This window comes from Oncorhynchus mykiss, chromosome 11, assembly GCF_013265735.2.
Source record: "Oncorhynchus mykiss isolate Arlee chromosome 11, USDA_OmykA_1.1, whole genome shotgun sequence".
Taxonomy (NCBI): Eukaryota; Metazoa; Chordata; class Actinopteri; order Salmoniformes; family Salmonidae; genus Oncorhynchus; species Oncorhynchus mykiss.
The window spans coordinates 39,805,219-40,958,651 of NC_048575.1; the positions used below are offsets into that span (position 1 = coordinate 39,805,219).

General features: G+C 42.6%; 14 protein-coding genes, 5 long non-coding RNA genes, 1 other non-coding gene and 1 pseudogene across 42 annotated transcripts in view; 16 read left to right on the plus strand and 5 right to left on the minus strand.

Moving 5' to 3' along the window:
* Window positions 1-30,987: 30,987 nt before the first annotated feature.
* On the plus strand, window positions 30,988-32,614 carry LOC110536621. Its single transcript, XR_002475491.2, has 3 exons — window positions 30,988-31,549; window positions 31,668-31,763; window positions 31,840-32,614. It is a non-coding gene; the product is annotated as an uncharacterized LOC110536621 (long non-coding RNA).
* A 69,621-nt stretch (window positions 32,615-102,235) lies between these two features.
* LOC100305255 (adaptor-related protein complex 3, sigma 1 subunit) lies at window positions 102,236-132,211 on the minus strand. 5 transcript variants are annotated; one of them, XM_021619888.2, is made up of 8 exons: window positions 131,807-132,205; window positions 110,901-110,992; window positions 109,626-109,737; window positions 109,407-109,478; window positions 108,651-108,758; window positions 107,204-107,245; window positions 103,199-103,212; window positions 102,676-102,817 (listed from the first exon to the last, which is right to left on the minus strand). In XM_021619888.2, exons 1-6 carry the CDS (start codon window positions 131,873-131,875, stop codon window positions 107,210-107,212), a joined length of 489 nt encoding a protein of 162 aa, XP_021475563.1. In that variant the 5' UTR covers window positions 131,876-132,205; the 3' UTR covers window positions 102,676-102,817; window positions 103,199-103,212; window positions 107,204-107,209.
* Window positions 132,212-136,371: 4,160 nt separating this feature from the next.
* Window positions 136,372-143,954, plus strand: LOC110535689 (cysteine dioxygenase type 1). Its single transcript, XM_021620862.2, has 5 exons — window positions 136,372-136,599; window positions 138,278-138,355; window positions 138,956-139,110; window positions 141,151-141,320; window positions 142,631-143,954. The coding sequence occupies exons 1-5, from the start codon at window positions 136,430-136,432 to the stop codon at window positions 142,658-142,660; spliced, it is 603 nt and encodes a 200-aa protein (XP_021476537.1). The 5' UTR covers window positions 136,372-136,429; the 3' UTR covers window positions 142,661-143,954.
* Window positions 143,955-175,489: 31,535 nt separating this feature from the next.
* LOC110535690 (transmembrane emp24 domain-containing protein 7) lies at window positions 175,490-177,750 on the plus strand. 3 transcript variants are annotated; one of them, XM_021620863.2, is made up of 4 exons: window positions 175,490-175,616; window positions 175,936-176,163; window positions 176,262-176,507; window positions 176,754-177,750. In XM_021620863.2, the coding sequence occupies exons 2-4, from the start codon at window positions 175,996-175,998 to the stop codon at window positions 176,988-176,990; spliced, it is 651 nt and encodes a 216-aa protein (XP_021476538.1). In that variant the 5' UTR covers window positions 175,490-175,616; window positions 175,936-175,995; the 3' UTR covers window positions 176,991-177,750. The 3 variants fall into 3 exon arrangements, with proteins under 3 accessions (XP_021476538.1, XP_021476540.1, XP_021476539.1); XM_021620865.2 differs by having other exon boundaries at window positions 175,518-175,616; window positions 175,991-176,163; XM_021620864.2 differs by having other exon boundaries at window positions 175,537-175,616; window positions 175,955-176,163.
* A 1,616-nt stretch (window positions 177,751-179,366) lies between these two features.
* On the plus strand, window positions 179,367-184,999 carry LOC110535691 (protein fem-1 homolog C). The gene is made up of 2 exons (XM_021620866.2): window positions 179,367-181,031; window positions 181,679-184,999. The coding sequence occupies exons 1-2, from the start codon at window positions 180,488-180,490 to the stop codon at window positions 182,980-182,982; spliced, it is 1,848 nt and encodes a 615-aa protein (XP_021476541.2). The 5' UTR covers window positions 179,367-180,487; the 3' UTR covers window positions 182,983-184,999.
* Window positions 185,000-193,246: 8,247 nt separating this feature from the next.
* Window positions 193,247-195,410, plus strand: LOC118937349. The gene is made up of 2 exons (XR_005034626.1): window positions 193,247-193,959; window positions 194,141-195,410. It is a non-coding gene; the product is annotated as an uncharacterized LOC118937349 (long non-coding RNA).
* Window positions 195,411-199,834: 4,424 nt separating this feature from the next.
* LOC118937386 lies at window positions 199,835-209,523 on the plus strand (annotated as a pseudogene).
* Window positions 209,524-210,247: 724 nt separating this feature from the next.
* On the plus strand, window positions 210,248-233,536 carry LOC110535019 (E3 ubiquitin-protein ligase TRIM36). Of its 3 annotated transcripts, none has more exons than XM_036935465.1 (11): window positions 210,248-210,605; window positions 217,703-217,943; window positions 221,671-221,703; window positions 223,779-224,122; window positions 224,505-224,651; window positions 225,225-225,320; window positions 225,699-225,952; window positions 226,620-226,741; window positions 228,418-228,726; window positions 230,362-230,659; window positions 230,933-233,536. In XM_036935465.1, the coding sequence occupies exons 1-11, from the start codon at window positions 210,519-210,521 to the stop codon at window positions 231,282-231,284; spliced, it is 2,283 nt and encodes a 760-aa protein (XP_036791360.1). In that variant the 5' UTR covers window positions 210,248-210,518; the 3' UTR covers window positions 231,285-233,536. The 3 variants fall into 3 exon arrangements, with proteins under 3 accessions (XP_036791360.1, XP_036791361.1, XP_036791362.1); XM_036935467.1 differs by lacking the exon at window positions 210,248-210,605 and adding an exon at window positions 212,252-212,576; XM_036935466.1 differs by lacking the exon at window positions 221,671-221,703.
* Window positions 233,537-233,572: 36 nt separating this feature from the next.
* On the minus strand, window positions 233,573-236,963 carry LOC118937350. Its single transcript, XR_005034627.1, has 3 exons — window positions 236,916-236,963; window positions 234,635-235,248; window positions 233,573-234,405 (listed from the first exon to the last, which is right to left on the minus strand). It is a non-coding gene; the product is annotated as an uncharacterized LOC118937350 (long non-coding RNA).
* Window positions 236,521-346,509, plus strand: ccser1 (coiled-coil serine-rich protein 1). 3 transcript variants are annotated; one of them, XM_036935464.1, is made up of 12 exons: window positions 236,521-236,703; window positions 241,396-242,662; window positions 244,554-244,747; window positions 250,622-250,712; window positions 253,838-253,958; window positions 273,531-273,687; window positions 275,994-276,071; window positions 278,762-278,839; window positions 280,593-280,670; window positions 287,269-287,314; window positions 298,421-298,456; window positions 341,860-341,989. In XM_036935464.1, the coding sequence occupies exons 2-11, from the start codon at window positions 241,417-241,419 to the stop codon at window positions 298,435-298,437; spliced, it is 2,106 nt and encodes a 701-aa protein (XP_036791359.1). In that variant the 5' UTR covers window positions 236,521-236,703; window positions 241,396-241,416; the 3' UTR covers window positions 298,438-298,456; window positions 341,860-341,989. The 3 variants fall into 3 exon arrangements, with proteins under 3 accessions (XP_036791359.1, XP_021476543.1, XP_021476542.1); XM_021620868.2 differs by lacking the exon at window positions 287,269-287,314 and having other exon boundaries at window positions 341,860-341,958; XM_021620867.2 differs by lacking the exons at window positions 287,269-287,314; window positions 298,421-298,456 and having other exon boundaries at window positions 341,860-346,509.
* A 36,593-nt stretch (window positions 346,510-383,102) lies between these two features.
* On the plus strand, window positions 383,103-938,776 carry grid2 (glutamate receptor, ionotropic, delta 2). Of its 3 annotated transcripts, XR_002475295.2 has the most exons (17): window positions 383,103-383,957; window positions 458,252-458,407; window positions 703,791-704,078; window positions 711,694-711,899; window positions 751,498-751,551; window positions 754,158-754,331; window positions 758,656-758,817; window positions 762,951-763,070; window positions 816,590-816,691; window positions 821,333-821,530; window positions 825,523-825,835; window positions 862,665-862,803; window positions 870,438-870,633; window positions 911,000-911,166; window positions 925,662-925,902; window positions 932,231-932,301; window positions 936,314-936,371. XR_002475295.2 is itself a non-coding variant. In XM_021620870.2 (16 exons), exons 1-16 carry the CDS (start codon window positions 383,870-383,872, stop codon window positions 932,791-932,793), a joined length of 2,862 nt encoding a protein of 953 aa, XP_021476545.2. In that variant the 5' UTR covers window positions 383,103-383,869; the 3' UTR covers window positions 932,794-934,272. The 3 variants fall into 3 exon arrangements, 2 of the variants coding, with proteins under 2 accessions (XP_021476545.2, XP_021476544.2); XM_021620870.2 differs by lacking the exons at window positions 932,231-932,301; window positions 936,314-936,371 and adding an exon at window positions 932,536-934,272; XM_021620869.2 differs by lacking the exon at window positions 932,231-932,301 and having other exon boundaries at window positions 383,104-383,957; window positions 936,314-938,776.
* On the minus strand, window positions 744,957-745,032 carry trnaa-ugc. The gene has a single exon. It is a non-coding gene; the product is annotated as a tRNA-Ala (tRNA).
* A 4,740-nt stretch (window positions 938,777-943,516) lies between the features above and the next one.
* LOC110536622 (protein atonal homolog 1-like) lies at window positions 943,517-945,289 on the plus strand. The gene has a single exon (XM_021622364.2). The coding sequence runs from the start codon at window positions 943,681-943,683 to the stop codon at window positions 944,581-944,583; it is 903 nt and encodes a 300-aa protein (XP_021478039.1). The 5' UTR covers window positions 943,517-943,680; the 3' UTR covers window positions 944,584-945,289.
* A 36,819-nt stretch (window positions 945,290-982,108) lies between these two features.
* Window positions 982,109-1,009,814, plus strand: LOC110535695 (SWI/SNF-related matrix-associated actin-dependent regulator of chromatin subfamily A containing DEAD/H box 1B). 6 transcript variants are annotated; one of them, XM_021620873.2, is made up of 24 exons: window positions 982,110-982,335; window positions 982,583-982,675; window positions 983,893-984,019; window positions 984,136-984,283; window positions 984,388-984,451; window positions 984,719-984,810; window positions 984,981-985,076; window positions 985,212-985,290; window positions 985,426-985,985; window positions 1,001,332-1,001,528; window positions 1,002,071-1,002,161; window positions 1,004,019-1,004,118; window positions 1,004,368-1,004,427; window positions 1,005,007-1,005,082; window positions 1,005,705-1,005,840; window positions 1,006,107-1,006,238; window positions 1,006,394-1,006,489; window positions 1,006,636-1,006,753; window positions 1,007,092-1,007,207; window positions 1,007,379-1,007,567; window positions 1,007,903-1,008,021; window positions 1,008,258-1,008,440; window positions 1,008,752-1,008,861; window positions 1,009,084-1,009,145. In XM_021620873.2, the coding sequence occupies exons 4-24, from the start codon at window positions 984,176-984,178 to the stop codon at window positions 1,009,143-1,009,145; spliced, it is 2,784 nt and encodes a 927-aa protein (XP_021476548.2). In that variant the 5' UTR covers window positions 982,110-982,335; window positions 982,583-982,675; window positions 983,893-984,019; window positions 984,136-984,175. The 6 variants fall into 6 exon arrangements, 5 of the variants coding, with proteins under 5 accessions (XP_036791364.1, XP_021476549.2, XP_021476548.2 ...); XR_002475296.2 differs by having other exon boundaries at window positions 982,109-982,675; window positions 1,008,729-1,008,861; window positions 1,009,084-1,009,814; XM_036935469.1 differs by lacking the exon at window positions 983,893-984,019 and having other exon boundaries at window positions 982,109-982,335.
* On the plus strand, window positions 993,372-996,677 carry LOC118937351. The gene is made up of 3 exons (XR_005034628.1): window positions 993,372-995,850; window positions 996,193-996,229; window positions 996,573-996,677. It is a non-coding gene; the product is annotated as an uncharacterized LOC118937351 (long non-coding RNA).
* Window positions 1,009,815-1,021,835: 12,021 nt separating the features above from the next.
* LOC110535696 (tetraspanin-36) lies at window positions 1,021,836-1,030,091 on the plus strand. Its single transcript, XM_036935470.1, has 7 exons — window positions 1,021,836-1,022,019; window positions 1,023,999-1,024,190; window positions 1,024,598-1,024,672; window positions 1,024,817-1,024,912; window positions 1,026,023-1,026,172; window positions 1,027,891-1,027,974; window positions 1,028,282-1,030,091. The coding sequence occupies exons 1-7, from the start codon at window positions 1,021,960-1,021,962 to the stop codon at window positions 1,028,354-1,028,356; spliced, it is 732 nt and encodes a 243-aa protein (XP_036791365.1). The 5' UTR covers window positions 1,021,836-1,021,959; the 3' UTR covers window positions 1,028,357-1,030,091.
* A 10,472-nt stretch (window positions 1,030,092-1,040,563) lies between these two features.
* On the plus strand, window positions 1,040,564-1,071,001 carry LOC110535697 (mitogen-activated protein kinase 4). Of its 2 annotated transcripts, none has more exons than XM_021620878.2 (7): window positions 1,040,564-1,040,708; window positions 1,043,293-1,043,733; window positions 1,043,970-1,044,558; window positions 1,062,535-1,062,679; window positions 1,063,619-1,063,786; window positions 1,064,012-1,064,225; window positions 1,067,806-1,071,001. In XM_021620878.2, the coding sequence occupies exons 3-7, from the start codon at window positions 1,044,016-1,044,018 to the stop codon at window positions 1,068,725-1,068,727; spliced, it is 1,992 nt and encodes a 663-aa protein (XP_021476553.2). In that variant the 5' UTR covers window positions 1,040,564-1,040,708; window positions 1,043,293-1,043,733; window positions 1,043,970-1,044,015; the 3' UTR covers window positions 1,068,728-1,071,001. The 2 variants fall into 2 exon arrangements, with proteins under 2 accessions (XP_021476553.2, XP_021476552.2); XM_021620877.2 differs by lacking the exon at window positions 1,040,564-1,040,708 and adding an exon at window positions 1,041,128-1,041,482.
* A 9,339-nt stretch (window positions 1,071,002-1,080,340) lies between these two features.
* On the minus strand, window positions 1,080,341-1,103,720 carry LOC110535699 (G kinase-anchoring protein 1). Of its 2 annotated transcripts, none has more exons than XM_021620879.2 (12): window positions 1,103,580-1,103,720; window positions 1,089,921-1,090,153; window positions 1,089,644-1,089,802; window positions 1,089,373-1,089,450; window positions 1,087,069-1,087,213; window positions 1,085,925-1,085,953; window positions 1,085,573-1,085,719; window positions 1,085,336-1,085,422; window positions 1,085,157-1,085,220; window positions 1,084,980-1,085,050; window positions 1,084,811-1,084,891; window positions 1,080,341-1,080,717 (listed from the first exon to the last, which is right to left on the minus strand). In XM_021620879.2, exons 2-12 carry the CDS (start codon window positions 1,090,143-1,090,145, stop codon window positions 1,080,676-1,080,678), a joined length of 1,128 nt encoding a protein of 375 aa, XP_021476554.1. In that variant the 5' UTR covers window positions 1,090,146-1,090,153; window positions 1,103,580-1,103,720; the 3' UTR covers window positions 1,080,341-1,080,675. The 2 variants fall into 2 exon arrangements, with proteins under 2 accessions (XP_021476554.1, XP_021476555.1); XM_021620880.2 differs by having other exon boundaries at window positions 1,103,586-1,103,715.
* A 4,185-nt stretch (window positions 1,103,721-1,107,905) lies between these two features.
* Window positions 1,107,906-1,116,208, plus strand: arrdc3a (arrestin domain containing 3a). Its single transcript, XM_021620881.2, has 7 exons — window positions 1,107,906-1,108,432; window positions 1,110,827-1,110,908; window positions 1,111,097-1,111,244; window positions 1,111,989-1,112,091; window positions 1,112,251-1,112,507; window positions 1,112,980-1,113,282; window positions 1,113,406-1,116,208. The coding sequence occupies exons 1-7, from the start codon at window positions 1,108,153-1,108,155 to the stop codon at window positions 1,113,472-1,113,474; spliced, it is 1,242 nt and encodes a 413-aa protein (XP_021476556.1). The 5' UTR covers window positions 1,107,906-1,108,152; the 3' UTR covers window positions 1,113,475-1,116,208.
* Window positions 1,116,209-1,136,781: 20,573 nt separating this feature from the next.
* Window positions 1,136,782-1,138,020, plus strand: LOC118937444. Its single transcript, XR_005034794.1, has 2 exons — window positions 1,136,782-1,136,931; window positions 1,137,250-1,138,020. It is a non-coding gene; the product is annotated as an uncharacterized LOC118937444 (long non-coding RNA).
* Window positions 1,138,021-1,152,242: 14,222 nt separating this feature from the next.
* adgrv1 (adhesion G protein-coupled receptor V1) overlaps window positions 1,152,243-1,153,433 on the minus strand; it is a 213,878-nt gene continuing 212,687 nt past the window's right edge. For all 4 annotated transcript variants that reach the window (XM_036935476.1, XM_036935475.1, XM_036935474.1 and 1 more), the window contains one exon: window positions 1,152,243-1,152,713. In XM_036935476.1, the coding sequence (XP_036791371.1) occupies window positions 1,152,595-1,152,713 (119 nt within the window). In that variant the 3' untranslated portion in view covers window positions 1,152,243-1,152,594. The remainder of the gene's footprint in view (window positions 1,152,714-1,153,433) is intronic.

Consider the following 1,153,433-nt stretch of genomic DNA (forward strand, 5'->3'; position numbering starts at 1 on the left):
GGATTAAACCGAAATTTCAACCAACATTCTATGGCTTGTTTAAAAAATAACAATATTTTGGAGATTATTTTGTTTTCAAATAACCGAAAGAAGAGAGAAAAAAGCCTAAATAGCCTATTAACTTGTCGACAAGTTAACAAATGATGTGTTGGATTAACGCCTCCCATCTCAACCAAAAATGTATTTAAAAATACAGGATTAAGCCAGTGGTTTAGATGGAATTATCCAAGCAGTGGATACATCTCCTTTACATTTTTATAGTTATGTATTTATATTTATTTGTATTTAACTAGGCAAGTCAGTTAAGAACAAATTCTTATTTACAATGACCACCTACCAAAAGGCAAAAGGCCTCCTGCGGGGACGGGGACCGGGATTAAAAATTCAAAATAAAATAAAATATAGAGCAACACACACATCACGACAAGAGAGACACCACAACACTACATAAAGAGAGACCTAAGACAACAACATAGCATGGCAGCAACACATGAAAATACAGCATGGTAGCAACACAACATGGCAGCAGCACAACATGGTAGCAGCACATAACATAGTACAAATATTATTGGACACAGACAACATCACTATGGGCAAGAAGGTAGAGGCAACAATACATCACACGTAGAAGCCACAACTGTCAGTAAGTGTCCATGATTGAGTCTTTGAACGAAAAGGGGGAGATAAAACTGTCCAGTTTGAGTGTTTTTTGCAGCATGTTCCAGTCGCTAGCTGCAGCAAACTGAAAAAAGGAATGACCCAGTGATGTATGTGCTTTGGGGACCTTTAACAGAATGTGACAGGAAGAAAGGGTGTGGAAGATGAGGGCTGCAGTAGGTATCTTAGATTGGGAGGGAGGCCTAAGAGGGTTTTATAAATAAGCATAAACCAGTGGGTCTTGCGATGGGTATACAGAGATGACCAGTTTACAGAGGAGTATAGAGTGCAGTTATGTGTCCTATAAAGATCATTGGTGACAAATCCAATGACCGAACATCTAGCCGCTCGAGAGCACCCTTACATGCCGATCTATAAATGATGTCTCCGTAATCTAGCATGGGTAGGATGGTCATCTGAATCAGGGTTAGTTTGGCAGCTGGGGTGAAAGAAGAGTGATTATGATAGAGGGAACCACGTCTATATTTCACCTTAGCCTGCAGCTTTAATATGTGCTGAGAGAAGGCTGCGTTGTCAACCAAACACAATTCAATACTACTTTTGGAAGACAATAAATAAATAGCCTTGTTAAGGCTATCTTACAAACTAATATAACCGTTTTTATTCAACCTTAAAATGACTAACACATCCATGGCCACATTTTTTGTTTGTCTTCTTGTGTAATCATAGAAAGCGTCCATGCTCAGGGTCGCAGGGCTGCAGAAATCTTCACAATTCCTATAATAATCTGCACTGTATCTCAAACGGCATTGATCACTTGCACCATGTACTCTACTTGAATGTAATCTCAACTAACTGCAATCCAGGTCATTTGTTTGTGCTATTAGATCAAGCACAGTGATAACAAATGAAGTTGTATAAATAAACAAAATACCGGCCAAAATATCTGTTATCCCATTTGAACTTTGGTGTGCTTTTAAGTGGTTGAAATTGCAGTGATAACACATTTAAGGTGACAACATTACCAAAAATCAGACAGTGATTTTCCATTGGAATTTGGTTGTGCTTTTATGGTTGAAAGCATACTGGTAACACATAGAGAACTCAACAAACTCATGGCTGTCTTTTTGAGTTGGTGAAAATAGGTTGGAAACTCGTTGATCAACGTATCTACCAAGTATTACCCAATTCTCCATGCTGAAATGGCAAGGTGTGCCCAGTGGGTGGTAAAGATTAGAAGATCTCAAGGATTAAATGGGTTTTAAGAATTTATTTGACTCTCCTAATTTTAGGACTTTGGCTGTGGTAAAATATGAATGAGCAGGTTATTTTTGTAGGGCCCTCTCACACAGCATTGACACTGTACTGAAAAGCAAAAAAAACTATGTCCCCAGACAACGACAGCTACAAATTACACAGGAAGATCATGGCAGGAGGTCATCCCTCTCTCATGTCACTCCTCTATTACTGAGGAAATGGCAGCTTCGCTCGTAACTCCACAAGTGCTATCTAGACAAACATTATTTTGCAGTGATATCAACAGTCTTGTCTTTCGGCACTCGGACACAGCCTGGTCCCATTTACAAGCTATCTTTTAAATGTGTTAGCTTTCAATACATGGCTCACAGCATGATCACAAACACAAATTAATATAAAAAAAAAATAGAAAATGAAAATAAAGCGAGGACTGGTTGTTTGATGGAGTGCCTGCGGGCTGAGCAGTATGTTTGCGCTGACGGCCACCACTCATTGTGTCAGCAGAGGGCGGAGAGGGCTCTTCTCTCCCTGAACCTGCCATGTGTACCACCACCGCCTCCCATCTGTGCCTCAAACTATTTACCCAATGTACTGCAACAAAACGGAGCGCCGCCACACTTTATGCAACACACAAACAAGGACATCTGCAGCAAACCGAGAGAGAGAGAGAGAAAGCAAACAACTTAAAGCAATGATCTAACAGAGTGGAAGAGAAAAGACAACGGTTGAAGAAACAGGTGAGGAGAAAGAAGAAGCTACTGTGTAGTGACACTACTGTCATGGAGCGGCGCTGCCAAGAAGACTGGAGACGTCCTCAGCAGACACTGGCCTCCACTCAGACAGCAGCAGTGCAGCTGCAACAATGGCGCTTGTTTTCCAGACCCTTGGGATGATTCGGCCCCTACTGCTGATTTCAGGCATGAGCGTGTGTGATAAGGGAGCACTGGGTCTGATATGAGGAGGCATTGTTGGCGAGGCTCAGGGCTCGGGCTACAGTACAGTAAGTGGGCTGATGAGTCTGGCTTCATTGGAGGGGTGGATGGTGCGGTTATGGGGCTGTGTGCATCCTCAGGGCTGGTGATGCCCCCGGTCCCAGCTGGCTGTGGATCCACTGCACCCCACCCCATCCTGGCCCGCCATACCATTACATCACATCGTCCATCACAGTGGAGACACCATATAGATAGAACACTTGTTGTATTGTCTATGGGAAACAACTGTCTCTCAGCACGCACTAGCTCACTGTTAGCCATGCAACTCACACAGACTAGGCCTAATACGGATTGCATAACTCCACACAGAGATCTGTATCAAAAATGTATAAAAAAGAGCAAATTGTGTCCTATTATCTGCCACTAAAAGCAAGATTTGACTTTAATATAGTTGCAATGATTGTTCTGTGAAGCATTAGCCTGGCGCCCCAAAGACTTTTCCATCAAATCTGCAGTTCCTTCGACACACTACAGATTTTTCCCTATTCTGTTCTCCATGTTATTGTCCATCTCTATGGTTGATGTGGTGATCGTGTACAGATCATTGAGGTTTTTTTTCATTGTCAGTTTGTGATTGGGTTCAAATGTCTGTCTGCGTCTTCTTGGTCCATTCGTACCAGAGCTGCCATTATCTCTGCCTATTATTTCAGGGCCAGCATTCTTTGCACAGCAGTCAACCAGTCTTATCCAGGATTAGTGCATTATCCACTTATTTGAGTTAGTTGGTTCAGGCCACCCCTGACACTTGCCCATAAAAACCTGACTGCTTCGTGTTTACAATAAGGTTAAATAAAAATACAAATAAAATAAATACTGTTCAACAGGCCTCCGCGGTGTCACAACACGCACATGCACAGACACTCGAGAAGGACTCTCTGTTCTGTGTTTTGCTTTCTCTCAGTTGGAGACTTTTAGCACCAATACTTTTTTCCATGGCAGGCTGCGATATGCCATCTGTTCCTCGTGCTGTGGAACACACAGCTCCCTCAGGCAGTGACTTTGGTGTTTTTTTCACATGGTGGCAAAACTGTAAATTGGGTAAAATAACAGCCATTACAGAACACTAGAGAGGTTTTCTAAAGAGAGGTGACTGCCCAGGTAGCAACAAATGTTACCAAAACTTTAGAGAACGTTCCCTTAGGTGTCTCATTAGGTCATTAAACGTTTTCATAGGAATGTTCCCATGATGTGCAAGGAATGTTTCCAAGAGACCATTCCCTTAATGCAAGGATGGGCAACTCTAGTCCTCGAGAAACCATGTTCTATGTATGTTTGATGTGACGTTGATGGAATATTCTCCCAACCCTCAGAAAACTGGACACATGAATGTTCTTGCAATGTCCCATAAAATGTGTCTAGAACATGAATGTTGTATATTATGAAAACATTGTAACCACGTTCTCGGTGAGTTCTGCTTGACATTAATTAAGGTAATGTTCTCCTTAGTTTAACACCAAAACATGCTAAACATCTACTCAGAAGGTTTTTGCTAACATAGTTCCGGTAAGTAACAGAAAACTGGACACTCGAACATTAGGGGAACATTTCGGGTAACATTACAAAAATGTTCTCTCTCCCAAGAATTGTTAACTAGGTGGAGCCTTTTTTGCATTTCGACATTGGGTTCAGAGTGTTTACCGCCTGGCATCTTCACTTCAGAGTTCATTCAAAGAGGAACAATGTGCACAAGAGTTAAAAAAAAAAACTCCAACATGTCCTGCCTGTGGCAGAAGAATCATGGATCAGCTGTCAGAACCTACTCTTCAGTGAGTGACTAACTCATCCATTTTACAACAGCTATAGATCCCATTCTACATGCTTATTATCCCATTAACACAAATGCTGCCTGCTAAGTTTGATACAAAAACAACAGTCAACAACCAAAGGCTACTTATTTCTTAAGTAGGAAAGAGCTAATTGAAATGGTAACTTCTCTCAATAAAAATCTACTTCATAAATGTGAAACGAGGCCATAAAGTGTTTTATTGGCTCTCTAAAGAGGGTGGGGAATACAGTTTCACTCGTCTTTTGTTCGGAGTGCTGTCAACTTGACAGGAGAGTCATTTGAGATTAGGGAGGAGCACCTGTAGCTATCTGTTATGGTGAAACCTTGACCATTGGATAATTCAGATCATTGCACAACTCAATTGATACTGCTCCATTTTGTAACGCTTATTGAAAAGAATATACTGTATCTGGGAACCTCTCTTCTGCAAACAGTGGAGACGAGGGATTTGTATAGTGTCTCTGTAACCCTATCTGGTGAAACCAAAGGTGGGGTAGGATGAGAAATAATGAAGAAAGGTCTTTTTAGATTACAAAATGGTTGTATTCATCTACTGCTAAAGATTACATATACCTAATTTCTTGACACGTTCGTACATTAGTGACATTTCATACAGAAATATTCCTAAATACACATTACCTGCATTCCACAATTAAAAAACATTTGTGTCGCGAATCAAAAGACACAGGTAGAAAAAGACAACTCAATTGAACGATAAAGTGAAGTTGGATGACAGTCTTATATGCACATCCTTCCCACTCTAAAAACAGGGACAAAAATGGATATTTCCCATTATACCAGCACATTATCAGGACAGGGGTCTTGTCAGTGGGAATGTTAACGACGACACGTCTTCTTGCAAAGCCGTCATCACACAAACATGTAAAAATAGAATGGGACCCGCATCAAAAGTGAGGGAGTCCAACTGTTGCCATCTCTAGCTGCAGGGAGACAGATAATGTTTGTTTGACAATTAGGAGAAAGGCAACATGGCTGAGGGTGTTAGGCAGTCAGTCATGTGGAACTTGCAGCACTGACCTTGTTGTAGAACTCAAGCAGCTCCTGGTGGCTAAATTCCAAAAACACGATCTCCACACTCTGGAAGACAAGAGGAGAAAGGCTCACTGTGAGTCAAGGGACGTCACGGCCGACAACACTCCCTCAGCTTTCTATAAAAAACATCACTCTCATCAATTATTTGTGCACTTTTGTCCAGTGAAAGTAAGTACACAGTCATAGAGATGGTGCATGTACTGTCTAGTACATGTGTCCCCACCATTCTCTCTGAAACGATTTTCACCCAAAACCTAATAGCCATGCTCCAACTATCATGATTCACCAAAACGTAAAACCACAATTTCAGTATGAGAGGGTTGGTTGGTATTCACATTTTCAATGAAATGAAGACACTTCTTTAGCTCAGAAAAGGGCACTTACAGTATAAGACAAGACATATCTTGCGATCGGAAATAAACATACATTAGAATGAATAATAATATACCGTTAAGGATTAAGAGGAAAGCAAGACATTGCTGTGAGAGTTATCCCAGTGTTGGTCTGTGCACCAACCAACACTTCTAGCCGGTGCTGTGGGGCTGAAGGCACAATGAAGGAGGGAATGTGTCAGAGCACATTAATGACAGGGATATTAATTAGAGCCAACATTATCATCCATAATTAAGAGGAAAATGGGAAATGTTATCTCTTGCCAAAGCCCACTTGGCATGTGCTAACATGAAATCTAGGGCACACACACCCATCCACCCACACTTGAATTGAGATTTGACAAGGTAACAGCTTTGTGCAACCATATTTGCACATTACAAATATAATAAGACACAGATCAAATATGATAAAGTGGCAAATTAATAATTGGAATGAATCAGAAAGATAAACATCCACATGAATCGTAAAAGATGACAAAATGCCAGAGCGTATTGACTTTATAATTGTCCATTCAATCTTAATCTGTTAAAGGGATAATTTGCGATTTTGTCAACGAAGCCCTTTATCTACACTGAACAAAAGTATAAACACAATTTTTAAAAATCCATTGCCAAGATAATCCAGCCACCTGACAGGTGGGGCATATCAAGAAGCTGATTAAATAGCAGGATCATTACACAGGTGCACCTTGTGCTGGGGACAATAAAAGGTCACTCTAAAATGTGTCACACAACACAATAACACAGATGTCTCAAGTTTTCATTGAGAGTGCAATTGGCATGCTGACTGCAGGAATGTCCAACAGAGCTGTTGCCAGAGAATGTAATGGTAATTTATCTACCATAAGCTACCTCCAACGTGATTTGAGAGAATTTGGCAGTACGTCCAACCGGCCTCACAACCGCAGACCACATGCATGGTGTCATGTTGGGGAGCGGTTTGCTGATATCAACATTGTGAACAGAGTGCCCAATGGTGGCGGTGAGGTTATGGTATGGGCAGGGGCAGTACACAATTGCATTTTATCCATGGCAATTTGAATGCACAGAGATACCGTGACAAGATCCTGAGGCCCATTGTCGTGCTATTCATCTGGCACCATCATCTCATGTTTCAGCATGATAATGCACAGCCCCATGTCGCAAGGATTTGTACACAGTTCCTAGAAGCTGTAAATGTCCAAGTTCTTCCATGGCCTGCATACTCACCAGACATGTCACCCATTGGCATGTTTAGGATGCTCTGGATTGGAGTGAACGACAGCACGTCCAGTTCCCGCCATTATCCAACAACTTTGCACAGCCATTGAAGAGGAGTGGGACAACATTCCAATTTTGGATGAAAAGTGTGCCCAATTTCAACTTCCTGCTACTCATCCCCAGAATATAAATCTGCATATTATTAGTATATTTGGATAGAAAACACTGTGAAGTTTATAAAACGGTTTGAATCATGTCTGTGAGTTTAACAGAACTTAAGTAGCAGGCAAAACCCAGAGGACTAACCATTCAGATTTTTCACTGTCACTGTCTATTCAATGAGTTTTCATTGGCCAACTAGATTTCTATGGGACTTGTTTGCAGTTCCAACCGCTTCCACTGGTTGTCGCTAGTCTTTAGAAATTGGTTGAGGTTATTCCTTTGTGTAATGAAGAAGTACGGCCATCTTGAATCTGTGTCACGTTATGTGTACTGTTTGAGAGTTGCGCAAGACCAGAAAAGTAGCGTTAGTTTGTTGTCGTCCTGTATTGAAAACAGATTGACCCGTCTTCAATTTGATCGATTATTAACGTTTAAAAATACCTAAAGTTGTATTACAAAAGTAGTTTGAATTGTTTTGGCAAAGTTTACAGGTAACTTTTGAGATATTTTGTAGTGACGTTGGGCAAATTGGAAGCTGTTTTTTTCTGGATCAAACGCGCCAAATAAATGGACATTTTGGATATATATCGACTTAATTAATCGAACAAAAGGACAATTTCTGATGTTTATGGGACATATTGGAGTGCCAACAAAAGAAGCTCGTCAAAGGTAAGGCATGATTTATATTTTATTTCTGTGTTTTGTGTTGTGCCTGCAGGGTTGAAATATGCTACTCTCTCTTTGTTTACTGTTGTGCTATCATCAGATAATGGCATCTTATGCTTTCGCCGAAAGCAAAATCTGACATGTTGGCTGGATTCACAACGAGTGTAGCTTTAATTTGGTATCTTACATGTGTGATTTAATGAAAGTTTGATTTTTATATAATTTTATTTGAATTTGGCGCTCTGCATTTTCCCTGGCTATTGGCCAAGTGGGACGCGACTGTCCCGCCTATCCCAGAGAGGTTTAAACAGCTTGGAAAATTCCAGAAAATGATGTCATGGATTTAGAAGCTTCTGATAGGCTAATTGACATCATTTGAGTCAATTGGAGGTGTACCTGTGGATGTATTTCAAGGCCTACCTTCAAACTCAGTGCCTCTTTGATTGACATTAAAGGCAATGCTACCAAATACTAATTGAGCGTATGTAAACTTCTGACCCACTGGGAATGTGATGGAAGAAATAAAAGCTGAAATAAATCATTCTATCTACTATTATTCTGACATTTCACATTCTTAAAATAAAGTAGTGATCCTAACTGACCTAAGACAGGAAATTGTTACTGTGACGACCCTCCCACTCTGTCTGCCGTATTCTCTCTTTGTTGTTTCCTTATTAGGATGCTGGTGGGCGGAGTTGGGAGGGTCGTCAGCTACATGGGAAACACCTGGGCCCGGTGTGTCCCAGGATAAATACACCACTTCCCCATTCATGGAGGAGACTCTCTCCATGCAGACACCTTTATGGATTTTGTTGTGTTTCGTGGTGGTTTTTGGGTTGTTTGCTTTAGCAACTTTCAACACCCTGCATTATCACATTCATGCATGCAAAACACTCACTTACACTACTGATTAAACACACCATTGTATATTTTCCTTAGTTGCTTTAGTTAATAAATATATATTTTGTTATATCTTATCTCCACGTTGTCTCCCTTTTGTTACGTGCTTTGAGCCTGTTCGTGACAGTTACTAGGATTAAATGTCAGGAATTGTGAAAAACTGAGTTTAAATGTATTTGGCTAAGGTGTATGTAAACGTCTGACTTCAACTGTACCTGCGTTTTCTGTTGTCAGTTTGTCTCGTCAAGTCCTACCAGCATGTTCCTGTGTTTCCTGTGCTCTAGTTTTTGTTTTTCTTAGTCTTCCCATTTCTGATCTTTCTGCCTGTTCTGACCCTCATCCTGCCCGCTGTCCTGTACCGGCCTGACTCTGATTTGGATTACAACCTGTCTTGACCTACCATTTGCCTGCCGTCCTGTACATGCCTGACTCTGATTTGGATTATGACCCTTTGCCTGCCTTAACTTTTGCCTTCCCCTTGAACTATATTAAACTCTGGGACTCGTACTATCTGCCTCCTGTGTCTGCGTCTGTTTCTTAGCCTGAGCCGGGGATATGTTTTAGAGGGAGAGAAACGTAAAGCCAACTGTCCTTATTTAGTGTGTCATTGTATTTAATTAAGTTCTCTCTCAATTCCAGGACCACCCGCCAGCAATATATATTTTTTGCCTGATGCAGGACTCTAGTGCCAGGGAAGAGAGACTCTCAGACTGAAACATTCACAACTTCATTAATTTATGGAAATATAGTCAATTTGTGCCACAGTTTAGACTACCAATAGCTCAGTGTTCTAACTCCCCATTGTGAAAGTGTGGTGCACTGCTCCATCATCCGGAATGGCATAAATCTTGAGATTAATTTCTCAAGAGCACCGGAACCACCTTCAGGAGAACCCAACCAACTTGGTTGAGATGAGTGAGGAACACTCTGCCATTAGAGACTTTGATTTGGGAAGCAGATGGTTCCTGCTGGGCCACCTGACGAAACACCTGTAAATGTGACAGAAAGGAAAACAGAAAGGAAAACAAAGTAGTAATCAGAGACCTGGAGGGGGTTGCAGTGAGATTAGTAGGTGAACAGCCTACTTGAGTGTCCAATATGCTAATCGTTAAATGCTACAACAATATAACATGACTGTTCTGCCCTCACAATGTGTATGCTAAACTACAAAGCTTGGCAGACAGTTTACACTCTTCCAATAAAGAGTCAGGAGGCATTGGTACAACCTCTTGAAACTCTGGGGGCAGTATTTCATTTTTGGATGAAAAACATTCCCGTTTTAAACGGGATATTTTGTCACGACAAGATGCTCGACTATGCATATAATTGACATCTGGTTTCTCATAAGAAGCAATTGGAAAAATGGCTACTTCTGTACTTTACGCAAGATTTTCTGCGGGAGACACCATGTGACCACTTGCTCAATGTGGTCCCTTACGGCTATTCTTCAACGTAAATGCGTAAAAAGACGTCACAATGCTGTAGACACTTTGGGGAATACGTAGAAAGCATAATCTCATTCATAGCCCATTCACAGCCATATAAGGAGTCATTGGCATGAAGCGCTTTCAAAAAATGCGGCACTTCCTGATTGGATTTTTATCTGGGTTTCGCCTGTAAAATCAGTTCTGTTGCACTCATAGACAATATCTTTGCAGTTTTGGAAACGTCAGAGTGTTTTCTATCCAAAGCTGTCAATTATATGCATAGTCGAGCATCTTTTCGTGACAAAATATCTTGTTTAAAACGGGAACGTTTTTCATCCAAAAATGTAAATATCGCACCCTAGTCGTAAAAGGTTAACAGATTGTATTTATGGGAGAAAGATGGAGGCGAGTGAAGTTGTGGTCTGGACTAATGAGGCTTAGGTGGCATCTGTAAAATTGAAACAAACATTAATGTCTACACCTTGCTTGGTTTGCCAAACAATGCTAGCAGTTTTGACACAGTATCATTGAGTGTGATATAGACCTGTTTGTTATTATTCTAAAAGACTGGATATTGTAATCAGGGGAATGGTTTCCGGTTTGAGATCGGTAGCAGCTGTTTTGACATGTTCTCCTCTTACCGCACATGTGCCCCATGCTGTGCATGCAATTATTACACAAGAAAGAACGCTTGCGAGATTGCTAGACTATCAGAGGATTCTGATGATAATGTCACATGTTACTCTGAAACAATGTACAATTCTTAACCCTTCAACTCTTCTCCCTACTGTAGATGTCGGTGAAGATCATGACTGTGACTTAGCTATTGAAGTTGACTGTAGCCTTAGGTTGGACTTGAGTGACACCCCATTAGACAATCCGGACCTTGAGTTTTTTGTAGATGGGTTTGCTCAGAGAAATGAAAAAGGGGAACCATTGGTTGGTTATGCTGTTGTGACTATTTTGGTACTGTGGAGATTCTAAGGTTTTTGACGTCTGGAAAACAAATTGCACACAGTAATCTTGTTGTGTCTCTGTTACAGTCTGCCCAACTGCCCTCCTCTATCTCTGTAACCAAGTGTCAGGCACATACTTCCTCTAAAGATAACATTTCTCTGGGGAACGCAAAGGCTGACTGTGCAGCTAAATTGGCTGCTTCATCTTCTGATTCCCCCCTCCAACAGATGGCAGCAGTTCCTGCTTCTACTAACGCTTTCTCTGTTAATGACATTGTTGCTCTGCAGGCAAAGGCTAATGCATCAGAGAAACGCACATGGTCTGGATGCTCTAATAAGGACACCTTGGGTGTATGGCTGGATGAGTGGAGCAGACCAGCCATGCCCCATTGTACTTTCCAATTCCTTGCCAAATTGTCACATGGTCAAGACCATGTGTCAAAAGGAGGGATGGTGGATCTTGTAAATAAAAATTGGTGTACAGTAGGTTTTACTGTGTTTGCAGAAACTTTCTGCAAGAAATGTTTGATTTGAATGACTAACAATGAAGGACATTTTGAGCACTTAATGATGGACTTCATTGAGTTGACCCCTTGTGAGGGGAACAAGTATTGTTTGGTGATCATTGACATGTTTTCTAAATGGATTGATACTTTCCCTTGCAGGAGAGCCACAGTGACTGTTGTGGTGAAAGCACTCATGAGAGCGATCATATCCAGGTCGGGTCTGCCATCAAAAATCTCTTCTGACAATGGTCTAAAATTTGTGAATGAGATTGTTCAATCCCTGTCAGAGGCTTTGTAGATTGATTTAAGAACCCATTGTGCCTATCGTCCTCAATCTGGGAGTGCAGTTGAATGGGGGAACCAAACTCAGAAACAAAAATTATTAAACTAATTGGTGAAACAAGCCTGACATGGGTAAAGGTGCTTCTATTAGCACTGATGAGTATGTGAGGCAGAACCCACACATTCACTGGACTCTCTACACACGAGGTGCTAACTGGCTGTGCCATCAGGATGACTAATATACCTTTTCCCCAGAACAGGTAGACCCTGCAAGGAATGGAGGAAGACATGGTTGAGTATTGTGTCACCCTTAACAGTGTTCTGAAAGGCACAGTCAACTTAGTGTATGTAAACGTCTGACCTACTGGAATTGTGATACAGTGACTTATAAGTGAAATAATCTATCTATAAACATTTGTTGGAAAAACTTGTGTCATGTACAAAGTAGATATCCTAACCAACTTGCCAAAACTATAGTTTGTTAACCAGGGGGTGGAGAATTAAGGATTACGGAGAAGGTGGAAAATAATTTCCTAGGGTAGGAGGCAGAAGCTTGACATTTAATGACTCTAACCTAAGTGTATGTAAACTTCTGACTTCAACTGTATAAATACACAGGGGATAATGAGGGGAGATGGTGGGGGTTGGAGACAAGCACAAAGACAGGTGAAACAGATCAGGGTGTGACAAGAACATAAATAAATTATTCTAAATAACAAACTGGCTTTATTTACCACAGTGTGAAAGATTGAATATTAAAGTGAGTTTCTGAAACACCGAGTCCTTCTTTGCTGATGTGAAGAAGAAACTGAATGAAAGCGAGTCCAGTGAGGATAGGGAGGGGACACATTTTTCCCATACTTTCAAGACCTGAGCTACTTCATTTATTTATGAAATGTACTATTTTATTTAGGCAATTTAATATATTTGCCTATTTAGTAGGCGATTTCGCAGCATAAAGCTGTGACTCACTCTATCGTGTCTTTGGATCAAAAATAAATGAGTACCAACATTCTTTCTGATTGTCTTTAATAAAGAAATATTTTAAACAAGTTAATCTGCTCATGTTGTGTGTGTTCAAATATTTGTGACATTGTGTTTACAATGAAGAACGTAAATTAATATACATCCTATTCATAATGAATAATCAGGTGCGTGTTGCAAGCTTGTAATTTTTGCTGATAATTTTGTTTTTAAAGATTTGATTTTATATTTTTAGACAATACAAATTCATACACATACAAACGACAACTACATAACCCCTGCCCAGACCCACCTGCTCTCACCCCCCTCTCCAGCACCCGCATCACTCTCCACCACATGGCCTCAAACTGCACCATTTTGTTTCTCTCGCCCACACGCACTTTCAACATTTAGATAATAAAGCATTTAAAGGCTGACATTAGTTGATTTTAATACTTCTGACAGCCAAATTTCTAAGTCCATCTATAACTTTTAGACTTTAACGTTCCCAGAAAATATGGATTAGTATAACCCAATGAAAAATGTATCTGGTAATCTAATTTGATTTACTGCAGGCCTAAAACCTATTGGTTTAACCTTCTGAATGTATGATTTTATTGAAGATAGAAGCCGCCTCTTAATGAGTTCTGAGAGCCGATCAGTTACCCAACAAATTAATATCAATTTATTTAGCCTAATTGTTTTTATGACAAAAGACAGTAGGCTATTATTCCTCTTTTCCTCCCTGCATTAATTAAATTGTCTGCATGTCTATTCAACATTTGGCTAAAAAGAAACCACCCCATGAATTAAAGACAGATATATATTTATTTCACAATGCAATGCGGCAAATTGACAACTCAAATCGCTTTAAAGATCCTTCTAATATTAGACAACAAATAAATAACGTCCAAAACAATCCATTCATCACTGGATTTCTTCAAATTGATGTGCAGTAAGAGAATGTCATCCACTGTGCCTGGTCGCAGGCATGCAGTTGGATTCTCTCTAAATCTACACATCCATCTGAAGGTGATGCTTTATCCTTTGGAACCTCCAAATTACCAGGTGGACAGTAGACCTCTTGAAGCGATAGAGGAAAGTATTCTTTCACAATAGCTGGCAGCTGATTTTTAATGCGGGACACTAGTGCGATAGGAGAGTGACTGACTGAAACGTTTCCACAATTAATTTACAAAAGGATAGTCTAATTGCTCAGCTACGTATGAAAAATCCCCCAATTTGTGTCACAGTTTAGACTACCGATAGATGCTGCCGTCAATCAGAATTGAGTCCTATTGAAAAGTGTAGCCTAATGGCCAAAAAATGGCAAACTTTCAATGTATTCGATACTTAAGTACTCTAAAGTTTTACATTTCCAACTCAATATCACAGACCAGATTTGCCCTACGAAAAATGCATCAACCCCTACAAACATATTAATTTATTATAATTCAAACAAAATTAGCTGTAGCGAGAGGAGAGACTGCATGCTAATGACAATCAGAAAGAATGTGTATTTAAGCCTGCATGTTGTGAAAAAGTATTTGCCCCCTTCCTGATTTCTTTTTTTTGGGACATTTGTCACACTTAAATGTTTCAGAACAAACAAATTTAAATATTATGCAAAGATAACCCAAGTAAACACAAAATGCAGTTTTAAGTGATGATTTTATTTATTAAGAGAAAAAAGCTATCCGAACCTTCATGGCCCTATGTGAAAAAGTAAACCTAACAACTGGTTGTCCCACCCTCAGCAGCAACAACTGCAATCAAGCATTTGCGGTAACTGGCAATGGCTCTTTCACATCGGTGTGGAGGAATTTTGGCCCACTCTTCTTTGCAGAATTGTTTTAATTCAGCCACATTGGAGGTTTTGAGCATGAACCACCTTTTTAAGGTCACCACAGCATCTCAATCGGATTCAAGTCTGGACTTTGACTAGGCTACTGCAAAACCTTCATTTAGTTTTTTTAAGCCATTCAGAGGTGGACTTGCTTTTGTGTTTTGGATCATTGTTCTGCTGCAGAACCCAAGTGCGCTTCAGCTTGAGGTCACGAACAGATAGCCGGACATTCTCCTTCAGGATTTTTTGGTAGAGAGCAGAATTGATGGTTCCATCAATCACAGCAAGTCTTCCAGGTCCTGAAGCAGCGAAGCAGCCCCAGACCATCACCATATTTGACTGTTGGTATGATGTTCTTTTTCTGAAATGCTGTGTTACTTTTACGCCAGATGTAATGGGACACACACCTTCCAAAAAGTTCAACTTTTGTCTCATCAGTCCACCAAATATTTTCCCAAAAGTCTAGGGGATCATCAAGATGTTTCTTGCCAAAAGTGAGACAAACTTTTGTTATTTTTGGTCAGCAGTAGTTTTCACCTTGGAACTCTGCCATGGATGCCATTTTTGCCCAGTCTCTTTCTTATGGTTGAGTCATGAACACTGCAAGTGAGGCCTGCAGTTCTTTAGATGTTGTTGTGGGTTCTTTTGTGACCTCTTGGTCGCTGCGCTCTTTGGGTAATTTTGGTAGGCCGGCCACTCCTGGGAAGGTTTACCACTGTTCCGAATTTTCTCCATTTGTGGATAATGGCTCTCACCGTGGTTCGTTGGAGTCCCAAAGCTTTAGAAATGGCGTTGTAACCCTTTCCAAACTGATAGATATCAATTACATTGTTTCTCATCTGTTCCTGAATTTCTTTGGATCGTGGCATGATGCCTTGCTTTTTGAGATCTTTTGGCCTATTTACCAATTACACAAATTATTTTGAAAGCAGTATTACAAATGACCATACATTTATTTTCCAAATGGCTTTCCAATGCGGGTGATCAAGCCACAACGGAAAGTCATCAGAAGGTCATAGGTCATACAAAACCCTCCAAAGCAGTGTTTTGCACTATATAAAACAATTTGCAAACAATAATCAACTAGTTCCAAACATTTTCATAATTCCATGTTCCCAGAACATTCCTTTATCAAAAGAATTTGCGTGTGTAATGAAAAGTCAGAAAATAAAAACTCATTACAATCCCAATGTGGTGAGTGCCCCAATTTCACTCACTCTCCCCAAGAGTATATTCCCTGGACACATTCCAGAGAGAGACAGTGAAATATCAATTTTCCCGAAGAAAACACAAAAACACTTAGTATTCATTTACACTACATTGATTCAGAAACTCAAACGTGAACTATAAACCAAACCTAATGATAATTCCACTGTACCTCAAATCATTAATCATAAGTTTTAATCAAATCAATGTATATGCATGATAAGTTAAATCAACTCTTAAAAAAAAACTCTTAATCAGCAACCTAATAATTTCAATCTGTTGATATAAATTTAGTAAAAAAACAAATCTAAAATCCTTCAAAAGTCAGTGCTGTCTCATCATCGTAAAATAAAAATAAACTTAATTTTTTTCCCCACTGATATCCACAAAGGTCAATACTGTTCAGCACATCCATTAATGAACTTCCTTTAGTCTGTACATGTTACGGTGCGTGAATGAGGACCCAAAAGCGAATCAACTTAAACAGAGCTTCTTTAATTACCAAACATAGGTAGGCTCAGATGGACCGGCAGATTCCGACAGGACAGGACAAGGTTACAGCAAACATGACGACAGTCTGGTTCAGACATGAATGACACAAACAAACAAGAATCCGACAAGGACAGGAGCAGAAACAGAGAGAGATATAGGGACCTAATCAGAGGGAAAAAAGGGAACAGGTGGGGAACGGGGTGAATGGGTAGTTAGAGGAGACAAGGGACAGCTGGGGGAAAGCGGGGGAGAAAAGGTAACCTAACACGACCAGCAGAGGGAGACAGGGTGAAGGGAAAGGACAGAGACAAGACAACATGACAGTACATGACAGTACAGGGTCTGAAATTCCAATGTACGCAGATGATACAGTGATAAATTCATGCAAATAACAAACTACACAAGAACTCACTTCTATAATGATTCAGATGACAAAATAGCTAAGTGACTCATGTTTACATCTCAATAAAATAAAACACAGTCTGCATGTTCCTCAAAAAACAACTACTGATGTAAAAAGCTCCTGGTGGTATCTGATTTTAAGTGCCAAGGCATCATACTTGATTCCAACCTTTCTTTTAAAAAGCAAATAATAAAGGAACTCAAATACCAAATTCAACCTAGCTAATTTACCAAAACACATGAAATTGTTTTGACTACACTATATAACTACTATAACAACACTATAATTAAAATCTATGATACTCCCCCACTTAACATACTAGTTCAGTCTTTGGCCCAATCTTGCTTTTCAACATTCATACCCATTCAGTCTTCTGTCAACAGGTTGGCGTACTATTCAATCCAGCAATCACCTTTAATGACCTGACATTGTTCCACATAATGGAAACATACCATAACCTTAGAGTACATGAACTTTCCTGCTCAAATTTACTGGTGTTACTTAAACAATCAAACCAAGAATCAATAACAATCAGAAGCTATCCTTACGATGTTTTATGATTCATACATCCAGTCTCCCAATTCTCATAGCCTAATACAGTAAATATAAACGCCACAAATCTATGATGCCCACCTAGCGAATCAGCTGCTAGAAATACAGAAAAAAAATGGACCTGAACAACGGTCAAAACAATTAGAGTAAGGTTATTGTATATTCAAACTAATAACGCAAATGTACGTTATTCTACAACAATCTACCTGCCTCCAGCAACTTTCCCTGACAATGAGCAGCCAACATAACAACTCACTCTCTTCCATACTTTCAACTCAACTTTCCTATTTCTTTTTCCCCCAGTTGGGCAAAAATATAACCCCTCTCATTTCAACGTTTTTCCCTTACCTCTATCGTAAGATTAAAACCTCAACTTTATAACTTCCTCTTCTCTTTGCTCTCCACACTTATGAAATGTATCATATTTCTTTAAAAATAACACACACAGCGCCAAAATTATAACATGCGTCAGTCAATCTATAAGAATGAAAAACATTTCGGTAACCACTTTCCTATCGCCATTCTCTCCCCGCTATCATTCAGAGTGTCTTTAACTTAGGTAACTGTCTTCTCTATTGATACAGTAATTTAAATACGACCCAATTCTCAATACATTATTCCAGCAGATAATTTAGTGAACAGACATCGTCTTGCATCAGAATTCGCTTCGTTATTGTTTTAAATTGAATTAGCCTATCAATTTAACCTAAACAATCTATTGAAAACGTTCAATTTATCCCTTATACAAACACTAGCGACCATAACTTTCCAGGCAAAACATACAAATAGATTATTTACAGTCATAATGTCTGAATTCAGCCAGCGCCGTGACTGGGAATGGAACTCGGGCCTCCCGCGTTGCAGGCGAGAATTCTACCACTGAACCACTAATGCTATTGCCAATAACCTAAATTCTCCGGATATAAACCCCATCTACAAAGTAAAATCAAAACACGTCACTATCGGTAATTCCCAGAAGTATAATAGCCCAATTTTAATAGTACAAACATTGCTCCAGCTATGATTCTCAAATTCCAAATGAATATATTAGCAATCAAATAAAAAAATCGACACTAATGACTAGGAAACAGTAAAAGTAGATTATGTTTACTTATGCAACGTATTTCAATTACTTTACTACATCACTTTAATCACGCAATGATAATTAGCTTGATGGAAAACCTTAGGCTTTGTACAACATTCTAAATTACATCGAGCATCCCTCGAATTCTCTTTAACTTTATGGAAAACAGTTTATTCAATAAATCCCGCAACTTCTCCCATACTGGGAAGAAAAAGTATAACATGTTCAGACCTTAAGGGCAGTTTAATTTTAAATGTTTCACCCAGACGGAGATAATCCAATATGCGTTCTATAGTTACACCGTTAGGGTAAAATAACCAAAAGTGGACACACTCTAATCAGTTTCTAGAGCTCAATTTCCCAGATTTTGTAGATTACTGTAATAGTGCTTAAAAACTTCATCTTTATCAAATTATCCATTTAAGATATCAACTCAAAACCTACGTACGTCTACGAATGGGTGGTTTAAATTGTATCTAATCATTTTCAGCATTACTTTATACACACATACCATTTATCATAATTTCAAATAATTCACAGAATCCATATAAAATTTAAGAAATCTTAGTTACTCACACACTTTCAGGATCATCCACACAGGATTGGTCAGATTTTTCACATAGAACTTTTCTGACGTCCACACAGAACATCAAAAGGTTTGCCCACACAGAGTAAACCCTACCCCGCTCACACAGAACGGTCCGACTCACACAGAGTAACCCTACCCCGCTCACACAGAACGGTCCAACTCACACAGAGTAAACCTGCCCCGCTCACACAGAACGGTCCGACTCACACAGAGTAAACCTAGGGCATACCTGGCTAGCACATTTAAAATAATTGGAATTCACCACATCTGAGGGTCACTTAGACAAATCACACAGACGCACAGAATGAGGTCCTTCTTCCAATAGGGCTTCACCAAGTGCTGTGTTTCACCTAGAACACACAGACCCCCTGGCCCCTCACCCCGACAAACCTCACCAAATCCCCACTGTGATCAATTCAGTGTCAGGAGGGCTCTTGGTCACTGGCAACCGGACAGCGCAGAGTATCTTTTGAGTCCATAAAACCCCCAGATTACTCTCCTCTGACTCGGCCCTGCTTACGCCGCCAAGGTGCCTTCCTTACAAAGGAATTCACGCTCAGAGTATACGTAACAGGCATAATAAAAAAAACTCGACTTCAAATCTGTGTGTGGTTCGCTCACCTTTATCTTTAAAAAAAACTCAGTTCGAGATGTGGTATCCACTCGGCTCGCTTCCTCTTAGATCAAAGGTTGGTCCATCTGCTCCGTTTCCCGAAGTGTGGTTCTCCCTGAGATCCCAAGTTTAGGGGATCCCTCGTGCACGATTTATTTACCTAGATCGTAGGAACGGTCACCGAGTGAAGATTCACATCCCATCCTCGTCGCCAAATGTCGTGGAAATTTCCTCTATTTACCAAATCATGGGAGCAAACCACACACACAAGTCAGAGTTAGTTATAAAAGTCCATCTTTAATTATATGAGCTCTATCACAACCCTGTGACTCTCAGATAAATTCAGTGTCTCTCAGTGAATTCTCTGAGAGCCCCCTTACAATGCAACTGAGTTCCTTTAATAGCAAAGACCCACATAGTCAGACCGCATAGACATAACTCATCGTTCAGCTTTGTCTCCTTTCCCAAACCATAAACCAATCCTCCATTACAACAGGCATATATCAAATTGTCATTTAGATACAACCCACTCTAAATACAAACTCCTGGACAAACTCATGGAGAGGAGGGTGAGGCTATAGGTTAAGATAGAAACAACATAAGAGGGAGCATAGAATGATTCCAGACACTGCAACCTTCCTTTCCCCACTATGGGAAAGGTAGAGAGTGAAAGATATGTTTACACATGATGACACTTTGACCTCTCCCCTCTCAGCGGCCATGCAACTTAGTCTTGACATAGAACAGATACTGCAACCCTCACCACAGAATAACACAAAAATACCATTCTGATGAGAATTAACTTACACACATTTGATGAATATAAAACATCTTACATATGTTACCAACAAATTCTGAATCTTCCCTAACACTACTTCACTTTGTCAGACAGGTTCTATTTAAGTGATTTCTTGATTCAACAGGTCTGGCAGTAATCAGGCCTGGGTGTGGCTAGTGAAATTAAACTCTGCTTTCCTAAAAATGTGATTAACCACAGTAAATTCATGATTTAACAAGGGGGAGCCATATCTTTTTCACATAGGACCATGAAGGTTCGGATAGCTTTTTTCCCTTAATAAATAAAATTATCACTGAAAAAATGCATTTTGAGTTTACTTGGTTTATCTTTGTGTAATATTACAATTTGTTTGGTGATCTGAAACATTTAAGTGTGACAAATGTGCAAAAAAATAAGAAATCAGGAATGGGGCAAATACTTTTTCACAAAACTTATTTTGAATGAAAGCCAGGAATGAGTGAGTCACTCAGGCCTATGCTTTTCCTGACTATTTGAGTGTTTGTTTAATATCCTACTGATTCGGTGATCACCAATCCTGCAACCGCAAAATGTCGGATAAAGCAATTTCACACAAAAAAAAAACTTTTTTCTTCATCTACTTTTTAAGGAGATGCAGTAACGGGACCACACATACAGACGCATATACAGTATTTGTTCATTAACATCTTAAATGCTTTTTTAAATGAAATAATGATAAAGTCTTTCAAAATGCAGATGTTTATTTCAACTACATCTCAACTACAATATTTTATGTAACCTTTTGCTTTGTAAATAGCTAAATTTACCATCAAATATGGGCCTGGTCCCTGGCGAGAAATTGCTCCCCACACATGGAGTTTGAGGGGATGTTTGAGACTCGGCATGCTTGATCTTTTTTTCTGTAGCAATTTTGAGCAAATTGCTCAAGGGCCACGGTTGATTAGTCTGTGAAGATGACATCATTGAATGTCTTGCCAGCTTCGATCCATGCCTGGGCCTGCATCATGTGAAGTGCTTTGTTTGTCAGACGAACCATTGGGTCATGATCATTGACATGTTTTCTAAATGGATTGATATTTTCCCTTGCAGGAGAGCCACAGTGACTGTTGTGGTGAAAGCACTCATGAGAGCGATCATATCCAGGTCGGGTCTGCCATCAAAAATCTCTTCTGACAATGGTCTAAAATTTGTGAATGAGATTGTTCAATCCCTGTCAGAGGCTTTGTAGATTGATTTAAGAACCCATTGTGCCTATCGTCCTCAATCTGGGAGTGCAGTTGAATGGGGGAACCAAACTCAGAAACAAAAATTATTAAACTAATTGGTGAAACAAGCCTGACATGGGTAAAGGTGCTTCTATTAGCACTGATGAGTATGTGAGGCAGAACCCACACATTCACTGGACTCTCTACACACGAGGTGCTAACTGGCTGTGCCATCAGGATGACTAATATACCTTTTCCCCAGAACAGGTAGACCCTGCAAGGAATGGAGGAAGACATGGTTGAGTATTGTGTCACCCTTAACAGTGTTCTGAAAGGCACAGTCAACTTAGTGTATGTAAACGTCTGACCTACTGGAATTGTGATACAGTGACTTATAAGTGAAATAATCTATCTATAAACATTTGTTGGAAAAACTTGTGTCATGTACAAAGTAGATATCCTAACCAACTTGCCAAAACTATAGTTTGTTAACCAGGGGGTGGAGAATTAAGGATTACGGAGAAGGTGGAAAATAATTTCCTAGGGTAGGAGGCAGAAGCTTGACATTTAATGACTCTAACCTAAGTGTATGTAAACTTCTGACTTCAACTGTATAAATACACAGGGGATAATGAGGGGAGATGGTGGGGGTTGGAGACAAGCACAAAGACAGGTGAAACAGATCAGGGTGTGACAAGAACATAAATAAATTATTCTAAATAACAAACTGGCTTTATTTACCACAGTGTGAAAGATTGAATATTAAAGTGAGTTTCTGAAACACCGAGTCCTTCTTTGCTGATGTGAAGAAGAAACTGAATGAAAGCGAGTCCAGTGAGGATAGGGAGGGGACACATTTTTCCCATACTTTCAAGACCTGAGCTACTTCATTTATTTATGAAATGTACTATTTTATTTAGGCAATTTAATATATTTGCCTATTTAGTAGGCGATTTCGCAGCATAAAGCTGTGACTCACTCTATCGTGTCTTTGGATCAAAAATAAATGAGTACCAACATTCTTTCTGATTGTCTTTAATAAAGAAATATTTTAAACAAGTTAATCTGCTCATGTTGTGTGTGTTCAAATATTTGTGACATTGTGTTTACAATGAAGAACGTAAATTAATATACATCCTATTCATAATGAATAATCAGGTGCGTGTTGCAAGCTTGTAATTTTTGCTGATAATTTTGTTTTTAAAGATTTGATTTTATATTTTTAGACAATACAAATTCATACACATACAAACGACAACTACATAACCCCTGCCCAGACCCACCTGCTCTCACCCCCCTCTCCAGCACCCGCATCACTCTCCACCACATGGCCTCAAACTGCACCATTTTGTTTCTCTCGCCCACACGCACTTTCAACATTTAGATAATAAAGCATTTAAAGGCTGACATTAGTTGATTTTAATACTTCTGACAGCCAAATTTCTAAGTCCATCTATAACTTTTAGACTTTAACGTTCCCAGAAAATATGGATTAGTATAACCCAATGAAAAATGTATCTGGTAATCTAATTTGATTTACTGCAGGCCTAAAACCTATTGGTTTAACCTTCTGAATGTATGATTTTATTGAAGATAGAAGCCGCCTCTTAATGAGTTCTGAGAGCCGATCAGTTACCCAACAAATTAATATCAATTTATTTAGCCTAATTGTTTTTATGACAAAAGACAGTAGGCTATTATTCCTCTTTTCCTCCCTGCATTAATTAAATTGTCTGCATGTCTATTCAACATTTGGCTAAAAAGAAACCACCCCATGAATTAAAGACAGATATATATTTATTTCACAATGCAATGCGGCAAATTGACAACTCAAATCGCTTTAAAGATCCTTCTAATATTAGACAACAAATAAATAACGTCCAAAACAATCCATTCATCACTGGATTTCTTCAAATTGATGTGCAGTAAGAGAATGTCATCCACTGTGCCTGGTCGCAGGCATGCAGTTGGATTCTCTCTAAATCTACACATCCATCTGAAGGTGATGCTTTATCCTTTGGAACCTCCAAATTACCAGGTGGACAGTAGACCTCTTGAAGCGATAGAGGAAAGTATTCTTTCACAATAGCTGGCAGCTGATTTTTAATGCGGGACACTAGTGCGATAGGAGAGTGACTGACTGAAACGTTTCCACAATTAATTTACAAAAGGATAGTCTAATTGCTCAGCTACGTATGAAAAATCCCCCAATTTGTGTCACAGTTTAGACTACCGATAGATGCTGCCGTCAATCAGAATTGAGTCCTATTGAAAAGTGTAGCCTAATGGCCAAAAAATGGCAAACTTTCAATGTATTCGATACTTAAGTACTCTAAAGTTTTACATTTCCAACTCAATATCACAGACCAGATTTGCCCTACGAAAAATGCATCAACCCCTACAAACATATTAATTTATTATAATTCAAACAAAATTAGCTGTAGCGAGAGGAGAGACTGCATGCTAATGACAATCAGAAAGAATGTGTATTTAAGCCTGCATGTTGTGAAAAAGTATTTGCCCCCTTCCTGATTTCTTTTTTTTGGGACATTTGTCACACTTAAATGTTTCAGAACAAACAAATTTAAATATTATGCAAAGATAACCCAAGTAAACACAAAATGCAGTTTTAAGTGATGATTTTATTTATTAAGAGAAAAAAGCTATCCGAACCTTCATGGCCCTATGTGAAAAAGTAAACCTAACAACTGGTTGTCCCACCCTCAGCAGCAACAACTGCAATCAAGCATTTGCGGTAACTGGCAATGGCTCTTTCACATCGGTGTGGAGGAATTTTGGCCCACTCTTCTTTGCAGAATTGTTTTAATTCAGCCACATTGGAGGTTTTGAGCATGAACCACCTTTTTAAGGTCACCACAGCATCTCAATCGGATTCAAGTCTGGACTTTGACTAGGCTACTGCAAAACCTTCATTTAGTTTTTTTAAGCCATTCAGAGGTGGACTTGCTTTTGTGTTTTGGATCATTGTTCTGCTGCAGAACCCAAGTGCGCTTCAGCTTGAGGTCACGAACAGATAGCCGGACATTCTCCTTCAGGATTTTTTGGTAGAGAGCAGAATTGATGGTTCCATCAATCACAGCAAGTCTTCCAGGTCCTGAAGCAGCGAAGCAGCCCCAGACCATCACCATATTTGACTGTTGGTATGATGTTCTTTTTCTGAAATGCTGTGTTACTTTTACGCCAGATGTAATGGGACACACACCTTCCAAAAAGTTCAACTTTTGTCTCATCAGTCCACCAAATATTTTCCCAAAAGTCTAGGGGATCATCAAGATGTTTCTTGCCAAAAGTGAGACAAACTTTTGTTATTTTTGGTCAGCAGTAGTTTTCACCTTGGAACTCTGCCATGGATGCCATTTTTGCCCAGTCTCTTTCTTATGGTTGAGTCATGAACACTGCAAGTGAGGCCTGCAGTTCTTTAGATGTTGTTGTGGGTTCTTTTGTGACCTCTTGGTCGCTGCGCTCTTTGGGTAATTTTGGTAGGCCGGCCACTCCTGGGAAGGTTTACCACTGTTCCGAATTTTCTCCATTTGTGGATAATGGCTCTCACCGTGGTTCGTTGGAGTCCCAAAGCTTTAGAAATGGCGTTGTAACCCTTTCCAAACTGATAGATATCAATTACATTGTTTCTCATCTGTTCCTGAATTTCTTTGGATCGTGGCATGATGCCTTGCTTTTTGAGATCTTTTGGCCTATTTACCAATTACACAAATTATTTTGAAAGCAGTATTACAAATGACCATACATTTATTTTCCAAATGGCTTTCCAATGCGGGTGATCAAGCCACAACGGAAAGTCATCAGAAGGTCATAGGTCATACAAAACCCTCCAAAGCAGTGTTTTGCACTATATAAAACAATTTGCAAACAATAATCAACTAGTTCCAAACATTTTCATAATTCCATGTTCCCAGAACATTCCTTTATCAAAAGAATTTGCGTGTGTAATGAAAAGTCAGAAAATAAAAACTCATTACAATCCCAATGTGGTGAGTGCCCCAATTTCACTCACTCTCCCCAAGAGTATATTCCCTGGACACATTCCAGAGAGAGACAGTGAAATATCAATTTTCCCGAAGAAAACACAAAAACACTTAGTATTCATTTACACTACATTGATTCAGAAACTCAAACGTGAACTATAAACCAAACCTAATGATAATTCCACTGTACCTCAAATCATTAATCATAAGTTTTAATCAAATCAATGTATATGCATGATAAGTTAAATCAACTCTTAAAAAAAAACTCTTAATCAGCAACCTAATAATTTCAATCTGTTGATATAAATTTAGTAAAAAAACAAATCTAAAATCCTTCAAAAGTCGGTGCTGTCTCATCATCGTAAAATAAAAATAAACTTAATTTTTTTCCCCACTGATATCCACAAAGGTCAATACTGTTCAGCACATCCATTAATGAACTTCCTTTAGTCTGTACATGTTACGGTGCGTGAATGAGGACCCAAAAGCGAATCAACTTAAACAGAGCTTCTTTAATTACCAAACATAGGTAGGCTCAGATGGACCGGCAGATTCCGACAGGACAGGACAAGGTTACAGCAAACATGACGACAGTCTGGTTCAGACATGAATGACACAAACAAACAAGAATCCGACAAGGACAGGAGCAGAAACAGAGAGAGATATAGGGACCTAATCAGAGGGAAAAAAGGGAACAGGTGGGGAACGGGGTGAATGGGTAGTTAGAGGAGACAAGGGACAGCTGGGGGAAAGCGGGGGAGAAAAGGTAACCTAACACGACCAGCAGAGGGAGACAGGGTGAAGGGAAAGGACAGAGACAAGACAACATGACAGTACATGACAGTACAGGGTCTGAAATTCCAATGTACGCAGATGATACAGTGATAAATTCATGCAAATAACAAACTACACAAGAACTCACTTCTATAATGATTCAGATGACAAAATAGCTAAGTGACTCATGTTTACATCTCAATAAAATAAAACACAGTCTGCATGTTCCTCAAAAAACAACTACTGATGTAAAAAGCTCCTGGTGGTATCTGATTTTAAGTGCCAAGGCATCATACTTGATTCCAACCTTTCTTTTAAAAAGCAAATAATAAAGGAACTCAAATACCAAATTCAACCTAGCTAATTTACCAAAACACATGAAATTGTTTTGACTACACTATATAACTACTATAACAACACTATAATTAAAATCTATGATACTCCCCCACTTAACATACTAGTTCAGTCTTTGGCCCAATCTTGCTTTTCAACATTCATACCCATTCAGTCTTCTGTCAACAGGTTGGCGTACTATTCAATCCAGCAATCACCTTTAATGACCTGACATTGTTCCACATAATGGAAACATACCATAACCTTAGAGTACATGAACTTTCCTGCTCAAATTTACTGGTGTTACTTAAACAATCAAACCAAGAATCAATAACAATCAGAAGCTATCCTTACGATGTTTTATGATTCATACATCCAGTCTCCCAATTCTCATAGCCTAATACAGTAAATATAAACGCCACAAATCTATGATGCCCACCTAGCGAATCAGCTGCTAGAAATACAGAAAAAAAATGGACCTGAACAACGGTCAAAACAATTAGAGTAAGGTTATTGTATATTCAAACTAATAACGCAAATGTACGTTATTCTACAACAATCTACCTGCCTCCAGCAACTTTCCCTGACAATGAGCAGCCAACATAACAACTCACTCTCTTCCATACTTTCAACTCAACTTTCCTATTTCTTTTTCCCCCAGTTGGGCAAAAATATAACCCCTCTCATTTCAACGTTTTTCCCTTACCTCTATCGTAAGATTAAAACCTCAACTTTATAACTTCCTCTTCTCTTTGCTCTCCACACTTATGAAATGTATCATATTTCTTTAAAAATAACACACACAGCGCCAAAATTATAACATGCGTCAGTCAATCTATAAGAATGAAAAACATTTCGGTAACCACTTTCCTATCGCCATTCTCTCCCCGCTATCATTCAGAGTGTCTTTAACTTAGGTAACTGTCTTCTCTATTGATACAGTAATTTAAATACGACCCAATTCTCAATACATTATTCCAGCAGATAATTTAGTGAACAGACATCGTCTTGCATCAGAATTCGCTTCGTTATTGTTTTAAATTGAATTAGCCTATCAATTTAACCTAAACAATCTATTGAAAACGTTCAATTTATCCCTTATACAAACACTAGCGACCATAACTTTCCAGGCAAAACATACAAATAGATTATTTACAGTCATAATGTCTGAATTCAGCCAGCGCCGTGACTGGGAATGGAACTCGGGCCTCCCGCGTTGCAGGCGAGAATTCTACCACTGAACCACTAATGCTATTGCCAATAACCTAAATTCTCCGGATATAAACCCCATCTACAAAGTAAAATCAAAACACGTCACTATCGGTAATTCCCAGAAGTATAATAGCCCAATTTTAATAGTACAAACATTGCTCCAGCTATGATTCTCAAATTCCAAATGAATATATTAGCAATCAAATAAAAAAATCGACACTAATGACTAGGAAACAGTAAAAGTAGATTATGTTTACTTATGCAACGTATTTCAATTACTTTACTACATCACTTTAATCACGCAATGATAATTAGCTTGATGGAAAACCTTAGGCTTTGTACAACATTCTAAATTACATCGAGCATCCCTCGAATTCTCTTTAACTTTATGGAAAACAGTTTATTCAATAAATCCCGCAACTTCTCCCATACTGGGAAGAAAAAGTATAACATGTTCAGACCTTAAGGGCAGTTTAATTTTAAATGTTTCACCCAGACGGAGATAATCCAATATGCGTTCTATAGTTACACCGTTAGGGTAAAATAACCAAAAGTGGACACACTCTAATCAGTTTCTAGAGCTCAATTTCCCAGATTTTGTAGATTACTGTAATAGTGCTTAAAAACTTCATCTTTATCAAATTATCCATTTAAGATATCAACTCAAAACCTACGTACGTCTACGAATGGGTGGTTTAAATTGTATCTAATCATTTTCAGCATTACTTTATACACACATACCATTTATCATAATTTCAAATAATTCACAGAATCCATATAAAATTTAAGAAATCTTAGTTACTCACACACTTTCAGGATCATCCACACAGGATTGGTCAGATTTTTCACATAGAACTTTTCTGACGTCCACACAGAACATCAAAAGGTTTGCCCACACAGAGTAAACCCTACCCCGCTCACACAGAACGGTCCGACTCACACAGAGTAACCCTACCCCGCTCACACAGAACGGTCCAACTCACACAGAGTAAACCTGCCCCGCTCACACAGAACGGTCCGACTCACACAGAGTAAACCTAGGGCATACCTGGCTAGCACATTTAAAATAATTGGAATTCACCACATCTGAGGGTCACTTAGACAAATCACACAGACGCACAGAATGAGGTCCTTCTTCCAATAGGGCTTCACCAAGTGCTGTGTTTCACCTAGAACACACAGACCCCCTGGCCCCTCACCCCGACAAACCTCACCAAATCCCCACTGTGATCAATTCAGTGTCAGGAGGGCTCTTGGTCACTGGCAACCGGACAGCGCAGAGTATCTTTTGAGTCCATAAAACCCCCAGATTACTCTCCTCTGACTCGGCCCTGCTTACGCCGCCAAGGTGCCTTCCTTACAAAGGAATTCACGCTCAGAGTATACGTAACAGGCATAATAAAAAAAACTCGACTTCAAATCTGTGTGTGGTTCGCTCACCTTTATCTTTAAAAAAAACTCAGTTCGAGATGTGGTATCCACTCGGCTCGCTTCCTCTTAGATCAAAGGTTGGTCCATCTGCTCCGTTTCCCGAAGTGTGGTTCTCCCTGAGATCCCAAGTTTAGGGGATCCCTCGTGCACGATTTATTTACCTAGATCGTAGGAACGGTCACCGAGTGAAGATTCACATCCCATCCTCGTCGCCAAATGTCGTGGAAATTTCCTCTATTTACCAAATCATGGGAGCAAACCACACACACAAGTCAGAGTTAGTTATAAAAGTCCATCTTTAATTATATGAGCTCTATCACAACCCTGTGACTCTCAGATAAATTCAGTGTCTCTCAGTGAATTCTCTGAGAGCCCCCTTACAATGCAACTGAGTTCCTTTAATAGCAAAGACCCACATAGTCAGACCGCATAGACATAACTCATCGTTCAGCTTTGTCTCCTTTCCCAAACCATAAACCAATCCTCCATTACAACAGGCATATATCAAATTGTCATTTAGATACAACCCACTCTAAATACAAACTCCTGGACAAACTCATGGAGAGGAGGGTGAGGCTATAGGTTAAGATAGAAACAACATAAGAGGGAGCATAGAATGATTCCAGACACTGCAACCTTCCTTTCCCCACTATGGGAAAGGTAGAGAGTGAAAGATATGTTTACACATGATGACACTTTGACCTCTCCCCTCTCAGCGGCCATGCAACTTAGTCTTGACATAGAACAGATACTGCAACCCTCACCACAGAATAACACAAAAATACCATTCTGATGAGAATTAACTTACACACATTTGATGAATATAAAACATCTTACATATGTTACCAACAAATTCTGAATCTTCCCTAACACTACTTCACTTTGTCAGACAGGTTCTATTTAAGTGATTTCTTGATTCAACAGGTCTGGCAGTAATCAGGCCTGGGTGTGGCTAGTGAAATTAAACTCTGCTTTCCTAAAAATGTGATTAACCACAGTAAATTCATGATTTAACAAGGGGGAGCCATATCTTTTTCACATAGGACCATGAAGGTTCGGATAGCTTTTTTCCCTTAATAAATAAAATTATCACTGAAAAAATGCATTTTGAGTTTACTTGGTTTATCTTTGTGTAATATTACAATTTGTTTGGTGATCTGAAACATTTAAGTGTGACAAATGTGCAAAAAAATAAGAAATCAGGAATGGGGCAAATACTTTTTCACAAAACTTATTTTGAATGAAAGCCAGGAATGAGTGAGTCACTCAGGCCTATGCTTTTCCTGACTATTTGAGTGTTTGTTTAATATCCTACTGATTCGGTGATCACCAATCCTGCAACCGCAAAATGTCGGATAAAGCAATTTCACACAAAAAAAAAACTTTTTTCTTCATCTACTTTTTAAGGAGATGCAGTAACGGGACCACACATACAGACGCATATACAGTATTTGTTCATTAACATCTTAAATGCTTTTTTAAATGAAATAATGATAAAGTCTTTCAAAATGCAGATGTTTATTTCAACTACATCTCAACTACAATATTTTATGTAACCTTTTGCTTTGTAAATAGCTAAATTTACCATCAAATATGGGCCTGGTCCCTGGCGAGAAATTGCTCCCCACACATGGAGTTTGAGGGGATGTTTGAGACTCGGCATGCTTGATCTTTTTTTCTGTAGCAATTTTGAGCAAATTGCTCAAGGGCCACGGTTGATTAGTCTGTGAAGATGACATCATTGAATGTCTTGCCAGCTTCGATCCATGCCTGGGCCTGCATCATGTGAAGTGCTTTGTTTGTCAGACGAACCATTGGGTCGAAACTTGAAAATGAGCCGGAGCTGAGAGGATCACCAAAACTAAAGGTATTTTTGTTTCAGTGTATTTTCACAATAACAAAAAATACATAGCCTATAAATGTGTAGGCATACTGTGTAATAAAATCGATAATTGTGTACTAAAAACGTGAATGTGTGTTTGAAGAGCATACAGCCATGCCGACAACCATCCATGGAGATCAGTGGACAAAGGGCTAGACAACGGGCCTCACCGAAAAAACGCATGGTTCCCAAGAAAGCGGTGAGTTTTGCTAGATTCTTAAAATGTGTTTCATAATAATTCTTAATTCATAATTTATCTACTGTTTCTATCATAGGCCACTGTAATCGATGGGGGCTCAGGATGGTATTATTCTGCTCATCTGATGAAGGTGCACACTTTGAAGACCGAGTTTGAGATATTGAAGGCAGACCAACAGAAAGAGAAACATTCTCTCAGGGCAGAGATACGGGCGACAGATGATGCATTGGACCAGAGACAAAAAAGCATTAAAGACAGAGCTAATGAGTACTTGAGGTCACTGAGAAAGTCTGGACATGGCCTGCTCTCACTTAAGTAAGGAATTAGGCACTTGTATGACGTTTACTATGTAGGCTACAGTAAACCTATTTGTCCTGTTGGTTTTTGTCAGACTGCACAGTAGCCTAGTAAACATATGCATTTTAAAACAGTTGTATTTATTTTAAAATCAAATTCAATAATATACTTGTACCACTGTAGATAATGTGTTTTTATTTTTTAGAATACAGTTCTCGGTTTACAGTAGTGATGGACAGTTGGAGGCATTTTGAAAACATGTTTTCAAACACTTGTTTTTCACAAGTGTAGCAGGTTGTGAACTCTGCACACAACGTTTCCATTCCGAGAATGAGAATGGTAAATGGCTGTATTAATACATTCACTCAGTACATTGGAATACAAAAGAAGCCATCAACCCATGATGGGCTATTATCAGGACAATGGACTCTTGCCAAGGAGGAGATGAATAAGGAGGGTAGGAGGAGCGTTGTATTTAAAGACACTGCACAGAAGCCCAACAAACAAGTGCATTTTGAAATAGTAAAAAAAAAATGAATTCAATAATAAAATGATTCTACTGTAGATGTATGCTGTGTTTTTTGTTGATGGCAAAGCCATAAAGTCTCTACTATTAAGCGCAGATAAAAATAAATGTTTCACATATTTTTAATTAATTCCTGAATTCAATTGCTTTAGCCAATTATTTTCTGTTCACTCGCAGTTGCTTACTAGCCTAGGCTACAAACAAATTATAATCAATCCCATATAGCCCTTGATGGGCTATCAGCAGGACAATAGACTCTTTCCGAGTTTAGGGACTTTCACTTCATCCATCTCTTTGCGTAGCCCACCAAATGCACTGTTTTCTAACCACATCTGGATGGATCCATAATGAATTACTATGGGAATAAATATATCACTGAATAACAGATATATTGAAATAAAGTAGGCTAATGAAGGCAACAAATTGTTTCTTACTGAAACACCCAAAGTCCTCCAATCGTTATAGTAGGATTTGAAGCAATAGCCTACCCTCGTGTGGTCAACTATTTCAGCACTGTTTCACGCTGCTTTGAGACAAGTGTTGATAAATCCATAATTTGACATTTTGGTCATTTAACAGACACTCTTATCCAGAGCGACTTACAGGAGCTATTGGGGTTAAGTGCCTTGCTCAAGATTATTCACCTAGGTGGCTCGGGGATTCAAACCAGCAACCTTTCGGTTACTGGCCGAATGCTCTTAACTGCTGGGCTAATGAATTTTTTTCACTGAATCTCCATTTGGGAATATTGGTTAGCTTACAATTAGGGTGTGGAAATGTTTGGAATATTTTGCTCTTTACTCGCAGTCGCTTAGTAGCCTTGGCCTACTCCTGACCGGTCACATTGTACACCGCTTTATTTTCTTAATGGAAATCCTGAGGCCTACATAGGCTACCTTTTCTATTTTCTTGGAATAGAAACACCATAATATTAACACATTTAATTAAGCTAAATATCTAACAGTATAAACAGCACAACAAACACTATAATCATTTAAAAACAAAGTATAATCAATCCCATATAGCGTAGCACCTCGTATTATCGGCATATTCAACAGCGTTTAAGAAATATATTACCTTCAACAGTGTTATCTTGTGATCAAGCCATCAATGTTTTGTGATTTTTGGTGTTGTACAAATGTTAGCTAAAGGGTTAGCAATTAGCAAGTTAAACATTTCAGTGGAAATACTACTACTATCAGCTTTCTGATAAGCGGATTAGCAAAATAATATGCCCTGTATTATCGGCATACGCTCCTAAAAGATACCAACAACTATTTAGTCCAATCAAGGTAAGCTAAATATGAAGTGGCTGTCCATGGTTCTGATTTTGTGTGTGTGTTCGTGCAAGTAGAAAAAACATGTTGACTCACCATACCAATGCCTTCTTCCTCTCTTTCATGTTGATGAAACAGTCTATGACTGTGTCATACAGTACACACTTTTATTGTTTTGTCCAAAGCTACCTGTCTAAAATGAATGCTCGCTAGCCTAACTTCCATTCATGGGCATCATTTGCTAGTTAACATTAGCCTTCTACATCTATTTTTTATTTATTTAACCATTATTTAACTAGGCAAGTCCGTTCAGAACAAATTCTTAGTTACAATGACAGCCTACCCCAGCCAAACTTGGACGACGCTGGGCCAATTGTGAGCCACCCTATTGGACTCCCAATCATGTCTGGATATGATACAGCCTGGATTTGAACCAGGGAATGTAGTGACGACCTTAGACCCCTGTGCCACTTGGGAGCCCATCTAGCTACACATTGAACTTCCATCCTCTCAGTCCAGGGGCACAATGTATGTATTTATTGTTGGATCAGAATCGCCATTATAATAATTGGACAGTACGAAGAATTAAGTAAAACCACAAATCCCTATCTCCATTCATGGTTAACTGAGGAAAGGGACAAGTTTAGCTAGCTGGCTAGCTAGCCACCAGAGGACAACAACACAACAGTATACAACAATTCAAGTTGTTTCTCTTGATGCAATGTGATAGGAGTGAAGCAAAATCCAAACTGGCTCCCCATGACATGATTTTGGTGCACCAGGACCATTCACAGTTGAGCTCATTCAGTTTAGCTTAATACTGATTGGCTACTATTTTATTGTTTTATCAAGGGAGGCCAAATGCTCGCTGACTTCCCTTATATTCAATGCTACAGGTGACAAAAATGTCCTACTCTTATGACCAGACAGCTAGATAGATGGCCGGTGAGATACATTCAATCTCTTGCGACTTGAAGGAAAATTATGAAAACACAGAGAAACTAAATATCAAATAATTCGTTTTTTTCTTGGTACATTCTTTTGGGGAAGCCTGGCTTCCCTTGGCATCCATGAGTACATGCCACTGCTATCCAGCGAAGTCCCAGCAGCGAGGTTATTCTCACCTGCAGTCTATCAGCAAAGTACACCCTATTCTGTTGATCGGGCCAGATAATACACACCTGATCACACCCACAAAGCCAGTACGCCTAGGCACCAAAAGGAAGACCAGCAGCAGTCCATTCAAGACTAGGCTGGACCCTACAAGGCTATGAGGATCTCCCTACCAGTCACATTCCAGTGCAACAGTGCCTTCTGACTTCCCCGGCCATGCCCTCAGACACCATGTGCCATCAAGTGGTGAAGCTAAGTTCACAGGTCCTTGATGATCCTGCAGAACTGAAAGGACTCACCCTCTGCAGCTTCACCTTTACAGATGTAAAGAACCACATCCCAGATCCTGCCCATTATGCTTCTTGAATGGAGCTTGTAGAGGCAACTTACCTTGACCTCCAATGGGCAGCGCTGAAGGATACCACTCTTCCCAAGCCTTCTCGCAGAGATGCAGAAATAACCCTCCTCAGACACTGCCAGGCTCAGTCCCTCAGAGCAGCCGACTCGGTAAGCCTTTGCTCCTGAGCTGGACCATGCAACCTCTAACTTTTTTCAACCATGACCCAGTGATCCCTAACCTGCTCTTTCTAACCTGCTCTTGATGGGATGGCAGGATGCACCCCTGCCTCAAGTTGCCTATGCACCTGACTCCATGGGTGGCGGAGATGTCAAGGACTTTATTCATCTATGAGTACCAACCCACACTACCATGGGAAATGTGTATTGTTGAACTGTATAAAGCCAAAGTAATTGAAGTCTGCTTTTAATGTTTATTGTGGATTATGTTTAATATGAAAAGAAAAGTGATCAAAGAGAAGTCCTGAATCTGAGCCTCTCTGACAGGAGTAGGAGTAGGAAGGATCGGACCAATATGCAGCGTGGTAAGTGTTTGTCATTTTAATCAATAGCACTGAACACTAAAAATACAAAGTAACAAAAAAAACAACCGAAACAGTTCCGTCTGGTAAACTACATACAAAGACAGAAAACAACTACCCACAAATCATAGTGGGAAAACAGGCTGCTTAAGTATGGTTCTCAATCAGAGACAACGATAAACAGGTGCCTCTGATTGGGAACCATACCAGGCCAAACACAGAAATACAAAAACAACACATAGAATGCCCTCCCCAACTCACGCCCTGACCAAACTAAAATAGAGACATAAAAAATAAACTAAGGTCAGAACGTGACAGAGCCCTTTGGCAGCCATCACTCTTCTTGCTAAAACCAGCCATACAGTCCTTTCAAACCAAACCATTTATATGTTTCTGCGTACAGTATGAAGGAAGTTAGGTGGTTTGGCGAGCCAATGTTTACTAGCATCTGACTCTGGGGAAGTAAATAAAGACCTTCATTGTCAAAATCCCAAATTCTCTCTTTAATACTTAGATTTTCTTTGCTTTGCAAAGACCTCAGGAAAATACCATAGAGCTGATTGAGATCTCTGACATCCAAAAACAACCCCCCTGTGAGGTGAACCAGAGGACAGACCTGCATTTATGTGGGGGATGTTTCTGATATCTGATCTTCTCCAGTGTGGACATCGACTGGGGATCCTAAACGTCAATGCATCTGTCTGACACAGTCACGGAGGAGGTTTATCTATGAGCTGTAAAGGAATCAGTACGATGTCAGGACCCGGTTACGAACCCGGGTCTCCGGTGTGAGAAACAGTCACTTAGCAAACTGAGCCACGAATAGTCGGCAGAACCCAGAAGATGAGGCAGACACAGCAGTACTTGAGACGGTGTTTTAATAAAGTAAAAAGGAAAGTTCTTCAGGCAAAAATATAAATCCACAACGTCCAAAGTAATTCCAAGAGAACAAAGGTAATCCTCCAAGTCAAAAAGGTAAATCCACAAGGTGATAGGTACAGCAGGAAAAAGCCTCAAAAGATAATCAAAAATAAATCAACAAGAACAAAAACAGAGTACCACAAGCGAGTCCAACAGGAGCAACAAATGTTCACAGGTGCTAACATTCAAACACAGAGCAAAGAACTGAGAAAGCTAAGGGTTTAAATACAATCAAGGGAAACTAGGCACAGGTGCAAATAACAACTGGGAACAAGGGAAAACAAAAGGGTCAAAAAGCACAATGGGGGCATCTAGTGACCAAAACAGGAACAACCCTGGCCAAATCCTGACAGAACCCCTCCCCCCCCTCCTCGGGACCGTAGCCTTCCCAGTCCACCAGATACTGCCAGGACCGCTGCACCCGGCGGGAATCCAGTATTCGATGGACGGTATAAGCCGGCTGGCCTCCGATGACACGGGGCGGAGGGGGAGGTCTGTCTGCCTTGACAAGGGGAGAAAAAAAACAACAGGTTTTAATAAGGAAATGTGAAACGTGGGATTAATCTTAAGGGATCTGGGTAAGTGTAGGCGATATGAAACGGGGTTCACTCTCCTGGCAACCTTAAAGGGACCAATGTATTTCTGGGACAGCTTCGTGGAGAGCCAGACTCTCTGGCCGGGGCGCAGGGTAGGCCCGGGACGGCGACTTCTGTTGGCTTGTTGTTGGTACCGCTGTGAGGAACGCAGAAGATTAACTTCTTCGATATAGGGGGCGCTCTTTTAATTTTTGGATAAAAAAAACGTTCCCGTTTTAAACAAGATATTTTGTCACGAAAAGATACTCGACTATGCATATAATTGACAGCTTTGGAAGGAAAAGACTCTGACGTTTCCAAATCTTCAAAGATATTATCTGTGAGTGCCACAGAACTGATGCTACAGGCGAAACCAAGATGAAATTTCAAACAGGAAATGCCCCAGATTTTGAAGGCGCTGTGTTCCAATGTCTCCTTATATGGCTGTGAATGCGCAAGGAATGAGCTTACACTTTCTGTCGTTTCCCCAAGGTGTCTGCAGCATTGTGACATATTTGTAGGCATATCATTGGAAGAGACTACATTTACCAGGTGCTCGCTTGGTGTCCTCCGTTGCAATTATTGCGTAATCTCCACCTGCGTGTATTTTTCTGTTTGCTTCAGAGGAGAAACCCAACTGCCACGAATGACTTATCATCGAATAGATATGTGAAAAACACCTTGAGGATTGATTCTAAACAACGTTTGCCATGTTTCTGTCGATATTATGGAGTTAATTTTGAAAAAAGTTTGGCGTTGTAATGACTGAATTTTCGGGGTTTTTTCTTAGCCAAACGTGATGAAGAAAACGGAGCGATTTCTCCTACACAAATAATATTTTGGGAAAAACTGAACATTTGCTATCTAACTGAGTCTCCTCATTGAAAACATTTTTTCTTCAAAGGTAAATGATTTTATTTGAATGCTTTTCTTGTTTTTGTGAAAATGTTGCCTGCTGAATGCTAGGCTTAATGCTATGCTAGCTATCAATACTCTTTTAAAAAAAAATGTTTACCCCTTTTTCTCCCCAATTTCGTGGTATCCAATTGTTGTAGTAGCTACTATCTTGTCTCATCGCTACAACTCCAATACGGGCTCGGGAGAGACGAAGGTTGAAAGTCATGCGTCCTCCGATACACAAACCAACCAGCCGCACTGCTTCTTAACACAGTGCGCATCCAACTCGGAAGCCAGCCGCACCAATGTGTCGGAGGCTACTCCGTGCACCTGGCAACCTTGGCTAGCGCGCACTGCGCCCGGCCCGCCACAGGAGTTGCTGGTGCGCGATGAGACAAGGACATCCCTACCGACCAAGCCCTCCCTAACCCGGACAACGCTAGGCCAATTGTGCGTCGCCCCACGGACCTCCCGGTCGCGGCCGGTTACGACAGAGCCTGGGCGCAAACCCAGGGACTCTGATGGCACAGCTGGCGCTGCAGTACAGCACCCTTAACCACTGCGCCACCCGGGAGGCCAGCTATCAATACTCTTACACAAATGCTTGTGTAGCTATGGTTGAAAAGCATATTTTGAAAATCTGGGATGACAGTGTTGTTAACAAAAGGCTAAGCTTGTGAGCCAATATATTTATTTCATTTCATATGCGATTTTCATGAATAGTTAACGTTGCGTTATGGTAATGAACTTGAGGCTATGATTACGCTCCCGGATACAGGATTGCTCGTCGCTAGAGGTTAAGACGGGTCTTCCTCCACGTAAGCCGACAGCGTCTGACGAACTTCAAGGCTGAAGGCCCTCCGACTTCTGCCTCCTGGTCCGGGAACAATGGAGGGGCATAGCCAAACAGACTCTCGTGCGGGGACATACCAGTGGAGGAGGAGCGCAAGGTGTTGTGCGCGTATTTGGCCCAAACAATGAAGGATGGCCATGTGGACGGGTTTATAAGGGCCATACATCTGAGGGTGGTTTCCAGCTCTTGATTCATCCTCTCTGTTTGGCCATTGGACTCCGGGTGGTACCCTGAAGATAGGCTGGCAGAGGCCCCTATGAGTTGGCAGAAGGCCTTCCAAAACCTTGAGGCGAACTGGGGACCTCTGTCGGAACACATATCTTGAGGAATGCCGAGGACTCGGAATACATGGTTAATTACCAATTCAGCCGTTTCCTTGGCAGAAGGTAACTTAGTCAGGGGGACGAACCTGGCCGCCTTAGAAAACCTGTCGATGATGACTAGGATAGTAGTATTACCATGGGACGGAGGAAGGCCAGTAATAAAGTCCAACGAGATATGGGACCAGGGTCTGTGGGGAACAGGTAAAGGGTGAAGGAGTCCTTGAGGGTGGAGGTGAGAAGATTTGCCCTGGCAGCACACGGGGCAGGCCTTGACGAAAGTGACAACGTCTTCTTTTATGGTGGGCCACCAGAACTGTCGCTGGATGAACTCCAAGGTGCGACCTACGCCCGGGTGACAGGTGAGGCGAGAGGAGTGCCCCCACAGAAGGACCTGGGTCCTCGCTGCCTTGGGGACAAACAACCGATTGGCAGGACCTCTTTTCGGACCCGGTTCAATAGCTTGAGCTCGTCTCACGGTATCCTCAACTTGCCACGAGATCGGGGCCACGATCTTAGCAGCAGGAAGGACAGGCATGTCAGTGTCGTCTCGAATGGCAGGAGCGTAGATTCGGGACAAGGCATCCGGTTTGAGATTCTTCGACCCGGCCGATAGGTGAGGATAAACTGGAATCGATTGAAGAAAAGAGACCATCGAGCTTGTCTGGAGTTCAACCGCTTCGCCTGCTGGATATACTCCAGATTTTTGTGGTCCGTAAGCACTTGAAACTGGTGAGAAGCCCCCTCGAGCCAGTGTCTCAATTCCTTCAATGTCATCTTAACCGCTAGGAGTTCAGGATCCCACACATCGTAGTTCCTCTCGGCCGGGGTAAGCCGGTGTGAGAAGAAAGCGCAATGGTGGAGCTTCTTGTCTTCACCCCTCTGAGACAGGACAGCTCCAACACCAACCTCTGATGCGTCTACCTCCACCACAAAAGGTTCATCCGCAGTCGGTAGTGTCAGGATGGGAGCAGAGAGGATGCGCTGCTTGAGTCCTTGGAAGGCCGTCTCAGCTTCTTTTCCCCACAAAAACCTTGCGTTGCCACAATTGGTTAAAGCTGAGAGAGGGGCTGCCACCAAGCTGAAGTTCTTGATGAACTTGCGGTAAAAGTTTGTGAAGCCCAGGAAACGCTGAACTTCCTTAACGGACTTGGGTGTGGGCCAATCCGCTACCGCCCCTACCTTCCTGGAGTCCATTTGGACTCGACCGGGTTCCACTACAAATCCCAGGAATTGTACTTGGGATGAATGGAATTCACATTTTTCCGGCTTAACGTACAAATGGCTGTCTAGGAGGCGTTTGAGTACTTGTCTGACTTGCTTTGTGTGTTCTTGAAGGGAGCTCGAAAAGATGAGAATGTCATCCAAGTAAACGAACACGAATATGTTAAGCATATCCCTAAGCACATCTTTTATGAGCGCTTGGAACACAGGCCGAAGGGCATCACCAAGTATTCGTAGTGACCAGTAGGTGTGTTGAAAGCGGTCTTCCACTCGTCACCGGGTCTGATCCGCACAAGATGGTATGCGTTCCGCAGGTCAAGCTTAGTGAAGACAACTGCTTCCTGGAGCAGCTCAAAGACTGTGGCCATAAGGGGTAGCGGGTAGCGGTTACGGACGGTTATGGCATTGAGTTCCCGGTAGTCGATGCAAGGACATAATCCACCGTCTTTTTTGGCCACAAAGAAAAACCCTGCTCCCGCCGGAGAGGTGGATGGACGCGTGAGGCCTGCTGCCAGAGCGTCCTTGATGTAGGTATCCATAGCAGCTCGTTCGGGAGGAGATAGGGAAAAGATCCGACCCCTGGGGGGGGCAGGTGCCCAGAAACAGGTTGATGGGGCAATCGTAAGGTCTATGGGGTGGTAGCATGGTGGCCCTCTGTTTGCTAAATACCGGGTTGAGGTCATGGTAACACTCGGGAACTCAGGACAGGTTGATGGATTCTAGAGACTCGGGAGTAGAACTCGGGGAACTCGGGAAGATACAAGTGGCTTGGCACGTAGGACCCCACTGCTTGATAGTGCCCACAGACCAGTCGATGTGAGGGTTATGGCTGTGAAGCCAGGGGTATCCGAGGACGAGAGGGATCTCGGAACAGGAGATCAGATGAAAGTTCATCACTTCCTGGTGTTGGGAAACTGAAAGTCGCAAGGGGGTAGTGACACAAGTAACAAGTCCAGATCCCAAAGGGCTTCCATCCAATGTAGTAACCCTCATGGGGTCACTTAGAGGTTCAGAGGGAATGCCATTCTCCTTCGCCCAGACACCCTCCATGAAGTTACCTGCGGCTCCAGAGTCTACCAAGGCTTGAAGGTGAAGCTTATGGTTGTCCCAGGAAAGGGTGACTGGAATGAGCAGACGGGAATTGGACGGATGGGAGGAGATTATGTTTCCCGTTACAGTCCCCCCAGGTCTGCACGGGACAGAGCGTTTCCCTGGAGCCCGGGACATGTGGAGCGGAAATGGCCCGGTTTGCCGCAATATAGACAACATCACTCCCTCATCCGGCGGTCTCTTTCAGCCTGGGAGATGCGTCCAATCTGCAGGGGTTCCGGTGGAACCAGCGAGGATAAAGGTGGGGATTCGGAGCTGGGACTGATAGGGGCTAGGGCGAGAGGTCTACGGTTGAGTTCTCTTTCTCAGACGCTGGTCAATGCGCGAGGCCAACTTGATCAGGGACTCGAGATTGTCCGGTGGTTCCCGAGTGGCCAGTTCATCTTGGATAGTTTTGGAAAGACCCTTCAGAAAGCACACCGTGAGCGCCTCGTCGTTCCAGCCACTCGCTGCTGCCACCGTGCGGAACTGGATGGCATAGTCCGTCACGCTGCGCCGACCTTGGCGGAGAGTCAGGAGCTGTTTGGCTGAGTCAGGGCCGCTTGAATTCCTCAGCAAAGGCAGAGTAGCTGGCACAGCAGGGACTTTGGGCATCCCACACAGCAGTAGCCCAGGCCACCTTTTCCCGACAGCAGGGTGATGATATATGCGATCTTGGACCGGTCGGTGGGAAACGACGAGGGTTGCAGCTCGAAGGAGAGAGAACATTGGCTGAAAAACCCCTTACAAGCACTCGGATCACCTGAGAACTGTTGGGGAGGCGGAAGACGAGGTTCAGCCAGGGGTTTAACTGCCACGGGCACGTGAATCTGAGGTACTGGGGGCGGGAGCTGTTGTCGGGGGAAGTCGATCAGATATCTACTATATGGAAGTCAGCATCTCCGACAGAAGATGATAATGTCTAGCCATTAAGGCCTCTTGCTGAACCAGAGCGGCTTTGTTGCGTAGGACAGTCCCCTCGTGGTGGGACAGCGTGGCAAAAAAGTCCTGGGAACTGGCTGCCTCTGGGTTCATTTTGGCTCTGTGTTTCTGTCAGGTCCCGGTTACGAACCCGGAAACAGTCACTGAGCAAACTGAGCCGAATAGTCGGCAGAACCCAGAAGATGAGGCAGACACAGCAGTACTTGAGACGGTGTTTTAATAAAGTAAAAAGGAAAGTTCTTCAGGCAAAAATATAAATCCACAACGTCAAAAGTAATTCCAAGAGAACAAAGGTAATCCTCCAAGTCAAAAAGTTAAATCCACAAGGTGGTAGGTACAGCAGAAAAAAGCCTCAAAAGATAATCAAAATAAATAAACAAGAACAAAAACAAAGTACCACAAGAGAGTCCAACAGGAGCAACAAATGTTCACAGCATCACTGGGGCTGGGTGCTAACATTCAAACACAGAGCAAAGAACTGAGGAAAGCTAAGGGTTTAAATACAATCAAGGGAAACGAGGCACAGGTGCAAATAATAACTGGGAACAAGGGAAAACAAAAGGGTCAAAAAGCACAATGGGGGCATCTGGTGACCAAAACAGGAACAACCCTGGCCAAATCCTGACAGTAAACTTACCCAATGATATTCCAAGATTATGTCACACCGAGATCCCGCAAATGAGGAAAGGTTGACATGAAAAGGCACATGTCTTTGCTTGGTAAAGCCCCACCTTATCTCAGCTCACTGGTCACCATAGCAGCACCCACCCGTAGCACACGCTCCAGCAGGTATATTTCACAGGTCACCACCAAAGCCAATTCCTCATTTGGCCGCCTTTCCTTCCAGTTCTCTGCTGCTAATGACTGGAACGGATTGCAAAAATCACTGAAGCTGGAGACTCATATCTCCCTCTCTAACTTTATGCACCAGCTGTCAGAGCATCTCACAGATCACTGCACCTGTACATAGCCCATCTGTAAATAGCCCATCCAACTACCTCATCCCTGTACTGTTATTTTTTTTATCTTTTGCACCCCAGTATCTCTACTTGCACATTCATCTTCTGCACATCTATCACTCCAGTGTTTAATTGCTAAATTGTAATTATTTCACCACTTTTGCCTAATTATTGCCTTTACCTCCCTTATCTTGGTGTTGTCAGTGTTGCAATCTACTGCAAAGATAGCCTGCAGAGTTCTGTCCTACTATCCAGGTCTGTACCCAAACAATTTGAACTTCTACTTTTAAAAATCCACCTCTCTAAAAACAAGTCTCTCACCGTTGCCACCTGCTATAGACCACCCTCTGCCCCCAGCTGTGCTCTGGACACCATATGTGAACTGATTGCCCCGCATCTATCTTCAGAGCTCGTACTGCTAGGCGACCTAAACTGGAACATGCTTAACACCCCAGCCATCCTACAATCTAAGCTTGATGCCCTCAATCTCACACAAATGATCAATGAACCTACCAGGTACCACCCCAAAGCAGTAAACACGGGCACCCTCATAGATATCATCCTAACCAACTTGCCCTCTAAATACACCTCTGCAGTTTTCAACCAAGATCCCAGCGATCACTGCCTCATTGCCTGCATCCGTAATGGGTCTGCGGTCAAACGACCTCCACTCATCACTGTCAAACACTTCAGCGAGCAGGCCTTTCTAATCGACCTGGCCGGGGTATCCTGGAAGGATATTGATATCATCCCGGCAGTAGAGAATGCCTGGTTATTTTTTTTAAATGCCTTCCTCACTATCTTAAATAATCATGCCCCATTCAATAAATTTAGAACCAGGAACAGATAATGCCTTGGTTCTCTCCAGACCTGACTGCCCTTAACCAACACAAAAACATCCTGTGGCGTTCTGCATTAGCATCGAACAGCCCCCGTGATATGCAACTTTTCAGGGAAGCTAGAAACCAATATACATAGGCAGTTAGAAAAGCCAAGGATAGCTTTTTCAAGCAGAAATTTGTTCCCTGCAACACAAACTCAAAAACGTTCTGGGACACTGTAAAATCCATGAAGAATAAGAACACCTCCTCCCAGCTGCCCACTGCACTGAGGATAGGAAACACTGTCACCACCGATAAATCCACTATAATTGAGAATTTCAATAAGCATTTTTCTACGGATGGCCATGCTTTCCACCTGGCTACCCCTACCCCGGCTACCCCTACCCCAACAGCACTGCACCCCACACAGCAACACGCCCAAGCCTTCTCCATTTCTCCTTCTCCCAAATCCAGTCAGCTGATGTTCTGAAAGAGCTGCAAAATCTGGACCCCTACAAATCAGCTGGGCTAGACAATCTGGACCCTTTCTTTCTAAAATTATCTGCCGAAATTGTTGCAACCCCTATTACTAGCCTGTTCAACCCATCTTTTGTGTCGTCTGAGATTCCCAAAGATTGGAAAGCAGCTGTGATCATCCCTTCAAAGGGGGACCCAAACTGACCTATATCTATCCTACCCTGCCTTTCTAAGGTCTTCGAAAAGCCAAGTCAACAAACAGATTACCGACCATTTCAAATCCCACCATACCTTCTCCGCTATGCAATCTGGTTTCAGAGCTGGTCATGTTGTCCGGGCCTCTGGCAGTCTCTATGAGGGTAACACAGGGTTCAATTCTTGTACCGACTCTCTTCTCTGTATACATCAATGATGTCGCTCTTGCTGCTGGTGAGTCTCTGATCCACCTCTACGCAGATGACACCATTCTGTATACTTCTGGCCCTTCTTTGGACACTGTGTTAACAACCCTCCCGACGAGTTTCAATGCCATACAACTCTCCTTCCGTGGCCTCTAATTGCTCTTAAATACAAATAAAACTAAATGCATGCTCTTCAACCGATCGCTGCCCTCACCTGCCTGCCCGTCCAACATCACTACTCTGGACGGTTCTGACTTAGAATATGTGAACAACTACAAATACATAGGTGTCTGGTTAGACTGTAAACTCCTTCCAGACTCATATCAAACATCTCCAATCCAAAGTTAAATCTAGAATTGGCTTCCTATTTCGCAACAAAGCATCCTTCACTCATGCTGCCAAACATACCCTTGTAATACTGACCATCCTACCGATCCTCGACTTTGGCGATGTCATTTACAAAATAGCCTCCAATACCCTACTCAAAAAATTGGATGCAGTCCATCACAATGCCATCCGTTTTGTCACCAAAGCCCCATATACTACCAAACACTGCGACCTGTACGCTCTCGTTGGCTGGCCCTCGCGTCATACTCATCGCCAAACCCACTGGCTCCAGGTGATCTACAAGACCCTGCTAGGTAAAGTCCCCCCTTATCTCAGCTCGCTGGTCACCATAGCAGCACCCACCTGTAGCACTCGCTCCAGCAGGTATATCTCTCTGGTCACCCCCAAAATCAATTCTTCCTTTGGCCGCCTCTCCTTCCAGTTCTCTGCTGCCAATGACTGGAACGAACTACAAACATCTCTGAAACTGGAAACACTTATCTCCCTCACTAGCTTTAAGCACCAGCTGTCAGAGCAGCACCTGTACATAGCCCATCTATAATTTAGCCCAAAAACTACCTATTCCCCTACTGTATTTATTTATTTATTTTGCTCCTTTGCTCCCCATTATTTATCTCTCTACTTTGTACATTCTTCCACTGCAAATCTACCATTCCAGTGTTTTACTTTCTATATTGTATTTACTTCGCCACCATGGCCTTTTTTTGCCTTTACCCCCCTTATCTCACCTCATTCGGCCAGGTCGCAATTGTAAATGAGAACTTGTTCTCAACTTGCCTACCTGGTTAAATAAAGGTGAAATAAATCAAATACAAATTTGCTAACATTGTACTGTATATAGACTTATTTTTCTACTGTATTATTGACTGTATGTTTTTTTATTCCATGTGCAACTCTGTGTTGTTGTTTGTGTCGCACTGCTTTGCTTTGTCTTGGCTAGGTCGCAATTGTAAATGAAAACTTGTTCTCAACTGGCCTACCTGGTTAAATAAAGACGGGAAAAAAGCATTAATTATTTGTCATTGTGCAATAACTTATTTCTGATTTGCAACACTTGTCAAAGCTGTATGGCTCAAGTGCTATTGAAGTGATAATTCATATTCCTGATAAAAACGGAGATAACCGAAGAGTGCTCCCACTTGTGACAAATGAGCTAAACTATCAACACAGAACTTAAATAAATACCCAATGTCGGAGATATTTTGATTGAAATAATGGAACAGAAAAAAACATACTATGAATAAAAACATTGTCAGAGAACCATTGGTGGATTCATAGAGAGAGAAGGGGAATGTCAGATCCGGTTACTTGATAAAGGAAAACGTCTGCAGGGTGTGAAATACACATGCAATGTCCATATTAGATTTCTAACTGTATCAACAAATTGATCATGTTTAAATAATGGTCAATACAGTCCTATGTATGAACTTTATTGCATACTTGCCGTATACTTTCAGTGAAAGGGACTAATTGGAAAACATACAGATTTCCCTGGAAATCAACATGAACTCCTGAAATACACTTAACAAAAATATAAAACGCATCATGTAAAGTGTTGGTCCCATGTTTTTTGAGCTGAAATAAAATATCCCAGAAAATTTCCAGATGCACGATAAGCAAATTTCTCTTAAATTGTGTGAACAAATATGCTAACATCCCTGTTAGTGAGCATATCTCCTTTGCCAAGATAATCCAACCACCTGACAGGTGTGGCATATCAAGAAGCTGATTAAACAGCATGTTTTTTTATACTGGTACAACTAGTGCTGGGGACAATAAAAGAGAAGACTAAAACGTGCAGTTTTGTCATACAACACAATGCCACAGATATCTTGGCATGCTGACTGCAGGAATGTTCACCAGAGTTGTTGGCAGATCATTTAATGTTAATTCCTCTACCATAAGCCTCCTCCAATGTCATTTTAGAGACTTTGGCAGCACGTCCAACCGGCCTCACAACCGCAAACGCGTCTGGCAGAGTGCCCCATGGTGGTGGTGTGATTATGGTATTGGAATGCATAAGCTATGGACACCGAACACAATTGCATTTTATTGATGGCAATTTAAATGCACAGAGATACCGTGACTAGATCCTGAAGCCCATTGTCGTGCCATTAATCCGCCACCATCACCTCATGTTTCAGTATTATAATGCACGGCCCCATGTCACAAGGATCTGTACACAATTCCTGGGAGATGAAAATGTCCCCGTTCTTCCATGGCCTGCATACTCACCAGACATGTCACCCATGTTTGGGACACTGTGGATCGATGTGCACGACAGCGTGTTCCAGTTCCCACCAATGTACAGCAACTTCACACAGCCATTGAAGAGTGAGACAACATTCCACAGGCCACAATCTACAGCCTGATCAACTCTATGCGAAGGAGATGTGTCGCGCTGCATGGGGCAAATCATGGTCACACCAGATACTAACTGGTTTTCTGAACTACGCCCTTACTTTTATTTTTAAGGTATCTGTGACTAACAGATGCATATCTGTTTGTGAAATGAATAATTCATTTATTTCAATAGACTGATTTCCTTATATGAACTGTAGTGTTTGAAATTGTTGCATGTTGCGTTTATATTTTTGTTCACGTATACATTTCCAAGGCAGTTGTTTAGGGTTATGTGGCTTGACAGTAAGGAGGCCACTTTGAATGATCTTGCCTTTCCCTTGTGAATTGTTGATGTAAATCTTGACAGAAACCCGAGGCAGAACTGTTGGTTTTTGGCACCTCACCCTCCACTCCCCAAACATTCTTAATTATGAATAAAATCCTCCAACTCCTGGGTTAACCGTTGCCATGGACACTGAGCTCTTAAAAAGCCAGCTTGATGGTGTACCATGCTGTTTGTCGCAGCACAAAATGTCAGACTTCCCTTTGTGTAATTGCCGAGCTGCTCGGAGGGATATGCTCTTAAGTTCTATTTTTCTGTCAATCATGTCTCACAGGTTATAGTAAAATGAATATGTGCAAGTGAGATATCTGTAATATTTTGCTACATGAAAACTGCTCCATTGTCAATGCAGTTTGTATTTTAATTGAAGGTGAGAATAACACTTTCCTGCTCGCTGGAGTACTTATTGACAAGTCCTGGATGGCTTGGAGTGGGATTGGCAGAAGCAAAATGTGCATCTCTTATAATCAGAATATGTTGGACATTAAGGTAATCATGAAATCTATAAAAATTCTGCACTCACGTGTCAACAACTATTAGGTTGAATTACATAAATGTAATGAAAAGCCCTAAATCTGACATACCATTATCCATTGTTATATTGCAGAATGAGAATGAGACCTCTGAGACAACAAACATAGCACCACATGAAGGCTCCAAACATCCAACTTGCACTCATATCCAAAGCAATAAACAAGTGCTGTCAAACACAGTTGTCCCTGTCACACCTCCAGGAGGGCCTGACACCATCCTGTCTGTCTGCATGTCTGCCTGCCTGTCTGTCCGTCTGTATCTGCCCGTCAGCCCGTCAGCCCGTCAGCCCGTCTGTCTGTCTGTCTGTCTGTCTGTCTGTCTGTCTGTCTGTCAGCCCGTCTGTCTGTCTGTCTGTCTGTCTGTCTGTCTGTCTGTCTGTCTGTCTGTCTGTCCCCCAATATGCAGCCTGAGAGATGTGTAGATTAAACACACTGAGCTGAGAGGAGCCCTAGGCGGGGGCCAATGTGCCATTCTGCCACTCAGAGCTCCTTTGATTACAGCCACCAGAGACCGTGCCAGGATCCTAATGCCTGGTGGTACTGGTTCAGGGAGAAGTGAGTGACTTAGAACTATGGTTTACTGTATTATGACATTCAACTAGGAACCGTGGGCTTTCGCAACAACAACAACTGACTCAAGATTGTTTTGGTATGTCTCAACAGAACAGAAGCATGACTGGGTGAAGAGTTGCTCCTGCTAAGCCTGTGCAGAGTCAGGAGTGTGACCTCCTGTCTTTTGCACCTTTCCCCCTAGCTCTGCTCTGCATGCATTATGAAAGCCTCCATCCATTGAGAGATTGGATTGACATTTGTTGAAAGCTAGGTTGAGTCAATCCCCAGATGAATACAAAGATCCAATTAGAGAATAGGAGGGCATATGCCTACATGCTCGGCCAGCCAGACTTGAGTGCTGCAGAAAGATACAAACAAAAAATGACGGAAAGGATTCAGACAGAGGACACAGGAATAAGACAGTATACACTCCTAATACATTGCTGCACACTAATTGTAGCATTCCTGAAAGGATTGGGTTATAAAACTGTTGCAAATGGTAATTGGGGCTTTCTGGAGAATTGTGAATATTATAATGTTTAAATGGAAGCCTTTTTGTTGGCAGAAACCTGAGAGAGAGACAAGAGACATAAGGATTTGTCTAAATAAGAATATATGTTCAAGACTTATGATATCAATGAAACACGCTCCCTAGATGTTGTTTAACACTAGGTTTTACCGACACACCAAGCAAATTTTCAACGATGAGCATGTTTATGAACTGTACATGGCCCAGTTTCCCAAAAGCATCTTAAGGCTAAGTCCATCGTTAGAATCTCTGAGCTGTTTCCAAAAAACATTGTTATTTACCGGCTGCCTCAGACCACAGCTAAGTGCGTTGTTAGATGCTTTTTTGCCCTTCCACATCACTTTATACACAGAGGATCTCCGCTAAACATATAATCAAGTTGTTTGTCGGTTGCTGATAACTTGGGAATTTGTTGACTACAAATGCAAAGTTGCCAAAGTCTTTACAATTGAACAAGCAATGGATAAAATATGCTTAAAATGAAAACAGAGATGAATGCATAAAAAATAAATACAGTAGGCCTACAAGCTACGTAGGAATATATATTTCAATCATTGGTGTAAAGTCCTTAAGTAAAAATACTTTAAAGTACTACTTAAGTAGTTTTTTGGGGTATCTGTATTTTACTTTACTATTTATATTTTTTGACAACATTTACTTTTACTTTACTACATTCCTAAATAAAATAATATACTATTTTCTCCATACATTTCCCCTGACACCCAAAAGTACTGGTTACATTTTGAATGCTTAATAGGAGAGGAAAATGGTCCAATTCACGCACTTATGAAGATAACATCCCTGGTCATCCATACTGTCACTGATCTGGTGGATTGACTAAACACAAATTCTTCATTTGTAAATTATGTCTGAGTGTGCCCTTGACTATCCTTAAAATAAAAAAACAAGACAATTGTGCTGTCTGGTTTGCCTAGTTTAAGGAATTTGTAATGATTTATACTTTTGATACTTGAAATTTGAAATTACATTTATTTTTGATATATTTAAAGTATAAAATGTCATGTTCAGTCAATTGAGTTCTATTTGTAGGCTACACTGTCTATAATTTTTGCCTCAATGTACATTATTTGACCAAAATTATGTGGACCCCTGCACGTCGCTCATTCCAAAATCATGGGCATTAATATGGAGTTGGTCCCCCCTTTGCTGCTGTAACAGCCTCCACTCTTCTGGGAAGGCTTTCCACTAGATGTTGGAACATTAATGAGGAGATTGGCTTCCATTCAGCCACAAGAGCATTCGTGAGGTCGAGTACTGATGTTAAACTAATACCTCTGTAGGCCTGGCTCACATTCGGCGTTTCAATGCATCCCAAAAGTGTTCAATGGGGTTGAGGTCAGGGCTGGGTGCAGGGCTGACATGTTCTTCCACACTGATCTTGACAAATCATTTCTGTATGGACATGTGCACGGGGGCATTGTCATGTTGAAACAGGAAAGGGCCTTCCAAACAGTTGCCGCAAAGTTGGAAGCACAGAATTGTCTAGAATGTCATTGTATGGTGTACTGTTAAGATTTCCCTTCATTGGAACTAAGGGGCTAGGCCGAACCATGAAAAACATCCCCAGACCATTATTCCTTCTCCACCAAACTTTACAGTTGACACTATCCATTTGGGCAGGCAGAGTTCTCCTGGCATTCGCCAAACCCAGATTCGTCCGTTGGACTGCCAGATGGTAACGTGTGATTCATCACTCCAGAGAACTTGTTTCCACTGCTCTAGAGTCCAATGGCGGCAAGCTTTACACCACTCCAGCTGATGCTTGGCATTGCACATTTTTATTTGTATTTAACCTTTATTGAACTAGGCAAGTAAGTTAAGAACAAATTCTTATTTTACAATGACAGTCTATCCTGGCCAAACTGTCCCCTAACCCAGACGACGCTGGGACAATTCTTGTAAGCCCTATGGGACTCTTGATCACATCTGGTTGTGAACCAGGGTCTGTAGTGATGTCTCTAGCACTGAGATGAAGTGCTTTAGACCGCTGCAACACTCAGGAGCATGAGGATCTTAAGCTTGCGTGCAGCTGCTCAGCCATGGAAACACATTTCATAATGCTCCCGACGAACAGTTATTGTGCTGACATAGCTTTCAGAGCCAGTTTGGGACTCGGTAGTAAGTGTTGCAACCGAGGACAGATGATTTTTACGCACTACGCGCTTCAGCATTTGAGCTTGTGTGGCCTACTACTTCGCAGCTGTGCCGTTGTTGCTCCCAGATGTTTCGACTTCACAATAACAGCCCTTACAGTTGACCGGGGCAGCTGTAAGTGCTGCCACATACTTTTGTAAATATAGTGTATTTCATGATGTGTAACAATGTGCGCAATGATTTGCCAAATTATTCTGTGGTTGAGTGAATTATTATAGGGTAAGCATTAGGTGATAATACCTCTGTAGGAGCTGATCCATAGACAGTATTGTGGAACAATTCCAATGTTAAGGTAAGGTGAAAGCTGATCGGAGAGCAGCGCTGTCTTTCTTTCAATCCTATCAGTATCGACACATGGTCCAACGATGCACTTAGTGAACGTTCTTTCTGCATTGTGTTTTGGGAAACGCATGTTACATCGTCAGCCATTGTAGGAAAGATGCATGTTAAAACACTAGTAAGCCAAAATTCCATCGCTATCGGGAAACCGGGCTTGGTGGTCGAATAAAGAGAACAATGGCAGTTTTGCCTATAGGTTTGTATAGCAAAAATGTTTGAGACAGATTCCCTGTTGGTCCTCCATTAGAATAACCCACATCCTCTGTTGTGGCTTCATAACGAGGCCGTCGCTGTACTCTAACCTAAACATGCTTGCGCACACATCTGACTCCTGATCCACCCAATCTGCATTTCTCACCCACAACACAAAACCTTAACACTTTTTGAGAAGTTAATATTGGCTTGAGAGATCAAAGCCTCCGGGGCATTTGTCGTATCATTTTATTTAGCAGTTAATTAAATAGAAAAAAAACATGCATTGTCGCCTTGACGGACTGTTGCCCCCACTAGCTGACTGAATGTAGCTTTGCTGGGCCGGAGGAGATTTATGCTTGCCTCTCTCACTGCCATTCAGTACAGTACACAGCCCAGAGCACAAAGGGTGGGATTGTCCCTGGCAGTGGCCTAGTCAAAGGGCCGTAATGATAGGTCCCGCCACACAGAGGCTACTTTCAAAGCAGGGCCTCATTTCTGGGCACTCACCTTCCCTCCCGGTGTCCCCCCATCCCCCACCCCCTCCAACCAGCTCCCAACATGGGAATGAGGTCTCCTCCTCTTCGGTTCCCTTGAACGCTGCACACCAGGAAGACTGCAGGGGAAATGAGGTACAACGTTGTTGTGACACTCCCTGTTAATCACTTAGCCGGCTGTTTGGTTAACTCCTGCACTGGTTCTTTCCTGGCCTCCATAAACAATTTTGAACGTTTACACTGATTAAACTAGTGCAATATTGCGTTGAGCCCAATACAAGCTGATTACTAGACTAAAACTTAAACACAGCACCAGATCCTAAATATCTCTCATCCTCTTTTGCCTTTGATCCAAAGGGGGAGGTCGATATACAATGCCTTTAGAAAGTATTCATACCCCTTGACTTATTGCACATTTTGGTGTGTTACAGCCTGAATTCAGATGAAGCCGATCCTAACTGTTATAGGCCTATTTCTATGTTGCCCTGTTTATCAAAAGTGTTGCAAAAACTTGTCAATAATCAACTGACTGGCTTTCTTGATGTCTATAGTATTCTCGATGGTATCCAATCTGGTTTCCACTCAGGTTATGGATGTATCACTGCAACCTTAAAGGCCCTCAATGATGCCACCATTTCCCTTGATTCTAAGCAATGTTGAGCTGCTATTTTTATTGACTTGGCCAAAGCTTTTTGATACGTAAGGGAATACCCCCCTGAAATGGACAAAAATGAATGGCAACATATTGGCATTGGACAAACCATGTACACGATGTCCAATACCACCCAATGTGGCGTTGATTCGTGCAAAGTATATCAAATCAAATCAAATCAAATCAAATTTTATTTGTCACATACACATGGTTAGCAGATGTTAATGCGAGTGTAGCGAAATGCTTGTGCTTCTAGTTCCGACAATGCAGTAATAACAACACAAATAAGTAATCTAACTAACAATTCCAAAACTACTGTCTTGTACACAGTGTAAGGGGATAAAGAATATGTACATAAGGATATATGAATGAGTGATGGTACAGAGCAGCATAGGCAAGATACAGTAGATGGTATCGAGTACAGTATGTACAAATGAGATGAGTATGTAAACAAAGTGGCATAGTTTAAAGTGGCTAGTGATACATGTATTACATAAGGATACAGTCGATGATATAGAGTACAGTATATACGTATGCATATGAGATGAATAATGTAGGGTAAGTAACATTATATAAGGTAGCATTGTTTAAAGTGGCTAGTGATATATTTACATCATTTCCCATCAATTCCCATTATTAAAGTGGCTGGAGTTGAGTCAGTGTCAGTGTGTTGGCAGCAGCCACTCAGTGTTAGTGGTGGCTGTTTAACAGTCTGATGGCCTTGAGATAGAAGCTGTTTTTCAATCTCTCGGTCCCAGCTTTGATGCACCTGTACTGACCTCGCCTTCTGGATGATAGCGGGGTGAACAGGCAGTGGCTCGGGTGGTTGATGTCCTTGATGATCTTTATGGCCTTCCTGTGACATCGGGTGGTGTAGGTGTCCTGGAGGGCAGGTAGTTTGCCACCGGTGATGCGTTGTGCAGACCTCACTACCCTCTGGAGAGGCTTACGGTTGAGGGCGGTGCAGTTGCCATACCAGGCGGTGATACAGCCCGCCAGGATGCTCTCGATTGTGCATCTGTAGAAGTTTGTGAGTGCTTTTGGTGACAAGCCGAATTTCTTCAGCCTCCTGAGGTTGAAGAGGCGCTGCTGCGCCTTCTTCACGATGCTGTCTGTGTGAGTGGACCAATTCAGTTTGTCTGTGATGTGTATGCCGAGGAACTTAAAACTTGCTACCCTCTCCACTACTGTTCCATCGATGTGGATAGGGGGGTGTTCCCTCTGCTGTTTCCTGAAGTCCACAATCATCTCCTTAGTTTTGTTGACGTTGAGTGTGAGGTTATTTTCCTGACACCACACTCCGAGGGCCCTCACCTCCTCCCTGTAGGCCGTCTCGTCGTTGTTGGTAATCAAGCCTACCACTGTTGTGTCGTCCGCAAACTTGATGATTGAGTTGGAGGCGTGCGTGGCCACGCAGTCGTGGGTGAACAGGGAGTACAGGAGAGGGCTCAGAACGCACCCTTGTGGGGCCCCAGTGTTGAGGATCAGCGGGGAGGAGATGTTGTTGCCTACCCTCACCACCTGGGGGCGGCCCGTCAGGAAGTCCAGTACCCAGTTGCACAGGGCGGGGTCGAGACCCAGGGTCTCGAGCTTGATGACGAGCTTGGAGGGTACTATGGTGTTGAATGCCGAGCTGTAGTCGATGAACAGCATTCTCACATAGGTATTCCTCTTGTCCAGATGGGTTAGGGCAGTGTGCAGTGTGGTTGAGATTGCATCGTCTGTGGACCTATTTGGGCGCTAAGCAAATTGGAGTGGGTCTAGGGTGTCAGGTAGGGTGGAGGTGATATGGTCCTTGACTAGTCTCTCAAAGCACTTCATGATGACGGATGTGAGTGCTACGGGGCGGTAGTCGTTTAGCTCAGTTACCTTAGCTTTCTTGGGAACAGGAACAATGGTGGCCCTCTTGAAGCATGTGGGAACAGCAGACTGGTATAGGGATTGATTGAATATGTCCGTAAACACACCGGCCAGGTGGTCTGCGCATGCTCTGAGGGCGCGGCTGGGGATGCCGTCTGGGCCTGCAGCCTTGCGAGGGTTAACACGTTTAAATGTCTTACTCACCTCGGCTGCAGTGAAGGAGAGACCGCATGTTTTCGTTGCAGGCCGTGTCAGTGGCACTGTATTGTCCTCAAAGCGGGCAAAAAAGTTATTTAGTCTGCCTGGGAGCAAGACATCCTGGTCCGTGACTGGGCTGGATTTCTTCCTGTAGTCCGTGATTGACTGTAGACCCAGCCACATTCCTCTTGTGTCTGAGCCGTTGAATTGAGATTCTACTTTGTCTCTGTACTGGCGCTTAGCTTGTTTGATAGCCTTGCGGAGGGAATAGCTGCACTGTTTGTATTCGGTCATGTTACCAGACACCTTGCCCTGATTAAAAGCAGTGGTTCGCGCTTTCAGTTTCACACGAATGCTGCCATCAATCCACGGTTTCTGGTTAGGGAATGTTTTAATCGTTGCTATGGGAACGACATCTTCAACGCACGTTCTAATGAACTCGCACCCCGAATCAGCGTATTCATCAATGTTGTTATCTGACGCAATAAGAAACATCTCCCAGTCCACGTGATGGAAGCAGTCTTGGAGTGTGGAGTCAGCTTGGTCAGACCAGCGTTGGACAGACCTCAGCGTGGGAGCCTCTTGTTTTAGTTTCTGTCTGTAGGCAGGGATCAACAAAATGGAGTCGTGGTCAGCTTTTCCGAAAGGGGGGCGGGGCAGGGCCTTATATGCGTCGCGGAAGTTAGAGTAACAATGATCCAAGGTCTTTCCACCCCTGGTTGCGCAATCGATATGCTGATAAAATTTAGGGAGTCTTGTTTTCAGATTAGCCTTGTTAAAATCCCCAGCTACAATGAATGCAGCCTCTGGATAAATCGTTTCCAGTTTGCAGAGAGTTAAATAAAGTTTGTTCAGAGCCATCGATGTGTCTGCTTGGGGGGGGATATATACGGCTGTGATTATAATTGAAGAGAATTCTCTTGGTAGATAATGCGGTCTACATTTGATTGTGAGGAATTCTAAATCAGGTGAACAGAAGGATTTGAGTTCCTGTATGTTTCTTTCATCACACCATGTCACGTTGGCCATGATGCATACGCCCCCGCCCCTCTTCTTACCAGAAAGATGTTTGTTTCTGTCAGCGCGATGCGTGGAGAAACCCGTTGGCTGCACCGCTTCGGATAGAGTCTCTCCAGTGAGCCATGTTTCAGTGAAGCAAAGGACGTTACAGTCTCTGATGTCCCTCTGAAATGCTACCCTTGCTCGGATTTCATCAACCTTGTTGTCAAGAGACTGGACATTGGCAAGAAGAATGCTAGGGAGTGGTGCACGGTGTGCCCGTCTCCGGAGTCTGACCAGAAGACCGCCTCGTTTCCCTCTCTTTCGGAGTAGTTTTTTTGGGTCGCTGCATAGGATCCACTCCGTTGTCCTGTTTGTAAGGCAGAACACAGGATCCGCGTCGCGAAAAACATATTCTTGGTCGTACTGATGGTGAGTTGACGCTGATCTTATATTCAGTAGTTCTTCTCGACTGTATGTAATGAAACCTAAGATGACCTGGGGTACTAATGTAAGAAATAACACGTAAAAAAACAAAAAACTGCATAGTTTCCTAGGAACGCGAAGCGAGGCGGCCATCTCTGTCCATCTCTGTCGGCGCCGGAAGTCAAATGCCATATGGCAATTGCCAGTTGTAACACTTCAAAAATCCAACAGGGGGCGAGTGCGCTCCACCGGGGTTTTTCATATTGGTAGACCATTCCAGGAGTATTAGTGTCTCTGATGGTCTCTGACCTGGTTTGCTAACTACCTCTCTCAAAGAGTGTATAAAGTCAGAACAGCTGCTGTATCAGCCACTGCCTGTCACTAAGGGAGCACCCCAAGGCTCGATCCTAGGCCACACACTCTTCTCAATTTACATCAACAACATAGCTCAGGCAGTAGGAAGCTCTCTCAGCCATTTATGAGCTTAAGGTAGTCACCTCACACAAGTACTTGGGAGTATGGCTAGATGGTACAATGTCCTTCCCTCAGCACATATCAAAGCTGCAGGCTAAAGTTAAATCTCGACTTGGTCTCCTTTATCGTAATCGCTCCTCTTTCACCCCAGCTGCCAAACTAACCCCTCAGATGACCATCCTACCCTTGCTAAATTACAGAGACGTAATTTATAGATCGACAGGTGAAGGTGATCTCAAGCGGCTTGATGGTCTTCACCATTCGGCCATCAGATTTGCCACCAATGCTCCTTAGGACACATCACTGCACTCTATACTCCTCTGTATACTGGTGATTAAACTGATGCTTATTTATAAACCCCTTTTAGGCCTCACTCACCCCTAGCTGAGAAATTTACTGCAGCCCTCATCCTCCACATACAACACAATAATGCCAGTCACATTCTGTTAAATGTCCCCAAAGCACACACATTCCTGGGTCGCTCGTCTTTTCAGTTCGCTGCAACTATTGTCTGGAACCAGCTGCAACAAACACTCCACCTGGACAGATTTATCACCATCTCTTCATTCAAAGACTCAATCATGGACACTCTTACTGACAGTTGTGGCTGCTAAGCATGATGCATTGTCTCTACCTTCTTGCCCTTTGTGCTGTTGTCTGTGCCCAATAATGTTTTATTGGGCACAGACAACAGCACAAAGGGCAAGAAGGTAGAGACAATGCATCATGCTTAGCAGCCACAACTGTCAGTAAGAGTGTCCATGATTGAGTCTTTGAATGAAGAGATGGTGATAAAACTGTCCAGTTTGAGTGTTTGTTGCAGCTGTTTTGTGCTCTTACCATATTTGTGCTGCTGCCGTGTTGTTACCATGTTGTGTTGCTACCATGTGGTGTTGTCATATGTTGCTATGTTGTTGTCTTAATCTCTTTATGTAGTGTTGTGTTGTCTCTTGTCGTGATGTATGTTTTGTCCTCTATTTAATTTTTAATTCCAGCCCCCGTCCCCGCAGGAGGCCTTTTGGTAGACCGTCATTGTATATAAGAATTTGTTCTTAACTGACTTGCCTAGTTAAATAAAATAAAATTAAAAATGGTTGTAAAACATCTCACCTATCTAAACACAATACCCCATAATGACAAAGTGAAAACATGTTTAGAAATGTTAGCAAATTTATTGAAAATAAAATTCAACTAATTCACATAAGTATTCACACCCCTAAGTCAATACTTTGTAGAAGCACCTTCGGCAGTGATTACAGGTTTGAGTCTTTCTGGGTAAGTCCAACAGCTTTCCACACCTGGATTGTGCAACATTAACCACTATTCTTTTCAAAATTCTTAAAGCTCTGTGAAATTGGTTGTTGATCATTGCCAAAGGTGTAAAGTACTTGAGTAAAAATACTTTAAAGTAGTACCTAAGTAGTTTTTGGGGGTGTCTGTACTTTACTATTTATATTTCTGACAACTTTTACTTGACTATAAGGGCACAAGGCGAGACTCAGATGCAGATGGTTTGAGTCTTTGATATTTATTATTAATCCAAAAGGGGTAGGCAAGAGAATGGTCGTGGACAGGCATAAGGTCAAAACCAGTTCAGAGTCCAGAAGGTACTGTGTGGCAGGCAGGCTCGAGGTCAGGGCAGGCAGGCAGGCGGGTACAGAGTCCATAAGACAAGGGTCAAAACCGGGAGGACTATCAAATGATAATAGAAAAGGCAGGCGCACGGTAAAAACACAGTGGTTGACTTGGAACATACAAGACGAACTGGCACAGACAGACAGAAAACACAGGTTTAAATACCCAGGGGATAATGGGGAAGATGGGTGACACCTGGAGGGGGTGGAGACAAGCACAAGGACAGGTGAAACAGATCAGGGTGTGGCACTTGACTAGATTTCTAAAGAAAATAATGTACTTTTTACTCCATACATTTTCCCTGACACCCAAAGTTCTTCAAAGCTTAGCAGGACAGGAAAATGGTCTAATTCTCAGTGTGTGAATTGGACCAATTTCCTGCCTCTGATCTGGCAGACTCACTAAACACACATGCTTTGTTTGTAAATTATCTCTTAGTGTTGGAGTGTGCCCATGGCTATCCATAAATAAATAAATAAACAAAGAAAATTGGGCCATCTGGTTAGTTTATTATAAGGAATTTTAAATTATTTATACTTTTACTTTTGATACTTAAGAGTATTTCAGCAATAACATTTACTTTTGACACTTAAACCAAATACTTTCAGACTTTTACTCAAGTAGTATTTTACTGGGTGACTTTCACTTAGGTAATTTTCTACTAAGGTATCTTTCCTTTTAATCGTATGACAATTGGGTACTTTTTCAACCATTGATCATCGCTAGCCAACCATTTTCAGGTCTTGCCATAGATTTTCAAGCAGAAAAATCTGTAATGCTGCCACTCAAATACATTCACTGTCTTCTTGGTAAGCAACTCCAGTGTAGATTTGGACTTGTATTTCAGGTTATAGTCCTGCTGAAAGGTGAAGACACATTTTTTTGCAGTAGTACTTTAGTGCCTTGTTGCAAACAGGATGAATGTTTGTTAGATTTTATTCTGAATCTGCTTAATTATTTTTACTCTTTAAATTAGGTTAGTATTGTGGAGTAACTACAGTGATGTTGATCCATCCTCAGTTATCTCCTAACACAGCCATTAAACACTAACTGTTTTAAATTCACCATTGGCCTCATGGTGAAATCCCTGAGTGGTTTCATTCCTTCCGGCAACTGAGTTAGGAAGGACGCATGTATATTGTAGTGACTGGGTGTATTGATACACCATCCAAAGTGTAATTAATAACTTCACCATGCTCAAAGGGATGTTCAATGTCTGCTTTTAAATTTTTTCCCCATTTCACAATAGGTCCCTTCTTTGCGAGGCATTGGAAAACCTTCCTGATCTTTGTGGTTGAATCTGTGTTTGAAATTCACTGCTCGACTGAGGGTTCTTATAGATAATTGTATTTGTGGGGTACAGAAATGAGGCAGTCATCCAAAAATCATGTGAAACACTATTATTGCACACAGAGTGAGTTAATGCAACTTATTATGTGACTTGTTAAGCACATGTTGACTCCTGATCTTATTTAGGCTTGCCATAACAAAGTTGATGAATACTTATTGACTAAAGACATTTCAGCTTAACAATTTTTATTAATTGTAAACATTTCAAAAAAACATTTCCACTTTGACATTATGGGGTATTGTGTGCGGGCCCGTGACAAAAATCTCTATTTAATACATTTTAAATCAAGGCTGCAACACAACAAAATGTGGAAAAAGTCAAGGGGTGTGAATAGTTTCTGAAGGCACTGTATCTCTTTGGCTTAATCAAAAACACATCTATACATACATTCTCATCAGGCAGTAATCTTTGTGGTGCCTCTGATGCCTCTTTAACTTCCATGACCAATTTTCTCTCTCTGGCTGCTGTGGCTGGGTGCTGTCGGTCTTAGTCTGAGCTCATTTTGAAAGGCTGACTTTGGTAACTCTCCACCGCATGAGAAATCAACTGGCCCTTGTGGTAACGACCGGGAGCTGCTTTTTATTTGTCTGGAAACAAGCGCCAGTGTCTGCCATGTGCTGTGGCCTTAAAGGACCATGAGGAGATTCCAGGGTTTCAAAGCCTGCAGTGTTTGAGGGGAGAGCAGATGTCAGAGGAGAGTCTGAGGTCCTCCCTCTGTTTACTCAAGGAATGACACAGAGCTGCAGAGACTGAAATAATACTCAACACTTTGATTCAAATCTGAGGTTGAAGAGGCCTGGCCAAAATCAGCATTTCATATGTGGTATAGGAGCTGGCCTAGATACATGCAAATGAATCAAGTGGTACTCTTTGATAAAAGTCTGGGAATAAGGATTATACATCTGTTCCTGGTTTAAATCTGGTTAAAGTATTTCCCTAAATATAGCTATATATTATCATTATCGTCACCATATCTTATGCACGGCAGGCTCTGACATGCTTAATAGAACATGCTAATTTGATGGAAAATGTTAATCCAAATTGATTCCTTTTTCAGCCAAGTAATTCAACATATACAGTGCCTTCAAAGTATTCATAGTCCTTGTATTTTCCACATTTTCTTGTGTTAAAGCCTGAATACAACATTTTTTTAAACTTTTTTTCTTCACCCATCTACATACAATACCCCATAATGACAAAGTGAAAACATGTTTTGGGGGAAAATACAGAAATATCAAATTTACATAACTATTTACACCCCAGAGTCAATACATTGTAGAAGCACCTTTGGCAGAGTTTACAGCTGTGAGTCTTTCTCTACGAGCTTGCCACACCTAGATTGTGCAACATTTGTCCATAATTCTTTTCAAAATTCTTCAAGCTCTGTCAAATTGGTTGTTGATCATTGCTAGACAACCATTTACAGGTAATGACATAGATTTTGAAGCAGATTTAATGTTAAATCAAAACTTTCACTCAGGAACATTTATTGTCTTCTTGGTGAACAATTCCAGTGTAGATTTGGCCTTGTGTTTTAGGTGATTGTCCTGCTGAAAGGTGAACCACTTTCTTTGCTTTTTCACATTTTTACCCATCTACCAATAGGAGCCCTTCTTTGCGAGCCATTGGAAAATCTCCTGGGTCTTTGTGGTTGAATCTGTATTTGAAATTCACTGCTTGACTGAGGGACCTTACAGATACTTGTATGTGTGGAGTACAGAGATATGGTAGTTATTAAAAATCATGTTAAACACTATTATTGCACAGAGTGAGTGCAACTTATGTGACTTTTTTTTACTCCCGAACTTATTTATGCTTGCCATAATAAAGAGATTGAATACTTATTGACTCAAGATATTTTAGCTTTTCATTGTTGGCCAGGTCGCAGTTGTAAATGATAACTTGTTCTCAACTACCTGGTTAAATAAAGGTGAAAAAAAGGTGTAAACATTTTGAAAATCACAATTCCATTTTGACATTATGGGGTATTGTGTGTGGGCCAGTGACCAAACAATCAAGGAATGTGAATACTTTCTCAAGGCACTGCATGTTCCACTGCATTAGGAGTAGAACAGGATATATATAGAACAGTGCCCACGTACACTAGTCATTTCAGAACAACAAGTTGAAGCACATCATGGATGGTGCTTGGATGTTTCTCTAACGGTGGCCTATTTACCACCATCCCCTACTTTGTCTGAAGCATCAAACCTCACTTGTGAAGTCTTTCCATGCAAGTCATTACCCAGCTAGAACATTTGGTTCCTTGGAAGCTGTGGGAATGTATGTTTTTGGTTTCACATTGGTTGTGGGAACGAAGCCATGCGCTTCCTGACCAGTAAAACGAATCGTTCTGAGAATACAAATGAAAATGTATTTTTAAGTTACAAGGAGGTTCTGAGAACGTTTTACTCTGATTCCTTGAAAGTTTTCCTGGGAGGTTTTATTAATGCTCTGAGAACAGAAATAATAGGATATTAGGCGGTTTTTCAATAAATTCCTTAAATCTCTTGCTGACTGTTTCAATATGATTTTTAATAATACTGATAGCTTATTTTGGTTTAACTTTTTTCTTACTCCAAGCACAGATCTTCTGTTCTCTATCCATGGAATTAGTCCACTGCGCCACCAGGATGGAGATAGCATGTGCCTTTAACAATTAGATTGTTTTATCTGTATTTTCTTTTAAGTGTCATAACTGGCTAAAACCTGGCCAACGAACTAAATTATATATTTTTTGTTTTGGGGTTTAAATGTGGTTTTGTTATTTTTTTCATGGCATGTTTCAAGGAAACAAGAAAGGTATAAACGGCGACGTTCTGTAAATATCTTTTCCAACTGTCCCGTTATCTGGTTTTAATGTCCATTCTAGAATGCCCTTCTAGCCAATCAGAAATGAGTATTCAACAATGCTGTGGCATAAGCACTTATTAAAGGTGTACTGTGCAGAAATCTATACGCCATTTTCTGGTTGTTAAAATAAAAATAGTTTGCCTAATTTCAGTTTATGTGACAAAACTACCAAGTATAGTGTAGAGAATCATTGTACCATCTAAACCGCTGTGAAATATATTTTTCATTATATATATATATTGTATTTTCAGCTGTTTGAAGCTGGTGTACGAAACAGAAATCCAAAGAGCAAAAAATTAACTTTGAAATAGTGCACATAGAACAGATTTCTATGTGAATTTGGTTGGGTCACCCAAAAAGTTACACATTGCAGCTTTAAGATCAGGGGTGGCCAATTAGGGGGTGTTGCCAACACACCTGAATATACTTGACAAGATAGAGGATAGAGAGTTTTGTTGATGCTAAAAACTGAATGTATATGTTTTTAACTAACATTCTCAGAACATTGTGAAATTTGCTAAAGATTTCTTGTGGTTTTTATGGAAAGTTTTCTCAAAGTTCTCGGAATAATTTGAGAATGACTTTAAAAAGAACCATGAGGAAACGTTATGCTGAAGTACTGACATTCCCACAGAAGAAAGTTGTTTCTTAACGTTGCCATTGTCAAACCAGTTGGAGAACGTTCCTAGAACATAACCCAAATTCAAATTAAATGTAACCATGTCGGAACCTTTAGGAAACGTTCTATTGAAGTAATTAAAAACCAAGAAAATAATGTTTTTTTGTCAGATTCCTTAACCTTTCGAAGAGTACATTCTAAATACTAATAACGGCCCTTACAGTTGTTTTTGCACATGATACCAGAATGCTTGCTGAGTTCTAGAATTTTTGCAGCTATTCTCTGCACCCCACACTGTATCAAGATCACATTGTCTGCTTCATAATCAGATTTGATAAAACTGTCATTTTTAACCACTCAATCTGTTATCATTTCTTCCTATAGGAGTAGCTGTGAGTATCTATTGTATTATTGATCATTATATAATTGTTATTGTCAGCTATATGCAATGTGTTATTATCTCAAAGAGGCTTTATTATTAGCCCATCTGAGGGGCTGCGAGTGTGAGACAGGGTGGGAAACCTGAGGTTCTAAGTCCATTATATTTCATACAATAGTGGCGATCAAACAAAGTGAGAACGGGGTATGAGCATATGGAGTGCATTCGGAAAGTATTCAGACCCCTTAATTTTGTCCACATTTTGTTACGTTAGTCCTATTCTAAAATGGATTAATTGCATTTTTTGTTCATCAATCTACACTCAATACAAAAAAATTGAAATATCACATTTACATTCAGCACCTTTGGCAGCGGTTACAGCCTCGAGTCTTCTTGGGTATGACGCTACAAGCTTTGAACACCTGTATTTGGGGAGTTTCTCCCAGTCTTCTCAGCAGATTCTCTCAAGCTCTGTCAGGTTGGATGAGGAGTGTCGCTGCACAGCTATTTCCAGGTCTCTCCAGAGATATTTGATCGAGTTCAAATCCTGGCTCTGGCAGGCCAATCAAGGACATTCAAAGACTCGTCCCGAAACCACTCCTGCGTTGTCTTGTCTGTGTGCTTAGGGTCAATGTCCTGTTGGAAGATGAACCTTTTCCCAGTCTGAGGTCCTGATCGCTCTGGAACAAGTTATCATCAAGGATCTCTCTGTACGTTCATCTTTCCCTTGATCCTGACTAGTCTCCCAGTCCCTGCCGCTGAAAAACATCCCCACAGCATGATGCTGCCACCACTAGGACTGTGGCGGTCACAAAATTGTCAGCCCATGATTGTCAAGCAAATAACTGTCTCACGTTAATTCACATAAATACATTTAACATCTCCTGGCTTCCACACATAGCCTACAAGCCACTGATATCCAATTGGTAGTTACAGTCTTGTCCTATCGCTGCAACTCCCCTACAGAGTCGGGAGAGTCTAAGGTCGAGAGCCATGCGTCCTCTGAAACAAGACCCTGCCAAGCCACACTGCTTCTTGACACACTGCTCGCTTAATGTGGAAGGTAGGCGCACCAATGTGTCGAAGGAAACACTTTCCAGCTAGTGACAAAGTCAGCTTGCAGGCGCCCTGCCCGCCACAAGGAGTCGCAAGAGCGCAATGGGACAAGGAAATCCCAGCCGACCAACCACTCCCCTAACCCAGATGATGCTGGGCCAATTGTGCACCTCCTCATGGGTCTCCTGGCAAATATATTTTCTGTGTTTCTGTGTTGAGTGGTTAACAAAGAAATAGATACTCCTATATGCTTAATTTAGAGTTATTAATATAACTTTATTTGTTCTTCAAACGTTGGGCTGAATATTTACAATTTTTAATACATTGTAAGGCTGCATGATAAGACTCTAATGATGATTTGAAAAAAGTTACTTGAAAGGCACGAGCTCTGCTTTGTTTTTTTTTTGCACAGGCTGTACAGACTTCATCAGTCTCTCATTCACAATTTGACAAGCACTTGATAATGCCTAAAATTTCCCGTCAGCATCCCATTTGTGGATATTGGAAGAACTGTCCACGTTTCCTTTTCATCAGCCAAACAGGATGAGCGGGCCTATGAAGAACAAAAGCACTAGCCTATGTCAATCTTCTATCCCCCATTGTACAAAAGACGACCTATTCTATTCTGTGTGAGAAATACATATTCCAACCTAGTCTGGGACAGTTGTGTGATGCAATTGATCCCAAATTAATACAACCACTAGCATAAAAAAAAAGTTTTTATGCAATGTGGTTGACTCAACCACAACATTTAGCTTAAAATGTTGAAAAACTATTAGGCTATTTCTTCACATTATAAGCGCAGCATTGCACACATGGCAGTAGGCTATAAATGTAAATGTTCCTTTAGCGGGAAAACACCATTATCAAAAGTGACCGCATGTAATGCTTTGATTATAAAGGTGCATTTTTTATGGTGAAAATTCTCCTCCCCTAAATTGAAACTCACACGCTGCTTATGTATGTCAGTTAGACTCTAAACCCTTGTAAAACAGATTAATGTGCTTAATTTGAAGAAGTTATTTGGCAACTTTAGTTGTGATACAAGCCTTATCAAAACATATACAGTGGCAAGAAAAAGTATGTGAACCCCTTGGAATTACCTGGATTTCTGCATAAACATAGTGTGCTTAAAGTAATAACAATAATACACCAATTATTGTATTTTTCTTGTCTATATTGAATACATCATTTAAACATTCACAGTGTAGGTTTAAAAAGATACGTGAACCCCAAGGCTAATGACTTCTCCAAAAGCTCATTGGAGTCAGCTAACCAGGAGTCAAATCAATGAGACGAGATTGGAGATGTTGGTTAGAGCTGCCTTTCAAAAACACTTTTGAGTTTGCTATTCACAAGAAGCATTGGCTGATGGGAACCATGCCTCGAACAAAAGAGATCTCAGAAGACATCAAATTAAGAATTGTTGACTTGCATAAAGCTGGAAAGGGTTACAAAAGTATCTCTAAAAGCCTTGATGTCCATCAGTCCACGGTAAGACAAATTGTCTATAAATGGAGAAAGTTCAGCACTGTTGCTACTCTCCCTAGGAGTGGCCGTCATGCAAAGATGACTGCAAGAGCAGAGCGCAGAATGCTCAATGAGGTTAAGAAGAATCCTAGTGTCAGCTAAAGACTTACAGAAATATCTGGAACATGGTAGCATCTCTGTTGACGAGTCTACGATATGTAAAACAAGAATGGTGTTCATGGGAGGACACCACGGAAGAAGCCACTGCTGTCCAAAAAAAAAAGTTTGCAAAAGTGCACCTGGATGTTCTACAGCGCTACTGGCAAAATATTCTGTGGACAGATGAAACTACAGTTGAGTTGTTTGGAAGGAACACACAACCACTATGTGTTGAGAAAAAAGGCAGAGCACACCAACATCAAAACCTCATCCCAACTGTAAAGTATGGTGGAGGGAGCATCACGGTTTGGGGCTGTTTTGCCGTCTCTGGGCCTGGACAGCTTGCTATCATCAACGGAAAAATAAATTCCCAAGTTTATCAAGACATTTTGCGGAGAATGTTAGGCTATCTGTCCACCAATTGAAGCTCAACAGAAGTTTGGTGATGCAAAAGGACAACGACCCAAAACACAGAAGTAAAATAACAACAGAATTGCTTCAACAGAAGAAAATACGCCTTCTGGAGTGGCCCAGTCAGAGTCCTGACCTCAACCCAATTGAGATGCTGTGGCATGACCTCAAGAGAGCAGTTCACACCCGACATGAATATTGCTGAACTGAAACAGTTTTGTGAAGAGGAATGGTCCAAAATTCGCAACTACAGAAAATATTTGGTTGAGGTTATTGCTGCCAAAGGAGGGTTAACCAGTTATTAAATCCAAGGGTTCACATACTTTTCCCACCCTGCACTGTGAATGTTTCCACAGTGTGTTCAATAAAGACATGAAAATGTATAACTTCTTTAATTAATTGCATTTATTCTCCCATGGAAAAACGAGGCTACAGCGGTGGCTACATTTCATCATCATGTCAACGTATTATCACCACTGGACATGTAGCCAGATATCTGCCTTGTCAGCAAGCGGGGAAGATATTTCACAATGATCAAATGCGGCGATTATTATGGCTTGGATAGGTTTTAGCCTGGTCGGGGAAGAGGAGAGTGACAGCAGGGTGGATCATGTCACGTAAGCAACAAAGTGAGGTAGTTTGTGCGTCTGATCAGATTGAATGGTGTGTGTATGCAATAAGCTATATCAGTGGAGGCTGCTGAGGGGAGGACGGCTCAGAATAATGGCTGGAACTGAGTAAATGGAATGGGTTCAAACACATGGAAACCATGTGTTTGATGTATTTGATACCATTCCACTTATTCTGCTCCAGTCATTACCACGAGCCCGTCCTCCCCAATTAAGGTGCCACCAACCTCCTGTGAGCTGTATTGTATGCAGAGACCATGGCAACTGTGAGGCGAGGTTGTAGATATAATGGGTTATGATTAGTTTATGATTAGATATAATCATAAACAAAGTAGCTAGACAGATAAAGGAGATAAACAAAGGAGCTAGACAGGATTATCTAGGTTTATGCTTTGGCGACATCAACGGGCTGAATGTTATGTGGACCAGTTATGGCTCTCCTTCCACAATGTGGTTACATTTGTCTAAACTTCAAGTATTACGAACTATATTCCTAGAAAAAAATCTTTGTCATGTAACAACTCAAATCATGCCCTTTAAACTACAGTAGTAGCCAGCTGATGAAACATGCTAGTCTAAAGGTTGCTGGCTAGGGAAAATATGATTTTGAAAAGTTTTCTTGAAATTGCTAAATCATGATTGTGAGAATGCATTACATATCAAGGAATATCAAATTAATTACATACTCTTCTTTTTACGTTTTATTTCAGCAATGGAGACCAGGAGTTAAACAAAGTATTTCCTTTGAGGTAAACAAATGTATGTTCCATTTCCATTTTTTGTATTTTATTTGTTATTTACTTTTTACACATCCCCATTCCCCCTCACCCACCACGCATCAAACACCTCAAGTCATGTATTTCAATACATTTTACAATTACATTTTTAAAATCAGCAAAAAACGTTTGTTGCCCCCCTAGATGTAACTTCCCCTTCTCCTATCAGTCATTATATACAGGTCATAGGTCAATCAGCTATTCTTTTCAGCCACTATAGGCCTACTTTTCACTCAGTAGTACTTGAGGGTGTGGTACTTGCCAAAGCAAGGGACTGCACACATGGCTGTGTTACAAGTAATATGTAATTGTTGTACTGTATCTGTGTTTATAGCTTTGTTTAATGTTGTGTTAGTGTATGTAAGTTGTTTTGTCTGGAACTTTGTTCCCCCTGCTGCTATTGGACCAGGTCTCTCTCGGAAAAGAGATGTTATCTCAATGAGAAAAACTTGTATAAATAAAGGTTAAATAAAAAATAAAATAAAATAAAAACAAGGCTCACACAGGTACTTGGTCAAATTCCTTTGCTTCTTTGAATATTGGCATCCCCTTCCTGTTCCTGATCTCACTGTGTCGCAGGCCCCTTTATTCTCCCACAAAAAGTACTGGAAAAGGGTAGGGCTGCCGTACCAGTTGTCCACAAAGACAGTCTGCTCCATTTTGGGGTCAGGCTGGTCATGATCACTGATCCAGATATATCAAGACCCTCAACATGCCCTATACACAGCATGTGATGGTACCGGTGTAAATTTGGCACTTTGATAGGAGGCATTGGTGGAATGCAAGCCTCCCGTTCCAAGCCATGAGAGACTCCTCAATGCACAAGTACCTGTGAGGCACAAACACACTTCCAAATAGCCTGGTCAAGCTGGCCAGGACATTCCACATTTTGTGAAGGGGGTCGGCGTGCTTGGCAGTGGCGTTGTTCAAAGTGGATCCCTCTCAGCAAGACAAGGAAGAGGTCCTGGGAGAAAAGGAATGGAAAAATGGGGTCTCTGCAGCATTGCAGTCCCTCACAGAGCCCTTCTTCACTAGCCCCATCATCAGCACCGTGATCAGGAAGGTATTCATTTCACTGATGGTAGTGTTGACCGATTTTGAGACTTTCCCTTTTACACCAATGGTAGTCTTCTCTTTCAGTTTAAGAGCATACCTGTATATTTAAGTAGGCTTAAAGCATTCTGAATTTTTATACATTTGAAAAGAGAGCCTTGAGTTTTTCTCGAATATGCTAATATCTGTTGTTTTTTTGCACCACACTCTCCACCAATTCCTCATCAAGGAAGAGTTTGAAACACTCTGCCTCTGAGGGGGTAGGCAGGGTGCTTTGTACGCCAGACAGGGTGTCATCCATCGACATCTATCTCTGATGGTGTGAAGTGACAGGATCTCCAGCATCCTCCTCAACTTCAAACTCTTCTTCCTCACAGTCTGCAAGATTGGCAGTGCACCAGCATCTTGGGAAGGTGAGGGATGCTCAATGCCAGCAGGGTCTGTCAAGTTACGTTTTTCTGTCAGGACTGAGCTCAGGCCCCCCCAGGGGTTTAATTCTTATTCATTTGATAAATCCCCCATCATAGTAATATTTCCTCCTTCATATCCCCCAATTATACATTTCCCCACTTCTACCACCACCACCCCCCCCCCACCCCCACCCCCCCATAAATGACCCCACCTAAAATGGTTTCACCCAATTCTGGCAACCATGGTTAGCTTTCATAACAAGTTGTTTGCTTTGTGATTTGTCAAAAACTGTAAATGAAATGTTATCACCTTACATGTTATCCCCTGTCAAAAACTGTAAACGACTTGTTAAATCATGTGCTTCAGTTTTTAGTTTGTACGTCCAATACCAGATGCGGAGGTCCTGGGCTGGCATGGTTATACAGTGGTCTGTGTTTGTGAGGCTGGTTGGACGTACTGCCAAATTCTCTAAAATGACATTGATGGCAGTTTATGGTAGAGAAATGAACACTTCATTCTCGGCAACATTCCTGCAGTCAGAATGCCAATTGTATGCTCCCTCAAAACTTGAGACATCTGTGGCATTGTGTGACAAAACTGTACATTTTAAAGTGGCCTTCTATTGTCCCCAGCACAAGTTGCCCCTGTGTAATGATCATACTGTTTAATCAGCTTCTTGAAATGCCACACATATGCTCACTAACAGGGATGTTCACTAACAGAGATGTAAACAAATTTGTGCACAACATTTGAGATAAATAAGCTTTTTGTGCGTACAGAAAAATTATGGGGTTTTCTATTTCAGCTCATGAAACAAGGGACCAATAAAAAAATGAAGATTTGTAATATGCTGAAATGTGCCCAAACTAAGTTGATCTTATTCGGGCAATCGCTGTAGCTATCTTTGACATTGTTTATTTGCATGTTATAGTGAATGGCATTCTGGGATTAGGGAGTGTTCGCTTGTCAAACATAAACAAAAATGGCTGCCACCATAAAGAATTTAGCCGCTGTTCAGTTAGCTGACACGTATCTTTTTCCTAAACAATATTACATTTCTCCCTTCTGCTCACCAGACATGTTGTACATTGTAAACAAGTCTAGCTGTTAGGTTGCGCTGACAGAAAACAAAACATAAGTTAGCAACCTGTTATTTAGACTGGCTTATAGAATGAGTTTGGCTGTGGATTTGTTCCGTGTGATCAAATCAAATCAAAGTGTATTTGCCACATGCGCCGAATACAACAAGTGTAGACTTTACCGTGAAATGCTGACTTACAAGCCCTTAACCAACAGTGCAGTTCAAGAAGAAGAAAATATTTACCAAGCAGGCTAAAATAAAAAGTCATGATAAAAAGTAACACAATAAGAATAACAAGGCTATATACAGGGGGCACCGTTTACGGAGTCAGTGTGCGGGGGTACGGGGGGGGGGGGGGGGGGGGGGTCAATGTAAATTGTCCGGTGGCGATATTTATGAATTATTCAGCAGTCTAATCGCTTGGGGGTAAAAGCTGTTGAGGAGCCTTTTGGTCCGAGTCTTGGCTCTCCGATATCTGATGCATGGATGATGAAGTTCGCATTTATCTTTTACAACAAAACTTGTGAAGACCCTTGTTTTCCATCAGTACAAAACATTGTTTAGATGCTTTTCATGCAACAATGCTATTTAGACGCGTCTGTTGCATCATATGTAGACGTTCTGTTGATATGGCTCCAATCACATATTTTTGCGATGGTACGCTGCAGGGACCACTCAACAATGATCTCTATATGTGATCATATGCATCAAAAGGTTAAATGTGCTGAGAACGTTCCAAAGCCAAGCAACTACTCTGCACCATTCCCAGAAAGTTGTGGGAAGGGTGTATGCAAAATAACCAGAGGACAAACACACCCTCACCAAGCTCTAAGAAACATATGGTTCTCAGAACGTTATGTGCTAGCTGGGTACTGTGTTTGTTTATCTTCAGCTTGTGGCCTCAAAGGACAACATACCTTGTTATAGGGAAGCCTTAAAACTGGAAATAAGCCATACATTTCCGCTGTCCACAAAGCTAGTTATTTACATGATGCAGCTCTCACAGAGGGCACGTCACCCTCATTAAGACAATCGCTCAGGACCAGATTAGCACTGCATTAGCATACAGGAGGGTCCTACAATATAATTACTTTCTATTTCACTGTAAAGTGCAGAGACGGAAATAATTGGGAGAAAATGTATTAATTTCAGGGTGAAATAAAATCAATTTATATCCAGAGTTAGTGACTCACTACAATGGCACCCTGAAGCTTTTTCGTGAAGCGAAACGTAGGACAGCCCTTCGTTAACCAACTCAAAGGAGCTCTGGCCTGGATATTGTTTTAATGACGCAGGCTACAGCAGACAGGAAAGAGAAACTTCCCCCCCTTCTAGTTAGTGAGAAGTGAAGGGAAACAGAGTTCCAGTAGGAGGAACGGTGGAACAATGAGTCTGTACAGAGAGAGTACCACGAGGCCAAGCACCTCCAGAAGCCTCCGTAATAGTCATGTGCTGCTCATGTCTCACTGCTCTCCATTGAAATTCCTCTCCAATTTGAGCTCCTGGGGCCAAGTGATGATTAGTTAAAGGTTGGTCAGTTCATTAGAAGCCAGTCCATGCTCGTACCAGCCAGGTCCCACTCGGAGAGTGTGAACACTGTAACTCCTAATGAGGTCTACCCCTCTCCGTGCTCCACTCATGTAGTTATTCACCATTAAATCGGTTCTTAAAAAGTATATCTTTCAGATATTCTTTGAGATAAGAAATGATTGGTTGATTTGGACGAATTTGGAGATGCAATGCTAAATACAAGAATCACATTAGGTTTGATCGTTACTATGATAAATAAATTAAGCAAACTGAACTGAGTTCACAAAAATGTAACTTTGCTGGAATTCATTTTCAAAATAATATATAATGTATGCATCCATGTACAGTGGATTTCAGAAAGTATTCAGACCCCTTGACTTTTTTCACATTTTGCTTTGTCAGTGTGGTGTATTGTGTGTAGATTGATGATAAAACAAAATATTTACTACATTTTAGAATAAGGCTGTAACACTGTAATAAAAAGTGGAAAAAGTCAAGGGGTGTGAATACTTTCCGAATGCACTGTATAAACCTGTTAATGAGATTATTAAAAGACTTAAAATGAAATAATAATAATAATACTGTCAGGAAGTTAAAAAAATATATTTAAAAAATAAACTCTCAGAAATATTACAAAAGTAGTCTTCAGCCTTTCATAACCAAATCAAAATAGTTCAGTAGTTGACTTCTGAATGTAAAGCAGCACCCCTCTGGTCACCTTTGAGCTGCTCCGTCTTTCATAACTTATTCAGGACAAAGACAGAGACGTGATCGAGGAGACCTGTGCCCTTGCCAAGATGTCAGAATTGCTTGAGTTGTTTTTCTACCCTATTTCTCCATCTCAGGCCAGGCACAGTCACATCAGACTTGTCATGCAAACTCTACAAAGGTCTAAAATGTAGAGGTCTGATGGTTTCCCTCAGAAATTGATGACTTCAGGTGACTGTTTTTAAATAGAAATTCACAGTGCTACAGGGTATAAGTTACACTGCAGACTGGCGATCTGACCATAAACAGAGTGAGCTTTAGGGATAAGGTAGACCCAAAAAGTGAGGGCGAAATTGTCTCCTTTTGAGTACTTCTTCCAGCACAGCTGTGACTAAAAGGATTCTGGGGGTTTTGACGTAATGGTGAGGAAACTGCCTTGTTGGAGTAATGGCCAAAGGCAGAGAGGGCTTTTTTTACTCTCTTCCCCATCTTATCTCCTCATTCTGCTAGACATCAATGTGCCTTTTTAGGGGCTGCAGAGCTTGGCGTCTTATCAACGATTCCCAGGTCCTTGCAATGCAGAGTCAAATCCACTGTCAAAACCATCCCGTATCATTCCTTCACCAGTGCAATTAAGCTGAAATACACATTTCTCGTTACAGATTTATCACGCTCAACAAAACTCTGACATCTACTGGAATCAGTCACTAGGAGTGCGAACATCTCAATCTAGACAGGAGCCTTAATGAAATTAGATTTGATACACAAACTGGTCATTACCATACAGATAAATGATTCACACAGAGGCAATTATTGGGAGAGATGGAGTGTTAATTTATGAAGGTAAATGACACAACATGGCCGACCAGGGTTGAATATGCATCAACAATATTTGAAACACCTGGTGGCATGCAGATTAAGCACCTGGTTCCATTACGTCAGAAAGCCTGAATCATATCAAATAATGCATATCGAATACTATTTGAATAACACACTAGATTGCACGGTCCAAAATATTACGCATCTTACATGTATAAAAACGCTCCAGTTTACTACAGTCGGTCTCACATCGTCATCTATTCACCATTGCTCATTTTGTTATTTCATACATTTCACATACTGTGACGGGACCAAAAGATGCAAGGTATTTTGAGCAGTGTAATCTAGTACGTGAAGTAGACAGAATTCGTCAGATACTGTCAATGCAAAACAAAAGCAGGGAACTTCCAGTAAAAGTGCTGCTATTTGATGCATGACTGCAAAGGCAGATCCATGGCAAGAAAAGACAGGCAGGAGTGTTCGCCGGCCATTGTTCACAGCCTACCCAGATATGCATGCAATCAAAATACCCATATTGTGTTATCACCTCAACCTGCTCAAGTTTCGACAAAGTTGTAATCACAATGTTGCCTAGAGAGACTTTTCCACTTCCTTGTAGCTGCCCATTGCCACGTTTTCCATCCTGTTGGGAAAGTCACAACCAAATGAGAAGGTGATAGTGTGGGGGGCCAGATGGGGGTGGGTTTAGAGCCAGAGAGAGGGTGTAGGCAGAACCCAAATCTTGGCCAAAGACCCAGGATAGATGACCTGCAGGATGCATTACACCTAGAGAGGCATCCTGTCTAGGGCCACAGCCTTGGAAATATCACACACCTACAGAAAGAGCATGGTTTGACAGTTGTAATAAGCTACTGAGAAGAACAATGGATATGAGACCACCTACATCATGTTTTGTCTTGTAAAAAGCACAGTCTGTGTAGAATACAAAAGCACACAAAAATGTACCTAAATCCGAGGAGCTTATGTAGAAGCCAAAGTCCTCATATAGAAACGAACAATTCCGATACAAAATATTTGGCTTGCCTGCTTACCAGTTGGTAGAATCAATGTTGAAATGAATTATCAAACACATAGCCTATTTATAATACCAAATGTAATTTAAAAAAAAACATGTTTTCAGTGAACAAACAAGTAGCTAGGAGCTGCTTGGCGTGGCATGAAAGTTTCATGAATCTACCATTCACAGCTGTAGGGATTTGAGGGGTACATCATTAGTGTGCGCAGAAAAAGGTCCGTGTGACACTAACATTAGCTCATAAATAATAATTAAGCGATACAGAAATGAGACTTTATACTGTAATTACACTTCTCAACAGTATTGTGTGAAGAGCTGCAACGTCATTTTCTCCAGGAGAATGTATATTTTTTGAGTGGTTAAAGTCTAGGCAGAGGAGCGTAGTGCGTGCGTGCACGTCTGTTAGTCGTTCAGGTCCACCTACAGTTCACTTCGCTATCACCCATCTTCAGCAGCACATGATATTTGGCCGCTGCTCCGATGACATTTAGGAAGGACCAAGAGGGACCATCCCTCAGACCATTAAACAGATGCAGTATTACACATGAACTACAGTAGGTAGGAGCAGTTTTAAACAGCCTCCCTAAAATGTGGGGTGCATAATTAGAGGGCACAGCAGAGCACCTTGCGGAGCACCTTGATGAGGCAAGCACTTTTGCCTGAATGGTCAAAAACAAAAGTCAAAGTCCGGAAAGTCATGCTATATCAGCACCTTGGGGCTGAACTCATCCTTTGTGAGCCTACTCCTTAACACGCAACTCTAAAGGTTAGGGTCTCAGGGGCTGCACACCTCACCTGATACAAAAAACATCTGTGTGTGTACACAGTACCAATCAAGTTTACACCGTTACTCATGCCAGGGTTTTTCTTTATTTGTATTATTATGAAGGTAAATTACACAATCTTCGGCAAAATCATTCGCAAGGAGATTCCTGCAAAAATATTATTTGAAGAATAATGGACCATAAACAGAGCGAGCTTTAGGGATATGTAGCAGAAAATGAACGCTTAATGCTTTTTAGCAAAGGCAAGCCTGTCCTGTATGTCCTATGGGAGGTATATATAAAAATATTTTAAAAAGGGTCACTTACTCTGGCTTATGAAGACAATGGGTAGTATTCTAGTACTGTATAAACCCTTGAATGGTTCAGTCTACATATGTAATATAGTCTTGGCTAGCCATTTGCGGTTCAGTCTGTAAAACCAGCTGCACTGACCACTGTGGAGGGTAGTTTTTCAAGAAGCGCAGAATGAATGTACAGTATTTGACGTTGAGCGACAACTTTATTGGGACTTTTAAAACGGGAAGGCGTGAATGTATAAGATGTGGTTCTTCATCTACTGCTATTCTAAACGGATCAGTTTTAAAGGCAATGATACTGGCAGACTATGGGAATGCGGTCTTGTTCCCCAGGCCCATGACCTACAAATTGTTTTGGCGTGATTAAAGTAGAACTCATCAAAGAACGGACTGTTTTAACGTTCAGGTTAAATCCTATGCATAATTTATACCTGACAAAAAGGGAACTTTTTAAAAGCACACAATGGATTTAAAGTATGACAGGCCTCAGCCAGGCAGCAGCCCCTGAGAAAGCAAAGAGAAAACAAAACTAGCTTCATTCATTCTTTCTGCGTTAAAGCTAAGGTATATTGATTCAAATCCAGTATCAATGTCATTGCTTTAACAGCGTAATGTCCAAATAATCTTCCTCTTAAATACAGTAAATCATAAATAGCTGATCAGTCATGTTTATTTTATACTATTTTTAGAGTTCAAATGAGAGGTGTTTGATACAAACCTTAGTTGTTGAGTTCGAATCACTGGATATTAGCGGAGCGCTTCACACTCTCTACAATATGGGCCTTGTATGTTATGCATCTCTCCACGTCATTAGCTAAGTAACTAGCGACGCCACAACAATAAACATGGTTTCCCTCACATCTCAAACGTCTTTCATATAGCTTTGTTTGCGAGAGCCATATCTCAGCGCCACCTATCTGCACTACCTTCGCTGTCTAGCTCGCCCGAGAATGCATTGGTATTTAGAATTGCTTTGATGAAGCATTGATGCAATAAAGCTATCTGGTCTCATCATGCAGAGCTTGCTCGCTTTTCTAAGCCCCGTCTCTGCCGAGCAGATCCCAGCGGATAAACTCCAACAAGGAGCGGGTCCCAAGTATTGTGTCCACACAGCCTTTGTGATCCAACAACCGATAAGAACCCCTGCTATTAATAGAACAATAATGGAGACCTTTGGCAGAGCGGGGGGAATGACAGGGAATGTAAGTAAATTGCTTACAAGTTCATTCCAACCAATCCCATATTTCATTGAAAAGGTGCAGTGCAGCAGAAAATGAACGCTTAATGCTTTTAGAGGTTCAGTGCCACTGTAAGCAACATTGCCATTACTCAGATTTGATGATGTTAAGAGTAGATACACAGGGGCCAAGGACAAGAGAGTTGAGCAGGAAAGAGATCAGTTTATAGCTATGGATGGATGGAGTATTCCTAATCGGTAATACAGTACTGTACTGACGTAGGCATGCTTTCACTAAACCAATGTTGTACAAAAATATAACATTTTATCAAACTGATGAGAGCTGAAGAGAAACCTGAAAAGAGCTGCCACAGTATTCTTCAAAACTCGCCTAAATTGTTTATGACAAGGGGGAAAAAATACATTTAGCTTAACCAACCAACACACATTTCAGAGCTCGTTTTAACAAAGCTTTTCAAGCACATCTTATGCCCCCTGTCTCAAATTTAAACGATGAAGCTTTGATGTCGAAAATGCCTTGTTTGTGTTATGGTGGGGATTCAACACTGACGGCACACAGACATGAAACAAAAATGGCTTCCAGAGAGTGGGATGCTGTGGGCATCTCTTTAGGCACTCCAGTGAAGCCTGCCGAGCCATTTCCCATGGAGCAATCTGACGGGAAGAGCGGAGCATGAAAGTGACATATTGATGCTGCTTCCTGTGTCTATAATTCATCTGGATTCTCTAAACAAAGGTCTGAGTGTAGGGTTTGATCAGACATGCAATGGGGATTTGCCACTGAATAAAACAAAAACAACACCCCTTTTGCTCCTTTGGACATATATCTAACACAGTAAATTAGAGAGAGAAGGTTATTTATACACTGCCCACTAGTGCCAGGTAAATAGTGAATCGTGATCAAAGAAAGGTGGGAATAAAGCAATCTATTGGTTGCATGCAACAAACCAACATATTTCTCAGCTAAAACTGTCTCAACATCACCTCATCTTTCTGTATATAACATTAGGCTATTATTAGATATATAGATATTCTCACGTGTTACATGTGGCTGATAATGTTATGCTCAAACATTTCTAGCACTAGTGTGCGTCATAGGGCGATTAACATATATTAACAATATCGTTAATAATTCTCAGGTGAGCAAAGCAGATGCCTGTGACTGTGGAGAGGGAGAGAGGGAGAGAGGGAGAGAGGGAGAGAGGGAGAGAGATGCCTTTCTATCCAACGCATGGATTCCCTGCATCTATTCATATGTCATGACTCATCTTCTGAATGCCCAAAATAGCTTGGCACAAACATTATTCAACCCTTTCCACTCATTCCTTTTCAGATCTCTCATTGAGCCCATTCGGAAGCCACGCTGTGGATGAAGGTCTGTCTGAGGATGTTTTCACATATAGTCCTTTTTAAAGTAACCGATCTCAGTCCTCTTTAAAATTAACTCTGGGATAAAAAAAAGAAAGAAGCTAAATAACTCAGTTCTCTTTGTATTCACACTTCCCTTGCATTTGAATGAGGACTCAACTCTTTTTCCAGTTCACTTCAACTATTTTGTGTTCCAAGTCCCCTTTGCATTCACATGTCTATGTTTGGAATGAAACCAAGATCTTTTCCCGACATTCACTCAATGCACTGTACACCCAATGTAGGCTACTGCCCCTTTAAGAGAAAGAATAGATTTTGTACCCTATGTTGTGATTCTCACAAAACATGTTGTAATCTCACATTATTCAAACCCCACAATCGAATAAACAGTGAATGAAGATGATCTCTTAGCCTATAGAGCACATACTGCAAACAAATAATCTGAGCTAAAAACTCCACACATACATTGTGCAATTTCTGTGCATCCATGACAATCGCTAATTCAAATCCAAAAACAGCATACATTTTTTCCCCCCGAACCTGCACATAATCATCTTATCTCTTTTCCATTGTGAGAGGTTATGGCAAAAAAAAACAGTGTTGCAGTAGTCTAGTGTTTGGTGCGGGAATAATGACAAGCAAATTTGGGGAGCTTTGTGTTCACATTGCCCTAAAAAAGTAAACCGGACCATGGAATTCAAGCGAACCGAACTCAGACCACCTCTCGAGATCTCAGTTCAGTTCGCTTCAGGGGCTCTTTTGAGGGGTCTGAGTTTCTTTGGAGTGTTCACACTGCACACAAAAAAATGTGAAAACACCCCGACACAGAATCCATTGTGGCTGTAGATTGTGAGGGATACATTAACTTTGGGATTTTTGGTAATGAGGCCCTTTATCTACTTCCTCCGAGTCAGATACCCATAGACTTCCAGTCATTAGCACTGGCTCGCAAAACCACCTCTAACTTCCTTCATACTGGACATTGAGACATAAAAATGTTCATCTGACTCTGGGGAAGTAGATAAAGGGCCTCATTGCCAAAAAGTATCCCTTTAATAACAATAGCACACACTTGGTGTGCTGTTGAGTAATATTCAAATATACTTTCATCATATATTAATGTTCTACAATATATGTTTAGGATGTGCAAATTGGAGAATATTGCCACACGGTTGACACAATCTAATAGGTTAAACTGACTGTTCTTTCTACGGGGACCGTTCCAAAGCAGTATGTCTTACAGCCTCGCCACAAGTGGTTCAGGATGGAAAGCACGGTAGAGACAATTTACACTGAACAAAAATATAAACAGTGGTCCCATGTTTCATGAACTGAAATAAAAAGATCCCAGAAAAGATCCATACGCACAAAAATCTGTGCACAATAAAAGGTGACTCTAAAATGTGCAGTTTTGTCACACAACACAATGCCACAGATGTCTCAAGTTTTGAGGGAGTGTGCAATTGGCATGTTGACTGCAGGTATATCCACCAGAGCTTTGGACAGAGAATTTCATGTTAATTTTTCTACCCTAAGCCACCTCAAATGTCATTTTAGAGAATTTGGAAGATTGTCCAACCTGCCTCCCAACCGCAGACCATGTGTAACAATGCCAGCCAAGGACCTCCACACCGGCTTCTTCACCTGCAGGATTGTCCAGCCACCCGGTCAGCAGATGAAACTGTGGGTTTGCACAACTGAAGACTTTCTGCACAAACTGTCCGAAACCGTCTCAGCGAAGCTCCTCTGCTTGCTCAACAAGGCAGGTCCTACAGAGTCTAGTTTAATCGCAACTGGACTACTGTTCAATTGGCTCAGAACAGGGCAGCACAGCTGGCCCTTAAATGTACATGGAAAGCTAACATTAATAATGTGCATGTAAATCTCTCATGGCTCAAAGTGGAGGAGAGATTAACTTCATTATTACTTATTTTTGTAATAAGTGTTGACAAGCTGAATGCACCGAGGTGTCTGTTTAAAATACTAGCACACAGCTCGGACACCCATGCAGACCCCACACGACATGCCACCAAAGGTCTCTTCACAATCCCCAAGAGCAGACTATGGGAGGCTCACAGTACAATATAGATCCATGGCCTATATGGAACTTGATTCCACATCAGGTAACTGATGCAAGCAGTAGAATCGGATTTAAAAAACAGATCAAATACACCTTATGGAACAGCGGGGACTGTGAAAAGACACACACAGGCACACATACACATGACAAGACACGCAATCTACACACACGTGCACATGGATGTTGTATTGTAAATATGTGGTGGTGTAGTGGGGGCAAGAGGGAACACTCTGAATGTGTTGGGTAAGGTGTTATGAAATGTAATGTCATGTAGTATTTTAAACTGTCTTATGTTGCTGGACCCAAGGAAAAGTAGCTGCTACCTTCGCAGCAGCTAATGGGGATCCATATTAAATACAAATACCAGGGTCTTGACCTGACTTCAGTGCTCACCTTCGATGGCCACTGGCATGCTAGAGAAGTGTGCTCTTCACAGGATGAATAACGGTTTAAACTGCATCGGGCAGAAGGACGAGCAGTTTGCTGATGTTAAAGTTATGAACAGAGTGCCCCATGGTGGCAGTGGCGTTATGGTATGGGCAGAAATAAGCTACGGACAACGAACACAGTTACATTTTATCACTGGCAAGTTCAATGCACAGAAATACAGTACCGTGACGAGATCCTGCGGCCCATTGTTGTGCCATTCAGCCGCCGCCATCACCTAATGTTTCATCATGACAATGCACGGCCCCACGTCGCAAGGATCTGTACACAATTCCTGGAAGCTGAAAATGTCAGAGTTCTTTCATGGCCTACATACTCACCAGACATTGAGCATGTTTGGGATGCTCTGGATCAACATGTAACCACAACGTGTTCCAAGTCTAGGCAATATCCAGCAACTTCGCACAGCCATTGAAGAGGAGTGGGACAACATTCCACAGGCCACAATCAACAGCCTGATCAACTCTATGTGAAGAAGCTGTGCCGCGCTGCATGAGGCAAATGGTGGACACACCAGATACTGACTGGTTTTCTGATCTACTCCCCTACCTTGTTTTAAAGGTATCTGTGACCAACAGATGCATATCTGTATCCCCAGTCATGTGAAATCCATAGATTTGGGCCTAATGAATTTATATAAAGACTGATTTCCTTTTATGAACTGTAACTCAGTAAAATCTTAAAAATTGTTGCATGTTACGTTTATATTTTTTGTGTAATTCTGCCAAGATAAAACAGTCAAAAACAGGACTAGTGTTAGTCATAACAAAATGATTAGAGGGAGCTTTGCCTGATACGGACTAGGCACTATACACTTACACCGGTGCCAACAGCCAACCCCACAGCCCTTTCAAGAGCAGCTCACGCTGGAAACAATGTGCTCAAACAAAATGACAGAAACAGCAACATGCCAATTCTGTATACACATGGACCCAGCGCGGCCTCCATTTTGAAACAATGTACATGTAGTAGCATGTATGCTTTGACCCAGGGAGGAGGAATAGGGGAGGCTGATGGCTGCTATTCATAACTGTAGAGTCTCTTCTGTGTGGCAAGCCTAGTGATTGCCTAGGCAGCCAGCTTGGGCCTTTTGGTATGCAGACAGTGGCTGTGAGAGTTGGAGAGCCTTGTCCGTTTTTACAGAATGGTTGTTGGAAACAAGCATCTTCCAGGTCAAACATCTACAGCTGCCTCCCTCTCCAAATCCAAAAGGTTTAATCAACTAAATGCAACCCATTGCTGGACATAAAGGGGGTGCCCCCAACAAACGATATATTGCATCCAACTGCAACATTGTTATCGTCGTATTTATTTAGCAAAAAAATACATAACAAAGACAATAGGCTACATTTAACAGTTCATGACATAATACTCTTGGCTGACAGACCTGAAAATGCATTTAATGTACATGCAGTTATAATATTACTATTATATACCTGTGGCATGTCTATTTTAAGTAGAGGTAAAAAAAGTGTGCATGGCAAAATGCCAAGATTTGATTCCCTAGATAACATGCAGAATCATTCAACAGTGTCCTCTAGGACATAAAAATGTAGTAGGTCTATGCTATAAAAATAGCACACCAAAAAAAGATATACAGTGGCAAGAAAAAGTATATGAACATATTGGAAATACCTGGATTTCTGCATAAATTGGTCATAAAATTGGATCTAATCGTCATCACAACAATAGACAAATAAAGTCTGCTTAAAATAATAACACACAAACAACTAATGTTTTAATGTCTTATTGAACACACCATGTACACAGTCACAGTGCAGGGTGGGAAAAGTATGTGAACTGCTTGACCCTCCTTTGGCAGCAATAACCTCAACCAAACGTTTCTGTAGTTGTGGATCAGACCTGCACAATGGTCAGGAGGAATTTTGGACCATTACGAAACTGGTTCAGTTCAGCAATATTCTTGGGATATCTGGTGTGAACTGCTCTCTTGAGGTCATGCCACAGCATCTCAATTGGGTTGAGGTCAGGACTCTGACTGGGCCACTCCAGAAGGCGTATTTTCTTCTGTTGAAGCCATTCTGTTGTTGATTTACTTCTGTTTTGGGTCGTTGTCCTGTTGCATCACCCTACTTCTGTTGTGCTTCAATTAGCGGACAAATAGCCTAATATTCTGCTGCAAAATGTCTTGATAAACTTGGGAATTCATTTTTCTGTCGATGATAGCAAGCTGTCCAGGCCCTGAGACAGCAAAACAGCCCCAAACCATGATGTTCCCTCCACCATACTTTACAGTTGGGATGAGGTTTTGCAAACTTCAGACGTGCAGCAATGTTTTTTTGGGACAGCAATGGCTTCTTCCGTGGTGTCCTCCCATGCATATCATTCTTGTTTAGTGTTTTACGTATCGTAGACTCGTCAACAGAGATGCTACCATGTTCCAGAGATTTCTCCATTTATAGACAATTTGTCTTACCGTGGACTGATGGACATCAAGGCTTTTAGAGATACTTTTGAAACCCTTTCCAGCTTTATGTAAGTCAACAATTCTTAATCTTAGGTCTTCTGAGATCTCTTTTGTTTGAGGCATGGTTCCCATCAGCATCACTTCTTGTGAATAGCAAACTCAAATTCTGCGAGTGTTTTTATAGGCAGCTCTAACCAACATCTCCAATCTCGTCTCATTGATTGAACTCCAGGTTAGCCGACTCCTGATTCCAATGGGCTTTTGGAGAAGTCATTAGCCTAGGGGTTCACATACCTTTTACAACCTACACTGTGAATGTTTAAATGATGTATTCAATATAGACAAGAAAAATATAATCATTTGTGTGTTATTAGTTTAAGCACACTATGTTTGTCTATTGTTGTGACTGAAGATCCGATCAAATTTGATGACCAATTTATGCAGAAATCCAGGTAATTCCAAAGGGTTCACATGCTTTTTCTTGCCACTGTATAAGGGAAAACTGTCATTACATGGCTGTTGACAGTACCAGGTCTGGCAAAGAAAACCACACTGTAATTATTATTAGAAGGAAAGAATGGTTAACTACCCTTTCACAACCATTGTGTGTTACAAAAAATAAATTAACGGTTATGGTAAATCAATACAGAAATATGCCTTTGTTAAGATGAAAAGTTCAGATTTTTCTTCCCATTCTGCAATTATCAGGGCTTGTTTGAGATGTCAGAAAGCACATTAATGTGTACTAACAGAGAGAGTCCTCCAGACTACCTAAAACAACACCTCTAACAAAAACATTGGCTAACACCTGAAAATCACACTTGGCTACTGCAGTAAGAAAAGCTGTCATTTGGTAATTTACAATCGACTGAAAAAAATGTGTTGTACAGTGCAATAAAATGAGCTCAGATGTGAGAACCAAGATCTGACACCAAACAAGTCAAACAAATGGGAATTAAATGCCACCTTCCCCGCTCATGTCTGCATGTCAAACATGTATCGTGGGTGTGCTAAACACCCACAAATCCCCAAGCTCTTTAAGAAGCACAGAATTGGGGGATAAAAAAAAAGAGGAAAAGGAGGAAAGAGGGGAAACAATGGTCCCCAGAGCAAGCAAAGCTGTGACATCATTGTATGGGTAAGAGGACTATTATGCCACTCGGCTGTACACATCACCAGAGGAATGGATAATCACGGAACAATGGACGCCCTGAATGGGATCCCAAAGGAGAAAAACAAGTCACCAAGGAGAAAGGAGCCCAAAAGATGGCTGCACAAAGCATCCTGGACCATGGAGAGGAAGACAAGCCTCAGACAGGGCTTTATTGTGCTGTGTGACGGGAGGGAGTTTGAAGGGATTTCAGTCTGTCTGCCTTCCTACCACCATTTTGGTTTAAGCTATCCAATGTATTTCTCGCCTAACATAAACCGTCAAATAATAGGAAGAGGTTTCATTTCTAAGACTGCTTGTTAGTTCTGCATGTTTTGGTCGGGAGGGAAGGGGGAAGATGGAAACAGAGCTTTGTGCAACTTTCGGGGCTGTGTGTTTGAAACTTGTGGTGATCGTCTGTGGCAGAGACATGTGAGGAGAGGAGTGTGGATGTTTTGAATAGGGATGATCACAGCGCCTCTTCACAAGTCAAAATGTGATGTTTAATTGCATTATTTATCTCTAGGTGATAATAAATGAGGTCACAGCCTTCACTGGGAAAATTCCAGCTTCCGCTCCTCAGTGGCTGAACCCAGAAAAAATACATTCGAATCAGAAGTCTTTCAAGTCAGACGCTTTGATACAAAACAAGTAGGTTCAATGAAATAGAATTAGTTAGCGCTCACTGGCTGAGAAAAGCATTACAAGGAAATGGAAACCAACAACACCTCTCATTAATAAGTCACAATGAAGTAATAGAAAAATACAAGTAGGCATCATTTATTTATGGAATCTATACCAAGTGAGATGCCAGAAAAGGTAGACTGTAGAGGTAGGATAAAGGGTTAGTAAGGTGGGCAGAGTTTTGAGGAGGCGACAAACAGTTCCGAGGAGGAGATGGCCACACTTGGCTAAAAGTCACCCAAATTCCATCGTAATCGACTTAATACACAATCAACCTAATATACTGTACCTTAGACCATCAGATCAAAGACCCAATAAAGGAATAGCCAATCGATGACTACTGAAGGTTACATTACATTATCACACTCACAGGTTTACAATAAATATTCAAATGAGCTATGTCTACAAACACATAGAGTGGGGCAAAAAAGTATTTAGTCAGCCACTAATTGTGCAAGTTCTCCCACTTAAAAAGATGAGAGAGGCCTGTAATTTTCATAATAGATACACTTCAACTATGCCAGACAAAATGAGTAGAAAAAAAATCCAGAAAATCACATTGTTTTCTGAAAGTCTTCACAAGGTTTTCACACACTGTTGCTGGTATTTTGGCCCATTCCTCCATGCAGATCTCCTCTAGAGCAGTGATGTTTTGGGGCTGTTGCTGGGCAACACGGACTTTCAACTCCCTCCAAAGATTTTCTATGGGGTTGAGATCTGGAGACTGGCTAGGCCACTCCAGGACCTTGAAATGCTTCTTGCGAAACCACTCCTTCGTTGCCCGGGCGGTGTGTTTGGGATCATTGTCATGCTGACGTTTCATCTTCAATGCCCTTGCTGATGGAAGGAGGTTTTCACTCAAAATCTCACATGGCCCCATTCATTCTTTCCTTTACACGGATCAGTCGTCCTGGTCCCTTTGCAGAAAAACAGCCCCAAAGCATGATGTTTCCACCCCCATGCTTCACAGTAGGTATGGTGTTCTTTGGATGCAACTCAGCATTCTTTGTCCTCCAAACACAAGTTTTTACCAAAAAGTTATATTTTGGTTTCATCTGACCATATGACATTCTCCCAATCTTCTTCTGGATCATCCAAATGATCTCTAGCAAACTTCAGATGGGCCTGGACATGTACTGGCTTAAGCAGAGGGACACATCTGGCACTGCAGGATTTCAGTCCCTGGCGGCGTAGTCTGTTACTGATGGTAGGCTTTGCTACTTTATTCCCAGCTCTCTGCAGGGCATTCACTAGGTCCCCCCCGTGTGGTTCTGGGATTTTTGCTCACCGTTCTTGTGATCATTTTGACCCCACGGGGTGAGATCTTGCGTGGAGCCACAGATCGAGGGAGATTATCAGTGGTCTTGTATGACTTCCATTTCCTAATAATTGCTCCCACAGTTGATTTCTTCAAACCAAGCTGTGTACCTATTGCAGATTCAGTCTTCCCAGCCTGGTGCAGGTCTACAATTTTGTTTCTGGTGTCCTTTGACAGCTCTTTGGTCTTGGCCATAGTGGAGTTTGGAGTGTGACTGTTTGAGGTTGTGGACCTGTGTCTTTTATACTGATAACAAGTTCAAACAGGTGCCATTAATACAGGTAACGAGTGGAGGACAGAGAAGCCTCTTAAAGAAGAAGTTACAGGTCTGTGAGAGCCAGAAATCTTGCTTGTTTGTAGGTGACCAAATACTTATTTTCCACCATAATTTGCAAATAAATTCATTAAAAATCATACAATGTGATTTTCTGGATTTTTTTTCTACTCATTTTGTCTGGCATAGTTGAAGTGTACCTATGATGAAAATTACAGGCCTCTCTCATGTTTTTAAGTGGGAGAACTTGCACAATTGGTGGCTGACTAAATACTTTTTTGCCCCACTCTATGTATAATGAATGAACTAGTCCCCCAAGATGGTACATTTAGAGCGGTGAGCAATTGAAACCTCTAATGCTGAGGGACAGAGAGATGACAGCGAGACCAGAGTTTTGAAGGATTTCACTTTCTCAGACTCCTCCAAGTTACATCTGAGAGACTGTTTGTGTGTGTGTGTGTGTGTGTGTGTGTTTTGTGTGTCTTAGAGATAATGTATATCCAGCTGCTCACTGCCTGGCTTGGATGGAGAGGAGACGTTTCGTTCTGTACACTGGAGTTCTGCCTGCTTCCCCTCGGGATTGGGCTGACAAAGCACGACACTGATCAGGTGGGAGTTCTCTAACTCTGCTGCTTGGCTTCCAAATAAGTCATGTACAGCTGTCTTCATCCACCACCACCTCTCCTCCTCCTCCTGTTTCTTCCCTCTCTACTGGAGACACTACTGGAAGATTATGAGGGTATTATCAAGCCTTCTCCTTTCAATCAACAATATCGCTACATTTATTTCTGAGATAGTTCTTATTTTGTTATAATGTGCATGCAGAATAACTTCAGCATTGAATTGCATTAAATCTTTTTATTTGTTAATGATATTGTGATACTGTGGAGCCAAACAAGACATACAGATCTACAACAGAGAGAAAAAATTAAGCAGCTCAACTTAGAAGAAAAACAATGTGTGTAGCCGTACACTTTGATCTCCAGTGTAAATTTGAACCAGTAAACCATTCCTCTCTGTCGACAGCCTGCGAAAGATAGTATCTGTTGTGGGGCAACAGTGCCCCCTCTTGTGTGTTAGAGGAACCACCTCTAAACGGATTTGTGAACTGTGGGCTGGCTGCTCCCATTAGCTTGGCTTGCCTCAGGCCTGTAGCTACCTATTCCCAACAGGGCCCATGTAAGTGGATTTAAATAAATTAATTCATGTTTTACTTGCTTGGGAGAAAAAAAATATTTGTACTGTATGCATGTCAGAGAGACAGAATACCAAACAATACATAATAAACAACAATTGATAAACCTGGTGTTACCATACCAACCAAGGGAACCATTAGGTAAACATTTTCTGATGAAAATCTGCAGATGCTGTCCATATTGATGGACATGTACGGCCTGCTGATACTGTACAGATACAGACTCCCATAAGACTAAAAGGAAAACTGGCCCTCGAGGCCATCGTTAACAAGCTCCCTGCTCTCTGGTTTCAGGTCTACTTCAGTGTCAACAGGGACAAATGCAGAATTAGCATCCATTTGGAAGCCTGGATGGATCCCCTGAGTAATGCTAAGTAAACAGCCCCTCTGTTTTGAGCAGGTAACAAAGGACTGTGTGTGTGTGTGGTGTGTGTTGGACAGTGTCAAGTATTTACCTCAGAATCCGAATTTCTGACCCCGAGCTCCAGCACCACATCTGGATCCTTCAACGTGGCTTGAGTGGAAGAGTTTTATGATGCAGAGTGGGATTATAAACCAGGAGTTATCTCTGTGTGGTCCCTGTTCGTCACAGCACCAGGTGTGATGACAACAGCCCCAGCCTCCCCATGAGGGACAATGCTATGTCCCATATGGCACCCTATTCCCTACTTTTGACCAGGGCCGACAGGTATTGTACTATATAAGTAATAGGGTGCCATTTGGGACACTCCCAAAGACTGATGTCGCTGAGGTTATCATGACAACATCACAGGCTATGGCTGCTTTGAGTCTCTATTCTATGGTTGTAAAGCGGCAATCAGCAGTTGAAACAATAACAGTGTTCCCCTCACCACTGTTTAACTAAAGAGCTGTGGGATGGAGAAATGTAACCAATCTCACATTCATAGATAGAGATATGGACTGACAATCCATGATACCAAAATGATAGTTTTAACAATGTTTTCAGGCTATACAGTGTTTGTTGACATTTGTTTACAAATATTGGAGAAAACAAGCTTATATTTTTGGTTCTGATGGGGGTACCACGGTTGAACTAAGCTCATGAGGCATTTTTAAGTTCTATTCTTCAAGAATCAAGGGGCACATATGCATAATTTATAAGTCACAAAATGGATGTAGCAACTGCACATTTTTATTTTTATCATCCTTTGTGATCAAATTATCAGTTGGATCTGGCAGTTTCCAATGCATGCCAATGTTGATCGGGGATCCAGCTCAACGGGACTGGTTTAATGTCACAAAAAAGTGCAAACGTTGGCTGCTTTCATTGCATAGCCACCAGAAATGTATACCTCACGTATGTAAGTATGCAACCCAATAATGCCTGTTCTGCCTTCTTGGGTAGCAAAAATACGCAAATGTGTACAGAGACGCAATTTGCAACTCGATTCAATTATGCAGGATTGCCATTTTGCGTATTTTATTGCATTCATGAGTTTTGTACATTTAGAAGTTGTAATTTAGGCTTTATCTGCATTGCAGGAACATACTTATTGCACCGCCCTTGCAATTTTTTTTGTAGGAGACTCAGGAAGTTTTCCCTCACCTTTTTGGGGGTGAAAAATTCTCTGCCAGACCTTCTCCATGACATCTGGGCCGGCAGTGGTCCAGGCCCGGCAGAAGGCCTCCGCCTTCTCTGGGGAGAGATGGATGTTCTAAACTGCTGCTTCAGGGAGGCTGGCTTAACATTATGATAAACAGCCTGCAGAGGGACAGAGAGAGGATCTGCAATACTCAAGGTACTTTTTTTCTTGGCCTTAGCTAAATAATAGCCTGGGAACAACACCTTGTGGCTAGGAGTGGAATAATAGCTGAACAGATGGTACCTGGTACCTTGTCTAGCTCAAAACATGCTAAGATGCAGATTCTGCATCTTATCTCATGCATGATAGTAGTCATATTGTCGTATTGTTCTGCAAAACACGTATTGTATTGTACTGAGTATTAACCTAAGCTTTACTTTGTTTTACGTGGCCATACCAATACATTGTTGTTTTGCCAATTCTACACGTATTATGCCAATTCTACACATGATACCTCACTTCTTATTGCACAATGGAGATACCTACCTTCAGGTGAAGTTTCTGCAGAATTTGTGGTCAATTGAATTGATGAAAGTCAGTTTGGCTAGCAGCTGCCGCTTAAAACACACTTATCCCAATGATGCTTCTCAAAACATATTGTTACCTCTCTTTAGGCATGACTTCTTTACATTGTAAAAACCATTATCACCAATAGCGCCATAATAGAATTGCAGTGTGCATACTTGATACTTGTGCACAGTTTATAACATAATTATTTGAATTGCTCTGCATGTGACAATTCTCCCTCAGCTTCAGACTGGGAAACAGTGCAGTCGTGGCCAAAAGTTGAGAATGACACAAATATTAATTTCACAAAGTCTGCTGCCTCAGTTTGTATGATGGCAATTTGCATATACTCCAGAATGTTATGAAGAGTGATCAGATGAATTGCAATTAATTGCAAAGTCCATCTTTGCCATGCAAATGAACTCAATCCCCCAAAAACATTTCCACTGCATTTCAGCCCTGCCACAAAAGGACCAGCTGACATCATGTCAGTAATTCTCTCATTAACACAGGTGTGAGTGTTGACGAGGACAAGGCTGGAAATCACTCTGTCATGCTGATTGAGTTCGAATAACAGACTGAAAGCTTCAAAAGGAGGCTGGTGCTTAAAATCATTGTTCTTCCTCTGTCAAACATGGTTACCTGCAAGGAAACACGTGTCGTCATCATTGCTTTGCACAAAAAGGGCTTCCCAGGCAAGGATATTGCTGCTAGTAAGATTGCACCTAAATCAACCATTTATCGGACCATCAAGAACTTCAAGGAGAGCGGTTCAATTGTTGAGAAGAAGGCTTCAGGGCACCCAAGAAAGTCCAGCAAGCGCCACGACTGTCTCCTAAAGTTGATTCAGCTGCGAGATTGGGGCACAACCAGTACAGAGCTTGCTCAGGAATGGCAGCATGCAGGTGTGAGTGCATCTGCACGCACAGTGAGGCAAAGACTTTTGGAGGATGGCCTGGTGTCAAGAAGGGCAGCAATGAAGCCACTTCTCTCCAGGAAAAACATCAGGGACAGACTGATATTCTGAAAAAGGTACAGGGATTGGACTGCTGAGGACTGGGGTAAAGTAATTTTCTCTGATGAATCCCCTTTCCGATTGTTTGGGGCATCCGTAAAAAGCTTGTCCGGAGAAGACAAGGTGAGCGCTACCATCAGTCCTGTCATGCCAACAGTAAAGCATCCTGAGACCATTCATGTGTGGGGTTGCTTCTCAGCCAAGGGAGTGGGCTCACTCACAATTTTGCCTAAGAACACAGCCATGAATAAAGAATGGTACCAACACATCCTCTGAGAACAACTTCTCCCAACCATCCAGGAACAGTTTGGTGATGAAGAATGCCTTTTCCAGCATGATGTAGCACCTTGCCATAAGGCAAAAGTGATAACTAACTTGCTCGGGTAACAAAACATCAATATTTTGGGTCCATGGCCAGGAAACTCCCCAGACCTTAATCCCACTGAGAATTTGTGGTCAATCCTCAAGAAGCGGGTGAACAAACAAAAACCCACAAATTCTGACAAACTCCAAGTATTGATTATGCAAGAATGGTACCATCAGTCAGGACGTGGCCCAGAAGTTAATTGGCAGCATGCCAGGGCAGATTGCAGAGGTCTTGAAAAAGAAGGATCAACACTGTAAATATTGACTCTTTGCATCATCTTCGTGTAATTGTCAATAAAAGACTTTGACACTTATGAAATGCTTGTAATTATACTTCAGTATTCCATAGTAACATCTGACAAAAATATCTAGACACTGAAGCAGCAAACTTTGTGGAAATGAATATGTGTCTTTCTCAAAACTTTTGGCCACGACTGTACACTAAAGGCTGGAGTGGAAAGGTAGGTTAACGGAGCAACAATTAATTAAAGATTCTTTATTCCAGCTACAGTTGAGGCGGACATCGAGGCCCACCTACCTGTTCTAGAATGAAAAACCAGACAGAGGGCCGGCTTGTCCAATGACAGAGCACTCTGCAGTTTCTGTTCTTCCTCCTCACTGAACATGCGCTCTTCCTGAAGGAAACGAGTAACTAGATACTCCTTTAAAAACATGTGCACTGGGCAAATAATGATTAAAGTAAGCTGAAGTAAAATTATTACAAAGACTGATGTTTGATGGCACTAGAAAACTAGAATGCACCATTCTAGACAAGGGCATTTCCATCGAAAGTTCATAGGAGCATATCAAATTTGGTTTCAAATGACAGATAAGAGTCAATATTTTTGAAAAATAAAAAAGTCTTAAAAGGTATCAGAAATGGATCAAAGCACAATCATGTTGACGTAAAGATCCCTGCCAACTAATAACACTTTTGGAGAAATTGTTAACCTTTTGTACGTTTAAGAAATATTGCCTTGTGCCTTGTAATTCGTTATCTTAAACCCACATAGCTAAGATATTTTCACATTTCTCTCCCTCATGAAGAAGGAGGATAATCCAAGTTCACAGAAGTAATAAGTAATGGTAGACCGACCAATTAGTTAGTGATTTTACTGATATCACATTGGTTTATGAATTATTAAGTGATTAAAACTCGTAATTCCATTACCAAATTGGTAATGGAATTACCAACAAATCAGTAACGGAATTCCTGGAACTGAATTGGCTAAAATGGGAAATAATAGTCACAAACCACAGTTGGGTCACCTGCTACTGTCCTCCCTTCCCCTGGCATACTGTTATGTTCAGCTGATAACGGTTTACTGTCTCTTTCTGTTGTCTGGTGGTCAAACCCCTGGACAACCCCTCTCTCTCTACCTCCCTTTCTCACTCTCCAGTTAATGTCACCTCTCAGAGGTCTTACTTACATTACAATTACCCATAAGCCCTCACTCTCTCCCCCTCTCTTTCCGTGCCTGGACATCGGCGCAGAGGAAGGCTCCGGCCCTGGAGCGGGACTGGACGCCATGCCTGGACGCTCCGGACCGTTGACCCTCGCCGGACTGGGGACCGTCGCCGGAAGCTCCGGACTGGGGACCGTCGCCGGAAGCTCCGGACTGGGACCGTCGCTGGAAGCTTCGGACTGGTGACACGCATTTCAGGGCGCGTGCGAGGAGCAGGCACAGGACGTACCGGACTGGGGAGGAGCACTGGAGGCCAGATACTTGGAGCTGGCCCAGGTTTCACCGGACTAATGACACGTTCCTCCAAATGCCTGCGTTGCCGCATACTCCTAGCCAACTCCATTCTCCGGTATCCCTCCTCACACTGTTCCAGCGAATCCCAAGCGGGCTCTGGTACTTTCCTTGGGTCGACCGACCACCTCTCTATCTCCTCCCAGGTAGTCTCTGGCTCTCTGCGTTCACTCTCCTCCAATTTCTCCATCTTCTCCCAGATGGGCTCTGGTTCCCTCCTCAGCTCCGCCGACCACCCCGTGTGCCCACCTCCAAGATTTTTTGGGGGGGGGCTGTCCTTTGGGCTTCCGTTGTGGCTGCGAACCCCGGCTTCGGTGCCGTCCTCCCTTCTCCCCTTGCGTCTGTCACCAAGGAAGGCGATCCTGTCCTGACAAGATCCCTTCCCATCCAAGATCTCCTCCCAAGTCCAGGATACCTTCTCCTCCTGGGTATGCTGCTTGGTCCTTGTGTGGTGGGGATCGTCGTAATAACATTCGGACCAAGGCGCAGCATGATATGGGTTCCACCTCTTTGTATTTGTGAAACGCACAAAAAAACAATAAAGCGTAAATGACACGTGAAGCTATGGAGTGCTCACAGGCAACTAAAAATAAACAAGATCCCACAAAAACCTAGTAGGGAAATGGCTACCTAAATATGATCCCCAATCAGAGACAATGCTAAACAGCTGCCTCTGATTGGGAACAATACCAGGCCAACATAGAAATAAACCTAGATAACCCACCCTAGTCACACCCCGACCTAACCAAAATAGAGAATAAAGAGGCTCTCTATGGTCAGGGCGTGACAGTTCTGGTAGTCTTTAACTGCGGATTCTAAGATTTGTAATTGATCATGTATTTTAGTTTTGATGTTTGTGCTTTATTATAGAGCTAAAAAGATTGGAGAAGTCCACTCATCTCCGATTTGGATAGATAACTCTTCGCGTTGATTGTTTAGTGTGTTCCAATTTCATTGAGCTGATTTCTGACGTGCTGTTACTTCTTTTTCTATAGTGTATTTCTGTATTGTTTTAGAGATTCACCATAGGGAAGGCATAGGGTCAGGTTTTCTGGGTCTCTATGTTTTTGGTTGGAAGGTTTCTTAATTTCTTTCTTAGGTTTTTGTATTCTTTATCAAACCATTTGTCATTGATGTTAATTTTCTCAGGTTATCTACTTGACATTTTTAGATATAATAGGGAAGCTGAAAGGTCAAATATACTGTTTAGGCTTTCTACTGTCAAGTTTACACCTTCACTATCACAACGAAATGTTTTGTCCAGGAAGATGTCTAAAAGGGATTGAATTTGTTGTTGCCTAATTGTTTTTTTGGTAGGTTTCTACACTACTTTCCTTCCATCTATAGCATTTCATAATATTGTGCAGTTCCTTTGGCTTTGATGCTTGATGATTCAGTATTGCTCTGTTCGGGTAGACTGTGATTTTGCTGTGACCTGATACAGGTGTTAGTGGGCTGACTGTGAACACAGAGACTCTGGGTTGAGGTCAGTGATAAAATAATCTACAGCACTACTGCCAAGGGATTGGGAAGGAATACTGTCACCTCCAGGTAGATGTTTGTCCCCCTGTGTGCTGACAGTGTCAGGTTCTTGTCCAGTTCTGGCATTTAGGTTGCCACAGACTAGTACTGTACATGTCCCTGGAACTGGAAATGGTTGATCTCCCCTCTAGGATGGAGAAGCAGTCATCATTAAAGTATGGGGATTCAGGGCCTCCCGGGTGGCACAGTGGTCTAAGGCACTGCATTGCAGTGCTAGCTGTGCCACCAGAGACTCTGGGTTTGAGCCCAGGCTCTGTTGCAGCCGGCCGCAACCGGGAGGTCCATGGGGCGACGCACAATTGTCCTAGCGTCGCGCGGGTTAGGGAGGGTTTGGCTGGTAGGGATATCATTGTCTCATCGCGCACTAGCGACTCCTGTGGCGTGCCGGGCGCAGTGCGCGCTAACCAGGTCGCCAGGTGCACAGTGTTTCTTCCGACACATTGGTGCCGCTGGCTTCTGTGTTGGATACGCGCTGTGTTAAGAAGCACTGCGGCTTGGTTGGGATGTGTTTCGGAGGATGCATGGCTTTTGACCTTTGTCTCTCCCGAGCCCATACGGGAGTTGTAGCGATGAATAGTAACTACTAACAATTGGATACCAAGAAATTGGGGAGAAAAGGGGGTAAAAAAAAAAAAAAGTTTGGGGATTCTATTGGGGGGTATAGGTCGAACACAATGACATTTTTCGCTATTGAGTTTAATTTCCTTATTAATTTTTAGCCAGATGTAAAATGTTCCTGTTTTGACTAATTTAATAGAGTGGGTTAGGTCTGCTCTATACCAAATTAGCATAGCCCCTGAGTCCCTTCCCTGTTTCACACCTGGTAGTTTGGTGGACGGGACTACCAGATCTCTGTAACCTATAAGGCAAACAGTGGGTCAGTCTCTTCTATACCATGTTTCTTGTAGGATGACAATGTCTGTATTTCCAAATTCTTTGATGAAGTCTGGATTCCTGTTCTTTAGGCAAAAGGCAGATGATCTCAGACCTTGTATATTCCAGGATGAGATAGTATAAGCTTTGTGTTCCAGTGTCTAGTGTTGTTTTCCTGTGGTTAAGGCCTGGACCATTACAGTAGGTGTGAGCAGAGCATGTCGATACATAGCTCTTAGGGCACAGTATGGGGCTTGGGCCTGTTACTCTGCTCACGGCCTGGGCATACGTGCGGCTGCCATGTTGAGGTCTTTTCTGCAGGGGCGGGGGGCAGATGGGGCATAGGTCTGATCTGGGGGGCCTATAATGTGTGGCCAGGGTTTGTTTGGGGTGGTCTCAGCTGGTTGGGGTGTGGCTGGTGAAGCTGTGGTCTGGCTGTAGGTCCTGTTGGCGTTGGTTCTCTCAGTGCAGGTCCTTCGGGAGGGGGTCTTGAAGGTCTGGGAGGGTGTCTCGCTGGTCTGGGCAGGGTGTCCGTTGCTCCTGTGAGGTGCTTGGGCTGCACTTTGAGGGTTGACATCCTTCAGTGTCCTGGCAAAAGTTGGGATTGCTGCCTTGTAGAGGTTGACCTGGTCGTAAAAGCTGTTCCTAGTCAAGGGTGGAGTGGTGAGTCAACTAGACATCAGGTTTTGAGGCACAGTGTTTTCGTGGTAGCAGGGAGGAGATAAACTTGCGCTTTGGGGAAAGTGGAAGAAGCTTTTTCAATCACTCCCTTGAGTGCCGTGGCCTCCCTTTTCCTGCTGGGTCCTCAGGTCGTTTGTGCCTGTGTGAATTATTATGTGGCTGGAGGACCCTAGTCTGTCCTTTGACAATTGCTCCAGGGCATGCCTAGTGTTTGAGCACCAGAGTTTAGCCACTTTGCACTTCGGAAAAAGTTCTCGTTAGAATGTATTTGCCATTTGAGTCAATGAGGAGCATAATTTCTGGCTTTTGTGTGTCCTCAGTGGATGTGTTAGGGTTGTCAGGAGGGCTATCAGGGGAGCTGATAGGGGGACTGTTAGGAGGGTGGTGGGGTCTGTTGAGTTGGTGGGTCCTGTGTTGTCTGTCCCATTGTGGTTTTAAAGTAGTGGTCCGGGTCTGAGATGGGCTGTTCTGCTGACTTCTCTGTGGGAGTGTCCTGCTCTCTGTCACACCTCAGCTTTCTCACATTCTCCTTATTAGGGATAGGCAATGGGACAGTTGTAAATCACGCAGCGCCTTGTGTCACGATCGCAGATTTTAGAGAAACAACAAATGTTGGTACATACAGGTGTCTTATATTGGCTGAAAGCTTAAATTCTTGTTAATATAACTGCACTGTCCAAATTACAGCAGCTATCACTGCGAAAAAATGCCATGCTATTGTTTGAGGAGAGCTCCTAACAAAACACTTTTTCACCGCGATAGGTTTGATAAATTCATCTCTGAAGGTGAAATGTGTCCTTACATTCTGAAATCTTGCTCTGATTCATCATCCAAAGGGTCCCAGAGATTACATGAAGTGTCATTTTGTTACATAAAATCATTTTTCATATCCTAAAAAGGTCCATAAAGCATGCACGATCGATTTTGTATTTCCAATCTTTCAAAATGCAAACAAAGGAATCTGTGAAGATCTAACCCCAAACATTGTTTCAACCAGTCAAATCATGTTCGTATTTATTCCTCAGAGATCCTAGAACGTAACCAGACTTCACTATATCATTAGGGGTGCAGTATATCCAAGAGGACACAAAATTTGGTCAGAGAGCGACGCCGAAGACGAGGGCGGTCTTCAGTTGATAGACTGTTTCTTTGTCAAATAAGCACCAATCAGGGTCAAACAAAGCTACAGTTGAAGTCGGAAGTTTACAAACACTTATGTTGGAGACATTAAAACTAGTTTTTCAACCACTCTACAAATTTCTTGTTAACAAACTACAGTTTTGGCAAGTCGGTTAGGACATCTACTTTGTGCATGACATAAGGAATTATTCCAACAATTGTTTTCAGACAGAATATTTCACTTATAATTCACTGTATCACAATTCCAGTGGGTCAGAAGTTAACATACACTAAGTTGACTGTGCCTTTAAACAGCTTCAGTCAATTGGAGGTGTACCTGTGGATGTATTTCAAGGCCTACCTTCAAACTCACTGCCTCTTTGTTTGACATCATGGGAAAATCAAAAGAAATCAGCCAATACCTCAGAAAAAACAGTGTAGACCTCCACAAGTTTGGTTCATCCTTGGAAGCAATTTCCAAACGCCTGAAGGTACCACGTTCATCTGTACAAACAATAGTACACAAGTATAAACACCATGGGACCACGCAGCCATCATACCGCTCAGGAAGGAGACGTGTTCTGTCTGCTAGAGATGAACGTACTTCGGTGCGAAAAGTGAAAATTAATCCCAGAACAACAGCAAAGGACCATGTGAAGATGGAGGAAACAGGTACAAAAGTATCTATATCCACAATAAAACGAGTCCTATATCGATATAACCTGAAATGCCACTCAGCAAGGAAGAAGCTACTGCTCCAAAACCGCCATAAAAAAGCCAGACTACAGTTTGCAACTGCACATGGGGAAAAGATCGAACGTTTTGGAGAAATTTCCTCTGGTCTGATGAAACAAACAGTTTGGCCATAATGACCATCGTTATGTTTGGAGGGAAAAGGGGGAGGATTGCAAGCTGAAGAATACCATCCCAACCGTGAAGCACAGGGGTGGAAGCATCATGTTGTGGGGTGCTTTTCTGCAGGAGGGACTGGTGCACTTCAAAAAATATGGCCTCATGTGGAAGGAAAATTACGTGGCTATATTGAAGCAACATCTCAAGACATCAAGAAGTTAAAGCTTGGTCACAAAAGGGTCTTCCAAATGGACAATGACCCCAAGCATACTTCCAAAGTTGTGGCAAAATGGCTTAAGGACAACAAAGTCAAGGTATTGGAGTGGCCATCCCAAAGCCCTGACCTCAGTCCTATAGAAATTGTGTGGGCAGAACTGAAAAAGCATGTGCGAGCAAGGTGGCCTACAAACCTGACTCAGTTACACCAGCTCTGTCAGGAGGAATGGGCTAAATTTCACCCAATTTATTGTGGGAAGCTTGTGGAAGGCTACCCGAAGGCAATGCTACCAAATACTAACTGAGTGTATGTAAACTTTTGACCCACTATTTCACATTCTTAAAATAAAGTTGTGATCCTAACTGACCTAAAACAGGGAATTTTTACAATTAAATGTCAGGAATTGTGAAAAACTGAGTTTAAATGTATTTTGCTAAGGTGTATGTAAACTTCCGACTTCAACTGTAGCTAGATAGCCAATGAGCTTGGCTTTACGAGAGTATCCGGAAACCCCTTATCTTGTGCGACAGCAAGCCTTTTCCTTTTGGACAAAAATGATAAGAATATGGAGAATTATATTATGAAAACTGGGTGTTTTGCAAATGTTAACGTATAATATGGCTACAAATACTGGAAAAGCTCAATTAAAGTCCAAGTATACAGATTTAACGATATTCTTGCAGAAAAATGTAGTGTGAATGTAAATGTCTCTATCACGATTTGCCCAAATGTACCTCGGTGACTTCACACCAAATGTCATGTAGTTTGCTCATACATCAAGTTATCCGTCTGAAACTTTGCACATACACTGCTACCATCTTGTGGACACCATCGGAATTACAACCAGACTGATGGCAAGATGTGGGACATTTCTGTTGCATTTCAAAGATCGTGGTAGGATTTTATTTTTTTTCTGTTTTTCTTCCACCAGATCTATTGTGTTATATTCTCCTACATACAATTTCCAAAAACTTCAAAGTGTTTCCTTTCAAATGGTCCCAATAATATGCATATCCTTGCTTCAGGGCCTGAGCTACAGGCAGATTTGGGTGTGTCATTTTAGGCAAAAATTTGAAAAAAGGGGGCTATCCCTATTAATGCTGTTAGCTGTGCCTCTCCCTCCTCCTTCACTGCTATTAGCTGTGCCATGTGTTTCTCTCCCTCCTCCACTGCATTGACCTGTGCCATGTGTTTCTCTCCCTCCTCCTTCACTGCATTTACCTGTGCCATGTGTTTCTCTCCCTTCTCCTTCACTGCTATTAGCTGTGCCATGTGTTTCTCTCCCTCCACTGCATTTACCTGTGCCATGTGTTTCTCTCCCTCCTCCACTGCATTTACCTGTGCCTTGTGTTTCTCTCCCTCCTCCTTCACTGCATTTACCTGTGCCATGTGTTTCTCTCCCTCCTCCTTCACTGCATTTACATGTGCCATGTATTCCTCTCACCTCATTCCGGAATGCAGCCAGCTGCCTCAGACAGGCGTCCATTTCTACCTTCAGCCCTTGTGTACTTATTCCGTGCAGTATTTTTAATATCCAAGGGGTACTGTACTGTGATGACATCTGCACAGGGTTATGCCATAGCGCAGGGGGGACTTCAAAGGCCTCTGCATTTGGGTGGGGGAGGCTGTGAAACACTCCTGCCTTTGTTAGGCTCAAAAGTTTCTCACTTCAGTGCTAATTTAACTTGCAGCCAGGTCTGTTCTGTCCTGTCCTAGCAACTTGGTAGGCTTATTTACTAGGCTTTACATAAACAAAATTACCTAGAGATCGTCTTTTGCTTTTTCAGAAGTAAGTAGGTTCAGACGGATCATTACTCACTCGGTTGTGTGTTATTTCCAGGTTTCCACTGTGGTTCTTCTGCAGGTTTTGGTTTGTTGAGAGAAAAAAAAATGGATAGACCTTGGTAGTCAGAATCCATTCAGGTAATTTTGTCCAAAATCATGGTTTTAGGTATGGAATTTTGATGTAGTCCTGTATAAATCCTTGTGACAAAAAAATCCAAGTTTATCTACATTATTCCAACTATAATTAGATTTTTTTGCCTTAAGAACTAGGAACCCACAACCTCTCTCTCTCAGCAACAGCCTGCTTCGCTTCCTGAAAGTCATCATGGCACAGTGAAATATAGTGTTATAAAGAGAAATACCATGGCAGACACAGTGCAAATTAGAAACTGCCCAATATCCTACAACCAATACATTTTCACACATGACGTTGTTTTCAAAGTAGCCCCATTTATTAGGAAAACCAGACATGGCAACCCTGCTGACCATTGTGAATTGCTGCATTCGCGACCACCATATTGCACGCTTCATTGAATCAATTTATTACGCAACAAATACGAAATCAACTGAATAAGACATTGTCATCTATAGTTTTATTACTTGTTTTCATAGAACCGGCTATGAAAGAAAGTACATTTTTACTAATTGTGTTGCGCAAGAGCAGAGGAAAGCAGTCACGTGCCCTTATCAGCTGTGCTGTCACTGGGACACGTGATGGCCAAACTGCACCTAATAAGTGTAAACCACAGTACATTGTGAATCAATTATTAATTGCATTGCAAAAAGTTTGAATCATAGGATATTTACTGTCCATAAAATGCAAGCTATTTGGATCAACAGCAGTCCAACTTGCTCTTCTTTCAGAAAACCTATCAGGCACTATTACACAATTGTATAGTATGAAACCAGGTTCACTGCAAACACATAGGAATTAAATGATTCAATACTTTATTGAGTTGCAAAAAGGAGAAAAAAAAAAACTTACATGCACTGATTAAAATCAAGAGAAAATAATTTGATAAGACAAGATCATTTAAAAATGTTGTATACAGACGAGACAAAGAACTACAATTCCATCATATTGTATATAAGAATATTCTGTTCAGTTTGTTTTACAAACTACTAAGGTATGATTTTCCAATACTGTAGCAGCCAATACATAATGGAACACCTCCAGTGAGGGTAGAGGAATGTAATAAATAAATACTTAATTTTCTAAAACATAGCCACATCAATGACAGTCATTTAAAACAAAGAATGATTTAACACCAGAGGAATTCACACAGTACCTTCATGATCTTTGTTGATATTTGTTTAGATTTTGGTAAACAAATTGCATGGTAAACATTGGTCAACTTCGGCACAGTGGGTCATGCCGCTATTTGAAGGAGGGTAAGTTTGGCACTTTTATGCTGATGTCTCCGATGTTGATGTTTCTGGGCATTTCGGGAAGGTTCATGTTCTTTACGGCAGATACAGCACGAGCAGGTGCACCTGCAATACCAGCCTACACACAAAACACAGAGTTAAGAGTCACCAGAAACGCTTAGAAACATATTGCACATTACAACTTTCACACCACCAGACCTACTCACAATGGACAGGGACACACAACTCCACAGTACTAAATATAAAAGCACTATACGGAGACAGTCACCAACAGACAAAATGCAAAGCATCAACTATTAACAGACGTGTGCAAATGTACATTCAAATGCCTAGCTTCTTATGCACATGCATTATTTAGTTCATTTATGATTTACATCACAACCAGAGCCAATTATGAATCAACTGTGAGAACATAGTGCTACATTCATAGATCTTAAAATATTCAATAATATTGACTTTTAAAAAGATGGAGGCAGCATTGCTTGAAAAGTGAACCCACCAAATTCTTGAGGACTGATAAGGATAAAAATGCAAGGAGAGAATTGGGTAAAGAAGAAAAAAAATTGAATTTGATATGAGAAGGAAATGAAGCTATAGATCTGTATAGAATCTTTATTGAATTCCGAAAAACTAATTTGAGCATGACTATAGTGAAATATCTTATTTATGTGTGTTAGGAAAGAGGAACGAACTAGAGCAATATCAGAAGGCCCAAAGGAAATTATCACATTGCACAAAGATTTATTTTGCTACATATTTATATATACTGTATTTATGTGGAAAGTAATCAGATTAAAATTGTTCTCTGTGAAATATAACACCCTTATGACAATTCAGTATAGTTTCATAGTCCTTTTTCTGGCCATTCCTAAAGTACAATAAACAGGCTGTTTCAATGAAAGTGGATTTAAAAACGTGGGAACTTTTTCAAGGACATACAATGCATTCGGAAAGTATTCAGACGCCTTCCCCTTTTCCACATTTTGTTACATTACAGCCTTATTCTAAAATGGATTAAATATGTTTTTCCTCAATCTATACATAACACCCATAATGACAAAACAAAAACAGGTTAAGACATTTTTGCAAACATATATATATATTTTTTTTTTACAGAAATACCTTATTTACATAAGTATTCAGACCCTTTGCTATGAGACTAGAAATTGAGCTCAGGTGCATCCTGTTTCCATTGATCATCCTTGAGACGTTTCTACAGCTTGGGAGTCCACCTGTGGTAATGAATTCAATTGATTGGACATGATTTGGAAAGGCACACACACCAGTCTATATTAGGGCTGTGGCAGTCACAAATTTTTATCAGCTGGTGATTGTCAAGCAAATAACTTCTGTTCTCACAGTAATAGACCTTTAACACAAACACAGCATCTCCTGGCTTCCACACAACCTACAAGCCACTGATGCAGAACATATATTTTAAAAAGTTTAATCAATCCATGTAATATAGCCTACACCTTAACAATAAATCCATTATTTTAGACGGTCTAAAGAAACATGATATGAAGAAAATGTAGTCTATTTCAGAAGAACAGAATTCCAAACTCTGATTTGTCCTTATGTTAGGTCCTGATCTGGCTATGCCATATGGCTGTGGGATACACTAGTTCATTTAGCAGAGAAGGTTTGCTTAGAATTCCATGGCATTATTTAATATTATGAAGAATACAATTGAACAAAGCTGAATAAAATAGAAAGGATATTTTCTCCAAACGATGAGGGAGTGCGCACACGGCTATTCTGTGTTGAGCGGTTAACAAAGAAATAGGTACCCCTATATGCTAAATTTCAAATTAGGTAACTTTAGTTCTACAAGCATTGGGGTATATGTTTTGATTTTTAATACATTGTAAGGCTGCTTGAAAGGCATGACCTCTGCTTTGTTTTTGGCGCAGGCTGTACACACTTCAGTCTCTCATTCACAATTTGACAAGCATTTTATAATGCCTCAAATTTCCCGGTGGCATCCCGTGTGTGGCCGAAACGCCCCCTAAAAAAAATCCATGCCTTTTGCAGGCTATTGTGCCCTTGGGCTATATATAATAATTCCCTTCTCCCCGAGTGCTCCAAATCTGGGGAAGGGTACCAAAACATTTCTGCAGCATTGAAGGTCCCCAAGAACAAAGTGGCCTCCATCATTCTTAAATGGAAGTTTGGAACCCCCAAGACTCTTACTAGACCTGGCCACCCAGCCAAACGGAACAATCGGGGTAGAATGGCCCTGATCAGGGAGGTGACCAAGAACCAGATGGTCGCTCCATAGTTCCTCTGTGGAGATGGGAGAACTTTCCAGAAGGACAACCATCTCTGCAGCACTCCACAAATCAGGGCTTTATGTTAGAGTGGCCAGACGGAACCCACTCCTCAGTAAAAGGCACATGACAGCCCGCTTGGCGTTTTCAAAAAGGCAACTAAAGGACTCTCAGACCATGAGAAACAAGATCCTCTGGTCTGATGAAACCAAGATTGAACTTCTTGGCCTGAACGCCTAGAGGAAACCTGGCAACATCCCTATGGTGAAGCATTGGGGTGGCAGCATCAAGCTGTGGGGATGTCTTTCAGCGGCGGGGACTGGGAGACTAGTCAGGATCGAGGGAAAGATGAACAGAGCAAAGTACAGAGAGATTGTTGATGAAAACCCGCTCCAGAGCGCTCTGGACCTCAGACTGGGGCGAAGGGACAAGTCTCTGAATGTCCTTGTGTGGCCCAGCCAGAGCCCAGGCTTGAACCCGATCTAACGGCTATGGAGAGACCTGAAAATAGCTGTGCATCGACGCTCCCCATCCAACTTGACAGAGCTTGAGTAGATCTTCAGAGAAGAATGGGAGAAACACCCCAAATACAGGTGTGCCAAGACGACAAGGCTGTAATCACTGCCAAAAGTGCTTTAACAAACTAGAGTCTGAACACTTAACTGAAATAGTACATTGACTTTTTTTTTTTTTTTTAATTAATACATTTGTTTTAAAATCTTTTTAAAATCTGTTTTTGCTTTGTAATTATGCGGTATTGTGTGTAGATTGAGGATTTTTTTTTTTTAAGTATGTTTCAGAAAAAGGCTGCAATGTAGCAAAAAGTGAAAAGTGGTTTGAATACTTTCCGAAAGCACTGCACTGTAATATATTCGAATTGTAACAACTCAGTGGAAACACGCTGAGATAAGGACTTACTAGTTGTATCGGGGGTGACAAGGTTAACAGGACTTACTTGTTGGTAGTGGGGGGTGACAAGGTTCAGTGTTTGTAAAATATGACAATGTTCAAAATGTACAGAAAAGTGTATAGCGACAGCTATTCAATGTGAGAATTATTTCCATAGTATTACCTAATGACATCATTCATGTGGGGAATTGATGTAATACTGCATCACAGGACCATCTCAATTTAACCAGCATGGCTACCACAGCATTCTGCAGTGATACACCATCCCATCTTGTTTGCGCTTAGTGGGATTATCATTTGTTTTTCAACAGGACAATGACCCAACACACCTCCAGGCTGTGTAAAGACTATTTTTCCATGGAGGAGAGTGACGGAGTGCTGCATCAGATGACCTGGCCTCCACAATCCCCCGACCTCAACCAAACGGATGGGTTTGGGATGAGTCGGACCACAGAGTGAAGGAAAAGCAGCCAACAAGTGCTCCGCATATGTCGAACTCCTTCAAGACTGTTGGAAAAGCATTCCAGGTGAAGCTGGTTGAGAGAATGCCAAGAGAGTGCAAAGCTGTCATCAAGGCGAAGGGTGGCTACTTTGAAGAACCTCAAATATATTTGGATTTATTGAACACTTTTTTGGTTACTACATGATTCCATGTGTCATTTCATAGTTTTGATTTTATTCACTATTATTCTGCTATGTAGAAAATAGTACAAATAAAGAAAAACCCTTGAATGAGTAGGTGTTCTAAAACTTTTGACCGGTAGTGTATATTTCCACACTTTGAGGTTAGAATAATACTGTGAAATTGTGAAAATTATGATACTGCCCTTTTAGTGTAATTGCGGTTTGGAAAATTAGTTGATAGACCAATAAGAAAAAGGCCAAACCTCCGCCAATAAGTTATTTTTCAGGTTTTCCCCTCCCCACAAAATTCTTGATAAATTGCCATTTATTTTTGACCATTTTAATATATATGAAATATATATATATATATATTTTTTTTAAATCACAGTAAGGTACTTATGTTACCCAGAAATGGTTTAATATTGGAGATAAAAACAGCTGCATTGGGCCTTTAATTAAAAACATTGCAATGAAATACATGGAAGTTTCAAATGATAATTGAAACATGTTAACCGAAATAGCCAAGTAATTTGTGGTTTCAATGCTCCTTTTAAGTACCATTGATATATTTTAGGGTATGCTGTAAAAATATGTAGATGTTAGTGATGTCATTTTGTTATTAAGTGGTCAGCCTATGGAGAACTACGGATAGTGTAAATAAATTTGGGAAGTTACAGTACTTGTTGGAAATTTAGCAGTACCTGTGTCTACCTGTCCTGCCTGGGAGACTGAAAGATAAATGTCTGTAAAGAGAGAAGAATGGAAAGAACTAGAAAGGGTCAGGGGAAAAGAGGAATGAGGAATGTTGTTAAAGCAGATCAAAGAAATTACAGTTTATATAAATAGAAAGTGATAAGACCTATCGTAGACCGCATTGATAGACTGCACTGAAAGAGGCCTCAACACCTCCAAAGGCATAGCAACACTTCTGATGTTTCATATTGATGAGCATGTGAAAGTGAACTAAATACAGCAGATCATTCTTCACCAATTTGTATTGACTTGTATCCATTTTTTTTTCTTTACACACTACTAGGAATTTATTTTGTTTACGTCATTATTTATGGCTCTGAATTAGCGTTGAAGTTTGAATGATCGTGACTATAAAAACACTGCGGTCTAGGGTAGGTCCAAGAAGGAAAAGACAGAGCACATCTGATGTTTGTTGAGCAGTCAAAGACTTGGCGAACAATACAATAATGATTCCATTTAAAATCAACCACACAATACGGCCCAAAAGTTGTTACCAAAGCATGGTTTCCATGGTTAGATACAGCCACATTGCTACAGTGAGGTAATATCTGTAAATGTTAGCCAATGGTGCAGCACCAATTTGATAGAAAGTTAACAGCAAGTTACACATCCGTAGGACTTTTGCGTCACACCATGTAACTTTACATTGTGCAGTAAGCAAACAAAACCTAAAAGAACTCCTCAAAAAAGAACTTTGATAAACATTTGTGGCTTTTAAATATTTGGCTTCATATCCATTTATTTAACTGGAATATTTTGTGTGTCAATTTCAAAATACACAGGGTCTTGTATTTAGATGGATCAGAATACACCTAGTCAGTCATAATGGCATTGTTCTGGAATTGGTAAATGGCAACGACTCCATAAAATTATCTATGGCTGTAACAATCGGTTTTCATGAATGATGAAATTTAGAAATTGTATTCAAATATATTAATATCTAGACTTGAACATCGAATGTCGTTAATTCAACATCGCTCTCTGACCACAACGAACCATTCAACAGCCATAGAAACACTACCACCATCTCCTGGTTTAAGCAAAAACGTCAACACGAGATATCCAGCCTGTAGAGTGGGATGAGCAATGCATCTCATTAGTGTGTGATTGTTGAGGATCAAGATTCCGCAGATGCGTTGGACAATGTGTAAATTTAGATTCCAGAGAAGAGACCATCGGTATCTGTGATGATGATTATAACTTAGGGGGAAGGAAGGAATATAAATGTAATTCTGTGTGGTTCAGCAGTGCAGTAGCGGAGGGCCAAGAGAGCACAAACACTCAAAAGTCAAGAGCATCACAAGGGCACTGGAGGGGCATGCAGGTTCCAGCATACGCACATGCCTACACATACCTGGAGTATGAGAAGTCAGAACGAATAACTGCCACTCTTACCTCCGATTTCTCCATTTTGTTTTGGGCGTCCACCTGTGTGATGATCTCATTCATGTTGGTCTCTAGCACCATTCCTCCCATCACCATCTCTGCCAGTATATTGTGTACCTACAGGTTCAATCCAAAATTGTATATTTATAGGCTCTTCTCAGACTGAGATAACATCCTATTGCTTTCACCCCTTTAGAGATGTTTTAGGGGGGGGGGGGGGGGTTATTTTCTGTGCCGTTCACATTTTTGTAACCTGCTGTAGAGAAAAGGTTTACACAAACTCGGTCCTCTGTACACATGAATATCAATGGCATCTCTGTGTGTGAAATGCTGCAACCTGTGCAGAAAGTACTGTAATATCCTGCTTCGCTGCCACAGACTTGGCTAGACAATCACAATAGATTTTCTTGTGACAAGTGCCATCAGGGCCGAAGCATTGTCACAGGGATATCATTAAGATGACGATGATGGACACAGCCGCCCTGTTTTTACAAGGATTTTGCTGCATACAAGGATTTCGCTGGACCCGCTATAACATCTGCTAAACTGTGTACGCGACCAACTTTGATTTGACGGGAGATGAATTCAGACAACCTTATAGTAAACAAATGACACTATAACACTGAGTTTCTATGGAAAGTCAGACACTTCATTGTGAGCATTTAATGCTGCTGTTTGGGGCAAGGTTGACTTACATCCTTGGTATAGTGAATATAAAAAGGAAGGATGAAATAATAGGATATAGTTGATAAAATAATTCTCTACCTTGTCCACGTGGAAAATTAAGTCAAGTTCACAAACATTCTCAAAGCATTTGTCCAGAGTTTCCACAAACACCTGTGGAGAGACGATCACATTCACTGAACAGTGTAATTGTTTCCAGTGGACGGTAGATTATCTACAATTGTGGTACCAAATGGTCGTAGTTGAACAATATTTTTTCTTTTTTCCAATACAATTCCCTTAAGACTTTGGAAACACTACCTGGATAAGGTCAAGGATGCCAAGCTCACTCTCCGAGGAATCAACGCAGAATACGAAGTAGAGCGTAGCATAGTGTCTGTAGATGAGCTTGTTCTCTGACCCACCGATCAACCTAACGAAACAAAAACAAAATGAAGGGACAATCAAAACTCTGAACAGGGGTGTACTCATTAGTGCAAACCGTAACAAAACCTTCGCAATGAAAACTTGTTTCTTATTGGGCAAATTCAGGTAGGTCCTGTCCAACCCGTTTGCATGAGTTTGGAGCCTAGTAAATAAACCCCAGTTGGTGTGCGGTTGCCTGGGATCTGTGAAGACTGGCATGCATGTGGAAGTGAGCCAAGGTTGGTTAACAGAGATCAATGCAACAACAAGCCATCTGCCCTGTGTGCTTGCACTACAAAGTAACACATCAAGCAGCACTGTCTCCTAGTACTTCACCTCTACATCGGAACAACAGTCCACACGACAAGGGGCATACACTCACACGGCACCAATCAATGCATGGGATAGTCCAGTGTCATGTTAATTACTCAACACACACATTCCATGATGTGAAACACAGCCAAACATGCTGGTATGATGAACAAGTAAAAGGGTCACGTGTCTAGCGCAAGTTTAGTCCAGGCCAAGTACAGAAGCCTTGAACAATCTTTGTAAGGCCTGGTAAAAACATGTTGACCTGGATCTGCTTGAGCGACGACATACTTGCTGATGAGCATAAACAGTAGCAACAATCATATACCAGGGAAACCAAAAAGAAAAAAGCACAGGCCAAAACAGAGACTAACCTGAACTTGTCCAATAAGAAAGGCTCATTCTTGATGCAAAACATTTTGCTACAGTGTGCACCAATGATCACACCCCAATTGTATTATTCTGTTATGTGAGAGGAGGTTCCATAATGCAATAGCCTGCTTCATGAATAATTAAATAATATTTAACTATTCATGATGATCTAATTTCTCTCCCCCACAGCTGGCCACCATTTGATACCACTCTCCCTCTACCCCTTAGCTCTCCCATGCAGTGCAATGTGTCATGGGGATGTTGCATCATGAAAAGCTGATTCAACTCATGGAGCGTTTTGTTGAGCAGCCCACATCATAAGATCAAATCGTTGGTTTGTATCAGTTGTACGTATGTACATGACATTGAATGGTTATGCATTTCATTGTTACATGAGCAGGAAATGTTAAGACAAAGCCCAACATGTGGGGGTTATTGTTTTCAGTACTTGTGGACAGTTTATGACGTCTTAAAGAAATCTCTTACATTCCACCTTCTAGGAAATTGCAGACGTTCTCATCCCTTTTGGATACCAGATGAAATGTTTCTCTGATGATTTGTTGTTCTGTGTCTTCACTCTGTGGAACGTAAAGAACAAACAGTCAGTGTGGATAAGAAAACAAATTACAACAAAAAATAAATATTCCATAGACTTATAATTCTTGTGCAATTCACATCTAAAGTGCATTCGGAAAGTGTTCAGTCCTCTAGACTTTCTCCACATTTTGTTACAGCCTTATCTTCCACACACACAAACACAATACGTCATAATGACAAAGCAAAACTTTTTTTGGCAAATATAAAAAACAGAAATAAACAATTTGTATGAACATAAGATTCAACAAGTTTCACAGACATGTGACTAACAGAAATTGAAAAGTAACAGTCAGTGTCTGGTGTGGCCACCAGCTGCATTAAGTACTGCAGTGCATCTCCTCCTCATGGACTGCACCAGATTTGCCAGTTCTTGCTGTGAGACGTTACCCTACTCTTCCACCAAGGCACCTGCAAGTTCCCAGACATTTTTTGGGGGGGAATGGCCCTAGCCCTCACCCTCTGATCCAACAGGTCCCAGACGTGCTCAATGGGATTGAGATCCGGGCTCTTCACTGGCCATGGCAGAACACTGACATTCCTATCTTGCAGGAAATCATGCACAGAACGAGCAGTATGGCTGGTGGCATTGTCGTGCTGGAGGGTCATGTCAGGATGAGCCTGCAGGAAGGGTACCACATGAGGGAGGAGGATGTCTTCACCGTAACGCACAGCGTTGAGATTAACTGCAATGACAACAAGCTCAGTCCGATGATGCTGTGACACACCGCCCCAGACCATGACGGACCCTCCACCTCGATCCCATTCCAGAGTACAGGCCTCGGTGTAACGCTTCTTTCTTCGACGATAAACGTGAATCTGACCATCACCCCTGGTGAGACAAATCCGTGACTCGTCAGTGAAGAGCACTTTTTGCCAGTCCTGTTTGGTCCAGCGATGGTGGGTTTGTGCCCATAGGCAACGTTGTTGCCGGTGAGGTCTAGTGAGAGACCTTCCTTACAACAGGCCTACAAGCCCTCAGTCCAGCCTCTCTCAGCCTAGTGCGGACAGTCTGAGCACTGATGAAGGGATTGGGGTTTCCTGGTGTAACTCGGGCAGTTGTTGCCATCCTGTACCTGTCCTGCAGGTATAATGTTCGGATGTACCAATCCTGTGCAGGTGTTACACATGGTCTGCCACTGCAAGGACGATCAGCTGTCCGTCCTGTCTCCCTGTAGCGCTGTCTTAGGCGTCTCACAGTACGGACATTGCAATTTATTGCTCTGGTCACATCTGCAGTCCTCATGCCTCCTGAAATATGGATACTGACTGTAGGTCTATAACCTCTCACATACCCTAAGTTCAATGTTAACTTCTTCCACTGCAAATCTACCATTCCAGTGTTTTACTTGCTATATTGTATTTACTTTGCCACCATGGCCTTTTTTTTTGCCTCTACCTCCCTTATCTCACCTCATTTGCTCACATCGTATATAGACTGGTTTCTACTGTATTATTGACTATGTTTGTTTTTGCCCCATGTGTAACTCTGTGTCGTTCTATGTGTCGAACTGCTTTGCTTTATCTTCGCCAGGTCGCAATTGTAAATGAGAACTTGTTCTCAACTTGCCTACCTGGTTAAATAAAGGTGAAAAAAAAAAAAATAAATAAACTCCTGTGGAATTCAGCATTTTTTGCGGTAAAATTATACACAAAATGTACATTTTGACTCGGTAACAGGAGTGGAGAATCGGGATTTATTTTCTTTCAGTATCTTGAGAGAATGAATGCGCAGTTAGGGACCGTCAGCAGAGTTGGCGGTGCCATCTTTATCAGCATCATAAAAGCTAATAGTATTTCAACTACATAAAATATGCATCCAAGCCGAACTGAAATCTTACTTAAATTGTTTTACCAGCTTTTATTTTCCTTAAAACCAGTCAAACTGATGTAACTTGGACATTTTGCACAGAAAATCGTTCCTGTTTTTAAAAAAAAATATATTATTGCATTTTCTCCCCGATCCCTAAACGTCTATGCTGAGCGAGAGAAGCAGAAATGAAAAAAAAAAAAAAATCTTTACTGATGTCATCTAACATTAGATTGGAGCATTAATATCTACTCATGACATTCTGGTGAGCAAGGGTTAATGTAGCCTTCAAGGTAGTGCTGAGCTTTTTTTTTTTAACAACTATTTGACCTATGTCAGTTATTTGAATTCATTTTCATTCTGTTTTTTTCCTGAGCTCGATGTGCAGTTTCTGTAGAGATAAATCAGATCAAGCATGAACTGTGCGATGTAGTAGGGAGTTAAAGTTTCTAACATGCCAATATTGTGCATAGTTTCGTGCAGAAAACATGCGATTATGTGGATCGGATGGATGATGCGTTACGTACTAACCTGACAATGAGGGATAGATATGATCAAAATGTAGGAATTGATACACCAGCTTTGATGGCAGGTTTGAAACCTGTTATCAAAGCAGCTATCGCAAGGGTAGTAAGACCAGCATTCTCATAGGGATGAAATAGTACAAGCAGTGTTGAGAGTGGAGCCTAATTCAGTTTACTCTGCAGCTGTAAAAGTGGTTAATGCTGCCACAGTGAAAGTCACTAACAGTGGGTTCGATGGCCCTGTTTTATTTTTGTGGGGCTATCGGACATAGGAAAAATGAGTGTTGGGTGGTACTGGAACCTGGAAATGCCGGCATACAAGTCTTTGCGTCTGTCAAAAGAGCAGCAGCAAACCGTCTTGAAGGCAGCCGGACAGGAACATTTTACATAGCAGTGCATTTGAATCCTGCATCGTTAATGCCGTTGCCTGGGGAGGGTGAATCGCATACATGTGACCCAGATCAAATTACTCCAAAACCTAGGCCTGATTTGCAAGACAGTATTGGAATCGGGACAAGTATTGTATACAGATGGCTCTAGTTACACGACCACGGAAGGGAAGAGAGTAACAGGGTACGCGGTGTGTGATGAAAGGGGAATGGTGAAGGCTGGCCAACAGAGTTACAAGCATTAGCCGAGGCCTGTAGATTGTCCGAAGGGGAGAATTACAATATACACAGACTCGACATGCATTTGTGGTAGTTCATGATGTCGGTACATTGTGGTCACAATGGCGCATGTTAACAGCGAAGAGAACACCAATAAAAAAATGGACTGGAGGTAGGGACATTATTAGAAGCATGTCAGTTACCCAGTAAATTAGTAGTGAAATGTGAAGCTCATAGTAGTCGTACAGATGAAATCACCATAGGTAATCGTAGAGCAAACAAAATGGCTAAGGCGGCCGGCAGCCTTGGTGAGAGAAAGTGTTCAAGAACCACATGTAAATATTGTGAATACGAAGGCTGGGATTTTAAGTCTAAAAGATTTACAGCAGCAAACTAACAAGAAAAAAAAATGTGGGACACTGAAGGGTGTCGGTATAACGCTACCACTGGCTGGCCCGTGGCTCCAAGCGGGATACAGGTGCCAAGTAGACACCGAAGGGTTGTGGTATAACACTACCACTGGAAGGCCCGTGGCTCCAAGCGGGATACAGGTTACTCTTCCTGGAATATATAATGGACCAACCCATCAACCGGCTGTGAGTATGTCCTCTCAGTTCAAGACGACGTGGTGGGGAAAGGGTGTGTTAGGAACATTTCGGGACTGGGTTAAAAGGTGTGATATGTGCACAACATAATATTGCCTACTCCTACCCGACAGCAACCCCTGCCGGAAGGACCATTTACATCATTGCAGATAGACTTTATAGGGCCACTCCTTCGGATCAGGGGGAAGACCCATGCATGGTGGTGGTGGACAGACTTTCAAGATGGACAGAAGTATTTGCAACTTCCTCAGCTTCAGCGAACTTTGTGGCACAAACTTTGTTAAGGGAAGTGATACCGAGACGGGGCTTATTTCGGACATTAGATTCTGATCAAGGAACGCATTTCACTTCTAAAGTGCTACAAGGGGTACGTATAAGGCATTGGGAATCTCCCATGCTTTTCATTGCCCGTATAGGCCGCAAGCGGCGGGGATTACCGGGGGCTATTAGTCAAGTCACAAATGAGGGATTTGGCAATAATGGGGAAATGTATGTTATCCTGCTGTTAGAAAATGACCCATGTGTTGCATCCCAGGTGAAATCAGCACACGAGGAGCAGGCGCCAGGAGATAACCGAGAGCACAGGCTGACTCCTGGAGAGCGAGTGTGCATCAAGATCCACCAGGCGGGGGTGCTGGGACGGCGTTGGTCAGGACCATGCACCCGCAGCGGTAAAGACCACAACCTCTCCTCGGTGGGTTCACACTTCTCACGTGAAACGATATCCCGCAGCATAATGGGTGAGGTAGAAGTCGCCATGATAGTTGAAGCGGAGCTAAAGTGAGAGAGGAAGAGTCAACTGTAGACAAGCAGTTGGGTTGGGTCTGGGAGCTATTTTAACCGAAGTTTTGGTGTCTGTTGCTTTGATGGTTACTTAACCATGTAAAGAAGGTAGTCAATCTATTAGCATAGAATGGGTTGCTGAATATGTAGACACGAGAATGCATTGGGGTAAAGTCGGTACTAACGCTACGGATACCAGACAGGTCACTCATCAAAGGTATGGTGATATGGGTGGAGCCACTTGATAACAGAACTAGTACATTGGACGTAGATTGTTCTGAACGAGGTGTGGTTTTATTACAGACAGGAGTGTGGAAGGAACATAATAATACTGAGAGTTTAAAGAACGAAACTAGATTTTCTCTGTTGCCACAGATGGAAGTCATGTGCCAGGGTTCTAGATCAGCTGAAGCTCAGTCGATAACTAACTAATGTTACCAGAACTCAAAACATTTCAGGAGGTTGATAGCATTGCTGACGATGGAGTAGCAAAGGATAGTGAGGGGGGGGGGGGGGGGGGGGGGGGGAGAAGTGCTCTCTCGTAAAATTAGGTTTTATTCACCAGTAATGCCCTTTAGTACAGCAACTGGGGGAGTGAAGTGTCAGGGAAAGTTTTAGACACCAGTAGACCACGAACCTGGGGAAAGATAGTTTGTTGGGGTAATTATACTCTGGACAACATCCTAAGGGGGGAATATGGGAACCAAACTACTCTTACTGTTAAGTGTAAGGGGGAAGAAGATGCATATGAGCAGATCAAAGCATACTTATAGACTCATTTAGGGGCAGAACTAGTGACAAAGACCAACATCCATCAGTGTAGGTGGAGGGGTCAAGGGTCAGACCTACAGAGTGTTAGTTGCAAATTCTGGCAGGACCGATATCAGTGCATTCTATGGAGTCCCCAAAACCAAGGCATTAATGGAGAGCAGAATTGGGAGAGCAGAATTTAATATGACTGGGGCGGAAGTTTGTGTGTCAAGTAAATTAAGGAAGTGGGTACTAGTGTCTCTGGGGAACGATAACTCCTCTATGTATATTGTTACAGGAAATAGCTCGTAGGAAAGGGAGGACAGCTAGTTGTGTACAATATAGGGACTATTATGAAGATTAATTGAACGTTACACATACCCAGATCATGGTGAAAGTAGTAGAGACAGTTGTCATTTCATACACTGTTGTCAACTTTTAGTATTGAGTTTGTCACAAAAGGCATAACACTTGAAAGAATAGCCACAGATCCCTGTAATAATAGCGTCACATCTCCTGCAGAGTGTGATTTAAGAAACATGTGACTCAGAGTTTTCGGCTGGATGCTGTCCGGCTGGATACTCTTCCAACGCCACTAATTTCTCCCCCATTTCTGACAGATAGTAAATACTTGACATACCTCCCAGAAGATTGGGACCAAGTGACGGTAAACGCAAAGTGTCAGAAGGTGGCTGCTTATCAACCGTTGGGACCCAAAGTCTACACCGTAACAAGGGTGTTCACAAACGGGTAGAGTGTAGATTGGCCTTGGGATGAGTACCTAACTTGAGCACAGGAAAGTACTATCCACAGGTACCAACTGTAGCAGAACACATGAGGTCATTGGAGATGTTGGCGGCTAAGGACCAGGGAATGAACTGGGAGACAGGTAGGGAGTATCTGAAAGGTTCGGTCCTAAGTGAAGCGAAGATAATCAAAGATACGGTGGAAGTTACAAGATTATGTTATACTGCTATTATTGCATCAAATGGTTGTTTCATGCAACAGAAAAAGGGGTTGTTAGATCACTCATCTGTGTGTGTGTTCTACTGAGGATGGGCCTCTGGGAGATAACACTAACAGGAGATTTACAATGTCTTTTGGGTGATAAAATCTAAAGTGCTTGAGTTAATGTTTCTGTTCTATATGGTACCAGGGAGAGAGAACTGCTTTTACAGCAGATACTGTCTGCTGTGAATTATAAGTATCTTTCATACAAATCTTAACCTTGTGACCCATTCTATACATCTGTTCATCATGTAGGTTGAAAGGGGTGTAATTTTAGCTATAAAAAGGACCGTTGTACTTTTGTCTCAGGGCTCTCAACGAATCATCTGAGGGCGATTCATTGACCAGCCATCATTATTGTAGGGCACTCAATCAATTCACTTTATATGTGTGCGTTGTATTGACCTGCTCCCTTATTAAAAAGTGATTAGACTTAGTTTAAGTAAAACTCAGAGTTGTGTGATAAGTTTGTCTCCCCTCATTTGATAGTAAAAGAAATTAACCACCACAAAGAGCAGGAGACAGATTCCAGGCAATCGCTATTCTCCCAGCAGTCGCTGTAGGAGTAGTAGCAGTGAAGGATGCTATAGTAACAGCATGGAACTGGACTACGGCACAAATGATGGGTGTTGTGAGATGTGTCAGGAGCAGTGTTAGTAATAGCAGGGGTTACTTTGGTGATATCGTGTGCCGAGGGCATTGATATTAAAACGACTACACAGTGTTGAGTTACCTCAAGATGAGGTCAAATTGATAAGGCTACAGCAAGTATATAATCGGGTGGCTATGGAGGAAGATGGGGAGCAGAATGAGAATGACATGGCTTGGGAACACCTCTTAGATCTTGTAGTCTGACTGGGAAGACTGGGAGAAAGCACGAGGAGGCTTTTTAGGGCTTTCATTTTTGCCAACCTCAGCAGAAAAGTATCCTGAAGGCATAGGCTAAGAGGGAGTGGGAATTGTCATGTTATCAAATTTTGGGTTGTCATGCATATATAATTCTGCCTATCTTAACACGTTATTAATGCTGTTGTTTTAAGTGCCTTTTTGTTGTTTTCCAAGTCTTGTGCTATCACTCTCTTGGGAACCAGAAGGAGAAAGTGGAGACACTAAAAGCAGCTCCAGCTGAAGTGTAGGAAGCCAACAGCTTCAGCTGGAATGGCATTCTGTTGTGATGGAATGGAAATAGAGTGTGCAGGTAGAACAGAGGCCATAAGCCTAACAGTGAATGTTAAGTCATGTTTCATTTTTTTGTTCATGTTTATTATTATTATTATTATTGTTTGTTCATTTATAAGTAATTTTCAAGTGTATGTGATGTTGAACAGTTTGGAGTTACAATGTTCGAAGCGGGGGACTGTTGGATTCAGGGTTAAACTTGGAACATTGCTAGCCAAGAGACTGGTTTTTACATCAGAATTGAATGGTTATCTGTAGGAGCCAGGTGGCTTTGAAATGTGTTGGGTGGACGGGAGGAAGTCACAGGATTGCTATAGGGGATACGGATGGACATGTGTGGATTAGGTAAATTAAGGGTTGAGGTCAGGTCAGATCCCCTTAAGGGAGAAATGATGGTTTATTACCCCATTACTTCCTCTTCCTGTCAAACCATAATTGATGTAAGGATTGGAGAGAAGGAGGAGTGCCTAAATTGGAGTGTGTGTGTGTATATACAGTGCCTTGCGAAAGTATTCGGCCCCCTTGAACTTTGCGACCTTTTGCCACATTTCAGGCTTCAAACATAAAGATATAAAACTGTATTTTTTTGTGAAGAATCAACAACAAGTGGGACACAATCATGAAGTGGAACAACATTTATTGGATATTTCAAACTTTTTGAACAAATCAAAAACTGAAAAATTGGGCGTGCAAAATTATTCAGCCCCCTTAAGTTAAAACTTTGTAGCGCCACCTTTTGCTGCGATTACAGCTGTAAGTCGCTTGGGGTATGTCTCTATCAGTTTTGCACATCGAGAGACTGACATTTTTTCCCATTCCTCCTTGCAAAACAGCTCGAGCTCAGTGAGGTTGGATGGAGAGCATTTGTGAACAGCAGTTTTCAGTTCTTTCCACAGATTCTCGATTGGATTCAGGTCTGGACTTTGACTTGGCCATTCTAACACCTGGATATGTTTATTTTTGAACCATTCCATTGTAGATTTTGCTTTATGTTTTGGATCATTGTTTTGTTGGAAGACAAATCTCCGTCCCAGTCTCGGGTCTTTTGCAGACTCCATCAGGTTCTTCCAGAATGGTCCTGTATTTGGCTCCATCCATCTTCCCATCAATTTTAACCATCTTCCCTGTCCCTGCTGAAGAAAAGCAGGCCCAAACCATGATGCTGCCACCACCATGTTTGACAGTGGGGATGGTGTGTTCAGGGTGATGAGCTGTGTTGCTTTTACGCCAAACATAACGTTTTGCATTGTTGCCAAAAAGTTAAATTTTGGTTTCATCTGACCAGAGCACCTTCTTCCACATGTTTGGTGTGTCTCCCAGGTGGCTTGTGGCAAACTTTAAACAACACTTTTTATGGATATCTTTAAGAAATGGCTTTCTTCTTGCCACTCTTCCATAAAGGCCAGATTTGTGCAATATACGACTGATTGTTGTCCTATGGACAGAGTCTCCCACCTCAGCTGTAGATCTCTGCAGTTCATCCAGAGTGATCATGGGCCTCTTGGCTGCATCTCTGATCAGTCTTCTCCTTGTATGAGCTGAAAGTTTAGAGGGACGGCCAGGTCTTGGTAGATTTGCAGTGGTCTGATACTCCTTCCATTTCAATATTATCGCTTGCACAGTGCTCCTTGGGATGTTTAAAGCTTGGGAAATCTTTTTGTATCCAAATCCGGCTTTAAACTTCTTCACAACAGTATCTCGGACCTGCCTGGTGTGTTCCTTGTTCTTCATGATGCTCTCTGCGCTTTTAACGGACCTCTGAGACTATCACAGTGCAGGTGCATTTATACGGAGACTTGATTACACACAGGTGGATTGTATTTATCATCATTAGTCATTTAGGTCAACATTGGATCATTCAGAGATCCTCACTGAACTTCTGGAGAGAGTTTGCTGCACTGAAAGTAAAGGGGTTTTTGATTTGTTAAAAAAGTTTGAAATATCCAATAAATGTCGTTCCACTTCATGATTGTGTCCCACTTGTTGTTGATTCTTCACAAAAAAATACAGTTTTATATCTTTATGTTTGAAGCCTGAAATGTGGCAAAAGGTTGCAAAGTTCAAGGGGGCCGAATACTTTCGCAAGGCACTGTATATACATTTCCTCGGCAAATACGTCATATATACACACACACACACACACACACACATATATACATACACACACATACATAATGAAAGACAAGAAGTGTACTTCTGAATTCCGTAAAGTCAGTGTGGAAGAGGTGAACAAATTATTGTTATCTTTCAACAATGAAAAGCCACCGGGGTCTGACAATCTGGATGGAAAATTACTGAGGACAATATTACCACATCTTCAATTTAAGCCTACTAGAAAGTGTGTGCCCTCAAGCCTGGAGGGAAGCTAAAGTCATTCCGCTACCCAAGAATAGTAAAGACCCCTTACAGGCTCAAATAGGCGACCAATCAGCCTGATACCAACCCTAAGTAAACAATTGGAAAAAATAGTGTTTGACCAGATACAATACCATTTCACAGTAAACAAATTAACAACAGAATTTCAACACACATATAGGGAAGGACACTCAACAAGCACAGCACTTACACAAATGACTGATGATTGCCAAGTAAAATGGCGCCGGAGCAGAAGGCAGACATTTTACGGCCCCCAACCGATAGTTTTTTTGTTAGTTTATCTGCGTTGTATTTTTTTACTATTTTTGTACATAATGTTGCCGCTACTGTCTCTTATGACTGAAAATAACTTCTAGACGACATCAGGACTGTGATTACAAAGGACTAGCAGAATCCTTTTTCTTCTTTCACGACTCTGACGAGCCCGAGGATACACGGCTCCCTCGGGAACAGGAGAATGAGAGGCCGGAGGGCGGGCTGCCTTCTGAGGAGAAGGAGGCGATCGAATAAACCCCCACTCCCCTCAATTCTGCTCGCAAACATGTAATCTTTGGACAATAAAATTAGTTATTGAGAAGATTAAACTACCAACGGGATACTAAAAATAAACATCTTATGCTTCACGGAGTCGTGGCTGAACGACGACAAAATCAACAAACTGGTTATATGACGTACCGGCAGGATAAAACAGAGGCGTCTGGTAAGACAAGGGGAGGCAGTCTATGTATTTTTGTAAACAACAGCTGGTGCACGATATCTAAGGAAGTCTCTAGCCATTGCTCGCCTGAGGTAGAGTTTCTCATGATAAGCTGCAGACCACATTACCTACAGAGAGAGTTTATCTATATTCTTTGTGGCTGTTTACATACCACCACAGTCAGAGGATGGCACCAAGATAGCATTGAATGAGCTGTATTCCACCATAAGAAAACAAGAAAAAGCCAGCCAAGAGGCGCTAGTAGCCGTGGACTTTAATGCAGGGAAACTTAAATCAGTGTTACCTAATTTCTATCAACATGTTAAAAGTGTAACCTGAGGGAAAAATCTAGACCACCTATACTCCACACACAGAAATGCATAAAAAGCTCTCCCTCACCCTCCATCTGCCAAATCTGATCATAATTCTATCCTCCTGATTCCTGCTTACAAGCAAACATTAAAGCAGGAAGCACCAGTGACTAGATCAATAGAAAAGTGGTCAGATGAAGCAGATGCTAAGCTACAGGACTGTTTTGCTAGCACACACTGGAATACGTTGCGGAATTCCATCAATGGCATTAAGGAGTACACCACATCTGTCATTGGCTTCATCAATTAGTGCATCGATGAAGTCGTCCCCACAGTGACCATACATACCCCAACCAGAAACCGAAACATGCATGATAGCACCAGCTGTACCAGAAGTGTGTGTGATCACGCTCTCCATAGCCAACGTGAGTAAGAGCCTTTAAACAGGTCAACATTCACAAGGCCGCAGGGCGAGCTGGATTACCAGGACATGTACTGCAAGAATGCGCTGACCAACTAGCAAGTGTCTTCACTGACATTTTTCAACATCTCCCTGTTCGAGTCTGTAATACCAACATGTTTTAAGCAGACCAACGTAGTGTATGTGCCCAAGAACACTAAGGTAACCTGCCTAAATGACTACCGACCCGTAGCACTCACATCTGTAGCCATGAAGTGCTTTGAAAGGCTGGTCATGGCTCACAACACCATCATCCCAGAAAGCCTAGACCCACTCCAAATTGCATACCGCCCCAAAGATCCACAGATGATGCAGTCTCTATTGCACTCCACACTGCCCTTTCCCACCTGGACAGAAGGAACACCTATGTGAGAATGCTATTCATTGACTACAGCTCAGAGTTCAACACCATAGTGCCCTCAAAGCTCATCAATAAGCTAAGGACCCTGGGACTAAACACCTCCCTCTGCAACTGGATCCTGGACTTCCTGACGGGCAGCCCTCAGGTGGTAAGGAAAGGTAACACATCCACCACGCTGATCCTCAACACAGGGGCCCCTCAGAGGTGTGTGCTCAGCCCCCTAATGTAATCCCCCTTCACTCATGACTTAATGGCCAGACACGACTCCAACACCCTCATTACATTTTCCATGACAACAGTGGAAGGCCTGATCACCGACAGCAAAACAGCCTATAGAGAGGTGGTCAGAGACCTGGCCCTGTGGTGCCAGGACAACAACCTCTCCCTCAAAGTGATCAAGACAAAGGAGATGATTGTGAACTACAGGAGAAAGAGGACCGAGCATGCCCCCATTCTTACCGACGGGGCTGCAGCGGAGAAGGTTGAGAGCTTCAAGTTCCTTGGTGTCCACATCACCAACAAACTAACATGGTCCAAGCACACCATGACAGTCGTGAAGCGGGCACGACAAAACCTATTCCCCCTCAGGAGACTGAAAAGATTTGGCATGGGTCCTCAGATGCTCAAAAGGTTCTACAGCTGCATTATCGAGAGCATTGGTTGCATAACTGCATGGTATGGCAACTGCTCGGCCTCCAACCGCAAGGCACCACAGAGGGTAGTGTGAACACCCCAGTACATCACTGGGGCCAAGCTTCCTGCCATCCAGGATCTCTATACCAGGCGGTGTCAGAGGTAGGCCCTGAAAATTGTCAAAGACTCCAGCCACCCTAATCATAGACTGTTTTCTCTGCTACCATACAGCAAGCGGTACCTGAGCACCAAGTCTAGGTCCAAGAGGCTTCTAAATAGATTCTACCCAAGCCATAAGACTCCTGAACATCATAGTCACTTTAACTATACCTACGTGTACATACTACCTCAACTAACCGGTGCCCCCGCACATCGACTCTGTACCGGTACCCCCCGTATAGATTGTTATTTTTTACTGCTCCTCTTTAATTACTTGTTACTTCTCTCTCTTATTCTTATTTTTTGAAACTGCACTGTCGGTTAGGGGCTCATAAGTAAGGTCTACCTGTTTATTAGTCACCTGTTGTGTACGGCGCATGTGACTAATAAAATTAATTTGCCAAAGAGAAATTTATGATAAAATGATTGTAGGGGCGGTGGAGGCTTGTTAGACTTCAGTGCAGCTTTAGACATTATTAATCATAGTCTGCTGCTGGAAAAACCTGTGTTATGACTTTACACCCCCTGCTAAAAAATGGCTGTTTTAGGCCCCTTGCTATTTTCAATTTTTACTAAACGACATGCTTTGAGTAAGGCCAGTGTGTCTATGTACATTTGAAGTCAGAAGTTTACATAAACGAGTTTTAATGACTCCAACCTAAGTGTTTCAACCACTCCACAAATTTCTTGTGACTAGGGGGCAGTATTTTCATTTTTGGAAAAAAAACGGGATATTTTGTCAGGACAAGATGCTAGAATATGCATAATTAGGATAGAAAACAGCTTAGGATAGAAAACACTCTAAAGTTTCCAAAACTGCAAAAATATTGTCTGTGAGTATAACAGAACTGATGTTGCAGGCGAAGGCCTGAGAAAAATCCAATCCGGAAATGCCTCATGTTTTGAAAGCGCTGCGTTCCAATGAGTCCCTATTGAGCAGTGAATGGGCTATCAACCAGATTACTCTTTCTCCATATTCCCGAAGGTGTCTACAGCATTGTGACGTAGTTTTACGCATTTATGTTGAAGAATACCCGTAAGCGGCTACATTGCGCAAGTGGTCACCTGATGCTCCCAGAGAGATTCTCGCGTAAAATACAGAGGTAGCCATTACTCCAATCGGTCCTACTGAAAAACAAATTGTCCCGATGGATATATTATCGAATAGATATTTGAAAAACACCTTGAGGATTGATTATAAACAACGTTTGCCATGTTTCTGTCGATATTATGGAGCTAATTTGGAATATTTTTCGCTGTTTTTGTGACTGCAATTTCCGGGCGATTTCTCAGCCAAACGTGAAGAACAAACGGAGCTATTTCACCTACAAAAATAATATTTTGGGAAAAAAGGAACATTGGTTATCTAACTGGGAGTCTCGTGAGTGAAAACATCCGAAGCTCATCAAAGGTAAACGATTTAATTTGATTGCTTTTCTGATTTCCGTGACCAAGTTACCTGCTGCTAGCTGGACAAAATGCTATGCTAGGCTATCGATAAACTTCCACAAATTCTTGTCTAGCTTTGGCTGTGTAAAGCATTTTTTTTTATTTATCTGAGATGACACGGTGATTAACAAAAGGCTAAGCTGTGTCTCAATATATTTAATTTGTGATTTTCATGAATAGGAATATTTTCTAGGAATATTTATGTCCGTTGCGTTATGCTAATTAGTGTCAGGCGATTATTACGCTCCAGCACACGGGACGGGAGTCGCTAGAGGTTAACTTCTTGGTGACAGGGGGACAGTATTGAGTAGCTTGGATGAATAAGGTGCCCAGAGTAAACTGCCTTCTACTATGTCCCAGATGCTTATATATGCATATTATTAGTAGTATTGGATAGAAAACACTCTGAAGTTTCTAAAACTGTTTGAATGATGTCTGAGTATAACAGAACTCATATGGCAGGCAAAAACCTGAGAAAAATCCAACCAGGAAATGGGAAATCTGAGGTTTGTACACTGATCAAAAAAATAAAGGGAACAGTAAAATAACACATGCTAGATCTGAATGAATGAAATATTCTTATTAAATACTTGTTTCTTTACATAGTTGAATGTGCTGACAACAAAATCACACAAAAATTATCAATGGAAATGAAATGTATCAACCCATGGAGGTCTGGATTTGGAGTCACACTCAAAATTAAAGTGGAAAACCACACTACAGGCTGATCCAACTTTGATGTAATGTCCTTCAAACAAGTCAAAATGAGGCTCAGTAGTGTGTGTGGCCTCCATGTGCCTGTAGGACCTCCCTACAACGCCTGGGCATGTTCCTGATGAGGTGGCGGATGGTCTCCTGAGGGATCTCCTCCCAGACCTGGACTAAAGCATCCGCCGACTCCTGGACAGTCTGTGGTGCAACGTGGCGTTGGTGGATGGAGCGAGACATGATGTCCCAGATGTGCTCAATTGGATTCAGGTCTGGGGAACGGGCGGGCCAGTCCATAGCATCAATGCCTTCCTCTTGCAGGAACTGCTGACACACTCCAGCCACATGAGGTCTAGCATTGTCTTGTATTAGGAGGGGCCCAGGGCCAACAGTACCAGCATATGGTCTCACAAGGGGTCTGAGGATCTCATCTCATCTATGTGGGAAGCTTGTGGAAGGCTACCCGAAACGTTTGACCCAAGTTAAACAATTTAAAGGCAATGCTACCAAATACTAATTGAGTGTATGTAAACTTCTGACCCACTGGGAATGTAATGAAAGAAATAAAAGCTGAAATAAAATCACTCTATACTATTATTCTAACATTTCACATTCTTAAAATAAAGTGGTGATCCTAACTGACCTAAGACGGGGAATTTTTGCTAGGATTAAAATGTCATGAATTGTGAAAAACTGAGTTTAAATGTTGTTGGCGAAGGTGTATGTAAACTTCCGACTTCAACTCTATGGATGTCTCAACATTAAACACATCAGCTACTACAGCGACTGAAATGACTGCAACACTTAAAGAGCTGCAGTTAGTTTCGGAATGGGTAGCAAGGAATAAGATAGTCCTAAATATTTCCAAAACTAAAAGCATTTTATTTGGGACAAATAATTTACAAACCCTAAACCTCAACTACATCTTGTAATGAATAATTGGAACAGTGGGGACTGTGAAGTAACATGATAACATGCGCCCTATGTAAATATGGATTATGCGTTGTAGATGTGGTAGTGGAGTATGGGCCTGAGGGCACACAGTGTGTTGTGAATTCTGTAATGTTTTTAAAATTGTAGAACTGCCTTAATGTTGCCGGGCCTCAGGATGAGTTGCTGCGGTGATCCATAATAAATGCAAATACTTAATTGAAGAATCTCTCCTTTTGACCAATCACAGACGAAGGGGTGTAGACTTCAGCTACCGAACTTGGGTTTTCCTCAGTAAAAAATTAAACATGAACGAAAAGTCAAGAAATCATTTGCAGAAGACCAAAACTTAATCATAATATATGCACCAACTTTCAGATGGGAAGCATGCGGACGCCCTTACTCATGCAATTGTACATCTACCCAAGATGTTTTGCGCAGTATTTCTCAAGTGAAAAAAATTGCCATGAAAACCAGTAATGGGAATTTCAGCTCTTTTTACTTAATCTGATCTTTGACTAGTCAGTAATGCCCAGAGGACGCAGGACCCCCTACCGGTGAACGATGAACTGAAAATTCTACCAGCCTGTCTTTCACCATAAACATTGGAGCTGTCTTTTGTGACAAAGACTTGTACATGTATGCTTTAAATGTACATTTGTTGCTTGCTAGGCATACAATATTATTTATACATTTGAAAGGAGGTCTAGTTGTGGGCGCAACTAGACGAGTTCTTGAAAGATTCTTGGTTGAATGCATTGCTCAAGGGTGATATGCTAAATATTGCTTGAAAGAAGCACAAACGATTCGCTCTCAAATCGAGTTTGTTGAGCACAGACTGCGTGTATGTTTTGGTTCTAAAAAAAGGTGTCTATCATAATATTCAATAATCAATTAATTGCATTCCTTCTTGCACCATGCAATCAATTACCAGTTCAAAATATGTATTTTTCTTCTCCATGTTATTGCTGCCTGCAGCATGATCTATTTGGTCAGAGCACTTCTCCGGTGCCGCTTAGCCGAATGAGCGCATATTAATCCTGATGTGGTCAGTGGCCGGCAGGTCAAAAGAATAACTAAAATGAACGAGTCACTCAAACTACTGAGTCAGTACAAAGACGTTAAAATTGCAAACTGCACATCACTAATGAAAACTAGTTCTCTCTCCTTGAATGAGGACACACACTGCATGTTCCCACTCCCACTCGGAGTAGTACTGTTGACCAATCACCGACGAAGGGGCGTAGACTTTGGCTACAGGAACTTCGACTTGCCTCAAGAAAAGGAATGTGCAAAAACAGCTTTTTGGTCTTTAAGGTTAGGAGTGTGGTTAAGGTTAAAATCATATTGTAAGAAAATAATTTTTTTTAAGCAAGGTTTATGGTTTTTAAGGTTTTTAAGCAAGGTTTATGACTGTGGCAACTAGTGACGATCCGAATCCCTGCCGAAGACCAAAATGAACAAAAGTTATATATATATATTTAAAGTTAAATCCATAATGTATGCGTGAATTGTTTAGACTGGGAAGCATAAGGTACGCTTGAGGACATAATGAACACATTAACAAGAAGTAATGTTCGAGACTGTTAGGAGACCGGTAAACCTGCCCTAGTTCAGTAGCTAGACTTGTTGAGCTATTCCTTCCACGTTACATGTTTAATTATTAGAAAGTACAATACTGCTCAGGTCTGATATTTTATATTCCAAGATCAATGACATAGCCACGCAAACAAAATAGTCAGGTCACGGTTTTAGGCGAGTGTTTTAACGATGCGTCTTTCCTTCAACAACCAAAGATGTGCTTTGGGAAACGCATGACCACGCAGAGATAAGGTTCAATAAGTGCGTTGTTGGAGCATGTGTCGATACTAATAGGATGAAAAGAAAGGCAGTGTTGCTCTTGAATCAGCATTCTCCATTCAAATCTTACCTTAGTATTGTATGGAGGCGACATGTTAAAGAAGGATTTGTAAGTCTTGAGACAATTCAGACATGGATTGTGTATGTGTGCCATTCAGAGGGTAAATGGGCAAGACAAAAGATTTAAGTGCCTTTGAACGGGGTATGGTAGTACAGTAGGTGCCTGGCGCAACGGTTTGTGCATTTCACACACACAACAGTTTCCCGTGTGTATCAAGAATGGTCCATCACCCAAACGACATGCTGCCAACTTGACACAATCATGTGAGAAATTGGAGTCAACATGGGCCAGCATCCCTGTGGGACACTTGACACCTAGTCAGTTGCACAACTGAACGCATTCAACCAAATTGTGTCTTCCGCATTTAACCCAACTCTGAATCAGAGAGGTGCAGGCTTAATCGTTGTCATCAGCGCCCGGGGGGCAGTTGTTAATGGGGGTTAACTGCCTTGATAAAGAGCAGAATGGTAGATTTTTCAATCTTGCCAGCTCGGGATTCAAACCAAAGTGTCTTAATTGGCCGTTGGGCCACCACGTGCCGCCAGAACAGCTTCAATGCGTCTTGGCATAGATTCTACAAGTGTCTGGAACTCTATTGGACTGATGATACACCATTCTTCCATGATAAATTCCATAATTTGGTATTTTGTTGGTGGTGGAAAAAGCGGTCTCAGGCGTCCCTCCAGAATGTATCTCCCACAAGGGTTCAATTGGGTTGATATCTGGTGACACACACAAACACCCTTTAAACTAGAGGTCGACCGAGTCATCGGAATGGCCGATTAATTAGGGACAATTTCAAGTTTTCATAACAATCGGTAATCTGCATTTTCAGACACCGATTGTGGCTGATTACATTGCACTCCACAAGGAGACTGCGTGGCAGGCTGACTACCTGTTATGCGAGTGCAGCAAGGAGCCAAGGTAAGGTGCTAGCTAGCATTAAACTTATCTTACAAAAAACAATCAATCTTAACAATCACTAGTTAGCTACACATGGTTGATGATATTACTAGTTTATCTAGCTTGTCCTGCGATGCATATAATCAATGCGATACCTGTTAATTTATCATTGAAGTACACCCTACTTCGCCAAATGGGTGATTTAACTTCTTTGGAAAAGGGGGCAGTATTTTCACGTCTGGATGAAAAGCATGCCCAGAGTAAACGGCTTGCTACAAAGCCATGAATGCTAGAATATGCATATTATTAAGTTTCTAAAACTGTTTGAATGATGTCTGAGTACGGCAGGCAAAAACCTGAGAAAAAAATCCAACCACGAAGTGGGAAATCTGAGGTTGGTCGATTTTCAACTGAGCTCCTATTGAAGATACAGTGGGGTATTGGTAATGTTGCACTTCCTAAGGCTTCCACTAGATGTCAACAGTCTTTAGAACCTTGTCTGATGCTTCTACTGTGAAGTGGGGCCGAAGGAGAAGGGAATGAGTAAGGTCTGCCATGAGCTGACCATGCGCGTTCACATGAGAGAGAGCTGTGCTCCATCGCACTACTGAAGACAATGGAATTCTCTGGTTGGAACGTTATTGAAGATATGTTAAAAACATCCTAAAGTTTGATTAAATACATCGTTTGACATGTTTCTACTGTTACGGAACTTTGACATTTCATCTGCTTTTAGTGAACGCGCTTCGTGACTTTGGATTTGTTTACCAAACGCACTAACAAAAGTAACTATTTGGACATAAATGATGGACATTACCGAACAAAACAAACATTTATTGTGGAAGTGGGAGTGCATTCTGACAAAGATCAGCAAAGGTAAGTGAAGATTTATAATGCTATTTATGACTTTTGTTGACTGCATCATATGGCGGCTATATTTGTGTCTTGATTGGGCTCTGAGCGCCGACTCAGATTATTGCATGGTTTGCTTTTTCCGTAAAGTTTTTTTGAAATCTGACACAGCGGTTGCATTAAGAAGAAGTGCATCTAAAATTCCATGCATAACAGTTGTATCTTTTAGCCATATTTATTATGAGTATTCCTGTAAATTGTGGTTCTCTGCAAAATCAAAGGATGTTTTGGAACTTCTGAACGTAAGGCGCCAATGTAAACTCAGATTTATTATTATTTCATACTTTTGATGTCTTCATTATTATTCTACAATGTAAAAATAGTAATCATCAAGAAAAACCCTTGAATGAGTAGGTGTGTCCAAACTTTTGACTGGTACTGTAAACAGAACAAAAATATATGTCAAAGTGTTGGTCCCATGTTTCATGAGGTGAAATAACATACCCCAGAAATGTTTCATACGCACAAAAACCTTATTTCTCTCAAATGTTTTGCACAAATTTCTGTACATCCCTTTCAGTGAGCATTTCTCTTTTGCCAGGATAAGCCATCCACCTGACAGGTGTGGCATATCAAGAAGCTGATTAAACAGCATGATCATTACACAGGTGCACCTTGTGCTGGGGACAATAAAAGGCCACTAAAATGTGCAGTTGTGTCACACAATGATGCCACAGATGGCTCAAGTTGAGGGAGCGTGCGATTGGCATGCTGATTACAGGAAAGTTCAACAGAGCTGTTGCCAGAGAATTGAATGTTAATTTCTCAACGATAAACTGCATCCAACATTGTTTTAGAAATTTGGCCAACCGGCCTCAACCGCAGACCATGTGTTAACAACGTCAGCCCAGGACCTCCACATCTGGCTTCTTTACCTGAAGATTGTCTTAAACCAGACACCCGGACAGCTTATGAAACTGAGGGGTATTTGTCCGTAATAAAGCCCTTTTGTGGAGAAAAACAAATTCTGATTGGCTGGGCCTGGCTCCCCAGTGGGTGGGCCTATGCCATCCCAGGCCCAGCCATGGCTTCACCCCTGCCCAGTCATGTGGAATTCCTAGAGTAGGGCCTTATATTTCCTTATATGAACTCAATAAAATCGTTAACTGTTGCATGTAGTGTTTATATTGTTCAGTATAATATGAGTTGGTTTGGAGTGATATAACATTAGACACATTTTCATAATCCATTGTAGTCTATGTCAAGTGATGACTAAAGAAACAAAGTGCAAAAAAAAATCAGTTTGGGGGATCAACTACAATCACATGTAATAAGGCAAAATGGGTGAACTTTCAATTAAATTGGTTTTGGGAAACCGGCCCTGATCTCAAATTACACCGTTTCAGAATATGACTAGTACCGTTAGCTAACAAGTAATGCTGTTTTCAATAATGATATAGTTAATTAGCACAACTAAGTTTTAGCTAACAACATTGCCATAGCTAACTAGTTAACGTTAGCTAGTTGTCAGCCCAAAATGAAATAGCTATTGTTAGCTAGCTATGATGTCACATCAAACAAAGCTTTTGTATAAGTAACGTTACGAGAGTCCCAGTGTAGTTAGTTAGCTAGTTACTCTTGAACTTTACTGGATTCGTAACGTACAGTATGTAACGTTATCTAGCTAGATCATTTTAACGTTAACTGTGTGACAGATTTGCTTGCTATTAACCGTTACTAGCTAGTAGATTAGAAACACTCGCATACTCACGTAATGCTCGTAGAATTTAGAAAGTCGAGGTTTTCCATGGTTGTTGAATATTAGTATGGCTTTAATCATGATGTTCTGTTTTATGAAGGGAGAAAAAATTGTATACCTGGGACCCTAAAATCCTTTTCAATCTAGCTAGCTAAAACGGCAACCAGCTAAATTACATGTCGTTTCTCAATCCAGTTTTTGCGGAAATACTCCACGTCAAAATCCATTAATCTTCTTCTAACTACAGCAGCCGTGGTGGGTCAAACTGCGCTGGTAAACGTTTCATTTGACCAGTCAGAACTCAACCTCTACCACCTCTTTCAAGACACTTGAGACAGCTGGAGATGTCCCATTTTACTAGATCTGAAACCACTGGATAGTGTTACCAAAATGGCGGAAAAGTCCTAGCGATCTTCTTCTTCGTGTAGTTTTCCGGCAGACTTGCATGTTGCTGCCTTTTACAGAGTGTGAATAGCACATTTTACAACCCCTGTAGTTCTTCTGCACTAAAATTGGGGGGGGGGGTAGATATCCTTTATTCTTTATTCTTTTCACTGCTTATGCATAGGAAACATTCTGCCCCACTCGAAACTCTGGCAATCTCAACCTGTCTCTCTTACAGTGCACTTCGGATCACCAGATGCATGGGCACCCCCAAGTTGACACACAGTGCTTTCTCTATCACAACTTTACACTCCATCTGACTATACCCTCCTGCACATTTCTCACATCGTGGGATCTCCCTTCTACACACTGCTGCAACATGTCTGAATCCTTAGCACCTACAGTTCGGAACAGGCCCTCACAGAATAGCCATTGTAAACAAACCTGACCTTATATCAGGTAGAAAATATGTGTCAAAGCTCAATGAGACTTAGACCCAATGGCGTAACTGAGAAAAACCTAAGTCTCACCAAACGGTGGGTGTCACAAAAACCAGGAATATTATTTTTCATTTGATCCACCTCTACCCCACTAATCACTCAGGTTGAAACCTGAGATGCATGACTCGAAGCGGCAGCTTCCTCTGGGTGGAGGATGCACAAAATATTCGAACAATTCCAATTTTTGAAACGTTCACAGATGTAACCATTCCCAGTTTGTCCTTAACCAAGCTTGACACAACGTATGGGTTAGCCAAAAAGCAAGAATTCACTCTTTCCAAAAATGTCACTCCTACCACTCCAAGGGAGCTACCATTCCCACTGACAGGTGACTTCTAAGCTGTGACTTCGAGGTGTTTGAGGCACACTTGCAGCCCACAGCTTCATATTAATCCAAAATGTAATCAGCTGTTAAGAATGATGTAACTGTCAATGACTTACATTTTTAAAAGTTATCTGGGCTGATTACAATTTGTTCATTTTTGTCATCTGAATTACGTAATACGTTACAAGTAATCCGTTACTACCCAGCTCCTCTAACACTTCACTGAACTGATGCCCATTACCCACCCATGACCACTCTCCAACGTCAAACTCATGTCTCTCTGTCTTTCTTTCTCTCTCTCTTCTATGAGTGAATTTGTGTGTCATCAGGTTTCCAATAAACTTTGTACAAATGTACAAATAGGAAAAATTCCACGGTAAAGCCTACAGCTACAATAACATTTTTATGTTTTAAATGGGCCTATCCATATCATGTCACCATTTCCTATTTGATCCAGTCTTTTCATTTAGTAAAGTAGTGAAATAGCTGTGTGGGAGAATGACATCCCCATTACTCCCATTTACCTGATAAATTGGAAACAGCAATCTTCTGGTTAGGCCTACACCCATACTTCCCACAAGTGCCATCGTTTTCATTTTTGGACATAATGTTTCACCTAGGTTGAGCCACTAGGTGGAGCAAGAGCCCAATTGATTTAGATTAATAAGCAAACAAATATACACTCAGTGTACAAAACATTAAGGACACCTGTGCTTTCCATGACATAGACTGACCAGGTGAATCCAAGGGAAAGCTATGATCCCTTATTGATGTCACTTGTAGAATCCACTTCAATCAATGTAGATGAAGGGGAGGAGACAGGTTAAAGAAGGATTTTTAAGTCTTGAGACAAGTCAGACGGATTGTGTATGTGTGCCATTCAGAGGGTGAATGGGCAAGACAAAAGATTTAGGTGCCTTTGAACGAGGTATAGTAATAGGTGCCAGGCGCACCGGTTTGAGTGTGTTAAGAACTGCAACTCTGCTGGGTTTTTAACACTCCTGTGTGTATCAAGAATGATCCACCACCCAAAGGACATCTATGCAACTTAACACAACTGTGGGAAGCATTTCAGTGAACATGGGCCAGCATCCCTGTGGAACACTTTCGACACCTAGGGATACCTAGTCAGTTGCACAACTGAATGCATTCAACCAAATTGTGTCTTCCGCATTTAACCCAACTCTGAATCAGAGATGTGTATCCACGTCACCCACGCCCGGGGAGCAGTTGTTGTAAGGTGTTAACTGTCTTGCTCAAGAGCAGAACAGCAGATTTTTCCATCTTTCCGGCTCGGGGATTCGAATCAAAGTGTCTTAACTGGGCGTTGGGCCACCATGAGCTGCCAGAACATCTTCAATGCGCCTTCGCAAAGATTTTACAAGTGTCTGGAACTCTATTGGATGGATTCTACACTATTCTCCCATGATAAATTCCGTCATTTACTGTTTTGATGGTGGTGGAAAACGCTGTCTCAGGCGTCGTTCCAGAATGAGTCTCCCATAAGTGTTCAATTGGGTTGATATGGTGACTGAGACAGACAAACACACACACACACCCACACACTTTAAATCCCCTTTTCTCCTTTAAGACCCCTCTTTTAAAGTCACTGAGATATTTTCTAGCCATGGTAGCCTAAATAATGGGCAACTGGGCATTTTTATACATGACCCTAAGCAAGATGGGATGTTAATTGCTGAATTAACTCAAGAACAATACCTGCAGCTGCTTTCAGTATACTTTATATCCCTAATTTACTCAAATGTTTCCTTGATTTTGGCAGTTACCTGTATGTCCAAAGTGTCATGATGCCTGGCCACAACTGTTCATTCTGAAATTCAATCTTAATATTGTCAATATTTCTTACAAAAGTGAAAACGATTGGGCAAAATGATTAGTTCCGTATATTTTGACTATGTCCTTCTGACCTATAGATGTATACAGCGGGGCAAAAAAGTATTTAGTAAGCCACCAATTGTGCCAGTTCTCCCACTTAAAAAGATGAGAGAGGCCTGTAATTTTCATCATAGGTACCCTTCAACTATGACAGACAAAATGAGAAAAAAAATCCAGAAAATCACATTGTAGGACTTTTAATGAATTTATTTGCAAATTATGGTGGAAAATAAGTATTTAGTCACCTACAAACAAGCAAGACTTCTGGCTCTCACAGTGGTATTTAAAAATAATAATAAAGTCAGTTAAGAACAAATTCTTATTTACAATGATGGCTTAGTCATCATTTACAATGATGGCCGACTCATTAAAGAAAAAATCTTTGTTCAGTTTGAGGTAAGTAATTGCTGTTTTGATATCTAGGAGCTCTTTTCGGTCATAATAGACGGTAGGATCAACATTATGTACAAAATATTTTACAAACAATGCAAAACACACAAAATAGCACAGTTGGTTAAGAGCCCGTAAAACAGCAGCCATCCGCTCTGGCACCATTCTATATACCCCCCAAATACTTCAAAGTATTTTTACTTAAGTAATTTACAACATTGTGAATCTGTGACATGGTACCAATGTGATCAAGTGGTTTGTAACTTTGCTCCACGAGATTGTGTTAGCCCACTGAGCTAAAGCCTTTACTCGGGGCGCCAACGCATCTTTTCAGGTCTCAGGCATGGTTACTCATCAGTGTAGTTCACTGCCCAACCGCCATTACACTTAAATGACTGGATGTGAGCTCCAAATTGGTAGTTTGCACAGATGTATGAAAAGCTTAGGTGGTGTTATGATCTGATGGACTTTACATAGGCCTATTCTTCTTATTTAACCAACAATGATAACAAAATATGATCCAGATTTTTCTTAATGCTGTTATTAGCATAAAATAATAACTAATAATTATTATTACAAATCAATGTCACTGTCTGAAACAGAGAAATATAATTGTTTTAAATTAAACTCTTGATTTAATTTTCTCACAATTGATATCACGTTGTTTTGTTATTAGGCTCCTAAAACTCTGCTCTAGCTCTCTCTCTCTCTCTTTCTCTCTGACTCGTTGACTCAAGACCTGCCTAATTAAGAGGGCAAGGGGGCTATTGCAGAGGTCAAGGCCAAATAAAATAATGATGAAAAGAAAGAAGAGATTTTGTTAACAGCTGCGGCCAAGGCAAGGATTGGTCCAAGTTCATGATGTGGGGGTAAATAATGAATAATATTTTAACACCAAGAACTTAAGTGTATCTTGTAAATAAAATACCTGATATTATTTACAACGTTAATGTTGATTTTAAATATTGATGTTATTCCCATAAAGGTTTTCATATTTTAACTAATATGTTCACCCTTTTTCATAATGGTACAGTCCAACAACAGTTGGCCCCAAAAAAGAGTAGGCGACTCTATAAAGACTAGGCGATGCTCAAAAGTTAGTTAGAAAGCAAGCTTGCCGGGATAAATACGCGCTGAACCATGGAGCAAACCGAAGTGATGAAACCAGAAACTCTTGATGATCTGATCAAAGTTTTGCATAAAATCTTTGAAAGTGACAATATCAATGTGGAGGAGGTGCAAAATATAATGGAAGCATATGACAGCAATCCACAGGAATGGATGAAATTTGCAAAATTCGACCAGTTCAGGTAAAAATAAACGAATAAATAGGCCTATGTTTATTATTTGGAAAAATATTATTATGGCTCCTGTAGTGTTGAGATTGAGTAGGCCAGTTTAATTTAAAAGATATCCTATGGCCTGATGATAAACGTACTATTTAAAAAAAACAATAATAATCTGTACACAAATATCACAAATTAGGCTATATGCAGTTATCACCTTATCGTGAAATCCTGCAACGAATAGTATTACAATGAATTGCAAAAACTCCAGTAATTTACTTGAAATTGGTGGGGTGCTGGTGCTAACTTTAACTTCAAAGGTGTAGCACAAATGATCAGCAGGCATAGGCCCTAAACATATTCAACGCATGACAAAGGCTTCTTCTCAGGGGATTTAACAGCCATTTTATTTACATTTTATTTAACCTTTATTTAACTTAATGTGATGTCTCTCATAATATATGTGCAATTATTGATTGTGTTATATATTATATTGTTAATATAGCCCACATGTTGCATTTTATCTGCAAAACTCATTTGAATAGGCTAAAAAAGCATAATTATATTCAACTTTTGCCATGTAAAAAGGTATAAGCAATAGATTTAATATTTGTCAGTTATAGCCTAGCATGCATGCTCTCACTTTAAAACGTTCAAAAAAGTTACATTCGAAGATGTTTACAACAGAATGAGACTTTCAAAATGAGTTTCATTGTGTGCTTCAACAAAAGAAAACGCTCTATCCACAGTTTTCCCGGCTTGCACCATAAACTGGGAGTTGTTTTGGTTCTTGTGGGGGTAAATCGAGGGTGGGAACCCGTCCGCCAATCAGAATTTAGAGACAGATTCCTTTTGCGTTTGCGGTATGGGGTTGCAGCTGCCACAAGAACACGATTTTCTACGCGCTCAAAAACGTGACTAGTGTACCCATTGACTTTCGTGCAAAACGAGGGAACAACATGTCTGTCTGTGATGGCTCGAATTACTTTATAGACGTAATGCACGTGTTGCTTACGCTATTACGCTATTAAATATAATTTATGATTAGAGACATGAACTGGGCCATATGCGGTTCTATATCATCTGATATTAATACTCCTTTGTCAGTACTCCTAATAAATGTATATAGGTCAATCACTTAAGACTTTGAGATTAGCATTTATAGGTCTTTGGACAGAATTGTGGAAATTAGTGGATAAAACAGTGTGGAGCTAAAACATCATTTTTAAGTTTTCTGAATGAGTCACACCACTGAGAACAAAATACATTGCAATCCATCTGTTCAAAACCCTATTCCTCTGGTCTTACTCTTGCGCTAACTGTAACTGTAATGACTGTAGACTCAAGATAATTATGCCCCAACTTACTGTGCAAACTAATGAGCCTTGCATTCAATAATGTGAATGTCACTGCGTGGCATTTGTATTTGTGCCAGATGTTTTGCATGTACAGTATTGGAGTAATCAGAAATCAGTTTGTGGCTATACCATATGATTCAGTTTCCTAAATTTCAGTGAACAAAAGCCGTGGATGTCCTTTGTTCTAGTCAAAATTCATGAGTTGACACACACCCCAAAATGTTGCCGTGGTCGTCGTTTAAAAGACAGTCGCACACCCTATATATGCTCCCAATAATTGAATGGGTAAGCACTACCTTTGTTCTAACCCACACTTCTGTTTGTGTTTTATATTTGTGTTCCAGGTACACAAGGAACCTGGTGGATGAAGGGAATGGAAAGTTCAACCTCATGATACTTTGTTGGGGAGAGGGTCACGGCAGGTAAGACATTTTTTAGAAAACAATGATTCTAGTTATTTGATCTGGGGCAATTAAATCCCTCTACTTCAGAATTAATGTGGTAATTAAGGTGCTATGTCTATACCAGTGTATATATTGGCAGTGTCATAAATATTGACAGAACCAGTGTAATTACAATATATGACTTGTCAGATAGAACACTAGTATAGGTCTAGTGAAATGAAGAAACGGGCTCCAGGTAGAAAGTGTATGGAGATAACAAAGTCCAATGTTCTTGTGAAAGTCAACGTTATGCAAGTTTCATAAAGATAAATACATTTGTGGTAACCATATAATAAATTGCCCTTTTGAAACTTAACAGATATGAACAAGTGGTCACGTTGCTTGAGGCACAATGAAAGGAATATTATATCAGATTGTAGCTAATATAGTTTGAGGAGTTAAGTTATACTTTTTGTCAGTAGATGTGTAATATCCAACACAAAAGGCATAGAGTTTCTCTTTAAACAGGACTTAGAACTAATGGTGGTGTACATACATGTAACCACATGTTTGATTGCTGAGCCCCACATAACACTGTTCTGGCACATTCTAAGACTGTCTGTTTTACACCACTTGCAGCAGTATCCATGACCACACAGACTCCCACTGTTTCATGAAGTTGCTGCAAGGCCAGCTGAAGGAGACGCTTTTTGAATGGCCCGATAAAAAAACATGCAACATGGTTCAGAAATCTCAGAGAATCCTGCAAACAAACCAGTGTGCCTACATCAATGGTAAGACAGTTTACAGTTTATCAATGGTAAGACAGTTTAGTATTTCTTCAACATTGTGTGTCAGACAACATGAGGAGGCATTTGTTCATATGATTTACATACATAATATCATCAAGGTCTGATGAAAATGTCATAATGCAATTTCTCAAATTCTTTTTTAAAATATTTTTTTTGTTTATTGAACGCAGCAAATTCCCTCAATGTACTCTGAACATTTCATGACCCTAGGACCAAGAACATTTATAAAAATAGCTTCTAAAGTGTCATAATTGTATGTTTTTTAATAGGAAAATATGGTAAAGTTTCATCAGTACATCTTTATAAACATTCACTTACTGAATATCTTCACTTTCATTTATTTGATTCTGAAATCTGGTTGTATATGTTAAAAAAGGTTGGTACGTATTATACAAATTCTTAATGTATACTCTGGGACTCTATGGGCTTTGTTTGGTCTATGTGCTGTGTTTGGTGTGAAATTACCATAAGCGGAACTCACAGCTATGTGATACATGAATGTAGAGGTCGAATGATTATGATTTCTCAACCCCGATACCAATACCGATTATTGGAGGACCAAAAAAGCCGATACTGATTAATCGGACAATTTTTATATATATGTATATAAATATTTGTAATAATGACAATTACAACAATACTGAATGAACAATGAACATTTTTATTTTAACTTGATATAATACATAAATAACATCTATTTAGTCTCAAATAAAAAATTAAACATGCTGAATTTGGTTTAAATAATGCTAAAACACAGTATTGAAGAAGAAAGTAAATGTGAAATATGTGCCATGTAAAAATGTTTAAGTTCCTTGCTCAGAACATATGAAAGCTGGTGGTTCAATATTCCCAGTTCTTCAATATTCCCAGTTAAGAAGTTTTAGGTTGTAGTTATTATAGGAATAATGACGTGTCGACTATTTCTATCTATACCATTTGTATTTCATATACCTTACACTATTGGATGTTCTAATAGGCACTTTAGTATTGCCAGCCTAATCTCAGGAGTTGATAAACTTGAAGTCATAAACAGCGCTGTGCTTCAAGCATTGCTAAGAGCTGCTGGCAAACGCAGTAAAGTTTGAATGATTGCTTATGAGCCTGCTGCTGCCTACCACCGCTCAGACAGACTGCTCTATCAAAAATCAAATCATAGACTTAATTATAATATAATAATCACAGAAATACGAGCCTTTGGTCATTAATATGGTCAAATCCGGAAACTATCATTTCGAAAACAAAACGTTTATTCTTTCAGTGAAATATGGAACCGTTCCGTATTTTATCGAACGGGTGGCAACCCTAAGTCTAAATATTTGTGTTACATTGTAGAACTTTCAATGTTATGTCATAACTATGTAAAATTCTGGCAAATTAGTTCGCAATGTGCCAAACGGCCCAAACTGTTGCATATACCCTGATTCTGCGTGCAATGATCACAAGAGAAGTGACACCATTTGCCTAGTTAATATTGCCTGCTAACATGAATTCATTTGAACTAAATATGCAGATTAAAAAATATATATACTTCTCTGTATTGATTTTAATAAAGGCATTGATGTTTAAGGTTAGGTACATTCGTGCAACGATTGTGCTTTTTTCACGAATGCGCTTTTGTTAAATCTTCACCGGTTTGCCAAAGAAGACTGTGATTCAATGATAAATTAACAGGCACCGCATTGGTTATATGCAATGCAGGACAAGCTAGTTAAGCTAGTTAACCATATGTAGTTAACTAGTGATTATGTGGAGATTGATTGGTTTTTATAAGATAAGTTTAATGCTAGCTAGCAACTTACCTTGTCTCCTTGCTGCATTCGCATAACAGGTGGTCAGCCTGCCACGCAGTTCCCTCGTGGAAAGCAATGTAATCGGCATCCAAAAATGACGATTACCGATTGTTATGAAAACTTGAAATCGGCCCTAATTAATCGGCCATGCCGATTAATCGGTCGACCTCTACGTGAATGTTTCACATTCTGGTTCCATATCTTATAAATGTGTGATGTTTACCTGTTTTAGATTCCTTTGGGCTGCACAGAGTAGAGAACGCCAGCCACACAGAATGTTCAGCCAGTTTGCACCTGTACAGTCCCCCCTTCAAGACCTGCCAGACCTTTGACCAGCGGACTGGACACAAGAACACTGTCAAGATGACGTTCTGGAGCAAATTTGGAGAGAGGACTCCATTTGTAAGACTTCTTTCAGAAATTGACCAAACACAGAACCATAGATGTATAGCTTATCATAGCCATATCATTACCTGCTCTTCTGACTGCAATTTTGGCTTATTAAGTGTTAGCACCCTAGATATTATCTCCAATCGCTGAGGTAAAGTTGTACAACTTTCTTTTACCTAAGCGGATAAGTGCAGGAGAGTGATGCAATTTGTGAACGTATTGGTGAAAGGTGCCATAAATTTGTTTATATTATTCAAGTGGCTTGCTGTTGAAAGTCTACAGAGTACCGTCAGGCATTATATTTCATTCGATTGTCCCAGAACTTTATTGAAACAACCTGTTGTTGTCCCATGAATTGCGCATGGATGTCTTTGAAAAAAAGTCCTGAAAATGGCTGGCGGCTTATCTTAGGTAGTTAAGATGGAATTACAAAAACAACATTTTTTGAAAGCTGTAAAAAATGGATGGTGTGTGGACCTTCATTAACTAACAGCATTGTTGTAAAAAGTATTGTTCAACTTGACTGAGTGTTGTAAAAGTTCATTTTTGGTGACTATAGGATAATGAGATGATATGTGTTTTGGTATCTAAACATCATGACAACACACCTGGTTTGTGAGCGCTTCACACTATTCTGTAAAACTTATCTATTCCGTTGCCTGCAGACACATCCGTACTGTTAAGGCTACATTTACGTTTCCTTCCAAATGTTTACAGATGTTTAATTACACAGGAAGTCTTAAGTCTTTTCCACCCATTTAAATAACAGTACAATCAACAATTCAGTGACACTCCCCTAGTATTTTAAAATACATTTACTGCATTTTCTATGTGTTTAAGTTTATTATTTCAAAGTTAGTTTAAGAATTTCTGTTTCCACAGGCCGCCAGATGTGTAACAGAAAGACTGTATTCCAGACAGTAATAGATTTTAATCTATAGGGCAGGTTAGAGTCTGCTTTTAATGTTCAGGCTAGATGTGTGCTGTTACGCTAGAACAGAACCAGACTAGTTCTGCTTGGGGTTTGCCAACAGCGGAGAGCTTATCTAAAATCCACAAATTGCACAAGTTTACCTTGACCAAACCACTGTCTGGCCAGCACTATTACAACATCGCTTGCATATAGGATAAGATAAGAGTATGGGCACACAATGATCTACTACCACTTACCTTACCACCTCTCCCCTCAATGAATTGACAAAATAAATGCTTATTCAGGTTTCAAATATTGGTTTAGTGCTGGATTCCTCTCATATTTCTCCTTTGATGCATATCATGATGCTTTGGGCTATTGTCTAACTTACTGCTCTTGTCTTTTACAGGAAACCACAGTCTCACAAGAAAATAACTAAGAAGCTGAAGACATTTGCGTTTGGAATGACAATGTTGTAAATTCAGTCAACATGACACGGCAAAGAAGCAAAATGCGGACCTACAACTAAACAACCGTTTATATTGGAGCGGACATTTCAAAAGGACATGTGGGTAGTTAGAATGGCTTTATCACTGCCCAGTGTGAGCTTGGCAAAAACTGATGAGCACAGGATGAATGCATGAATAGGCTCAGCCATGGATTGAATCTGCTCTTTGTTTGGTAGGCCTGAGGAGACCCCTTCCCAATAACAGCATTCCTATGTGTCTATGACCTCTGTAACCACACTTTTGGACTGTTACGGCGGACGGTTGAAGTGTATAATGTATGAGTGGAAATAGGTTGTCTATTCAATCACATAAAGTGATGATCTAAAATCATTCTGTGATCAACAGTTTTACACTCAATGGAGCACTTTTATTGCGGTATAGATTTTTACACAAAATGATCTTAACACTTGTCAAAATAGTGATGTAACATGAAATAGTTTGTAAAGTCAAATTAGAGCATTTGGCAAAGGTAAAGCTTTATAAATGTATTGGAAAATACGATGCCTGTAATTTATATTTGCTGTGTTCAGTTTTTGGGGTACGAGAAGGGGTGATAATTGGTATTAGCTATTTCAGTGTCATTCTTGAATGTGTTTCATTGGTTTTCAGCCTATGTATTAGGAGACCAGTCAAGGAGAGTCTGGACTTTAGGGGCAGGGTTGTATCATAATAAAGGCAATGCTCTCACTTTTTCTCAGGATTTTGCCTGTTGTTTTAATTGTAGATGTATTTATATAGGTTACAACATAGTGCCACAATAGCATTGTCGGTTAAAGAGATTCTACAGTACTTTTGTATACTTTTTAGCCAATAGTTCTGAAAGTAGAGCTCACGAGCCAAAAGTGGTCCCCGGAAAATGTGTACTATTTCACATGTGCAGATATGTGCACCACGTCATTGCTCTCGCTTTGCTGTGTGGGCAACTTGCTGGCTGTCACTCAAATGGCAAGGGGCTGAAGCTCATTGGCAATAACTCGAATTGCTAAGGGGCTGGCCCATGGGGAAAATGTTGGGATTTCGTAGCTAATTGAGGTCAGACAGTAATTCTGCTCATAGATTATGCATGTATGAACTAAACATTGACACATCCAGCCCAAATCTGGAGGCTTAAATAATTAGTAGTTGCCAAAATTACACAACTTTAAAATGCATGAAAGAATATATTGTGAATGATAAGCTTTGCTTTGACTGTTGACCATTAAACATTACATATGTCATGAGAAATTGTTGTGTGTGTGTGTTTATTTTATCAATCTGTACTCTCCAACAAACAAAATGTTTTTGACATTACTGATATAAAACCCACTTACATTATATATATGGATATAAGTTCTCACTTAACAAATGTTTGCATGTGTCATACATTTGTTCTTGAAACAATATTTTATGAATGTGTTAATCTGAATTTGTCCCAGTATTGAATGTGATAAAGTCTTGTCCTGGTATATGCTACACTGATTAAGTGTTTGATGATAAGAGTCCAGTTTTAATGAGGTGAATTAATAAGGCAATTGTAACTGAGATAGGAGGAACACTTTAAATGTACCTTAGTTTGTGTTCCTTGTGTGCCTAATGACATTTGAATGAAACTTGAGAAAATAACTTGATAATGGAAGTATAGTTCCTCTACCAACATTATCCTAATGCCAGTGATTCAGCTAACACGCATGTCCTCAAACAGCAATATATCAACTCATTGATGGTGAAATGGACTGCACCCACAACATACTTTACCAAATGTTTTTCACAGGGTAATAGTTGGTTATTTTGGTGTGTGTAGGTACATGCGTGCGTGTATCAAACTGTTTTATTATATCTCAGCATGATACATTAATCATCGACTAACAATGGATTAATAGCAGTTTAAGGATGTCAAATCAAATGTTGTTCCTTCTACTGTGTCAGTGACTGTAACAATCTTGCTAGCTTGGAAATATCAGATGGGCAGGGTTTTGGTCTAGCACCACAGTACATCCAGTACACAAGCAACAGCTAAAATTAGTGGAGTTAACTTCATGGCTATTGTGTCAGAATGAGTATAAATGTGTAATATAGGTTTCAATATGAGTTTGAGTTAAAAAGACAGAGTTCCTTATGTTTCATAACCATAGCCTGTTTCTTTCCTAACGTAACCTTGCCTATGACCACAAGCAGAAAAGAGTTAAGCTGTGCCAGAGCACTGTGGTTTTACAGCCCCGTCAGTAATGTAGCTAGGGGTCAGACAAATGCCAAAATTTGCCACGTTGCTCATTTAACTCCTCATGGTTCAGAGGAACCATTAACTAAGAATTTCTAACAGACAGTGAGAATGAGTTGTGTAAAACTAAGGATGTGTCCAGTAGAAACTTTGTGACCAGACTTTGTGACCATAATACGACCAGAACTGAACATATAAGGAGTTTGTCACAGGTAAAAAATGGTTACTGCATTGTGGTGGACTAAAACCAAAGTTGCATAACCTGCTGGAGAGTACAGCATGAATTGTGCCTCCTTTTATTGGAGGGCATATTAACCTACCACACATATTAATGGAACCTATTCCTAGGAACCTTGAGCTTAATCTGAAATCTGATACTTGTACTGGAAACTCAAATGAAACTTGATGAACACATGAGTTTGAAAACTGAGTAAGCAAAAATTGACGCAGTCATTTTCTAATTGGCATAACCATAGACAAATAAATAAGCTATTAATATGAGGAAAGATACATATACATGGCATGGATGGTGGTGACTATCTTATATGCACTTTGAAAACTAAAGTGAAATGTTCACTTATGTGATAAGGTATACCGTGCAAGAAACTATCTGACTACCCAATGGACATAATAGTTGCAAATCATTTTGACTGCTGATCATTTTGTTCAGGAAAAACATTAATGTAAAATGCCCTCTCATTCATACCACTGACAAAACGTTTCTAATGCTGCTCATGCATGGATGCAGTTCGATACAACTAGTCCCTTTGCAAGATTCTTACAAATAACAATGAAAAATGTAATCACAAACTTGAATGATTTTCGTTGTTGCACCAAAAATAATCAGCAGCACAAGCATGCAGAACTCGGTAGATTATGAAAATCTACTTCATAACATATTTGACCTTAATGAAATGTTTCCTCTTCATAGGACATCTACTGTGCACATTGTCCTCAGTGGACCACAGTATCATATCTTTAGACCAGTTGTGACAGTCCATAAAACATAATTGCCATGTTTAATTTTCCAAACCATTCCTCTGTTCTGCTCTGACAATTTATTGTTCTTGACTGGGAAACCACACAGCAAAGTCTGCATTCTGTCCACAAACGAAAATGAAGTGTTCTATGATTTATAACCTAGAGAATTATATTACCACTCCTGCTTATTCAGAAAACAGACAGGGAATCAATTTTATGAAATAAAGATCAACTAGGCCATCATTCTAAATTATGATTGCTTCTCAATTATAATTTCACAATTTTCTGATCATTGTAATTTCATCATTTCCCAATAATTTATATATTTTTTTTACGTCAGCACTTTACTGGTAAAAATATGCTACAACTTCCCGGAAACCTCATACAGGAACATGCGGTCTTTACCCAAAATCTTTACTGGCAAAACGATATGCCAAATTCCCAAAAACCTCTGATGAACAAAGTCTATGAGTGGAGTGGGGTGAGTGTGCATTGCATAACCACCAGTATCAGCCTCTGTCTATGGAGGTCTGTATCCTCCAGCAGCTCAGATGGGTCAGATCAAGCAGCAGCAGGCTTCACTGGTGACTGTAGGTTCAGGAAGGAACAAGATTCATCAAGGCCCAAAGAGGCCAATATTCTGTATGGAATTGTCCAGGTGAGTTACCCAAAAATACAAACATTCTTGTGAAATAGGCACTTTTATATGCCATTAAATGTGCACTAGTGCTGTGAAAAGAAGCACAGTGTAGTGACAAGAAGGCAAACACATTTAACAGGTCACTAGAGAAACATATAGAGAAACTTGTTTATTGGCCAGTCTTCCTTAAGGAGAACACAGAGAATCAAAAACGTGTCTATTCCAAAAGAACACTTTGTTCAAGGTCTGGCAATCCACATGCTGAAACAACTCCATTACCTTACGTCACCCTGCATAACTGAAAGGAAGACATGGTAAACAGTAACACATCTCAAAAACACAGTACGCAGATGCACAGTGCTTGCCAGGTGATCAATGGGAGCATGGCATTCATCCCACCATGTCTCAATGAAGTGAGAATGGGGATATATTGGAATGAACAAACTTAAGCGATAAGGCAATAAAAACGTCAGAAAACATATTTGTTTAAAGAGGTCACTGTGGAGACAAATACACCAGGACACAATGTGTTCTCTTTCCAATGATTGCTCCCTCCTTTCAACTCCCCTTTACTTTATTACGTCAACAACTACGTTTCCACTAACTTGTCCAGTTTGGACACACCTACTCATTCAAACTATGAAACAACACATATGGAATCATGCAGTAACCAGAAAACTGTTAAACAAATCAAAATAGATCTTAGATTTTAGATTCTTCAAAGTAGCCACCCTTTGCCTTGATGACAGCTTTGCACAATCTTGGCATTCTCAACCAGCTTCATGAGTTCGTCACCTGGAATGCTTTTCCAACAGTCTTGAAGGAGTTCCCACATATGCTGAGCATATTGGCTGCTTTCCTTCACTCTGCAGTCTAACACATCCCAAACCATCTCAATTGGGTTGGTGATTGTGGAGGCCAGGTCATCTGATGCAGCACTCCATCACTCTCCTTCATGGACAAATAGCCCTTACACAGCCTTGAGGTGTGTTTTGGGTCATTGTCCTGTTGAAAAACAAACACTGTAAGTGGTGTGTGTTGGTGGCAGGGAAGTCAGGAGCAGGAGAACGAACTTGGTATAAACAGAGTTGTTTAATAAATGCTGATAAAACTCCAAAAACCAAAATGTACAAGAAAAAAAAAGTGGGTACAAAACCCGTCGCACACCAACACAATACATGCACATCACAGACAAGCAAACAATCTCCAACAAGGACATGAGGGGAAACAGAGGGTTAAATACACAACATGTAATTTAATGGGATTGGTGGGATTGGAACCAGGTGTGAAGGAAGACAAGACAAAAACAATGGAAAATGAAAAATGGATCAGTGATGGCTAGAAGGCAGGTGAAGAACACCGCCCGAAAATGGAGAGGGACCAACTTCGACAGAAGTCGTGACACCCACTAAGCGCAAACCAGTTGTGATGGCCTATTGCTGAAGAATGCTGGTTAAGTGTGCCTTGAATTCTAAATCAATCAACAACAGTGTCACCAGCAAAGCACCACCACACCTCCTCCAGCACCATCACTCCTCCTCCTCCATGCAGAGATCATCTGTTCACCTCCTCTGCAAAGACATATCGGTTGGAACGAAAATCTCAAATTTGGACTCATTAGACCGTGGTTAGCACACACTGCGCCCAGCCCGCCACAGGAGTCGCTGGTGCGCGATGAGACAAAGACATCCCTACCGACCAAGCCCTCCCTAACCCAGACGACCAATTGTGCGTCACCCCACGGACCTCCCAGTCGCGGCCGGTTACGACAGAGCCTGGGCGCGAACCCAGGGACTCTGATGGCACAGCTGCACTGCAGTACAGCGCCCTTAACCACTGCGCCCCCCGGGAGGTCCTGACATTTTCCATATTGACTGACCTTCATGTCTTAAAGTAATGATGGACTGTCATTTCTCTTTGGTTATTTGAGCTGTTCTTGCCATAATACAAACTTGGTCTTTTACCAAATGTCACGACTTCCGCCGAAGTCGGTCCCTCTCCTTGTTCGGGCGGTGTTCGGAGGTCGACGTCACCGACCTTCTTGCCATCACTGATCCATTTTCATTTTCCATTGGTTTTGTCTTGTCTTCCTTCACACCTGGTTCCAATCCCAACAATCACATGTTTTGTATTAAACCCTCTGTCCTTGTCGGAGATTGTTTGATTGTATGTTTGTGTATTATGTGTTGGTGCGCAATGGGTTTTGTACCCACTTTTTATTATTTTGTCATTTTTGTTTTGGAGTTTTGTGAAGCACTGATTAAACAGCTCCGTTTATACCAAGTTCGATTATCCTGCGCCTGACTTCCCTGCCACCAACACGCACCCATTACACCAAATAGAGCTATCTTCTGTATACCACCCCTACCTTGTCACCACACAACTGATTGGCTCAAACGCATTAAGAAGGAAATAAATTCCACAAATTAACTTTGAACAAGGCACACCTGTTAATTGAAATGCATTCCAGGTGACTACCTCATGGAGCTGGTTGAGAGAATCCCAAGAGTGTGCAATGCTATCATCAATGCAAAGTGTGGCTACTTTGATGCATCTCAAATATAAAATATATTTTGTGTTGTTAAACACGTTCTTGCTTACTACATGATTCCATATGTGTTATTTCATTGTTTTGAGGTCTTCACTATTATTCTACAATGTATAAAATAGTCAAAATAAAGAAAAACCCTTGAATGAGTAGGTGTGTCCAAACTTTTGACTGGTACTGTATATAAATGCATTTAAATCAGTCAAGGATATTTGTATTGTTGTGGTAATTATTCTAATCAAAGGAGATACTTATAGATTTCTTCAAAACAATCAAACTTTAATTACTGCAGTAATGGACTTGGTCGGTAACCACCCTGGAGGTGATCACTGAGACCTCAGAAGAGCAGATCTGAGTTTACAGCTCTTTATAGCAAAGACATATCCTTCTGAACACATGACAAACAGCAGATTTGCATGAAATACATTAGTACCTGCTGTGAAGACTGTTCTCATTGTAAGGAAACCAGGTTTGGCCCCCAAAACAAGGTTCCTCTCAACCCTGAGCCATCTCTTCCTGGTACCTTCCATTACACAAACACCAATTCAGTCTATGAACTGCAGGCTCAGTCAGACCGGGAGCAATCTCCCTCAAAAAAATGGAATGTGGCTTGATAGGTTTATCACCTAAGGCTACTGTCAGCGTTAACACAGACACATGAGAGTTATAAGAACCCTATGCTACGAAAACGTCACTTCCAGTCGTAGCTGTATCGAAGTGCCGCTTTTTTAGGGAATAACATATCGCCACGGTCCGCACCATGATGAAACTTGTACTCCTGTCGATCTGAATTAACTGGATGGTGAAGCTTGCATCCAAGTTTTTGGCAGGCGCCAGGCTCTGAAGATAAATGGAGGTCACTTCCGACGTGGGCAATTTTGCCAGATACAGTGCACACTTCTTTTGTTGTTCATTAACCAAAAACAAAAACAAAACAAGGCCGCTTCTAGTCACCTTGATTGAATCCACCTTTCCCACTACTCTCTTCACAGTCCTTGATAGTAAAACTGGATCTCTCAAATGAATGTCCTTGTCCAAAAATCGCAGTCCTACAAGACATACATTATTGGACCGATCATTGTCTTCCACTACAACTTTTGCTAATTCCATTCCATTTTTTGATTTCACCGTTTTCCATTCATGGTTACAAACTTCAGTTGCCGTACTTTCAAGCAACATTTTCACTTCCGCCAGCTCCAACCTTCTCTCTATTGACCCTTGGAGCCTTCATCAAGTTTTGGTTCTACAAAGCTGTAGTCCATCATAACATTCAATAATCAATCAATCATCAATTAATTAATTAATATGCGATCAATTACCAGTTCTAAACATTTATTTTTCTTCTCTATGCTGCCTGCAGCATTTTCTATTTTTCCTGCGAGCTGTGGCAGACCAGGTGGTTGGGTCAAAACGTTTACACTGATCAGACACGGGCAGAGTAGGATTAGTTCAGTTTCAAAGGTGTTTATTAAAATAATAGTTCAAAAAAAAAGAATAGGTCTACCCCATGAGACCCTCTCCGGGATACCGTCTTCTTGGCTCCGGGTCTTACTGTATCCTGTGAGGATCAAAAACTGAACTCATTCCTGTTACCTCTGCAACCGTCCCCAACTATACAGTCCCACCCCTCTTCCCTATGTGCTACTCTTCTGGCAACTTTATGGGACTTGTACAGCTGGTGAGCAATCAGCCCTTGATTACCCAACAACTCCCAATCAGCCCCAATTAGTCCTTCGAGACATGTCACGTCCAGCAGATGGAGCCATCGCCTCATGATGTATACTCAGTCTGTCACCAGGCCTCGACGAATCTCCCCCTGGTGGCTGACCTGCTGTACGCCACAGCGCATATATCACAGTCGTTGGTCGGAGTCACCAGAGGAGCCAGTATTAATCCTGCTGTAGAATTCATTGCAGCCAGCAGGTCAAACTAACTACTAATGAAAAAAACTGTTTGTCACTAGGTCCGGCGAGAACTAGGACAATGAAAAACAGCTAGCTGGAGCTCTTTTGAGCAGTTGGCTGGATATGTCCTCACCCTATACCCTATACCTTATATGCTATAAGCTTAATGCTGATTGGTTTTGGTTCTGCCCACTATTGTGTTGTCCGGTGAGAACATGATGAGGCCCATATTGAACACTTGGTCACCCCCAGACACAAACACAGACGACTCCATTAAAGTTCTGTATATTGTTGTTTGGTTACTTTCGATGGATGCACAACACTTCAAGATAGTAAAAGAGCATGTCGGAGTTCGTCATTATACAATACTTGCTTCTTCTCGAGATAGCAGGTGAACACACTCTAACCTGATGTGTGCGGGGTGGAGCCCTGAGTGCATCCAAGCACCCTGATTGGTTGGATGGGGTGAAGGGTGATGGACAGTACTGAAGGCCAGGTTAACTCGTTTGTCAGCTCAAGCCATCTCTAGTGACCATATGCCCAGATTAGCTGTAGGGAGTGGAGACCCTAAAGACACTGCATTAGTAAAACAGAAATATCTTACAATTAGTTAAATATGAATTGTTAACCATTAATATCAAATAAATCAGATAAATACGTAATTCTTCTCTCACATCAGATAAACTATTTTACATTTTCAAGGTGTCAGACTCCCTTCATTCTTCTCACATGCTGTCCAAGGGCGTCAACTGTCTCTAACTGGCGCTGCAATGTCTGTCATAAATTCACACGTCCAAACCACCCATGTCAAATGAATCAGTCAGCAATGTGGAGTGACTATGAAAGAGTTGCTCACAATGCCCCTACCTGTTAGAATTGATAGCACATGCATAAAACATCAATTAATTGCATGTTGTTCTGTAAATTTGTCAGGAAGAGATCTTCTCTGTAAATTGGGGATTACATGTGACTGGTACTATGCATAGGACATATAAGATATCTACTCAACTGCTCACAGTTGTTGGAAACAGAAAGACAGTTTTGTGTCACAGACTGGCTTACTTTGCAATGCAAATGTCTCACCATTGACAATACATTTATATTATGGACAGATGATGGACCCTAATTTTGATGAATTAATGTGTTGTCAACACCAGTGACATTTGAAGCATGAGACTGGTATCAGACATTACATCTCCCATAATCTCCAGTAGTAAATTGGCAGACATTCCAGTATTGGTTCTAATACAAGGTATCAAAACCGTTACCAATTGAAAGGCAAAAAATACCATAACTACTCTCCAGGGAAGTGGGTATCACTAACTTGGAAAATTGTTAAATTGGCATATATTAGAGCGGTGAGTGAGCAAATCTAAACACTCTGGCCATGGTCAGGAAGAGGTAAACTATAGCAAAATCATAGAGGCACTAAAAGAAGCGCAAGGGTATTCTAACAATGTCACGCCCTGGTCTTAGTATTTTGTGTTTTCTTTATTATTTTGGTCAGGCCAGGGTGTGACATGGGTTATTCATGTGGTGTGTTTTGTCTAGGGTTTTTTTGTAGGTTATGGGATTGTGGTTGGTGGGGTTGTCTAGAAAAGTCTATGGTTGCCTTGAGTGGTTCTCAATCAGAGGCAGGTGTTTATCGTTGTCTCTGATTGGGAACCATATTTAGGCAGCCATATTCTTTGAGTGTTTTGTGGGTGATTGTTCATGTCTCTGTGTTTGTTTGCACCAGATAGGGCTGGTTTGGTTTTTCGTGTTACGTGTTGTATTGTTCGTCTTTATTAAAGATGAATTGAAATAACCAGAGGAAGAAAACCTTAACAAACAACTCGGCTTGAATATGAAAAAAATCCATAGATAAAATTGGGAAGCATTTCCCTGCTGACAGAAAATATGCGAGAGCAGATACAAATTCATTGCTTTAACTAATTATGAGAACCGCATAGCATAACATTATAGCAGTGCAGTATGTACTGGTAATATACGTTAGCTAGCTACCTAATGTTAATTGGCTACTAAAATATCAAACTTGTCAGTATATTAACTATGCTATCCAATGTTTATTGATTATTCACGCCATTCTTAGCTTAGCTAAATGGTATAGACATTGTGCATTCTCAATGGACATTGTTAAATGGGGTGCTTTGTAAATTCGCTCTGGCTATTTGTTTGGATTTCAGAGCACTCTCGTATGAATGTACCAGAGCGCAGAATAACTGATGAATTTACGAAGGCTCAACACCCGTTGAATTTAAAAATATATATATTTCACCTTTATTTAACCAGGTAGGCTAGTTGAGAACAAGGTCTCATTTACAACTGCTACCTGGCCAAGATAAAGCAAAGCAGTTTGACACATACAACAACACAGTTACACATGCAATAAACAAAATAATACAGTAGAAAAAATGTATATATACAGTGTGTGCAAATGAGGTAAGATAGGGGAGGGAGGGCAATAAAATCAGTCATAGTGGTGAGGTAATTACGATATAGCAATTAAACACTGGAGTGATAGATGTGCAGAAGATGAATGTGCAAGTAGAGATAAGAGTGCAAAGGAGCAAAAAAACGTAATAAATACAGTATGGGGATGAGGTAGTTGGATGGGCTATTTACAGATGGGTGATGTACAGGTGCAATGATCTGTGAGCTGCTCTGACAGCTGGTGCTTGAAGTTAATGAGGGAGATAAGAGTCTCCAGCTTCAGCGATTTTTGCAGTTCGTTCCTGTCATTGGCAGCAGAGAACTAGAAGGAAAGGCGGCCAAAGAAGGAATTGGCTTTGGGGGGGACCAGTGAAATATACCTGCTGGAGAGCGTGCTACGTGTGGGTGCTGCTATGGTGACCAGTGAACTGAGATAAGGTGGGGCTTTACCTAGCAAAGACTTGTAGATGACCTGGAGCCAGTGGGTTTGGCGATGAGTATGAAGCGAGGGCCAGCCAACGAGAGCATGCAGGTCGCAGTGGTGGGTAGTATATGGGGCTTTGGTGACAAAACGGATGGCACTGTGAAAGACTGCATTCAATTTGTTGAGTAGAGTGTTGGAGACTATTTTGTAAATGACATCAACGAAGTCGAGGATCGGTAGGATGGTCAGTTTTACGAGGGTATGTTTGGCATCATGTGTGAAGGATGCTTTGTTGCGAAATAGGAATTTGATTCTAGATTTAATTTTGGATTGGAGATGCTTAATGTGGGTCTGGAAGGAGAGTTTACAGTCTAACCAGACACCTAGGTATTTGTAGTTGTCCACATATTCTAGGTCAGAACCATCCAGAGTAGTGATGCTGGTCAGGCGGCCAGGTGGGGGCAGCGATCGGTTGAAGAGCATGCATTTAGTTTTACTTGCATTTAGGAGCAGTTGGAGGCCACGGAAGGAGAGTTGTATGGCATTGAAGCTCGTCCGGAGGTTAGTTAGTACAGTGTCCAAAGAAGGGCCAGAAGTATACAGAATGGTGTTGTCTGCGTAGAGGTGGATCAGAGAATCGCCAGCAGCAAGAGCAAAATCATTGATATATGCAGAGAAGAGAGTCGGCCAAAGAATTTAACCCTGTAGCACCCCCATAGAGACTGCCAGAGGTCCGGACAACAGGCCCTCCGATTCGACACACTGAAGTCTATCAGAGAAATAGTTGGTGAACCAGGCGAGGCAGAATATGGCCGATGTCAGTAAACGTCAGGGAAAGAACGTAATTAAATTGTTGCCAGCAGCACGGTTAGTCACCAATGCTTTGGATAAACATGGAAAAAGCCTAACCAGCTCTGCTAGGGTGAGGAGAGTGGTCAGAATGAGGATGTGTTCTCTTATTTGTGTCTTGAAGTAGCAAGCAAGCTAGCCAACTTTAGCCAGTTAGCTTGGGTGCTTGACTGCCTTTGTGAGGTCAGAGAGCTTGGATCAACCATGCTCCTTGGCCAGAGTGGGCAGTGTGCGCTCTGAACAGTCCGAATTTCCAAAACACATGAAGAAGTAAAATGTTTAACTAGTAATTTATTATGCTAATAAGCTAGCAAGAGGCTGCATAGCAACAGCATCAACTTCCAGTAGACATGCAAAGCTCAACTGAAAGGTTACCGTTTGTTTACAGCATACTAAAATGAACTAATAGTATATTGTATGCAGTATATACTCATTAAGCATGTAGTATATAGTATATTAGTATGGTATTTGAACACAGCTTGGGTATGTGAGTATATTGATGAAATGAGTACATATGTTTTTATGGCAGTTTTGAAAGCTGTTATTAAGATGGATAATGCGGGGGTAGTGGAAAAATACCGAAGCGTAGTGTGTGGGGCCATTGGTCATTCAAAAAGCGAGTGTAGGGGAAACATTGGCTAAGTTTATGACAGGAAAGTATGGTGAATTCCCTTACCCTAACCAATGAAACTACAAGGGGATTAAGGGATTTTCTATGTCTGGGTAATACAATTAAATAAAATAGCCCATATGGCTTGAAAATTATTATTTTTTCCGCAGTAAGAGTTAGGGAGAATTAACACGGAATGGAGACATAACTTGTAGCGACGTAAAAAAACGAATGAGGGCTTCTATCAAATTAAAAATCAATATGTCACAAGGGAAAATATATTCTGCTTTTATTGACCTCGCCAGATCTGTTTCCAAATCATTGTCTATCGATTCAACTCGTTGACTGCTAAATCCCCTTCGGCATGTAAACTCTTTGCAATGAAACACTTGGACGAACTTTAAGGCTATTTTCTGGTAATTGTGTCGTTATTATGTGCCAGATGTTAAGACTACAAACCATTATAATTGGGTTATTTGCGGGATATACTGGTAATTTTAATAGCATTGGGTCTGTGTTACTGACTGAATTTAAGTTGTGGGCAGAGAGAGGCTCAAGTATTGTGAACGATTTTAACTCCCATCGAAATGTATCTTTTCCCTTAAGAATTGGCTGATGTATTTTGTGGATTTGGCGCATTACATGTTCATCTCATACATGTTTAAGAAGTGTGAAGCAGAAAGGGAATATCCTATAGAGGTTGGTATTAAAAATATAGAGTTATATTGTTTGGGTAGACTGAAATGAAAACAATGCCTTCTAATAAGGTGAATAGAAATATGTTATTAGTTATTAGTGGTTTTTGGATAGACTCTAATAATACCATGTTTTAGTATGCGGGTGAAAGTGAGTCGTGCTCGCTGGGCTATATTAGGCTGTAAGGGACGCAGTGGGACATTTGAAGCAGAGGTCTGAATAGTTGAATTGGAAACGTTCTTTGACCGTTTCTGATTGTTGTTGCTCAGTTTTGTAGTTTAGGTAACACCAGTGAATTTGAGCAGAATGTAATGTAATTGAACCCTTCTGCTGTGTTCCGGTCGAATTGGATCGATTTACAAGTTTTCTCTCTGAAAAATGTAATTCATTTAATCTGATTGCCATAAGGTTCCATGACTTTGTCCACACAGGGCATCTAAACACACAAAATAAATGTTGATGATTTTCATTAAATTTGGGGTGTTTTATGTGGTGACCGGTCATTAGAAATGAATGGGTGAGACTACAATCAGTGTATAAAATTGAGTTCATGCACATGCCCATTCATCAGAGGGACACACCTCCTCTCCCAGTTAAAACAGGTTTTATACTTTGACTAAATGCAACAGGTTAAAATTACAGGATTACCGGAAAGGGGCTCTGGGATTATTTATTTTAGAAGGTGTCTATTCCACTTAATGGAACACTGTATTATCTGATGTGTCTTATGTAGGATTCTTTCTTCGAAGTCCACTACAGTATGTATGTTAAGGGAGCTCCCAAATGAAATAAGGCCTGGCAAATTCTGTTTGTTTTTTTACACTACATTATGATGTGGTCTATTTCATTTGGTTTTAGTGGGTTTTTCATGGGTTAGAGAATGTATTACAAATGTGACATTTTGCCATTTTTATTTTCCGAGTTTTAATTGAACACGTGAATTATTTTGATAAGAAATGTACTGAAGAATCTTACTGTAACCTGGGATACGAAATGTATGAAATGTTTGACTATTTTTACATAATTAATCTAATAGAGAAATAAACACTTGACGGGTTTGAATGACCAACATTAGATGTCATTAGACCTCTGTCTTGACTTTCTAGTGTGGCTTGATCACCCTCACTGGAAGGCTGAGAGTCATTGGATGATGATTTAAAGGTCATATGTAATACTGAATTGAAGGTTATTTGTAATACTGATCATTACGGAGAAGTTTAAAATGAATAGTTATATGTGTGATTCAGACCACGAGAAGGATAGACCTGTCTCTAGTCAATCTTTCTAATCCTTGAATTAAGTTATGAGGACAATTTTCTCTTCATTGAGTTATTAAGGGTAGTAATTATAATTTTATTTGCTGTGTTGTTTGTTTTACACATTAAATTCACGTTGTGAATCGTGTCAAAATGGGCAATTACCATCATTTGAGATTTTGGGATTGAAATTTACACACCTCGAGTGATATATAGAAGTGTATCGAGTGATATATGAACGAGTGTATTGTTGCGTTGTTTGTTTTGTTTTTACACAAATTTTACCAGATTGGGTCTGCTGGATGATCGAGATTACTCCCTCAGGATTAATCCTCTAACTTCCTGACCCTGCGAATCTGCGATGAGGTCGACAATGTGATAAGGGTAGTATAAGACAATTTGAACAATTGTTTCAACAGAATGTGTTGTTTTTCTTTCTGACATTTGTCTTACAAAGAGTTTTGTATTAAGAATAATTGGCATAGGTAATTTGTCATACAGTCAATGCTTGACGGGATTTCCTGAAACAGAAATTAACTGAACTAAACTGTTGTTCTGATCTGTCCTCTTTTGAGATTATGGCGAAGGTGACTACAGATGGTATCTAGATGCATGGAAAAGGATCATTTGACCAAACAGTGTGGACCTCTACCCCCCTAACCGGCTGAAGAAATGGCGTTTACTATGACCTTGTCCTTCACCACTCCTACCTTGAGACCTGAGTCCAAGCCAGCAACCTGCACACAGCATCCAGTCGAAGCTATCAACTGCCTTTTCTCTCATGCCTTTTCTCTCAGGAGTGCGACATAAGTCCACGTGGAGTGAGCATGGAGAGAAATCCTGTCAACTTCTTTCATGCTGCTGATGTACTGGTAGGAAAAATGGACAAGACATAATGGACAGTAAAGGTCAGGTGAGAGGCATTATCAAAGGCCATCCACTTTGAACATATGAAGATGAACATGAAGACATGCCAGAAGGAGTAGTGCTGGGAGGAGGGGGTGGTCAACCGTGCCCGTAATTATTTATTTGGGGTATTAGGTTGATTGTGGAGGTCTGCACACTGTGAAATTTACAGTAATTTAGACAAAGAATGCACTGAGATACCTGTCATTAACATGCCACTCACAACAATGTGAGACAGGGATAAATGGGGGCTGTAATGAAAATAGTTAATGCTGGTAATAAATAGTTCAAACTGTCATTTTTTTTATTTAACCTTTATTTAACTAGGCAAGTCAGTTAAGAACAAATTATTATTTACAATGACAGCCTACCCCAGCCAAACCCGGACGACGCTGGGCCAACTGTGTGCCCCCCTATGGGACTCCCAATCACAGCTGGATGTGATACAGCCTGGATTCGAATGTGTAAATACACATTCTAACTGTGTTGGTATGTGCTAAGTTGAATTTGAGTGATAGACTAAACGTGGAGTATTGAAGACTGGAATTGATAGTAGGGGTTTTATTTTAACATATTATCAGAATTCTCATTTTAAAGCGCATCAATACATATGGCTTTCTGGATGATACAGTACAATTGACTTGAGCATGTGTTAGTATGTTTATCACTATGTTATGGGTTAGATAGAAGGATTCATTGTGCAAAATGCATTCGCAGCCAGAGGCTAAGTACATACGGGGTCAGAATGTTTGCATTAGTGTGTGCCAAATGATAGGTGACCATTGCTGGGCATTCATACCCCAGCTTAGGGTGACTTTGTGAAGAAGTTTAAAGCCGGATTTGGATACAAAAAGATTTCCCAAGCTTTAAACATCCAAAGGAGCACTGTGCAAGCGATAATATTGAAATGGAAGGAGTATCAGACCACTGCAAATCTACCAAGAACTGGCCGTCCCTCTAAACTTTCAGCTCATACAAGGAGAAGACTGATCAGAGATGCAGCCAAGAGGCCCATGATCACTCTGGATGAACTGCAGAGATCTACAGCTGAGGTGGGAGACTCTGTCCATAGGACAACAATCAGTCGTATATTGCACAAATCTGGCCTTTATGGAAGAGTGGCAAGAAGAATGCCATTTCTTATAGATATCCATAAAAAGTGTTGTTTAAAGTTTGCCACAAGGCACCTGGGAAACACACCAAACATGTGGAAGAAGGTGCTCTGGTCAGATGAAACCAAAATTTAACTTTTTGGCAACAATGCAAAACGTTATGTTTGGCGTAAAAGCAACACAGCTGAACACACCATCCCCACTGTCAAACATGGTGGTGGCAGCATCATGGTTTGGGCCTGCTTTTCTTCAGCAGGGACAGGGAAGATGGTTAAAATTGATGGGAAGATGGATGGAGCCAAATACAGGACCATTCTGGAAGAAAACCTGATGGAGTCTGCAAAAGACCTGAGACTGGGACGGAGATTTGTCTTCCAACAAGACAATGATCCAAAACATAAAGCAAAATCTACAATGGAATGGTTCAAAAATAAACATATCCAGGTGTTAGAATGGCCAAGTCAAAGTCCAGACCTGAATCCAATCGAGAATCTGTGGAAAGAACTGAAAACTGCTGTTTACAAATGCTCTCCATCCAACCTCACTGAGCTCGAGCTGTTTTGCAAGGAGGAATGGGAAAAAATTTCAGTCTCTCGATGTGCAAAACTGATAGAGACATACCTCAAGCGACTTACAGCTGTAATCGCAGCAAAAGGTGGCGCTACAAAGTATTAACTTAAGGGGGCTGAATAATTTTGCACGCCCAATTTTTCAGTTTCTGATTTGTTAAAAAAGTTTGAAATATCCAATAAATGTCGTTCCACTTCACGATTGTGTCCCACTTGTTGTTGATTCTTCACAGAAAAAATACAGTTTTATATCTTTATGTTTGAAGCCTGAAATGTGGCAAAAGGTCGCAAAGTTCAAGGGGGCCGAATACTTTCGCAAGGCACTGAATATGTGTATGTGTATGTGTGTGTATGTATGTGTGTATCTATATATATATATATTTTTTTTAAATTTTTTTATTAAACATATTTTGTTTATGGGGGGAACGTTTAATTTAACAAATCCTTGTTCCGATCTCCTGACCCACAGTATGTAAAGGTACGGCTGACTATGTCGGTTGCGGATGGTTTATTTTTTGACCGGCAGTGCTCAGCAATATAATCTTGAGGCTATATCTTGCTTATCTCTGGGATTGACCCAGGATGACGCTTAAATGCGCAATATGTTTAAGTTGCAACTTATTCTGTTTAGGTTTATTAGATGCTAACTGAACACTTAACTCGCGGGAGCCTCCTCAGTTCATATGTTAGTAGAAGTTCTAGGATAGTGAGAGGTGAACGTATAGTTGGGATTTTATTTTTGTTTTACCTCTTGTTCGAGGTCGCGCCGTGCTTTTTTGGCATCGGCCAGACAATGTGTTTATTATTTTTCTTTTTCCTTTTTTTTCTCTCCTGTTTGTACATGCCTGTTAAATGTGGGTTGATGGGGGGGGGGGGGGGGGGGTTGGGGAAATTAGGGGAACAGGGTGGGAAGTAAAGGTGCTTGCAGGGTGGAGGGGTGGGTTGGATACTGCTCGGGTGCAGGTGCTACATATGCTGATCGTGATGGTTTGGTGCGCTTTCTTACCTTTTTATCAAGTTACATGGTATGCAGGACAACCATAGGAACTACAAACGAGAGGAGGGCGGGGATTACATTCACTTCCTGGAATGTCAAGGGTTTAAACGAACCAATTAAGAGGGGCAAGGTCCTAGCCCACTTGAAAGCACTCTCGTCTGATATTATATTTTTGCAAGAAACCCATCTGAAGAATAACTCTCATAGCAGACTTAAGTGTAGGTGGGTGGGGCAAGTGTATCACTCTAACTTCTCTGCCAAAACGAGAGGCACAGCGATTCTGGTACGGAAAGGAATTCCCTTTCTACATAAAACCACTATTGCGGATAAAGAGGGTCGGTATGTGATCGCAATAGGAGAAATCCACTCTACCTCAGTAACTCTACTAAATATCTATGGGCCAAACATTGACAACCCCTCTTTTTTCAAAAGAGTCCTTGCCCTGATTCCAGATATCTCCCATACTAACCTGGTCATTGGAGGGGACCTTAACTGTGTGCTAGACCAATATTTGGATAGATCCTCTACCCGGCGACCCCTACCTCCTATTCAAGCGAATTCTTGAATACCTACATAAAAAATTCGAACTTATTTGATATATGGAGGATCGCTAACCCTACGGGTAGGGAATACTCCTTTTACTCTCATGTTCACAAGGTTTACACTCGAATTGACTACTTTTTGTTGGATGCTAGGCTACTCCCCTATACCTGTAATGTGAGGTATCATGATATTATAATCTCGGACCACAGTCCACTCACCTTCTCCCTGAGATTGGGTGACATTGTACCAAACGAGAGGGTCTGGAGGTTGAATCCTCAGCTCCTCACAGAACCAACATTCTGTGAATATCTTAAAGACCAAATTACATTTTTCTTTGATACCAACGACAACACAGAGACCTCCCCAGCATTATTGTGGGAAACACTGAAGGCTTATCTGAGAGGCTGTATCATCTCCTTTCAGGCTGCCAGGAGTAGGCAAAACAGAGGAAAACTGGAAGAACTGGAGGGACAAATTCACTTACTGGATAGGGAGAATGCTAGCCACCCATCTATGGAGAAACATAAAAAAATTACCTCTTTAAAATTTGAATATAATCAGATTCTCTCAGCTAAAATTGCTAAATCTTTTCTCTATGCCAAGCAAAAATATTTTGAGTTTGGTGACAAACCACACAAATTACTCGCCAGACAACTTCGAAAAAATGTGAGTGACCGAATGATTCACAGGGTTAAATCTGCATCTGGGGAATTACTCTCTTCCCCCAAAGACATCAATGACAGATTCCGGCAGTTTTATGAGACTCTATATACATCTAAAGCTGATCCTAACCCCTTAATTATGCAAACATTTTTGGAGGACTGTAATCTTCCTGCCCTGAACCAGGAAGATTCTAACTTCCTGAATAAGGAAATATCTCTTGATGAAATTCGAGAAACAATTAAATCTCTAAAGAGTGGCAAGACCCCAGGCCCAGATGGATACCCTGGTGAATTCTATAAAACATTCAGCAACATGCTCTCTCCCTATCTGCACAAAATGTTGGTTCAGGCCAATGAGGATGGAGCTCTCCCTTCTACTTTGGACGAAGCGTTCATTACAGTTATACATAAGAAGGGTAAAGATCCAGAAGAGGTAGGGTCATACAGACCAATATCTCTCCTTAATACAGACCAAAAGATTTTAGCAAAAACTCTGGCTAACAGGCTTAGCACTTTAATTGGCAAATTGGTCCATTCGGATCAGACCGGCTTTATCCCTAACAGAAACTCATTCTTCAATCTCAGGCGCCTCTTCAATATTATGTATTCTCAGAGGTTACCCAACGTGGACCTTGCCGTCATATCTCTTGACGCCGAAAAGGCCTTTGACCAAGTTGAGTGGCCCTATCTATTCAAGGTCCTACAGAAATGTAATATTGGAGATAAATTGGATCCAGCTTTTATATAGGAACTTACCAATCATTGTCGCCCCGATTTAACCTCAACAGGGGGACAAGGCAGGGTTGTGCGCTGTCGCCTATGCTCTTCGCCCTAATTATCGAACCGCTCGCTCAGACGATTAGATCTCATGCAGCAATACACGGCTATAATACTAAAGATACTCTAAATAAGATCTCCCTATACGCAGATGACATCCTCCTCTATGTAACAGAACCCCAGGCTAGTATCCCAGCTATTCTTGATGTGATCAATTTGTTTGGTACCTTCTCGGGATACAGAATAAATTGGAACAAGAGTGAATTAATGCCCATACGGTCGCAAAATACCCCCTGGCTAGAACATCTCCCATTTAAGTTATCTTCAGAAAAATTTACCTACCTAGGAATTGTAGTTACCAAACAATACTCCTTACTATTTAAAGAGAATTTCCCCTCTCTGATACAAAAACTCAAAGCAAACATACTATTTTGGAGAACTCTCCCAATTTCTCTGCTCGGAAGAATTAATGCCATTAAAATGGTCTTCCTCCCACAACTGCTCTAACTATATCAGAACATCCCAGTATTCATACCTAAATCCTTTCATAAACAACTGGACTCAATTATCAATCCTTTCATCTGGGATTATAAAACACACAGGATAGGTAAAAAACACCTCTGTAAATCCAAGATGGAAGGAGGATTGTCTCTCCCAAATTGTATATTTTATTACTGGGCCGCTAACCTCCGCATTGTTACGTTTCTGCTGGATGACGTACTTCCGGCATCCAGGTGGCTTAGTATGGAGCGTGAGGAGTGTCACCCCTTCTCTATTGGCGCTGTGATTTTGTCGCCTGTCAATCTGGAGATGTCACTTTATTGTAACAATCCTATTATACATAGCACAGTCCGAATCTGGAAGCAAATTAAAGTCCACTTTGAGCTTAGACCAATGTCATTCATGCTCCCTGTCACCAGGAATCCCTCCTTTGCCCCTTCTAACCTTGATAACACCTTTGAGCGATGGGGAGAGTTGGGGATAAGTACCATATGGGATTTATACATAGAAGGGACCTTTGCTTCCTTTGAGTTGCTGAGGGAAACTTATAACCTTCCCAGAAGTAATTTTTTCAGATACCTACAAATTAGAGACTACGTTAGAAAACACCTCCCAACATTTGGGAATGCTAAACCTTCCATGTTTGACGGATGCATAAAAATATGCCCCACCTCCGATAAACTGATATCGCGTCTATATGATGCTTTTCAATCTGTTAGCACACCTTCCACTGATGCCATCAAGGCAAAATGGGAGGAAGAACTAGGGACTGACATCTCGGTGGGAGACTGGGAAGAGAGCTTGGAGTATATCCACACATGCTCCATTAATTCCAGACATCGTCTCATACAATTCAAGGTAATACACAGATTACACTATTCCAAAACTAAACTGCATAGGATATTTCCTGACACATCCCCTACATGTGATAAATGTCAGGCTACGCAGGGTACACTACTCCACTGCTTTGCCCTATGCTTTAGCTTGCATGGTTATTGGAGTGGAATTTTTGGGATCCTCTCTGAAGTTTTGGAGACTTCAATAGATCCAGACCCGCTTCTGATAATCCCGGGAGTATCTGAGTCCCTAAACGGATTAACCAACCCCCAAAAACAACTAATCTCGTACGGTCTCATCTCGGCAAAAAAACTAATCTTGTTGTTTTGGAAGAGGAGGGAAGCGCCCTCTACCAAATTATGGCTCAGTGAATTGGCAAACACTGTACACTTAGAAAGAATTAGATATATTCTGAACAATAAATTATCAACATTTGATCAAATCTGGCAGCCTTTCCTCTCCTACTTGGACGAGTCGGCGCTGTGAATTTGTACTTATTAACGCACTCTCAATTGTAATATTTTAATCTACCTTTGGGCAGCATGTGCTGGCCCTGCCACCCGAGCAGTTGGGGGGGGGGGGGGGACATCTTCCCTCTTTCTTTCTACGTGTCCTTGTTTTGTATGTCGTGTTTTGTATTATTTGTTCTGCACCCAGAACTCTGGGTCTTGTTGTTCCTGTATGCTCTTTTATGTTTAGATAAGAATTGTATACCTGTCTTGTATACCTATACACCATTCTTGTGTGTGTTTAATAAAAAATATTTGAAACAAAGATTACTTTTATAACCAAAAACCTCCATTTGGTTGGCACGTTTTGTTGAGGAATCCACAGGCTCGTGCAGGTCACGACGGGCAGACGAAAATTCCAAATAGTATCCGTAAAGTTCGTAGAAACATGTCAAACGTTTTTTATAATCAATCCTCAGGTTGTTTTTACAATAAATAATCGATAATATTTAAACCGGGGGGTAGCCTTTTCAATAGGAGAGAGAGAGAAAAGGTCTGCTCCAAGCTACTCGCGCATGCAAAACTCTGGGGACACACAGCTATCCACTGACGCGATGTGATCATTCTCGCTCATTTTTCAGAATAAAAGCCTGAAACTATGTCTAAAGACTGTTCACACCTTGTGGAAGCTATAGGGAAAGGAATCTGGTTGATATCCCTTTAAATGGAGGACAGGCTTGCAATGGAACAGAGAGGCTTCAAAATAACAGCATTTCCTAGTTGGATTTTCCTCAGGTTTTCGCCTGCAATATCAGTTCTGTTATACTCACAGACAATATTTTGACCGTTTTGGAAACTTTAGAGTGTTTTCTATCCTAATGTGCCAATTATATGCATATTCTAGTTTCTAGGCCTGAGAAATAGGCAGTTTCATTTGGGCACGTTTTTCCTCCAAACATCAAAATACTGCCCCCTAGTCTCAAAGACAGGTCTCAAAGACAGATCGTTTAGAGATGATTGGACCAAGGTGCAGTGTGGTAGGCGTACATCTTACTTTTATTAAATGACTCACAAAAAATATATATACAAAAACGAACGTAAAGCTACATGCAGTGCAGAAAGCAACTACACACAAACAAGATCCCACAACTAAAGGTGGAAAAAAGGCTGCCTAAGTATGATCCCCAATCAGAGACAACGATAGACAGCTTGCCTCTGATTGGGAACCATACCTGGCCAACAAAGAAATAGAAAAACTAGAATGCCCAGCCAAATCACTCCCCGACCTAACCAAATAGAGAAATAAAAAGTCTCTCTTAGGTCAGGACGACAGTCTCGGACAGAACTAAGACATCTGGGTCTGCAGACTTTTATCATGTCCATTTTCGGCAACCTACTCCTCACATTAATATGCATCAGTCCCAACCCTGATCTAGTTTTTAAATCATTTGGAGTTGTTAGTTAATCCATAGCCAATGAGCCTGGGTTTGGGTGAATGTTTCCTGACACCAAAAGCAGAAGAATAATGAAACACCTTGATTTGTTGCTTCCTAAAATCTCTCTGCACTTAGGTGATTGCACTTAATTGAACCTTGCGCAATACCGTAGATGCAGTCGCACCGCCAAAAACCAAAAACATTTGACATAAGAATCAAGCTCCCTGGTATACAGAAAATACCCGAGCTCTGAAGAAAGCTTTCAGAAAATTGGAACGGAAATGGCGCAACACCAAACTGGAAGTCTTCCGACTAGCTTGGAAAGAAGAGCCCTCACTGCTGCTTGATCATCCTATTTTTCCAAATTAATTTAGGAAAATAAGAACAATCCTACATTTACTTTTGATACTGTCGCAAAGCTAACTAAAAATCAGCATTCCCCGGCCTCCCGGGTGGCGCAGTGGTTAAGGGCGCTGTACTGCAGCGCCAGCTGTGCCATCAGAGTCCCTGGGTTCGCGCCCAGGCTCTGTCGTAACCGGCCGCAACCGGGAGGTCCGTGGGGTGACGCACAATTGGCCTAGCATCGTCCGGGTTAGGGAGGGATTGGTCGGTAGGGATCTCCTTGTCTCATCGCGCACCAGCGACTCCTGTGGCGGGCAGTGCGCGCTAGCCAAGGTTGCCAGGTTCACGGTGTAGCCTCCGACACGTGCGGCTGGCTTCCGGGTTGGATGCGCGCTGTGTTAAGAAGCAGTATGGCTGGTTGGGTTGTGTATCGGAGGACGCATGACATTCAACCTTCGTCTCTCCCGAGCCCGTACGGGAGTTGTAGCAATGAGACAAGATAAGTAGCTACTACAACAATTGGATACCACGAGATTGGGGAGAAAAAGGGGTAAAAAAAATTATTAAATAACAACAAAAAAATCAGCATTCCCCAAGAGAGGATGGCAAATTAGAAAGATTAGAAAGCAAATTACAGACTCCTCTTTAAATCTGTGTATTCCTCCAAAGCTCAGTTGTCCTGAGTCTGCACAACTCTGCCAGGACCTAGGATCAAGGGAGACACTGAAGTGTTTAAGCACTATATCTCTTGACACAATGATGAAAATAATCATGTCCTCTAAACCTTCAACCTGCATACTGGACCCTATTCCAACTAAACTACTGAAAGAGCTGCTTCCTCTGCTTGGGCCTCCTATGTTGAACATAATAAATAGCTCTCTATCCACCGGATGTGGACCAAACTCACTAAAAGTGGCAGTAATAAAGCCTCATAGGAAAAAGCCAAACCTTGACCCAGAAAATATAAATAACTATCGGCCTATATCGAATCTCCCATTCCTCTCAAAAAAAATGAAAAAGCTGTTGCGCAGCAACTCACTGCCTTCCTGAAGACAAGCAATGTATACGAAACACTTCAGTCTGGTTTTAGACCCCATCATAGCACTGAGACTGCACTTGTGAAGGTGGCAAATTACCTTTTAATGGCGTCAGACTGAGGCTCTGCATCTGTCCTCGTGTTCCTAGACCTTACTGCTGCTTTTGATACCATCGATCACCACATTCTTTTGGAGAGATTGGAAACCCAAATTGGTCTACAGGGACAAGTTATGGCCTGGTTGAGGTCGAATCTGTCGGAAAGATATCAGTTTGTCTCTGTGGAGGGTTTGTGCTTTGACAAATCAACTGTAAATTCCGGTGTTCCTCAGGGTTCCGTTTTAGGACCATTATTGTTTTCACTATATATTTTACCTCTTGGTGATGTCATTTGGAAACATAATGTTAACTTTCACTGCTATGCAAGATGCAGGACTCCTAACTGTCCCTAGAATTTCTAAGCAGACAGCTGGAGGCAGGGCTTTCTCCTATAGAGCTCAAGTTTTATGGAATGGTCTGTCTACCCATATGAGAGATGCAGACTGTCTCAACCTTTAAGTTTTTATTGAAGACTCATCTCTTCAGTAGGTCCTATGATTGAGTGTACTGACCCCAGGAGTGTGAAGGTGAACGGAAAGGCACTGGAGCAACGAACCACCCTTGCTGTCTCTTCCTGGCCAGTTCCCCTCTCTCCACTGGGATTCTCTGCCTCCTAACCCTATTACAGTAGGCTATGCCTGGAAGCCAGAAGATGCGAAATGTGTTTATGTTCATTGACGGTCAATTACCATGAGACCGGCAGTTATTTGCTTGACAATCATCGGCAGACAAAATGTCATGACCACAACAGCCCTAGCTATTGTCATGTGTAAAGATTCATTACATTCCAGAGCTGACTAATCAATACTGGTCAAGCTCTGTTTTTAGTCTGACTTCTCAATACTGAGCTTCTACTTCTAATCATTAAAGACAGGCCATTCTGACTTACATGTACACACTCGGAAACTGGCCATTTTACAGTGTTGGTCAACACCATACGCACACACAGACACAGCTGATTCCATTAAAGTTCTTTATACTGTTGTGTGGTTATGTTCGATGGACGTACAACACTTCTAGACAGGAAAACAGCATGTGGGAGTCCGTCACTACATAAAACCAGCACCAGGATAAAGTGACTAAGAAGGCAGTTGATATTGGTGAGGGGAGACAGTTTTGGGGGGTTCTTGCATTGGAATTATATTGAATTCTGCTTATACAGTGCCTTCGGAAACTATTCAGACCCTTTTTAAAATGTTGTTACGTTACAGCCTTATTCTAAAATCGCTGAAAGAAAAATACAAACTCAGCAATCTACACACCATAATGACAAAGCAAAAACAGGATTTTAGAAATGCTCTGGGAATCCTGTTTCCGTTGATCATCCTTGAGATGCTTCTACAACTTGATTGGAGTCCACCTGTGGTAAATTCAATTGATTGAACATGATTTTGATAGGCACACACCTGTCTAAAAAGTTCCCACAGTTGACAGTGCATGTCAGAGTAAAAACCAAGCCATGAGGTCGAAGGAATTGTTTCGAGGCACAGATCTGGGGAAAGGTACCAAAACATTTCTGCAGCATTGAAAGTCCCCAACAACACAGTTGCATCCAAGTTTGGAACCACCAAGACTCTTATCTGAGCTGGCCGCCTGGCCAAACTGAGCAATCGGGGGAGAAGGGCCTTGGTCAGGGATATGAGCAAAGAACCCTATTGTCACTCTGACAAAGCTCCAGAGTTCCTGTGGAGATGGGAGAACCTTCCAGAAGGACAGCCATCTCTGCAGCACTCCACCAATCAGGCCTTTATGGTAGTGGCCAGACAGAAGTCACTACTTAGTAAAAGGCACATGACAGCTCGCTTGGTGTTTGCCAGAAGGCACCTAAAGGACTCTCAGACCATGAGAAACAAGATTCTCTGGTCTGATGAAACCAAGATTGAACTCTTTGGCCTGAATGCCAAACATCACTTCTGGAGAAAACCTGGCATCATCCCTACAGTGAAGCATGGTGGTGGCAGCATCATGCTGTGAGGATGTTTTTCAGCGGCATGGACTGGGAGACTAGTCAGGAACGAGGGAATGTTGAATGGAGCAAAGTACAGAGAGATATTTGATGATAACCTGCTCCAGAGCGCTCAGGACCTCACTCTGGGGTGAAAGTTCACCTTCCAACATGACGACAACCCTAAGCACACAGCCAAGACAACGCAAGAGTGGCTTCGGGACAAGTCTCTGAATGTCCTTGAGTGGCCCAGCCGAAGCTCGGACATAAACACAATCTAACATTTCTGGAGAGACCTGAAAATAGCTGTCCAGCCACGCTCGCCATCCAACCTGACAGAGCTTGAGAGGATCTGCAGAGAAGACTGGGAGAAACTCCCAAAATACAGGTGTGCCAAGCTTGTAGCATCCTACCCAAGAAGACTCGAGGCTGTAATTGCTGCCAAAGGTGCTTCAATAAATTAGTGAGTAAAGGGTCTGAATGCTGGTAAATGTGATATTTTTTAAAGTTTTATAAATCAGCAAACATTTCTTAAAACCTGTTTTTGCTTTGTCATTATGGGGTACTGTGTGTAAATTGACAAGAGGGGGAAATAATTTTATCAATTTTAAAACAAGGCTGTAACCTAACAAAATGTGGAAAAAGTCAAGGGGTCTGAATATCAAATCAAATCAAATTTATTTATATAGCCCTTCGTACATCAGCTGATATCTCAAAGTGCTGTACAGAAACTCAGCCTAAAACCCCAAACAGCAAGCAATGCAGGTGTAGAAGCACGGTGGCTAGGAAAAACTCCATAGAAATGCCAGAACCTAGGAAGAAACCTAGAGAGGAACCAGGCTATGAGGGGTGGCCAGTCCTCTTCTGGCTGTGCCGGGTGGAGATTATAACAGAACATGACCAAGATGTTCAAATGTTCATAAATGACCAGCATGGTCAAATAATAATAATCACAGTAGTTGTCGAGGGTGCAGTAAGTCAGCACCTCAGGAGTAAATGTCAGTTGGCTTTTCAAAGCCTATCATTAAGAGTATCTCTACCACTCCTGCTGTCTCTAGAGAGTTGAAAACAGCAGGTCTGGGACAGGTAGCATGTCCGGTGAACAGGTCAGGGTTCCATAGCTGCAGGCAGAACAGTTGAAACTGGAGCAGCAGCACGGCCAGGTGGACTGGGGACAGCAAGGAGTCATCATGCCAGGTAGTCCTGAGGCATGGTCCTAGGGCTCAGGTCCTCATAGAGAAAGAGAGAAAGAGATAATTAGAGAGAGTATACTTAAATTCACACAGGACACCGGATAAGACAGGAGAAGCACTCCAGATATAACAAACTGACCCTAGCCCTCCGACACATAAACTACTGCAGCATAAATACTGGAGGCTGAGACAGGAGGGGTCAGGAGACACTGTGGCCACATCCGATGATACCCCCGGACAGGGCCAAACAGGAAGGATATAACCCCACCCACTTTGCCAAAGCACAGCCCCCACACCACTAGAGGGATATCTTCAACCACCAACTTACAATCCTGAGACAAGGCCGAGTATAGCCCACAAATATCTCCGCCACGGCACAACCCAAGGGGGGGCGCCAACCCAGAAAGGAAGATCACGTCAGTGACTCAACCCACTCAAGTGACGCACCCCTCCTAGGGACAGCATGAAAGAGCACCAGTAAGCCAGTGACTCAGCCCCTGTAATTGGGTTAGAAGCAGAGAATCCCAGTGGAGATAGGGGAACCGGCCAGGCAGAGACAGCAAGTGCGGTTCGTTGCTCCAGAGCCTTTCCGTTCACCTTCACACTCCTGGGCCAGACTACACTCAATCATATGACCCACTGAAGAGATGAGTCTTTAGTAAAGACTTAAAAGTTGAGACCGAGTCTGCGTCTCTCACATGGGTAGGCAGACCATTCCATAAAAATTGAGCTCTATAGGAGAAAGCCCTGCCTCCAGCTGTTTGCTTAGAAATTCTAGGGACAATTAGGAGGCCTGCGTCTTGTGTCCGTAGTGTACGTGTAGGTATGTACGGCAGGACCAAATCAGGACCAAATACTTTCCAAAGGCACTGTATATCACACAGTACCACAATAAACATAGTTCAAATGCAGAGACTCCGAGACCATTGATTGAGTGCTTTTGAAGTAACAGGTTGGCACGAAATCTGTTGCCTATCTCCGCTGCGTTGTATCAGCACAATGGACAGTGCTCTACACACTTTTGGTAATGAATATAGAATACAACACAGATTGTGTAAATCACCTACTACAAATAAGTGTATGTGAATGCAGCCATAACTTCAGGAAGCTGCTGAGGGGAAAATGGCTCATTATAATGGCCGGAGCAGAGCAAATGGAATGGCATCAAACACCTGGAAACCATGTGTTTGATGTATTTGACGTCATTCCACCCATTCCACTCCAGTCAATACCACAAGCCCGTTCTCCCCAATAAGGTGCCACCAACCTCCTGTACCGTACACACTGCTGTCTTACTAAAATAATGCAAACTAAATGCTGAAAGTAGTAGCCTACTTATTCATGCGTGCAAACAGAAATACTGAATAGCAGTTTATCTTAGAATACCGACCCGACAGCAAATGAATGAATGCGAACAGCACAGAACACCAGTACCACGTAGGCCTGGGTAAGCAAATGTTTTTATCGGTGACACAATCTATATTTAGGCTTGTTACATTAACAGTAAACAAATACATTAAAGAAAAGGCGAATGGCGATTCAAATAACCAAAACAGCCTACAGCCTACTACTGTGAGATGCAGCCATGCACAGCTGTCTTGCCAAAAAAGTAGGCCTTTAGGCCCGATTCAAACATGAAAAATCATGCCACTCATGAGTACAGCAACGTTGTGATATGGCACAATACACTTCTGGGGATCAAATTCATCCTACGTAATTAATTAAGCAATGCCAGCCTACCATAAGCATGTTTCAAATACGTACAGTTCCATTTATAACCACAAAAACGAATAGGCTTCCAAGAGAACCCTAATAGATGGTATCTATTTCTATGATGAAACATACCGACATGTCGCTATACCCAGGGTTGTCATTTGGGTTCTTGTATTGTAATTATTTAGAATTCTGCTTATATCACACTATACCACAATAAACATAAAAGTTCAAATGCTGAGACCATTGACTGCTTTTGACCAAGAAGTGACAGGTTGGCGTGAAATCTCCATTGTGCTCTATCAGCACCATGGACAGTGCCCTACACAGTAAAGCAAAGCCGTTTTAAACATAGGCTGGCTAGAGAAGTTATTTTGCCATTCCATACCATAGGTTTTATTGAAATGACACCACTGGCTATACCACCAAGATTTAGAGGAAAACCAACCAGCTAGATTGTTTCTTACCTTTTCAGAAGAGTTGCAGCTTCCTTGATGCTCTGTGGAACTTCCTGAGTTCCAGATTTCCCTCAAATTCAATTTGATTAGTTGAGCATGCTTCTTCTGTGCTGACTGAACACGTTTGTCAAAGTGGAAAATTAGTTGTCGCATGTAGCTGTGGACGCCCCAAAAGTCAATACATGTTTCAGTGCCTTAAGCATGGTCTGCATAGCGGAGAGAGGCCCAGAGAATTGTTGCGGGATATCAAGTGGGGTCCATTTGTCCTCATTGGAGCTGCCGATTTCAGTCTGCAAAAACTGGCAAGCAACACTAAACTCAGCTTCCACCAAATCTGTTTGCTGAGATCCAGCACTGGTTTCACCTTTTTCACATCTAGAAAGTCATGGCTCTCTGGGTCAAGGGGCACACAGGGCCTCCACCAATTGGCTGTTGTGTTCTGACAATGACCATCAAACGTGCTGAAGAACAGTCTTTTACACTGTCTCTTCTCCTCTTTCCTGCTGGCCTATTGTACTGTCCACCACGTATTGCTGGAGATTTTACTTAGATAACGTTGTAGTTTGCTTGGAGCTGGTGGTGCCACTGCACTGTGCCTCAGCTTCTCAATGCACTTCAACGCAATGATCGGTTGCTTTTGCCTGGAGTCATTTGTTTGGAGGATCGAGAAGACTGAGGATTCTGTGCACTGTGGTGACTGTAAACAAAGCCAGGAGCGGCCCTGTAGCCTCGAGTGATTCTTCTTCTGTGTTTTACAAACACGTGCATTTGATGTCAAAGAGGAACTTCACAATGCTGTCACACTTTCAACAACCACTGACACAGTAGCCAGGTGTCCCCTTCTCCTTAGACTTCTCCTTAGACTTTGTATGGGTACTTTGGCAAACGCCCATTTCTGATACACATCATGGCAGCTTAGCTGGTTTGTGCTAGCTAAATAGGTGAAGGCTAATAACACCAACACTTTTGATAGCTAAGCTAACTAAACTCGATAGTGATGTGGCATGAGGCAGAGTTGAGTGAAGCAGCTTCAACTATAAACTTGACCCCGCCCTTATAAATAATATAATATTACAGGCAGAGGCATATCACGTTATTCACTTAACCTACCAAAGATGAGAAGCGTTTTTTCCCGCGTTTATGGAAACCCTACAAAGTCATTGTAAAATTCTTATTTTACATTGACAGCCTACCCCAGCAACACCGGGCCAATTGTGCGCCGTCCTAAGTAGTAAAGGTATGACTTCCGAGTGGCGCAGCGGTCTAAGGCACTACATCTCAGTGCTTGAAGTGTCCGGCTGAGATCGGAAGTCCCATAGGACGGCGCACAATTGGCCCGGTGTTGCTGGGGTAGGCTGTCATTGTAAAATAAGAATTTGTTCTTAACTGACTAAATAAAAAAAATACCTAACTGCCACTTCCATAGCACTCCTATTGTGCTGATGCAGAGACACAAATGTCACTCAATCATTTGAACTTTTTTGCTATTTTTATATAGGGACATGAAACTAAAACTGATGGGGCAAAAGTTTCAAATGAAGGGCTAAGCCCCCTTTTGCCCCCTTGTGGAGCTGGGCCTGAGGTGAACATGCTCTCTAACTTGAGGTGTGTGGCTGAGCCCTGGAGTGTGTCCAAGCGCCCTGATTGTTTGGATGAACAGAGTTGTGAAGGGTGATTGACAGGGCCAGTCCTGTTAAGAGGGACAGCTTATTTTTTCTTTTTTTTTTAACAACAAACAAATTTTGGCCAGAGCTACAGATGGCTATATCTGTCTGCTAGTACAGGTCTGGTAAAGGGCCAGTCTATTACTTTGATGAATGTTTTTTTTATACTGATTTTTTTCAGGGGGTGCTGCAGCACCATCAAAACCCCTACTTCCTGTTGCTATGAATGTGTGGTCAAATTATGTGTTTAGTAGCCGAGGTATGTAGCTGTAGGTAGATTGGAAGAATAATCTGACCCTGGTATCAGTTGTTAGTCAAATTCCCTTTGGGCCTTAGGTAGGCCTATGGTAAGTGACACCACAAGGGATGGTTTATTCAAATGATAGTGTGGTGGGGGTTACAAAAATCTGACAAACATTGACAAGTATTTGCAAGCGCAGTGATATTTACAAATTCAACAGTAACAAGACTGGAGACCAGAGACAAAAATCAAAATTTCCTCCTGGTTAATATCATCTCTGTGGGGGGGTCATAGCTAGAAGTGCTACAGCTTTTGTCAAATTAATGTCAGATTTGACTTTTCATAGCAGGTTAGGAGAACTTCCCCAGCAGGTTAGGATAATTATGTTAAGGTTAGGAAAGGGGTTAGGGTTAGCTAAAGGGCAAAAAAAAAACTTGACATTAACTTGACAAAAGCTTCTAGCCATGACCCTGGCTGCGTTCCTTAATTGTTCACGTTCTGGAACGTTTTATTGAACGGAAACGGTGCTGTAACGAACGACCAGTTGCAAAACGGGGAGGGATTGGGCAACGCTGTCAGCGTGGCAACTGCCCTTTAAATGTCACTCATTGCTTCAAGCCACACCCAGCAAACGTACGTCAAATCCTGTTCAATAACGTATTGGGGGAAACGTGTCGTACAGTACAAACCGTTTCGCACGGTAGCAAACGTTCAAGTGAACTGAACGCACCTCCTGTTAGAGCGCTTCCTCCGATCATTCTGACCAATAGTAGAAGAACGGAGGCGTGGCCATTTCATGTTAGCCAATGAGGTGATTCGTTGATGCTACGTCTCCTAGTAGCTACTTTCATCCGGATGAGGGATTTAAAGTGAGTAGCTTGAATTAACCACAATATTGAACTAAAATAGCATGCTATTCAACGATGACTTAAAATGTGTGTACAATAAATTATTGTAATGTTCATTGTAAACCTAGTTCATCTTGCCAACTCAAATTCTAATAAAAACAGATTGCATGTGAATCGGCCGTGTCAGCTAGCTAGAGCTAAATTAGCGTATCAAGCTAACGTTAGTCAATTGTGAATTCCGGGTTTGGTTTGTAGACCATTCCATTTCAGTCATATGTTATTAGTTCACATGTCAATGTATACGTTTTTCTTATTTAGGTATTTGTTTGATGTTATCTAGAAATAGTATTGGTTTGCAGGTTCACAGCAATATCAGATTACCACTCTTCCACCAGCCAAGATGTACAGCTATCATGGTACCATCAGAGTCTTGGTGCAGGTTCTTTGGGCCTACCTGCTCTGTGGTTGGACGTTTGGCTCCGAGCTTACGTTTGAGCTTCCAGATAACGCAAAACAGTGTTTCTATGAAGATATTACAATTGGTACCAAGTGCACACTTGAGTTCCAGGTAAGTTGATTGAGGCCCTCACATTATGACATGGAGTTATGGGAATAACTATAGCTAAATTGCTAGGCTGTATTTGAAACAAAATATTTTCTTTCCAGGTTGTCACTGGCGGGCATTACGATGTTGACTGTCGTCTAGAGGATGCAGATGGTACTGTTCTTTACAAAGAAATGAAGAAGCAGTATGACAGCTTTACATTCACTGCTGCCAAGAACGGAACATATAAGTTCTGCTTCAGCAATGAGTTTTCCACCTTCACGCATAAGACCGTCTACTTCGATTTCCAAGTTGGAGAGGATCCCCCACTTTTCCCCAACGAGAACAGGGTCACTGCTTTAACCCAGGTAGATCTGTTGTTGATGACTATTGCTGAGAGGTGTTTTTCTGTGCAATTTTCAATTTGGCAGTTCAATCAAAACAATCTGTTAATCCTCTGCAACAGAATTAAATGCAGTTTGCCCCATTTGGCAAAAACCTAATGGAAAGAACTGTGTGCATAGGCATAGATTTCTGGTTATTTGCAGTGCTTGCATGTCAAACCATACAGGGCTCTTGTATGCCTTTTTTAAGTCTGTAAATACCTGTTTCAGATGGAGTCTGCCTGCGTGTCTATTCATGAGGCCCTGAAATCGGTCATTGACTATCAGACACATTTCCGTCTACGGGAGGCTCAGGGACGCAGCCGTGCCGAGGACCTTAACACAAGAGTGGCTTTCTGGTCCATTGGGGAGGCCTTAATTTTGCTGGTAGTCAGCATCAGCCAGGTGGTCTTGCTGAGAAGCTTCTTTTCTGACAGGAAGACCACCACCACGCGTGTTGGATCCTAACATCCCACAGCATCTCATCCCGGTCACCTCCACAAGGGACTTCAGATCCAACGCCACCAACAACAGTTCACGGCAGAATATTTTTTTTATAGATGCCATTCATAGAATTAGAATTTTTAAGGTACGTTCAGGCTTTGAAGTTACTTTTAAAAACCAACTGGATTATCTAAATAAAATCTAGCAAATAATGTTGGAAATGCAACAACCTATTTATCATGTGGGTGCATATTGTCATTGTTTTTTACAACACTGTTTACCAGAATAATGTGAACAAACTGGTAGCCCGTCTTGCAGTTCTAATTTGACACCTTCTTGATACATTAAATCGTAGTTGCAGCATTTAATTTGTGCACAGTTCTCACTTCCTTAGCAATGACAATTCAAACTTGGTTGTTAGATTCAAGTTGTGATGTCAAACAAATCAAAAGTACTCTGTTGTAAACAATTGGTTTGTTTTTAATGTGAGATTCCACTCAACAGGCTTATGGCAAGCAGAGGTTGTGTTTTGGGTGGATGGAACTTGACTAGGAGTTTAACCATCTCTTTATTGTAACTGGTGTTTTGTTGTTGGTTTATGTGTAAAACATAAATATGAAGCTGGTGTAAGCACAAAATGATTTAATTTATTTCATATTAGGCATGTGTGTGGTCATATGTTTGCGTACTGTTCATGATTGTTTCTGCACAGTCATCAGCTTGTTGGCAGTCCAAGGAATTGTTTGCTTATTTGCATAGCTTAATAAACATTCTGGTAAACCCATTGTCAGACCTTCAATATTGAATCAATATATAACCTGAGCCATATAAATAGATAGCATTTACAGGTAACTGCCAATATAAAGGAGACAAGTGTCTTGAAGTGTCTTAATAGAGCATTGGGCCACCACAAGCTAGAACAGCTTCAATGCACCTTGGCACAGATTCTACAAGTGTCTGGAACCTTATTGGAGGGATGTGACACCATTCTTCCATGAGAAATTCCATAATTTAGTGTTTTGTTGGTGGTGGAAATGCTTTCTCAGATGCCGCTCCAGAATCTCCCACAAGTGTTCAATTGGGTGACAGACGGCCATGTCATATGGTTTTCATGCTCATCAAATCATTCAGTGCCCTGTGGATGGGTGCATTGTCATCCTATGAGGCAAAATAATGGTCTGCCCAGCATTTTTTAAGATGATACTAAGCATGATGGGATGTTATTTGCTTAATTAACTCAAGAACCACACCTGTGTGGACGTGCTTGCTTTCAATATCCCTCATTTACTCGTGTTTCCATTATTTTGACAATTACCTCTATATTGTGATGCAGAATATCAGTATCATCAGGAATAGCTGATACATAAAAATCTACTCACTGCTCAGGTTGCTAATGATCAAGTATTTCATTTGGTTCTTTACAAAGGACGCAGCTTGTGGGCCATGTACACTTGTGAACATCATGAAAGGTGTGGTTGTATACAACACCGAGAAATGTGTACTGAAACATTTTATGATTACATTGTCGTGATGATTTCAAGAACTGCAGAAAGCATTACACTTTTTCTCAAATGAATCTTGATTCTATGTACACTTGGTGCTTGTTGATCAAATAATTGATCACAGGAAAAAAAAACATCCTCTGTACATTGTTCACTCAACCTCCAGGACGTGGTAGTAGCCAACAAAATATATGCAATGCAATCGCCATCTGCCTGTAAGGACATGCAAATATGTTATTATTCGTTTAATACAGTTATATGCGCAGATGCCAACTTTATTCACAACAAACCCCAAAAACGAATGACATCTTACTCAACCTCCTAAAATGATGGAGTCGGGTATTTGCCTTTAACTGCTATTGCGTAAACGAATATAATCTCTGTGATTGGATGGTTTCCTTTTCCTTTTCAATAAATAAATAAATTTAAAAAACGCATTGTTTTCGAATTGACAGCAGTGTACTGTGGGTAATGAGGGGACTCGATTAATCTGTCCGGGTAGGCGTGTTGTGCACTGAGTTACAGTTGATTACATTTGTTTTGGAACAGGGCTGCTTCCGGGCGTGAGCCACAGGTGCCCCGTTCAAAGCCAAACGGAGCAGACCGCTCAAAACAAATGTCACGTAACCAAGCACTTGGAGTAATGAGTAGGATTCTGAGTTTTCACAGGCAATAGTGATTTATTTTGAAAAAACGGTTAATATACCTTCACAATGAAAAGTAATTTGAAAATGCAAACATATTGTAATGAAACAGGCTGGGAGAGCTGGTCTCGAACCCTCGACCTTCTAGCCCGAAGTCCAGGGCGCTATCGTTTCGGGACGATGCACTACGCTGCCTAATTTTTTGACAACATGACAGAGCGGTGCAGATTACTTCTCGATTTATATAGTGCTCCTCCCTCGCCGTTTTTGCCCGTTCGTGTCACGTGTCCCACACCCCAGCATAATCGAATCCGCCCATTGAGTCGTGATGATCTAACCAGTGTGGTGGGTCGACAAATTTGCCCGCCCCCCTCAAAGAACATTGTAGAAAAATTGCCATACTAGCTAGTTTTTCTTGTGTTATTTCCTCTGGGATAGATTTAACGGGCGGGAACATCTACAACACAACAAGCTGATCAACGAAGAAAAAGAAGGCATCGCAATCGACTTCGGCTGCTGGACAATGTTGGCTAGCTAGCGTAGCTGTACATTAAATACCAAGCGGGGAGGATGTTCTCTGGCCTCACCGTATTTCTTGATATTTAAACTGGATAAAACATCTAGATATACGTCGATTTACACATGGTTCTTTCGGAAAATGACATGCAGAATTAAGGCTAAAAAACTGCTTGATGAAATTGAAAAGGACGTCGGACAGCGTAGACTGAACACGCCTAGCTGGGGCGTATTCATTACGCCGATTCTTTTGCAAAACGTTTCTCAGACGGAAGCGAACGGGACGAAACAGGGAGGGATCTATCTGCATTTGTCCAATAGAAACTCGTTTTAGTTGCAAAACGTAATGCTTTTCAACTGTTTTGCTAATGATTACACCCCTGGGATGTATTCATTACGCAAACGTCTTACCGTTTAACAACCAAACGGAACGAAACAGGGCGGGACCTACCTGGATGTACCCAGTAAACTATCGTTTCCCGTTTGGAGTTATCGGGTTGGCAACAGATTTTGCGTAATGATTACACCCATGCTATTTGGTTGAACAGTGCCGTAACTAGCTACCCAGCCAATTTTATTAAGTTAGCTATATTTCCGTGGCCAGCAAACTTTCAATAGGGAAGAGGGCAAAGCAGAGCATGCCAATGTTAACAAATACGTTTTTCAGTCGCTAGCTGGCTGATTTCTGCCTCCCGTTTGGCTAATTTAGCAATACGTAGTTAGCTAGTCCCCTAGTATCGAGTGCCAACCTATTCAAGGCTAGCTAGCGCCACAAACAAAGGCTTCTGCTCAACACCTGCCACATACTTTTAAGACGCTCGTGTCTTAATCAACTGTGTCCGTGAACAAAGCTGCATAAATGGATTTACAAACGGCGGTGTTCAATGCAGCCAGAGATGGCAAGCTACGGTTGCTTCAGAAACTTTTGGAGAACAAAACTGGCCTAGAGGTTACCAAATTAATGGCAGAGAAAACCAACGGTGCCACCTCTTTGCTTATGGCTGCAAGATACGGACACCTGGATTTAGTGGAATATCTTTTGGAGTGTTGCTGCGCACCCGTTGAGGTTGGGGGGTCAGTGAATTTCGACGGAGAGACTATCGAAGGTGCCCCGCCTCTATGGGCTGCCTCAGCAGCAGGACACCTGAAAGTCGTGCAGTCTTTACTTGGCCACGGTGCCTCTGTGAACAATACAACACTCACCAATTCCACCCCCCTGAGAGCAGCCTGCTTCGATGGGCATCTGGACATTGTAAAATACCTGGTAGAACACAAGGCAGACCTGGAAGTAGCAAACAGACATGGTCACACATGCCTCATGATCTCGTGTTACAAAGGACACAAGGAAATTGCCCAGTATCTATTGGAGAAAGACGCTGATGTTAACAGGAAAAGTATTAAAGGTGAGATCACACATTCAAATGTTTATTTCCCTGTATTTTATATCCCTGGGTCTACCTGAGCAACGAGGTAAGGCCTAGTACCTGGCAGGTGCTTTGCTCCGTTATGTCATGACAGATCAAAACCAAAATGATGAAACATTAAGTAATTTGCTGTTAAACGCAGATCACATTTGTCTGATACAATTTCCCAAACCTGTGCATGTTTTTCAGACAGTCTTGAGGTAAATCCTCCATTTGGACATCTAATCGGGTCAAATAACAAGATGGAGTAATTTGTATTTAAACCAATTAGGGGACATGATACCACTCAGGCCTGTTCTAAATGTAAGCCTTGCAATAGCCCACTCACAAGATCTGTCCCAATCCATGAGAATTTTACCTCCTTGGCAGGTGCTTAGATTTGCACATTGCTTACATCACTGGTCTACTCCTAGAGGGAAAGGGTTACAGGCAAGCATGTGGGAAGACATTTGCTTAGTTATTTGACAAACATATTTAGTTATGAAATGTAGCAAATTTAACCTTTTTGTCTCTTCACTTAAACATCTGCTTTCAATGAATTTGAATATATATTTATTTATTGCTAGAATATCTGCAAAAATGGTTTCCAGTTTGCAAAACATGTATTAGTATTTCTTTCTTCACAGGTAACACAGCATTACATGACTGTGCTGAATCTGGCAGCTTGGAGATAATGAAGATGCTGCTAAAATATGGTGCCACCATGGAGAGGGATGGTTATGGAATGACCCCACTGCTGTCTGCTAGTGTGACTGGCCACACTAACATTGTTGACTATCTGACACAACACCAGCAAACAAACCACATGGAGAGGATAAACGCCCTCGAACTGCTTGGTGCTACTTTTGTGGACAAAAAGAGGGATCTTCTTGGGGCATTAAAGTACTGGAAGAGGGCCATGGACCTGAGATACAGTGACAGCAAAAATGTTCTTAACAAAGCTGAGCCAAAGCAGTTGATCATGGCCTATGACTATGCCAGGGAAGTAAGTAATGGGGAGGAGCTAGACAGCCTGATCTCAGACCCTGATGAGATGAGGATGCAGGCCCTGCTCATTAGAGAGCGCATCCTGGGCCCCTCCCACCCCGACACCTCTTACTACATCCGCTACCGGGGAGCTGTATACGCTGACTCTGGGAATTTTGAGCGCTGCATCAACCTTTGGAAGTATGCCCTTGACATGCAGCAGAGCAACTTGGACCCCCTCAGCCCCATGACAGCCAGTAGCCTGCTGTCCTTCGCTGAACTATTCTCCTTCATGCTCCAGGACCGTGCTAAAGGCCTTCTGGGCACCTCGGTCTCCTTCAACGACCTCATGGGCATCCTCAGTAAGAGCGTGCTGGAGATTGAACGTGCGGTGAAACAAACCCAGCCTGACCCGGCCCAGCTCAGCAAGGCCCTCTCCATCATCCTGCATCTCATCTGCCTGCTGGAGAAGGTCCCCTGTACCGTGGAGCAGGACCATTTCAAGAAGGAGACCATCTACAGGTTCCTCAAGCTGCAGCCCTGTGGGAAGAATGGCTACAGCCCGCTCCACCTGGCCGTGGACAGGAACACCACCTGCGTGGGCCGCTATCCTGTCTGTAAGTTCCCCTCTTTCCAGGTCACCTCTATCCTACTGGAGTGTGGGGCGGACGTCAATTGCCGCGACGAGGACAACAACAGCCCCCTGCATGTGGCCGCCGCCAACAATCACCCGGACATCATGAACCTGCTGATCGCCTGCGGCACGCACTTTGACAGCACCAACTCCCTGAAGCAGACGGCCTGCGACCTGCTGGACGAGAAGGAGATGGCCAAGAACCTGATCCAGCCCATCAACCACACCACCCTGCAGTGTCTGGCTGCACGGGCTATCATCAAGCACAGCCTCTGCTACAGAGGAAACATCCCAGAGAAGCTGGAGGCCTTTGTGCTTCTCCACAGATAATGACTATGAAAGATGTGCGCCACCATTCTCCTTGCCCCACGTGCACTCTTTTTGATTGTATTGGAGTCCATGATGAACATTGTGTGAACTCCCCCCCCCTCCCCTGCGAAGCAAGAATTAAAAAGCAACTGCCCATAAAAAGCAACTTCTTGCTTCTTGTTTTGAAAACAGCCTATCGATATGAGTCAAACATTTATTATAGTGTCAAAATTGACTACAAAGTGTAAATAGGATAATTTTGGTCATAGTCTGCGAGATGATAGGGAAAAAAACGGTATGTCATGGAATGAGGAGTACCCTAAAAAAAATTCTCGGGTTGGGTTTATTTCAATCCTGCCCACAGCTGACAGCACCCAAGTTATCATCAATTTGGAGCAGAGCTGCACGCAACCATAGTAGTTCCCATGGCCAATTTGGTTTGACATTAGATATTTCTTTGGGGCTAGTTAGGGACCATCAGCAAATTACACAATGTACATGGCTGAAGAAAATAGGCCAAATCAGGAAGTGCAGCCCCCCTTTATAGCTCTGTGGCAAACTGATAGGGATTTTTAAAATATGCGCATGCACAATATTTTTAGCTTACTAATTTCTACATTTTCCATGCTATTTATTAAGATATCATTGAGAGATTTCTCCATGCCCCCATCTCTTTGTTTCTTTCTATCTATGCAAAGATGGTGGAATGCTGGGACTTTTTTCCATTACTATGTTGCCAATATATGGACTCTTAACTTTAATCATACATTCTTTATGCTCTCATTCAATGGTTATGTTGTCATGGTTTTGTGTCGGCGTAGTTGAGTGTAATGGAATTAACTAATTTCTCTATCAAAAAACCATGAAGCTTTATGAAGTGGTAATGTTTGCAAATACCATAAGTGCTTTATTCCTCCTATGCACAGGCTATGATATGCGACTGTTCTGTGTTAGCACTTGTCTGTGCAATATTTAGCATCATATGTGGTGACTGCCTGTTTCTTTGTTTCCATAATTTGTTACACTAAGCAAAGAGGGATGTGACAATTACTGAATACTGTTCGATTGGTAGTGTTGCGTGGTTTCATGTGTTAACTCTAAAAGGTAATTGTGTGCAGGTTTTGAGTAGGAGTGTATGCAGCCCATATGCTTCATGTTATTGATCTTTGAGCCTGATTTGTTCTATGGTGAGCTGAGCACAAAAACAATAGACACAGGTTAGTTGGATACTAGTATGGCCGTGCATGTAGTTTGAGTTTACAGGAAATTCATTGACATTGAGCTTTGTACGACATATCAATTATCGTATAAACTCTTCAGAGCTCTGACTAACCCAAACGTGAAACCTTTATATTTATCCAATTGTATTCTAATTGAAAAGAGGGGAGGCCATGTACAGTGGGGCTGAGCTTTGTGAAATAACCTTGCACATTAGCTTTATTCGTGTGGTTAAAGGGCTTTTCATATTTTTAGAAATACATTTCACCGAACCATACAAATGTACAGTTCCACCAGGGAACTTGCTTTAATTCTGCACTTTATTACAACAGACTTTAAGACTTCATATGACAAAGTGACATATATCAAGTTCATATTTTAAGAACTGATTTGACAATAAACCCATATTGCACTTGTCCTCATTGCCCCAGTGTTATCAATCAGCCCCAGATAGCTATGCAACAGGATGAAACTTTTGTGGTGACTTCCCTGCACACACCTAATTTTCTTTTCCCAGCACGTTAAAAATATTGCACAGTTACTGGATGTTCTTTTGATGAGTCATGATGAGTAATGCATGTAGCAGGTAGGGTGTTGCTCTATGACCACAGTAGGCCTCTGTAGCTGGCCATGGTTGGTTATGTTATTGTTTTTCTCACTGTTCAACTTGTCTATCTTATTTGTGTAAAACATGGGTTACGTGTCAACTAGGGGTTCTTTGTCATATGTTTGATCTCTTCAACTTTTGTCAACTCTGCTGAACAGTAGCCTAATTCTTCTCTGGAATGTTCAAGTGCTAATTTAAAACTGAAACAAGGTTGTTTTCTATGTCTGGTTGATTTGCGCATGTTCGTAGCTGTAGTCTGTCAAGTGTGGAAGTAAATCAAATTGTATTTGTCACATGCGCTGAACACAGTGAAATAATTACTTACAAGCCCTTAACCAGCAATGCAGTTAAGAAAAATATGTTTTAAGTCAATAATAACGGTTACAAATAATTAAAGACCAGCAGAAAGATAACAACAGCGAGGCTATATACAGGGTACCAGTACAGAGTCAATGTGCAGGGTCACCGGTTAGTTGAGGTAACATGTACAGTACCGTTCAAAAGTTATGGGTCACTTTGAAATGTCCTAGTTTTTGAAAGAAAAGCCCCCCAAAAATGTCCACTAAAATAACATCAAATTGATCAGAAATACAGTGTAGACATTGTTAATGTTGAAAATGACTATTGTAGCAGGAAACGGCATATTTTTAATGGAATATCGACATAGGCGTACCGAGGCCCATTATCAGCAACCATCACTCCTGTGTTCCAATGGCACATTGTGTTTGCTAATCCAAGTCTATAATTTTAAAAGGCTAATTGATCAATAGAAAACCATTTTGCAATTATGTTAGCACAGCTGAAAACTGCTGTCCTTATTAAAGAAGCAATAAAACTGGCCTTATTTAGACTAGTTGAGTATCTGAAGCACCAGCATTTGTGGGTTCAATTACAGGCTCAAAATGGCCAGAAACAAATAACTTTCTTCTGAAATGCGTCAGTCTATACTTGTTCTGAGAAATTAAGGCTATTCCATGCGAGAAATGGCAAAGAAACTGAAGATCTCGTACAGCGCTGTGTACTACTCCCTTCACAGAACAGAGCAAACTGGCCCTTACAAGAATAGAGAGTGGGAGGCCCCGGTGCACAACTGAGCAAGAGGACAAGTACATTAGAGTGTCTAGTTTGAAAAACAGATGCCTCAAGTCCTCAACTGGCAGCTTCATTAAATAGTACTCGCAAAACACCAGTTTCAACGGCAACAGTGAAGAAGCGACTCCGGGATGCTGGCCTTCTATTGTACCTGTCCTCTTGCTCAGTTATGCATCGGGGCTTCCCACTCTTCTTTCTATTCTGGTTAGAGCCAGTTTACGCTGTTCTGTGAAGGGAGTAGTACACAGCATTGTACGAGATCTGGATGGCAGGAAGCTTTGCCCCAGTGATGTACTGGGCCGTACGCACTAACCTCTGTAGCGCCATACGGTCAGAGGCCGAGCAGTTGCCATACCAGGCAGTGATGCAACCAGTCAGGATGCTCTCGATGGTGCAGCTGTATAACTTTTTGAGGATCTGAGGACCCATGCAACATCTTTTCAGTCTCCTGAGGGGGAATAGACTTTGTTGAGGGAAAGGTTGTTATCCTGGCACCACACAGCCAGGTCTCTGACCACCTCCCTCATCGTTGTTGGTGATCAGGCCTATCACTGTTGTGTCATCAGCAAACTTAATGATGGTGTTGGAGTCGTGCTTGGTCATGCAGTCATGGGTGAACAGGGAGTACAGGAGGGGACTGAGCATGCACCCCTGAGGGTCCCTCGTGTTGAGGATCAGTGTGGCGGATGTGTTGTTACCTACCCTTACTACCTGGGGGTGGCCCGTCAGGAAGTCCAGGATCCAGTTGCCGAGGGAGGTGTTTAGTCCCAGGGTCCTTAGCTTTGTGATGAGCATTAAGTGCACTATGGTGTTGAACGTTGAGCTGTCGTCAATGAATAGCATTCTCACATAGCTGTTCCTTTTATCCAGGTTGGAAAGGGCAGTGTGGAGTGCAATAGAGATTGCATCATCTGTGGATTTCTTGGGGTGGTATGCAAATTGCAGTGGGTCTAGGGTTTCTGGGATAATGGTGTTGTGAGCCATGACCGGCTTTTCAAAACTCTTCATGGCTACAGACGTGAGAGCTTTGGGTCTGTAGTCATTTATGCAGGTTAACTTAGTGTTATTTGGCACAGGGACTATGGTGGTCTGCTTGAAACATGTTGGTATTACAGACTCAGGCAGGGACAGGTTGAAAATGTCAGTAAAGACACTGGCCCGTTGGTCAGCGCATGCTCGGAGTACACGTCCTGGTAATTTGTCTGGCCCTGCAGCCTTGTGAATGTTGGCCTGTTTGAAAGCCTTACTCACATCGGCTACGGAGAGTGTGATCACACAGTCTGGAACAGCTGATGCTCTCGTGCATGTTTCAGTATTACTTGCCTCGAACATGCATGAGAGCATCAGCTGTTCCGGACGACTGTGTGATCACGCTCTCCATAGCCGATGTGAGTAAGACCTTCAAGCAGGTCAACATTCACAAGGCCGCAGGAAACAATTGCATTGTTTCAGTGGATAAATAGTTTTATAGCCGTGCAATAGGTCACATTTTTCCATATGGTGGTTTTTTAAAAACATAAAAAATAAAATGGTATACCTTAATGGACTATGGAAACTCACATTTTGTAGAACTGTTTTCCTCACTGGTCTACTCACATTATAGTATCATTCCTAATTTCTGGCCTTTCTAACCTTCTGCCGTGTCTTAAAATAACCCTGAATAATGCTCCACGGAAAAGGTGTCCTACATAAGGGCTCACTCCAGTGTCTCCCTGCAGGTGTTTCAGTCAGCACAATGCCCATAAAATAGGCTAAAGGACGATGGCACACCTTGACTGAGACCAGTGCAAAGTCTTATAGCAGCCAGGTCCACATGCCATGCATAAGCAAATAAAAATCCTCTCGTATGGGAGCTCTTTACTTATGTGGTAAATTGTTGGGATTTTCCATTAGTAGTGGCCGGTGTGAGAAATTCGTCTCCAGCGTAAAAGATGGCAAAGTATTCAGACCCCTTGACTTTTTCCACGTTTTGTTAAGTTACAGCCTTATTCTAAAATGTGTTAAATATATATTTTTTCAGCAATCTACACACAATACCCCATAATGACAAAGCGAAAACGGGTTTGACATTTTTGCAAATGTATTACAAATAAAAAACAGAAATACCTTATTTACATAAGTATTCAGACCCTTTGCTATCAGACTCAAAATTGAGCTCCATTGATCATCCTTGAGATGTTTCTACAACTTGATTGGAGTCCACCTGTGGTAAATTCAATTCATTGGACATTGTCTATATAAGGTCCCATAGTTGACAGTACAAGTCAGAGCAAAAACCAAGCCATGAGGTCGAAGGAGTTGTCCGTAGAGCTCCGAGACAGGATTTTAACGAGGCACAGATCTGGGGAAAGGTGCACAAACATTTCTGCAGCATTGAAAGTCCCTAAGAACACAGTGGCCTCCATCATTCTTAAATGGAAGAAGTTTGGAACCACTAAGACTCTTACCTGAGCTGGCCGCCTGGCCAAACTGAGCAATCGGTGGAGAAGGGCCTTGGTCAGGGAGGTGACCAAGAACCCGATGGTCACTCTGACAGAGCTACAGAGTTCCGCTGTGGAGATGGGAGAAGCCTCCAGAAGGACAACCATCTCTGCAGCACTCCACCAATCAGGCTTTTATGGTAGAGTGGCCAGACAGAAGCTACTCCTCAGTAAAAGACACATGACCAGCCCGCTTGGAGTTTGCCAAAAGGCACTTAAATGACACTCAGCCCATGAGAAACAAGATTCTCTGGTCGGATGAAACCAAGATTGAACTCTTCGGCATGAATTCCAATCGTCACTTCTGGAGGAAACCTGTCACCGTCCTTACGGTGAAGCATGGTGGTGGCAGCAGCATGCTATGAGGATATTTTTCAGTGGCAGAGACTGGGAAACTAGTCAGGATTGAGGTAAAGATGAACGGAACAAAGTACAGAGCAATATTTGATAACCTGCTCAGGACCTCAGGCTGGTGTGGCGATTCACCTTCCAACAGGACAATGATTCTAAGCACACAGCCAATACAACGCAGGAGTGGCTTCAGGATCAGTCTCTGAATGTCCTTGAATAGCCTGGCCAGAGCCTGGACTTGAACTCAATCGAATATCTCTGGAGAGACCTGAAAATAGCTGTGCAGCAACGCTCCTCATCCAACCTGACAAGAGTTTGAGAGGCTCTACAGAGAAGAATGGGAGAAACTCCCCAAATACAGATTTGCCAAGCTTGTAGCGTAATACCCAAGATGACTCGAGGCTGTAATAAGACACAGAACCACCAGACGAAGAAAGCATGACATCTTACATAAGATTCCCCCCCCAAGAGCTTGGTTAAAATAGGTAACAACATGGGGAACTCTGGGTCTAAACCTGGTATGAGAGGCACATGTGGAACAATTTCAACAGGTCCTTTAAGTGAGACCTCAGCTAAGCTTTCACTGGTAAATAGAGGCCCGGGGGATACTTGAGCAGGCAGGCACCAATCTTCCTAACCACCACTGTGCCATGGCTTACCCCACTGAGTCAACAGTGAAAACAACGGGGCATATTTATAGGGAGAGGTGGTATGATTATAGCAATGCAATTTCAGAGCTATTTTAGTCTCCCAGTCTTCCTCTGGGAAGCAAGTGGTAAGGCAGTGCCCTTGCCAGTTCTTTTACAGTGTTAGTCAGGGATGATTTTATTTGTCCTAGTGGTGCGACACTATTAAACAGATTTATCATCACACAAACTGACACCATTACACCTATCAGATTTCTGTGTAAAATGACTGATTTACATGTACTATTAAACGGTTTCATTTGACTTCATTTTGCACATTCCCTAGAACTTGAAATCCATTTATTGTGGTTACCTGAAGGACAAGCCTTAGAGCCGTAGTGGAAAAAGTACCCAATTGTCATACTTGAGTAAAAGTAAAGATCCTTTAATAGTAAATGACTCAAGTAAAAGTTAAAAATCACCCAGTAAAATAGTACTTGAGTAAAAGTATTTGGTTTTAAATATACTTCAGTATCAAAAGTAAACATAATTGATCAAATGTACTTAATTAAGTGTCAAAAGTAAAAATATAAATATTTTCTAATTCCTTTATATTAAGCAAACCAGACGGCACAATATTCATGTGTTTTAAGTTTACGGCTAGCCAGGGGCACGCGCCAACACTCAGACATAATTTACAAACAAAGCATCTGTGTTTAGTGAATCCCCCAGATCAGGTAATAGGGATGACCGAGGATGTTCTCTTGATAAGTGTGTAAATTGGACCGTTTTCCTGTCCTACTAAGCATTAAAAATGTAACAAGTACTTTTGGGTGTCAGGGAAAATGTATTGTGTAAAAAGTACATTTTTCTTTGGGAATGTAGTGAAGTAAAAGTTTTCAAAAATAAATATAGTATAGTACAGATACTGTACAAAAAAATATATACTTTAGTAGTACTTTAAAATATTTTTACCTAAGTGCTTTACACCACAGCCTTAGAGGGACAAGCCTGTTATTTAATCATCCATCATATAATGAAAGACTGATCTAAAAACGTTTATGATCCAAAGGTTGTCTGGGTGGTTACACTTACACACACTGATGCCCTAGTTTGTCTTTTACAGTACTGTGAGTCATATGCTTTGATCCAGTGAGAATCCAGAACAGGAGAGCAGAGCATATAAGTAAAGCCCCAGTCACTGTGCTGTGATGAATTGTGTTTACCTCTCACTGATCTGAGAGATGGGTCTCACTTGTGCCTACAGTGATAAGGAGAAGCAGCTGTTAGCTTAGCATGGGGAGGACTTTTTGCTATCTGCTTAGGCCCAGTTCACTTGCCTGCCAAGGACGCTCAATCCCCTGGATTTATGCGGTGGTGTGCATTACCCTTGATTAGTCTTTACATTGCAGCTGATACCACAAGGACTGCCTCCAGTCCTCAGCCTGCCATCATGTTCCTATAACCACCCCGTTTGCCTTTTTTAACAGGGCCTTTTTAGGCTGTCAACCTCTTCACATGTGAGCGTGGTCCCTGAGATGTGCTGTGAACTGCAATTCAGCGTTTAGCTGCCAAGAACTGCCTACATGTAATAATAAAAAACTACTACTAATTACATGTTTTATTAATTTCTAATTAGGATTTAGCAGGAGAGCAGAAACCGACTTGCAAGTAGACTACTGGACTGATGCATTACAAACACTTACCATGAGTCATGGTACTTTCCTGTGAATGACAAAATAACTCATACATCACAAAATAAAACAGAGCAAGGAGGCAATGGGGTGAGCAGAGACCCCATGAAGGTGCTTAAACCAGAGAGGAAGCGACAGGGATCATTTTATTTTCACTTTTTTTAGTTTTTGTATGGGAACCAATGACAGTGTCACCCTTGAATGGCTTATTTGCTCGAATAGACGTTTTGGAATGATTAGGTTAAGAGTACTTATTATAAGTACGACTCGTGAAAACCCCCCAACTTCGAGGAAAAACGACGTATATCGATGTTATGCCTGGTCGTCGCTAGTTACCGCAGCCACAAAGTCCTGAACTCCGCCCAGTTTTACCATTTATTTTCATAAAATGTGATTTTAACCCTAACCACACAGCTAACCTAACCTTAAATTAAGACCAAAACCAAATGTTGGTTTTCATGAATTTTTACAATATTGCCAATTAATGTGTTTGTGGCTGTGGTAAGTAGTGGAAACCGTTCTGCCTGTTGTCGACACGCGTATCTGTACTCTCATTGGCAATAATGGTCCCACCTGATCTTGCCTCCCCTTCCGACCATTGAGCCAAAGATTTGTTTAACTAACCCAAGATAGACCAGAGCCTGTCGTTCACAACGGGAGCAAATTGATCCTAGTGAGCAGAACAATCAAGGTGGGCAGAGCCAAGCACGAGCTAGTGATATCCCATTGGCGCGTTCTAGCAGTTATTTGCACATTTCAGTTAGGGAACGCCTACTTTGTGCGTGTGCAATAACTCAATTCACCCGTGTACTCCTAAACAAACAATTTGTTGGAATATTTTGCAAAGGGTAGTCTACAAAACGCAATCCACTCTGTTTGTTAAAGATTCTAGTTTCGGACGCACAAATCTGTATGGAGATCAAATGTTCCATTGATGAGAAAATGTGCTGAATGTCGGCCAAAACCCATCTCGCTCCAGTTTCTCTCACTGCCGGCCACTGGGCTTCCTTCTCATCACCATATTTGGTAGTGAGTGGAAACTCCAACCGGATGCGTCACATTTATATATCCAGTGAAATATCTGGCTCAATGTTCTATCTGTGATTGAGCTATAACAGAGGGGAAGAGAGCCCCAAAACTCAGCGGAAAATCTGTCTCCCTCTACAGCACGTGTCGTTGTTTCACCCACCAAGCAAGAAGTTTTTGTCAATGAGTGTCGAATTTGTCCAATAAAAAGATAAATGGCTTATTTGTTACGTGATGTATATTAGATCTAATATACGTTTCATAATGCCTAAGTTGTGTATATATATTATATATTATATATATATATACATATTTAGGACACACGTGACATCCTGGCAACTTTTAGACAAAAACATTTTTATATAAGAGTTTTCTCGAGATGGCTAAGCATATTCATGTCATGGGGCTAGTAGCATAGCATCTCTCTATTGAATACCGGCGGTGGACTTCAACAACCCTGATCGAATATTCAAAAATGGATTACAATAATGAGATGTACAACCAATCCAAAGAAAGCTTAGGAGGGAGCTAGACAGCCCGCAGTGATGTTTTGTGGACAACGACTCCCATTGTTAGGGCAGAGAGACGTGTTTCTTGTCAGTATATCCATAATATTTGGCTATAATAAGAACTAGAGACAGCCTCCAAGATGGCTGACCGTTGTTTTCAACGTAATCTACTCACTGTCGAATACGCCGATTCGTGGGGGCTGACATCTTGCTAGTTCCGGTTTCAGGAGTCCTTTACCAATTTCTTTTTTTTTTTACAATTGAACCAAGATAGACCACAGCCTGTAATTTCCAATGTGAATCTATGAGTCAAAGTGGGCAGAACAAGCAAGGAGGTGGACAGCACCAAGCACAAGCTAGGAAGATCCTATTGGCGCGTGCTAGCAGATATCTGCATATTTCCGTTAGGGAACGCCTACTCTGCGAAGTGCGCGTGGGCATAAACTCAATTTGCCATTGCACTCCAAAACAACGCGATTTAAAAAAGGGTAAAGTCTACAAAACTTAGTCCACTCTGTTCATAACATATTCTACATTTGGGAACATAACACTGTATTGAAATCAAATGTTTCACAGATGAGAATTTGAAGAATATATCGGCCAAAATCAATTCCGGCCAGTGGGGCATCCTCTCACTACCATATTTGGTAGTGAATGAAATTTCAAGCGGATGCTTCACATTTTTACATCCAGTGATGTAAAAGAGCCCAGTTTGACTGGCATGTTCACGAGCAAGCAGTAAATTGCCCTTTGCCTCTTAGGCCGCCCGTTGTGAATCGCTTGTGGGCGTGCTGGCAGCATATAATACCTTTTTGATTGAGCGTCAATAATTCAACATATGAAGTATGTATGAAGGTCTGGTTATTAAATGCCTAAATAGTTCGATAGTAATATGCTTTTAAGACGCTCTGGTGACGAACACACTTTGCTTCCCTGTTTCCAATTGTCCACATGGATGGGAGAACCTATTCAAGTAAGTAACGTTAAATACATTTCGAAAATGTAAAAAAAAAAACGATTTATTATTAGTTAGCTACAGTGCAGGCTAACTCATACGCTGCTAAATGAGCTAGCCAACTTGACATAAGGTGGGTGAAAAGATAGCAGCCCCAACTCAAAGCGAGAGAGTAGGCTATTCTGGATAGGGAAGGTACTTGTGTAGTTCCAGTCCCTAGAAGTGAGGCTGGAGATAATAGTAACATAATATTCAGTGCAGTGTAATGAAGTCTGTTTCTTGTGAGGCTTTCTGTCCTCAGATAAAGAGAGCTATGAAAGCCTGTCTAGAGATAAAGATGTCCCAATGAAGGGCAGCGGTTCAAAGTCCTGGCCCTGGGGACTCAAAGGGGTGCACGTTTTGCTGATACAAATGATCAACTCTTCATCAAGCTTCAAGTGGTATTTATGTATTAATTTGTGATGCTAACCTTGATGTGATCCTGTTATTGTCACATGCTACACATGCACATAACAAATCATGATAACATTGGATTGATAGAAGGGATATTATACTTTAGTAATCCACACTTTACCTGCTGATGTAAAAGTCTAATAATGACATTCTTCCATAATTCTACAGATACCTTGTAACGATTGCCTACAGTTAAGATGTAGGGCACTGCAAGGTTGGGTGACCAGGGCCACCTGGGACTGCCTCCTGGAGGAATTCAGGTGTGTGAAGGCTAACTGTGCTGTCCTGCATAACTTCATGAGAATGGACACGTGGACCAGGAGGGGATCTGCAGCTCGCCGCTGTGTGCCAGAGGAGATGTCTACTGCTCTGCAGGATGTTTCAAGGATGGGGTCCAACAACGCAGCAAGAGGCAATCCGTGTGCGGGAGATCTTCACCTCCTACTTCTTCAAAGAGGGTGCTGTTCCTTGGCAACACTATAGACTACACTATGCACAACCAAAGGCTCTTTTAAGAGCCATCCACATTACAATAAGAGTATTCTTCCATTTACTTAGCGATGTCAACTGCAGTTATTACATTCCCAGTTTCTCTCCCTTTGATTTCTACTTCTCAGGTGTGGATGCTGTTTAGGTAAGGGTGTAATGCCAAAACAAAAACAGGCTATTTTAAGTCACCCATATTGAAAAAAATTAGAACAATTAGACACCCTATAACCCACACCTACACACTCATGTATCAATCTGATTGATGGATTGTGTTGTGCAGTAAGCAGGCTCAGGTGTATACCTGGCTCCTTCCACCTTCAAAGAATAGGTAAGAGAGCCTACCATGGAGAATAGTAAGACACTTCCTTATTTCTATAACTACGCAATATTGTTTGTCCTCGTGTGTCTGTGTGTAACAGTATAGCTTCCCATCCCTCTCCTCGCCCCAACCTGGGCTCAAACCAGGGACCCTCTGCACACATCAACAGTCACCCTCGAAGCATCGTTACCCATCGCTTCACAAAAGCAGCGGCCCTTGTAGAGCAAGGGGAACCACTACTTCAAGGTCTCAGAGCAAGTGACGTCACCGATTGAAACGCTATTAGCGCGCACCACCGCTAACTAGCTAGCCATTTCACATCGGTTACATGTGCATGTTTTTCAGCATAAAGTACTCTGCAGCCACTTAGTGTGGACACCTGGTGAGGCCTCGCACACAGATTCCTGTTGAACGCTGTCTCTTTAACTACCTTATTTTCTCAATAAGTCTTTCCCCTTCACTTCATCCCTCTCTCCCCCCTTCTCCCTAAATCCTCTAAGTGATATCAGCTGTGTCTGTGAACCCTTCCCGCATCTGAACTGGCTACACAGAAGGCACAGCATGATCAGAGTTGAGGTCACTTGGTCGGGTCAACAGGAACTATTATTAAAGAGATGCTTTACATTGAAATAGAGATGTAGTAGTCCCAGAATTAATGATCCAAGGTATGTTTTGCAATTCACTTCCAGATGATTATGATGATTGCCAGTAAGAATACATTTAAAAAACAAGGCTTAAACATGCAAGCTGTCTGTCTCATCTGCAGTTATGTTTTGATGTGAAAGAGGATGCCAACCCCCAGTCCTGTCATCACTGCTGGCTTGCTTCTGAAGCTAAACAGCGTTGGTCCTGGTCAGTTCCTGGATGGGAGACCAGATGCTGCTGGAAATGGTGTTCGAGGGCCAGTAGGAGGCACACTTTCCTCTGGTCTAAAGAATATCCCAATGCCCCAGGGTGCCATCTTTCGGATGGGACGTTAAACGGGTGCCCTGCCTCTCTGAGGTCATTAAAGATCCCATGGCACTTATTGTAAGAGTAGGGGTGTTAACCCCGGTGTCCTGGCTAAATTCCCAATCTGGCCCTCAAACCATCACAGTCACCTAATAATCCCCTGTTTACAATTTACTCATTAATCCCCCTCCTCTCCCCTGTAACTATTCCCCAGGTCATTGCTGCAAATGAGAATGTGTTCTCAGTCAACTTACCTGGTAAAATAACAGATAAATAAAATCACCACCTCACCCATTCTTAAGATAACCTTCAGGCCGACTGGGAGCCCAAGGCTGGTTAGGAGACACCACTGGAGACACTATTATGTAATTGTGATGAATATTAGGGTAGCACAGTGATTCATTAATCATATGCTGTCTTCTCTGTTCTTACCCCTTTCCCTTTCTGTCTTTTACACGTCTATCGTGGCGATAGACGTTTTTATTATTATACAACAGTTTCGTCCAGTGTAGGCCGTCATTGTAAATAAGAATTTGTTCTTAACTGACTTGCCTAGTCAAAAATAAATGGTTTCAGCTACTGATTTTCAGTTTTGTTTAAGTAGTCAGGGACACTCCCATTCTGACAAAGCTAACCACTAGATGGCAGCATTGCAACCTGTTGAGTTGACCGACAGCAATGGATAATGTCTTGGCTTGTGTTTATATAGACTAGACCAGGGGTAGGCAACCCTGGGCCCAGATTCACAAAACACTTCTTACGCAAAAACTTAAGCTGCTTATTAAGAAAATAAAAAAAGTTCATGAGTGCAATTCCTCAACAATATCTTAAGATTTTATGTCCTCAAATATCCATCTTCTTACAAATCATCCTAAAATGTTTGTTGCTAGGCAATCGATTTAGATAGCTATCTAGCTAGCAATGGCAATCATGTTTGCATATTTCCTACTGAGATTACGGTTCTAAAACATGTTCTTGGGTTTAAAATAGTCAATACTGAAACATGTTCAATTGCTTCCATGAGCTTATTCTCTCACTGCCCAGAGTTTAATTTGTAAACTTGGAAAAGTGAGAACAACCTCATAACCAAGTGTTGATTTTGCTGGCACGCACAACTCATTCAGTAGAGCAGCAATTATGGCCTATACACATACATGAGGGAACTGTTGAGGATAGATGTCTTTCTGACCAGTGTTTCCTACTCATTTCAAGTATACTTAATTGTCCTCTCTTTTGTAGCTATGTTCTAGTTTTTACTGGTCACACCTCTTAACTTTTTACCAAGTCTGTTGACTGAGAACACATTTTCATTTACAGCAACAACCTGGGGAGAGGGGGATGAATGAGTCAATTATAAACTGTGGATTATGGTATGAGTGACAGCTTGGGAATTTAGACAGGACACCAGGGTTAACGCCCCTACAATAAGTGCCATGTGATCTGTAGTGACCACAGAGAGTTAGGACACACATTTAACATCCGATCGGGACAACAGCACCCTACACAGGGGTATTTTTTTTAGACTTGAGGAAAGCGTGCCTCCTACTGGCCCACCAACACCACTTCCAGCAGCATCTAGCCTCCCATCCAGGGACCAACCCTGCTTAGCTTCAGAAGCAAGCCAGCAGTGGGATGCAGGGTGGTATGATGCTGGCTATCAATCTCTGAAACCAGCACCTATATTTAAGCCTTGCCATTTTTATTTCATGGTACAGCATTTTTATAAATGTGTTACTGAACAAAAGTATAAATGTAACAATTTAATTTGATTTTACTGAGTTCCAGTTAATTTTACTGAGTTACAGTTCATTCCTACCGGTGTGCGTATGACGTTGGTAGGATTGTTTGATAAATCAGACTATTACTATGCATACGACCATTCTAAATTCCGTTTGGAAGTAGTATTTTAAAATAATTTCTACTCAATATTTATAAATGAGGCCTCCGGTGATTAGAATTTAGGCAATCACTGAACTAATCAGTTGGTCTGGTGTGGTGCCTATTTGGAACAAAATCCTGCAGTACCTGCGGCACTCCAGGGACAGGGTGGCCTATCCCTGGGCTACACTCTTATTATATTATAGTCTCAAAGTAGTACTGATCTATGATCAGTTTTGTCACTTTAAATCATAATCAATAAGAGGGGGGATCTGATCCTAGATCAGCACGCCAACTGAGATGCTTTATGAATACGAGCCCTGAAGTGAGGACTGTACACTGAGAACTACACTACATGACCAAAAGTACGTGGACACCTGCTCGTCGAACATCTCATTCCAAAATCATCGGCATTAATATGGAATTGCCCCCCCCCCCCTTGCTGCGTTAACAGACTTTCCACTAGATGTTGGAACATTGCTGCGGGGACTTGCTTCCGTTCAGTCACGAGCATTAGTGAGGTTGGGCTATTAGGCCTGAATCACAGTCGGTGTTCCAATTCATCCCAAAGGTTTTTGATGGAGTTGAGATCAGTGCTCTGTGCAGGCCAGTCAAGTTCTTCCACACTGTTCTTGATAAACAATTTTTTATGTCATGCTGAAACAGGAAAGGGCCTTCCCCAAACTTTTGCCACAAAGTTGGAAGCTCAGAATAGTCTAGAATTTCATTGTATGCTGTAGCATAAAGATTTTCCTTCAGTGGAACTAATGGGCCCAGCCCAAACCACTTTCAAAGTCACAGAGCTCTTCAGTAAGGCCATTCTACTGCCATTGTTTGTCTATGGAGATTGCATGGCTGTGCTCGAGTTTTATACATCTGTCAGCAATAGCCAAATCCACTAATTTGAAGTGGTGTCCACATACTTTTGTATATATAGTGTATGTAAGCATTAAATGTGAATGTAAAGTTTTTAATTTCCTTCTACATATCCTTTTATGGCTGTGGCCATTACGTACATTTCACATACCAGCCTAGAATCCAATTTAGGACGTTGTGGGTTTCGCGGGCCATCACACATCGGACTTCCATACAACACTTTAAAGCTATTGACCTAATTTCATACCTCGACACATTGGATACACATCCTTGTTCAACATAATTATTAACTGCCTGCTTATAAGTGTCTATAAGCCAGCTGAATCAGTTGGGGATTTAAAAAAAAAAATTGTCATGGAGTCAGACGTCATATTGCAGTCCTATTCAGAATGCATTGGATTGCCTCCTCAGGACCTAGGAGTATCCCACCTGTATGACAGTGGCCATGTCGTACACTGGCCTGGCCTGCCTGGTCATACTGGGCGACGACCTGAGTCGTGTCAATAAGGAGGCCTGTCTAATGGGCCTGAAAGCCCTGCAGCTAGAGGACGGGAGGTGAACACCTAGTCACTCTCCACTGCAGTTAATTTACCAGCTGTACTAACAATGAGTTACTGTTACGTTCTTTGGTAGTGCCTTGAGCAAAGCACTAAACCATCTACACTTGTTACTGGGCCGCTGCACTGCGGCTGACCCATTTGCTTCCAATCCCTCGGGGGAGTCGGGTTGTGAGCATAAAGACATGTTTCCGTTGTCTTTAGGTTGATGGACAATGAAGTATTATTTTCTTCTAATGTTAGTGTTTGGTACTTTATAGTTTTTTTGTGCTTTATGTGAAGGGAAACCTGTTTAACAATGTCAGCGTTGAGATCACTGTCAGAGATCACTGCGTCCTGATTTAACCAGTAAAACCCTTTGACACAGTAAACCTCGTCCTTACACGTACAAAAAAGGCCTTTAATGTCTGCTTTAAGTTTCTATGCCATGGCAAGCTGACAAGGTACAAATCTGTCGTTCTGTCCCTGAACAGGCAGTTAACCCACTGTTCCTAGGCCGTCATTGAAAATAAGAATTTGTTCTTAACTGACTTGCCTAGTTAAATAAAGGTAAAATAAATAAAAAATCCAATGCACCTTCAAAAGAAGGCCACCACTGACACAGATGCTTGATATAGGTCTATCTCTATGACGTGTTGACTACAACAGAAATAAACACTGGGTTAAACCAATGTTGGTTTAAACCCCAGTTTTACACTCTAGCAAGTAGTGGTTGAGGGCTGAACCCTTGTAGAAAAGACTGGAAGGGAAAATGACTTGAGGTTTGTGTACTGCGCAGCATGCATCTGCTACATGCTCGATGACTGGTCGGGCATGGACATCAAGAAGGCCATCGACTACATCAAGAGAAGTATGGTAAATTTGTTGTTTTACTTTGTCTCTTTCATCAAGCAGCCTGTTGCACTGAGCCTCCTCAGTCTTTTCTACAAGGGTTCAGCCCTCAACCACTACTTGCTAGTGTAAAACTGGGGTATAAAACAACATTGGTTTAACCCAGTGTTTATTTCTGTTGTAGTCAACACGTCATAGAGATAGACCTATATCAAGCATCTGTGTCAGTGGTGGCCTTCTTTTGAAGGTGCATTGGATTTTTATTTATTTGACCTTTATTTAACTAGGCAAGTCAGTTAAGAACAAATTCTTATTTTCAATGACGGCCTAGGAACAGTGGGTTAACTGCCTGTTCAGGGACAGAACGACAGATTTGTACCTTGTCAGCTCGGGGGTTTGAACTTGTAACCTTCCGGTTACTAGTCCAACGCCTGACCTTTTACAGTCAAAGCCTTCAGAGAGAAACGGTTTACACAAATCCTGAGTTTTATTACATTCTCACTTTATCCTCCCCTCCAAGTCACAAGGGGATGGTGAGATGGAGGTGATGAGACCAGGCACCATTGTGTCCTGCTGGGCCTCATAATAGTGATTGTTTCCTCTGTGATATCCCCTGCTTTCCCATCTCTGTAATCTAACAAAAAAAAATATATAGTACAGTCTGGAGGGCAGGCAGCGGTATTCCTGTCTGGATGGCTGTAATGGATTACATTGAGCTGTGTGTGTGTTTTGGGGCCATGCAGTTGGCTGGTGTGACATGGAGACACGGAGGCAGTCAAGAAGCCCATGCAGCGCTGGTCCTAAGCTCTGGGGGTTTTCTCAGACGCCTATAAATCGAGGATATGATCCAGACGGGAGGGAAGGCCTCTAATCCTCTTGCTGCCAAATTTGGTGGGCTTTGAACCCCCTGGGGCGGGGCACTACAGTAAACATTACTACTTTCAACATTGTTACTTCCTCATTGTTATTGTCGCCAATATTGGTCTGCCTCATCAAGCGTGTGTATGAAGTGTGGTTTAGTATAGTTAGCAAGCAGCACTGCGGACACGTGGCCGTGGATTGCTCCACGTGGGCATTGATTGAGCAGCTTGTGTCCCGATCTCGCCTTTCCTCATAGATCACATATGTCACCCCATCTTCAAGTTATTATACGGTTTCAGTGATGGGTATCTATCCCTCACATGGTCCTATGTTTGCCTAATAATCTGAATGTTGTTTTTGCTTCCTCAGTCATATGACAATGGCATTGGCCAGGAGGCTGGATTGGAATCGCATGGCGAGTATGGCAGGCAGCACCCGGGATTGATTGATATTATGGGTCTAGAGCGGGATTAGCCATTAGCCCAAAACCTTACTAGAACAAATATCCTCTTAATTCCTTCCAATTAAGCCCTATTATTCCAGGGAATCCCCCAGGGTTAGCTAAACTACTGCATAGAGAGATTTGTGTAATGAAACCATGGGACGTTACACAAAGCATTTATATTCAAGTTAAGAAAAAAATGTGGAAATTATAACCTTTATTTAACCCTTGGGGGGGGGGGGGGGGGGGCTTGATTATTAATATTATCTCAAATAGGTAGGTACATACACCTAACTATCTGCCGAGTGCAAGGTTCTCCCTCATTGTTAGTGGCCTCCACACAGAGCTGCTGCCATGGCAGATTTATACGCCGCCTCCTCATCTTCCCCCACAAGTACACCTCTGCAGTTGGGAAGTGATCCAAAAGCTCTGATGCTCATGTTGGGACAGTTGAAAAGGAAAACTGGTGATTGATAGTGGTGCTGTGCCGGTGGCTGATAACCCCTGTCATTAAGCAGTCTGTCTGTCTGTCTGTCTGTCTGTCTGTCTGTCAGGTGGGTCCACATTTTGTGCCGTCGCCGCCCTGTGTCTGATGGGCAAATTAGAGGAGATGTTCAGCGAGAGTGAGCTGAACAGGATATGCCGCTGGTGCATGAGACAGCAGAACGGCTTCCACGGCCGCCCCAACAAGCCCATCGACACGTGCTACTCCTTCTGGGTGGGCGCCACACTCTAGGTAACGGGAACTGGGCTGGAACTTCTGCGGATATTTCAGCGTACACTCACTTTATGGTTCATTAATGCTGCTTTATTTGCGAAAGGTCCAGTAAATGAATCAAATATGTTCATAGTATGCATTGACTTTCATTTAGCAGGCCATACTTCCCCAGGCCGTACTTCAACCCATTACACTTATACCGAAGCCCAGCCTAAAACCCCAAAGAGCAAGCAATGCAAATGTAGTAGCAAAGTAGCTAGAAAATACTCTGTAGAAAGGCAGAAACCTAGGAAGAAACCTTGGTTCCTAGAGAGGAAGTTGTAAGTTGGCTTTTCATAGCCAAACATTCAGAGGTCGAGACAGCAGGTACAGTGCCTTGCGAAAGTATTCGGCCCCCTTGACCTTTTGCCACATTTCAGGCTTCAAACATAAAGATATAAAACTGTATTTTTTTGTGAAGAATCAACAACAAGTGGGACACAATCATGAAGTGGAACGACATTTATTGGATATTTCAAACTTTTTTAACAAATCAAAAACTGAAAAATTGGGCGTGCAAAATTATTCAGCCCCCTTAAGTTAATACTTTGTAGCGCCACCTTTTGCTGCGATTACAGCTGTAAGTCGCTTGGGGTATGTCTCTATCAGTTTTGCACATCGAGAGACTGACATTTTTTCCCATTCCTACTTGCAAAACAGCTCGAGCTCAGTGAGGTTGGATGGAGAGCATTTGTGAACAGCAGTTTTCAGTTCTTTCCACAGATTCTCGATTGGATTCAGGTCTGGACTTTGACTTGGCCATTCTAACACCTGGATATGTTTATTTTTGAACCATTCCATTGTAGATTTTGCTTTATGTTTTGGATCATTGTCTTGTTGGAAGACAAATCTCCATCCCAGTCTCAGGTCTTTTGCAGACTCCATCAGGTTTTCTTCCAGAATGGTCGTGTATTTGGCTCCATCCATCTTCCCATCAATTTTAACCATCTTCCCTGTCCCTGCTGAAGAAAAGCAGGCCCAAACCATGATGCTGCCACCACCATGTTTGACAGTGGGGATGGTGTGTTCAGCTGTGTTGCTTTTACGCCAAACATAACGTTTTGCATTGTTGCCAAAAAGTTAAATTTTGGTTTCATCTGACCAGAGCACCTTCTTCCACATGTTTGGTGTGTCTCCCAGGTGGCTTGTGGCAAACTTTAAACAACACTTTTTATGGATATCTTTAAGAAATGGCTTTCTTCTTGCCACTCTTCCATAAAGGCCAGATTTGTGCAATATACGACTGATTGTTGTCCTATGGACAGAGTCTCCCACCTCAGCTGTAGATCTCTGCAGTTCATCCAGAGTGATCATGGGCCTCTTGGCTGCATCTCTGATCAGTCTTCTCCTTGTATGAGCTGAAAGTTTAGAGGGACGGCCAGGTCTTGGTAGATTTGCAGTGGTCTGATACTCCTTCCATTTCAATATTATCGCTTGCACAGTGCTCCTTGGGATGTTTAAAGCTTGGGAAATCTTTTTGTATCCAAATCCGGCTTTAAACTTCTTCACAACAGTATCTCGGACCTGCCTGGTGTGTTCCTTGTTCTTCATGATGCTCTCTGCGCTTTTAACGGACCTCTGAGACTATCACAGTGCAGGTGCATTTATACGGAGACTTGATTACACACAAGTGGATTGTATTTATCATCATTAGTCATTTAGGTCAACATTGGATCATTCAGAGATCCTCACTGAACTTCTGGAGAGAGTTTGCTGCACTGAAAGTAAAGGGGCTGAATAATTTTGCACGCCCAATTTTTCAGTTTTTGATTTGTTAAAAAAGTTTGAAATATCCAATAAATGTTGTTCCACTTCATGATTGTGTCCCACTTGTTGTTGATTCATCACAAAAAAATACAGTTTTATATCTTTATGTTTGAAGCCTGAAATGTGGCAAAAGGTCGCAAAGTTCAAGGGGGCCGAATACTTTCGCAAGGCACTGTATGAGAGGGAGGGAGATGAAGACAGCGAAAAAGCAGGTCAGGGACAAGGTAGCACGTCCTGTGAACAGGTCAGAGAATGCGTGATCAGTGCGTTAACAGAGTTGGGACAGCCTGAATGGCTGAAGCTGGGAGTGATCGATAACTCTCACGTGAGGGGGAGAACTAGACTAGGCGGCGCCAGCCAGACATAAACAAACATACACTCTGGAAAATAGTCCTACAGCGCCTTCGGCAGGGAAATTCATAACACTGTGCATTTAATGGGACTGGGTGGCATGATCTTACGGTATAGGAGCTCTTACTAACGGGGTTTGTAATCGAGATGGTAACCTTTGCTGCCTGACCACTCATGTTTAGCCAACTGCACAGCGGTCACTGTGCAATGGAGATTAATGGAACCGGAGAATATACAGGAGTCTTGAATTGATCCCTAGATACACAAGTGGATATTGATATATGAACGAACGCTTCCAGACTGTCCATTGTAAATTGTCTTTCTAGGTCCATGTGTTAGTGTATTGGTTAGTTACCACCTGTGCATCTGAAGATTGCGGGTTTGCCTCAGATTACACATTTTGACATTTTTTGTTTGTTTATACTTTTGTCAGCCCCCTTGCAACAGACACTTATTTTAATTTATTAGGTGGTTTTTAAAATAGCCTTAGGGTTCGTGGAGAAGCAGGCAAGTGGCATTGAGTGTGGTGTGTAGCTCCTGTGTAGCTCCTGTTTAGCTCAGTTGGTAGAGTATGGCACTTGCTAAGCCAGGGTTGTGGGTTCGATTCCCATGGGGGACAGTATGTAAATGCATGTCCTCACTACTGTAAGTTGCTCTGTAGAAGAATGACTGCTAAATGACCCCAAAACATGTTACTACTGCGTGTGACGCTCAAGGAAAGGGTCTCATCTGTGAGATGCATGCTATCCCTATGGTATTGTGGGCATGTGCCTGTCATGGAGAAATGCAAACAGCAGCTGGGTGACAGAGTGCTGGGCCAGAGTTTTTAACAATGCATTGTTTCTAAAACGGCTGAAGAATTCAGAGTGGTGTTTCCCAAAACACCACGTAGGGAGAGCTTTAAATAAGTGCTTCGTTAGAGCATGTGTCGATACTGATGGGATCGAAAGAACGGCAGTAAAATCTTACCTTAACATTAGATACTCCTAGAGAGACATTATCACCCATGGCTGCAAATATTGAGGCGGCTTAGGCTATGTACATTTATATTTATATTTTAATGCAGTCATCTCGGTTTTCATTTGAAGCATATTTTTACCCTTTGCTTGTTTATAACGATGGCAAAGACATTGGCAACTGTGTTTTGTAGTCAACTTTGTTCTGAATTTATCGGCGGTCACAGATGCAGATCAGCAACTTGATTCTATGTTTCGCTGAGATCTTCTGTGTATAAAGCGCTAACGTTCTACGAGGGGTCTGAGGCAGTTGGTGAATGACAAGTGTTTTCAAGTGTAACTGTAGTGACGATGGTTTTGGGAAACAGCTCAGTGATTTAACGATGCGCCTATGAATGTTCTGACGATAAACTTTGCCTTAAGATCAGTGCTCAACTTGGGCCGGAGCTGTCCGGAGAGCCCACTTCAAATTTTCAAGGAACTGCATAGCAGCTCCTCTACAAAACAAAGTGACCTATTATCAGCCCGGATTCACACAGTGTCGAGAAAAGGTTGATCAAAGCGGAATGAAGGCGGGATTTGCATTCATAGGCTGTTTGAAAATGTTTGAATCCTAAGCATCCTGCATACACATTGTTTGAAGTACAATAGACCAACATAGCTGTAGTAGGTCAAAGCTGTGCGCTGGAAAACCTTGGTAGAGCATGGGTGGTGTAGGCATTGCGGCGCTCTTGAATTTCTTTATTTTTCGGTTTCAGACCAACCCCTCCTTCTCACTTAAAACTTGTTTTATTTAGTAAAAGCTGGTGTGCTCTAGCTCTAAGGTGTCACAGTGATTTCCCCCCCCCCTCCTCCCTCCTCCCCTCCCCTCCCCTCCCTCCTCCCTCCTCCCCTCCCCTCCCCTCCCTCCTCCCCTCCCCTCCCTTCCCTCCTCCCCTCCCCTCCCTCCCTCCCTCCTGGCCTAATTCTAACCTCTCCTCTTTTCAGCTCCTAGACGTCTTTCAGTATACTAATTTTGAGATGAACCTGGAACTACATCCTGTCCACTCAGGACCATTTGGTGGGCGGCTTCACTAAATGACCAGACAGTCATCCAGGTAAAGTTACTCTGGCTCTGTACAGGTGTAGATGGGGTGGGAGGGAGTGTTGGCCTTTGTCAATGGAAAACGCCCAGTAAGCCAACAGCCAGGGGCAGGGATGTCTAATTTATGAGGACACAGGGGAAGGAACAGGCCTCACGTTAATGGAACTGTTTGGTTGAATTGGTTCTCAGGTCATTTAGATGGAGGGGAATGAGAATAAAGAAGGAACAATATGAGAGAACTGTCACACAAAAGTATTGTTAGAATGCATGCAGTGAAGTGTAATAGTTGTTTTAAAATTATTTTGTGTAATATTTCAGTTAAATATTGCAGTTAAAAGCATGTATGTCATCATGGAAGACATGCACTGAATGTACAAAACATTATGAACCACTGTTCTTTCCATGACAGACTGATCGGGTGAAAGCTATGATCCCTTATTGATGTCACTTGTGAAATCCACTTCAATCAGTGTCGATGAAGGAGAGGCGACAGGAAGGATTTTTAAGCCTTGAGACTGTGTGTGTGTGTGTGTGCCGTTCAGAGGGTGAATGGGCAAGACAAAAGATTTAACTGGCTCTGAACAGGGTATGGTAGTAGGTGTCAAGAACTGTAACGCAGCTGGGTTTTTCATACTCAACATTTTTCTGTTTCAAGAATGGTCCACCACAGTCCATGCCTACATGGAGGGGGGGGGGGGGGGGGGGGGGGGGGGGGGGGTGCACGAAAGTCAATATTAGGAAGGTGTTCTTAAAGTTTTGTACAGCATTCCTTCAAGAAAATTCCACAGAATTTTCAGAGAAGTCAGGCACAGGAGAGCAAAAACTGATTTACAACGGTGCAGTTTAATAAACAAAACCACCGTAAACAGAACAATAAATCAATGGGTAAACAAAACCCGTCACACACCAGCATAACGTGCACAAGCACTACAATAAACAATTCCGTACAAGGACATGGGGGGGAACAGAGGGTTAAATACACAACATGTAATGATGGAATTGAAACCAGGTGTGTGGGAAGACAAGACAAAACAAATGGAAAGTGAAAGGTGGATCGGCGATTGCTAGAAGACCGGTGACGTCGACTTCCGAACGCCACCGGAACAAGGAGAGGGACCGACTTCGGTGGAAGTCGTGACATTTATTCATAACAAGTGGTCCATAGTGACAGTTATTGATGCATGCAATTTAATCCTGTTTTGGCAGCACCTTAGAGTTGCTCTCTCTTAAAACCATATCTTAGTTATTTCATTATATTTTCGGGGGAACTGTACAGCCATCAGGTGGAGCCACTAATTCATGTCGGGCAAATGTGAGGTTGTTAAAGGAGCTGTGAACCTTGTCTTCTATATGATTTTTTAAAGTCCCCTAGTCACATTTCAGTCTGACTACATTGCAGGCACCTGCTAGATCTCACAAAGGTGTTAAAACTGACAAAGATCCATTTGGGATCGAAGCATTGTCAAAGCGGTGAATTTGGAGCATAAACAGTGTGCGGGCCTTCCTGTTATTTACAAACATACAGCTAACCACATCTTATGCTATAGCAATCGGACGCCTGACTGCGCAGTTGATGACATAGCGTCCAACCATTAGTTGATTTAAAGCAACGTCAGCAATGCAATCGAACGTGGAATGTGACCGAAGCCACAGTGCCCTTTCAGTGTGGGTGCTGGGGCATGTCACTTGGCTGACCTACCTTCCTCTCTCTTCTGGTCCTCGTCTCTGTTCCAGACCCGCTGCACGCCTACTTTAGGATCTGCGGCCTGTCGTTGATAGGGGAGGCCAACCTGCAGCAAGTTCACACCGCCCTGAACGTGAGCGAGAGAGCCTTTGAGTATCTGCAGCATCTGCACCAGACGTGGAGAGACGCCTGAAGCTGACAGCAGCAGGCCTCCCACAACCACACCCGAGCCTCCAAGTACTGCCACCATACTCCCTAAGCCATGTGTAGCAGTTCCCTCTGTTACCTTAGAAATAGAAACGATAGTGGGTCTCACTGAAACAGGGGGGAAAGGTGAATAAATCATTTATTGGGCCCATCAATAATTGAGCGCAAACTGGCGGAGTAGATGCTCAGGCCGGGCGAGCGCTAATTCTGCTTAGTGTCTTTCGAGACAGATTCAGTGTTACAATGAAATGCTTTGTAGATACTGTATTTATTTCCGTTCCTCTGAGACACATGCTCTTTAAAAGACTGAAATTCTAGCTGCTAGAAACACCGTAGGTTCTCTGCTACATTCTCAAAAGATCTTTAAGACTTTTTGCCTTGTATTACGTGTTGTTGTTTTTTGGTCAAAATGTTTTTGTCAGAAACCAACATGGTCACTACACCGATCAAGCCTCTTGTGTTTGTCCAGGATAAGTTGTTTTTTAGCATCTGTGTATTTTGTTAACCTGTGTAGCTGGCTCCAGTAATATTTTGGGGCTATGGCAGTTTTCTGTACTCCTAGGCTGACAAGTCATGAGACCACTCCCTCAAACTTCATTCCTTTCTCTGAAATGTTCTTCACACAGCAAAAACTGGGCTCTCTAACCTGAGGGGCCTTTACAGTATGGATTTGCCTGTCGCTGCAGATGTGTTATTGGGTCAAAAGACACATGAATGTTTGTCTTGACATGAACTATACAGAAAAAAGTTACATTGAATTAATTTTGTCTATACATTATAGAAATATTGAGTGTAGATATTATGTAAATGTCACCTTTATCATGCAAGTGCTCAATCGTATCACTGCTATTTCAGTGAGGTAGGTGGATTTGATATGCAATGTTATGTGAAATAAATAATAGCATTTTCTCTGTATCATGTCAAATCAACTAAACTTGTGCTAAAACTGTCTTGGAAGTGCATATTTATGTGAAACATGCCTGCCTTTTCATTTGTGCAGAGTGCGAGTTAGAAAGAAGCCTGTTTATGTTTCAGTTTAAAGAAACAGTAAATTGTCATCAGAGGTTGTTTAGTCTTGGATCTAATCAAGGAGATTGTCCTTGGGGTCTGCAGTTTGCTGGTTTGCCAGTCATCAGTTAGTTTATCCACTCACCACTTTAATCAGCATCTCATGAAATCCAGCATCCCTCCCCTATCTTGATTTTTACTGCAAAGTGAAGGTGTGCCAACAAAATCAGCACGATGACAGAGTATAAAACAGAAGTACTTTATCAGTAGTACAACATTGCCCTGGTCTCAGCTATGCACTCTTAATTAAGGCTGCAGTCCTTATGAAGACTAAGGAAAATGTCATTTTCTCTGCTACAAATAAAAAGTATACAGCATCTGACCTTGCATGTGACATGACATGCCATCTCGAAGCCAAGGACGAATTTACCTAAAAGTTACATAATTGTACGAGTAACGCATTTCTTAAGCCCTTTTAAACCAGTAGGTAAATAATGACTCAATAATTGAATGACTCAATCACACAAGCCAGTGCCGCGTGGGGTCCATTATGTGGCTTTATATGGTGCACTGATATTGGTTGGAAGACGTGACATGGGCTTTCAAAGACCTCCGCTTGTTTTTGTGTGTTTTTTTTAACCATCCGCCTGAAGCAGCCATCTGGTGACGCCGTCGCGTTGCGTGGAACAAGTGGCATCGCAGCAGTTATGCCCAATTTAATCCTCTCAATCGCTGACCTATTCAATATAATTAACAGGTTTATCATAAATTGCTGACCTGTTCAATATAATTAACAGGTTTATCATAAAACGCTAGTCTTAAATTGTTGTTTTCGTTACAGCATGAAATCATTTATTTGAAGGGATATGCTGGGAAGATCACAATAGGCTTTAGCCTCTAAAGACTATTGTTGCTAAAATTGTTAAACAAATTGAACAAAAGAACGCGTAAACCATTAGGCAAACAGGCTAGCCTATGTGTTTTCAGATAGTAATGAACTAACATGCAGGCTAAACAACTCTTTATAGGCCTATCATGCATACATGAAGGCCCTGTTGAATGCGTAATCAGGTGACTCCAATTTAATTCCTTTAATTTTATCTCAGTAAAATCCATTATATTCGCAAACATCATGATATTTATCTGTAATTTCAAAATAGCCATAGTCTTCATTTGTTGGGTGAAATACAAAGGGCTCAGTTGAAGACATCGCCGATGATGCTGCTGATGTCTAACTGTGCGGGTAAATGCACGCCTGAGATGTACAGTGAGGGCGGGGTTACGCGTCAAAGATTATTTCTCTTGATAAATCTTGCAAAATGTTCTCCTCAAGCAGCTGGGGAATGAATTGTATGCTACTTAGGCTGCTCGATGTATTGAGGATGAAGATACAACCATATTTCTCCGAATGTTACGTTCTCTCTTTGGGAAGCCAATCGATTTTTACAGTATTTGTTAGGCTATTTATTTGTTATTGACCAATTTTGTTAATTATAATCCCTGCATTTTGTCGACATTATACATCATTATGTCGGATACTGCGGATACCGAAGAAAATCAGGATATGTTACCGGGTTTGGTCGACCAGATAGTTCAGCGAATAACAGCCGGAGAGGTAAGTGAACGTCAGATATGATTTATGGAAATGAAACATCTGTAGCCTATTGAAGCCACGCTGACATTTTCAGTATGGTATCAACTAGATCAAGGTGTGTAATCTAGGTGGAGAGGAAGGATGCTCAAGGTTTTGTGCCGTCCTTGGAACGGGATCAGGGACATAAAGATGTAAAATAAATGTTTTATCTACGCTATCTGAAAGTGTGATTTGAGCAGTTCGTGTGTGGAGATTCACAAATGTGTTTTTTTCTCTCCATGTAATCTTCATGAAGTCCTATATTTTAGTGTATCCCCTTTATAGGCTGCAAACAAATGCCCTGATCTCTTATAGTAAGATTATGTAACTCATAAATCAAGATATTGAATTTAAATATATGAATTAGGCTTTGCAGGATACCAAGGGGTTGCATAAAGAATAGAATGCAAAAGCATGCTAAATTGCAGTCATTACAAATATTGTAGCCTTTTGAACAAGATGAGTAGGGGAATAGACCAGGCCTATGAACATACATTATTAATGACTATAATTTATGTAAACAGCCTACTCCTACCCATGTAATATTTGCATTTGGGGACAACTTTATTTGGATGCACCATCCATGTGCAAACATCTTGTGCAAACATGTTTCACTGCTAAACTGGTAGGGTAAGCTTTAGGCTATTTACACAAATTAGCTTATGTCTACTGTTCAAGCCACACATAGTCCATGAAGTGCCATATTAATTCTCTAAAAATAGTAGTGCTATGACTGAATGCACAATCTACACAGATGTCTCAAGTTTTGAGGAAGTGTTCAATTGGCAATGTCCACCAGAGCTGTTGCTAAATAACTGAATGTTTATTTCTCTACCATAAGCCGTCTCCAACGTCGTTTTAGAGAATTTGGCAGTATGTCCAACTGGCCTCACCACCACGTGTATGGTGTTGTGTGTAAAGCTGTTTGCTGTTTTGAACAGAGTGGGCAGGTATAAGCTACTGACAATGAACACAATTTAGTTTTTATCAATGTTAAATTTGAACGCACGGAGATACCGTAACGAGATCTTGATGCCCATTGTCGTGCCATTCATCCTCCACCATAACCTCCTGTTTCAACATGATCATGCATGTCGCAAGGATCTCTACACAATTCGTGGAAACTGAAAATGTCCCTACATACTCACCAGACATGTCACCCATTGAGCATGTTTAGAATGCTCTGGATTTGCGTATGACAGCGTGTTACAGTTCCAGCCAATATCCAGCAACTTTGCATAGTCATTGAAGGGGAGTAGGACAACATCCCACAGGCCACAACCAACAGCCTGATCAACTCTATGCAAAGTTGGCAAATAGTGGTCAATCCAGATACGGACAGGTTTTCTGATCCACGCCCCTACCTTTTTTTAAGGTATCTGTGACCAACAGATGCATATCTGTATTCCCAGTCATGTGAAATCCATAGATTAGGGCCGATGAAATTATTTAAAATTGACCAATTTCCTTTTATATGAACTATAAACTCAGAAAAATCTTTGATAATGTTGCATGTATAATTTTGTTCAGTATACAAATAGTAGGCCTAACAGTAACAATTGTGGGAGTGCAATAATATAACGTCTCTCACTGCAAGCCTCGAGTTTTGGTCCAGTGAAACCTGATCCTGCTGCCCTCCCAGTCTTTTGAATACTCTGGGCTGCCGCATTGTTACTATGGTGATTTCAGTGTCTCCACCCCGCCCCACACAGTTTTGCTGTCCGTCAGTACTTGAAATGCAGCAGCCTTTAGACTGTTGCTGATTCACGACACTCGGTCCCATCCATAGCGTCTTTTCACGGTGTTAGAATTCATTGTCGACTCGACAACGTGATTGCAGGAGTCGGCAACTTCAACATACGCTGGATAAGTTCTAACAAGCTAAACGACGCTAAAAAATATATATATTAATTCATCATGTCTGCAGTCTCGCGACGTAACTCAATTTTGCCGGTAAGTGACAAGTCTGTGTACTAATTTTAATAATACAAAAATATATGAAATGTCCTCGTGGAACGTTAATGATTCATCATTGCCTTTCGCATTTCAAATGGCGTTGTCGAAATTATATAGGCTAATTTTACAGTAATAATTAACTATAAAATAAGGCATTTGAAGTTTCTGTGCTGCCTATTTTTGAGGGAGAGGCTATACCGACTGGTGCACATATTGATGAAGTATGTTGCGCAGCTAAGAGTTGAGTGGAGACGAATGGATTCGTTTGTCAGTCATCCTGATGAGCCCTTCCCAGCAAGCTAGTTTGGCCATGAGGCTGAGAATGTTTCTTTTGTTTTAAGCTAAAATATAGGTGTTGACTGTGATAAGGGCACTGGATTATGAGCTGTCTTGTTATATCAAATCAATTTATATAGCCCTTCGTACATCAGCTGATATCTCAAAGTGCTGTACAGAAACCCAGCCTAAAACCCCAAACAGCAAGCAATGCAGGTGTAGAAGCACGGTGGCTAGGAAAAACTCCCTAGAAAGGCCAAAACCTAAATGAACAAATGAAGTAGGCAGTGGCATTGTACACATAGCCATAGAAGCACAGAGACATACAGTGCACTCGGAAAGTTTATGACCCCCTTCCCCTTTTCCACATTTTGTTAAGTTACAGCCTTATTCTAAAATTGCTTAAATATTTTAGTTTTTATCAATCTACACACAATACCCCATAATGACAAAGCGAAAAGAGGTTTTTAGAAATATTTTTGCAAAAAAAAAAAAAATTGAAACCAAAAATACCTTATTTACATAAGTATTCAGACCCTTTGCTGTGATACTCGAAGTTGAGCTCAAGTGCATCCTGTTTCTATTGATCATCCTTGAGATGTTTCTACAACTTGATTGGAGTTCACCTGTGGTAAATTCCATTGATTGGACATGATTTGGAAAGGCACACACCTGTGCCTAAGGTTCCCACAGTTGACAGTGCATGTCAGAGCAAAAACCAAGCCATGAGGTCGAAGGAATTGTCCATAGAGCTCCAAGATTGTTTGGAATCACCAAGACTCTTCCTACAGCTGGCTATCTGGCCAAACTGAGCAAAATGGGGGAGAAGGGCCAGGGGTCAGGGAGGTGACCAAGAACCCAATGGTCACTCTTTCAGAGTTCCAGAGTTCCTCTTTGGAGATGGAAGAACCTTCCAGAAGGAGCAATCCACCAATCAAGCCTTTCTGGTAGAGTGGCCAGACGGAGCATGTTGGTGGCAGCATCTTACTGTAGGGATGTTTTTCAGCGGCAGAGACTGAGACTAGTCCGGATCGAGGGAAAGATGAACGAAGCAAAGTACAGAGAGATCCTTGATGAAAACCTGCTCCAGAGTGCTCGGGACCTTAGACTGGGGTGACGGTTCACCTTCCAACAGGAAAACGACCCTAAACACACAGCCAAGACAATGCAGGAGTGGTTTCGGGACAAGTCTCTGAATGTCCTTGAGTGGCCCAGCCAGAGCGCGGACATGAACCCGATCGAACATCTCTGGAGAGACCTGAAAATAGCTGTGCAGCAACGCTCCCCATCCAACCTGACAAACTCCCCAAAATACAGGTGTGCCAAGCTTGTCATACATAAAATGGCTTGAGGCTGTAAACGCTGCCAAAGGTGCATCAAGAAAGTACAGAGTAAAGGGTCTGAATACTTATGTAAATTATATTAAAGTTTGTATTTTAAAATAGATTTGCAAAAAAAAACAAAAACGTATTGCTTTGTCATTATGGGGTATTGTGTGTAGATTGAGAGGGGGGGGGGGGGGCGACGACAATTGAATCCATTTTAGAAAAAGGCTGTTAACGAAATGTGGAAAAAGTCAAATACTTTCCTAAGGGAGTGTGGCTTTCAAGTAGTTATTTTTGGCCACCCATCCCATGAGTGAATGTCATTCCACTTCAACTGAATGTAATTCCAGTGCTATGAATTGTATCTGGTGTTTGAGTGTTTAGGTAAAAAAAAACATTTATTAGGTAAATAATGTCCCATTTGGAACACTGACAAGTAGAGCATTACTATATCTATCTATCTATCTCAGCTAAAAAAGAAACAAATACCTTTTTCAGGACCTTGTCTTTCAAAGATAATTCATAAAAATCCAAATAACTAAACAGATCTTCATTGTAAAGGGTTTAAACACTGTTTCCCATGCTTGTTCAATGAACCATAAACAATTAATGAACATGCACCTGTGGAAAGGTCGTTAAGACACTAACAGCTTACAGACAGTAGGCAATTAAGGTCACAGTTACGAAAACTTAGGACAAGAAAGAGGACGTTCTACTGACTCTGAAAAACACCAAAAGAAAGATGCCCAGGGTCCCTGCTCATCTGTGTGAATAGGCATGCTGCAAGGAGGCATGAGGACTGCAGATGTGGCCAGGGCAATAAACTGCAATGTCCATACTGAGACGCATAAGACAGCGCTACAAGTAGACAGGACGGACAGCTGATCGTCCTCGCAGTGGCAGACCACGTGTAACAACACCTGCACAGTGTCGGTACATCTGAACATCACACTTGCGGGACAGGTACAGGATGGCAACAACTGCCTGAGTTACACCAGGAACGCACAATCCCTTCATCAGTGCTCAGACTGTCCGCAATAGGCTGAGAGAGGCTGGACTGAGGGCTTGTAGGCCTGTTGTAAGGCAGGTCCTCACCAGACATCACCGGCAACAATGTCGCCTATGGGCACAAACCCACTGTCGCTGGACCAGACAGGACTGGCAAAAAGTGCTCTTCACTGACGAGTCGCGGTTTTGTCTCTCCAGGGGTGATAGTCGGATTCGCGTTTATTGTCAAAGGAATGAGTGTTACACCGAGGCCTGTACTCTGGAGCGGGATCGATTTTGGAGGTGGAGGTTCCGTCATGGTCTGGGGCGGTGTGTCACAGCATAATTTGGACTGAGGCTTGTTGTCATTGCAGGCAATCTCAATGCTGTGCATTACAGGGAAGACATCCTCCTCCCTCATGTGGTACCCTTCCTGCAGACTCATCCTGACATGACCCTCCAGCATGACAATGCCACCAGCTATACTGCTCGTTCTGTGCGTGATTTCCTGCAAGACAGGAATGCCAATGTTATGCCATGGCCAGTGAGGAGCCCGGATCTCAATCTCATTCCCCCCAGAAATGTCTGGGAACTTGCAGGTGCCTTGGTGGAAGAGTGGGGTAACATCTCACAGCAACAACTGGCAAATCTGGTGCAGTCCATGAGGAGGAGATGCACTGCAGTACTTAATGCAGCTGGTGACCAGATACTTACTGACTTATGATTTGGACAAATTATTCCATTTGTTAGTCACATGTCTGTGGAACTTGTTCATTTTGTGTCTGTTGTTGAATCTTATGTTCATACATAGTTAAGCATGTTAAGTTTTCCGAAAACAAACGCTGTTGACAGTGAGAGGACGTTTATTTTTTTGCCTAGTTATATATCTATATTAAAATGTTTTGCTCATCCCACTTGATTTTTATTTAGAGAAGGATAACAGCCTACACACTAAATCACTTTTAATATTGGTATTTGGTACCAGTAACCATCTAGGTCCTCTACTAGTCTATGCTAGGTAAAGCTCCGCCTTATCTCAGCTCACTGGTCACGATAACAACACCCACCTGTAGCACGCGCTCCAGCAGGTATATCTCACTGGTCATCCCCAAAGCCAACACCTTTGGCTGCCTTTCCTTCCAGTTCTCTGCTGCCAGTGACTGGAATGAATTGCAAAAATCGCTGGATAATTACATTTCCCTCACTAACTTTAAACATCAGTTATCTGAGCAGCTAACGGATCGCTGCAGCTGTACATAGTCCATTTGTAAATAGCCCACCCAATCTACCTACCTCATCCCCATATTGTTTTTATTTACCTTGCTGCTCTTTTGCACACCAGTATCACTACTTATACACCATCATCTGCTTATCATCATCTGCTCATCTATCAATCCAGTGTTAACCTGCTAAATTGCAATTACTTTGCTACTATGGCCTATTTATTGCCTACCTCATGCCATTTACACACACTATGTAGACTTTCTTTTTTTCTATTGTGTTATTGACTGTACGCTTGTTTATTCCATGTGTAACTCTTGTTTGTGTCACACTGCTTTGCTTTATCTTGGCCAGGTCGCAGTTGTAAATGAGAACTTGTTCTCAACTAGCCTACCTGGTTAAATAAAGGTGAAATAAAATGTCAAAAATAATTGTCACCGTGATACAGTCTACTGCTCAATGGCGGAGAGTTTGCGCTGCAAGCTGGCTTGCAACAGTAAAGTGAGGGAAGTAGCTTGATAGTGTAGCCAATATCAGGCCAGGGTGACATCTACAGCACATTTATTATAGTGATTTCCACCAAAAATATACAACTAACGTCCACATTTTTATTTAAAAAAAACAATAACTCCAATTTAAAATAATTTCTGAATATGCTCCCAAGGCCCAACTTCGGCAGACAAGTTCCTAATTCTCCCGGAAGTTTCTAGCCACATCTATAAACTAGATAGTTGGGAAGGGCTCATCAGGATGACCGAACCGACTCCGTTCTTCTCCACTCAACTATCGCTGCGCAACATACGTCATCATTTTGGGCACCAGGTGTGTCCATATAGCTTTCCCCTTTAAGGAATTGCTTGCTCTAACCATTTTTGCCTCAGCTAACCAACAAGCTGATGCATGAACTTTAACTATGCGCATGGCCTACCAGGGTAGAGCTTACATTTACAAATGTTACGTGTATGCCCAGTCTCGGTATCAAAACTGGCCTCTTTCAAATGAAATGTTTAAAAAGTGTTTACCTAAGCATGTTACTGTTGACCAGCGTTTCCCAAACTCTGTCCCGGGGACATAAAGGGGTGCACATTTCAAATTTTTCCTTTAGCAATACACAGCTGACTCAAAAAAAAAATCAACTCCTCATCAAACCAAACTGTGCACCCCTTGGAGTCCCCAGGACTGAGTTTGGAAAACGCTGTTTTTGCTAGTCTCATCCACCAGCTGGATCCATCTCTGTTGAACTGGTATGCGGAAGCAATTAGCCTGGGGATAAGTTTACTGTAGACCTAATATTAATGTTTGTGTCCACACCAGGTCCCTATCAAGAATATTGAGCGCGAACTAATTTGTCCGATCTGCAAGGAGCTGTTTACACACCCCCTCATCTTGCCCTGTCAGCACAGCGTTTGTCACAAGTGTGTCCGAGAGCTGCTGCTATTGAACCATGAGGATTCTTTCGATGCAGGCTCGGAGTGTTCCCTCCCTGGGAGCCCAGGGCCCCGATCCAGAGTGCCCTCGCCAAGCATGGAGAGGCTGGATAGGCTTGCAAGATCAGGTGCGTTTGGGTTTGGCCATTCTTCATCAAGCCTAAATTGTGACAAGTGAGGCAAATCTGGCAACATTACATGCAATTTGCAGTAAAGTTTTATGGACATGCCATACCCAGTTTAATCTGTATTTTCCTAGTTATTCTCTGGGTTGTAGAATGAAAGATGACACCACTGACCCCACCCTGTTTAAAATCATAATGTTGGCTTTTATACTATTTCCTTTAATCTCATTAAGTTTTGAGATGGGTCTTAAGTTTCTTGAACAGAGTATAGAGACTCGACAAGCTTATTCAATTCATCACTTTTGTTCTGTCAAGTTCCATGCCCTTAAAACATGCACTTCCCAAAAACGTTAAATGATAGGTGTATTGTGGCTATTTTGATTTTGTAATGCCAAGCAATTTCTTAACACGGAATGCCTATCATTTACACCACCTTGATAGGATGACAGGCTTGATTTATGTACACATGTCGGAACAAAGCACGACTGTCCCACTAAAGCATTTAAAACGCTTATGAAATAACTTGATGGTGGGAGGGGGGAGGTTGTCACATTCTTTATTTTGGGGGAAGCTGAGAGGTCAATGTTTAAATCCAAGGCGCAAACAGCATAGAGTGAGACAAGGCAGTCTTTTACTTAATCATGAACTAGTCCCTGGACACTCCAAAAACACAGCTGCGGAACCCACAGCCCAACCAATTCACATTTGCCCGAACCTGAATGTGGCCATTCTTCATATCCAGGTCCGCATCTATTAACACAGTGGAAACATTCAATGCTGTTTAGAAAAAGAGTTAGAACTGGTAATAATAAAATAATATATCCTTAGTCATCTTAAGCATCATGTACTTAATTTAAATCCCCTTGGAATTAGTAACCATGGTACTTTTGCAGCTGATTTAGTAAACAGTTTTCTTATAAGTACATTGAAGAAATCTTAAAGGACATTATTAACATACTTTTCAGTAAAAGTCTTAAATCTCTGACAGCATTTCACTAAAGGTTTCACCTCTGCTGAATGGATGTCAGACCAGTGGTGATCATGGTGACAACCTGCCTGCGGGGAATAAATGGGGGATTAAATGAACTGAGCCCAGGGCTATATTTATCAGTCAAGTGCTGTAAAAGCTAACAGGTTTTGTGGAAACTCCTCAATGTTTTCTTGTTTTATTAGGATTCGGACTAGACACATTTTTGTTGTTTTAGAATGTTATACTCTGTACAGTACCAGTCAAGTTTGGACATACCTAATTCAAGTGTTTTTCTTTATTTTTACTATGTTCTACGTTGTAGAATAATAGTGAAGACATTAAAACTATGAAATAACACTTATGGAATCATGTAGTAAGCAAAAAAGTGTTAAAAAGTCTTCAAAGTAGCCACTCTTTGCCTTGATGACCGCTTTGCTCACTCTTGGCATTCTCTCAACCAGCTTCATGAGGAAATCCACTGGAAAGCATTTCACCTTTGAACAGGTGTGCCTTGTTCAAAGTAAATTTGTGGAATTTCTTTCCTTCTTAATGCGTTTGAACCAATCAGTTGTGTTGTGACAAGGTAGGGGTGGTATACAGAAGATATCCATCCCTATTTGGTAAAAGACCATGTCCATATGATGGCAAGAACAGCTCAAATAAGCAAAGAGAAACAACAGTCCATCATTACTTTAAGACATGAAGGTCAGTCAATCTGGAAAATTTCAAGCACTTTGAAAGTTTCTTCAAGTGGAGTTGCAAAAACTAGGAACGCACGATATATCGGTGAGCATATCAGAATCGGCCAAAATTAGCTACAAATGCCAGCATCGGCCCGATGTCTAGTTTAACGCAGATGTGCAAAACCGTTGTCAAAGCTGACGTGCATACCTATATAACGTAAGTAGATTACATGATGAAGCCACGAAAAACACAGCGCTACACAGAACAAAAGCAGAAAAATACTGTGTCCTGGCACAGTAAATGTCCTGTGCCAGGTAATGTCAGGTAATGTCCTGACACATACCGCTGCTGCCATTTCAATGGCATTGGCATATGAAACAGGAACACTCCTAGCTCCATTCGAACAACTGACTCTGAAAAATAAGCTCAACTGCGTCTGCAGCAGACATGATACACTGTCATGGCATTGAAACGGCTGCTCAACAAAACTGCCGACCGATCGTGGGGTTAACTTACAAAAGTACTCGAGACTTTGAACAAGCACTACGGTGGCTTTCTCTCTGAGCCTCTTTACTGTGTCGCCACCATGCTTGATGCTAGGTACAAGGACCGCTACTTCGGCGCAGACAAACAGGGTTTACGTGGAATGTTACATGCATAGCTGGACAAGATGTGACCGTGCACACCGAGGAAGAGGCCACGGATAGACAGAGCTGAAACTTCACTGCTTGACATGCATAATGAAATCCTGGTTGAGAATGAAACGACTGAACGACTGAACAAATGAACAATGAAACAGCACAGGAAGTAAGTGTAAGAAATATAGGTTTTGATTATGTTTTACTGGTAATGGGGACATGCGTAAATGCCAACAAAATAGCTATTTGGTCAGGTGTGTGTGTGTGTGTGTGTGAGACCTTTTTATTTAACTAGGCAAGTCAGTTAAGAACAAATTCTTATTTACAATGACGGCCTACCCCGGCCAAACCCGGACGACACTGGGCGACAATTGTGCGCCCGGACTCCCAGTCACGGCCTGATGTGATTACAGCCTGGATTCGAACCAGGGACTGTAGTGATGCCTCTTGCACTGAAATGCAGTGTCTTAGACCACTGTATCCGTGTGTGTGTAAACTATTTAACTGTACTAGAATGCTTAAAAGGCTGCTAAAATTTGAAATATTGTTATCAGTTTTTTGGAAAATATTGGTATATTGGTATCGGACAAAAAATGTAATATCGGTAGAAACCATCAAGCACTATGATGAAACTGGCTCTCATGAGGACCGCCACAAGTTCATCAGCCTCAGAAATTGCAGCCCAAATAAATGCTTCAGAGTTCAAGTAACAGACACATCTCATCTCACTGTTCAAAGGAGACTGCATGAATCAGGCCTTCATTGTTGAATTACTGCAACAACAAAAAACACTACTGAAGGACACCAATAAGAGACTTGCTTGGGCTAAGAAACATGAGCAATGGACATTAGACCGGTGGAAATTTGTCCTTTGATTTGATAAGTCCAAATTTGAGGTCTTTGGTTCCAACTGCCGTGTCTTTGTGAGACGCAGAGTAGGTGAACGGATGATCTCCACATGTGTAGTTCCCACCATGAAGCATGGAGGTGTGGGGCTGCTTTGCTTGTGACACTGTCTGTGATTTTTTTTGAATTCAAGGCACACTTAGCCATGCTGGTTATCACAGTATTCTGCAGCATTTGTTTTCCACTGTTTTTGGTTACTACATGATTCCATATGTGTTATTTCTTAGTTGTGATGTCTTCACTAATTATACTACAATATAGAAAATAGTAATACAAAATAAAAAAACTCTTGAATGAGTAGGTGTGTCCAAACTTGACTGGTGCTGTACATATATACGGTTTGAAATCTGTGAATTCACATGTTTCCACCAAAACCTTTTTCAAGAAGGCCATTTCTTTTAAGCGCCATGTTATTGTGTGTTAGCACTTGTCCACTGTAATTGGTTGTGCATCAGGTTTAACTCCACTTCTGTTAACATACTGTACATGTTAATTGTTGGTCTCACTTCACTTCTTTGTCCATTGCTTGCAGCCACACTGCAGAGAAGGTCGTTTGGGAGGAGAGGTAGACACTCGTTCCATTTTTTGAATAGCTGTAGTAGTGAGTACAGTGTTACTAGATCCCCAACTTAACTGTTACTCTACTGTATGTAACCACACAACTGACAATAGGCCCCTGTTGCCTTTATGTAGCCGATTTGGTAGACGTGGCATTCTAGCTTTTTAAAAAGTCTACTGAGCAAAGTCGCAAATGTATAGTATGTCCCACCAATTTATGTCTGCATTTGGTGTTTTGTTCCATTTTTCAAGCCTGGTGCTTTCAGGCTTTTGTGCTCTGCTTTCAACACGTGCATGTCTTACAAAGTAGGTTGGAGAATGAGTGTGTGTGCTACAGCTCTGGGCGGGATGTGAGTCAGAGAGTGGAGAGGAGAGAAATGAAATGGCTCAGGAAGTTACCTAGGAGTTGGGTTTAAAGTGGAATTTCTTAATGCCTGGACAAATGAATAGCCTCCCTGTAGCCTCGGAAATATCCAGTACCTTGTGGAGAAGTACCTTGTCGGGGCGGCAGGTAGCCTAGTTGGGCCAGTAAAAATCTGTCGTTCTGCCCCTGAACAAGGTAGTTAACCACTGTTCCTAGGCCATCATTGTAAATAAGAATTTGTTCTTTACTGACTTGCCTAGTTAAATAATAATAAAGAAATAAAAAATGTACTTTTAGAAGAGGCAGGGAACCTGTTTCTATGTTACAAAACAAAATATTATATTTTGTTTAGACATTCCAAGATTGTCTAGACTATACTGCCTCAAACTTCAGTCTCACTCCTACTGACAGGCTTGCTCCAGAAACATTTTTTGCACCACATTTCAATTATAGAAAATGCTTTAGACGCGCATGTGTTTGTAGAGATTGCTCATGGCGCACATGCCAATGTTCTTATCATTTGATGGGAGAAGACCCTAGAGCACAATGCTTTAGCAGACATTTATTTATTTATTTATTTATTTATTTTACATTGAAGTGCTCAGTAGATGTTTAAAAAAATGGTATGCCATGATAATTATGTATCTGAACAACTCCTTAAAATGGCACCAGAATTATTTAAGTCGGGATACAAAACAGTTGTGTCCCTTTCGTAGAGGTCAAGTCTTACACCCTAAGGCTTTCAGTCTAAAAGCCATTAATCTTGACAGTATATTTTTCAAGTAAAAAGATAAAGGAGTTAAAAACGTGTTGGGAAGATTTAACTCCACTCTTTAAATTTATATTCTTACCTTGTACAGCATTTGGTTTATTCACATACTCCTGGCAAGATAGCCTGCATCCATTTTGTAATGCAGTCCTGGTTATGGCGATTGGGCTGTGTCGCATTGTGATGACTCAAACCATGTTGTTAATGATGTGGTTCTGTAGGAAGCGTACCCCCTGCCAGAATGGCCTTGCGATGACTTGTCAGTTTCTGCCCTGAGCTCTTTCCACTGCAGCAGCAGGCAACGTGCCTCAGCCTGCTACCGTACACCTTGCTGCAGACATGCTGCAACACCCACCCTCCCCGACCAGCACACCCACCTAGCCTAAGTACACTGTCCTTTTTAATCCCTGACCTCTCCCATCCGCTTCAGGCCAGGACACTTGGCCCCCACCTCATCAACTTCCATCCCAAGACCGTCCAAAACGCCAAGCCTGCTCACTCACTACTCCATCAGCACCCTCAGTCTCCCATCGCTATATGCCGTCACACACATTGACAGACATGTTTGTCACACACGCTTGCTTTGTGCCCACCGCATGTCTGTGTGCTTGCCATTTTCCTACATTCAGTGCACAATGTTCTGCTGCTTGCCTCCATCGTGTGTGTTTGTGAGAGTGTTAGGATATATTGAACTGGACAAATCATTTTACTTTGCATCTGATTTGAAATTAATTTAACGTGAATCTGTTGTGTCCAGGTCACTGTAAACACGCTCTTCCTATCTCTTGTGTTATCCATCCATATTGTGTGAGAGACCAAGTAGTATGAGCTTTCTGAGAAGGACCTGTGATTTTTTTTCTGTAGGACACTGTGTGTGTGCTTGTCTGTGCAGGCCCACCCTTAGTTTGTATGATTAGCACTCTAATGGCCGTTCTGTCTGTTGTATCAGGCTCTATGTCCTCACCAGGATGGAGGCGTGGCTCTGTGACCCCCCGCATCACCACTTTCCCATGCCCGGGTTGCCAACACGACGTGGACCTGGGCGAGCGGGGCATGAGCATGCTCTTCCGGAACTTCACCCTGGAGAGCATCGTGGAGCGCTACCGGCAGGCGGCCCGCGCTGCTGTTGCGATCATGTGCAACATGTGCAAGCCGCCCCAGCAGGAGGCTACCAAGAGCTGCATGGATTGCAAGGCCAGCTACTGCAATGAGTGCTTCAAGTTCCACCACCCCTGGGGCACCCCCAAAGCCCAGCACGAATATGTGGGTCCCACCATGAACTTTAGGCCCAAGGTAGACACAATTTACCACCTCGGGGGGGGGGGGGGGGCTTCATTGTGTTGTTGATCTCGACCATGTTGCTCTGCTGTTGATTTTAGATTGCAGGGATCAGCTCATGTCATTGATGGTGTTGATTGCGTTAATGATGCTGCCTTCAGAGATGTTGGTTTAATTACCTCTGTTTTTCTTTGTGCTTCTGCAATCCAGTGAAACTTGCTGGTTGTGGGAGATACCTGTTCAGTGCTAATAAATAGAAAGAGGATTGAAAGGAGAGAGAATGTATTGACAAACTTTTTTTTTGGGCTACCCCTTTGTGACATTTTGCATATGTGGTGTGACGAGTTTGCGATTTTTAAAATGACCACTAATCCAATGTGTGCTCATGGCCATCCAGGTGCTGATGTGTCCGGAGCATGAGATGGAGAAGGTCAACATGTACTGCGAGGTGTGCCGGCGTCCAGTCTGTCATCTGTGCAAGCTGGGAGGCTCCCACGCCAACCACAAAGTCACAACCATGAGCAGCGCCTACAAGATCCTCAAGGTACTTTTTGACAATAACGATGTCTCCAACCATTCACTTGACCTGAGCAGAACAATCTGATTTATTTACCAGGAAGCAAACGGGGAGTGAACTACCTGAATTTGTCCCAAAAAATAAATTTGTTTTTCACTGCAAAATGTTTTCTGTTGCAAAATGTTTTGCTACGGTGTGTACTAATGAATACAACCCAGGACAAAAAGAGTGTTATAGTTTGGAAGTTGTTTACCCAACTGGCCAGTGACGCCGTTGTTTCTCAGCCCCCTAATGAAATATTGATCAGTTACCTGTACTAAGTGGCACGCGTCCACATGATCAGTTTTCCTTTGTGAGCAGTGTAATCGACACGTGTGGTCATCCACAACAAGCGAACCTTGTCTACCCCGCCGAGACCGAGGTCAATCAGCCACTGAAAGCATAGGGACAGAGGACTCCGTGTCCTCTGGCTGTAATCTAAAAGGCCTGTGGACACAGGCACCGGGCCAGACTCATCCATATTTAATGCAATCATTTGTATCTTATGTTCTATCTATTGAGCATTTCTTCTAATCTTCTTTGTTGTTATTATACCAACAGGAGAAGCTATCAAAGGCTATCCATTACTTAATCAGCAAAGAGGACCAAGTGAAGACTCAGATTTCCCACCTGGAGGTGTTGATCAATGAAACCGAGGCAAGTAGCTGTGCTGACAGAGTTAAACTAGTCCTGTGTTGTCCGTTATGTCCAATAACAAAGGGACATTCTGTCTGCCCTGAGAAGGAAGGTCACTTATTCAAATGCATATAAAGGCATAAACAAAGGAACGTATACTAATTCACATGAATTCCACTGCAGAAGCGTTTGCTCATCTGTACTGTGTTATGTCTTTTGTCCCTGTCTTGTCTTCATTTTACTTGTCCCAGATCCGTTTGAGCTATCATTCCAACTCCTTGTCATGTCAAACTCTTCGGCATGATGTGCCATGATTGCACAAACACTGGTCCATAGGCTACTTCTATGCAGTTGTAGGTTTCAATTAATTGTCGTGCAACATTTCTCTTACTTTTACAGGAGAAAGGCCAGTTGGCGGAGCGTCGGACCGACGAGAACTTTGAGCGACTGTTCGAGACCCTCCAGGAGAGGAAGTTTGAGATGCTGCGGTCCATCGAGCAGTCGAGGACGCGGCGCATGGACCAGCTTCGGGGCCAGGTGGACGAGTACCAGGGCATGTTGGAGAACAGCGGCCTGGTGGGTTATGCCCAGGAGGTTCTCAAGGAGACGGACCAGTCCTGCTTTGTTCAGACTGCCAAGCAGCTGCACACCAGGTCAGCCTCTCTCCAGCCGTGTCTGCCAGTCCCAGCACATTTCCCTCTGTTCTGGATAGTATACAGTAGACACTGTCACCCAAAGGTTCCCGTCATCAGTTGTGGGTAAAGGCTATTGTCTAATGGTGATATAATACCATTGTTTATAAAAGGGCAGTAATTCGATTGGCCTCCATTCTTAATAAACAAAGGGCCCATTTTCAACCTTTTTATTACAGGCCATAACGGCTATTTGATCATGGTGACTATTGCCATGGTCATTTCCCTGTGGCAACTCTGGACCTCTAGGTTTGTGATGGGGATTTGGCCCCTGTTATTTTAGTGCTGGAGAATTCAATCAGCTTATGTGGGTGTGGTGAGTGTGCCAGAGATCAGGTCAGCCATTGGTGTGGCTGGCCAGGTACCTTTTCCAAGTGAGAGATTGGAGCAACAAAGCCTTGTTTATTTTCCCCATGTCCCGCTCTAGCGCTATAATCCTGCTTATTGATCTCCATTAGTCAAAAAGCAGCTTGAGGACTTTATTCACGCTTTTACTTTTAGGAACACTGTTACATTAATACACACACATGTTTCCCACACTCGATTATCTTGCCCAGGAGATTTCTATTCTGCTCTGATGGAATGGCTTCTTGGTAGTGTTCACCATTTTGTGTCCTTTCACTCCCAGGATTGCGAAATCCACCGAGTCTCTGAGGACATTCCACCCTGTGGCCGACCCCTCCTTTGATGAGTTTGTGCTGGACACTTCCAGAGAGGAGACCCTGCTGAAGGAGCTTTGTTTTGGTGGAGGTAAGACACCCCCCCCCCCCCCCCCAGTAACAATGTAATGAACTCCTAAAACTCAATTTGTTGACACAATCCTCATCTGTCCCACACTTAGTCACCTCAACCTGTTGGTCACATACACCTCCGTCTGAGCTCTGCTCTCTGTTTAGATGCCGGCCACCAGAAGCCCTTTAATTGAATAAGCCAGTTACACTCCTGATATACACGCAGGGATTTTGGCACTGAGAGCATTGCAGGGCTTTTTCTGGTCCACTGCTTTGCATACTCACGTCCCTTTGCCCCGATTTAAAGAAAAGGGCACTGTGAGGCGGGCTGGATGTAATTGTCTGCCATGAAAAGGAACTGATTTGATTTTCTGCATATTAAGTAGGAGTGTAACCCAGGAAGTAAGCAGAAGGGTATTCATAGACTGTCATCTACCTGTGGCTGTGTCTTTAGAATGAGCTCCAGCCATTCTCCCTCCTGCTAGAAGTATTACTGACCATAAAGGGCTCTGCTCTGTCGAGCCATAGTGGGTCATGAAAGGGTCATATGAAACAACTATGTTGCTTACATATTAGAAATGCGTCCAAGTAATCAATTTTCCCTCTCTTGCGGGGAAAACCCTTGAAAGGAAGGCCATTGATTGATGTGGTTAATCTAAATGGCAGGGGAGGGACAGTAGGGTAATGATGCACTCTGTCTGAGAGGAGGAAGCTCTAAGAATTGATGCCCAGCAGTAATTGAATTGACGGTAGACATGAAAAGAGCAGAGGATGCAAAACTGTCTCCCATTTAACAAATGTCTGGCAGTCCTCATCAACAAGGTTCACAGTGCCTGTAGGGTGGGGATCTGAGGATGGGACAGTGACAACCAAGGACACCTCCCACAAATATCCCCCCAAGAGTCGATGTGTAATTTCAACCCTGCTCATCAAGTTGTCATTATAATGCATTCTGGAGTCTTCTACGCTCACAATGGCTCCATATTTGAATGTGTCCCACTAGTTGAACCATAAAGACATTGTGTTGTGTGCGTTCTCCCTTACTAAACCAGCCCCTCCAGAGACTGCAGTATGGTCTGAACTCACAGCTAGTAAGAAGGAAGTTGACGTCTCTGTTTAGTCTGTCTCTCCCTCCCGTCCCGGCTGTAGCCTGAAAAATAGGTTGTTTCTCTGAGAATAGCTGCGCTCTCGGGCCGGGTGCCGGCTGGGTTTGCAGGCTGCCCAGTTCCATCTGCGACACCCTCCTCAGCCCTGATCCGATTCTATGGAACCCTAGCTGGATCCGGCTGCTACTGTTTGTGACGGGAAGCTATCCGCAGTGAGCGAGGGGGAGAGCGAGCGAGAGAGGGCTTTGCAAAGTGCTTTTCCTGGCAATGTCGGTGCATTAATGAAACCTTTTTAAGATCTTCTCTTATTCTTCCTATCCATTGTCTGTCTATATTCTGTACTGTCTATGAGTTCAGTCTCATCGCTGGTTGACTCCATGCCCTTAAATAAACTTATGCTATTACATAAACCAATGTGTTGAATCAAGTTTAGGGTTCTTATCATTTTATTTTTCTATATTTCCTGAATAACCAATACATAGTAGTTTGTCGATTAGAGAAAAACATATGAATTGGCTGCAGACAAATTACACTTTAAACTGACCCCTCCCTCTGCCATTTACCTTTTTCTCCTCCCCTCGCTCTCCAGTCCCTGACCCTCCCATCATCGATCTGTCCCGCAGTCGCGTCTACAACGAAGGCCTGGTGTGCTGGCAGTTGGCTGAGGATACCCTGGCCACAGACCACCAGGTGCTTGAGTACAGGAAGCTGGGTGTTGAGCAGGACGAGGAGGAGGGCGGCAGCCACTGGCGCCCCACAGTCCTGGTGTACGGCCCCAGCACAGTAGTGTGCGACCTGGAGGCCAACAGCCTCTACTCGTTCAGAGTACGCAGCTGCCGCAACTCCTTCTACAGCCCCTACAGCCCAGAAGTCACCTTCCACACACCACCTGCTCCAGGTAGGCACCAGGCACTGATGTCATACACACACCAAACACTGATTATGATGATGTCATATGTGTATGGTTGGCACTGATGAAGAGAGAGGTGGCCCTAGGCCCTTAACCAAAACAGTGACAGACTAATTATTTCAAGCTCTACTGGAGTAAATTCTCTGCAATAATTTAACAATGATTCAATTCCATTTTTCAAATGTAGGAACTGGGAAAAACTAGTATACTGTACTGGGCTCTATAGCAATAATCTCTACTAGGCAGCCCTGAAAGTTGCATGCTAATTATCCTAATTACAAAGAAATACGTCTTATTTTCAGTCTTACGTTGGCATCCCGCCTGTGTTGGGCTTCGGGGCTGAAGTTAAGCTTTTTTTTTTCTGTCGGTATTTAGCAGTCGGATCCACGGAAGATTACAAATTGACAGACGCTCGACTGTTTCAAAGTGAACTGTGTGGATAAAATACAGTTGACTCTTAGGAAGAGACGGTGGGTGGGTCGGTCAGTCATTTATAATTTCTGCGACCCATCTCCTTTTGTTGAATCGCAGAAACACTTGCCTTTTTGAAATCTTTTTTCTTTTCTTCTTCAGACCGACTGGGCAGAGTTGAGATGCAGCTGAGGTCCAGAGTTAGTTCATCTGTTTACAATATTCAAAGCCTCTGTTTCTGACTCCGATGGTTCTAAGCACTCTGAATAGCAATCACATGCCATCTGTAGCGCACTCTAGGGGTCGATATCACTTTAATTCCTCAACAGTCTACTGAATTGGAGGAGCCCCCATGCATATAGACAATGGCTGATCCATTAGGATTTCATTGAGTGTTTATCCTCCCCTGGATCATTAGTTTGCCGTAAACTGAGGCTGGGCCCACTGTAGATGGAAGTCCAGTGATGGGACTGGGAGCCCACATTCCTTTGCCCGGACTGTGGGCACATGTAGCAGTGGGATGCACAGTGCGTTAGTAATGAGATGGAATTCTGGGTCAACGCTGGCCTCAGACAGACATTACAGTAGCTTCAACACGCCTCCTATCACAACAACAGTCAGTGTAGGCGTAGACTTGAATCATTGCTGTATGACCATACATTTGTCATTTTTCTTATCCTTTTTAATTAAGCTTATCTTTAGGATGACTCCATTCAATTAAGTTTGTGCCGTTCACACAACAAAGGCTAAAGGGGTAAATCGGCTAGTATTTTTGCCCTTGTTTTTAAGGGATCGTCATGAATTAATGCGAATTAAGTCATCTCATACCATGGAGACAAAATGCAATGGTTCAATGCACAGGCATAATTATTTTACTTAAGTTTATAGTAATTATTGCCTTTGGCGTTGTAACTATTTTTGGAATATTTTTATGTTCAGCAGCAGATGTGGCCTAGAAAATAATTTATATAGACCTTATTTGAGAAATAAGAAACCAAGCATTATTGTGTATATCTTCACATCTGAAAATGTATCGTTTTGGAAATTTGTTAAATTCCTTAAGTTTGTTTCATTACTTGAACATCTTTATAATGGCGCCCCCATGTGACACTTTATGAAAGCCCACCTTTTCCCTGGCATCCAAAGATGATGTGAAATCCTATCTGCGGCTGATGCTGTTCCTTTTGTATCATTGCTCTCTCTCACCTGTAGTGTTTGGCTTCCTGTTCAATGACAAGTGCGGCTTCAGCTCGGAGCGGCTGACATTGAGTAAGCTGCGTGACTCGGTGGAGAGTGCGGCCGGCATGGCCTTCCTGCTGGCTGCTGAGCGCGTGCAGACAGGCAGCTACATGGGCCTGGACTACATCATCGGTGACACAGGCATCTCTCAGGGCAGACACTACTGGGCCTTCCGCGTGGAGCCCCACTCCTACTTAGTCAAGGTGGGCGTGGCCTCTGATTCCAAGCTGCTGGAGTGGATCCACAACCCCCGGGACACTAGTAGCCCCAGGTAAACCCCACTTCCTCAGTCTTACTCTATTACTCACTAAGGATCAGGCCTGAGTCACAAAGAAGCCTGTGCTGTAAAAAGCATTAACCTGTTAAGGGCTAACTCACGGACCAGGCCTTAGTTTTTCAACAATTCATAAAAATATTTATTACCTACTTTGTGGGTTTACTATTATGTATATTTTAACAGGCTTCCAGATAATGATGGTGCGTCAGAGTATAGTTGAATGTGTTGCAATTGTAGGCTGATTTCTCTTATCTCTTCCAACTCCAGGTACGACCATGACAGTGGGCACGACAGTGGCAGCGAGGACACGTGCTACGACCTGTCCCAGCCCTTCACCCTGCTCACCGTGGGCATGGGCAAAGTGTTCATCCCCAAAGCATCCATCTCCACCGCCGGCAATGACCACGGCAACCGGGTGCTGCCCATGCCCCAGCGCATTGGCGTGTACCTGGACTACGAGGCGGGCCGTGTCTACTTCTACGATGCAAACACCATGAGATGCCTTTACGAGCGGCAGGTGGACTGCACCGGTACCATGTATCCCGCGTTTGGCCTCATGGGTAGTGGCAAGGTCCAGCTAGAGGAGTTCATCGCAGCAAAGCGACTGTCGTATATGTGAGATGTTGGGCCTTCCACACACCAAAGTTTCTCTCGCACTCTCAACACTTGCCTTTGAGCTCATGTTTCTCTCTCTGCTTTCAGTCAGGTATATTTTTGTATTGATTTTGTTTGTGTGTGTATGTACACACTATTTCAATTGATTATCATCATGCCATTTCTTTGTTTTAATGAACAGCTATTTATATTGTACTACTAAGTCCAGTAAAATGTAGCCAAGTGAAACCCGAAGAGCCTTGCAGCTAGTCCCACTCCTGTGCCTTTCATGATAAATAGGTAATCTAGCAAATGCTGTAATTTGTCTAATAATAACTGTGCAAAACAGGCTAGGTTAGTCATCAGTTACAAAGGTGAGAGAGTGTATCTAAGTTGCAAGGACCCCTCGGTTGAGAAACATCCCTACCAAAAACTGAGACAAAACGTATACCTAGTCAATGTCCTTTGACAAGACTCACGGTCAACACCAGTTGGGTAGACCGCATTTGAATTTGGACACATTCTCACAGGTGTTTATAAAAGACTACCACACCGTTCACATATTCTCTCACAACCTACTGACTACTTCAAAGCAGAGCACATTTATCTGAATTGTAAACACTAGGCATTCACATGCAGGGTTGAATTCAAACTTGAGTTCTGCGTGTGCAACTCAGACTTCCCATGTAAATCATGGTGTCAACTTTTGGAATTGTGAGTTGACACAGGCCGATTTCAAGTTAAAATTACAGCCAGTTGTTACACAAGTTGTTGATTTGGTTCTTGAGAATCAAGAGGGTGCAGCGTTTCAGAACATTTAGATAGAAAATATATTATGCAAATGGACCAAATTCTCTGTCCTCTAGAAAAGGGTGTCATTTTGACTCTATACATTACTTTTCTCGTTTCACCGTACTGAATACACCCCTGGTCAGCTCTGGTTTTCCTACATGGGTTTCTGGACAGGACTATCTGTAGATCGTCATGTTTGTGTTTTGTTGAGGGTAAGGGTAATCGGTTTGTGTTTTCTCAGGTTTGTGGCCTGTGGGCCTTATGCTACCTACCTCCTATCGGCCCTGGAAATCCCTTTAAAACTATACCTTCCTACTCGGAACAGGACTAAACTTTCCTTTGCAGCTTCCATAAATACATTACAATTGTATTATACCGTAATATATCAGCCTTTAAGATTGTTCATATCCAATAATAAACTGGAATTAACATTTTTTTTCTTAATTTTAACACCCATGTACATATCTAGTGTGACATTTTCTGTCAAATAAAACCTAGATCTGCAATCTGTATCTGCTGTGACGTTTCTCAAGGCTTAATAGAAACTTGAGACATTTGGGCAGTTGGTGGAAAATTGTAATTGGACCGAGATGTAATCACGCCTGACTGAATTTGTGAAGTGAGCAATTTAAAACTGAACATACACATCCCCCTTTCTGTGTTTTGATGTGTTTAGGTTCATTTGAGTGTACCGTTTCCTAGAATATGTGGTGTTATTTTGTTGCTTATCTGAATCCTATAAGGTCATGTTGCGTAACAACATAATCTGTAGTTTTAAACTGAATTCCTATTTACTTTAGAATTGGTGTGCATCATTTAGAGTAATTCTCTACCATTCCTTTTAGGGCACAACACCTCTACACCTCTACCATTCCTTTTAGGGCACAACACAACCTGTTCCTTTTGGAATGACTGAAACACCTTTAAAAAGTCTATGCACTTAATTAACAGGTTCAGGGTTGTTTATTCATCACAGAATGCATTATTATATACAGAACAAACTGAATGTCTCTTAGATTAGGTGTTTGTTAATTTGCTTATCTTGAGTCAAGTCACTGGTGGCCACAGCAGCTGTGTCTTTCAGGGTCGATGTATGGTAGAGGTTTCTATATAGTGTGCATATTTTAGCGACGTATCACGGCTAATTTTAGAAAAGGGAATCGTATGGCTTTCAGTAGTACGTTAGACCAAATATTCTGCAGACTCTCAATCAAATGGTTCAAGCTAGCACTTTAAACTGTCGCATGTATGCCTCTTGGCTGTGCAGGTCTGTATGAATTGGTGTGCAATATTACGTAGAATGCAGGAAATAGGCCTATTGTTTTCTCCTGTAAGTAATGGGATGTGATGTTTGCTTTCTGTGAGTATAATGCTTTAATGAACATGAAGCTTTGTTGGTCATCAAATTCTTGAAATACTACGCTTTTTTTTATTTTAAATTTGCTGTTTGTGGATTTGTATGAAATAAACTAGTGTGTTTTAAAACAATTGTTTTCTATTTGTAGGTGTGTGTGTGTGTGTGTGTGTGTGTGTATGTATTTATACCTAATTGTTTTCACTTTGAATATGGTTTTGCAAACAGAAAATGCCAAATGCTGATAATCCATCACTACTGGGAATTGGGATAGCAGGGCATGGAAAACTGGAAAATTTTAAGAAATGCATACACAGACTCCTCCCAAAGCCATGTACCTTTTCTCCTCCCCTCAGACCACGATCCACCCATCATCATTAGACAGCAAGTGACGCTACTGCCTCTACAGATAAGGTAAGATTATCTACCCTTGCAAAAAAGTCCTAAAGACCTACACAGTTACTAAACAAAGGCAACAATTCCTGCAGGAATCCTGTATAATTGAATAAATTCTTTGATAGGACACCTGCTTAATTGGCCTTATCCTGCAGGAATTTAAAAGATCCTGCACATCCTGGCCCAAAAAATTACATGATATTCCCACAGAATCAGCTTAATTCTTTCAGGAGAATTGTGCAAATGGAGATGTCTAACAGTGTTTTGAGTAATGTTGTCGTTGAAAACAGTAGTTGGTACCAGAAGACTGCAGCAGAGGACCCATTTCCCCAGACTGCAACAGAGGAGAGGACTGAAGGCGTCAACCCTTCATCTCTGTAAGGCAAGGGGAGATTCTCAATTGGGAAAAGTCAGTCCTCAACTCCTCCGTCATCTTCTCCTCCATGACCCGGAAACGAGAAGTGGTCGAGTGCTCCAGGTGAGTATCAATTCGTTAGTAGATGAACAGAGGAGCCTGTTCACCACCTCCATTTCCTGATGATCAAGAGTATCCTTATGACATCTAGCACGGAAGTTTAAAAAAAATCCGCCACAGCTTTTTTCTCTAAGGAAAAAAGCATGCACATATTTCAAAACAACATATTACTTTAGCGTTTTAGCTACTTATTATTTTATCTATAAAATGTCTTGCACAACTAACTAAATTTAGTTTTTATCGCTTTGCAAATTGTATTTTGGGATTCCACTGCTGTAAAAGTAATTTGCCTGGTGAGTGGGAATGGAGGAGTCTCATTTCATACAAGCATGTTTCCTCGCCTCAGCTCCTCTATTACCTTTTTCAAAGCAGGAGAGAGGCGATATGAGTCGAGCAAAACCAATTGAGCTTCTCCCTAGGTCGCCTTGGTGAGGGGGCCTGATGTTGAAAGACCCGAAACACAGAATGACCCCAAGTTACATCACTGTGTCCAAGAGCATTGTCAGATGTATCCAATCAATAGTACAGATAATAGTAATGGTAGCAAACTAAACTTAATACAGCATGGGGAAAATGCAACACAGCAAAAAAAGCCTATGCAATTATACACAATGCGCACAGTAGGCTAATCATATTCTATGAATATGCTCTTCCATGAGAGCCTATGTTTGGTTTCCTGACAGGGCAACGGGGTGATTGAATGGCGGCACATCTGCAATTATGGTAAACTACAGAACAGATGTCATTAAACAGCCTGTAACTTACTGTTCAACTGTTGTAGCTATGTTATTGCATTTTGATCAATACACAAGGTCAAATTCCATTTGACAAAGAAGTTGCATTTTTGTAAGTGGCCATACTGTTACTTGCCAGCATCATCAGGCCAGCAATTGGTCCAGCGCATCACCTGCTTCCCTGACGACTGAGCAGCATCCTCATGAAGAAGGTGTGCACGCCACGCATGCTCGTGGGCTGTGTAATGCGGAAGGGGGAAGCAAAGAGATTACATTAGCGTCAAGCGAGCAACATTAGCGTCCTGGCAGCAACATTAAGATTTCCGGTTTTTCGATTGTGGCTTCAAAATAAAAGTGTGGTACAACGCTATGATACGAAATCAATAATTTTGCAGCTTTGCATAGTGACATGTTAAAATTAGGTTACAAAAGTATAACTACATTGTTGAAAAAACTAAATAATTACTACTTTACATAAGATAAATAATATAAAGGGGATCACATTGAGAAATGGTTGGATCTTCAATAAATGAATGTAAGAACATAATATTCTAACAAAACCTACTGATGTAGCACTAGAGTCTATATATGGTGTTATTTCCTGTCTACATTTCAAACAGCACTTTCTACTCCACACATTCCATTGGTCCCAATGCAATACAGTGTAGTGTAGGCCTATAAATTACATATTGGCTTATAAAGAAAAACTATTATGAGCTGATGCAAAAGTGTGGTAGGGAATACTCTGTACTCTTTCACGAGGGACTGAGGTCTTGCATTGGGACCAATTGAATGGGTGGAGTAGAAAGTGTTGCTGGATATTTAGACCTCAATCCCCCATGAAATAACACAATATATAGATTCTACCGACACTAGTGAGTAATCCAAACTCTACTTTTACTTCGGCACCTAGAATAGTTTGCTCTATATAAGCCAATATGTATTTAAAGTGGCAATCAGTAGCTAATACAATAACAAAGCTGCACCCCACCATTGTTTAGGGAAAAAGCAGAGGTGTGGGCCTGGAGAAATTGAACTATTCTTAAATTCATAGACATGCATGGATTTGACTGTCAATGATATACAAAGTATAGTGTTAACCATGTTTTAAAGCTACATTTACTTTGTTTATAAACATTTAGAGTAAAACAAGCTTATACGATGGGGTTTGATGGGGTACAACCATTGAACTAAGCTCATGAGGCATTTATAAGTTAGTCTTCAATAATCAATGGGTACATATCAAGCATTTTTAAGTCCAAAAATGGACTATGCTTATTGCCTCTTTTATTATACAGTGTATTGCATTGGGGGCATTTATTTTACCTTGAATGTGTTTTAAAACCCACATTTAATGCACATGTCATAAAATATGAGTCATTGTTAATGTTTAGACAATTATGTTTTTATATATCATGAACACTTTTCTACTATTACGTGGTGACTTTTATTTTTATTTTTATCCAAAATTCCGTGACCCGGAAGTACTAATTTAGTGTAGCTGGTAGAGATTATACGTCATTGAGGTGCATTTGTGCGATAGATTATTAAATTAACCATGCTATGCAGCCACATGAAAATCTTACAGATATAGCAAAAACATCAATATTCAATCAATAGAGGTTTAAATATATTCAGACGAGCTTCGTCTGTCATTGGAAGGAGCAGCGTGGACATTGGAATTCAGCTGAAGGTAACACATTTCTGCTATCTTGACTAGCTAACTGCGGCTTCTTCGCCGGGGCTCGCTCACACATGCATCTTTCTTTTCAGCCAAAAACAGCGAGATTTGAGTCGTCTGTAGTTTTCGTATTATGGCAGTATCTGGTCCAAATTACTTGCCCGGACCATGATTTCCCAGTTCCACAAATAACATTGAGATTATGTTTGGACATTGGCACTTACAGCGTTGACGTTTGACAGCTCAAGCTGCTGTCCTGCATTCAAATATGGAAGCTAGCGAATGTAAGGAGGTAAAATTTGTTTTATATTGGATATTCGGTTCTCTGGTCAATGGCTATTAAACCAAGCATGCCATGACTATGAAGATGGTATATTCTGAATCAATTTAGATGTTCTTTTTTTTTGGTAGGTGTCTTTCAATCTTCAGTAGCTGTTACACAAAGTGAGCTATGACTAAAACAATTATATATTCAGAATCAGGGGAGAATATGTAAAAAATAATAATAATAATCCACAGTTATTATTTAGAAAATGTGTTGGATTTTTGTTGTCGCTTTCAATCTTCAGTAGCTCTTAGTAGCATGTAGCATGCCATGACTATGACAATTTATATATTCTAAATCATGGGAGGATGGACAAAAATTAACTTTATATTTATTTACATTGCTTAGTTTTTGTTGTTGTTTTTGGTAACATTTTCATAGTCATGGCATGATTTGTGTAAGGGCTATTGATGATTGAAAAATGTAAATTAAGAGATTTCCAAAATAAAAGCAGTTTTTTTTTCACATCCTCTCCTGATTCTGAATAGTCATGGCACACTTTGTCTAAGAGCTATTGATGAGCGAGAACCAAATATCCACTGAATATCCAATATATATATATATATATATATATATATATATATATATTTTTTTTACCTCTGTAGCTAATGTTAGCTAGCTGGCTAAATTCATAGCAAGGAGACAATTTACTAGCTACCTCGTGATGTTACTCCAGATTACATCTAGTGAGTTATCAAGATACCCACGTTAACATTTTAATAGCAATGTAAACAGCAGCTGTAGTTTGCTACATCATGTACACCAGTGCAACAACTGTCAGTGTTTCTCAACAGTGAATTAGCTAGCTAGCTAGGCTAGTAGTCATATTGCTCCATTACCTTTTTTGGAAGGGATTTTTGTGGCATGATTGATAACATTACCTAGCTAGTGCATTGCATTCAACTTTAGACCTAGTTAGTATTTTAAAGATAAAATACGATGATTTGCCTATAGCCATGTTATAACTCTTTTTTTATAAGGCTTTTTACACATTTTGAATTATTTATAAAGGCATTATAAAGAATACAAATTGGTAAAAAGCCATATTTTGAGTCATCATGGCTAATGTGCCTAGTGAGATGATGCATAGGTCCTGCATTCCATAAAGAAAATAGCATTTATAGTACAGAATCTGATTGTTTTATTTTTATATTTAACTAGCAAGTCAGTCAAGTGAAAATGTGTATTTACAAACCTATCCGGCCAAACCTGGATGACGCTGGGCCAATTGTGCGCTGCCCTGTGGGACTCCCAATCACGGCCGGATGTGATACAGCCTGGATTTGAACCAGGGACTGTAGTGATGCCTCTTGCACTGAGATGCAGTGCCTTAGACGTCAAGTAACTGCTCTAACAATGGAAATGAATGTCCTCAAAGATAGAAGGGAGGTGAGATCAGATGGGACTCTTCTAGGCAATGAGAGCAAAAATATTTTTTTTATGACCATGGTTCCACATATTCCCATGACAAGGGAAAACTATTATTTGTATTTTATTCTGTTATATTCCATTATAATGTTACTATAAAATACAGTGGGGCAAAAAAGTATTTAGTCTGCCACCAATTGTGCAAGTTCTCCCACTTAAAAAGATGAGAGGCCTGTAATTTATCATAGATACACTTAAACTATGACAGACAAAATGAGGGGAAAAAAATCCTGAAAATCACATTGTAGGATTTTTAATGAATTTATTTGCAAATTATGGTGGAAAACTTTTGTTATTAACCAAATACTTATTTATCTCAATACTTTGTTATATACCCTTTGTTGGCAATGACATAGGTCAAACATTTTCTGAAAGTCTTCACAAGGTTTTCACACATTGTTGCTGGTATTTTGGCCCATTCCTCCATGCAGATCTCCTCTAGAGCAGTGATGGTTTGGGGCTGTTGCTGGGCAACACAGACTTTCAACTCCCTCCAAAGATTTTCTATGGGGTTGAGATCTGGAGACTGGCTAGGCGACTTCAGGACCTTGAAATGCTTCTTATGAAGCCACTCCTTCGTTGCCCGGGCGGTTTGTTTGGGATCATTGTCATGCTGAAAGACCCAGCCACGTTTCATCTTCAATGCCCTTGCTGATGGAAGGAGGTTTACACTCAAAATCTCACGATACATGGCCCCATTCATTCTTTCCTTTACACGGATCAGTCGTCCTGGTCCCTTTGCAGAAAAACAGCCCCAAAGCATGATGTTTCCACCCCCATGCTTCACAGTAGGTATGGTGTTCTTTGGATGCAACTCAGCATTCTTTGTCCTCCAAACACGACGGGTTGAGTTTTTACCAAAAAGTAATATTTTGGTTTCATCTGACCATATGACATTCTCCCAATCTTCTTCTGGATCATCCAAATGCTCTCTAGCAAACTTCAGACGGGCCTGGACATGTGTCCCCCTGCTTAAGCCAGTACGTCTGGCACTGCAGAATTTGAGTCCCTGGCGGCGTAGTGTGTTACTGATGGTAGGCTTTGTTACTTTGGTCCCAGGTCTCTGCAGGTCATTCACTAGGTCCCCCCGTGTGGTTCTGGGATTTTTGCTCACCGTTCTTGTGATCATTTTGACCCCACGGGGTGAGATCTTGCGTGGAGCCCCAGATCGAGGGAGATTATCAGTGGTCTTGTATGTCTTCCAAGCTGCTTACCTATTGCAGATTCAGTCTTCCCAGTCTGGTGCAGGTCTACAATTTTGTTTCTGGTGTCCTTTGACAGCTCTTTGGTCTTAGCCATAGTGGAGTTTGGAGTGTGACTGTTTGAGGTTGTGGACAGGTGTCTTTTATACTGATAACAAGTTCAGACAGGTGCCATTAATACAGGTAATGAGTGGAGGACAGAGGAGCCTCTTAAGAAGTTACAGGTCTGTGAGAGCCAGAAATCTTGCTTGTTTGTAGGTGACCAAATACTTATTTTCCACCATAATTTGCAAATACATTTATTAAAAATCCTACAATGTGATTTTCTGGATTTTCTTTTCTCATTTTGTCTGTCATAGTTGAAGTGTACCTATGATGAAAATTACAGGCCTCATCTTTTTAAGTGGGAGAACTTGCACAATTGGTGGCTGACTAAATAGTTTTTTGCCCCACTGTATGTGTGTTCCAATTTTGTTCCAATCAAAAGGGGTGCTGTCAAAGTGATTAAAATCAGATTGGACCACCCATCCTTTTGCACACCTTTGTTCTTCCATTAATTGAGAGCTGTCAAAAGATTTTTCATGCCAAGACATTACATTACTTGCCTAGTAGGACACGTGATACACAGTAGCATTAAAAGTAGAGCTCTATAAAGGGATTAGGGTTCCATTTGGGATGCTATCTATGGCATGTTTATGTTGGTTTAATTTTGGAATCAGAAATACCTCTGTCCAAAAAAAACTTAAAAAACACTGGTTGTTATTCACCAGCACTGTCGAGTATGGGCATGACAGAGTATTAATTGCTTGTGTGATTTATTAACATTGTTTGCCAAGTAGCTTATTATAATAAAATGTATTTGAGATGTTACTAATGTCAGGCTGATAATATCGATGGCCTCCTAGTTCTAAGACTCTTCTGTAGCTTTTGTACTGTGTACGCAACCTTTCTAGTTACACTTAGCCTAACTTGTGTTGAAATTGACTAGGCTTATTAGACATTCATATTGAATCTACAACTCCAAGTGAAAATAGACCTAACTATCTCTGGTTTTTCTCTGTGGGACTTTGCTCCATCCATGCAATCAGTAACGCGTTGGAGGTAGCCTATCTCTGTATTTTTCATAGTAGAACTTCTAAGTTTGATAAAACCCCCGTGGGCCATTTCTAGCCGGGATATGCAAAACATTCAATTTGAATGGTCCAAGATAAGGCTATAGTGAAGTTAGTAATTGTTTTATATGAGGTATTGTGTAGTTGTATAAATGTTGTGTGATCCATCACGTCTAATGGCTTATTCCAATGAATGTATAGCCTACTCTTAATTATAGGTTTCCGGGAAAATGTTTCCTCAGTTTTAAATTGAATTGTGTGACTGAGGACAATACTGTAGGCTGCTATATAGGCTAGATTTGTTGCATTGAAATGACTACTTGGCCTATTTCCTCTTTTGTCACTCTAGACAATACCATGTCTATCTATCTTACAGAGAGTATAAATATTGTACACTATATTCACACAACCTTTTTTTTTGTAGATTACATTACACTTGTAGCCTAATAGTTTCAGTAGTTTGTCAAATGGCACTTTTGGAAATGCACACAAGGAAATGGACAATGCATCTTCAGACTGATGGTTGTGGTGTTGAGGTTGTGTGGTTCATCCCTTGATGGGACCTTTTTTAAACCAACCCGAAGCCCTGATTTCTTTCACTGTGCGTCTCTCTGACTGTGTCATGTCTGTTTTGCAGAGTGACTGCCGCTGAACCTTGATGGGCGAATCAGGGTCGCGCCGCTCTACGCTCGTCTCCAGGCTGCCCATCTTCAGGCGTAGCGTAAGTAAGAGGCAGGACTCGTTGCCCTCCTCCCCATCCTCGGCCGGCGTGGGCAATGGCGTTCACACCTCGTCCCCCTCCAGCACCAACTCCAGCAACAGCAGCACGGGCAAGCGCCGCAGCCTGTTCCGCACGCCCTCCATCAGCTTCAGCAGCAAGAGGAACAGTGAGCCACCACGCATCCAGACCCCTCCTCTGGACCCAGCCCAGGACACCAACAGCAGCCAGAACAACCCTCCGCTGGGCTTCCAAGATGGCGCTGTGCTTCCACGGGCCAAGACGCGCCACTCCTTTGGCTTTGGGGGCCACCGGCAGAAAAAGATCACCCGCTCGCAGACTGAAGACTTTGAGAAGGTGACCTCCACGGTCAATAGGAACGTGTTCATCAACTGCATCAGCTCAGGTACCAACGAGGGCGATGACTCGGGGTATCTGGATGACTTCAGCGGCGAAAGCAAGCGCTCGTACAGGCAGAAGAAACAGCTGCTGCCCAAGTCCTTCTCTGCCCACCACCGCTTCTCCAAGAACTCTGAGCAGTGCAAGCCCCCAGTGGTGAGTGTAGTGCCCCCGACGTCAGAGGGTACCCCGGGCTCGTGGCCAGGCGAGCTGTTGGGGGAGAGCTCCCTGCAGTCACCCATGTTGTCTGAGGACCGCACCACAGCCCTCACCCCCTCTGAGTTTAATGTCCCCATCACAGAGGACTCTGTGTCCGAGGTGGATGTGCTGCTTGCCCCCAGCCTCGCCGCCACGCCAGATAACTTCAGCCACGTCGTCTCTACCTCCCAGGTGTTCTTCATGCCTGCCCAAGCTGCCACAGACAAGCCCCTTCTGCCAGACACCAGCACCGCAAACACCACAGAGTGTGAGACTGAAGTCCCTGTCACAGAACCAGCAACAGCTGCAACACCACCAATGTCACCGGAACAACAAACACAATCGCAGGAAGAGAAGGAAGAAGAGGAAGAGAAGAAGGAGGATGTTATGATGGTGGAGGAGGTCAGACCAGCGCAGACAGAGACTAGTGAGAGCGAGTCAGGCCCAGTGCGTAGTAAAGGCTACCATTCCAATCCAGAGCAGTCTGAGAGGAGGTCCAGGAACACAGTGTTCATCCAGGAACCAGGCAAGGGAGCGTGCTGCGGTAGACATGAACCCAGGTCATGCCACCTGAGGAAACCCCACACAGGTAAAAACTGAACAATTAATTGAATAACATGCGGAGTACTGATTGATCTCTGTGATTGACTAATTGATAATAGAAAGGAGGTGCATTGCTCTTGTGAAAAGCTAATTGTAAATTACTGACAAGTATACTGAACAAAAATATAAACGCAACATGTAAGGTGTTGGTTCCAAATTTCAAGAGCTGAAATAAAAGATCCCAGAAATATTCCATATGCACAAAAAGCACACATTTGTTCACGTTCCTCTTAGTGAGCCTTTCTAATTTGCAAAGATGTGGCGTGGCATATCAAGAAACTGATTAAACAGCATGATCATTACACAGGTGCACCTTGTGCTGGGGGTAATAAAAGGCCACTCTAAAATGTGGACTTTTGTCACACAATGCCACAGATGTTTCAAGTTTTAAGGGAGCATGCAGTTGGCATGCTGACTGCAGGAATGTACACCAGAGCTGTTGCCAGATAATTGTCGTTTTAGAGAATTTGGCAGTATGTCAAACTGGCATCACAACCACAGACCACGTATAACCACGCTAGTCCAGGCCCTCAACATCCGGGTTCTTTACCTGCGGGATTGTCTGAGACCAGCCGCGGGATTGTCTGAAACCAACCACTCAGACAGCTGAGGAAACTGAGGAATATTAAAAACTAATTCTGATTGGCCTGCCCTGACTCCAAAGTGGGTAGGCCTATGCCCTCCAAGGCCCACCCATGGCTGCGCATCTGCCCAGTCATGTGAAATCCATAGATTAGAGCCTAATGGATGTATTTCAATTGACTGATTTCCTTATATGAACTGTAACTCGTTAAAATCGTAAAAATTATTGCGTTTTTATATTTTTGTTCAGTACATTTGGCCAAAGTGTTTGCACACAGTATTGCCTACCACCGTTTGAGACTGACTTTGTGTTTTCGATCACCGACAAATAGACATTTTCTGTTCAAAGTGGTTGAACTTTACACTGCTTTCACATTCAGAAGGCAGAGGTATGGTCTACAATGTAGGCTATATTTTATGTACCCTTTGGTTGGATGATGTTGAAAGTACCAAAATCAGAAAGACAAGACTGATTAGGGGGTTGAGCAGCGCTATTTTAGGCCCATGTGCCTGTTCTCAGTACAGTGGGAACTATTTCCTCTTAAAGGTATATTTATTAACCAATGGACAGCGGTTTCCTAAGACATTGTAGGCTGTAGTCACACCTGGATAACACCTCCTGTACAAATTCCTACCCTTTGGCTATGTCTTTCTGAAACGGCCCACTAGACTCCGCCGTTCACCTACCAAACTTGAAACAGTGTGGCACTGCTTGTAACATCCTTATATCTGAATAGTTTTCGTAAGACAACTGTTTGTGAACTGCATTGGTTAGTCTACTGGTTTTGGGCAGTGTTAGGCTATCCATAATGATTAACACATCACTGTTATTGTTCATTTCTGATGTAAGCTTATTTCTTGTCTGTCTGTTGCTTAGGTTACTTTGTATTGGTGATAACACGTAAGTAGTTATACTTGCACCTAAAAAGTGTGCTCCGTGATGATGTAGATCTATAACCCAAATTCAATCAATTAGTAAAAGTAGCCTTATTCCCTCACTATATTGGAAAAGTGCCTTTACATTAGTGCAAAGGTCACCTAAAATAATTTATTTCCATAAAGTCACTGAAGCTGTTGTTGCAAAACACTGGATCGCTTCCAGCCCCAAGGCTTGCGATAGCCAATTGATTGTTTGCTTGTTTTGAAGTTTTCCCCCCCAACGTGTAGTCTGCAGTTGTTTGTCTGTGTCGCATTCGACAGTCTGTCTACTTGTCTGTTCGCCACTTTTTTGCCTAGCTCCCTGCCTCCACGTCAGCAAAAATATTATCATGTGTCTTGTGCTCTGCCCTCCACAGTGTCCATGTGCAGCAGCAGCGCCAGCCCCTACCACGAGGTGATGCGCATGGAGCGCCGGCTACGTTCCTCCTCGGAGGGTGCCGGGGGGCCACGGGGGCTCCACCTCAACCTCAAAGATCCCCATTGCACTGCCGAGGGGCGCGTGCTGCTGAAACAGAGGACCAACTCGTCGTCCTCCAAGCTTGGCAGCCTCGTACGTGTTTACACTACACTACACTTCAGTACAGCACAGTTACACTAGGATTACAGTAGAGGACAGTCCAGCAGGGGAGCTGGCAATGGTGCTAGCGGCTCCTCACTGTTGCTGCAGACTAAATAGCTTAGTCCATGGCCGCATCCTTCTCTGGATTACACTCTCACACGGGGAAAACAGCCCGCCCTAAATTAAACAGACTAATCATCTAACTAACTGTGCTGCAGATCAGTGCAACAGGACAGCAACTTGTCACTCAAGGGATTGCGCCTGACTCCTTCCTGTCTGGCCACTCCAATCCACATGCCTGCATAAACCGCCACCGAGCAGAGCAAAATTCAGTTGGTGGTACAGTAACCAAAAAAGCTTGGGAACCACTGCTGTAGTGCACCACATTTTTCAGGCTTATACTTAGATCTATTTCATTTTCGAGGTGGCTCGACAACCCTCATCTTCCATACCTAGAAAGGAAAGCACATGTGAAATACGTGGGGCTAACATGTGGGGCTAAATCTGTGGTTGATAAAATCTAAGTGGCGGCCGACTCTACCGTCTTGTTTTTTTGCTCTGGTGGAGAATCACAAAGTGTGGCTGTAGGAGTATATTACCAATTTAGTCTCTTTTTACCAGCTTCTTTTTTAACTTTGGGTGAAAAAAAGAAGGCAATCCAGTACGACGAGTAGAGCTTCAGTGAAACGCTAAAGTGTTTTCCATTGTCTGTTGAGTAGGTTTGTGGTTTCATGAGCAGTCAAGTGTGATGCAGAGGTGGACTAAAGTAGTTTTCTGTACAAGGCAATACTGGGAAGATAATCCCTCCCTTCTCTGTCATAATTACAATACACTCAACAGCCAACAGGATATATGCCTGCTCTGTCTTACACTTTGGGTACAAGATATACATACAATCATTCTAAACTGGCAAAAGTGCCTAAACTGTTTTTAAGTGAACTTGTATTATGTTCGGTACATGTATTCACGTCATAAGACGTGCTTAGAGAACCGTGTGGATGTTGAAGGAACTGGTATTTCTACCATCATACTGTACATCAAGAGATTGTTAACCAACCCATTTTTCAAAATATGTAGGAATTGTAGTCTCCCCTGGCCTGTAGTAGACTGGTAAGAAACGTTTGAGAACTTATTTGATTTGAGTGACACACTTTGACACGAATCATTTGTGTGAAGGGTTACAAACTAAGTCCTTTATTATCTATATGAATAGCCCCTCCTTAACTCTCAGGAGGGGTGTATTATTCACTAGGCTCCAAATGGACCAGGGAGGGGACCTATTTGAATTTGTCCTGTGGGAAACGCTTGTTTTATTACTGTGCCAAATGTTTTGCTATGGTGTGCGCTAATTAGGACGGACCCTATTTAGTTGACTGGTCGATTGTTTGGTCGATAGGCTGTTGGTTGACAATATCTTCTTTTTTTAGTTGAGCAGTGTAAAATATATTTAAAATCATGGCACTCAAGACACCTGTCAGATTCATGCCTGCCTGAGTGGACATTGCAAAAGGCACACCAGTATCACCGGTAGTATATTTGCCGTTAATTACCATAATTTCTAATCGACAATATTTATTTGGTTATGGTAATTTCTGTTAATGCATTCAATATATTATTATTACTGTCTTGTCTTTGTAGGAGTGGACACGTTGTTTGCAGAGTGCACAACCTAGGCTATACTTATGATAAAAAAAGTTGTGGGTTATTTCATTCCATTATCCAGTTGTCAATTTATTCATTAAGGATGTGCACCTGATTACGCATAGAAGTAGGCCTAGGTGACCTGGCCTGTGTGCAAATGTAAGCCTATAAATGTGCCCATTTGGGGATCTGATACTATTTCTGATTGACTTAACTCACCATCACTGTGGAACTTCTCAAAGTAATGTTTTCTTCGCCTCAAACAGCGAGTCAACAAAGTCTGTTTTTACATCCATTGATAATGACAATAGTTCCTCAACATAGCCTATTTGAAAGTCTTTAGAGCTCTCTCCCTTTCCATAACCACTCAGCATGAAAGGGGAAGAAAATGTCATGCTCTGATCTGGTGGAAACATCATAAAATAGGCCTACCTGATTACTTCTTATCCCTTGTGTAAATAGCTTACAGCTGTGTCTGTCCTGAGCTCACTGGCGTGGGAAACTCTAAGGGCCCGGGAATATTTTATACAATGTCGCAAGTTTGCTAGCACGAGCATCTGGCCGGACCAAGTTAATAGTTGACACAATGCCTCTCGGGTCAACTAATACACCCCTGGAGTCTGGACCTCTGCAACGGCACATTTTTCTCTATTGGTCCTCTTGAATTAACTCCACAGGCACAAAATGTATAATATCTACTGACCCAAAGTCTTTCTATGTGCAGAATAAGAGACACCTGCTTATTCTGAATGTTTTCCATATTACTGAGGTTGGCATTGATGAAATAGATCCTTGTTTTAACGAGCCACCGTTTTTTAATCTCTATTAGCATAAAGTTACTCACTCAAACATTATTGCACTGTAAAAAAGGTCAGAGCTTGCACAGTGAAGGAGTTTTAATACACATCTATTACTGGGGGATGACATTAACACGCTAATTTAGCTCCAAATGATGTATATAATAGATGTCATTTTACAACAGTGGGTGAGGACTGACACCCTGTTCCAATCACTATTACTTGAGGAACACCTTAGTTGAGCATAAAGGGCTATATTACCTCTTCATAAGTGGAGGCTAATCATTTCCTTCAAAAGGTATTATACTTTATGCAGATAACTCTTACACTTGACTTGAGCTTGACATTTAGGGTCAGTTTCCCAGGCACAGATTAAACCTTTAATTGATCATCTCTATTGAGGATGCTTCTTAGACCAATAATATTCTTAAAGGGATACTGGCAATTAAGAACGGTGTGACAGTGGACAACAGGAGCTTTGTTTGGACACAATGACACTGCCTGGTTCTGATTCACATTGATGTACCCAACTTTAAAGGGATACTGTAGAGATTCTGGCAACCGTTTATTCTACTTACCCTAAGTCGGATGTACTCGTGGATACCAATTGTATGTCTCTGTGTGCAGTATGGTGATGACACCACTGATAAGTAATTACAAGATGAGTAAAATAGGTTTCCTTGCCCATGAACATATTTTGTTGGAAATGTGGTACACTACAGTGACATTTTTAGCTAGTTAGTAGTACACATCCATCTTATTGGAATTGTGTGATTCACCAATGAAAGCTGCATCACATTTACCTCTTAATGTTATCCAAATGATATGAAATCTTTTTTATTTTTTACCCAACCTTTAACCATGTCCATAACAATCCCTTAGATGTTTTGTATGTAATTCATATTTTCTAGCTTCTGCATTTCCTGTGCACCTTCTGATATTTTCTTCAAATTTTTACCAACAGACCAGACGTGGTAACCATTTTTCTGTGTATCACCACAAGATGGCAGTGTATCCTTTTGAAACATGACAAAAGGAGAAGGGGTCATCATGTACATGATTCCTCAACCACTGCTTGGAAGTGGATGTCTTTGAAAATGTAATCAAATTTGACTGGGTCAATGGCTTCAAAATCTCAATGGATAAAATCATTGATTATGAGATTAAGAGATTGGATTTTAATAACCTTTGCTTTGGTGACCCGTTATGGATCCAGTACAGCCATGAATGAACCCTTAAAATACATACAGTGCCAGTCAAAGTTTTGGACACACCTACTTATTCAAAGATTTTTTTATTTTTAATTTTTTTACTGTTATCTACATTGAAGAATAATAATAATGAATACATCAAAACTATGAAATAACATGTAGTAACCAGAAAAGTGCTAAACAAATCTAAATATATTTGAGATTCTTCAAAGCCACCCTTTGCCTTGATGACAGCTTTGTACACTCTTGGCATTATCGCTACCAGCTTCATGAGGAATGTCCACAGTCTTGTTCCCATATATGCTGAGCACTTGTTGGCTGGTTTTCCTTCACTCTGCGGCCCAACTCATTCCAAACCATTTCAATCACTCTCCTTCTTGGTCAAATAGCCCTTACACAGCCTGGAGGTGTGTTTTGGGTCATTGTCCTGTTGAAAAACGAATGATAGTCCCACTAAGCGCAAACCAGATGGGATGGGGTATCGCTGCAGAATGCTGTGGTAGCCATTCTGGTTAAGTGTGCCTTGAATTCTAAATAAATCACAGACAGCAACGCACCATCTCACCTCCACCTCCATGCTTCACTGTGGGAACCACACATGCAGAGATAATCCGTTCACCTACTCTGCGTCTCACAAAGACACTGCGGTTGGAACCAAAAATCAGACCAAAGGACAGATTTCCACCGATCTAATGTCCATTGCTCATGTTTCTTGGCCGAATCAAATTTCTTCTTCTTATTGCAGTCCTTTAGTAGGGGGTTCTATGCAGCAATTTGACCATGAAGGCCTGATTCACACAGTGTCCTCTGAACAGTTAATGTTGTGATGTGTCTGTTACTTGAACTCTGTGAAGCATTTATTTGGTCAGCAATCTGAGGTGCAGTTAACTCTAATGAATGTATCCTCTGCAGTATAGGTAACTCAGTCTTCCTTTCCTGTGGCGGTCCTCATGAAAGCCAATTTCATCATAGCACTTGATGGTTTTTGCGACTGTACTTGAAGAAATTTTCAAAGTTCTTGACATTTTTGAAATTGACTGACCTATATGTCTTATTTTAGCTGTTCTTGCCATAATATGGACTTGGCCTTTTACCAAATAGGGCTGTCTTCTGTATACCACCCCTACCTTGTCACAACACAACTGATTGGCTCAAACACATTAAGAAGGAATTAAGTTCCACAAATGTACTTTTAACAAGACACACTTGTTAATTGAAATGCATTTCAGGTCACTACCTCATTAAGCTGGTTGAGAGAATGCCAAGAGTGTGCAAAGCTGTCATCAATGCAAAGGGTGTCTACTTTTAAATATATTTGGATTTGTTGAACACTGTTTTGGTTACAACATGATTCCATATGTGTTTCATAGTTTTGATGTCTTCACTATTATTCTACAATGTATAAAATAGTAAAAATAAAGAAAAAACCCTTGAATGAGTAGGTGTGTCAACTTTTGACTGGTACTGTACAACATGTCAATGCAAACAGTGACCTATAACGAAGCATTTAGGAAGTCCTCGTTATGTTTAAGTTGGTCTCTAAATCTCTAGTGAATCCATAGTCAACTGCCAAAATAATGGAAACACTTGAGTTAATGAGGGATACAAAGTATATTGTAAGCAGGTGCTTCCACGCAGGTGTGGTTCCTGAGTTAATTAAGCAATTGAAAAATTCTGGGCAGGCCTTTATTTTGGCTACCATGGCTTTGCCCCCATCCACAGGGCACAAGTGGTCACTGAAGAGTTTGATGAGCATGAAAACGATGTAAACCATATGCCACGGCCGTCTGTCACAAGATCTCAACTCAATTTAACATTAATGGGAGATTCTAGAGCGGCGCCTGAGACAGTGTTTTACACCACCATCAACAAAACACCCAATTATGGAATTTCTCATGAAATAGTGTCGCATCCCTCCAATAGAGTTCCAGACACTTATAGAATCTATGCCAACGTGCATTTAAGCTGTTCTGGCTCGTGGTGACCCATCGCCCTATTAAGACACTGTTGGTGTTTCCTTTATTTTGGCAGTTACCTGTATATGTCTGTATAGTGCCAGATCCCCCACCCCCACCTAACCTTACAAGTAAACACACTGGGCTCTAGTTATAGTCAACTTCTGACCCTACTCCGAAAGTAAAGTGGCATGCATCAAGCTTGTTGTTAAACTGTGTCCAGCGCACCAAGTCATACAGATGTCTCCATTGTGTCCTCAGGATGTACTGAACAATCTGGGCTCGTCTGAGCTGGATGAGGATGACCTGATGTTGGACCTGGACCTCTCTGATGACCAACGCCAGCGTCACGGTATGGACACTCCCAATCCATTCAACAGCAAATCCACCGGCTTCGTTCCCGAATGGCTCTCTATTCCTTACATTGCACTTATTTTTACCCATCGGGCTCTGGTCAGAAGTAGAGCACTATATAGGGTGCCGTTGGGGACGCAACCACCCTCTCTGCTCCTCTACTTCAGCCACTTGTCCAAGGAAATTTGGAGATTCTAGAATGACCTCTACACGTATCCAGGGACACACCCAAGTTTAAGCAGGACTAACTTGTTTGCTCAGATATTTAGGAAGTTTAGAATAGTTCTACTACATCTAAACCAAATACACTTGCTAGGACCGTTTTAAGCCAGTTCAGATGGTTTGTTCCCCCAGCGTTGCTATCATTAGTTCCTTGATATTCTCATAACACTTAGCAACAGAAATGGTTAATTCTCAATGCTTTTGATATGTTTTTGTTTAAATCATATTTCCCAGCAGCAGAAGACTGATTAAAACAAGTTTTGAGTGCGTCATAGGGAAGTGTTTTTGTAAGGATTTGTTTTTATTTTCTTGCATTCACTAACTTTGTGACATAACCTCATTGGTTCTTATGTATCCTAAAGATATATTATGCATTACGTAAAGAATTGCAAAACCGACATGACTGAGAAACAATTAATTGCCCTTGTATGAATGCAAGATGAACGCAAAGATGTAGCCTATTATTAGGAGCAGGATGTGTTTGGTGACTTGAGTGGAGACAACAGGCCAGATATGCCCCTTAGTTGACTCTTATCTAACGGGAGGTCTGAGTCAGTTCAACTAAACTTTCATATCTCTAGGCATGCAACATCTATGCAGGCTTGGATAATTACCTTCAATCTTAATTCTCTTAACACCCCTCTCTTTTTGGAGGTTGCATCAGAACACGCAAAAGTACCAGTAAACATGTACCGAGGGCAAAGCCTCTAGACAGAGAGCTTCCCAGGATGTCATCGCTAATACACACACAAAAAAAACATTTTGCATGGTAAGTTTTTTTTCTTTATACAGTGCATTCGGAAAGTATTCGGACCCCTTGACTTGTTCTACATTTTGTTACGTTACAGCCTTTATTTTAAAATTGATGAAATAGTTTTTTTCCCTCATCAATCTACACACATCACCACAAAGCAAAAACGGTTCTTAGAAATGATTGCAAATGTATAAATAAAGAAACTCTTCTTGGCTACAAGCTTGGCACAACTGTATTTGGGGAGTTTCTCTCATTCTTCTCTGCAGATCCTCTCAAGCTCTTTCAGGTTGGATGGGGAGCGTTGCTGCACAGCTTTTTTCAGATATCTCCAGAGATGTTTGATCGAGTTCAAGTAAGGGCTCTGACTGGGCCACTCAAGAACATTCAGAGATTTCTCCCAAAGCCACTCCTGTGTTATCTTGGCTGTGTGCTTAGGGTCGTTGTCCTGTTGGAAGGTGAACCGTCACCCAAGTCTGAGGTCCTGAGCGCTCTGGAGCAGGTTTTGATGAAGGATCTTTCTGTACCTTGCTCTGTTCATCTTTCCCTCGATCCTGACTAGTCTCCCAGTCGCTGCCGCTGAAAACATCCCCACAGCATGATGCTGCCACCACCATGCTTCACTGTAGGGATGGTGCCAGGTTTCCTCCAGACGTGACGCTTGGCATTCAGGCCAAAGAGCTCAAGCTTGGTATTATCAGACCAAGAGAGTCCTTTAGGTGCCTTTTGGCAAACTCTAAGCAGGCTGTCATGTGCCTTTTACTGTGGAGTGGCTTCCATCTGGCTACTCAACCATAAAGGCCTGATTTGGTGTAATGCTGCAGAGATGGTTGTCCTTCTGGAAGGTTCTCCCATCTCCACAGAGGAACTCTGGAGCTTTGTCAGAGTGACCATCGGGTTCTTGGTCACCTCCCAGACCAAGGCCCTTCTCCCCCGATTGCTCAGTTTGGCCGGGTGGCCATCTTAGGAAGAGTGTTGGTGCTTCCAAACTAATTCCATTTAAGAATGATGGAGGCCAATGTGTTCTTGGGGACCTTCAATGCTGCAGAATTGTTTTGCTACCTTTCCCCAGATCTGTGCCTTCGACACAATCCTGTCTCGGAGCTCCACGGACAATTCCTTCGACCTTATGGCTTCGTTTTTCACTCTGACATGCACTGTCAACTGTGGGACCTTTATTAGAGAGTTGTATGCCTTTCCAAATCATGTCCAATCAATTGACTCAATCAAGATGTAGAAACCTTTCAAGGATGATCAATGGAAACAGGATGCTACTGAGCTCAATTTTGAGTCTTATAGCAAAGGGTCTGAATACTTATGTTAATAAGGTATTTCTGTTTATTTTTAATAGATATGCAAACATTTTACAAAACTTTTTGCTTTGTCATTATGGGGTATTGTGTGTAGATTGAGAATTGTTTTAGAATTGTACATAACTTTTTTTTTTAAAATGTTATAATAAGGCTGTAACCTAACAAAATATGGACAGTCTGAATACTTTAAGAATACACTGTATACTAGCCTAAATGGTTCAGACTGTGCTGTGAAATCCCTGCAAAGAATTGATAAATCGCACACTTAAAGTGAAGTGACGATGTGACTTACTGAAGAAGAGAATTAAGTGGAAAGTATCTCACACTAACTCAAATTAAGGCACACCAGACATGCCCACACACACACACACACACACACACACACACACACACACACAAATGCATGGATGCTCCTGTTTTAGTGCTCTCAGGTGGCTGCTTGGCATTTTTATTAAGAACCAGGCAGTTTCACAGCAATTTATGGGCTGCTGAGCTGAGCCACATTCAGTTTTACCTTGAAACTGAGCCATCCACATCCCTTTTTTAAAGATCTGGTTATTTCTGATTGTCAAAACTGTTTTCTTAGTAGTTTCTGCATGAATGAAACATTAAAACAGATGCCATTGTGTATTTTACTCTGCACTCAGAATGTAAAGGAAATATTTGATTTCTGTAGTATAGTGTTCGTTTTTAAATACTAACAACACTCTTTATAGCATATTGTCCAGGATGGACTACTCTAAGCATGTTGTCAACTCTGTAAACACAAGCCTATTGTGCCACATGACATTGACTCAATGGTTTTGTGTGTGTGTGTGTGTGTTTGTGTGTGTGTAGTATTCCGAGAGGACTCCAGCCAGTCCCTAGCCTCCTGCCTGAACCTGATGCACTCCCCACTGGAGCCCAATGTCGACAGGATCCCTGGCAGGGAGCCCAGAGACACCACCACCATCCACAGGTGAGAGAGCCCTGCATCTATACCTAGTACATCATACTACAGCTCTCACTACACCTATAACGCTCACTACAGCTCTACACCTACATTACACTTAGACTTACACCGATAACACTCACTACAGCTATCACTCGTCCTTCACACATTCCCAACAGTGAGCAGTCACTGTATTTCCATGCAGAAAGGAAGGAAGGCTCATTACAACTCCTTAACAGAATTAACAGAAAGTTCCATTGCTCTTTATAGGAAGCCGTTATCACACAAAGCCATTAGCGCCAAACACTTCCTTCCAGGGGTGGAACTGATTAGGTAGAACAATGAGAGCCACGAACAGGCATGGATAAAATTCTCATTGCAACTAAAGCATTGCTATCTTAATTGTTTTTTATTAGAGAAGCCTTTTGATGTGGCCTAGCAGGAAACACTGATGGAGATTATTGCGATTAATGTGTAACACGTTTTATGTGTAACCCATGGAGATTAATGTAACGTTCTGACTATAACTATTGTTCCCTGAAGGAGGGACTATGGGGAGTTGCACTTTCACGTCTTCGGTTGTAATCATGCCTGACAAGGCCAATGAAATCCGTGTCTCACTGGAAGCCCCATCTTCCACAGGTGATAAGTGTGAGGCTTGGTTTCATTCCTTCAATTTAATACCGCTCTTCACAGAGCCCAGGAACTTGGGCCAAATGGGTGTTGTACAGGGTTTGCTCCACTAAAAGTTTTGTGATTATGCTGCGGGACTTAGAGGTAATTTGTGGTTTAGTACGGTACCCTGCGTCACAATTTCATTGCTCCAGACCAGCGCAAGGGGGAGTTAGAGCACTGATTATGCTTTTGGGTCCTACTGTGTTTCTGACAATGAATGTGCGACATACACAAATAAAATTACTAGTGTCATGCACAAAGTAGATTTCCTAACTGACTTGTCAAAACTATCATTTGTGGATGTGTAGGTAAACTTCCGACTTCAACTGTATGTGCATACAGCCCTCGTGGAGGGCGCCCTTGCAGACTGAACGGTAGCGATGACATTCGGAGGTAAACCTCTAGCCATTAGATTGGCCCTCTCATGGACAGGCCCATAGGAACCAAATCTCTGGCCTCACATGCCAAACCTGCCTGTGAGCCCTGGGACAACAGGTTCGCTTTAAAGGTGAATGGTTTTCGTCAACCAAGGCTGCCTGGTCCAACGGGAAACCACAATAATCAATGATAAACCCTCCCAGCCACAATAATGAATTATCAGCCCTCCCTATGAGATAGAAGATCTGCACCCGAGTTGAGGCAACCGGGAACATGCATCACCAAAAGTGGCAGCAAATGCGCACTGCTCCGCAGCAAGGAGGGGTAGGGACTGCCCCTCCTGTTGAGTATGCAACTGTCGTCATCTTGTTGGATCTGACCAGCACATGCCGGCCCAAAAAACATGGGAGGAGGTGCCTGAGTGCCATGTACATCATCAGAAGTTCCAGGTAATTGATATGCCGGGCACTCTGACACTGAAGTGAGTAACCCTTGCACAATTCTCCCCACCCTTGGTGTGATGTGTCGGTCGTGATCATATTGCAGAACAACGCCTGGCCCCTGAGAACCGCTTGTGACAGTAGCCAGGGATCCCTCCACTGGGCCAGTGCTGAAGGCATGTTGTGGGCAACTGAATCAACCGGTGTAGGTGGCGAGGTGCATCCAAGCGCATGGTTAACGTTCAGCACTGGAACAGCCACATCAATAGTAATCCCAGGGGAATGACCACTTTCATAGAAGCCATCATCCCCAGTAGGCACATGGACTGGCAAAAACATACTGTGCACCTCAACCGAATTTGGGCTATGCCGAGCTGGAACCTGGACACCCTCTCCGTGGATAGAAAAAAGCAAAGGGGTCCGGACTTTATGCCCCGTTCTAGACTTGTCCTCAGCAAGCATCTCAGAATTCGCACTTTCAAAATGCTCTCAAACCAGTGGCTGTCACAGTCTGTGCACTTCAGCAATTGGATTACCACCATCAACCTAAAGGATGCGTACTTTTATGTGCCCTTGTGCCCCAATCACAGACATTTTCTGTAGTTTCATTACAAGGCGATAGCCTACGAGTTTTTAGTCCTCCCATTCAGCTTGTCCCTCTCACCTCGCATCTTTTCAAAGGTGATGGAGCAGAGTCAAGGCTGATAGCAGCAGAGTCAAGGGAACAAGCAGTGTTGCACACATCCACACAGTGTTACACACACACTTGTTCCTGTACCCAAGAAAGGAAAGGTAACTGAACTAAATGAGTATTGCCCCGTAGCACTCACATCAGTCATCATGAAGTGCTTTGAGAGACAAGGTAGAGGTGATATGATCCTTATCTGACACCCTAGACAGATAAGGATCGCCCCAATAGATACCGCCCCAATAGGTCTGATCCAGGCTGATGTCTCATTTTCAGTGTCTAGGTTTTATTTAAACCAGAAAAAGAGCTGAACTAAATCAAATCAAATTTTATTTGTCACATACACATGGTTAGCAGATGTTAATGCGAGTGTAGCGAAATGCTTGTGCTTCTAGTTCCGACAATGCAGTAATAACAAGTAATCTAACTAACAATTCCAAAACTACTGTCTTGTACACAGTGTAAGGGGATAAAGAATATGTACATAAGGATATATGAATGAGTGATGGTACAGAGCAGCATAGGCAAGATACAGTAGATGGTATCGAGTACAGTATATACATATGAGATGAGTATGTAAACAAAGTGGCATAGTTAAAGTGGCTAGTGATACATGTATTACATAAGAATACAGTCGATGATATAGAGTACAGTATATACGTATGCATATGAGATGAATAATGTAGGGTAAGTAACATTATATAAGGTAGTTTAAAGTGGCTAGTGATATATTTACATAATTTCCCATCAATTCCCATTATTAAAGTGGCTGGAGTTGAGTCAGTGTCAGTGTGTTGGCAGCAGCCACTCAATGTTAGTGGTGGCTGTTTAACAGTCTGATGGCCTTGAGATAGAAGCTGTTTTTCAGTCTCTCGGTCCCAGCTTTGATGCACCTGTACTGATCTCGCCTTCTGGATGATAGCGGGGTGAACAGGCAGTGGCTCGGGTGGTTGATGTCCTTGATGATCTTTATGGCCTTCCTGTGACATCGGGTGGTGTAGGTGTCCTGGAGGGTAGGTAGTTTGCCCCCGGTGATGCGTTGTGCAGACCTCACTACCCTCTGGAGAGCCTTACGGTTGAGGGCGGTGCAGTTGCCATACCAGGCGGTGATACAGCCCGCCAGGATGCTCTCGATTGTGCATCTGTAGAAGTTTGTGAGTGCTTTTGGTGACAAGCCGAATTTCTTCAGCCTCCTGAGGTTGAAGAGGCGCTGCTGCGCCTTCTTCACGATGCTGTCTGTGTGAGTGGACCAATTCAGTTTGTCTGTGATGTGTATGCCGAGGAACTTAAAACTTGCTACCCTCTCCACTACTGTTCCATCGATGTGGATAGGGGGGTGTTCCCTCTGCTGTTTCCTGAAGTCCACAATCATCTCCTTAGTTTTGTTGACGTTGAGTGTGAGGTTATTTTCCTGACACCACACTCCGAGGGCCCTCACCTCCTCCCTGTAGGCCGTCTCATCGTTGTTGGTAATCAAGCCTACCACTGTTGTGTCGTCCGCAAACTTGATGATTGAGTTGGAGGCGTGCGTGGCCACGCAGTCGTGGGTGAACAGGGAGTACAGGAGAGGGCTCAGAACGCACCCTTGTGGGGCCCCAGTGTTGAGGATCAGCGGGGAGGAGATGTTGTTGCCTACCCTCACCACCTGGGGGCGGCCCGTCAGGAAGTCCAGTACCCAGTTGCACAGGGCGGGGTCGAGACCCAGGGTCTCGAGCTTGATGACGAGCTTGGAGGGTACTATGGTGTTGAATGCCGAGCTGTAGTCGATGAACAGCATTCTCACATAGGTATTCCTCTTGTCCAGATGGGTTAGGGCAGTGTGCAGTGTGGTTGAGATTGCATCGTCTGTGGACCTATTTGGGCGGTAAGCAAATTGGAGTGGGTCTAGGGTGTCAGGTAGGGTGGAGGTGATATGGTCCTTGACTAGTCTCTCAAAGCACTTCATGATGACGGATGTGAGTGCTACGGGGCGGTAGTCATTTAGCTCAGTTACCTTAGCTTTCTTGGGAACAGGAACAATGGTGGCCCTCTTGAAGCATGTGGGAACAGCAGACTGGTATAGGGATTGATTGAATATGTCCGTAAACACACCGGCCAGCTGGTCTGCGCATGCTCTGAGGGCGCGGCTGGGGATGCCGTCTGGGCCTGCAGCCTTGCGAGGGTTAACACGTTTAAATGTCTTACTCACCTCGGCTGCAGTGAAGGAGAGACCGCATGTTTTCGTTGCAGGCCGTGTCAGTGGCACTGTATTGTCCTCAAAGCGGGCAAAAAAGTTATTTAGTCTGCCTGGGAGCAAGACATCCTGGTCCGTGACTGGGCTGGATTTCTTCCTGTAGTCCGTGATTGACTGTAGACCCTGCCACATGCCTCTTGTGTCTGAGCCGTTGAATTGAGATTCTACTTTGTCTCTGTACTGGCGCTTAGCTTGTTTGATAGCCTTGCGGAGGGAATAGCTGCACTGTTTGTATTCGGTCATGTTACCAGACACCTTGCCCTGATTAAAAGCAGTGGTTCGCGCTTTCAGTTTCACACGAATGCTGCCATCAATCCACGGTTTCTGGTTAGGGAATGTTTTAATCGTTGCTATGGGAACAACATCTTCAACGCACGTTCTAATGAACTCGCACACCGAATCAGCGTATTCGTCAATGTTGTTGTCTGACGCAATACGAAACATCTCCCAGTCCACGTGATGGAAGCAGTCTTGGAGTGTGGAGTCAGCTTGGTCGGACCAGCGTTGGACAGACCTCAGCGTGGGAGCCTCTTGTTTTAGTTTCTGTCTGTAGGCAGGGATCAACAAAATGGAGTCGTGGTCAGCTTTTCCGAAAGGGGGGCGGGGCAGGGCCTTATATGCGTCGCGGAAGTTAGAGTAACAATGGTCCAAGGTCTTTCCTCCCCTGGTTGCGCAATCGATATGCTGATAAAATTTGGGGAGTCTTGTTTTCAGATTAGCCTTGTTAAAATCCCCAGCTACAATGAATGCAGCCTCCGGATAAATTGTTTCCAGTTTGCAGAGAGTTAAATAAAGTTCGTTCAGAGCCATCGATGTGTCTGCTTGGGGGGGATATATACGGCTGTGATTATAATTGAAGAGAATTCTCTTGGTAGATAATGCGGTCTACATTTGATTGTGAGGAATTCTAAATCAGGTGAACAGAAGGATTTGAGTTCCTGTATGTTTCTTTCATCACACCATGTCACGTTGGCCATGAGGCATACGGCCCCGCCCCTCTTCTTACCAGAAAGATGTTTGTTTCTGTCTGCGCGATGTGTGGAGAAACCCGTTGGCTGCACCGCTTCGGATAGCGTCTCTCCAGTGAGCCATGTTTCAGTGAAGCAAAGGACGTTACAGTCTCTGATGTCCCTCTGGAATGCTACCCTTGCTCGGATTTCATCAACCTTGTTGTCAAGAGACTGGACATTGGCAAGAAGAATGCTAGGGAGTGGTGCGCGCTGTGCCCGTCTCCGGAGTCTGACCAGAAGACCGCCTCGTTTCCCTCTCTTTCGGAGTCGTTTTTTTGGGTCGCTGCATAGGATCCACTCCGTTGTCCTGTTTGTAAGGCAGAACACAGGATCCGCGTCGCGAAAAACATATTCTTGGTCGTACTGATGGTGAGTTGATGCTGATCTTATATTCAGTAGTTCTTCTCGACTGTATGTAATGAAACCTAAGAGGACCTGGGGTACTAATGTAAGAAATAACACGTAAAAAAACAAAAAACTGCATAGTTTCCTAGGAACGCGAAGCGAGGCGGCCATCTCTGTCGGCGCCGGAAGTACAAACTAAGCACCTCATAGGGACTAGTGAGCTGCAGGCAGGAATTAGCAATGAATCCTAATAATGAGCCACCTATGCAGGAGTAGTGCCCTCTTGTGGACAGAGAGCGACTCACCCAACTTATTACTCTCAATCCTTGAACACCATTGAACGCGCTTCCAAACTAAGTTGTGCTTCCATGAGACCCTGGATGAAGCCCAGCCCCTTATGGACTCGAGGGGCTCCAGCAATGGTTGACATAGCACACCGTTTGGCCGTTAACAAACGTGGTGGCACTGTTTTTGTGGAGGGACTCACCGGTCGCTCATACCCCTTCTAAGGCCCCTTGCTCCCTTGCTCCGGGGGTTACCCAAGCCAAGTGCTCGGAGGCTGTTTCCTCATCAGAAGTACCCACAAGCCCCACTCCAACTCCAGAAATTGGAAATAGGAATGTGATTGGCATAATGCTGGGTGAAATCTGGTAAGCTTCATTCACCTGAAGTTATGCATGCTAGCTGACGTTAGCCATGATGAAGCTTCTAGTCTAGCCTCTTTGACCACAGCACAGGACGTTTTTTGAATAAACAAGAAAATTAAAGCTAGCTACATATACTAAACAAGACCACTACCCAAGCAAGTCCAACATTAGGAAGTCAGAATATATTGTAGTAGCTAGCACACTATGCAGTGTTTGTTTAGTTAGCCTGGTCTCGATAGTCTACATAGGACCGGATCACCGAAGTGGGACCCGGATGCTTTTGGGAAGAGAGGCAGGAGGTGCCTAACCAAGGCAGACAGGAGGCGGGGGGATACCCACAGAACCTGGTCACCCTCTCTCTTTGAGTAGCCTCCCGTAACCGGCGACAGAGGGCACAGGAGCCGGTGAGACAATCGACCCGACCAACGACCCAATACATCTCTGCATCCCACATCGGAAACACCAAGCCACCTAGAGCAGGGGTCATCAACTTCATTCAGCCGCGGGCTGATTTATTCGTGAGGGAATGGTCGGGGGGCGGAACATAATTACAAATAATTAGAAGACTGCAAATAGACCGCAAGAAGCCCAAATGGATATAATATTTGATTAAAACATAATCGTTTCAAACCTTGCATACATTTGTATATGATCACGTAGTATGCGTGGGAATACTTGAACAGATTCCCGAAATTAAAATCACATGGAGCTGATATCATTGTGTTTTTACAGTCTTATGTTCTACAATAATAATTCAGAAAATGTAAAATGTGACAGAAGTGTGACTCCATGACTTCTAGCTTAAGCTAGAAGGGGCAATCGTTCTCCTAAAAGAGAAAACAGAATCACTTAAATTATCCCGTAAATTCAATGTGTGGGTTATAGGACATGAAATTGTCATGGAAGCGGGCAATCCCACTTCTTTCATGAGCAATCTTTTCTATGAACTGTTCGGGAAGGAGAAGCTGGGTCCCATGCTGCTAATTAACATTGAGCACGGCACGGGTCCTCTCCAGAATGTCTCTTGTTGTATGATTTATACAATTCCACAGTTGAAGTCAAACAGTGAATTGTTTGCCATGCAGTGGAATCGGGGGCTCTGATCTATGCATAGAATAGGATCAGCATCCTGAGTGCCTACACTAAAACAGAGGGGGTGACCTACAACGAGGTAAGATCCCAGCTACACAAGCTAAATCTGAGATGGGGCTTCATCCACCCGGCAAAACTCATCTTGACCTTCCAGAACACAACACACACATTCTCCACTGCCAAGGAAGCTCAAGACTTCAAGAATCACATCAAACCCAACACACAAGGGGATGAGTCAGATGGAACCCGATCATGACTGGCTTAACAGGAGAATATTAACACAGTGACACTGCCAATTAATGAACAATGGACAATCTATTGATGTGCCACACGGACTGGGGCTGCTTCCCTCTGGGGCTTTTGGGGCATTTAATCCTTACATGGGCAAAATAAGGCTATATACACTATGTGGCCAGTTTATTGGGTACACCGAGTACTGGGTCGTACCCCCCTTTGTCTCCAGAACAGCCTGAATTCTTAGGGGTATGGATTCTTCAAGGTGTAGCATTCAATCATTGCTCAATTGCTATCAAGGGACCTAACCTGGTCCGGAAAAACATTTGCCACATCATTACACCACTGCCACCAGCCTGTACCGTTGACCCAAGGCAGGATGGGCCAGTGGATTCATGCTGCTTACGCCAAATCCTGACTCTGCCATCAGCATGACGCAACAGGAACCGGGATTCGTCGGATTAATTTGTCAGACTCCTCAATTGTCCGGTGTTGGTGATCGCGTGCACACTGTAGCTGATTCTTGTTTTTAGCTGATAGGAGTGGAACCCGGTGTGGCTGCAATAGCCCATCCGTGACAAGGACCTATGAATTATGCGTTCCAAGTGGCCGTTCTGCACACTACTGTTGTACTGTGCCGTTATTTGCCTGTTTGTGGCCCGCCTGTTAGGTTGCACAATTCTTGCCATTTTTTTCTCGACCTTCTCTTGTCAATAAACTGTTTCCGCCCACAGGATTGCTGCTGACTGTTGTGCGTGAAAAGCCCAGGAGGACATCAGTTTCTGAGATACTGGAACAGGCATGCCTTGCACTGACGATCATACCACGCTCAAAGTCGCTTAGGTCAAATGCTTTGCCTCAAACGTTCAATCGAACAGTGACTGAATGGCTGTCTGCCTGCTTTATATAGCAAGCCACAGCCATGTGACTCATTGTCTTTAGGAGCGAGCCATTTTTGTGAACGGGATGGTGTACCTAATAAACTGACCACCGAGTATAAGTTGGAAATTATTCCCCTGAATTTTTTTTTGCTACTGCTAATGAGTCCCTCAAATTTTTTTAAATAAATATATTATTGGTGTCCCATTCATTTCGGGCAGGCTATTGAATTTATCTCCCAGGGAGCACTTGGCCTACAGGCCATGATGAATTATTGTTTAGACTGCATTTCTTGCACCCATATCCTCTTTTTACATAGTATGTAGCACTTAAATGCTTAATAAAAATGGAGGGCAAATATATGTTTGTCATATAAACCATATTGCTAATAATAGATGACAATGGATTAAGAACTATTGCTCCTACAGCCACTGTATCCTATTTGACGGTTTAGGCTTGCATATCTGTTATTTACTTTTCTTCATTACCCACCGTAACTTATGAAGTTTGCTAACGATACTGTAAAGGTCTGAAAATTGTTACCTATTTTGTTTTACTTTGTAAAAAAATGTTATACCTAAAGACGAAAAAAGATGCTCCTAAGAGACTCCATGTGTAAGGCTGCCACTCTCTGTTATGCTACAGCCCTGTAATGATAGTGGGGGAGTGGAGGGGGCGGGGGAATGGTTTACAGGGAGGTTTTCTGGGTGGGGAAGAACCAATGGGTGAGTTTCCCTGTGGGTCCTGCTTTTTGTTACACATCCATTGGCTAATAACACTAATGATCACAATCATATCATCAATATAAGCTTCCAATGCTAGCAATTCTCTTTTGGAATTTGGAAGGCCTAAATTGTCCTATCAACTGTTCCAGCTGTCTTGATATCCTAGCAAGAAACCATATTGATATAACAAGAAACACACCTGCTTCATAAAGACGCACATAGAGTGCAGAACCATTTCTACAATATGGCTGCTTTTTCATCAGCCTCAAACAAACGGTGTAATCATAATGAAACTAAAAATCACCATCTTGGGTAAAGGCGAAGACCAAGAAGGCAGAATCACTTTTCTAAAATGTATCCATAATGGAAAGAGAATTGTTTTTATTAATGTGCACAGTCCAAATTCATATGATCCAAAGTTTTTTGATTCTCTGAACAGCATATTGTTGGAATTAGCTGAATTCCACTTGGTTGTTGGGACAGACATGAATGCCATTTTGGACATGGGGTACAAATATAATAAGACCAACTACAATCCATATGTAACCAAACACATAATCCAGAAGCAAACAAGTACACTTTCTACTTAAACAGGCGTAAAACATTTTCTAAAATAATATAAAATCTATCTACACTCCTATTTTCTAAAATCAGGAAAATAGAAACTAGACATACAGTGGGGCAAAAAAGTATTTAGTCAGCCACCAATTGTGCAAGTTCTCCCACTTAAAAAGATGAGGCCTGTAATTTTCATCATAGGTACACTTCAACTATGACAGACAAAATGAGAAAAAAAATCCAGAAAATCACATTGTAGGATTTTTAATGCATTTATTTGCAAATTATGGTGGAAAATAAGTATTTACAAACAAGCAAGATTTCTGGCTCTCACAGACCTGTAACTTCTTCTTTAAGAGGCTCCTCTGTCCTCCACTCGTTACCTGTATTAATGGCACCTGTTTGAACTTGTTATCAGTATAAAAGACACCTGTCCACACCTCAAACAGTCACACTCCAAACTCCACTATGGCCAAGACCAAAGAGCTGTCAAAGGACACTGTCAAAGGACACCAGAAACAAAATTGTAGACCTGCACCAGGCTGGGAAGACTGAATATGCAATAGGTACACAGCTTGGTTTGAAGGAATCAACTGTGGGAGCAATTATTAGGAAATGGAAGACATACAAGACCACTGATAATCTCCCTCGATCTGGGGCTCCACGCAAGATCTCACCACGTGGGGTCAAAATTATCACAAGGAACGGTGAGCAAAAATCCCAGAACCACACGGGGTGACCTAGTGAATGACCTGCAGAGAGCTGGGAATAAAGTAGCAAAGCCTACCATCAGTAACAGACTACGCCGCCAGGGACTCAAATCCTGCAGTGCCAGATGTGTCCCCCTGCTTAAGCCAGTACATGTCCAGGCCCGTCTGAAGTTTGCTAGAGAGCATTTGGATGATCCAGAAGAAGATTGAGAGAATGTCATATTGTCAGATGAAACCAAAATATAACTTTCTGGTAAAAACTCAACTCGTCGTGTTTGGAGGACAAAGAATGCTGAGTTGCATCCAAAGAACACCATACCTACTGTGAAGCATGGGGGTGGAAACATCATGCTTTGGGGCTGTTTTTCTGCAAAGGGACCAGGACGACTGATCCGTGTAAAGGAAAGAATGAATGGGGCCATGTATTGTGAGATTTTGAGTGAAAACCAGAAAATGTTTGACCTCTGTCATTGCCAACAAAGGGTATATAACAAAGTATTGAGAAACTTTTGTTTATTTACCAAATACTTATTTTTTTTCTCATTTTATCTGTCATAGTTGAAGTGTACCTATGATGAAAATTACAGGCCTCTCATCTTTTTAAGTGGGAGAACTTGCACAATTGGTGGCTAACTAAATACTTTTTTGCCCCACTGAATGAGCTTGTCCAATTATCACGCCTACTACTGCCAATTACAAATGTCAGAATCTCCTAAAAGAACCACATGATGGCGTTTCAACGTTTCATTACTACAAAGTCCTACATTCTGTCATCAATTTTAAATTGAACTCAATTAATTCATAATGATCCATATCATTTCAATCAATGACTCCTGGATTCTCTTGGATGCCACCAACTGTTTTATAAAAAATAATGCAACTGCATTTGCGTCTGGGTTGAATAAATCACAATTATGGAAGATATCAGAATTGGAAATATTAACAACAACAACAATTCAGACCAAGTAATTATTACTCTTTCCAAAGTCAAGACCGAATTTAATTTATTGATAAGACAGAGAGCCGAATTTGCCATCCATTGAGTTGGACTCAACTATGGTAATCGTCCCAGTTGTTTACTTCCCAACAAGCTAAGCAGTAATGACCAATTAGCTGATATAGCAACTATTGAATCTGAAACAGGGGAATTACTATCAGAACCCAAATTAATCAAATATTCTCCTGCTTTTTATAATTCTCTGATTGTAAATCCGCAGAGCATGTGAGTGGAGTTGAGCGATCGACAATCCCGCTCATCGCTCACCACTCTAGCGCTTGTGCACTGCTCCGACGCTTCGTGTCCTTAACAACCATTCCACTAAAAACAGCTTCTCGCTCACAAGAAGAAGAAAAAAATGCTGCTCCAAATTTGTTAAAATCACAATTTAACCAACACCCATGTGTTTTTGTGACTATCTGGACATACCATTTGGTTTCAATGTATTGATTTTGATTTGAAATTAAAAGTAGTTTTAATAAACAACATGAAAAGGTGACAGTAAGAAGTGCTCATCATTTCAAATAGGCAATCTAATAGGCTACCTATTAAACAGCATACAAATAGGTCAGGAGTCAGACATGTAGCCGAAGAAGGAATTAATTATTTAGGCTATTATTATTTATTTATGTAAAGGCTATATCTACAAATAAATACAATGTGAATAATTTGCAAGTGCGACACAGTAGGCTGGCATGAACATTAAGCGCTCAGCATTTAAACAACATTTTGTTGTATTCAATTATAATAGTCTATAAATTGCATATACAGTGCCTTCGGAAAGTATTCAGACCCCTTGACTTTTTCCACATTTTGTTAGATTACAGCCTTACATCAATCTGCATATAATACCCCATAATGACAAAGCAAAAACAGGATTTTTAGAAATGTTTGCTATTTAAATATAAAAAACGGAAATATAAAATGTACCTAAGTATTCAGACCCCTTACTCAGTACTTTGTTGAAGCACCCTTTGGCAGCGATTACAGCCTCACGTCTTCTTGGGTATGACGCTACAAGCTTGGCCCTCCTGTATTTGGGGAGTTTCTCCCATTCTTCTCTGTAGAGCCTCTCAAGCTATGTCAGGTTGGATGGGGAGCGTGCTGCACAGCTATTTTCAGGTCTCTCCAGAGATGTTCAATCGGGTTCAAGTCCAGGCTCTGGCTGGCCCACTCAAGGACATTCAGAGACTTGTCCCGAAGCCACTCCTGCGTTGTGTTGGCTATGTGCTTAGGGTCGTTGTCTTATTGGAAGGTGAACCTTCGCCCCAGTCTGAGGTCCTGAGTGCTCTGGAGCAGGTTTTTATCAAGGATCTCTCTGTACTTTGCTCCGTTCATTTTTGCCTCAATCCTGACTAGTCGCCCAGTCCCTGCTGCTAAAAAACATCCCCACCGCATGATTCTGCCACCACAATGCTTCACCGTAGGGATGGTGCCAGGTTTCCTCCAGAAGTGACACTTGGAGTTCAGGCCAAAGTGTTCATCAGACCAGAGAATCTTGAAATAATAGCCTTGAAATACTAGGCTAATAATAATTTAGCATAAATAATTCATTTTCATTCCTTCTTAGGCTACATGTCTGGCTCCTGAGTTATTTAGAGTGTTCTTGCTCACCTCCCTCACCAAGGCCCTTCTCCCCCGATTGCATCAGTCCAACAGAAAAAGAGAACCTGCCCCGCCGTCCCCTAGTCTCGCACACAAACCAATTTGAGCGAGGGCGGCCTGAGCATGCGCCGAGATATTCAAGACAACAAACGGATCGTTTAATTCATTGGGGCATGTCTCAAACCCAAACCCGGCTTGTTAGCTTTCGTTGTTTTGTTCGCTTTAGACATTTAACTTAGTAGCATGAATCGTTCCTGTTCACACCGAGGTGAAGAGCAGAATAATTGAAGGAATGAATCTGAGCCTCACGCATATCACTTGTGGAAGGCGGGGCTAGTACCGAAGTTGACTGACTGAAAAGGAACCAGCATAACAGGGACATATTGATAGAATACATTTTGTGCACTTTTCCCTCTGTAGTAGATATCTGCTAAAACAACACCTGCCATTATTGTGTATATGTGCACCGTGGCAGATTTAGCAATATTATTGATTTGGCCGCACACTTGGAGGATAGGCTTATTTGAGCTTATGGAGTCTGCAATAAAGATTTGCAGTGTAGTTTGTTATTGCCCTCATTATTTTCTGCCTGACAAGTGTTGGATGCAGATTATTACTTTGTCTCGCTGTACTTTCATGTGGTTGACTTTTATTCGCAACTGCTGTGTTACCACATAGTTTCTGTGTTGGAGGTGTTGCCTCTTCCACGAAATGGGGATGTACAATCTGAAGTCCAATGAAAAATTATCGTCTTTGTTTTTGTTTCCAAAACGTTTTAAAACGTGTGCCCTAATGAACGCAACCCTGGAAACGACCTGGAAAGAGAGACCTTTTTTTTTCTTCCAATCAGAGCTTGGAATGATTTGGCACTGTGTACTGTCAGTGACAGGGGCCCGCCTGACCTCAGAGCAAGGTCGCACAGCTCCAGAACTGGAGTGCCTCAGAAGCAGCAAAGTTCCCCTCATTTCAGACACATTTGTTTTACCCTCCTTTAGAATTTATGCTTACGAAAAAAGATTGCAGTCACAGTGAAGTATAACTGCAGTACACTGCGTCAAAAATACTTTTTTCTGCAATTGTTGCGTCCAAATTATTGCAATTATTCTGCAATTACTGCGTCCAAAATACCACAGTCGACTGCCATATTTGAAATCAAATTTCCACCCTTTCAATTTGCTTGTTGCCATGTGAACTCTCAGGCTTTTCGTTACGCTTTTTTACTATTCAGAAGACATATTGACCAAGTGAAGGGCTCGCAAACATTTGATGGTGTCCAGATCAATCCATAAGGCAAAACCAGTGGCTGTTTGACAGCAGCATAAGTATTCAGCCATATGTTAATTAAGTCCATTTGAAGGCTTATTTTAGTTGCTTGACAAAAAACTCTTGTTTAATTGCTTTATTTCTCTGATTTGTTCTTTACTCACGCTTACTCTATCACTTGAGACGATTGCACTGAGTTATGGCGGCATATGTGGCGATGATGTCCTGAACTGGTCGATCTTGCCAGATGTAGTGTTTTAAAGATGATGCCGGTTGTGGAATCCCAGGCGTACCCTGATGGCAAGCTCCTAATGTTGATGCCCTGTGACAGGGGAGAGTGGTGCCACACATGGGAGCATGCACATGTTTACACTGCAGTCTCGTGTGTAAGCAGCTAATTACTGTAGGAGGAGGAAGTCGTGGCCTGAAACCTGGCCTAGATACGAGATTCATCATCCTCTGTCCTTTCACCACCAACCAACCGGTGATACATAGACATGGTACATTTGTTGTGATGACCTTGGTCCTTTCTAAACAGCATTTATGTCTTCCATCAGTCTTCCACCACCTTGGTTTCTCATTGTTTGTATGCACACATTGCATTGTGACGGAGGCATGGAGAGGCGATAGTTGCAAGTTCTTTGGGTGACTCTGTACAGTGCATGTCAAGACTAGTAGGCAAATGCCCTCACTAATTTTACGAGGCTCTTGGGTTTGTAAATGGTTAACAGGCCCCAACATCTTAGAATAAACAAATCAACATAAATGGCTTGGAGCACAAACACATCAGGCCCTAATTCAGAGAGTTTTAAATCCTTGCAGTTCATCCCGTGCCAGGAGCTCATGTGTCCCAGCCATCACATGTTGCCCATCATACACACAAGCACGCACATACACACAGTCCAAGTCCAATTAGGCCTATCAGGAAAATGTTCAGGTTTGTTCTGTGGGAGAATACTTTACAGCTGATTGGAGGACTTTACATGTAGCCCTAGTCAAAGATTTAGAAGAATACAAACATAACTACAATTAGGAAATACAAGAACTACAAATACCACAAGTCTGTGAATTTTTCACAATCCTGGCTAGATGGAGGTACTGTATTTTAGGGTAATACTGGACAAAATCGATAATTGGTCATGACTACTTTCCCTTAAACCGTCTAACTGGGGCAACGACATTCATTTTTGGGGAAATGGCTAATTCCTGGAAAGCACAACAACATTATAGATGGTTTACCACCAATCCTGTGGAGCATTGAATTATGTGGCCTGCTGTGTCTCTGGCTGGGAGAATAGGCAATACAATCACCGTAGTGTTGGTACAGAATGCTTATGTTGAGAGATGAAAGCTACCTCTGAAAGCAGCCCAGGACACTGCCTTTGGTCGACAGTCTCAATGTTAATTGACTGTGTTGTGAGGACAATGCAGCCTGGTGAGTGACAAGGATTTATTCATATTTATTGCAGTCCCAGCTAATGCTTTTTAGGCAGCCATAATTCATTTGACTACATGTAATTATTTGTCAGTTGGCCTTCTCTGGAAATGGAAAGCATTTACAAAGAGAGAAACGTGTTGCTCTGAGCACAATAAATCATTTTCTGCGGGAGTTCAGTCCAAAATATTTAAACTCATAAAGTTAATTGGATTTTTCAGAATAGTGAAATGGATCACGTTGAATGTTTCTGCAAAGAAAGCTTTGTATTGTAGCGTTGGTAAGTTGACAGCCAGTCACATCCTGTAGTAGTCCTAGTGTCTGCAGGTGCCTGGCTTGGTCTGCTCTATGCCTGCTCTGTTCATCCACTACAGGCCTACAGTACTGAGTAGAGTACAAGCATCCAGAGACAGACCAGAGGACACTGGCTATCAGCCCTAATCCACAGCCTTGACGAAGTGACAAAATTGATCGTCCTAAGGAGAGAAATCACCCCTCCTGTAGGTTATTCATCATCTTGCTGAGTAGACTGTCTGCAGCCGCATACATACTTTTGTATATATAGTGTATGTGGACACCCCTTCAAATTAGTGGATTTGGCTATTTCAGCCACATCCGTTGCTGACAGGTGTATTAAATTGAGCACACAGCCATGCAATCTCCATAAACAAACATTGGTAGTAGAATGGCCTTACTGAAGAGCTCAGTGACTTTCAACGTGGCACTGTCAGAAGATGCCACCTTTCCAACAAGTCTGTTTTTTACATTTCTGCCCTGCTAGAGCTGCCCCGGTCAACTGTAAGTGCTGTTATTATGAAGTGGAAACGTTTAGGAGCAACAACGGCTCAACCGCAAGGTGGTAGGCCACACAAGCACACAGAACGGGACCTCTGAATTCTGGAGTAAAAATCGTTGTAACACTCACTACCAAGTTCCAAACTGCCTCTGGAAGCAAAGCCAGCACAATAACTGTTCGTTGGGAGCTTCGTGAAAATGGGTTTCCTTGGCCGGGCAGCCACACAAGCCTGATCGCAATGCCCAGCGTCAGCTGGAGTGTTGTAAAGGTCGGCACCATTTGACTCTGGAGCAGTGTAAATGCGTTCTCGTACAGACAAATCTGGGTTTGGTAGATGCCAGGAGAACGCTACCTGCTCAAATGCATAGTGCCAACTGTAAAGTTTGGTGGAGAAGGAATAACGGTCTGGGGCTGTTTTTCATGGTTCGGGCTAGGCCCCTTAGTTCCATTGAAGGGAAATATTAACGCTACAGCATACAATGACATTCTAGATGATTCTTTACTTCCAACTTTGTGGCAACAGTTTGGGGAAAGCCCTTTCCTGTTTTAGCATGACAATGCCCCCGTGCACAAAGCGAGGTTCATACAGAAATGGTTTATCGAGATCGGTGTGGAAGAACTTGACTGGCCTGCACAGAGCCTGACCTCAACTCCATCTCCACCTTTGGGATGAATTGGAACGCAGACTGCGAGCCAGGCCTAATCACCCAACATCAGTGCTGAGATGTGTGTCCTCCATGGCTCCAACACACATAGAACCAGCCACTGCACACTCACCTCAGTAGAGCAAACCAATTAATCTGTGGCATCATGTAGAGTAAGCATTGATGACTGAAATATTTTAGACCACATTCACCCACCTCCGCATCCCCTTGAGCAATTTATGCTCAATGTTAATCTGTTAAAAGAAGACTTTCATCTTGACTTCTCCGCCTTTCTAAAATCTATAGTTTCTGTGTTTGTTTTGGCAGGGAGAGGCTCCATCTGGTCAGATTGGTCTACAGGCAGGAAATCAGAGGACGCCTGTGTGATGGATCATGTCTTTAGTCAGGTGCTCTGTGTAGACTCACTCTCTCTCATCACTACCTTTAGAACACATGTCAATGCAAGTGCTTCAGGGGAACATTTGAACGCTTGACTGTATTAATTGTTGCTACTTGCGAACGAGAGTATTATGACGAGATGTTTTTGCTACTAGTTTTCCCAACAAAACACTCGTCTTGGATGGTCTTTTGTGCCAATAAAGCATTGGTGAAGCGAAGGCATCTCAATGTCAGTGCTAAAAGTCCCCCGGTCTAGGTGTTATGGATGCTGTTTATAATAAGCTAGAGCCTCCTGATTTTGTTTGTTTCTTGTTGCTTGCAGCCCGCTAGCTCTCTTTGTTGTCCTTAACATTTTTAGAAGACGCTTTGATATTTTTGTACTCAACTTTTGAAAATGTCATGAAGCAGTCTTGCAGTCACACAACACAGTAGTGTAAAAAAATGTCAACAGTATGAAACATACATGTCAGTGTAAAGCTGATGTTATTTATTATCAAACTTCAGATTAATTGATCAAGGCATATTTTATTAGATGTCGATGACAAACAGAATTTATGCCATACTCTAAGGACTCAAGCCTTCCTTTCAATGACGTTATGTTCTGTATCGCTCAGATATCCAACTCACTCATGATCTTCTTCCATACAATGGCCTGCGTAGGAAGAAAATCAACTGGAGCGAATTTGGGGCCGCAGTCAATTTTGTTTGCAATTAAAACATCCCATTCCCCACATCTCCATTTTGCGGAGGAGGGTAAGGAAGTGAAATGAAGTCTTCATCTGTTGATAAAGTTATCTGGACACCATTAATCTCTTATTGCTCAAACTCTGGTCAGGTGGAACTCTAATGCAATGTCTCGAACACAGTTGAGCATGTTTTACGAGGAACACTCAGATTCCTTTTTACACCTAATATCTGCGATGGTAATCGCTCATATGAAATAATTCATCACGGCTCCTGTCCTCCTAGGAATGAAGTGTTATCTCAAACAAGGAAGTGGATCCAATTGATATTTGCGACATGGTTTATTTTCTCGGCTGCCCATTTGGAGCAACTCTGAAGTGACACCTGGACCTTTTTGGCTGCATGATGAGGGGGGTTTTATCATCAGACGGAGCAACTCTTTTAAGCGGAGTTCACACAGGCCATCAGAGAAAATCTAGACTCATCTCAACTGTTTTGATTTTCTGTGCGAACAGGTTCCAGTGTTCTAAACTCTGAACACAACTGGCAAAATCTCAACCAGTCCATTTGAGATGAGTCTAGATTCTGTTTGAACTAGGCACGTTTAGAGAATGACACGTTTAGAGAACGTGTCATTAAAGAAAGTGCCTTCTGTCTTTAAAATGTTATCTTCAGCCCACAATACATTTAAGATGCTGTAGGCCTATTTGTAAAGGATGTTGTAAAGGGACTCTTTAGGTGAGTCCTAATCAACGAACAAACAGTGTAGGACATACTACTTTATTTTCAATGATTTTAATTGTGTATTTAAGCAAAAAGGAGTTGTGGTAAATGGCCAGTATACCACGGCTAAGGGCTGTTCTTATGCAGCCATTAGCTGTGGTATATTGGCCATATACCACAACCCCCGAGGTGCCTTATTCCTATTATAAACTGGTTATCAATATAATTAGAAGACTAAAAAGTATATATAGATATATACCATGGCTTTCAGCCAATGGACTCAAACCACCCAGTTTATAATAGTGAATAAATAGGACTCTGGTACATTTATTCTCCTTTGCAACTGTAGTATTTCAAATTAGGAGCTATCTGTGAATATGCCCCCCCCCCTTCTGTGCATATTTGTTTCCGTGAAGGTGACTCTGTGCTTGTGTTCCAGGGAGCCTTGCCGGCCGACCACCCTGCTGCCGGCTGACTGGTGCCTGGGCCGAGAGGACGAGGCCCCGGGGCTGGAGGCACTACCCCTCAGGCTGATGCAGCAGGACTGCACTTCCGTCAAGACCCTGCTGCTGCGCCTCCGGAGGACCCTGCAGGAGGTAGACTGCAGTAGTACCACCTGTCACACCTTACACCAGGGGTATTCAAATCAGAGCCTGGATGTCCAGGGTACTGCTGGTTTGCTGTTCTACCTGATAATTAGATGCACACACTTGGTTTCCCAGCCAGGTTTAAATCAGTCTTTGATTAGAGGGAAGAATGAAAATTAGCAGTGGAACTGGCTTTGAGGTCCAGATTTAAATTTACACTCTCCACAGTAAGCAAGCAAGCAAGGGAGGGGGGGGTGGAGGAATGGGGTAAACATGGCTCCTCCCCCTGCAAGTTAATTCATAACCACATAGTAGTCGATAGAAACTGTCATACCCATGGATTACAAAGGTCCTAGATAATGGCATTGGTAACTCAATCATCCATTTGATAGCAACACATGATGTAGCCTACACCAGAATGGTGGTTGCCCCAGCAGCACAACAGTCCCAATAGCAGCCAGTCTCTACCAGTATTCTGCTCTATCAGCTCTGAACATGGTATATTTCAACCTCAAAAACAAGTGCTGGAAGTAATTTCCATTTGTTCATTTAAATAGCTGTGTGCTTTTGGCGTTGTCACACAGTGAAGCCTGGAGCTTGTTAAAGCCTCAGCCTGACGCCGTGCACTCCGCAGCTTTCTAAATGCCTTTGTGTATTTAATGGGGGTTTTAATTCTGGGAATGGATAGTATCTGGAGTGGCTAGGGAAACGCAATCAAATTACATCCCACTATTATAAATGTGATTAGCTATTTGTGTAATGGCTAATTAACTGAGAAATCACACAGCAGACTCCATGGTGTTTGGTTAACATTTAATTCTTGGAATCCATTCTACAATAACCGTGGACCAGAACCAGTCCTACAGTACCAAGCGTGGCTGCTCTGGTAGAAAATCAATGCCTCTAACAGTAGCAGCATGATTCTATTCCTTGGTGACAAGACATTAGGCACTGCTGGCCAAGCTGGAATTCACAACATCCTATGTTGCTTTGAAGGTCATCTCCCCCCTAGTAGCACCTGCCTGCTGCTGTGTTTAACCTGAGATCCAAGCCAACACAAAAAGATCACAATGCGAGTCGAATGATGCATTGTCTGATTCTCTCTGTTATTTGTTCATCTTTTTGCGTTGTCTCAAAAAGACCCATCGGCCAGATAAAATAAGTCTACATGAACAATTAGAGGCTGTACAGGAGAAGGGCCAGAGAGGAGCACACAACAGAAGAACTTGAATATTAAAGAGGAAATAGTTTGCCCTCTCTGCTGACTCCGTACTCTCATTAACTTGCAAATGTGCTGCCTTCCATCACCGTATGTAAACCGCTCAGTAACAAGAATAAGAATGACTTGTTTATTTGCTTTGCGTTTTATTTGCTTGACCTCGTGATATTGAGACCTGGCGGTGGTTCTTCTCCGCTCCCCCTCTGTGGTGTTTCTTCCCCTCCACATCCAGAATAAATAAATATTGGATGAAACACAGCGGCGCGGGGCATCTCTGCTCAGCCAAAAGAGTCTTATTGCACCGCGTGCTTTTCAGAGGTTCCTAATACCTATGAAAGCCAAGTTTAAAGGGGGGGTAAAAAGCCTTTAGTTATTTGAAGCATTTACATTTCCTAATTTGAATATGATGATTAAATACTCTATCGAAGTGGGCTGAGGGCCATGTTATTAATATATCATCTCTGGTCACTGAGCTCTGGCACCTCAAATAAGGAGAAAAGCCATTACTATGAATGCTTTCAGGCAGTGCCATGCCGAAATTGAACCTTATTTAATTGTTCAGACATTTCCACGCAAGCCTGTAGAAAAATGTTGACCTTAAACCTGCATGTGGGATACACATTGATGAAAGTTGACACAATCGGGCCGGACTAGTCTGACTACATTGCACCTTTAAGTGTACATAGGACTGCTTCTCTGAAAGGGGGCATCCAAACGCATAAAATTATGAAGATTATTACCCAGATTGGACATTCTATGTATGGAGGTATACAATGTATATGTCTATGTATAGGTAAGTGTACAACTCAACCTGCGTGTGTCAGAATAGTCACTGTACAATCGTCTTGATGTCACTGTAAATGGCAAGAAGGCAGCAAAATGACAAGTTATTTTAAGAGCTCATGTTTCAACTACCCATTGCTGTATATTTAGTCACGTTCCTATCTCTGGTGACATATTTCATCCTCTCACCTCAAAATAATATGGTGACATTTCGAAATTGTGAATTTTTGTGTGACATACTAATGGTCTTATAATGATGTTTTTTTTTCTCTTCAGTTTCTATCTAAATCTCACCGCCTCTCTCCCTCCTCAGAGCACTGACACAAGTCCTGCAGGCAGCCTTCATTCTCTCCCCATCAGCCCCTGTAGTGAGAAGACGCTGCCCCTAAAGGTGACTGTTTTTACAGCTAACAACTCACTTTTGCAAGGCTCAACCACGACTGGTACCTATCTATGCCAAGCTGTATAATGTACCATTAGTGCTTTTTCGAGCCTCAACACATTTAGAAGTGTATTCTACCTCCTGCAGAGTTCTTTAAAAGGGGATTTGTTTGTGAGTTAGATCTTCTTTCATGCCTGCTTTCTCTCGGCATGCCCAGGAACATTTTCCAGTCCTTCTGCTTCTTAAAGTGCCACAGAAACTTGACGGGGCTGAGTCTTTCTCAGCCATAGCATCAGTGGAATTTGATCTCAATGAGATGATCTCATTAATCCCTTTGGGAAAGTCTTTGGGTGGCAGGGGAGGTTTATCAAATGGGCTTTTGTCAGGGTTTCTGAGGAAAGGGGATTTAGTTTGGTGGCGGGCGGCAGAGTTTTTGTTGCGCTTTTGGGGCGGAGAGCACAGGAGTGGAAAATAGGTCTGTGTGTGTGTGTGTGTCTATCTCTGTGTGTGTGTCCTCCTTACTGACCTACATGGAACTATGGCACCAGCAAGAGCAGCAACACTGCACAGGCAGAGCGCTGTGTGACGCTCTGGTCCATTCCTACCTTCTCTTCACATGGAGAGGGAGGGGGAGGGAGCTGAGAATAGGAGCCCATGCATCTGACGTTGTGTTGGATGACAGGGGAGACGGATGGGTCTCGTCCTGACGTTCCAGAAAAATCTGAGTTTAAAAATAAAGCCCCGCAACCCACCTGAGACGAAACCGTGTCACTCCTTGTCCTACTTTGAGCAAAAACTTCCTTTAGGGAACATTTGTTATCCCTGCCTTTTTATAATTAGCGCCCTCGGAAAGCGGCTCCCGTGGAGAGCACAGCTTTTTTTCACTGCTCCTCCTCGGGTGGAGGCGATCTCATTGAAATGCCAAGCTCATCAATTGCCTGATGTGTTTCCGCATAACCTTTTCCCCAAACACTACACTTTTATGTTGTCTCTGTACAAACAGGTGGCAGGACAGGCAGCCCTTTCTGACAGTCTGTCCAGAGGCCAGATGAGCCTGCAGATAAACCTGAACTTTTAGAAAACTTTGGCAGCCTGCCTGTCTCCTTGAGATGCTCCTAAGGTGTGTTTGTGTGTGTATGCCAACTGCTGTTTCTTGTCATGGCCCGGCCACATGTGCTGTAAACATTCAACCCTCCATGAGAAAAAGGATAGGGTCACTAAACAGACCATGGTTAGGTCAATTCTTGTTTAATTCAGTCAATTCAGGAAGTACATTGAAATGACAATTTTCCTCAATGGATCGCTGATGAAAATATTTCTAATTGGAATTGAGCCCAACCCTGATACAGACATTGAGCCCAACTCTGTTAACCTTGGGTGGTCAGGATAATTGTGAGGATGGAGAGATGCTGCATACTTATTGTTCTGTTTATTCATAGGGGTGACGGAGGGTAGGGTGCTGCTGTGCTCCCCTGCGAGTCTGTGGGACTGGGACCCACTCTCCCTCTCTCACCCACCCCCCAGAGGTCCTAGCTATGGTAATGTGGAGATAAAGTGCCTCTCATTGAACTTCTCTAATGGATACAGAATTAAGGATTCCCCTCAGGCGAAGGTTTAGAGGATGTTTCATTTCCTTGTTTACTCTGTGACCTCCCCGGGACGTGACCCCACCGAAGGGGGACAAAAACACAGGCTTTCATGGCATTATCTGGCTAATAATATTGACATTTAGTTTGAATATTTCATAGCAAGGTCTATTTCAGAAAGAAACTAACTGTTAAGGAGGATATCACAGTAACAGTGGGCCAGAAGACAGTGACTGACAGAGACGTTTGAGGTTGTGTGAGAAACCCAAAGAAAAGAAATAACAGGCATAAAGTAGCAGAAGGCACTAAGCCAATTCAAGTTTGCAACATGGGGTTACTTAGAACACATGGTATGATAGTTCGGTGACATACTAATGGTCTTATAATGTTGTTGCCCATCCACTGCCTTGAGCTTACCTTTCTTTTGAAGGGATCTGCCAGGGCTCTCATTATAGCAGAACATCAGTAAGGGCAACTCATCCAAAGTGCACATTGTGCAATCGGTACAGATTTCAGAAACAACATGGCCGTCTGAGAAAGTGCAGCAAGGGTCGAGGACCTTTCCACAAAGTATCTGCCGGGGGTTCTGGGCAAGAGATTGAATGGCTTCAACTTGCCTTATGTAACTCACAGCCATATTGTTCTAGTTTGTCTGCAGCCATTATCTTGGCTCCGTGTTGGTGGACTTTTGTTTCACTCTCACTCGCTCTTGCTCGCTCTCTCTCGACCAGTACGTTTTGAAGTGGGCCATCTTGGTTGTGTGAGTGGGTGTATGGTTCCTCATTGCTGCCATGGTCTCTCCTGCCTAGGGCCTGCTCCATCCTCTCCTGTCTTTTGGAAGTGCCTCCCTCCCCTATCTATAATTGCTGCGGTCATAGTTCGCCTTAAGTTTACCAGAGGAGTCCTTGCATGTACTGTCCACACACTTTTCAGTCCTCTCTCCGCCTCCCTGTTCACTTATAACATAATACAGTGGTCTGTGTTCTCAATCCACATTCTAGCCATCACCAACTCTACGGTAGTGCTGTGGTGGCTCAACGCTCAGTGTTCACCTCCCCTAACTTATTCCCTTTCTGAAGTACTGTGTGTGACTTGGTCTGTACTCCTTTCCAGGAGCCGGGGAGGGAAGAGGCTCTGCTGCTGCAGCTGAGGGAGAAGGATGAGCTGATCTTCCGACTGCAGGCTGAACTGGTGAGAGACGTACCGTAGCACTACCACAATGTTTGAGAAGACGGTCTGAACATTTGAATTTGTGTGTCGTCTTCCATTAGAAATTCAGATCACTTCGATACAATAGAGTACAATTAAATACAAAATGGGATACGGGATGCAAAAAGGGCTGTCTTTTAAAAGTTGCCTGTGCAAAACAGAAACAACTTGGTTGCTTTTGGGTATGGAACACCTCAGCACGGTGCACACAGACAGCATCTCTGCTTGTAGGAGTTCCTCTTGAGTGTCCTGGACTGGCTGCTCTGAGAGACAAACACACAGACTGTGGATAATACATGGTTAGGAGCTAGATACAGGGAGAACAAAAAAATATTAGCTACTCACCACTAGTGTGGAGGAGGATGATGATGATGATGATGACGAGCGAGTGAAGTGGGGGAGTCCATGACAACAGCAGAGGGCACTGAGGAGACTCTTCTAATAGTAGTACCCCCCCCCACCCATTTTGTTTCCTTGTTTCTGACTTTCTCCAGCCTATCACATGCAGCATTGCTCTCTCCTCTCCCTGTCGTTAATATAAATTAAAGACAAATATGAAGGGAAAAGTACAGTGTTGTTGAATGCTAATTTTAATCTGCTTTGACCAAATTTAGAAAGCTAAACAAATAAATCATGTTTGGAATGTTGGAATCGGATCAAAACCCCAAATACTTTAAATGCAAGACTGGAATGTCAAGTATTTTGGGAGGGTTTGTAGCGCCGTTGTCAAGTTGATATATTGCACTGAGAGAGAATATAATTTGATACGTTGCTCCCGAGGCTTCATACATCGTCTCTTCTATGTCACATGCCTGGTGCCGCCAGTATGCTCCATAGAGTCGGTTCCCATTTGACATCTGTGTATTTGCACATTCTGGTTCTAGGTACCGATTGCTCCTCTCTCCTTCTCCTCAGACTACCATATGGTCCATAGGAAAACACAGACTGTTTAATGTGTTGTTGGCCCAGCTCAGATAAGGATGGCCCAATCAATCAGGTTCCTCATGATTTGAGGATCTCAGCCAAAGACGAGGGATGTTGGAAGCCCCCGTACTGTTTGAAATCTGGCGCGGTTGGTGTGACGATACTCACTCTCCGGCAGATTGCATGCTGCACACACCAGCCATGTCTGCTGCGACAGCATACCTCACTTAAATTCATGACATATGCCTCAGATTTCTGAACCCTAATTGGTAGAATTGATATTAACAGAACATAACACTCACCAGCAGCATTGCAGCGGAATCGTAAGCAGCCCCCCCCCCCCAAAAAAAAGGGCTGTAATTTACAAGGAAACGGCAGCTCTTAGCCAAACCTGCTGAAATCTGTCCGCTGAGAAGCGTTCATTTTGCCCGAGTAAGACCTTGCAGCACATTGGCCAGCACTCCCCTGTCAGTTGATATGACTTCTTTTTTTGGTGCACTTTGCGAGGTAACGTGGTTCAATATTTTAGTGATTTTAGGGGGGTTTTGTCGGCTGGAATGTAATATTTTCTGTGGCGCTTTTTTTGGCATGTGGTGTTCTTAAACCGCGTGCATTAAAAAGGTACTAATAATACTACTTGGTCCTGGGATTTTTCATAGTCAAGCCACACGGTCAGGACAAAACTCCTGGCCCTAACTATGACGTAATGTAGGCTGGGAGTTGTTCCTGACCACATGACCTGACCAGGAAGAACTCCGAGCCGCAGTATGAGTGACCGTCTCTGACGTTGGTCTGTGTGTTCTGCGTGCAGGAGTGTGCCAAAGCTGCCCTGAAGCCCACCTGCCAAAAACCTGACCGAACTACGCAGACTGACCCTCCTGGACCAGAGGTGAGTCCACGGATCACTCTGCTACAACAGAGATCCAAATGGAACTGTCGAGGCACCCCTGCCGTTTTAGCATCTGTCTTTTTTTTCTCCAAATGGAATTATGGCCTTCCACTTAGATCTTCCCTTTTGGAGATGTCTTAGACATTCAGCAGCCTCGGTGTTATCTCACTGCCATTGTAAAGTGCTGTCTATTCTATGAGAACTATGGGTCCGGCCCAGTGTTCTGTTCAGCTTGCTTGGCCGAGGGTGTTGGGACCGTTTGGGAACACGGGACTTGACAGATGACTGCCTAAAATGAAGCATCTCTGTAATAGCAACAAAAAAAGCATAGTGAGTTTGCATCTCTCTTGTTGTCTCTGGAAACATTCCCCACTGCGCATGCACACAATGACAATGGATATGGTTCTTAACTAAGCTACATACTCCTTTACACACACAGTGCACATCAACAGACATAGATAGCACATGTTGTGTTCACATTTTCCTCACGATATTAAGTATGGCTTACTTTTTGTAAATTTTCCAGAACACATCTGGAAACGACACGATGTGACTGACTAAATGTCCGTGGCTATGTGTGCTCCTGTGTTCTTTCATTTCATGTTCCTAACGATTAAGGTTCAATTTCAGAGTTACTCGTACAAAAAAGGTTTGTCTGTACAGTGTTGCGAAGCACATATGGACCAAAATGTTCACTTAATCATTTAGTTAAGCCTGTAATGGGCTAGTCTTGGTGGAGGGGTTCTGTTATCGCTCATTTATATGGCAGGCATCACACAATGTTTGCCTACAGCTAAGCAGTGGAAAAAGCACAGAGTGGGGTTCATCATCGCAATCATTAATTTTCTATCACTCTGACATGGGTTTTAGTGGGCGACGCATTCCTCTGCCCATACAAAGATAGGCTCGTGTATATATTTTTCTCATTAAATGTCTCTAGTCTTTGTTTGCTGTTCTTACTAATGTGCTTCCATAATGTACATTCAAATGGCCCCCTGTAATTGCCTCCACTGGTTCAGGGCCTAATGCAACACAAATGTGTCAGCACCCCATTATACTTGGCCTAGAGTGTCATCGCTGAAAGGAACACGGGCGAATTGGAGATTTGTGCTTATGAAGAAAGCTTGCATATATTATGTTATTGCGTAAGTCTTAAGGACTGCTTTTCTGAAGTTTTCCCTCTCTTTGCTTGGGGTAATGGAGTTGAGAAGTGGTGTGTCATGAAGATACGTGTGTATCGTCTCATGTACTGTAGCGTTCCACATCACCACGTTCTTTACCTCTCCCAAGGTTTTACAGGTTATTTTACTCAGCAACAGCAGCAGTAGTAGCAGCAGCAGATGAGTTGCCATCTTCAGGCTCCCGTGCGTATATACTGCAAACCTTTATCGGTTACAACATCGAGGACAGGCAGTTATCTAAAGTGTGTCTACAAGTGGGTCAGCTATTTCGAAGGCTGGTGTGACTTCAGGAGGACGTCTTATTTTTTTGGAGCACGTTCTCCCTCTCCATTGGAGCTAATTCGCTGACAGGGAGAGGCAGATCAAGCACTGTACTCTCTCTGTTCAGCCCCATATAACCACCAGAGACTTCCCTGTGTCCGCTCTGTTTTGGTCATCAGTCCTGTCCACCCACTCCAAAAGAACCAAGGCTCTGGTGCAAAGACTTCTCAAAGGCCTGGAAAAGTTGTTGGGCCAAGCACCCACGCGTCATGCAGCTGGAAGTGCATGTTCCTAGGTGAAGTGTATGTTCATAGGTGAACCAATGAAGAGAGGAAGACTTGAGTTTGAATCCGCTCTTCAAGTGTCGATAGCAAATGCATGAGCAAGGCAGTCGAATGACTCAACAGAATGAATAGATGCCGTGTGAAGCCTCTCACGTCTTCAGATAGTATTTTAAGGATTTCCAGCACTGAGAGAGAGGGAGAAAGAAAAATAGTAGAGCGAATGTGTTGCCAGAAGGAGAGGCTATTTGATGTCCTGCAGAGACTTAACAGCTCTAGGTACAGGGTATTTGAAAAAGTTTTTTCAGGGGCTTGAATCGATTGAGATTGCGCATTAAATTGGCTTGGAGAAGTAAGCATTCTTAAGAGGGACATTTTATAGGGAATCAAAAGTACTTGATGTGCAGCACTCTTCCCTCTCTCTTCCTTTTTCTCTGTGCCCCTCTCTCCAGTCTCCTTGTGGTCACTGTTGTTGCTACTTAAAAGGATGAAGGGAGCCGCTAAAAGCCCGGGAATTTATAGTGTTGCCTGTAAGCTGTTGTAGACAGTCATTTAAATGGAAAAACACTTAAGCGAACATTTAGTCCCCCTCTGTAGGGGAGATAAGATGTTAAATGGATTGCCTTTCTTCCCGAAGATTCCTCTTGCAGTCATAAATCTGTTTTTAGTGGAATGACAGCACTTATTAAAGAGGCTCCATGAACATGGAGCAGACTGGCATCCCTGTGCCATGCGCCAGCCAGATGCCAGCGGGGATTCTGTGCTGGGAGCAGGCCACCAAGCCCTGGCAATGCAATCCTCCTGCTCTCCACTGCTCTGTAAACACCTGTGCATGGCGACCATTTCAACTCGGGCATCAAACTTCACCCTGCAGGGCTCTCTCATCTCTCCTCGGCCCTGAATTCCATTCGCAACACTTTCAGCATTCCGAGAGGCACCTGCGGAGCGTTCTACGCTTTCCTAATCTCTGATCCCAGCAGGAAAGATGGGAGCGCACCAGGGGTATAACAAGAGGCTTCCACTGCAAAGCACTTCCCACAACAAACCCCCCCTCCCCCCATTCAGTTTCTCGGTTTTGATTGTGTTTTTATCTGTTTCCGTTTTATTCTCAGTACAGTCATATTGTGTCTTTGAACAAGGAGCCAGGGTTGAGGACATGAGCTTCAGAGGGAGCTGTGAATGAGGGTCAGGAATGATCAATGATTGTGCTATTGACAGACACTGTGTTGACAACTAGATGCTAGTTGACAACTACACTGAACGAAAATATAAACTCAATAATTTTAATGATTTTACTATGTTACAGTTCATATAAGGAAATCAGTCAATTGAAATAAATTCATTATGCCCTAATCTATGGATTTCACATGACTGGTGCAGGTGCGCAGCCATGGGTGGGCCTGGGAGGGCATAGGCCCACCCACTTGCACGACAGGCCGACCCACTGTGGAGATAGACCCAGCCAATCAGAATTAGTTTTCCCCACAAAAGGTCCTGTTTCCTCAGCTGTCCGGGTGGCTGGTCTCAGTCTATCCGCAGGTGAAGAAGCCGGATGTAGAGGTCCGGGGCTTGCGTGGTTACACGTGGTTGTAATGCCAGTTCAACATACTTCCAAATTCTCTAAAACAACGTTGGAAGCGGCTTATGGTAGATAACTGAACATTTCATTCTCTGGCAGCAGCTCTGGTTGACATTCCTGCAATTGCATGCTCCCTCAACTTGAGACATCTGTGGTATTGTGCGTGACAAAACTGCACATTTTAGTGGCCTTTTATTGTCCCCAGCACAAAGTGCACCTGTGTAATGATCATGCTGTTTAATCAGCTTCTTGATATGCCACACCTGTCAAGTGGATGGATTATCTAGGAAAATGAGAAATACTCACTAGTGTGATGTAAACAAATTTGTACTCAAAATTTGAGAGAAATAAGCTTTTTGTGAATTATGAAACATTTCTGGGATCTTTTATTTCAGCTCATGAAACACTCTACATGTTACGTTTATATTTTTGTTCAGTATAGATAGGCCTGGCTCTTTCTACGTGAGATGGATATGTACTGAGAGTTGAGATCGAAACTGAGGAAAAGTGGGGCGATGATGTCTACGGGAATTGTAAAGGAAGAGATTTCGAAGTGTTTTTAAGGCACAATTTGCCTGTTTAATATGTATTTAATCTTTATTTAACTTGGCAAGTCAGTTAAGAACAAATTCTTATTTACAATGACGGCCAAATGCTTGAATGGGACACATTTTTATCAAAGGTATATGAATCTAAACTCAGCAAGAAAGAAATGTCCCTTTTTCAGGACCCTGTCTTTCAAAGATAATTCGTAAAAATTCAAATAACTTCAGAGATCTTTATTATAAAGGTTTTAAACACTGTTTCCCATGCTTGTTCAATGAAACATAACATAAACAATTAATGAACGTGCACCTGTGGAACGGTCGTTAAGACATTAACAGCTTACAGACGTTAGGCAATTAAGGTCACAGTTATGAAAACTGAGGACACTAAAGAGGTTTTTCTACTGACTCTGAAAAACACCACAAGAAAGATGCCCAGGGTCCCTGCTCATCTGTGTAAATGTGCCTTAGGCATGCTGCAAGGAGGCATGAGGACTGCAGATGTGGCCAGGGCAATAAATTGCAATCTCCGTACTGTGAGACACCTAAGACAGGGAGACAGGACAGACAGCTGATCGTCCTCGCACTGGCAGACCACGTGTAACAACACCTGCACAGGATTGGTACATCCGAACATCACACTTGCCAGACAGGTACAGGATGGCAACAACAACTGCCTGAGTTACACCAGAAACGCACAATCCCTCCAGTGCTCAGACTGCCCGCAATAGGCTGAGAGAGGCTGGACTGAGGGCTTGTAGGCATGTTGTAAGGCAGATCCTCACCAGACATCACACCTATGGGCACAAACCCACCGTTGCTGGACCAGACAGGACTGGCAAAAAGTGCTCTTCACTGACGAGTCGCGGTTTTGTCTCACTAGGGGTGATGGTCGGATTTGCGTTTATTGTCGAAGGAATGAGTGTTACGCCGAGGCCTGTACTCTGGAGCGGGATCGATTTGGAGGTGGAGGGTCTATCATGGTCTGGGGCGGTGTGTCACAGCATCATCGGACTGAGCTTGTTGTCATCGCAGGCAATCTCAACGCTGTTCGTTACAGGGAAGACATCCTCCTCCCTCATGTGGTACCCTTCCTGCAGGCTCATCCTGACATGACCCTCCAGCATGACAATGCCACCAGCCATACTGCTCGTTCTGTGTGTGATTTCCTGCAAGACAGGTATGTCAGTGTTCTGCCATGTGCAATGAAGAGCCCGGATCTCAATCCCTTTGAGCACATCTGGGACCTGTTGAAACTGAGGGTAAGGGCTAGGGCCATCCCCCCCCCCCCAGAAATTTCCTGGAACTTCCAGGTGCCTTGGTGGAAGAGTGGGGTAACATCTCACAGCAAGAACAGGCAAATCTGGTGCATCTCGATCAGTTTCTCTCAGTTGTTGAAACTTGTTATGTTCATACAAATATTGAAACTTTAAGTTTGCTGAAAATAAATGCAGTTGACAGTGAGAGGATGTTGGTTTTTGTTTTTTTGCAGAGTTTAGTAGAATTTATCAATATGGTCGGTATTGTTAGGCCTAGAAGTTTGCTTGAGGGACGCAAAGTTTTGAGATTTAAGGTATGCAATTCAAGATTGAAAACTGCATACTCAACTCTCATTTTAAGCCAAGATTGTTCCTTCTCTGTCCAGATCTACAACCAGCTAAATTAGGTCTCTGTCTCGTCCCCAATTCCAGATCTACCGCTACCTCTGACTAATGGTAAAGCACTGCAGAAAGTAATCTTTCTGCCCTACTTACTCTCCCCTCTTTTTAAATGTCTTCCTACTTCCTCCTCTTTCAGCTGTCCGTCCATCTGTATATCCTTCCTCATCTTTATGGTGCTGGCCTGTCCTCTTTAGACCTCCCTCCCCTTTCCCCTCTTTTTGTAATCCCCCCCCCTTATTTTTATTTTCATTTTCCTCCCCGCTTCTTCTCCCTCCACCTCTTTCTGCTGTCCCTCCATCTGTATATCCCAGCTCAGCTTTATGGTTTTGGGTCTGTCCTACTTCTCCCAGAGTGTATGCGAAGGTGATAAAATGAGTTCTCGCCTGTGCCCAGACCACGGCTCCTTAACCGTAACTCCTTTTGGGCTCCTGACACTGAGTGGGGAGTGGACGAGGATCATACACACCATTAAGCCTGATGTAATGTGTGGGGTGGGCCCCTGAGGCGTCTGCCCGATCTGCATGTTCATGTGCAGTCTGGACGGAGGCAGGGTTATTAGGGCCCTGAAAAGGGAAATAGTGTTTTTACGGTGATTTTTACAGTGGCCATCAACTTTTACTGGCAGAGGTGTCCCTCTATCAGCCTGCTGTGGTGCTGCAGCAGCTGCCCCTTACTGCAGGAGGCCCCTCCTCCAACGTCCAGGACCTTGTAAACACAGGAGGGCGCTAAGTATGGCAGGTGGAACTTGGAGGGAGACGTGCAGGCCTGCAGCCAGGGCATTGGTACTCATCCATACTGGATCAGATGAAGGTTATGTGAAGGAAGCCAGAACTTTCTTCTTGTCCTTGTCAACCGATCAGGAGGCCATCATGCTCAGGACTAACTCCTGGTCCTACATCAACAGGACTAACTCCTGGCCCTACATCAATAATATCTACCAGAAGGATGCACAGTTTTTTAAATATTTTTTAACATTTGGTATCTAGTGCACTATGCAGGCTGTTAAGCTGCCATGTTATCCACCCCTGATTCCCCCCTATTCCAGGTTTGCTGACATTGATCCCAAGATATTGGTGTGTTTTGTTTACAGGGCAGAGCTTGCGGGAGCACGGTCATGTTGTCACGCAGGCCTCTAAGTGAGTGGTGTTTGATCTGGACTTGTGTGTGAGTGTGTTGTTGTGTTTCCTGCTTTGTGGACTACTGGAGAATGCTCCCTGCATTATACTATACAGTACCGTACCGTAGAGAATGTCCCCTGCACCTGAAGCATGGCATGCCAGTTAGGCCCTGGCGTTAGGCCACTACTTAACCCCCCAGTCACTGCACCTCCTGAACCCTGCTTTTCACCCTTGACCCTGATCTGTCAGCCTTTGCCTCCCCCTCCTTGTCCTGTCAGCTGAGCCACAGAGGTTATGCACTAGCTGACCTCTCCAGTCTGATTTAGGTGCACTATGCTCTAACAAAGCCACGTACATCTCTGCTAGTTGCACCGATTGCATTAGGAATGGTAGTATGAATCGCTCACTTTCCCTATGGTTCATATTGTGGCCCTTGTCTTCCATGATTGGTTTACCCAGGTTCTGCTATTGTTTCACGTTGAGTTCTGCGATCGTGGTTTGTTACTAAATAGCCTCCTTGCGTCCACTAACAGCGCGTGCGTGCGTATACCAGGTGGAATTGTGAGAGGAATGAACAGACTACCTTGTAGAGTGTACCCATAGGGCAGTAGCAGGCAGGGATGGATGAAAGCTCCTGTTGGTATGTGCATATGCAGTGCTCCAACACCCTGGACCAGAGCTGTAATATGTCACTAGCTCTGGTCCAGGGCATAGCTAGTATATCTAGCTCTGGTCCACACTAGCTCTGGTCCAGGGTGTAGCTATCTAGCTCTGTTCCGCACTAACTCTGCTCTAGGGTGTAGCTAGCTAGCTCTGGTCCGCACTAACTTCTAGCTACGCCCTGGATCAGAGCTAATTATTGCGGACCAGAGCTAGTGCGGACCAGAGCTAGCTAGCTAATAGGTACGCCCTGGAACAGAAGCAAGCACATGCTCTTTGAGGTTCACAGACCAGGTGGCCACCACGTGCATAATCTGGATGCTTTTCATTGTTTGTGGTTGGTTGGGGTACCTGTCTGGGGTGATTACTAGGACCGTATGTGTGTGGATATAATTCCTTGATCCTCATTGGTTTCCCACGAACGTACATCTTTTTGCCTGGTTCAGACTTGCAACCATACACAGGCAAGTACGGGGATACAAACAACCTCTGAAATACCCCCAAACTTTTGGAATACAACCACTTCAGAGGTTGGTGAATTGTTGTATCTGAAAACATTGCTTTTCATATTGATGTCTCTAGGTTGTAGTATGTGCACACCAGGATTTCGTTAGGAAAATGTGGTGCTGAACAATTTGAGAGATTGACAGGACCCATGTGCATTGGGTGAGTAAACTGATTAAGGCGTCCATCCGCGGTGCTCAGAATGACAAATCACATTTAGATTACGGTAATCTTTTTTTTTTTAACAGCAAGTCGAGGATGCAAGGATTCTTACTGAATTCTGATGTGCACTTTGAAGATGCTGGAATAACTGTTCACATTTACTTTTCCTCGCCCAACAAGACGAGGAACGAACAGCAAAATCACTAGCCTATGTCACTCTACTATCCCCCATAGTAGAAAAGTTGACCTATTTTATTGGTCAGCTTGACAAGGAAGAAATACCCTATTTCAAACAGACTCTGGGACAGTTGTGGGACGATAGATCCCACATTTATGCAACCAGTAGGCCTAGGCAACATTTTAAAAAATTAAAAAGAAATGAGTCTGATGCAACAAATCAGAATAATTATATTAAAATGTTGATGAACTATTATTTCTTCACATTATAAGTGCAGCAACGCACACAAGGCAGTAGGCTACGTGCAAATGTTTGTTCCATAATGCAATTAGTGGGAAAAAACAGTCTAAAGCACATGTGACAGAGAGGAAAATATCCTAGAAATTTAGAAAGAGGGGGAGATCTGATAGGCAACAAGTAGCATGGGCTGCTTATATGACTAGGATTGTGCCTTTGGTTAATACCCTCCGATTATGGGTCTGATTTTTGCTAGGCTACTTTGAAGCAAGGTAAAGACATGCCTCCATAATATGTAATAAAACGTTCAGGTTTCAAACAATTAAGTAAACTGTATGTTTCCAAAATGCATACTGCCTCCAGCTCATTTCAAAGTGGTGTGTGACGTGTTGATGAAGCCTGCCTTCCGTTGTCTATGCATTTGCTGTTTGAGATGCCGTAGCAGCAGCTCTCGCACTGACAGATTTTCCGCTCAAAGGCTCCTGTATCTGTATGCTGTACGCTTGTGATGAATAAGATGCATGTTTTTTTGATGTATCCGTTTGTTTGTTTCTGGTTGTTGTGTGTGTCATGCGCATTAGCGTTTGTGCGTGCGTGTGTGCACATTTGTGTGTGCACGTGTGCATGCGCTTTTGTCTGTGTTGTGAGAGAAGAGTGCCTCTGCCCATAATTAAGAGGTGCTCTGTGCTGCATCATTGTGCAGGATTAGATCGAGATAAGTGCGCTGGCTCCTGGCCAGGCTGGCGTGGGACAACCTGAACGACTCGTGTGTTCCCCATTCAGCATACTGGCATGTCATCCTAAAGGAGGACGGCCTAGGCTCTCTTAGCATCTCTCTGCTCTTCTTCTGGTAGCCACTTCCTGTAGAGTCCAATAAGTATTAAACCCTTTTATGTTAAGCCTAAATAAAATTGTGCTTAACAAGTCACAATAAGTTGAATGGACTCACTCTGTGTGAATTTCAAGCACGGATTCAACCACAAAGACCAGGGAGCTTATCTAATGGTTCGCAAAGAAGGGAACAAATTGGTCTATGGGTTAAAAAAAGCAGACATTGAATATCCCTTAAGGCATGGTACATTACTAATTACACTTTGGATGGTGAATCAATACACCCAGACACTACAAACATACAGGCACCCAACAATGTAGTAACTCCACAATACTAACCTAAATGACAGAGTGAAAAAAAGGAAGCCAGTACAGAATAAAATATTCCGAAACATGCATCCTGTTTGCAATAAGGCACTAAAGTAATACCGCCCCCCAAAAATGTTACCCCCTTTTTCTCCCCAATTTCGATTTTGTCTCATCGCTGCGTCCTCCGAAACATGACCCGTCAAACCGGGCTTAATAACATCCGCCCGCTTAACCCGGATGCCAGCTGCACCAATGTGTCGGAGGAAACAGTGTTCAACTGATGACCGAGGTCAGCCTACAGCCGCCCGGCCTGCCACAAGGAATTGCTAGAGTGCGATGAGCTCAAGTAATGCTCCCCCGGCTAAACCCTCCGCTAACCCGGACAACGCTGGGCCAATTGTGCTCCGCCCTATGGGACTTCCGATCACGGCCGGTTGTGATACAGCCCGGGATCGAACTCTCATCTGTAGTGACGCCTCTAGCAGTGCAATGCAGTGACAGAACGCTGCACCACTCGGGAGGCCAGAAATTCACTTTTTGTCCTGAATACAAAGCGTTATATTTGGGGCAAACATAACACATCATTGAATACCACTCTTCATATTTTAAAGCGTGGTGGTGGCTACATCATGTTGTGAGTATGCTTGTCATCATCAAGGACTAGGGAGTTTTTTTCAACAAAAATGTACGGAATAGAGCTAAACACAGGCAAAATTCAAGAGGAAAACTTAATTCTGCATTCCAACAGACACTGGGAGACAAATGCACCTTTCAGCGATACAATAACCTAAAAATCAAGGCCAAATACACTGGAGTTGCAGTTTTTTTTTTTACTTAAATCAGCATGAAAATCGGTCAAGTCTTGAAAATGTCTGTCTAGCAATGATCAACTTGCCAGAGCTTGAATAATTGTTTAAAGAATATAATAGCCTAATATTGTACAATCCAGATGTGCAAAGCACTCACCCAGACAGAATCACTGCTGTAATCGTGGCCAAAGGTGATTCTAGCATGTATTGACTCAGGGTTGAATAATTATCTAATCAGCATATACAGTACCAGTCAAAAGTTGTCACACCTACTAATTTCTGGGTTTTTCTTTATTTGTGCTTTTTTTCTACATTGTAGAATAATAGTGAAGACATCACAACTATTAAATAACACATGGAATAATGTAGTAACCAAAAAAGTGTTACAATACAAATTAAAATAGTATCCACCTTTTTGCCTTGATGACAGCTTTGCACATTCTTGGCATTCTCTCAACCAACTTCATGAGGTAGTCACCTGGAATAAATTTAAATTAACAGGTGTGCCTTAAGTTAATTTGTGGAATTTCTCTCCTTATTAATGCGTTTGAGCCCATCAGTTGTGTTGTGACAAGGTAGGGTTGGTATACAGAAGATAGCCTTATTTGGTAAAAGACCAAGTCCATATTATGGCAAGAACAGCCCCAAATACGCAAAGAGGAATGGCAGTCCATCATTACTTTGACTGACCTTCATGTCTTAAATCTGGAAAATGTCAAGAACTTTGAGTGCAGTACAAAAACCATCAAGCGCTATGATGAAACTGGCTTTCATGAGGACCGCCACAGGAAAGGAAGACCCAAAGTTACCTCTGCTGCAGAGGATAAGTTCATTTAGAGTTGCCAGCCTCAGAAATTGCAGCCCAAATAAATGCTTCAGAGTTCAAGTAACAGACACATCTCAACATCAACTGTTCAGAGGAGACTGTGTGAATCGCTGCAAAGAAACAACTACTAAAGGACACCAACAAGAAGAAGAGACTTGCTTGGTCCAAGAAACACGAGAAATGGACATTAGACCGGTGGACATCTGACATCAACATTTTTGGTTCCACCCACTGTGTGTTTGTGAGACGCAGAGTAGGTGAACGGATGATCTGGCTCCCACCGTGAAACATGGAGGAGGAGGTGTAGGGGTGATTGATTTAGAATTCAAGGTTAACCAGCATGGCTACCAAAACATTCTGCAGCAATACGCCATCCCATCTGCTTTGTGCTTAGTGGGACCATCATTCAGAGTGAAGGAAAAGCAGCCAACAAGTGTTCAGCATATGTAGGAACTCCTTCAAGAGTTGGGGCGAAGCTTCAGCTTCCAACAGGACAATGACCCTAAGCACACAGACAAGACAGCGCAGGAGGTGCTTCGGGACAAGTCTTTGAATGTCTTTGAGTGGCCCAGCCAGAGCCCAGACTGGAACTTGATCAAACATCTCTGGAGAGACCTGAAAAAAGCTGTGTAGCGATGCTGCCCATCCAACCTGACAGAGCTTGAGAGGATCTGCAGAGAAGAATGGGAGAAACTACAAGTGTGCCAAGCTTGTAGCGTCATACCCAAGAAGACGGAAGGCTGTAATCACTGCCAAACAAAGGTGCTTCAAAAAATTACTGAGTAAAGGGTCTGAATACTTATGTAAATGTGATATTTTTTAACATCTTTTTTTTTTTTGGCAAAAATGTCTTAACCTGTTTTTGGATTGTCATAATGGGTTATTGTTTGGGGAAAAGTACAACTTTACTTATTCTGATACATGGTCGTCTCACCTTGATGACAGCTTTGCACGTTCTTGGCATTCTCTCAGCCAGTTTCACCTGGAATTCTTTTCCAACAGTCTTGAAGGAGTTCCCACATATGCTGAGCACTTGTTGGCTGCTTTTCCTTCACTCTGCAGTCCAACTCATCCCAAACCATCTCAATTGGGTTTTGAGGTCAGGTGATTGTGGAGGCCAGGTCATCTGATGCAAAACTCCATCACACTCCTTCTTGGTAATGTACACTTTTTATCAGTGAATTAATCTCTGGGTAAGTAGAAAACTTCTTAATTGCCAGAGTCTCGCACTATCCCTTTAATGTAGCTTGGTGAGAGAACCACATATCACAGTCATAGTAAGTACATTTTTACTCAAAGTAGCTATCAGTAAAGTTGGTGCTAGTAAGAAAAGAAAAGTTTGAGTGTAACTGCAAGAAAAGCAAGGGTGTTAGTTAGTTAGTCATTAACTGGATACCACTGCTAAAGTAACAGCTAGTGGGGATATAATGACAAACTCAACAAACAACCCTAATGTTATATCCAGATGACATGGACATATTTGGTCAGTCACTCCCTCTCAGGCAGATCGTAGGCCTATGCAAGTTGTCTAAGTATAATTTTTGCGGCTCTCTATATCTATTGGTTATGACTTTGCACCAGTGAGCAGGCTGAACTTGGTGTCCGGGATAAGTTTGTCAAGGTAACCACAGCGGTCTAAAGTGCTGACAGAAGGCCCAGTGCCCGCTGAGCCGCTGCCCCTGTACCCGGTGCATGGTGCGCGGTTGGGGGTGGGTGGCCGTCAGCAGAAGGTGAATCGTACTCTAGCAGTCCCCTTCTCCCCTGCGGCCAGGGGAACAGAACGAGGAGGCAGCACCTCGCTGGGGACAGATGGCCCGACAGACAGCAACAGCTAGGCATAATGAACAACTTAATAAATAATTATCTCAACAATGACACTCGCTACAGGAGGAGGAGGAGGACAAAACAGGCAAGCAAGCAGCCCACATAAACCATACACAGGAAGGCCAGTTAAATGCTGGAACCAGGCAGGCTTTTAGTAAAGGAGTGGGTGCACGGAGGACAACCCACACTAACCCTTTTATAGATGATCCTGGAGTCTTGTCACCTTGTTACTGGGAGAAAATTGTTCATTTACAAGAATACTCCCACACTGAGCTAATTAGTCATTTTTCTTACATGTACTGTATCAATCAGCTACACTACAGGTGCTATATATAACATGACAGGCAGGGCAATGTGTCTTGGGTGGGCTGTGAACTGTAGATGTTGAGTGGCCACAGCCCTGGCGTGTTTTTCTGGAACTGGCCTATTACTCTTCTTATCAGTAGAGTAGGATGTTATGCCTCTTGGCTCATGGCACTGAACTTCTTCCATCTGCCCCTAACGGCTCACTTCAAATGGTTCAGTGTAAATATTAATTGACTGGGGAAGCAGGCTAATCTAATTACTGTCATACCGCTGGATGCCAGTTGGGAAGACAGGGAGCGATATGATTCATAGTCTCACTGTCTCACACCAGCCACATTATTTTTATTTTTTTTGTATATTACCCCCTTTTTCTCGCCAATTGTGATCTTGTCTCATCGCTGCAACTCACCAACGGGCTCGGGAACCGCGCTTCTTAACACCCGCCTGCTTAACCCGGAAGCCAGCCTCACCAATGTGTCGGAGGAAACACTGTTCAACAACTGAGGTCAGCCTGCAGGCGCCCGGCCTGCCACAAGGAGTCGCTAGAGCACGATGAGCCAAGTAAAGTCCCCCCGGCCAAACCCTGCCCTAACCCGGACGACACTATGGGACTCGGACGACCCTATGGGACTTCCGATCACGGCCAGTTGTGGTACTGCCCGGGATCAAACCCAGGTCTGTAGTGACGCCTCTAGCACTGCGATGCAGTGCCTTATACTGCTGCGCCTGATTACCATTTTTACAGAGCTGTCTAAATTCCCTTGATACTTCGTCTACTCCACTCTATCTACAGTGGTTCCTCTTTTAAAAGTTGTGAGCTTACACCGCGGGACTTAGAGGTACCCAGCTTCATGGCTTCATTGCTCCAGACCACCACAAGAGGGAGTTAGATCACTCATTATGCATTTGGGTTCCAAGGTTTTTATATGACCAATCATATCGTGTGGTTCCAATTACGAATTTGACGCGAGATACACGTCCCTGGTGAATTTCAACAGAAAAGATGGCTGACAAAACATTACGGGGAAGCCAATGTAAGTAATTATAACATAACGAGTCAAGCAAAAAATGTACAATTGAGAGGAATATGTTCGTTAATGTAGAGATTACCAATTGTGCATATTTTGTCATAAAGTTAATTTACGATAATCGCTATTTAGCAAGTTAGCTGACTAGCTAACATTAGCCAGCCAGTTAGCTGGTGTAATGACGTGAGTGTGACATTGTAATTTGTGTTGTTTAATGTATTAGGTACTCCTGAGAAAAGCAGCAAACCAGGCTGTCGTCTTAGGAAACAGTGGATGTAAAGAATCTAGTTAGCTAAAGCATTTACTGCAAATTGAATGTACAATTGTGTAAGCTTGCCTTGCTGTGCAATGCAGCTGAAGTAACATAGCTAGCTAACTATTTACTTGCTTATTGTGTAGAGGATAAAAATGACTGTATGCCTATGGATGTGTAGCTAGCTGCAGTATGTAGCCGATCTGTGTATGGACCCTAAAATGTTAGGTTCTGAACTAATATTAATACCAATCTATGAACCTCAGCTATCATAGTTGTTGTATCATCTTCAAGTCTGAATGGCATTAATGAAGCCTATGGATTGAGTAGAATATAATAACTTTATTGTGCCAAGGATAGAAAGCAAGGATGCTTTTGAGTTACCACGAAAGAAAGTTAGATTTAGTCAACTGAAAATGGCGAGAACATGCGTTCGTAGCTAAATGCGTTTGGTTAGCTTTAGAATAATAATTGCATGATTTATCATTCTACGCTATGTATCTATGTAATATAGTAAGTACAATGTAATGGACCGACACTGAATCGCAGGAGCTATGTAAAAAGTTGTACGGAAGAAAGCACAGTGCTTCTTACCTGAGATGCCATCATCACGCAGTCATCCTTCCTTTGTGTCGGAAAGAAAGGCTGAACAGTATTGGTTGTAGCCAAACTGACACTCAAAAAATTGCCAAAATGGAGGGTGGTTGATAACAAAATGAAAATGAAATTTTGTTTTCAAATAAAAAATGTGGTTCTCAAAATATTTTTATGGAATAAAATGCATAAAGTTTTGCGCTCTATAACAAAATAATTGATTGCAATTTTTTTTTTTACTTTGAAGCCTCGTTTTTGCTTCCAGAACAATTATTTTTGATTGAAAATAAAGTTTTGCTCTCGACAAAAAGACATCCATTTGTTGCAAGTTTTTTTTTAATCCTTTCCCAGAACACCACCACCAGTGTTTCCTCAATATTCATTTAGCAGCGCATCCCTGCCGAGATGCGCTTTCAAATTGATAGTCGTTAGCTCAATGGCTGGAAGTCTATGGGAACATCTAGCAATGTTCCCTCTCTTTCTGACTATACAGTACTTTTCTGTTTCTTTTCTCTCTCTCACCGTTACTCATTTATAACCCATTCTGCATCCCTTCTCTGTTCTCAGGCCTACATCCCTATCCCCCTCTTTATTTATTCCCCTTCTACTCCACGTTCTTCCTCTTTTCTTCATGTCCTTGTCCCCTTTTCAGATTCCCCCCATTGCTTGCTCTTCCTTTACTCCCTCCTATTCTTTCCCTTGATCAAATTCTTCTCCTCCGATACCTTATTCTCCGGCTTCACTACTGTGGGTTGCATGTAGTTTCATTAGAATGCTAATTCCCACCATGATTCACTTTCCTTCTCCACATCTGTGGGACCAGGACCACAACATCCTTTCATGTCCTCTCCATGTTACCGCCCAACAAACATCAAAAACATAATTCCAAGTGTCCAGTATTTTTTCATTTATAACTTTCTCCAAAAAACTATGTTGTCTGAATTAGGGACTTTATGGTGGGTGGTTTTATTTGTGACTATTTCAAGATTACTGCTCATATATACTGGAACGGATGTTTAAACTGTCCACGACCTCATTTCATTCTCATATGAAGAGCTGTGATAGTTGTCTCTTAAATGTTCAGCTTTGCACACTCTTGGCATTCCCTCAACCAGCTTCATGAGGTAGTCACCTGGAATGCATTTCAATTAACAGGTGTGCCTTCTTAAAAGTTCATTTGTGGAATCTATTTCCTTAATGCATTTAAGCCAGTCAGTTGTTTTGTGACAAGGGGGGAGGTATACAGAAGATAGCCCTATTTGGTAAAAGACCAAGTCCATATTATGGCAAGAACAGCCCCAAATAAGCAAAGAGAAATGACAGTCCATCATTACTTGAAGGTCAGTAAGACATGAAGGTTAGTCAATACGGAACATGTCAAGAACTTAGAATTTCTGCAAGTGCAGTCGCAAAAACCATCAAGTGCTATGATGAAATTGTCTCTCATGAGGACCGCCACAGGAATGGAAGACCCAGAGTTACCTCTGCTGCAGAAGATAAGTTCATTTAGAGTTACCGGCCTCAGAAATTTCAGCCCAAATAAATGCTTCACAGAGGTCAAGTAACAGACACATTTCAACATCAATTCTTCAGAGGAGACTGTGTGAATCAGGCCTCCACGGTCAAAATTGCTGCAAAGAAAACCACTTCTAAAGGACACCAACAAGAAGAAGAGACTTGCTTGGGCCAAGAAACACGAGCAATGGACATTAGACCGGTGGAAATTTTGTCCAAATCTGAGATTTTTGGTTCCATCAGCCGTGTCTTTGTAAGATGCAATGTGGGTGAACGGATGATCTCCGCATGTGTATTTCCCACCGTAAAGCATGGAGGAGGAGGTGTTATGATGTGGTGGTGCTTTGCAGGTGACACTCTGTGATTTATTTAGAATTCAAGGCACACTTAACGAGCATGGCTACCACAGCATTCTGCAGCAATATGCCAGTCCCACTAAGCCCAAACCAGATGGGATATCATTTGTTTTTCAACTGGACAATGACCCAACACACCTCCAGGTTGTGTAAGGACTATTTGACCAAGGAGAGTGATGGAGTGCTGCATCAGATGACCTGGCCTCCGCATTCCCCCGACCTCAACCACATTGAGATGTTTTGGGGTGAGTCGGACTGCAGAGTGAAGGAAAAGCAGCCAACAAGTGCTCAGCATATGTGGGAACCCCTTCAAGGCTGTTGGAAAAGCATTCCAGGTGTGCAAAGCTGTCATCAATGGAAAGGGTGGCTATTCGAAGAATCTCCAATAAAAAATATATTTGGATATGTTTAACACTTTTTTGCTTACTACATGATTCCATATGTGTTATTTCATAGTTTTGATGTCTTTACTATTATTCTACAATGTAGAACATTGTAAGAAATAGAGAAAATCCCTTGAATGAGTAGGTGTTCTGAAACTTTTGACCGTGTGTGTGTGTGTGTGTGTGTGTGTGTGTGTGTGTGTGTGTGTGTGTGTGTGTGCGTGTGCGTGTGCGTGCGCGGCTGGGCTACATGTTGTGTGTATTCATGTGTTTGTCTCTGCCATGCTCATCTCATCTCTCCATGTTGTTTTGTTCTTTTGTTTTCCCGTCCTCCACCTTGGCTTCGCAGTAACCAGCATCACGTGACCGAGGAGGCACTGTGCAGGTAAGGGGTCCCTCTCTCTGTGCTGCATCCACCCAGTCTGCCTGCCTGTGCCATTATGTCTCTAATCAAGGCAGGTTGGCACTCCTGCCCCTACAAACCCTCCCTCTAAACACCAAACACAGGAAACATTGTAATAAGGTCATCCAAAATAAATCAAACTCAAATTCCAAATCTAGGAAATAACGTTCGGTGTTCCGAAAAAAACATATCTCTTTGATTTGCATGCTCCCCGTCTTGATTGGTGGCAAATCCGTTAAACCACTGTCCCTATAGGTGGCCTGTCTTTCTTTTTGATCACTGTCTGTCGGTGAGCATTCACTCTCGTTTCCACCAGGTCATTGGTCATCCTATGGCCGATTTCTGCCCATTTGGATTTTTACCCGGTAACGGTAATACTGAGTAATAGCTTGAATATGAAAGTAGTATAGTGTACCTATACATTGTCTTTGTTGTATCAGTCACTACTCTTGTGTGCGTACAGTTATTCAGTAGTGAAGTCTCTGCTCTTGGTAGAAAGCAAGGGGTTTGGTGATTATATTGTATAATGCGTCCTGCTTTAAATGACATTTAGCTTATAAAGCCTTCATAACCACTTTATAAATGTGTTACAAAGCATCTATGCCAGTTTGTCATACTTTATAAATGGGTCATACATGTGGCATATCCGTGTGACATAATCACTAATGTCAATGTGGCATAACCAATTTATGTGTAATATGATATAAACGTGCTTTATAAAGGATGGAACACGCTCTAAAGTGAAGTCCGTTAGTCACATTATACCTAATCTCATTCCCAGACACTTCTGCCCAAATGCGCGAAAGGTCTGATGGACCAATGCATCAAACTTTTCCTTAGTTTATTTAGGATTAGGTTTAAAATCAAATTTTAACAGAAATTGTGGAAATGGAAGGGTTTAGTCATAATTAGGACTTTGTAAATCAGACTTCCATAAAGACACTATATCGCATGACGCTGTACTTACATTAAAGTCAGACCCCTTTGTTCATTCATAACACACACACACACAGGTTTAATGATGCAAACACAAGTTAAGTGCATTCCTACCAAGTGTCTTGAAAGTAAGTGGAATATGTAGAAAAACATGCAGCATCTTCCCTTTGCTAACTGTAGTGCACAGTAATTACGTGTGTAAGAGAGGGAGTGGCTCATTTAGTGCATGTAAAGCATCTGTTTGCACTCTCACACTCTCTCTCATCTCTTTCTCTCTTGCGTTCTCACTCTCGCTCTCTCCATTCTTTCATTAATTAATTCATTAATTCATTCATTACAACTCCAGACCTGGACTTATCAATGAAAGGACATCTGTTTCATTAATGCTGAAAGGGGCCCCGGAGTGCGGCGTGCAGGCCGGGCAGACCTCTCACTTAAGGTTGCCAAGATTCACCTTCCATTGATCCAGTGGAGGTGGCCCTTCTGTGCATGTCCAGCCAGCACAATGCCCCGCCCAGAGAACCAGTAATGCCCAACTCGGACAGACTGCTCTGAAGGGCACGAATAATGGAGTTTAATTAATCATAGCCCAGGCAGGGGTTTTGGTCTGTTGTGTTATAGAAAGGCATCATTGGGGCGGCAGGTAGCCTAGTGGTTAGAGCGTTGGACTACTAACCGAAACGTTGCAAGATCAAATCCCACAGCTGAGCTGACAAGGTAAAAATCTGCCCCTGAACAAGGCAGTTAACCCATTGTTCCTAGGCCATCATTGAAAATAAGAATTTGTTCTTAACTGACTTGCCTAGTTAAATAAGGGTAAAATAAAAAACTTACGCGCTATGAAAATGGAGGCCTTGCTCTGGCTGGCGTCATGGACTAAAAAAGCAAGGGTAAAGCATCCTTACAAACAAACAGTGAGTCTCTTTCCTGTATGTGTGTGTGTCTCTGTGTCAGTGTGAGTGTGCGTGCATGTGGCTCCGTTTGACAGTTTGCGCTGTGCTCTTTGGTAAACAAGTAACTAATTGATGTGGCCATTGTAAACAGGGCCAGAGAGGAAGGGGGTGAGAGAGCTGCTCTCTGTCGATGTGCTGTGTCAAGAGAGAACTCTGCGGTGTGGGAACGTGTGGATCAGTTGCAGCTCTCTGGTGGATTGTCGTCAAGGTCAGGTGCTGCAAGGAGGGATCACAATTCCACCGGGGGTCAGGCTAATTGTGACCCAGCTAATTACGCTAATTAGCTGAACAAAATCCTCATCAGAATGGCAAATGTTCAGGCATAAATGCACGATTAAAGACTGTGGCACGGATTTAACTGAGGTTATCTGACCGTTATGATAACCGTTTGACTTTAAACGATGATACCGCACAGTGAATAGCATTTTATTTTGTGGCTTTGTTTTTGTGTAAAGAGAGCCTTGTTTTGCAGAATTGGGGGAATAATAGGTTTGTAGTCAAAATAAGGAGAGAATTGTAACTAACTTGATTTGAAAATATAAAATGTAATGGTTGATTATATCATGCATGAAGTCGAGTCCCATCACTCCATTCCTCCCCCAGTCTAGTCAGGTTCACCTTTAATTGATTGCTGATCAGAGGCTTTTACTGTTAAGTCAGGCCATTCAACCACTATTGGAGTGATGCAACGCTGCTAACATTCAAGTGACTCCTTGAATTAGGATGACATATACAGTATGAAAGTATTCAGACCCCTTGACTTTTGCGGCATAATATTTCATTTTTTCATATTTTTTTATAAATGCGATTTTTTTTCTCCAAAAACCTGTTTTTGCTTTGTCGTTATGGAGTATTGTGTGTAGATTGATGGGGGAAAACAAACGATTTAATACATTTTTGAAAAAGGTTGTAACCTAACAATATGGGAAAAGGTCAAGGGGTCTGAATACTTACCGAAGGCACAGTATAGCTACCCCAAGGTTCAGTTTTATTGAAGTGCAAGAAACGGTGTGAACTTGAGAGGTTTAAAGACTACTTGAAGGGTGGTCTAGGTTGTAGAGAACTGAGATTGAGTTCAACAGAAAGACATAACCATGTTTTTATTGAAATTGGTTGAAATGGTCGCTGATAGGTGAGCAGCGATTCTATTTGTGTTATACTATCATGGTTATTATCCCCCAGCTTCATAGTAAATTGTCACATTCACGCCTAACCGGTCTCCAAACAATGTGAAAGCCAAGATGGTGTTAACCAGAGCCATGTTTATTTTTATGCTCTGACATGACTCTTCCAAATTCTATGTCAGCCATGTTCCCCATTAACATTACATGGGGAACATAAGCTGAATGTAGCATTTTTTTTCTCTTTCCATGACATAGACTAACCAGGTGAAAGCTACTCTTTCTGGGGTCCACACAAAACACGACTTGCTTTTTAGAGCGTGGGATTATATTTGTATTACAGACCTCTCCCCATCTTTACAACCATTGAATCTATGTTTTTACAGTTTACATTCTAAGGTAACGCCAAATAATTGAGTTTCCTCAATTTGTTCAACAGCCACACCGTTCATTACCAGATTCAGCTGAGGTCTACAACTTATGGAATGATTTGTACCAAATACAATGCTCTTAGTTTTAGAGATGTTTAGGACCAGTTTATTACTGGCCACCCATTACAAAACAGACTGCAACCATTTGTTAAGGGTTTCATTGACTTCATTAGCTGTGGTTGCTGATGCGTATACAATTGAATCATCAGCATACATGGACACACTTGCTTTGTTTAATGCCAGTGGCAGGTCATTGGTAAAAATAGAAAAGAGTAGATGGCCTAGAGAGCTGTCCTGCGGGACACCACACTTTACGTCCTTGACATTAGAGAAGCTTCCATTAAAGAAAACCCTTTGAGTTCTGATAGATATCTCTGAATCCACTATAGGGCGGAGGTTGAAAAGCCATAACACACACATTTTTTTAAACAACAGGTTATAGTCAATAATATTAAAGGCTGCACTGAGGTCTAACATATCTCCCACAATCTTCTTATCAATTTCTTTCAACCAATCATCAGTCATTTGTGTCAGTGCAGTACATGTTGAGTGCCCTTCTCTATAAGTGTGCTGAAAGTCTATTGTTAATTTGTTTACAGAGAAATAGCATTGTATTTGGTCAAACAATTTTTTTTCCAAAAGTTTGCTAAGAGCTGGCAGCAAGCTGATAGGTCTGCTGTTAGAACCAGTAAAGGCCGCTTTACCACTCTTGGCTAGTGGAATTACTTTGGTTTCTCTCCAGGCCTGAGGCCAAATACTTTACTCTGCTCAGATGAAAGAAATGCCAGATAGGAGTGGCTATAGTCAGCTACCATCCTCAGTAGCTTTCCATCTAAATTGTCAATGTCATTATTGATCGACAGCAATCATTTTCCCACCTCTCCGACACTAACTTTACAAAGTTCAAACTTGCAATGCTTTTCTTTCATTATGATTGTTATTTTTTGCATGAATACGATGGCATTTCCTGCCTAAGTTTGCCCACTTTGCCAATGAAGTAATCATCAAATGGTTTTGTGATGAATAAGCCATCTGAGTTGAATTTGCCCATAATTTATTTTAAAGTACTCCGTTTTTTCCATCATTCTTTATATCATTGATCTTGGCTTCATAATACAGCTTCTTTTTGTTGAGTTTAGTCACATAATTCTCAATTTGCAGAAAGATATGCAGCCAGACTTATTAGGCACTCCTTTTAACCCAGCTCTTTCAGTTTTACAGTTTTTCACCAATCCATGGAGCCTTAACAGTTCTAATAGTCAGTTTCTTAACAGGTGCATGTTTATCAATAATTGAAACAAGAAATGTCATAAATGCATCAAGTGCAGCATTTGGATGCTCCTTATTAATCACATCAGACCAATACATATTTTACATCATCCCAAATACAGTACCAGTCAAAAGTTTGGACACCCCTACTCATTCCAGGGCTTTTCTTTATTTTACTATTTTCTACATTGTAGAATAATGTAGTAACCAAAAAAGTGTTAATCAAATCAAAATGTATTTTATATTTGAGATTCTTCAAAGTAGCCACCCTTTTCCTTGATGACAGCTTTGAACACACTTGGCATTTTCTCAACCAGCTCCATGAGGTAGTCACCTGGAATGCATTTCAATTAACTGGTGTGCCTTGTTAACTTCAGCATTTGGAATTTTGGATGAAAAGCATGCCCAAATTAAACTGCCCTCTACTCAGGCCCCAGAAGAAAGGATATGCATATAATTAGTCCATTTAGATAGAAAACACTCTAAAGTTTCCAAAATTGTTAAAATAATGTCTGTGCGTATAACATAACTGATTTATCAGGCAAAAACCCGAGGAAAATCCATTCAAGAAGTAGGATTTTTTTTTTTCCCTATTCAATGCCATTACAGTATCCATTGACTTAGGACTCAAACAACAGTCTTTAGAAACTGTTTCAAGCTTGTATTCTGAAAAATGAGGGAGTAAGAGCAGTCTGAATGAGTGGACCCTTCCATGTCACAGAGCTTTTTCATGCGCGAGAGTGCCTTTCTTGTTTACCTTTTATATTGTCCGGTTGAAATATTATCAATTATTTAGGCTTAAAACAACCTGAGGATTGAATATAAACATCGTTTGACATGTTTCTATGAACTTTACGGATACAATTTTGATTTTTCTGTCTGCCTTTTGTGACTGCGTTTGAGCCTGTGGAAAACGCGCGAACAAAACTGACGTTTTCAGATATAAAGAGAGACAAACAAAAGGAACATTTATTGAATAAATGAATGTCTGCTGAGTGCAAACATATGAAGATCATCAAAGGTAAGTGATTAATTTTATCTCTATTTCTGACTTGTGTAACTCTTTTACTTGGCTGGTTACTGTTTGTAATGATTTGTCTGCTGGGCTATGTTCTCAAATAATTGTAAGGAATGCTTTCGCCGTAATTCACAAGAATTTCGCAAGAATTTCAAACCTATGTAAAATAGTTGTATCTTTTCTGAATTTTTATAATGAGTATTTCTGTATTTGAATTTGGCGCTCTGTAATCTCACTGGATGATAGCCAGGTGTGACACTAGCGTCCCGCATACCCTAGAGAAGTTAATTTCTGGTATTTCATTCCATTTTAACCTTTCTAGCGCAGGCGTTCCGCTAGCGGAACCCCTCGACAACAATTCCGCTGAAAAGGCAGCGTGCGAAATTCAAAAATATTTTTTAGAAATATGTAACTTTCATACATTAACAAGTCCAATTCAGCAAATGAAAGATAAACTTCATGTTAATCTACCCATCGTGTCCGATTTCAAAAATGCTTTAAAGTGAAAGCACAACATATTGTTGTTAGATCCCTGCCAAGTCAAAAAAAAACACACAGCCAAGATAGCAGTCACAAAATCAGAAATATAAATACAATTAATCAATAACCTTTGATCTTCATCAGATGACACTCATAGGACATCATGTTACACAATACATGTATGTTTTGTTCGATAATGTGCATATTTATATCCAAAAATCTCAGTTTACATTGGCGCATTACGTGCAGTAATGTTTTGATCCCAAAACATCTGGTGATTTTGCAGAAATACTCATAATAAACATTGATAAATGATACAAGGGTTATTCACAGAATTAAAGATAGACGTCTTCTTAATGCAACCGCAGTGTCAGATTTCAAAATATCTTTACGGAAAAAGCATAATCTGAGAACGGCGCTCAGAGCCCGATCCAGCCAGAGAAATATCAGCCATTTTGGAGTCAACAGAAGTTAGAAATAACACTAAATATTCACTTACTTTTGATTATCTTTATCAGAAGGCACTCCCAGGAATCCCAGTTCTACAATAAATGACTGATTTGTTCCTTAAAGTCCATCATTTATGTCCAAATAGCCACTTGTTGTTAGCGTGTTCAGCCCAGTAATCCATCTTCAGTAATCCATCTTCCAACCGGAGAATTCCTATGTCTGAAGAAAAGCACTGGAACGAGAGCTAACTCTGTCGGGAGCTCGCGTCACGAGCCTGAGACCCTCTGCCAGACCACTGACTCAAACAGGTCTCATGAGCCCCTTTTTTATAGTTGAATCCTCATTCAAGTTTCTGAAGACGGTTGACATCTAGTGGAAGCCGTAGGAAGTGCATCTTGACTCCATAGACACTGTGTATTCGGTAGGCCAAGCTTTGAAAAACTACAAACTACAATCTTTCTCAGGTTTTCGCCTGCCATATGAGTTATGTTATACTCACAGACATCATTCAAACAGTTTTAGAAACTTCAGAGTGTTTTCTATCCAATACGAATAATAATATGCATATGTTAGCATCTGGGACAGAGTAGGTGGCAGTTCACTCTGGGCACACTATTCATCCAAAAGTGAAAATGCTGCCCCCTATCTCAAAAAGGTTAATGCTTTTGAGCCAATCAGTTGTGTTGTGACAAGGTAGGGGTGGTATACATAAGATAACCCTATTTGGTAAAAGACCAAGTCCATATTATGGCAATAACAGCTCAAATTAGCAAAGAGAAATGACAGTCCGTCATTACTTTAAAACATGAAGGTCAGTTCAAGGACTTTGAAAGTTTCTTCAAGTGCAGTTGCAAAAACCGTCAAGCGCTATGATGAAACTGGCTCTCATGAGGACTGCCACAGGAAAGGAAGACCCAGAGCTACCTCTGCTGCAGAGGATAAGTTCATTAAGAGTTACCAGCCTCAGAAATTGCAGCCCAAATAAATGCTTCAGAGTTCAAGTAACAGACACATTTCAACATGAACTGTTCAGAGGAGACTGTGAATCAGGCCTTCATGGTTGAATTGCTGCAAAGAAACCACTATTAAAGGACATCAATAATAATAAGAAAAGACTTGCTTGGGCCAAGAAACACGAGCAATGGACATTATACCGGTGGAAATCTATCCTTTGGTCTGATGAGTCCAAATGTGAGATTTGTTGTTCCAACCGCCGTGTCTGTGAGACGCAGAGTAGGTGACTGGATGATCTCCGCATGTGTATTTTTCCACCGTGAAGCATGGAAGAGGATGTATTATGGTGTAGGGGTGCTTTGCTGGTGACACTGTCCGTGATTTATTTAGAATTCAAGGCACACTTAACCAGCATGGCTACCACAGCATTGTTACGCCATCCCATCTGGTTTGCGCTTTGTAGGACTATCATTTGTTTTTCAACAGGACAATGAGCCAACACACCTCCAGGCTATGTAAGGGCTATTTGACCAAGGAGAGTGATGGAGTGCTGCATCAGATGACCTGGCCTCCCCTACACCCGACCTCAACCCAATTCAGATGGTTTGGGATGAGTTGGACCACAGAGTGAAGGAAAAGCAGCCAACAAGTGCTCAGCATATGTAGGATCTCCTTCAAGACTGTTGGAAAAGCCTTCCTGGTGTAGCTGGTTGTCATCAAGGCAAAGGGTGGCTACTTTTGAAGAAATCTCAAATATTAAATATATTTTATTTATTTAACACTTTTTTGCTTACTACATGATTCCGGATGTGTTATTTCATAGTTGTAATGTCTTCATTATTATTCTACAATGTAGAAAAACGTTTGACTGGTACTGTATTTTCATTCAGTAGTCCATTAATAAATTGGTGTGTCTGTGCAGTGGGGTTGAAGCAACGAAACCTATCGGCTTGAGGCTGCTCTGAGGGCAAAGGGGTTCATAATGTTTTGTACAATAAAGTCTAACGTCTCAAATTAGCTTTATTATGCCTTTACAACACTTCAAAATTCTATGGCATCCATGTTAGTGCCCAATTAACATTACATGGAGAATATTTAATTACGTAATAATGCCCGAGAAGCCGGTGTTTGGAGGATATATTGGCACAGGTGTTGTTAACCGTGCCAATGTATCCCCCAAACACCGGCTTCGAGGGCATTTACTCCTTTATACAACAGGTTAACAATATATTCAAATAATGATTGACATATTTTCATAAATGTTATTTTAATTAATTTATTCATTCTATTCCATCTTTCAAACCATTTATGTATGGACCTCGCTTTGTGCATGGGCGCATTGTCATGCTGAAACAGGAAAAGGCCTTCCCCAAACTGTTGCCACAAAGTTAGAACCACAGAATCATCTAGAATGTCACTGTATGCTGTAGCATTAATATTTCCCTTCAATGGAACTAAGGGGCCTAGCCCGAACCATGAAAAACAGCCCCAGACCATTATTCCTTCTCCACCAAACTTTACAGTTGCCACTATGCATTTGGACAGGTAGCGTGCTCCTGGTGTCCGCCAAACCCAGATTTGTCCATCGGACTGCTAGATGGTGAAGTGTGATTCATCACTCCAGAGAACACGTTTCCACTGCTCCGGAGTCCAATGGCGGCACTCTTTACAACACTCCAGCCAACACTTGACATTGAAAATAGTGATCTCAGGCTAGTGTGTGGCTGCTCAGCCATGGAAACTAATTTCATGAAGCTCCCAACGAACTGTTCTTGTGCTGACGTTACTTCCAGAGGCATTTTGGAACTCGGTAGTCAGTGTTGCAACCAAGGACAGATTTTTACGAGCCTCAGCGGTCCCGTTCTGTGAGCTTGTGTGACCTACCACTTCGCGGCTCAGCCGTAGTTGCGCCTAGACGTTTCCACTTCACAATAACAGCACTTACCGTTGACCGGGGCAGCTCTAGCGAGGCAGAAATTTGACAAGCTGACTGAAAGATTGAAAGTCACTGAGCTTTTCAGTACGTTCCATTCTACTACCAATGTGTGTCTATGGAGATTGCTTTACTGTGTGCTCGATTTCATACATCTGTCAGCAATGGAAATGGCTGAAAGTGCCAAATCCCCTCCATTTGTATTCATGTTAATTTCTTTACCACATTTTTTGCATTATTTAGTGCCTTATTGCAAACAGGATGCATGTTTTGGAATATTTTCATTCAGTACAGGCTTCCTTCTTTTCATTCTGTAATTTATGTTCGTATTGTGGAGTAACTACAATGTTGTTGATCAATCCTCAGATCTTTCCTATCACAGCCATTAAACTCTAACTGTTATAACGTCACCATTAGCCTTATGGTGAAATCCCTGAGCAGTTTCTTTTCTCTCTGGCAACTGAGTTAGGAGGGGTGTCTGTATTTTTGTAGTGACTAGGTTTATTGATACACCATCTAAAGTGTAATTAATAACTGCATCATGCTCAAAGGGGTATTCAATGTCTTTTTCATCTACCAATAGGCGTCCTTCTTTGCGAAGCATTGGAAGACCTCACTGGTCTTTGTGGTTGAATCTGTGCTTGAAATTCACTGCTCGACTAAGGGACCTTACACATAATTGTGGGGTCAGAGATGGAGTAGACATTTTAAAATAATTTTAAACACTATTATTGCACACGGGGTGAGTCCATCCAACTTATGTGACTTGTTATGCAAATGTTTATTATCTTATTTTGGCTTTCCATAACAAAAGGGTTGAATACTTATTGAATACTTGGATATTATGAGGTATTGTGTGTAAATCAGTGACACAAAATCTCAATTTAATAAATTTTAAATTCCGACTGTAACACTACAAAATATGGAAAAATTAAAGGGGTGTGAATACTTTCTGAAGGCACTGTATATGTGATTGTATACAAATCTAAGCAAGGTTTTAAATTATTTTTTTTGTCAAATGTTTGAACTCTTGCGGTCAATTTGAAATTATGTTTCGGCCCCCTGACTGACCATCCACTCAAGAAAAAAACGTCATGCAGCTGAATCTAGTTGACCATTTCTGGTGTAAATAATTCCCTATATAATGTAAAACACAAAAAGACCTTGTGGAAAGTGCTATTTATATTCAGGTAATTTCATGCAATTATAGTTTTTTTTCAGAGCTTTTCCAATATGTATGTACATCTAGTAGAAGGAACCATTTGAAAGCTAGCCTCCTGCACTTAATAGAGAAGTGTGTGTGTGTGTGTGTGTGTAAATTTCTCTCCATCACTCAGCCCTGCAGCGTTTTCATACCAGCCGATCCAGTCTCTGTTAACTTAATCCTACTGTATGAGTTTTCTTATTGTTGCTACAGGTGGGGGTGCTCTAGTTCAATTTAACCCTAAGTGACAGGCAGAGGGATGTATTATTAAGACTGCTTTAGGGCACGGTCTATTCCTGGAGCCTTTAGCTCAAACATGTAACACTATGTCCTCTTAGTGAACAATGCAGACATACACAGCCATCCCTGTTGGACTGAAAATTGGGCATTTCAACACTGAACCCTGGAAAAAAGGCCTCCTTTTTTTCTTCTTCTTGTTTTTTTTTCTGTACCAGAGCAGGACATGAAAGTGGAGGCATTAATTATTCAACAGACACCCTTACAAGTAATTTATTTGATGTTGAGTTGGTTCCCATCACTCCTGCACAATCCAGTGAGAAAGGTGTGGAAAAGTCTCAGCTTTCAGTCATGACCTGGAGCATAAAAAGTAATCTGCTTATTTTGGGATCTTTCAGTCTCTGTTCCCCTGAAGCGTTCAGCCCAAAGGGTGATGGCAAGTCTAAGGCCAAACCGTTTTTAGCAAAGCCCTCCTCTCGACATTACCAGAATGATCGTTCCACAATGGCTGACATTCAGCCATGATACTTATATCTTTTACAAGTGCCAGATATGGGCTATTTTGAAGCTGGCTATTGTGAAATGTTTTTTTTCTAGTATTAAAATAGCATTACATTTAATTAGTGCAACTAACATGATTGGTTTTAATAGTTGTGTTAAAGGGCCCTGATTAATCAAGTGCTACTCAACTAAGCTACAATGGGTTTCTCATCCCTGATTAAAAATTTTAAAAATACTGAACCTACTTTGTTTTGCATGTTGCTCTGTTTTATCCATTCAGTGTTTAGGGAGTCAATGTGTTATTGGCATCTGGACTGATACATCATTGACTCCCATTCAGACTTTGTGTTATGTTCTACTCTTTAATATCCCTCTATGGCTCGCCCATGAGCCTAGTTTGGTTGAAGTGTAGGTAATGAACACACTGTGCTGGCTACCTGTGTCCATATGGGTCCCAGGAAAGACCCAGGAAAGACCAACCATCTGTAGCTTCACTGCATTGGCCAGTGGCAAAATCTTTCGCCTCGGCTTCTTTCCTGATTGGCTAGTTTAATGGCTGCTTAATTCAATCTTTTTAATTCATCCTGAAGCTTTTGGGGTTTTCTCTTGAATCATCATGTAAACAAAACCAAAGTTCTAGCCAGGACCCAGTTGTAAGCTAAAAGGAGACTATATCAGAATGATAGTTCCCTGGTTAGCATGCAACCTAGTATTGTTTACCCCCGACTGGTCAAAGATTTTGTCTACACGAGTGAGTAAACAATGGTTTTTGTAGTGTTCTTCATACTGTATAAACGCATGACAAAAGCAGAGGTAAGAAAGCCAAAAAAGGCCTATTTTTTTACTGGAAATTAAACTCATCTTGATCGTCCTCTTCTCTTTCAGTGTCGATCTAAGCATGTAACTGTGACAGTCATTTATCAAAAAGCAATTTTTCATGCTGAACAACCCAGGCAATATTAGTAGTCTAGTCAAACTGCGCAATGCTCTGCTTCACGTTGGTTGGTCAGCGCTGTTGAAAATTAGTTTTTTTTCTGGAATAAAGTACACTAAGCAATCGCCTGAGACATCACTCATCTGGCTATACAGTGCATTTGGAAAGTGTTCAGACCCCTTGACTTTTTCCACATTTTGTTATGTTACAACCTTATTCTAAAATTGATTAAAAAAGCATTTTCCCTCATCAATCTACACACAATACCCCATAATGACAAAGCAAAAACAGTGCCTTATTTACATAAGTATTTTGACCCTTTGCTATGAGACTCGAAATTGCAATGTAATGAAGTTACCTCGCACGTTATGTTGGCTGACAATTTGTTTGCTAAGCTATCCTTAAGAACCGCATAGCTTATCATTACAGCAGTATGTACCGATGTTACCTAGCTACCTAACGTTAGTTGGCTACTAATACATCGAACTTGCCAGTATATTAACTATACAGTGAGGAGATAAAATATTTGATCCCCTGCTGATTTTGTACATTTGCCCACTGACAAAGAAATGATCAGTCTATAATTTTAATGGTAGGTTTATTTGAACAGTGAGAGACAGAATAACAACAAAGAAATCCAGAAAAACGCATGTCAATGAGGGAAATATGTTTTGCAGAGGGGTCAAATACTTGACTTAGTACTTGGTGGCAAAACCCTTGTTGGCAATCAGAGGTCAGACGTTTTTCGTAGTTGGCCACCAGGTTTGCACACATCTCAGGAGGGATTTTGTCCCACTCCTCTTTGCAGATCTTCTCCAAGTCATTAAGGTTTCAAGGCTGACGTTTGGCAACTCGAACCTTCAGCTCCCTCCACAAATTTTCTATGGGATTAAGGTCTGGAGACTGGCTAGGCCACTCCAGGACCTTAATGTGCTTCTTCTTGAGCCACTCCTTTGTTGCCTTGTTTTGGGACATTGTCATGCTGGAATACCCATCCACGACCCATTTCAATGCCCTGGCTGAGGGAAGGGGGTTCTCACCCAAGATTTGACGGTACATGGCCCCGTCCATCGTCCCTTTGATGCGGTGAAGTTGTCCTGTCCCCTTAGCAGAAAAACACCCCCAAAGCATGATGTTTCCACCTCCATGTTTGACGGTGGGGATGGTGTTCTTGGGGTCATAGGCAGCATTCCTCTTCCTCCAAACACGGCGAGTTGAGTTGATGCCAAAGAGCTCCATTTTGGTCTCATCTGACCACAACACTTTCACCCAGTTGTCCTCTCAGATGTTCATTGGCAAACTTCAGACGGGCATGTATATGTGCTTTCTTGAGCAAGGGGACCTTGCGGGCGCTACAGGATTTCAGTCCAGATTACCAATTGTTTTCTTGGTGACTATGGTCCCAGCTGCCTTGAGATCATTGACAAGATCCTCCCGTGTAGTTCTGAGCTGTTTCCTCACCTTTCTCATGATCATTGCAGCTCCACGAGGTATGATCTTGCATGGAGCCCCAGGCCGAGGGAGATTGACAGTAATTTTGTGTTTCTTCCATTTGCGAATAATCGCACCAACTGTTGTCACCTTCTCACCAAGCTGCTTGGCGATGGTCTTGTAGCCTATTCCAGCCTTGTGTAGGTCTACAATCTTGTCCCTGACATCCTTGGAGAGCTCTTTGGTCTTGGCCATGGTGTCTGATTGATTGATTGCGTCTGTGGACAGGTGTCTTTTATACCGGTAACAAACTGAGATTAGGAGCACTATCTTTAAGAGTGTGCTCCTAATCTCAGCTTGTTACCTGTATAAAAGACACCTGGGAGCCAGAAATCTTTCTGATTGAGAGGGGGTCAAATACTTATTTCCCTCATTAAAATGCAAATCAATTTAGAACATTTTTGACGTGCATTTTTCTGGATTTTGTTGTTGTTATTCTGTCTGTCACTGTTCAAATAAACCTACCATTAAAATTATAGACTGATCATTTCTTTGTCAGTGGGCAAACGTACAAAATCAGCAGGGGATCAAATACTTTTTTCCCTCACTGTATGCTATCTAACTAACTACCCAACGTTTATTCACTTGATTATTCCCGTCAAATTCACTCTGGCGATCTAATCAGATTTCAGATCACTCTCGTCTGAATGTACCTGAGCCAGAGCGCAGAATTACTGATTAATTTACGAACGCTCAACACCAGTTGAATATGGCTGGTGTCCGTAAGCGTAATGAAATTGTTGCAAGCAGCACAGTTGCAGTCACCAATTCTCTGGATAACATGAAAATAGCCTAACCAGCTCTGCTAGGGCAAGTAAAATGACCTGAGTGAGGTGTTCTCTCATTTGTGTCATGAAGTAGCTAACAAGCTAGCCAATGTTAGCCAGCTAGCTTGGGTGCTTGATTGCCGTTGTGAGGTCAGAACGTTCGACTCAACCCTACTCCTCGACCAGAGCATCCAGTGTGCGCTCTGCAAGATGGTCGCCAACAGAGATGTTCACCTCGTTTCACATCCTTAGGAAACTATGCAGTAATTTTTTTTTTTTTACATATTACTTCCTACATTGTTAGCCCAGAAAATCTTAAGTTTTATTACATATAGCCGGGAAGAACTATTGGATATAAGAGCAACATCAACTTACCAACATTACGACTGGGAATATGACTTTCCCGAAGCAGATCCTTTGTTCGGACTTGACCCTTCACCCTGGACATTGGTTCTAATCCCAGAGCCCGCCCCAAACCAATGTTTTAGCCGCAGGAGAGGCAGACAGAGCGGCCTCCTGGTCAGACTTAGAAGGCGAGCACAACATCCACTGCTTCCGAGCATATTACTCGCCAATGTCCAGTTTCTGTTTCACAGAAACATGGGATATGTTGTCAGAGTCGGTACAGCCACCGGGTTTCTTCATGCGTCACGCCGACAGAAACAAACAGCTGTTTATATCCCCCCCCCCCCCAAGCAGATACCTCGACGGCCGTGAAAGAACTTCAGTGGACTCTATGTAAACTGGAAACCATATATCCTGAGGCTGCATTTAGTGTAGCTGGGGATTTTAAGAAAGCTAATTTGAGAACAAGGTTACCTAAATTCTACCAACACATTGATTGTTGCACCCGCTCGAGCAAAACACTGGACCACTGCTACTCTAACTTCCGCGATGCATACAAGGCCCTCGCCCATCCTCCCTTCGGCAAATCTGACCATGGCTTGTTGCTAAAACTTAAATAGGTCACGCCCGTGCTTAGGTCTATCCAACGCTGGTCAAACCAATCGGATTCCACGCTTCAAGATTGCTTCGATCATGTGGACTGAGATGTTCCCGTGTAGCCTCAGACGATAACATCGACATATACGCTGACTCTGTGAGTGAGTTTATTAGGAAGTGCATTGGAGATGTTGTACGCACTGTGACTATTAAAACCTTTCCTAACCAGAAACCACGGATTGATGGCAGCATTCGTGCAAAACTGAAAGCACGAACCATCGCATTTAATCATGGCAAGGCGACTGGAAACATGACAGAATACAAACAGTGTAGCTATTCCCTCCACAAGGCAATCAAACAAGCAAAGCGACAGTATAGAGACAAAGTAGAGTCGCAGTTCAACGACTCAAACGCAGGGTCTACAGACAGTCAAGAATTACAAAAAGAAAACCAGCCCCGTTGCGGACATCATCGTCTCATTCCCAGACAAATTAAACAACTTCTTTGCACACTTTGAGGACAATACAGTGCCACCGACATGGACCCTCTACCAAAGACTGTGGGCTCTCCTTCAACATGGCCGACGTGAGTAAAACATTTAATTAAACGTGTTAACCTTTGCAAGGCTGCCAGCCCAGACGGCATCCCTAGCCGCGTCCTCGGAGCCTGCACAGACCAGCTGGCTGGTGTGTTTACGGACATATTCAATCAATCCCAGTCTGCTGTCCCCACATGTTTTAAGACGGCCACCATTGTTCCTGTTCTCATGAAAGCTAAGGTAACTGAACTAAATGACTATCGCCCCGAAGCACTCACTTCTGTCATTATGAAGTGCTTTGAGAGACTAGTCAAAGATCATATCACCTCCAGCCTACCTGATACCTGAGAACCACTCCAATTGGCCTACTGCCCCAATAGGTCCACAGATAATGCAATCGCCATCACACTGCACACTGCCCTATCCCATCTGAACAAGAGGAATACCTATGCAAGAATGCTGTTCATTGACTACAGCTCAGCATTCAACACCATAGTACCTTCCAAACTCCTCATTAAGCTTCAGACCCTGGGTCTCGACCCCGTCCTAGACTTTTTTGACAGGCCGCCCCCAGGTGCTAGGAAACAACATCTCCACTCCGCTGATCCTCAACACTGGGGCCCCACAAGGGGGGGGTTTCTCAGCCCTCTCCTGTAGTCCCTGTTCACCCATGACTGTGTGGCCATGCACGCCTCCAACTCAATCATCAAGTTAGCAGATGACACTACAATGGTAGGCTTGATTACCAACAACGACGAGACAGCCTACAGGGAGGAGGTGAGGGCCCTCAGAGTGTGGTGTCAGGAAAATAACCGCTCACTCAACGTCAACAAAACAAAAGAGATGATCGTGGACATTCAGGAAACAGCAGAGGGAGCACCCCCCCCTATCCACATCGACGGGACAGTAATGGAGAAGGTTGAAAGCTTCAAGTTCCTTGGCGTACACATCACGGACAAACTGAAATGGTCTACCCACACAGACAGCGTGGTGAAGAAGGCGCAACAGCGCCTCTTCAACATTAGGAGGCTGAAGAAATTTGGCTAATCACCTAAAATACAATTTAATATGATTTGATTGAACTCTCTGAGAGCGAAACACAGAGTGCGCTCTTAACACACCTGAAGTCGTAAAATGTCTAGCTAGTAATTTGTTATGCTAAAAAGCTAGCAAGAGGTAGCATAGCAACAGCATCAACTTCTGGTAAACAGACAAAGTGCTAGTACCCTCAAATGAAAGGATACCATTTGTTTACAGTATACTGAAATAAACTCATATTATGTAGTATATACTCAAGTATGTAGTATACCTTATGTTAGTATGGGTATTTGAAAATTGCTAGTGTCCTTTGCTCCCACTTGCCAAACACCTTCCCTCACCGTTAACAGAACTGCCGGAAAAAAAGTGCCCGAAAGGTGGGGGCAAAGGACACTGTCTACCGGTGCCGCCTCCTGCTAGCTAGTAAGGAGGACTCCAGTACACAGCAGGGGGGGGGGGGGCAACACTGTTGCTCCACTTCAGCCTGCCGTGTACCGAGTTCTCCATAAGACTAGCTAACTAGCACACAGTGTCCTTCGCTCCCGCCTGCCAAATACCTGCCCTCGCCGTTAACAGAACTGCGGGAAAACCATGTCCGACAGGCGAGGAACGAACACTTTCTACTGTTGTCGCCATTGCCTCTTCTGTATGGTGTATCGCTGGTTGGCATCCAACATTATGGTACTTACTGTACTGGAACTCCCCCACCTCCCGCCTTTCCTAGCTTAAAAATGACCAATAATAGTATAAAGGATTTCACTTGCAACACATAGTTAAATGCACTAAAGAGGAACTATGGGTACATATGGAAGATGCGCATGCTCATCCCCAAAATCTTTTAATGTTTATTTTCAAATGATAAAGCTAACAGTAACAACTTCATAGTTAAGAACACTATAACAATATGGAAGAAAATTCAATAGAATAACCAAGATCATGCCCTAAAACACAACTCTAAGCAACAATCCTTGGATAGCTTTTCAGAATTCATTGATTGATTTGCCCACATGGAAAACTAGAGGCAAATGTATATGTATTTCCATGACAGAATTAAAAATACATTTTGGACTCAAAATATAAATGCAACATTCAACAAGATGTTACTGAGTTGCAGTTCATATAAGGAGATCAGTCAATTGAAGTAAATTCATTAAGCCCTAATCTACAGGTTTCACATGACTGGGAATACAGATATGCATCTTTTACTCACAGATACCTTAAAAAATTAAAGGGTTGAGGCGTGGATCAGAAAACCAGTCAGTATCTGGTGTCATCGCTATTTGCCTACAAGGTATCTTTGTGCATTCCAATTGCTATCTATAAAATGCAATTATGTCCGTAACTTGTGTTTCCTCATACCATGACGCCACCCCCACCATGGGGCACTCTGTTCACAACGTTGACATCAGTAAACCGCTCGCCCACACGACGCTGTCTGCCACCTTCCGATACAAACCGGGATTCATCCATGAAGAGCACATTTCTCCATCGTGCAGTGGCCATCGAAGGTGAGCATTTGCCCACTGACACCAAACTGCAGTCAGCTCAAGACCCTGGTGAGGATGACGAGCACACAGATGAGCTGACAGTTTGTACAGAAATTATTCGCTTGTGCAAACCCACAGCTTCATCAGCTCTCCGGGTGGCTGGTCTCAAGACGATCCCACAGATGATGAAGCCAGTTGTTGGGGTCCTGGTCTGGCGTGGTTACACGTTATGAGGCCAGTTGGACGTACTGCCAAATTCTCTGAAACGACGGAGGCTGCTTATGGTAGAGGAAATAACATACAATTCTCTGGCATCAGCTCTGGTGGACATTCCTGCAGTCAGCATGCCAATTGCACGCTCCCTCAATACTTTAGACATCTGTGGCATTGTGTTGTGAGACAAAACTGCACATTTTAGTGGCCTTTTATTGTCCCCAGCACAAGGTCCACCGGTGTAATGATCATGCTGTTTAATCAGCTTCAGCTCATGAAACATGGGATCAAAACTTTACATATTTTTGTTCACTATAGATATTTTCAAATACATGCAACTTAAATATTTTCTCATGTAATTTCGATTTAAAATCATCAGGAGCAATCATGAGGGAATTCTAATTTAGTCTGAAACGGAAATTCATATGCTAGGTAAGATATACAAAACCTTGCAGAGATCCTATTCAACTGACAATCTCTTACAAAAAATATAAACCATTGGAACTTAAAAACAACTGATATTGGCACAAGATGGAATGTTGGAACGTAACTAACGAAATTAGGGTTAATGAAAATGTGCGCTTAACCCAGTTTAAACGAATGTATGGAATTTATTATACAGAAGACAAAATTCACAAATTGTAAAGCACAACGGCAGAGTCATGTCTTAAGTGTAAAACCAACAATGACTCAATAATCCATGCATATGAGGGTGCAGTGAGATCTGATGGGTTGGCGATACTTTTCTAGGCAATCATCTTGAAATAACATTATACTTAAAATTCTGGAAATCAACCAATCCTCCATCGTTAACACAATGCTTTATTATCTAAATGTTGAAAGTGTGTGGGCAACATAGACATGTTGCAGTTTGAGGCCATGTGACAGAGACATTCAGGCGGTGGAGATGGGGGTGTGAGGAGGTGGGTCTGGGCAGGTGTGATGTCGCTGGATGTTTGTAGACCCAGAGTCTCTTTTTCAAGGGAGGGAGATCTGGCCAAGAAGGCAGCAACAATCAATACATTACATAATTAAAACATACAACAACATGATGCAGCCTTAAAAAAGCATTCATTCTTTTAAAAAAATCATTCAGTGGTACTAACATATCTAGATGAAGCATGGATTGTAGATTATTCCAAGCGTCTGGTGCACAAGAAGAGAAGGCTGTCTTGCCTAATACTGTGGATGTACTGGGGACTTTAAGTAGCAACCACCTAGCAGACCGGGTATGGTACATGCTGGTGGGGAAAGAGACCAGACTACAGAGGGAGTTTACCCAAAAGGGCTTTGTAGATAAACACATACAAATGTATCTTTCTGCACATATAAAGTGAGGTCCAACCTACCATTTGGTACAATGTGCAATGGTGGGTGAGTAACTTGGCATTTGTAATAAAGCGCAAGGATGCAAAGTCCAGTTTCAAAGTCCAGTTTCTTTAAGACGGAGAAGGTTGCATGCATATACAAGTCCCCATAATCAATTACAGAGAGAAAAGTGGCCTGAACAAGCTTCTTTCTAACCATACGCGGAAAGCAAGCCTTATTAGGAAAATAAAAACCCCAATTTCAATTTAAGCTTTGTCACAAGATTATCCACATGAGTTTACAGATGTCTTAGCCAGATTTCTTAGCCGTGTCTGAATCCTGACTTAGGAAGACCACCAATAACTTCTGAAATATCCATCCCTAACAACATCAGGCAAGATAGAATGCCCAAAGGGGACGGTGTTGAGTTCTGTTCTACTATCCAGGTCTGTTCCCAAACAATTTGAACTTCTACTTTTAAAAATCCACCTCTCTAAAAACAAGTCTCTCACAATTGCCGCCTACTATAGACCACCCTCTGCACCCAGTTGTGCTCTGGATACCATATGTGAACTGATTGCCCCCCATCTATCTTCAGAGCTCGTGCTGCTAGGTGACCTAAACTGTGACATGCTCAACACCCTGGCCATCCTACAATCTAAGCTTGATGCCCTCAATCTCACACAAATTATCAATGAACCTACCAGGTACAACCCCAAAGCCGTAAACACGGGCACCCTCATATCATCCTAACCAACTTGCCCTCTAAATACACCTCTGCTGTTTTCAACCAAGATCTCAGCGATCACTGCCTCATTGCCTGCATCCGTAATGGGTCAGTGGTCAAACGACGTCCACTCATCACTATCAAACGCTCCCTGAAACACTTCAGCAAGCAGGCCTTTCTAATCGACCTGGCCCGGGTATCCTGAAAGGATATCGACCTCATCCCGTTAGTAGAGGAAGCCTGGTTATTTTTTTTAAAATGCCTTCCTCACCATCTTAAATAAGCATGCCCCATTCAAGAAATTTAGAACCAGGAACAGATATAGCCCTTGGATCTCTCCAGACCTGACTGCCCTTAAGCAACACAAAAACATCCTGTGGCGTTCTGCATTAGCATCGAACAGTCCCCGTGAAATGGAACTTTTTAGGGAAGTTAGAAACCAATATACACAGGCAGTTAGAAAAGCCAAGGCTAGCTTTTCCAAGCAGAAATGTGCTTCCTGCAACACAAACTCAAAAAAGTTCTGGGATGTTGTAAAGTCCAGAATAAGAGCACCTCCTCCCAGCTGCCCACTGCACTGAGGATAGGAAACTGTCACCACTGGTAAATCCACTATAATTGAGAATTTCAATAAGCATTTTTCGACGGCTGGCCATGCTTTCCAACTGGCCACCCCTAACCCGGTCAACAGCACTGCACCCCCCCACAGCAACTTGTCCAAGCCTTCCCCATTTCTCCTTCTCCCAAATCCAGTCAGCTGATGTTCTGAAAGAGCTGCAAAATCTGAACCCCCACAAATCAGCCGGGCTATACAATCTGGACCCTTTCTTTCTAAAATGATCTGCCTAAATTGCCTAAACCCCTATTACTAGCCTGTTCAACCTCTCTTTCGTGTCGTCTGAGATTCCCAAAGATTGGAAATCAGCTGCGGTCATCCCCCTCTTCAAAGGGGGGGACACTCTTGACCCAAACTGCTACAGACCTATATCTATCCTACCCTGCCTTTCTAAGCTCTTCGAAAGCCAAGATAACAAACTGATCACCGACCATTTCAGATCCCACCGTACCTTCTCCGCTATGCAATCTGGTTTCAGAGCTGGTCATGGGTGCACCTCAGCCAAGGTCCTAAACGATATCTTAACCGCCATCGATAAGAAACAATGCTGTGCAGCCGTATTTATTGACCTGGCCAAGGCTTTCGACTCTGTCAATCACCACATCCTCATCGGCAGACTCAACAGCCTTGGTTTCTCAAATGATTGCCTCGCCTGGTTCACCAACTACTTCTCGGAGGGCCTGTTGTCCTGGCCTCTGGCAGTCTCTATGGGGGTGCCACAGGGTTCAATTCTTGGGCCGACTCTCTTCTCTGTATATATCAATGATGTCGCTCTTGCTGCTGGTGAGTCTCTGATCCACCTATACGCAGACGACACCATTCTGTATGCTTCTGGCCCTTCTTTGGACACTGTTAACAACCCTCCAGATGAGCTTCAATGCCATACAACTCTCCTTCCGTGGCCTCCAACTGCTCTTAAATACAAGTAAAACTAAATGCATGCTCTTCAACCGATCGCTGCCTGCACCGGCTCGCCCGTCCAGCATCACTACTCTGGACGGTTCTGACATAGAATATGTAGACAACTACAAATACCTAGGTGTCTGGTTAGACTGTAAACTCTCTTCGCAACAAAGCATCCTTCACTCATGCTGCCAAAAATACCCTCGTAAAACTGACCATCTTACCGATCCTCGACTTTGTCGATGTAATTTACAAAATAGCCTCCAACACCCTACTCAACAAATTGGATGCAGTCTATCACAGTGCCATCCGTTTTGTCACCAAAGCGACATATACTACCCACCACTGCGACCTGTACGCTCTTGTTGGCTGGCCCTCGCTTCATACTTGTCGCCAAACCTACTGGCTCCAGGTCATCTACAAGACCCTGCTAGGTAAAGTCCCGCCTTATCTCTGCTTGCTTGTCACCATAGCTGCACCCACCCGTAGCTCGCGTTCCAGCAGATATATCTCATTTGTCACCCCCAAAGCCAATTCCTCATTTGGCTGCCTCTCCTTCCAGTTCTCTGCTGCCAATGACTGGAATGAACTACAAAAATCTCTGAAACTGGAAACACTTATCTCCCTCACTAGCTTTAAGCACCAGCTGTCAGAGCAGCTCACAGATCACTGCACCTGTACATAGCCCATCTATACATAGCCCAAACAGCTACCTCTTCCCCTAATGTATTTATTTATTTTGCTCCTTTTCACCCCAGTATTTCTACTTTGCACACTCATCTACTGTCAAATCTACCATTCCAGTGTTTAATTTGCTATTTTGTATTTTCTTTGCCACCATGGCCTATTTAAAAAAATAAAAATAAAAAAAGTGAAATAAAATCAAATAAAAATCCACAAACAGCACAAAGTCCATTAATCATGTTGTTTGCCACTGCCATAGCTGCAGTTGTGGTGCTGTGCCCCCCATCTAAAGCCAGACTGAACCCCGCTCAATATGATATTTTCAATTAAGAAGTTTTTTGTGAGTTCTCTAGGGATTTATAGACTTTGGCCAGGATAGGGAGTTTAGAGATAGGACGATATTTATTAGCCTCTGAGGGATCTCCTCCCTCTAGCAGTGGGAGGACATAAGCTGATTTCCAAATGCTGGGTATGGTATAGGTCAAGAGACTCAAGTTGAAAATGTGAGCCACAGGTTCAGTAATACCAGCTGCTATCTTTAAGAGGTAGGGGTTCAGGTTGTTTGGACCTGCAGACATTTTAGTGTCTATTGCCTTTAGTGCTTTATAGACCTCAGTATAAGTAACTGGCTCAAAGTTAAAATGGTTCACATGAGGTCCTATATCATAGTTGACTGTAACAGAGCTAACATTAGAGGCCTGAGCCCCACCATTATCAAAAACTGAACCAGCAGATATGAAGTGCTTGTTAAAACCTGTACAACATGGGCTTTATCCTTCACTTCATTAGAATCCATCATTAAATGGTCAGGAAGGCCAGAGGATACATTAGAACCTGACACTGATTTGATTAGCTTCCAGAACTTGGAAGGGTTGTTTAGGTTCTCTGTGACTGCATTTAAATAGTAATCTGATTTGGACTTCCTGATCAATCCGGTGCATTTGTTTCTTAGCACTCTGAAGGAGGCCCAGTCAACAGGAGCATTTGTATGTCTAGCTTAAGCCCAAGAGATATTTATATTTTATTATGCTGATGAAGCTCATGAGCTGGGCCTTTCTGAGCTGGATCTGTCTGATTGCACACTACTCACACTGAATGTTCGATCAATCAAATGTATTTATAAAGCCATTTTTACATATGCCGGTGTCACAAAGAGATATACAGAAACCCAGCCTAAAACCCCAAACAGCAAGCAATGCAGATGTGGGAGAAGTAGGGTGAAATCCAACGTTGTGCTATATATTCATTGGCTATGTCAAAGCCCATTTTTTAAAAGATAAATATTGATACATTACTAGCTCAAACACTTTGAATCTGCAAAAATGACATGAATTAATGGGTGATGGGGATTTCATATCAGAAGTTGGTGGATAAAAAGCAAACATTGCCTCCCTTATCTGATAGTAGGGTGGTAGATACACGGTTTCCATTATGGCTCAGCTCAGCTGCCTTCATCCACCATAGACATATACATGTACATCATTTACACACACACACACACACTATCTTAAAATGTATTTCCATTTAAAATCCAATTTTTCCTTACCTTAACACGTAAACCAAACCATAACCATAACTTTAATTGAAACCCTAAACCTAACCCCTAAATGTCCCCACAAAATGTTTTTCTTGTTTTACTATCCTTGTGGGGATTTTAGGTCTCCACAAGGATAGAAAAGCCAACCTACGCACACATTCAGAGAGAGAGTGGTCAGCTCAGACCGATCCAGCTCAGAAAGGCCCATCTCATGCGCCTCATCAGCATAATATTTGAATTTAGAATGGAAAATGAATGTGTTTATGCAACAAATAAACACATCGATCCATTCCTCTAATCAAACCGAATCTCTAACAAACTAAAAACAAACATATCAGAGCCCATGTATCTCCTTATATGAATTGTAATTAAGTCAAATTGTCTTGAAAGGGACATCCCTAATAAATAGTTATGGTTTAGTAGGTTGACGCTTCTTTTTTTTTTACACCCCGTTTTCTCCCCAATTTCATGGTATCCAATTGTTTAGTATCTCGCTACAACTCCCCTACGGGCTCGGGAGAGACGAAGGTTGAAAGTCATGCGTCCGTCCTCCGATACACAACCCGACCAAGCCGCACTGCTTCTTAACACAGCGCGCATCCAACCCGGAAGCCAGCCGCACCAATTTTTGGAGGAAACACCGTGCACCTGGCAACCTTGGTTAGCGCGCACTGCGCCCGGCCCGCCACAGGAGTCGCTGGTGCGCGATGAGACAAGGATATCCCTACCGGCCAACCCCTCCATAACCCGGACAACGCTAGGCCAATTGTGCGTCGCCCCACGGACCTCCAGGTTACGGCCGGTTACAACAGAGCCTGGGCGCGAACCCAGAGTCTTTGGTGGCACTGCAGTACAGCGCCCTTAACCAATGCGCCACCCGGGAGGCCAGTTCTGCAAGGCTGCCTCTTGTGGCAGTGGAACAAGACAAACTCACTAGTTGTTGGGAAGTTCTTTTTGGCTAACGTAGATCTCTATTTCTCTTTCAGATGTGGATATTCTACAGATGGACTTAAGTATATTAATGAGTATTATTGTTCAATAATAGAGCATTTAAGATTTAAAAGGTGAGATTCATTGCGGTTATATTGGCATTGCCAAAAGAGGAATGTATTATGTACAGTTGAAGTCGGACATTTACATACACCTTAGCCAAATACCTTTAAAATCATTTTTTCACAGTTCCTGACATTTAATCCTAGTAAAAATTCCCTGTCTTAGGTCAGTTAGCATCACCACTTTATTTTAAGAATGTGAAATATCAGAATATTAGTAGAAAGAATAATTTATTTCAGCTTTTATTTTTTTTTCATCACATTCCCAGTGGGTCAGAAGTTTACATACACTTAGTTAGTATTCAGTAGCATTGCCTTTAAATTGTTTAACTTGAGTCAAATGTTTATGGTAGCCTTCCACAAGCTCCCCACAATAAGTTGGGTGAATTTTGTCCCAATCCTCCTGAGAGCTGGTATAACTGAGTCAGGTTTGTAGGCCTCCTTGCTCGCTCACGCTTTTTCAGTTCTGCCCACAAATTTTCTATGGGATTGAGGTCAGGACTTTGTGATGGCCACTCCAATACCTTGACTTTGTTGTCCTTAAGCCATTTTGCAACAACTTTGAACGTATGCTTGGGGTCATTGTCCATTTGGAAGACCCATTTGCGACCAAGCTTTAACTTCCTGACTGATATCTTGAGATGTAGCTTCAAGTATATCCACATAATTTTCCTACCTCATGATTCTATCTATTTTGTGAAGTGCACCAGTCCCTCCTGCAGCAAAGCACCCCCACAACATGATGCTGCCACCCCCGTGCTTCACGGTTGGAATGGTGTTCTTCTGCTTGCAAGCCTCCCCCTTTTTCCTCCTCCGATGGTCATTATGGCCAAACAGTTCTATTTTTGCTTCATCAAACCAGAAGACATTTCTCCAAAAGGTACGATCTTTGTCCCCATGTGCAGTTGCAAACCGTAGGCTGGCTTTTTAATGCGGTTTTGGAGCAGTAGCTTCTTCCTTGCTTAGCGGCCTTTCAGGTTATGTCGATATAGGACTTGTTTTACTGTGGATATAGATTATTTTGTACCTGTTTCCTCCAGCATCTTCACAAGGTCCTTTGCTGTTGTTCTGGGATTGATTTGCACTTTTCCCACCAAAGTATCTTCATCTCTAGGAGACAGAACATGTCCCCTTCCTGAGCTGTTTGATGGCTGCGTGGTCCCATGGTGTTTATACTTGCCTACTATTGTTTGTACTGATGAACGTGGTACCTTCAGGATTTTGCAAATTTCTCCCAAGGATGAACCAAACTTATGGAGGTCTACAATATTTTTTTCTGAAGACTTTGCTGATTTCCTTTGATTTGCCCATGATGTCAAGCAAAGAGGCACTGAGTTTGAAGGTAGACCTTGAAATACATCCACAGGTACACCTCCAATTGACTCAAATGATGTCAATTAGTCTATCAGAGGCTTCTAAAGCCATGACATAATTTTGTGGAATTTTGCAAGCTGTTTAAAGACACAGTCAACATAGTATATGTAAACTTTTGACCCACTGGAATTGTGATACAGTGAATTATAAGTGAAATAATCTGTCTGTAAACAATTGTTGGAAAAATTGCTTGTGTTATGCACAAAGTAGATACCCTAACCGACTTGCCAAAACTATAGTTTGTTAACTAGAAATTTGTGGAGTGGTTCAAAAACGAGTTTTAATGACTCCAACCTAAGTGTATGTAAACTTCCCACTTCAACTGTATGTGGTTTTGCCACATTATATTTGAATGTTTATTACTACAAAGTTCAAATTAACACCTTTAATAATAAACACGCCCTTTAATAGAAAAAGTCCCTTTAAAAGTTTTACATCATTAAAGAAATTCAATGCATTTTCAGCTATGGTTTTGCGCTAACCTTTCAATTGAACTTCTCTATTTATCAATGAAAGATGCACAACCAAGCTTTTCAGCAGTTTTTACAATGATACATCGCCGACCCAGAATACAATGGGTTTTTAACATCTTAATTGAAAACTAATGCAATCAGCATGTTCTTCAAAAGGGAAAATTAGGATTGTCATTTATGGGAATGGATTCTGAAATTAATTAGCTCTTCTAATTCTCTGGACAGCAGACGGCACAGTGTGAGTGGAACAAGGGGGGACAGCACCAGTGGATGAACTCATGTGAGCACGGGGAAGAAAGACTAGGAGAAACAGTTGCCATGGTCTCTCAGATAGCAACTCAGAGGCCTCTTTAGTGCAAGCGTTCTCGTTAAATTTTGCAATGCACTTAACCTTATTGTCTCTAGATAGTACCAAGCTGTAGAAAATTATTTTAAATGAGATTGCGGCCAGTGCGAGTGGCCTTGGTTAAAAGTGTCAGTTTTAAGGAAAAATAAGTAGCTAAGTGGTTTACAAATATATCAATTTTTCCAAGGCCTAAGGAATACAACAGCCTCAAAGGTCCTTCACGTTGTAGGCAGCAAGGTCTTTTTTACGTGCAGAGAATGCAGGATTTTTTTGTCTTTGATGACCCTTTACCACAGAAAACGTGTGTCTCTGCGTGTGTGTTTGCATACGTGTGCAAGGATTGACGTGCGTCTTTAATGGCCTGCTATTTTGGTCTGTTCTAGCCAGCCAGCCCCCTGCCTATCTTACTGTATGTGGGCCAGTCAACCATGGTGGTTCAAGGAGAAGGAGAGACTGACAAGAGCGGTGACAGAGCAGCAAATGAAGAAAGGCACCATTGTGGCAGAGCTTTAAAAGCACATCATAAAATGATTGGGTGAAAAGCTGGACAGACTCCCCAGATAGCCTCTCTTAAGAAAGTGGAGCGGGTTGGAGAGAGAGAATAAAAGTAGCAGGGAATCTATCATGTCCTGTCCAAATGTTAGTCTGCGCCGCCTGCCCGCTGCCTCCCATTGGACTGAGGAGGGGGGCAAGGTTATTTTTTGCAACTCCCTGAACTTGTCAGAACATATACAGCTTTGACTGTCTGTCTGTACCAAGAGAACGCCGTCTCTGAGGAATATTAGATTAATCTGTCACTGTATGCCTCTGCTCTGATTTAGATGACTTGGCTCACAGAGCGCATGAATTCCATGTCTCTCTATACTGTAGTAACAGACTCTTTGTACGTTTGTCTTATGCTAATATAATTCCTTACATGTGTAACAGGTAATCTTCATACATGATAATTACTAGCCAGACATTGCAAACAGAAAAAGAAAGGGAGCGATCAAACACTTAGTTCAAAGCCAAACCTGTACAGGCAAGGTGTTACACAGTACTTAAAACTATCCAAAACTCAAAAGTATTACCTTCATTGAAACTAACCTCCAATACACCATTAGCGGTAATAACATCAGTATACAGTGCATTCGGAAAGTATCCAGATCCCTTGCCCTTTACCACATATTGTTACATTACAGCCTTATTCTAAAATATACTAAATAAAAAAATCTTCACTTGACATACAATACCGCATAATGACAAAGCGAAATTATTCTAATTTAAAAACAACCTTATTTACATAAGTATTCAGACCCTTGGCTATGAGACTCGAAAATTGAGCTCAGGTGTGTCCTGTTTCCATTGACCATCTTCCAGATGTTTCTACATCTTCATTGGAGTCCACCTGTGGTACATTAAATTGATTGGACATGATTTGGAAAGGCACACAACTGTCTATGTAATGTCCCACAGTTGACCGTGCATGTCAGAGCAAAAGCCAAGCCATGAGGTCGAAGCAATTATCCTTAGAGACACGATTGTGTCGATGCACAGATCTGGGGAAGGGTACCAAAAAAAAATGTCTGCAGCATTGAAGGTCCCCAAGAACACAGTGGCCTCCATCATTCTTAAATGGAAGCTTTGTAGAACCATCAAGAGTCTTCCTAGAGCTGGCCTCCCGGCCAAACTGAGCAATCGGGGGAGAAGGGCCTTGGTCGGGACCAAGAACCCGATGGTCACTCTGACAGAGCTCCAGAGTTCCTCTGTGAAGATGGGAGAACCTTCCAGATAGATGGTAGATTGGCCATACGGAAGCCACGCCTCAAGTAAAAGGCACATGACAGCCTGCTTGGAGTTTGACAAAAAAAACACCTAAAGACTCTGACCATGAGAAACAAGATTCTCTGATCTGATGAAACCTTGATTGAACTCTTTTGGCCTGAATGCCTGGGAAGAAACCTGGCACCATCCCAACTGTGAAGCATGGTGGTGGCAGTATCATGCTGTGGGGATGTTTTTCAGCGGCAAGGACTTTGAGACTAGTCAGGATCGAGGGAAAGATGAACAAAGCAAAGTACAGAGAGATCCTTGATGAAAACCTGCTCCAGAGCACTCAGGACCTCCAGACTAGGGTGAAGGTTCACCTTCTAACAGGACAGCGACCCTAAGCACACAGCCAAGACAACTCAGGAGTGGCCCATCCAGAGCCCGGACTTGAACCCAATCGAACATCTCTGGAGAGACCTGAAAATAGCTGTGCAGCAACACTCCCCATCAAACCTGACAGCTTGAGAGGATCTGCGGAGACGAGTGGGCAAAACTCCCCAAATACAGGTGTGCCACGCTTGTAGAGTCATACCCAAGAAGACTCAAGGCTGTAATCACTGTCAAAGTTGTTTCAACAAAGTGCTGAGTAAAGGGTCTGAATACTTATGTAAATGTGGTGGTGCTTTTTTAAAAACATTTGCAAACATTTCTAAAAACCTGTTTTTGCTTTGTCATTATGGGGTATTGTGTGTGTGTGTGTGTGTGTGTGTATAGATTAATTCATTTAAAAAAAAATACTTTAATACATTTTAGAATAAGGCTGTAACGTAACAAACATTTTATGGAGTAAGTCAAGGGGTCTGAAATCTTTCCCAATGCACTGTATACAGTGCATTGCGAAAGTATTCGGCCCCCTTGAACTTTGCGACCTTTTGCCACATTTCAGGCTTCAAACATAAAGATATAAAACTGTATTTTTTTGTGAAGAATCAACAACAAGTGGGACACAATCACGAAGTGGAACGACATTTATTGGATATTTCAAACTTTTTTAACAAATCAAAAACTGAAAAATTGGGCGTGCAAAATTATTCAGCCCCCTTAAGTTAATACTTTGTAGCGCCACCTTTTGCTGCGATTACAGCTGTAAGTCGCTTGGGGTATGTCTCTATCAGTTTTGCACATCGAGAGACTGACATTTTTTCCCATTCCTCCTTGCAAAACAGCTCGAGCTCAGTGAGGTTGGATGGAGAGCATTTGTGAACAGCAGTTTTCAGTTCTTTCCACAGATTCCCGATTGGATTTAGGTCTGGACTTTGACTTGGCCATTCTAACACCTGGATATGTTTATTTTTGAACCATTCCATTGTAGATTTTGCTTTATGTTTTGGATCATTGTCTTGTTGGAAGACAAATCTCCGTCCCAGTCTCAGGTCTTTTGCAGACTCCATCAGGAATTTCTGATTCTTCCAGAATGGTCCTGTATTTGGCTCCATCCATCTTGCCATCAATTTTAACCATTTTCCCTGTCCCTGCTGAAGAAAAGCAGGCCCACACCATGATGCTGTCACCACCATGTTTGACAGTGGGGATGGTGTGTTCAGGGTGATGAGCTGTGTTGCTTTTACGCCAAACATAACGTCTTGCATTGTTGCCAAAAAGTTCAATTTTGGTTTCATCTGACCAGAGCACCTTCTTCCACATGTTTGGTGTGTCTCCCAGGTGGCTTGTGGCAAACTTTAAACAACACTTTTTATGGATATCTTTAAGAAATGGCTTTCTTCTTGCCACTCTTCCATAAAGGCCAGATTTGTGCAATATACGACTGATTGTTGTCCTATGGACAGAGTCTCCCACCTCAGCTGTAGATCTCTGCAGTTCATCCAGAGTGATCATGGGCCTCTTGGCTGCATCTCTGATCAGTCTTCGCCTTGTATGAGCTGAAAGTTTAGAGGGATGGCCAGGTCTTGGTAGATTTGCAGTGGTCTGATACTCCTTCCATTTCAATATTATCGCTTGCACAGTGCTCCTTGGGATGTTTAAAGCTTGGGAAATCTTTTTGTATCCAAATCCGGCTTTAAACTTCTTCACAACAGTATCTCGGACCTGCCTGGTGTGTTCCTTGTTCTTCATGATGCTCTCTGCGCTTTTAACGGACCTCTGAGACTATCACAGTGCAGGTGCATTTATACGAAGACTTGATTACACACAGGTGGATTGTATTTATCATCATTAGTCATTTAGGTCAACATTGGATCATTCAGAGATCCTCACTGAACTTCTGGAGAGAGTTTGCTGCACTGAAAGTAAAGGGGCTGAATAATTTTGCACGCCAAATTTTTCAGTTTTTGATTTGTTAAAAAAGTTTGAAATATCCAATAAATGTCGTTCCACTTCATGATTGTGTCCCACTTGTTGTTGATTCTTCACAAAAAAATACAGTTTTATATCTTTATGTTTGAAGCCAGAAATGTGGCAAAAGGTCGCAAAGTTCAAGGGGGCCGAATACTTTCGCAATGCACTGTATGCAGCAACTAACACAGCTATAATTCAGGAACGTAACGTTACATTTGCTAGACCGTGATCTCAACAATTAAGAGTTTGAAGCAAACCCCGGATCAGCAAACGCCAGGGGAGTATCACATAAGGAGGGCTGAGAGAAACAAGGATAGAAGGCAGAAGAGTGAAGCTGTTAGAGAGATGAGAAATCAAACATAAGCCTAATTTACTTCTACTCTCTATGTCTGTGTGCGTGCGCAGGAATACCTCCTAGGATGGGGGCAGCGAGAATAGAATAGATGTACTACACATGAAGAATTACAACGCAGAAGATTATATAAGACAAATATCCCCGTTATTGCTCCAGATTCAAAATGTTGGAAGATTGTCTTGTGTTCTCTTTTATCGGACTTGGAATTGCGGTCTACCGTAATTCAGAATGCTCTGGATCCTTAATCAGACTGGTAGCTGGTCAAGACCTGCTCCTTCAGGCACAATGTTTAACCCACACTGTAAATCTGTATCCTAAATTGCACCCTATTCCCTTTTATAGTGCACTACTAATTAAAACATCATAAATGATCTATAAATACATATTCTCTGGGATGGAACACAAGGGAGAAGTATGACTCTTATTGTAAGGCCATTTAAATGACTTCACATTCATATGTATGTGTATAGTATAGAGCTCATGAGAATAAAATGGATTCTTCTCATTTACTCTTTAAGCCGGAGTGTTTCATGCCAAGGGAGCCATGGGGAGACGTATTAGTCTACATGCTGTAGGAGGGGAGCTTAAGTTAAATAGGATTGTGAGAATTTGTGTAAATATGTACAGGATTAGGCTAACGCTCATGTTAGCATCAAAAACACACCAAGCATTACCTTGACTGAGAAGTAATTTAGAACTAACTTCCAAGACACCATTAGCGATAATAACAACATCACCGAACAGATATGCAACAATTAACAGGGCTATAATTCAGGAACGCGATGTTACATTAGTTAGACTACGATCTCGACCAAAGAGAAAATACATTTGTAGTCGTGGACTTGTAATGGTACCAGAAACATCTCTTTGCAGGGTCATGTAGCCTACATTGTTCTAACCTTCAACCAGACCACAATGCCTCAGTATGGTTGTTACTATGTATTTTTTCCCTTATGCAAAGTCTCACATCCCAAGATGGCTAATGTACGCCAATGCTATTTTTTGCTTTTTCCATCTGTAGCCTGAGGCAAGGACGCATTTCTCTCATCATTGGTCAGAGGATGATGAAGTGTTAATTGATGCATGGTCTCGCCATGCGGTACCTGGACCAGAGAGAGGGTGCCCACTGGCAGGGGCTGTCGTTCAGCACAGCACCAAGAGACATGCATCCCTCACACGTGCGCACGCACGTGTAATGCATACAATCAATCAATCACTCACACACACACGCATGTATGTAATGCGTACACTCTCTCACACACACCACACACACACACACGCTGCACACACACCCTCTGTTGTGGGGTGGGCCAACTCATGCCCCTGCAGCTGGACAGATTCAGGACACCTCCGGTTCATTAGTCAAAGCAAAGTAGGGTAGGTGCTGCATGAGAACAACTCCCTCCGCCTGGATCCTCTCCTCTGCCAGTGCAGAATCCCCGGGCCTATGCTCTCTAGCTTACACTCCTCTCCTTCGGCCTGCTGTTCATGCTTCTCCAGTTAGACTGGGGAGAGCGACAGCAGATTGGCGTTTTCCATGTTACCACATGCACGTCTGGTTTAATATTCCAGTTTATGGATGCAGAGACGGAGCCTCTGAGTTTGATCTAAAACAATTTACTCCCAACATTAATGAAAGCAGAGAAACATGCATATTGATGAGGGTATTCTTTGGAATCTGCACATTCCGGATATCCTTGAGGCACATAGTACGAATATTCTGTCGACAAATATGGCAGATGAATATTCAGTGCTAACATGAAATCTGATAAGCATAAATTGGCTGTGTTCTTTCTTCATGTGGTCTTCTGAGCGAGGCGGGCCACCCACACACACACACACTCTTGTTTCGATTGTATGTGCGTGCCAGACTCGAAGCAAAGTGACCTGAGCTTCTGTCTCAGAACAGCGCTTGTGTGAGATCTTGCTTCGTGCCCTTAAAGAAGCCGGTCAACCATGAGAATGACCCAGTTGGAATTGTTTTACTTGAATGTTCTCAGAAACTGGTATTTTTTATTTGTCAAATAATATGACGTTAGCCTGGTCCCAGATCTGTTTGTACCTTAATGCCACTTCTCGTCACACCAAACATAATGGCACAAAAAGGCTGGTACCCAGGCCCATCAGTTGGCCTTCAGTGTGGTAGTATCTGTCAAACCTGAGGGTATATTCCACCCCTTGTGTCAGGCAGCACTCCCATGTCCAAACATCAACGGTGTTGTCTGTCAGTGCTATGATGACAATGTATCCGTTTCTGCCATGTTGTCCTCTCAGTATCAGTCACCAGAATGCCCTCGGAAAATGGCTGACAGAGATGGCCATTAAAGCTGTGTGTGTGCGTGCGTACCCTGAGAGACTGAGATGGGACTTTGGAAGAGCCAGCCTCTCCCTCAGCCCCTGTGCAGGCTGTCAGAGGATACAATGGGAGTAATTAACGAGAGCCTCAGTCTCCTCCCTCATCCCTCGCCCCTCGCCCCTCCAGCCTTCAATGGGACTGACACAAGACTGGCAGTGCTGGCCCGAGCTGTCAAGGCCCCCAAGGTGAGGGAGACATGAGACAGGCAGGCATCTGTCCGTCGGGGCAGCAGCCCTCACTCCAACCACCGTTCCCAGAAGTGGCATGTGACAGCTCCACTCCAGAGGCCCATGAAGGACTTGACCACTTCTCCTCTCCTCCTCCTCTCTCTCTCTCTCTCCTTGAGCACATGGTGGACTCTCATCAAACATACATAATTACCAAAACATGGTGCAAGTTTTACCCTATCCATCTACAAAGACAGAGAGAAAGTTCTGGTGTGACTGATGAATCTTGCAATATAAAAATGTGACATCCAGAGAGAATGTATAGCGAGCGCTATGTTGTAAAATGTAGGCTAATAAAGTCTAACTTAGGCTTTTTTTTATACAAAAGATTAAATTATTCCGAATTAAAACACTTAAAACATTAGAGAAGCAACTTTTGCAAACTCATTTTTCTTAACACTCATTTGGAAAGCTTCTGGTTTAAGGGCTATGTCTGAATTTATTTATTTTTTATTCCACCTTTATTTAACCAGGTAAGCTAGTTGAGAACAAGTTATAATTTACAACTGCGACCTGGCCAAGATAAAGCAAAGCAGTGCGACACAAACAACAACACAGAGTTCCACATGGAATGAACAAGCGTAAAGTCAATAACACAATAGAAAAAATAAAGTCTATATACAGTGTGTGCAAATGGCATGAGGAGGTAGGCAAAAAATAGGCCATTGTAGCGAAGTAATTACAGTTTAGCAAATTAACACTGGAGGGATAGATGAGCAGTGGTGATGTGCAAGTAGAAATATTGGTGTGCAAAAGAGCAGAAAAGTAAATAAAAAGAGTATGGGGATGAGGTAGGTAGATTGGGTGGGCTATTTACAGATGGGCTATGTACAGCTGCAGCGATCAGTTAGCAGCTCAGATAGCTGATGTTTAAAGTTAGTGAGGGAAATATAACTCTCCAGCTTCAGTTATTTTTGCAATTTCGTTCCAGTCCAGAATTAGGTTCTGGAGGTGGTTGTTTTTTACCCTGGTACTTTTTTACCATGTACACAGGTACAAGATCTGCGTTTGCGTGTCTGTACTCAAAGGTTCCGCAGGTGTGGTGAGCTTAGCTGTGTTTTATCCTACATACTCCACAACACCTGCACTTCTAGTGTTAACTGTTCCATTTTGTGGAGCTTGATGCTTGGGTCCATTGTGGACATGAGCAACCCTTCCTGACAATATCAGGGTGTAGGGTGAAGTTGCCTCTAGACCCTGATCTTGGGTCTTTTTCGTGTATTTTTATTTAACCTTTTATTTAACTAGACAAGTCAGTTAAGAACAAATTCTTATTTACAATGACGGCCTACTCCGGCAAACCCGGGCAACGTAGTGCCTATTGTGTGCCGCCCTATAGGACTCTCAATCACGGCCGGATGTGATACAGCCTGGATTCGAACCAGGTACTATAGTGACACCTCGGGAGCCCAACGTTTGTCATATTCCTCACTAATGGTTCAGGTTAGGATTGGGGAAGGGGAAGCAGTCTGGTTGGTGTGATCATCGACTGAGGAGTTTGTCATTGTGCAGTTTCACACCTGCCAGAAAAACAACCAGCCAATGGGTTGAGTAGTAGGTCAATGCACTGATCTGGGTGCAGCCCTAAGCGAAGCACTGCCATAACACCAATAGGAAAATGACAGTTTGCTCAACAAGTCTAAAGAGACAACTGTTCTCATAGCTCTTGTCCAGGGCGTTAGCGTGTTTTCTTTACTAACCTCTACTTAGAGTAACATGCTAAGGCCCTGGACCAGAGCTACTGTTCTCACAAACCACCATCCTATGGCTTTTTACAACTTTGTATTTTATTATCATCGGTGTCCATTCTATTTATTTCTCAAAATGGTACAGCAAACTTGCCAACCTTTTGTCTGTCTTCTATCTAAAACTTATAGGCTATGTCTCACTGTTACAGGTTGTGTGTGTGTGTGTGTGTGGTACAATATATTCTGTTGGAACTCTTGTCAACAGTGTCGTGTACATCCAGTCAGTCTTTTTTGACACATGAGTGGGTAGCTAGCTAGCTGCACTCCCTCTCTCCTCTCGCTGGCTGTTTTTGAACAGGAGTAAAGAGCAGTCAAGCATCGCAGCTGCTTTCTGGATGTGACACGTTGGCAGCTGCAACATTGTTATCAGACTCCAAAGACATCTGCCATACTATTTGATGGAAATTCCATTTATGAGTGGCTTTTCTTCTCCTCGCCTCCTTTTTTTTCTCCTCTTGATATTTTTCCTTATTGTTTATCCAGGTCCTGTGCTGTCGGGGAGAACAAGATGGGCCTAGTAAAGTATCTTATCGGCTGCAGAGCTGACAGCTGCGTGAGGGGTGCTGCAGTAGGTGCCGGGTAGCTTTGATGTACATGGAGCTTTGCCTCCCATCATCTTTGCGCTCCATCAGTCCTCATCATTGTGCTACCGGCTCCATGCACTCCTACTGCTCCAACTTCCAGACCTCTCTCTCTTTCTGCCTCACCTCTAAACACCTGATGTCACCAACTGGAGGAACCTTCCTCTTCTCGCTTCCTCTTGTAAACGTTGCTCTCCTTACAGTCCTAGGGCTCAATTAAATCAAGTCCGCATTACGTTACTGTATTCACGCAGTAGCTCTCCTCCATCCTTTAGTGTCCACCCTGAGATTGGAAGGTTGGGGTTTGATCGCCGGCAAAGTCATACCATAAACTCTTTAAATGGGACCCGAAGCCTCTCTTTTTGGCAGGCAGCATTAAGGAAATGGACTAGGGTTAAGGTCCTGCAATAGACAAGCATCATTGTACATCAACCTGCAAAGAAAATAAATAGACTTGGTACTGTAAAACTCTACTGCTACCATGTAGTCTCCTGTAGAAGTGACACTGCTGAAGACATGGTGGACCAGTGACGGACAGTGAGGTGACATAGGGCAGGCTGCAAGCCGCCTCTGTCAGGACCAATGATCGTCTGTTTCTCCCCTGGCTGTCACACCTTATTCTACTCTGTCTACACTTGTGTCTGGGAACGCTTAGTTGCGTAATCACTACAGAGATCAAGGACACTGATTGTACCGCAGCTGGCTCAAGCCTCTGCACCGTGAGTTCTCTCTTCATTTGTTGTACAATACCGAGAGACAGGCACGACAAAAGCCAGAACTGTCGACAGTCCTTTAATACAATGTTTTCAGTTTGTTTTGCTAGTTCATTGTGTGTTGATCTGGAAAACTGCTTTTAGTTGTGGGTGGAAAAGGGGCAGTTCATGTCCATCCATTTTGCAGGGTTTTTCAAGCGAGGTGGGAGGGGGGGGGGGGGGGGGGGGGGGGGGGGGCGTCAAAAGTGACTCCTCATTTTTTTGAGCTTCTCACTGTCTTTTCTGCTCTTTGTCGCAGAGTGTCCCATGTGGTGTGTCCCAATGCACAAGCCTTAAGGTATCTGGTTTTAGGGAACACATGAATGACTGCTGGGCCCAGCTGGTCTGTGGCATCAGTGTTTTCCACTTCATAAATTGCCTACACTTGTTTTAATTGAAAGAGTATGAAACATTAACAAATATTTCTGCAGAGGCGCACACGTTGAATATGCTAGAACTTACTCTTCCTCTGCCAACAAAATTAGTAACAAACAGAAAATCAGACAACCCCATAGTAGAATAGTTTACGTATTTACCTAGTCAGCTTGTTGTGCAAGATAAATATTCCTCTCGAGGCACATTCAAGTTACGAGTGCCAATAGGGGAGAAACGGTCATTCTGACAAGTAGTCAATGCACACCAATTCTTAATGCAATCGTGGGGAAAACACTTTTGACAGCAGATTTGATGGCATTTGTTAAGATGGGGATCCCAGCTTTCCAGTGCTACCGTGTTTATTTCAAGCATGGTTTGGGCACAGCTGCGCAGCAGAGCTCTTAAAGGGGCAATGATGTTTTTAAAGGGCAATGACTGACTTTTCTCGATCAAATAATTCCTAATTATCATTTTTTAATCATTATTAATACATAATTAAACAGATTGAAGGTTCTAAACTCTAATGATACTTATATGGTTTTATTACAGATACTTATATAGGCCTACTGATTTGATTGGAGTGTCGACAATGGAGTAATCAACTGCTGATTACTGTGTAGCAAAGCCCATGTTTAACACCTGCTTCATTCTTCATGCCTAATAAAAGGGAGCTGGTGGAAGTTAGACTCTTGCAGGATTCTTCACAAAGAAATCTGTAGGTCAGTTGCTAAACAAGTATTTTATAAATAAATGACACTGCAATTTACAACGAGTTGCAAACACTTGTTAAAATTTCCTTCAGTAATTTAATTGTCAACAATAATGTTTTCAAGTACACTGATCAAAAATATGAACGCATCATGTAAAGTGTTGGTTTCATGAGCTGAATTAAAAGATCCTAGAAATGTTCAATATGCTCAAAAAACGTATTTATCAAAAATGTTGTACACACTATTGTTTACATACCTGTTAGTGAGCATTTCTCCTTTGCCCAGATAATCCATCTACCTGACAGGTGTGGCATATCAAGAAGCTGATTAAACTGCATGATCATTACACAGGTGTACTTTGTGCCGGGGACAATAAAAGGCCACTCTAAAATGTGCAATTTTGTCTCACAACACAATGCCAGAGATGTCTCAAGTTTTGAGGAAACATGCAATTGACATGCTGACTGCAAGGATGTCCACCAGAGCTTAGAGAATTTGGCACTACGTCGAACTGGCCTCACAACCGCAGACCACGTGTAACCACACCAGCCCAAGTTCTCCACATCCGGCTTTTTCACCTGCGGGATCATCTGAGACCAGCCACCCAGAAAGCTGATGAAACTGTGGGTTTGCACAAACTAAGAATTTCTGCACAAACTGTCAGAAACCGTCTCAGGGAAGCTCATCTGCGTGTTCGTCATCCTCACCAGGGTCTTGACCTGACTGCAGTTTGGCATTGCAACAGACTTCAGTGGGCAAATGCTCACCTAAGATGGCCACTGACACGCTGCAGAAGTGTGCTCTTCACAGATTAATCCCGGTTTCAACTGTACCGGGCAGATTGCAGACAGCGTGTATGGCGTCGTGTGGGCTAGTGGTTTGCTGAGGTCAACATTGTGAACAGAGTGCCCCATGGTGGTGGTGGGGTTATGGTATGGTGGCTGCATCATGTTTTGGGTATGCTTGTAATAGTTAAGGACTGGGGAGTTTTTCAGGATACAAAATAAACGGAATAGAGCTAAGCACAGGCAAATCTCTAGAGGAAACCCCGGTTCAGTCTGCTTTACACCAGACACCGGGTGCCTCAGTCGAGTAGTGAATTTCAAGCACAGATTCAACCACAAAGACCTGGGAGACAAATTCACCTTTCAGCAGGACAATAACCCAAAACACAAGGTCAAAAATACACTGGAGTTGCTTACCAAGACGACATTGAATATTCCTGAGTGGCCTAACTTGAAAATGGCTGTCTATCAATGATCAACAACCAACTTGACAGAGCTTGAAGAATTAAAAAAATAATAATATGCAAATATTGTACAATCCAGGTGTGCAAAGCTCTTAGAGACTTACTCAGAAATACTTACAGCTGCAATCGCTGCCAAAGGTGATTCTAACATGTATTGACTCAGGGGTGTGAATACTCATGTACATGAGATATTTATGTATTTAGTTTTCAATAAATCTGCAAAAAAAAATCTAAAAACATGTTTTTACTTCCCATTATGGTTTATTGTGTGTAAAATCTATTTAATCCGTTTTGACATCAGGCTGTAACACAGCAAAATGTAGATGGAATACGTCAAGGTGTATGAATACTTTCTGAACGCACAAGCATTTCGCTACACTCGCATTAACATCTGCTAACTATGTGTATGTGACAAATAAAATTTGATTTGATTTAGGTCTAGGCATAGACGATATCCTAAACAACAATACATTTAATTCATACATTTTCAGTCATTTTAATTGTAAAATCATGTCTTTATACTCAATACCACAACTAGTTTGGTGAAAAATAGGTAAACCTATAGATTCGATGGTTGTAAAGATGGGGAGAGGTCTGGCCGTAATAAAGAGATGCGCTGCTTTTTTGACACCACACTTTAAAAAGCAAGTTCAGCAGGCTCTAGTTTTGTCTTCTGTTGATTAGTGTCCAGTCGTGTGGTCCAGTGCTGCAAAGAAAGTCCTAGTTAAGCTGCAGCTGGCCCAGATCAGAGCAGCATGTTCTGCTCTTCATTGTAATCAGAGGGCTGATATAAATACTATGCGTGCCAGTCTCTCTTAGCTAGGAGTTGAGGAAAGACTGACTGCATCACTTCTTCTTTTTTATAAGAAACATTAATGTGTTGAAAATCCCAAATTGTTTGCATAGTCAACTTACACACAGCTCTGATACACACACTTACCCCACCAGACATGCCACCAGGGGTCTTTTCACAGTCCCCAAATCCAGAACAATTTTAAGAAAGCGTATAGTATTATATAGAGCCCTTATTGCATTGAACTTCCTTCCATCTCATATTGCTCAAATAAACAGCAAACCTGTTTTTTTTATTTTTATGGATAAAGCAACACCTCACGGCGCAACGCCTCCCCTATAGTTTGTGTGTATGCATTGTATGTACATGTAGTTCTGTCCTTGAGCTGTTCTTGTCTATTAATGTTCTGTATTATGTCATTCTGTGTTATGTTTCATGTTCTGTGTGGACCCCAGGAAGAGTAGCTGCTGCTTTTGCAACAGCTAATGGGGATCCTAATTAAATGCCAAAATACCAAACTCATTAAAGTATTCAAGAATTTAGCTGTGTATTTCGGGTGGCATCAAGGCAGAATTTTCCAGAGGCCACCAAAATGTAATATTTCCCCCGGGGGGCGGCATGCCTCCAGACCCCACTAGACAGTTTGGGACAGCTACTTTTTCCCTAAATGGCTGGCCATGTACTTAAGGAAAACACTGGATTAGCATCACTGACAGTTCTGTATTGTGCTGCTGTATCTCTGACTGTGTTCAGTCAAACTGAGACCAAAGACTGACTGTGTTCTGGGGAGCTGTTTCGCCTGTGTGCCATCGTAGTGTGTGTGGGCGTGCTGTGCTGTGGCGGGCTCGACCAGGGGAGAATAGTGATGAAATTGTATTGCGTCTCCACTTCTGCATATAATCAGCTGGAGAGATTTTAGCAACCCCCCCCCCCCCCATTTGCAGGTTAGTGTTTTTCCGTCATGAATCTTGTTCTGGAGGCAGCTCTGCAGAGTGGTAACTAACTGGCACAGCCAGAAAGTCATCAAATCAGGCGTTGAACCTAACCTTAACCACACTGCAAACCCTAATGCCTAACCAAAACCTTAAAGTAAGACCAAAAAGGTCATTTTTGTTTTCCAAAATATGTTCAATATAGCCAATCTTGACTTTGCAGCTGGCCTGTCAAACAAGAAATCGCTCAGTTCTGCCTCCCGGACAAGACACATGACAAAAAACATCAACCTGCTCCACTCTTTGGCTACACCTGCACTCCTCTGCTCTCTACCATCCCTGTCCAAACAACATGCCTGGAGAAACACACAGTCACATACACACAACCCTTTTTACTCAACTGAATTAGTATTTTCAACATCAGTTCAAACATCTCACAATATCTGCAGGAATGATTGTACAAATTATTATTTTGTAAGTAGATGTAGCTGGCAATTTGAATGTCAGGATAAAGAAATGGTTCTTTCGCCTCTTATTTTTGTGTCCATTTTATGTGGAGATGAAATGATACAGTGCTACTTCTGCCTAACTAATGATGTGAACAAACATGAAGCGTTAACGCTCCGTTCCTCCATCCCGATAAGCCCGTTCTGTTTCCCTGGTATTACATTGTGCGATATTACATTGTGCGAGCGAGCATGTTGGATTCAATTTCCATTTGCACCTCGAAAGTTATTGCATTAGCTTTGCTCCTTCTAATTATATTGCCCTGCTCATAGATTTGTTTCAAACATTGTAAGTCATTTTCTTTACTTTTTGGCTGTCGACTCGGTTCATTTCCTATGTACCCTCCCGTCAACACAGATTGGGTGTATTTAGTCAAACATTTTCCGGAGTGTCTGTTTTGGATTTGTCAATGCCGACCGCGTTCATGCGTTTCCTTGTTGCGTGGTTATAGTGTAGCATTGTGTAGTGAAGTAACAGAGCCGGGTTGCATAAGAGAGGCTGTGTTGTGTGACCAGGAACAGGTGTCTTTTTCCTTGGTGCCATGCTTGAGTTGTGTGCCACCTCCCCACACTGTGCTGGAGAGACTGAGTTTGCTTCTTGTTCTCCTTCTTTACAGAGCAAGGTTCCAGTTGATCAAGAAACAATTAGACAAAGCTCCGGGAACAACGCCTTGTCTAAATGTCCCTGCAGTTCACCAGCTACGTTAGTGTTTGTATTTTGTTCACTTTTGTCTTTCTCTCTCTCTCCCTTTTTCTCTTGCTCTTTCTCTCATTTCGCAGAACATCCATCCAAGCCGAGCAACAAGCCAAAACAGTACCAGCACAAGAGACAGAAGGGTGGCCCGGTCTCTCAACGTGGACCAATATAGCCGTGAGGTGGCTGAGCGCTCAACTACCAGTGACGTGCGCCACTGCCCAACCCAAACCCCGCCCCCACCCCTTTCCTCCAGTGGGCCCGTGGGAGGCAGGGACCCTTCAGGGGCCCCCAGGAGACCAGAAGAGGCTCTGTCCTCATCATCAGAGGCAGGGGCTCTCAGGAAAAGTGAATACCCAAACAGCCAGATCCCCCGGGCGATGGGGGTGGGGGGCAGCAGCTCCAGCCTTCAGAGTCGAGACAGCCCCTGCCGAAGCTGCCTCTCCTCAGACAGCGAGAGAGCCCCCGTGCCGAGCCCCTGCCAGCCTCCTCCTCCCTCCTCCACCACCACCACCTCTTCCTCTTTCACGGGCCGCCTAGGCCAGCCCCCCAGAGGGCCCTTGTCCCTGCACATGTACAGCCGCAAGAACGTCTTCCTGCAGCACTCGCTCCACACTGCTGAACTGCAGGCCTTGGTCCAGCATAACGGCTGAGGCGCAGGCCGCACACACACACACGCACCTTTCACTTTTCCCATATACCCTAAACATATCATTGAATGGACACATCACCGTCTGAATCATGGAAGTGAAGGTAATCTCTGGAATTTATACAACAATCAGTGTCATAACTCCCAAGCATCTTCCCTTCACCTCAAATCCAACCCATTTCTTTCATCTCATTCTCTCAAACCTAGCTCCTCCTGATCAGAGTTTGCTATGACAGACACTTTAAAACTATCTAGATCACATAATTGGGACATTTGCTTCTCTTCTTAAACACGTATTTTGTGTTACACTGTCATTCAACCAGACCTCCAAACAGTACCTCGCTAGGTACATGTCTATATGCGTTTCTTTGGTTCTGTGCATTGGACCATTTTTACATTTTATATTACTGTAGAAGGCTGATAGATGTGCTCACTTGAACACACACCAGTCAGTCAGCCTGCCTGCTAGCATTAACAAGGCACTCGTCCATCTATCACATTAGATTAGCACTGAATGTTGAGCGTTTGCTTAGAGGTGCTAATGTCCACACATGCGTGAAAACACACGCGCGCCATAGGGAATTAACTAATGTGAGAGTTGTAGTTACATTAGCAAAGCTGAACATGACCAAACCATGCTGCTCATTGCACTGACAATGTGACCAACATAAACTACATGCCCAAAAGTATGTGGACACCTGCTAGTCGAATATCTCATTTCAAAATCATTGGCATTAATATGGAGTTGGTCCCCCTTTTGATGCTATAACAGCCTTCACTATTCTGGGAAGCTTTCCACTAGATGTTGGAACATTGCTGCGCAAACTTGCTTCCATTCAGCCGCGAGTATTAGTGAGGTCAGGCTCTGATTTTGGGCGATTAGGCCTGGCTCGCAGTCGTTGTTCCAATTTATCACAAAGGTGTTCGACTGGGTTTAGGTCGGGCTCTTTGCTGGCCTGTCAAGTTCTTCCACACCGATCTCGACATACCATTCTGTATGGACCTTGCGTTGTGCCCGAGGGCAATGGCTGAAACAGGAAATGGCCTTCCCAAAACTGCTGCCACAAAGTTGGAAGCACATAATCATTAGCATTAAGATTTCCCTTTGCTTTAACCCTAGCCCGAAACATTAGAAGCAGCCCCAGAACATTATACCTCTTCCACCAAACTTTACAGTTGGCACTATGCATTGGGGCAGGTAGCGTTCTCCTGGCATCCACCAAACACAGATTCGTCCATCGGACTTACAGAGGGTGAGGAGTTTATCCAACATTCATCACTCCAGAGAACAAGTTTCCACTGCTCCAAGCTTTTTGTTTAAATATTTGTATTTTATTTAACAAGGCAAGTCAGTTAAGAACAAATTCTTATTTACAATGACGGCCTAGGAACTACAATGACAGCCCTGCCTTGTTGAACAACAGATTTTTACCTTGTCAGCTCGGGGATTCGATCTAGCAACCTTTCGGTTACTGGTCCAACGCTCTAACCACTAGGCTCCCTGCCACCCCAACACTCCTGCCGGTGCTTGGCATTGCACATGGTGATTTTGTAGGCTTGTATGCGGCTGCTTTGCCATGGAAACCCATTTCACAAAGTTCCAGACGAACAGGCCGTTTGGCACTCGGTAGTGAGTGTTGCAACCGAGTACAGACGATTTTTACGCACTACGCGCTTCAGCACTACTCCGGTCCCATTCTGTGAGCTTGTGTGCCATACCACTTCGCAGCTGAGCCGTTGTTGCTCCTAGACGTTTCCACTTCACAACAACAGCACTTACAGTTGACAGGGGCAGCTCTAGCAGGGCAGAAATTTGACACACTGACTTGTTGGAAAGGTGGCGTCCTATTACGATGAAAGTCACAGAGCGTTGAAAGTCACTGAGCTCTTCAGTGAGGCCATTCTTCTGCCAAAGTTTGTCCACATACTTTTGTATATATCATGTAAGTGCATCCTCTTTGTATCGCCAAATCCTGCAGTCAAAGATCCCAACTCAGATTTTTACACACACAGACGAGACCATTTTAGGGAGTTTCATTCATTACAGGCCCAATGCAGCTGTTTTTATTTCAATATCAAATAATTTCTGGGTAACAATTAAGTACCTTGTTGTATGCAATTAAAATGGTCAAAATTAAATGAAAATGGCTTTTTAGCAAAGAGCAATTTCTCAAGCTACGTCTGAGTTGGGAGGTGAAAACTAGCTGTTATTGGCAGAGATGTTTGTAACTTTTTTTTATTGGTCTATTAACTAATTTACCGCCTGGTGATGTCACCAGGTAGATCAAAACTCCATCCCACCCAAAACAGGCAGAAATTTCAGGCAGTGTTTTCAAACAGCTCTTACACTGAAAGGGCATTATCATATTTTTCACTATTTCCCAGTATTATTCCAGCCTCGTAGTGTGGAAATGTATATAAAATACAGGAAAACACGTTTTTAACTTTCACGGGGCCTTTAACCTTTTAGTAATTGCATGCTTTTTATCATTGTGGACACATATTTTGTACAGTGAAATTGTGTGGGTCAAAAATTGATTTTACAGTCTTTAATAAGAACAGACATGTCTGTCTGCATTTGACACTTTTTATAAGTGGATATCAGAAACTGGTTGTTGCATCAGGGCCTGTATTCATAAAGTGTCTCAGAATAGGTCTGATGTAGGATTTGTTTTGTCTTTAAGAACCTCATGAATATGAAGACTTGGATAGGAGGTTCCTGATCCTAGATCAGCATCTTACTCCGAGACGCATTTACAACGGAGTATTGTATGAGAATAGAACCCTATCCTTGTACTGTCACTAATTTAAGTTAATGGGTATTGTTCAAGGCACAGCATTTAATAAGTAAGTAATCATGTTTGTAGAACACCATCATGATAGCAATGTTGACGATACATGAGGATACTTGTCTTTCGAGATGCGTTTACAAAAACGGTCATGAGCTGTAATGGTAAAGTATATAGTAGTATACAGTTGTCAGTAGAGTCTTGCGGGAGAAAGCCTGTCTGTCGTCACTGTAAGCAGCAGAAAGTGGTACAGAATGCGCCATTATAGTTGGAGTGGAAGCAAGGACTCGTAGAGGTGAAGGAAACCCTGAAGAAACGCAGCTTTACCCCCCGCGGTCCAGCTCTACTCCCTCAGGTCTACTGCTCCACTTTATTTCCCTCCTTTTCTCGCTCTCTGTTTCTTTCTCCTTCACTCTCGTCCTCTGCTCTCCCTCTCTCAGCCTACATACACGAGCCCTGAATTCTCACACCCAGAGAGCGCGGCATGGAGGAGGGCGTGTATTCAGTGTGCTATCTATCCTGTCATTAGCGGGGCTCGTTGTATCACATGACTACAACGAGGGCTAGTGGAAGAAGCCAGCTGCCCTTACCCATGATGACGTCTTGCCAAACAGCCAGCACACCAGCTTTTATCCCCCAAGCGTTTGACCCCCGATTCAACTGTATATGTTTGATACGGACCTTCTCACCTTCTTTATTGCAATTTTGCGATATATCAACATACTGTTCTTAGAACAAATATTGGGATTAAAAAGGGGAATTCGTATTATAAGGGCATAGTTAAAATAATACAGTTGAGTGTTTGAGTTTTGAACAATCGTGTAAGCAACTGAAGAACAAGGATGTATTCTTGTAGTGGACAGAACAAGAGTCTCATTAACTCACGATTCTTAACTGACCATACAGTAGAGGACACTTCGTTCACTTTTAGCTCACCTATTTGTTAGCTTTATTTGATGTTTTGTGAGATTGGATCACAAAGACTTATGTCACCATTTTTATGAAGAACATGACTGTGATTATGCACTGGTGATGTGACGTTATATACTGTATATTGTACATAGATACGACCTTTCAATATTAATTTAAGTCGATTTTAGGGTTATTTAAATAAATAAATAAAAAAATATATATATATATACAGGGTTCATAATGTAGAGAAATTTGAGATTTAAAAAACTGTTAAGTGTTATAAAATCAAACTGGAATTTCTCTCAACCACAATCGTTATTTGATTACATGTTTTACCGACTAATTTTCATTGTATTATTTGCTCCTATTAAAACATAAGAAGTGTGCGGTGTTGTCTTTGGTGGTATTGAACCAACCTTCTTCAATTTGTTTCATTTGGGTGTTGGGTTATTACTAATTATGTTCCCGCATGGTTGACTGCTACTGTTTTCATTATTTTCATTCCATTATATTTCTCCATTAGCTCTGGAGATGTCTACCTGGCTATGACAGAGGAGTGGAGGAGAACGCCTTCATAAAACACCTCAACCAATCAATCTGTTGATTAACACTGTGTTCATACAGTGAATGTCGCAGAACTCCTTAAAAATAATTCCATGAAGAGCCAACGTGATTCCTGTAAGAGAGGCATGCTGGTTCTACATAGCACATTTCAATCTGAACGTTGAGAACGTTTCACCACTGAATGCGACCCAGGTTTGTCTGGTAGTTTATCAACATTTACATACAGTCGGGTCAAAAATAGTTGGCACCCATGATAAAGATGAGTAAAAAGATTCAAATAATACTTCTACTGAGCAATGTCGTGTGTAGAATGACACAAATGTGTATATCTAAAGACCTGCATCATTATACTGAGTGATTTGCTGTTTCGACAAGGATGTATTTAGGTGTTTTTGGAGCTTTTGTTTGTGTTTTTTCAGGGCCCCATACGACATAACGATGAGGATGTCATTTGCTGTTTGGGGTAAGTTTATAAAAAAGGTGTCTGGACCGTTATATAAAGTTCCATTTACATACAAAATTGAGATTTGTTTGTAAAAATGAGACAACTAAAAGATTTGCAACGTAAAAATACTGTTACATTTACATTGTGTAATGTATTGACAGTCCAAAACTGTCTCCAGAGATAGGCTATCCAAAATCAAAGCATCTTTGCCACGGTAGTGTACCAGCTGGCTGAAGCTAATTGGTGAAATAATTTGGCTGACGCTTCCCCCATGCGGACACCCGCATCAAACCACACCCTGAAACTCACTCACGTTTGAATTCCGTCATGGCTTATAGCATTTCTTAATGAACCAAACCTGAAACGGGGCCAAGTGCAGTCACCCTTTACCAAAGGAAGCAAAACAGCCCCATAACATCAAAGACCAACAACCATAAATTACATCAGTTGAGGTTAATTTCTGCAAATGCATCCTTCTTTTGACCCCAACCCCACCACTGTTGTGCGTGGCCAAAGATCTATATTTTCATGTCACCAGACCATACCACCAGCTCCAATCCAAGTGCCTATGTCGTTTAGCAAACTCCAGGCTTTTACATTTCTTGGTTGCTCTCAATAAAGGCTTTATTTCTGGCAAACCTTTCAAAGAGCCTATTGACATGGTGGTGGCCTCTAATTGTAGAATTGGATAAGATGCGGCCAAGTTCTGTAATTCTCAAGTTTTGTCCCTTGGATTTTACAGTGAACAAAAATATAAATGGAGCACGAGGTTGTACATATCGATCCAGAGCATCCCAACCATGCTCAATGGGTTACATGTCTGGTGAATATACAGGCCATTGAAGAACTGGGACATTTTTAGCTTCCAGGAATTGTGTACAGATCCTTGTGACATCGGGCTGTGCATTATCATGCTGAAACATGAGGTGATGGCGGCGAATGAATGTCACGACAATGGGCTTCAGGATCTCGCTACAGTTGAAACCTGGAGTTGAAACCAGGAGTCCTCTGTGAAGAGCACACTTCTCCAGCGTACCAGTGACCATCGACGGTGAGCCATTGTCCACTGAAGTCCGTTACGATGCCAAACTGCAGTCAGTTCAAGACCCTGGTGAGGACGAGGAGCACGCAGATCAGCTTTTCTAACAGTTTATGCAGAAATTCTTCGGTTTTGCAAACCCACAGTTTCATCAGCTGTCTGGGTGGCTGGCCTTGGACGATCCCGCAGGTGAAGAAGCCGGATGTGGGGGTCCTGGGCTGGGGTGATTACACTTGGTCTGCAGTTGTGAGGCTGGTTGGACATACTACAAAGTTCTCTAAAACAACGTTGGAAGCAGCTTATGTTAGAGAAATTAGCATTAAATTATCTGGCAACAGCTCTGGTGGACATTCCTGCAGTCAGCATACAAATTGCACTCTCCCTCAAAACTTGAGACATCTGTGGCATTATGTTGTGTGACAAAACTGCAAAAGGTGCACCTGTGTCATGAGAATGCTTTTTTGTCAGCTTTTTGATATGTCACACTTGTCAGATAGATAGATTGTCTTGGCAAAGGAGAAATTCTCACTAACAGGGATGAAAACAAATTTGTGCACAAAATTTGAGAGAAATAAGCTTTTTGTGCGTTATGGAACATTTTGGGGAGCTTTTATTTCAGCTCATGAAACATGGGATCAACACTTTACATGTTGGCGTTTTTATATTTTTGTTCACTGTACTTTGCCTCCCAAACTGTCTTCCTTACTGTGCGTGGGGACAAGATTAATTTGCGTTCCATAAAAGGCAAGTTTACCATTGTTCCAGTGGTAGTAAACTTCTTAATCTTAGGGATAGGGGGCAGTATTCGAGAAAGTTTGGATGACTGAGGTGCCAAAAGTAAACTACCTGTTACTCAGGCCCATAAGTTAGGATATGGATATAATGTAGTATTGGATAGAAAACACTCTAAAGTTTCTAAAACTGTTAAAATAATGTCTGTGAGTTTAACAGAACTGATATGGCAGGCGAAAATCCGAGGAGAATCCATCCAGATTGTTATGTTGTTGTTGAGGTCACCACTCATTGAAATGGCTGTCTATGGGAAAATCGAAGGCATACCTCCCAGATTGCAGTTCCTAGGGCTTCCACTAGTTGTCAACCGTCTTTATAAAGAATTTCAGGGTTGTTTTTTGATAAATGAGCTAGAATTTGTAGTTTTTCAAAGTGGCTCCCGTTTTGACCGTAGTATTGTGGCGCTTGGATGAGAGCGCGCACTTCGTTATTTATCTCCGGTAATGAACATACTATACTCCGTCTTAAATTCTATTGTTTATTTACATATTAGGGTTCCTGGGGATTGATTAGAAACATTGTTTGACTTGTTTAGACAAAGTTTATTGGTAACTTTTGGGATTCCTTTGTCTGCATGTTGAACAACTGGAACGGGTGGATGACTGAATGAAGCGCACCAACTAAACTGACTTTTTTGGGATCTAAAGAAGGACTTTATCGAACAAAAAGGCCATTTGTTATGTAGCTGGGACTCTTGGGATTGCAAACAGAGGAAGATCTTCAAAGGTAAGTGATTTATTTTATTGCTATTTCTGACTTTCGTGACCCCTCTGCTTGTTTGGAAAATGTTTAATGCTTTTGTATGCGGGGCGTTGTCCTCAGATAATCACATGGTATGCTTTCGCATAAAGCCTTTTTGAAATCTGACAAAGCGGCCGGATCAACAAGAAGTTAAGCTTTTAAGCGATGTATGACACTTGTATTTTCATGAATGTTTAATATTACGTATTTAGAATTTTGCGCACTGCAATTTCACCCGATGTTGTCGAGGTAGGGCGCTAGCGGCACGCCTAGCCCAAATAGGTTTTTATTGTTGCCCTAATAGTGGTAAGTGGTCTATTTCATATTTCAGCTATTTTTTTGTACCCATTGCCTGATTTATGACGATCAACAACAATTTAAAATCAAATCAAACTTTATTTGTCACATGCGCCGAATACAACAACTTTATGCTTACTTAGAAGCCCTTAACCAACTGTGCAGTTCAAGAAGAGTTAAGAAAATATTTTCGAAATAAACTAAACTAAAAAATAATAAAAAGTAACACAATAACAATAACGAGGCTACATACAGGGGGTACCGGTACCGAGTCAGTGTGCAGGGGTACAGGTTAGTTGAGGTAATTTGTACATGTAGGTAGGGGTGAAGTGACTATGCATAGATAATAAACAGCAAGTAGCAGCAGTGTATTAAACAAATGGAGGGGTGGAATGTCAATGTAAATAGTCCGGTGGCCATTTGATTCATTGTTCAGCAATCTTATGGCTTGGGGGTAGAAGCTGTTTAAGGAGCCTTTTGGTCCTAGACTTGGCGCTTCGGTACCTCTTGCCGTGCGGTAGCAGAGAAAATAGTCTAAGACTTGGGTGACTGGAGTCTCTGACAATTTTATGGGCTTTCCTCTGACACCACCTATTATATAGGTCCTGGATGGCAGGAAGCTTGGCCCGATTGATGTAATGGAACGTAAACACTACCCTCTATATAGCGCCTTATGGTCAGACGGCGAGCAGTTTCCATACCAGGCGGTGATGCAACCGGTCAGGATGCTCTCGATTTTGTCTCTTTGATTGTGAGCTCTTTGCCTTTTTCAATGTTTATGGATGACAAAGTGATTCTACTTGCGTGTTACCCCATTTTTATTACCCAGTGAAACAGGAAGCCATGGAAGGCATAATACAGTGACTTGCGAAAGTATTCACCCCCTTGGCATTTTTCCTATTTTATTGCCTTACAACCTAGAATTAAGATAGATTTTTTGGGGGGTTTGTATCATTTGATTTACACAACATGCCTACCAATTTGAAGATGCAAAATATGTTTTATTGTGAAACAAACAAGAAGTAAGACAAAAAAAAAAAACTTGAGCGTGCGTAACTATTCACCCCCCCCCCCCCCCCAACACTTTGTAGAGCCACCTTTTGCAGCAATTACAGTTGCAAGTCTCTTAGGGTATGGCTCTATATAAGCTTGGCACATCTAGCCACTGAGATTTTTGCCCATTCTTCAAGGCAAAACTGCTCCAGCTCCTTCAAGTTGGATGGGTTCCTCTGGTGTACAACAATCTTTAAGTCATACCACAGATTCTCAATTGGATTGAGGTCTGGGATTTGACTAGGCCATTCCAAGACATTTAAATGTTTCCCCTTGAACCACTCGAGTGTTGCTTTAGCAGTATGCTTAGGGTCATTGTCCTGCTGGAAGGTGAACCTCCGTCCCAGTCTCACATTTCTGGAAGACTGAAACAGGTTTCCCTCAATAATTTCCCTGTGTTCAGCGCCATCATTCCTTCAATTCTGACCAGTTTCCCAGTCCCTGCCAATGAAAATGTCCCCACAGCATGTTCTTGGGGCGATGAGAGGTGTTGGATTTGCGCCAGACATAGTGTTTTCCTTGATGGACAAAAAGCTACATTTTAGTCTCATCTGACCAGAGTATCTTCTCCCATATGTTTGTGGAATCTCCCACATGCCTTTTGGCGAACATCAAATGTGTTGTCTTATTTTTTTCTTTAAGCAATGGATTTCTTTCTGGCCACTCTTCCATAAAGCCCAGCTCTGTGGAGTGTACAGCTTATAGTGGTCCTATGGACAGATACTCCATTCTCCACTTTGGAGCTTTGCAGCTCCTTCAGGGTTGTCTTTGGTCTCTTTGTTGCCGCTCTGATTAATGCCCTCCTTGCCTGGTCCGTAAGTTTTGGTGGGTGGCCCTCTCTTGGCAGGTTTGTTGTGGTGCCATGTTCTTTCAATTTTTTTATAATTGATTTAATGGTGCTCTGTGGGACGTTCAAAGTTTTGGATATTTTTTTATAACCCAACCTTGGTCTGTACTTCTCCAGAACTTTGTCCCTGACCTGTTTGGAGAGCTCCTTGGTCTTCATGGTGCCACTTGCTTGGCGCTGCCCCTTGCTTAGTGGTGTTTCAGACTTTGGGGCATTTCAGAACAGGTGTATATACACTGAGATCATGCAACAGATCATGTGACACTTAGATTGCACACAGGTGGACTTCTGAAGGTAATTGGTTTCCCAGATCATATTTAGGGGCTTCTTGGCAAAGGGGGTGAGTACATATGCTCGCACCACTTTTCCGTTTTTGGAATTTTTTGAAACTAGTCATTTTTTTCATTTCACTTCACCGATTTGGACTATTTGGTGTATGTCCATTACATTAAATCAAAATCAAAATTTAAATTACAGGTTGTAATGCAACAAAATAGGAAAAACGCCAAGGAGATAGATAATTTTGCAAGGCACTGTACACTTCCATAAACTGGGATTAACTTAAAAGGGTAGAATGTTAATGCAGGTTTAATTTTGTTTGATTTTATTTCTAAGAATCTTTAGGGTTGCCAATCATTTTGACACTTAGCTTTTTTAGAAATATGACTTTGATCTTTCTCTGAGCAATTGTATTAGTGTAACAGTATAACTTTAGACCATCCCCTCGCCCATAGCCGTGCGCGAACCAGGGACCCTCTGCACATATCAACAACAGTCACTGACGAAGCATCGTTACCCATCGCTCCACAAAAGCCGAGCAAGAGCAAGAGGAACCACTACTTCAAGGTCTCAGTGCAAGTGACGTCACCGATTGAAACGCTATTTAGTGAGCACCACCGCTAACTAGCTAGCCGTTTCACATCCGTTACACTCACCCCCCTTTTGACCTCCTCCTTTTCCGCAGCAACCAGTGATCCGGGTCAACAGCATCAATGTAACAGTATAACTTTAGACCGTCCCCTCCTCACCGATTGAAACGCTATTTAGCGTGCACCACCGCTAACTAGCTAGCCGTTTCACATCCGTTACATTAGTATAAAATTTAACAATTCAATTGTTGCATACAATATAGCTCAGTATTTCAATTTTAATTATTAAATTAATGTTATACATTATTTTTTGCTTCTCTTTCGTCATCAAATCAAGCTTTATTTAAACAGCACATTTCAGACATGGACATGTCCGACATGTGCATCACTGGAAAAAACTAATTAAAACTATGAAAATAAAAACATAAATATACTACACAAATATACTACACAACAAACATAAAAGGACAAAAACAAAAGAAGAATGATACAAATTGAACGACTAAAATAAATAAAAGCAAAGCTAAAAATATGTTTTAAAATCTCTTTTAAATATGTCCACAGTTTCGGCCCCCCTCAGGTTATCTGGCAGGCAATTCCTGAGGCAGTGTTCATAATAACTCAAGGCTGCCTCTCCATGCCTCTTGGTCCTAGGCTTTGGGATAGTTAAAAGGCCAGTGCCAGAGGACCTGAGGGACCTACTGGGTACATAACTTAAAAGCATGTCTGACATGTATTGGGGTGCACAATCATGGATTCATTTAAAAACCAAGAGAATAATTTTTAAATAAATTTGAAAACTCACAGGCAGCCAGTGCAGAGACCTTAAAACCAGTGTAATGTGTGCTCTCCGTCTGGTCTTGGTCAGTACCCGTGCTGCAGCATTCTGTATGTTTTACAGTTGACCAATGACTTTCTTGGGTAGACCAGACAGGAGCGTATTACAGTAGTCAAGCCTGCTTTTATAATCAAAGCATGGATGAAATTGAGTTCAGAATCTAAAATAACACCTAGGTATTTTTTTTAAGGGTGTCAATAATTGTGGACTTGTCAGTATAGATAAGAACAACAGTTGGGCTTTTGAGCTCCCTTTGTCACTGTTGAGTGTCAGTACAGTGTATGGACCCTCCCTGGCTTACAGCCATTTCTGACCCATTGATCGATGTCACTAACATGTTTTGAAGCCCAGCCGCTGAATATCTCTGTCACGCTGTCGTTTGTCACAATCAGAGTGGACGTGGATCTATCTCTCTGCTCTATCCTGCCTGTCACCCCTTCTTATTGCATTGCCACTTGTTTATTACTAACAGCTCAGATGCCTGTAAGTGAACCACAGTGTCTTCCCTACTCTGTAAGCCTCTCAAAGTTATCTCTCTCTTTCTCTCTCAAGGCTCCCTGGCATGCTTTTCACTTCTCTCATCTCCTTTTCATCCTTAACTAGTTTTAGGCCTAAAAGGAGGCCAGGGCTAAACTTGAAAACGCCACCCGCGTCACAGGGAATTAAGAGTTCCTTGTGAATAAAGGCAGCAAAGGCACCGCAAAGATAAATGGGAATGTTGACTTTGATGGAGGCGGCCATTGAAATAAAGAAACCTTTTGTTGATGCTCATCTCTGCCACTGTGAAATTGTATCTGTTATGTGTGACACTTTGGTATATATCTCACCGACGCTCTGAAGTCTGGGTTTGGGTTGTGCTGTTTCTGGTAGGCGAATCTGTATGGTTCGTGCTGTCAGAGTAGCAGCTTTTTGATTGTATGTCAATGAAGCGCTGTCAACATTGAATCTGTCATCCTTCCTACGTCTTATTGGAAAAGGAACATAATAAGTCAATCAAACCTGGTTGCATCCCAAGGTTCTCTCTGTAAGAATATATATATTTATATATATACAGTGCCTTGCGAAAGTATTCGGCCCCCTTGAACTTTGCGACCTTTTGCCACATTTCAGGCTTCAAACATAAAGATATAAAACTGTATTTTTTTGTGAAGAATCAACAACAAGTGGGACACAATCATGAAGTGGAACAACATTTATTGGATATTTCAAACTTTTTTAACAAATCAAAAACTGAAAAATTGGGCGTGCAAAATTATTCAGCCCCCTTAAGTTAATACTTTGTAGCGCCACCTTTTGCTGCGATTACAGCTGTAAGTTGCTTGGGGTATGTCTCTATCAGTTTTGCACATCGAGAGACTAAAATTTTTCCCATTCCTCCTTGCAAAACAGCTCGAGCTCAGTGAGGTTGGATGGAGAGCATTTGTGAACAGCAGTTTTCAGTTCTTTCCACAGATTCTCGATTGGATTCAGGTCTGGACTTTGACTAGGCCATTCTAACACCTGGATATGTTTATTTTTGAACCATTGTAGATTTTGCTTTATGTTTTGGTCATTGTCTTGTTGGAAGACAAATCTCCGTCCCAGTCTCAGGTCTTTTGCAGACTCCATCAGGTTTTCTTCCACAATGGTCCTGTATTTGGCTCCATCCATCTTCCCATCAATTTTAACCATCTTCCCTGTCCCTGCTGAAGAAAGGCAGGCCCAAACCATGATGCTGCCACCACCATGTTTGACAGTGGGGATGGTGTGTTCAGTGTGATGAGCTGTGTTGCTTTTACGCCAAACATAACATTTTGAATTGTTGCCAAAAAGTTCAATTTTGGTTTCATCTGACCAGAGCACCTTCTTCCACATGTTTGGTGTGTCTCTCAGGTGGCTTGTGGCAAACTTTAAACGACACTTTTTATGGATATCTTTAAGAAATGGCTTTCTTCTTGCCACTCTTCCATAAAGGCCAGATTTGTGCAATATACGACTGATTGTTGTCCTATGGACAGAGTCTCCCACCTCAGCTGTAGATCTCTGCAGTTCATCCAGAGTGATCATGGACCTCTTGGCTGCATCTCTGATCAGTCTTCTCCTTGTATGAGCTGAAAGTTTAGAGGGACGGCCAGGTCTTGGTAGATTTGCAGTGGTCTGATACTCCTTCCGTTTCAATATTATCGCTTGCACAGTGCTCCTTGGGATGTTTAAAGCTTGGGAAATCTTTTTGTATCCAAATCCGGCTTTAAACTGCTTCACAACAGTATCTCGGACCTGCCTGGTGTGTTCCTTGTTCTTCATGATGCTCTCTGCGCTTTTAACGGACCTCTGAGACTATCACAGTGCAGGTGCATTTATACGGAGACTTGATTACACACAGGTGGATTGTATTTATCATCATTAGTCATTTAGGTCAACATTGGATCATTCAGAGATCCTCACTGAACTTCTGGAGAGAGTTTGCTGCACTGAAAGTAAAGGGGCTGAATAATTTTGCACGCCCAATTTTTCAGTTTTTGATTTGTTAACAAAGTTTGAAATATCCAATAAATGTCGTTCCACTTCATGATTGTGTCCCACTTGTTGTTGATTCTTCACAAAAAAATACAGTTTTATATCTTTATGTTTGAAGCCTGAAATGTGGCAAAAGGTCGCAAAGTTCAAGGGGGCCGAATACTTTCGCAAGGCACTGTATATGTTTAAGTATTCTATAATAATTTATTCTATAATCATTTGATCCCGTTATTCATCCTACATATCAACATAAATATTATATTCACCTGCTCAGTAGATGCCTTAACACAGGGTACCATACTGTTTTCAAATTACATTCAATTCATAGCATATCCCTCTTGTCATTACTGTGTTAGCAACCTGGGGTAGACGTAACATAGTAAATGTAAATCCGGGACACTCAAATTAGTATGATATGTTACTTTTGGTATGGTATTCTTTTTTTTTTGTGGATCTCCATCATCCATTTCGTATGATGTTACAAATTGCAATTCGTACACTTTTTTTAACATATATCTCACTACATCCAATTTGTTAATGGCTAAGGTTAGCTAGGGGGCTAATGTTAGCTAGGTTAGGGGTTAAGGTTAAGGGAAGGGTTATCTAGCATGCTAAGTGGTTGCAAAGTAGCTAAAAGGCTAAAGTTGTCCGTAATGAGTTTCGAACACGCAACCTTTGGGTTGTTAGACGGTCTCAAAAAGTTGCTAATTAGCTAAATGGTAAAGGTGTCCGTGATTCGAACACACAACCTATCCCACCCATCCACCCCAACCATCTACCCTACTTTTGTTTTTGGCTTATTAAGTAACCTTCTGTCTTATGTAACCATACCAAACCTAACATATCATACTTATTTGACTGTCCCGGTTTTACTATGTTACGTGTTAGTGTCTAGTGTTAGAGGTTTCTGATATACAATAATCAGTGGAGAAGCCGCAGTTTTCAGAAGACAATCAGCCCTAACCCATCCAGTGGTAGTGGTCCTCTGTGGCTCAGTTGGTAGAACATGGCGCTTGGATTGTGGGTTCGATTCTGGTTGGGTCCATGCATATGAAAAGTGTATGTACACATGACTGATTGTAAGTCACTTTGGATAGAAGCATCTGTTAAGTGGCATACTGTATATTACATATTATTATATTAGATGTGGCAGTAGTTTCACATATCCATAAGAAGAGAGATGTGACACACTTTAAGAAGATGTCTTCCAGACACATGTAGCCTTAGCATTAGATCCTAGTTTTAATCTCACTATCCAGGAACCGTGCCCACTGGTGTGCTTTAGTATGAGCCACCCTCAGAGCTTCAGGCCACAGTTATCAGGGTGACAGGCTGTGCCAACGCCCCTCAAACCAAGGGAAGGTCAGTGTGTGCCAAGTGACCATGGCCCGACACTCCCCTTGCCACCCTGTGGAGATGTCCGTCTCTCAGCTGGCCAACAGTGATGCCCTCTAGAGTCACCCCCAGAGAGACACGCTGGCACATGGAGATACCAGTGCCTGCCAAGGGGAGAGAGGCTTACACAGACTTAATGCAGACCACAGTGAAGGGAGAGGAAGAAGAAAGATAATTGGCTAACAAATGGGTAGGTGACGTTTTACATAAAGCAGTATAATGGTTATAAACACTAGTGGTATAAACCAAGAGACTGCGTAATTGTGTACTGTCATATAACATAGTATGAACCGCTGCCCTAAAGGGCCGCCAGTGTCAGGGTTTGAGAATACTCCCAGCCTCTCTTCCCTGCTTTTATTATTATTGTCATCCAAAGGGACTTATACTGCAGTAGCCCTGGCCATTTTCAGAGTACTGTGTGTGTAGGGTGTTTGCATGGAGGAGGGCAAACAGTCTTGTTGATCTAACAACATCAGATTGGAGTATCTCATTCCTCTGAGGCAATTCCCCAGAGATGAGTTTTGTGCCTCATGCACACCGGTTGCTTCAAACTGCATGCGTTCCAGCAGAAGAACAAGATGAGTCACAGCAGTGCAGATTGCCTCCCAATGAAATTAACAGACTTCTGCCGGAACGCATACAGTTTGATGCAACCAGTGTGTGCAAGTCTTGAGGCTGCCTGCAGCAGCTCTCGGGTGTAATATCCTTATCTCCCAGACTTCCATTCACACAGCCCTCTGCTACAGCAAAAGAAAGGGCACTACTTGTAATCGCAAATGAATACCCTTGTTATTCAAAGAGAAGAGAGAGCGAAAGCCCATTACCCCTTACGATTCCTTAAGAAAACAAAGATGTTCATATACTCGATGCACAATAATAACGACGGCGGATCTTTATATGATAGCATGTTTCTGGAATTTAAATAAAATCCTAGCGATTGGGCGAGTGATGTGGATTGCAGCGCTGAGGCGGCTACAATTCCGTCAAGGGAGTACGTGGGTGACAGCAGGCTAATTTGCTCTGTGATTATTGTTGCTGTCTTTTTAGGGTGTGAGTGGAGGGGAAAGCCTGTTCCTGTCACCCTGCTCCTTGATTAAGCCAATTATACAGGCCAGAAGCATGGAAGCTGCTCTGTTTCAATCTGTCTTTGATATTGAATAATTCCCAAATGGCACCCTATTCCCTAAATAGTGCACTACTTTTGAACAGAGCGCTATGGGCCCTCCTCATTATCAAAACCAGACCTAAACACACTGGACAGATTATATAACACATTACAGTATATTTTAATCTAACTAGATCAGTTAAGAACAAATTCTTATTTACAATGATGGCCTAGGAACAGTGGGTTAACTGCCTTGTTCAGGGGCAGAACAACAGATTTTTACCTTGTCAGCTTGGGGACTCGATCTAGCAACTTTTCAGTTACTGGCCCAATGCTCTAACCACAAGGCTACCTGCCGCCCTTATATGCACATGCCCTATCAACTGCATTGATAGGATGTTGCAGTCCCAAATGTTTACATCAAAACGTAATGCATTATACCTGCTGACTTCTGTGTTACATGTTTTTGGATGGGGGTGCCGTCGACAGGTAAGGGGTACTCCAGAGTATTTTTCTCTGCTGGTACAGGAGTCTTTTTTATTTTATTTATATTGTGGCAGGTGGCAGGGAGAGGTGATGGGAGTGGTGATTGAAGGAAGATATCTTGCAGTCTGCTGGCTCCACCCCCGAGCCTTATATGGACTTCCTGCCCCAACGAGGCAAGCCGGTGGATTATTGAGCCATTGAGTACTTGGGGATAAAAGAGGAAGCGGGCTGCACAAAGAGGACCGAGAGGGAAACACGTTTTATGGAGAGTGTGAGAAGCGGGATAATTATCTGCACGATTACCCGTTGTGAACTGGTTGCTGGAATCCGCCCTTTTCCCACTGTGTGCAAATATTCCTAATAAATTCCCCATTTGCATTCTAGTTGTGCTCCCTCTGCGTATTTGGTTATTGAACTTGGTGACGTGGAAACCCCACACCCTTGAGCCTGCTACATATGGTGGAGAATGCGGGCAAAGCAAACCAAGCTCAATAACTAAACAGACTTGGAGCATTATGGAAGCATTGGTGAAACAGCTGGCGGAGGCGAACATAGCAACAGGCTATGTATCGGGAGCTGCTGGAGGAACAGCGTCAGCAGACCGCTCTCCTGCGAGCTGAACTCAGCCAGCTGACAGCCGCCCATGCCGGCGTGGCTGCAGGCGCAGCAGTCTCTCGTCTCAAACCCAGTATGTTTATACTGAAACTGACAGAGGCTGACGACATCGAGGCTTACCTCCAAGCCTTCGAGAGGATGGCGGCTAGGGAGAAATGGCCCCATGAGCAATGAGCCAGCCTGCATTACAAGGGGAAATCCTGCGCCGGTACGATTACACCCTGATTAGTAGGGCGCAAAGATTCCATGATTGGGCGTATGATGCCACAGCGCCCCCCTCCCCCCGGATGACAAATTCATGATCTGATTAGGCTGGCCAAGAGCTGGCTAACTGCTGAACCACTGACGATCACGCCCATCTAGAAAGAGGTCATAGATACATTTCTACGCTCTCTCCCATTCTAAGATAAAAAGTTAGCAAGTCAAGCTAAAACGCAGAGCACGGATCAGCTGGTGGAACTGGTAGAAGGTCAGCAGGTGGCTTTGGAGGTCCTGCACAGTGGACAACCACGGAAGACTGAACCCTCCACTCGCCCAAAGGAGTGAAAAAGGATGGAGGACCCTGCCTAGACCCCGGCCAAGGATGGAGGGACACCAAAAGCCAGCTCCCTGAGTAGACGCCCCGTCCTGAACCTGAACAGCAAGATGTGCTACGAATGTGGCGAGACGGGACACATCGCCTGGAGCTGTCCAAACCGTGATGTCCCGATGCCTTCGGCCTCAGCCAGGGGTAGCCACCGGGCATCCCTGTGGCTTGCTGGTGACATGCTGGGTTAAGGAGAGTGGTCCTTCCCCTGTCACCCCGATAAGAGCCAAAGGAAAGGACACCACAACACTTTTTGTCTCCGGGAGTATGGTGACCCTGATCCGATCTGACTTCACGCAGTCCCCAAACCTGACTGACACAGTGGCCATCACGTACATACACAGTGATACCAAGGACTACCCTACCACACTACTCCACCTACAGACCACAAAGGGACAACACAGGGGGCCAGTGGGAGTCGTCCCAAACCTGCCAGGGCCGGTCCTTATCTGGAGGGATTTCCCGATGTTCCGCCAATTGTGGACCAGTATGTCCGGAGCTGTGGGGAACCGAGGGAACCAGGAGGGAGGATGAAGCCGGAGAAGCGGAAGGGATGCCAGAAGGAGTGATGCCCGGATGTGTGGATTCCAGGAAGTGGACCCCCAGGCATCATTAGAACATCTCTCTTTATCCCCCACTTTGCCTCCCCAGCCACCCCCCTGACAGATCTGACCAGGAGCGGATGGCAGGTAGAGGTGAGGGGAGTGGTGATTGAAGGAAGATATATTTTAGCTCGCTGGCTCCACCCCCAAGTCTTATATGGACTTCCTGCCACAACGAGGCAAGCTTTTGGATTATTGAGCCTTTGAGAACTTGGGGATAAAAGAGGAAGCGGACTGCAAAAAGAGGAAGAGGACCGAGAGGGAGCATTTTATGGAGAGTGTGAGAATTATCTATACGATTACCCGTTGTGAACTGGTTGCTGGATTCCCCTCCTTTCCCAGCGTGTGCAAATATCCCTTATAAATTCTCCATTTGCATTCTAGTTGTTCTCCCTGTGCGTGTTTGGTTATTGAACTTGGTGACGTGTAAAACCCCACACCCTTGAGCCTGCTACAATATACAGTGGGGCAAAAAAGTATTTAGTCAGGTTTGTAAGCCTCTTTGCTCTCACACGCTTTTTCAGTTCTGCTCACAAATTTTCTATGGGATTGAGGTCAGGGCTTTGTGATGGCCACTCCAATACCTTGACTTTGTTGTCCTTAAGCCATTTTGCCACAACTTTGGAAGTATGCTTGGGGATGCAAATGGAAGACCCATTTGCGAACAAGCTTTAACTTCCTGACTGATGTTTCTTTAATATATCCACAACATTTTCCTGCCTCATGATGTCATCTATTTTGTGAAGTGCACCAGTCCCTCCTGCAGCAAAGCACCCCCCCCCCCCCCCCCAACATGATGCTGCCACCCCTGTGCTTCACGGTTGGAATGGTGTTCTTAGGCTTGCGAGCATCCACCTTTTTCTCCAAACACAATGATGGTCATTATGGCCAAACAGTTCCATTTTTGTTTCATCAGACCAGAGGACATTTCTCCAAAAAGTACAATCTTTGTCCCCATGTGCAGTTGCAAACCGTAGACTGGCTTTTTTATGGCGGTTTATGAGCAGTGGCTTCTTCCTTGCTGAGCGGCCTTTCAGGTTACGTCGAAATAGGACTCATTTTACTCTGGATATAGATACTTTTGTACCTGTTTCCTCCAGCATCTTCACAAGGTCCTTCGCTGTTGTTCTGAGATTGATTAGCACTTTTCACACCAAAGTACTTCATCTCTAGGAGACAGAACGCGTCTCCTTTCTGAGCGGTGTGACGGCTGCGTGGTCCCATGGTGTTTATACTTGCGTACTATTGTTTGTACAGATGAACGTGGTACCTTCAGCCATTTGGAAATTGCTCCCAATGATGAACAAGACTTGTGGAGGTCTGCACATTTTTTATGAGGTCTGCTGATTTCTTTTGATTTTCCCATGATGTCAAGCAAAGAGGCACTAGGTTTGAGGGTAGGCCTTGAAATACATCCACAGGTACACCTCCAATTGACTCAAATGATGTCAATTAGCCTATCAGAAGCTTCTAAAGCCATGGCATCATTATCTGGAACTCTACAAGCTGTTTAAAGGCACAGTCAACTTAGTGTATGTAAACTTCTGACCCACTGGAATTGTGATACTGTGAATTGTAAGTGAAATAATCTGTCTCTAAACAATTGTTGGAAAAAGGACTTGTGTCATGCACAAAGTAGATGTCCTATCCAACTTGCCAAAGCTATAGTTTTTAAAAAATGAGTTTTAATGACTCCAACCTAACTGTATGTAAACTTCCGACTTCAACTGTAAATATAAAAACATTTATCAGGGGCACCCTCAGCAGCCCTAACTCCCATGTCTATGCATGTACTTCTATTTTATTGTCCCTATGCAGCCTACATAAGTGTCTTTTATGAGCAATAGAGTGGTGGATATTTAGTGTGTATTTCAGGCCAGAGAGGAGCGTAAATCTATATGACAGAAAGTGGTGGCTCTCAGATGAAGGACTCACAAAACACAGCCTGGAGCTACAGTACAGTCGAGCAATGATGGATGACAATCCTCAACATGTGCGCCACTTTAGCCTATTACATTCACACCAAACTTTAGTGACTGCAGGCCCTTCTATTTCTGTGAAATGGGTGCTTGTCACAGTGTGCTCTCTACATTGTGTGCCCATCGTTGTTCCACATGCACATTAACAGCCCATTATCAACATCTATGCAGGCCCACACTTCCTGGAACTCGCCAGGATTTCCACTCTGAGAGAGACTATATATCCTGTTCCGTTTTGGATTCCACCACAGCTGCTCCCTGATACACACCCCAGTTTAATTTCAGCTGGAGTCTACACGTTCTACAGCCGAGGCTAGAGAATATTCATTTATCAGGCTTTACGGCACCCAAGATATATTGCAGCAGTGAGCAGTCATGCATCTCGGTGATAATGATGACCCACCGACTCTGTGATTGCATTAAATCTGTGTCGCTGCGACTGGAAGAGTAAATGCTGGCACGTGGGCTCTCACTTTGGTTCCTACCTGCTTCAATTAAGTTCCTGCTGTTCTTCATTTGGAGCATGTGGCTTCTTTAACCTCCTCCTCAACTTGTTTTCCTCTATTAAACAACCAAACAAAATCTACCTCCACTCCTGCTCTCGTCACGGGGCTGAAGGCCCGCAGAGAGACTCAGAGACTTCCTTCAATCTCAGCAGCGGTGAAAGAGGATGTTCTCATCTCACGGCTCGGCTCCTCTGCTACTCGCCTATATGTGTGAGTGGCCATTTTGTCCATGCAAATTTCTCTCATTTTCTCCTGGCAGTGTCTCAGGGTGGCCGCAGCCCAGACAGTCCACCTCATTTAATCTCAACTCGCTTTCTCCTGCTTTCAGGGTGTCAGCTACAAAGCCAATCAGACCATCCCTTTTAACACCTGTATGTGTACATGTGTGCGGGGCCATTGGTGATAGAGGCAAACGTCTTCCTTTTGAGACCCTGAAAGTCCTTAATAGAGCACACCTAGTGAACAGCTGTTTTGAAGTGCACCTTTTGCCGAGGGTAATCAGACCAAACTAGACAAGTGCAAGGGCAAGTCATTTCCAGATGAAATACTGAAACTCAGATTGAGGCACTGAAACACAATTCCAAAAGTGCATGGTGTTCTATCGGAACAAATTGTAAATCATAAAATGAATGACCCAATTTCTCCCTCCACAAAATAATCCTGCTCTGCGCAGAAGAGCTCTTGTGTAAATAAAAGGAAACACAATGGCGGGCCACAATGCGACTACAAATTTAGAAAACAGATCACCTAAACACCAGCTTTCTCACAAATCGCGGTGCATGGAGGATCTTTGGAACTTATATCCATGCCTGAATTGACAATTATTCGGAAGATGAAATTGGAATTGGGTCGTAGATGTGCCAGAGATCTATTTCAATAAAGCAATGCAAATATTGAATAATTTACATCAGGAGTTGATGCACTGTCTGCCTCATATAGTTGGTGATTTAATAGGCTAGTTTGACTGTAATTCATAGGGGTGATGAGAGAGAGGGAGCAAGAAGGAGAGCTAGCTGTGGGTGATAGGCTACACTCCATCTCTGTTCCCCTGAAGTCCCTCCTCTTCCCTGCCTCTCCTCTCCCAATGCATCCCGCTACTTTAATGGTTAGGGTATTGGGCCAGTAACCCGAAAGGTTGCTGGATCGAATCCCCGAGCTGACAAGGTAAATATCTGTCGTTCTGCCCCTGAGCAAGGCAGTTAACCCACTGTTCCCCGGGCGCCGAAGACGTAAATGTCGATTAAGGCAGCCCCACGCACCTCTCTGATTAAGAGGGGTTGGGTTAAATGCGGAAGACACATTTCAGTTGAAGGCATTCAGTTTTACAACTGACTAGGTATCTCCCTTTCCCTTTCCCATACTTCAGGCTACAAGCAGCAGTAGATATTGTTACCAGTCTGCAAGGTGATCCATTAACCATGCAAAGCCAATGCAGAGACTAAGGAGATCACCCAAATTGCACCCTATTCCCTATATAGTGCACTACTTTTGAAGGGAGCGCTATGCGTCCTCTTAAAAGTGGTGCACTATATAGGGAATAGGGTGTCATTTGGGAAGCAACCTAAGGACATTTCCCAGGAAGTACAACGCTTCCACTGCCCCCGTCAACATGTCTGCTTGTCTCCAGGGAAGCAACTCTGCACCTCTTCAACATTTATTACAACCAGTGGCGATTTTAGCATGTAAATCTTGGTGGGGCATGCAGGACGGACGTAGTCAATATAACTATTTGTTTAGCACTTTTGAAATGTACAGTGAGAGAATTCAGAACAAGGGCCGTTCTTACAGTGTTCTCGCTGTCCACCAAGTCAGAACCGTAGGATAAATAAAGGGGGCATATAAGCAGACAATGAAAGCTACAATATTCAGAGACCATGTTTGTATGCGGCTTCATTAACTCAATATTTTTTTTTTTACATTGTTTGCAAACTGATATGTGACACGCATTAATGCCAAAATAACATGCAAAACAGGCAAGCCCCACCTGAATGATGGGTTGTCACTGATTACAACTGTCCATGTCCTTGAAAATATGGGCTGTATATGAGATGAGAAGTCACCCCAAAACAACCTAATGCAGGCAAACATATACGTTTTAGTTAACAGAGGGTAGGACTTTCACATATGAGTTAGAAACACATATTGCCTCCCCTGTGTGTGGATCTGTCAATATCCCTATGAAGTGAGCTGAGAACTGTTTGTGTCCATGCGTGCATGCATTAATTTGTGTGTGTGTTTGTTTCTTGCCACCATGCAGTGATATGTTGCAGGTGTGTGTTGTTTTGATGCTGTGTCCATGTTCTTTGGACCGGTCTGTAGGTGATAGCTCCTCTCTAAGGACAGAGACCGATTGAGTTAAGCACTGTCCGATTCACCTGATATCCAACTGTAAATAATCTACAGCTCATCATTATTGAGTCTCTTCTGCAGGGATAGTGACCCTAGTACGTACACACACACACACACACACACACACACACACACACACACACACACACACACACACACACACACACACACACACACACACACACACACAGTCACAGTCACAGTCACAGTCACACTCACAGTCACAGTCACAGTCACACAGTCAAGATTGTGGAAACCCAGAAAGTTCACACACACACTAAAAGAGAGACGACTCCAAGGTTTACTCTGCATTAGCCTTAGATAGTAAAAAAAAGTAGGGAGTTGTGCCAGAGCCCAGGAACATCGCTTGGTTACATCAAAGGATACATTTATATGCACAAATATTCCAGATACTGATCTGTTACTTGCTGTAGTTTGTTTCTCTGTGAACTTAGCAAGCGGATAGATGATATATGGCATCTGTATCATCAAGCTGAAGTTTTGCATTTTGACATCTTTTTACCTGGTGTCAAATGTCTTGTGCATTCAACCTAATCTGCCAGGCAGTTCAAATGGAGGGGAGACCTCTGCTGTTTAGTTCTGGTACTCCAGACATCATGATTTGAAATAACAAAAAAAAAACTTTTGAAAAAGGAACACAATGTTCGTGATTAATGATCGCCTGTATTTCGCAGTGTATTATATTCACTTTAGTTAGTACAGTCAAATATTGCTTTTGTGTGATTGATTATATACCATGTCCAGGTCAGCTCCAATGATGAGGATGGGGTTGAAGACGTTCAAGTGGGCGGCAGGTGTTTTATAGCAGGGCATACAGCCTGAGCAGACAGCTCTACACGGTGAATAGCTCCTTCTCCTAGCACTGAGAGACTGGCAGGGATTGTGTTGGAGCAGATCCTTGTTTTAGCACCGGCTTAGTGGACAGCTCCACTGTTCTAAGCTGGAGCGTGGGAAATGTCTTGTGCCTCATTTCCTCTTGACATTTCCAACCATCCTTGACTCTCACCTTATGTCGAGAGTTACTACTGTATCATTACCCCTGAGCCGCTCCTCTCCATGACTCAGTTCAATACCCCGCCTGAGGGGCTAGCTAGGGTTCTCTCAAGGTAGAGAGAGAGAGGAAAGAGGAAAAAGCATTTTGGACAGCACAGTTGAAACATTTGACAGCCGAGAGAATGTTGTGAAAGACAAGTCTATCATGTAGAGCTTGTTTGTTGAGGAGCGCATCAAGTACAACATGCTGTTGATCAGGACAGCAGGAGTTCAACACTGTAAACACTGTTGCCACCAATCACACTCATACTCTGTTAATATACGGTCCTAGTTCAGTATCAATATGTCTTTACCTCAAGGGTCTTGGTTTATTCTTGGATCAGTTGTCACCCATATCTTTCCATCAAAATGTATCCTCCCTGAATATGATCTGCTGGATGGTAATGCATCTTTTGTTACACTCCGGGGTGAAGTTTCCGCTAGGTGCAGATCTAGGATCAGCCCCCCCCCCCCCCCCCCCCCCCCCCCCCTATCCTAACCTTAACCATTAGTGAGAAAAATGATAAACTGACCCAAGATCAGCTTTTCTAGTGGCAACTTCTCCCTACACCTCTCTGTACTCCTGAGAACCACACTTCAATCCCTTCAGACAACCCATTTATTACCCGTTACTCGATTTTATATAGTATACAGTATCTATCTACCATATGGAATGAATCTTTTAGCAGAGCAGTCTGATTGGTTACCAAAGAATCCTCTCAGGCTCGATTCTCTAGGACGTGTCTGGAATGGCACCCTATTCCCTATAGAGGGCACTACTTTTGACCAGGGCCCATAGGGCTCTGCACCACCGATAGGGCTCTGGTCAAAAGTAGTGCCCTCTATAGAGAATAGGGGGGCATTTCAGATGCCGCCTCTATGCAAAAAGATCTCTTACTGACTCCATAGACGCCATGATGTCAATCACTGCATGCACCACACAAGAAGTCTCGCCACTTCATAAAGCTTCTATTTACACGGGATAAAGTGGGAGACGCTGGTAACTCCTGAATCAACTCTATTGCTTTTTCCCGCTCCAATGTCGAGAAGGCAGCACTTTGATTGTGTTTGTTTGTTGCTATCAATTATTCACAGAGTGCAGATCACAATGTTTGGGTCTCTTAATTTCAGCCGCAGATGTAGTGCCAGAGAATAGGGAGTGATATAATGGTGCTTATAGTTGAGCGCTAACAAAACCATTATACAGTGAGCTCCAAAAGTACTTCAGGAGCTCACTGTATTTCTCTCTGTCTCATTAAGCGTTACTAAGTAGGAATTAAAAAAGGAGCATAGGCACATAGCACTTCAGAAATAACCTAGGGAGATAAACATAAGACAAAACAAGGTAAGGAAGCTGGTATAGGAAACAGTGGTCATTCTTCAGGGCTGTGTGGAATCAATAGGATACCCAGGGAGAAGCCAACTCATGAACAGAGTGTCTTTGTCTGTGTTTGTACCTCTGAACTAAACCAACTTTACTCTAATGGCTTTTCAGCTATCTGAGTGTGGTTACGTGTCTTCCTCCCAGTGAAACAGAAAGGTTAATAAACGTCTGCCATTCGGTTAATGAAAGGAATCACGAGTTGAAATAATAACTGCAAGGCTTGTGGTCACCATCCACTTCAATGGTCTTCAGTCCAACAGACAGACATGCAGGCTGGCAGACGGACATACAGACAGACAGACAAGACAGGCTCTGCTCTCTGGTCTAGTGATGTAGCAACATCTCTCCAACACAGAAGTGTCCTTGAGGCAGCATACTATGTCACTCATCACACACCTGAATTGCTCTTTTTATCTCTGTGATGCTGGGTCTCACAAGCTGCTGTAAGCTCATCACAAACATTCATACACACCCCCTGATTAGATCTAAAGCCACACTCCACCCCCCTCACCAAGGTGACATTCTCCCAATGTGCTTTATACACAACCTGATGGTGAACCTGCACGTCTTGGAATAGAAACATCCCTGCTGTGCTTTAGTCAACATTATGTCTACAGTACACATGTACTTCGTTTCAGGGAATGGTGTCACATGTTTTTACTTGTTTAAGTTATGTGCCTGACTGTGCGATGTCCGTCTGCTTGTCTGTCTGTCTGCTTGCCTGCGGTAAAAAGGGCCCATGAGCACCAACGTGAAGTTCACAGCAGCGTGTCAAATTGAGTGTCAAATTAAATCTGAGAGTACAGTTGAAGTCGGAAGTTTACGTACACCTTAGCTGAATACATTTAAACTCAGTTTTTCACAGTTCCTGACATTTAATCCTAGTAAAAATTCCCTGTCTTAGGTCAGTTAGGATCACCACTTTATTTTAAGAATGTGAAATGTCAGAATAATAGTAGAGAGAGTGGTTTATTTCAGCTTTTATTTCTTTCATCACATTCCCAGTGGGTCAGAAGTTTACATACGCTCAATTAGTATTTGGTAGCATTACCTTTAAATGGTTTAACTTGGGTCAAATGTTTCGGTTAGCCTTCCACAAGCTTCCCAGAATAAGTTGGGTGAATTTTGGCCCATTCCTCCTGACAGTGCTGGTGTAACTGAGTCAGGTTTGTAAGGCCTCCTTGCTTGCACACGCTTTTTCAATTCTGCCCACAAATGTTCTATATGACTGAGGTCAGGGCTTTGTGATGGCCACTCCAATACCTTGACTTTGTGGTCCTTAAGCCATTTTGCCACAACTTTGGAAGTATGCTTGGGGTCATTGTCCATTTGGAGGACCCATTTGCGACCAAGCTTAAACTTCCTGACTGATGTTGTGAGATGTTGCTTCAATATTGCTTCAATATATCCACATAATTGTCTGCCTCATGATGCCATCTTTTTTGTGAAGTGCACCAGTCCCTCCTGCAGCAAAGCACCCCCACAACATGATGCTGCCACCCCTGTGCTTCACGGTTGGGATGGTGTTCTTCTGCTTGCAAGCCTCCCCCTTTTTCCTCTGAACATAACAATGGTCATTATGGCCAAACGATTCTATTTTTGTTTCATCAGACCAGAGGACATTTCTCCAAAACGTACGATCTTTGTCCCCATGTGCAGTTGCACACCGTAGTCTGGCTTTTTTATGGCGGTTTTTGAGCAGTGGCTTCTTCCTTGCTGAGCGGCCTTTCAGGTTATGTCAATATAGGACTCGTTTTACTGTGGATATGTCACGTTCTGACCTTAGTTCCTTTATTATGTCTTTGTGTTAGTTTGGTCAGCGTGTGAGTTGGGGTGGGTAGTCTATGTTCTTTTTTCTATGTAGTATTTATGTGTTTGGCCTGATATGGTTCTCAAACAGAGTCAGGTGTCGTTCGTTGTCTCTGATTGAGAATCATACTTAGGTAGTCTGTTTTCCCCATTTTAGTTGTGGGTGATTGTTTTCTGTCTCTGTGTCTTCACCAGACAGAACTGTTTCGTTTTCGTTCATTCTCCTTGTTATTTAGTTTTTTTGTGTTCAGAGTTAATAAATATCAACATGGACACGTACAACGCTGCATATTGGTCCGATCCTTCATACTCCTCGTCAGAGGAAGACGAATCTCGTTACAGGATATAGATACTTTTGTACCTGTGTCCTTCAGCATCTTCACAAGGTTGATTTGAACTTTTCACACCAAAGTACGTTCATCTCTAGGAGACAGAACACGTCTCCTTCCTGAGTGTTATGACGGCTGCGTGGTCCCATGGTGTTTATACTTGCGTACTATTGTTTGTACAGATGAACGTTGTCCCTGAAATTGCTGCCAAGGATGAACCAGACTTGTGGAGGTCTACAATTTGTTTTCTGTCAAGCAAAGAGGCACAGAGTTTAAAGGTAGGCCTTGAAATACATCCACAGCTACACCTCCAATTAACTCAAATGATGTCAATTCGCCCATCAGAAGCTTCCACATCCATTACATAATTTTGTTGAGTTTTCCAAGCTGTTTAAAGGCACAGTCAACTTAGTGCATGTAAACCTCTGACCCACTGGAATTGTGACACAGTGAATTATAAGTGAAATAATCTGTCTGTAAACAATTGTTAGAAAAAAGACTTGTGTTATACTCAAAGTAGATGTCCTAACCGACTTGGCAAAACTATAGTTTGTTAACAAAAAAATTGTGGAGTGGTTGAAAAACGAGCTCTAATGACTCCAACCTAAGTGTATTTAAACTTCCGACTTCAACTGTATATATTTTTTTAGGTATATACATTTGAACCATGTTCCATCCTAACAATTTGGATGAGCAAAATTTTTGATTTCTTAATGTAAAAGGAAATTGCCTCTTAGAAGACATCTAACAGAAAAAGGTATTTGAAGGTATTAGAAATACATAAACACAATAATAATAATAATAAAGTAAAGACCCCTGCCAACTAATATTTTTTCTTTCTTCTGTAAGTTTAAAAAAGATTGCTTTGTGCCTGGAAATTCCATTACCAAAACCCCATATATTTTAGATATTTTCTAATTTCTCTCCTTCATGAGGGAGGATAATGAAAGTTCAGTTACAAGTAAAGGTAGACCTACCAATTAGTGTTTTTACTGATTGATCAATTTTGTTTATGAATGAAGTGATTAAAACTCGACATCCTGTTATTAAATCGGTAACAGACTTTCAGAACAAGCGGTAACGGAATTTCTGCAATTGCTTTGGCTACAATAGGAAATCATAGTAGTCACAAACCACAGTTGGGTCCCTGCTACTGTCCTCCCTTCCACTGGCATACTGTAATGTTCAGCTGAGAACTGGTGGTCAAAGCAAGAGCGTGAAAAGTCTGGGCAACCCATCTCTCTCTCTCTCTTTCCTCTCTCTCTCCAATTAATGTCACCTCTCCCGGCTCTTTCAACCCATTCTTTCTACAGACATCTTTGAATCTTAATTCGGAGCAGATATTTAAGAGTTTTTCAAAAACATGGTCACATAAAAACAGAGGGAAATTTTACAGAAATTCTGTTCTTCCAGTAAATGTGTTCTTGTACAATTTTCAGCGTAAATTGTTAAAAGTAGTTGCTGTGCATAGAATGGTATGGTTCGTTAACCTTTTGAAATCAATGTTTTTTATTTGTCATACATTTTAAGTGAAGCGTCTGAGTGGAATTTCCCCTGCCTGTCTGACTGCCCCCCTATCTATCTGCCCGTTAATCTGTCCCTCTGTCCCTCTGTCCACTCTTAAACAGCCGACCTGTCGTTATTAATGACCCCTGCATTATTAATCCCAGCATGCATTAACATGCTGCACCTTCCCTTTTCTTTATCACACACCTCATCCAATCACTGTAGTTAATGGGGTCGCACTGGCTCATTCAGTCTTCTCAATACAGCGTGACAGCAGCAACTGTATTCTCCACTCCCATGAGCCTCTCTGGTTCCGCCGGGTCACTCTGCTCGCTCTTCAAATCTGGCCTATCCATAACAACCAAGGCATACGGACATAAAATTATATGTGTGCAAAACCCATATTGACAGTGTGTAGCCTACTACAGTAAATGTTTTTTTTGGGAGATAGTGGTGATTTTAGCACATGCACAAACAATAGTGTTAAAATAAAATATTGTCACAAGGTTGTAATCTCTTATTGATAGATGTGCTGGGTGTCTCGAGATTGCATAGGCTCTAATTACCTTCCTGTGAATGCACACTTCAACATTTCCACTCACTGTTGATGCTAGCACTTGCCCCCAAAAGGTGTACAATCTGGGTTACAGTGGGGCAAAAAAGTATTTAGTCAGCCACCAATTGTGCAAGTTCTCCCACTTAAGAAGATGAGAGAGGCCTGTCATTTTCATCATAGGAACACTTCAACTATGACAGACAAAATGAGAAAAAAAATCCAGAAAATCACATTGTATGATTTTTTAAAATGAATTTATTTGCAAATTATGGTGGAAAATAAGTATTTGGTCAATAACAAAAGTTTATCTCAATACTTTGTTATATACCCTTTTTTGGCAATGACAGAGGTCAAGCGTTTTCTGTAAGTCTTCACAAGGTTTTCACACATTGTTGCTGGTATTTTGGCCCATTCCTCCATGCAGTTCTCCTCTAGAGCAGTGATGTTTTGGAGCTGTTGCTGAGCAACACGGACTTTCAACTCCCTCCAAAGATTTTCTATGGGGTTGAGATCTGGAGACTGGCTAGGCCACTCCAGGACCTTGAAATGCTTCTTACGAAGCCACTCCTTCATTGCCCGGGAGTTGTGTTTGGGATCATCGTCATGCTGAAAGACCCAGCCAGGTTTCATCTTCAATGCCCTTGCTGATGGAAGGAAGTTTTCACTCAAAATCTCACGATACATGGCCCCATTCATTCTTTCCTTTACATGGATCAGTCGTCCTGGTCCCTTTGCAGAAAAACAGCCACAAAGCATGATGTTTCCACCACCATGCTTCACAGTAGGTATGGTGTTCTTTGGATGCAAGTCAGCATTCTTTGTCCTCCAAACACGACGAGTTGAGTTTTTACCAAAAGGTTCTATTTTGGTTTCATCTGACCATATGACATTCTCCCAATCTTCTTCTGGATCATCCAAATGCTCTATAGCAAACTTCAGACGGGCCTGGACATGTACTGGCTTAAGCAGGGGGACACGTCTGGCACTGCAGGATTTGAGTCCCTGGCGGCGTAGTGTGTTACTGATGGTAGGCTTTGTTACTTTGGTCCCAGCTCTCTGCAGGTCATTCACTAGGTCCCCCCGTGTGGTTCTGGGATTTTTGCTCACCGTTCTTGTGATCATTTTGACCCCACTGGGTGAGATCTTGCGTGGAGCCCCAGATCGAGGGAGATTATCAGTGGTTTTGTATGTCTTCCATTTCCTAATAATTGCTCCCACAGTTGATTTCTTCAAACCAAGCTGCTTACCTATTGCAGATTCAGTCTTCCCAGCCTAGTGCAGGTCTATAATTTTGTTTCTGGTGTCCTTTGACAGCTCTTTGGTCTTGGCCATAGTGGAGTTTGGAGTGTGACTGTTTGAGGTTGTGGACAGGTGTCTTTTATACTGATAACAAGTTCAAACAGGTGCCATTAATACGGGAGTGGAGGACTGAGGAGCCTCTTAAAGAAGAAGTTCCAGGTCTGTGAGAGCCAGAAATCTTGCTTGTTTGTAGGTGACCAAATACTTATTTTCCACCATAATTTGCAAATAAATTCATTAAAAATCCTACAATGTGATTTTCTGGATTTTCTCATTTTGTCTGTCATAGTTGAAGTGTACCTATGATGAAAATTACAGGTCTCATCTTTTTAAGTGGGAGAACTTGCATATTTCATGCGTTTTAGTGCATTTTCTGTGTGTAGCTTAAGTCATGTGAAAAGACACATTTGGGTGTGAGAAATGAAGGCTATTCCATGCGAGAAATTGCCAAGAAACTGAAGAGCTCGTACAATGCTGTGTACTACTCCCTTCACAGAACAGCACAAACGGGCTCTAACCAGAATAGAAAGAGGACTGAGAGCTAACTAAGTTAGCTAGTGTTTAGTTACATTGAAAAGGAACCAAGATCCTTCGATTGTCATAAAAAAATGTGACAGAGGAGGAATTTGTATACAAAACAAATGTGACTATGTGAATGAATGTTGCCGACAACTGTCTAAAGGTGACTTCTGTCACAAACTGAATCATGACCCTCTCCTAGAATTTCAGCATAATATCACATCCACATTGGAAAGCTATTAGGAATCAGGACAAATCACCAAAACAGTATGTGCATTTCTATGTGTGAAATTTCATAAGATACCAACTTTTTATTTTCATGATGAAAATATCTCAAAAAATTGCAAAATTGCAAAAAACTAAGAAAAACAACGCAACTGTGTTTTGCACTAAGTAGACCAAGTGTTCGGTGAAAATAAAGCAATCCTGAAAAAGCACTGGCATATTTTGCAATCAGACAAAAAAATTGCACACCTCTTCAAGAAACCCCCAATTGTGGTCTATAAGCGTGGTCGCAATATTGTGGATATAGTTAATCTATCTCATCACCTTTGCATGTGGAAAGCCTACTGGTTATCCTATCTAAAAACATTGACTTAGGGGTCTGAATATTGATCTCACGCCCTTCTTATGACCAAATATATTTTCTGTGAACAGGTCTTGTAAATTAATGTATTCTTTTTACAATTTATCAGTGTACACCCAATATGTCCCTCCTGTTAATGATGCTTATTATGCATTATAGTTTAACCAAAAGATGGAAGGAAGGAAGGAAGGAAATATTTAAATATATACAGTATCAGTCAAATGTTTGGACACACCTACTCATTCCAGGGTTTTTCTTTATTTTTGACTATTTTCTACATTGTAGAATAATAGTGAAGACATCACAACTATGAAATAACACAATCTTTAAGTGATACCACAGATTCTCAAATTGATTGAGGTCTGGGATTTGACTAGGCCATTCCAAGACATTTAAATGTTTCCCCTTAAACCACTCAAGTGTTGCTTTAGCAGTATGCTTAAGGTCATTGTCCTGCTGGAAGGGGAACCTCCGTTACAGTCTCAAATCTCTGGAAGACTCAAACAGGTTTCCCTCAAGGATTTTCCTGAATTTAGCGCCATCCATCTTGGTGCCATCCATTTAGCGCCATCCATCTTGGCAGGTTTGTTGTGGTGCCATATTATTTACATTTTTTAATTATGGATTTAATGGTGCTCCGGGGGATGTTCAAAGTTTCGAATATTTTTTTATAACCCAATCCTGATCTGTACTTCTCCACAACTTTGTCCCTGACCTGTTTGGAGAGCTCATTGGTCTTCATGGTGCCGCTTGCTTGGTGGTGCCCCTTGCTTAGTGGTGTTGCAGACTCTGGGGGCTTTCAGGACAGGTGTATATACTGAGATCATGTGACAGATCATGTGACATGTGATTTTACACAGGTGGACTTTATTTAACTAATTGACTGCTGAAGGTAATATTTAGGGGCTTCATGGCAAAGGGGGTGAATATGTATGCACACACCACTTTTCAGTTGTTTTTTTAAATAATTATTTTAAACAAGTACATTTTTTCATTTCACTTCCCCAATTTGGATGATGACATGTCCATGACATGAAATCCAAATAAAAATCTATTTAAATTACAGTAAGGGGGATGAATACTTTTGCAAGGCACTGTATTTTCAATATGCTGTGGGCTATTGTCTTTTAACAGTTTCGCTCAATTTATTCTGACCAACCTAGCAATTACGACACACCCCTCACTATTGTCATTGGTTGCACTAATTGCACTGTTTGTCTACAATACCTGTTTCAAGCATTCATGACATAACCCAAACGTTGGTGTTTTTTACCCAATAAATTACAGGGAGGTTATACATAATGGAGTGTGAAACTCTCTTTGTTTTCATAGCTTGCAGTTTATTCACCGTTTGTCAGCACTTCTACACTAAATCATTTTCTCAGGTGTGCGCCAGCTCATGCTTTTTATTAGACTCATATTGTGTTTACACAAGTAACTAGCTAGCTAACGTTAACATGCTGGGTGTGTCTCACGTAATACCCTGAGAACAAGGTTCAGGCAAGATAAGACCAAAAATGGAACAATGAAACAGATATTTCACCGGATGTATAATTGTGAAGCATCCGGTTGGCGTTTCCACTTACTACCAAATATGGTGATGAAAGCAAGCCCAGCGGCCGGCAGTGGGAAAAGATGGAGCGAGATGGATTTTGGATGACATTCTGCTAATTTTGTCATCGATGAAACATTTGATCTCCATACAGTCTCCAAAGTTTCCAAAAATTGCGTTGTTTAGGAGAAGTGCAAGGGTGAATTGAGTTATTGCACACACGCACTTCACAGAGTAGGCGGAAATATGCAAATAAATGCTAGAACGCGCCAACAGGATCTCACTAGCTCGTGCTTGGCTCTACCCACCTCCTTGCTTTTTGAGCCCACTATGATTAATTTTCTCCCATTGGAAACAACAGGCTCTGGTCTATTTTGGGTTAGTTATATAAATTGTTGCTAAGACCATCAACCCCAGCTAATGCTAACTAGTTGGCCAGCAAGTAGCGACCATAGCATAGCTATTTGCCAGGTTTAGGTAGCTAGCTAGTAAAGGTGAGAAAATTAGCTAGCTCGACAGATTGCATGGAATGTCTATTTTGTAGATGCTAGCTAGTTAGTTGGTAGTCCTAACAAAAGCACCAGAGAAGCTAATGTTAGCTAGCTACAGTTAACTATACTAAATAATTAAATAATCCAGCAAAATTGATGTATACAAAAAAAGCTAAACAAATTGCATGGAAAAAGTACTTTCTATCTCCTGTGTTGACGTTTTTGTCTTGACTCCAACACAATTTCATGTCTGGATTTTCTTCTTCTTTGGTATCATGGCGTTCGCACATTTTGTTTGTGCTTGCCGCCACCTACTGTGCGGTAGTGTGTTCAATCACGTTCCATTTGTTACACAAAAAATAACAAGGAAAGGGGGAGAAAAAAAATGTCCACCACCAACCAACCCTACACCAATAAATCACTATGTCATAAAAATGTAAATCTCTAATCAATTCAATTCAAGGGACTTTATTGGCGTGGGAAACATATGTTAACATTACCAAAGCAAGTGAAGTAGATAATATACAAAAGTGAAATAAACAATAAAGATTAACAGTAAACATTACACTCAGAGGTTCCAAAAGAATAAAAACATTACAAATGTCATTATGTGTGTATATATACAGTGTAACAATGTACAAATGGTTAAAGTACAAAAGGAAAAATAAATAAGCATAAATATGGGTTGTATTTACAATGGTTTTTGTTCTTCACTGGTTGACCTTTTCTTGTGGCAACAGGTCACAAATCTTGCTGCTGTGATGGCACACTGTGGTATTTCACCCAGTAGATATGGGAGTTTATCAAAATCGGGTTTGTTTTCGATTTCTTTGTGGATCTGTGTAATCTGAGGGAAATATGTGTCTCTAATATGGTCATACATTGGGCAGGAGGTTAGGAAGTGCAGCTCAGTTTCCACCTCATTTTGTGGGCAGTGTGCACATGGTCTGTCTTCTCTTGAGAGCCAGGTCTGCCTATGGCAGCCTTTCTCAATAGCAAGGCTATGCTCACTGAGTCTGTACATAGTCAAGATTTCCTTAAGTTTGGGTCAGTCACAGTGGTCAGGTATCCTGTTTAGGGCCAAATAGCAGTCTAGTTTGCTCTGTTTTTTGTTAATTCTTTCCAATGTGTCAAGTAATTATCTTTTTGTTTTCTCATGATTTGGTTGGGTCTAATTGTGTTGCTGTCCTGGGGCTCTGTGGGGTGTGTTTGTGTTTGTGAACAGAGCCCCAGGATTAAGTTGCTTAGAGGATAAGGGACTCTTCTTCAGCTTCATCTGTCTGTAGGTGATGGCTTTGTTATGGAAGGTTTGGGAATCGCTTCCTTTTAGGTGGTTGTAGAATTTAATCTTTTCTGGATTTTGATAATTAGCAGGTATCGGCTTAATTCTGCTCTGCATGCATTATTTGGTGTTCTACGTTGTACACAGAGGATATAATTGTAGAATTCTGCATGCAGAGTCTCAATTTGGTGTTTGTCCAATTTTGTGAATTCTTGGTTGGTGAGCGGACCCTAGACCTCACAACCATAAAGGGCAGTGGGTTCTATAACTGATTCAAACATTTTTAGCCAGATCCTATTTGGAATGTCGAATTTTATGTTCCTTTTTTTTCTTCTTTTTTTTTCCTGTTTCAAATATTTTTTATTAAACACACACAAGAATGGTGTATAGGTATACAAGACAGGTATACAATTCTTATCTAAACATAAAAGAGCATACAGGAACAACAAGATGCAGAACAAATGGGTGCAGAACAAATAATACAAAACATGACATACAAAACAAGGACACGTAGAAAGAAAGAGGGAAGATGTCCCCCCTCCCCCCTTACCCCCCCCCCCCCCCCTATCCCCCCCCCCCCCCTCCCAACTGCTCGGGTGGCAGGGCCAGCACATGCTGCCCAAAGGTAGATTAAAATATTACAATTGAGAGTGCGTTAATAAGTACAAATTCACAGTGCCGACTCGTCCAAGTAGGAGAGGAAAGGCTGCCAGATTTGATCAAATGTTGATAATTTATTGTTCAGAATATATCTAATTCTTTCTAAGTGTACAGTGTTTGCCAATTCACTGAGCCATAATTTGGTAGAGGGCGCTTCCCTCCTTTTCCAAAACAACAAGATTAGTTTTTTTTAAATGTTATGTTCCTTTTGATGGCATAGAATGCCCTTCTTGCCTTGTCTCTCAGATCATTCACAGTTTTGTGGAAGTTACCTGTCGCGCTGATGTTTAGGCCAAAGTATGTATCGTTTTTTGTGTGCTCTAGGGCAACGGTGTCTAGATGGAATTTGTATTTGTGGTCTGGCGACTGGACCTTTTTTGGAACACCATTATTTTGGTCTTACTGAGATTTACTGTCAGGGCCCAGGTCTTGCAGAATCTGTGCAGAAGTTCTAGGTACTGCTGTAGGCCCTCCTTGGTTGGTGACAGAAGCAGCAGATCATCAGTAGACATTTGACTTCAGATTCTAGTAGGGTGAGGCCGGGTGCTGCAGACTTTTCTAGTGCCCTTGCCAATTCGTTGATATATATGTTGAAAAGGGTGGGGATTAAGCTGCATCCCTGTCTCACCCCACGGCCCTGGGGGAAGAAATGTATGTGTTTTTGTCTATTTTAACTGCACACTTGTTGTTTGTGTACATGGATTTTATAATATCATATGTTTTTCCCCCAACACAACTTTCAATAAATTTGTATAGCAGACCCTCATGCCAAATTGAGTTGAATACTTTTTTGAAATCAACAAAGCATGATAAGACTTTGCTTTTGTTTTGTTTGTTTGTCAATTAGGGTGTGCAGGGTGAATACGTGGTCTGTTGTACGATAATTTGGTAAAAAGCCAATTTGACATTTGCTCAGTACATTGTTTCACTGAGGAAATGTATGAGTCTGCTGTTAATAATGATGCAGAGGATTTTCCCAAGGTTACTGTTGACACATCCCACGGTAGTTATTGGGGTCAAATTTGTCTCCACTTTTGTGGATTGGGGTGATCACTCCTTGGTTCCAAATATTGGGGAAGATTCCAGAGGCAAGGATGATGTTAGAGTTGTTGTCTGTATATTTGATCATTTCATTGAGGGTACCATCAACACTACAGGCCTTTTTGGTTTGGAGGGTTTTTATTTTGTCCTGTAGTTCATTCAAGGTAATTGGAGAATCCAGTGTGTTCTGGTAGTCTTTAATAGTTGATTCTAAGATTTGTATTTGATCATGTATATGTTTTTGCTGTTTGTTCTTTGTTATAGAGCCAAAAGGATTGGAGAAGTGTTTTACCCATACATCTCCATTTTGGATAGATAATTCTTCGTGGTGTTGTTTGTTTAGTGTTTTCCAATTTTCCCAGAAGTGGTTAGTCTATCGATTCTTCAATTACATTGAGCTGATTTCTGACGTGCTGTTCTTTATTTTTCCTTAGTGTATTTCTGTATTGTTTTTGTGATTCACCATAGTGAAGGCGTAGACTCAGGTTTTCCGTGTCTCTATGTTTTTGGTTGGACAAGTTTCTCAATTTCCTTCTTAGATTTTTGCATTCTTCATCAAACCATTTGCCATTGTTGTTAATTTTCATCAGTTTTCTATTTGAGATTTTTAGATTTGATAGGGAAGCTGAAGGGTCAAATATACTGTTAAGATTTTCTACTGCCAAGTTTACACCTTCACTGTTACAGTGGAACGTTTTGTCCAGGAAGTTGTCTAAATGGAATTTAATTTGTTGTTGCCTCATTTTTTTTGGTAGGTTTTCGGACTACATTCCTTCCATCAATAGCATGTTTTAATATTAGTTCCTTGTGCTTTGATGCCTCACGATTGAGTATTGCTCTGTTCAAGTAGACTGTGATTTTTCTGTGGTCTGATAGGGGTGTCAGTGTGCTGACTGTGAACGCTCTGAGAGACTCTGGGTTGAGGTCAGTGACAAAGTAGTCTACAGTACTACTGCCAAGAGATGAGCTATCGTGGTACCTATCATAGGAGTCCCCTCAAAGCCTACCATACATACCCAGCGTGCGACAGAGCTGCAGGAGTTACCCGTTTTTGTTGGCTATGTTGTCATAGTTGTGCCTAGGGGGGCATATGGGGGTGGGAATGCTGTCACCTCCAGGCAGGTGTTTGTCCCCCTGTATGCTGAGGGTGTCAAGTTCTTATCCGGTTCTGGCATTTAGGTCACCACAGACTAGCACATGTCCCTGGGAATAAGGAATAAGAGTTTGTTTTATGAAAATGTCAAGTCCATTGATAAACCATTATTCAACCAAGCTTAATAGGCCTACAATTTGGCAAGCACAAATGACTAGCTCACAATTTTAACCATAACTGTTTTTATGTGTCTGAAATTGTTTGTTGCCATTTGGCCTGGGCATCAGACTCCAGAGGCCTTTAATTGCCGAATTGTGTCAATTGGCTAACACTTATCACATGGTTTGTGCAGCCTGAAATATGGTGCTTTTGGATATATAGTTGGGATTCTATCAGCTACTTTAACATTTTTAACAAACATGGTAACACGCATTCATTGTTACACCTCTGTAATTACAGACTGCAATTACCATCAGTTGCATGTTGGTATTGTAGTGTAACTATGTATTACTACAATCAATTACAATACTTGTTAGTGTAATTACATATGCAATTGCTCTCTAATAATTACCCCGTAAAATGAAGTGTTACTGACGTGTACTTTCATTGCTCTTGAGTTTAAAAATCCAACTTCGAATTTGACCTCACTTTCAATTTCATATGTAGATTAAGCTTTCAGCTGCTCAAATTCTTCTCGTGTTTTATAGTTTAAACATTAGAGTTTTAAAATTGTGCTCTATATGAAAATCTACAGATCAATGTTCCAGAATATGATATTGCATTTTATTAATGTGATCCATGAATTGGTAATATTGAGCTCATCAAAGGTTTGCTTGAATAAGATTTTATGTATGTTGGAAACTTACACATATACAGAATTGTAGTTTAGTTGGAAGTTGGAATACTGTAGCCTATTTAAAAGGCATATACAATGGAACGAGTTCGATGTAGGATTCTCCAGTGACGGCTTCCTCTGGTGTATTAGTGTGGAGACGTATCAGTTTGTGTGTGTGATTCCTTTTGTAATTGGTGTAGGCTATGTCCAGTGTCCACTCTACTGCACTCCCATTGGTCTTCTCTAGCTAATGACTGCCCATGTTGTGTGAAAGTTCTGTGACAAGACAATATGAACAGTTTCCTTCACACAATCTGAAATGGTCCACCGACACAGACAGTGTGGTGAAGAAGGCGCAACGGCGCCTCTTTAAACTCAGGAGGCTGACGAAATTTGGCTTGGCCCCTAAGATCCTCAGAAACTTTTGCAGATGCATCGTTGAGAGGATCCTGTCGGGCTGTATCGCCGCCTGGTATGGCAACTGCACCGCCCGCAACCACAGGGCTCTCCAGAGGGTGGTGCAGTCTGCCCAACGCTTCACCGGGGGCACACTGCCTGCCCTCCAGGACACCTACAGCACCCGATGTCACAGGAAGGCCAAAAAGATAATCGATGACATTAACCCCCCGAGCCATGGCCTGTTCACTCTGCTATCATCCAGAAGGTGAGGTCAGTACAGGTGCATCAAAGCTGGGACCGAGAGACTGAAAAACAGCTTTATTCTCAAGGCCATCAGACTGTTAAATAACCATCAGTAGCCAGCTACCACCCGGTTAGTCAACGCTGCACCTTAGAGGCTGCTGCACTATATACATGGAATTACTGGCCACTTTAACAATGGAACACCAGTCATATTAATAATGTTTACATACTGCTTTACTCATCTCATGTATATACTGTATTCTAATGTATTTTTGTCAATGCCACTCCGACATTGCTCGTGCTAATATTTATATATTTCTTAATTCCATTATTGTACTTTTCAATTTGTATTGTTTACAATTGTTAGATAATACTGCACTGTTGGAGCTAGGAACACAAGCATTTCGCTACACCCGCAGTAACATCTACTAAGTATGTGACCAATTTGATTTAGTTGGTTTTGGGTGTGAAACTATGTAATTTGATTGAAAATATGTATAAGTGGATCACTTGACACCTATCAAAAGTGATCCAAAGTGTTTTCCTACTGAGTCTTTAATAGACGATTGTCAACAGATTTAAGATTAGCCTATGCCCAGTGTCCCCCAGTCTATGAGGAGCATGGAGATGCCCACCGCTGAACCAGGGCGGAGCTAGAGCTTGGCCAGATTGCCTCTCTCGGTTCATGTGAGAAATCCCCGCCCTCTGTGCATATCATCCTCTCTCTGACTCCGTCAGTCTTCCTTCCAGGTAATTATGTTCCAGAAAATGCGCGGCTGGCAACTGCTGCTGCTGTCCCTGTAGTTGGCTCTCTCTACCGGGCCTCCTTCCACTCAGTATAGCTCACCCACCGACTGCTAGAGAGAATCCGCATGCGGAGCCTCATCGAGCGCACCGTGGTGAATTTACACTTGATTTTCTGTCGCAGAAGAGTGGTATCTAGCAGAAGAGTGGTACCTACGCTTGCCAGATTCTTGAATATGGAGGTCCTTGTGAAATATACATTTGATAATTTTTTTTGTTTTATGTCTTAAATATCAGTGATGGATCCAGTCTTTGAAACCGCATGAAAATGCAAGTTTTGCAGTTTATTTTCATTCGTTCAAGCTGAGCAAATGCGTCGTGTCTGAGGCAGAATCTACGGTCTCCTCCAAATCAGCCCAGGATTTGCGTATGAGAAACGCAAACCACCGCGTTCCTATTGATCGAACATTGCGTTTGGCTTGCCTTTATCCCCAGTTTCGGATTGATCGGATGCACCGGCGTTGGATGCGACTGTGGAGAACTCCATAGCTTTCAGCACGATTTGATGTAAAGGGTTTTTCAACAGGGTAACTGGACGTCTACCTTTCTGAAAACAGCTACATTCAAGTCAAGTGCGAAAGCCATCGATAGATCATCCCTATATGGACTAAACCTTGGCTCCTCGGGATTTTAAAACTAGCAGGTCACACTCATCTTGGTTTTGGCGCTTCTTGGGAAAATTGCCTTAAACTGCGGGAGCCATGAAAGTTGTTTCAGCAGTGTTGTTCCTTGCCATATTTTGGAGTCAGGAGTGGGAGCCCGTGAATTCTGATTCAATCATACACATCGGTAAGTGCGCCTTCTCCCAAAATCAGTACGCTAATAAGGGTGCCATCCCTCTGCATGGATTTGCCTCGGCATATATTTGGGTAGCCTATCTGTAATTGGCAAATCATTTGTGCCACCACACACCTCTAACAATATGGACATTGTCAGTTCCGAAGCATGATATTGGTACGGGATACATTATTGTTCAATAATACAATTCATTTTTACCTCATACTGCAAAGACATTTTTGACCTAACCTCTCATGCGCAATTATACATAATGACTATTGAAGTTGCATATAATTATCGTGTATGTTTTAGTTAGGGAATTGCATTAATCATAATGTTTTTATATTCAATAATCTAAAGATGGGAAATGTGAATACATGTTTTATACCATAGGCTAACATGTAATATTAACTTACTGTATAGAATGGGTCTCCTGTTCATTGCGTCAATGAAAATAGCTGCCTGAAAACAGGTGGTTTGAGAATTGCCTGGTGTCTGCGGATTAGGAAGGAATATGCTGATATTCTATTTCTTTAAACAATATCTCCACAATTACATGTTAGCTACATGCAATTCACCTGGAATAGCCTCAATAATATAGGAATGGGACCACTGTAGCAGAGGAGGCTGGTGGGAGGAGCTGTAGGAGGATGGGCTCATTGTAATGGCTGGAATGGAATAAATGGAATAGAGTCAAACATGTGGTTTCCATACGTTTGATGTGTTTGATTCTATTCCATTCTAGCCATTACAATGAGCCCATCCTCCTATAGCTCCTCCCACTAGCCTTCTCTGTACTATAGACAATGAGGCAATGTTGAGTGTGCAGATTGAAATGGGGTGTAGGAAAAATGTGCTTAGATGTAGGCAATGAGAGGAGGGTCGGCTGAGAGATAGTGTATACGCTCATGCATGTCTTGCTTGTGTGAGCGATAGGTTAATATTTGAATGGACACACATTGTGACCTCAAATCGAGCTTGCCAACTCGTAGTCCTTAAAACCAGACATGAGTTACCTATGGTTCGTTCAGCCATTCCTGGGGAAAATGAATGGGGGAATCAAAAATAAGGTTGACACAGGCTTCAGCGATCTTATACATTTTGTTCTATGAGATAATATCAGTCAGTTAACATGACCTGTATGAAATATGAAGACTTGCCTAGTTAAAAAAAATGTAAGTCTAAAAAAATGTGCTGTTATCTGCTTGTTTTGATTACATAAATGCTTAAATTCACAAAAAGTGACGTTAGCTGATGAAGATTACCTCATAGAACAAAACGTTTAAGATCTCCTAAGCCTGTGTTTATCCCAGCCCATATTTTCAGTGTTTATCCCCCCCAAAAAACATGAATTTCCCAATAGGCTTTCCTTTGGTCAATGAGCCATGGTGGAGTTGGCCTCCGTTAGTGCCTAAAAAAATATGATCATTATTGCTCTCTATGGGGGATGGAGAGAAAAAGAGAGAGAGAGAGAGAGATGCACACCAATTTAGGCTCTCAACAATGGTACATCGCAACACACTGATGGATAAAATGTTATAAGCAAGATAAACCTGATAGTGTTAGGTGCACTTAACACAAAACGCTTTACCTCATCTTGAACCACCCTCTCTATATAGCTGTCAATCTGTCAAGTAAATTGGCCTTATTTTTCGGATCATTTCAATCCCCAATACTTTATGATAGCCTATTGTGAGGCCATTGTCGTGCAATGCATTTTTTTCGTTTGTCGCACACCTGACAAAATGCATCGAAGTCAATTTAATGCATCAGACAAATTGTCAGTGTGAAACAAGGTAGGTGTAGGTGATTTACAGTAGCCTGTTTGTAGCTGTAGCTATTTGGGAAGATCAGGGACTTGGTTTATGGATGGTCTTTGGACAAGCTGCTTCTCCAGTGAAAAACTGGGAATATTCAGCCTCCAGTATTAGTTATGTCCTATTATGTGTCTATTTCATTTTTTTCCACCCAGTTGTAATGTGATTTTAATGTCATTCTTTTTTCTGATGAATGACAACAAGCCTCTGTTTGTTCATTTTTCCTCGATGAACAACCTTTGGTGGTGTTTTCGAGTCATTATTTTCTTCCCCACCCTCAATCAATAGCTCATTTCCCTTGCTAGACGTTCCTATTTTGAATCACCAGGCCTACATGAAAGGTTACCCTTACGATTCCCCTCCCTGGTGGAAATGGTAGATTAGGCCACTTATTGGTTGTGATATTTCCTCGCATGTCACTGTCAAGTGAGAAAAGGACAGCATAATAAAAAAAAAGGACCGGCTTAGTTATAGGCCTAATTATTAAGGAACAAAATTGTGTTTCATCGGAAATAATTAGGCCTACGTTGTCTCCCAAAACAAGTGAGTGGTCAGGAGAATGAAAAGCTACGTTAAGCATAACTTTGACGATGTAGGAATACCTTTCTAGTCTATTTGTTGCGGTTAAAGAAAGAAGGAAAGGGGAAAACCTGAAATCAACAGAGTGCTATAGCCTAGTTGGCCTAGCTTATAGCCTACTGCATCATCCTTTCCTGTGACGCTAGAATTTGAGGGAGGCATTTTCATATCACACGCATTACTTGATTGCCGAGGAGCCTTCTAATGATCTGCATGCTGAAGGGACAGGCGATGCGCCGTGCACGGCATCGCGATGGCGTGCCACTTTATGAGGCTATTCAGAAAGTCAATTTGATTTATGTTGCTGGAAAGCCCCAAAGTCCCTCGTATTATCCAAGCTGCCTGGCATCGTCCTCACACAGCACATCCACCCGCTCACCATACACTAATGTAGAGGAGCCAAACATTCCAACATGACAGTCCCACTTCAGGCTACTTTGTTCCTTCCGCAGAATAACAAAGATTCCCTGTTTAAAGCAGATGCCCTCTGTTTATGTTTTGCACCTAGCCAATTGAAATACAAAGTGCCCAAATCGAAATGCAGGAGGACATGCTTATTATATACCCCGCCCCCCCTAGTGGTCGTATTCCCCGGCCCTTCTAGTGGCCCCACTAGTGGTCGAGTCTTTAAAGCTTTTCAAGCTGTAATGTTGTATTAATTTTCAATACTCCTGAGGGGGGAAAATCTCATCTTTATCATTATTTTTTTGATTTTTTTATTATGTAATTGTTACATGATGTATTATGAAAGTGACCTTAATAATAATATATTGCTGTAATATGACAGGAGAACACTTCTGTTTTTGTCTTTGCCATGGTAGTGGGATTCAAAATATATGGGTTTATAGATTTGGGTGTTCCTGGTGTTTTGCTAACCCCTTTCGCAGCTGTCGAGGCTACGTCCTTTTAAACGAGGAGCTGCACGTTTGTAGGAAGTGCTTCCTATCTATCCACCCATTGAGTTATGTATCTACGAGCTCTGACAGATCTGCTGCTCCATATTTATTTCAGCAGATTATACGCCTCAGATTTCCCCTGTGTTTGGACATCTGACTGAGTACTGGAAGTGACATCGACATATAGTGTGCATGTTGGTGAGGCACTCATCCAGTAGCAAGGGTGTAACTTTGTGTTGGATATTGGGGGAGGGGGGGGGGGGGGTCAATGTGTTCCGGTGTGAAATGGGTAGCTGTGAAATGGTTGTTTCTGGTGAATTTTGAAGGGAAATCTATTTTTTTCAATCCTGATCATTTGGTTGGTATTCCCCAATCACAACTGAAATATCAATATTTTTTCGATATTACTTTAAACTGTGTTCTTACTTTTAACAGTTCAGAAAGTTACCACCATGCCCCTTCTTTAACTACATTTAAATGTCAAAACACCTTTATTCTATTTGTGTACCCTTCACCAATCTTGGCTAGTACATGGTCTTGAATAACACATTTCTTATACCCACTTAAAAGGAGTTGAAGCAATTTGAGTCTATACCCTTCTTACTTGGTTACACAATTTAATTGTACTATTAATTAATTAAATAATTCAGTGACAGTGAGAATATACAGTAAATCTTCAATATACAATAAAAGGTCCTTTGCTGTTGTTCTGAGATTGATTTGCACTTTTCGAACCAAAGTACGTTCATCTCTAGGAGACAGCACATGTCTCCTTCCTGAGCGGTATGATGGCTGCGTGGTCCCATGGTGTTTATACTTGGGTACTATTGTTTGTACAGATGAACGTGGTACCTTCAGGCGTTTGCAAACTGCTCCCAGGGATGAACCAGACTTGTGGAGGTCTCCAATTTGATTTCTGTGGTCTTGGCTGATTTCTTTAGATTTCCCCATTATGTCAAGCAAAGAGGCACTGAGTTAGAAGGTAGGCCTTGAAATATATCCACAGATCCAGCTCCAATTGACTCAAACCTACGTGTATGTTAACATCCGACTTCAACTGTACATTTATGAAATGTTGATGAACTTTTACTCGGTTCAAACTTTCAAAACATTTATATATTGAAGTGTTTGTGGATATAGCTTAGAGAGAGAGAGAGGGAGAGAGAGAGATCTGCTACTGCAGACCAAAACAGTACATCGCATAAGGGAAATAAATCTTAACGCCAGTAGCTGCCTGGCACTTTACAGCTACGCCTGCCTGTTGGACCAGTTGTGTAGAGAGAGAGAGGGATTTAAAATGTATGCCAAACACAATTTACTAGAAGAACTGTGGCGACGCAAAGGTTGGTAACAGATTTACTGTAAAATCTCCCTTAGATTCAAAGATGTCTGCAGAAACGAGGGCAGAAAAAACATCTATTTTGGTTATTGAACCACAGTAAGGAAAGGGATTTACACCCGGTAACAAAATTACATCATGGGTCCCTGATCTGTACTACATTGAAATGCATAATTATGGATTTGAATGTCTTCCTCTTCATGGTGATGTATCCTGAATAGGTACACAAAGGTAGAAATATGCAATATCATCCTTTGCATATATAGTAATTATTCTACACACTGGCTATTATTCTAATGAATAATACATTTGGTTGGTTCGGACCAAATCTGAACCAATCATAGATGTCTGTTTCACAAGTTTGGACATCACAGTGGAGCACAGTACAGTAAAGTATAGTACGGTAGAGTAAAGTATAATTCAGTAGAGTACAATATACTGTACTCTACTTTAGTGTGCTCTACTGTACTGAATTGTATTGTGCTGAACTGAACTATACTCTACTCTTCCTTACTGCTCTGTACTCTACTGTGCTTCACTGTGCTGTGCTGTCCAAACGTGTGAAACATGGACGTATATGGTTTTCCGTTAATTCTGTTACAGACTGGGTAACCAACTTTGAATCACTTGATAATTCATAAACAAAAATTGATATCAGTAAAAACACTAACTAAGTCTACCGTTACTTGTTACTTCTGTGAATCTTCATTATCCTCCCTCCTGATGAGGGTGTGAAATGGGAAAATACTGTATCTTAAAGATATGTGGGTTTTGGTAATGGAATTACAAGGCACAAGGAGATGTTTCTGAAACGTACAGAAGGCAAATCATTTATCCGAAACAAACTATATGTTGATATTAGTTGGCAGGGGTCTTTAATTCAACATTATTGTGTTTTGATGTATTTATAATACCTTTCAAGATTTTTTCTGGCAGATGTTTTCTAAGACCCATTTCCCATCTGCTTGACCAGAAATCAAAGCCATTAATGAATTTATAAGATAGACAATTGTCGAAAAATATAGTATCTATGACTTCATTTCCAAAAAATATAAACTCTTTGCTTTCATTTTGACACCCAATTTGATATGCTCCTGTGAACTTCACATGTTGGTGCTCATGGGTCCTTTAACCGTATGAAAATAAGGCTACTGCAAAAAGGTTTTAAGTTCTACGTGAAACAAGCTACGTATAAATGCAATTTATTACATGAATTCTCTCCTACTTTTTGTCTCCATCTTTATTATTACAACGTGTATGTTGGAATCTAAGGCCGACTAACATGTAGGTACCTAATCCTTGTAAACAGTCAGCAGGTAGGGTAGGCCAGATGGACTGGACCATTTCAAACGTGCTATTTTTGGAGAACAACAGAGGCCCTTATCCCAGGAACATACTGATAATGAGGAGTGTGTGTGTGTGTGCATGAAGACTGACTGCTATGTAAAGGTTTTGGCTTAATCCCTTCCTAGCCCCCCGGGTATCCCCAGCAGGCCTCTGCCTCCAGATGTGGGTGTGTGTGTGTGAGTGAGTGGACGGAAGGCCAACATGCGCCAATAATCTCGCCAGGGCCGGAGTTATGAACGAACCTTAGGGGGCCTGGCCCGCCCTGCAGTACCTCCTTGCCCATCTAAATAAATAATTGAAAATGTATCATTTATTTGACCGAGACGCGCTCTGACAGAAAGACGCATTACTCACATTATTTTCAAAATTCTTCAAGCTCTGTCAAATATGTTGTTGATCATTGCTAGACAACCATGTTCAGGTCTTGCCATAGATTTACAAGCAGATTTAAGTCAAAACTGTAACATTCACTATCTTTTTGGCAAGCAACCCCGTTGTAGATTCGGCATTGTGTTGTCCTGCTGAAAAGTGAATTTATCTCCTAGACTAAGTACAGGATTTTGCCTGTGTTTAGCTCCATTCCATTTAGTTTTTATCCTGGAAAAACTCCCCATTCCTTAACAATTACAAGCATACCCATAACATGATGCAGGCACCACTATGCTTGAAAATATGGAGAGTGGTACTCAGTTAATGTGTTGGATTTCCCCCAAACATAACAATTTGTATTCAGGACAAAAAGTGAATTGCTTTGCCACATCTTTTGCAGTATTACTTTAGAGCCTTGTTGCAAACAGGATGCATCTTTTCACACCGTCAAGTAGGTTAGTATTGTGGAGTAACTACAATGTTGTTGCTTCATCCTCAGATTTGTCCTATAACCGCCATTAAACTCGTACTAACTATTTTAATCTCACCATTGGCCTCATGGTGAAACCCCTGAACGGTTTCCTTCCTCTCTGGCAACTTAGTTCTGAAGGACGCCTGTATCTTTGTAATGATTGAGTTAAGGTTAGTCTAATGAATAACTTCACCATTCTCAAAGGGATATTCAATGTCTGCTTTTTTATTTTTACCCATCTACCAATAGGTTCCCCTTTTTGCGACGCATTGGCAAACCTCCCTGGTCTTTGTGGTTGAGTCTGTGTTTGAAATTCACTGCTTGACTGAGGGTCCTTACAGATAATTGTATATGTGGGGTACAGAGATGAGGCAGTCATTCAAAAATCATGTTAAACACTATTATTGCACACAGAGTCCATGCAACTTATTAAGCAAATGTTTTACTCCTGAACGTATTTAGGCTTGCCATAACAAAGGGGTTGAATTTTTAGATTTTTCAGCTTTTCAATTTTATTTAAATTTGGAAAAAAAATGAAAAACATAATTCCACTTTGACATTATGGGGTACTGTGTAGGACAGTGACAAAAAAAAACTAAATTGAATCCATTTTAAATTCAGGCTTTAAAACAACAAAATGTGGAAAGAGTCAAGGGGTGTGAATACTTTCTGCAGGTACTGTATCTGATGCTGTCTGGACAAAAATACTATGCCATTTCACACTATTTCTGTCCAGACAGCATCAGATACGTGGGTTACATATAGTAAGATGGAGGTACACGTTTTCACTCACTCTGATGTTTTCTCCAGTGAGATAGTTTCAGCAGAGAGGAAGATTAGATTAGATTTTTATTTAGTCACATGCAAGTTGGTTACATTCATTTCTGTTAATGCATGTATTAATTACAGTCATTTACCGTTCTCATTCTCGGAGTGGAAACATTGTTTGCAGAGTTCACAACCTGCTTCTCTTGTGAGACATTTTTTTTAATTGTCTTTTGTTTAGAGTGTTCAATGTGAGCAATGAGCATGTCTCTGCCCATTTGTGGATGTCTGATTTTTGACTGTCTTAACTCACCACGTCCACCACTAATATGCTGAGCTTCTCAGTAATTTTTTCTTCGCTGTTGAGAATAATACGATTAAAAAAATAAATCTTTCCAACACTCTCCCATCCTTGATAATCATCGAGCTTGATTCATGCAAAATAGCATGATCTGATGATTCCATATATCCAGTAGAAGGAAAAAAAACAGCCGTCTGTCCCCGAGCTCAATGGCACAGGAAACTGAGGGCCTGGAATAGGCTAGTTGACACAACGTTGCAAGATTGCTAGCGATAGCTTCCGGACGGATCCAGTTGATTGATTTGATAGCCTACAATGTTGCACACCACTGGTGATATCTCAAGTCAAGACAGAAAGAAAGGGGGGCAGACAGGCGGAGTAGAGTAATTCATGCGATAGAAATAACCTGAACTTTCATCAGGATATTTTCTACTGTTTTTGTCAGCTTTAGGCCTATGTATTTTACTTAGTTGATGATGGCAGTTATAGGCCTACTGCTGCATTTGGCCTATAGGCTGTCTCTGAGTTCCATGTACTCAGTTATTTAGCTGCCAATGGATCACAGTATATTAATGTGTCCGTATGGCAGAGGCTGGTGATCTTGCATTCGTGGAATTTTAATTCAGATTTGAATGATTAACCACATGAAAATGATTTTGATAAACGAAAACGTTATTATTGAAATGAAACTGTTCCACAAAAATGCTCATATAAAATAATAATCACTGTCACGCAGAGCGGTAGAAATGGTAGGAGAAATTGTGAGCTTCCACAAACTTGAAACTCAAGAGTTACTACCTAACACCTCCATTAGAGAGCAGTTATTCGTGTTTTCAGAGTGTAGAGAGTCGACAGTAAATTCACAGCACCATAAAACAGCCCTTATTATAAAGGCAAATGGCAACACCAATGCCATATATTTCTAATTGTCTGAACAAGTTGCCACGGCTGACCTGAGCTTCAGTCCACTAATGTCACGTCCTGACCTAAGTTCCTTTTTTATGTCTCTATTTGGTTTGGTCAGGGCGTGAGTTGGGGTGGGCATTCTATGTTTTGTATTTCTGTGTTTGGCCTGGCATGGTTCCCAATCAGAGGCAGCTGTCTATCCTTGTCTCTGATTGAGAACCATACTTAGGTAGCCTTTTCCCACCTGTGTGGTGTGGGTAGTTATTTTCTGTTTAGTGTGTTTTGCACCTGACGGAGTTGTTTCGGTTGTTCTCTTTTGTTGTTTTGTTAATCAGTGTTCAGTTCCATTAATAAAATGACGAACACGTAGCACGCTGCGCTTTGGTCCTCACCTTCTTCCACCAACGTCCGTTACTACTGAGTTCACTGGACCCCTGCAACTGCATCTGCCCCTCACTGAATCTTCATCCAGAAATCTCTGTTCATTTTTTAGGAAGCCAGTCCCGGGACATGACAAAAAAAAATGTTTAATATGCCTATGAACTATCGAGCAAGCTGTATACAGATATAGCCAACCTAATAATTTTTTTTACAAGACTCACCACAGTCAAAGCGTTGAGTAGAGAAGGGTGTAAGATATATGAGAGGGCGGAGAAAAAAGAGAGAAAACAAAACCCTATCATGTGTTTTACCAGTCCTCTTACTTTAGACCTGTGGACTATGCTTTGTATGACATACAGTATGGTCCTGTATGTGTGGTCCTGTGCTCACTTGGCGCTTGCAACATCAGGGTTGTGGGTTCCAGTCCCACTGGGGCCACCCCTACGAAAATATACGCATTTACTACTGCATATTGCTTTGCATAAAATCATTTGCTTATTTGTATATATTATAAATTATATTAGTATACTGTACATGGGTTAGCTGTACATATTTCTCAATTATTCACAGGGTGCATAACAGAGAACATTTCTCAGTTGCATTGTCTTTTCAAAGTCATGTTGAGAACAGGAGTAATGTTCTCTGTGTTTAGTGAACAAGGTCTCAGTTGACTGCAGCACCGCAGTATACTGAGCACGCCAATCAAGGCTCGCGCAGCAGGCATTATTTGCCTGGTACATGATAATGATTATAATACACCATCTTGAATGGAAAATGTCAAGCATCGTTAATTGTCCACCCGGGTTTTATTCACTCCTCGACTGACCGAATTGACTGTGGATAACAAAGGTTTCACCTAGTTTGTCTGATTCCTCCTCAGTTTCCGTTGGGCAGTAACAAAATCTATAGACCATTAAAAAAACGTGTTGAAAATATGAATAGAATTCATTTAAATCCCCAGGAAGACTTCTTCAATGGGAAGTAGATATTTGTTTTCATTTTGAAATAATTCATCATTTGCTTTTATGCACCAACTGAAGACACAGAGCCAACAAGTGAGCCTGGGTGGTATTCATTTAAAAGATTCCCCTAAACCTTTCCCCTAAAATGATTCATGTCAATTAGCTGAGTATTGTTTGTTAACTGACCCTGTTTATTTAATAGTCAATAAATCAACCAGACATGTTTGCAAAGGCTTGAACAACACTGTTGTATGATTCACCATGACTCTTTGTTGCTCAACTCATCTTTCCACGCCAGTGGTTACAGTTTACCTCAGCATTCATCTTTATCCTGGCTCTCTTACACAAAGCACAGAACAACCAGGCTCACAGACGCAAGCATTCATTGTTGGTATGACAGTTTTAAATACAGTATCAAAAAAGTTGGATTTTCAGCACGAATCGGGACTATACACAACTCAACCAGCGTACCTTTTTAATGGGTCTTTTTAATGTGGGTTTGTTTGTTTAATTGATTTAATTGTCAGGTCACTGTTATTGTGTCATTGCTGTTGGACTATTTAGCTCTGACTGGTAAGAAACAAAAAATGCTAAATAAGAGTCATTCTCGACATAACAGTGAGAGACAAATGTCTGGCATGACCAAGCGCCGCATTACCCTCTCCATTCCACTAACAACTGATGCTGGGAAGAGAGAGCTGGAGCTGAGCCTCCTCGGGAGAGGCTGTGTCGGTGGTCATCATTACCCTCTCTGCTTTAGAGAGCCCTTTTGCCCTCTGTTTTCTTCTGTTCTCTCCAACCCCCCCCCCCCCCACCCCCCTTCTCTTGGGTTAAGAAGATCTTAGATCTAAAGTGCTGAAAAGTGCTCTCCTCTCTTTCTCCCCTTCTATATTTCTAACCCCATCTTCCCTCTTCTCTATAAGCGTAAGGAAATTAATTGTTTTTGTATGCGATTCCTCTTTTAGGTGCAATCTGAAATGGTTACTGCTGTGCAATGTTCACGTTGAGCTCATTTGACCCCATTTACTTGTCATCCTCAATTCCAAGGAATTGATGGGAGGATAATGAGAATATATTTACAGAACATGCTTGATCATTATACCACCAAGGCTCACCTAATACCTTGTTTGCACTATTGGTTAGAGCCTGTAAGTAAGCATTTCACTGTAAGGTCTACTACACCTGTTGTATTCGGTGCACGTGTCAAATTAACTTTGATTTGATTTGTTGTAAAACAATGTCTAGATGTCTTTGTCGGGGAAAATGACCGAATTACCATCATCTCTACTTCAGCATATTGTCACATTCTGACCTTAGTTCTTTTGTTATGGCTTTGTTTTAGGTTGGTCAGGGCGTGAGTTGGGGTGGGTTGTCTATGTTCGTTTTTCTATGTTGTGTTTTGCGTTTGGCCTGGTATGGTTCTCAATCAGAGGCAGGTGTCGTTAGTTGTCTCTGATTGAGAATCATACTTAGGTAGCCTTTTCCCACCTGTGTTTCGTGGGTGATTGTTTTCTGTCTTTGTGTATGTCACCAGAGAGGACGGTTTCGTTTCGTGTCTTTCTCTTTGTTATTTTTGTTTTAGTGTTCTGTGTTTAATAAATTCATCATGAACACTTACCACGCTGCGCATTGGTCCTCCGATCGTTCATACTCCTCAGATGAGGACGACGAACGTTACACATGTCAAAGCATGCAAGGTTGCCTATTTGGACAGTTTTACTTGACAGAAATATGTGTTTGTCGTATTAAATAAAACGAATTATAACTCATGCGATAATACTTGTGCAAATGCCTTATTCAATTACTGCCTGTCTTGAGCATAAGTCTTGTAAGTCTTAGAAAGTTAAGCTCTAAATCCTCTTTAGAAGAAGCCCAGTCTAATCGTGTGGATATTGTTGTTTTTGCCCCAGTAATTCCTTTGATTTCATGTGACCCTGAAATGGGACATGACTCTGTGCTCTCAGGAAAGGTCAAACACTGACTCATGTCATGACTCGCCCTCCACCTCATCATTTAGACCCCCCGCTGTATCCGATACAAGTGGCGCAACACACGGTAGTGATAGAGCTTATAGGACTACACGTCATACAATAGCACATAGACATCATCATTGAGGAGAAGGAAAGTTTTAGGAGGGGTGGGGTGATTGAGGTGGATTTACAGTAACTCTAAGGCTAGCAGAGGAGGCTTGCCGACGTCCACAGAAGTACAGTGCCCATATACTATTTACAGTATAGAGAAAATAAAACATAGCAAATGCTGTCTGCAGGGAGGAAACGTGTGAGAAACATAGGACATAGAACAGTGGAGAAGCTCAGCAGAATAAAAAATATCAAATTCATTTTTTGGCCTAGGGATACATTTTACCCAGTGTGTGTGTGCGCTTCTGCGTGTATCTCGGTAGATACATGTGTAGGTTGGAGGTGTGAAGCTCCCAGGTCAAGGAGAAGTAGATCCTGGTTGATGTTGGATAATAGGGCCTGGGTTGGTTCCCCAGGGGTAGCGCTGTGGCGTACACATCAACGCACCCCGGGAGTTGTGATTAGGCACCTGGCCAAGGCAGTGCTACGTTAAGGCTGTCTGTTGGAGCTACTGTACCAGAGGGTGTATTGTCATACTAGGTGTGTAATCTCACAGGATGTGGGGTAAAAATAGGACATGACAGGAGTTCTGACATTACTGTAATTGGAATTCATCCTGTGAGCTGGACAATTTGCTGGCCAATAGTGCTTGTTTACTCTGTGGCAGACATGACATATTATTCTCACATTTATGCTACTGTAGTGTAGATGCTTGGGTGTACAGTACCCATATGAGGATGATGATGGCTTTAGTTGTATCCACTAGTAAATTCTTTGTGTGTCATACGCCACGCCTGTATACAGATATTCACCTTGATAGATGCACAGTATCTCATTTCAGATGCCAAATGTTTTTCTCTTCCTGGGAGGTATTCCTTTGCTGGCTTTAGTTTGTGGAGTTAAACCGGCTCTTAAATAGTTCACACACAATACTGTTACTACACCCATGCCACAGCACCACCCCCACCCCTCAGCTGCAGCTGTCCCCAGGTACGGCCGAGTCAACACAATGATTTACTTGGTAAAGCCGTGCTCCCTGTTGAGGCACTAATACTGGTCACCTTCACATTATACCTTTCCCGCCTGTGGTCATATCAAGCTGTTCTCTGGAGATTCCAAGCTGAGGGCTCACTTATCACTCCTTACCCTTAACCCCTGCTATCCACCACCTGTATGTGGTTTTTGTGTCCTCCCTGCGGTGGTCTAAATTCATAGCCACAAACCTCCCCTTTGACCCTTCTCATCATCCCTGGCTGTCGTGATTGTGATAGGCCTTGGCCAAGGCTCTCATTGACAGACTTAATGCAGCATAACCAAACAGGTGAAGAGGTTAGCAGGCCTCAAAGCCTTCTGGCCCGGCTCCCTCTTAACCCTTCTTGACTCTGTGATGATGGGGTCACTTCAAGGGCTGTCGTCGGTCACCTGTACTTCCCTCAAAGCTGTGGCTGATCACACCTTACACCAGTGGCTTTGTTGTGGGTCAGCATCCATATAAATCGATGCAACAGTACCGGCCCCTTTGACAGAAAGGTTTCTACGTGAAAGCAAAAGCTGAAAGACCTCAACGGTCCTCAAAATCTCGTCTTTAAGGCACCAGCATACTAGATTCGGCTTGCCCCTAGCAGAACTCGGCTAGGCGACGTGAACATCTGTGCCTCACATACTCCCTTAAAAAAACCTTCTCTTGAAAAAAGCGCCAATATTACTGTTTGTCCATCTTGAGACACCATAGCATCAAGGGCTGACTCCATTTAGTCAACTGGTCAATTGTTTGGTTGATAGGCTGTTGGTCGACCAAGAATTCTTTAGTCGAGCAGTAGCAACAACAACAAAAAGTATATATACATATATATATATTTATCATGGTGTACAAGACTGATTTGCACCTGTCTGAGTGGACCAATCCATCGTGGAGGCCGTGGGGATGGCACAGTCCATCACTAAGACATGTGCTACATAAATTGTATATGGTTATATTACAGTACGTAACAACAATGGTGCAACACTAATAAAAATGATATTATTTTATAACATGAGCTTTCTTCAGCGTTGGGATAGTGGTTGCTGTCCGTGGTTCTGAAACAGATCAGTGCACTTTTGAATTGGCACCTTTTCCTAGACCATGTTGCTATGTGCATAATAGCAAAGTTAACCAGCATGTTGGTGTTGAGAATAATGTGGCGGAAGTAGCAGTGGAGTTAGGAGACAGCCCTTACCTTATTGTCTAAGAAAAGTGAGGAGAGCGGAAACCCCAACTTAAGATCTATAATCAATATCCTAACCATGAAATTTGCCTGGCTTTATAAATCATCCTCAAAGCCTAAATCATATATATCTACAGAAATAAGACAGATCCGGCTTCTGTTGCTTGATTGAGTTTTTGTTTAATAGCCTGTGAGCATCAAGCCACACGCAACAATATGTCAATTAAACAATTTCACAAATTCGTCTGTTTTTAATATTTGCTTTGCTATAATAAAGGCTTTACACTTTTTTTGTTTGTTAGAACAGCCTCTCTGGTATTACTTATAATTGATTTAGTCTTGTTTACACTGTTCCAAATAGTCCGAAATGTTTTATTTATAATAATAATAAAGCTAATTTTTCTTGATCTCCTTGTTATTGTTATTATTACTATTATTATAATGATGATCATCATTATAATAATAAGTCATGTCATTATCATTAGTAGGCTTAGTATTGCAGCCTTGCATAACCACCATTGAGCTGTAGGCCTAAGAGGGCATCCTGTTTAGTCTCAATACCGTAACTTACTTAGGCCTCTATTTCAAAACGTATATAGGCTACTGTATCAATCAATCATTGATGATGCTCATGCCATCACACAGCCTTATTTGAAATGCAATCAAGCATTTTAGTTTTAAAATAAAATGAAGCGATCCTTGAATAATTAACTTAAATAATAAATAAACCGTTCCATTTCGGAAATTGCATGCATGAATTTCTAGTCTTTGCTGTAATGAAGAATTGACAAAAACACTTTTACAACAGACTCTCTGGTACGAAAAATTAGATTTGGCACACATAATATGCGCACAGCTCTTGCGCCTTACCTAATTTTTCTTGATCTCCAGTACTTTCCACAACTAGTCAAATGTAATTCCACACATCTGAGCTCCCCTTTGACTCATGAGCAACCAGTAAACATTCCCCGTTTCGAGTTGATTTGTCACGTCCTCTGCATCCATTTTGTTGTTATGGTGTTTGGAGTTGTTCTAACACATTTTTTGACGCGATTATGATATCCTATAGGTCAGGCCCTATAGGTCACGTCCATGCGATGCATACGTGTCACGTAATGAGAGGAAGTGTTAAGGGATAAGGGAATGTCGGTAACAGAATTTTTGGGGGGCTGTAATTATGTTTAGCTTGAGCAACATGGACAGCGCGATAAACAATTTTATGTTTTGCGCTGCAGCAGGGAGGAGAGAAAGACAACGGGTGCTAGTCACAGTCACTCGCTGTAATTTTTTTTAACACAACACACAAGTCTGAGCCCGGCCCGGCACAATCAAATCAATTGCTGGTCAGACTCCCTCAAGTCATTTGTGCGTCTTAATGTGTTTTAAAGCGTCAGACAAGCTCAGTGAATATAGCTGATTTGATTAAAACACATAAGATGTGTCTATACAATGCCTTCGGAGCGGCCCAGCCAGAGCCTGGACTTGAACCCAATCTAGCATCTCTGGAGAGACCGGAACGTACCTGTACAGCAACGCTCCCCATTCATCCTGACAAAGCTTGAGAGGATCTGCAGAGAAGAATGGGAGAAACTCCCCAAATACAGATGTTCCAAGCTTGTAGCATCATACCCAAGATGACTCGAGGCTGTAATCGCTGCCAAAAGTGCTGTAAAGGGACTGAATACTTATGTAAATTTAGTTTGAATACATTTGCAAAAATGTCTAAACTGTTTTTGTTTTGTCATGATGGGGTATTGTGTGTAGAGTGATATTTTGTGTGAAACTATTTGATACATTTTAGAATAAGGCTGTAACGTAATAAAATGTGGAAAAGGTCAAGGGGTCTTAATACTTTCCGAATGCACTGCATATGGAAAAATACACATTTGAAAATGTTGACCAAACAATTGGTCGAAAGAACAGACAAGTGATGTTACTCTGACCTGTGTTTGGTTGTTAACATTCTGTATTGCCACAATGGGTCACTATCACTCTGATCAGTTTGTAAAGAGTTCCTAAAGGCCAGAGGGTCAGCTTCTGCGAAACTGATACAGGTCAAGAATTGGAACATATCATCGCGTCTAACTTTAGATTATTCTGTCACAGCCGGCCACGACTGGGGCAGCGCACAATTGGCCTAGCGTCGTCTGGGTTAGGGGAGGGTTTGGCCGGCAGGGATGTCCTTGTCCCATCGTTCACTAGGGACTCCTGTGGCGGGCCGGGCGCAGTGCACGCTGACACGGTCGCCATGTGCAGTGTTTCCTCAGACACGTTGGTGTGGCTGGCTTCCGGGTTAAGTTTGTATTGTGTCAAGAAGCAGTGCGGCTTGGTTGGGTTGTGTTTCGGAGGATGCACGGCTGTCGACCTTCGCCCCTCCCGAGTCCATACGGGAGTTGCAGCGATGAGACAAGACTGTAACTACCAATTGAACACAATGATAAAAAGCGTAAAAGTAACAACAAAAAATAAATACAATTCTAAAATTCAAAGTCACCCTTGATATTGATGTTCCAGTTTTTCTGAGCTCGATTTGACCAGGAACATGTTTTTTTCTTTAGTTCTGTGCTAACAGTGATAAGAAAAGGTATACTATATTTTAATTTTCAACTGCTACTTTTTTTTTAATCCCACATGTGTACACATGCTCTAGAATGGCACATATTATCTGAAAAAATAGTGTGAAAAGGGGTTGAGAGGTTTACATTAAAGGTTGAGAGGGTTTTGAGGGGAAGGCTGAATGGGGAAAAGAATGCGAGACGAGAGATGGGTGGAGAGGAGAGGTTGGGCAGCCCTGCATTCGCTGTGTTTTGTCGTGTGTTTGATCTGCCAGTGCTGCCCTGTCAGCCTGTCACCCAGTCAATCCACTGTGGAATTCAGCTCAGCGCTGAGAGCAGCCGTCTAGCCACATAGCTCATTTAGCCCGCTTCCCCATTTCATATGAGCCGAGTTGCACACATTCATGTTATCTGACGGGGAAATTGCCTTTCTTGTTATCGGATCTCGCTCTTTACACAAAGCCAGAATAGGTGCCGTTTCATTTTTTATTTATTTGCTAAAGCCCTTTCATTCCGCTCTAATGTGTTTATCATAACTGGCTGGGAGATTACACAGTGTGTATTAGACCTGTTTGTTATAATTAGAATGGCCAGAGGCTACGCGGAGCTCTCTCTCCCCCATCATGTTGTAAATGGCTTTGGGCTGCTGAGGGCGAGGAGTGGGAGATGCAGCTGCATTGCTGCTGATGGCCATTTCATGTGGCAGTTTACGTTACTGTCATGAACACCGTCTAGAGCGAGATGATGATGATGTAAAAAGAAGTCCGCTCACCAATGAGATGCATTTTCAAGCATTTCAAAGAGCTGTTTTATGTTTACAGATGTGTAAACGCCTTCGAGGCGGCTTACACCATATTACGTGGTTTGGAAATGAAATCACTTTTCGAGGTTTTAACCTGTCAACAGTAACACAAACCTCAGGTGTGTGTGTGTGTGTGTGTGTGTGTGTGTGTGTGTGTGTGTGTTGGAGAGAGCAAGTTGCAATGTGGAGATTTTACACAATGAGGGATCACAGGGAAAAACCAGTAGCTGTGGTCACTGTTCCCCCTGGCCATTGTTGCCCTTTCCAAACCACTGGCATTTCTATGGTCAGCTCTGTCCCCGGCTTCATCTGCTCACTCCAATCTGTGTAGCGCTTGTTTGTATTTTAGGGTTTTGTCCCTGGACTAAACACGGCATGCAATTCCTCAAAGGCATGCTACTGTGTGTCCACCACACATTGAACTGTCCATGTTTAGCAACTGCCCGATCAGTCTTCAGCAGTACTGTATGATGGTTGGACTGGATAACATTGCAGTTATGCGTTACATTTGTGTTTCTCCCCAGTTATTCTTTGCTCATGTACGATAGATGTAAAGTCCCTTCCATCTTGCTCTTCAGATGCTCATATCTTGTAGATTCAGGCGGACTGGTGCTGTGCTTCATTTTGCATGATTGTGCAGCAGACCCACATCCAACTGAGCTGTTCGCTAGTTTAGCATAATTCCCCCTGTCCGTTTCCATCCACCACTCCTTCACATAAATGGACCTCTTTCCTTCCTCCACCCTTCCCCTGTCTCTTTCCCTCTCTCTTTCCTCCGCCTTCCTCTCCTTGGCCTACAGATAATTGGAGCCTGGACACATTCCAGAGATTTTCTGCTTAACATCGCTTGCTACATGGAGACATGGGATTTCAATCCTCTTCAATATTGAATCGCTACGGCTGTGCAAGGCCATTAAACATTTATACAATAAAATGTTTTTAATATGTCGAACTTTATATACGCATCGGAGCTGAAACAGAATCCATAACCGTGTCTGGAACTTCTCCAGTCTTATCTGAGCTCTGTCTTCACCGTGGGGTTTATTTAACGCAGCTATAGCACTTGCTGCTCCCAAGCTACCCGCCCTTTAGCTTTGGATCTTTGAGCTGTCAGTGATCCAGTTTTAGCCCTCATAAATACAGGATGACATCTGAGGAGCGAGAGGAGAGCACAACACCGCTGTACACAGTGGGTCTGTGCTCATTTGAACTCTCCCTCAATGAAGCGCAGAAACAAGTCAACTCATAAACCGCCCACACTTGTTTAAACACCGCCGACTGAAACAGGCGTCTTGATACGAACATCGACGCGTTTTTATATTTAACGGACTGGATCATCCGACAGCAACAAACCGTCAGCGTCCATAGGACCTTAGTCAGGTTGTGACCCTCAGGTGGTCCCGCTAGCACCGGCTTCACACATCGCTCATTAGTAGACCCCGTAGCACCTGACAATAATGTAATAGCTGCTAATAATGTAATAACTTTTGCATTTATAAAGTAATAAATGCTATAATGTAATACATTGCCAATAATGTAATAAAGTTATTATGGTTGACTGTTACATTTGTGGGTAACATTTCTTTCATCAATATGTAATAACCTAAAATCCCTCTCTTTCTTTAATGGCATGCATATTAAGTGACACACACTTGAGGAAAACTTTGCATTTGCACCCATTTCCAAAACAGACTTGCATTCTGACCTTGCAACATCAACAAAAAAAAACACTCCTCAATTTGAAGACACTACTTTGTCATGTGATTAGCCAACTTCTAGTTATCATAAAAACATTAAATCAATTTCACTCCCCCTTATCCCAGGATTGACCAGGCTATTTTGCTTACTGTGTACTGTGTACATCTGTGTACATCTTCCGTTTCCACACATTAGGGAGAAGTAGTTATTTGGCAGCCAAGGGGCACCCATTAGAGGGTGCACAAAGTACATGAGGATGGAGGGGGGGGGGTGGTCCGGACAGGGGCTGCTTGCCCCTCCGAAAGTTGGAGAAGTTCACAATTTTCAAACACCTGAAATAGCTTTTTCCTGAAATCTAGAGCCATAAATCAAACATTGTGTGTTTGCAAAATACCGCTGACAGATCTTTTATATATAATTGTGATAAAACGTGGGCTTAAAGGAAGTTTAGTAATTCATTTAACATCTGATTTAAAAAAAAAAGGACAAATCTGAGGGGGTACGTGCCTTTGTGCCCCCTATGTGCTTGTTGCTACTGCGACCACACCAACACCACCCCTATGACCGTCAGAAGGGTATGTTTCAATTCACTCAGCAACTCGGTTATATCTATAAAAACATTGCCTATCTGTTAAGATTTTAGTAGTAGTTTTTACATTATCACTAAGCTACAGACCCCATTGGCACATCGTTGTCTACTTAAGGTTACCAACCAGCCTTGTGGCACTCTCCTGGTCCCTACCTCCTACCTAGCCCCTTTCTTTCTGGCCTCGCTTTGCAATGAACTGAGTGCTGCATGTGAGGAAAGCTGTAAACATAGAATGCAATTAGGACAATTGTCATTGGTATGATGCTGTGTCAAAGGCTTGATTACCATAAGAAACATGTCACTACAAAGAGCCTTGACACGCTGTCATCATTCATACTGTGGTACGGCACTCAACACTGCTTGATTTGTAAGTCTTACACTTTTGGATTGAAGCCTCATGCAAACGTGTTGTACAGTATCCAATCTGTCAGGATTGCAAACTAACTTTATTATTATTATTATTAATTATTATTATGTACGCTCAATGTTTAAAAGCAACCCTGAGTACCTTGTTGCTCATGAATGTTAAAAGTTAAATGTTCAGACTCTGAGTAAAAAGAAACACCCTCCTTCAAAGAACAATGTGAATTAGCTGTGGAATGGCAAGAGTTGATAAATGGAGGTACTGAAGTGTAAACGCAACTTTTGAGCTATTTGTTTCTCCCCCCAAAAAAATCTATTTCAGAAATGTCAAGAGGCCAGTGTTGCAAAATCTCAGCTTGAAGACGGTTTCATTGAAATGGGCACGCTAAATGAAAATGAAAAATACGTATTTATTTGGCGGTGCCGTGTCTGGATTTTAGTCCGGAGTTTCGAGGCACGGTGAGTGAGAAGGCAAAACACAGGATTGACTGATGATCAGGGCGAACATTTTGCGTGAAGTGAGACGTTTTTCTCAAACTAACGCAAACAAATGAGTTGTTATCTGGCGAGCTCACCTTTAGTAACGGGCGAAGATCTTTGGATCTACTGTATGGGCTCGTGTGGTGGTGCATCTGTGACTCTGTCTGCGCTCCTGCTGTGTCTGACATCCTCCTCAATATCTAGAGGGAATCAGAATGACAGCAGATAAAACTCCACTAAGAACAATACAAGGAAGAGACTCCAAAAACAATCTCTCGGCAGCAGGGGTCGCCTATGATTGGCTCTTAAGGCCCTACTATGCCTATTCAGGTTTTCACGTCAACTCATCACTCAACGATGGACTGTTTGGTCCATCTTTAGCTGGAGCTGATGTCCCATCTCTTGGACATGCTGTCCACGATAGCCATGTCATCCTGTCATGATCTCCCATTGTCACTTCTGTCACCATCCAAGAGCTACAAAGAGCCCGTCTGTCAGTGAGCTGATGCCATATCTACATTAACGTGATCTTGGAATCGATTGAACATGACTCCATTTGAACAAACACCAACTACGAAGACCCTCACTGTCTTGAAGAGCAGTAATGGAGCCTCCATAGATGATTTGTTTACTTAGACTGTCGTATTGTCTTACTATGTGTTACTCTCTGCTCAGTGTTTCCCAGTGCTATTAATGAAAGCCAGTCAGTCAGTCCCTTTACTGTCAGGCAAAGGGAAGATAGTTGGCAGCTTCTCCATCATATTATAGTGCTGCTTATCTCCCATTTACACTAAATGGGAGAGACGTTGTACAAATGTTTTGCAGACGAAAGCATATCAAATGGCATTATGACAAACTGCCTCAATCATCTGCTCTTCTTTGCTTCCAGAGTTTGCTTGTTTCCAGCAAAATAGGAGTTTTTGTGTATCAGAAAATTGTCAGACTCCTGTCACCCAAGTCATAGACTGTTCTCTCTGCTACCGCACGGCAAGCGGTACTGGAGCGCCAAGTCTAGGTCCAAAAGGTTCCTGAAACAGCTTCTATCCCCAAGCCATAACACTGCTGAACAATTAATCAAATGGCCACTTGGACTATTTACATTAACCCCTTTTGTTTTTACACTGCTGCTACTCACTGTTTATTATCTATGCATAGTCACTTTGCAAATTACCTCGACTAAGCTGCACATTGACTCGGTACCCCCTGTATATAGACTCGTTATTGTTATGTATTTTTCTCGTGTAACTTTTTTTAAATTCCATTTTTATTACTTTAGTTTATTTAGTAAATATTTTCTTAACTCTATTTCTTGAACTGCATTGTTGGTTAAGGGCTTGTAAGTAAGCATTTCACGGTAAGGTTGTATTCGGCACGTGTGACAAATACAATTTGATTTGATTTGATTACCAGAACTCTATGACAAGCTTTCACATCAAGGCTGTGCTCGATGTTAATTAATGATTGTGCTGGGAGCTTTTAGGTTCCCAGCTATTTCAGAACAAAGATTATATTTTCCTTTTACAAATCGTTGCATTATCAATTGGAAGGGAGTGGGGAAATGATTCCTATACAAGCTTGCAAGTAGTTTCGGTTCGTTTATCCAATACACATATGCGTAATATAATTATTTGGAGAACTAGACATGACTCTCTCAAGGTTCACGGCTGATGTTTATTTCAAAAGTATCGATTGAGTTGTAACTGCAGCGGCGAGGCATCCATTTTGCCTGTGTGAATTCCACAGCACGTCTTCAGCCGAGGAAGAGCGGGTCTTTCCTTCAGTCTCCAACCAGTATATAGGGATTGATCTCCTGTAGAGAAATGCTTAACCTGAGCCATACGGGAACACAAGTAAACCAGTGTCTTCCTGCTACATACCAATGTTTACCCAGGCCTGAGAATGAGAGGAGACCGAAAACAGAGTAGGGGTGGAAAGCCTGTGTGTCAGGAGAGAGATTGGCTAAGAGAGGAGCTTGGCTGTGAGGTGCGGTAGTGGTGGTAAGGAATCTGTGTGCAGTGTTTTTACCATCTCTTTGCCCAGAGAAACACACCCCTGTTGATTAAGCACACAGCTGTGGCCCCTGTGGCTCTCCTTCTCCGCTTCCTCGCGGAACAGGAAGTCCCAGCATGCACTGCTCTGATGTTGAGGGTCAGAGTTTAGCCTACGGTTGTGGGCTGTACATATGACATGTAGGGCCAGGGGCTTTACCTGACCACGTGACCTGACCAGGACAAACATGGGGCCTAGTTTCTACAGCTTATAATGACAGGGTCCAACGCTTTTTCTGGTCAAGTCACATGGCGTCTCAGCGGTGACGCCATGAGTCACCCCACTGTTTTTGTCCCATCCTCTAGCAGTCATTTTAGTAGATTAGATTAGAAAAAATGTGATGTCCTCAATGAGGGAATACATTTTGCAGGATACACAATAAACACACAGACAAAATCACAGATTATATATATTTTTTTTACAGATTAGCAAAGTATATTTACAAGCAAAATTAAGGCAGGTTAAAATGCAAACGCTAAATTGCCATTTAGGGGCGGCAGATAGCCTAGTGGTTAGAGCGTTGGACTAGTAACCGAAAGGTTTGAAGATCGAATCCCCGAGCTGACAAGGTAAAAATCTGTCGTTCTGCCCCTGAACAAGGCAGTTAACCCACTGCCCCTAGGCCGTCATTGAAAATAAGAATTTGTTCTTAACTGACTTGCCTAGTAAAATAAATCACATTGGTCTATGCTCATTTGTTTTGTGGTTAGGAAATGCTATACTGCACACACAATATATTTCTCATATTAATTTAACAGTGGTGTTGGCTGTGAGATCTGATCACTCTGTGCTGTAGGGACCTGAGGCAGACATTTGACAACTTTGGAAGTTGAAAGGGGAAACCACACTATGCTATTATGGTAGATTACGCATTCATAAATCAAGTGTTACCATGTTAACCAGCCCAAATTAAATCCCGGGCCATTTTAATGCTGCATGATTTCCTCGGCTGATTGGGCTCCTCCGTGTAAGGGACATTGTGAGTAGGAACATTTTCTCAGGGTTTGTGTTGCATTGTACGGCTGCTGTTCCAGGGTATGAGGAAATTGTTCCATATTTAGGGGGTGATGTGTTGAGTGGGGATATAGGCGACGTTGAGACGACTCTGTTCAGCCCAAGGCTCCCTCAGGGTAGAACAGCAGCCCCTTTTTCTTTTTATTAATACACAGAGGACAATGCTACCGTCTATGTCTTTGTGATGTTAATGTTGTGTCGGTTTGGGGTCTGAAATACAGTGCCTTCGGAAAGTATTCAGACCCCATGGCTTTTTCCACATTTTGTTATGTTACAGCCTTATTAAAGCATTTATTACATTTATTTTTTCTCGTCAATCTACACGCAATACCCCATAATGACAAAGCAGAAACAAGTTTTTAGATATTTTAGCAAATTTATATAAAAAAAAAAAAATCACATTTACAAGAATTCAGACCCTTTACTCAGTACTTTGTTAATGCACCTTTGGCAGCGATTACAGCCTCAAGTCTTCTTGTGGATGACACTACAAGCTTGGCACACCTGTATTTGTGGAGTTTCTTCAATTCTTCTCTGCAGATCCTCTCATGCTCTGTCAGGTTGGATGGGGAGCGTTGCTGCACAACTATTTTCAGGTCTCTCCAGAGATGTTTGATCGGGTTCATGTCTGGGCTCTGTCTGGGCCACTCAAGGACATTCAGAGACTTGTCCCGAAGCCACTCCTGTGTTGTCTTGGCTGTGTGCTTAGGGTCGTTGTCTTGTTGGAAGGTGAACCTTCGCCCCAGTCTGAGGTCCTGAGTGCTCTGGAGCAGGTTTTCATCAAGGATCTCTCTGTACTTTGCTCCGTTCATCTTTGCCTCGATCCTGATTGGTCTCCCAGTCCCTGCCGCTGCAAAAGACGCCCCCAGCATGATGCTGCCACCACCATGCTTCACTATAGGGATGGTGCCAGGTTTCCTCCAGATGTGACTCTTGGCATTCAGGCCAAAGAGTTGAATCTTGGTGTCATCAGACCAGATAATCTTGTTTCTCATGGTCTGAGAGTCTCTTTAGATACCTTTTTGGCAAATTCCAAGTGGGCTGTCATGTGCTTTTTACAAAGAAGTGGCTTCTGTCTGGCCACTTTACCATAAAGGTCTGATTTGTGGAATGCTGCAGAGATGGTTGTCCTTCTGGAAGGTTCTCCCATCTCCACAGAGGAACTCTAGAGCTCTGTCGGAGTGACCATCGGGTTCTGCGCTCACCTCCCTGACCAAGGCCCTTCTCCCCCAATTGCTCAGTTTGGCTGGGCGGCCAGCTCTAGGAAGAGTCTTGGTGGTTCCAAACTTCTTTCATTTAAGAATGATGGAGGCCACTGTGTTCTTGGACCTTCAATGCTGCAGAAATGTTTTGGTACCCTTCCCCAGATCTGTGCCTCGACACAATCCTGTCTCGGAGCTCTACAGACAATTCCTTTGACTGTGGGACCTTATATAGACAGGTGTGTTCCTTTCCAAATCATGTCCAGTCAATTGAAGTCGACTCCAATCAAGTTGTAGAAACATCTCAAGTATGATCATTGGAAACAGGATGCACCTGAGCTAAATTTCGAGTCTCATAGCAAAGGGTCTGAATACTTATTTACCAATTTACCTGTTTTTTTTTCTTCGTTTTGTCATTGTGGGGTATTGTGTGTAGATTGCTGAGGATGTTTTATTAATTTAATCAATTTTAGAATAATGCTGTAATGGAGCAAAATATGGAAAAAGTCAAGGGGTCTGATGCTTTCCGAAAGCACCGTCCGTATATGCAGTGTTCAAATGTCCTTCAGCGCCATCAATGGGCACGAGACATCCATTATGAGCGAGCTTGTGCCTAGCATGAGTTCAATTTGAATGACTTTTGAAATGTCATTGTGTTTCCCAGATGCATCTTCTCATATGGTCACAAATGAGCTACTGTCCTGTAGGTCTTTCGCTCCAACCCTAATCTAGTGCACCTGATTCTAATAATTAGCTGGTTGATAAGCTGGATCAGGTTAGTTGAAACTTGGGTTGGAGAAAAACCTATAGAAGAGTAGCTCTCCAGGAACTGGGTTGGAGACTCCTGGTGTATACACTCGACGTACGGACACACCATACGAACTGGGGAGCAATGCCACTGCTGTATTGCGGGAGCAGTCACAAGACATCCTTCTCTGTCGGTAGGCCTATTTGCCGCTTTTCTGTTTTGGTTTGCGGTGCCATCACTGAATTATGGAATGATTATGATCTTTATTGGTTTTGAGCAGTATTGAGGTTAATAGCATTAATGCCCACTCATTTCCAATGTAGTTTTTCATTTAACCAGGAGTTGTAAAACTACAATCAGCTTCCCTGTGTTGTAAATCTAATAACATAAATGGTTGACTACGGGCCCTTATTGGTTTGTCACTGTGGCACTTCAATTTGTAAGGCGTATTCCCTAATCACCTGCCAACATTTCACTGTAATTGCCCTGCTAGCACGATGAAGGGAATATTTACTGGTCTTATTCAGTGGTGTGGTATGAATGAGCCCTTACAAGCTTCAGCCAGTGTCCACCAACCATGCGGCAGTATATTAAGAGCATGAAACGTAGTTAAACACCAAGGGGCAGCTGTCGTAAAGTTTAATGTGTACTTTAAGAAGATGGCAAGGTCACAGGAAATGTTATGAAATATCTTGAGACTTTACAATGGGCAAAATGAACTTATATTCGCCGTAGTCGATAAGCCTTTGTTCTGCTTCGAGCACATTAAAGTAATGGGTTATTCATGTTAGCCTCTTAAAAGGTTTATCACTCAATTTGAAATATATGTTCTCAGTCTTTACACTGGGACTATGGATATGCCCTCTTGAGTCCCTCGGTGGAAAGGCTGACATGGTTCTGCCCTCATGAATATCAGTCGCTCGCTTCCTCCACCTAATTGCCAGTACAAGCTCAACATTTGCCAGCACTTTGAGGCCTCAAGTTGTGGAGGAGCAATGCCCCTAAAAGTACAAGTCTGGAGCATTTTTTTCTGTCTTTCATGCAATCGATCGCATCAGGAACGGGTGACTCACACTGTGCAGACATTAAAGGGGGGAGGGGTATTCAAAGGCTACTAGTGTGTAAGGCTCTGTAGTTGAGAGAGCCATGGAGAGCAAAACTCATTGGACATGGGTGGGTGTGGAGACGCCACTGTGTCCCTGTGGAAGAGGGATACCCTGCCCACCCGCCCTCGCCTCCACACAGCACACACTATCCCTGTTCCTCAGTCCACATGGTCAAGAGCCTATCCTTCATTTTTATAGTGTTAGGTTGTAAACTCTGGTTTAATAATCCAGACCCAATACCAAAGATGTATTCACCACCCTGGGTGTTGTACTGTATCTTCCAAAACAAGATACAACATAACAAGCACATACTGTAAACTTAGAACCTCCGACTGGAACCCCTTCCCAAACAGACCCCCTTTATGTGTCTATGGTGAACAATCCATCTCCGTGGTTGCAGTAGTATCTTCCTATTAAGAGTATATAATGGTGTAAAACAGTAAAGATATATATGACAATGTTATATAACAGGAATTATTATTATCTATCAGCTCTAACTCCAGACACTTGGCTCCTATTGAGTTCTTATGGAGTCATTCTTTCCCTCAGAGACAGGGCCCCCTGGGTACTTTCCCTGTGCCCAAATACAATGTACATGGAATAATATCTATCTAACCATAGCAGAATGATTACTACTGCTAAGGCTACGAATAGAATGATATTAAAACTGGCTCAAATCAAAATGCATTGGTCACATAAACATATTTAGCAGGTGTAGCGAAATGCTTGTGTTCCTAGCTCCAACAGTGCAGTAATATCTGACAATACACACAAATCTAAGAATGGAATGAAGAAATATAGAGATAAATATATATAGAGATAATAATATATTAGGACGAGCCATGTCAGAGTTCGGAGTATAAATATATATATGTATGTATGTGATGGGCTGTATATCCAACAATAGCATGGCCAAGATTGGCTCCCCTTATAGAAAACATATAAAGAAGATTGAGTACCGAGTACTAAATCTCGTAAAGCAATCTCACAAGAGCAGATGAATGATAGAGGATGGGCTGGTGTTCAATGTTTGGAGTATTTAGGATGACAATAGCAACTCAATGCAAAGTATGAGTAGACTTAATCAATTAAACAGGTTCCATGTGAAGTGCAACCCCATTTCAAAGGTAGCAATTTAGTAGCTCACCCATGAAATGTGCTTTTATCAAAAGGAGTCTCATAATCAAATGCACATGCTGTATAAGGTCACCATTATGAATTGTTAAATTCATAATCAAATGTGATGTCACAGATTTCATGGTTTCAATGTTTTTTTCATGGATTATCACTAGTAGCTTTGAGAACAGCAATGATCTTGGCTGTTACTGCACCATAATTTCAGCAAATCCTGGACCTTTAATTGGTGCCAAATACTGTTACAGCTATCCCATATAATTTGGCTTCGACACACTTTTATAAAAATGCCTACCTGAAATCTTAACTTGTTTTTTGATCATTTTGACCAAGATCACATAATTGTGTGCCAGAGTTCACACCACACAGTCTGCTAAAGACCATTAGTATCATTGATGCAGCCAGATGTATTTTTTTTATTATGCCCCCAGACCACAAAAGATAACCCTAATCTCAACCTAATTTCACCTCCAGTGGGCTTTGTTTAATCAGGCAGCCCAATTCTGATACTTCTTTTCACTAATTAGTCTTTTGATCAATAAGATCAGCTCTGAAAATGATCTGATGTGAAAAGATCTGATGTGAATGGTCAAATAACCAGTTAGTGGGGAAAAGATCAGAATTGGTCTGGCTTTGTGAACGCAGACAACGAGATTGTTATATTTTTGCGGACCTTATTAAAGCTGCAATATGTAACTTTTGGGGCGACTTGACCAAATTCACATAGAAATGTGAGTTCTAGATCTGTCATTCTCATTGAAAGCATGTCTAAGAAGCAGTAGATCTGTTTTATGTGCGCTATTTTTATCCTTCCCGTTTTTAAATTCAGCTTTTGCGTCTTTTACCTTCAGTTTTGTACATCAGCTGAAAATACAATATTTGTGGTTATTGAAAATATATTTCACAGTGGTTTACATGTTACAATGATTCTCTACACTATACATTACTTGTTTTGTCACATTAACTGAAATTAGGCAAACTATTCCATTTCTGCATATTGCACCTTTAACAGATTGTAATATCACCTACAAAAAAAGTCATCTGAAAACTTGGCTATGCATTACTTTTTCCCCAGGGACTATCTTGATATTGCATGTTTTCCCTACCCACATCTCACTGTGTTGGTTGTGTATCCCAAGCCATGATGAATGGAAGAAATCATTTAATGGCATCGCATCCAGTGCAGGTTGCTCTCCATGGCTCTGCCAGAGATGTGCAGGCGAGGTCAGAGAGGTGAGCCTTCCTGTTTCCCCCCTCATAAACAATCGGCCATGACAGTTGGCACAGCATGGCTTGTGCTCTAGACAGTAGGTGAACAACACCATAGAGAACAGTACACATTTTGTATCTTATGTTCTCTCTGTGTAAAACTAACATTAACAAAATATAGGGCACACTCTTGACTTCAGGCCTCAGAAGCCCTTACATGTTAAGGGTTTGAATTAGTGTCTCGTTTTGCATCTCATTGATCTTTTGCTGACGCCAAAGAAAAGGCCACTTCTGATTTCCTCCTCTTCATTTCTGTCTAATTCGGCACCTTGAAGCTTTCTGAGCAGCAATGTTTACATGTAGTTTGACTTTAACCATTACGTACGAGAGAAACCTATGTCATAGGTAATTTACTTTCTAAACCGCAAGCCTGATAAAAAGACTAGGTTGTGGACTGCAGATTGGGTCAAAAGCAAGCTTGACCTGAGCTCGTTTGGAAGTCCACTGGTTGAATGTAGATTTTAGTTAATTACTTTATTCTTCAGGTAGTGTATAGACAAGGGGGGGGGGGCAATCATTTTGGCTCATGGGCGACATCGGGAATTATTCTGAAAAATGTTTTTACTTAAAAATCCCCCGGGCCGAATTTAATGATTTTGAGCGTTGAAAAGGAGCAGTAGGGTGAGAGTTCTCCAGTGAAAGCGGAGCTGGTGGTTTCTAAGCATACATCTCCTCCTCTGAAGCTGGGCGAGAGAGGAGAGGAAAAGGGAGACAGGGAACTCTCTCCTCATTTCTCGGCTTACATAATGCATGATGTGAGATTTTGCGAGTAAACGGTTGGTGAATTTTTCATAGGTTCAAGTTGACCAAGTTTTGTCATCTGAGGAGAAACAAAAGATGGTAAAAGTGGACATCTGAATAACAGAAAGAGATGTATCGTGGGAAAAAAAAGGCTCTAGGATGATATTGCTAAACTGTGTGTGGATGGCTGGATGCCGGTCCTGTTCTTTAAGCTTGTGTAGCCTACCACTTCGCTGCTGAGCCGTTGTTGCTCCTACATGTTTCCAATTCACAATAACAGCACTTACAGTTGACCGGGGCAGCTCTAGTAGTGCACACATTTTGAAGAACTGAGTTGTTAACAGTGCCATGTTGAAAGTCACTGAGCTCTTCAGTACGTGCCGTTCTACTGCCAATGTTTGTCTATGGAGATTGCGTGGCTTTGTGCTCAATTTGATACGCCTGTCAGCAAAGGGTGTGGCTGAAATAGCCAAATCCACTCATTTGATGGGGTCCACATATTTTTGGCAATGTAGTGTGCCTTGTCCATATTGTAAAGGTCTCTGGGATTTTCAATACTTTTGTAGCTTGCATTTGGAATTTGTTGTTAAAAATTATTACATAATCAAAATGTGTTGTAGACAAAATAACACAACGGGCTCTCTGGTATCCTCAGTAAATAGACAAAGATTTGTAGTTGAACAAGTCATTGCCTGTAGTCCCGTTCTACTTGGGACTCAAAACAAAATTTAGTTTGTATACAGGGGCGGACGTTTGGGTGCCAGGTGAGAATTTGTCGGCGAGTGAGTAAACCACCCTCTGTATTACTGACCATCGTGCCAATAATAAAAACAAACTGGACGATCTACGATTAAGAATATCCTACCAATGCAACATTAAAAACTGTAATATCTTATGTTTCATTGAGACTTGGCTGAATGGCGACACGGATTATATAGATCTGACTGGCTTTTCCGTTTTTCGGCAGGACAGAGCAGCTACGTCTGGTAAGACTAGGGACGGGGGTGTGTGTCTATTTGTCAATAACTTGTGGTGCGCAATGTCTAATATTAAAGAAGTCTTGAGGTATTGCTCGCCTGAGGTAGAATACCTCATGATAAGATGTAGACCACACTATCTACCAAGAGAGTTCACATCTATATTATTCATATCCGTCTATTTACCCTCACAAACCGATGCTGGCACTAAGACCGCACTCAACGAGCTGTATAAGGCCATAAGCAAACAAGAAAATGCTCATCCAGAAGAGGTGCTCCTAGTGGCCGGGGACTTTAATGCAGGCAAACTTAAATCTGTTTTGCCTCATTTTTTACCAGCATGTCACCATGTGCAACCAGAGGGGAAAAAAACTCTAGACCACCTTCACACCACACACAGAGACGCATAGAAAGCTCTCCCTCGCCCTCCATTTGGCAATTCTGACCATAATTCAATCCTTCTGATTCCTGCTTACAAGCAAAAACTAAAGTAGGAAGTACCAGTGACTTGCTCAATGCAGAAGTGGTCAGATGACGCGGATGCTACGCTACAGGACTGTCGGATGTGGCAGGGCTTGAAAACTATTAAGGACTATAAACGGTTGCTAGTAACCCAGCCGTGAGCTGCCCAGTGACACAAGCCTACCAGACAAGCGAAATGCCTTTTATACTCGCTTTGAGGCAAGAAACACTGAAGCATGTATGAGAGCACCAGCTGTTCTGGACGACTGTGTGATCACGCTCTCGGTAACCGATATGAGCAATACCTTTAAACATTCATAATGCTGAGGGGTCAGACGGATTACTAGGACATGTACTCAAAGCATGCGGACCAACTGGCAAGTGTCTTCACTGACATTTTAAACCTCTCCCTGGCCGAGTCTGTAATACCTACATTTCAAACAGACCACCATAGTCCCTGTGCCCTAGATAGCGAAGGTAACCTGCATAAATGATTATCGCCCCGTAGCACTCACGTCGGTAGCCATGAAGTGCGGTAGTCATGGCTCACATCAACTCCATCATGCCAGAAACCCTATACCCAATTTGCACACCACCCCAACAGATGCATAGAAGTCAAGGACCAAAAGGCCCCTAAACAGCTTCTACCCCCAAGCCATAAGACTCCTGAACAACTAAACTAATCAAATGGCCACCCGGACTATTAGCATTTGTTTTTACACTGCTGCCACTCGCTGTTTATTATCTATGCATAGTCACTTTACAAATTACCTCGATTAACCTGTATCCCCCGCACATCGACTCTGTACCAGTACTCCCTGTAAATAGCCTCATTATTGTTATGTACATTTCTTGTGTTACCTTGTGATTGATTACATTTGTTTAACTTCCATTTATTTAGTAAATATTTTATTAACTCTTTTTTGATCTGCATTGTTGGTTAAGGGCTTGTAAGTAAGCGTTTCACGGTAAGGTTGATTTGACTCGACTTGGACCTTGCGACTTGAGACTTGCTTGACTCAAATAATAGTAACTTGGTTCTACCTCTGCATGACACCCTCTCATATTTAGGCAGTGTGATCTAAAATTAGGTCAAACGGAGGGGGGGAAATAGCATTATCACCATATAACTCAAATTTGATTCCTCTTCCCACTATTTTTTTCTCACTTGAATTTGCTGTAAAGTATTATCTCCCTACTGCAGTGAAGTAATCTAAGATTAAATTATGAGCGATCCTTCTAACTCCTTATTTGACTCTTTCTTGCTTAAATAAAGGCAAATAAATATCAATACATTGCATAGATTACAACATACAACAACATGCTGCATATTGATGTGTGTGAAATGTTAAAGCACTGCTTTGAAGTGAACTATAACAATAGCTAAAAGCCATGAAGTCTGTACTATATCGTATTATTTCACCAGCTTCACCAGGCTTCCATTTTACTGCCGTCAGATTTAATAACGTTCTCTTTGAAGTCGAGCTATTTGAAAATTAATACGAAAGGTTGATTGTCACCGGATTCACTCTCGACTCAATTACGTAACATTTTATTATGTAGAGTTGGGAACGTTTCATCTTTACTGGACAGAATAAAATGTTCGGCTCAGCCAGGCTTGCACCGTGGCATGGCTGGCTCGATAAAAGTTGTGCAAATATATAAGCCTACATGCTCGGATAATGTCAGGAAGTGAGTGGGCAGGCAGCACAGCATGCAGCCACTGAGACCACAATATAGTGTGCATGAAATTCTCCTTTAATAAGAAGAAAACCTTTTTTTTTCGCTCACTGCCGATTTCCTATGCAGTGATGCAGTGCGGAGAGTTCAGAGTAAGATATTTGAGGGACAGGTGAAGTGAAGAGAGGAGCATGACCCCATGATGAAACATATCTTCTTCTCTAACCACAGCCACTCTAACCTGAACTCTTCTTTGCTCTAACTTTTTTTTCTCATTTGGCAAGGATCAACTAGAGGCCATGAGTAACTTGGTAAAAAAAAAATTGGCCTATAGGGGGAGCTTTTAGAAGCAATCTCACTTGGACCCTACTATCCGCCGCCCCGTTTGACCAAGAGACTTAAAACCTTCTATGCAGGTGACTTTCCTAATGCTGAGCACATTTGCCTCAAGGACCCATAAGGTCTGACAGGATAGATTTTTCTCCATCTAAGCTAAGGGATTGGTTAAGTGGTGGCAGAGTTTTTGATAAATCAGAACATCTGATTGTACGTGTCCATTTAACACTAGAACCGGTAAAGCAGTCATTCTGCTCATGAATAAAAAATAAAAAATGTATTACTCTGACATTTTTTTAAGTCATGTCCCCCTCCATCCATGACTTTTCCTACATAAGTCTATATACACACTGCCGTTGTTAGAATCTTAATATCACAAACAGAACTGGAGTTATAACCAGTTTTATGAGGGCATGTCATTTTTTGATGGTTTTCCCCCTTTGCCCCTCCTTTTTCCACACTAGGACCTGCTCCACTCCTTCTCCCGACACTGGAATGTGCTGTGCCCAGTTGATAATCACCCTAATAATTGCCTCGCAACTGAACCTAAACTATACCGAAACAAATCTCACACATACAGTGCCTTTGGAAAGTATTCAGACCTCTTGCCCTTTTCCACATCTTGTTATGTTACAGCCTTATTCTAAAATGGATTAAATATATATTTTTTACACACAATACCACATAATGACAAAGCGAAAACAGGTTTTTAGAATTTTTTGCAAATGTATTAAAAATAAAAAACATCTTTTAACGTAAGTATTCAAACCCTTTGCTATGAGACGTTCCAACCTGACATAGCTTCATAGGATCTGAAGAGAAGAATGGGAGAAATTCCCCAAATACAGGTATGCCAAACTTGTAGCGTCATACCCAAGAAGACCCGATGAGGTAATCGCTCAACAAAGTACTGAGTAAAAAAACCTATTTGCTTTGTCATTATGGTGTATTGTGTGTAGATTGATGAGGATAAAAAACTATTTAATCCATTTTAGAATAAGGTTGTAACGGAACAAAATGTGGAAAAAGTCAAGGGGTCTGAATACTTTCCGAAGGCACTGTATAAAAACTAATAATTGGAGTAAAGTACAGTAGGATGGGGGAGAATGGGTGAGTTGATGAACGATGCATAACCAATTTTGAATGAAGAGAAGACGGGCCATTCTATTGTATTGGCATATTCAAATTATAAACTGAACATGGTATGTACCCAGTATCACTCCACCAAATCCAAGCAGTTCTATCAGTCCACTCTGGCCTACTTGGAGTACACAGTGAAAGTGTGCCTAATTGACAATGGCAAGAAGACAAAGAAGAATGGATGCTGTCACGTCCTGACCTTAGTTCCTTTTTTATGTCTCTATTTTAGTTTGGTCAGGGCGTGAGTTGGGGTGGGCATTCTATGTTTTGTGTTCTATGTTTTCTATCTCTATGTGTTTGGCCTGGTATGGTTCCCAATCAGAGGCAGCTGGCAATCGTTGTCTCTGATTGAGAACCATACTTAGGTAGCCTGTTTTCCAATTTTGAGTGGTGGGTGATTGTTTTCTGTGTCTGTGTTTTCCATTCAGAACTGTTTCGGTTTTTCATTTATTTCTCTTGTTCTTTTGTATTCTGTGTTCAGTTTATTAAATATATTATGGACACTTACCACGCTGCGCATTGGTCCGATATTTCATACTCCTCGTCAGAGGAGGAAGAAAACCATTACAGATGCACATGCTGCGTTAGTGCTGCTACAAGATCTGAACAAAAACGACTTAGATGTCATGGAAGAAGTTAATCATGACATATCTGATGATTATTCTTCTGATTCTGAGCCTCAGCCTGAATAACCTACACCCCCGAACCCTACGCGCAAAAAAGCAAGAACGGTGTACACTGAGCGCACCACTACCAAATGAAACGGTGAGACAGGAGAGCAGAAGGGAAGGCACCATTTAGATGGAACAAGCCAGGGACAATGCTACGGGCAGATTATCTGCACAAAATGTCATCACTGAGAAAGCAGGCCCTAGATCTCAAGCAAAAAACATCAGCAATGCTCTAACCAGCTTTCATTGTTTATGTGTCATGGACGTGCTACAACATTCAGGTACTGAGGCTAACATGCTGACCACTCAGCCCACGTAGCATGCACGAGAGTTGCAAAATAAATGTACACATACATGTTATTCAATCATTGTACCCACACTGCTCGAGCGAGTCAACGTGCGTCTGTGTAGCCAGGCGCTAAAATATTACTTTTATTCATCTCCTCATTGGAGCATATACCACATGGGTGATTGAAAGATGAACTGAGGTCCACACTCCTGTCCAGTTGGTGGTGGTAATGCACCTTAAAGTTGGTTGCCAACCGCCATATAAAGTCCAAAGTAGCAACAAGAGATTGTTTTATGATAGCATACATGAAATTGATTAATTATACTGTTAAATTGTTGCAGTCAAAATAACTGCTCAATAGCTTGAAGGGGGGTCCCTCGAGGCCCAGCAGTTTTAGTGTTAAATCCTTTGTAAATACACTCCATAATGGACTATCAACTTCAAAAACGTTTTAGGGTCATCAAAGACATTACCATGATGTACCAAATTAAGCTTGGCATTGATATTTTAAAAAATGATTAAACTATTAACAATTTACTTTTTTGAATGTGTAATGCTTAAAATAATCATAACAAATATTTTTCTCATGGCCTAAAACTCAGATTCACAAAAATGGGGGGCCCATGTTACATGTCTTAACTTAGTTTGAGAAAAGTTAAGGGATTGGTCAAAGAGTTATTGATAAATCAAAAATCGGATTTCACATGTCCATTTAAGCCACTGTAAATCCACGCCACAGTGGCCTATCAACTTGAAACTGTTATATCAAATCAAATGTTATTTGTCACGTGCCGAATACAACAGGTGGAGGAGACCTTACAGTGAAATTCTTACTTGCAAGCACTTAATCAAGGATGCAGTTTAAAGAAAATGTAACTGTTAAGTAAAAAAATATATAGGAAAAAATAAATAAATAACAGTAACAAATAATTAAAGAGCAACAGTAAAATAACAATAGCGAGGCTATACACAATGGGGTATCGGTACAGAGTCGATGTGCAGGGGCTCCGGTTAGTTGAAGTAATTGAGGTAATATGTACATGTAGGTAAAGGTAAAGTGACTATACATAGATAATAAACAGAGAGTAGCAGCAGCGTAAGGGGTGGGGGGGGGGGACAATGCAAATAGTCTGGGTAGCCATTTGATTAGCTGTTCAGGAGTCTCATGGCTTGGGGTTAGAATCTTTTGAGAAGTCTTTTGGACCTAGACTTGGCACTCCGGTCCCGCTTGCCGTGCGTTAGCAGAGAGACGAGTCTATGACTAGGGTGGCTAGAGTTTTTTGACAATTTTTAGGTCCTTCCTCTGACACCGCCTGGTATAGAGGTACTGGAAGGCAGGAAGCTTGGCCCCAGTGATGTACTGTGCCATGCGCACTACCCTCTGTAGTGCCTTGCGGTCGGAGGCCGAGCAGTTGCCATACCAGGCAGTGATGCAACCAGTCAGGATGCTCTCGATGGTGCAGCTGTAGAAGTGATTGAGGATCTGAGGACCCATGCCAAATCTTTTCAGTCTCCTGATGGGGAATAGGTTTTGTCGTGCCCTCTTCACGACTGTCTTGGTGTGTTTTGGACCATGTTAGTTTGTTGGTGATGTGGACACCAAGGAACTTGAAGCTCTCAACCTGCTCCACTACAGCCCTGTTCATGAGAATGGGGGCTTGCTCAGTCTACCCTTTTCCTGTAGTCCACAATCATCTCCTTTGTCTTGATCACGTTGAGGGAGAAGTTGTTGTCCTGGCACCACATGGACAGGTCTCTGACCTCCCTATAGGCTATCTCATCGTTGTCGGTGTTGTGTCATTGGTAAACTTAATGATGGTGTTAGAGTCGTGCCTGGCCATGCAGTCATGAATGTACAGGGAGTACATAAGAAGACTGAGCACGCACCCCTGAGAGGCACCCGTGTTGAGGATCAGCGTGAAGGATGTGTTGGTACCTACCCTTACCACCTTGGGGCGGCCCGCCAGGAAGTCCAGGATCCAGTTGCAGAGGGAGGTGTTTAGTCCCAGGGTCCTTAGCTTATTGATGAGCTTTGAGGTTACTATGGTGTTGAACGCTGAGCTGTAGTCAATGAATAGCATTCTCATGTAGGTGTTCCTTTTGTCCAGGTGGGAAAGGGCAGTGTGGAGTGCAATAGAGATTGCATCATCTGTGGATCTGTTGGGCCGGTATTCACATTTTTAGGGCCTAGGTTTTCTGGGATAATGGTGTTGATGTGAGCCATGACCAGCCGTTCACAGCACTTCATGGCTACAGATGTGAGTGCTACGGGTCGGTAGTCATTTAGGCAGGTTACCTTAGTGCTCTTGGGCACAGGAACTGTGTTGGTCTGCTTGAAACATGTTGGTATTATAGACTCAGTCAAGGACAGGTTGAAAATGTCAGTGAAGACACTTGGTCAGCGCATGCTCGGAGTACACATCCTGGTAATCCATCTGGCCCTGCGGCCTGGTGAATGTTGACCTGTTACTTACTCAAGTCTTACTCACATCGGAAATGGAGAGTGTGATGACACAGTTGTCCAGAACAACTGATGCTCTCATGCATGTTTCAGTGTTATTTGCCTTGAAGCGAGCATGAAGTCATTTAACTCGTCTGGTAGGCTCGTGTCACTGGGCAGCTCGCAGATGTGCTTTCTTTTGTAATATGTAATAGTTTGCAAGCCCTGCCACATCTGACGCTCCTTGAAAGCGGCAGCTCTACCCTTTAGCTCAGTGTGGAGGTTGCCTGTAATCCATGGCTTCTGGTTGGGGTATGCACGTACGTTCACTGTGGGGACGACGTCATCGATGCACTTATTGATGAAGCCTGTGACTGATATGATGTACTCCTCAATGCCATCGGAAGAATCCCAGAACATATTCCAGTCTGTGCTAGCAAAACAGTCCTGTAGCTTAGCATCTGCTTCATCTGACCACTTTTTTTATTGACAGTCACTGGTGCTTCCTGCTTTAGTTTTAGCTTGTAAACACGAATCAGGACGATATAATTATGGTCAGATTTGCCAAATGGAGGGTGAGGGAGAGCTTTGTACGCGTTTCTGTGTCAGGAGTAAAGGTAGTCTAGAGTTTTTTTCCCCTCTGGTTTAGAGGTCGACCGATTAATCGGAATGGCCGATTTAATTAGGGCCGATTTCAAGTTTTCATAACAATCAGAAATCTGTATTTTTGGACCCCAATCTTTTTCTTAGTTTTTTTTACACCTTTATTTAATCTTTATTTAACTAGGCAAGTCAGTTAAGAACACATTCTTATATTTAATGACGGCCTAGGAAGGGTGGGTTAACTGCCTTGTTCAGGGGCAGAGCGACAGATTTTTACCTTGTCAGCTCGGGGGATCAAATCTTGCAACCTTACAGTTAACTAGTCCTTGTGCACTCCACAAATAGTGCACAAGGATGCGAATGCAGTAAGCCAAGGTAAGTTGCTAGCTAGCATTAAACTTATCTTATAAAAACAATCAGTCAATCATAATCACTAGTTAACTACACATGGTTGATGATATTACCAGCTTTATCTAGCGTGTCCTGCATTGCATATAATCTGACTGAGCATACAAGCATACAAGTATCTAAGTATCTGACTGAGCGGTGGTAGGCAGAAGCAGGTGCGTAAACATTCATTCAAACAGCACTTTCATGCCTTTTGCCAGCAGCTCTTCATTGTGCGTCAAGCATTGCGCTGTTTATTACTGTAATATATTAAGTTAAAATAAGTGTTCATTCAGTATTGTTGTAATTGTCATTATTACAAATAAATAAAATAAATCGTCCGATTAATCGGCATCGGCTTTTTTGGTCCTCCAATAAATGGTATCGGTATCGTCGCTGAAAAATCATAATCGGTCGACCTCTACTCTGGTTGCACATGTGACATGTAGAAATTTGGTAAAACGGATTTAAGTTTACCTGCATTAATGTCCCCGATATAAACTCAATAATTAAATAAGGATTTTAAGAATGATTACCTACCTACAGCACTAGACTAAGCTTCATTTGCATAATTCTTGTGGTATTGAAAGACATGGTAATGCTTTCACTGATTACAAAGGAAGATATCCTACGAGATATCCTACAATATATCCTACATGTCATTCTGTGAACCCCGTTCATTGCTGCTCACTGCAATTTTTATCAATGTTTTTCACCTTTAAGGTGTTTGCTGAAGAAATATACTATTAGCCTGCCAATAAATATTCATAGCTTAGATAAATGAATAATGATTCACATATTTTGGGAGCTTGCTGTCTGTTTTTAACCATTAAAGCCTCCATTTTTGAGAGTTGTACCTTCAACTGTAGATTAATCTTGCTTAACAAAATCTTTACTCAACAAAAGTACCTATAGCTTTCAGATTATTTCAGAATATTTCTCCAGTATGTTGGTGTTTATTTAAAATGGTCTTGCTTCACCAGGCCAAGAATAACTCATAGACAGTGAAGCAACACATAAGGGCGATTCCACGCCAGCGAGAGCAGAATTATTTTTTTGTGTCTCAGATTGTTTTAGCAATACTCACATAGAAACTTAATTGTTTGATTTGCCTTTTTAAGTTTGTGTTGGGGATGCTCATAAAATTAATCAGGAGCCAACTCAAAAAATCAAAAAATCAAAAAATGAGTTTTGAGATATTCATATAAATGTTTATAATGTTGAATAAATTATATGTGTATTTCAGAATCTAGACATACTCCATATGTTAGTGCACACTATAAGGACTGTTATGACACCAATATGTTGTCTGTATTATGTACAGTTTCTCAAAAATGGTTTGTGATACAAATGTAAAAAGCATGTCAAACATCCTTCGTTCTATTGAAGTTCCTATGTGAGAATTGCTAAAACAATCTGAGTAACCAAAAATATGTTCTGCTCCCGCTGGCGTGGAATTGCCCATAAAGAGAAGAGAAGTAATTCTCTTAGAGGGGGCCGATGGGAACGGTAGGGAGCCTGTTGTGGCTGGTGCAAGCTGACCTTCACTCACAGTGTAGGAGTCAGGCTGCCAATGAGAAGAACACAATTTTGTGATGGAGGAAGAGGAGTAGGAGATGGAGGGAGGGAATAATGGATGGAGTGAGGGAGGAGAGGGGGAGTTGAAGGGCTTTGCAGCAGGGTGCCATTGAGCTTGAGGTCTTGAATAAAGAATTGGTAAGAATCAGTGCTTCACTCAACAGGCAGTTCTAGAGAAATCCTGCTCCCTTTGTTACTCTGCAGACGGTCTGAAAAAAACAACCTTGCTCAGACCAATGGAAAGCCTTGGTGCTATCCTAGAGAGCTGACAAAAACACCTCTCTTTATCCCGTTTACAGTTCCCATGATGAAGCATGACAGTTTGGCATGCTATGCCCCATGAAGCCTCCATTAATGTGGGCTTCTGAGTGTCACCATGATGTAGATCTGCCATGTGTGCCTTAACACCATACAGAGACAAGAACAGGGGATAAAATGCAGGTCCCAAGGACAACTGGGCACCAGAGACAATAAGTAATACCATTTAGTTAATGTACTCGTGTCAGGATGCCTGCTTTGCTAACCTTTTACTGCAGTGAGCTAAATCAGGGTCACACAGAGTGTTTCTTGGAAGTCTTTAAAAAAATCTACTTTGAAACAAAAGTATCCACCTCACAAACATGGGTACGGGCTTAAAAAAAGAAGACACCTGCACAATGTCAGATATAGAGTTGAAATGTATTACATTTTTAGTTTGCATCCCAATGTTACACTTTATATACTCTATAGTGCATTTGGAAAGTGTCCCTCATCAATCTACACTCCATAATGACAAAGCGAAAACAGGTTTTTTGACATTTTTGCAAATGTATTAAAAATAAAAACAGCCCGCTTGGAGTTTGCCAAAAGGCACCTAAAGGACTCTTAGAACATGACAAACAAGATTCTCTGGTCTGATGGAACCAAGATTGAACTCTTTAACCTGAATGCCAAGTTCATGTCTGGAGGAAACCTGGCACCATCCCTACGGCGACGCATGGTGGTGGCAGCATCATGCTGTGGGAATGTTTTCTAGCGGCAGGGACTGGGAGACTAGTCAGGATCGAGGCAAAGATGAACGGAGCAAAGTACAGAGAGATCCTTGATGAAAACCTGCTCCAGAGCACTCAGGACCTCAGACTTCCAACAGGACAATGACCCTAAGCACACAGCCAAGACAACGCAGGAGTGGCTTTGGGACGAGTCTCTGAGATTCCTTGAGTGGCCCAGCCACAGCCCGGACTTGAACCCGATCAAACGTCTCTGGAGAGACCTGAAAATAGCTGTGCAACCTGACATAGCTTGAGAGGATCTGCAGAGAAGAATGGGAGAAACACACCAAATACCGCTGTGCCAAGCTTGTAGCATCATACCCAAGAAGACTCGAGGCTGTAATCGCTGCCAAAGGTGCTTCAACAAAGTACAAAGTCCTGAGTGAAGGGTCTGAATACATTTGTAAATGTGATATTTCAGTTTTTTTATATATATATTTGCAAAAATGTTTTAAAAAAACTGTTTTTGCTTTGTCATTATGGGTATTGTGTGTAGATTGGTGAGGGGGAAAAACTATTTAATCAATTTTAGAATAAGGCTATGATGTAACAAAATGTGGAAAAAGTCAAGGAGTCTGAATACTTTCCGAATGCACAGTGCATCACAGAAGACTAAAATATAACAAAACCGCTTGAAATAGAAGCAATTATGAGAAATATAACATTCAACCCATGAGGCCACTAGGTCATTTGACTGCAGGCAAGGGTTATGAGACCTCTGATTAATACTTCTCAAGATAGCACATACTGTAGTAGTAGTAGTCAGTGACAAATATCGGAGCTAAGGGCTGGGCTTGGTTAAAACCCTGGATAGGAGACCAAATGAAAAGCTGTAGATTGATCAAATCAAATCAAATGTTATTTGTCACATACACATGGTTAGCAGATGTTAATGCGAGTGTAGCGAAATGCTTGTGCTTCTAGTTCCGACAATGCAGTAATAACCAACAACTCCAGTAGGAGGTATTGCCCAGTCTATAGTTTTTTTCTGATAATGAATATAACTGTCAGATCTGTTTCCAAGGTACAAATTCAATATATTAGAAAATGTATCTATGTTGAAAATTGGTTACAATGATTACATAATTCTGTGGTAAAAATGTCAGTCAATTTTATTTCTTTCTTTCAAATGTAATGTTTTTTCCGGTTTTGTTAGATTCTACGTCACAATACGTTGACAATTTATGTTGAAACAACATGGATACAACCAGTTTGTTCCCAGTGGATGTAACTTGCTTAATGGAGATCCCTCATACCTATTTAGGGGAGACTTGAAAGGAGGAATGAGCTGTGACTGTTCTGTAGAAGACAAGCCTTTGGTCTCTAAATGATCCACATGGTCATGTGTAAGAGGTTTCGATTCCCAAACATTCATCTTCCAATCACAGTGCCCCACGAGGGGAAAGACGATCCAAACTTTTTGGGGGGAGATCCTCTAGCGCTGTAACCCACATGTTAAAGATGTTTTAAAGAAGCCAATTCATTTTTAACCTATTGCACCATGGAGACTATGACCTAGTTAGGAAATGTAAATAGGGATTTGATTTGAAGGGGCATATTAATTGGAACAGATGCCTTCTCCATTATTAACATCTCTCACAGTGTACTTGCGTGAGCTGCATTTACCCCCCGTGTCTGTCCTCCCGCTGAATGCTTCAGCCGTGGTCTTAATCAGGGGCCAATAAAAACTTTCTGAGGAAGGTCCTTTCTGAAGATAGACTGAATAGAGATAGACTGGATGGCCACGGTCATGGCCATCCACGGGTGTCCTATAAATCAGTCACCAGGCTCCACTTCCTGGTCTAATGAACACACACTCTGACACTATCACCCAGGGGGCTTCAGACAAGTCATGCTGACCCTAGGGACAGCCTGTTTAAGAGACATACATTGACTTGCGAAAGTATTCACCCCCCTTGGCATTTTTCCCATTTTGTTGGCTTACAACCTGGAATTAAAATAGATTTTGGGGGGGTTTGTATCATTTGATTTACACAACATGCCTACCACTTTGAAGATGCAAAATCTTTTTTTGTGTGAAACAAACAAGAAATAACACAAAAAAATAACTATTCAGCCCCCCAAAGTCAATACTTTGTAGAGACACCTTTTGCAGCAATTACTGCTGCATGTCTCTTTGGTTATGTCTCTATAAGCTTGGCACATCTAGCCACTGGAATTTTTGCCCATTCTTCAAGGCAAAACTGCTTCATCTCCTTCAAGTTGGGTGGGTTCCGCTGGTGTACAGCAATCTTTAAGTCATACCACAGATTCTCAGTTGGATTGAGATCTGGGCTTTAACTTGGCCATTCCAAGACATTCAAATGTTTCCCCTTTAACCACTCAAGTGTTGCTTTAGCAGTATGCGTAGGGTCATTGTCCTGCTGGAAGGTGAACCTTTGTCCCAGTCTCAAATCTCTGGAAGACTGTAACAGGTTTCCCTCAAGAAATTCCCTGTATTTCGCGCCATCCATCATTCCTTCTATTCTGACTAGTTTCCCAGTCCCTGCCGATGAAAAACATCCCCACAGCATGATGCTGCCACCACCATGCTTCACTGTGGGGATAGGATTCTCGGGGTGATGAGAGGTGTTGGGTTTGTGCCAGACATAAGGTTTTTCTTGATGGCCAAAAAGCTCAATTGTAGTCTCATCTGACCAGAATACCTTCTTCAATATGTTGGGGGAGTCTCCCAGATACCTTTTGGCAAATACCAAACGTTTGCTTATTTTTTCTTTAAGCAATGTCTTTTTTCTTTTTTCTGGACACACTTCCATAAAGCCCAGCCCTGTGGCGTGTACGGCTTAAAGTGGTCCTATGGACAGATACTCCAATCTCCACTGTGGAGCTTTGCAGCTCCTTCAGGGTTATCTTTGGTCTCTTTGTTGCCTCTCTGATTAATGCCCTCCTTGCCTGGTCTGTGAGTTTTGGCGGGTGGCCCTGTCTTGACAGGTTTGTTGTGGTGCCATATTCTTAAACATTTTTAATAAGGGATTTAATGGTGCTCCATGGGATGTTCAAAGTAACCCAAACCTGATCTGTACTTCTCCACAACTTTGTCCCTGACCTGTTTGGAGAGCTCCTGTAACGATCGTCTGTGGTGGAAGAAGGTGAGGACCAAGGTGCAGCGTGGTAAGGGTTCATGATTTTTAATAATAATCAAAACTGAACACTGAATAACAAAACAACAACGAAACAACCTAAACAGTTCTGTCTGGTGCAAACACACAAAGACTGAAAACAAACACCCACGAAACACAGGTGGAAAAAGGCTACATAAGTATGATTCTCAATCAGAGACAACTAACGACACCTGCCTCTGATTGAGAACCATACCAGGCCAAACTCAAAACCCAACATAGAAAAACAAACAGACTTCCCACCCCAACTCACGCCCTGACCATACTAAAACAAAGACCAAACAAAGCAACTAAGGTCAGAACGAGACAGCTCCTTGGTCTTCATGTTGCAGACTCTGGGACTCTTTCAAAACAGGTGTATATATACTGAGACCATTTGACACTTAGATTGCACACAGGTGGACTTTATTTAACTAATTATGTGACTTCTGAAGGTAATTTATTGCACCAGATCTTATTTAGGGGCTTCATAGCAAAGGGGGTGAATAAATATGCGCACACCACTTTTCCGTTTTTTTATTTTTAAGAATGAAAAAAAATAGCAATTTTTTAAATTTCACTTCACCAATTTGGACTATTTTGTGTATGTCCATTTCATGAAATCCAATATAATAGGAAAAACGGCAGGGAGATGAATACTTTTGCAAGGCACTGTAGTCACGACACACTGAATTATATTTTATGAACTGCGTCAATGTATTTCTGCATCACGCCAAAGCCTTCAAAGTAGGGGTTGAGAGACAGGCTTTTATGGTCATTCCAATATTTTACTGATTAATTTGAGGAGAGTGCAAATTTTCTTTTAGGGATTAAAGATTATTCCACTATGCAGATTCCCCCTTTCATACTAATGATTGAAAGGTGACTTGTCCAAGTGTCTGTAATTTAATGGTAATTTATAATCAATTCAAGTCTGCAACGTTCATTACGAGCAACTTTTATCCTACCTGGGTTTGCTGCAAGCATATCAGTTTGTGCAACAGAAGCCACAAGCTGCCATCAGGGACCAGCACTGGCATTTACAGTCTATAGATCCACAAACAGATCAGTCCAGATCAAGCTACTTTGCAGCTTATCTGACTTCCCTCTTCTTGCTACCACAGCTTTGTTGCTTTACAGCATCTTCAATTCTCCCTGCGAAGGCAAAAAGCCTGTAAAATACACACCATCCAATTTACTAGACCGGAGTGGGAGTGTTATTTTTTATCAAATACTTTGTTCTCGGTGTTCTTGCTCCTCTGTATTTGTTATATCATATTTTCAAAGGTTTTCATTTTATCTTATTATTCCTATAAGCAATAGTATGTACTTTTCTTTATCTCAATTGTCTATTTGAAATTTTAAAAAATTGCATTGATACAGTAGTTGGGGACTTTTTGTAAAGATATCATGTTTGAGACATTTTGATGCAAGAATGTAAGGGGAACAATATAAAATGACCTCCCAGCTCCAGGGACATAAATCAGCCATCAGGGAACACTGTCATGAGTAAATTGAATTCTGTGCCTTTATGATTTCATATTGTTTATCCATTAGATTTGATGTTCCAGGTTGAAACGGGGAACCTGGATGAAATGAATGTCACTCACTCCAAGTACTGTATGCGGCAAGAGAGTTCTGCACAGTCCATGAAGCACCAAGCAGTCCAAAGCACAAGGTCGCAGAAATCTAGGGCAGTCCCTCCTCCGGCTCTCTCTGTCCACCACCTTACTATCACCTGGTTTTCTCCCCCTCAAGACCTTGACACTTCACCCTCCCCTGCTGTCCATTTCTTTCCCCCTCCCCCTCCCTGCTTGGCATGATTGATGTCCATGATCCCTTGCTTTTGGGTGGATTATTAACGCTCTGCAGCGGGTTGGACGGCGCGCCATAAATTTCCTTTATGTTGTCATTACTTACGCTGAAGTGCCCGACAATAATGGCTGCACCAGTTGCATGTTTACAGCCTCAGATCAAACTCCATGACTTCTCTGCCGAAGGAAAATAGCAACATTAATGGCATGTTAATAACTGAATATATTCACTGTTGTTATCCAAATCATTCCAAAGGGTAGGTTTAACAAAGCAAATAAAATGTAACCATACCTTTTATAAGTCATATATCATACTATTTAGGCCTATATAGTATTTGCAAAGTCGTGAACAGTTATTGTTTCAATTCAACCCAGGGTTCAACTAAAAATAGGCAATACATATAGGACTAGGGTTTCAAGCTTTGGTTGATTTCACATGTAATCTTCAAGTTAAAGGTAGACTCAGCAAAATGACGTTGCCACGGCCAGCTCCGCAGATATGGAGATGAGCGAGATGTTCACAGGTTTGCTTCACTGCGTGGTAGCCAGGTCGCCAAAACAGCTGAGAAGTTGAGCCTCGCGATTTAGTCCAATTCTTTAACTTCCAATTGTGTTTGGTTGTCATGCAACCAAATATTGACATTTGAAGGAGATGTATACTCTGCTTGGATAGTTCTATCTGTGCCACCGACTTAGTTAGTCTGGGTTTAAAGGGGAACTGCACCTGCTGATTTTGGCTTGCTCTTCAAGAAATGCTGGCGGCCATGACAGAAGTGAAATGTGAGTTGACTTGGGGGTGTGGCTTGATGTGAGTGTTTCTTGGGTGTGTCCTTGCCACCACCAAAATACACTCTTCTGTCAGAACCTTGCCCGCAGCTGTTTCCCCCCACTCAATCACAACAAATAAACCTCCTGCAGGTGGAGTTCAATAGCAAGAGGCAGAAGTATGCTCAGTAGCCTATAGAATATTATGAGAAGAATGCAATTGCTGAATGTATGTGGATATTCTAAACTAAGTGTTTTGATAACTTTCAAATGTAGTAACATTGTCATTCCCAGCTGTGACAGATACTTTGCCTATCGGCGTCTTTGTCTGCTGGTTATGGGGCTACCTTGGCAAACATGTCAGAGTGGTCATACCTTCTTGTGTGGTGTCCCGTATACAACAGGAGTTCCCAGATCCTGGTGCAGAATACACAGGGTTTCTCCCTCCCCATACTGACTGATACCATTCAAGGCAATAATTTAAAAAAGACAATACAAGTAAAGGTTGTGGCTAGTAACATTTTAATGCCGAGTGCCAGGTCTCTCTCCATTCAGAGACATCAGTATTAAGCCTGTCGGGACTTCATCACATAATTTTGCAAGTGCTGGCACCATAGATGCATTTGTGAACCCTCACATGCTGACCAGACCGGACACGTCGCGTGTGCGAGCGTTGCAAAATACATTTAGAAATCCATGTTATTCAATTATTGCACCCACACTGTTCGCGTCCGCCAAGGAGCGTCTGCGTTGCCAAGGGTTAAAATAGAAGTCATTCCTATTTCTGACGCAGATCGCGCTGCAAGTCCTGCCTCTCCCATCTCCTCATTGGTTTATAGAAGCAGGTACCCACGTGCCATCTCCTCATTGGTTATACCCACGTGGGTGATTGAAAGACAAACTGTTTTGACGATCGTTGTGGTAATACTATGAAAGTTTAGCTGCCAATCACCATGTAAGTTCAAAGATGAAAAAGCCTGGAAGGAGGAGAGATGACTAGAAACGATTCGGTTGACCGTTTTATGTGTGGATTAATTGTCGGAGTAGAGGACCTTGTGCATTTCAGGTAAAATAACAACTCAATGTTTATATCCCAGGACAAATTAGCTAGCAACAGCAAGCTAGCTAAATAGGACACATTAACTAGCATGTGCAAGCTAGCTAGCTAAATTGCCATACATGTTTAATGCTTTTCGACATGTCCCCAAATTAATGTAATTGGTTCAGAGTTTGTTTTGATATTTTAACTCATGATCGCGTTTGGTGTGGGGGGACAAAATAAATGTATGCACGATGGCGCACGCGCGCAGCCGTTTTGGGTTCCGTGTTACACAGTCACTGTTCTATTACCAATGGCAGTTAGTATATGTTTGTGGGTCAGATATCATCTATCCTATGTTGAAGTTTGAACCAGTCGGACTAAACCTACCTAATTCTGGTCTCCCTATCAATGACCATTGGTGAGCAGGCAAGAGGTGAAGCTGGAGGTAAGGTCTTTGCCAGCTCTCCATTGATGGGCATGGCAGCGTAGATCAGCTCCTGGCCTCTCATCAAAGATACTGGTTGATCACACACAACCACACACAGAGCACTGATTACGTCAATGGTCGTTATGATTAGCCTGGTGGAATCAAATCAAATTGTCACATGCGCCGAATACAACCTTACAGTGAAATGCTTACTTACGAGCCCCTAACCAACAATGCAGCTTCAAAAAAATATGTATTAGAATAAGAGATAAAAGTAACAAGTAATAAAAGAGCAGCAGTGAAATAACAATAGCGAGACTATATGCAGGGGGGTACCGATACAGAGTCAATGTGCAGGGGCACCAGTTAGTTGAGGTAGTATGTACAAGTAGGTAGAGTGATTAAAGTGACTATGCCAAGATGACAACAGAGTAGTAGTGTAAAGGGGGAGGGGGGGGCAATGCAAATAGTCTAGATTGCCATTTGACTAGATGTTCAGGAGTCTTATGGCTTGGGGGTAGAAGCTATTAAGAACCCTCTTTGACCTAGACTTGGTGCTCCGGTACCGCTTGCCATGCAGTAGCAAAGATAATAGTCTATGACTAGGGTGACTAGAGTCTTTGACAATTTTTAGGGCCTTCCTCTGACACCACCTGGTATAGAGATTCTGGATGGCAGGAAGCTTGGCCCCAGTGATGTACTTGCGGTCTCAGGCCAAGCAGTTGCAATATCAGGCAGTGATCCAAACAGTCAGGACTTTTTGAGGATCTGAGGACTCATGCCAAATCTTTTCAGTCTCTTGAGGGGGAATAGATTTTGTCATGCCCTCTTCACGGCTGTCTTGGTGTGCAGGGACCATGTTAGTTTGTTGGTGATGTGGACACCAAGGAACTTGAAGCTCTCAACCTGCTCCACTGCAGCCCCGGGTGTGTGCTCGGTTCTCTTTTTCCTGTAGTCCACAATCATCTTCTTTGTCTTGATCATGTTGAGGGAGAGGTTGTTGTCCTGACACCACACTGCCAGGTCTCTGACCTCCTCCTTATAGGCTGTCTCGTCGTTGTCGGTAATCAGGCCTACCACTGTTGTGTCATCGACAAATGTAATTATGGTGTTGGAGTCATGCCTGGCTTTACAGTCATGAGTGAACAGGGAGTACAGGAAAGGACTGAGCACGCACCACTGAGGGGCCTCTTTGTTGAGGATCAGTGTGTCAGATGTGTTGGTACCTACCCTTACCACCTGGGGGCGGCCCGTCAGGAAGTCCAGGATCCAGTTGCAGAGGGAGGTGTTTAGTCCCAGGTTCCTTAGCTTATTTATGAGCTTTGAGGTTACTATGGTGTTGAACGCTGAGCTGTAGTCAATGAATAGCATTCTCACGTAGGTGTTCCTTTTGTCCAGGTGGGAAAGGGCAGTGTGGAGTGCAATAGAGATTACATCATCTGTGGATCTGTTGGGGCGGTATGCAAATTGGAGTGTGTCTAGGGTTTCTGGGATAATGGTGTTGATGTGAGCCATGACCAGCCTTTCAAAGCACTTCATGGCTACAGATGTGAGTGCTACGGGTTGGTAGTAATTTAGGCAGGTTACCTTAGTGTTCTTGGGCACAGGCACTATGGTGGTTTGCTTAAAACATGTTGGTATTACAGACTTTGACAGGGAGAGGTTGAAAATGTCAGTGAAGACACTTGCCAGTTGGTCAGCGCATGCTCCTAGTATGCGTCCTGGTAATCCGTCTGGCCCTGCGGCCTTGTGAATGTTGACTTGTTTAAAGGTCTTACTAACATCGCCTCGGAGAGCGTGATCACACAGTCTTCCAGATCAGATGGTGCTCTCATGCATGTTTCAGTGTTATTTGCCTCGAAACGAGCATAGAAGTAGTTTAGCTCATTTGGTAGGATTGTGTCACTGGCTAGCGCTCGGCTGTGCTTCCCTTTGTGGTCTGTAATGGTTTGCAAGCCCTGCCACATCCGACGAGCGTCAGAGCTGCTGTTGTACGATTCGATCTTAGTCCTATATTGATGCTTTGCCTGTTTGATGGTTCATCGGAGGGCATAGCGGGATTTCTCATAAGCTTTCCGGTTTAGAGTCCCGTTCCTTGAAAGTGGCAGCTCTAGCCTTTAGCTCAGTGCGGATGCTGCCTGTAATCCATGGCTTTTGGTTTGGGTATGTACAGTGGCTTGCGAAAGTGTCCACCCCTTTATTTATTAATATTTTTCCTATTTTGTTGCCTTACAACCTGGGATTAAAATAGATTTTTGGGGGTTTATATCAGTTGATTTACACTACATGCCTACCACTTTGAAGATGCAATATGTTTTTTATTGTGAAAGAAACAAGAAGTAAGACAAAAAAAACAGAACTTGAGCTTGCATAACTATTCACACCCCTAAAGTCAATACTTTGTAGAGACACCTTTTCAGCAATTACTGCTGCATGTCTCTTTGGTTATGTCTCTATAAGCTTGGCACATCTAGCCACTGGAATTTTTGCCCATTCTTCAAGGCAAAACTGCTACAGCTCCTTTGAGTTGGATGGGTTCTGCTGGTGTACAGCAATCTTTATGTCATACCACAGATTCTTAATTGGATTGAGGTCTGGGCTTTGACTTGGCCATTCCAAGACATTCAAATGTTTCCCCTTTAACCACTTGCGTGTTGCTTTAGCAGTATGCTTAGGGTCATTGTCCTGCCGGAAGGTGAACCTCTGTCCCAGTCTCAAATTTCTGGAAGACTGAAACAGATTTCCCTCAAGAAGTTCCCTGTATTTCGCGCCATCCATCATTCCTTCTATTCTGACTAGTTTCCCAGTCCTTGCCGATGAAAAAGATCCCCATAAATGACGCTGCCACGACCGTGCTTCACTGTCGGGATGTGTTCTCGGGGTGATGAGAGTTTTGGGGTTTGCGCCAGACATAGGGTTTTCCTTGATGGCTAAAAAGCTCAATTTTAGTCTCATCTGACCAGAGTACCTTCTTCAATATGTGTGGGGAGTCTCCCAGATGCCTTTTGGCAAACACCAAACGTGTTTGCTTATTTTTTTCTTGAAGCAATGTCTTTTTTTCTGGACACACTTCCATAAAGCCCAGCTCTGTGTACGGCTTAAAGTGGTCCTATGGACAGATACTCCAATCTCCGCTGTGGAGCTTTGCAGCTCCTTCAGGTTTATCTTTGGTCTCTTTGTTGCCTCTGATTAAAACCCTCCTTGCTTGGTCCATGAGTTTTGGTGGGCGGCCCTCTCTTGGCAGGTTTGTTGTGTTGCCATCCTCTTTCCATTTTTTATAATGGATTTAATGATGCTCCATGGGATGTTCAAAGTTTCAGATATTTTTTTAGAACCCAACCCTGACCTGTATCTTTCCACAACTTTGTCCCTGACCTGTTTGTAAAGCTCCTTGGTCTTCATTGTACCGCTTGCTTGGTGGTGCCCCTTTCTTAGTGGTGTTGCAGACACTGGGGCCTTTCAGAACAGATGTATATATACATACAGTGCCTTGCGAAAGTATTCGGCCCCCTTGAACTTTGCGACCTTTTGCCACATTTCAGGCTTCAAACATAAAGATATAAAACTGTATTTTTTTGTGAAGAATCAACAACAAGTGGGACACAATCATGAAGTGGAACGACATTTATTGGATATTTCAAACTTTTTTAACAAATCAAAAACTGAAAAATTGGGCGTGCAAAATTATTCAGCCCCCTTAAGTTAATACTTTGTAGCGCCACCTTTTGCTGAGATTACAGCTGTAAGTCGCTTGGGGTATGTCTCTATCAGTTTTGCACATCGAGAGACTGAAATTTTTTCCCATTCCTCCTTACAAAACAGCTCGAGCTCAGTGAGGTTGGATGGAGAGCATTTGTGAACAGCAGTTTTCAGTTCTTTCCACAGATTCTCGATTGGATTCAGGTCTGGACTTTGACTTGGCCATTCTAACACCTGGATATGTTTATTTTTGAACCATTCCATTGTAGATTTTGCTTTATGTTTTGGATCATTGTCTTGTTGGAAGACAAATCTCCGTCCCAGTCTCAGGTCTTTTGCAGACTCCATCAGGTTTTCTTCCAGAATGGTCGTGTATTTGGCTCCATCCATCTTCCCCTCAATTTTAACCATCTTCCCTGTCCCTGCTGAAGAAAAGCAGGCCCAAACCATGATGCTGCCACCACCATGTTTGACAGTGGGGATGGTGTGTTCAGCTGTGTTGCTTTTACGCCAAACATAACGTTTTGCATTGTTGCCAAAAAGTTCAATTTTGGTTTCATCTGACCAGAGCACCTTCTTCCACATGTTTGGTGTGTCTCCCAGGTGGCTTGTGGCAAACTTTAAACAACACTTTTTATGGATATCTTTAAGAAATGGCTTTCTTCTTGCCACTCTTCCATAAAGGCCAGATTTGTGCAATATACGACTGATTGTTGTCCTATGGACAGAGTCTCCCACCTCAGCTGTAGATCTCTGCAGTTCATCCAGAGTGATCATGGGCCTCTTGGCTGCATCTCTGATCAGTCTTCTCCTTGTATGAGCTGAAAGTTTAGAGGGACTGCCAGGTCTTGGTAGATTTGCAGTGGTCTGATACTCCTTCCATTTCAATATTATCGCTTGCACAGTGCTCCTTGGGATGTTTAAAGCTTGGGAAATCTTTTTGTATCCAAATCCGGCTTTAAACTTCTTCACAACAGTATCTCGGACCTGCCTGGTGTGTTCCTTGTTCTTCATGATGCTCTCTGCGCTTTTAACAGACCTCTGAGACTATCACAGTGCAGGTGCATTTATACAGAGACTTGATTACACACAGGTGGATTGTATTTATCATCATTAGTCATTTAGGTCAACATTGGATCATTCAGAGATCCTCACTGAACTTCTGGAGAGAGTTTGCTGCACTGAAAGTGAAGGGGCTGAATAATTTTGCATGCCCAATTTTTCAGTTTTTGATTTGTTAAAAAAGTTTGAAATATCCAATAAATGTCGTTCCACTTCATGATTGTGTCCCACTTGTTGTTGATTCTTCACAAAAAAATACAGTTTTATATCTTTATGTTTGAAGCCTGAAATGTGGCAAAAGGTCGCAAAGTTCAAGGGGGCCGAATACTTTCGCAAGGCACTGTATATATCATGTGACACTTTAACTACTTATGTGACTTCTGAAGGTAATTGATTGCACCAGATCTTATTTAGGGGCTTCATAGCAAAGAGGGTGAATAAATATGCACGCAGCCCTTTTCAGTTTTTTTAATATATATTTTTTTAATAAGTAATTTTTTTCATTTCATTTCACCAATTTGGACTATTTTGTGTATGTCCATTTCATGAAATCCAAATAACAATACATTTAAATGACAGGTTGTAATGCAACAAAATAGGAAAAACGCCAAGGGGGATGAATACTTTTGCAAGGCACTGTACGTATGGCCACTGTAGGGGCGACTTCATCGATGCACTTTTTGATGAAGCCAATGACTGATGTGGTGTACTCCTGAGTGCCATCGGAGGAATCCCAGAACATATTCCAGTTGGTGCTAGCAAAACAGTCCTGTAGCTTAGCATCTGCTTCATCTGACCACTTTTTTATTGATCTAGTTACTGGTGCTTCCTGCTTTAATTTTTGCTTGTAAGCAGGAGTCAGGAGGATGGAATTATGGTCAGATTTGCCAAAAGGAGGGTGAGAGAGAGCTTTGTATGCGTCTCTGTATGTGAAGTATAGGTGGTCCAGAGTTATTTGTCCTCTGGTTGCACTTTTAACATACTGATAGAAATTTGGTAAAACGGATGTAAGTTTCCCTGCATTAAAGTCCCTGGTTGAGCGTTTTCCTGTTTGTTTATGGCGGAATACAGCTCATTCAATGCTGTCTTAGTGCCAGCCTCTGACTGTGGTGGTATGGCTGGGGCCACTTAAAACGTCTGCCTTCTTCTTCTTCTTACCAAACCTGATCACCTGATTGCTCCACCAGGCTAGGTTATGAAGGTGAATTGGGACTCTAAACTTTTTTTTACCTTTGACCATGTCAATTGTCACCAACCTGACTCAAATGTCCTCCCTGTTCCATTATTAGGAACGCTAACAACAAGTGCATGTCTGTGTGATGCTGAGGGTCCCCATGCTGGTGTTCTCTATGTTCCACATTCTCATAAACAATGTACTTCCTCATCTTATGAGGTGGTGTTTACTGGGAGGGCATCTGACAGGGTTATACAATAGACAACCAAGTGGTACATTGCATTTTGTTTTAAGGAAAGGACTTATCTTTTTGATATTGCACTTCACAACCAAAATGACTACTACTTGTATCTGCCTGGCTGGGGAATTAACCTACTAGTTTATCAAACCGGGTATTTTTTAATACAACTTTTCACATAAAACACATTACTGTTATTGTTGAAGCCGTTTGTGTCAACAGGGTCTTGGGTCAAGCTAATTCTAGGTCGTCAGCCACAAAGTCATAAAGGCCCGAGTAACAGGCTTTTATTTTTTATTTTATTTTTTTTACCTTTATTTAACTAGGCAAGTCAGTTAAAAACAAATTCTTATTTTCAATGACGGCCTAGCGGGGAACAGTAGATTAATTGCCTTGTTCAGGGGCAGAATGACAGATGACAGACCTTGTCAGCTCAGGAATTCGATGCAGCAACCTTTCGGTTACTGGCCCAACACTCTAACCACTAGGCTACCTGCCACCTACATTTTACTGGCTACTCGTTTCAGTTTATTTCCCCATCTTTGGGATTGAACTGCAGAGGGTAAACAGTGTGGTATTTGATGGGCGAGAATAGCTCTATGGCCCATGACATAGTGTTTCCAGGCTTGTGCTGCAAAAAGTCCTGACAGATAAATAGTGCACACTCTTCTCTCTCTTTCTATCCATCCTGGTATTCCATCATTCTGTATTCTCTCCTCTGGCCTATTTCCTCTCTATCGTCCTGAGAGAAAAAGCTCTTATTTCCTGTACGCAACCTTGAACCTGCCCACTGATTTGTTGTAACTAGCACGTAGGTACACATTTTCCATTCTCTGGCATCCTGCTTAAGTAAACCAGATGTGTGGGTGGGTGTGTGTCTGTGTGTGTCTGTGTGTGTGTCTGTGTGAGTTTGTGCGTGTTTGAAGAACTGTCGAGTGTAAATCCCTTAAATCAGACAGATTAAAGTAGGGGCAGAATATGTATATCGTGTCATGGCCTAGGGGTTGCAAGGTAAAACACACTACGAAAAGGAAAGAACACAGAAATAGTCACGTCAATGACAATTCAATTTAGTGCAGTAGTAACACACAGGAGATTGCTTTGTTTATGAAGGTCATATGGCTTAGGTATCGTTTGAATAGCTCGCCATGGCTGAGTGATTTTTTAAAATCATATTTTGAGAATAATCCAATATACAGTATGTTCCTTTGCTGAAAACACAGTTGAGAGATTACCACAGGGGAGGGAGAAAACTGCTCTACGTTCTACGGCATTGTTTTTCAGTCCTGGCCCTTGGGATCCACAGGGTGTACCAGCCCAGTCACACCAGTTTTGTACCAGCCCAGTCACACCGGATTCAACTTGTCAAAGACTTGACTAGTTACATAAGGTGTGTTAATTAATGATCGGCTGAAACAAAAGCCTGCACACCCCGTGGGGTCTGCAGGACCAGAACTAAAGGGCATTGCTATAAGGGCTTTTTAGAATCTCTTCATAGAGAATCGTACTGGATTCGTCTTTCTCACTGCCATGTCAGATGGGTTGAGAAAGAAACACTCGGGTAATACGTTTCAAGGTATTCCATGTATGCTGTCGGTTTTGGAGAGAGTCTAGGCCAGGGGTGGGCCATCATTTTTTGCTTAAGGGCCACATCAGGATTTCAATTTCTTTTCGGAAAGATTTGTTCCTCAAATGCAATCTTCGGGGCAGAAAAAAACGTATCGGTCCATTGTAATTTCGACATACTTTCTATCTAGTTTCCGACGTTCAATCGTGGCCTGGAGTGTTTTTTTAACCCAAAGGTTTACTGAAACCTCACGCGGGCCAGATTGAATGGGCTGTTATCTCTCTCCTGTCTTCCATACGAAATGTGGCACACTCCGCTCACAGTCCAAAGAGCTTAGACCTCAGATACAGTATAGATGTCAGAGCACGTCTAGATCTGATGGGATGGTACCATAGCTGGCATGAATAGATGATCTGTACAATGTGTTTTCCACAAACGTGCCTCTCAGTCATGTGATCCTTTGAGAAACATTTGAAGAGTTGCATTCATTAGGATATTTCAGAAATACTGCAGTTCACAGTGTTCTCACTTGGAAGTCGATAAGACAAAGAAAAGGTTAACTATGTGGGCCTGTGTCTTCACGGGCACATGGCAGGGGTGTTTCATGACAGAACTAGCCCCCGTATGAAAGTGCGCTATGATCTGACTTGCAGCTCTGTAGTATCTCCAGACATCATAAGGTTTTGTTCTTAGATCCCCCCAACCCACCCTCAGATGTGATGGTCCAAATAGAGCACAGTGTCCTCAGTAAACCAGGGTGGTACAGAAGAGCTTGTGGGCCGCATGGCAAGGCTTTGAAAGCATCGCTAAGCCCAACACGCTCATTATAGCCCGTCTGATCACTGTTTTGAAGCCAAATATACACACATGCCGTCCTTTGCTGCTTTTGGTGAAGCTAGACTAAGCTAGACAAAGTCAGTGCTTGATCAATACAGTATCTACAGTGAAAACACTGGAACTATTGATATGGCAGGTCATTTAGGACATCTACTTTGTGCATGACAAGTCATTTTTCTAACAATTGTTTAACTTATAATTCACTGTATCACAATTCCAGTGGGTCAGAAGTTTACATACACTCAGTTGACTGTGCCTTTAAACAGCTTGGAAAATTCCATAAAAATTATGTCATGGTTTAGAAGCTTCTGATAGGCTAATTGACATAATTTGAGTCAATTGGAGGTGTACCTGTGGATGTATTTCAAGGCCTACCTTAAACTCTTTGCTTGACATCATGGGAAAATCAAAAGAAATCAGCCAAGACCTCAGAAAATGAAATGTAGACCTCCACAAGTCTGGTTCATCCTCGGGAGCAATTTCCAAATGCCTGAAGGTACCATGTTCATCTGTACAAACAATAGTACGCAAGTATAAACACCATGGGACCACACAGCCGTCATAATGCTCAGGAAAGAGATGCGTTCTGTCTCCTAGAGATGAACGTACTTTGGTGCGAAAAGTGCAAATCAATCCCAGAACAACAGCAAAGGACCTTGTGAAGATGCTGGAGGAAACAGGTACAAGTATCTATATCCACAGTAAAACGAGTCCTATATCGACATAACCTGAAAGGCCGCTCAGCAAGGAAGAAGCCACTGCTCCATAACCACCATAAAATGCCATACTACGGTTTGCAACTGCACATAGGGTCAAAGATAGCACTTTTTGGAGAAATGTCCTCTGGTCTGATGAAACAAAAATAGAACTGTTTGGTCATAATGACCATCGTTATGTTTGGAGGAAAAAGGGGAGGCTTGCAAGCCGATGAACACCATCCCAACCGTGAAGCACGGGGGTGGCAGCATCATGTTGTGGAGGTGCTTTGCTGCAAGAGGGACTGGTGCACTTCACAATAAAGATGGCATCATGAGGGGGGAAAATTATGTGGATATATTGAAGCTACATCTCAAGACATCAATCAGGAAGTTAAAGCTTGGTCACAAATGGGTCTTCCAAATGGACAATGACCCCAAGCATACATCCAAAGTTGTGGCAAAATGGCTTAAGGACATCAAAGTCAAGGTATTGGAGTGGCCATCACAAAGCCCTGATTCTCAATGCAGATTTTCCTGTGTTTGAGCAAACTGCAGTCTTTTTGTGAGGTCCGGTGTGTCGGCTGAGGAACCTGTACAGGGAGAGCATCCAATTGTCTTGCAATGTCACTGCTCGAGATGAGAGTGGAGTACTTATCCAGGCTCTTACAATCGTTTCACCCCATTAATGTCTTTCAAATGGAATACTCTCCACTGGATTTTAATCATTCAAGGATCATTCCCTCTTCAAAGGAAAAACTTGTATACATTTGCACAAAAGTTCTTCCGGATGTCTGATCGGTACACAAGATTTTCACAGCATCTTTTGTCTCACATCTCTGCATTAAGCTGCGTAACCAGCTGTATGAGCCAGTCATGGAACACAATTCTTGGTCATCATGGGATGTCCTTTGCTGTCCTTCATAAGACATTCAGACCATTTTTGTAATGAATAATTTAACACGTTCGTAGTTGATGTGATAGGCCTGAAGCTTGAAGATGTTACCCTTTAGCATGACCTTTAATATTTGTTCTAGTAAACTGTTGCAGGTATTCAGCAATGCTTTAGTCTATAGAAAGGTAATATGTTCAACCCACAAGGCTTACAAGGCTTAGACAAGATGGATCAGTTTTGGCATTGCTAAGTAAAGACTCTTTAAAGATGACCAGTATGGGGAGAGACAGAAACAGTTTGTCCGAGAGACATGGCAGCGATCCTTGGTACTCCATCAGACAAAAGACTAGAGTATCCGTTTAGTTTTCTAATTAAATGTTTGATTTGAGCGGTTAAGTTTCCTTAATCCTCGTTAATTACCTAATTAGAGTGACTCTGTTTAGGGAGCCAAGAGAGCACAGAGAAAATTAATTTATGTTGTGATGTTTGTTCTCCTTCTCAAAAGGTATGCAAAAACAACGACAAGACCGAACAAGGAACCATTTGTTTTCCTTGGAGAACAGGGTTTAGGGAACTTGGCACCAAGTTCAGCAGGCTCTGGGGTCCTTTGCAATTGAGCAGAGAGGGACCAAGTCCTGAGGAAAGGAGATTCGTAGTGGACAGTACCCAGTGGGACCATGAGCGTGATGTGCTTCTGCACAATTAGTGAAATGACTTCTGCTGTCCAATATTTGGGGAAAATGTTGGAAAATATAAATGTGTGTATCTTTCTCTCAGTAACAAATAGGCACAAGCGTGGACAGAGGAAGGATTGCTTGGGGATTTGTGAGTCATTTGTCTTTGAAGTGGAGAGGATATTCAGCCACTGTTGGAGGACAATGGAAGATGGTAAAGAAGCATTTTTATAATCCAAGTTCCATTGTCCTCCAAGAGTGGCTGCATCCTCTCCAAGATTCCCCTCAAGATTCTTGCAACAGGTGTAGGTTTGTGTGTTTGATAAAACTCCAGAATTGAATGTACAGACCATTTGTAACACAATGACTTCACCCCACATCAAACTCTTCTCATTTAACTGAAAAGTGTTGGTTGGGGAATATCAAAGCAAACCAAAAAAGAGCTAACCGAAATGACAGTGAGGGCTGAACAGATTGCTAAAGCAGATTGGAATTTTATATGCAATTTTCCAGCTCATATGTGTAGATGACTGCTCTTGAAATCCTCTGAAATGAGGAAATAAATACTGTATCTGGTTATTTTTATGTGTGCTTATCCACATCGTATCATTATCCCATAAATTATTAAAGGGGAATTTAAGAGAACACATTCCATTCTCCCCAATGTGGCTTTGTGTAATGCTTATTAATCTATATTAAGTTTTCTCTGGAAAATGATCTGAAGGCTGGCTTATGCTAGGAATGGTAATGCGAGGCTTCTGTGTGGTTTTTGTCACTGACTTGAAATGTCAGTGGGGGTTGGGGGTTATAATAGTCTAATAGTAGTTTAATTTTTTTCCCCGAAAATGATTTGGATTGATGTTACGGGTGGATTCTGTGTCTGTATCTGTAGAGTAGGTCCACTTACCGCACAACCTCTGTCTAAAAAAAACGTCCTTAGGTCGTAGGGCACAGTAGGTCTGACATACAAAAATTGCTTAATTAAGTTAACCCACAAAGACACCATATACACAGTATTCTCTAAGCAAGCAAAGAGTGTATAATTGAGACTCATAGGCCTACATACAGTAGCGCTTGGCTCCGTCCTCCAGGCCACCAAGTTTGCTGCAGTGATGAATAAAACAACAGGCTTGGTTTGTTATGTTCTGCTGAGTCGCAGGGTTTTAAAGGAACTAGCTGCTAGCAGACATCTGGGTTGCCACCGCTCCAGACACTCCCAGCTCAGCTCTGTCTCGGCCTGGGTGGGAGCTAGCTAGTCCCCATCTCTGTAAGGTCAGACTGCTCTTGGACGGCCTGCTCCCTGAAAGGCCTCCAGTGCTGATGGAGCACCCTGAGGAATAGATTGCCTGCCTGTGAGGAAATGGCTAGAGCTTGTCTACATCAGGTCAGAAAATGACCGGAGTACACCAAGTGGCAGTGTCTAAGTAGGTTTTTGAGGCATGGATTTTTAAAATCTCTTACTTTACCCATGTTTTATTGACATGGAGTCGGCACCCTCTACTTGGTGTACGGAGGAATTGCTATTTGGGGTATGGGGTAGCATACAAATACTACTAGAGGGATATGTTGACTACACTTTTGTAACCTAACCTTTGATCGTCATAGTGAGAGTTTGATATTAGCATAATCTTTCATTTAGACTGCATTGTGGTTATTATTACAGGCATTGTGCATCCTATCTGTGTACTGCTCTCTCTCTCTCTCCCATTCTCATGCTGTGTGACAACCCCCAGTGATGAGGGCCACGTTGTGTGTTAGCCTTCACAATTGGCTCAGCATTCCATTAGTGTCAAGCACCATAACACTCTGCACTAATTCCCTTCCCACACTCCACTCAGCCGGATGAGCACGAAACATCTGGAAATATTGACATCGCCATTATCATTGGCGCTCATTAATGATGCTTTCTACACACACTGACCTCTGGAAAGGTGTTAATGGCTATTCAAATAGAGATATTAATTACAGAGTTATGGGTTTTCAACTGACTTCAAGCCCAGTGATTCTAACCCAGCTGACACATTTGGTTCCTTGGAAGTTGTGGGAACGTACATTTTTGGTTTCCCATTGGTTCTTGGAACGAAGCCATAAGTTTCCTGTCTGAGAACGGAATTGAAAATGTTCTGGGCTTGAAAGTTTTCCTGGGAGGTATTGCTAAGACTCTGAGAACAGAAATGATAGATTATTTAAGGTAATCAAATAACTTTCTGAGTGCATGTTTTAGTAACACTGCTAGCTTAGGTTAACTGTGTTCAACTCCAAGCACAGATAGGACACATGGAAATGCATTTGCTTAGGCATTAATCATGCAAACACATTTTGTTATTTCTTTATTGTAGCACAGCCTCAATGAGACTATGATCTTCTGCCTCTCTATCCATGGAATTAGTCCACTGCGCCACCAGGATGGAGATAGCATGTCATGTTTTTTTTTTACTTATACAAAGCTGTTCATTTTAGTCTATTCAAACAGACCCCATTTCAAAGGAAACAAGCACTCATTAAGATCAGGTGTGGCCAATTAGTGGATGTGGCCAACACACCTGAACACACTTAACAAGATAGAGGGATAGAGAGAGTTTTGTTGATGCTGAGAATGGAATGTATACAGTGCCTTGCGAAAGTATTCGGCCCCCTTGAACTTTGCGACCTTTTGCCACATTTCAGGCTTCAAACATAAAGATATAAAACTGTATTTTTTTGTGAAGAATCAACAAGTGGGACACAATCATGAAGTGGAACGACATTTATTGGATATTTCAAACTTTTTTAACAAATCAAAAACTGAAAAATTGGGCGTGCAAAATTATTCAGCCCCCTTAAGTTAATACTTTGTAGCGCCACCTTTTGCTGCGATTACAGCTGTAAGTCGCTTGGGGTATGTCTCTATCAGTTTTGCACATCGAGAGACTGACATTTTTTCCCATTCCTCCTTGCAAAACAGCTCGAGCTCAGTGAGGTTGGATGGAGAGCATTTGTGAACAGCAGTTTTCAGTTCTTTCCACAGATTCTCGATTGGATTCAGGTCTGGACTTTGACTTGGCCATTCTAACACCTGGATATGTTTATTTTTGAACCATTCCATTGTAGATTTTGCTTTATGTTTTGGATCATTGTCTTGTTGGAAGACAAATCTCCGTCCCAGTCTCAGGTCTTTTGCAGACTCCATCAGGTTTTCTTCCAGAATGGTCCTGTATTTGGCTCCATCCATCTTCCCATCAATTTTAACCATCTTCCCTGTCCCTGCTGAAGAAAAGCAGGCCCAAACCATGATGCTGCCACCACCATGTTTGACAGTGGGTATGGTGTGTTCAGGGTGATGAGCTGTGTTGCTTTTACGCCAAACATAACGTTTTGCATTGTTGCCAAAAAGTTCAATTTTGGTTTCATCTGACCAGAGCACCTTCTTCCACATGTTTGGTGTGTCTCCCAGGTGGCTTGTGGCAAACTTTAAACAACACTTTTTATGGATATCTTTAAGAAATGGCTTTCTTCTTGCCACTCTTCCATAGAGGCCAGATTTGTGCAATATACGACTGATTGTTGTCCTATGGACAGAGTCTCCCACTTCAGCTGTAGATCTCTGCAGTTCATCCAGAGTGATCATGGGCCTCTTGGCTGCATCTCTGATCAGTCTTCTCCTTGTATGAGCTGAAAGTTTAGAGGGACGGCCAGGTCTTGGTAGATTTGCAGTGGTCTGATACTCCTTCCATTTCAATATTATCGCTTGCACAGTGCTCCTTGGGATGTTTAAAGCTTGGGAAATCTTTTTGTATCCAAATCCGGCTTTAAACTTCTTCACAACAGTATCTCGGACCTGCCTGGTGTGTTCCTTGTTCTTCATGATGCTCTCTGCGCTTTTAACGGACCTCTGAGACTATCACAGTGCAGGTGCATTTATACGGAGACTTGATTACACACAGGTGGATTGTATTTATCATCATTTGTCATTTAGGTCAACATTGGATCATTCAGAGAGCCTCACTGAACTTCTGGAGAGAGTTTGCTGCACTGAAAGTAAAGGGGCTGATTAATTTTGCACGCCCAATTTTTCAGTTTTTGATTTGTTAAAAACGTTTGAAATATCCAATAAATGTCGTTCCACTTCATGATTGTGTCCCACTTGTTGTTGATTCTTCACAAAAAATACAGTTTTATATCTTTATGTTTGAAACCTGAAATGTGGCAAAAGGTCACAAAGTTCAAGGGGGCCGAATACTTTCGCAAGGCACTGTATGTTTTTTAACCTGTGGAATATATGATGCTGAAGGACTGAAATTCCCACTGTCACACCCTGGTCGTAGTATTTTGTGTTTATTTATTTGGTCAGGCCAGGGTGTGGCATGGGTTTTTGTTTGTGGTGTGTATGTATGGGGATTGTAGCTAGTGGGGTGTTGTAGCTAAGTCTATGGCTGTCTGAAGTGGTTCTCAATCAGAGGCAGGTGTTTATCGTTGTCTCTGATTGGGAACCATATTTAGGCAGCCATATTCTTTGAGTTTGTCGTGGGTGATTGTCCTTAGTGTCCTGATGTCATTGTTCTGTGTTAGGTTACACAAGTATAGGCTGTTTCGGTTTTCGTTAAGTTTATTGTTTTGATAGTGTTTGTGTTTAGTGTGTTACTTCATTAAACATGGATTGCAATAGACACGCCGCATTTTGGTCCGACTCTCCTTCTTATACGGAAAACCGTTACAGAATCACCCACCACAAAGGGACCAAGCAGCGTGTCAACAGGCAAGAACAGCCCAAAGTGGAGTACAGTATGGACTATACTTCTTGGGAGGAGATAGACAGGTGGGCGGTCGACCCAGGGAGAGTGCCGGAGCCCGCCTGGGATTCGATGGAGCAGTGCGCGGAAGGATATAGGAGAATGGAGTTTGCGAAGCAAGCAAGGCGGCGCGGACGGAGGCCCCATAGTCAGCCCCAAAAATTTCTTGGGGGGGGGCTCAGGGAGAGTGTGGCAGAGTCAGGAGCCAGACCTGAGCCAACTCTCCCTGTTTATCGTGAGGAGCCAAGGAGGAGACCAGAACCAGAGCCGGTGTTGGAGGTGAGCGAAACAGAGACTGTGAAGGAGTTAATGGGGAAATTGGAGGAGAGAGAAATGAGGGAGTTGCTGTGTTGGTGTTTTAAACATGGAATTCGCCCGACGGAGCGTGTCGGGGATTTGATGGCACCTGGGTCAGCGCTCCATACTCGTCCTGAGATGCGTGTTAGTCGGCTGGTGAAGATGGTGCCAGTCTCACGTACCAGGCCTCCTGTGCACCTCCCTAGCCTTGCACGTCCTGTGCCAGCACCGCTCTCAAGATCTCCAGTACGCCTTCACGGTCTAACCCATCCTGTGCCACCTCCACACCCCAGCCCTCCGGTAGCAGCTCCCCGCACCAGGCTTCCTGTGCGTGTCCTCGGCCCAGTACCACCAGTGCCAGCACCACGCATCAGGCCTACAGTGCGCCTCGCCTGTCTAGCGCTGTCGGAGCCCTCCTCCTCTCCAGCGCTGTCGGAGTCTCCCGCCTGTTTAGCGCTGTTAGAGCCTTCCTTCTCTACAGCGCTGCCGGAGTCTCCCGCCTGTTCAGAACTGCCAGTTAGCATAGAGCTGCCAGTTAGCATAGAGCTGCCAGTTAGCATAGAGCTGCCAGTCTGCAAGGAGCTGCCAGTCTGCAAGGAGCTGCCAGTCTGCAAGGAGCTGCCAGTCTGCAAGGAGCTGCCAGTCTGCAAGGAGCCGCCAGAGCTGCCTGTCTGCAGGATGCCGCCAGAGCTGCCAGTCTGCAAGGAGCCGCCAGAGCTGCCAGTCTGCAAGGAGCCGCCAGAGCTGCCAGTCTGCAAGGAGCCGCCAGAGCTGCCAGTCAGCATGGAGCAGCCAGGGCCGCCAGTCAGCATGGAGCAGCCAGGGCCGCCAGTCAGCATGGAGCAGCCAGGGCCGCCAGTCAGCATGGAGCAGCCAGGGCCGCCAGTCAGCATGGAGCAGCCAGTCAGCATGGAGCAGCCAGAGCAGCCAGTCAGCATGGAGCAGCCAGAGCAGCCAGTCAGCATGGAGCAGCCAGAGCTGCCAGTCAGCATGGAGCAGCCAGTCAGCATGGAGCAGCCAGAGCTGCCAGTCAGCATGGAGCAGCCAGTCAGCATGGAGCAGCCAGAGCTGCCAGTCAGCATGGAGCAGCCAGAGCTGTCAGTCAGCATGGAGCAGCCAGTCAGCATGGAGCAGCCAGAGCTGCCAGTCGACCAGACTCTTCCAGATCTGCCAGTCGACCAGACTCTTCCAGATCTGCCAGTCGACCAGACTCTTCCAGATCTGCCAGTCGACCAGACTCTTCCAGATCTGCCAGTCGACCAGACTCTTCCAGATCTGCCAGTCGACCAGACTCTTCCAGATCTGCCAGTCGACCAGACTCTTCCAGATCTGCCAGTCGACCAGACTCTTCCAGATCTGCCAGTCAGCCAGGATCTGGTAGATTCATCAACCTGCCTGAGCTTCCTCTCACTCCTGAGCTTCCTCTCACTCCTGAGCTTCCCCTCAGTCCCGAGCTGCCTCAGTCCCGAGCTGCCCCTCAGTCCCGAGCTGCTCCTCAGTCCAGTGGGGTTCTGGGTGAGGACTACTAGGCCATGGTCGGCGGCGAGGGTGGACTATCCAGGGACGCGAGGAGAGGGGACTAAGACATTGATTGAGTGGAGTCCACGTCCCGCGCCGGAGCCGCCACCATGGACAGACGCCCACCCGGACCCTCCCTATTGTTTTGAGGTGCGTTCGGGAGTCCGCACCTTAGGGGGGGGGTTCTGTCACACCCTGGTCGAAGTATTTTGTGTTTATTTATTTGGTCAGGCCAGGGTGTGGCATGGGTTTTTGTTTGTGGTGTGTATGTATGGGGATTGTAGCTAGTGGGGTGTTGTAGCTAAGTCTATGGCTGTCTGAAGTGGTTCTCAATCAGAGGCAGGTGTTTATCGTTGTCTCTGATTGGGAACCATATTTAGGCAGCCATATTCTTTGAGTTTGTCGTGGGTGATTGTCCTTAGTGTCCTGATGTCATTGTTCTGTGTTAGGTTACACAAGTATAGGCTGTTTCGGTTTTCGTTAAGTTTATTGTTTTGATAGTGTTTGTGTTTAGTGTGTTACTTCATTAAACATGGATTGCAATAGACACGCCGCATTTTGGTCCGACTCTCCTTCTTATACGGAAAACCGTTACACCCACAGAACAACGTTGTTTCTTAAAGTTCTCTAAACAATTTGAGAAAATGACTTTAACCTTTTCTACAGGTTATGCTGAAGTACTGAAATTCCAACCTAAGAAACATATGGTTCTCAGACCGTTATGTGCCAGCTGGGTATCCTGCACCCCTTCCCAGTACTTTTCATTTTAACTTTATTTAACCTTTATTTAAGATTTGGGAAGGTTGTATGCAAAACAACCACAGGACAACCGCGCTCTCACCAAGCTCTAAGAAACATGGTTCTCAAAATGTTATGTGCTAGCTTAAGTTATATATTAACTTTGAGCCTACTGTGCTGTTTTAGGCAGATTTTAACCAAACACCCCAACACCATCTGAAATGGCATGAAAGCGGTGTGTGTATATGTGTGTGCGTGTCCACGTTCGTGTGTGTGTGTGTGTGTGTGGCAAGGGGTATACTCCACATGACGCCTGTACCCACCCATATTGTAAAAATCCAGCAAAACCCCAAACATCTGTGTCTTGATTGATGCTTTGATTGATGTGACATTAACTGTCATTTACTTATTTGATTTGTTGAAATGTGAAATTGTAAATTGATAGTGTCGTTTTGAGACTGATTATGTTGATTTATTGTTCCCAAGGGCACCTTGAAAATGAGACCCTGGTCTCAATGGGTTTTTCCTGGTTAAATAAAGGTTAAATATTAAAGGAACCCAATCTAATGGGGAACTCGCCTTCCCAGGCCCCATACGTCTGAGGCATCCAGCAGCCCCATTTAAGCCCACTTTTATTAAATGTCAGGGAGAAGGTGTCCCCACAGCCGGGGAAGGTGAGGAACAGCCATGGAGAGGCTTTAGATTGGCTCAGCAAAGCCAGTGAGCTGGCTGGCAGCTTTGCTGCCGCGTTAATGATGAAGCCATTTATTTCCATGATAATAATGAAAGTGTGTATTCAGCCAGCAGGAGAAGGGAAAATGGCACATGTGGATTTCACAGTACAAACCATGTCCTCGGGATCATTTCAATTTTACACAATGGCGGTAATAGATTTCGCAGAAGCAGATTGCTGATACCCACGTACACGTGGATATTTTTGTCACTTAGTCCTACCGTAAGATTTAGTCTCCTTCCTGCTGTATGAGAATTGACATGCCTCCTCCTTAGTCTATTTCAGGAACACATAGTTCCCTACGACAGTGGCTGCTGTGAACTCACTCACCACTGCCCACACACCATTATATTCCTGCTAGCACAGAGTCACACATAGTGGAGCTCTGTGACAAGCTCTGTGACTCTGCCTGCCTGGTGCAGGGGTGGACACCTAGCCAGTCTCATCAGAGGTAGAAATTGAAGAGGGCTCTGTGTTTGTATGCGGCGGAGCAGTGATGATGAGAGGTGGCTGGGGCCCACCAATGAGAAGTGGAGTTATTACTGTGCGTGGCCACGGCTGCCATACGGCGTGATAAACATGGCGGTGTGTTGCCGTTTTCTATCACATTCTATCAGACGATTACTGCTCTCCCCTGGGCCTCCCAGAGCCAATTAATCGCCCTTGTCTCCCAGGTGTCAGCTGCCACGTCCTTCTACCAGACAAGGCATGGGCTGTAAATCTGACCGCCCTCACATGTGCACTCACAGGCCTCCCCTAAACACCACCCCTCCATCCACTCCATCCACTCCCCCCGGCAAAAGCATACTAATTCATCCTCATCATCACCCACGCCGTCTCAATCTTGCTTTCATCATAACAGATCATCATCATGATCCTTCAATTGCTATCAAGGTGGGCGGTTCCATCCCCTCTGTCACTGTCATTGTTGTCATTGTCATCAACGTGGAAAGGCTCTTCCATTATCATTATTATAGCCAGAACCGCCATGGGGCTGCTTCGTCACAATCAGCCCATACTAGGCTGTGGAGACCAGTGTTAGGGAGTGGTATTCCTCTGTATCTCAGTGGGGTATTGCAAGTTGGGTTCAGAGAGAAAGAGAGAGATTGATTCAGTATACAGGTATAGCCTATAAAGGAATGATGTGCAATTAGAGCTAATAACTCTCCTTCTTCTCTGCCCCCACTTAAATAACCTTCTGAATCCTGCCTCTGCTTGGACAGCCTGAGAGACGTGTCTTTTCCTATCCAGCTGCACAGCTGCCCTAGTAGTCATCTTCTAACTGGTCTGGACACTACAAGGCTGACAAGTCTGTTTCCAAGTCTAACCCTGTCAGGAGAGAACAAGCTTCCTTCACACTCCCTCAATTCTTATTGTAAGTGAAGTCATTCCCGTCCAGACAATTGCTCATTAATGCTAAATGATTTAGTCTAAACACACAGGCTAATTATGCGAGCTCTATTGACGTTGCGAAATAATAGTGCTGGAAATTGGAAAAAAGCCTCTATTCTGTTGGGTGATTTGCTGTAGTTAAAAGGGAACTCATGTTGATTCTCTCAGTGTGTATTTAACAATGTGTGCTTTTCATTCAACCGAATAAAGGCCAAACGATAAGTGTCGTTTCATAAAAGGGAAGTCAGCAGGAACCTACTACTGGAGACGTTATAGGACTAACTGACAAACTGGATATTCTTCAGGAAACCATAGTAAACAACAGCAGCAATATCAGATACATGTTTAAAGCACCCGGGAGTCAATAGCATTTCCCAAATGAATGTATTCTGCCTTCAATCCAAATAGCTGTTGTGGAAATAGCAATGATCGCATATTGTGCATTTGAGCCCTGTTGCCCTTGGAGCATCGGTATAAAACTAGATGCAATGCCTTTATCGTCTCCTCTGATATATGTTGTGACGTTTGCTTTTTCCTCACAATCCAGTTGTCCAAGAGCTGGAGGAGCCATGCTGGAGAAGAGTTTAGAGCAGGAGGAAGGCTGCTTGTAAATCAGCACGCAGTGCTGCCATCCACATCATACCAGTGCAGTCCGCCAGGCCTGCGTCCACACGCACACACACACGCACATACACACACACACACACACACACACACACACACACAAAAAAAAAATTATAATCTTCACTTTTTCTCCACTAGAGAGAGCTTGGAGACATTAATCAATGTGACAATGGCCATAATGTGCACAGTGGGGCCTTGACCTTCTACTGTCTTTTGCTATGTGCTATGTGTGAGTTTGCAGCTGCTGGCAGGTGCCAGTGTGCACAGACTAGTATGGTGTACCATCCCTTGATAAAGTATCTGGTCACAGCTCTGAGATCAGATGTAGAATCACTCATTATTTCCCAGCTGGGGAACATTAGGAGACAAATATCATCATTTAACAAGCTCAGTGATTTAAGTTGTGATTGAAGGTCAGTAGAAAGTAAACAAGTTGTTATTATTTATTTCTTTTAAATTCAGTGGATTCCAATGCCAACCTTCAAAAGCACATTTGTATGTTTTTGAGACTCTGTCCGTTGATTACTCATACTATTTTGATGAATCATATTTGATGAATATATATGGATGAGCTCATTCCTAATTCATGTTTCTATGGGTATAAAGGCTCGATGCACTTAATCATCATCAATGGATCATGAATCACTCACCGAAATGAAAACGAATCACAGGTGGAAAGGCCTTAAAATCAACCCCCACCAGTAATTTATTTCCATTAAGATGTTTGAATTATTCTACCATTTAAATATCTGATGGTTTCAGTTAAGGGAATAAAACAGAGCGAGGCGGCCACTTTAGAGGGACATTGAGGGAAAATATTGCCCCCCCCCTCTATAGCATTTCACACCGCCACGGGTGCGATATGCAGCTTTAAAGCGTGTTTTGAAGTCTCCACCTTGAGTTTTGTTTCTATGGCAACTCCATTCTGGGGCCCAGATAAAAGAGCTATTATTTTTTTGCGGAGGATTGGAGACAAAGTGAGTACGTTGCTGCTGGTTGGGAGGGAGATTTGTCTTGTCTGACAGAGTTCTTGCAGGGCTTTGAAAGCATTGTCTTTACCAGGCGATTTCACAACCGACCACCAGCTCACATTTGATGGTATATTTAATAGTATATTTACCATACTACTGTACAACCAGTCAGACATAACACCCCCATCACAGAGGGCTCAATCACATCCCTGAAGGTATCGGCCTATGCCCCACTCTCTCAAAGGGATAGGTATTTTATTCTTTGATCTGTTTCAATCAGACCTCTTTGTGGGCTATGTTTCTTTCCATTCACCCTGAACCACATTTGAGTCGCATCAATAATGCAGCTTAATTAAATAGATGAAGGAATGCGTCTTTTATTTGACCATTTATTCATGCGGAACTGTGTTTTTGTTAGTATTTTCTCGTTCACATTGCATGGCGTTTAAAACCATGCAAGGAAAACAAGACAACACACCGAACAGTCATACAGTGGATGTATTTTCTTTAGGACAGACTCGCTTGATGTTTGTAAGATAGTGGACTCTACGGTCTTTTCAGGGGTGCCAAGCGTCAGCAGTCAGGTGGACTTCAGGTGCAAAATGGTGGTATTTATTTACAGGTGCAGAGAAGGTCAATAAAGCTGGAATCATTCATATAATTTACATGATGCGTTGGCAAACATTTGACTGACAAAAGTATCAAACATAAACTAAATGGCTGATACACCGAAGCTGCTGGCTTCTAGCTACCGTTTTCAAACTAGTCAGACCTATAACTTTGTGTCAATATTTCCTCGCACAGCTGAGTTAGAGAGCCCTGGGACAACACTCACTCTAGCCCAATAAGCTCTCAGGAACACTGGAACTGGAATAATCCAAAATGCCCCTAAACAGGTATTTCATCAATGAACATATATAATCAATAGTTCTGATTTAGGCCAATGGCCACTACATAATTCATTTCAACATATCAGGACACGATCTCATAACACTCAACAAATATTGGGAAAACACCCTTCAACATGGAGCATTACGATTACTGGGCACGTGAACCTGTTGGTTAACTACGCTTGCGGTCGAAAGTTTTAGAACAGCTACTCATTTAAGGGTTTTTCTTTATTTGTACTATTTTCCACATTGTAGAATAATAGTGAAGACATCAAAACTATGAAATAACACATATGGAATCATGTAGTAACCCAAAAGGTGTTCAACAAATCAAAATCTATTTTATATTTGAGATTCTTCAAATAGCCTTGTTGACAGCTTTGCACACGTTTGCCATTCTCTCAAATTCATAAAGTAGTCACCTGGAATGCATTTCAATTAGTAGGTGTGCCTTGTGGAATTTCTTTCCTTCTTAATGCGTTTGAGCCAATTGGTTGTGTTGTGACAAGGTAGGGGGTTATACAGAAGATAGCCCTATTTGGTAAAAGACCAAGTCCATATTATGGCAAGAACAGCTCAAATAAGCAAAGAGAAACACAAAGACATGAAGGTCAGTCAATACGGAACATTTCAAGAACTTTGAAAGTTTCTTCAAGTCCAGTCGCAAAAACCATCAAGCACTTTGATGAAACGGGCTCTCATGAGGACCACCACAGGAATGGAAGACACAGAGTTACCTGCAGAGGATAAGTTCATTAGAGTTACCAGCCTCAGAAATTGCAGCTCAAATAAATGCTTCACAGAGTTCAAGTAACAGACACATCTCAACATCAACTGTTCAGAGGAGACTGAGTGAATCAGGCCTTCATGGTTGAATTGCTGCAAAGAAACCATTACAAAAGGACACCAATAAGAAGAAGAGACTTGCTAGGGCCAAGAAACACGAGCAATGGACATTAGACCGGTGAAAATGTGTTATTTGTTCTGCAGCGAAATGCCATCTCATCTGGTTTGGGCTTAGTGGGACTGTCATTTGTTTTCAACAGGACAATGACCCAACACACGTCCAGGCTGTGTAAGGTCTATTTGACCAAGAAGGAGAATGATGGAGTGCTGCATCAGATGACCTGGCCTCCACAATCACCCGACCTCATCCTAATTTAGATGGTTTTGGGATGAGTTGGACCGCAGAGTGAAGGAAAAGCAGCCAACAAGTGCTCAGCGTATGTGGAAACTCCTTCAAGACTGTTGGAAAAGCATTCCAGGTGAAGCTGGTTGAGAAAATACCAAGAGTGTGCAAAGCTGTCATCAAGGCAAAGGGTGGCTACTTTGAAGAATCTCCAATATAAAACATTTTTTGATTATTTCATGATTCCAAATGTGTTATTTCCTATTTTTGATATCTTCAATATTATTCTAGAATGTAGAAAATTGTAAAAATAAAGAAAAACCCTTGAATTAGTAGTAGATGTGTCTAAAAGTTTGACCGGTAGTGTATGTGGACGTCACAGGCGTGTTCGTTCTCCAAACTAGTCCACAAACATCATGCGGTTGTGAGTAGGCCTACAGGCTGGCGATACAATGTGCCTTAAATTCTAAATAACCAAAGTTAAAGGTCCAATGCAGTCATTTTTTATCTCAATATCAAATCATTTCTGGGTAACAATTAAGTGGGCTACCTTACTGTGACTGGTTTAAATAAAAATGGTAAAAGGAAACAGAAATAGCTTCTTAGCAATTTCTCAAGCAAGAATTTTGCTAGGACAGTCTGGGAGTGGTCTGAGTGGAAAAACTGAGCGAGAAGTATGCAATTGAGATTCTTCCAATGTACTTCAAATGATAAATTAACAATCTTAACCTGCGTGTGATTGGACATATCTAGCAGTAGGACGCTTGAAAATGCCAGTAACAATGAACACACATGATGAAACGTTTACAAAGTGTTTTTGTTGCTAAATGAGGGGATGGCAATGGGAGTGGAATGTCTAACTTGACGGGTACTCTCCAGTGCACATGGTCCCAAGGACTGACTTTGTCGCTTGACGTGGTTCATAGCATAGGCTACTACAATCCTCAGGATGTTACCTTGCTGTAATTTTTGTGAAGGTCTATGAAGAGGGTGACCAAAAATCACACTGCCCCGCAATTGGCCCCAAAATGTGAGCTTAGCTCCGAATTGGTGAGATTACTGTATGAATCACCAGTCTGCATCATACACACAATCTATTTCTAAATGATGACTATTTGCAGGTCAGCAAAATGCATTTAGCATTGCTTCAGTGAGCAGGTTTAAACAATTACTAGCTCATTTGCTGCAGGCAACAAGCAGAGAGGAAATGCAAGGCCAAAAGTAGAGATGCTGTCTCTATTTGGATTCCTGCAGGATGTAGGTGGAATGTTCCTGTATTGTATACACCCATTGACTGTGGCATACCTTACTTATTTCCCAGCAAATGGATTGTTGCTCTATTGATGTTTAGGCCCACGTACAGAATAAGGCCCAAGAGACTTTCCTTAGACACGATGATCACTTATCATTACCCCCCCCCCCCCCTCTTGCTCTCTCCTTTGCTCTCCCTCCCTTCTTTCTCTCTTTCCCGAAGGGGCCATCTTTGACGAGTCTGCCAGGAAGGATGACGAGGTGTTCCGCATGGCCGTGGCAGACCTCAACCTCAACAACGAGATCCTGGAGACGGAGAAGATCACCATCTCCGTGGAGTTTGTGGACGGGAACAACCCTTTCCAGGCGGTCCAGGAAGGTAAGGCCTTGCCCTGCCCTCGCCCTCACCCTGCAGTCACCACAACCACCACCAGCAGTCCACATCTCGCACTCAGCGAGGCCAGAGGAGTGGCTGACAAAGTCCTTTACCCCCCCCCCCCCCCCCCCCCGACCACTCTGCATGGTTTTTCTGTGGATATGCTTCAGCCATCCATCTGAAAATCCCTCAATTTTCAGACCGAAACCTTGATCAATGACACACTGAACTGAATAACACTATATTAGGTTTTGAAGGTGTTCCCCAGAAAATGAAGAAAAGGTTTGGGTTTTGGAAATCTCTTTTACTGTTACAGTAGTTGCACCCTTCTGAAAATGGTGTCTGTTGGATTCCCACTGTACTTTACCAGTGATACTCTCGGTCACTGTTGATATGCACTCTAGGATTGGGAAGATTGTCATTTTTTATTAAAAGGCTCGTCATTTTTGGTTGATATTCTTCCAATATTTCTGAAATGTGTTTCAATACTGCCATTACCTGAAACGCTGCTAACAATTAATTAAGCTGGTAACGTCGATGGCATTTGTCTCGGGAGATATCTGATAAAAATGCAGAGACGTGTGGCACAAAATATAAATGAACTCCTCTAGCATAATTCCATGATTTAATTAACTGATAATTGATAACAAAAAATACCATTTAGACCAAAACCTGTGTTCGACTGAACAGAACTCAACTAAAAGAGTCATATTTCCCTGGGTTTTAAATAGGTCCTTTCGGTTCCTTCTGACATCAAAGAACCCCTACGATAACAAGCTCCTAGCATCATGTCATATTGTCGCTGGTAGCTACTCTGCCCTTTTAGATCCCTAGCCTGGGAAGTCTGAACACAAGGAGAAGTCTGGTTGGAACCTGTTTAGCTAATGGACACTGGTTATTTGTGGATGGTGGCAGATGTACAGTCTAGTGCAGTCTAAGAGCCTAATAGTTATTCCCACTGGTGCTTTTGTTAAGCCTCTCTGGAGCATCTATACCTGAGATGCTCTCTTGTCTTTGAAGTTTCATTGTGAGTAGTGCTATTACTGAATACATTACATGTGTTCTGGCTGAATGATGGTGGTGGGTCTGCTGGAAGCATCTTTTGTTACTTGTTTCGAAACACCTTTTAATCTGTTGCTCTTTGAACAACAACAATAAAATCCAATTGGCTTTTGTTAATTAAAAAGGGTTCTTAATTCATTCCTGAGTGATATAGTATTATAGTGATTGTATTTAGTGATATATTATCAGAACACACTTTTTTGGGGTCGATGCATTGATGTGAAGAAAACATATTACAGGACTATGCTCGGTCTTAATTCAGAATAATTGTTCTCCACCTCTGCTCATTCATAAACAAATACCTGTGCCCAGAAAATAACAATGCATGATTCATGTTGGTGTTATAATACATAATATAGAATATAAACTCAGCAAAAAAAGAAACGTCCCTTTTTCAGGACCCTGTCTTTCAACGATAATTCGTAAAAATCCAAATAACTTCACAGATCTTCATTGTAAAGGGCTTAAACACTGTTTCCCATGCTTGTTCAATGAATCATAAACAATTAATAAACATGAACCTGTGGAACGGTCGTTAAGAAACTAACAGCTTACAGACTGTAGGCAGTTAAGGTCACAGTTATGAAAACTTAGGACACTAAAGAGGACTTTCTACTGACTCTGAAAAACACAAAAAGAAAGATGCCCAGGGTCCCTGCTCATCTGTGTGAACGTGCCTTAGGCATGCTGCAAGGAGGAATGAGGACTGCAGATGTGGCCAGGGCAATAAATTGCAAAGTGTGTACTGTGAGACGCCTAAGGCAGCGCTACAGGGAGACAGGACGGACAGCTGATCGTCCTCACAGTGGCTGACCACGTGTAACAACACCTGCACAGGATCGGTACATACGAACATCACACCTGCGGGACAGGTACAGGATGGTAACAACAACTGCCCGAGTTACACCAGGAACGCCAGAATCCCTCCATCAGTGCTCAGACTGTCCGCAGTAGGCTCAGAGAGGCTGCACTGAGGGCTTGTAGGCCTGTTGTAAGGCAGGTCCTCACCAGACATCACCGGCAACAACGTTGCCTATGGGCACAAACCCACTGTCGCTGGAACTGACAGTACTGGCAAAAAGTGCTCTTCACTGACGAGTCGTTGTTTTGTCTCACCAGAAGTGATGGTCGGATTCGCGTTTATTGTCGAAGGAATGAGCGTTACACCGAGGCCTGTACTCTGGAGCGGTATCGATTTGGAGGTGGGGGGGTCCATCATGGTCTGGGGCGGTGTGTCACAGCATCATCGGACTGAGCTTGTTGTCATCGCAGGAAATCTCAACGCTGTGCGTTACGGTGAAGACATCCTCCTCCCTCATGTGGTACCCTTCCTGCAGGCTCATCCTGACATGACCCTCCAGCATAACAATGCCACCAGCTATACTGCTCGTTCTGTGCATGATTTCCTGCAAGACAGGAATGTCAGTGTTCTACCATGGCCAGCGAAGAGCCCGGATCTCAATCCTATTGCGCACGTCTGGGACCTGTTGGATCGGAGGGTGAGGGCTAGGGCCATTCCCCCCAGAAATGTCCGGGAACTTGCAGGTGCCTTGGTGGAAGAGTGGGGTAACATCTTACAGCAAGAACTGGCAAATCTGGTGCAGTCCACGAGGAGGAGAAGCACTGCAGTACTTAATGCAGCTGATGGCCACACCAGATACTGCCTGTCACTTTTGATTTTGACCCCCCTTTGTTCAGGGACACATTATTCCATTTCTGTTAGTCACATGTCTGTGGAACTTGTTCAGTTTGTCTCAATTGTTGAGTTATGTTCTTACAAATACTTACACATTTGCTGAAAATAAACGCAGTTGACAGTGAGGATGTTTATTTTTTTGCTGAGTTTGTAATACATATAGTATATGCATACATCCATGTAAACATAGGCACGTACACTACTTTGGTGAATCTGATACTATTTACACATAGGTCTTAGCATGGCTCTTAGCAGTGACTTACCGCTAATGCTCAGCACTTGCCTTTTTCACACCGGCAGAACTTGTTGCTAAACCATGGCATAACATTACGAAGGAGTGTTTATTCCAACCCTGGGACATAGCCTCTCCCATCTGCCTTGGTTTACCCAGTGTCTCCACAACAATGCTCCCCGTACGTCTAACACGTCCTGTAATAGGCTTGGCGCTGGATTTGAATGGGATGGAAGAAAGGGAGCCCTGTCGCCTTGTTGTCATCTCAAATAGCAAAGACGGAACAAAGGCAATGAGACGCGCCAAGAAGCCTGTCCAAGTTTTCTCCATTTGGGAGGTGTTATGTCGTCACTGAGCATCTTTTTGTCTTACACACGTGGACACACACACAAACCCCCCCACACACACACACATATACATACACACACTGTGTCGGTGTTGGGTTGCCAGATGACATCCAATATGGTGGGCTTTTTCACCGTTTGTGTGTGTGTGTGTGTGTGTGTGTGTGTGTGTGTGTGTGTGTGTAATGAAAGCAGCTGGGTGTCTGCAAACTCAACAGGCCTGTTTGTATTTGTATTTATGATGGATGCCCATTAGCTGCTGCCAAGGTGTTTTTTTAATCTGTTTTTTAAATTCGATTTTACTGCTTACATGAATTACTTCATGTGGAATAGAGTTCCATGTAGTCATGCCTCTATGTAGCACTGTGCGCCTCCCATAGTGTGTTCTGGACTTGGGGACTGTAAAGAGACCTCTGGTGGCATGTCTTGTGGGGTATGCATGGGTGTCTGAGCTGTGTGCTAGTAGTTTAAACAGACAGCATGTCACTTCTCACAAATACAAGTAGTGAAGAAGTCAATCTATACTCTACTTTGAGCCAGGAGAGATTGACATGCATATTATTAATGTTAGCTCTCCATGTACATTTAAGGGCTAGCTGTTCTGCCCTGTCCTGGGCCATTTGTAATTTTCCTAAGTCCCTCTTTGTGGCACCTGACCACACGACTGGACAGCAGTCCAGGTACAAGCAACAAAACCAGGGCCTGTAGGACCTGCCTTGTTGATAGCATTGTTAAGAAGGCAGAGCAGCGCTTTATTATGGATAGACATGTCTCCATCTTAGCTACTGTTGCATCAATATATTTTGACCATGACAGTTTACAATCCAGGGTTACACCAAGCAGTTTAGTTTCCTCAACTTGCTCAATTTCCACATTATTCAATACAATATTTAGTTGGGGTTTAGGGTTTAGTGAATGATTTTTCCCAAATGCTTAGCTTTTTTGTTTTTGAAATATTTAGGACTAACTTATTTCTTGCCACCCATTCTGAAATTGACTGCAGCTCTTTGTAAAGTGTCACAGTGATTTAACTTGTTGTGGTAGCTGACGTGTATAGTGTTGAGTCATCAGCATACATAGACACACAGGCTTTACTCAGAGCCAGTGGCAGGTCATTAGTAAAGATGGAAAAAAGTAAGGGGCCTAGACAACTTCCATGGGAATGCCTGACTCTACCTGGATTAGGTTGGAGAGGTTTCCATTAAAGAACTCCCTCTGTGTTCTGTTAGACAGGTAACTCTCGATCCACAATATACCAGGGAATGTAAAGCCACAACACATATGTTTTTCCAGCAGCAAATGATGATCGATAATGTCAAAAGCTGCACTGAAGGCTAACAAAGCAGCTTTTTATTGTCAATTTCTCTCAGCCAATCATCAGTCATTTGTGTAAGTGCTGTACACGTTGAATGCCCTTCCCTATAAGCATGCTGAAAATATTTTGTTCATTTGTTACTGTGAAAAAGCATTGTATCTGATCAAACACAATTCTTTCCAAAAGTTTACTACGGGTGGTAACATACTGATTGGTTGGCTGTTTGAGCCAGTAAAGGGTGCTTTGCTATTCTTGGCAAGCGGAATGGCTTTTGCTTCCCTCCAGGCCTGAGTGCACACACTTTCCTGTAGGCTTAAATTGAAAATATGGCAAATAGGAGTGGCAATATCATCCACTATCATCCTCTGTAATTTTCTATCCAAGTTGTCAGACCCAGGTGACTTGTCATTGTTGATAGACAACAATCATTTTTTCAACTCTTCCACAATCACTCCAAGGAATTCAAAATGACAATGCTTGTCTTTCATAATTTGGTCAGTTATGCAAGGATGTGTAGGTTCAGAATTAGTTGTTGGCATATCACTTCTACGTTTTCTAATCTTGCCAGTGAAAAAAATCATTATAGTAGTTGGCAATATCAGTGGGTTTTGTGTTGAATGAGCCATCTGATCCAATGAAGGATGGAGCCGAGTTCAAACAAAGTTAGCCTGACCATGACAGGCCCCTGAACTCCAATCCCACCATGAACAAGGAATCTATAACGCTACGTATAAGCACACTTTGTTTTGTCCTCTACAAGGGGATTCTTGCAGGCACTACCCATTACTGTTCACATTAATAAGGACAAACACACAAGAGAGGACTTCTTTAAGCCAGATATGTATTATTATCTAGATTGCAGGGATGATTTGCCAGGATCGTACACAGGGATTTCAAGGCGATGTTCTCAACATCAACATCAGTCCTCTTTAAACCATCCCTGCTGCTGGAGCCCGAGCCGCCCGGGAGCTTGTAGAGATGTTCCTTCTCACCCATCTCTGTGTAGTACCGCTTCAGCTTTGGAAGTTTTTTTTTTTAGCATTTTGCATCTGGTTCTAAACTTCTATGGAAAGCGGGTGTGTGCTAATGTAACCAGGCACAGCCTGTTCTCATTGCTTTGCATGTGAAACACGGTTAATTGTGAAAGGTATAATGCTGCCACTTATGTTTAGACACTACGCTATATCTCATCATCTCCCGCCATAACCAGATGAATTAGTGAACAGGTAGATGTGCGTGCGTTCACGGCTCATATTGATTAAAGCAGTAAAGGGGACTGTAATTGGATAACAGTGCAAGGGGTGTTTGGAAGGGGAGCTTTTCGCTCACGGAGGCTGCTTGTGAGTTCTAGTCTTCTTGTCTTCTGCTCTCAGATGTAGCGATAAGTAACGATTCCCACTCCGTGTCTCCACAGTAACACACCAAGCTGACAGCACACGGCGCTGTGGCTGAGACTGAGGTGGATAGGGCTTAGCAAGGCAAGTCTACAAAGTCTTCTTGGGACTTTTGAGGAAAAGAAGTGTGAAATGGTGTATGACTGACAGACAGGTACAATAATCTAGTTTAATGACATGCTGCTCTGTAGCAAAGTTGTGAAAGTGTCAAGAATATTGAAAGACTGTGTGATGCAAAGGTGATAATGAGGCGAGAGTAGGGTTGCAAAGCTACCGGTAATTTACCAAAGTTACTGAAATCTTCGGTAATTTTTGTAACAGATAATCTATGGCAATCTATGGTAATTTTGGTAATTTATGCTTGAATAACAAAACAAATCTGTATTCATTTATAGTATAATTTGTTTTATATCTGTGTCCATATATCGCCCATGCGTTTCTAGTGGATAGACCATATGGTTCAATAGAAAATAGCTTAATTAATGAAAAAGCACAATGGAATTATTTTCAATGAACTCTGCAAAACCTCCAACTATTGGCTTTTTACACGACCGCCACCAGTTTGGCGCCAAAACATTTACAACAAAGACATATTGACATAGTAAAATAAATCAAAATATTTTACTATGTAAACCCTCATGTTAGCCCTTACACTCATGGGAATTGGCCTATATGGATAGAGCTACATTGAAATGTTTCTTACAGAAGAAATATGGAAAGCATATGCAGAGCAATCAAAAGGGAACAGTTTGGAGATTATGGGAAAATTTATTAGACTGAATCCAAACATTACACAGTTGATTTTATGTGTATTTGATATTTACTGTACTTTTTGCCTTATTTGTTGATAACAAAATCTGACAATACTAGTATTTGGGGAATGTGCAACATAAGACAAAAAAGGGTTTGAGTGAGAGGTATAACGTCTGCAAGTGGCCACATAATTCTCCAGAGTGTGCACAATTCCTACGCAATTTCAATGCACGTTTTTGACTCAAAGAAGAGTCTTCAACTTTTCAACTTTTTCAACTTTCAACTGCTATTTTGACCTCTCCTAGATGTGCTGTTGAGGAACTAGATCAAGCAGACTTATAGTTGTTTTTGGAACACAGCCCTGCATCCCGCCCATCACATAATTACGGGACACTGTGAAGTCCATGGAGAACAAGAGCACCTCCTCCCAGCTGCCCACTGCACTGAGACTAGGTAACATGGTCACCACCGATAAATCCATGATTATCGAAAACTTCAACAAGCATTTCTCAACGGCTGGCCATGCCTTCCGCCTGGCCACTCCAACCTCGGACAACAGCTCCCCCCCCCCCGCAGCTACTCGCCCAAGCCTCTCCAGGTTCTCCTTTACCCAAATCCAGATAGCAGATGTCCTGAAAGAGCTGCAAAACCTGGACCCGTACAAATCAGCTGGGCTGGACAATCTGGACCCTCTATTCCTGAAACTATCCGCCGCCATTGTCGCAACCCCTATTACCAGCCTGTTCAACCTCTCTTTCATATCGTCTGAGATCCCCAAGGATTGGAAAGCTGCCGCAGTCATCCCCCTCTTCAAAGGGGGCGACACCCTGGACCCAAACTGTTACAGACCTATATCCATCCTGCCCTGCCTATCTAAGGTCTTCGAAAGCCAAGTCAACAAACAGGTCACTGACCATCTTGAATCCCACCGTACCTTCTCCGCTGTGCAATCTGGTTTCCGAGCCGGTCACGGGTGTACCTCAGCCACGCTCAAGGTACTAAACGATATCATAACCGCCATCGATAAAAGACAGTACTGTGCAGCCGTCTTCATAGACCTTGCCAAGGCTTTCGACTCTGTCAATCACCGTATTCTTATCGGCAGACTCAGTAGCCTCGGTTTTTCGGATGACTGCCTTGCCTGGTTCACCAATTACTTTGCAGACAGAGTTCAGTGTGTCAAATCGGAGGGCATGCTGTCCGGTCCTCTGGCAGTCTCTATGGGGGTGCCACAGGGTTCAATTCTCGGGCCGACTCTTTTCTCTGTATATATCAATGATGTTTCTCATGCTGCGGGCGATTCCCTGATCCACCTCTACGCAGACGACACCATTCTATATACTTCCGGCCCGTCCTTGGACACTGTGCTATCTAACCTCCAAACGAGCTTCAATGCCATACAGCACTCCTTCCGTGGCCTCCAACTGCTCTTAAACGCTAGTAAAACCAAATGCATGCTTTTCAACCGTTCGCTGCCTGCACCCGCACGCCTGACCAGCATCACCACCCTGGATGGTTCCGACCTTGAATATGTGGACATCTATAAGTACCTAGGTGTCTGGCTAGACTCTAAACTCTCCTTCCAGACCCATATCAAACATCTCCAATCGAAAATCAAATCAAGAGTCGGCTTTCTATTCCGCAACAAAGCCTCCTTCACTCACGCCGCCAAACTTACCCTAGTAAAACTGACTATCCTACCGATCCTCGACTTCGGCGACGTCATCTACAAAATTGCTTCCAACACTCTACTCAGCAAACTGGATGCAGTTTATCACAGTGCCATCCGTTTTGTAACTAAAGCACCTTATACCACCCACCACTGCGACTTGTATGCTCTAGTCGGCTGGCCCTCGCTACATATTCGTCGCCAGACCCACTGGCTCCAGGTCATCTACAAGTCCATGCTAGGTAAAGCTCCGCCTTATCTCAGTTCACTGGTTACGATGGCAACACCCATCCGTAGCACGCGCTCCAGCAGGTGTATCTCACTGATCATCCCTAAAGCCAACACCTCATTTGGCCGCCTTTCGTTCCAGTTCTCTGCTGCCTGTGACTGGAACGAATTGCAAAAATCGCTGAAGTTGGAGACTTTTATCTCCCTCACCAACTTCAAACATCTGCTATCTGAGCAGCTAACCGATCGCTGCAGCTGTACATAGTCTATTGGTAAATAGCCCACCCATTTTCACCTACCTCATCCCCATACTGTTTTTATTTATTTATTTTTATTTTTCTGCTCTTTTGCACACCAATATCTCTACCTGTACATAACCATCTGATCATTTATCACTCCAGTGTTAATCTGCATAATTGTAATTATTTGCCTACCTCATGCCTTTTGCACACAATGTATATATAGACTCCCCTTTTTTTCTACTGTGTTATTGACTTGTTAATTGTTTACTCCATGTGTAACTCTGTGTTGTCTGTTCACACTGCTATGCCTTATCTTGGCCAGGTCGCAGTTGCAAATGAGAACTTGTTCTCAACTAGCCTACCTGGTTAAATAAAGGTGAAATAAAATAAAATAAAAAACTGTTGTTGTTTACGCTTTCCAAAAACGGCCCATTGACACAATCTGGTCAGGTGGGCATCATTGGAAAGCTTGTTCTGTTGCTGACATGGCTGGCTAAGTTACAAAATATGATCTTACAGTTTTAGGCTTTCACAAGTCAATTCAGAGAAGCAGATTGTAATTTTGGTGTGCATAGAATAGAGTCATGAGTGCATTCAGGTACGTGTTCCCCGACAAATTTATTCACAATACGACAAACATCCCAGCTAGCACAGTGGAGCTGGGCCGATTCCGGCTGAGAGTCGGAGCACTCGGCTGAGAGTCAAACTCGGCCGCCGTCAGTATTACTTATGGCTATGATGCAGGGATTGAGCTCGGTCCGATTCCGGTGTGAGTTATCTAGCCCAAATGTTTTACTTGAGGCTCGGGCCGATTGGGGCTACTCTCTGGCAGATGATTACACAGGCTGCTTTATATAATTAACCTTTCATTATTTATTTATTTTTCCATATTTTCTTATTGTTTCTGTGATCAAAAAATACCATTAACAGTTAAATGAAATTCTTTAAGAGTCCTGTTTAAGTATTATTTTAGTATTTTGATACTTTGTGCAAGGCAATTGATAAGCATTGATAAGGCATTGATAAGCATTGGGGTGGCAGGGTAGCCTAGTGTTTAGAGCGTTGGACTAGTAACCGGAAGGTTGCAAGTTCAAACCCCTGAGCTGACAAGGTACAAAGCTGTCGTTCTGCACCTGAACAGGCAGTTAACCCACTGTTCCGAGGCCGTCATTGAAAATAAGAATTTGTTCTTAACTGAATTGCCTGGTTAAATAAAGGTTACATTTTTTTTTTTTTTTAAGGGCATTGATAAGGCATTGATAAGCATTGATAATCATTGATAAAACTTGGATGGGGCCTCCCAAGTGGTGCAGTGGTCTAAGTGTAAACTGTGTTGCTACATATGCTGGTTCGATACCCGTGCTGGCCGTAACAAGGAGACCCATGAGGTGACGCACAATTGGCCCAGCGTCGTCTGGGTTAGGGGAGGGTTTGGCCGGCCGTGATGTCCTTGTCCCATCGCTCTGTGGTGGGCCAGGCGCATGCATGCTGACACGGTCACCAGGTGTACGGTGTTTCCTACAACACATTGGTGCTCTCGACCTTTACCTCTCCTGAGGCCGTACGGGATTGCAGTGATGGGACAAGACAAAAGGGGGTAAAAAAATGTGGATGGGTAACATTTGTTTGTATAAAATGTATAATAGTAATATTTAAAATGACTAAATCTGGAAATGTTGTATACATTCATTTAAAATTGCATCGGGCCGCTTCTGGCGGGATTCTGGTAGGATGTTGGCTGAATTCCGGTAGACGGGTACTTGGGTCTATTCTGGGCAGTCATTCATTTTGATTCCGGGCCGAGTCCAACACCCGATTCCAGGCCAATTCAACCAGTTCCGGCCCCCCGGAAGAGGGACGCTTCTGGGCTGATTCGTCATTGCTAGCAGGGATAGGCTTCGTTCTGTTCAGAACAACCCAGGGTATGAAACCATGTCATCTTGTACATCAAACATAGTGATCATAAACGTCAACACGGAATATTACAGGGGTGTTATGATTTGGAAATGTGAAGTAATGGGTGTTTGTCTTGCTTGTATGACATGAAAGCCGTAGTTATTATAATCCTCAACATCTCACGTTTCGAAATACATAGAGTCCACTTTATTTACAGGATTTCCCTCACTCAGACTAGAAAAAAATTAAACACGTTGCCCAATTAGCGGGAGGCAACTTTTTTATCGCTCGCAGTGTTCAAGTTCAGAACCGCTGTCAGTCAAAGCCAATATTGCGCTGTGAAGCAGAGACTTTGAACTCTGACATCATGTATATCATGTATATGTTACTGTACAGCCACTGCATTCCAATTTAGGCGTTCATCAGTGTCCAAATCTGCCATTTTGAACCCCTATATGGGTACGAGTGTAAAACGTTAAACACTAATGGTACTCACTAAATTGATGGTTTATATTTAGGATAATGTTTTACACTTTGTCATTACATTTTTTTCTTAAAAAGTCGTCTTTATTTTTATTTTTTATATATATAATTTACATGGGCCAGAGATAATTATAGACACCTTTGATAATCTCAAGTACCCAAAAGGGCTACGAGATGCCTTGTGATAAATTACATCAAATCCTTGTTACCAACATTCTGGTAGTTTACTGGAAAACTTTGAATGTTTCCCGTAATATACACTTGATTGCAACCCTAGGCGAGACAGACATCATAGAAATTAAATAAATGGAGTAAGATGAATATCTTCATGTTTGAGCTTTTTTTGTAGTGAACAGCAAGGATGGAGAGGATTGTGATTTTGATTGGAATACAATGGGACAGGAAGCAGCAGTATACACTTAGAGCAATCAATGAGTCTGTGTGTTTTCATATTTGGTTATACGATAAAAAGCCTCTGCAGATATCCGCATGTCTCATTCTCCAGCCTCTCTGCGGGGTTCCTCACCGGATTCTCAGAAAACAATGAGTTTTTGACCAGTGCAGGAATATTTAATGACATCAATATTTTAGTGCTTGATGAAGCCACTCTGAGTTATGAAAGATACAGAGTTCACAGTTGGTTAGGATTGTGTTTTTGTTTGTTTTCGTGGCTGGGGGGGGGGGGGGGGGGGGGGGATCACAGGAAGGGAACATGTCAGTGATTCATTCCCAGGTTAAGACAACAGATGTTTGCTCTATACAGCCCATTTATAGAATTGACTAGGGACATGGGCTATACCCAACAGGGTTAGCTATCTGATGAGGTGAGGCACCATCAGGCTTCTCACCTGTTCCACGTATGCATGCAAACACACACACACACAGTTCAGATCATTAAAATGCAAATGTTGTACCAGATGGTCAGTGATATTGTAACCTTTTTATTTAGTAATTATGTTGTGACCCCCTCGAAGGAATCTACAGTACAGTCTCAGCTTACTAAGCAATGTAATGCATAAGACCATTTCGTGTGAGTCATCTTTCTCCCATCCCTCCATCACCTATCCTCCCTCACATCCTCTGGCTGTGCCTCGGTCAGCCTGATATCCTAAAAGGATTCCTTCTAAATGCCAGCATTCAGCTTTATCGCCACAATCCAATTATCCAGACTCTAATCAATGGGGGGCATTTCCAGCGGTGAGGCTGTCATTTGTTATAAAGTGGCAATATGATAGCATTCTGCAGCTGACAGCTGGGTGAAACCCTTCTGCTGGGGCCCGTTGGCTCCTCAGAGGGACTTGGCCCCCAGAATGGCATGTCTGGCAACCCCTCAATGTGAACCTGGCAAGTTTTCCCAGAAATGATGGACAAAAGCTCCTTTAGTTATGAATGTTTGCGAGGCAGCGTGCCGCAGTAGGCAACATCTCTATTGAGCGCAGTGGTTTCCTGCTCACTCCGTGTGGTGTTATGGTTTCTACTGTGGTGTTGTCTGCAGGATTTAGCCTGGCAGAGCTTCCCCCTAACCACAAAGACCCTCCTTTATTTGTTCCAGGCAAAGCTGCAGAGCCCAATATGATGACATAATCATAAACAAACATAATCATCAATGATGACAATACAAACATACAGTATACATTCAAATTATAAACATATGCCTCCGGAGTGGCGCAGTGGTCTAAGACACTGCATCGCAGTGCTAGCTGTGCCTGGTTCGAGTCCAGGCTCTGTCGCATCCGGCCGCCATGGGGTGGTGCACAATTGGCCAAGCATTGTGCACTAGTGACTACTGTGGTGGGCTGGACGCAGTGCACGCTGACATGTTCGCCAGGTGTACAGTGTTTCCTTTGACACATTGGTGCAGCTGGCTTCTCGGCATTGTATCAAGAAGCAATGCAGCTTGGTTGTATTGTGTTTCCGAGGACGCACAGCTCTCGACCTTTGCCTCTCCTGAGTCCTTACGGGAGTTGCAGCGACGAGACAAAACTGTAACTACAGTGCCTTGCGAAAGTATTCGGCCCCCTTGAACTTTGCGACCTTTTGCCACATTTCAGGCTTCAAACATAAAGATAGAAAACTGTATTTTTTTTGTGAAGAATCAACAACAAGTGGGACACAATCATGAAGTGGAACGACATGTATTGGATATTTAAATTTTTTTTAACAAATCAAAAACTGAAAAATTGGGCGTGCAAAATTATTCAGCCCCTTTACTTTCAGTGCAGCAAACTCTCTCCAGAAGTTCAGTGATGATCTCTGAATGATCCAATGTTGACCTAAATGACTAATGATGATAAATACAATCCACCTGTGTGTAATCAAGTTTCCGTATAAATGCACCTGCACTGTGATATTCTCAGAGGTCCGTTAAAAGCGCAGAGAGCATCATGAAGAACAAGGAACACACCAGGCAGGTCCGAGATACTGTTGTGAAGAAGTTTAAAGCCGGATTTGGATACAAAAATATTTCCCAAGCTTTAAACATCCCAAGGAGCACTGTGCAAGCGATAATATTGAAATGGAAGGAGTATCAGACCACTGCAAATCTACCAAGACCTGGCCGTCCCTCTAAACTTTCAGCTCATACAAGGAGAAGACTGATCAGAGATGCAGCCAAGAGGCCCATGATCACTCTGGATGAACTGCAGAGATCTAGAGCTGAGGTGGGAGACTCTGTCCATAGGACAACAATCAGTCGTATATTGCACAAATCTGGCCTCTATGGAAGAGTGGCAAGAAGAAAGCCATTTCTTAAAGATATCCATAAAAAGTGTTGTTTAAAGTTTGCCACAAGCCACCTGGGAGACACACCAAACATGTGGAAGAAGGTGCTCTGGTCAGATGAAACCAAAATTGAACTTTTTGGCAACAATGCAAAACGTTATGTTTGGCGTAAAAGCAACACAGCTGAACACACCATCCCCACTGTCAAACATGGTGGTGGCAGCATCATGGTTTGGGCCTGCTTTTCTTCAGCAGGGACAGGGAAGATGGTTAAAATTGAGGGGAAGATGGATGGAGCCAAATACACGACCATTCTGGAAGAAAACCTGATGGAGTCTGCAAAAGACCTGAGACTGGGACGGAGATTTGTCTTCCAACAAGACAATGATCCAAAACATAAAGCAAAATCTACAATGGAATGGTTCAAAAATAAACATATCCAGGTGTTAGAATGGCCAAGTCAAAGTCCAGACCTGAATCCAATCGAGAATCTGTGGAAAGAACTGAAAACTGCTGTTCACAAATGCTCTCCATCCAACCTCACTGAGCTCGAGTTGTTTTGCAAGGAGGAATGGGAAAAAATGTCAGTCTCTCGATGTGCAAAACTGATAGAGACATACCCCAAGCGACTTACAGCTGTAATCGCAGCAAAAGGTGGCGCTACAAAGTATTAACTTAAGGGGGCTGAATAATTTTGCACGCCCAATTTTTCAGTTTTTTATTTGTTAAAAAGGTTTGAAATATCCAATAAATGTCATTCCACTTCATGATTGTGTCCCACTTGTTGTTGATTCTTCACAAAAAAATACAGTTTTATATCTTTATGTTTGAAGCCTGAAATGTGGCAAAAGGTCGCAAAGTTCAAGGGGGCCGAATACTTTCGCAAGGCACTGTACCAATTGGGGAGAAAAAGGGGCACATACACAGTAAGCAGATTTTGTTTGTTCACTTTCCCCATTAGTCCCATCCCACATGAAAAAATAATATGGTGTATACTATGGTGGGAATACCATAGTATTCCTGTAGTGGTTTTGTGGACCTTAGTAGTATAATGTAGGATTTAAAAATAGTAGTCTACAGTGAATTCGCTTTTTCTACATTTTGTTTTGTTACAACTGTATTCTAAAATGAATTAAATAGTTGTTTTCCCTTATCAATCTACACACAACCCCATAATGACAAAGCAAAAACAGATTTTTATATATTTTTGCAAATGTATAAAAATTTACTGAAATATCATATTTGCATAACTATTCAGTACTTTGTTGAAGCATCTTTGGCAGCTATTACAGCCTCGAGTCTTCCTGGGTATGACGCTACAAGCTTGGCACACCTGTATTGGGGCAGTTTCTCCCATTCACCTCTGCAGATCCTCTCAAGCTCTTTTAGGTTGGATGGGATCATCTCTGCACAGCTATTTTCAGGTCTCTCCAGAGATGTTCGATCGGGTTTAAGTCCACGCTCTGGCTGGGCCATTCAACCCTTATTCCAGAACGTTATAGTGAAGGAATCTCGATTTAGCTTCTAATCACCTATAAAGCAAAATGTGGTTTTCCATCAAATAATAATTATTGCGAGCTAATGTGACTAATAAAGGAATTTCAATATGTGACAAGAGAAAAGATCATTCGCCCTTATTAACCTCTACGGAATCGGTGTCCCTAAATCGGGATGGTTGTTGCTCATAATGTGATAATGTGACTAGAAAACATTGTATACGACAGACAACTTTCCGGGACATTGACATGTTTTATATGGGCAGAAAGCTTAAATTCTTGTTAATCTAACTGCAGTACTCCGATTTACAGTAGCTATTACAGAAAAAAATAGCATGCTATTGTTTGAGGATAGTGCAAACCACTTTTATCACGGCAACTAGTTTGATACATTCACCACTGAAGATAAATAATGTAAACTCAGCAAAACAAGAAACATCGTCTCACTATCAACTGCGTTTATTTTCAGCAAATGTGTAAATATTTGTATGAACATAAGATTCAACAACTGAGACATAAACTGAACAAGTTCCCCAGACATGTGACTAACAGAAATTGAACTAATGTGTCCCTGAACAAAGGGGAGTCAGAATCAAAAGTAACAGTCAGTATCTGGTTTGGCCACCAGCTGCATTAAGTACTGCAGTGCTTCTCCTCCTCATGGACTGCACCAGATTTGCCAGTTCTTGCTGTGAGATGTTACCCCACTCTTCCACCAAGGCACCTGCAAGTTCCCGAACATTTCTGCTGGGAATGGCCTTAGCCCTCACCCTCCGATCAAACAGGTCCCAGACATGCTCAATGGGATTGAGATCCGGTGTCTTTCCTGGCCATGGCAGAACGCTGACATACCTGTCTTGCAGGAAATTACGCACAGAACGAGTATTATGGCTGGTGGCATTGTCATGCTGTGGAGGGTCATGTCAGGATGAGCCTGCAGGAAGGGTACCACATGAGGGAGGAGGATGTCTTCCCTGTAATGCACAGCCTTGAGATTGCCTGCAATGACAACAAGCTCAGTCCAATGATGCTGTGACACACCGCCCCAGACCATGACGGACCCTCCACCTCCAAATCGATCCCGCTCCAGAGTACAGGCCTCGGTGTAACGCTCATTCCTTCAACGATAAACGCAAATCCGACCATCACACCTGGTGAGACAAAACAACGACTCGTCAGTGAAAAGCACTTTTTGCCAGTACTGTCTGTTCCAGCGACGGTGGGTTTGTGCCCATATGCAACGTTGTTGCCGGTGTCTGGTGAAGACCTGCCTTACAACAGGCCTACAAGCCCTCAGTCCAGCCTCTGAGTACTGATGGAGGGATTTTGTGTTGCTGGCGTAACTCGGGCAGTTGTTGTTGCCATCTTGTACCTGTCCTGCAGGTGTTGTTACACGTGGTCTGCCTTTGCGAGGACGATCAGCTGCCCGTCTTGTCTCCCTGTAGCGCTGTCTTAGGCGTCTCACAGTACGGACATTGCAATTTATTGCCCTGGCCACATCTGTAGTCCTCATGCCTCCTTGCAGCATGCCTAAGGCATGTTCACAGTGATGAGTAGGGACCCTGGGCATCTTTCTTTTGGTGTTTTTCAGATTCAGTAGAAAGCCCTCTTTAGTGTCCTAAGGTTTCATAACTATGACCTTAATTGCCTACCGTCTGTAAGCTGTTAGTGTCTTAACGACCGTTCCACAGGTGCACGTTCATGAATTGTTTGTGGTTCATTGAACAAGCATAGGAAACAGTGTTTAAACCCTTTACAATGAAGATCTGTGAAGTTATTCGGATTTTTATGAATTATCTTTGAAAGAAAGGTTTTTTTTTTTTTGCTGAATTTACCTGCATTCAGTAATCTTGCTCTGATTTGTCACCCTGAGGGTCCCAGAAAAAAATATATTGTATAGTTCTGTTTGAAAAAATCTATTTTTATATTCAAATGTAGGAACTGGGTTCTCCAGTTTGACCCCACTGTTGTCTATAATTGCATAATAACACAAGGCTACAACAACAATAAATATACGTTTTCCAGCTCCAGGTAGGCTAAACAGGTGGCACAAGTTGATTTGCAATGACTCCATTGATATCATCATTTCAGCATATTTATTGTATAAAATAAAGAAAAACCCTTGAATGAGTAGGTGTGTCCAACCTTTTGACTGGTACTATATATTTAAGAAATTGCCATGGTGGCCGCGGTAGCCAAAACCTGCAACCCGGGACTGATACATTTTTACCTGCGACATTGAATTTTCAAAGTAGCCCAATTTGTCTATAAAACTATAGACACGGAAACTCTGGTAATGGGTCACATACAGAGTATATGGTCTACACTTGGCATGTAGGTTTTTCACTTACAGTGGCACAAATTGGGATATGGGGGAGGGGATTTATTTACTGTAGTGTTTTTGCGGACTGTTGTGTTTTTGCAGACATTTCTGTAGTATTTACTACAGTGGTTTTTAGGTGGGATAATACTGTAGTATTTATAATAGTATTCCACAGTGTACTACAAAATTCTATACTAATGTTAGCAGTTGATGTTACTCTTCAATAACACAGACTCCAATGCAAATCAGGGGGAGGAACATTTGTTTATTCAAAGAGGACAAATCATGCTTGGAAGTAGATGGTAGATGGTCATTTCTTCACTGTCCTCAGTGAATCTCTCCAGTGAATCTCTCCAGCGATTCTCTCCACAGAACAAAGTGACCCGGATGTAGTTTTATAACCCAGCCCCAGCCTGTGGTTGACAAATTAGAATTCCTTGCAATAAAACAGTATCCTATTTCAGGTTCAATGTATAAACAATTTGGACCAATGAGAACTTGCCATGTAGCTATGAGTACCGGACTGAAATTCCTCCCATGTCTCTGACCCATTGATATTGCATAAAAAAACACTATTTCCATTGATCGTTAGTACTCTATTGCCCTCTCATCCTCTGCATTGTGTATTTATCTTTGAAATATTCTTACACTAAGTACTGCACATGTTCGAGGGTTTAGTATAATATTCTACAGTATACTACAGTTTACTACAGCATTCTATAGTAAGTACTGTAGTATTCTATAGTAAACTGTATTATTTTTTTATGTGGGATGTCCAGGATTGATGTGTCTTACCAGCCACTTTAATGATTCATACTTTACACAGACTGCTGTTGTGACATTATGATCCTCTGCCAAGCACTGCAGCATCCCACCTCTCATTCATTAAAGAAATAAACTGCAAATAATCCACCCATCTAACTCTTTTGTTGGAAGAGGGAAATTTGACAGGCCAAATTGGTCAATAAATGAATAAGCTGCCCAGAAACAATGAGACCTAGGCAAGCTAAAAAAAAAAGCCAGTACTTTATTACTTGTGTTTTATAGTCTCTATATAATATGGTGCAAGGACTGGCCAAAAAAGCTTTCCCTGTTTTAATGTTTTGGTTGACATCAGAAACTCCCTTAACTGGTCCGTACAGCTCGGTAAGCATTCAGCATGCCAAGATGAAAAGACTTTAGAACACAGATTTTTTCTAACTATATTTAAAGCCTGAACATTAATACATAATCTGATAATCAAACCACACTTTCTCTATCTCTCGTCTTTCCTGTCTTCGTGTGTGTGTGTGTGTGTGTGTGTGTGTGTGTGTGTGTGTGGTACTCTCTACCTCCCCTGTGGTAATTGTCCGAAGCACAGACACAGCTTTCAGTCCTCTGAAAGGAAGAGCTTGGCCTCTTGTCCTGAAAATGCCTTCCCACAATGCACAGCCAGAGTAGTAATAATCACTTTCATGTATTTAACATATTTCCTCTTTAACCTCAGTCTTGGTCTTTCAGAATCACCCCAATGCAACCTGTCACCATAATGAAACTTTTCGGGCCTGATCTTCCCGAGCCGCTGTGAGCGGGCGAATGAGTTGCTCCTGACCAGCCAACCAGACCTTTTCTTCAGAGGGAACCTGATTGTGCTAAGCGGCACTGGGCCCCCACCTCCTCCGCGTAGACGCGGAATACAAATCAGCCTACTGCTACTCCCATCATATTGATTTCAATCACATTCAGGATGGTAATGTTTTCGGCCTTCCTCTTTTTGAAAAGTACCCTCACCGATTCTCACACAGACATATTTGTATGTATTTTCTTCAATGGCAGCGCCTGGGTGCGATGACTTCCTCTCTCCAGACATTGAGTGTGTTTGGAGCTGGCCCACACAGACAGCCACAGACAGGCTTTACTGGAGGTGTGAAAGCCCCTCTTCCCCAGGGCACCTGGCTGGGGAGGGGAGGATGCTACTTCCAGGTCCCATGTTGGCCCCTGATCAGTCCAATCTGCACCGACCGCAGTGGTCAGAAGGGGCGGGTCCAGGAGTGAGAACCTCAACAATGATCCACGCCAAACATTCTTCTTCTCCCTATTGATCATTGTGTAAAAAATATTCCAGGAGAGGTAGTGAGTGCAATGGTGGATTCTCAGTGCCAAACCACCCCTTCTTCCCCCAACACAGTTACCAATAGGTTGGAGAGTTGGACTCTATTCATTCGTGACCTCTGTTGAAGTGATTGGAAGGCCTCTTTGGTTATGTGAATGTTGATTCATGGTTAATATTTGAATTGTGTTATTCTGTCCTTGTGTCTATGGCAAACACCCACCGTTCTTCTTAGTTCTCTGTTGTATGGAGGACATGTCTCCCCACCTCCTCCCCTCATTTCCTCCTCCACTCCCCCCCCACACTTTTCAGATCTCTCATCCCCTTAGTGACAACTAACTGGTGATCATCCATCACCATGGCAGTGATTAGAACCCCCAGGTGTTGACGTCTGGGACGGCCTGTCAGTCAGCGGCCTGAGTTAACGCTGTGATCTCACTGACACCGGGGCTGTAAATTACACCTGAATAGATGATAAAAAGAAGAATCCCTGTAAGTTTGCACTCGTTATCTGACATTCACTTCTCCTCTGTTCCTCTGGGCCCTGGGAGGGTCAGCGGGTGAGCAGGGAGAGAGGTGTGATGAGCTTTAATGAAAACCTTCAACTGCCAAGTAATAGAAATGAAAAAAAAAAAAAAATGAAAAAAGTAATAGGAATGAACCTCAGTTGCCCTTCATATGGCATGAGGTTTTCTGAGCAGGGAATATGTCAGACAAAGAGGGTTTGATCATTGAACTTGTACGAATAACACACTGTACTTGAGATGGCCTTAAAAAATGTGAATACCCCAGAGAGAATTTCACCCAGATTACGTCAAGCATGCTTGTTTTTGATGATCTGACCTTACACATGACGAGAGAAGAAGTATGAAACGTTTCCCTCTTCAATGATAAGTTTGACAGTTTCTTGCAACTAGAAAACCCTCTCCTTCCTCCGTCAATGTATATATTTTGCCCGAATAAAATAAATGGCTTGGTAATACATTTTTGAGTTGTTCAAACTTTTCACACGTCTCTGTTGTAGGGCGAAACCGCGCTAGAACAAAATGGCCCCATGTGCCCATGTTTTCGTATAACCCCGTCAGCCCACTGGCGAACCACCATTAGGCCCTCGCCATCCACCCAGTGAAGCGGCAACACTCCCGCTATTCCTGAAGAGTTTTCTTGTAACCAAAGATCTTGACAGGCCTTTTTTTAAAACTCATATTCTCCCGTCTAGCTTGGCATTGTTTTTGGACAGTACAGACCAATTTTTACGGCTTTTAGCAGGAACCCTCAAGAGGGAGGTGGAGCGAGGTGAGAAGGGGATTGGGGTCAGGGATAAGGACCAGGGAGAGGAGGGTTGGATCAGAGAGGCAGAAGAGCAGCTTGGGAATGGTGTGTGTGACTATACTGCTTTCACTGAGAACCAGTAAAAGTGAATCCAGGTGAAAGCTACGATCCTTAATTGAAGTCACTTGTTAAATCCACTTCAATCAGTATACATGAAGGGGAGGAGACAGGTTAAAGAAGGATTTTTTTAAGCCTTGAGACAATTGAGAAATGGCTTGTGAATGTGTGCCATTCAGAGGGTGAATGGGCAAGACAAAATATTTAAGTGGCTTTGAACTGGGTATGGTAGTAGGTGCCAGGCGCATCGGTTTCAAGAACTGCATTGCTGCTGGATCATTTCCCATGTGTATCAAGAATGGCCCACCACCCGAAGGACATCCAGCTAACTTGACACAAATGTGGGAAGCATTGGAGTCAACATGGGCCAGCATCCCTGTGAAACGCTTTCGACACCAAGTAAGGTCCATGCCCCGACGAACTGAGGATGTTCTGAGTGCAAAAGGGGAGGTGCAACTCAATATTAGGAAGGTGTTCCTAATGTTTGGTATACTCAGTGCCTTCAGAAAGTATTGCTATATATATATAGCTGAAATCTCTTGAGTCAATAAGTTTTCAACCCTTTTGTTATGGCAAGCCTGAATAAGTTCAGGAGTAAAAATGTGCTTAACAAATCACATAAGTTGCATGGACTCATTCTGTGTGCAATAATAGTGTTTAACATGATTTTTGAATGACTCTGTACCCCACACATACAATGAGCTGTAAGGTCCCTCAGTCGAGCAGTACATTTCAAGCACAGAGTCAACCACAAAGACCAGGGAGGTTTTCCAATGTCTCGCAAATAAGGGCACATATTGGTAGATGGGTAAAAACTAGCAATTACCTCAGCCAATCACGGCTAGCGGAAAGGTTGCCTCTTTTTCCATGGCTAAACCAACTAGGCTCATAATTTAACAATTGTATTCGTATTTACAGATGGCATACAAGTTTGTTATTAAGGCACATGAAAGGTCACATGTTCCAGAAGGCATTTCTGTCAAAACAACGTTCAGATTTACTTTCAAATGGCTATCCTGTGAAGTTGTGACGCGCGACATATGCCTAGTTTCCTGAAACGAGTCACATATTTTCAAAAATGGTGGTGGCTGCACCATGTTATGGGTATGCTCGTCATCAGCAAGGACTAGGGAGTTTTGGGGGGGATAAAAAGGAACGGAATAGAGCTAAGCACAGGCAAAATCCTAGAGGAAAACTTGGTTTAGTCTGCTTTCCAACAGACACTGGGAGACAAATTCACCTTTCAGCAGAACAATTACCTAAAACACAAGGCTAAATATATTGTACACTGGAGTTGGTTACCAAGATGACATTGAATGTCCCTGAGTGGCCTAGTTACAGTTTTGACTTAAATCGTCTTGAAAATCAATGGCAAGACTTGAAAATGGCTGTGTAGCAATGGACAAATATTAATGGACAAATATTGTACAATCCAGGTGTACAATCCAATTAGAGAGTTACCCAGAAAGACTCACAGACTCACATCGCTGCCAAAGGCGATTCTAACATATATTGACAGGGGTTTGAATACTTACCTATTCAAGATTTATTTGTGTTTTATTTTCCATAAAATATAAAAAATGGTGTTCCACTGTGACATTATAGAGAAGTTTGTGTAGAAGTCAAGAAGTGTGAATACTTTCTGAAGGAACTGTACCTTTGTAGTTGAATTACCTATTTACATTCTCACCGGTGTATTCCTACCATGCACTTTGAGTCTTCCAGCTGTACACTCTCACTGTAGAGAACCCCCTCTCTCTGGCCCAGGGGAGACAAACTTTGTATCCTGTACTGCTAAAGTAGGCTAGCATCCCCCCGCCTCAGCCCTGACACCTTTGCCCAGCGGCATAGGGCACTTCACACCTCTTGTTGTAAGGATCAGGTTGCCAGGGTTACCTGACTTGGTCAGCCAATCAGTAGATTTAGCCTGGGGTTGGAGATTCCCGCTCTTCAGTTGCATCCAGGGGCCCAGGTTAACCAGAGCTCTATAAACCCATGGGCTTCCTACCAACTCACCAGCTAGACCTTTCCACATTGACAAGCCTTCACCCTGGACTTTCTAACATGTGCTAACATGTGTTAAACCCCTGTCAATATATGTTAGAATCGCCTTTGGCAGCGATGTGAGTCTGTGAGTCTTTCTGGGTAACTCTCTAATTGTATTGTACACCTGGATTGTACAATATTTGTCCATTAATATTTGTCCATTACTATTACTTGGTTGTTGACCATTGCTACACAGCCATTTTCAAGTCTTGCCATTGATTTTCAATGAACAGAAAGTCACAATTCATTTTCTCTAGTCCACTGCCTGTCTTGAGCATTGTGATAAACATGCATTCGGAACACCTGTCTCCTACTGGTCATTTCCTCGGGACGCTGGGACAGTTTTATATTTGAGTCATTTAGCAGACGCTCTTATCCAGAGCAGCTTACAGGAGCTATTAGGGTTAAATGCCTTGTTCAAGGGCACATCAACCGATTGTTTACCTAGTCGTCTCAGGGATTCGAACCAGCAACCTTTTAGTTACTGGCCCAACGCACTTAACTGCTAGGCTACCTGCCACCCATTTTACCTTTCTAAACCAGGGATGAGCAACTAGCCCTTTTGAAGGCCCTCGGATACATTTTAGGAACTCAGTGTTGCAAGTTAGAATAGTAGAATACACAAGGTGCAATTCCAAAATGTGGTTGTGCATCAGCAGTTTTTCTCTTGTAATATCAGTCACTGACAGTCAGTCAATTTGTCATGTCAGCCTTTTTTTTTTTTTAGCTACCGTAGAACATCAAATAATAGCCCGAGAGTTTATTGGCTTAAATCACTGGACGAGACAGGGTTTTGTTTGAGCCAGGTGTCTATTTCTTTAATGCACACAACTTTTTCTTATTTGCATAGTTAATTGTTTAATTCCAGCATTCACTTCCAGCATTCTAATCAATTTCTTAATTTCCGCACTAATATTATCATTTACACACTGTGTTCCGTTTCTTTTGTCTTAGTATGCCTCTATTTCGAAAAAATGACTTCCTTGAGAATAATTATTCATTCATTCATTTTCGGCAGTTCTTACTTTTGCCAACAGAGCGCAATCAGCCAATTTCTTGGGGTCTGTACTCCTGAAGTTGTTGACTGTTTTTGCACTTGCCATTTAGCTAGCAGTATTCAGCTGTTAGCAGCCAATGGCTAGCAGTTTCTTACTGCTGATAAAAATGGATGATTGCCATAATTACTGAATTATGTAATGTAATGAATCAAACCTTAAAACCTTGTAAATAATTAATGGTAATTCATGGTAACCTCGTAAACAATTCAATTAGTGTGCCGCCCAGGTATTACAAGGGACAGGCGGCCATTTGAAACTGCGTTTAATTGAAGTTTTACGTTAAGTTAGTTTTATGGCCAGCTGTTGTTATTATTGCCGAATTACCAGTGGTGCCTCCCCCATATAAACTGCAAACATTTCTCTCCACCCTATGGCAAAATGCATAGAATTGCATGAAATTAGCTATAAAATTGTAAAATCTTCTGGTATGTAGGCAGACCCACATCCACATACATGACGAGCAACTGCGGCCCCTATTAAAGTTGCCTGTCCCTGTACTAATTTTTATTTAGCCTATATTTAACCAGGTAAGCTAGTTTATTACAAGTTCTCATTTACAACTGTGACCTGGCCAAGATAAAGTAAAGCAGTGCAACACAAACAACACAGAGTTACACATGTAATAAACAAACATACAGTCAATAATGCAATATATGAAGTCTATATACAGTGTGTGCAAATGAGGTAGGATAAGGGAGGTAAAGGCAATAAATAGGCCATGGTGGCAAAATAATTACAATTTAGCAATTAAACACTGGAGTGATAGATGTGCAGAAGATGAGTGTGCAAGTGGAGATACTGGGGTGCAAAGGAGCAAAATAAATAACAGTATGGGGATGAGGTAGTTGGATGGGCAATTTACAGATGGGCTATGTACAGGTGCAGTGATCTGTGAGCTGCTCTGACAGGTGGTGCTTAAAGTTAGTGAGGGAGATATGAGTCTCCAGCTTCAGTGACTTTTGCAGTTCGTTCCAGTCATTGGCAGCAGAGAACTGTAAGGAAAGGTGGCCAAAGAGGGATTGGCTTTGGAGGTGACCAGTGAAATATACCTGCTGGAGCGCGTGCTACGGGTGGGTGCCGCTATGGTGACCAGTGAGCTGAGATAAGGCGGGGCTTTACCTTATATAAATACTTATTAATGACCTGGAGCCAGTGGGTTTGGCGACGAATATGAAGCGAGGGCCAGCCAACGAGAGCGTACAGGTCACAGTGGTGGGTAATATATGGGGCTTTGGTGACAAAACGGATGGCACTGTGATAGACTGCATCCAATTTGCTGAGTAGAGTGTTGGAGGCTATTTTGTAAATGACATCGACAAAGTCGAGGATCGGTAAGATGGTCAGTTTTACGAGGGTATGTTTGGCAGCATGAGTGAAGGATGCTTTGTTGCGAAATAGGAAGCCGATTCTAGATTTAATTTTGGATTGGAAATGCTTAATGTGAGTCTGGAAGGAGAGTTTACAGTCTAACCAGACACCTAGGTATTTGTAGTTGTCCACATATTCAAAGTTAGAACCGCCCAGAGTAGTGATGCTGGACGGGCGGGCAGCAATCGGTTGAAGAGCATGCATTTAGTTTTACTTGCATTTAAGAACAGTTGGAGGCTACAGAAGGAGAGTATGGCATCTCAACCGTCACTCTACCTCTACTCTCAAACAGAATCAAAGCACCCCATCTGTTACAGTATCTTACTAAATGTGACTGATTTTACTTGCCTGGCAGTTACCAATGAGTAATGGCAGTCTTCACGTCGAGCTGAATCTCCCATATTTCTGGGCTTCTGATCTCTCCTGACTCTGTACTCTATCTCGCCCTCTTATTGTGGAACAATTCCCCCTCTGTCTAATCAGCACATACACAAACACACTTGTCACACTCACAGCCACCTTCTGCCCAAAATAATAACACACACACACACAACCTCCTTCTGCCCCAAATAATGAGGTGACTTTTTTTAAACATAGCATACCTGTTTATGTAATTAAAACCAGTCGCACATTTTTCAAGCCACTGCCACAGAATGCTTTAAATGCCAATACACTTGTACTGTTTAGCGTGAAGGAGAGAGACCCACTCTGGAAGGAGCTGATTGCGTTGTGAGTTTTAATGTCAGGGAGCCTTTCATGTGGGACTTGTAGTTCAAACCCCTACCTACTTTAGTTGGAGGACGATGAAGGATTTCACTGCCGCACCATAACAACAGCCACAACTCCCCTCCTCTTAATTGAATTAAGTCCTCTGTATGGTATTTGTGACAGACAGGCTAATGATATCGCCGCAGTGTGAATATAGAAACAGTGGAATATGAGTGCTGGGATTTATATCCAAGGGATTAGAGCCCTATACCTTGAGTGGAGGCGAGGCAAGCCTCAGGTACACAGACGAAAACAGCCGCCTTGTGGAAACAGAAGTCCTCATGTGGGAGGTTTTAACACAGCCTTTTGTCTCGTGTTTGGGGATGGATACCGTGGAGTAATCCAGCCCTGCTCACTTGGCAGCTGGCAACCATGCTGGAGTATTACTGGGCTGCCTTGGCTGAGCTGGCGGCTCCATAACACCGGGTATTAATCAGAAGGTTCATAATCACAGCTTTCACCGCATAGCAGTCAGTCCGTCAGTCCACCCTGAGAAACACAAACACCAGAGCCATGTCACCATGGCAATGTCATCATCGTTGTGTCAGTGTCTCCCGGCAGGGACTGTTCTGTGCTCGCTGTGATTAGGGCCTCAGTTGATAGGTGTTGTATGTATTATACTTAGAAGCGGGAGAGTGTGGCTTGGTACAAGATACGCTTCTGGGTGGTTCCATGCCAGCGTGACTCGAAAATATTTTTGGTATCAGATTGTTTTTACATAGGAACTTCATTGGTAGGAAGCATGTTTGATAGGCTTTTTACATTTGTATAATTTTTTGTTGTTGTTGAAAATGATGATGAAAGTGGCCATTTTAGGTCCTTTTTAGACGCTAGGATATGTGAACCGTACATGATACAGACAACATCTTGGTGTCATTAAACCCCTTATAGTTTGCTCTCAAATATGGAGTATATTTTAGATTCTGTAAAAAATAAATTAAAAAACATGAATTTATTCAACATTAAAACTGTTAATATGAATATCTCAAAACGACCCTTTTTGATTTAGTTCATTTTAAACAATGTAAGTACATCAAACATAGCCTTATACAGAAGCATGCCTGTTCTACGAAATATATTCCCAAATAAATATATTTTCATTGTTAACACTGTGTGCACTGAAATGACATGCATAATTGTTGCTGACACTCCGGTTTTCAGATGAAGGGATATAAATAGTCTATAATGCCCACCACCGCAGCGCTCAACTCAAACAGTGGTGTGTAGCCTGCTGTAGCTGCTGGCAAAGTAATTCAAACAGTGCCGTTTAAGATGAGGGAGGACAAACAAACAAAAATCCCATGAGCATGGCCTTATTTCTATTGCAGCTTTTGGATGACTCTCATTCATATTCCATTCACCCAGTTCAATGTAACAGCAATAGGTTTAGGCTACTACATGATACTCAAATTCTCTCTACATTCAATACTTCCTTGCACACTATTGCCTGAATCTAGCTGATCTAGGGTGTAATATTAGTCTAACAGTTGCAAATGAGAGTTTCTATTGGACAAATTCAGGTTTGTTAATCACTGTTTCGTTCTGTTTGCTTCCGTTTAAGAAACGTTTTTCAACAGAATTGGTGGAATGAATACACCCCTGATCACGCATAAACACAGTTCACTTTCATAACAGCGCTCTGCTCCTCTCACCTTTTCCCTTTCCTTGTGGACTTCAATGCACAACACATCAGCTGTATGTGACAAGGCAAAAAAAAAACTTTCTAAGCCAAATATATCATAACCGCTGCACACAGCCTACATCGTTGTCACCATATTATCTAAAGTAACGTCATAGTCAACATAGCTAATATGACTAACGCATTAGTAAACCTGCTACAATCATGCAGTAATGTTACAGTGCACAGTCAGTAAGCAGTTTAGCACTTACATCGGCGGGCCCCGGTGTCAATAAATTATTAAAACCAAAAGCTTACCTTGATTTGGAAGACTTCCAGTGTTGTGTTGGATAGTCGTCATAGACAGCTAGCTAACATAACATCCCTCTGTTTGAGCAGGGTGTTTGAGTAGGCTAAACTAGTTAGTTGCATTTGCTAGCTAAGTAAGTGAAGCTGAAAGTGAAAAAAACTCTCTCTCTATCGCTCTCTTACTTCTCCTTCATTTTGGAATAATTAATTTGTTCAAAACTGTTCAACTATTGTCTTTCTCTCTCTTTGAGTCAACTACTCACCACATTTTATGTACTGCAGTGCTAGCTAGCTGTAGCTTATGCTTTCAGTACTAGATTCATTCTTTGATCCTTTGATTGGGTGGCCAACATGTCAGTTCATGCTGCTAGAGCTCTGAAATGGTTGGAGGACGTCCTCCGGAAGTTGTCATAATTACTGTGTATGTCTATGGAAAGGGGTGAGAACCATGAGCCTCCTAGGTTTTGTATTGAAGTCAATGTACCCAGAGGAGGGTGGAAGCTGGCTGTCCTCTGGCTACACCATGGTGCTACCCTACAGAGTACAGTTGAGGCTACTGTAGACCTTCATTGCGAAACAGTGTATTTTAATCATTTATTTGGTGACGTGAATATATTTAGTATAGTTTTATCTAAAAAGGCTCACTTTTGAAATGTTTTACAATTTGTATTTTTATGAAATTCACTGAGGAGGATGGTCCTCCCCTTCCTCGTCTGAGGAGCCTCCACTGAATTCAATGTCTATACTTTATCACTCAGTACGCAACGTTCTAGTGCTAATATTTTTTCCATGTACTGTTGTTATTATAACAAAATCAGACAACCCCAAAGTAGAATAGTTGACCTATTTACCTAGTCAGCTTGTTGTGTGTTCTATGCCAGATAAATATTCTCCTCGAGGTGCATTCAAGTTGCGAGAGCCAATGCACAACTGCTTCTTAATGCAATTGCGGAGAAACACTTTTGAAAGCTGTTTAGGCCTTTGTTAATAAAGAGGGGGGTCCCAATTTTCCATTGCTACCATGTTTATTTCTCTACTCCCTCAATTGCGAGAGTAGCATCGTTTCACAAATTCAGTTACAACCGGAGTTTGAAGAATGGTCTAGGTGCAACAGTAGTGATGGGTCATTTGCAAACAAATGGCTCTTTTAGAGCGGCTCTATTTTGTGAACCTCAGGAAGGGAACGCATCTGTGAAAGAGCCGTTAATTTGGCTCCCTGATTTGCATACTGTTACTACTGCTATTTGAGCTCCAGAGATCGATTATCTGCAGATAAATTATAAAACCATTATCATCTTAAGATGGTAATTCTTAAGTGCGGGAACAATAAAGTGAGGAGAGAGCCTCATTCTGGTCATCAAATGTTTTCAATGAGTCCAATGGGTTAAATGCAGATGGACAAATCCCAAGCCTATGTACATTTATAGCTACTATGCTGCATCAGTTGGGCTACAGATGGTAATGCTTTTTGCTAATAGCACATCTGATAATACAGATAGAACATGCATAGGCTATATGTATGATCCAAAATGTAAAAAATAATTTTACATAATTTTTACAAATAAATTATTGGGCTCATTTCTGGAGTTGGAAATGATAAAAAGTCACCAGAACTGAGCTTCTCAGTCCTTAAAAATAAAAATTATCCCAGGGAGGACCCCGGGTTAAGTTGGCCCCAGAAAATCGATCTGAGATTGACTCAAGTTTCAGTCATAGGATTTTGTTTTACACTCTGGAAGTGTAATGTACCTGTGTCTAAAAATGAACAAAATCAAAAATAGTAGTTTTGAGATATTAATATTAATAGTTTTAATGTTTGAATAAATTAACGTGAAATGTTTTATTTCAGAATCTGGACATACTCCATATTTGAGAGCACACTTTAAAGTATGATAACAAATTCAGATATCTGTATCAGAACAGTTCACAGATCATAAGGTCTCACAGGAGGCATGTTTAGGTCTAAAAAAAGGCCTAAAATGGCCACTTTCATCATGAGTAAAAAGAAAATGGTCTGAGATACAAATATAAAAAGCATATCAAACATACTCCCAATGAAGTTTCAATGTGACCGATGCCAGAATAATCTGCAACGCTGGCGTGGATTGGCAGTCCTTTGTTTGGTATTGGTGTTTGTGTGTGCAGTTGTACTTGTTTATGGGGACCGTTAAATGTTGCAGACATTTTTTGGTACCCTTCCCCAGATCTGTGACTCGACACAATCCCATATCGTAGGACAATTCCTTCGACCTCATGGCTTGGTTTTTGCTCTGACATGCACTGTCAACTGTGGGACCTTATAGAGATAGGTGTGTGCCTTTGCAAATCATGTCCAATCAATTGAATTTACCACAGGTAAACTTCAAGGATGATCAATGGAAACATGATTGTACCTGAGCTCAATTTAGAGTCTCATAGCAAAGGGTCTGAATACTTACTGTATGTAAATAAGGTATTTCTGTTTTTTATATTACATTTGTAAAAATGTCTAAAAACCTGTTTTCTTTTTCTCATCAAGTGTAGATTGATGGGAGGAAAAAAATATAATTCTATCCATTTTAGAATAAGGCTGTAACGTAAGAAAATGTGGAAAAAGTCAAGATGTTCGAATACTTTCCGAATGCACTGTAAGTCGCCTTTTGGAGTGGGTCACGAATCAGCCTCTGCACGCTCTTCACTCACCCGCCATCTGTGGCCCCGGCCCCCCGACTCCCCAATGCTGTTACCTCTGCTCGAGTTTCTCCCTGTCTATCTGGCTCATTTCTCCACACCTTTGTGTCTACCATAGCTATAAATATTTCATAGGCCAATTGCAGTTGAGAAAACAGTCCCAGCAGACTGAATAATAAGCCTAAATCAAATAAGAAAAGAATTTGATGAAAAGTAAGTGGTGAGGTGTTATAAAAGGGACTGTTGCTGATCACATTACACAGCAATGCCACGCTCTCTCTTCTCCCTTTTGACTTTCCGTCTTTATTTCTCTCTCTACCCCACTCTCCTGTTGGTGATGGAGCCCACTTCCCCTCTCACCCTCTCCCCCCCTTCTCTCCACTCCTCTCCCCCAGTTCCACCTCTCAGCTCCAAGAGTGCTGCCGCTTCGCACCATAATGAAAGAGACTCTGCTCTCCCAAGCCTCTGAAAACGGGGGCCATTAAAGTGTATTAAAACACAATAAGATTTGTGTCTTTGTATGCCAGGGAGGAAAAGTTGCTACTGCCTCTCAGGACTGAGGCTGATCTCTGTCAGTCGCCACACTGAACCTGCCTGACAAAAAAAAAAAAAGATTAATATTCCGGGGATGTTGTTTTGATTTATGAATCATATCTTGTTTACCGTCACAAAAGAGGACAAAATAAATCAGTAAATCCCCGGATTACGAAGCATGACTTCCTATCTCAGCAATGTGCCTTTCAAACGTCGAGATCTGAAACCCTACAGACATACACACAAAGAAGGGAACTATAAGATAATGACAACAGATGCTAGGGTTTACTATTTTGTTTAGTGTTTCTGACATATAGTTGTTTTATGACATACAGTGCTAGTCAAAAGTTTAGACACCTACTCATTCCATGGTTTTTCTTTATTTTTACTATTTTCTACATTGATGAATAATAGTGAAGACTTCACAACTATGAAATAACACATACAGTTGAAGTCAGAAGCTTACATACATCTCTTTTTTCAACCACTCCACAAATTTCTTGTTAACACACTATAGTTTTGGCAGGTCAGTTAGGACATCTACTTTGTGCATGACACAAGTCATTTTTCCAGCAATTGTTTAGACAGATTATTTCACTTAATCACAATTCCAGTGGGTCAGACGTTTACATACACTAAGTTGACTGTGCCTTTAAACAGCTTGGAAAATTCCAGGAAATTATGTCATGGCTTTAGAAGCTAATTGATATAATTTGAGTCAATTGGAGGTGTATCTGTGGATGTATTTCAAGGCCTACCTTCTTTGTTTGATATCGTGGGAAAATCAAAAGAAATCAGCCAAGACCTCAGAAAAAAAGTAGACCTCCACAAGTCTGGCTCATCCTTGCTGAAGGTACCACGTTCGTCTGTACAAACAATAGTAGGCAAGTATAAACACCATGGGACCACACAGCCGTCATACCGCTCAGGAAGAAGACGCGTTCTGTCTCCTAGCGATGAACATACTTTGGTGTGAAAAGTGCAAATCAATCCCCGAACAACAGTAAAGGACCTTGTGATGATACTGGAGAAAACAGGTACAAAAGTATCTATATCCACAGTAAAACGAGTCCTATATCGACATAACCTGAAAGGTCGCTCAGCAAGGAAGAAGTCACTGCTCCAAAATCACCATAAAAAAGCCAGACTACGGTTTGCAACTGCACATGGGGACAAAGATCGTACTTTTTGGAGAAATGTCCTCTGGTCTGATGAAACAAAAAAATAACTGTTTGGTCATGATGACCATCGTTATGTTTGGAGGAAAAATGGGGAGGCTTGCAAGCCGATGAACACCATCCCAACCGTGAAGCACGGGGGTGGCAGCATCATGTTGTGGGGTTGTTTTGCTGCAGGAGGGGCTGGTGCACTTCACAAAATAGATGGCATCATGACAAAGGAAAATTATGTGGAAATATTGAAGCAACATCTCAAGACATCAGTCAAGATGCTTGGCTGCAAATGGGTCTTCCAAATGGACAATGACCCCAAGTATACTTCCAAAGTTGTGGCAAAATGGCTTAAGGACAACAAAGTCAAGGTATTGGAGTGGCCATCACAAAGCCCTGACCCCAATCATATAGATAATTTGTGGGCAGAACTGAAAAAGCATGTGCAAGCAAGGAGGCCTAGGAACCTGACTCAGTTACACCAGCTCTGTCAGGAGGAATGGGCCAAAATTCACCTAACTTATTGTGGGAAACTTGTGGAAGGCTACCCAAAATGTTTGACCCAAGTTAAACAATTTAAAGGCAATGCTACCAAATACTAATTGAGTGTATGTAAACTTCTGACCTACTAGGAATGTAATGAAATAAATAAAATCAGAAATAAATCACTCTACTATTATTCTGACATTTCACATACTTAAAATAAAGTGGTGATCCTAACTGACCTAAAACACAGAATTTTTTACTAGGATTAAATGTCAGGAATTGTGAAAAACTGAGTTTAAATGTATTTTGCTTAAGTGTATGTAAACTTCGGACTTCAACTATGGAATAATGTAGTAACCCAAAAAGTGTTCAACAAATCAAATATATTTTATATTTGAGATTCTTCAAAGTAGCCACCCTTTGCCTTGATGACAGCTTTGCATACTCTTGGCACTCACTCACTCTCAACCAGCTTCATGAGGTAGTTTCCTGGAATGCATTTCAATTAACAGGTGTGCCTTCTTAAAAGTTAATTTGTGAAATGTCTTTCATTCTTAATGCGTTTGAGCCCAACAGTTATGTTGTGACAAGGTAGGGTTGGTATACAGAAGATAACCCTATAGAACTTTGGAAGTTTCTTCAAGTGCAGTTGTAAAAACCATCAAGCGCTATGATGAAATTGGCTCTCATGAGGACCGCCACAGGAAAGGAAGACCCAGAGCTACCTCTGCTGCAGAGGATACGTTCATTAGAGTTAACTGCGCCTCAGAAATTGCAGCTCAAATAAATGCTTCACAGAGTTCAAGTAACAGACACATCTCAACATCAACTTTTCAGAGAAGACTGAGTGAATCAGGCCTTCATGGTCAGATTGCTGCAAAGAAACCACTAGTTAAAGACACCAATAATAAGAAGAGACTTGCTTGGGCCAAGAAACACGAGCAATGGACATCAGACCGGTGGAAATTATTTAGAATTCAAGGCACACTTAGTTAGCATGGCTACCACAGCATTCTGCAGCGAAACACCATCCCATCTGGTTTGCGCTTAGTGGGACTATCATTTGTTTTTCAACAGGACAATGACCCAACACACCTCCAGGCTGTGTAAGGGCTATTTGACCAAGAAGGGGAGTGATGGAATGCTGAAACAGATAACCTGGTCTCCACAATCACCCGACCTGAACCCAATTGAGAGAGTTTGGAATGAGTTGGACCGCAGAGTGAAAGAAAAGCAGCCAACAAGTGCTCAGCATATGTGGGAACTCCTTCAAGACGGTTGGAAAAGCATTCCAGGTGAGCTGGTTGAGAGAAAGCCAAGAGTGTGCAAAGCTGTCATCAAGGCAAAGTGTGGCTATTTGAAGAATCTCAAATCTCAAATATATTTTGATTTGTTGAACACTTTTTTGGTTACTACATTATTCCATATGTGTTATTTCATAGTTGTGATGTCGTCACTATTATTCTGCAATGTAGAAAATAGTAAACATAAAGAAAAACCCTTGAATGACTATGTGTGTCCAAACTTTTGACTGGTACTGTAGGTATTCATCAGTATTTATTTCTAAGCATTGAGATACAAGCGTTGCCTTTCCATACTTGTGGTTAATGTCACAAACACTGTATGGAAATGTAAATGCTGCTTTGGTTTTTACGTTGCTGACATTGACACGTCGGGGGAATAAAATGTCACACCTCATTGCAAACATTTTTGTCACCTCGTTCACATAACATGTACATCAATTCCTCTTTAAATGCTTTTACCTTCTGGAAGGTGAGCCTTAGCTAGTTTCTCTCATCTCGGGGCACTGTTGCTTTTCACTTCCAGGTGGCCATCATGTCTTTGGGTGTGGTGAATTGAGTTGTAGTCGCATATCCTTTCTTATTGGCACCCAGAAGGGTGAGCTGCAGACATAATAACTGCACTTACTGTAGATATGGAGATAGAGACGTGTCTAGCTGGCTCCCAGGCTGCAGGTGGAGCGTCTCTGAGCTCCTGGCGTGACGGATGGCAAACCGCTGACCTTCAGCTCCACGGGGGGCACCTTCTGAACATGGAGCAATCATCTCTAGCTTTGGGACCCTGGAGTCTTTTTCTCTAAGGCAATAACATATGTGACCTTCTCTCCCAACGTCACAATCAGAATCCCCCAATTCTCATAAGCTTAAGAGGTGAGAGAGGGGTTTGTGTGTGTGTGTATTGGGAGATATTGATGGGTGGGGGGGGGGGGGGGGGGTGTTATTTAGATTTTGTATCAAGAACTGATACAAAATTCCCCCACCATTGTCCCTCCTGCCCTTCAAGATTCCAACTTTATATTCCGGCAATCCCCCATCTCCCTGGTGATCGAGGGTCGAGGAAGAATTCTAAAGCAGGCTGAGAAAAAAAAACAGACAAAGAAAGAGAGGGAGATATGATGATTTGTTGTTCCATTGAAAATAGTTTTAAAGGTGACTTTTGAATACTGCAGTTTTTCAGTCGTTTGCTGCATGGCTGCCAGGAGATGCAGGGTTGGCAGGCGTAAGGGGACTTGGTTGAAGATGAGGACCTGTCAATGCATCAGCCACATTGTCCTCTCTCTGTTGACCCTGCTTTATTGATCTCTCACACACACACACACACACACACACACTGAAACGGGCTATTTTCTTATATCACCTAATTAGTGGAGAGATGTGTGTTTTCTCAGACTCTTTAGATTCCAACAGTATTGACCGCCGGCATCTTAGCTAGCCTCCTAATGGCACTATAATGTCCAGCAACAATTTCTCTTTCAACCATTGTTGGTGATGAGCCTGAGAATGAAGGCAAGGCTAACATTCAGCTCTGTTGATTGACACACGGAGCCACTTTAGAATGACCTTCGGAGGGACTCGATGGCCTCTCAGTTAAAACAGAAACGGTGGCTCTGCGAGGTGCGGGTTCTCAGCATTGAAACCGCAATGTCTTCTTGCTCGTCACCTCCACGTGGCTCATGGCAACTGCATGCATTCAGCAAGGCCTGGGAACATGACACGTGTTGCATTGGTGACAAGAGCCACTCCCATCAGTTATCCTTGATGGACTTCACATGTTCTCTTTGATCATGAGGCTGGAGTTTGCAGGGAGCTTTAGAAAGACCATGTGCATCATGCAGCCCTTAATGCAGCATGATGTTCAGGCCACATGAGGCTTCATCCACTCTATGCACTGCCCCTTTCATGGCCACATCCTCGCTCTCGCTCTCCTTCTCTCTCTTCCCCTCAGTTTGAAGGAAGGGGATAAGAGAGTGAATGCTGATGTAATGGGGGACTCTGGTTGCACGCAGTCAGTCACTCATCAGAGCAGTCTTGCTCAGACCAAAGTTGAAAGGATCAGATCATTAGAGCTCCTAAACCTCTCCCTGGTATTCCCAGATGCAGCGGGGCGAAGCCTCATTCCCTCTGTCTGCGTTCTTTCCCCCACGGGCAAACAATGTTCCTCTTCACTCCGAGTGCGCTGGGCCACTAGTGGCCAAGTCTCTGGGATATACAGCTGTTCTCATCATTTTGAGTCACTCTGACATTAGGGCCATGTGTCTCTTTGAAATATGATCCGATTATTCTCAACATTTTCATTTCCACTCAGAAGCTTATTTTTTAGTGTCATAATTATAGGCTATTTCTTTGTCACCTTACTGCCTCCCCACATTGTCTTGGTGTGTGTTGCTGCTATATTGGAATACTGGCTCGTCATTATTAATTAATTGATTGCTTGTTTTCATCAGGGTGTCAGGTATGAACACAATGAACCTTAGTATTAATGAGCTCATGCCAGAATGAACTTTGCATTAATTTGTTTTCAGGGTTCGGTCGGTTTCAATGACAAAGCAACATTTTGAGTGCCAGGTGAGTTACCACAGTAACGGCAGTCGGAGGATCTGTGAGTGCTGTCTTGTTGGTATGCGGAATCCAGGAGATTTGTGAACGGTTTACGTGGGTGCCTAGTGGATGTAAGTGGATGTCCGTCCAGCTGCGGGAGGAGCACCTGGCGTCTGCTGCCTCTCCTGTCAGAGTAGAGAAGCCCCAGGAGAGGAGTGAAGAGAGAGGGGAGGAGATGTAGAGGAGAGGAGTGTAGAGGAGTAGGGAAGACATTAGGGAAGAGAGGAGAGGAAAGGGGAGGAGTGGGGAGAGCAGGAAAGGAAAGGTAGAGGAGGAGAGGAAGAGGAGAGTTGGGAGGCGTGGGTAGGAGCTGAGGACTGGGATGAGCCTGCAGTCGTCAGGTAGCAGCTAGCTCCACTCCATGGGATGATGTCACTGGTACAGGCAGGTAGGAATTCTGCCGAGTCAACTTTGCAACAGGACAAACAGGATTCCAGCCGGCTGGTCAGATCCTCGGGAAATGGGAACATTAGTGCCAGATAAGTGGGCGTCTTCAATCAGCACCGGCACCCACTCGGCTTGCAATTATTTACATCTCAGGAAACGGGCTGTATTTATCTAGATCTCTCTGCCATCACTGCTCTCCGTCCCCGGCCCGCCACTGGGCCCAAGCAGAATGGGACTCTGTCTCCCTCTCACCACCACCTCAATGATTGATGACACTCCACACAGCCATAAAACAGACATCACAATATCCAGAAACCTGAAAAGAAACAAAATGTGATGCACACGCAGCCTCAAGCATTGTTTGTGGAGTCCTCAATTTATTTTTGTGAAGTTTCACAACAAAGTGACATTTATGCTGTCAAGGTCCAGGAGATGTTTGTGTGTGAATCCTTCTGGGGATACTTGGTGTGGTGTGTGTGTGTGTGTGTGTGTGTGTGTGTACACGTGTACGTGTACGTGTACCCATTTAACTATACTTGTGGGGATCAGAAGTCCCCAAAAGAACAGTCAACAGACAATGAACAGAAATGTGACTGGGGAGATTTTGTTAGTCCCCACAAGGTCAAATGCTATTTCTAAGGGGTTTAGGGTTAAGGTTAGAATTAGTGTTATGGTTAGAATTAGGTTTAGGGTTAGGAGCTAGGTGTTAGGGTTAAGTGTTGGGGTTAATGTTAGGTTTAGGATTGTGGTCAGATTTAGGGTTAGGGCAAATAAGATTTTGAATGGGACTGAATTGTGCCCCCCCGACAAGGTTAGTTATACAAGACTGTGTGTGTGTGTGTGTGCACGCGCCTATGTGTTCATTGAATGATGCTTATATGATTTGGTGGGTTTACTGTACATAACTGTCAATGGTTAAAAATGGGTAACTCATAAAAAATGTAGAGTCTAACAGTCTGTGCAGATTGAAGCACAGTAGATGTCTAAACTTATCAAGTATTCCCATACTGTATGCCCTGCTAGGTCACATGCAGACTCAGAGGTCAAGCAGTGTAGTGCAGGAAGTGCTTGTACGACAAGCACAGTGCCACACACCACTGATCTCATTGAATAAGCCACATTCTCTTTGGATTGTGTGCAGTAATGCACACGGTTTATCTCTGCTTGCAGAATCCAATGTAATGAACTCCTTGTTCAAAACTTCACAAAGATATATCACGGATTTTCTAAAGCAGTTTTTCACGTCAGAATCTTTCCTTATATTTTGCTGCTTACAATGCGTCTTGGAAACAATTATAGACTGCAGAGGATGAAAGTATTGCACATTTTGAAGTTGAGTGCTCACAAACTAGCTTGACATGCTAAACTGGAAGTGCACAGCCTTGTAGTGCTTTTTGAATTGTAAGGTGTCATGAGCGTGAGGCTCATTCTAGCCCCAGGCTTGGTCCAGATCCACGCTGCCTGCCTCGGAGGGGCAATGGGCATTTTTTTGACAAGGTTGAGGTTTTCAGAACCGTAACTTGTTTGTTTTCCATTATGAGTTGTGCAATTGGATCATTCACTTGCCTGGGGCCAGGATAGGGGAAAGTTTCTGAACCAAGAATACAAAGAGCACCTTAGTGGACCCAAGTGTCCTATTAGAGCAATCCATGGCTAGCCTGAACTACAACCTTTTCTCAGGTGGCGATTAGGCGGGAAACAAACAAACATATACAGTGGAGCAAAAAAGTATTGATTTCTTCAAACCAAGCTGCTTACCTATTACAGATTCAGTCTTCCCAGCCTGGTGCAGGTCTACAATTTTGTTTCTGGTGTCCTTTGACAGCTCTTTGGTCTTGGCCATAGTGGAGTTTGGAGTGTGACTGTTTGAGGTTGTGGACAGGTGTCTTTTATACTGATAACAAGTTCAAACAGGTGCCATTAATACAGGTAACGAGTGGAGGACAGAGGAGCCTCTTAAAGAAGAAGTCACAGGTCTGTGAGAGCCAGAAATCTTGCTTGTTTGTAGGTGACCAAATACTTATTTTCCACCATAATTTGCAAATAAATTCATTAAAAATCCTACAATGTGATTTTCTGGATTTTTTTCTCATTTTGTCTGTCATAGTTGAAGTGTACCTATGATGAAAATTACAGGCCTCTCATCTTTTTAAGTGGGAGAACTTAAACAATTGGTGGCTGACTAAATACTTTTTTGCCCCACTGTATGTACAGGTAACTGCCAAAATAAAGGAAACACCAACATAGTGTCTTAATAGGGCGGTGGGCTGCCAGAACAGTTTCAATGCACCGTAGCATAGATTCTACAAGTGTCTGGAACTATATTGGAGGGATGCAAGACCATTCTTCCACAATACTTTTTTTTCTGATGGTTTTTGTTGATGGTGGAGGAAAATGCTGTCAATCAGTGGAGGCTCCACAGAGGAGGAAGGGTGAGGACCATACTCCTCAGTGAATTTCATAAAAATAGAAATTGTAAAACATTTAAAAATGTATATATTTTTTTATAAAACTACTAAATATAATCAAATAATTTATTAAAAAACAGTAGGTCATGAAAAAAACAAACATCCTCCCTCATCTTAAACGGCACCTACCGCCACTGTGTCAATTGGGTTGATAATATAATGAAGAAATAAGGCCTGAGAGGGTGTGGTATATGGCCAATATACCACGACTTGGCTAAATGTCCTTTGGGTAGTAGACCATTCTTGATACACATAGGAAACTGTTGAGCGTGAAAAACCCAGCAGCGTTGCAGTTCATGACACAAAGCGGTGCGCCTGGCACTTTAACAAAATACATCAATAAGGGATCATAGCTTTCACCTGGATTCACCTGGTCAGTCTATGTCATGGAAATAGCAGGTGTCCTTAATTTTTCGTACACTCATTGTGTGTGTATGTATATATAATAAAATACAGTATGTCATTAGCGCACACACACACACACATACACACACACACACACACGCCCTTTAAATCCCCTATGCTGGACATTTTTATATATGACCTTAAGCACGATTGGGTTTTGATTGCTTAATTAACTCAGGAACCACTCCTGTGTGGAAGCACCTGCTTTCAATATCCTTTGTATCCCTTATTTACTCAAGTGTTTCCTTTATTTTGGAAGTTACCTGTATGTTTGTAAGGAACCGTTTTGGGACTATCCGGCAGAAAGCAATTCTTTGATCTAATAGACTCAGTCATATGGAAGTCTCCTTAAGATGATGAAGGTGGTCTTTGAATCCTACGTATGGATGTTTAAATTCAGATGCTGCCTAGAGCTTAGCGTTTGTCTGGCCTTCAAGGCCTCTACCTCTCTAGGACTGGATGCAGAGATGAGATATCTCTTTCACATCAGAAACATCATGGTCGCTCCACTAGCTTGCTCTCTTACAGGCTGAAGACGGTCTGTTTTGGGTAAGTAATAATTGATCGTTTTATGATTTTGCCAGAGTAAATATCAACAAAATCCCTGTTGGTTCAGCATCAACTTACTGAATGAATAATATTAGACCGCTGTTCCCTTCGCTGCTTCCAAACTGATTCCAGCCTCATCAAACATGTCAGATGTGCTCTGCGTTGCCCTAGAGTATCAATGTATCAGTAAGCGATGTCACAGCGATGTGGCTGTCTGATGACTAAAGGCTACTGTTCTCCTTGATAATGAGGTTGGGGTAAGGTAGGATAGCATGGCCTGTATCCTCCTATGGGGCATGTGTGAGCCATATAATGAAATGGCCGGACAGAGAGCTTGGTTTGTTCAGCTCTCTCCTGGGGTAACACAGCAACCTGTCTGTCATTATGGCTGCCCCGGCCGCATGCACGCTGACATGGTCGCCAGGTGTACAGTGTTTTCTCCGACACATTGGTGCGGCTGGCTTCCGGGTTAAGTGGGCATTGTGTCAAGAAGCAGTGTGACTTCGCTGCACAGCTCTCGACCTTTGCATCTCCAGAGTCCGTACGGGAGTTGCAGCGATGGGACAAGACTAACTACCAATTGAATACCACGAAATTGGGGAGAAAAAGGGATTAAAAATATATAAAAATATTTATTCCAAAACATGCATCCTGTTTGCAAAAAGGCACTTCCATAATACTGCAAAAAATGTGTTAAAGCATTTAACTTTTTGTCCTGAATAGAATATGTTATGTTTGGGGAAAATCCAATACAACACATTACTGAGTACCACACTCCATATTTTCAAGAATAGTGGTGGCTGCGTCATTTTAGAATCGTTAAGGACTGGGGAGTTTTTCAGGATAAAAAAAATGAACATAATGGAGCTAAGCACAGGAAAAATCCTAGATGAAAACCTGGTTCATTCTGCTTCCCATCAGACATTGGGAGATGGATTCACCTTTCAGCAGGACAATAACCTAAAAAACAAGGCCAAATCTACACTGGAGTTTCTTACCAAGAAGTGTTCCTGCGTGGCAAAGTTACAGTTTTGACTTAAATCTACTTGAAAATCTATCGAAGACCTGAAAATGGTTATCTAGCATAGATCAACAACTAATTTGACAGAGCTTAAAGAATAATGGGCAAATGCTGCACAATCCAGATGTGGAAAGCTCTTAGAGACACCCAGAAAGACTCAGCGGTCCCAGAAAGACTCAGCGGTCTCAGAAAGACTCAGCGGAGAGAAAGTATTGACTCAGCGGTGGGAATACTTATGTAAATGAGATATTTCTGTATTTAATTTTTATTTTACCCCCTTTTCCCCCCCAATTTCGTGATATCCAATTGCAATCTAATTACGATCTTGTCTCATCGCTGCAACTCCCCAACGGGCTCGGGAGAGGCGAAGGTCGAGTCATGTGTCCTCCGAAACATGACCCGCCAAACCGTGCTTCTTAACACCCGCTCGCTTAACCTGGAAGCCAGCTGCACCAATGTGTTGGAGGAAACACTGTTCAACTGATGACCGAAGTCAGCCTGCAGGTGCCCGGCCCGCCACGAGGAGTAGCTAGAGCGCAATGAGCCAGGTAAAGCCTCTCCGGCCAAACCCTCCCCTAACCCAGACAACGCTGGGCCAATTGTGCACCACTCTATGGGACTCGCAGTCTATGGGACCCTGGATCGAACCCCAGGCTGTAGTGACGCCACAACGCTGTGATGCAGTCATTATGTGGTATTGTGTGTAAATGGATGAGAAAAAACATCTATTTAATCAATTTTGAATTCATGCTGTCAACACAACAAAATGTGGAATAAGTCGAGGGTTATGAATACTTTCTGAAGGCACTGTATTTACTAGGATTGATTGATGCCTGACAGCTACATTACCCTCTCTGATGGATTCTGCTGCGACTTGAAACGCATTAGCTAATTCAGAAATAAATGTCAATTAAAAGACCTCATTTTCACACTTCCCCCTTCGCTCCTCCCTGGTGACGCAACTCGGGGAGAGGGCGGAGCCTGATGAACCTGGGTGTCGATCATTATCCCACATTCAAAATGGACAACGTTCAAATCGCTTTGAAGTTATCCAAGTGTCCCCCCACCCCCTCTTTCATTTGCATATTTTAATGAGCTGAGGGCAGTGGAGCATGTTAGGATTAGGCCTGGTGGAGAAACAATACATCTGATAGTGATCCCCACAGCTTACCAAATGAACTTTTCTGACTGACCGCCAGTCACGTAACCAACCATAGCTCATAGCACACTGCACACAGCCAATGCATCCGTTTACACAGTAGAATGTCAAGCCATTTTGTCACAGATAGCCGAGTTGACAAAGACACTTGTGGTAATTACCAACACATATGTGTCTCATCTCTAAGGTCACATGCATGATTGGGACATGGCTCGTAACACTGTGTCATCCAACTGCTTGTTAGCGCAGTGATCGCCCTCGTCCCATTATGACACATCACGTGATTGGCCTTCATGGCTGCTGTAGAAGAGGGTGAGGATGGGAGGGGTGAGGAGAGAAGCGGATAAGGAAGTGAGAAACCCTTACCAAAATGAATTTTTTGCTGAAAACGAAATAGTGTGCCACAAAATGCTGCTAGAAGTTGGCAAATGTTTGCCACTAGTGGTGAATTTGCAGCAAAACTTTGGCAACAATAATCACATTTATGTATTAATATTTGTAATTTATTTTCCTGGCAAACAATTCTCTCGAGATTCTATTTTAATCTGTGCCAACAATATTTATTGTCACTAGTAGCAAACAGTTTATCAGAAGTTGTTTTTGGTGAACACATGAGTTCCAAGAACAGTAACCATTGATGACCAGTCTGGGGGAGAAGAAAAATGTGTAGCAAATGAAAACCAAGCGATCTAGCTACCTATCCAAAGTTGTCCGGTGAGTGTCTAACCTATTACTTCAACTTCCTAATAAAGGTTCAAATGTTAGCTAATTGTTTAGCAATGTCATGTTTTATGGGATAGAGTGAAACACATGTTGTTGCTATATCAGTTTCAACCTGTCAGTGCCACTGACTGGCTAGCTAGTGACTAGCGCATAGCTAGCTAGCTAACAGCAGCTATCATATTTTGCTAGCTTACTAATGATTTGCCTTATATTTTAAACACATATTTTTAGGTGAAGACTTTGCTGTCTTTTAATACCTATTTACATGTCAACATGCTAGTGTCACTGTTCAGTAGCATGTTAGCTAGCACAACAGCTACCGTAGCAACAATTTCAGCAAATTTGACATCAATGCGAAACAACTTTTGCAGATGGATACTCTTCCCCTACCCAACATCAATCAGTCAAATCAATTTAGATTGGTCACATACATGTGATTAGCAGATGTTATTGTGGGTGTAGCGAAATGCTTGTGCTTCTAGCTCTGACTGTGCAGTCATATCTAACAAGTAATATCTAACAAATTACACAACATATACCCAATTCACACAAATCTAAGTAGGAATGAATTATGACTATATACATATATGGACGAGTGATGTCAGAGCGGAACGGACTAAGATACAGTAGAATAGTATAGAATACAGTGCCTTGCGAAAGTATTCGGCCCCCTTGAACTTTGCGACCTTTTGACACATTTCAGGCTTCAAACATAAAGATATAACTGTATTTTTTTGTGAAGAATCAACAACAAGTGGGACACAATCATGAAGTGGAATGACATTTATTGGATATTTCAAACTTCTTTAACAAATCAAAAACTGAAAAATTGGGCGTGCAAAATTATTCAGCCCCTTTACTTTCAGTGCAGCAAACTCTCTCCAGAAGTTCAGTGAGGATCTCTGAATGATCCAATGTTGACCTAAATGACTAATGATGATAAATACAATCCACCTGTGTGTAATCAAGTCTCCGTATAAATGCACCTGCACTGTGATAGTCTCAGAGGTCCGTTAAAAGTGCAGAGAGCATCATGAAGAACAAGGAACACACCAGGCAGGTCCGAGATACTGTTCAAAAATATTTCCCAAGCTTTAAACATCCCAAGGAGCACTGTGCAAGCGATAATAGTGAAATGGAAGGAGTATCAGACCACTGCAAATTTACCAAGACCTGGCCGTCCCTCTAAACTTTCAGCTCATACAAGGAGAAGACTGATCAGAGATGCAGCCAAGAGGTCCATGATCACTCTGGATGAACTGCAGAGATCTACAGCTGAGGTGGGAGACTCTGTCCATAGGACAACAATCAGTCGTATATTGCACAAATCTGGCCTTTATGGAAGAGTGGCAAGAAGAAAGCCATTTCTTAAAGATATCCATAAAAAGTGTTGTTTAAAGTTTGCCACAAGCCACCTGGGAGACACACCAAACATGTGGAAGAAGGTGCTCTGGTCAGATGAAACCAAAATTGAACTTTTTGGCACCAATACAAAACGTTATGTTTGGCGTAAAAGCAACACAGCTGAACACACCATCCCCACTGTCAAACATGGTGGTGGCAGCATCATGGTTTGGGCCTGCTTTTCTTCAGCAGGGACAGGGAAGATGGTTAAAATTGATGGGAAGATGGATGGAGCCAAATACACGACCATTCTGGAAGAAAACCTGATGGAGTCTGCAAAAGACCTGAGACTGGGACAGAGATTTGTCTTCCAACAAGACAATGATCCAAAACATAAAGCAAAATCTACAATGGAATGGTTCAAAAATAAACATATCCAGGTGTTAGAATGGCCAAGTCAAAGTCCAGACCTGAATCCAATCGAGAATCTGTGGAAAGAACTGAAAACTGCTGTTCACAAATGCTCTCCATCCAACCTCACTGAGCTCGAGCTGTTTTGCAAGGAGGAATGGGAAAAAATGTCAGTCTCTCGATGTGCAAAACTGATAGAGACATACCCCAAGCGACTTACAGCTGTAATCGCAGCAAAAGGTGGCGCTTTTCAGTTTTTGATTTGTTAAAAAAGTTTGAAATATCCAATAAATGTCATTCCACTTCATGATTGTGTCCCACTTGTTGTTGATTCTTCACAAAAAAATACAGTTTTATATCTTTATGTTTGAAGCCTGAAATGTGGCAAAAGGTCGCAAAGTTCAAGGGGGCCGAATACTTTCGCAAGGCACTGTACATATGAGATGAGTAATGCAAGATATGTAAACATTATTGACTAAGGTACTGTAGAAAAGCATAGAATACAGTATATACATATGAGATGAGTAATGCAAGATGTGTAAACATTATTAAGTGACTAAAATACCGTAGAATAGTATAGAAAACAGTATATACATATGAGATGAGTAATGCAAGATATGTAAATATTATTAAGTGACTAAGAACCTGTAGAATAGTATAGAAAACAGTATATACATATGAGATGAGTAATGCCAGATATGTAAACATTATTAAAGTGACTAGTGTTCCATTCCTTAAAGTGGCCAGTGACTCCTAGTCTATGCCTATAGGCAGCAGCCTCTAAAGTGCTAGTGATGGCTGTTTAACAGTCTGATGGCCTTGAGATAGAAGCTGTTTTTCAGTCTCTCGGTCCCAGCTTTGATGCACCTGTACTGACCTCGCTTTCTGGGTGATAGCGGGGTGAACAGGCAGTGGCTCAGGTGGTTGATGTCCTTGCCTTCCTGTGACATCGGTGCTGTAGGTGTCCTGGAGGGTGGGTAGTTTTCCCCCGGGAATGCGGGGACACATCTGGAGAGCCTTACGGGAGCGGGCGGTGCAGTTGCCGTACCAGGCAATGATACAGCCCGACAGGATGCGTTCAATTGCGCATCTGTAAAGGTTTGTGAGTGTTTTAGGTGACAATTCAAATTTCTTTAGCCTCCTGAGGTTGAAGAGGCTCTGTTGCGCCTTCTTCACCACACTGTCTGTGTTGGTGGTTCCCCCATTTCAGTTTGTCAGTGATGTGTATGCCAAGGAACTTGAAGCTTTCCACCTTCTCCACTGCAGTCCCATTTATGTAAATAGGGGGGTGCACCCACTGCTGTTTCCTGAAGTCCACAATCATCTCCTTTGTTTTGTTGACGTTGAGAGTCAGAGGTTGTAATGAATGTGTTTAGCCTGTCCGGAAGCAAGACGTCAGTCTCAGCGACGTGGCTGGTTTTCCTTTTGTAGTCCGTGATTGTCTGTAGTCCCTGCCACATACGTCTCGTATCTGAGCCGTTGAGTTGCAACTCAACTTTATCTCTACTGACGTTTAGCTTGTTTGATTGCCTTGCAGAGTGAATAACTACACTCTTTATATTCTGCCATATTCCCAGTCACCTTGCCATGGTTAAATGCGGTGGTTTGCGTGGTGTTGGAAGAGGCTGCTTGGGGAAGAGGATGCGTCACCTTGGAAAGATGGAAAGATGTTTGTGTTGCACTCACTTATAACGCGTTCTTTTATTGATAAATTAGTGTGTCATCTTCAATCTTGATAAGGTCAGTACAGGGGCATCAAAGCTGGGACCAAGAGACTGAAAAACAGATTCTATCTCAAGGCCATCAGACTGTTAAATAGCCATCACGAGCTGGCCTCCACCCAGTACCATGCCCTGAACTTAGTCACTGTCACTAGCAGGCAACCAACCGGTTACTCAACCCTGCACCTTAGAGGCTCTTGCCCTACGTACATAGACATGGAATTACTGGTCACATTAATAATGTTTACAAACTGTTTTACTCAGTTCATATGTATATACTGTATTCTAGTCAATACCATCCTTTTCAGCTATTGCTGTATATATACACTATTCTATCCTACGTATTCTACAGATATACTATATTCTATCCACATACTGTCCATAATGTCAATACATCCCATCACATGTACAGTACCAGTCAAAAGTTTGGACACACCTACTCATTCGAGGGTTTTTCTTAATTTTGACTATTTTATACATTGTAGAATAATAGTGGACATCACAACTATGAAATAACACATATGGAATCATGTAGTAACCAAAAAAGTGTTCAACAAATCTAAATATATTTTATATTTGAGATTCTTCAAAGTAGCCACCCTTTGCCTTGATGACAGCTTTGCACACTCTTGGCATTCTCTCAACCAGCTTCATCTGGAATGCTTTTCCAACAGTCTTGAAGGAGTTCCCACATATGCTGAGCACTTGTTGGCTGCTTTTCCTCCACACTGTGGTCCAATTCATCCCAAACCATCTCAAATTGGGTTGAGGTTGGGTGATTGTGGAGGCCAGGTTATCTGATGCATCACTCCATCACTCCCCTTCTTGGTCAAATAGCCTGGAGGCGTGTTTGGTCATTGTTCTGTTGAAAAACAAATGATAGTCCCACTAAGCGCAAACCAGATGGGATGGGGTATCGCTGCAGAATGCTGTGGTAGCCATTCTGGTTAAGTGTGCCTTGAATTCTAAATAAATCATAGACAGTGTCACCAACAAAGCACCATCACACCTCCTCTTCCTTGCTGTTGCCCCTTTAAACATCCTAAGGTTAACATCCCCATAGTGTTCACATTTTTCTCGTGGGAACCACAAACATCTCCAATTTGGACTCATCAGACCAAAGGACAAATGTCCACAGGTCTAATGTCCATTGCTCGCAAGTAAGTCCCTTCTTATTTGTGTCCTTTAGTAGTGGTTTCTTTGCAGCAAATCAAACACGATGGCCTGATTACACGCAGTCTCCTCTGAACAGATGATGTTGATGGGTCTGCATTTATTTGGGCTGCAATTTCTGATGCTGGTAACTCTAATACATTTATCCTCTGCAGCAGAGGTAACTCTGGGTCTTCCTTTCTTGTGGTGGTCCTCATAAGAGCCAGTTTCATCATAGCGCTTGTTAGTTTTTGAAACTGCACTTGAAGAGACTTTCAAAGTTCTTGAACTTTTCCGGATTTACTGACCTTCATGTGTTAAAGTAATGATGGACTGTTGTTCTATTTGCTTATTTGAGCTGTTCTGGCCATAATATGGACTTGGTCTTTTACCAAATAGGGTTATCTTCTGTATACCAACCCTACCTTGTAACAACACTAACGTATTAAGAAGGAAAGACATTTCACTATTTAACTTTTAACAAGGCACACCTTTTAATTCAAATGCATTCCAGGTGACTACCTCATGAAGCTGGTTGAGTTAATGCTTAGAGTGTGCAAAGCTGTCATCTCGGCAAAGGGTGGCTATTTTGAAAATATAAAATACATTTGGGTTACTACATGATTCCATGTGTTATGTCATAGTTTTGATGTATTCACTATTATTCTACAATGTAGAAAATAGTAAAAAATAAAGAAAAACCCTGGAATGAGTTGGCGTGTCCAAACTTTTGACTGGTACTGTATATATACTCCGGGCTCCGACATTGCTCATCCTAATATTTATAGATTCTTTAATTCCATTATTTTACTTTTAAATGTGTGTGTTGTGGTGAATTGTTAGATATTACTGCACTGTTGGAGCTAGGAATACAAGCATTTCGCTGCACCTGCAATAACATTTGCTGAATATGTGGACACCAAGCGTTTCGCTACACTCGCATTAACATCTGCTAACCATGTGTATCTGACAAATAAATGTGCTTTGATTTGAATATGTGGATGCGACCAATCAAATTTGATTTGAAGGTAAGCAAATGCATGTCTAATTCTCATACATTTAGTCAATTCAATCATTATTTGTAACAATGAGATCTTTCATTGCTTTAAACTAATGGTTACTGTAGCTCAGTAAAAAGAGTGATTGAGGCCTTCAATCGAACTGAGGACAGAATATATGTGCACTTGATTAAGACTTCTTGCATGCATGGCCTTGAGATGTAATTTAACAAGAAGTCATTTTGGAAATATAATATTAATTGCCATTATTAGGCATAACTCAGTTTGATGTTGCTTTTCTTCCACCCAAGCCTTATACACCTGAGTCAGGAAGAAGAGACAACTAGTAGACAACTGTTTCATAATGTTGAAGTCCCCAGTCTAGATTGAATATCATAATTAGTTGATTAGTTTGAATCAGTTGTGTTGAGGATTGGCTGGAGAAACATCTTGCATACAGTGGCTCTAGGTACAGTTGGCCTCCCATTTAAAGGTAGATTTAGTAGGCCTAAATCCCAGTTCATGCTAGCTACATTGTTTGTTTATATAGCATTTATACAGCTTTGTAACAGCTGACTCCGCTTTTCCAACGCCAAACCTTCCCATTAGCCGCCGTCTACCTTTTGAGATGCTAAAAAAAGAACATGTTTTCAGTTTTTGTGTTTTCTGATTGTTTCAGTGCATACGTTCAACAAGCTTTGGACGAAGGACTTCCACAGGGCCGCCATTTCCAAAGTTCACTCAAAAAGGCAATAGTTCTAAACCGGGTTTGATTTTGTTTTGTTGATTTATTATTTAAACGTTGTTCATTCTCTTTTAAATGTCCATTGGTTAAAAGCTCATTGCTCAGTTATTACTTGGCTCATGTAAATTCTGTAGTTGCCCCTTTAAACATCCTAAGGTTAACATCCCTATAGTGTTCACATTTTTCTCATGTAAATGTTGTAGAAAAGATTAAATAAGCTATTTATATTCGGTCTTGGCTCTTTTTTTCCATTAGCATGCTGATGATTTCAAGATTACTATTGTGTTACTTACTTACTGACTTTATTGTCCCCATGGGGAAATTTTGTTGCAGTGTCATGCACACATTTAAAGTGGTGTTTTAAATAGAACGCCACACCAAACGTCACACGCTGCAGGTCGCAACAGAGCCGCGCCCCTGTTAGACAGCATATTAACACCGTGCTTGTGGCACTTGGCATAATGTTTTCAGTGTGATAAAGACAAGAAAGCTGTATTGGATTTATTTTGATCTGTTAAGACATTACAAACATGTTGTTTAGTATATTTTGTAAATGTAGTATGTTTTGTTTAGTTCTCTGTGAGATGCAAGTTAATTTAAAGTTACATGGGATTTGGTTTAAGTAGATAAGCCATTTCAATGTTGTTATACACAAAGTAACTTTAAACCTGATCTAATTTGCATGTTCATAATGTTGAATGTTCGCCACAAGTTTCCCACAATTGTTTGCCAGAAGTTGCCGCAAATTTGCCAAAACCATTTGTCACAAAACTAATTTGCATGAGAAAATACAGTATAAGCCTACCGCAAATTTGCCAAAGATTTGCCACAACAGTTTGCCAGAAGCCTGTTTTTTTCGGTAAGGAAAGGCATGTTGCCAAGCACCGCGAGACACCTTGGCAACAACAACTGCCCAGTGGGTCTGAGGTGGTGCCCTGCTAGTTGGAACGTGTCTGAACCCAAGGTTGCCATGGTGTACTGTTGGCACTCAGTGTGGCCATTTCTGCTCTGTGAGGTGAATGGATACGTGGCCGTAGACATGTCTGGTGGTCTGGCCTGCTCTGTGAGAGACAGTTAGGCTCAACGACAGCAGGAAGAGAATAAGAGGGAGCAGAGGGAGAAGAGCAAAGGCACAAAGGACGTTCAGATGACTCATTCCATTCACCATATTTGACTCTCTCAGAACATAAAACAAAGAAACTTGGAAGAATATGCCATGGGAACTGTGAATTTTATAGAGGCTAGAGCCACTCGTCTAAAGAGTCTATCAACATGAAGATGACATCACCTTAAAAAAGATAAAAGGAAAACGTGTTCAGGATTTGCAATTTAGAGTTGGATAAGCTCTATAATGGTTGATAGACAGCAAAGACAAAAGTTGCAGTCTATAAAATAATGTTGTGAGAGAACTTTTAAAACCTTAATTTTCCTTTGTAAGAGCTCATTTTGTTGCGTTGCCAAATGGTGGAATGTGAGTAAAATGGAACTTATGTGTTGGTAAGATGGCACCGTAATTGATGGGTCAACCATGAGCAATCTTTGTTTGTTTGTCACCGCACACACACGCGCCCATACACACCGGTCAAAGGTTTTAGGACATTCAAGGGTTTTTGTATATATATATGTACAGTGGGGCAAAAAAGTAGTAGTCAGCCACCAATTGTGCAAGCTCTCCTACATAAAAAGATGAGAGAGGCCTGTAATTTTCATCATAGGTACACTTCAACTTTGACAGACAAAATGAGAAACAAAAATCCAGAAAATAACATTGTAGGATTTTTTATTTATTTATTTGCAAATTATGGTGGAAAATAAGTATTTGGTCAATAACAAAAGTTTATCTCAATACTTTGTTATATACCCTTTGTTGGCAATGACAAGAGGTCAAACGTTTTCTGTAAGTCTTCACAAGGTTTTCACACACTGTTGCTGGTATTTTGGCCCATTCCTCCATGCAGATATCCTCTAGAGCAGTGATGTTTTGGGGCTGTTGCTGGGCAACACAGACTTTCAACTCCCTCCAAAGATTTTCTATAGGGTTGAGATCTGGAGACTGGCTAGGCCACTCCAGGACCTTGAAATGCTTCTTACGAAGCCACTCCTTGGTTGCCCGGGCGGTGTGTTTGGGATCATTGTCATGCTGAAAGACCCAGCCACGTTTCATCTTCAATGCCCTTGCTGATGGAAGGTTTTCACTTAAAATCTCACGATACATAGCCCCATTCATTCTTTCCTTTACACGGATCAGTCGTCCTGGTCCCTTTGCAGAAAAACAGCCCCAAAGCATGTTTCCACCCCCATGCTTCACAGTAGATATGGTGTTCTTTGGATGCAACTCAGCATTCTTTGTCCTCCAAACACGACGAGTTGAGTTTTTACCAAAAAGTTATATTTTGGTTTCATCTGACCATATGACATTCGCCCAATCTTCTTCTAGATCATCAAAATGCTCTCTAGCAAACTTCAGACGGGCCTGGACATGCACTGGTTTAAGCAGAGGGACACGTCTGGCACTGCAGGATTTGAGTCCCTGGTGGCGTAGTGTGTTACTGATGGTAGGCTTTGTTACTTTGGTCCCAGCTCTCTGCAGGTCATTCACTAGGTCCCCCCGTGTGGTTCTGGGATTTTTGCTCATCGTTCTTGTGATCATTTTGACCCCACGGGGTGAGATCTTGCGTGGAGCCCCAGATCGAGGGAGATTATCAGTGGTCTTGTATGTCTTCCATTTCCTAATAATTGCTCCCACAGTTGATTTCTTCAAACCAAGCTGCTTACCTATTGCAGATTCAGTCTTCCCAGCCTGGTGCAGGTCTACAATTTTGTTTCTGGTGTCCTTTGACAGCTCTTTGGTCTTGGCCATAGTAGAGTTTGGAGTGTGACTGTTTGAGGTTGTGGACAGGAGTATTTTATACTGATAACAAGTTCAAACAGGTGCCATTAATACAGGTAACGAGTGGAGGACAGAGGAGCCTCTTAAAGAAGAAGTTACAGGTCTGTGAGAGCCAGAAATGTTGCTTGTTTGTAGGTGACTAAATACTTATTTTCTACCATAATTTGCAAATAAATTCATAAAAAATCCTACAATGTGATTTTTTTTTTTCATTTTGTCTGTCATGGTTGAAGTGTACCTATGATGAAAATTACAGGCCTCTCTCAAGTTGGAGAACCTCCACAATTGGTGGCTGACTAAATACCTTTTTGCCCCACTGTATATATATATATATATTTTTTGTGTGTGTGTGTGTGTGTGTGTGTGTGTATATGTGTATATGTGTGTATATATATATATATATATATATATATATATATATATATATATATAATATATACGCGTATATATACCTACGCATTCAAGGGTTTTTCTTTTTTTTTTACATTGTAGAATAATTGTGAAGCCATCAAAACTATTAAATAACACATATGGAATCATGTAGTAACCACAAACCAAAAAGTGTTCAACAAATCAAAAACAGATTTTATATTTGAGATTCTTCAAAAAGTCACCCTTTGCCTTGATTACAGATTTGCACACTCTTGGCATTTTTAACCCTTATTTAACTAGGCAAGTCAGTTAAGAACATATTCTTATTTATACCAATTCATACCAATTCTATATTATGGCAAGAACAGCTCAAATAAGCAAAGAGAAATGACAGTCCATCATTTAAGACAATATGATGAAACTGGCTCTCATGAGGACCGTCATAGGAATGGAAGCCCCTGAGTTTCCTCTGCAGCAAAGGATAAGTTCATTAGAGTTACCAGTCTCAGAAATTGCAGCCCAAATAAATGCTTCAGAGTTCAAGGAACAGACACATCTCAACATCAACTGTTCAGAGAAGACTGCGTGAATCAGGCCTTTATGTTCGAATTGCTGCAAAGAAACCACTACTAAAGGACACCAATAAGAAGACGAGACTTGCTTGGGCCAAGAAACAGGATGCAATGGACATTAGACAGGTGGAAAGGTGTCCAAATTTGAGATTTTTGGTTCCAACCGCCGTATCTTTGTGTTACGCTGTGTGGGTGAACGGATGATCTCTCCATGTGTATTTCCCACCTTAAGCATGGAGGAGGTGGTGTTATGGTGTTGGGGTGCTTTGCTGGTAACGCTATCTGTGATTTATTTACAATTCAAGGCACACTTAACCAGCATGGCTACCACAGCATTCTGCAGTGATACTCCATCCCATCTGGTTTGGGCTTTAATTTGTATTTCAACAGGACAATGACCCAATACACCGACAGGCTGTGTACGGGCTATTTGACCAATAAGGATATTGATGGAGGGCTGCATCACATGACCTGGCCTCCACAATCCTCCGACCTCATCCAAACTGAGATGGTTTGGGATGAGTCGGACAGCTGAGTGAAGGAAAAGCAGCCAACAAGTGCTCAGCATATGTGGGAACTCCTTCAAGACTGTTGGAAAAGCATTCCAGGTGAAGCTGGTTGAGAGTATGCCAAGAGTGTGCAAAGCTGTCAACAAGGCAAAGGGTGGCTATTTGAAGAATCTCCAATATAAAATATATTTAGATTTGTTTAACACTTTTTTGGTTACTACATGATTCCTTATGTGTTAGTTCTGATATCTTCACTGTTATTCGACGATGTAGAAAATAGCAAAAATAAAGAAAAACCCTTGAATGATTAGGTGTTCTAAAACTTTTGACCGGTAGTGTGTATACCTGTATAGCCTCGTTATTGTTATTTTATTGTTGCTCTTTTATTTAGTAAATATTTTTTTGTAAACTCTGATTTCTCTTGAAACAGCATTGTTTGTTAAGGGCTTGTAAGTAAGTATTTAGTTGTATTCGGCACATGTGACAAATAAAATTTGACTTTGATTCGATACGGGCTATTTTCTAATATCAATTAAATACTGGAGAGATGTGTGCTTGTGAAGTGTCAGAATGATGAAGTGCTTACATTCTTCCCTTCCACTGGGGTAAATGAAGGTCCATGTGAGTGACGACCATCACAGCTTATGCAGCTTTTTAAGTGAGGTAGTAGTGCATTGCGGAGTGGCAAGTGGCTATGGATGTTAAGGAAGCGGTCGACAGATGAGCCTGCTACTGTGCTATGCTCTGTTGTCTTGTAAGACAGCTGGAATTGATTGTTTGGCTGTCTTTAAGTCCAGCTGCTCTAACTGCTGTCACTGGAAGTTCCCTGGCTGCACTAGGGATGAGGGAGCGAAGCAACCAAGGCCATAAGGTGGCATTTTCATGCACTGTAAGTCTTTGGCTGATGCAACTCCTCTGAGGCACTTTGTTGGAAAGAGACAAGCTTACTCGGGATGTAATGAATGATGCGATAATTGTCCGTCATAAGCTATGGCTTACTTTTTTTTTTTTGCCCCAATACTTTTTTTGCATCTGTGTCTGAGCCTTGAGGCTCCACAGTGTGAGTCTGCTATGTTCCTCTTATTGATATGTTATTGGATCACCCGTGACACCCTCATTTCATTGTCACCTTTTCTTAGATGTGGTTTATCTCTTGGAACCTCAATACAAGCGGACTCATTTAAAAACATATATATTTAGGCTATCATAGTGGAAGCAGCGAGGTGCTGATTGCTAGGTGCTGTATGTCACAATCAATTCAAATTTTCTTAACCCCCAAGCAAAAAAATTATTGAGTCAACATAGTGTCGTCCTCATAATTTTATTTTACTTAATCAACGTAATCACTTAGTAGCTTAGTTGGTTGAATTTGCAAAATGGCGTCAAAGTACGCAGGTTTTGATCAAACAACGTTGAATTCACCTTTGTTTGCAACTCGGTCAACTATTAACCAAAACCAGTTGGACTGACGTCTTTGTCCAGCAGTGTGAATCCACTATTTTCCCTACAACCATGAACATGTTTTTTCTTTTTCATTTGACTTGTGACAATAACAAACAATCATGTGTTTGCCCAAACGTGTTTAATTCAAGACTAGTCAATGTGTTGTGCCTCATTGCCTAGGAATACATTGGTGTTTTCAAAAGAATGTAGCAAAGTACTAGCAGGGGTCATCCAGCCTGGCCCAGGGCTAGCCTCCTTAGGGGTTACTTTAGTTTCAGGCCTGGCCTAGCCAAAATGCAGATGTTATTACCTGCGTTCTCCTACTCTGAAATGAATTGTCATCTTTCAATTGGTGTATTTGTGTTTCATTCAAGGAACTAAGAGTTTTTTTTAAAGTATAGCGATGTCGTGAGGTGCTGGAAAAACCTTGATAGTTGTGCTTGAATTTTTCTATTTATTTTATGTAACCTTTATTTAACTAGGCAAGCCAGTTAAAACAAATTCTTATTTACAATGACGGCCTACCCCGGCCAAACTCTAACCCAGTGACACTGGGCCAATTGTGCGCCGCCCTATGGGACTCCCAATCACTGCCAGTTGTGAAACAGTCTGGAATTCAACCAGGGTCTGTAGTGACACCTCTAGCACTGAGATGCAGTGCCTTAGACCACTGCGCCACTCGGGAGCCCAATTCTGTAAAAAGTGTAAGAACCCTGATGTGTGTTATTATGTGTGATATCCTGTGTTTGGAGAACAATGGATCAAACTTGGCAGGCAGAGGTGGAGGTGGGGGTAGAGGTGGAGGTAGAGGTAGAAGTGGAGGAAGACCAAGAACAAGGAGAGTAATCTCTGATGAAATTCGGGAGACTGTGTGGTCAACCATGGTTTGACCTTGAGAGGCTGGGCAGAGAGTGCAGCCCAATCTGAGTCGCTTCACCATAGCATCCGTCATTCGGACGTTCAAAAATGAGAATAGGTATGTACTGCAGACATTGATATCTACTACTTCTACGACTTGAAAATAGTACAACATGAAAGCACAATAAATACTGTTGATTCAAATACATACTGAAACAAAGTAAATGTTTAATGTATTACTGTATGTATGAAATTGGGAGCTATACTACTTTCAAACATGTTTATCTTGTATACACTGAATTACCGTAGTTTACTGTACTGTATGCTATTTTGTTTTTGTAATACTGGAAGGCGACCACCACGTGGTGTTAGAACGCGTTTATTTACAGACTAACAGGAGGCTGCCATTGCGCAAATGGTAGGTGAAAATAATGCCATAAGACTGCGGGAAATCCAACAACAGATGACTGAAAACCCTGCCATCTTCCATAATATCAGAGTGAGCTTATCAACCATAGCCCGCATCCTTAAACACCATCCCCAGATTAAGGAAATCTACAAAGTCCCATTTGAAAGGAATTCCCAGAATGAAGGATAAACGGTATGTGCAACTAGGTCATTTACTCTTGAAACATTTGAGACTCACTGATGTCGCCAGTGACCTTTACTATACAGCAATTACAGTATTTACTGTCATTTCAGAGAATCATGGAGTTGGATGCAAGTCCCATCCCCCAGGAACATATTCATAGATGATGCTGGATTAAATTTAGCGAAGATGAGGAGGAGAGGAAGGAACATCATTTCTCAACTTGCCATCATTGAGGTACCTGGCCCCGCGGGGGAAATGTCACCATATGCACATCTATGAACCACAATGGGGCCTTCCACCGCCATGCCACCCTTGGACTACACAACACTGCCCATCTCCTTAATTTCTTGAACACCTTACATTAATATTTTTCAGCCAGAGCAGAGAGGGCCAGGTGGTCCTAAGCAGCAAATGTATGTTCTAATTTGGGACGTGAGTTTCCATCGGGCTGCTCAGGTCCGCAACTGGTTCCATGACCATCCCAGGTTTACAATTCTATATCTCCCACCATATTCCCCATTTCTCAACCACATTGATGAGTTGTTTTCAGCATGGCGGTTAAAGGTGTATGATCCCAAACCCCATGAACATATGGCCCTTCTCCAGGCAAAAGAGGAGGCCTGTGGTGACATTCCAGCAGAGTCCTGTCGGGTGGATGTGTCATGCCAGAATATATTCCCCCCCCCTGTCTGGCCAAGGAGTATCGCCTGTGATGTTGATGAAAATCTGTGGCTGGACCAAAACAACAGACATTACTGATTTTGTCTTCGTAATAGAGTATTTGTTTCTTGATTTAGGATTTAGATTTTACTGTATTTTGACAGTGTTTTCATGTATTCCGTACAATTGATCTAACGTACAGTAGTACAAATATTTCTTCCTTTGCATATGCTAAATATATTTACTGTATGTTTGTATTTTTACTTTGTGTGCTTACACTATTCTGTTTGACATGTAGAGTCATGCTGAAATATAAAACTTACATCTTTGCATTTGTGTTACTTTCTTGTTTGAGTACACACAAACAATAGAGTATAACAAAATATACAATGAAATAGGTTCAGAAAGTAGTGTTTTGAATATGTCACAGTGTGATCTCGGGTTGTCACAAGGTTAGATTTGTTTGTGTGTGTCTCATTTGCATGAAGAGTTTACTTTTTAGCAGGGAGTACATGCCTTTGATTGCTGTGTTTCATTTTGCAAGATGGCTGTGGGGTTTGGGGAAATCGGGTAACTGTTTTGAGTACCTGAGATGTAGTTTCAATAAACGTGTGTAACAATTGGGAAAAACTGTAATAAACACAAATAATTTATTCATTAATTCCTTATTCACTGTAATGAATGAATGAATGAATTTAATAATTTGTGTTTTTAATATACTAGTGACAGCCACTAAGGCAAGCTAGCAATGACTACCATTAGCATTCAGTGTGGTGAATAAGAATGCGCAAAAGTGAGCAAGTGCACGGCCATTTAATGACAATTATGGAAGCAATGTGGGCGGACATGGACGGAGACATATTGCTACTGAGTGGATGGACGTTTCTGGTCATTTCTGGGGATTTTCTGAATTGTTTCTGGACATATACACGTCTGTGTACAAAAGTGGTCCATTTGAGATTTATGGGACATGTGCAGGGCCGAACACTGCTGGACACACACATTTCCAGAAATTGTGAATTTTCGGACTGGAGTGTTTGACTCGTAAATGTGCCTTTTCATGCAGTGAAAGGGAAAGGGGGTAGGGAGTCAACGACCAACTCGACACAACATACCATTCGGGAAGTAGAGTCGTGGAATTAAACTTTATTTGAAAGGAAATGAGAGGCGAGAGAGAGAGGGAGAGAAAGAGAGAAAAAAAATCAAATTCAATACACTTCATATTCAAGATGACCTCAACACTCACCTCTGCTTTTCACATGGGAGCCATTGAGAAGAGATGGCAGAATAAAAGACCTTGCAAGGGTTGGAACGGTTCGGGGAACAGAACCAAAAACCGTAAAAGAACAAAATGATTTGAGGAACAAAACCCAAACCGGAAAAGTTCCGGAACAGAACCGTTATTTTAAAAGCATGGGAACCGGTTAATAACTGCAACAAAGCACCTACGCAAACCCCTTACTCCATAACTCTTATTCCAGTGTCTGCCTGTCTGCCTGCCAGCTGAAAAACTTTTCCAGTGGGTGTGCGTGTGTGTAGGCTACCTGCTCCTCCCCTCTGAAACATAGGTTACTGTAGCCTACTGACAACGTTACAAGCATAAATAAGAAATTAGGGAAAGATTAACTTTTTCAATGCTAGTTAACGATACTAATGATAGTTATCAGGTTTCACATTAGATTTCTTAACGACAAAAAACACAAGACATGTTTTTAATGGCAGTGCTGCTCTGCACACACACGTTTGTTAGCTAGCTAGCTAACGTTAGCTAACATTTACTCTGGTCCAATGTTAAGCCAACTCGGAAGTTCAAAGACATTCAAAGTTTATCCGTAGAAGACGCTCCTCCGTAGGTATAATTCTGTGGGCCTAATTCAGATAGTGCATGTCATCACGTGATGCCCAGCGCTTCAAGGCAAGCTTTCTCCTTCCTCTCTCGCCCTCACCGCACCTGCAAAATGTCAGTTGCATCTCCCACCCTACACTGTTACTGGCAGCACAATGTGTGTGTTTGTCTTTCATTATGACTAAACCATGCTGTTATGGCAAAATACAATTTGATCTTAACAACTTTCCTATAAAAATTAAATCGCTTACCCACTCCACAGCAAGCTGCTCTATCCACACTGATTGGGGAAGTAATTAAATGTGGAGATAAATGTAAAAAAAAATATATAATTATTTTAGAGGTTTAAAAAAGAACGGTATAAACTGGTACTTTTTTTTGGTTCAAACCGGTTCAGAGCTTTATCTAGTGGCTACCCAGACTTTTGCATTGCCCCCACCCCCCACGCTGCTGCTACTCTGTTATTATCTATGCATAGCCACTTTAATAACTCTACCTACATGTACATAATTACCTCAATACCGGTGCCCCATCACATTGACACTACTGGTACCCCCTGTATACAGCCTCACTACAGTTATTTACTGATGCTCTTTAATGATTTGTTATTGGTTAAGGGCTTGGAAGTAAGCATTTCATTGTAATACACATGTTGTATTTGGCACATGTGAGAAATACATTTTGATTTGTTGGTCGGAACAAAATTATGGTTCTGTTCAGAACAAAACGAGTGGAAAATAATTTTGGTTCAAATCCCTGGTTTGATTTTGAGCCTTTACCTCCGCTGTATTACTTTTCCTGAACTGTCCTAATGACTTACAGTTAAAACGCAATTACAGAGCCAGGCTGAAGGGGGGAATCAATGCCGCAAGGACTGACGACTCCTCCCAGAAACACAAAGGTATTATTAATAGTTTTTTCTTCTTGTTTGTCTACTAGTTTGGGAAGGTTCTATTGAAGTGAGGGTTTCTCTCGCTTCGGCTGAGTAGTCTTAATAAAGACAACTTTCTTTCTCAGATCTGTGTCTTTCTTTCCCTCGAATGATTCCATCATTGTGTCCATCATGATGGTTCCCTAACGGTTTGATCGGTTTCCATCTTGGCCTAGAACAGAGGATAACAGAGTATAACCATCTCCCAATAAACCATTTTGGTAATACGGCTGGATCAGTATCTTTCACGAGGGTTTGGGACCTGGAGACTTACCTGGCACAGTTCACTTTGCATTACTACAATTTACAGTTTGAGGGGTTAGTAAAATTGATTAAAGAAATAGCTATGTCATTTTTATGAAGTTGTAAAAATCAATGAGGCAGTTACTCCTCAGTCGTGCAAAATGGCAAGGAAATTAATCCACTAGTGTATTCAAGGCTGTCTTGCCCTGGTGAGTTTTCTTTAAGGGAATTTTAGATTTCCATTACTCTTGTTTCTGCCAAATAACGAACCCATTTACTCACCCACGGGAGCAGGTTGTTTGATGTGCTTTTTCTTTTATTTGCTGCTTTCACATTGTTCATTTGAGAAATATTAAACATTCTCTCTATGAAACACTATCCCCATTACATTCACACAAGCGTCATATCCAAGAAGACCCGAGGCTGCAATTGCTGCTAAAGGTGCTTCAACAAAGTACTGAGTAAAGGGTCTGAATACTTATGTAAATCTGATATTTCATTTTTTTTAATGATACATTTGCTAAAATTTCTGCAAACCTGTTTTTGCTTTGCCATTATGGGGAATTGTGTGTAGATTGATGAGAAAAAAACAAGGGGTCTAAAGGGGTCTGAATACTTTCCGAATGCACTGAAAAGAAGGTATTTCTGTTTTTTTATTTGTCATTTAATTTGCAAACATTTCTAAAAACCTGTTTTTGCTTTGTCATTATGGGGTATTGTGTGTAGGTTGATGAGAATGTTTTATTTATTTAATCAATTTTAGAATAAGGCTGTAACATAACAAAATTTGGAAAATGGGAAGGGGTCTGAATACTTTCCGAATGCACTACATCTATTGACGACACTAACTTTGCTCATTACTTTCCTGTGAAAACTTTTCAGGTTTCGCCCATTTAACCAGATGACGTTACTTTAATTAACATTGTGCCAAAACTGTAATCCAATTAGGCCAATATCGCCAAGTATAGCCCAGTACTGCAGACTTTTTAAGGTAAAACCTAGGGGATAATATTACTTTGCCGTCTAAAACTTGGGTTTCCTTGTTATTCAACCTTTCTTGGGCTCTATTCACATCGTATTCTGGCAAGATTTGTATTCATATGAATGACAGTATTTATAGTACATTCTCAGTACTATGACAATAAAAAGTCCTTGTTCCATGTGTCCTACCATCCTGTACTTTGAGTTGTCACGGCAACCACTGCCTGTCACATTCCATGCGAGTGGCACCTGTGACCTTAGTTACAGGGAAGCAGAGCACCCAAAGCTCTGAGAGTTGATAGACAAAATACGTCTCTGGAATTCAATAAAACCAGGCACGTCTCTTTTTTAAAGTCTTGACTAAAGGAGATTATTTTGATCTGTGTGCAATCTCCCCGGCTATTCCGATTGAGGTCAGAGCAGTTGCTGTCACCAACATGCTTTCAGAATGCTTATTTTCAAACAGCTGGACCAGGACACTTGAGTGTATATGCATATTATTTAATATGGTGACATATTGCATGGAATTCTACCGGAATGTAGCGGTTAAGAAGCCACAGTGGCCCTAGGCTATCGCATGGGCTACGGTCACTGATGGGACTGATTTATCCCTCTAATATGGACATATATCCATTGGTCAAGACAGCAACCATGCAGTCAGCCAAGTGCAAAAGTTCTGGCCCCTGCTCGCTGTGAATTCCAGATCAGCTCGGTAATAAGATTTGGTACACTGTGATATTTCAATCAAGTAATGCCCCCAGAGCTCGATGTGAACATGTCATGAATATGAACTGCTACTTATGACGCTTCAGAGTTCTGCTTTGAATTTAAAAGCACTATACCCACAGAGGCAGTCTCTCCTCAGAGCAGGTTTAGTAACTGTGTGATTCAACAGACAAGAAGGACGTGTGTAGCCAGATTGATGAATTTAATTGAATTCATCCCCTGTGTTGTGGAGTGTGTGAGTCAGGGGAACTTGGCTGCAGTCAGAGGAACTCTCCGTTTTACCTGTCAGTGTAGCAGGGCCTCAGTGCCTGGCTGTGAGTACAGCACATCGGCCATTTCACAGATCCTTAAGCATGATTTGTATTCAATTCGGCTTCATATCCTGGGTTTCCTCTAAGACCTGTGTCGGGAAAGAAAAGTCATATTCTTGTTTCAAAGCATCCGACAACTGACATTAAGACAAAATTATTTATGGGGGAGGAAAATATGGTAGCCGGGCAAACATTGTCTTCAGATAGCAGAGTGCTCTCACGGAGGTAAGTCACCAGATCAGATGTCATGGCCTACAGTCTTTCATCCTCAGGCAGGGAGGGAGGGCTGAGAGAGGGAGAGAAAAAAAGGGATGCTGTTTTCCTTCTCATGTCAAATACCAGTGTGGGTATTGTCAGAATGCTAGTCTAGAATACTGAAAAAAGACAGATATTAATGTAATGTAAAGTTCACCATGTTCAGATCATGTACCAGTCCTGTCTGGATAACAGAACAAACTAGTCAATTACAGATCAACTAAACCACATAAGTTATACTGGCAGGATAGTGTGAATGTGCACATGAATCTACAGCTTCCTTGCCTGCCTGGCTGGTAGGTATGCTGCTGTTATTGTTGTGCTACTGATCCCTGGGGTCAGCCACACTGCTGGCTAGTGTCATTAAGAGGCTGTTGACCTTTGTGCGTTCCCCTGCCAGACTGCCACTCTGATCATTAAAAACTTCTTAGGGATAGGTGTCCCGTCAACGGAGCGCCGTGTAGCACGATTGCAGATTTTAGGGAAACAACAAATGTCGGTACATATACAGTGTATCACAAAAGTGAGTACACCCCTCACATTTTTGTAAATATTTGAGTATATCTTTTCACGTGACAACACTGAAGAAATGACACTTTGCTACAATGTAAAGTAGTGAGTGTACAGCTTGTATAACAGTGTAAATTTGCTGTCCCCTCAAAATAAATCAACACACAGCCATTAATGTCTAAACCGCTGGCAACAAAAGTGAGTACACCCCTAAGTGAAAATGTACAAATTGGGCCCAAAGTCTCAGGTGTGAATGGGGAGCAGGTGTGTTAAATTTGGTGTCATCGCTCTCACACTCCCTCATACTGACTGGTCACTGGTAGTTCAACATGGCACCTCATGGCAAATAACTCTGAGGATCTGAAAAAAAAATAGTTGCTCTACATAAAAATGGCCTGGGCTATAAGAAGATTGCCAAGACCCTGAAACTGAGCTGCAGCACGGTGGCCAAGACCATACAGCGGTTTAACTGGATAGGTTCCACTCAGAACAGGCCTCGCCATGGTCGACCAAAGAAGTTGAGTGCATGTGCTCAGCGTCATATCCAGAGGTTGTCTTTGGGAAATAGATGTATGAGTGCTGCCAGCATTGCTGCAGAGGTTGAAGGGGTTGAAGTGGTGGGGGGTCAGCCTGTCAGTGCTCATACATTCCACAAACCTCAAAGTGTTTCCTTTTAAATGGTACAAATAATATGTATACCCTTGCTGAGCTACAGGCAGTTAGATTTGGGTATGTCATTTCAGGTGAAAATAGAAAGAAGGGGGCTAATACGTTTTTTAACTACTTCTGCCTGCTGCATCGGGCAGCACACAGCCTCTAACAGAGAGAAAAGGAGTAAAATAGGTAGTGGTATATATGCTACACCCTGAATGATATCAATCGGGCCTTTCAACATACACCTTCTCAGAAAATGTCTCACTGTTTCCCCGAGGGGCAGAGAGATGCTCAAATCAAGTCACATTGGATTTGTCACATACACATGGTTAGCAGTTGTTAATGCGAGTGTAGCGAAATGCTTGTGCTTCTAGTTCCGACCGTGCAGTAATATCTAACAAGTAATCTAACCTAACAATTTCACAACAACTACCTTATACACACACAAGTGTAAAGGAATAAATAAGAATATGTACATAAAAAATATGAATGATGGCTGAACGGCATAGGCAAGATGCAGTAGATGTTATAGAGTACAGTATGTACATATGAGATGAGTAATGTAGGGTATGCTTACACTATCAAAAGTGGTTTAAAGTGGTTTAAAGTGGCTAGTGATACATTTATTACATCAAGCTGTTTTTCAGTCTCTCGGTCCCCGGTTTGATGCACCTGTACTGACCTCGCTTTCTGGATGATAGCGGGGTGAACAGGCAGTGGCTCGGGTGGTTGTTGTCCTTGATGATCTTTATGGCCTTCCTGTGACATCGGGTGGTGTAGGTGTCCTGGAGGGCAGGTAGTTTGCCCCTGGAGATGCGTTGTGCAGACCTCACTAGCCTCTGGAGAGCCTTACGGTTGTGGGCGGAGCAAAGTTTGAGGGTTTTATTGCGACTTCTTCACCACACTGTCTGTGTGGGTGGACCATTTCAGTTTGTCAGTGATGTGTACGCCGAGGAACTTAACACTTTCCACCCTTAATGACGAGTTTAGAGGGTACTATGGTGTTAAATGCTGAGCTGTAGTCGATGAACAGCATTCTTACATAGGATCGCATGTGTTGTTGTGTTTTACATTTGCACAACATTCAGGAAATCCTATTCAAGAGCATTGCACTGTTTAGATGTTGCTGCACTCAAAAGCTGTGCTGTGCTTCAGCTTTGAATGCATATTCATTTCATGACATGCTTATGCAGTCATTCCAAATTATAGGCGCAGAATGAGGTGAGGATCATTTTGAATACAGTCTTATTATAGTGGTATTTTAAATATTCAGGCTGATTTGCCAGATTAGGAGGAGCAATTACTGCAATGATAAATCTTGGGTTATAATAGAAAGAATTGCTCCTGCCAAATGTAAAAGAGGCAGTCAAGTACCCATGCAGGCAGTGGTCATATGACGCCATTTACAGTAGAGTGTACTGAAAACAGCATTATAGAAGCTATATAAACTAAACTAAAGCGGGAAGAACCAGTGACTCGCTCGATACGGAAGTGGTCAGATGACGCGGATGCTACACTACAGGACTGTTTTGCTAGCACAGACTGGAATGTGTTCCGGGATTCATCCAATGGCATTGAGGAGTACTCCACCTCAGTCAAAATCAAATCAAATCAAATTTCATTTGTCACATACACATGGTTAGCAGATGTTAATGCGAGTGTAGCGAAATGCTTGTGCTTCTAGTTCCGACAATGCAGTAATAACCAACGAGTAATCTAACCTAACATTTCCACAACTACTACCTTATACACACAAGTGTAAAGGGATAAAGAATATGTACATAAAGATACAAGAATGAGTGATGGTACAGAACGGCATAAACAAGATGCAGTAGATGGTATAGAGTACAGTATATACATATGAGATGAGTAATGTAGGGTATATAAACATAAAGTGGCATAGTTTAACTTGTTATGGCTGCAATCCCGTTAACGGGATAATTGTCATCAACAACCGCTGAATAGCATAGCGCTACATTCAATGAATATTACTAAAAATATTTATATTCATGAAATCACAAGTGCAATATAGGAATACACAGTTTAGCCTTTTGTTAATCCACCTGTCGTGTCAGATTTTGAAAATATGCTTTACAGGGAACGCAATCCAAGCGTTTGTGTAAGTTTATCGATCGCTCGACAAAACATCAAGTACACTTAGCATCAAGTAGCTTGGTCACGAAAATAAGAAAAGCAATCAAATTAATCATTTACCTTTGATCTTCGGATGTTTTCACTCACGAGACTCCCAGTTACACAATAAATGTTCCTTTTGTTCCATAAAGATTGTTTTTATATCCAAAATACCTCCGTTTGTCTGGCGCGTTATATTCAGAAATCCACAGGAAAGAGCGGTCACAACAACGCAGACAAATTCCAAATAGTTTCCGTAATGTCCACAGAAACATGTCAAACGTTTTTTATAATCAATCCTCAGGTTGTTTTTAAATTATATAATCGATAATATATCAACCGCAAATGTCTTTATCAGTAGGAGAGGGAAAAGCAATGGCTGTCCAAACTCTGTTGCGTGAGCAAAACTCATGCGACCACTTGACGCGATGTTATCTTTCTTGACTAATTTTTCAAAATAAAAGCCTGAAACTATGTCTGAAGACTTGACACCTTGAGGAAGCAATAGGAAAAGGAATCTGGTTGATATCCCTTTAAATGGAGCAAAGGGAGGCTATGGAACATGGAGTTTTCAAAATAGAAGCCACTTCCATTATTAAAGTAGCTAGAGTTGAGTCAGTATGTTGGCAGCAGCCACTCAATGTTAGTGGTGGCTGTTTAATAGTCTGATTGCCTTGAGATAGAAGCTGTTTTTCAGTCTCTCGGTCCCTGCTTTGATGCACCTGTACTGACCTCGCCTTCTGGATAGCGGGGTAAACAGGCAGTGGCTGGGTGGTTGGTGTCCTTGATGATCTTTATGGCCTTCCTGTGACATCGGGTGGTGTAGGTGTCCTGGAGGGCAGGTAGTTTGCCCTTGGTGATGCGTTGTGCAGTCATCGGCTTCATCAATAAGTGCATCGTCAACGTCGTCCCCACAGTGACTGCGTACATATCCCAACCAGAAACCATGGATTACAGGCAACATCCGCATCGAGCTAAAGGCTAGTGCTGCCGCTTTCAAGGAGCGGGAGACTTATCCGGACGGTTATAATCAATCCCACTATGCCCTCAGACGAACCATCAAATAAGCAACGTGTCAATACAGGATTAAGATTGAATTCTACTACACCGGCTCTGACGCTTGCCGGATGTGGCAGGGATTGAAAACTATTACGTATTACAAAGGGAAACCCAGATGCGAGCTGCCCAGTAACGCAAGCCTACCAGATGAGCTAAACGCCTTTTATGCTCGCTTCGAGGCAAGCAACACTGAAGCATGAACGAGAGCACCAGCTGTTCTGGATGACTGTGTGATAACTCTCTCGGTAGCCGATGTGAACAAAATCTTTAAACAGATCAACATTCACAAAGCCGCTGGGCCAGACGGATTACCAGGACGTGTACTCAAGGCATGCACATTCACTGACATTTTCAACCTCTACCTGACCGAGTCTAATACCTACAGTGCCTTGCGAAAGTATTCGGCCCCCTTGAACTTTGCGACCTTTTGCCACATTTCAGGCTTCAAACATGAAGATATAAAACTGCATTTTTTTATGAAGAATCAACAACAAGTGGGACACAATCATGAAGTGGAACGACATTTATTGGATATTTCAAACTTTTTTAATTAACAAATCAAAAACTGAAAAATTGGGCGTGCAAAATTATTCAGCCCCCTTAAGTTAATACTTTGTAGCGCCACCTTTTGCTGCGATTACAGCTGTAAGTTGCTTGGGGTATGTCTCTATCAGTTTTGCACATCGAGAGACTGAATTTTTTTCCCATTCCTCCTTGCAAAACAGCTCGAGCTCAGTGAGGTTGGATGGAGAGCATTTGTGAACAGCAGTTTTCAGTTCTTTCCACAGATTCTCGATTGGATTCAGGTCTGGACTTTGACTTGGCCATTCTAACACCTGGATATGTTTATTTTTGAACCATTCCATTGTAGATTTTGCTTTATGTTTTGGATCATTGTCTTGTTGGAAGACAAATCTCCGTCCCAGTCTCAGGTCTTTTGCAGACTCCATCAGGTTTTCTTCCAGAATGGTCCTGTATTTGGCTCCATCCATCTTCCCATCAATTTTAACCATCTTCCCTGTCCCTGCTGAAGAAAAGCAGGCCCACACCATGATGCTGTGTCTTCCAGGTGGCTTGTGGCAACATTGTTAAAAAAGTTGTTAAACTTTTTTTTAAAAGTTGTTAAAAAAGTTTTAAATATCCAATAAATGTCGTTCCACTTCATGATTGTGTCCCACTTGTTGTTGATTCTTCACAAAAAAATACAGTTTTATATCTTTATGTTTGAAGCCTGAAATGTGGCAAAAGGTCGCAAAGTTCAAGGGGGCCGAATACTTTCGCAAGGCACTGTACATGTTTCAAGCAGACCGCCATAGTCCCTGTGCCCAATGAAGCGAAGGTAACCTGCCTAAATGTTTACCGCCCTAGGGCCATGAAGTACTTTGAAAGGCTGGTCATGGCTCTCATCAACAGCATCTTCCCGGACACCCTAGACCCACTCCAATTCGCATAACGCCCCAACAGATCCACAGATGATGCAATCGCACTCCACACTGCCCTTTCTCACCTGGACAAAAGGAACACCTATGTGAGAATGCTGTTCATTGACTACAGCTCAGCGTACAACACCATAGTGCCCATGAAGTTCATCACTAATCTAAGGACTCTGGGACTAAACACCTCCCTCCCCAACTGGATCCTGGGCTTTCTGACGGGCCGCCCACAGGTGGAAAGAGTAGATAACAACACGTCTGCCACACTGATCCTTAACACTGGGGCTCCTCAGCGGTGTGTACTCAGTACCCTCCTGTATCCGACTCCAACACGATCAATAAGTTTGCTGACGACAACAGTGGTAGGCCTGATCACCGACAACGATGAGACGGCCTATAGGGAGGTGGTCAGAGAACTGGCTGTGTGATGCCAGGACAACAACCTCTCCCTCGATGTGAGCAAGACAAAGAAGCTGATAGTGGACTACAGGAAAAGGCAGGCTGAACAGGCCCCCATTAACATCGACAGGGCTGTAGTGGAGCGGGACGAGAGTTTCAAGTTCCTTGGTGTCCACATCACCAACGAACTGTCATGGTCCAAACATACCAAGACAGTCATGAAGAGGGCATATGACAAAACCTTTTCTCCCTCAGGAGACTGAAAAGATTTGGCATGGGTCCCCAGATCCTCAAAACCATCGAGAGCATTCTGACTGGGTTGCATCACCGCCTGGTATGGCAACTGCTCGGCATCTGACCATAAGGCGCTACAGAGGGTAGTGCGAACGGCCCAGTATATCACTGGCGACAGGATTCCTGCCATCCAGGACCTATACAATAGGCGGTGTCAGAGGAAATCCCATAAAATTGTCAGAGACTCCAGTCACCCAAGTTATAGACTGTTCTCTCTGCTACCGCACTGCAAGCGGTACCGGAGCGCCAAGTCTAGAACCAAAAGGCTTCTCAACAGCTTTTACCCCCAAGCCATAAGACTGCTGAACAATTAATAAAATCGCCACCGGACAATTTACATTGACCCCTCCCTTTAGTACACTGCTGCTACTCGCTGTTTATTATCTAGCCACTTCATGTACAAATTACCTCAACTAACCTGTACCCCCGCACACTGACTCGGTACCGGTGCCCCCTGTATGTCCCCTCATTATTGTTATTCTTATTATGTAACTTTTTATTATAACTTTTTATTTTTGTCTACTTGTTAAATATTTTCTTAACCATCAGTGTAGTTCAAGAAGAGTTAAGAGCTTGTAAGTAAGCGCTTCACGGTAAAGTCTACACTCGTATTCGGCGCATGTGACAAATAAAGTTTGATTTGATTTTGATATATGGTAAATGGCTTCTTTTTTATATGATAAAGCTTGTCATGCAGGGATATTAGTATAATTTACTGTCAGACTGTAGTAGACCATGATGGGTTGTGTCTCAAATAGCATTCTATTATCTTTATTGTTCCCTACTTTTGACTAGGGCTCTGGTCAAAAGTAGTGAAATACGTAGGAAATAGGGCACCATTTGGGACATGACCATGGTTTCCAAAGCTTAAGAGCAATACATGTAGGCTATCCAAAAGGTATAGTAGCTAAGAAAGGCAGAGCTACCCTCTGAAGCCTTGGTTGATGAACCACACCACAAATAATCACAGGCTTGACAGCGGGCTGCCCGAATCACTTATTGAGTGAGGCATTCAAAATCACTCAGGTCGACATGAGCGGTGGGCCCCGAACAGTTGTTCTGCCAGTGAGCCCCTTTAACTACTGTAATAAATGTTTTGGGGCAGCAGGGGCAATTGAACTTAAAAGATTAAAGCAAATATTAAATTAGGAAATGCGCCGGTGGAATATGATTTAATGGCGAGGCAGCCAGGAGCCGAGAAGACTTGGATGGATGTGGGAGAGAGGGAGGGAGAGGGACAGAGTGGAGGAAAGAGGTCACCGCTACCACTGAGCACATCCATTTCACAGTGTTTTCCCTTCTCTCCCTCCGGACAGCAGCCTGCCTCCTCCTCCCTTCACATCCACCCACCATAGTATAAATATAGCAGAGAAACTGACTTTAGACATCTACAGTACCGCCAGCCAAAGGTTGTAGCCGAAATCGACGGAAGCGATATAATTTCTGCCACTGCGATTGAAATTGTATTAATACAATCGTCTATTTGTATTGTGAAATATGTGTAACTGTCCTGATGGGTAACGATTTGGAATTTTTTCCAGACCAGAAACTTCCCGCCTCTCTTCCCCCCTGCACAGCCGGCCCAGCCACTCCGCAGGCAATATCGATTTGTCTCAAGTGACCAATCCATTTAAGGTCCAGCAGCTCATTAGACCTCCAAGCAACAACAAACTAATGATTAGTTTAACCCTGTGTGCTACTGCTTGGGGATACGATGAGTTACGCTATTATATGACGTGTGTGTGCGTGCATGAGTAAGTGAGTGAGTGAGGGTATGGAGCATCTTGGTAGGTGATCTCACCAGGGATCCCCCAACCTTTCTGCCCTCCAGTATGTACAGGCTTGATGAAGGGAGGGAGGGAAGGAAGGACCAAGGTGAGTTCACTCAGACTCTCACTGAATAAAACATGACATATGTGTTCTCAGGGGATGAGATTATCTCTTCAGCTTGTCTCCCTGGTCCTGGAAATGGGACTTGCTGTTTAGATGCCTGTGTTCGCAAGCTGCAGAGATAACCAGCAGAATTACGTAGTAACCTGACTGTACAGGCCTTTAGAAAACTTTGAGATGTGTCCGCAGTAAGAGGACTATGTATTCTACCGTTGTATATAAAAGTGTGAAGATGTTATGCAGCCTCAGACTTGTATTCGTAGAACACCTGGACAGAGAAAGAACACAGCAGTAGAGACCTTGCATAGCTTGGCACCGAGGTTATCCTTGCTGTATATCACTTGTTCAATAAACACATGAACAAACTAATAAAAACCATTAGTGTGATAAATAGTACTACAAGCCAGACTACAGTCAATCTGATGCCAAAGAGCATTCTGCATACCGATGTGAACATCAGGGAGGCAAATCAACCTAGCAGAAGGAACGATCAGCTGAAATAACTCCAGCACATGTCAGGAAGTCAAGAGCGTCAAGGGGCATGCATCTCAACTCCTCTGCCTCTCTCAACCCAGGCGGTGTTAACCAGCTTGTACCTCCTACATGGCCTGTCCGTCACGCGCTGTAACCTATCGTCAGACGGCTTCTCCATATTCCGAATGGAGCGAATGGCAGCTTCTGGTAAGGGTTGAGGGGGAAGGGTATGCTTCCTCAAACAATTCCTGGTGTACTGAAGTTGAAAAAATTGAGCTCCTGTTCACCTGACCTGGAGTTTCTGATGCTAAAATGCCGACCCCAGTATATGCCGAGGGAATTCACGTATTATAACACCGGTGTACATACCGCAAACACCAAAGCGGCACTCAACAAACTGTACAAGACCATTAGCCAGCAATAATCCTCTCACCCAGAAGCAGTCTTTATTGTTGTGGGTGACTATAACCAAGCCCGTCTATCACCAACATCTATTCTGCCCCACAAGAGGATCCAGCGTGCTTGACCATCTATACGCAAACATCTGTGTCATGTACAAAACCATCCCCCACCCCCATATCGGCCAATCAGATCACATACCTCTGTTCCTACTCCCCTGATTGGAATATGTTCAAAGATTAATTCGCCCCATACTCATTCATCAACATTGAGGAATATACAGTACCTATCAAGGCACAAGGTGAGACCCAAATGCAGACACAGGAGGCAGATGGTTGGAGTCTTACAATGTTTATTAATCCAAAGGGGTAGGCAAGAGAATGGTGGTGGACAGGCAAAAAGGTCAAAACCAGATCAGAGTCCAGGATGTACAGAGTGGCAGACAGGCACGTGGTCAAGGCAGGCAAAATGGTCAGGCAGGCGGGTACAAAGTCCAGAAACAGGCAAGGGTCAAAACCAGGAGGATTAGAAAAAGGAGAATGCAAAAAGCAGGAGAACGGGAAAACCGCTGGTTGACTTGGAAATATGCATGACGAACTGACACAGAGAGACAGGAAACACAGGTATAAATACACTGGGGAAAGTAAGCGACACCCGGAGGGGGTGGAGACAATCACAAGGACAGGTGAAACTGATCAGGGCATGACAGTACCAGTCAAAAGTTTGGACACACCTACTCATTCAGAGAATAATAGAATAATAGTGAAGACATCAAACTATGAAATAACACATATGGAATCATGTAAATGGCGCTGGAGAAGAAGGAAGATGTTTTACGTGCCCCCAACCGATTGGGTTTTTTGTTAGTTTATTTGCATTGTTTGTAACTTGTTTTTTAAACTTATTTTGTACATAAAGTTGCCGCTACCGTCTCTTATGACCGAAAATAACTTTTGGACATCAGGACTGCGATTACTCACCACAGACTGGCAGAAGTGTGACGAGGCCGACGCGAACGATATACCGCTTTCTCGGGAACAGGCCCAGATCCCTGTGATTTCGTAGGCGATCGAATAAACCCCCAATTCAATCCATTCTACTAGCAAACGTGCAATCTTTGGACAATAACATTGATGACCTACGCAGAAGATTAAACTACCAACGGGACATTCAAAACTGTAATATCTTAATTAAGCTTCACGGAGAAATGGCTGAACGACAACACTGCCAACATACGTTGCACCGGCAGGATAGAACAGCGTCGTCTGGTAAGACAAGGGGCGGCAGGCTATGTATTTTTGTAAATAACTGGTGGTGCACGACATCTAAGAAAGTCTCGAGCTATTGCTCGCCTGAGGTAGAGTATCTCATGATAAAATGTAGCCCACATTACCTACCTAGAGTTTTCATCTATATTTTTCGTAGCTGTTTACATACCAGTCAGAGGATGGCACTAAGACACCATTGAATGAGCTGTGTTCCGCCATAAGCAAACAAGAAAACGCTCACCCAGAGGTGGCGCTCCTAGTAGCCAGGGACTTTAATGCAGGGAATCTTAAATCAGTTTCTGCCAAATTTCTATCAGCATGTTAAATGTGCAACCAGAGGGAAAAAGCTCTGGACCATCTTTACTCCACACACAGAGACGCATACAAAGCTCTCCCTCACCCTCCATTTGGCAACTCTGACCATAATTCTATCCTTCTGACTCCTGCTTACAAGCTAAAATTAAAGCAGGAAGCACCAATCACTAGATCAATAAAAAAAGTGGTCAGATGAAGCAGATGCTAAGCTCCAGAACTGTTTTGCTAGCACAGACTGGAATATGTTCCTGGATTCCTCCGACCACATCAGTCATTGGCTTCATCAATAAGTGCATCCATGATGTCATTCTCTCAACCAGCTTCACATGGGATGCTTTTCCAACAGTCTTGAAGGAGTTCCCATATATGCTGAGCACTTGTAGGTTGCTTTTCCTTCACTCTGCGGTCCAACTCATCCCAAACCATCTCAATTTAGATGAGGTCCGGGGATTGTGGAGGCCAGGTCATCTGATGCACCACTCCACCACTCTCCTTCTTGGTCAAATAGCCCTTACACAGCCTGGAGGTGTGTTGGGTCATTGTCCTATTGAAAAACAAATGATAGTCCCACTAAGCCCAAACCTGATGGGATGGCGTATCGCTGCGGTATGCAGCGGTAGCCATGCTGGTTAAGTGTGGCTTGAACTATAAACAAATCACAGACAGCGTCACCAGCAAAGCAGCCCAACACCATCCCACATCTTCCTTCATGCTTCACGGTGGGAACTGCACATGCGGAGATCATCTGTTCACCTACTCTGCGTCTCACAAAGAAGCAGCGGTTTGAATCCAAAAATCGCACATTTTTACTCTTCAGACCAAACGAAAGATTTCCACCGGTCTAATGTCCATTGCTCATGCTTCTTGGCTCAAGCAAGTCTCTTCTTATTATTGGTGTCCTTTAGTAGCGATGTGTCTGTTACTTCAACTCTGCAAAGCATTTATTTGGGCTGCAATTTCTGAGGCTGGTAACTCTAATGAACTTATCAGCAGAAATAACTCTGGGTCTTCCTTTCCCGTGGCGGTCCTCATGAGAGCCAGTTTCATCATATTGGTTGATGGTTTTTGCGACTGCACTTGAAGAAACGTTCACAGTTCTTCAAAATGTCTATATTGACTGACCTCATGTCTTAAAGTAATGATGGACTGTCGTTTCTGTTTGCTTATTTGAGCTGTTCTTGCCATAATACGGACTTGGTATTTTACCAAATAGGGATATCTTCTGTATACCACCCCTACCTTGTCACAACACAACTGATTGGCGCAAATGCATTAAGAAGGAAAGAAATTCCACAAATGAACTTTAAACAAGGCACACCTGTTAATTGAAATGCATTCCAGGTGACTACCTCATGAAGCTGGTTGAGAGAATGGCCAGAGTGTAAAACCTTTCATCAGGGCAAAGGGTTGCTACTTTGAATAATCTTTTTTGGTTACTACATGATTCCACATGTATTATTTCATAGTTTTCATGTCTTCCCTATTATTCTACAATGTAGAAAATAGTAAAACATTAAGAAAAACCCTGGAATGAGTAGGTATGTCTTGACTGGTACTGTACATCGTTAGTCACAGACTTCATTAGGAAATGTGTTGATAATGTTGCACCGACATTAACAATCCTGAGAAAACTCAACCAAAAACCGTGGATGAACGGAGATATCCATACATTGCTGAGAGCCCATACTGCAGCATTCAATGTTCGCACAACGAACCCTGATGTCTCGGTGGCGTGCAACCAGGCACCAGGCAACCAGGCAAGCATGTAGGGACGCAAAAAGACAATACAGACTCAAACTTGATTTGATGTTTGACAACTCAGTCTCAAATCACACTGTCACATGCGCCAAATACAACATGTTAACGTGAAACGCTTACTTACTAAAGCCCTTAACCAACAGTGCAGTTCAATAAAGAATTAAGACATGTTTTCTTTTTTACCCCCCAATTTTGTGGTATCCAATTGGTAGTTACAGTCATTGTCTCATCGCTGCAACTCTCGTTCAGACTTGGGAGAGGCAAAGGTCAAGAGCCTTGCGTCCTCCGAAATGCGAGCCAACCATGCTGCGCTGCTTCTTGCCACAATGTCTGCTTAACCCGGAGGCCCGAGTTCCCGAGTTGGAATTCCGAGTTGGATGACCGTTCAAAACTATTTTTCTCAGTTGGACCTTGTTTGTTCTCAAGTTGCCAGTTGTCTTGAACGCACTGAAGTCGGAAGTTGGAGATTTCCCAGTTGTTTTGAAGGCAGCATCAGATTGTTACTTTGGTACCTCAGGGTTGCCAGCTCAAACACCTCGTTACAGGGGGTTTATTTTATATTTATCCCAAACAACTGCCTCTTCCCCTACTGTATTTATTTATTTATTTTGCTCCTTTGCACCCCATTCTTTCTATTTCTACTTCGCACATTCTTCCACTGCAAATCTACCATTCTAGTGTTTTACTTGCTATATTGTATTTACTTCGCCACCATGGCCTTTTTTGCCTTTACCTCCCTTATCTCACCTCATTTGCTCACATCGTATATAGACTTATTTTTCTACTGTATTATTGACTGTATGTTTGTTTTACTCCATGTGTAACTCCATGTGTTGTTGTATGTGTCGACCTGCTTTGCGTTATCTTGGCCAGGTCGCAATTGTAAATGAGAACTTGTTCTCAACTTGCCTACCTGGTTAAATAAAGGTGAATTGTTTATTTATTTTTTAAATACTCTTCTCGTGTTTGCCCCCCATTTATTGATAAATCCCCCATCATAGTAATATTTCCTGCATCATATCCCCACACGATACCTTCCCCCATTTCTACACCCCATGGACTTGAAACCCCCTCACAAATGAAATTAACCATCCCACAAACCCCCCCAAAATGGTTATCCCTGTTTAGCTTACACGCTACGGTTAGGCTAGGCAGTAGGCTTGTATTTGATATGATCTGTGAGGTGAAAACATTTGATTTGCTTTGTGATTTTGTCAAGATCGGTAAACGACTTGTCAAGTCATGTGCTCTGGTTCTTGTATATACTGTAACAAGTACATGGACGATTTGTAATATGCTGAAAGTGGCTAAACTAAGTTAATATTTTTCAGGCAATGAGCGCAGCCATGCATGGCTCCCAGAGAGAACATTATTGCTTTTGGTGCCGTTGATGTCAAAGAGGAAATTATGGGAAATCAGTGGTGTATGAATTGGGGTGTGATGCATGTTGACGGGCAGTGTCCGCCCAGAGTTCTCTTAACTGTATCTTATTACTGTGAGAGTGGATAGGGAGATGACCAGAGGGCAGAGGCTCTCAATCTGGTGTCTAAACCAGAGAAAGCCAGTGGGGGAAAGAGGAGAATCAACAGAGCCTCTCTATCAGGTATCTAAAACTGCCCGGAGAAAACGAGGACTATCAATTTCAGCACTTGAAACACAGGAGGGACCAAGGGATCAAAGAGATTGATGTGTGCCAATCTATACACAGGAGGTCAACACAGGTTTTGCAAACAAGATTTATTGATGGCTTGCTCCCATTGATTGGGAAACCATAAATAAACACCCTGTTACTTTATACAAGGATTTCCCACTCCGATCTTGGACTACTCTGTGTGTTGAACTGCTCTGTGGCTTTCACGTAGAACTAGAATGGCCTATAATAATATCCTGCCTCATGCGCCATCAGATCCTTTGGCAACACTAAGGCATTAAGGTTGCAATTATATAATTTAACTAGGCAAGTCAGTTAAGAACAAATTCTTATTTACAATGAGGGCCTACCCTGGCCAATTGTGTGCCACCCTATGGGACTCTCAAAGTTTGAGGGTTTTATTGCGACTTCTTCACCACACTGTCTGTGTGGGTGGACCATTTCAGTTTGTCAGTGATGCGTACAACAAGGAACTTGAAGCTTTCCACCTTCCACCGCAGTGGAGAAAGTGGAAAGCTTCAAGTTCCTCGGCGTACACATCACTGACAAACTGAAATGGTCCACCCACACAGACAGTGTGGTGAAGAAGGTGCAACAGCGCCTCTTCAAACTCAACACCTAAAACACTCACAAACTTTTACAGATGCATAATTGAGAGCATCCTGTAAAGCTGTATCACCGCCTGGTACGGCAACTGCACCACCCACAACCGCAAAGCTCTCCAGAGGGTGGTGCGGTCTGGTCTGCCCAACGCATCACCAGGGACAACCTTCCCGCCCTCCTGGACACCTACAGCACCCAATGTCATAGGAAGGCCAAAAAGATCATCAAGGACATCAACCACCTGAGCCACTGCCTGTTCACCCCGCTATCATCCAGAAGGCGAGGTCAGTACAGACGCATCAAAGCTGGGACCGAGAGACTGAAAAACAGCTTCTATCTCATGGCCATCAGACTGCTGAACAGCCATCACTAGCACATCAGAGGCGGCAGCCTATAGACATAGATTAGGAATCACTAGCCACTTTAATAATGTTTCCATATCTAGCATTACTCATATCATATGTATAAACTGCACTCCACACTATTCTATGATATCTTATTCACTAAATTGTGTTTACATATTGCATCACCAATTTCACATGCATGTACTGTATTGTATTCTATACTACACCACTGACTGTTAAACAGCCATCTCAAGCACATCAGAGGCTGCTGCCTATATGCATAGATTAGGAATCACTGGCCACTTTAAGTAAATTAAACAACAGCCCCTTTAATAATGTCTCCGTACCTTGCATTGCTCATCTCATATGTATAAACTGTACTCAATATTATTCTACAATATCTTAGTCATTTTAATTGTGTGTAAATATTGCATCACCCATCTCATATGTATATACTGTATTCTATACTATGCCACTGTATCTTAGACCAATGCCGCTCTGACTATACAGTGGGGCAAAAAAGTATTTAGTCTGCCACCAATTGTGCAAGTTCTCCCACTTAAAAAGATGAGAGAGGCCTTAATTTTCATCATAGGTACACTTCAACTATGACAGACAAAATGAGAAAATGAGATTTTTTATGAATTTATTTGCAAATTATGGTGGAAAATAAGTATTTGGTCACCTACAAACAAGCAAGATTTCTGGCTCTCACAGACCTGTGACTTCTTCTTTAAGAGGCTCCTCTGTCCGCCACTCGTTACCTGTATTAATGGCACCTGTTTGAACTTGTTATCAGTATAAAAGACACCTGTCCACACCTCAAACAGTCACACTCCAAACTCCACTATGGCCAAGACCAAAGAGCTGTCAAAGGACACCAGAAACAAAATTGTAGACCTGCACCAGGCTGGGAAGACTGAATCTGCAATAGGTAAGCAGCTTGGTTTGAAGAAATCAACTGTGGGAGCAATTATTAGGAAATGGAAGACATACAAGACCACTGATAATCTCCCTCGATCTGGGGCTCCACGCAAGATCTCACCCCGTGGGGTCAAAATGATCACAAGAACGGTGAGCAAAAATCCCAGAACCACATGGGGGAACCTAGTGAATGACCTGCAGAGAGCTGGGACCAAAGTAACAAAGCCTACCATCAGCAAGGGCATTGAAGATGAAACGTGGCTGGGTCTTTCAGCATGACAATGATCCCAAACACACCGCCCGGGCAACGAAGGAGTGGCTTCGTAAGAAGCATTTCAAGGTCCTGGAGTGGCCTAGCTAGTCTCCAGATCTCAACCCTATAGAAAATCTTTGGAGGGAGTTGAAAATCCGTGTTGCCCAGCAACAGCCCCAACACATCACTGCTCTAGAAGAGATCTGCATGGAGGAATGAGCCAAAATACCAGCAACAGTGTGTGAAAACCTTGTGAAGACTTACAGAAAACGTTTGACCTCTGTCATTGTCAACAAAGGGTATATAAAAAAGTATTGAGATAAACTTTTGTTATTGACCAAATACTTATTTTCCACCATAATTTGCAAATAAATTAATTAAAAATCCTACAATGTGATTTTCTGGATGTTTTTTCTAATTTTGTCTGTCATAGTTAAAGTGTACCTATGATGACAATTACAGGCCTCTCTCATATTTTTAAGTGGGAGAACTTGCACAATTGGTGGCTGACTAAATACTTTTTTGCCCCACTGTATATTCTTAATCCATTCCTTACTTAGATTTACGTGTATTTTGGGTATATGTTGTGAAACTGTTAGATATTACTTGTTAGATATTACTACACTGTCGGAGCTAGAAGCACAAGCATTTCGCTACATCCGCAATAACATCTGCTAAACACTTGTATGTGACCAATACATTTGATTAGATTTTAATCATGGTGAGTTTATTTAATTTATTTATTTCACCTTTATTTACCTTTATTTAACCAGGTAAGCTAGTTGAGAACAAGTTCTCATTTATAACTGCGACCTGGCCAAGATAAAGCAAAGCAGTGCGACAGAAACAACAACAAAGTTACACATGGACTAAACAAGCGTACACTCAATAACACAATAGAAAAAAAGAAAGTCTATATACAGTGTGTGCAAAATAACAAATTAGCAAATTAACACTCGAGTGATAGATGATGGTGATGTGCAAGTAGAAATACTGCAAAAGAGCAGAAAAGTAAATAAAAACTTGGGGATGAGGTAGGTAGATTGGGTGGGTTATTTATAGATGGGCTATGTACAGCTGCAGCGATCGGTTAGCTGTTCAGATAGCAGATGTTTAAAGTTAGTGAGGGAAATATAAGTCTCCAGCTTCAGCGATTTTTGCAATTCGTTTCAGGCATTGGCAGCAGAGAACTGGACGGAAAGGCGGCCAAATGAGGTGTTGGCTTTGGGAATGACCAGTGAAATATACCTGCTGCAGCACGTGCTACGGGTGAGCTGAGATAAGGTGGAGCTTTACCTACCTACCGATTCTAGATTTAATTTTGGATTGGAGATATGAGTATGGAAGGAGAGTTTACAGTCTAGCCAGACACCTAGGTATTTGTAGTTGTCCACATGTTCTATGTCAGTACCGTCCAGAGTAGTGATGCTAGTCGGGCGGGCGGGTGCGGGCAGTGAACGGTTGAAAAGTATGCATTTGGTTTTGCTAGCGTTTAGGAGCAGTTGGAGGCCACGGAAGGAGTGTTGTATGGCATTGATGCTTGTTTGGAGGTTAAAGAAAGAAGGGCCAGATGTATACAGAATGGTGTCGTCTGCGTAGAGGTGGATCAGGGAATCACCCGCAGCAAGAGCGACCTCGTTGATATATACAGAGAAAAGAGTCGGCCCGAGAATTGAATCATGTGGTACCCACATAGAGACTGTCAGAGTTCTGGATAACAGGCCCTCCGATTTGACACACTGAACTCTATCTGAGAAGTAGTTGGTGAACCAGGCGAGGCAGTCATTTGAGAAGCCAAAGCTATTGAGTCTGCCAATAAGAATACGGTGATTGACAGAGTCTAAAGCCTTGGCCAGGTCGATGAAGACGGCTGCACAGTACTGTCTTTTATCGATGGCGGCTATGATATGGTTCAGTACCTTGAGCGTGCCTGAGGTACACCCGTGAACAGCTCTAAAAACCGGATTGCACAGCGGAGAAGGTACGGTGGGATTCGAAATGGTCAGTGATCTGTTTATTAACTTGGCTTTCGAAGACTTTAGAAAAGCAGGGCAGGATGGATATAGGTACTGTATAACAGTTTGGGTCTAGAGTGTCTCCCACTTTGAATAGGGGGATGACCGCGGCAGCTTTCCAATCTTTGGGGATCTCGGCTGATTCGAAAGAGAGGTTGAACAGACTCGTAATAGGGGTTGCAACAATGCCAGTGGATCATTTTAGAAAGAGAGGGTCCAGATTGTCTAGCCCAGCTGATTTGTATGGGTCCAGGTTTTGCAGGTCTTTCAGAACATCTACTACCTGGATTTGGGTGAAGGAGAAGCTGGGAAGGCTTGGGCAAGTAGCTGCAGGGGGTGCGGAGCTGTTGGCCGGGGTCGGGGTAGCCAGGAGGAAAGCATGGCCAGCCGTAGAGAAATGCTTGTTGAAATTCTCGATTATCGTGGATTTATCGGTGGTGACAGTGTTACCTAGCCTCAGTGCAGTGGGCTGCTGGGAGGTGGTGCTCTTATTCTCCATCGACTTTAGTGTCCCAAAACATTTTGGAATTAGTGCTACAGGATACAAATTTCTGTTTGAAAAAGCTATTCTTTGCTTTCCTGACTGACTGCGTGTATTGGTTCCTGACTTCCCTGAAAAGTTGCATATCGCGGGAACTATTCGATGCTAGTGCTGGTCGAGGGCAGTCAGGTCTGGCATGAACCAAGGGCTATATCTGTTCTTAGTTCTCCATTTTTTGAAAGGGGCATGCTGTAATGCTCCGGGTGTCGTGGGTGTGGAGTCAGACGCAGGAAACAGAGAGTGCGATGCTGTGCTCTTTAATGCCCAAAAACGCAACACAGGGTGCTCACAACCAAAATACACGACCAGGAACAAACACGTTCCTCTACTACAAAACAGAAGGCCACAATAATCAATCCCGCACAAAGAACCAGGCAGGCCGGCTGACTAATAAAGCCTCACTAATTATACCCAACTCAAAACAGGTGTACTCAATAAACACATAAGGAGGGGGAGGAAAGAATCAGTGGCAGCTAGTAAGCCAGCGACGACGACCGCCGCCGAGCGCCACCCGAACGGGAAGGGGAGCCACCTTCGGTCATGCTTTTTTAAGATGGTGAGGAAATTACTTATAAAGAACGACCAGGCCTCCTCTACTGACGGGATGAGGTCAATATCCTTCCAGGATACCCAGGCCAGGTCGATTAGAAAGGCCTGCTTGCAGAAGTGTTTTAGGAAGTATTTGACAGTGACCCATAGCGGATGCAGGCAGTGATTGCTGAGATCCCGTTTGAAAACAGCAGAGATGTATTTGGAGGGCAAGTTGGTCAGGATAATATCTATGAGGGTGCTCATTTTTACGGATTTAGGGTTGTACCTGGTGGGTTCCTTGATAATTTGTGTCTAGCTTAGATTGCGTCTTATTTGTTTCTAGCTTAGATTGTAGGACTGCCGGGGTGTTAAGCATTTCCCTGTTTAGGTCACCTAACAGAACGAACTCTGAAGATAGATGGGGGGCAATCAATTCACATTGGTGTCCAGGGCACAGCTGGGAGTTGAGGGGGGTCTATAACAGGCGGCAACAGTGAGAGACTTATTTCTGGAGAGATTCATTTTCAAAATTAGATGCTCAAACTGTTTGGTCATAGACCTGGAAAGTATGACAACTCCTTCCCCTTTGGCAGTTCTATCTTGACGAAAATGTTGTAGTTGGGTATGGAAATCTCAGAATTTCTGGTGGCCTTCCTAAGCTAGAATTCAGACACGGCAAGGATATCAGGGTTGGCGGAGTGTGCTAAAGCAGTGAGTAAAACAAACTTAGGGAGGAGGCTTCTGATGTTAAAATGCATGAAACCAAGGCTTTTTCGGTTGCATAAGTCAACAAATGACAGTGCCTGGGGACATACAGGGCCTGGGTTAACCTCCACATCACCCAAGGAACAGAGTAGGATGAGGGTAAGGCTAAAGGCTATCATAACTGGTCGTCTAGTGCGTTGGGGACAGAGAATAAAAGGAGCAGATTTCTGGGCGTGGTAGAATAGATTCAGGGCATAATGTACAGACGGGTATGGTGGGGTGCGTGTATAGTGTAGGTAAACCAAGACGCTGAGTGATGATAAGAGAGGTTGCATCTCTGGATGGGCTAGTTATGCTGGGTGAGGTCACCGCATGTGTGGGAGGTGGGACGAAGGAGGTGTCTGAGGCATGTTGAGTGGGACTAGGGGCTCCGCAGTAAACTAAAACAATGATAACTATCCTAAACAACAGTATACAAGGCATATTGACATTTGAGAGAGACATAAAGCGAGGCATTAAGCAATCACCGGTGTTGATTGGGGAGCTATCTAAGACAACAGCTAATCAGCTAAGACAACAACAACAGGAAAAATGGCGATTAATGGGCAGAGAGGGTCGGTTAACTACACACAGGGCCTGAGTTCGAGGCTGGGGCCAACAGATAAACAAATAATAAACTAAATGTAGTACTGTGATTAATGAACAGTCCAGCAGGCATCAGCTATGTAGACAAGTGATCATAGGGTCCAATGAATAGCAATAGATGGAACAAGGAAACCGTGGGGTAGCTAGCACGCGGGAGACACAGCGTTTAAAGTTACCAGGCCGGGGTAAGTAGAAGCTCCGATGTCCGGTAGAGGCTGGTTGAGGTCACAGCAGATGGAGTTACGCCGGCGGACCAGTCGTGGTGGTACGGCGGGGCGCCGTGTCGACAAAGGGCCCAGGCCAGATGGCTGTAGAGGTATTGTAGTTGTAGTAATTTGGTTTGCTATCCGGGAGATGCGCCTGGCTCGCGGCTAACTGGTGCTAGCTTCGGGGAAGGGGCGTTAGCCACTATAGCCACTCGGTAGCAGCTAGCTAGAAGCTATGAGCTGATGCAAAGGTCCAGAGCATACGGCAAGGATCCGGTGGAGTAGGGGATTCTAGCCATGTTGGGGTAGAGTCCGGGAGGCATCGGCTGAGTAGCCGAGTGATCACATGGTAGGCCGGGAGTTGGGCCTGGCTCAGGGCTAGCTTCGGGGCTGGGTCACTCGGTGGCAGCTAGCTAGCTGTGATGATCAGGAGTAGTGGTCCAGGGTTTACGGCAGGAATCCGGCATTGTAGTGTAGAAAACAGTCTGATACTGGCAGGCTGGCAAGTATCATCCAGGCAAAAAAAAAATGTCTGGTGACTGTGCAGAAGGTAAAGGCCGCTAGCAGTGGCTGACAATGACTAAATGACTAGTAGCTAATTAGCTGTTTAGATTCTGATGGAGGTTCTGGCTATAAGGTCTAAAAAATAGCGGATCCATGTCACATTGGGTGAGGTGGGTTACAGGAAGGCATATTTAATTTAAAAATGGAAAAATGTCACCTTATTCCCTATATAAATGGCACCCTATACCCTATATGGTGCAATACCACACAGTACAGGGCGTTTTTGGCTACTGGTAGTAAGCAGCATGCTGTATGATGCCTTCATTCATCATCATCATCACTTCTGTGAAATAAGGGTTATTTTTTTAAAGACGTGGGCTCTGAGCTCAGGAGATCTGAGCCATGAAGGGGAGCAGGCAGCAGTTCCTGGTCTTGGCTGCAGGATTGCATCTTTGGGATTTTTTTACAGTCACATATGGTATAGATTTATAGGAGCGGGAATGCATGGCAATGCTTTACAACCCTGTTTGATGTAACACTGTAAAAGATGCCATTTCAGCTTTATTAGCTAATGCCATTTGTAAAAACCCAGGGCTTTGGAACAAAGATTTCCCAGCGGAATACTGGAAATGCCGTTCCACTGAAATCCTTGGAGTAAAAAAAAAAAGAAAGATGAATGTGTTTGGGTGCCATTAATCATATCAGTGAGTAATATGAAATTCTGATGTGACAAATAACTATTTCGCAAACCAAATCTCCCACACGGCCCAAGTCTACAGTATCTGTAAACAGACCAATATACTTGGGGGTTCGTGGTATATGGCCAATATACCACGGCTAAGGGCTGTATCCAGGCACTCCGCTTTGCGTCGTGCTTATGAACAGCCCTTAGCCGTGGTTTATTGGCCATATACCACACACCCCTTGCCTTATTGCTTAAGTATACTATAGGTCAAAATTTGGAAGAAGTTGTACGGGACAAAATGGAAAGAGGTTGCATTAGCCGTGAGGGGGAAGTGAGAGAAGAGTTATGTAAGTATGAGTGAGGGATGAGTCAAACATCAGTAATGTGTGTGTAATCTCCCCACTCTTACAACCCAGAATAATTAAAGACATTAATCATGTGGCATATTATATCTTCAGATGGACCCTGGTTGGAGCTGGAGCTTAGCCACAGTATATGCATGAAAATAACAGTTACCTTACCCTGCTAGATAAATATAAGAGTGACAGGCCCTATTCCTATTCATGGGGAGATCTACCCATCTCTTAGTCAGTCTGTCTCTCTGTTTGTCTGTCTGTCCGTCGGTCGGTGACCGTCTGTCCCTCCTTTTCTTCAACCTTCTTTGCCTTATCTTCCCTTCAACTCTTGATTAAGGAGGATCTGAACAATTAGTCTCCTGATCCCCTCCCCTGACTAGGAGTCTCAGAGCTGGAGGGAGATGCCAAGTATGTGTGAATTCTTCCTCTCTTTATGTTCAATTTATTTAGAGAAGAATAGAGCCGATCCCATGTTGACCTTATAAATGAGCTCCATTTAAGGGTAATCTGGCTTACAGTTGACTTTCAACACATACATACACGTATGCACACACACACACAAACACACAGATGTTGGGGGGAGAAGAGGCTGAAGCAAGACTAGCATCAATGCTGGAATCTGTCACTTTGCTTTTAGACAATCCATGTCACCTGTGTCACTAGGCCACTCCCAATCACTGTTTTCACACTGAGTCGCAGTGCACCACAAAACAACTGCTAGGAGAGAGAGCAAGGATGTAGACATGAACAGCTAACCAAGATGGATAGCCAGTGTTAAAGCCAGATCATTTACATTTTAGCAGACACAGAACACAGAGTTAAGTGCCTTGCTCAAGGGCACATTTCTCACCTAGTTGGCTCAGGGAATTGAACCAGTGACCTTTCAGCTTCTGGCCCAATGCCCCTTAACCGCTAGGCTACTTGCCAACACCAGACATGGACTGCGTCTCAAACATCCCAACATCAAGACATGGATTGCGTCTCAATTGGCACCCTATTCCCTATAAAGTGCACTCTTAGAAAAAAGGGTGCTAGAACCTAAAAAAAGTGTTCTTCTGCTGTCCCGATAGGAGAACCATTTCAAGAACTATTTTTGGTTCCAGGTGGAACACTTTTGGCTTCCTTGTAGAACCCTTTCCACAGAGGGTTCTACATGGAACCCAAAGGGTTCTACCTGGAACCAAAAAGGGTTATTCTATGGGGACAGCCAAAGAACCCTTTTGGAACCCTTTTTTCCATAGAGAATGGACCCAGCTGGTCAAAAGCAGTGCACTAAGGGAATAGAGTGCCATTTGAGATGCAACCATGACCTTTGGAAGGAGGTAGTCATTGGCAAACAGAGAGGGAATGTAAATTAATAACCAGCGTGTATGTGTGCTCGGGGAGTCTCCACAGATTAATCTGGCTGTAAATCAAATAATGTTGTTTTAAAAGGTCAACCAGTCTTGATCACTGAGGAGTCATAACATGCTATGTTCTGGGGTGATGATGGGGGTGGTGGGTCTCATTTTAATAGCCACATTAGTTCATGTGAACTCACCAGGTCATGAGGCCATTGTCGTGGATGGCAGACGGGGTCAAAGGTCAGAGCATGGTAAAGGTCAAGACTGCCAGACTAGCTCTCCCTTTTCGTTTCCCCACATTCTGTTATACTCAGCATTTGTTACCGCCTGAGATCAAAGGACTAGAATTGAAAAAACTGAACGATAATTCTAATATATAGTAATACTATCTCCATGGAGAAAACACTCAGCCAACATTAGAAAATTCCCTTCGTTCAACCCTGAAAACCTGTATATGGAGGCTACCTGACCTGATGATAATGGTGAACTAGTGTCATAGTCACGTCTCAAATGGCACTCTATTCACAATATAGTGCTGTACTTTTGACCAGATCACACAGGGCTCTCATTGTTATGTGCTGAAATATAAGGAACTCTATCTTTCAAAGACTGCATGTCTTTGGTGTGTTTCCAGCTCACTGACCATTTTAAAGATTTTTTCCCTGTGGCCATAGATGAGGTCAGCCCTACACAGTCCTGCCACACCATTCCCCAGAGATCAATAAAGGCAAGAGTGGAAGCGACCCCATGTGCTGCCACTGCTGCTGCAACACAACCATCATAGAAAGAGAGGTTACTGTAGGCTGGTGCATTGCCAGCACTCTGTAATAGAGGTCATGGTTTGGCTGTGCAGGTTGATCAAAATACTGCTCCCTGATAGGAGAATGTAGTGGCGAGGTTCTCTGTCACTGTGCAGATTTGGTTTAGGGTACTTTTTTAGTGCAATGTTAGTTAATTCTCTTTCATTTTTAATGGCGAGGGAAAATGTTTTTGCATCTGAAAGCAGCTCGTCTTGGGGTCAAACGTAACATCCTTCTAGAATAGTTCTGATCATGATGAAAAATGTAAATCTAGCTGGTATGAAACGTGACAAGTAATTGAACATGTGTGTTTCATTGCAGTGTTGTGTATTTTGTCGATGGTTGCTTGGTGATGAATTCAAAGGATGTATCAATAATATGGATTATACTCCTACTTTTCAATTACGGCATGGACAGTAAACATATTTCATTGTTGGTCCTGATCTCAGCTATTTTTGCTTAGAGAAAAAAATGTGTTCTACAACTACGGTATATTTTGATTGACCATTTTGTTCAATAAAATCAGTATTGTATGTTTTTTTTTTAACCCGTTTGAGCATGAAGCAACAACACATGCTACTACAAAAAAAATATGGTAAAACCTTACAAACATCGTCGCTCTTATGACGGTGCCGAACCTACATTTCACTATTTAGCCCTCCAGTGAAAACAAAAATGTAAATCTGTAGTTTCAGTTTGACTTTGACATCTCATTCCCTCGCGGAGGTTTTCTCTCCCAAACACCTCTCCTCCTCTCCCTCTCTTGATCTCCCCCTTTTCCCTCCCCCTCTCTTGATCTCCCCCACCACTCTCTCTCTCTCTGTCAGTAATCCCTAATGGGCAGCTAGCGCTCTGGTTCTGGGCCTCTCTGTGTTGACACTGGGTGGCACCACTGTTAGCGAAAGGCACTGTAAATTATCCTTGTGATGTTAACCTTCCTGTGCTGTTAAACCTGCAAGTGCTGTTAACATGCCTGTTACTGATCTCAATTCAAGATACATTAAATGCAATTAACTAAGGCTAGATGTTTGGCATATGTAAGTACTTTGTATTGTAATAATTCCCCCATTTCATTTGTTGAGTGAGAGCGCCTATCTGGCGCTATTGAAGGTCAGTGCTTGAATTGTCTCTGACAGCGCGGTGTTATGAGGGGGGCCCAGACGTAGTGCAATGCACTCCATAGGCAATGATCTGAATCATAAATAATGTGGAGATCAATCATATTCCTGCGTATATTACTGTGCCACAAGCAGGAGATAGACAACACATACTCAGACAGGAGACACTGACAGCATATGTTAGATGTACAGACCATGCACAAATGTGTATTTTACAAGATTGTGATCGGTAATCCCAGATGAAAACATCTGTACTTTTCAATATATCATGGCAGTTGGTGAAGTCAGATTGTCTATGTATGACGCAGCGTTGACATATGGTCTCTCGCTCTAGCGTATCATGCTAGTGTTGTTTTGACTGACAGCTGAGCCAAGTAGACACAGATGTAGACACAGTGAGGGGTGGAGAAGGCAGGTGACTCCCAATGGCTCAGCTGTGTGTCTGTGTCTGTGTCTGTGTGTGTGTCCGGGTGCGCAAGTGTGCTCTCACGTCTCTGTGTGTGTGTGCACGCATATGTGTACCTGTGAGTGTGTGACTGCTTTCCTGCGAGCATGCCTGTGCGTGTGGACAGTTACAGAGAAGAGGGGCCCCGTGGTAAACACCTAGCTCCATGTAGCCCTGTAGTTAAGAACACGGGTCCTTCCCAGAGTCAGATCAGCTGTTCTGATGCCACATTGGCTCCCGCTGAGTGGTGATTTAGAAGAGAGCCAGTAAACACAATGCCATACTATGCCCACGTTCTGCTTCTTCATCTGCCTGGAGAAAGAAGCGAGAATGGCCTCTAATTAGCAACGCATGTGTCCAAAATGGCACCCTATTCCCTATGTAGCACACTACATGTAAATAGGGAGTAGGGTGCCATGTGGGACATTGCCAAAGGGATTACATTACTGTAACAGCCTACAGCAACACAGCTGGATCTCAACAGAGGAGTGCACTTTGAACATGACCAATCTCTTACTCACTGGCGTAACGCAGTTTCCCTGGACACCCCCGCAAGTTCGGGTTCACCGCCCCAGACAGCCACTCCCAAAGTATAGACTACCGATTGTTGTCCATGGTGCTGAAATTGCCACATGTCTATGCGGCTGCATGCCTATTGAACCGATGATGGGCTTTCTGTGGTGCCAGGGCATACAGTGCCTTGCGAAAGTATTCGGCCCCCTTGAACTTTGCGACCTTTTGCCACATTTCAGGCTTCAAACATAAAGATATAAAACTGTATTTTTTTGTGAAGAATCAACAACAAGTGGGACACAATCATGAAGTGGAACGACATTTATTGGATATTTCAAACTTTTTTAACAAATCAAAAACTGAAAAATTGGGCGTGCAAAATTATTCAGCCCCCTTAAGTTAATACTTTGTAGCGCCACCTTTTGCTGCGATTACAGCTGGGGTCGCTTGGGGTATGTCTCTATCAGTTTTGCACATCGAGAGACTGAAATTTTTTCCCATTCCTCCTTGCAAAACAGCTCGAGCTCAGTGAGGTTGGATGGAGAGCATTTGTGAACAGCAGTTTTCAGTTCTTTCCACAGATTCTCGATTGGATTCAGGTCTGGACTTTGACTTGGCCATTCTAACACCTGGATATGTTTATTTTTGAATCATTCCATTGTAGATTTTGCTTTATGTTTTGGATCATTGTCTTGTTGGAAGACAAATCTCCGTCCCAGTCTCAGGTCTTTTGCAGACTCCATCAGGTTTTCTTCCAGAATGGTCCTGTATTTGGCTCCATCCATCTTCCCATCAATTTTAACCATCTTCCCTGTCCCTGCTGAAGAAAAGCAGGCCCAAACCATGATGCTGCCACCACCATGTTTGACAGTGGGGACGATGTGTTCAGCTGTGTTGCTTTTACGCCAAACATAACGTTTTGCATTGTTGCCAAAAAGTTCAATTTTGGTTTCATCTGACCAGAGCACCTTCTTCCACATGTTTGGTGTGTCTCCCAGGTGGCTTGTGGCAAACTTTAAACAACACTTTTTATGGATATCTTTAAGAAATGGCTTTCTTCTTGCCACTCTTCCATAAAGGCCAGATTTGTGCAATATACGACTGATTGTTGTCCTATGGACAGAGTCTCCCACCTCAGCTGTAGATCTCTGCAGTTCATCCAGAGTGATCATGGGCCTCCTGGCTGCATCTCTGATCAGTCTTCTCCTTGTATGAGCTGAAAGTTTAGAGGGACGGCCAGGTCTTGGTAGATTTGCAGTGGTCTGATACTCCTTCCATTTCAATATTATCGCTTGCACAGTGCTCCTTGGGATGTTTAAAGCTTGGGAAATCTTTTTGTATCCAAATCCGGCTTTAAACTTCTTCACAACAGTATCTCGGACCTGCCTGGTGTGTTCCTTGTTCTTCATGATGCTCTCTGCGCTTTTGACGGACCTCTGAGACTATCACAGTGCAGGTGCATTTATACGGAGACTTGATTACACACAGGTGGATTGTATTTATCATCATTAGTCATTTAGGAGATCCTCACTGAACTTCTGGAGAGAGTTTGCTGCACTGAAAGTAAAGGGGCTGAATAATTTTGCACGCCCAATTTTTCAGTTTTTGATTTGTTAAAAAAGTTTGAAATATCCAATAAATGTCGTTCCACTTCATGATTGTGTCCCACTTGTTGTTGATTCTTCATAAAAAAATACAGTTTTATATCTTTATGTTTGAAGCCTGAAATGTGGCAAAAGGTCGCAAAGTTCAAGGGGGCCGAATACTTTCGCAAGGCACTGTATATGGCTTTGCTTTAGCTAATAGATAAATGTTTATTGGTAGGCCTATTTGGTCGTTTAACATTTCACAAAGCTATACATGATGTTGCAATGCTGCCATTTTCTGACTGCTGGCTTGGTGGCAATAATGCAATTACTTGTTCAGTAATTCAAGTTGAAATTCAAAGTCATCATTTTCTGATGCAATAGCATACTAATCCACTACCAATTGATTTTTTTTTAAATACACAACTGTCCTGTATAGGCTACCTAAACCTGCATGACATGAGTAGGATAGAGTTGTTGTGTGTAAAACCAGTATTAATGCCAATCAGTCCACCCTCAAAACATTCGCTTACTAGGGATTGTTTCATTATGCAGTGTACTATCTATCTATGGAACATGTATATATGTACTGTATTTAAAGGGTATTGAGCTGCTATTCATACACTTAGGAAAATGACACATCAAATAGCCTAACAATGAGAAAAAATGTAGTCGGCTTGAGGACAAATTGAGACACTATTTATTGTTGAACTTAGTGGGTTTTGTCTGGCTAAGAGCCTACACAAATTGGCTGCAATGGTCAATCAAATTAAATCCAACTTGAGAGACTCCCCTGGTCTCCTGAAGTCTTCCTTTTCTATGTGCAAATGTTTTCACCACAGCCTGTAGGTCCAGGTTGTGGGCCCGACTGTTTTCTATACTGAGTTTTGCCAATCCAGTCACGCTTTCCCGAGACATTGTGCATTATATGTCCATTGCGCTGCACAGAATTTAAACGTAGTCTTGAATGATGCTTGCCAAAATATACCAGAGATAAGGGATTGTTGATATTGCAACCACACAACTCAAACGCTGGTTTACCAGTATGAACGACATTGCAAAGCACTTTTTTTGTTCAAGCCCTCAAGAACTGTTATCTGCTAAAGATGATAATCTGTTTGCATCTGACAATTTATTGGCTGTCCAGTATCCAGAAGACCTGTCCCCAGAGCTTCCTATATAGTTCATCTCTTTCTGTAAAGTGTTGTGGCCGGCAATAAAGAAGAATGAGAAGCTCAATTCAAAATGTTGCAGAACTGTTATTTTTAAGCACCCCTCCCTTCTGCCCAGTCTCCCTGATGTTGCTATGGCAATCACTCTGTTTTTACCATCCCTGTAACGGTCAGTTCTGCTGAGAGATCGTTTTCTCAACTAAAAACCATAAAGAATTACCTAAGAAGCATCTCGGGTCTGATATTCCCTATTGAACACATGAGTAAACTCCAGTCATTGCTCTGGCGCCGTCGCAGCCTTGACCACGGCATTTGTACACCGGTATCCCCTGATGAATAACTTTTTTGGAGGGTTACTGTCAAAATGATTTATTCATTTATTTTATTTTTAAATAGACATCGATGACAGACAGATGGGCCCCCATTATTAGACTTAGCTTTGGTTCAAGAAACAACAGTCCTTAAAGGCAAGATTAGGTTGCTGTTAAATATTCTGATTTGTTTCATCCTTCCAACTAAAAGTACCAATAAGACATATCACTTAACATTTGTTTTTGGGGATTTTTGTGTTGTTTTTGTTGCTGGAATGTCGGTAAAGCGCTCAGAAACGTGACATAAAAAGGAGCACTAAACGAGCACGAGTGAAGCTACTGTCCACATCAGACGGTGACCGTATTACCGCCACGTCGGCGGTCACAAGTCATGACTGCAGCCAAATTCCTTGTGACTGCTTAGTCACGGTAACTAGGCTCAAAGCTCTGATGCTGCTGATGGTCATTAGTAGCCTACCAAACTTGCTAACTGCATGGTACTCAGCACTATATTATCCCACTAATCACTCTGACATCAATGCAAATGTTTACAAAAATCCAATCAAACACTTCATGAGAGCCCATGAGCTCATGTTGCGTAGCATTTCTATATGTACGTTTGGAACATGTATTTATTGTACAGAAGGACAAGTTGATCAATAGAATACGTCAATCTTTGTACTATGGGGGATAGTAGATTGACATAGGCTGTTGGCTGACGAAAAGTAGGCTAAATGTGGACAGTTCTTCTAACTTCAATATGCTCCTCGGAATTCAATATGAGGGACACGTGCAGTTGCATCTCCAATGTGTCTGTCTTCACTTGTAGCCTACTTCTTAGCTGCGATGCCTGTTTGAAGAACCCGGTCACGTGACGGTTATTGGCTAATAAGAATTGAGATATCGGAGAGAGCCAGGTGAGTGAGAGGTACTTCGGAGCACGGCAGCTGGGATAAGAGAATAATTATTATTATATTTAACCCAAGAGCACAACGGCCACTTTTAGGGCCACAAAAGGGGATGCCACCTAGAAATTTGAGGCCTGGTGGGAACATTGTCAAGTGCTTGTCAAATTGTGAATGAGAGACTGATGCAGTGTGTGCAGCCTGCACAAGAAACAAATGAGAGCTCATGCCTTTCATGCAACTTTTCAAATCATCATTACACCGTACCCAAACAGGACACGCGCCTGTGCCATCGTGCACAAATTGATTTTGTGCCCCCACACAAACGTGATCACGACACGCAGGTTGAAATATCAAAACAAACTATGAACCAATTAAATTAATTTGGTGTCAGGTAGAAAGGCATTAAACATTTATGGCAATTTAACTAGCTAGCTTGCAGTTGCTAGCTAATTTGTCCTGGGATATAAATGTTGAGTTGTTATTTTACCTGAAATGCACAAGGTCCTCTACCCCGACAATTAATCCACACATAAAACGGTCACCAAATAATTTCTAGTCATCTCTCCTCCTTCCAGGCTTTTTCTTCTTTGGACTTCATATGGTGATCGGCATCTAACTTTTATCGTATTACCACGACGACCGACATACTCAGTTCATCTTTCATTCACCCACGTGGGTATAACCAATGAGGAGATGGCACGTGGGTACCTGCTTCTATAAACTAATGAGGAGATGGGAGAGGCAGAACTTGCACCACATTCAGCGTTACAAATAGAACCGACTTCTATTTTAGCGCTAGGCAACGCAGACGCTCGTAGGCGCGCGCAAGCAGTGTGGGTGCAATGATTGAATAACATGCATGTGTACATTTATTTTGCAACGCTCGCTCACTCGATGCGAGCGGTGTGGTCAGCATGTTAGAGTGGCATCATGCAGCAGACCCTAATGACAAAGCAAAGACGGGTTTGTAGAAAGTGCTGCCAAGTTATTACAAATAAAAACTGAAATATCACATTTACATAGGTATTTAGAACCGTTACTCAGTACTTTGTTGATGCACCTTTGACAGCGATTACAGCCTCGAGTCTTCTTGGGTATGACGCTACAAGCTTGGCACACCTGTATTTGGGAAGTTTCTCCCATTCTTCTCTGCAGATCCTCTCAAGCTCTGTCAGGTTGGATGGGGAGCGCTGCTGCACGGCTATTTTCAGTTCTCTCCAGAGATGTTCGATCGAGTTCAAGTCCGGGCTCTGGCTGGGCCACTCAAGGACATTCAAAGACGTGTCCCGAAGCCACTCCAGTCTGAGGTCCTTAGCACTCTGTAGCAGGTTTTCATCAAGGATCTCTCTGTACTTTGCTCCATTCACATGACTAGCCTCCCAGTCCCTGCCACTGAAAACATCCCCACAGCATGATACTGCAACCACCATGCTTCACCATGAGGATGGTGCCATGCTTCCTCCAGACGTGACGCTTGGCATTCAGGCCAATCGTGGTTTCATCAGACCAGAGAATCTTGTTTCTCATGGTCTGAGAGACTTTAGGTGCCTTTTGGCAAACGCCAAGCGGGTTGTCATGTGCCTTTTACTGAGGAGTGGCTTCCATCTGGCCACGCTACCATAAAGGCCTGATTGGTGGAGTGCTGCAGAGATGGTTTTCCTTCTGGAAGGTTTTCCCATCTCCACAGAGGAACTCTGGAGCTCTGTCAGAGTGACCATCGGGTTCTTGGTCACCTCCCTGACCAAGGCCCTTCTCCCCATTGCTCAGTTTGGCCGGGCGGCTAGCTCTAGGAAGAGTCTTGGTGGTTCCAAACTTGGTCCATTTAAGAATTATGGAGGCCACTGTGTTCTTGGGGATCTTTAATGTTGCAGAAATGTTCTGGTACCCTTCACCAGATCTGTGCCTCGACACAGTCCTGTCTTGGAAGCTCTACGGACAATTCCTTTGAACTCATGAACTTTGACTCCAATCAAGTTGTAGAAACATCTCAAGGATGATCAATGGAAACAGGATGCAATGGAAACAGGATGCAAAGAGGAGCTAAACTTCACATCTCCAAGCAAAAGGTCTGAATACTTATGTAAACAAGGTATTTCTGTTTTGTTTTTCTAATACATTTGCAAACATTTCTAAAAAACTGTTTTTGCATTGTCCTTATGGGGTATTGTGTGTAGACTGCTGAGGATGTTTTATTGATTTAATCCATTTTAGAATAAGTATATAATGTAACAAAATGTGGAAAAAGTCAAGGGGTCTGAATACTTTCCGAAGGCACTGTAGGAGGACCCGTTTCTTTGTCATTTGGAGAAAATATCCTTTCTATTTTGTTCAGCTATGTTCAATTGCATTCTTCATACTATAAAATAATATAAAATAATGCCACGGAATTCAAAGCAAATCTTTGTCTGCTAAATTAACTAGTGTAGCCCACAGACATATGGCTTAGCCAGATGAGGACCTAACATAAGGACAACTCCTAGTATGCTATTCTGTTATTCTGAAATAGACTACATTTTCTTCAAATCATGTTTCTTTAGATCTGTCTAAAATAAATCATGTATTTATTGTAATAGTGTAGGCTATATTAACTTGCATCAATGGCTTGTAGGCTGTGCGTGGAAGCCAGGAGATGCTAAACATGTTTATGTTCATTAACACTCAATTACCGTGAGACTGGCAGTCATTGCCTTGACAATCACCAGCTGCAAAAAAATGTAATGACCGCCACAGCCCTAGACCAAGATCAGCATTTAAAAAAAACACTTATACAGCTTTTAGCGTAGCCTCTTTTACAAACCTGGCTTACTCCTACTAGCATTCTTGAAACATCACTTATTAGAAGTTTGCACATCAGTATTTATTGTATTGTTACACACAATCAAGATACTATAAACCTTTATCCTCATAGTAGATATTGAACTTTTATAACCAAACGTGCTAAAAATGTGTTGTTGGCCGATGGTAGCTATTAGCTAGCAGTAAATCCAAGTATAATTGCAAACAAACACTGACTGCCATGATATCCTGCAAGTTATATCGGCCAATAAAGGCATTTCAATATTAATAAAGCCATACCTTGAAATAAACAATTACATTAATCTGATTAGTATTGGCTTATTCCATCCCCAAACACCATGCTAGAGCCTTGTGAGTGGGCCAGTTCGTTTAGCATGGCCCTTAGATAGGTGGCTATCTTCGTCTTTTAGAATCTGCTAGCAACACAACAACACTTTTTGGGCACTTTAGTACCTACCTCCATCACCGAAGACGCCAGCCATCATAGTAACACCGGTGGTGTCAGTAGACTTGGCGCCCACATTGACTGTGGGCACAGTACTAGTTTTTAGCCTCAGCTTCATGGCAAATCCACTCTTCTACTGTTGCGAGCCATCGTAATCGTTTGGGACAAAGTGAGCGCCAGGGGTTCCCCTGACCCAGTCTGCCCACCACATCCTTAAGAAGCAGTCCCACATTCTTCCCATCTTCTCACATTTCAGCCAAAAATGTATACCGGTAAACAGTGGTTGTAGTGCACTGTCGCATTCACCAGGACATTCCCTTCTTGACGCCAAAGCCGCAATGTATTGTTGGTATATGGGTTTTCGATAAATGTAACTACAATTTTGAAAATATAAGTGTATATATAAGTGTTGTTTTTTGAAAACATTTGCATAGTCTACGTTGTTAGATTTGTGGAAATATATCGTGCAACCTGCCCTGTTATCTGGTTTCCATTGAATATATCTTTATGAAGAGTGGGACTGAAGCCTGGTTCTCATAGCAGAGTACAGTTTACCTGCTCATAGTTGGTTAAAATCACACGATGCACACCCTATGATGTCATCAGTGTCTCTGGATCATGTCATGGGAAACACTTATCGTCTATCTTTTGAACTACAACAAATACAGTGCATTCAGAAAGTATTCAGACCCCTCCCCTTTCTACACATTTTGTTACCTTACAGTCTTATTCTAAAATGGATTAAACCTGTTTTTGACAAAGCAAAAACAGGTTTTTATACATTTTTGCAAATGTATAAAATTTATTTTTTTAAATGAAATATCACAAAATTAATTAAATCAATTTTAGAATAAGGCTGGAAAAAATTTGAAAAAGTGAAGGGTTTTTGAATACTTTCCGAATGCACTATACTTTCCCGGCGTTTTCACATATGTTGATGTTGGGGTGGTGCTCGAGATGTTGAAAAACTCTTTAGTTTATTTCAGGTGTATTTGATAAAAGCAGGAAACATGATGTGCTTGAATTTTAAAATGGCTTATTTTTGCACTACTTTGTGTCCACAGTCATGCTTCTTGAGTTCTCCTGGTATTTGTGTATCAGGGTCGGGCTCAATTCGAATAGAAGACAGTCAATTCAGGAAGTGATTTGAATTCCAAATGTAAAAACTTATGGAATAAATGGTTTCTACTTTTCAGTTTATTGAGAAGTCATTGAAAATAAATGCCCTGTTTACTTCCTGAATTGACTGCCTTCAATTCAAATTGAGCCCAATCCTGTTGTGTATGCTATTGCATGAAATCTTGAGAGCCCTCTCCCTATAAGTGATATAATTTAAGCATCAAATTCTGACAAGTTGGCCTTTTTTTCGCCGAGCTGCTGTCTTGCTTGTTTCAAACCACTTAAGCAGAAAACAGTTGGAGAGGACTATGGGGTCAGACAGCCTCTTGAGCGCTGCTCTGGCTACACAGACAAGCGATGCAGCAATCCACCCGTAATAAAGAGGTCCTCTCCATCTATCTTTCTCTCTCTATTTCTCCCTCTCTCTCTCTCTCTCAATTTCAATTCTCTCTCTTTTTCTCTCCGCACATCCTTTCTAACCTTTAAAACAGCTTGTTAGCTGCCCTTGTAATAATCACAGCAACAATGATGAATACTTTGATTAATCAGGACCAAGGCGGGAGATAGATGGGGTGTTGGTGGTAGGTAAATGTGAGATAAATAGACAGAGAAAGAGAGCCCCCCCCTGGGCTTGTCTGTGGCTGTGGACCTCCTGCTGTTCTGTAGGTCAGATTTATTAAAGTCTATTACACACTCACTCAACTACGTCTTCGCTGGCCAGCACTCACCTCCATAGACTGTCACTGGATACAGGACATCTATAGTAGACTGCCCCACTAACCACACTCAACATGTTGATGATGGGCTGGAGGAGATGGAAGTTCTGAATGTATATATATCGGGCTGGAGGAAATGCACGGACACAAACATGCACACACACCCATATAGACATATACTGTATGTACACAAACAAGCAAGCACACACATACACGACACACAAATCCAATGAAATCTCTTGGATAAATTATGTGCTGAAAATAATTGTGAGTATCACATCTATAGAGCCACAGAGATATTTTGAGCCAGGAGCCTGGCTACGGAATTTAGTGCAGTTCTGGGCTGAGGCTTGGAATTCTGGAAGCCAAGGAGTCAGTTAGGATTTTCCACAGATAAGTGCCCTGGCTGCTCTGTACTAGAGTTTGGCCTCATATTCTAGTGGCATCTCCTACAGTATTGGTACTGGAAAGCTTACCCAACAATACATAGTGTTCAAACAAGCCCAAGCTCATGTCAAAATCGCCGTACATACTGAACATACAGTACTTTAATCAAAGTGGAAATCACTGACAATGTCCAATCCACAGCATTACCAGCTTTTGTAACTACAAAGCCATCTAACATGGTAATGATGAAACGTAGCTCAGCTTGAAGGAACCGAAGATATATTTTTTATGTTAGCTTGAAAGCTAATACCGTATTTAGCATGACAGTGTTAGATATGATTTATTTTTCTGTGAGAAGGCAATGGTGTCTCACTGTTTGGTCATTCTATGTGCTTTGATGCTGCTTCTGCTACTGCTGCTATTCCAGAGGAGATAAGCCTATTTCTGTCCACCTTCAGGGTACTGTTATTTCCTTCGACCAACCCCTTCGTTTTGGATGCCCCTTAACACAGCAAATAAAATTAGCAATGCTTTGGCTGGCCACTCTATTAACCTATGGTATATCTTCCATCACCTATATCTCCCTCCGCCTCACTACTCCCACTAAAAAGTATTTCCGAAGTCCAACATGGCTGCATTCTGCATCCTGTATTCTATTCACATCATGTAGCCTGGAAATGTATATAATTTCTGTCTAATCCGGCATTTAACCCTGATGAGCAGCAACTTTGTGTGATGCGCCTGCTAATTAGCTCAATGAGTATGCATTAATTTATGTATGCAAATCAAAACCATCTATACACCCACACGTGTGTGCAGAAACACCGCCACGCAGCAGCATGCTCATAAATGGATCAATCAAAAGCAGTCTTTATTTCCCTCCGGAAGGTCATAGATTGTCCCTTGTAGCACATGATCAGTGTAAACACGGGGCCTGCTATAGTCATGTTTAAATATAGACATGATGAGGAGGGACGCACACACTATATAGTAATTGATGTGTGTGCTGGGTTGGTCTCTCTCTCTCTCACTCTCTCTCTCTCTCTCTCTCTCTCTACCAAGGTGTATGGTTCAACTTTGATGCACTGAGACACTCAGCACGGTTGTTAATTGAAGCGGCTCATCCATTATTAATGCCAGTCATGAATGTATGCTGGTGCATTGTGCTGCAGTGTTATAGGCTAAGTTCTATGACTGGCCCTGCTAGTGTGTTGTACTAAAAAGGGATATTGAGAGGTGTCAGGCCAGACTGTGTTTGAATATTTGGTGTGAATTGAGCCCTCTCTGACTTCTCCTGCTGGGGCCTCGTCCTCAGGTTCAGACACCCTTTACCTCACTACCTCAGGCAGCTTCTCTCTTTAAAATGCCACAAGGCTTCTAAGGTCTTTGAAGAAAATGAAAACATGCCAAATGTTTCTGGTGTCTGGATGCTGTGGAACATGGTTATTGCGCCATTGTTACACTGGGACCAGGCTGCTGTAATATCATGGTGTTAGCAACAATTCACACTTTTGTGCCATACAGCTTTTTTGTATTTTTATATAACACGAGGGGAAATCTGAATATACATTGCGTTGCTGACTTATAGATGTTTGAATATACAGTGGTTTCGGAAGTATTCAGACCCTTTGATATGAGGCTCGAAATTGAGCTTAGGTACATCCTGTTTCCATTGATCATCCTTGAGATGTTTCTACAACTTGATTGGAGTCCACCTGTGGGAAGTTCAATTGATTGGACATGATTTGGAAAGGCACACACCTGTCTATATAAGATGCCACAGTTGACGGTGTATGTCAGAGCAAAAACCAAGCCATGACATCAAAGGAATTGTCCGTAGAGCTCCGAGACAGGATTGTGTTGAGGCACAGATCTGGGGAAGGGTAGCAAAACATTTCTGCAGCATTGAAGGTCCCCAAGAACACAGTGGCCTCCATGATTCATAAATGGAATGAGCTGGCCGCCCGGCCAAACTGAGCAATCGGGGGAGAAGGGCCTTTGTCAGGGAGTTGACCAAGAACCCAGAGTTCCTCTGCGGAGATGGGAGAAACTCAGCACTCTGCAGCACTCCACCAATCAGGCCTTTATGGTAGAATGGCCAAACAGAAGCCACTCTTCAGTAAAAGGCTATGAAAGCCTGCTTGGAGTTTGCCAAAAGGCACCCAAAGGGCTCTCAGACAATGAGAAACAACATTCTCTGGTCTGATGAAACCAAGATTGAACTCTTTGGCCTGAATGCCAAGTGTCACGTCTGCAGGAAACCTGGCACCATCCCTACGATGATGCATGGTGGTGGCAGCATCATGCTGTGGGGATGTTTTCCAGCGGCAGAGACTGGGAAACTAATCAGGATCGAGGAAAAGATGAACGGAGCAAAGTACAGAGCGATACTTGATAACCTGCCCCAGAGCGCTCAGGACCTCAGACTGGGGCTTACAGCAGGACAACGACCCTAGGCACAAAACCAAGACAACGCAGGGGTGGCTTAGGGAATGTCCTTAAGTGGTCCAGCCAGAGCCCGGACTTGAACATCTCTGGAGAGACCTAAATATAGCCGTGCAGCAGCGCTCCCCATCCAACCTGACAGAGCTTGAGAGGATCTGCAGAGAAGAATGGGAGAAACTTCCCAAATACATGTGTTCCAAGCTTGTAGCATCATACCCAAGAAGACTCGAGGCTGTAATTGCTGTCAAAGCTGCTTCAATAAAGGGTCTGAAATAAGGAAGTAAATGTGATATTTCCGTTTTTTTTTTAAACGTTTGCAAATATTTCTAAAAACCTGTTTTTGCCCTGTCATTATGGGCTATTGTGTGTAGATTGATGAGGGGGAAAAAAACATTTTAATCAATTTTAGAATAAGGCTGTAACGTAACAAAATATGGAAGAAGTCAAGGGATCTGAATACTTTTACGAATGCACGGTACAAGATCCTTAGGTTCAGAATTATGTAAGTCTTCTGATGGAATTAAGTGTGGCTTCTCTGAACTGCAGAGCAATTGCATACTGTCGAGTTATTTTCAGCTTAGCTACGTCTTCTGTACCCTTGAGCAATAGACTTAAATTGCGCCAATCGTCAAAATGGAAGAGACCTCTTTTAAGCAACTAAATGAATAACCTCAATGTTCTCAACAAATATGAATTGGACTTTTTCGACGATAGGGATCCAGAAGAAGAGCTATCCCTGTCCAGGGAGCTGTGATCCAGCTGGAGCGAGGGACAGTAGTGGGATATATCTATTTTCTCCATTTCACGTCCAGTGAGATGTGTCAGTAATTCTGTTGAGCACGTCTCGGGAAGCTAAACCAATCAGCTATGCAGGGAGATGCATCCTGGGAGAAAATGTGCTCCTGCTCTACGGATTGTAATGTAGGTCATGTGTCCATTTGATTTCATTTTGAATGCTTGTGATTATAAATATCCGCCTGCAAGGAGAGAGATCAACCCAGCCCGGCTACAGATGGAAGCCGGATGTGGATTTGTGGATTTTCACCAACGAGTAATGAACATCAGATCAAATCTGTCCAAAAACAAAATAAAACAAAAACAACGTTCAATGGTTCATGCAATGTCTACTGTTTCTTGTGGTCATTTTAAAATCATCGGTACATTCAGTTTGAACTGAAGTAAGATTCTGGTACATTTAATTTAAAAAAAATGTAGTGTCCTCAAACAAAATCATGAAATGCCATCACTCCTACATCATTGTGACTTATCTTCTGCCTTTGTCAACAGCACGAATAGCAATGAAATGCAAATGAAAAAAACACAACCCTGAGGTAAACTGACAATCTACCACCAATCAAACAATTGATTTCCTATTCAAATATTTCACCAGTAATATTATGATAGACAATGCCTTTTTGGAGACGTGCGCGTTGGACAGATAACAGAGACGTGCCACAGTCCAGGTATATTCTAACTGGACCTTAAAGCCAGTTCCACTGCTGATTTACATTCTTCCCCTCTAAACAAGGACTGATTTAGACCTGGGACACCAAGTGAGTGCAATTAATTATCAGGTAGAACAGAAAACCAGCAGCACTCCGGACCTCCAGGCTTGGATTTGAATACCCCTGCCATAGCTCCTCCCAATGTGGTCCAGAAGCAGACAGTTGCAGTGGTCAATCCTGAGACTGTCCTGTCTATATGCAAGCTGCACATGAATGCTCACCATCCCTGGCTCTGGCCCAGATGAGCTCTTTCCTAAAGCTGGTTTGGGTGGGAATCAGCCCTTAAGTGTCGGACGCAACATTAGCCCAAGGACAGGAGAGAGCCTGGTTCTAAACAGGGCTACCCTTCATTGCACCTAGACCCATGGCTACCATCAAGCAGCCCCCTGATCCCTAATCACAGCTCACCAGCCAGTGCTATCAATCAACATGATTGGATTTCAAAAAAGGAAACAGAGGTATCCTGTGAAGGTGAATATACACGGGTTCTGCTGTATAAAACCAGCAATTCCTAAATAACCAATCACTACGATCGATTCAAAGCTCAATGGTCATTAAAAACAATCGAAATATGGATCCATTTTATATGTCAAAATCAGGGGTGGAATTTAGTCGTGAGCTGGTGACAGTTCATTGTCAAGCATTTATGGCAGCTCCACACAATTGTAGTCTATTATCATCCTAGAGAACGCCTGTCATGGTCTAAATCCTAATGATTGGACCGAGAGAGGGATTCGCTTTTTAAAGCAGAGAATCTGCCTGAGTGTCACTCACCCCTTCCTCTTTAGTACTAAAGAGGGCGCTTGAGCTCGTCAGAGAGCACAAGGCTTCTAATGCCTTTGTGTTGGTAACACTTGGCCATTTCAATAACAGCTTTAATAATGGATGGTGTCATTGAAGGATAGATGGCTGAGGAGTCTACTCTTAAGCCAATGCCCTGGGATTCTTCTGGAGTGATGTGAAGGGAGCGCTTTTTAAACTTAATTTCCAAACTGCCACTTTGTCGTCCATCAATGGGGCCTGCATTTTCTATTTGAGCTAAGAGATCACAGATCAGTTCGTATTTATTTATTTCAAAAGCCGTTGTCCTTACGAACAGGGTCACATATCCTAAAGGGCTGTCAATCAAGGCTCAAAGATATTTTTGACAATTTGTCAGCCTGCATCAGTGCCTGTCCAGACCCCAGAGTTTTGGTATCATGTCTGAACTAAACACAAGTAATGGTGAACACACAAACTATGACATTATTTGGTTTACATCAATGGGTAATTATTTCTGTAAATAGTACAGTACCTTGCAAAAGTATTCATCCCCCTTGGGGTTGAATAGTTATGCATGCTTATTTCTTGTTTGTTTCATAATAAAAAAAAAAATCATCTTCAAAGTGGTTGGCATGTTGTGTAAATCAAATGATACAAACCCCCCAAAAAATACATTTTATGTCCAGGTTGTAAGGCAACAAAATAGGAAAAATGCAGAGGGGGGTGAATACTTTCACAAGCCACTGTATTAGCTTATCAGCAGGGTAGAAAGACCACTAGCTGCCATGTTGACGGCAGTGGTGTCAGTTCAGCTGAAACTAGGGTATGACAAAGTGACGTGTGTAGAAATACCCCCACCAGTGGAAGCTCATAGCGTAGTTCTGCACAATTGCTATTTGTAGAACAGCAAAAACAAACAGAAATCACCACAATATTAGGTTTATATTAGGTTTAAATGTCTGTGGATTGGCGTGTACAATGTACTACTGAACCTCATCATACATACATTGACTCATTTACTTGTGGAAAAGTGCATACAGAGCAACATGAAATAAATCCATAATACATGCTATCAAGTGTCAAGGCCGACTTCAAGTACCGACATCAATGTGAAAATAACCAGAGCATAAAACAGCTGACTGCGAATGCAACTATTCCAGATATATCCTACACATGCATTGAAATAAAAGGCATACATCAAAGGACTTACTTTGGCCGACAATTGACAAGGACGCATGAAGACAAACAAACTCTATCCAAGAATGAAGAAAATCAGGAAATACACAAGGAAAATTGACACTTCAAGGCCGCGCCCATGATTCAGCACCCCTGAATGGACAGTGCCTCGTTACAGGTAGGCATAGTGGAGCTCCTTGGCATGTGGCTGAATGGACGGTGTCTCTGTCTAGTAGCCAGCTAGAATTATTCAATTTGTGGGCAGTTAGAAATTTCAGGGCACAGTTGAGTAGCCCACAATGCTTGTATGAAAATCATAACTGGCACGCAGATCATTAGAAATGGTAGGATCAATTGTAAATTGAAGCCAATGTCATTGTCTCGTGCACTTCCCACCAAAATTGTTGTTCTGCATTCAGAGATGGTCCTTATAATGTGTGTGCCCAGCTCATTTTTACATATGCCTGTCTGCGTCACTCAGGGAAGGGAAACATTCTGTGAATATTGAAGCATTGCATCAACAAGGTGGCTCTGAGAAAATGTAAACATTGTATCAATGGACGAGGTGTCTCTGAGAATATTGAAAGATTTTGTATGAAGAAGGTGACTCCAACAATATTAATATAACAACATAGTAGCCAACGAGGAGGCGGCACGCGCACATTTCCCCCCCAGAATAGCTTGTCTCTGTCTGATTATTGTGTTGCCTGGGTGCTAATATTTGTTGGGGTTGAAACGGCGCTACACCCACACTATATCTAAATAACTTAGCAATATTTAATGAAATTTTGCCAGCAAGATTGATCTGTTAGAATATCTAGTTTGAATTCAGGAAGATGGACAGGCAAGACTGATAGGGTGAGAGGTGAAAATGCATTATACCAGAGGCAGGTAGGCTACAGGTAGGGATCAGGGATGCAGGCAGAGGAAAGGAAAGGGAAAAGGGGGATACCTAGTCAGTTGTTACAACTGAATGCATTCAACTGAAATGTCTTCCGCATTTAATGAAGCAGGCCTACAGCAAGTTAAATAGTTACCCCAACTTGGTAATCGTTCATTATTTGCATGATCTCCATTATTATTCTGTGACTGCATGACAATGCACATTTGTTCTAGCCTAAAAATGTTATTGTCAACAAAAAAAAGACATGTATTTTGGGGAATGTCTCTAAATAGCAAGTTGTTCTGTTATGTTCATTTTCATACCAATAGGCCGACATGAAATAAAAGTTGCACTAGCCCACTGGGCAAATAAATGAAAATACAACTAGGTTTACGACGCACAGGCTGACTGGCAAGGCAAATGGCACGGTCTCTGCCCTCTGCTTTCTAAAAGTGACAGAGAAGGTGCACAGGCTGGCTGCTCTACGATCAATGCTCCGCATGGTCCTAAACCAGCCAATATGCTAACCAGCCATTGCATTTTAATCGGGATTGGGAATGATTTTAATCTACTTTTTGTTGTTGTTGCCTACTTCACATTTTTGGTCTTGAGCTAGAGTATGGTATCAAATCAAATGTATTTATAAAGCCCTTCTTACATCAGCTGATATCTCAAAGTGCTGTACAGAAACCCAGCCTAAAACCCCAAACAGCAAGCAATGCAGGTGTAGAAGCATGGTGGCTAGGAACAACTCCCTAGAAAGGCCAGAACCTAGGAAGAAACCTAGAGAGGAACCAGGCTATGTGGGATGGCCAGTCCTCTTCTGGCTGTGCTGGGTGGAGATTATAACAGAACATGGCCAAGATGTTCAAATGTTCATAAATGACCAGCATGGTCAAGTAATAATAATCACAGTGGTTGTCGAGGGTGCAACAGGTCAGCACCTCAGGAGGAAATGTCAGTTGGCTTTTCATAGCCGATCATTCAGCGTATCTCTACCTCTCCTGTTGTCTCTAGAGAGTTGAAAACAGCAGGTCTATAATTGTTCACTGTGAGAAAACACTCTGACACTGGTCACATGATCACAGTAGAGTGTGAGTAGCAGTAGACCTCAGAAGTAGGATCAGGCACGTGTGTGTGCGCGCGTGCGCCTGTGTGTGTTTGCCTCTGTGTGTTTGTGTCTGTCTGTGTCTCTCTCTTTGTGTGTATGCCTCTGTGTTTGTGTGCAATATACGCGCTAATGATGTTTTCTGAGTCTAGATAGCCTACCTACCGCTCTCAGTTTGTCTCCACTGATGGTCTACCCACAATTATCTGTATAAAACTACACTAGAGTATGACTCATGACCAACACAGGAACATGTGTCAAATTGCTACTTGTTTAAACTCTCTGTCAACATTTGGGTTTTAACAGGCTACACAGTATGCCTCCTAATTTACTCTGCTTTCTATGCCAAAATAAAGGTATCTTTATGCCAAAAGACAAACCAAACAAATGGAAATTAGTGCAGGAACGAAAGATAAGTCAATTGCGAGAGAGAGAAAGAATGCTGTAGGTTTATTTGATCCTCTTATCCTACTTGGGGATGTGTTATGCATACTTAATTTTGTGTTGTCTCTATACCCTGCATATTATTGTGGTGCACTACATGCTGGGTAATGGCTACAGTGGTATTGCCTCACGGGGTGGCAGGTAGCCTAGTGGTTAGAGCGTTGGACTAGTAACCGAAAGGTTGCAAGATCGAATCTCCGAGCTGTCGTTCTACCCCTGAACAAGGCAGTTAACCCACTGTTCCTAGGCTGTCATTGTATTAAGGTCTAGCAAGCTCCCATAGACTCGTTGATTGTTTTCACAGTGCATCTCATAAACCCAGCATAATCTCATTCCCATTCACGCTCATCAGAACATTGTAAATATTGTAGGCATGACAATTTTGAGATTATATTCTCCTTGTCATTTTGCGTTTTTCCTCTGCCTGGCAACGTTTAATTTGATTTGTTTGAAATCAGACCACCTCTGTGTGGGCGACTCATTACTAAACATTCCTACATCTCATCACCAGCTATAGCAGCCATAGTTACCTCTATACACTCACTCAGAATAACATCCAATTAACCTCATTTCTCTGTGTCTTTCACCACAGTGACAAGAGAATCAAGTTCTTAAAAAAACTTTTGTGCTTTTGAGTGAAACTAGAGCTGAAAACCACAGCTTAATGAGGTTGAATAGCAAGAGGAAGGTTTCTGGAAGTCAGGTAAACTTGCGTGAAAAGAAAAAGCCTGCCTTTTCTCTTTTCCTCTCCTCCCGCCTCATGTGCGTGATGTTTCCGCTCCATATTTTTGTCAGGGATGGGAGATAAGTGAAATGAGATTAAGGCATGGCCGGAGTAATAGGACATTTCTGACATCCCAGCTAAAGCGATCCTGTTAGCTCTTGTCTGAGGGCTGTATGCTGTGACTAATCCAATCGCTGGTGGAGGGCTGCTGGGAGCAGTGCTGAGACAAGTTCCTGTGTGCCTATACACCTCTGTCTTGTTGGAAATGTGCACAATAATGCAATTAAAGCCAATCAATAATAGACTTATCAGTGAAGAGCAGAGGTGGAAGTGGGGGGAAGCACCAACCTCCGGGATCCCTGCTCACACCACCCCAGCCAGACCCCCATCTGTCTCCCATGGGCATGGATAGACAGAGCCTTTTTCTCTCTCTCTCTCTCTCTCTCTCTCTCTCTCTCTCTCTCTCTCTCTCTCTCTCTCTCTCTCTCTCTCTCTCTCTCTCTCTCTCTCTCTCTCTCTCTCTCTCTCTCTCTCTCTCTCTCTCTCTCTCTCTCTCTCTCTCTCTCTCTCTCTCTCTCTCTCTCTCTCTCTCTCTCTCTCTCTCTCTCTCTCTCTCTCTCTCTCTCTCTCTCTCTCTCTCTCTCTCTCTCTCTCTCTCTCTCTCTCTCTCTCTCTCTCTCTCTCTCTCTCTCTCTCTCTCTCTCTCTCTCTCTCTCTCTCTCTCTCTCTCTATCTATCTATCTACATCAAAGAGTTAGGCAGAGCACCTGAGCTCGGCCAAGGAGAGGGTGTTGTCAGTAATAGTTCAAATAGTTCCCAGGCTATGCTTAGCATGATCACTGTATTATTACGACGCCTCTGCCTCTCATATGCTCTCTGCCACAGTGAGAAGCTGTTTTCATAAGGACTCTCGGTGTGAGTCACACACATCCTCCTCGCCCACAGTCGTTCTATTCCCCCTGCTTTTCCCACCTCACAGAGCCCGCCCACTCACCTAGGCCCTTCACAACATCTGTCGCAAGTGCAATACATTACCTACAATATTTTCACAGAGCCACATGTAAATGCAGCGTACCATACACAAACACTTTCACCCGTTTAAACACAACCAGACACAGCTGCCCACACAAACATCTCTCTCCCATTTGTGTATTTGTTTTGAAGACAGCAGTTTAGTGCCCTGAAGTACAATATTGATGGTAATTTTGATACTTCCATAACAGGTGATTTTTATGTTTTAAACACAGTAATATCCGTAATGCAACAATGCATTTACCTTCTGTCTTTATTGGGTTAAACATCTGCTGGCGGCTCACTTTAGCCACCATTATGGTGCAGTGGCCATTTTGTGGCAACAACAAGCAGTTGTTCTAATTTGAATACCTTTTTTCCTGGTGTTGTGTTTACAGGAAAGCAGATAGATGAGTCCAATGTGAGCTTTCCCTCCACAGCGTCTGTGTGCTAAACTCCATTGGCCGTTTAACTATAAATCCCCTGCAGGTCTCCCACTCTCCCTCAATGCTAATTAACCTTTATTGACTGCCTGCCGGGTATAAAATTCCAGCTTTATCTCCTGACATTTAAACGACTGATATAAAGTCAACCTGAAGTGTCGGGGCTGAAGCAACATGCTCAGTACACTATAGCCTTGTGTTCAAATTGGCAGTTTGAAATGACCAAAATCCATTTTTTTTGCATATCTGATTTGAATGTGTTATTTTTCCTGCAGTCTGAACAGCCAAATCTGATTCCTGAAAATGTGATCTGTGTCTGAATGGCCACATTTTAGACTGTTGTTTGGCATATCTTGTTGCTTACTAGCTACTCTGTTGACAGTTTGACAAGAACATGTGGTATTTAACTATCTTGTTAATTGTATACAAACAAATTAGTGAAGGTGCTAGAGAGCTAAACAGCTACCTAGCTGTCTAGTTGACTGCTGTGGCTAGCCAAAAAGGACTTGTTTTGAGAGTTGGATCGTCTTATCCTTTGAGACTTTAACAGTGTTCTTACACTATGATTTTGAACATTCAAAGCAACTGGGAAACATCCATGCCAGGCATTGTTGTCACCTTAGCTTGCTACATAACCTCTGCATGATAGGAGGCAAGCGCATCACCACCAATCAGCTTACAACACTGTGCATACACCCGTCATTACTATGACAACTAGCGTAGCCATGTCTGAAGTGACTGCTGTCTGAACACACACAAATCTGATTTGGTTCCCTGTAACTTTCTGTTTGGACAGTCCGTTTTTCAAAACGGATTTGAAACAAACAAAACAGATATGAGCATTAAGGCCTGCAGTGTGAACAAGGCTTTGTTCCTAACAACCTCACAGGAGGTTGGTGTCACCTAAATTGGGGAGGAAGAGCTCTTTGTAATGGCTGCAGCAGAGTCAGTGGAATGGTATCAAATACATCAAACACATGATTTCCATGTGTTTGATGCCATTCGATTAGCTCCGTTCCCGACAATATTATGAGCCGTCCTCCCCTCAGCACCTCCACTGATCAACCTACTGTCAAGTGTTCCTACTTGGTCACATCCTGGCACTATAGAGCAACACCATTGATTGAGGTGACTAGTGGGCCCATTCCCTCCCCCGCCCTCCTTTCGGAAAAGCTGACCACGACTCCATTTTGTTTCTCCCTGCCTACAGACAGAAGCTAAAACAAGAAGCTCCCGCGCTGAGGTCTGTTCAACGCTGGTCCGACCAATCTGATTCCACGCTTAAAGACTGCTTCCATCACGTGGACTGGGATATGTTCCGCATTGCTGCGAACAACAACATTGACGTATACACTGATTCGGTGTGCGAGTTCATTAGAACGTGCATTGAAGATGTCGTTCCCATAGCAACGATTAAAACATTCCCAAACCAGAAGCCGTGGATTGATGGCAGCATTTGTGTGAAACTGAAAGCGTGAACCACTGCTTTTAATCAGGGCAAGGTGACCGGAAACATGACCGAATACAAACAGTGCCTTGCGGAGGGAATAGTTACAATCAAACAAGCTAAGCGTCAGTATAGAGACAAAGTAGAGTCGCAATTCATCGGCTCAGACACAAGAGGTATGTGGCAGTGTCTACAGTCAATCACGGATTACAAAAAGAAAACCAGTCCCGTCACGGACCAGGATGTCTTGCTCCCAGGCAGACTAAATTACTTTTTTGCCCGCTTTGAAGACAATACAGTGCCACTGACACGGCCCAACCAAAACATGCGGACTCTCCTTCACTGCAGCCGACGTGAGTATAACATTTAAACGTGTTAACCTTCGCAAGGCTGCAGGCCCAGACGCCATCCCCAGCCGCGCCCTCAGAGCATGCGCAGACCAGCTGGCTGGTGTGTTTACGGACATATTCAATCAATCCTTATCCCAGTCTGCTATTCCCACATGCTTCAAGAGGGCCACCATTGTTCCTGTTCCCAAGAAAGCTAAGGTAACTGAGCTAAACGACTTCTGCCCCGTAGCACTCACTTCTGTCATCATGAAGTGCTTTGAAAGACTAGTCAAGGACCATATCACCTCCACCCTACCTGACACCCTAGACCCACTCCAATTTGCTTACCGCCCAAATAGGTCCACAGACGATGCAATCTCAACCACACTGCACACTGCCCTAACCCATCTGGACAAGAGGAATACCTATGTGAGAATGCTGTTCATCGACTACAGCTCAGCATTTAACCTGTTAGAGCTCTAGGGGCGCTATTTCATTTTTGGATAAAAAACGTTCCCGTTTTAAGCGCGATATTTTGTCACGAAAAGATGCTCGACTATGCATATTCTTGACAGTTTTGGAAAGAAAACACTCTGAAGTTTCAGAATCTGCAAAGATTTTGTCTGTAAGTGCCCCAGAACTCATTCTACAGGCGAAACCAAGATGATGCATCACCCAGGAATTAGCAGAATTTCTGAAGCTCTGTTTTCCATTCTCTCCTTATATGGCTGTGATTGCGCAACGAATGAGCCTACACTTTCTGTCGTTCGCCCAAGGTCTTAGCAGCATTGTGACGTATTTGTAGGCATATCATTGGAAGATTGACCATAAGAGACTACATTTTCCAAGTGTCCGCCTGGTGTCCTGCGTCGAATTCGGTGCGCAATTGCCAGCTGCTTCTACTTTACCATTTGATTCAGGGGAGAAAGCATGTGTCCAAGAACGATGTATCAATGAAGAGATATGTGAAAAATACCTTGATGATTGATTCTAAACAACGTTTGCCATGTTTTCAGTCGATATTATGGAGTTAATTTGGAAAAAAGTTCGCGTTTTGAGGACTGAATTTTCAGATTTTTTTTGGTAGCCAAATGTGATGTATAAAAGGAGCTATTTCTAATACACAAGGAATCTTTTTGGAAAAACTGAGCATCTGCTATCTAACTGAGAGTATCCTCATTGAAAACATCAGAAGTTCTTCAAAGGTAAATGATTTTATTTGAAGGCTTTTATGTTTTTGTTAATGTTGCGTGCTGGATGCTAACGCTAATGCTAACGCTAAATGCTAACGCGAAATGCTAACGCTAGCTAGCTACTTTTACACAAATTATTGTTTTCCTATGGTTGAGAAGCATATTTTGAAAATCTGAGATGACAGTGTTGTTTACAAAAGGCTAAGCTTGAGAGATGGCATATTTATTTCATTTCATTTGCGATTTTCATAAATAGTTAACGTTGTGTTATGCTAATGAGCTTAATGATAGATTTACACAATCCTGGATACAGGGGTTTTTTCATAGCTAAACGTGACGCAGAAAACGGAGCGATTTGTCCTAAACAAATAATCTTTCAGGAAAAACTGAACATTTGCTATCTGAGAGTCTCCTCATTGAAAACATCTGAAGTTCTTCAAAGGTAAATGATTTTATTTGAATGCTTTTCTGTTTTTTTGTGTAAATGTTGCCAGCTGAATGCTAATGCTAAATGCTACGTTAGCCATCAATACTGTTACACAAATGCTTGTTTTGCAATGGTTGAGAAGCATATTTTGAAAATCTGAGATGACAGTGTTGTTAACAAAAGGCTAAGCTTGAGAGCTAGCATATTTATTTCATTTCATTTGCGATTTTCATGAATAGTTAACGTTGCGTTATGGTAATGAGCTTGAGTCTGTATTCACGATCCCGGATCCGGGATGGGGAGATCAGAAAGGTTAACACCATAGTACCCTCCAAACTCGTCATCAAGCTCGAGACCCTGGGTCTCGACCCCGCCCTGTGCAACTGGGTACTGGCCTTCCTGACGGGCTGCCCCCAGGGGGTGAGGGTAGGTAACAACATCTCCACCCCACTGATCCTCAACACTGGGACCCCACAAGGGTGCATTCTGAGCCCTCTCCTGTACTCCCTGTTCACGCACGACTGCGTGGCCACGCACGCCTCCAACTCAATCATCAAGTTTGCGGACGACACTACAGTGGTAGGCTTGATTACCAACAACAACGAGACGGCCAACAGGGAGGAGGTGAGGGCCCTCGGAGTGTGGTGTCAGGAAAATAACCTCACACTCAACGTCAACAAAACTAAGGAGATGATTGTGGACTTCAGGAAACAGCAGAGGGAGCACCCCCCTATCCACATCGATGGGACAGTAGTGGAGAGGGTAGTAAGTTTTAAGTTCCTCAGCGTACACATCACAGACAAACTGAATTGGTCCACCCACACAGACAGCATCGTGAAGAAGGCGCAGCAGCACCTCTTCAACCTCAGGAGGCTGAAGAAATTCGGCTTGTCACCAAAAACACTCACAAACTTCTACAGATGCACAATTGAGAGCATCCTGTTGGGCTGTATCACTGCCTGGTACTGCAACTGCTCCGCCCACAACCGTAAGGCTCTCCAGAGGGTAGTGAGGTCTGCACAATGCATCACCGGGGGCAAACTACCTGCCCTCCAGGACACCTACACCACCTGATGTCACAGGAAGGCCATAAAGATCATCAAGGACAACAACCACCCGAACCTCTGCCTGTTCACCCCGCTATCATCCAGAAGGCGAGGTCAGTACAGGTGCATCAAAGCTGGGACCGAGAGACTGAAAAACAGCTTCTATCTCAAGGCCATCAGACTGTTAAACAGCCACCACTAACATTGAGTGGCTGCTGCCAACACACTGACTCTCCTCCAGCCACTTTAATAATGGGAATTGATGGAAATTGATGTAAAATATATCACTAGCCACTTTAAACAATGCTACTTAATATAATGTTTACATACCCTACATTATTCATCTCATATGTATATGTATATACTGTACTCGATACCATCTACTGCGTCTTGCCTATGCTGTTCTGTACCATCACTCATTCATATATCTTTATGTACATATTCTTTATCCCTTTACACTTGTGTGTATAAGGTAGTAGTTTTGGAATTGTCAGGTTAGATTACTCGTTGGTTATTTCTGCATTGTCGGAACTAGAAGCACAAGCATTTCGCTACACTCGCATTAACATCTGCTAACCATGTGTATGTGACAAATACATTTGATTTTATTTGATTTTATTGCGGGTGTAACAAAATGCTTGTGTTTATAGCTCCAACAGTGCAGTACTATCTAACAATTTCACAAAAATACACATAATACACACAAATCTAAGTAAAGGAATGGAATTAAGAATATATAAATATATGGACGAGCAATGTCAGAGCGGCATAGACTAAGATACAGTAGAATGGAATACAGGATATACATATGAGATGAGTAATGCAAAATATGTACACATTATTAAAGTGACTACTGTTCCAAGTGGCCAGTGATTTCAAGTCTATGTATATAGGCAGCAGCCTCTAATGTCCTAGTGTTGGCTATTTAACAGTCCGATGGCCTTGAGATAGAAGCTGTTTTTCACTCTCATCGCAGCTTTGATGTAACTGTACTGACCTCACCGTCTGGATGATGACGGGGTGTACAGGCAGTGGCTCGGCTGGTTGTTGCCCTTGATCATCTTTTTTGTCCTTCTTGTGACATTGGGTGCTGTAGGTGTCCTGGAGGGCAGGTAGTTTGGGCAGACCGCACCAACCTCTGGAGATCCCTGCGGTTGCGGGCGGTGCAGTTGCCATACTAGACTGTGATACAACCCAACAGGATGCTCTCAATTGTGCACCTGTAAAAGTTTGTGAGGGTTTTAGGTGCCAAGTCAAATTTCTTCAGCCTCCTGAGGTTGTAGAGGCGCTGTTTGGGCCTTCTTCACCACATGGTCTGTGTGGGTGGACCATTTGAGTTTGTCAGTGATATGTACGCTATCCACCTTCTCTAATGCGGACCCATCGATGTGGATAAGGGGATGCTCCCTCAGCTGTTTCCTGAAGTCCACGATCATCTCCTTTGTTTTGTTGACATTTAGTGAGAGGTTATTTTCCAGGCACCACACTCCCAGAGCCCTCACCTCCTCCCTGTAGGCTGTCTCGCCATTGTTGGTAATCAAGCCTATTACTATTGTGTCATCTACAAACTTGATGATTGAACTGGAGGCGTGCATGGCCACACAGTCATGGGTGAACGGGGAGTACAGGAGGAGGCTGAGCATGCACCCTTGTGGGGCCCCAGTGTTGAGGATCAGTGAAGTGGAGGTGTTGTCTCCTACCTTCACCTCCTGAGGGCGGCCCGTCAGGAAGTCCAGGACCCAGTTGCAAAGGTCAGGGTTCAGACCCAGGGCCTCCAGCTTAATGATGAGCTTGGAGGTTACTATGGTCTTGAATGCTGAGCTATTGTCAATGAACAGCATTCTTACGTAGGTATTCCTCTTGTCCAGATGGCATAGGGCAGAGTGCAGTGCGATAAGCAAATTGAAGTGGGTCTAGGGTGTCAGGTAGAGGTGATATGATCATTGACTAGTCTCTCAAAGTACTTCATGATGACAGAGGTGAATGCTACGGGGCGATAGTCATTTAGTTCAGTTACCTTTCTTGGGTACAGGAACAATGGCGGCCATCTTGAAGCATGTGGGGACAGCAGACTGGGATAGGCTGAGATTGAAAATGTCGGTAAACACACCAGCCAGCTGGTCTGTGCATGCTCTGAGGACGCGCCTAGGGATGCCGTCTGGGCCGGTAGCGGGCACTGTGTTATCCTCAAAGCGGGCGAAGAAGGTGTGATGTGTACGCCGAGGAACAGTGAATGTTTCCACAGTGTGTTCAATAAAGACATGAAAACTTATAATTGTTTGTGTGTTATTAGTTTAAGCAGACTGTGTTTGTCTATTGTTGTGACCTAGATGAAGATCAGATCAAATTTGATGACCAATTTATGCAGAAATCCAGGTATTTCCAAAGGGTTCACATACTTTTTCTTGCCACTGTAACTTCACTGTTTGTATTATGACATATTCCCAGTCACTTTACCATGGTTAAATGCGGTGGTTCGGGCTTTCAGTTTTGCGCAAATGCAGTCATCTATCCACGGTTTCTGGTTAGGGTAGGTTTTACTAGTCACAGTGGGTACAACATCTCCTATACACTTCCTGATAAACCGTATCAGGAATTGATCAACCGTCACCGTATCAGTATTTTTGTCAATGTTATTTTCGGAGGCTACTCAGAACATATCCCAGTCTGCATGATCAAAACAATCTTGAAGCGTGGCTTCCGATTGGTCAGACCAGCTTAGAATAGTTCTTAGCACAGGTACTTCCTATTTGAGTTTCTGCCTATAGGAAGGGAGGAGCAAAATGGAGTCGTGATCAGATTTGCCGAAGGGAGGCCGGGGGAGGGCCTTGTAGTCATCCCAGAAGTTGGATTAGCAGTGGTCGAGTGTTTTAGCAGTGCGAGTACTGCAGTCAATATGTTGATAGAACTTCGGTAGCTTTTTCCTCAAATTTGCTTAGTTAAATTCCCAATCTACAATAAATGCCGCCACGGGATATGTGGTTTCCAGTTTGCATAAAGTCCAGTTAAGTTCTTTGAGGGCCGTCATGGTATCGGCTTGAGGGGAAATATACATGGCTGTGACTATAACCGAAGATAATTATCTTGGGAGGTAAGACAGTCGGCATTTGATTGTGAGGTATTCTAGGTCGGGTGAACAAAAGGACTTGAGTTCCTGTATGTTATCACAACCACACCATGAGTAGTTAATCATGAAAGCTGATTATCTCTTTCCGTAGAGATATTTATTCCTGTCTGCGTGATGAACTGAGAACCCAACTGGCTGTACGGACTCAGACAGTATATCCCGAGAGACCCATGTTTCCGTGAAACAGACTATTTTACAATCCTCGATGTCTCTCTGGAAGGAAATCCTCTCCCTCAGCTCGTCAACTTTATTATCCAGAGACTGAACATTAGCGAGTAATATACTCAGAAGCGGTGGGGGGTGTGCGCGTCTCTTGAGTCGGACTAGAAGTCCACTCTAAGTACCTCTTCCCCTTCTGGTGATGTTTTGGGTCAGCCCCTGGAATCAGTTCAACTGCCCTGGATGGTACGAACGAAGGATCCGATTCGGGAAAGTCGTATTCCTGGTCGTAATGCTGGTAATGCCGGTGAGTTACCGCCGCTCTGATATCCAAAGTTATTCCCGGCTGTATGTAATAACACCAAAACATTTCTGGCCTAATAATGTAAGAAATAACACATAAAAAACAAAATACTGCAAAGTTGCATAGGGGCTAGAAGCTCTGCTGCCTCTCTTTCGACGCCATTACGAATGTCATTGGCAAGGACTATGGAGTTTTTTTAGGATCAAAATAAACTGAATAGAGCTAAGTGCAGGCAAAATCCTAGAGGAAAACCTGGTTCGGTCAGCTTTCCACCAGACATTGGGAGACACATTCACCTTTCAGCAGGACAATAACCTAAAACACAAGGCTAAATATATACTGGAGTTGCTTACCAAGACGACATTGAATGTTTCTGAGTGGCCTAGCTACAGTTTTGACTTAAATATATGGCAAGATTTTTTAAATGCTGCCTAGCAATGATCAACAACCACCTTGACAGAGCTTGAAGTATTTTTAAAATAATAATGTGTATTGTACAATCCAGGTGTGCAAAGCTCTTAGAGACTTACCCAGAAGGACTCACAGCTGTAATCGCTGCCAAAGGTGATTCTAACATGTATTGACTCAGGTGTGTGAATACTTATGTAAATGAGATATTTCTGTATTTAATTTTCAATAAATGTGTAGTTAAAGCATTAAGGTTAGGATTAGCCAATAGTTGCTAATTAGCTAAAATGCTAAAGTTGTCCATTACGTAATTTGAACGCCCATCAACTCAGACCAACCTCCCCTTCTATCATTTGTGTCTTAAGTAATCTACTGTCTTTATCTGTGATTGAAATGCACTGTATACAAAATCGTGAACTGCACTTTTTCGTGTGCCTGTCACAAATTTCCAATATTCACAAGAATCTATGATACTATGATTTGTGGTTCATAGGTAAAGCACTTGAGTGCAGGGTGGGCACCAGACCTCGGCGCTCTGTGTGCTTGTCCTCTGAATGAGAGTGCAGAGGGAGAGGGAGGGGTAGGAGAGAGAGAGAGTTTATATTGGTTATGCAGATCAGCCTAGAGAAGTGAGCGCGGGGATCAGAGCGGCCGCTGAGGCATTGACGGTGTAATTTGCTGCCGGAGCTCTGGGAGCGGTGTTGTTTAGCGGTAGGAGGCTGATAAGTAGTCCAGCTAGGAGGGGGTGGGGAGTGAGAGGAAGCGATATTGGACTGAAGACAACTCAGTGAAATCACCCCAACCCATCCCATCCCACACAGGGCAGATAGGAAGGAGGCCCACCAGTGGGACCCTGCCCCTCCGGCCTCCTGGCCCGACTGGAGCTCCCTGACTTCTCCTCCTCTTGGCAGGGGCTCCTCTCATCATCTGGCCCCTGGGACAGGGCCCTGGTGCTAATTGGCTAACGATAGCCTGTCTCCACCAGCCCCTCCTATTGTGCCCCGGTAGCTTGCCCCAATGATTGGCTCACTGCTCGGCTGACTTTTGTCTCTGGATCATGAGCCCAGCGAGCCGTGACAGTAAATGGAGACCATAGGGGATTCTGGGTGGGGTCATAATCTGGCGCGCAAAATTATAGAGTCAGAATTCTGATCAAGTCATAATTACACAGATTTGGGGCTGTGATAGATGGGAGCTGCAGTAGTTTGAAGTCAAACAGTTTGAAAGTCTCTGTGTAGATGATAATAAGTGCAGGCTGCTTCATTATCTCAGTAAATCCCTATAATACAGGACAATGTGAACTAGGGAGGAACACTTCTCTTTTTGACTGAGCTTCAGTACAAAGGATTAAGGCACCTTTTTATTGACATTTTACTGAGCTTCTATACAGAGGATTACAGCAACTTTTGTTTAGCATTGAATGCATTGAATGATCTCTAATATTACTACGAGATGCTACACTACTCTGCATCCTTTCTGTTACTGCTGAATGATAGATAGCACTAGTCAAAATGACTGTTGTTGATATCAGAGACCCAGCCAAGTTAATGGGAAAGCACTTTTCATGAATCCTGTTTTTTAAAAACATTATTTTTCATTTAGAATCAACTTGAGCAGAGAAACTATAGAATCACATATACGACTTAAAGACAAGGAAATAAAAGTAGACGCTGATTTAACAATGCTGAAAATAAACTTTGCGCTAGTCGTTAAAAGCAAATGTCTGTTTTTTCCCCTCACAGAACTTATTATTAATGCAGTTTAATGGAGCTTAAACAGCAGAGGATTTGCACCAGGATTATAAAGCCATCAAATTGAGCAGGGAGGAAAGGAAATTAATACATTGGGAATCGGCACAGCATATGCATTTCTTACCATTCCGTATGCGTCCATCCCAACAAATGTTCTGAGTGCTTTCTGCATTGCTCATCCTTGAGCAAGTCTAAAAGCATTCTTTCAAAATGAGAGAGACAGTTCGGAGTTGACATGCAAATAAAAAAAGCCCAGAATAGATCACCTTCTCTCGTTCCTCATCTCCATAGCAGATGGGACTAGTAGTCATTTCCTCCTGTGTCTATGATATGGGTGTTGCATCCCAAATGGCAACCTATTCCCTACCTAGTGCATTACTTCTCACTAGGGCCCATAGGGATAGGGTGCCATTTGGGATTCAGCCCTGTTCTGGCCTAATCAGTGATGTAGCTATTTATTTCTGTACCAGGGGTCCATTGAGATCCATTAACTCACCATGCAGGTTCCCATTCACTAGATACTCACAATTATTCTTGACAGGCACATAACCTCGCATCTCCTCATAGAACCTCTTTCATCATTTCATTTGTCAGCCACTTTAAACCCACACCCCTCAAGACTCTCCCTCTTCCTCCAACACACTTCCTCTCTCACTCCTGCCTTTTTTTTATTCCCTTTCATCATATACCCTCCCACATTGTATTTATGGTGATCAGATGATCTGTTGCATTTCTGTTGCATGGTCATTATTTGGTGCCTCCTACTAATTTGCCACGACACTTTACACACAGCCCTCTACTCAGTCCACAGCCCTCTACACCTCACACCCCTTCTCACCTGTTCCCTCGACCTCCTTTTAGTCTCCATTCCCTCTGCTCTCCTGCTCTCTCTGGGTGCTATTCCATCCCCAAGACCTCTTCTGGGGCCGGCTCCCTACCATTGCCGTGCTGCCAGTTTGGTTGTCCCATTTTCTTGAAAGCAGTAATGCCCGGGAACAGGGTAAATGAGGCACATTCACACTCAATCTCCCAGCCGAGGCCCTGTAGAGGCCTGATTGGAGAAAAGTGGCGCTCTCCGTGGTGCTGAAAAAGAAATGTCCTGCACATCTAGCACTGCAGCTCAGCCATTCACTCGTAAGAAAGCCTACTTTGTTTTTTTGGGAGGCAGGCAGGTTTTCATCGCCCACACTTTTGTTGCCGGTATCAGGGGTTCAGTTAAGACATAAATAACTGAATACGTACATGGAAAATGAATAGGTGATTAAGCGGTAGTCAGCCCTGATTCTCTCCTGTGGAGAGATGATAGAAGACAATGGGCCTCTCAGACACCACTGAGCAGGGGGAGGGACCTCACAGCGGCTCAGCACACAGATGAGACAGGCTGGAAAAGGACTGCTAAGTGCTGCAATACATTTATTAACTCTTTAATAGCAGAGAATGTTAAGCACGTTTGGCACCCTTGCAGAGGAGGCCTGGTTTTTACTGCCTGGACCAGACCCCGGTGTATCCTGTTGACTGATCATAATTGTTCATTTAACTGATTAACACAAATCCATATCCCCCTGCAGCCTCTGACAATCAATAGCATAGCGAGACAGGGCCAAAGAGTGTTGATTGTACCTATCCCTAGACTGCTTTACCAATGTTTTGTGTAGCTGTGTTGTAGTAATGGTATCCCTAGGGCAGTGACCCGATGACTCTAACCCTTAGAAATATAATTCATATACTCTAACCCCCATTTCGCCATTGCGACTCATCTCCGTTCCTCCCTCCCTTCCCATGACAATTTCTCTCTGTCTTTGTTGTTTCCCTGGTGCTTGGATATCTACCCCATTTCCAACGGCAACTTGTCCTGCTGCAAAAGCCTACAGCACGGCCCGTTGTCTATTTCATTATTCACACACGGCCATTTCCTTTTTTCTTTCTCTCCAAGCTCTCTTATTATTCACGGGTGAGACCAGACTGTCACAGAGACTGGCCTCCACTGATGACAGCATTGGGGAGGGCCCTACCCCCTTATCTTGCCTTGTCTACATCTCTCTCAGGGTCAGAGTTCAACTTGAGAGGCAATGGTGCCCATTACAGTAAATGCAGTGTTGAAACGGAACACTTTGATTCTTTCATTAAGTCTTTACTCACGTTTTGTATTATCATTGAGTCTATCTACCTCTGACAACTGATTCTTATTGAACCGTGCTATGCAACCTAAACCCCTTCGCTAGGGCTCATCTTGTAGACCGAGGTACAGCATGCGAAGAGGGAGCTTCGGGTTGATTTCCACCCAAAATCCCCTTTCTGAAGCAAAACACACCTGCTTCTTATGTATGCCTGGCCTAGCTGTGTGTGTTTCTGCATGTTGCGCTCTTAATACCTCCTATTGTTCAGAACCGTTAATTATGCAGAACTCAGAACCCTCTCAGCTCCATGGACACAAAGACCAGCCCATGATTTATTTACAAGTTGATTTAATTATACAGTTTAGAATTAGCTGTTCTTCTAATGGGAAAAAAACATAAGGTAAACACAGCACATTGTCTCTCTGTAAGAGGAGCACACCATCACAAGCTGTTTAGCGTTGATTGTGGATTGCGACTGCCTGTGTGTGTGTGTGTGTGTGTGTGTGTGTGTGTGTGTGTGTGTGTGTGTTCGTGTGTGTGTGTGTTGTGGCAGGTGTGGGTGTGAAATAAATGTTTGTCTTTACAGGCAGTATTGTATCAGCTCATGACTGACAAGCAGCTCAGTTGACCAATGTCTTCATTTATGTGCCTGTTATGCAACATTGATATCAGGTGTAATGGCACTTGAATGTTTTACCTAGTTATTTTCAGATGATCTCATTTTGCTATTTTGTACCTTTGTCAACTATGAGTGGGTTTTCTGTACCTGTTCGCTTCTCTCCCTGTAGGCTTTACAGACCCCTTGCCTGAAACCCTTCTAATTTAGTGTACCCTGCGTGCACATCCCATTCTGGAATTCGGTGTTTGGAACTGCTGATCTGAGTTTAATTCTACTTCAGTCTCTAGACTTTTTGGCCCTGACGGAGACATGGATCACCCCAGAGAACACTGCTACTCCAGCTGCTCTCTCTTCATCTGACTACGTGTTCTCTCATAGTCTGAGAGCATGTGGTCGTCGCGGTGGTGGCACAGGGCTACTCATACTCAAGCGGAGATTTTATATTTTCTCCCTCACTCACCTGTTGTCACAACTTCCGCCGAAGTCGGTCCCTCTCCTTGTTCGGCGGCCATCACTGATCCATTTATCATTTTCCATTGGTTTTGTCTTGTCTTCCTTCACACCTGGTTCCAATCCCATCAATTAAATGTTTTGTATTTAACCCTCTGTTTCCCCTCATGTCCTTGTTGGAGATTGTTTTATTGTATGTTATGTGAAGGTCATGTGTCAGTGTGTGACAGGTTTTGTACACACATATTATTTTTTGTATATTTTGGTTTTTGGAGTTTTATGAGCATTTATTAAACGACTCTGTTCATACCAAGTTCGTTTTCCTGCGCCTGACTTCCCTGCCACCGACACGCACCCATTACACCTTTCTTTCTCCTAATTTGAATTCCATGCTGTCACTGTCACTTGTTCACCTCCCTTCTCCAGACCAATATCTGGAGACGTCCTCTCATTCCTCACTTCCTTCATCAACTCATCCATGACCACTGGCTGCGTCCCCTCTGACATCAAAAATGACCGGTCCCCTCGTCAAGAAACCAACACTACCAGGTGACATGGAGAGGATCTGTTGCTGCATCACATGCTCTCATTACTGGTGTCACCCAGAGCTGCTCTTACTCCCGGGGAAGGCCTGCCCGTTCCAAGAATTTCAAGTGCATTTGCAAAAACAATCCAGCCCTATGATGAAACTGTTACCTCTGCTGCAAAGGATAAGTTCATTAGAGTTATCAGCCTCAGAAATTGCAGCCCATATAAATGCTTCATGGAGTTCAAGTAACAGACACATCTCAACAAATTAATCAATTAACGTTCAGAAGACACTCCGTGAATCAGGCATTTTGTCGAGTTGTTGCAAAGAAACCACTACTAAAGGACACCAATAAGAATAAAATACTTGCTTAGGCCAAGAAACATGAGCAATGGACATTAGACTGGTGGAAATCTGACCTTTGGTCTGATGAGTCTAAATTTGAGATTTTTAGTTCCAACCGCCGTGTCTTTTTGAGACGCAGAATAGGTGAATGGATGGTTCCCACCGTGAAGCATGGAGGAGGAAGTGTGATGGTGTGGGGATGCTTTGCTGGTGACACTGTCTGGGATTTATTTAGAATTCAAGACACACTTAACCAACATGGCTACCACAGCATTCCTCAGCAATACGCCATTCCATCTGGTTGGCGCTTAGTGGGACTATCATTTGTTTTTCAACAGGACAATGACCCAACACACCTCCAGGCTGTGTATGGGCTATTTGACCAAGAAAGAGAGTGATGGAGTGCTGGGATGACCTGGCCTGCACAATCACCTAACCTCAATGCAATGGTGATGGTTTGGGATGAGTTGGACAGCAGAGTGAAGGAAAAGCAGCCAACAAGTGCTCGGCATATGTGGGTACTCCTTTAAGACAGTTGGGAAATCATTCTAGGTGAAGCTGGTTGAGAGTATGGTATATGTACAGCAATAGTTAAATAGGATAGGCCTTGACTAGAATACAGTATATACATATGAAGTGGGTAAAAAAGTATGTAAACATTATTCAAGTGAACAGGGTTCCATTATTGAAGTGACTAGTGCTCCATGTCTATGTACATTGGCAGCAGCCTCTAAGGTTCCGGGTTGAGTAACTGGGTGGTAGCCGGCTAGTGACAGTGACTAAAGTTCAGGGCAGGGTACTGGGTAGAAGCTGTTTTTCAGTCTCTTGGGCCCCAGCTTTGATGCACCTGTACTGACCTCGCCTTCTGTATTGTAGCGGGTGAACAAGCCGTGGTTCGGTTGGCTGAGGTCCTTGATGATCTTTTTGGCCTTCCGGTGAAATTGGGTGCTGTAGATGTCCTGAAGGGCAGGAAGTGTGCCCTCGCTGATGCGTTGGGCAGAACGCACCATCCTCTGGAGTTGCAGTACGAGGCGGTGATACAGCCTGACAGGACGCTCTCAGTGGTGCATTTGTAAAGATTTGTAAGGGTCACAGGAGCAAGCCAAATTTCTTAAGCCTCCTGAGGTTGAAGAGGTACTGTTCACGACATTGTCTGTGTGGGTTGACCATTTCAGATTGTCAGTAATGTGTACGCAGAGGAGCTTTTCACCTTCTCCACTGCGACCTCGTCGATATGGATAGGGGCTTGTTCCCACTGCTGTCTCCCGAAGTACACAATCAGCTCCTTCTCTTTGTTGATGGAGAGGTTATTTTCCTGGCACTACTCCACCAGGGCCCTCACCTCCTCCTTGTAGACTGTCTAGTTGTTGTTGGTAATCAGGCCTACCACTGTTGTGTCATCTGCAATCTGGATGATTTAGTTGGAGATGTGCGTGGCCACTCAATGGGTGAACAGGAAGTCCAGGAGGGGGCTGAGCATGCACCCTTGGGGGATCACTATGTTGAGGATCAGCATAGTGGTGGTGTTGTTGCCTACCTTCCCCACCTTGGGGAGGCCCGTCAGGAAGTCAAGGACCCATTTGCACAGGGTGGGGCTCAGACCCAGGGCCCCGAGCTTAATGATGAGCTTGGACGGTACTATGGTGTTGAAGTCTGAGCTGTAGTCAATTAACAGCATTTCTACATAGGTATTCCTCTTGTCCAGATGGCATGCTGTGCGATGGTGATTGCGTCATCCGTGTTGGGTAAGGTGGTGGTGAAATTATCTAGCCTCTCATAGCATTTCATGATGACAGGAGTGAGTGCTACAGGGTGATAGTAATTTAGTCCAGTTACCTTCACTTTCTTGAGTACAGGAACAATGGTGGGCATCTTGAAGCAAGTGGGGACAGCAGACTGAGATAGGGAGATATTGAATATGTCTGTAAACACTCCAGCCAGCTGGTCTGTGCGTGCTTTGAGTAAGCGGCTAGGGATGCTATCTGGAAAGGCAGCCTTGCGAGGGTTAACACTCTTAAATGTCTTACTCACATCAGCCACAGAGAATGAGAGCTCACAGTCCTATGGCGTGGCAGTGGCCCACGTCGGTGGCACTGTGTTTTCCTCGAAGCTGTCAAAGAAGGTGTTTAGCTTGTTCGGTATTAAGACGTCGGTGTCCGCGACGTGTCTGAACCGTTGAATTGCGACTCCACTTTGTCTCTGTACTGACATTTTTCCTGTTTGATTGCCTAACAGAGGGCATATCTTGACTGTTTGTATACGACCATATTATCAGTCACCTTGTCACGGTTATATGCGGTTGTTTGCGCTTTCAGTTTTGCAAAAATGCTGCCATCTATCCACTTTTTGGGGTTTGGATAGGTTTTGGTCATCACGGTGGGAACAACATCCCCTTTACACTTACTGATGAAATCAGTCACCGTGTCAGTGTATACGTCAACGTTATTCTCAGAGGCGACCCAGAACATATCCCAGTCCGCATGATTAAAGCAATCTTGAAGCATGGATTCCGATTGGTCAGATCAGTGAACCAGTACTTCCTGTTTGAGTTTCTGCCTATAGGAAGGGAGGAGCAGGATGGAGGTGGGATCTGATTTGCCTAAGGGAAGGCGGGAGAAGGCCTTGTAGCTGTCCCTGATGGGAGAGTAGCAATGGTCGAGAGTTTTCGATGCGCAAGTAGTGCAGGCAGTGTTGGTAAAACTTTGGTAGCGATTTCCTCTAACTCACGAGAAGAGTCTTGCACTGTGGAGGACAAGGACACTTGAAGAGTAGCACATGGCCCCTCAGAACACCACTCTTCAGAAATATGGCCTTAAAGGAACAGCATAATTTAACACTACAAATTCCTTAACCGTCCTGCAACATGCCGTAGGAAGTAATGGACTGCCATGGGTGTTTATTTTTTTATTTGAATCCGAATTAGTAGGTGTGTTCAAGTTGGTTGAGAGAATGCCCAGAGTGTGCAAAGCTTTCATCAAAGCAAAGGGTGGCTACTTTGAAGAATCTCAAATATAAAATATATTTTGATTGGTTTAACACTACTACATGATTACTACATGATTTCATGTGTTATTTCATAGTTTGGATGTCTAGACTATTATTATCCAATGTAGAAAATAGTAAAAAATGAGTATGTGTGTCCAAACGTTTGACTGGTACTGTATATATAGAAATAATAATATGTGTGTTAGTGTGTTTGTTTCTGTGTGTGTCCCCTCACATGTCCCCGCCGTTCCATGAAATGTTGTTTAATCTTTTTCTTTTTGCTGTTTGATTGAGTAATTGGAGATGGAAGGGAGTTCCATGCGATCATGGCTCTGTGAAGAGACCCCTGGTGGTAATTCTTGTGGGGTATGTGTGGGTGTCTGAGCGGAATGTTATTTGATTATGCAGACGATCTGAAGTTTTCAATACAGTAATCTTTCTCGGAAAAACTAGAAGAGAAGCAGTTCATCTCTCGTCAACCCTCAACCAGGAAAGACTGGCATGCATGCTGTTGATGTTAGTTCTGTATGTGCAGTTAAGGGCAAGGCGTGCTGCTCTGTTTTGAGCCGGCTGCAGCTGTTTGCTGCACTTGGACCATATTACTGGACAGTTATCAAGATGGGACAACACCAGAGCCTGAACAACTAGTACAGTTGATTTTTTTGTATAAAAAAACTCAGAACATATTTTAATAACAGACATACCCCTCCCCATCGTCACAATAACTTTGTCGATATGACTTGACCATGACAACTGACCATCCAATATTATACCTAGGAGTTTAGCTTCTGCAACTTGCTCAATTGTCACACCTTTTATACACAACTCCAGATGAGGTTTAGGTCTTAGAATGTCTTGAACCAAATACAATGCTTTTAGATGTAGATGTATTTAAGGCCCATACCCATTCTGATACTGATTTGTAACTTCTTATTTAGAATTTCAGTGAGTTCTCTGGCTTTGGGTGCTGACATGTACAGTGTGGAATCATCCACATAAATAGTCTTTGTAGCTTTTTGTAAAACCAATGGCAAATCATTTGTAAAAATAGAGAAGAGTAACGGCCCAAGGCAGCTGCCCGGAGGGCCATATCTGACGTTAAGAGAAGCTTCCCTTGACGAACACTTTCTGGGTTCTATTTGATAAATAACTCTCAATCATCGGATGGCAGGTGATGTAAAGCCATAACAAGTGAGTTTCTTCAATAACAATTTATGATCAATAACATCAAAGGCTGCACTGAAATCTAACAATACAGTTCCTACTATCATTTTATTATCCATTTCTTTTAACCAATCGTCTGCCACATGAGTCAGTGCAGTACAAGTTGAGTGCCCTTATCTATATGCATGCGGAAAGTCAGTAGTTATATTGTTCTCTGAAAAACAGCGTTGCATTTGGTCAAACACAATTCTCTCCATCAGTTTACTAAGAACAGACAGAAAACTGATTGGGTGGCTTTTAGAGGCAGCAAAGGGTGCTTTACTATTTTTAGGCAGTGGGATTACTTTAGATTCCTTCCACGCCTGTGGACACACATACTCCTTTAAACTTTGGTTAAAGATATAGCAAATAGGGGTGGCAATACAGTCTGCTACTATTCTCAATAGTTTCCCATTATCACGTTTTAAAGAAGACCCAGATGCAGACAGTGTCAAAGTAACAAAAGTTTATAACTAGAACAGGGGGTTGGCAAAACGACAGGTCAAGGGGCAGGCAGAGGACAGCAATCCAGATAACTTAACCAAATTCAAAACAGCAATCCTGCTCTTTCAAAAAAAAAATGATGGTTCACTGTAAAATGTTGTCATTTAACTCTTGAGTTTTTCCACTTTACCAGTGAAGTAGTCATTGAAATGATTGGCAATATCAAAAGGTTTCGTTATAAAGACCCATCCAACTTCAATAAGTCTTTTTCCATTTTGTTTTATGTCATTTTTCTTGGTTTGGAAATAACATTTCTTATTTTTGTTAAGTTTAGTCACCAAATGTCTTAATTTACACCATGTCAACCAATCAGCTGAGCAACCTGATTTGTTTGCCACATCTTTTACCTAATTTCTTTGAACCATGCCATTTTCAATTTATCATCAATCCAGAAGGCTGTAACAGTTCTCACAGTTAATTTATTAACAGGTGCATGCTTGTCAACAATTGGCAGGAACACTTTTACGAATACTTCCAGTGCTTCATTTGGATTCACTTTCTCATACACAGACTAGGGTTGCACAATAATCAAATTCAGATCAAAATTGTGAGATTGACGTTCAATAACCATATCGCAAGAGGCTGCGATTTTCTCCTTTCTTTGAAACTCCGTTAATACAACAAAAACTAACTACGGAGATGCGCTAGATACTGTTCATTCACTCCACAGTACATGCACAGAGGATGCTGACCAATCACAAGTGGGCCCTCTCACTCTCTGCATGGCATGAACATGCTGGCCAATCACAAGCAAAAAAGAATATGGAAGTATATTTTCTGGGTGATTTAAATATTGACTGGCTCTCATCAAACTGCCCACTTAATAAAAAGCTTCTAACTGTAACCAGTGCCTGCAACCTGGTTCAGGTTGTCAGTCAACCTACCAGGGTAGTTACAAACAGCACAGGAATTACATCTCAACGTGTATTGGTCACATCTTTACTAATGCTGCAGAAATTTGCTTTAAAGCAGTATCCAAATCCATAGGATGTAGTGATCACAATATGATAGCCATATCTAGGAAAACCCAAAGTTCCAAAGACTGGGCCTAATATAGTGTATAAGAGGTCATACAAGAAGTTTTGTAGTAATTCGTATGTTGATGATGTAAAGAATATTGGCTGGTCTGTGGTGGATGAGGCAAAAGGTATGGCAAATAAGTCGGGCAGCTCAAATAATAAGAAATCATGTGACTAAGCTAAAAAAAAAAGTTTTTTAAATACTATGAAACATAGATAAATTATATAAAAAATAAAAAGATTTGGAGCACCTTAAATGTAATTTTTGTAAAAAAAAAAGCCAACTCGGCTCCATCATTCATTGAATCAGATGGCTCATTTATCACAAAACCCACTGATACTGCCACTGACTTTAATGACTTTTTCATTGGCAAGATAAGCAAACTTAGGGATGACATGCCAGCAACAAACGCTGACACTAGACATCCAAGTATATCTGATCAAATTATTAAAGACAAGAATTGTACTTCTGAATTCCGTTGTCACACCCTGGTCAAAGTATTTTGTGTTTATCTTTATTTATTTGGTCAGGCCAGGGTGTGGCATGGGTTTTTGTATGTGGTGTGTATGTATAGGGATTGTAGCTAGTGGGGTGTTCTAGCTAAGTCTATGGCTGTCTGAAGTGGTTCTCAATCAGAGGCAGGTGTTTATCGTTGTCTCTGATTGGGAACCATATTTAGGCAGCCATATTCTTTGAGTTTGTTGTGGGTGATTGTCCTTAGTGTTAGTTTGCACCAGTTTAGGCTGTGTCGGTTTTCATTACGTTTATTATTTTGCACTGTTTGTATTTAGATTCGTGTTGCTATAGTCACAATAAACATGGATCGTAATCTACACGCCGCATTTTGGTCCGACTCTCCTTCTCATCAAGAAAACCGTTACAGAATCACCCACCACAAAAGGACCAAGCAGCGTGTCAACAGGCAGGAGCAGCGCGAGGAGAAGCGCAATAAGGATTTCTGGACATGGGAGGAAATCCTCGACGGGAGAGGACCCTGGGCTAAACCAGGGGAGTGTAGCCGCACTAAGGTGCAGCGGGAGAAGAAACAACAGGAACAGCCCAAAGAGGAGTATAGTATGGAGTATACTACTTGGGAGGAGATCGACAGGTGGGCGGCCGACCCAGGGAGAGTGCCGGAGCCCGCCTGGGATTCGCTGGAGCAGTGCGAGGAAGGTTACCGTAGAATGGAGGCGGTGAAAGCAGAGAGGCGCTGGTATGAGAAGGCAGCTCGGCGACGCGGATGGAAGCTTGAGAGGCAGCCCCAAAAATTTCTTGGGGGGGGGCTAACAGGGAGTATGGCTACGCCAGGTAGGAGACCTGGGCAGACTCCCTGTGCTTACCGGGGGGCTAGAGAGACCGGACAGGCACCGTGTTATGCAGTGGTGCGCACGGTGTCTCCAGTGCGGGTGCATAGCCCGGTGCGGTATATTCCAGCTCCGCGTGTCTGCCGGGCTAGATTGAGCGTCGAGCCTAATGCCATGAAGCCGGCTCTACGCAGCTGGTCCCCAGTGCGTCTCCTTGGGCCGGTTTACATGGCACCAGCCTTGCGCTCGGTTTCTCCGGTTCGCCTGCATAGTCCAGTGCGGGCTATTCCACCTCGCCGCACTGGCAGGGCGACCGTTAGCATTCAACCAGGTAAGGTTGGGCAGGCTCGGTGCTCAAGAGCTCCAGTGCGCCTGCACGGTCCGGTTTTTCCAGTACCACCTCCACACCCCAGCCCTCCGGTAGCAGCTCCCCGCACCAGGCTTCCTGTGCGTGTCCTCGGCCCAGTACCACCAGTGCCAGCACCACGCATCAGGCCTACAGTGCGCCTCGCCTGTCCAGCGCTGTCGGAGCCCTCCTCCTCTCCAGCGCTGTCGGAGTCTCCCGCCTGTTTAGCGCTGTTAGAGCCTTCCTTCTCTACAGCGCTGCCGGAGTCTCCCGCCTGTTCAGAACTGCCAGTTAGCATAGAGCTGCCAGTTAGCATAGAGCTGCCAGTTAGCATAGAGCTGCCAGTTAGCATAGAGCTGCCAGTTAGCAAGGAGCTGCCAGTTAGCAAGGAGCTGCCAGTCAGCAAGGAGCTGCCAGTCTGCAAGGAGCTGCCAGTCTGCAAGGAGCTGCCAGTCTGCAAGGAGCTGCCAGTCTGCAAGGAGCTGCCAGTCTGCAAGGAGCTGCCAGTCTGCAAGGAGCCGCCAGAGCTGCCAGTCTGCAAGGAGCCGCCAGAGCTGCCAGTCTGCAAGGAGCCGCCAGAGCTGCCAGTTAGCATGGAGCAGCCAGGGCCGCCAGTCAGTATGGAGCAGCCAGGGCCGCCAGTCAGCATGGAGCAGCCAGGGCCGCCAGTCAGCATGGAGCAGCCAGTCAGCATGGAGCAGCCAGAGCAGCCAGTCAGCATGGAGCAGCCAGAGCTGCCAGTCAGCATGGAGCAGCCAGTCAGCATGGAGCAGCCAGAGCTGCCAGTCAGCATGGAGCAGCCAGTCAGCATGGAGCAGCCAGAGCTACCAGTCATCATGGAGCAGCCAGTCAGCATGGAGCTGCCAGTCGACCAGACTCTTCCAGATCTGCCAGTCGACCAGACTCTTCCAGATCTGCCAGTCGACCAGACTCTTCCAGATCTGCCAGTCGACCAGACTCTTCCAGATCTGCCAGTCGACCAGACTCTTCCAGATCTGCCAGTCGACCAGACTCTTCCAGATCTGCCAGTCGACCAGACTCTTCCAGATCTGCCAGTCGACCAGACTCTTCCAGATCTGCCAGTCGACCAGACTCTTCCAGATCTGCCAGTCGACCAGACTCTTCCAGATCTGCCAGTCGACCAGACTCTTCCAGATCTGCCAGTCGACCAGACTCTTCCAGATCTGCCAGTCGACCAGACTCTTCCAGATCTGCCAGTCGACCAGACTCTTCCAGATCTGCCAGTCGACCAGGATCTGCCGAAACCGCCAGTCAGCCAGGATCTGCCGAAACCACCAGCCAGCCAGGTAGATTCATCAACTTGCCTGAGCTTCCTCTCACTCCTGAGCTTCCTCTCACTCCTGAGCTTCCCCTCAGTCCCGAGCTGCCTCAGTCCCGAGCTGCCCCTCAGTCCCGATCTGCTCCTCAGTCCAGTGGGGTTCTGGGTGAGGACTACTAGGCCATGGTCGGCGGCGAGGGTGGACTATCCAGGGACGCGAGGAGAAGGGACTAAGACATTGATTGAGTGGGGTCCACGTCCCGCACCGGAGCCGCCACCATGGACAGACGCCCACCCGGACCCTCCCTATTGTTTTGAGGTGCGTTCGGGAGTCCGCACCTTAGGGGGGGGGGTTCTGTCACACCCTGGTCAAAGTATTTTGTGTTTATCTTTATTTATTTGGTCAGGCCAGGGTGTGGCATGGGTTTTTGTATGTGGTGTGTATGTATAGGGATTGTAGCTAGTGGGGTGTTCTAGCTAAGTCTATGGCTGTCTGAAGTGGTTCTCAATCAGAGGCAGGTGTTTATCGTTGTCTCTGATTGGGAACCATATTTAGGCAGCCATATTCTTTGAGTTTGTTGTGGGTGATTGTCCTTAGTGTTAGTTTGCACCAGTTTAGGCTGTGTCGGTTTTCATTACGTTTATTATTTTGCACTGTTTGTATTTAGATTCGTGTTGCTATAGTCACAATAAACATGGATCGTAATCTACACGCCGCATTTTGGTCCGACTCTCCTTCTCATCAAGAAAACCGTTACATCCGTAAAGTCCGTGTGGAAGAGGTGAACAAATTATTGTTGTCTATCAACAATGACAAGACACCTGGTTCTGACAATCGGGATGGAAAATTACTGAGGATAATAGCGGACAATATTGACACTTCTATTTGCCATCTTCAATTTAAGCCTACTAGAAAGTGTGTGCCCTCAGGCCTGGAGGGAAGCTAAAGTCATTCTGCTACCCAAGAATAGTAAAAACCCCTTTACAAGCTCAAATAGCTGACCAATCAGCTTGTTACCAACCCTTAGTAAACTTCTGGAAAAAATAGTGTTTGACCAGATACAATGCTGTTTCACTGAAAACAAATTGACAACAGACTTTCGGCAGGCATATAGGGAAGGACACTCAACAAGCACAGCACTTACACAAATGACTGATGATTGGCTGAGAGACATTGATGATAAAATGATTGTGGGGGATGGTTAGACTTCATTGCAGCTTTTGACATTATCGATCATAGTCTGCTGCTGGAAAAAACGTATGTGTTATGGTTTTACACCCCCTGCTATAATGTGGATAAAGAGTTACTTGTCTAACAGAACACAGAAGGTGTTCTTTAATGGACGACATGTCCCTGGCTTTGAGTTAGGCCAGTGTGTCTATGTATGAGGATGACTCAACACTATACACGTCAGCTACTACAGCAACTGAAATGACTGCAACACTTAACAAAGAGCTGCAGTTCGTTTCGGAATGGGTAACAAGGAATAAGTTAGTCCTAAATATTTCCAAAACTAAAAGCATTGTATTTGGGACAAAACTAAACCCTAAACCTCAACTACATCTCGTAATTAATAATGTGGTAATTGAGCAAGTTGAGGTGACTAAACTGCTTGGAGTAACCCTGGATTGTAAACCGTCATGGTCAAAATATATTGATTAGCTAAGATGGGGAGAAATCTGTCCATAATAAAGCGCTGCTCTGCCTTCTAAACAACACTATCAACAAGGCGGGCCCTGGTTTTGTCGCACGTAGACTACTCTTCAGTAGTGTGGTCAGGTGCCACAAAGAGGAACCTGGGAAAATTGCAGTTGGCTCAGAACAGGGTAGCATGGCTGACCCTTAAAAGTACACGGAGAGCTAACGTTAATGACATGCATGTCAATTTCTCATGGCTCAAAGTGGAAGAGAGATTGCCTTCATCATTACTTGTTTTTGTAAGAGGTGTTGACAAGCTGAATGTACAGAGCTGTCTGTTTAAAATACTAGCACACAGCTCGGACAGATCTGGTGCAACCAATTACCTTCATAAATCACATAATTAGTTAGACTACACACAGTTGGACTTTATTTGTCCGGTCCTCTGGCAGTCTCTATGGGGGTGCCACAGGGTTCAATTCTCAGGCCGACTATTTTCTCTGTATATATCAATGATGTTGCTCTTGCTGCGGGCGATTCCCTGATCCACCTCTACGCAGACGACACCATTCTGTATACTTCTGGCCCTTCCTTGGACACTGTGCTATCTAACCTCCAAACGAGCTTCAATGCCATACAACACTCCTTCCGTGGCCTCCAACTGCTCTTAAACGCTAGTAAAACCAAATGCATGCTTTTCAACCATTCGCTGCCTGCACCAGCACGCCCGACTAGCATCACCACCCTGGATGGTTCCGACCTAAAATATGTGGACATCTATAAGTACCTAAGTGTCTGGCTAGACTGTAAACTCTACTTCCAGACTCATATCAAACATCTCCAATCTAAAATCAAATCTAGAGTCGTCTTTCTATTCTGCAACAAAGCCTCCTTCACTCACGCTTACCCTAGTAAAACTGACTATCCTACCGATCCTCGACTTCGGCGATGTCATCTACAAAATAGCTTCCAATACTCTACTCAGCAAACTGGATGCAGTTTATCACAGTGCCATCCGTTTTGTTTTTTTTTATTTTTATTTTACCTTTATTTAACCAGGTAGGCTAGTTGAGAACAAGTTCTCATTTGCAACTGCGACCTGGCCAAGATAAGGCATAGCAGTGTGAACAGACAACACAGAGTTACACATGGAGTAAACAATTAACAAGTCAATAACACAGTAGAAAAAAGGGGAGTCTATATATACATTGTGTGCAAAAGGCATGAGAAGGTAGGCAAATAATTACAATTATGCAGATTAACACTGGAGTGATAAATGATCAGATGGTTATGTAAAGGTAGAGATAGAGATATTGGTGTGCAAAAGAGCAGAAAAATAAATAAATAAAAACAGTATGGGGATGAGGTAGGTGAAAATGGGTGGGCTATTTACCAATAGACTATGTACAGCTGCAGCGATCGGTTAGCTGCTCAGATAGCAGATGTTTGAAGTTGGTGAGGGAGATAAAAGTCTCCAACTTCAGCGATTTTTGTAATTCGTTCCAATCACAGGCAGCAGAGAACTGGAACGAAAGGCGGCCAAATGAGGTGTTGGCTTTAGGGATGATCAGTGAGATACACCTGCTGGAGCGCGTGCTACGGATGGGTGTTGCCATCGTAACCAGTGAACTGAGATAAGGCGGAGCTTTACCTAGCATGGACTTGTAGATGACCTGGAGCCAGTGGGTCTGGCGACGAATATGTAGCGAGGGCCAGCCGACTAGAGCATACAAGTCGCAGTGGTGGGTGGTATAAGGTGCTTTAGTGACAAAACGGATGGCACTGTGATAAACTGCATCCAGTTTGCTGAGTAGAGTGTTGGAAGCAATTTTGTAGATGACATCGCCGAAGTCGAGGATCGGTAGGATAGTCAGTTTTACTAGGGTAAGTTTGGCGGCGTGAGTGAAGGAGGCTTTGTTGCGGAATAGAAAGCCGACTCTTGATTTGATTTTCGATTGGAGATGTTTGATATGGGTCTGGAAGGAGAGTTTAGAGTCTAGCCAGACACCTAGGTACTTATAGATGTCCACATATTCAAGGTCGGAACCATCCAGGGTGGTGATGCTGGTCAGGCGTGCGGGTGCAGGCAGCGAACGGTTGAAAAGCATGCATTTGGTTTTACTAGCGTTTAAGAGCAGTTGGAGGCCACGGAAGGAGTGCTGTATGGCATTGAAGCTCGTTTGGAGGTTAGATAGCACAGTGTCCAAGGACGGGCCGGAAGTATATAGAATGGTGTCGTCTGCGTAGAGGTGGATCAGGGAATCGCCCGCAGCATGAGAAACATCATTGATATATACAGAGAAAAGAGTCGGCCCGAGAATTGAACCCTGTGGCACCCCCATAGAGACTGCCAGAGGACCGGACAGCATGCCCTCCGATTTGACACACTGAACTCTGTCTGCAAAGTAATTGGTGAACCAGGCAAGGCAGTCATCCGAAAAACCGAGGCTACTGAGTCTGCCGATAAGAATACGGTGATTGACAGAGTCGAAAGCCTTGGCAAGGTCTATGAAGACGGCTGCACAGTACTGTCTTTTATCGATGGCGGTTATGATATCGTTTAGTACCTTGAGCGTGGCTGAGGTACACCCGTGACCGGCTCGGAAACCAGATTGCACAGCGGAGAAGGTACGGTGGGATTCAAGATGGTCAGTGATCTGTTTGTTGACTTGGCTTTCGAAGACCTTAGATAGGCAGGGCAGGATGGATATTGGTCTGTAACAGTTTGGGTCCAGGGTGTCGCCCCCTTTGAAGAGGGGGATGACTGCGGCAGCTTTCCAATCCTTGGGGATCTCAGACGATATGAAAGAGAGGTTGAACAGGCTGGTAATAGGGGTTGCGACAATGGCGGCGGATAGTTTCAGGAATAGAGGGTCCAGATTGTCAAGCCCAGCTGATTTGTACGGGTCCAGGTTTTGCAGCTCTTTCAGAACATCTGCTATCTGGATTTGGGTAAAGGAGAACCTGGAGAGGCTTGGGCGAGCAGCTGCGGGGGGGGGGAGCTGTTGGACGAGGTTGGAGTAGCCAGGCGGAAGGCATTGCCAGCCGTTGAGAAATGCTTGTTGAAGTTTTCGATAATCATGGATTTATCGGTGGTGACCGTGTTACCTAGCCTCAGTGCAGTGGGCAGCTGGGAGGAGGTGCTCTTGTTCTCCATGGACTTCACAGTGTCCCAGAACTTTTTGGAGTTGGAGCTACAAGATGCAAACTTCTGCCTGAAGAAGTTGGCTTTAGCTTTCCTGACTGACTGTGTGTATTGGTTCCTGACTTCCCTGAACAGTTGCATATCGCGGGGACTGTTCGATGTTAGTGCAGTCCGCCACAGGATGTTTTTGTGCTGGTCGAGGGCAGTCAGGTCTGGAGTGAACCAGGGGCTATATCTGTTCTTAGTTCTGCATTTTTTGAACGGAGCATGCTTATCTAAAATGGTGAGGAAGTTACTTTTAAAGAAAGACCAGGCATCCTCAACTGACGGGATGAGGTCAATGTCCTTCCAGGATACCCGGGCCAGGTCGATTAGAAAGGCCTGCTCACAGAAGTGTTTTAGGGAGCGTTTGACAGTGATGAGGGGTGGTCGTTTGACTGCGGCTCCATAGCGGATACAGGCAATGAGGCAGTGATCGCTGAGATCCTGGTTGAAGACAGCGGAGGTGTATTTGGAGGGCCAGTTGGTCAGGATGACGTCAATGAGGGTGCCCTTGTTTACAGAGTTAGGGTTGTACCTGGTGGGTTCCTTGATGATTTGAGTGAGATTGAGGGCATCTAGCTTAGATTGTAGGACTGCCGGGGTGTTAAGCATATCCCAGTTTAGGTCACCTAACAGAACAAACTCTGAAGCTAGATGGGGGGCGATCAATTCACAAATGGTGTCCAGGGCACAGCTGGGAGCTGAGGGGGGTCGGTAGCAGGCGGCAACAGTGAGAGACTTATTTCTGGAGAGAGTAATTTTCAAAATTAGTAGTTCGAACTGTTTGGGTATGGACCTGGAAAGTATGACATTACTTTGCAGGCTATCTCTGCAGTAGACTGCAACTCCTCCTCCTTTGGCAGTTCTATCTTGACGGAAGATGTTATAGTTGGGTATGGAAATCTCAGAATTTTTGGTGGCCTTCCTGAGCCAGGATTCAGACACGGCAAGGACATCAGGGTTAGCAGAGTGTGCTAGAGCAGTGAGTAAGACAAACTTAGGGAGGAGGCTTCTGATGTTGACATGCATGAAACCAAGGCTTTTTCGATCACAGAAGTCAACAAATGAGGGTGCCTGGGGACATGCAGGGCCTGGGTTTACCTCCACATCACCCGCGGAACAGAGAAGGAGTAGTATGAGGGTGCGGCTGAAGGCTATCAAAACTGGTCGCCTAGGGCGTTGGGGACAGAGAATAAGAGGAGCAGGTTTCTGAGCATGGTAGAATATATTCAGGGCATAATGCACAAACAGGGGTATGGTGGGGTGCGGGTACAGCGGAGGTAAGCCCAGGCACTGGGTGATGATGAGAGAGGTTGTATCTCTGGACATGCTGGTTGTAATGGGTGAGGTCACCGCATGTGTGGGGGGTGGGACAAAGGAGGTAACAGGGGTATAAAGAGTGGAACTAGGGGCTCCATTGTAAACTAAAACAATGATAACTAACCTGCACAACAGTATACAAGGCATATTGACATTTGAGAAAGACATACAGCGAGGCATACAGTAATCACAGGTGTTGAATTGGGAGAGCTAGCTAAAACAGTAGGTGAGACAACAGCTAATCAGCTAGCACAACAACAGCAGGTAGAATGGCGATTGATTAGGCAGAGAGGGTCGGATTAACTACACACAGAGCCTAAGTGCGGCTGGGGCCGACAGATAAAACATAAACAAGCAGAATGGATTACCGTGATTAATGGACAGTCCAGCATGCATCAGCTATGTAGCCAAGTGATCAGTGTCCAAGGGGCAGCGGTGGATGGGGCAGGGAAGCTGGACTGGCGAGTGTTATCCAGGTTAGAAAACTAACAATGACCAAATAGCTTGTAGCCAGTTAGCTGGTTAGCTTCTGGAGGTTCTTGAGTGTGTTCTAAAAATGTAAAGATAATAGCGGTTCCGTATCACATTGGGTGAGGCAGGTTACCGGAAGGTATAAACAAATTAAAAATCGAAAAGGGATAGAAAGTAAATATGGGTTCAGTGAGTGTTTGGGACGCGGCGATTCAGACGGTTAGCAGGCCTGTGCTAACAAGCTAACAGTTAGTAGACGGTGCTAAACACGGTAGCAGTTAGCGGACCGGGCTAAACAAGCTAGCAGTTAGCAGGCCGAATTTGCAAGAAAGGAGATAGCAAGGGCTAGAGAGTTAGCCTTTGGGGACGTCGCGATGGGGGTATCTGTTTATTCCTCTTCATGCAGTGACATCGATGGACCGGTCGTGGGTCTGGATATTGTAGCCCAGGAGCTCAAAATGTTCCGTTTGCGATGGGAATCCGGGGATGAAAAATAAAATAAAATAATAAATAGGTCCGTTATGCTCTGGTTAGAGTCGCGTTGTTCGAACTGGCGAGAGCTTTCCGAGCTAAAGGTTAGCTGATGACCGGTTAGCTGAAGACCGCTAGCAATGTTTTGCTGAAGCTGGTAGTTCGTTGGCTAGCTTCAGTTGAGGGGTTCCAAGGTCCGAAGTAAATATAAATACTTTAGGAAAAATAGCTACGTTGGGTGAGGCGGGTTGCAGGAGAGTATTTAGAAGAAGTTGAGGTTCAGCAAAAAGTTTTAAAGATATGTGAAGAAAAAAAAACGAAAACAAACGATATATACAAGGGACACAACACGACAATACGTCCTACTGCTACGCCATCTAGTTACTAAAGCACCTTATACCTGATCTCACTGATCATCCCTAAAGCCAACACCTCATTTGGCCGCCTTTCCTTCCAGTTCTCTGCTGCCTGTGACTGGAACGAATTGCAAAAATCGCTGAAGTTGGAGACTTTTATCTCCCTCACCAACTTTAAACATCTGCTATCTGAGCAGCTAACCGATCGCTGCAGCTGTACATAGTCCATTGGTAAATAGCCCACCCAATTTACCTACCTCATCCCCATACTGTTTTTATTTATTTACTTTTCTGCTCTTTTGACCACTTCAAGCAGTACATTCCACAGAGCTGGGCTTTACGGAAAAGTGGCCAGAGAAAAAGCAATTTCTTAAAGAAAAAAATAAGCAAACACTTTTGATGTTCGCCAAAAGGCATGCGGGAGACTCCCCAAACATTTGGAAGAAGGTACTCTGGTCAGATGAGACTAAAATGTAGCTTTTTGGCCATCAGGGAAAATGTTATGTCTGGCGCAAACACAACACCTCTCATCACCCCGAGAACACCATCCATACAGTGACGCATGGTGGTGGCAGCATCATGCTGTGGGCATGTTTTTCATCAGCAGGGAATGGGAAACTGGTCAGAATTGAAGGAATGATGGATGGCGCTAAATACAGGGAGATTATTGAGGGAAACCTGTTTCAGTCTTCCAGAGTTTTGAGACTGGGACGGAGGTTCACCTTCCAGCAGGACAATGACCCTAAGCATACTGCTAAAGCAACACTTGAGTGGTTTAAGGGGAAACATTTAAATGTCTTGGAATGGCCTAGTCAAAGCCCAGACCACAATACCCCAAGAGACTTGCAGCTGTAATTGCTGCAAAAGGTGACTCTACAAAGTATTGACTTTAGGGGGTGAATAGTTATGCACGCTCAAGATCTGTTTTTTTTTGTCTTATTTTTGTTTGTTTCACAATAAAAAATATTTTGCATCTTCAAAGTGGTAGGCATGTTGTGTACATCAAATGATACAAACCCCCCCGAAAATCCATTTTAATTCGAGTTTGTAAATTAACAAAATAGAAACAATACCAAGGGGGGTGAATACTTTCGCAAGCCACTGTACATGGAACTCTATTCCACATCAGGTAACTGACGCAAGCAGTAGAATCAGATTTAAAAAGCAGGTCAAAATACAGCGGGGACTGTGAAGCAACACAAACATAGGCACAGACACATGCATCCACACAAGCACTATACATACACGTACACATACATACACGATACCATACGCACTATACACACGCGTACACATGGATTTTGCATTGTAGATATGTGGTAGTGGAGTATGGACCTGAGGGCACACACTTGGTGTGTTGTAAATTCTGTAATGAATGGATTGTAATGTTTTGGCCAGCAGCTAATGGGGATCCATAATAAATACAAATACAAGCGCCTGTGCATCTTTAGTGGTGTGGCAGCATTTTGGCTACATGCAAACCGATGTCAACCAAATGCAAGTGTTGTGCAAAAAGTGCCTCAGAGTTGTCACAACAACAAGAGGCAGCACGACACATTTATTCAATAATTTGAACCATCCCCTACTTTACGATGATTGCATGGTGGATAAAGTGCCTGACAGCAGCAAAGCCCCTCAGACGCAGCCAGTCACCTATGTTAAGCAGGCACTGATTGCCTATGCGTTTTCAAGTGCCTCATGTCTACCAAATGCATCAGATTCTTTGCAATCTGGCGGAAGTCATTAATTGTCAATGGAGCAGTCCGCAACGCTAGGTTGGGGAAGCTGCACTAGGCTGCTGTGCTTTCTGTGTACCGTATGTGTTCAGTATGTTCAAATTGTGCGTCGCTTTACCGTGTGGTGGTACAAACGGAAGTACACACAGGCTCTAACAAGCTAGGTTTTAGTTAGTTGAAAAGTAAGGCATATGTCAGTTAAGTATGGACAATGCGGGTTAGACATCTGGCAAAACAAAACGAATATACATCTGGTGGACATCGGGCATAACACCCTATGACAAAACATGCCGCAGGTACATAGAAGTCAGCGAGGCTATCACCTATCTGTCGCATGATTCCTATTTATACAGTCAGCAAAGATGGCTTCAAGAAGATGATAATAAACAAGCTGGACAGAAGATAAAAGATTCCACCCCGCACATATTTCTCCTAAGTCGCCATCCTAACACTTTATAACAAAACTAAGGGAGAAGTTGAAACAGAACTCAAACTTAACATGTGTAAATATTTGTATGAACATAACAAGATTCAACAACTGAGACATGAACTGAACAAGATCCACAGACATGTGACTAACAGAAATTGAATAATGTGTCCCTGAACACAACACTGGGGGGGGGGGGGGGGGGGGGGTCAAAATCAAAAGTCACAGTCAGTCTGGTGTGACCAACAGCTGCATTAAGTGCTGCAGTGCCTCCTCATGGACTGCACCAGACGTGCCAGTCCTTGCTGTGAGAGGTTACCCCACTCTTCCACCAAGGCACCTGCAAGTTCCCAGACATTTCTGGGGGGAATGGCCTTAGCCCTCACTCTCCCATCCAACAGGTCTCAGACATGCTCAATGGGATTGAGATCCGAGCTCTTCGCTGGCCATGGCAGAATACTGACATTCCTGTCTTGCAGGAAATCACGCACAGAACAAGCAGTATGGCTGGTGGCATTGTCATGCTGGAGGGTCATGTCAGGATGAGCCTGCAGGAAGGGTACTACATGAGGGAGGAGGATGTCTTCCCATAATGCACAGCATTGTGATTGCCTGCAATGACAACAAGCTCAGTCCGATGATGCTGTGACACACCACCCCAGACCATGACGGACCCTCCACCTCCAAATCGATCCCGCTCCAGAGTACAGGCCTCGGAGCAACGCTCGTTCCTTCGACGATAAATGTGAATCCTACCATCACCCCTGGTGAGACAAAACCCTACAACAGGCCTACAAGCCCTCAGTCCTGCCTCTCTCAGCCTATTGCGGACAGTCTGAGCACTGATGGAGAGAATGTGCATTCCTGGGCAGTTGCGATGACGATCAGCTGTCCGTTCTGTCTCCCTGTAGCGCTGTCTTAGGCGTCTCACAGTACGGACATTGCAATTTATTGCCCTAGCCACATCTACAGTCCTCATGCCTCCTTGCAGCATGCCTAAGGCATGTTCACAGTGATGAGTAGGGACCCTGGGCATCTTTCTTTTGGTGTTTTTCAGAGTCAGTAGAAAGGCCTCGTTAGTGTCCTAAGGTTTCATAACTGTGACCTTAATTGCCTACCGTCTTTAAGCTGTTAGTGTCTTAACAACCGTTCCACAGGTGCATGTTCATTAATTGTTAATGGTTCATTGAACAAGCATGGGAAACAGTGTTTAAACCTTTACAATGAAGATCTGTGAAGTTATTTTTATTTTTATGAATTATCTTTGAAAAACAGTCACCTGAAAAAGGGAAGCTTATTTTTTTGCTGAGTTTACATGTTGCTTGTTACGCAACTACAACAGACCTTTGGTTAAGTAGAACAACTGAGCCCTACATTTGTTTGACAGTACACTTTATTGATGAGGAGTTTCAACTGAAAGGTCGGTGCTTGCAAAAATCATAGGTTACTTCCCCAGAGATCACACAGGAAGAAAAAAATGCTCTGGGGTTGAGAGAACCTTTAGCCATCTGGGTCCTGAATGAGGAGCAGCAACTTGCAAGTGTACATAACGAAATACTGCGTAAACGTGGTAAAGGCCATCACGTTGAATAACTGGACCTGACTCCAATGTTTTGGGCACAGGCTGCAATTGGTAGGCTGTGTTCCATGTTTTTAAGGCACTTTGACTTAATTGAGCCTACTTATACATAAATACATAATCATACGTTTCCTATTCCATCTGCAGCCCATGGCTGCCTGAATAAATAATTGATTTAAGAATTTATTCAAGAACTCATAATGATAAAATCGGAAATAGGAATTGATAATGTTATTAAAGAATGAATGAATAAGTGCTGCGCTTATAGCACACTATATTTTGATGATCATGTTATTAGAATGTTATTATCATGTTATTCGTTTTTAGAAACATAGTTCCCCATGGAGTGGAAATTAGTCCACCGGTTAAAAATTTATGTTTGTTCGTATTTAGGTGTAATAATCCTATCTATTATCAAATGTATAACAATGTTATAAAAATTAAACATGAACAATGTTGTAAAAATTATTCATATGATCTCATTTTGGAAGCAATGTTCTCTATCCAGACACTTGTTTTAACCATGTCTGATGGAATTACCAACCTTTCACCAAGTGTTTGAAAATCGCATTTCATATTCGCAATTGCAATATCTGGCCCAAAAATAGCAATTTGGTATTTTTGTCCAAATCGTGTAGCCCTACATAAACACCATTTTCTTCAACATGATCTCTTAGGCATATGTCACTTTAGGCTCAACCTAAAGTTGATAGGAATCTATCAGGCAAGGTGTTGAGTCCTAACATGGATGGATTATTTGTGTTTGTGTACACACTTGTACGTGCCAGTTGGAGGCTTTTTGTGGTTTTCTTTGGAAACAATTGAAACCACCAAAGTCAATTGAATTTATTAATTGAAATAACAAGAAATTGATGACAACATGACCGAACATCATAGCACTTGTCAACTTTTCCTGCATGACTCCATTGTGCATCTGATCTCCACATCAGCTCTCTATACAATCTTCTCCATCATCCTTTATGCTAATTGCTTTTCAACCCATGCTTTTCATGTCACTCCATCACACAGCCCTCGTCAGTGATGAATTATCAGTAGAAACTATAGATTTAAAAGCACAAGTCTGTGGAAAGAGAGCAAGAAGAAGCTCAGTGAGTCAAAGAAGAGGTAAGCATTCTTGGAGAGCTGTGTAAACCCATTTACTCTGTGGGATAACACAATACACTAAACCTTTCAGCTTTTTTCACTACCACTACCACACTACCATCAGTTCCTCCCTATAGAAATCAGCTTGAGTTTTCTGGTTGCAAGGTGGCTACGTGAAGTGAAACAACATTTAGACTTAAGACGGGGAGAAAAGTGCTTGGCATTTCTGCAGAGTGTTTTGGCTTCCGTGAGGAGAATATTTTTCTACCTGCCTTTGTTCCAGTTGTAGCTGGGTCATACAGGTGCTGCAGCGAATTGAACAAACAACAAGACAGAAACATAGAAACAAACGTAATAAACCAATGTATTCCATCAAAATTAATCAGGCTACTGTATGTATCCCTCTCTTTCTTCAACTAACAGAAAGCCGACCAAGGCACGTTATTAGAAATCTCAACAAGACTCATCCATTCTATACCAGAAAGAAGCATGGAGTTAAGTCTTCACAACTGTTGTCACGATACCATATTTGACTGACTAAATAAAATTAGGTAGTGGATGAAGTCCAAGTTTCTCCAGTTGTGTATGTGGGTATGGGCTAGTGGGTGCAAGCATTGGTTTGGTTGACTCTACATCAACTCCAACTGGTGCGCTAACTCCAGCACGGTGGAAGTATCAACCCACTGTTCATCTGCCTTGGAATACCTGAGGGTCAAATGCTGATCATTCTACCTCCCGAGGGAGTTTTCAGCAGTTACGTGACTTTTGTAAAAATTCCACCTCAGGAAAAGAAAAATAACAAGCTGGCACTTAACAAACTGTACAAGGCTATAAACAAGCAAGAACACCTACGTCCAGAGGCTGTATTTCTGAATGCCGGTGATTTTTAATTCCACTTCACTAAGACAAGGCCCTCCCTTGTCTGCCAGTCGGCAAATCAGATCAGGACTCCGTACTCCGTACTCCTGCTTCCCGTATTCAAACAGAAAATCAAACAGGAAGCACCCGTGACTCTCTCCGTTGAGAAATGGACACCAGAATCAGAGATTATGCTACAGGAATGATTTTCTTGCGCTAATTGGAATATGTTTCAAGACTCCGCCAATAACATAGAGGAGATAACCACCTCTGTCACCGGATTCATGAGAAAATGTATTGGAGACGTTGTCCCTACGGTTAGGGTTCCCCAATCAAAAGCCCTGGACTAACACAGAGGTTGGAGCTAAACGGACAGGGCTGCCTCACACAGAGCTATTGTAGACAACTCTGAGGCTACGGCCAAGGACAGGAATAAGGACAATAAGTCCCGCTATGACCTCCGCAGAGTCATCAAACGAGCAAAAGGGCAATATAGGAATAAGGTTGAATCATACTGCACTGCCTGTGTAGGTGCTTAGTCCACTCCTGCACTCCTGCACTCGACTGCATGGCCACGCACGACTCCAACACCATTATCACGTTTTGCTGACGTAACAAAGGTGGTAGGCCTGATCACCGGTGACGACGAGGCAGCCTACAGGGAAGAGGTCAGTGACCTGCCATTGTGGTCCCAGAACAACAACCAGTCCCTCAACTTTAGCAAGATCAAGGAGCTGATCGTGGACTACAGGAAATGGGGGGGCGATTACGTACCCATCCACATCAACAGGGCTGCAGTGGATTAGGCACACAGCCAAGACAAAGCAGGAATTGCTTCGGGCAAGTCTCTGAATGTCCTTGAGTAGCCCATTGTTATTGATAATTGCATTGTTGCATTTTGAGTTTGCAAGAAAGGCATTTCACTGTACTTGTGCATTTTTTTAAATTTCACCTTTAATTTTCAAGGTAGGTCAGTTGAGAACAAGTTCTCATTTACAACTGCGACCTGGCCAAGATAAAGCAAAGCAGTGCAACACAAAGTTACACATGGAATAAACAGTCAATAACACAATAGAAAAAAAATGTGACATTCAAACTTTTAAATATAGTACCCACGTCCGATTTGTACTAAATGTTTTCCTACCAATGAGTAACTGATTTGATTTCAAGGAGGACTGGCTTGAATTGTGAGGATTACCACACAACTTATTTTCATCATGAGCCAAATTGATTGGTTTTCTACCCGAAGTTGCAAAAGAAATGTTGTGATCCATTTAATAAACGCAAAAGACCAGCAAAATTGAAAAAAGAAATGTGGCAGTATAGCAGCAACAGTGGCATCTAGTTGTCAAAAATGGGTACTTTCGCACAATTTATGGTAAATAATGCAAGCGACTTAATCATTTCTCTGAACAGGGGAGAAAAACAATCACCAGATTCACAGGGAATACATTACATATTATGGAGAAGCAATAATCCAAGCAACAGCTTCATACTACTTGTCAAACATAGAGAATTGATACTGGTTGTTGGGGTGGGATTAGCCTGGTGTGTGGAGTCCGTTGGTGGCTTTTAACCCCCCCCCAAAAAAAATGTCCTCATGTCTTTCTCATTGATAGGAAGAAGTTTGGTGCAAATTGTATGTTGAGTACTACATTTATTGAACATTATCTGAAACTTGTCAAATAAAATTGCCAATTTGGGTGCAATCAATTAGCTTAATTTTTTGCCAAGATCAAATAAAATGTAAACAAAATAATATTTCAGGAATTCCAATTGTACCTGTTTATAACTACAGAAAAAAATTCTGAACAATCTGACATGGTGGGTGTCATGGCTTGCGGAAATGACATGGAACAACTAATTTGCCTGCTGCTGTTTCTTCTGTGACATTACTGATTATGCTATGAAGGTGAGGATAGTAGAGTTCTTGGAATGGTCTGTCAAAACACAGATGTCTAAAATTATCATAGTTATGCAAGTTGTGTGAACTTGTTACCTTATTAGTCCTTATTGGTTGAAAGACGTATTTAGTTGACTTTTTTAAAACATATTTTGTGATTTATTGAAATATGTCTCTTGAATTTTGGATTGAAAACATCAAACACCTCTCAGCTTGGACATATGCTGTGAATCATACCTTTTAGAGTCAGGCATACCACAAAAACATTCTAACCACTTCAACGTAATAATTGGTTTGACAAAAATAATAATGTAAATGACCATGTAATTTGGCCCCAGCCCCATCCCTGCTTGAGAATTCTCTGTCAGAACCACCAGCATGCTACAGCCCTAATTCAGAATCCAAGTCAGTCAGTTGGCCCGGTATTACAATACTTAAGTATTTAGCTCTGAGTGACCGGGTCATGGTTTTTAATTAGCGCCAATGGTTTCATCCTCGAATCAGAAAGCAGGACCATGACAGGTGTATTGTGACTGCAGCCCTTACCTCATGAATATTAATGAGGGATGCCATCGCAGCATCCGCAAATAGACCTCCGACTGGCTGTACAAATTGTACTGATGGAGTTGTCTGAAGTGATTTCACTGCATACAATCTGTCGCTGAAAATAGAAGACGAGGGGAGTGGGACATGCCTGTGGAATGTTGATGGCCGGGGGACGACTTTTGCAGGGTAATGAAAGGATGCTGATGTAAAGTGTGATTTTACTACTGCCTCCTCTGCCCTGCCTTAAAGAGCCACTGAACACTCCGATTGGCATGTGTTTTTCTGTTGCTCATTAGAAATACGAGATTTCAGTCCTGGAGGTGTGTTTCCTGACCGATTCTGTGTTTGGATAATGATGTTTGTTTATGATGAGACACTGTAGATGCGGAAACCTACATTAGTTCCTCAAAATCACCAAAATGAATCTAACTCTGTAATAAATGTTGACGTTTTTGATGAAGATGTTTTAGTGACGCAATTTTACATCTAACTAAAGTGTTTGGTGTAGTATTTCTTAAGTAAAAGATATGCACAATGTGTTGTCTCATGTAAACATAGTTGGAGCTACTGGTTAAGTCTGTGTCACTGTCTATGCTATTGGATAGAGAGCAATCACAGCAGCCCATTTGTCCATGTTAGTGGACATTGTACAAAAATATACACCTTAATTTCCCTGTTGTGACGCATGGATGTCCAAATTCCGTTTTAGACGAGACTGACTTTATGACTCAAATTATCCTATTACACTTTGTAGTCAATTTTGACACGAGAATAACTGTTTGACTCACATCAATGCCACATAGGTTGTTTTCAAAGGGATTTGTTGCTTTTTAAAGGCAGTCGCTTTTTAACTGGGAAGGGCTTACAGAGAATCCATAAACACACAGAGAATCTATAAACACACAGAGAATCCATAAACACACAGCATAATGAATGTATCCTAGAGAGCATCTGATTAAAGAAATCTGGGACTCCACCTTTGATTTTGATGACAAACGTTGCCGTTTTCAGTCCGTCCTCTAAGAAATGGGTTTAACTTATTTGGTAATTGACCATGAATTAACATAAACACGTTTGGCCTCTCCAGGCCTCCACGCATACATTCCAAAGGTGATGCGCACCTTTGGAATGTCAACATTTAAAAAAAAGACATTATTTATTTTAGACAGGTCTAAAAAAACATGATTATGAAGAAAATATATTTCTGAAGAACAGAATAGCATATTCTGCGTTGGCCTAATGTATGTTATCTGGCTATTGCCCATGCCCGTGGCAACCTTAGGCTGTAGCCTAGTTCATTTAGCATATGAGATATGATTATAAATCCCGTGCCATTATTTTATATTATATGATTTTATAGTAAGAAGAATATAATTGAACTTAGCAGAATAAACAAGAAATAATATTTGTCCCATTCCCGAGCGAATGTGCATATGCTTTATGTTGAGCATAAAAGTGACCATTTGACACAGGTCCTATACGCTAGATTTAGAGTTATTTGGCAACTTTATTTGTGAATGATACACACCTTGGAATGTCTTAGAAATCAAACATATGTGTGGTAGTCTAGGGACATGTTCTTATAGTTCTGAAAACTACAAACTGTCACAAATGACAGATATGTTTTAATCACAGAGAATGCTTTATAAAGTAAACACGGACAAAACCGTATTCAAAGATTCCGTTACGTTTTTTTCTAATTCCATGGAGAGGCATGAGAGATAAAAAACACTAAAGCTCAGCTTGATTGTTTTCTAAAGAGATTGTCAATATACTGGCAAGGGCGCCGGCAGGGATTTTGGGCCCCATGAAAAGATATCACATTGGGCCTCACCACCACAGGCCACACCAACCCTGCGCAATTGCTGTAACCACACACCTCCAGGTCCCAATCGACCCATTCAAAGCTTTAAGTAACTCTACCTTTGCAGGCTTGCAATTCTCTTGTAGTCCAATATTTACTGTAGGATATTTACTGACAGTGAGCTGTGATAATATAACACTGTGCAGACATGCATGCAACATTCTGCATACAGTGGAAATCACTATTTGATGCAAGACTGATACCCTCTATAAGAAATGTGCTGAAGGCCATGTTTTACAGACTAAATGTAATTTGAATGGTAAAATTCTTGAATGGAAAATTCTCTCAACATTAATGAGTAATTAAAATTAAATACAACTTAAATATATGTTAACCTCTTCAATTAAATTAACATTATCATCTATAGAATAATATAACAAACAAAATGATTCATTCAGCAGCCGATTTTTGAACTAAGTATAGATACCAACTGGAAATGGTAATGAAAAGGCCTGATGTTGGCGCTAGAAGAAATCACTAGGTTTCTTCCACTTGGGCCTTGATTGTGCACAACCAATTTTATGGCAATCCAGCCATTACTTTGAGATATATCTTGTTCTCAGTCTGTTCTCACTCTTGTGCTCAGCCTGTGGGAATCATGCATGTCGTGATCCAATATCCATACCATTTAACAGTTATCACTGGGCCTTGCTCAGCCTTACTCACCAAGAGCCCAGCGCCGAGCCTTCTTGCTAGCAAAGTCACTGATCAAATCTTTGAAGTCTAGCTTTCTAGCTAACTGACTTTCAATGGACAGCATGGCAAGACTGCAAAGCCTGTCCTGGGACATAGTGGACCTCAAATAGTTGTTTAATCAGTTTTAGCTTACTGGAAGCTCTCTCACCACTAGCAACAGTTCACAGGCAGTGTGTAAAATATATGTAAAGCAATACACACTTCTCCAAAAATGCTTTGCAGCTGCGTCTTACAGATTGCATTCAGGAGCCCAAGAAGGGACAAGTTAGGGGGGAAAGTGACAGCATATACGGTGTTCAGGTGCCTTACTTAATTTTGAAACTCAGGTGTAAGATCTCTGGAATACTTCATGATCAGAGGTTGGCACACAGAAGTGACTTTATCCTCACTAATCTGCCAAACTTTCAGAAAAGCAGAAAATGATTCTACAATTTTTGCAGTGGTGTGGAACCTAGTGTCCAGGTCACTTATGATGTTTTCCATAGCAGTAAAAACACTGTGTTCCGAAACACCGTGGCTGCACTGTCCTGAGCTGTCTCTTCTTGAGAGGTCTCATCATGGAATCTCTTCCTTTTCCTCTGGCGGCTGTGTTCCTTGTTAAATTGAGGTGCAACATCCATTTATGTAGCAATCAGTGTTGCCTCAGACAGGAGAGACTCCCATCCATCTCGAAGAGCCTGCATCTCTTCCTTTAAGGCTCTGATATTGGCTGCCTTTGTGTCATGTGAGATTTTTCCTGACTGGAGAATCACAATTCTGTCCTCAATGCATTGCAGTACCTGCAATTATGCCAACTGACATGTCATTCAACACAATGCCTCTTACCTACTCCTTCAGTTGGGAGTAGGGCTGGTTCAGGGGTATGGGGATGGGGAGACAGGGCTGCTGAGCCGGAAGCTGCATCTGTTGGGCCTGGCACCAGGCAGGGACAGGGACAACTGATTTAGTATGAATAGCTTGCTAAACGTTGGCCTGCAATGATTAAATGTCAGCTAAAAGAGGAGTGAAATGTAAACACTCAGAATTTTCTGTGAAGATATTAAATAACTAATGTTAGGGGAGCAAAAGTAGCCTATTTCACTATGGACTAAGCTAACAGGTTCATTTCCACTACTCACGGACTACACCCACCTTCCTTTGTGAAAAATTGAGTGACATACTGCCAACATCTATTTTTCTTTCCTTTTGTTTTTGGAAGCCAGATTGTTCTTTAGGAAGCTTGATGACATGATGCTCCACCGGCACTCCTCACTCGCAATTCACTTCTAGCATGTACAGTTCGTGTACATGCTAGGGGGCAGGACCGGACCGTTTCATGTTATTAGAGGGGGGGGGGGGGGGGGGGGGGGGGTTTTGCCAAAAAACAGAAAAGAAAAAGAAACCGTTATTAGTTTTATTAGTACATTGTAAATAAAATATTATATTAATGATGATAGGACAATTTAAATAATTGTTTTTTAGGGCCCCTGTCAGTCACATGCCCTCAGAATCATCCTAACATCCATACGGCGCTCCTGGGTACTGGAATGAGTTGCCAATGTCTCCATTGCCAGGAGGAACAATCTTCTGAGATTGAGAGATGAGATGAGGAGCAATCTTCTTCTGAGAGATGAGATGGAATTTGTTTGTCATATAGGCAAAGTAAAAACAATACAAATACTCACAACATTACAAGACAATCACACGAAACACAAATATAACTGTAGAGGGGCAAGTAAAATAGTACAGTACTAGTGTGCAAAAGCAAATAAAGTGACTGGTTAGTGTCATGTGTTGACTGCGAACCTGGTGTAGTTGAAGGTCCGGATGGCAGTGGGCAAGAAGGATTTAATTCATATTAAAATGAATGCATTTGACTCTCTCTCTCTCTCTCTGACAAACAAACACAGAAATCTCTAACACACAAAAACACAAACTACTAGGTCATCAATCTTACCTTAGCTGAGTGTTCTCCATGGTGGCGGCCACCTTAGATCCAGTGCTGGCCACCAGATCCATGAGCCTGCCCATTCCCTTCACCATCTTACCCTGATGGAAAAAACATGTTTCAATGCTTTATCAGTCTTATTTATTCGGATCCACAATAAAGTAAATTGTCATGGAGACCCAAATGTAAAACACACACACACACACACTCAAAGAAGGGGCTCTCTTCCTCTTCAAAACATTTAGCCTAACGTTAGCTATATCAGCTTGTCTACAAACCTGTCTTCAATAGTAACGTCACTCCCAACAGCACTGGCTATAGTCTACCTTGAACAAATACAAAGTCAATGCAAGTAGTGAAGCCCTGACAGTTTAGAAAGTATAGCTAATGCATTGTGTACTTAACTAGCTAGCTAGCTTGCTTGCTCCTGTTTGAAGATGCTCTCTCATCTCTCAATCCATGATGTGACAGACTATCATTGGGACAACTCAAAAAGTAATCCTTTATTTACTTTTGATTACTGGTTATTCAGAGCATACTGTAAGCCTCGCTCAAAGTAATGACAATTAACTAGTTAAATCAAACAACACGCCAAGTCACTATTCATGGGGCGGCAGGGGGTTAGAGTGTTGGAGTAGTATCTGAAAGGTTGCAAGATCGAATCCCAGAGCTGACAAGAGAAATATATGTCGTTCTGCCCCTGAACAAGGCAGTTAACCCACTGTTCCTAGGCCGTCATAGAAAATAAGAATATATTCTTAACTGACTTGCCTAGTTAAATAAAGAAAAAAGAAAATGCATCTAAGTCAGCTGCCAGCTTAACCGGTGATTGGTGACTAACTCGAGTCCAATTCTCGTCTGTGTGGTCGTTCACACCAACTCAAAGATTAAAAATCAGTGTATTGGTGTAACTGTATTGGTAGACCATTCATCTACACCATGCTTTTGCATCTTTGAGGGGTGAAGGCGAGTGGCCACATGACATAGCTAATGAATGAGAGCAAGATGCCTCTCGCTTCCAACAGGTTTAGGATAGGATATTGATTGCTTTGCTACCTAAAATCTATATAATTCTGAACTGAAATTACTGCAGCGCTGTTTATATATTTTGATCACTTTCCATGTCATTTTGGCCAGCTAATAGGCCTACCCGTTGATTAAGCAACATCAGCAACTTGTAGACAAAATGAAAATCACTATGTTCATCACAATTACAACTTTATAGTATTACATTACTATATAAACAACTAGCTAATTATTCGGTGTCTAAACCAGCCTGATTTCATTGATCTGTAGCATGTTATCTTGAATGGACCAAGTCAGCTATGATACTCTCAGGTCAGGGATATTTGAGCTTACGTTAGCATTTGCACATTGGGCATGCTAGCTAATGTTTTAAAAAAAACTTGGAAATTAACTATTTTACTTAAGTAATGATACAATATTTTTAACCTTGCGATAAAGGATTTAAAGTATCCAAAACAACAAAACTCTCAATATCCACACAAACGGATTTACGTTTTGTTGTGGCTTTTTCACAACAAAAAAAAGAGTCGACTCGTAGGCACCTCAAAAATATATAGGCTGCATGATGCGACTATATTGATGATTTAGAAAAAAGTTCTGCTCTGTTCCTTGCCATAGGCTATTCTGAATTGAATCGTGTCTTTACTAATATGTGACATTTGTTTCGATTTGGAATGGGCCTTTATCAAATGGACAGCAAAGAAGGGCATGGGGAAAACGTCATCAGTATGCACTCGAGTAGCGACTGGAGGCTGCGCTTTCCTGACGTTCCTTGTTCAATCATGCCGGGTAGGCTACTCCGGTTTTATAGCGGAGCAATGTGCTTAATAAATAAATATAGTAGCACTAGAAAGCTTGGAGCATCCTCTTTTTAGTGGCAACCATCATATTCTGTAGCTAAAGGTAATGTGTCAGCCTATTAATAATCATTCAATTAAAAAAAAATAATAATCCCTATTACTAATACAAACTCACTATAATTGTAGACTAACTATACTCTGTAAACCACTCTGCACAATCAATGAACCAACAGCATCGCCCAGGCCTATACATTATATCGCAGACTCATGGATATAAAGTATGAATACTAATACAGTCCACGCTCAAAGGTGATTACTAGAGTTTGTGTAATTTTGGAGTAGCTACAGGCCAAGCCAATGATGTCTTTGGTACATCTTAAAAAGTATATACTGTATATATAATTCTGCCATGCGTAATTTGCGGTAGGCTGTTATGCTATGTTGTCACGCCCTGACCTTAGAGATCCTTATTTATTCTCTATGTTTGGTTAGGTCAGGTTGTGACTCGGGTGGGAAAGTCTATGTTTTCTATTTCTTTGTTTTTGGCCGCGTTTGTGTGTGTGTGTGTGTGTGTGTGTGTGTGTGTTGTGGTTCTCAATCAGAGGCAGCTGTCTATCCTTGTCTCTGATTGGGCATCACATATATGTTGTCATTGTCCTTTTGGGTTTTGTGGGATCTTGTTTTCTGTTTAGTGTCTGTACCTGACAGAACTGTGCGCGTTTGGTTTTTTTTGGTTGGTTTTCAGTGTCATGAATAAAATTACGATGTTCGCCTACCATGCTGCGCCTTGGTCTCCTTCTCCCAACGAGAGCCGTTACATATGTATTGTATAACCGCGCAATCATTTTAATTCAGGCTTTTTTTTCGGGCTTGGGCTCATATATAGGCCTATGTGCGTGCATAAGCTATAATATGCGCATGGGAGTTCTACATGCGACTTCTTAAATGTTTTTAATTAATTAATTATTAATTATTGAAAAGCGCTGTCCATTTCGCTTTGAAACAAGACCCACAACCATGTTTTCCAGAGTTTCAACCTGTTGTCGAACTTCAAGTTGATCGATCACGGTGAGGTCAAACAATGTAGCCTAATAGGGTAGTCTTAAAAGCATTATACTGTTTCGATTATGTGTTTGATATTGAACTGGAATTACATTTGCATTGACGTCGGAGTGATTAGAGGGACAATAGAGGGCTGGGTACCAGGCTGTTCGCGAGTTGGGTCAGCGACATTCATGTGCAGAGCGCATAGGAGGAGGTTACTGACTCAACCGTCATGTGGAATTTGACTGCAGCCATGACTCATGACTGCTGGTGTAGCCGTTAAACGGTCGCCGCAACTGCCCTACACCTAACAACTAACTGTTTGCACATGATACGTGTAGTACCTCCCATTAGGGTTGAGAAACGCTAGTTCATTTGCCTAATTTCCAAAGAAAAGGGCACACTCAGCCTGTGTTAAAAAAATAAAAAAAAGATTTGCAAAGCAACACTATACGTGAGTCTAATACGAAGCAGGAAAGTGCTGTCTGGAGATGGAGCCTGAGGAATGAGAAGAGCAGGAGGGACGGGGGGAGGCAGGGGTTGCTCTCAGATATATTCCTCTCCCATCCTCATCAATGGGGGGATTATCTCTCTCCATCATGTCCCAGTTCCATTAATACTGTCAGATCGGCAATGACACCCTCCCATTCCCTTGGTCAGCCCTAAATCCTCCTGTCTAACTCGGCAGCGTCTCTGTATGATAAGGTGCCTAATAGGGTCTTAGAGCCTAACTCCATGTTAAACATGCATTTAGTCAGGTCAGGAGCCTTCACAAAGGATGACAGCGAATGACACTTGGAATGACTGTGGTGGTTTGTTCCCGACCAGAGCATATCCTATGCTATTTCCCTCATCTCCGTCGGGGGGATTTTATAATCTGATGGCCACATATCCCTGGTCCCGATAATGCTGTTTTGAAAATGGTAGAGGCATCCATCCTTGAACATTTTTTATGGCCTGGAACACGGGTTTGTACAAAACAGTGTGTTTTATTTCCTTCTCCTTTGAAGATGTACAGGGTTCATCTGAAAGAATAAAATACGAGCAATATGGAGATTGTGTGTTGTGGGAAATGACAGCAAAGGCAACAAGAAAATAACATATGGAAGGAGGCTGCAGGCTACAGTTTGTATGGGAATGGTGACCCACTCTGCTATTCTGGACTAACAGGCGCATTTTCTCCTGACATGAACTCCGTAGTCCCACCGCCCCTTGGGACTGTGCTGTGCTGAGAGGCTTGCTATGCAGCCCGCCTTCTCTATTCTACAACCATTGCTTAAGGTTTCCATCATATTCAGTGGAGTTGATCTGATTCTTTACACTAAATATGACCCACCTTTTGCGGGATAATGCATTGAAAGTATAGGAGGCATGTTTTTCACTCACCGTGAAAGGGGATCAGCGTTTACCCACCTTCAGTGTCTTCAGGAAGTATTCATACCCTTTGACTTATTCCACATTTTGGTGTGTTACAGCCTGAATTTAAAATAGATAAAAAATTGATTTATTTTCTCACCCATGGACACACAACACACCATAATGACAAAGTGAAAACATGTTTTTAAATGAAATATAGAAATATCTAATTTGCATAAGTATTCACACCCCTGAGTCAATACTTTGTAGAAGCACCTTAGGCAGCGAATACAGCTATGAGTTTTTCTGGGTAAGTTTCTAACAGCCTTCCACACCTGGATTGTCCATTATTCTTTTCAAAATTCTTCAAGCTCTGTCAAGTTGGTTGCTGATCATTGCTTTTCAAGTCTTGCCATAGATTTTCAAGTAGATTTAAGTCAAAACTGTAACTCGACCACTCAGGAACATTCACTGACTTCTTGGTAAGCAACCCCAGTGTAAATTTGGCCTTGGGTTTTAGGTTATTGTCCTGCTGAAAGGTAAATGAATCTCCCAGTGTCTGGTGGAAAGCAGACTGAACCAGGTTTTCCTCTAGGATTTTGCCTGTGCTTAGCTCCATTCCGTATCTTTTTTATATTGAAGACACCCTAGTCCTTATCGATTATAAGCATATCCATAACATGACTCAGCCACCACTTTGCTTGAAAATATGGAGAGTGGTACTCGATGATGTTTTGTATTGGATTTGCCCCAAAGATAATACTTTGTATTCAGGACAAAAGGTGAATTGCTTTGCCACATTTTTTGCAGTAATACTTTGGTGCCATATTGCTAACTATTCTGTAAAGGCTTCCTTTTCACTCAGTTAATTAGGTTAGTATTGTGGAGTAACTACAATGTTGTTGGTCCATCCTCAGTTTTCTCCCATCACAGCCATTATACTCTGTAATTGTTTTAAAGTCACCATAGGCCTCATGGTGAAACCCCTGAGCAGCAACTGAGTTAGGAAGGATGCCTATGTCTTTATCTACCAATGGAAAACCTCGCTGGTCTTTGTGGTTGATTCTGTGTTTGAAATTCACTGCTCGACTGAGGGACTTTACAAATAATTGTATGTGTGGGGTACGGAGATGAGGTAGTCATTCAAAAACTATGTTAAACTGTATTATTGCACACAGAGTGAGTCTATGCAAATTATTATGTGACTTGTTATGCAAATGTTTACTCCTGGATGTATTTAGGCTTGCCATGATAAAGGGGTTGAATACTTCTTGACTAAAGACATTTCAGCTATTAATTTTAATTAGTAAAAATGCCTAAAAACATAATTCCGCTTTGACGTTATAGCTATTGTGTGTAGGGAAGTGACAAGACCCATTTTAAATGCAGGCTGTAACACAACAAAATGTGGAAAAAGTCCAGGGTTGTGAATACTTTCAGAAGGCACTGAAAGTATTCACCCACTCCATCACTGAAGGCATTGCATTTGAAGGGAGAACAGGGCAGGTAATGGGGAGAAAATGACCTTTTAGGCAAGTAATGACCTCCTGCCTGGAAACCATGCGTTGGATGTTTAATACCATTCCATTTATTCCATTCCAGCCATTACTATGAGCCCGTCCTCCAATTAAATGTGCCACCAGCCACCACTGCAAGTGCAACACAGTCACAACCAAACTCAGTCATGGCTAGAGGGGATAGCTATTGCCAAATTGAAGTCAAAAGTTTATTTTTTGGGCATTTTAGCTAACCCTAAACCTTGCCTTTTTCCTAATTCTCCTTACCTGTTGCCTAAGTTATCCTAACCTGCTACAAAGAGTCAAATATGACCAAGCTGTATCCCCTCTAGTCAAAACCCCAAACTCCTGGACCACTTACTGTGCAGAAAGGTCAAGTTCATCGACTACTCTTCCTACCCATAGATTTCTCTGCAGTTTCACCTCTCTGCACCCAACCCCCACCCCCAATAGTCTTTCACAACACTGCCTTTGAACAGTAGACCTTATTGATTGCGTCCAAACCACATGCGTTTAAATGGCAACATAGGGGAAAGTGTAGGGGAATACATGATGCAAACTATGATTACAGAGGTCAAATGAGCATCCACATCATAAAAGCCTTAGCATGGTCTTCTCAAGATAACGTCTGTAGCGTTCCAACTACTATGACCACTCTGTGGAAAGATGAGACATTCCCGAACACGTTGGGAGTTTGCTCTACGACCCCCACAAGCCCCGCAGTACTCGTCTGAATTTGGTACTGCCGATGTACCAACCTCTGTCTGTGGCGTCCGAACCGTTTGGGCTACAAACTACTATGATGTTCTCACAGGACTCATCTGAAGGTGCTGTTGTAAAAACATGTATGGAAGTACGGAGGTCGTGTTGTTGCCAAAAAGAAAAAGGGGATCAATATGTGATGACAAAAATCCCGAGCTTTCTTTTAACTCTTAGATATAAGACAGGCACTTCAAAACGTTATTCCTTATGATTTATTTTTTGGACTGTCTGTTTTGCCATTTATGAATGTGTTATTCATTGCTTTTCTATGGGCTATAGTGATAAAGGCCAGATTCAATATTTGATCAAATATGATTATATTTTATATCTACAGGGGTCCTAAAATTCAAAATCAAATAGCTGAATGATACATGAATGGTCACAAAGGCTTAGACTTTTCAAGTTTTTTTTTAAGGATGTGCGCCGCCAAGGTATTGTGTAGTGAAATATTATATATATTTTTTTGCTCTAATTTGCGGTGGCCCAGTTATGTCAAGCCTCCCGACTATAAAAGCCACCCAGTGTATAATTAGCTTTTATACAAAGGGTCGGTCTAATCCTGAATGCTGATTGGTTGCACTTTCCAGCCAGGGTCTATTCCACAAATTACCACAGGCTAAATCTATGACGTTAAAATGTATTTGTTCTGTTCCATCTGACTGCACAATCCACTGTCTCATTAGCCCAGGCAGGGAAGTTATAAACTTGATGTCCACACTAAAAAGCATCTTGACATTATCTCACATTTCTTTTAGACTAACATTTCGTTTTCAACAGCAGAGATTTGTATAAACTTTACTGTCTGTCTCTCTGACATTTGCAACATTGTTTCAATGGCTACCTCCTCTGAACAACGAGAGCTTATTTTCTATGCCAGGCGAAATTGTGCCTCATTAGCTCATTGTTATGATTTCAAATGCATCTACTGTTGTTATTCAGTCTGCATTGTTTGACGTGACTGTAAGGTAGCCATAGTTGGCTAGCAAGCAAGGGATAAGAACCTCGGCAGCCAATACGGCAATGGCACATTTAGAACGAACGACTGGGTCATGTCCATAGATACAGAACAAAAGGATTGAATATGTTGGTGACCCGTTGTGTAAAAATGTGTGTGTGTGTGTGTCTCTGTGTATGGTAATGGTGTTTACAGAGGGATTGAGTGTAGGTCTGTGCTTCTTTAGAGAGAGTGCAAACGGTTGTGCTATCTTCTGAAGGGAACAATAAGGGTGAATGGAGGAGCCGAGCTCCTCAAGACTGATGAGAGAAATCTCCATGCCATAGTAACCTTCGGTTCCGATCCCCAGGGTAGCTCTGGATGATTGCGCTCCTCTTGTTACTAGGAAACACGTAAGCATGTTGTGGTGACAGTACCAAGGTACACAGTACTTACAATTATCCGCCATAGCGATGGACTGTTGTATAGTGGCCCATAATGTCTTGGCCTTGATGGTGTCGTAGCCACCAGGCACACTCAAAGCGATGCGTTGTGTGTGTGCCTATATGTTTCTGATTGATGCAGGGTTACAAGGTCTCAAATTGTATTATTAGTGGTGCAGTGGAGGGTAAACAAACGTTAATGCCGTTTACGCACCCGTTTATTATTTTGCATGAGCGTTTATCCCCTAATCGCAGAAAAATGCATTGGAAATGTTTTTAATTTACCCTGAACTCCGATCAGCGTTTACACACTTATTAATATACCACGACATGACTGGATATTATGTGTCTTTTGACGGCTAATACCCCAGCAGTTTTTCTGGTAACCAGGGAGAGTATTAGAGTACAGTAGTACAGCTACAGGGAGATAGGCAATATCAGTAGCGATATGTTCTACTGTGGCGTTAAGGGCGTTTGCACCCAAATAGGTGTTTTTTGTTACATCTAGGTCAGTTGATATTTGATTCACTGTTGAGGATGTTACAGTATTTGTCTTGTACAAACCACCTACACCACTGGCATTACTGGAGAAATAGTGAAAGACTAATGGGCGACATGCCTGTACTGTATTCATGGGCGCTACCCGGCATCTGTTGCTACGACACATAGCTGGGTTTTTAATTGTGTTGCGACTGGCATGCTTTTGAATTGCAAATATCTGCGCCAGAGCATTTCCTTAAATGTCCTTCCTTTCCATAATGAGCACTTATGACCGACTGACAGGGGAGACTAATGGTCGGAGCCAGCTGCTCAACATGTTCATTTGAGCTGCCATTATCCGTGCGCGCTAATGGCTGTTCGGATGGCCACTAATGAGAAGTGGAGTGGCGCTGCCACCTGTGTCTGACCTGATGCGACCCCATGCTCCCTGGAAAAGGCCTGGGGGTGGTTCAAGGGTCATACTTCAGCCCTCCACTTTACAGGGTCAGGAAATCACAGAGAATGGTCCACTAATGGACTGTTGCACTTTCCCGGGTCAGTGCTTTGAACTCATTACTTTCCAATGAAACAAAAATTATTAGTCAGATAATGAAATGCAGAAATGGGCAAGGTAAACAAGTGGAATCGACTAAATCACATCCCTCTGTGGGGTGTTTCTCATGTTTATCCTGAATGACAGAGGGTAGGCATTTTAATTTGAATTAGGGTTGAAAAGATGGATGGAGCTGGATGGAGGCCTGTGTCTGCTGCAGCTTATGATTAATTCCCTTTGGTCCCAAACCACATCCTGTACCTTATGTCTCATTAACCTCCACTCGCCAAACTTGAAATGCAGACCGATGTCTCCTTTAGCAATTACATTATTGGCATTGGATCAATTAGCTTGCGTCTGGCCCCACTGGGCACACACTGGTTGACTGACTCTCTAAGGTTCTTGTCCAACCTTGTGCTGCATGGGAAACAGATACCTCCTCCAGATACATGGATGGGAAACAGATACCTCCAATAGAAATAGATGCAATTCAATTCAAATCCAATCAAATTGTATTCTTCACATGCTTCGTAAACAGCAAGTGTAGACTAATGGTGAAATGCCAACTTAAGGCCCTTCCCAACAATGCAGAGAAAAAGAAATAACACGAAAGTGAAACACATAATAGTAAAAGTAAATACACAATGAGTAACAGTAACGGGGCTATATACACAGGGTACTAGTAACGAGCCGATGTGCAGGGGTACGAGGTAATTGAGGTAGATATGTACATATAACTAGGAATAAGTGACAGATAATAAACAGTAGCAGCAGCGTATGAGCCAAAGAAGTTAGTGCAAAACGGGTCAATGCAGATAGTATGGGTAGCTAACTATTTTTACTAACAACTGTATTTAGCAGTCTATCTTCCAGACTTGGTGCATCGGTACCGCTTGCCATGCGGTAGCAGAGAAAACAGTCTATGACTTGGGTGGCTGGAGTCTGACCATTTTCTGGGCCTTCCTCTGACACCACCTGGTATAGAGGTCCTGGATGGCAGCGAGCTCGGCCCCAGTGATGTACTGGGCCGTACGCACTACCCTCTGTAGCGCCTTGTGGTCGGATGACAAGCAGTTGCCATACCAAGCAGTTTTCATTCCAAGTGGTGATGCAGCCAGTCAAGATGCTCTCAATGGTGCAGCTGTAGAACATTTGTGGATCTGAGGGCCCAAGCTAAATCGTTTCAGCCTCCTGAGAGGGAAGAGGCGTTTTTGTGCCCTCTTTACGACTGTGTTGGTGTGTGTGGACCATGATAGATCCTTAGTGATGTGGACACCAAGGAACGTGAAGCTTGCGACCCGTTCATTATAGCCCTGTTGATGTGAATGGGGGCATACTTGGCCCTCCATTTCCTGTAGTCTACGATCAGCTCCTTTGTCTTGCTGACGATGAGGGAGAGGTTGTTGTCCCGGCAACACATTGCTAGTACTCTGACCTCCCTCCTATAGGCTGTCTCCGTGGTCGGTGATCAGGCATACCACTGCCATATTGTCTGCAAACTTAATGATGATGTTGAAGTTTTGGGTGAACAGGGAGTACAGGATGGGACAAAGCACTCACCCCTGAGGGGCCCCTGTGTTGAGGGTCAACATGGTGGATGTGTTGTTGCCTTACCTCACCACCTAGGGGCAGCCCGTCAGGAAGTCCAGGATCCAGTTGCAGAGGGAGGTGTTCATTCCCAGCGTCCTTAGTTTATTGATAAGCTTGGAGGGCACTATGGTGTTGAAGACTTAGGTGTAGTCAATCAACAGCACATAGGTGTTCCTCTTAGGTGTTCTTATTGTCCAGGTGGGAAAGGGCAGTGTGGAGTGCCATAAAGATTGCGTCATCTGTGGATCTGTTGGGGCAGTATTTGAATTGGAGTGGGAATTCTATTGCTATGCATCTTCTTGTATTAGAATCTCAAAGGATTTTACAAGTACTTCAGTGGGTTAGAATAGCCTGTGGTACTCAAAGTAGGACATTGGCCCAGATTGACAATTACTCCTCTGATAAAAGATACCAGTGATGGCCTCCCGAGTGGCACAGTGGTCTAAGGCACTAAATCGCAGTGCTAGCTGTGCCACTTGAGCTACTGGTTTGAGTCCAGGCTCTGTCGCAGCCGGCTGCGACCGGGAGACCTATGGGTCGGCGTCGTCTAGGTTAGGGGAGTGTTTGGCCGGCAGGGATGTTCTTGTCCCATCGAGCACCAGTGACACCTGTGGCGGGTTGGGTGCAGCGCTCGCTGACACGGTTGCCAGGTATATGGTGTTTTCTCTGACACATTGGTGCGGCTGACTTCCGGGCTTAAGCGGGCATTGTGTCGAGAAGCAGTGTGCCTTGGCTGGGTTGTGTTTCGGGAAGATGCACAGCTCTTGACCTTTGCCTCTCCCGAGTCCGTACGGGAGATGCCGCGATGGGACAAAACTGTAACAACCAATTGGATACCACGAAATTGCGGGGAGAAGGGGGTAAAGAAACAAAAAAAAAGACAACAAAAAGATACCCGTGATCCTAAACATTCCAGATAATACACATCCCAGAAGTCTCTTAACCTGTGTCTCGATCCAGATTTTACTTACCTTGTACTGCATTGAGATTCTCAGCAGATGTTTGGAATAAATGGATTGGTATTTGGTATTTTATTAGGATCCTCATTAGCTATCGCTACAGAATTCTGTGTTAGCCATGCTGGTTAAGAGTGCCTTGAATTCTAAATAAATCACAGACAGTGTCAACAGCAAAGCACCCACACACCATCACCCCACCTCCTCCATACTTCATGGTGGGAACCACACACGCGGAGATCATCCGTTCACCTACTCTGCGTCTCACTAAGACACGGCGGTTGAAAAAAAAGCCCATTTTGACTCATCAGACCAAATGTAACCGATGTGAAATGGCTAGCTAGTTAGCGGTGGTGCGCGCTAATCATGTTTCAATCGGTGATGTCACTCGCTCAGAGACCTTGAAGTAGTTGTTCCCCTTGCTCTGCAAGGGCTGTGGCTTTTGTGGAGCGATGGGTAACAATCCTTCGTGGCTGTCAGTTGTTGATGTGTGCAGAGGGTCCCTGGTTCGAGCCCAGGTAGGGGTGAGGAGAGAGACGGAAGATACAAAGGACAGATTTCCACCAGTGTAATGTCCATTGCTTGTGTTTCTTGGCCCAAGCTAGTCTCTTCTTCTTATTGGTGTCCTTTAGTAGTGGTTTCTTTGCAGCAATTTGACAATGAAGGCCTGATTCACACAGTCTACTCTGAACAGTTGATGTTGAGATGTATCTGTTACCTGAACTCTGAAGCATTTATTTGGGCTGCAATCTGAGGTGCAGTTAACTCTAATGAACTTATCCTCTGCAGCAGAGGTAACTCTGGGTCTTCATTTCCTGTGGCAGTCTCATGAGAGAGCCAGTTCTTGAAAAGTTCCATATCATGTCTTACAGTAATGTTTTATCTTTATTTAACTAGTCAAGTCAGTTAAGAACCAATTCTTATTTTCAATGACGCCGAGGAACAGTGGGTTAACTGCCTTGTTCAGGGGAAGAACGAAATTTGTACCTTGTCAGCTCGGGGATTCGATCTTGCACCCTTTCGGTTACAAGTCCAACACTCTAATCACTAGGCTACCTGCCGCCCTGTAATGATGGACTGTCATTTCTCTTTGCTTATTTGAGCTGTTCTTGCCATAATATGGACTTGGTCTTTTACCAAATAGGGCTATCTTCTGTTTACCCCCCTACCTTGTCACAACAAAACTGATTGGCTCAAACACATTAAGAAGGAAAGAAATTCCACAAATTAACTTTTAACAAGGCACATCTGTTAATTGAAATGCATTCCAGGTCACTAACTCATGAAGCTGGTCGGGAGAATGCCAAGAGTGTGCAAAGCTCTCATCAAGGCAAAGGGTGGCTACTTTGAAGAATATAAAATATATTTTGATTTGTTTAACACTTTTTTTGGTTACTACATGATTCCATATGTGTTTATTTTTTAGTTTTGATGTCTTCACTATTATTCTACCATGTATAAAATAGTCAAAAGTAAGAAAAACCCTTGAATGAGTAGGTGTGTCCAAACTTTTGACTGGTGTGGTATGTAGGTCAATTGCTCTCACAAAACTTGTTTGCTTTCTAAGTGTACATCCCAAATGGCAACTTATTCCCTATACACTACCGTTCAAAAGTTTGGGGTTACTTAGAAATGTCCTTGTTTTTGAAAGATAAGCTCATTTAAATAACATAACATTGATCAGAAATACGGTGTCGACATTGTTAATGTTGTAAATGGCTATTGTAGCTGGAAACGGCTGATGTTTAATGGAATATCTACATAGGCGTACAGAGGCCCATTTATCAGCAACCATCACTCTAGCAACCATCACACATTGTGTTAGCTAATCCAAGTTTATCATTTTAAAAGGCTAATTTATCATTAGAAAACCCTTTTGCCTATTACGTTAGTACAGCTGAAAACGTGCTGATTAAAGAAGCAATAAAACTGGCCTTCTTTAGACTAGTTGAGTATCTGTAGCATCAGCATTTGTGGGTTCGATTACAGGCTCAAAATGGCCAGAAACAAAGGCTTTCTTCTGAAACTCGTCAGTCTATTCTTGTTCTGAGAAATGAAGGCTATTCCATGTGAGAAATTGCCAAGAAAATGAAGATCTCGTACAACGCTGTGTACTACTCCATTCACAGAACAGTGCAAACTGGCTCTACCCAGAATAGAAAGAGGAGTGGGAGGTCCCGGTGCACAACTGAGCAAGAGGACAAGTACATTAGAGTGTCTAGTTTGAGAAAGAGACGCCTCACAAGTCCTCAACTGGGAGCTTCATTAAATAGTACCCGCAAAACACTAGTCTCAACGTCAACAGTGAAGAGGCGTCTCCGGGATGCTGGCCTTCTAGGCAGAGTTCCTCTGTCCAGTGTCTGTAATCTTTTGCCCATTTTGATCTTTTCTTTTTATTGGCCAGTCTGAGATATGGCTTTTTCTTTTCAACTCTGCCTTGAAGACCAGCATCCCGGTGTTGCCTCTTCACTGTTGACGTTGAGACTGGTGTTTTGCGGGTACTCTTTAATGAAGCCGCCAGTTGAGGAATTGTGAGGCGTCTGTTTCTCAAACTAGACACTCTCTAATGTAATTGTCCTCTTGCTCAGTTGTGCACCGGGGCCTCCCACTCCTCTTTCTATTCTGGTGTATATATGCCTTCTTTTCTCTTTCACTTTGAGCGGAAAGGAGATGGAATGTTTTTTGCCTGGATTGATAAGGCAAGCTGCTTACATCACTTTCTTATCTCTGTGCTCAAGGCAAATACATGTTTTTTGCACATTGTCTTATTTGTTGATGTCGAGAACAGCTGTATGACTTATCGTCAATTCTTTTCTGTGAAGACACTGAGTGGCATCAGGCCAAAGATTTATACCTCTCAAGATGTGATATATTCCAGCAGAACATATTGCGTGATTCATCTTTGTTTGTATCTGATTTGAGTGCTGTGTGGGGATGTACTCACTGTTTCTTTTAAATGGATACTTGTTATTTTGATTTCTCTCAAGTCGACCTTTTCTAAGAGAGTGGGTTTGGAGCAAGGCTCTGGCCTCTCCCTCTGAGGCAGAAGCTGTATCGGTTCATCACACTAGATTTCATTTTATTCCAATAAGATTTCCATACTGTTTGAAAACTGATGACTACTTCCTTCGTATGTATTGCCTTTCCCTATGTATTAACTGGAGAGTTAAAGTTATTTTTCTGGCACTGCATGGTGTGACTGCTCCCATACAAGACACACATACACATACGTGTACTGTGCCAGTCAAAAGTTTTGACACACTGTCGTGGAAATTTCCTCTATTTACCAAATCATGGGAGCAAACCACACACACAAGTCAGAGTTAGTTATCAAAGTCCATCTTTAATTATATGAGCTCTATCACAACCCTGTGACTCTCAGATAAATTCAGTGTCTCCCAGTGAATTCTCTGAGAGCCCCCTTACAATGCAACTGAGTTCCTTTAATAGCAAAGACACACATAGTCAGACAGCATAGACATAACTCATCGTTCAGCTTTGTCTCCTTTCCCAAACCCAGAACCATAAACCAATCCTCCATTACAACAGGCATATATCAAATTGTCATTTAGATACAACCCACTCTAAATACAAACTCCTGGACAAACTCACGGAGAGGAGGGTGAGGCTATAGTTTAAGATAGAAACAACACTGCAACCCTTCTTTCCCCACTAGAAAAGGTAGGGAGTAAAAGATATGTTTACACATGATGACACTTTGACCTCTCCCCTCTCAGCGGCCATGCAACTTAGTCTTGACATAGAACAGATACTTCAACCCTGCCCACAGTATTATACAAAAATACCATTCTGATGAGAATTAACTTACACACATTTGATAAATATAAAACATCTTACATATGTTACCAACAAATTCTGAATCTTCCCTAACAACACCTACTCATTCAATGGTTTTTCTTAATTTGGACTATTTTATACATTGTAGAATAGTAGTGGACATCACAACTATGAAATAACACATGGAATCATGTAGTAACCAAAAAAGTGTTAAACAAATCAAAATATATTTGAGATTTGAGATTTGTCAAAGTAGCCACCCTTTGCCTTGATGACAGCTTTGCACACTATTGGCATTCTCTCAACCAGCTTCATGAGGTAGTCACGTGGAATGCATTTCAATTAACAGATGTGCCTTATTAAAAGTTAATTTGTGGAATTTCTTTCCTTTTTAATGCATTTAATGCGCAATCAGTTGTGTTGTTACAAGGTAGGGGTGGTATACAGAAGATAGCCCTATTTGGTAAAAGACCAAGTCCATATTATGGCAAGAACAGCTCAAACAAGTAAATAGAACAATAGTCCCATGTTAATTTAAGACATGAAGGTCAGTCAATCTGGAAAATTTCAAGAACTTTGAAAGATTCTTCAAGTGCAGTCGCAAAAACCATCAAGCGCTGTGATGAAACTGCCTCTCACGAGGACCACCACAGTAATGGGAGACACAGAGTTTCCTCTGCTTCAGAGGATAAGTTCATTAGAGTTAACTGCACCTCAGATTGCAGCCCAAATAAATGCTTCACAGAGTTCAAGTAACAGACACTTCTCAACATCAACTGCTCAGAGGAGACTGCGTGAATCAGGCCTTCATGGTCGAATTGCTGCAAAGAAACCGCTACTAAAGGACACCAATAAGAAGAAGAGACATGCTTGGGACAAGAAACACGAGCAATGGACATTAGACCGGTGGAAATCTGTCCTTTGGTCTGATGAGTCCGAATTTGAGATTTTTGTTCCAACCGCAAATGTGGGAACTCCTTCAAGACTTTTGGAAATGCATTCCAGGTAAAGCTGGTCGAGAGAATGTCAAGACTGTGCAAAGCTGTCATCAAGGCAAAGGGTGGCTACTTTGAAGAATATAAAATATATTTTCATTTGTTTAGCACTTTTTTTGGTTACTACATGATGCCGTAGGCGTTTGCCCTCTTACCCACACGTACTGTAAATGTCTCTGTAAATGCCCTCTTACCCACACATACTGTAAATGTCTCTGTAAAAGCCCTCTTACCCGCACATACTGTAAATGTCTCTGTAAAAGCCCTCTTACCCGCACATACTGTAAATGTCTCTGTAAATGCCCTCTTACCCACACATACTGTAAATGTCTCTGTAAATGCCCTCTTACCCACACATACTGTAAATGTCTCTGTAAATGCCCTCTTACCCGCACATACTGTAAATGTCTCTGTAAATGCCCTCTTACCCGCACATATTGTAAATGTGACTGTAAATGCCCTCTTACCCGCACATACTGTAAATGTCTCTGTAAATGCCCTCTAACCCACACATACTGTAAATGTCTCTGTAAATGCCCTCTTCCCCAGACTGTGTGCCTTGAATTCCAGCGCTGCCACAGCTGTCTGGGATGGAGCTGATACCAAACACTGTGTTCCTACTACTTTTGACCAGAGCCCTGTTTAGTGCACTACATAGGGAACAGAATGCTATTTGGGACGCAAGCCTCTGTTTGTGGGTCTCATGATTCAAGGCCAGTGTTAGGGGCCAGTGTAAGGTCTCAGGATATTGATCTTTCCTAATATAACACATACTCACAGAGAACTTCTCCTAAGCAAGCACTTTGAGGCAGTATATGACAAGATTTATGTGGGAGGCGTGTAGGTATGACATTGAACACACCCACTGTTGTACAGTACACTTTTGTAAAGGATTTAAGCCCCTCAGTTCACCTTGATTGCAATATAATATTCCCATGGAATGCTCTCACTAAATCAGCCCTGTGATTCCATTTGCTGAAAAAGCACATTATTACTGAGGCTTGGATGTGTGTGGTGTGCATGTGTGTGTTATTTGCTATCACACGCTATAGCCTTTCTTTCTCACTAAATACCTGTACATGAAATCACCTGCTCAGACAAAATAATTTAATGGAAGCTTGTTTTGGATATTGAAAATGATGAAATGAGTGTTTTGTGTCTGTGAGTTTTTGAAATGATGAACCCAGCGAACTGTGGCATTTCCTTATTGTGGATGGTGTTTTGTCCATAACACAGCCCCTCCCTGTGGTTTGTCTAGTGTGCACCCCAAATGGCAACCTGTTTCCTACATATAGTACACTGCTTTGGCCAGGGACCAAAGGGCTGTGTGGAATAGGGGACTCAGCCCTACTTTACTTGCTCCAAGCCACACAGTGTGGGAGTGTTCAGTGTTAGTCCACTTAACTTTAATATTTTAAAGGGCTGTATGACTCCACACACCACATGGGGTAGAATCAATACCTAACGTGAAATGAGGACATGTAAATTGAAGATCAACGCTGAATTGTAAAAAGATCCCACCGCAGGTTTATTGGTTAGATGTTGTAGGAATGTTCGATACTGATGAGTGAATGAAGGAGTACTAATGAGTGGGGGGTTGGGGAAAGGGAAGGGCTGCGTCACTCCCTACCTTTGGGAAATCAGGATTGGAACGAGCGCATGCGGATGGAGTGCTACACTTTAAACGACCGTTATAAATGCATTTGGGACTTCGACAAACTAAGAAATACAATGCAGAGCACAGTGGAGAAAAAAAAATCAAGGACGTTCTTGCTCTGAGTTCAGGAACATGTTTCAGTTTGAATATAAACACACCTCGTACGAAACACATAAATTAATCTTTGTATTAGCATATTCCGTTTCTATTTCAGGAAAGCATTTTATTTCTTGCCTTTCAAGTTCCTTTTAGGAATATGCCGAAGTATGACATTATCTTGTTCTTTCTTTTTCCCCCCATGTTTCCTTACTCCCTGTGTGCCTGGTCCTCTCCAATTAAGGTAAGAGAATGCTCAATCAAAACCTTTCTGTTATTACTGTGCTTCCACTCAATGAACTTTGTCCCATTGGTCAATTATGGGGCTTAATAATGTCACACATAGTCCAAATTCAAATACACAATTTAAATGACCGCCTTTACACAGCCAAGCAATCCTTGGAACAGTTCAAACTAAATGGCAATCAGCTAGTTGTATGCATAGAAATGGAATGACTAGAATGGTCAATGTGGTAGTTATTTTGGTAATTGTATTTCTAATGGGGATTCTATTTTAATGGGGTGTTCCTTTGACCTTTTCTATCTTGTCTCTTGGGGTACAGCAGCCATTTTCTTTACATTGGTTGTTCCTCATTGGATTGTGCTGAGATAATCACTACCCAGCTGGAACCATGCTAATTTCTAACTGTACCTGCCAGCTGGACACAATGATCCATGGCTGATATTTATAAAAGCATTAGCTGGATGCGAAGCACAGTGTGGATGCTCACCACAACGACTGTGAAAAACACTAGTTCCACCGTGCAACCTATTTTCCTCCTGCCAAGACCAATTTGCTACATATAAGAATAGACAGCACCTACTGGCTATTTAGGTAGCCCAAGTAACTCAATATATCTTGGTAAAATGCAATTCAATGTGCTGGGTCCTACTAGATGGTGAATTAATCACAGCGCTACTAGCAACTACTACTGATGGACTGTTAATAGGAGGGAGCTGCAGACAGGTTCCGATTTCAATACAGCACGTTCCAAAGTGTCATCCCAATTAACACTGAGGCACCCTGCTGAGCTTCCACTGTGATGTTGTAGCATTTTCTCTTCCTTCATTTGCCCCATATTTAATGGAGCAAAGATATGCTGGGAGGCTGGAGGATGGATTTAAAACCGTGAGAGATTACTGACTAAGATGCCTTTGTCACTCTTGTTTCCTGTGCGATTGGGGGGGGGTGGGGTGGGGGGGGGGGGGGTGCACAACTTGTATCCAGTTATGTTGGCAGCATTGATAGAGCGTGGTTATACTGTGTGGAATCCAAACAGGAAATGATGTCGTTAGGTGTTCTCGATCCTTTCGAACCGGTAGCATGTTCTAAAACAACACCACAGGACTATTTTGTTTGCATCAGAGTATAAAAAAACAACAAGAATGGAGTTAATGAACACACATCTTTAATTTGATGAGTCAGGATGAGACAATGACCTTTAGACAATTATTTCATCAACAGGCTTCTTACTGAGCATCAATCCAGACACTCTTGACTCAAAGAGGAAAATAAACACTTGGACCCAATAGGCAGGGGTGTATTCATTAGTGCACACCATAGCAAAAGTTTTGCCACAGAGAACGAAAACAATAGTTTCTTATTGGACAGATTCAGGTAGTCTCTCCCTCCTCGTTTTGGTCCGTTTGCTTATGGTGAATACACCTCTGATATGTAATCATTTTCAGAGACAAGTTGTTTCCGATACAACTCCATTATAGATATACGTTACATTTAATACATTCAATGTAATGTTCAATATAATGTTATGTTATATTCAGTAATGTTGTATCTTACCGGAGCACCAATACAAATCCACTGCTATTTAACATGCATGGGTACAGCCCAGCAACATGGCTCTGTCATTATATGTCGTCTGTAGACAGTCCTGGGCGCTCCATGCTTGGGAGCTGTGTCAAATCTGCCCTACAGCCCCTCTGGTGAGATGTGATTACTGGTTTTCTGTTGTGGCCCAGACCCAAATAGGAAATGCCTGCCCTGTATTTGCAATGTTCTTCCAAAGTCCATTTGTCATGTTCCAAGATTCTCAGGCCCATTGCCTCTACATTCACTCTCTACTGAAGCAGATAGGGACATGTTCGAAGAAAAATGGATTTTGAAATGGAGGTGATGTTTATCACAGGTTGTAAATGGGTTTATGCCAGTTAATGTACTCTGCAACAATGGGATTAGTGGATCACTTTGTCAATAATGTCTATGGTGTCCTTTTCACTTTGAAACCCCAGGAAATAGCATACAGCAAAATAGCATTCTGTGAGCATGTACATGTCTTGTTACGTGGTAAATCTAGCTAATCATGCTCTAACATCTTATGAAATGTGAAAGGATGCAAATGTATAATGCATATGTCTTTACATTTGGTCAGATGCTTTTATTACAGAGCAACTTACAGTAAATGCATTCAACTTAATGTCGCTAGGTACGACAACCACATAGAGAGCTATTGCATATTAAACACGACACCTCATTCCAAAATCATGGACATTAATATGGAGTTGGTCCCCCCCTTTGCTGCTATAACAGCCTCCACTCTTCTGGGAAGGCTTTCCACTAGATGTTGGAACATTGCTGCAGGGACTTTCTTCCATTCAGACACAAGCATTAGTGAGGTCGGGCACTGATGTTGGGCGAGTAGGCCTGGCTCGTAGTCTGCGTTCCAATTCATCCCAAAGGTGTTCGATGGGGTTGAGGTCAGGGCTCTGTGCAGGCCAGTCAAGTTCTTCCACACTGATCTCAACAAACCATTTCTGTATGGACCTCGCATTGTGCAAGGGGGCATTGTCATGCAGAAAATTTCGCGACTGAGCCATTGTTGCTCCAAGATGTTTCCAATTCACAATAACAGCACTTACACTTGACTGGGGCAGCTCTAGCAGGGCAGACATTTGAGGAACTGACTTGTTGGAAAGGTAGCATCTTATGATGGTGCCGCGTTGAAAGTCACTGAGCTCTTCAGTTCGGGCCATTCTACTGCCAATATTTGTCTATGGAGATTGCATGGCTGCTAGATTTTATACACCTGTCAGCAACGGTTGTGGCTGAAATAGTTGAATCCACTAATTTGAATGGGTGTTCATTCTTTTGGCCATAGAGAGTATATATGTCCCCCCTCCACCCCCCACCCGGAGATTCTTCTCATGTTCATGGGCATTAATATGGAGTTGGTCCCCCCTTTGCTGCCATAACAGCCTCCACTCTTCTGGGAAGAGTAGACACGTCTTCAAAAGTGTGATTTTTTTTCATTTCTGGGAATTGTGCCGTTTGTGTACAAAGCCTCTCCCTGCTGGATGCTGCTGTTTGTCCCTGGCTCCGATGCTAGTTGTCAGGTTCAGACAGATGTGGGCCAGGTACACATGCCAGGTCCCCAGCTGGGCACTGGCAACATCTCTGATCGCTCATCAGCCAACAGTTACCCAGCAACGCTCTTGTTATGTCTCTCCCCCTCCCTCCTCTCTCTCTCTCTCTCTCACTCTCTATGGGCTTTGGTGTGTTATTAATGGCTCAAGCCATCTTAACTGATGGAGCTTGGTTTTTCCTCGCTGCGGTACATTTTGCTATGCTGAGCAAGCCTCCTGTGGCCATGACTCATCGCCTGTGCCTAGCTCTCCACTTGTCCTGGCTAGCCTGGTACCCTAACACTGTCTGTCTTGGAATTCAGTGGCGGGGCAATGTCTCCTGTTCGAAAAGAGATACAAAGTGTCTGAAAGCTTTTCTGTTATACAGGGATACAACTGTAGTGGAGCCGTTCGGCCGTTTTCCCTGCCATGACGCAGAGCTGCGGTGCTGAGGCGTAGCTATGTAGATGTGTACATTTCAAACAGCTTCACCAATGGAGTCACAGACTTAAGAGCACTTTGAGGGGCAGATATACGTTTATTGGACGATAAACTTCTAAAGTTATCTTTCTCTGGATCTCTTCTGGAGGGAAAATTACAGCCCTGAAATGCCCCCCAAAAACCTTATTTCAACTTCCTTTAATCAGTAGGAAGTTCACTGTCTTTCGATGTTTCTTCAAAAACATAGACAAACACTTTAAACAAATGTTACCACGGTATTCTGAGCTAAGAAGCTTCAGTCGATATATACAGTATATTATGAGTTCGAAATTCATGAAACATTTGTCTATGCATGAGTTGGACTTAGTCCTACAGTAGTTTCTCTCACTATATTAGTGTTTAATCACACACAAACAGTGGCGGAAAACCTCTTTACTTATTTTTGACAGTACTTTGTCAGCTTCCTTCTTTGTGTGCCGTCGAATCTCCTGTGGACAAACGCAGTAGGAGTTTCCGTGAGCTTGAAGACAAGCACGGAGAAAAGAGGAGCCCAATTATCTTTCCTTCATCCCAAAGTGTGCTCTTGTTCACTTCCCTTCCCTGATTTGATAGGAAATGACTAGTATAAGCAATATGGTGGAAACTCCCATTGACAATGCCTCCACCAATCCAATGCTTGTGGGAAGTAGTGAACGAGTGTACATTTCAGGAGAAAGGAGATATTTTTGGAACCCACCCCCAGTCGTTACATTACAGAACGAGTAGCTCATCTTTAAAGTGGTCATTCTGATTATTGCATAGTGCTGGGATCCTGTGTCCTGGCCTACGTGGGTTGAGTCCAGATCTATCCTGTCACTAGAATTACTGCATGGAGGCTAGGGGACCAGCAGTCAGGCGGTCTCTCTTACACAGACTAGGTCCTCACTAACACACGCACACACACGCACACACAAACACGCGCACGCACGCGCGCACACAGTAGCTGAGCTTATCTCCATTGCATGAGCAGTGCCAGAATTAGCAGAGCTGTCCTCTTCTCTTGAGCATGTTTGATATGCTGATTTTAATTCAAATCTCTTGTTCTTGGGCCTCGGTGGAATCCATGCTCAATCAGCCACAGTGGTGAGCTGAAGGCAGAGAGTAGCTTAAAGTGAGATACTGCTGGCATTTCTGAATAGGGCAGGCACATGACAAAAGAGAATTCTTAACAATCCCCGAGACCTCTTTGCTAACTATTTGGTTTTAGAAGGATTTAAGAAGACAGGCTTGATGTCGGCAATAGTAACTGTGTGTGTTGGAGAAAGGCACCATGGTCAGTGCTGTTGTTCCGGACTTTGTCAACGAGCAGCCCTAATAACTGAGTCAAACTGGGTCGAGAGAGAGCGAGAGAGAGAGACTTGCCCACACTTGACCAGGGCTCGGGGGCATGGGCTGACATGGGGCCCTCTGTCTGTCACAGCCAATCAGTGTGGGCAGCTGGAGGCTGCCATTTAGCGCTGATTTGAGCTGAGCGGGGAGCCCACAGGGCCGACCCATAATAGGCCTCCACCTGTGTGATGAATCACCTGTGACACACATGGGCATGGAGGAGAGACATGGCCACAGGCACTGGGACACAACATCCAGACAGATCGGGAGATACGCAGGCCCACAGAGACACTAACCACCACAGGATCAGAGTTACTGTCTGTGACAGACAGACAGACAAAAAACACAGTATCCAAGATAATGGGGCAGACCACCGCAGACAGAGGTGGGACAGGTCTCAGTCATAGATTCAACGCTAGGAATACAGGGGTACAGGTTCATATTAAAGTATAAGGTAACTATAGGAATGACACTTGAGATAATAAAGCCAGACCGTGGTTGGATACACTGTAAGGGAAGAGTATACCACTTCAGTAACAACTCGACTGTCATCAGACACAAATAGACATCAGACGTATAAAAAATTATGAAGTAAAATCTCATGCCATTGTTGTGTGTATCTCATAAAAAGTTGAATCCATAAGGATGACTTATAAAAAGGATGATGTCTGCTTGACTGTGTGCCTCTCAGAATATATACACTTTACAGGCATGATGCCAGCTTCACAACAGATTCCCATAAGTTTGAGCCTTGTGGTTGCCGGTAGGTGGTGTTTCGGGGGGGGGGGGGGGGGGGGGGGGATAACATCAGTGACTGTTTCTCCTTTCCCTGGCTGCTGAAATGTGTGGATCTACATTAACAACACCCGACTGAACCGTCAGTTTTATGACCCCGACTGTGTCAACAGTTTTTTCCCCATCTCTGTTAATAAGGCACGCTCATATTATATTGAGGAACCTGAGGTGGAAAATATCGAACATTTGCAAGATTTAATGAGGTAGTGTTTTAATTGCAATGATCGTGATATGTGGTTGTCTTGTCTGCCTTAGTTGAATGCACTGACTGTAAGCCGCTCTGGATAAGAGCATCTGCTAAACAACCACAGTTGAAACGGTCCACTGCAGCTCAATTGGTAGAGCATGAAGCTTAGCGGGTTTGAATCCTGGGACCACTTGTATGCAAAAAATGTATGCACGCATGACTCTAAATTGCTTTGGCTATAAAGCATAGAACAGAGCCAAAACATTAGGGGTGTTCATCTACATTGGATGTTCAGCAGATGTCTTCATTGAACTCATCGTGTCTAACCTCCTAATAGTTTTCACGGAATATAACTAAACCCCAGAAACCATTTAATATCACGCCTGTTTATGCAACCGGTGACGTCACTCGCTCTGAGACCTTGAAGTAGTTGTTTCCCCTTGTTCTGCAAGAGCTGTGGATTTTGTGGAGTGCTCTGAGGGTGACTGTCGTCAACGTGTTCAGATGGTCCCTGGTTCAAGCCCAGGTTTGGGCAAGGAGAGGGACGGAAGCAACACTGTCACATTTACATTGACAGTGAAATTCCCTCATGAATGTACGTTTGCAAAGCAGTGTAGATTAAGGGAGAGCTGATGCAGATGAGGTCTGTCTGGATTTTTGGCTCTAGGCTTCGAGGCCAGGATGTGGCGGAGATCCGAACGAAGACCCGGAAAAGGTGGAGATGGACCTTTTTGTTCATTAACTCGCTTATCAAATTTTACCTTGCTTGCTATCAGTCTTCTTTTCTAAACTTCCTCCACGCTTTTAAAGAAGCAGCTCATTAATAATGAAGGGATAGAATAAATAATTGATAGGAAACAATCTTCCTGCTCATTTCATAATGGAGGAGCAGGAACCACAGAGTTCCAACTATCCTCACCACAGAACGTGGTCTTAAATTTTACTGCACACAGCTCCATCTCACTGTCCCACCAGCCTTCCCTTTTATCCTTACTTTTCCTTTTCTTCTCTTCTTCCTCCAGTCTTTCTTTGCACGTCCTCTCTTTGCTCTCTCCTTCCAAGCACTCCTCTTCTCTCCGAGGGTTTCCATGCATGGCTTATAAACCACAGAACATGTTCACATTGAGAAAGGTGCAACTGCGACATGCAATTGTGCGCTCCAGTACAGTAGATGGTGTTAATGCACAATAATGTTGGAAGCCAGCCGCCGATAAACCCCATAAAAGAAGGCCGACCAGTGGGCGATAACGATAGCTGTCTAGCGGTATTAGACCGGTAGACAGTGTCCTTCACCCCTACGTGTCGGGCACGGTTTCTCTGGGTACACAGCAGGCGGGAGGCAGAGGCAACACCGTGTGCTAGCTAGCTAACTAGCTAGCTAGTCCACTGTGTCGCCCCAGCCTCCCGCCTGCTGTGCTAGTGCGACCGGTAGACGGTGTCGGGCACTATTTTCCCACAGTTCTCTTAACGTTCTGTTAGGAAGGCGGGAGCGAAAGACACCTGTTTCGTTCGCGCTAGCTAGCAACTCAGATAATACTTTTATTTCCCCTTTGATCCACATTCAAAGTCATACAAGCATGAAGATGTCGTGTTCATCCAGCAAACAATGGGATGCTCGAAGGGGGTGGGAATGCTCGCATGCAGGAATTCCCCGAATCAGGGGCTGCAGTTGCACACTATTGCTCATATTAAAGTAGGTGGTGGCTGCATTTGAATGTCACGCCATGTCCAGGCATGTCGTGCTACAGTACAGGCACTGTGTATGTTATTCCCTGAGAAGGACTTGGGATCTGTTAGTGACCCTGCTAAGGATTGGTAGGTGAAAGGAGAACAGTAGACAGTGGGTGCGTCCCAGATGGCACCCGATTCTCTACATAATGGCACCCTATTCCCTACATAGTGCACTACATTTGACCAATGCCTATAGGGTTATGGTCAAAAGTAGTGAACTAAATAAGGAATAGGCTCCCATTTGTGATATAGCCTCTACTGTGCTGCTTAAGAAGACCTGGCTGAGTGAAGATCCTCAACATTGTATATCATTGAGAATAGACACTGGGGCCAACCGTTCTACCCCTCTGAACTGTCTTGTAGATTTATTCATTTACATTTACATTTTAATCATTTAGTAGATGCTCTTATCCAGAGTGACACGCAGTTACTGCATAACTAGGTGGGCAGTGCTTAATTTATCAGGAGGTGCCAGAACAAAAAGGGAGCATGAGAGGGGGTGACCTGGGGGGATCTGAGGTCTGAGATCAGTAAAGACGACCTTGTCTTGAAACCATCAACAACCTAGGCCTAGGAGTGTGGAGACATATTGTACAATGTGAGGAGGAAATTATACTCCTAAAAAAGCTTTACAGTTTTCCAATTTCACTGACTCACCCACTGATGCGCAGCTCAAGCACTGCAGATGGCCGGATGTGCTCATGCCAAAAGCCTATCTATCTCGTTTTACTTTGTAAATAATTCTCTTCGCTCAATAGGCCTATTTGGAAGTTTATTTAATACCTTGGTAGCCTCTACAGACAGATTAGGGTCTTCTCTTTTCAGCAGGAGCCATTTGCTTTCCAACATGTGTTTTCCCACAATTGTATTTGAAATATTGCGAAAGGCTTGTTTTGGCTGCATGCTGTTCACTGATAGATTTGCTGCACATTCCGGACTGTAGGCTATGCCTCATGTCTGCACTACACACAATCCACAGCTAGGCAATGATAAATGTTAAACTATTGATCCTCTGTGGTTAAATGATAGACTTCTCCTGGTGTAGTGTTCTGAATTATTTAATTTCTTTCTGAACAGTAATTCTATAACGTTGGCATTATGTACACTACAGGTCAAAAGTTTTAGAACACTTACTCATTCAAGGATTTTTCTATATTTTTACTGTTTGCTACATTGTAGAATAATAGTGAATGCATTAAACTATGAAATAACACACATGGAATTGTGTAGTAACCAAAAAAGTGTTAAACAAATCTAAATATATTTTATATTTGAGATTCTTCAAATAGCCACCCTTTGCCTTGATGACAGCGTTGCACATTCTTGGCATTCTCTCAACCAGCTTCACCTGGAATGCTTTTCCAACAGTCTTAAATGCGCTCCCACATATGCTGAGCACATGTTGGCTGCTTTTCCTTCACTCTGCAGTCCGACTCAAACTAAGGATGGAAACGTGATTAGCATAAGTACATTTTTCCTCAATAAAATATATCAGCAAAGTCAATGCTAGTAAGGGGAGAAAAGGATAGTTCACAAAAGTATTTTTTTTTACTAGGGGAGGGGTGAGGAGGGTATTAGAGGGGTGTGGGGATTAGTTAAGATACTCTTCGAAGAGGTAGGGTTTGAGATGTTTTCAGAAGATGGGCGGGACTATGCTGTACTAGCTTCAGGGGGTTCCATTGGGGTGAGGGCCAAGAGGTGGCAGAATGGAGTACTTGGGTTGGGGAGTAGGGTTTGAGCATAGCCTGAAGGTAGGGAGGGGCAGTTCCTCTTGCTGCTCCGTAGGCAAATACCATGGTCTTGTAGTGAATGCGAGCTTCAACTGGAAGCCAGTCAAGTGTGCGTAAGAGCGGGGTGACATGGGAAAACTTGGGAAGGTTGAGGTTGAACACCAGGTGGGCTGCCGCATTCTGGATCATTTTCCGGGGTTTGATGGAACAAGCGTGGAGTAGAGCCAACAGTGAGTTGCAGTAGGGTCGTATTCTACGGATGTTGTAGAGCATAAACCTGCAGGAGCTAGTCACTGCTTTGATGTTTGCAGAAAACGACAGGGTGCTGTCCAGGGTCATGCCAAGTCAGGCAATACGCTTGACCTCATCTTTACTAGAGGCCTTCCCTGGGAGGAAGAGCAGCTCCGTTTTGTCAAGATTGAGCTTGAGGTGGCGGGCCGACATCCAAGCTGAGATATTTGCCAGGCACGTAGCGATGCATGTCGCCACCTGGGTTTCAGAAGGGAGGGGGGGAGAAAAGTAGTTGAGCCTTGGGGGACATGAATAGTGAGAGTATGTGATGCAGACACAGATCCTCTCCACGTCACCTGGTAGTGAGTGACCTGCCAGGTAGGATGCAATCCAAGACCTGACTTGAAGCATGACTGGTTAGGATCAAGAAGATTGTTCTGAGAGAGATAGCAGGAGAGTTGTTAAGAGACAGCGCACTCAAGTGTTCTGGAAAGAAAAGAAAGAAAGGATACCAGTCTATAGCTTGATGTCAGAGGGGTCGAGTGTTTTTTTTTTTTGAGGAGGAGGGGAATGACTCTGGCCATTTTGAATTCAGAGGGGACACAGCCAGTGGTCAGGGATGAGTTCATGAGGGAAGTGAGGAATGGGATAAGGTCTCCAGATATGGTCTGGAGGAGGGAGGATGGATGGGTTCGAGGGGGCAGGTTGTCGGGCGGACGCAATTCACTTGTCGCAGGATTTCATATGGAGCGAGAGAGAGAGCGAGAAAGAGGTCAAGGCGTAGGGTAGTTCTGTGGGATTAAGGAGGGAGGAGAAGGTGGAAAAGAGTATCTTAGGGTTAGAGGCCGAAGCTTTAAATTGAGAGTGATAGAAAGTGGCTTTTGCAGAGGATACAGAGGAAGAGTAAGTAGAGAGTTCTCAATGAGCCACTCAGCCGCGGAGCAGGAGAGGAGGGCCGAGCTGGCCGGGAGGAAAGGGCACAGTGCGAGTCATAGGATGCGGAAAAGGAGGAGAGTAGGGTCGATGAGGGAGAATCAGGAGACAGAGTGGGAGAAGGATTTATGGATATGATGGGATAGAAGAGGAGAGAGTAATGGGAGAAAGAGAGCGAAGATTGCGATGGCGCATGACCATTTGGGTAGGGACTGAGTCGGTAGGGTTGGAGGAGAGGGAGACAGAAAAGGGGGGTTGCAATGAGATTAGTAGGTGAACAGACTAGTAAAGATGAGGTCAAGCATATGGAGTGGGAGGGGGCTGGGAAAGGTCAAAAGAGGCAAGGAGGTAGAAAGAAATTAATCGAAGACAGACGTCGGGAGGTCGCCCAGTACGAAGAGGGGTAAGCTATCATCAGGAAATGAGCTTATCAAGGTGTCAAACTCATTGAGGAACTCTCTAAGGGCACCTGATGGGCAATAGATGATAGCAATGTTAAGCTTGAGTGGACAAGTGACATCATGGAATTCAAATTAGGAGATGGACAAGTGAGTGAGGGAGACAAGAGAAAATGTCCAAGTAGGAGAAATGAGTAGCCCTGTGCCACCAATATGACGACCAGATACTCTCTGACTATTTCTTTATTTATTTCACCTTTGTTTAACCAGGTAGGCTAGTTGAGAACAAGTTCTCATTTGCAACTGCGACCTGGCCAAGATAAAGCAAAGCAGTTTGACACACAACAGTTACACACATGGAATAAACAAACATACAATCAATAATACAGTAGAAAAATCTATAAACAGCATGTGCAAATGAGGTAGGATAAGGGAGGTAAGGCAATAAACAGGCCATGGTGGCGATGTAATTTACAAAATAGCCTACAACCCTCCACTCAACAGACTGCTTCCAATTTGTTGAGTGGAGGGTTGTAGGCTATTTTGTAAATGACATCGCCGAAGTCGAGGATCGGTAGGATGGTCAGTTTTATGAAGGTATGTTTGGCAGCGAAGGATGCTTTGAAGGATGCTTTGTTGCAAAATAGGAAGCCGATTTTAGATGTAATTTTGGATTGGAGATGTTTAATGTGAGTCTGGAAGGAGAATTTACAGTCTAACCAGACACCTAGGTATTTGTAGTTGTCCACATATTCTAATTCAGAGCCGTCCAGAGTAGTGATGCTGGACGGGCAGGCCGGTGCGGGCAGCGAACGTTTGAAGAGCACGCCTTTAGTTTTACTTGCATTTAAGAGCAGTTGGAGGCCACGGAAGGGGAGTTGTATGGCATTGAAGCTCATCTGGAGGTTAGTTAACACAGTGTCCAAAGAAGGGCACTGTGTATACAGAAAGTATACAGAATGGTGTTGTCTGCGTAGAGGTGGATCAAAGAATCACCAGCAGTGAGAGCGATATCATTGATGTATACAGAGAAGAGGCGGCCCGAGAATTGAACCCTGTGGCAACCCCATAGAGACTGCCAGAGGTCCAGACAACAGGCCCCCCGATTTGACATACTGAACTCTATCGGAGAAGTAGTTGGTGAACCAAGTGAGGCAATCATTTGAGAAACCAATGCTGTGGAGTCTGCCAATAAGAATGTTGTGATTGACAGAGACGAAAGCCTTAGCCAGTCGGTGAATACGGCTGCACAGTAATGTCTCTTATTGATGGCCGTTATGATATCGTTTAGAACCTTGAGCGTGGCTGAGGTGCACCCATGACCAGCTCTGAAACCAGATTGCATAGCAGAGAAGGTACGGTGTGATTCAAAATGGTCAGTAATCTGTTAGTTAACTTGGCTTTCAAAGACCTTAGAAAGACCGGGTAGAATAGATGTAGATCTGTAGCATTTTGGGTCTAGAGTGTCTCCCCCTTTGAAGAGGGGGATGACCATTGCAGCTTTCCAATCTATGGGAATCTCAGACGATACGAAAGAGGTTGAACAGGCTAGTAATAGTGGTTGTAACAATTTCGGCAGATCATTTTAGAAAGAGAGGGTCCAGATTGTCTAGCCCTGCTGATTTGTAGGGGTCCAGATTTTGCAGCTCTTTCAGAACATCAGCTATCTTGATTTGGGTGAAAGAGAAGAGGGGGAGGTTTGGGCGAGTTGCTATGGGGAACGCAGGGCTGTTGATCGGGGTAGGGGTAGCCAGGTGGAAAGCATGGCCAACCAGTAGAAAAATGCTTATTGAAATTCATCGGTAGTGACAGTGTTTCCTAGCCTCAGTGCAGTGGGCAGCTGGGAGGAGGTGCTCTTATTCTCCATGGACTTTACAGTGTCCCATAACTTTTTTGAGTTTGTACTACAGGATGCAAATTTCTGTTTGATAAAGCTAGCCTTAACTTTCCTAACTGCCTGTGTCCTAACTTTCCTAACTTCCCTGAAAATGTCCATATCACAGGGGCTATTCGACGTTAATGCAGAATGCCACAGGATGATTTTGTGCTGGTCAAGGGCAGGCAGGTCTGGAGTGAACCAAGGGCTATATCTATTCCTGGTTCTAAATATTTTGAATGGAGCATGCCTATTTAAGATGGTGAGGAAGGCATTTTTAAAGAATAACCAGGCATCCTCTACTGACGGGATGAGGTCAATGTCATTCCAGGATACCCCGGCCAGGTCGATTAGAAAGGCCTGTTCGCTGAAGTGTTTTAGGGAGCATTTGAAAGTGATGAGGGGTGATCGTTTGACCGCAGACCCATTACGGATGCAGGCAATGAGGCAGTGATCGCTGAGATCTTGGTTGAAAACAGCAGAGGTGTATTTGGAGGCCGAGTTAGTTAGGGTGTCTATGAGGGTGCCCGTGTTTACAGATTTGGGGATGTATCTGGTAGGTTCATTGATAATTCATGTGAGATTGAGGGCATCAAGCATAGATTGTAGGACTGCCGGGGTGTTAAGCATGTCCCAGTTTAGTTCACCTAGCAGCACGAGCTCAGAAGATAGATGGGGGGCAATCAATTCACAAATGGTGTTCAGGGCACAGCTGGGGGCAGAGGGTGGTCTATAGCAAGCGGCAACGGTGAGAGACTTGTTTCTGGAAAGGTGAATTGTTAGAAGTAGAAGCTCAAATTGTTTTGGTGCAGACCTGGATAGTAAGACAGAACACTGCATGCTATCTCTGAGGTAGATTGCAACACCACCCCATTTAGCAGTTCTATCTTGGCGGAAATGTGATTGACATTTCTGGGTTTTGGGTGGTTTTCCTAAGCCAGGATTCAGACACGGCTAAGACATCCGGGTTGGCAGAATGTGCTAAAGCAGTGAATAAAGCAAACTTAGGGAGTAGGCTTCTAATGTTAACATGCATGAAACCAAGGTTTTTACGGTTACAGAGGTCAACAAATGAGAGCACCTGGTAGGAGTAGGAGTGGAGCTAGGCACTGCAGGTCCTGGATTACATCACCAGAGGAACAGAGGAGAAGTAGGATAAGGGTATGGCTAAAGACTATAAGAACTGTCCGTCTAGCACGTTTGGAACAGAGAGTAAAATGAGCAGGTTTCTGGGAACGATAGCATAGATTCAAGGCATAATGTACAGACAAAGGTATGGTGGGAAGAGAGTACATTGGAGGTAAACCTAGGCATTGAGTAATGTTGAGAGAGATGTAGTCCCTAGCGATGTTTTAACCAGGTGATGTCATCTCATATGTGGGAGATGGAGCAACATGTTTGGTTAAGTGATATTGAGCAGGGTTAGAGGCTCTACAGTGAAATAAGACAGTAATCAGGACAGTAATGGACAAGGCATATTGATATTAGGGAGAGGCATGCGCAGCCAAGTGAAACGTATGGGTCCAGTGAGTGGTTGGGCTGGCTGGGGACACGGCGATTCAGACAGTTAGCAGGCCGAAGCTAGCAGTTAGCAGGCCGGGGCTAGCAAGTTAGCAGAAGGGTCTTAGAGGGACGTCGCGATGGGGGAAAGTCTGTTTTTGCCTCCTCGTGTGGTGACGTCGATAGATCAGTCGTGGAATTAGTAGGGTTCCAAGTAGCAGAGGGGTCCAAGTCCAATTGGCCAAATGGGTATAGTGTTCCAAGAAACTGGTCGATGGATCAGCTAACAGTCCAATATGCTCTAGATAGCTAGCAGACCGCGGTTAGCAGAATGGGCCTTCAGGGGACGTCGCGCCTGAGGGGCCTGTTGGAATCCTCGGGCAGATTATGTCGATATTCCAGTCGTGAAGGATTGGTGGGGTTCTGTGCCCCGTACCGGCAGTAGAAGGGGTCCGGATATTGTAGCCGAGGAGTGGGCTTCAGGAGTAGCCCAGGAGCCCTCGCCGGGAGATGGGCATAGCATGGGCTAGCTCCAGGCTAATTGGTGCTTTCTCCGGGACGGAAACGTTAGCCAGGAGTAGTCAACCCGGTTTGCGGTTAGCTAGCTGCAATGGTCCAGATGAAAAGGTTCAGAGTTTGCGGTAGGAATCTGGGGATATGGAGAGAAAAATAGGTCCGGTATGGTCTGGTTTGAAATGCGTTGTACGAAGTGGCGAGAGCTTTCCGAGCTAAAGGTTAGCTGATGACAGCTAGCAGTGGATAGCTGACTGATAGCTGGTAGCTAGTTAGCTCGTTAGCTAGCTAGCTTCAGTTGAGGAATTCCAGTTCCGATGTAAGTAGAAATATTTTAGAAAAAAAAAACAGATTCACACCACATTGGGAAAATTGAGAAAACACATAAATCAGATGAAGAGAAAGCAGATGTAGTAGCTTTCTCCTTCAGTGCCAAAAAGTCTATGGACTGAAGGGCAGCATAGGATGAGATTAACTTGTTGTTTTTTTGTGCACGCAGGGTACACTAAATTATAAGGGTTTCATCCAAGGGGTGGGGAAGGAGTGAACAGGTATAGAAAACGCACACATTGTTGACAAAGGTACGAAAGAGCAAAATTAGATCATCTTAAAATAACTAGTTAAAATATTAAAGTGAGAGAGTGGTGTGGTGCCGTCCTCTCTTTCCTCTCTCGAAATAACTCTGCAGAAGAACTCAGCAGAACCGTCTTTGTTTCAGCGATGAGATCGCCGCTGACACTTCCATCACTGAGAAAACAGGGGAGACTGAAGTACTAACAGTAATTACTAAATGCCTAGCAGAGGTGAAGTGCACACCTCCCGGTACTAATTGCTGATTGTCCAGGAGAGGAGAAACCACTCCCCCTCCAATACAGCCACTGATGACGAAAACAACAGCCACAAATGTACCCTAATCCTGGTTGATGTGCCAACAATCAATTGCAAGTTATGAGCACTCAGCAGTTCGCACACCAAGTAAACTCCTGGGAAGACAGACAACACTTGAAGTAGATGGCCCTAGCTAGCAAAAAGACAGTACAAGACAAAAACAGATTAAGACAACAATTTTAATGATCACCCCTGGAGATATCAGGAGCCCTCTAGCTTATAGACTGAAGCACATTTAAACCTTTAGAATCTACTGAAAACAACAGCCAATCCCATCAGTCTAATAAAGCAGACACCTGGTTATAAAGAAATCAGAGGGATCATGCATTCTATTCTATTCTATTATATTGGATGTTATCTTAATGGTTACATATGTGGAGGGGTGTGTGTACTACATATCAGTGTCCATTAGGGTATACGTTGGATAATATATAATATCATATATAACATGAACATATAATACAATAATATATGCCGTTTAACAGTCACTTTTATCCAGAGTGACATTATTTAGCTTGTTGACTGTATGTGTTTCATACGGGTAATGGATTTCCCCTGTATTACTGTGGATTTCACTCTGTGCCTCTCCTCCGGTGTTTCACTAGGCGGGTCACTCCTAGGCAGATTTTGAGTTCTCATGTGGGCTTTAGAGCAGCATAATTTGTGACATAGCAGTGGCACAACATTGACGTAATTGTAGAACGCTTGCCATAGATCACGACTCAGGCTGCAGTGGCAACATTTCAGTGACTATCCAGTGCTCGTTTACTATTGGTGTCGTGGTCCCTCTGCTCCCGAGGTCATTTGAGATATGCTCATATATTATCATCCTACTTCGTTTTTTTCTCCCAAAGTTGACACATATACACACACACACACTTGAGTAAAGCACAGTCACAGTGCATCCTACAGTGAAGACCTAAATGTATTCCCAGCTGTATTCTGTTGACTGTGACTAAGGCCCATACAGAGCTGGGTAAACAAGTGTTCCAGTTCTCTCCCCCTTCCACTTGGAACAAGCTACAAAAGGACATTAAACAACAGGAGCTCGTCTATTTGAATGAGTTTGAAGCGAGGGTATAAACTATGGTGGACAACGAAGTGGGGAGCTGTCAATGTTTTGACCCCAAGATGCACCACACCTCCCCAAAACATCTTGCCTGCTTAATGTGTAAATGTATGTTTTTAAATAGTAGTGCTTTGTGTTTTATGTCGTAAATGTGTCTGAAGCTTTCATGCTGCTATTTTGGTCAGGTCTCTCTCGTAAAATATAGTTTTAATCTCAATGAGACTAACCTGGTAATAATAATGTAAAAAACTGCTTAGTGGGTGCAGAGAAGTCCCTGATTAGCGCCTGTTTGATCCAAACTTCCTGGGCATGCAGGTTTTTATTTTTTCATGACCGCAGTCTTTTGAATGCTCGGTGGCCGTGGGCTATTAAAGCTGCCGTGACGGAGGCTGGTGAGTGAGGTGCTCGTTAGCGAACCCACGGGGGGCTGTTGTGTGTGGGCCCGGACCCCCTGAGGAGAGATAATCACCCCGTTATTAATGACACACGCTGCAGGGCCAGGGGGGTGGTGGGGGAAGTCTAACTTTTTTCTCTTCGCGTGTTGTTGATGTCTGATGTAACACATTCTCAGGCAGTTCTCTGTTTCTTACCAGATGACATACTCAACCATGTAAGGACACACACATAATTACAAAGACTTCAAAGATATTACATTGAAAAGAACATCTTACAGGATGTTAGCAAAATGAATACTCTTATTTAGGCAAATTTAGGTTAAGGTTAAGAACGATCTCAAAACTAGGCCCTGGAATCTTTTAAATTGATTTCTATTTCTAGGCAAGTCAGTTAAGAACAAAGTCTTACTATCAATGACGGCCTACCAAACCCGGACGACGCTGGGCCAATTGTGCGCCGCCCTATGGGACTCCCAATCATGGCCAGATGTGATGCAGCCTGGATTCGAACCAGGTACTACAGTGACGCCTTTTGCACTGAGATGCAGTGTCTTAGACCACTGCGCCAGTCTGGAAAATGTGTCCCATTTATATGGAAAGCCTTGCCAAGTAGATGTATACCTCTTCAAATGTAATATGAATAATTCCAATGACAAAAATAGGCGCTGGGTTAAAATAACTAATCAAATTCAGAACAGAAAGCCATATTGATTAAGAGGCAAGGCAAGGTAACAAAGACTAGACAAAGGGTTGAAACGCTCAGACAAGTTTTTAAGATAAACCTGCATTTGTTGGGAACATAAGACGCTGGTAATATGCTGCATAACAATTCCAATGCCAAAATACTCGTACCCTTGATGTCGTTCTCATGTCCTCTTAATTTGAGCTATTTTGTATTTCAGTATTCAAAATAAAACACATTGCAAAATATAAAATATACAGTACCAGTCAAAAGTTTGGACACACCTACTCATAACATTCAACAAGTATTGGGAAAACACTCTTCCACATGCCGATTACTGGGCACATGAACCTGTTGGTTAACCACACTACCGGTCAAAAGTTTTAGAACACCTACTCATTTAAGGGTTTTTCTTTATTTTTACTATTTTCTACATTGCCGGATAATAGTGAAGACATCAAACTATGAAATAACACATATAGAACCATGCACTGTAGTAACAAACCTTTTTTTTTTTTTTTAAAGATTCTTCAAAGTAGCCACCCTTTGCATTGATAACCAACGCACACTCTTGGCATTCTCTCAACCAGCTTCAATTGGAATCCTTGAAGGAGTTCCCACATATGCTGAGCACTTGTTGGTTGCTTTCCCTGCAGCACTCCAAATGGTCAAATAGCCCATACACAGCCTGGAGGTGTGTTGGGTGTTTGTATGCCTTGAATTATAAATAAATCACAGACAGTGTCACCAGAAAAGCACCCGCAAACCATCACACCTCCTCCTCCATGCTTCACCGTGGAAACCACATATGCAGAGATCTTCCATTTACTTTGCATCTCACAAAGACACGGCAGTTGGAACCAAAAATCTCAAATTTGGACTCATCAGACCAAGGGACAGATTTCCACCGGTCTAATGTCCATTGCTCGTGTTTCTTGGCCCAAGCAAGTCTCTTCTTATTATTGGTGTCCTTCAGTAGTGGTTTCTTTTCAGCAATTTGACCATGAGTCTCCTCTGAACAGTTGATTTTGAGATGTGTCTGTTACTCGAACTCTGTGAAGCATTTATTTGGGATGCAATCTGAGGTGCAGTTAACTCTAATGAACTTATCCTTTGAAGCAGAGGTAACTCTGGGTCTTCCTTTCTTGTGGTGGTCCTCATGAGAGGCAGTTTCGTCCTAGCGCTTGATGGTTTTTGCGACTGCACTTGAAGAAACGTTCAAAGTTCTTGAAATGTTCCAAATTGACTGACCGTCATGTCTTAAAGTAACGATGGACTGAATCTAAAATATAAAACATATTTTGATTTGTTTAACACTTTTTTGGCTACTACGTGATTCCATATGGGTTATTTCACAGTTGTGATGTCTTCACTCTTATTCTACCATGTAGAAAATAGTAAAAATAAAGAAAAATCCTGGAATGAGTAGGTGTGTCCAAACTTTTAACCTCACTGTGTAATGTACGAATACTTCCCAAATGTCACCCTATTTCCTTTTTAGTACACTACTTTTGACCTGTGCCTATAGGGAGAGGCACAGAGAGGCACTTTCATACTTTCCTCTGAAGATGCCACTTCTTTTTCCTCCAACTACTCGTTCCCAGTGCCAGCTCATTAATTTAATGAAGTAATTAGTGGTGGATGTGGCATGTTAACTGGCATCGCCTCAAAGACTGATTGTTGTAGAGCCGCAGTATATCTGAGGGGCCTGGCATGGATGACCGTTGTTCAGACAGTTGTTCTGACCGTTGTTTTTTTCTTCAGATGTGTGTGATGAGAAGCACTGTAGCGTTGATTAAACATTGGCGTTTGAGTGTTAACGCGACACGAAGCCCTCTCACCCCTAAAGGAACACGTGATTAAACGGAACAGAGACACAGATGGTGGGTGCAACAGGGAGGTAGCCTGAGAAAGCCATTGAAGAGAGTTGCGCAAATCAGGCCCCTTCCCGAAATGTTGCCTTAAGGTCATGTACTAATTGCTGTGTACATGTTGAGGTAATCCTGCTTAAAGGCTGAACCCCAAGGATTAGAAGTAGGTAGCCTATCCACAGAGTGAAGGCTCATTGAGGTGAGGGAGATGAGGTAGGCTGTCCACAGAATGAAGGCCCGTTGAGGTTAGGGGAGATTAAGTAGCCTGTCCACAGAGTGCAGGCTCAAAGAGGTTAGGGGAGAGGAAATAGTCTGTCTACAGTGGGCAAGCTCAGTGAGGTTAGGAGAGAGGAAATAGCCTGTCCACAGAGTGCAGGCTCAGTGAGGTTAGGAGAGAGGAAATAGCCTTTCCACAGAGTGCAGGCTCAATGAGGTTAGAGGAGAGGAAGTAGCCTGTCTACAGAGTGCAGGCTCATTGAGGTTAGGGGAGAGGAAATAGCCTGTCTACAGAGTGCAGGCTCATTGAGGTTAGGGGAGAGGAAATAGCCTGTCCACAGAGTGCAGGCTCATTGAGGTTAGGGGAGAGGAAATAGCCTGTCCACAGAGTACCCGCTAACTGATCTCAGGAAAGATGAGTTAACCTGTACCAGCCTGCGGACTGGCTAACTGATCATAGCGAATAGAGTTGGGATACACAGCACAACAACACGGTGAGGTAGTGATAAACGATACAAGCAGAAACACACTGTGTCTGGGGTTTGAATGGTAATGATGACAGTCATAAGCAGAAGAGTAAAAGTGCAGTTACACGTCAGCCTGGTGATTTATGGCGCCTGGATAGCAGGTGGAGGGAGAGGAGAGCATCTGCAGATTTGGGGGATGAGAGAGTCGTGGATCACACACACACACACACACACACACACACACACACACACACACACACACACTGTCTCTCTGTCTCTCTCTTTCTCTCTCTCTCTCTTTCTCTCTTTTTCTCCCTCTCTCTCTTTCTCTCTCTCTCTCTTTTTTCTCTCCCTCTCAAGATTAAGTGCATGGGGCCACACTTACATAAAGAATAGATGTTTAAGTCATAAGAAGATTGAACTTAACTTGCCATGAAGAAGATCAGACGTTATTTACATACATATCCATTAGAACAAATCCATCAAAAAGACAATGCTATTCAATGGGGCTACACATACAAATGTATTCATCCTTTCTAAATGATTATCAATACTATTCTGACTTGTTAAACATTGCACTAGAAGTTACAGTAGCTGAATGAGCAGTAGAATAAATCATTTCAATTTAGGTAGCTATTCAAATGGTGGCAGCAGCAGCTGCTGATTCTAGAAGTACTGGTAATGGTAAATTGCATGAATTGTTTGGTAGTTTTGGCGCTATTGGAGTAGCATTGCATTGCTATTAGAAGAAGTAGGTCTGTTTTAAAGTAAAGGCCGTTTTTATAGAAGCGCTGTACTGTAGTAGCCTATTCATGCTCAAATTAGTGTTAGCGCCACTGTGTCATCATCTTTTGCTTATTTCCCCTTTCTTATTGAACCTTATTGAGTCTTGCTGGATTTTCAGTCACCCGCCTCTGTTAACGACAATGTGTGGCCGAGCATGTTTGAGTGAGCTGCACAGGAACTGTTTTGCTTTGAGACAGTGTCCTCTGGGGAGCGCTAAGTAGAGCGCTTCATTATGGTGCATCACCTTCCTGGATAATTATGAATTAGATGTATAACCCCGCTACAATAGCTTACAACACAACTGTCTGCACAGTGGTAATGTAGCTAGTGGCACTCCATAAGATACAAGTGGAACACGGAGGGCAGGGAACTCATAGGGAATACACCGGGGCTGGAATTCAATCGAACCCGCCGTAACAATGTTAACCTACGTAGGGGACGTTTCCCAGACACCGATTTAGCCCAGTCTTGGACTAAAAAGCCATTTTCAATAAAGAAACCTACTGTCTGCTCATATAAATATTCTTATTCTGAAAACGGTTGGTGTCTACCTGTGAGAGCAATCTGCCTGGCTGTAGTAGTAATAGTAGGTTTTCACAGTGCTCAGAAACCATTCTGTGAATGTATTGGACCATGGGACAAGGAGGCAATGCAATAATGCAATGCTGATTCAATCAAGTTCAGCCTTAAGACCCAAGGCAGTCCAGGCAGATAAACATTGTGTGTTTTTAGCTGTTGTTTCAGCTAGCGCCCCATGCTTAGCTAGCTAATGAGTGCGCCATCGAGCATGAGCCTCGAAGCCACTGATCCACATTAGATGTTGTCCCTTAGTCCTGTCCCATTGTGTCACGCTACACAGCACTGTGCCCTCGCTGCAAATGTGTGCCCCCACCTAGGGCTGTTACGGTGACCGTATTACTGCCACACAGTCGGTCACAAGTCATGACCTCAGTCAAATTCCACGTGACCGTATAGTCACGGTAACTATGCTTCTCCAAGCTCTGATGGTGCTGATGGTCATTAGTAGCCTACCAAACTTGCTAACTGATACTCAGCACTCTATTGCCTCTCTAATCACTCTGACATCAATGTAAATCTTTTCGAAAATCAAATCAAACACTTCATGAGTGCCCATGACCTCATGTTGCGCAACATTTCTGAAGGCTATGCAATTGCATGAGAAAACAGCTTTCTGTAAGCTAGGCCTACTATATTTATGTCTCAACTTTCCTAATATTAAGCACATTGCTTCGCTTTACAACACGAGTATAGCCTACCTGGCTGGCATGAAAATTATCCACGGGAAAAGTGTCCTCCATTCGCTATTTAAATGCATAGATGACATGTATTGTTTGTTGATGTTCTGAGACAGGTGCATGATAATGGTCTATTCTAAATCAAAACTAATTTCACACATATATATTATTTAGTATATGTAAAGACAATATAAGCCTATCACTTGTGAATTATGTATTATCACTTGTGAATGATGCCCAGCATGTGCAGTAAGGGAAGAAACAGCACATGCTATTTTTGGGGCGACTTTGTCAAATAATAGTCGCACACCTCATGTAGCCTAGCCCATAGGCCTATATGTTTTGGGAAGGTTTGTATCACAACTAAAGTGACCAAATAACTTCTTAAAATGAAGCACATTAATCCACTTTACAACCGGTGTAGAGCCTAACTGGCGTACATAGGCGGTGGGTGAGTTTACATACACTCAATTAGTGTTTGGTAGCATTGCCTTTAAATTGTTTAACATTTGTCAAACGTTTCGGGTAGCCTTCCACAAGCTTCCCACAATAAGTTGGGTGAATTTTGGCCCATTCCTCCAGACAGAGCTTGTGTAATTGAGTCAGATTTGTAGGCCTCCTTGCTCGAACACGCTTTTTCATTTCTGCCCACAAATTTCCTATTGGATATAGGTCAGTGCTTTGTGATGGCCACTCCAATGCCTTGACTTTGTTGTCCTGAAGCCATTTTACCACAACTTTGGAAGTATGCTTGGTGTCATTGTCCATTTGGAAGACCCATTTGCAACCAAGCTTTAACTTCCTGATTGATGTCTTGAGATGTTGCTTCCACATATCCACATAATTTTCCTTCCTCGTGAAGCCATCTACTTTGTGAAGTGCACCAGTCCCTCCTGCAGCAAAGCACTCCCACAACATGATGCTGCCACCCCCGTGCTTCACAGTTTGGGATGGTGTTCTTCGGCTTGCAAGCCTACCCCTTTTTCTTCCAAACATAACGATGGTCATTATGGCCAAAAGGTTCTATTTTTGTTTCATCAGACCAGAGGAAATTTTTTCAAAAAGTACGATCTTTGTCCCCATGTGCAGTTGCAAACCGTAGTCTGGCTTTTTTTATGGCGGTTTTGGAGCAGTAGCTTCTTCCTTGCTGAGCGGTCTTTCAGGTACTTTTGTACTTGTTTCCTCCAGCATCTTCACAAGGTCCTTTGCTGTTCTTCTGCGATTGATTTGCACTTTTCACACCAAAGTATGTTCATCTCTAGGAGACAGAACGCGTCTCCTACCTGAGCGTATGCCGGCTGCGTGGTCCCATGGTGTTTATAGTTGCGTACTATTGTTTGTACAGATGAACGTGGTACCTTCAGATGTCTGGAAATTGCTCCCATGGATGAACCAGACTTGTGGAGGTCTACAATTTTTTTTCTGAATTATTGTGTGTTTTCTTTAGATTTTTTCATGATGTCAAGCAAAGAGGCAGTGAGTTTGAAGGTTGGCCTTGAAATACATCCGCAGGTACACCCCCAATTGACTCAAATGATGTCAATTAGCCTATCAGAAGCTTCTAAAGCCATGACATCATTTTCTGGAATTTTCCAAGCTGTTTAAAGACACAGACAACTGAGTGTATATAAACCTCTGACCCACTGGAATTGTGATCCAGTGAATTTTAAGGGAAATAATCTGTTTGTAAACAATTGTTGGAAAAATGTATTGTGTCATGCACAAAGTAGATGTACTAAACGACTTGCCAAAACTATAGTTTGTTAACAAGGAATTTGTGGCGTGGTTGAAAAACGAGTTTTAATGACTCCAACCTAAGTGTATGTAAACTTCTGACTTCAACTATATATACAGTGCCTTGCGAAAGTATTCGGCCCCCTTGAACTTTGCGACCTTTTGCCACATTTCAGGCTTCAAACATAAAGATATAAAACTGTATTTTTTTGTGAAGAATCAACAACAAGTGGGACATAATCATGAAGTGGAACGACATTTATTGGATATTTCAAACTTTTTTAACAAATCAAAAACTGAAAAATTGGGCGTGCAAAATTATTCAGCCCCTTTACTTTCAGTGCAGCAAACTCTCTCCAGAAGTTCAGTGAGGATCTCTGAATGATCCAATGTTGACCTAAATGACTAATGATGATAAATACAATCCACCTGTGTGTAATCAAGTCTCCGTATAAATGCACCTGCACTGTGATAGTCTCAGAGGTCCGTTAAAAGCACAGAGAGCATCATGAAGAACAAGGAACACACCAGGCAGGTCCGAGATACTGTTGTGAAGAAGTTTAAAGCCGGATTTGGATACAAAAAGATTTCCCAAGCTTTTAACATCCCAAGGAGCACTGTGCAAGCGATAACATTGAAATGGAAGGAGTATCAGACCACTGCAAATCTACCAAGACCTGGCCGTCCCTCTAAACTTTTAGCTCATACAAGGAGAAGACTGATCAGAGATGCAGCCAAGAGGCCCATGATCACTCTGGATGAACTGCAGAGATCTACAGCTGAGGTGGGAGACTCTGTCCATAGGACAACAATCAGTCGTATATTGCACAAATCTGGCCTTTATGTAAGAGTGGCAAGAAGAAAGCCATTTCTCAATATGACAGCTGACCTACCCCCTATTTTTTTTTTAAAGAATTAAGATCAACAACCAACTTGATAGAGCTTCAAGAAGTTTTAATAGAATAGTGGGTTTGTGGCCTCCCGGGTGGCGCAGTGGTTAAGGGCGCTGTACTGTGCCATCAGAGTCCTGGGTTCGCGCCCAGGCTCTGTCGTAACCGGCCGCGACCGGGAGGTCCGTGGGGCGACGCACAATTGGCCTAGCGTCGCCCGGGTTAGGGAGGGTTGTCTCATCGCGCACCAGCGACTCCTGTGGCGGGCTGGGCGCAGTGTACGCTAGCCAAGGTGACCAGGTGCACGGTGTTTCCACCGGCGCATTGGTGCGGCTGGCTTCCGGGTTGGATGTGTTAAAGAAGCAGCGGCTTGGTTGGTTGTGTATCGGAGGACGCATGACTTTCAACCTTTGTCTCTCCCGAGCCCGTACGGGAGTTGTAGTGGGTTTGTAAAGCTCTTAGAGACTTACCCCAAAATACTAATTTCCAAATGTGTTTCTAACAGGGGGGTGAATACTCATCTAATCAAGATATATTAGTGTTTATTTTTCATACATTTTCAGTAAATGTTTGAATTTTTCTTCCACTTTGACATTACAGAGTACTTTATTTAGATCGTTGACCAACAATTACAATTAAAACCATTTCAATCCCACTTCCCAACAAAACAAAATGTGTAAAAGTCAAGGGGTATGAATACTTTCTGAAGGCACCGTACGTACTCAACTATGGTTATAACTGCTTATAACTAGGTAATACCGTGAACACACATATATGCTTAGTTGCAGTCAAATTTAAATATGTGGTGTACTGCCCCTTTAAATGGCAGTGGGTTTTACAATATATATTTGACATTTGTATTTACTTCAAAATTCATGAAGCTAAATGATACTGCAATCAAATGATGGTAGATCCGCTTTTTAGAACCGTTGTGGATTGTAATTTTGGAAAAAAGCTACACATAAGATTCATTTATATATTTGTTTTACAGAATATGCTAATTAACAGTAATTTTGCAAAGATATGTGTTTTTTAAATTATTTGTATTATTTCAGATAACATTATTTACATGCTTAATAAAGGTTTTTATAAGAGTTAAGGTGACATTTTTCTATGATTGTTGCTTTGTCTAATAATTTCTTCTTGGGGTCCAAATGACCCCAGTTGGTAATCCACATATGTAAAATATGTTGGTACTCAGAGGGTTAATAAATTTTCCTATATACTCTACACAACATCATAGAGATATTTGGCTAAGCACTATGTGTGCCTCTTCCGCGTTGTTCAATGAGAGCCTTTCTGTGTAAGCATATCACTGCCCCATTAACTGCATTTGCTGGCATGGACCTGAGCAATGCCTTCACTGTTGTCTCTGCTTTAGTTTATTCAAATGGAAGAGAACTGCGTGATGCCAAACAGCTGGATTAACCATACTGTGACACACAGTAGCGATGTCTGTTCGCTTTCCTCTTCCATTATCTGCTGTCAGTTTGCTTAGCCCCCTTTTAATCGTTGGAAATCTTCATAAGCCACACACACTTGTTTTTTTTAGAGAGTGTTTGTGTCTCTGTGCTTGTGTGTGCCTGTATGTGTGTGTGCTTGCACAGCTGATGTGATGTGATGCCTCTACCGTGCTGGTGGTTTGAAGCACACTCATATATGCAATTTATGAGATGTAATTGGAAGTTGTGCGGAACAGAACATGTCCTGCTTTTTGATTGGGCAAGGTGAACTCAGTGGATGGTTAATTTGGATGATTCTGTTTGATGTTTTCAGATGGCAGGGTTACGAGAAGGAGTACAGCAATCAAGGGCCAGTAGCATACCACCCTGCATCCCACTACTGGCTTGCCTCTCAAGCGAAGTAGGGTTGGTTGTGGTCAGACCCTGGATGGGAGACCAGATGCTGCTGGATGTGGTGTTGGAGGGCCACTAGGAGGCACTCTTTCCTTTGGTTTAAAAAAATACATAACTCAATGCCCCAGGGCAGTGATTAGGGACCTTGCCCTGTGTATGGCACTGCCTTTTGGATAGGATGTTAAACAGGTGTCCTGAATCTCTGTGGCCCCTAAAGACCCCATAGCACTTATTGTGAGAGAAGGTGTGTTAACCCTGGTGTCCTGGCTAAATTCCCAATCTGGCTTTCCTACATTCATGGTTACCTAATCTTCCCCAGCTTCCAATTACCTAATTCCTCTTCTCCCCATGTAACTATTCCCCAGGTTGTTATTGTAAATGAGAATGTGTTCTCTGTCAATTTACCTGGTAAAATAAGGGTAAAATAAATGAATGAAGTAAAACACATGTGGAAATCAACACTTGGTTTCTTGAGGTTTTGCTCATTGCGATTCTGCCTTTTGTGGGCTAGTTAGTTGTCCATCTTTCCTACAGTTGAAGTCGGAAGTTTACATACACCTTAACATTTAAACTCAGTTTTTCACAATTCCTGACATTTAATCCTGGTAAAAATTCCCTGTCTTAGGTCAGTTAGGATCACCAGTTTGTTTTAAGAATGTGAAATGTCAGAATAATAGTAGAGAGAATGATTTATTTCAGCTTTTATTTCTTTCATCACATTCCTAGTGTGTTGGAAGTTTACATACTCAATTAGTATTTGGTAGCATTGCGTTTACATTTTTTAACTTGGGTCAAACGTTTCGGGTAGTCTTCCACAAACTTCCCACAATGTTGGGTGAATTTGGCCCATTCCTCCTGACAGAACTCGCTTTTTCAGTTTTGCCCACACATTTTCTATGGGATTGAGGTCAGGGCTTTGTGAGGGCCACTCCAATACCTTGACTTTGTTGTCTTTAAGCAATTTTGCCACAACTTTGGAAGTATGCTTGGTGTCATTGTCCATTTAGAAGACCCATTTGTAACCAAGCTTTAACTTCCTAACTGATGTCTTGAGATGTTGCTTCAACATATCACATAATTTTCCGTCCTCATGATGCCATCTATTTTGTGAAGTGCACCAGTCCCTCCTGCAGCTAAGCAACCCTATAACATGATGCTGCCACCCCCGTGCTTCACGGTTGGGATGGTATTCTTCGGCTTGCAAGCCTCCCCCTTTTTCCTCCAGACATTAGATCGTCATTATGGCCAAACAGTTCTATTTTTGTTTCATCAGACCAGAGGACATTTCTCCAAAAAGTACGATATTTGTCCCCATTTGCAGTTGCAAACCATAGTCTGGCTTTTTGATGCCGATTTTGGTGCAGTCACTTCTTCCTTGCTGAGCGGCCTTTCAGGTCATGTCGGTATGGGACTTGTTTTACTGTGAATATAGATATTTTTATGCCTGTTTCCTCCAGTATCTTCACAAGGTCCTTTGCTGTTGTTCTGGGATTGATTTGCACTTTCACACCAAAGTACGTTCATCTCTAGCAGATAGAACGCGTCTCCTTCCTGAGCGGTATGACGGCTGCATGGTCCCATGGTGTTTATACTTGCGTGCTATTGATTGTAAAGATGAACGTGGTACCTTCAGGCATTTGGAAATTGCTCCCAAGGATGAACCAGACTTGTGGAGGTCTTAAAAAAAAATCTGAGGTCTTTTGATTTTTCTATGATGTCAAGCAAAGAAGCACTGCGTTTGAAGGTAGGCCTTGAAATACATCCACAGGTACACCTCCAATTGACTCAAATGATGTCAATTAGCATATCAGAAGCTTCTAAAGCCATGACATAATTTTCTGGAATTTTTCAAGCTGTTTAAAGGCACAGGCAACTTAGCGTATGTAAACTTCTGAGCCACTGGAATTGTGATACAGTGAATTAATTGAAATAATCTGTCTGTAAACAATTGTTGGAAAAATGACTTGTGTCATGCACAAAGTAGATGTCCTAACCGACTTGCCAAAACTATAGTTTGTTAACAAGAAATTTGTGGAGTGGTTGAAAAACGAGTTTTAATGACTCCAACGACTTCAACTGTACATATAGTAGGTGAAGTGATAGATAATAGACAGTTGCAGCAGCGTATGTGGTGAGTGAAAGCATGTGTGCACGTGTTACTGTATGTGCGTGTGGGTGTTTGTAGTGTGTGTGTTGGGGTGTCAGTGAAAGCATGTGTGCACGTGTTACTGTGTGTGGGTGTTTGTAGTGTGTGTGTGTGTTGGGGTGTTACTGTATGTGCGTGTGGGTGTTTGTAGTGTGTGTGTGTGTGTGTTGGGGTGTCAGTGAAAGCATGTGTGCACGTGTTACTGTATGTGCGTGTGGGTGTTTGTAGTGTGTGTGTTGGGGTGTCAGTGAAAGCATGTGTGCACGTGTTACTGTGTGTGGGTGTTTGTAGTGTGTGTGTGTGTTGGGGTGTCAGTGTTAGTATGTGTGCACGTGTTACTGTATGTGCGTGTGGGTGTTTGTAGTGTGTGTATGTGTTGGTGTGTCAGTGAAAGCATGTGTGCACGTGTTACTGTATGTGCGTGTGGGTGTTTGTAGTGTGTGTGTTGGGGTGTCAGTGTTAGTATGTGTGAGTGTGGGTAGAGTCCAATGTGAGTGCATAGAGTCTGTGCAAAAGAGTTTGTGCAAAAAAGGGTCAATGCAGGTAGTCCGGGTAGCTAATTTGATGAGCTATTTAGCTGCCATGTTTAGATGTCTTATGGCTTGGGGGTAGAAGCTGTTCAGGGTCCTGTTGGTTCCAGACTTGGTACACTGGTACTGCTGGCAATGCAGTAGCAGAGAGAACAGTCTATGGCTTGGGTGGCTGGAGTCAGGTATAGAGGTCCTGGATGGCAGGGAGCTCAGCCCCACTGATGTAATGGGCGGTACTCACTACCTTCTATAGCGCCTTGCAGTCAGGTGCTTTGCTGTTGCTGTACCAAACAGTGATGCAGCCAGTCAAGATGCTCTCAATGGTGCAGCTGTAGAACGTCGAGGATATGAGGGCCCATGCCAAATCTTTTCAGCCTCTTGAGGGGTGAAGAGGTGCTTTCGGGCCCTTTTCACAACTGCGGGTGTGTGTGGACCATGTTAATTCCTTAGTGATGTGGACACTGAGGAACTTTGCAGGTGATTGTCTGTGGTCTAATTGCACATTCAGATGTTCTGGGTCGGGCTGCGGTGGATGTGGACGGTTGCTCTTGTTTTCGTCCTGAGGGAGCCATTAACACCCTAGGCCCTTCTCCGGTCTGCGGACGCAATCAGGTCCTCAAACACAGGCGAGTGCCAGGGTGGGGAGGTTATTCAAAATGCATCAGGGCCCTTTGGGTCTGTCTTCAGCAGAGAGTTAATTTGGCCGACTGGCCAGAGCCTGTGAAATCACGGGAGACAATAAGTTACTCTGCTCAATAAAGAAAAGGTCTTGAACACTGAAAAAAAAATGAAGCTTAAGACACACGCTCACTAAAAGCTGTGGAACAAGTCTAAACTTTTCAAAATGCAGTACTGCATTCAAAATGTATGGATTGGTTTACATTTATAAACTAACCTGTCTCTGACGACACCACCTTTGCTTTTTGATGTGCCATTCATTTCGTTTGTATGGGGCGTCAAAAGAACTTATGCTGCTCTATCAGTTCAACACAAATTTGCAGCTGCATCTGAGGAGTCAGTGTGGTGTATTAGCAATGGTTATATACATAAACATCCTTGAAAGAATTGTATGATGTAGAATTATGTTATTTATGAGACTACTCATGTTCAAAATCTGCTATGCTCCACTCTCCATCTGTGTACCTTAGCAGACCCAGTACACGGGTGTTGTGTGGAGTGTTCTTCCTGAGACATAAAATTACGTTTATGCATGTTATTTGCGCCTCTGTTTCATGTAACATATTTGAGAATGCTAAAATAACCATCATACAACTTACAGATAGCTCATTCGGTCTTGCTCATTTGGTCTTGCTCGATGAACGCCCATCGCCCGTTCCAGGCGCTGGAGGAGTGCTCTGCTGTAGCTGCTGCTGTTGTTGGAATAGTTGAGCTACTTGTGTCCTGCATCTGATTCAGCCTGGCCATGAGTTGTTGGAAATCCACGCTCTCATTTAGTGATGCATCATTCCCTCACACAAAGAGGCTCATGGTGGGCCCCACAAACTAATTGTATCAATAAAAAAACAAACATTCAATAGCCACTTGTTTCCTTCACTGTATTTTACTAGGCTTGTAACATGCTGACCAGACCGCAAGCGCACGTGCGTCTGCGTGAGCCATCCTGTGCATGTTAATTTTGTCCACCCACACCAGACGCGATTAGGACTCTGAACCAACTATATTTATTTGGGGACAAGCATTAAACATGTATGGCAATTTAGCTAGCTAGCTTGCTGTAAATAAAAATTGGGTTGTTATTTTACCTGAAATGTACAAGGTCCTCTACTTCAACAATTAATCAACAGATAAAAGGGTAAACCGAGTTTATTCCTAGTAATCTCTCCTACTTCAGGCTTCTTAACATTCTTTGGACTTTATATGGCAATGTTATGGTGCATTATCACTACCAACTGGACTGGAGTGTGGACCTCAGTTTATCTTTTAATCACCCACGTGGGTATATGCTCCTAAAAACCAATGGGCAGATGGCACGTCAGTGTGTGCTCCTAAAAACCAATGAGGAGGTGGGACAAGCAGCGGGACAAGTAGCGCGTCATGCATCACAAATAGAACCAAGTAAAATCTTAGCGCCTGGCTACGCAGACGCTCGTTGACGCGCATGAGCAGTGTGAGTGCAATGATTGAATAACATGTATGTGTAACTTTATTTAGCAAAGCTCGTACATGCGACACGAGCGGAGTGGTCAGCATGTAAGAATAGCTAGCTACCAAGCTATCTGTTCTTCCACCAATGTTGGGTAGCTGACGTTAGTTGCCAACAATTTGTTGCCAGTTAACATTTAGTAAAAACAGTTTTAGTCAAAACAGCAACGTTAAATGTCGTACTCCTACAACTAAAATCCATGTAGCATGATCATGTTAGCTACAATGTTTGTTAACTAGCTAGCAACTAGTTAGTAACGTTAGTTGTTGACAATATTGGCTGTAGTAATTTCATTTGGCTAACTAATGTTAGCTAGATAGCTACTTCTGCTAACGTTACAGCTGCTAACTTACAGTGTTAACTAGCAATGTTTATCTAGCCACCTAGCTCGATTGCTTTATTGACAAATAATAGGGCCGCTTCTTACCTTGTTGCGGCGTCACATTCGGAAGGCTGTAGCCGTGGGGTGTAGAGTAATTACGGTAATCCTACTGAAATCTCCTTAACACAGAATGCCACAACCCCTAACGTGTGTTGTCTTAGAAACAGAGTTTGACATCTGGCCCAATCTGTCCCTCCATGTCCTGATCCGTACTATTGGATCAACAGATGCTAAGAATCCTTTGGCTACGAATAAGGGCGGCTAAATCTGACAGGCGCGCTCAGATGTTCTAATTGGCAGTGTAACAGATTTCAGAAGTGATCAAACTCTCATTCTTCCTCTTTGTGTGTTGCCACTGACTCTTGAATTATTAAGCGGAAGAGTTTTCCCACTCATTTATTTAAATTTGTCTGCTTATTGACTTTCAGGTACGTCCTAAATAAAGTCAGATTTATTATGGATTAACTTGAGCCGTGTTTCCATCTTTCCTCTGCTTCTCTAGCAAGTGTCTGCACACAGAGACGAGACCAAAATGCACAGACGGGGAGAAGCAGCATGGTGGACTTAGTGTGTTGTGATAGGACGCCTAGAGTTAGGCCGACTTTGTCTTTAATCTGCTCTGTGATTGGCTGGCTGGTTTGTCATCAAATCAGCAACAGCGATGGCAGCAATGCTCTGCATGGATCCATGGGGTATTAAGCTCCTGTGTTCTCTGTTGACAGGTTTCATAACCCTGTTATTTGCTGCTCTGCGTTTTTGCAAAGTCACTCAAGCTTCCCCAGACAATATCAATGCTTTATCAATGCTTTCCTCCTGAAAGGACTGCAAAGGCTGCACATCAAGGCTGCATAGACGTCAGTAAGCACAAAATTGTTGAACCAATGACCACTGTTGTTAGGGGGACATGGATGCTGGATCCAGTCAAACATGAATGTCCTTTAATCATTGATCTTCTGCTTCTCTGCCTTAGTGCTCCCTAAAGAGCGGGCCGAGGCTTTTTCACTGTGGAGCACACACACACACACACACACACACACACACTGCAATGTAGCCACCACAACTTTAGAGATCAAATCAGATTGGTCAGCACCTAGTTAGCACACATTTAGCATATTCAGGGATAGAGATTGAGGTCTCGACAAATCAAATTGTATTTGTCACATGCGCCGAATACAGGTGTAGACCTTACCGTGAAATGCTTACTTACCAGCCCTTAAAACTCTTAAGGATTAGCCCCTTTTTTCAATTTTCGCTTAAAATGACACACCCAAATCTAACTGCCTGTAGCTCAGGACCTGAAGCAAGGATATGCATATTCTTGGTACCATTTGAAAGGAAACACTTTGAAGTTTATGGTAATGTGAAAGAAATGTAGTAAAATATTACACAATTGATCTTGTAAAAGATAATACAAAGAAAAAATACAACCGTTCTTTTGTATTTTTTTGTACCATCATCTTTGAAATGCAAGAGAAAGGCCATAATGTATTATTCCAGGCCAGGTGCAATTTAGATTTTGTATGTGCAAAGTGCCTAATTTGTTTATTAATAACTTTTCATGTTCAAAATTGTGCACTCTACTCAAACAATTGCATGGTATTATTTCACTGTAATAGCTACTGTAAATTGGACAGTGCAGTTAGATTATCAAGAATTTAAGCTTTCTGCCAATATCAGATATGTCTATGTCCTGGGAAATTTTGTTATGACTTACAACCTCAGGCTAATGCGATTAGCATATGTTAGCTCAACCGTCCCGTGGAAGGGACACCAATTCCCAACAATGCAGTTCAAGAAATAGAGTTAAGAAAATGTTTACTAAATAAACTAAAGTAAAAACTTTAATAAAAAGTAACACAATCAAATAACAATAACGAGGCTATATACTGGCGGTACCTGTACCGAGTAAATGTGCTGGAGTACAGGTTAGTCGGTGGTACTGCTGGGGTTCGTACAATTAATGTCCATTAACTACTGGAACTAGATAACTTCTGATATTGATTGCTTTAGGTAAAGCCCGTCTCCAACACCCAATGTAGACTCTGTGAGACTATAGATACATTTGCATCTAATTTGATACTGTAGAGTAGATATTGAACTTAATTTAATGAAAGTAACAATCCAAGACCTTACTGTTGTGGATCATTGAAAACATTGAGTGAGAGTGATTGCTCTTGGAAAACACAACACTTATCAGTGAACCTCATTACTAAAGTGCACAGGACGACCGTTTGCCAACGTGGTACTCAAAAGGTCATTGGATGAACTTAGGCTGCAGGTATTGGCCTTACCCTTAAGAGGATTGGAGATACTTTGCCATCACATCAGCCATGATGATAGACAGACAGGATATTTGGCAGACCTGGGTTCAAATACTATTTGAAATATTTCAAATACATTTACCGTTTGCTTTAGCCTGCCTGGAGTGCACGGTGGGCAGAGTTTGCAGTTTTGCAGTTATTCTATTGGTTCCATGTTCTCAATCAAGCACAGCTTAATGACATCAAGTAGTGTTTGAATCCAGGTCTGGTATTGGGTCAGAAGAAATGGGATAGGGCCCATCTCTGTGGCTGTGTGCAGTGTTATTCTCTACTGGGAGACACAGAGAGATGAGAATACCATTGTCTGTCTGACCTGTGCCTGCCTGTCTGGCCCTACTATACCCAAGTGAGATTATTATTATTTTTAAATATATTACAAATTAATATACTTCAAATATGAGATGTACTTTTCTAGTACAGCTTAAGTGTATTATATATACACACTATCATTACACGTATTAAAAGTGTCCTTTAAATTCATTGTTTTTCAATCTTTAAGTATACTACAGTGGCAAGAAAAAGTATTTGCACACTTTGGAAATGCCTGGATTTCTGCATAAATTGGTCATAAAATTTGATCTGATCTTCATCTAGGTCACAACAATAGACAAACACAGTCTGCTTAAACTAATAACACGCAAACAATTATACGTTTTCATGTCTTTATTGAACACAGCGTGTAAACATTCACAGTGCAGTGTGGGAAAAGTATGTGAACCCTTGGATTTAATAACTGGTTTAATAACTTAAAGTTTTCTGTAGTTGCGAATCAGACCTGCACAATGGTCAGCAGAATATTGGACCATTCCTCTTTACAAAGCTGTTTCAGTTCAGTAATATTGTTGGGATGTCTGCTGTGAACTGCTCTCTTGAGGTCATGCCACAGCATCTCAATCGGGTTGAGGACTCTGACTGGGCCACTTCTGAAGGCGTATTTTCTTCTGTTGAAGCCATTCTGTTTATTTACTTCTGTGTTTTGGATCGTTGTCCTGTTGCATCACATCAACTTCTGTTGAGCTTCAATTGGTGGATAGATAGCCTAAACGTTCTCCTACAAAATGTCTTGATAAATTGTGAATTTATTTTTCTGTAGATGATAGCAAGCTGTCCAGGCCCAAAGCAGCCCCAAAACCATGATGCTCCCTCCACCATACTTTACAGTTGGGATGAGGTTTTGATGTTGGTGTGCTGTGCCTTTTCTTCTCCACACATGGTGTTGTGTGTTCCTTCCAAGCAACCCAACTGTAGTTTCATCTGTCCACAGAATATTTTGCCAGTAGCGCTGTGGAACATCCAGGTGCACTTTTGCAAACTTCAGATGTGCAGCAATGGATTTTTGGGCAGCAGTGCCTTCTTCCGTGGTGTCCTCCCATGTACACCATTCTTGTTTAGTGTTTTACGTTTCGTAGACTCGTCAACAGAGATGTTAGCATGTTCCAGAGATTTCTGTAAGTCTTTAGCTGACATTCTTAACCTCATTGAGCATTCTGCGCTGTGCTCTTGCAGTCATCTTTCCAGGACGGCCACTCACAGGGAGAGTAGCAACAGTGCTGAACTTTCTCCATTTATAGACAATTTGTCTTAAAGTGGACTGATGAACATCAAGGCTTTTTTAGAGATACCCAGCTTTATGCAACCTAAAATTTTGCGAGTGTTTTTTATAGGGCAAGGCAGCTCTAACCAACATCTCCAATCTCATCTCATTGATTGGACACCAGGTTTGCTGACTCCTGACTCCAATGAGCTTTTGGAGAAGTCATTAGCCTTGGGGTTCACGTATCTTTTTAAACCTACACTGTGAATGTTTAAATTATGTATTCAATATAGACAAGAAAAATACAATAATTTGTGTGTTATTAGCTTAAGCACACTATGTTTGTCTATTGTTGTGACTTAGATGATGATCAGATACAATTTGATGGGCAATTTATGCAGAAATCCAGGTAATGCCAAATGGTTCACATACTTTTTCTTGCCACTGTATATGTTCACTATCATTACACTTAAACACACGTATTAATAGTGTACTTACATTTTAATATTGTAATTCAGCATAGTCATTCAAAATACAACTTTGACTACACAATAAGTGTAGTTTCAGTGCCAATAATGAGTTGAGGTACTTTCTGACTTCCTGTTCCAAAGACTGCAGAGAAAGAAACAGTTGACATTGATAATGTTTATTCAACATAATGGAAAATGCACGGCTGCGGAGCATGCTTCCTGAGAGTATACTTTTTCATATCTCAAGGCATTTTTTAAAATATTAATTCATCACCGTAATGTGAAGAACTAAAGTGTGATACGCCACTGCTGCACAGTTATCAAAAATGTTACTTGTAAGTTGTTGCTCGAGCCACAACTGCTTTGTAAATACTGAATGACCAAAAGTATGTGAACACCTGCTCGTCGAACATCTCAATACAACATCATGGGCATTAATATGGAGTTGGTCCCTTCTTTGCTACTATAACAGCCTCCATTCTTCTATGAAGGCATTTCACTAGATTTAGGAACATTGCTGCTGGGACTTGCTTCCATTCAGCCACAAAACCGTTAGTGAGGTCGGGCACTGATGTTGGGCGATTAGGCCTGGCTCGCAGTCGGCGTTCCAATTCATCCCAAAGGTGTTTGATAGGGTTGAGGTCAGGGCACTGTGTAGACCAGTCAAGTTCTTCCACACTGATCTCAACAAACCATTTCTGTATGGACCTCGCTTTGTGCACAGGGTTTTCATGCTGAAATGGGAAAGGGCTTTCCCCAAACTGTTGCTACAAAGTTGGAAGCACAGAATCATCTAGAATGTCATGTATGCTGTAGCATTACGATTTCCCTTCACTGCAACTAAGGGGCCTAGCCTGAACCATGAAAAGCAGTCCCAGACCATTATTCCTCAGTCAAACTTTACAGTTGGCACTATGCATTGGGGCAGGTAGCGTTCTCCTGGCATCCGCCAAACACAGATTCGTCTGTCGGACTGACAGATGGTGAAGCGTGATTCATCACGCCAGAGATCGCATTTCCACTGCTCCAGAGTCTAACGGGAGCGAGCTTTACACCACTGCAGCCGACGCTTGGCATTGCGAATGGTGAGCTTAGGCTTGTGTGCCACAAACAATTATTGTGCTGACGTTGCTTCCAGAGGCAGTTTGGGACTTGGTATGAGTGCTGCAACCGAGGACAGACGATTTTACTCGCTATGTGCTTCAGCACACTGCAGTCCTGTTCTGTGAGCCTGTGTGGCCTACCGCTCCGCGGCTGAGCCGTTGATGCTCCTAGACGTTTCCACTTCACAATAACAGCACTTATAGTTGACCGGGGAAGCTCTAGCAGGCCAGAAATTTTATAAACTGACATGTTGGAAAAGTGGCATCTTATGACACTGCCAAGTTGAAAGTCACTGAGCTATTCAGTAAGGCCATTATACTGCCAATGTTTGTCTACGGAGAATGCATGGCTATGTGCTCGATTTTATACACCTGTTAGCAATGGGTGTGGCTGAAATAGCCGAATCCACTAATTTGAAGGGTGTCCACATACCTCTCTGTATAAAGTGCATTCGGAAAGTATTCAGACCCATTGACTTTGTCCAGATTTTGTGACATTACAGCCTTATTCTAAAATGGATTAAATCGTTTTTCCCCCCTCATCAATCTACACACAATGTTCAATAATGAAAAAAGCGTAAACAACTTTTTAGACATTTTTGCAAATGTTTAAAAAATATTTTTATTTTATACATTTGAAAACCTTTCTAAAAACCATTTTTTTGCTCTGTCATTATTGGGTATTGTGTGTAGATTGATGAAGGGGAAAAAACTATTTAATCCGTTTTAGAATAAGGTGGTAGAGTATAATAAATATAATAAAGTATATGTATCATGGACATACTTAAATATATCAATGAATTATGATTTAAGTATGTTTTTAAATATTTACATTTTTCACGCTTGGGTATATGGCTAGATTCTGTATGTCAATAAACAGCCCAGTTGTGCTGCTGTTTCTTCATGTAATACCCATACAGCACAATACCGAGCCCCCGTGTCTATCTCTCACACTGCAGGAAAAATTTGAATCTACTTGTTGATTGATTGAGTGAAATGTGATAATAAATCTGGGGAATTGTGTGCGGCTCTGCACTTGTAGAGTTCTATCTGGGAGGATCTCAGTGGGTTGTCACCTTTCTGACTGATGCAGCCTGAAAGAGAGAGATTGATATCGGCCGAGCCCATTAAGGCAGCCGTTAGAGGGGGATTGCAAGCGCTTGGCTGGGACGAGAGTCAGCATCCAACAACAGGGAGACTATCAATAACATCACCCTAGCCCGCTGTGTCTCCAGGAGGATGGATGGAGGGACAGGGGCAGTATTGTCACTTGTGAAAATACAAGGCGAGGCTTCATGTGACACTTTTCACTCGAGGCACACAACTCGAGCAGCAACTCCTTTATTTAAACATGTCCGTTGTCAATGTTTTATCAGCTCGCGACACATTTTATCAGTAGACTGATAGACTCACTGACCCGCCACCTATGCATCCATTAAGCGCTAGGCTATTAGCAGGTGCATTGCCCCGAAGGCCACATTTAGTAGTGTGCACAGTGCACTACCCGTGGGGATTTTAACCATTAACCTCTGTTTACCCCGTCTTATCCCTCCATTGTCAATGCATATCTTACTCCTATCTTTAATTATTCTGTAATATGTGTACAACACGTGTGAGGCTGTCTCGGTGGGAGAGGATCAAGATGGGGGGCAGCAGCGAGAGACAGTGACAGCCAGCTCATGTATGATGAGTCCTCTGATGATTTGAATCTGCGCTCCATCACACGAGTCCCGTGACAGCCGGTGGAGCCGGTGCCGTAGCATTTAGAGGACTCATCAGGGATTCCATCCGTAGTCCGCCGGAGATAAGGCTCTGTTTGTAATATTCCATATATTCCCAATGGCACCCTATTCACTGTCTAGTGCACTACTTTTGACCGGGGTCCATAGGGCTCTGGTCAAAAGTAGTGCACTTGCATACGGAATATGGTGCCATTTGGGACACTACCTCTGAGTCTCTGTCTTTTGCGGAATGGCTCTACAGCACACAGATTTTTGATTATGCTGTATAATGTGAATACACTCGAGTACAAAACTCCCTATGTAATCTCCAATGAATTCTGCCACCATCAGAGCTAGACCTACTGTTACGGATTTAGCTCATTTAATTTGATAGAAACATCAATAGAAATACTGTGGTAATACCACTACGGGTATCACCACATCAAACTGTTGGTCGACCTACAGCTGAGTACGATCGTCTGCTTCTTCCTCGTACACTCCTCATCTTTCCTTTTCTTATATTCCCCCCATTCTCTCCGTCTCTATTTCTTTGCCTCCTATCTCCCTACTGTTTGCTCTGCCGGTAGACTTTCTATTTAATGGTTCGCGAAATCAGATCCCTGCAGCTTCTTCCCTCACACCCATCTTCCCATAAAAATGCCATTTGAACCACTCGCTCTTCCTAACCTTTGCCTCTTATTGTCCTTCCTTATAAAAGGTCTGCCTGCCCAAGTGGTTGTTACACACTAAAACCCTCAATTTGGTGTTGTTGAGTGATAAAGAAATAATAATACAGGTGAAGATAAATGAATAGGGGGATATAAAGTCTCTATTGGGGTTTAGAGATGGCTGGGGTGTGTTTGTACATTTGGTGGGGAGGGAGGAGAGTGTGCCACGAGACCTAGTACTGTAGACATGATAGGACTGAGCCCGGCACGATGTACTAAGTCCGTTTTTTTAATGCACAAAGGAGATCACTGTGTTTTGTTCAAATTACAGAGCTTTCATTAAGCACTCTGACAGAGAGACATGGTAATTAGTCAACCATGTTCCATAAATGACATCATTAATAAACCAGAGAAGTACAGACAGACGCACACACACACACACACACACACACACACACACACACACACACACACACACACAGCACCAGTTGTGTACAGTACGATAAGCAGCAGCACATTATCAATGTATGCCTTGTTTCATTACCTTGAGCATACATTGATTTATCCGATAGAGGCCATTTCCTCCCACGGTGAAGATGGAACTGTGAGGGACAGCAGCCATTTTCTCAAGTGAGGGGAATGAATGTGTAAGATGATGGGAATGAGCGAGATGAGTCTGGTGACTGCTCAGTACTTCTCTGTAGCCGAGATGACGCCGGTGGATTTGTGGTGTGCCTCTTTGAATAATTCAAAGGCGAGTGTCTGTCTTCCAATAATCAAACAACACTAAACTACACTCAACGCCGGTATTCTTCTCAACCCTGCTTCAGCAGCTGTTTATAAATTCTGCCATGGCGAGCAGTGGTCACATTTGCATGAAATTGACTTGTTTAAATACCCATAAAACATTCATGTGTGCCGTGATGCCACTGTCGCCGGCTCGCTGTCTCTGAGTCCATAAAAAAAAAAAGTCATTATTTCTGTATCGCGTTGGAGAGCCGTGTTCACTACTGTTATGAGAGGCCTATAGATTTATCACAGTGGGATAGGAAGATGTGGGAAGAGTTAAGTTATTTCATTTGCACGTGTTCTTCTCTGAGACATACTTCAATCCCCTTTTTAATTATCTTCGTTGAACCATTTTTATTTCACTCACTTTGGGAGAAGTGACCATGTTGTCTGCTCCCAGCGGAGCTGTATGTGTGGAAGAGAAGGAGACGGAGAGATGAGGAAGGCCTGTCGGTTCCCGCAGAGTAAGCGCTAGCATGCCCCAGAGAGGGAGAAACTACAGAGCAGTGCCAGAGTTTAAGGTGTTATTGAAAAAGAGAACCGACTTTTGTCCTCTCAACCATCAATCTGGTTGCAATGAATGACCCCGGCACTGCACGAGACACACGCGCACGCGTGCACACACACACACACACACACACACACACACACACAATGTTATCAATTATTTCAAAGCGAGAGCATTGCTTTTGTCATCATGGCAGTAAATGTTTCACAAACTCATCTCCTTTCTTTGAGAGGTGCTCCAGAGTGACCTTTACTCATTAAGGAGGTTTTCATGTTTTACAGGAGCCTGCGGTTCATGGAGAAATGCTTTGTGTACATTATGCATGAGCAAAATGCTCTGCTACACTGGCGATTGTGTAAAGGACACACACAATGTGTGGAGTGCTGTGTTCCTGCCTGTTTAACCATGTGTATGGCACCTGTCTTTTTATCTGAGGAACAACGTGGGTTAAATTCAAACCTACTGTAATGGATGGGAGTTTCAGTGAGCACTCCTAGCGTCTCCAGATCATCTAAGAGATGGGCTACGGTTCCGCTGCTAGTGCCTGTCTTCTAGCCAACTCCTCTGTGGATAGATTGGAGGAAGAGAGAGGAGGAGGAGGAGGGAAGCACACGGGACCCCATCACAGCTGAGCACGTTTAAAAAGCTCCACTTGAAATATCACAGCTTCCACTGACAGAAGCAGGGCAAACCTTGCTCCCAAAAAAGAAAAGAGAGTCAGAGAGGTCTGTAAAAATCTGATTTCATTATGACACAGAAGTCAAACAGCGGCAACTCTGAAGTCTTTTGAAATATGTCACAGCACCGGGCTGCCTCTGTGTTTTGTCTCCACAGGCAGTCTTTGAAGTGTAATTCACATTAGTGGATGTGATGGAGCCTGGTTGGGATGAGCCCCAACAGGCGGTAGGGCTGAGCAGCAGGTGCAGTCGACAGGAAACTCCAGAGAGAGGGAGGGGGCGGCAGAGTGGAGGAGAGGAGAAGGAGAGGAGAAAAGGAGAGAAGGAGACGCTGTACTGTAGGACTGCGAGGTCTCAGGTGACCACCATCCGTTAAGTGGGCTAAAATGGAGCGACAGCCCATGTGGGCAATAGCAATAGCAATAGCTACTCTCTCCTTGGAAAGGGAGTGGTTCAAAAATAGCCAAAGCCACTTACTGTATTAGCTTAGCGTAGCTAGCTTTCCCCCTAAAAGGCATGAGAGAAGAGAGTGTTTTCCCTGTTAGTGTTTCCCTATCAACCGAGTCTGCTATTATGATATCGCTAATGGCATTTTCAAAGCAATGTTAGATAAATGACTGCGCTTTGGAAAATTGCCTCCATGAATTCTTTTGGACCACAGCTCGTAATGACTCATAGTGTTTGAGTTCTCAGAGAGGTCCCCTGTGACAAGAAGTACATCTCTGAAGGCTTTACTGTATGTACACAGGCTAATTTGTTGATATTTCTCGTCCCTCTGATTGTGTATTTTCTTTCTAATAATACCTATGTTTGTTCGACTGGAACGTTCTGTTCAGGGTTCAACGTCGATGTCTCAGACAACTGTGGGGAGGCGGGCTCACATATTTCAATTCTCACGGGGGGTGGGGGGTGGGGGTGATTTGTTATCCCCCCCGTTATTCAAAATCTGATCCTGACCTGTACATGGCAAGAGTAAACACCATCCAAATGTCTTAAGAATCGGGGGAGGGGGAGCATTGCTGATGTTCTATTATCCATAGTGGAAAGAAGGGATACTCAAGGACTTACTTGTCAATCTAAACAACCAACCATCACTGTTCCATCTGGGTTTTTTTGGAGCTCGAGGCAGTATGACTGTGCTGCTCCCTTCATTCTCTCCTTTAGGGGCGGCCCGGCGTCCGGACCTCTTACCAACTGTATGCAAAAGGTTTTATTGTCTTCTCAGGAATGCTGAATTATCTGTGCTGTTCTCTCCACATCTCCCGTTCTGTCACACCTATGCGGTGCAGAGGAGCAGTTGTCATCACATCCTGTAAATCTGATGCTGTGATTGGAAGTTCCGTTTTTCGGTACGCCATGGGTCAACAACTCAGATTTGTTATCCAAACAAATGTTTATGAAAGGGTCTTAGCTTCATTGTGTCTTTTCTCTTTTGTTCCTGACCTGCTCTGGTGAGATACATACACTGCATTCAGAAAGTATTCAGACCACTTCATTTTTTCCACATTTATGTTACGTTACAGCCTTATTCTAAAATGGATTACAGTAATAAATGTCCTCATCAATGTACACACAATACCCCATAATGACTAAGTAAAAACAGTTTTTTATAAATGTTTGCAAATGTATAAAAATACCTTATTTACATACAGTACCATTCAAAAGTTTGGACACACCTGCTCGTTCAAGGGTTTTTCTGTATTTTTCCTAAATTGTACATTGTAGAATATTAGTAAAGACATCTAAACTATGAAATAACACATATAGAATCATGTAGTAAAAAAAAGGTTATATTTTAGATTATTCAATGTAGCTACCTTAATGACAGCTTTGCACACTCTTGCTATTCTCTCTACCAGCTTCATGAGGAATGATTTTCCAACTGTCTTGAAGGAGTTCCCACGTATCTTCACTCTGCGGTCCAACTCATCCCAAACCATCTCAATTGGTTTGAGGTCAGGTGATTGTGGAGGCCAGGTCATCTGAATTCAGCACAAAATATTAGGAAGATGTTATCAATGTTTTGTACACTCTGTGTATAATATGCATATGTAAGAATATTACCCACTACACTCCCCCCAACAATCAAGCCTGGGTGGAGGATTTGTCTGTCGTGTAGGCAGTCGAAGACTCATATTTCCTCCAGTTGCAGCCAGTAGTATAATATACATACATATCCTCATCCTCCCATCATAGTAAGAGCCAAGGCCAATCAGTGCACAGCCGCTGACCAGTGAGAGAAGGGAAGGCATCTGTATCGTGGCCAATGGAAAGGGGGGTATTTTATCAGTGTGATTTGATGCGCACTGTGAGATATGGGCACTGTGGCTTCTCTTTAACTGCGCTATTACTCAACGCGCGGCGCCACCGCTGCACTTATCCCCCAAAACAAGTAGCCTGATGGATCATGACAGAAATGGGGGAATAAAATACTTTTTCCTTCAGGGGAGATAACTTAGAAGTTTGTAGTGTGGTGCAGTGTTTCTCCGATGGACACTGTATAGGTACTACAGTATAAAATCAAAGTGTATTTGTCTTATACGCAGATTAGCAGATGTTAACGGAGGTGCAGCAACATGCTTGTGTTTCTAGCTGCAGCAGTGCAGTTAATGTCTTACAGTACGATACTAATACACAAATCATTAGAAAAGAAGAAGAAGAAATGAAGAAATATCGGAACGAGTCCAGATTATAAATATAAATACGTGGTGTGTATAGACAGTAAGAAAAAGGTATGTCCGGTCAGTAGTTATATGGATGAGTTATGTCGATATTGCAGCATTTACATATAAAGCGAGTAAACAATACCACAGCCATATCCCATTTTCATTGTTCTCTAAAACCATTTTATGTTTCCTTTTGTCATCTCATTTTCTGATTTCATGTTTCGAGAGTCACATGTCATTCAGATCAAGTACGGGGAGATAAGGAAGTGAATTGGATCCGAGTTGCAGATCTAGCTCATTCCAACAGAGAGAGAGAGAGAGCCTCTGTGAGGTCTCTGTGATTTAATTTGACTTGTATGCTAGAGTATCTCTCTCGTGGCACACAGCCTCTGCAGATATGTCTCTGTCTTCTTTCTAAAACACTAATCTTAAAGGGATAGTCAACCCAAATTAGAAATTCCATTTGGAGACAGTGGCCAAGTGAACAAAACCAAAACACGGACTGTGGTCTTGTCCATTGACTGCTTACAGGGTAAGGTAACCAATATGTCATTTTGCAATTTGGGTGAATTATACCTTTAAGCATCAACTAGATTTCATGTGTCCTGCCTTAAAAAACAAAGGACCTTATCTTATGGAATTGTGTTCACATATAGGCGAAAGTTGTTTGCAATTTAGAAAATGGTTTTATGGCAAGCATGGCCATTTATAATGTGCCAAGTCATCTGTCAGCAATAAATGGTTTACCACCAGATTTAATGCCTCGCCAAAACAGTAACCTTGAATGTTGAAATTAAAACTGTACGCATGTGAAAAATGATGACGCTGTTGTCAGCGAAATAAAGTCATTATAATTTGTGTAATAATAATTAAACTACTACTGACACTATTGATGCCTCCTCTTAAACCACAGTGATTACAATTCTGCCCTTTACCCATCTCTGTGCATTGAAGTGCGATATATTTGTATTTTTAATTAAACATATGTTCCCAGTTGACAATGTGTAATCCAGTGAATGTTAAGATGATATTCAGCAGCTCAACCCAAGAGCTGATATGTTAAAAAAAAGTTTTTTATTTTATTTTTTACTTAACCTTTATTTAACTAAGCAAGTCAGTTATGAACAAATTCTTATTTTACAATGACGGCTTATCCCGGCTGACGCTGGGCCAATTGTGCGCCCTCCTTATGGGACTGCCAATCACAGCCGGTTGTGATACAGCCTGGAATCGGACCAGGCTCTGTAGTGACGTCTCTGGCACTGAGAAGCAGTGCCTTAGACTGATGCGCCACTTAGGAGCCCAAATGTAGAAAACCTATATTGAGACACAGGTAGAGAGAAGTTCCATATTATTATTTTTCCATGTCTGGGGGAGAAAAAACAAGGCATGGTGTGATAATTCAAGTTATGAGGCATTTGATAAGGCCATAAAATGGGCAACTGTTGTCTTTGACTGGTTAACATCAACCAGCAAACAATTAGGACTCATTATAGAGAATGAGGTACTGGAATGTCCTTCCAAAGCTATTGTTTAATTATGCAGTTTAAGTGTGGATTTGCAAATCTCTGGTTATGATTTGTGTGTGCGTGTGCGTGCGTGCGTGCGTGGGACAGGAATAAGCCACAGCTCACCTGACCTTTATGTTCCAGCGGATGGTGTTGCAATAGGTCAATGAGACCTTTGCGGAAGCTGTCTTAATGACGAGGCTGTTTAACAGGCTTTACACAGGCCAGTCACTCCTGAAAAAACAAAGGATCCGCCAGTCTCTCTGTGAGGCTCTGCCCAAGCCTTCTACTCTCTTTGTGTGTGTTCTCTACCCTGGCCTTCCCTTCCCTCTCGCTCTCTACTGTCTCTCTCTCTCTTTCTCCCTCTCTCTCGCTCTCTCACACATGCTCTCTCTTTCTCTCCCTCTACTCTCTCTGCCTCCTTGCACTCCTTCCTCCCCTATAACCTCTCATTTCTCCACTCTTTTCCACCACTGTGACCATTTCTTATTTTCTGTCAAAATTCCCTGAAATCAAATGTTTTTTTTTTTTATGTCCCAAATGAAAAATATGTGAGACTCCCCTTGCTGCCACACTCGTAACTTGCTATCGCTGAGGACGACACGTCTCTGAACTTGACGTTTACTTCTAGTACCGTATGTGGTTTCCTTCATCCATGATTTTTTATTTAAATGACGTTTCAATTAGCTTTTCACATGTGAATTTTTTTCATTGTTGCACAACACAGCTGAATGGTGCAGTACATGCAGTGTCTTTGCTGTACAGGTCACAGAATCACACACGCATTGTTGAAACACGCGCACACATACACACACAGTTTAGCAGACTGATTGTAAAGACTCGATGTAATTGCACATCTGTAAAGCTCTAAAAACACAGGCAATTAGTGAGAGGGTAAAAAAAATATCAAATAAACAGAAATGAGATGTTTAATCCAATGTACTTCTCACTTTAACTGTTCTACATCACATCTGTTGGTGTAGAGACAAGATAAGTCCACAGTCATCATAATTCAGACTTTCTTACTTTTTTCTTTCCGAGGCTGGCCTCAGAACTGAATGAGTGTTGTCATGGCAACTGAAGCCTCCATATTCCCCTCTGTCGCCCTCTCTCTTCTTCCTGTTCTTCCTGTCCACTCTTTCTCTTTCTCATTGATGTGAATGTATTAAAATGTGTTCTATTTTGTGCCCAGTGTGTTTGGACAGCATTTGTGACATTCTGCACAACTGCAGAAAAACGCAGCCAGGCTGCTTTGGAAATGCATCTCTCTATTCTATTTGGCAAGAATATTTGGCTAGAAATAGAATATTATTGTCTTCAGGGCGTGTGTTGTGTGAATAGATTTTTGTTGTGTGTGTGTGTGTGTGTGTGTGACCGTCTTTTGTTGTGAGGGTAAAGAGGGAATGGGAGTTTGGGAGAAAATGCAGCAACTAGCTTTGAGGCAGACACAAACAACATGCATGATGAAAAATACATTATGAATCTGTTTTTTGTGATGCTACTGTAAATAGCACCAGAAATGATTCCCAACGCAGGGAGTTGGCAGCACTACAGCGTTCCAATTCATCCCAAAGGTGTTCGATGAGCTTGAGGTCAGGGCTCTGTGCAAGCCAGTCAAGTTCTTCCACACCAATCTTGACAAACCATTTCTGTATGGACCTCGCTTTGTGTATGGGGGCATTGTCATGCTGAAACAGGAATGGGCCTTCCTCCAACTGTTGCCAGAAAGTTGGAAGCACTTGATTGTCTAGAATGTAATTTGTATGCTGTAGTGTTAAGATGACCCTTCACTGAAACTAAGGAGACTATCCCGATCCATGAAAAATAGCCCCAGACCATTATTCCTCCTCCACCAAACTTTACAGTTTTCACTATGCATTGGGGCAGGTAGCGTTCTCCTGGCATCCGTCAAACCCAGATTCGTCAGATGGCGAAGCATGATTTATCACTTCAGAGAACGCGTTCCCATAGCTCCCGAGTACAATGGCGGCAATCTTTACACCACTCCATCCAACGCTTGACATTGCACATGCTGATCTTAGACCTGCGTGCAGCTACTCGGCCATGGAAAACCATTTCACCAAGCTCCAGACGAACAGTTCTTGTGCTGACGTTGCTTCCAGATGCAGTTTGGAACTCGGCAGTGAGTGTTTGCAACCGGGGGCCGAGGATTTTTATGCGCTACACGCTTCAGCACTCGGCAGTCCCGTTCTGTGAGCTTGTGTGGCCTACCACCTGTCAGCAATGGGTGTGGCAGAAATAGCCGAATCCACTAATTTGAAGGAGTGTCTATATACTTTTGTATATATAGTGTGTAGTGTACATCAGCAACACAATGGCTACATACACTATCCATTTTGTTTTGGGAGGTTGAGGTGGTGTGTAAGTCAGACTGTATTTGACAGCAGTGTTTCTTAAATCCGGTCCTCGAGTCCCCCCTACCAGTACATAGTTTTGTAAACCGGATTCTGCTTGTCAAGTAATCATCAAGTCCTTGACAAGTCGAATCAATTGTTTTTGTTGTTGTTCGGGGCTTTGACAAAAAATGTATGCTATTGGTACTCAAAAAAAATAGAGCTGGGAAACAATGTTTTACAGTACAGTATCCTTCACGTTGCGTTTTTTTCTATAAACAGCCATCATCGTCATCCCTCCTCCTCATTCTCAGCCATGACCCTGAACATCACCCTCCCACATCCACACTCACACCCTAGTCAGAGAGAGAGACATACAACCTACATCCTCCAGGGGAATAGTCCTTCCTTAACAAGTGACTCACCAGCAGCATGGAAGTGCACCGAGGTGTTTGGTCTGTATTTATAAACCTGACGTCAAATATAGTACGTTCCATTCCATCCGCAAGGAATTCAATTCACGTGTCCCCACAATCCCTCTTGTACAAAGTAGCTACAAATAGAGCTTTGATTTCTGACGGCAATGCCGTTGCCAGTACAATACAACAGCCCTGTTGTCCCTCCAGTCTTAAGCCTTCTGCTACTATTCCTTCCTTGTGTAATAAATTGGTCTTAAATACTTTTTCCAGGGTAATGCTGATTGGGCACATGTCCCCGAGTGAGGCCGGAGGAGAGGCAAACAAATAATGAGCGCTCCAGAGATCTGTATACCTCCTTCCATCCTTCCCTCCTACTGAGTGCCTGAATAGTGGCACTGTATTCCATTTCTCCGGACCTAATTGCTACTTAATTAAACACCTCTGTGTGTGTGTGTGTGTGTGTGTACCCTTGGAGCCATGTGCGGTAGGCTCCCTCGCACACAACTGCTTGGCGAGAACCTGCCAGCTCCCCCAAATTGGATCACAGTCTCTTAAATTGGAATCGGTGTTGAAGTATCGAAGAGATTGGAAGGCTGTCAGGGAGCAGAATTAAGGCATTAAACATAGCATCTGTGCAGGTCCAGACCAGGCCTTCCCTATGGTAACAAAAAAGAAAGAGGGAGGACAGTGGGAAGAAGAAGAGACAGGAGGAGAGGAGGATGATGTGAGGCTAGGGGCACGTATGCCCATTGCACACCATATGTGTGTGTGAGAGAGAGAGAGAACTAGAGAGAGAGAGAACTAGAGAGAGAGAGAACTAGAGAGAGAGAAGCTTTCCCTCCCTCATCTCTCTCTCTTTCTCTTAGTTTTGTGTACAGCTCTGTGCTATGTTGCACACTTGTTCAGCTCTGTGACTTCCTGTGGCACACTTGCCTTGTTGTCTTCAGTGAAATTGGTTTGATGATGCCAATATTATCTTCAAGTGGGCTCCCTACCCTCCAGATGGGGAAATGCTGGGGAAATCAGTAGACATCCCACGCAGTATTGAAGCCTTGCTCTGCTGTTGTCAACACAGATACAAAATCTGAGTCATACATATAAATGCAAAATAAACCCAAATCAGATTACAGGCCCAAATCATTATATTCCCCCTTTACATAATCGTCACAACGTATTGCACAGTAAAAAAAAAAGCGGTGGTTCAAGGGGAACACAAATGTTCTGTGGTTTGATCTGGAATTAAACAAGGTATTGACATGAGGAACAGTGACACGTTTACTGTACTGCCTGCCTGTCTGATGAGGATAGGTGCGTTGAGCTGTAGGGGATTCTTCAACCCGAGTTCCACCGTTGATGTGGTTTGCCAACACACCAACCTGCTTTGCTGCTCCACACAGAGACATGGGATTACCAGGGCCCATTATGCAATTACATATTATGTGGGCTGAGCATACGTACAGATACAGTCAGAGGCCTCGCATACGAGTCGTCCCTGCGCATCTCATCCTCCTCATTTCTCTACCTTCCTTTTCTCTCAGTCACTTCTCTCTTTCACTCGGTCACCCATGCTCCCTACATTTTGTTTATCCTGTCATATCTACACTCATCCACCCCTATGTACCCAGCCTCTTGTTTGCCTCCTCCCACCCTGCCTCACTATGTCAACTTACATCCTATCTGTCACTCACCTGTCTCTCACAAGTCATAGCTCTCCATTGGCTTTGGTACAGTTTCCTGGGTTCTATGTTTTAGGCCACAGCAGAGGGTGGTGGGGTGACTATATTAAGCAGGTACATACTGCACTTCCATGGATGACCCTCCACAGTAGTTCTTCGTGTGTGTGTGTGTGCGTGCTGCTACTGCTGCCGTTGCTCTGTGTTTAGTTGCCTGGCGTTACCGTTCACGGCGCAGCGAGGAGAGAGGGTAGCCCTTTGAAGGCACATAGCCCCCCTCGCTGAGCAAGCAAGATTTGTTTACTTAGTTCAAATATCACGCCAAATTCCCAAAACAAACCTTCAAACACAGGTCCCCTCCGAAAGTGCTCCTAGTACTGTGGCATTGACTCAGGACACATGGTTAAGGGGCTGCGAAATCTCTCTCTCTCTCTCTCTCTCCTACTCTCCACCACTCTCTCTCTCTTCCTCTCCTCATCTCTCTCTCGCTTTCTCTCTCTCTCTCTCTCTGTGGCTGCTGTTGGGGGAAAGGCCCACAGTGAAGAGCAGAGCGGGGGGGGGTCTAGTTTGATTAGGCAGGATGATGCAGACTACAAGGCTCTCAACGAACCCAGCTGTCAGTCTGCCGTCTGTCTAAAGCCCTGATGACCCGGACTCTGTCTAGTCTGTCTCCTTATTCAGCATCCGATGAGTGAAGAGCGTTACCGGGAGCGTTGGTCCCATGGTTGCTCTATACTTAGCTACTTAAGAAGAGAGGAAATAAACGAGCTAACAGAGCAGGATGAGGAGAATAGGTTTGCTATGGAGGAGGAGAGGGGAGCCAGGGGGGAGACCGTTTCCAACACGGTCGAGTCTTTGCTGGTTAATTGCGTGTGTCGTCGGCAATTATTGGAAAGTCATTAATGTCAAGATGAACAGTGTGTCTGTACTTTATTCACCCTGGAGCATCGTGTAGAAGGGCTGTGTCAAAAGAGAAGACAGAGTAATCTACTGCATCGATCCAGCAGCACCGCTATGCTACGAACACTGATTTGGGAAAGTTAAATGTGATGGGAGTCCCACAGCTAATTTTCAAACAAACGAACATGTTACAATCTCGGAATCTATCTTTGTTGACGGCAGGGAAAAATATTGAGAAGAAGGAACATACACCTACGTTTTAAGAATGTACAATTTCAAAGATGACCTTTTTTGGGGAGGAATATGTAGTCAATCGTCATCAATAAGGCCATTGGTTTTTCTTAAGGCTATATGGAAAATAGAGAAAACATTGTCGTGGAAACAAATTTTTAAAGCAATTGAACTTTTTGTGCTCTAAGGTATCTTTCCTACTCTTACTGAGAGGAAAAATGTTCGTTTAATGCGCTTTTACAGTATAGTGTGTTTGAGTCTACTATCTTAATGAGATTGAACTGCTCGCCGAAACTCATCAGCCGCTCTCCGTTATCTCTTCCCTTCCTTCATTTCTCTTCCCTTCTGCCCAACTTCCCTCCTTCTGCAGCTGTTCCTGTTTCTGTCGGGTTTTTTAATGCTCCAGTATGGTTCCGGCTCACCTCTGGCTTCCTCGAGTCTGGGGTCAGAGTGGTTGTTGATCTCAGAGATGCAACGTACAGTGTCTGTTGTGATGCTATGACGTGCTGTTCTTCCTCAAGCACGTCTCAACCGTGTGTCCTCATTTGTAATGTTGATTTTGGGAGTAGGAGACACAAAAAAGAGACAGAGTCGGCGCTACGGCTGTGTAAGCAATCGTCTCTCACATCAGGGGAAGAGGTGCGGCGACGATGACAGTTGCAAGCTGTGGACTCCTCTTCCAGGGTCGGAGGTTATCTGCTGCATTCTGGGTACTCTGAGACAGGTACTGCTGGTGCTTTCCATTGTGAAAACGCCACCTATTTCCCCCGTGTGGCGAGATGTCAGTTTGATATTTGTTTTGGATGGAAGAGCAGGCACACACAAATAATCACAAACACATGCTTGTACGTGCACACACAGATGCCAAGATATGGTAGACATTCACTTATTCATGTGCAGACATTCAAAACTTACATCCCTTTATTCCACACGCACATACACTATATATACAAACTTATGTGGACACCTCTTCAAATTTGTGGACTGTTTTTTCAGCCACACCCTTTGCTGACCATTGAGCACGCAGCCATTCAATCTCCATAGACAAACATTGGCAGTAGAATGGCCTTACTGAAGAGCTCAGTGACTTTCAACGTGTTGCAACACGTTTCCAGTTTGTTAAATATCTGCCCTGCTAGAGCTTCTTGGGCAAATGTAAATGTTGTTATTGTGAAGTGGAAACGTCTAGGAGCAACAATGGCTCAGCCGTGAAGTGGCAGGTCACACAAACTCACAGAAAGGGACTGCCAAGTGCTGAAACGCATAGTGAGTAAAAATCGTCTGTCCTCGGTTGCAACACTCACTACCGAGTTCCAAACTGCCTCTGGAAGCAGCGTTAGCACAAGAAGTGTTCGTCAGGAGCTTCATTAAATGTTTGTCTATGGCCGAGCAGCCGCTCCCAAGCCTATGATCACCATGCGCAATCCAAGCGTTGGCTGAAGTGGTGTAAAGCTTGCCGCCATTGGACTCTGGAGCAGTGGAAAGACAGAGTGATGAATCGCGCTTCACCATCTGGCAGTCCAACTGACGAATCTGGGTTTGGCGGATGCTAGGAGAACGCTACCTGCATAGTGCCAACTGTGAAGTTTGGTGGATGAGGAATAATGGTCTGGGGCTATTTTTCATGGTTCAGGCTAGTGAAGGGAAATCTTAATGCCACAACATATGTTGACATTCTAGACAATTCTGTCCTTCCAACTTTGTGGCAGCAGTATGGGGAAGGCCCTTTCCTGTTTCAGCATGACAATGCCCCCCAGTGCACAAAGCGAGGTCCATACAGAAATGGTTTGTCGAGATCGGTGTGGAAGAACTTGACTTGAACATCAGTTCCCAAACTCAATGATGCTCTTGTCGCTGAATGGAAGCAAGTTCCAGCAGCAATGTTTCAACATTTAGTGGAAAGTCTTCCCCCGAAGAGCGGGGGCTGGTAAAGGAGGAAAAGGAGGGACCAACTCTGTTAATGCCATCATTTTGGAATGAGATGTTCGACGAGCATACTTTTGGTCATTTTATCAGATCTCAGGATAAAACCCAGATGCAGACAGCTGGAGTCACAGTTTATTGACCCAAACGGGGACAGGCAAAAGACAGGTCAAAGGCAGGCAGAGGTCCGTAATCCAGGGCAGAGCCAATAAGGTACAGAACAGCATGCAGGCTCGGGGTCAGGACAGGCAGAGGTTTGTAAACTGGTCAAAGTCAGGCAGCTACAGAACGGCAGGCAGGCTCGGGGTCAAGGAAGGCAGAATGGTCAGAAGCGGGGAAACTAGGAAACAGAACTTGAGAAAGCAGGGAGACGGGAAAACACGCTGGTAAGACCTGACAAGTCGAACTGGCAACAGACAAACGGAGAACACTTATATAAATACACTGAGGATAATGAGGAAGATGGGGGACACCTGGAGGGGGTGAAACAGATCAGGTGGTGTCACATTTAGTGTAATTGCGTAATATTTGCATTTATGACAGACACATGAACGTAAACATATACACATGCAAATAAACACACAAAAACACTCATGTGCATGCATGTACACATATATGCAACACACACACCTACACACACACAGAACCACACATTGACAAACACACGCACACACAAAGCCCCCCCTCCACACACATAGCCTGCACAAGAGCAAGCGCCATCACCCACACACACAGGCTCAGGATCACCCTTTATTTCCGAAGGAAGCAGTCAGAGACTAAATGCAGTGTGTCACTGAGGCGCACAATAAGCCAAAGCTCCTTCCCCTCCAGAAAACATTGCTTTCACAGAGAGGAGAGAGTGAGAAGACACCACAGCAAGGCATCCAGCCAGCTCCCATCAACACCATGTGTCACTGATCATGGCAGAGAAGAAGGTGCTATATCTTCATAGAAATCCCAATAGTCACAGACATCAATGCACGCCAATGTGATTGATTGTTTTTGAAAGCCACGGTTTTTAAGGTATGTTCAATTCGGAAGACATTCTTATGAATTTGAGCAATAATATTCAAGGCTTTTTGGAGCGAAACGTTGAATAATGATGTTTTTTTTTTTTTAAAGTTTTTAAGTCAATTAAAGCTGTGTGTGTTGCTAGAGATTTGTTTGATTTGTTTGGGAAACACTGTGTGATTACGGAACGAAAACATTTGCTCATTCAATTATGTATAAACGGCGTTGCTGCCGAGTTGTGGAGTAGTTTGAACAGATTTTTTGTTGTAGCTTTCAACTAGAAGCACACAGGGAAGCATCGGTATCCTGCTCATCCTCGGTTTCTTTTGAGGGCGCAACCATCTGTCAAACACACCACTCTCTGTTCTCCTCTGTTACTCCAAATGTTCTCCTTCATCTTTCCTCTTCTTCTCTCTGAAAAGCTACCATATCAAATGCTCTCTTTCCTTCACTTTCTCCCTCTCCCGAGCTCACCCACGTTCACTCGCTCTCTCCCTCCTCGTTTTCTACCCTTCTGTTTCTGTCATCTATCCTTGTTGTTCCTCTTGCCCTCTCGGCCCCTGTTGCTCTCCTTCCTCTCCTTTTCTCTCTGTCTCCCTCATTTCTTCTCTGTCAATCCCTCTTGCCTCCCTCTGTGCTCATGTGTGGTAAGGGCAAGGTATTACCATGGTGAGAGTCAAGCATTTCATCAAACACCTGTGTTTTCCACTGAGAGGCATTGGTTTGGCTGCATCTCAGCTCCAGTGCATGTACCTCCTTCAGAAGGACGGGCGTGCCTGTGTTTTTCGCCCAGGAGAACAATCCAATACCTATCTTAAGGATATAATGTAATGGCAAACAAATAAGATTAGGGGAGAATGGGGTAAGTTGAGCCACCCTTGTTTCAAGGAAAGCATACACAAAATTCATAATTTGACCAAATATTTAGGAAGAAATCATAATTTCATGGAGTCCGTGAAGGAAGAAACCACAAGGTAAAAACAGATCTTCACCAAGTGAAATTCATTTATTGCGTTAGAGGTTTCACAAGGCTTGTATCTAAACAAAATAAGATGATTTTAAGATTGTTCTATACATCAATTGTGGTCTCTATAAGCTTCAATGTGAGGTCCTAAACCTAGCATGACATTACATCTTTGTAGCTGTGTTGGGTAGGTAGAGCCGATGGTTGAGCCAATGGCAAGTAGAGCAAATTGAAATGTTTTTTTCCCCCCAAGGCCTAACGCAAGGCATTCATTCTGGGATATGAGGTAACACGGGATCTGGCCTGTGTTTGTTAGGTGTTAAGTCTGTGTTACAATATGCTGACAGTTATTATTGTGATTGTGTTGAATTGTGTTTGGGAAATAAAGATAGAAATGGTTTTAAAAAGGTGGTGGTAATATTTCTGCAAAATCTTCCCAACAATGCAGTAATTGATATCGGTAGTACTATAAAACAAAGTAAAGTAGAACAAAAACACACAATTAATAGAAATATGAAGACCATGAGAAAGTACTGTAAGTACTATATACACACAGGGTCAGTTCCAGGGTCAGTGGCAATACCATATTTACAATGTGCATGGATACTGGAGTGGTAGGGGAGGATATGTATATGTAAGGTGACTGGTCATCAGGGTATATGAATAACGGAGTGGCGACATATATGAAGATTGTATGTGAGTGTGTGTGTAGAGTCAGTGTGAATGTGTGTGCGTGTTACGTGTGTGTGAGCCAATGAAGTGTGTGTTGGAGTGTCAGTGTGAGTGAGCGTGTAGAGTCCTGTGAGTGTGCATAGAGTCCGTGCAAAAATGTAAATGCAGGAAGTCTGTGTAGCGATTTTGTTCGCTATTTGGCAGTCTTATGGCTTAGGGATAGAAGCTGTTCAGGAGGATGTTGATGTCAGACATATTGCTCCAGTACCGCTTGCCGTGAGGAAGCAGAGAGAAGTCTGTCCAAATACAGATCATTTTTGAGAAAGATATTTTTGGTTTTATTTTAATTTAGAAAGTGTTATTTGCTGTAAAAAAAATGTATCTAACGATTTTAAGGGTGTGTCTTTAGATTTGCAGTGGGGTCGTTTTTATCGCTGTCGGATCTGCAGGGAACGATGATGTCACTTTGTGTTTTCAGTGATGCTGAGATTGACACTGCCAGTTGACTGACAGGATGATTCCTCATACATAATTAGCACAGGAGTCCAGGCCTCCCCCTCCTCCCTCCTCTTCTTCTCCCTACTCTCCATCCCTCCACCCCCTTCTCCTCCTCCCTCTCTTTTCTGCTTCCCTGACCATGTTTCACATTAGTGTGCAAATATGTCCCTTGGAAATGCTGCTTCTGTTTGAAGTGGTTTCTCTCTCTCTTTCTCTCTCTCCCCCTCTTTTTTCCAAAAATAATTCAGCCTTTAGCCAAAAGCTCATCAAAGCTGTCTTTATTCTCTTCCTGTTCCTGGAAAGGTGGAGTTTTCATAACCGTGCCCTAGTGAGTCATGCTCTCCTGTCTTGTGTGTCATCCCTGTCTGCGTGGGCGATAGCCATTTTGTGATTCAGATCTCTGCTCCCTTCGCATGGCAGCCGTACGTGAGACTGGAAGTTACTGAAGGTAGAGATTGATGAGGAACGATGGTGGCTTCTTCTCCAGCTATTAACTTGGACAGGAAGAGACTGGAGTGACACAGGGGGAACAGGCCCACTGACACGCCTTAACATCCCTGTCATCAGCAGGTGTATAAGTCAGTGCCATTGTACGGAGGGTGGTAAGGTGTGCTGATTTCAGGGCTGTTGTGTGAAACCGCAACATGTTGGCAGTGGCCATTTTTCAGATGGACTATCTCTTAGCCACACATTTATCAAATCTAATTGAAAAAAACTATACAAATGATAAGTTATAATCTTTTGTCTAAATGGAAAAACCTCACAGAATGAGAGCACAAGAGCACGAAAGAGCTGGGGTGGTGGCTGAAGAAGATGAATGGAGGAGAGAGAGGGACAAGGAGGAGGAAGAGGAAAAATGCTCTGGAGCCCAGGTCTCTAATGACTCATGGGTAGATTCAGCCCACGGAGGAACACTAGAAATTCACAGTGATAAATGACTCTGCTTCCATTAGAAAGGAAACTTTGCATGCTGATTTAGTGGAGAACTGGGAAATCACATAAAACACAACCAGAGGAAAAGACACAAAAAAGAGAGGCCTCACCTCCAGAGCAGTGGTTCCCTAATTGTCGGGAATGTTTGAGTCATTCATATCACATGAACACACATAAGACATGGCAGAATACTGTATGTAGAATTGCAGGAAATTAACTTTAAAACGGCAAAATGCTGCCTTCACCACATAACAAAATGCAAGGGTGGATGAGTGAAAATGTGGCTGAAAGTTTAAAACCTTGAGAAAAACAATAGCTCCAGGGTGAAGTGTCCACTAGGTACAGATCTAGGATCAGCTTCCCTTCCCCCAATCCTGATCTTAACCAGTATTGGGGAAAAAGCTAAATACCATATCAGAGTCAAGAGGAAAGTTCACCCTCCACCAATTCAACACAGCAGCTCCACGAGATTCAGCTCAGGGGTCCAAACATATTCAAACTTGACATACAGTCGGAAGTTTACATACACCTTAGCCAAATACATTTAAACTTGGTTTTTCACAATTCCTGACATTTAATCCTAGTAAAAATTCCCTGTTTTAGGTCAGTTAGTATCACCACTTTGTTTTAAGAATGTGAAATGTCAGAATAATAGTAGAGAGAATTATTTCTTTCTTTCATCACATTCCCAGGGGGTCAGAAGTTTACATACACTCAATTAGTATTTGGTAGCATTGCCTTTAAATTGTTTAACTTGGGTCAAACATTTTGGGTAGCCTTCCACAAGCTTCCCACAATAAGTAGGGTGAGTATTGGCCCATTCCTCTTGACAGAGCTGGTCAGTAACCGAGTCAGGTTTGTTGGCCTCTTTGCTCTTACACGCTTTTTCAGTTCTGCTCACAAATTTTCTATAGGATTGAGGTCAGGGCTTTGTGATGGCCACTCCAATACCTTGACTTTGTTGTCCTTAAGCCATTTTGCCACAACTTTGGAAGTATGCTTAGGGTCATTGTCCATTTGGAAGACCCATTTGTGACCAAGCTGTAACTTCTTTACTGATGTCTTGAGATGTTGCTTCAATATATCACATTATTTTCCGTCCTCATGATGCCATCTATTTTGTGAAGTGCACCAGCCCCACCTGCAGCAAAGCACCCCCACAACATGATGCTGCCACCCGTGCTTCACGGTTGGGATGGTGTTCTTCGACTTGCGAGCCCTTTTTCCTCCAAAACATAACGATGGTCATTATGGCCAAACATCTCTATTTTTGTTTCATCAGACCAGAAGACATTTCTCCAAAAAGTATGATCTTTGTCCCCATGTGCAGTTGCAAACCAGTCTGGCTTTTTTATGGTGGTTTTGGAGCAGTGGCTTCTTCCTCGCTGAGCGGCCTTTCAGGTCCTGTCGATATAGGACTCGTTTTACTGTGGATATAGATACTTTTGTACTTTTGTTTCCTCCAGCACAAGGTCCTTTACTGTTGTTCTGCGATTGATTTGCACTTTTCGGCACCAAAGTACTTCCTCTCTAGTAGACAGAACGCGTCTCCTTCCTGAGCGGTATGACAGCTGCGTGGTCCCATGGTGTTTATACTATTGTTTGTACAGATGAATGTGGTACCTACCGTCAGGCATTTGGAAATTACTCCCAAGGATGAGCCAGACTTGTGGAGGTCTCCAATGTTTTTTCTGAGGTCTTGGCTGATTTCTTTTGATTTTCTTATGATGTCAAGCAAAGAGGCACTGAGTTTGAAGGTAGGCCTTGAAGTACATCCACAGGTACTAAAATTATGTCAAGAAGAAGCATCTAAAGCCATGACATAATTTTCTGGAATTTTCCAAGCTGTTTAAAGCCACAGTCAACTTAGTGTATGTAAACGTCTGACCCACAGGAATTGTGATACAGTGATTTATAAATGAAATAATCTGTCTGTAAACAATTGTTGGAAAAATTACTTGTGTCATGCACAAAGTAGATGTCCTTACTGACTTGCCAAAACTATAGTTTCTTAACAAGACATTTGTGGAGTGGTTGAAAAACAAGTTTTAATGACTCCAACATAAGTGTATGTAAACTTCTGACTTCAAAGTACTCATTTCCCTGAACTCATTCATACATACTCTACATTCATACATACCTGCCGCTGATTCTACAACATGAACATTCACTGTGAATGTGTCAGTAAGTATTCCTCTTACCTATCCTAGTCTCTCCCCTCATACATCCCCGTCACTCTCAACGTCTGACACTTATCATCCCCAACCCCCTGGAGATGTGTTAGCTACTACAACTAGTGTTTCTGCTTGTTATACATGACACTATTCTGCCCTGGGCATGTGTTGCCGCTATGCCACGCACCACACACTGCCTTCATTAAGTCACCGACTGTACAACTGCTTCTCAAACATTTCAAGTATTTCGGCTGATTTCTCTAACAGTTAGATCCTACCACCTACGGGAGACCCATGTTCCCTTTATGAACTTTCTTGCATTACATGTTCGGGCAGGTATCTCATATCTTGCATGGCCCCAGTTCGCCCCTCCCCTGCCAGATATTGATTAGGCATTGACTCCCAATCTGCAGAGAAGTAGATTGGGCTGAGGGAAAAGTCGTGGCGAGGAGAGGACTCCGCAGCCGCTCCTCTCCTTTTCATTTTGTCGAATTGAATCAATAGGGAGGCCAGCTGGATGTCACAACTATCGTCAACAGTCATTTATCAACACAGTAATTGATACCTCAATTTGAAACACCAGACACATAAGAAATGTGAAATAGAGCCTGTGAGATGGAATACTAGTAATTCCGAGACGGCGTGCCAGGCCAAAGTGACAACGATCTTGTGCGTGAGCAATTCAATCAGAGTGACTCCAAGCATTTAGATGGCAAATTGCACCCAATCCATTTTCTAAATATGATTGAACAATTGATGAATAGGTAATTGTGACGCGTGACAACGGAATGGGGGAGAGAGAGGAAGAGCGATTACATCCCCCCAGTGGCCAGTGTTCAATTTGTGTTTGCTCAGTCAGGCTCTTGGCTGCCCATTCCAAGCGCTTCCCTGCTTGTCTTGATGGCAAAGTGAATCACTTCTCCAGCAGCAGCGCACAAGGCCAGGGTGTTTCCGACTCTCCAAGCAAGTAGCGAAAAAGGAAAGAATGAGTTGCAGATTCCTCTCATAAAAGTGACAGCAACTAAAGCCTCAGCTATAAAAACATATTTAAAAAAGCTCTGGAAGCTCCAGGGAGACATTTATTTTGTGTGCTCAACAGCGGCAGGTTTCACGATGGAGAGCGCGAGAGCAAGGGAGGGAAGAGGGAGGGAAAGTGGGATTGGATCCATCTTCCAATAGGCTTCCTCGTGACCATTATTCAAGGGTTAATTCCCTATTGGACATATAGTTCAGCTGGCATACAACTCAAAATGTCTGTAAGGTACAGTTTTTGTCAAATAATGATGGATGCAAATGCTTTATAATGAGAAGAATCCACAAAACAAACAAACTCACTTACGGGTTACGCACAGACACTTGCATACTCACAGAGAGACGAGCAACGATAAAATAGAAAACACATACACACAGAGAGAATCATCCTTATATGTAAACTCAGCAAAAAAAGACCCTGTCTTTCAAAGATAATTTGTAGAAAATCTAAATAACTTCACAGATTTTTTTTGTAAAGGGTTTAAACACTTCCCATGCTTGTTTAATGAGCCATAAACAATTGATGAACATGCACTTGTGGAACGGTCGTTAAGACACTAACAGCTTACAGACGTTAGGCAATAAAGGTCACAGTTATGAAACCTTAGGACACTAAAGACGCCTTTCTACTGACTCTGAAAAACACCAAAAGAAAGATGCCCAGGGTCCCTGCTCATCTGCGTGAACGTGCCTTAGGCATGCTGCAAGGAGGCATGAGGACTGCAGATGTGGCCAGGGCAATAAATTGCAATCTCCGTACTGTGAGACGCCTAAGACAGCGCTACAGGGAGACAAGACGGACAGCTGATTGTCCTCACAGTGGCAGACCACGTGTAACAACACCTGCACAGGATCGGTACATCCGAACATCACACCTGCAGGACAGGTACAGGATGGCAAAAACAGCTGCCCGAGTTACACCAGGAATGCACAATCCCTACATCAGTGCTCAGACTGTCCGCAATAGGCTGAGAGAGGCTGGACTGAGGGCTTGTAGGCCTGTTGTAAGGCAGGTCCTCACCAGACATCACCGGCAAAGCAAAAAAGTGCTCTTCACTGACGAGTCGTGGTTTTGTCTCACCAGGGGTGATGGTCAGATTCACGTTTATCGTCGAAGGAATGAGCGTTACACCGAGGCCTGTACTCTGGAGCAGGATCGATTTGGAGGTGGAGGGTCCGTCATGGTCTGGGGCGGTGTGTCATAGCATCATTGGACTGAGCTTGTTGTCATTGCAGGTAATCACAATTATGTGCGTTACAGGGAAGACATCCTCCTCCCTCATGTGGTACCCTTCCTCCAGGCTCATCCCGACATGACCCTCCAGCATGACAATGCCACCAGCCATACTGCTCATTCTGTGTGTGATTTCCTGCAAGACAGGAATACCAGTGTTCTGCCATGGCCAGCGAAGAGCCCGGATCTCAATCCCATTGAGCACGTCTGGGACCTGTTGGATCGGAGACTGAGGGCTAGGGCCATACCCCCCCCCCCCCCCCCAGAATTGTCCGGGAACTTGCAGATGCCTTGGTAGAAGAGTGAGGTAACATCTCACAGCAAGAACGGGCAAATATGGTGCAGTCCATGAGGAGGAGATGCATTGCAGTACTTAATGCAGCTGGTGGCCACACCAGATACTGACAGTCACTTTTGATTTTGACCCCCAATTTGTTCAGGGACACATTATTCCATTTCTGTTAGTCACATGTCTGTGGAACTTTTTCAGTTTATGTCTCAGTTGTTGAATCTTGTTATGTACATACAAATATTTACACATGTTAAGTTTGCTGAAAATATACGCAGTTGACAGTGAGAGGACGTTTTTTTGTTGTCGCTGAGTTCATGCGCACACACTCACACATACACACAAGCACACATCCACAGGTGTACACATACACATGCACACCGCACACACACACCCCTCCTCACTTCACATACTGTACAGTAGTAATAGATGTATTGGGTAGATGAGTTGATAGTGAGCGAGATGGAATGCTCTGTCTGCAGCAGAGCATGTTATTGAGCTCTCTCATGTTCCCCTTGTCTGGAGTAAACGGGGCCTTTCTGTAGAACAGTCTGCAGTCACTTCACTCTCACTCAGGTGTGACTTTGCACACACACACGGCTACAAAGGGGCACACACACACGGCTACAAAGGGGCACACACAAGCACGCACGCACGTATACATGCAAGCTCGCACACACACACAATCTGTAAATTACAGTAGATTATACAGTTTTCACATGAGGTAGTACTTCCATTACCCAACTAAATGTACAGAAAATCGAAAATTTCCATAATATCTATCCTGTAACGATTTTCTTCTTCCTCTGATGAGGAGTATGAAACATCGGATCAATGCGCTGCGTGGTAAGTGTCCATAATGTATTTATTAAACTGAACACAGAATACAAAAAAAAACAAGAGAAATAAATGAAAACCGACACAGTTCTGTATGGAAGACACAGAAAACAACTACCCACAAATCATAGTGGGAAAACAGGCTGCCTAAGTATGGTTCTCAATCAGAGACAACGATAAACAGCTGCCTCTGATTGGGAACCATACCAGGCCAAACACAGAAATACAAAAACATAGAATGCCCACCCCAACTCACGCCCTGACCAAACTAAAAAAGAGACATAAAAAAGGAACTAAGGTCAGGACGTGACATATCCAATGTGTAATCAAAGGCGACAATCATTCATGCAACAAACAGAAAAATAAATCAGGTAAGAGTTGCAAGATGCAAAATGTTTTGTACGCATTAATTTGCCTCAAGCCTGTCTTGAGCATTTGGCCATACATTGAATATCACAGTGAATGTCCTTTTGGCATGGCAAATCCAAGCTTGACATTGTTCTACATTGATGTCGTCGCATGCTTCATCAATGGCCAGATAGAGTGTGGCCTTTTCATGGGGATGGCGATTGTACATCTTCCACCTCTATGCTTAAAAAAATTCCTCAATAGGGTTGAAGAAAGGAGAGTATGGGGGCAGGTATAGGTTCACGAATCGAGAATGGGCCCGAAACCATGTCTGAACCACCTCTGCATGGTGGAACCTGACATTGTCCCACATAATGACATAGGTGACCCCTTCACCTTGACAGGCCTGCTCAATTTCATTGAGAAACACAATGAGGTGTCCAAGTGATGGCCTATGTCCTACCACACCATCTTCAGGCACTAGGACAGTTGCCTGGCCTGCTTCATCAGCAATGATATCCTTGTGATGGTTCACAGTAGCATCAAGAACCATCCCCCTCTAAAAATAAAACGTGGTTAGTTATTTTTACGGTATATTCCAATATGATATTGTGAAGTAGCATGTGCATCAAATAGTAACAGTAATACAGTATATAGTGCTGTACCTGAACATACTCGTCCCGGAGTAGTTTCACCCGGTCGTTGTTTCAGCCGGTCGTTGTTTCTCTCAAAATGTGTTTCATAGATACCTTGTTGCTAGGCTGATGGATGCCACATTGGCAAAGGTGTACTCGCTCTCCTCAATGGCCTGCTTTATTTCGGACAGCTGTATATGTCACCATTTCCACCACTGCCCACTCCTGCAGGTCGGTCATTACACGGACATGGCCACCGCCATGTTTTTCTTTGTCAATTCAGAGGGTAGAACAGAGTATACTGTCAATAGATCATACTGTAAGAATCCTGTAACATGTTTTGTGAATTTACATGCATTACAATCATATGTAATTTTCTGTAATAGTAAAGCATAGTCCATGTCCTGCAGACTTACCGATTTTCTTGGTGAAATGTTCTCATGATCGAATTGACAGTTGAGGTTTTCAAATTGGGGTGAACTAATCTGGCAGCCTCTGCCAAGGTAAGGCCTCTGTTTTCCACATGGTCAACGACGCTGGCCCTGACGTCATGAGACACAACAGTTCCCTGCCATCTGCCTCCCTCTCTCTGGTGTCCACCTCTTTGACGTGCCCAAACCCACCTCTTTCTCCTCTTTGACAGGGCCCATGCCCACCTCTTTAACCTCTTTGACAGGGCCCATGCCCACCTCTTTAACCTCTTTGACAGGGCCCATGCCCACCTGTTTGACCTCTTTGACATGTTGCATTCCCAACTCTGTGACCTCTTTGATGGGGCCCATGCCCACCTCTCTGACCTATTTAATGGGCCCATGCCCACCTCTCTGACCTCTTTAATGGGGCCCATGCCCTACTCTTTAACCTCTTTGATGGGGCCCATGCCCTACTCTCTGACCTCTTTGATGGGGCCCATGCCCACCTCTTTAACCTCTTTGATGGGGCCCATGCCCACCTCTCTGACCTCTTTGATGGAGCCCATGCCCACCTCTCTGACCTCTTTGATGGAGCCCATACCCAACTCTCTGATGGGCCCCTTGTTCACAAGCACTTTGATTTCTTCCTCTCCCTTGCTGTCTATCCCGCATCATGCTGAAAGAAATTGCAAGTGTTCACGTACCCCAATTGTGGTTACCACTATGTGAAGTCAATAAGCAATAACGAGTAGGCATTATGTCTCAAAATTCACGTATAGTAGACAAACCAGTTTAAAATCTATAGGTTTACTAAACGGTTAAGTGATTAACCATTAAGCGCAGTTGGATTAAGTGAAGGTCAAACAAATGAGAAGATAATCTTATGAAAAGTATTGTGAGCGTTGCATTGTGAAAGGACATTATTTTATATGAAAGGTATTTCTAGATGAAACACTGTTTTTAGGAATTAGGTTTGGTAAAAAAGTTACTGTGCTTACAGTTTTTTTTAAAAACTGCCTTTTTTAATCTGTTTTGAGTTTTGTACTAAGAGTTGTGAAACTGTTTCCACATACTGTTATAGTACCAAAGCAATAAAAACAACTGTAACAGGCAATGATACTCCTGGGACTCAACTGAACTATGGAGTCACGATCTAAAGTGGTTGTGTGTTGTGCATTGCAACCATAAAGATGCACTCTCAAACTTTTGTATCATTCCAGCCAGTAGTTTTGAAAGTGGTGCTCACGAGCTAAAACGAGGCCCCCGTTTTTTTGTGTACTACGTCATCCAATTGTGAACTACGGCATCCGTTTCCTGTGAAATGTGCCTCATTTTGCACTTCATATGATATCATATGAAGTTTGCAATTTATGTGATGTTTTACAAATAAATAATACCTCTAAATACAATACAATATGCAATGAAGTGGTTGCGCCAAGCTACGGTTAAAGAAAAAAATCCACTCAAAAACTATATTTTGGTATTTTGTCAGTAGTCCACTGTTGGTACAGTCCAAAAATGTTTTGCATGTCAGCAGTCAAGTTTTTAAGACATTGGACTTTCAAGAAGCAAAGTGTTACTTGCCACATCATCATGATGGACAGCTCTTGTGGACATTCATGCAAGTAGCCTGGTGGTTAGAGCTTTCGGCCAGTAACCAAAATATTGCTGGATCAAATCCCAGAGCTGATAAGGTAAAACTCTGTCGCTCTGCCCCTGAGCAAGGCAGTTAACCCACTGTTCCCCAGGCCCTGAAGACGTGGATGTTGATTATGGCAGCCCCCCCCCCCCCCCCCCCCCCCCCCCCCCCCCCCCCCCCGCAACTCCCTGATTCAGAGGGGTGGGGTTAAATGCGGAAGACACATTTCTGTTGAATGCATTCTGTTGTACAACTGACTAGATATCCCCATGCCAATTGCACAATCCCTAAAAATTTTAGCCATCTGTGGCATTGTGCTGTGTGACAAAATTGCACATTTTAGAGTGGCCTTTTATTGTCCCCAGCATTATTATCTTGGTAAAGGAGAAATGCCCACTAATGGGGATGTAAACTACACAACATTTTTATCTTGGTAAAGGAGAAATGCCCACTAATAGGGATGTAAACTACACAACATTATTATCTTGGTAAAGGAGAAATGCCAACTAATAGGGATGTAAACTACACAACATTATTATCTTGGTAAAGGAGAAATGCCCACTAATAGGGATGTAAACTACACAACATTTGAGAGAAATAAGCTTTTTGTGTGTGTGGAACATTTCTGGGATATTTTATTTCAGCTCATGAAACATGGGACCAACACTTTACATGTTGTGTTAATATTTTTGTTCAGTGTAATTCTCCAAAGTGCCTTAATATTTGGGAATTAGCCTGGCTAACCATAAGAATCCTCCGCCAAAGTCATCATGATGCTAAACGAGGGCAGTTGCATGACCATCCTACACGTTGAATGGAATCTTGTTAGCTAACTCGGTTAGCCAGGCTTATTCAGCTTAAAACTAGACTGCATTTTATTTATTAAAGACATACTCTTTAAAGCATTAATGGTAATTTTCTAGCCATTATATAATTTATTTAAAAAATAAAAAAAACGGATGTTCTCCAGATTGCCCCTTTTAAATTAGAAAATGATGTGCCATTGATGTCATTACTAATTTAGTAACGAAAAAGCCACATAGTCTGTTTGATATATAATTATATATTGCAAGATTGATTCATTATTCAAAAGCTGAATTTATAAAGTGCAGCCTTCAACTTAAGTTTAATAATAAAAATATATATGTTTTGACCACCTCAGATAGAGAGAAAGGAAGAGAGGGAACTAGAGAGAGACAGGAGTAGAGATAATTAGAGAGAAAGGAAGAGAATGAACTAGAGCGAGAGACAGGAGTAGAGAGAATTAGAAAGAAAGGAAGAGAGGGAACTAGAGAGAGAGAGAGAGGGAGACAGGAGTAGAGAGAGAATTGAGAGAGAGGAAGAGACGGAACTAGAGAGAGAGACAGGAGTAGAGAGAATTAGAGAGAAAGGAAGACAGGGAACTAGAGAGAGGGATGGAACTAGAGAGAGAGGAAGAGAGGGAACCAGAGAGAGAGGAAGAGAGGGAACTAGAGAGAGAGAGACAGGAGTAGAGAGAGAATTAGAGAGAGAGGAAGAGAGGGAACTAGAGAGAGAGACAGGAGTAGAGAGAGAATTAGAGAGAGGAAGACAGGAAACTAGAGAGAGAGACAGGAGTAGAGAGAGAATTAGAGAGAGAGGAAGAGAGGGAACTAAAGAGAGACAGGAGTAGAGAGAAAGGAAGAGGGAACTAGAGAGAGAGACAGGAGTAGAGAGAAAATTGGAGAGAGAGGAAGAGAGGGAACTAGAGAGAGAGACAGGAGTAGAGAGAGAGGAAGAGAGGGAACTAGAGAGAGTCAGGAGTAGAGAGAGAATTAGAGGAAGAGAGGGAACTGAGAGAGAGAGACAGGAGTAGAGAGAGAATTAGAGAGGGAACTAGAGAGAGAAAGAGAGTGACAGGAGTAGAGAGAGGCAGATGTGTGTGTTCATATCTGGTGTGTGTGTGTTGTAGTGGTAGTGATGATATTGAAGAGCCCAGTAAACTCTTGTGGCACCACTGCTCTCCCATTGGCAGAGCTGCTGTTTGGAGTTTTTGTTCTTTCTTTCTCTCTCTCTTCTCCTTACTCCCGTTTTCATTATGCCTTTCTCAGCAGCATTGTTCCTGCCTCCTCTATTCCAACACGCCCTTACTTGACACTTACATTACTCTGGCAAATGACTCTGCATCACAGCTCTGCTTGCCACTCCATGTTTCACCTTCCCAACTTTGTGACAAGAAATCCAGCGGTGTGAGCCAGTGCAAGGCATGAGGGGGCAGACAGGCAGGCAGTGGGGGAGTGGGTGAAGGGGGTGGGGGGTTGTTGGCCAGGGTACACAGCCCCGGAGGTCCGCTTTTAAAATAGCCTGATCCAGCCAAGTATGCACACCACGTGGTTGTCTTCCTTTGCGATGAGAGGAGGCTCTGATGATGCCCTTAGACACTGGTGTTGTCACATATGCTTGATTATGTGTCTGTGTTCGATCGTGTGTGTGAACAGGTGGGTGTCGGTGTGGGAGTGGGTGTTTTTCATTGTGTGGTTTTTTGGGTGGGTGGATGTTTGATTGTATGTGTGTGTGTCCGACGTGCCCGTTTGTGTGTCTCTGAGGGTATGTGCATACAATCTGTACCAACATCGTACGTAGGTACTCCGGTTGTGCTAGTCGGTGTTATAGTAATTTATTGCCTGGTTGTATGTCATTGCCACAGTATTCACACAGTCTAAAAATATTGCGTTTGAAGGAATCTCTAAATGAAGTGGAAGGAATGATTATTCACACTGTTTCAGTATGGTAATTAAAATGATTAAAGAAGACATACAGTAAATACAGTGCCTATCATAAGTATTCTACCCCTTAGGTTTCTTCACAATTTATTGTTACAAAGTGTAATTCAAATGGATTTCATTGTAATTTTTGGTAAATTACATAAAATGTCATTTTTGGTAAATTACTTAAAATACTCTGTAATGCCAAAGTGAAAGATATATATTATCTTATAGATATATATATATATATATATATAAGATATATATATATTTTAATTGTATCAATGAAAAATATTACACGAATATACCTTGATTAGATCAATATTCACCCCCCCTGAGTCAATACATGTTTAAAACGCATGTTTTAACTTATTTTGTACATAATGTTGTTGCTACCGTCTCCTATGATCGAAAAGAGCATCTGGACATCAGAACAGCAATTGCTCACCTCGAACTGGATGAAGATTTATTATTTAACAAGCCCGATGCGAAATATATACTGCTTTCTCGAGACCAGACTCAAACCCCGATCATTAGCGTGAAGAGCCTTCTGACAATTTGTAGGCGAGTGAGTAAACTTCCACTAGCATCTGTACTATTGGCCAACGTGCAATCACTGGAAAATAAAATGTGTGATCTACGATTAAGAATATCCTACCAATGGGACATTAAAAACTTTAGTATCTTATGTTTCACCGATTTGTGGCTGAACGTCAACACGGACACTATAGAGCTGGCTGGGTATTCCGTGCATCGGCAGGACAGAGAAGCTACGTCTGGTAAGACAAGGGGCGGGCATGTGTGTCAATTTGTAAATAACCGCTGGTGCACGATTTCTAATATTAAAGAAGTCTCAAGGTATTGCTCACCTGAGGTAGAGTACCTCATGATAAGCTGTAGACCACACCATCTACCAAGAGAGTTCTCATTTATATTATTTGCAGCTGTCTATTTACCACCACAAACCGATGCTGGCACTAAGACCGCACTCAACGAGCTGTATAAGGCCATAAGCAAACAAGAAAATGCTGATCCAGAAGTGGCGCTCCTGGGACTTTAATGCAGGCAAACTTAAATCCATTTTACCAAATTTCTACCAGCATGTCACATGTGCAACCAGAGGGAAAAACTTGAGACCACCTTTACTCCACACACAGAAACGCATACAAAGCTTTCCCTCACCCTCCATTTGGCAAATCAGACCATAATTGTATCCTCCTGAATCCTGGTTACAAGCAAAAATTAAAGCAGGAAGTACCAGTGACTCACTCAATACAGAAGTGTTCAGATGACAAGGATGCTACTCTACATGACTGTTTTGCTAGCACAGACTGGAATATGTTCCGGGATTCATCCAATGGCATTGAGGAGTATACCACCTCAGTCACCAGCTTCATCCATAAGTGCATCGACAACATCATCCCCACAGTGACCGTACGTACATATCCCAACCAGAAGCCATGAATTACAGGGAACATCCTCACCGAGCTAAAGGCTAGAGCTGTCGCTTTCAAAGAGCGGGACATTAATCCGGACACTTACAAGAAATCCCTCTACACCCTCAAATGAACAATCAAACAGGAAAAGCATCTAAGATTGAATCCTACTTCACCGACTCTGACGCTCGTTGGTTGTGGCAGGTCTTGAAAACCATTACAGACTACAAAGGAAAACCCATGTGCAATCTGCACAGTAACGCAAGCCTACCAGACGAGCTAAATGCCTTTTATGCTCGCTTCGAGGCAAGCAACACTGAAGCATGCATGAGAGCACCAGCTTTTCCGGACGACTGTGTGATCACGCTCTCGGTGTGAGCAAGACCTTTAAACAGGTCAACATTCACAAAGCCGCAGGGCCAGATGGATTACCAGAACGTGTACTCAAAGCATGCGCGGACCAACTGGCAAGTGTCTTCACTGACATTTTCAACCTATCCCTGACCAAGTCTGTAATACCTACATGCTTCAAGCAGACCGCCATAGTCTCTGTGCCCAAAGAAGCAAAGGTAACCTGCCTAAATCATTACCAGCCTGTAGCACTCACGTCGGTAGCCGTGAAGTAATTTGAAAGGCTGGTCATGGCTCACATCAACACCATTATCCTAGAAACCCTAGACCCAATTCGCATACCGCCCCAACAGATCCGCAGATTACGCAATCTCAATCTCACTCCACACTGCCCTTTCCCACCTGGACAAAAGGAACACCTATGTGAGAATTGTGTTCATTGACTACAGCTCAGCGTTCAACACCATAGTGGGGCACAAAGCTCATCACTAAGCTAAGGACCATGGGACTAAACAGTTCCCTCTGCAACTGGGTCCTGGATTTCCTGAAGGACCTCACCCAGGTGGTAAGGATAGGCAACAACATGTCTGCCACACTAATCCTCAACACTGGGGCCCCTCAGGGGTGCGTACTTAGTCCCCTCCTGTACTCCCTGTTCACCCATTACTGCATGGCCAAACACGACTCCAACGCCATCATTAAGTTTGCTGATGATACAACAGTGATGATGATGATGATACAACAGCCTGTTCACCGACAACGATGAGACAGCCTATAGGAAGGAGGTCAGAGATCTGGCAGTGTGGTGCCAGGACAACAACCTCTCCCTAAATGTGAGCAGACAAAGGAGCGGATCGTGGACTACAGGAAAAGGCGGTCCAAACAGAACCGCATTAACATCAACAGGGCTTTATTGGAGCAGGTCGAGAATTTCAAGTTCCTTGGTGTCCACATCATCAAAAACTATTATGGTCCAAACACACCAAGGCAATCGTGAAGAGGGCACGACAAAACCTTTTCCCCCTCAGGAGATTTTATAAGATTTGGCATGGGTCCCCAGATACTCAAAAAGTTCTACAGCTACACCATCATGATCATCCTGACCGGTTGCTTCACCGCCTGGTATGGCATCTGCTCGGCATCTGACCGTAAGGCGCTACAGAGGGTGGTGTGTATGGACCAGTACGTCACTGGGGCCAAGCTTCCTACCATCCAGGACCTATATACTAGGCGGTGTCAGAGGAGGGCCCCAAAAAATTGTAAAAGATTCCAGTCACCCAAGTCATGGACTGTTCTCTCTGCTCCCGCATGGCAAGCGGTACCGGAGCACCAAGTCTAGGAACAATTAATCAAAACGGCCACCCGGAATATTTACATTGACACGCCCCCCCTCCCTTTTTCTGTTTTTACACTGCTGCTACTCGCTGTTTATTATCAATGCATAGTCACTTTATCCATACCTACATGCACAAAATAACTTGACTAACCTGTTCCCCCGCACATTGACTCGGTACCGGTAGCCCAGTAAATAGCCACGTTATTTTATTGTTACTTTTCATTTTTATTTTACTATTTTTACTTTAGTTCATTTAGTAAATATTTTATGAACTCTTTCTTGAACTGCATTGTTGGTTTAAGTGGCTACACCCTATTGTATTTGGAGCATGCGACAAATAACATTTGATTTGATTACAGCTTTGTTTGTCTGTTGAGTCTTCTTGTGTAAGTCTCTAAGAGCTTTGTCCACCTGGATTGCACAATATTTACCCATTTACTATTTTCAATTCTTCCTGCACTGTCAATGTGTTGGGGAGCATGGCTAGACAGCGATTTTGAAGCAGATTTCATTCAAAACTGTAACTTGTAACTCAGTAAAAATTCACTGTCTTCTTGGTAAGCAACTCCAGTGTAGATTTGGCCCTGTGGTGTAGCTTACTGTCCTGCTGAAAGGTGAAACCCTCTCCCAGGGTCTGGTGTAAAGCAGACTGAAGCAGGTTTTCATCTAGGATTTTGCCTGTGTTTAGCTCCATCCCGTTTCTTATTCTCCTGAAACACTCCAGTCCCCAGTCTTTGCAGATGTCACGCATATAACATGATGCAGCCACCACCATGCTTGAAAATAAGGAGGCAGCTACTATATGATGGATTTGCCACAAAAGGCTTTGGTTTTAGTTTGAATTTTTTTCCTTTGCCATGTTTTTTGTTTCAGTATTACTTTAGTGCCTTGCTGCAAACAATGTTATTGAGCCATCCTCAGTTTCTCCCATCATTGCCATTGAACTTTGTAGCTGTTTTAAAATCCCAAATGGCCTCCCTGAGCAGTTTCCTTCCTGTCCTGCAGCTCTGTTCAGAAGGACGACTGTATCTTTGATGCGTCTGGGTGGTTTAACACATCATCCACAGCACATTTATTAACTGTACTATGCTTAAAGAGATATTCAATGTGTACATTTTGTTATTGTTACACATTTACCAATCACTGCCCTTCTTTATGAGACTTTCAAAAAGTTCCCTTGTCTTTTGAAAGTTGCATCTGTGCTTGAAATTCAATACTTGACTGAGGGACCTGTATGTGTGTATGTATGTATGTGTGTATGTGTGTGTGGGGTGGGGGTGGGGGGGGAACAGAGGAAGGGGTAGTCATTCAAAAATCAGGTCAACCCCTATTAATTCACATGGAATGAGTCCATGTAGCTTATTATTTCATTTGTTATGCCAAATTTGAATCCTGAACAAATGTATGCTCGCCTCCACAAAGGGGATGAATACTTATGCAACAACTATATATTCGTTATTTAATTGTATACATTTGTAAAAATCTATTTGTTAATACTCAAATGTTCTTTTCAATTTTCACTTTGTGTAGCTCAATGACAAAAAACATCCCAATTAGATATATTTCAATCCCACTTTAATGCTTTTGCTACTGGCTCCTGATAATAGCCAACAACCATATTACAACAACTTTATTACACCAGAATGGTAATGTATGTCATTACTGTATGTCCTCTTTTCCTCAGTTTGAAAACTTTAAATAACTCTCTTTTTCTCTCTCTCTCTATCCCCTTCTCCCTTTCCCTCCCTCCCTGTCCCCCCTCCTTCTCTCACCCTCTGTGCAGCCTGTGAGTTGATGAACAGGGGGATCTTGGCGCTGGTCAGCTCTATCGGCTGTATGTCGGCGGGCTCCCTTCAGTCTCTGGCGGACGCGATGCACATCCCACACCTCTTCATCCAGCGTGCCACTGCCGGGACCCCTCGCTCCAGCTGCCCCCTCATCACCACCCGCACCCGCCAGGATGACTACACCCTCTTCGTGCGCCCGCCCGTCTACCTCAATGACGTCATCCTCCAAGTGGTCAGCGAGTACAGCTGGCAGAAGTTCATCATCTTCTACGACCAGGAATACGGTAAGTCTTCATGGGCGGCTGTGTTAGGGGAAGTGGGGTGAAGCAGACTTGGGTTCAAATACTGTTTGAATCATATCAAATACTAGATCTGGGCTTTAAGGAAGTCGCCTTTTGCAAAGAAACCAATAGAACGGTCCCAAAAGTTAAAACCACGACCACTTGGCACTCCTGGCAGGCTAAAGCGAACGTTCAAAGATGTTAAATATTTTGAATAGTATGTGAACCCAGGTATGATGCGAAGTGGTGTTCAGAGAGTACGGAGTGGGGAATGGGGGGGGGGGGGGGGGGGGGGTTACTGTAGTTGACGTCCATACGGAGGCATTCAATGATGTATGAAGATATGGGTTGGAGATCTGGTAGACTCGCAGCATGGCAGCAAGCTAATGGATAGAGGCCTGAACTCTGCAACCCTGCATTCAGGAGGCCGATAGGTAATGCATGGACATAGTAAATGTTTCCCACCATCTCCATCAACCTTCATTATACTGGATTGTTTGTGTACTGTATGTGAGAGAAAGAGAGAGAGAGAGAGAGCCTTTGTATGTGTTTGTGCATGAGAGAAAGGGTCAGGCAGACAGAGATTATGTTCATCACTGGATGTGTATAGGTGTTTGTAAGTCTGTCCTGTGTCTGGCATTGTCTCCACTCCCCGTGTATGTCCCTATGGATCCCATGTCCCATAATTCACTGCAGCATGTTAAAAGTATCAGGGATGGCTAAATAAGTGTGGCTCCCAGCAGACCAGCCAATGGAGGCATTTGGGCTGTCACTGCCAGTTGCACTGTGGTGTAGTGTAGTGCTATAATGAAGCTCTGCGGCTGCCAAGCCCACTCACCATCCTTAAGCCCCAACATGGTTCTGACCAGCGAATCAGAAGATGGGCCTGCCAGGTGTTAACCATACCAGTCTCTAAGCCCGAGCTCTTTGAGATGTAACAGTGTTCTCTCATACATCGCTTTGTCTTCTGAAAAACGGCTTTGAGGACAATAGTGTGTATGTGTAAATTGAATTGGGTTGCCCACTTTCCTCTATTTTCAGGTCTAGTGGTGCAGTCGGAAGACTGAAAACTGGGGGAGTTCAGTGTGTCTGTATGCAGCTGGATTCAAGAGTTCCCAGAGCTGTCGCTCCTATCAGCCTATCTAGCCTGGGTTCCAGTCTGTTACTCCTCTTTTGCCAACTCCTTGTTGAATTATCATGCCAAATAAACAGGATCTGTGGAACAAAAAAAAAGAGATACATTTCCCAGGTTTGCATGAACCCGGTGATTGGATGGTAACTGTAGGTGTTATCGAATCAGGAACATTATCCTCTGTCCTACTGGGCTCAAGACTTAATCTGGTTGGATAGCATATATCAAACATTTCCCAGTAAATGGATTGTATATTTGGCTACGACGCTGGCTGCAGATACTGACTCTCATCTGGGGAAAAAGGTGAAATCAACACTGGCTTGTTCCCCTGCTTGTGTAATGAGAACTCTTCATTTCGAGGACACGTAAGCTGATGGTTTCTCATTAAGAACACGCAGGTGAAATCCCAGTTGAATGCCGGAGCCGCTGTGGGACACACTTCGAGATCCTAGAACCGACACCATGTGCAGATAACATAGCTACACCGGAGGCGATTAAGTAGGCCCGTTGTTGTTGATGGTGGGGAAACAGAGAGGAAGCACAAAGTTTGCATCCCAAATGGTACCCTATTCCCTATACTTTTGACCTGAGTTCTATTGGGCTCCTTATGGACCCTGGATGAAAGCAGTGCGTAGCCAGAGTCTCTTTTTACCACCGTACCGTAGGAATTCAAAGGAGCACGGCTTCTCACCTATTCGTTTAGCATTGACCCTACTTTTGACCAATCTCTAGTCCCCTTTCCAAAACAGGAATTCCTGTGGATTTTGAAAGTTTGAAATTTTCAGAGCTTCTGCTGTACATGTATCACTCCCGATCGAGTTTGTCCACTACAACTGTGTGCTTCTATGAACATATATTCTCTTTATTATTTGGATAATATTTCCATAGTTATTTGAATTTATCAAAGATAGCTAGTGTCTGCTCTTTTATATAGTTTATTATGTATACGGCGGTACATTATTTATTTTTATTTGACCTTTATTTAACTAGGCAAGTCAGTTAAGAACAAATTCTTATTTTCAATGACGGCCTGCCCCTGAACAGTGGGTTCAGGGGCAGAACGACAGATTTGTACCATGTCAGCTCAGGGATTTGAACTTGCAACCTTCCGGTTACTAGTCCAACGCTCTAACCACTAGGCTACCCTGCCGCCCAAAGTTCATCCCATCCTATAATTGTTGTAAGCGTCTCAGTCAATGTTGACAGAGAACATATACCGAAAGAGAAACAGTATGGCCAGTTTGACAACCCAAACCTATGGATTGTAGAACATTAAAAACATGCTAAACATACACGATCTGATGAAATCAAACGATTTATTACCGTATTTTATTTGAAATCGCAACATACTTACAGAACATTTAAAATCGCAACATACTTACAGAACATTTAAAATCGCAACATACTTACAATTGAAGACATACATAAAATAACATAAAACAAACGGTCGGATTGTAAATATGACTCTTTGGGAAGGGGGCAACGGTTAGTTCCTGGTGAGCAGCCGTGCTCCTCAAGGTAGTAAAATAATAATATATGCCATCTAGCATACACTTTTATCCATGCTTCATCTACATATGTTAGTGCCACTGAATGAAATTAGAATATTGATGGGAGACTGTTACAGAGGAGTGTAAATGCTTTTTTTTAGGCTGGATCATGTTGTTGTGTTGTATGTTTTTTAATTATGTCATGTATTGATTGTTACTGCCGCCTTGGCCAGTTCTCCCTTGAAAAAGAGACTCTGGGTCTCATTGGGCTTTTTCACTGTGCGGGTGGCCTCAGCGGTAATCGAATCCAAGGCTGTTGGAGTTGCGAGCACCATGCTCTACCAACTGAGCCACACAGAACCGCATTCTCAAGGTGGCTGTGATCCGAGCCTCAAATGTGAGCCTCCATACTTCCTCGTCTTAGTCTTTCATATTTACAGGGAGCCCTTTCTCTTCCAAGGTGATGGGGAGAGATTTATGGTGCGATGTAGCCAGGTTTGTTTTTGAGCTCTTTGTAGTGCAGGTGTGTTGTGAAGCGTAGTAAAAGCATTAGGCACAGAAGAGATGCTGCAGCTACTCTGGGATTGATGGAGGCAGCCCGAGACCTACACCTCACTCAATCAGCATAAAGGCATATAGCACAGACACACACATAGGCACACACACACGCTTGTGATTTGAGACACACACATAGGGGGCGGGCATGAGAGTAGTAAGGCTAATGCAGATAAATCAAGGAATGTAATTGAATTTGGTTTGGCACCATTGGCTATGAATTGTAACAGCTCCCTTGATAAAGAAAGATTAAGATAGTTAGAATAGGGAGACAAGGTTTACTGTTATGGGTGCACAACTCACTTGAAGTTGTTGTATTGTGCGGGGGAAATGGTTAAGGTAATGGCATGCTATAGGGACAGAATATAATATGTGAGAGGCTGAGACATAAACAGTATCTTATTACAGTCTGCTGAATATTGATTGATGTAGTGTTACAACCACAGGCCTGACCCAGAGAGTCCAGGGACCACATGTAATCAAGCATCTCAGAGTATTAGTGCTGATCTAGGATCATGTTCATGTGATATTATTTATTATGTTCTAAAAGGCAAAACTGATCCTAGATCAGCATTCTTACTCTGAGACCTATAATTAATATGGGCCTAGGAATTGGAACTGTCATATTCTACGTAGACTAATAGTCAAGACATTAAACTATGAAATAGCACATTTCTGAGGGTGGTAACTAATGAACTTATCCTCTGCAGCAGAGGTAACTCTGGGTCTTCCTTTCTTGTGGTGGTCCTCATGAGATTCAGTTTCATCATAGCGCTTGATGGCTTTTGTGACTGCACTTTAATAAACTTCAAAAGTTCTTGAAATTTTCCAGATTGACTGACCTTCATGTCTTAAAGTAATGTCTTAAAGTTCTCTTTGCTTATTTGAGCTGTTCTTGCCATAATATGGACCAAATACGGCTATCTTCTTGGTACCACCCCTACCTTGTCACAACACAACTGATTGTCTCAAACATATTCATAAGGAAATAAATTCCACAAATGAACTTATGACAAGACACACCTGTTAATTGAAATGCATTCCAGGTGACTACCTCATGAAGCTGGTTGAGAGAATGTCAAGAGTGTGCAAAGCTGTCATCAAGGCAATGGGTGGCTATTTTGAAGAATCTCAACAATAGAATATATTTTAATTTGTTCAACACTTTTTTGGTTACTACATGATTCCGAATGTGTAAACGTATGTCCCACTGGAATTGTGATACAGTGAATAATAAGTGAAATAATCTGTCTGTAAACAATTCTTGGAAAAATTACTTGTGTCATGCACAAAGTAGATGTCCTAACCGACTTGCCAAAATAATAGTTTGTTAACAAGTAATTTGTGGAGTGTTTGAAAAACTAGTTTTAATGACTCCAACCTAAGAGTATGTAAACTTCAGACTTCAACTGTATATATATAGTATATATCTCAACACTATAGGACTAGGATTTAATTGAAAAAGTTGTACTGTGTATTTCTTGACATAGAAATCTAAAAGAAAGACAGCCTGAGTTAGTGTACCACGAAACCAATTCATTCAGAGCACAAAGCACAACATTTGCAAATTATTGCTTTGCCCGCACATCTGAATCAGTAGCACATTTTTGAAGCCACCTTTGCACTCGTCTTTGGTAGGAGTTGGATTGTGCATTCAGCCAATGACGCAGCTACGTAATGGATTTGATAAGGCCTGCCCTTGTAGCTGAGAGAGAGCGGGGGAGAGACAGGGTGGAGAGAGACAGGGTGGAGAGAGAGAGAGAGATAAAGTGAGAATATGAGAGAGGGAGAGAGAGAGCGAGATAGTGAGAATGTGAGAGAGAAAGTGAGAATGTGAGAGAGAGAATGTGTGAGAGAGATAAAGTGAGAATGTGAGAGAGGGAGAGAGAGCGAGAGAAAGATAATGTGAGAGAGGGAGAGATAGTGAGAATGTGAGAGAGGGAGAGAGATAAAGTGAGAATGTGAGAGAGGGAGAGAGATAAAGTGAGAATGTGAGAGAGGGAGAGAGAGAGAGAAAGTGAGAATGTGAGAGAGGGAGAGAGAGAGAGATAAAGTGAGAATGTGAGAGAGTGAGAGAGAGCTCAGCAAACATGTCCCCATTGGCACGATGTAGATCCAATGCTGGCTAAAATATTGGCCCCACGTAGGCTGCCCACATTGGGCCCAAGGCAGGTGGCCCTGAAGGCAGCCCTCACTTCCCCTGAAATAAGCCGACCCCTTTGGATCACATGCCTGCTACAATGGATCAGAAAGACAGTTAAGTTCTTACTATCATATATATTTTTACCAGAATAATGTCACATTTACTTATCAAAGTCTTTTAATATTGGGGATAGGTGTTCCGCTCACTGGCCAACAGCCAGTGAAATTGCAGAGCGCCAAATTCAAACAACAGAAATCTCATACTAAAAATGTCTAAAACATACAAGTGTTATACATCGGCTTAAAGATATACAGTGGGGCAAAAAAGTATTTAGTCAGCCACCAATTGTGCAAGTTCTCCCACTCAAAAAGATGAGAGAGGCCTGTAATTTTCATCATAGGTACACTTCAACTATGACAGACAAAATGAGAAAAAAAATCCAGAAAATCACATTGTAGGATTTTTAATGAATTTATTTGCAAATTATGGTGGAAAAAAAGTATTTGGTCACCTACAAACAAGCAAGATTTCTGGCTCTCACAGACCTGTAACTTCTTCTTTAAGAGGCTCCTCTGTCCTCCACTCGTTACCTATATTAATGGCACCTGTTTGAACTTGTTATCAGTACAAAAGACACCTGTCCACACCTCAAACAGTCACACTTCAAACTCCACTATAGCCAAGACCAAAGAGCTGTCAAAGGACACCAGAAGCAAAATAGTAGACCTGCACCAGGCTGGGAAGACTGAATCTGCAATAGGTAAGCAGCTTGGTTTGAAGAAATCAACTGTGGGAGCAATTATTAGGAAATGGAAGACATACAAGACCACTCCCGGTCACGGCGCACTCCCGGTCACGCGCAGGAAACATCTCCGGAAATTTCCACTGTCCTCTCATTGAAAGTGGTGTTTCTCCCTCATTTTTCAGAGTAAAAGCCTGAAACAATGCGTAAAGACTGACCATATGTAGTGGAAGCCATAGGGATCGTGAACTGGGTCATAAGTCTTTGTATGGTGGATAGGCTTTCAATGGTAAAACAGCCATTTCAAAATATTTCCTGGATGGATTTTCCTCAGGTTTTTGCCTGGTATATCAGTTCTGTTATACTCACAGACATTATTGTAACAGTTTTGGAAACTTTAGTGTTTTCTATCCAATACTACCGTGCATATGCATATCCTAGCTTCTGGGCCTGAGTAACAGGCAGTGTACATGGGGCATCTCATTCATCCAAACTACTCAATACTGCCCCCGGTCTCAGAAAGGTTTTATCACACTGGCAGTGTACAATATCATTTTTTGTTGCCATCACACAACAGAATACTTCAACTGGAACGAAACTCTCAGAAATGGATTCACAAAAAGAACACGTGAACTTAGAACTAACTATAAGGTTATATTTGAAGAAAGAGGATTCCGAGAATTTACTGTATTCTGAACCCTAATTGGTTTGAAGGGTGTCAGCAATTTTTATCTTGTATTCTTTTTTTAACTTAACAACATGATTTAGGTATTTGTAAACTACGCCCCCCAAATATTCTAACGAGCCCTCGACTCTACATTATGATGTAGCTGTGCTTTTGTGGACTAGACCTTGCTGGGCTTGGTGTGGGCTGGCCCATTTTGGGCTAGCCTGTGTTGGGCTGGTGTAGGCTTGGTGCAGGCTTGCCTGTGTTGGGCTGATGTGGGATTGGTGTGGGCTAGCCTGTGTTGGGCTTGTTGTGGGCTACCCCGTGTCAGGCTGGTGTGGGACATGGGGCCATTTTTGCTAGGAGATGAGTAGCCAGTCAGCTCTCTGGCTATGATTCATGTTTTATTTACATCCTCTGTGAGACATCAGCCTCATCACTGCAGTGACAAATGTACTACACAGGTCTCACTCCAGCACACTGAAAAAGAAATGCTAATGGTCCATGTATTCCAACCTTTTTCTACAAGAGCAAATGTGATAAAAGTGAATGGATAATACTGTGATTTTATAGTACCGGTATCCAAATACATATTAAGGGGGAACAGTGAAAGCTGATCTCCAATAACCTGTTTTATAGTTTGTGGAAAGATGGTCAGTGAGTTTATTGACATGTCTTTAACTCGACAATAGCGGCTCGGATGTTTTATCTGGCTACTTGTTCACCAAACTGTGACTGACAGGTGTCCGCATAATGAATGTGATGCAAATCCCTCTCCTTTTCTCCATCTCGTCCCCGTTTATCCCCCTCTCCCTCCCCACCTCCCCTGCCCCTATCGCTCTACCCCCATCCTCCCTCTCCACCCATCCCTCCCTCTTTTTCCATATAGATATCCGTGGGATCCAGGACTTCCTGGACAAGACGTCTCAGCAAGGCATGGACGTGTCGCTTCAGAAGGTGGAGTCCAACATCAACATGATGATTACCAGCATGTTCCGGACCATGAGGGTGGAGGAGCTCCACCGCTACCGGGACACGCTGCGCCGGGCCGTGCTCTTCATGAGCCCTGCCACCGCCAAGGCCTTCATCACTGAGGTACACACACACACACACACACACACACGCGGGTGCACATGCACGCCCAATGCCTGCACACACTCTCACACACTCTCACACATTCTCACACACACTCTTTCTCACACACACACACACACACAGACACAGACACAGACACACACACACACACACACACACACACACTCACTTAACAGAGTTAGATTCATAACCCCAGCGTGACTTGTCTCACGCTATCCAATCGCTTGTTTTTATGTAGCGTAATTGGCTAAAACGGGTGCTCACGTGTATTTGCAAGGCAGAGGATCAAAGATCGAGGTCCAGTCCGGGATCATGACGAAGGAAGCTATACCGTTAAGGAGGCACAATGACGTCTGTTGCACATAGGACCTAAACTTTTCCACACTACTACAACTTACATTCTCTCTTCCACATTCCCACTCATATACCTCATGGAGACAATCACTGCTTAAAACACCGGGTCTAATAATTCCTAATAGTGTATTATCCCCAAATTAGCTATGTTTACATATGATCAATAAGTGCTAAGAAGCTGCTAATACATGACTAATTGTCAATTGATAAGTACTTAGGCAGCCCAATCCACAGTGTCAAATGGTTCTCTGTGGTGGTTCCCTATTCCCTTTATTCGTACTCGTAAGATATTAGAGATAAAGGCCCAGTGCAGTCAAAAACGGGATATTCCTATGTTTTATTAGGTACACCCATTTAGTACCGAGTCGGACCCACATTTGTCTCCAGGACAGCCTGAATTCTTCAGGGCATGGAAACGTTGCTCAATTGCTATCAAGGAACGTCATGTTTGCCAGGAAAACATTCCCCATACCATTACACCACCGCCACCAGCCTATACCGATGACACCAGGCAGGATAGGGCGATGGACTAGTGCTACTTACGCCAAATCCTGACTCTACCATCAGCATGACGCATCAGGAGCCGGAATTCATCGAACCAGGCAGTGTTTTTCTGCTCCTTAATTGTCCAGTGTTGGTGATCGCGTGCCCACTAGTCGCTTCTTCTTGTTTTTAGCTGATAGGAGGGGAACGCAGTGTGGTCGTCTGACGAGTTGTGTGTTACGAGATGCCGTTCTGCACAACACTGTTCAACTGCTCCATTATTTGCTTGCCTGTTAGCTTGCACGGTTCTTGCCATTTTCTTTCGACCTTTCATCAACAAGCTGTTTTTGTCCACAGGACTGCCACTGACTGGATGTTTTTTGTTTGTCGCCCAATCTCGGTAAACCCTAGACGTTGTGCGTGAAAAGCCCAGGAGGCCGGCCTTTTCTGAGATACTGGAACCGGCGAGCCTGGCACCTGCGAGCCTGGCACCGACGATCATACCACGCTCAAAGTTGCTTCGTTTTGCCCATTCGAACGTTCAATCGAGCTATAAACTGGATGCCTCGATGCCTGCTTTATATAGCAAGGCACGGCTATGTGACTCACTGTCTGTAGGAGCAAACCATTTTCATGAACGGGGTGGTGTAAACTGGCCACTGTGTGTATACTTCCATGGGATGAGGTTGGAATGATACTGTGAAATTCTGAAAATGATGATAATGCCCTTTAAGTGTAAGAGCTATTTGAAAAGACTGCCTGAAATCAAATCAAATGTTATTTGTCACATGCTTTGTAAAACGACAAGTGTAGACTAAAAGCCAAATCAAAACGAAAGGTTTTTTTGTTTTGACTTGCATGAACGAGCATGTACATGCTGGAATTAGAATGCCTGGTAGTGAATGAGAGTAAAGAGACGACGTCAACAGTGTCATGCGCTTCAAATTAGAAAGCAAGTCTTTTTTTTCCTTGCGTCTACATGAAGCAATGCTGGTACAGTGAGCAGATACATTTCCAGAAAATAGACTGTTTATGCATTGTTACGTCTGGAATTGTGAATAGTTAAAAAGTGTTTATTATTTTTATAATACTTATTATTATAATACTTATTATTATTATTCTAATACATATTTGACGAAAAAAAACATGTTTGTTTATTTCCAGCACAGGCATATAGCCTAGGCAGGATACAGCTGGGGAACTCTAGGAACTCTGTTCAAGAGAGAACACTGTTATGTGGAAAGAATGAGACTAGCTAAACTCTTTATAAACTGATAGGGTCTATTAGCTACAATTCTCTCACGTTAGTGAGCCAACAATAACAGGAGGAAGGTACGGTGGCTCCCGTAGGACATACAGTATAAGGTGAGTCAAAAGGAGCACACAACAATAATTCACAAGGGCTACATAGTGAACATAACTGTTTATTATGGAATCTCATGGCAATAAAGTTGACATACACTATGCAGTGTATGTTAGTGGTTGCTCTTCTACTCTGTCTCTCTGTGTGGTTTCGGCTTAATAGTGAAATGCTTACATACTAGTCCCTTTATAACAATACATTTGAAGGTAGAAAATATGAATAAATTCAGTCAATGAGGAATAACATATAGGTAGGGGTGAAGTGGCTAGGCAACAGGATAGATAATAGACAGTAGCAGCAGAATGTGGTGAGTCTGAAAGTAGGTGTGTGTAAGTGTGTGTGTGTGTGGCATCAGTATCCATGTGTATGGATATTGTGTGTGTTTGGGCATATGTAGTGTGTGTGTGTGTGTGTGTGTATGTACACTACCGTTCAAAAGTTTGGGGTCACTTAGAAATGTCCTTGTTTTTGAAAGAAAAGCCAAAAAATGGTGTCCATTAAAACAACATCAAATTGATCCGAAATAAAGTGTAGACATTGTTAATGTTGTAAATGACTATTGTAGCTTGAAAAGGCAGATTTTCTAAACAAAATGACTTTCTTCTGAAACTCGTCAGTCTATTCTTGTTCTGAGAAACTAAGACTATTCCATTCGAGAAATTGCCAGGAAACTGAAGATCTCGTACAACGCTGTGTACTACTCCCTTCTCAGAACTGCGCAAACTGTCTCTAACATACTGAGTTAGTAGGGCTATTAACGCACAGTGAGACCAAATGCTGCTTGGGTAACCAGGGAAGTGTCACCAATGGGTGCAATCGGAAAGTATTCAGACCCGTTTTGTTTTTGTTACGTTACAGCCTTATTCTAAAATTGATTAAATTCATTGTTTTCCTCATCAATCTACACACAATAACCCATAATAACAAAGCGAAAATAGGTTATTAAAATATTTAAGTATTCAGACCCTTGGCTTTGAGACTCGAAATTGACCTCAGGCGCATTCTGTTTCCTTTGATCATCCTTGAGAAGTTTCTACAACTTGGTTGGAGTCCACCTGTGGTAAATTCAATTGATTAGACATGATTTGGAAAGGCACACACCTGTCTATATATGGTCCTACAGTTGACAGTGCATGTCAGAGCAAGAACCAAGGCATGAGGTCAAAGGAATTGTCCTTTGAGCTCCGAATCAGAATTGTGTCGAGGCACAGACCTGGGGAAGGGTACCGACATTTCTGCAGCCATAACTCGGACATGAACCCGACCGAACATCTCTGGAGAGACCTGAAAATAGTTCTGCAGCAACGCTCCCCGTCCAACACGAGCTTGAGGGGATCTGCAGCAAAGAATCTCAGAAACTCCCCAAATACAGGTGTCGTGTTGTTGGCTATGCCGGATTAAGTGATATGACATGCTATTCTATAAAATAATTTCTCCGTAATTAATATTACCTGATTTGAGCTAATCATGTAAATGTAAATAACTAGAGAGTCGGGGCACCACAAAATAATATTTATAGAGCTGTTATCTTCCGAATACACCTAGTAATATTTTACATCAATAGCAGTCAATATTAATCCTCACCTTAATTTAGTCTCATCTGAAAGTTGTAAATTATTCATGAACCCTGGCTAACAAGTTGAATCAGCAATACAAAATTGGGTTTAATTATTTATTTACTAAATACCTAACTAATCACACAGAATTACATATACACATAATTAATCATAACTTGATTACAAATTACGTCATAAAGGAAAACGTCCCTAGCGGGCGGAACAGATATGTTCTTTGGTTACACCAAAGAAAAGGGTCTGGGTTGAGTGAAAGAGCAGGAAGACTGAGGAACAAAGGGAAAAAGCTGTGCTATCGTAAATACAGTATCTTATGCATTCTAAATTACCGCCCATTTGGAAAAGGAAAATGCAATAAATATTTACTCTGAGCTGCGCTTCGGTAGGTTGGTGGTAGATGGAAGGCCGTGTCCTTTGTCCTTTGAAGAATGTATCTGGTGGTCAATTGGGTATGTTGTAGTAACGTCGTTGTGTGGTAGACGGGATACTCTGTCTGTTCCTTCCTAACCTGCGTTTGCAGCTGCTGTTGCTAACTCAACGGCTAGGAGGTATCACTTCTGTAGTGAATAAGAGTTCAAAGTTCATACCATTCGCAACCAAAGCTCACGCTGATGTTGGCTTCGTTCTGTAGTTATTTTCTGAACCATTCTGACATCGGACCGTCGTCCTCACATCCTTTCGGAACAGGAGGTTGGTTATATTGTCGTCAAGGCTTTATATAGGAAGGGAGAGGAGACCGTGTTTGAAAAGTTTTATGGCCCATGTCCCTTCACAGGGGCGGGCCACTGATTGAGCAGAGCCCTAACATAAAAACCCAATTCTAACATTTTAGAAGCTAAAATCACATTTCATCCCATCACGAATAATTTCATATTCAAACATTTAAATTGAACAACAATTCCATGTGAATCCGATAACTCTGTGTAGACTTTCCACTGTAGAGTTTGTCATCTTATCATTGATGAGAATGTCTCAGATGACAAACGAACTGATATCATATTCATTAAGTACCACCGCATATGTTCAATTGGTTGGATCACCAGAATATAGTTCATTTCCCCCCACCTTCTGATGTTCCCAGAATCTCTATGTTAACCAAGGTGTTTTCAAATGTAACATCAGTAGGGTAGAGAGAGGAAAAAGGGGGGGAGAGGTATTTATGACTGTCATAAATCTACCTCCAGGCCAACGTCATGACACAGGTGTGCCAAGCTTGTAGCGTCATACTCAAGAAGACTGTAATCACTGCCAAAGGTTCCTCAACAAAGTACTGAGTAAAGCGTCTGAATACTTATGTAAATGTGATATGTATGTATGTATTTTTTTTCCATTCATTTGCACCTGTTTTTGCTTTGTCATTATGGGGTATTGTGTGTAGATTGATGAGGGGGAAAAAACAATTTAATCAGTTTTAGAATAAGGCTGTAACGTAACAAAATGTGGAAAAGTCAAGGGGTCTGAATACTTTCCGAATGCACTGTATATGACAGTGGGAAGATACTCAACCGTAAAGGTAAGTAAGAATTTTGTCCACAAATGTACCCAGATTTGTATTGTATGTAAATAGTTTAATGCCATAATAGAGTTATTTTGTTAGATACTTCTCCCTATTAGCTGAAATCTTTTTTGTTGTTGTGCTAGCTAGCTTTTGTTCGAACAGATTCTCAAGTCATGGGGATTTGTCGCTCAATGAAGATGCACTTTCCTGGGCAGGCCTGCTCTCTCCTTGGCTAAAGCCATTGTGAGAAACGTGCTAACAACCGTTTGTGTTACGAAACAAAATAAATACTGCACTCTGACCCACAAAACATATTTTTTGTTAGATGAAGCAAGGAAAGTGAACTTCAAAATGTGATGTTGTATTATTGGAATTTGCAGCTGTTTGTACAGTAAGTAATACATCTGCTAGCTTCTGACGTGACTTACTGCATCTTTAATTAAAGCAGTTGATGCAGTTACTAAAACAGCTGTACCGTTTGATTGGTAGAATAAGTGTATGTTCTGGTTTCTGATTTGAATAGCAGAGAAGTAAGGGACGATGTAGCTAACCTTTTGTATAGATTTTTTGGGGAAAATGGTCAAAGTAGCTGATTTGTAAAAAAAAAAAAATTAAAATACTAAAAAAAAAGAAAAATCTTATTATATTTATAGTGTGGCTGCTGTTGGAAAACCCATTAATAATAAGGAATTCAAACCAGAAGGGGGTTACTGGTTTGTTAATCCCACGTGGGATTATGACCTTGACCTCACTGAAAACATTCAGATTCCAATTGGAGCAGTAAAGAAGAGGAGTGGAGAGTAGGGTTGGATATCAGTGGACTGCACAGGTTGCATAGGGTGTGGTAATAACGGGTCAGGAGTCTGCTTACGGGCTTCATAAGGCTTCATAAGATTTCAAGACTTCAAACAAGGGAGCACTTGACATTTCCATGGCTGGAGACTCAGAAAGCTGGAACTCAAGAGACGGCTCGTGCCTTTGAAAAGTATTCAGACCCCTTGACTTTTTCCACATTTCGTTAAGTTAAAGCCTTATTCTAAAATTGATTAAATAAATAAAAAAACATCAATCTACACACAGCACCCCATTATGACAAAGCAAAAACTGGCTTCTAGCCTTTCTGCAAAAACAAAAATACTGAAATACCTTATTTCAGACTCTTTGCTATGATACTTGAAATTGAGCTCAGGTGCATCCTGTTTCCATTGATCATTCTTGAGATGTTTCTACAACTTAAAATTAAAACGATATGACATTATTTAGAAAGGCACACACCTGTCTAGGTCCCACAGTTGACAGTGCGTGTCAGATAAAAAAAACCAAGCCATGAAGTTGAAGGAATTGTCCGTAGAGCTCCGAGACAGGATTGTGTCTAGGCACAGATCTGGGGACGGTACAGAAATTTATGCAGCACTGAATGTCCCCAACAACACAGTGGCCTTCATCATTCTTAAATGGAAAAAGTTTTGAACCACAAAGACACTTCCTAGAACTGGCCGCCAAGCCAAAATGAGCAATCAGGGGAGAAGGGCCTTGGTCAGGGAGGTGACCAAGAACTCAATGGTCACTCTGACAGAGCCTGAGGGTTCCTCTGTGGAGATGGGAGAACCTTCCAGAAGGACAACCATCTCTGCAGCAGTCCACCAATCAGGCCTAAAAAAGGCAGTAAAAGGCACATGACAGCCCACTTAGAACTTCCCAAACAGGCACCAAAATACTCTCAGACCATGAGAAACAAGATTCTCTGGTCTGATGAAACCAAGATTGAAGTCTTTGGCCTGAATGCCAAGCTTCACATCTGGAGGAAATCTGGCACGATCCGTACAGTGAAGTTTGATTTAATCCATTTTAGAATAAGGCTGAAACGTAACAAAATGTGGAAAAAGTCACGGGGTCTGAATACTTTCCGAATGCACTGTATATGGGACCAAGGTTGAATTTATAAAACTAAAATAAATTACCTCTGAAAGGATGTTCTGTTCTACGGTTAGATAGTGTAAAATGGATACCGATTTGGGGATAAAATTGATGACAAGATTTCTCTAGCTTGGAGAGGATGCCCGAGAATGTTTTAACTTAATCAAGTTTATTTGTCAAGTCATTCCTCACAGGAGGGCCTCGTGAAATGTATTAGGCTCTTCTGCCAGATGGGAACTGATTGTAGCAAGGGCTGCTACGGCACACTACCCCTCGCTTCCTGTGTGCGTGTGTGTGTGTGCCTGCGTGTGTGTGTGCCTGCGTGTGTGTGTGCCTGCGTGTGTGTGTGCCTGCGTGTGTGTGTGCCTGCGTGTGTGTGTGCCTGCATGTGTGTGTGTGTATAGCAGTGTGTGTGTGTGTGTGTGCATGTACTGTATGTGTGTAGTTTGTAGTGTAGTGTGCCTGTGTGTGTGAATTGTGTGTGTGTGTGTGTGTGTTGTTCTAACACAGCAGGAAGGACTGTTAAACATCTGTTAGCTCCACACGTTGGCGTGGGCATGTTTTTCAACCTAAGCAGTTCTCCGCTCTCCAAACACACTTTGTAGACAAACACACATTCAACCCATTTTCCTGCGTTATTTAATCCTTTGGTTAGCTCTGTTTGGTTGGCTTTATGGCCAAGACATGGACCAGTATCTACAAATGACTAGACTACTTGCTCTCCTCCTCCATCGTATCTGCATGGTGGAATAGGATTGCTACATAGGAATCCACTTACACTAAGAACATATTTTAAGAACAGAGTGCCCTTCAGAAAGTTTTCACACCCTTGACTTTTTCCACATTTTGTTCTGTTACAGCCTGAATTTAAAATGGATTATTTTGAGATCAGTGGCGGTCAGTGCCGTTTCAGATGAGGGAGGATGATTTGTTTACCCATGATCATGGCCTTACTTATATTACAGCCTTTTGGATGACTATCATTCATATTTCGTTCACCCAGTTAAATGTAACAGCGATAGGTTTAGGCTACTACATGATACTCAAATTTTACCTACAGTATACCCATCATGAGGTTGCTACAACTTAGCCTCTGAATGAAAGTTTACAACGTAGATGCACACAGGCCAAGAGACAAATTTGATGTGACAGACTGTCACACCCTGACCATAGTTTGCTTTGTATGTGTCTATGTTAGTTGCTTGTGTCAGCACAGTTCTCATTATAGCTTCACGGTCGTTATTCGTTTATTGTTTTGTATAGTTTGTATTCAGTGTTCAGTGCTTTCTTTAATTAAATAATCATCATGAACACATACCACGCTGCATTTTGGTCCATTCCTTACGACGATCGTGACAGAATCACCCACCACAACAGGACCAAGCGGCGTGGTGACAGGCAGCGACAGCAGGAGCAGCGCAAGGAGGACTGGACATGGGAGGATGAGTTGGACGGTAAAGGACCCTGGGCACAGCCAGGAGAATATCGCCGCCCCAAAGAAGAGCTGGAGGCGGCGAAGGCGGAGAGGCACTGGTATGAGGAGGCAGCACGGCGGCGTGAGGAAGCCCGAGAGTCAGCCCCAAAAATGTATTGGGTGGAGCACACAGGAAGTGTGGCGAAGCCAGGTAGGAGACCTGCGCCAACTTCCTGCGCTTACCGGAAGGCGAGAGAGACCGGGCAGGCACCGTGTTATGCTGTGGAGCGCATGGTGTCCCAGTGCGGGAGCATAGCCCGGTGCGGTACAGTGCCTTGCGAAAGTATTCGGCCCCCTTGAACTTTGCGACCTTTTGCCACATTTCAGGCTTCAAACATAAAGATATAAAACTGTATTTTTTTTGTGAAGAATCAACAACAAGTGGGACACAATCATGAAGTGGAACGACATTTATTGGATATTTCAAACCTTTTTAACAAATCAAAAACTGAAAAATTGGGCGTGCAAAATTATTCAGCCCCCTTAAGTTAATAGTTTGTAGCGCCACCTTTTGCTGCGATTATAGCTGTAAGTCGCTTGGGGTATGTCTATCAGTTTTGCACATCGAGAGACAGAAATTTCTTCCCATTCCTCCTTGCAAAACAGCTCGAGCTCAGTGAGGTTGGATGGAGAGCATTTGTGAACAGCAGTTTTCAGTTCTTTCCACAGATTCTCGATTGGATTCAGGTCTGGACTTTGACTTGGCCATTCTAACACCTGGATATGTTTATTTTTGAACCATTCCATTGTAGATTTTGCTTAATGTTTTGGATCATTGTCTTGTTGGAAGACAAATCTCCGTCCCAGTCTCAGGTCTTTTGCAGACTCCATCAGGTTTTCTTCCAGAATGGTCCTGTATTTGGCTCCATCCATCTTCCCATCAATTTTAGCCATCTTCCCTGTCCCTGCTGAAGAAAGGCAGGCCCAAACCATGATGCTGCCACCACCATGTTTGACAGTGGGGACGGTGTGTTCAGCTGTGTTGCTTTTACGCCAAACATAACGTTTTGCATTGTTGCCAAAAAGTTAAATTTTGGTTTCATCTGACCAGAGCACCTTCTTCCACATGTTTGGTGTGTCTCCCAGGTGGCTTGTGGCAAACTTTAAACAACACTTTTTATGGATATCTTTAAGAAATGGCATTCTTCTTGCCACTCTTCCATAAAGTCCAGATTTGTGCAATAAACGACTGATTGTTGTCCTATGGACAGAGTCTCCCACCTCAGCTGTAGATCTCTGCAGTTCATCCAGAGTGATCATGGGCCTCTTGGCTGCATCTCTGATCAGTCTTCTCCTTGTATGAGCTGAAAGTTTAGAGGGACGGCCAGGTCTTGGTAGATTTGCAGTGGTCTGATACTCCTTCCATTTCAATATTATCGCTTGCACAGTGCTCCTTGGGATGTTTAAAGCTTGGGAAATATTTTTGTATCCAAATCCGGCTTTAAACTTCTTCACAACAGTATCTCGGACCTGCCTGGTGTGTTCCTTGTTCTTCATGATGCTCTCTGCGCTTTTAACGGACCTCTGAGACTATCACAGTGCAGGTGCATTTATACGGAGACTTGATTACACACAGGTGGATTGTATTTATCATCATTAGTCATTTAGGTCAACATTGGATCATTCAGAGATCCTCACTGAACTTCTGGAGAGAGTTTGCTGCACTGAAAGTAAAGGGGCTGAATAATTTTGCACGCCCAATTTTTCAGTTTTTGATTTGTTAAAAAAGTTTGAAATATCCAATAAATGTCGTTCCACTTCATGATTGTGTCCGACTTGTTGTTGATTCTTCACAAAAAATACAGTTTTATATCTTTATGTTTGAAGCCTGAAATGTGGCAAAAGGTCGCAAAGTTCAAGGGGGCCGAATACTTTCGCAAGGCACTGTACATACAAGCTCCGCGTATCGGCCGGGCTAGAGTGGGCATCGAGCCAGGTGCCATGAAGCCGGCTCTATGCATCTGGTCTCCAGTGCGTGTCCTTGGGCCGGCATACATGGCGCCAGCCTTACGCATGGTGTCTCCGATTTGCCTGCATAGCCCAGTGCGGGCTATTCCACCTCGCCGTACTGGCAGGGCGACCGGGAGCATTCAACCAGGTAAGGTTGGGCAGGCTCGGTGCGGTCTATCCAGTACCACCTCCACGCACCAGCCCTCCGGTGGCAGCTCCCTGCACCAGGCTTCCTGTGCGTATGAGTTTGGAGCTGTACCAGAGGAGCAGCTGAGGGACCAGCTAGTTTATGGAGTTACCAGTTAGGAGCTGCGGGGCAAGATACTAAGCGCGGGGGGAGACGTCAAGAGTTCCAAGGCAGAGCGTACCAGAAGACTGGACATCTTGAAAGGGCTTGCAGGGGGAGAGTGTCTGCGGGTAACAGCGAGTTTTCTAAGCAACGCTCTCAAACAGCACACTCTAATCCAGTGACAGGGACACTCTACTTGACAACAGATCAAGTTGAGGAGGCCGAACTGATATTGCCTGCAGGCTCCAGCACAGTCAGAAATCACCAGTCAGAAAAGGACTTGGGACTTTTTACTGATCGTGAGTGTGTGAAACTGTACGTGGTCATGGTGAGAAGTAACGGGGGAAAAGATAAAGATGGAGGTAGATACTGGGCCTGCTATGTCTATTCTCTGAGAAGCTGTACAACAGCAGATTTAAGAAGCATAAACTGCAACCATGTGATGTTGTTTTGAGAACTTACTCCGCTCAGCCAATTCAGTTAATGGTACAGCTGGAGGTTAAAGTGAAATGTGGTGCTCAGCTGTTACCACTACCTCTAGTGTCAAAAAGGGAAGGGTCCTACGCTAATGGGGAGAAACTGGATTTAGTACCTCAAATTAGATTGGTGAAGAGTGAACCATGTGTCAGACCCAGTTGCGCAGCTGTGCGATAAATATGCTGAGGTGTTTAGTGATGAACTGGGTGTGGTAAAAGGAGTTATAGCCACAATTCAAGTTTCAGAGAAAGCTGTTCCAAAGGTTTGTAAGGCTAGACCTGTGCCTCATGCACTCAGATAGGCAGTAGACAAACAGCTTACAGAGCTAGAAAAACAAGGTGTGATCACACCCATAGAATAGTGAATGGGCAGCACCTATAGTTTGCGTTCCAAAGACAAACGGGCGTGTCAGAATATGTCATGATTACAAGGTGACTGTAAATGCATGGGTGGATGTGGACCACTACCCCTTATCAAAGACCCAGGACGTGTTTGCTACTCTAGCCGGGGGTAAACAGTTCACAATGTTAGACCTTACACAAGGCCTACCAGCAAGTGGAGGTAGATCAAGAGTCAAAGCATTTTCTGACTATAAACACGTTGAAGGGTTTCTACCAGATGAATAGACTGCCTTATGGAGTATCAAATGCTTCAGCTATATTCCAACGTGTTATGGACCAGGTCCTGCAGGGTTTACCTGGGGTTGTGTGCTTTCTGGATGACATTCTTATCACAGGTAAATCGACAGGCACCACTTACAGAGCGTAGAAGCGCAGAGCCTATCTGGCTTTACTTACCTACAGGTGAAGTCGGAAGTTTACAGGTTGGAGTCATTAACTCGTTTTTCAACCACTTCACACATTTCTTGTTAACAAACTATAGTTTTGGCAAGTCGGTTAGGACATCTACTTTGTGCATGACATAAGGAATTTTCCCAACAATGTCTACATGAGAATCCACTTGTAGAATGGAGGTCATCGTGAACTTGCATCTCCAAGGGGATGTTGCATCTGTTTATGCTCTATCAATGTGAAGTGCTCGTGACAATGCATATGATAAGATGCTCGTTAGAAAAGGGTCCCGGAAAGATAGCTGTAAGTATAACGGAGTTCTAAATCCTTATTCTCGCTAGCTCTCATGTACTCCTTTGATATCTAGAGAATATGAATTTTGCCATTTGATGTCCTTACCTTGAAATATTCAAATGATCTCAGCATGAGCGTTTCTCATATCCAAAGTGAAATCCTAAAATTACATGCCCTCTTCGTTCCAGAGTAACCTGCAAAATTGTCAGGATTTCCTCAAAAGAGGAAAGGTGAAGATGCGCTTTGATGTAGAAATATAATGGACGTAGTGGAGATACGGTTAACCAGGAGATGCGGAATTAGCTAATATGAACAAAATGGTTTTTTTAGCGGAGTAGTTACTAGTTTCCCTGGTTTGTTGACATGGGGTACTGTATGTGTAAAAGGGCCCTATGCCCTATGTAGTGAACTAATAGGACAGGCAAATTCTAATTTGAAAGTTCAACTGCTGATTTTCTTTCTTCCCCTCTAATCAGGGACTGATTTTGACCTGATACATAAGGTGGGTGCAGTTAATTATCAGTTAGAACAGAAAACCAGAAGTACTAGGCTCGCATTTGAATACCCCTGGTACAGTATAGGGGACAGAACAGTATGCCATTTGGGACACAGAATGTTCTATAATTGTCACGTTCTGACCTTAGTTCCTTTGATTTGTCTTTGTTTTAGTATGGTCGGGGAGTGAGTTGGGGTGGGCATTCTATGTTCCTTTTTCTATAATTTGGGATTTCTGTGTTTGGCCAGGTATGGTTCTCAATCAGAGGCAGCTGTCAATCGTTGCCCCCGATTGAGAACCATACTTAGGTAGCCTGGTTTCACTTTTGAGTTGTGGGTGATTATTTTCTGTTCTGTGTTTTATTTCACCGTTCAGGACTGTTCGTTTGTCGTTTTATTGTTTTTGTGTCAGTGTTCACTATTCTTATTAAAAACCAAGATGAACACTTACCACGCTGCGCTTTGGTCCTCTCCTTCATACGACGACCGTTACAATAACAGAGATGAATGGGAGATGGAAACTGTCTCTAATGAAGAATAGGAGACTATTTTCAATGAAACCAACAGGAAGGTGATTTATAACATGCTCCCAATGCCTTGAGGAAAACAGTCAATGACCCTATGAATTACTAACGCTGCCACTCTAAATTAACATTGCATGAGCACATTTCTAAATTATAATTATCCCGTAATAAGCAACATTCAAATTAAAAGTGTGGCACAGATTTGATTTGTATCATGGGTCCTGATGACTAAACAACTACACAGTATTTTGGTCATACTAATTTAATTTGTTGTAAAGCACTCCACGAGCAGACAGATCCACCACTGTTTCGTTTAATAATTTGATTGATCTTATCATCAAGAAGTTACACGCAAGGGAGCGCATCAACAACGCAGACAAACACAGACAGTGGCGTCTGTGTTCGTTAATGGTTTTGACGTTTTTGCTATCACAAGATGATTCTCGACTGCAAATGGAAAATGCTTTCTTTTTTTATCGCCACGTTGCAGTATGATCTATCGAGTTCCCAAATAGTGATTGTAGCCATTCAAGATGAATACTAACCGTCTAGAAATCATTTAACATTCCCTTTTTCGTTTCAAAATCAGATTTACAGAAGACAGCACTGGCTGGCATGCTTGTAATCACTTATCTTCCATCGTAGGTCAGAGAAGTGCCACCAAATTATTCGTACTTAAGAAGCTGTCTGAAGCGATTTTAAGTAATCAAGTTGTAACATTGACAAATGATTTGTGACAGAAATCCAAAGCTGGTCCTGGGGAACCACCCAGTGTGCTATATTAGGCTTGTTTTGGGCTGTGGAAGAGGAGACCTGTCACAAAAGTCGTCAGGGACATGACCAGACCAAAGTGCAGCGTGGTGGGCGTACATTTTTCTTTATTTAGAATGTCGCCAACAAAACAAGAAACACCAAAAACGAGCGTGCAGCTTTCCAGGGCTGTACAGGCCACTAACACAGACAACTACCCACAACTAAGGTGGCAAAACAGGCTGCCTAAGTATGATTCCCAATCGGAGACAACGATAGACAGCTGCCTCTGATTGGGAACCACACTCGTTCAAACACACAGAAATACAAAACATAGAATGCCCACCCCACATCACACCCTGACCTAACCGAATAGAGAAATAAAACGTCTATCTGAGGTCAGGGCGTGACGAGACCGTTGGCAACACTGTGTGTGTGTGTGTGTGTGTGTGTGTGTGTGTGTGTGTGTGTGTGCGCGCGTGCGTATGTACATACAGCATATGTTTTGGATGTAATGTGTGACGCTGACAAATGAGGGGACTAACGCCACTGATCATACTAGTCTGGTGTAGTCACTCTACTGTGAGAGGTCACCCAGACAGACAGAGGTACAGACTATCAGTCTGACAGACTGACAGTCGTTGGGACATGGAGGGAGGTGTTGGGGAGGGAGGAGAAGCGAGGGAGGCCGTGTCCTTAGCCAGCGCCTCTCAGTCGTCACTCCCAGTGAGATGTGTGTCTGACAGTGTCAGGGACAGATGTCCATTACCCTGATGGTGACAGTCTGACATCTGGGCGGGGAGTGTTAGAAACAAAGCTTCTCTGGAGATAACATTGAGCTCACACGGCTGACAACCATCACAACAACAACACAACAGACAGATAGCAACAGCAGGTGGTGATGTAATAGAGGCTTCAATTATAGTGTGTTTCTCCCGCGCTATATTACAGTGATAAGAAGTTCTGTGTCTCTGGATAAGATATGTCAGTACCGTTGTTAAGATGTATTCTAGAGAGTCAGCCTCTCAGGGCTATCAGGGCAGACGAGCTGCTGTTTCCTAGCACACGCACGCACTCACACTTACCTTTCTGACTGCATGCAATGGTTTGGATTAGGTACATCTAGCTCAGTGTGGGGCTGTGTGACTGGTCACTTCAGCTCAAGGTAACAGTTAGACGGATGGCCCTTGTCAGACGTGCCCCCCTCTCTCCCTCTTTCCCTTTTTCTGCTAACTCCATCTCTCTTCACTCGCTCTCTCTCCCCCATCAATCAGACAGACAGTCGGACACCTGTTCCCACCACTCAAGGTCGGCGTCTGAGCAGCAGACAAACACAGTAGGTGTCACGCCTCTCTTACACAAGGTGGGCCACACAGAGAGAGCTCTGATTAGTTCATGCTGAGTGAGACAGTGTTGGTCGGGTGACACATGTACCACAAACAGAAGGAGAGTGAGTGAGTTGAAGTGGAAAAAAGTGAGAGAAAGAAAAAGATTGAGATGGGGCAAGATCGAACTGGACAGCGGGACGGGTCAAAACGTCTGACCAATGAAAGTCAAGGTCAAAGTCAGTCAAACCAATTATGTCCTCCGAGAACCCAGAATACGTTTGATCCATAAGAGACATAGGCTTCTGTAAGACCAGGCTTGTGAGAGCAAGTTGACAAATGAAGAATGATGCTGACCTAGAGACCCTCAGTGGTCATGCTGACAGGGTTTATCATGGGGTGATAACCCAAAGAGACAGCCAGGGAAGAAGATGGGAAGAAGAAGTCACCATGGTGTGCCTTCTCTCCTTCCCTCCCTCTCTCTGCTGAATGACACTTAGGAAACTTTTCTGCTGTTCCAACACTTTCTCTCTGCCAAGGAAAGGAAGGAGCCGTTTGAAATGCATTATTTAAATGGGAAAGGGCCGAGGCTGAGATTATGATTTGCTTGGGATTCATCGTGTGTCGTGTGTCGCGTCTCTCTCTACCGTCAACTCTGCGCCATCGGTGCCACTGCCGTAGCGACAGACTGTGGGAAGAGTCACCCGTCACAGAGGTGCTATTACTCAGTGGTGGGAAAAAGTACCCAATACTTGAGTAAAAGTAAAGATACCTTTTATAGAAAATGTCTCAAGTAAAAGTGAAAGCCACCCAGTAAAATATTACTTGAGTAAAAGTCTAAAAGTATTTGGTTTTAAATATACTTTAAGAATCAAAAATGTAATGTAATTGCAAAAATATACTGAAGTATCAAAAGTAAAAGTATAAATCATTTCAAATTCCTTATATGAAGCAAACCAGACCAGATTTGTGTTCAGTGAGTCTGCCAGATCAGAGGCAGTAGGGATGACCAGGGATGTTCTCTTGATAAGTGTGTGAATTGGACAATTTTCCTGTCCTGTTAAGCATTCAAAATGTAACCAGTACACTTGGTTGTCTTTGAAAATGTATGGAGTAAAAAGTACATTATTTATTTTAGGAATGTAGTGGAGTATTAATAAAAGTTGCAAAAAATATAAACAAGTAAAGTACAGATACCCCAAAAACTACTTAAGTGGAATTTTTTGTACTTCACACCACTGCTATTATTATTGGGGTGGAAGAAACAGGGGGAGACTGGAACGCTTTTGTCCTTACCCTGATGAAGGAGAGAATTGGGGGGGGGGGATTGGGGGATGGGTGGAGGGACGTGGGTGTAGAAAGGTGGGGATCCATGGACAGGTAGAGAGCATGTGCAGTAGTCCTTTGTGGTGAGGATATGGCTAAGACAACAAACCATAGTGGAAATGGGTAACACTTTATTTTATACTCTTACTACCACCAGTATTTCTCTGGTATTTAATGTGAAATGACTCAGTAACACATTGGTATTTTCTAGTAATTCTTTGAAGTAATTTTTTCTTGGTTATTTATTGGTGACATTATTGGCACTGTCAAGTTAGCTACAATGAATCGCAAAATAACCGAGAGTCAATTATCTATAAATAATTATGATTTCCCTGTCACCATGTTAGTACCATGCAGTGGTGGAAAAAGTACCCAATAGTCATACTTGAGTAAAAGTAAAGATACCTTTATAGAAAATTACTCAAGTAACAGTGAAAGTTACCCAGTAAAATACTACTAAAAGTCTAAAAGTATTTGGTTTTAAATATACTTAAGTATCAAAAGTACAAGTATAAATCATTTCAAATTCCTTATATTAAGCAAACCAGACGGCACAATGTTTGTGTTTTTTCAATTTACGGATAGCCAGGGACCCAGTCTAACACTCAGACATATAATTTACAAACAAAGCATGTGTTTAGTGAGTCCGCCAGATCAGAGGCAGTAGAGGATGTTCTAGGATGACCAGGGATGTTATCTTGATAAGTGTGTAGATTGGACCATTTTCCTGTCCTGTTAAGCATTCAAAATGTAACCAGTACTTTTGCTTGTCAGAGAAAATGCATGGAATAAAAAGTACATTAATTTTCTTTAGGAATGTAGTGAAGTAAAAGTAAAAGTTGTCAAAAAATATAAAGGTAAAGATATCCCAAAAAAGTACTTAAAGTACTTAAGTTAAAATACTTTATAGTACTACTTAAGTACTTTATACCATTGGCACCATGTAATGCACAATAACGTATTACCTGGAAATTGTATTCTTATTCTACCACAATGGTAGGGTACTGTTCATGCTGACATTTAAAGGGTCATCATTACTGCTGTCGATGGATGTGTCACCTCAGTCCTCCACTCAGAGCCTCCTCTCCACAGATAGCACTCGCGGGCTTCGTCCCAAATGGCACCCTGTTACCTATGTAGTGCACAACTTTTCACTACAGAGGCAGTAGGGTGCTATTTGGGATGCATCCCTATACTGCACAAGGCCACAGGATGTTCAGCGGGACTTCTTTAACCTTGAACTTTATCACTGTAATAGACGGCTATGACATTAAAGTCCAATCTCAAACACACATGACTAGAATTGAGGGTATGATGGTGGAGCATTAAGGGTACAGATGAAAGCTCTTAGGTTAGTCCTATTGACTTGCATTACGACCAATGACTCTCTCTGCGAACATTGGTCATTGTGTATTGGTTTACAATAGGTTCTGTATTGACGTGTGTGTACAAATACAGTATGCCATACGCGGGCACGCATGTGTGTACCATGTATGTGCATGTGCACGTGTGCATGTGTTTAAGATACAGTATACCGCCTCTCGTCTCTGAAGAATAGTGCATCAGATCTGTCTCAAGTGCCTGTACTCGCATTCAGTGATTATTTACAGCCGTTAGCCTGCCTATCCCCCCAAGCCCCGCCCCTTTCCTCTGTCACTATGTCCATTACACGGCCAATTAAATCTCACTGGCCATTCTCCCATCTCAGGCCATTTCTTCTCTTTTTGTTTCTAATTTAATTGGGGACGGCATGACCATTTCTTACTCGCAAACCAGAGCCGGGCCTCCAAGGTGGAGAGGGAGGGCCATAAAATCATAAACTACTCTTCAGTTAAATAGATAACCGTACACGGTGGCATTTTTAGATTGGTTCGGGATGAAGAATGAAATGACATGGTAATGTTTGTGCTGTGTCTTTTCTAATTCATGCACTTGGCTTTAATGGAAGTCCCGCTAGTAAGACGTATCAAATGTGAAATTGAAATTGTCTGTGGAAAGAGAGAGAATGAGAGCGAGGGCGAGAGAGTTAGAGCCTCATGGGTAGTTGCCGAATTAATTCTGGCTTCCTTCGCGTTGCTTGGATGCGTAGGCTTTTCTGTTGTCGGATGATGAAGTGGATGGCATTTCTGGTCCTGATGACAGGACTGGCAGGTAGAATATTTGTGGAAATGGTGCTGTTGAAAAGGCGACGCTAGATTAACACCTTGGTGTTCTAAAATGTCAACTCATCAATTATCATTTGAATTTGTCGAATCTTTGTGTTGAAACTCCGTGTTCTGTAGGCCTACTTTGTAGTTTCCTTTTAGATAATATAGATATGTTTTACAGATATACATCCTATTCTTGTCATCTCTATGTTCTGTATTGTTTCGACTGGTGAAAACAAATCTGACACTGGCATTACAAACTTTCCATCACAAATGTCACCAATTTGCAAATATCTGGCCCTAGGAAGCTCTGCAGCACTCTGCACTTGATATTTTACCAAATCAGAAAGTCCCATTGAATGTGGCTGCCTGCTAAGGCTGCAATACAGTATCTATTTTAGAAGGCAAGCTTTGTTTTGTGTATTTCCCCCTCACTTATTATTTAGTGATTCTCCCTATCGTATGTGATGAATGGTGACAGAGCCATGGCAGTAGGATGATAAAACTACAGTGGTCGGGTTAGGCCTCTAATCCTCTCCCTCCACACTTCGCTATTACACATGCAGACAGACTTAGGCAGGGGTCAACCGTGGGGTCAAACTGATATGGTGATACTGTCACCAGCCATAGTCCAACTGGGAATCACAACACCATGGGTCTGTCCCAAATGGCACCCCATTCCATTTATAGTGCACTACTTTTCACCAGGGCCCATAGGGCCTGGGCCCAGTTTCCCAATAGTGATGTAATTTCGGCTTATGAGTGTTTTTTAACAATGAATCGTTCCTACAAGTCCGAATGTAACATGCATTTTCCCCAAACACCACGCAGAGAGAACGTTCACTAAGTGTGCCCGTTAAAGCATGCGTGGAGACTGACCGAAAGAAAAGCAGTGCTGCTCTCAGATCAGCTATGTCCTAAATCGAACCTTTACTTTCGAATTATTCCACAATACTGATGACTAATCAGATTCTAGAGCGATATTATCGTTGCAACCTACTCTCTACAAATATTGAGGCTGATTATTCTAATGTGTGCAAGCATTACCCTATGACAATATCAGGATTTGCCACATTGTGCACATGTTGTGACACACCATGAAATATATTGAGGTAGACTTTTCAGACTGTAGCTGTCACGTTCTGACCATAGTTCTTGTGTGTTTCCTGTCAGTGTTTGTGCCACACGGGACTGTTTCGGGTTTTCACGTTTCTTGTTTTGTGGTTGAGTTTTCCTATTAAAACCATGGACACTTACCACGCTGCGTTTTGGTCCGCCTCTCCTTCGACAGAAGAAAGCCGTTACAGTAGCCTAGAATTAGCCAAATTAGAACTCAATTGAAATGACATGAAATTGATTTCAATTTGATTGAAATACGATGACTGTACAAAAAATTAGGAACATGTTCCTACTATTGAGTTGCACACCCTTTTGCCCTCAGAACACCCTCAATTTGTTGGGGCATGGACTCTACAAGGTGTCGAAAGCGCTCCACCGGGATGCTGGCCCATGTTGACTCCAATGCTTCCCACTGTTGTGTCTAGTTGGCTGGATGTCCTTTGGGTGGTGGACCATTCTTGATACACACGGGAAACTGTTGAGCGTGAAAACCCAACAGTGTTGCAGATCGTCAGACTCCGGAGACGGGCACACCGTGCACCACTCCCTAGCATTCTTCTTGGGTAGCATTCCAGAGGGACATCAGAGACTGTAACGTTCTTTGCTTCACGGAAACGTGGCTCACTGGAGAGACGCTATCCGAGGCGGTGCAGTCAACGGGTTTCAGACAGAAACAAACATCTTTCTGGTAAGAAGAGGGGCGGGGGCGTATGCCTTATGGCTAACGTGACATGGTGTGATGAAAGAAACATACAGGAACTCAAATCCTTCTGTTCACCTGATTTAGAATTCCTCACAATCAAATGTAGACCGCATTATCTACCAAGAGAATTGTCTTCGATTATAATCACAGCCGTATATATCCCCCCCAAGCAGACACATCGATGGCTCTGAACAAACTTTATTTAACTCTCTGCAAACTGGAAACGATTTATCCGGAGGCTGCATTCATTGTAGCTGGGGATTTTAACAAGGCTAATCTGAAAACAAGACTCCCTAAATTTTATCAGCATATCGATTGCGCAACCAGGGGTGGAAAGACCTTGGATCATTGTTACTCTAACTTCCGCGACGCATATAAGGCCCTGCCCCGCCCCCCTTTCGGAAAAGCTGACCACGACTCCATTTTGTTGATCCCTGCCTACAGACAGAAACTAAAACAAGAGGCTCCCACGCTGAGGTCTGTCCAATGCTGGTCCGACCAAGCTGACTCCACACTCCAAGACTGCTTCCATCACGTGGACTGGGAGATGTTTCGTATTGCTTCAGATAACAACATTGACGAATACGCTGATTCGGTGTGCGAGTTCATTAGAACGTGCGTTGAAGATGTCGTTCCCATAGCAACGATTAAAACATTCCCTAACCAGAAACCGTGGATTGATGGCAGCATTCGTGTGAAACTGAAAGCGCGAACCACTGCTTTTAATCAGGGCAAGGTGTCTGGTAACATGACCGAATACAAACAGTGCAGCTATTCCCTCCGCAAGGCTATCAAACAAGCTAAGCGCCAGTACAGAGACAAAGTAGAATCTCAATTCAACGGCTCAGACACAAGAGGCATGTGGCAGGGTCTACAGTCAATCACGGACTACAGGAAGAAATCCAGCCCAGTCACGGACCAGGATGTCTTGCTCCCAGGCAGACTAAATAACTTTTTTGCCCGCTTTGAGGACAATACAGTGCCACTGACACGGCCTGCAACGAAAACATGCGGTCTCTCCTTTACTGCAGCCGAGGTGAGTAAGACATTTAAACGTGTTAACCCTCGCAAGGCTGCAGGCCCAGACGGCATCCCCAGCCGCGCCCTCAGAGCATGCGCAGACCAGCTGGCCGGTGTGTTTACGGACATATTCAATCAATCCCTATACCAGTCTGCTGTTCCCACATGCTTCAAGAGGGCCACCATTGTTCCTGTTCCCAAGAAAGCTAAGGTAACTGAGCTAAACGACTACCGCCCCGTAGCACTCACATCCGTCATCATGAAGTGCTTTGAGAGACTAGTCAAGGACCATATCACCTCCACCCTACCTGACACCCTAGACCCACTCCAAGTTGCTTACCGCCCAAATAGGTCCACAGACGATGCAATCTCAACCACACTGCACACTGCCCTAACCCATCTGGACAAGAGGAATACCTATGTGAGAATGCTGTTCATCGACTACAGCTCGGCATTCAACACCATAGTACCCTCCAAGCTCGTCATCAAGCTCGAGACCCTGGGTCTCGACCCCGCCCTGTGCAACTGGGTACTGGACTTCCTGACGGGCCGCCCCCAGGTGGTGAGGGTAGGCAACAACATCTCCTCCCCGCTGATCCTCAACACTGGGGCCCCACAAGGGTGCGTTCTGAGCCCTCTCCTGTACTCCCTGTTCACCCACGACTGCGTGGCCACGCACGCCTCCAACTCAATCATCAAGTTTGCGGACGACACAACAGTGGTAGGCTTGATTACCAACAACGACGAGACGGCCTACAGGGAGGAGGTGAGGGCCCTCGGAGTGTGGTGTCAGGAAAATAACCTCACACTCAACGTCAACAAAACTAAGGAGATGATTGTGGACTTCAGGAAACAGCAGAGGGAACACCCCCCTATCCACATCGATGGAACAGTAGTGGAGAGGGTAGCAAGTTTTAAGTTCCTCGGCATACACATCACAGACAAACTGAATTGGTCCACTCACACAGACAGCATCGTGAAGAAGGCGCAGCAGCGCCTCTTCAACCTCAGGAGGCTGAAGAAATTCGGCTTGTCACGAAAAGCACTCACTAACTTCTACAGATGCACAATCGAGAGCATCCTGGCGGGCTGTATCACCACCTGGTACGGCAACTGCTCCGCCCTCAACCGTAAGGCTCTCCAGAGGGTAGTGAGGTCTGCACAACGCATCACCGGGGGCAAACTACCTGCCCTCCAGGACACCTACACCACCCGATGTCACAGGAAGGCCATAAAGATCATCAAGGACATCAACCACCCGAGCCACTGCCTGTTCACCCCGCTATCATCCAGAAGGCGAGATCAGTACAGGTGCATCAAAGCTGGGACCGAGAGACTGAAAAACAGCTTCTATCTCAAGGCCATCAGACTGTTAAACAGCCACCACTAACATTGAGTGGCTGCTGCCAACACACTGACACTGACTCAACTCCAGCCACTTTAATAATGGGAATTGATGGGAAATGATGTAAATATATCACTAGCCACTTTAAACTACCTTATATAATGTTACTTACCCTACATTATTCATCTCATATGCATACGTATATACTGTACTCTATATCATCGACTGTATTCTTATGTAATACATGTATCACTAGCCACTTTAACTATGCCACTTTGTTTACATACTCATCTCATATGTATATACTGTACTCGATACCATCTACTGTATCTTGCCTATGCTGCTCTGTACCATCACTCATTCATATATCCTTATGTACATATTCTTTATCCCCTTACACTGTGTACAAGACAGTAGTTTTGGAATTGTTAGTTAGATTACTTGTTATTACTGCATTGTCGGAACTAGAAGCACAAGCATTTCGCTACACTCGCATTAACATCTGCTAACCATGTGTATGTGACAAATAAAATTTCATTTGATTTGACACACTCAAAACGGTGCGCCTGGCACATGCTACCATACCCCATTCAAAGGTACTTAAAACCTTTTGTCTTGCCCATTCACCCTCTGAATGGAACACATACACAATCTATGTCTGAATAGTCTCAAAGCTTAAAAATCCTTCTGTAACCTGTCTCCTCCCTTTACACTGATTGGAGTGGATTTTTTAAATCTTTGATTTGTACCAATTTTGAAGACATTGACAACTTCTTTCTGATTTTATCAGCGGTCACAGAGGGACGGATAAACATCTTGATTCTGTGTTTATCTTCTATGTATAAAGTGACGACGCATTCAGCTGTTCTGGGCGTGGTCTGAGGCAGTCGGTAAATCATGTGCGTTTTCAAGTGGAACTGAAGTAACAATGGTTTTGGGAAACCGTGTCCTGATCAAAGGTAGTGGACTTTATAGGGAATAGCAGCCTATGCAGTTAGAGTTGGACAGACAGCACCAGGGGAGAAACAGCTGTTCTATCCGGGATTACTGTAATGTGCTCTTGAGGCAGGCGTTAACTCGACATAGAGGGACAAGTCGAGCCATGTGTGTTAGTCAAGTGGAAAGGGTTAACCCCATAGGGAACATGTGGGTGAAGAGAGGAAGGATGGAGGGGAGAGCTTACACTGTATCTTACACTGTGTTACGTGGGTGAATGATTGACAGGCGAGATATCGCGTCTGAGCCCACTCATCATGCGGTTCAGAAACTCACGCCTTCTTCTGTCGCAATGCAAAGCCATGAGTTGCCACAGCCAGTAGATGGTTTTGGTTTTAGTGGTTTTAATGGTTTTGATGTAGTATACTAGACACATAACTGAGTTGACTAGCAGACAGAATAGAATGCAAAACAATATGCGTATTTCATTTTATGTTGGAAATGAATGAAGAATAGGAAAAGATTACATACGCACACATGAGCACCTGCCTATGAGCAGGTGCTGGATATTGTAACACATTCATAGTAGGTGAAACGAGACTGCACAATACATTCTATGCTCCCATTTCATTTATTTGGTTTCGACCACTCAGGTCTTCGTCAGGTCAGGATTATGAAAGACAACCCAGATAGACTTTTCACAGGCTGCATCCCAAATGGTGCCCTTTGGGAGGCAGAAATGGGGTGCCATTTGGGACGCAGGCACACTGCATTGAGCAGTAGAGACGGAGAAAATACCTGGCATGGTGTTGGTAACTGAGTGGAAGGTGATGAGGAGAAGGATGCAGAGGAATAGCTTTAGCCTGGTCAAGGGTCACTCACACACACAGACATACACAGATACACACACTTACAACAGAGAAGTTGACATGGCTGTATCAAGGCTATATCATGGTGTGGGTGAAAAATTCAAGATTCACTTGCAACAGTACAACATTCTAAATGTACAAGTGGTAACACGGCAATCACTAAATTACATCTAAATTGTATTTTCTTTGACCTTTTATTTAACTCGGCAAGTCAGTTAAGAACAAATTCTTATTTACAATGACAGCCTGCCCCAGCCAAACCTGGCCGACGTTGGGCCAATTGTGCGCCACCCTATGGGACTCCCAATCACAGCCGGTTGTGATACAGCCTGGAATCAAATCAGGGTCTGTAGTGACGCCTCTAGCACTGAGATGCAGTGCCTTAGACTGCTGCGTCACTCGGGAGCCCATCTTGATTAATTGCAATCATTGAATCTCTATGGACATTTTCAACCTCTCCCTGACCCAGTCTGTAGTACCTATATGTTTCAAGCAAGACCACCTTAGTCCCTGTGCCCAAGAATGCCAAGGTAACCTCTCTAAATGACTATCGCCCCATAGCACTCATATCTGTAGCCATGAAATGCTTTGAAAGGCTGGTCATGGCCCACATTAACACGATCATCCTAGACACCCTGGACCCCCTCCAATTCGCATACCGCCCCAACAGATCCAAAGATGACACAATCTCTATTGTACTCCACACTGCCCTCTCAAACCTGGACAAGAGTAACACCTATGCTGTTCATTGATTACAACTCAGCGTTCAACACTATAGTGCTCTCCAATCTCATCCCTAAGCTAAGGACCCTGGGAATGAACAACTCCCTCTGCAACTAGATCCTGGACATCCTGACGGGCCGCCCACCAGGTGGTGAGGGTAGGCAACAGCACATCTGCCACCCTGACCCTCAACTCGGGGGCCCCTCAGTGGTGCGTGCTTAGTCCCCTCCTGTACTCCCTGTTCACCCACGACTGTGTGGCTGTGCACAACTCAAACACCATCATTAAGTTTGCTTATGACACGACGGTTGTAGGCCTGATCAGAGACCGGGCAGAGTGGTGTCAGGACTACAACCTCTCCCTCAACGTCGGCATGACAAAGTTGCTGATTGTGGAGTACGGGAAACGGAGGGCTGAGCACGCCCTCATTCACATCGACAGGGGTGTAGTGGAGCGGGTCGGGAGTTCCTCGGTGTCCACATCACTAAGGATCTATCATGGTCCACACACACGAACACAGTGGTGAAGAGGGCACAACAATGCCTCTTTCCCCTCAGGAGGCTGAAAAGATTTGGCACGGGCCCTCAGATCCTCAAAGAGTTGAACATCTTGGCTGGCTGCATCAGCGCTTAGAACGGTAACTGCAAGGCACCCGACCACAAGGCGCTACAGAGGGTAGTGCGTACGGCCCAGTAAATCACTGGAGCCGAGCTCCCTGCCGTCCAGTATCTCTACACGAGGCTATGTCAGAGGAAGGCCCTAAAAATGGTCAAAGACTCAGTCATACAGTCAGCCAAGTCATGCACTGTTCTCTCTACTACTGCATGGCAAGCGGTACAGATGTAACACGTCTGGAACCAACAGGACCCTGAACAGCTTCTGCCACCAAACCACAAGACTGTTAAATAGTTAGTTCGGTAACTTATTTGGTTAACTATGTAACTATCTGCATTGATCCTTTTTAATAAGCAAACCTTTTTTTTATTAATCATCACATATGCTGCTGCTACTGTTTTATTATCTATCCTGTTGCCTAGTCTCTTTATTCCTCCTTATATGTTTAGTGTCTTTGGAAAGTATTCATACCCCTTGACTTACTCCATGTTTTATTGTGTGTTACAGCCTGAATTCAAAATGGATTAAAAAAATGTTTTTCCTCATCCATCTACACACAATATCCCATAATGACAAAGGGAAAACATTTTTTTTTTAATGTTTAGAAATGTATTGAAAATGAAATATCTAATTTACATAAGTATTCAAACCCCTGAGTCAATACATGTTATAATCACCTTTTGGTAGTGATTACAGCCGTTAGTCTTTCTGGGACCTGGATTGTACAATATTTGCACATGATTATTTTCAAAATTCTTTAAGCTCTGTCAAATTGGTTGTTGATCATTGATAGACAGCCATTTTAAGTATTTTTTTATATACACTACATTTCAAAAGTTTGGGGCCACTTAGAAATGTCCTTGTTTTTGAAAGGAAAGCTATTTTTGTCTATTAAAATCATCGAATTAATCATAAATACAGTGTCGACATTGTTAATGTTGTAAATGACTATTGTAGCTGGAAACTGACCATTTTTTATGGAATATCTACATAGGCGTACAGAGGCCCATTATCAGCAACCATCACTCCTGTGTTCCAATGGCAAGTGGTGTGAACTAATCCAAGTTTATCATTTTAAAAGGCTAATTGATCAATAGATACATTTTGTTTGTACAATTGAAAACTGTTGTCCTGATTAAAGAAGCAATAAAACTGGCCTTCTTTAGACTAGTTGAGTATCTGGAGCGTCAGCATTTGTGGGTTTGATTACATGCTCAAAATGGCCAGAAACAAAGACCTTTCTTCTGAAACTTGTCAGTCTATTCTTGTTCTGAGAAATGAAGGCTATTCCATGTGAGAAATTGCCAAGAAACTGAATATCTCGTACAACGTTGTGTACTACTCCCTTCTCAGAACAGCACAAACTGGCTCTAATCAGAATATAAAGAGGAGTGGGAGGCCTCGTGGGGCACAACTGAGCAAGAGGACAAGTACATTAGAGTGTCTAGTTTTAGAAACAGACGCCTCACAAGTCCTCAACTGGCAGCTTCATTACTTAATAACCGCAAAACACCAGTCTCAACGTCAACAGTGAAGAGGCGGCTCCGGGATGCTGGCCTTCTAGGCAGAGTTGCAAAGAAAAAGCCATATCTCAGATTGGCCAATAAAAAGAAAAGATTAGATTGGGCAAAAGAACACAGACACTGGACAGAGGAACTCTGCCTAGGTCAGCATCCTGCCTTCACTGTTAACGTTGAGACCAGTCCCCATGCTTGTCTCAGAGCAGCGAGAAACAGTGCTGAAGTAGTTGACCACACGCGATTAGGCTATTGCTTCAAATCCTATTGCTTCTGACTTCAATATCCCTTTTAAATAAATAAGACCTTCACCACTTTTAACAGCACATTACTCAACACTAGTGAGACTCATGTTGCCTACGGTAGGCCTACAAATATTTTTTTCAATGACGTGACTCTCCGCCAATAATTACATTTAGAGAATTGGAGGATTCTAAATTAATATCTAAGGGCCCTTTTTTGTTAGGGCAAATCTGATCTGTGAGAATATCTAAGGGGCTTTTATATAATTCTAAATTCATAATAATAATCGCTTTGTTTAAAAAACAATGATATGTTGGACATTATTTTTGTTTTCAAATAACCAAAAGTGAGCGAGGAAAAAGGTAATTCTTGAACATGGGAGGAGACATTCTTACTAATTTGTAAATGAAGCCAGTTTGTTATTTAGAATGATTTATTTCTGTTTTTAGAGGGAGAGAAACCAAAAAACCTACCGTCTCCTCATGGTCATGGCCACCAAACCAGTGTCTGTAGCAACGTAGTTACACTGCGATGCAGTGTCTTAAACCGCTATGCAACTCTGCTGTACTTTGAGCCCAGGCCATGAATGAGTGAGTCACTCAGCCTTATGTAGGTGCTGAGGCTCTATGACCGCGCCACCAACTTGATGATTTAGCAGACATCACCCGCCTATATTCAGTCAACATATGTATCTTAAGAATATCATGGAATATAATTGGACATTTCTCGTTTCTCTTAGAATAAAAGCCTTAGTGTAGCAACAGTTTTATTAAGTAATACTGACGAGGAGTAACAAAAAAATAAGTGTATTTTTTTCCAGGTTGCGCACGTGCAGGACAGAGGAATAGCAATTATTACACTATTGTTCTGCATTCAATCACCTTCTTCATCGTCATCATTCCTTTAATTGAAATTCAATTATGATGTTGTGCACAATTATCAATTTCTATTTGGTTTATGGCACCCATTCATTGAGACACATTAGCGCCTTGGGACCTGATAGCATAATCATTGCTCTAACTCCCCCTTGTGCTGGTCTGGAGCAATGAAGTAGGGACGCAGGGTACCGTACTAAACCACAAATTACCTCTAAATCCCGCAGCATAATGTCAAAACGTTTAGTTGAGCAACCACTGTACATATCTATCTCAATTAGCTCGTACCCCTGCACATCGACGCGATACTGGTACCCTGTGTATATAGCCCCGTTATTGTTACTCATTGTGTATTTATCATTACTTTTATTATTATTATTTGTTATAACTTTTTTAAAATTATTTCTCTATTTTCTTTCTCTCTGCATTGTTGGGAAGGGCCCGTAAGTAGGCCGTTCACTGTTAGTCTACACCAGTTGTTTACGAACCATGTGACAAATCTTCTCTGTATACATCAATGATGTCGCTCTTGCTGCTGGTGAGTCTCTGATCCACCTCTACACAGACAACACCATTCTGTATACTTCTGGCCCTTCTTTGGACACTGTGTTAACAACCCTCCAGGCAAGCTTCAATGCCATACAACTCTCCTTCCGTGGTCTCCAATTGCTCTTAAATACAAGTAAAACTAAATGCATGCTCTTCAACCGATCGCTGCCTGCACCTGCCCGCCTGTCCAACATCACTACTCTGGACGGCTCTGACTTAGAATACGTGGACAACTACAAATACCTAGGTGTCTGGTTAGACTGTAAACTCTCCTTCCAGACTCATATCAAACATCTCCAATCCAAAGTTAAATCTAGAATTTGCTTCCTATTTCGCAACAAAGCATCCTTCACTCATGCTGCCAAACATACCCTTGTAAAACTGACCATCCTACCAATCCTCGACTTCGGCGATGTCATTTACAAAATAGCCTCCAATACCCTACTCAACAAATTGGATGCAGTCTATCACAGTGCAATCCGTTCTGTCACCAAAGCCCCATATACTACCCACCATTGCGACCTGTACGCTCTCGTTGGCTGGCCCTCGCTTCATACTCGTCGTCAAACCCACTGGCTCCACGTCATCTACAAGACCCTGCTAGGTAAAGTCCCCCTTTATCTCAGCTTGCTGGTCACCATAGCATCACCCACCTGTAGCACGCGCTCCAGCAGGTATATCTCTCTGGTCACCCCCAAAACCAGTTCTTTCTTTGGTCGCCTCTCCTTCCAGTTCTCTGCTGCCAATGACTGGAACGAACTACAAAAATCTCTGAAACTGGAAACACTTATCTCTCTCACTAGCTTTAAGCACCAACTGTCAGAGCAGCTCACAGATTACTGCACATGTACATAGCCCACCTATAATTTAGCCCAAACAACTACCTCTTTCCCTACTGTATTTATTTATTTATTTATTTTGCTCCTTTGCACCCCATTATTTTTATTTCTACTTTGCACATTCTCCCATTGCAAATCTACCATTCCAGTGTTTTACTTGCTATATTGTATTTACTTTGTCACCGTGGCCTTTTTTTTGCCTTTACCTCCCTTATCTCACCTCATTTGCTCACATAGTATATAGACTTGTTTATACTGTATTATTGACTGTATGTTTGTTTTACTCCATGTGTAACTAACTCTGTGTCGTTGTATGTGTCGAACTGCTTTGCTTTATCTTGGCCAGGTCGCAATTGTAAATGAGAACATGTTCTCAACTTGCCTACCTGGTTAAATAAAGGTGAAATAAAAAATAAAAAAAATATTTGATTTGACCTTTAAATATCTTTAAATAATGTGCGTGTGGACACAACTTTATTCATATGTGTAGATGAAGGAACACCCCTTTCCATACACTCCATTCGATTTTGTCCAACAATTATTCCATTGCTATCCAAATGTCAAATGACATGTCATCGTATAAAATAAGGTTGGCGGTGAATTATTGCCCCGTGTGACATACATTGGAAATTGATCTATATTCACCATCATCTCCTCCATGGCTTTTGCCAGGGTTCAGGACCTTAATTCACTACTGGGAAGACAAATGACTGATATATTGACCCTGATAATCCCTGAGCCTCCCCTCCCCATCACAGCACATGAAAGCCACTCACTATGAAAGCCACTCACTTGGAATTCACTGTCATCATTTCTCTGTGGAGTAGAAAGCAAAGAGAGTGGAAAGGGGAGAGGAACCCATCATGGCAGACTGGTAGTGTATAGGCCAGCATCTCCGTGGGTCAGTCGCTGAACAATCCCAGTATAGCCACACTCAACACGGATGGTTCCGGTTGCACAGCTCTGGGGTGAAGCTTCCCCTCCCCCAATCATAACCTTAACCATTAGTGGAGGAAATGCTAAACTGACCCAAGATCACCATCTTTGGGGAACATAGAACTATACACCAGTTGCGTACGGTACTCTGTGGAGGGAAAAGGGGAATGACTTTGCTTTGGCTTTCATCTATCAGAATGGTGGAGGAGGATTAATAGGATGTTTGGTTTGAGCTTAGGCCCTGGCAGAGTCAGACAGGACTGGGCATGTCCTTGGAGCGACTGGGGCTGAATGGCTGGAGCTGAATTGATGGCCTGTGTAAATCAGTGTTGTATGATCAGGCCTGCATTGGCCTAATTAAGCAGGCGGTAATATGGTAATTTAGAGTCATTAAGAAGCCGGGGGAGGGATCCACATCAAATCCCCTCTGGCCCCCCCAAGAGCTTGCAGGCCAACCCACACATGTCTTATGCCTTCCCCTCAGCTCAGATTGGACTGGCAGAAAGAATATAGCACCAGCGTCGTATTCATTTGTGCACACTGTAGCGAAACGTTTCACAACGGAATACCAAAACGAGAACTTCTTAATCAAGGTAATCCATGTTTCTTCTTCCATTTGGTGTATAATGAATATAACCCTGTGTGCGTGTGCGTGTGTGTGTGTTTTTCTCAGATGACAGTGGATCAACAGGAGGGCCCGGCTCTGCAACCCTCTCTCTCGCTGTGTGTGCTAAGTGTGTGTGGGCCCCCATGTGTGTGGCTCCCAAGCTCACCTAGGAGTCAGTGCCGTACTGCAACAGACACTGTGTGACAGTATGGCCTCCTGACAGTCGCACACAGAGCATGAATTATAGATGACTGATGCCGCACTGTGAGTGAGGTGGCTGACATTAAACCAAAATGGCAAATGTGACACATAATGGTTATGATGTATGAAGGCGCGTACGCCTGAGTAAGTGTGAGCTAAACGCTTAAAATGGAGGACTCTCACGCTCCAAAGAGAAGACATTTCACAACTCCATAAACCTGCTTGTTCTAAACAGTGCTAACAGTTCTAAATACAGTACTTAGTGAAAGAGCATGTGTTTTTCTGTGAGTTGAGTGACGCACAGGGATGTAGTGGTACTTCAACCTTATATAGCCCGTGGATAGAAGTGCCAGGGCTTAGCCCGTTGCACCAAATTGCTGTTTATTTGTTGGATATCATTCACCTACTCTCGTTGAAAGTAGTAATATCCTCTTTGATATGAAAGACTGCACTACTAACATACAAAGCAGCTAAATTGCACCAACAATCAAAAACAACGCAAACCCAACATTTATGAACCCCCCCCAAATAAATGTTTGATAAGATGTTGTGATGTTTAGTGATGACATAAAGTAGGCAGGCGTCTTTGACCTGAAGAGAAAAGAGTCACATTTGCTCCTATTTCATGATCTTAACAGATCTCTTGCTATTTATTTTTTGGGATATATCTGTTGTATGGTGGTTCTTGTTGTTCTACCCAGACTGCACAACACATTTCCTGATTGGGACAATAAATGGGTATTCTACATGCCAAAGCCTTCTAGAAGTGGCTTTGATTATCTCCAGGAGTCTAGCTAGATTTAGCACTGTTTCCTTGGGTATGTGTCAGAGAGCATGGTGTAATTTACATTTGAATCATTTTGCAGACACAATTATCCAGAGCAACTTACAGTAGTGAGTAGATACATTTTTGTGCTTTTTCCCCATAATGGTCCCCCATGGGAATCAAACCCACAACTCTGGCGTTGCAAGCACCATGCTCTACCAACTGAGCCACACGGGACCGCTGATCAGCTCCATCGCCAGTCTGCTAGATGAGTACTGGCTCTCTACTCTCTCCATTCTCTCACTGCCAGAGAGCAGACAGGTGGAACATATGAGATAATAACAATTATCAGAGCCATGCGAAAGCAGCTATTCCCAGGGACCCCGCCCCCCCATGTAAATTCCCTCTGTGTTGAGTGTCTTTTCCAGTAGCCTATACTCATGGCATACAGCATGACTAATGGCAGAAGGATTCTCCTCTCACGCAAATTACATTGATCTGATGAATGGAAAAATAATAGAGAATAATCAGGTCGTTTTTGCGTGTGTGTCGTCGCTGTTGGCCTGATTGGAAGTGCACAGCACATTTTCCATGTGGGGACCAACTTGGTTGATAACCATCACATTAGGGCTTTGGCCTTAACAGATCACCACTGCTCAACTTCTGCCAAGGGGAATTCTTTATTGGTGGAGGAGAACTTGTGTGCAATTTCTCAACCGAGAGTCCAGGTTCCCATGGTCGGAAAGGATTTAGCACTGTGCGTCTTATTTCAGAGCGACGGGATGGTGGATGAGGAGCTCTCCCATTGCTCTCACAGTGTAATCACAGCGTTTTAATCTACAAGACACAGCGCCTTACCTGCAGCTAGCTGCCAGTCACATAAAAGAAACATCCCAGTGACTCAGTCACTCACTAAATCCCTTTGCTTTCCCAGCCAGAGCAAGACAAAGCAAGGCAAGGAAAACATCACTAGGTTCTTAATGAGAGCCCTACTTCAAGCCTTCTAACCGGAGATAATCCTAAGCATCTAAACCACCCACCGCCCCATAAAACAAGACGTGATGTGCTAACGTTGCGCTAGTTACTACCTGGCCGAGGTAATAAATCAGCTTAATTTTGCTTGGTTTCTTCCGACCAGAACGTTTTTTGGATGCCGCCCTGCTGTACCAACGTGTTGTTGTTCACTGCACCCAGGCTTTTTCTAGACCCTGCACACAGCTCCAAGCCTGCAAGCATCAGAAGGAGCGTCTCTGTGTCAACTCTGATGCCGCTGCCAGAATCAATAGCTCTCTCATTGGCCGGAGGGTTGAATCTGGTCTTCAATAGAATGTCCCAGCCCTTGTTGGAGGTGCTTGTTGGGGGCTTACTGTTGGTCCAGATTTCTTGTCGGTCATCAGTTGTGTGTTTACAACCTTGAACTGGCGTGTTTGTCGGCAGCAGTAGTGCCAACTCCCAGAGGACTGCATCTTTCACTAGAATTCTGCCATTTCTCTAATGAGGCAAACACATCTGCCCTTGAACAAGCTGGGGAGAGTAATAATGGTTGTGTTTGAATGCACAGAGCCCGACAGGCCATAGGCTGGCACATACTCCTGCTCGCACACACACACACATACTGATGCACACACGCACACCACACATACTCCTTCTCTCCCCGAGTCAGTGAAGCATAGCCCCATCTGTGCACTGTGTGGGGAGCATGTTTCCTATACCACTTCACACAAACACTTTGCTGGAAGTCAGAAGTATCTTATGAAAACATAGCAGGCAGTAAATGTGAAATGAGAGAGAGAGAGACTTTTTTTCTTAACTGCATTGTTTTTTAAGGGCTTGTAAGTAATCATTTGACTGTAAGGTCTACAACTGTTATGAGAGTGAGAGAGAGGAAGGGGGGAGAGAGAGAGGGATGTGAGGGGGTGAAATAGATCATTTAGAAATAAGAGAGAGTTCAGTAAGTCACAGCCAGGGCTGCAAATAGTTCCCATCATGTCTGACATAGGCATGGGCCTCCAGTGTCATCATGGCACTCACCATGATGACCAGGAATATTGTTAGAGGATATTTTTAGAAGAATTGTATTAGAGGAATATATAGAGAGACTTTTATTGGAGACTTTTATTTCCCTCACCAACTTTAAACATCAACTATCTGAGCTGCTAACCAATCGCTGCAGCTGTACATAGTCCATCTGTAAATAGCCCACCCAATCTATCTACCTCATCCCCATACTGTTTTTATTTTATTTACTTTTCTGCTCTTTTGCACAGCAGTATCTCTACTTGCACATCATCATCTGGTCATTTATCCCTCCAGTGTTAATCTGCTAAATTGTAACTATTCGCTCCTATGGCCTATTTATTGCCTACCTCCTCACACACTGTATATAGACTTTATTTGTTCTACTGTGTCATTGATTTGTTTATTGTGTTATTGGCTTGTTTATTGTTTACTCCATGTGTAACTCTGTTGTTGTCTGTGTCACACTGCTTTGCTTTATCTTGGCCAGGTCGCAGTTGCAAATGAGAACTTGTTCTCAACTAGCCTACCTGGTTAAATAAAGGTAAAATAAAAAAATACAAATACAGAGAGAGGGGGTGACAGAGAGAGAGGGGGTGACAGAGAGAGGGGGTGACAGAGAGAGAGGGGGTGACAGAGAGAGAGGGGGTGACAGAGAGAGAGGGGGTGACAGAGAGAGAGGGGGTGACAGAGAGAGAGGGGGTGACAGAGAGAGAGGGGGTGACAGAGAGAGAGGGGGTGACAGAGAGAGAGGGGGTGACAGAGAGAGAGGGGGTGACAGAGAGAGAGGGGGTGACAGAGAGAGGGGGGGTGACAGAGAGAGAGGGGGTGACAGAGAGAGAGGGGGTGACAGAGAGAGAGGGGGTGACAGAGAGAGGGGGTGACAGAGAGAGGGGGGGTGACAGAGAGAGAGGGGGTGACAGAGAGAGAGGGGGTGACAGAGAGAGGGGGTGACAGAGAGAGGGGGTGACAGAGAGAGAGGGGGTGACAGAGAGAGGGGGTGACAGAGAGAGAGGGGGTGACAGTGAGAGAGGGGGTGACAGAGAGAGAGGGGGTGACAGAGAGAGGGGGTGACAGAGAGAGAGGGGGTGACAGAGAGAGAGGGGGTGACAGAGAGAGGGGGTGACAGAGAGAGGGGGTGACAGAGAGAGGGGGTGACAGAGAGAGAGGGGGTGACAGAGAGAGAGGGGGTGACAGAGAGAGAGGGGGTGACAGAGAGAGAGGGGGTGACAGAGAGAGAGGGGGTGACAGAGAGAGAGGGGGTGACAGAGAGAGAGGGGGTGACAGAGAGAGAGGGGGTGACAGAGAGAGAGGGGGTGACAGAGAGAGAGGGGGTGACAGAGAGAGAGGGGGTGACAGAGAGAGGGGGTGACAGAGAGAGGGGGTGACAGAGAGAGGGGGTGACAGAGAGAGGGGGTGACAGAGAGAGGGGGTGACAGAGAGAGGGGGTGACAGAGAGAGGGGGTGACAGAGAGAGAGGGGGTGACAGAGAGAGAGGGGGTGACAGAGAGAGAGGGGGTGACAGAGAGAGAGGGGGTGACAGAGAGAGAGGGGGTGACAGAGAGAGGGGGTGACAGAGAGAGAGGGGGTGACAGAGAGAGAGGGGGTGACAGAGAGAGAGGGGGTGAGAGAGAGAGGGGGTGACAGAGAGAGGGGGGGTGACAGAGAGAGAGGGGGTGAGAACAAATAGAGCAAGAGGAAGTTTGAGTGAGGGAGGGAGACAGCGAGAAAGTGAAGAAGAGAGAGAGAGAGAGAGAGAGAGCTCACATCATTGAAAGGTTGGTCATGGCCACATCAACACCATCATCCCAGAAAACCATGTACATATTACCTCGACTAACCGGTGCCTCCGCACATTGACTGTGTACCAGTACCCCCTGTATGTAGCCTCGCTACTATTATTTTCTTGTTGCTCCTTCATTATTTTCTTTCAATTATATATATACTGTACATACATATTCTTTTTTACTTCATTTTATTTGAGTAAATACTTTCTTAACACTTTCTTAACTGCATTGTTGGTTAAGGGCTTGAAAGTAAGCATTTCACTGCAAGGTCTACACTTGTTCTATTCAGCATTTCACTGTGAGGTCTACACCTGTTCTATTCGGCACATTTGACAAATAACATTTGATTTGAGCACACAGTGTGTGTGTGTGGAATTGCGTGTGTGTGTTTAAGTGCTCTCCCACCGCCGTCCACCCAAATTGCCGCCGCCCTGATCTTGCGCTGCAGCAGCTGCAATTTCCGTTCCCTAGAATTACACAAATGTTAGTGTTCACCCTTCACACTGTAACATTAGCTGCTCCACTATGCCGAAATATTAACGTTAAGAGTTGGCATGTTTAAATATTTATGCTTGTTTGCATAAAGTATTCATGGATTTTTTTTTGCTACCCAAAGAGTACTCCGTTTTTGATGAGAGACTAGAGCATTTCCATATTGCAAGGTAATCCCAGCAGCACAGTATTTGTGGCTAAATCCCATGATGTACATAGGCTCTGGAAATTATGGAAACTAGACGGTAGAGGACTGTTTGTTGAATAGCTTGACAGCTTTCAGTTAGAGTCATCAGAAAGTGAACACGCACTGCGTAACAGTGTCATTCACTTCAAAGATTCCTATTTCAGAAGTGTCTTTCATTACACAGGTTGGTCCTGTGTGGCTCAGTTGGCAGAGCATGGCACTTGCAATGCCAAAGGTTGTGGGTTAGATTCCTGCTGGGTCCACACATACGAACATATTTGCACACATGACTGTAAATTGCATTGAATAAATGTGGCTGCTAAATGCCATAAATTAGTTTTAGGTTATCGTCAGATAATTTCAAAATGAAAGTGGGATTTATAGTGCCTTCAGAAAGTATTCACACGGTGTGAATCACAACCCTCGACTTTTTCCAAATGGTGTTGTGTTACAGGAATGAACAAAACACTTGTTAAATCGAGATGTTGTGTCAATGACCTACACACAATACCCCAAAATGTCAAAGTGGAATTAATTTTTTTTTATTTTTAAATTTAAAAAAAGAATAATGAAAAGCTGAAATGTCAGTAAGTATTCAAACCCTTTGTTATGCCAAGCCTAAATATGTTCAGGAGTAAAAAATTAGATTAACAAGTCACCTAACAAGTTGCATGGTCTCTGTGCAATAATAGTGTTTAACATGATTTTGTCAGAGAAGTATCTCTGAAACACATACAAACATCTGTAAGGTCCCTCAGTTGAGCAGTGGATTCCAAGCACAGATTCTAGGGCAAAGACCAGGGAGGTTTTCCAATGCCTCATCAAGAAGGGCTACCCTGGGGCGGCAGGGTAGCCTAGTGGTTAGAGCGTTGGACTAGTAACCGGAAGGTTGCAAGTTCAAATCCCCGAGCTGACAGGGTACAAATCTGTCGTTCTGCCCCTGAAAAGGCAGTTCCTAGGCTGTCATTGAAAATAAGAATTTGTTCTTAACTGACTTGTTAAATAAAGATGAAAAAAAAGGGCACCTATTGGTAGATGGGTGAAAATAAAATAAATCTGTGAATATCGCTTTGAGTATGGTGAAGTTATTAATCACGCTTTGGATGCTGTATCAATACACCCAGTCACTACAAATATACAGGTATCCTTACTAACCTAGTTGCTGGAGAGGAAGGAAACCACTCAGGGATTTCAGCATGAGGTTAAAGGTAACTTTACAACAGTTACCGTACCTTCAGAAAGTATTCTTGACTTATTCCACATTTTGTTGTGTTACAGTCTGAATTCAAAATGGATTACATGTATTCTTATTCATCTACACATAATAACCCATAATGACCAAGTGAAAACATGTTTTTAGAAGTGTTTGCAAATATTTGCCCATTATTCTTTTCAAAATCCAAACATCTTGCCATAGATTTCAAGCAGATTTAAGTCAAAACTGTAACTCGGCCACTCAGGAACGTCCACTGTCTTTTTGGTAAGCAACTCCAGTGATGAAAGGTGAATTCATCTCCCAAAAGCTGATTTTGCCTGTGCTTAGCTCCATTCCGTTTCTTTTCTATACTGAAAAACGTAATTATTACAAGCATACCCATGCAATGATGCAGCCACCGCTATACTTGAAAAAATATGGAGAATGAGACTCAGTAATGTGTTGTGTTGGATTTTTCCCCAAACATAACACCTTTTCTTATCCAGGACAACAATTGAATTTGCTTTGCCACATTATGTGCAGTATTACTTTAGTGTCTTGTTGCAAACAGGCTGCATGCGTTGGAATAATTTTTCATTCTGTACAGGCTTCCTTCTTTTCACTCTGTCAATTAGATTCCTATTGTGGAGTAACTACAATGTCGTTGATCCATCCTCAGTTCCTCCGTCACGCTGTATCCCTTTAATCAAAGACTTGTACTGTGGGTTACAAGGATCACGTAACCTCGGTATTTCCAAAAACACCCTTTTAGATATTTACTTTCTTTGTTTCTACCGCGGCACGTAAGTCCTTTGATAACAAATTAGAGGTAGGGTACTTCTTAATCACTAAGAAGTACCTTCCAGAATCACCTTTATTGGGAATTTGACCTGGTAAAGTGGCGCTGGCATCGCCTTACAATAAACAGACACACAGACAGAGACACAAATAATGTAGACCAAGAATATGTGGTTGAATTCCTGAACATGTACTGACACATGTTATCTCTTGTTGTTGTGCTGTGCAGGTTGTGGAGACGAACCTCGTGGCATTCGACTGCCACTGGATCATCATCAATGAGGTCAGTGCGGAGGCAGCCACGTTGTCTGCCACGGTAACACAGTAGGGGTACTGCAGAACACTGAGAGAGGGAAGGGTGGGGGGGAGAATGCATACAAACATGCTCACAATCCAAATACTCAAATGCTCACAAACATACATGCTTTTACTGGTTTTCACATGTTACTGCTGGAACATCGTTTGAATCCCACTTCTAGAAAAACATTTGTTTCGTGTTGAAAGGACAGCAAGGGCCAGGTTTTCTCTGACTTAAATATGGATGAGGGCTTATGGTTGTAATAATTCTCCTTTATCTACAACTTACCACACTGACGTTTTTCGGAGGGAAAAGCGGAAGCATTCATAATTGATCGTTCCCCTTCTATATACAGTATGCATGTGGGGACGTGGGGTATGGCATGAAAACGAGCGTCTGGAACGCTCTGCCCTCTCTTCTCTTCCTCCATCCCTTTCTCCCTCTCTCCCTTGCTCCCCTGCTGTTTGGCTTGTTTCACGTGGTGGGGGCAAATGAGGACAAACGCCAACGCACTGATCCAGACTAATACTGACAAGTGTGAAAAAAAAAGAATCCCACTTAAAGAGGAATTAAAATGGGGTCTGCCGATGACGGAGGGACATTTTTTCCTCTGATAAAGTTGAGGCAGGAGGGATTTAGGCTGCTGGGGGATGGGGAATGGTTTGGAGGGATAGAGGGTGCGGCCCAATACTATCCTTTCTCCTGAAATGTGCACTCATTCACAACTTCCCACAAACAGTGGATTGGTGGAGGCATGGGCTTGTGGGAGATTCCTATACCAGTCATTTCCTTTTGAATCAGTAAAGGGAAGTGAACAAGTGCACACTCTGGTAGGAAGGACAGATAACACGTTGTTTTCAGTGAAACATCACAATACTTTCGATTTGGGTGCTGTGGGGCAAGAAGACTCCCAGCTCCGCTACAACCATTGACAACTACGTGCCGTTTTCAAGAGATCGTTAAATAAATGTTAGAACTGTTTGGTTTTAATATCATCACCTATTGGGCATAGTCGGAAATCAAATTATGTTTACCGGCCATGAAAGCAAGCAGTTACGTTCTGTAGCAGGCTGATGATCGAGCTAAATGTGCGCAATTGTTTTGCATGGAATAACCGCAAATATGTAGGTCTGACTATGATATTACAACCAAATTTATTGAACAATCCCTTGAACACAGCACACGGTTGTCAATGGTTTTAAGCGGAGCTGTGGGTCTCCTTGCCCCCAGCAGCCAAATTGAACGCTCTAACCTTATTGTGACGTTTTTATTGAAAACAACCTATTGAGCCATAGCCAGAAGTCACATGTTACATGGAAGGCCGGATCTTACCTTTCTAGGATAGCACTCTGGGTGTCGAAAGAGCCCAAAATGTTTTTTACACCAACCTGAATCCTTGGATAGGGTAGGGATTCAAAACTAAAGAACATGTCAGTAATACCAAACTATAACAGATTGATAGCATTTACTTCAACAGACTGAACAGTGTAGGTAGTGGCATCAACTTGTTATGAAACATACTAGGTGACAATACAGTCCTGGACCTCCTGTGGATGTAATATTGCTGGTCTATGTAGAGATGAACCCGCTCTCCTATTTAACATGTGGAATTGTTAGGTTAGATCGCTCGTTGGTTATTACCGCACGGTCGGAACTAGAAGCACAAGCATTTCGCTACACTCGCATGAACATCTGCTGACCGTGTGTGCATGACCAATAGAATTTGATTTGATTTGATTTTGCAATCGCCTTAGCATTTTGTCCGCAAGTATTAGATGTCAACTTAGATGACGTTCTACTTGCAATATGGACTCCTCGGCACGGCTGATATGTCATGTAACCTAGACAGGGTAATTGTGAGGAAAGGAGCCTGGACCAATTCAGAACTGTCATTAAGCCCAGTCATGTCCCAATCATTTACACGCACTGACATTCCGAGAGCTTTTAGTCCACCTGTCCACTGAAAGTCAAAGTAGTTGACGTTTTGTCAGTTAATGAGTTCCAGCACTTCGGAGGAGTGTGTGCTCTTGTTAATACCTCCCCGACAATGTTTATTTCCTTGCACGCTCTCGGGGCATGTCAATGCTTTTTTGGTGGCAAGTTCTGCATTTGAGAACTTTTCAGAGCTTTGCGAGATAATCGCTTCTTACATTTTCCTTGGTGGAATATTTTGGGCTGGCAGGTGTATAGTTGCGGTCTGTTTGTATTTGGAGAATGGCCACCAGATCAATGATATGAGCGGTGTGTGTTCCTAGGATGTGGTCACCATCGCCAATGTCATGCAACTTGGTTGGATTTTGGAGCTACCTTCTGCTCTCATGTGCGGTGGTGAAGAAGTGCAAATCTGCTAGGTTGTACAAATTCAAGGCTTGACACAGTAAAGCCTATTCTGTATCATAATGTATTGTACAATTGTACTTTATTAATGGTGTCATTGTTACTTTTTTCCTTTGTCTGGTCTCATATACAGTATAATTCAATATAAGTTACAGGATGCCTTTTAGCATGGATGTTCATGTGACTTCTCTGGCAGGCTTGATTTATTTTGTGTGTCTGTCTGTGTTCATGTGTCTTCTTTTGTGCTCCTGCAGGAGATCTCAGACCAGGACGTCCAGGAGCTGGTTATGAAGTCTATCGGGCGTCTGACTCTGATCAGGCAGACCTTCCCCCTGCCCCAGAACACCAGCCAGCGCTGTGTCAAGCACAACCACCGCATCAACACCTCCCTCTGTGACCCCAAAGACCCCAAGGCTCAGACACTGGAGGTAACACACACACCAAAGCTGTGTACCAAATGGAACCATAGTCCTTATGTAGTGCACTACCTTTGACCGAAGCGACCACCCCCCCCCCACCCCCCCCACCCCATTTCCACCTCCCCTTCCCCCAATCACACAACTTTTAATTATCTTATAGTTGTTGATGGCACCAACATTGTTGCCACGTGCCCCAGGTTTGTGTTCTCCCCCCGACATCCTAATACATTTTTTGGAAAGTGGGCCCACATTTTGTCTGTATCAAACATCATAACTCATCGCAATATTATCATGGAAATGTGGCATGTAATTTCTCTGTTATTTTTTATTTTTTTTATTTTTTTTACATTTGTCCCGGGGCAGCAATATGTGTATACAATTATTGTTGTACATCAAGCCCTCAAATACAGCAAAGGAAGGGAGGAAAAATAATTTGTTCCCCATTATCTTATTGTATGGCTAGTGTCAAACCACAATATGTAGTGTCATTAATATACCATTGATTTGTGTGTGTATGTAGAGAAGCCTAGAGGGATAGATCTTGTAAAATGTAAAATGTAACGACCAAAGGCTTTGAGTAATGTATCTTGCGTTGACAGGTCAGTGAAGGTGAATGGTAGTGTCCCGGTGATGGAGATGTACAGCTTGTATGAAATGTTGAGAGACACTGTTCTTAGTCCAGTGAATGACTCCGGAAGGTACACATTGTACCCACTGCTTCAGGTTATATCAGTGACACGTAGAGACTGTGCTTAGTAAGAGGCATAGAAGTAAGAGGCATATTATAATTTTTTTCAGTAAAAGACTGACACATCAGACAGACCGATAAACCTTTCATACAGAAAGGCATGCAGGAAGGCAGGCTGGCTTGCTGTCTGACACAGACAAACAGACAGACTTACAGACAGACAGTGTTGAGTGTGTTGTGAAGTGCTGAGGGGACAGACAGAGAGCAGGGGCAGTCAGTGGAGGACAGTGTGTGCCCGGTGCAGTGGTGAGTGGTGCATTTAGGCCTGTTTTGTCTGTCAGTGTGGAGCTGGAGCAGCTCAGCGGTCAGGAGAGTGGCCCAGAAGAAGCCCAATTTCACACTGCGCTGGAGCGCATCATCTGGGTCTGCCTGACCACTCTTTCTCCCCCTTCACACACACACACACACACACACACACACACACACACAGTCTTGTATAACTAACCTTGTGGGGACACACAATTCAGTCCCATTCAAAATCTTATTTTCAAAATACTAACCCTAAACCTAACCCTTATCCTAACCTTAACCTGAAAACCTAACCTAACTTTAAACTTAACCCTAACCCTAGCTCCTAACCCTAAACCTGATTCTAACCCTAACACTAATTTTTTGTGGGAACTAACGAAATTCCAGTCGGTCAAATTATTATAATTTTTTTATTCTGAGTTCTGGTGCACTCACTCACACACACACACACTCCTTGCCCCCTTCTGGATTGCAGCCACTGCCGCTCCTCACGCTCCCAGAATTTACATGACCACCAGATGTTGGCCTTTAACTCAGCTCTGTCCCTCCCCACCCCTAACTAGATACCTCCCCAGCACACACACACACACACACACACACACACACACACACACACACACACACACACACACACACACACACACACAATAGTTGTTTAGCTCCAGTGCATCCACTCTGGCATTCTAGCTACCCAGGCCAAACTAACCCTCCCTCGCCCCCCTCCCTCGACCCACCATTAATTTCACACAAGTCAAATGCTTATTTTTCCTGCTGTGGCTGAAAACACAGACGGCCAGGAATAACAATAGTGTTTCTTCAGAGTCAAGAGGATTCACTGTCATGCTTTTTTCCCTCTCTCTTCGGGTTGTTGCTCTTTTTATTCTGTCTGTGGACCAGTCCCTATGGAGCAGTTAGGGCACTGGGAGCTTTGTCATTTTTCTGAATACATAGTGCTCAGGCAGTTCATATTGGCCATTTTCTAGAGCATTTACCTTGAAGCTGCAGAGTAAGAATCCTTTGTCGCAACCCAGTACAAACACATCCTGATCCCTCATTACTAGTGTTTTTTGCTTTGGAATGGGAGAGAACCGCAAAGAAAAATACACGCTTACAAAGTTCCAGTCATTTTGTACGAGTCATTTTGTACGAGACATTTTGTACGAGACATTTTGTGTGTTTTCATCCAGCGCCCCACTCAATGTAATTGGTATTGTCTGTTCCGTGTGTGTGTGTGTGCGCAAGTGCAGTTGTCTGTGTGTGCATGTGCGTATGTGCACAATTGTGCCTACGTGTGTGTGTGATGAATGGAACTAAAGCGCCATCCACCCACCATGCATAGGTTTAAATTATCGGAACATTATCTCCGCGAATATCCGCAGCATTTAAACCATTATTCCTAATCATTATTATTATTAATGATGTGGTTGGAAGCAACAGTACAATCACCCAGCATACTAAAACAGGAGTTGTGTTTTGAATGGGAGCCTGGCTGCATCCCAAATTGCACCATTTTACCTATAAAGTGCACTACTTTTGACCTAGGCCCATAGGGGAACCCATTGGGCTCTGGTCAAAAGGACAGATAACTGCCAAAATAAAGGAAACAGCAACATAAAGTGTCTTCATTTGGCTTTGGGTCACCACAAGCCAGAACAGCTTCTATGCACGTTGGCATAGATTCTACTAGTGTCTGGGACTCTATTGGAGGGATGCGAGACATTTCTTCCACAAGAAATTAGTTGTTGATGTTGGTGGAAAACATGTGCCGCTCAGGTGCTGCTCCAGAATCTCCCATAAGTGTTTAATTGAGTTGAGACCAGAATGCCATGACATATGGTTTACATCATTTACACGCTCATGAAACCATTCAGTAACCACTTGTCCCTTGTGGATGGGGCCATTGTTATCCTATGAGGACATAGCCATGGTAGCTAAAATAATGGATTTTTATACATGACCCTAAGCATGATGCGATGGGAATTGCTTAATTAACTCCGGCACCACACCTGTGTGGAAGCACCTGCTTTCAATATACTTTATATCCCTCATTTACTCAAGTGTTTCCGTTACCTGTAGTGCACTATGTAGTGAATAGGATGCCATTTGGGTTGCAAAACCTGTCATAGCACTGATGCATTGTTGACCTTTCTCTGCTGTAAAAGCCTATGTCAGGGAGATGCCACGCTCGTTCCTCATCCCCAGTGGGCGCTGGAACGCGGGGGCACTCAATATTGTGTCAAGTGTGCCGGAGCGTTGCAGGCTAATAAACAACGGCAAATCTAATGGCCACTCTCTACTCTATTTATTACATTCTCATTAAAATGGAGACAACACTCCTGCTAAATCACAGCGCAATCAATCAGGGCCCGAATTTACTCTCCTCTCTCTCTCTCTCTCTCCCCATGCGTCTTTGTGTGCGCCAAATAGCATCCTATTCCCTAGTGCACTGCTTTTGTGTGGGGCCCTCGAAAGTAGTGCACTATATAGGGAATAAGGTGTCATCATTCTTAACCTTTAAAAGGATGCATGTGGCGCGATTTGCGTTGTGGAGATTTTAAAGGCTGAGCTTAGACGAAGCCAACGAGATATGTTAAAGCCTTTTCCATTTACCCGGAAACGGGAGCAGTCTGGATGTGTAACTCAAACAGTAGTTAGAGGGGACGTTTTCCGAGGACATCAGAGATGTAGCTACAAATGACAGGTGTTAGGTGTTGTTTCTTTACAGATGATCAAAGAACTGTTGAAATGATGCGAGCGCACCCATCAATTTTCTTTCAAATGATGCCAGCCGAGGCTGCCTGCTCCTTATGATCACTGCATGTTTCACTGCCAGCCGTCACAGCAGCTTTCAGAAGGGTGCGGAGCTTACTTAGCCTGCATCCGAAATTGCACTCTATTCCCTGTATAGTGCACTACTTTTGACCAGGGCTCATAGGGCTCTGGTCAAAGGTAATGCACTTTACAGGGAATAGGGTTTCATTTGAATCATAGCCTTTGGGTTTCAACGCCGAGGAACATGAATATACACATCATCTTGGTTTCACTTACTGCAATACCACTAGATAAGTCTGCTGTGAATTTCTCTTTCCAGTTCCCATTTTTCTTCCCTCACCGCTCTGACTACCACTTTTCTTTTGTTCCACTGGTAATAACTTCTAATAATAAGTTATTATTAACAACTCCTTTTCCTGTCGTTTTTTTCCCCTTTCTCCCTCTTTCTGTCTTTCATGTTTCGTCTCACCCTGCTCTTCGTCTGCGTCTTAATCTTCCCTTCTCTTCCCTTATTTTGTCTCACTTCCTCTTCCTCTGTCCTCCCTCCCTCTCTTTTGTTGCAAGATAACCAACCGCTACATCTACGACACGGTGCTGCTATTGGCCAACACCTTCCACAGGAAACTGGAGGACAGGAAGTGGCACAGCATGGCCAGCCTCACCTGCATCCGCAAGAACTCCAAGCCCTGGCAAGGCGGGCGCCCCATGCTAGACAACGTCAAAAAGGTACTGGTCCATATAGGGCAGGTCAATTCAAAACCTGGACCTCAAAGCAAGTTCCACTGCTGATTTTCATTCTTCCCCTCTAATCAAGGACTGATTTATCCCTGGGAATCAAGGTGGGTGCATTTACTTATCAGGTAGAGCTGAAAAACAGCAGGACTCCGGACCTTCTTAGGTTATTCTTAGGGACAGGCATTTTTCTTGAATACAACAAAGGCCGTCAGGTCACGATGAGGTCATGACAAACTCCTAGTTCTGACTTATTCCGTATACTGTACATAATATTATGTACATCCATAGGATACATTAAATATATGCATGAGATTGTATTTCCATGTCCTGTATAATGCTTGGAGTGAGGGATGAAAAATGTTGTTACCGAAGTTCTACCAACACATTGACTGTAGTACTCACTCTGGAAAAACATTAGACCACTGCTACTCAACATTTCGAAATGCCTACAAGCCACAGAAACTGTGGATAGATGGAAACATCCGCACAAAACTGAAAGCGCGAGCCACTGCATTGAACCATGGCAAGGTGACTGGAAATATGGTTGAATACAAACAGTGTAGTTATTCCCTCCGTAAGGCAATCAAACAGGCATAAATTCAGCGGCTCAGACACAAGACGTATGTGGCAGGGTCTATAGACAATCACGGACTATAAAGGGAAAACCAGCCACGTCGCGGACACCGACGTCTTGCTTCCGGACAAGCACAGAGCCACCGACGCGACCCGCTACCAAGGACTGTGGGCTCTCCTTCTCCGTGGCTGATGTGAGTAAGACATTTAAGCATGTTAACCCTCACAAAGCTGCCCGCCAAGACGTCATCCCTAGCTGCGTCCTCAAAGCATGCGCAGACCAGATGGCTGGAGTGTTTACAGACATATTCAATATCTCCCTATCTCCTCAGTCTGCTGTCCCCACTTGCTTCAAGATGTCCACCATTGTTCCTGTACCCAAGAAAGCAAAGGTAACTGAACTAAATCACCCCGTAGCACTCACTTCTGTCATCGTAAAGTGTTTTGAGTGGCTAGTTAAAAATCATATCACCTCTACCTTATCTGACACCCTAGACCAGGGGTGGGCAATTCCAGTCCTCGAGGGTTTTGCCTCAGCCCCAGCTAACACACCTGACTCCAATAATCACCTAATCATGATATTTAGTTTGGAATGCAATTTGGTTAATCAGCTGTGTTTGCTAGGGATGGAGAAAAGTGTGACACCAATCAGGCCCTCGAGGACTGGAGTTGCTCACCCCTGCCCTAGACCCACTTCAATTTGCTTACCTTCCCAATAGAGCCACAGACAATATAATCGCCATTGCACTGCACACTACCCTATCCCATCTGGACAAGAGGAATACCTATGTAAGAATGCTGTTCATTGACTATAGCTCAGCATTCAACCCCATAGTCCACTCTAAGCTCATCATTAAGCTCGGAGCCCTGAGTCTGAGCCACGCCCTATGCAACTTCCTGACTGGCCTCCCCCAAGGTGGTGAAGGTAGGAAACAACACCTCCACTTTGCCGATCCTTAACACAGGGGCCCCACAAGGGTGCGTGCTCAGCCCTCTCCTGTACTCCCTGTTCACCCATGACTGCGTGGCCCACAACCGCAGGGCTCTCCAGATGGTGGTGTTGCCTGCCCAATGCATCACTGGGGGCAAACTACCTGCCCTCCAGGACACCTACAGCACCTGGTGTCACAGGAAGGCCAAAAAGATCATCAAGGACATCAACCACCCGAGCCACGTCCTGTTCACCCCGATATAATCCAGAAGACTAGGTCAGTACAGGTGCATCAAAACTGGGGCCGAGTGACTGAAAAACATCTTCTAACTCAAGGCCATCAGACTGTTAAATCGCCATCACTAGCCGGCTTCCACAAGGTTACGCAACCCTGCACCTTAGAGGCTGCTGCCCTACATAGACTTGGAATCACTGGCCACTTTAATAATGGAACACTAGGCACTTTAATAATGTTTGCATACTGCTTTACTCATCTCATATGTTTATACTGTATTTTATATTGTAGTCAATGCCACACCCACATTGCTCAAGCTAATATTTATATATTTCTTAATTCCATTTATTTACTTTAGATTTGTGTGCATTGTTGTGAATTGTTAGATACTACTGCACTGGAGCTAGGAACACAAGCATTTCGCTACACCCACAATATCATCTTCTAAATATGTGTATGTGACCAATACAATTTTATATGATTTGATTGGACATTATGATAGGAATGTTGATAAATCTGTGTAAAGAATATGTCAAGCAAGAGTGGCATGGACCTTGTCCCAAATGACACCCTATTCCCTATGTAGCCCTATGGGTCATGGTCAAAAGAAGTGCACTACGTAGGGAATAGGGTGCCATTTGGAACACGACTATGTTCAGCTGTGTTCTGTCTTTGCGCTACCTGACAAGGTGCAATGCTGCTGTAGATCATATGAACACTACATTATGTGAAAGACAATTGACAGACAAGGGATAGCCCTTCAATGTTGGAACTCATCTCTTCATCTCATCCCTCCACTTTTCTCTCAGAGGAGACCTTTGAAATGGATAGGGAGACACTGTAGGGGCACTGTCTTGGGCATTGAATAATACCCTGTTGGGGTTGTTGTTGCCGTGTTGAGGTGACATTGTGCTCTCCAGAGCTGCTGTGTTGGTGCAGGAGGCTAGGACGGGATGTTATCACCTTCTCCATCCCTGTGGCCTTTGCTCCTGGGGGGTGTACTGTACCTGTCGACATGTGTCTGCACAAACAAATGGGCATGCACGTGCCCACACACACACAGTACACTCTCTCACACAAACACACACACACACACAAACAGTGGCGTCCTCACACCCTGCCCTCTGCCATGAGCTGCGTGAGCATTCAGTGAAAGTGACACCGGCCGTGCTATAGGGATGGTGAGCCTGCAAAAGCCAAGTCCCATTGATTCAGTCCCTCTCCAACCAGCCCTGGGACTCTGTGTTTGTGTGAGGTGTTCTCTCCTCCAGTTTTTAATTGTAATAACTGTGTATAGGTGATGTTAATGTGGCGTGAACCTTGTTATTGTACTGTAAGCCAGCGATGTAATGGACCCATTTTTCATTCCCTAGGGTGTCCTCACTGGATCACTGTTCTACAGCTTTATTAGGGGAACTGGCTGTTTATTGGCTTTTCAATGCCTGCGTTAAGGTGAACTCGTCTGGATACTGCTCATCAGCTCTCATAATTGGCCAGCTAATTATTCCTGTCAGCTCGGTATTGGTGCAATACATTCACAACAATTATCTTTGTGGTAATTGCACCTGCTGTGTAATTGCACCTGCTGTAGAGGACGATGTGCCAGACAGGCGGTAAAGAGAGAGTGGAGGGAGTGGGGGGGTGTGTTGAGGAGGGTCTCTGCACTCGTTTGTGATGTTGGAGAGATGAAAGGCTAGGCATGGTGTTGCGCTTTGTTTGTGGCAGCCAAGGCCCTCTCTGGCGAAAAGGGGTTTGTAAGCCTGCTCTCGTTTTGCAAATGAGACCCCAATAAGAGTAGACTACCAACAGGCGATTATTATCATTATGATAATGTAATGGGCTGCATGAAGATGAATAAATCTGTTTCCCAACGTGGGCGGATTCGTTGTGGCTCGGGGCAGTCGCGTTCTCAAACACAGCGCCGCAGAATGCCTTCAGTGCAGGTGCACTGCAGGCTGAATGATGAAAGGGGTGCGGGGGGGAGCGAGGCAGAGAATTTGTTGATTCATGACCTCTGCACACATCAATCGAAGACATCAAAGCGAGAGGGATTGTCTTCAGAAAACCCCACGCTTTCCAACCAGGTGATCTAGGCTGGAGGATTGATGATGTCTTGCTACTAACTATAGATCACCTATTTCTCCCATTGGGCTCGTGAAATAACAGATAGAAGTATCCAGTCTGACAAGAGATCTTTTATATGGTCCATTTGAAATGTTCTCTAACTTTCTCAGGGACTACATTCATTGTAGTGTCTTTGATAATCATGTGTACGGTGTCCATATTAGGATAGACTCCGTCTCATCAGGACTTGTTTCGATCTCAACAGGACTATGTGCTTTGTCCATTTTGACAGCACTCTGACTTTGTGTCTTTCCCGTACAGTCTGGAGTGAGTGGTCTGACCGGCTTCCTGGAGTTTACTGACAACGGAACCAACCCCAACATCTACTTTGAGATCCTGGGGACCAATTATGGCGAGGACAGGGGGAGGGGTGTCATCAAGGTAAGATAACAAAATATTGTTGTTCTTTTTGTTGTGGTTGGCTATTCGACACAGCGTGGTACTTGATGTGCACTTGTTGTTTCTGCTGGGGCCAGCCATACAGAAATGTATACATACATTTGGATAAAAGTGTCTGCCAAATGGCATATAGTATTATATTATATCATTATGTTTATGTGGTGCTCTTCAGCTCCGTGTATTGTCATTGAGGCTCATTATCATTTAAAAAGCAGACTGTACATCTATACAGTAGAGTCATATTCATGAATATTAGGAAAGGTTTTGGTGAATATCAGGAAAGGTTTTGGTCACTTTGCCAGGATGCACAAAAATAGTAATTTTTAAAAGCAAATGTATATGATCAAATCAAACTTTATTTGTCACATGCACCGAATTCAAATCACATTTATTTATATAGCCCTTCTTACATCAGCTGATATCTCAAAGTGCTGTACAGAAACCCAGCCTAAAACCCCAAAACAGCAAGCAATGCAGGTGTAGAAGTACGGTGGCTAGGAGAAACTCCCTAGAAAGGCCAAAACCTAGGAAGAAACCTAGAGAGGAACCAGGCTATGAGGGGTGGCCAGTCCTCTTCTGGCTGTGCCGGGTGGAGATTATAACAGAACACGGCCAAGATGCTCAAATGTTCATAAATGACCAGCATGGTCAAATAATAATAATCACAGTAGTTGTCGAGGGTGCAACAGGTCAGCACCTCAGGAGGAAATGTCAGTTGGCTTTTCATAGCCGAACATTAAGAGTATCTCAACACGTGTAGACTTTACCGTGAAATGCTTACTTACAAGCCCTTAACCAACAGAAGAGTTAAGAAAAGATTTACCAACTGGACTAAAATAAAAAGTAACAAAAAAGTAACACAATACGAATAACAATAACAAGGTTATATGACGATGAACATGATGAACACCCATGAATGTTAGTGTCTTATGGCCAAATCGGATGGGCTAGTGTGCATCTTATTATAACGTGTTACCCAGAGAACTACATACAGTATGTCTATTTTCCCTGTTCTTCTCATATATGTATAGTGCCAGGTTACACCTTAGCTCATTAAACCTCACCTCTCTCCTTCAGGTGTGGACACTAATTATGTTAATTTACCGAATGATCAAGTTTTAATAGATAATCATAGCTGCTCAATGGAATTTCAAACAGCCGCCCTCAGAGAATGATGCACCGCTGTTTATCTTCCTCTGTGCTGTTTATTTATCTAATGTTGGTTCTAGTGCAGCAGCCCAGCCGCGGTTGAAGAATAGTAGCACAAGACCCGATTCCCTGAGCGCCACCATGCGCGATAATTTGTCTGTTCTTTCCCCTCATTTTCTCTTAATTACTGTATTCATACATTCCCGTATTTACTCACTCAAATATCAGTTGCTATCGTTCTGTTCCATCTGTTGTCCAAATACAGATCAATTACCGGTAACCATGGTGGCAAAGACGTCGTAGAGATGTCCGGGAGATGGATTGGTTACGGCAGTTTCAGGGAACATAGAGAGACAATGTGTTCCTCTCAGATAAACAAAGGTGTTGACTCACCCTGGTCGTTCCCATAACTCCCGGTGAGTGAGCGAGGAACACAAACACAACCGATATCCTGACCCGAAGTCTTAATCTGCCACTACCACTCACCTAAATAGTAAACACCGCCATGCCGTGGCAGATCAGGTGACTTCATGTCACGTTATGCAGTCAGTGCCTCAGATGTAAATCACAGAAGAGATGTATTCTTGTTATTTGTATTATTGAAATCACATTCTAGTGAGAGAGAAAGTCACAAGTGAGAGGGGTAGACAGATGGGTAGAGATAGAAAGTCACAAGTGAGAGGGGTAGACAGATGGGTAGAGATAGAAAGTCACAAGTGAGAGGGGTAGACAGATGGGTAGAGATAGAAAGTCACAAGTGAGAGGGGTAGACAGATGGGTAGAGATAGAAAGTCACAAGTGAGAGGGGTAGACAGATGGGTAGAGATAGAAAGTCACAAGTGAGAGGGGTAGACAGATGTGTTGAGGAACAGAGATATGAAGGTACAGGCGGGGTTTAACCTAATCCCACTAGGGGGAATGTATGATCCAGAGTCGGCAGCGCTACTACTAGACCAGACTCCGGCACACAAAAGAGAAGTGTTTTTATCATTGCAGGTGGGTGGAGTGGTGGTAGTTGTAGTCGCACTGCATTTGTGCGGAGATACTGAGTGAACAGCTCAGATATATATGAAAACGTGAAATGACCCTGGGAATTGATAGAACATCACTCAGAGATGCACAAACACGATATAATTTTTTTGTTTTAAATGGATGAATCTTTCCTTTAAGAGTTGCATACCAAATGGCGCATCCTAGATGTGGACCTCCCTGAGTACCTTGGCTCAGACTTGTTGTCACACTGCAGACAAATGGTCTGATTGGATGAACACTAGGGGTCACTGTCCTTGAGGCTTCATGCGGGGAAGAGTTGTGTGGCTTTTCTCTCACCAACTACAGTACATATTCATTCAAACACAACATACATGCACAAATGGGCCCACACACACACACACACACACACACACACACACACCCCTGACGAATCCCAAACTCCACTTCCAGAGGGGCCACTGTAGGTTACGAATGAGATTGTCAGATCTCATTAGAGATAATGGCCTGAGACACAAACATAGCGCAACACGCTTCCAAAGATGAAATTCATCTTTAAGTAAAAAATAATTACATTAACTCTGATTCCTTAATCAGAGAATATAATTACTTTTGGGGGAATTGAATACACTGAACAAAAATATAAACGCAACATGCAATCATTTCAAAGGTTTTACTGAGTTACAGTTCATATAACGAAATCAGTCAATTGAAAAAAAAGATAATTAGGCCCTAATCTATGGATTTCACATGGCTAGGATTACAGATATGCATCTGTGGGTCTAAGATACCTTAAAATAAGGGTAGGGGCGTGGATCAGAAAACCAGTTAGTATCTGGTGTGACCACCCATTTGTCTCATGCCGTGCGACACATCTCCTTTGCATAGAGATCATTATGTTGATTGTGGCCTTTGGACTATTGTCCCACTCCTTTTCAATGGCTTTGTGAAGTTGCTGGATAGTACGGGGAACTGGAACGCTCTGTCGTACAAGTCGATCCAGAGCATCCCAAACATGCTAAATGCGGGACAGGCCATGGGAGTACTGGGACATTTTCAGCTTCCAGGAATTGTGTACAGACCCTTGCGACGTGTATTATCACGCTGAAACATGAGGTGATGGCGGCAGATGAATGGCACAACAATGGGCCTCACCAAATCATTACCCCACCGCCACCATGCACAACAATGGGCCTCACCAAATCATTACCCCACCGCCACCATGGGGCACCAATCTGTTCACAACGTTGACATCAACAAACCACTCGCCCACACGACGCCATCCACAATGTCTGCCATCTGCCCGGTACAGTTGAAACCGGGATTAATCTGTGAAGAGCACACTTCTGCAGCGTGTCAGTGGCCATCGAAGGTGAGCATTTGTCCACTAAAGTCGGTTATGACACCAAACTGCAGTCAGATCAAGACTCTGGTGAGGACGACGAGCATGCAGATGAGCTTCCCTGAGACGATTTTTGCAGAATTCTTCGGTTGTGCAAACCTACAGTTTCATCAGCTGTCCTGGTGGCTGGTCTCAGGCAAACACGCAGGTGCAGAAGCCGGATTGCAGGTGCAGAAGCCAATTCTTGTGCATATGAAAAATCTCTGGGATCTTTTTTTTATTTCAGCTCATGAAACATGGGACCAACACTTTACATGTTGCGTTTATATTTCTGTTCAGTATACTTGTTATATTGCTACTATAACCTCATAAGCAATGTATGTACCAAACCATCTGATGAGGGAATGCAGGAGTTGTTGCGTCGTCTACTGAATAGTTGACATTTTGCCTCTGTGAAGGATCAGTTGAAAAGAGCAGAGAATAAGAGTTGCAGGTCATCGTACTGCACTCTTATGCTTCAATTAAAGGACAAACGTAAACAACTCAATACACTGATTTAAAAGGGCAATCTGCAGTTCAAACAACAACAAAGCGGACACTGCACCACTGTGTTGGTAAACAGCTGAGGGATGAGAAATGTAACCAGATCAAAATTATGTTTAGAGGCTATCACAGATTGCCCATTTAACCTAGCTATGCGCCTTATTCAAAAGCACTCAGCTAACCCATTCTTCGAAAAAAACACGAAGTGCAGTTATTCATGTATTGGCTCCATAACTCATTACATGTGGTCATTTTTATATATAAAGCTGTCATGTACTGTACTGTATGTGGGTGAATGTAACCAACACCTGAATAATTTTGGTACATTCATTTTTTTAGTCATGGAACTGTCTTTTTAAAAATATTTTTGACATTTAAACCTCCAATGCTTTATTGAAGTTGCTTTAAGTCACAGGTGACACAGGTGACGACGTGCTTTGCCTGTTTGACGAAAGGCTTACTCACAAAGTAAGATACACAGCAAACAACAAATAGACATCAATTAATACAAGTAATAAATACGCATTCATAAAATAAGGACGGTTAAGTATGTGTGAAAATCCAATGTAAGGCTTACCCGCAAACGACTTCGCAATAAGATAAGCTACACGACAAACAGCAAATGACACATCTGGAAATACACATAATACGCGTTAGTATTAGCACAGCACTCCACGCTGTATCCTAGGGAAAAGCCGATCGAGCAACTTCATTTCCCCCACACAATATCATCATGGACCCTGAATGTTGTTGTCTTTCATATTTGTTCATCTCCACTGATAGAATTCTAAAGTCGGGCCTTGTTATTAAACTATGCTCAGGCACAGAACGGCTTATTCCAGTAATTGACACAGAGGTGACCCCGGACCTGGGACGGCTATAAGCTGCTGCTCGCCTTTCTTTCAATTCATTATCCGCACTGAGCCACACACTTACTGTATGCATGTTATTATCACTCTCTCTTTCTATATTTCCCCGCTCTCTCTCTCTCTCTCTCTCTCTCTCTCTCTCTCTCTCTCTCTCTCTCTCTCTCTCTCTCTCTCTCTCTCTCTCTCTCTCTCTCTCTCTCTCTCTCTCTCTCTCTCTCTCTCTCTCTCTCTCTCTCTCTCTCTCTCTCTCTCTCTCTCTCTCATACAGTTGTCTCTATATTGATAATAGCGGGTCATAGGCAATCTATCATAATTATTATTACCTCCGTGCAAGAATTTGTTTTCCACTCCATTAATTTGGGTGGCTACATGCAGCTTACAACTTTATACATCAATAATCTCAAAGCTCCAATGGCCAGCAGCATAGAGGACAGCAACGCTGTCTACTGGGTAATTGCTTCGTTAGCCATCATGGGACCTTAAGTAATTTCTGCTGGCAAAGAAATAGATTTATATTTTCAATGTGTGGCTCTTAAAGAGGGTCACAATTTGATCTAATAGAATTCCCACTGAGCCAGAAAGCGAGAGAAGGGGAGAGAGTGAGATGGGGAGGGGTGATGTAGATTACCTATTCTTTAGATAAAGGGAGGGACAGAGGCTTGGGTCAAAGCAAGAGAGGCAGGCCGGGAAAGGATATGAAGTGAGTGTCGGCGGAATGTTAACCCACTAATTGAATAGCATTTCATTCATACTACAATGTTCGCCAGAGCGGGGTCACCCTGCCTATTCTATCAGGATAATAGATATACAGTAGTACCTTCATTGATATGTTTGGACTCATAGAAAGTATTTATTTTACATGAAAGCTGGTGTTATTCTATTAGCCTTGACACTGTAAAAAGAAACATGTTTGGCCATGTACTCCTGCATGACAATTGAATGTCAGTTTGCATGAGTGTCCGGTTGTATGTCTTCCTGCAAGTACCTGTTAGTCAAAGAGCATTTGCGCTTTTCACATTTATGCCCAAAGCCGTACCAAGACATATAGTAGAGTGGCTTGTATGTATGCTGACACCTGCTCTCAAAAGAACATTCCTGTCATTAATGTAATATAACATAAAAGGAACTTGAATTGTCAGTATGTTGATAGATGATGGTGATAGAACATTGGTTCAATGTATTTTTGCCCGGCGGTAGGGGACTTACCTTACCGGAAATGAACATGTTAAAAACATTTTGGAAATACAATAATTACACAATGTTATTGTAACACAAATGCAATTGTAATTCTGGGACCATGCAACATAGATTTTGGACTACAAAATAGCTTATCAAAAGCAGGTACAATTGTCCGTTCGTGGTACAAGATATGAGAGCAACACCTTTTGGAAGGAAGGAATTAATTCCTTCAATGTAAAATATATTCCTGTAAGGATGTGTGTTAAATATGTGGGGAGGCTGTACAGTGGAACAGAAGAGATCCCCCTGGGGTAGAGATCCCCATTTCCCCCAATTTTCCGTTCCATTAGGTAGATTCAGATGTTGCTTTATAGAAGCTGTCTCTGCCTTTAGGAGAGGCAGGGGAGAGAGAATCATTGATTTGTCCTGCTTCAGAGATTCTCTCTTTGCACTTCTCCTGGACAAGTCCCAGTAGATAGAAGACGTGTTACATGTCAGCCGTTGGCCTACATCAAGTTACCCTGGGTCAGGCAGACCTTGACTGCGTCCCACTGGACCCCTGTTCCCTATATAGTGCTTTTGACCAGGGAAGCCCGTAAGCCTCGTTTCCAAAGTAGTCCACTATGTAGGGAATAGGGTGCCATTTGGGATGGAAACATTTTCTTTATGCACATTGTGCTATGGATGTTATTGGAACATTGTTAAAGAGTGGAGGAGGAGGAGACGAAGGACAAAGTACACCTTTTAGGCTTAAAAGAAAGTCAATATCAGTGTCTTTGTGTTCTTTCCCATCCACATATTCTCTCCTTTTTTTTGTGTCTCATCACACACTGCATTCTGTTCTCTATTTCTCTCTTTTCGTGTGAGATCTGTAAGAGCAGCAGTCAAGGAAAGGGTCAATTTCAGTTCTTTGTGCCTGTTAGCACTATTATCAAATGTGAAATGCAAATTTATAAAAAATATGTAGGGGAAAGCTTTACAGTTTCAAGCATCAGAGGACTTTATTATAAAAGTTTTAAGTCATATGTCTGAATTCATAGCCTGTCACTATGTTACTCCTGTTTTGAGACAACCGTTTAAAATGGAGTGTCACAAAATTGCATTGCTCTCTCCTGACATGTTGCAGAATAATCGGAAGCCCTCGTTCCCCAAATTAATTTTGCATGACTCGTCTTTATGCTGCATTATGCTGCTGTGTTGAGACGGGTTTGTGGATAGGTCAATTGTGTGCATCTGTAAGGGTTTTCCTGTGGTGAAGTAGAGGCGGACCAAAACGCAGCGTGGTTATATTGATTCATGTTTAATGAAAAACGATAAACACGAACACTACAAAACAATAAACGTGGAAAACCAAAAACAGCCCTATCTGGTGCAAAACACAGAGACAGGAACAATCACCCACAAACACACAGTGAAACCCAGGCTACCTAAGTATGATTCTCAATCAGAGACAACTACTGACACCTGCCTCTGATTGAGAACCATACTAGGCCGAAACATAGAAATACCCAAAACCTAGAAAAACAAACAGACTGCCCACCCAACTCAAGCCCTAACCATACTAACCAACCATACTCAGACGGGAAGCTCCGGCAACGCTGGAGAGGAAGGCTCTGGCAGGGCTGGACTAAGGAGCTCTGGCGCCTCTGGAATGAGGGGCTCTGGCGCCTCCTGGCTGAGGGGTGGGAGCTCCGGCAGCGCTGAACAGGCGGGAGCACCTGTAAGGATGAGACGGCGAGACAGCCTGGTGCGGGGGGCTGCCACCGGAGGGCTGGTGCGTGGAGGTGGTACCGGATAGACCGGACCGTGCAGGCGCACTGGAGCTCTTGAGCACCGAGCCTGCCCAACCTTACCCGGTTGAATGGTCCCGGTCGCCCTGCCAGTGTGACGAGGTGGAATAGCCCGCACTGGGCTATGCAGGCGAACCGGGGACACCGTGCGCAAGGCTGGTGCCATGTAAGCCGGCCCAAGGAGACGCACTGGAGACCAGATGCGTAGAGCCGGCTTCATGGCACTTGGCTCGATGCCCGGCCGATACGCGGAGCTGGTATGTACCGCCCCGGGCTATGCACATGCACTGGGGACACGGTGCCTGCCCGGTCTCTCTCGCCCCCCGGTAAGCACAGGAAGTTGGCGTAGGTCTCCTACCTGGCTTCGCCACACTTCCTGTGTGCCCCCCCCCCCAAGAAATGTTTGGGGCTGCCTCTCGGGCTTCCTTGCCAGCCGTGTTCCCTCATATTGCCGGCTCCTCTCTCCGGCTGCCTCTGCTCTCCTAGCTGCCTCCACCTGTTCCCATGGAAGGCGATCCTTTCCCGCCAGGATCTCCTCCCAGGTGTAGCAACCCTTGCCGTCCAATACATCGTCCCAAGTCCATTCCTCTTTGCGCCGCTGTTGCCCGTTACCACGCCGCTTGGTCCTGTTGTGGTGGGTGATTCTGTAACGGTTCTCTTGAGGTGAAGGAGAGGCGGACCAAAAAGCAGCGTGGTTAGTTTTGTACATCTTTAATAAAGATGAAAATACAACAATCTACAAAACAAGAAACGTGAAAAAACCAAAACAGTCCTATCTGGTGCCACAAACACAAAGACAGGAACAATCACCCACAAACACACAGTGAAACCCAGGCGGCCTAGTATGGTTCTTTCTCAATCAGAGGCAGGTGTCATTAGTTGTCTCTGATTGAGAATCATACTTAGGTAGCCTGGGTTTCACTGTGTGTTTGTGGGTGATTGTTCCTGTCACGCTGCTTTTTGGTCCGCCTCTCCTTCATCTCAAGAGAACCGTTACAGCATCCCAAATGGCACCCTATTTCGTATATTGTGCACTACTTTTGACCACAGCCCATAGGATTCTGGTCAAGCCTAATGCCCTTGAAAGGGAATAGGGTGCCGTCTCTGTTATTTAACGCAAATCCCGGTGCTTACATTAGTATTGATACAGTACTAAGAGGCTTGCTATTCTGAACCATGTCAGTCCATCCATTTGTAGTAGAGCCCCAAACCGAAACCACCAGCTGGCTATTATGAAATCTTCAACAATTTATTGTATTTAAAGAGCAACCCTCTAAATAAACAACTACTCATTTGGAAAACAGCCTATGTGGCATCGATATGAGTCAGGAACATTTATTCAAAAAAAAAAAAAGTGCATGATCTGACAAATGGTGATCCTTACCCAGTGGACAAAACTGCTTGTACAGTAAATGACTTCATTGCAACCAGATTAAAATCAGTGCTGGCTCTAAACAGGTTGTAATGTCCCCATAATGTTGCCATTTGAACCAGCTTTTGACGATAGGTTTACTGACAGGTGTAAGAGTCTTGATGGAGGGTCATTGTCTCTGTGAGGTAGGCTACTCTGCCGTGTGGTAGGATACTGCTGTGCTAGGCTAACGTTGCTGACTACAGGGCCACTGGCCATAGAGTACAGCGACAGTGGAAACAGGTCAGTTGGGACACGGTCGGTGACCCTCCCTCTCATCCTCAGGTTACCTTTGGGTCAAAAGGAGATGATGGGATGCCCTTGTTGCCCCGACGTCGCCCTGATGTCGATCTTATCTTCATTCGGTCACCTGGTTTCAAACAAACGAGCCAATCCCCCACGAGGGACTGGTAACGTGGCATCACAGACCACTGACTGTACCAAACCAAATACCATGAATAGAAACACACGCTTCCGTCAAACGGTTTGGGAGCAACCTCTTGAAATGATAATCCCTATGTACTATACTACGGTCTAATTTCAGTACTTGTGGAACTGAAAGGAAGTCGCTGTTTTTACAGTCTCGCCAAACGATAGCTACGCATTTCATTGTACTATCACGCATACCATTAAGGCATAATGAAAATTATAGTAGTGTGAAATGTTTCAATCATATCTAACGTGCAGGAACAGTAAATGAAAAACCCTTTGGGATGTTGTTTGCATGTGGGAGTTCAGTTTCTGCAGTTGAAGATAATTTGCTGACAAGGGTAGGGCAAGCAAGCCCTGGGCTTGGAAATAGATGGAGTTGTGGTTGATACACTGAAGGCAGACTGCTGATCAGTTGATCAATCTCACACTCAACTTATCTTCTCTGTCAGAGAGATAGAATAGACTGCACTAGAATTACTCTGTTTTAAAATAGACACAAACAGTATTTCAGCTTGTGTAATCATGGCAACTCATAGAAAGAGGCCAATCTCACCACCTACAGTGCATTTTGAAAGTTTTCGGACCACCTGACTTTTACCACATTTTGTTACGTTACAGCCTTACATTTTTTTGATAAAAATAGTTTTTTTTGTCATCATTCTACTCACAATACCCCATGATGACAAAGCAAAAGTTTTTTAGAATTTTTTGCAAATGTATTTTTCCAAAAACCTGTTTTTCGCTTTGTCATTATGGGGTATTGTGCGTAGATTGAGGATTTTTAAAAATCAATTGTAGAGTAAGGCTGAAACATAACAAAATGTGGAAAAAGTCAAGGGGTCTGAATACTTTTCCGAGTGCACTATATATGCACAAGTAGGATTTACGTCTCTCAATCATTTATCTATGACTGTTTTCCAAATGGCACCCTATTCACTATATAGTGTACTACTTTTGACCAGAGCCCTAAGGGAATAGGGTGCCATTTGACATACAGGCATATGTCCCTGCGCGGCCAGGCACGACTCCAACACCATCATTAAGTTTGCAGATGACACAACAGTGGTAGGCCTCATCACCGACAACGACGAGACAGCCTACAGGGAGGAGGTCAGAAACTTGGCCGTGTGGTGCCAGGACAACAACCTCTCCCTCCAAGTATTCAAGACAAAGGAGGTGATTAAGGACTACAGGAAAAAGAGGAGCGAGCATGCCCCCATTCTCATTGACGGGGATGCAGCGGAGCAGGTTGAGAGCTTCAAGTTCCTTGGTGTCCACATCACCAACAAACTAACATGGTCCAAGCACACCAAGACGGTCGTAAAAAAGGGGCACGACAAAACCTATTTTTAAACTGCATTGTTGGTTAAGGGCTCGTCAGTAAGCATTTCACTGTTGTATTCGGCGCATGTGACTAATACGATTTGATTTTGATTTTCACGGGTGTTTAGACCATGTCAGAATTCATTTTAGCAACTGGATTTTTTAAAAATCATTGTGCAATAGAAATCTCCTCCTGTATCTGGCAGAGGCCTTCCAGTAAATGGATGACGCCAAGCGTCTGTTTATTATTTTATTAATGCTGTTATTTTGGTCCTGGGCGGGTGTGGAATGAGAGTAGCCTTATCGGTGTTCTGGGTTTAAACATAGCAGTCTGGAGAGAGAGAGCGAGAGAGACAGAGGAGGCTCAGTTCCCACGCTGGCTCTGTGCATCATGACTTATTGATGTCTCTCTAATGATGGTTCCTCCTCTGGTTCCCTCAGAGCACTTGGCCATTTCCCACCTTTTGTTGCCAGTTCCCAGTCTGGTGTGTGGTGAGAAATCTCAACTGGATGTTGAGTGGAGGTTTGGTCCTTTGTGGGTTATTTGGAAGAACATGGCACTTGCAACCACAGGATCGTGGGCACGCATTACTGCAAGTAGCTTTGGATAAAATGTCGCTTTTGCTAAATGGCATATAATGTTAAATGCACTGAGTGTACAAAACATTAGGATCTTGCTTTTTTCATGACATAGACTCACCAGGTGAATCAAATCAAATCAAATTGTATTAGTCACATGTGCCACATGTGCCCCATACCAACAAAAAAATGGATAAGAATAAGAGATAAAAGTAACAAGTAATTAAAGAGCAGCAGTAAAATAACAATAGCAAGACTATATACAGGGGGGGTACCGATACAGAGTCGATGTGCGGGGGCACCGGTTAGTCGAGGTAGTATGTACACGTAGGCAGAGTTTTTAAAGTGACTATGCATAGATGACAACAGAGAGTAGCAGTGGTTTAAAGAGGGAGTAGTGGTGCAATGCAAATAGTCTGGGTAGCCATTTTATTAGGTGTTCAGGAGTCTTTTGGTTTGGGGGTAGAAGCTGTTTAGAAGCCTCTTGGACCTAGATTTGGTGCTCTGGTACCGCTTGCCGCGCGGTAGCAGAGAGAACAGTCTATGACTAGGGTGGCTGGAGTCTTTGACAATTTTTAGGGCCTTCCTCTGTCACCGCCTGGGATAGAGGTCCTGGATGGCAGTGAGCTTGGCCCCAGTGATGTACTGGGCCCTTCGCACTTCCCTCTGTAGTGCCTTGGGGTCAGAGGCCGAGCAGTTGCCACACCAGGCAGTGATGCAACCAGTTGAGTGGATGCCAATATGACACGTGTTACACAAAATGGGGATTTCAAAAGAGAGAGAAAGCGTGCACGGGAGAAAAGCACACTTCGGTACATTTGTAAACTATGCTTAGTTTAACCCTAACCTTGCCCCGAACTGCCGCTCTTATGGGCCAGAATATAATGATGTAATTACGTGTCGAATGTCTCCAATGTCTCTTCGTGGACTGGGTTCGCCTTCTCTGATGACGGCACGTCTTCGGTTACCGTGTGTAACTCTCTGTTTGTCCTCACAATGTCAGTGTCCTTTCTCCTAGTACTCTGTTTCCCCGCCCTTGTTCTGAAAGAGGGGTCTTCTGAGGACGGCTAATCAGCCATATAGGTGGTTCCAGCATGGGAATGAAAGCAGTGTACACACGCGATTCCTTGGAGAGAATAACCGGGTGGTCCTGCTTGAATTCACCCTCTTAGACACAGCTACTCATCCGTGGCATAGATTGTTAAAAGGTTCCTTTGTCTTTTTCAACCTCGTGTTGCATTCTGGGGTTACAACTAATCAGACCTTGGCTGCAGCTCGTGGTCCCTAGTCATAATTTCAATTCTTAAAATAATAAGAACTTAATAATTCTTAACTGACCCTCTGGTCAGAAATGGGCATTTCCGCCTTTAGGGAATGTTCTCTGGGCGTAACTAGTTACAAGGCAAGGTCTGGAATTTACTCAGATCCAATTTAGGCAACAAACTTCACATTTCATCTTTACAAAAATGTTATCTTTGATCTGGACATTTACCACACCACTAGAGTATTCAAAAATCAAGTACATATTGTGAAAACTCTTCAAGTTACAATGTTTTCGTTATAACGTCATCATTTAACTTTTAATAACATAACAAAAACGACATTCATTTTCATTTTCCATCTATCGTCATTACTACCATTTTGACTGGCGAAACATATTGTCCCAAAGTCCATTTATTGCATGTTACTGTTCAGAGGTAGGTTCTTCGTAGGCCCATCATACATTCAATTCCTCCACAGGGAGAGGACACCCTGAGATTTTGTCTGCTGCCTTAAGATTTACAATGGGCGGGAGGTGTCATAAAAAAAAAAACACCTCCATACCTCTCGACCTCTCCCCCGCTGGTGGGTGTGAGAGATATCCCTGTAGGATTATGGTCCATGGTAACCTGACCCGAACAGGCCAGGCATGACACTACCCTGCATGAATCTGCAGGTAGCTAACCAACCAGGATCAATGTTAGCCAGCTGACATTAGGCTATAACTAGCAATGCGAATGGCCCTGAGATACAAATAATATTACTACCCAGATCATACATGTAACGTTAGCTAGCCAGCCAGCCAGCTAGCATTAGCTAGCTAGCTAACAGTACACTTTAACTTGAAATGAAAATGACTCTCTGACAAAATTAGAAAGGTGTAATATCTGAAAATGTAGCTAGCTAGACTCTCGTACCCATATACATGGATGGACACTTCTCCCTCTCTGTCATAAATGCCATGGTTGCCCTTAGTTTGAAGATCTAATCTGGAGCCTTCTATGTTCTCTTTTCGACTCCGTCTGCATATTTGCAATCAAACTGATTTCAAAACTCGGTCCTCCAGAAAGTGGAGAGCAACACTTATGCAGTTCTACTACATGATATCTTTCAAAAAAGCTGTGTTAGAAAGGATTACCGACACATACTGACCACCTCATATTAAAAATAGACCAATCCGAAAACAATCTCTCGGCATGTCCAGCCCACTCATTATCTCAGCCAATCATGGCTAGTGGGAAGGTTGCTGACTTTTTCCGTGGCAAACCAACTAGGCTCATAATTGTATTCGTATTTACAGTAGATATACAAGTATTTTAGTAAGGCACATGAAAGTTCACATGTTCCAGAAGGCATTTCTTCCAAAAAATGCCTTTTGATTAAAAAAACAAGTTTGTGTTCAAACGGCGCTCCTGTGAAGTAGTTGATGTGCAAAATACGTCTAGTTTTCTGAAACAAGTCACATATAGGCTTTGGGCTTTAAAGGGATAGTTCAGCAATTTTACACATATGTTGTTGGTTTTTGTGTGTGTTGTTTTTAGGGTAGATCAGCTTTATTTATTTATATTTATTTATTTATTGCAGATAGATTGTGGCTTCATCAATGTCGTTGTCTGCATCATTTCCCCATATATATTTTTGTAAATATATGTACCACCAATCAAAAGTTTGGACACACCTACCATTCAAGGGTTTTTCTTTATTTTTACTATTTTATACATTGTAGAATAATAGTGAAGACATCAAAACTATGAAATAACACATATGGAATCATATAGTAACCAAAAAAGTGTTAAATAAATCTAAATATATTTTATATTTGAGATTCTTCAAAGTAGCCAGCTTTGCACACTCTTGGCATTCTCTTAACCAGCTTTATGAGGTAGTCACCTGGAATGCAAGTTGTTTTTTGACAACTTTATACTTTCACTACATTCCTAATGAATATTATGTACTTTTTACTCCATACATTTCCCCTGGCACCCAAAGGTACTCGCTACATTTTGAATACTTAGCAGGACAGGACAATTGTCTAATTCATCCCTGCTGCCTCTGATCTGGCAGACTCACTAAGCACATGCTTTGTTTGTAAATTATGTCTGAGGGTGAGGGCGTAAATAAAAAAATAAAAAATAAAATGGTGCTGTCTGGTTTGATTAATATAAGGAATTTGAAATGACTTTTGATACTATGTATGCGGATGATTTGTCACCCTACATTCCAGCACCTAAATAATGAGTTACAGACAGTATTAGAATTGGTGATTAAGGATAAACGGGTCTTACATACATCTAAAACTAAAAACATTGTGTTTGGTCCAAAATGTTCTCTGACTTAAACCTCAGCTGGAGTTGTGTATTAAGGTATTGGATGGTCCATTATCATGGTCAAGTTATATTTTCAAAGTTGAGAAGATGTTCTGCGTTTTTGACACAAATCAACTGAACCTGTTGTTCAGGCTCTGGTCTTGTACCATTTGGATTACTGTACGGTAATATGTTCAAGTGCAGCAAAGAAAGACCTAGCAAAGCTGCAGCTGGCTCAAAACAGAGCGGCACACCTTGCCGTTAACTACATCAACAACATGCATGCCAGTCTTTCGTGGTAGAGGGTTAACGCGAGACAAACTTCTTTTCTAGTTTTTAAAATAAATATTACTGTGAGGGAAAATTCAAGATTGTCTGCATAATTAAATAACATTCAGCTCAAACACCCATACAGACACCACAAGACGTGCCACCAGGGGTCTCTTCAGAGTCCCAAGTCCAAAGCGAATTCATGACAATGCACACAATATTATACAGAGCCATGAACTCCCTTCCATCTCCAATTACTCAAGCAAACAGCAAAATGACCTTTTAAAAATTGATTAAACAGCTCATGGAATGGTGAGGACTGTGAGTGGACACACGCACACACAGACAAACTCTATCACAGTCTTAATTGTTGTTGTTGTATTGTTTGTGTTATTTGTAGTTGTATTGTTTGTATACCATTGTATTTAAAAAGTATGTGACTGTCCTTGACTATCAGTGTTTTGTTACTTGTCATGTTTTTTTTTTTTTTGTGGACCCCAGTTGAGCGTAGTTGCTGCTTCTGCAAAAGCTAATGGGGACCCAAGTAAACAATTAAACCTTCTATTTAGAGTGTTTCTATATTATGCATTTAAGACTGTTTCTTGCCTCAGACTGTCAAAAATGTACCATCATAGCCTTCTATAACAGCTATACAGGCTTCGGAGATGGACACAGAATAGTTAAATATCTTATATGCAAACCTAAACAGACAAATAAACTCATACATTTCTCAACAATCATATTATGGAATAGACTTTTAGAGTAGATTTCCTGATACAGTAATCTGGGAGAGATGGGTAATTTTTGTTCATTGCTCCAGTTATGCCGCTGTGTGGTTGGAGTCACACATACTACGGTGATTACAGCCGGGAAACCGATCTTATTGGTCCACGATTCCACTAGCCCTCCTTAGCTGTGATATCGCTGCAGGGCCCTCCCCTACCCTGGGCGGCCAAACCCTCCACCCTCTCTCCTCCTGCTCCCCTGCCTCCATCCAACCCTAGCCCTACAGGTATGAGCTGCATTACAACATGTAAACCCAGGATTACAGCAAGCAGCTCCGCACCTCTCGCTATGCCTCGCCAGCACCATGGTGCAGTGCTCCACACAACCAGATTATAATTTCCAATGTGTCCCCCTCCCCGCTGTGTACTACTCGATCCATCTGCCACACCTCAGTAACTGGACACATCAGCTCACAGCATGTACAGTAGGATTCCCCGCTCCCCCCAGTAGAAGGGTTGATATCTCCTGCTATCTCTGATCTTGCAGTCGGATCATGGTCTGTCTGTGCATCTGCGAAGCAGTACCACGCAGCGCTCTATTTTTGGCAATTTCTACCGTGCCTTCAAAAGGTATTCACACCCCTCGAGTTTTTCCAAATGTTCTTCTGTTACAGCCAGAATATAAATGGCTTACATTTACAGTAGATTGTGTGTCACTGATCTACACACAATACCCCATAATGTCAAAGTGGAATTATGTTTTTACAAATTAATAGAAAATGTAAAGCTGAAATGTCTTGAGTCGATAAGTGTTCAACCCGTTTGTTATGGCAAGCCTAAATAACTTCAGGAGTAAAAATGTGCTTAACAAGTCAGATAATAAATTGCATGGACTAACTCTGTGCGATAATGGTGTTGAACATGATTTTTTAAGCACTACCCCATCTCTGTACCCCACACGTACAATTATCTGTAAGGTCCCTCAGTCGAGCAGTGAATTTCAAGCACAGGTTCAACGACAAAGACCAGGGTAGATGGGTAATAAAAAAAAGCAGACATTGAATATCCCTTTGAGCATGGTGAAGCTAATAATCAGACTTTGGATGGTGTATCAATATACCCAGTCTCTACAAATATACCGGCGTCCTTCCTAACTAGGTTGACGGAGAGGAAGGAAACCGCTCAGGGATTTCACCATTTAAGTTTTAAAACAGATAAAGAGTTAAATGGCTGTGATAGGAGAAGACTGAGGATGGATCAACAATGTTGTAGTTACTTCACAATACTAACCTAAATGCCAGAGTGAAAAGATCGAAGCCTGTACAGAATAAAAGTATTCCAAAACATGCATCCTGTTTGCAATAAAGTAATACTACAAAAATTGTCCTGAATACAAAGCATTATGTTTGGGGCAAATTCAACACAACACGTCACTGAATACCACTATTCATATTTCCAAGCATGGTGATGGCAGCATCATGTTATGGTTATGCTTGTCATCCACAAGGACTAGGGAGTTTTTTTAGGATAAAAAGAAAAGGAATAGCCAAGCACAGGAAAAGTCCTAGAGGAAAACCTGGTTGCAGTACATCATTTCCTGAATGACATTGAAGTTGTGTCTCTAAAACCACAGCGTTTCAATTTCTACAGTCACATGAAAAATGGTAATGTCAGCCTTTCACCAGATCCGTATATTTTCACATGAACTGTATATTTCCATAACTGATCACATTTCTGGAGGCTATAGGCCTAAAGGTAAGCCTTTTTATTCTGCCCATATAAACACATTTATTTTAGGCCATCGCTTAAAAATCTGCCATTCATAATTTTATGAAAAGTAGCAAACAGCCACATTGTTTCACATTCTTTAGTAGCAGACTCGGATACAAACATGCAATATGCTACAGCTCCTTCACAGCTGTTTCCTGACCAAATACAGGGAAACTCAACGTCTGTGCGGAGTGTTGTACCTTCGCTATCGCGTTTTGCTCGACGAAAAGACATGCAAGCGTCCATATGTCTGTTTTGCCTGTTTGCATTGAGGCAAAACGGCAGACGTAGATGATTTACAGTGCCTTGCGAAAGTATTCGGCCCCTTTGAACTTTGCGACCTTTTGCCACATTTCAGGCTTCAAACATAAAGATATAAAACTGTATTTTTTTGTGAAGAATCAACAACAAGTGGGACACAATCATGAAGTGGAACGACATTTATTGGATATTTCAAACTTTTTTAACAAATCAAAAACTGAAAAATTGGGCGTGCAAAATTATTCAGCCCTTTTACTTTCAGTGCAGCAAACTCTCTCCAGAAGTTCAGTGAGGATCTCTGAATGATCCAATGTTGACCTAAATGACTAATGATGATAAATACAATCCACCTGTGTGTAATCAAGTCTCCGTATAAATGCACCTGCACTGTGATAGTCTCAGAGGTCCGTTAAAAGCGCAGAGAGCATCATGAAGAACAAGGAACACACCAGGCAGGTCCGAGATACTGTTGTGAAGAAGTTTAAAGCCGGATTTGGATACAAAAAGATTTCCCAAGCTTTAAACATCCCAAGGAGCACTGTGCAAGCGATAATATTGAAATGGAAGGAGTATCAGACCACTGCAAATCTACCAAGACCTGGCCGTCCCTCTAAACTTTCAGCTCATACAAGGAGAAGACTGATCAGAGATGCAGCCAAGAGGCCCATGATCACTCTGGATGAACTGCAGAGATCTACAGCTGAGGTGGGAGACTCTGTCCATAGGACAACAATCAGTCGTATATTGCACAAATCTGGCCTTTATGGAAGAGTTGCAAGAAGAAAGCCATTTCTTAAAGATATCCATAAAAAGTGTTGTTTAAAGTTTGCCACAAGCCACCTGGGAGACACACCAAACATGTGGAAGAAGGTGCTCTGGTCAGATGAAACCAAAATTGAACTTTTTTTTTTGGCAACAATGCAAAACGTTATGTTTGGCGTAAAAGCAACACAGCTGAACACACCATCCCCACTGTCAAACATGGTGGTGGCAGCATCATGGTTTGGGCCTGCTTTTCTTCAGCAGGGACAGGGAAGATGGTTAAAATTGATGGGAAGATGGATGGAGCCAAATACAGGACCATTCTGGAAGAAAACCTGATGGAGTCTGCAAAAGACCTGAGACTGGGACGGAGATTTGTCTTCCAACAAGACAATGATCCAAAACATAAAGCAAAATCTACAATGGAATGGTTCAAAAATAAACATATACAGGTGTTAGAATGGCCAAGTCAAAGTCCAGACCTGAATCCAATCGAGAATCTGTGGAAAGAACTGAAAACTGCTGTTCACAAATGCTCTCCATCCAACCTCACTGAGCTCGAGCTGTTTTGCAAGGAGGAATGGGAAAAAATGTCAGTCTCTCGATGTGCAAAACTGATAGAGACATACCCCAAGCGACTTACAGCTGTAATCGCAGAAAAAGGTGGCGCTACAAAGTATTAACTTAAGGGGGCTGAATAATTTTGCACGCCCAATTTTTCAGTTTTTTATTTGTTAAAAAAGTTTGAAATATCCAATAAATGTCGTTCCACTTCATGATTGTGTCCCACTTGTTGTTGATTTACAAAAAAATACAGTTTTATATCTTTATGTTTGAAGCCTGAAATGTGGCAAAAGGTCGCAAAGTTCAAGGGGGCCGAATACTTTCGCAAGGCACTGTACCTGTCTTCCAGGTTTGTATGGTCTTGGGTGTCAGTTTGAAAGGTCACGAGGTGTCATTGTGACAAATAGGAGTGTTTTGGACTGAGGGAGCGTAAAGACTATGCCGCGGGCCAGAACATTGAGAGTTGCAAAAGTGAAGGGTTGTGAATTGTATCTCCCAGCCTGATCGTCATCCAAGAGACATCACTGTCCTTCTTCTCTCAAACACTGTGACACCAGGCCCAAGGGTCAGTCATCAGCAAGATTGAACGAACCCCATCGATTTAAAAAAACAACTCTAAAACTGAAAACTAAAACTATGTCCACAATAAACAAGATACAGTAAAAGCAGCAGAATTACGTAAATGTGTTTTGCTCAGCTATACTAAATACTTGAATACTGCACATTCTATTAACAGTCCTACATTCATGTTGAATCATTTATAGTTCATGCTGATTTAGCACGTTCAAATATTTTCTTAAATTGTGATTATATAAGTCCCTGTTGGGTTAATTATGATGCAGTGCAATTTCAAGGTCGCTGGCCTTTTTATAAGACATTATGTGTCCTATGGGTACGGAACAGATATGCTGACAGACAACTTACATCCTTGAGAAAGAGCACTTAACCCTCAGTTTAAAATATTAAATGGGAACCCGGCTCTACAAGCCAGCGTTCCAGTGGTCCCCCCTCCACTCCACATGTTACTACCCCCCACAACCCCCCGGTCTTGTCCCAGACATTCTTGTCCCCCCATCTGACCCTCTTTCATTCTGTCTTCATGAGGGAAGAACATGGGCAAAGATTGAGGCCAATTCTCTCTCTCTTTCTCTCTCTCTCTCTTTTTCCTTGTTTCTGCTCCTTGTTGCACTGCCGAGATTGACAGAGCTCTTTAAGCTTGAACCCTCTTTGTTTTAGATATGAAACAGGGCCTGCGTTTGAAGCTGGTTTCTCTCTCATTTTGCTGCGAGGCGTGTAGTAGTGGAGAGGGTCTGAGAGGGAGAGAAGGAAGCCTTTTCCTTGTCAGTGCTGGAGCAGATAGATGGAGGCCCAAGAGGCCAGCAGGGAGCTGTTGAGTTCCAGAGCTGCAGACTAGTGGCCCTGTGCAGTGCCCTGTGGGATGCTGTGTAAGCCAGGGAAGGCTCTCTAATCACAGACACATATTCATCTCTAAATGTCTGCTTTCAGACAGAATTAGAGCCACTGATGATTGGATGAAGTGCCCCACATTTGACACGTCTCTTTAATCGATGTCCACTCAGACATCAGCATGATTGGTCTGTTCTGAGCAAGAGGATACAGTGCATGGATCCATTGGGAAGAGCGTAGCATCGACACTGTACAGCGTGCACACTGCAGCTTCTCTTAAAAGAGAGATTACACGGCCTGACATACCATAGAAATATAATTAATTATATTTCTATGTGACATACACACTATGCATGTGGAAGGCCATTCATGCACTCATGCATGTACACGTACACACATACTCACACACATACACACACACACAAATGCATACATTCACTGTCATTAATTTCAGATTTTTTTTTTTCATTAAAAGTGTAGCTTTATTTATTTACATAGTTATTTTCATTTGAACTCTTGTTTTAATTTATACACACTGTTAATTGAATAGGAAGGGAATATTATCTGTGTTATTTTGATTAAATGCATAATTGACAATTTTTCACACCATTCAATAACATCCCAGTATACTGCAATCGAATTCAATTAGCATTCAAAATTTAAATTGAAACAAAACGTGTCCACAGCTGGTGCAACTACCACATTGTTCCTCTACTGTATATTATACGGCAGTTTTTTTTCATTCTATTCAGAAAAGGACTAGTCAAATGCCAGATGGGCTGGTCAATTTTTTTGCCCAGTGGACAGTTTTGCATTTTTTTGGTGCAGAATTATCATTATTTGTTTTATAATAGGGTCCGGGATGATAGAAATGTCTGGACTAATATCTGGTCCCAGTCCTTCCTTGATTACATTTTTTTTTTTTTTACTCTGATGAAGGCCAAGAGTCCGACAAGTAAGCTTTAATAAGAAAAAGGGATACGAGCAAGAGCAGTGTGCTGGTTTCTCTTTTCTTTGACGATATTCCAACATTTTAAAAACAGCCATACAGACCAAGTTTTTAGTCTCTAAATATGCATCAACTACAGTATGTGGGAAATGTCTCTTTTACAATTGGAGCAGGCAATCAAAAACAACTTGGTACTCAGGTGGGGAATCAGAGAGTGAAAACAGAGCATCTCCTCCATGCCCTGGACCACCTGTGCACTGTCTGCTGTGCTCTGCTGTGGTCAGCCTCCACCTCCCAATAGAAATTAATGGCTTCCTCTGGGATTTGCGGTCTCTGTGGGAATCAAGTAGAGGATCACCTTAAGTTTTTCTTCTTTCTCAACACCCACACAATAAGGCAGGGATACACAAAGCAAGGTTACCGCATTTCAGAGGTACTGTAGCTGGTTCTATTGTGTTGACTGTAGAGACCCTGTTTCATGTTCCATTTAATCAGTCAGTACTGTGATTCCAATTAAATAAGCTCTTGGTTGTCCCGTGTGAGTGATTCTTAAGTGCTTGTTGGTCGAAATAATAGGGGAAAACAAGACGTCAAATTTGACGATAAAACAATGTCCAATGCGTTAGATACATCCGATTATATTGGTATACTGGATGAAAACAATCCAGTCATATTCACGAGCTGTGCTGACTGGTGGGCTGCTAAAGATAAGAGAACCGTTGTTAAAGGTTGACCGTTCACTCTCTGTCCACCAATTCAACCGTTGTAATGTTAATGAAGTAATTTGTGGAGTTGTGTGAGTAGAAATGATTAGGATGTTCTGGCCAATGAGGTAGCCCACCATCCCAACCCCCAATCCCACGGTAGATTGGGGTCAAACAAAAAATGTTTCCATTAACAAGATAAGGCAATGTCACGTCGAGTGGTCCAATTGAATCTTGTTGCGTTAGCAACAGCAGTTCATCAGCAATTTCGCATAATTTCTCATCGCTTACTCACCCTGCAATTACTTTCCTTGACGCAACAATTCTAACACATCAATGGCCGTGTAACTTGGCCAATCGTTTTTTTTAGGTTGCAATTCCATCAGAAACAATCTGTCGTAATTGCAATATGTAGGCCTACCTACCTGCGAGTTAGTTTCCCAAATCTTTTTAACAGTATGACATTCAGAAAATGACAGAAGGGCCATTATTGCTATGAGATAATGAGTATGTTGAAAGTGCCTCGCTACTTTCCCACTTGAACAGCTTGATCTTCTTTCAGAGAGGAGAGCTGTCTGACGGGAGAACTAGTTTCCAGTAGATGTAGGCAGAGGAAGTGACAGGCAGTCACAGGGTAGTTGGACTGATTTAGCTCACTGGCCTGTCCAAAGGGTCTAACGGGGAGAGACATGTCGCTCTCTCGGAGGCCCGATGAGCGCACAAAGCTGTCATCAAGGCAAAGGATGGCTACTTTGAAGAATCTCAAATATAAAATATATTTTGATTGCGGGGTGAGTGACAACCAAGAGCTTATATAAAATATATTTTGATTTGTTAAACACTCTTTTTTGGGTTACTACCATAGTGTTATTTCATATTTCATAGAATAATAGTCTTCACTATTATTCTACAATGTAGAAAATAGTAAAAATAAAGAAAAACCCTTGAATGAGTAGGTGTGTCCAAACTTTTGACTGGTACTGTATATATATATTCATTCTCCGGATTCATTCTATTATATTTCTATATTTCTTTATTCCATTCATTTACTTTTTAGATTTGTGTGTATTGTTGTGTATTGTTAGATATTACTGCACTGTTGGAGCTAGGAACGCAAGAATTTCGATACACCCGTAGTATCTGCTAAATATGTGTATGCAACCAATACAATTTGATTTGATTTTGTTTGCAATATACTGCAGCACCGAGCTCAGAGAGTAGTAGTCCGAACGGGAAGGTGAACCTTCAACCTGCCTGGCTGAGGCAAATACGCTATCCATCCACAGTGACTCGCTTACCAAGGTTAGGCATTATTTCAATGAGCTAATATACAGACGGTCCTTTGTACTCGAGGGACAAAAATGGAGTGCATGCACTCTTTCCATCTTCCGTCCAAAATGCTCTTGTTAGGTGTTGTCACGTAGATAAACAAGGCTTGTTAGGTGAGGTGTCTCCTGAAAGAGCCTGCCCGATGTACAGTATACAGTAGATGAACATTTTGGCCTATGCAGCTTGTTGGGCCATGTTCCAATTACTTTGAATGTTTATGCTTAGGTGTCCCTGGAGGGCCTGTGCAGAAAGTGAAAGTGGTCCTGTTCCAGTGTTTATGGTAATCCCCCTCTGCGTGTGAGCACGTTGGCAAACACTGCAGGCAGCACACAGGCCCATACCAGAACCGTTGGCCCCGACACCGTCAGCATCACCTGAGTGTCGATTGAACCACGGCACCACATTGACTTTCGACTCAGTGTTTACAGTATTATATTGACGTGAACCCACAACCCTGCCTGGAGTAAAATACTACAGTGAGAGTTCCCTGAGCGTTCCCTCGTCGAGTAACAAGGCTAGGTTTATGTAAACACAGAGAAGTGTAAATATAACAGGAGGAGACAATTCACACAACTACTCCTGAAAACATAATAAGAGCTGGGTTTTAAGAATCTCACATCAATTTTTTTACTAAACTGGCATCTGGCACCGCAGAATATAAATGATTCAACGGTTTAACCGCAATGTACCGGCGCAGCACGTCTCCTGATATTATGCAGGGCTTTCATCACTGTTCATAGATAGTTCTAGAGGTCTATGAGGTGAGAGGAAAGAGCAGATATCACACTCCAATGCCCAACATTGTGAAGGGCACTGGACAGCTTGAGTGAGTAGCCTCTGGAAACATTCCCCCCAACCACCAACCACTTGGGCTTGTCCTATTGTGTTGCCTCTGATTTAACAAGTGTGGAATGGGGTGTGTTACTGTTGCTGGTCACTGGGGTGTTGGAGAGTTGCTGGAGTAGAGTGAACCAGTACACCAGACTTCACAGAGAGAGGGTATGTAATCCCAAATAGCACCCTATTCCCTACATAGTGCACTACTTTTTGCCCTTGCCTATTGGGCTCTGCTCAAAAGTAGTGCTCTATAGAAGGAATAGGGTACAATTTGGAACATATACAAGAGGTTAGACAGGGAAGGGCTGAGTGGAGGTGTGACTCCTAGCTCATCGATACAGTGGCGCGGAACTGACAGCAGGACCACATTAACTCACTGGTCTCACTATGTGGCTCTGGTTCAACTTCACCTGGCTCAGCACTGCACCATACCCTCAGCATGGCCAGACTCCAGGACCACCCTAATTCTGTCCCCTCCCTTTCCCTGTACCCCCTGCCCAGTCTGCCCAGCTCTCCCCAGTTAGGAGACAGTTAGTCTGATCCAAAAGTCTGTCTGGGTGTACTCTCGATCCGATGAAGGAGATGAGATTTGGCAAGACTTTTTACCAATGTAGAAATGTCAGGAAGAGACGTCGATACGCAAGGAGCCAAAGGGAGTGTCTCAATGTGGCGTACAAGACATTATGGGATGGTAATAGTGCCATTCTTTAGCCTCTGACTGCAGCGCAGGAGAAGCGAGCCCTTACCTGTCCCTCTGAAGAGAAGGAGATGCACAAGCTCTCTCTCTCTCCCTCTGTCTCTCTTGCTCTCTGACTCAGTTGCCATTTTACTGTACCAAGTTCACCTTACCTGTTCAGGGGTAGAGCAACAATGAGCCATTTGAAATTCAGCTTGCATAACTAGTGATTTTTCTTCTGTGTCATGTACTGACAGACAGTGTTGTTATAAAGGTTATGAATCAAACAGCTCCTTCTCGGGGTGAAACGTTTGTCTTCTACAGAATGAGTGAAGAAAGTGTGTCCTCCTGATTGACAATTCTGACCGACGCTGATTTTTATTGAGCTTTTCCTCATATTAATAAGCACAGTTTAAAATGTTTTCGGCGAGGTGTTCTCCACTGATGTCTGGGTGAAGGTAGAGGACAGAGAGGGTCACAGGGTGATGGAGAGATGTGTTGATGCAGTCGGCCCTGGCCTTATTGGCTCCAGATAATATTTTATCAATTAGACACGCTCAAAATGTTACAAGCACTTAGAACAGCCATTACGCCATATATTCTGGTTTTATGAGTCTCTCGTACCTGTGTACGGGTTGAAAATGGCAGATTTGGACACTGATAAATGCCTTAATTGGAACGCAATGGCTGTACAGTATCATGCTATACATGCCGTCACAGCTCAGGGCCTCCGCTTCACAGCTCTGTAGGGGTTTTGACTGACAGCTGCACATGACAAGAAGTTCCGTTAATTGGGCAACTTTTGCAACAACAAAAAAATGTTGAGTGGGAGAAATGCTGTAAATTACAAGGACTCTATATGTATTTTTGAAAGGTGAGAAGTTGAGGATTATAATAAATACTGCTTTGATGTCATACAAGCAAGCCAAACACCCATGAGTTAAATTGTGCATTTCACATTTCTATATCATAAAACTCATGAATACTGAACAGAAATATAAACGCAACATGTAAAGTGTTGGTCCCATGTTCCACGAGTTGAAAAAAACAAGCCCAGAAATTTTGGTCTGACTGCAGTTCGGCGTCGTAACCGACTTCGGTTGGAAGATGCTCACCTTCAATGGCCACTGACACGTTTGAGAAGTGTGCTCTTCATGGAAGTATAGTTTCAACTGTACCGGGCAGATGGCAAACAGCGTATATGGCATCGTGTGGGTGAGCGGTTTCCTGATGTCAACGAGTGCCCCATGGTGGCGGTGGGGTTATGGTATGGGCATGCATAAGCTACGGACAACAAACACAATTGCATTTTATCCATGGCAATTTGAAGCTGATAATGTCCCAGTTTTTCCATGGCCTGCATACTCACCAGACATGTCACCCATTGAGCATGTTTGGGATGCTCTGGATTGACGTGTGCGACAGCGTGTTCCGGTTCCCGCCAATATCCAGCAACTTGGCACAGCCATTGGAAAGAAGTGGGACAAAATTCCACAGGCCACGTCCTGCCTGGTCAACTCAATGCGAAGGAGCTGTCGCGCTTCATGAGGCAAATGATGGTCACACCAGATACTGAATGTTTTCCTGATCCACACCCCTACCTTTTTTTTTAGGTACCTGGAAACAACATATGCATATCTGTATTCCCAGTCATGTATTAAGGCCAAATGAATTGATTTCAATTGACTGATTTCCTTCTATGAACTGTAAGTCAGTAAAATCTTTTAAATTATAGCGTTTATACTTTTGTTCAATGTAATACACAGTGTCAACGTTCGTGATCACTGTGTTTAAGATGACATGGCGCTATAACCTGGGTTGTCCTGAACAGAATGAGCCTATGTTTGTTGTGAAGAAAATTTGCTGCGGAACACACATCTGAATGAACTAATGACTCTTTTACGATCTGCTTCTCTGAATTGCCTTGTGAAAGCCTAATACTGTAAGATCATATTTTATAATTTAGCGAGTCATTTTGACAAGCTTTCAAATTATGCCCATCTGACACTAATTGTGATTTATAATGGACCATTTTCAGACTGCATAAACTTCAACAGTAATTGTGTAAAGGCGGGGATGCAGGGCTGTGTTCCAAACAAAACAACTACAAGTGTTCTTGCTCTAGTTCCTCTACGGCACAGCTAGGAGTGCACGTTATAGTTGAGTACTCTTTTCTTTGAGTCAAAAGAGCTTTGAAATAACTTAAACTGTGTACACTTTGGAGAGGAGTGCTACTTGGAAACACCAGTTCGACCTCGCACTCAAACCTTTATCCTTATTTGGTATATTGTTGCCCCTACCCCAAATTTTCCAAGAATATTCATATCAGTATTATCAGATTTTGTTAACAACAAATGCTGCAAAAAGTACAGTAAATGTAAAACACAAATAAAATCAACAGTGTAATGTTTGAATTCAGTCTTGAGTCAGGTGAACTGGTGTGTCTTCACATTTAGACAAATAATTTTCCCCAAATCTACAAACTGTTTTCTTTTAATTGCTACCATGCATGTGCTTTCCATATTTCTTCTCTAATTAAGACACATTATATTTTCGCCCTATATATATATATATATATATATATACAGTGCCTTGCGAAAGTATTCGGCCCCCTTGAACTTTGCAACCTTTTGCCACATTTCAGGCTTCAAACATAAAGATATAAAACTGTATTTTTTTGTGAAGAATCAACAACAAGTGGGACACAATCATGAAGTGGAACAACATTTATTGGATATTTCAAACTTGTTTAACAAATCAAAAACTGAAAAATTGGGCGTGCATAATTATTCAGCCCCTTTACTTTCAGTGCAGCAAACTCTCTCCAGAAGTTCAGTGAGGATCTCTGAATGATCCAATGTTGACCTAAATGACTAATGAGGATAAATACAATCCACCTGTGTGTAATCAAGTCTCCGTATAAATGCACCTGCACTGTGATAGTCTCAGAGGTCCGTTAAAAGCGCAGAGAGCATCATGAAGAACAAGGAACACACCAGGCAGGTCCGAGATACTGTTGTGAAGAAGTTTAAAGCCGGATTTGGATACAAAAAGATTTCCTAAGCTTTAAACATCCCAAGGAGCACTGTGCAAGCGATAATATTGAAATGGAAGGAGTATCAGACCACTGCAAATCTACCAAGACCTGGCCGTCCCTCTAAACTTTCAGCTCATACAAGGAGAAGACTGATCAGAGATGCAGCCAAGAGGCCCATGATCACTCTGGATGAACTGCAGAGATCTACAGCTGAGGTGGGAGACTCTGTCCATAGGACAACAATCAGTCGTATATTGCACAAATCTGGCCTTTATGGAAGAGTGGCAAGAAGAAAGCCATTTCTTAAAGATATCCATAAAAAGTGTTGTTTAAAGTTTGCCACAAGCCACCTGGGAGACACACCAAACATGTGGAAGAAGGTGCTCTGGTCAGATGAAACCAAAATTTAACTTTTTGGCAACAATGCAAAACGTTATGTTTGGCGTAAAAGCAACACAGCTGAACACACCATCCCCACTGTCAAACATGGTGGTGGCAGCATCATGGTTTGGGCCTGCTTTTCTTCAGCAGGGACAGGGAAGATGGTTAAAATTGATGGGAAGATGGATGGAGCCAAATACAGGACCATTCTGGAAGAAAACCTGATGGAGTCTGCAAAAGACCTCAGACTGGGACGGAGATTTGTCTTCCAACAAGACAATGATCCAAAACATAAAGCAAAATCTACAATGGAATGGTTCAAAAATAAACATATCCAGGTGTTAGAATGGCCAAGTCAAAGTCCAGACTTTCTCCAATCGAGAATCTGTGGAAAAAACTGAAATCTGCTGTTCACAAATGCTCCCCATCCAACCTCACTGAGCTCGAGCTGTTTTGCAAGGAGGAATGGGAAAAAATGTCAGTCTCTCGATGTGCAAAACTGATAGAGACATACCCCAAGCGACTTACAGCTGTAATCGCAGCAAAAGGTGGCGCTACAAAGTATTAACTTAAGGGGGCTGAATAATTTTGCACGCCCAATTTTTCAGTTTTTGAATTGTTAAAAAAGTTTGAAATATCCAATAAATGTCGTTCCACTTCATGATTGTGTCCCACTTGTTGTTGATTCTTCACAAAAAAATACAGTTTTATATCTTTATGTTTGAAGCCTGAAATGTGGCAAAAGGTCGCAAAGTTCAAGGGGGCCAAATACTTTCGCAAGGCACTATATATATATATATATATATATATGTGTATACATACACATATATATACATACACATATATATTTATTTATATATAATAATACATACATACAGTTGAAGTCTGAAGTTTACATACACCTTAGCCAAATACATTTAAACTCGCTTTTTCACAATTCCTGACATTTAATCCTAGTAGTCCCTGTCTTAGGTCAGTTAGGATCACCACTTTATGCTAGAATAATAGAGAGAATTGTTTATTTCAGCTTTTATTTCTTTCATCACATTCCCAGTGGGTTAGAAGTTTACATACACTCAATTAGTATTTGGAAGCATTGCCGTTAAATTGTTTAACTTGGGTCAAATGTTTTGGGTAGCCTTCCACAAGCTTCCCACAATAAGTTGGGTGAATTTTTGCCCATTCCTCCTGACAGAGCTGGTGTAACTGAGTAAGGTTTGTAGGCCTCCTTGCTCGTACACTCTATTTCAGTTCTGCCCACAATGTTCTATAGTATTGAGGTCAGAGCTTTGTGATGGCCACTCCAATACCTTGACTTTGTTGTCCTTAAGCCATTTTGCCACAACTTTGGAAGTATGCTTGGGGTCATTGTCCATTTGGAAGATCCATTTGTGACCATTCTTAGCTTCCTGACTGATGTCTTGATGTTGCGTCAATATATCCACATAATTTTCCTTTCTCATGAAGCCATCTATTTTGTGAAGTGCACCCGTCCCACCCCCATGCTTCATGGTTGGGATGATGTTCTTCGGCTTGCAAGCCTCCTCCTTTTTTCTCCAAACATAATAATGGTCATTATGGCCAAATAGTTATATTTTTGTTTCATCAGACAAGAGGACATTTCTCCAAAAAGTGCGATCTTTGTCCCCATGTGCAGTTGCAAACCGTAGTCTGGCATGTATATGGCGGTTTTGGAGCAGTGGCTTCTTCCTTGCTGAGCGATCTTTCAGGCGTCTCCTTCCTGAGCGGTATGCCGGCTGCATGGTCCCATGGTGTTTATACTTGCATACTATTGTTTGTACAGATGCACGTGGTACCTTCAGCAAGGATGAGCCAGACTTGTGGAGGTCTACAATTTATTTTCTGAGGTCTTGTCGGATTTCTTTTGATTTTCACATGATGTCAAGCAAAGAGGTACTGAGTTTGAACGTAGGCCTTGAAATACATCCACAGGTACACCTCCAATTGACTCAAATGATGTCAATTAGCCTATCAAAAGCTTCTAAAGCCATGACATAATTTTCTGGAATGTTCCAAGCTGTTTAAAGGCACAGTCAACTTAGTGTATGTAAACGTCTGACTGGAATTGTGATGCAGTGCATTATAAGGGAAATAATCTGTCTGCAAGAAATAGTTGGAAAAATTACTTGTTATGCACAAAGTAGATGTCCTAACCGACTTGTCAAAACTATAGTTTGTTAGCAAGAAATTTGTGGAGTGGTTGAAAAACAAGTTTTAATGACTCCAACCTGGTGTAAGTAAACTTCCGACTTCAACTGTATATAGGCCAATTCCCATGAATGTAAGGGGTTAAAGGCCCTCACTTACAGGGCGTGAGATTTCTGTTTTGGCTTTAGTCAGATGTGCCAGGGTTGTATTAATACAATGGGGCCATGTACAGCTCTAATTACAGGTTTGGATGAACGAATGAATGATCTCCGCGCCCATTAGTTGTATGTCTTTTTTTTCCCCGAGCTAGCTCCTTCAAAAAGAACAGATTATTTTAAATCAATGCGGGAGAATTTAAAGGCTTGTTGGTCTTTTTTTTTATCAATTTGAATGAACAATCTTCTCTGGATTGATCTGTCAGACGGCAAAACCGCTAGCCAGCAGCTTCGCATAATGGATGGATTGATAGAGCTGTGTTAAAGATACTGTGGAGAAGAGTGCAGTGCTGGACTGATTTACATTTTGAAAGCTAACGTTTGTTCTCTACAGCTTCCCTTACAGCATGTCAATCAATATTTTGAGGAATCTATTGAAGGGGCCAAAAATCTAAACAGTTAGCGGGAAAGTGGACTGTTGTAGTATATAGCAAGAGACTTGGCTATGTATGATATTAGCACTACAGCACCTGCAGGCATAATATGAATAATAGAAGACAAAAAGGGAACAAGACTCAAAGCAAAGTTCAAAGTTCCATAAATAAGCTCTGTTAAATTCAAACAGACTTTCACACACATACTGTACACGGACGCATACACACACACACACACTAACACTCACACACACCCTTTCAGTATACGTATTTTACTTCATGGGAATGTTATGTTGGGGAAAAACTCATCGGACACAAGTGGAATTCATTTGCAACATAATGTAAAAAAAGTGGTGGAGACGGCTGGGTCTGAGAGGGAGAGGATGAACCGACTGGAGAGAGTGAAGGGGACTAGTAGCAACATGTGTAAGGGAACACCCCCCTGAAATGGACAAAAAGGAATGGGAAGTCATTGGCACTGGACGAACCATATGCACGGTGTCCAATACCACTCAATTCGGCGTCGTTTCGTTCAAAGTTGATTGCAAATGCCATATGGCAAATGCCAGGTGTAACACTATAAAAATCCAACAGGTGGCGAGCGTGCTCCACCGTGGTTTTTCATATTGCAAATGCAACACAAGTCAACATCCAAAAGCAACATTTTTGAAAAGTGAAAAAAAAATCAAAAACTTCTCACCCCCATAAAAAAGTGCTTTCTGGACCGTTTTTTGAAATTCTTTCTATTTTTTGTCATTTAATCATGTGTAAGAACTGTATGAATATACTTTTGTAAAACTTTATTTTCATTTTTTATTTTTTTTAACTTGTGCATAAGGAATATGTTTTGTCCATTTGCAATATGATTTCATAGGAAGTCAAAAGTTGAAAATGTGAACTGTTTTTCAAAAACTTATCACCCCGTAAAAAACTGCTTTCTGGACCGTTTTTTGAAATTCTTTCTATTTTTTGTCATTTAATCATGTGTAAGAACTGTATGAATATACTTTTGTAAAACTTTATTTTCATTTTTTTTTATTTTTTACTTGTGCATAAGGAAAATGTTTTGTCCATTTGCAATATGATTTCATAGGAAGTCAAAAGTTGAAAATGTGAACTGTTTTTCAAAAACTTATCACCCCGTAAAAAAGTGCTTTCTGGACCGTTTTTTGAAATTCTTTCTATTTTTTGACATTTAATCATGTGTAAGAACTGTATGAATATACTTTTGTAAAACTTTATTTTCATTTTTTATTTTTTTTTACTTGTGCATAAGGAATATGTTTTGTCCATTTGCAAAATGATTTCATAGGAAGTCAAAAGTCGAAGTCAAAGTCACTTTTTTGGGGGCAAAATGCCATAAGAAATTTGACATGCTCAAAAATCCTGCAGAAATTCAAAATTTACTGGCCTGATGAACACAAGATGGCCGGGCAGTGATAGTTGTTCCTTTCCATCACTTGTGTTGATTTCATCATGTTCATTTGGTGATGTTTTTTCACTTTTGAATCATATTGCAAGTGCACGTGCATTTGCAATATGTTTCAATGGGCATGTACCATCACGAATTTGTCATGCTCAAAAAATCCTGCAGAAATGCAAAATTGACTGGCCTGATGAACACAAGATGGCCGGGCAGTGATAGTTGTTCCTTTCCATCACTTGTTGTGTTGACTTCATCATGTTCATTTGGTGATGTTTTTTCACTTTTGAATCATATTGCAAGTGCATTTGCAATATGTTTCAATGGGCATTTACCATCACGAATTTGGCATGCTCAAAAGTCAAACTATACTTTGCTCAAACTATACTTTTGTCAACTTTTATTATCATATTTCTTTTTTTTTTACTTGTGCATAAGACATAGGTTTTGTCCATTTGCAATATGATTTCATAGGAAGTCAAGTCACTTTTTTTGGCCAAATGCCATAATAAATTTGACATAATCAAAAATACTGCAGAAATGCAAAATTGACTGGCCTGATGAACACAGGATGGCCGGGCAGTGATAGCTGCTCCTTTCCATCGCTCGTTGTGTTGATTTCATCATGTCCATTTGGTGATGTTTTTTTCACTGTTGAATCATATTGCAAATGCACGTGCATTTGCAATATGTTTCAATGGGCATGTACCATCACGAATTTGTGCATGCTCAAAAATCCTGCAGGAAAGCGAAATTGACTGGCCCGATGAACTCGGGATGACTGGGAAGTGATAGTTGTTCATTTCCATCGCTCGTTAGGGTTGATTTCAGAATGTCACTTTGGTGATGGTACCTCACTGTTTAAACATATTGCAAATGGACAAGAGTCACCAGCAAGTCACCGTCCATCAGTCAATTAGATATTCTGACACCAAACTGATACAAACTGACACCAAACCCACTTTTTCCAACTCGTTTAGTAGCCAACTATCACATACTTCAGAGCTGGCCCAAAATTCACAACGCCTTCTGTTCAAACCATAATAAAAACGTAAAACACGAATCCCAAGTTTCGGCTCGATAGGTCATTTGGTGCCCGAGCAAGAATTGGTGCTGAAAATCCACTTTTTCCATGCCTTGCTACGGGGTCCTTGAATGAGCAATCGGACAGAAACGTTGGGGTCCGTCTATATGGGCCAAGGCGGTCGTAATGCACCTAGTCTTGTGACTCTGGGACATTTCTAAATGTCGTGATTTTCGTGATGCAAAAATGAATTGAAGTTATTGCAAATGTACGAGGCTGAGAACCTTCTAGAGCCACGTAACTCACCACGCACTATCGACCTGAGGTCTAGAACAGGTTTCTAAAGTTTCGGAACTCTAGGCCTGACGGTTCTTTAAAGGTTCCAACAAGGTTAACTAATGTAGGCAGTGTATGTCTCTATGCACCCCAATGTGTCCCTCCTTCCAAGTTGTGTGTGTGTGATTTAGTTTTTCTTTGAAATTTTATGGAAAAATGACTGATTTACAGTTCATGGGGGTTGCCTAATCACACATATGAAGTTTTGGAAAGATCTGACTTTTTTTAACCCTTCGAAACAGCCCCTGTGACACCAATTATGGCACTTCCTGTTGGCACAGGAAGCTATAATTAAACACATATCCTCATAGGGGGAATGCTTTTACAGAATCCTGAGTTTACGTTAAGAACTGACTGGTTTACGCAGGGTTGAATGCACTATTTCTATCAAACTGGAGGTAGGGTATGGATATACACTTTTAGGGTGATTTTAACCACTTCCGGTTCGTCAAGGAAGCTTAGAATCGAGGTAGGTAGACAGATAGTTCATCAGGCCACTATGAGGTCTATCATCAAAGACAGGTTAATAAGGCATTCATAAACCACATAGGCTTCAGGTTGTATTTAGGGGAGCAGGCAATGTATTCCTATGGGGAGAGAAGTCAATGCAAACTGTTTGATGTAAACACCTTATTTTAACTGTTAAGGGTTAATGCCACACAGTCAAGGTTAGGCTTGCCGGAACGGGAGGACCTCAGGTACCTGAGGTCGAATTGTGCTTCTCACCCTAACGGTTCTCTCACTGTCACCCAAAAGCAAATGACGTTGTGGGGCAGGCTTAATTTTGGGCCTACTATTCTAATGGTCGCTGCGCTTAGACCGAGCGAGCTACGGTCAAGCGGGATATCTCATTGAACTCGGGACGGCCTAGGGATTATGGTAATGCCATTGCCTGCTCTCTGTGTCTTTAAGCACCGCACTTTGTCACTGCATCCTTGCTGTGTGTGTGTGTGAGAGCTTTTCTTTGACATCTGTTGGGAGAAATGACTGATTTACAGTTCAGGAGGGTTACCTAGTCACACATATGAAGTTTTGGAGAGATGTGACTTTTTTAACCCTTCAAAACAGACAGTGTGACCCAATTAAAGGCACTTCCGGTTGGCACAGGAAGCAATAAGTAAACATGTCTTGATTGAGGTAGCCTCTTACAGAATCCTGAGTTTTAAGTCTTTAAGTTAAGAATGATCTACACAGAACTGATCTACACACAGGGTTGAATGCAGTCATTTTCACATTTGCAGGTTATGTACATCAAAATAACTTTTGGGTGAATTTAACAACTTCCGGTTGCTCCAGGAAGCTTACGACACAGGTAGACCTCATAGTGTCCAGATGGACTGTCATCGAAGACAGGTTCATAAGGCATTCATAACCCACATGGGCTTCAGGTTGACTTTAGAGGAGCAGGCAATGTATTCCTATGGGGAGAGATGTCATTGTAATCTGTGAGATCAAAAAAAACTGTTTTACTGTTAAGGGTTAATGCCACACGGTCAAGGTTAGGCTTGCACAGATCGGGAGGACCTCAGGATCGTACCTGAGGTCGAATTGTGCTTCTCACCCTAACGGTTCTCTCACTGTCACCCAAAAGCAAATGACATTTAGGGCCAGGCTTTATTTTGGGCCTACTTTTTTTCACGGTTGCTGCACTCAGAGCGAGCTACGGTCAAGCGGGGCATCTCGTTGAACTCGGCACGGCCTAGAGAATATGGAAATGCCATTGCAGGCTCTGTGTGTCTTTAAGCACCGTACTTTGTCACTCCATCCTTGCTGTGTGTGTGTGTGTGTGTGTGTGTGTGTGTGTGTGAGAGCTTTTCTTTGACATCTGTTGGGAGAAATGACTGACTTACAGTTCATGGGGGTTGCCTAATCATACATATGAAGTTTTGACCTTTTTTTTCTGACCTTTTTAACCCTTGGAAACAGCACCTATGACACCATTTTAAGTCACTTCCGGTATTCACAGGAAGCTGAAAGTGACCACATATCCTCCTTGGGGTAGGAAATAATATAATTTTGAGTTTTCAGTCTTTATGTTAAGAACTGACTTATTTACGGAGTGTTTAGTGAGTGTGTGTTATTTCAGAAAATCACAGAAAATCACAGAAATCTCGCAGAGCTCCGAAGCACACTTTAAAAAGATTTGTATGAACACGCTGCAACTGGATCTGTAACTGTTTAAAATATATATCTAAAAAAATATATATATAAATATACAAATATATATATATATATTTGAACATCACCAATTTGACATTGTACGATTTCTCTTAAATGACAATAGATAAATGTCTGGTTCTTTTTTTATTGACACCGGAGGGTCCTTGACTTTGACGTGAAGCGGAAAAATTATTGCTCTATTTTCATTTTGGACCTTTAATCCCAGAAAAATGGCCATAACTCAAAAACCGTTGAGGCCTAGACGCCATCTTGTTCGGGGCCAACTGCCCATTATGCCAAACCTACGCTCACCAAGTTTCGTCTTCGAAGTCTTTTCCGTTTTGGAGATAAGGCCACGTCGTGATTCGTGATGTTTTGTACATTTGCAATATGATTCCATTCGCCCTCTTGTGGGATTTATCGGGACAGCGGAAAAATGACCAAAATTTTATTATTTTATAAAACGGAAACCGACTGTCCGAGAGAGTTCGCTTGATGACTTACCGGTAGATCCAGCCCTGCCGCACGGCCCGACGCCGTCCGCAAATTTTACAAAAGTTTTCGGACGTCTGGTAAGGGACCGTACATTAGCAATATGGACTTTCTCTCCCTTTTTTTGTTGTCACAGCCTGACTTTTAAAATTATTTAAATTGAGTTGTCATGGCCTACACATAAAACGCCATAATGTCAAAGTGTAATCATGTTTTTCGAAATTGTTACAAGTGAATTAAAAATGAAAATCTGAAATGTCTTGCGTTAGTAAGTATTCAATCTCTTTGTTATGGCAAGTTTTTAAATAAATTCAGGAGTAAAAATGTACTTAACAAGTCACATAATTAGTTGCATGGACTGTTGTATGGAGTCTGTGAGCAATAATAGGGTTTATGATGACTTTTGAATGACTACTTCATCTCTGTACAGTACCACACACATGCAATTATGTGTAAGGTGCCTCAAATGAGCAGTGAATTTCAAACACCAATTCAACCAAAGACCAGGGAGGTTTTCCAATGCCTCGCAAAGAAGGGAACCTATTGGTAGATGGGTAAAATAAAAAAAACGAACATTGAATATCCCTTTGAGTTATTAATTACACTTTGGATGGTCTATCAATACACCAAGCCACAATCAAGTACCCCTGACTGCAGTGTGCAGTTCGGGGTCGGGCTCAATGTGGGCGGAGTCAAACGTTTGACTCCGCCCATGTTTGACCCCGCCCACCGGTGTGTTGTTTTTGTCCATCTGAGGTTTGACAGTCACACACTGAATACAAACACACACGTTTGTGTAAGACGTTTGTATTCAACGTGTGCATTTCATTTTTGAAGAATGTAAGAAATATTATATAAAGTGGTACCAGCACATGTCTTGTAGCACTTTTTGCTTCATGCTACATTTGAGACAAGCTACTGATATTGTTGCAGTGAACACCAGACTTGTTATGTATGTCATGTACTGTTAAAATTGTGTTGATAAATGTTATAACTTTGTAATTAGATTATTTCATTGAGCAGATATATACAGTTACTACCTATCCTGATTTATAATGCTATTTACTTTTCTCATGAGAATGGAGACAGACTATACCATATAGACATCCTGACAAGGGTGAATGTGCTTTGTACACTAAGTTATACCAGCTCCAGTAAAGAGATCAGATACTCGGGTGACTTCTACATCATCTTTACTGAACAACATAACACAATTAACAGTTGAAACAGAGAAAAACAAGGTTTGACCACTCCTCAAATATGGCTTCACTCCTGCTCATCAAAAGAGGCAGACAGTCCTTTTCTTGTTGTCAACTGCCCCCACATAGAACATCTCATCATCTCTCTGTAACTGGAACGAGAACATGAATGGTTCCTTGAGGATAATATGTTCCTCTTCATCCAGGCCATCATACAACCGTAGTTCTTTAAGGGTTGTAATGCGGTCTTCCCCGTCCATACCAATTACACTAGGAAGGGAAATGGTGCCTTTAAATGTTTGGCATTCGCACCACCTTAGAAGAGCATCTGCTTCCTTGACGAAAAAGGAAGAATAAATATTAAGAGTAGTACCTCATTGGGTGATAAAGACACATTACACCCCACTTTCACAATACCACCATGCAGACAAAAGCCACTATTACTAAAGGGGTTTTCAGAATTATCTAAAGCTACTCAACAAGTCAAATGAACTATTATATCGTGCCATGCATCAAGCCTTCAGCATTACACACAGTAGACTACATACCCAGTTCACAGCTCCCAGTTCGATCGTGCATTTTGTTTTCAGTATTGTCTAGAAAGAAAACAGATTGTGGTCATTAAGTAATGTAGGGGAACCTCTAGGGATGTGTGTACAAGAATGCACCTAACTTTAGCTAATAGGAATACAGTACCTGATGCTGCAGAGCTGGATGCTGATGTGACATGCTGTGTGTGGGCTGCATCTTCTACATCATCCTGAAATATTTTGGAGGGGGGGGGGTGGTTTGAGTCTTTTAACATTGGTTTAAGACTATACCACTCATCATATGAGGGGGGGGGGGGGGTAAGACTATACCACTCATCATATGAGAAGGGGGGGGGGGGGGTTTAAGACTATACCACTCATCATATGACACCTCTTACCTGTAGTGTGTTTTGTTTTCGCTGCATTTTTCGATCTTTCTTCTTCAGACCTTAGTGAGTGAATGACATATGAAAATATTTTCTGGTCAGTCTGGCTACAGCGAAACAAGGATGCAAATGAAATGTTTTTATAATGTTTAAGACTTACAGCATGGGAAAGTTCTGCAGGAGAACTAGGCACCACCATCGCCTAATTTCCTGCATGTTTTCCTTTGAAAAAGAAAATCACACAATCGGATGGGTATCCCAGAAAAACTTATATCAACTTGTAATGAGAATTTCATAATTTATACATACCTCAGTGAAATCACACTGTGCTTCCATTGCAGTGCACAGAGCGTTGTCATGACGTTGCCCTGTTGGTGAGATTTATGACCCCCTATAAGGCGTCTAGGTGTAGCAGGTAAGGCGGAGTCAGGCGCAGGACACAGAGATGAGTAAAAAATGTAACTTTACTCATAACAACAAATATTCCAAGAAGGAATATAATCAAGCTCACAAAATGAGACCAACTTACAATGAACAAACACGAACAAAACCATGGGGGAAACAGAGGGTTAAATAAGGCACATATAATTATGGGAATGGGCACAGGTGTGTACAATGAAGACAAAACAAATGGAAAATGAAAAGTGTATCGGTGGCGACTGCCGAACGTCGCCCAAACAAGGAAAGGGACCAACTTTGGCGGAAGTTATGACACCCCCATAAATACCTTTCCCCCATTTCTCTTTCTGCTCTCGAGATTGGACTCTTGGAAAGCCTTTTGTTAACACAGAGGGAGTATGGTGACATCTAAAGGTTGGGAACGTAACCATATTTCGGTAATCCAACCAGTTAAAAATATCCGTTGGTACTTAAAGTATATGATGTCAGATCAGTTGTCATCTGACACATTATTACTGATGATAGGCCGACCATAAAGTGTATCTTGGGAAGTCTACACAATATAGTTATCAGATTCGCATGGAATAGTTGTGCGATTTAAATGTTTAAATATGAAACTATTTGTGAAAAGATTAAATGTAATTTTAGCTTCTAAATGAGAGAATTGTTTTCATAAGTGAACCATGCTCATTCAGTGGCCCAGCCCAAGTGAACAGGCATTGGTTGTGACGCCCTTCTCCCCCCCACTACAAAAGCTCATTGACGAAAGTCAACCTTTTGTATTCCCGATGAAGTGAGGACTGCTGTCCATTCGTGAAGATAACCAAGAATTTTATGATGTTCAGATGAGACTGAATAAGGTGACGATTAATAATTCACTGCTATTTATATGAAAGAATACCAGGTCTTTAAGAGTTTATTCGGAAGACAACAGCTCTATAAACATTCTTCCGTGGTGCCCCGACTTCCTAGTTATGATAACAACAATAATAATGAAAATAGTAAATGATAATAATAATATTAATACCACCCCACCCAGGAATATATTTCACCCATCTACACACAATACACAGAAAGACTCACAATGACAAAGTGAAAACATGTTTTTAGACATTTTTGGAAATGAAATACATAAATATCTCATTTACATAAATATTCTATGTTAGAATCACCTTTGTCAGCAATTAGAGCTGTGAGTCTTTCTGGGTAAGTATCTAAGAGCTTTGCACACCTGGATTGTACAATATTTGACCATTATTCTATGAAAAATTATTCAAGCTCTGACAAATTGGTTGTTGATCATTGCTAGAGAACCATTTTCAAGTCTTGCCATATTTTGTCAAGCAAATGTATGTAAAAAAAATTCCCTCGGCCACTCAGGAACATTCACTGTCTTCTTGGTAAGAAACTCCAGTGTATACTTTGCCTTGTGTTTTAGTTATTGTCCTGTTGAAAGGTGAATTAATCTCCCACTGTCTGGTGGAAAGCAGACTGAACCAGGTTTCTTTCTTTCTTGCCTGTGCTTAGCTCCATTATATTTCTTTTTTTTATCCCAAATACTCCCCAGTCCCGATTACAAGTGTTAGGTTCTAAATATCAGAGTAAGAACTCGACAGACTCTATGTCAGAGTCTATCTAAAAGATAGCGAAGGAGTCAGGCGCAGGACACAGGTAAGAGTAACAAACACTGATTTACTCAATTCAAAACGTAACAAAATCCCGTTCCAAACAAGGACAAAACAGGACTCAAAATATAACACACCGGAATACACGAAAGACAATCACGCACAAAACAGAAAGGGAAACCAGAGGGTTAAATAAGGAACATAATTATGAGATGGGAACCAGGTGTGTAAACAGACAAAACAAAAGGAAAAATTAAACATGGATCGGTGGCGGCTAGAAAGCCAGTGACGTCGACCGCCGAACAACGCCCGAACAAGGTGAGGGAACAACTTCGGTTGAAGTCGTGACACTCTATGATAGCATAAACCAAGTTTATTAACCCCAAAGGGTCGAACAGCAGAACAGACAAAGACCTATTCACACAAGCTCTGATATTTAACACTTTCTCCTATGCTGAGTCTCCTCCTTCACATCGGAACAGCCAATGCATCTCTGTTGCTAGACAGAACCTTAGTGATATCTGTTCTTCCTCACTTCACCTGACCTGACCTCTGCCCCAAAGTGTTCACTCATCCCCAACTCACGATTGTCATGGTGACTGGTACCAGACTGTGTCTCTTCTCCTCCCATAGGATCCCTGATGGCTAACAATAACATATCCTGACACAATGTAAGCGTTATATATTACCCTCCAGAACCCAACACAAGCGTACCCATAACATGATGCAGCCACCACTATGCTTGGAAATATGGAGAGTGGTACTCAGTAATGTGTTTAATATTGGATTTGCCCCAAACATAACACTTTGTATTCAGGACATGAAGTTAATTGCTTTTCCACATTTCTTGCAGTATTAACTTAATGGCTATTTTTTATGAAAATGGCGCCGGAAGAAATGGCAGCAGTTTTACGGGCGCCCAACCAATTGTGCTATAATGTGTTTTTTTTTCCGTTATGTGTAACTTATTTTGTACATAATGTTTCTGCAACCGTATCTTAAGGCAAAAAATAGCTTCTGGATATCAGGACAGTGATCACTCACCTCGGATTAGACAAATATATTTTCTACAACAAGGAAGACACACAGGACATTCTCCAAACACCCGACAGGGCCGACATCCCTGTTATTTGCAAGAGGAAAAGACGCAGGTACAGAGGACAAAGAGCCGGATGCCTCGTCAGGACCCGGAGAAGGCGAGTGAGAAAGCTGCCGTTACCGTCAATACTACTCGCCAACGTACAATCATTGGACAATAAATTAGACGAGGTACGATCACGAATATCCTACCAATGGGACATCAAAAACTGTAATATCCTATGTTTCACAGAATCGTGGCTGAATGACAACATGGATATATTCGGCTTGTCACCAAAAGCACTCACAAACTTTTACAGATGCACAATCGAGAGCATCCTGTCGGGCTGTATCACTGCCTGGTACGGAAACTGCTCCGCCCACAACCGCAAGGCTCTCCAGAGGGTAGTGAGGTCTGCACAACGCATCACCGGGGGAAAACTACCTGCCCTCCAGGACACCTACACAACCCGATGTCACAGGAAGGCCATAAAGACTGAACTGGGACTGAGAGACTGAAAAACAGCTTCCATCTCAAAGCCATCCGACAAACAGCCACCACTAACATTGAGCGGCTGCTGCCATACATGTAAAAAACATACATGTAAAAAAGTGAAACAAATTCTAGATCACCTGTACTTCACACACAGGGACACGTACAAAGCTCTTCCTCGCCCTCCATTTGGTAAATCTGACCACAACTCTATCCTCCTGATTCCGGCTTACGAGCAAAAATTAAAGCAGGAAGCACCAGTGACTCAGTCTGTAAAAGAGTGGTCAGATGAAGCAGACGCTAAACAACAGGACTGTTTTGCTATCACAGACTGGAACATGTTCCGGGATTCTTCCGATGGCATTGAGGAGTATACCACATCTGGCTTTATCAATAAGTGCATCGAGGACGTTGTCCCCACAGTGGCTTTACGTACATACCCCAACCAGAAGCCATGGATTACAGGCAACATTGCCGCTTTCAAGGTGCGGGACTCTAACCCGGAAGCTAACAAGAAATCCTGCTATGCCCTGCGACGAACCATCAAACAGGCAATGCGTCAATACAGGGTTAAGATTGAATCATACTACACCGGCTCCGAAGCTCATCTTATGTGGCAGGGCTTGTAAACTACTACAGACAACAAAGGGAAGCACAGCCGCGAGCTGCCCAGTGATACGAGCCTACCAGACGAGCTAAATCGCTTCTATGCTTGCTTTGAGGCAAGCAACACTGAGGCATATATGACAGCATCAGCTGTTCCGGACAACTGCTTGATCACGCTCTCCGTAGCCGACGTGAGTAAGACCTTTAAACAGGTCAACATACACAAGGCTGCGGGGCCAGACGGATTACCAGAACTTGTGCTCCGGGCATGTGCTGACCAACTGGCAGGTGTCTTCACTGACATTTTCAACATGTCCCTGATTGAGTCTGTAATACCAACATGTTTCAAGCAGACCACCATAGTGCCTGTGCCCAAGAACACAAAGGCAACCTGCCTAAATGACTAAATACCCGTAGCACTCACGTCCGTAGCCATGAAGTGCTTTGAAAGGTTGGTAATGGCTCACATTAACACCATTATCCCAGAAACCCTAGACCGACTCCAATTTGCATACCGCCCATACATATCAACAGATGATGCAATCTCTATTGCACTTCACACTGCCCTTTCCCATCTGGACAAAAGGAACACTTATGCGAGGATGCTGTTCATTGACTACAGCTCAGTGTTCGACACAATAGTACCCTCAAAGCTCATCACTAAGCTAAGAATCCTGGGACTAAAAACCTCTCTCTGCAACTGGATCCTGGACTTCCTGACAGGCCACCCCCAGGTGGTGAGGGTAGGTAGCAACACATCTGCCACGCTGATCCGCAACACTGGAGCACCCCAGGGGTGCGTGCTCAGTCCCCTCCTGTACTCCCTGTTCTCCCACGACTGCATGGCCAGGCACGACTCCAACACCATTATTAAGTTTGCAGACGATACAACAGTGGTAGGCCTGATCACTGACAACGCTGAGACAGCCTATAGGGAGGAGGTCAGAGACTTGGCCTGGTGGTTCCAGAATAACAACCTCTCCCTCAACGTAACCAAGACTAAGGAGATGATTGTGGACTACAGGAAAAGGAGGACCGAGCACGCCCCCATTCTCATCGACATGGCTGTAGTGGAGCAGGTTGAGAGCTTCAAGTTCCTTGGTGTCCACATCACCAACAAACTAACATGTTCCAAGCACACCAAGACAGTCATGAAGAGGGCACGATAAAACCTATTCCCCCTCTAGAGACTGGATTCTCAGATCCTTAAAAGGTTCTACAGCTGCACCATCAAGAGCTGGTTGCATCACTGCCTAGTATGGCAACTGCTCAGTCTCTGACCGCAAGGCACTACAGAGGGTAGTGCGAACGGCACTATACATCACTAGGGTCAAGCTACCTGCCATCCAGGACCTCGACCAGGTGGTGTCAGAGGAAGGCCCTAAAAATTGTTAAAGACCCTAGCCACCCTAGTCATAGACTGTTTTCTCTACTCCAGCATGGCAAGCGGTACCGGAGTTCCAAGTCTAGGACAAAAAGGTTTCTCAACAGTTTTTACCCCCAAGCCATAAGACTCCTTAACAGGTAATCAATTGGCTACCCTGACTATTTGCAGTGTGTACTGTTGCACTGTTTATCATATATGCATAGTCACTTTTCATTCATGTACATACTACCTCACCTAATACCTTTTTTGCACTATTGGTTAGAGCATGTAATTAAGCATTTCACTGTAAGATCTACACCTGTTGTATTCCCTGGTCTATGTGGTTGAATCTTTGTTTGAAATTCACTGCTCGCCTGAGGGACCTTACTGATAATTGTATGTTTGGGGTACAGAGATGAGGTAGCCATACAAAAATAATATTCAACACTATTATTACACACAGAGTTTGTCCATGCGACTTATTATGTGACTTGTTAAGCAACATTTTTAATCCTGAACATATTTAGACTTCCCATAACAAAGGAGTTGAATACTTATTGACTCAAGACATTTAAATGTTTTATTCATTTGTAAAAATTTCTAAAGACACGATTCCGCTTTGACATTATGGGGGATTGTGTTTGGACTAGCGACAAAAAATCTCAGTTGAATCCATAAATTCAGGTTGTAACGCAACAAAATGTGGAAAAAGTAAAGGGTTGTGATCACTTTCTGAAGGTGCTGTATTTGTTGAAATTTTCAAGAATTGGCCATTTTCATATACATTGCTTTTTCCACATTTTGTTACGTTACAACCTTATCCTAAAATGCATTAAATTAATAGTAATAATAACAAAGCAAAAACAGGTTATTTTAATTAATTAATTAAATACCATATATATATATATATATATATATAAGTATTCAGACCCTTTACTCAGTATTTTGTTAAAGCACATGTTGGCAGCCACAAGTCTTCCTGGGTATGACGCTACAGCTTGGCACACCTGTATTTGGGGAGTTTCGCACATTCTTCTCTGCATATCCTCTCAAGCCCTGTCACGTTGGATGGGGAGCATTGCTGCACAGCTATTTTCAGGTCTCTCCAGAGATGTTCGATCGGGTTTAAGTCAAGTCCAGGCTCTGGCTGGGCCACTCAAGGACATTCAGAGCTGTGTGCTTAGGGTTGTTGTCCTGTTGGAAAGTGATCCTTCGCCCCATTCTGAGATCTGACTCTACTTTGCTCCGTTCATCTTTCCATCAATCCTGACAAGTCTCCCAGTCCCTGCTGCTGAAATCATTCCCACAGCATGATGCTGCTACCACCATGCCTTACCATAGAAATGGTGCCAGGTTTCGTCCAGATGTGACGCTTGGCATTCAGGACAAATAATTAAACTTGGTTTCATCAGACCAGATTATCTTGTATGTCATGGTCTGAGAGTCCTTTAGGTGCCTTTTGGCAAACTACAAACAGTCTGTCATGTGCCTTTTACTGAGGAGTGGCTTCTGTCTGGCCGCTGTACCTGGCCGCTGTAAGGCCTTATTGGTGGAGTGCTGCAGAGGTGGTTGTCCTTCTGGCTTTTACTCTCAGGACAAAGTATACCAGCAGTCTCCACCATACACTCTTTCACAAACTCACCTTCAGCAAAAGTCTTGCTATGCTTTGCAATTTTACAGTGCCTTGCGAAAGTATTCGGCCCCCTTGAACTTTGTGACCTTTTGCCACATTTCAGGCTTCAAACATAAAGATATAAAACTGTATTTTTTTGTGAAGAATCAACAACAAGTGGGACACAATCATGAAGTGGAACGACATTTATTGGATATTTCAAACTTTTTTAACAAATCAAAAACTGAAAAATTGGGCGTGCAAAATTATTCAGCCCCCTTAAGTTAATACTTTGTAGCGCCACCTTTTGCTGCGATTACAGCGGTAAGTCGCTTGGGGTATGGTTATCAGTTTTGCACATCGAGAGACTGACATTTTTTCCCATTCCTCCTTGCAAAACAGCTCGAGCTCAGTGAGGTTGGATGGAGAGCATTTGAACAGCAGTTTTCAGTTCTTTCCACAGATTCTCGATTGGATTCAGGTCTGGACTTTGACTTGGCCATTCTAACACCTGGATATGTTTATTTTTGAACCATTCCATTGTAGATTTTGCTTTATGTTTTGGATCATTGTCTTGTTGGAAGACAAATCTCCGTCCCAGTCTCAGGTCTTTTGCAGACTCCATCAGGTTTTCTTCCAGAATGGTCCTGTATTTGGCTCCATCCATCTTCCCATCAATTTTAACCATCTTCCCTGTCCCTGCTGAAGAAAAGCAGGCCCAAACCATGATGCTGCCACCACCATGTTTGACAGTGGTGATGGTGTGTTAGGATGATGAGCTGTGTTGCTTTTACGACAGAAAGTTTGTTGCCAAAAAGTTCAATTTTGGTTTCATCTGACCAGAGCACCTTCTTCCACATGTTTGGTGTGTCTCCCAGGTGGCTTGTGGCAAACTTTAAACAACACTTTTTATGGATATCTTTAAGAAATGGCTTTCTTCTTGCCACTCTTCCATAAAGGCCAGATTTGTGCAATATACGACTGATTGTTGTCCTATGGACAGAGTCTCCCACCTCAGCTGTAGATCTCTGCAGTTCATCCAGAGTGATCATGGGCCTCTTGGATGCATCTCTGATCAGTCATCTCCTTGTATGAGCCGAAAGTTTAGAGGGACGGCCAGGTTTTGGTGATTTGCAGTGGTCTGATACTCCTTCCATTTCAATATTATCGCTTGCACAGTGCTCCTTGGGATGTTTAATGCTTGGGAAATATTTTTGTATCCAAATCCGGCTTTAAACTTCTTCACAACAGTATCTCGGACCTGCCTGGTGTGTTCCTTGTTCTTCATGATGCTCTCTGCGCTTTTAACGGACCTCTAAGACTATCACAGTGCAGGTGCATTTATACGGAGACTTGATTACACACAGGTGGATTGTATTTATCATCATTAGTCATTTAGGTCAACATTGGATCATTCAGAGATCCTCACTGAACTTCTGGAGAGAGTTTGCTGCACTGAAAGTAAAGGGGCTGAATAATTTTGCACGCCCAACTTTTCAGTTTTTGATTTGTTAAAAAAGTTTGAAATATCCAATAAATGTCGTTCCACTTCATGATTGTGTCCCACTTGTTGTTGATTCTTCACAAAAAAATACAGTTTTATATCTTCATGTTTGAAGCCTGAAATGTGGCAAAAGGTCGCAAAGTTCAAGGTGGTGAATACTTTCGCAAGGCACTGTATGTGCCACTGCGTAGCTTGCCTTAGTTACGGAGTCTTGAGTAGAACACAGTTTAGTAAACATATTTTGTTGGGCTTTTAAGTTTGTGGCAAGATTTGAGGCCTTCTTTGCCTTTTCCTGAGAGGACAGATTGCTAACAGTGGCTATTCCAGTGAAAAAATACCATGCTATTGTTTGAGGAGAGTGCACAACAACAAAACTCTTTTATCACGGCAACTGGTTTGATAAATTCACCACTGAAGGTAAATAATATACTTACATTAGGTAATCTTGCTTTGATTTGTCATCCTGACACGGAACCCAAACCACCTGCGCGCGTGCGCCATCGTGCGCCATCGTGCGCTATCGTGCATAAATGTATTTTGTCCCTCTACACCAAATGCGATCACGACACGCAGGTTAAAATAGAAAAACTAACTCTGAACCAATGACATTAATTTGGGGACAGGTCAAAAATAATTAAACATGTATGGCAATTTAGCTAGTTAGCTTGCACTTTCTAGCTAATTTGTCCTATTTAACTAGCTTGCTGCTGCTAGCTAATATGTCCTGGGATATAAACATTGTTGTTATTTTACCTGAAATGCACAAGCTCCTCTACTCCGCCAATTCATCCACACATAAAACGGCCAACCAAATCGTTTCTAGTCATCTCTCCTCCTTCCAGGCTCTTTCATCTTTGAACTTATATGGTGATTGGCATCTAAACTTTCATAGTATGACCATGACTACCGGCAAAATAGTTCGTATTTCAATCACCCACGTGGGTATAACCAATGAGGAGATGGCACGTGGGTACCTGCTTCTATAAACTAATGAGGAGATTGGAGAGGCAGGACTTTCAGCACGATCTGCGTCAGAAATAGGAATGAGTTCTATTTTAGCCCTTGGCATCGCAGACGCTCGTTGGCGCGCGCAATAATTTAATAACATGTATTTCTACATTTATTTTGCGACGCTAGCGCACGCGACGTATCCGGTCTGGTCCGCATGTGAGGGTCCCAGGGATAAAATGTAGCATAGTTTTGTTTGAAAAAATCTATTTTTATGTTCAAATGAGAACTCAAATCAAATCAAATCTTATTGTCACATGCAAATAGTTAGCATGCTTGCTTGAAATATGACTATTGAGATTATATTCCTTAACATTGGCAACAGCCCACGCTACCTTCTCTAGGTACAAGTCCTGGTACAGGAGAAGGGAATCAGGGGTGTGGACGTAATGTGATAATAGTGTCCACCAGTCGTCCCAGAACGCTAAGGAAACCCTAGTTGACAATGCGCCTCTCCTCTTTCTATTTAGCCCATGCTGCCATCTTTGCAGACCTTTCTTTTTTTGCTGTGGATGCTATGAACCACTCTTGAAGGCTGGTGGTGACTCCACGTGTCCACAAAATAAATAAAAAAACATTAGCAAAGTACAGGTGCAAAACTTACCAAAAGTTTTTGGTTGGTAGCGAACTGGTGAGGGAAAGGCCTGGATGGGCTGGTGAGCTGGCAAGGGTGGTACGAAAATGTATGCACTTACTACTTTAAGTAGCGCTGGATAAGCGTTAGCTAGCTCGCTCTTTTGTCCAAACCAGTTACTGCTAATGCTAAGCAGCTAGCTAACAGCTTGCCAGCTTGTTTGTAATAAAAACATTATTAACCACTTACCAGAGTCTTGCATCTCCTCCAGGAATTGCACAGCTGTCCCAGACTGCATTTCTCACCATTCGGTACCGCTGGCCTATGTCCCAATATAGAGTCAAGGGTTTCTTACCATTTAATCCGCTCCCACTCCTGCCATTGTGCATTTTGGCATCTCTGTACTTGCTTTTAATTTTCTTAAGTTAATCTTTTTCTTGGATCGTAAGAGACCTAAATCACGCTACCACCACAACATCGGGTATCTTCCTACTACGTCACACGCCAGCCCCCAAAACCCGCCTTAAGTCGCCAGTGGCCTAGGTCTGGCATCAGTTTAAAGGAGGTCAGACACCGTCTCATCCTTGGTAATGGAAACAGAAAAGTCTGAGCCTTTTGGGCAAAACACTGTGGTGAATCCTGTATGGCAACAACAGAGCCACAGAGGACCATTATGTTAAAGTAACTGTCTCACTTTTAGTTCATATTCCGTTCTCATACTCAAATAATGTTTTTGACTCGTCTTATACCCGTATTTATGGCCAAAGCATGCTTTTGAGAAAAAAAAATCTTAAAAACCCCAAACCCGGCCAACAGCTCCGCTCCCCCCGCAGCTACTTGCCCGAGCCTTCCCAGCTTCTCCCTCGCCCAAATCCAGATAGCAGATGTTCTGAAAGAGCTGCAAATCCTGGACCCGTACAAAACAGCTTGGCTAGACAATCTGGGACCTCTCTTTCTAAAACTATCCGCCGCCATTGTTGCAACCCCTATTACCAGTCTGTTCAACCTCTCTTTCGTATCGTCCGAGATCCCTAAAGATTGGAAAGCTGCCACTCTAGACCCAAACTGTTATAGACCTATGTCCATCCTGCCCTGCCTCTCTAAAGTCTTTGAAAGGCAAATTAATAAACAGATCACTGACCATTTCGAATCCCACCGTACCTTCTCTGCTGAGCAATCCTATTTCCGAGCTGGTCACGGGTGCACCTCAGCCACGCTCAAGGTACTAAAAGATATCATAACCGCCATCGATAAAAAACAGTACTGTGCATCCGTCTTCATTGACCTGTCCAAGGCTTTCGACTCTGTCAATCACCGTATTCTTATCGGCAGACTCAATAGCCTTGGTTTCTCAAATGACTGCCTTGCCTGGTTCATCAACTACTTTGCAGACAGAGTTCAGTGTGTCAAATCGGAAGGTCTGTTGTCCGGACCTCTGGCAGTCTCTTTGGGGGTACCACAGTGTTCAATTCTTGGGCCGACTCTCTTCTCTGTATATATCAATGATGTCGCTCTTGCTGCGGGTGATTCCCTGATCCACCTCTACGCAGACGACACCATTCTGTATACATCTGGCCCTTCTTTGGACACTGTGTTAACTAACCTCCAAACGAGCTTCAATGCCATACAAAACTCCTTCCATGGCCTCCAACTCTTCTTAAACACTAGTAAAACCAAATGCATACTTTTCAACCTTTCGCTGCCGCACCCGCCCGCCCGACTAGCATCACTACTCTGGACGGTTCTGACCTAGAATATGTGGACAACTACAAATACCTAGGTGTCTGGCTAGACTGTAAACTCTCCTTCCAGACTCATATTAAACATCTCCAATCCAAAATCAAATCTAGAATTGGCTTTCTATTTCGCAACAAAGCCTCCTTCACTCACGCCGCCAAACATACCCTCGTAAAACTGACTATCCTACCGATCCTCGACTTTGGCGATGTCATCTACAAAATAGCTTCCAATACTCTACTCATCAAACTGGATGCAGTCTATCACAGTGCCATCCGTTTTGTTACCAAAGCCCCTTATACCACACCACTGCGACCTGTATGCTCTAGTTGGCTGGCCCTCGCTACATATTCATCGCCAGACCCACTGGCTCCATGTCATCTATAAGTATATGCTAGGTAAAGCTCTGCCTTATCTCAGCTCCCTGGTCACGATAACACCCACCCTTAGCACAGGTATATCTCACTGGTCATCCCCAACGCCAACACCTGCTTTGGCCGCCTTTCCTTCCAGTTCTCTGCTGCCAGTGACTGGAAATAATTGCAAAAATCGCTAACTTTAAACATCAGCTATCTGAGCAGCTAACCGATCGCTGCAGCTGTTCATAGTCCATCTGTAAATAGCCCACCCAATCTACCTACCTCATCCCCATATTGTTTTTATTTACTTGTCTGCTCTTTTGCACACCAGTATCTCTACACATCATCATCTGCTCATTTGTCACTCCAGTGTTAATCTGCTAAATTTTACTTCGCTACTATGGCCAATTTATTGCCTACCTCCTCACGCCATTTACACACACTGTATGTAGACTTTCTTTTTTTCTATTGTGTTAATGACTGTACGCTTGTTTATTCCATGTGTAACTCTGTGTTGTTGTTTGTGTCGCACTGCTTTGCTTTATCTTGGCCAGGTTGCAGTTGTAAATGAGAACTTGTTCTCAACTAGCTAACCTGGTTAAATAAAGGTGGGAAAAAAACTCAGACAGTCTGAAAAATGCTTGCAATTTCCTCATAGAGAATGATGTCATCCTGCCTCATTGGCTAATTTGGCCAATCAGCAGTCTACACACATTAATATTTTTAATGACCGGTATATGCTTACACCATTCTGTTGTTGGGGTACACCCACAAATGCCAATGGTCCTTATAAAAATACTAAATACCCCTTACCAACACAGATAAGCTGCTTTTTAACACACTTAATTAAAATAAATTGGAAGGAAAAGTATTTCACTCATATTGGAATTAATTATAGGTCATATTTCATGCAAATCTGGAAATACTGTACAGTTACTTTAACCTCTATGGGATGGGTGTCCCTAAACCGGGACGGTTGCTGCTAACCTGTGCTAATATTACTTGAATGACGTTGTATACAACAGCCAACTTTCTGGGACATAGACATGTCTTATATGTGCAGAAAGCTTAAATTATTGTTAATCTAACTGCAGTATCCAATTAACAGTAGCTATTACAGTGAAAAAAATGCCATGCTATTGATTGAGGAGAGTGCACAACAACAAAACACTTTTTTCATGGCAACTGGTTTGATACATTCACCTCTGAAGGTAAATAACGTACTTACTACTTACATTCAGTAATCTTTCTCTGATTTGTCATCCTGAGGGTTCCAGGGATAAAATGTAGCATAGTTTTGTTTGATAAAATCAATTTTCTTATGTTCAAATGTAGGAACTGGGGTCTACAGTTTGACCCCACTGCTATCTCTGGCTCCACACCCACCCCACCCGGCCATCTAGATGTGTAAAAGTTAGTGTATAAGCTAACATACCTGGGAGTGTGTAAACTTAAATGTTTTATTACCATAGCATTTTTGTATGTTCTTTATAGTTATGTACTTGAAAATGTATCAATTGACCAATTCAGCACATCTGGGCAAACTCCTGACAGACTTGATACAAAATATTGTGCAGTAATGTAATTATTCACTGGATCAGTCTGAAACTTTGCACAAACACTGCTGCCATCTGATTGCCAAACTCTAAATTACACCTAGACTCCTAACTGAAAGTATGGCCTTTCTCTTGCATGTCAAAGATGTTTTTTTTTTTTTTTTTTTTTTTTTTAAACATCTTTTTTTTGTATTATATTTTACCAGATCTAATGTGTTATATTTCCTACATTAATTTCATATTTTCACAAACTGCAGTGTTTCCTTTGAAATGGTATCAAGAATATGCATATCCTTGTTTCAGGTCCTGAACTACAGGTTGTTAAATTTGGGTATGTCATTTCAGGCGAAAATTGAATAAAAGGGTATGATCCTTTTAACATTTTACTTGTCACATGTCACTTATAAACTGTACTTCCTGCTTTTCTTCCAGCTGGCCACCTGGGATCCAGTGCATGGCCTCAATGGAACACTAACTGACAGGAAGTTGGAGAACAACATGAGAGGTGTGGTTCTGCGCGTGGTCACTGTGCTGGTGAGTACTGTACTGTTGTCTGTATCGGAATTGGGTGAGGTTGCCCCTAAACACTGATCGTAGGTCAGTCTTGCATTTTCCCCAATCAGAATTAAGGTTAGGATTCGGAATGGGAAGCTGATCCTAGATCTGTACCTAGGAAAAATGCATAGAGAATGGCCAAAAGTCCGTATTAGCACGGACAGTGCGATTGAGGGCATCCACTCATTTTATGTAGTTAACTGAGTGGGACTTCCAACTTCATTGGCTAATCCCTCCTGGTGACCCTGTTGGAGTCATGTCTAACCCGGGTCATCAGGAGGAATCAGCTAATCATGAAGAAGAAAATTGAAATTGTGGCACTGACCATGCTGTCATAGATGCTACAATGGCACAGATACAAAGATGACTCCTCTATCTATCTCTATGGGAAATGTCACCAAGTCTGTATACGCCATTAACCTGTATAGTGCTGTTTGATAGACCTGGCATAATCTGCTCAACACTCCCAGATTTAAGTCAGGGTGTCTGTCTGTTCACAAGCCATAAGTGAACGGGCACTTCATTAAAAGCGATTTCAGGAGAATGAATTGACACCATGGAGCTCCATTATATTGAGATTTGAGTTTCGCTATCTCGCCTCCAGCACTGATTTGAGTCTCTTGAGTGCTTTAAAGATTCAGAACTTTAAATTCTTCATAATCCAGCTTTGAAGTCTGGGGAGAAGAAAGAGATGATGCTACGACTTTGTGGCTCTCTTGTCTTTTTTTCCCTTCCAGATTTTCATCCCTTTCAAAGAGAACATGGAGTACGTTTCTGAACATGATCTATTTTCTCAGAAACGGTGTGGAGGAAAAGGGTGGAATGGGGTGGCGTGTGTGTGTGTGCTCGTGTGTGTTTTCCCAGAGGCACAAGGGAAAGGCTGCAGTACTCACACTGACAAGCCACAGATGGTGGTGGAGACCTAAAGAGTATTTATTCTACTCCCTCTTTCTTGCTCCCTCTTCCCTTCTCCTCGGTCTCAATCCTTCTGTGTGTGTGAATGTGTCTGTGTGTGCATGTCTTTGTGTGTGTGTGTCTCACAGACACACTCCCTCTCTCTCTCTTGGTCCCTCTCATTCCCTAGACCTCTATGACTGACATCCTTTATGAAGTGCCGCCAGTGAGAATTAGTGTGAAATGTCTAGAGAAGTGTGGATGGACTACCGCTGTATATATGAGAGGTAGTGTATGAAAGATAGGCTACCTTTTGAAGGGTGTGTGGCTACAGTATGTTAGGGCTTTCTGATCTGTAGACCGAGCTCTATGATGAAGCAGACTGAGCATTGCGGTCATGCCTTAAGGCTTTCTTATGTCCTCTGTTGTTTTCTGTGCTTTGTGATGCCCTGAGAGCCATCTGGACAAAACCTAAAGTAACAAAGTCTATATTTGGTTGATATTTAGTTGAGTACTATTTTTGTAATAAGCCAACCCTTGAGTCCTGTCCTTAATTTGTCGTTGAAATCTGGTTAAATGTTTATGTTGACCTTTTAAAAAATGATCCATTGATGTTCAATGTCAGTATGTTATACCAAATGACCATTGGGATTATACCCAATGACCCCCCCCCATCCCGTCCCCCCACCGCTGCGATCTGTAAATATATATTTTTATTTTAACCAATCAACTTATCATGTTCAATCGATCTGCTCATTGGCTAATTAAGTGCCAATTAGATCCCATTAGCAACACTCCCAATTAATCCTGTTGGTGACCAATTGATTTGATGAGGACTGTATTGACTGTTTACGTGCAAGGGGGAGAGTGGGGTAACCTGAAAGGGAGCCTCCACTATTCCATGAGGCCCTGTGCTCTCCTAAAATCCATACTATGTGGCTATAAACTGTTCTCCATGGTAGTGAACCACAGGGATTAGCAGTGCATTGTGAATGGCACGGATCGAATGGCACCTAACGGCCCATCAACCAAGGCAAACTGTATCCCTCCCTGGCCTGACATAATCTCCAGCTCTGCTTTCTCTGCTCAGAGACTGTGGAATAATAACACCAGTAACAACCTGTAAAGTGTTATTTAAAGCACAGGGCCACACCAGTCACCCATTGATTTACTGCCTTCGCATAGAGGCCTTTTTAGTGATGATCTATTTGAGTGGAAAATTGCCATTTCCAGCTCAAATGTTACGTAAGATATGAGGTTGTATGTCTATAGAAAGGGGTACGGAGTGGGGGGGGCGCCAGCAGAATTGTTGACGAGGGCTGGGTTGCAAACAAGGCAAATGTTAGGGGAGACGGACTTCAGTCAATAAAACCTGCAGGCTGAGAGGATGCCTCCCTCTCTCCTGGTGGCTAATGGGCAATGGAGTCCCCAGGCCTTACTCGGGAGCTGTAGTGCAGAGAGAGAGTATTCCACACCCTCATGGCCCCCATCAGGCAGAGCAGAAGCTGCAGTGCAGTGAGTACAGGCCAGGGTCAGGGGATGTGGGCTGTCTAGACGATTTTGCTGAGCCCCTCGGGTCTGAATGGGGGACTTTGCTGGTGCCATTAATATGTGCACTGTGTGGCTGATGGCAGTCTGATGGCAGTGAGACTGTTGTGGCTGTAGAGATTCTATAGAGATGCAAGATCTGATAGGCCCCAAGCTGGACAACCAGTGTCAAAGTGAAGAAACTGTAGCCTTATGGCCGTGTCCCAAATGTCACCCTATTCTCTATGGAGTGTGCTGTGGTCTAGTCAAAAGTAGTGCACTAAATAGGGAATAGGATGCCATTTGGGATGCAAATATGTGTTATGGACACTTAGTGTGCAAAGACCTTCCCTCCAGTCCAGAGCCACACACATCATGCACTTTGACTGTGTACACACATGTACCCACCAGAGTTGGGGTCATTCCATTCCAATTCCAAATTTTCCTCATTGTCCTGGCACACCAATGGTGGAACCAGCTTCTGAAAAAGTATTTGAAACCCTACCTCTTCAAAAATATAATAATCCCACAGCACCCCCCCCCCCCCCCCCCCAAAAAAAAAACCCATCTTGTAAACTAACACTTGCACACCCCCTTACTAGCTCTGACTTTTCTGATAGCTACTTTATTGAGAAAAACATGTACTTACTATGACTGTGATATGCGGTTGTCCCACCTAGGTATCTTAAAATGAGTGCACTAACTGTGTCACTCTGGATAAGAGCGTCTGCTAAATTACTCAAATGTCAATTGGAGAGAATTGGAATTTCACTTCCTGAATCAAATGTAATTGGTACCCACACAACAATACTGTCCAAACAAGTCCTATATATATTGTAGACACACAAGCATGTATGCACACACACACACACACACACACACACACACACACTGCTTCCCGCTGGGATACATACACTCGGCTAGGGAACTAAACAGTCTCACATTCATGTAGTGCACATCCTACTGTAATAATGTAGAAAACATGCTGTCACAGAGGTACATGTGCAATGTTTCACACTTATTACAGAATTATTTTCTCACTGCCGAGAAAGTTCCCCTGCAACAGGGTGATCAAATTAAGATCCTACATCTGCATGTTAACAGAATTTGTAATTTAGCCTATTAAGCACAAACACTGTTTGAAGTGTGAATTAGGCAGGTCTGATGCCGAAAAAGAAAGCAAATGATTGCCTACTTTACCCATATTTTATTTTTGCAATACAAGTACTGTGAAGTTCCAGTAGTTAGCTACACCGCTTCATAGCAAAAAAAGTAATTAACTAATGAAAACACTACCTAGATTTGAATTTAGTTCAACTACCACCAAGCTACTGCAAAATGAAGTTACATTTAGTTCACTACTCCCCAACACTGCATACACACGTCAGGTTGTGGTTGGTGCTATAGAGCGTACAGAGTAGTGCGGTAGGCAGGTAAGAGTCACGGTGTGTGGTGTGGGGGGTCACTCTCTGATTGATGGTGCCTCATGGCTACAGTGGGAGTTGGCATGCACGTCCACACTCCCGCTAATAGCTTATTGAGCGACGGGGGCCAGTGAGGATTCAAAAACACTGGCTTAATGTGCAGACCATGTGTAGTCAATAACACCACCTAGGTAATACATCTGCCTGACATATTCCCAGAAATATTTCAGTTATCAATAGGGATTTATTAAAGAGAATGGAAGACAGGAAGAGAAAGGGCTACTGCTTCTGCGTTTCGGCAGATAGTCCAGACACTGTGCAGGATGACAATTAAGGTGGAAAGTGGAGTGTGGTCATATTTCTCTCTCTCTCTCTCTGTCTGTTCTCTCTCTCTCTCTGTTCTCTCTCTCTCTCTCTGTTCTCTCTCTGTTCTCTCTCTCTCTCTCTCTCTGTCTGTTCTCTCTCTCTCTCTCTCTCTCTCTCTCTCTGTTCTCTCTCTCTCTCTCTCTCTCTCTCTCTCTCTCTCTCTCTCTCTCTCTCTCTCTCTCTCTCTCTCTCTTTTGCTATCTCTCGGTAATGTTACTGTCTGTTTGGTGTGTGTAAAACAATGCCGATGACCTCTAGTATTATTACACCAACTTAGTGACATTGCGGGAAAACACAGCAGGATTTAATAAGTTAACTAAAGAATCATAGATACATGGATTGTGATAAAGGACAGTAGTGGCAGATGGAAGTGTGACAATTATACATTCTTTGACTTTGTCAACTGCAGGAGGAGCCCTTTGTGATGGTGTCAGAGAATGTCCTTGGGAAGCCAAAGAAGTACCAAGGCTATTCCATCGACGTGCTGGATGCTCTCTCCAACTACCTGGGCTTCAAGTACGAGATCTACGTGGCCCCTGACCATAAGTATGGGAGCCAACAGGCTGACGGGGTCTGGAACGGTCTAATCGGAGAGTTGGTTGCCAAGGTGAGAGACTGTGGTTCTGTCCCAAATGGCAGCCTACTCCCTATATAGTGCACTACTTTTGACCAGAGCCCTATGTGCTTCAATGCTATGTCCAAATGGAATGAACTAACAATAACACGTAGAATAATCCCAGTTCATTGGGATGAATATGATTTCAGAGCTATTTAAAAGCATTGTCTGTGTTCATCAATGTACAAAACCTTCCTTGCAGGAAACCCTCCTCCATCAATCCATCTATCCATCTATCCACCTTCATCACCTCAACCAAAATCGGTCTACTTTACGAGGAGGAGGAGCAGTGTATATAAAACGTAATAAACTCTCATCCGTACACAATGCTCTATAATCTCTTATCAGAGGAAAGTAATTACAAACATGCAGCGATTAGGAATGACTGGCTTGGTAAACTGGCTTATTTTTTTAGAGTTGACATAGCTAACAACACTGTGGATATAAACTATTTACCCTGCCAGTGCAAATAGTGGAATAAGAGTCTGTCCAACAGCCAGACAAACGAAAAGGCAAAGCTGTAAACACCTGGAGGTCAGCAGACCATTTTCAGGACCATTACCCATCACCTCTTGCTGTTTTCCCTTTTTCCGACTCTTTTTGATTCCTAATGCAATTCTACACTGATTCCAACACTGCCGCTTCCAATATTCTTCCTTAATTAAATGAGCGCTTCTGGAAATATGCCTGTGCGTAAGACTACAAACACAGGCCAAAGGGAAAAATGTTAATATAATTTTTGTTGTATTACCTTTGCCTCTATTCCTTTAGGCATATTGTGATATTTATTGGGCTCCCTAGTGGTGCAGCGGTCTAAGGCACTGCATCTCAATGCGAGAGGCGTCACTACAGTCCCCAGTTCGAATCCATGCTGTATCACATCTGGCTGTGATTGGGAGGCTGGGCCAATTGTGCATTGGCCCAGCATCGTCTGGGTTTGGCCAGGGTAGGCGGTCATTGTAAATAATAATTTGACTAACTTGCCTAGTTAAATGAAGGTTCAAAAATAGTGTCTGGAATGATACAGAGGATACAGGTACATTGTTATTCATTCTTCAAGGATATTATTATTATAATAATTTTTTATATGTTTTTTTAGGGGGTAGATCAGCTTCAATATTGCAGAAAGATTGACGTGTAATTGCATAATTTACAATCCCCCAAATATATATATATATATATATATATATATATATATATATATATATATATATATATATATATATATATATATATGTAAATATATACAAAATATATATTTTATATACAGTAGCAGTCAAAGGTTTGGACACACCTACTCATTCAAGGGTTTTTCTTTCTTTATACTATTTTCTACATGGTAGAATAATAGTGAAGACATCAACATTGTGAAATAACACATATGGAATCATGTAATAACAAATCAAATGGAATCATGTAGTGTTAAACAAATCAAAATACATTTTTCTAATTTTATATTCTTCAAAGTAGCCACCCGTTGCCTTTGACAGCTTTGCACACTCTTGGCATTCTCTCAACCAGCTTCACCTGGAATGCTCCAACAGTCTTGATGGAGTTCCCACATATGCTAAGCACTTGTTGGTTGCTTTTCCTTCACTCTGCAGTCCAACTCATCCCATACCATCTCAATTAGGTTGAGGTTGGGTGATTGTGGAGGCCAGGTCATCTGATGCATCACTCCATCTCTTTCCTTCTTGATCAACTAGCCCTTACACAGCCTGGAGGTGTGTTGGGTCATTGTCCTGTTGAAAAACAATAGTCCCATTAAGCGCAAACCAGATGGGATGGCGCATCGCTGCGGAAGGCTGTGGTTGCCATGCTGGTTAAGTGTGCCTTGAATTTTTTTTAAAGTCACTGACAGTGTCACCAGTAAAGCACCCACACACCATCACACCTCCTCCTCCATGCAGTCTCCTCTGAACAGTTGATGTTGAGATGTGTCTGTTATTTGAACTCTGTGAAGCATTAATTTTGGCCTGCAATTTCTGAGGCTTGTAACTCTAATGAACTTATCCTCTGCAGTAGAAGTAACTCTGGGTCTTCCTTTCTTGTGGAGGTCCTCATGAGAGCCAGTTTCATCATAGCGTTTGATGGTTTTTGCGACATGTGCTGCGTACAGTAAATGACCATTTCTGCCTGTTTAAGCATGTTGTTTCCTTACCAGACCGTGAAATTAGCTAATTAAGTCAACAGTGATTAATTGTGTGTGTGTGTGTGTGTGTGTGTGTGGTAAAATAACATCAGCTCTTCCTACCCCATGTGGGAACTATCACTAGTTTTTTCCTCATTAAACTAATCTGCTAGTGCTAGTTCTGGAGCTATAACTAGGAGGGCATTCCAAATGGCACCCAATTCCCTTTATCCTGCACTGCCTTTCATTTAAAGTAGTCTACTATAAAGAGAATAGGTTGCAATTTGGGGTGCAAACCAGATGTGTGAACAGTGCTAGTTCGGTTCGGAATAACCCACACTGAAACTCGTCGACACCATTTAAATGTGGAGTCATTCATATTCTCACACAGTTGTATGTTATTCACTTGATGTCAGCTGGTAGGAGCTATTTCACCCCTGGTATTGAATAGGTGGCACCCAATTCCCTATTTAGTGCTTTATTTTTGACCAGAATCCTATGGTTCCTGGTCACAAAAGTAGTGCACTATATAGGACAAACCTTACTAATATTGAGTTGCACCTCCTTTTGCCCTCAGAACCTTTTGCCCTCAGAATAGCCTCATGTGTCGGCCCATGTTGACTCCAATGCGTCACACTATTGTGTCAAGTTGGCTGGATGTCCTGGACCATTCTTGATACACATGGGATACTGTTGAGCGTGAAAACCCCAGCAGCGTTGCAGTTCTTGACACAGTCAAACTGGGGCGTCTGGCACATACTACCATACTCCGTTCAAAGGCACTTAACTATTTTGTCTTGCCCATTCACCCTCTGAATGGCACGCATACCTAATCAAAGTCTCAATAGTCTCAAGGCTTAAAAATCCTATTTTAACCCATCTCCTCCCCTTCATCTACACTGATTGAAGTAGATTTAATAAGTGACATCAATAAGGGATCATATTTTTCACTTGGATTCACCTGGTTAGTCTATGTAATGGAAAGAGCCGGTGCTCCTTATGTTTTGTACACTCAGTGTATATAGTATTTGCACACAGCGTCTTATAATAATGAGACACAACATGTGGAAGGAAATTAAATTAGCCTTCGTGGGTTTAGAGCTGACCCTGGCCTGCATAAACCCCCCCCCCCCCCCCCCCCCCCCCACACACACACACACACACACACGAATATCGTGAGGTTATCAGTTATAGTAGGACCGTGGCATTCTAATTCAGGCTCTCTGATTGGCTTAGTGGCTTAATGATCTATCGAGGTACCCTCATCCTCCGGTTTCTTCCTAAAAACAATTTCTTGAAGATGACTGAACTCCTCCTACGCTCACACTATGACTCCCAGCCATATTCATCTCCATAACCTCTGCTTCGCATCAATACAATAGACGGTCACACAGAAAATGGCAATCCCTCAATTTACCGATGCGGTCTCTAGGTAATTAACATGGTATTGTCTTTTCCCCTATCCGTCTCGTCTGAGAAGTGGGTGAGTATTAAGTGTGTCAGATAGCGAGTGTGGAGTCGATACGTGTCTGTTTTGACAAAAGAAAGGAGAGGAGGACTGTGATCATCAGCAGCGACAGAATAGCCATGGCAGAATGAGATGTGATTCTATTGATATACGCATGAATTAAAATCAGAAAAAATCAGAACTCCGAGCAAAGTTACATTTCTCATACCCCTCCTCCTTACCACGGAACCTGTTGGATGCAGTGATTTCTGATGTGTGTGTTCACAGGATCCCCTAATTCTCTTGAATTCCATACACCTTGAATCTTGGCATTAATGAATCTGTGTTTGTGTGTGCGTGCGTGCGTCTGCGTGTGTGTGTCCATGCGTGTGTTTTTTTTTCCAGCGTGCTGACATGGGTCTCTCGGCTCTCACCATCACACCAGAGCGGGAGAGTGTGGTGGACTTTACCACGCGCTACATGGACTACTCGGTGGGCGTGCTGCTCAGGAAGGCTGAACGCACCGTGGACATGTTCGCCTGCCTGGCGCCCTTTGACCTGTCGCTATGGGCATGCATCGCGGGCACGGTGCTACTGGTGGGCATACTGGTCTACCTGCTCAATTGGCTCAACCCGCCGCGCCTGCCCATGGGCACCGTCTCCTCCACCACCCTCTACAACTCCATGTGGTTTGTCTACGGATCATTCGTCCAGCAGGGTGAGTTCATTTTTGTTGGTATACTTTTGTTTTCTTTATAAATGTATTTTCATCACCTGGTGTGCATTGTGTACCCTTTACTATCCCTGTTTTTAATAGATTTCATTGTTGTTTTAAAAAAAATTGGAGTATTGCAAGGGGATGGGTTTATGTTGAAGAGAAATAGAGAGAAAGTGAAACAGGTGGGAGAAGAGAGAGAGAAGAGTGGCAGGGAAGTCAGGCGCAGGGGAATCAAACTGAGTGTAATGGAGTATTTAATAACAGCTAAACGAAACATACTCCAAACACTAAATGTAACAATAAACAAAGTGGGTACGAGGACCCGTCGCGCACCAATACAAAAACCAACACAACACTGAATAACAAATAATCTCTGACAAAGACATGAGGGGAAACAGAGGGTTAAATACACAACAGGTAATGAATGGGATTGAAACCAGGTGTGTAGGAAGACAAGACAATACCAATGGAAAATGAAAAATAGATCAATGATGGCTAGAAGACCGGTGACGTCGACCGCCGAGCACCGCCCGAACAAGGGGAGGCTTCGACTTTGGTAGAAGTCGTGACAGTGTTGGATGTGTAGAGGGAACGAGAGACAAAAACATGGTGACGGTTGTCTTTCAGCGTTCTTTCAAAGGTCAGGCTGAAATCCATTTCTCTGGATTTGAGGAGAAGAGGTGAGCTTAGGGAAAATAGAAGAAAGCAAAGAAAAAGCAGAGCGTGATAATGGCATTGACTAAGTTTTTTTTTCAGAGTGCGATTAGTATTTGTTATTATATATGCTCAAGGACTCAGATTAGTACATTTTGAGCCACATTAATTATGCAAATTCTGCGAATGATTTTAGAGTTGGTGGAATATTTTATTTTGAATGAGCCGCCGATGAGCTCACAGCATAACAAGCAAATTCTCAATCTACATTTTACTAATGCCGGTAATGATGATCATGATAAATGCTAATTGTTCCCTTTTATTCACAATCGATCTTCTTTTAGTTGTAATTACACTTAAGTCATCTAGTCATTATCAAATTATTAGTAAACCAATTCTCACCTCAGTATCAACAACGAGGCAATCTACAAGAGCTTGATGCAGGAGAGCCTTGGTCAATTGTGGCTCATTATGCGTTGAATAGACATCAACATCCCAAGGCTCAGTTAATGCGTAAATACACACATAGGCTGCGTTTACACAGGCAGTACAACTCTGATATTTTTTCCCCCTATTGACAAATCAGATCATCTCCGATAAAGATTTGATGTGAAAAGATCTGATGTGATTGGTCAAAAGACCAACAAGTGGAAAAAAGATCATAAATGGACTGCCTGTGTAAACGCAGCCATAGAGACACACAGACACAATGACAAACACACACAGAATTACACACAAACACACACACACTATGCTGTAGGGGATACTGTTATTTAAATATTCCCAAACCTCTTCAGTATCCTGACACATCCCAAATAACACCCTATTCCCTATATACAGTATTTAGTGCACTACTAATGACCAGGGCTCATGGGGATCTGGTAAAAATGTGTGCTGTATATAGGGAATAGGGTGCCATTTGGGTCTCAGTCATTGTCCTCAGGGGTGAATTGATTTGGAGGTCCTCAGTACACAACAACATCCCAGATAGAGTCTGAAGATGGGCGGTTCCACGCAAGCAGAAGCGGAAATTATTTTAAGTATCTCTGATTGTCCTGGCAATTCTCTCATATACACTTAATTGAGAGAAAGGATGCTTTTGACCTTTTTAGACCTACAGTATCAAATCAAAGTTTATTTGTCACGTGCGCCGAATACAACAGGTGTAGGTAGACCTTACAGTGAAATTCTTACTTACAGGCTCTAACCAACAGTGCAAATAAGGTATTAGGTGAACAATAGGTAAGTAAAGAAATAAAAACAACAGTTAAAAGACGGTGAAAAATAACAGTAGCAAGGCTATAACAGTAGCAAGACTATATACAGTAGTGAGGCTATAACAGTAGTGAGGCTATAACAGTAGTGAGGCTATATACAGTAGACAGGCTATATACAGTAGCGAGGCTATATACAGTAGCGAGGCTATATACAGTAGCGAGGCTATATACAGTAGCGAGGCTATATACAGTAGACAGGCTATATACAGTAGCGAGGCTATATACAGGCAACGGTTAGTCGGGCTGATTAAGGTAGTATGTACATGTAGATATAGTTAAAGTGACTATGCATACACAGTATGATGAACAGAGAGTAGCAGTAGCGTAAAAGAGGGGTTGGCGGATGGTGGGTGGCGGGACACAATGCCGATAGCCCTGTTAGCCAATGTGCAGGGGCAATGGTTGGTCAGGCCAATTGAGGTAGTATGTACATGAATGTATAGTTAAAGTGACTATGCATATATGATAAACAGAGAGTAGCAGCAGGGTAAAAGAGGGGTGGGAGGGGGGCACACAATGCAAATAGTCCGGGTAGCCATTTGATTACATGTTCAGGAGTCTTATGGCTTGGGGGTAAAAACTGCTAAGAAGCCTTTTTGTCCTAGACTTGGCACTCCGGTACCGCTTACCATGCAGTAGTAGAGAGAACAGTCTATGACTGGGGTGGCTTGCCAATTTTTAGAGCAGACAGCGTTGGCCCAGTGATGTACTGGGCCATACGAACTACCCTCCGTAGTGCCCTGCGGTTGACTAGTTGCCGTACCAGGCAGTGATGCAACCAGATGCTCTCGATGTTGCAGCTGTAGAACCTTTTGAGGATCTGAGGACCCATGCCAAATATTTTTAGTTTCCTGCGGGGGAATAGGCTTTGTCGTGCCCTCTTCACGACTGTCTTGGTGTGTTTGGACCATTCTAGTTTGTTGTTGATGTGGACACCAAGGAACTTGAAGCTCTCAACCTGCTCCACTACAGCCCCGTCGATGAGAATGGGGACGTGCTTGGTCCTCCTTTTCCTGTAGTCACAATCATCTCCTTAGTCTTTGTTACGTTGAGGGTTAGGTTTTTTCTGGCACCACCGGGCCAGGTCTCTGACCTCGTCCCTATAGGAGGAGTATACATGCCTCCTGTAAGACTCTATTATCTGTGAACCGTACATGATACAGACAACATATTGGTGTCATTATAGTCCTTTTAGTGTGCACTAACATATGGAGTATTTATATATGAAAAATAATGTTTCACATGAACATTAAAAATATTAATATGAATATCTCAAAACTACCCTTTTTGATTGTTTAAATGTTAAGACATATTGTTTGGGAACAATATACTCGACAAGTACATCCAATTTCAAGAGTGGGCTCTCTGCTAATTCTGAAGTTCTGATTCATTTTATGAGCACCACCAACACACTGAATGTTAAATGTATTCAATGGGAACTCCCTCTGCTGGTGATTTGCTGATTGTGCAATCCTAAAGGAGGAATGTGATTGGTTAATGACGTTTAATGCCAGTCAGTGGAGGCTCCTCAGAGGAAGATAAGGAGGACAATCCTCCTCAGTGAATTTATTTTTATTGCCTCCCGGGTGGCGCAGTGGTTAACGGCGCTGTACTGCTGTACTGTACCGCTGTACTGTGCCATCAGAGTCCCTGGGTTCGCGCCCAGGCTCTGTCGTAACCGGCCGCGACCGGGAGGTCCGTGGGGCGACGCACAATTGGCCTAGCGTCTTCCGGGTTAGGGAGGGATTGGCCGGTAGGGATCTGCTTGTCTCATCGCCTGTGGCGGGCCGGGCGCAGTGCGCGCTAGCCAAGGTTGCCAGGTGCACGGTGTAGCCTCCGACACATTGGTGCGGCTGGCTTCCGGGTTGGATGCGCGCTGTGTTAAGAAGTACGGCTGGTTGGGTTGTGTATCGGAGGACGCATAACATTCAGCCTTCGTCTCTCCCGAGCCCCGAGGTTGTAGCAATGAGACAAGATAGTACAACAATTGGATACCACGAAATTGGGGAGAAAAAGGGGTAAAATTAAAAAAATATATATATATATATTTTTTTTTTAACGTGAAACATTTTTTTTTAATTCCTTTTTAGAAAAAACTTTACTTTACTAAATCATTGATTTACGAAATCATTGATTTAAATACACTGTTGTAGCAATGAGACAAGATAGTACAACAATTGGATACCACGAAATTGGGGAGAAAAAGGGGTAAAATTCAAATATATATATATATATATTTTTTTTTTTTACGTGAAACATTTTTTTTAAATTCCTTTTTAGAAAAAACTTTACTAAATATATTCACGTTACCAAATCATTGATTTAAATACACTGTTTTGCAATGAAGGTCTACAGTAGCCTCAACAGCACTCTGTAGGGTTGCACCATGGTCTAGCTAAAGGACAGCTATTTTCTGTCCTCCTCTGGGTACATGGACTTCAATACAAAACCTATGATGCTCATGGCTCTCACCCTCTTCCATAGACTTACGCAGTAATTATGACAACTCCCTGAGGACGTCCTCCAACCTATCAGAGCTCTTGCAGCATGAACTGAGATGTTGTCCACCCAATCAAAGGATCAGAGAATTAATCTAGAACTGAAAGCAAAATCTACAGCTAGCTAGCATTGCAGTTAATAAAATGTGGTGAGTGGTTGACTCAAATAGAGAGAAAGACAATAGTTGAACAGTTTTGAACAATATCCATTTCTTTAAAAAAAAAAATCTCTTTCACTTAGCTAGCGAATGCAGCTAGCTAGTTTAGAATACTCAAACACCCGGCTCAAACAAAGAGGGATGCTAGCTGAAGATGCGAGAAGTAATTATACAATGAACCAAATGATAATGCTTGTATGTGGCTACTATGAAAGTGACTGTGTTTGCGTGTAATCAGGGGCAATGTTCCCTCCCTTGAATGTTGTGAAAATTTCATGCAACTTCCCGCACTTGTTTACTGTGAACACTGAAGCTGTACGTGTTTTAATTGACTGTTTAAACAGTGGCCATGTAGGCTACTGTGGCTATTCGATCATAATGTAGTCCTACCAGACTGGCCTACCATGGAAATAGGGGTTCTATCATTCAGCCTACAGTAGCAGCCAATGTGTGGTGTTTACACTTTTGAAGAAAAAAAACATGCTGGGCTTGACATTAACCTGTTTATCCACTTGTCCTCTAGACAAGGATGTGACTGAACATTTTGTACTGTTGTTTGATGCAAGAAACCACTTATTCCCATACTATAATTGTTATGCGAAGCGACACAGGAGAACCCAAAAGAGCAGACTCAGATGAGGAAACAGGGATGAATGAACCAAAATATGTATTGTTGCACAGAGAGATATGGAGTGCAGGTCCGGGGTAGCTCGGATGAGTTGCAGAAAAAACAGATGTGGAGATTGGCTGAGTAGAACAGGGTAAAAAGGGCCTGAGGGGAATCCAAGGTAGTGGTAGTGAGTAAAATCTAGAGCAAGGTAGTTGGGTGGTGAGATGTGGAATAGGAGACAGAGACAGAGCAGTAACTGCAATGAGCGGATAAACGGTGTCAGGTAGGGAAACAGGCACAGCAGAGTAACAGGATCTTGAGTATTAATAAATGGCTAGAATCATGAACTGACTGAGCAGAGATTACAATCTGGCACTGTGGAAGTGGCAGGACATGTAGAGTATTTGTAGAGGTCTTGATTATGGAACGAGTTGCAGCTGGTAGGGATTTGCTCTGACTCCAGCACACCTGTCTCCAACCACACAATCACAAAGAGAGGGAGAGGGAGAGAGAGAGAGAGAGAGTGTGTACAGGGGGAGTAACTGTAGATCAAGAAGACACCGGATGAACACCAGAGGGCGTAGCAGGAGCAGATGTGACAATTATTGCAGAGAATCCTGCAAATTATGCTACCCTCTGCCTATTGGCTACTAAGCTTATTCAAGCCTGTCTCAAAATACAACACTTCCCCTTTAAGACATAGAACAAAGCCCTTTTCCTGACTTGCTTTTCAAAGATGGCTAGAAATGTACACATTTTGTGCTCTTGTGGGAACTCAAGTAAAAGTGATTCACCCAGTAAAATACTACTTGAGTAAAAGTCAAAAAGTATTTGCTTTTAAATATACTTAAGTATCAAAAGTAATTATAATTGCTAACACACAGTGCATTCGGAAAGTATTCAGACCCCTTAACTTTTTTCACATTTTGTTATGTAAATGTGATATTTACGTTTTTATTTTTAATACATTTGCAAACATTTCTAAAAATCTGTTTTGCTTTGTTATCATCGAGTATTGTGTGTAGATTGTTGAGGGGGAAAAAACGATTTCATCAATTTTAGAATAAGGCTGTAATGTAACAAAATGTGGAAAAATTTGGATTTGAATACTTTCTGAATGCACTGTATACTTAATTATCAAAAGTTAAAGTATAAATCATTTCAAATTCCTTAAATTAGACAAACCAGACGGCACTGTTTTATTTAATTATATTTATTTACGGATAGCCAACACAGCCTACACTCAGACATAATTTACAAACTAAGCATTTGTGTTTAGTGAGTCCGACAGATCAGATGCAGTAGGGATGACCATGAATTTTCACTTGATAAGTGTGTGAATTGGACCAGTTTCCTGTCTTGTTTCAAAATGTAATGAGTTCTTCTGGCTGTCAAGGAAAAAGTATGGAGTAGAAAGTATATTATTTTCTTTAGGAATGTAGTGCAGTAAAAGGAAAAGTTGTCCAAATTATGAATAGTAAAGTACAGATATATAGTACTTGAAAGTAATTTTACTTAACTACTTCACTCCACTGATAAATGGGCTAATAACTTAGTAACTAGCAAAGAATATGAACAAATGAACATATGTGGCTATATGCAAATCTCGCTTTGATCTCAAAACAAAGACATAATAATCATGACCACTCATGCTGTAAAGCAGTCCAGTTCAAAGTGAATGGCACAAATCCATATATGGCAATAGTCTATTTGCATGTAGGCCTACTTCAACTCTGATTGGTTATGGCACACCAGTCTGTGTAGAGTACAGGCCAGTCGTGCCTGTCAATGCAGTAGAATCATACTCCGATGCGCTCTGCCTATAACAGAATATCTTGCATGGCTAGTTTTGCATAGTAAGTCTTGCATAGTTCGTTTTGTTTCGGTATGTTGCATTGAAAGTGGCTAGTATTGCGTTGATTCGATCACATTTCCCACAGTATAGGGAATTTATAGTGTTGATAGTGTTAACTGATGGGGAAATCTCTAGAAAGTTGAGAGAAATTCAATCTCCTGCTTCTCTGCGCGGACTAGTATTTATTCTGCCCGCAGCTAGAGGGAAGATTGATCAGAATCATTCTGCCGATTCTGTTGAAAAACATTTCTTAAACGGAAGCAAACAGAACGGGTCACAACTGTTGTACTAATGATTACACCCTAGATCGGCTAGATGCAGGCAAGAGTGTGCAAGGCGGTATTGAATGTGCCACAGTCTGTCACCTTAATTACTCAAATGTTTCTCTCGACCTGTGCACCTACGTTTTAAACGTTCAATCATTGGCTAGGTTGTAGCAACCTCATGATGGGTACAGGGAAAGTTAGAGTATCATGTAGTAGCCTAAACCTATCGATGTAACATTCAGCTGGGTGAATGGAATATGAATGACAGTCATCCAATATGCTGTAATAGAAATAAGACCATGCTCATTAAAAAAAAGAAGTGTCCTCCCTCATCTTAAACATCATTGACCGCAACTGATTTGTAAGTATAAAATGCAGGCCCTCAATGTCCGGTCTGGAGTGTGAAGTCATGAGCTCTGATGGTCGGTTACTGCGTGGCAACCTAGCGGTGCCAAAAGCCCTGGTCTGCCCTAGAAAGCCTATGTAAATTACGATCGGCAGAACAGCCAAGCAAAAAAAAATTGCAGATTGTTTTGTTCGCAAAAAATTGTTTATTATGATCAAGTTAGATCCCCACTGTTGATGTTTAACTACAGGAGAGTGAGACCAAATCATGGACGCTGGACAGAGTGGATTTCAGTTGTAACAAAAAGGCAGTTTATTGAGTCAAAAGATATCTTGTCCTGCAGTTTAACGTGCACGGACCTGATTCATATAGCTCAGAAGGAGTTAGCTGAAAAAGGGACCTAGACAAAGGTTGTAGCAGATTATATACATGGAATAATGTAGGTGGAGTCTTGTCGTGGTGGTCTTCTGACTTGTCCCGAAGAGTTGGAGGCACAGCAGAGTCCTCTGCTCTTGGCACCCGACCAGTAGAGGGGGGTGGAGTGTGAGTGTGCAGTGCTCATGAAATGTTTGTGTGTCAAGGAAGCGTGAGATAGGGGGAACTGAAACTGGCAGTTTATGGCAGTTTAGGGTGCTTCCTGTTTTGACAGGGGTGCGTGCAATGACTTGAGTCAGGCGGCTTAATATATGTGCTTGATATATGAGCTATGTATATGAATATGTGTATATATGACAGCACTGTGAATTATTTTAAAGTTTGCTACAAATCGAGACATTTAATTAAATAGTGATCCATTCTGACTACTATATTTGTCCTGACACAGACCAATCATGGGCCGGCAGTACCAGTTGACTCTCAGTTGACTCTACTCGTTGTATTTCAGAATGTAGACATACTCCATATGTTAGTGCGCACTGTAATGACTATAATGACACCAAGATGTCTATATCACGTACGGTTCACCGATCGTAGGGTCTTACAGGAGGCATGTATTGGTCTGAAACGGGCCTGAAAGGCCCACTGTCATCATGATTTGTGATACAAAAAAAGTATTTCAAACATTCTTCCTCCCAATTACGTTTCTATGTGAGAATTGACAGAAGAAAAAAAATATCTTTCACTGCCGGCATAGAACCATCCAGATATAGCTGAATGAGCGAACATGACGATGCAGCACCAGCTTTGGCTCTTTGTCATCTAATAGAGAATACACACCGGGTGTACAAAACATTAAGGACACCTGCTCTTTCCATGACAGATTCCCCAGGGGAATCCAGGCGAAAGCTACGATCCACTTCAATCAGTGTAAATGAAGGGGAGTATAGGGCTGTTACGGTGACTGTCTTAGTGCCAGACCGGCGGTCACGGGTCATAACCGCAGTCAAATTCCATGTGACTGTTTAGTTACGTAATTAGGCTTCTCCAAGCTCTGATGCTGCTGATGGTCATTAGTGTAAGGATCGACGCGGGTAGAGACGAGAAGCAGGTACAGGGAGTGAACATTTAATTATCAACGCTAGCGCCAGAGAGGGAGAGCGGGACCAGACGTGACAATTAGTAGCCTACCAAACTTGCTAACTGCCTAGTACTCAGCACTCTATTGTCCCTCCAATCAGACTGACATCAATGCAAATGTATTCAAAAATCAAGTACTTCATGAGAGCCCATGAGCTCATGTTGCGCAACATTTCTCTAGGCTATGCAATTGCGTGAGAAAACAGAGCTCATGCCTTTCATGCTATTTTTTTCAAATCTTAATTAGAGTTGCATCATGCAGCCTTAGAATGTTACAAAAATCCAAACATATTTTGTATCACAACTTTTATTTTACTTAACCTTCGTTTAACTAAAGTTACATAACTCGAAATTAGCATATAGAAGGACCTGTTTTTTTGTTAAACGCTCAATGCAGAATAGCGGCAATATGCGCACCAGCTCAAATCGTTTGGAGAAAATATAATTTATATTTTATTCACCAATGTTCAATTGTATTCTTCATATTATGAATGGCCCCAGCGTCTGAAACACCACTAAGCAATGGCCACCACCAAGCAAGCGGCACATGAAGACCAAGGAGCTCTCCATACAGGTGGAGAAGTTGTGGAGAAGTACAGATCAGGGTTGGGTTATAAAAAAATATCCGAAACTTTGACCATCCAATGCAGCGCCATTAAATCCATTCTTAAAAAATGGAAAGAATGTGACCACAACAAAAACAATATGACCACAACAAAACTGCCAAGAGAAGGCCGCCCACCAAAACTCATGGACCAGACAAGGCGGGCATTAATCAGAGATAACCCTGAAGGAGCTAGAGAGCTCCACAGCTGAGATTGTTGTATCTGTCCATAGGACCACTTTAAGCCCTACACTCCACAGAGCTAAGCTTTATGGAATAGTGGCCAGAAAAAAGCCATTGTTTAAAGAAAGAAATAGCAAACACGTTTGGTGTTCGCCAAAAGGCATGTGGGAGACTCCCCAAACATATGGAAGGTATTCTGGTCAGATGAGACTAAAATTGAGCTTTTTGGCCATTAAGGAAAATGCTATGTCTGCCACAAACCCAACAGCTCTCATAACCCCGAGATCATCATCCAGGTTTTTCATCGTCAGGGATTGGGAAACTGGTCAGAATTGAAGGAATGATGGATGGCGCTAAACACAGGGAAATTCTTGAGGGAAACCTGTTTCTGTCTTCCAGAGATTTTAGACTGGGACGGAGGTTCACCTTCCAGCAGGACAATGACCCTAAGCATACTGCTAAAGCAACACTCGAGTGGGTTAAGGGGAAACATTAAAATAATTTGGAATGGCCTAGTCAAAGCCCAGACCTCAATCCAATTGAAAATCTGTCGTAAAATTTAAAGATGGCTATACACCAGCGGAACCCAGTGGCTAGATGTGGCTAAATCCCAGTGGCTAGATGTGCCAAGCTTATAGAGACATACCCCAAGATACTTGCAGCTGTAATTGCTGCAAAAGGTGGCTCTACAAAGTATTGACTCATCTCTGTACCCCACACATACAATTATCTGTAAGGTCTCATTCGAGCAGTGCATTTCAAACACAGATTCAAACCACAAAGACCAGGGAGGTTTTCCAATGACTGGGTATATTGATACACCATCGAAAGTGGAATTAATAACTTCACCATGCTGAAAGCTTTGCGAGGCTTTGGAAAACTTCCCTGGTCTTTGTGGTTGAATCTAAATTTGAAATTCACTGCTGAGTCCATGTGTATGTGACTTATGTGTATCCTGAACTTATTTAGAGTTGAATACTTATTGAAAGATTTTTTAAAAATAAAAATACATGTTTATATATTTGAAAAACATAAATCCATTTTGACATGATGGGGTATTGTGTGTGTGTAGGCCAGTGACACAACATCTCAATTTAATCCATTTTAAATGCAGGCTGTAATACAACAACATGTGGAAAAGTCAAGGGGTGTGATTACTTTCTGAAGGCACTAGTCAATAGGTCAGGGGTCCCCAATACATTCAGCCGTAGGCTGATTTGTCCATGAGCGGATGGTCAGGGGGCGGCAACATAGTTATAAATAATTTGTACACTGAAAATTTACCACAAGAATCCCAAACAGATATAGTATTTGACAAAAACAGAATAATATCAAACCTTTATTACATTGGGATATGATCACATATGCCTATCCATTTATTTTATTTATTTATTTCCTAAATTAAAATCGCTTTCAGCTGATTTCCTGGGGATTTTACAGTATTTTATGTCCAACAACAAAAATGACAAAAATTATATCATAAAACATTTTTTCACAGGAAACTTGGGGTTCCTAATAAAATCCCACATTGGCCGAACTTGGTCCTCGGGCCGCCTATTGGGGATCCCTGCAATACGGTAATAGCTCCACCTTGCGCTCTAATAGTCTAGGTGGATATTCCACCATTTTGCTTACACCTATCCCACTGTATCAGATCTACAGTGCATCTAAATCACCTACTCTATCTTTGGGGACTATTCAGAATGGGGAAAATGCCTGTGTCAGCTGGTTCTGGTTTTAGTTGTTTAAAAGTGATCTCTCAGAGTTATTTCAGAGTCTTTTGTTTAGTACAGAGTTTTGAAGTAAAACGAAACAGATTAGCAGCGCCCCTGAGGTCTAATCTCTCTTTCAGACCAGCTCCAATTAACCAGCAGAAATACTGAGTCATATCGAAGTCTCCTTCCTCCATTTGGTCCCATGACTGAGGTCCAGCAGCACATTCATGCACATTCACAAGAGGAATTCTCCCTCATGGGGACATTTCCCACATCCCCATGAGGACAAAGGCTATTTCAATTTTAGGGGTTATGTTAAGGGGTTAGGGGTTACATTTAGGATTAGTGTTAGGAGTTAGGTTTAGGTGGCGTCCCGCAGAGTGTGTTCTAATTAACTTCTTATGGCTGCAGGGGAATTATTGAGTAGCTTGGATGAAAGGTGCCAGGGGTGCCCAGAGTAAACGGCCTGCTCCCCAGTCTCAGTTGCTAATATATTCATATTATTATTAGTATTGGATAAACACTCTGAAGTTTCTAAAACTGTTTGAATGATGTCTGTGACTATAACAGAACTCATATGGCAGGCAAAAACCTGGGAAGAAATCCAAACAGGAAGTTAGAAATCTGAGATTGGTCGATATTCAACCCAGGCCCTTTTGAATTCACAGTGGGATATGGATGAAGTTGCACTTCCTAGGGTTTCCACTAGATGTCAACCGTCTTTAGAAACTTGAATGAGGCTTCTACTGTGTTGTGGGACTGAATAAGAGCTGAATGAGTCAGGTTACTGGCAGAGAGCCATTTCCTGCGTTCCGTTGCTCCTCTAGACACAAAGGAATTCTCCGGTTGGAACTTTATTGAAGATTTATGATAAAACATCCTAATGACTGATTCTATACTTAGTTTGAAATGTTTCTTCGAGCTGTAATATTACTTTTTTAAGTTTTTGTCCGAAGTAATGCTCGACCTGCACGGGCGTTTGGATTTGTATACCTAACACGCTAACAAAAGTAGCTACTTGGACATAAATAACGGACATTATCGAACAAATCAAGCATTTATTGTGGAACTAGTATTCATGGGAGTGCATTCTGATGAAGATCATCAAAGGTAAGGGAATATTTATCATGTAATTTCTGGTTTCTGTTGACTCCAACATGGCGGCTAATTTGATTATTTTTCGGAGCTCCGTCTCAGATTATTGCATGGTTTGCTTTTTCTGTAAAGTTAAAAAAAAAATCTGACACAGTGGTTGCATTAAGGAGGTATATCTATAATTCCATGTGTATAACTTACTTGTATTATCATCTACATTTATGATGATTATTTCTGTTGAATCGATGTGGCTATGCAAAATCACTGGATGTTTTGGAACTAGTGAATGTAACGTGCCAATGTAAACTCATATTTTGATATCAAACAAAACATACATGTATTATGTAACATGAAGTCCTATGAGTGTCATCTGATGAAGATCATCAAAGGTTAGTGATTCATTTTTATCTCTATTTGTACTTTTTGTGATCCTCTCTTTGGCTGGGAAAATGGCTGTATTTATTGTGATTTGGTGGTCACCTAACATAATCGTTTGTGGTGCTTTCGCCGTAAAGCCTATTTTTGCTTTCGCCGTAAAGCCTAGCCTTTTAAAATGGTATAAGATACATGTATGTTTGAGGAATTTTAATTATGAGATTTTTGATGTTTTGAATTTGGCGCCCTGCACTATCACTGGCTGTTGTCATATCGATCCCGTTAATCGGAATTCAGCCCTAAGAAGTTAAGAGATGCCTGCAGCGAGAGTGCTACGCTGACAGCTCCACCCCCGCACTGAGCCATACACACACACACACACACACACACACACACACACACACACACACACACACACACACACACACACACAGCTACAGTACTGTACAAATCGCTGTGTTCACTCACCCTGCAGTGGAACTACAGACCTCAGGCTCTGCTCTAAAACCCAGGGCCATAGGCCACCATCATGCCCTTTCATATGCAATTCCCAACACCTCCTCCCTTTCATCCTTCTCCTCCAGGCAGCAACCCCATCACTCTCCCTCGCCACGTCTGGAATCTATAAGACCCACAACACTCTGTCATCATCCCCTCCTTTCCCTCGCCTTAGTCCGGAAGATTGCCGCTGTGGAAGGACTTTTATAAACAGCTTTGAGGGGCCTCATTGTGGGGACCCTTACTGTACAGAGAGAGACATGCTGCTTTCCTCCTGGCCTCTCCCCTTATCGCTGACACACAGGGCCAGGGCCAGTCCGCCTCTCAGCAAGCCCAGGATTTATCCAGGCTGCTATTAGCTTCCTAATCTGAGAAGCCACGGGCAGACGAAACGACACGCTGGAGCCCTGGAACTCTCCACCTCCCTTTTCCCAGTGTCTGGTGTTGGATAGGCCAGCGGAGGCTGGCTGCAAAAGGCAATGTCACACCAAATAGGACAGCTCAGCCACAGCCTCATCCTCCAAGCCAAGACAAAAAGAGAATGCGAGCCAAGAAGGAGATCCAAAGAAACAGAAGAAGCCCAAAACAGACTGATTCCAGACTGTGCGGATGTGACTTAGCTGTGACTCCAAACAGAGTTAATCAGTGCAACCCCCCATGAAAATAGACCATGTCCTTCTTTCCATGGCCTTGTTAGAGAAATGGATAGCGCAAGCTTGTTTCATGCTATGTTTGTTCAATAATGGATGGGTGGTGTGTTGGCCTAATACATATGGACAGACATTGTCTATGGCTGTTGCCTATATGTGCATCCCAAATGACACCCTATTCCCTTAAATATGCCCTAGTCAAAAGTGGTACACTATAGGAAATAGGGTGCCATTTGGGATGCACATATAGGCAATAGCCATAGACAATGTCTGTTTGAACACTTGCAGCAGGATCGTCGATGCGAAGATGAATCATGCGGCAGGTCCCTCTCAGTGCTGCAGAATTTAATATTTATTCATTCCCCTCTCTGATTCACTTCTTGGAGCGTCACTCCAGCTGCTCTTTACTGCAAATGTCACACCCAGTTGGTGTTATAGTGTGAGGAAAAGGAGAGAGGAGGGATTGGAGGAGTTCCAGGCCCTAGGGAACAGTGACTGATTTGAGAACAGAATCTGCAGTTGAAGAAACTCTGTTTCTGTCTTTGTATTGTACTACCTCTTCACAGGTACACACACACACACACACACAGAGCCTAGTATCTCTCTGCGTCTCTCCCACGTACATTCTCTCTGACTCTCATCTTAATGGATAGCTCTGACAGTGCCAAGTCTTCCCTCGGTAATGGAGAGAGAGAGAGAGAGAGAGAGGGGGCAGTGTGTGTTTTGGTCTGTGTGTGTGTGTGTGTGTGCTCAGTTAGCCTCACTAAGGGGGGGCTACAGACTAAGTCCAGGCCGAGATAGGCTAATTTCCCTTCCACCTCAGCCCTTTCTCTTCTGATTATTCTGATGTGAGAGACAACAGTGAAGCTGGACGCCCTGCTAGCATGCAGCACCTCCCAGCCCCTAGCTGCTACCAGTAATTACAGCTGACACATCACCCGCTCTCGCCCTAATCCCATCTCCCAGCATGCTCTCTGAGCACTGCTGACCTCACTGCTCAGCTCCCTGAGAATGTGTGCGTCAGACGTTGTTTGGCGGTGTGGGTGACACACGGCAGCGTCGGAAGGCGTTCCGCCACACCTGTCACATCCTGTGGAACACGACCAGTGTCAGAGCTGACATCACATTTGTTTCACCTAATGGGACCAAGGCTTGAGCTCACATGAGACAGGTCCTGTGGGGAGGCATCTTGATCACTTCCTGTTTTGACACCACAGACAGACAGCTGCAAACCCCAGGGTCAATACTCATTTGTTAAGGTGTCAGGACCCATTTATGTTTTTTCCCCCTTCTAACTTTGGGATTTGAGGATTTTGTCACAGAATTTTGTCTAAGGGTGAATTCTAAAAGTAAAACCTGGTTAGTGTGAATTTGTGGTCATATTGAGATTCACTTTCACTCAGACTGTAGAAAAAGAGCAGTGTTTTAGGCAAGGCTGTTACACTTTGCCTTTAATCTCGTACGGTGACTGAGAGATTCAACACTATTAAATCAAATAAAAATGAGATTCCTGCAAGTGTGATTCTAATGAATCAAAATGTAATTGAATCTGCACGACAAATTGAATTGGAAGGATCAGGTGTCAATTTAATTCTATATCCATGTTTCAATCGGCAGCAGTATTTAAGTACCTCTCTGTCCTTTTCCCAAGCAAGAGAGAGATATTATATTGGAGGAGCATAGAGTTACCTTCAGATATTTCCTACTTTTTTTTATTCTTCTCAGTCAAAGTGGGTTTGGAGATGGAGCAGAGGAGTGCATTACCAAACAAATGAATAATACATTCTGTAGCCCTATCCCCCCAACAATAGCAGGCTGAAATAGAACCTATGCCGCTGATGATTGTCAACCCCTCTCAGGGCGATACTAACAGACAGACAGCGATTCTACTGTAGGTTGACATTATATATGTCTTATTAAGTGTGCCAGTCCTGACTGAGAATGGTAGTCCATCTTCCATTTCGTATGATATGCTACGAATTACAATTAGTATGATATGATTACAATTCGTATGATATGTTACGAATTCCAATTTGTTGTGGCTAACGTTAACTAGGTGTCTAGGTGGCTAACATTAGCTAGTCTAGGGGTTGGGGGTTAGGGTTAGCGGTTAAGGTTAGGGTGGTTAGGGGTTAAGGTTAGGGTTAAGAGTTAGGATTTGGGGTTAAAGTTAGCTAACAAATAGTTGGAAAGTAGTAAAACAATTGTAAGTAGTTGCAAAGATTAGCTAAAATTAGCTAAGTTGTTCCCAATGTGATTTGAACACACAACCCCTTGCGTTGCTACTCGTTTGAATTAAACACCCACCCATCCTCTCCGACCAACCTTCTTCTTTCATTTTTTGGTCTACTGACTTATCTAACCATACCAAACATAACATATCATAGTAATTTAAGCATCACAGCTATTCATTTACTATGTAACGTCTAAGCTTTGAGGCCAGGCTGGAACAATAATGAGTAGCGCCATGTCTGAGAGCGGGGCGGCTCTGTCATACCGGTACAGTATTTGTGTGTGAATGGGCGGTGGGACTTTGACATGGGGGGGAATTCAACATGGGCAGGATTTCATCATGGGCGGGATTTCATCATGGGCGGGATTTCATCATGGGCGGGATTTCATCATGGGCGGGATTTCATCATGGGCGTGTTTTCATCATGGGTGTGTTTTCATCATGGGCGTGTTTTCATCATGGGCGTGTTTTCATCATGGGCGTGTTTTCATCATGGGCGTGTTTTCATCATGGCCGTGTTTTCATCATTGCCGTGTTTTCATCATGGGCGTGTTTTCATCATGGGCGTGTTTTCATCATGGGCGGGATTTCATCATGCCACACAATACAGCATATGTTTCCATCCATCTTCTTTCTAACCTTCAAGAACCACTGTCCTTCATGACTACTACTTCAGGACAAGAACTCGAGAACTCATCCTGAAACGATGATAAAAAAAACTCAGATAGCCTCTGTCTCCATCGAGGGATGAAGCCTCAGTACTAAAGTAAAAGTTAAATATTGACAGTGACACAACTTCAATTGAATATGAGCGTCTCAAAATTGCCGTCAGACTATGAGCTGAAAGAGCGTGACGAGTCACAGGAGATCTGCTGAGGCAAGACAGACTTCAAATGTTCAAGTCCAAAAGTCCAAATCCTTGATAAGGATCCTATCTTTATTGTGGCAGCAGACTCCAGGTCCCAAGTGTCAACTCATCTCATGTCAAAACTAGCATAAAGGGTTTTTGACAATATCAAAGTCTCAACCATTTATGTGATTGTTTGAAGTAGTCAGGTCTGTCTGCACTGATGTACTGTAGTCATGTTTTAACCCTGTGAGATGGCATATTTCAAGGTAAGGACATCATTAAGGCCTCAAAGAGGTGCACTCAACCTCAAGGAGCACATCTACAACCCTGTTCACTGCCAGGCAGAACCATGTTGTTTACACACACTACTACCACCACCAGTGCCAAGTCATATCCATTGAAATAGTGCTTTTACTTCTTTTTGCGATTCAATGTTTCAAACCTATTCCTCACCATGTCTCTGCTGCAGAGGGAAAAGAGAGGGGCCATGAGAAAACCCGTTTTGGTCAGTCATGGAGAAGTGCTCAAAAAAATTGGCTTCCTATTTAAAGCTGCGAAGGAAACATACTTGCGCAAAAATAATATTGTGATATTGTCAAAGTGAAATGATGTATTGTGAAAACGAATATCTTGACATGTAACTGTGTCAATTTTTTTCCCCCATCACGACCCATTATGGCATCATTGACTTGAGTGAAGAACCCATTCTTATTCTGTGGTCACATTAAACCATTTGCCTTCAAAAACTTCAACCGAAGTGCTTTGCTTGGTATTTGTTGTCTGTTTCAAATATGGGTCCGCTTGCTACATACTGTATCGGCTACTGTACTGTGTACAGTGTCATCTATATTCATGCAAGTAGCCGTGTTAACAGTGGCAAAACTGGCTCTGAATTTCCCCATTGTTATACTGTAAAACCTGAAATTCTAAACATATTTTCATTGATTCTGAGATGGGGGAGGGGGAGGGGGGGGGGAACAAACCAAGTAAATAAGCTGAAAGGATTAGCTGACTCTGTTATTTCCCTTTTCAACATCAGAGGGATTTTGCTGATGTGGTTCAAAAGGAAATTTGTGTTTTCCATAGAATTGTGATGTCAGGCTTGGGAGTTTATCTTCCACCACCACATGTTTCAGCCAGACAGGGCTGGATTCACACCGGATCCCTTTTGTAAGGAATACAATTTCTCCCCCCCCCCCCCCCCCCCCCCCCCCACTGGCGTTCAACTGATTGTGGACTATTGATGACACAGCAACCTGCTCCTATAGGCAGACGTAGGTGCAACCAGTTCAATAAGGCTTCGTTACGATTTCTACATTGCACCTCCACTTAAATGGTGCAGATGTGGGTCTGAAAGTGCTTCGTCGCACACTTCCACGTTGCCTCATCAACATCTGTAAATGTAAATGGCAATCATTTTTGATTCATGACAAATATACCTATCCCCTCTGGGCAAAGGTATGTTGAATCAAAAAAACATGTTCTTTCAACATACTGCCGTTTGATTGTGAATTTATATTTTGGTTGAACTCGCAAGAATGTGTCAATGTACAATCATTCTAACTAGATTTCGACCACAAATCAACAACAGGATGACAAGGGTTGGTTTGTTTCATGATGAGCTAATTAAAATGGCCACCAATATCTGCCCAGGCGGTTTCCTCTCTGTTCTCCCGACATACTGTAGTGTGACGCCATGTCCTCTAATATGTTCTTGGAATCAAACACTCACTTTAGCATCAGATTCATGACAAATATAACTTCTTCCTGTCTGTTCCAGGAAATAGTGTGACGTCTTGTTCTCTGATATTCTTGGAATCAAACATTCAAACAGATGTGAAAATGCAAGGAAGTGTAATAGACAATTATACAGCGAGCTCTGCAGGTATAATATAGGGTATGATCTTTTCTGGGGCTCCAGGAGCCATACAGGGGAATCAATAATACAGTAGGTGGGAATATCAGGCATGGCCTTTCTCCTACTGTCCTACTGGCCATCAACTGTTCCAGGAACTGTTTCATTAGCTAAAGGTTAGGACATACAGTATGAGAGACCGTAAGTTAAAAAATCTATTTATAAGTAGTTCCTGTTCCAATTATGTTCCTATCTTGGGAAGGCTTAAGACCTTTTCAGTGGTGAAACATTAACTCTGTGAAATGAGTCCAATATCTCTCCAGACTTCATTGCAGGGACTAACTAAAGAAGAAATGCCTCAACTCGAAACCCAACTATTGAATAATTAGAATTTCAATCATTTCATTTATTTTCGATGACAAATTGCATTGACTTTCACATATGAGACCAATTAAATGCAGAGCTCCCCTGGATGAAAAAGGACCATTTGAAAATATTTGTACTTTTTTTTTTATTTCACATTTATTTAACCAGGTAGGCCAGTTGAGAACAAGTTCTCATTTACAACTGCGACCTGGCCAAGATAAAGCAAAGTGGTGCGACGAAAACAACAACACAGAGTTACACATGGGATAAACAAACGTACAGTCAATAACACAATAGAAAATCTGTGTGTGCAAATGAAGTAAGGAGGTAAGGCAAAAAATAGGCCATAGTGGTGAAGTAATTACAATTTAGCAGTTGACACTGGAGTGATAAATGTGCAGATGAGGATGTGCAAGTAGAAATACTGGTGTGCAAAAGAGCAGAAAAAAAACAAATAAAGGGATGAGGTAGGTAGTTGGTTGGATGGGCTATTTACAGATGGGCTGTGTACAGCTGCAGCGATCGGTAAACTGTTCTGACAGCCGATGCTTGAAGTTAGTGAGGGAGATATACATCTCCAATTCGTTCCAGTCATTGGCAGCAAAGAACTGGAAGGATAGGCGGCCAAAGAGGTGTTGGCTTTGGGGATGACCAGTGAGATATACTTGCTGGAGTGCTTGCTACGGGTGGGTGTTGCTATGGTGACCAGTGAGCTGAGATAAGGCGGAGCTTTACCTAGCAAAGACTTATAGATGACCTGGAGCCAGTGGGTTTGGCGACAAATATGTAGCAAGGACCAGCCAACAAGAGAATACAGATCGCAATGGTGGGTAGTATATGGGGCTTTGGTGATAAAACGGATGGTGCTGTGGTAAACTGCATCCAATTTGCTGAGTAGAGTGTTGGAGGCTATTTTGTAAATGACATCACCGATGTCAAGGATCGGCAGGACAGTCAGTTTTACGAGGGTATGTTTGGCAGCATAAGTGAAGGAGGCTTTGTTGCGAAATAGGAAGCCGATTCTAGATTTACTTTTGGATTGGAGATGCTTAATATGAGTCTGGAAGGAGAGTTTACAGTCTAACCAGACACCTAGGTATTTGTTGTTGTCCATATATTTTAAGTCAGAACCGTCCAGAGTAGTGATGCTAGGCGGGCGGGTGCGGGCAGCGATCAGTTTAAGATCATGCATTTAGTTTGATTAGCGTTTAAGAGCAGTTGGAGGCCGCGGAAGGAGTGTTGTATGGAATTGAAGCTCGTTTGGAGGTTTGTTAGCACAGTGTCCAAAGAAGGGCCAGATGTATACAGAATGGTGTCGTCTGCATAGAGGTAGATCAGAGAATCACCCTCAGCAAGAGCGACATCATTGATATATATACATGAAAAAGAGTCGGCCCAAGAATTGAACTCTGTGGCACCCCCATAGAGACTGCCAGAGTTCCAGACAACAGGCCCTCCGATTTGACACACTGAACTCTATCTGAGAAGTAGTTGGTGAACCAGGCGAGGCAGTCATTAGAGAAACCAAGGTTGTTGAGTCCGCCGATAAGAATATGGTGACTGACAGAGTCGAAAGCCTTGGCTTGGTCGATGAAGACGGCTGCACAGTACTGTTTTTTATCGATGGAGGTACACCCGTGGCCAGCTCGGAAACCAGATTGCATAGCGGAGAAGGTATTCGAGATGGTCGGTGATCTGTTTGTTCACTTGGCTTTCGAAGACTTTAGAGGGGCAGGGCAGGATGGATATAGGTCTGCAACCGTTTGGGTCTAGAGTGTCTCCCCCTTTGAAGAGGGGGATGACCGCAGCCGCTTTCCAATCTTTAGGAATCTCAGACGATATGAAAGAGAGGTTGAACAGACTTGAAATAGGGGTTGTGACAATGGCGGCGGATAATTTTAGGAAGAGAGGGATCCAGATTGTCTAGCCCAGCTGGTTTGTAGGGATCCAGATTCTGCAGCTCTTTCAGGACGTCAGCTATCTGGATTTAGGTGAAAGAGAAGTGGGGGGGGGCTTCGGCTAGTTGCTGCGGGGGGTGCAGTTGGCCAAGGTTGGCGAAGCTAGGTGAAAAGCGTGGCCAGCCGTTGAGAAATGCTTATTGAAATTCTCGATTATCGTGGCTTTATCGGTGGTGACAGTGTTTCCTAGCCTCAGTGCAGTGGGCAGCTGAGAGAGGTGCTCTTATTCTCCATGGACTTTACAGTGTCCCAAAACTTTTTGGAATTAGCGCTGCAGGATGCAAATTTCTGTTTGATAAAGCTAGCCTTAGCTATCCCAAATGACTGTGTATATTGGTTCCTGACTTCCCTGAAAAGTTGCATGTTGCGGGGACAATTCAAAGCTAGTGCAGTGCGCCACAGGATGTTTTTGTGCTGGTCAAGGGCAGTCAAGTCTGGAGAGAACCAAGAGCTATATCTGTTTTTAGTTCTACATTTTTTGAAAGGGGCATGCTTATTTAAGATGGTGAGGAAGGCACTTTTGAAAATCAACCAGGCATCCTCTACTGTCGGAATGAGGTCAATATTCTTCCAGGTTACCCGGGCCAGGTCGATTAGAAAGGCCTGCTCGCTGAAGTGTTTTAGGGAGCGTTTGACAGTGATGAGGGGTGGCCGTTTGACCGTGGACCCATAACGGACGCAGGCAGTGATCGCTGAGATCCTGGTTGAAAACAGCAGAGGTGTATTTAGAGGGCAAGTTGGTCAGGATGATATCTAAGAGGATGCCCATGTTTACGGATTTGGGGTTGTACCTGGTAAATCCCTTGATAATTAGTGTGAGATTGAGGGCATCTAGTTTAGATTGTAGGACGGTAGGGGTGTTAAGCATATCCCAGTTTAGGTCACCTAACAGTACGATCTCTGACAATAGATGGGGGTTAATCAATTCACATATGGCTTCCAGGGCACAGCTGGGAGCTGAGGGAGGTCTATAACAAGTGGCAACAGTGAGAGACTTATTTCTGGAGAGATGGATTTAAAAAAAATAGTAGCTTGAACTGTTTGGGCATAAACCTGGATAGTAAGGACAGAACTCTGCAGGCTATCTCAACAGTAGATTGCATCTCCGCCCCCCTTTAGCAGTTCTATCTTTATGGAAAATGTTGTAATTGTAATTCCTAAGCCAGGATTCAGACACGGCTAGGACATCAGGTTTGGTGGAGTGTGCTAAAGCAGTGAATAAATCAAATTATGGGAGGAGGCTTCTAATGTTAACATGCATGAAACCAAGGCTTTTCCTGTTACAGAAGTCAACAAATGAGAGCGCCTGGGGACACACACGGTCTGGGTTAACCTCTACATCACCAGAGGAACAGAGGAGGAGTAGGATAAGGGTATGGCTAAAGGCTATAAGAACTGGTCATCTAGTGCGTTCGTAACAGAGATTAAAAGAAGCAGACTTCTGGGCGTGGTAGGATAGATTCAGGGCATATTGCACAGACAAGGGCATGGTAGGGTGCGAGTACAGTGGCGGTATACCTAGGCATTGAGTGACGATGAGAGAGGCTACATCTCTGGAAGCGCCAGTTAAGCTAGGTGCGGTCTCCGCATGTGTGGGGGGTGGGGCAAGGGAGCTAACCGAGGCATGTAGAGTGGGACTAGGGGCTCCGCAGTAAAACAAAACAACGAGAGCTACCCTAAACAACAGTATACAAGGCATGTTGACATTAGAGTGAGGCATAAAGCAATCACAGATGTTGATTGGGAGGGCTAAGACAACAACGGGTAAATGGTGATGAATCGGCAGAGAGGGTCAGTTAGCTACACACAGGGCCTGAGTTCAAGGCCGGGGAAGACAAATAAACAAAATTAAGTACCGTGTTAATGAACAGTTTAGTAGGCATCAGCTGTGTAGCCGAGTGATCATAGAATCCAATCAGCAGCAATGGACGTCAGTTTGAATATGTCTGTTATAGATGTCAGTGTGTCTGTTTCTCTGGCTGTCTGTCGATCGGAACTGTTGAGTCAGTCATGTTGTGAACATAGCACATTATGAAAGTAGGGGTTGCATCCCAATTGATAACCTATTCCTATTATTGTGCACTACTTTTAACCAGAGCCCTATTTGCCCTGGTCAAAAGTAGTGCACTTTAAAGGGAATAAGGCGGTCCATTTGGGACGCAGGCTAGCTCTGTCTGAGAGATACATGAATGTGTATGATGAGTCAGTTTTAATGCAATCACACAATTTACCCCTGTTGTATGTGTCTGTGTAGGCATTGTATGTGTTTAGTTGTGTGACAGCAAAAAAAATTGCGTGTGTGTGTTGTGCGTGTGCGGTTGTATCAGTTTGTATGTGTGTGAGTTTGCCTTTGGGGAGCTCTTAGCCATGTGTGTCTGAAAGAATGTACGTCTCCTCCATTATAATGAGACTTGCTTCTTCATTCACCTCCAGTCATTTTAGGTGTCAGTGTTTAGACATGACCTGAATCACAGAGCAGCGCCAGGAAGTCATTGGATGGCTTTGAAATGGGTTTGCCCCTGATACAATCTCTGAGGCAGGTTAACTTTTTTTTTTTAAAGGTGCCTTACAGGGTGCTAAAATGGCTTCTCAGTGAATGAGACAAGAAAGCAGCAGCTTCTCACCTTGCCGTCACGATATGGTGTGAATTGAACAAGCAGATATTACAACACAACATTAATTTCCTTTCTTCTGCACATTACTTCCTGAGGATGGTGAATCTGATGAAAGTAATAACTCTTGGGACCTAGCCATGCTCTGACACGTTTATCGAGGAATAGATTGCCTCACATTCAAACAGGCTCATTCCACAACATTCACCCACCTCCTCCCCCCACCCCCCTCCTTCACTAAGGAAAATGATGCAGCCAGAGCCCAACAGCGATGCTTATTGCTATTTGTTTGGATCAAAGGTGAAACCGTACATTATCATAATGTGAACAAGTACTACAGCTTGTTTAGTAGTATAATGATTAAAGATTGTATTTGTGTCTGTCCTTGGTAATACATGTAATACATCGTACGCAATCTTAGACACACAGAGACCTACACACAGCGAACAACTAAACCCACTAGACAATAATCCGGCGCCATGGCAACTATGTAATCCTGTTTATTTTGAAGTATCGCTCAGGGCGAGATAATGCTTCCACAGTAGATGATACATATTCAATAGCTCTCTTTGGCGACCGTGCACCCGTGGGATGTGTCCCGTCATTATTGGCGCTCTCGCTCTCACTTCGCGTGCCAGTAACCCCTTGCGCTTCTCTCCCGGCAGCTGCAACTAAAGAGATCTCCTCTGACTCGTCATTTTTTTTACACTTTGAGAGCACGACCGGGCATCGAAGCGTAAACTTTATGCAAATTGATGGCATTATTTGCCAGCTAGCCTCAGAATGGGATACTTGATGGGTTGAATAATTTGTAGTCACCCGGAACCTGCCAGTTTGGCTTGGTGCCAGGAAAATGATGGTGACATGCAGAGGAAGCTGTACTCTCCTCCCGGTATGTTTTCCTTAAGTTAGTTATCATCAGGGAGCTCTTGGAAAGAAAATAAAGAAATAAATGAAATAAAAACTAACAGCACTCATCAAGAACTACAATCTCTTCTTCTCAAGGTGCCTCCGAGATTTAACGCTTTACAAGGTAGCTACTTATAAACCTTTGGATGTTCTGCACCGGTAGCTTCAAAGCACTTATTTGAAGTTTTCTTTAACTAGTCAGAGTTTAACTAGTCAGAGTGTCAGAGTTGGAGTGGGAAGATATTTGGTGTATGTCAAAGCAACCAGTGCTTCCATATTTTATTAATGTCCTGTTATTTTTTTTGCTCTGTTCCTGCTAATTTTGCTCACAGCAGAAAATGCAAAAGGAAAAGCAAAAAGCACAGTGAGAGAATAGTTTTTTGACTTGCAAAAAAACGTTTCACTTTTGGATGAAAGGGTAACTTTTCTCTTGAAGATCGATCCATAACATGTAACAACATCAGTGATGTAGTGAAGGTAGTGTTGATGTAGTATTGTCGCATAAATAAGTAAGAATCATCCTAAACGGGTCAAATTAAATCAAAAAAATTGTATTTATCACTTGCGCCGAATACACGTTTACAGGGAAATGCTTGCTTATGAACCTTTCCCAAAGATGTAGAGTTAAAAAATAATAATAACAAATAAAATAGTAACTAACACAGGAATAATAAAATGGAGCAATGGAGCTATATACAGGCAGTACCAGTACCAGATCAATATGCAGATGTACAAGGTATTTGAGGTAAATATGTACATGAAGGCAGGGTAAAGTCCAGATAGGCATCCAGATAGATTATAATGAGTAAAATAAAGAACAGAGTGGCAGGAGCAAATTGTGTGTGTGTGTGTTGTGGTGTGTCTGTATGCACTTCTGCGTATGTAGTGTATGTGAATGTGTGAGGGTTTTGTGTGTGAGTGACTGTGTATACTGTATGGAATGTAAATAAAGTCTAGTGAATGTGGGTAGGGTCAGTGCAAGATAGAGTCAGTGCAGATAGTTTGGGAACCATTCATTTACTATTTAGCAGTCTGGCTATTTAGCAGTCTTATGTCTTGGGGGTAGAAACTGTCTCGGAGCCTGTTGGTCCGAGAGCCAATGCTCCGGTACCGTTTGCCGGACGGTAGCAGAGTGAACAGTCTATGGCTTGGGTGACTGGAGTCTTTTTTTCTGACCTTCTTCTGACACCGCCTGATATCGTCATCATGGAAGTCCAGGACCAGTTGCAGAGGGAGGGGTTCAGTCCGAGGGTCCTTAACTTGGTGATTAGCTTGGAGGGAACTATGGTGTTCAACACTTAGCTGTAGTCTATGAACAGCATTCTGGCATAGTTATATCCCCTCTTTCCTATACTTTTCATGGCTCTTTATTTACCACCACAGACAGATGCTAGCACTAAGACCGCACTCAGTCAGCTGTATAAGGAAATAAGCAAACAGGAAACCACTCACCCAGAGGCGGCGCTCCTAGTGGCCGGAGACTTAAATGCAGGGAAACTTAAATCAGTTCTACCAAATCTCTATCAACATGTTAAATGTGCAACCAGAGGGAAAAAAATTCTAGATCACCTGTACTCCACACACAGAGACGCGTACAAAGCTCTCCCGCGCCCTCCATTTGGTAAATCCAACCACAACTCTATCCTCCTGATTCCTGCTTACAAGCAAAAATTAAAGCAGGAAGCACCAGTGACTCTGTAAAAAAAGTGGTCAGGTGAAGCAGATGCTAAACTACAGGACTGTTTTCATATCACAGACTGGAACATGTTCCGGGATTCTTCCGATGGCATTGAGGAGTACACCACATCAGTCACTGGCTTTATCAATAAGTGCATCGAGGACGTCGTCCCCACAGTGACTGTACGTACTTACCCCAACCAAAAGCCATGGATTACAGGCAACATTCGCACTGAGCTAAAGGGTAGAGGTGCTGCTTTCAAGGTGCGGGACTCTAACCCTGACGCTAACAATAAATCCCGCTATGCCCTGCAATGAACCATCAAACAGGCAAAGCGTCAATACAGTGCTAAGATTGAATCATACTACACCGGCTCCGACGCTCGTCGGATGTGGCAGGGCTTGCAAACTATTACAGACTACAAAGGGAAGCACAGCCGCGAGGTGACCAGTGACACGAGCCTACTAGATGAGCTAAATTACTTCTATGCTCGCTTCGAGGCAAGCAACACGGAGGCATGCATGAGAGCCTCAGCTGTTCCGGACGACTTTTTCGATCACGCTCTCTCCGTAGCCGACGTGAGTAAGACTTTTAAACAACTTTTAAACAACATACACAAGGCTGCGGGGCCAGACGGATTACCAGGATGTGTACTCCGGGCATGTGCTGACCAACTGGCAGGTGTCTTCACTGACATTTTCAAAATGTCCCTGATTGAGTCTGTAATACCAACATGCTTCAAGCAGACCACCACTGTCCCTGTGCCCAAGAACACAAAGGCAACCTGCCTAAATGACTACAGACCCGTAGCAAGTGCTTTGAAAGGCTGGTAATGGCTCACATCAACACCATTATCCCAGAAACCCTAGACCCACTCCAATTTGCATACCGCCCAAACAGATCCACAGATGATGCAATCTCCATTGCACTCCAAACTGTGAGATGTGAGAATGCTGTTCATTGACTACAGCTCAGCGTTCAACACCATAGTACCCTCAAAGCTCATCACCAAGCTAAGGACCCTGGAACTAAACACCTCCCTCTGCAACTGGATCCTGGACTTCCTGACAGGCCGCCCCCAGGTGGCGAGGGTAGGTAGCAACACATCTGCCACGCTGATCCTCAACACTGGAGCTCCCCAGGGGTGCATGCTCAGTCCCCTCCTGTACTCCCTGTTCACCCACGACTGCATGGACAGGCACGACTCCAACACCATCATTAAGTTTGCTGATGAAACAACAGTGATAGGCCTGATCACCGACAACGACGAGACAGCATATAGGGAGGAGGTCAGAGACCTGGCCGGGTGGTGCCAGAATAACAACCTATCCCTCAACATAACCAAGACTAAGGAGATGATTGTGGACTACAAGAAAAGGAGTACCGAGCACGTCCCCATTCTCATCGGCTGGGCTGTAGTGGAGCAGGTTGAGAGCTTCAAATTCCTTGGTGTCCACATCAACAACAAACTAGATTGGTCCAAACACACCAAGACATTCGTGAAGAGGGCACAACAAAGCCTATTCCCCCTCAGGAAATTAAAAAGATTTGGCATGGGTCCTGAGATCCTCAAAAGGTTCTACAGCTGCAACATCGAGACATAAGTGGACATAAGTGCTGCATGACACCTGCCATTCATCTTGTTTTCCAATAATGTTAGTCACTTGTATAACAATGGTCATGTTAGATATTTAACAGCAGCTTACGTAAAAGTGTACTTGTGTTATCATGTTCTGCTTATTTATACAAAAACTAGAGATGTTTGATGCATCACTGCCTGGTATGTCAATTGCTCGGCGTCCGACCGCAAGGCACTTCAGAGGGTAGTGTGTATGGCCCAGTACATCACTGGGGCAAAGCTGCCTGCCATCCAGGACCTCTACACCAGGCGGTGTCAGAGGAAAGCCCTAAAAATGGTCAAAGACCCCAGCCACCCCAGTCATAGACTGTTCTCTCTACTACTGCATGGCAAGCGGTACCAGAGTGCCAAGTCTAGGACAAAAAGGCTTTTCAACAGTTTTTACCCCCAAGCCATAAGACTCCTGAACAGGTAACTAAATGGTTACCCGGACTATTTGCATTGTGTGCCCCCCCCCCAACCCCTCTTTTACGCTGCTGCTACTCTCTCTTTATCTTACATGCATAGTCACTTTAACTATACATTCATGTACGTACTACCTAAATTGGCCTGACCGACCAGTGCTCCTGCCCATTGGCTAATCAGGCTATCTGCATTGTGTCCCACCCCATCACTGTACGGTCTACACCTGTTGTATTCAGCGCACATGAGAAATAAACTTTGATTTGACTTGATTTGATTTGCAGGCACCTAGCACCGTTGTTTGGTTAGCTGTTTCTGTAGCACATGAGATTAAGTTTGCAAAGCAAATGGCTACAGGATTGATGCAAATAATCATGATGTCATTCTGCCATGTAGGTAAGCATAGGCTACTTTGTAGCTAGTTAACATTTAATTGAGAAGATTATCATTAGCATCGCTAAGCCTGTTGCCAAAATCAGATGACGCAATGTCTTTTGCACTCAACACTGCCCTAAGGAAAGCCCTAAAAATTGCCAACGAGTGCAGTCACCCTAGTCATAGACTGTTCTCTTTGCTACCGCATGGCAAGCGGTTAGCGGAGCGCCAAGTCTAGGTTCAAAAGGCTTCTTAACAGCTTCTATCCTTAAGCCATAAGACTCCTGAACAGCCAACGAAATGCTACCTGGCCTATTTGCACTGACCCCCCCACACGCACATTTTTACGCTGCTGCTACTCTCTGTTTATTATCTATGCATAGTCACTTTAACTCCATGTACATATTACATTAATTACCTCAATTAACCTGTGCCCCCACACATTGACTCTGTACCGGTACCCCCTGTATATAGCCTTGTTACTGTTATTTTATTGTCGCTCTTTAATTATTTGTTATTTTTCTCTCTTGTTTTTTTTATTTGAATTTTTATTTCTTTTTTCAGTTTATTTAGTAAATACTTTCGTAACACACATTTTTTCTTAAAACTGCATTGTTGTTTAAGAGCTTGTAAGTAAGCATTTCATTGTATTCTGCGCATGTGACAAATACAATTTGATTTGATTTGCTTAAGGTGGTCTGTGGTCCTGAGCGCTCTGGGGCAGGTTATCATCAAGGATCTCTCTGTACTTTGCTCCGTTTATCTTTCCCTCAATCCTGACTAGTCTCCCAGTCCCTGCCGCTGAAAAATATCCCCAAGGCATGAACCTGCCACCACCATGTTTCACCGTAGGGATGGTGCCAGGTTTCCTCCAGATTTCACGCTTGCCATTCAGGCCAGCGAGTTCTATTTTGGTTTCATCAGATGAGAGAATCTTGTTTCTCATGGTGTCTTTTAGCATCTCCCATCTCTGGGAAGAGTCTTGGTGGTTCCAAACTTCTTCCATTTAAAAATGATAGATGCCACTGTGTTCTTGGGGACCTTCAATGCTGCAGAAATGTTTTGGTACCCTTCCCCAGATCTGTGGCTAGACACAATCCTGTCTTGGAGCTCTACGGACAATTCCTCATGGCATGGCTTGGGACCTTTTTTAGACAGGTGTGTGCCTTTCCAAATCATGTCCAATCAATTGAATTTTCCACAGTTGGTTTCCAACTCAAAGATGATCAATGGAAACAGGATGCGCCTGAGCTCAATTTTAAGTCTCTTTACCAAATGGTGTGAGTAAGTAAGTAAGGTATTCCTGTTTTTTAAATGTAAATATATATTAGCAAACATTTCTAAAAACCCGTTTATTTTATCCATTTTAGAATAAGGCTGTAATGTAACAAAATGAGAAAAAGGGAAGTAGTGTGAATACCTTCCGAATGCACTGTATGTACTGTATATGATGGTTTGTATAGACATTATGGACAGTATATGAATAGAAAAGGTGTGTACAGCAATAGTTATATTGACTAAAATTGTCACTACTCCCGCTCTCCCTCCCTAGCGCTCGAATGCACCAGGCTCCCAAACATTCCGCACCTCTGCCACCATCATTACGCACACCTGCCTTCCCTCGTCACGCGCATCTGCAAATTATTGGACTCACCTAGACTCAGTCACCTGTTTATTACCTCCCATATATTTGTCAGTTCCCCAGCTGTGTTCCCCGCTGTTGCACTGATTGTCGTTTGTCATTGTGTACCCATGTGCTGACTCTGTTCCTGATTTGTTCTTTGTCTGTCCCTCATTAAATAAATGTTCTACTCCCCGTACCTGCTTCTCGACTCCAGCATCGTTCCTTACAGAATGCAGCAGCCATTAAATGTGCTGGCTTTTCAGTCGGTGGTGACATCGGGTCCGGCGGCCGTTGCCGATGGATCCTGGGGTGCCTAAGCCAGCTCGTCTGGCTGTCACACCCTAGCTGGCTCGAGAGGTTTCTTGTCCCAGGTTGGCTCGAAAGGCGCCCATCCCATGTCAGGCATCAGCCGGATCGTCAGGTTTTTACGCCCAGCCGACTTGTCAGGCTGCTATGCCTCAGCCAGATCATAGGGCTCCCACGCCTCAGCGGGATCGACAGGCTTTCACGCCACAGCCGGAGAGACAGGCTGCTATGCCTCAGCCGGGTTGCCAGGCTCCCACGCCTCGGCCGGCCCGTCAGGCTTGCCCAGGTTGGGACGCCGAGTGGCACCCCTAGAGGGTGGTTGGGGAGTACTGTCACGTCTGCTTGCGCTCTCCCTCCCTGGCGCTCAAAGTCGCCAGGCTCCCCAGCATTCCGCACCCCTGCCACCATCATTACGCACACCTGCCTTCCCTCGTCACGCGCATCAGCAAATTATTGGACTCACCTGTACTCAATCACCTGTTTATTACCTCCCCTATATTTGTCAGTTTCCCAGCTCTGTTACCCGCTGCTGTACTGATTGTTGTTTGTCATTGTGTACCCGTGTTCTGATGCTGTTCGTGGCTTGTTCTTTGTCTGTCCCTCATTAAATGTTCCACTCAACATACCTGCTTCTCGATTCCAGTGTCGGTCCTTACAAGAATACAGTATACACAGTACTGGTGAAAAGTTTGGACACAGCTACTCGGCCAAGGGCTTTTCTTTATTGTTTACTATGTTCTACATTGTAGAATGATAGTGAAGAAACCAAAACAATGAAATAACACACATGGAATCATGTCATAACCAAAAAAGTGTTAAAACAAATCAAAATCAAAATATATTTTATATTCTTCAAAGTAGCCACCCTTTGCCTTTATGACAGCTTTGCACACTCTTGGCATTTTCTCAACAAGCTTCATGAGGAATACTTTTCCAGTCTTGAAGGTGTTCCCACAAATGCTGAGCTCTTGTTAGCTGCTTTTATTTCACGCTGCGGTCCATCTCATCCCAAACCATTTAAATTGGGTTGAGGTCGGGGGATTGTGGAGGCCGGGTCATCTGATCCAGCACGCCATCACTCTCCTTCTTGGTCAAATAGCCCTTACAGAGCCTGGAGGTGTGTTTTGTGTCATTGTTCTGTTGAAAAACAAATTATATTCCCACTAAGCGCAAACCAGATGTGATGGCGTCTCGCTGCAGAATGCTGTGGTAACCATGCTGGTTAAGTGTGCCTTGAATTCTAAATAAATCACTGACTGTGTCACCAGTAAAGCACCCCCACACCATCACACCTCCTCCTCCATGCTTCACGGTGGGAACCATAATGCATTTGATTGGCTCCCATGCATTAAGAAGGAAATAAATTCCACAAATTAACTTCTAACAAGGCACACCTGTTAATTGAAATGCATTCCAGGTCACTACCTCATGAAGCTGGTGGAGAGAATTCCAAGCATGTGCAAAGCTGTCATCAAGGCAAAGGGTGGCTAGTTTGAAGAATCTTAATTATATAATATATTTTGATTTGTTAAACACTTTTTTGGTTACCACATGATTCCATATATGTTATTTCGTAGTTTTGATGTCTTCACGTTTATTTTTACAATTTAGAAAATAGCCGAATGAGTAGGTGTGTCCAAACCTTTGACAGGTACTGTACAGTACATATGAAGTAGGTTAAATACTATGTAAATGTTATTAAAGTGACCAGTGTTCAATGACTATGTTCATAGGGCAGGAGTCCGATGCACGGTTGAGTACCTGGTGGTAGCCGGCTAGTAAAAGGGACTAAATTTCAGGGCAGGGTACTGGGCCGGTTAGTGGTGACTATTTAACAGGAGAAAGAGTAGTTTATCAATCCCTCGGTCTCATCTTTGATGCACCTCTACTGTCTCTACGCCTTCTAGATGGTAGCGGGCTGAACAGGCCATGACTCGGGGGGCCAAGCCAAATTTCTTCAGCCTCCTGAGTTTGAAGAGGCCCTGTTGCGTCTTCTTCACCACACTGTCTGTGTTGACCATTTGTCAGTGATGTGTACGCCGACAAACTTGAAGCTTTTCACCCTCTCCACTGCGGCCCCGTCGATGTGGATGGGGGCGTGCTCCCTCTGCTGTCTCCTGAAGTCCACAATCAGCTCTTTTGTTTTGTTGACGTTGAGGGAGAGGTTATTTTCCTGGCACAACTCTTCCAGGGCCCTCATCTCTTCCCTGTATGCTGTCTCGTCGTTTTTGGTAATCAGGCCTACCACTGTTGTGTCATCTGAAAACTTGAGTTGGAGATGTGCGTGGCCACTCAGTCAAGGGAGAACAGGGAGTACAGGAGGGGGCTGAGCATGCACCAATGTTGAAGGGTGCAGGGTTCTAAAGTAGTGTCCCAAAGAGTATAACTACTAAGGTAGTGTTAGTTTGGTGTTTCAGAGAACATGACTACTGAGGTAGTGTTAGTCTGGTGTTTCAGACAACATGACTACTGAGGTAGTGTTAGTCTGGTGTTTCAGACAGCATGACTACTGAGGTAGTGTTAGTCTGGTGTTTCAGACAGCATGACTACTGAGGTAGTGTTAGTCTGGTGTTTCAGACAACATGACTACTAAGGTAGTGTTATTCTGGTGTTTCAGACAACATGACTACTGAGGGAGTGTTAGTCTGGTGTTTCAGATAACATGACTACTAAGGGAGTGTTAGTCTGGTGTTTCAGATAACATGACTACTGGGGTAGTGTTAGTCTGGTGTTTCAGACAGCATGACTACTGAGGTAGTGTTAGTCTGGTGTTTCAGATAACATGACTACTGGGGTAGTGTTAGTCTGGTGTTTCAGACAGCATGACTACTGAGGTAGTGTTAGTCTGGTGTTTCAGACAACATGACTACTGAGGTAGTGTTAGTCTGTTCCAGTCCCAGACAACATGACTACTAAGGTAACAGTAGCGGTAGCGGTGTTGAGAGGCCGTGCTCAGCCAGTTAGGCAGCAGCAGGCTCTACGTCGGTCGGCTCACTGACCTTGGACTGATTGGCATTTTCTTCCCCTCCCTGAGAGAGTTAGGAGCAGAATAGCCTCTCCGGTTGCCCTTAGAGAAATGTACAAGTATTCCAACAGCCGTGAAGGGTTCTTGACAGTGTTTCATGGCTTTTTCTCTTTGATTGGAAATCCACTTTGGACTGAGTGTCCTGCCTGCACTGGCAGGACTGCCTGGCGGAACTTTAAGGGCCCTTTTTAGTGGGATGCGGACTCCTTGACTGGCAGACTGATCAGCTGACAGTCAAAAACAGCCATTCTCCGACCTTGGACTCACTTGTGGCTGTGGGAAAATATTTTCAAAGCTAGCCCTGTGGACCGAGGTTGCCTGAAAACAAACTCACTCTGGGCAAACATTTTGAAGCCTTGGGGGCATGACTTTGATCACTGCCTTCACTGTGTATTAGGTTTGGAGCTGAGTTTAACAAATCAATCCATGTGTTCTTGCTATTTTCCTAGATGGACCTGCAGCAGTCTCTCTTTCTCACTCATTCTCTCTCTCACCCCATCCTCCCTCTTTATCTCTCTTCTTATCTTCCACCCACACTCTCCTTGTCTAAATGCATTTGTGGATTAGAAACGTGGTGCTGCTTACAGAATGATTTGTGTGAATGTATGTGCATGTACAGTATAAGTATGTTTGCAAAGGAATGAAACAAAGGAGGGTGGAATGGAGAGAGAGAGAAAGAGTGAGCTGGGTGGAGTAGCAGTATGTTGCCCCTAGCCTGGCTGGAAATCAAAGGCAGGCAAGGAGAACCTGGTCAAAATGGTGAAGCTGATTCGATGTGCATAGCAGGGTGGCTTTGAACCAAGTCGCAGGACTCCCTAATAAAAGTTGCATTACACTCTGGCTCATTCTCTAAAGATCAACATCCTACAGCCGAGAAAATGGGATTTGCAATCAGCTTCAACTGCATCCTCCCGTAGCAATCTCTCTCTCTCCCATGGCAGGCCTTAACTTCAGGTGGAGAGCTTTTCTCACTCACGCTGAGATTCCACCAAATAGTCTCCCTCTCTCTTGTGCTGTCCGTCTGAATCGTCTCGGTGTTATTCAAATGTAATGGACAAGCATATCTGCACTCTTTGGCCATGTGATCATAAAGGGCTTTCACGTGAGACCGTTATGATCCAGAGGGATTACATTCACATTAATTCTCTACGTAGAACACCGTCCTTTCTACTGTCACATTTGGACCCAACAGCCCGGCTAGGTCAACTGTACAGCAACAGGCACTTTGTTTACAAAACTCAACATGGCAATCAATGTTCTAGTCGAAATTGTATTTTGGACAATATTACATCCATCACACATTGTTATGTATAAATTTGAGCAGCAGAAACCACCTATTCTGAAGTTCTGTTGGATGACGTCCCAGGTCAGGACCACTCAGAATACTTTCACAATCAAAAAGGTGTCTCTAGCAGATCTATTTACATCCCTTTTTCCTAATGTGACTGCCCATACCGGATGTCTTAAAACTATATGTTACTGTCTAGATGGTTCACGATTCCTTTATTTTATGTCAGAAATGATGGATGGGGTCCATAATATGTATCATGTTGTGTTCCTCCAAAATGTTTTTTTTTTTTTTACTGATATTCACATGGCAGACAATGAAACTGAAATACATGGATATCACAATACATTAACAATAATACATTCACGTTGAAATCACAAGTGAAATTCATGACAATGTGTACATTCAGAGGACTCTGAGAGGCCATACTTGTGAACACTAGAAAAAGCTCAAGGTCAAGTTCAAGCATCAACCAATTAGACAAGCATCAGAATCATGTAGTAACCAAAAAAAGTGTTCAACAAATCAACATATATTTTATATTTGAGAATCTTCAAAGTAGTCACAACCAGCTTCACCTGGAATGCTTTTCCAACAGTCTTGAAAGAGTTCCCACATACGCTGAGCGGAAGCACTTTGTGTTTCCAATATTTTGGCAGTTACCTGTACAACATTATAGCCTACTTATCATATGTGTTTTATGAAAGCCTAACATACAGTCAAAGCACATAAGAATATTCAAACTGCTCTACAATAGCAACAACATGTTAACAGAACACAAATAGCATTCAGGCCATATGAGCTCATGTCAACTGGAAATTTAATTCATAAGACAGATTAACCCAGAGGGCAGCACTGGATAGAATGGGTGTCAGATATTTTATTGAGTCTTTGCTGAAGAGATTGAAATGACTGGCACTTATTCCACATGCGAGCACAATGATCTGCGAGCTACAAGGATAAATTAGGCACATTTGTAACAGGCTTCAATGAAGGTGAGGCTGAAGCTCTATAGATCCATCATGGAGCTATGGTTGTCTTTCCCAGGAAGAGGCTCCCCTCTCCCTCCCCTCTGCAGTGCAAAGTAAAGGTTATGCATTAATACAGAGAACAAACAGATGTGCCTTAGTCCTGACTGGCCTGTCTGGGGAAATACACACTCTACATAGAGCATACATTTATCTCTTTATGAAAATGCAAAAAAAATGGAAGAAAACAACATCATATTGTCGAGTTGCACTGGAAAGCCTGCCTTTGTGGGTCGTAATATGTTGTTGTGTGTGGAAATTTGTATACCTGACATCACAAATTAGGTTTCCTCTGAGAAATGATTTTCTTTTCTCATGCACAACCATACCTGCCATTTGACTGACATTTTTATTCTGTCTCTCGTCCTGGTCTTGTTATCAGGTGGTGAGGTTCCGTATACCACCCTGGCCACGAGGATGATGATGGGGGTATGGTGGCTCTTTGCTTTGATCGTCCTCTCCTCCTACACGGCCAACCTGGCTGCCTTCCTCACCATCAGCCGTATCGAGAACTCCATCCAGTAAGTAACTGACACACACCACCGCTCAGGGTGAAGTTTCCCCTCGGTACACATCTAGGATCAGCTTTCCCTCCCCCAATCCTAACCTTAACCATTAGTGGGGACAATTTAAAACGGACCCAAGATCAGCTTCTAGGGGCAACTTTTTTTTCCAAAAACTTAATAATTGGGCGTTCAAAATTATTCAGCCCCTTTACTTTCAGTGCAGCAAACTCTCTCCAGAAGTTCAGTGAGGATCTCTGAATGATCCAATGTTGACCTAAATGACTAATGATGATAAATACAATCCACTTGTGTGTAATCAAGTCTCCGTATAAATGCACCTGCACTGTGATAGTCTCAGAGGTCAGTTAAAAGCGCAGAGAGCATCATGAAGAACAAGGAACACACCAGGCAGGTCCGAGATACTGTTGTGAAGAAGTTTAAAGCCGGATTTGGATACAAAAAGATTTCCCAAGCTTTAAACATCCCAAGGAGCACTGTGCAAGCGATAATATTGAAATGGAAGGAGTATCAGACCACTGCAAATCTACCAAGACCTGGCCGTCCCTCTAAACTTTCAGCTCATACAAGGAGAAGACTGATCAGAGATGCAGCCAAGAGGCCCATGATCACTCTGGATGAACTGCAGAGATCTACAGCTGAGGTGGGAGACTCTGTCCATAGGACAACAATCAGTCGTATATTGCACAAATCTGGCCTTTATGGAAGAGTGGCAAGAAGAAAGCCATTTCTTAAAGATATCCATAAAAAGTGTTGTTTAAAGTTTGCCACAAGCCACCTGGGAGACACACCAAACATGTGGAAGAAGGTGCTCTGGTCAGATGAAACCAAAATTGAACTTTTTGGCAACAATGCAAAACGTTATGTTTGGCGTAAAAGCAACACAGCTCATCACCATCCTCACTGTCAAACATGGTGGTGGCAGCATCATGGTTTGGGCCTGCTTTTCTTCAGCAGGGACAGGGAAGATGGTTAAAATTGATGGGAAGATGGATGGAGCCAAATACAGGACCATTCTGGAAGAATGATGGAGTCTGCAAAAGACCTGAGACTGGGACGGAGATTTGTCTTCCAACAAGACAATGATCCAAAACATAAAGCAAAATCTACAATGGAATGGTTCAAAAATAAACATATCCAGGTGTTAGAATGGCCAAGTCAAAGTCCAGACCTGAATCCAATCGAGAATCTGTGGAAAGAACTGAAAACTGCTGTTCACAAATGCTCTCCATCCAACCTCACTGAGCTCGAGCTGTTTTGCAAGGAGGAATGGGAAAAAATGTCAGTCTCTCGATGTGCAAAACTGATAGACATACCCCTAACGACTTACAGCTGTAATCGCAGCAAAAGGTGGCGCTACAAAGTATTAACTTAAGGGTGCTGAATAATTTTGCACGTCCAATTTTTCAGTTTTTGATTTGTTAAAAAAGTTTGAAATATCCAATAAATGTCGTTCCACTTCATGATTGTGTCCCACTTGTTGTTGATTCTTCACAAAAAAAATACAGTTTATATCTTTATGTTTGAAGCCTGAAATGTGGCAAAAGGTCGCAAAGTTCAAGGGGGCCGAATACTTTCGCAAGGCACTGTACATTTAAGATTAGGGAGGATAATAATTGTTTTATGAGCATGGTTAAGCATATAACAATGCTTAAACCACATCAGGAGACCACTTTGGAGGTCTGGAAAAAATTGGAGAAATGTCGATTTTTGATTGTAGTAATCCTTTAATTAAAGTGTGCAGGCACCGAGCACTGTTGTTTGGTTAGCTGTTTCTGTAGCACATGAGATAAAGTTTGCAAAGCAAATGGCTATAGGATTTTTTTTGTGATATCTAAGAAGGTGCCCATGGCTACGGATTTGGTGTTATACCTGGTAGGTTTGTTGATAATTTGTGTGAGATTGAGGGAATATAGTTTAGATTGTAGGACAGCCGGGTGTTAAGCATGTCCCAGTTTAGGTCACCTAACAGTACGAACTCTGAATATAGATGGGGGGCAATCAATTAACATATGGCGTCCAGGGCACAGCTGGGGACTGAAGGGGGTCTATAACAAGCAGCAACAGTGAGAGACTTGTTTCTGGAAAGATTGATTTTTAAAAGTAGATGCTCAAATTGTTTGGGCACAGACCTGGATAGTATGACAGAACTCTGCAGGCTATTTCTGCAGTAGATTGCAACTCAGTCCCTTTGGCAGTTCTGTCTTGTCAATGTTATAGTTAGGGATGGACATTTCAGGATTTTTGTTGGCCTTCCTAAGCCAGGATTCAGACACGGCTAGGACATCCAGGTTGGCGGAGTGTGCTAAAGCAGTGAGTAAAACAAACTTAGGGAGGAGGCTTCTAACGTTAACATGCATGAAACCAAGGCTTTTACGGTTACAGAAGTCTACAAATGAGAGCACCTGGGGATTGGGAGTGGAGCTAGTGTCTGCAGGCCCTGGGTTAACCTCTACCTCACCAGAGGAACAGAGGAGTAGTAGGATAAGGGTACGACTAAAGGCTATACACTGTAGGTACTAGTCAGTTCGGAACAGAGAGTAAAAGGATCAGATTTCTGGGTGCGGAAGAATAGATTCAATGCATAATGTACAGACAAGGGTATGGTAGGATGTGAATACAGTGGAGGTAAACTATGAGAGTGGAGGTAAACATTGAGTTACTATGAGAGAGGTTTTGTTTCTAGAGGCACCATTTAAGCCAGATGAGAACAAAAGGGCTAGCTAAGGCATATTGAGCAGGGCTGGAGGCCCTACAGTGAAAGGTTCCAGGCCAATTGGCAAAATAGTATTGTAGTCCAAGAATTGGCTGATGGACCTCTTCAGCTAGCCGGGAGATGGGCCTAGCTCGAGGCTAGCTCCAGGCTAACTGGTGCTTGCTTCGGGACAGAGACGTTAGCCAGGAGTAGCCACTCGGATAGCAGCGAACTAGCTGCGGTGATCCGGTGCAAAGGTTCAGAGCTTGCGGTAGGAATCCGGAGGGAAGGTAGAGAAAAAGCAGTCCGATATGCTCTGGGTTGATATCGCGCTGTGCAGACTGGCAGGAATTGACCGGACTGAGGCTGGCTGATGTCCGAGTTAATGGTGTTGACCGCTAGCAGTAGCTAACTGACTACTAGCTAGTAGCTAGTTAGCTGGCTAGTTTCTGATGGGGGTTCGGGTTTAAAGTGTAAAAAAATAGCAGATCCGTACCACATTTGGTGTGGAGGGTTGCAGGAGAGTATGTTCAGTCCGTAGATGGAAATTGAGATTTAAAAAAAATATATATATACATATATACGTAGAAAAAAATATATACATGGGACGGGACAAGACAAACAGACATCCTACTGCTACACCATCTTGGAAGAAAATGATATATATGCAGGCCTCAACCACTACCCTGAGAGCACTTGATTCAGTATATCATGCTGCCCTCAGGTTCATTACAAATCAAAAACATCTAACACATCATTGACCTTGCGTAGGCATTAACACTGGTATACACTGATTTATAAGGCCATACTGGGTCAAATGTCATTTTAGCTCTGTTCTTTTTTAATCATGTCGGTAAATAAATATCAATTAAGGTCCCATTCTCATTTGCTTTTAACAGTACCAAGGATTAGAACAGGTCATTGTAGAAATAGCTCCATGGTCCTGGAATTCTCTCCTGAACATTTAAACATTTGATGAGTTTAAACACTTGATCGATGTAAATATCATAGAAGAGTGTAATTGTCTTTAGGACAGCTGTTTTTTAGTCAAGACATTTGTTTTTTTTTACTTAATATGTACTTGATGTACTGTATGTATGTCTACAGTTTTGTTTAATGTTGTGTTAGTGTATGTAAGTTGTTTTGTCTGAAACTTTGTTCCCCCTGCTGCTATTTGACCAGGTCTCTCTGAAAAAGAGATGTTATCTGAATGAGAAAAACCTGTATAAATAAAGGTTAAATAAAATAAAAAATGAAGTTACACTGGTGGGCCCCAGTGGTATACATTTATAAAACCAAAAGCTTACCTTAACTTGGAAGAGTTCCAGTCTTTGATAGCCATAACCATCTAACTAACATAGCATCCCTCTCTGTTTGAGCCGGTTGTTTGAGTAAGCTAAACTAGCTAGCTGCATTCGCTAGCTAAGTAAGTGAAAGTGAAAAAAAATATAGCCAACTCTTTCACTTTCTCTTGCTTCTCCTTCCTTTTTGAAAATATAATTTGTTAAAAACTGTTAAACTATTGTCTCTCTCTCTCTTTGAGTCAACTACTCACCACATTTTATGCACTGCAGTTCTAACTAGCTGTAGCTTATGCTTTCAGTACTAGATTCATTTTCTGATACTTTGATTTGGTGGACAACATGTCAGTTCATGCTACAAGAGCTCTAATAGGTTGGAGGACGTCCTCCGGAAGTTGTCAAAATTACTGTGTAAGTCTATGGAAGGGATGAGAACCATGAGCCTTCTAGGTTTTGTATTGAAGCCAGATGTCCTCCAGCTTTTCATCCTCCAGCTACACCATGGTGCTACCACAGAGAGTGTAGTTGTGGCTACTGTAGACCATTGCAAAACAGTGTTTTGATCAATTATTTGGTGACGTGAATATACAGTATATCGTTTTTATCGAGAACTGATATCTTTTTTAATGTTTCACTGTTTTTATGAAATTTACTGAGGAGGATGGTCCACACCCTTCCTGCTGTGAGGAGCCTCCATTGCCTCACACTGCAGTTGACGGAGTGTGTATAAATGAATCCACATGGGAATATACATTCGTAGCACTGCTCTCTCTGCTCACTGCTCTCTCTCGCACTCTCTGTATCAATCAGGCAGTCTGCTGTTTCTGGAGAGATCGAGTGTCTGTCTGGGAAGAAGCCACATGGGCACATCCCCTCTCTAGGGGCCAGTGAGGGCCCTCTGTTTTTAATTTCCTGTGTGGCACACATCAGATCTATCATCCTGCGGGTGACGTCACTCTCCCGGGCACAACGGGTAACTAACTGGTTTACGAGGACTCCACGGTGGACTCTATGGTGTTTTAGGAGGATGAAACTCTGTGCACTGTGCCCACGCTGAAGGGGGACTAGAGCAGATCTGAGGGAGTGTGGTGTGAGTTGTGGCAGGTAGAGGGGCCCAGAGTCAACCGTTAGGAACCTTCTTCAACACCACGTCAATGTCTTCAACACCACATCCCACACCACGTCGATGGAAATTGCATGTCTTTACTAAACCTTGTCTCTGTTTATCGTCTCGTCGTCATCATTTGTTTGCTCCCCTCACAGTGCCACGCCTAAATCCCCACCGCTCATTTGGAAAATCAGATTCCGGAATGCCTAGCAGTAAGAAGTTAATTGTGCTTTAGCGAGAATATCTCATCTCCCTGCTCCATCTTGCTGAAGAAGGTTAGGGAAATAAAGCAAGAGAGAGGGAGAGAGTGTGGGAACGCCCCCCCCCTTTCCCTTTTTTGTTTTGTTTTTGCATGAGATGTCATTAATGAGTCCTTCTCAAATTGCTCCGTTCTACTTCTTATGCAGCTAATTATGATTTCCATACATTTCAATGTATTATCTTTAATGTGTAGACTCTGGGATCATTACTGCAATAATTAGAGCCTAAACTTTACACCCAGGGGCCTGTTGTTTTAAAGAGGAGGGATGTGCTACCTCAGACAGGAAACCCTCAAGATTTATGGAATGTGAATTGAGATGGGAGGGGGAAAAGGGAAACAAACTCTGATCTTGTAATTAGATGGTCTGTAATCTGATAAAAGTTTGATTACACTGATTGCACTGAGTTTGGAAAGTGGATCTCTTGGATCTCTACCCTCTTCAGTCCTTATACACATTTGCATCTGTTTCTATCTACAGATAAGGAGGGAGTCATATAGATAGCATTTTAATAGTGCTCTGCTACGGTGTCATTGAGCCAGTAAAGCTGAATGGCTTGACACAGTGACAAGAAAAAGAGACCGATTTTTTTTTGTATTAATACTCCAAGGTTGAGTTTTGCGGAGGATTTTTTTTGTTAGATAGTGTTGCGAATCCTTTAGGGGGAGATTGGAGGAGAGTGGAGCTGAAGCAGCAGAGCTGGTAGGAACAGAATGTGTGAACAGTGAAAAGATAGGAGTCAGCAGACATTGTGGGCGGATTGATCGAAGAGGAGAGATGGAGGACTGGGGATTGGGTTCAGAAAAAAGAAAGAGAGGAGAGGAGAGGGCACCCGTTTAGAGCGAGAGGACATGGAGTGGAAGGATGAGTATAAGGATGGAGGGGTGGATTGACGGAGGGTGTGTGTGTTTGCGTGTGTGTGTGTGCGCGCGCGTGTGTGTGTTGGGGAATTGGGCAAACACCTGCTTTGTCAGGGACAACATTAGACATTTAAAGGGCTGTCATTGTGTCTTTGTCATGAAAAGCGCTACACAAATTCCAATGTATTCTTAGTAAACACCAATAAACCTACAGTGGACACATCACACATGGTGGCTTCACAAGGTGAGGGCCATGTTTCAGAGAGGGGTGTATTCATTAGTGCACGCTGTAGCAAAACGTGTTGCAATGGAAAGCATTTTGCAATTAAATGTGTGTAACAAACAAGTCCCGGCTCATCCCTCTCTGTTTCTCCCCTTTTTCTTTTCTGTTTGATTTCTACACCCCTGCTGAACAGGTAGTAAGTTGTTTTGGCCCTTTTCAAAAGTGGTGCACTACATAGGGTATAGGTTGCCATTTGGGACACAAGCCTAGTCTACCTTAGTCTACGACTCCTCCACCCACCCCGCCATCACTCTCCCTATATCCCCATGTGCCCACACATTATTTAAGGAGAATTTCCCCCTTCAAAGAGAATGCAAATGATAGACACGGGCACGCCGAAACGTGGAAGAGGGAAGTGGGAAGATTAAGGGCAAGGATTAATTGACAGCAATAAAAGATTAACATTTGGCAGCCAGGTTCATTAAAACCTCAAAGAGGGTTGAAAGTAGCTGCAGAGAGCAGTGCGGGGGGGTGACAGTATGCTGATGTAACGATATTCAATTAATGAATTCTCCGGTAAACTCGTCGTGTGATTGTACTTAGAATAATTGAAACGGAAGGGCATAACACGATGGAGTTCTCTTTCTACGGACTAGATCTGTCCGTAAACAGAAGTGTAACAATACTGACGGCGATGGAATTGTTGTTCTCCTAGTCACATCGGCAGCTTGTGTTAAAGCAATTTGACAAACAAACAGTAATTAGTCCCAGGAATGGTTTTCTATTACAGTTATAAATGGTGAGTGTTTGAAAACTTATCAAACCGTAGCATTGTAATTAAAATACCTTCATTTCCCTGGAGGTGGTGATGGTATGAGAGTGATTTTATTTCAGTCCTCTATTATTCCCCTTTTAGTTGAACTACATGGAGCTTCTTGCCAGTTGATTGGCTGGCTTACCCTTAACTATATTCATGTTATTAACTCAGCGCTGACAGAACAACTCTTTGTTTAACTAATGTATGTGTGTGTGCGTGTGTGCGTGCGTGCGTGCGTGCGTCCGTCCGTCCGTCCGTCCGTGTGATTATTTGCACGTGTATCTAACTATCATTCCACATCCTCGTCATGTTGTGTCTTTGTACATGTTGAACTACATTTCCCCTAACCTCCTGTCTTTGTCTATAGGTCTCTCCAGGACCTGTCCAAGCAGACAGAGTTGCCCTACGGGACGGTGTTGGACTCGGCTGTGTACGAGCAGGTGCGCAGTAAGGCCATGAACCCCTTTGAAAGGGACCCCATGTACTCCCAGATGTGGCGTATGATCAACCGCACCGGAGGGGCCGACAACAACGTGGAGGAGTCCAAGGAGGGCATCCGCAAGGTAGGTGGCCATCCTACACTAAACGAAACACCCCCATTATCATGCAATATTGGGCGAGTCCAAGGAGGGCATCCTCAGACTTCACATAGCCTATGCCATTTCGCAGATACTTTTATCCAAAACAACGTACATTACAGTGAGCTCATACATTTTAGTATGTGTGAACCTGGGGGAATCTGGCTAACTAATGCAGTATGTGAACCCATGACCCTGGCATTGCAGGCACCATGCTCTTACCAACTGAGGCTCACAAGATCATGTGTTTCTAACATTATTTACAGATTTTCTCAATTGCTAAAACACTAAAACCCATTGGCTGAACAAAGTTCTCAGTTGCCTGGACTCATTTAGCTAATTATGCAGTCTGTTGTCAATACCTTAAACCATTTCACATGGTAAAACACAATTTGCAGATCTCACTTAGACTTTTCAGCAAAACTCTAAACACATTCTCATTCTCAAAACACATTCTGCACTCTAATGCACATGTCATCCATACTGGTAAACACAAGTGGCAACAATCAAATACAAATAGAGAACATATGTCATTGATTGAACACAACCACTCAAAATGTATTTAACCTGTTTCAAATGATGCGACACAACCAATATAAGCCAGTTCAGAGAGCAAACAGGTTGTTGAAGGTGGGAAGGAGAAAGTCTGAGAATGGATACTGTGCATTGTAGGCTGTATACTGTACAATGGACAAATTGTATGGCCTGAACATTGTGCTTTCCATTTATTAACAGTACTGACTGCTCAATAGATATTGACTGGTTGTAGGTTCATATCAACAAAGAACAAGAATTACAGTATCACAGAGACAAAGGACAAGTTTGTGAGATGCAGGGTACAGTACTGTAAAAATAGGGGTACAAGGAGGAGGAAGAACAAAAAACAAAATTGCAAAGAGCAAAGCAGAGTAGTAATTTCTGATCAATTTTGAACTACTATGATAGAACATGTTTTCGTTCATCAAAAGACAATGACGGAAAAATATGAATAATTTTTTAGATTAAAGATGTTCTTCTCCCTGAGAATTGTATGTTTTGAACAATGTGTTTTCTATTTTTCGGTGTATTGTTTACTGACTGCTTGAGAGTGTATATCGTTTTGATCACTTTGTTTATTATTTGAGAGCCGTGTTTGATTTTGAGCACAGGTAAAACTGTTTTGAGGTGAATGTTTCATTTTGCAAGAGGAGTCAGAGGTTATGTAAATAGTGCTTGAAGATGAGGTTTTGTGTTTAATGTTTTCATGAAATGGAGCAAGGTTTCAGAAATTGTGCTTTAGCAATTGAGAAAAACTGGAATATGCTGTGTTCTAGACCTCTTACTAGTCATGAATGTTTCATAGGGTTTCATATACCGCACCTCTGGCTGGGTGACACATGTGGCGTGTTTTACATGTGTTCCTTATTGTCAGTAGTTTGTTAAGCATTCATTTCTAAACAACAACTATAGACTGAAAACTATCATGCGAGTCACAGAGAGGGTGAGAGGGAGGGAGAGAGAAAGAGAGAGAGAGAGAGAGAGAGAAAGAAGGCTGTACCCTAGCTCTCTAAATGTTTCTTGTGAGATACATGTATGCATGGTTTAGTGCTCATTCCCCTAGATATTTACTTACTACCATAAGTGCCTAGTACTGGTACGTAAATGCATCATTTGTAAGCCTCAATATACATGTACAGTATATCCTCCCTGATGTTTTAATTCCTGAATTAGAGCTGACATAGGCTTTGTGTCCCAAATGGTACCCTATTCCCTATTTAATGCACTACTTTTGATGGGCCATGGTCTAAAGTAGTACACTATACAGTATGGGGAGTAGGGTGCCATTTGGGACATACACGTGGTAACAGCAATTAAAGCAATGGTAAATGAGTGAAGTATGACTTCAAGTCTTCATCTCCTTGCCTTGAGGATTATTAGGGCTGAATATCTCATTAGTGGGTTTGGTTTCATGAATTAGTCAGCATTTTGTTGAGGTGATCAGCACTCCCAGGTGCTCAGATAAATATTGCATGACAGGGGTGTCACCCCCAGAGTAGCAGACAAGTACAACAACTGTGAAGCTTAATGCAGGCCACCACACCCACTGCGCTCTCTCTACCTGCCTCCCCTTTTCTCCCTTATTCCCCCACCCTCCCCCTCACTGGGCTGTAGGCTCAACGTCTCCCTCTAGTGGGATACTGGTGTCCCTGACTCTCTCCCTTGCAATGACAAGTTTCTCTCTCCTAACCTAGAATCGTTTTTTCCCCTTTCTTTTTAAAATATATATATATATATTTACATTTTGAAGCAGTATCTCTGAAAAGCAGTATCTTTTGTCTGAAGGGCCAGTGACTCCGGCAGCCATACCTTCCCGCCATAACACAGCCATAATACCCGGCAGCCATACCTTGTATTTTATGCCTCTCTCTCCTGCTCTATGTTTTGTTGGCCGGGTGTTGACAGTTGTATATTCCACACACTGTCAATACACCCCTCCAAATCACAGTCCCAGGCAGTATGGATTTTCTCCCCCACACTTTTCAGATTGCAATCATTGTAGCAGAATAATATGATCTGGCAGAGCCCCTGCGTTTCTTTTATCAGGAACATATAGCATAACCCTGAAGGACAATGTTAGGGGTACCAATCGCTGCCACTTCAGTCAAAGCTCAGAATGATCAATACTTTTTTAGGTTCCTCTCAAGCAGCATACCACCCTGCATCCAGCTGCTGGCTTACCTCAAGCTAAGCAGCGTTGGTCCTGGTCAGTCCCTAGATGGGAGACCAGATGCTGCTGGAAGTGGTGTTGCAGGGTATGTAGGGGACACTCTTTCCTCTTAAGATAATGTCCCAGGACATTGGCCAGCATATGGTGCCATCTTTCAGATGGGATGTTAATTGTGGTCATTTAAAATCCCATGGCACTTATCACAAGAGTAGGGGTGTTTACACAGTTATCCTGGTTAAATTCCCAACCTGACCCCATTCTATCATGGCCATCTAATCATCTCCTTCATTCTCACCTCTCCACCAATCATGCCAGCTGATGTGTAGTGAGCGTTCTGGCACAAAATGGTTGGTGTGCATCACCCAAGTGGGTGCCACACATTGGTGGTGGATAAGGTCAGTTTCCCCCTTACTATGTAAAGCACTTTTGTAGGTAGAAAGGTGCTATACACAGTGTATTCTGAAAATATTCAGACCCCTTCCCCTTTTCCACATTTTGTTACGTTACAGCCTTATTAAATAAATACCCCATAATGACAAAGCGAAAATCGTTTTTTAGGAATGTTTCCAAATTTAAAAATGTTTAAAAACAACAGAAATACCTTCTTTACATAAGTATTCAGACCCTTTGCTATGAGAATCAAAATTGAGCTCAGGTGCATCCTCTTTCCATTGATCACGCTTGAGATGTTTCTACAACTTGATTGGAGTCCACCTGTGGTAAATTCAAATGATTGGACATGATTTGGAAAGACACACACCTGTCTACATATGGTCCCACAATTGACAATGCATGTCAAAAGCAAAAACCAAGCTATGAGGTCGAACGAATTTCCGTAGAACCTCGAGACAGGATTGTGTTGAGCCAGAGATCTGGGAAAGGGTACCAAAAAATGTCTGCAGCATTGAAAGTCCCCAAGAACACAGTTGCCTCCATCAATCTTAAATGGAAGTTTGGAACCACCAAGACCCTTCCTAGAGCTGGCCGCCCGGCCAAACTGAGCAAACGGGGGAGAAGGGCCTTGGTCAGGTAGGTGACCAAGAATCCGATGGTCATTTTGACAGAGCTCCAGAGTTTCTCTGTGGAGATGGGAGAACCTTCCAGAAGGATAACCAGCCCTCCACCAATCAGGCCTTTATGGTACAGTGACCAGACAGATACCACTCCTCAGTAAAAGGCACATGACAGCCCGCTGGGAGTCTGCCAAAAGGTACCTAAAGGACTCTCAGACCATGAGAAAAAAGATTCTCTGGTCTGATGAAACCAAGATTAAACTCTTAGCCTGAATGCCAAGCGTCACGTCTGGACGAAACCTGGCACCATCCCTATGGTGAAGCATGGTGGTGGCAGCATCATGCTGTGGGGATGTATTTCTGCAGAAGGGACTGGGAGACTAGTCAGGATCAAGGGAAAGATGAATGGAGCAAAGTACATAGAGATATTTGATGAAAACCTGCTCCAGAGCACTCAGGACCTCAGACTGGGGCGAAGATTCACATTCCAACGGGACAATGACCCTAAGCACACAGCCAAGACAATGTAGGAGTGGGTTCAGGACAAGTCTCTGAATGTCCTTGAGTGACCCAGCCAGAGCCCAGACTTGAAACTGATTGAAAATCTCTGGAGAGACCTGAAAATAGCTGTGCAACGACACTCAATCTGACAGAGCTTGAGAGGATCTGCAGAGGATAATGGAAGAAACTCCCCACATACATATGTTCCAAGCTTGTAGCGTTATACCCAAGAAGACTCGAGGCTGTAATTGCTGCCAAAGGTGCTTCAACAAAGTACTGAGTAAAGGGCCTGAATCCTTGTGTAAATGTGAAATTTCAGTTGCTTATTTATTTATACATTTACAACATAAAAATTACAACCTGTTTTTGCTTTGTCATTGTGTGGTATTTAGTGTAATTTGTTAAAGGGGGGAAAAAACAATTTAATACATTGTAGAGTAAGGCTCTTGTCACGCAGTGACCTTAGAGATCCTTTATATTCTCTATTTGGTAGGTCAGGGTGTGACTAGGGTGGGAAATCTATGTTTATATTTCTTTGTTGGCCGAGCATGGTTCCCAATCAGAGGCAGCTGTCTATCGTTGTCTCTGATTGAGGATCATACTTAGGCAGCCCTTTTTCCCACCTTCTGTTGTGGGATCTTGTCTTTGTTTGTTGCATGGGTTGCACTCCTAAGCTTTTCGTTCGTTGAGTTGCTTATTGGTTTTTTTGGTGGAACATTTTAATAAAGAAAATGTACGCCTAGCGCGCTGCACCTTGGTCTTCATTTAACGACGGACGTTACAGCTCTAACATAACAAAATGTGGAAAAAGTCAAGAGGTCTGGATACTTTCCGAATGTGCTGTAAATCCAATCCAAAAACCTATTCTTGGAATTTTAGCAATATATTATTATTACATTTTTCACATATTGTTCATATCATAGCCATTTGACTATCAATCTTAAAATCCTTAACTTCTTATGGCTGCAATCCCGCTAACGGAAGCGATATGACAACAACCAGTGAAAGTACAGGGAGCCAAATTCAAAAGAACAGAAGAGTCAAAGTGGGGGGGTTCTACTAAGTTCTACTAAGTTAACATATGGAATTGTTTTTAGATGGTCATACCAAGGATCACTTAGCTATTTCATTTAGAATTGAAGGACCCCATTGAAGGACACCTTTAGGTATAACAAAAACTACTTCCATGTATACTTCCATAAAAATGTTTAACTGGTACCGTGGTGCCTTCAGACGAGTTTTGTGAGGCTTGTGGGCGTCTGACAAAAACGCCTCCTGCTGGCGGGAGACAGAGTTGGGCCTCGTTCTTTACGTCTTCCACTCTGGCGGTAGTAAGCCATCTAGTGCGAGAGACTCATTGGAAGGAAGACTAGAGCAGACACAGAAGTTTTTATCGAATCATCTCAAAAGTAAAATGTACACAAAGCACTTTTTTGGTTACTACATGATTCCCTATGTGCTATTTCATAGTTTTGATGTCTTCACTATTATTCTACAATGTAGAAAATAGTAAAATTAAAGAAAAACCCTTGAATGAGTGGGTGTGTCCAAACTTTTGACTGGTACTGTATATAAAAGTCAAAAGTTTGGACCCACCTACTCATTTCAGGGGCGCTCAAATGTTCAAAGTATCCACCCTTTACCTTGATGACAGCTTTGCACTCTCTTGGCATTATCTCAACCAGCTTCATGAGGTAGTCACCTGGAATGCATTTCAATTAATAGGTGTTCATAGTTCATTTGTGGAATTTCTTTCATTGATGCGTTTGAGCCAATCAGTTGTGTTGTGACACAAGATAGCCCTATTAAGTCCATATTATGGCAAGAACAGCTCAAGTAAGCAAAGAGAAATTACAATCCATCATTACTTTAAGACATGAAGGTTAGACAATCTGGAAAATTTTAAGAACATTAAAAGTTTCTTCAAGCGCAGTCACAAAAACCATCAAGCGCTATGATGAAACTGCCTCTCATGAGGACTGCCACAGGAAAGGAAGAGCCAGAGTTACTTCTGCTGCAGAGGATAAGTTCATTAGTTACCAGCCTCAGAAATTGCAGCCCAAATAAATGTTTCACAGAGTTCAGAGGACACTGTGTAAATCAGGCCTTCGTGGTCGAATTGCTGCAAAGAAACCACTACTAAGAAGAAGAGACTTACTTAGTCCAAGAAATACTATCAATGGACATTAGACCGGTAGAAATCTGTCCTTTGGTCTGATGAGTCCAAATGTGAGATTTTTGGTTCCAACCGCCATGTCTTTATGAGACGCAGAGTAGGTGGTTCCCACCATGAAGCATGGAGGATGTGTGATGGTGTGGGGGTGCTTTGCTGGTGACACTGTGTAATTTATTTAGAATTCAAGGCACACTTAACCAGCATGGCTCCCACAGCATTCTGCAGCGATACGCCATCCCATCTGATTTGCACTTAGTGGGACTATAATTTGTTTTTCAACACGACAATGACCCAACACACCTCCAGGAAGTGTAATGGCTATTTGACCAAGAAGGAGAGTGATGGAGTGCTGCATCAGATGACCTGGCCTACACATTCACCTGACCTCAACCCAATTGAGATAGTTTGGGATGAGTTGGACCACAGAGTGAAGGAAAAGCAGCCAACAAGTGTTCAGCATATGTGGGAACTCCTTCAAGACTTTTGTAAAAGCATTCCATGTGAAGCTGGTTGAGAGAATGCCAAGAGTGTACAAAGCTGTCATCAAGGCAAAGGGTGGCTGCTTTTATAAAGAATCTCAAATATAAAATATATTTAGATTTGTTTAACACTTTTTTTGTTACTACATGATTCCATATGTGTTATTTCATAGTTTTGATGTCTTCACTATTATTCTACAATGTAGAAGAAGAAGATTTTACTGTAGTTTATTATATTCTTTTGGGCTTTCAAGTATATCCTGACATAGTACTTTAATAGCATGGCTCCCATCACTGCTCATTGTCATGTGGCCGGAGGCCGAGGCTGTACATTTTCTCTTTCACTACATCAGTGTCCTCTAGAGAACTAAAATTGCAGTCGATTCCGCATATGCATGCTGCTCTGTCTGGAATAACGAGAGTAGCTATGAAGATTATGCTAATAACCCAGGTAATGGTGAATCATCCTTCTGCTAGTTGGTTCTTTCTGGATGCAGGAGAAAATGGTCATGGCTCGTCTCTGGAGAGATATAGAGGGTGAGGGAGGGAGGGATGGAGGGGAAGATGGGAGGTGTCTGACTACAAATGAGGTTGTCCTTCACACTGCAGTGCTAAAAGTGATCTCAGTCATTTTTCTCATTGTGCCGACTTCATTACCAAGGGCTTATATTGCAAACATGTCCCTCACACTTAAGAGAGAGGGAGGGGGTAGATGGAGATAGAGAGGGGATGATAGATGGATAGACTACATGACCAAAAGTATGTGGACAACTGCTCTTCGTACATGTCATTAAAAAATATAATGGGCATCATGGAGTTTTATACCACTCCAGCCGACGCTTAGCATTGTGCGTGGTGATTTTAGGCTTGGGTGGGGCCTCTCTGCCATGGAAACCCATTTCATGAAGCTCCCGACGAACAGTTATTGTGCTAACATTGCTTCCAGAGGCATTTTGGAACTCGGTAGTGAGTGTTGCAACCAAGGACAGGCGATTTTTACACACTATACGCTTCAGCATTTGTTCAGTGAGCTTGTGTGGCCTACCATTTCACGGCTGAGACGTTGTTGCTCCTAGACGTTTCCACTTCACATTAATAGCACTTACAGTTGACCGGGGCAGCTCTAGCAGGGCAGAAATTTGACGAACTGACTTGTTAGAAAGGTGGCATCCTATCATGGTGCCACATTGAAAGTCACTGTGCTCTTTCAGTAAGACAACTGTACTCCCAATGCATGTCTATGGAGATTCATGGCTGTTGTGCTCAATTTTATACAGCTGCCAGCAACGGGTGTGGCTGAAATAGCCGAATCCACTAATTTGAAGGTGTGTCCATGTACTTTTGTGTATATATATAGTATAGGATACGATAGGATAGGATAGGATAAGGTAGGTAGGTAGGTAGGTAGGTTGATAGAGTGATAGTGATGGAGGGGGGAGGGAAAGGAAGAGAGAGCATGGGAGAGTAATATCAACAGTGGTGGAGTCCAGAGTGTGAATTACACCATGATATTCGAGTGGGGGTCTCTGTAATGAGATGAGATTTATTTATATGGGCTTAAAAATAAACTGTAAAAATGAATTACCTTAATGTGGCATGAACACAACCATTCATGATTACAAATTACTTCAAAATAATTCCAGCATCCAAACTGCATGTATACTTGTGCTATTTGATGAATGGAAATAGACATCTGTTACAAACCACCAAAATGTGTGCCTATTGTATTACCTCAACTAGCCTGTATCCCTGCACACTGCCTCTGTACCGGTGCCCCCTGTATATAGCCTAGTTATTCTTATTGTGTTACTTTTTATTATGACTTTTTATTTTAGCCTGCTTGGTAATATGTTTTTCTTCTTGAACTGCACTGTTGGTTAAGGGCTTGTAAGTAAGCATTTCATGGTAAAGTCTACACTTGTTGTATTCGGCGCATGTGGCAAATAGTTTGATTTGACATTCAGCGATTGCCATTGATTAGGCCTACATTAACTGATGCATCTTGCTGACAAATGTACCTTTTTTTGTGGCCTGAAACGTCAGGTTAACTGAAATGGGGCTGAAACTATCCCGAGGAGAAACAGGATGGTCACTCTAACAAACATGGTCAATTTACTAGACTAGGCTACAAAGTGTATTACCCTGAACTTCAAATAGCCTTTCCGTTAGCCAGTGATGTAGTTTTTTTTTATTTTTTAAATAGGTCGTACACTCCGATTGCTGGTCACAGGGAAAAAAGTAACGCTCCTTATACTTTCAACACATTTTTTGGAACAAGGTGGGTACACAGCGTTTACTTGCATTTACCCTCCACTAGGTCTACACCTCTGCTAGTAGCCTACCCTCTCAGCCAAGGCGATTTTAAACACATGAACACACACAAAATAAGTAGTCTACATTCACTATAATAGATGAGTTGAATCAAAACATGTTTTACACCCTAGTTCATGAGTTGTCCATAATTCATGAGTTAATGCTCGGAGTCGTCACAGATCGTGTGACATTAAGCACAAACTTTTATTTCTTTACATTAATGACAGTATTATTTTTCATTACTAAGCATTTAACAATTGAATTAACATGGAACTTTAACCTTGTACGAATCATGGATCTTGGAGATCTTGGAAAAATTTGCTATGCCTACATAATGTTTCATTACATTTCACTGTGAAAACTGTGAAAATAATGTAGGCCTATGCCATTGCAAAATCGAATGCTTCTAACTGAAAGAGTCAACTATAGGCCTACTGTTATTAACGTGTACTTGTTGGATGGATTGGATGCGCATTGGTGTCCAGCTGTAGACTAGTTCTCTTGTGCTATTGTCAACCATCATCAGCTGATCCAGGAAAGAAAACAAATATTGATTGAAAATAATAAAGCTAAATGAATGGTCTACTACTTCCGGCCATGGATGGCACGGAGAACACCGGTACCCGTGCCCACTTGGAAAACAAAGCAATAAGCGCTCTAACAGCTGACTGACAAAAGTAAATCAATGGATAAATCTAATGCATTGGAATAGAGGCTATTTTTTTTTTAATCAAGGACGCGTCGCAAACAAATGGCGAAAATGAGGAAGTACCACGGAAAATGCATACGTAAAGGAGCTCAGCTGAGGCCTGAAATTCAGCACTACTGGATGGACAGTGCCTCCAAATAGGAATAAATGGTTTAATCCATGGTTTCATTGTAATATTTTATTTTCATATTTATCACTGTAAAACACATTAACCACTTCTTCATTTTAAACAAATAGGAAAATAGTTCAATCAGCATTATTTTGTTGCATTTAGGGGCGATAACATCTCATTGTGGCTCCTCTGTAATTTGCACCATGGCTGAGACTCTCTCCAGTGCCGCTGCGTAATTAAAGAAAAGAGAAGCTAGAAGAAAAGATGCAAACAAAAGAGTTTAGTCTTCACATTGTAAAAGCTCTTATTTACTTTATCTTTCTCAGCCCCCCCACCCCAGTATGTATGCTCATTAGTTTCTTGTCATATTGAAATATGTTAAACGTGGTGCAGTGAGAATGAGAGACATTGTTTACACAGAGCATATCAATGAGCTGTTCTGCTCCTCTCTGCCTGTCTGTCTGTCTGTCTTCCACTGTGTGTGCTCTCTGTGTGGAGTGGCTCAGTGCTCTGAGAGCCTCTCCAACACCTGTTTCACTGCCGGATGGCTCTCTTAAATCGCACTGTGTGTGTGTGAGGGACTTGTAGCCCTGTTGTGTGTGTGTGTGTGTGTGTGTGCGCGCACAGTATGGCCGACGAGTGTCAACCCCTTCTTTAACCCCACATGCCAGTCGTCAAGGGGAAGAGCTTGACAGTTGTCAGGGTTACGGGCAATAGCGGAGCAGCAGTGGTGGGTGGAAGGTTCGGCTTGCAGTGCAGCTTTGCTAACATCGGATCATCTGTGTACAGTCATGGATTCTGACGACGATAATACGTAGCCAGAAGTAAATAATGGATTATTGGGGATTCTGTCACCATGGGCCTTCCTGCACAACTCAAGGTAAGGGTAATTTGACACAAATATATATTTTGCATGAACTATCCCTTTAACCAAACTGAGTATGCGTTAGTGTACTTTACTTTTGTAGGGGTTGAGTTCATCTCTAAAAAGTCTTTAAGTCTTAAAAGTCGCATTTCACGGTGATATGTAATTAGATTTCAATTAGATTTCAAAACCACATATAAAATCTGTTCCATCCTTTGATGCAGGTAACAGTGTGCCTTTGTTATCCTGTCCCTCAGAATACTAAGAGAGAGGATGGGAGAGAGGGAGGGAAGGGTCAGGGAGAATTTAGACTCAACATTAAAGGAGGAGTAGAGGGACAAATAAAAGACAAGATGGGCCCGAGAGAGTGTGCAGCTGTAGAGGGAGGGAAAGACAGAGGGAGAAAGAGACTGGCCTGCCTGCACTGATCTCACTCTCTGCTGAGTGATTTAGTTCTGGGATGGTTGCTAGGCATCTGAATGACTGGCTGTAAGTGAAAGAGAGAAAGAGCAAGAAAACAAGGGGGATGATATGGGGACAGGGTTAAGATAGTGAAATAATAAAGTGTGTGTGTGTGTGATTGAGTGAGAGTAAGATTGGGCTATGGCTGCATCGCCGTGGCCCCTAGGTCTGTTAAATAGCCTGATCTGTCATGACTTAACCGCATCCAGCCCTCGCCGCAGGAGTTTGTAATTATAGAAATGTGTAATAAGAAAATCAATGAAAGAGCAGGGATGGAAATGGCAATTAGGGGTGGGGGTTTGGTAGGGGTGTTGGGGGGGGAGGTTGTATAATCTCCTGCAGCGAAGAAGAGGAGGCTGAGGGACAGAGGGAGGAGTGATGTTAAATGATGGTGTATCGGGCTGACTTTTCATCTTCTTCCCTCTCTCCTCAGCTCCCCAGCCATCCCCTGTGTATACACTTGTCCTGGAGGAGACCTAACTATCATGGAGGGGGTGGTGGTGGTGGTGGTGGTGGTGGTGGTGGTGGAGGGGGATGCGCCGTCAGTCATGGATCCCAGTAATCTAAGATAACTTGAGCTTCAGCCCTTTTTTCTAAAATAATGTGTTTCCACTGCAGAATACTGGGAGTACTGTGTCTATTGGAACAGCTAATATGGATGCTGTATTTGAGAGTATTTTTGCATGTGGAAATATTGAGATGCTACCGTGGTAAAAATGACGTGCAATGGATGTGTAAAACTATGTGCAGTTATTGTTCTCTTTACTCGGCACCCTTCAAGCAACAGTGTTAATGTTTGCAGTTTGAGCTAATGTTTATTGGACTCTCATCCTGTTCATTTGGCATTCCTTTCCCCTTCACAAAGGACGTTTGTATGGTTAGATCGTTTTGACACTCTCCCTTAACGAGACGCTTGAGATAAATACAGATCATTACCAGATTAAAGGAGTACAGGGAAAGGCAATCACACCACAAAGGAGGTTAAATGTTGCAAAGGCTTGACTGCATAAATTGAGAGGGAAACATCAATGCAAAAAACGAAAAAGAAAAACTACCTTCTAAAGACAAGCTTAATCTTGACCCACCCAGATCTGTGTTTGCCAGCAAGATGACCCCAATCGAATCAATCAATTTCACATTGGTATTCCCCCAGAAGAGAAGGAAAAGAGAATGAATCGCACCCTCCTCGCTTTGTTTTGTGCCGCAAGGTCAATGATTGGATTGTAAATAAATTACAAAGAGGCCGTGGATCTGATGGAGGATACAGCACCTGTATATATTGTGCAGGTGGAGACTTCCCTGACCCTCTCTCTGTCTTGCCTCCTTCCCGATGCTCATCTCATCTCATTCTCATTCTGTTTGCTCTCACAACCTCCACACGTCTTTATCTCTGTATGCCTGAGACAAGATGGCGCCAGGCCAAGACCTAATGGACTTTTGGAACAGGGAGACAAAATGACATCACGGTCCAGAACCAGGGAGGGAGCCAACCCAGCGCTCTCCTCATCCCTCCTCCCACCCACGTGGGGGTGTGGGGGTAACCTCAGGCATAGGCCAGATCAGATAACAGACAGAGTTTCTATAGCAGGCTGAGGACTGGAGATTCTCCACAGAGCCATCAAACAGGCAAAAGGACAATATAGGAACAAGGTAGATTACAAAGGTAGACCTAGTCGTGATCTATCCAACGATGCCTCTCTACCAGACGAACTCAATCTATTTTATGTATGTTTAAACATCCGACGTAAGTAAGGTTTTTAACCTGCTCACCACTCGAATTACCGTGAGGCCGGTATTCCAGGGCATGCCAGACCAGCTGGCAGGCATCTTCACGGTCAATTTCAACCCCTGCTTGTCCAAGTCTGTAATCCCCACGTCTCAAGGTGACCACCATCATTCTTGTTCCCAAGAACTCTTAAAACTACCTGCCACAATGACTACTGATCTGTAGCACTAACATCTGTAATGATTTTGTGTTTGGTCTTTATTAGGATCCCGATTAGCCGCTGAAAAAGCATCAGCTACTCTTCCTGGGATCCACATGAAACATGACATGGTACATACAGTACCAGTCAAAAGTTTGGACACACCTACTCATTCCATGTATTTTTACTATTGTCTACATTGTAGAATAATAGTGAAGTCATCAAAACTATGAAATAACACAAATGGAATCATGTAGTAACCAAATAAGTGTTTAACAAATCTGAATATATTTTATATTTGAGATTCTTCAAAGTACAGTAGCCACCCTTTGCCTTGTTGACACCGATGCATACTCTTGGCATTCTCGCAACCATCTTCATGAGGTAGTCACCTGGAATGCATTTCAATTAACAGATGTGCCTTTTAAAAAGTTCATTTGTGGAATTTCTATCCTTCTTAGTGCGTTTGAGACAGACAATCAGTTCTGTTGTGACAAGGTAGGGGTGATATACAGAAGATAGCCCTATTTGGTAATATACCATATTATGGCAAGAACAGATCATATAAAATTACAATCCACCATTACTTTAAGACATGAAGGTCAGTCAATCTGGAAAATGTCAAGAACTTTGAAAGTCTCTTCAAGTGCAGTCGCAAAAACCAGCAAGCACTATGATGAAACTAGCTCTCATGAGGACCGCCACAGGAAAGGAAGAACCGGAGTTACTTCTGCTACAGAGGATACATTCATTAGAGTTACCAGCCTCATAAATTGCAGCCCAAATAAATGTTTCACAGAGTTCAAGTAACAGACACAAATGAACTGTTCTTTTGGAGACTGTGTGAATCAGACCTTCATGGTCGAATTGCTGCAAAGAAACCATTACTAAAGGACACCAATAATAAGAAGAGACTTGCTTGGGCCAAGAAACACGAGCAATGGACATTAGACTGGTGTAAAATCTGTCCTTTTGTCTGATGAGTCCAAATGAGATTTTTGGTTACAACCACCGTGTCTTTGTGAAACGCAGAGTATGTGAACAGATGATCTCTGCATGTGTGCTTCCCACCGTGAAGCATGGAGGAAGAGGTGTGATGTTGCAGGGGTGCTTTGCTGGTGGCACTGTCTGTGTGTGATTTATTTAGAATTCAATGCACACATAAGCAGCATTCTGCAGCGATACGCCATCCCATCTGGTTTGCGCTTAGTGGGACTGTCATTTGTTTTTCAACAAGAAAATAACCCCAAAAAACTCCTGGCTGTGTAAGGGCTATTTGACCAAGAGGAAGAGTGGTGGAGTGCTGCATCAGATAACCTGGCCTACACAATCCCCTGACCTCAACCCAATTGAGATGGTTTGGGATGAGTTGGAACGCAGATTGAAGGAAAAGCAGCCAACAAGTGCTCAGCATATGTGAGAACTCCTTCAAGAGTTCCCACAAAAGCATTCCAGGTGAAGCTGGTTGAGAAAATGCCAAGAGAGTGTACAAAGATGTCATCAATGCAAAGGGTGGCTTCTTTGAAAAATCGCAAATGTAAAAAGTTTTTTGGTTACTACATGAATCTATATGTATTATTTCATAGTTTTGATGTCTTCACTACTTTTCTACAATGTATAAAATAGTAAAAATCAACAAAAAAAACTTGAACGAGTAGGAGTGCCCAAACTTTTGACTGGTACTGTAGTACAGAACATTATTAGTCAACTGAAATACATCAATTAAAAACGTTACACACAGCCTACATATCAGTACTTACACAATATCTAGGTTTAATATATAGTACAATGCAAATTACAATACAATATATAGAAAATGGCTGTGTCTCTCCACAGTCCCCTGTGCAGTAAGGTGTTATTTTATCTGTTTTTTAACTGGTTTTATTGCAAGCTTGTGGTTATATTTATTGCTGTGCTTTTCCCTGCCTCTGTTTTGGACCTGGCAACCGTGAAGAGACCTCTGGTTGCATGTCTTGTGTTGTACTGATGAGTGTCTAAACTGTGTGCCAACTGCGTGAACAGACAGTACGGTACCTTCAACACATCAATACCACGGACTAAGACCAATAGTGATGCAGTCAATCTGTTCTCAACTTTGAGCCAGGAGAGACTGACATGCATGTTACTGACACTTTTCCTCTGTGTACATCTAAGTGCGATACGTGCAGCTTTAGGACCTGTCTGGTTGACTGAGATGTCAAGAAGGCAGATCATGGATAGACCTCTTCCCATTTTAGTAACCATTGAGTCTATATATTTTGACCATGACAGCTTGCTATCTAGGGTTACATCCAGTAGTTTAGTCTCCTCATCTTGCTCATTAGCCACATTATTCAATAATAGATCTAAACGAGGTTTAGCGTTGAGCGAGTGATTTGTCCCAAAAAGTATGCTTTTAGTTTTTGAGATATTTAGCACCAGCCTAAAACTGACAGAAGCTCTATGTTAAATGTCTCAGTTATTTATTTTACTGTTGCAGCTGTTGAGTCATCAGCGTACATAGACGCACAGGCTTTATTCAAGGTCAATGGAAAGTAATTTGTAAAAACAGAAAACAATAATGGCCCAAGCTGGCTGCCCTGCAGTACACCACACTCAATGGAATTTGCATGAGAGAGGCTTCCATTAACAAAAACCCTCGGTGTTCTATTAGATAGGCAACTCTCAATCCATAATAAGGCAGAGGATGCAAATACACAACACCTACGTTTTTTCAGCAATAGGTTATGATCAATGACATCAAAAGCTGTACTGAAGTCTAACAAAACAGTTCCCACAATCTTCTTAAAATGAATTTCTTTCAGCCAATCATCAGTCATTTGTGTCAGTGCTGAGCATGTTGAGTCGCCTGTTTGAACCATTGAAGGTTGCTCTGCTATTCTTGGGTAGCGGTATGACCTTTGCCTCCCTCCTTGTCTGAGGGCACACACCGTCTTCAGAGGCTTAAATTGAAAATGTGGCAAAAAGGAGTCACAATGTATTCCACTACCAACCTAAGCAATTTACCATCGGTACTAGGTGATTTGTCCTTATTTAAAGATAGCAACCATTTTTTCACCTCTTCCACACTCACTTTGTGGAACTCAAAACTACAGTGCTTGTCTTTCATTATTTGGTACATTATGCATGAATATGAAGGCTCAGCATTTGTTGTTTGCATGTCATACCTAAGTTTGCTAATCTTGTCAACAAAAAACAAAAAAGTTAGTGGTTAGCAGTATCAAAAGGTTTTGTTATGAACAAGCCATCTGCCTCAAGGAAGGATGGAGCTGACTTTGCTTTCTTGCCTATAATTTCATTTAAAGTACTCCAGAGCTTTTACTATCACTCTTTCTATCATTTATCTTTGTTCAATAGTATAGTTTCTTTTTTTTGTTTGGTTTAGTTATGTGATTTCTCAATTTACACTATGTTTGCTGTTGTTGTCAGACTTATTTGCTATTCCCTTTGCCTCATCCCTCTCAACCATACAGTTTTCAAATTCATCATTTATCCATGGGGATTTGGCAGTTCTAACATTACATTTATTGATGAGTGCAAGCTTATCAGTAACCGGAGGAAGCAGTCTCTTACATGCTGACCACACCACTCGCGTAGCGTGCGCTCACGTTGCAAAATAAATGTACCCATACATGTTATTCAATCATTGCACCCACACTGCTCGCGCTCACCAACATGTGTCTGCATTGTCAAACACTAAAATATAAGTCTGTATCTAGCAGATACTCCACATTGGTTATACCCACGTGGGTGATTGAAAGATTAACTGAGGTCGGTCAGTCATGGTAATACACCTTATTATGAAAGTTAGATGCCAATTGCCATATAAAGTCCAAAGAAGAAAAAGCCTGGAAGGAGGAGAGATTACTAGAAACGATTCGGTTGACCGTTTTATGTGTGGATTAATTGTCGGAGTAGAGGACCTTGTGCATTTCAGGTAAAATAACAACACAAAGTTAATATCCCAGGACAAATTAGCTGGCAGACAGCAAGCTAGCTAAATAGGACAAATTAGCTAGCAACTGCAAATGTTTTGACCTGTCCCCAAATTAATATATTTGGTTCAGAGTTTGTTTGGATATTTCAACCTGCCGTGAGGGTGAGGGTGACAAAATCAATTGCGCACGATGGGTTATGGGTATGGTGTTACAAAATAACTTGTTTGTGAAACATGTTGCATTTAAAGTGGAACTGACAGCATTTTAGTAACTTGAAATCTTATTAAAATATGTTCATATACACCCCCAGGAAGAACATACATTTTCTGACAAGCACCCACTTAGTTATGGTCATTTTCACGTTTTCATAAATTCATATAATGTTTGGGAATTACGTATACTAAGGCATTTGTGAAAATTCTGTAGCAATATAGAATGGGAAAGTGGCCGTGTGTTTGGACAATTTAGTAGACAACACAATAAATAAAACTAAATAAAAACATCTGTCTTGTCCAGGATCGGAGTCGACACCGACCGGTGCGCTATAGCCAATCAGAGCTACAGTAGACCATGATACAAACAAGCCATTTACCACATGGGCCTGCCATCATTCACTTTGAACTGGACTGTGTGTTTACAGGCAGTTGCAACAGCGCGACTTTAGATCATTAGAACACATTCGCCAAAAGCCACAAAATACACCTGAATGGATTTCTGAAAATATGTGACCAACCGCCTCGATTCGGTCATAATGTAGCAAAATTTGAAATTGTGTTTTTTACATTGGATAAAAGTAGAGACTCAGAGCTAGAAAATGAGGTTGAGGTTGAGGGACAATGGGAAAGTCCTTCTGCTTTGAAAGTTGATAAACTTGAAACCCCACTTGAGAAAATGGTCCTTGAATGTTTTGGTACACCTACTGGAGAGGTCTTCTTTGTCTATGCCCATTCAGCATCGTTCACACTCTCTTAAGCCTTAGCCCCACCTATCTCTTTAAGGTTTTCACGTGTGTCCATGTGATAAACACAGGCTATATCAAATAACATTTGATTTTAAATTATTAAAGTGTATTTGTCACATGCACAGGATACATAAGGTGTAAACTGATATCAAAAACAGAAAGTGTCCAGATACAAATATTTTATAATTATTAGATTATGCTTATCTGAAACATTTGTCTAAATTGATGGATCATGTGAAAGAAATGCTATAAGCAGCCTCCAGCCACATCTAGCTAAGTGGATGGGCCACTATTGTCTAGACATGTTGCCTTACAACCTGGAAATGAAATAGATTTTGGGGGGGATTTGTTTAATTTGATTTACACAACATGCCTACCACTTTGAAGATGCAAAATATTTTTTTTTGTGAAACATACAAGAAATCAGACCAAAAAAACAGAAAACTTGAGCATGCATAGCTATTCACCCCCCAAAGTCAATAGTTTGTAGAGCCACCGGTTGCAGAAATTAAAGCTTCAAGTCTCTTGGGGTATGTCTCTATAAGCTTGGCACATCTAGCCACTGGTATTTTTGCCCATTCTTCAAGGCAAAACTGCTCCAGCTCCTTCAAGTTGGATGGGTTCCGCTGGTGTATAGCAATCTTTAAGTCATACCACCGATTCTCAATTGGATTGAGGTCTGGGCTTTGACTAGGCCATTCCAAGACATTTAAATGTTTCCCCTTAAACCACTCGAGTGTTACTTAAGCATACTGCTAAAGGTCGTTGTCCTGCTGGAAGGTGAAACTCAGTCCCAGTCTCAAATCTCTGGATGACTGAAACAGGTTTCCCTCAAGAATTTCCTTGTATTTAGCACCATCCATCATTCCTTCTATTCTGACCAGTTTCTGAGTCCCTGCCGATGAAAAACATCCCAACAGCATGGTGGGATGGTGTTCTCAGGTTGATGAGAGGTGTTGGGTTTGCGCCAGACATAGCGTTTTCCTTGATGGCCAAAAAGCTCAATTTTAGTCTCATCTGACCGGAGTTCCTTCTTCCATATGTTTGGGGAGTCTCCCGCATGCCTTTTGGCAAACACCAAACGTGTTTGCTTATTTTTTTCTTTAATGGCTTTTTTTTGGGCCGCTCTTCTGTAAAGCCCAGCTCTGTGGTGTGTACGGCTTAAAGTGGTCCTATGGACAGATCTCCGCTGTGGAGCTTTGCAACTCCTTCAGGGTTATATTTGGTCGCTTTGTTGCCTCTCTGATTAATGCCCTCCTTGCCTGGTCTGTGAATTTTGGTGGGCGGCCCTCTCTTATATTCTTTCAATTTTTTAATAATGGATTTAATGGTGCTCCCTGGGATGTTCAAAGTTTCAGATATTTTTTATAACCCAACCTTGATCTGTACTTCTCCACAACTTTGTCCCTGACCTGTTTGGTCTTCATGGTGCTGCTTGCTTGGTGGTGCCCCTTGCTTAGTGGTGTTGCAGACTCTGGGGCCTTTCAGAACAGCTGTATATATACTGAGATCATGTGACAGATCATGTGACACTTAGATTGCACACAGGTGGACTTTATTTAACTAATTATGTGACTTATGAAGGTAATTAGTTGCACCAGATCTTATTTAGGGGCTTCATGGCAAAGGGGGTGAATACATATGCACGTACTACTTTTCTTTTCTTTTTTTGTGCATTTTTTTAAACAAGTTTTTTTATTTTTTAAATTTCTCTTCACCACTTGACAACCTCCTAGCAGCTAGCCAGCTATCTTGCTAATGTTAGACTGTGTTTTGCTACATAAATAGATGCACTAGCCTATTAGCCACGTTATGACTGACTTGTGATCAATGCCCTGGCTAGTTGATTGTATTGACATTCCCAGCCTTAGTTACATTCGTCCGACTTTTCCAGAATATTGAGTCATTGAAACTGAAAGAGTGGATCCCGAATTGAGGCAGCAAACAATGTACCAGGCCAACTGTGATTTACAACATGATAGCAATATTTTTGGGGCTACCAAGAAAGGTATTGGTGAAATATATTAATCATGCATTAAAACTGCAACCATATATTATGCCAACAATGCCTTAGTGTATTTCATGAAACTAGTTTGTAGCATAAACTGGGAATTTTGTATATTGACTGATTTTATGATTGTCTGTTTGTTTCATATCTGCAAAGTAGTTAAAACGCTGTCAGTTCCACTTTAAACTTTAGGTCACCAGTTACATGTGTGCCAAACGTGAAATGTTTTTTGCAATGGGAAGTAATAGTTGTACATTTTTGATTGGAAAATGCTTAATGGTTGTGCTTTTGTATTCTTGTGATTGGGACCTACTGGCTTATTGTGTCTGAGTTCATGGACTGTTTATCCTTTAACATCATGCTGTGTGTGACTGCTGTCTTTCCATTGGCCCTATGCAGTGGTGTCGTGGTGCCTGGAGAAGTTGGTATGCTCTAATGTTGCCCAACATGTCCCAAATGGCCTGCCCAGCGAAGGAAAGGCAGCCTGTGTGAAAAACCCTATGTTTTCCTATGTTTTTATTTTTCCTATAGATTTTTTGCAGATATTCACACAAAATATTTTGTAAGAAAAAATACAAAAATGTGATGGCCTGTCCACAACAATGCTTAAACCTCAACAATCTGATTGGGTGGGTTTGCCCTCTGTCCACCCAGGCCCATCCGTGTCTACTCCTCTGACGTAAACAGCACATGATGACAATTGCGCATCACAAATAGCCTACTAACCAACACTTCGGCCAAAAACAATTCAATACCTGGTTTGCCTTGTTGCCTTAGTTGGAAGTTACTGGTACATATCATAATGTCTTTCCTACCCTACTGGCTACCGATGTCATTCTTCTGTGAGCTGCTCCATACCAAAACCAGTTGAGAGCTGCACATTCTTGCTACCTGCAGATTATATTCTGCTGGAACTAGGCTATGTATGTGGCACACATGTGAATATATTTAAAGTGCTTTGCAATTGTGTAGGCTACTTTGTGCTTGATTTCTCTACTGTACTACATAATTGATAAGTCGCATACGTCCACTACACTACCACTACACTACTTTTATACGCACCAGTAGGGATTAATAAGTGAGGATAAGCAATGCCCACTGAAAAAAAGAGGTGAGTATACAGTTTACCTGCGTATACCCTCCACTACACCATTGGCACAAAAGTGTACTCTCCTACATGAGTGGGCTGGAATTACGGTTTATGTCCTTTCAGAATCACGAGCATGTCACTCACTGGAGGCCTATAGGTTCACCACTGTACTAACCTGTCACTCACTGATGGCCAATAGGTTTGCCACTGTACTAACCTGTCACTCACTGAAGGCCTATAGGTTTGCCACTGTACTAACCTGTCACACACTGATGGCCTATAGGTTCACCACTGTACTAACCTGTCACACACTGAAGGCCTATAGGTTCACCACTGTACTAACCTGTCACACACTGATGGCCTATAGGTTTGCCACTGTACTAACCTGTCACTCACTGATGGCCTATAGGTTTGCCACTGTACTAACCTGTCACTCACTGAAGGTCTATAGGTTTGCCACTGCGCAAACATGTCTATAATAGATATAAAGGCTGGTAAGATTCAAGATAGAAGTATTTAAATTTGGTCTGGCGAAGCAGTTTTATGCGCTGACTGAATAGAAGCTGATAGTTATTAGCTTTTTTACTCCGCTGGTCTTTGCTGGTCTCGGTAAGAAAATTATGAGCCCTCATTGTCTTAGACTGAGTAAAGACGAGTACAAATGTCTCCAACACTGAGACAAAACCAAGATATTAAATACCGCATCAGACTATTCTCAATTTAATCTTGTCTTTACTAATATGTACAATTAGTTTATATTTCAATGGCCGATTATGAAATGGGCAGGAACAGGGGCAGGGGGAAAAAGACGTTATCTGTATGCACTCAAATAGCGAGTGGAGGCAGTGAGCTTTCCGACTGGTCCGTTTTGTAGGCTACTTCAGGTTTATAGTGGAGCAGGTGCTTAATATGAGCAGCTGAGAAATAAATATAAGAACACTTAGGGTACTAGGGGGTAACTAGCCCCACCCCCAAGAACAATGTCTAATTCCTGACACATAAAAAGCAATGTTTCGAGAGAGAAAAAATTGTGTGTGGATGAAGGTCATGCTTAGGCAAATAAACTATAAAGGGAAATAAATGACTGCAGTTTACACTTTAGTTACAGTGCCTTGCGAAAGTATTCGGCCCCCTTGAACTTTGCGACCTTTTGCCACATTTCAGGCTTCAAACATAAAGATATAAACTGTATTTTTTTGTGAAGAATCAACAACAAGTGGGACACAATCATGAAGTGGAACGACATTTATTGGATATTTCAAACTTTTTTAACAAATCAAAAACTGAAAAATTGGGCGTGCAAAATTATTCATCCCCCTTAAGTTAATACTTTGTAGCGCCACCTTTTGCTGCGATTACAGCTGTAAGTCGCTTGGGGTATGTCTCTATCAGTTTTGCACATCGAGAGACTGAAATTTTTTCCCATTCCTCCTTGCAAAACAGCTCGAGCTCAGTGAGGTTGGATGGAGAGCATTTGTGAACAGCAGTTTTCAGTTCTTTCCACAGATTCTCGATTGGATTCAGGTCTGGACTTTGACTTGGCCATTCTAACACCTGGATATGTTTATTTTTGAACCATTCCATTGTAGATTTTGCTTTATGTTTTGGATCATTGTCTTGTTGGAAGACAAATCTCCGTCCCAGTCTCAGGTCTTTTGCAGACTCCATCAGGTTTTCTTCCAGAATGGTCCTCTATTTGGCTCCATCCATCTTCCCATCAATTTGAACCATCTTCCCTGTCCCTGCTGAAGAAAAGCAGGCCCAAATCATGATGCTGCCACCACCATGTTTGACAGTGGGGATGGTGATGAGCTGTGTTGCTTTTACGCCAAACATAACGTTTTGCATTGTTGCCAAAAAGTTCAATGTTGGTTTCATCTGACCAGAGCACCTTCTTCCACATGTTTGGTGTGTCTCCCAGGTGGCTTGTGGCAAACTTTAAACGACACTTTTTATGGATATCTTTAAGAAATGGCTTTCTTCTTGCCACTCTTCCATAAAGGCCAGATTTGTGCAATATACGACTGATTGTTGTCCTATGGACAGAGTCTCTCCCACCTCAGCTGTAGATCTCTGCAGTTCATACAGAGTGATCATGGGCCTCTTGGCTGCATCTCTGATCAGTCTTCTCCTTGTATGAGCTGAAAGTTTAGAGGGACGGCCAGGTCTTGGTAGATTTGCAGTGGTCTGATACTCCTTCCATTTCAATATTATCGCTTGCACAGTGCTCCTTGGGATGTTTAAAGCTTGGGAAATATTTTTGTATCCAAATCCGGCTTTAAACTTCTTCACAACAGTATCTCGGACCTGCCTGGTGTGTTCCTTGTTCTTCATGATGCTCTCTGCGCTTTTAACGGACCTCTGAGACTATCACAGTGCAGGTGCATTTATACGGAGACTTGATTACACACAGGTGGATTGTATTTATCATCATTAGTCATTTAGGTCAACATTGGATCATTCAGAGATCCTAACTGAACTTCTGGAGAGAGTTTGCTGCACTGAAAGTAAAGGGGCTGAATAATTTTGCACGCCCAATTTTTCAGTTTTTGAATTGTTAAAAAAGTTTGAAATATCCAATAAATGTCGTTCCACTTCATGATTGTGTCCCACTTGTTGTTGATTCTTCACAAAACAATACAGTTTTATATCTTTATGTTTGAAGCCTGAAATGTGGCAAAAGGTCGCAAAGTTCAAGGGGGCCGAATACTTTCGCAAGGCACTGTATTTCATGAAATTTTGTTTTTAGAAAAGGGGAGTTTTTCAGTTTTTTTTTAACTGCCCCCAGAGGTGCAAGTTACCCCAGTAGAAGATTATGCCATAGGGTTTCACACAAGTGATACTAATTCTTTAGTAATTAATACATAAAAACTAAGTATAGTTGTCTTATTTTAATTATTTAAATAAAATATGGGGGGGGGGTTGGTTTTACACATGTCACCATTAATATCTGCACTATGAGGAGATTTGATGTGAAGCTGCATATTCATTTTCTTTGTTCCTTTTCAATACAATCCATTATGTACAATTACACTAAATATTATTTTGAAAGGTTTATAAAGGTTTTCAATAGTTGTTTTTAATTCATTAAAACATATAACATTTAATAACAACACCTTAACCAATTAATTCAGTATAACATTGATTTGGAAACTCTTATGGTCTGCTTTTGCACGATTGTACATCATATCAAATCAAATTGTATTTGTCACATGTGCCAAATACAACCGGTGTAGACCTTACAGTGAAACGCTTACTTACAAGCCCTTAACCAACAATATTAAGACAATATTTACTAAATAAACTAAAGTTTAAAAATATTTTATAAAAAAAAGTAACATAATAAAATAACAATGATGAGGCTATACACAGGGGGTACCGGTACCGAGTCAATGTTCGGGGTTACAAGTTAGTCGAGGTAATTTGTAGGCAGGGAAGTCATTTGTAAATTGGGAGGTGCCGGAAGAAAAAGTGAGCCCGAGAGGGTGGTGACCTGGGGGGCTCTGAGTTACTGGAATGCATGAAAGGAAAAATCACTTTTATAATAAAGCATTGCATGTATTATCATCACTTCTGCATACTGGTGTAGAGCAGTAGACTAGAGAGAGGCGCTTTCAGGAGTTGCACACATGGGGAAATTTTGTGCGCCCTTTATAAACACAAATTGGCCTTTATAAACGCATTTCATACAATTCTACAGGATTTCAGATGAATATAGACATTAGCAGAATATTTGTTAATACCTCACAAATTATCTAAATGACAGGCTTTACTTTGACACGGACAATCTGAGAATCTGAGCTCAATGAAAATGACTTTGTCTTGAATCCATTAATAGCCCAGGCCTAAGTATGTGGAGACACACATATTGTACAATATGAGGAGGATTTTTTGTTCTAAAAAAGCTTTCGTTTCACTGACTCACTCAATGATGCGCACCTCAATCACCGGCAATAACCGATTTGCTCGTGCCAAAAGCTTACCTCTCTTTTGTTTTACTTTGTAAAACAATGCTGTTCGCTCAGTAGGTCTATTTGGAAGTTGATAACTTCGTAGCCTACAGACAGATTAGTCTACTCTTTTCAGCAGGATCTGAGTTTTCCCGCGATTGTATTTGAAATATTGCAAAAGGCCTGTATTGCCTGACAGCAGTAATTCTATAACTTTGGCAAATGTATTTAAATGTGTCAGGGGTTCTGTGATACCTCCAGCACCCTTCCCGTGGCTATGATTCAATAAGGAAATAAATGATTAAGTGCAGGGCTGGAGAGATGAGAGTTGCATGCTCATGTCTATCAGAGCAGAGAGGTCATAGATCATATGCTTTTGTTATAATTTTTCCATTACAAACAGTGAAAATAATGTTTAATGTCAAGAGAGGTAACGGATCCTGGCAAATGGGTTCTGCAACAAAACAGTCCAAAACTGAGCACCGAGGTAGGGGTAAAGTGTCTATGCGTACATAATAAACAGTGAGTAGCAGCAGTGTAAAAACAAAGGGAGTAGTGGGGGGGTCGATGCAAAAAGTCTGAGTGGCCATTTGATTCATTGTTCAGCAGTCTTATGGCTTGCGGGTAGAAGCTGTTAAGGAGCCTTTTAGACCTAGACTTGGCACTCCGGTACCGCTTGCCGTGCGGTAGCAGAGAGAACAGTCTATGACTTGGGTGACTGGAGTCTGACAATTTTTGGGGCCTTCCTCATACACCACCTAGTATATAGGTCCTGGATGTCAGGAAGCTTGGCTCCAGTGATGTACTGGGCAGTATACCCTCTGTGGCGCCTTATGGTCGGATGCCGAGCAGTTGCCATACCAGGCGGTGATGTAACCGGTCAGGATGCTCTCGATGGTGCAGCTGTAGAACTTTTTGAGGATCTGGGCACCCATGTCAAATCTTTTCAGCCTCCTGACTGGGAAAAGGCGTTGTCGTGCCCTCTTCACAACATTCTTGGTATGTTTGGACCATGATGGTTTGTTGGTAATTTGGACACCCAGGAACTTGAAACTCTCGACCTGCTCTAGTACAGCCCCGCCGATGTAAAATTGGAGCACAACTCACGAGCCCACCTCCTGCACTGCTCACACCTAATCCAGTCCCCACCTGTCACTGAAAGCAGGGGGAAAGTTGCCAATTGAAAAGCTCTCTCTTAAAAACGTAACTAGCTATCCAGAAATATGATATAAAATGCAGTGTTAAATATTTAAAAGGCTATAAAGTAACATTAACTATAAAGCTATCAGTCAGCAGTGGAAACATTTACAACTGCCATTAAGTCATGTTATATTTTGTATGTATTTTACCTCAGACAATCTGGTAGTAAGGTTGCTAGCTAGCATTCATTGCAGCTTATGCTAACTAGCTAGCTGGCTAGCATTTACTGCTAGTGAAGTTGCTAAATAGCATGTTAGCAAAAACTAGCACTAACTGGGCTAGTCATTGTCTAAATGACAGGTAGAAACACATTCATAACCATAAAGAGGTAACTAGCCCCCAGGGGCCAGGGAGGCGGGTTGCCTCCAGCACACTCATCCAACATATTACTGCTTTACTCAAATGATCTACATTTTTCTCTAAATGTATTTTAAGGCTTTCCTACTTGTATATTTAAAAAACTATTCTAGATCTAACTTCATTGAAATACATCTACAACTTTCTCAAAATGTAAAAAAAAATGTAATACATTTACCACAACTTTTGAAGTATCTCCAAAAGTAGTGGTGACACAGGACATTTTTTGTTGAGCAAGTGCAGTGGCAGCCAGGGAAAGTATTGGGGAAATAATTTGGTGACATCTTGTGGTCTTTATGTGAATTACAGGGGGTGGCAGTTACCCCAGGGGGCTAGTTACCTCCTAGGACCCTACTTCACTTCAAGCATCAACCACTGTTTGAGGAGCAAGCTCTTGCTGCCCAACAAGTGATATTCCGCCCAAACTGTATGCCATGGACTCTCAAACCTTGTTCCTGCAGCTACCCAGTGCTTCATTTTGAAATCTGTTCAGGAACATCGATAGTAACATGTTTTCGCAGTGAAACATATTTCACTAAACTGTTGACAGCCTTTCTGCGCGCTCGAGAAAGGAATAAAGGAGAGAGAGGAGGAGATGGAAACGCATGGTGGTGAGATATTCTGTAGAGCTAAAAGTCATGTGTCACCCAGTAATTATGAAAATATAAAAATGACTGGGCTCATAAGCCTATTAAAATATTACTAGGCTATACAAAATCAAATACAAATTTCCTAGGTGGCAAAGGTCCGGATGGATAATGTAATTTATCAGCGTAGTGACAAACCCCCACCACACAACTCATGCGACCCCAAACTGTTCACACCCCTCTTGTTGGCGGAGAGAAAATGTAGCAGTTATTTTTTTTTATGTAACCTCTTTTTATCTAGGCAAGTCAGTTAAGAACAAAGTCTTATTTACAATGACAGCCTATCCCAACAACACTGGGCCAATTGTGCACCACCCTGTGGGACTCCCAATCACAGCTGGATGTGATACAGCCTGGATTTGAACCAGAGACTGTAGTGACACCTCTTGTACTGAACTGCAGTGACTTAGACCGCTCCGCCACTTGGGAGCCCAGGTGTCTTAAAGCTCCTTTCCTGCAATTCTATGCATTCTTCCATGTCTTATGTGTGTTTATATGATACCAGGGGTCGAAGCCCGATCTGCGGTCCGTATGGATCCTGTTCTGTGTCCGGATCCAGTCCGCGGTACGCCAGTTGAGTATGGAGGGCCTCGGCTATATGTTCTCTCCCAGGCTAATGGATATCATTTTTGGAGCATAGCATAAGGTAATCAGTCCATCCAGTATGCATAATAATACAGTCCACACTCAAAGGCGATTACTAAAATGTGTTTAATTTTGGAGTATAGGCTAGAGCAATTATGTACCAAAGACATATTAAATCAGTTTTGTTTGATGTTTTTCTGCCATGCGTAATATGCGGTAGGCTATGTATTGTATATAAGCACAATCATCACTTTAATTCAGGTTGTTTTTTGGGGCTTGGGCTCATAAGCCTATGCATAAGCTCTAATATGTCTATGGGAGTTTTGAATGAATCATCCCCCTAGAAAGCACTGTCCATTTCGTTGTGTTAGGCTCTGAAACAACATCCACAAACAACAACCATGTTTTACATTGTTTCAACCTGCTGTTCATCTTATTTCTTAAAATTTATCATCACAGTGAGGTGAGTTTTTAAAGTATGATAGGCCTACTGTTTTAGTGAGCGTTTGATGTGATTTCCAATTGCGTTTGCATTGATGTCAGAGTGGTTAGGGACAATAGAGCCTGAGTATCAGGCCATTAGGACCTGATGGAGGGACAATAGAGTCTGAGTATCAGGCCATTAGGACGGACAATAGAGCCTGAGTATCAGGCCATTAGGACCTGATGAAGGGACAACAGAGCCTGAGTATCAGGCCATTAGGACCTGATGGTAGTTAGCAAGTTGGGTACTACCAAAGCATGTCCAGAGTGTTTTAAAGGAGATTACCGTGGAATTTGACTGCAGTCATGACTCATCACTGCCGGTGTGGCGGTAATACGGTCACCACAACAGCCCTAGTAGCAGCATCATGTTATGGGCATGCTTTTCATTGGCAGGAACTGTGAAACTGGTCAAGATTGAGGGCAAAATTGATGGAGCTAAATACATTTCAGTCGGCAAGAGACGTGGGACTGGGCCGGAGGTTCACCTTGCAGCAGGACAATGACCCTAAGCACACAAGCAAAGCTACACTGGAGTGGTTTAAAAACAAGAATATAAATGTCTTAGAATAGCCAAGTCAAAGCCCAGACCTCAATCTGATTGAGAATCTGTCACAAGACTTGAAAATTGCTGTTCACCAATGGTCCCCAACCAACTTAACCTAGCTTGAGCAATTTTGCCAAAAAGAATGGGCAAAAATTACAGGATCCAGATGTGCAAAGCTGGTAGAGACTTAACCAAAAAGACTCACAGCTGCAATTGCCGCCACAAGATGCTTCTATCAAGTATTGACTCAGGGGGGTGAATTTTTGGGGACGATTTTTGTTTTTGTTTAATTAACTTTTGTGTCACCCCCAAAAATATTTTGCACCTTCAAAGTGTTAAGTATGTTGTGTAAATCACAATTAAATACATTTTAATTCCAGGTTGTAACTCAACAAAATGTGAAAAAGTCCAAGGGGTGTGAATACAAGGCACTGCATGTGAGAATGCTTTTCATCGACTACAGCTCAGTGTTCAACAACATAGTGCCCTCAAAGCTTGTCATCAAGCTCAGGATCCTGGGACTGAACACTTCCCTCTGCAAGTGGATCCTGGACCTCCTGATGGGATGACCCCAGGTGGTGAGAGTAGGCAACCACACCGACACCCTCAATCACGGGGGCCCCCAGGGGTGTATGCTTAGCCCCCTCCTGTAGTCCGTGAAGAAGGCATGGCAACGCCGCTTCACTGAGCTCATTCTACTGCCAATGTTTGTCTATGGAGATTGCATGGCGGTGTACTCATTTTTATACACCTGTCAGCAACTGAAATAGCTGAATCCACTAATTTGAAGGGGTGTCCACATACTTTTGTATATATAGTGTACTTGCATTCCCGTTTTTCAATTTATTTTCTATTTTTTTTCTATTATTATCTATATTATTATTATCGCTGCATTGTTGGAAAGAAAGGAGAAAGGGGGATACCTAGTCAGTTGTACAACTGTATGCATTCAACTGAAATGTGTCTTCCGCATTTTACCCAACCCCTCTGAATCAGAGAGGTGCGGGGGGCTGCCTTAATCGACATCCATGTCTTCGGTGCCGGGGAACAGTGGGTTAACTGCCTTGCTCAAGGCCAGAACGACGAGCTCTCAAGGTAAGAATTTCACTGTCCTGTTTTACACCTGTTATATAATCTGCACATGGCTAATGAACTTTGAAACTTGAGATTCACCTGGTATTGTCACATCCTGCCCATGCTGTCGGTGTCCTGACCCCTCTTGTCAGAAAGTGAAGTCACGGCTGTGTAGGGAGCAAACACTGTCACAACACCAGCTAATACAGAGGGAGAGAGATAGAGAGATGGGGGGCGCTGATTCACTGTCAGAGGGCCACCGGCTGCTATGTTCTATGGCTGTGCCCCCTATTCCCAATCGGCCCTGGTCAAAAGTAGTGCACTATATAGGGAATAGGCTGCCATTTTGGATGAAACCCATGAGTCTCAAGTCTCATTATAAAATCCTAGTGGTGTGGCAGTCTAAGGCACTGCATCTCAGTTCTAGAGGCATCACTACAGACGCTGGTTCAATTCCAGGCTGTATTAGAACCGGCTGTGACTGGGAGTCCCATAGGGTGGCGCACAATTGGCACATCGTCGTCTGGGTTAGGGTGTGGCTGGGGTAGGCGGTCATTGTAAATAATAACTTGTTCTAAACTGACTTGCCTAGTTAACAAATAAAAAGTAATGCTGCATGTTTCCATTACCTGTGCTGGTAAACGACGAGAGCAGCTCAACAGTACCAAGTGTGTGGTGTGGTGCCGGATCCACTGGTGTGAGCCTATTTGAAAGGTCATGACTCATTTGTGGTGAGCTGTGTTGGGGAGAGCTGCAGGAGGGAGAGAGGATGAACATTTGAATCACTTCATACATGAGACAGGCCTGTTAATGTCGATGAATAGGCGGCCCCACTGAAGCCACAGTGTCTGGGCGAGGCACCTCACTCACTGCATGTCGACCGACTAAAGTTGCCATCTGTGTGCCAGGGTACTGTCATTCTTTTGGAGAGAGGGAGCCCTAAGAATAGTCTCAGACATTAAAGAGTGATACTGGGGAGAGAGGGAAAGAGGGAGAGAAGGAGAAGATGCTACGCCTCTGGCCCATTCAACTGACTCATGGCTTTAACAAGGGTAAGTCATACTACCAAAAGTTCCTAACAAAGGATAGGGGGCTCTGTATTTCTTTCCTCGTGTTGATTTGTTTTGTTCAGCACAAGTCAAATATTATGTAATTAACTCTGCAGCAGAGAGACGATGACAAATGGTGTTTGTGGCTAAGAAACCCCCTTTGAGGAACTAGCGGCAATGCAATTTCATGCGGCTTGTGCCAAATAGTGTGTGTTCAAAGTCGACAATGTTTTAATTATGTCACTTTTGCAACGTCTCAGTGGTTTAAGTAATAAAAAAAACATAACGGGTTTATGCAGCGGTTAAACCCTACTTCCTTTGTCAAATCAATAACCAAATCCTCTTAGGTAAAACTCATTGTTGCTCTGCTGTTTGGCTCAGATTATGTGCTCCTGTTCTTTGTTGGGTATTAGAGAGACGATTCAGATCCCTCCCCCACTGTTTAGTGAGATTACTTTTACCTACGTGTTAGCTGTAAAGATCAAAGAAGCAACGTAGCGTAAATGCTAAATACATGTCAAGCGTGGTTTTGTGATTAGATGGTGGTGTTAACCTTTTATTCCGAAATACATAGATTAAAATCGAGGGGAAGATCATTCCTCGATCAGGGGGTCCAGGGATTGGGAAGAGGAATTTGGAGGTTAGATGATTGTGCAGTTGGATGTAGAGTAACTACCGGACCCTATTTTGAAATTCAGCAGGCTTTGACTCACCGGGCTATTGTCCCAATGTTGTTCCTGAAACTAACAGATAAAGACTTTTCCCATCCATCTTCACAATCACTAATGTTCATATCCTCACACACACACACCTGTTTCTTAGAGGGAGCTTGATCAAAATAGTGCAGTCCAAATCATTGGATAAAACGTTTTTGGAAACTGTTTCTTTCAGTTAAGAAGTGTCCAACCTCGTTGAATAAAACATTCTGGTAAATTCAAATTAACCCAATATTTTCCCCTGACATAAGTGTTTCCCTCTGAAAGGCAGGAGGTGACTACCCTGCCAAAAGGAGGTGGGTGGCTCAGGCTGCCAAGTTACATTAGCCTTGTGAGGTTCCTGCTCCAGGCCCCTTATGTTCCTCTGTCAAATGACTCTGTAAGGGAGAAGAGGCAGAAAGGCATGTTCATCAATCCAGTAATTATGTTTACTCCGCTCTCCCCAGCATGCACCATACTATAGCTGGTGGTCCGATGGGTAGCCTATTTCATATGAACCCATCCATTGTAACATTATTTAATTTGTAACATGATTTAAGTTGTAACACAATTTAATTTGAAACGAGCACAATTACATATTTCAAAAGACAAAAGTACATACTTTTGAAACAACTGAGCAGGAAAGAAAGAAAAAATTTGAATATTTTTTTCATGCCAGATCCTATTAGCAAAAGCATTTTAGTTCTAGCCCAGTGAGCTGTCCTGGACTGTTTCTCCAACATCTGTTTATAATTATTCTGGGTTTTGTTATCAGATCCCCGTCTTTGGAAATTGCTTTGCAGATTTGCATATGGTTGACGATAGACTATTAATTGCTTTTTATATTTTCCTAAGGAAACAAAGAGAATTAATGACAGCTCAAGGCCAATTAAGGCGAAAAACAAGTGCAGGAGGAGAAGTTGTCACACACAGCATCGGTCTGTCGCCGCTGTCACCGTCGAGCGCGTATGCGGTTGGCGGGAATGCCACCTGTGTGCCAACTGGTGCCCACCACCGCGAGAGAGGTACTGCTGGGAAAGACTATCTCCACTGAGCCCAGAGACCAACCATAGTGGAGAATGATCAGAGTAAAAACTCAGTGGTTTTACCACACAATGCTTCCTGATTCCTTGAAAACAAACACATGCATAGATGGAGAGAGAGAAAGAGAGAGGGAGGGAGGGAGTATGAGGCATCTCAGCAGATGCAGAGAGAGCCTGGAGAGGGAGCTGGAAGGCGGTGAGGGACAGTTGTGAGCTGGCATGTTGAGAGAGGCTTTTAGAGATGAAGCTCCAGCACAAACAGAGGGTTGAGCCAGCTGGGAGGGAGGAAGGGAGGGAGGTTGGGAGAGAGATTGTTAGCTCATAAAGGTCAGACTGTACCTGAAGAAACTTTGGTCTGTCTCAGGTAGGCAGACCTTTCTCTGAACTGAGAAGGCGCTTGAAAACACTACCGTAGAAAAAAGTTGTTGCTTTCACCCACATTGTTTAAATCTGCCCTTAAATCTGCCACAGTTTCATGAATCCTTGATTGCAATACCTAATTGTTAACCTCTGGAACCCTCAACTTTTTTTTACATTTGAGACCAGACATAAGAAACAACAAAGCACAAGCTCTAACAACCATGTTAGAAATGTAACAACCAAGTGATAAAACCCTAAATAATAGCCCCTTCAAATTAACTTAAACTGATTGGTAGATAATACCACTTTATATACAGTATGTGTGAGTTGCTGTCAGTTTTGGAATGGGTGGCTAGTGTAACGGATAGCTGCTAGCTGTTTCACATCCGTTACACTAGTCATGAACTAGTCCTGAACATGTCTAGAACTAAAATCATTGTATTTGGTACGAATCATTTCCTAAGTTATAGACCTCAGCTGAATCTGGCAATGAATGATGTGGCTGTTGAGCAAGTTGAGGAAATTAAACTTCTCGGTGTCACCTTAGACTGTAAATTGTCATGGTCAAGGCTTATTGATGTAATTGTTGTAACGATGGGGAGCATTTTGTCTGTGATAAAGAGATGCTCGGCATTTTTAACACCACAGTCAACCAAACAGTCTCTAGTTGTATCTAATTTTATCTAATCTTGACTATTTCCCAGTGATATGGTCAAGTGCTGCAAAGAAGGAGCTAGAGCAGCACGTCTTGCATTTCAATGTACACCGAGGGCGAATGTCAACAGTATGCATGTCAGTCTCTCTTGGCTCAAAGTAGAGGAGAGATTGACTGCATCAATTCTTGTTTTTGTGAGAAATATGAATGTGTAGAAAATCCCAAATTGTCTGTGTAATGAACTTACATATAGCTCATACAAACATACTTACCCCACCAGACATGCCACCAGGGGTCTCTTCACAGTCCCCAGGTCCAGAACAAATTCAAGGAAATGTACAGTATTATGTCGAGCCATGATTGCATGGAACTCCCATCTTATATAGCGCAAACCTGCTTTCAAAAAACAAATAAAGTAACATCTCACAGCACCACGCCTCTCCCCATGCGACCTCATTTTTGTGTGTATGTACTGACATTGATGTGTAACTGGTAGATGCACACACACACACTATAAAACACATTCTATGCACACCCACACATTATTATTCTTTAGTTGTATTGCTTCTTTTCTTTGTGTGTCATTTGTGTGTTTTTGGTTGTATTTTTTTTTTTAAATATACATGTAAATATATAGGTCTGTAATGTCTATGTTAATGTTTTTTTAATATATATATGTAAATTGTAACGTCTTTATGTCCATGATGTTTTTTGTTATGTATTGGACCCCAGGAAGATGAGCTGTCACCATTGGCGTCGGCTAATGGGGATCCTGATCAAATAAAATACAAAAATAAAAAAAAAGTGTAAGGAAGCAAGATTAAGTGCCCCTGTTTGTGTGTGGTTAGTCGTTGAATCTCCTCCCCTTGGTGAACATGTCGTTAAGCATTTCAGTCTTTTGATGTCTGCTACAGAACATGAGCTGAACAAGCCACAGAGAAGTCTGTGTCAGAAATGGAACCCTGTTCCTTATATAATGAAATGCTTTTAACCGGAGCCTTTTGGGCCCTGGTTAAAAATAATGTGCCATATTGGGAATGGGGTCCCATTTGGGATGCATAGGCCTGCTATAGCTCCAGCCTGTTCTCCCAATGTCTCTGGTAGTTGGCAACATGGTAGTTCTTATAAATGAGCAAAATGTTGAAAAAAAAGATTATTAACAGATCTCAAAATAATTTACTGTATGGTAAACACACAGTTAGCAATCTAAAGCAGTATAGTATGTTCCCGAAAGGGAGAGTTCGACCTTTAGAAAATTTGATTGCTTATGTGTTGGAGTTGATTGTGATTTACATTATTTAATAACTCCAAACTTGAATTTTATTTAGTTTATTGTGCTTTTAATGTTCTGTATTTACTTTTTATCTATGTATCAGTGTTGGCTACAGTATCTTGTGTTTAAATTCCCACACCAGTAGAAATCCACTTTTTCAAGCTGAAAGATGATGGCCAAAGCTTACCCATGATGTTGCACAACAGTCATCACTTTAGTCAAAGTATGATTATATGTGGGCTTGAAAAGACAAATCCGAACTGCCTACTTCGTGCAAATCCGTGTGAATGCGGTGTCTTTTCCTATGGTATGACATATATTTTCAGCCTACGTTTCGTTTCAGGGCTAGGTTTTATTTGAATGTCACCACCCACCAGCATGGCATTGTTTATTCATCAGAAACCGCTGCAAAGTTCTTCCTCTTTGTGACTGAGATGAGCCAAACAGCCTTGTGTCCACTTTTTACCTGAAAATTATCATAATTCATTGGATCATTTGTCAATTTTCACATATTTTTGAGCTAGTCTGTATTCAAATATATATATATATATATATATATATATATATATATCTCCTCCCGTTGCCCCAAGATGAATGGTTTTGGCCACTTAAGTTTTGCTTCACTTCACACACCACTGCTTTGATTGGGGTAACGTTAGCTGGCAACCACAAGTATCTATCCAGATAATGAAAAGGCACCCGCAAAAGAAAATGTAAGGAACTTATAGTTAGTTACGTGTCATTTGTGGCATGCATGATCACTAGAAAAGTCATTGTAGCCTATCTTTTCACTTCTCCTGTGAGAACCATGAGCATGGGCTGGCTTGGAAGCCAGCAACCTACAAAGGTTGCACCATGTCCATTACAATGTCGAAAAACACATATCAGCTATCTTTCAATAGTTATCCATATTACCTTCTTATTCGTTCTAACTATTTCTATGTCAGAGATAACAATAGATTGCCACATCAAAGATAGGCCAGTGGTTTCCATCTGTGGCAAAGTTTTCCCTAAATCAATGCTTATGACAAATCCAGCTGACTAATCTTTTGAATACGGTGTAAAAGAAAACCAGCAAAAACAGATATCTTTAGTTAGCAAGATAACCTTAGCTAGCTATCTAGCTAGCTAATTAACATGCCTGCTAGCTACACTGACAACTATCAGTGCCTCTACGTGATAGGTCCCATTCCCAATCCTTGAATATATATAAATAGCCTTTATCATTCGTTGGAGGTGGAACCTAAACATGCATTTCATGTCTAGGATAGGAAATTGAAATAGTGGCGGCAACTTCCTCCTTGAAAGTCGCAAAACCAAGGGGATTCATAAAACGTTAGCATTAAACGTTCTGTACACTCATGTTGCAGTAGTTACAAATCAGTTGAGTGGCCATCACCTCCTTTTAAATGACGCAACAAAAAAAAAACGCTCTACAACCAATAACAAAATAACAACAAGCATGTGTCACGTAAACAACATTAAGCTACACCAGTGTTTTTCTCTGAGCATAGAGGGAGGGAGGCGGAGAGGGGAACAGATGGATGGCTTTCATTTTGTGATTATGAATCTAGTGGGTTATTTAGTCATGTTTCCGGGAATAAACAATGCTGTGATTAGGATTCACCAGACGCCCCGTGTTTGACGAAAACGGCTTTTAATAATTATCTTGGCACAATTAGAGTCACTGGGCCCTTCTGATTGCCATGGCTCCTCCAGGCAGGCTGCACTCCTCATGTTCCCTCTTTTTTTTCAATGTCTCTACTAGTCTATTAATAGTATATTTTTTTTATTGGAATCACAACAATAAGGTGAAGACTTTGTGGTACCTGCATGTAGAGTTGCAAAAAACCTGGGATTTTGCAACCCTACGTTTTCCCCCCTTTTTCCTGTTCTCCTCTGAAATGGATTAGGAATCACAACACTTTCTTCCCTTCGTGTGTGCAATAGATGTTGGGCATTATTAGAGATAAAAATGGCAATACACACATTTTCAAGTGCATTAATTGTTCATAAAAGGAATGAAATGCATAGAAATCAAAATAAATTGAATAGGAGTCCCCATTCAAGTCAATGATCAGTCTGTTCTATTCATTCTATTTATATTTAATCCTACCCAATAGTCAAAATCCAGTTAGATAACCTTTGAAAAACTGGGCCCTGATGTGATTCCAACTTCCAAGCCTGTAGAATTGATATAGCCAAAAATATTTTTCTGGAAGCAAAACTGTAAGACCCTGTGATATACAGTGCATTCAGAAAGTATTCAGACCCATGACTTTTCCCACATTTTGTTACATTACAGCCTTACTCTAAAATATATTTTTTTTAAATGAGCATCAATCTACACACAATACCCCATAATGAAAAAGCAGGGGGGAAAAATGTTTTTATTAAAAATAAAAAACAGAAATACCTTCTTTACATAAGTATTCAGACCCTTTGCTATGAGACACAAAATTGAGCTGAGGTGCATTCTGTTTCCATTGATCCTCCTTGAGATGTTTCTACAAATTGATTGGAGTCTACCTGTGGTAAATTCAATTGATTGGACATGATTTGGAAAGGCATATACCTGTCTATATGAGGTCCCACAGTTGACAGTGCATGTCAGACAAAAACCAAGCCATGAGGTCAAAGGAATTGTCCGTAGAGCTCCGAGCCAAGATGGTGTCGAGGCACAGATCTGGGGAAAGGTACCAAAACATTTCTGCAGCATTGAAAGTCCCCAGCAACACAGTGGCCTCCCTAGAGCTAGCTGCCTGGCCAAACTGAGCAATCGGGGAAGAAGGACCTTGGTCAGGGAGGTGACCAAGAACCCAATGGTCTCTTTGACAGTGCTCCTTCCTCTGTGGAGATTGGACAACCATCCAGAAGGACAACCATCTATGCAGCACTCCACCAATCAGGCCTTTATGGTAGAGTGGCCAGATGGAAGCCACTCTTCTGTAAAAGGCACATGACAGCCTCTTGGAGTTTGCCTAAAGGCACCTAAAGGACTCTCAGACCATGAGAAACAACATTCTCTGGTCTGATGAAACCAAGATTGAACTCTTTGGCCTGAATGCCAAGCGTCAAGTCTGGAGGAAACCTGGCACCATTTCTATGATGAAGCATGGTGGTGGCAGCATCATGCTGTGGAGATGTTTTTCAGCGGCAGGGACTGGGAGACTAGTCAGAATCGAGTGAAAGATGAACGGAGGGAAGCACAGCGAGATCATTGAGGAAATTTGGAGAAACTCCCCAAATACAGGTGTGTCAAGCTTGTAGCTTCATACCCAAGAAGACTTGAGGCTGTAATCGCTGCCAACATGGGCTTCAACAAAGCACGGCGGTTTGGCAAAGGAACCCAGATCCTCAAAAAGTTATACAGCCGCACCATCGAGAGCTTCCTGACCGGTTGCATCACCGCCTGGTATGGCAACTGCTCGGCATCCGACCGTAAAGCGCCACAGATGGTAGTGTGTACAGCCCAGTTCATCAATGGGGCCAAGTTTCCTGCCATCCAGGACCTATATTATATTAGGCGGCGTCAGAGGAAAGCCCCAAAAAACACGCCAGTCATCCAAGTAATAGACTGTTCTCTCTGCTACCGAATGGCAAAAGGTACCGGAGTGCCAAGTCTAGGTCCAAAAGGCTGCTTAACAGCTTCTACCCCCAAGCCATAACACTCCTTAACAATTAATCACCCAGACTATTTGCATTGACACTCCCCCCCAGCTGTTTATTATCTATGCATAATTACTTTACCCCTACCTACATGTACAAATTACCTCGACTAACCTGTGCCCCCACACATTGACATATTTTCTTAACTGCATTGTTGGTTAAGGGCTTGTAAGTAAGCATTTCTCGGTATTCGGCGCATGTGACAACTACAATTTGATTTGATTTGAGTAAAAAGGTCTGAATGCTTATGTAAATGTGGTATTTCAATTTTTATTTTTTATACATTTGCAAAAATTTCTAAAAACCTGTTTTTGCTTCCGGGTATTATGGGGGTATTATAATAAATTATGGGGTATTGTGTGTACATTGATGAGGGGAAAAAAACATTTTCATCCCTTTTAGAATAAGGCTGTAACTTAACAAAATGTGGAAAAAGTCAAGGGGTCTGAATACTTTCCGAATACACTACAAAAGCGATCCAGGAGAAGGAAGAGGATGCATTACAAATGGGCCCCTATTCCCTATATATTGAAGGAATGGGTTGCCCTTCAGGACACCCATCCATAGTGCTGTTTGAACCAAATCACAAAATAAGAGGATTTCTTATTCAGACAAGAGTCATGCTGCAGAGGGCAATCATCCTGAACCCTGTCCAGACGCAGACTGGGGTGAGGTGACTGAAAATGTCATAAAGTACCATTACAGTTAATGAGACGTCAGAGTCCAAACGCATGTAGAGGGCCAGGCAGGCAGCCCTGGTGCGTCTCTTACAGGGCTAATAACAATGGATCCACAAAAGATTCACAGAATCAAAAAGGAAGCGGCCATGTCTCAAAAGAGGGCCAAATGTGAATGTCCTCACACCTTGGTATTTTTCTTTGAAAAGTGAGTTGGTGTGGATGGTATGTGTCCCATTAAAATGAGCTGTAGAGCTGCAGTAAAATGGGTGATGATTTGGTTACCTCTGACCATATTAACCTTGACTTCCACTCTGCAAGCACACACTCCCATCTAAGCAAACTAAAGAAAAAAGGAATGACATAGTGGTGATGAATGTAAAGCTAGAACGTGCACTCGCTACATATTCAAATGAAAATAACATATTATATTCCAATTGCAGGGTAGGCTAATCACGTATGTCTTTTTGTTTATCATTTATTCTGTTCAATTGTCAGGAACCATGTGCAATCATGACATTGACTATTACTGGGTAAAATACAAAACTGAGCAAAGTTCAGTGTCGAGGTGCGACATTTTACCCTACTCCACAATGCAAGCAACAAAATTGTCATGGTTAGTGTTCATGTTCAATCATGTTACCATCTCTCGACTGGAGTGTCAAATAATAGCTTGTATTGTGTTATGTGTATGCGTTTCCATATCTGTTTCTACCTCTAGAAATAGAATTACAGTAAAGGGCGTAGCCCATCAGACCACAACAATTTGACTGTACCCTCATGGATACACTCAGTAATTATATTTCTATGTTTCTACTTTTCTCTCAGGTGAAGTACGGCCATTTTGCCTTTGTGTGGGATGTGGCAGTGCTGGAGTATGTGGGCATCAACGATGAGGACTGCTCCTTCTACACTGTGGGGAACAAGGCACCAGACCGGGGATACGGCATCGCCCTGCAGCACGGCAGTCCATACAGGGACATCTTCTCCCAGAGGTACGTTGAACATTTAAGGCTTTATTATAAGTGCTAATATATGCTTAGAACAAGTAATATAATACATGCTATTTATTCAACAGGTTTATCCAAAGCGACTTACAGTAATGCATGCATATATTTTTTTGTATGGGTGGCCCCAGAGGGAATCGAACCAACAAACCATGCTGTAAACAGTGCCATGCTCTACCGACTGAGCCACACAGAGCTGCAAAAAGTGTTAATACAGTACACTATTCAGTGTACAAGCAGCAGTGTGCAAACATACAGGCTACCCTAACTACACGATTGCCTCATCTACAATGTGAGAAGGATTTAGTCGTTTCTGTTTTTTGAAGTCAACTGCTGTAATGGCCTTTCAGTGAAATGTCACCTTTTGTTCAGTGGACTGGAGTTTGTCCAAGTCATTTTGTAAAAGGACATTTGTGAAAGGACATCAAATGTTGTGATGGAATTATAGGTGGTTGATAGTTTGACAAAGTACAGCAAGACAAAATGCTAAATCACTTGTCCATTAGAAATTACCTTGAAGATGATTGACAAGGGCATGTAGTAAAGCTAAATCATTATGACATGCTCAAGTCCCCCGTGCACCTGTAATGATGTGCTACTGCACTTGTTTTGATTTCTATACACACTAAGAGAGGATCCTTCATGCCATTAAGAGGCAGATGCAAGCTGAATTTGTATTTAGAATGAACAAGGGTATATATGTGTGCGTGCGTGTGTGTGTGTGTGTGTGTGTGTGTGTGTGTGCGCGTGTGCGTGCGTGTGTGTGCATGTGTATATCCGTGCGTGTGTGTGGGCGTCTGGTGCTCCTGTTTGTGCGTGTGTGTGAATGAGCCCCAGCGTGTGATTCAGTATTTATTTTTATTCTATTTGCACCTCTTTGTCTACTGATGCACACAACTGCAGAATATTGCCACTAATGGTGGTTGTGAAAGTAAACAAGTTATTAATTGACAGTCCTATTTAATTCCTTGTCATTATTTCCAGGACTTTGTCAGGCTCTTGGGGAGCGCTTTCCAAGCTCATTTTAAAATAAAACAGTTTACTAAAAGTGTTCCCTATGGTTCCCAAACAATGCAGGGGAAATTACTGAGACAAAATTGTTTTGGAAACATGACTTCTTCTGACTTTTTGGATTACACAAGTCAATGAAGCACAACAATGAAATGATGGAGAAATTGTATTTGTCTCCCAGCAGTGGCTGGGAGACAAATACACTCTCCATGGTGTTCCCCACTATCATCACAGAGTTGGAGAGTAACTGATTACATGTAGTCTGTAACTGTAATCCATTACGCCACCAGCTAAAACAAACATACAGTCAATAATACAGTAGAAAAATAAGTCTATATACAATGTGAGCAAATGAGGTGAGATAAGGGAGGTAAAGGCAAAAAAGCCATGGTGGCGAAGTAAACACAATATAGCAAGTTAAATATATATATATATTTTTTTTTAAATACATTTAAAAAAATTATACACTGGAATGGTAGATTTGCAGTGGAAGAATGTGCAAAGTAAAGATAATAATGGCGTGCAAAGGAGCAAAATAAATAAATACAGTAGGGGGAGAGGTAGTTGTTTGGGCTAAATTATAGATGGGCTATGTACAGGTGCAGTAATCTGTGAGATGCTCTGATGACACACCAAATGTGTTTGATGGATCCGTTATGTCTTCTAATGCCTCTTAAGTGGAAAGTCATCTAAAAGTAAGCCATACAAGATTTGGGTAATCCTAAAATTACATTACTGATTAGGGAAATACTGATCATCAGTATTTATTATCAAACTGTGCCAACATTCCCTCAACTATTGCTATTTGAAGACATGGAATAGCTTGGGGTTGATATTGCGTTTGAATAAAAAACATGGATATCTCCAAGGGTTTTGTTGGCCTTGTCAATCAGAATTTCATGTCCTGAAAGACAATGGAGACAAAACATTGCCAAGCTATCAATAGTCAGTCAAATAGCCAGTGATTTTGTGTGTAATTAGAGTGGGAGCCTGTGCAAGTGCACAGGGTATTGTTTTGGTCTCCAGTCTACTCATAAAATATTTCACCGTTTACAGTTCCCAGTGTATTAAGATTAAAAATAATTGATCTGCTTTAACATTGTGGAAAGAGAGAGGGTGTATGTGTGTGGGGCACTACTCTGACAGTGAGGGTTCTATCCACTTCCCCTAATAGCACCTTGCTCTCCGCTGTCCTTCTTGAGAAGGGGGGGGGGGGGGGGGGGGTAGTGGTGGGGGTGTCGTTGATAGAGTACTGCCATTACATTACTCATCACGAATACAACTTGTTGTTCACCTTGATAGAATCAAACAACCCAGAAGAAACAGTTCCCAGAGAGAAGTGATGTTTTCCACTTACCGGAGAGAGTGTGAGTCACTGTGCCACCATACATTGATGTGTATATATAGTGTGCTGGTAATGATGTGTGGTAACCAGACTGAGTTGATCATCCAGATATAGTGTAGACAGAGTCAGAATGTTGCAGTTTTCAGGAATTCGATGAAAACTACGGATTTCAGGTGAGAACCCTATGAGTCTTGCACTTAAATAGCAGCAGCATGCACACACAGCCACACAATCATGCATACAGTGCATTCGGAAAGTATTCAGACCCCTTGACTTTTTCCACTTTTTGTTACATTATAGCCTTGTTCTAAAATTGATTAATTCATTTTTTCCCTCATCATTCTACACACAATACCCCATAATGATAAAACAAAACAGGTTTTTAGAAATTTTTGCTAATTTATAAACGTTTTAAAACTGAAATGACATTTACATAAGTATTCACACCCTTTACTCAGTACTTTGTTGAAGCACCTTTGGCAATGATTACAGCATCAAGTCTTCTTAGGTATTACACTACAAGCTTGGCACACCTGTATTTTGGGAGTTTCTCCCATTCTTCTCTGCAGATCCTCTCAAGCTCTGTCAGGTTGGATGGAGAGCGTCGCTGTACAGCTATTTTCAGGTCTCTCCCGAGATGTTCGATCGGTTTCAAGTCTGGGATCTGGCTGGGCCACTCAAGGACATTCAGAGACTTGTCCCGAAGCCACTCCTGCGTTGTCGTGGCTGTGCGCTTAGGGTCGTTGTCTTGTTGGAAGGTGAATCTTTGCCCCAGTCTGAGGTCCTAAACACTCTGGAGCAGGTTTTCATCAAGGATCTATGTGTACTTTACTCTGTTCATCTTTGTCTCGATCCTGACTAGTCTCCCAGTCCCTGCCGCTGAAAAACATCCCCACAGCATGATGCTGCCACCACCATACTTCACTGTAGGGATGGTGCCAGGTTTCGTCCAGACATGACGCTTGGCATTCAGGATAAAGTGTTAAATCTTGGTTTCATCAGACCAGATAATCTTGCTTCTCATGGTCTGACAGTCCTTTAGGTGCCTTTTGGCAAACTCCAAGCGGGCTGTCATGTGCCTTTTACAGAGGAGTGGCTTCCGTCTGGCCGCTCTACAATAAAGGCCTGATATGTGGAGTGCTGCAGAGATGGTTGTCCTTCTGGAAGGTTCTCCCATCTCCACAGAGGTACTCTAGAGCTCTGTTAGTGACCATTGGGTTCTTTGTCTCCTCCCTGACCAAGGCCCTTCTCCCCCGAATGCTCAGTTTGGCCGGGCGGCCAGCTCTAGGAAGAGTCTTTGTGGTTCGAAACTTCTTCCATTTAAGAATGATGGAGGCCACTGTGTTCTTGGGAACTTTCAATTCTACAGAAATGTTTTGGTACCTTTCCCCAGATCGGAGTTCTACAGACAATTCCTTCGAGCACATGATTTGGTTCACTGTCAACTGTGGGACCTTTTTATATAGACCGGTGTGTGCCTTTCCAAATCATGTCCAATCAATTGAATTTACCACAGGTGGATTCCAATCAATTGGTAGAAACATCTCAAGGAGGATCAATGGAAACAGGATGCACCTGAGCTCAATTTAAAGTCTCATAGCAAAGGGTCTGAATACTTACATAAATAAGGTATTTCTGTTTTTGCAAAAATGTCTAAAAACCTGTTTTCACTTTGTCATTATGGGGTATTGTGTGTAGATTGCTGAGGATAATTTTAAATCCATTTTAGAATAAGGCTGTAACGTAACAAAATGTGTAAAAAGCAAAAGGGTCTGAACAATACAGGTATCGACCACATTCCTCTTTTTTCCAATGTTTGCCTAAAATGACATAAAACCCAAATCTAACTGCCTGGAGCTCAGGACGTGAAGCAAGGATATCCATATTCTTGATACCATTTGAAAGGAAATACTTTGAAGTTTGTGGAAATGTGAAATGAATAGAATATAACACATTAGATCTGGTAAAAGATAATACAAACAAAAAAAACATGCTTTTTTTCAATTTATTTTTTTGTTCCATCATCTTTGAAATGCAAGAGAAACAGCAGGATTTCAACCTTTAGAGCCCTGTTCCTATATTTGAATATAAAAATAGATTTTATCAAACAGAACTATGCTACATTTTATCTCTGGGACCCTCAGGATGACAAATCAGAGCAAGATTACTGAATGTAAGTACAATATTTACCTTCAGAGGTGAATGTATCAAACCAGTTGCCGTGATAAAAGTTTTTGTTGTTGTTATGCACTCTCCTCAAACATTTTCATGATGTTTTTTTCACTGTAATAGCTACTGTAAATTGGACAGTGCAGTGGAGTGGAGGGACAACGATCCCTCCGGTGGAGGGACACCGATCCTGTAGAGGTTAAATTGCCTAAAAGAGATGGGAATGCTTTGCCAGGAAACTATTACTTGAATTGTATTGTATTTCTGGAATCAGTGTCGGTTCAGCCCTCCCAAAGTGGTGAGGATATTGACCCTAGTAATGGCATTTAGCCACCAATGGCACAGTGAGTGACAGTGTTCTTCTTAGATCTTGAGGGTCCATGGCGCTCTGTGCATGTGCGCGTCTTTTGGAGTCGATTTCCAGTTTGTGGAAATTACTTGATTTTGTGGAGGCTCCACTGTGGCAGCGGTGAGAATGAGATCGACACCTGACATTGTCAACCTCTCGTCATCTGGAACAACGACAGGACTGTCACTTACAGTCCCCGTCCATCAACATTAGACAAACTCACGCCCCCTGAAACTCTCATTAAAACCCATAAGTGGGATTTAATGAATGAGTAGTTGACATTTCTGCTATCTTATCAGAGATTCCCTCAGTTGTTTGCTTCGTCCCCATAAATGGGTCGCTACACTGTCAAAATACATTTGCAAGTACGGTTTGTGACCTAAGATTGCTTGTATGTGATATAGGGATTTGTTCAAAGTTCTAGAAATCATATTCTTGTAGCTGACTGAGATTTGATCAGCTAGATACAAATATATTGCAAATGTAGTGGAGATATGTATTCATCACCAAACATGCTATGCAGTTAGGTAGTTAGCCATTTGCTTTCTGTTCGTATTCTTATTTTGTACTATTTCTTATTGTTCTTGCGTTTGGGGGGCAGGTAGCCTAGTGGTTAGTGTGTTGGGCCACCAACCAAAAGATTGCTTGAACAAAACCCCAAGCTGACAAGGTAAGAATCTGTTGTTCTGCTTCTGAACCAGGCAGTCAACCCACTGTTCCTAGGCCGTCATTGTAAATAAGATTTTTTTCTTAACTGACTTGACTAGTTAAATAAAGGTAAAAATGTAAGTGTTGAAAAGGAAGCATTTCATTGGACTAGGTACACCGTATACCATGCTTATCCCGTACATACGGCTAATAAAACCTGAAGCTCTCTGGACTCTTTTCCCCCTCTCATACCACTTTGTGTGATTCGATTGTTGTAGTGGCCTAATTGTACCACTAAATGTGATGATTTGTGACTGTGAATCTGGAATGGGCATGAGTGGCATTGTGAAGACAAGCTCTTTGGAGGTAGGGGTCAGACAGTGAGAACACGGTTTGGCTGGCTGTGTGGGATTAGTACCATGGCCGTCACGCCTCCCTTGTCCTAAGGAGTTGCTACTCAGAGTTCACTTTCTGCAAGGAGCTCATTTTAGAACGGTTTCTCTCCTGTGCTTTTTTTGACATTGTGTAACCATGTTGTCAGAAATTCCCCCAGATGGAACATACTGGAACGTCCCCTGTTTTTGCTATTTCTTTGTCAGATTGAATTGTTTCTTCTAAAGTTTGGATGCAGTGGAACAAGGTTGCACCCTCTTGCATAGGTTATAGCTAGAGATAAGATAAGAGCAGAATACGATAAGATAATGAATTTATTATCAACATGGGGACATTTTGTGTGCGGCTCTGTGCATACATTAAACACATGCATATCAAGCGTAGACAAAAGACAATAAACAATTATTACAAACAATAAATACAACCAGTGAGGGTAGACAAAGTGCAGTTCATGTGGGAATCCTAATTATTCTGAACACAATACACATTTGTACACTATCGACTACAGCAGTGTTTCTCAACTCCAGTCCTTGAGTACCCCAACGGTACACACTTTTTGTAGTCTTGGACAAGCACACTTGCCAACTAATCATCAAGCCCTCGATGAGTTGAATCAGGTGTGTTTGTCCACCCACAACAGCACAAACATTTGTGCTGTTGGGGGTACTCGAGGATTGGAGTTGGGAAACATTGGACAGTATTAACTAAAGGCCTGCCTGCTGGACCTACTCGTGTTTGTCATTTAGAAGCCTTATTGCCTCTGGGATAAACAATTGTTTGGCTCTATTATTTTATGCCCTGGTGCCAAGTATTGTCAACCTGAGGGGAGTAGCTCAAACTCCTGATATTGAAGATGTCTGGGGCCCTAGAGTACGTTAATTTAATGATCTGTCTCCTTTAGAAGCAATTTGCCTATGGATACGAACCTGAGACACAATTCTGGTTTAAAGACTCTGGACCCCAGTTTTATCACGTTGTGTGTGTGTGTGTGTGTGTCTTTGAATGTGGGTTGTAATGTGGGTTGTAATGTGCCTTTGTCTGTGTTCAACTGAAATGTAGCATCTCAGATGTTATAATTTGTTTGCATCACCGTGGAGTTTCTGCTTCTCCTTTTTTCTTTTATTTTCTTTTTTTCTTGTCTTCCCTTTAGTCCTATCAAGTACGGTAGTTTGTCTGCCTCCGTCAAAACCATCTAATAACGTATGATCATTTCTGCAGCAGCTGGTTGCCTTGGAAACAGCTCCAGTAGTCCACACTAATCGCCATGCAGAGCCCAGGAGGCAGAGAGGCTGGTTGGTACAGCAGCCAGGTTACCCGTGATACAAGTCAGTATTGGACGTCTATCCAGGTCTGAGGACATCGGGAGATGACGTGGAAACGGCCACTAGGGGCAACAGTGTTACCTTCAAGTATGTTTCGGTTTTGCTAGGGTGTTGTGGACAGGGGTGGGTGTAAGCATCTGCCTCTGATTCCAAGTTCGAATCCAGCGATAGAAAGTAGTTTTTTATATTTTGGTTTTAAGCCTATCCCAAACCTTTGGTACATCTTAGAAATTTGACATTTGAGAAACATGGATGGACGTCTAATTCTGACGTGAGACTGTACAGAACTTCCCACCTACCTCCAGTGATAGAAAAATGTCAATAGACATTACATGTGTGACATTAGATCATTTTCCTGGAATGAGAGCTTGGCCTAACAACACGGAACTCCTCGGCAACACTGTGATGTCATGAAGTGTGTGTGCATGTGTTGTCACCAGAGAGCATGAGTAAGGGTGATCAGCCCTTTACAATTGGTTATGGACTAGAGCTAGGTCACTATTCAGAGTTCTCTAAAGCCCAGGTCATGCAGAGCCTGAAAGATGAAAATACCAACCAACCTACTGCGCATACACACAGGCACACATTTTATAACTAACCCCAAGTGACACATTGGTGAACCCCTGAACCAGTCACTAGAATGACACGGTGGTTGAGAGGGACAAGGCTGTTCTTATTGTGTACGGGCCCAGATCAGTCACCTTGGAGGTGACATTTCTCTAGCCCCAGTTGGAGCTCATCTGTTGGGACGATACCTCCTGTCACCACTGCACAGGGCCAGGGGGAACGCAAGCCCTCCATTGCTCCGTTCCCGCTCCATCACTCCATCTTACCGTGCGGTGACATATACAGTATAATTGGGGTGAGGAAGGGGCGCCTCTTTTGTATTGCCTGTGTGGCTCATGGTAGCTAATGGAAACACATAGTGGAAAAATAACTTGTATTCTATTTGGAAGTCACAGTGTGCTGTGAGTACACCAGATGCATAGGAGACAGATCTTAATAGTAGTTGCAATAGAATAAATCATTTTTTCTGCAAATAGAAACATGTCTTATTCTGTATATACTACATGAGGTGAACATAGGGTGGCAGTTAAGAGTGTTGGGCCAGTAACCGAAAGGTCATTGGTTCGAATCCCCTAGCCGACTAGGGGAAAAATCTGTCAATGTGCTCTTGAGCAAGGCGCTTAACCCTAGTCGGTCTGGATAAGAGCGTGTGCTAAATTACTAAAATGTAAATGAACAACTTGATGTGATATGTCTGTTTTGGAGCAAAACATGGCAATAAAAGAGCAACATTTCCACAGAGATAAAACATACAGAAAAATGTTATCATATTACTCCACTTAGTGCATGAAAGCAGTGATAAACGACTAAGCTCTTAGGGTAGCTTTCCACATTGACCAATCTTCTTTGGCCACAATCTCAAGTATTTTGTTTACTCTAAAGTATAATCACTTTTTTTGTCCAGTTCTTTTCTTTTAAGCTACTAAAATGTATCTATCGTATGTGTCTGTGTGCGTGCGTGTGACGGGGGGTTGGGTTAAAGAGCAAAACACACATTTCTGTGCACTGTAAGGGAAATAGAGGACAATGAAGTATTCTGAAATATTGAAAACCAAGCAAAAACCCATACTGGAAAATCTGAGCACTTGGATGACTTCCGAGATTGATGGAATTGAATATGTTTGACGGAATTGCTGTCTGCATTTTGATAACCGAGGTATCTCCCTCATTCCATTCCATTAGATTGAGTGCAATCCCTCTTTCCATTGCTTTCCTTTTCGGACCTGTCTTTGTCGGCGGAATAACAACTACAGTATCAATCGTCGAAGCTCAAATCTCGGACCGACTTTGATTAATCAAGATGACATTTCTTCCAATAACAAATCAAAAATCAAATCAAATTCTATTTGTCACATGAGCCGAATACAACCGGTGTAGAGCTTACTTATGCTTACTTACAAGCCCTTTAACAAACAATGCCGTTTTAAGAAAAATACCTAAAAACATAAGAAATAAAGTAACAAGTGATTAATGAGCAGCAGTAAAATAACAATACCGAGGCAATATACAGGGGGTACCGGTACAGAGTCAATGTGCGGGGGTCACCGGTTAGTCGAGATAATTTAGGTAATATTTACACGTGGGTAGAGTTATTAAAGTACCGCTTGCCATGCGGTAGCAGAGAGAACAGTCTATGACTAGGGTGGCTGGAGTCTTTGACACATTTTTGGGCCTTCCTCTGACACCGCCTGGTATAGAGGTCCTGTATGGCAGGAAGCTTGGCATCAGTGATGTACTGAGTCGTACACACTACCCTCTGTAGTGCCTTGCGGACGGAGGCCAAGCAGTTGCCATACCAGGCAGTGATGTAACCAGTCAGGATGCTCTCGATGGAACAGATGTAGAACCTTTTGAGAATCTGAGGACCCATGTCAAATCTTTTCAGTCTCCTGAGGGGGAATAGGTTTTGTTGTGCCCTCTTCACGACTGTCTTGGTGGGCTTGGACCATGTTAGTTTGTTGGTGATTTGGACACCAAGAAACTTGAAGCTTTCAATCATCTCCTTAGTCTTGATCACATTGAGGGAGAGGTTGTTGTCCTAACACCACACGGCCATGTCTTTGACAACCTCCCTGTAGGCTGTCTTGTCGTTGTTGGTGATCAGGAACACCACTGTTGTGTCATCGGCAAACTTAATGATGGTGTTTGAGTCGTGCCTGGCTGTGCAGTCATGAGTGAACGGGGAGTACAGGAGGGGACTGAGCACACACCCCTGAGGGGGGATCAGCGTTGTGGATGTGTTGTCACCTACCCTTACCACCTGGGGACGGCCCGTCAGTTGCAGAGGGAGGTGTTTAGTCTCATGGTCCTAGCTTAGTGTTGAGCTTTGAGGGCATTATGGCATTGAACGCTGAGTTGTAGTCAATGAATATTGTTTTCACATAGGTGTTCATTTTCTTCAGGTGTGAAAGGACAGTGTGGAGTGCAATATAGATTGCATCATCTGTGAATCTGTTTTGGCGGTATGCAAATTGGAGTGGGTATAGGGTTTTTGGGATAATGTGAGTGCTACGGGTCGGAAGTAAGGCAGGTTACCTTAGTGTTCTTGGGCACAGGGACTATGGTGGTCTGCTTGAAAGATGTTGGTATTACAGATTCAGATAGGGAGAGGTTGAAAATGTCATTGAAGATACTTGCCAGTTTGTCAGCGCATGCTCGGAGTACATGTCCTGGTAATCCGTCTGGCCCTGCGGCCCTGTGAATGTTGACCCGCTTAAAAGTCTTACTCACATCGGCTGCGGAGAGCGTGATCACGCAGTCATCTGGAACAGCTGGTGTTCTCTTGCATGTTTCTGTGTTACTTGCCTCGAAGTTAGCATAGAAGTCATTTAGCTCGTCTGGTCGGCTCGTGTCACTGGGCAGCTCTCGGCTGTGCTTCCCTTTGTAGTACAGTAATAGTTTGCAAGCCCTGCCTCATCCGACGAGTGTTGGAGCCGGTGTAGTATGATTCGATCTTAGTCCTGTATTGACGCTTTGCCTGTTTGATGGGGAATAGCGGGATTTCTTGTAAGCTTCTGAGTTAGAGTCCCAATTCTTGACTCTGGTGCTTCCTGCTTTAATTTTTGCTTGTAAGCGGGAATCAGGAGGATAGAATTATGGTCAGATTTACCAAATGGAGGGTGAGGGAGAGTTGTACGTGTCTCTGTGTGTGGAGCAAAGGTGGTCTAGACTTTTTTTTCCCCCTCTGGTTACACATTTAACATGCTGATAGAAATGAGGTCAAACAGATTTAAGTTTCCCTACATTAAAGTCACCGGCCACTAGGAGCACTGCCTCTGGATGAGCGTTTTGCTGTTTTCTTATGGCGGTATACAGCTCATTGAGTGCGGTCTTAGTGCCTGCATTGGTCTGTGGTGGTATGTAGACAGCTACGAAAAATACAGATGAAAACTCTCTAGGTAGATAGTATGGTCTACAGCTTATCAAGTCTCTGTTTCTGATTGGACGTTTCACTAGCATGTATTCCTCTTTTTCATTCCATCTGAGCCAACATCTGAGTCATCTGTTATGTGGACCTTATCTAAATAAGATCCCTTAGTCTCCCAACAGTAATCCCAAAATCAGACCGTACAGTTCTATGTGCCTATGTAGCAGAGGTTAAAGAGGTTAAAATAATGTCTATAATATAGTATTATATGTTATTGAAATAAGATATTTAAGATATAATAAGACATTTTCTAATTGTGTAAACTACCGTTGTACTATATTTGCATTTGAGATACTTTGGCAACATTTTTATTTGTTATACTTTGTAGAGGCACAGTCAAAGATAAGTGTTGTCATTCAAGTCACTCGTGTGTCTTTGTCCGTGTGTGTGTGTGTGTGTGCTGTTAATTTTGTTTCCTGCGATACCGCAAGCCAGACCTCTGAAATATAGTTCTGTAAATTAACAGAAGGCTCCAATCAACCTTTGAGGGTTTTTATTGGATGTCATTGTTAATTTGTTTAGCTGGACAGCATAACGTCATTAGAGAAAAGTAGTAACACTCTGCTACAAAACATATTCATATTTCTTATAATTATTTTGACAGGTTAATACAGCTGTCAGTCTGTGGCATCATTATTTGTCCAATATTGCCCTCTAGTGTTTGAGGACCATTCAAACAACTGCAGAGAATCAGGGGGAATCTCATGTATTTTCTTGAGTCCTAGTGTCCTCCCTCGCATTGGAGGAGAAGAGTCAAGGTTCCTTCTCTGACCTCCAATGTGTTTTGAGAATGAGGTGAGGAGAGAGGATGCGAGGAATCCAGGAAATACAATTGAGATTCAACCCTCAGATCATCATACAATGCGAATGACATGAGTCATACTCAGTGCTTGCCTTTGAATACAAAAACCTTATTTTAGTCTAGCCAGAGTCATAGATATGGCATGGACTCTACAAGGTGTCGAAAGTGTTCCACGGGGATGCTGGCCCATGTTGACTCCAATTCTTCCCACAGTTGTGTCAAATTGGCTGGGTGTCCTTTGGGTGGTGAACCATTCTTGATACACACGGGAAACTGTTGAGTGTGAAAAACCCAGCACTGTTGCAGATCTTGACACACTCAAACTGGTGCCCCTGGCACCTACTTCCATACCCCGTTCAAAGTTACTTAAATATTTGGTCTTGCCCATTCACCCTCTGAATGGCACACACACAGTCCATGTCTCAATTGTCTGAAGGTTTAAAAATCCTTCTTTAACCCTGTCTCCTTGCCTTCATCTCCACTGATTGAAGTGGATTTAAGTGACAAGAGTAAGGGATCATAGCTTTCACCTAGTCAGTCTATGTCAGTCAATGTTTTGTGACTCAGTTTATATGCCTCTGTCTAGACGAAAACAAGGTTGTTGTATTCCTGGCACCACTCTGCCAGGGCCCTCACCACCCTGTAGGCTGTTTTGTTGCTGTTGGTAATCAGGCCCACCACTGTTGTGTCGTTTGCAAACTTGATGATTGAGTTGGAGACGTGCATGGCCTAGCAGTCATGGGTGAACAGGGAGCACAGGAGGGGGCTGAGCATGCAACCATGTGGGGCTCCTGTGTTGAGGATCAGCGTAGCGGAGGTGTGGTTGCCAAACTTCACCACCTGGGGGTGGCCCGTCAGGAAGTCCAGGACCTAGTTGCACAGGGCCGGGTTCAGACCCAGGGCCCCAAGCTTAGTGATGAGCTTGGAGGGCATTATGGTGTTGAAAGCTGAGCTGTAGTCAATGAACATCATTCTTACATAGGTATTCCTCTTGTCCAGATGGAATACGACAGTGTGCAGGGCGATGGCACCATCAGTGGATCTGCTGTATGCAAATTGTAGTGGGTCTAGGGTGTCTGGTAAGGTGGAGGTTAGATGATCCTTAACTAGCCCCTTAAAGCACTTAATGATGACAGAAGTGAGTGCTATGGGGAAATAGTCATTTAGTTCAGTTACCTTTGCTTTCTTGGGTACAGGAACAATGTTGGACATCTTGAAGCAAGTGGGGAAAACAGACTGGGAAAGGGAGAGATGGAATATGTCCGTTAACAGTCCAGCCAGCTGGTCTGCACATGCTCTGAATTACTATGCAATTTAACGTTAGAATGTTGCAAAACGAGTTACCTAAGCAACTTTGAGCGTATTGTGATCGTCGGTGCCAGGCGTATCTCAGAAATGTCTGGCCTCCTGGGCTTTAAACGCACGACAGTGTCTAGGGTTTACAGAGAATGGTGCAATTAACAAAAAACATCCAGTCAGCGGCAGTCCTGTGGGCAAAAACAGCTCGTTGATGAGAATGGTCAAAGGAGAATGTGAAAAATTGTGCAAGCTAACAGGTGGGCCACAAACAGGCAAATATTTTTATTTTTATTTAACTAGGCAAGTCAGTAAAAAACAAATTCTTATTTACAATGACAGCCTACCGGGGAACAGTGGGTTGGTTAACTGCCTTGTTCAGAACAGATTTTGACTTTGTCAGCTCAGGAATTTGATCCTGCAACCATTCAGTTACTGACCCAACGCTCTAACCACTAGGCTACCTAGCGGCGCAGTACAGCAGTGGTGTGCAGAATGGCATCTTGGAAAAGCACAACCTTGTCAGTCCTTATTATGGATGGGCTTTTGCAGCAGACGACCACACTGGGTTCTACTCCTATCAGCTAAAAACAAGAAGAAGCTGCTCTAGTGGGCACGGGATCACCATCACTTGACAATTGAGGAGTGGAAAAACATTGCCTGCTCGCATGAATCCCGGTTCCTGTTGTGTCATGCTGATGGTAGAGTCAGGATTTGGCATAAGCAGCATGAGTCCATGGCCCCATCCTGCCTGGTGTCAACTGTACCGGGTGGTGGTGGTGTAATGGTGTGGGAAATGTTTTCCTGGCACACGTTAGTTCCCTTGATACCAATTGAGCAGCATTTGAATGTCACACCTTGTGTCCCGAAGGGGGGTTCGACCTAGTACTAGATGGGTGTACCTAATAAATATGGCACGGAGTCTAAGCTACTTACTCTTCAGGGCAAGTAGATTATAACCTACATCCTGAAGAAAATGTGATGCAGTCCAATCTGAATGAAATGTAGATTTTGCCCTATTCCTGTATACACCTGCAGACAATAACACATCTGTACTCAATTTGTTTGTTTGTGTGTATATCTGTGTGCGCGCATCCATGTCTGTCCATGCGTGCATGTGCGCGTGTGTGTGCATCTATCTGTGTGTGTGTCAGGATCCTGGAGCTGCAGCAGAACGGGGACATGGACATCCTGAAGCTGAAGTGGTGGCCCCGGGACAGCCCGTGTGACCTGTACTCTGCGGTGCACACAAAACACCGCGGCAGCGCCCTGGACATCCACAGCTTTGCCGGCGTGTTCTGCGTGCTGGCGGCAGGTGTGGTGCTCTCCTGTCTCATCGCCATGGTGGAGACCTGGTGGACAAGGAGGAAGGGCTCACGAGTCCCCTCCAAAGAGGTGAGGAGCTGGGGGAGGCCAGGGTGGTTGTGGGGGTCTGTGTCTGGGGGTCTCGGTAACACTTGACTTGAACATTTTGTTTTCCGGATACATGTCATGGTTGTCATGTCTACTGTACATGTTGTCAGTGTCATAATGTAACAGATGTTTGTACGTAGTGAGGAGAGCAGTTGTTAACCTGTTAGTCAAGTGGTCTGTCCCTTGCTGTGGTGTCAAAGCTGCCCCTGGCTAGCTGGTTAGGACAGACAATAAACAAACATTTGGCGTTTGATAAGATGAACACAGTGAAACTCCGGCTCACTCCAGGGTTTTCCATCTATGACACTGGAACTACATAAGGCGTGGGAACAAACCTCTTTTTAGAAGAGGTTCAATTTAACTGACATCTGTTACTGTGACTGCACATGACATAGAATGCATCCCAAATGGCACCCTGTTCTCTATATAGTGCACTACTTTTGACAAGGACAACCAGGGTCCACATGACTCTGGTTAAAAGTAGTACACTATATAGGGAATAGGGTGCCATTTGGGACGCACACATGCTGTAGTATATGAGGGGGTTTGTGTAAAATGTCACCAGTTTCGAGTGTATTTGTAAAATTCATAAAACGAAAGGGTCCGGAAGCTCACACAAGCTACACTGACTAGGTCATGGTTTCAGGGCTTAAACCACCATGAGCATCATCAATTGCAGCAACTGTTACTCACTCAAAAGACAAACAGTTCTCTTTAAACTGCATTTGGAATGTGGCTATCTAAATATTTCCTTGAAAGTCTGATTCCTCAAAGATGAGGTATTTTATGCCACATATTTATGGCCGCATAAAGACAGCCTATGGGATTGCTCCAGCATGCTCTAACCCAGACAGAGGCAGGGACAGACAGGGACCAGAAATCAGTGCAGGCATTTCTAACAAACTGGTTCTTTTTCTTCCTCGTGGCCCTCAAATAAGGACCATTCTGCCAAAACCCCCATTTAGACAGGCCCACTAGGCTAAAGATGGACCAGTCCATCTGGCATTTGTGTCTCTGTCCAGTCCATTTCGGGCCAGAGACATAAATGCAGACTCTTATGTTAACAACACCATAGAGTCATAGAGAAGAAGGCACACCAGCTTGAAACAGAAACGTATCCCATGTTAAAGGGCTGTATTGAATTTTGATGTCCCCTGTACATTTGATTGCTAACACAAGGTACAGCCATGCATAGCACAATAATTTATCTTTCCTATCTTTCTTTCTGTCATATCTCTTCTTCCACTCGTCCACCTAATGAGCAGGTAGGCACAGCCAAGGCGTTTTCATCACATCCAGACCCAAGCACAGTGGTTATGGAAATGATTGTCCCTGAGACTCGAGGACTGTGAAATCCTACTCAGCAAAGCTGATGTGAAATGCAAATGTACTAACGAGCAGAGAGTAATGCAATTATGGAAAATAAATATTGTCATGCCCAATTTAGTGTTCATTAGTCATGTATAAATTAGAATCACAAATTAAATCAAGCCATGGAGTGGCACTAATTTAGGATAATTTTTTTGAAAATGCATTTTGTAATAAAGCAAAGTAAATCTTAAAATGAGGGTCAGTTTACCACTAAAATAATAGTTTACTCCATTAACATTATACATTTTTTTATTTCACATTTAATTTCCTATGTTGCCGAGATCCCTCTCAACCCACCTATCAAGCCACAACCAACCATGCACACACCCTCATCAATAACCCCTCTGCCATGCTCTCCTCTCCTTCCCTTCCCACCTCTCCTACCCCCTCCTATTCTGTCCTCTCAGCTGGTGTCTGTGTGTTGTTGACTGGGTCACGACATCATAGCCACGCCACAGGAAGCCGGGTGCTCAACAGAATGCCTGTTTCATCTCTTCAGCTCGACAATAATGAAAGCTTTTGATCAAGGCAGCGAGGCCTGTGTCGTCTCAAGTCTGTTCCCCATCATAGCACCCCACCCCAGCTTTCTATCCCCCTCTACCCCCTACCCATGACCCCCTGCACTCACAACAGCTTTCATGTGTCAGGTTAACTAGTGAGCATGTCTGGCCAGTGATCATATACAAAGAAGCCCAGTAGCCCCCTGCCATCTTTATTAACCTTCAATACAGGGACCCTGACTGACCAGTGTATCGGTGCCTGGGGTTCAAGGTCTTTGTAATGAAGAGCATTGAGAAATCAATGTGATTATCACATCACTTAATTTAGCACTCAAATAGTCCTATCAAAATTGCCCTTTACTTTGGTTAGGTACTGCATGGATATTGGTTGCATTGTTAAAAAAAAAAAATATTTGCATGGTATTGATTTTAAAGAGTGAGTTTTGTAAAAAGCTGGGTAGTAGTGATCTGTTGCGAGCCCTCATCCTCTTTGAATATTGAACTGATTTGGCTAATTCACATAAAACTGGATATAGAGTGCTGCATTATAAACTTTGAACTTCATACTATTTACGGAATCCAAGAGTTGTAGTGGTAGCCTAAAGCTGCCATGGTGAAAGTAGTGGTGTCTTAGCCATGTTGTTTAGTTGAGCCCTACACTTCACCCTGCCCATGGCCCACAGTGACGCTGGGGACTGTGCTTATGAACCGTGGTTACGGTCGGCAGGGTGATGGTGGTGAGGTCACATCCTGCTGGGCCCGGTGCAGTGTGTCAGAGTGACCCAGTGTGTCTGCAGTCAAGAGGCTTTCACTAGGAGCCATCAGCTTCCTCAATATACTGCACTACTGCCCTTTCTCATTAGGAATATCCCTTCCCTCCGGTCCTCAATATAGGCTTCGTCCCAAATGGAACCCTATTTCCTTTATAGTGCACTACTTTCGACCAGGGCTTGAAACCATATGGTCAAAAGTAGTGCACTATGTACTGTAAGGACTGCTCCCTAGCTCGCTCACACACAGACAGACATACAACAAGCTTACAACGTGCATACAAGCATACACAGACCAACAAACACTGAGTAATGACACAGCTGCTCAATCGCATTAGGCTTGTCGCAATTAAGCTGGTGTTCCTCTTTGAATGAAACCTGTACTTTGCACCTGTACTGACCTCGCCTTCTGGATGACAGCGGGATGAACAGGCAGTGGCTCGGGTGGTTGATGTCCTTGATGATCTTTTTGGCCTTCCTGTGACAACCGGTGCTGTAGGTGTCCTGGACGGCGGGTAGTTTGCCCCCCGGTAATGCATTCAGTAGACCACACCACCCTCTGGAGAGCCTTGCGGTTGCGGGCGGTGCAATTGCCATACCAGGCAACCAGGCCCGACAGGATGCTTTCAATTGTGCACCTGTACAATTTTGTGAGGGTTTTAGGTGACAAGCCAAATTCTTTAGCCTACTGAGGTTGAAGAGGCTCTGTTGTGCCTTTTTCACCATACTGTCTGTGTGGGTGGTCCATTTCAGTTTCTTAGTGATGTACAGTCGTGACCAAAAGTTTTGAGAATTACACAAATATTAATTTTCACCAAGTCTGCTGCCTCAGTGTCTTTAGATATTTTTGTCAGATGTTATTATGGAATACTGAAGTATCAAAGGCTTTTACTGACAATTGCATGAAGTTGATGCAAAGAGTCAATATGTGCAATGTTGTGCCTTCTCTTTCAAGGACTCCGCCCTGGTATGCTGTCAATTAACTTCTGGGCCACATCCTGACTGATGGCAGCCCATTCTTGCATAATCAATGCTTGGATTTTGTCAGAATTTGTGGGTTTTTGTTTGTACACTCGCCTCTTGAGGATTGACCACAAGTTCTCAATGGGATTAAGGTCTGGGGAGTTTCCTGGCCATGGACCCAAAATATCAATGTTTTGTTCCCCGAGCCACTTAGTTATCACTTTTGCCTTATGGCAAGGTGCTCCATCATGCTGGAAAAGGCATTGTTCATCACCAAACATTTCCTGGATATTTGGGAGAAGTTGCTCTTGGAGGATGTGTTGGTACCATTCTTTATTCATGGCTGTGTTCTTAGGCAAAATTGTGAGTGAGCCCACTCCCTTGGCTGAGAAGCAATCCCACACATGAATGGTCTCAGGATGCTTTACTGTTGGCATGACATAGGACTGATGGTAGCGCTCGCCTTGTCTTCTCCGGACAAGCTTTTTTCCGGATGCCCCAAACAATTGGAAAGGGGATTCATCAGAGAAAATGACTTTACCCCAGTCCTCAGCAGTCCAATCCCTGTACCTTTTGCAGAATATCAGTCCGTCCCTGATGTTCTTCCTTCCTGCCCTTCTTGACACCAGGCCATCCTCCAAAAGTCTTCGCCTCACTGTGCATGCAGATGCAATCACTCCTTCCTGCTGCCATTCCTGAGCAAGCTCTGTACTGGTGGTGCCCTGATCCCGCAGCTGAATCAACTTTAGGATACTTTTCTGGTGCTTGCTGGACTTTCTTGGGTGCCCTGAAGCCTTCTTCACAACAATTGAACCGCTCTCCTTGAAGTTCTTGATGATCCGATAAATGGATTGATTTAGGTGCAATCTTACTGGCAGCAATATCCTTGCCTGTGAAGCCCTTTTTGTGCAAAGAAATGATGACAGCACGTGTTTCCTTGCAGGTAACCATGGATGACAGAGGAAGAAAAATGATTCCAAGCACCACCCTCCGTTTGAAGCTTAGAGTCTGTTATTCGAACTCAATCAGCATGACAGAGTGATTTCCAGCCTTGTCCTCGTCAACACTCACACCTGTGTTAATGAGAGAATCACTGACATGATGTCAGCTGGTCCTTTTGTGGCAGGGCTGAAATGCAGTGGAAATGTTTTTGGGGGATTGAGTTCATTTGCATGGCAAAGAGGGACTTTGCAATTAATTGCAATTCATCTGATCACTCTTCATAACATTCTGGAGTATATGCAAATTGCCATCATACAAACAGAGCCAGCAGACTTTGTGAAAATTAATATTTGTGTCATTCTCAAAACTTTTAGCCACGATTGTATATGCCAAGGAACTTGAAGCTTTCCACCTACTCCGCTGCGGTCCCGTCGATGTAGATAGGGGGGTGCACCCTCCGCTGTCTCCTGAAGTCCACGACCATCTCCTTTGTTATGTTGACGTTGAGTGAGAGGTTGTTTTCCAGGCACCCCACTCCCAGAGCCCTCACCTCCTCCCTGTAGGCTGTCTCTCTCTGTAAGCTGTCCCATTTGTTGTCCGTTTTGCATAACGCCTCGATGATTTCCAGTACTTCCATTCTCCGTTTCCTTCATCAGTTGCAATCAGAAAAAATGTGTCACCTAAAGATTCAACAATAGAAATAATCATTATAATGTATTATTACTTTATGGGAACAAACACACACACACACACACTCACGGTCCACAAACACACAGCTCCCACTGAGCTCCAACCCAAAGCCACGTTAGCTGCCTGGGGACGAGCTGCGTTTGTATCTCTGTTTTCCTCCTGGTACATGAATGCTGCATTCTGTTCATCCCAATGTTTTAGAGGCCTGTCCCTGTTCAGGCCTCTGCTTCTATGTGATCACTGTTAGTGTTTCTGTGTTGCGTCTCTGTGTTGTGTTTTGTTGTGTTGTGGGATGTGTTGTGTAATGATTAACACGGTGATGAGGCTTCCATGTGATGAATAGAGTTCAGTAGAGTTAGTCCTCTACTACTGGTCACAAACTCCAATGAGGCTTTGCTAAACTCTACCCTCCAAGCAGATATAGGATTGTGGTGTTGGGGGTCTCTTAAATGAAAGCATTTCAATCCTTCAATGTTGCAGGATTCATTTCCAATACAAACAGATTGCCAGATGCATTTTGAAATATCTAGCACATACATTAGTTCATGTTAGTGTTGGGATAGGTCCCTTGTTCATAGGCACAACAGTAATATAGGCTACACACAGTATGGCCCACTGTGTCTTTTAACCAGTTTAGTTAAGTTTATTGGGATCCCTATTAGCTGTTACTCATTCAGCAGGTACTCTTCCTGGGGTCCACACAAAACGTAAAATACATGGCACAGTACAGGGCAGTTATACAATAGCACAAAGGCAATACTACCATAAATCCTTATCCTCTGTTCACCAATGTATCTCCTTTGCTGCTATATGGTATGACTGTGCTTCTGTGGCTATATACATGTACCACAGATGTTGATGTTACTTGGAGTCGTTTGGGTGGTGGGTGGTGGATCTGTCTTGCTATATACCGTGTGTAATGATAAAGGAAGAGAGGGTGGCTAAGGAGTATTGGACACTACACACAATGAACGGCCACTTTGTTCACAATGTTGAGCACAAAATGTTTGATCATGTCTGATTTACTGTCCCTGCTGGCTGAAGCTCTCATTCCCTTTTGGTTTTGTTTTGTAGATAAGTACACTGTGTTGAGGGTAAAGCGGGCGAGGGAGAGCAATACAAAATGCCATTTTTCACCCTTCCAGGTATATCTTCGAAGGCTCCTCCTCGGACGTAAAAAAAAAACCCACAGAGCGTTTGTGTGTGTGTTTGTATGGGCTGACTGTGCTGTCTTTTCTACTCACCCCCGCCTCTCCTCCGACAAAATCCCTCCTTCATCCACCCATTTGCCTGCTCTCATCCTTTCTCTGTCCTTGTGTACGTCTGTCTGCCACTGTCTCTCTGTCCTTGCACAAACACCCACAAACACACATACACAGACACAGGCTGATGGCACTTCCGCCAGGCAAGCTGAACCGTGCCACCACCAACATGACACCCCTCACGACATCCCCCTCACCACTCTCAGGACTGCCCCCTCCCCCCATTATCCCCAGTCACCTGCATGCTGTGACATCCCGTGTGCCTTGATCGTCCAGCACAGGGTTGAACCCAACGACGATCCCTCCCAACTCATCCCTAAAATAAGAATGACCTCTTTCGCTGCCTCTCCTCCCACCTCCAGGTTATACCTATGACAGAAGCTTTAAATAGGAGCGGATGCTGTGAGATTCTTGTTAGAGCTAACTCAAACCATTCGGTTGTGGAATTACAACCCAGATTGTCATATTTATTGCTTTTCTGCTGACAACAACAAAACTATCGCATTGATGATATTTCTAGTCACTGGCACCGCCTGCCAACATGTGAGCTATGATGCCTTTCCTCCACTAGAGGGCTTGCAGCATGCTCTCGCCGACCAAGCGTAATACGGTTAGGTGTGCAGTCAGGTGCATCTTATGCTCTATAGACATTTTTGTTAAGGTCTGCAGTGTAAATCTGTACATTTCAATTCATATGAATGAAAGTGAGCCCCTCAAACGTGAATGAATTCCCCCCCAAAATGGAAGCCTACACATCTGATTGAAACAGAGGCCAATCGCTTAGAACACTTGTTAACTCTTATATTTTCTTAGTCTTATATTTTGCTTTGTGTGTTAGCAAAATGCTACTACATGTAACACTCTTCAGTTGATCCAACAGGCCGGTCCTCTCGTCGTACGGTAGTTACCCATAAGGTGACCTGGCTCTAGCAGTCAACTGATTGGCCCTCTGTCACTCACTGTTTTTCTCTCACCACCTCGTTCCTTTACTTTCAACCACCCCTCCTTCCTCAATCCCCACCCACTCCTGGGTGTGTGGCATGACCAGATCACCACAAACAGTACCCCCTCATGCCCCCTCCCCCTCTGAGATGGAGAGGGTAACCCGGGGCAAGACCCCCCTCCACTCCACATGGTCAGTAGCTCTGTCAGTGACTCTGTGTTTGTACCCACCACCGGGGATGCCCTCTCCCAAAATGGAGTAAGCGCTATGTGTTCCTCCACCTCCATCCAACGGTACCCCACTGTACCCCTGTTCCCCCACAAGGGACACAATCATCTTGCATCTTTCCTCTCAGCACAAGCATGAAACTCCTCTCTGAGTGTGACCATCACAAAGATGTGAACCAATCATTTTATGTGGATGTAGTAGTGCAATTTATATGTCTGTATCACATGTGGGAAAGATGGGTAAACCCCTTTCCCCTCCAACTGTATTCACAAAACCAGTCATTAAATACATGTAGCTACCTTGCACTTTAACTAGTGTGTAAATGTAAGCATCTGCACACATTTAATGCCTACACGACAATGTTGCAACATGTTGCAAAAAAAAATGGCTGAATCCTAATCTGACCGTTGTGTCGCATTTGTAATCTATTTTCTCGCCGACTTGCTCCACAAGGAGCGGTCAGTAATTAATAAGACCATATTAATGCTTGATTGGTTGTTCGGCATGGCATGCTCAAATCTAACAGCACGTTGCCTTTAGCGGTGTGTGTGTTTGGATTCCAGAGGAGCTGCAACACCCTGTAGACCCTGGAGATATACAGTGGGGAGAACAAGTATTTGACACACTGCCGATGTTGCAGGTTTTCCTACTAACAAAGCATGTAGAGGTCTGTAATTGTTAATCATGGGTGCACTTCAACTGTGAGAGACGGAATCTAAAGCAAAAATCCAGAAAATCACATTGTGTGATTTTTAAGTAATTAATTTGCATTTTATTGCATGACATAAGTATTTGATCACCTACCAACCAGTAAGAATTTGGGCTCTCACAGACCTGTTAGTTTTTCTTTAAGAAGCCCTCCTGTTCTCCACTCATTTACCTGTATTAACTGCACCTGTTTGAACTTGTTAGCTGTATAAAAGACACCTGTCCACACACTCAATCAAACAGACCAACCTCTCCACAATGGCCAAGACTAGAGAGCTGTGTAAGGACATCAGGGATAAAATTGTAGACCTGCACAAGGCTGGGATGGGCTACAGGACAATAGGCAAGCAGCTTGGTGAGAAGGCAACAACTGTTGGCACAATTATTAGAAAATGGAAGAAGTTCAAGATGACGGTCAATCACCCTCGGTCTGGGGCTCCATGCAAGATCTCACCTCGTGGGGCATCAATGATCATGAGGAAGGTGAGGGATCAGCCCAGAACTACACGGCAGGACTTTGTCAATGACCTGAAGAGAGCTGGGACCAGTCTCAAAGAGAACCATTAGTAACACACTACGCCGTCATGGATTAAAATCCTGCAGCGCATGCGAGGTCCCCCTGCTCAAGCCAGCGCATGTCCAGGCCCGTCTGAAATTTGCCAATGACCATCTGGATGATCCAGAGGAGGAATGGGAGAAGGTCATGTGGTCTGATGAGACAAAAATATAGCTTTTTGGTCTAAACTCCACTCGCCGTGTTTGGAGGAAGAAGAAGGATGAGTACAACCCCAAGAATACCATCCCAACCGTGAAGCATGGAGGTGGAAACATCATTCTTTGGGGATGCTTTTCTGCAAAAGAGACAGGACAACTGCACGGTATTGAGGGGAGAAGGGATGGGGCCATGTATCGCGAGATCTTGGCCAACAACCTCCTTCCCTCAGTAAGAGCATTGAAGATGGGTCGTGGCTGGGTCTTCCAGCATGACAACGACCCGAAACACATATAGCCAGGGCAACTAAGGAGTGGCTCCGTAAGAAGCATCTCAAGGTCCTGGAGTGGCCTAGCCAGTCTCCAGACCTGAACCCAATAGAAAATCTTTGGAGGGAGCTGAAAGTTCGTATTGCCCAGCGACAGCCCCGAAACCTGAAGGATCTGGAGAAGGTCTGTATGGAGGAGTGGGCCAAAATCCCTGCTGCAGTGTGTGCAAACCTGGTCAAGAACTACATGAAACGTATGATCTCTGTAATTGCAAACAAAGGTTTCTGTACCAAATATTAAGGTCTGCATTTCTGATGTATCAAATTACTTTTGTCATGCAATAAAATGCAAATTAATTACTTCAAAATCATACAAAGTGATTTTCTGGATATTTGTTTTAGATTCCGTCTCTCACAGTTGAAGCGTACCTATGATAAAAAAAATATACAGACCTCTACATGCTTTGTAAATAGGAAAACCTGCAAAATCGGCAGTGTATCAAATACTTGTTCTCCCCACTGTATGTCTGTTTGTGTGTTCTCCTTACTGCAGCTCAGACTTCTCTGTCCCTACCTACCTCTCCTTACCTTACCTCCTTACCTTACCCCACCTATCCCTTTCGGCCCACCTATCCCTTTCGGCTCATCACTTCAATCCCATCTCACTCTTACTTCATCTCACTGTCACTCCATCTTTGTCTATTTTCCTCTGTGTTTATCAATCTCTATTGGTCTCTTCTCCTCCTCTCATCAATCCTCGTTTCCTCCTTCTCTCCTCTGACTTTTTTTCCCTGATCTCCCTCAATGGATGTCCTCACTACTCCTCAATCGACAACCATACTCATGCATCCCTCTTCAATCACCTCACCGTTCCGTCACTTTCTCCTTTCCTACTTTTCTCCTTTAACAACCTTCACTCATTTTCCTCTCCCTCCTCCTTCTCCCCCTTTTATCCTCACTCTCCTTTGACCCTGTCCTCCGCCACCTCTCTCTCTCCTCTCGCCCCCTTTTCTGCGCACCCTGTCCCCCCCTGCAGGATGATAAGGAGATCGACCTGGAGCACCTTCACCGCCGGGTTAACAGCCTGTGCACAGAGGACGACAGCCCCCACAAACAGTTCTCCACCTCCTCCATTGACCTGACGCCACTGGACATGGACTCTATGCCGGCCAACCGGCAGGCCCTGGAGCAGATCAGCGACTTCCGAAACACGCACATCACCACTACCACCTTCATCCCTGAGCAGATCCAGACCCTCAGCCGCAGCCTGTCTGCCAAGGCCCAACAGGGCTTCGCCTTTGGTCCCGTGCAGGACCACCGGACTGGGGGGCCCTTCAGGCAGAGAGCCCCCAACGGAGGCTTCTTCCGCAGCCCCATCAAGACTATGTCCTCCATACCCTACCAGCCCACTCCCCAGCCCAACTTCGGCTACGGCAACGACCCAGACCGGGGCACGTCCATATGAGGCGAGAAGGAGTAGGCCGCACAGCGAGAGAAAGATGAAATTAAACGCACTCAAAAAAATCTATGTACATAGGAATCTTTTTCAGTTCTGATTTTTTGAGGGGCTTTGCTTTTGTTTGGTGGGGGTTTTCCTGCTGAAACCTGGTGGTGAGAGGTCGGGGACTTGAATATTTGCTTTATTGTCATCTTTCTCATGGTTGTCTAGGGATCTTTTGGGTGTGACGGGGCTCTGTTTTCTCTTTTTCGTTTCATGGCATTTGAGGACTGCCTTTCTGAAGAAGCTTTTGGACCCAACAAGGAGGATATGTATTTGTTTTTTACAACAGAAAACACTTCTCTGTTCTTGAGATCTACAAATCGGCAACAACCCTATGCTCATTTGAAGGATGTTCTTGTCTTTGCCTTTCACCATATGGGACTCCATCCCACTCAGTTCTCTGGTGTTGATCATCAATGCCTGTACTCCAAATCTGAAATCTGCACCAAAATAGGTGTCCATTGGCTCCACTGCCCTGCAGACTGAGACCTCACTGTCTGAGCTTTGGGCACGCTTCGTCATTTTTGTGCACATAAGGCTCCATCAATTCCACTGCACTGTACCAGTGCCCATTGACCTGTATTTGATTGTATGTAGTTTGGATATTTTTTTCTCACCTGTACTGTGCTGTCTATTTCAAGGTGAGCGCCTCAGCCTCTAAACAAACACTTGAGAGATGCATAGAGGGACAAAAAGGAACTGAAAATATAAGATAAAAGACAACAGAAAAAGGACTTTAAAAAGCAGCTGAGGCTATTGTATGTATTTTATTGAATTTGTTTTGAAAATCTATTTCAATCCGTGGAATGTGTTTGGTGAGAAAGTCACACAAAAAAAATGTTTGGAGCTGTCTCATTGTTTTTTTTTTCTACCAATTTTGAAAAGCGCTAAATGACTGCTATAGTCTTACTCTGGTTTGCATCATTAATCATATTCAAAAACGTTTTTTTTAAAACCTAATTTGTAGTTCTACCAGGGCTCAGTCAGAAAAAAAGTCACATTTCATTCTCCAGTCCACTAACTGACTGTTGTGTACCTGTAAGGGCAAACAGTTGAGCTCAGAGTGAGGAGAACCCCTTTCAGATAACATCCACAGTACAAGCCATATCATTGCAGGCTGGCTTCACCTTGCCAGTTTCCTGCTTCAACAGGATTTCTTGCCATTGGAACTGTAGAGCTGATGGCATTCATTTTGAAAGATCTTTCTTCATTTCTTAAATGTTAAGGGTACTGTTTATCTAACTTTTTTTAAAGTGCCAATTGTTTAAATGAGGCCATTTAGGTGCAGTTTGGGGGGAGGGGGTCAAAAAAAACAATATTTTGTGAAGGGAAAAGTGGAACCTAACCTTTTCACTAACACTGTATTAATATTTAATAATGTTTGTTGTTTAGAATGAGCTTTCAGTTTGTTATCTTAAGACTAAACCGCAAATGTTGTGCGTAGAGAACCGAAGCAGTGTTTGATGCAAGCATTCTAGATGTCCTTTTCTTAAGCTACAGTATGGCTATTGAATGACAATAGGACACAGACAATGTTTAAAGAAATTTTATTTACTATTAATGACAGACACATTATGAAATATGTATATTTTATATGTTGATGCTATATTTGTTTAAAAAAGAATAATAATATATCATATGAGCATCGAGTTAGCAGTCACCCTATACATTTGGTTTCCTTCAGTTCCAGCCCACACATAAGCTTTCTCATGTCATCTTGAGTTCATTTTGATTTGCTGGTTAATAACAGAGGAGGCAAGTTCTTAAAAAGAAGCATGCACAACTTGCTATGCCCGTGACATGTTTTATTTCATACATAGAACGTACAGGATTACTTGATCAATTTTCAACTGATTATAATGTGCAGTATTTAATATAGGCCTATTTTGTTGTATATGTGTTGCATATTATTCAAACGGAACAATCTGAGGCCTCTGTTACAAGTGGCAAAGCTTTCTGTGTATAATTTGTCTAATAAACTTGTTTTCTACAGCGGTATGGTTTTTGTAGTCTTTGCTGTGACTGCGTAGGCCTTGCCAGTCAAGATGTTTCAGTTTTCCGATTTCTATGTATGCACAATTTACGATCAAATCTGTGAATGTTTTATAAATGAGGTTCCCCAGGTTCTAGGTTATGTTAATCTTCCTCCCAGTGTGGTCTTCACATCACTTTCAATGACACATCATAAGAAGGATACTGCCTCTTGGAACAGCTGGGCCCATTACTGGGTTGGGAGAGCACATCAGATACCAAGCAAGTCAAAGTCTGTCTGTTTGTGCCGTCATGCCACCACTTGTCATGTTTGGCGTGACAATGAGTGATAAGGTGTAGGCGAGAGCACAACTTATCTGGGACCAGGTTTGCTGGTTTATGTGTAAAGGGGGTGCTTTTGTTAACTCAGAAGACATTATTCTTTACCTTTTATGAAACTCTGGGAGTATTGAAATGGTATCTGTGAAAGACCATCCAATAGATTTTGAAACTACAGTTTTGTAAAAGTCATTTTTGTCCGTTCTTCACAATATGGTGAAGAATCTAATCAAGGGGATGTCAGCGTTTGAAAATAGTGGTATCTTATGGTAGGCTAACTATCATTACTCAAGCAATTGTGTTGTTTCATTTTTAAGCAGGATGTGGCGCTGTTTCTCTGGAAACCATTTTGTAGACAATGTTGTGCTATCTGATCTGAAGAGAGAGAGAGAGAAAGAGAGAGCCCTTTGAATGGAATTGCGAGCGCGAGAGCGAGAGTGCGTGCACGTGTGTACAGCATTTTATTTATAATAGAGCCTTTATTAAACAAAATGGAATATGAAACTAAAACATGAAGGTTATTTTTCATGGTATCCACTTGCCATTGCCTAAAGTTGTGCCTAAAAACAAAAGGCACCTAATCATCCAAATTCTGGCTGTTCCACGAAGGCCGTAGGAATTCCAAAGTAAATAAATGCCAATGGTACACAGATACGTTATTTTTATTAGGCTATTATTATGATTATTGTTATCATTATTATTGTTATTGATAGTAGTAGTAGTAGTGTTCTTATTATCAGCCTATTTCTGCATCCCTCCAGTGCACCTCGTTTCCCCGGAGACAGGAATGGGGTGAGCAGCATGCAGACTGCATCACGCTGGAAGCCCCCAATGGTTCACATTTTGAGCCCATTTTCCAAAGAGTCCCCTAAGCGTGTCGAATGGAACATAGAGTCGCCATTGTGCATGCGACATTTTAATAATCGACAGCTACAATATCCAACCTGTTGTTTGCTTTAGGAGCCATTCCATGCTCACTGGACGGCCACTTGTAGGTGGAGAGACGGACCTAGGCGCCAGTCCTCAAGCCTCGACGCCTTATGAATACATGAATAAAAAGTGAAAAGATTGATGTAATTTAATCTCAGAAATTGTAGGATGTTGCCCGCTGTCCTGTATGGACGGGCTGGACTCACATGTTTGATATTGCAAAGCTTTCAGTAGGCTATAGTCTTTTACGGGCTACAATTATTTCCGTTTTTCCTTAGGCCTACCTCATATGGCCATTCGAATAAGATAATATCTAAAGACGTTACAACGTATTCAATCATTCCTGCTATGTGTTTATTTGTATGACTTCATTTTCTCAATAATTATTGTCATTATTATTTATATTGTTATTCAGTAGCCTAGTCTATTTTCCTTTTAATAACTGAGTGTTCAGAAAGTGACATTGCGGCTGGTTTTACGTATAGGCTATCTGGTTGCCTTTACGGCTATTATTTTATTTGATAATAGTTTCTAGCCTATAATATTTTCTCATATTCTTAGAGATATCCATATGATTTGTATATTTAATTCGTTTAGATATATAATGTTATTTTCATTCTATAAGAAGGGGGGGGGGGGGGGGGGGGGGGGGGGGCTGCGGGTATCACTGTCCCAGCACTGTTCAACGCACACAATACTTCCTCCTCGCTTGCTTATGACAGTAAAAGCGCTGTCGAGCCCCCTGCTCATCTTTCCGATCCCTGTGAAGCTCTTTTACCAACAGGGCGTTCCGTAAACCGGATCAAAAGGTTTTGAACCTGTACAAAAGAAAATGAAACTCGAGATGGCCTTAACATTCATAGAATGGAGGAGCGGATCGGTGAATTGACAATGAGCACGAACCCCATGAGCCGAGTTCTTTGGTCAAACTGTTTTCAATTCCTAGAACCAGGATGGAATATTCTTTGCTTAGTTGGCGCCCTTTTCGTGGAGTAAATTAATTTCTGAATTTCTATGAGTCTGGAAATGTTACCTTAAATTCACGCATAGGCAGATTTTTGGACATGGGAGCTACAGATCTTGAAGTATTCACACCTCTTGATTTTTTCCAGATTTTGTTGTGTTACAGCTGCATTTTAAATAGATTAAATTAAGATTTGTTTTGTCACTGGCCAAAACACAATACCCCATAATATCAAAGTGAAATTAGGTTTTTCGAAATTTGTACAAATTAATTAAAAATGAAAAGCTGAAATGTCTTGAGCATATAAATATTCAACCACTTTGTTATAGCAATCCTAAATAAATTCAGAAGTAAAAAATAAGCTTAACAAGTCACATGATAAGTTGCATGGACTCACTCAGTGTGCAATAATAGCGTTTAACATGACTTTTGAATAACTACCTAATATCTGTACCCCACACATACAATGTAACATCCCACAGAGACCAGGGAGCTTTTCCAATGCCTCGCAAGGAATGGCACCTATTGGTAGATGGGTAAAAATATAAAAGCAGACATTGAATATCCCTTAGAGCATGGTGAAGTTATTAATTACACTTTGGATGGTGTATCAATACAACCAGTCACTTCAAAGATACAGGGGTCCTTCCTAATGTAGTTGCCAGAGAGCAAAGACACCGCTCAGGGATTTCACCAAGAGGCCAATGGTGACTTTAAAACATTTACAGAGTTTAATAGCTGTGATAGGCAAAAACTGAGGATGGATCAACAACATTGTAATTACTCCACAATACTAACCTAATTGACAGAGTGAAAAGGAGGAAGGCTGTACAGAAGAAAAAATATTCCAAAACATTCATCCTGTTGGCAACAAAGACATATTGCTAAAAAAAAAAAAAGCTATCCCGTTTTTGTCCTGAATACAAAGTGTTATATTTGTGGCAAGTCCAATATTACTGAGTACCACTCTCCATTTTTCAAGCATAGTGATGGCTGCATCATGTTATGGGTATGCTTCTAATCGTTAAGGACTGGGGAGTTTTTCAGGATACAAAATAAACGGAATGGAGCAAAGAACAGGCAAAATCTTAGAGGAAAACCTGATTCAGTCTGCTTTCCCCCAGCCACTGTGAGATGAATTCATCTTTCAGCAGGACAATAACCTAAAACATAAGGCCAAATCTACACTGGAGTTGCTTACCAAGAAGCCAGTGAATGTTCCTGAGTTGCCGAGTTACAGTTTTGAATTAAATCTGCTTGAAAATCTATGGCAACTTTGGCAAGGCATGAAAATGGTTGTCTAGCAATGATCAACAACCAATTTGACAGAGCTTTAATATGTTTTTAAGAATAATAGGAAAATATTGTACAATCCAGGTCTGCAAGCTCTTGGAGACTTCCACAGAAAGTCTCACAGCTATAATCTCTGCCAAAGGTGATTCTAGCATATATTGACTCAGGGGTGTGAATACTTATGTAAATGAGATATTTGATGTTCAAATGTGCTAAAATGTCTATAAACATGTTTTCACTCTATCATTATTTTAATATTGTGTGTAGATGGGTGAGAGAGAAAAAAATATATTTAAACCATTTTGAATTCAAGCTGTAACAACAAAATATGGAATAAGTCAAGGGGCATGAATACTTTCTGAAGGTACTGTTTATGCAAAATATTGTCAGCATTTCAAAAGTTTTGCCTTATACCTAATTATATTTCATTGTTGACCAACTTACAACCGGGACAAAATGTAGGAAAGGCCCTATAGCCACAAGGAACTTGATGATGATGATTAATGACGCGGCTTTATGATCATCCATTTTCGTTGGACAAATTTAGGTTTTAATGACACTATTCTGGATTTTAGTCCTATGTCCTCCCTTCTAAGAGATGCATACAACTGGGCGCAGACCTCAGTTCAACATCTAGTTTACATTTGGTTGAGTTGTGAACTAAAGTGAACTCATCGTGAAATCAACAAAAATGTCAACACTTCATTGGATTTAGGTTAGGTGAGGTTGGGTGAAAAGAAATAAGAAATTACCTTAAGTTGATAACTTTTTGCAAATCCAATTAGTTTTTCACGTTGATTGAACTGTCATCAATTTTATTTTTTGAGGTTGAAATGACGTGCTACGACGTTGATTCAAGCAGTTTTTATCCGGTGGGATAGGCCTACATTGTCAATTTCGAAATGACTGTCTTTACTATTGAAGGTGTTTTTCAGGAGCCAAAGAAGTTATTGACATGCCTGCGGTATTGGACAGGTGCATGGACATCCTCAAACAGTCCACGAGCTGAAGCTCGCGCTGTCCACACTCCTAACCATATAGCTATATCCCTGCGTGTGACCTGAGGGACTGCCCTTTGTGCGGTTAAACAGTTAAACCGAGGCATTATCATAAACAAGTCTTGGCATAATAACCTCTCTCGGGTTTTCCGAGACTTCTCATTGGTCGCCAACACGCGCCTGCCCCAAGTGATCTTATTGGTCAAAGCGCCACGCGACCAGCTGAGAAAGGGGGCTCCCAGGCGCGTGCCGCTTTTTAAAGCGATGCCGCGCCTTGAGACACTAGAGAAGGAGTCCTGCACGCGACATAGTGCGAGCACTGTGTGCAAAATAAACGTTCTTCACAGCATTTTATATTTTGCTAAGTTCTTAGTCCAAGCCACCTGATTTATAGTTTTTTTTTTTAAATGGATGTTATCAGTGTTGAGGAATGGAGCAAAGGCGCAAAGATGTGCGAGGTGCAGCACTCAAAAATGGAGAGGGGGGAGCAGAGCGAGTACCCATCAAGTCTGGCACTCATGGACAGCAGTGACCCACGCGCCTGGCTGGCTCCCATGCAGTCTGGCACCTGTGCGGCACACGCCGACTACCTGCTGCACTCGCCCAGCTCCAGCTTGGAAGGCGGGTTCCCCACATCCGGCCACAGCCCAAATTTTAGAAAGAGTTCCAATAGTCCGCTCAAAGTGCGGGACTTGTGTCGGCTAAAGGGATCGGTAAGCGCCGAGGAGGGCAGACAGAGAGCTCCATCCAATCCCGGTAACGTTGTGCAGAAGGTGAGGCGCCAGGCAGCCAACGCGCGGGAGAGGAGACGGATGCATGGCTTGAACCATGCCTTTGACGAGCTGCGCAGTGTCATCCCTGCTTTCGACAATGACAAAAAGCTTTCCAAATACGATACCCTGCAGATGGCCCAGATCTACATAAACGCGCTGGCGGACCTGCTCCAGGGTCCCGGTGTGGACTCGCCAAAGTGTGACCTGTTGTCCGCCACGGAGAGTCCCCGGGGATCCTCCGCCTCCGCCTCCACCTGCCAAAGGGACGCAGGCACTGGGCTACCGGTCCAGCTTAACGGGATCCCATTCCCAGTCGAAGACTGCTCGTTCTCTACTTTGATGGAGCAAGAAATGCGGTCTCCCTCGGGGACACCCAGTTCCAGCTCTGAGAGCAGAAAGGACTCCCTCCAGTCGAACCGCAGTGACGGCGAGTTCTCCCCGCACTCCCATTTCAGTGACTCGGATGAGATGCAGATGGAGCTCCTGAGCGAAGATGAGCTCTCTGAACTTAAGCTTTCCAGCCTTCACAAATATTGAGACTTTCAAAACGTGTCAATCATATCTGCTGGCATATGCCTACATTTTATACGATAATAGATTGCTTTCCAAAATCATTTTGTTTGGTTTGAGAGTTATATTTGATCAACTGTTAGATAAAGATGATTTTATGTCAGATAATTTGGTTCTGCCAATTACATTTACCGTCTCCTCGGGACCAGGGAAAGACCCCTTTGCCATGTCGACTGTCGCGCGCAGCATTGCCACGGGCTTTCCCAATCCCACGTCATGGACAAAACGTAGTCTTCCAAGAATTTGCCTGATATTATTTATGTACAGACCTTTGTAATTATATTTTCCATATAGCACACTGCTCATGATTTAATTGTTTATTTGTTTGTAAATGTCCCTGTATTAATTTGTTTGCGACTTCTAAAGTTAACAATGCGCACTTTAAAACACGAGTCAGAGGCTTGGAGCAACATGACTTTGTTATTGAACAACAGTTTTTTTTGTAGTAGTAGTAGGCCTAATGCCAATTTAATATTTCATTTAGCCATGTTTTGTTCTTTTTGGCTATTCACTTTAAATTAATTTATGTGTCTGTGCTTTCATTGGATGATTTAAGTTGATTTATTCCTAATTGTGTTCTATTGTTTTTCCAATTGAATGTGTCATTTCAAATGTTTCTAAAACCTAGTGATTTACCATTAACTGGTTAATTTTCTTTTGATTTTGAGAATAAAATAAGCAAACTGAAAACCATCATTTTCTGTTGTTTCGTGTTTCAATATGTTGATACTAGCCTAATCGAGGAAAATACATATCCTACACTTCAAAATCACAACTGTCATACAACTATTCCATGAAGGACCATGTTAACGAATCTTTTTCCAATGCATGACATGCAGAACCACTTGCGGGAATGAGGGGAATATTAACTCTAACTTATAACCTGCTTTGCTGATATTAATTATGAAACCTAGTGTAAAGATATAACACAGGTATAAAATGTTTCTTTGTGATGATGAAGCTATTATTATTATTCTTATCTCAAATGCATTTAGAAATATGCTGTCTCTAGATGAGTCATTTTTTTATATATTTTTTAAAATATTACTCTATCCACCATAATCGAATTCAGGTTGACTTCCTTATTTATAAACAAAATCCAATTATGTGACCTTGTGGATATTCACGTTAATTCGGTTTATCTTGTGTATAAGGCTAATATATTTTTATTTTCTTGTGGTTTTGTCTCACCTTTTCCTGCATATTCTATGCATATTAAGTAGGATATTGATTGTTGGCTTGAAATATGTTAAATGGTGTCAAATCCTTAATCATTCCTAATTGAAATAGTTTGCAAATACAATATATCCTTTGAAGGCTCTGAAAACCAACCACTAAGGCCAAAGACACTTGGGTGAAAGCTAATTCCATCGTTGAAGTACATTGTTAAGACATTGATGTGGTGAAGCAGAAGGTAAAAAATATATATACTTATTTATTCTCTTCATGTAATTATCTCAAATCAATCAAAGGCATGGACACTCAATTATTCCGATAATTTAAGTAAGTGAACGATGTTTTGAACAGCGTGTCCTCAAAGCGCTCGCTCTCCATGTTTGGGTGTCTGGTCCAGCAATTATACATTCTAACTTGAGTGTTTAGAGCAACAGTGGCACTTCTCTCAAAATGATTAGGCTAGTATTAAAATCATGAGTTTTGGTGACATTTATACAATTAATTGTAATCGGAGTATGCATTAATTTCAGGCTATTGTTGGCAGGCCCGTGGTCCAAGGTGTTGTATAGCCTCATCAAAACACGCGCTGTCAGCTGGTGAGCGCTCGGGTCTCCTCCGTACACTGTGATCTATGTCCCTCAGGACTTGACTCACTCTCTAACCCCGCCATGCACACTTCTGCTTGCTTGCCCACAAGATAGCCACACACAAACTCTCTCTCTCTCTCTCTCTCTCTCGCTCTCTCTCTCTCTCTTCAAATAATTGATGTACACTCTTTTACCCTCATTTGATGCATTCATTTTCGGCTTAGACTAAGCGACAGTGCAGACATTTTCATGTATAGCCAGCCTGGTCTCTTAGACTAGACGTAACATAATACATGTACATTTGCTACACTCAAATTAGTATGATATGCAGTGGTGACCAGTCATTCAGCCCCAACTGAAGAAAAAATATATAAAAAGAAAATTGGTGTGCTTGCATGTTATTATTATTATTGCAAACAATGTAAAAATACATCTATATAATTGAGTAAAGAAAGCTGCATACCAACATGGTCTCTTTTTTTTTTTTTTTTTAGTGAGGCAGCTCCAAAATACAGGTGTTTCAGCCTAGCTCAGTGCTTTTTGTGGTGCCTGGGCTGGCCAGCAAAAAATTGGAGCATTGCACCATGATTGGCTCAGTATTCTGTCACTCATGAAGACCTTGCGCAATCGTCTTTAGTAAGGGAAGACATCCAAAATTTCAGCCCTTTGGATCCTACCATAGAGTTATATTACAAATGCCCTTCCAAGAAGGCTCAAGGTCATTGGCCACAGAAAGTATGTCAAATCACATTATATGTACAGTAGCTTTGATTGGCTTGATCATGTCAACATCTTACTTTCACCATCTTAGCTAGCAGTCATCGTGAATCAAGTCTAATGGTGGCAAATCCTTTTAAATTCTCATCAAATTAAAATAAATAATGAAGAGAAAATATAGATAAAATGTATCGGTGTTCATCGGTCATTGGATATAAACATTACACAACAAGTTGGAAATTGCAAATTCAACAATAACTGGTTTGTAAGGAATCAGTGGCTAACTGTGAGTTCAAGACAACTGCGAACTCGGGAAAAACGAGCTACGACTGGGAAAATACGTTATGAACTGTCAATCAAATCAGAATTGTAAATTCGGCATCTTTCTCTTTGATGAAAAAATTTGCCCACGAAGGACCACTTTCCTGTTCAAGCACATCGCAACAATGTGAGTCCAAAAATGTCTTCTGTTGCTTCATAAATTATGTAGGATGCCAGAGAGATATGTACACTGTAGCTAAGAAAGTAATACTAAGTGTATGTTGTGTAGTCAGCTGTTAGTTGCCCATGTGCCTCACCCTAATAATTTTGTCTATTTTCAACAACGCGGTATTGTAAACACATCGTTCATGGCCGGTGTGTGCTTATTTGTCTATAACCTGTTTTGGAGAAATGTAATCATTGAATATTTTAAGAGCTTTCATTGTCTGTTTATATGCCCCCTTTATTTATGCTACGGTTCTGACTTGTTGTACAGGGAGTACACTGTAAGAACGGCCCATGTTCTGAATTCTGTCGCTGTACATTTCAAAAGTGCTGAACAAATAGTTATATTGACGACATCAGTCATCGCTCACTCATTAACTTCGTCATCGAAATTAAGGATTGCCTCTTATCCATTCGTTGTCCCGTTATGCCATAGTCTGTACATCTCAATTGTCAGTAGAAACCACATTTGTTTAAGCAAGTCAGTCATATCCACTATGTTTTTTTAAAAAGACAGTAAATGAGACTGAATTAACTGTTTCGCTGCCAGACAAGGCTCCTTTGAAAGCTAGGTGTAGCAGTGGTAAGGTGTTGGGACTGCTTTTGGGCCACTGCTGTTGGGACAGCTTTATGTAGGCCCTAACGGTTTGTGGGCACCGTTTGTCACCGTTATAGTTTAATTAATGTATTGTTTAGTGTTGTGTTGTGGCTTTGCTGGCATGCATCCCACATTTTTTGTTTGTTTGCCCCATCAAGATTTATATGCTAAAATCGCCACTGATGATATGTTAGCTTTGGTACGGTTACATAAGACAGAAGGTATGAAGTGAGTGTCTAGCAGCCAAAAAGTTGCATGTTTGAATCTCATTACAGACAACTTTAGCATTTTAGCTAATTAGCAACTTTGCAACATAGCATGTTAGCTAACCTTTCCCCTTCCCCTAACCTTAACCCTTTAACCTAACTCCTAAACTTAACCCTGACCTTAAACTCTAACTCCTAGCCTAGCTAATGTTTGCCACCTAGCTAACATTAGCACTTGCCAACTATGACTTATCAATATATTCGGCTCTATTTATGCACATATTTGAAACTGCTAATTAGCATCAAAGTAGACATTATGCAGGACTTCAAATCAATGCAATCTCCTGCATGTCATCTCTAGCTGAAACCTTTGATAAACATGTATTGTGTCAATTTACAACTTGCACAAGACAGTGCAGGGAATTGTCGATTTAAAGAAATATAGCCAATTTATTAATTACTACATTTAGCTAACATTAGATAGTTAATCCAGAGATTCTTACCTTTGCCTCAAATCGGCAGTCTCGTCCAGATCACCATGGTATTTATAGTTGTTTATGATAGCCACATTAGCAGCTAATTAGCATTTCCTTTTACAGGTGAATATACAGGCGAGTATATTGATACAAATCATCTTGTCCTAGAGAGATTCACACAATTATCAAACCGTCACGCCAGGGTAAGACTACAGAAAACACTGCCCTGTTACTATAATCCCCTATGGGAAAAATGAATAGTGGAAAAACGCATGGAACCATTTCCGTTTGACTGTTAGGTTTTATGGGTATTATGACTCATACTGTGGTACTCTATAGCAGGTATTCACAAACTAGGTACATGTGCAATGCCGTTGGGGGTACCCCAAATAAAAATGTGATTCACATTTTTTTTAAATGTTGATAGTACTGCTACTACCAGCAGTACTACACCTGCACCTGTCGACGACACAAGTGGTTCTGCTTCCACTAGCATATCCATTGCTAGCGTCAGTAATTCTACATTTGTTGTTAGCCCAGCTAGCATGGACACTTTTTGTGAATCTGATGCAGCAGAAGAGCTACTGCCCCCTTACCCGGGAAAGCACCAAACAACAGACAGGGATGTTGGTCCATCGAAGAGTTGCAAATATTATGAGAACTATATTGATTTGGGGTTCACTTATATTGGGAGTAGTGCCTTTTCTCAGCCAGTGTGTTATATGGGCAAGAGTACTATCTCACAACTCGATGAAACCTTCACTCTTGCGCAGACATTTAGAAACAAAACATGCCAATTTGAAAAATAAACCACGGGAGTTTTTTGAAAGAGAATTAAGATGTCTTTTGAGTAGTAAAACATGTATAAAAGCAACAGATACCATTAATAAGAAGGGTCTAGAAGCTTCTTATATTGTGAGATACTGAGTGGCTAGGAAAGGCAAGCCCCATACTATTGTGGATATGGCTGGGACAATGCAGGGGGAAAAGGCCCCAAAAATTATACAGACAATGACTTCACGATGCATCAGTGGCATGACAGATGTTTTGAAACAATTACTGCTTTGCATACAAGCCAGTGAATTCAATGCTTTACAGCTGGATGAATTAACCAGACGTGGCGTGCTTGGCACAGCTCCTGGTATATATCCATTACATTTATGGGGGGTCATTAAAGGTAGACATCCTCTTCTGCAAACCACTGGAAAATGGAGAGCATATTTTTAAAGTACTGGACAGCTTTGTGACATCAAATGGACTTTGGTGGTCAAGATGTGCTGGTATCTGTACTGATGGCGCAAAAGCCATGACAGGGAGACAGTGGAATGGTAACGCGTGTGCAAGCAGTTGCTCCCGGCGCCACTTGGGTACACTGCAGCATCCACCAAGAGGCTCTTGCTGCCAAGGGAATGCCTGACAGCTTGAAAGACGTTTTGGTGGCGGGCCGGGTGTGTGCGCGCTAGTGCGCGCTAGCCAAGGTTGCCAGGTGCACGGTGTAGCCTCCGACACATTGGTGCGGCTGGCTTCCGGGTTGGAGGCGCGCTGTGTTAAGAAGCAGTACGGCTGGTTGGGTTGTGTATCGGAGGACGCATGACATTCAGCCTTCGTCTCTCCTGAGCCCATACGGGAGTTGTAGCAATGAGACAAGATAGTAGCTACTACAACAATTGGATACCACGAAATTGGGGAGAAAAAGGGGTAAAAAAAAAAAAAAAGAAAGACGTTTTGGACACTACAGTAAATTTTTTAAACTTTGTTAAAGCAAGGCCACTGAACTCTCGTATATTTTCTGCACTATGCAATGATATGGGCAGCGACCATGTAACGCTTTTACAAAATACAAAAGTGCGCTGTTTATCAAGGGGCAAAGTATTGACACTTTTTTTGGAATTGAGCGAGGAGCTTAAAGTTTTCTTTACTGACCATAATTTTCACTTGTCTGACCGCTTGCATGATGACGAGTTTCTCACATGACTGGCCTATCTGGATGATGTTTTTTCTTGCCTGAATGATCTGAATCTAAGATTACAGGGACTCTCCTCAACCATATTCAATGTGCGGGACAAAATTGAGGCTATGATTAAGAAGTTGGGAAACTTCTCTGTCTGCATTAACAAGGACAACACACAGCCATTTCCATCATTGTATGATTTTTTGTGTGTGCAAATTAACCCAAGTTTACAGACAATGTCAAATGTGATATAGCGAAACACCTGAGTGAGTTGGGTGCGCAATTACGCAGGTACTTTCCCCGAAACGGACGACACAAACAATTGGATTCGTTATCCCTTTCATGCCCTGCCTAGAGTCCACTTATCGATATTTGAACAAGAGAGCCTCATCGAAATTGCAACAAGCGGTTCTGTGAAAATCAATTTTTAATCATAAGCAATTGCCAGGTTTCTGGATTGGGCTGTGCTCAGAGGATCCTGCCTTGGCAAATCACACTGTTAAGACACTGATGTCCTTTGCAACCACATACCTATGTGAAGGTAGATTCTCAGCCCTCACTAGCATGAAAACTAAATACAGGCACAGACTGTGTGTGGAAAATGATCTAAGACTGAGACTCTCTCCAATACAAGCAGACATTGCAGAGTTATGAGCATCCTTTCAAGCACACCCTTCTCATTAACCTGTGGTGAGTTATTCACAATTTTCGATGAACAGATAAGGTTTTATATGTAAGATGGTTAAATAAAGAGCAAAATTATTGATTATTATTATATTATTATTTGTGCCCAGGTCCTTTAAGAGCTCTTTGTCAATTCCCACGAACCGGGTTATGACAAAAACTCTCATTCTTATGTTTAATGTTTAATAAATGTATCGTATAGTGTGTGTGGCAGGCTTACAATGATGGCAGAAAACAACATTTGAGAGTGCGCTGACCCTGGTGCTAGAGGGGGTTCGCAGCTGGAGGTTGAATGTTTGAAGGGGTTACGGGACTATAAAAATTTTGCGAACCACTGCTCTATACGATCATATGTAGGCAACATGTTTAGAGGATTAGCACACTCTGTGGAAAGGAGTTTATCGAAAAGTGTTGAAAAATGTTTGTTTTTGTAAAATACCTTCCGCTTCTGCTGCCTCCCTCTGGTTTTAACCAATCGCACAGTGTGCCCCGTGATTCAGATTAACGTGGAGAATAATAGACAATAATGGGGTGTTCAATTATTTAGAGAATTTATCCATACACCTTTATCTGGTTTTGAACAAAGCAGCCATCTGTACTTGCTCGACTCTTGTGACCCGCTATAACTGTTAAATTATCGGATTTCCAGCGGTGCTCAGGTCTATCATATAGCCATAGTAGCGTACTGATGTCTGCGTTCCGAACCTAGACTACTTATATCTGTAGACTACTTATATCTGTAGCCGATATCAGCAAATGTTTTCTACTTCCTTCTTTTTATTCGTCCACAATACATTTAAACACCACTCTTTTTAAGAACAAACCAAATTCAAAAGTTGTTAAAGTGAAATGCCTATTTCATGAAATCTCACAAATAACCTTGCTCATTTAATGGGGAAGAAAAGCATTGGCAGTGGCAACCGTGTTGGAAGTTAGTGTTTTCAAGTTGCATGGCCAATAAAGTTACCTATTACCAATACTTTTTTCACAGCTATTTATTTTGTTAAAAACTTATTTCATTGAGTCAAAGTCCAGACTGACAGTAACGTGTGTCTCGGGAAATCCTCAAAAATAACACTGAAATGCAAGTTATGCTATGGGCAGACCACCTCATTTCAATGTTGATAATTGGGTAATATTTGGTTCAGACGTTGATCAATGCGATCACAACCTATATTCACCCACTTAAAGAGACAGACAAAGAAGTTAGTTGAATTTCCAATGTGCTATCACTAGGATTTCAACCATCTAAAAGCACAACCAAATTCCAATGGAAAAACAATGTCTGGTTTTTAGTTTAGTTGTCACCCAAATGTCTATCACAGATATTTCAACCATTTAAAAGTACAGCAAAGTTAAAATGGGAATACATTGTCAGATATTTTGTTTATTTATACAACATATTAATGTGTCATCACTGTGCTTCATCTAATAGCATAACCAAATGACCTGGATTGGAGTTGAGATTACTTAAAAGTAAGTGCAAGTGATCAATGTCATTCAGAAAGTCTATGTAGAAGCAATTGTGAAGATCTGCACAGACCTGCAAGAACCTTTGCATGCAATCTTCAACCTGCGCACTTTAGATGATTACAAAATAACACACTTATAGTTATAGTGACCTCAAAATGTGGCCATGGATGTGTTACCAATTAAGGTTGAATGTTACATGGTTTACAAGATAGCCTTAACTTTAAGCTATTCACTGTGTTACAAAAGTAATATTGAATTGTGTTTGGTTGACAAAGCAACCAAATACCAACATTTACAGGATGTGTATCTACTGCTTGGATAGTTCTATCTGAGCCACTGGCTTAATCCCATTCTTTAACTTTTATTTTTGGTTGAGTTGAATCCAACATAATTTGTTAACATGTCTACAAGTAAATAGCCCATTTATTGTATTTCAGCCTAGATAGTTCCATCTGTGCCACCGACTCAATTCTGGTTTGTCTACAAATGACTAATTGATATGTTGGATTTGCATCTTCCTCTCAACCAAAAATCTAAGTGAAAGAATAGGACTAAATCAAATCACACTTTAAATGCACTTTAAATAAAGTTTAATTTGATTCAGTCTTATTATTTAACTTAGATTTTTGGTTGAGATTGGGACCCGAATCCAACGTATCAATTATTCACTTGTAGACAAACTGGAATTAAAGACAGGCTAAATCAGTGGAACAATCCAAGCAGAAGGCACATCTCCTTCAAATGTTGATATTTGGTTGGGTTGACCACCAAACACAATTCAATATCACTAAATTTCATCTGAAATCAACCAAAGCTTGAAACCCTATGCCTATTGTACTGTCTATTTTTAGTTGCATTCTGGGTTGAATTGAAACAATAGCTGTTGATGACTTTGCAAATGCAATATAGGCCTAAATAGCATCATTGATGATATATGACTTATAAAGTATGGTCACGTTTAATTTGCTCTGTTAAACCTACCGTTTGGAATGACTTCAATAGCACCAGTGAATCTATTTAGATTTTTAGTGTAGATCTCCCAGAAATCTTTCTCACTATGGCACGTTGGTAATAGTGACAAATAGCATGTCTGGACTTGGTTAAAACCCTGAATGGGAGACCAAAGGGTTGCTGTAGATAGATTAGTTCTCCAGTAGGAGGGGCTGCCCAGCCTAGTGATAGTGGATACAATGTTGAAGATCTGACGTTGTTTTAAAGGTACAAATTCAACGTATTTTATACAAGTTTTGTCTATGTTCAATTTTTGTTACGATGATGACATAATCCTTTGTTGGAATTTTCACATGTATTCCCCGTCACAATACGTTAATCAATGACCTTGAAACAACGTTGATTCAAGTGTGTGCCCGGTGGTTGCCCACCTCCATTTATGTCCCGGTGTAGGCTACCTAATCTTTATGCATCTCCACTCATGGTATCATAGGGCCGGCTCCAGGCATAAGCGACATGAGCGGTCTACCAAAAAAATAACAAATAAACATACATTTTTGTCTTTTTTAGGAACTCAGTCAGGGAGTTGAGAGTTAGAATTGTTTAACACACAAGGTGCAAGTTCGACATCTGGTTGTTTGTGCAGTTTTTTAAAAATATATATTTGTAAGTTAGTCTAGCCAGCAGTAGCGGTGAGTGGGTAAGATCACCAGGGAAGCCAAGCCAGGGAAAAAAAAAGCCATATTACAACCTATGTGTTGTGATAATTGCATCGTTTGCTCTATATCCTGCTAGTTCACATGCCTTGAGATCGTGATATATAGACCTAAGGCCGAGACAATGAGAAGATACAGTGGCAGAATAAATTCAACCATACCTTTTTTTCATCACAAAACCGGAGATCAACAATTGTCTATTGAAGTCTACATTGAAGTCCACAAAATATATGGCATGTAACTAACAGTTAAATGACCTACAGTATGGTAAAGCAAGTTAAAGCAAGTTAACTTTTCGGACTACTAAACCACTATTTATTTAGATCCACGGAGAGTTACCCCAAGTCGCAAAGAAAACAGGTGCTGCCTCTACTATTCCAGCACCATTTCATCTTCAACATTTCAACACCATCAAATCACCTCTGCTAAGTCTAATACAGTGACAACTAAAAGATACAAACAACGTTTTAGTCCAATCAACGTAAGCTAAATATTATGTGGCTGTCCATGGTACAAATTTGTGTGCATGTGTGTGTGTGTGTGTGTGTGTGTGTGTGTGTGTGTGCGCATGCGTGCATGCAAGTAAAAATAACATGTTGACTCACCCTACTTGTAGTGAAACGCCAATGCCATCCTCCTCTTTCATGTTGCCTAAATGTTATATGACTCTTTCATACAGTACATGCTTTTAGTTTTTGTTGTCCTAGGCTACCTGGCTAAAATGCTCGCTCACTAGCCTCTTACTTTCATGGGCAATGATGAGACAGGCCAGCTAGTTAACATTAGCCTACTACATCTAGCTACATGTTGAACTTCCATCCTCTCAGGTCAGGGGCACAATGTATGAATTTATGGTTGGATCAGAATCACTGTTGTAATCATTGGCCTGTACGGAGAATTAGGCCTAAGTAAAACCACATGTCCAAATCCCTATCTCCGTCCATGCTAATTTAGGAAATAGACAATTTTAGCTAGTTAGCTAGCCACCGGAGGCCAACAACACAATGAGATGCAACAATTCCATTTTTTTTTTGCTTTTGATGTAATTGGTGTGAAGACAAATCCAAACTGGCTTCCCTTGACACTTTTTTTTTTGGATGTGCCAGGATTATTCACAACTCTTTAGCTCAATGCTGATTGGCAATTTTTTTTTTTAGTGGAGGCCAAATACTCGCTGGCTTCCCTTGCATAAATGATTTAGTATGTTTTTATTATTTTTCTCTTGGTAAATATTTTTGGCATCCATTGTAGTAATCATGGGCGAATACCGACCAGGCACGCGGGGCACGCCCCCATTGATTTTCTTAATCACTCTCAGTCAGATATAATTAACATGACATAAGTCATGGCAAAATGTGTAGAATTGCAGGAAATGTGCTTTAAAATCCCCCCAAATTCTCTTAATCCCATGGCAAAATGTGTAGAATTGTAGAACATTTGCTTTAAAACTGCAAGCATTCTCTCTTCCTCATGGGAATATTATAATTGCATGAAATATTAAATAAAATTGCAACATTTTCTCTCCGCCCCATGGCAAAATGTGTAGAGCGTGACCCCGCAAGAGGGTATTTGTTTTTGACCCCCCCCAACCAAATTTCGCTTAAGGCCCCAAAAAAGTGAAAGCTAGCACTGGGTATCATGCCAATTCAAATACAAATGTCTCCAAAACAGCTGAAAGACAAGATGGTTTTAGGTTTCACTCATAAAAAATGTAGATGTGGGTGTTATGAAAAATAAAAACAGCCATTCCATACCCTTCTTGCGTAACAGTGGGGCAAGGAGAGAACCTGAGACGCAACACTCGTGCAAGTATCCTATGGCTTCACGTGCACCATCATGTTTCAACAACATCCTTTCACTTTTGTGCATGCTTTCAGTCACACTCTCTATCAGTCTGTCTATAGCCATACATGAATGGCAACAAAGTTGATGGGTGATTTTGGGTGGCTACAATACTTGAACATTATTAGTCCTTTTTTTAAAACTTTTTTTTGTAAAAGTGATTACAGTTATAGTGGTAAAAAAGGCAGCGAAATTACAATAAACTCTTGTTGCACTTGCCACCCACACAAATTGGTCTGTGTAATGGCGTAATGAAAAAGATCCTCAACTTTTATTATGCCAATCACAACATTGCATTGGCATTGTTTCTCTTACTCCAGCTTGGTAGCTTATGTTCTTTGTGGACTCCAAAACATCTCATTTTTGGAAGTTTCCAATGAATTAATATTGTCTTTGGAAGAATAAAAGTACTAATATGTAATCATATTCTCTCCATCAGCATTGAGGAGTGATATCATGTGCAATTATACTGTCCCATAAGAGTCCAAGAAACTAGCCAAAATGTAATTCAAACGGATTCAGAAGCAAGTGCATTCCATGGCTTTCTAAAATGAAAAGAGAGGCCCTTGAATATTGTTCGAGATATGGAGTTCAGCAGTCCAAAAAGCTCGTACTCTCTGGGGACTCCAAAACAAAGGGTAGAACTGGGCTGTACTCCCCATCTGCTGAAGGAGAAAGGAGAGCAATGGGTTAAAAGAAAGAGGAACAAACACAGGACCTAGGAGAGAGAGAGTGAGGGGGATGGAAAATGACAAAGCTACAGCAACATGCAGAGGGACAAGACACAAATGAAAAATATGATATTGTGATGATATTCTTTCCATCACTATGCTATGCCCATCAGAACTGTTGCTGAACTGCTCCAGTGCAGAGCGGCAGAGCAGCAACAAGTGTCTATGGTCCCTGTATTAGCCTTAGCCTAGCCCACACTCAGGTCCACATAAGGCAGCTGGCCACGCAGAGAGCACCTGTCACACAGCCACCTTGGTCCAGCTCACCTGTAAGGGCTGCTATTGAAATATTAATGGCCGCCATGCTAAGTGTGGGCGAGTGTGGAGTGTTTGTGTGGAGCCACTCACACACCTGCATGCATATCTAGATATGGGGACTGCTTTGTGTCCTTTTTAAAATATTGTTATCTAAGCAGGGTGGGGTAATAATAGAGATGGTCACATGAGCCAATGAGTAAGAGGCGTGAATAATGCATTAACTTCCGAAGAACACCAGGTCTGTTGTCTGTTATCAACGCAAACTCCATGTTTACCAAAAATCTTGAGGCAGCTCTTCAAAAGTTTGCAGGTGATAGATCATGGAAATGCCTTCATGTTTGTCTAAGATGTGCAAAATATCAGAGGGTCTTGAAGCCAAGGCATTGCCAGTCCTAAAATAGATTGCGGATTACTTCTTCAAATATACACTGAGTATACAAAACATTAAGAACACCTGCTATTTCCATGACATAGACTGACCAGGTGAATCCAGGTGGAAGCTATGATCCCTTATTGATGTCACCTGTTAAATCCACTTCAATCAGTGTAGATGAAGGGGAGGAGAAGGATTTTTAAAGAAACATTTTTAATCCTTGAGACAATTAAGACATGGATTGTGTATGTGTGCCATTCAGAGGGTGGAAAAATTGAAGTGCCTTTGAATGGGGTATGGTGGTAGGTGCCAGGCGCACCGGTTCGTGTCGGGGGGGGGGGTTGCAACTCAACATTAGGAAGGTGTTCCTAATGTTTGGGATGAGCCATTTTGGTAGATATTGATGAATGATGCCCATGCTGTAGTTCCCATTGTGTGGAGCCTAGCTCAAACACACTTCTTGACGTTTCTGGATGGGGATGTAGCGGATGTCCATTTGTCTCTGTGCATTAAAGACTCTAGTGGTTGAAGACTCTAGTGATCTACCAGGCATTGTTCTTACTGGGGTTGTCATTTTCTGTCTGCCACCTTCAAAGCAAATGTACATGGACTAACATGAGTCTTCTTGGGTAACCGTCCTATTCAAAAGCACACAATGGTAAGCCCATTATCCTCATTCTCAATGCTCGGTAAGCATCAGTTACATGCTTTGTGTGTGTGTGTGTGTGTGTGTGTGTGTGTGTGTGTGTGTGTGTGTGTGTGTGTGTGTGTGTGTGTGTGTGTGTGTGTGTGCGTGCATGCGTATGTGCGTGCGTGTCGTGTGTGTATGTATCCGATCCATATAGGAAACACCTCAACTGTATAGCTATTTCCTCTTTTGACACATTATGACCTCCACAGGGGTTGGCTTACTTTGAGCGTGCAGCCCCCCTTCAGAGATGTAATGGAGTGCAGTTTGACTAGGGGGGGACGTGAAAAAGAAGCCCATCATTTTGGAAGTTTTGCGCTAGAGGCACTTTTCCACTCTCACACCTTTGAACATGAGGGAACTCCTTCTGAGCAGGAAGTCAAAAGGTCTGACCTGGGTGAGGACTGTGGGGTCATGTGTTGCCAAACGGGACAGCCTACGCACCAACCCACACACTTGACACCAAAGGCTAGCAATGTTCTCCACACCTAACCTTTAATAGCTGCCAAGTAGACCCATGTACAAAGCATACATGCACATGCAAACCTGGGTAGTAATAGATGACACATAGCTAGCTACGCTGCAGGAATGTCCATCACCGTATTTAGTATTTTATTAGGATCCCCATTAGGTACTGCTAAAGCAGCAGTTACACTTCTTGGGATCCACACAAAACATAAAACATAACATAAAACATCATATTAATAGACAAGTACATCACAAGGACATAACTACATACTGTACATGTAACATAAGTATACACCCTTTCATACATGTATGCCTTAATAATCATGTGGTTCACAGACGCTACTGAATGTGCAACACATGTAAATGCAATTGCCAAATGCCATATCAATCCCAAAAGTCTGATAAACTGTCTGAAAATGTTGAACGATGACATAACATTATTGTCCTTGAATTACATCAATGAGACCACCTACACAGTCAGATGACCTAGAAATGGTTTGGGAACATCTACTTTTTTATGTATCCTGTCTGTGAAAATGCTCCCACCTTCCAAAATTGCAATCAGAGGACAGAAATTGTTCGCTGTACAAAAGTATACAGTGAATGATCCGAAGAGAGAAGGCAGCTGAATGACCCTGTAGTAAATCTGTTGGAGATTTTGTTGTAACACTGGAGTGTCTTTAAAGTCCCAAGAAGATCCTCCTGATTCCCTGGATACAATAGCTTGAACTCATTACAGTGATAAGGTTGGGAGCAGAGCAGTGCCTGTCCCTCGCACTCACTCTGTCCTTCCCTATTGTACAGTGGCTGTACAGATAATATTTCAGCTCGTCGCCCTGCTCTGGGGAGGGATACTGTATATTGTAGGAGTTTTCTTGTATTTGATTCCACTCCCTTTCATTGCCAGTGAAAGCCTCCCCCTAGTCCATTTCCCAGGAGAGCCCCCACTCTCAGGTATCCACAGGGTGGAGCAGGCCGGAGTGGGGCAGGCTAGAACAGACAAGGGTATCACTTTCAGCTCCGTGCACAGACAACCCGCCCTCCTCTTTCCCTCCCATTTCCAATTAGAGATGCATGTCCTAGCCCTTTTATTTCTCTTTCCAAGATCTCCCATTCACCTCCAAATGAAAAAGGCCACCCCACAATAGGAGGGAGTTGGGGAAAGCGATTTATTTCATATTGAAGATTGGCAACGAACTAGGGGCGGCAGGTAGTCTAGCGGTTAAGAGCTTTGGGCTCTTGACTTCAATGTAAAATGTTACTAAGCAGTTGCATAAACTGCAGCGGCCCGCCCATTAGGGAGTTAGGGGCGCCACACTTGTGAATTCTTTGTTTGTTCATATTTTTATTTAAAAACATATATTATATAATTAATGGATTATGTTTTAAATGCTCATAAAAGTGTGGTAATTGTGTACATGTTCCTGTTTCAAAAATATATTGTTTAAAAGAAGTTCAGTTACTTACGACTCTGCCTCAGTGACTGCCAGCAGCAGCTGCTCCGCCTCCGTAAGCACATAGGCCATGAGAACATTGCTTGGATTGATTTGCCAGCTATTTGCTATGAGGGAGAACTGCCCCAATGAAATTGTAGGATTTCATAGCATAAATAATAACAGCACAAAGGAAATGGACTGTCCTGGGGCGCTCAAATGTGTGACCGTTCAGTCAGAACTTCTGGGTCTGGTCTAGTCTCCCTCCCAATGATGAGTCTCTCACTTCCCTCATCAACTCATCTCTGACCTCTGGCTGTGTCTCCTTTTACTTCAAAATGGCTCTAGTCGCTCCTCTCCTCAAGAAAACAACACTAGAGTCCTCTGACATCAAAAACTACAGACCGGAATCCCTTCTTTCTTTCTTTTTCCAAAACACTTGAGGGTGCTGTCTCTGACCAACCCTCTAGTGATCTCTCTCAGAACAATCTTCTTGACCCTAACCAGTCAGGCTTCAAGAAGGGTCACTCAACCAAGACTGACTGCTCTTCTCTGTTTCACGAAGGCTCTCCTCAAGGCCAAAGCTAAATCTCTATCCTCTGTTCTCATCCTGCTCGATCAATCCACTGCCTTCGACACTGTGAACCATCAGATTCTCCTCTCCACCTTCCCAGGGCTGGGCATCTCAGGCTCTGTACAGTCGTGGCCAAAAGTTTTGAGAATGACACAAATATTAATTTTCACAAAGTCTGCTGCTTCAGTTTGTATGATGGCAATTTGTATATACTTCAGAATGTTATGAAGAGTGATCAGAGGAATTGCAATATATTGCAAAGTCCCTCTTTGCCATGCAAATGAACTGAATCCCAAAAAACATTTCCACTGCATTTCAGCCCTGCCACAAAAGGACCAGCTGACATCATGTCAGTGATTCTCTCGTTAACACGGGTGTGAGTGTTGACGAGGACAAGGCTGGAGATCACTCTGTCATGCTGATTGAATTGTCAAATAACAGACTAGAAGCTTCAAACGAAGGGTGGTGCTTGGAATCATTGTTCTTCCTCTACCAAACATGGTTACCTGCAAGGAAACACGTTCCGTCATCATTGCTTTGAATGAAAAAGGCTTCACAGGAAAGGATATTGCTGCCAGTAAGATTGCACCTAAATCAACCATTTATCGGATCATCAAGAACTTCAAGGAGAGCGGTTCAATTGTTGTGAAGAAGGCTTCAGGGTGCCCAAGAAAGTCCAGCAAGCGCCAGGACCGTCTCCTAAAGTTGATTCAGCTGCGGGATCGGGGCACCACCAGTACAGAGCTTGCTCAGGAACGGCAGCAGGCAGGTGTGAGTGCATTCTGCACGCAACCAAGTGTCAATAAGGGCAGCAAAGAAGCCACTTCTCTCCAGGAAAAACATCAGGGACAGACTGATATTCTGCAAAAGGTACAGGGATTGGACTGCTGAGGACTGGGGTAAAGTAATTTTCTCTGATGAATCCGCTTCCCAATTGTTTGGGGCATCCTGCAAAAAGTTTGTCCGGAGAAGACAAGGTGAGCGCTACCATGTGTCATGGCAACAGTAAAGCATCCTGAGACCATTCATGTGTGGGGTTGCTTCTCAGCCAAGGGAGTGGGCTCACTCACAATTTTGCCTAAGAACACAGCCATGAATACAGAATGGTATCAACACATCCTCCAAGAGCAACTTCTCCCAACCATCCAGGAAAAGTTTGGTGACGAACAATGCCTTTTCCAGCATGATGGAGCAACTTGCAATAAGGCAAAGTGATAACTAAGTGGCTCGGGGAACAAAACATCTATATTTTGGGTCCATGGCCAGGAAACTCCCCAGACCTTAATCCCATTGAGAACTTGTGGTCAATCCTCAAGAAGCAGGGGGACAAACAAAAACCCACAAATTCTGACAAACTCCAAGCATTGATTATGCAAGAATGGGCTTCCATCAGTCAGGACGTGGCCCAGAATTTAATTGACAGCATGCCAGGGTGGATTGCAGAGGTCTTGAAAAAGAAGGATCAAAACTGCAAATATTGACTCTTCATGTAATTGTCAATAAAAGCCGTATGAAATGCTTGTAATTATACTTCAGTTTTCCATAGTAAAATCTGACAAAAATATCTAGACACTGAAACAGCAAACTTTTCATTTTTTTGTTTAAAATTTTTACCCCTTTTTCTCCCCAATTTCGTGGTATCCAATTGTTGTAGTAGCTACTATCTTGTCTCATCACTACAACTCCTGTACGGGCTCGGGAGAGACGAAGGTTGACGAAAGTCATGCGTCCTCCGATACACAACCCAACCAAGCCGCACTGCTTCTTAACACAGCGCGCATCCAACCCGGAAGCGCGCACTGTGCCCGGCCCGCCACAGGAGTCGCTGGTGCGCGATGAGACAAGGACACACCTACCGACCAAGCCCTCCCTAACCCGGACGACGCTAGGCCAATTTTGCGTCGCCCCACGGACCTCCCGGTCGCGGCCGGTTACGACAGAGCCTGGGCGCGAACCCAGGGACTCTGATGGCACAGCTGGTGCTGCAGTACAGCGCCCTTAACCACTGCGCCACCCGGGAGGCTGAAACAGCAAACTTTGGGGAAATTAATATTTGTATCATTCTCAAAACTTTTGGCCTCATTCTCAAAACTCTTGGATTACATCCTACCTGGCAGGCCGCTCCTACCAGGTGGCGTGGAGAGGATCTGTGTCTGCACCTTGTACTCTCCCGACTGGTATACCCAAGGGCTCGGTTCTAGGCCCTCTTCTCTCTATACTCCAAGTCACTCGGATCTGTCATATCCTCACATGGTCTCTCCTATCATTGCTATGCGGATGACACTCAAATACTTTCTCCTTCCCCCTTCTGATATCCAGGTGGATACACTCATCTCTGTATGCCTGGCAGGTACTGTATTTCAGCTTGGATGTCAGCCCACCACCTCAAGCTCAATCTCGACAAGACGGAGCTGCTCTTCCTCATGGGGATGGCCTGCCTGCTCAAAGAGCTCTCCATCATGGTTGACAACTCCACAGTATCGCCCTCCTAGAGTGCAAAGAATCTTGTCGTGACCCTGGACAACACCCTGTCATTCCCTGCAAACATCAAAGCAGTGACTCACTCCTGCAGGTTCATGGTCTACAACATCCGTAGAGTACGACCCTACCTCACACAGGAAATGCCGCAGATCCTAATCCAGTCACCTGTCATCTCCTGTCTGGACACCTGCACACTCCAGTCGAAGTTCGCATCCTCTAAAAGACCATGGTAGTTGCCTACAGAGCAGCAAGAGTAACTGCCCCTCCCTACCTTCAGGCTACGCTACAACCCTACACCCCATCCCGAGCACTCCATTCTGCCACCTCTGGTCTCATGGCCCTCCCACTCCTATGGGAGTGCAGCTCCCGCTAAGACCAAGCTCTTCTCTGTCCTGGCACCCCAATGGAGGATCTAACACTCGCACACAGCAATGCAATCTCCATAGAGAAACATTGCCAGTAGAATGGCTTTGCGGAAAATCTCAGTGACTTTCAATGTGGCATCGTCATAGGTTGCCACCTTTCCAACAAGTCAGTTTGTTCAATTTCTGCACTGCTATAGTTGTCACAGTCAACTGTAAATGCTGTTATTGTGAAGTGAAAACGTCTAGGAGCAACAATGGCTCAGCCACGAATGATAGACCACACAAGCTCACAGACCGGGATCATCGTGTGCTGAAGCACATAGCATGTAAAAACCATCTGTCCTCAGTTGCAACACTCCCTATCGAGTTCCAAACTGCCTCTCGAAGCAACGTCAGCACAATAACTGTTCGTCAGGAGCTTCATGAAATGGGTTTCCATGGCCGAGCAGCCGCGCTCAAGCCTATGATCACCATACTCAATCCCAAGCGTCAGCTGGAGTGGTGTAAAGCTCGCTCTGGAGCAGTGGAAACGTGTTCTCTGGAGTGATGAATCACGGTTCATCATCTGGCAGTCCGACGGATTAATCTGGGTTTGGTGGACGCCAGGAGAACACTACCTGACCCAATGCGTACTGCCAACTGTAAAGTTTGGTGGAGGAGGAATAGTGGTCTGGTGCTGTTTTTCATGGTATGGGCGCTAGACCCCTTCATTTCAGTGAAGGGAAATCTAAACGCTAATGCATGCAATGACATTCTAGACAATTTTGTGCTTCAAACTTTGTGGCAACGGTGTGGGGAAGGCCCTTTCCTGTTTTAGCATTACAATGCCCCCGTTCACAAAGCTAGGTCCATTCAGAAATGTTTTGTCGAGATCAGTGTGGAAGAACTTGACTGACCTGCACAGAGCCCTGACCTCAACCCCATTGAACACCTTTGGGATGAACTGGAACGTCGACTGTGAGCCAGGCCTAATCGCCCAACATCGATGCCCGACCTCACTAGTGCTCTTGTGGCTGATTGGAAGCAAGTTCCCGCATCAATATTCCAACATCTAGTGGAAAGCCTGGGCTGAAGTGTGTTTGGGTACACTTTATTTCCATTAATGTCACCCATACAGAAATGTGACACGGAAGGACAGCCCAGTGATGGTCTGTATCTGTTGACAATGCCTGTATTGCGTTCTTAAACTTCATGCCCCCCCTACTCAGACACAAGGTCAATAATATGCCAGTATCTACACCAAGTCACATCCTCATGGTAATAGATCAAGCATGGCCCTCAGGGATATATGTAGTGAAAGGAAAACTCATCTAATTAGTTTTAAGCTACTTGGTGGGAGTATTCTCTGATTCCTGCAGTTAACTCAATTCTATGAAGAAACAATGCTGTGACAGTAATACTATTTCATCAATGATTAATATATACACTGTTGTTCACAAAATTGTATCGTTCCTACAGACAGTGTGTCACATGACGTGGCCATGGCTTGGTATAAAAAGCAGGCAAACAGGCATCAAGGCATTCAGTTACTGTTCGATTGATCGTTAAAATGGGCAAAACGAGTGACCTAAGCAACTTTGAGCGTGGTATGATTGTCGGTGCCAGGCGCAGCAGATCCAGTATCTCAGAAACGGATGACCACCTGGGCTTTTCACGCACAACAGTGTCTAGGGTTTATTGAGAATGGTTCTACAAACAAAAAACAACCAGTCAGTGTCAGTCCTGTGGGCGAAAACAGCTCTTTGATGTTGAAGGAGAATGACAAGATATGTGCAAGATAACAGGAGGGCCACAAACAGACAAATAACGGCGCAGTACAACAGTGGTGTGCAGAACGGCATCTCGGGAACACACAACTCGTTGATCCTTGTCATAGATCGGCTATTCCAGCAGACGACCACACCGGGTTCAACTCCTATCAGCTAAAAACAACAAGAAGTGGCTCCAGTGGGCACGCGGTCACCAACACTGGACAATTGAGGAGTGGAAAAACATTGCTTGGAACACAATAGCAAGTTTACTTGAGTGGCCTGCGCAGTCCCCAGACCTCAACCCAATAGAGCATCTTTGGGAATAGATGGAAGGGGCTGTCCTCAGCAAGAATGAACCGCTTTCCAATCTGTAGCAACTGCGGGATGCCATCGCGTCAGCAAGGACCAACATCCATGTGGAATGTTTCCGACACCTTGTAGAATGCCCCCAAAAATTCAGTCTGTTCTGGAAGCAGAGGGGGGTCCGACTCGGTACTAGATGGGTGTACCTAATAAACTGTCTGGTGAGTGTATATTTTTTTAATCTTGTTCGAAAAGGTTGAGTCTTGTCCGTAACAATTATAATTTTCTATCCCTCCTAAAAGTTTACGCGAGACAGATTTAAAAATTGTTATTTTAGTAATTGCCGACTTGATGGAGATCCCTTGACAAAGAGTCTACCTTTTCAATGTGAGAAATTTCAAAGCATTGATTTTCTCGCTTGGAGTACATTACCCTTCCTTATCTTCCCCCCTCCTCCCAGATTAGTGCTATAGCTATGGTCATTCCGTTTTCACACCAATCCACATCCTGCATCTCCAGGGGGAGCTCCCGTCGAGATCATTACCACCTCAATGCTCATGTCAAACAATCATTCTCCGAAGAACTCCTTCTATTTGTCTGTCTGTCTACCTCGCCCTTTCATATTGCTCTCATCCCATGGTCCCCCACATACATTCACTTGTTATAAAGACCACTATTTTAATCGGCACCTTCTCTGATATTACACGTTTGTGTCGGTAGGAAAGTGGGATGATATTGGGAAATTTGTGAAATGTGAACGATGACAGAGGTACCCGTCCACTCATAGCGGTTATACAGTATGTGTAGTATACCAGGTCAAGGAACGTAACATCATTGATATAATGGTGTCACAATGAAGTCATTGGGGGGTCAAGGACCCGGAGTCAGATGTGAAGCTCTACAGCTCCTATGCAATCCTAGACTTCTTCACTTAGCCAAGACTACCAATTTTGAGTACATTGATTTATTGGGATGTTATTAGCTGATATTGAGTATTCTGTATGTGTAGTGTCCCCTTATGAATGAAATAAAATGGTGGAGTGTTAGCCTATAACGGGAAAGAGGAATAAAGAACACGAAACCCAACCGCTCCAAAGACTGTCTTTGTTAAAGAATTGACCTAGCATAACTATTGTGAATGGTCATTTTCTACATTTTTTACTTAATTTAATAGCTTCATGATCCTCTAACGCCAGACAAATCAGTATAATATTAATTTGTCTTTGTCACGCCCTGACCTTAGAGATCCTTATTATTCTCAATGTTTGGTTAGGTCAGGGTGTGACTCGGGTGGGAAAGTCTGTTTTCTTTTTCTTTGTTTTGGCCGAGTGTGGTTCCCAATCAGAGGCAGCTGTCTATCGTTGTCTCTGATTGGGGATCACATATAAGTTGTCATTTTCCGTTTGGGTTTTGTGGGATCTTGTTTTCTGTTTAGTGTCTGACAGAACTGTGCGCCTTCGTTTTCACTTTTGTTATTTTGTTTGAGTGTTTAAAAAACAAAAACAATCATGAACACTTTCCACGCTGCGCTCTGGTCCACTCCTTTCGACGAGAGCCGTTACAGAAGATCCCACCAAAAACGGACCAAGCAGCGTGGCCAGGAGGACTGGACATGGGAGGACATCTTAAAGGGTAAAGGATCCTGGACGTGGGAGGAGATCCATGCCGGAATGTATCGCCTTCCATGGGAGCAGACGGAGGCAGCGAGGGAGGAAGAACGTCGACACCGGGGTTCGCGACCTCGAAGCAACATCCATCAAGGGAAGGCGACAGGTGAAAAGCCATAGGCTCCAAGGTGCGACAATGGGAAATGGTTGACCGGGGGTTAGGTCATTAACCCATGCGCCAAGGGCAGTAGAAAAAAGGAGAAATATAACATGCTTTTCAGCGGCTAAAAGTTTGTAAGTACAATAGTCACATCCCAGGATGACCTAAAGCTTAGAGACTGGGTGAAAGCAATGTGCCCCCTTAAAGACTGCACCACAGTTGGGGATAAAACTGTATCACCGACAATCCTTGGCGGGCCAAGAAAATGGTAAAGGACCTTGACAAAATTAACTTTCTCTCAATCCAAAAGTCCTGCAGGGGCACAGGACCGTGAAAACAGAATGTAGGGAGGAACAATCTGAATACACAACACTTTTCCAATACAAAAATGCATCAACTGTAATAACAGAGTGTGCATAAATGTCTGGCACTCTTTTCCCGGAGTCACAGACCTGTCCTTTTCCTTTCTCTTTTTTTCCTTTATTCCCTCACCAGATGCCCCAAATGGTAAGGCATCTGGTGAAGGTGGAGAATTGCTTCTTTCGCAAGGGTATAACAATGCATGATGACATCTCTGAGTATCCTGAAAAAGGGGCTGAGTAGGTTTCCCAGGGAACCCTGGAAAGCTGTCCTCCGTAGAGGATCCAGGGTTCCCCTGCCATGTACAGAGTAGCAGGGCCCTCTGGCTGGAAACCGGAGTGGCGCATACTCCAACTGGCTTAACTGGGATATCTTGCGCCATTGCAATCAGAGGTAAAAAAAAAAAAAAAGGCCATAGGCACGGGGAAAACAGGGCCACAGTGGCTCCGTGTATGTCGGTGAAACCAGAGAGACGGCTGACATGCTGACTTCAGCCTTGTCTTAACCCAGCCCTGACTTCTGTGAAGATTCAGAGCGGGGCAGGAATAGCAACTGTTAAACCCAAAGTAAGAGGGTAGGGCAGAGAGCCGTTGGTCTTGCACAATACCCTCCTCAGCCGCCAGGGCTGCGCCCTAGGTTGGGCCTGCCCTTCTTAGCATTCCTTGGAGGGATAGAAGGGCGGATCCTTAAAGGTTTGACCTGGTCCATCGGCCTAGCCTGAGTCTTAGAAAACTGCTGCTTCGCCGGGGACCTCACTCCCCCAAAGCCATCCTTTTTCTCTCTCTCAGCTGTGTGGCTAGGGCAAAATGAAGGAACCAATGGGATGCCACTGGTCCCGGGTCTGTGCGGCAGGTAGAAGCCATAGCCTTCTCCTTCCTTTTTGCACGTCACACTTCTGCCGCATGGAGGCGACATTGGACCCGAACAACTCCCTAGCTGTCACATAGGCATCCAGTAGGTCCACTATCTCTTTGTCTGTTCTGCTAGGCTCATGGTATGACCACAGCCTTGGATGGTACTATGGGAGGAATGGAGGCTCAGGTCTGTAATCATACAGATTCTCCTTCTCCGGTTGATTTCCTACCTACTCCAGTAACTCAGCCTGATGAGCCAACAATAAAGAGGTAATGGCTCTAATTTCTTGGGCTGAGGCTTTGTGCGTTTTCTGATATACGGAAGCCGCAAAGTGTTCCAACTTTCCAAGGAGAGAAGTGCTGGTGTCGTTACTGAAATGGCGCAAAGGGGCTGAGACGGTGAACCAGTGACAGCTCCACCGTGGGAGGGTTACCAAACCAGTAATCATCCATATTGTGCATGTCCAGGTTCAAAGTACCCTTAGCAAGAATCCTGCTAGTATGGGGTTTATCCCACAAGCTCTTGTCTTCCCTTGGTACTGCGGGGAGTTCCTGTATTGGGGCTGTGTGGGACTGGAGTCTCTTCCCGTCATACAGGTTACTTGACGGGCCCTAAGCCCGAACAGAAGAGAGCCACTCGATGTTGAGTCTGGCTGTGGCCCCCTTGCAGACATGAAGGAGCACAAACTCCACTAGAGGAATGGCAGCTCCACTGCTCTGGGGCCATCAGGTCTGTGGGCCTGAAAGGGCGGGAGAATGGGCTCGTCGGTCCCCAACTCTTGCACTCAAGGATTTCTGTGAGATTGATCCCATCATCATCCTCATCATTCCCAAACGTGCCTTCCTCTGACACTACATCGTCAGACAGTGAGGGGAGGGATTTGAGGCTGTCCAAGACCCCGCCCCAACTGGGCTCATTTGCGGAGAGCTGAGACTCAGCTATCGCTGTTGGCTCGAAGGCAAGAGGAGCTAACTAGACAGAAGCATGTTTCAGCCTACTCTTCAGACCTGCTCTAGTAAGCAGTCTCCAGTGCTCACATGACTCAGGGTCCTCGAGTGCCTCCTGGACATGAACATAGGTTAACTAGACTAGAGAAGGGAGCTAGCAATACTACCGTGTTGCAGGTCTGGCATGCTGGTGAATTTAGTTTGCCTCTCAGAAAGCTAGCCAAGTTAGCCTAAGCCTTGCAGCATGGGCTAATTGCGTCTCAATAGCTAGCAGTGACGCTAGCTACCAACAGAGACTGAGAAGTAGAAATTGGAATTTCTACTCGAAAACAAAAACCTTCCGATTAGTACTCAACCTGTAAACAGGGTCTGAAGACCTACGCTCAGCAGCGATATCCTTTACGATTCGCTTGTGAGCACGTAAGTAGGCAATAGGTATCCAGTCGATATAAGGAGAGCTAGAAAAGTGTCAGTCTTCTGGTAAGGAACAGAAGTGAGAATCACCAGTGGGTGGAAGAGTGGCTCCTTTTATGGAAGTGAGGGTCTCACCTCATTCGCCACTCTACCTGTCTGTCTCCAACATACGTTTTTGATTGGTACTTCCGAGAGTAGGCGGTCCTTAGCGAACCCCACATGTGATACATTGAAACAAGTATTTCAAAGAGAACCAACATGTCTAAAAGTACCCAGACTCCTCATACTGGTGCATTCCCCCATGCATGCATTCAGACAGAACACCCAGTCTGTGTCCCTCCCCTGCTGTCCCATGCCATCCCCTGTTGTCCCACTGCCCGTCACCCTGCCACTCCAGTGTGCACTTTGTGGATGAGCATGTGATGTGAGGGCCTTTAGCTGCCAGAGAAACAGGGAAATAAATGGCCCCCTTAACAAAGGTCCTGTATCCAGGCCGAGGCTGGCCATTGTCCTGCCCAGGGCCTGTCGCCGAACGTGAGACGGCCATGTCCCCCCTCCACGCAAGGAACCTAATAGGAAATCAAAGTTCTCTGGGAGAATGGGCCAGGCTCAGAGTTACCCTCCCTTGGGTCCCGCTGAAATAGGAGTGCAGAAAGGCTCTGGCAGTGGTGGGGAAGGTTAATGTAGCGGATTGGCTTTCCCTGCCTGCACCCCTGGTCCCTTTTCGTCTGTGTACCCAGACCACGTATCCCCCCTGCTCCCCGATGCACGGCCTATGTGCCCACTCTTGATATCCTGGCCCTTATAGCGCTTGTGTGCTGGTGTGTTGTCAACCATACAGCCCATGATTATTCAACCTCTCTATCTACACAGGGAGTAGTACAGTACAGTGCAGAATATGTGGGTTGTGTGCACCTGTGGATCAGTGGGTCAGTGTAGTTGTTGATAAATGTCAGAGGTCAAGGGACCTACTGAGTGGAACATTGGAAAGCCCAGGGTTTAGCCCAGGATTAGGTGGTGCTGAGGTGGCTCGCCCTGCTGTGTTAAGCTGCTTAAGCTCCAGGATCCCTACCTGCCCCGGAGGGAGGAGGATCACAAAGGGGAAGTTAGCTAGGTCTGATGCTGCTGCTGATGCAGTGCCTCAGGCCTCTGCTCCCTCCACAGCTCCTTTCTGGGTTACCTGCAGGAGAGAACAAGAGCTTTTTACAGTTCAGATTCTTGGAAGGTGTTGGATGTCTGCAGTGTCACAACTAACAAAACCATTTGAAAACAAAGTGGCCCGGTGAATGCGCCTGCGCAATCTGATCCGCCGGTCTTTGTGCTGCTAGAGAAAACGGCCCTTGGAATCAAGGAGAGACACACCATTTAAATCCACAGATTTCCCCCTTTTAAGTGCATTCTTCAAAGGTGAACATGCTATCTGAAACAGAGCTGTGTTACTGCCGAGTATCAGATCCTCTCTCCAATTCTCATTGAAATCGGTATAGAATGATTTGTAGTGTTCCAACTGTAAAATCAATTAAGAGAATTGCTGAAAATGAGTTGCACCAAGAAGAGCAAGATTCCAGGTAGACTTGTAAGTGGAAATGTGCATTGTGTTATTCAGCACAAACCTATTTAGAGATGACTGAAGAAAAAAAAAAGAAATCTGTGAAAAAGTGTTTAACAAAAGAAACGAGTGGGAGAAACAGGGACAATAACCATGAGTCAGTGACAACATTGGACATTTATGTCATAGTAGAGTCTATCTCATTAGTCATTAGTCATAGGTCTACTCCTGCTTTCAGTTATCATACAGTACACAGGCCTACAACCAGATCAAACCTTAACTGGTGATAGCTGACACCTGCATAGCTGGTGTTTTGGCGGTGTCGGATAAGAAACTGTGTTAGAACTGTCAAATCGGTAAGCGGCCCGTCGTGTGGTCATTGTCACGAAGCCATAGCCATTCCACCCGCCTTAGAAGTTCGGAACACTCAAATTGAATATCATTAAACATAATAATAAGTATTTATATTAGCGAAATCGAGGTGAAGTATTTAGTAATTTATTAGGATCCCCATTAGCTACTGCCAAGACAGCCGTTACTGTTCCTGGAGTCCAACCAGATAACACGCATTCCAGTGTTCAAACTTGTAACAAGGCTGCATGGGATTATTACTAATGTGACTCGGTGCATCCAATAGCAATGTCCGCGATAAATATAACACCAGGAGCCGATTTCTGATTTGACAGCTAATGCAGTTCTATCTCTGACACCACCAAAACAACCTACATGCGCATATTGGATAGCTCAGATCTGATCGCGGATCTGATAGAATCTAGCCCTTACTACACAAACATGTGGAGAGGCTTCTGCCTCTAAAACAATACACAAGCTATTTACTGGGGTAGATGAAGACTATTATATTGTGGCATAGCAAACAATAATATCCAATCAACTAATTTACAAATCAACCCTATTTTGATTTGTCACTTCCGGTGATTAACATTTAAACTCATTCCATGCTTAGTAAAACTACATCCCAGTCACAGCCTTAAGACTTGACTCCCTGAAGAATCCATGGTCTTACGAGACAGAGCTCCTTCCCCTCTCCTCTGAGAGATGAACTGGCTGTCAATCAGGCCCCCAGTTAATTATCACCGAGTGTGAGACAGTGTCAGGAACTCTGACCCGGGGGGCGTGCCCCTCATTCCTCTCCCAGGAGGCCACTGGGGTCCACCCTGCCTGGCCTGGCCTGACACAGAGGATGCCTGCCTGCCTTCCTGCCCCATCAGCCACCTGACCGAACATACTGACCAGGCCCACCTCTCTTTGTGCACTGGACTGATGAGTCAGAGAACGATGACACCTAAGTGGGAATGAGAGAACACACTACACTATGTGGGTTGGTGTGGGAGAATTAAGGCACACCATGGAGGTATATACGTGTTTTAGTTTAGTGTTTTGGTGTGTGAGTGGAGAATGAGTGTGTGTGTATGTGTATGTGTGCGTGCATGTACCTAACTGTGCTAGCAGACTGTGTATATGTGCTTGATGGTGAGTGTTTGTGTGCATGCTTGACTGTGTGATCTGAGTGTGTGTGTGTGCGCGCGTGTGCGTGTGCGTGTGTGCGTGTGTGTGCTTGACTGTGTGTGAGGAGTGTGAGGACCATGTCTGAGGAGACAGTGATGGATGGAGACAGCGAGGAGCAGGACCCCTGGGACTTCGACTAATCCAGTGGGCCAACAATGGACCCTGGCGGCAGGGGGCCTTTTACTGGGGCTGGCTGAGACAGGGGGGCGTAAAATAATACAGTGACATGTTTCATTAGCTTGTTAAGGCTGTGTCTGCCCCTGTCTCTGTGTCTGCCCCCAGTAGAGCACTGGTCCCATCACCTCTCCTGTCTCCACTCACCATACCACTGAGAATAAGGGTCTATCATCTGTTGTTCACGTTTTCTATTCTCCTTCCTTAATTAACAATATCAACTCTTTGAATCTGCTACAGTTACTCTGTAAGGGTTTCTTGAGTCCAAACGTGTTAGACTTCAGACACTTGGTTTGTTAGATGTTTAATATAGCATTTAGTCCTAGATATACAAATGTCGTCTTGTCACACTATAATGATTTTGTTGTACCTTTTAACTTTACCTTATTTTTCTAAGTTATTAAAAGTAATTATAAAAAACGTTTTTATTTATGGAACATCCAAATACTATACCTTTGATTTTGCTGTATGTTTTAAGTAAAATCTCAGACTGAGATGTTACAGCCCACAGCAACCCAAAAATACTTTACCATTGACCATCAATAAAAAAGTCAATGACTGCACTGATATGAATAAATGTAGTTGCTTTCATCATCAGGGATCACCACATGACAAAATAGACCACAAATATTACTCCATCAGCATGGCAACAACAAATGAACCATAGTGATGGGTTCCCTTATCAAATCTGAATCCCAACCGCAGCCCTTAGAATTCCTAGGAGACAAATGAAGCCAATTTCAATGACCAATACCTACATGTGTCTCAGTTCATAAAGACCAAAAGAAGGGTTGGATAAATAAATCAAGAGAAATACAAGAATGAAAATTAAAATGCCATCACCTTGTTGTAAGATGAAAGATAGAGAATAAAAGAAAAGCTTTTGGAAACCTATTGAGTTAGGGCCAGCGAAATCACATCACCAAAGATTTGCCTCCCCACAGCAAATGTTATATAGAACAATAACCCGTCGATTAGGAGCTGAGTCGGGCAGGTCTGAATAACATGTCTGGTCCTGGGTGAAGCTGCGCTGGAGCTGTTGGTATTGGATTAGAGCTAATGTGAGAAGCCCATCGGTGGGGGAGAATACTGATCAGGGTAGGTGTGGGGACTGGAGAAACCACACACCACAAACACAAGTCCATGGTGGTGAGTTTCTGTGACCCCTCTGTCAAAGGAACTCACCAGAACCAACTGTTAACATAAATGTACAAATACATATTTACATTGAGCTATTTGTGAACTTTTTGTGATGCGGTACTTAAAAGGCTTGGATTCAAAAAAAGAAAGAGTTAGCAGCCAGGCTTTTTATGTGATTTATATAACATGGTCTCTTACAGTATTAAACCTTTAATAAAGTGGTCATCCATTTTTCTTCCTCCTTTACAGCTAATTCTGAACCATTAATCCCAGGACAATTATATTAGCAAGCAGCAAGCAAGCTTAAGAGAAGCAATGGAGACCATTCAACCATTCTCTGAAGAAGATTGAAGTTACTGGCGGTAGCTTCGAGGTTAGAGAAGATTAGAGAAGTGGACCGTCCACCGGAGGCCAGCAGAAAACACGTCTGTGTCGTATCAATCAATAAAGTATTCTTGTTCTTCTTCAGTACACATAAAAATATAACTGCTCTCCCCCCGCCCCCCCCCCCCCCCCGACGGAGTCAGAGCCTAGAGAGCTGCAGCCTCACAGGATCTCAACTAACCCGGTAACTTCAATCACCTCAGGTTACCTGCCTCCTACCAGGGAACTCGGATTGCCACAGCACCTCTCTGATTTCTCCTGACAAATTGTCTTATCAGACTGCAGCCGATTGGGCGAATAAAAACATGACCTTTGCCTGGGCTCCCTGACATTCCTTCCGGCAGCCATCTTTGAGTACACTGATGGGGGAGATAAGGAGGATCAGTACAGCCACTGAAGTGGCTAACAAGGACCATTAGAGTCTTTTTCATGCATTCTGCTGGGGCTGGGGGCTGCTGGGTGGTGCTAACCTTTCAGATCGGCGGCGTCATTGTCCGGCATTAAAAGCAGGCGGCCATTGTGCTGTAAAGGTTCTCTGAGAGGAGGGTTAGGTAGGAGGAGGAGGAGGAGGAGGAGGAGGAGGGGAGGTAGAGATAAGTGGCTCCTCCTTTCGGCCTCACGCTCGGCTGCCCCAAGAGGAACCGGGGACAGGCCAGGGACACAGTGGGGGCTTTGTGGCGACTTATCAGGAGTGACGGCCCAGTGCAGGGAGGAGTGAGAACCAGTGAATAGGGAAGGAGTGAGGGAAGGAGAGAGGGATGGAGGGTGGAAGGGAGGGTGGCGGTGGACTACGGACATAATGAGAAAAGAGAGGGGTGCGGAGAGGAGACTGGTAAGCCTGCTGGGCAAGCATGAGAAGAAGAAAAATGCTCCCCAAGATCACATTCCTATCCTGAGTGCACAGTCATGAGACAGAGAGGAAGAGGGAAGGAGGGAGAGAGGAGTAGACGTGGTAGAGAAAGAGAAACAGGGAGATGGTCAAGAGGAGATACACAATTTGGAGGTGGGGTGACTATGGGAGCTTTGGTTACACTAGAGAACTTCCGACATGTCTGTTAAGCTTCTTTTTTTTTGAGAGGGACAGTGATAACAGGGTGAATGTGTCTGTGCCACTTCCTCTCTGTGGTCTACTGGCAGGACACAATCACACCCAGGAACACGGACAAAGCTTTCACGTCCGCGTACACCAAAGACCAGTGTACGTTCACATGAACTTCACATGAACTTCACATGACTCAGGCTGAGGTTCAGTCCAATCGAGGGTGGCAGACACTGCAGCTTATAGAGCAATGTTTCCGCATTCGCAATTTGCTTTCACTGTAAACGCTGTATATGACGACTCAATTGGAAATTATCTTTCAAAACTGCAATGTTGGCTATTCTGCGTGCTGCCTTAGGGATAGAATCCTGGCCTCAGTGTCTTTCACAATGACCATTTTATTTGTCTATATTTTCTCAACCACAAAACTCCTTAATTAACAAGATGTAGAGTTTGGTAGTTAAGACTTGCCCAGGAAGAAAATGTATAACAACTTTATAGTTTTTTCGAATGTTACGACAGTATATTGTCGCAGAATTACTTTTGATCAAACCCTATGCCTAATCATGGCAAACATACAATGCTGTGACAGACTGTGTTATTTTTAGTAATGTTTTTGATGTGCAAAAAAAAATTGAAACAAACCTTTTTTTGTGCACATACAGAGGGGAATCACCTTAATATTCAATCATACTCATATTCAAGCAAGTTAGTGAGTTTGTATCCAGTCCTTCAGACAGACAGAGACAGTGGGACTGGGGAGAGACTGCTCCATGGCAACTGACCTGGCCTGGGTCTGGCGATAGCCTCCCAGTGGCCTGCTGGGGCCATGCTGAGCGGGGTCATGTCAGACATCGGCCCCCGTGGCGTCAGCCCCTCTCTCCCACATATCCTCTGCCACTGCCTGTTGCTGCTGTCACCACCCCACCCCACCCCACCCATCCCCAACCCACGCCCCACCCATCCCCCGCTGGCTTGTCCCAACGCAGACACAAGCCCACCAGCCTACGCCAGTAAGGGGTTGCTCCCATCTTCATATTCCCATCTCAGCCATTTCACAGTCTGCAATCCGTAAAGCAAAGAGGGCAAGGGACCCCACTAACGACATTTTCATTCTCTCCCTGTCTGTCTGTGTGCCCCGGTGCCCCTCTCTCATGTTTCCTTTCCCAATAACATAAAAGAAGGAAAATATCATATTTTTTAATTTCCTCTCATTAAGATGTAACACTGAGGCGTAAGCCTGGGTTTATTTTACATTTGAGCTGTATAAGAAAGAAGGCGATAGTATAGGTTGCTAATATAAGAGCGGTCGACAAGAATGTGTAGCACAAATCGTATGTACATCCCCGATGTGTCTATAACAGTTTAAAAATTATGTGCATTCTCTCTGACATCGGGCAAATATTAGACATAGTTAATACATAGGGGGAGGACATATTCAGAAGAATTTGTAGAACACATCAAATCTGAATTGACAACAGGATATTGTTTGCTTTGGGGCATTTACTAGGGTAAGCATATAGAAAAATGCAACGCTATTAAAGTACTATACTGGGCATGTCTATGTAAGCGAGACTAAGCTTTGAGTTATATTATTTAAGTCAAGCCAGGGGATCAGTCATTCTGCCTCAGTGGATTGTGTTGGGTGCTCAGCACTACTCTGACAATCTCGGGAATTTGCTCATGCTGTTCTTTTCCAATGAGCAACATCAATGAATGATGACTAAACAAAACTGACCTCCTGGACTTGAGCTAAAAATGTAGCGTAGATGGGCTAAATTGAGAGAGCATCCCTTCTAGGAATAAAGATGTAGGCAGAGAGATTCCGTTGATCTAACTGTTGAGAGCCACAATGAATGTTCCGTAGACTGACAATGGTGTCTGTTGAAATTATGCGTGTAGTACATGTAAGTAATTCCGATTAGTTATGAGATAGTTGTGGTAGTTATAATGGTGACAGGTTGGGGGAAAGAGCATGATATCTCCTGGCAGTCCTTTCAAGATCATACCCAATTACAGATGATTGAACAATCACAGACACTAATGCACAATTCCACTAACACACTAATGGACGTTTTCAATATGCACTTTGCAGTTTGACTGGCACCTTTTCCTACGTGTGTGCATGCATATCCACGTTTGTTATGATTAGTTAATAAACCTAAGGTGTTTCCCCAAAACACCCACCCATTACACCCACCCACCCTCCTCTCTCCCCCCTGGGAATTCTCATAGTATATTAGCAGCAGAGCGACAACAAAGAGGAGACATGGTGAGGAGCGTCACATTCTCTTCCCACACTGCCTTTACCCTGGAGATGGGTTGATTCCATCTCCCCTCACTGGCTGCCACAGTGACCCAGTAGTACCCAGTGCCCCCTCCACTCAATGCACTCCCACCCCACCGTTTTAAATAAAGTCCCCAGGCTGTGCCACCCGGACCCGGCCTCACCGGGGTTTGACCCTAGCCTGCCACGGAGAGACACAGGGAACTCACCTCCCTTTCCCACATCTACTGGGTATGGAGGCAGAGAGAGAGATAGAGCGAAATTCACAGGACAGTTACCGTCCCTATTGATAACAGCGGGGTTTTACCCTTTATATTCTTACTTAATCATACCTTTCTAACTTTCATATTTTCATAAAGCAAGTCCATACCAGTATTCCATGTTGACATTCCACTAGGCACAGACGTAATTTCAATGTCAGGTTTTGATTTACATTTGTTTCAGTTGTTTCAGTCAACTAACGTGAATTCAACATGAAATCAACAAAACATTTCACCATGTCATTGGATTTAGGTTAAAAGTTGGGTAAAAAAAATGTTGATTACTTTTTGCAAATCCAATCAGTTTTCCACATTGATTGAACATCATCACATACATTTTGGGGGTTTGAAATGATGTGGAAGCAACATTCATTCAACCAGTTTTTGCCCAGTGGGATGACAACTCTAATAGAAGATTATAATAAAAAATATATAATAGGTACAGAGGTATGTTTACTACGCATGCGTGTGTTTTATCCATCACATGATGAATATATATGAAACTGTTGATGGAAATTATATACTGATATATACCATTACCATAATTAGTATTATGATCAATCCCATCATGAATATCATCACTCTGTCAGCTCTTGGGTTTTGGATGTAATAGTCAGAGGCAATGGTTACTTAGTGTTCTGATTATTTTTTTCTCTCCCAGTAAGGGGTTAGAAAGGGTGCATTCTCAGAAGGGCGGTGGGTCAAATCCCAGACGTGTTGCCACGGAGATAAGGTGTTCCCTGCCGTCGTCGGGTCTCGGCCAAGTTGGGCGTCATGGCGACCGTATAGTGACAGACACAGTGACAAGTCCACTGGGATATATTGAGTCGACCTTGAAAAGTGCTTTCCCAACGGGATCCCCAATCTCAATGTGTACTCCATCTTTAGATGGGGTCTTATCATGTACACAATCACTGATCCAAACACTCTCTTCAAACCCCCATATTCATCTTCATCAACCACCTCCATGCTGACTCCCTGGCTACTCTTATCTCTGATCTGCATCTCTGTCCATCTCTACTGAAAAGCATTGGTGACTAGGAGGTAAAAGGTAAAACCATAAAGGATTCATACCTGCTAACAAGCAGTGGCTGCCAGCTCATGTAAATTTGTTGTTGTGCTTTCCCAGCTATTGTTTGAGGTGACAGTGGGAGCAATGAGGCATTCATCTCTTTTTAAAGAGCCAGACTTGAGTAGTGTTACTTAAAGTAAAAGTTGTAAACACAGAGAGAGAGACAGGGTGAGCGACTGTGAGTTCCTATGTGAGCCGAGAAACTGCAGGAAAACTTGAGCCATGGTTTGGCGTCCCACTGTGCGGGGTCAAGGCCCTGATCAGACTCCATGTCAGTGTGCCCATTGTCTTCATGGCAGTAGTGTAAAGTTATAGGGTCTCCATAGTGATGGGGAGAGGAGACAGGGTGGCGGCAGAATGGCGCTGCTGTGCTGACACAAGCCAAGACTGTACATTGTAATGCATCCAGTCAATGTTATGCTATAAGGGTATGTGCTTTTTCAACACATGAAACACCAATGCCCCTTAAACAGCATTGAATGGCCATAAAAGCAGGTTAGTATTTATTTACATCTAATCCTTGTGAACCATCAACCTGGTTAAAATAGTATGGTAAGTTGATGTTGAAAAGCAGTACATACAGTATGTTTTTTCTCCCAATGTTGGTGGATTGCAGTCGGCAGCATTTCAACCCATCAAGGTCTAAGAGTTGGAAAAACAACCAAATTGAATACAGGTGAATAGTTGCATCTCATGCAATGAACAGAGAGTGAACCTAAATAAATGTAGGCCTATACGTTGAGGTCTGTTCCATAGTGACGTGTTTTTGTGAGTAATCTTGATGATATTAATAAGAGTGGTTCACACCTGTAGATGTATGAGCCAAAAGAGTATCCACCCCAGCCCAAGGTAAGAGTATTTGTATGTGTTGCCCTCCTGTGGACACTACTGACATGAGGGTGGAGAAAAAAGTAGCTCTGTTATTACAGGGCGTGAGACCGTTATTATAGCTGTCACCGAGTGAACAGGCACAAATCTTTAGGGTTGGGCTGTATAACAATCCTTGTTAAATAATCTGTAATTATTGTATTATTTTAGTTAATTCCTTATTGAAAACCTATGTTAAAATTGTTAGCAAATATTGAAACATGACAGATTAACATCAGCATTAAAAAAGTTTGACTATTTTTTAATCTCTGATGTGTTGGGATACATAGCGGCAGGTAGCCAGGTAAAAATATTTTTTTGTCGATGTGCCCTTGAGCAAGGCACTTAACTCGAATTTGCTTCAGGAGTGCTGTACTACCAACGATATCTATAACTAACCGAAGAAAGACCACAGTCTGTCGTTTCCAATGGAAACAAATTAGTCATAGCGGACAGAACAAGCAAGGAGGGGGGCAGAACCAACCTATGGGAGCATTTTAGCATGTATTTAGTCCCTGTGCCCAAGAACACTAAGGTAACCTGCCTAATTTACTACCGACCCGTAGCACTCACATCTGTAGCCATGAAGTGCTTTGAAAGGCTGGTCATGGCTCACATCAACACCATTATCCCAGAAACCCTAGGCCCTAAAAATTTGCAAAGACTCCAGCCACCCTAGTCATAGACTGTTCTCTCGGCTACCGGTCCAAAAGTCTAGGTCCTAGTCTAGGTCCAAAAGGCTTCTTAACAGCTACCCCCAAGCCATACGACTCCTGAACAGCTAATCATTGCATTGCATTGCCCCCCCCCCTCTCTACCTAGACAAAAACTTAGTCCACTCTGTTCATAAAATATTCTAGTTTTGGGAACAGAAACATTTATTTAAATCAAACTTTTCGTTGATGAGAAAATGTGCAAAATGTCAGCTAAAATCCATCTTCTCTCACTGCCATATTTGGTAGTGAGAAGAAACACTAACCGGAGGCTTCACATTTATACATCCAGTGAAATATCTGTCTCATTGTTCTATCTGTGATAACGCATTTTTCTATTTGTGGATAGTTAACAAGAAGTAACATCCAATATTTAGATAGACCACAGTATTTAGTTTCCAATGGGAACAAATGAGTCATGGGGGGCAGAACAAGTAAGGAGGGAGGCAGAGCCAAGTGCGAGCTAGCGAGATCCTATTGGCGCGTTCTCTAAATTTCTGAATATTTTCGTTAGGGAACGCCTCTACTCTGTGAAGTGCGCCTGTGCAATAACTCAAACCTTCTTTGCACTCCTTCTAAACAACTCAATTTTTTAAAACTTTTGCAAAGGTTAAAGTTTACAAACCTTAGTCCACTCTGATCAAAACATATTCTAGTTTTGGAATGAGAAAACAGTATTGAGATCAAATGTTTCATCGATGACAAAATTTGCAGAATATCGGCCAAAATCGATCTCGTTCCATCTTCTCCTACTGCCCGCCAGTGGGCTTCCTCTCACTACCATATTTGTTCGTGAGTGGAAACACCAAGCGGATGCTTCATATTGAAACATCCAGTGAAATATCTGTCTCATTGTTCTATCTGTGGTAACATGGTGCCGGAAGTGTAAAGCCGGTTTCGGCTTTAGTATCTTTTTTTTCTTACTATTGGTCCATTCCTGAGTTATCTTGTCCAATAGATAGCGTTTTTATAGTCTTTCGTCGCAGTGTGAGTTCGCGGGGGAAATAAGATGTTTTGTAGCTACAGTTTTAACTTGTATATCTAAATTAATAAACGCATTTTGAAATGTGTTATTGGTGAGTTTATCGTTAGATATTTTGAGTACTGACATACTTAAACTGTTGAGATCGGCTTTCAAACGAGTAACACGTGACTGGCTTGCTAGTTAACGGTATTCATACAATTCATGGTAATCGTAGCTAGCCAGCTTTCGATAGCCAGAATAAGGAATATTTTGTACCGAGACAAAGAACTCACCTCTCTTGCGTGCTAGCTGTGTAACGTTTAGTACTTGCCGTTTGAAAATGAGTCTCTTTAATTTAGAGCGGTTTCGTTTTGACAAGAATAAACCGACATCAAACCAGGACAAATACAGCGGTTCCGTATGTCCAGAGTCGGGAAAGGAGAATAAACCAGGTATGATTTGCTCGATGACAGTAGCCACTAGCCAGCCATCATTAATGTAACGTTAGCTAACATCCACCCCTGTAACAACGGTTTTTATAACGCATAGTTATATCCGTGGGGATAATCTTTGCTGATACTGACTGTTGACATCTAGCTAGCTAACGTTGGCTGTTTGACAGGTGACAGCTACTGACTTGCTTGGTCGCCTTAATAGCCAACAACACTAACTAGACAGCTAGCTAGCTAGCTAGCGTTATCAGTGGCTTTCTCTGGGCGTCAGTTAACAGTCACGTTAGCTAGATAGATGGCTACCGTTAGCTAATTAAACGATGTTTTTGGTGGGGAACGGGTAGCTAACAACAACAGCATACCTAGGCTACGGGCCTCGCTTTAAATCAGTCCCGAGATCCCAGCGAAAATCCGCTTTTCATTTATCTTACTTCCATGTATCTGCATATCCAGCCTTAGATGTATCCTCACAGTGAAGTGTATTTTATTTATTTATTTTTTTTACCGTTTTATTTTCAGGACAACGAAGGCTACAATTAGAACACAAAACCATTGTACATAAACGGTTGCATTCGTGAGTTTCATTGACAAATGGTCAAAAAAGGTCTGCCAAAGCAAAAACCTGAAAGAATTTATATGAATGCTGTAAGTACAGACATTTTTGCTCACTGGGAAATGAATATCCAACTAGTCAGTGACAACTGTTTTGAGTTTGTGACCTCAACTATGTGAGCTTTTTACAGATATTATAGACCTGGCATTTTCTGTGATACAGACATGTATGTTTTTAAATTCCCGACCCCGGGCCCCTTCAGTATCCGCCCTTGCAGCCCCCAAGCGTAGCTTAGTGGTTAGAGTGTTGGACTAGTAACCGAAAGGTTGCAAGATCGAATCCCCGAGCTGACAAGGTACACATCTGTAGTTTTTCCCCTGAACAAGGCAGTTAACCCACTGTTCCTAGGCCGCCATCGAAAATAAGAATTTGTTCTTAACTGACTTGCCTAGTTAAATAAAGGTAAAATAAAATAATTTAAAAAATCAGACTATTGGTTGGTATCTACAGATGCTGGAGAAAAACAAATCCAATGGTACGGCCCAGAAATCTGTAGCTCAAACACACAGTGCTTTTAAAAGGGGTTAGAATTCCAAAACACACTCACTGGGGTAATAAAATGATTGCTAAACTGTCTTTGCCTATATGTCTATGGCACATACAGCCCGAGTAACAACACCTGTATCCAACCTTGGAAAACCTGGGCGGGGAGTAGTATTTGAAGATGTCATCAGTGACTCTGACGATTTGGCAAGTGACTCGAGAAGTGATAAATTAACACAAAGGGTGACGTAAGTAGCGCTGAAATATCTAGACTTATATATTCCCCTTGACTTCCTTCAAGGTATAGCGAATTCCATGAAGTGTAGCCTATGCCAGTCTAATTTTGTAGTTCTTTCTATTTCAGGGAACCTGTAAAGGAATCACTGAAGCAAGAGGTAAGAGAGATGACTGAGACATCTGATAAGGAAGACAAAATGGACAAGGATCTGGAAGAGAGACTGGCCAAACTGCAGGAAATCTTCCCTCAAAGAGACGGGAAGGAGCTGCTGGAGGTAATGTCATAGTCTCTTATGTCACAAGCTATAGTATAGTCTCTCAAAGATGGCTGCTGCTCAGTTTCTGTGGACTGAAATGTTTAACTTTGCGTTATTTTCAGGTGATTAAAAGCACAAGCACTTTGGATGGTGCCGTAGCCTCATGCCTGATGTTTGGTGACAAAGGTATCTTTCATTTACTAACATCATAGACAGCAGGTTGCAGCCTGTCCCTACCGCACCCCCAAACACAGCTTGACCAGTGGTTTCCATGGTTATGCCATGTTTTCTTCCGCTCATGACAACATAGCCTGGACCTCATTGTAATGATGGTTATAGGGCTTTGCCTGCCATTGGTAAAACATGAAGAAGGAAAAAAAGGACCAAACCAGAAGTTGGCTTGGTCATCTGGCATGTGTATCTCCCCACACATTGACACAATTGTTTGTCCAGACTCAACGCGAAAGAGGAAACAGGATGGCTCCAGCAGTTCCCAAGACAGCGACGTGGTTCCACAGCCCAGTAAGAAGAGGAGATCGTCTCTGGTAAGACTGGGACTAGCAACCAAACAGGCCTGAACTTGACCATTAAGAAAGGTGTGTTTTTGTTTCAAAACATTTTGCTACGGTGTGCACTAATAAAAACACCCCAGGCAGTCACTGTGCTGTTGCATCTTCTTGGCAATATTAACCTTCACTGCGGTCTGATCTTCCAGCCTGAAGACTCTGAGGAGGGAGCAGAGCCCAGCTGGGAGAGACGGGAGGCCATGGTCAGGAAACTGCAGAGGAAGTTCCCCGACCAGGATAAGGAGGTGAGAAGGACTGTTGTCAGACGTTGACAGGGCAGCCACATACACCTCAGTAGAGACATGATCATGACACTCCAAGTAAGAGAATCCACATCTTAATGAAGAGTGTTTTATTCTACCCCGTCTGTCACTCTCTAGGAACTGAGGTCCGTGCTCCAGGAACATGAGTGGAATGTGGATGACGCCCTGGAGGTGCTGCGCATGTTCTCGGACACAGGTGAGATGACACTGTCCTCACCCAGTTGAAACATCACTGATAATGTGCTGCTACAACCACTATATACTATATTTATTTGTACTGTACTCGTTATATTCCTCACTGTGCCCTTTTTTACTGATTCTTCTGCTGAAGATGAAGACTCTAGTGCACCTGAAGTATCCAGCTCCCCTGAAGTCAAGCAAAAGGAACTGAATGCCAAGAGTAATGCCAAACCAAGCAAAGCAAAGAGTGATGCCAAGCCGAGCAGAGACCGCTGGGAGTCTAAGGATAGCAAGGAGGAGGCCAGGCGAAGCAATGCTTCCGCTCTGAAATGGCTGTTCAAGAAACCTGCACCTGAATCTAGGCCTAACTCCTCGTCCTCCTCTTCGACTTCTACCAGCCAGAAGCTCTCCAACGGGACCAGCGTGGCTAAGAAGGAGGCTTCGGAGAGGAAGAGGAAGGTTCGCGCCTCATACGAAAGGGCCAGCAGCTCGGAGGATGAGGACACAGAAGGGGCCAGCAGTGAGTTTGAGGGCGAGGACGACGAGCTAGATTTTGTGGCGGATGACGCGGGCACATCCACGCTCAAAGGCCAGATCCTGAGCTTCTTCCAGGAGGCCTCGCTGGATGAGCTGTCCCTCATCGCCGGCTGCTCGTTGAAGAAGGCCCAGAAGATTGTGGAGCTACGGCCCTTTGCTGTTTGGCAGGACCTGGTGAGTAAGAGAAACCTACCCATACGAAAAATGTAAGCATGCATGACTAAGTCACTTTGTATAAAAGCGTCTGTTAAATGGCATACGTCATGTATTATGTAAGAGAGCAATCTCGGTTGTGTCACTGCCAGCTGTGTTGCACAGTGGGTCTGCTCCTCCACAAGGTAAACCCAGCAGGTTAGAACAAGATGAGGTTCTTTTAAACATGGAAACTGCAGGGAGGAATGAAGGCACAACCGGTGTTAGTTGATTTTGAAGAGTGTCGGTGCCTTGAATGGTACATTCAGAGAGCGTATGTATGTGTGTGTGTTACTTTCACTGCTGCTGGGATGCGTTACATCCTCAGTTTTTTTAAAGGGAATGTTTGAGAACTTCAATTATAGAGATGCTAGAGATAGTCTATCAAATGTAAAGTGTTGAGTGACCACAGATCCCCCCCCCCCCCCCCTCCCCCCCCCTCTATCTCTCTCTGAGATCTTTTTTCCTCTCCATTAACATTATCACTGAAAATAACTGTAGTCTATATCTTCTCAATCTAAATGTGTTAATAAAATATCACAGCTTGGTATCTTTCTGGTCACGCTCCCCTGTAAAAATAAAAGCGTGGTAGAAATGTTACCTACTGGAACAAAGAACTAGTTAGATTTTTGGTCCAAAACACCCCAGCAGCCATCTGGAGTCGCATGGCCTGTCGTGAGCAGAACTCTTTGGCTTGCGTCCCAAAAGGCACCCTTTTCCTTATATAGTGCACTACTTTTGACCAGGACCTATATGGTTCAAGGGAAACATCTTGCACTATATTTTTTATTTAACCTTTATTTCACTAGGCAAGTCAGTTAAGAACAAATTCTTATTTACAATGACGGCATACTCCGGCCAAACCCGGACAACGCTGAGCCAATTGTGCCTCACCCTATGGGACTCCCAATCACGGCCGGACGTGACGCAGCCTGGATTTGAACCAGGGGCTGCAGTGACGCCTGTTGCACTGAGATGCAGTGCCTTAGACCGCTGTGTCACTCAGAGCCTATATAGGGAATAGTATGCCATTTTCCACCGCTTATCCATTGCAAGAGTGTCATTACAGAGTAAACAACACTCTCATTCCTTCAAGTGCTGAATACAGCCGACGGCTTACTAATGTGTATTGATTTCATGTTGAAGTGTATTTATCCTATGCCAGTGGTTCCCAAACTTTTTATAGTTCTGTATCCCTTCAAACATTCAACTTCCAGCCGCGTACCCCCTCTAGCACCAGGGTCAGCGCACTCTCAAATGTTGTTTTTTGCCGTCATTGTAAGCCTGCCACACACGCACTATACAATACATTTATTAAACATAAGAATGAGTGTGAGATTGTTAGATATTACTGCATGGTCGGAACTAGAAGCACAAGCATTTTGCTACACTCGCATTAACGTCTGCTAACCTGCTAACATCTGTGACCAATAAAATTTGATTTGAGATATAAATTATCTAGAAAATATAATGGACCTATATTTTGTCATCCTAATTTTGTCCATTCTAACGTTTGAACAGATTATGATAGACTTGAGGTTTGGACCATTGACTTTCTTTAGATGATTGTCTACACAATTAACATTATTTTACCCACGGCAACCTGCCTAAATTATTACCGCCCTGTAGCACTCAGGTCGGTAGCCATGAAATGCTTTGATAGGCTGGTCATGGCGCACATAAACAGCATCCTCCCGGATACCCGAGACACTCCAATTCGCATACCGCCCCAAAAGATCCACAGATGACGCAATCTTAATCGTACTCCACACTGCCCTTTCCCACCTGGACAAAAGGAACACCTACAGTGGTTCCTCCTTTAAAAGTTGCGTCATACTGCAGCACACCTTGCATGCAATGTTCTGTGGCACGTAATTTAATTCTCAGCCATTTCTTTTCTTTTACTGCAAGTTATTGCTAGTTTGACCACCAGAGGGCACCTTTGAGAAGCATTTGATAGTATTCCGTATTGGCATTACCAGAGAAGTTAAAACCTTTTTTGTAATAACATGGGATTGATTTTAAGAAATTTGGCTCAATCAAATTAATTAATATTATGGTGTTTCTATTCAGAGAAAAACGAAACCCTCAGGGTTTCCATTAGGATGGAATGGAAAATATGGCGCTGGACAACGTAATTCTCGGGAGTAGGCTACAGGATTGGCACATTCTAAATTGTTTGCCTTCATAACACAACATTGTTCCAATATTTCTGTAAATCAGTGATAATTATTCCCATAGTAATTAGTTATGGATCCATAACTAAATCAACATCTGCGTTTTGAAAGTGTTTTTTTTTCTCCATTATTTTATTAATGAAATGTGTTTATTTGTTTATTAGGCCACTGTGCAGTCTACAATACATAAACTTGGGAAAGTGCCTAATTCCTTACATAAGGGAGAGCAGGCCATGTCTGTACTATAGAATGCGGGGCACGCTGGAGACCGGTGTTATATCATAGTTCTGATGTCTTCACTATTATTCTCCAAATCCTGGAATGAGTAGGTGTGTCCAAACTTTTGGCTGGTACTTGCTTAAGTAATTTGATGAATGGTGTTTCTATTCCATGAAAAATGAAAAACCCTCTGAGTTTCCGTTAGGATGGAACAGAAAATATGGCACTCTACAACGTGACGCTCATAAATTCAGAGCATTGTCAGTTTGTAAATTCAGACCGTTTCGCTCTCGGAGCACACACTGGACTTTCGGGCCGACAAGAACGGTTGATTTGAGCGTTCTGGCCTTACAACGGCAGTCAAGCACCCAAGCCAACGCTGGCCAGCTTGCTAGCTATTTCCAGACACAAATGAGACCACTCAGACCATTTTACTCGCCCTAGCTGAGCTGGTTAGGCAGTTTTCGTGTTATCCAGAGCGTTGGTAACTGTGCTGGAAACAATTTAATTATGCTTTTTCCCCCGACGTTTACTGACACCGGCCATATTCAACGGGTGTTGAGCGCTCAAATGTATTATTCTGCGCTCTGGTACACTCAGACGAGAGTGCTCTGAAATCCATGTAGATAGTAGTCTGGACACATGATATCCATGTCGATAGTAGGCTGGACCAGTTTCAGAATTTGACCATATTTCCCAGCTGCTTGCTGTCGTTTTGAAGTAATCGTGAAAAAACAGGCCTTATTTTAGTGCATTTTTCACCCTGCCAGCTCCTGTTAGTTCTATTGAGCACCGTGGCACCAACTCACCTTCCGAACGTTCTATTCCCAGCTTATTGTTCAACGTCACAATGCCTGCTTCGCTAATGTTGGCAATGAGACCTGCTCACGTTGTTCTATAGTTAAAATGTAAACCACAACAAAATAATATTGGAACTCTGCGGTCTTCCCATTGTTGCCTATGGGGGAAATGTAGGCATGTCTGTCTATTTGGGCAAATATCTCACAATGTGTATTTAGATTTTTTTTCAAGTCGGGCATCATTTTAATCAGGAGAATCTCCTCTTTGTAAGTCTGGGCAGTGAGCTCGTTTGTCATCGATCGCTGAACCAGAAATAGTAAAGTTTTTATTTTTCCCTACTTTCTTATTACGCAGACATAAGCGCAGTTGACACCATCGAGGTGCGGATATTTACTTTCTCCAGTTTTGTCCGACGAACAGATTGTAGTAGTAAAATAAAAAGGGGATACATTTTTTTTGTGGCATTTAGGCGAAATAGAATTCTAAGCGTCACTCCAGTCAAAACAGGCTCTGCGAATGTTCAATTCCATTCATTTGCTATGGGCTCGAGCTAGTGTTCCAGCTTAGCCAACGTTTTTAAGCCGTTCTTCAGCCTCGGGTGAATTTTGACTCGTTCTATTGTCCAGCCTATAGATAGCCAGAGCGAATTTATGAAAGCATCCGAATGTCCATTGAGAAAGCACAACGACTATACCATTTAGCCAAGCTAAGAATGACTGGAATAATCAAGTCAATAAATGTTGGGTAGTTTTGCCTATAGTTAATATACTGGCAAGTTTGTTGTATAACTACTAACGTTAGGTAGCTAGCTAACATACCGGTACATACTGTTGTAATGATATGCTATGTAGTTCGTAAGGACAGCGTAGCTATCAAATATAACGCGTAAGGTAACTTATTTGAACAGTCATTACTTTATGACATTGAGTAGCAAGCTACCCCTTGGTCATTAGGGCAAATCTGGTCTGTGATAGTAAAGGTTGAATAGTCTCTATTGTTCAGCTATTAGCCCTCCTCCCCAACTTGCAACAAATTGTTGTTGTTCCCTTTTTTTAATTTTTAATTTGTTTTTTATTAATTTCAAATCAATACATAAAGCACATGAGGGAACACAAGTATACATAGATTACAAACAATAGACAATCGAGCTAGGGGGTACAATATCACATTACAATTACACAAGGACCTTAAGGGACATGCATATACTTACAATTCTAACAGCTTTTTTGTTAGTAGAGCATTTAACTGTCTTAAAATACAGTTCAATTTCTTTTTGTAGGGTACGAAAATGTGGTTTTCTGTTTGTAAATTTACATTTGTGTATATGAAATTTGGCCAAAAGAATAATGAAATTAATTACATAAAAATTATTCCGCTTATTTCTATTGTATGTAAAGAATCCAAACAGTACATCTCTCCACAATAGTGTAAAATCTTCATAAATCTGTTCAATTATAAACCTACTGATGTCTTGCCACAGTTTTCTTACATGCATACAATGCCAAAAAAGATGCACAACTGTTTCTGGGTGGTCATTACAAAAGGAGCAATTTGAGTTGATGTTTTCCTTAAACTTCTTCATATAGTGGTTGGCAGGATAATATTTATGAATAATTTTAAAGGAAACTTTCTTAATTTTGTTAACAAGTAGGTATGTGTGTGGCAACATCCAAACTTTTTTCCAACAGATATTCTCAATAAATCCATTCCAATAAGGCATAGGCCAATAAGGTATAGATACAACATCCTGCTGAAACAAGGTTCGTATCGCTCTGTTGTTGAATGGACCAAAAGAGAAACAAATCTTTCCTACTGATGAGTCAACAGGGTCAACAGAAGGTAGGCCCTGAGGGTCATGTCTTGACAGGTTCCTGAATAACATAGCAACACCTGAGGGAATGGCATCTAAAACAATTGCAAAATCTTTAGGTGTTACAGGGACCTTGTAAAGTGATAAGAATTCTTTATAACTGAGTAAAAGACCCTCTGCATTTACCAGTTGGCTCACCAATAGGATATTATTTCGGAACCAATATTCTAAAAACAGAGAGGTATTTTAATACAATATATCCCGATTATTCCATATATAATATCTGTGTGGAGAAAAATTGTGTTCATAAATTAAGGACCATGACAAGAAAACCTGCCGATGAAAAGCAGAAAGTTTCACTGGAACTTTGTCAATATTATAATTGCAAAACAACATGAAGTTAAGGCCACCAAAAGTAGAGAAGACATGATGAGGAATAAAATTCCAGATAGAAGTGGGTCTTCTTAGGAATTGTTTTATCCAATTGATCTTAAAAGTATTATTTAAAGTAGTAAAATCCAGAAAATTCAGTCCTCCATTCTCATAAGTGTTCATTACAACAGTTTTCCTAATGTAATGGGTACGGTTTCTCCAAAGAAAGTTGAAAAGCATCTGGTCTATCTCCTTGCTTATTTTACGGTCAAGATATAAAGATAGCGCACCATATGTTAGTCTAGAGATACCTTCAGCCTTGGTTATTAGGACTCCACCTTTTAAAGATAGGTCCCTCTGTAGCCATTGATTTAGTTTCTTCTGGGTTTTTTTAATAAGAGGGTTAAAATTTAGTAAGCCTCTAGACTTCTGATCCTTTGTAATGGTTATGCCTAAATATGTAAGTTCTTCTTTTACTGGAATACCATAATATGAAGGTGTCACACAATCTTTGACAGCGATGAGTTTACATTTCTTAATGTTAAGATATAGACCAGACGCTTTGGAAAAGGATTGTATCACATTGATCGATATGGGAATTTGGTTAGCGTCTTTCAGAAAAAGTGTAATATCGTGAGCCAGCTGGCTTATAATAATTTCTTTACCAGCTATGGAGATGCCTTGTACAGGACTATTAAGAATTTGCAGAATTTGCAAGAAGTTGGGTGATTAATAAAAACAGGTACGGAGAGATAGGACAACCTTGCCTAATTCCTCTCTTTAACTCAAATCTAGGTGAGGTGCCATATTTCAATTTGATAGAGCTGTTACCATTTACATAGAGAGTCTTAATAGCCTTACAGAAAAAATCCCCAAAGCCAAGTCTCTCAAGGGAGTGGAAGAGACACTGATGCTCTACTGTGTCAAATGCTTTATAAAAATCTAAAAATAATATGAAGCTATCCTCAGTTATTAGGTCTGAGTAGTCAAGTACGTCTAATACTAGTTTGACATTGTTAGAAATATGTCTGTTCCTCATGAAGCCAGACTGTGTTTCATCAATGATTGCATCCAGGACTTCTTTAATTATTTTTGCAAGTAGTAAGGCTAATATCATTATTAAGAAGACAAATTGGACGCCAGTTATTGATGAGCAGCACTTCTTTTTGGGGTTTTAGGTATCAGTGTTATTAACCCCTGACTCATTGTAGGAGGGAGAACATTGTTTTTAATACTCTCTAAAAATACTTCAAATAGGAAGGGAGCTACTTGTTCAGAAAATAATTTGTACAATTCTGATGTAATTCCATCAACACCTGGTGATTTATTGTTCTTTAGATGTTTGATAGACTCTATAATCTCTTCAACTTTGATGGGTTCATCACACTGTTTAGATTCTATATCACTGATAGAGTGAACATTATTCAGTGAGTTAAAAAACACATCTGTGGATTCCTGACAGTACGTAGAGCTATACAATTTTCTGTAAAAATTGCTGCAGTATTTAGCGATTAATTTTTGGTCATCTGTAATAACACCATCAATGTTTAACTTATGGATAGTGTTATTTTTAGAGTGAAATTTCTCAAGTCTAAAGAAATAGGATGAATTCTGTTCTCCCTCCTCAATCCATTTTTTCCTAGATCTAATAAAGGCTCCTTCTGCTTTTAATTTATATATGTTATCCAGTTTATTTTGTAACTCAATTAGTTCCATCTTCTCCTCCCCCAAGAGGTCAGCTGGGGACCTCTGAGAAAGGGAAGTTATCTTAATGATCACCTTTTCCTCCTCAGCTCTTCTGGTCTTAGCAAGATTACTACCATATTTTCTAAGGTATTTGGACACCTCAAATTTAAAGAGCTCCCAGTTCTTGCAATAAGATTTTTCTTCACAAGCCTTTTCCCAAAAGTGTGAGAGCAGATCTTTAACCTCAAATGTAACTATATCATTATTTAATCATGAGCTATTTAGCTTCCAGTAGGATGCTCTACCAAGGTTCGTATCAGGGGTAAATATTTTGATATCAATGTAAATAGCCTTATGGTCTGTGAGGGGAGTAGTACAAATATTTGTAGTAACACACTCACTATCAATACATTTGGATAAAAGCCAAAAATCTATTCTGGATTTTCTGGAGCCTGTTTTGTTACTCCAAGTGAATGATCTTTCGGCCGGAAACCTCTCTCTCCATATATCAGTAAGATCAAACTTTTCCATAAAAAGTATTAAACCCAAATTCAGAGCAGACCTGTATGCCATTTAAAACAGTATCTTGGTTACTGTATACATAAAACATAAATTCAGCTTTCAATCTTCTTCGTAATTTTGTAAACAAAATAGGTCTTCTGGTCATACAAGAACAAACTAATGAAATGAAATTCCTGAGTATTCCTGTAAAATAGTCACCTGATGCTTGTTAGGTAAACCACATAAGGAAAATGAGAATACCATGGCTGAAACCATCAACCTGTTCCTTCTGGTGATATTTTAGGGAGGAATATGGATTTCTGAACCGTTGATGAAACCTCGTCCTCCGACGAAGTAAGCAGCCTTCCCCTCACTTCGTGCTATCTTGATCGTTGGCCACAACTTGTTCCTTCTTTCTATGTCTTCCGGGCTGAGATGCTCGGCGAAACGCATACCATGGCTCTGAAGGAAGGCGTTCTTCCTAGCAGCTTTCCAGACAGCATCCCTGTAGAATCTGGTAGTGAATAGGATGATGATACCCCTGGGTCTTGAATCGTTTTGCTGTTGCTTCTTGCCGAGGCGATGTTCAACGTCGATGGTATCACCAACTTTGTTCTTCTCTGCAGGCAAAACTTCTTGGCAGATACGGATAGCCTCTCCTCGCACATCTTCATTCTCCACCTCTGGCAAGCCGTAGAGTCTCAGGTTCCATTTTCTTGTGTATTGTTCCAGATCAGTGAGACGTCTATGGTAGACATTGTTATTCTTTTCCACCCTTTCCACATTTTTTTCAACTTTTGCCACTCGTTTTCACATCATTAATTTCACCACATGCAAACTCCACAGTCTTTTTCAAGCCTTCGATAACCATGGTGTTCGCGCTTACCATTTTCTCAATGGCGTCACACCTGGAGTTGACATGTAAGGAGAGGGTAGCCATGATGTCAGAGTTCATGTTGGGTTTTTTGGAGGGTGGAGGTTTGCACGGAGTAACCGGTGAAGAGGAGAATTCGTCATCTTCAGCATTCGAAAGCATGCTATTATCCATAGGCGAAGCGTAGTTATGGCAGTTGTCTAAAAGCACGTTTCTCTCTTGTTGATTAGCAATAGAACGGCTAACTTCTTTCTTTCTTTTTTTGTCACGACTTTGCTTGGGCATGCTGAAATAAATTATCCAATTATCATTCCAGTCACAGGAAAGGTCTTATATCGCAAACAAATAAAAAATAATAATGACTAAACTTTTTTTTTTCACAATCTTTCTGAAGTTTGGTACGGAGCTCGGTAAAAAAGCGTCTGTTCAAGCAGCCATCTTGGCACTCCCCGACCAATTGTTGTTGTTCCCATTCTCGTTCCTTTCCCTCTCCCACACATCATCATTCTGCGCCTGAGTGGCTCGCTTGTGGGCGTGCTGGCAGAATATGGCAGGAGCATGGGTTGTGCGTCAAGAATTCTGCATACAGTAGCACGTTTGAATGAAGGTGTGGTTATTCACAGGCAAATTGTTATATGCTATGGAGGTACATTTGTGCCTTTTTGTTGAGAGAAAAACTCTTCTTTAAAAAAAAAATTCAATCAAAAATAATTGTTCTGAAAGCAACTCTTTCCCGACACAAAGGAAGTCATAGCGGACATCTACGAAGAAAGACTGTGTTATGATGGCATCTCAGGTAAGCAGCACTGGGCATTTTTCCGTCCAAATTTTAAATAGCTAGTAGTTAGCTCCTACGATTCAGTGTAGGTTTATAAAATTCTACTATATTATATAAATCCATACCGTAGAGTGATAAGTCATGCAATTATTATTCTCAAGCTAACCAAAAGCGATTAGCGTTCTCGCCATTTTCAGTTGAATTAATCTAACTTTCTTTCATGGCAACTCATAAGCAGGCCATGTCATATTTGTTTCATAGTCGATATATAATCATACTTCATGACAGTGTAACGGTTAGCTTTTTACAGAAGGATGAAAGAACACAATATGTCTGTCACAAAGAGTTAGGGAGGCTTTGCAGCGTGTAGATGATGCAGGTATCATTGCATATTTCCCATCACCTAATGAACAACCACAATATCAGTCTGGTGTTAAGCTTTCTGTGCTGTATTGACGTATCCTGAAAATGACATTTGCTGCTTTAGATTGATATCTACAAAAAATAAGCTATTTTCTTTACTTTCAGAGAGCGAGCTGATCAAGGGGTCGAAAATGTAGATATTGCCAGATGTTCACTGTTCGAGGAACAGGCCGCGGAAGCTATGGCAAAAGTGTCCATAACCAGAGGTAATTAAACAGTTCTGTGTTCTTTTTCTCTCTTCATCTCTGCCTGTCTTGTTGTACATGGAACCTGTCTCACATGCATTAATTAAAAACCCCTAAGATGTCAGCTGCTAATTTTAAGATTTACACCACATAAACACAGCCAGTTTCAGGGGACTATCTGTTGCTATCTGTTGCTGCCAAGTCATGATTTCCCTGGGGGTTAGCCTTGCAATTACCAAGTGGTGAGACACATAGCCCTCTATATTTAAATGTTTCAAGTACACTCCGATAGGTGTCTGCATCACATACAGTATCTTCTATTGACATTATCTTCTATTGTTTGCCCTAATGTCTGTTTTTCAGCATAAAGTACTCAGTAGCCACTTCGGTTGGACACCTGGTGAGACCACACACACACAATCTCTTCTTCACTTCATCCCTCTCCCCCTTCTCCCTAAATCCTCTAAGTTATATCAGCTGTGTTGGTGAACCCCTCCCGGATCTGAACTGGCTGACACAGAGGGCACAGCATGATCATAGGTCACTTAGTTGGGTCAACAGGAAGTATTATTAAAGAGATGCTTTACATTGAAATACAGACAGAGATCTAGTTGTCCCAGAGTTAATGATCCAGGGTCAGTTTTGCGTTTCACCTCCTGATGATTATGATGACTGACCGTGTTAGAATAAAAAAACAAGGCTTAATCATGCACTCTCTCTATTCATCTGTCTCTCATCTGCAGGTATGTTTTGATGTGAGAGAGGATGCCGGTCCCGTCATCGTCACCTCACCCACTCTTAAGATAACCTTCGGGCCAACTGGGGGCCCAAGGCTGGTTAGGAGACAGTTCATCACAATTGCGCTGAGAGAATATTAGGGTAGCACTGTAATTCATTAATCATATGCTGTCTGCTGCTGTTCTTACCTCATTCCCTTTCTGTCTTCTACACCTCTCTCCCCACCTCTTCTTTCTTCCTCGTTTTATAATGCACACCATATGTGTGTGCATTGAAGTACAGATTGAATTTGTATTTATGATATTATAATTATCATAATTATAATGCATGTTTTATGTATTTATAACACCTGGGTAATGAACTTCTTTCAATAAAGCGTTTCACATTCTCCCCTGGTTGAAATTAAGTACTGTATCTCATTGAAATACTATATGCATAGTTTTTTTGCTGTTTATATGAATTACAAATCAGCCTTTACTTAAATCATGTTTCTAGTCTATTGCATAGTTACAAAGTGTAATCATTGATGTCCCAGGAGCAGGAGTGGTAAACACTGTTGAAGTGTATAATTGTAATACATACATGCAGACACAGCATCATTCAAATAATGGAGTTTGATATGACTGAAAAATGTCTCAGAGAGAAATACATGAACCGTACCGTAATTTGCCAAGGAAAAGTACATGATCAGTGAATATATTCAATGTACAGGTTACAATGTGGGAATCTCATGCGTGGTAATAACTACATTACATGTATATACAGTTGATGTCGGAAGTTTACATCCACCTTAGCCAAATACATTTAAACTCAGTTTTTCACAATTCCTGACATTTAATCCTGGTAAAAAATCCCTGTCTTAGGTCAGTTAGGATCACCACTTTATTTTAAGAATGCGAAATGTCAGAATAATAGTAGTGATTTATTTCCGCTTTTATTTCTTTCATCACATTCCCCGTGGGTCAGAAGTTTACATACACTCAATTAGTATTTGGTAGCGTTGCCTTTTAAATTGTTTAACTTGGGTCAAATGTTTTGGGTAGCCTTCCACAAGCTTCCCACAATAAGTTGGTTGAATTTTGTCCCATTCCTCCTGACAGAGCTGGTGTAACTGGGTCAGGGTTTGCGCCTTGCTCCCAAGCGCTTTTTCAGTTCTGCCTACAAAATTTCTATAGGGATTGATGTCAGGGTTTTGTGATGGTCACTCCAATACCTTGACTTTGTTGTCCTTAAGCCATTTTGCCACAACTTTGAAAGTATGCTTGGGGACATTGTCCATTTGGAAGACCCATTTGCGACCAAGCTTTAACTTCCTGACTGATGTCTTGAGATGTTGCTTCAATATATCCACATAATTGTCCTACCTCATGATGCCATCTAGTTTGTGAAGTGCACCAGACCCTCCTGCAGCAAAGCACCCCCCACAACATGATGTTGCCACCCCCGTGCTTCACGGTTGGGATGGTGTTCTTCAGCTTGCAAGCCTCCCCCTCTTTCCTCCAAACATGATGATGGTCATTATGGCCAAACAGTTATATTTTTGTTTCATCAGACCAGAGGACATTTTTCCAATAATTACGATCTTTGTCCCCATGTGCAGTTGCAAACCGTAGTCTGGCTTTTTTATGGCGGTTTTGGAGCAGTGGCTTCTTCCTTGCTGAGCGGCCTTTCAGGTTATGTTGATATAGGACTCGTTTTTACTGTGTATATATTTTGTACCTGTTTCCTCCATCTTCACATGGTCCTTTGCTGCTGTTCTGGGATTGATTTGCACTTTTTGCACCAAAGTACATTCATCTCTAGGAGAAAAAATGCATCTCCTTCCTGAGCGGTATGATGGCTGTGTTGTCTCATGGTGTTTATACTTGCGTACTATTGTTTGTACAGATGAATGCGGTACCTTCAGGCATTTGGAAATTGCTCACAAGGATGAACCAGACTTGTGGAGGTCAACAACTTTTTTTCTGAGGTCTTGGCTGATTTCTTTTGATTTTCCCATGAAGTCAAGCAAAGAGGCACTGAGTTTAAAGGTAGGCCTTGAAATACATCCACAGATACACCTACAATTGACTCAAATGATGTCAATTAGCCTATCAGAAGCTTCTAAAGCCATGACATAATTGTCTGGAATGTTCTAAGCTGTTTAAAGACAGTCAACTTAGTGCATGTAAACTTCTGACCCACTGGAATTGTGATACAGTGAATTATAAGTGAAATAATCTGTCTGTAAACAATTGTTGGAAAAACTACTTGTGTCATGCACAAAGTAGATGTCCTAACTGACTTGCCAAAACTATAGTTTGTTAACAACAAATTTGTGGAGTGGTTGAAAAATGAGTTTTAATGACTCCCAACATAAGTGTATGTAAACTTCCGACTTCAACTGTTGGACTTGCTTCCTTGGCACAGTAAAGTTATTATATTCTATGCTATCCATAGGCTTAATTAGTGCCATTCAGACTTGAAATTGATACAACTATGGTAGCTGAGGTTCATAGATAGGTTCTGATCTAATATTCATACCAAATGTCTTAGGGTCCATACATAGATTGGCTACATACTGTAGCTAGCTACACATCCATAGGCATACATTTATTTTTATCCTCCTCTACACAATAAGCAAGTAAATAGTTATCTAGCAATGTTACTTCAGCTGCATTGCAAGGCAAGCTTCCACAATTGTACATTCAATTTGCAGTAAATGCTTTAGCTAGCTAGATTCTTTACATCCACTGTTTCACAAGATGACAGCCTGGTTTGCTGGTTTTCTCACGAGTCCCTAAAATATTAAACACACAAATTACAAATTTGTTATCCTGTCATAACATTAGCTAGCTGGCTAATGTTAGCTAGTCAGATAATTTACGAAAATTGCTATTTAGCAAGTTAACTTCGTGACACAAAAAAGATGCGCAAACGTTTGTCTCTACATTAACTTATTCGTCTCAATTGTACATATTTTGCTTGATGTTATAACTACTTACATTTGGTTCCACGGTAATATTTTTTCAGCCATCTTTGTTGAAGAACGCCACCAGGGACAGGTAGCTTGCGTGAAAATGTGTCATTAGAACCACTCTATGATTGGTCATATAAAAACCTTAGGACCCAAATGCATAATGAGTGCTCTAACTCCCCCTTGTGGTGGTCTGGAGCAATGAAGCTGTGACGCTGGGTACCTCTCAGTCCCGTGGTGCGAGTTCGCTACTTTTAAATTATTATTACAAAATATTTGATCTTTTTTTACTTTGAAGCCTCGTTTTTGCTTTCAGAACAATTATTTTTGATTGAAAATAAAGTTTTGCTCTCGACAAAAAGACAAGTTGCAAGTTGGGGAGGCGGGCTAATAGCTGAACAGTAGACTATTCAACCTTTACTAAAGAATAGTCTAATATCCGAGCTAGGTGTGAAAACCCCCTGTCCTATCGCAGACCAGATTTGCCCTAACGATCAAGGGGGAGTTAGAGCTATGGTTATGATACCAGTCAAAAGTTTGGACACACCTACTCATTCCAGGATTTTTCTTTATTTTGTCTATTTTCTACATTATAGAATAATAGTGAAGACATCACAACTATGAAATAACACATATGGAGTCAGTTAAGAACAAATTCTTATTTACAAGGACAGCCTACTCATTCCTCCCCATCAGGGAATTGAACCCCGGTCTCCCACGTGCCCTCACCGTCTCTGGTAATGCTAATATGGAAGACTATCAAACGCTTCTCAAAGATGCCCTCTGGTGGTCAAACTATCACTAACTTGCAGTAACAGAAAAAATGGCTGTCAATTAAATTACGTGCCACAGAATGCTGCGGCAGCACGCAAGGTGTGCCGCAGTATGACACAACTTTTAATAATTTTTAGATATTTGGCATGGGTCCCCAGATCCTCAGCTGCACAATCGAGAGCAAACTGACCGGTTGCATCACCGCCTGGTATGGCAACTGCTCGGCATCTAACCATAAGGTGCTACAGAGGGTAGTGCGTACGGTCCAGTACATCACTGGGGCCAAGCTTCCTGCCGTCCAGGACCTATATACTAGGCGGTGTCAGAGGAAAGCCCAAAAAATTGTCATAGACTGTGTTCTCTGCTACCGCACGGCAAGCGCATCGGAGCGCCAAGTCTAGGACCAAAAGGTTCCTTAACAGCTTCTACCCCCAAGCCGTAAGACTGCTGAACAATGAATCAAATGGCCACTGGACTATTTACACTATTTACCTACATGTACAAATGATCTTGACTAACCTGTACCCCTGCACATGCCTCGTTATTGTTATTTTATTGTGGTTTTATTATTTTTTTGTTTAATTTATTTGGTAAATATAATAATAACTTTCTTGAACTGCATTGTTGGTTAAGGGCTTGTAAGTAAGCATTTCACGGTTAGGTCTACACTTGTTGTATTTGGCGTGACAAATAAAGTTTGATTTGATTGGTCAAAATATGCTTTTTCAATTGGACACCGTTGGGACACTTATGAAGTGAAAAGCCACAAAGCCCTTTTTAACTTGGAAACGCTCCACCACCAGCAGGTTGGAGATGTTATGATTGTGGCCTGAATTCAGTTGGCCCACTGTACTATCGTCCTCAGTCATGACATAGCCACTTATCTGTTAATCATGGTTTTTACTTTGTTGTAGAACAATACAATTGCCTGACTATCATGTCAGAAGAAAAAGACGAGCGATTGGACTGGTTGTCGACACCTCTTTGTTTGTCTCTGCCTCTCTTGTCTGTCTCGCTGTGTGTCCGTTTCTCAGGAGGAGGTGTTCCACAAAGAGAACGGCCTGTCTGCAGAGCTGCTGCTGGGCTGCAGGGTGGTGCTGAGGGAGAGAGCCGTGGTCCAGGGCCTCATGTCCAAGTGCCAGACCATCTCGGGCAAGATGGTAAAGGGAGTCACCCAGGTCATAGACAAGGACATGGGCTCCATGACCCAGCCCTCAGTCCTCAACAGAAAGTAAGTGAGCTCAACTTCCACTGCTGTCCTGATTCATAGACGATTACATCTAATCTACTATAGGCTGTCCCAAATGGCATCCTCTTCCCTATATCGTGCACTACTTTTGACCAGAGCCCTACTTTTGACCAGAGCCCTATGGGTCCTGGTCAAAAGTAGTGCCCTAAAGAGACTAGGATATGATTCCATTTGGAACATATACTTTTATATTCAGACTGGGAGAACAACTCTTCATTGTTGTAACTAATAGATAAATCCAAATGCTAAGTAAATGCCATGGTAATCCAGTTATCCATTTACCATGGCATAATGGATGTATTCTCAAAACGGTCTGATATGATTTGTCTAAAAGGAATAAAATAATAAACCTTTTGTTAACCCCATTTAAACAACTATCACATCTCAGTTACATAGGTTGTTATGCCACAATTCTCAATACTTTTTTTTTGCCTCTAAATGTCTTGTTTGGTTTGTCGTTGAAGGTCTTGTGTTATGATACGTTTGTCTGTAAATGTCTCGCATTGTGATTGGTTGCCATGCAGGTTGCAGTTGAAACCCTACCAGCTGATTGGGCTGAAGTGGCTTCTCCTGCTGCACCAACACAAGCTGAATGGAATCCTGGCTGACGAGATGGTGAGATGGTTTACTCCTTAAGCCGCCTTCACACTGCAGGTCTTAATGCTCAAATATAGATATTTTAAAAATATATATTTTTATGTCTACTGACAGAAAGTTACAAGTGACCAAATCGAATTTGTGTATTCAGACAGCAGTGATTTTCTGACAAGGCTACACTAGTTGTCATAGTAACGACGGGGTGTGTGTGCCGTGGTGTAGGCTGATTGGTGGTGTTCGTGCTTCCTGTCACTCAGATGTGCAAATGTGGCAACAATGCCTGCCATGGACGTTTCCCAGTTGCTTTGAATGTTCAAAAGCATAGGATAAGAACACTTTTAACGTCTCAAAGGATAAGACGATCCAACTCTCAAAACAAGTCCTTTTTGGCTAGCCACAGCAGTCAACTAGAGAGCTAGGTAGCTGTTTAGCTCTCTAACACATGCAAACATTTGTTTGTAGCAATTAACAAGCTAGATAGATTTTTTTATTTCACCTTTATTTAACTAGACAAGTCAGTTAAGAACTAATTCTTATTTTACAATGACGGCCTGTCCCCCTTTGAATTGGATATGCAAATTAATAGGATTTTAGTCACTTCCAATTGTCAATGTGAACACTGCTTTTGAGAATACATTAGATGTGTCCCAAATGGCACTCTATTCCTTATACACTTGAGTGTACAAATCATTAGGAACACCTGTTCTTTCCATGACATAGATGACGCTATGATCCCTTATTAATGTAATTTGTTAAATCCACTTCAATCAGTGTAGATGAAGGGGAGGATTTGTAAGCCTTGAGACAATTGAGACCTGCATTGTGTATTTGTGCCATTCAGAGGTTGAATGGGCAAGGCTTGAATGGGCAAATCATATTGAATTGCCGTTGAACAGGGTATGGTAGTAGGTGCCAGGCGCAACAGTTTGTGTCAAGAACTGCAATGCTGCTGGGTTTTTCACGCTCAAACGTTTCCCGTGTGTTTCAAGAATTTTACACCACCCAAAGGACATCCAGCCAACTTGACACAACTGTGGGAAGCATTGGAGTCAACATGGGCCAGCATCCCTGTGGAAAGCTTTTGACATCTTGTATAGTCCGTGCCCTGACGAATTGAGGCAGTTTTGAGGACAAAATGGGGTGCAACTCAATATTAGGAAGGTGTTCCTAATGTTTTTCACGCTCGGTGTATAGTGCACTACTTTTGACCAGAGCCCTTAGCGAATAGGGTGCCATTTGGGTCTTAACCACATATAGTATGATTTTTTTTAATTCTGTGAATTTCCCCCTCCCTGTGTTCTAGAACTGTTACCAACAGAAAACATAATATACTGTGGCAAGATGGTGTAGAAATGCCTCAACAGGGGTCTATTCACTAGAAAGCAAACAGTCTGAAACAGGGCGGGACTAACCTGAACTTGTCCAATCAGAAACTATTGTTTTTGTTGCAAGACATTTTCCGTTGCCAAACGGTTTGCTACAGTCTACACTTATGAATACGCAACAGATTTAGATAAGTGAGCATTTGAGTAATATTGTGTGTGGGTGTAGCACCTGCAGGGTGCTGCACACAGACAGAGAGAACTAAAGGAATGGGTGAGAAATATTTATTTTAACATTCAAACGGGAAAGGGGGGTGCCTTGTTTGGTTTAAATCAGAGTTTGGAACTTTTTCGGTTCTGTTTCCTGAAACAGTTGCAACCCCTGGTTAAATACTGTTAGATTGCCAGTGTGGGATTGAAGTCCTTATATGAAACCTGGGGCTTTGTGATGCTGTTTTAGACTGATACTTTGAAGTGCAGATGTGGATCTCTATCACTCTTTCTCTCGCTCGCGGTCTCTCTTAAATCGTCTTTCTTTCTTCTACCAAATCAGGGTTTGGGAAAGACCATCCAAGCCATAGCCTTCCTGGGCAGACTGCACCAGGACGGCATCGACGGCCCCCACCTCATCACTGTGCCCTCCTCCACCCTTGGTAAGGGCTCTACTCACATCATGCCAGTCACTTTATAACCACTTTAAGCCTGTTTATAACCACTAATAGAACACATGTCCTAAGCAAAGGATTAGTGTATTATTGGCATGTTTCTGTTTTGTGAAAAACCTGTGACCATTTCACATCAAACGACCGTTGCCCTTTACTCAGCCGAAACAAAACATTATGCCAAACATGACAGACATTATCAATTGGACTGGATTGAATTGACCTGTATTTTCTCTACAGATAACTGGGTTCGTGAGCTAAAGCTGTGGTGCCCTAGTCTCAAGGTGTTAGTCTACTACGGTGAGTCGTTTTCTCCCTTATCATCCATAGCTGTGAGTCTAAGCCGGGTTGTATTCCCTAGGAGCCAAGTGGAAGAAGATGGGCCGAAGCGGGGAGGGACTAACCTGAACTTGTCCAAACAGAAACACTCTTTTCATGATGAATACTAGGGCTGGGAATTGCCAGGGACCTCACAATATGATATTATCACAACACTTAGGTGCTGATACGATAAGTATTGCGATTCTTGCGATTCTATGTGTATTGATTTTATGTGTATATGTGTGTTCCAAACATATTGCTCACCGTATGTCTGCTGCAGAGGGACAAGAGAGCCATGAGAAAATGAGTTTTGGTCAGTCATGGAAATCAAATGGCTGAAAACAAATTGACTCCCTATTTTAAAGAAGATGGAGATCAAGCTGTAAAGGAGAAATACAGGCGTTTTGGTGCAGGTGCAACCAACTAGCACCAAAATAATATTGTGATATTGTGAAGATGATACGATACAATATATCGTAAACAATAATATCCCGATATGTAACTGTACAGATGTCTTGCCCCCATCGCTAATGAATACACCCCCTGTTGTATGTTCAGGCTCTGTGGAGGACCGGCGGTACCTGCGACATGACATCCTCAGCAATCAGGTGGACTTCAACGTCATCGTGTCCACGTGAGTACACATACACGTACGCACAATATTGTCGAATAGGTTTCAGTCTATTGGTGGAACCACAATGAGCTCTAGTGGAAGGGAAGAGCATTGCGTCCTCTGTACTTGACATTGTGACTATCAGCTGCTCCGGGTTGATGTTTCCACTAGGTGCAGATCTAGGATCAGCTTCCCCTCCCCCGATCCTAACCTTAACCATTGGGTGGGGAAATGCAGTTGCCCCAGATCAGCGTCTTGGGGCAACTTCACCCCAGAACCTTGCAGGGGTGTTTCAATGGGCTACGTATGTGTCTGTCTGAACCAGAAAAACACTTTGTAATGCTTTAATGATTGATATTAATGAGCATTACACGATGTTTGAGGCAGCCATATGGGAAATGAAGAGACTACTGAATCTCCCGGGCTACGTTTCCAAACCTGTGTGTTGACAACACAATGAGTCAATTAGATACATACCGGGAATTCACTGGAACTAAAAGGCCTTGCTTCTTAAATGTGCTGAGGCATTCCCTTGTGCGTGTGTGTGTGTGTGTGTGTGTGTGTGCGTGTGACGTAGGTCTACATACAGAATGTAAGTTCAACTACAAATGCTCATGTTTGGGTGTAATTTCTCTCTGCGCAGCTACAATCTGGCCATCGGAAACGACAGCGACCGCAGTCTCTTCCGCAAGCTCAGACTGAAGTATGCCGTGTTCGACGAGGGCCACATGCTGAAAAACATGAACTCCCTCCGTTACCGCCACCTCATGGCCATCAACGTTAGTTCACGGCACAACACCTCACACTTCCCCATTGACAAGTAGTAGAAGCAGTTGTCGTGTGCAATAGAGTTGATGTCCCTCTGTCTCTCTGTCTAGCCATCAGTGTTTTTCTGAATCTCTCGGACATTCCTGACTGTCTGCCTGGCTCTTTCTCGCTGTCTGTGTTTCTCACTCCCTGTCTCCGTCTGTCTGTCTGTCTACCTGTTTTTCCCTGCGTGTCTCCCTGATTCCCTGTCTGACCATCTGTCTCTGTGTGTCCCCAGGCGGAGCACCGGCTGCTCCTGACCGGCACCCCTCTGCAGAACAACCTGCTGGAGCTGATGTCGCTGCTCAACTTCATCATGCCCTCCATGTTCTCCAGCAGCACCACGCAGATAGTCAAGATGTTCTCCATGGTAAGGTCAAGGGTCAAGTTTGGCATAGAAATATTCTGATCCTAGATCAGCAGTCTGTCTCTGAGACACTTTGTGAGTACAGACCCTGGTCCCACTCCTCTCGTGTTAAGTGGGACTCTCACAGTAGGATGTGTGTCTTGATGTTTGTGTGGTAGAAATCCCACGAGGAACAGAGTCGTTTTGAGAGGGACCGCATCGCCCAGGCTAAACTCATCATGAAACCTTTCATCCTCAGACGAGTTAAGAGCGAGGTAAGGACACTCCCAAAGTGACTTACACTGAGAAAAACTGGATGGTTCACAATGTGATATTTAAAGATGTGGGGGGGGGGGGTTGTGCGTGCGCTCGTGTGCGTATTGCACTCGTTTGTGTGTGTGTGTGTGTGTGTCTCTCTCAGGTTCTTAAGCAGCTGCCAGCGAAGGAGGAGAGGCTGGAATTCTGCACCATGAGCGAGAAGCAGCAGCTACTTTACCAGAACATGGTGGGCAAGCTCAAGAAGTCTGCCATCGGAGAGAGTATGTACTGCACTGAACTGTAGTGTAGGTCCAGGGTGAAGTTTCTCCTAAATGCACATCTAGGATCAGTTTTTACTCTCCCAATCCTAATCTTATCCATTAGTGGGAGAAAGTGCTATCAGGGTCTAGGGAAATCTTCACCATACTCAGTGTAGTGTTACAGCAGTGGCGTGAGAGACGGGTGGTGCATAGCTGGCACAATAAGCGTGTTTGTGTGATCGGCATCTTACATCCTGTGCCCTAATTTCAACTAAACAGTTTTCTCTCTCCTTCGCTCTTGCTCTCGCTCTCTCTCGCATGCTCAAACACTCGCTCACATCATCTCCATCTCTGTGTAGAGAAAGTGCTGTGCAACGTGATGATGCAGTTGAGGAAGATGGCCAACCACCCTCTGCTCCACCGGCAGTACTACACCACAGAGCGACTCGAGGCCATGAGTCACCTCATGCTCAAGGTTGCTGCTTTATTGGCCATTTTGTGTTTGTGTCCTATTTTTTTTTTCTTCTGTCAATTTATAAGAAAGTACTTTACCACCCTTATCTCTTCTGTCTTTCTGTCAACCCTCTCTCCCTTTTTTGTCTGTCTTTCTCAATGTGTATATTTTTATTCATCCCCCTCCCCCTAGGAGCCGACCCATTTGGACGCGGACCCGGTGCTGATCCAGGAGGACATGGCGGTGATGTCGGACTTTGAGCTTCACCGGCTGTGCCAGCAGTACTCGTCGCTGCACAAATACCAGCTGGAGAAAGACCTACTGCTGGACTCCGGGAAGTTCCACCTGCTCCAGACGCTACTGGCCACACTTAAGACCAAGGTAAGGAGAGAGACTAGTTATTTTATTACTCTGTTTTGAGTGTTTTTCCCGACTCTTTTTTGAGTTTTGCCTCGTGCCTCCTCGGGCCCGTTCTGGAGGATGTACATTGTAGTATGGTGTGGAATCAGGGTTATCTCTAGTCATTATATTTCTATCTGCCATGTTCAGATCATTTCACGGGGTGTGTTCATTAGTGCACACAGTAGCAAAACATTTTGGATTGAAAACAAGTGTATCTTATTTCAGGTTAGTCCCACTTGTTTTGTCCCGTTTTGGTTCCTCGTGAATACACCCGATATGTGATGTGGCTGTGCTGTGCTCTGCTCTTTCGGCAGGGAGACCGGGTGGTACTCTTCAGTCAGTTCACCATGATGCTGGACATTGTGGAGATTCTGCTTAAACACCTGGGCCACCGCTACGTCCGACTGGATGGCTCCACACCCATAGCAGACAGGTGAGCTGGGTTGGGTGGGTTCTTTCTAATATAATTGTGTGCAGTATTTTTTCCATAGGCTGTGTAACTGGGGACATAGTGCATATAACATTTAAATAAAAAGCTGTTCACTGGCAAATCTCTGAGATTGTTGGTAGTATTGTATCTCACTGCTACTAGTGAATCTCCTACTTCTAGAGTGTCGAGAAAATGCATGGAGCCACTGTAATCCCTAGACCCACCTCTGTTTGGTGCAGGATTGTGCTGATTGACGACTACAACATGGACCCGGAGATCTTTGTGTTTCTGCTGTCGACGCGGGCGGGTGGCCTGGGCATCAACCTGACCTCGGCCAACGTGGTCATCATGCACGACATCGATTGTAACCCCTACAACGACAAGCAGGCAGAGGACCGCTGCCACAGATTGGGCCAGACTAGGTGAGACCGACAGGGAGGGGCCAGACCAGGTAAGACCGAGGAGGGGGGCCAGACCAGGTGAGACCAGGGGGGTGGTATGGGCTGGGCTAGGCTAGGCTAAATTTGGGCGTTAGGGAGATCTGTAGCGAGAGATGTCTCGCTTACAGAGAAGTCTTTATTAGTAGTGATGAGGTGCCATGTGGTCAGGAAAACCCCTCTGGCCCTAGAGAAGGTACTGTGAGGACAAAATAGGGGGATCTGGTGATGCTGAGGGAATGGACACTGCTCTGATGAATGACTGGAGGTCAGTGTCTGTCCATCTCCTGCTACAGGACTGTCCAGGTGATCAAGCTGATCCATAAGGACACCATAGAGGGTGGCATGCTGCAGCTGGGCCAGAAGAAGCTCAAACTGGAGCAGGACATGACCGCTGCCGAGGAGGGTAAGGACCTGGGGGGGGGGGGGGGGGGGGACACAGTCGAGCTTGCCCACATACACACACAGACATTTCAACGTCTTTAATTGTGAGAAAGAGGTGCTCAACCCAAAGCTCAGTGTCCATGGCCCCTCTCTTTTTCATGTAATGCATCAGTAACACACATTGAGAACAGGAGTCATCACATTATCGTATGTTTTTTTCTTTTCTTTTTTCCTTTGTGCCCAGGTGATGAGGGCACCATGTCTGAGGATATGGCCGTCCTCCTCAAGGCATCGCTGGGCCTGTGAGGGTCCGGGAGCTCCCTCCCTGGAGTTTCATTGGGACTCACCCTGGAGCATCCCACCCCTGACTGACCTGACTCACTGACTGACTGAACCCTGCCATAGGTGGGTCTTTCCCTGCTACTCACTCTGCCCTTGAGACCTGAGATGCAGCTGTGCACTTCCAACAGTCTGCACTGGAGATGATATGGTTGTGTTGTTGGGATTATTGGCCTTTGCTGTCAGTAGCAGAGATGGCGGGTGTCGTTGAAGGTCAGTGGCGACTCTGCTCTGTGCAGCACCTGGGGTGTATTCATTAGGAAGCAAAAGTGCCAAAACGGGGAGGGACTAACCTCAACTTGTCCAATCAATTATCGTTTTCAGTGCAAGCGGTTTTCTGTTGCAAATTGTTTTGCTATGGATTGCACTAATGAACACACCCCATACTCTGCTCTGAAACAATGCCAGGGAACAGTTTGTCAAAGCAACTCTGTCTGTGCTGCCTTATAGTGATACAATGAAGTCCTGCAGGGGACTGACTTCCAGGTGGTGACAGAGCTGCTCTGTTTATGTATCATTGTGATGTGACGTACTGTTGTCAAAACTTTTACTCGTCCGTTTGTAATTTTGATGTCCTTGTTGCAACATCAACAGGGTTTGTCGAAACATGAAATAAAGATTTCAATATTTATTTTCTTTTGTTTCAATGGTTTATTTTGAAAGTACATTTGTCTTCTTTATTGTCAGATCTGGACCCATATCCACAGTGTGAGTCGAAAATTGGTAATTAGTGCCGAGAATAGAGATTTTACTACTACTCTTATGGGCAAAAATAAAAGCTATGCATTAGTCATAAGCCATACCTAGTAGGCAGATATTTAGGACACCTCATGAGCTGAGTTAACCCGTTAAGAGTTATGAGCAGGTATCTTGATAATAAAATAAATGCAGCAAGTCAGTGGTTCCTGCACCACATGCTATTACTTTGTAGTAGTTCAAATGTTTAAATGATGTAGACCTACATGCAACAGTATCTCCTGTGTCTTTGACAGTGATTTCACTAGATGCCTATTACACACGATCCGCTTAAATACTTAGACTAGGCTAATAAATAAACATGTTTTTCTTTAATATTATTTAACTACCCACGTTATCTAACTTCCAAGTTATCCCTTTGTAGTGCAATATCACATTTGTAAAAAAAGAAATAATAAAAAGCCTAAATTGGGTATGCCTGTAAGTAGGACAATTTAATGCATCTAGGGCTTATGTTAACTTTGAGTTCGATAAAAAAAAATGATAGACCTTTTAAACGTTGTGTCATTATCCGCAACTCACCTGCAGCCTACTGTTGCCAAAGCGATTTAGATTTGTTAGACGGGAGTGATGATATAAAGCTAATATTGTAAAAATTCTGCTTTCAACAACCATCAGAATTTATAAAAAAAAAAAAATTGCATGCCAACATAGTAGGTGATAATTAAGAGAAGGCAAAGTGATTATATAAAATTATATCAAACATTTGACCATTGTCACATTTGACCATTGTCTGAAGCGAGCTATAGAGTACACAGCTTGCAACGCCTCATTGCGATTGTTGCAAATGATGGGGAATAACCAATGTCAATAAGCGTCATCACTATCTTTCCTTTGCTGTACAAACCCGGGATTACCAGGTAAGAAACATCAACATAGAAATGCTACCAAAAATTATTTACAGAAACAGTCATCCATGATTCACCAAATTATATTTTGAAAGAGGAAGCATAATATTTTAAGCATATTGTCTATCTCCACTGAATGATATTAACTGTAAGGATTTCTTTCCTAATAATAATCTAAAATTAACAAATGTACTGAAAGACCTGTGGGAAAGCCAATTTACAGAGGAGGAACTTCTCTGATTCAGAGGGGTTGAGTTAAAAACGGAAGACCTATTTCAATTGAATGTATTCAGTTGTACAACTGACTAGGTATCCCCCTTTCCCCTTTGTGAGGCGATTAAGTCCTTTCAGTCTGGAAAAACACCAGGGTTTAATGGTATACCAATAGAGGTACACGTCTATTCAAAAGTTTGAGGTCACTTAGAAATGTCCTTGTTTTTGAAAGAAAATCTTATTTTTTTTGTCCATTAAAATAACATCAAATTGTTCAGAAATACAGTGTAGACATTGTTAATGTTGTAAATGAATATTGTAGCTGGCAGCAGCTGATATTTAATGGAATGTCTACATAGGCGTACAGAGGCCCATTATCAGCAACCATCACTCCTGTGTTCCAATGGCACGTTGTGTTAGCTAATCCAAGTTTATCATTTTAAAAGGCTAATTGATCATTAGAAAACCCTTTTGCAATTATGTTAGCACAGCTGAAAACTGTTATCCTGATAAAAGAAGCAATAAAACTGGCCTTTAGACTAGTTGAGTATCTGGAGCATCAGCATTTGTGGGTTCGATAACGGGCTCAAAATGGCCAGAAACAAAGGCTTTCTTTTGAAACTCGTCAGTCTGTTCTTGTTCTGAGAAATGAAGGCTATTCCATGCGAGAAATTGCCAAGAAACTGAAGATCTCGTACAACGCAGTGTTCTACACCCTTCACAGAACAGCTCAAACTGGCCCTAACCAGAATAGAAAGAGTGGGAGGCCCAGATGCACAACTAAGCAAGAGGACAAGTACATTAAAGTGTCTAGTTTGAGAAAGACGCCTCACAAGTTCTCAACTGGCAGCTTCATTAAATAGTTCCTGCAAAACACCAGTCTCAACGTCAACAGTGAAGAGGCGACTCATATCGCAGCCTCAAGACACATACCTCTCCACCTTGATACAACACAAGATAATTCAGAAAGTAGTAACTTGTTACAAAGAAGTCTTCCAGCCTATGCTTGATGATATCAGGCTGTTGGAGACACCAGGTGTTTCTTTGGAGTGCAACGGAGAAAGAAATCTATTTTGTGGCACCATTGCCACAATCTCCAATGGCAACCTCTCTGCCCATGATGTTGCTGGTTCATCTAAAACTTCAATTCAGGAAGGACCTGTCGCTTTTGCACAGCAACCAAGGAAGGGATCTGTTTGAAGTTTACAGAGGGGGAGTTCACCAAGCGTGACTCAACAAATTACAACTACCAACTGCAGGCAGCCCCCCCAAAAAACAGAATTGGCCGTAGTCTATGGTGTCAGAAGTCCATGCTGCTTCTCTGAGATGTCATATGCACCTTCACCCATTGTGTACTTATTTCCCCTTGATGTGATGCATGACTTCCTTGAGGGCGTCATACCTGCAGTGCTGAGGTTGGTGTTACAGGAACAAGAAAAGACATCACTGTGGCCCAGCTAAATTATGGAATCAACAACTTCCCCTATGGCAACCATGGCAGATCATCCAGACCACCACCACTCTCGGAGCATGCTTTGTGGACCAATGGGCATCTGGGTGGAAGTGCATCTGAGAAATCCACCATCTTCAGGTTACTTCCCCAAATCATTGGGACCCAAATAACCACCTGTGATGCATGGGACGTGTACCTATTACTGAGAGAAATCGAGGACATTATCATGGCATCTACCATCAGGACTTGGGTACCTTACCTGGAGGAGGAAATTGTGGCATTTCATGCTATTTTTCAAGGTCTTCCCAGACAAGCAAATACCAAAGATTCACTTTCTGATCCATTATCCCCGACTGCTGATAGCATATGGCCCACTTATTTATCTGTTGTGTATGTGCATTGAAGCAACGCATCAGTATTTCAAGATAATGTTTACGTTATCTCCAATTACAAGAACATTGCATAGACACTGGCCAAAAAACACCAGATGAGGCAATGCTGGGAGCAGTCAAACAACACATGCTTATGAAGCACAGAGCCACAATGCGAAGACACAAGAGACGTCCCAATACATGCCATCCCAGTCTCTGACACTTGTGCTTTGCAGGCTAGATTTATGGAGGATCTGATGCCTGACTGTCCATCACTGTAGATACCGTGTCAGACAAAATTGGTGACTTTGAAGAACACTGGAATGCAATGGAGGCTCCTCAGAGGAGGAAGGGGAGGACCAGCCTCCTCGGTGAATTTCATAAAAATGGTAAAACATTTTAAAAGTTAGAATTTTTAGGTAAAACTATACTAAATATAATCACCTCACCAAATAATTGATTAAAACACACTATTTTGCAAAGGTCTACAGCAGCCTCAACAGCACTTTGTAGTGTAGCATCATGGTGTAGCCAGAGGACAGCTAGCTTCCGTCCTCCTCTGGGTACATTGACTTCAATTCAAAACCTAGGAGACTCATGGTTCTCACCCCCTTCCATAAACTTACACAATAATTATGACAACTTCCGGAGGATGTCCTCCAACCTAACAGAGCTCTTGCAGTGTGAACTGACATGTTGTCCGCCCAATCAAAGGATCAGATAATGAATCTAGTACTGAAGGCATAAGCTCCAGCTAGCTGGCACTGCAGCCCATGTGGTTAGTAGTTGACTAAATATTTATAGAGAGAGAGTGTCAGTTTTTTTCAGTTTCAATTTCTTAGTGTAGCTAGTTGCACTTGCTAGCTATGACTATCCAACACAAACTGGAACTCTTCCAACTCAAGGTAATTTATTGCCACCGGGGCCCACCAGTGTAACTGCTTACTGACTGTACATTGTAAAGTTACTGCATGATTGTAGCAGGTTTACTAACGCATTAGATCTATTAGCTATGCTGACTATGACGTCACTTTAGCTATTATGGTGACAACATGTAGGGTGTGTGTAGTGGTTTTGCATGGAAAGGTTTTTTCTCCAGGTCACATACAGCTGATGTGTTGTGCATTGAAGTCCATAAGCGAAGGGAAGAGGTGGGAGGAGGAGAGCGCATGGAGGCTAGAAGGAATAAAACGTGGCTGATTGTTTACTCGTGATCTGGGGTGTATTCATTCCACCGATTCTGTTGAAAAACATTTCTTAAACGGAAGATAAACATACTTGAATTTGTCCAATAGACACTCTCGTTTGCAACTGTTGGACTAATGATTACATCCTAAATCAGCTAGATGCAGGCAAGAGTGTGCAAGGCGGTATTGAATGCCACTGCCTGTCCATGTGTCACTGTCTGTCACCTCATATTTGTCTCTCGACCTGTGTGCACCTACATTGTAAACTTTCATTCATGGGCTAGGTTGTAGAAACCTCATAATGGGTATAGAGAAAATTCTAGTATCATGTAGTAGCCTTAACCTATCACTGTTACATTCAACTGGGTGAATGGAATATGAATGACAGTCATCCAATATGCTGTAATAGAAATAAGGCCATGCTCAATAATTTTTTTAATCCTCCATCTTAAATGGCACTGACCGCCACTACTGGAATGTTCTTCAAACGTTGTGATGTGCACACGGGCAGAGATTCCAGTGTTCTTCAAAGTAAACCACATTTACGGAATCTTGAGCAGCTGGTATTTGTGTGGAAAGGTCATGACTCCAGTTTCAACAGCCATTCACATGCCTATGTGGGTGAGGACAATCTCCAGTGCACAGCAGTGGTGCCTGGGGGAGAAATGACATCCCATGGTCTGTACAGCTACCTTGGATCCCGAGAGTACGCTCACAATCCCTCTCCAGCATTGGATTTGCAGGTTATTGTCAACAAATGATATGGAGTCTTAGTCTGGATACCCTGGGTCTGGGTTTAAAGAGGATAGATAGGTCTTGGTCTGGGTTTCAAAGGGTCTAGTCCTGCTTTCAGTCTTGACTCCATCTCTACTAAATTAAATATATACTGTAAAGTTTGTTAGAAATTAGAGCACTTTTTGTACATGATCCCCCATTTTAGGGGACCAAAAGTATTGGGACAAATCCACTTATGTGTCCTAAAGAAGTAAAAAGTTAAGTGTTTGATTCAATATTCGTAGCGCGCAGTGACTACACATTTTTGGGATGAATTTTCTGTTTGTTTTGGTTGCGTTTAAGATTATTTTGTGCCCAATAGAAATGAACGGTAAATAATGTATTGTGTCATTTTGGAGTGACTTTTATTGTAAATAAGAATAGAATGTTTCGAAACAATTATACATGAATGTGGATGCTACCACGATCACGGATAATCATGAATTAATCGTGAATAATGATGAGTGAGAAAGTTAGACACACAAATATCATACCTCCAAGACATGCATCTCAAGATTACAATAACCTCTCACCATTACAATAACAGGGGAGGTTAGCATTTTTGGGGGGGTATGATATTTGTGATATTTCATCATTATCCACGATTCATTCAGGATTATCCATAATCATGGTAGCATCCACATTAATGTAGATGTGTTTAGAAACATATTCTATTCTTATGGGACCAAATACTTAACTTTTTACTACCTTAATACACATATAAGTGTATTCGTCCCAATACTTTTGGTCCCCTAAAATGGGCGGACTATGTACAAAAAGTACTGTAATTTATAAACGGTTCACCCAGTATAGATGAAAATACACTCAAATTAAAGCTGACAGTCTACACTTTAACCTCAGTTATTGTGTGTAAAAATCATTGCTGGTTTGGTATAGGTGTTTTCGCCTCTGGCTGTCCGTCAGACCGCAAAAAAAGAATACGTTTTAAAACTGAAGTAAAAGTGTTGTTTTTTGGATGCAGAAATTGCAGAATTGAACTGCAGTTTTACTGCACTGTAACTGCAGTTACACTGCAAAATTACTGTAGTAAAAAAAGAGTGTTATTTGGACACAGTATTTGCAGCCTACTGCAGATGTACTGCACTACTGCAGTTATACTGTATTGTACTGTGGTTAAACTGCACTCTGACGGCAATCTTTTTTCAAAAGGGCATTGATGGGAAGACAGACACAGTGAACGGTTGACTTGTAGTTTACTTGAAAAGATAGACAGTATATAACAGCACAGTATGAAGGCAGCACAGCATTACAGAGCAATGGCTTGACACTGAGAAGGCTACTGCTTGTACATGGCACACTTTGGTGTGAAGGTGTGTGTGGATGTGGTGTGTTTTTCCTATAGGAGGAAGCAGATAACAAAAGTGGAATCAACATCAGGAAAAATATACAGCTATTATACAACTACATTGCGTGACACACTGACAATATAAGCTATTAGGGCAGCACTATAACACATTATACATATACCCCCGCACATTGACCCCTGTATATAGCCTCGTTATTTTATTGTTACTTATTTTTCTTTTGTTTATTTAGTAAATATCTTCTTAACTCTATTTCTTGGACTGGATTTTTCGTTAAGGGCTTGTAAGTAAGCATTTCACGGTATGGGGGGCAATCTGTGCATATTTGTAAACAACAGCTGGTGCACGAAATCTAAGGAAGTCTCTAGATTTTGCTCACCTGCAGAAGAGTATATTGTGATAAATTACAGGCCACACTACCTGCCTAGATCATTTTCAGGTATACTTTTCGTGACTGTTTATTTACCACCACAGACAGATGTTGGCACTAAGACCACACTCAGTCAGCTGTATAAGGAAATAAGCAAACAGGAAACCGTTCACCCAGAGGCGGCGCTCCTAGTGGCCGGAGACTTTAATGCAGGGAAACTTAAATCAGTTCTACCAAATTTCTATCAACATGTTAAATGTGCATCCAGAGGGAAAAAAATCTAGACCACCTTTACTCCACACACAGAGACGCATACAAAGCTCTCCTTCGCCCTCCATTTGGTAAATCCGACCACAACTCTATCCTCCTGATTCCTGCTTACAAGCAAAAATTAAAGCGGGAAGCACCAGTGACTCGGTCTATAAAAAAGTGGTCAGATGAAGCAGATGCCAAACTACAGGACTGTTTTGCTATCACAGACTGGAACATGTTCCGAGATTCTTCCGATGGCATTGAGGAGTACAACACATTAGTCGCTGGCTTTAACAATAAGTGCACCGAGGACGTCGTCCCCACAGTGACTGTACGTACATACCCCAACCAGAAGCCATGGATTACAGGCAAAATTCGCACTGAACTAAAGGGTAGAGCTGCCGCTTTCAAGGTGCGGACTCTAACCCGGAAGGTTACAAGAAATCCTACTCTGCCCTGCGACGAACCATCAACCAGGAAAAGTGTCAATACAGGGCTAAGATTGAATCATACTACACCAGCTCCGACACTCGTCTTATGTGGCAGGGCTTGCAAACTATTACAGACTACAAAGGGAAGCACAGCCGCGAACTGCCCAGTGACACGAGCCTACCAGACGAGCTAAACCACTTCTATGCTCCCTTCGAGGCAAGCAACACTGAGGCATACATGAGAGCATCAGCTGTACCGGACGACTGTGTGATCACGCTCTCCGTAGCCGACGTGAGTAAGACCTTTAAACAGGTCAACATACACAAGACTGCGGGGCCAGACGGATTACCAGGACATGTGCTCCAGGCATGTGCTGACCAACTGGCAGGTGTCTTCACTGACATTTTCAACATGTCCCTGATTGAGTCTGTAATAGCAACACGTTTCAAGCAGACCACTATATTCCCTGTGCCCAAGAACACAAAGGCAACCTGCCTAAATGACTACAGACAAAGGTTGGTAATGGCTCACATCAACACCATTATCCCAGAAACCCTAGACCCACTCTAATTTGCATAACGCCCAAACAGATCCACAGATGATGTAATCTCCATTGCACTCCACACTGCCCTTTCCCACCTGCTCAAAATTAACACTTATGTGAGAATGCTATTCATTGACTACAGCTCAGCGTTCAACACCATAGTGCCCTCCAAGCTCATCACCAAGCTAAGGATCCTGGGACTAAACACCTCCCTCTGCAACTGGATCCTGGACTTCCTGACTGGCCGCCCCCAGGTGGTAAGGGGAGGTAACAACACAGCCGCCACACTGATCCTCAAGACGGGGGCCCCTCAGGGGTGCGTGCTCAGTCCCCTCCTGCATGGCCAGGCACGACTCCAACACCATCATTAAGTTTGCAGACTACACAACAGTGGTAGGCCTGATCACCGACAACGATGAGACAGCCTATAGGGAGGAAGTCAGAGACCTGGCCGGGTGGTGCCAGAATAACAACCTATCCCTCAACGTACCCAAGACTAAGGAGATGATTGTGGACTACAGGAAAAGGAAGACTGAGCACGCCCCCATTCTCATCGATGGGGCTGTAGTGGAGCAGGTTGAGAGCTTGAAGTTCCTTGATGTCCACATCAACAACAAACTATAATGGTCCAAACCCACCAAGACAGTCGTGAAGAGGGCACGACAAAGCCTATTCCCCCTCAGGAAACTAAAAAGATTTGGCATGGGTCCTGAGATCCTCAAAAGGTTCTACAGCTGCAACATCGAGAGCACTGGTTGCATCACTGGTACGGCAATTGCTCGGCCTCTGACCACAAGGCACTACAAAGGGCAGTGCGTACGGGGCACTGCGTATGGGGCTAAGCAGCCTGCCGTTCAGGACCTCTACACCAGGCGGTGTCAAAGGAAGGCCCTAAAAATGGTCAAAGACCCCAGTCATAGACTGTTCTCTCTACTACCGCATGGCAAGCGGTACTGGAGTGCCAAGTCTAGGATAAAAAGGCTTCTCAACAGTTTTTACCCCCCAAGCCATAAGACTCCTGAACAGGTAATCAAATTGCTACCCGCACTATTTGCATTGTGTGCCTCCCCCCACAACCCCTCTTTTTTACGCTGCTGCTACTCTCTCTTTATCATATATGCATATTCACTTTAACTATACATTCATGTACATACTACCTCAATTGGGCCGACCAACCAGTGCTCCCACACATTGGCTAACCGGGCTATCTGCATTGTGTACCGCAACCCGCCACCCACCACCCGCCAACCCCTCGCTACTGCTACTCTCTGTTCATCATAAATGCATAGTCACTTTAACCATATCTACATGTACATACTACCTCAATCAGCCTGACTAACCGGTGTCTGTATGTAGCCTCGCTACTTTTATAGCCTCGCTACTGTATATAGCCTGTCTTTTGACTGTTGTTTTATTTCTTAACTTACCTATTGTTCACCTAATACCTTTTTTGCACTATTGGTTAGAGCCTGTAAGTAAGCATTTCACTGTAAGGTCTGTTGTATTCGGCGCACGTGACAAATAAACTTTGACTTGATTTGAAATACAATTGAATTTGATTAAAGGCTTAAACTACATCACCACTAGATGGCAGTAGTAACACATTAATGGGAACATCGTAATGTACTAACAGCCAGGAGCACCAAAAACTTCTTCACTAGTTAAACATGACTGGTTAAGGATGACTCCTTGCTATCCCCATTCCACCGGTTAGTGCTACTGCTCCAGTTTCAACTGTTCTGCCTGCGGCTATGGGAAACCGGTGTCCCCGCATATTGACTCTGTACCGGTACCCCCTGTATATAGCCTCGCTATTGTGATCTTACTGCTGCTCTGTAATTCTTTAAAAAAAACATTTATTTTACAATTATTTTATTTTAATTTCAAGGGATGGATCAGCTTAATATTGCAGAAAGAATGTTGCTTCCATCAATGTAATTGTCTGCATAATTTCCAATCCCCCATATATTTTTTTGGTAAATATATATTTCCATACACGCATGCATACATATACACATATATACATACACATACCTATATAGACATACATACTTTTTTAAAGAATATACCTTTATTATTATTCCCCGCAAAACCTACCACCTATCCCCAATTGGAGTAAACTAATAAACACTTTGGCTTTTACCTTCAATTTATACATCTGATACACATTTTAAAGACACAGTCTATTTTACAATAGTTATTTTTTGTTTGTTTTTAGTCCTTCCTCTATTTCTGATGTCCATCCAGGTTGATTACTATTTGTAACTGTGCTCTTTCACAAAAGTTCTGAACCTACATACATTTTACAGACCCCGTATGTTTTACATGGTTTATCTTGTTATTAGTCCCACCCTTCAGCTTCATTCAACCTCTCCCATCTATCTCTCAACATCATCCATTTTGGATTTATATTTGCCATATATTTTTCAACTGTGCTGTGATGCTTCACAAAATAATTGAACCTTTCTATTCTCATAGCTTCTACTGATTGTATATTAAAAATAAAAATGTTTGCTAAAATAATAATTATATTATTGATTGATTGACTATGGCTTTTCAAATCACCCAGTATTGCTATCTGCAGCGTTAGTTCTAGGCAAATGTTGCAATTCTTCAGCCATTCCTGGACCTGTGACCAAAAACGAGCTACATATGGACAATACCAAAATAAATGATCTAATGACTCTGCCTCCTCACAGCAGAATCTGCAGAGCTGGTAAGATATATATAACATTCTATTAGTTGCAAGAATTTTGTATAGTAATCTAAATTGAAAAATTCGAAGTTTTGCATCCAGCGTTGTTTTGCATATCAATTCATAAACCATGTGCCATGGAATGGGTACTCAGTAATTATTTGACTCTCTGTCTACCGTACCTGCTGTCTCTAACTCTGAATGCTCTGCCATGAAAAGCCAATTGACATTTACTCCTGAGGTGCTGACCTGTTGCCTCCTCTACAACCACTGTGATTATTATTATTTGACCCTGATGGTCGTCTATGAACGTTTGAACATCTTGGCCATGTACTGTTATAATCTCCACCTGGCATAGCCAGAAGAGGACTGGCCACCCCTCAACCAGGTTCCTCTCTAGGTTTCTCCCAAGGTTCCTGCCTTTAGGGAGTTTGTCCTAGCCACCGTGCTTCTAAATCTGCATTGCTTGCTGTTTGTTTGTTTTTTTGGCTGGGTTTCTGTATAGCACTTTGTGACATTGGCTGATGTAAAAAGGGCTTTACAAATACATTTGATTGATTGACTGAGAACTGGTCCGGTCATACACCCGAGTTGGGGTTTTTTCCCCCTGAGTTCCCAATTGTTTTGAACGCACTGGAGTCGAAAGTCGGAGATTTTGAACGCGGAATAAGAACAGGTCGAGAGAGGCACCCTTTCGTAAATGCATACTAATAATTCAATATTACACTGATTCATAGGCCGAGTATGGCATTATGCACCTAAACAGTTAATCATTGTTTTTATCTCAATCGGCATAATGTCGTAAACGACGTATGTATACACCGATTAAATCACATGGTTGTCTGCCCAATCTTTCGAAGTATTAGGACACGTAAACGCCTTAATCAGTCACATAGGTATATTTGATCTGTGGATGTGCTTGCACTAGCAGCGCGCTTCTTTTGCGGAGTGAAGTGAGTTCGGGAAAAACTGAAAGTATGCATTTTAGAAATAGTTTTCATATAGAAACTTTATATGTCCGAACTCAGAATCAAATCGTCTTCACAAAAATAACATGGTCACTTTGGTAGAACGTGTCTTTTGTTTGGCGAAATTCTGCATATCAGATATGTCCATGTGAACAGAATTATTAGGGAAGTCGTTGCAAAGGATGTATTCGAACCATAATCTGGACCCCAAACAATCATGTGCATGGAATATATGTTTGATTTTAGATGATCAAAAGGAAATTAATGCAAATAACTACAGTTCAAATAAAATACAACTGACTGAAATTACTGTCTTTTGACCATTTAGATCAGCTCTGGAAAATATCTGATGTGATAAAATACAAATTAGTCGAAAAAAAAAAGAATAGAATTGGGGCTGCCTTTCTAAACGTAGCCATGGAGCAATACAATTGTAATGGGTCGGCATTAGGACCCCTACATGAATTGTGCGCGGTATGCTCTTCTACACGCATGTGATCATGTGTCAGCAAGCCACTCATGCTCAAAGCAGTCAGAACCCCTTTAAAATCAGAACAGAGACCAGCTGAAAGGCTCCCCACCACCATATCAACATGGATTGCGGAATTGTTACATCGAAAATAGTCATTTTGCTTCTAAGTTTAATATTTTGGGTAAGTGTTTGGTCGACTTTCTGTTGCTCCTTTGATTTCTGTGTCGACTTCTTTCCACTGATCTAAATAGCACTGATCTAAATTCCTCTATGGTGAGCAGTTTTTGGTGAAACGAAACCTCTGGTTGGGCAATGGACATGGTAGGTTGTTGAATGTTATGGCCTGTACGGTATCTAATATCGATTTCAAATCGTGATTAAATAATGTGCATGACCTATTGAACATTACCAACAGGTTAGAGGAAGGAATTATTCTTCTTGGTTTGTATTTATGCGTAAATTTCAACATCTCCTTACTCGCAGTATACTCATTCTCAAAAGTCTCTGAAGTGGACCTACTTCCAGGTGCACATCAACACAGCCTGGTCTCATAAACGAGATATAGTAAACGTAAATCCGGGACATCCACATTTGTATTATATGTTACCTTTGGTATGGTTACATAAGGCAAAAACGAAAGTAGGGTGGTTAGTTGGCGGGAAGGGTGGGTACGAACTTCTAGCAACCCAAAGGCATGAGTTCTGATCTCATCACGGCCAATTTGAGCTAATTAGCCATTTTTCCACTATTTACAACTACTTAGCATGTTAGTTAACCCTAACCTTTAACCTAGAATTCATAACACATAATCTGTTTGCAAATTCGTAGCATATTGTACCTTTTGCAAATGTGTAACATAATACGAATTGTAATTCAGGAAGTCATACGAAATGAGTGATGGACTTCCACAAATTAATACATACAATACCAAACTTAAGATTTCATACTAAATGTAGTGTCTTGATTTACGTACAGAAAGTTATGAAATCCTCTGAGATGAGGTTGATCGACACTGCACATAAGTGACACCAACCACACCACAATTGTCAATTGGAGATTAATCCAGGGACAGACTAGCTAGGTGAGTTCTGGCAAATGTCAGATGGGCAGGTCCATCTTTAGCCAAGTGGGCCTGTCTAAATAGTTTGTTATTTTAATGCAGAATTACCATTTCTGGGCTGGTATGGGGGCCTCAAGGGTAACAAATGGGCCTATGTGTTAGAAAAAATGCCCGGGATGTTTTCGGGTCCTTGTGCCCCCCCCCCCCCTGTGCGGCCAATGCAGAAGGTAATCTGGTCAAATGCTAGTTAGACGTTCACATATAACAAGAAATTTAAACCTACAGTCTGTGGTTCTTTTTCTTTTTTCCACTCACCTGAGGCACATGTTCCTGTAAGGATTAGGGGGGGGGGGGGGGGGGGGGGGTGGAGTGTGTGCGTTCTACTCGGGGTGGGCTGGTGGTGGATCTCATGACTGAGGACTCATTGTGAGTGAAAACGGGTCATGTGCCCTGGAGCTTTGAATCTAAAGGAATATTAGGCAATGAGCAGCTCACCACCTGATCACAAAAATGTGGAGACAGTGGTCAGGTGAACAAAACCAAAGCATGGATTCCTGTCTTACCTTGTCCCTAGACTGCTTACAGGGTAAGGAATGTGGATATGTAATGTGGATGAAATTTTCATTTAAACTCTGAATAAACCTCCAGTGGGTTTGAGAAAGAAAGCTAAAGAGAACTGCTAAAGGCAGTCACCAAGGGCATTCTGAATCCCTTGTTTTTGACAAATCTATCTCTTTAGATACCTTGTGCAATAACCAAGTATTCAATGATTTTTTTTTAGAGCGATGACTTCTATAATGACCTGAGAGTTGACTATATACACTGCAATTCGTAGGACAATTCTGCAGCTGTATGAGTTGGCCTCACCCATGTTGCGTCCCAATTGTCCACCCTTCTCCTGAAGAGTGCGCTTTCATACTTTGTGAAATGGATTTAACAATGGTGGAAACTCCCTTCAGCCCATGCTTACACCAATCCTATGCTTTTAAATCCATGATTGGGAGTGTGCACGTGCACAATTCTGGCGACGTGTGGAAAATAGGCAACACTACCTTGATTAGCTGTATAAAGTGCTCATGTTGTTGTGTTCTTCACTCTAGGCTGCGGGGGGTGCCCTTGTCTATGTAGGCTCTTATGTGATCAAGAGCTACAGCAACTTTGACAACTTCCTGCAGGATAAGTACACGTTCATCTCGGCAGGCATCATCATACCTGTGGGAGTGGTGATGTTCATCATCGGGACTGTGGGCTGCTACGCCACCCTGAGAGAATCCAAAGTGGGCCTTAGCTTTGTGAGTATAAGCCTCAGACACCTTGGTGATGGTGAAAGGAGAGACTGTTGGTGCAGCCAGCCAGGCCTTTCGTAATAACACTGGTGTGTGTGTGTGTGTGTCCCAAATGGCACCCTATGTCCTACATATGGAATAGGGTGCCATTTGGGAGGCATACACTGCAGGGTTGGGGTCAATTCTATTAGAATTGCAGTCAATTCAGGACGTACACTGTAATTCCAAGTCTCTTCAATGCTTTTCAATTCATTTTTTTTATTGTAATTTTGTTTACTTTTGGAATTGAAATCGAATTGACCCCAACCCTGATACATTGTACGCTCTTTGTGGATCTTTGTGTTGAAGTCCTGCTGCTGCGCCCCTTGTTCTCGTTCTCCTTGCTGATTTATTGTCTCTCCCTCTCCTTCCAGTTCCTGCTGGTTATCCTGGCTATCTTTGCAGCAGAGGTCGCTGCTCTAGTGTATGGGATCATCTACCAAAGAAGGGTGAGTGAATTCCACATTTGTCTCATAGGTTACAATAAAATAATACACTACGTATTCAATTTGTGTAGTTGTATTACATGTGTGGAGTATCAGCGCAGTATTTGAATAGACATAGATTTAGGTTTGTATACCTCATCTTTACAGATAAAAGGGGACTTGGAGCGGTCAATGAGTGATGTGTTCCTGAAGTATGATGGTGAGAACTCTGACACCCAGGCTGTGGATTACTTGCAGTCTCAGGTCAGTATCATGCCATCTCTGAGCGAGCAGGGGCTTACTAGGATTGAAACCGAGATTCTCAATGTGCGACTACTTCCTGTAAATAGGCCGACCTCGTGGAGAAAATTGCCACTCTCCCGTTGATGGTGGTCTGAGTCTTTGTTGCGGGCGTTACAAGAAGAAATCGCATGTTCAGTCTCTTGATTTTTAAACCTCTCTGGTGCTAGCAAGCACCGGTTGGCACCAATAATGTATACACTAGATTGCTGATGCTGTCTATGTATTGGCTAATGAGAGGTTTTGAAGACACCGGTCAACCATGTTGGTACTCCTCAGAAGGGGCAAGTCCCCCATAGGTATAAGCAGGTTGGCATTTATTGAGATGACTCGTGTACTGGAGGCAGCTCTGCAGAGTGGTCACTAGCTGGCAGAGCCACAGTCATAAAATCTGATTTGAACTGTAACACTAAACTTAACCACACTGCTAACCCTAATGCCTTAAATTAAGATCAAAAAGTGAATTTTTGTTTTCATACATTTTTATGATATGGCCAATTTTGACTTTGCAGCTGGCCTATCTAGTGGAAACTGCTCTGTTCTGCATCCAGGGCAAGACTCATGACAAATGTAAACCTGCTAGGAATTAATGGAATTCTACTGTATTTCAATGAAATGTCTCAAGGACAGAATTACATGCATTTAAGTATTTTTTTTGTTTGTTGACGGTAACTTTAGTACTCTCTAAAAATGATACATTAAGGAAAATGCTTTAAAAATACATGTTTTTAGCTCTCATAATATAATAAAAAATTATGCATTAAGGTGTCTGTAATATAATAAATGTGTCAAACGAATGTAGACATTAATAAATGCATTTCTGTAGCTTTTTTACAATGGTGGGGGAGCACTAAAATGGAAGTTGAGTGGCTTTAAATCCATGCCTATTTTGTGTGTGTGTGTGTGTGTATATACTGTATAAATAATTGGCTTGCACAAAGATTACATGATACAGTAAACTAGGCTTTTGCCAGCTTGGAGCTGGTTTAGGACCTATAAATAAGTCTACACATGAACCACATTAAGTCGCTATGATATGAAACTACCAAGCATTCTTCTTCTCTCTGTATACAGTTGCAGTGCTGTGGAGTGCAGACCTACCTGAACTGGACCACCAACCCCTGGTTCAGCAGCATTAACAACGCTGTGCCCGTCTCCTGTTGTAAAGGGAACAACACAGAGTGTACAGGCAAACTGGACCAGCTAGACCTGCTCAATACCCGGGTATGGATCAATTCAGTAAACGTCTAACTAATGCTACCTCTTAAGCTAACTTAACTCGCTGGGGAGACGTAGCCTTTAGGCAGAGATCTAGGATCAGTTTGCCCGCCCCAAAACCTTACTTTACAAAAATGAAAAACATGACTTGCCTTTGATCAATTTTTGATAGTCTGTCTTTTTCATATCAAATCAAGTTGTATTTGTCACATGTGCTGAATATAACAGGTGTAGACCTTAAAGTGAAACGCTTACTTTACAAGCCCTTAACCAACAATGCAGTTAAAAATAAAAAATACCTTAAAAAAAAAACATTATAAAAGTAACAAATAATTAAAGAGCAGCAGTAAAATAACAATAGCAAGGTTATATACAGGGGGTACCGGTACAGATTCAATGTACCGGTCAAGGTAATTGAGGTAATATGTACATGTAGGTAGTTATTAAAGTGACTATGCATAGATAATAAGAGTAGCAGCAGTATAAAAGGGATGGGGGGGGGATGGGGGGGGGGGGGGGGGGGTGGTTTCGCCATTTGTTTAGATGTTCAGGAGTCTTATGGCTTGGGGGTAGTAGTTGTTTGGAAGCCTCTTGGACCTAGACTTGGTGCTCCGGTTACCTCTTGCCATGCGGTAGCAGAGAGAACCGTCTATGACTAGGGTGGCTGGAGTCTTTGACAATTTTAAGGGCCTTCCTATGACACTGCTTGGTATAGAGGTCCTGGATGGCTGGAAGCTTGGCCCCAGTGATGTACTGGGCCATACGCACTACCCTCTGTAGTGCCTTGAGAATGGGGATGTGCTCGGTCCTCCTTTTCCTGTAATCCACAATAATTTCCTTAGTCTTGATCACATTGAGGGAGAGTTTGTTGTCCTGGCACCACACGGCCAGGTCTCTGACCTCCTCTCTATATGCTGTCTCGTCGTTGTTGGTGATCAGGCCTACCACTGTTGTGTCATTGGCAAACTTAATGATGGTGTTGGAATTGTGCCTGGCCTTGCAGTCATGAGTGAACAGGGAGTACAGGAGGGGACTGAGCACGCACCCCTGAGGGGCTCCCGTGTTGAGGATCAGTGTGGCGGATGTGTTGTTACCTCCCTTTACCATCTGGGGGCGGCCCGTCAGGAAGTCCAGGATCCAGTTGCAGAGGGAGGTGTTTAGTTCCAGGGTCCTTAGCTTAGTGATGAGCTTTGAGGGCACTCTGGTGTTGAACGCTGAGCTGTAGTCAATGAATATCATTCTCACATAGGTGTTCCTTTTGTCCAGGTGGGAAAGGGCAGTGTGGAGTGAAATAGAGATTGCATCACCTGTGGATCTGTTAGAACATTGTGCAAATTGGAGTGGGTCTAGGGTTTCTGGGATAATGGTGTTGATGTGAGCCATGACCAGCCGTTCAAAGCACCTCGTGAGTGCTAATGGTCGATAGTCAATTAGGCAGGTTACCTTAGTGTTCTTGGGTGGTCTGCTTGGAACATGTTGGTATTACAGACTTAGACAGGGAGATATTGAAAATGTCAGTGAAGACACTTGCCAGTTGGTCAGCGCATGCTCAAAGTATGTGTCGTAATTCATCTGGCCCTGCGGCCTTGTGAATATTGACCTGTTTAAAGGTCTTGCTCACATCGGCTGAGGAGAGCGTGATCATTTCTTCCATTTTTCTGTATTTATATTTGTTAGTCCTTACTCTCTGACGTGTGTGTGTGTGTGTGTGTGTGTAACTCTAGGGTTGTGAGGGTATGCTGGAACAGCTCCTTCAGGATGTGATGAGTTATGCCTTGCTGGTCATCCTTGGATTTGCCATCTTCAAGGTACTGTACCTGGCTGTCCTCTGACTTAACATTTCATTTATGATGTTGCATTTCCAATATCAGGCTTTGCACCGGTGTTTGGCCTGAAGCTACATGCTTTTGTGTTTCCACCTCTTGAGGCCAGGCACAACCCCCCCCCCCCCCCCCCCCCCCCCCTCCACCCCAAAATTATTGGGCTGTGAAAGTCTTGGGGACAGAATTGGGATAGTGGGACTTTTCTGAGATGTGTGAATCTACTTTAATCTTTGGTGCCAGACAATTTACTCTGTACTGAATTTTACAGCATTTCTTTGTCCTTTCCTTTCAGATTTTCGGGACGCTCAGTGTGTGTGTGATCACGTGTAAAGTCAGGCGAGGTGGCTACCAGTCCCTGGATGCCTGATCCTGTTGGCTTGAAGTATGCTTCTGAGGCTTGTCTTGCACTCTCTCCTGGCCCCTGACTCCTCTCCCCTTTCTCCAGCACTGAGACTATAGAGCCTTAGGACTTAGATTTTAGCAACCTTTCAGGAACATTCTTACAGTTTTCATTCAGCAATTCCTATGTAGTTGTCAGCCCACCAAACGTTGGGCAAACCACTGTCAACATTTGAAGCATTGGAAACCACAAGATGCCATTTTTTTAAAAGATAGTTGCGAATAGGAATTACCACTCAAACTTTTAAACAATGGAAGTTGGTTTTGTAATTTCCTGCTGTGCATACTGAAAAAATAAGAAAGGGTTTGCTCAGTGACATATCAGTATATGGGGTACACTCCATTTTAAAGAGGCAATCTGGGACTCAAACAATAACAAAATGGCTAACCATGCAATTGTTTTGGTAAACAGCTGATGGATGGTGCTGGCGAAATGTAACCATTCTCAAATTCATAGACGGGTCTATGGATACAAAGACTAACCATATATTAGATCCAAATGAATGTTTTCCTTAACAAAAAAGTGGTACAGTTTGTTTACAATCACATTGTTTACAAACAATGGAGTAAAAAGGCTTATATTTTGGGTTCTGATGGGGTAAGACGGTTTAACTAAGCTCATGAGGCTTTTAAGTAATATTTTTCAATAATCAATTGCTATATATCATTAATTTGTTGACCAAAAATGTATGTGCCACTCCCAGATTGCCCCTTTTTTTTAAGGCTTGAAATGTTATGTTGAAACGGCCAAGGACGTTTTTAAGACTTCACCACATCAGGGTAGTAGGCTCTGTTTAATCAAGACTGGATTGTCTTGGATATACAGTATTACGTTACGAAAGGACTGTCAAGATTATTTGGGAAATTATTTGATAAAACTAAGGGACAGTTTGAAATGTACTAGAGGGTGGGGTGGTGTCATAAAGAAAATGCACCCCCCTCCACAAAGTAAAAATATTTTCAAATGACCTTCCTCTTGTACTGTTAAAAAAAAAAGAGAAGACATTGCACACTCTGCTCACTCATAGAGTTAACTCAATCATGTTTATGACCACAAATAATAACTGTAGTGACCCTGTGTTTATAAGCGTGGATATTGACTTTGCCACTTCAGCATGCTTTTGTGGCACTGTCGATGTCACACAGGGCTACAGGCCTTGAAGGTTGAGTGTTTGTCGACCAGACCACCACGGACTAGCTCCCTTGCCTGTTTCATTAGGGCTTACACTATGATCGGAGCCGGCTGCAGACAATGATCAACAAGAGGAATCTGATTTTTTTTACATTTTGATGCCATATTTCTCATTATATTAAAATATATGGAATGAATTTTCCACCGACAGGTTTCTGTGCCAATGCTCCACACAACCAATAAACAAAACATACTGACTTTGGGCGTTTCAGTATCATGGTTTGCATTTTCAACACCGCAATAAATACTGTCAATCTCGTACTTTTAAGTACAATTCTGAAATGGTTGTTTGCCACTGGTCTAGTGCACTTGCCAGTCTAGGGTGTCAATTCCATCCAATTGGGGAAAGATTTTTGTGCGAATATTCCATAATCTGCATAAAAACAATATGCGCATTTTCCCATGTAATTGACTTGTTGCCGATAAGTCTTTGCGTAAATACGTAATCCACATAACAAATAAATGTTGCGGTTAAATTCCCATGTACCAAAATAAAAAACTACAAGTTAAATGGGTTTCCATTGCATTTTTAACTCTAGGCCTTGTTTTGTCACATTTTTCTGCATAGGTATAGCGAATGTGCCTACTCTGGTATCGCAGATACATTGAGGGTATAGGCTACATGATTATTATGGACGAAAGTGTGAGAATTGTTATTTGTCAAATGGCAGTTAAGCATCGATGATCATATTGTCACCAGAGAAAGACCTTTGTTATTTATTGAAAGGAGCATCAAACTCATCACCTTGCACTTTCACCACCACCCGGTGACGTTCGTCATCATTTATTTAAGCTGTAGCCTAATAAACTCCATGCTTTCCCGAGTCATACTGGGAGACGACACAACATATCATGTGACTACAGGTTTATTTCAATATGATGGTTATTATTATATCAGTATTTACGCATAAGAGTTTCTACCGCCATTTTTCGCATAATACATTTTACACACACAAACACCCACCTTGTTTAGTGTATTATATTTTGTCTACATTTTTATCCAACATGTATTTTACTTGCATAAAAAGGTTTGTTGAAAACCTGGTTAATGTTGAGGATGCTGGAATTAAATTTTCCTACAGGAGACTTTTGAAGTAGCCTAATCAGATTAAAGCATTGTGACTGGTTGTGTTTATGCCACATATAAAAAAAGGTCATACATTTTAAAAGTTCAATGACAAATATTTTGACTATAATGAAGCTTTAGGTTCGAGGTGAGCGAGGAATAGCCGCATTAAGCTTGCGTTAAGCGTTCCTGAATAACTGGACCTCCCAGGAGCCCTGAGATATGAAACATTCACATCTCAGGGCTTTTGCAACGTTATTCAAATGACATTTCCACTGCAGCCTAGAGTTTAATTTTGTACTCACCTGAAAACAATAATGCCATTGCTCATTGCATTGTAGTGTTGTTGGCTAGTCTAGGTAGGCTAATTGTATTGTCCCCAAACAAGATCAGTAGGGGAGTTCTTTCATGTCCAATGATGCAGCTGGCCTCCCCGCTGCCATCAGCTATTCCTGTTTGTCCTGAAAATTGATGCAGCGTTGAATGCTTTTATGTGTGGTATGATTGCTAGTTAGACTATTGCAAATCTGGACAAACGATCCACCTACCGCTAGGTGCCACTGAATGGTGGCTAGAGGGCAGGATAGACAGTTAGACTAACTATATTGACCTGTGGTATAGTAAAAGTTAGCACCTGGAAAAGCGTAGTGCATAAGGGAAGTACCAAAACACCTTGTTATAGGGTAGGCGCATGCAAGCAGGACATTTGGCAGGAATGGAAGAAATTGTATAGGCTAGTAAAACCTGCAAAATCGTGAATGGAAAAAATGCACTGTGCCCAAATTCTGAGAAGTTGTAGGCAATGAGTGTAGTGGTTCTCTTGGTTAGGGACTTCTTTTTTTTTAAAGATGTTTGTAAATGCACAAGATAGCATATTAATACTTGACGGGAATTCCAATTAGAGTATATGCACTGAACAAAAATATAAATGCAAGATGTAACGTGTTGTTCCCATGTTTCATGAGCTGAACTAAAATAAAGGGTCCGAGAAATGTTCCACAAGAACAAATCGGCCTCACAACCGCAGACCACGTGTAACCACGCCAGAGGCTGTTGAAGGGAGGACAGCTCAAAATAATGACTGGAACAGAGCAAATGGAATGGTATCACACACATGGAAACCATTTGTTTAATATTTGATACCATTCCACTGATTCCACTCCAGCCATTACCACGAGCCCGTCCTCCCCAATTAAAGTGCCACCAACCTCCTGTGGTGTAAATGCTCAAGATAGGATGTTAATATTTGACAATAATTCCCTATGCACTTCTGAGTACATACAAAGATAGGGCCCCATGCATCATTCTGTAAGTCAAAATGTTTTATGTATTTATTTAACCTTTATTTAACCACGAAAGACCCTTGAGGTTATATTGCATTCATAACCAAATGGGGAGGTGGTATTTACTGTACAACAACTTGTCTATCATCCCTGAGCTCCAACTTTTCCAACATGCTGACTTCGGACGTCACCTACTAAGGAAATGACCTCGATAACAGTATTTTCGGCAATTAATTGTAACAAAACATTTGTAAAAAGCAATCTATTAAGATTTGAAAACGCCATAATTTGTTTACAAGCATGATAGCTGTACTTTCAAGTTGACACAACTTGTTATCCATTAGCCAATCTGCATTTCTCAAAAGGTTCAAAGCATATGAACACATCCAACTGGTTTTTACGACTGGTAATTACCATCTTCCCACATGGTTATGAACACAGTATTGGAGACCTCTTTCGAGGGTGACCTGGCATGTACATTTGCATCTGCAGCACCAACGCAACATATTATGTGGAAACAGCAGGGGTCCATGTCTCAATCTATGTCTCAATTGTCTCTAGGCTTGAAAATCATTCGTTAACATGTCTCTTTCCCTTCATCGACAAATGATTCAAGTCGATTTTAACAGTTTACATCAATAAAGGATTATTTCACCTGGATTCACCTAGTCAAGTCTGTCATGGAAAGGGCTGGTGTTCCTATATATATATATATATATATATAATTATTTTAATTATAATGTATTTGGGTACCTCTTCCCATTCTAAATCAACTTATATGGCAGCTTAACGAATTGAAATAATTGTGTATTAGTAACACAAATGATGGTAACCCCAATGACATCTTTTAGGTTACTGATCTTAAATGGAGGCCACAGATGCTCAATTCTAAGGTCATTAAACCCTTTAAAGATATTCTGCTGAAGTGATGATTAACCACTCTGTTCGCGATTTAAATTCATTTAAATTGAGTAACACCAATGACACATTGGATTTAGACACACAAAATTATCAATGGAATCTTCAAATTTAGGTGTGAATAGCTAGCTAGTCCTTTATTTCTATAGAACCCTCCTGCGATAACAGTGCCGCTGGAGGGAATGCTTAAGGTCTTTGTATTTCTTTGTAATTATTGATTTTCAAGGCGGTAAACACCAATAGATACAACTTAGCAAAACATAACATTTATTTTCATTTGAATAGCCTTCTTTGTTTTTATCTATCTGTACTGTACATTAACTACTTTGGTTTACTTTAGAGTATTTCAAAATAATAGATATTTCTAAATCCCCAAAAGATCTCAATACAGCTCCACACATCACTACTGGGACAAGACAATTTGCAAACCCTAAGTACTTTAATTAAGCAATGCATAAAAATTATGTTTTTAAATTATTTAAATTATTAAAAGGCATTATGTTGTGTCATTTATAAACAGTTCAATATAAACAAAACAATTCAAGAACGAGACAACATTTATAGCAGTCCATGCATTTTAATTGTGAATGAAACCAGTATCACCCCCAATATTAGAATATCAACATAAGTTCTACCAGAGCTGATCAGAGCTGATTTGATTGAGATTCGAAATGGTCGGTAATCTGTTTGTTAACTTGGCTTTCAAAGACCTTAGAAAGGCAGGGTAGAATAGATATAGGTCTGTAGCAGTTTGGGTCTAGAGTGTCTCCCCATTTGTTGAGGGGGATGACCGTGGCAGCTTTCCAATCTTTGGGAATCTCAGACGATACGAAAGAGAGGTTGAACAGTCTAGTAATAGTGGTTGCAATAATTTCGGCAGATAATTTTAGAAAGAGAGGGTCCAGATTGTCTAGCCCGGCTGATTTGTAGGGGTCCAGATTTTGCAGCTCTTTCAGAACATCAGCTATCTGGATTTGGGCGAAGGAGAAGTAGGGGAAGTTTGGGCGAGTTACTGTGGGGAGCGCAGGCCTGTTGACGGGGGTATGGGTAGCCAGGTGGAAAGCATGGCTAACCAGTAGAAAAATGCTTATTGAAATTCTCAATTATTGTGGATTTATCGGTAGTGACTGTGTTTCCTAGCCTCAGTGCAGTGGGAAGCTGGGAGGAAGCGCTCTTATTCTCCATGAACTTTACAGTGTCCCAGAACTTTTTTGAGTTTGTACTACAAGATGGAAATTTTTGTTTGAAAAAGCTAGAGAATATAAGGTATGTTAACTTTTAGCTCAATGCATGATATGGGGGAGAATGCCATGGTTTGTCAGTCTAACTTTGTAATAGCTTGTCAATAATGTAACCTGAAGCTTTCAGTGTTACCTACTCTAGTAAAAACACTACACGTTGTTCTGCTGCTGAATGCATTGTGTGTCTGCACAAGGACATGACGCCATTTCAAATTGTTGAGAGGCCTGGCTTTCTGAGGCTGAAGGTTGCCGTGCCTCACTACAAAGTGCCATCACAAGCATTATTTTCCAAGACTGAAATCCCAAACCTGTACAACGAGGTTAAAGCTGATGTTGGAAAAAGTCTGTCTCAAGGCACGAGATCAGCAGTTTGCTGCAACTACTGACCTCTGGACTAGTGAAAGCGGGGGTGGTCGACCCTACATCACCTTCACTATCCATTACCTCACCCCAGACTGGCAACTGGAATCAAACTGCCAGAAAACACAGTTCTTCCCAGAAGATCACTCGGCTCACAACATCAGAATATTTTGAGGATATGCTGGGGGATCAACAAGAAAGACCTGGTCTGCATAACCACAGACAACACAACAAACATGACCAGGGCTTTTGAAGAGTTCCAAGATCTGTGGCTTGGGTGCTTTGGCCATCATTTGAACCTGGCCATCTCAAAGGCTCTGAAAATACAGAGCGTTGACACAGCAGTCAAGGCCTGCCGTCATCTGGTCCAAGGCTTCTCACAGAGCTGGAAGAGAAGGAGAGAACTGAGAGAAAAAGCAAGCTGCCCTCAACATGCCACAGAAAGCTCTGATCCATGTGGTGGTGACCCGGTGGGGATCGACACACAAGATGCTTGAGCGTTTCCTCAGCCAACAGCAGCCAGTCTGTGCGACACAGGCTGGAGAAAGAGCATCTGATGCCCAAGGATGCCGACATAAGTATCATGGACCAACTTTGCCAGCTCCTTGAACCTCTGAGCAGGTTTACAGATGCCTCAGAGACACGAGTGACACTGTCAGCCATCAAGTCTGTCCTGTACCACATCACACGTGATGTTCTGGGGGAAAAGGATACGGAGCCATCCCTGACCAAGGAGATGAAAAGGGTAATGAGAGAAGACCTTAACATATACACAGAGAAGGCAAAAAGTCATGCACACGGCTTGTTTCATTGACCCCCGCTTCAAAAGGAGGTTTTTAGATGGGCCAGAGGCTACAAAAATTGACACTGACAGCTGTGTCCAGGAGGCCTTGAAGCTGGCAGCTGCACAAGTCAGGGAAGAACCACAAAGCACCAGCAGGACCTATAACACCCCCACAGAGGCATTGTGGGGAATTGGGAGGGGAAAGGCCTGGCTGGGTTGCTGAGAGAGATTACCTCAACAAAGCAGCAGAGGCGAAGAGGGTCAGATTCTGACCACTCCAGAAGACAGAGTGGAAGAAGAGATTAAGGTCTATCTGTCTTTGCCACCCATTCCAGCAGAAGAGGATCCACTGGTGTGGTGGAGGGGTCATGTATCAGAGCTGCCTCACCTTGCCAGGGTTGCCAGGAAGTTTTTGTGCATCCCAGCAACCAGTGTGCCATCAAAGAGAGTGTTCAGTGCCAGCAGGCACATTGTCTCGCCTCGCAGATTACTACTTAAACCGGACAAAGTAAATATGCTCACAGTTTTACATTTCAATCTCAAGGGAACAAAAATGCAGACATACAGGATGTTAGGCCAGCAGCACCTTATTTCTTTATGAAGGAGAGAACGCATATACAATCAGTGCTGTTCATTTGATTTGTTTACATATTTTGTGTTGTTCATGTCAACACCTGCACATTGGATTTGTTTACGTATCAAATCAAACTAAAAAGTAACACAACAACAATAACAATGCTATATTACAGGGGGTACCGAGTCAGTGTGCGGGGTACAGGCTCACCGTCGCTGTGGGTACAAACTCACCGTCGCTGGACCAGACAGGACTGGCAAAAAGTGCTCTTCACTGACGAGTCACGGTTTTGTCTCACCATGGATGATGGTCGGATTCGCGTTTATCGTCGAAGGAATGAGCGTTACACCGAGGCCTGTACTCTGGAGCGGGATCGATTTGGAGGTGGAGGGTCCGTCATGGTCTGGGGCGGTGTGTCACAGCATCATTGGACTGAGCTTGTTGTCATTGCAGGCAATCTCAACGTTGTGCGTTACAGGGAAGACATCCTCCTCCCTCATGTGGTACCCTTCCTGCAGGCTCATCCTGACATGACCCTCCAGCATGACAATGCCACCAGCCATACCGCTCATTCTGTGCGTGATTTCCTGCAAGACAGGAATGTCAGTGTTCTGCCATGGCCAGCGAAGAGCCCGGATCTCAATCCCATTGAGCACATCTGTGACCTGTTGGATCGGAGGGTGAGGGCTAGGGCCATTCCCCCCATAAATTTGCAGGTGCCTTGGTGGACGAATGGGGTAACATCTCACAGCAAGAACTGGCAAATCTGGTGCAGTCCATGAGGAAGAGATGTACTGCAGTACTTAGCATCTGGTGTAGCCACCAGCTACATTGACTGTTACTGTTACCCCCCGTGGTTCACACATTAATTTCTGTGGAACTTGTTCAGTTTGTCTCAGTTGTTGAATCTTATGTTCATACAAATATTTACACATGTTAAGTTTGCTGAAAATAAAACGCAGTTGACTGAGAGGATGTTTCTTTTTTTGCTGAGTTTATATCTCAAATGTAAGCTGAAGCAAAAACACGCATTGGAAAAGGAGCACGCGGAATTGAAAGCAAGGAAAGAAAAGTTGGCCATGGAACGGCAAAAAGGGCCGGTGACAGTCACACACTCAAAGGTTCAAACCTCAAACGTACACACAGTTGTTCACACACACTTTTCATCATGCAGGAAGCTCTGACAGGGTTTGTGCAGAAGCTTTGAAGAAGTCGTTGAATGCTGTAGGAACACACTGTGGACCAGGAGAAACCGTTCAGCAGCACCATTGACACTGGCCTAACACTCTGCAGAATGGAAGACGTGGCTAAGGACAGAGATGTCCCTAGTGAACATAGGATGTAACAGCCAAGCTGTATTGGCCTCCATTCCTGAGACAGAAGGAACCAAGGATGTATCCTTGGACAAAGAACACCCTCCCGCTGACAGTGCCCTGGGAGTTCAAGCATGCATTAAAAAGATGCTGGCAAGCAGTGTTGGTACCAGCAAAGAAACTTCTGATGTCAAGCATTGGAGTCAATGTAACAGAAGTCTGACAGATGCTGTTTTACAGAAACCCAAAGCTCAGAGCATTGGTCTAGTCTTCCTCACAGGAGAAGGAACGACCTACGCCTTTAGTCAAACTCAATTTCACCTCATTTCACACAGACATCCACGAAAACAAAAATAACCCACCTAAGCTGGGTAAGGAATGGAAAAATAACTCTGAACAAACCAGGACAAAGGAGTTCAATTGCTAAAGATAAGCAGGAATGTGGATGTCAGAAGAGACAGCTCCACATACAACAAAAACAAGGAAAGTCTTAGAATAAGAGAGAATGAAAGATGGAACAGGAAGTTAATGCCAGAAGAAGCAACCATCCTGTACCAAAGAACACTTACTAGAACTAAGACTTGACTGAAAGACTTTAAGACACTGAACAACTACATGACTGACCTGGCACACCAGTTTGTCTGTTCCTGTAAGAACCAACACTAGAGATGAGAAGCATGTACGGGGAGTTGAGCATTTAATGAACGGACATGGAACAAGACAGGAGCAGCGTCAGAACAAGGGGAACAATAATGCTGAAGCGGGGAACAGAGCTGGGGAACAGACAGATATAGTGGAGGTATCAACACAGGTGATTGAGTCCAGGTGAGTCCAATGAATGGAGCGCCAGGGAGGGAGAGCGGGAGCAGGCATGACAGTTCCAGTCTTAACCTTTCTTTTTCCCTTTCCTTTCAGCTCAAGAACACACTTACACCATGCACACGTTTTTACGTAAAGATCAATCATGCACATGTACACGAAGAGACACTCAATCACTCGTTCATACATGAAGATCAATACATGCACTTGCATACGAATAACTCACACAAACTCAGTGCACTGTGTATAGTATATTATGTCATTTTCTTTTGAGCTACTTATTAAAACTAAAGTTGTTTTATTGTTTAGCTTCATGCTGTCACAATGATGGGGTCAGTGTTTTAAGAGACATTTTGTATGTATAAAAGAAAAATAGAATGGTTTGTCCTCGAGAAGCTGTTTATTTGCATGGAACATCCCTTTACTGCTATTGTGACACCTGGTGGCCACCGTTTGGGTTTACTTGTAGGACAGCATTTTAAGGGGTTATGGGTAAAGATGGTGTCGTGGACCGAGCCACACTGGAGTGGCCACTGTTCATAGAGAGTGAGGCGAGGTGAAGGAAGCATGGAAATGTCAGAGAGAGGCAGACTTGGGCCAAGGAACAGAAGTTGGGTTTTGGAGAAATGCCATCAGTGCGTGCTCTGTGAGCAATGCAGTGGATGAAGGCGCGTCCAGAGCAGGGTGAACAGATAGACGTGGTTATGGACCACGAGGAAGAAGAGTCTAGTGTAGTGGGAAGATGTGTGTTGAGGAAGAATGGCACCAGACATGATAAAGAAGAATCTGGACGAATAGGAGTGACATTTTTGGAGAAAGTGGACCCTTGCCTTTTGATGGATCCATTTGTGGTTTCAGGGTGTGTGGGAAAGGAGTTTGGTGCTGTTGAATCAGTGACGGTAACTGTCGTGGACATGTGATGTTTGTTTCTTCTGACCTGAGGGAGGGGGGGGGGGGAGATTCCAAGATGTGGGAAGTGTGCAGGAGGGCATTGGACAGAGGATTGTGTATAAAGTTGTGTGGGTCAACTGTAGGGGTGCCCATGTTGCTGGGGATTGGAAGTCTCCGGTGCAAGTGAGGCAGTTTGAAGTGGCCAGAGTTAAGAGTTGTGCAGAAGGTGTCATATGCTGACGCATTTAAGAAAATAGAGGACGGGTCAATAGCAAAGGATCCTGAGAGGATTCCAGTGAGTAGTAGATTTGTGCCAGCACAGACGGATAGGGCAACAGGTGATTTATGCTTCGGTAAGGTTGGCTTCTTAGCGTGCATAGCAATGGTCATCAACTATACCGCAGAAATGAGAATGTGTAATATAAAAAGCTATACTGGATGAAATGTTGGGAACCATCAATTGTGCATGCACAATCCTACTTTTGTCTATATGCTCATGAGCAGTTGGACATTTCTTTTTGTGATTCAGTTGGAGCAAGTGATTTCTCAGCCCCTTTTAGGCTCATACACACACCAGAAACAAACAGTAATTGGACATCATTAGGAAGAGGAACCTGCTCAGAGACCAGGAGTGAGAGAGAGAAAGAGAGAGAGAGAGAGAGAGAGAGAGACATGGAAATGTTTCACTTTAATTTGTTGTAAATGCAAAAGACCTCAACAAAGGCACACCTCACTAGGAGAATGATGTTGTACAACAGGATCTGTGTATGTTTGGCAAAACTTAACATTGCATAGGCATTACTCCAAGGTAGGGGAATAAGGTAAGTAGAAAAGGTATGTTTCCTGAAGAAAATGTGTACTTGCTTTAGCTGTCTTAAAGAAATGTTATTGCCTTTAGAAAGCACACTAATTACAACATTGTAACATATGTAGCTATATAAAATGTTAAAGTTCTTACCAGTGTTTTCCAAGGAAAGTGGTAAGTACTTTAAAGGTAATTGCACTTTTGAAAAAAGAAAAATCTTAAGCAAGGTAATTAACAAGGTAACTCTTGTAGGCATAGTCTGGGTGCCCCTACAATCTAATAAGGAGTGTATCCTACAGGCCTATAACATATTATTAATATTTCCCTATATGACATATACGTTTTAAGGGGAGCGAGATGTTCAGTGTCCGTGAAAACGTGGTTAATTAATAGCGCACTGACTGCTCTCAGGATTCCCCTCCACTGAGATTGGATGGCACCTCACCTCCATGAATGACGACTCCTTCCATGAGAGCTCCTCCCCACCCCATTGATAATCTGGGCTCCCAACGTCCACTGTGAGGCAGCTGTTGAGGGGTTTCGGCAGCCCAAAGAACGGGTGTAGGGTGAAGTTGTCTCTTGACACCGATCTTGGGTCAGTTAAGTGTTTTCTTGACTAATGTTTAGAGTAGGATTGGGGAGGGGAAGCTGATTCTAAATCTGTACCTAGGGAAAACTCCCCCCTCTCCCTTGACAGAGTGGATGGGGCTAGGGCCTCTATTTATTGTCCTTATGAGACCAGTAGGTCACTCTAGATGCTCAACTCATGATGTCCTTAAGATGAAATCCAGTATACAAAACATTAGGAACACCTGCTCTTTAAATGAGACTGACCAGGTGAAAGCTATGATCCCACATTGATGTCACCTGTTAAATCCACTTCAATCAGTGTAAATGAAGAGGAGGCCGGTTAAAGAAGGATTTTTGAGCCTTGATACATGGATTGTGTGTGTGCCATTTAGAGGGTTAAGGTGCAAGACAAAAGATGTAGGTGCCACGCGCACAGGCTTAAGTGGGTCAAGAACTGCAACGCTGATGGTTTTTCACACTCAACAGTTTCCCATTTAAACTGTGGTAAGCGTTGGAGTCAGCATGGGCCAGCATCTCTGTGAAATGCTTTCAACACTTTGTAGAGTCCATGCCCCAACGAATTGAGGCTGTTCTGGGAGCAAAAGGGGTTGGAACTCAATATTAGGAAAGTTATTCAGTTACATTCTGGACTTGTGTTCCTTCCTGGTATAACTGAATGGTGGACTGAAGGGCTGTGATCTAAGTGAGATCATATGAGAACCAAGAGTGACACTTCTGTTCTTGGTGGAATTGGGTTTGGATTAAGGATATGCATAGCGGGCAAACATAAACCATTTCGTAATTATATTTTGTTAGATATAGCTAGGCTATATCAGAGAAGAGGTTTTTCTGCTAGGGCTGTGGGATGGCGCTTCAGCAGGTGTCAGAGACAGTGATTGACAGCTGCTAACGTGACGTCATATCGGGGGGCGCCGTGGTGGAGTTTGTGTTTTAGAAGAGGTTGCAACGCTCGTTGTGGGAAGTATCGAAAGGAAGAGAGCTGCACTCAATAATTCATAGTGTAGCCTTCACCAGCCTGTACGAAGACTACCGGAACAGATATCCTCGTATCCTATTCCTAAATAAATACTTTTATGCAATTAGCGGATAACTACAGTAACCACAATCTTGGGCACAGTCCCGCTGACCGATTACATACTTTCTTTTTGACAGTCAAATAGACTAGGATTATTCTCGAAAACACGCATAGATTCTTTTTTTCTCCCCTTCCCATCTCTTGCGACAGTCTGCGATGTTCATCCTAGCATATGCTGTGTGGTGAGTGCTCTCGCTGTGTTGTGATATCTTGCTTGTGCCTTTCTAGTTTTCAATGGATGGGCCGATAGATAAAGATAACGCTACGCTCGCTGAGCAAAAGACTGGCCATGTTCATCAGAGGTTTTCACGTCCCAAGACATTTGGGAATGACACTTTTACTGAATCTTTTCTTTTCACCTTTCGAGGTTTTGAACGTTTCTTGTTGCGATAAGGGCGTTTACAATGTAGCCGCCACCACCACACACAATGATGCATTGTGCTACAGTAGCCTAGCCTATAACCACCGAAAATACACTACATGACCAAAAGTATGTGGACACCTGCTCGTCGAACATCTCATTCCAAAATGGGCCTTGATAGGCAGTTGGTCTCCCATTTGCTGCCAACAGCTTCCACTCTTCTGGGAAGGCTTTCCACTAAATGTTGGATCATTGCTGCGGGTACTTGCTTCCGTTCAGCCACAAGAGCATTAGTGAGGTCGGGCACTGATGTTGGGCAATTAGGCCTGGCTCACAGTCGGTTCCAATTCATCCCAAAAGGTGTTCGATGGAGTTGAGGTCATTTCTGTATGGACCTGGCATTGTGCACAGGGGCGTTGTCATACTGAAACAGTAAAGGGGCTTCCCCAAACTGTTGCCATAAAGTTCGTAGCACAGAATCGTCTAGAATGAACTAAGGGGCTTAGCCCGAACCATGAAAAACAGCCCCAGACCATTATTCCTCGCCCATCAAACTTTATAGTTGGCGCTATGCATTGGGGCAGGTACCGTTCTTCTGGCATCCGCCAAACCAGATTTGTCCATCTGACTGCCAGATGGTGAAGCATGATTCATCACTCCAGAGAATGCGTTTCCACTGCTCCAGAGACCAATGGCTGCGAGTTTTCTACCACTCCAGCCGATGCTTGGCACTGCGCATGGTGATCTTAGGCTTGTGTGCGGCTGCTCGGCCATGGAAACATATTTCATGAAGCTCCCGATGAACAGTTCTTGTGCCGATGTTGCTTCCAGAGGGAAGTTTGGAACTCGGTAGTGAGTGTTGCAACCGGGCACAGACCATTTTTTTACGTGCTTCAGCACTTGACGGTCCCGTTCTGTGAGCTTGTGTGGCCTACCACTTTGCGGCTGAGCCGTTCTTGCTCCTAGATGTTTCCACTTCACAATAACAGCACTTACAGTTGACCGGGGCAGCTCTAGCAGGGCAGACATTTGACAAACTGACTAGTTGGTAAGGTGGCATCCTATGACGGTGCCACGTTGAAAGTCACTGAGCTCTTCAGTAAAGCCATTCTACAGCCAATGTTTGTCTGTGGAGATTGCATGGCTGTATGCTTTATACACCTGTCAGCAACAGGTGTGGCGGAAATAGCTGAATCCACTAATTTGAAGGGGTGTCCACATACTTTTGTGTGTGTGTCTGTTATTGTGCTGTGATATTTGTACCCCAGTAATTGCCTAGTACACCTTGTTATAATTATATATCTAACCATTAAGTCATTTTAATGTTAAAAATAGTCATTAGAATGTGGTGATGTCTAGATTGTTCTTCCACTAGACTATGGTATGCAATAGAGGGGCTCTGACATCCCATGTAAGCATCAGGTAGGCCTATACATAAGCTATGCTATCTGTTCCTTGCATCTATTATATTAGGTAGGGATAACATGACACCAAGTAGGAGTTCTGTGTGAATGAGAGGCAAAAAAAGTGAATTGTGTGTTATCACCATGCAGTCCACATTAAAATGCAGCAGGTAGGATATCATATTTGTATTTCATGCATAACTTGCTTTATCTCCCCCTCTGTCGCAGAAGCAGCAGGTGGCAATGGTGGCAAACGGCAGTATCCAGACTCCAGGGGGAGGCAGGGCCAGGCTACAGCTCTAGCCAAAGGCTGAGGGATTCCATGGACACTCATTAACTCAATGCCACAAAACCGGGATTGAGTGGGAAGTTTGGGAATATCGGCCAGGGGAGGACTGAATGGGCGGGTCACTAACCGACTGATAGACTGCTATGGAAGGAGCGAGATCCACTAGAATCTCTGTGAATGTAACTCTCGGCTCATTTCCCCAGGGGGAGTTGAGCTGGGATTGCTCAGCTAGGATTAGAAACCAGTGCCGAGTGTCTGCCTCTGCCATCCCATGCTTCTATCTGTAGCAGGCACAGTTGGGGCGTTGCTATGGCAACACTTGCCCTGCACCGGGGTGTAGAGTTGTCTCATCACTTGCTCTACTATCTCTGATACCTGAGGTAGATGGAACAAGCTTGACTACTGTACACGTTGTTATATTCACTTTGTTGAAGAGTGATACACTTGAAATTCTATGGAGCCTATTCCAGGAAAAGCAATCAAATCCATGCATGTTGATCTCTGCTATTATAAAACACATTTCTATTTGAAATAATGACAGTTTTACAGATGGGATGTTAATGTATGACTCTAGTTCCTTTTATTTGCCTTGTCTCATCATGTACCATCCTTTCAGATTTTTTTACCTCGTCATGCAGTAACTGGTGGAGGTCACAGGAGCCATGGCCAAACAGGACTCCCCACTGTTCCTCCACGGCTTTGACCTGGGGGATATCTTCACAGACCCCCAGCCCCTGGGCAGCGGGACCACTGGTCTGGTTCTGTCCGCTGTGGACAAGCGCAGCGGCCAACGGGTGGCTGTGAAGAAGCTGGTGATGCGTGACGTGGTCAGCGTGAAGCACGCCCTGCGGGAGGTCAAGATCACGCGGCGCCTGCAGCACGAGAACGTGGTGCGCGTGCACGAGGTGTTGGGCCCCTATGGCCGCCCGCTTCATCGCGACCCAGCCCAGCTGAGCGCCCTGTACATCGTCCAGGAGTGCATGGAGATGGACCTAGCTCACCTGCTGGAGCAGGGGCCACTTCCTAGCGGGCACACCACTCTGCTCTTCTACCAACTCCTTCGAGGACTTAAGTTCATCCACTCAGCCAACGTGCTGCACCGCGACCTCAAACCAGCCAACATCTTCCTCAACACAGACCAGTTACTGCTCAAGATCGGCGACTTTGGCCTGGCCAGAATCGTTGACCCACACTACTCCCATAAGGTGAGACTATAGTTAGTGGGCTGCAGTTAGAAGGGAACAGCTAGCTCGGGATCAGGATTCATGAAGCATCAGAGTAGGAGTTCTGGTCTAGGATCAGGTCCCAGCTGTCCGTGTTGTATTCATTATCTGAAATGCTAAATGTATCCTAGATCAGCACTCTTAAGACGCTTCATGGGTCAGGGCCCAGGATTTTTTCCTGACCATGTGACCTGACCAGAAAAAGCTTAGTCCTTAGTGCTAGGGAAAAACTCCTGTCCTACATGTAAGGCGGAGACATAAAAAAACGACAATTGTACTGCATTTCCAAACGATACAGCATTCTACCCATATTAAGATGCCTCTTTGTGCATGCTTCTGTGTGGTCGTGGTGCGTGTATGAATATATCCTTGCACCAAGTCACATGTATCAACTCTGTTGCCTTGTGTAGACTTTGATTCTCTGCTTTGCATAAATGGAAATGACTGCATTATCGTCCGTCTATAGCTAGTGCTAGAGACGCGCTTTCATAACCTAACCCGATCTAAGTTACCCAGTAATCAAATGGAATGATTTCCCTGTCTGTTTTTTGGGGGGGATAAGCATTCTGGGAGATTCATGTGACAATGGACTGATTTATTGTACTGCTTTATTATTGTGGTGGAACACTGTAACACTAGTAGCCCAGCGAGGGCCCAGTGGAAGGGGAGCTTTGTCCTGGCCGGGCCCAGACCCAGAGATCTGATCTCGGGGCAGCACGGTGTAGACAGGGGAAAGAGATGGCTCAGGCTGTGAGCAGGAGTGTAGCCAAAATACCAATGGGCACTGCTGTGCTCTGCGTGAAGTCGAGAGAGAAAAAAAGCATCTATGCTGCTCTTACGCAGTGGATTGGGCATAGTTGGGCTGAGACAGGCCAGCTATAGAGTATTCTGTGTGTCAACTACACATCTGGCCTCCCTTACCCATCATCAGAGTATGGATGAAATGTGTTAGTTGCAACAGCTGACTTGGACATCAAACCTTTGCACCTTTGTCAGGATAAAAATCAGGTTGTATGGATGCTAGAGTGAAAAGAAGGAATAACCTGGGACGATTCCTTTTAGGAAGCAGGAAAAAAACCTTGTATGTCTCTTCTCTGAATCAACACAGGCCTGTCAGAGGAGTTCAGAGTAGCTATGTGAATAGACGTTGTTCGGACATGAGGGAACGAGGGGAGGCTGAATGGAACAGGAAGAGCAAGGTTGTGTTCCAAATGGCACCCCAATACCTACATAGTGCCCTTTGGATCCTGGTCGAAAGTAATGCACTGTATAGGGAATGGGGTGTCATTTGGGACACAACTTTGTTCTCCCTGTTCCATTCAGCCTGCACTCGTTCCCTCATGTCCAAACGTCTATTCACACAGTGCATTCGGAAAGTATTCAGACCCTTTGCTTTGAGACTCGAAATTGAGCTCAGGTGCATCCTGTTTCCTTTGATCATCCTTAAGATGTTTCTACAACTTGACTGGAGTCCACCTGTGGCAAATTCAATTGATTGGACATGATTTGGAAAGGCGCACGCCTGTCTATACAGTGCCTCGCGAAAGTATTCACCCCCCTTGGCATTTGTCTACTGTACTTCCGGCGCCGACAGAGATGGCCGCCTCGCTTCACGTTCCTAGGAAACTATGCAGTTTTTTGTTTTTTTTACGTGTTATTTCTTACATTAGTACCCCAGGTCATCTTAGGTTTCATTACATACAGTCGAGAAGAACTTCTGAATATAAGATCAGCGTCAACTCACCATCAGTACGACCAAGAATATGTTTTTCGCGACGCGGATCCTGTGTTCTGCCTTACAAACAGGACAACGGAGCGGATCCCATGCAGCGACCCAAAAAAACGACTCCGAAAAAGAGGGAAACGAGGCGGTCTTCTGGTCAGACTCCGGAGACGGGCACACCGTGCACCACTCCCTAGCATTCTTCTTGCCAATGTCCAGTCTCTTGACAACAAGGTTGATGAAATCCGAGCAAGGGTAGCATTCCAGAGGGACATCAGAGACTGTAACGTTCTTTGCTTCACGGAAACGTGGCTCACTGGAGAGACGCTATCCGAGGCGGTGCAGCCAACGGGTTTCTCCACGCATCGCGCAGACAGAAACAAACATCTTTCTGGTAAGAAGAGGGGCGGGGGCGTATGCCTTATGGCTAACGTGACATGGTGTGATGAAAGAAACATACAGGAACTCAAATCCTTCTGTTCACCTGATTTAGAATTCCTCACAATCAAATGTAGACCGCATTATCTACCAAGAGAATTCTCTTCGATTATAATCACAGCCATATATATCCCCCCCAAGCAGACACATCGATGGCTCTGAATGAACTTTATTTGACTCTTTGCAAACTGGAAACCATTTATCCGGAGGCTGCATTCATTGTAGCTGGGGATTTTAACAAAGCTAATCTGAAAACAAGACTCCCTAAATTTTATCAGCATATCGATTGCGCAACCAGGGGTGGAAAGACCTTGGATCATTGTTACTCTAACTTCCGCGACGCATATAAGGCCCTGCCCGCCCCCCTTTCGGAAAAGCTGACCACGACTCCATTTTGTTGATCCCTGCCTACAGACAGAAACTAAAACAAGAGGCTCCCACGCTGAGGTCTGTCCAACGCTGGTCCGACCAAGCTGACTCCACACTCCAAGACTGCTTCCATCACGTGGACTGGGACATGTTTCGTATTGCGTCAGACAACAACATTGACGAATACGCTGATTCGGTGTGCGAGTTCATTAGAACGTGCGTTGAAGATGTCGTTCCCATAGCAACGATTAAAACATTCCCTAACCAGAAACCGTGGATTGATGGCAGCATTCGCGTGAAACTGAAAGCGCGAACCACTGCTTTTAATCAGGGCAAGGTGTCTGGTAACATGACCGAATACAAACAGTGCAGCTATTCCCTCCGCAAGGCTATCATGACTGATTATGACTGATTATGATTTTTCAACACTGATACCGATTATTGAAGGACCAAAATAGCTGATACCGATTAATCGGCCAATTTTTATATATTTTTTATTTATTTGTAATAATGACAATCAACAATACTGAATTAACACTTATTTTAACTTAATATAATACAGTACATCAATAAAATCAATTTAGCCTCAAGTAAATAATGAAACATCTTAAATTTGGTTTAAATAATGCAAAAACAAAGTGTTGGAGAAGAAAGTAAAAGTGCAATATGTGCTATGTAAGAAAGCTAACGTTTCAGTTCCTTGCTCAGGACATAAGAACAAATCAAATCAAATTAATTTAAATAGCCCTTCGTACATCAGCTGATATCTCAAAGTGCTGTACAGAAACCCAGCCTAAAACCCCAAACAGCAAGCAATGCAGGTGTAGAAGCACGGTGGCTAGGAAAAACTCCCTAGAAAGGCCAAAACCTAGGAAGAAACCTAGAGAGGAACCAGGATATGTGGGGTGGCCAGTCCTCTTCTGGCTGTGCCGGGTGGAGATTATAACAGAACATGGCCAAAATGTTCAAATGTTCATAAATGACCAGCATGGTCCAATAATAATAAGGCAAAACAGTTGAAACTGGAGCAGCAGCACGGCCAAGTGGACTGGGGACAGCAAGGAGTCATCATGTCAGGTAGTCCTGAGGCATGGTCCTAGGGCTCAGGTCCTCAGAGAGAGAGAGAGAGAGAGAGAGAGAGAGAGAGAGAGAGAGAGAGAGAGAGAGAGAGAGAGAGAGAGAGAGAGAGAGAGAGAGAGAGAGAGAGAGAGAGAGAGAGAGAGAGAGAGAGAGAGAGAGAGAGAGAGAGAGAGAGAGAGAGAGAGAGAGAGAGAGAGAGAGAGAGAGAGAGAGAGAGAGAGAGAGAGAGAGAGAGAGAGAGAGAGAGAGAGAGAGAGAGAGAGAGAGAGAGAGAGAGAGAGAGAGAGAGAGAGAGAGAGAGAGAGAGAGAGAGAGAGAGAGAGAGAGAGAGAGAGAGAGAGAGAGAGAGAGAGAGAGAGAGAGAGAGAGAGAGAGAGAGAGAGAGAGAGAGAGAGAGAGAGAGAGAACACTTAAATTCACACAGGACACCGAATAGGACAGGAGAAGTTCTCCAGATGTAACAAACTGACCCTAGCCCCCCGACACATAAACTACTGCAGCATAAATACTGGAGGCTGAGACAGGAGGGGTCAGGAGACACTGTGGCCCCATCCGAGGACACCCCTGGACAGGGCCAAACAGGAAGGATTATAACCCCATCCACTAAATCTTTCGGATAGCCCTTACCTGTTTCCCAACTCCTACCAGGTTTTCTAGCCACCACCATCTCCAATGACATCCAATGTTCTGCTACAGTCGGTATCTGTGAATAATACCTCTACACATCTCTCATCCCAAGGCCGGTCTACACCCTAGTTACGGTGTAGACTTTGGGTTCCAACGGTTGATAAGCAGCAACCTTCTAACACTTCCTTGTTACCGTCACTCGGGTCCCACTGCTGGCGGTTAGGAATGGTGGAGAGATTAGTTGGCATATAAAAAAATAAATACATGTTTTACCCCTTTATCTCCCCAATTTGTGGTATTCAATTGTCTCATTGCTGCAACTCCCGCACGGACTCGGGAGAGGCAAAGGTCGAGAGCCGTGCGTCCTCCGAAAAACAACCCAACCAAGCAGCACTGCTTCTTGACACAATGCCCACTTAACCCAGAAGCCAGCCGCACCAATGTGTCGGAGGAAACCCTGTGCACCTGGCGACCGTGTTAGCGTGCACTGCACCCGGCCCGCCACAGGAATCGCTAGTGCGTGATGGGACAAGGACATCCCTGCTGGCCAAACTCTCCCCTAACCCGCACGACACTCGGCCAATTGTGTGCCGCCCCATGGGTCTCCCGGTCATGGCCGGCTGCGACATAGCCTGGACTCGAAACCATGAGTCACATGTTTCTTAATCACACTGCTCGAGACGCTATTATCACAGCGAAACTCCCTTCTGGTTAGGTGGCTTCCTGTATACAGGGAACTGTAGCTAGTCTTTCAAGAGTTGTACCTTCCATGAACCCCTCACTAAAAGTTGACAATAGAGTCTGAAATCATACCATTATCTCTGCTACTCCCACCATGATCTGGGTATGCGTGACCTTCAGTAGTCTCTAAATTGTGCACAGTTAGATTTCCTTTCATCTACTACAAGCTATCCCCTGTATCACTATACACAGAGGAGTGGTATCGTTACCCAGAGTTACCCACTTCCTTAATTTATGAGCCTCCGGCCACAAATACATTTGTTATAATGAAAATTACAACAATACTGAATGAACAATGAACACTTTTATTTTAACTTAATATACATAAAATCAATTTAGTCTCAAATAAATAATGAAACATGTTCAATTTGGTTTAAATAATGCAAAAACACAGTGTTGGAGAAGAAAGTAAAAGTGCAATGTGTGCCATTGTTACGGTTTTCTTCTGTTGAAAGAGAGGAGGACCAAAATGCAGCGTGGTTATTTATAGACATCTTTAATAAAGATGAAAATACGAACAATATACAAAAACAACAAACGTGAAAAACCGAAACAGCCCTATCTGGTGCAACAAACACAGAACAGAGACAGGAACAATCACCCACGAAACACTCAAAGAATATGGCTGCCTAAATATGGTTCCCAATCAGAGACAACGATAAACACCTGCCTCTGATTGAGAACCACTCTAGACTTACCTAGACTACTTCACTAAACCACAATCCTATAACCTACAAAAAAACCCTAGACAAAACACACCACATAAATACCCATGTCACACCCTGGCCTGACCAAAATAATAAAGAAAACACAAAATACTAAGGCCAGGGCATGACAGCCATGTAAAAAAGCTAACGTTTAAGTTCCTTGCTCAGAACATGAGAACATATGAAAGCTGGTGGTTCCTTTTAACATGAGTCTTCAATATTCCCAGTTAAGAAGTTTTATGTTGTAGTTATTATAGGACTATTTCTCTCTATACCATTTGTATTTCTTACACCTTTGACTAGTGCCTGTAAGAACTTTCAATATAGTATTGCCAGCCTAATCTTAGGAGTTGATAGGCTTGAAGTCATTGCTAAGAGCTGCTGGCAAACGCAGCAAAGTGCTGGAATGAATGCTTACGAGCCTGCTGCTGCCCACCACTGTTCAGTCTGGCTGCTCTATCAAATATCAAATCATACACTTAATCATAATAAACACACAGAAATTCCAGCCTTAGGTCATTAATATGGTCAAATCCGGAAACTATAATTTAAAAAACAAAATGTTTATTCTTTCCGTGAAATACGGAATCGTTCCGTAATTTATTGAATGGGTGGCAACCCTAAGTCTAAATATTGCTGTTACATTGCACAACCTTCAATGTTATGTCATAATTATGTAAAATTAATTAGCACAGTTCGCAACGAGCCAGGCGGCCCAAACTGCTGCATATACTCTGGCTCTTCTTGCACTGAACGCAAGAGAAGTGACACCATTTCCCTAGTTAATATTGCCTGCTAACATGAATTTCTTTTAAATACATATGCAGGTTTAAAACATTATACTTGTGTGTTGATTTTATGGTTGGGTGTTTTTTTCTTCGAATGCGCTTTTGTTAAATCATCACCCGTTTGGAAAAGTTGAAGTAGGCTGTGATTTGATGATAAATTAACAGGCACTGCATTGATTATATGCAACGCAGGACTAGCTAGTTAACCTAGTAATATCATCAATCATCACATGGTTATGTGTAGTTAACTAGTGATTTTGTGAAGATGTATTGTTTTTTATAAGATAAGTTTAATGCCAGCTTGCAACTTACCTCGGCTCATTGCAGCCACAAGGTCCTTTTGACGCTGCACTTGCGTAACCGGTGGTCAGATTGCCACACAGTTTCCTCATGGATTGCAATGTAATCGGCATCCAAAAAGGCAGATTACCGATTTGTTATGAAAACTTGAAATCGGCCCTAATTAATCGGCCAGGCCGATTAATCGGTCGACCTCTAGTTAAACCACTGTTAGTGACTTCCACTGTGGCTGTATTAACCGCACGCAGGCACGGCTGCTAAGTGAGTGGAATTAGATTCCACATTCAAACCTCCTGCACTATTTCAACCTAGGGAAAATGTTGGTCCACTAACTCCGCAATAGCCGTTTTGATAAATGGGTTTCATAACTGCCATGAAAGCAGACATTCTATTATTGTACTCACAAACCCAGTCTTTTTAATTCAGTCTGAGCACATCTAATTTTGGTTTTATCGGTTTTGCTTTTCTGTTGATAGAACGCCTACATCACAACGCTGGTGTATTGATCTATTGAATTTTTTATTTATGTCATTGTGCCAACGACACAATAGCATATCTGAACTCTTTATTAGATTGGAATTTTCCATCAGCAGGGAAATGCTGACCAATTTTGTCCAGTTTGCTAAATTACTACAATGCTCGTGCACTTCTTTCAGCGCGTCCATGGCTTTGCTGTAGTTTTCCTCTTCTATTCCCCCTTTTACGGGAGTGTCAGTGACCACGGATGCCATTTCAAGGGTGGTTATGTCTGCGTCTCTCTCGACGGTGTCCAGGGTGTTTAGATTTCCTCACTCACTGCTTTAATACACGCCCTCTATTAACAATTATCCAGGGTTGTGATACCCATATCCCCGGAGAGTAGTTATGGTATTTGTGCCTATTAATTGGTCACGGCTCATGATACCTTGTGATAGAACTAATATCGAAGCGTCTGCTAATTTACCACTGGAAAATACAGGAGACCTAATGTCTTATACCAGTGTCACAATTCCAGTGGGTCAGAAGTTTACATACATAAAGTTGACTGTGCCTTTAAACAGCTTGTAAAATTCCAGAAAATGATGTCATGGCTTTAGAAGCTTCTGATAATTGACATCATTTGAGTCAATTGGAGGTGTACCTGTGGATATATTTCAGTGCCTCTATGCTTAACATCATGGGAAAATCAAAAGAAATCAGCCAAGACCTCAGAAAAAAATTGCGGACCTCCACAAGTCTGGTTCATCATTGGGAGAAATGTCCAAGTGCCTGAAGGTACCACGTTCATCTGTACAAACAATAGTATGCAAGTTTAAACACCATGGGACCACGCAGCCATCACACCGCTCAGGAAGGAGAGGCGTTCTGTCTCTAAGAGATTAATGTACTTTGCATCCTGTAGCTCTAACTCCAAAAAGTTCTGGGACACTGTGAAGTCCATGGAGAACAAGAGCATCTCCTCCTAGCTGCCCACTGCACTGAGGCTAGGTAACACGGTCACCACCGATAAATCCATGATTATCGAAAACAACAAGCATTTCTCAACGACTGGCCATGCCTTCCTCCTGGCTACTCCAACCTCGGCCAACAGATCCGCCCCCCCCCCCCCCCCGTAGCTACTCGCCCAAGCCTCTCCAGGTTCTCCTTTACCCAAATCCAGATAGCAGATGTTCTGAAAGAGCTGCAAATCCTGGACCCGTACAAATCAGCTGGGCTTGACAATCTGGACCCTCTATTTCTGAAACTATCCGCCGCCATTGTCGCAACCCCTATTACCAGCCTGTTCAACCTCTTTTTCATATCGTCTGAGATCCCCAAGGATTGGAAAGCTGCCACAGTCATCCCCCTCTTCAAAGGGGGAGACACCCTGGACCCAAACTGTTACAGACCTATATCCATCCTCTCCTGCCTATCTAAGGTCTTCGAAAGCCAAGTCAACAAACAGGTCACTGACCATCTCGAATCCCACCGTACCTTCTCCGCTGTGCAATCTGGTTTCCCAGCCGGTCACGGGTGAGTACCTTGAGCCACGCTCAAGGTACTAAACGATATCATAACCGCCATCGATAAAAGACAGTACTGTGCAGCCGTCTTCATCGACCTTGCCAAGGCTTTCGACTCTGTCAATCACCATATTCTTATCGGCAGACTCAGTAGCCTCTGTTTTTCTGATTACTGCCTTGCCTGGTTCACCAACTACTTTGCAGACAGAGTTCAGTGTGTCAAATCGGAGGGCATGCTGTCCGGTCCTCTGGCAGTCTCTATGGGGGTGCCACAGGGTTCAATTCTCGGGCCGACTCTTCTCTCTGTATATATCAATGATGTTGCTCTTGCTGCGGGCGATTCCCTGATCCACCTCTACGCAGACGACACCATTCTGTATACTTCCGGCCCGTCCTTGGACACTGTGCTATCTAACCACCAAACGAGCTTCAATGCCATACAACACTCCTTCGTGGCCTCCAACTGCTCTTAAACGCTAGTAAAACCAAATGCATGCTTTTCAACCGTTCGCTGCCTGCACCCGCACGCCCGACTAGCATCACCACCCCGGATGGTTCCGACCTAGAATATGTGGACATCTATAAGTACTGTGAGCGGACCAAGTAATTGGGCGTCACTCTAAAGCGGGAAGGTGGAATAAACGAGTCAGGAGTAAGTTTTCTTGATTGAACACAGTTCTCTATTGAGGGCATTGGGTCAACACAAACACTCCAACATAATCAATGAAAATCTTCCAAGGAAAAACATACATCTTCTTCTCCAGATGAAACAAGAACATAATAGGAGTATCTTTAAACTACAACAAAAAGTCACGGGATTGTTACCGTCTTAGTGGTTCTTCCTGGATAGCTCCTCTCTCTCGGTGGCCATCTTCCAGAGATAGTTTCCCCTTTCTCTGCTGGTTCCATTCTCTCTCTTATAGGGGAAGGAGAGTATGTCATTAGTACCGTCAGCTGTGCTTAATTGCCTCTGGTTACCTTGTCTCCCATGCCTTGTTGGGCTACTATCCATGAGCCCAGCCTGCCCTCTGGTGGTCCTTCCACATACCTTCCCCCCCAGGACCGAACCGGAGGGTCGGGCGCCAGACGCACCGTCTTGGTCGCGTTGGGACAGCGCGTCTGCATTCCCGTTCCTCGATCCGGCCCTGTGGATGACATGGAAAGAGAACGGTTGTAAAGACAAAAACCATCTGGCTATTCTGTTATTGTTTCTCTTACCAGCCATCCACGTGAGGGGCGCATGGTCAGTAACTAATGCAAACCTCCGACCCAGTAGTAGTAGTACCGGAGATAATCGAGGGCCCACTTGATGGCTAAGGCCTCTTTCTCTACGGTCGCATGTCCCAGTTTTTCCCGTCTCAGGACACCACTCTTCTCAACATGCTTTTAATCATTTTGTTCAAGCGTTCACACAACCCGTCTGTTTGAGGGTGGAATATGCTTGTACGTATCTGTTGAACCTGATATAACCGACACAAGTCCTTCATCAACCGGGACATGAACGGGGTTCCTTGATCGGTTAAGATAGTCATGGGGAGACCCACACGAGAGAACATCAGGAATAACTCCTTGGCAATTCCCTTTGACGACATGTTACGCAGGGGTATGGCCTCCGGGAACTTGGTAGCGTAATCTATAACCACTAGGATGTACTCGTGTCCTCTGGCAGATTTTGGGAGGGGTCCTACGAGGTCCATAGCTATGCGTTCAAAGGGAGTCTCTATGATGGGGAGAGGAATCAAAGGGTTACGTAGGTGTGGCCGTGGGGCTGTACGTTGACATTGATCACACGTCCTACAATACCTGGCCACATCCCGGGTGACCCGGGGCCAATAGAATCTCTGCATGATTCTGTCAAGAGTCTTGTCTCGTGCCAGGTGTCCTCCTAGGACGTGGGAATGGGCTAACTGTAGAACTGTATCCCTGTATGGCCTAGGCACCATTAGTAATTCCTGGTTTTCCCCCCTTCGTCGTACGACCCAGTATAAGAGACCCCGCCTGATTGCATAGTAAGGAAGAGGGGGCTCACCTGATCCGTCGACGTTCCTCCCGTCGATCACCTTCACCTTCCTCATGGCCTCCCTTAGGTCTGGGTCTCTATGCTGCGAGGTGCCGAACTGTCCCTTTAATTCCTGGGGCAGGTCGACCTCGGTAGAGGGATGTGGAGGATGTTCCACATCCCCATCAGGGGTGACCGAGGAGAATCCCTTCCAGGTTCCCTCCTCGGATGGAGCTTCAAATATATCCCTTAGCACCTGGTTGCTCCTTTCTTCCTGCGTTGTGTATAACCCTTCACATGTGTCTTCATCGGTGGTTTCCTGGAATATCTGTCGTAAACGTCGCTATTTCTTCCTCTGCTGCAGAGGACGAGGACGCGGCTACGTCTCCTTGTAGGACTACTACCTCGGGCTTGGATTTTCTCTTTTTTCCTGTCCCTCTTCTTCCTGTACATAACGTCATCTGCCGAAGCTCCTTATATAGGGGACAGTCTCTCCCGATCAATAATGGCACCTTCAGCTGGGGCACTTTCCCTGCCCTGACTGTACACCTTCCTTTTGGAGTGAGAATAGGCAGATTCACAGTGGGGTAATAGTGGGTGTCTCCATGGATACAGGATACGGCTACTTTGTCTGGTAACAGTGCTGCGGAGGTCACCATCCGCTCCTCTACTAAAGTAACCATACTTCCCGAGTCGAGAATAGCTACCACATCTTGTCCTTCGACTCGCACCGGAATCTTTGAGGCTGGGGCTATCTCTGCTAACCAACAGTGTTGATCCTGCCCCCTCAAAACGGGATGTGTGGGGATAGGCAGTGATGACTCCGTGACCATGGGCTCATCCTTGCTAGGACATTGTGGGGCATAATGGTTGGGAGACTGACATTTATAACACCGACCCTGCTGTGTGGTGGCTGACTTCTCCCACCTCCGGGGGGGGTTTGGACGTTTCGGTGGCAGGCACGCCGGGGTGAGTCGTGGTACGGGATTGGAAGACTCCTTCCGTTCCTCCTTGTCACTTTTTAACAACTCCCCTGTAGACCGATATGTTTCTACCGCCTGGGCTATGTCGTCGGCTGACAACGGGTTGGCTTGCCCCACAACCCTTTTTAAGTCACTGGGTAATTCTCTCAATATCTTGTCCACTACGAGAGTCTCTATCACATGTCCTACTCCCTTTCCAGGTTCTAGCCACTGTTTCGTCAGTCGTATTAATGCGAGGATCTGGGCACGGACGGGTTGATCAGCTGTATAGGTCCATTGATGGAATTTTACAGCCCTATCTCTGGCAGTCAGCTGGTACCGGGACAGGATCTCGGTTTTTAGTCGCCCATAGTCCGCAGCTTCGCGGGAATCCAGGTCAAAATAGGCTTCCTGAGCCACCCCGGTCAAAAGAGGGGCTAATGCACTCGCCCATTCTGTGGGCGGCCACTCTTCCAAAGTGGCCGTCCTTTCGAAGGTCATGAGAAAGGCCTCAATATCATCCTCCTTGGAGAGACGAGGTAAGATGGCGTGAGCAGCCGCTCTTGGCTTAACTCTAGGTTCTTCTCGTCGGCTCAGCTGTTGTTGCAGGAGTTCTATGGTTGTCTGCTGTGCCGTGATCAATTGTTGTAGTAGGGCGTTATCCATCGTTCTTGAATGGTTCCTCCGGGTCTACTGGAAGAATCTTGATTTACTCACTTATCCTTGTGTCACTCGTCCACCTAATGCCCGCATTCTCCACCAATGTGAGCGGACCAAGTAATTGGGCGTCACTCTAAAGCGGGAAGGTGGAATAAACGAGTCAGGAGTAAGTTTTCTTGATTGAACACAGTTCTCTATTGAGGGCATTGGGTCAACACAAACACTCCAACATAATCAATGAAAATCTTCAAAGGAAAAACATACATCTTCTTCTCCAGATGAAACAAGAACATAACATCTTTAAACTACAACAAAAAGTCACGGGATTGTCACCGTCTTAGTGGTTCTTCCTGGATAGCTCCTCTCTCTCGGTGGCCATCTTCCAGAGATAGTTTCCCCTTTCTCTGCTGGTTCCATTCTCTCTCTTATAGGGGAAGGAGAGTATGTCATTAGTACCGTCAGCTGTGCTTAATTGCCTCTGGTTACCTTGTCTCCCATGCCTTGTTGGGCTACTATCCATGAGCCCAGCCTGCCCTCTGGTGGTCCTTCCACAGTACCTAGGTGTCTGGCTAGACTGTAAACTCTCCTTCCAGACTCATATCAAACATCTCCAATCTAAAATCAAATCTAGAATCGGCTTTCTATTCCGCAACAGAGCCTCCTTCACTCACGCCGCCAAACTTACCCTAGTTAAACTGACTATCCTACCGATCCTCGACTTCGGCGATGTCATCTACAAAATAGCTTCCAATACTCTACTCAGCAAACTGGATGCAGTTTATCACAGTGCCATCCGTTTTGTTACTAAAGCACCTTATACCACCCACCACTGCGACCTGTATGCTCTAGTCGGCTGGCCCTCGCTACATATTCGTCGCCAGACCCACTGGCTCCAGGTCATCTACAAGTCCATGCTAGGTAAAGCTCCGCCTTATCTCAGTTCACTGGTTACGATGGCAACACCCACCTGTAGCACGCGCTCCAGCAGGTGTATCTCGCGGATCATTTGGCTCATTTGGCTGCCTTTCGTTCCAGTTCTCTGCTGCCTGTGACTGGAACGAATTGCAAAAATCGTTGAAGTTGGAGACTTTTATCTCCCTCACCAACTTCAAACATCTGCTATCTGAGCAGCTAACCGATCGCTGCAGCCCTATATAGTCTATCGGTAAATAGCCCACCCAATTTTACCTACCTCATCCCCATACTGTTTATATTTATTTACTTTTCTGCTCTTTTGCACACCAGTATCTCTACCTGTACATGACCATCTGATCATTTATCACTCCAGTGTTAATCTGCAAAATTGTAATTATTCGCCTACCTCCTCATGCCTTTTGCACACAATGTATATAGACTCTCTTTTTTTCTACTGTGTTATTGACTTGTTAATTGTTTACTCCATGTGTAACTCTGTTGTCTGTTCACACTGCTATGCTTTATCTTGGCCAGGTCGCAGTTGCAAATGAGAACTTGTTCTCAACTAGCCTACCTGGTTAAATAAAGGTGAAATAAAAAATATAAAAAACTTTGGTGCGAATCAATTCCAGAACTACAGCAAAGGACCTTGTGAAGATGCTGGAGGAAATAGGTACAAAAGTATCTATATCCACAGTAAAACGAGTGCTATATCGACATAACCTGAAAAGGCCGCTCAGCAAGGAAGAAGCCACTGTTCCAAAACTGCCATAAAAAAGCCAGACTATGGTTTGCAACTGCTCATGGGGACAAAGATTGTACTTTTTTGAGAAATGTCCTCTGGTCTGATGAAACAAAAATAGAACTGTTTGGCCACAATGACCATCGTTATGTTTGGAGGAAAAAAGGGGGAGGCTCGCAAGCCGAAGAGCACCATCCCAACCGTGAAGCACGGGGGTGGCAGCATCATGTTGTGGGGGTCCTTTGCTGCAGGAGGGACTGGTGCACTTCACAAAATAGATGGCATCATGAGGGAGGAAAATTATCTGGATATATTCACTTCTTAAGTTATAGGGGGCAGCATTTTCACTTTTGGATAAATAGCGTGCCCAATTTCAACTTCCTGCTACTCATGCCAAGAATATAAGATAGGCATATTATTAGTAGATTTGGATAGAAAACACTGACGTTTCTAAAACTGTTTGAATCATGTCTGTGAGTATAACAGATCTTATGTAGCAGGCAAAACCCTGAGGACTAACCGTTCAGATTTTTTTTTTAGGTCTCTGTCTGTTCAGTGAATTCTCATTGGGAAACAATATTTCTTCGGCACTTCTTTTCAGTTCCTACCGCTTCCACTGGATGTCACCAGTCTTTGGAATTTGGTTGAGGTTATAACTTTGTGCAATGAAGAAGTACGGCCATCTAGGAAATGGGTAACACTGTTGAGAGTTGCGCAAGACTTGAAAAGTAGCGTTAGTTTCCTCTCGTCCTCTATTGAAAACAGATAGACCTGTATTAACGTTTAAAAATACCTAAAGTTGTATTACAAAATTAGTTTGAAATGTTTTGGCAAAGTTTACAGGCAACTTTTGAGATATTATGTAGTGACGTTGCACAATTTGGAAGCTGTTTTTTCCTGGATCAAACGCGCCAAATAAATGGACATTTTGGATATATATGGACGGAATTAATTAGAACAAAAGGACCATTTGTGATGTTTATGGGACATATTGGAGTGCCGACAAAAGAAGCTTGTCAAAGGTAAGGCATGTTTTATATTTTATTTCTGCGTTTTGTGTAGCGCCTGCAGGATTGAAATATGCTACTCTCTTGAAATATGCTACTCTTTACTGTTGTGCTCTCATCAGATAATAGCTTATTATGCTTTCGCCGAAAAGCCTTTTTAAAATCTGACATGTTGGCTGGATTCACAACGAGTGTAGCTTTCATTTAGTATCTTACATGTGTGATTTAATGAAAGTTAGATTTTTATATCATTTTATTTGAATTTGCCGCACTGCATTTTCCCTGGCTTTTGGCCAAGTGGAACGCAAGCGTCCCCTATACCATAAGCAACATCTCAAGACGTCAGTCAGGAAGTTAAAGCTTGGGCGCAAATGGGTCTTCCAAATGGACAATGACCCCAAGCATACTTCCAAAGTTGTGGCAAAATGGCTTAGCCAGTGAAATTGCAGGGCGCCAAATTCAAAACAACATAAATCCCATAATTCCAATTCCTCAAACATACAGGTATTTTACACCATTTTAAAGATAAACTTTGTGTAAATCCAGCCACAGTGTCCGTTTTCAAATAGGCTTTACGGCGAAAGGCACACCAAACGATTATGTTAGGTCCGCACCTAGTCACAGAACTACACAGCCATTTTCCAGCCAAGGAGAGGGCTCACAAAAGTCAGAAATAGCGATTTTAAATTCATCACTAACCTTTGATGATCAGGACTTCGTTACACAATAAATGTGTTTTGTTCGATAAAGTTAATCTTTATGTCCACAAACTTTGTCTTTATGTTAATCTTTATGTCCAAAACCTCATTTGAAATTGGTGTGTTATGTTCAGAAATGCATTGTCTCAAACAAACATCCGGTGAAAGTGCAGAGAGCCACATCAAATTACAGAAATACTCATAATAAACATTGATAAAAGATACAAGGGTTATGCATGGAAATATAGATAAACTTCTCCTTAATGCAACCGCTGTGTCAGATAAATGTTTGTTTAGTTCGATAAAGTCCATTTTTGTCCAAATACCTCCTTTTTGTTTGCGCGTTTAGTTCACAAATCCAAACTCACGAGGCGCGGGCAAGTCCAGGTGAAAGTTCAGACGAGTCCAAAAAGTTATATTACAGTTTGTAGAAACATGTCAAACGATGTATAGAATCAATCTTTAGGATGTTTTTTATCATAAATCTTCAATGATGTTTCAACCGGACAATTCCTGTCTTTAGAAATTAAAAGGAACCCAGCTACCTATCACAGCTATCATAGCTCATGGCACTCTGCCAGACACCTGACTCAAACAGCTCTCATTCTCTCCCCCTTCACAGTAGAAGCCTGAAACAAGGTTCTAAAGACTGTTGACATCTAGTGGAAGCCTTAGGAAGTGCAATATGACCCCATAGACACTGTATATTCAATAGGCATTGACTTGAAAAACTAAGAACCTCAGACATCATTCAAACAGTTTTAGATACTTCAGAGTGTTTTCCATCCAAATCTACTAATTATATGCATATAGGCAGTTTGGGCACCTTTTTATCCAAGCTACTCAATACTGCCCCCCAGTCCCAAAGAAGTTAAGGACAACAAAGGCAAGGTATTTGAGTGGCCATCACAAAGCCCTGACCTCAATCCTATAGAAAATTTGTGGGCAAAACTGAAAAAGCGTGTGTGAGCAAGGAGGCCTACAAACCTGACTCAGTTACATAATGACGGATGCTTTGATTTGAAGTGCTAACAACGCCAAACAACATTTCGTTACTGATAGACACAGGATGTGTCCAAAATGGCATCGTATTCCCTATTAGGTGGACTACTTTTGACCAGGGCCCATAGTAACGCAACAATGCACCTATAATTGTAAATCTGACTCTTGGAACCATCAGTGACTGACTCAACCGTGCTTTTGGACAATAAGCAGAGATTTGACAGGTTGCTTAGTCACAGAAGAGGGGCTGCAGCAAAGGTGACAGGAGGAGGCCTAACTGAATCTCTCCGGCTGCTGAGCTAACCCTATTCAATTATTAATCACCTGGAGAGTGGGAGAGGGAATGAAACGAAGGACAGTTGAAGAGAGAGGGGTAGGTTGTGTGGTCCTAAGGCTGTCTCAGCTGCTTCTCATCAATCATTGAACAGTGCTCCGTTATCCATTGGCAGAGAGTGGAGGGGAGGGACAGAGAGGACAGGGGATGCTTGCCTTGCACTGGGGGTTGTGTAATGCAATAATTGAATTCAATTCAAGATCCTGCAGAAGTTGGTCGCAGTGGATGTTGGTCTCAGTCCAGTGGCTGTGTGTTTCATAATCTCATCTCTCTACATCTATCAGGTGTGGGTGGGTGGGTACCGGAAAAGTCCCCACAAGGATGGTAAAACAAGGAAAATTCTCCCTCATGGGGACATTTCCCTGGTCGCCATGAAGACGAAGGCTATTTTATGGTTAGGGGTTAGCGAAGATAGGGTTTTGAATGGAAATCAATTTTAAGTCCCCACAATGATAGTAAAGCATAGGCTTTGTGTGGGTGTAAAGGATGTTCTAAATAAAAAAAAAGAGGAGATGAAGTGGTCAAGTCGTGCTATTCTAACGAGATGAAGCCGGTGTGTCATTAGGCAGAATAGTGAAAGAGGACCACTTCCAAAGGAGGAAGGTGCAGGAATACATTTTCACAAACGCTTTTTCTCTGACATTCTGTTCCACCATACTTAGATATATTTCTCAACATTGTAACTGACATGAAGAAGAATACTGTCTTCTATAAGCCTACCTGTAAAGTGTGAGCGTAAAGAATTTGGGGGCAGCTGTAAAAATGCCCTCAAAATATCTTAGCGAAAGAGCCATTAAAAATGTACAAAGTTAGAGAACCTTCTACATATTAATTTACTTGTTATGCTTACCCTGTGTGTGCTGTTGTCTGTGTGTATTGGCCAGGGCTACCTGTCAGAGGGCTTGGTGACTAAATGGTATCGGTCTCCACGCCTGTTGCTCTCTCCCAACAACTACACCAAGGCCATTGATATGTGGTCAGCTGGCTGCATCCTCGCAGAGATGCTAACAGGACGCATGCTCTTTGCAGGTAAGAGGTCTATTGAGGTGGAGAGGTGTGGGTATGAATATGATATGAGAGATATGGATTTAATGATTCAGATAAACTGGGTTGTGCCCATTTTGTTTTTATGCTTTTGGGCAGTACAGTCTATTTGTCTGTCCAGGATCTTTTTGATGTAGTGAAGAGAGTATACTTTGTTTACCGGGATGCATAATACAGAAATGTCCATTTGCCTGTCTGTTCTCTATCTGACCTGCTTAACAGTGTCAATAAGTGTAATTATTAGAAGCAAAATGATATGGGGTGTCTTCCAAATGGCACCCTACTTCCTATGTAGTGCACACATTATTTTACCAGGGCCCATAGGGCTTTGGTTAAAAGTAGTGCACTATAGGAAATAGGGTGCCAGTTGGGACAGAGCTGAGCTTTTATGTTGTCTCGCAGTGACAGTGTCATTATAACTCCCACTGTTGTTACGATTACACTGGCTGAAGTAAAAAAAACAAAAAACAGATCATTTGGAGACTTGAACAGAAACAAAACAGAAAGAAATGCTTTTTGTGCTCACATTATATAAGCATTTTTAAGACAGTTTCTTTAGGATTTTGGTGTCATTGTTTAATATCACATACAGATACTTTTATCCAGACCTAATTTATTCAGTATGTGGTCCATGACCTTGTCATTAGTCATGAGGGCGCAGCTTTTCTTTTCCCAGTAGCCTGCTCCAACCATCTTAATAGCAGTCTTTAAAAATACTTCTAAGTTAACCTCAAAATTTCAACACTAGCCTTTAACAATTTCTTAGCTTCTACCACAGAAATACTTTTGGACAGTTAAACAAGGCACCTCATTTTTTCTTCATGAAAATTGTCTTTTCTAGTTTTGGAATCATGATTTGATTGATATGCTTCTTTACTCCTGGTACTCTGTCTTCCTGGCTGGTTCCTCCTGGCTGCTCTGCAGGAGCCCATGAACTGGAACAGATGCAGCTGATCCTGGACACGGTGCCTGTGTTGAGGGAAGAGGACCGCCTGGACCTTCTGCAGGTCATGCCCACTTATGTCAGCCATGGCTGGAAGGTCAAGAGGTCATTTAGGGAGCTGATCCCTGAGGTGGAGGTGGAGGCGGATGGTGAGCGGGATGGAGGGTGGAGAATTAGATGGAGCCTTTGTTCTCTCTTAAACAATAACTGTTTTATGCTAAAAATCATGAACACACGTGTCTAATTAACTTGTTGCCTACTATTCCCAGAGAAAAAATATTTATTCCTGATTCGATATGGCATTACTTGCAGCCACGTATGCACATCATTTGAAACCATTTTCTATTCTCCGTTCACGTCTCTTTCTCCACTAGCCATTGATTTTCTGGAGCGTATCTTGACCTTTAACCCCATGGACCGGCTGACGGCAGAAGCGGCCCTGTCCCATCCCTTCCTGCAGCAGTACTCATTTCCTCAGGACGAGCCCATGTCGCCCCAGCCCTTCCGCATAGAGGACGAGCTGGATGATAGCCTAATCACGGAGCCTGGCCACAGTCACAGCCAGGCCTTTAGCTCTCATTGGGACAGGTGTGTGTCTAGCCTGGTCCCAGATCTGTTTGTGCTGTCATGTCAACTAGCGACAAGGAGTTGACATGATAGCACAAACAGATCTGGGACCAGGCTAGTGTGTGTCAGCCATAGAGATTCATCTAAACTCAGCAAAAAAAGAAACATCCCTTTTTCAGGACCCTGTCTTTCAAAGATAATTCATAAAAATCCAAATAACTTCACAGATCTTCATTGTAAAGGGTTTAAACACTGTTTCCCATGCTTGTTCAATGAACCATAAACAATTAATGAACATGCACCAGTGGAACGGTTGTTAAGACACTAACAGCTTACAGACGGTAGGCAATTAAGGTCACAGTTATGAAACCTTAGGACACTAAAAGAGGCCTTTCTACTGACTCTGAAAAACACCAAAAGAAAGATGCCCAGGGTCCCCACTCATCTGCGTGAACGTGCCTTAGGCATTCTGCAAGGAGGCATGAGGACTGCAGATGTGGCCAGGGCAATAAATTGCAATGTTCGTACTGTGAGACACCTAAGACAGCGCTACAGGGAGACAGGACCATCAGCTGATCGTCCTGGCAGTGACAGACCACGTGTAACAACACCTGCACAGGATCGGTACATCCGAACATCACACCTGCGGGACAGGTACAGGATGGCAACAAAAACTGCCAGAGTTACACCAGGAACGCAGCAATCAGTGCTTAGACTGTCCGCAATAGGCTGCGAGAAGCTGGACTGAGGGCTAGTAGGCCTGTTGTAAGGCAGGTCCTCACAGAGATCACTGGCAACAACGTCGCCTATAGGCACAAACCCACCGTTGCTGGACCAGACAGGACTGGCAAAAAGTGCTCTTCACTGACGAGTCACGGTTTTGTCTCACCAGGGGTGATAGTCAGATTTGCGTTTATCGTCGAAGGAATGAGCGTTACACCGAGGCCTGAGCGTCACACCGAGGCCTATTCTGGAGCGGGATCGATTTGGAGGTGGAGGGTCCGTCATGGTCTGGAGCGATGTGTCACAGCATCATTGGCTTGTTGTCATTGCAGGCAATCTAAATGCTGTGCATTACAGGGAAGACATCCTCCTCCCTCATGTGGTACCCTTCCTGCAGGCTCATCCTGACATGACACTCCAGCATGACAATGCCACCTGCTTGTTTTGTGCGTGATTTCCTGCAAGACAGGAATGTCAGCCATGGCCAGCGAAGTGCCCGGATCTCAATCCCATTTAGCACGTCTGGGACCTGTTGGATCGGGCTAGGGCCAGGGCTAGGGCCATTCCCCCCAGAAATGTCCTGGAATTGCAGGTGCCTTGAAGGAAGAGTGGGGTAACATCTCACAGCAAAAACTGGCAAATCTGGTGCAGTCCATGAGGAGGAGATGCACTGCAGTACTTAATGCAGCTGGTGGCCACACCAGATACTGACTGTTACTTTTGACTTTAGATTTTTTATTATTTTTACTCCATTTTCTCCCCAATTTTGTGGTATCCAATTGTTTTTTAGTAGCTACTATCTCAACTCATCGCTACAACTCCCATACGGGCTCGGGAGAGACGAAGGTTGAAAGTCATGCATCCTCCGATACACAACCCAACCAAGCCGCACTGCTTCTTAACACAGCGAGCATCCAACCCGGAAGCCAGCCGTACCAATGTGTCGGAGGAATCACTGTGCACCTGGCAACCTTGGTTAGCGCGCACTGTGCCCGGCCCGCCACAGGAGTCGCTGGTGAGCGATGAGACAAGGACATCCCTACCGGCCAAGCCCTCCCTAACCTGGACGATGCTAGGCCAATTGTGCGTCGCCCCACGGACCTCACGTCGCGGCCGGTTACGACAGAGCCTGGGCGCGAGTCTCTGATGGCACAGCTGGCGCTGCAGTACAGCGCCCTTAACCACTGCGCCACCCGGGAGGCCCTGTTACTTTTGATTTTGACCTCGCCTTTGTTCAGGGACACATTATTCAATTTCTGTTAGTGACAAGTCTGTGGTGTCAGCTAAAGTTCACACAGAGACACATAGCAGCAAACAGACTTAGTGAAAAATAACACAGCAAAGCAACAGAAAGAGATTATGAAAGGAACTGTGAAATGCTGTGCACAATAAATACACCAAAGAAAAGTAGAAATAAAGTTGAGTAAGATGAAGCCGAATAAAATGTTGCATGGATGTTATATATAGAAGCTAATTCATTCTACTCTTAATCAAATCTCCTGGCAGACACTTCACCTGCATGCCGCTGTTGCCCTCTTAAAAGCCAAGTCGTTTATTCTGTCATAGTACATTAAACAAAAATAGAAACGCAACCTGCAACAATTTCACTGATTTTACTGAGTTACAGTTCATGTAAGGAAATCAGTCAATTTAAATAAATTAATTAGGCCCTAATCTATGGATTTCACATGACTGTGAATACAGATATGCATCTGTTGGATACATTAAAAAGAAAAAATCTGATCCACGCCCCTGTCAGTATCTGGTGTGACCACCATTGCCTCTTGCAGTGCGACACATCTCCTTTGCATAGAGTTGATCAGGCTGTTGATTTTGGCCTGTGGAATGTCCCACTCCTCTTCAAGTTGCTGGATATTAGCGGGAACTGCAACACGCTGTCGTCCACGTTGATCCGAAGCATCCCAAACATGCTCAATGGGTGAAATGAAAGGTCTGCCATCTGCCCAGTACAGTTGAATCTGGGATTCAGCCGTGAAGAGCACACTTGTCCAACATGCCAATGGCCATCGAAGGTGCGCATTTGCTGACAGAAGGCGGTTACGACGCAGAACTGCAGCCAGGTCAACACCCTGGTGAGGACGACAAGCATGCAGATGAGTTTCCCTGAGACGGTTTCTGGCCATTTGTGCAGAAAGTCTTCAGTTGTGCAAACCCACAGTTTCATCAGCTGTCCGGGTGGCTGGTCTCAGACAAGAAACCAGGTGTGGAGGTCCTGGGCTGGCGTGGTTACATGTGGTCTGTGGTTGAGTCCAGTTGGACGCACTGCCAAATTCTCTAAAACGATGGAGGCGGCTCATGAAAGAGAAATTAAAATTTGATTATCTTGCAACAGCTCTGGTAGACATTCCTGCAGTCAGCATGCCAATTGCACGTCTGTGGCATTGTGTTGTGTGACAAAACTGCACATTTTAGAGTGGCCTTTTATTGTCCCCAGGACAAGGTGCACCTTTGTAAAGATCATGCTGTTTAATCCGCTTCTTGAAATGCCACACCTGTCAAGTGGATGGATTATCTTGGCAAAGGAGAAATGCTCACTAAAAGAGATGTAAACAAAATTGTGCACAAAATTAGAGAAATAAGCTTTTTGTGCATATGGAACATTTCTGGGATATTTTATTTCAGCTCATGAAACATGGGACCAGCACTTTACATGTTTTATATTTTTGTTCAATATAAGATGTAGTGTCTACCAGGTGGTTTCAGTTTCGTACTCATTTATCTTTCATTGTTTGTGTGTGTGTGCACGCGCACGGGTATGTAGACAAATTAGGAGCAAATGTAACGGGTATAAAGACAACAAATATTTACATGGCAACTTAGATGTTTCATTGACAAGCACTTTGTTTCCACTGTGCAGGTATGAGACCAGCCTGTCATCAGATTTGTGCTGGCAGCAGCAGGGTGGGTGTCAGTGCTTGCCTGGGGTCTCGGAGGTGGTTGACCCAGAGGAGGAGGAGGTCCTGAGGGATCCCAAGGCAGGCTCTAAACCCTTGTTGGAGGAGGCCCAGGTGGACCCTCGCAAGTATTCCCACAGCAGCTCTGCCGAGCGCTTCCTGGACCACTCCCACTCCTCTCTGGAGCGTGCTTGTGGGGGCGGGGCCTATACTGAGCTGGACTGTGACCGTTCCTGTGACTACAAAGTGGGCTCTCCTTCCTATCTCGATAAGATTGCGTGGAGGGAAGACAAACCGCAGCACTACTCCGAGCCCAAACTGATCCTGGACCTGTCTCACTGGAAGAGGAACAGACAGCTGCCGGTGCCTGAGCCTAGAGGGGCCAGTTTGGAGGAGCTGCCTGTCGAGGAGCCGTCTGGGGACCTGTTCCAGGAGATATCTCGGTGGGTGGAGAGCACTCAGTCTCTCCTCCACTCTCCCAGCCTGCCCCAGGAACCCCTGCCCTACTCCAGTTCACCCCCGCTGCCCCTCTCTCCCACTTCCCTCCCCGCTCCCCTCTTCCACTGCTGTTCGCCGGCCATACGGCCCTCAGCTGGACTGGACGAGGGCGACACACTCAGCCCACCTGCCTCATCCCGCTCCCCTCCCTCTCTGTTGCCCTCTTCTCCTCCGATTCCTTCGCCAATCCATGACCGCCTCCAGATGCCTCCCTCCAGGGGGCAAGGGGGCCCGTTTGACCTGGATGTGTTCATCACAGCCCTGAAGCGGTGTGGTCAGAGTGAGGACCTCGGTGGAAACCCAGACGGGGCCAAACAGGCCAACATCAATGGCGTATCCAGGCTTCCGGAGCGCAGACCGCCCCCACGTCAGACTCCCAACTCCTGAAAGGAGCTGGGGTCCAAGGCTAACGCAGAGAGCACTGGTAGACTGAATAGTGAACGCATGTAGAAGGGGGGAAAAAGGAAGTTGCACATGATTTAATGGGTACAGTTCTTTTTTTCTTTACCCATAAATCATTGGGGTGTGCGACTTTCTTTCATAAGTAAGCGTTGCCTTGACACTAACCCTGCTCACTTAAACTAGCCATGCTGATCCTTTGTTCAGAGCTGCTTTTACTGTATGTTACAAGAATAAGAGGAGAGTGAGGTGTGGATCAAGTTCCATTTGGTACTGTATGAACATCGTAAGCTTCTGGTGGTTTTGCTACTGCATACAGTATGTCAGCGTGGTCACTGCTGTAAATGAATGTACGTTGTACAGTATCTAACCGAAAGGCCGAAAGGCCTATCTTGCATCAAAGCAAGCACTGACTCATTACAAGAATGCCTGCAAAATGATCAACATTTGGTTGGAGAGAGGAACTCCCGGGTATTCCATAGCAGAATAGGTTGAAGAGAAAGCAAATCAGCTATTTTTGTTGAAATTACTCTTAAACATAACCCTTTTGGTTGTTAAGATATCTTCCGAATGCGAGTAGCTATACAGTAGGTCTCCCTGCAGCAAATGGCTATTTAGAATTATACGAGTATCTTCCATTTAGTGGGAAGTATTTCCTATAAAGAAAAGGGGTCTGAATGTATTTATAGATCCACGTCTTAGCATAAGAACAGATATCTCTGGTCCAGGGAGTTGTGTTCCTCCAATAAGGAAAGTGTTAGTGGAGGAACACTCATTAATGACCTGGACCGGAGCTGAAGAACAGATAAAGGGAGACGGCCCCTGGGGATCCTAGAATGATGTCGATACATTTGAACAATTTTACTGCTAACAATTGTACACATTGAACTACTGATTCTTACAGCATCTTCCAGATGCCTGTAATTGTTTGTTGACAGTTTTACGGTGCAGTTTTTGTGGATTTTTGTGTGTTGTTATTTATCTGAGAAGGGAGTGCTCTCACAGTACCACAGTAAGATATCTGTCTAGCTTTTGCACACCCATGTTCTCATGGCAGGGAGATATAAACAGAACAGTGACAACACTGTAGTCAGCCTGTAGCTGATTATCATCACCAAGCTGACATCAGAAAGCCTTCGGAATAGTCATGCACAGGGAGCAACAGCTAAAAGGTCACACACTCATCAAGCACTCTAAACTCCATGGCAGGGTCCCAAACTACACCCTATTATTCCCTTTTGACCAAAGCCCTTTGGGGATTAAAGGATCAGTATGGTGAAAAATGGGAATTGCCTTTGTTTTATATATATTTCTGCAATATGAGGTTGGAATAATACTGTGTAATTGTGAACATTATGATGATGCCCTTTTAGGGTAAGAGCAGTTTGAAAAGACCACCTGAAAGAGTTCCAACCCTCTCTGCCAACAACAGCTAGTTTCTAGTTTTCCCCTCCCCACTACCAGACAGTCTAGCACAATTATTGCTAAGAAGCTACCTTTGTTTGTTTTCAATTAAAAATGGTCAAAAAATAAATCACAGTAAGGACCTTAATTGTTACCCATAAATAATTTGATATTGAGGTAAACATGGCTGCATAGGACCTTTTTAAGGTTCCGTTTGGGACATAGCCCTCGTCTCCTGCTTTTTACTATTGTTCCTACTAGTCAATGACGGCGAACGTTCCAAAATGTCACAATGATATTATACTCTTGAGTCATGAGCAATTAATCTCATTGCACAATATCACCTGGCATTCTAAAGGGGGCACAATAAGCGAGCATAGTCAAGTCTGGAAATTGCAGGGTGCAAACTGTTTTCAGAGCAGTGCATTGTCATTTTAACATACAAAAAAAGCACATTGGACAGACACTGCCATGGACCAGGTTCTTAAAGGCCAACTAGGCTTCATGTGCAGTGTCAGATGCTATCTGGGCAAGTCCATGTTATTTTATTGGTAAAATAGGAGTCCGCAATAATATCAGAAATATCTTATTAGATCCGATGTGCTTGTTGAGACGGAATTATGTTCCTTTTAGTCTGGGAGTCGGGTTATGAATGTGCCTCAGAATAGGCCTACAGGCTTTTGCACACCCAAATAGGCCTAGGCTTCCAGCTCTCTGAATGTAAATAGTTTTGCATGGCTTGATTCTTGATGAAAACTATCAAATGATTTTAACTATATAAAGTGTGGATCATCTTTATTTGAGGATGTCCTGGTGGTAGAATCTGCAGCTTTCACAGCTGAAATCAATTTACACGTTACTCTGACAATCAATCCACACATATTTCTAGTCATCTCTCCTCCAGGCTTTTTCTTTTTTGGACTTTATATGGCGATTGCCATTTTGCAGTTCCTCTTTTGCTGATCAACTAAAAATAAAAGTTTACTAAACATTTTGTGTAGGGTGTTTTTTTAATTCCCGTTTCCTTTGACTGCTGATATCAACATAAATCCTCTGTTATGTGCTCCGGCACACCTGGGGATGCAAATATTGGACTGTGACTCAAAGTCAAACATCAACTCTGACTGTGTCCATAAATTACAGTTTCGCAGTATTTCATCAGCTCTGAACTGAAGGTTCCCCTACTTGACTTCCCCTCTCCCCCAATCATAGTGGGTGAAATGCAAAACTGACCCAAGGCCCTCATCTAGGGGTAACGTTATACACGACACGCAGGTTGAAATATGAAAACAAACTCTGAACCAACTATATTTATTTGGGGACAGGTCGAAAAGCATTAAACATTTATGGCAATTTAGCTAGCTAGCTTGCAGTTGCTAGCTAATTTGTCCTATTTAGCTAGCTTGCTGTTAACGTTTATATCCCAGGACAAATTAGCTGAGTTATTTTACCTGAAATTGCACAAGGTCCTCTACTCTGACAATCAATCCACACATATTTCTAGTCATCTCTCCTCCAGGCTTTTTCTTTTTTGGACTTTATATGGCGATTGGCATATAACTTTCATAGTTAACACGACGACCGACCGAACTCAGTTCATCTTTCAATCACCCACGTGGATATTGTCATATATACATATATTCATACACATAGCTCATATGTTATACAGCGCCAAATTAATCCGCCTGACTCAAGTCATTGCACGCACCCCTGTCCGAACAGGAAGCACCCTACCCCCAGCCATAAACTGCCAGTTTCAGTTCCTCTTATCTCACGACTCCTGGACACACACACACTCTACCCCCCTCTACTGGTCGGGGGCCAAGAGCAGAGGACTCTGCTGTGCACCATTGGGGCTCCTGCTCTGGCTGGAGCAGGCCCGCCTCCAACTCTTCGGGACCAGTCAGAAGACCACCACGACAAGACTCCACCTACATTATTCAATGTATAAAAACTACTGGAACCTCTGTATAGGTCCCTTTTTCACCTAACTCCCTACTGAGTTATGCGAATAGGTCCGTGCACGGTAAAACGGCAGGACAAGATATCGTTGACCTTAATAAACTGCCTTTTGTTACAACTGAAATCCACTCTGTCCAGCGTCCGTGATTTGGTCTCAACTCTCCAGTATTTGAACACTAACAGTATAACCAATGAGGAGATGTCACGTGGGTATCTGCTTCTATAAACCAATGAGGAGATGGGAGGGGCAGGACTTGCACTGCGTTCAGCGTCACAAATAGAACCGACTTCTATTTTAGTGCTTGGCAACGCAGACGCTCGTTGGCGCGCGCGAGCAGTGTGGGTGCAATAATTGAATAACATGTATGTTTAAATGTATTTTGCAACGCTCACGCACGCAATGCGAGCGGTGTAGTCAGCATGTAAGGGAGGACACAGAGAGGGAATGAACACTCCAAGGCTCATGACTCTCTCATACACAAACATCCTCCTCAAGTAACACCTATCTGATACAAAACAAGTGCTTTCCTGACTAGGGTTGGATTTATTCCATAACGCAGAAGATCAGTGTTGTGGCGTGATTGAAATTTAAAAGCAATGTTTCTGTGCTTTACCACATTCACGGTAAATGCTGCAAAGGCTATGTTGGCTCAATCTAAAATTACCTTTACATTTCAACCACTCTACAACGCTGATCTTAGGCTTTACTGATTGAATCTGAACTTCAGCATTACGGATTTAACCGAGCCCTGAGATCCCTGCTCCAGTTTCACATGTACTTCAATGGCTCCTGAATTTTCAATTTTCTCTCTAGGCAGAAGAGAGTTTAGTCAACAGTTCCCTCCCTCCAGTGGTGGACAGAGCACATTGTTTTTGTCACAGGCCAGGTGCACTCTTGGCAGTTTCAGCGATACACACAATTAATAGCCTTAATCTCAATTAAACTTGATATGGAAAGATATGAAACATTTGATGGGGTTTGGAAAGAAAACACTTCATCTTCCCATATTTAGGCCTAACCTACCTAAACCCTGTTCACTTGTGAAATAGGGTGCGGTTGCCCAGGACCATGGCTATGAGAGTCAGCCACCTCCCATTGTATTTATGTCATATCCATATTAGTCTTAACAAGCTCTTTTGGCAGAAAACTAAGCTTTCACAAACTAAATCTACAGAAAAAGCATGCAAAGGCTTTATCTGAAAAACACAAGCATAATTACAACCCTGGTTCATTTATGCAACAGCTATATCAAAACTTGAATACTTTATTGAAATACATTATCATACAGATTTGATTCCAATTACAAAGTTAAAAGTGCATACAGTGCCTTGCAAAAGTATTCATCCCCCTTGGTGTTTTTCCTATTTTGTTGCATTATAACCTGTAATTTAAATATATTTTTATTTGGATTTCATGTAATGGACATACACAAAATAGTCCAAATTGGTGAGGTGAAAAAAAAGAAGAAAAAAAACTACAATTACAATTAAAAACGGAAAAGTGGTGCGTGCATAAATATTCACCCCCTTTACTATGAAGCCCCTAAATAAGATTTGCTGCAACCAATTACCTTCAGAAGTCACATAATTAGTTAAATAAAGTCCACATGTGTGCAATCTAAGTGTCACATGATCTGTCACATGATCTCAGTATATATACACCTGTTCTGAAAAGCCACAGAGTCTGGAACACCACTAAGCAAGGGGTACCACCAAGAAACGGCACCATGAAGACCAAGGAGCTGTGGAGAAGTACAGATCAGGATTGTGTTATAAAACGGTGCACCATTAAATCCATTATTAAAAAATTGAAAGAATATGGCACCACAACAAACCTGCCAAGAGTGGGCTGCCCACCAAAACTCACGGACCAGGCAAGGAGGGTATTAATCAGAGGCAACAAAGAGACCAAAGATAACACTGAAGGAGCTGCAAAGCTCCACAGTGGAGATTGAAGTATCTGTCCATAGGACCACTTTAAGCTGTACACTCCAAAGAGATGGGCTTTATGGAAGAGTGGCCAGAAAAAAAGCCATTGCTTAAAGAAAAAAATAAGCAAATACGTTTGGTGTTCACCAAAAGGCATGTGGAAGACTCCCCAAACATATGGAAGAAGGTCAAATGATACTAAAATAGAGTTTTCCATTATGGCCAAAAAGCTACATGTCTGGTGCAAATCCAACACCTCCCATCACCCCAAGAACCTCATCCCCACAGTGAAGCATGGTGGTGGCAGCATCATGCTGTGGGGATGTTTTTCATTGTCAGGGACTGGGAAACTGGTCAGAATTGAAGGAATGATGGCGCTAAATATAGGAAAATTCTTGGGGGAAACCTGTTTCTGTCTTCCAGAGATTTGAGACTGGGACGGAGTTTCACCTTCCAGCAGGACAATGACCCTAAGCATACTGCTAAAGCAACACCTGAGTGGTTTAAGGGGAAACATTTAAATGTCTTATTGGCCTATTCAAAGCCCAGACCTCAATCCAATTGATAATATGTGGTATGACTTAAAGATTGCTGTACACCAGCGGAACCCAAGCATTTCGCTACACTCGCATTAACATCTGCTAACCATGTGTATGTGACAAATAAAATTTGATTTGATTTGACCCATCCATCTTGAAGGAGCTGGAGCAGTTTTGCATTGAAGATTGGGCAAAAATCAGTGGCTAGATGTGCCAAGTTTATGGAGACATACCCCGAGAGACTTGCATCTGTAATTGCTACAAAAGGTGGCTCTACAAAGTATTGAATCTGGGGGGGTGAATAGTTATGCACCCTCAAGTTCTGTCTTATTTCTTGTTTGTTTCACAAAAAAAAGTATATTTCATCTTCAAAGTTCTAAATGCCATGTTGTGTTAATCTTGAGGGTGCTAAATGCCATGTTGTGTTAATCTTGAGGGTGCTAAATGCCATGTTGTGTTAATCTTGAGGGTGCTAAAGGATACAACCCCCCCCCAAAAAAAAAAAATCTAATTTAATTCCAGGTTGTAAGGCAACCAAATAGGAAAAATGCCAAGGGGGTGAATACTTTCGCTAGCCACTGTACCTTTACAGTTGGTAAGCCATACTATTTTCTGGCCTACACAACTATCATATGGCATCAATGCAGTCTCCGACAGCATTGACCGCCTCTCCCAAACTGCATAAAACACGTCACTGAAACACAAATCACTGTCTTACATGGCTGTTGTTTACACGAGTAAGGGTTAAAACATTCACAGATAATGACACAGAAGTTAGCTTACCAAAAGTTTGACAGAGTTTGAGCAACACAGCCAACAGCAATGACAGGGATGTGCACCGTTCCATGTCTTCCAGGGAGGAGCCAAAACTCTCGCATTAAAGGTTCTGCTCAAGTATTTACGACATTGCTCATCTTGATTTCACGATGGCGTAGCAGTTCAGACGTCTTTGTCTTCGTCTTGTCGTGTCCCGTGTATATCATTTTTGTTCCCCTTCGTATATATTCTTTCATATTTTTAACCTCAGTTTCAACATTCTCTCCTGCAACCCACCTCACCCAATGTGGTATGGATCTGCTATTTTCTATACTTTAGAACCGGAACCCCCAACAGAAGCTAGCCAGCTAACTAGCTAATAGTCAGTTAGCGATCATCAGCTAACCATAGCTCGGTCAAGTCCTGCCAGTCTGCACAGCGCGATTCAACCAAGAGCATACCAGATTGCTTCTTCTCCACATCTCCGGTTTCCTACCGCAAACTCTGATCCTTTTCACTTGGATCCTCGCAGCTAGCTAGCTGCTATCCGAGTGGCTACCCCCTGGCTAATGTCTCTGTCCGAAGCAAGCACCAGTGAGCCTGGAAGTAGCCTTGTGCTAGGCCCATCTCCCAGCTAGCTGAAGAGGTCCATCAGCCACTCTTTGGGCTACAATACATATTTTGCCAATTCGCCTGGACCCCTTTTACTGCCGACATGGAGCCCCGCCAATTACGTTTGTCTACCAACGTAACCCGCCCAAGGGGTTTCAACAGGCTCCTCCATTGCGACGTCCCCTGAAGGCCCATCCGCTAGCCTGCTAGCCGCGGCCCGCTAGCTGTCTAGAGCATATCGGACTGTTAGCTGAAGAAGACCATCAGCCAATTTCTTGGGCTACAATAACTATTTTGCCAATTGGCCTGTGTAACAGTACTCTTCTTGCGTTGTGTACAATCAATCATCGACACGAGCTCCAACTTGTAGCACCAGCCATGGAGATTTATTCTGATAGAAACAGCACAAAATTGCACGTCATGCAATGCACGGCTCACCATCCAACTCTGCACTCACGCACGCTGGTTTGGTGCTTGTTCACTGGCACGATTCTAACTGAAACATCCTCCCTCGTAAGCAAGCTACGCAAACCAGCCAATAAGATGCCATGTTGAGTAGGTGAAGGCAAGACAAAACCCATTGGCTTAACAAAGTGGCAAGGGGAATCACCAATATTAATCAGGACCCTTTTGGCAGGGCCTACACGGAGCCCTGCCAATCCAACACTACTGGTCTGCCGACATAACCTTCAGAGGGGGCTACAACAGACTCTTCCGTCGCGACATCCCCCTAAGGCCCTTCTGCTAGCACCGGCCCGCGAGCTATCTGATTCGCTTTGTCTCCAGCTCGCCTACCCTCCCACTGGTCCCCATAATCACTTGGCTACGCATGCCTCTCCCTAATGTCAATATGTCTTGTCCATTGCTGTTTGTGATTGTCTTATTTCACTGTAGACTCCAGCCCTGCTCAATATGCCTTAGCTAGGCCTTTTGTTTCACCTCCCACATATGAGGTGACCTCACCTGGTCTAAATGATGTCTCTAGAGACAAAACCTCTTATCATTACTAAATGCCTAGGTTGTATTCCTCCACTGTATTCACATCCTACCATACCCTTGTCTGTACATTATGCCTTGAATCTATTCTTCTGCGCCCAGAAACCTGTTCCTTTTACTCTCTGTTCCGAACGCACTAGACGACCAGTTCTTATAGCCTTTAGCTGTACCCTTATCCTACTCCTCCTCTGTTCCTCTGGTGATGTAGAGGTTAATCCTGGCCCTGCAGTGCCAACTCCACACCCAATACATTGGCCATGCTGTCAATCCAGCATAATCTCTGCTGCGTTCAAGATAACTGGGAACTCGGGCTGGGAAAATAGGTTTCGAACATGAGGTTCGAACGTTTTTTTTAGTTCCCAGTTGTCTTGAAAGCACCAGAAATCCAGAAAATGTCAGACTGATGTCAAAGGTTAATACCAAAGTTTGCCCTCAATAAGAACTGCCGCGCCACATTCAAGTGAGCACAGCACAACTGAGTCTAGGAATATGTCTTGTATACGGCTGCATAAATGATGTAATATGCCAGGGAGATATGTATACAGTAGCTAATTACTACTAAGTGTATGTTGTGTAGTAAGCTGTTAGTAGTCCATGTGTCTCACTCTAAGAAATATAGCCTGTTTTGGTGAAACGTCGTCGAATATTGCAAGAGCAATATTTCATTGTCTGCTTATTTCCCCTCGTTACTTATCCTACATTTCTGACTTGGTGCACAGGGAGAATACTGTAAGAACAGCCCATGTTCTGAATTCGTTCTCTGTACATTTATAAAGTGCTGAACAAATAGTGAACTACTCACTCATTGTCTTAATTGAAATTATGGCTTGCCTCTTATCCGCTCATTGTTCCCTTATGCCGTAGTTTGTACATCTCAATTGTTATATAGGTCTACCTCATTAGTATCTTAGTCATCATTGTAGGCAATGTTGAAATTATTTCTGTCACACCCTGATGTTTCACCTGTCTTTATTCTTGTCTCCACCCCCCCACCAGATGTCTCCCATCATTATCCCCTGTGTATTATTATTATTATACCTGAGTTTTGTTGCCAGTTTGTCTTGTCCCGTCAACTCCTACCAGCGTGTTCCCTGTGCTCTAGTTTTTCTTCGTCTTCCCAGTTCTGACCTTACTGCTTGTCCTGATCCCGCCTGCGATCCTGTACCTGCCTGACTCCAATTTGGATTATGACCCTTATACCCTTAGCCTCTTATTTTTTATTAACCCATCCCCCTCTTCGGAGGACAAATATACATTTATAATTTTTTTTTGTACAGCTTTTGTTACATATACATACATTTTGCATACATGGTACTTTTTATATAAAGCAGTCGTAACAATAATACATTACCAAACAAACTCTTCAATCCCAAACCTCAGCCACTCTCAGCCCATCCCACCTATCACCATAGACCACCCTCGTTTAGTTTCCATGTGCCATATAATTTTCAATTGTGATGTTTTACATTATTTATATTTCTAATCATATAGTATCCACAGAATGTGAGCTTAAGATGAAAACCTTCCCTATGAGTATCATTTGATTGACTATGGTTTTCGCAACTCACCCAACACTGCTATTTGTAAGGTTAATTTTAAATGCATGTTGTGATTATTATTTTTTTAACCATTCCTAAACCTGTGACCAGAAACAAGCTACATAGGGGCAATACCAGAATATATGGTCTATTGATTCCGTCTCTTCGCAGTAAAATCTACAGAGCTGAGATTGATGTATGCCCCATATACAGTTGAAGTCAGAAGTTTACATACACTTAGGTTGAAGTCATTAGAGTCGGAGTCGTTTTTCAACCACTCCACAAATGTCTTGTCGACAAACTATAGTTTTGGCAAGTCGGTTAGGACATCTACTTTGTGCATGACACAAGTAATTGGTCCAACAATTGTTTACAGACAGATTATTTCACTGTATCACAATTCCAGTGGGTCAGAAGTTTACATACACTAAGTTTACTGTGCCTTTAAACAGCTTGGAAAATTGCAGAAAATGTCATGGCTTTAGAAGCTTCTGATAGGCTAATTGACATCATTTGAGTCAATTGGAGGTATACCTGTGGATGAATTTCAAGCCTTACCTTCAAACTCAGTGCCTCTTTGCTTGACTTCATGGGAAAATCAAAAGAAATCAGCCAAGACCTCAGGAAAAAAAATGTTGACCTCCACAAGTCTGGTTCATCCTTGGGAGCAATTTCCAAACTCCTGAAGTATTCACGTTCATCTGTACAAACAATAGTACGCAAGTATAAACAGCATGCGAAAACTGCAAATCAATCCCAGAACAACAGCAAAGGACCTTGTGAAGATGCTGGAGGAAACGGGTACAAATGTATCTATATCCACAGTAAAACGAGTCCTATATCGACATAACCTGAAACGCCGCTCAGCAAGGAAGAAGCCACGGCTCCAAAACAGCCACAAATAGCCAGACTACGGTTTGCAACTGCACATGGGGACAAAGATCGTACGTTTTGGAGAAATGTCCTCTGGTCTGATGAAACAAAAATAGAACTGTTTGGTCCATAATGACCATTATGTTTGGAGGTAAAAGGGGGAGGCTGCTTCCAAGCCGAAGAACACCATCCCAACCGTGAAGCACGGGGGTGGCAGCATCATGTTGTGGGGGTGCTTTGCTGTAGACGGGACTGGTGCACTTCACAAAATAGATGGCATCATGAGGTAGGAAAATTATCTGGATATATTGAAGCAACATCTCAAGACATCAGTTACAGCTTGGTCACAATTGGGTCTTCCAAATGGACAATGACCCCAAGCATAAATCCAAAATGGCTTAAGGACAACAAAGTCAAGGTATTGGAGTGGCCATCACAAAGCCCTGACCTCAATCCTATAGAAAAGGTATGGGCAGAACTGAAAAAGCATGTGCGAGCATGGAGGCCTACAAACCTAACGCGGTTACACCAGCTGTCAGGACGAATGGGCCTAAATTCACCCAGCTTAGTGTGGGAAGCTTGTGGAAGGCTACCCGCAACGTTTGACCCAAGTTAAACAATTTAAAGGCAATGCTACCGAATACTAATTGAGTGTTTGTAAACTTCTGACCCACTGGGAATGTGATGAAAGAAATAAAAGCTGAAATAAATCATCGTTCTCTACTATTATTCGGACTTTTCACATTGTTAAAATAAAGTGGTGATCCTAACTGACCTAAGACAGGGAATTTATACTAGGATTAAACATCAGGAATTGTGAAAAACTGAGTTTAAATGTATTTGGCTAAGGTGTATGTAAACTTCGACTTCAATTGTATATGATTTGTCTTGAAGAGGCTCCGCTAAAAGATGCTAAAGTCTCATCAGCACCAAAAACAGTTTTACATATTTTGTGTACCATTAGCACATAGTAATATCAAAAGGAGACATGATTTTACACTGAAAAAGTAGTTTATTTAACTTGCAGTGAAAAAAAATAAAAATCACACCTGTCATTTGGCATCACCCCAGAGAAGGCAGGGAGCAGACCAGAACAAAAAGAGGAGCTGCGATGTCAGTCAACAGAAAACATACAGCCTTCATTTACAAGCCTTTTAATAACTTCTGCAGTGCGGTACATCCAGGAGTTGGTGTGTGTGGTATACAAGGCATGCGTAGTGCATGAAGACAGAGAGTAGAGAGTAACCATACAAACAAATAGACCCTGAAGAATAGGAGTGCTTTGCTTTGTTGTATTTTGCAGTCAATGTTCTTCCCTCTGCAGTCTTCATAGATCAGACTCTGAACCCTTTTTCCCCTTCCTGTTTCCCTGCCAATCAGAGGAGACCAGGAAGTATGGAGTGAGTACAGAAAGTTTTACATTGTTAGTTTGTTGGTCTGCTTGTCTGGGGCTTGACTGTCTCCAAGGGCTTAAGACAGCTCAGGAGATTCGACATTTCATGATAAGTTGTTACCAAACCCAATATCCTTCAACTGAAATACACTAACAGTTCAGCATATTTGAGAAGTAATTAATCAAAGTTGGTATATTTATGACATTTTGGCATTACCCAGGCCTCCTTTAAGACTCATAATATTTCATCTGTAGGTGTTACAAAGCAAAAATTGGTGTTATATGAAGCTTTACCGCTTACTTGGTAATATGAGTAGTATTTTGAGTTCAAAAACAACAAAGAAGAATATTGACAAATAAACACGAATAGCGTTAAAGCCCTAATAACATGTTAAGGCGTGACCTGTTTATGGGCATAATTTTTTAAAATGCCGTTATAATCACTTCTCTATTTCATCATCGCATGGAACCTTTCAAGAACACATGTTATCCGTACAGCCCCTTTTAAGCGCAGAACACCAACACGGAACACATCTAGGCTACAGTCCAAACACTTAAAAGACAGACCCTATCCCCCTCAGCCCTCCAAGTAAGTAGACCCTTCTGATGAGGTATCATGACAAGTATACACTTGCAGGGAAAAGGGGCGAGGGAGGAAGGAATGGTTTTTAAAATGGACCACCCTTGCCCGGAAATTCATCACTCGTTCATCCCGCGATGATTGTGTTTTTTAAATGCACTACAGTCAATTATGAGTGCATGTCTACTTATTTTAAAATACATAATGAATAATATACACCTACAGTATGAAAGCTAGCAAATTAATTAGCTAACATTAGCCTACCTAGCTGGAAATTCTGTAGAAGGAAAATGCTTTATTTCTACAATTTCCAAAAGATGTTGCAGCAGGGAGAGAGTACAGCTATATTTACTTTTTATGAGACGCGTTTGTGCCGTCATGTACATTATTTGCACAATATCTAACTTATTTGCATTTGTTTTTACTTACACTTGTTGTTGACTTCTCCATTGATGTTGTTTTTAAGTTTTCGCTGACTTCTTAGCGGATGTACAATCGTCGCTATTTGAAATAAGGGGAGTTTCAGGCCTCGGAGTGAACATAATTGTACACTCGCAAACGCGACTAAAAACGAGGGTTGAGGGGCTTACGTTCCAAACTTCCCTTCGCTTGGCTTATCAGTAGGACCGCCCGCCAAGATGGCGATGGGGATTCCCCCAAGGGCATAAGGCGAGGGTAAGTGGACGAGGGTGTGTCTTTTATGAGTTTGGACAGCAGCCCTACCAGTCAATGCTTGCGCCTTTAACATCACTAAAGACCATGTGCCATTCTACAAAATAATTTAAAAAATGATGCCCAATATTCCCAAAGCTATTTTCTATATTTGCCTAGGATTCGTGTGCATGTCGCAGGTCGTTTTAAACTATTCTGGAGTCAGTATGTTTTGGTTTTATAACAAACTACATTGTTTAGCTAGTCATGTTACCCAGCAACATGATAACTTGACCATTGACTATGCACACATTCTGATTGCAAGAACTGAAAAGGAATAGGCTACTGCTTCAAAGTACTGTAGGCTGCATATGTAAGAGTGGGGTGTGTATGATTGTGTGTGTTAGAGCAGTGATTCTCAACTGGGGGGGTTTAAAAAGGTAACCTTCGCACCGAAACTTATTTTGAAACGATACCGCTGCACCACTTATTGTTGCTGACTTTACAAGGCCAAACACTAAGATTATCACGATAATTGATGATTAAGAATTCCTAATGATTGGAGAAAAAAAACAACAATTTTAAACACTGGTACGTGTTACTGTTCATTAATATTATTGGACTGGTGTTGATGTTATGTTCTGAGTCTGATAATTTATTACACCCCACTCCTGAACTGGTCTCCTAATTAAAATGGCTTATTCTCCTGAATTGATAACAAGTGTTTTCTCAGTTAACATGGCTGTGTAATGACTTTATTTAATACCATAATTGAGACAGTCTATTTTGCAAGTGAAACCTGCCCAAGAAGGCAGCTGCAACACATTATAAAAAGTAACAGTCCATAATATTGAGTCGCGACTCAATAGTCATGGTCAAATTTGGGTCTCCAGGCAAAACCAGTTGAGAACCACTGTGTTAAAGGATGCATGTGAGAGCAGGTGTAAAGCGGCAGTAAAACTCCAATAGCGTGCAGCCCGCAAAATTTCAGCCCCCCTACTAACGTTGAAGTTCCTGCCTCTTCTTCTGTGGGGTTTATTGGCGGTTGGCATCCAACGTTATGGTGCATTACTACCATCTACTGTAGTAGATCGCCCATGCCTCACACATATGTACTGGAGTCATAGCTTAAAAATTTACCAATGGAAGTATAAAGAAGGGTTTATGCAGATGCAGGAATGTCCACATACAGGAACGCCCCGAATTGTGGGCTGCAGTTGCATCCTTCTCAAAAACTCACCATAAGTGTTGTGCGGCGCAAGAAGAGTGAGGCGGGTGGAAAAGACGGGACAGGCAGAACAGTGACTGTATGCTAGCAGGATAGTCCATATCTCCAATCTTTTGCAAATAGCGATGTTGTTTCCATTAGTGGATGAATTGGTCTAATTTAACATGTGTGGTAATGCCTCAACCCTTCCCTACCTTTCCAATTCAAATGAGCTTGTAAATGACAACATTTTTATTGTTGTGTGTGACTACAGCGACAAAACGCAAAAAATTAGACATGTTCTAATTGAGGCATCAAAGCTGACAACCCGCCCACCCGGCTTCGGTTGGAACATTATAATTCAAAACAAAACAATGCATTGAGTGAGTTTAGGTCATAAGTGAGAGAGAGTGGGTGTGAGGAGGGAGGGAGAGAGTGTAGGCCTGTGTGTAAAGTTCTCTGAACCGTACAGATGGTTTAATAGCTCTTTGTATCCATAGAGCCAGTCCTTTTTTTCCCTGTAGTCACACTCATTTAGAATGCCTGAAGATTTAACAGAACTTAAAGCTGTGTGTGTGTGTGAGCAAGTGTTAACCTTCAAGAACATTGATAAGCGGGAGTAGGCCTACTTAAACATTGGGAGCATTAATAGCTAACTGTAAGTTACAGTGACTTGTGTTGTTTATGGTGAAAATGCTATTAAAACATTCTGATGTAGCCTAGATAATTCAGTGTTTCCATCCCTTACAATCAAATCAAAGTATGCCTGTAACTCAATGCATTACTTTTTAAATTGAAATATCTTTCTTTAGGGCCACATTTGAGCAAATTAACTAATGCCATTAGCGCAATTAATTATTTGAATCGTTTGACAGCCCTAAACATAATATACTATGCAGGTATATCAACATTCCAGAGTGGGAAATCTGCTACTTTTAAAGATTTGGCCCATACTTCACAGAGAAATTGGTAGGCAATGTAACCAATCACAGTCCTTCTTTAATAACTTGTATAATTGCACATCCTACAAATCACCAGCAGAGGGCGACCATTTTAAATTTATTTTCACATTCACTCGGTTGGTAACACTTACAAATTGGATCATAACTCTAAAAGTAGCAGAGATCCCACTCTGTAACTTTGATATGATCATAGAGTATATTATGTTCAACAATATATAGAAAACATTTACAAATCTAAAATGGTGGTTTGTTTTCAATATTCATGATTAGATTTGTCAATATTCATACATTAAGTAAAAAACAAAATGTTCAATCACTCATATAGTAATGAGCTGGACAGAGTGAATGGTTCCGTTTTGTGAACTATTCTGGAGAGTGAGGACTACTGCTGCTGCACTGTTAACTTGGTAATCTTCCTAGAGGTGACTTCCTGCCTGATCTAAGAGTGGAACACACACACGCACGCACGCACACACACCTTATATTTAAAAAGACATCCCAGTCGACTCACAGCTTTACACAGGTTGAACAGCACAACAAACAAACTGGGGTCATTCTACACTGCAGCCTTTACCCCTCTCTCTGAACCAGGCGTGAGCTGTTGGTTTGATTTTAGACAGGGACACTTTATGAGATACTAAATGTGTGTTGTATTGAGTTTCTTCTTACCTGATGGTGTTTTGGCTGATCTGTTTGCAAACCTTTCACTTTCGACTTCTCCTGTTCAAGTGAGGCATGTAGTGATGTCACCTGGAGAGAGAAATAAATGTCATTCAACCAGGACGACAGCTTTGCACACGATTAATGGTTTGAGACACACGCACAAGCACACACACACCTGTGAAGACAGCTCCTCTTTGATATTTAGAAGCTCTTCCACCTGCAGTAGGATCTCTGCTTTATCTTTCACTGTGGAGAGAGGAAGAGAATGAATGAGAACAAGTAGGCCTACCTAGTGCATCAGTAATGGATTACTGTATAGTCTCAGATTGAATTAGGAGTGCAGTAGCTGTACTCTCTCCCTGCTGCAACATCTTCAGGAGCTGGGAGTTTCTGGCTTTCACTTCTTTGTACTTCACCTGAGGATCGAGAACAATAACACGTTCACACCAACTGTAAATGCCAGATGGCGCTGTTCTGTCTTCTTGACATGCTCCATCCAAAGCCCAGTACAGTATCCATCCAACGACTCACCTCCCATTGTGAAATAACCTTCTTTAACTTCTCAATTTCTTGGTCTTTCTTCTCCAAGTCGTCCTTTAGCTGCTCAGTTCGGGGGTCCTGGGAGGTGTGATGGGAGGCACAGTTAGGCTCTGAGAGATAGAGTTACCCTGTCCCTCCATGGTCTCATCAGCAGTCACTCAATGGTCGAATATAATTTGAACATAAAGCCATTATACTTGGAATGAACTGATTTGCAGTCTGTCTCACCGGTTCATGCTCTGTTGAAGTTGTGACCTCGGCGTCAGTGCTGTTAGAAAACTGCTCCCGTCTTTTTTCCTGCTGTACGATTTTGCTAACGTCATCCTCAAGCTTGTTGAAGAACTTGTCTTCTGGAGGTGTGGGCAGTTTGGTCTCCTGGAGAGTGGATTCAGCATTTGAATTATTAAAAAGCACACACACACACACACACACACACACACACACAACCTACACAATTTGCGCTAGTTCACGTCATATCACCACCTGTCCATTACATTCATCCTTACATTACAGGGTTTAAAACCCTCGACCGAAGCACTGCAAGCCAAACACCGAATACAACAATGATGCCATACCTCACCTCTTTCTCCTGCTTCTTACTAAGCTGATCTGTAACGGAGAATCGTGGTTTTTAAGGAGAATTCAACAAGTCAAGTGAACGTCGTTAAAAAACAGAATAATAACATGAGTGAGGCCACTGAGAAAACAGACAATTATAGCACATTATACGCAGCACCTGCTCAAAGTTGACTGTTAAACAAGTAGTCCTAGTGTTAATGCTATGCTGGTATTGTATTGATGAAATGGGGCAGTGCTCAATGTTAAAGACCCAATGCAGCCTTTTTTCCCCTGAATATCAAATCATTTCTGGGTAACAATTGAGTACCTTACTGTGATGGTTTTCAATTAAAATGGTAAAAAAAAAGAAACAAAAATAAGTGTAATTTCTTAAGCAAAAATGTAGGTAGGTCTGTCTGGTACTGGTCTGAGAGGGGAGTGGAAAACTGAAAACTAGCGGTTATTGGTGTGGCAGGTAGCCTAGCAGTTAGCGCGTAGGGCCATGAACCGAAGGTGAAAAAACAGTGCCCTTGAGCAAGGCACTTAACCCTAATTGCTCCAAAGTCGCCATTGATAATGCCAGACCCTAGCCGTGACCCCACTCTCCAAAGGCTGTCTCAGGGAGAGTTGTGGTATGTAAAAAAATAAAAACATTTCCAATTCACACTTGTACATGTCTGAAATAGGACAAATATAAGCACTCACCTAATGATTTCTTACTAGAATGTATTATTATTATTGGCAGAGGTTTGGAACTCTTTCTTATTGGTCTTGTTGGGTTCTAACTTGAATTATACTTATTACTGTCACTATATAATCATTTATTGATTAAGGGGAACAGGAAATATGTGTATGGAAAGTTACTGAGAGACGAGGGGGTACAGAAAGTTCACTGTTTGTTCAAACACGTTATTGTTATATAACAAATTTACCACCTGATGTCACCAGGCAGGCCAAAACTCCATCCCACCAAAACAGGCTGAAATTTCAAGCAGTCTTTTCAAACAGCTCTTACACTAAGATGGCATTATTAGAATTTTCACAATTTCACAGTATTATTCCAACCTCATAGTGTGGAAATATATATAAAACACAGGAAAATCAGTACTTTTTTGACTACACTGGGCCTTTAACATAAGTGTAGCTCTAGCCACTGCTGGTCTCACCCCCCTCTGCCTGGAAGTCCTTCAGAGACACTGTCATCTTCTTGTCTTTCCCCTGCTGGCTCTTCTTCTTGTCTTTCTTCCCTGCTGCTGCTCCTCCTCCTCCTCCTCTGGACTTGGGAGAGGGAGTATCTGTTCCGTCATCATCCTGACAGGAGGCAATTTAAAAGAACAGCATCTGCTTTAATGGAACATTAATTTCCTCATCAAAAAATAAACATTTTTGGTCCGAGCCATGTGTGTGTAGTTCTCTCTCTATGGTTCTGATTTCTGTTAATCGTTTAATGACAGATGTTTTGTGACAGGGTGCTGTATACTCATGCCTGATTGCTACTGACACATTTAAGGACCGGCCCTGGCCGAACCCAGAAATAACTTCCTCTGTTAGTATGCATTAGCTGCTCATCTGTCTGTCCCTTGCTTCCTCCACTGCATGCGCTCTGTGCATATCTCTGATGGTGTGAGTATCTATAGAAACGCCTCTGCTTGCTGTTCTGCTCAATGATGAGACAGAGAACAGTTACTGATAAAACTAGTTACTTTTCATCACTCTAAACCAACAAAACTCAAGGAACATCACTATTTTCATTAAAATAATCTCTCCTGTGGAATCTGACAATGTTCTGGTCTTATATTTGACAAGGTTGAAGTTCTGACATGTACTGCGCAGCACAGCACAACCAAATGGCTAGGCTTCAAAATGTTAATGATCATTTTAGTGATACCAGTAACCTAGTTATTGATGAAAAAACAGGCACTACCCGGCCCTAACACGATGTACAGTCGTGGCCAAAAGTTTTGAGAATGACACAAATATAAATTTTCAGAGTTTGCTGCTTCAGTGTCTTTAGATATTTTTGTCAGATGTTACTATGGAATACTGAAGTAGAATTACAAGCATTTCATAAGTGTCAAATGCTTTTATTGACAATTACATGAAGTTGATGCAAAGAGTCAATATTTTCAGTGTTGACTCTTCTTTTTCAAGACCTCTGCAATCCGCCCTGGCATGCTGTCAATTAACTTCTGGGCCACATCCTGACTGATGACAGCCCATTCTTGCATAATCAATGCTTGGAGTTTGTCAGAATTTGTGTTTTTTTTTGTCCACCTGCCTTTTGAGGATTGACCACAAGTTCTCAATGCGATTAAGGTCTGGGGAGTTTCCTGGCCATGGACCCAAAATATAGAGGTTTTGTTCCCCGAGTCACTTAGTTATCACTTTTGCTTTATGGCAAGGTGCTCCATCATGCTGGAAAAGGCATAGTTCGTCACCAAACTGTTCCTGGATGGTTGGGAGAAGTTGCTCTCGGAGGATGTGTTGTACCATTCTATATTCATGGCTGTGTTCTTAGGCAAAATTGTGAGTGAGCCCACTCCCTTGGCTGAGAAGCAACCCCACACATGAATGGTCTCAGGATGCTTTACTAAGACATGACACAGGACTGATGGTAGCGCTCACCTTGTCTTCTCCGGACAAGCTTTTTTCCAGATGCCCCAAACAATCGAAAAAGGGGATTCGGAGAAAATTACTTTACCCCAGTCCTCAGCAGTCCAGTACCTTTTGCAGAATATCAGTATGTCCCTGATGTTTTTCCTGGAGAGAAGTGGCTTCTTTGCTTCCCTTGACACCAGGCCATCCTCCAAAAGTCTTCACCTCACTGTGCATGCATATGCACTCACACCTGCCTGCTGACATTCCTGAGCAAGCTCTGTACTGGTGGCGGCCTGAAGCCTTCTTCACAACAATTGAACCGCTCTCCTTGAAGTTCTTGATGATCCGATAAATGGTTGATTTAGGTGCAATCTTACTAGCAGCAATATCCTTCCTGTGAAGCCCTTTTTGTTCAAAGCAATGATGGCGGCACGTGTTTCCTTGCTTGACAGAGGAAGAACAATGATTCCAAGCACCACCCTCCTTTTGAAGCTTCCAGTCTGTTATTCGAACTCAATCAGCATGACAGAGTGATCTCCAGCCTTGTCCTCATCAACACTCACACCTCTGTTAACAAGAGAATCACTGACATGATGTCAGCTGGTCCTTTTGTGGCAGGGCTGAAATGCTTTTGCGGGATTCAGTTCATTTGCATAGCAAAGAGGGACTTTGCAAGTAATTGCAATTCATCTGACCACTCTCCATAACATTCTGGAGTATATGCAAATTGCCATCATACAAACTGAGGCAGCAGACTTTGTGAAAATTAATATTTGTGTCATTCTCAAAACCTTTGGCCACGACTGTATAATGTCGGGGTCCATCGGGCTCGGGTAGCAGAGCTCTAGTGCTGCATTGGGGCAGTATGGTACCTGTTTGTGCTCCTCAAACTCCAGTTTACTCATAATCAGTGCCTTCTCCAGGTCTGCCTCGTACAGCTCACTCGTTAACTGCATTGGTCAGAAACAAAGACGAAGATTAAGGATGGGATTAGCTGGGGGATATCAGGTAAGAAATTATAATGCCCATTCATGCCCACCATGTCAGGTGTTACCATGAGCCCTGTTCAGAAACAACCCCTAAGCAATCATGTAGATATGAAGAAAATAAATGTAGTTATAGGACCAATCTGTCAGGTTCTACCTGGTAGTCCCTCTGTTTCCATTGCTGCCAGCCTTCCGGGGGCATGGATTGGTCCCCTGCTGCGGGATGGAGTAGCTCATTGGCCACACCCTGCAGAGACAGGGAGGGGGGCGGGGCAGAGGACTTCTGAGGGAGCTTCTTAAAGGCAAGACTCCTTAACTGGGGACAGGAGACAGGAGTCATCATCAGTCCACAAGGTCAGGTGAAATAGTAAAACTGAAACCTTTGAGACCTGATGTTGGGTTCAGCGAGGAGGTTAAATGCCCCTGCCAGTCACCTCATTAGCCTCGCTCTGTTGCTGCTCTCGCTTCTTCTTCCTCTTCTCCTTCTTGCCGTTGCTCGCGGTGGATTTCCCCTCGGTTGCCTTCCCAGGACGACCCTTTCCAGAGTCCCGGCCACCTCTGGTCTTTCCTGACTCCAAATCGGAGTCCGAATCAGAGTCAACCTGAAGCAGGGCAAAGCGAGAAGCTGTGGTGTGGACGGAGATCATTGCTGATGCCATCTGCTGACCTATGCACAACAAACAAGATACACGCAGAAAGAAAACACGTCAAATTAGGCAATGCATAACAAAACCTTTCTAATCTGAACCTCTCCAGTGCAACCCTAACAATAAACAAAAAGAAAGCCATAAAAACAGACTCAATACCATAAAGATCCTATTAAATTACTAGAGGACTACGTAATGAAGCCTCAAACTTCCAGAATGGGATGAAAATTGCAGCCATATTGGTCAGGAAGAAATCCAAACCAGTCTAATTGGAAAGAATGACAGTAGAGCCATAATCCTGATTTTACCAATGTAGGAAAATAAAAGGCAGGCATGTGATGTAACATATAGTGTGTATTACAATTATTGTCAACCTATAATATTGTCAAATAGAGCGTTCAGAAAGTATTTATATCCCTCGACTTAATCTACATTGTGTTGTAGCCCGAATACAATACCCCATAATGACAAAGCCAAAACATGTTTTTAGAAATTGTTGCCCTTCTTTAAAAAATAAAAATAAATATAGGAATACCTAATTTACATAAGTATTTACACCCCTGAGTCAGAATCACCTTTGGCAGCGATTACAGCTGCGAGTCTTTCTGGGTAAGTCTCTTAAGTGCTTTGCACAGCTGGACTGTACAATATTTGCACATTCTTCAAGCTGTCAAGTTGATTGTTGATCCTTGCTAAACAGCCATTCAAGTCTTGCCATAGATTTTCAAGCCGATTTAAATAAAAACTGTAACTAGGCCACTCAGGAACATTCAATGTTGTCTTGGTAAACAACTCCAGCATATATCTGGCCCTGGGTTTAATGTAGTGATTTTACCTGTGCTTAGCTCTATTCCATTTATTTTTATCTTAAAAAACTTCCTAGTACTTGCCGATGACAAACATACCCATAACATGTGCAGCCACCACCATGCCTGAAAATATGAAGTGTGGTACTCAAGTGATGTGTAGTGTTTGCCCCAAACATAACACTTTGTGTTCAGGACATAAAGTTCATTTCCTTGACACTTTTTTTTGCAGTTTTGGAATATTTTTAGTCTGTACAGGCTTCCTTCTTTTCACTTCCGTCATTTAGGTTAGTATTGTGGAGTAACTACAATGTTGTTGGTCCATCCTCAGTTTTTTGTCCAGTTTTAGTCACCCGTGGCCTCGTGGTGAAATCCCTGAGCAGTTTACATCCTCTCCGGCAACTGAGTTAGGAAGGACGCCTGTATCTTTGTAGTGACTGGGTGTGCTGATACACCACCCAAAGTGTAATTAATAACTTAAACATGCTCAAAGGGATATTCCATGTCTGCTTTTATATTTTTACCCATGTACCAATAGGTGCCCTTATTTGCGAGGCATTGGAAAAGCTCCCTGGTCTTTGGTTGAAATTCACTGCTAGACTGAGGGACCGTACAGATAATTGTATGTGTGGGGTACAGAGATGGGGTACTCATTCAAAGATCATGTTAAACACTATTATTGCACACAGAGTGCATGCAACTTGAACTAATTTTTTACTACTGAACATATTGAGGCTTACCATAAAAGGAGTTGAATACTATACATATTGACTCCAGACATTTCAGCTTTTCATTTTAAAATGAATTTGTAAAAATATCTAAAAACATAATTCCACTGACATTATGGATTATTGTGTAGGCCAGTGACAATCAATTTCAAATTCAGACTAACACAAAATGTAAAGAGGTGTGAATATTTTGAAGGCACTGTACTTATAAATACAGATTATACAAGGGGGTATTCTGTGTAAATAGCCTCTAAAATATATCTTAACAGACCAGAAATGTCTACATTTTGGTTCTTAGAAAGCTGTGAATACGATGATAAAATGTCAGTTCTTGTTGCATTTACAACTTGTCTAAGTCCTATCATCAACTGAATGCATTGTTTGAATGGATTGTTTGGCATACAGTGCATTCGGAAAGTATTCAGACCCATTGACTTTTTCCACATTTTGTTATGTAACATGCTGACCATACCGGACACGTCACGTGCGTGAGCGTTGCAAAATAAATTTAGAAATCCATGTTATTCAATTATTGCGCGTCAATGAGCGTCTGCGACGCCAGGGGCTAAAATTGAAGTCATTCCTATTTCTGACACAGATCGCGCTGAAAGTCCTGCCTCTCCCATCTCCTCATTGGTTTATAGAAGCAGGTACCCACGTGCCATCTCTTCATTGGTTATACCCACGTGGGTGATTGAAAGACGAACTTTGTTGCCGGTTGTCGTGGTAATACTATGAAAGTTTAGATGCTATCACCACATAAGTTCAAAGATGAAAAAGCCTGGAAGGAGGAGCGATGACTAGAAACAATTTGGTTGGCCGTTTTACGTGTGGATTAATTGTCGAAGTAGAGGTCCTTGTGCAATTCAGGTAAAATAACAACTCAATGTTTATATCCCAGGACAAATTAGCTAGCAACAGCAAGCTAGCTAAATAGGACAAATTAACGTTAGCTAGCAAGTGCAAGCTAACTAGCTAAATTGCCATACATGTTCAATGCTTTTCGACCTGTCCCCAAATGAATGTCATTGGTTCAGTTTGTTTTGATATTTTAACCTGCGTGTCGTGATCGTGTTTGGTGTGGGGGGGGCAAAATAAATGTATGCACTATGGCGCAAGCGCGCAGCCGGTTTGGGTTGCGTATTACAGCCTTATTCTAAAACTGATATTTACTTTTTCCTCAATCGACACACAATACCCCATAATGACAAACACAAAAAACTGAAATATCACATTGACATAAGTATTCAGACCCGTTACTCAGTACTTTGTTGAAGCGCCTTTGGCAGCGATTAGAATCTCTCTCCCTTTCTCATTGTCCTGTTGGAAGGTGAACCTTCACACCAGTCTGAGGTCCTGAGCGCTCTGGAGCAGGTCTTCATCAAGGATCTCTGTACTTTGTCCGTTCATCATTCCCTCGATCTGGACTAGTCTTCCAGTCCCTGCCACTGAAAAACATCCCCACTGCATAATGCTACCACCACCATGCTTCACCGTACGGATGGTGCCAGATTTCCTCCAGATGTGACGGTTGGCATTCAGGCCAAAGAGTTCAATCTTGGTTCCATCAGACCAGAGAATCTTGTTTCTCATGGCCTGAGAGTCCTTTAGGTGTCTTTTGGCAAACTCCAAATGGGTTGTCATGTGCCTTTTACTGAGGAGTGGCTTCCGTTTGGCCACTCTATCATAAAGGTCTGATTGGAGGTGTGCTGCAGAGATGGTTGTCCTTCTGTAAGTCTCTTCCATCTCCACTGAGAAATTCTGGAGCTCTGTCAATGTGACCACTAGGTTCTTGGTCGTCTCCCAGACCAAGGACATTCTCCCCCGATTGCTCAGTTTGGCTGAGCGGCCAGCTCTAGGAAGAGTCTTGGTGGTTCCAAACTTCTTCCATTAAAGAATGGAGGCAACTGTGTTCTCGGGGACCTTCAAAATACTGCCAAAATGTATTAGTACCCTTCCCCAGATCTATGCCTCAACACAATCCTGTCTTGGAGCTCTACGGACAATTCCTTCAACCTCATGGCTTGGTTTTTACTCTGACATGGACTGTCAACTGTGGGACCTTATATAGACAGGTGTGGGCCTTGTCCAATCAAATTGTAGAAACATCCCAAGGATGATCAATGGAAACAGGATGCACCGGAGCTCAATTTCGAATCTCATAGCAAAGGGTCTGAATTAGGGTTGCAAAATTCTGAGAATTTTCAATACTTCCTGAAATCCCGGTTGGTGGATTCCCAGAATAAGAAGTGAATAAGCAGGAAATCCAGAAATCTCCAACCAGGAATGCAGGGGATTTATTGTAAATTCCTGGAATTTTGCAACCCTAGTCTGAATACTTGTGTAAATAAGGTCTCGGTTTTCATTTTTAATACATTTGCAAACATTTCTAAAACCTGTTGCTTTTGGTTTGTCATTATGGTGTATTGTTTGTAGATTGATGGGTATTTTTTTATTTCATCCATTTTAGAATGAGGCTGTAACTAGGAATGCACGATATATCGGTGAACATATCAGAATTGGCCAATATTAGCGAAAATTGCCAAGATCGGCATCGGCCCAATGTCTAGTTCAACGCCGATGTGAAAAACTGATGTCAAAGCTGACGTGCATACCTATATAACGTAAGTACATGATGTAATGACACGTAAAATTTGGCACTACACCTGCGACATGGCATTCCTAACCTAGCCACAATGTCTGCTGTGTGGATTGAGCAAACAAGTCAAGCAGTCATTTGAATGAGCAAGAATTTCTGCGAGAGAACTCAAATGCAAAATCCATTAACGCCAAGATAATGGAATTCATTGCCCTTGACAATCAACCGTTCTCTGTCGTGGGTTATGTTTGCAACTGATCGAGCGCAAGTACATACAGTGCCTTGCGAAAGTATTCGGCCCCCTTGAACTTTGCGACCTTTTGCCACATTTCAGGCTTCAAACATAAAGATATTAAACTGTATTTTTTTGTGAAGAATCAACAACAAGTGGGACACAATCATGAAGTGGAACGACATTTATTGGATATTTCAAACTTATTTAACAAATCAAAAACTGAAAAATTGGGCGCGCAAAATTATTCAGCCCCCTTAAGTTAATACTTTGTAGCGCCACCTTTTGCTGCGATTACAGCTGTAAGTCGCTTGGGGTATGTCTCTATCAGTTTTGCACATCGAGAGACTGAAATGTTTTCCCATTCCTCCTTGCAAAACAGCTCGAGCTCAGTGAGGTTGGATGGAGAGCATTTGTGAACAGCAGTTTTCAGTTCTTTCCACAGATTCTCGATTGGATTCAGGTCTGGACTTTGACTTGGCCATTCTAACACCTGGATATGTTTATTTTTGAACAATTCCATTGTAGATTTTGCTTTATGTTTTGGATCATTGTCTTGTTGGAAGACAAATCTCCGTCCCAGTCTCAGGTCTTTTGCAGACTCCATCAGGTTTTCTTCCAGAATGGTCCTGTATTTGGCTCCATCCATCTTCCCATCAATTTTAACCATCTTCCCTGTCCCTGCTGAAGAAAAGCAGGCCCAAACCATGATGCTGCCACCACCATGTTTGACAGTGGGGATGGTGTGTTCAGCTGTGTTGCTTTTACGCCAAACATAACGTTTTGCATTGTTGCCAAAAAGTTCAATTTTGCTTTCATCTGACCAGAGCACCTTCTTCCACATGTTTGGTGTGTCTCCCAGGTGGCTTGTGGCAAACTTTAAACTACACTTTTTATGGATATCTTTAAGAAATGGCTTTCTTCTTGCCACTCTTCCATAAAGGCCAGATTTGTGCAATATACGACTGATTGTTGTCCTATGGACAGAGTCTCCCACCTCAGCTGTAGATCTCTGCAGTTCATCCAGAGTGATCATGGGCCTCGTGGCTACATCTCTGATCAGTCTTCTCCTTGTATGAGCTGAAAGTTTAGAGGGACGGCCAGGTCTTGGTAGATTTGCAGTGGTCTGATACTCCTTCCATTTCAATATTATCGCTTGCACAGTGCTCCTTGGGATGTTTAAAGCTTGGGAAATATTTTTGTATCCAAATCCGGCTTTAAACTTCTTCACAACAGTATCTCGGACCTGCCTGGTGTGTTCCTTGTTCTTCATGATGCTCTCTGCGCTTTTAACGGACCTCTGAGACTATCACAGTGCAGGTGCATTTATACGGAGACTTGATTACACACAGGTGGATTGTATTTATCATCATTAGTCATTTAGGTCAACATTGGATCATTCAGAGATCCTCACTGAACTTCTGGAGAGAGTTTGCTGCACTGAAAGTAAAGGGGCTGAATAATTTTGCACGCCCAATTTTTCAGTTTTTGATTTGTTAAAAAAGTTTGAAATATCCAATAAATGTCGTTCCACTTCATGATTGTGTCCCACTTGTTGTTGATTCTTCACAAAAAAATACAGTTTTATATCTTTATGTTTGAAGCCTGAAATGTGGCAAAAGGTCGCAAAGTTCAAGGGGGCCGAATACTTTCGCAAGGCACTGTACTAACGTTACCAAGTGCGCTATTGTTCAGATGTTGCCCTACCGGAGTTACACAGTAATAGCGTCACTGCTATTAGCTTCAAGACATACTACGGAATGCCATTGGGTCTTTGAATGTCAAAAAAAGATACACGTCAAATAACACAATTTGACAATGACACTGTTTAACGCGTTAAATGTGCTTTTCATTTGACACGTTAAATAACACAGTTCTATTTTTGCATGTTGTGTGTTCTGAATTTGCACGTGCAAGCCAAGTGCCACCACTACTATCAGTAGCCCTGTCAAAGCTGTACAAAAAAAAGTCTGCAAACAAGCAAACAACGGCAACAAACGATGTGTTTACAATACCGCGTTGGTAATAAAGCATTATTTGTTCGACCGCAACTTCTGGGGTAGCTAGCTAGCTTTAGCTTGGTACCTAGCTAGCACCAATACAACAAGCCTGAAAACAATGACCAGTAGAAACTACAGGCATTTTCACTATTCTTAGCAATGATTTAGGAATGCTTGTGAGTAAGTATTAGCTAGGCAGCCACTTGTTGTTCGCCTATTGAAATTGAACAGCTAGCCAGCTACTTAACCCTTTTGCCCAAAGCTAACGTTATAAGCAGCCAGCTAGCTTCTTCTGGCTAGTGAGGCTCGACCTGACCGGCTTGTGTTGTAAAGTTAGCCACAATAAGGATTAGGCACAATAGTGGAATTTGCTGTTTGCCTTCAAAATAATTGTACCTATTTGAAAGTGATGCAGAAAGTTACAATTGGTGGAATGCCATATTTAGACTAGATAATGTTAAACAAGGTTGGAATGTGAAGCAATGAAATGGGGTATCAGTCGACTCAGTGACACCCACAGAACACAACTGTTTAGAGTTTATGCAAATATTAGCGAAGTAGCTCTTATCGCGAGACTGCGACTGTGTGAAATCAACTCCCCAGACAGCCTATTGTGTGTATTGACAATCATTTGCACTGTACAGCTTTACGTAAGGATTGGTGATCAATGAAATGGAGTAACAGTCTACTCAATACCCAAGATATTCAGAGTTATCAGACTCCAAAACATCCTCGCTAGAGGATTCTGGTCCTTGGATTATGATTTTAACGCCGATACCGATTATTGGAGGACCAAAAAAAGCCGATCTGTGTATATATACACACACACACAGTTTAAGTTTACATACACCTTAGCCAAATACATTAAAACTCGGTTTTTCACAATTCCTGACATTTAATCATAGTAAAACTTCCCTGTCTAAGGTCAGTTAGGATCAAGACTTTATTTTAAGAACGTGAAATGTCAGAATAATAGTAGAGAGTGATTTATTTCAGCTTTTATTTATTTCACTACGTTCCCAGTGGGTCAGAAGTTTACATACACTCAACAAGTGTCTGGTAGCATTGCATTTAAAATGTTTAACTTGGGTCAAATGTTGCGGGTAGCCTTAAACAAGCTGGTTGAATAAGTTAAGTTGGGTGAATTTTGGCCCATTCCTACTGACAGAGCTGGTGTAACTGAGTTAGGTTTGTAGGCCTCCTTGCTCGCACACGTTTTTTCAGATCTGCCCAAAACGTTTATATAGGATTGAGGCAAGGACTTTGTGATGGCCACTCCAATACCTTGCCTTTGTTGTCCTTAAGCCATTTTGCCACAACTTTGGAAGTATGCTTGGGGTCATTGTCCATTTGGAAGACCCATTTACTGCCAAGCTGTAACTTCCTGACGTGCACCAGTCCCGCCTGCAGCAAAGCACCCCCACAACATGATGCTGCCACCCCCATGCTTCACGGTTGGGATGGTGTTCTTCGGCTTGCAAGCCTCCCCCTTTTCCCTCCAAACATAATGATGGTCATTATGGCCAAACAGTTCTATTTTTGTTTCATCAGACCAGAGGACATTTCTCCAAAAAGTATGATCTTTGTCCCCATGTGCAGTTGCAAACCGTAGTCTGGCTTTTATATGGTGGTTTTGGAGCAGTGACTTCTTCCTTGCCGAGCGGCCTTTCAGGTTATATCGATATAGGACTCGTTTTACTGTGGATATAGATACTTCTGTACCCGTTTCCTCCAACATCCTCACAAGGTTCTTTGCTGTTGTTCTGGGATTGGTTTTCACTTTTCGCACCAAACTATGTTCATCTCTAGGAGAAAGAACACGTCTCCTTCCTGAGTGGTATGACGTCTGCGTGGTCCCATGGTGTTTATACTTGCATACTATTTTTGTACAGATGAACGTGGTACCTTCAGGCATTTGGAAATTGCTCCCAAGGATGAACCAGACCATTTTTTTCTGAGGTCTTGGCTGATTTCTTTTAATTTTCCCATGATGTCAAGCAAAGAGTCACTGAGTTTGAAGGCAGACCTTGAAATACATCCACAGGTCTACCTCCAATTGACTCAAATTATGCCAATTAGCCTATCAAAAGTTCCTAAAGCCATGACATAATTTTCTGGAATTTTCCAAGCTGTTTAAAGGCACAGTCATCTTAGTGTTTGTAAACTTCTGACCCACTGGAATTGTGATACAGTGAATAAGTGAAATAATCTGTCTGTAAACAATTGTTGGAAAAATTACTTGTGTCATGCACAAAGTAGATGTCCTAATCGACTTGCCAAAAATATAGTTTCTTAACAAGAAATTTGTGGAGTGTATGTAAACTTCCGACTGTATTTGTAATAATGACAATTACAACAATACTGAATGAACAATGAACACTTATTTTAACTTAATATAATACATAAAGAAAATGTCTCAAATAAATAATGAAACATGTTAAATTTGGTTTGAATAATGCAAAACAATGTTGGAGAAGAAAGTAAAAGTGCAATATGTGCCATGTAAAAAAGCTAGAGTTTAGGTTCCATGCTCAGAACATGAGAACATATGAAAGCTGGTGGTTCCTTTAAACATGAGTCTTCAATATTCCCAGTTAAAAAGTTTTAGGTTGTAGTTATTATAGGAATTATAGGACTATTTCTCTCTATACCATTTGTATTTCATATACCTTTGACTATTGGACGTTCTTATATGCACTTCAGTATTGCCAGCCTAATCTCGGGAGTTGATAGGCTTGAAGTCATAAACAGCGCTGTGCTTCAAGCATTGCTAAGAGCTGCTGGCAAATGCAGTACAGTGCTGTTTGAATGAATGCTTATGATCCTGCTAATGCCTACCACCGCTCAGTCAGACTGCTCTATCAAATCATAGACTTAATTATAACATAATAAACACACAGAAATACGAGCCGTAGGTCATTAATATGGTCAAATCCGGGAAACAATCAATTCGAAAACAAAACGTTTATTCTTTCAGTGAAATATGGAACCGTTCCATAGTCTAAATATTGCTGTTACATTGCACAACCTTTAATGTTATGTCATCATTATGTAAAATTCTGGAAAATTAGTCTTTATTCAGTTCGCAATGAGCCAGGCGGCCCAAACTGCTGCAAAAACCCTGACTCTACTTGCAATGAACGCAAGATTTTCCATAGTTTCCCTAGTTAATATTGCCTGCTAACATTAATTTATTTTAACAACAAATGCAGGTTTAAAACATTATACTTGTGTATTGATTTTAAGAAAGGCATTGATGTTTATGGTTAGGTACATTTGTGCAACGAAAGTGCATCGACTCGATGAATCGATGAAATCAGCCCTAATTAAATCGGCATTGCCGATTAATCGGTCGACCTCTAATCCACGCAGTATTGTTTTCCCTCTGAAATAGTGTTCAATACACATAGGTTGACAATAAATATGGCTCAATTCACAATTGTTTCAGAGTCCTGCAATAAGAGCAACGATGCTAATGTTCTCTGGGTGTCACTGAGTAGACTGATAACCTATGTCATTGATCCACAATCCATAGGTAAGGCTGTACACAAAAATAAGTATCCCCCAATACAATTCTAAAGTATAATACATCCACTGTGATTTCAACAGATTTGTCAAATTAACAAATTATTGTATTTTGTTGATGCTATACAATAACAATCCAACCTCCTTTAGCATGATCTATTCAATTATGGAATAATTCTACTATTTGTATGCATTTGCATCTGCATCACTGTCAATGACATTTTTATTTTGAAGGCTAACTGCAAAGTCCACTATTGTGGCAAGCTTCACAGATGGGTCCAACCACCATTTTGGGGCGGCAGGATAGCCTAGTGGTTAGAGCGTTTGACGGAAGGTTGCAAGTTCAAACCCCCGTGCTGACAAGGTACAAATCTGTCGTTAACCCACTGTTCCTAGGCCGTCATTGAAAATAAGAATTTGTTCTTAACTGACTTGCCTAGTTAAATAAAGGTAAAATAATAATAAAAAACTTAGTAAAATAAGAACTGTCTTATAAATTAGGGTTATTTTAGATAGTTAGCTAAGGTTAAATAGCTAACTATATATTTTATTATTTTTTTTATTTTTAGCTAGCTAACTATATAGCTAGGTGTCATCTAAAATAACCCTAATTTATAAGACAGTTCTTATTTTACTAATTTTTTTATTTTACCTTTATTTAACTAGGCAAGTCAGTTAAGAACAAATTCTTATAGCTACTGACACCTGATTGTCGTTTTGCTATGTTTTTGGGGAAGAATATTGTTTGCATCCATGAGCTAGCTAGCTTTTTTTCTATGACCAGCACTGTAGGTGCGCGAGACAACTTTACCAGCATCATAGCATATGTATCGATGAATCGTTGTGACATATAACATACGAGTGATCCAAGTGTAATCAATGTGTAATAACTACGTAAAAAATTATTTGACACGTCAAATAGTGTTATTTGACCTGTATCTTTTTTGACATGCAATGAACCAAACGCCGTTCCTTAGAAATCCTGGTTGAGAATGAAATGACTGAACAAATGAACAACGTAACAGTAAAAAAGTGAAAGAAATAGGTTTTTATTATGTTTTACTGGTTATGGGGACATACGTAAATGCCAACAAAATTACTTTTTGGTCTGTGTGGTGTGTGTGTGTGGGTGTAACCTTTATTTTACTAGGCAAGTCAGTTAAGAATTTTTTTTTATTTACAATGACGCCCTACCCCGGCTAAACCCAGACGATGCTGGGCCAATTATGAGCCGCCCTATGGGACTCCCAAACATGGCTGGATCTTACACTTAGATGCAGTGCCTTAGACCGTTGCATCCATGTGTGTGTGTGTGTGTGTTAACTATTTAACTGTACTAGAATGCTTAAAAGGCCGCTAAAATTGTAAATATCGGTATCGTTATTTTTGTCAAGGAAAATATTGGATATTGGTATCTGCCAAAAATGTAATATCGGTGCATCACTAGTTGTAACGTAACAAAATGTGGAAAAATGAATACTTTCCGAATGCACTGTATTTGCAGGTAATACAAATGTAAAAAGAAAATTTATCATTATTCTAAAACTGGCTAGCTAGCTAACAAACATACAGTGCAGATAAATTGCTTAAATTCATTAGAAATAAGCTTTGTGTGTGTATATGGAACATTTCTGAGATCTTACTTCAGCTCATGAAACACAGGACCAACACTTTACATGTTGCATTTATTGTTTTGATCAGTATAGTATTCTAATTCCTAATGATATGCCCAATACAATGTGAATGCCTGGTTCTACAATTAGTTAGCCTGCCTACTTCTGATCTTCAACTAAAAGACAACTTTTGTTATGTAGCCTATGAGCCTACATTATAGCGAGCAATCAAAGTTGTAAAACACTTGCTGGCTAGCTAGCTAGATGGAGATTCGTTTTACATATCACTTGATGCTGCTGCACTTGCCCAATTGGACTAAAGGTCCAAGGACTTTACATATTCTGTCTGAAGGTGAATTGGCTCTAGAAGCCAAAACAGACAAATACTTCATCTAAACTTGAATCAATGCTGTAATAAAAACCAAAAGATCACATCAGAATAATTTCACAAATGCTAAATACCCACTTATGTACACAGTTATGTCCGTTTTAACACAGTGGAAGTCGACAGTACTTTTGTGTCATCTGTCTTCAGTTAACACACAGGTATTCGGAGCAACCTGGTCTCAGAGCATTTTGAATTTTTCTGTATGAAAGTCTGTGTCACTCCATTTAGTATCATATGTTACCAACACTTTAAATGTATCTAAATGTATGATATGGTATGTATTAAATTTGGGGATGTCTATCACCATTTCGTATAATAAATTACAATTCTTATATGTTACGAATTTGAAAAATGTATGTTTGCTAAATGTATGATATGTTACATTCTATATTGTTGTGGCTAATGCTAACATACGTTAGCTTAACATCAGCTAGCCTAGGGGTTAGGGCTAAGTTTGGGAATTAGGTTAACGGGTTAGCTAAAAGAGTTAAGGTTAACTAACATGCTAAGTGGTTGCTAGAAGTTCACGTTAGGGTAGGGTTAGCTAAAAATGATAAGATTAGGGTTAACTAACATGCTAAGTAGTTGCAAAGTATCTAAAAAGTAGGTAAGCAGTTGAAAATGTGTTAATTTGATCAAATTGTCCATGATGAGATTCGAACGTTTGCGTTATACGCCCGACCAACCACCGCCCTTTCGCCTTAAGTAACCATACCAAACATAACATACCTATTTGATTACACCGGATTTACGTTGACCACGTTACGTCTAGTCTATGAGAGCAGGCTGTTCGGGGAGACAGGTAGCTAATTAGCACAGGTAGTCAGTCCACTGTCGTCTGCTTTCCGTAAACATGCGCTGTAACATGGAAATAAAACCGTGTCGGAACCCTAACCCGATTACGGTGTGTAACGTTTTATTTATTTATTATTTCTCGCTGATATTAAATAAGGTCCTTATGCTTCCAAAAACCGTACCGCAAATGGTGTTAATGTTCAGACAGAGCGTCGGGCGATAAAAAAAAAAAACTCCCTCGTACAGACGACGACTTCGTCCAATGATTTAGCTATGTGGAATGGAACTGAGATTCACGATGAAGGGCTACTACTCGTCTACCTGTCCCGTAATGGCATGTCACTTATTTAGCTAACTGGGTTGCCTTTATAGTCGGTTGACACTTTCAAACTAAAAGTATAACTCGGCGCAGAGGGGAGTGGTCATTCGGTAATTGGATAACCAAAAGTTACTTTAGCTAGATAAATTAACTTATGCCACTGAAATAAACCGTGTCGTCCGATTAGCTTGGTTCAAAGAAAGCATCAAGCATCGTTGCCTAGCTAGCTAAGTCAGATAAAACAGCTCTAGCTACATATATTGCAGCCATATCCATATGCAGCTGTAAACTAACACCGCTAAGTAGCTAGCTCGTATTATGGTTCGTTTACATGAAACTCATGCTTTTATAATTTGGAAATCAAATCAGTTCATTAAATATTGCATTGGGAATGTTTGAGGGGAAACTATTAATAAATAAAAAATGTAATTCAAAACATACTTTCACCTGTTCAAGTAGTTAGCTAGCTAGATACCACACGTTCACCACTTTCCGTCGGCAAAGTAACTACGGTGGCCCAGTTGCCTAAAAAGTATTCTACAAGACAAAACGGGCCCGTGATGGCGAACTCTGGTCCCAGGAAGGTATATGCAAATGGATTCACGTCAGTAGAGGGAGACAGAGGTCTACTTTTGCAACACTGTAACCCGGTCAATGCTGGGCCAATTGTGTGCCACACTATGGGACTCCCAATCACGGCCGGTTGTGATACAGCCTGGAATCGAACCAGAGTCTGTAGTGACGCCTCTAGCACTGAGATACCGTACCTTAGACCGCTGCACTATGGATCTATCTCCATACATTCTTAAGTTGGTCACATGCAATATTTCAGACAACACTGCCCCGATTTTGCACAAACGTGGTTGAATGAAGCGTATTTACACAATTACACTTGTTGGCCCAAGGGTGGCGCTATAGTAATCAACTGCAATTCCAAAATTTGAACAAGCATATATCCTGTCCCATTTGAGCTACAGTCATGAGATTCTGTGCAGATATGCAGCTCCTCATGTGCAGTATGTTTCCCATAAGAACCTATTACATTTTCTGCAAATTAGACTGAATAATTGTTACTAATTAGCACAGGGGGAGCTGCATCGCTCGTGCGAGGTGACATGTTTACTGTTGCCTTTGTTGTTTTACTTTTTATGCGCTTTGAGATTCTTTGAAAAGGGCTATACAAGTAACAATGTACAGTGCCTTGCGAAAGTATTCGGCCCCCTTGAACTTTGCGACCTTTTGCCACATTTCGGGCTTCAAACATAAAGATATAAAACTATTTTTTTGTGAAGAATCAACAACAAGTGGGACACAATCATGAAGTGGAACGACATTTATTGGATATTTCAAACTTTTTTAACAAATCAAAAACTGAAAAATTGGGCGTGCAAAATTATTCAGCCCCCTTAAGTTAATACTTTGTAGCGCCACCTTTTGCTGCGATTACAGCTGTAAGTCACTTGGGGTATGTCTATCAGTTTTGCACATCGAGAGACTGAATTTTTTTCCCTTCCTCCTTGCAAAACAGCTCGAGCTCAGTGAGGTTGGATGGAGAGCATTTGTGAACAGCAGTTTTCAGTTCTTTCCACAGATTCTCGATTGGATTCAGGTCTGGACTTTGACTTGGCCATTCTAACACCTGGATATGTTTATTTTTGAACCATTCCATTGTAGATTTTGCTTTATGTTTTGGATCATTGTCTTGTTGGAAGACAAATCTCCGTCCCAGTCTCAGGTCTTTTGCAGACTCCATCAGGTTTTCTTCCAGAATGGTCCTGTATTTGGCTCCATCCATCTTCACATCAATTTTAACCATCTTCCCTGTCCCTGCTGAAGAAAAGCAGGCCCAAACCATGATGCTGCCACCACCATGTTTGAAAGTGGGGATGGTGTGTTCAGTGTGATGAGCTGTGTTGCTTTTACGCCAAACATAACGTTTTGCATTGTTGGCAAAAAGTTCAATTTTGGTTTCATCTGACCAGAGCACCTTCTTCCACATGTTTGGTGTGTCTCCCAGGTGGCTTGTGGCAAACTTTAAACAACACTTTTTATGGATATCTTTAAGAAATGGCTTTCTTCTTGCCACTCTTCCATAAAGGCCAGATTTGTGCAATATACGACTGATTGTTGTCCTATGGACCTCAGCTGTAGATCTCTGCAGTTCATCCAGAGTGATCATGGGCCTCTTGGCTGCATCTCTGATCAGTCTTCTCCTTGTATGAGCTGAAAGTTTAGAGGGACGGCCAGGTCTTGGTAGATTTGCAGTGGTCTGATACTCGTTCCATTTCAATATTATCGCTTGCACAGTGCTCCTTGGGATGTTTAAAGCTTGGGAAATATTTTTGTATCCAAATCCGGCTTTAAACTTCTTCACAACAGTATCTCGGACCTGCCTGGTGTGTTCCTTGTTCTTCATGATGCTCTCTGCGCTTTTAACGGACCTCTGAGACTATCACAGTGCAGGTGCATTTATACGGAGACTTGATTACACACAGGTGGATTGTATTTATCATCATTAGTCATTTAGGTCAACATTGGATCATTCAGAGATCCTCACTGAACTTCTGGAGAGAGTTTGCTGCACTGAAAGTAAAGGGGCTGAATAATTTTGCACGCCCAATTTTTCAGTTTTTGATTTGTTAAAAAAGTTTGAAATATCCAATAAATGTCGTTCCACTTCATGATTGTGTCCCACTTGTTGTTGATTCTTCACAAAGAATTACAGTTTTATATCTTTATGTTTGAAGCCTGAAATGTGGCAAAAGGTCGCAAAGTTCAAGGGGGCCGAATACTTTCGCAAGGCACTGTATATATATATATATATATATATATATATATATTTTTTTTTACATGCATTTAGTACAGACAGTAAAATGATACGGCGTATACCTCCAGTATACTACTTTGATACACATCAGTGAGGATTAAGAAGTGAGTATAGCCTACATAATGCCCACTAAAGAAAAAGTGGGTTTACAGCATATACCAGCAAATAGCTCCCACTACACTGTTGTATCGGGATTGAAGTATTTACAAGAAGTCTAATCGTACATTGCTTTGTGGAAGTATAATGTTTGCCGCCTCCATCAGTTGGCATTTTACTTAAATGATCCATTATCTTATTTATTAATTAGGGATTTAAAAAAATATGCCTTGTGCCACTTCTATCTCTTCTTGAAATTGGTGTGAAGTCTAAATGCAACAGGTGTCACGCTCACTTGCACCCATTGACAACAATATCCAAGATAGCCACGAGATGGCCACCCAAGCCTCAAAGTCTGCGATGCCAGATCACAATTGTTTGACTCAAACCAAGCATCTATGGCTGTATTTACCCAGGCAGCCCAATTCTGATATTTTTTTCACTAATTTGTATTTTGACCAATCAGATCAGCTGTGAACAAGATATGATGTTAAAATACCAATTAGTGGGGAAAAATGATCAGAATTGGGCAACCTTTGTAAACACAGCCTTTGTGTATTATTTAGATTTGAATCAGGATTATATGTCCACCAGCATTGGGTTTAGGCCTATTCTTAGTTGTGCACAGGTGTGTAGGCCCTACTATAGCCATAAATACATAATAGCGTAAATTTAACAGTGGATTTTCACAGGAGACGACGAGAGGCGATTACATTTCAGAAGACATTCATTTTCATTAGAGGGAAGCGAGGTGGGCCTGGTTCATTCGGCAATGCTATAGCATTGGCGAGGGAACGTGAACAGGGAGGGACCAACGTTGTGGAAACCGAATTCATCCAAAAGCACTGCGATATCGCGGCGTTATTGACCAATCGAAGCCCACTATAGCTTCCAACGGTGGAAAAAGTACCCAATTGTCAAATTGAGTAAAAGTAAAGTTACCTTTTAATAGAAAATGACTCCAGTAACAGTAATCCAGTAAAATACTAATTAAGTCTAAAACAATTTAGTTTCGAATATGCTTGAGTATCACAAGTAAGTGTACTTGCAAAAAATACGTAAGTATCAAAAGTAAAAGTATAAATCATTTCAAATTCCTTATATTGAGCAAACCAGGCGGCACTTTTTTTTCTTTACGGATAGCCAGAGGCATGCTCCAACACGCAGACATAATTTACAAACTAAGCATTTGTGTTTAGTGAGTCCGCCAGATCAGAGGCAGTAGGGATGACCAGGGATCATCTCTGGACGAGTGCAGGAAATGGACCATTTTACTGCCCTGCTAAGCATTCAACATGTAACAAGTACTTTTGGCCGTCAGAGAAAATGTACTGAGTAAAATGTACATTATTTTCTTTAAGAATGTAGTGGGAGTAAAAGTAAACGTTGTAAAAAATAAATAAAAAATAGTAAAGTACAGATACCCCCAAAAAAACAATTTAAGTAAAATATTTTTTAAGTACGAGTGGGTTCGCTGTTGATACCTAGCATGCTGTCTGGGCGAAGTCAGTGTGGCTATGTGATGCATAATCCCCTGTGGAAATCTCCTGTAAAATGTAGGCTACACTGAATGCCTACCAACATAATATAGGCCTGTAGTGACAGGTTTGTTTTACTTATTTGACTTTGACTATTGTTTTGTAGGGTGAACATTAAACTCTAATTGTTTACGGTGGATGCACGCCTGCTTTTGTAATACCATCAGCTGTTTAACCAAACTTGTTATTTGGCTGACTGCCACTCTCTACCTTGTTCCATAAGGCGGAAGGAGGGGGCTGATAAAGTTCTGCGCATGCTCTATAGGTTGTTTTTCCACAAAATCATCGCTTAAAGTGAGCTGAGCGACGAAAGTTCCTTGTCTTTGACCAGAGACCAACGCGCAGACGGGCGGACGATAACAGCATCCACTGCTGTTATTAAGCCTTTACATCTAAATGAACTTTTGTCAAAGAAAGCCCTGATCATGCCCACTGCTTTTGCAGGGCAAAGATATTGATCGGCGTTTCAAATACATATTTTCTTTCTTCTTATGAGATTATTTTTTCATATACTTTCATTTTTCGGTAGGCTACCTGTGTTTTTTTTTACACCATGGTGCTAGGAAAGGTGAAGAGCTTCACAGTCAGCTACGACTGTCTCAATGACAGCAATGTCCCCGTTTTCGCAAGTGGGGACTCGGTCTCAGGGAGGGTGATCATCGAAGTCACTGGAGAAATCCGTGTGAAATCTCTTAAAATTCATGCAAAAGGATTTGCGAAAGTTCGTTGGACTGAATCGCGAAATGCTGGCTCCAACACTGCCTATACGCAAAATTACACTGAAGAAGTAGAATATCTAAACCATAGAGACATCCTAATTGGACATGAAAGAGGTAAGAATATACAACCTTATCTGTAAAGAAATAACTTTGTTATTGACGTGCTCGGTGTAGTCTAGTCATGGTGGCTCTTGAGGTTCCATACAGAGAATGCTGTTGTGTTGTCAACCTATACTATAGGCTAACAATGAACACAATTGAATGTATAACAGAGAACGATTTGGGGACGATCTATAAAGCAGCTTACAACGATACCTTTTATTTGGTTTACTACTGGCTATACAGCCGTCTATAAACACATTTTGTAGGCTATGTCTTGAGACATGTCAACTACAGTATTCTTCAATGATTTTTTATATTTGACATATGAGAATGTATTTAAGCACGATACTTCATAATCATGTAGGCATATAGACTACATAATTCTAAAGTGTATCTTTAGCCTATCAGGTTGGCTGTCGGCTGCATATCCTGAATGGGAGTCTTCTCTATCCTTCCTTCATTTTAGCCTATATAACTATTATATGAATTACACTATTTTCTCAAAACGCAGTACATGAAGGTGCATAGCAGTCTGTTTACATGTGTGCAGTTTGATCCAAAAAATAGTTATCGAGCGATCATGTAAAGTTGAACGTTGTAGCTATTCTTAAGTTTCCTCCATTGTTCGAAGCTGGTTCAATCCTGTTCAGAAACTGGTTGTGTGGGGTGAAGGGACTGGGCTTTCTCTCCGTTGATTGGCTGAAGTGCTCATGCATCTTCAAATGACCTCATGCTTTTGCAGAAAATGACAGAAAAAAAGTCGGCAACTTTGTATCCGACCTGTCAGCACAATGTTACAAAGTCGCATGAAAAGAAATGGCATTCGTTCCATTTAGCCTATTCTATTATGCTTTTATCTAGTGATTTAGTGATCGCCTACTGTGTGTAGCCTAATGAATGGTGCATAACAAGGCCTGCAATTGGCTATGAACTAGATATTGGAATATGATTATCTGAAGGTATAACAATTTAGCCTATTTGCGGATAATAAATGTAGGCTACTACTTTTTGTTCACATCAGAATTACACATCACTGAAATTTGGTAGTCCTAGTCGCTAGAACAGTTTTTTTTAGCTTGTTCCTGAGGTAGTTGATCGTTCAGCTGATTGGATAGAAAGGTCAGTCCGAGAATTGAAGTAGCTTAATTTAATGTGGGGTGGTAATTTATGCCATCAACTATTTTGTACCTTAGTTACCTTTTCCCTGTTACTGGCTGTGATTTGAATGTTTCTTGATGGTGAAAATAATGTATTTGATCTGTCTATGTATGGGGAATTAATGTTTGCATGTTGCTCATGTTTTTATATAAATTGTTGAATAGTTTTAAGTTTCTTGAAATGGTCAAAGCCTTACTATGTGTCTCTATTGCAATCATGTATGCAGTTTTTAAGGGTATCCGTGGCATTTAATAAAGGTTTAAGTAATATAATTTACTTCTTTGTCTGTCCTCTTTTTCAATAACTGTGTGTTTTCCTCTTCTATCCGTTACAATATTTTCTGACGTGTAATATTGAGTGGGTGAAGTCTCTCTGGGACGCGGTGCAGTACACGCGTCAGGTCTTGAGAGGGCTGTGCCTGATAGTGAGCACGTTGGGTTGAGCCATGGACTGAATGCAGCACACAGTGAATGCGTGATGAGAGAGCCGGCTTGGGGAAGCTGCTCGCTCCGGTTTAGGCCGGTCCTCTCCTGCTCCAGTCTGCTTTTGAGTGACAGTTCGGCAGTTGTTTACCGCGGCTCTGCCGCTGCTTAAGGCTGGGTGGGAGCGCTGAGCTGGCAGAAACGGAGCTCCCGCTCCATAACGCGTAACTTTTAAATAATACACAGCAGGGTAGAGTTTATGTAAATAAAAAAAATAATCAACATTTTCTTACAGATCACATAATGCTCAATAACGCAACGTCCCCCCCCCCCCACCCCCCCTCCGCCTATTACACAAGAATAATACATAATGTGAGAACTAATTATTAGATTCTCTATTTTACAGTTAATCATTGATTGGGACAGATTATATCACTTTTATGTGCTTTTATAAAAACAATATTTTAATTTCAATACTGATTTAAACAATGTGTCAAATTATTCTTGTTCAAGGCTTAAAAGTTTTATTTTTATTTTTTATACATGGGTAAATATGTGTTTCCAGAAGGGTCAAAAGGATCTTTAATCACAGAGATCATAATTTCACATTTTCATTTTTTTCTTCTTCTCATCATTGTCATTACAAGCTGTGCCTTCCTGGTGTCCAAAAATGAAAATAGTTATGACATGAAGTTCTATTGTGCTCTGTTCCCCTCTGTTGTGGCGGTATTGTTTTATGTCTGTGTTCTGAAACGTAGGTGACATCGTACTGTATATTTTCCAGGTATGGCATACGTGTTGGAATATTGTCCCTCTCTTGTTTCAGATGATGACAACTCAGAAGAAGGACTCACCACTATCCATTCAGGAAGACATGAGTATGCATTCAGCCTTGAGCTTCCACAGATGTAAGTATCTCTTCTTTACCTATCAAAATACATATTTTTTTTAAGGACAAATACTTATATTAAATATCCGTATGTCTGTCCTTAGTTGAAGATTGAAATAGCGTCTGGCTTTGTTCTCCTGAAATGACCTGTTTGACCTGAAATGACCCCCCCCCCCTTGTCTCTTTCCCCTCTCTTATTCCTCTCAGACCCCTGGCTACCTCGTTCGAAGGGAAACATGGCAGTGTGCGCTACTGGGTGAAGGCTGAGCTACACAGGCCATGGCTTCTGCCCATGAAGACCAAGAAAGAATTCACAGTCTTCGAACACATCGACATCAACACTCCCTTACTGCTGGTGAGCTTAAGGATCTTTCTCCTGTACAGTGTTTGTATGTGTAGTAGACTATAGGCACTTCCTTGGTTACCCCTAATCTCTTCAGGGTCTTTAGAATTGTTCAAGGGTTCATTTGGTAACGGCGATCGAGTTTCATTGGCAGCCAAGAGAGTGACTTAAAGGCAGAAGTATGACTAATTTCTAGCCGCAATTGTTGCCTGTATATAGAAAGAATTAGCCAGTACCAGCACTCAGGCCCCTTACTTTTCATCCGTTGTAATCAGATTTGGTGTAGTGGCTGCCAGTGCCTGTTATTGTGGTCGCAGAATGTGCTTGTCCCACATGTTGTTGATGTTGTTGTACCTACTGACACAAAGCACAGAGGACACCAGTGGACATTGGTTGTGAAAAACACGGTTTCCCCATACCTAACAGATTATTTCCGGATCAGTTGGTATAGTAGAAAAATGATGACATAAAGCACATGGTTAAAATGAAGCGATGATGTTGATTTATGTGTGTGTGAAATTACTGCTGAGTGGGAAATTATTTTAAGTATTGGGTTGTCTGTGAGAGCCACTTGCTGTCTAAACATGCCTTCCGGGTATATGGAAAGAGAAACTGGTATCTCCCTGTATTTGAATGACAGGCCTCAGGCACTGTATGTCATTATGCTAGCTGCACAAGGGTGCAGTTTCTGCCAGTGGGCCAATAACAAGTATTTTCCAAACACTTACGTTTCCTTGTTTTCGCTCTCTGTTTCAGTCGCCCCAGGCAGGCACAAAAGACAAGACTTTATGCTGCTGGTTCTGCACCTCAGGTCCAATCTCCTTAAGTGCCAAAATCGAAAGGAAGGGATATACCCCAGGTAAGAGGAACACCGCGACTCTGTCACTCGTATTGATTAGTCATTTGGCACTCTTGTAGATTAATGACTGTAGATGACTGCCGTATTATGTTTGATGCCATCTCAATCAAAGGATCCTTTAACTGATTTAACTGAACCCCTTCTTACTTGTCCTTGCAGGAGAGTCTATTCAGATCTTCGCTGAGATTGAGAATTGCTCGTCTCGCATGGTCGTGCCAAAGGCAGCCATTTACCAAACACAGACCTTCTACGCCAAAGGGAAAATGAAGGAGGTAAAACAGCTGGTGGCCAACCTCAGAGGAGAGTCGTTGTCCTCGGGCAAGACGGAGACGTGGAATGGCAAAATGCTGAAGATCCCCCCCATCTCTCCCTCCATCTTGGACTGCAGCATCATCCGAGTGGAGTATTCTCTCATGGTTAGTACAGCTACTGCCCTGAAGAGACCATCTCTTTCTCGCTCTGACATTTGTAAACCAATTCAAACGGGTTGAGAGAAATCTGTAGCTATCATCCATATAAATATGGAGTATAGTGTGCTGTAAAATGAGAATATGCGTCATTAGGATCCACATGGTTACTAGGCACATTTTAATAGGTTTCTTGAGTGGTTCCTAGAAAGCTCTCGATGGTTCCCATAAAAGCCTGTGACCTAGGCAGTCATGGCAAAGACACTCCCATCATACCTTGTGTTCTCTCCATACGCAGTTAAGAGGATCAGTCTAGAATATTAGTGGCGACGCCTGTCTTAGAGGTGCTAATGACCTCTTTACCCTGTCATCGGACTGCCCCTTGCCCAAGTCTTAACACTGTTGAACACACAGGTTTGTTGTTCAATGAAGGTGGACCTTCAGTTCTAACCCTCTGTTGTGTGCTGCTCACCCTCTCCAGGTGTACGTGGACATCCCCGGAGCTATGAACCTGTCTCTGAACCTGCCACTGGTCATCGGCACTATCCCGCTGCACCCCTTCGGCAGCCGCACCTCCAGTGTCAGCAGCCAGTGCAGCATGACCATGAGCTGGCTAGGCATGGCCCTGCCAGAGCGCCCTGAAGCCCCACCAAGCTATTCAGAGATTGTGACAGAGGAGCAGAGACGGAGCCTGGAGGTGACCTCAGCCAGGGATGAGTTCGAGGGACCACTCTTTGCCTACATCCAGGAGTTCCGCTTCCAGCCTCCTCCGCTCTACTCTGAGGTATGCATCAGCACAGCGTACACCCTCGGCTTTTACACACTGCAGTAAGTGATCACACTAAAGCCTGGTAGCCAAGAGGTCTTGGTCTTTTCGTTAAAGCAGTGTTTCCTCCTCTTCCTCTAGATTGATCCCAATCCCGATCAAGCCAGCCGGACGGAGGAGCGGAGACCTGACACTTGTCCATCACGTTGAAGGAAACACAGAGCCCGGAGAAGTTTTGGGCGTTTCTAAGTCAACTCTGTTTTTGTATTTTTCTTCCCCCCGGTGACAGCGTTCGCACTCCGCCCGCGACGTCGAGAGGAGAGAAAAAACAAACAAACAAATACCACAGGGGAACAAAGCCCTGCCCCCTCCCACAGAGAAAGGCACAGGAAGTCTGCCTTCCTGCCTTGCCCGGGGAAAGGCCGGTCGAACATCCACCTAACCTGTGAGGGGGGAGAAGAAAAAAAATCTTTAGTGGAGACAGCCTTGGTGGAGTGAGTGATGACACGCCAGGGCCATCTCTGCCTATGGCTCTTAATCGACCTCATCTTTTCTGTTACCACTGCACATGCGGACATGGCTTTCACATAGAGCAGAACTATGATGTCGAGACCTGAGCAGGAAAAAAAGAAAAACAGGAAGAAGAGAATACAATATAACCACCACTGTCTGAAGCGCTCAGCGGCAGTCGGCAACGGAGCAAAGACTGGCCTCCTCCTGCCTCATTTGGGATTTTTGCACATGTTATTCTTTGCTTGAGTTGTGTGGCTCCATTTTAAGAAGAAGAAAATCAGCACTAATTGTTTTTCTTCTGCCTAGTAACAATGCTGGACTAAAGAGACTGCAGGCTTAACTCATAAACTCCTTATCCGCACAACTTCGAACAACGCAGAGAACATATTTGGACAAAAACAATGCACTGACCTTGTTTAAGCTGTTTTAAGATGTTATTTTTCCTTATTACATTTCCTTAATGACTTGTAGACTGGACTTGAATGCAGCAGAACACTCTCCATCCAAAAGCTCTTTTTCGATATTGCCTCCTCAGTTTGGTTCAAAGTGTGGCATCATTTTTTCTGGTTCTGTACTATGTTATGTCCTTTGATTTAGTTCCAAACTTAGAATGCCTTTTATGCCAAGCATTGTTTGCTTCGTGTTTATGTTGTGCTTGTTCTCGAGTAGAGGAGCCGCAGGCTAGAGCTTGCCACTCAAGTATAGCATGAAACGCAGAGAATTGTGTGTGTGTGTGTGTGTGTGTGTGTGAGTGTGTGTGTGAAACGGAAAGAGTGGGACATATCAGAATTCGCACACTCTGTGTCTGCAGCCCCTCTACTCATAACACAGAGGCTTACATACTGCCTATAAAAAAGCACTGTCTCAGGTGATCTTCTCACTTGCCAAACGGTTGAAAAAGAAAATGTTTTGTTTTAATTGTACTGTTTGAAATAGTGAAAGGAGGATTTCTTTAAAAAAAAAAAAGTATATTACCATAACAAGAGAGAAGAGACATACACACAGAGCAGCAAGGCAGCTTTCCAAAATGAACGACATTCCCTTTTTGCCATCGCTGCACTTGCCGACTTCATTCACCAACTGTTTTTTTTTCCAGACCAGTGAAGCCTGAAATGCTAGAATTATATATAATTTAAAAAAAAGTAAGACCACATGGTATGATATGCTTCAAATAATGGGGCAGACACAAACCCAGCCTAGCTAAATGCTGGGGAAGAATTGGACGTTGCTAAAGCTCCGCTCAAACTGGCCAGAACAAGTAGTGGTAGGTTGAAATGAGTAATACATTGGTTTTCAAACTCATTCAACACCTAGACCAGTAATAGTGGAGATTTGGCATCGTCTTAAACATGAGGCACTTTTTTGATAAGGAAAACATTTTAAAATTGCATTGACAGTGAAGGTCTGTAAAAAGTTGGGCATCCACATCATTTCTTGATGAGACATTTAGTCAAGCAGTGTTTGTGTTGGACATAAATGCATTATTTCATCTTCTAAGACGTTTTTTGAAAGTTTACAGTTATAATTAGTTGACAAGTTTGTATGTGTGTGTGTGTGCTCTGTTTAGATCTAGCTAGCAACTATAAGAATATTGCTTACAGTGACAGAAAAAACTACAAATTAAAGTGATCTTATCTTAGTGGCCTTGACACAGAACTGACATAATTATGATGCTTCGTTATCAAGTGTCTAATTTACAACCTTACTCTTTTAGCTATTTTCTTTTCTTTGTATGTGTGATTAGTCCTTTCATGCTTTTCAAAGGGACAAAAAGGGAGAAAAAAATGTTCCTTTTAAAGAAATGGATTAAAAAATATATATTTTTTAATGACGATCCCTGGACAAGCCTCTTTGTGTGTTTTTCTGAATGCGTTTAGTGATGACTGGGCTAGTTTATGTACTTGGGCATTTATGGTTTGTTATCCAGTCAGACAACCCCATTTCTACTCACCTTTCAGCTTCAGGGAACAGCTGTGGATCAGCAACCCTCCCTTCCCACAGAGAACGAATTAGCTTACAAATGGAATAGACCGCTAATTCTAAGATAAAATCACTTTTGTTTGTTTTGATTTTTATCTTGGGGAATATGTATCAAGCTAAAGTACAAATGAATAAGCTTAAATCTGTTTCAGGTTGGTCAATTCTATAGTCCATTGTTCGGGCCTCAGTGTAGTCCAGTTTTTAAAAGCTAAATTCCTGACTTACTAAAGTGAGGAATTAAAACATTAGAAATGGGAGAGTGCATCTGAAATGTTTTAGAAACAAAGTGCAATATTACTCATTTGAATTAGTTTCATTCACTATTTGTATGTCTAATTTCTCCTTTTGTCTTTTTATAGTTTCTTTTTCACGATCATATAGATATTGTATGAATGTCCTGAATGATTGTAACCTTCTGTCTAGTATTTCTTTTGAGTTTAATAAACTTTTGTTAAAAATGTACATTGTTGTGAGAATCAGTAATTTCTTCTTGATGAGACCTAATTAAAATTTCAGCATATGGGTTTTTAAAAAAATCGGAAAAACTTACCTGATCTAAGTTATCTGAAATCAATTTAGTTAGGCTCATCCAACCATAGACTATATAAAGATGAAGGGCTCAATATCAGTACAGCAGGCCCACATTTTGAATGAAGGCAAGACATCACTAGCATGGTCACTACACACACAGCCCAAGCTTCCATAAACTAGTGCAACAGCGCCTCTGCTGGTTGTTCCTAAAAACAGACTTCCCTACACTGCATCCACTATTCCAATTTTAGTGTGAGCCTGACACAAGACTTGGGGCTCGATTCAATCCATATGTTGAAGATTGAAATGTAAAGGCAATTTCCGATTGAGCCGACATATGCAACGTTTACCGTGAATGCAGTTTCTGCCAATGTGGGAACATTGCCTTTCGCTGTTCAGCGCTACGGATTGAATAGAGCCCTTGGTAGTGGTTTCCTAGAAAGAAATGTCAAGGAAGTAGCTATAAACAATCAAAATCAATAAGGAATGCCAATGCAGGCATGACGGTTATATCCATATGTACATGGTTTTACTTGTCTTGGTCAAAGTTGTGTATGTTACTGTAAAGTGAGCTTGTTGTAAGGCCTCCCAACCCAAAACAGAAGTTTATATCCACCCAACTTATCTCCACGTTATAGAGCTGAACAGCTGTCAAGGCGCCTTTTAATGGCATTTTTCTTGATGTTCTCATTCACTGTAAATGCTGCAAGTGTAAATTACCTTTAAGTCAAATTTGAAGCGTGGCTTTATAATGTGCCTTGGATTGAATCCCGGCCTTACTCTAGTCTAATACAATGTGTTTACTTATAGGGATGTGAAATGCTGACGTGGGCTGTATCTTCTAGAGAGACCATGGATGTGTTCCTCTGGCAGGGTATTAGGGTTCAGGGGTCATGCCAAAGCTGATATCTGAGGTGCTGGACATACAGACACCAGGGACACTGACTCCAGTTACTCAATGACCTTTCCTCTCAGGGAGCTCCAGGGGTCATGACCTATGTGAAGGTCATAGGTCACACACAGTGGTTTGAGTACAGAAATTGGACAGGTACAATAGGACTGCAAAGTCACGGTGACCCCCCTCTCCAGGAACAGCCGCTGACACCCAACACGGCTACAGCAGCATGGAAACACAGAAGAACATACAGTGCCTTCAGAAACTATTCAAACCCCTTGGCTTATTCCACGTTTTGTTGTGTTACAGCCTGAATTCAAATTGGAGTAAATCTCCCCAAAATTCTCACCAATTGATAACACCACATAATGACAAAGTGAAAACATGTTTTTAGAATTTTTTGCACATTTACTGAAAAGGAAATACAGAAATCTCTCATTTACATACACTACCATTCAAAAGTTTGGGGTCACTTACAGTGGATATTTCCTTGTTTTTTTTAAAGAAAAGCACATTTTTCGTCCATTAAAATAACATCAAAATAATCTGAAAAACAGGGTAGTACACAACGTTGTACGGGATCTTCAGTTTCTTGGCAATTTCTCGCATGGAATAGCCTTCGTTTCTCAGAAAAAAGAATAGTCACCACCACGCTTGAAAATATGAGTGATACTCTGTGATGTGTTATGTTGAATTTGCAACAAATGCTTTGGACACAAAGTTCATTTCTTTGCCACATTTGTTTTGCGGTTTTACTTTAGTGCCTTGTTGCAAACAGGATGCATGTTTTGGAATATTTGTATTCTGTACAGGCTTCCTTCTTTTCACTCTGTCATTTAGGTTAGTTTTAAACTCTGTAAATATTTTAAAGTCACCATTGGGCTCATGTTGAAATCTCTGAGCGGTTTCCTTCCTCTCCGGCAAGTGAGTTAGGAAGGACGCCTGTATCTTTGTAGTGACTGGATGTATTGATACACTGTTCAAAGTGTAATTAATAACTTCACCATGCTCAAAGGGATATTCAATATTTGCTTTTTTTTTTTTACCCTTCTACCAATAGGTGCCCTTCTTTGCGAGGCATTGGAAATCCTCGCTGGTCTTTGTGGTTGAATCTGTTTGAAATGCACTGCTCGACTGAGAGACCTTACAGATAATTGTATATGTGGGTTACAGAGATGAGGTAGTCATTCAAAAATCATGTTAAACACTATCATTGCACGCAGAGTGAGTTCATGCAACTTATGTGATTTGTTAAGTACATTTTTACTCCTGAACTTATTCAGGTTTGCCATAACAAACGGGTTAAATACATTTCAGCTTTTAATTTCGAATAAATTTGTAGAAATGTCAAACATATTTTATACTTTGACATTATGGGGTATTGTGTGACAAAAAAAATCTAAATTTAATCCATTTTAAATTCAGGTTGTAACACAACAAAAAGTCAATGGGTGTGAATACTTTCTGAAGGCACTGTCCAATGCCCCGCACGATACAGTATATTGATTCACACTGAATGCTGGACCATTGCTAACTTTCCTCATCAAGGGGATAGGATGTTAGGTTGAGATTCCCCTGGTTGTCTATGACCATGTTTGGTCAGAACAAACTGGGTTGTAATTGTGCTTTGAGCAGGATTTCTTCCAATCAGGCATTGATATCAAAGGATGGCCATAAGAGGAAACACAATGGAGGGGGGTTTCTATTCCAATAGCCATTGTACTAACTAACTGTACACATTGTTCATTTCATTCAAACTGTCTTGTACTGAGCAAAATGAAGAAAGACAAATCGATAAATGTATTTTGTAATAGTTTGGAAGAAACAAAGCAAGTTTGGATCAATTCATTAGTATTTTCAATTTGAAGTTGTGTTTGAAATGCCTTTCATGGTTGGCATGGGTGAGAGATACATGACCTGTGAGGTAACAAAACGATCAATGCAATACGTAGACAATCCATTGCGTTACGTCAGCTGTGTTTTGTAATAATTGATTACAAAGCAAGAAGAGGAGTGTAGAATATTACGCACAATGACGGGATCATTCTGAGCAATGAAAAATGCACTATTCTCAAGCAAGGCTATTGGCTCTACTCGAGCCTGAGTGAAGTTAACTGATTATGGCAGTATTTTTTATTACACCCAGCTGCACATAAATCTGGCCTCCAGAAGAACCTTTCAAATGATTTTCTGCTCTTCAAAGTATGGATGCTAACCATATTTGATGCATCACTGTCATAGAAGTGCCAGGTAATCGTTCCACGCACATTTCTTTTCCATGATGAGTCAGCGGCCTGCTCAGCTTTGACCTAGCACTTTTGTGTCCCTTTGTGTGTCCCCCCCGGTCCCCGCTCCCCCGGGCCCCGCTCCCCCTGGCCTGGTCTCTTTGACACTTGTGGGTCTGGCCCTTTGTGCCTGGCTGACCCCTGGGACAGGGATAAAGGAGGGTGGGATTATTGGGGGGAGCAGCACGCTGATTAGCTAGTGCTGACGCTACGCAGGCCTCAGCTGTTTCCTCTCACACGCTAATTCAGACACCGCAACCACTGCTCCAGTCAGTCAGTCAGCCCATAGAGACCTGTGACCAAGCACGTCCAAGGCCTCAATGGGAGAGACTTAGCTGCCTCATCATCACTGTGACAGTGACATCACTGTCACTGTCACAGTTAGATGCACATATACATTTCTGCACAGAACCAGAGTGAAGAACCCACTGGCCCCAGAATTCTAGCCTGGTCCCAAATCATGGAACAAGGAGTTGACATGACAAACAGATGTGGGATCAGGTTACCAGCATTCCCCTCCCCAGGTGTACATAGCGGTTTTATAGTGTGAAACTTGAACTACGGGACTTGCGAATGTAATGTTTAGCCAATAGAACAATTGAGGTGATAAAAGCTCATGCAAATGGAGGCAATGAAGGTATTGAATTTCTTACTTGAATTGGCTGTATAATCCCAAAAAATGTCAGCCAATTCTCATACGGATGTCTGCAGCCCACATGGAGAGATAAGTGTTAAGATCGTGAATAAAGTCTAATAGCTTAGTTGCCATAATAGAAGCACAATACAAATTTATATTATACTGATTTGTCTGGCATTAGAGGATAATGAAGCCATTAAATGAAGTTTAAAAATGAAGTTGTTTGGAGAAAATGACCATTCACAATCGTTATGCTAGGTGAATCTTTTGACAAAAACTGTCTGAATATCTTAAGTGCCTGTCTGCCCTTATGGAAATGCTCAATGGAACAGAGCACAAAACAGCAAGAAAGTTGACTCCTCTTACCCTACTGACTGCTCACTACTGATTTGGTTTCAATGACTAGTTTTCAAAGTCTGGGTTTACATGTCTCTCTCTGTAAATTACTTTAATGTCTATTGGCTTCTCTTGTTTCAGCCAGCTTGCATGTGAGACATAACTAAGTGAATCACGTTTCAGACGGAAAAGTCAACATTATTGTTGAAAGTCTGTCACAGTCGAATAGAAACAAGAAGAAAGTTAACATTGGCAAGAGGTTTTGTTATGATTTTAATAGGCAGACTGCCATGAGGTTACAGTTCCCATGCCCACTTTGTTCTTTTTAATCCTGTTTTCTAGTGAAATTATGTTGTCATTGTCACATCCTGACCTTAGTTCCTTTTTTATGTCTCTATTTTGGTTTGGTCAGGGCGTGAGTTGGGGTGGGCATTCTATGTTTTGTTCTATGTTTTGTACTTCTATGTGTTTGGCCTAGTATGGTTCCCAATCAGAGGCAGCTGTCAATCGCCGCCCGTCAGTCCGGAGGCGCCAGAGCCGCCCGTCAGTCCAGAGGCGCCAGAGCCGCCCGTCAGTCCAGAGGCACCAGAGCCACCCGTCAGTCTGGAGGCGCCGCCAGAGCCGCCTGTCAGTCCCGAGGCGCCACCTAAGTGGGCCAAGATTAAGGTGGAGTGGGGTCTACGTCCCGCACCAGAGCCGCCACCGCAGTGAAATGCCCACCCAGACCCTCCTCTATAGGTTCAGGTTTTGCGGCCGGAGTCCGCACCTTTAGGGGGGGGGGGGGGGGGGGGGTACTGTCACTTCCTGACCTTAGTTCCTTTTTTATGTCTATATTTTGGTTTGGTCAGGGCGTGAGTTGGGGTGGGCATTCTATGTTTTGTACTTCCATGTGTTTGGCCAATCAGAGGCAGCTATCAATCGTTGTCTCTGATTGAGAACCATACTTAGGTAGCCTGCTCCCACCTGTGTTTGTGGGTAGTTGTTTTCTGTCTCTGTGTCTGCACCAGACAGAACTGTTTCATGTTGGTCTATTTTTGTTATTTTGTCTTAGTGTTCTGAGTTAAATAAATATTAACATGGACACTTACCACACTGCGTTTTGGTCCGATCTTGACTACTCTTCATCAGACGAAGAGGATCGTTACAGAACTACCCACCACCAAACGACCAAGCAGCGTGGAGGAATGGACTCCTGGACATGGGAGGAAATCTTTGACGGCAAGGGACCATGGGCACAGCCGGGAGAGTATCGTTGTCTTGAAGAGGAGCTGGAGGCAGCCAAAACGGAGCGGCAACGCTACGAGGAGTTGGCTTGAGGAAGAGTGCACAAGAGGCAGCTCCAGAATTATTTTTTGGGGGGGCACACGGGGAGATTGGCAAAGTTAGGTAGGAGACCTGAGCCAACTCCCCGTGCTTACCGGGTGGGACGTCGTACTGGTCAGGCCCCGTGTTATCCGGTGGAGCGCATGGTGTCTCCAGTGCACGTTCACAGCCCGGTACGTTACATTGCAGCTCCTCGAATCGCCCGGGCCAGAGTGGGCATCGAGCCAGGAGGGATGAAGCCGGCTCAGCGCATCTGGTCTCCCGTGCGTCTCCTCGGCCCGGGTATATGGCACCAGCCCTACGCATGGTGTCCCCGGTTCGCCAGCACAGCCCAGTGCGGCCTGTTCCAACTCTCCGCACTTGCCGGGCTACAGGGTGTATCCAGCCATGACGGATTGTGCAGGCTCGTTGCTCGAGACCTCCAGTGCGCCTCCACGGCCCAGTGCATCCGGTGCCTCGTCCAAGGAAGAGGCCGCCTGTATGTCTCCCCAGCCGGGTGAGTCCTGTTCCTGCTCCTAGATCCAAGTCGCCCTCCTGTCCGGAGCTGCCAGAGCCGCCCGTCTGTCTGGAGCTGCCAGAGCCGCCCGTCAGTCCGGAGCTGCCAGAGCCGCCCGTCAGTCCGGAGCTGCCAGAGCCGCCCGTCAGTCCGGAGGCGCCACCTAAGTGGGCCAAGAACAAGGTGGAGTGGGGTCTACGTCCCGCACCAGAGCCGCCACCGCAGTGAAATGCCCACCCAGACCCTACCCTATAGGTTCAGGTTTTGCGGCCGGAGTCCGCACCTTTGGGGGGGTGGTACTGTCACGTCCTGACCTTAGTTCCTTTTTTATGTCTCTATTTTGGTTTAGTCAGGGCGTGAGCTGGGGTGGGCATTCTATGTTTTGTACTTCTATGTGTTTGGCCAATCAGAGGCAGCTGTCAATCGTTGTCTCTGATTGAGAACCATACTTAGGTAGCCTGTTCCCACCTGTGTTTGTGGGTAGTTGTTTTCTCTCTCTGTGTCTGCACCAGACAGAACTGTTTCATGTTGGTCTATTTTTGTTATTTTGTCTTAGTGTTCTGAGTTAAATAAATATTAACATGGACACTTACCACTCTGCGTTTTGGTCCGATCTTGACTACTCTTCATCAGACGAAGAGGATCGTTACAGTCACTGTGATTGTAGCATGCTGCTCCTTGTAAAGTTAATAGTAAAGGTCACTATCAAATGGTTATTTCTTCTTTAGCCTTGACCTATTGGCCTCAAGCTCTAAGTCGTCTGTCATCAGGCCTATTGGGCCTAACGACTGGATTCAATCGGTAGGGTGGAAGTATCGCGGAAGATCCACATAGACATTTAAAAGTAATTTCTGATTGAGCCGACATATGCAACTTAGTCCGTGAATACAGCCTCCGCGAACATGGGAACATTGCCTTAAAATTTCAATAGAGCTACAACGCGGCTCTTCTGCGATACCTCCGGGACAGGGATTGAATCCAACCCTTAACATCATATTACTCCAATAACCAGTGGCGTGTTCCTATTGAAAACTATAGGGAACATTGAGTAACCAAATTTTTGTTTGCAACCTAGAGAAAACACAAAGTGCTTTATAAATTAAATTCCCCCAAGTATTTCTTTCCATCAAATACATTGCTTGCACAATATAGCTTCTCAGAGCCTGATGGACTAGGAGCATAAGGCAACATTATGACAAAGATATGGATGCCTGATGAAGACCTAAGGGTCGAAACCTAGCAGCATGAGCAGCAGTGCGCAGCGTTTTCCTTTCTGTTTTAACATTATGACAAGGGCCAGGAGTTTTTCCTGCTTAGGTCACATGCCCCTAGTTACGACGGATAAATCCAGTCTGATCAAGTCTCTCCTTGTTAGAAGGCTGCAGGCATAGTCTATTACAAGGAGTCATTGTGTTTAGATGTATTTTAGCAGAGCTGTTATTTTCTGCCATCCGTACTGCACACACCTCAGCTCAAACACTCTCCTTCAAAAACCATGCTTAGCAGTCTGCTATTCATATCTGACATAAATACACATGTTTTTCTGCTCTGTTTTGTTTGTTAGACAGCGAGGCCATAATGTTCCCAAACCTTTTAGAGAGTAAGAGCTCTTCATCATCTTCCACAACAAAGAGAAGACTGGCTCATTCCAGTTTGAAGCCCTTTGACTCTCTCTGCCAGGTGCAGTTATTAAAAAAAGAGTGCAGTTATTACAACAGACGTCACTTGTGACAAGTACTCTGCAAGGGATTTTCAACAACCTTGCGAAGGACAAGTTGTTTACCTTCGCGATGCAATATGCTGAAGTGAACCGACCGGCGCAGGACAGGAGAAAGAGCAGAAGCCTAGTGCACCTTGTCAGCTTTGAGCCATTGTAGCCATTGAGGAAGAACAGGCGCAGGAAAACAGACAAACACTGAAACAGTGTTGCACCTTGGTGAGACACTCCTCCTCTGCTGCCACATCGTCAACACCTGTCACCATGGCAATGCGTGAGAAAAACACATTAAGGAAGAGGTGACAGCTGCAAGCGGGAGAAATGGACACCTGCTGATGCCTGCCCTGACCACACTGGGCCTGTGTGTGCTATGGAGGAACCTGATAGCCCGAGTCACAAAGCCATGTTCCCATGCTGGGGGCTCTATACTCTACAGTCAAGACCAGCATGTTCAGCATTCCTTCACACATATAGACCTGTCGGCACCACTGCCAAAGCAGTACAAGTTCAAGTCCCTTCTCACTAACACAGGCAATAGGCATAGTATTAGGGTTGTGTGTGTTTGCACCTCAATGCCCCCCCCCCCCCCCAAAGAAAAAATAACAAGCTCAAAGGCAAGCATAAAACGGTGCAAGCCCAGCAACCTGGTCTCAGAGCATTTCGTATTAGTCTCTACGTAAATCTGAGCTACGCCATTTATGATGTGTTACATTTTGTATGGTATGTATTAATCTGTGGATGTCCATCACCCATTTCATATGACATGTTACGAATTACAATTCATATGAAATGTTATGAAATTGCAAAAAAAAAATATGTTAAGAATTTTCTAAACTTACATTATGTTATGAATTTGCTGAATGTATGATTTGTTAAGAAGTCTAGCTAGGTGGCTAGGTAGCTAAGGTTAGCTACCTGGCTAACATTAGCTAGGCCAGGGTTTAGGGTTAGGGGTTAGGGATAAGGTTGGGTTTAAGATTAGGAGTTAGGTTAAAGGGTTGGGGGAAGGGGAAGAGATGGCTAAAGGGTTAGGGGAAGGGTTAGCTAAAGGGTTAAGGTTAGGGTTAGGGGAAGGGTTAGCTGAAAGAGTTAAGGTTAGGGTTAGGGGACAGGTTAGCTAACATGCTAAGAACTTGCAAAGTAGCAAAACATGTGTAAGTACTTAACTTGCCAATTAGAAAGTTGCCCATGATTAGATTTGAACTCGCAACCTTTGGGTTGCTAGACATTCATGTTATACATCCATCCGTCCACCCAGCTTTTGGTTTTGCCTTAAGTAACAATCTGTCTCATGTAACCATACCAAACTTAGCATATCATATTAATTTGAGTGTCCAACATTTACTTTACTATGTTACGTATTGTCTATGAGACCAGGCAGGCTGAGCCAAGTGGAGGAAGGCATAGCCTACTGATCTTACTAAGTGACAACTGAGATAAACTCTGAGTAACGTCTTCTCAATGTCAACTGCATTTACTTTCAGCAAACTTAACATGTGTAAATATTTGGATGAACATAAGATTCAACAACTGAGACATAAACTGAACAAGTTCCACAAACAAGTGACTAACAGAAATGGAATAATGTGTTCCTGAACAAAGGGGGGGATCAAAATCAAAAGTAACAGTCCATATCTGGTGTGGCCACCAGCTGCATTAAGTACTGCAGTGCATCTCCTCCTCGTGGACTGCACCAGATTTGCCAGTTCTTGCTGTGAGATGTTACCCCACTCTTCCACCAAGACACCTGCAAGTTCCCGGACATTTCTGGGGGCCATGGCCCTAGCCCTCCGATCCAAGAGGTTCCAGACGTGCTGAATTGGATTGAGATCCGGGCTGGCCATGGCAGAACACTGACATTCCTGTCTTGCAGGAAATCACGCACAGAACGAGCAGTATGGCTGTTGGCATTGTCATGCTGGAGGGTCATGTCAGGATGAGCCTGCAGGAAGGGTACCACATGAGGGAGGAGGATGTCTTCCCTGTAACACACAGCGTTGAGTTTGCCTTCAATGACAACAAGCTCAGTCTGATGATGCTGTGACACATCGCCCCAGACCATGATGGACCCTCCACCTCCAAATCGATCCCGCTCCAGAGTACAGGCCTCGATGTAAAGCTCATTCCATTGACAGTAAACGCGAATCCGACAATCACCCCTGGTGAGACAAAACCGCGACTCGTCAGAGAAGAGCACCTTTTTCCAGTCCTGTCTGATCCAGCGACAAAGGATTTGTGCCCATAGGCGACATTGTTAACAGTGATCTCTGGTGAGGACCTGCCTTACAACAGGCCTACAAGCCCTCAGTCAAGACTCTTTCAGCCTATTTGAGGACAGTCTGAGCACTGATGGAGAGATTGTACGTACCTGGTGTAACTCGGGCAGCTGTTGTTGCCATCCTGTACTTGTCCCGCAGGTGTGATGTTTGGATGTACCAATACTGTGCAGGTGTTGTTACACATGGTCTGCCGCTGCGAGGATGATCAGCTGTCTGTCCTGTCTCCCTGTAGCGCTGTCTTAGGCATCTCACAGTACAAACATTGCAATTTATTGCCCTGGCCACATCTGCAGTCCTCAAGCCTCATTGAAGCATGCCTAAGGCACGTTCACGAAGATGAGCAGGGACCCTGGGCATCTTTCTTTTGATGTGTTTCAGAGTCAGTAGAAAGGCCTCTTTAGTGTCCTACGTTTTCATAACTGTGACCTTAATTAAGCTGTAAGTGTCTTAATGACCGTTCCACAGGTGCATGTTCATTCACTGTTTATGGTTCATTGAACAAGCATGGGAAACAGTGTTTAACTTCTTGGTGACAGGGGGCAGTATTTTTACGTCCGGATGAAATGCATGCCCAAATTCAACTGCCTGCTACTCATCCCCAGAAGAGAAGATATGCATATTATTAGTAGATTTGGATAGAAAACACTCTGAAGTTTCTAAAACTGTTTGAAACATGTCTGTGAGTATAACATAACTTATTTAGCAGGCGAAACCCCAAGGACAAACCATTCAATTTTTTTTGGGGGGGGGTCACTCTCTTTTCAATGGAAATTCATTGGGAATCCAGATTTCTAAGGGACCTTCTTGCAGTTCCTATCACTTCCACTGGATGTCAACAGTCTTTAGAAATTGGTAGAGGTTTTTCGTTTGTGCAATGAAGAAGTACGGCCATCTTGAACGAGGGTCACTTGAAGTGTACTGTTAGATAGAGACGCGTGACCAGAAAGCTAGCTACAGATTGTTTTCCTTCTGTATTAAACACAGATAATCTCGTCTTCAATTTTATCGATTATTTACGTAAAAAAATACCTAAAGTTGTATTACAAAAGTAGTTTGAAATGTTTTGGCGAAGTTTACAGGTAACTTTTGAGATATTTTGTAGTCACGTTGCGCAAGTTGGAACCAGTGTTTTTCTGGATCAAACGCGCCAAATAAATTGACATTTTGGATAGATATCGATGGAATTAATCGAACAAAAGAACCATTTGTGATGTTTATGGGACATATTGGAGTGCCAACAAAAGAAGCTCGTCAAAGGTAAGGCATGAATTATATTTTTATTTCTGCGTTTTGTGTCTCGCCTGCAGGATTGAAATATGCTTTTCTCTCTTTGTTTACGGAGGTGCTATCCTCAGATATTAACATTGTTTGCTTTCGCCGAAAAGCCTTTTTGAAATCTGACATGCAGGCTGGATTCATAACAAGTGTAGCTTTAATTTGCTATCTTGCATGTGTGATTTAATGAAAGTTAGATTTTTATAGTAATTTATTTGAATTTGGCGCTCTGCATTTTCCCTGGCTTTTGGCCAGGTGGGACGTCCCACATATCCCAGAGAGGATAAACCCTTTACAATGAAGATCTGTGAAGTTATTTGGAATTTTACAAATTATCTTTGAAAGACAGGGTCCTGAAAAAAGGACGATGCAGAATGGTTTCGCTGAATATCTGGTTTAGTTTATCAAATTGTTCCAGTCTGAAATGCATTTAGTGAATCTTTTCTCCTCCTTGGTTCACTGTGACAACTCACTACAACAACTGTCATGATGTTTCTTTACATAACAGCTCTAACAACAATTCCTCCATTCCTGTCTGTAGTTTCGTAATCATGCCCTCAGACTTTCACAAGTATATGTTCATGCACACAAACTCGTACACACAAACTCGTACACACACACACACACACACACACACACACACACACACACACACACACACACACACTATAATGTAGCAGAGATTAATATGGTATGATGTTTGTTGTTGGTGGATTAGCCGTGTGTTGATTTCAGTAGTTTTGCAGGCAGGGATTAAAAGTGTGGGTTGTCAGTGGCGGGTGTAGGATGGCTTGGAGGTAAACAAAAGGCTTTGTCAGGCCTGATTAAATATCCCTAATGGGAGGCCACCATTACAGTTTTTTTCGATTGCTAAACGACAGTGGACACAACTGGAGTCACATGTGCAAAACTCTAACTACAGTCTGCACAGCAGCAGTTCATGTGGACCAAACTCTAGTTCGTTTTTCATTGCTTGAACACAGTTTTCAAAACTCTACACACTTATCCCATGACTTTAACCACAACCTGCACAACACTGTGGATTTACAGCACTTTGTTCAAATGCTAACACACTGCTGTCAAAACTGTGAACCACACAGTCAAGAAGGGTGGCAGGGAGAGGGCGGATGCGTGGAGGAAGACAAAGAAGTTATTTCAGATGAAATAAGGGCTACACTTATAGACCATGTCGTGAACCATGGTCTCTCATTGAGAGAGGCAGGGTTGAGGGTGCAACCCAATCTGCAAAGATCCACAGTGGCATCTGTAATGCGAATTTTCCATCATGCAAACAGGTGAGAGTTACATCCTTACAGTAAATGAAAACATTACAGGAATCTATTTTGTATTGCAATTATAGAATATTTACACAGATATATATTACAGTAAGTTTGACTGTAAAATATATTTTTACAACAGGACCCAAAGGCTGCCCCCAACAGGGGGAAGAGGAAAAATATTTTCAGATGCGCAGGAAAATGCTATTGTTGACATGGTTGTTGTCAACAATGCAATAAAACTGCGGGAGATTCAAGATAGAGTGCTGGCTGATAATGATATATTTGAAAATGTTAATTCTGTCAGCACAACAACTATTGCTCGAGTCCTAAAGAAACACCAAGTTACAATGAAACAGTTATACACTGTACCGTTCGAGAGAAACAGTGAACGGGTAAAAGAGCAAAGATACCAATATGTCCAGGTAAGACGTCTGAGGTTACGTACACAGCTATACAAAATATTTACAGTAAAAAAAAACACTAGCATTTCTACAGTAAAACTGTGCACTTACTGTTTTTCAGAGAGTAATGGAGGTGGAAGCACTGGAAAGACCACATTCATTTGTATTTATTGATGAAGCTGGATTTAACCTTGCCAAAACACGGCGCAGAGGAAGGAATGTTATAGGTCAAAGGGCCACTGTGGAGGTTCCAGGCCAAAGGGGGGGAAATATCACCATGTGTGCTGCAATGGCCAATGATGGTTTGCTTCTCAACACACCACTCATTGGCCCATACAACACAGAAAGGCTTATAGCTTTCCTATAACAGCTCTATGCTCAGCTAGTGCCAGCAGAACAGGGGGAGCCAGTAAGAAACCCCCAAGTTTTTGTCATAGTTTGCGATAACGTTGCTTTTCACCACTCTGCAGCTGTCACAGATTGGTTTGCAGCACATCACAGATTTATGGTTTTGTACCTGCCTGCATATTCACCCTTCCTCAACCCAATAGAGGAGTTTTTCTCTGCCTGGAGGTGGAAAGTGTTTGGTCACCACCCACATGACCAAATGTCTCTTTTGGAAGCCATGCGTGCCGGATGTGAGGACACGAGTCCAGAGGACTGCCAGGGATGGATAAGGCACTTCAGAAGGTTCTTCCCCAGGTGCATGGCAAGACAAAACATTAGATGTGATGTTGAAGAAAACCTGTGGCCTGATGCTAGAGAGAGGCAGGATTAGCCCCTCAATTATTTGTTCGAATTACAGTATGTACTATTGAAGCAAACTGCTAATTTTCATATACCTTAAAGAATTGTTATGTTCTAAAAATTTTAATAAATCATGTGAAAGAATGTCACTCTTTTCTTAGAAGAAAATATTACTTTGTATGAAGTCACTGAAATTGTTCAAACTGTAAAGATGAAAAGTTTGTATTTTCTGTATTGGTGTTTGATGCTAGTGTTTTTACTCTCAGTGTGTTCTGAGTGACAGTGTGTGTTGTCTCAGTGAGGGTTGTGCATAGTGTTTGGCTGCACTGAGCGTGTTTTGAGCCATGTGTTAAGAGTTGTGTTGCTTGGAATGAGTTTTGCAGGTGATGTGAACTGTTTAGCTCAGGTGACTGTTGGTAGTGCAGACTGTAGTTAGAGTTTTGCACATGTGACTCCAGTTGTGCCCACTGTCGTTTAGCAATCGAAAAAAACTGTAAAAGTCACCCAGAATTCATTTTTGACTTGAACAGATTGCATTTTGGACAGATGCCTCCCCTTCCTTTGCACCTTGTGCGATACCTTCTCTTAGGGGTTTCTCTTTTAACATTCCTTCCAGAGCAGATGTGTTCCACACTGGTCCATTGAGGACTTTGATGTCTCCAGAAACAACTGTTCCTAGGTAGAGTGATGTGTTCTTCAACATAACGGAGTCAAACAGAGAGAGTTATTAACAGAGTAAATAGGAGAGGGACAGGCAGACCCAGCACTCTCTGATTTTGGTTAAGAGAGCAAAACAAAGTCAGTGTCAGTGTGACATGAAGCTGACATAGCTGCTGTATGTGGGAATATATGGTGCAACACGCTGTACCCTTTCAGTCTGCCCGACTCATGTTTTAGTGTACCCTTGCTTCTCCACGGTGGGTCAAGTCTATTCTGATCCAGATTTTGAGTGGGATATGTTGCTCTGTTTCAAATCTGTGCACTTTGGGATGGATGACACACAAACGATTACATAGGGCAGGCATTAAGTTGCTCATGCTGTGCTTTCATTAGGCCCTAAATGTTAGTATGGTGTCACTTAATACTGACAACTGCTCAAAGAGTCTAAGGTAGGGAGACTGGGGAGTACTTCACTTCTTTTTTTAACTTCCTCCCTCCGGGGGAGTGAGCTTCCTTTTTTAGACATGGCTGACTCAGTGCCCAGCCTCCCCTCTGGGCTCGTGCCCTCTCTACCCGATCATTTCTCCTGAGTCACAATGAACCATGACCCCCCCACCACCCCCACCCGTGGCTGAGTACAGCAAAACAGCAGGTGCAGCAGGACCTGAGTGCTCTGCCTGCCAGTCCCAGACAAGAACATCCCCCCCATTTCTCACTCCTCACCCCACCGCACAGGCATTCGGCAGCACAAATGTTTTTCTCCCTTAGTCACAAAGACCCTGCCCCCCTCCCCCTCGATCTGATTGCAGCCTGTGAAAAATTAGCACGAACAGCACATATGCTGAAAGAAAGCACTCACTAGCATGCCTGCTTTATGGATCTGAGAGCGTGTGGCAGATGCTTAGCCAAAGCAAGGGCCCACGTGGACCACTAACCAATTTCCTCTTTCTGTCCCACTGGAGATTCATGGCACATCGTAGCGTTCTCCATTCGAGTGCCTTTACAGTCCGTCTAGCCATCAGTTACTTTTCTATCTTATCATTCTCTGTTAGCTATCCTCATAAGGCATTTGTAAATGCATCTGTGTGTGACAATCTGGTATCTGGTATTGAACACCACTTGCGCAATGTGAACTTGAACAAGCTCTAGGTCGGGGTCAGGGTGTTGTGTATGGAGACCACTACCACATGCCTCCACATCTCTATTCCAGATCTCTGTACAACACAGTCTTAGAAGAGCTGACAGTCTAAAATAGCAGGGTGACCCACTGCAAATGGGACACGGCACACTATTCCCACATGCTGACAATTATGTCTTTTAAGATTTCCTCTGCCCAGGAATTTGTCAGGAAATGCATCTTTTATGGACACTGCTCAGGAAAACCCTCAATAACAAACCCATTAAAATCAATCCCTGTCTATAGCAGCGCACAGCCTTAAAAGCTGCGGGATAAATGGACCAAAGGCTAGGGGTGTGTATCGGCCATATTTTCTCCTGCCACTTGCTCTCAGTTTGTACACACACCGCCGTAAATCTCCCCTGTTCTGCCTGGCATTTAGCAACCTTTATGGTGCGGTAAAACCAGCTCTCTGGCCTCGCCCGAAATAGGACAGGGACACTGCCTGTTGACATCCTGAATAAAGGCTGATGGAACCAGAGAGACAATTTCAAAGTTGTGCAGGCATTGTTTGGTCGCTTACCCAGCTAGTACATCTGAACCCCATCTGAACCCCAATCATTCCAGTCCCTTCATTGCATTAATGTAGCCTGGGTGCCAGTCTGTTTCTGCTCTCTCACCAACTTGACAAATAGGCAATGACAATGGAGTTGACCAAACAGATCTGGGACTAGGCTAGCATTAATGCTGGCGACATGCAAAAGCAAAAAAAAAAAAAAGCTTTGTGGAGGAGTGTGTCCACTGGCCAATGGGTGAGGTTGAGGAGTGTGTCCACTGGCCAATGGGGTTTCATTGAGGCACTGTGGCAAGACTGAAACTGAATGAACCTTAGCGAAAGGCAAACACTCCTAAGTGTGGTACCACAGCTTATCAGCTGATCATAAAGGGCCCGTACATGACCTGCTCTTTGTCTCTGTACTGAATGGCCTGGGAACAATAGGCAAGTAAAATGCCTTAAAGAAACAACCAGGGACACAATTGTTTCTGGGAATCAGCATCATGGATCATTTACTCGTTGCACTAAAATAATTAAGAGTACTCACCATATCACTTTACTAAACAGATGGGTCAGATCCACAATAGGAAAACACCCAAGACACACCGCATCAAAATAAAAATGTATAAATACGTCTTCAGCATGGATATTGCAATGCGCTGCTCACATGAATATATGAATGCATTCATGATATCTTGCCCTCATTGTGATGCACAGTAAACTCCCAGGACCGTGCCTACTATGTAAGTCCGTGGCTTGTGTTTCCCATAATCTCTTAGCAACAACCTTGGTTTTGGTTAAATTACAATTTGATGAAAGCCACCAAGGGGATCAGAATCCTAAACAAATTTTGTGTTTGAGATGGTGATCGGATGGGAGATGTCTTCAAACTCAAAAGGCCAATGTTATACAACTGTTTCAGCTAAATGTTTATCTCCAGAACCTTTGATTCAGCTATGATTTATGCACACCATTAAAAAAAATCTCTCTTCTTGCCCATGTGTTGAATCCTAACAGCAAGCATGGTACTTCCATTTTCTGTATTCCCTTGTTCTATAATTGAGTCAATAGGGGAGAAAAAGATAGGGAGGCGGAGGAAATTGGGGCAAACTGCAGCTCTTCTTGTACTTGGCTGTACTTGCCAGGCTCTTGGGCTCTTGCTGTCACACTCACTGATTAAACAAGGATCTGGGGATGATTAGAATGGTGTTTGCAGTGAAGAAAGTGAGAGCTACCTCACATAGAGAAAAGGGGCGAGTTAGGGAGAGTGAAATGGGAGTTTTGACTGCCAGCTTTGCTGTACTGAAGCCACCGACTCCCACTCTCTCTCTTTCCATCTTTTCTTCTCACAGCCCTGCCTTTTACTTTCTCTCTTAAGCTTCTCTCTTTTCTGTCCCCCTCGTTCCCTCCCTCCCTCCCTCTCTCTTATCGGGCTCCCGAGTGGCGCAGCAGTCTAAGGCACTGAATCTCAATGCTAGTGGTGTCACTACTGACACCCTGGTCCAAATCTAGGCTGTATCACAACTGGCCATGATTGGAAGTCCCATAGGTTGGTGTGCAGTTTGGCCGGTGTAGGCTGTCACTGTAAATAAGAATTTACGCTTAACTGACTTGCCTAGTTAAATGTCCTCTTTATGACCCTCTCATGTTTCCACTCCCTCTCTCTTCTGTGCAATGATTAGGCCCTGACTCATGAAATCTCCATTGCGGGGGGGGGGGGGGGGGTACCAAATTACTTTAGCTGATTCAGCCAAGCCAGTGACCAGCGAGAGGCTTGGCCACACACACCTTTACAGCTCCACCCCTCTGCATACTCACACATGTACATGTCCCCTAACGACACACACACACACTGTTCCTTTGCGTTATCTATTCATTCAGACATTCTACTCTGTACTGTTCCAGTCCACATGGTCTTATTTGACATACATTCAGTCATTTTGTCGCTCTTTTGTTTTCTCAGTCGCTGAAACTCCATTGTACCCTCTCTCAATTCAATTCAATTTGCTTTATCGGCATGACCTAACAATGTACATGTTGCCAAAGGGAATAACATAATTAAAATAATAATTATCAATATTGCCAAAAGGACAACAGTACCAACAATAGGGGCCTCCCGGGTGGCGCAGTGGTTAAGGGCGCTGTACTGCAGCGCCAGCTGTGCCATCAGAGACTCTGGGTTCGCGCCCAGGCGTAACCGGCCGCGACCGGGAGGTCCATAGGGCGACGCACAATTGGCCTAGCGTCGTCCGGGTTAGGGAGGGCTTGGTCGGTAGGGATGTCCTTGTCTCATTGTGCACCAGTGACTCCTGTGGCGGGCCGGGCACAGTGCGCACTAGCCAAGGTTGCCAGGTGCACGGTGTTTCCTCCGGCACATTGGTGCGGCTGGCTTCCGGGTTGGATGCACGCTGTGCGGCTAGGTTGGGTTGTGTATCGGAGGACGCATGACTTTCAACCTTTGTCTATCCCGAGCCCATACGGGAGTTGTAGCGATGAGACAGGATAGTAGCTACTAACAATTGGACACCACGAAATAAGGGAGAAAAAGGGGTAAAAAAAATAAATAAAATAAAACAGTACCAACAATAATCAAAGGTCAAAATACCATACATTGCATGATAAAAATAACAACAGCATTTGTCCCTTTTTTTGTATGGCACTATTAGTGCGCTGCCAACCCACAGATCTCTGCTTCCTCCCCCAACAGTAGCCTATTTGGGGAATTTGGGGAAATGACACTCTCTAATGGTTTTATATTTTTAACATTTTGCTAGGAAATCTCTCTCTCTCAACTATTTGCAGCCCATTTCTCAACTATTTGCAGCCCCTTTCTTGTGGCAACAGGTCACAAATCTTGCTTCTGTTGTAGCACTGTGGCATTACAGCACTGTGGCATAATAGATATGTGAGTTTATCAACATTGGATTTGTTTTCCAATTCTTTGTGGATCTGTGTAATCTGAGGGAAATATGTGTCTCTAATATGGTCATACATTTGGCAGGAGGTTAGGAAGTGCAGCTTCTCTTGAGAGCCAGGTCTGCATATGGTGGCCTCTCTTGATAGCAAGGCCATGCTCACTGAGTCTATACATAGTCAAAGCTTTTCTTAATCTAAGTGCAGAGGATATTCCCAAGGTTGCTGTTGACGCATATCCCATGGTATTTATTAGGGTCGAATTTGTCTCCAATTTTGTGGATCGGGGTGATCCACTTGGTTCCAAGTATTGGAGAAGATGCCAGAGTTGAGGATGATGTTAAAGAGTTTAAGTATAGCCAATTGGAATTTGTGGTCTGAATATTTTATTATTGCATTTAGGATACCATAAATACCACAGCCCTTTTGGGGTTGAAGGGTTTGTATTTTGTCCTGTAGTTCATTCAATGTAATTGAAGAATTCAGTGGGTTCTGGAACTCTTTAACAGCGGACTTTACGATTTTTAATTGATCATGTATAGGTTTTTGCTGTTTGTTCTAGCTTCTTGTTATAGAGCCAGAAACCAATGGTGTAACGGTTTTCTTTGGGTGAAGTAGACTCGGACCAAAATGCAGCGTGGCTATTGCGATCCATGTTCATTTAATAATGAAGAAACACGAACTGTACAAAAACAATAAACGTAATGTGAAAACCAAAACAGCCTAAACTGGTGCAAACTAACACAGACAGGAACAAGGACACTAAGGACAATCACCCACAAAACCCAACACCAAACAGGCTACCTAAATATGATTCCCAATCAGAGACAATGACGAACACCTGCCTCTGATTGAGAACCATATCAGGCCAAACATAGAACTAGACAAACTAGACAAGTAACATAGAATGCCCACTCAGCTCACACCCTGACCAACCAAAACATAGAAACATACAAAGCAAAACATGGTCAGGGTGTGACAAATGGAGAAGTGGTTTATCCATACATCTCCATTTTGGATTGATAGCTCTTCATGTTGTTGTTTGTTTAGTGTGTTCCAATTTTCCCAGAAGTGGTTAGATTCCGTGGATTCTTAAATTACATTGAGCTGATTTCTGATGTGCTGTTCTTTCTTTCCGTAGTGTATTTCTGTACTGTTTTAGTGTTTCACCATAGTGAAGACATAGGCTGCGGTTTTCTGTGTCTCTGCGTTTTTGGTTGGATAGGTTCCTCAATTTCTTTCTTAAGTTTTTGCATTCTTCATCAAACCATTTTTCATTGTTGTACATTTTTTCAGGTTGAAATGTTTATATTTGATAGGGAAGCTGAGAGGTATACTGTTTAGGCTTTCTACTGCCAGGTTTACACCATCACTATTGCAGTGAAACGTTTTGTCCAGGAAGTTGTCTAAAAGGGATTGAATTTGTTGTTGGCTAATTTTTTTCTGTTACGTTTCTACACTACCCTCCAGAAGGGGCATAGGCCTTATCTGGGCTATATAGGGTGTGGCTAGGGTTTGTTTGGGGGGGGGCGTCAACTGGTTGGGGTGGGGATGTGGCTGGTGGTGCTGTGGTCTGGGTGTAGGTACTCTTGGTGTGGATCCACTTGGTGCAGGTCCTCTGGGAGGGTGTCTTGCTGGTGTTGGCGGGGTGTCCATTTCTCTGTTGCTCCTGTGTGAGGTGCTGGGGCTCCAGTTGAGGTTGATGTCCTTCAGGGTCCTGGCAAAGGTGGGGACTATTGCCTTGTATAGGTGTGACTGGTTGTAGAGGCAGTTCAAGTCCAGGGTGGGGTGATGGGCCAGGCAGGGTGAATGTATTTTCGTGGTAGCAGGGTGGAGATGACTACACAATGAGGAAGAAACTTTTTCAATCACTTCCTTGAGCGCTGTGGCCACCCTTTCCTGCTGGGCTGTCTAGTTGTTTGTGCTTGTGTGAATTACGATGTGGCTGGGGAACTCTAAGTCTGTCTTCTGACAGAAGCTCCATGGCGCGCCACCGAGACCAGAGTTTAGCCTCTAATGCTCTCTCTCTCTCTCTCTCTCTCAGGGCCCCCCTCTATGTAATACGTCTTTGTTGTTACGTACGTCTCTTGGAGGAGGGAACGCAACACCCCGCTGCATCTCAACTCCCCGTGGAGTGAAAAAAGTATGTGAAAAAGATGAGAGAAATATGAGAAATGAGAAAAATACCATTTACAGGGAATTTATTATTCCTTAACACGGTAATGTGGGGGAAAGGGTCTGGACGGAACCAAAGCAAGTAAAAGTAACAGTTAATAATGAGTCCCCTCTCCTACCTTACCTGCCTTCCCACTTCTTACCTAACTTTAACATGGCATACACATACCTCCGAAGGAGCGGCTACAAAATAGTATTCACAAAACCTTTACTGACCACCACAACAATCAACACGGGACATAAAAAGAAGCTCTCCCCTGACGAAGGAACACAGGCTTTTATCAAGCTGGAGAAGGAGTTGCTAATGAAGAGACAGCTGAATCCCTGACGAGAGGGAGGTGTCAGAGCTCCAATCAGCGATGGGGCCGACCAATCAGCCGCTTTAGGATTCCAGGAAGCCATTTCCTGAAATACACACACATACAAACCCACAACAACACAGAAACTGGAGGACGTAACATTTGTCCATCTGTTGAACCCATCTGTCTCTCTGTCTCCTATGGTCCTTATCCATCCCCACACGCAGTGAGAAGTGAAAGTTAGAGTCACTTTGGGACAAGAGCAGTCCAGTTTACTCCAGTTCTGTGACTCACTGTGAGCACTGGGACGAAGTGCCAAATAAAAAAAGCCTCTCATCTGACTCAGTTTTTGGCAGCCAGTTTCAGGAGACCACAATAGATAGACAAAAGACTTTGGCAGGCTTGCTCAAACATCATCGCTTGCTGAGTTGCTTGTGAGGAATGTATTACACATACCAGTGCAATCCTCTCCAGACACCTTCAATCTGTCCATGTGCCAGTCCAGACCACGTTTCACGCCACTGACTGAGTGCACTCAGGCTAGTGTGGGTGGGTGAACTGTGAATGACTGTACTGGGGATTCTGAGAAAAGCGTTTCTCATCCTACCCATTTACTTAACACAGTTAAATCAGATGGGTGATGATGTGTGAAACTATTTGCTGTGTCAAGAACTGTATATGGATAATACGTGGATTGATGCACGTTATAGTCAGTGTAATATACTTCTACAAGTTTTCTGGTTTATATAGAGCAGGTTATTTAATAATGGCTGGCCTGGTAGATTTACATGGTGTCCCAAAAGGCACGCTATTCCTTATATAGTGCACCACGTTTGACCAGAGCCCTATGGCCCTGATCAAAAGTAAGAAATATTTTTCCATTTTGGACTCGCCCATGTCTTAGTTACACTCTTGAGGGGAGGATTTCCCTGAAAAGGATGATGTGGTTCTACAAGAGGCAGGGTGGGACTTTGAAATCCATTTCAAGGCCATTCGTTCTAGTGCAGCAGCACCAAAGCAGAACAATCCAGTTGAAACGTATTCTGTTCAGAATGTGAATATGTCATAGAGAGTACAACAGGACACCATACTGGTCCTCAGAGCCAGCATGACGGGAAGGCCTAGTGGACTACTAGAAGTAGGCCACTGCAGAATCTGGGTTTACTCAAGCCTACCCTAAAGTTCTGTGTCCCGGTTATTTGCGCATTTCCTCTGCCACGTTTCTAGCTGAGCTTTGAGGCCTTTCATGATTCCTTTCAGATTTACTGCAGTAATCCTGCAGGTCAGTGCGTGATTGCTTGTGGAGACAATAACAACAACCTAAGTCAATGCTGAGACAGCTTTAAAATCACCATGTGTTAAGGAGACTGATCCTTAGGCTATTGGCTTGGACCCTGAGCCATGAACACCTTTTTCTGAAAAGGATCTCAGACATCATCAGAATAGCCAGATAGCTAACTGCTAACTATCTCAAAGCTAAAGCATGTCCCACTGGGCAAAGACGTTAATTCAGTCTATTCCAAGTTGGTTCAAAGTCATTTAATTGAAATGACGTGTAAAACAGCGATTCAACCAGTGGGTGCCCAGTGGGGTAGCTGTTCCCTTTCTTTTCCCACCGCTGCTGGAATGTCACTACGGGTGGTGCGTTACAAACAGTTTGACCTAAGAAGTATGTAGAGTATAAAAAGGTCACATTAGCATAGAAAAACACTTCCTGGTAAATACCTCTGTGGTGCTCAAGTCAAGCTGAGCAACAGTAACAAGGAGTGATGTGCAATGAAACAAGATGTCTTTAGGGATGCCGGGAAGTAGACAAAAAAAACTACTTTAACACATTAGCGCTCTAGCCACGTCCCATGAAATGTGACTAGAACATGAATAACTTATATTCAGAGGATATGGCAATCATGTTCTGCGTTTGTTTGGTGTCACATTGATGGGAAATTCTCCTAACCCTCAGGAAGACTGGACACTGGAATATTCTTGCAACATTCCAATGAAACATGTCTAGAACCTTAACATGGAATATTCTGAGAACATGGTAACCACGTTCTGGGTAAGTTCTGTTTGACATTGAGGGAATTGTTTCTTGGAAACAGTCCTTGGATATCACTGGAACATTCCTATGGTAATGACCTAATGAGACTCTTAAAAGAACATTCTCTCATTCTTTCGTTGTTAGCTTCGTTGTTAGCTGGATTGCTATTGGAGAAGCAGGGTTATGTTCATTGCGCAAAACGTTATTTTTCAACAGGCAGTTAAGGATGACCAATATTGACCTGATATGCAAACTCAATAATAAGGCCTAGTGTTTGAGACTTGTGAAACAAAGATTATGCAAACCAGCACCGTTACCCTGGATAAACTGTACTAAACTTGTCTATAGTATGACCTGGATGTGATTGTGTGCACTCCTTAAACTATTTAGGTGACTCTCAGGAGCCTGGCATTGCAGCTCTGATGTCAGGAGGCCTCTAACTCCGAACTTCATGTTACTTCTCCTTGTTAACTTCACATTGGCTTCTTTGTTCTCAGTCAACAACCCACCCTAAGGCCCTAGATGGGATATGCTTTTTGTGTTTAAAAGAAATGTTGTGGGCCAACTTGCAGAAAAAAAACATGACTGGACCGGTTTCTGAGACACAGTTGCAGCTGCTGAATCTAACCGGGTAAGACCGGCTGTGTCTGGCACACAGCGGAGCCATTGTGACCGTGGCTCTTTGATGTGTCACATCCTGTTGCACATGGCCTCTCACTGTGGTCACTGCTGATTTTTTCCCACTATCATGCTAACCACTACTGTCTGTTCCTTTCACCCAGAGGAAGAGCAATACTGACTCTACCTAGAAGTCCAACCAAGCAGCAAACTAGATATGTGAAAGATATTCAGCCCCTGCGGTCACCTATTTACAGTGGATCAGGGTGTGCAAACCCAGTGCAGTCTGCTCAGGGTCTCTCCTCCTCCATATCAATAGCTCTGTTCCTTAAGGCGTGTCTCTCCTTGTCGCGGGCAGCAGAAGTGGCGAATGATAAACCAAACTGGTTGAGACCAGCTCGATGACCACGCTTAGAGACCACTTTGTGACTCAGTGTTCTCCTTGGCACAGATAGCTGTTGGGGTTGGAATGCTTTATCAGGGCCCTGCATGTCATCTGCTACTATGCGACTGCGCAAGCACGCACGCACGCACGCACACACACACCCTGTGTCACATGGAGACGAGCAGGACACAATTATACAAGAGGGCCAGGGGTAAAAGCCAGTTCAGTCCTCTATGATAGCAGTGAGACATGCATACACTGTACTGCCACATTGAAAATATCTATTCATTATGAGATCTCATAATCTAAAGCAGTGCCGGATTAAACACAACTGCTTATAGACTGAGCCATGTGTGGTAGTAGTAAGTTGAACCGCTTCAGGTGAAGAGCTAAGGTCAACAGCTATAGCAATACAACTCATACTGTAGGCTTAACCTAGTATCTATTCCCAGCCCGCGGACGGGTTAAACATAAAAGCCAAGCTGTCCATGTAGGACCCTGGCTTCCTGTGTGAGAAAGGGTTAACCAGTCCCTGTCACACACTGCTGTGGGTTTCTGCCAACCAGACGGTGGGTTTCGCACGCCATATGTTCCAGTGACTTCGGCTAGATTCCGACCCCCCCACCCCCTTAGGCCAATGTCGGAGAGGGTTGTGTTTCAACATGGCTCAAGACGTTCACGGGCGTCTGTGGCGTTTTGGCCCTCACCAAGGCATGTCAATCAAAAAGCCCTTTGACATTTGATGGGGTGGTACGTAAAGTGCCTAAAGGTCACGTTATCGGACTGAGGTACATACATACATACTATATGGTATTGTCTGACTGTAAATACATTGGCCACTACACACCTCATAAAAATGCAGATGCCTGTACTGAACCATCTAAATCATAGCCTGATCTATATCCTATCCTATATCCTCTGTCACCTGTTTTATTCTCTCCTCATCCAACCTGCTATCAAACCTACCCCCTCCAATACTGCACCCCCCTCTCTTTGAAAGCACTGGATAACAGTCCCCCCCCATTATGGCCAACATTACTATTACTGCCCCCCCCACCCCCCCACCATTCTGGGCATGACTATGTTGACTTGGCTAACCTGGTATCTAGTTAATAGGACCTAGTGTATCACTGTGACAACCATAGTCCTTGAGGGCCAATGAGATCGACCCCAGGACCAGAACTAGACGACATGCAAGAGAAAAGACTCTAGTGATGATGTCAGTGTACGAGACATCATGATAGAACAGTACTCTACACAGCACAGTCCTTTCACATTTGTGTGCTCTTCATTTTGACGTGCATTTGGACTAATGCTTCCCCCTCACATCCTCCACCGCCCCTCTAACCTGCTCTTTCAACTGCTTTCAAAGCCATTGGCATGTGACTGTGAGGTAAGGAATGCATTGGTAGTACAGCCTGTGATCGTATAGCCTTAATGAGGCCCTGCTTGCTTTCAGAACACATCAATCACCCAGGGAGAGCAGACACACAGGCACGTCGCAGACGTAGAGAGCCACTCGTCTCCTACCAACCTGTGGGTTCTCATCCTGCGCCGGTCCCTTCCCGTCACAGTGGGGTTGTAAAAGCTCTAAGTTGACATAAATTCACACAGCACTGACTCTTTGACCCCAGCGAAGTTTGCTTTTGGGGGTCCCTTTTCTGAGAAAGATGTTCCGAGACACAGGGATCCTTTAGCTGTCAAAGGGCCCGTTTGTAATATGAAGGGGTGACACGAGCTTTACAGAAGCACAAATCATAGACGTTTTACAGACTACTTTCTTAAGAGCAGAGCATGTCGTAAACTTAAGTGCTTATCCAATCATTTCTCTGAAATTCTACAGTATGTGCTGGTTGTATTGTCATCAAGATACTATGAAATGAGCTCTGGTCCGTGCTGGATTAGAGCTACCGTGACATGTGCCTTGGCAACTGAACTTCCATGCCTCTATAGTTTTTCCTGTACCGTTTCAATACGATATAACATTTATTAACTGTTAACCTCAGAAATCAGGTGCAGGCAGTGGCAATAGAATCCTCAATGGCAATGTGAAAGGATTAAGGAGTACGGTAACACTGTACATGTTCAGTCTTTAGATTCCGGTTAATTTAATCAAGTGATGGATGCTAAACCTTGCTCTCTGTCTGTTGCATCTGCTTCTTCAGTCAAAAGAGCACCCATGAACTGCGAATGACCCTAAACAAGCCATTGGCTGTTCAACAAGCATCAGCAGAAGGTGATTTGTTAGGGAATTGACTTATGCCAATGCCTATGTAGAGTAGTAACACAGGAGTAATTGTGAGTTAAGGGAACACTTTTTGCACAAGCCCAGACATGCCAAATAGCCTACAGAGCCATATACATCTAACTGTGTAAACTATTAACCCATTTAGCTCATAGTCAATTCATTGCCATGTAGTCAAGAATTTCTAGGGTATGAACGTCTTCAAAGACCAGGTAAATTGTGGCATAGAAAAACACAAAGTCCTTTATGAGTTACCGTAATGACAGTAGAATCCATGACCTTCTAATGTCTTGTCTGGTCACATCGATGTGGTTGACAAAGAGTGTTTTCAGACACATTATTTGAAACCAGGTCACACTATTGTGATGAATGAGAGGCGGTGTGTGTTCACCAAAGAAAGCCCTGAATAGCCCATGCCCGCACATTCAAACACAGTTGTCTTGAAGAATGCTACCTGGACTGAATAGGTCTTACAGGTGCGGTGCTGAAAAAGATCTGGAGAAAGGAAAGGCAACACAAAATGGTGAAACATTATCACATTTCATACGATTACCGCTCCACTGCCAAGCAAAAAGGAACATGTCAACCATGTAAAGACATTGTCATAAGATGATCCAATCCATCGAGTCAGGTGAACTAAAAAGCTATTTAATTAACAAATATTGAAACATTGGTAATACATTTTACAGTCCTATTCACCTGGTATGCATTGTGAACTTATACTGAACAAAAATATAAACGCAACATGCAACAATTTCATAGGTTTGACTAGTTACAGTTCATGTAAGGAAATCAGTCTATTGAAATAAATTAATTAGGCCCTAATCTATGGATTTCACATGACTGTGAATACAGACATGCATCTGTTGGTCACAGACATCTTTAAAAAAGGTAGAGGCGTGGATCAGAAAACCAGTCAGTATCTGGTGTTACCACCATTTGCCTCATGCAGCGTGACACATCTCCTTCACATAGAGTTGATCAGGAAAGGCAACACAAAATGGTGGCCTGTGAACTGGTGTCCCACTCCTCTTCTGTGCGAAGTTGATGGATATTGGTGCGAACTGGAACACGCTGTCGTACATGTCGATCCAGAAAATCCCAAAAATACTCAATGGGTGACATGTCTGGTGAGTATGCAGGCCAGGGAAGAACTGGGACATTTTCAGCTTCCAGGAATTGTGTACAGATCCCTGTGACATGGGGCCGTGCATTATCATGCTGAAACATGAGATGATGGCGGCGGATGAATGGCACGATCAGGATCTCGTCACTGTACTCTGCGCATTCAAATTGCCATTGATAAAATGCAATTGTGTTTGTAGTCCGTAACTTATGCCTGCCCATACCATATCCCCACCGCGCCCATCGGGCACTCTGTTCAACGTTGACATCAGCAAACTACTCTCCCACACGATGCCATACATGTGGTCTGCGGTTGTGAGGCCAGTTGGGCGTTGGAGGCGGCTTATGGTAGAGAAATGAACATTAAAATATCTGTCAACAGCTCTGGTGAACATTCCTGCAGTCAGCATGCCAATTGCACGGTCCCCTCAAAACTTGAGACATCTGTGGCATTGTGTTGTGTGACAAAACTGTACATTTTCAAGTGGCCCTTTTGTTGTCCCCAGCACAAGGCACACTTGTGTAATGATCATGCTGTTAAATCAGCTTCTTGTTCTGCCACTCCTGTCGGGTGGATGGATTATCTTGGCAAAGGAGAAATGCTCACTAACAGGAATGTAAACAAATTTGTGCACAACATTTGAGAGTAATAAGCTTTTATCGGATATTTTATTTCAGCTCATGAAACATGAGACCAACACTTTACATGTTGTGCTTATATTTCTGTTCAGTGCATATATGGTAACTGTCTGGTATAGAATAATAGTGCTTGTTTCAGTTCATCCCAAAGAAACCAGAACATAATTATTATAAGTCCACTGTGTGTTGTTTACAAATCAAGCCTGAGGCTGTGCACATGGATCCTGTATATTTGTGTGTGCATTTTGTGAAAAAGGCTTAAAAAAGAACAGGGGATTTTTCCCAGAGAGAGAGAGCAAAAGTGTTCTGGTGGGAAAGTGCTGAATCACTGAGAGGAGGGCTGGTGACTGGGAGACAGGATGAGTCACCAGGCACCAGGCGCTAGACATTGGGGGAGAGATCTGAGTTATAGGTCTGTCACACTCAAGACCTGGGACAGGAACTGTCCCATTGCCCTTACAGCCTGTCGTTTCAAACTTGTTTACACTTGAGACAATACATTAACCTCATAAAAACGTTCCTTCTAAATGCATGATACAAACCATACATTTCCCTAAACGCATGCCTCATTCACTCACAGCCTTATCAGATGAGCCTTGTCAGAGCCAATGGTAAACATATTTCCACACAGCGAAGGACTTTTTGAGAATGGAAAGAGTCCAAAGATCTATTTCTGCTGCAGTTCCCCTCATAACTCCTGGCCCAAGTGGCTGATGACAAGTGTTTGCTGGTGGTTGTGCTATGCTACTGGACACTGGCCAGGACCCACAGACCACAAACAGTCAAATCTGTGGTAGGACCCCCCTGCATAAATTACACCAGGCCACAGAGTGACAACAATTACAGTATGTCACCCAAACCCAAAATAAATGCTGCACATTTCAATGTTCAAATCAAAGTATTGAGTCTGGATCAAAAGAGTTTGGATGGTTAACCAGGTTACTTCCTCAACAGGGAGAGAACAAACTGTGGCTTTTGAAAGTTTAAAAGGACAAAGTTGATCTGAAACCTTATGTTGGATGAACAAAACATATTGTTACAGTATAAGGGCTGCATAATTTAAGAGACAAAACAACATCCTGTCATGACGTTGGCCTGGGGGTTGGTTTATGACAGTCATAAATACCTCTTCCCCCCTTTTTCCTCTCTCTACCCTACTAAGGTTACATTTGCAAAACCCCTTGGTTAAAAACTCTTGAAGCTAGGGGGCACTATTTTTATGTTTGGAAAAATAACGTTCCCAATATAAACAGCCTATTTCTCAGGACCAGATGCTAGAATATGCATATAATTGACAGCTTAGGATAGAAAACACTCTAAAGTTTCCAAAACTGTACAAATATTGTCTGTGAGTATAACAGAACTGATATTGCAGGGGAAAGCCTGAGAAAAATCCAATCAGGAAGTGACTCTTATTTTGAAACCTATGTGTTCCTATGCATCCATATTGACCATTGAAAGGGATATCAACCAGATTCCTTTTTCTATGGCTTCCTTAAGGTGTCTACAGCCGTTAGACATAGTTTCAGGCCTTTATTTTGAAGAATGAGCGTGAAGGACCACATTACGTAAGTGGTCAGGTGGGGCTTCTCAGAGTGATTTTTGCATAAAAGAGAGAGGCGGCCATTGTTCCTCCCGGTCCTAGTGAAAAGCCAACTGTCCCGGTTGATATATTATCGCATTGATATTTGAAAAACACCTTGAGGATTGATTATAAAAAACGTTTGCCATGTTTCTGTCGACATTATGGATATAATTTGGAATTTTTGTCTGCGCTGTCGTGACCGCTATTTCCGGTGGATTCCAGGGCATAACGCACCAAACTAACGGAGGTATTTGGATAGAAAAAATATCTTTATGGAACAAAAGGAACATTTGCTGTCTAACTGGGAGTCTCGTGAGAGAAAACATCCGAAGATCATCAAAGGTAAACGGTTAATTTGATTGCTTTTCTGATTTTCGTGACCAAGCTAAGTGTACATAATGCTATGCTAGGCTATTGATAAACTTACACAAATGCTTGTACTGCTTTCGCTGTAAAGCATAATTTCAAAATCTGAGACGACAGGGTGATTAACAAAAGGCTAAGGTGTGTTTCGCTATATTTCACTTGTGATTTCATGAATATGAATATTTTCTAATAATATTTTTTGACTGTTGTGCTATGCTATTCAGTGGTTGCTGATGACAAATATACCGGAACCGGGATGGGTAGTTCTAAGAGTTAACATAGAGATTCTGGGAACGTCAGAATGTGGGGGGGAATGAACTATATTCTGGTAATCCGAACAATTGAACATATACAGTGGTACTTAATGAATATGATGTCAGTTCGGTTGTCATCTGAGACATTCTCATCAATGATAAGATGACATAAACTCTACAGTGGAAAGTCTATACATCAGAGTTATCAGATTCACATGGAATTGTTGTTCAATTTAAATGTTTGAATTTGAAATTATTTGTGATGGGATGAAATGTGATTTTACTTGTGAGAGATGTGAGATTTGGATTTTCATAAGATAGGGCTGCTCAATCAGTGGCCCTCCCCTGTGAAGGGACAAAGGCTATAAAACTTTTCAAACACACCCTCCTCTTCCTTCCTATATAAGCTCTTGACTACGACATAACTTTCTGTTCCCATGAGGTAGGATGACGATTCTATGTCAGAATGGTTCAGATAAAACTACAAGAACGAAGCCAACATCAGCATGAGCTTTGGTTGGAATGATATGAACTTTGGGATCTTATTCATGACAGAAGTGATACCTCCTAGCCGTTGAGTTAATGACCGCAGCTGCAAACGCAGGTTAGGAAGGAACAGACAGAGTATCCCATCTACCACACAACGACGTTACTACAACTTATCCAAGTGAACACCAGAGACATTCTTCAAAGGACAGAGGACTCAGTTTGGCAACACGGTCTCCCATCTCCCACCAACCTACTGAAGCGCAGCTCATAGTAAATATTTATTGGATTTTCCTTTTCCAAATGGGTGGTAATTTAGAATGCATAAGATACTGTATTTACGATAGCACAGCTTCGCCTCTGTTCCAGAGTCTCCCGCTCTTTCACTCAAACCCCGCCCCTTTTCCTTTGTGTAACAAGCTGTCATATCTGTTCCGCCCGCTAGGGACGTTTTCCTATGACGTAAAGAATTATCCAGGTATAATTAATTATTTTTATATGTTATTCTGTGTGATTAGTTAGGTATTTAGTAAATAAATAATTAAACCCAATTTTGTATTGCTGATTCAACTTGTTAGCCAGGATTCTTACCGATAACCAAGAATTTACAGCTTTCAGAATATGAGACTGAAGTAAGATGACGATTAATGTTGACTGCTACTGATGTAAAATATTGCTAAATGTTTAAGAGTTTATTCGGAAGATAACAGCTCTATAAATATTATTTCGTGGTGCCCGACTTTCTAGTTAATTACATTTACCTGATTAGCTCAATCAGGTGATATTAATTATGGAGAAAGTATTTTATAGAATAGCATGTCATAGCAATTAATCCGGCATAGCCAAAGACACGACAATCCCAACCTTCTCATCTCATCACATCAAAGTATGCTGAACAAAAATGTAACATGTACAGTGTTGGGGTCCGTCACATCTTTCACGCGCTGAAATAAAAGAGCCCTCTCAACTTTTGTACATGATAATGCATGGCCCCATGTCGCAAGGATCTGTACACAATTCCGTGAAGTTGAAAATATCCCAATCCTTCCATGGCCTGCATACTCACCAGACATGTCACCCATTGAGCATGTTTGGGATGCTCTGGACCAAAGTGTACGACAGCGTGTTCCAGCTCCTACCAATATAAAGCAACTTCGCACATCCATCGAAGAGCAGTGAGACATAATTTCACAGGCCTCAATCCACAACCTGATCAACTCTACACCAATGACATGTGTCGCGCTGCATGAGGCAAATGGTGGTCACACCAGATACTGACTGGTTTTCTGATCCATGCCCCTACCTTTTTTTTAAGGCATCTGTGATCAACAGAACTGTATATTCATGTGAAATCCATAGATTAGGGCCCAAATTCATTTATTTAAATGGACTGATTTCCCTAATATGTACTTTAACGCCGTTCAATCTTTGAAATTGTTTCATGTTGCGTGCATTTTTTTGTTCAGTGTACTGTAGTTCTGCTGAAATGAGTCCTGTACAAGCTGGGGATGAGCTGGTGTGGTGTGGACAGTATAAATGGGAGAAAGACTAGCTTACTGCTGAGTTACAGTGTACAGTAAAAGCTGTTTGTCAACTAAATGTGGCCTGCTATGCAGTTGTCCTTTCAGATGAATTTAGTGTTTGAATACAGTAACAGACATTTTTCAGGACTAGCGATGCGTCAGCATCTCTGCCGGTAGACAACTCATCACACAAAATCAAGGTTGCTCTTAGTACAGAGGAAGAATGGCTTCGATACTTCTCCAACCTCCATTATGGATACATACGCCATTTGCCATTGCGTCATATACAGTTATAGTTACAGATGACATACACTTAGGTTGGAGTCATTAAAACTCGTTTTTCAACCACCTCACAAATTTCTTGTTAACAAACTTGAGTTTTGGCAAGTCGGTTAGGACATCTACTTTGTGCATGACACAAGTAATTTTTCCAACAATTGTTTACAGACAGATTATTTCACTTTTAATTCACTGTATCACAATTCCGGTGGGTCAGAAGTTTACATAGACTAGACTCTGCCTTTAAACAGCTTGGAAAACTCCAGAAAATTATGTCATGGCTTTCTGATAGGCTAATTGACATCATTTGAGTCAATTGGAGGTGTACCTGTGGATGTATTTCAAGGCCTACTTTCAAACTCAGTGCCTCTTTGCTTGACATCATGGGAAAATCAAAAGAAATCAGCCAAGACCTCAGAAAAAAATATTGTAGACCTCCACAAGTCTGGTTCATCCTTGGGAGAAATTTCCAAATGCCTGATGCCTGATGTTCATCTGTACAAACAATAGCACACAAGTATAAACACCATGGGACCACGCAGCCATCATACTGCTCAGGAAGGAGACGCATTCTGTCTCCTAGAGATGAACGTACTTTGGTGTCGAAAAGTGCAAATCAATCCCAGAACAACAGCAAAGGACCTTGTGAAGGTGCTGGAAGAAACAGGTACAAAAGCATCTATATCCACAGTAAAACGAGTCCTATATTGACATAACCTGAAAGGCCACTCAACAAGGAAGAAGCCACTGCTCCAAAATCGCCATAAAAAGCCAGACAACTGCACATGGGGACAAAGATCGTACTTTTTGGAGAAATATGCTCTGGTCTGATGAAACAAAAATAGAACTGTTTGGCCATAATTACCATTGTTATGTTTGGAGGAAAAGGGGGGAGGCTTGCAAGCTGAAGAACACCATCCCAACCGTGAAGCACGGGGGTGGCAGCATCATGTTGTGGGGGTGTTTTGCTGCAGGAGGGACTGGTGCACTTCACAAAGAGTTAGGACAATTATGTGGATATATTGAAGCAACATCTCATTACATCAGTCAGGAAGTTAAAGCTTGCTCACAAATGGGTCTTAAAAATGGAAAATGACCTCAAGAATACTTCAAAATCAAAATGGTTTAAGGACAACAAAGTCAAGATATTGGAATGGCCACCACAAAGCCTTTACCTCAATCTTATAGAACATTTGTGGGCAGAACTGAAAAAGTGTGTGCGAGCAAGGAGGCCTACAAACCTTACTTAGTTCCACCAGCTCTGTCAGGAGGAATGGGCCAAAATTCACCCAACTTATTGTGGGAAGCTTGTGGAAGGCTACCCAAAACGTTTGACCCAAGTTAAACCATTTAAAGGCAATGCTACCAAAGACTAATTGAGTGTATGTAAACTTTTGACTCACTGGGAATGTGATGAAAGAAATAAAAGCTGAAATAAATCATTCTATCTACTATTATTCTGACATTTCACATTCTTAAAATAAAGTGGTGATCCTAACTGACCTAAAACAGTGAATTTTTACTTGGATTAAATGTCAGGAATTGTGAAAAACTGAGTTTAAATGCATTTGGCCAAGGTGTATGTAAACTTCCGACTTCAACTGTAAGTGTCCACTAGGTGTGTAAAGGAGCCGCCAGGGTGAGACCAGGAGGTGAGGCTCGAATAAGGCAGAAACAAAACATCCCAATGTCCTCTATTCTCCGTTAGGTCTGCTAAGGAAGCCAGCAAAACCAGACCCAGCACTTACTCACAGTTGAGATGCATCCAGGAACCCTCTTTGTTTCCTACAAATATGAACAGAGTGGCAGATGAATAGGTCTTAGCTTTCAATGTGTGGAATGTGGAGCCTCCAACCTTGTCGCCCTTCATACATAAATTACGTCAGCAACATAGAGGGAGTTTAGACTCCACAACCCTTTTGTAATGCATTTCCGTTAGAGCTCCAGACCTGAACTACTAGTCACTGGTTATGGCTTGTTTTTCTTGTACTGTAATAACAGCAGTAGTAGTAGCATCATATCAGGCAGGCTACAGTCCTTCCAATGTTTGTCTGGAACTGGAAGCTCATTAACTAAATGAATAAGGGGTAGGTCATCTCTGGAGAGCATATTAGCTGCTGTTCTTAGTGTCAAACAATCCAGATTGATTACATTCATATTATGTTAGTAATTCTCCCTCTGTCTCTCAGCTTTGACCCCCCCCAAAAAAACTTGTTTCTATTCTATCCATTAACCAAATCTAGCAATTTGAGGTCAGAGTTTAGGGGTCAGGGTCAAGTAACCACTGAGATTACAGTTCCAAGCTGAAAAGTGAACACACTCATTGGGCTCCTGAGTGGTGCAGCGGTCTAAGGCACTGCATCTCAGTGCAAGAGCTGTCACTATAGTCCCTGGTTCAAATCCAGGCGGTATCATGTGGCACTAATTGGGAGTCCAACAGGGCTGTGCACAATTGGCCCAGCATCATCCGGGTCAGGCCGTCATTGTAAATAAGAATTGGTTCTTAACTGACTTGCCTAGTTAAGTGCACACACTGCTGGCTCTCACTTTGCAGATGAAACAGGCTCCTGTTTGGACAATTGAATTTGTTATCTGAACTTTTGAAGTGATGTAACGTGTTTGACCTTGTATCCTGATCGTGTACATGCGGTACATGTACAGGTTTGACACACTTCAGTTCATCTACATCTATATGAACTTTCACACTCCACATTCATACTCCATATTTCCACCTCCCGCCGCTTTTGCAGACCCAAGCAGAAATGTTCAGACCTGATCTCCCAGGACCAGATTGCTCAGACTGTGTATAACAAGTTTGTGAAATTCCCCCAGGAGACTGCATGCATTCACAGTGTCCTCTAGTCTGACCCGACAGCGACTCAGCAATTCCACATCCTGCGTTATGCAACTCTCACACAAGCTCTCCTCTCTTTATGCCCAACTGTTGACAGACCATAGACTGCTGCCAGCCGCTCCAAACGCAATCACAGGCGGACAAATTGAATCAAGACAGCCCAATGTAAAATAGCTGTTGAATTATTTATTAACAATGTTACACAAACCTTAGCAGCAGGTTTGAGGGTGCTGGCTCGTGTCCTAAAAACTTTACAAAATGTTTACATCCAAGGAGAGATAAAATCAGCTTCAAAAACTCCATCAAGGACTTTCACAAATTAATTTAGTAAAACATTTATATACTCATATATAAAAACAGACATACAAACATCACCGGGTTTCATGATATCAAACAGCTAACGAAAACATCTACAACCTTTCTATAAAAAAAAAAAATTGGGATGTTTTAGTGCAAAGGCAGTAGAAATATAAAAATACTGTTGTGTTTTTCTCTGTGGTATAAAAAAACATGGGAGGTTAAAGGTGTGTGTCGGCGATGGGAATGCGTCTTAGTTCAACGATCTGGGATGGGGCCGTACTCCCACCATCATGGCTCCCGTGGATCGACTCGTTGTCGCTCAGGTTAAGGCCAGATCCTAACAGGGAGAGAGAGAGACAGCACACATGTCAATCATCACTTATTGACAATGTTAACTCTGGTCCAGTGCTTAGTGCATGGTGAGCGTAGTGGAAAGAACGCGCACTACTCTGTGGACCAGAGCTATGATAATGCATGACATCATTCAGTGTTAACTTACTGATTCATTAACAGAAATTCTAAAATTTTGTTTGTGGTTAAAAGCCTACAGAACATTTCTACATCAACAACTGCTGTAGTGTTCTGAGTGAAAGGTCAGTGAGAATGATAATCAACAACCAAAACAGCGCATAACTTATCACATTTGAACATGATCTATACACTTCAACTACAGTCAACGTGTCCAAATTGACAGGTAGAAGGGAGTGTTTCATGACCAGTGGTCCCAAAGGTAAAGGCATGAAAAATAGGGTGTATCAAATGGCACCCTATTCCCTAGTGCACTACTTTTGACCAGGGCCCAATAAGAAGTACACTATTAAAGATGCAGTCCAGGATGTTAAGCACAACAAATTTGTAACATATTGTTTGAATTGGATTCGTAACATATCCTATCAATTCTGGGGGTATCATCGGATGGGGCCACAGTGTCTCTTGACCCCTCCTGTCTCAGCCTCCAGAATTTATGCTGCAGTAGTTTATGTGTCGGGGGGCTAGGGTCAGTCTGTTATACCTGGAGTATTTATCCTGTCTTATCTGGTGTCCTGTGTGAATTTAA

Excerpts from the sequence above, each read along its gene's own strand:
- LOC100305255 (XM_021619886.2), bottom strand. The coding sequence starts at position 131,875 with ATGATTAAAGCCATACTAATATTCAACAACCATGGAAAACCTCGACTT. Across the intron at positions 110,993-131,806 it reads CTAAATTCTACGAGCATTAC|AGTGAAGACACAGAACAACA; the intron begins GTGAGTATGCGA and ends TACGTTCCACAG. Across the intron at positions 109,738-110,900 it reads AATTTCCTAGAAGGTGGAAT|GTTGATCGGTGGGTCAGAGA; the intron begins GTAAGAGATTTC and ends TTGTTTCGTTAG.
- LOC110535689 (XM_021620862.2), top strand. The coding sequence starts at position 136,430 with ATGGAGCAAACCGAAGTGATGAAACCAGAAACTCTTGATGATCTGATC. Across the intron at positions 136,600-138,277 it reads GCAAAATTCGACCAGTTCAG|GTACACAAGGAACCTGGTGG; the intron begins GTAAAAATAAAC and ends TTTGTGTTCCAG. Across the intron at positions 139,111-141,150 it reads CCAGTGTGCCTACATCAATG|ATTCCTTTGGGCTGCACAGA; the intron begins GTAAGACAGTTT and ends TACCTGTTTTAG.
- LOC110535690 (XM_021620863.2), top strand. The coding sequence starts at position 175,996 with ATGTACAGCTATCATGGTACCATCAGAGTCTTGGTGCAGGTTCTTTGG. Across the intron at positions 176,164-176,261 it reads AGTGCACACTTGAGTTCCAG|GTTGTCACTGGCGGGCATTA; the intron begins GTAAGTTGATTG and ends TTTTCTTTCCAG. Across the intron at positions 176,508-176,753 it reads GGGTCACTGCTTTAACCCAG|ATGGAGTCTGCCTGCGTGTC; the intron begins GTAGATCTGTTG and ends TACCTGTTTCAG.
- LOC110535691 (XM_021620866.2), top strand. The coding sequence starts at position 180,488 with ATGGATTTACAAACGGCGGTGTTCAATGCAGCCAGAGATGGCAAGCTA. Across the intron at positions 181,032-181,678 it reads TAACAGGAAAAGTATTAAAG|GTAACACAGCATTACATGAC; the intron begins GTGAGATCACAC and ends CTTTCTTCACAG.
- LOC110535019 (XM_036935465.1), top strand. The coding sequence starts at position 210,519 with ATGTCGGATACTGCGGATACCGAAGAAAATCAGGATATGTTACCGGGT. Across the intron at positions 224,123-224,504 it reads CCATGAACTTTAGGCCCAAG|GTGCTGATGTGTCCGGAGCA; the intron begins GTAGACACAATT and ends ATGGCCATCCAG. Across the intron at positions 225,321-225,698 it reads TGTTGATCAATGAAACCGAG|GAGAAAGGCCAGTTGGCGGA; the intron begins GCAAGTAGCTGT and ends TTACTTTTACAG.
- ccser1 (XM_021620867.2), top strand. The coding sequence starts at position 241,417 with ATGGGCGAATCAGGGTCGCGCCGCTCTACGCTCGTCTCCAGGCTGCCC. Across the intron at positions 250,713-253,837 it reads TGACCAACGCCAGCGTCACG|TATTCCGAGAGGACTCCAGC; the intron begins GTATGGACACTC and ends GTGTGTGTGTAG. Across the intron at positions 276,072-278,761 it reads AGAAGACGCTGCCCCTAAAG|GAGCCGGGGAGGGAAGAGGC; the intron begins GTGACTGTTTTT and ends ACTCCTTTCCAG.
- grid2 (XM_021620869.2), top strand. The coding sequence starts at position 383,870 with ATGAAAGTTGTTTCAGCAGTGTTGTTCCTTGCCATATTTTGGAGTCAG. Across the intron at positions 711,900-751,497 it reads CCAAGGCCTTCATCACTGAG|GTTGTGGAGACGAACCTCGT; the intron begins GTACACACACAC and ends TGTGCTGTGCAG. Across the intron at positions 862,804-870,437 it reads CGTATCGAGAACTCCATCCA|GTCTCTCCAGGACCTGTCCA; the intron begins GTAAGTAACTGA and ends CTTTGTCTATAG.
- LOC110536622 (XM_021622364.2), top strand. The coding sequence starts at position 943,681 with ATGGATGTTATCAGTGTTGAGGAATGGAGCAAAGGCGCAAAGATGTGC.
- LOC110535695 (XM_021620872.2), top strand. The coding sequence starts at position 982,564 with ATGAGTCTCTTTAATTTAGAGCGGTTTCGTTTTGACAAGAATAAACCG. Across the intron at positions 1,004,428-1,005,006 it reads CAAGGTGTTAGTCTACTACG|GCTCTGTGGAGGACCGGCGG; the intron begins GTGAGTCGTTTT and ends TTGTATGTTCAG. Across the intron at positions 1,008,862-1,009,083 it reads CATGACCGCTGCCGAGGAGG|GTGATGAGGGCACCATGTCT; the intron begins GTAAGGACCTGG and ends CTTTGTGCCCAG.
- LOC110535696 (XM_036935470.1), top strand. The coding sequence starts at position 1,021,960 with ATGGATTGCGGAATTGTTACATCGAAAATAGTCATTTTGCTTCTAAGT. Across the intron at positions 1,024,191-1,024,597 it reads CCAAAGTGGGCCTTAGCTTT|TTCCTGCTGGTTATCCTGGC; the intron begins GTGAGTATAAGC and ends CTCTCCTTCCAG. Across the intron at positions 1,027,975-1,028,281 it reads TTGGATTTGCCATCTTCAAG|ATTTTCGGGACGCTCAGTGT; the intron begins GTACTGTACCTG and ends CTTTCCTTTCAG.
- LOC110535697 (XM_021620878.2), top strand. The coding sequence starts at position 1,044,016 with ATGGCCAAACAGGACTCCCCACTGTTCCTCCACGGCTTTGACCTGGGG. Across the intron at positions 1,062,680-1,063,618 it reads AGGACGCATGCTCTTTGCAG|GAGCCCATGAACTGGAACAG; the intron begins GTAAGAGGTCTA and ends GCTGCTCTGCAG. Across the intron at positions 1,064,226-1,067,805 it reads TTTAGCTCTCATTGGGACAG|GTATGAGACCAGCCTGTCAT; the intron begins GTGTGTGTCTAG and ends TCCACTGTGCAG.
- LOC110535699 (XM_021620879.2), bottom strand. The coding sequence starts at position 1,090,145 with ATGGCATCAGCAATGATCTCCGTCCACACCACAGCTTCTCGCTTTGCC. Across the intron at positions 1,089,451-1,089,643 it reads GGAAACAGAGGGACTACCAG|TTAACGAGTGAGCTGTACGA; the intron begins GTAGAACCTGAC and ends TGACCAATGCAG. Across the intron at positions 1,085,051-1,085,156 it reads GATGTTGCAGCAGGGAGAGA|TGAAAGATAAAGCAGAGATC; the intron begins GTACAGCTACTG and ends CTCTCTCCACAG.
- arrdc3a (XM_021620881.2), top strand. The coding sequence starts at position 1,108,153 with ATGGTGCTAGGAAAGGTGAAGAGCTTCACAGTCAGCTACGACTGTCTC. Across the intron at positions 1,110,909-1,111,096 it reads AGCCTTGAGCTTCCACAGAT|ACCCCTGGCTACCTCGTTCG; the intron begins GTAAGTATCTCT and ends TATTCCTCTCAG. Across the intron at positions 1,112,092-1,112,250 it reads AAGGAAGGGATATACCCCAG|GAGAGTCTATTCAGATCTTC; the intron begins GTAAGAGGAACA and ends TTGTCCTTGCAG.